The sequence below is a fragment of the Dermochelys coriacea genome, chromosome 7, assembly GCF_009764565.3.
Source record: "Dermochelys coriacea isolate rDerCor1 chromosome 7, rDerCor1.pri.v4, whole genome shotgun sequence".
Classification (NCBI taxonomy): domain Eukaryota; kingdom Metazoa; phylum Chordata; order Testudines; family Dermochelyidae; genus Dermochelys; species Dermochelys coriacea.
The window spans coordinates 41,260,365-42,413,797 of NC_050074.1; the positions used below are offsets into that span (position 1 = coordinate 41,260,365).

A 1,153,433-nucleotide genomic window follows, 5' to 3' on the forward strand; every position below is an offset into this window, starting at 1 on the left:
CAGACTTCTCTCAAAGTACGGGCCCTGGCAATTTGGCCATCCTGGTGGCAATGGGGTAGGCTCATACCATGGAATGCCTATTCTGGACCCAGGAAATAAGCACACACTGGTGGGACCGCATAGTGTTGTAGGTCTGGGATGATTCCCAATGGCTGTGAAACTTTCACATGTGTAAGGGCACTTTCATGGAACTTGTGACTCGCTTTCCTCTGCCCTGAAACGCCAGAACACCGAGATGAGAGGAGCCCTCACAGTTCACAAGCAAGTGGCGATAGCCCTCTGGAAGCTTGCAATGCCAGTCTGCTACCAGTCAGTCAGGAATCAATTTGGAGTGGGCAAATCTACTGTGGGGGCTGCTGTGATGCAAGTAGCCAACGCGATCACTCACCTGCTGCTATCAAGGGTAGTGACTCTGGGAAATGTGCAGGTCATAGTGGATGGCTTTGCTGCAATGGGATTCCTTAACTGTGGCGGGGCAATAGATGGAACGCATATCCCTATCTTGGGACCGGACCACCAAGGCAGCCAGTATATAAACCAAAAGGGGTAGTTTTCAATGGTGCTGCAAGCACTGGTGGATCACAAGGCACGTTTCACCAACATCAATGTGGGATGGCCGGAAAAGGTACATGACGCTCGCATCTTCAGGAACTCTGGTCTGTGGGAACGGCTGCAGCAAGGGACTTACTTTCCACACCAGAAAATAACTGTTTGGGATGTTGAAATCCCTATAGTTATCCTTGGGGACCCAGCCTATCCCTTAATGCCATGGCTTATGAAGCCATACACAGGCACCCTGGGCAGTCGTCAGGAGCTGTTCAACTACAGGCTGAGCAAGTGCAGAATGGTGGTAGAATGTGCATTTAAAAGCGCACTGGCGCAGTTCACTGACTCGATTAGACCTCAGCGAAACCAATATTCCCATCGTTATTACTGCTTGCTGTGTGCTCCACAATGTCTGTGAGAGTAAGGGGGAGACGTTTATGGCAGGGTGGGAGGTTAAGGCAAATCGCCTGGCCACTGATTAGGCGAAGCCAGACACCCGGGTGATTAGAAGAGCACAGCAGGGCACACAGCGCATCAGAGAAGCTTTGAAAATCAGTTTCATGACTGGCCAGGCTATGGTGTGAAAGTTCTGTTTGTTTCTCCTTGATGAAAACCCGCCCCCTTGATTCACTCTACTTCCTTGTAAGCCAACCACCCTCCCCTCCCCCCTTTTATCACCGTTTGCAGAGGCAATAAAGTCATTTTTGTTTCAAATTCAGGCATTCTTTATTAATTCGTCACACAAATGGGGGGATAACTGCCAAGGTAGCCCAGGAGGAGTGCGGGAAGAGGAAAGCACTGGGTGGGGTGGTGGGGGAGGGGAGGACAGAAGGACAAGGCCACACTGCACTTCAAAACTTATTGAATGCCAGCTTTCTGTTGCTTGGGCAGTCCTCTGGGGTGGCATGGCGTGGTTGGGTGCCTGGAGGCCCCCCCACCTCATTCTTGGGCATCTGCGTGAGGGGGCTATGGAACTTGGAGAGGAGGGCGGTTGGTTAGACAGGGGCTGCAGCAGCGGTCTGTGCTCCTGCTGCTTTTCCTGCACCTCAACCATACACCGGACCTTATCAGTTTGAGCTTCCAGTAGCCTCAGCACTACATCCTGCCTCCTCTCCTCTTGCTCGTCCCTCCTCTGCTCGCGTTCATTTTGTGCTTTCCTGGACTCTGACATTGTCTCCCTCCACGCATTGTGCTGGGCTCTTTCAGCGTGGGAGGACTGCATGAGTTCAGAGAACATTTCATCGCGAGTGCGTTTTTTTCGGCTTCTAATCTTTGACAGCCTCTGGGACGGAGATGATACATGGAGCGATGAAACATTTGCAGCTGCGGGAGGTAAAAAAGGGAGATTAGTCTTTAAAAAGAGACATTTTAGAGAACAATGGGTAGATTCACAGTGAACCAAGCTGTTAACATTACATAGCACGTGTGCTTTCTTTACAAGGTCACATTTTGCCTCTTATATCGAGGGCCTGCCAGTATGGTGTGAGAGATCACACATGCAGGGCTGGCATGCAACAGAATTCGGTTTGCAGGCAGCCGTGGTAAGCCACAGTCTTTTGGCTTCTTTAACCTTCCTAACATGTGGGAATGGTTTCAAACAGCAGCGCCTTCATTTTACATACCAAGCACCCGTTGGGTTGGCCCTTTAAAATGGGTTGGCCATTTAAAAGGAGGGGCTGCGGTTTTCGGGTTAACATGCAACACAAACCCAACTAACCACCCACAATTCTCTGGGATGATCACTTCACCCCTCCCCCCATTGCGTGGCTAACAGCTGTGGTGATTTCTGTTCAGCCACAGGCAAACAGCCTAGCAGGAATGGCCACCTCTGAATGTCCCCTTAATAAAATTCCCCTATTTCAACCAAGTGACCATGAATGATATCACTCTCCTGAGGATAACACAGAGAGATAAAGAACAGATGTTGCTTGAATGCCAGCAAACACCGGGACTATACGCTGTCATGCTTTGTTATGCAATGATTTCAGACTACGTGCTGCTGGCCTGCCTTGGTAAAGTGTCCTACCACGGAGGACAGAATAAGGCTGCCCTCCCCAGAAACCTTTTGCAAAGGCTTTGGGAGTACGTCCAGAAGAGCCTCATTGAGATGTCCCTGAAGGATTTCCACTCCATCCCCATACACATTAACAGACTTTTCCAGTAGCTGTACTGGCCGCGAATGAATCCCAAATCATCAGGGCAAATTAATCGTTAAACACACTTGCTTTTAAACCACGTATTATATTTACAAAGGTACACTCACCAGAGGTCCCTTCTCCGCCTTCTAGGTCCCGGAGCCTGCCTTCGGTGGGTTGGGAGGGTACTAGATCCAGGGTGAAAAACAGTTCCTGGCTGTTGGGAGAAAGAAAAGGAGTACTTGTGGCACCTTAGAGACTAACAAATTTATTAGAGCATAAGCTTTCGTGAGCTACAGCTCACTTCATCGGATGCTGTTGGGGAAAACGGTTTCCCCGCTTGCTTGCTGTGCTTCAACCTCCTCCTCATCGTCATTTCCTTGTCCCCAAATCCACATTCCTATTGCGTGAGAGTCCATTGACGGAGTCCACTCACAGGGTTGGAATAGTTGTGGGGGCACCCCCTAGAATGGCATGCAGCTCATCATAGAAGCGGCAGGTCTAGGGCTCTGACCTGGAGTGGCCATTTGCCTCTCTGGTTCTTTGCTAGGCTAGCCTTAAGTTTCACGCAGCACTGCTGTGGGTCCCTGTTATAGCCTCTGTCCTTCATGCCCGTGGAGATTTTTTCAAATATTTTGGCATTTTGTCTTTTCGAATGCAGTTCTGATAGTACAGATTCATCTCCCCATACAGCGATCAGATCCAGTACCTCCCATTCAGTCCATGTTGGAGCTCTTTTGCGATTCTGGGACTGCATTGTCACCTCTGCTGATGAGCTTGCCACGCTGCTCAAACAGGAAATTAAATTCAAAAGTTTGCGAGGCTTTTCCTGTCTACCTGGCCAGTGGATTTGAGTTGAGAGTGCTGTCCAGAGCAATCACAATGGAGCACTCTGGGATAGCTCCCGGAGACCAATACCATCGAATTGCGTCCAAATTGGACCAGGAAGGTTGATTTCAGCGCTAATCCACTCATCAGGGAGGAGTACAGAAACCGGTTTTAAGAGCCCCTAAAATTAAAAAAAATGGCTTTGTAGTGTGGATGGGTGCAGGGCTAAACCGATCTCACGCTGCTAAATCCGACCTAAACTCGTAGTGTAGACCAGGGCTCAGTCTTGTATAGTTTATTCTCCTCTTTCCCCTCACCACAGCTACAGTAAACATATATAAGCACCCCAATCTTGCTGTCCTTACTCATGCCCACACGGTAATGAAAATTATTTTGACGGAGTACATGGTAGTTATTTTTGTGGTAAATAATGTATCTTCAAGACTGGAGACAGTAGAGAAGTCACTGTCATGTGTAAGAAGACAAAGTTAAATACTAACTGTTTAAACAGCCCTTATGCCACACTCTGGTACTAAAGTTCAAAATGCTCCAACAATCACATGGTTGTTTGACAGTTTGTTTGAAGTTGTCTAAATAAAGGCAAAAATCTACTCATAAATACAAAGCCCAAGGCCTTCAAATTTATGTGCCTAAAATTAAACAGCTAAATGCATATTTAAGATCCTAAATTAAGTTACCTGATTTTCAAATGTTAAACATCTACTGTTCCTCCTGACGTAAATAGGTGCTCAGCACTCCCTAAAAATCAGACCAGTAATATCTAGGTGAAAAACCAATTAAAAAGGTGGCCAAAAGATGTAAACAAAGCTAATGGGAACATTTTGCTCACTCCAGCTATTGGCATATCCATCTGGCATAATCTGTAAGTATTTTAATTAATACACTAGGTTACTAAATTGCATTAAGGAACACGATGCAAATAGTTAACTATTTGAATATTCCAGCAGAGTTCTTGAGATAACAATTTGTTTGCACAGCCCTTAAATCCTCCTCCTCCTCCCTAACCCCCCACCCCCACCCCAAAAGCCGATGAGACGGGGGGAGGGTCAGGGTGTCTGTCTGTTGGCGGGGAGAGAAGGGGGCTGGCTAAACATGATGGCTGTAAACAAGGGCTGTAGAACAAATCCAGCACGTCCCTTGCGAACGGATCCTCCCCAGTCCTCCACTCCGCCCCCTTGTAGTCAAATAGAAATTGAATGTGTATGGACAGTGCTGCGCCAGGCCCCTGCAACTCCTCCCTTCACTCCCCCCATACTCCCCTTGCTACTGCTGTTTCGTGAACGAGATCAATCTTGTGTTAGTGTTCTTTTTTTTTTTACACTAGAATATGCAATTTTATTCCGGACCTTTCGAAATGAGGAAGGGTCTTCCTGATCATTTCTCTACAGCTATTAAGCCGAACTTCGGGCCGGGCCCGCTAAAGAGTGTTAGACAGACTTGCCCTCTGGATATTTTTAAAAATCCTTTGCTTTTTTCTGAGATGTAAAACGCACAGGATTTGTTACAATGGTTCTGGTGGGAAGAGGACGAAGAGCTTCAGTGAGCAATGTGTAGGGATCTCCCAGAGTCCAAACAGCTGATGTTGGGGGAGAGGCGAGCGTCTTGGACGCCCACCAATAAAACTAAACGAGAACCCACAGCTCAAATGCCCACGATCAATCACCCCACGCCTCTTTCCTCAACTTCCAGTGGCAGGATGGCCGCTTCCCCATCTCCAATTATTGCTGGTGTACCATCCAGACCGCACATGCAAGGAGTTACAAGGGGTGGGGAAAGCTGAAAAGCGTTCACACACACTGTCCCTCCAGCATATCAACCCTTTGCAAACACAGCTGCAGTGTGCAGCTAGACCCAGGGTTCCCCTGCTAGCTGTCTCTCCTGCCAGTTCGCAGCCATTCACTTGCCTAGGCACCACCCAGTCTTTTCCTCTGAGCAACACGTCACTCAAGCGCTTGTTTGTGCTTCCACCGGCCGTTAAGCACTTTACGTATCCGATGCAACCAAGGCAAGCTCGGGGTGGAGCTGCGCAAAAAAATCCGGGCGTAGGCGAGCGTTGTGCATGGAAATCACACAGAATAACTCGCCTGGAGTTGGACCAAACCAATATTGTGTAAATGCAAAAAATGTAGGGGGAGAAGCAGAAAACAGCACCGACACCGCATGCAGACGCATTCCTCCTTGCCTGGCATGCAGCATGTCGGTTTTGCATGTCGATGCAAGGGTTTGGAAGGAAAAATTATCCGCTGATGCACACACCCCCTCCACACTGGTTGCTTTTGGACTGCTCCATGTCCTGTACATAAGGGGGTGTGGACTGGAGAAGCACTAAAAAGGAGTCAGCAAGCAAAACCCGGAGGGTGGTGTGTGTTTGTTTTCTCGGGGCTGTGCAACTAGACAGGGAACGGCAAAGAGCGTCCGACGCGACCTCCCTGCTTCTCTCCCCTGCTCCTTTTGTCAAACACACCCCCAGTCCTAAGCAGTTGTTATTCTGTAGCGGTTTGCACCGGAGTAACCATCTGCTACAGAAGGAGGCGAGATAATCTCTTCTAGGCAGCAGCCTAAAACTGGTCAAACTGCCCCCCAGCCTGCAGCAGCTCAGCCAGGCTATGCACTGTCAAAGGGCTCTGGTCAAGAAAAAAACAGAGCGGATTGTGAAAAGGTAGAGGCAGCAGGAAAGCCCCTTTGGCTGGGGGGAAACCGCAGTGCTTCACAAACCAGCAACGAACAAGCCAACCCAGAAGGGGGGGGAAACGCTAAGAAGAAGACGACGACATTGAATTTGCTTCTTTGGGGGTGGTTGGCAGCTGTCCAGGGCTGCAAAGAGTATGTGAGAGGGTTACTATGTTGAGAAGAGAAGAGCTGATCACGTGTGGCACAGGAGCCAGGGGTGCCCTCTGGGAGCCTGCCAGGGCTGGGAAGGAGGAAGAGGTGCCGGAAGCCTACCAGCAGCAGCTGAAGGAGGGAGCGCCCCGGAGGGGCTGCAGCAGGGGTCGCTGGCACCACAGCTGGCGTGGAAGGACCCCCGCCTTCTCCAGGAGGCTTTTGGGCAGCAGGACGCACGCCCATTACCAGCAGCAGCAGCACTGCAGGGCCTCCCAGCGGTGCTATCGGCCCACCCGCCCCAGGGTGCTGCTCTCTCTGCGGCCCGTCAACATGATGGGCAAGCGAGCCCCGGGCATGCGGGCCCCCCGTAACACCAACCAGTTCCTGATGCGGGAGAAGTACCAGCTCATGCACCTGCGGTCGGACTCGGTGGGCACCGAGAGCGGCGGGTCGGACAGTGAGATGGACCCGCTGGACATGGACTCCTACCTGGGGGTGCTAGAGAACTCCCGGGGGGCGCTGATGGACTTTGCCGAGGATCCTCGCTCCTCCTCCTGGTCTCCGCCCGCTTCCTCGGCCGCCACTGACTGTGAGCCCTCGTCGCAGCAGCAGTTGCGGTTTTTCGGTGGCGGTTTGGCGGACGTGCACCAGGAGGAGAGCTTGCAGTACTTCCCTTCCGAGGACGATGTGATCGAGAGCGAGATATTCATGGAGAAGGACTTCCACGAGTTCTGTAGCAGAATTGCTTGAATTGGGGGGCACCTATTTATTTGCTACAATTACCCCCTTCCCACCACCCACCCCTTCCTTCCGTTGCCTTTTATACTTGGCTGGGTTATGCGGGCGATCCTATCTCCGGGTCACAGCTGGATCCGGTCGGGCTGGGTATGTGGATTCTCATGGGTAGAATGGTTTTCCAAACGTTAAGTTCATCTATTGGCATTTGAACCTCCCCGGGGACGGGGGGAGGAGGTGGCGGGGCATTTTGCCCCCCGAGGGGGGGAAGGGACATGGGATTACATACTAGGCCTTGTTTGCTGGAGCGCTTTATTTATTTACCGCCACCCTTTTGCATTGTTGTCAAGCGGAGCCAGGTCATTTTATATTTAAAAAAAAAACACACACGCTCTGGATCTTAAATAAAAGGAACTTTTGTAAATTAAAAGAAACCGCCTGTGTGTGCTGTCGCTGGGAAAATGTGTCCAGTACTAAGAGCGGCGTGGGGGGGGGTCTCCCGCGTAGGTGTGCGGAGAGTGCGCCTTGCGGAAGGAAGAACGGGGGGGGGGGAGGAGGAGCGCGCGGTTTGGCGCAAAGGACGAGAAGCCAGCGCCGCAGCGGTTTGCTTCTGCTCCTGTTGGCAGCAGGGGCACAAAACCCGCTCCTTGGCTTGCTTCAGCGAAGAGCTGGAGGTGGGACGGGACAGTAACGTAATCAGCTCCCCGCTCAGTGCAAGGGGGGGCCACAGCGAGGGGGGACCATGCCTGATAACCGCCAAGAGGGAGCCTATGGAGGTTGCAGAGTGCATGGGAAGATGAACACGGTTACAATAATCGCATTCCTCATACTTAAGGTTAAGATTTTGTCACAGTTATTTTCAGTAAAAGTCAGGGGCAGTACACAGGGGAAGCTCCCAGCCTGAGCCTTGCTGCTCAGAACGGACCGACAGCCTGAGCCCCTCTGCCTGCAGGGGGAAGCTGATCTGCAGAACCCAGCTGCCCAGGGCAGACTAGCAACCCCAGCCCCACCGCCCATAGCATTGCCAAAGGCGTCCTCCTGGGTTGGCCAGGAGTCTCCCAGGACTGGGCTCGATCTCTCTGAGGCTACTGAAGCTAATCCGGGAGATTTTAGGCTGCTAAAAGTCGAGCAGCGCAATGGGGCGAAGGCAGGCTCCCTCCTTGCCCTGGCTCCACACGGCCCCCAGAAGCAGCTGGCATGTCCCTGCGGCCCCTCAGCGGAGGCAGAGCCAGGGGGTCTCCGTGAGCTACCCCGGGCCCAAGCACCCACTCCGCAGCTCCCAGTGGCTGGGAACAGGGAACCATGGCCAATGGGAGCTGCGGGGGCAGTGCCTGTAGGCACTTGGCCGCCCCTGAGACTAGGAGCCGCTGTCAGACATGCCGTCGTTTCCAGGAGCCACCCAAGGTAAGCCCTACCTGGCTGGAGCTACACCCCAAACCCCCTCCTGCACCCCAACCCAGAGCCCCCTCCTGCACCAAAACTCCCTCCCGGAGCCTGCACCCCTCACACTCTTCCACACTAACTCCCTGTCCAAGGCTCAGCCTGGAGTCCCCTCCCAAGCCAAATTCCCTCCCAGAGCCCGCACCCCCCTTCTGCACTCTTATCCCAGGCTCAGCCTGGAGCTCCCTCCCACACTCCAAACCCCTCAGCCACACCCCCCAGCCCAGAGCCCCCACCCCCTCCCACACCTCAACCCCCTGCCCCAGCCCCAGCCCGGTTGGAGTGAGTGAGGGTGGGGGAGAGCGAGACGGAGGGATGGGGCCTCTGAGAAGGAGCAGGGCGCGGGCATGGCCTTGGAGAAGGGGTGGGGCAAGGCAAGAGTGTTTGGGTTTGTGCGATTAGACAGTTGGCAACCAGCCATTGAGGGCATACTGACAGCCAAAGCCCCACCACCCAGGGTGGATTGACAACCTGAGCCCCGCTACCCCGGGGAAGACTGACAGCCAGAGCCCCCCCCTTGCCGCCCAGGATGAACTGACAGACCAAGCCTTGCCACCTGAGTGGAGGGAGCTGACAGCCGGATCCCCACTGCTCAGGGCTCATCCTGCTGCCCAGGGGAGGGGCTGACAGCGAGAGCCCCACCGACCTAGGGTTATCACCTTTGAAATGGAAAAAAAAAGGCACGCACCCCCCTACACAAAGCAAGCCTGACGCAACCCCAACCACAAGCTTCAACAGCTACTCATAGTAAGTAGAGAAAGAACACAGAGATAAGACTGATAACATCATTTTCTTACTTAAACTGCAGAGGTGGGAACACTGCCCATCTTTAGCTGACACAGAAACCTTTAACATTAGATATCCCACTGTATTGTGATAATAATGCAAATCTTTAGAGCCACATAAAAAAACCCCAGCAGATTAAATTATTTTTCTAGCAACAGGCAAAACGATTAAAAAAAATGGCCAGGTCAGTCAAATACAGGCCAGGTGGTAATCCTTTGCCACCCAGGGCTCACCCTGCCACCTGCTGACAGCCCTAGTTCCATTGCCTAGGGCTGACCGCCAAAGCCCTGAAGTTGCGGAGGTCACAAAAAATCACAGAATCTGTGACCTCCATGACAGACTCATAGCCTTAATCATACTGAATGTGAAATGGTCAACAGGCATTTTGCTGTGAGAGTGAACCACAGAACCAGACCAGAAACATTATTGATCTTATTTATATCATGAGCCAGGGTGAGCAGGACTGATGGTAACATGGCAGTGGGGAAAATAAAGCAATAGATATCTTTGAATTCTCAAATTCCAGCCATGAATAGTAGGGAGGAATGAATGTCTACACATCCCCTTTTCCCCATTCTCACACATGGGATCAGATGTGAGACATATTTTAATATGACAGAGAAAAGACAAGCCCACATGTCAGAGGATCAGTCATACCCCAGTCCATTTGCAGCTATTAAAAATATAATAAGCACCAGAAGCAAACAGGGACTCTAAACAGAAATAGCACTGATTTTTATGATTAATAAATATTGCTTGTCTAGACCCTTTTTACATCTAAACACAAAAAGGAAAACTGTTACCCACACACCAGCCCTCATCTTGTTTTCTGGCTCCCTAAGGATAAAATGTTTAATTAACAGTGCAGTTGGAAGTTAAGAAAACAAGAAACCAAAACAAGAAGCAGAGCGGGCCTTCTACAAGAATAACATGGAAGACAGAGGCATCTACCAATTTTTGGTGGGGGGAGCGGAGAAAAATGAGATTAAACAATTCTACATGTTACTGGAGATCAAAACTCCATGAGATTTGAAAAGCTTTTCCTGAGTTCTTCCGTGGCATTGCACAGCTCAGTGCAAGGCTCAGTGCGCAGGCAAGAATGTTCAGTAGAAACACAGCAGCGAAGGTAAACAGTGTAGCCATTGATTCTGAAGCTTTTTATTATCCCCTTCGTTTTAAGGAGGGCAATCATAGCAAAGTGGCACATTGGGCATGAGCTACTGAATAACTTTAGCACCACAGTGTAATTTTTTGTATTCTGTATAATTAAAGCATTATCATGCCTGCCTTAAGTGCTTGATAGCAGGCTTTTACTCCTACTCTCCTAGAGATTACGGTGATAGAAATGCCTATAAAGATACTTTAAGGGTCTCTGCACACTTCAAAAATGTAGATACCTAACAAGTTGAGCAAAGTTATTTCAGTTTTCCAGGAATGGGTTTGTAGGGGGGTGTTGTGTATAGCCCTATCCTTAAAACCCACAAAAAATACACTCTTTTTTTTTTTTTTGCTTTGATCCTGTACTTCTAAACTTAGGGAAAACTCCCACTGAATACTGAATTATATGAAAAAAGCATTTGGAAAACTTAAAACAATATATATTGAAGACGACGTCTGCACCCTTTATGTTTGTTCCAGTATTGTGAATATAGTCGTTCAACACATTAGTACATACATACTAAATCTATCACTGTCTATATTTGTTCATAGATTCACTGGGACACATTTGAAGCTCAGGGTTTGTCTGTTTGTGAATGGCACCTTCCTGTCCTTGGAAAGAGGTTGGGGCTAATTTTTATCATCATATTTACCAGCTAAAATAAAACTAAGTAAATTCTTTCAGAATCTTAACACAACAGCTATAGCATTGTAAAGTATAATTTATGGCAATGGGATCTGTGTGTTTGTCTTTCCCCAAAGCAGAGCTATCTAATTTCAGGAGGGCCAAAATTACTTAATTTTTTCTTTAAATGAAGCATGGGCTGTTGCTGTAAGTTAAGGGCCATATACAGTCAACCTCTTGATCCAAGCACAGGTCTAACTGATAATGAGAGGTTTGCAATAAGACCTTGCCTACAGTGGACATTTGCCCCCTTCAAACATGAGTGGTCAGTCACTATTGTAGTTGCACCAATGCAAATCTCTAGTGTAGACAAATCAAGCTGAAATTTGCACTAAAAGAAATTAGTGGCATGAACAGATTTGATCTTCAGAAAGTTTACATTTTATTGGCTAATACAGAACTGCAGAAACATGTTTAAATGAATGTTTGATGTATGGTTTTTTCGACTTGACATTTAAATGGTATGATGAAAGTTCACTAATAATATTTACATGAAGGTTTGCTCTATTATTGTTTTATAGGGTGGCAAAACAATCAATATAAACTATATTTATGTTTCATATTGCAGTTTTTATCTATTGAAAACAAAGTCTAATTGGAATGCAAATTAGTAGAACAGTGTAAAGAAATAATTCCAGGCCACATATTGCCTGCCAGAATTACAGAGGTGGATTCACATTAATAAAAGAGGCTCTCTGTGTTCCCGTCACTAATCAATGGAATATGCCATGTAGGATCAATTCCAGTTCTAATATGAAATTTCAAATCTTAAGAGGGAGCTTGCTTTTCACCTTCTTACCTCTTTCACTATTCTTGTTATTTCTTAATCGCTGATTCCAAACATCAGGAGTAAAAATAAACAGCTAAATAACAAAACTAATAACAATGCTTTAAATAAGATATCATCTTTGCACATAGCCTTCTCAGTTTCTTACACAATCACCTCCATGCCTTCTTTCAGACAGCTCCCCATGCAAGATACATCCTCAGTGCCCTCCTTAGTATGGCCTCTCAACCTATTCACTTACACTGAATTGAGCTGATTTGTATATAAATTGCCTGCTTTCCTTTAAAACTCTTTTCTGGTCTGTCTTTAGCTGCTGAAAGCAGGGACCATACTTCTGGTGTATTTAGAAAGTTCCTACATAAGAAACATAAAAATGGCCATACTGGGTCACCCCAATATCCTACCCTGTCTTCCAACAGTGGCCAGTGCCAGGTGCTTCAGAGGGAATGAGCAGAACAGGTAATCATCTAGTGGTCCATCCTCTGTCACCCATTCCCAGCTTCTGGCAGTCCGAGGCCTAGGAACACCAGAGTATGGGGTTGCATTCCTGACCATTTTGGCTAATAGTAATTAATGGACCTATCCTTCATGAACTTAGCTAATTCTTTTTTGAATCCAGCTACAGTTTTGTTCTTCACAGCATTCTCTGGCAACAAGTTCTACAGGTTGACTGTGCTTTTTGTGAAGAAGTACTTTCTTATAGTTGTTTTAAACCTGCTGCCTCCAAATAATTCATTTAGCTTCTCCACAAAGGCCTTGTCTTCCTTGAGTGCTCCTTTGGAACCTCGATCGTCCAGTGGCCCAAATGATTGTTTGGCAGGCTTCTTGCTTCTGATGTACTTAAAAAAAAATTTCTGCTAGTTTGAGTCTTTTGCTAGTTGCTCTTCAAATTCTTCTTTTGGCCTGCCTAATTATACTTTTTATAATTGACTTGCCAAAGTTTATGCTCCTTTCTATTTTCCTCAATAGGATTTCATTTCCAATTTCTAAAGGATGCCTTTTTGTCTCTAACGGCTTCCTCTACTTTCTTGGTTAGCCATTGTGGCATTTTTTTGGTCCTCTTATTATTCTTTTAAATTTGGAGTATACATTTAATCTGAGCCTTTATTATGGTGTTTTTAAAAAGTTTCCATGCAGCTTGCAGGCATTTTACTCTTGTGACTGTTCCTTTTAAATTTTTGTTTAACTAGCTTCCTCATTTCTGGGTAGTTCCCCTTTCTGAAATTAAATTCTACTGTGGTGGGCTTCTTCGGTATTTCTCACGCACCCCTCACATCCCTAGACAAGTATGTTAAATTTAATCATATTATGGTAGCTATTAACAAGCGGTTCAGCTATAGTCACTTCTTGGACCAAATTCTGTGCTCCACTTAAGACTAAAACAAGAATTGTCTCTCTCCTTGTGGGTTCCAGGACTAGCTGCTCCAAGAAACAGTTAATTATGATGTCTAGAAACTTTATCTCTGCATCCCATTCTGAGGTGACATGTACCAGTCAATATGGGGATAGTTGTAATCCCCTTTAGTATCAAGTTTTCTATTTTTTTGCCCCTTTAATTCCCCAGAGCATTTCACAATCACCATCACCATCTTGGTAAGGTGGTCGGTAGTATATTCCTGTTACTGTATTCTTATTATTTAAGCATGGAATTTCTGTCCATAGAGATTCTGTGTTACTGTTAGATTCATTTACAATTTGTACTTTATTTGACTTTATGCTTTCTTTCATATAGAGTGCCACGCTCCCACCAGCACGATCTACTCTGTCATTCCTATATATTTGGTAGCCTGGTCTTACTGTGATTATAATTGTTCCACCAAGTTTCTGTCATGCCTATTATATCAATATCCTCATTTACAGGCACTCAGATTTACCCATCTTAGTATTTAGACTTCTAGCATTTGTATACAAGCACTTATAAAATTTGTCACTTTTTAGCTGTCTGCCTTCATGTGATATAATTGAATGGGAGTCTTTTTCATTTGGCTGTTACTCTTCAGTTCCTAAATGTACTTTATCAGCTTCTATCCTTTCCTCTTTACTAAGACAGATTTCAGAGTAGCAGCCGTGTTAGTCTGTATCCACAAAAAGAAAAGGAGGACTTGTGGCACCTTAGAAACTAACAAATTTATTTGAGCATAAGCTTTCGTGAGCTACAGCTCACTTCATCGGATGCATTCAGTGGAAAATACAGTGGGGAGATTTATATACACAGAGAACATGAAACAATGGGTGTTATCATACACACTGTAATGAGAGTAATCAGGTAAGGTGAGCTATTACCAGCAGGAGAGCGGGGGTAGGGGGAGGACTTTTTGTAGTGATAATCAAGGTGGGCCATTTCCAGCAGTTGACAAGAATGTCTGACATAGAGACTCCCCGTTAATAGATCCTCCTCTAAGGGTATGTCTATACTACCCGCTGGATCAACCAGCAGGGGTTGATTTATCGCTGGATCACGTCTAGTCTCGACGTGATAAATCGACTCCCGAGCACTCTCCCGTCAACTCAGGTACTCCACCAGGGCGAGAGGCACAGGTGGAGTTGACGGGAGTGTCAGCAGTCAACTCACCGCAGTGAAGACACCACAGTGAGTAGATCTGTGTACATCAACTTCAGATACGTTGTTCACGTAGCTGAAGTTGAGTAACTTAGATCGATTCCCCCCCACACCCTTAGTGTAGACCAGGCCTAAGGGATGTCTCTGTCCAAACCATGTGCTTCTGTTGGATTTCCCCCAGCATGTAGTGGCCGCTACCACAAATAACCTTTAATCTTAAGATTTGAAACTACTTTACAGGCTGAAATTTAGCAAGTCACACACTGAGTAACTGGCAAAACTGGGAATAGAAACCAGAAGTTCTTACCTCATAAATCCAGGTTTCAGAGTATCAGCCGTGCTGGTCTGTATCTGCTAAAAGAACAGGAGTACTTCGGATGCATAGAATGAAGTGGGCTGTAGCCCACAAAAGCTTATGCTTTAATAAATTTCTTAGTCTCTAAGGTGCCACAAGTCCTCCTGTTCTTTTTACCTCATAAAATCACTAATCTGACTACTAGCCAGCAATCCCACCCACATTCACAAACTTCTTGACCACATTATGCCCCTTCCCAATTTTTCCAGGAGTAAGGTTGCACATTATGCCCCTTCCCAATTTTCTTCCTCTCATACACAAATTTAGAGGCAAAATGTTGAGGTAAATCACAAAGTTTTATAAGCTGTAGCACGCATATGGGTACTTTTGAGTCTGAATAGACAAGTCTCAGCTTGTTTCAGTCTTTAATCACTGTACTACTAGGACGTACATTTTGCTCTGATATTCTTCCTCTTGATAACTGGTTTGATTATTTTAGTATTTTACCAAGTTTTCCATAAGATTAAAATGACATTTAGTCCTAACGTTATGAATGGGGGAGAATGGTACATATTATCTGTTGGGAAAGTGTTCCTCTTGTGACTCACAAAATGAGTGTTATACAAGCACAAGTACAAGTACCACTTAAACTAAATGAATACACGTTTTAACAGCTTTGGAAAATAATAGTTTGGCGGATTTTCTGTATGATCAGAAAATCAAATTTGTTAATTGGTGAGAAAGATATTAAAGATGGCAAGTTGTTTAAATATCCAGTCTCACTTCCCCATTCCTATTTTTCACTGCTGCTGCATTACTAATTTTTTTTAACTATTCAGGTTCCAAGCACACATGAGCTTTATCATAGAGCTCCTAAACATGATTTTGTTTTTGAACAGAAGACGTTATGGGCTTCACCATCTTGAATGCCAATTAAAAATATCACAAGAATGTGGAATTTTATAAAGACTATAATTGGGAGTTCATTGTAAAATATCTATATGCCTAATACAAAGCTTATGCACCCATTGTATTCAATGGCAAAATGGGAGCAAAGACTGAGCCCTACATCGACAATATTATGCTAAAACAACATTAAGGGCTCAATTGTGGCTTGCACACTTCACTCCCCTTGCTGGCCACTATACAGGGATGGTTGGAGACCTGCTCAGTCTAGGCAGGGAGAATGGACATGGTAATATCAAAAAGTGAGCAAGAGCTTCAACTTCCTTAAGCATTAATTCAAATTGCAAGAAGAAAAGGAGAGGGACAAAAGAATACATTACTACTACCACTGTATTCAATCTATTATAAATGCAGAAATAATATTATTTGTAATCACTCAAATCATCTCAGCAAAAAAGTTCAACACTTCCCACCCAAATTAAGGTAACAACATCAGCACAATCTCATATTGTGCAAGAAATGTAATAAATATTTAGCTCAAAGAAGTAACTTTAAAAATGCAAGTACCACAAAAATATATGAATTTCAGAATTTTCTGAACAAATCAATAGCCTAAAGAGTGATCCAAAAATAATTCAAATTTAAAATTTTATAGAAACACACAATATGTTATAATGTAGTTTATATTAAAAAGGACTTCCTTTATATCTACAGTACTATTAAAATTCAACCTTATGAAAAACCATATGATGCTGCCGCATTAATATCAACCAGACCCTGTTTTTAATTTATATGTACTTAGTTAAATTCCTTCTATTCCTCCTCCCAAAAAATTAAGGTGATATACACTTATAACATTTGTTAAAAATGCACTTAATTTGAACAGCACTATTATTCCAATGGGAAATGTTAGGACATCAATATCTCATTAGTTATTACTAGGGCTGTCAATTAATCGCAGTTAACTCATGCGATTAACTCAAAAAAATTAATCGTGATTAATCACACTTATAACAATAGAATACGAATTTAAATTTATTAAATATTTTGAATGTTTTTCTACATTTTCAATATTGATTTCAATTACAACACAGAACAAAGTGCACAGTGCTCACTTTATATTATTATTTTTTATTACAAATATATGCACTGTAAAAATTATAAACAAAAGAAATAGTATTTTTCAGTTCATCTCATACAAGTACTGAAGTACAATCTCTTTATCATGAAAGTGTAACTTACAAATGCAAATTTTTTTTTTGATTACATAACTGCACTCAAAAACAAAACAGTGAAAAAACTTTAGAGCCTACAAGTCCACTCAGTCCTACTTCTTATTGTGTCAATTGCCAAGGGTATGTTTACACTACGAAATTAGGTAGAATTTATAGAAGTCGGTTTTGTAGAAAGCGTTTTTATACAGTTGAGTGTGTGTGTCCCCACACAAATGCTCTAAGTGCATGTAGTCGGCGGACTGTGTCCACAGTACCGAGGCAACAGTCGACTTACAGAGCTTTGCACTGTGGGTAGCTATCCCACAGTTCCCACAGTCTCCACCGCCCATTTGAATTCTGGGTAGAAATCCCAGTGCCTGATGGGGCTAAAACATTGTCACGGTGGTTCTGGGTACATATCATCAGGCCCCCGTTCCCTCCCTCCCTCCCTCCCTCCGTAAAAGCAAGGGCAGACAATCGTTTTGCACCTTTTTTCTTGAGTTATCTGTGCAGAAGCCATACCACGGCAAGTATGGAGCCCACTCAGTTAACTGTCACTGTATGTCTCCTGGGTGCTGGCGGCATTGCTACGCAGCAGCAGTTTATTGCCTTTTGGCAGCAGACAGTGCGGTATGACTGGTAGCTGTCGTCGACGTAGTCCTGGGTGCTCTTTTAACCGGGTGCCTGGGCAAACATGGGAGTGACTCAGCCAGGTCATTTCCCTTCTTTCGTCTCATGGCAATTGAGTCCTACTGGCAGTGCACTGTCTTTTAATTTGCAGCCAGCAGAAGACAATGGCTAGCAGTCATACTGCACCATCTTCTGCCAAGCACCCAGGAGGTGGCGATGGCTAGCGGTCGTACTGCACAGTCTGCTGCCAGCATGTATTATGATTAACCTGGCTGCTGGTTACGCAAATCCAGACACCAGGGCGGTTAGAAGAGCACAGAAGGGTGCAGTGCACATCAGAGAAGCTTTGAAAACCAGTTTCATGACTGGCCAGGCTACGGTGTGAAAGTTCTGTTTGTTTCTCCTTGATGAAATCCCCCGCCCCTTGGTTCACTCTACTTCCCTGTAAGCTAACCACCCTCCCCACCTCCCTTCGATCACCGCTTGCAAAGGCAATAAAGTCATTGTTGCTTCACATTCATGCATTCTTTATTAATTTATCACACAAATAGGGGGATAATTACCAAGGTAGCCCAGGAGGAGTGGTGGAGGAGGGAAGGACAAGGCCACACAGCACTTTAAAAGTTTAAAACTTATTGAATGCCAGCCTTCTGTTACTTGGGCAATCCTCTGGTGTGGAGTGGCTGGGTGGCCGGAGGCCCCCCCACCACGTTCTTGGGCGTCTGGGTGAGGAGGCTATGGAACTTGGGGAGGAGGGCGATTGGTTACACAGGGGCTGTAGCGGCGGTCTGTGCTCCTGCTGCCTTTCCTGCAGCTCAACCATACGCTGGACTATATTAGTTTGATCCTCCAGCAGCCTCAGCATTGCATCCTGCCTCCTCTCATCATGCTGCTGCCACCTTTCAGCTTCAGCCCTCTCTTCAGCCCGCCACTTACTCTCTTCAACTCGCCACCTCTCCTCCTGGTCATTTTGTGCTTTCCTGCACTCTGACATTGTCGGCCTCCATGCATTCATCTGTGCTCTGTCAGTATGGGAGGAGAGCATGAGCTCAGAGAACATTTCATCGCGAGTGTATTTTTTTCACCTTCTCATCTTCGCTCGCCTCTGGGAAGAAGAAGATCCTGTGATCCTTGAAACACATGCAGCTGGTGGAGAAAAAAAAAGGGACAGTGGTATTTAAAAAGACACATTTTTATAGAACAATGGGTACACTCTCTTTCACAGTAAACCTTGCTGTTAACATTACATACATAGCATATGTGCTTTCGTTACAAGGTCACACTTTGCCTCCCCCCCCCCGCGTGGCTAACAGCGGGGAACATTTCTGTTCAGCCATAGGCAAACAGCCCAGCAGGAACGAGCACCTCTGAATGTCCCCTTAAGAAAAGCACCCCATTTCAACCTGGTGACCATGAATGATATCACTCTCCAGAGGATAACACAGAGAGATAAAGAACGGATGTTGTTTGAATGCCAGCAAACATACACTGCAATGCTTTATTCTACAATGATTCTTGAGTACGTGCTACTGGCCTGGAGTGGTAAAGTGTCCTAGCATGGTGGATGGAATAAGGCTGCCTTCCCCAGAAACCTTTTGCAAAGGCTTTGGGAGTGTATCCAGGAGAGTCACAAATGCCAGGGCAAATTAATCATTAAACATGCTGGCTTTTAAACCTTTTATAGTATTTTAAAAGGTACACTCACCAGAGGGCCCTTCTCCGCCTGGTGGGTCCAGGAGGCAGCCTTGGGTGGGTTCAGGGGATACTGGCTCCAGGTCCAGGGTGAGAAACAGTTCCTGGCTGTCGGGAAAACCGGTTTCTCCGTTTGTTTGCTGTGAACTATCTACAGCCTCCTCATCATCGTCTTCCTCGTCCCCAAAACCTGCTTCCGTGTTGCCTCCATCTCCATTGAAGGAGTCAAACAACACGGCTGGGGTAGTGGTGGCTGAACCCCCTAAAATGGCATGCAGTTCATCATAGAAGCGGCATGTTTGGGGCTCTGACCCGGAGCAGCTGTTCGCCTCTCTGGTTTTCTGGTAGGCTTGCCTCAGCTCCTTAAGTTTCACTGCTTTGGGACCCTGTTATGGCCTCTGTCCTTCATGCCCTGGGAGATTTTCACAAACGTTTTGGCATTTCGAAAACTGGAATGTAGTTCTGTTAGCACGGATTCCTCTCCCCATACAGCGATCAGATCCCATACCTCCCATTCGGTCCATGCTGGAGCTCTTTTGCAATTCTGGGACTCCATCATGGTCACCTCTGCTGATGAGCTCTGCATGGTCACCTGCAGCTTGCCACACAGGCCAAACAGGAAATTGAAATTCAAAAGTTCACAGGCCTTTTCCTGTCTACCTGGTCAGTGCATCTGAGTTGAGAGTGCTGTCCAGAGCGGTCTGGGATAGCTCCCGGAGGCCAATACCATCTAATTGTGTCCACAGTACCCCAAATTCGACCCAGCAAAACCGATTTCAGCGCTAATCCCCTTGTTGGAGGTGGAGTAAGGAAATCGATTTTAAGAGCCCTTTAAGTAAAAAAAAAAGGGCTTCGTCATGTGGATGGGTGCAGGATTATATCGATTTAACGCCTAGTGTAGACCAGGGCTAAGACAAACAAGTTTGTTTACATTGAGGGGAGATACTGCTGCCTGCTTCTTATTTACAATGTCACCTGAAAGTGAGAATAGGCATTCGCATGGCACTTTTGTAGCTGGCATTGCAAGATATTTACATGCCAGATGTGCTAAACATTCCTATGCCCCTTCATGCTTCGGCCACTATTCTAGAGGACATGCTTCCATCTGAAGAAGTCTTCAAAGAGCAACACTCCAATGTGGAAACGACAATACTCGCATCCCCCAAAAAGAAAATCAACCTTCTGCTCGTGGCATCTGACTCAGTTGATGAAAATGAACAAGCGTCAGTCCTCACTGCTTTGGATCATTATCAAGCAGAACCTATCATCAGCATGGAAGTATGTGCTCTGGAATGGTGGTTGAAGCATGAAGGGGACATATGAATCTTTATAACATCTGGCACGTTAGTATCTTGCAATACCAGCTACAACAGTGCCATGCGAATGCCAGTTCTCACTTTCAGGTGATATTGTAAACAAGAAGCAGGGAGCATCTCCTGCAAATTTCAGAGTAGCAGCCGTGTTAGTCTGTATTCGCAAAAAAGAAAAGGAGTACTAGTGGCACCTTACAGACTAACAAATTTATTTGAGCATAAGCTTTCGTGAACTACAGCTCACTTCATCGGATGCATTCAGTGGAAAATACAGTGGGGAGATGATTTATATACACAGAGAACATGAAACAATGGGTGTTATCATACACACTGTAAGAAGAGTGATCACTTAATATGAGCTATTACCAGCAGGAGGGGGGAGGGGAAGAAAACCTTTTGTAGTGATAATCAAGGTGGGCCATTTCCAGCAGTTGACAAGAACGTCCGAGGAACAGTGGGGGGTGGGGGAAAATAACATGGGGAAATAGTTTACTTTGTGTAATGACCCATCCACTCCCAGTCTCTATTCAAGCCTAAGTTAATTGTATCCAGTTTGCAAATTAATTCCAATTCAGCAGTTTCTTGTTGGAGTCTGTTTTTGAAATTTTTTTGTTGAAGAACAGCCACTCTTAGGTCTGTAATCGAGTGACCAGAGAGATTGAAGTGTTTTCCGACTGGTTTTTTTGAATGTTATAATTCTTGATGTCTGATTTGTGTCCGTTTATTCTTTTACGTAGAGACTGTCCAGTTTGACCAATGTACATGGCAGAGGGGCATTGCTGGCACATGATGGCATATATCACATTGGTAGATGCGCAGGTGAACGAGCCTCTGATAGTGTGGCTGATGTGATTAGGTCCTGTGATGGTGTTCCCTGAATAGATATGTGGACACAGTTGGCAACGGGCTTTGTTGCAAGGATAGGTTCCTGGGTTAGTGGTTCTGTTGTGTGGTTGCTGGTGAGTATTTGCTTCAGGTTGGGGGGCTATCTGTCCCCTCGGTCCCAGCCCAGAGCACCCTCCTACACCCCAAACTCCCCATCACCAGTTCCACCCCAGAGCCTGCACCCCCAGCCAGAGCCTTCACTACCACCACCCCGCACCCCACTCCCCTGCCCCATTCCGGAGCCCCCCTCCCACACCCTGAACTCCTCATTTCTGGCCCCACCCTGGAACCCGCACCCTCAACCAGAGCCCTCACCCCCTCCCACACCCTAACCCCAATTTTGTGAGGATTCATGGCCCACCATACAATTTATATTCCCAGATGTGACCCTCGGGCCAAAACGTTTGCCCACCCCTACTTTAAACACTGCATACATTTGGCAGAGCACGGGTATGAAAATCTCATCCACAGATATTCACAAAGATTTGCCAAACAGTGCAACGGCAGAGGTACTGTTTTTACAGCATACTAAGATGCCCTCATGTATCCTGATAGTTCATTTTTTCTGTACAGAGATCAGAAAGGATCCATATGTGCAACATCTTGGTGTATGCCTTTTAATATCAGGCATGTGCTGTATATTCCTGAATCACACAGACAGGGCAGAGTTTCAGCTGGCCCTTACACAGGCATGGAAGGAGCAATGAATGTTTTCTTATGTCTAGAGATTATTCCCTGCTAAGAACACGTTGGAGGCAAGGCACTCCCAAAGGGTCAGGGAGGAGGTGAGAACTACCCCATCTACTCCACCCCATCTTGCCAGTGGTCAGTGTAGCCAGGCAATGGTTTGCATGCCACTCTGCCAGGCAAGGGAGCACATGTTGCTTCTCCTTAGGGATGCATGCAGTATTGCCAGCTCTACGCATTCAAAAATCATGAGATTTTTCAAAAATAATAAATGTCTGGGTTTTCTTATTTACCATCAAGTTTTTGAAGCTTTAGGGGGAAAAACACCTGCCCTAAGTCCCACATTTGTAAGAGTATTTAGGTGTTGCTGCACTCAATGGTGCAACACCTGAGTAGAAGCATGAGTTTAATTTCCAAAAGTGATTTAGGCACTTAGGAGCCTAAAGCCCAGTGGCTGTCTGCATGAGCTTCTAAGGATCAAAATCCAGCCTCAAATACATATTCAAAATGGGTCCTTCCCAATGGTACTTGCAAGGGATTCCCCTTTCTCTCTACCATCTTCAGATTGGGGTCACTGCCATTCTGTCCCTCTTCATCTCCCACTCCATCATTATCCTTTGGACTTAGTTTCCTTCTGTGCCACTGCACTCTTCTTCCAGCTTCTCATGTTACTCCATTCTCTAGGGTTGTCAGATGTCTGGTTTTTGACCGGAACAGTTGGTCGAAAACGGACCCTGGCAGCTCTGGTCAGCACCACCAAGCAGGCCATTAAAAGTCTGGTCGGTGGTGCTGCAGGGCTAAGGCAGGCTAGTCCGTACCTGTCCTGGCACCGCGCTGCATCCCAGAAGTGGCCAACATGTCCAGCTCCTAGGCGCGGGGGCCACGGGGCTCTGTGCGCTGCCCCTGCCCCAAGCACTGGCTCCGTACACCCATTGGCTGGGAACTGCAGCCAGTGGGAGCTGGGGGGCAGTGCCTACAGATGAGAGCAGCGAATGGAGTCTCCTCGCCTCCCGCGCCTAGGAGCCGGACCTGCTGGTTGCTTCCAGGGCACAGCACAGAGCCAGGGCAGGCAGGGAGCCTGCCATAGCCCCGCTGCGCTGCTGACCGGGAGTGCCCGAGGCAAGTCCATGCTCCAATCCTGAGCCGCAACTCCCTGCCCCAAACCTGAGCCCTCCCAAACCCAGACCCCCCTCCTACACCCCAAACCCCTCATTCCCAGCCCAGAGCCATCACCCCCTCCTATACCCCATCCCCCTGCCTCAACCTGCAGCCCCCTCCCACATTCCAAATCCCTCGGCCCCACCCCACACCTGGAGCCCCCTCCTGCACCCCAAACCCCTCATCCCCAGCCCCACCCCAGAGTCCCCAACCCTTTCCCAGAGCCCAAACCCCATCCCACATCCCAATCCCCTGCTCCAGCCCAAAGCCCCTCCCCTCACGCTGAATCCCTCATTTCTGGCCCTACCCCGGAGCCCTCACCCCAGGTTAGAGCCCTTACCCAATCACCCGCTCCCACACCGAAACCCCCTGCCCCAGCCCAGTGAAAGTGAGTGAGGGTGGGGGAGAGTGAGCTACCAAGGGAGGGGGAATATAGTGAGTGGGGTCGAGGCCTCAGGGAAGGGGCGGGGCTAGGATGTTTGGTTTTGTGTGATTAGAAAGTTGGCAACCCTACCATTCTCCTTAGTCTCCTCCTGCCCTGCACGTCTCCCTACCCTCCCATTCCCCTGCAACCTTTATATCAACTTCCTGCTTCCCCTCTTAGACCATGTCTACACCAGCGAGCTTACAGTGACAGAACTGTATCGATGCAGCTGTGCCACTTTAAGATCACTCATGTAGCTGCTTTATGCCATAACTAACCCACCTCCAATGAGCGGCGGTAACTATGGATTTAGTGCTGTCCAAACTGGCACTTCTGTCAGTGTAACTTATGTCACTCAGAGGGATGTTTTTTTCTCACACTTGAGTGACATAAGTTATACAGACAAAAGTGATAGTGTAGACATAGCCTCAGTTTTCGCATCCACCTTCAGAGTCTCCACTGCTCCTCATAGTCTGTGTCCTAATAGTGTCTTGTCTAGCCCTGCAACCACACAGTGGCAGCCATCTGGCCTGCAGGCAAGGCTTTGTTCTCACTGAAAACAGCTGGAAATGGTAAGGCTCCTGTATTGAACATAGGGAAATAGCAGCCATCTTGCTGGCTTCAGCCCAATTGACAGTAAATAGACATGGTGGCCATTTTGAATAAAAGAAAATTAATAAGTTTGTAGCTTTTCATTGCATTTTCATGTGACAGGTAAAACACACCTCAAAATTACTAGCCTTGAAATAAAAATAACAAGAGTTGGCAACACTGTCACATTGAGAATTGTTACCAGTTCTCCCACAGCAGGTTTAGTCCATGCAAAAACTCAGATAGAAGCATTAATGTAAACCAAGAACGGGCTTAAACACTACTTCATAGTCTAACCCTGAACAAAGCAGGCCTGCACTAGTGCTTCCACCTCCATACACCAACACTTTGGACCAAATTCAGCCTTGACACAAAGGCAACTCCCACTGAAGTCAATAGGAGTTGTGTCTGCACATGTCAGGGCTGACTTTGTCCCTTTATGCCTGGAGCTTTCCTTCGTCTGTATTTCCCAAAAACCTGCACTGTTTTTTTGTTTTGTTTTTTGGCAGAGGGATGTTGGTGGAGGAGTATTTATTAAATAAACTATAAAATGCTTCTCTCTTAGAGGTTTGCACATCAGTTGTCTGTACCACTTCAATTATGGATTGGCCTTGCCATTCAGCTCTTTGCCACATGTCAGTGGAGTGAAAATAACTGAGAGTGTTAGGAAACTGATAGCTCCAGGTGGAGACTTAGAAACAGATCTGGGAAGGAAAATGTTTCCTTCTGAGAACAAAATGATGCTTACACTAATTATTTTTTCTTGATTTATTCTTCACAAAGTAAAATGATAACTACAGTAATCAGGAATTAATCACTAATCATTAATCATTCCATCCCACATACAACATTTCACAGCTGACTTGCTGCATTGTGTAAGGGTGGAGTGACAAAGGGAAAGGTGGATACAGTAACCGATACTGGCTATTTTTGGCATCATAATACCAGACTAGCTGAACCAATGATATGATCTGGTACAGCAAAATGCAATGTTCCTCTGACATATATTAATTTAAAAATGCTGCTCAAACCAGCTCATTTTTATTTATGATAAAAAGTTTCTTGTTAAATGAACTATTTTGTGTTAAATGTATATTGAATAGCACAATTAAATCTTTAATTGCTACTGGGACTACAGCATAAATATTTGTGTAATCAATTTTAGAGGTAAGGAAGGTTCAGCTTCAATAATTTTGATATTTCAATGATAGCTGTGCTTTGCTTTCAAATATTAAATGGGCAAAGATAAGCTAGGCCATGGCTTCATACGCCCAAATGTAACCTCTGCTGGGCATACTTTAAATGCATAACACAACACTTCCATCATCTGTAACAGAGAAAGATAGAGTCTGACACACAATTTGGCATGAACATTTATCTATTTTTAGGGCTGCACGACTGTGCAGGACCTACTGCATACGTGCACAGAGAACAGAACTTTGAACCAAACTGTTTTCTGATGTAGATGTTTACAATATACTGAGAGTCTGAAGCTACTTTGTCAAGGAAGTAGAGGGATAAATAGAAAAAGAAAAAATATCACCACTTATACACTTTTACTATTAGCAATATTTTGTCAATACCTGAGGCCAGAATTCTCCTCCAGCAGGAAACAAATAACTTCTACTGAATTCATTGGGAGTTACTTGTAGGCTGGGAGGCCGGGGATGGGGGTGGGAATAAGGCCCCTTAAAGTGCTGGCAAAGTGGACTAGCTATATGTGTTAAAGGTCTTTGCAAAGGTGGGCTAGCTACAGTGTTCATATCTCAATGCATATGGGACCACATCATCATTCTTGTTTATCTGATGAAAACCAGCTACTATACATTTGTGCACAATCACAGTAGGTAATGGGATATAATACACATCAATCTGATCTCGGAATTGATCTCTCCTTGTAAAGATGAAACTTTTAAAAATAGACTGACTTTGACCCAAGCCTCTTTGACGCGCTCTCGGCACGCCAAATTGTAAGCCAGTGTGTTACCCCTTTGTGTCAGCAAGAGAGAGCTTTGCTGGAGCTTAGACTGTATGTCAACTCCCTGCTACACTAGTCTGTTCAGCTCACCAGCAAACTCCTTGAGATTCTGCCAGGCTAAATCTTGCCTTGCAGATAATATTCAGTGAACCCCAGTTCCCAAGTTTCCGAGAGACACCTCTCTGTAGTGTCCTCTCCCTCTGACTTGACTGTCACAGAAATTAACTCCACTGTCCACAAAGATACAGCACACACAAACTAGCCTGTTAGCCCAGCCGAGGACACACTATTTACCTTAATACACATAAATGGTTTATAGTAAAACTAACCATAACTTTATTCATAAAGAGCATAAATTAAAGTGACAGTAAGAAGGAGAAAAAGAGAGAGGTATGGTTACAAAGCAAAACTAATGTGTTTTCTAGTGCATAACACTTAATTCTAGCAAGCTATTTCTTTGCCTAAAATAGTTTCTCCCTTACATCAAGCTATCAGCAACCCCAGCCCTTCAGGTAGGAGGATTCACCTTTCACATAATCAGTGTGTGCTGTTCACCTTGTCCCCTAAGGGATGCTCTTTCTTCCTTTTTACAATCCAGAAAACCTGTGAAATGTATTCTTTGAAAAATAAACCCAGGTAAAGTTCCTCTCCACTGCTAGCTCCCTAGTTCCCTGTTCCTCAAGAACCACTATCATCTCTTTTATATCAAGGGTGGAATTAATAAGCCATTCATGCCACAATGAGCCAGCAGAACTTCAGCTACCTCAGAAAGGGTTACATTTTTAAGTGATTACGTTTTCTATTAGTTATTTGGGATGTTTAAAAATACTGTTTTAAAAATGATAAACTTTACTTGTAGAAATCCTGACTTTGAAAACCACAATGAACAAACTCTGATTGCAACTATGGGCCCATATATGCTATAAAAGCTGAGCTGGGGGACCAAGTTACCACATGGTAAATCTCCTAACATGCCAAAAACATAGTTACCTTAGTTATCATATTCTTTAGTATTTAAAATTACTTTTTTGAACACACACAACCTTCAGCTAATGTCCTTGTGATGGGATTTGATTCACCACTGTGGCGCCTTCTGCTGGCTATCCTGGGGATTAGTTCTGTATGTCAATGCACTCTCTTCTGTCTTGCCACCATCACTTCTGCTCCAGGGACCCATGTCACTCTCAGAACCTCAGTGTCTTCTTCAATGACACAGCCCTCTGACTGTGCCGAACTCTGCGCTCCCCGCTTCCGGGGGAATGTTGCAGTCCCTTAGTCCAGCCACTTCCTCAGTGGCGAATGGGGGCAGACGGCAGGGGAGCCTGGGCTTGCCCACTACTCCAGGTCCAGATGGCAGCTGCCTGAGGCACCCCCTCTGACTCTTCAGTAGATTTTCCTGGACCACTTCCCTATGGCCCCAGCACCCTCTTTGCCCTTGCCTCAGGGCCTCAGCCTGCAGGTCCCTGCAGCCCACCAGGAGCTGCTTTTAGTTCCCCGGGTCTCTACCTGCAGCACTGCTCTGTCCAGGGTGCTTGTTGCCTTCAGCCTGCAAGGCAGCCCTTCCACCTCCCTCCTCAAGCTCCAGGGAATGACTGAAGCTGCTCCGTATGGCATCAGTTCTTATATGGGCCTGCCTGACCCTGGCTGCTTCTATAAGCCCTTCTGTGATTGGTTGCCTCTGCACAGCCTCCCTAGGGCTCTATTAACCCCTGGGAGATCCCAGTGTGGAGCAGGCACCCCATCACAGTCCTGGATTTAAAAGTCATGTTATGCATGTGGAACAGTGCACTATTAAATCCAGAGCCTTATGGCTCAAGAAGATCCATATAGTTAAGGAACAGGACAGGGAGTCAGGAGATGTGAATTGTATTCCTGGTTTCTCCATGTATGTGATCTTGGTCAAAACCAATTAACCTCCATACTCCACTTACAGGACTTCAGATGGTGAGGAAGATTTTTTTCATAAGATATTTTGAAGTAGCATCTTCTCTTGGTGATGACTAATACAGTTCTTCAGAACCTCCTACATCATGTTACTTTGGTTCACAAACACTGGTCTACACTATAAGTTAGGTAGTAAGCTGTCTTTTGTCAATCTAGCTGTGGAAGTGTCTTCACTTAAATTTGGCTCCCATTGTCGTAAATGCCTCTCTATGCTGATTTAGTAACACTACATCCCCTAGCGGTGCAGAGTCACAGTTGATATAAATTAGACTGATGCAGTGTCAGTGGCTTTCAGGAGCCATCCCACAATGCTCCACAAAACAATTGGTACAAGCACTCCTGGTGAGGATGAGCATCGCCAAGCATGCACACACACAAGCGATTTTGTAACTGCAGTTGCTGTATGCTGACGTAAGTTAGGTCAACACCATTTTGTAGTGTAGACCTGGCCTCATTAGCTTCCCACTAATGTCACCATGGATAACTTTTAATTCCAAAATATCTGAGCTTTGCTTCCATCCCCCTCCTGATCTTTTTGGCCATTAAAAAAAATCACTGTATAACTTATATTAAAATAAATATCCCTGAAACCAAGAAATCAAGCTGTAACATCACATTAGCAGGCGAAAATATCAAGAAAATAGCACAGTTCGTCTACCTGGCCAGTACTACATTGACAAACAGAGACCTCAAGAAGGAAGTTAGGATAGGATAGGCATCCACAGCATTTATTTAACATAATAATTTATGGAAATCAAAGAAAAATAGCATCAGAAAAAAAGCTGAGAATTTTCTATGCAAACATAACCTCACTGCTAGTATACAGCTGTGAGAGCTGGAGATCTACCAAAACAGTGTTAAGAAAAATTAGATGCCCTTGAAAATAAGTGCTGTTGTAATAATTGGGCCTACAAGTATACCTGAATTGTAAGCTTAACTGTAAGAAAGTTTATAAAGTGTCACAATAAACTATACCAGTAAGCGTTAATGAGAAAAGGTGCAAAAGGAAAACAAAAAGACTAGATTAGTTTAAACAAAAAAGCCCACTGATATATCTTAAGAACTGTGTAAAACTCATGCGTGGTAAACCATACAAGTGTGGAACCAGTAATTAATTAACCCAAACTGGTGTGCTGGAAATTAACCCTAAATGATGGACAAAATAAAAAGAGGATGGGCTATTATGCCCATCACTTCTTTTTGGGGTACTTAAAAAGGACTTTTGGGGGAAAAGTTGGCTACCGGAACCCTAGCTGGCGGCGTGAGCTTCACCATCATGGCTGTCACCCCACCATTTCTGGGGACCCCATGATCCAGTGTGATACTATTGTGCCGTCTTTGTCCTGGATCCTGGGAGATGTCCTGACCAGACTGGAGCAGAGAGAGAGCGAAAGAGACCCAGAAACACCACCTCTTCCCCTGGCTTCAGCTAAATCCTGAACATCAGCTGGGTTGTGAGATAGGGTTGCCATGGCTCTCCCACTTTTTGAAAGTGGACTTACCTGTTTTCACTGTGGGCAATGGGCTCCTCCACCCCTGTCCCTTCTCTTCCCCGCGAGTCCCCAGCCCCAGCCCCACCCCTGCAGCCAGGCTGGCAGCTGGAGCCCAGGCAATGCGGGGGTACCACACTGTGGATCCTCCACCTGCCTGGGGTGAGAGGGCCGAGAGCAGCCCCTGGCTCGTGTCCCCACCCAGGGCAGGTGGAAGGTCTGCAGCTCTTACCATGGCCGGGCTGCGGCTCTGAGGCCCCGTCCCCTGGTTGGAGCCATGTTGGGGTAAGAGCCACTTAGGCAGCTGTGAGGAGCTGCAAACCTTCCACCTGCCCTGGGCAGGGGGCCCACAGGGCAGGGACACGGGCCAAGGGCTGCTCTCGCTCCCACCCCAGGCAGGTGGAGGGTCCGCGGCTTCTGACCTGCTCCAGCTTCCGGCCCTGGCCCCTGCACTTTTGGGAAGGCTCCACCAGAGCTTCCTGGCAATGTGTCTTTTTCCTTCCCTACCTTATTTCTTCTTGTTCCTATTCCTCTCTTTCTTTCTTTTGTCTAATAAGAGCCTGGCTTAGCCTGCGAAGACTGTATATTTTACTTAATTGCTGTAAGCTGGTTGCTATAAAGACAGCTAAATTCAATGCCCTAAGCAGCCTGATACTGGTTACAAGTTTGCCAGGTCTCAGAGTGGCTGATAGGACCATGTGCTGTGCTGTGTATTTCCAGCAGTGAGGTTACAAGTGAGTCAAAACTAGAGACAGAAGCTTCATTTTTTATTGTTTGCCTTCCCCTTTTGTGCCTTGTTTGTCTTGTTTTTTCTTCTAGGAAACAGGAAGAAACTTTTACAGCGGCAGCAGTGACAGCTCCAGCCTATCTCAACTAACTACTTTTCTTTTCCCCAAAAGGACAATTATTGCCATCTAAAAGACCATCAAACAAGGGGAACTTTCCTTCTACAGACTCTCTCTGACTAAAGGGAAAGGGAACAAGAAATGTTATTAAAATGAAATCCTTACTTTATATTTTACATTTCAAATGCTTTAACTGTTTTCCTTTTATTCCTCTTTCTTTTGTTAAAGGTTAAAAGGATTTTTAACAATGTGTTTGCCATAGTATTAAGCACAGTACTAATGATGATCAGTGACAGGGTCATGTTAACACCTTTATTCCATCTAAATTAACACAACAGTGTCTATTAAAGATTCCGGGCATTGGTTGGAAAAACTCTCATTACCAACAAATAGATCTGAGAAATCACCAACCAACAGCTTGTTTCCACCCGAATCAGAAAGAAGCACTAAACGTATTTGGGACATGTTTTCCGAATGCCAACACACAGACTCCTACATGGAAATCAACTGGTGTGAGGAAACAAGGGCACCCAAGAGAAAACTCACAAAGGACTCTTAGCAGGGAGGGCAGAAGAGTCATTCTCACCATCAAAGCGCAGATGGAAGCAGCAGCAAAAGACAGAGAGGAATGGAAGAGACTAGTTTCCACCCTGATCACCAACATTGTCATAGGAAGAATGCATTAAAAAAAAGTTAATGTATTTCTTGAGAGCATGGTATCCTCCATCTCACTCAAATTCCCATTACCCAAAAGTGGACAGCTCTTGAAACCAAGCCCCCCTTTTGGCTGTTATCTGATCAGGACAGGAAGCAGCATTGTAAGCTTCTAAAGCATTGCCTTGCCAATGTGCCTTCAGGCTGGACTGAAAGGTTTGTATCTCTAGGGGTGAGAGGGTAATTCTACCTCTATGCCTAGTTAGTCTATGCTCTCTCTGCTGACACTGCCAATTGTAATGGTGTTTTGGGATGTAAGCATCTGTCTACAAGGAGCTGGTCTAAGACCAATCAATTCAATTCACTATATGCTGCTGAAGAACTTGACCTACACTTAAAACTCAAGGTAAAAGGCTCAATATATCCCACTTGAACCATCCAGTCTCCTGACTGTTTCTACTACTGACCAATAGAATGTGACCAAATGCCAAAAATAAGATGATGAGAAAAAAAGGAGGATTTTACACAACTGTATCACATTGTTAAGGAGGAAAAGGTTTCAGCTTTACATTGGAATAATCCATATCCTCTAAAGGCAGATTGTGCCTTTTTCCATGGAAAGGCAGAGGTATCCATGTAACACTTTCACATCTCTATTTGCCATAAGGGGTACTTTCCGCTTATGTACCATTTTACCCCATTAGCAATAGCTGCTGAAGTTTTAAATTAATTTACTATTATAATAGCAACTGTGAGTAAGTGGCAATTAAGCAGGCATGAAAAACTTTAAAATCAGGTCTTATACTTACAGTTCTTACTCTACCACATAATGTTCACTCACTGCTAGATTCTTTGAGTATGAGTAAAAAGAAAAGGAGTACTTGTGGCAACTTAGAGACTAATAAATTTATCTGAGCATAAGCTTTCATCAGCTACAGCTCACTTCATCGGATGCATTCAGATGAAGTGAGCTGTAGCTCACGAAAGCTTATGCTCAAATAAATTTGTTAGTCTCTAAGGTGCCACAAGTACTCCTTTTCTTTTTGTGAATACAGACTAACACAGCTGCTACTCTGAAACCTGAGTATGAGTATTTTCACATTGATGTGACTCCACTGTCTTCAGTGGAATTCCTCCTGATTTACATCACCGTATGAGAGAGAAGAATCAGGTCTATATTGTACTGCTATCCCTAGTGTAAAACTACTACATACTGGTTGCCATTCCATTACAAACTCAGAGTCAGAAACACCCCATGGAAATACTACAGGAAGGCTAATGTTATGGAAAAGATCCAAGCTCCCAAGGTATCATATAGTCATGATGGCTTGAGTTTGCCTCCATGGAGAGCAGGGACCAGCCCCTCCAAACATGAATATGCCTACGTGCAACAGTATCTTCAGGCCCTCCCATCCCATCTCTCCTCTGGGGTTTGAATCACAGAGCAGGAACCAACAGGAATCACTACTAACGGGCCACTGTAGGTTTGCCAAGTGATGATGCCGCAGAGACAAACTCTTTTACGGTACTATCCCTACCCACTCACACATCCCATAGCCAGAGAACCTCAACCATCAGGAAAATGGGTTTTGAAGAGGTAGGAGAAAAAGGGACTAATGCCATTTAGGCTCAGCTCTAGTTCCTGTAAAATAGAATTGTTCAGACAATATGAAAAATCAAAACTGAGCACTTTCTTAGGGATCTACATTTATACCTCTCTATGGTATAGTCTGAAAAATATGGTGTTTCTACTCATTTTAGGTTTAATCTGAAAGCAGGTTTATAGCATATTAAGCATTTTTAAAAACTGATAAGAGATATCTCTGGGTGGGTTTTCCTCTGTGCCATCATATTATAAACATTAACTTGGAAAGTATGGATAATGCAGTCTATAAAACTTGTATTATTATTTGAACCAATGAACCGTTGAAGTCAACTGAGAGCTTTTAAAAACAGCTTAGCTTCTGTAACACTTAGTATTTGGTTATCGGTTTGGCATAATAGATTATTGTAAATTGTTCCACACAAACATCGCAGTGCCTCTATAATTAGCTCTGAACTGAATTTGTCTGCCTCTTCTACCTATTTCAATGTGAATGGCTCATCTGATCAAGGAAGGCTTTTAAGCTGATACTCAGTTTGCTGCCATGACTCAATGATAAAGAGGCTGGACAATTTAAAACCTTTCTATTGTCTCTGCTTCAGGCCCAAGTTGGCACCCCACTGAGATCCTTCCTCATTTGCCTAGCCTTTATGGTAATGTAACAGGCATGGCTCATAACAAACAATGCCACATTTTTCTGCTGGGACCATTTGGACACTACTATTTGCCAAATTATTCTTCTATTAATTAATTCTATTGGCAGCCATGGATCCTTTGGTGACATAGACATTTTCCTGTGTTTGGTCAGCTAAGGGGGAGGATTCGTGAAACCTAATATGTTAACAATGAGTTAAAACAGCAGCATAACCACCAGGGCCAGCTCTAGGTTTTTTGCTGCCCCAAGCAAAAAATTTGCCACCCCAAGTTCAGGTGGGACGGGGGCTCGCAGGCAGCGCTGCAAGTGCAGGGAGTGATGTCACCTTCTCCCAGCACCTGCAGGGGCTTTACTCCCCCACCCGGCCCGGCCGCGCAGAGAAGCCCCAATACAAGGGGTGGCGCAAGGCAGCGCAGCAGCTAGTGTGCAGATGAGGCGGCGCAGCCCTGGCTCCCGACAGGACTCGCCCTCTCCTCCCCAGGTAGTGGCTGGGCCCTGGCAGCTCAGCATCCTGGGGATGGGGCTTCCCCTTCCTGCTGTGTCAGGGGCGCAGCACCCTCACCCCCTCTAAGTGGCGCAGCTCCAAAAGCGCAACTGCCACGGAAAAAAAGGATGACCGGAATGCCGCCCCTGGAAATGTGGTGCCCCAAGCACATGCTTGTTTTGCTGGTGCCTAGAGCCGGTCCTGATAACCACCATCTGAAACGGAAAAGTTTATTCGAGCTTTCTGGTCAGCACAAGACTTAGAGCTAGGCTACACTAGTGCTGTAAGTCAATCCAAGTTACGCTAGTACAGTTACGTACTGTCAAGGTTCCTTCCCCACTCTGAACTCTAGGGTACAGATGTGGGGACCTGCATGAAAACCTCCTAAGCTTACTTTTACCAGCTTAGGTTAAAACTTCCCCAAGGTACAAACTATTTTACCCTTGGACTTTCACTGCCGCCACCAAACGTCCGGGTTCATTTTTTGAGAAAGAGTTGTTTCCCTCCAAAATCCTCACGAAAACCTTGCACCCCCCATCTGGGGAAGGCTTGATAAAAATCCTCACCAATTTGCATAGGTGACCACAGACCCAAACCCTTGGATCTTAAGAACAATGAAAAAAGCATTCAGTTTCTTACAAGAAGAATTTTAATATAAGAAAAGGTAAAAAGAATCACCTCTGTAAAATCAGGATGGTAAATACCTTACAGGGTAATTAGATTCAAAATATAGAGAATCCCTCTAGGCAAAACCTTAAGTTACAAGAAAGACACAAAGACAAGAATATTCATTCTATTCAGCACAGTCTAATTTCTCAGCCATTTAAAGAAATCATAATCTAACGCACATCTAGCTAGATTACTTACTAAGTTCTAAGACTCCATTCCTGATCTGTCCCCGGCAAAAGCATCACACAGACAGACACAGACCCTTTGTTTTTCCCTCCCTCCAGCTTTGAAAGTATCTTGTCTCCTCTTTGGTCATTGTGGTCAGGTGCCAGCGAGGTTATCCTAGCTTCTTAACCCTTTACAGGTGCAAGGGTTTTTCCTCTGGCCAGGAGGGATTTTAAAGGTGTTTACCCTTCCCTTTATATTTATGACATTCTCCCATTGACATAGTTTCCGTCTCTTGGGAAGGTGAAGTACAGACATCCACGGGAGAGCACTCTCCCATCGACTTAGTATGTCTTCACCAGACCCGCTAAATCAACATCGCTGCATCGATCACAGCAGTGCCAATTTACCTGGTAGTGTAGACATGGCCTTAAAAAGAAAAAGTAACAGCTCAGCAAAGGCATTTTTTTTTTTTTTGCTATTACAACATTTGATAATAACAAAGAAAATATTAAATCAAATAACTTTTTCCCTTTTTCTTTCAGAGCTGATAAAAGATACCAGACTGACAGCAACTAAGGAGTAAAAGCCCTTAGTTATCCCCATCACAGGTAGCGGTAGTATAAGCTTCGCCACAGTGTCCCAGCACATGTATCAACTATGAATGAAAGGGATTACCTGTACGGGGTTAGCAGGGCAATGACCCTTTTTATTTTCTAAGACAAATGAGTACTTGGCTTCTGTTGAGACTGCTAAAAAGGGTGCCAAATGCGACAATGTGTTTGTGTTGTGGACACTGCTCCAATAGAAACTAGACTGAGACAACCATCTTATTTACCTAGGTCAAAAAGCCTACAACTTTCAGTCATTACCAACCGGGTCTCAATTATAGGAACACCTCCATATCCCATTACTAATGTTGTAGATGTGTAGTAGAGAAGTAATGGAGTCTACAATTTCCATATTTAAAAAATCCATTACTTTAGACAATGCGGGACTTTTTCATGAAGTGGGTGGATGTGACAGTAACAATGAACTCTTTAGGCTGCTGCATATGCCACCATTATTTAAAATATGTAACAGGAAAGCTCTGGGAAGATTCCATCCATGTTTCTAATCAAGACATAACCCAAGAAGAAGCCCTTCCTAAACTGCCGATCTCAAGTTGTATATTGGGCCCACTGCATGCTGGGACAGGACTTTAGAAATTAACTTGTGTGAATATAAACAAGTTAAAGAAAGCAGATTAATACAGTAAGTATCCTTGGATACCTTGCTGACCCACCATTTAGAATTCCTACCCTTTCCAAAGTTTGTCATACTACCCTGTTTTGCCTGGTCCAGCCTACAGGTTGCAAGGCCAGTTTTCAGGATGTTTAAAAATACATGATAACAAGTCCTAATGTTACTTTTTGCTCCACAGGACAACAAACCAATCATGGAAACTTTGCCTATGGGATGGGAGCAGGGGTTAGCCAGAATGGTATGCTACCAAGCCACTAGTTCTATGAACTACAGAAAGGACCCAATCCTGGTCTTAATTGGTGACATTTGGAATTTGGCCATAGAATTTTCTAGGACCCTTAAAATTCTAAATACGTCTCGACAGTCAGCTAGAAGGCATTTGAATAACTAGCTATGGTCATTATCTATGGAGTTAGTGTGTACTGGATCACAGATTTGCAGTCAAAAATATTCAGTAGACTGATGAAAATGGGTTAAATGAGTTATTACTGACTATGCAATGTTGTTGTAGCCCTGTTGGTCCCAGGATATTAGAGAGACAAGGTAGGTGAGGTCATATATTTTTTATTGGACCAATTCCTGTTGTATTTTGTCTTTGTACTTTTGTCTTTAAAGAACAACATCTGGCTTGGCAGAGTATAATAATTCATAATGTTTTGATGGGTGAAGCCTTGATGATGGGGAAAGTGAAGGGAAAAACAAAGTAGAATTAATGTTTGAGGAACCAAGAGAGTGGCTTATCAGATCCTTACCCTCTTTGGGAATTTAGGAAAATACAGTATGGGGACTTTTTTGTATGCAGAGTTACTATCACACGGCTACTGAAGAGGAAGTATTTATACTGTACACAGTAGCTTGGTATTTTACAAAGAGTCCCTCTCAAATAGGTAATAAGAGAACCTCCCCCCCCCACAGTTATTAATAAAGTAAAACAACCGAAGGAATGTGCTGCAGCAGCACAGGGAGACAGAACCCTCAGCTGCCATACATTGGATCCAGCGGTTGGGAGTCCACACTCTGTCTCAAAAAAACTCCACCTGCTGCTATGGAAATGTGGGCCAGGGACCTTTGCATTGTTTAATTTAATTTTTCTGTCCCCTCTTGTCCCCATCCTTTGGCTTTTTTCGGTGGGGCAGTGAAGGAAGGAGATCTGTACCTGGATTGTTTTTCATTCATTTTAACAAAGCAAGGAACTTTATCAGCCTGCTATTAATAATCATAGTCACAGCATGATATTGCTAGACTGCACTGGAAGTCAGTGCTAAATAGAAAATATTGTTACTGTTTGTACCCAGTAATAAGTGCAGCATCACTACATCAAAGAATCTGTTTATATCCAATTAAGCCCTTTGGCCAAAATATTGTAAATTTTCATTAGAATATACACATTTAAACGAAGGACTTTTCTAATCCATGGCATGCCAAGATTCCAGCTGTGAATCTGTCAGCAATCACCCAGCAGTAATATCAAATTTAATAAGGACATTCAGTTCAACCTGTTTTTCTTGGCACATATCTGTAGATGGAGAAAATCTAGCTAAGCAATTGTCCCCATTATTGGAACCCAATAAGAAATAAAACATGATCACTTGTTATTTATATTAAGGCTTTGTTTATACTAAAATATCTGTATTAACTGAAGCTGAGAGAGGCTAGCATCTCCTGTTTGCCATTTATGAAAGAGAAGCAACATTTGAACAGTACCTTGTTGACAAGTTTAAGCAAGCAGTTACAATTCTGCAATTGCTTACAAAACAAGTCTGTGACCTTGCTTTGTTTCTAATCCAATATACTGTAGCTATATGATGCATCAATGGCTCAGCATCATCATGTCTTTAGTGCTGAGGGCATATGTTTGGGTATCACTGAGATAGAATGAGGCCATTCATTTCTTCTGTCCCCCTCCAGCTCCTAAGTAGACTCTCTGAAATCATCACAACAGATTGGGGAGGCAGGTGCCCCACGCTCTTCAACTTTACCCAGACTGAGTCAAGTTGATCAGATAGGTAGATGTATCAGCAGGGAAGCCAAATATTAGTAAACTTAAATTAGCAGTACATTATGGATGCACAGCATTGCAGATGTGCTAGCTAAGAGGGTAATTAGGAAAAAACCCATTCCAATTAACCAAATAACCTTACATGATAGCAGTATTTAAACCCATTCTCCAGCACACATCCCAAGTAACCAAGTGTCCTGTTTAAGTGACTGACAATTAAGTTGATTATGTTATATATTTATACGAGCTTTCCTTTCTGTCTGTTTCTGGAATTATAAAGTGCTCTTGTGAGTATTGTCCAAAAGTGAACACCTGTCAACAGTAGGCTAAATGGTGTATTTTATATATTAGCTAATGCATTTTAACTAGCATGTTTTAAAACCCTACTGTAGACAGAGCAAATTGTACATTAACACACTTTATCAAAAAAAGTCTTCCATTTTCATCTGAATACACAGGATTCAGAAGCAAAATGCTGACAGTATAACCTTCATTATGGTTAAGTAATCTCTCCCCTCCACACACACTATATAACCTGCAGTTTCAATGAGAATAATTCAGATTCTCCTTGTTCTGTCTTCATGGCAAAGACCTACCGTTAGTCCTTAAGACAAGGTGCAGACTTGTATCTTGCACTTCTCACTTCTTCCCTTTGAGTCTGAATCTAATATAAATCTTGGTTCTCAAGCAGGGACAGATAACATATCCTCCCCAGTGCCATTTCTATTTCTTCTGACAATTTCCTTTTTTTGAGCTCCTAATGCATTAGTGAAGAAGCGCACAATAGTGCAAATACATTATTCTAAAAGATTTTTTTAAACAAATGCTACAGAATTTCAAGCATGCTGCATTGAACAGATCCATTCCTCTGAGCTATTTACATCTGGGTGCCCATCTCCTCCTCATCCCTGGTGTATGCCTAAAACTTGTCTCCTTCAGTCAATGTCCAGTTCCTCAGGGAAATGCAAGTGTAACTAACAAAAACTAAACACAATCATCAACAACTTCTTAAATACAAGGACAAAATTTGCCCAAATCTTGGCTTTGGAGATGCATTCTTCCTGCTAATATTATCTTATTAATAATATGTTTTTATTCATCCATTTATTTTTATATGCAAGAAGATTCTTATCCCAGAATCTAGGCACCCTGACAAAATATTAAATATACAAGTCATGACATAGAAATAACCATTAAAGAAACTCTAGAAAAACACCAGATCCCACAAAACAGAGCCCATCTGAAGAAAGCATATCTGAAACCCCTGAAGTCCCCACAACTTTCTTCACAACCCATATGCTTCTGTTCTTTCCACATGTCTGTCCAAAAAGACAGGCTTTGCAGCATGCCCTCTAGCTCACCATATAACCTTCCTGTTTTACAGCCATACAAACTTCCTGGACTCATCATAAACGTCTACTTATTATTTTGTAAATTTGATGCTGGTCTAAGATTAACAGTTTTAGATATTGAAGTTCTGATTCTGATGGACTAGATACAGTATAGGCAATGGTAGTGAATGTTTATTCAGTACTTCCCTCTCGATCTTGACTGTTGGGTTGAGAGGGAAGCTCAGTCTCCAGACCACTCTGTCTTCTGCTGCAGCTAGATAGGTAGTTAGCCATTATGGGGATGACTTTTGGGATGTGGACCCCTATCTATCTAAATAGGTCTATGGCCCTCATCATCCGCACATCTCACAACTGTTAATGTTTATGCTCAGAACACCTTGGTAATGAAGATAAGTATTCTAATTTTAAGAGATGGAGAACTGAGCAACTGGGTATTTTAAATGACTTGTCCAAAGGAATACAGGAAGCATATGGCTGAGCCAGGATTTGAACTCTGATCTGAGTACCAGTCTACTGTTCTATCCACTATTATTTGTTTGAATTATGTAGAAGCCCCAACCACAGACCCCATTTGCTAGGTGCTGTACAAATTCAGAACAAAAAGATGGTCCTTCCTGCTCCAAAGAGTTTATAATCTAAGAATAAGACAGCAGATCACAGGTGGACCAAGAAAAAGGCAGAGAAGTTCAGCACAAGCACCAATGAGACAATATTAGTCAGCACTAGAACATCCTTCTTCCCCTATCTACTAGGATATTAACTGAAACCACGAAGGCCATGTATAGGCTACAAACTTTGGTCAACACAAGTTATGTCCAGTGGTGAGCTGGACCCGGTTCACACCGGTTCGCTAGAACTGGTTGTTAAATTTAAAAACCCTTTTAGAATCGATTGTTCCGCGAGGGACAACCAGTTCTAAAAGGGCTTCTAAATTTAACCGGCCAAAAGTGGCACCTTAAGCACTGACTCCATGGGTGCAGAGCACCCACCAGCAGCTCCCCGCCCCACCCCCGAACTCAGCTCACCTCCGCTCCGCCTCCTCCCCTGAAGGCGCTGCCCCGCTCTGCTTCTCCGACCCCCCGGCTTCCCGCAAATCAGCTGTTCGCGCGGGAAGCTGGGGCAGGCTGAGAAGCAGGCTGTGGCTTCCCACTCAGGCCCAGGGACGCGGAGGTGAGCCGGGGCATGAGGAGGGCCCCCACGCTGCAGCAGGTAACCCGGGGAAGGGGGGTGCAGGGGAAACGCTCCCCACCCCAGCTCACCTCCGCCACCCTTGGCCTGAGCGGGAAGCTGCAGCCTGCTTCTCAGCCCTCTCCGGATTCCCGCCAAACAGCTGATTCATGGGAAGCCGGGCTAGGGGGGGTGGGGTGGGCGGAGAAGCAGAGCAGGGCAGCACCTTCAGTGGAGGAGGCGGAGTGGAGGTGATGTGATCTGGGGCCAGGTGCGGGGATGGGAGCTGCCAGCTCTGCACCCACCAAATTTTCCCCTTGGGTGCTCCAGGCCCGGAGCACCCAGGGAGTCGGCACCTAAGGTGCCACTTTTGATGTGATCAGTGGGGGGAGTGGCTGCTCTCCCCCAACTACGCTCCACCACCCCTAGGAGCCAGAGGGACCTGCTGGATGCTTCCTGGGAGCTGCCCCAGGTAAGCACCTCCGGGACTCCCCACCTCACCCCCCGGCAGGTGCCTCTGGCTCTTAGGAGCAGGGCAGGGTGGGCACCCACTACGGTGGCCCACGAGACCCTCCTGCCCGGTTCTGGCAGTCGGGGATGGGGGGGTAGATGGGGCAGAAGTCCAGGGGGGGCATCAAGGAATGCGGGGCGTTGGATGGGGCAGGAGTCTCAGGGAGCAGGGGTGGGCAACGACTCCCTCGTGGGGTGAGGAGGGAACCCGTTGTTAAGATTTCGGCAGCTCATCACTGGTTACGTCGGCATAAAGCTGCCACAGCTAGTCTATCACTTGTGCGCATGCACACTTGGCATCTTGCATCAGTGCTGCCTGTACTCAGCAGTAGTGCTTATGTTCATGCACAGTGTAGTGCACCATGGGTAGGTATCTCCATGTGCAACCTACCACCACTTAGTGCACTGTCTTTGGAATGGTTTCAGAGTAGCAGCCGTGTTAGTCTGTATTCGCAAAAAGAAAAGGAGTACCCGTGGCACCTTAGAGACTAACAAATTTATTTGAGCATAAGCTTTCGTGAGCTACAGCTCACTTCATCGGATGCATTTGGTGGAAAAAGCAGAGGAGAGATTTATATACACACACACACAGAGAACATGAAACAATGGGTTTATCATACACACTGTAAGGAGAGTGATCACTTAAGATAAGCCATCACCAGCAGCAGGGGGGGGGGGAAGGAGGAAAACCTTTCATGGTGACAAGCAAGGTAGGCTAATTCCAGCAGTTAACAAGAATATCAGAGGAACAGTGGGGGGGGTGGGGGTGGGAGGGAGAAATACCATGGGGAAATAGTTTTACTTTGTGTAATGACTCATCCATTCCCAGTCTCTATTCAAGCCTAAGTTAATTGTATCCAGTTTGCAAATTAATTCCAATTCAGCAGTCTCTTGTTGGAATCTGTTTTTGAAGCTTTTTTGTTGAAGTATAGCCACTCTTAGGTCTGTGATCGAGTGACCAGAGAGATTGAAGTGTTCTCCAACTGGTTTTTGAATGTTATAATTCTTGACGTCTGATTTGTGTCCATTCATTCTTTTACGTAGAGACTGTCCAGTTTGGCCAATGTACATGGCAGAGGGGCATTGCTGGCACATGATGGCATATATCACATTGGTAGATGCGCAGGTGAACGAGCCTCTGATAGTGTGGCTGATGTGATTAGGCCCTATGATGGTATCCCCTGAATAGATATGTGGACAGAGTTGGCAACGGGCTTTGTTGCAAGGATAGGTTCCTGGGTTAGTGGTTCTGTTGTATGGTGTGTGGTTGCTGGTGAGTATTTGCTTCAGATTGGGGGGCTGTCTGTAAGCAAGGACTGGTCTGTCTCCCAAGATCTGTGAGAGTGATGGGTCGTCCTTCAGGATAGGTTGATGATGCGTTGGAGAGGTTTTAGTTGGGGGCTGAAGGTGATGGCTAGTGGCGTTCTGTTGTTTTCTTTGTTGGGCCTGTCCTGTAGTAGGTGACTTCTAGGTATTCTTCTGGCTCTGTCAATCTGTTTCTTCACTTCAGCAGGTGGGTATTGTAGTTGTAGGGATGCATGATAGAGATCTTGTAGGTGTTTGTCTCTGTCTGAGGGGTTGGAGCAAATGCGGTTATATCGTAGCGCTTGGCTGTAGACAATGGATCGAGTGGTATGATCTGGATGAAAGCTAGAGGCATGTAGGTAGGAATAGCGGTCAGTAGGTTTCCGATATAGGGTGGTGTTTATGTGACCATCGCTTATTAGCACCGTAGTGTCCAGGAAGTGGATCTCTTGTGTGGACTGGTCCAGGCTGAGGTTGATGGTGGGATGGAAATTGTTGAAATCATGGTGGAATTCCTCAAGAGCTTCTTTTCCATGGGTCCAGATGATGAAGATGTCATCAATGTAGCGCAAATAGAGTAGGGGCATTAGGGGACGAGAGCTGAGGAAGCGTTGTTCTAAGTCAGCCATAAAAATGTTGGCATACTGTGGGGCCATGCGGGTACCCATCACAGTGCCACTGATTTGAAGGTATACATTGTCACCAAATGTGAAATAGTTATGTATCAGGACAAAGTCACAAAGTTCAGCCACCAGGTTAGCCGTGACAGTATCGAGGATACTGTTCCTGACGGCTTGTAGTCCATCTTTGTGTGGAATGTTGGTGTAGAGGGCTTCTACATCCATAGTGGCTAGGATGGTGTTTTTAGGAAGATCACCAATGGACTGTAGTTTCCTCAGGAAGTCAGTGGTGTCTCGAAGATAGCTGGGAGTGCTGGTAACGAAGGGCCTGAGGAGGGAGTCTACATAGCCAGACAATCCTGCTGTCAGGGTGCCAATGCCTGAGATGATGGGGCGTCCAGGATTTCCAGGTTTATGGATCTTGGGTAGCAGATAGAATACCCCAGGTCGGGGCTCCAGGGGTGTGTCTCTGCGGATTTGTTCTTGTGCTTTTTCAGGGAGTTTCTTGAGCAAATGCTGTAGTTTCTTTTGGTAACTCTCAGTGGGATCAGAGGGTAATGGCTTGTAGAAAGTGGTGTTGGAGAGCTGCCTAGTAGCCTCTTGTTCATACTCCGACCTATTCATGATGACGACAGCACCTCCTTTGTCAGCCTTTTTGATTATGATGTCAGAGTTGTTTCTGAGGCTGTGGATGGCACTGTGTTCTGCATGGCTGAGGTTATGGGGTAAGCGATGCTGCTTTTCCACAATTTCAGCTCGTGCACGTCGGCGGAAGCAGTCTATGTAGAAATCCAGGCTGCTGTTTCGACCTTCAGGAGGAGTCCACCCAGAATCCTTCTTTTTGTAGTGTTGGCAGGAAGTTCTCTAAGGTGCCACAGGTACTCCTTTTCTTTTTGTCTTTGGAATGTTTTGGCAATGCATGGTGAGACAGAAATGAGTCATGCAGGGGGGACTGGGAGCAAGTGGTCAACTTTCCAGCCTGAAACTATCTCCATCCCATAATGTCATCTCTATCCCATAATTTTTGCGCTTTTTTTTAGAAATCCCATGAACCCATGTAACCCTCATCATTGCCATCTCTGACAGAAGCATGGACCTGCACAGCTCTGCACTATTGTCATAAGCACTGCAAGCAGAGGATGCATGATCCTCCATTAGTTGCAGAGTCATAAGAAGAACCAGATCAGTGGGGAACATGACAATTTCTTGAAGGGCTGTGGAACATAGCGAGAACCAATTCAAGGATGTTGGTGGCATTCATGGAGCTGCTGCAGATGGCGGAATGCTGCTTCTGAGCCTGAGATACGAGCACTGACTGGTGGGATTGCCTCGTAATGCAGACTTGGGATGATAAGCCGTGGCTGCAGAACTTTTGGATGTGCAAGGTCACATGTCTGAATCTGTGCGCTCAGCTTGCCCCAGTCCTCCAACGCAGAGACATCAAAATGAGAAATACACTGACAATGAAGAAGCAAGTGGCAATCGCACTGTGGAAACTTGCAATGCCAGATTGCCACTGGTCAGTGGGAAATCATTTTGGAGTTGGAAAATCCATTGTGGGGACCACTATCATGCAAGTGTGCAGCGACATTAATCGTCTCCTGCTACCCAGGACTGCGTCTCTCAGCAATGGGCAGGGCATAGTGGATGGATTTGCAGCATAATGGTTCGGATTTGCAGCCAAACTGCAGTGGAGCAATAGATGGCATACATATCCCTATTTTGGCACCAGACCACCCTGCCACAGAGTACATCAACAGAAAGGGCTACTTTTCTATGGTTATGCAAGTAGTGGTGGATCACCAGGGATGCTTCACCAACATCAGTATTGTCTGGTCAAGGAAGGTGCATGATGCTCACCACTTTAGGAACACAGGATTGTTCAGAAAGCTACAAGCAGGGACTTTCTTTCCCAATCAGCAGACTTCCACTGGAATGTTGAAATGTCAGTAGAGCTCCTGAGGGACTCAGCCTGTCCCTTGCACCCCTGGCTCATGAAGCCATACACTGGCCAGCTTGACAGCATCAAGAAAAGATTCAACTACTGGCTCAGCAGGTGCAGAATGACAGCAGAAAACACTTTTGTTAGTCTGAGGAGATGCTGATGTTATTTACTCACAAAATTGGATCTCAGTGAAAAAATCCCATTGACTGTAGCTGTCTGCTGTGTCCCGAATAATATCCGAAGCAAATGGGGAAAAGCTGCTGCCAGGATGGAGGGCAGAAGTGGAGACTGACTCTAGCTTGACCCTTGGTGTGGCTTTGACTTTTGGTGCGACTTCTGACTGTGACCCAGGCTCTGACCACTAAATCAGACTGCCTTGTTATGATCCAGGACATAGTGGGTGTAGTAAAACAAACAGACATACTAGTGTGTGTGATGGTAAGGTGTAGGTGCTAGTGAGACCAATAACATGAGTGTACATCAGCCTCTGAGTTTTAATATTCATACTTCCAAAGGCTTATAAGCCGACTATAAACAAAAATCAGCAAACTGCCTTACTCAACTTTATAGCTGATTTTGATGTTATCTCCCAACCCAGAAGTAAGGATTTTAAATGTTTCCTTGGCTTTCTGGAAACTTGGCATTATGCTTCAATCAGGCTGTTTGTTGTGAAGGGTTTTAAAAAAAAATTCTAAATAGGAGACACACAAATATTCTTGATCCATTTCTATCAAAAAGTTGGATAATTTTGTTTATGGTTGATCACTGTGGTGGCTTTCTGTGTCTTAGAGGTGCATGCTCACTAAAGAGAAAGGTACAAGGAAAGTTGTACACCTTATAGGTCCTCAGGCAATGAAGTCTACCCTACAGTTCCCCAAAAGCACAAGCCTTCTCCTTTCTATCTTACTGTCAACTGCTACCAAGGGATATGGCAAAGAACTGTCTTTTACATAATCTCCTTACATCCTGATGCCCTCTCTGAGAATTAAATGAAAGTTGAAATGCTGAACCGCCTTAAGTAATGGAAAAGTTGTATAGAACTGAGAGAATTTTTTATTCATTTCTACGGGCAGTTTGAAAAAATGTCAATCACTGTTACAGAATTCTATAGGATGGTTTTGAAAAACTACATAAAGTTATTTTCTATTAAACTCTGTTGGTAAAGTAATCTCTATGCAATTTTAATTTTCAGAGCCTTACTGGTTTAATTCCTATCAAATTCCATTGGAATTTCAAAAAACTGTAGAAAGGATTCAGAGTAGCAGCCGTGTTAGTCTGTATTTGCAAAAAGAAAAGGATACTTGTGGCACCTTAGAGACTAACAAATTTATTAGAGCATAAGCTTTCGTGAGCTACAGCTCACTTGCATCCGATAAAGTGAGCTGTAGTAATGCATCCGATGAAGTGAGCTGTAGCTCACGAAAGCTTATGCTCTAATAAATTTGTTAGTCTCTAAGGTGCCACAAGTACTCCTTTTCTTTTTGTAGAAAGGATATGACTGTCAATTCAGTAGGTTCAGTAATCTCTATTCAATCTTATTACATTTCTACAGAGTTCTGTTTAATCTATTTCCCAAAAGGGTGTGGCCCACAGATTTCTCTCTCTAGAGCTTCAGACCAGCCCTGACAGGTATTAAATGTTTACATTTTGAATGTGGTTGTTTGTTTTCCCTGACTTGACATGGCTTTTTTAAAATGCACTGCTACACTTTTGAGGCACCTGTTTCAAAATGCTGCATACCCTGAAATTTATACAAATATATCCCCACATGTATTTCTCTATCCAGCTTTGTTCTGTCTTGTTTTTGCACAGTGCGTTTGTATTGCTGAAATATGAGGAAGTAAAATAAGACTAAACTGTCCTAATTGCTTTGGGCGTCATTTCTGTTGCAGAGCTCCCTCCACGCTCCAAACTCTAACACAGGTAATCACTTAAGGCCTAACTATCACTATCTTACCCAATACATTCATGTACTGTACATGCAGCCAGTACACAGAATAAGAGCCTGTTTTTGCTTCCATTAACTTCAGTGAGAGCAGGATTAAGCCCTAAATCTTCCCTTGTGTTATAAAATTACCAATAGTGCAGCTCAATGGTTGTCTCACTCGATCCTCCAACTCTTTGGAAGAGAAGGAAAAGCAGATTCCTCTCACAGCGATTGGGAAGGATAAGCTAAAGATTTGTGATGAGTTAGAGTCAGCATTTTAAACATGTTGAACATATGTATTTTAAGTTTCTAAATAAGGGGTTGCATACTTTAGTTAAAAATTTAAAAAACCTGAACATATCTGTAAGAATGTAGCTAGAGTAAAACAGGATTGTAACCAGTACAAAATATACCTCAGCTGAACATAAGATACTGGTAACCCCAGACTCATGTCTAATAAATTTATTGTAATATAAGAAATCAGTATGGCCCCTATTCTGCAAACACACACCTAACTAACCTTATGCCTTTGAGTAGTCCCATTGTACTCAAGCATTACCATTTTTCAGAGTTAAACTTAAATTTAAATTAAATTAAAAGGGGTTTCATACCAAACGAGAAGTTTTTGCTATGTATTATGGACAAGACCCTTCCCAAGAGCTAGGTTTGCACAATGGGTGCCATGTATATGTTATATGGAATAAATAAACAGGTTACATCAATTAGTATATTTTATTTTGCTTCCTCTCCCCTCCTTTTTCCCCAGAGTGTCTCCTACTGAGAACAAAAGTCAGTAACACTAGAGAGAGAGAGTCAAATTTCCAACCACACTATTCCAGTAGGTTTGGAATTACACAAATCAAGTTTGTCCACGCATAACTGGAGTAAGAACATAGGCTTAGGACATGAGATACATTCTTACATTTTTGTGGTTTGCATAAGCTCTTTCCATATTCTCTCTTTAATTAATCTCATGTGACTGGCTTTTCACTTTCTCCCACTAGATACCTAATAATTCTATTTTCCATTGTGAGCTTAAAACATGAAACAAAGCAGAGTTTTAGAATATGGCTCAACAGTAACCACCATCTACAGTAGGGGTTCTCAACCTTTTTCTTTCTGAACAAGAGGTACACCACAAAGGAGACAGGACAGAGTAAGTAACATTTTAGGAACGGCAAGCAAGGTTGCAATTAGTCATCAAGTTAGGCTGTCTGCACCCTAGCCTACTTTCTAAAAAAATTGCCTCCCACCTTGGCTAACATTAGGGCAGCTACCATATGTTGCTTCTGAGATAGTGCTAGCGTTTGCACAGCCCCTGGTGTTTTGGCCATGTGGTCTAACACTACTCAAAGCCACCCTATACAACACTGTGGAGAAAATAAAATGCTAGTGGCTCCTGCTGATACCACTGGTGGAAAGCTTTTCAGAAAAATATCTTGTGTAGACAGAGTTTAATAAGGGTAAGGAACATTGCGTATCCCTAAACATAACAGCCAAAACAAAATGGGTCTCACACACACACATACCTGAAACTGCTTCCTGAGAGACACCTTGTATACACTGGTATCAGAACCATATTAGCTACTACTGTTTAAAGCTGTTTGATGCCATCAGGATTCAAGAATACCAGAATGGAAGAGATTTATTTTTGTCATACGACTATACTTTAAAACAGTGGTATACACTACCAAGAGATTTCAGCAATCTCTAAAATACAGCTACCTGTGCAACAGGAAACATTGAAACTGTTCAACATTACGCAGCAACACTACATAAAAAATGCAGGACAGAAAGTGAAGAGGAAAATCATAGCCAATTCAAAATGCAAAGGAAAATTAGGTCAGAAGAAGTGGCTAACAATTTGTCCTGTACACTAGTGTAACATCCCTTTAAGTCCTACAAAAAGTGCCATGGGATCTTTAATGACCACATATGGACAGGTGTTTGATTTTCTCTCTTATCCAAAAGATGAAGCTCTCAACAGCACAGAAGACATTTTGACAAATGGTATACATTGGTATATGAGGCGTGGTTTTCAGCAAGTTTGCAGAAGACTGAAGGAATTTATTTTGCCCAGAGAGACTTATCTAGAGCTAAACAGAGTAGTTATTTTGCAAAATCCTTAGAAGAGCCTTAGGTGAATTCTTGGTGCATGTTTCAGCTGATGACACAGTAGAGTGAAAGCTTTCAGATTTCATATTCTTCACTGGAGAATTCAGACTCAACTGCAGTACACAGGTATCTGCATGTTTAAATTACTGTCTTTGGAGGGCATAACCCCCTCTAAATACTTCCATAGCCCTGCAAGAAATCATTAGTCTCAGCTGATCAGAAACTTTTTTTCTCATAGATGATAGAGCTTAAAGAGAATTAGGACAGTTCTTATTCTACCTCAAAAAGAGGAAATTGGCCTTTAAAATAAAGTTAAAACAAAGCATCAGTCTAAAATGAGAGGTTTTTAAAGTATATTTTCTAATATAGCTTCCCAGATAAGATCATAACCACGTACAGATGTTTGTTGATCTGTGCGAGCTAACAGGTTTTAATTTTTTACATTTTTATAACCAAGACTTATAGAGCAATGTCTGTTAGTATACATGAACATGTCCTCTGACTCTTGTACCCTCTCTCTCCTAGTTATTGGTCATTGCCTAGACAACAATGTAACCTTCTTTCAGAAATGGCACACTTTCAAAGATAAACTTGATGATCACAATTTTTTTTTACTATATCCAACAGTTTTAATCTGATAACACAACAAGTGCTGGTATTTGGTGTTAATCACATCAGTGTCAAATCCAAGTAATAGAATTATTTCCTAACAATTATCCCCTCACAATTAAAAAAAAAAAAACGACTAGAATACAGGTTTCCCTTTCTTATGTTTTGTTACCACAGCATGTTTCAAAAAGTGCTTTCTTTTGGCTTGATACTACGTATGTGATGTATAACAAACACACACAGTATGGACTTGGATATTTCGTACATCCCCAGTGGAATGGCAGAATATGATGGAATGCTCGATCCACAGTTATGGTCTGGATCAAAGGAGTAGAAAAGAACATCTTTGGGAATTAGTTTGCCTATTTCTGACAGACCTTACAAACCACATACACACACGGAGAGGACATGCGACAGCATGATTTATGCTTATTGTGGCTAAGAAATAATGTAAAGTGAATCTAAAATAAACTGGTGGGGTTTAAATGAAAAAAAAAAAGAAAATGAAGAGTTGCTTTCAGTTAGAGAAAGTGGGTCAAATTATGCCTCATTTATACCTTTTAAGACCTTTCCTAAATAAGGGCTGCAGGATCAGGGCTTTAATTTATTGTTCAATTCAAAGTTCAGCTGAAGGCTAGAGTTGGAGAGCATTAAGATATTTGCTCTTTCAGACTGCACCTGCAAAGTTCTCTGATAAAATTAAATGTCACACATAAAATAGCCCTGTTGAGGTATTCCCTGAACAGAGACACTCTGCTCAATAGCTGCTCTGTCTTTCACGCTCTCCTCCCTTGCAATTACTGCAATTTGCTACTTGTCTGTATTCATAGTCCATCTGCAAGCCAGTTAAGGCAGGGCATTTTTAAGACACATAATATGTTATGTCCTGTTACTTCTGGAGTCATAAACAAATCAACACGAATATAAATACCCCAGTATGAAATACAGGGTAAATGAACCCACTGAATAAGCTCTTACATACTGGATATCTGTTATGGGATCAGATTTGTGTGGTAAAAAAGATGCTGCATCACCAGTGGTAAAATCCTTTAAAGGCAGAATCGAGGGGAAAGCTTTGTATTGTATGCCCAGGCACTGTGCAGCAGTGGACAGGTAAGCCCAAGGGACTAAACCCAGCAAGTAAGCAAGTGTAGGTGGCCACCCTATATAAACACACAAGAGTACATGTGAAAGACACAAGGATAGGGTGACCATATTTCCCTATGCCGAATACAGGACAACTCGTAAAATTACTTGTATTCAAGCAAGTTCAACGGCAAACAATCATACAAAAGTTCAAATTAACATCAAGTTGACTGAGCCCATGAAAAAAGAAATAAATACTGTGTAGTTGGATTCTTTTTATTTACCTTATCTTTAAGGCGTTAGGGTTCACACAGGGAGGGGTAACACACACAACCCTACCCCCTCAGATGGGGAGGGGTGACACACACACACTCCTGTTCACCTGTCTCACATAGCGGGGGTGACCGACCGACCTTCCCTGCCTGCACTCTCTGCCCTCCATGCCTGGCTGGGCCCCCAGGACAGACCTGCCTTTCCTGTTATCTGGTACCATGTCTTCCTGAGGCGGCATGCAGGGTCACATGCCCCCAATCCCCAGATTTCTGCCAGGGTTCACCCCAGAATGTGGCCAGCAGCAGCCTTTTTGCACTGTGTGGGAGGGAAGGGACGGGAACTGCTTCCAGCTGCAGGGGAGGAGGAGTGGGGGGAAGGGATCACCTGGCCTGTGTCTTTTCAGAATTCATCTTTCTATCACCTCCCGCCCTCACTGTTCCTGAGTGACTGGAAGCAGCTTGTCCCTTCCTGCCCACACAATGTCAAAAGGCACCTAACACCTTCAGGCTGCTGCTGGCCAACGACATAACCCAGACACCTCCTGTCTCCTGGCTACAGCACAGACAGGAAGGGGTGAAGCCCTAAGGATGGATTGTGCACCAGGACCTGGGGAACCTGAGTGCAGGGGCTTCAGCGAACCTGGCCAGAGAGGAGGCTCAGCAGAGGAGGGTGACTAGGGATGGAGCAGTCCTATGCTCCCTGGGGGTAGGACCCAGGGCAGGCAGAGGGTGGGGGGAGGGGTAAGAGGGTGCAAAACCCCTGCCAAGGGGCCTGCTGTGAAGCATGTAGGTTTGGGATGTGAACAGGCTGGAAATCACTTTCCACCACCACCAACACTCCAGAGCTTAGTTGAGGGACGGAGAGGCTTCTTCCCTATGCCAGCACTGTGCAGGGCTCCAGGAGATGGTATGATGGGATAACGTGATTTTGGTAATTAATTGACCTTTAAATATTCATGGTAAATAAGCCCAATGGCCTGTGATGGGATGTTAGATGGGGTGGGATCTGAGTTACTACAGAAAATTCTTTCCTGGACGTCTGGCTGGTGAGTCTTGCCCACATGCTTAGGGTTCAGCTGATCGCCATATTTGGGGTCAGGAAGGAATTTTCCTCCAGGGCAGATTGGAAGAGGCCCTGGAGGTTTTTCTCCTTCCTCTGTAGCATAGGGCATGGGTCACTTGCTGGATGATTCTCTGCTCCTTGAAGTATTTAAACCACAATTTGAGGACTTCAATAGCTCAGACATAGGTGAGAAGTTTTTCGCAGGAGTGGGTGGGTGAATGAGATTCTGGGGCCTGTGTTGTGCAGGAGGTCGGACTAGATGATCATAATGGTCCCTTCTGACCTCAGTATCTATGAATCTATTAATCTACATGCAGGGCTTGGCTTCTCCTGGCCAGTGCCCCAGGCCAGGGGGTCTTGGACTTTCCCAGGGCACCGGCCCAGCTAGAGGTACTGGGGAAGGAAGGAGACTGCCAGCCAGGCTGTTGTTGAGCTCAGCGCTCCGACCAGGGGCTGGTTCTCCGCACAGCGCTGGGAGCGGGACGCGTCCCAGTGGTGGGGATATGGAGGAACAGCGGGGCTGGGGGGTGGAGGCGAAGGAGCAAAGTAGGGAAAGGACAATGAGAGGGGAAGCACATAAAGGCCAATGGGTGGGCAGCAGAGGTGACATGTAACCAGCTGCCGACTGGCGCCTGCCCACACTTACCAACCACTGCAGCTCGCAGCTAGTGCCAGCCGAAAATGGGACAAGGGGTGGGGCCCTGCTGGTCAAGAGCCAGCAAGCAGCGGGGGCTGTGCTGACAGATCATCCTACTCCCGTTGTTGGCCACTGGATCCCCCACACTGACCACTGGTGGGCAGGCGGCTGGTGAGTAGGGATCCGGCCAGCAGCAGGACCTGACAGTACTGATGGGGGAAGACAGTAAATATGGGACAATTTGCCTGTTTTTAAGAAGGTTGGGACATCTGCAGGAGGGCTTAAATACGGGACTGTCCCTTTAAAAACAGGACATCTGGTCACCCTACAGAAAGACAAAGGCCATGTCCCTTCAGTCACCTAACACATTGGGTATATAATCCAGGTAATTGCATTTCTTTAAGTGTCACGCTGATTTTATAAAATGTTTGTAACTGATGGATAATATCCTGATCTGTGTGGCTGCTTATCCCTGTTATCTGCACTTCTGGAACTTTAGAAAACTAATTTTAACAATATTTCTTTAACTAAAAAGTTAGCCACCTAAATTATCTGTGGCTGTTTTTAGATAAGATAGTTCAGTGCTCCCCATAACTGTACCTTGACATCTTTTCAGAGGCTGTGACAGTTGTGGATGTAAAAGAGGGCTCAGTTGTATGCAGAAGCTAACTCTCAGCTTGTCTTTCTGCAGCTGTCTCTCCACTGCACTGTCAGGAAAAGGCAAAACGCAGCGACACCAGACACCAGAATAACCACCACTGAGTAATCTCCATAAACTGTGAAACAGGAAATCACAAACATATATGCATAGGAGTAGTCTCCAAGAAAGGGAAAGGAAGGCTTCCCCAAGGACATATTTAGTCACCTGAATAAGTGGTCCAATTTTCCAAAGTGCTGAGCACCCAGCGCAGCGTTGCCAACTCTAGATGTAGTGGTTTCTTTAAAGTCCCAACTCTGAGAATCATGTGACTACATGAGAATCTCAGCTTTCCATTAAAACATTCAAAAGTCTAACCCTCCTAGTTTCAGAGAAAAGCTTGAATTCCAGAAGGAAAAATCTATTAATCTAATCTATTAATCTAAGGACCCCAAATTTTAAAATCAATTTAATTATTTATTATGGCCTGGTAATGATTTCTGGCTGCTTGGGTTTGACAATATTGGGCAGGGAGGAAGTATTTAAAAAAAACTTTAATAAGCAATATGCTAGGTGAGTGGCAGAAACCACCGATGCGGTTGACTTAATGTGCTCTCTCTAAACACACACATATGAAAGCTGTTTCTTTCTACTTTAAGATGAGGTATGATATGGAGCTGTTAAGTGGTGCCATTACCATAGAGATGGGGATAAATAACCACACCATGAACACATTAAAATGATCACTTGAAATATTTACATTTGTTTCTGTTAGTTTAATGACTCTATGTATTATTTTAAGACATAAAATTTGGTTTCTTTGTGACCTCAAAGCATCACAATAATCTAAAGTGTATAACAAAATCTAATAATACATTTGTACAGGTATCACTGAAATGTAATAAGGTTGGTGACATTTCTAGTCAACATCACTATCATCATCTTGTTCATCACCATGATCTCTATCAAGAGTGCATGGGTTGCCACAGTGCATGTGCACAATTCTGCACAGGGAAGTTTGTTCTGACTGCAGACAGTTGATTGTGCTGTGACCCCCTATTGGTACATGAACATTTATGGTTTTGTAAAAGCTGAGATGCCATTAGGGCCTTGAACAATACAGGAAGTAGTTCAGCATCCACATTTTTGCATCCATGTCGCAATGGGGATCCAATGGTTTACAAAGACAATATGCAAAGACATCCAAATCTTTGTTTGCCAGGATGCTCTTTTCACATGCTCTTCAAAACTATCCTCACATGGTGGGAGTTTGGCCAGTGACTTGTCATTTTGGTGGCTAGATTGAGGCACAAGGAATTCAAGTCTCTGTGGGTCTCCTTTTCTTTCTTGCTCTGGTCATACAATACAGCTCCCAACTTTCTTGCTGCAGAAATGGCAGCTTGTCTGTCACTCTCTCCCAATTTGGCAAAATCTCTGAAGCAGTAAACTGTCTTTGTTTTGACAACATTAAAAGCATATTTTTTTTCTCTAATACCAAATAGGGATGAGACAGAGTCACATCTTGTTAATACATGTACAGCAGGAAGTATATTGCAGAGGTGAGGAGTAAGTGCATCACAAATTGTGCACACAGGTATCAAGCGACCCTTTTCAGCTGGGCTGGTAATGGTGCCTGTTTCAATCCACATTATCTATGCATTCCATTTTTAGAAAGTAGTGAACAGCAAGGACCAAAACATCTGTAGCAGGTGACCTAATTACTATGGTTCCTTTGACACCAACAGACCCAAAAATCGTATTTGCACATAGAGCATGCAGAAATTTCTTTGTACCCACTTTCTCTTGAGTACTGTACAAGCCTTGGTCTTCTTCAACACCTTTACTGGTGATCGACTTTACTACTTCACCACTGGAAAAATCTCCAGCAAGGAGAAGTGTTTGTATTTGGTGTGCACTTACATATTGAGGTGCATTTTGAACCATACATTCACAGAGAAATTTTATAAGTGACTGCTTGCTGGATGCCATTTTTAGAAACATTTTCCATGGAGGCACAGGGCATACACTAATCATCTTGTACTTCTTGCATCCAACCTTAGATCCTCTCTGGCTCTGTTTTTCTGCAGTTTTCACAGAGTTACTGTTATCATATCTGTCAAAGACTTTGATTACAGAATTAGCTTTGTCAAATCCTTTTTGGACCTCCCTCAAGTGCTCAGCAGCCAATTCATGGAATGTATCGAATTTGTCTCCAGCCATCATTTGTATGACTGTGTAAAGGAATGGTGCCTGTCTTATAGCACCCTCTTCTGGTTGGACCCAGACTTACTCTTGCTGAGCCAGCACCCTCCCTGGGAGAATTCTGCCTGGAACCTTCTCACAGTGTCCAGGAAAGGTAGTTCCAGCAGGGTTAGTTGTTGTTTCTTTTTCTTTTATTTCAAGTTTCCTCATCAAAATAAGATTAAAAACTTCCACAAGTCTGAACCTGACACCGATAAGTTCTTCAACCCACAAGTTCCTGGTTCTTACCTCAGAACTTTTGTGATAACAGGGCTTCTCACAGTCTCTCTTCTATCCATTTGTTTCTTGGAGCAATTCCTCCAAGCAGTTGCTCCAGCTTCTGGTAGGTAATGCAGCCCCCCACCCCCTCCATTTCTTGCTCCTCCTTTTATGAGGATCAGCCAGTTTAACTATAGGTATTTTCCCAGGTGCAGGGCTAATCAGCCAGCCAAGTAGCTGCCAGTCTCTGACTTCAATGGAATGGTATCCTTATATCTTCACAGACAGCCATGGCATCTTTGATGTATACTGTGCTTTCTTTGTTGTGTGCTCTTAGCTCATGGATTTTTTTCATCTTGAGCTTTCAGCTAATGCCCTAATTCAGCTTTGTCTGTTCTTCCCATTGTTCCATCAGCAGGGAAGAGGGACATAGTTACAGGTTCTAACTTGGTAAATAAGAACAGTTGCCACTAAAACATCACCTCTGAATCTTGCTAAGGACAGGGGTCTGCAGAAAACAATTTCTGGACTGATAGTTGCTGAGATTGTCCCTGCCTTGCCACATTTAAATTTTGCTTTCTTGGCCACGTCCACAAATAAAGCGCCCTTCTCACAAACCTCTCCATTTGTTCATCACCATCATCTGCTGTTTTCAGCAGAGACTCTTGTATGTCTGATGCTACATGCAGTGCAGCAGAAATGTTCATAAGCACCCCTGGATGTGACTCATGGTCAAATGCATTTGTCATCCTGTTGATGACATGGTTGGAAAGAGCTGTAATATGCTCTTCATCCCTCTTCAGTGCAGAAGCAATGACTTGTTTGTATACTTTGTCTTCACTATTTCTTGTTAGGCCACTTCTTTTCGTCATAGCTTTTGCCTATTCATAATATGAAGCTGTGTACTGTCATCTCTAACACTCATGTTAACCTGTGTGTAAGTATCACTGAATTAAACTACTTTCTAGAATATTTTAAAGGCTAGTACTGCATGCATAGGCAATTACAAATTAAAACCTTCTACCAGGCAGATTAGATGGTACATTGTATGTACAAAAACTTACAAATGGAGAAGCATTACATTTCACATACATTTACATCAATCCACTATGCAGTATATGCTGTGGGTACACACTCTACTGCTACTCGTGCAATATGAGACTGATCTGGTCAGCAAATTTAAATTGAAAATAGAGAAAACTATTATAATCACATGCAAGATACTTTGACAATAAGAATATGCAATTTGAAAACATTTCATATTCGTATATTGCAAAATGTTGATATTTGCCATTTTTGCCTCACACTAAACAACTTCACAATTTCTGGGGGGAAAAACTTGCCCATTCAAAACTAATAAAAATCTTTTAATTCATTGTTGTTTGGTAGCTTTGACTAGTAAACACCACATTAAGGTGTTGAAATTAACAATATAAACTGTAGTCATAGTCATGTTGCAGACATTTTCTTCTTTGGGGTACCATTATTTCAGGCTTATGTCACCACTTGATAGCTCCATATCATTCTAGATCGCAGGCCCTGATTCTCATGGGAGACTTCAATCACCTTGATATCTGCTAGGAGAGCAATACAGTGGTGCACAGACAATCCAGGAAGTTTTTGGAAAGTGTAGGGGACAATTTCCTGGTGCAAGTGCTGGATGAACCAACTAGGGCCAGAGCTCTTCTTGACCTGCTGCTCACAAACCGGGAAGAATTAGTAGGGGAAGCAAAAGTGGATGGAAACCTGGGAGGCAGTGACCATGAGATGGTCGAGTTCAGGATCCTGACACAGGGAAGAAAGGAGAGCAGCAGAATACGGACCCTGGACTTCAGAAAAGCAGACTTTGACTCCCTTGGGGAACTAATGGGCAGGATCCCCTGGGAGAATAACATGAGGGGGAAAGGAATCCAGGAGCGTTGGCTGTATTTTAAAGAATCCTTATTGAGGTTACAGGGACAAACCATCCCGATGTGTAGAAAGAATAGCAAATATTGCAGGCGACCAGCATGGCTTAACCGTGAAATCCTTGCTGATCTTAAACACAAAAAAGCTTACAAGAAGTGGAAGATTGGACAAATGACCAGGGAAGAGAATAAAAATATTGCTCGGGCATGCAGGAGTGAAATCAGGAAGGCCAAATCACACCTGGAGCTGCAGCTAGCAAGAGATGTTAAGAGTAACAAGAAGGGTTTCTTCAGGTATGTTAGCAACAAGAAGAAAGTCAAGGAAAGTGTGGGCCCCTTACTGAATGAGGGAGGCAACATAGTGACAGAGTATGTGGAAAAAGTTAATGTACTCAGTGCTTTTTTTGCCTCTGTCTTCACGAACAAGGTCAGCTCCCAGACTACTGCACTGGGCAGCACAGCATGGGGAGGAGGTGACTAGCCCTCTGAGAAAGAAGTGGTTCGGGACTATTTAGAAAAGCTGGACGAGCACAAGTCCATGGGGCCGGATGCGCTGCATCCAAGAGTGCTAAAGGAGTTGGCAGATGTGATTGCAGAGCCACTGGCCATTATCTTCGAAAACTCATGGCGATCGGGGGAAAGTCCTGGACGACTGGAAAAAGGCTAATGTAGTGCCCATCTTTAAAAAAGGGAAGGAGAAGGATCCTGGGAACTACAGACCAGTCAGCCTCACCTCAGACCCTGGAAAAATCATGGAGCAGGTCCTCAAGGAATCAATTCTGAAGCACTTAGAGGAGAGGAAAGTGATCAGGAACAGTCAGCATGGATTCACCAAGGGCAAGTCATGCCTGACTAATCTAATTGCCTTCTATGACGACATAACTGGCTCTGTGGATGAGGGGAAAGAAGTTGACGTGTTGTTCCTTGACTTTAGCAAAGCTTTTGACACGATCACCCACAAGTTCAAGTAGTATGGGCTGGATGAATGGACGATAAGGTGGATAGAAAGTTGGCTAGATTCTCGGGCTCAATGGGTAGTGATCAATGGCTCCATGTCTAGTTGGCAGCTGGTATCAAGTGGAATGCCCCAAGGTCGGTCCTCGGGCCTGTTTTGTTCAATATCTTCATAAATGATCTGGAGGATGGTGTGGATTGTACCCTCAGCAAGTTTGCAGATGACAGTAAACTGGGAGAAGAGGTAGATACACAGGAGGCTAGGGATAGGATACAGAGGGCCCTAGACAAATTAGAGGATTGGGCCAAAAGAAATATGATGAGGTTCAACAAGGAGAAGTGAGGAGTCCTGCACTTAGGACGGAAGAATCCCATGCACCGCTACAGACTAGGGACCGAATGGCTCGGCAGCAGTTCTGCAGAAAAGAACCTAGGGGTTACAGTGGACGAGAAGCTGGATATGAGTCAACAGTGTGCCATTGTTGCTAAGAAGGCCAATGGCATTTTGGGATGTATAAGTAGGGGCACTGCCAGCAAATCGAGGGACGTGATCGTTCCCCTCTATTTGACATTGGTGAGGCCTCATCTGGAGTACTGTGTCCAGTTTTGGGCCCCACACTACAAGAAGGATGTGGAAAAATTGGAAAGAGTCCAGCGGAGGGCAACAAAAATGATTAGGGGACTGGAACACATGACTTATGAGGAGAGGCTGAGGGAACTGGGATTGTTTAGTCTGCAGAAGAGAAGAATGAGGGGGGATTTGATAGCTGCTTTCAACTACCTGAAAGGGGGTTCCGAAGAGGATGGATCTAGACTGTTCTCAGTGGTAGCAGATGACAGAACAAGGAGTAATGGTCTCAAGTGGCAGTGGAGGAGGTTTAGGTTGGATATTAGGAAAAACTTTTTCACTAGGAGGGTGGTGAAACCCTGGAATGCGTTACCTAGGGAGGTGGGGGAATCTGCTTCCTTAGAATTTAAGGTCAGGCTTGACAAAGCTCTTACTGGGATGATTTAGTTGGGGATTGGTCCTGCTTTGAGCAGGGGTTTGGACTAGATGATCTCCTGAGGTCCCTTCCAACCCTGATACTCTATGATTCTATGATATGATTCCTCATCCATAGCTTTCAAACTATATATGATGTGGGTGTGTGTATGGTGGATACATTAAACTCCAAAAATATGGCCCTTTTTGCATAATTGCCATGCACCTACTCTACTATAGTTAAATGGAAGTCCAAATTATCGTTAATCAAGATTATTAGAATGAGGTTGAATGAAACTGGGTGCATGACACACTCAAATTTGGTATGTTAGAGCAGAAAGCCTCGTCTCAGAGTGGGTAGTGAGATAACAGCTTCTTATGGATTCTCCTATTTTCCTCTAAACCAATGGTATGGAGCAGCATTATGTATTACCACCTGAGGCTGACATTAACAAACACAATGAAAAGATTTCCATTGGGTTGACTTGAAACCACCGCCTTCTTTCTGCAGCTGATCCAAGCACCGCTGTTCTGTCAATGAAACAATGGAGGGGATATCTGTAGTGCCAGTTCAGGGCAGTGCTTAGCACAAAGACAAGAGGCAGGAAAGCTAAAAACTGAAAGTGGGAAAGTGAAAGGGAGGTTTTTAAAAAGATCTCTCTGAAATATAAAGCCGGGAAGGGGAATTAAGAGCAACGACAAATGGGTTAAAAAATTAATCTACCAAAGAATATATATGAGAACCAATGTATAAAGCTTCAATTTACCAGCCTCCACTCTCTCTTACTGTTTATTTAGTTGATGTAGAGATTACTAATTTATATCCTCATGATGAGGTTCCAGCTGCTCCAGTCATACCATCAAAATATATAATTACTTTTAAAGCTCCAACTTCACTGCTGCTTGCTCCAGTTTTAGGTCAAGATGGTAGTCCCTACAAGCACCCAAGAGTTCTCTTTGATGCTCCCTACTCTGAGATCTCTCCTAAACACCCTCTGTTGCTACTGGCATTTCTGTTCCTATTGCTCATATCCAGTTGGTTAAATGTTGGCAATTGGCCCTCGGACAAATAAGAAGGCCATTATTGTTGCCAATCCGTGTGTGGCTCCTCCTGCTGCTGTTCTTCCTTTCTTCTGTCACTGCTCTCCAGGACAGGGAGGGTCACAGAATTATGTTGGAGAACTGGCCCGTGTCACGACTGTGACTGGTCCCTTTCTGTTTTCCAAACTTGGTCTACTAGCACTGTGATGTTGCACTCCATATGTTTTATGAAAATATGTTTTTAAGTGTGAGTATAACGTAACTGGAATATGCTTTATGCAAAAGGTCTCTTGTAAGGTATCATTACAAAGCTTATGATCTACTGTGCTAGAAATATGAAAGTATTACTCTGAAGTCCTATTGTAATTATGCAAAGTGTGGGCCATTAATGGTGGCTTAGAATCTTGATGGCTTCCATTGACTAGGATAATTGGTTATGAATGGCTCTGTTTAATTGCAAATCTTCCGGGTAGGGCCAGCCCTGGAAGAATGAAGGCTGGGGTCTCACAGGACATATGACCATGTCTCATGATAATCCATCTTAAATCTAAGTGCATTTCCATTTAGAAGGAGGGGTGGGGACCCAGAGAGAGACAAAAGATTCCCACCTTGTGCCAAACCTATAAAAGAGGATGGAACAGAACAAAGGGGGTCCAAGTCATGAGAAAGCCCCTGCTTTTCACCTAAGATGCCTGCTGGAACTAACAAGGAATGTACCAGAGGAAAGGAGTCTAGTCTGTGAAAGAAGCTTATTGGAACATCTCTGAGGGTGAGATTTACCTGTATTCAGTTTCTTAATGTATTAGGCTTAGACTTGCGTGTTTTGATTTATTTTGCTTGTTAACGTACTTTGTTCTATCTGTTATTACTTGAAACCACTTAAATCCTACTTTTTATACTTAATAAAATCACTTTTGTTTATTAATTAACCCAGAGTAAGTGATTGATACCTGGGGGAGCAAACAGCTGTGCATCTCCCTCTATTAGTGTCATAGAGGGCTGACAATTTCTGAGTTTACCCTGTATAAGCTTTATACAGAGTAAAATGGATTTGGGGTTTGGATCCCATTGAGAGCTGGGTGTCTGGATGCTGGATATAGGAAACCTGCTGAGCAGTTTTTGGTTAAAGTCTGCAGCTTTGGGAGCATGGATCAGACTTGGGTCTGTGTTGCAGCACGCTAGTGTGTCTGACTCAACAAGGCAGGGTTCTGGAGTCCGAAGCTGGCAGGGAAAACGGGCTCAGAGGTAATTCTCGCACGTCAGGTGACATTCCCAAGGGGGGTCTCTGTGACCGAACCCGTCTCAAACATTTCGCTTTAGGGTGCTTCTGTGTGGCTGACATGGTTGCCTAGGGAGGAACCTAATGGAGTCTGGAGATCAGATACAACAGTATATCTTCTAGCCAGTTAAAATGCAACGGCAACAGTTTTGTTGGCTGACCATCAGTGAGACACAAGGTGTCTGATTGTCTGATTTTTTATAAAGGAATTGGGGAGGGGAGTGGCCCCTTTTTGGCTGGAAATGTCAATTCTTTTTGCAGAAGTAAGATGCCCATCAGCAGGGGACAAGGATTTTTGGAACAGCAGTGTGGCTAACATGCATATTGGGGATAGAGGTGGTGGGGAGACCCCTGAGGCCCCCTCAAAAAGATAGGGCTTCCTGGAGAATCAGGAACTAGAGCCCCCAAGAGACGAGAAGAGAGGCTTATGTCTGGAGGCACAAAAATTTCCCCCTTCAAAGAATGGTTCTAGGTTTCTAATGGAGAAAGGTAAATGGGTGAATGGGAACCCAAGCATAGAGAAGTGGGAGACACTTGCCCAGAGGGTATGTGAGAGCAGGCAGATATTCCAGATCCCCAGGGTCTCATGGATATTAGACTCTGATCTGTTTTCAAGATGAATTTCTAGATCTCTGTACCCACACGTTTCTCTCGCAGCAACGACTGTTTCTGTCTGACCACCATAATACTACAATTTTCTACAGAGGAAGCTGATTATGATCATCCAGAAGGGTTAACTCTAGTGCAGCAAAAGCTTTACACATCCTAGGACTGTGTATGTTTTCACCAAAGTGTTGTTGGCGCAGGGAGGAGGAGACTGGTCCCTATACAAGAGAATAAATGTTATTGCTGGATCATCTAGACAATTCAGGTAGGGTTTTAGTGCTAGTTATCAAAATCTAACATCAGTTACCTACAATAATCAAAACAATAAAATGCTAAAAACAATCTTCCTTTAACAGGTTTCAGAGTAGCAGCCGTGTTAGTCTGTATTCGCAAAAAGAAAAGGAGTACTTGTGGCACCTTAGAGACTAACAAATTTATTAGAGCATAAGCTTTCGTGAGCTACAGCTCACTTCATCGGATGCATTTGGTGGAAAAAACAGAGGAGAGATTTATATACACACACACAGAGAACATGAAACAATGGGTTTATCATACACACTGTAAGGAGAGTGATCACTTAAGATAAGCCATCACCCACAGCAGGGGGGGGAAGGAGGAAAACCTTCCATGGTGACAAGCAGGTAGGCTAATTCCAGCAGGCATTGGCACCCTGACAGCAGGATTGTCTGGCTATGTAGACTCCCTCCTCAGGCCCTTCGTTACCAGCACTCCCAGCTATCTTCGAGACACCACCGATTTCCTGAGGAAACTACAGTCCATTGGTGATCTTCCTAAAAACACCATCCTAGCCACTATGGATGTAGAAGCCCTCTACACCAACATTCCACACAAAGATGGACTACAAGCCGTCAGGAACAGTATCCCCGATACTGTCACGGCTAACCTGGTGGCAGAACTTTGTGACTTTGTCCTGACCCATAACTATTTCACATTTGGTGACAATGTATACCTTCAAATCAGCGGCACTGCCATGGGTACCCGCATGGCCCCACAGTATGCCAACATTTTTATGGCTGACTTAGAACAACGCTTCCTCAGCTCTCGTCCCCTAATGCCCCTACTCTACTTGCGCTACATTGATGACATCTTCATCATCTGGACCCATGGAAAAGAAGCTCTTGAGGAATTCCACCATGATTTCAACAATTTCCATCCCACCATCAACCTCAGCCTGGACCAGTCCACACAAGAGATCCACTTCCTGGACACTACGGTGCTAATAAGCGATGGTCACATAAACACCACCCTATATCGGAAACCTACTGACCGCTATTCCTACCTACATGCCTCTAGCTTTCATCCAGATCATACCACTCGATCCATTGTCTACAGCCAAGCGCTACGATATAACCGCATTTGCTCCAACCCCTCAGACAGAGACAAACACCTACAAGATCTCTATCATGCATTCCTACAACTACAATACCCACCTGCTGAAGTGACGAAACAAATTGACAGAGCCAGAAGAGTACCCAGAAGTCACCTACTACAGGACAGGCCCAACAAAGAAAACAACAGAACGCCACTAGCCATCACCTTCAGCCCCCAACTAAAACCTCTCCAACGCATCATCAAAGGATCTACAACCTATCCTGAAGGACGAGCCATCGCTCTCTCAGATCTTGGGAGATAGACCAGTCCTTGCTTACAGACAGCCCCCCAATCTGAAGCAAATACTCACCAGCAACCACACACCACACAACAGAACCACTAACCCAGGAACCTATCCTTGCAACAAAGCCCGTTGCCAACTCTGTCCACATATCTATTCAGGGGATACCATCATAGGGCCTAATCACATCAGCCACACTATCAGAGGCTCGTTCACCTGCGCATCTACCAATGTGATATATGCCATCATGTGCCAGCAATGCCCCTCTGCCATGTACATTGGCCAAACTGGACAGTCTCTACGTAAAAGAATGAATGGACACAAATCAGACGTCAAGAATTATAACATTCAAAAACCAGTTGGAGAACACTTCAATCTCTCTGGTCACTCGATCACAGACCTAAGAGTGGCTATACTTCAACAAAAAAGCTTCAAAAACAGACTCCAACGAGAGACTGTTGAATTGGAATTAATTTGCAAACTGGATACAATTAACTTAGGCTTGAATAGAGACTGGAAATGGATGAGTCATTACACAAAGTAAAACTATTTCCCCATGGTATTTCTCCCCCCACCCCACCCCCCACTGTTCCTCTGATATTCTTGTTAACTGCTGGAATTAGCCTACCTGCTTGTCACCATGGAAGGTTTTCCTCCTTTCCCCCCCCTGCTGTGGGTGATGGCTTATCTTAAGTGATCACTCTCCTTACAGTGTGTATGATAAACCCATTGTTTCATGTTCTCTGTGTGTGTGTATATAAATCTCTCCTCTGTTTTTTCCACCAAATGCATCCGATGAAGTGAGCTGTAGCTCACGAAAGCTTATGCTCTAATAAATTTGTTAGTCTCTAAGGTGCCACAAGTACTCCTTTTCTTTTTGCGAATCTTTCTTTAAGAGTCACTTGGCAGAACTGGCTTTCCTTTGGAAAAAAACAGACACACTTCAGGCAGGGCAGGAGATATGATGATTCAGTAGACAGTGATCTTTTCTTCATTGTGCAGTTAGCTACTGCAGTTTGTAAACACTGAAAGATCTAATCTTCAGTCACTGATGAGCTCATCAGTCAAATGCCAGCAAAATATTACAGACCCCATGATGTAAAGTCTGGATGCTAGATTAATAATTGCTTTTAGAGAATGCGCCTTGTTTAGTAACAGTAAAACCTGGCATATTATGTTGCAGCCTCTGATACTCTGATCACATTATTGTTCATTTGGACTAATAGCATTTTGTCTGGTTTATACCATCTGTGGATGTAATGTTCATCGTGGATATAAAATGGCTGTTTTCCTTTTTCATTAGTACTGTGTGGCTTCACACATGTCAGTAACATCACATGTGGTTATATCGGTTCATCTTCACCTAGCACCCTTGCTGATTATTGAGAACGATATAGCATGAAGGAAATGCAAGTTGGTATTCTCAACAAAACTCATGCTGAATTACAGGTCACTAATGCAAGGCAGCCTATTTCCTTGCTTGAAATAATGTGTCTATAAATGCAGCCTTGCAAAAATGTCACATGCCAGCCCAGGTAAAAAATTCTACTTGTCCGTCCTTTACCACAATGATAGAAACGAAAGATTAATTTCATTTGCTCATTTAAAAAAAAAAGTCTACTCATTCTATTGAAATTTTGAAAGAGTGATACAACATCCCATATTACTGAGTGAAATTAACACAAGGACTCACTACAGCATATTTGAATAGAAAATTAAGGAAAACTGAACACCAGAAACTTTGCTCATAACCTTCAGTTAACATGCTCTTTAGAGAAGGGGAATGTTCACTTGTCACAAACAAGATAGTCTCACCCACTTTGAAGCTGGGCTGGCTGAGCAGCAGGCTGCCATTTTAATCTCTGGGACAAATCACTTTTTTAAAACAAAAGCAAAGGGGTACGTGGGGCAAGAGATCTCAAACTTGAACTGAAACCCTTGCCAAAAACAGCAGGTCATGTTACACGGCAGCACATGGGGGGGTGTCTGTTTAATAACCTGTCTGTTTCAAGAGATAACATGGAGATCTTCTCTGAAAAGTCAATTGCTATTACTCAAAGCTGGACTTTGTTATTGAAGCAAAGAATCAACAGAGTTGCTACCTGCTGCTTAGCTCCCCCTGCTCTGTCAACTGATTCTGACAGTTGGGGTGGACGGATGTATGTGGTTAATTTTTGAGAGCAACTGAAAACATCAGTTTTTTAGAAGCTAAGGGTCACTTTATCTCTGTCCGAGAAATAATGTGGTTGGGTGAAAGACTCAAGGCTCCCCTAGTCGCCATTCTCGAGCACATATGACTGTCTGTGATCCCTGAGTACAAGGCAGGTGATACTAAGAACAGGCAACTTTCCTAATACAAACATTTATAATTTGCATTACTCACTTCCTAGGTTGCCTCACTTCCTTCCAATGCAAGGATAATTGTGAGGGCCAATTGCACTAACCCTCTGGACTCAGGGGCCCCAGTGGTTGGGGCACCCCACTAAAGCTAGTGTTATGTTCACTGCTCATGCTCCACTTATGTGATATGGTGTGAGGCACGAGTTTGTTTTTGCGGCACATAAATGCCCACGTTCCCGATTCAATAGGGTTGCAATAGAGGAGTCTGGCTGTCTCTCCCCTAACCGTAACCTTGTTAAATCAGGAAAAGTGGGAAGCTGCAATGGGGGCCAGCAAAACCTTTGTCCACTACCTCCTCTGACAAACATGCATGCATGAAAATTCTAGAAACATTACTTTGCTGACCTCTGCAGCTTGCAGGGCATAGGAATTTAGGGCAGGAGGGATAAGTCACACAGTCTTACACCTTGCAGACATCATGGGTCACAATTGAAAGACTAAACAAATTTGGCTTGAATTGTTGACTGAGCTTTCTATATGGTGCTTAAATTCTATCGCATAAAACACACTCTAACCATAATGAATTTCTTTGAGGTTGAAATGGAGGAGGGGACAAAAATAGGCAGATTATAAGGGAAAAGGAAGCAAGACAAACGCTTCCAACTTTAACTTGTCTATGCTGATTGGTTGAAAAAGCTGTTGCTACACAAACAAACTCAGTCTCCATGCCGTACCTAATAATCACACACATTCTAGCTGACTAATATGCATATTTCCTTTCTGTTATACAAAGCAGCAGTGTGGCAAACTCTAGTTGATTTGAACTACACAATGAGTAATTTCCTTCCTTGATTTTTAAAAATGTTTTTATCTAACAGATTTGCCTGAAAACACATTAATATATTAATTCAAGCTCTATCTATGTATAAGCAAAACCCTTGAAGTATGGACCTTTTATGTCAAACCATTCAAAGTTATCTTGCTTTAGTTCTTGTTTCCAAAGCAACAGAAGAATACATTTCAAATACCTGCTGATATATTATCAGATAAAATTCTTTTGAAGCTGCTTGATCACTGGAAGAGGGAAGGAAAGAAGACAGGGCCAAGAAAAGACTATTTTAAAGCATTCTGAATTGAAATTAGCAAGCAGACAAAACACAAGCAAGTAGCTTAGCAAATGCACTTCAACAACTCTTTTACAAAATCAACTCTCCCTATTCCATATGACACACACATAGTAAAACTGGCACTGGTACAATTGTTACCTGAGTGCCTGATATTGCTGCTGCTTCCCCTATTCTGTGTTAGTCTATTTGCTGAAAGTCAAGGATATGCCTTGGCTGGGGATGGGAGGGGACACATTGCCTGTTGGTTCAGCTATGAAATGGAAAACCTAGCACACTTCCTCTTCTGCTCCTAATCAGGTAAGACTCAGATTGTCTGAATGTTGGACAAACAACAGAGAGATCCAGTAAGAGGCCTAAATGCATATCAAGAGAAATACAGATGTCTGAGGCTGTTGTTTCTATGAACCTTCAGAAGGGTCATAAGAGTCACTGGTCTATTTTGGTCTGACATGAGGAAAACGTTCATGTGACTAAACCTGTGCAATGTGACACAAACTACATGGAAACCAGGGAATAAATGAATAAGGATGTATGGATAAATATGATCAATCACCACACTTCAAACATAATAGCATTAGGGAGTCAATTTTCAAAGGTGGGAACATAATGTACATATTACAAATTGCATGTGTACATGTATCAGTGTATGACTGCATATTTACAGATATCACTCATGAGTGGGGATTGAACCAAGATCTCCAGCACTGAGGGCCCAATCCAGTTGCAGTCAAAGGAAAGACTCTCTACACAGCCCTTAATCTAAAAAGAGTAGTAACCTGCCTGCCAGTAAATAGCTTAGTCACTAGGGCCCACGACACAAAGCAAGCATATGAAAGATGCACCCAGTATGCATGTACTGCACCTGGGGAAAAAAAACAAACAAACATATATAGAACAAAATAAGAAACTGCATGTGCAAACAAAGCACTTAAACTCTCCATTCAATAATGTTACACCTAGTACAAATTCTGCAGTCCTTACTTAGGCAAAATTCCTCACGGAGTTTACTCTACTTGGGAATTATAATTGGATAAGGACTGCCAAACTGAATCTTCAATAACCCCATTTTAAGCTACAATGTCAGAGGCCATTATTGTACAATACTATAGTGTTTTAGACGGGCCAAATTCTGCCCTTGCATGTACATAAGACTCCCTTTGAAACCAATGGAATCTATGTGGTTCTGTGGGCAGAATAAAGCTATAACTGTGGAACTAGATGGTCAGTTCTCCCTGATGCGTCATTGCACAGAAGGAAGCAATTTTCCCACAAACCTCATGGTGTCTGCACTGTTGTTGACACTTTCAAGTTAGTTCAGACCCATCATAAGTTTCTTCAAATTATATTTGTTTTGTATCTGAGTTTTATGTAAATGCCTGCAAGCTTTCGGATGTGCTGGTGGAGGTATGAGTAAGTAATTTTTTCTAGTGATATGAACAAATGTAAAGTGTTATTTTCTTATCAAATAACTTTCAACTCCCTCCAGTGTACACTGAAATCTATCACACCAGGGCCTTCCTATGGAAAGAACACCATGAATGGAGCTGAAATTTTTTCATGTGAATACCAGCCCCTAATTACATTGCTTGTGAAAGATGCCAGAGAGCTGTCATGCCCCAATATTTAGGTCATTGGTAAAGGCATTGTATGACCATGGTTTTTTGCTAGAGAGTAATGTGGAAGTTACAGGGTCAGTTAAAGGGTCAAACTGTGAACCAGATGAAATAGGTGGCAAAACCCAATTGATTTAATAGGGTCACACTAGCTCTCAAAGAATTTTGTACCTGTTAATGTTATAAAAAACATGAAAAGGAGTACTTATGGCACCTTAGAGACTAACAAATTTATTGGAGCATAAGCTTTTGTGAGCTACAGCTCATGAAAGCTTATGCTCAAATAAATTGGTTAGTCTCTAAGGTGCCACAAGTACTCCTTTTCTTTCTGTGAATACAGACTAACACGGCTGCTACTCTGAAACCTGTCATAAAAACATGTTGTCTTTCACATCTTGGAAAAGGCTGAGTTCATTGTTACCAAAGCAATAATACGGAAATGCCAATGAAAAGGCCATCATAAAAACCAATGGTAAAGCAAATTGGCTGGATTTCCCCCCTCCAAAGTTCACTAAAATCAGACTACTGGGCACAGTTCCTGGGGTCTACTCTTAAAAGCTTTTGTAAATATTTTCTCTATATAACTGACTTTATGGAAAACCATAGTTCTGACTCTCCTCTTAAATTCCTGTAAATCAGGTATAAGTGAAGAAATAATCTGGCCCAGAGTTGTTCACTTGTCCTTTTTACAGTCAAGTTCGAATGCTAAGACATTAATTGTGTCTGTAACAAAGATTAAAGATGGAGGAGAAAAGCCTATAGCGTTACCTTGTTTATCCAGAGGGACCTGTGTAGGTTAGTCCCTGAAAAAATATATGTATGTATTTTTAGAGCTTTCTCCATTTGCAAGTATTGTGATCAAGTGCAAGCATAAATCCTTAATGGAAAAATATAATCTGAACCATACAAAAACCTAGCTATAGCCAGTTTTCAGGGTAGATGAGCTGAAAAATCACCCAGAGACCTGTGCTAGGAAGGAAATTTTGCAGAAATAAAAGTTTAAGTTAATGTTGGAGCAGGAAAGGACTCGGAATGCCTAAGCGGAGTAGATATAAGATATAAATAAAAATATCTTTCCTTTGTAAGGGCCAAATCCAAATAAAGTGAAGCTTCCCTCTGCAAAGGTACAAGACATGGCTTGCTGTATCCAATTCGAAGAGCGTAAGTTCAAACAATGGCCTATTTCAGCCAAATTCTGAACCACGACCTTGGCATACTGTTAGAGGATACTGTGTTACTGAAGATGATATTCTAACAATGAGTTGTAAAATGGAGGTCCTGACAGGATCTCATAGCACCTTCTACAGGAGTACATATCCTGGCCAAATTCCTATTGATTAAATTCTGCCTACATGGAAAAAAAATAAAACAAACAAAACCAAGGGTTCAGAGTAGTAACTAAATCATAGAGCTTCAGCTAGAAAAAAAACTTCTACTTCCTGGCTAAAGCGATACATATGCGTTAAAATCTTTCCCTTTTACCCCCAAAGATGGCATTTGTAATGAGGTGTGAAGTCATCCCTGTATATATTGTTGAATCAATAGGTCAAATGTTTGGGTAATAGGAACCATATAAAGATCAGCTGTTTAAATACATTTCTTGAAGGACTTTGAAACTTATTTTTGCCTTTAAAATTGTTTTTGTAAATGATCTTCATTCAGCTGCTTGCAGTCTTTAAGGGCCTTATGCCTACTGATATAGCCTTGAATATGATAAAATAATATCATATTCCTACAACAAATGGTAAAGCTACCTGTTCCTAGCCTGTAGGTCCTTGACTGTGAGAGGGTTTATATATTCTGGTACAACTTGCAAGTAAAATAAATAGGTTACGGCAATTAAACATTAACCTTAGGATTGATATGCTCACAATGCACTACAGCATGTTCAGTACTGGCAGAACCAGCTATCATTCAGTCTGCTAAATGCCTTATCCTAATATTTCCCTACCCCTTCAACCTGCATTAACAACTGCATTGAAAACATGTCTCTGTACATTTTCTCTACTTCCTTCTTTGTTACTTTGATCTGATAAAAAAAGTTTAAGAGGTACCATCTGTGTGAAAGAAGGGGGAAAAGCTACAGTTTACAATTCACGTTAACATAAAATATATGGGAGACTAAGACTTTACACTAGGTTCTTCTCAGTAACATGGCACAAATGCTAGTGCTGTGCACACTACAGAACATTCAGATAATCCTCCTCAAACTATGGAATCTTATTCAAATCTCTGGTTTCCTTTCTACCTTCCCTACAACCAACTTCTTCACTCTTTCTCAGCATCTTGCTCAGGGTCCAACTGACTGCCATATTTGGGGTCAGGAAGGAATTTCCCCTCAGGTCAGATTGGCAGAGATACTAGGTTTTTTTCGCCTTTCTCTACAGTTTACAATTCACGTTAACATAAAATATCATATGGGAGACTAAGACTTTACACTAGGTTCTTCTCAGTAACATGGCACAAAAGTGGTGAGGTTCTGTGGCCTGCAATGTGCAGGAAGTCAAACTAGATGATCACAATAGTCCCTTCTGGACTTAAGGTCTATGAGTCTATCTTAGTCCCTCTTCTAGAACCTTAACAGGCCCTCAGTGGTATGAAAGGATTTTCTTTACTACTAAAAACAAAAACAACAACAAAAATCCTCTCTCCATAGTCTTGTTCCAGCCCCTCTGACAATACATATTTCTTCCTAAGCTATCTGTCTAGGAGTGGCTTCATCTTGCTTCTTTCATAGTATACTTGTCACTGTGATGGTACTTTACAGATACTGGACCAGATGAGGAGAGAAACATCTGTGGAAGATGCATCATAGAGAGGCTATAATGGTGGAAAGCAGCTTCAATATTCCCAGGCTATGGGGTGGAGCTGAGGGGTTCTGAGTATGGGAGGGGGTATGGGCTCTGGGGGTGCAGGCTCCAGGGTGGGGTCAGAAATGAGGGATTTCAGGGTACGGGAGGGGGCTGAATCTTTTCATGCTAGTGCCTCCGTATTTCCAGTCTGAATGGAGGTTGGCATGCGGTGGATGAAGGCTCTGGCTGGAGTTGCAGAGAGGGCCGGCTCTCGGTTTTTTGCTGTCCCAAGCAAAAAATTTGCTGCCCCAAACTCCGAGAGCAGAAATGCCCAAGCAAAAAAAAAAAAAAAAGATGGCCGGAATGCTGCCCCTGGAATTGTGCCCCAAGCACATCTTGCTTTGCTGGTGCCTAGAGCTGGTCCTGGTTGCAGACTCTAGGGTGGTTGGGGATGCGGGGTTTGAGATGTAGGAGGGTGCTCCGGGCTGGGACCAAGGGTGGGAGGGAGAGAGATCAGGGCTTGGGCAGGGGATTGGGGCATGGGAGGGCATCAGGGGTGCAGACAGCACTTACCTCAGGCAGCTCCCTGAAGCAGCGGCATGTCCCCCCTCCGGCTCCTACGTGGAGTTATGGCCAGGTGGCTCTGCGCGCTGCCCCAGCTGCAGGCACAGCCCCCGCAACTCTCACTGGCCACAGTTCTTGGCCAATGGGAGTTGCAGAGCCAGTGCTTGGGGGTGGGTGGGGGGCGACACACAGCATGTAGAGGCCCCTGGCTGCCGGAACGGGGACATGCTGCTGCTTCCGAGAGCCATGAAGAGCCAGAGCAGGCAGGGAGCCTGCCTTAGCCCCACTGTGCTGCTGACTGGTGCCGTGCGTGTCCCTTTTCGACCTTGTGTTCCGGTCAAAAACTGTACACCTGGCAACCCTATTAGGGTTCAGCAGATCAGAAGAGTCTACAGCTGCACTGTTACCGTCCTAACCACTAGGAAGGCCTGCTAATTGCAAGATAGAAAGATAGTCAGACCTGTTGATGTCCACAGATAAAATCCTGCAGAAGCGGGAAGCCTTTTGAGACCAGAGGGAAGATTATTTATCCAAACCTTAAAACGTTTTGCTAAAGAATATCACTCCAGCAAAAATAAAAAGATGTAAAAAAATGTATGCAATTGAACAGGGCACTTTAAAAATCATGCAGCATTAATGGAAATAATAATGATAAAATGCAACCAATCCTCTGCTAAACTACAGCATGTGAGGTAGATACTGATTTGTTATCTCAGTACTCACAACCATTATAAATAGTCTGACTGTGGCCATGGGGGAAATGAATTTCTATAGAACAGAGATATTCCAAAACTTGTCAAAGTGGTGATTGACTAGAGGAATTTTGGGGGGCACGGGCTAGAAGGAAGCTGCACACAAAAGGTTTAGCAGCTACAGCCTCAGCTATACTGGGTCATAAAATAACTAGTAACAGACAATGCAAACCACAAATATATATATAGAGGAGGAGAAGACACATGTCATGGCTGGAAGGTACTAAACATTCCATGCCAGGAAACAGAAATAATTGAAGTAATTGCTGGTAGGAGTGGAAATCACTTGGCTCCTGTCCTTACAAATAAATTATTTGGTATAACCTATCCACTAGCATATTGTGCTCAAAAACTTGCCAACCCTATTAATTTTCAAGCCATTCTGCATTCACTCTAGCAGCATTATTTAAGCTGATTTAACACTGAGATTTAACACTATTGGCTTCCTTCACTGAACTATGGTGCAAGCATGAGCAGTTGCTTAAATACAACGTCCTGAAGATAAACAGGGGCACTGCATGTGTAAAACTGGATTCTAAGGCAGCTGACAAATGCTAGTTCTGTACGTCTGATTGGGTGATCACGGGGTGTGGGGAAGAAGAAGTGCTTGAATTGTCACAAAGCCAGGCCATGAGCTGCAAATGCAGAACCCAGTGGAAAAAGGAGGGGAGTTAGTGACACACCAGCCACCAGTGAGAAGGGAAGAAAGTTCAGAAAACAAATACAAGCCCCTTAAGCAGCCTCACTTCTAGCCAAACTTTTTTTCTGGCAGTGGGAAGCAACGAATCAATTCTGTTTTGCTCCAAAGTGCAGTTTGTGTTTAATTAGTTGGTATTGTTACAAATGAGGTAGGAAAATCTGGGAGCTGGAGTTTTGTCTCTGTGCCAGCGTTTTGGTTGGCAAGCAAATTTTAAAACTTGTGTGAAAATAACATGAAACATAGCTGCCCTTGTGTGACTGCAGCCTTTGAACAGAAATTGGCCTCTTCCTAACTCATTCCACATCCTTACAGAATTTCTCAAGGGGCTGAACTTAGGTAACAGATTTTGGGTAATTCTACAAATGCATTTTTTTCTCTTCTCGTCTCTTTTCCCCGAGACTTCCCCTGTTCTCTCCTTTACATTGCCGTTCTCCCAGTATTTCTACTGCGCATAAAGACCATTTCTATACTAGAAAAAGAGGCTAGCTCATGTGTTAAAATTCTAGTGTAGATGGGGCAGTTGTAGTTCTAACATACGAACTGTTTGAGGTAAAATCCAAGGATGAGCAAAGGGTTTAAATCGACCAGCTAACACATTAAAACGTCAACTGCCTTGGTCTATATTAAGATTTTAACATGGTAGCTAACCTATTAAAAAACATCTTTTTTCGCAGAAAGGACAAAGCTGAAGTCTCCTGGTGGAACTTATCAGTAAATTGCATCACACTGGATGTGTTGGAGTGTGAAGATACCCAATTTCATAGTGAATGGCTATGGACCCCAATGACAATTTATGAGAAAATTTACAATGACTAATGGCACTTTTCTCTCTTCCAGAAGGCTCTCTAAGTACAGAGCAAAACAACAGCCTCTCTAGGATGACAAAACTACAGCTGTCATCTTCCTTTTTAATACAATGCACTGTCCCACACTGAGGATTTTTGCTGAGGATAATTTATTTACTAGTGTCAGAGTTATAAAATTCTTTATAATTTGCTAGTTATTTAAACTGCATGTTGATAAATTTGCAGTACTGAAATACCAAGTTTTTTTTTTTTTTTAAATCTTTCTTTCCAAAGGAGAACATTATTGGCAGCTTCTGTAGATAGATAATGTGGCAGTTCCTAAGACGGGCTGCTCTTCAACTTATTTTACAATGACACTTCATTTATAAATAGTTTAGAATGTGTGCGAGGGACCGGGAGTGGTGGGAATATGGGAGGTGGGGGATTCAGATTATTATTATATAAAACACAGAGCTAGAAACTATGTCCAAGCAAGAATTGGACACCCTCCCTCTTCAGTTGTCATGTTACCTCCTACCCTGTTTTGTTTTCTCCTTTCCCCATCTTCCACTACAGCAATTAAAAATCTAGGGACTGTACAACAAATCACATGGACTGAACTAATAATGGGAGGATTTTAATTTAATGTTTTGGTAGTTTTATCATCAATAACTGCCTGACAGTCACTAGACTCAGGTTTAGGGAATAATATAGATATCTTGTAAATTTAGCCTATTGCATATTCGTCTTTGTGCACAGAGCTCAGATGCAATAAACCGAATTTAAAAGTGAAAATCACACAGGCGGCTTGAAAACACGTTAAATCCTTAAGATGGTGTTAGATAGCTCCAGGCACAGAGATGCTTATGCACAGCAGCTCTGAAACACTCATAGATGAATCTTTTCATGCTAGTGGCTCCATATTTCCAGTCTGATCCCTGCAGGGACTGGCAAAATTTGAGAAATCAATAAAAACAATTGGCTTTAGGAGCTGGAATTTATGGCTTTGGAAATGCTGATGGCATACTGCATCACACTAGGCTCACTATTTCTAGTAGTTTGGTGGCCACCTCCCACCTGCTTTTCCAGTCTGGTTGCTGCTTTCTTGACATGGTTTTCCTTCTGCATCACAGTTCCTATGGTGAAAACTGCTCAATGGTGCCATCATGAGTGAGACATTGGTACATCACCCCACCAACTCCTTCCCACCAAGTAAAATACTTCCAGCTTTGCAGGAGGAGAAAGACAAAAGACTGATATCTTAATACTGACAAAGAAGAGGTGTTTCTAATGAAACATCTGAAGTTCCCATATCAGACGTGATGCACACATGTAATATAGTATACATTTGACTTAAAAAATAATGCAAAAGGAATTACATGATCAAAAGAAAAGAGGAGGGGGAGAAGTACTATAAAAAAAAGGGAGAAAGTGTCCAAATAAAGCCTCTGAACATCTGTGGGCCATGGCTGTAATGCTCAAGTATGACAAACTATCATGTGAAAAATACAAGATGTGGTTTAAAGATGGTGGATTTTGCCCTTTTCTTCATTTTAAAATAAACCAAATCCTACATCCAATGTGTCATTAACACTTGCTAGGTCAGGCTTTTTTCCTGTTACCAGATTTTAATAGTATGTGGTTCTGTACAGCACACTTCACTCCTGAAGTATCTCAAACACCTAAACAACTTAATGAGTTGGATGTTAGATTCAGGTAGTGCAGTGTTAGTAGAGAAAAAGAAAAGGAGTACTTGTGGCACCTTAGAGACTAACAAATTTATTTGAGCATAAGCTTTCGTGAGCTACAGCTCACTTCATCAGATGCATTTGGTGGAAAATACAGAGGGGAGATTGATATTGGTGTATATCAATGACAATTCGGCACCTGAAGCGGGGAGCTCAAATGATGCCCCTATGCCCCCTCACTTGGGCCAAAACTTTGAAAGGTCTCAATTCTGTCTTCTTCCTGTTCTACTCCTCTCATGGTACTTCTCTGCTGCCTACCCCAATAAAGGAGAACTAACAACTTAAAATGCCTTGTTCAAAAATTTTTAAGTAACACTTAACTTTCAAACGCCTGAACAGCAAATGTAACTTTTCTTGTCTGCATAGTAAACACTGGCATTTTTATCTGTCTGAATTTTTATCTGTCTGAATAATCAAAGTGGTGCTTTCTGTGCCTTCTTGGTTGCAAAGATTTGAAATGCTTCCTGAAGGTCCACAGTCTGGGCCAGTCATGCTCTATTGAGATGGTTGCAAGGCCGACCAGCCTCTCCTGTGTCATTGTGGAGCGTAGATGTGTTTTTATTAACTTCAGCTTGCAGAAGCTGTGTTCTCCAATGGCAACTGTTACAAGAAGTGTTAGAAGTATGAACAGAGCAACAAAAGCATTTGGAAAGAGGGTGGTCATCTTATTTGTGCACATATATTCCAGAACAGCCTTTGGAGTTGATCCTGCTGAAATGTATCTTGAAAGTGCTTTCAGTTAATCACCTAAATCACTCGCATCAATATCGCGCATGTCATCACGTGTCAACACTGTCTCTAGTGCCCTGCATTGCTGGTGTAGGTCTTCTTCAGGTATAGTGAGGAGTTTTGGAATATCATACAAACATCCCAAATATATGCTGTGTTCCTTGAGCTGCATGAAACCTTCAGCTGACTGTATTGCACAATCTAGCACATGGTTAAAGAGTTCAACTTTGAATTGTTGTTTGGGGTCTCTTATGGGATTATCCCGTGCCTCGTAATCAAAATGTCATCTTCTTTTTCGGTGACTCTTGTATTCTTGAATGGGTGGGAAAATAGCTTCAGTGTCAAGTTCCTCTGCCAACTTCTGTGCACACTTCAGAACGTTTTGAAATCCCTCATCTGATTGGTAAGACTGTAGGTACGACTTTGCTTTGTCCAGTTGTTCCATTGCTCCAGATATATCAAGGTCAACAGCTTGGAGTTTTTTGCTTACAACATTTATTTCAAACAGTATGTCATGCCATAGCACTAAGCCACACAGAAATTTGAAGTTATGTATGCCTCTGGCATTATACTAGTCAGGGATGGTCTAGGCAAGCTTGGTCTACTGCAGTGAGATGGACTAGGTAACTTCATGAGGTCCCTTCCAGTCATACATGTCTATTATTTTAATAGACTTAATCTATTATCCTAATACGTTTGCTTGAAAACAAAGTACTGAGCATTCTCTCTCTCTCTCACACACACACACACACACACACACACACACACACACACACAGACTCAGGGCTAAAAAATGGTTATGTGGTTGAAAAGGAATTTTCCCCAGGTCAGATTGGCAGTGACGTTGAGGACTTTTCACCTTTCTTTTTAGAGTTTGAGTATGGGTTACTTGCCAGGTTTATCCGGGTATATCATTTCCCTGCCATTGCAGAGATCTCAGGCATTGATGCACCTCGGTCCCTCCTATTCTCAGTTTATAGCATATAACTGTTTAGTCTCCTGTAGGTTGTAATACTTTGGCCTCATCTCAGTTGTTGGGTTTAATGTGAAGGTGCTGGATGACGCGGAGAGCCTGTGCTATACAGGAGGTCAGAGTAGATGATTGGGTGGTGCCTTCTGGCCTTAAACTCTATGACTAAGGCCTGACCTAATTTCCTAGTGTAGACCAGTATAATAATGGCACTCAGGGGTGTGAAAAATTCACACCCCATAGCAACACAGTTAAACCAAGCTAGCCCCTTGTGTAGACAGCACTAGGTTGATAGAATTCTCCCATCAATCTAGCTACCGTCTCTCGCAAAGGTGGAGTACCAATGCCGATGGGGGAACCCCTCCGATCAGCATAGGTACAATCTTCACTTGAGTTCTACACTGGCACCGCTGCAGAGTTTTAAGTGTAGACAAGTCCTCACTAGCAAATAGTGATTCTGATAAAGGAAAACAAATTTCCACAATCCCATTGCTACTGAATATAATTATACTTAACAGAATAAATTTAACATAGCCCTTTTCTAGGATTACATTTTTTGTCCTTTTTTTTTTTTTTTAAAAATAAAGCAAGGTAGTTATCTAAAGCATCAAAGGAACTGACCAACATGCTGAAGTTAAAGATATCTTCCTATATATAAAGCTGAATTAAATAAGTGGAGCAGAATTACAGCAGGTAAAACAGACAAATACTTAATATTTTTCATAAAAACTTCAACAAGGGAGCTCTCAATAATGCTTCCCCATCATGACCAACCCCAAACAGACACATTGACGTATGCTGTAAAGTCTATATACTTTTCCCATTCCCTTTAAAACTTAGATGCTCTTAAAGTTTTGCTTTGCCCTTTTTTCAGTCACAGCTTTCTAATCCAATTGAAGCTATTTCATCTCCTTCTCATATAGCTTTGTAATTTAATGCCAAACTTGTAATACTCTAATAAGCCTTAATTTTCAAAGAATAGGTGCTCACTACTTAGACAATTACCTTTCTTTCAGGTGTCATGTTTGCCTCAATTTCTGGATGCCCATCACAATCACTACATGCTTCTGAAAATTTGGGCCCTAGGTTCTCATCCCGATTCTATCACTGACTTGTGCACTCTCTCTCTGTGCTTCTGTCTAAGCCTTGTAGCAAACATAGTCCTGTTTCCTCTGTGAGCAGGGTCATACTTCAATTAAGATTGCTGGAGATAACTGATGAGAACACCATTACTCCTTACAAGCCATTTGAAGAATAAGAAACAGCCATAATTCAAGATCAACAAGTGAGAGGATATAAAAGTTGGAAACACCAGAGATCAAAGTACAAGATGAAAAAAAATGGCTTCCCAAAACCAAAAATGTCCATATTCCACTTTTTGTCTTTCCAGCTTGCCATCTTGTTCAGATTCTACCTTTTGCAAATAAAACCATTTACAAGTTAAACAGATGTAACAACCACCTCTCTGTAATGGGATGCAAGGAGGATGGAGAAAAGTCGAAGTAGTATATCCTCTCAAAACAAAACAGCTCCCTGCCCTCTGCCCAAACTAACCAAACAACAAAAAACCAAATCAAAACAAAAAACTCCCAAAACAAACCCAAGTAAGGCCTAAACTGTATCCATGTCCACTAAGTACTAGTAATATTGTTAGATGGGAACCACCTTTCAGAGTCATCATTGTAATTGCTCTGACCAACATTCTGCCTATTGCCTGAAGGGCAGCATCTGTGTTTGGGTCCTAACGGAGAAGTAACATGCCTGCTCAGTGGCTTTCTGACTCTGTGGTAATCAGGGAAGCTCTCCACAGCTCATTGTAAAAGAAGCTGCACACCTTCTTAACAGTTCTCTTGATAGCCAACTCCAGCTGTGGACTCTGAAACTGCTGATGTGGCACGTGTGTAGACTACTCCCATGCAGCAACCATAACATGCCTAACTTGTTCATTATTGATGCTAGTTATTCAGGAACTTACACACTCCCATCTCCAGGCATTGCAGTATCAAACTGCCTTCCAGGTACTGTGTATCATATAGTTAAAACCAACCAACCAACCAATCTTTCTTTCTAGCTGTAGGAGAAATAGCTTGCTTACTTCCTAGAGTTTTATTAATTTGTTTATACAACTGGGTGTGTTGTGTTTGAAGAAACTAAGGGGAAGCCAAATCAGAAGAACATTTTGCTTTTATTTCTGAAAGCAGCCATGGAACCTATTCACATACCTTAATCTCATGTAACTATGTGCCATGATTCAGTCCTCAGAGCAGCTCATTTTGCACCACTCTGGAAATATATCCCAAGATGGTTTACCCTACCTGCCAACTTTATACGTAATTTGTACTTTGGAAAAAAGTGTCCATATTGCTACCTTTCTAGAATGCAAAACAATGCAAGATAGAAGAAATCAGAAAGAGATTTATATGTCAGGTGATTTAAATCTAGCAATGGGATATATCCATTCCCTTAGTGGAAAAACCACTAACAAACTCTTCCTTCTACAACAATCTCACACAGAGTAGGAGATTACTTAATTCAGACTTTGAGAAGAGAAATATTGTTGTATCTTTGCCTCGGCTTGGTTCTTTGGCACACCTGACAACGCTTCTGATTTTTACTGCTTTAACTCATCCAGTACCAGATTGTTTCTTGGCCTCTAACATGCCAGCCAGAATGAGCTGGCTTGGCTCTCCCTTTAGTTATCACTTGCATGGTTTAATAGGCCGCAGACCTTCAACTGTCCCTTATCTTCTGTCAGTCCAGGAAGAGGCTAGGAATTGACACCAAAGTATTTGTCTCTAGTAGAGCACAAGGATGCTCTATGTCTCAATTTTCACTATATTAAATGAGTTAGATTCCTGATAGTAGTTTGAAATTCCTGAAAAGCAGCCACTACTCTTAAAAGCCTATGTTCTACATAATTGTATGAATATAAATTTGTATGTGATGCATCATCACTCAAGAGCAAAGACAACCCCACCAAAAGTTGTCTTAAAGGTTTATTCATCTGTAAAACTTATTTAAAAAAATGGAAAGGTAGGTTTTGTGCAAAGGATTAGAAGTCTGTACATATTTTATAAACCTTTCCAGTTAATTAAACACTTTCATGAACTTCCTGTATAATTTTTTACTTTGGTAATTACAGTAAATATTTTGAATGTTAGGTAAACAAATCTTAAAGTCTCTGTATCTTGCTAAACACAGAACGCCAATCCCACAAGTTACTGAGAACCTCTGTTAGGAGCTGAATGCTTTCAACTCCCATCCATTTCCGTCATAGCTGTAGATTCTCAGCCCCTTGCAGGACTGGACCCAGAAAACTTAAAAAAAAAAAAAAAATAGCCAAATACAAACTACATTGCATTGAACACTAAGAGTATCCTATAAAGCAGCAACATTACACTCAAAGCAATTTTCTCCAAAGTAAAAAAAAAAAAAAAAAAGTGTATATATACACAAACATGCACACACCCCCCTTCCACCCCCCATTCCATCTGTTTAAATTAACAGATATCCCTACATAACAATAGAAGTGCAACTGTACAGATAAAAATGACCATATTTACAGACCTGTTATCCCGACAGCTGTTCAAAATGTGAAAAGTTTCTAGCAGTTTATTTTCAGTACAACTGCAATATGTTTCCTGTTAAACCTTTGCAAGACCACAAGTCTGAAGCCAGACATTTTCATTTTGTTGTAATACAATACACATTTATCAAGAAACATTGCTGGCTAGCACTGTCAAACTTATTGTTTTGCTTTAACTTTTCTTCTTGCATCTTTATGTTTCTTCCGGCATTCCTGGAAATATTAAAATGTTAAATGGCATTACATTAAGTTTATAAACTCACAAATTGCTCTTTTAAACCTGCTTTGCTTTTATATTTAACAGAAATTAGCCAGCTCTGGCAGTTATAACAAATCAACAGTTTAAGTGGACATAATACACAAATTATACATATTATACAGACAGTTAATTTTTATTTTACAAAATTCCCTGATCTTAGTATGATATTAGGCCATTCTGAAAATCGAAATAATTCATTTTTATTAAAATGAACAAAATAAGCCACTTCTTTTCACAAGCAACCCCTCCCCTCCCATCATAAATGAACTCTCTCAGTTGTTCCTGAATTATAGCTTTAATCACTCACCTCAAGTAACAATCTACGTCGGTTTTCCCAATGATCTTTTTCTTCATTGAGGTTTGATGATCTGCAGAACAGCTTAGGACCATCTACACAAGAGATGCATCAGAACAACTTTGAGCCAGGTTAAAACACAACTTAACCATTTTCTTTCTTATAAGCTTTTGTTTGAAAAAATTGTAGTAACATTATAAATTAATTTGAATTTGTGTATGGAAAGTTATCAGGATAAGCTATTTTGAATGTATAAAGAGACACATTGTTTTAGCTTAAATTTTAACAACAAACCACTGGTGAAAATATAGACTTGTGTCTGCTTTTTTAGACTGATTCACCTTAAACCTGCTATTAGCAGTCTATTTATAATGCACCTATCAAACCATGTGGGTGCATTAACCATACATTTTTAAAAAATCCAAACATATCCCAAGACAATTGAAACTCCGCATTAAGCAATCCTTCCAAAAAAGCAAATAAGTCACTTTCTCCAACAAGTCTTGGGTAAGTAGGAGAGCCTGGCAACTGATCCTCAAGGAGATGGCTGGTTTTACAGTCCAAAGTGCCTCAACAATTTTCAAAATGTAGCTTTTAACATAGGACTTTACATTTTCAAATACAGAATAATTCTAATTAATTCCTATGTCACCCCATGTGAATTAAATATTATACTAATATAATTTGTTACAATGTCTCTTTGTTAAATTCCATCATCCTGTAGGAAAAATTTGGATAAGTTCAGTTGTACCTCTTAATCTTTCATCATCTTTGGAAAAGAAGAAAAATCTACTCGTCTTCATCTGTGGTAAAGATTGAGACCTGGAAAGATAAAGAAATTTTAGTCTCAGACAGAAGAGCCAACAGTACTATCCCATTCCAAGTGCCAAAAATCATTCTCCATGAAAGGCAAATTATTTTCTAAACACTTAAGCATTTTAAAGAGAAGAGGCAATTATTGATTTAGTCCTAAGTGGAGCACCTGGTCCAAGAGGTGAATATAGCTGGACTGCTTGGTAATAGTGACAATAATATAATTAAATATAAAATCCCTGTGGTGGGGAAACCACCACAACAGCCCAATACAGTAGCATTTACTTTTAGGAAGGGGAAGTACACAAAAACGAGAAAGTTAGTTAAACAGAAATTAAAAAGTACATTGCCAAAAGTGAATTCCCTGCAAGCTGCATGGCAACTTTTTTAAAAGATACCATAATAGAGGCTCAACTGAAATGTATACCCTAAATTAAAAAAACATACTAAAAGAACCAAAAAAGTGCAACCGTGGCTAACCAACAAAGTAATAGAAACAGTGAGAGGCAAAAAGTCATCCTTTAAAAAGTGAAGTTAAATCCTAGTGAGGAAAATAGAAAGTAGCATAAATTCTGGCAAGTGAAGTGTAAAAATATAATTAGTAAGGCCAAAAAAGAATTTCAAAAACAGCTAGCCAAAGACTCAAAAAGTAATAGCAAAAGAATTTTTAAGTACATCAGAAGCAGGAAGCTTGCTAAACAACCAGTGGGGCTACTGGAAGTTCAAGATGCTAAAGGAGCACTCAAGGATGATAAAGCCATTGCAAAGAAACTAAATTAATCCTTTGCATCGGTCTTCACATCTGAGGATGTGAGGGAGATTCCCAAATCTGAGCCATTCTTTTTAGGTGATAAATGTGATGAACTGTTCCAGGTTGAGGTGTCAGAGGTTTTTCAACAAATTGATACATTAAACAGTAATAAGTCACCAGGACCAGATGGTATTCACCCAAGAGTTCTGAAGGAACTCAAATGTGAAATTGCAGAACTACTAACTGTTTGTAACCTATCATTTAAACCATCTTGTCTACCAAATGACTCGAGGATAGCTAATGTGACACCAATTTCTAAAAAGGTCTCCAGAGGCGATCCTGGCAATTACGGACCGGTAAGCCCGACTTCATTACCAGGCAAACTGGTTGAAACTATAATAAAGAACAATATTGTCAAACATATAGATGAACATAATTGTTGAGGAAGAGTCAACATGGTTTTAGTAACAGGAAATCATGCCTCACCAATTTACTAGAATTCTTTGAGGGGGTCAACAAGCATGTGGACCAAGGTGATCCAGTGGCTATAGTGTACGTAGATTTTCAGAAAGCCTTTGATAAAGTCCCTCACCAAAGGCTCTTCAGAGTAAGCTGTTATAGGATCAGAGGGAAGGTTCTCTCAGGGATTGGTTTTCAAAATGGAGATAGGTAAATAGTGGCATCTCCCAGGGGTCTGTACTGGGACCAACACTATTCAACATACTCATAAATGATCTGGAAAAAGGGGTAAACAGAGAGGTGGCAACATTTGCAGATGATACAAAACTACTCAAGATAGTTAAGTCCCAAGCAGCCTGCAAAGAGCTACAAAGGGATCTCACAAAACTGGGTAACTGGGCAACAGCATGGCAGAGTAAATTCAATGTTGATAAATGTAAAGTAATGCGCTTTGGAAAACATAATCCCAATTATGCATATAAAATGATGGGGTCTAAATTAGCTCTTACCACTCAAGAAAGATCTTGGAGTCATAGTGGATAGTTCTCTGAAAACATCCACTCAATGTGCAGTGGTGGTCAAAAAAACTAACAGGATGTTGGGAATCATTAAGGAATAGATAATAAGACAGAAAATATCACGTCACCTCTATATAAATCGATGGTATGCCTACATCTTGAACACCACGGGCAGATGTGGTCGTCCCATCTCAAAAAAGATGCATTGGAATTGGAAAAGGTTCAGAAAAAGGCAACAAAAATGATTAGAGGTATGGAACAGCTTCCATATTAGGAGAGATTAATAAGACTGGGACTTTTCAGCTTGAAAAAGAGATTACTAAGGGGGAATATGATAGAGGTCTATAAAATCATGTGGAGAAAGTAAATAAAGAAGTGTTATTTACTCCTCATAACACAAGAACTAGAGGTCACCACATTAAATTAATAGGCAGCAGGTTTAAAACAAACAAAAGAAAGTATTTCTTCACAGGTTTCAGAGTAGCAGCCGTGTTAGTCTGTATTCGCAAAAAGAAAAGGAGTACTTGTGGCACCTTAAAGTGAGCTGTAGCTCACGAAAGCTTATGCTCTAATAAATTTGTTAGTCTCTAAGGTGCCACAAGTACTCCTTTTCTTTTTGCGAATACAGACTAACACGGCTGCTACTCTGAAACCTGTGATTATGCAAGGCACTGAATTTAGCCGTATAGAGTGGAAATGCATCCGATGAAGTGAGCTGTAGCTCACGAAAGCTTATGCTCTAATAAATTTGTTAGTCTCTAAGGTGCCACAAGTACTCCTTTTCTTTTTATTTCTTCACACAACACGCAGTCAACCTGTGGATCTCTTTGCCAGAGGATGTTGTGAAGACCAACTGTTACGAAGTCCAAAAAAAAACTAGATACATTCATGGAGGATAGGTCCATCAATAGCTATTAGCCAAGATGGGTAGGAATGGTATTCCTAGCCTCTGTTTGTCAGAAGATAGGAATGGGTGACAGGGGATTGGATCACTTGATGATTACCTGTTCTGTTCATTCCCTCTGGGGCACCTGGCATTGGCTACTGTGGGAAGACAGGATACTGAGCTAGACAGACTTTTATTCTGACCCAGTATGGCCGTTCTTATGTAAAGCTGCATTGCTTTATATCAGAAATGCTACACATTGAAAGATTTAAACAGTTTAATTTGTAATAGTAATACTAAAGCTATGGGATGTTTGTTTGTAACAAGGATATTTGCTCACCAACAACTTAAATGTAAATCTAATTACTGGATAAGGAAGTACTTTCCAAAATATTTGCATGTAGCCAAAATAAGTTGTTTTTTTATTTTTAATGTTAAGTTGCAACGCATGTGAGGTACTGAGCAACATTTACATGGCAGGGAAGCCAGTTTTCACTTTCAGCCCCTGTCAAATGCACTGGTCAATCAGTGCACCAGGGAATTTTAAATGTATATCAGCAACTTGTCTGGTGGGCAGTAAGGAATTCAGTTTTCCAGAATGAGGCTTTTGATGCTGGGGTGGAGGTGGTGGGTGCTAAATAAAAGGATTTTTTCCCAGCTGCCACATAAATCCTGATAATCAGTAAGTACTTAATAGCCACAAAATATAAAACCAGATTTACATTTCTTTGCAGTTTTCACTTTCAGAGTCTTCTGGCTCATCATCTTCCTCTGAGCTGCTGTCCTGGAAACGAGGATCCTCTTGCCATGCTACTCTTGAAGGTCTTATTGTTTCAATTTTGTAGGGCTCTGCAATAGTACCACCAAAAAGTCTGATCATTCCCCTGACTACAAAGTGAAACTTCTGTTTAGATAAGTGTGAAATATCTGATTTGGAAATGACACTTTTTGTGCTTTCAGAAGGATATGCAGATATTCCCTATCTTTCTATGTTTTACATTTCCACGTCCAAAATCTACAGTCAGTATCATTTTGGCATAAGTAGAGAATAGCAGATCTCCTTTGAAGCCAGTCAATGTTACTCCTTATTGGCCAGGGAGAGTGCTGTTAAATATCCTGAGGAGAAGCATAGTGCCTAGGTAGCATTCTTAGCCTTTGCTGATCTGTCAAAGAAGAGAAAAGGACAAGAATACAACTGTTTTCCCTGTGCAGTACAACACACCACCCAAAACCAACAGTACAAAATCCAAGTAGAAAGCAATTCTTTACATGCAGACTGTGACGCTGGTAGACCAGCTCACTTGTATGTTAATACTGTTCAAGATAGATGTTAGATTTGTAAGAATATGTTTAGATTCTACACAATTCTTGTAAGTTGCTCCATGCACTAAACTTACTTGTCATGTCTGTATACTATGCCATAAGGAAATATTCAAGTTATTCTTAATTGTAAAAGTTTGCTTTAAATTTTGCTCAGATATGTCAATGAGTTTTGTTTAATCTGTTTGACAGAAGGATGATTTCATACAACCTGGTGTGTCATCTTATTAAATATAATCTTCAGTGATTCAAATGTTAAAACAAATAAATGCCAGTAAAAGCAAACCATTAAAAAAGTATCAGAATCTGCAATGTTACCTTCTTTCACAGCAGACTGGCTCATATCATCACCAAAAAAGGAAAACGTGAAGCCACTAGATTTTTCTTTTACATTGCCCCCAACATTAAGTCTTAATATATGCCGGTCAGCCAGAGTTGATTCTTCCATATCATCATGTTTGTCCCAGGGTATTATTTCACTTTTTTCAGCTGCACATTTTGTTGATCCAAATACCTCTTTTAAATCCACCGCAACATCATAGTATATTTCTTTAGACACTTCAGGCAATTTCTCTGCCTCCTCCCTTTTCTTCTTTCTTTTAGCTTTACTGGAATTATATTTATTTTAAAAAACAATTATGCACTGGACAAACATTTGAAAGATATGGGGTTTTCTTTTGACTGATCTTTGTATTACTTAGAGGAGACTTCCTATCCAGGGAAATATTCAAATCCACTAGCAAGTACTTTGCTTTTCTGCATTCCTGTTTTCTCAGTAATTTCAGTTTCTGGTCATAGGATGCCCTAAGAGTTCAACGATTACATTCCTGTCTCATCAATTTGAGCAAATTTTTCATTTTTCAACTATTTCCTCTCTCCAGATCATACAGATAAGTACAACCTACAGAAGGGAAAAATTCATGTTTGACCTTAAGAAACTGGTGACAATTCTGATCTATTGCTAGCATCATCACTGCTGTACTAAAAGGAATCTTTATAGAGAGTCTACATTTTACTAGGGGTGGGGAGACTTGCAAAGGGGACAGCAGAGTAAGCAAGGAGAGTGATAGGCTTGTGGCCTCCAAATACTTTTGAAAATCAGCCCTCAAGGGGAAGAAAGTTTATCTTACAACCATAAGGAGGAGATAAGATATTACCTCTCTTTTTCTGTAGTATCTGTTTTCCTTTCAAAAACTTCATGGTCCTGCCTTGTGGGATCATAGCGTAAGGTATTAATATCTCTGTATGAATAAGAGGAATAATAAAGAGATACTGTAACTAAACGTCTACAATAAAATACAACCTGACAAGTGCAATGACATTTTCAGCTCATCTTATTTGTGTTCACAAGCAGATTGAAATTCACTTTTGTTTTTATACTGTACAAAAATTATTAGCATTATGAGAGCAGATCAGTGTGTGTTACAGTCTACTGTGAAGAAAAAAGATTCCACGCAGCATTCTTCACATCAAATTATTAAAATCTTCAGCATTAAACACCTGCCAGTTGTTCTTTAGGAAACAACGTTAATACATAGATATGTTTTATCATTTGGAGATTAACTGAGTTTATGATTATTATACCCAGAGATTCTGATTTCTCCTTAATTTCCAAATATACCAAAAATGGAGATTGTTTTCCCCTTTCAAAACTGAAAATGTTATTGAAATTAGTTAATGAAGTCTAAACTTTAGAGCAGAGGAAAATAGCCTGATTGCATTATTCCATCTAGCTTAAAGACAATATAAAAATATTCAACCAAATATTCTGTTCCCCACACAGGCCTCTCTTGTCCTGTGAAATTAAAAGTTGTTAATTTATGCTATCACGGAAGTTAACCCCTCAAAAATAGGTGATTTGACTTCTGTCAAGCAAAAATACCAGGAAAGGAGGCCATTGAATCTGTTGAGAAAATCTTTAGGAGATCTTATAAAAATTTTTATAAGATTCATACAATTGTAAAATGAGCATTGTGACACAGCTGCCTACCAAACAAGGCTATACACCAATAATGGAAGTTGGAACTGAAAATATACTATTTGCAAAAAACCTCAACACACCGCCATTAAAAATAATCATTCTTGTATTAATTCAGCCCACAGATGGATTGCTCCTCCAAACATATGGATTAAAGATACAGATAAGAGTTCAGTTTTTGAAATGTATTATTAAATGCATTGTATCTAGTAATTGTGGCTTCCTCAGACAATGAATGTTAGGACATGTGAGATAAAGGTAAAGAATCCACGCCTAACACACTGAAGAAACATCCCAACAGTAGTAAGGACAGACTATAAATGAGAATGTATATTTTTACAAAACACTTCTGTCTAGGAATAAATTTGATGTTGATGAAGAGCAGAAATGGCAATTGCGTGCTGCCAACAACATCCATCGCAGTCTCCAGAAATCAAAGTCTAGTCTATTAACCCACTATTCAACTTACTTTCAGTATAATTAGCCATTTTGAGTTTGTCTTTTTTTGGAAGGGAAAAGAAAATAAGAAAGCATACAACTTTGGTAGATTTTAAGCTCTTTGGGGGCAAGGAGATCATTTTATTAACCCATAAATTCTCACGCACAATGGCACTATATAAATAATGATTATCGCCAATAATATAATCTATTGTCATACTGGGATGGGAAGCCTGATTCAAAGGTGACCTTCCACGCATGTGATAAGGCGGGGAGGAGAAAGTTGTTTTCACTTAACTAATAAAACAGAGAGGAAATTATGTCATGTAACAGAAAATTATAGTCTTCCTAAGGTTCAGGTTTTTTCTGCTAAAGCAGGATCCATACCTGAATTTTTTGGTATTTGTTGCCAGTTTGCTTGATTTAGGATATTCTAGGCTGATCTGCAAGAGACTTCCCAATATCTCCAGGTTTTTCTTTTTCTCAGCAGCAAGTTCTCCTTCCTCATCTGTCTTCACTTTCTTTGCCTCTTCTAGGAAAAAATATATAAAAACCTCTATGAAATGACTCCTTGAAGCGTTCTTCCAATATTTTACACCACTACTAAGTTAGTTAAGCAGCTCACAGAGTTTTAGGTTAAAAAGGATGGGCTATGTTCTCTATTCCTCCTTATTTTAAAACTTTTTAAACGATGCATTTTGTTTTCCCCTCAAGTTCTGGTCAAGCTTTGCTTATGAGGTGGTATGGGCATCAATTTAACATGGAAGATAGAGATTTAATCATTTTCTGTCCCATGATTTTCTTCTATTTTATAATAATTACCTGACATTGTCATTTAAGGCTGTTAAGGGACATTTCTTGCGGTTATAGATAAAAATATCCAAGGGAGAAGTAGGACTGGCTGAAAATTTGGGTTTTTTAAATAGGGTTGGTTTGTTTGAAATTTGTTTGTTTCGGGTTGATGGGGGGGTGGAAGGTTTTTTTTTTGTTTTTTTTTTTTGCCAAAAAAATTTCTTTTCAGGAAAACATTTTTGCTGTTTTCAACCAGCTCAATTGACAACACTCCCTCTTGTGGTTATTGCATAGCATGGTACTGCAAGATGCATAAAATCCAAGTATACCCAAGGAATAGAAAAGCAAGCAAAAAGCAAGGTTATTCTGGTTAACGGTATCCCCTTATCTTGTGAAAGGTGCAGATACATTTATTTTGATATCATCCTATAACAAAGAAATGTTTTAAAATGTTGACCTTCTAACAAGGAAATACACCCCGACATACAACCCAAAGTAGAGTTTACAGTAGCTAAATGGGCATTTTATAAATGTGTTCTCTAAATTACGATGCCAATACTACTTACTTTTACACTACTTTACCATGAAGCTAAATCCAGAGAAAAGAAACATGTAATAAGTAATTCTAAATGTTCAAAAACTTAGACCCATCATGCCTCTCTAATTAGTTGTGACTACAAATTGCTGTGGAAGAGCAAGACTTGGAAAATAAGAGAAAATATTTACCTTCCTCTTCACTGCCACTTTCAAGGAACCGAGCATCCATACGAAATCTTTCATCTGTGCCAAAGCGTGATTGTAAATGCATGAGCTACATTGATAACAAAACAAAAAATTTAAGATTAAATGTATGCAGTCCAGCAGCTTTATAACAATCCGACAAACAGTAACAGTTTTAACTGGAATCATGGCCATGAATTAACATAAGCTTTCACCGTAGAGGTTCTCAGGAGAAATTTTTTAGTGGCCTCAGAGTGCGACCACCAACTCTTGCTTGTGACCGCTCTCACACTTTTTCCTAAAATACTTAATTAGCTTTAGGAAAAGCAAATAAATATGCACATATACACATCCAAATCATTGTAATTTATTTATTGCTAGCTAGTAAGTCTGTTGTGCAAAGTGATAGTAACAAACATACAAGTATCGCTTTGCACAACAGACTTAGCCCTGGCAAGCGTGGGGACAAATTAAGCCTTGGATGGGGACCAGGAAAGGCAGTGAAGGGGTAAAGCCTGAAGCTCTGCTGCCAGAGCATGGGGCCTGCTGCCATGCAGCTGGAGCCCGGAACTGGAGCCTGAAGCCCCATGGCCAGAGCCTGCCCCCCCCGACCCCAGGGCTGAACCCCAAAGCCTGAGCCCAACTGCCCCTGGGAATGTGGGGAAACTCACTGGGTGCTTCCTTCCCCAGTGTTGTGCCCCCAACCTCTGCTGGTGGCCCCAGTAACCAACATCAAGGCGGGGCATCCAGGAGCAACAGGGAGGGGAAGGGGCCACTACTTGGCCCCTGTCCTCCGAGCCCAGGAGGCTGTGGCCACAAGGAAAGTGCCTGGTGTCTGCATGTGGCCACATTTGAGAAACGCTAATAAATTACTTTTGAAAATACCATTTGACTTCAGCTTCAGAGGTGTGGGAAAGAGCAGTTACATCACTGAGAAAACGTTATTTCCTCTACATCTAAATGGACTTTTCCAACGCAGGTATTACCATAACTTTGCCAACACCATCCTCTTCAAGTAACTGTAGATATTATTAAATAGGTTCACTAACCTTCTCACCAGCTTTGCCTTCAAACTGGGGTTTGATTTGGAATCGGTCATCTTCACCTGCAGCATCTTGCTCATCATCACTGCTCTCAAATAACTTCCCAGAAATTTTACTAGTAAATTCCTTAATTGTTTAATAACAAAAAAGCAAAACACACAGAGGAAACAGTTATAATAAGTAGTTCTAAGAACACTACCCACTTGTTTTGTATTACTTTCCCAACACAGCTGGAAGCCAACACTCTTTCAGGATACAGCATTTACTTCTCTTAATTATTGATGTCCATGAATCCTTGTAAAAAGATGTTACAGTTGCTTTACATGTTCTGAGACAATTCTTTGGTAATTTTATTTTACAGTTGTGATCATCCAAGTGTGGCAGGAGCACATTTCTGTATACAGTAACCGCACTTTTCCATATGATTTTATTTTATAAATTACTGTGATGCTGAGCCAGTGAGAGTTAAGCAACCAGCAGCTGGGTAACCTGAAAGCAACTCTTAAGGACATATTAGAAGAGTACTGAAATGGTAAATAGGGCCATTCCTTGCAGATAGTTATCAAAGCCATGTCAAGTTGACTAACAATAGAGGCCTCCATATCAAGGATCTAGAGAATCAAGAATAAATTCTAATCATATTTGCCTGTTTACCTATATCTTGTTGGAAGTTTAACAATGTGATCTAATTAGCTATGTTTCATTACTGAATTCTATTGATTCAGAGATCAAAAGGGGAAATTATAATTTAGATAGGACTTGTATAATAATGTTATTATTTCTCTTTGAAATTTGTAGTAAACTACCTGTGAACTGTTTGATGGTTAATTGCCTTATGCTAATTAATACAACTAGTTACCGGTGTATCCCTAGGGAAACAGATTAGCTTCAAAGCAACAATGTACATTACCTGTTTTTCATTCAAGGAAGGCCAGATGTGATCATTTGCTGTCAAGAGGCTTATCCACTTAACTTCAGCTATAAAGAAAGCGTTGAGCCTGATCCTATTTTATCGCAGATCTGTTAAAATTTTGACAGGGAAAATCTATGCCCACAAGACTGAGGTCTCCAGGTCTACTTTCAATTAACCCTGCCATTCTCATGGAAGAATTTGAAGAAATTCTGCACATGGACTATTTGACTATAGGCTTTTATATTGATTATAGAAGGATTTTTACAAATCAGCAGCCTCACCCATCTCTGCTATGAAACTGACCTGAGAACTTTGTTCATATCTGTATGTATATTGCTCTGTTAACTACAGCAACTCTTTCTTTTTATTAATAAATCCTCATTATATTAGACTTGGCTGTCTGGGTGTGAACCAAAGGGGACTGTATTTTGGCTTCTTGGTAACGAGTACGGAAGCTGTTTGGTTACTGGCTTGGTGAAATCTCATTATAAAATAAACCACCAATTCTGGGGATCATCTGCCCTATTATTTGCAGTTTGCCCTGAATAAACATTCTCAGTGTAGCCCCTCCAGGCACCATGGTCACAGTTACACATTTCACATTCTTGCAACTGCATATCTGCTTAGTATTTGTGAAATGCCTTTAATGTAGATGATTCACTGGTGATGCAGATGACACTTTACCCTCTCAAATCCATATATTCAATAAAAACAGTTTGATAGTTATTTTGAAGCAGTATTTCAGTTAAACATGCTTTTCTCTAGGTTTCACAGTGGTCATTAGGCTTTCATAAAAAAGTTAATTTGGATTTTGAAAACCGTTATTCTAGGAAAGAGTTTTAGAACAAGTTTTTAAGTAACAGCCTCACAGACTGCATTTTGCTTTATGAAATCACAATACAGGGAAAGTTGCTTGACAAATATAATTGAAATGATAAAAGTCAAGAGAAATGTAATGCAGTTGTAAGTGACACTCTCATCAGCAGCAGCCAAGAATGTCACAGCCAAGTCTTCCAGAATAATTATGGCTTCCCACCAGTGTTTTGGCCACTGTACAACAACAACTCACAATGTAGTAAACTAACCTCTAAATATAAGTCAGGAAAACAAAGGGATGGGAGGGAGAAAGGGTGTTTTACGTTCAATGTTGACAGTGGCCCTAATTTTAAATCTTTTAAAATTTTCATCTTTGAAAAAGAAAGCAGTTTTCAGTTCAGGCTTTAAAAGGGGAGAGAATGAAATATGTCAAGGGAGAGGAATTCCCTCCCATCAAACGCATCATCACCTGCTGACCTACTGCATGATGGTGGAACCCCTGAAGAGAGGTGGTGTTACAAAAGGTCTTGGTTAAGTAAAGTTTCAGGAGAAAGTCTCAAAATTTACTCAAACTCTACACCATCAGTCATTTTAAAACCCTAGAGGGCCAATTTAAAATTTATCCTCCGCTTTATAGATAGTAAATGAAAAGGATCCATGGCAGATGTAATTTTACCACAGTTGCTCAATTAATAAGCAAAAATCCCTCTGCATTTTGCACAGTTTGTAGCATATAAAAGAATATACCTAATTGTTAATACAGTGAAAGCCCATTTTCGTTTAGCATACAGTCAAAATCTTACACTACAGTTAAAAACAATAAAATACAATACATTTCTTCTCAGTTACCAAAACCAATACCAAATTAAAACAAGGCTCAGTAAACTGGAATTCATGACAGGCTTGACATTCTGACTTATTTTAAGAAGCATAACCTCGCTTGTGTATTTCAGTGTCATTATTTGTTGGTTTTTGAGTTACATTATTTGGGATGGAGTGAGGGCTAGTGGTTAGATGATAGAATCTTGAACCCCAGATTTCCAGTCCTTTTCCCGCCACTTACTCTCTGCACAACACTGGGCAATTCAAATCTTTTCCTTTTATTTAACTGACAACAGTGGGGAGTGGAGTTTTGGCATTACCACATGTAAGCCTCTCCATGTGACCATTGCTCTTATGGTTCACACGAACACTGCACTGCAATCAATTTATACAAGTTATTTTATGCAGTAGAGTGCCTGATTTTTTCAGTTTCCAAAAAAGATACTCCAAAATTTGCATTGTCCTTAATTTATAAATTAATGTTTTAACTCTATGAATATGCATCACCTATTTTGTGTTTTATATGCATTAGTACAAAGGACAACTTTCAAGATTTGATCTCAAACTCTGAATAAGAGTAGGTGTTGCTCTTCAGTACAATACATACTAGCAAATTGGGTAGGTGAATGCCCTCTCAGAAATTAGGCTGGATTTGTTCTAAGCCACTTACTTTTCCAGGCAGATTTCCTATAGTCACTTCTTCCTTAGACTTCTCTTCTACTTCAGCTTCACTTCCTCCATCTGAATCAAATACAATGTGCTTATGTTTGCTTGCTGACTGGCTTTCCTGGAAAAGGAGAGACCCTGTTAAGTTTAACATGTCAAATATTGGTTATATACTGTGGGAACTACTGCTGGGCACATTTACAACAGTAGAGAATGAAATTAAAACACCTATTGTGTTTTCTGGAAAAAATCCTATGACACCTTTTTGGACATATCCTAAAAAATCAATTTGGCAAAGAAGATAGGCGCTGCTCTCAAACACGATTCAAACCACAGCAACATCTTAGAGAACACATACTGGAGATACTTATTAAACCAGTATTCTTTCAGTACTGTTTTACTATTCAGAGACAAGTTGAAAGCACACTTACCAGGTTCAGAAGAGCCCCCCGAATAAGTTTCTTCTGTAATGCTCTCTCTTTCTGTCTCTCTTGTAGAGCTGCCAGTCTCTTCTGATTATCCTGCAGTTGTTTCTCCTTTTCATCTGAAGCAATTGAGACAGCAATAGGAATGCAAAGCTCTTCTTTACTTTTGTGAAGACTTTTCTTATTGTTCTCACTTTTCTGAAATTTAGAGGCTGAACCTTTACTGCTTGCATCCTTCTTTGGTTTTCCAGGAAGAGATTCTGTGCTTTCCAATTCACATTTAATGTGTTTCTGTGTGACAGATAAAACACTGTCTGCGTCAGTGCTTTCCTCCTCGCTTCCACTGATACTAGCTGTGGTGCAGTCCTCACCGTCTCCTCTGTTTGCTGTTTGATCTTCTGCATGAGAATTCAAGTAGTTATTCTCTCGTAATAAAGGTGGTTTCCAAACAGGCTTTTCACTTCTACCTTCTGAGTATTGGGAATTTGACACCTTCTTGAGCTGGTTGCTGAAAGTATTTTGCTTCTTTTTCACACTTCTGTCTTCAAGTGAACATAATATGGAACTCCTAGACTGTCTGGGAACTGCGTGTTTCCCATAACAAGAACAGTTTGGTTTTGAAACCTCTTCTAAAGATTTCTTTTTCAAATCAACAAGGCTTGAGGAATTTTGGCTACATTTTCTTTTACAGCTGCAAGAACCTTCCTTGCTCATCTCCTCAAAATTCTCACTTTCACATAATGACCCTATTCCTCTGAAAGGTTGAAATTTCAAACTGGAAGTATTTTCCTTTGGCTTCTCATCATCAGCACTCTCCTCTCCCTCTAAAATGGCAGCAACTATATCTTGAGGATTAATAGAAGTTTTAGTTGTAGAGGCAATTTCATAAGGCTTTGTACTGTACTTGGTGATACTAATATTACCTTCAGTTTTGCACTGACTATCCCTCTGTTTACCTGTTATATCTCCTTCTGAAGATTCAATACTTGCAGTGGCTAATGCTTCTAACTCATGTAACGTAAGATGTAGGCAGTAACAGTTTTGCATCATGTCTTCATAATTTGAATCAGCTTCAGATTCACTTGCTTCCAGCTCTGAATCAAAACCGGTAGACCCAGACTTGCTGTCAACTCTGTCGTCCTGCAGTTCAGAAGTCAGGACTTTTGCTGTTTTGTTATGCATTGCTTTTTTGTTATTTTTTTCTCTTAAGTTATCTGTTGACAATACAAAGGAATCATTTGCAGAATCAAAGCTTTTGTTGTTTTTGAAAGTTTCATTCCTAACATTATCCTTCCTTTGCATTTTCACCAGCTCAGAATCTCTTAGAATTTTAGTCTTCACACTGTTTTTATCTGGAGTTTTAGTCACAGCAATAATTTCATCTGTATCTGCTGAATCATAGTCAGTGTCATTTTCAATAGTCTTTCCTTGTCTGTTACATCCCTTACTCACTTTCTTCATATTTGGATTGGTTAAAGACCAGTGAGTGTTGTATTTTAGCTCAAAATTATCTCCCACAACTTCCAAGTGATCACTTTCAGACGCAACATTTGTTTTAGCTTTCTGTATTTCCTTTTCTTTCTCTATCATTGCCCTGATTTCTTCTTCTGAATCAATATCACTGTCTGAAATGCTGTTTGTATTCCTGTTAGGCTTAGCACCAGCTGCCAGGTTCTTATCCAGAAATAATTCTTTGCCTTTCATGACAATTCTATTAAGACTAGGTGTCTGAAGTAATTTAGACAGACCAGTTGATTTGGAGTTTGACATTTGGACTAATTTTGTTTGTGTTAAGTTTGCTTTTTTCAAGTGGCAACCTGGTGTTTTACTTAAATCTTCACTACTCTGTATCCTCATTTTTTTAGGTGTTTTTTTAATTTCAGGGAACTCTCCTCGTCGTTTCTTGCTTATGCTGTCATCTCCGCCTTCCAACTGCCAAGTGAGCTCGGATATGGGAACTGTGTCAGTCAAGTCTTGCTCCAGCATTCTAAGGTTGTGGCAATATTTTGATGGGTCATATTTCATTATGTTATAGTCAGAGTTAAGGTATAAAAATAAAACCAAGGAGGCTTCCACTTTTCAACAAGTAACAACTTAAGTTATAGGGACAAGGACAATAGATGATGTCACAGGCCACGTCTACACTACCCACCGGATCGGCGGGCAGTGATTGATTTATCTGGGATCGATTTATCTTGTCTAGTGTAGACATAATAAATCGATCCCCGATCGCTCTGCTGTTGACTCCGGAACTCCACCAGAGTGAGAGGCAGAAGCGGAGTTGATGGGGGAGCGGCGGCCGTAGATTCTGTGCCGCAAGGATGTGAAGTAAGTGATTCTAAGTCGATCTAAGATACGTCGACTTCAGCTACGCTATTCTCGTAGCTGAAGATGCGTATCTTAGATCAATCCCCCCCACAGTGTAGAGCAGGCCACAGTTACTGGACTAATTGCACCTCGGAACCCTCCTTGTTCCTTTGAGTGCACCCCCCTTAGGTCTGAAGCTTTACCCATCACCCCCCTACAGGGCAGGAATCACAGAATTCTCCCACTCTCAGACCAGGCTTTGTGATCAGCTGTGACTACCTGAACAGACCTTATGTTCACCATCTTGTAGTTTTCTTCCATTTGGGAGCAATGATAGTGGTGTCCATTAACCAAAAGCCCTCTTAAAGCAAATAATATTTTATAACAAAAGCATTAAAAAAAAAATCTTAGAACAATAAAGCTGTGTATACACATGCCTGCCTCTCCCTAAGGCTTACTATTCCCTGACACTGGGAAAGGCCCAACTCGTTCAGAGAGCCTCTCTGGGTCTCAACCTGTCTTTCGACCACTGACTATTGACCCCACCCTTTCTCTCCTGAGAATTTTTACTATTTATGTCCTTTTGATCTCCAGGCTCCCAGCCAAGCAAAACAAGGCTTGTATCTTCATTGGAGACAAGATATAGGATCCTCTAAGCTCATAACTCCCCCCCCCAGCCCCCACATTGGGTAATTGTCCTCCAGTGTTTGCTAGGAGGTTATCTATAACTGTTGTGTAGCTTTCCTGCTTGCTTCCCCCCCAACCTGCCCCACGCCAGAACCCCCTCTTAAGCTAGATCAATACATTGCTGCAGAAGAGTCTTATAACCCAGGATACAGTAACTTCACCTTACTGACCAGGTCACATACAATGTTCATAAAATTATTACATCCGAGTATTTTTAGGGTATTATATAGCAGCTCCACATCCATCACAGATTGTTATTTTTAAAGCTATGTTTTCTGAACTTTAAGTAGTTACATGAAGCATGTACAACTATCCATCAAACTGATGCAAGTTTGTTGCAAGATTTAGGATGAAGCCACCAAGTAATCAAGCACTGGAAGAACATTTTTCTGTTTTTTTTTTTTTAGCAAAAGCATATTTAAAGTGAGTCCATTTGTTTTTTGCACTCTGATCCTTTCCATAATGGCGAGCGAGAGATTTGGAATTCTAATCATCAGCCAATATATACCCATTCTTTGCCAAACATAACATTTTAATTACCTCCACATAAGAAAGAGACAGTAACTGCACTGTGTTTTGTATCAACAATATAAAGACTTATGCAAATATCTCCTTCCCCCAGTAAAGATGATAAACAAATGAAGAGAATAATGGAACTGTTTCTATGATCATTCAGTATTTACTCAAGCAGTAGGAAAGGATATTTTTCTTTTGTGTTGACTCTTAAGGTGAAGGATGGGTAAAACTCTGCCAAATTTACTAACGACCCAATCCTGTAAGAAAGAAAAATATACAATTATATCAGAATGAAAAAAATAATAGGGATTAAATGTCAGGTTTCAGAGTAGCAGCCGTGTTAGTCTGTATTCGCAAAAAGAAAAGGAATACTTGTGGCACCTTAGAGACTAACAAATTTATATGAGCATAAGCTTTCATGAGCTACAGCTCACTTCATCGGAGGGATTAAATGCATCACAGTAAATAAAAATAAGATAGTCCTAAAACAAAATGAATTCTGAATGACAGGAATACTAATAAAAGGAATCTGCCCATAGCTAGCCTTTTTGTTCTATTATATGTCACATTTCTGTACTAAGCCACTATGCTAATTTCTTTCTGGAAAGGAGGGAACATCTCAAATATTACATTCTCATAGTCTGTCTGTAACCTGACAATAATAGAGAGACCAAAAAAAAAAAAAATCTGATTTAACTGAAGAGACACCAACCATTAACTGACTCTGCTTTCACAGCAGCTAAACAGAAAACCTCAAGATCAAGCTGAACACTAAAAAGGGAATTTTGAAACATCTAGTTAAATGAATACTTGTTTTACTTGCGTAAATCTTGATGTAGTCTCACTTAAACTTATCCTCTCTCTACAATATGAGCTATAATCCTTCAACAATTTATACACGTACTCAACGCTGAGCACTGTGAATAGTCCTACTGATCACAGGACCCAAAATGACTGTGTTGTATAAGGCAGCTGATACACAAGATGAGCACATTTTATAAAAGTTCATTCTAGACATTGCTATGAACTTTAAATGACAATACACACATGCAAAGATAGCCAGATCTATCCCCTCCTAAAAAACAAACTGATGTCTATGCTCATATTTTATAAGGATTATAAAATTAAGGATTATTTTGTACGAGTCATAGCTATTCTGTCACTCTGTATGTATTGTCTCCTATAATCAAATATACAAATCTGAAGTAAACTTAATGTGAAGACAGCTTATTAGAAAGCTAAATAAAACGGTGCCTGATGCAGTTCTCTTAACTCAACAGAATGGATACCCCACAACACCTTATGATCTGGTACTTCTGTTCCTGGCACTGCTTTCATATGAAAATTCACAACTCCAGCTTTATTCAGTGATTCCAACAGATTTCCTTTGCCATCCGTATGTGGTTTTTCCTTCTTCAATCTTGCTTCTTGTCTCTCCTGTGCCAATCTGTATCAGGAGGTGCATGGTTTAAGCTTGCCACGACATAAAAGCAAAAATAAAAAAGTATCTGTGTGTAAAGCCATCATCAGCGATGGATCTCTCACACTTCTGGACAACCATTCACTCTGAGCCAATGTGAAACATATCAAAGATACGTTTTGCCAATTACCATTAAAACCAGGAACATGGCCTCCACCCAGCTAACTTTTTTATGATGATGAATATAGCAGGTATGATAAGCATGCTGCAAATGTACCAGCATGCTATCAGTTTCAATGAAAAATAAACATTTAAAGCAGCTAATGGAGAACATATAGGAAAAGGGTAAGGGAAAACTGCCAAGTGGGCAAAATAACAAGTATAAAAAATACAAAACACTGTAGTACGCAAGCTATCTTCTTAGAAGTTATTTCTTTATTATTAAGTCTGTTAAAATCCCATTTACTTGGATTTGAAGTGAAAGCAATATCCAGTGGCTTTTGCAGATTCATTATAGGAGAGCATTCTTTAATTAGAGCCCTCTTACTCACAAGCTGTCAAAAAGTTTACTCAATGTAGTATTTGACAAATATAAAGGGAAAAGACTCAGGACATGCACATTTAAAGTTGGTAGGATGAATTATTCAGACACTGGTTCATTTGTATTTTGCACAATTCTAGCAAAATTATATATTATATATATATAGGGCCCTACCAATTTCACGGCCATGAAAAAGCATCACGGACCTTGAAATAATTCTTTCCCCATGAAATCCGATGTACCCTTGTTCCTAGGAGAGCCCCAGCAAAGGAGTTTTCTAGCTCTTGCTGGGCAGGGGAGGGACAGGACTTATCCATATCCTGCACAGTTGCTCAGGGAGGGGTATGACACGTTATTGACATGAACTGTGACCGTATAGATCATTGTTGCAACCAATGTCCTATAGTTGCACCAAAACTTGTTCAAAGGAGGTCAAGTAAGGCATCTATAGAAAGGTTGTAATTTGCTGGTTATGATTATGCTGTCTGTATTTGTGTATCATTTTTGTATTTGAAGTTATGAATATTGGCTATGTACTTGTATCTCAATGAGTTTGATTCTAGGTAGCCTCAGTGAAGCAATTGGTCAGCTTCTTGAGAAAGGACTATTCTCAGTAAGTGCCCATTCAAGAAACACTTAAATGACAATGGACTTTGGGAGTCCAGCTCTGAAGGCAGCACAGAAGTGAGGGTGGCAATTCCATGACGCCGTCAAACAGGTTTGCGACACTCACCCACCTTCCATTTTGGGTTGGGACCCCCACAGTTACATCACTGTCAAATTTAAGATTTAAATATCTGAAAATGTGAAATTTACCAATTTTCAAATCTTATGGCTATGAAATTGACCATAATGGACTGTGAATTTGGTAGGGCCTTATATATATATTTTGACAATATGTGGCAAAGTAGTTCAACAAGCAACAATATACATTTGTATATTAACATTACCTGTGCAAAAAGCTTTCTTTGGCCAATTCGATTTGCAGCGTTCCACCTTTCCACTTTGTTTTATTTAAAATGGACATACCTAGGAAACAAGCATTAGACAGAAAGTGCTTATTACCCATGTATATAATATTTAAGTAAGGTTTTAATCATGCTTTTTGCTATATTTTATATTTTGAAGCATTATGAGACTGATCCTGCACCCAATTAGACTACTCTGTTGATTACGGGTAGCAAGTTTAGGGCCTAATATGGAAAACAAAAGACAAGATATTGTCAACATCCAAACTCTATTTTGACTAACAGTAAATTAGCCAGTGATAAATAAACATTGAAACGTTAGCAAAAACAACGAAGAGTCCTTGAGGCACCTTAGAGACTAACACATTTATTTGGACATAAGCTTCGTGGGCTAAAACCCACTTCATCAGATGCATGGAGTGAAAAAAAACACGGCTACCACTCTGAAATTAAAAGATTAAATAGCTCATTCCAAATAAGGATTCAAAAATTCAGATATATCTACATTCTTAGGTTCCCTCCACCACTCTATCCAGTCCATTCACACTATCTTCAAATAGAATTTACTTTTCTTCCCCCTCCTTCCCAACAGATCCTACAAGCAGTGGCAGACACATTGGCAATACTGGGAGATGGAGATTGGGAGGGAAGCCCTTATTCCATGTAAATAGATTAAAGGAAGCACAAAGTTTTAAGCTGATTCTTAATTAGGTTTAAACCAGATGGCCTATCCCTTAAAAGAAGATTTCCCTTGTCCTTTTTCAAAGGTACGTTATCAACCCTAGCCTTCGGGTGCAGATGACTGTGCTGAAATAATCTCATCTGGTTTACTGCAGATTACACAGGAGTTGCAGTTTTGTAATGTTCATCTGACTACCAGAAAAGATTGGGAATCTGTATTTCCATTCTAAGAGGGTTAAAACTGACCTCCTTAAGGAAAATAAACTTTGCTTAACCCAACATTCTTTATTCCCTTTAGTCTCAGTCAATTCTAACATCATATACAAGTATCAATGTATCAAAGAGAACAAAATATGTTTAAGCTCATTTTCTAAACCTTCTCACTAAGGGGCTAACATATACACTCCACCCCCAACCCACTAGGCTATTCTGATAGACCACTGCCTGCACCCCGTAACATAAAAACACAGATACTTCAATAAAATACATTATTTGGAAGAGCATCTTCCATAAACACTGATTCCTAAACTAACTGAGCTAAATAGAATTGAAGAATGAAATAGCAAATGAGAGGGGGAAATTAAGAGGTATAGATGAAGACAAAAAACCTATCTCCTTTACTTCAATGGGGGTTTGAGTAGGTTCAGGTAATTTGTTACATCCTTAGTTTACAGGGATTAAAATAAACTGCAACAAATATCATTTGTGTACTTACATCTTTTAAGATCTGCTTCAGAAATACTGATGTTTATATAAGCAAAAGTTTTCATAGGGTTCCCTGGTCAATAATTAGAAACATTTGGTTACTTTTGTATATAAAATTGTAATTTTTTGTTTTTAAAATTGAAGCATGTGTTCTCTACAGAAAAAGTAGTAGTTTTGAAATTGAAGTTATTTTCCATTACTAGTTGAAGTAAAGAACAGTTACACTTCTAAAGAGCAAAATGAAAATATTACCCTGTTCATCTTTCCTGATAACAATTTCCGCATCTGTAACATTTCCAAACTTGTTGAATCTTTCCTGCAGTTCAGTCTCAGAAACTGTATGGCCAAGTCCTCCAACATATAAACGTTTTAAAACTTGTTTTTTCTCCATATTAAAAAGTCAGACTGTCTCATTTAGGATGTATGTTTTATCTTTCTGTAAAAAGGCAACAAAAAAATCAGTATAAATGGTTTTTGTGGTTATGGGGTGAACTGCATCTGTGATCTCTTTCTCAGTCACTTGGTGGGCACTTCCAAGTGATGGACCTAAACCTGCACTTCTCAACCATATTAACTCAACAGGTCCAACAGGACTTGGTCCCTACTATGAAATCTTCTCTGGGAACTGTGACCCAGCTTATTCAGAACAGAATATGATTTATTTAACAATCGGAATATATCAAGTAGAGAAAAGGAGGTTAAAATAACAAGAGTTATTGGACAAGAGTCCAGTACAAGGGCTTCTGATCATCCCGATGGTAAATTGATCTAGGAGCATTTGATGGATCATAAGGTTTAACACTAGGAACTCAGTATAAGCCCTGGTCTACACTACGGGGTTAGGTCAAATTTAGCCGCATTAGGACGATTTAAAAATGACTGCGTCCACACAACTAACCCCATTCCGTCGACCTAAAGGGCTCTTAAAATCGACTTCTGTACTCCCCAATGAGGAAAATAGCACTAAAATCGACCTTGCTGGGTCAAATTTGGGGTAGTGTGGATGCAAATTGATGGTACTAGCCTCTGGAAGCTATCCCAGAGTGCTCCATTCTGACCGCTCTGGACAGCACTTTGAACTCCGATGCACTAGCCAGGTACACAGGAAAACCCCTGGGAACTTTTGAATTTCATTTCCTGTTTGGTCACCGTGGTGAACTCAGCAGCACAGGTGACCATGCAGTCCCCCCAGAATCGTAGAGTGTAGAATGTTTCTACGCTCCCCCATCATCTCCAACCCTGAGGTTGTTCCAGATTAGAAGGTGAAAAAAACCACACTCGCGATGACATGTTTTCTGAGCTCATGCAGTCCTCCTGCACTGATAGGGCACAGCTGAATGCACAAAGAGCGGAGGCAGGATGCGATGTTGAGGTTAATGGTGGAGCAAACGGACATGATGAAGCGTCTGTTGGAGCGGCAGGAAAGCCAACAAGAGCAGAGACCCCCGCTGCATCCACTGTATAACCACCTACCCTTCTCCCCATGTTCCATAGCCTCCTCACCCAGACGCCCAAGAATGCGAGGTGAGGGAAGGCTCCGGGCACCCAGCCACTCCATTTCAGAGGATGGCCCAAGCAACAGAAGGCTGTCATTCAAACAGTTTTGATTTGTAGTGTGGCTACAATAAGCAATGTGCCCTTGTCCTTCCCTCCTCCCCCACCCAGGCTACCTTGTCTGTTATCTCATTTTTTTTTAAATTAATAAAGAAAGAATGCATGGTTTCAAAACAATAGTTACTTTATTTCAAAGAGTGGAGGATGGTTGGCTTACAGGGCATTAAAATCAACAAAGGGGGCGGATTTGCATCAAGGAGAAACACACACAACTGTCACGGTGAAGCCTGGCCAGTCATAAAACTGGTTTTCAAAGCCTCTCTGATGCGCAGTGCACCTTGCTGTGCTCTTCTAATCACCCTGGTGTCGGGCTGCTCAAAATTGGACACCAGGCAATTTGTCTCAACCTCCCACCCCACCATAAACGTCTTCCCCTTACTCTCACAGATATTATGGAGCGCACAGCAAGCAGCAATAACAATGGGAATGTTGGTTGCGCTGAGGTCTGACCTAGTCAGCAAACAGTGCCAACGAGTTTTTAAATGTCCAAAGGCACATTCTACCATCATTCTGCACTTGCTCAGACTATAGCTGAACTGCTCCTTACTACTGTCCAGGCTTCATGAGCCCTGGGAGCAAGGGGTAGGCTGGGGTAGGTGTGACTGCGTGGTGCTGCCAGCTGGGAGAGCAGCTGGAGTCAGAAGCCTCCAGCTCGTATGATATTCCAGGCAGGACTGAATCTCCAAGAGGGCCCCATCCTTGCTGTGGTATGGCGTCTGCACGGGTAACCCAGGAAAAAAGGCGCGAAACGATTGTCTGCGGTTGCTTTCATGGAGGGAGGGGCGACTGACAATATGTACCCAAAACCACCCGCGACAATGTTTTTGCCCCATCAGGCATTGGGAGCTTAATCCAGAATTCCATTGGGCAGCGGAGACTGCGAGAACTGTGGGATAGCTACCCACAGTGCACTGCGCCGTAAGTCGATGCTAGCCACGGTAGTGAGGACACACTCCAGTGACTTAATGCACTTAGTGGGGACACACATAATCGACTGTATAAAATCAACTTTTATAAAATTGACCTAATTTCATAGTGTAGACATACCTTAAGTGACCAAGAAAACCTACAATGATAGTATTGATAATACTATACATTCTTCTGACATATCAGTCCTAAGCAGACTGTATTTGTAAGAGTTGTTTTGACAAACATACCATAATTAATCAGGTGCTCAATCTGCCCCACCTGTTCGTTTTAAACATTTTATAGAACATTTAATAAGTTTAAAGACATAGTATCAGAAAGCACTCCTCTTTGTTCCTTTTGTGGGAAAAAGCCCAAATATTTTTATAACACAAAGGAAAATAGCTTAAGTATCTTACATTATTGTTCTAATTAACAGCTAAAATTACCATAACTGAAAAACATGAGAAGAATAGTATTTTTCCAGTTTGTTTAAATTGTACATTTGACAGCACTCTGTATGATAAACCAGTCAATTCCATCATTCGTGTCTGGGTCTTTCGCAGAATAGTGGAGAGAAAAACATGTGAAAGAATAGTAAAATGTAACTGGAAAACAAAACAAACAAAACTTACCATCAGGAGCCTCAGGGCAGAAGCACTACCTGAATTACTTTTAATTCTCTTGAAAAAGGCTAGATATCAGATTAATATAGCAAACCAATTACCTGATTATTATATTAGATGACTTTGCTATGAATTTATTAGTGCTAGAATAACTAAAATGAGCCTTTAAGTCCATATTTAGGCACCTAAATGAAAGTAAGCTGATTTTCACATATGCTGGGCACTTATGGATAACCCCATGTTAGTTACAACAGTATTTGTGGGTACTCAACACCTCTGAAAATAAAGCCACCTGTATTTAAGTGCCTAAATATAAGCATATTGGATCAGATAATGGTCCATCTAGACCAGACTCCTCTCATAGTGGCCAGCACCAGATGCTTCAAAGAAGGTGCAAGAAACCCTGGCAAGAGTAATTATTTATTATTGAATAACCTGCCCATTGAAGAAGTTTCTTTCTACAACCCTTGGTTAGAGAACCGTGCTCTTAACAGTTAATGTTCCTGCCAAACACTACACTTAAAAAACTCCACACTCGTATAGGGGAGGATTGTCTCATTGTCACTAGAAATATCCTATTACTTTTTTTCAACACCCTAGAGAAACGTCCAGCCCTGCAACTTATTTCTAAGAGTCTGCTAGGCTAATAATGCACCAAATAAAAAACTTTTCCTTTTATCAGTTTTTAGATTTGCTGCCATTCAATGTAATGGAATGTCCATTATATTCAGACCGCTCAGGGTTGACACATCTAGCCAGAAAAAAACAGGTATGTGTGTGCGTGTGAGAGAAAACTACACATCTATCCAAACATCAGAGGTAACAAAACCCTCAGTTGTACGAGTTTTGCCGCACTACCTTCGCTACATTGTGCCAACTTTGAACTGGAAAAAAAAATCAGTCGGGGAATGTGGAGGGCGGGGAGAGGAGGGGGGAGGACAGCGGCTCGGGCCCCCACAGCCCAGGAATGAGGAGGGTGGGGAGCGCTGGGGCGAAAATCAGAGACAGGGGACACCCACAGCCCCGGGACGGAACAAGGCCCCCAGACCCCTTTCAGTCTCGGTGGCTTCTCTACCGGGACTTCTCTCTAAAGAGCCTCTCGACGCGGGCCCCAGACTCCTGACCAGGTCACCGCAGCAGCCGTGACCTCCGAGCTAGAAATTCAGCCACCCGCCGAGGAGATTTCCCGGAGTACACTGATCGTGGACGGGCACACAACGGGTTCACATACCGCACGTGTCCAGCCAAGAAACACAGCGACTCCTTCCTCTCACACACACACACACTTTTTCTGGGTGCGCCTCTGTTCACCTCCCCCCCCCCCGCCGCCGCCGCTTCCGGGACACACTGGAAAACAGGGTTCCTAGTGTCTATAGCCCCCACCACTTCCGTTAAAACCCTATTCGCATACGACAGCCGCCAGCGGCTCACTGTTCCTAACCGGCCGGGTATAGTTGGGACACATCTCTGGCTCGCGCAAGTCGGGCTTGGGCTCAGCCACAGGGACCAGAACGCGGGGGTATCACTCGGGGCAGCGCCCGGAAAACCAACCAACCAACCAACCAACCAACCAACGAAGGCCGGGGCTCGTTGCCCGGAGGCTCGGCGTTAGAGTGGGGCGTGTGATTGGCGCCCTGGCCGGCTGTGTGCGTGTGGCCTGGGAAAGATGACCTGGGCTGCTCCGGCGGCCCGGTGGTATCGCCCGCAGAGCAGCCGGCGTTCGTTTGGGCGGGCGGTTTGAAGCGCCGGCGCCAGAGCGCGCGTTCCACGCCTTACCGCGGCCTGAAGGCACAGGGCAGCAGGTGAGGCTCGACCCCCTGTGGTATTGTCATCGCGCTCCCTGCCGTTGGGAGTCAAGTTTTCCCCTCTGTCCTCTCACGGGAGGCTGGGATGGGGGGAAGGTTTGTTGAACTGGGGCTGCAGCGGTGAATTTATCGTGAAAGAGGCGCTAGGGCTGCAGCAATTAGGTGTCTGGCGCTCAAGCAATTTTTTTTTTTATATTCATAACTGATCCGCAAGCCCAGAGGTGCTGGGGCTATGAATTGCCAAGCCCAGAAGTCCTGGGGGCTCTGCCCAGGCAAGTCCTGACAAAAATTAACCACTGGATAGCAGGGTACTTAATAGACGGTTTCTCCATCACTCAGTGAGGAATCTTATAGTTCGTGGAGGGCTCTGCCTCCTCCCTTCTGGTCATATTGGGTTCCTGGTGCCTGAGTGGGAAGCCAAGTCTGATCAGCAAGAGACAGACCTGAACCTTTCTCTGGCCTACTATCAGGAGGCAAGCGCAGTGGTCGGGAGAAGGGTCTGCTGCCAGAGGGAGCTGACCCCGTTTCTTCTCTTTGGAGCCCGGTCTGTCTGCCTGAAAACAAGCAACCAATGCAAAATGTCTGTGAGATTTACCTGAGACTCGGGCCTGCATCCTCCACATCCCTAGCCATTTGTGGTTTTGGCTCCCAGGGCTGGGAGCTTGGCACTTGTATATTTTCTTTTGGGTTTATAAGTTAAGAGACTCCTATCTTTAATTATCTGTATCTGATAGTTATTTGACTATACAATAGATTAACATCAAAAAGGAAAATGACCTGTCTGGGTGCTGTGTATTCTAGGAGCAATATTTTTAGAATTCAACATTACAAATCATTTAGAGTAAAACACCTGAAAATCAATTATCCTATTTCCTACAAAATTTTGAGTGGTAGGCTAATCTGTGATCCGACCTCTTGAAATTGTTCAGGGAGGACAGTGTAGGTGTTGGAGAGCAAACATTTAACTTCAGGAATTTGTATCAGATGGTATATGAAAGACACACATTTAAACTTCATGAACATACATGCTGCTAATGATTTGGAAACTTAAGCATTTAAAAAATGTACATTGTGTTTTATTCTCATTTTGAGTCTTTTGTTTTGAAGAGATGTGCTCGCATAGTTCAGTCTCCAAAGTGCATACTTATATCTGAAATACATTGTGTGCTGTACACTGATAAAGAAAATCTTTCTATTTAAACATAAGCAGAGAACATACTCATCTGTTTCTGAAAAATGTAAACATTAAACTGTTTTGTTGTATTCTCAAACATGATGTGCCCAGTTTATTTCTGGTGTGCAACTACATTAACATCAGAATTAATTCACCCAGTGTGTGTGTTACCTCTGCTGACCTTGCAGCCCATATGAGAAACAAACAGAGAAGCAGCCATGTTAGTCGGTATTCACAAAAAAGAAAAGGAGTACTTGTGGTAGAGACTAACAAATTTATTGGAGCATAAGCTTTTGTGAGCTACAGCTCACTTCATCATGAAGCTCACAAAAGCTTATGCTCCAATAAATTTTGTTAGCCTCTAAGGTGCCATGCGTACTCCTTTTCTTTTTGGAAACACAGGTTGGCAGGCAACAGAAATGTTTTGGTTTAGAGAGTGTTGAGCTGTGTTTAGGAAACAAACTGCTGGTAAACAGCGCTATTAATATAGATTCAGTACAAACAGAAACATATGTAGACAACAAAGGACTAGGTTTGAAAGAACACAATTGAGATAAAACCATTAAAGATTCAATAAAAATAAAATTCACCATTTTTATCCATAGAATTATCCATATTGAGTTTTGTGATAACTACAACTATCTTTCAAATTTATAAATCCTGAATTTGGTGCGTAAGAAGCTGGCGAAATTTTTAGTTTTTCCAGAAATTAAACTGCTTTTGTATGTGGACACTTTTATTGTATCTTTGTTGCCTGCTGCTGATTTGATGGACAAGCTATTGTAAGAGTCAAATACTGAAGTAGTTTCTTTGGTTCAGAGAGCACTTAGAGCTGTGAACTGTTCAAATCTCAACATGGTTGCCATATTTGATGTAGGTCTTCTATCAGTTGTTACTGCTGATTTAAATATTTTGCCACAGTATAACAACTTAATGTGCTTAACCACCCACTCCCTTCCCTACCGTTGGGGTGAAATCTTGGATCTGTTGAAGTCAATCACAAAACTTCAGTTGACTTCAGTAGACCCAGGATTACGCCCCAACGGTAGGGAAGGGAGTGGGTGGTTAAGCACATTAAGTTGTTGTTAAGTTAGATTTGGAACCTACCATGAAATCTGTGTATTTAAATGAGACCAGTATTAAATTTGGTGGAAATTAAAAGGGTCATAGGGAATTGCCAATTATTTCCTACAGGGTTGTGTATTGGTTGCATTAGGTTTTATTATTCCCTTTCACGAAAAATCCTGAATGAGGAAAGAACACACAAAGTTAGACCCCTCATCAGGTTGTTGTCTCCTCCACTCCCTTCTTGCTCTGTGTTAGCCCAACTCATAGGGTGGCATAAGAGTTGGAAGCTGTTGTATGGGAATTTAGTATGCTTTCAACAGGATTAACTACAATCCTGTTTTTTGGTTTTTTTTTTTTTTTTTGGTTTTTTTTTTTTGCTTATAAAACAAACACCTAATGACAGCATGCAGCCTAGAAGGAGCAGACATTATGCTTTGATGTGTCCCTAATTGCAGAATGTTCCAATCCCCAGTCTTAAAGTGAGTCCAAGAGGGGTTTCTGTGGAGTCTTAGGGTAATTAGTTTGTTCCCATTTCTGATAGCACCATAGATTTTTCCACTTCAGTATGGGCCTGATCCTGTGCCTGTTGAAGTCAATGGCAAAACTCCAACTGATTTCAGTTATACAAAACTCAACTCATTTGCTTTCCTCTAAACCTCATAGTAGAGGGGAATGTATGGCTCAGTATCTACAATTCCTTTGATTTTAATATTATTCTGTAGCTAGTTTACCATTAAAGTTTGTCAAATAGGTATTTGTTAGTCAACAACACTCGTATCTAAAATATTTAGTTTTCAGAATTGTTAAGCTGTGTGAGCTGAATCATGTAATTTTTAAAAAGGGGAGAGAAACTTGTATTGCTATATATTTTCATAGTTTTTGAATCACTAAATAGGATCAAACATTAATAGTGTTAAAATGAATATACTTATTTACAACCTTTTGTATCATTTTAGTAACATTGAATCTGAGAAATGGAGAGTGACATTTATCAAGTTTATGAAGATGAAATTCATTCTTTGGAAGAAGAAATTGAAATGTTAACTCAGAAGTTTGAAAACAAACAAGAATCTACATTTTATTCTGATGAAGAGATACAAATATCAATGTATGTATTTTATATGTTCAGATTGATTTTGGTTTTTGAATATATGTTCAGCACTGTTCTTTAGGTTTAAATGTCCACCCCCATTCGTGTTGTTTTATAAAGTAAACATTTTAGCAATAAAAGAAGCAGAAGTATTGAGAAATGCACTTGGTAGTTTAGTGGTGGCTGAAGTGTAGCCTTCAGAAGTTTACAGTGTGACCTGTGGCTGCCCTTTTTAATATGGAAGTACAACTTGTGGAGTTCACAGATTCTATCATGCACTGCTCTGTTGCCTACTCTCTGTTGCATGCTGCACCTCCGTATTAAAAATGAGGATAGCAGTGATTTGCTATATTAAATTTTATGTTGGGATCCTGACAAGTTGCTAATTTTTTGACTCATATTTTACTTTGTAATTATACATTTAAATCAATCTTCTTGAAGCAAATGGTTTTTTTTTTTGATTATCATAACTGGAAAGATGCAGATAAGCTGCCAAAACTTGTTTTACTGAATGCTCCTGTGTCAATGTGAGAGGTTTCCGTAACCACTAGCCTGTTGGTACATGGCAGGGAAGATAAAGTATTTACATGGAATAGAACTTACATGAGAAGTGCCGCTGAATTCAAAGTATAACTGAAATCATAATACATTTCTGAACCACCTTCACACATCAACATGTTAGAGCAGCTCTTTTTAAAAGGTTTCTCTGTGCCCTGGTGATTGCTAATGGATCTTTTCAATTCTAGAAAATCACTCCAAGGAGAATCTGAACGACATGAATCTCCACCAGATCTGAAAGCTGAACTAGATTGGTTAGAATCTGACCTCTCTTTTTTAATGAAATTTACTGGCATTTGGTTCACAAATTACTCCAAGGAAACAGTGGAAAAAAGTAAGCATTTGGTTGCCTATTAGTAACATTGCAAGCATTTTGTCACAGTTTGTTTGCAGTTGCAGATTGTAATTCAGCATTCAACATTTGCAGAAAAACTTGTGCTCTGAAATGATAAAACACTAGCACAGTAATTGATGGTAAATGGAATTCTGTGATGTTTATACATACTGCCAAATGATTCTTGGTTTTACAGTCAATGGTATTACAAGGTTATAACAGAAGACCGAGTGTTGCCACTATATATATATGGCTGGAGATACACTGAAGATGTAATTTGACTTTCTAATCAGTTTGGTAGGAAAGTTTTTCACTTACATGGTTAATTGCATGATTTATATTGTGTACAACATACATTGCCCACTCTTCAAGTTTATAGCTTAATATTGTTTTTGCTAATGGGGAGACAGAATAATTATTGAATGTGATCAGAAATCTAAAATATTTACACCTACTTTATAGCTGGAAACAAAACTATACAGAAGCACAGATTATCAGGAAATTGCTATTCACTGCCTTTTCAGATGGAATTTCAACTTCTAGAAATACAGGTAATGAAAAGATATTTCTATTGAGGGGTGGGGGGGAAATCCAAATGGTTATGGATGTGTATTTGTCATAATAGAAGAAAAGCTGAAATTTTGGAATAGGTACTGTCACAATCCTGGCTGAGTCCCCCTGGTGGACAGTCCACTGATCTGTTATAATTGGGTCCGCCTTTGAATCCTACATGCATCAAATCCAGCTGCATTTGCAGAGTCTAGTCACTGCTTCCATTTGAGGGTCTCCTGGTTAGGCCTCTTGTCTGGCACCGTTACTGGGATGAGGGTCTCTGCAGTCCAACTGCGATAGGACCCAAAATTAATGTTGAGACCTTCCTAACTTCTCCAGCCACTTTGCACATTCTTCCAGACTTCCACCTAGCTGTGGTTGCTCTGGTTTACAGTTCCTTTGTCAGGGACCACATGGTTGTTCAAGCAAGGAAAACAGGTTCTCCAAAGAAACTACTTAAAATACACATTTTACTATGAGTGCTTTGCTTGCCCAGGGACTTTCCGATTTAAACTGGATTAAGTTACAGCAAATTAATTCCACTTTACTCCTGAATGAAAGCATCTACAGGGGTGTGTGTGCGTGGGTGATGGTGGTGGAAACATTTATTTTATGCACATTGATTTCATGCCTTTTGGCTGATTCACCTTAACTTACCTGAGTGTCCCCTATGTGGACATGCCCTTAGCATAAAAGAGTTACAGATCTGTGCAAAACAATAGATGCCTGAAGCAATCCTGCCCTTAGAGTCCTTACTATTACTGAGAGTTCTTGGGATTGATCAGTGTTGTTGGAGGTAGACAAAGCCTGTCCTGCCTCCACTCCTCCAGCTGTGATGTCTGTTTGTATTGATGGGATGGTCTGCTTGCTTGGAGAACATGTCCATTTTAAAAGCAGTCTCTGACACCTTTTCTGTTTCTGTCTTCCTGCTGGGAATATTCCTTGCTCCAACCTTCCTGTTGGTTGCTGTGCAGAGGCTTGTTAAAAGTTAACGATTCTACTGAAAGCAACCCAATTGCTCTACCAGAGTGGAACTATTTAATGTTGATAATCCTTTGATGGCCCTATGTCAGCTTCCCAGACTTAATCCGTTCCTGCTACGAAATGGAAGTTGTAATGAACACCAAAGGTGACAATAATAAATGTTGTTAATGAAAAATTAACTTGACAGACTTATTATCAGACTGTCATAGATCGATATTACATATACTGATTGCTATATGTGGGGTCAGGAAGGAATTTTCCTCCAGGTCAAATTGGCAGTGATCTTGTGATTTTTTTTTTTTATTTTTTTTTTTTTAAACGTCTCCCTCTGCAGCCTGGAGTGCAAGTTGATTGCCAGGATTATCTGAGTATATCTCACTTTGCTGCCACTGCAGGGGCCATGGGCATTGATACACCTTCTCTTCTCTATCTGTGGCATGTAATAGTTTGTCTCCTGTGGGCTGTAATAATGGGGTCTAATTTTGGTTGTTGGGTTTAATAGGCAAGTGCTGGGTGGTGGTATGGCTTGTGATAAATAGGAGGTCAACTAGATCTAGTGGTTCTTTCTGACTCTACATTTATTTTCCAAACTTTGGCATATTATATCTTTAAGTCTGCTACCATCTTAAACAGGGCATATAAGTGCCATTAACGTTAATCAGAAATAAGCACGTGCATCAAGAAAAAAAACTATATTGTCCTCTTTAAGGAGTTACACTGTTTTAATACATTTGTTTTTATTACATAAAACTTAGCGTTTTAATTTCTGTAAGCATCAGTTATTAGACAAGGGGTAATTGTTTTCAAGTTTTTTTCCTGTTGTACTTTAGCTGATGCTCTAGTGTCTTCATTTTTTGCTGAGGATATAGTTACACTGAGATATTGTTTCTCAATAAAGATACCTATGAACGTGTAAAAGAAAAATGTTTAAGTCTATTTGAAGAGAGAGACAAATTAGTTTTGAAAGATTCGGTCAAAAATAACTACAAGGAATTAAGTATTGACAACTTCGAATAAAAAATGTAAGTTTATTAAGTAGAACAGAGAAAGCTAGCCACTCGGATGTATCTGTGAGGTGAAGAGTGATTAATATGCCAGAATGAGGTTGGGAGGAAATGGTTTCTTACAAAGTCCTTCAGATGTATACTTATATGAAGTAGTATCATAAATTCAGTCTATTTGATGCACCTTTGAAACCAGCATGGTATATTCAGATTCTTCAGAACCAAAGCTTTCATTTAAAAAAAAGTAAGTGAGGGTTAGCTTTCATAGTAACTGATACATAGTGGTGGTGTCCTCAGTTTGCAGACAGTGTGAAGCTATGATGCTGGGAGTCGAGATCTTCTTTGCTCCCATTAATTTAATTAGAATATTACTTCTGACACTTAGTAATTGTTTACATGTCATCATTAACTATTTAACTGCTGGTCATTCTATCGGCTGTGATGGTGAAATGATGGGTGAAAATGAAGCACACACAGAGGAATTTAGAGTTGTTGCCTGAAAAGAAAGCGTGAAAAAAGAGTTGATAGAGATAAATAGGGAAAGGAGGATAGGAAAAGGAAAGATATACAAGAAAGAAATAGCTGTTGTCCTGGCCTGAAAATATTTTCCCACTGAACAATGGTGAACGCAGTTTAACAAAGAATAATATCTGAAAGTTGAATTGCCCTATAAAGGCCGTATTCTACTTTTAATCTTTGATCAATCATTCCATTGATATCAGTGGATTGTGGATTTAGGGTAGAGTATAATCCTAAATTTATGAAGCAGCATATGGACTGTAGTAGTGCCAACCCCAAGAGTTCATAAATGAGTCAGGATCTCCAGAATCATGAGATGTATATTTTAATTTGGGTTCTTTTTGTTGTTTTAATCTTTAGAGTTATGTTTTTAAGCTTTTCCCCTCAGCTATGAAGCTTGTAAGCTTAACTTTATTTAAAACAAAGGGGAGATTTTCATTTACCCCCAGAGTCCAAGAGTTGGACTACTAAGAAAAAAAGGAAATATCATGACTCATGACAAAATCACGAAAGTTGGCAACACTGGTTTAACTACATATGGAATTTGGCTCCTTCCAAAAATGGGTATAAATTGTTGCCTTAATGGGTAGAAAAGTCTCATAATATAAATCTTAAGATAAATGTAAGAAAAACGTGAACATGTTTAGTAACACAACAACCCTACATATTAATGAGAGACGTTACTAATCAGCTTCCATTATAAAGCCTTGTATTAACCTCCTAAAGCTATGGCTTGGTCTGAGCGTTGCCTTGTTTACCCTAAAACAAAGGAGAATGTTTCTGCAGAATTTAAGAAAGTGAATCTAATTGTTCTTGAGCTACAGATAATTAAAATATTCTGATTAGAATTTTTTTTACTTTGTCTAACATTTTCTTCTTAGTTCAAAAACAGCTTGGATCTCCCCCTTCAGACTTCTGATATAAGCAAATCTTGGGCCATAATGGTGACCCTAAGTCTGCAAGCACCAAAGCACATGTTTATCTTGACTCACAGTTGTAGACCCATTGACTTAAATTTAGGACTGAATCCTGCAAAACTGTACTCAGCTGAGCAGTCATCACTTGTGCAAAAAGATTTACTGAAGTCAAATGGACTACTCACCTTAGTTTGTTTTTTACAGAATCATGACCTCATTTAATGCATTGTGAAGTTAACATGTTGAAGTGAAGATGCAGAATTTCATGCTGATATTCTAATAAACAAACATCCATGTTGACTGTGCACTATATTATTTAAATCTATGCCGTTAGATGGCAGTATTGCACTATTTACTGGCTGATTATTGAATTTAAATTACATTTTTTATCAGAGAAATTGTGATTTTTTTTATGTGAAACTGTTTTGTTAATGGGTCACTTTCTGGAAAAAAACAAACTAATAACCTGTGTCAAAATTATAATTTAAAATGCTAGTAGAGAGAGATTAATTTTCTGGTTTTGTTTTCCCTTCCCTTTTGTATTATATACTTTAAGTTTCTGATATTTCATGCCTTTAAAAATATGGAGCTATATAAGCATCCTCTAGCATAGAGGGAATTACACATACAGACTCTAATGTGTATAGCACATATCTACTTGTTCAGTCATTAAATACAACAAAAATATATGGTCTTGTAATATGATAGAGATTTTACATATACAAGTCAGAAAATTTAAAGCTGTGGTTTCCATAGCAATTCTAATTCAGCTTCCTTGTATGCGCTGTATTACTATGTATGGTGTTCAATTTGAAGATTTTATTTATAATGTGACTGGATTACATACATTGTGAGAACATCTATGAATTATTTAGCTACAGTAGTAAAATGTCAACACAACATTTCATGAACACAGCAAATGGATACATTTTTTCTTTTAATTTTTATTTTTTAAAGAAACGGACAATGCAGCATGCTTACTATGACATTCAGATTTTTGTAGGTGACTAATGTGTGCACTAACTTTTTTCCGGAAGTATAGTTCAGAATTTTGTATGTAACGGAATCGAAAAACATCTTTTTTTCTTTAACAACAGAAGAAAATATCCTGTTGTGTATTTGGTATGTTGGAGGGTCTATGAAAATATTTCATAGACTGCTATTTGGCTACTTCAGCAGCATGAAAGAGAGGCTGTCTGAATTTTTTTGTGCATAACATTTGTTTAAACAAGGAATTGTTTGGGTAATGGCAGTCTTGCGATTAAGGCACAAGATTGGACATTATGAGATGGGGATAATCCTGGTTTTGCCACAGACTTCCTGTGTGATGTTATCCAAGACACTTAGGTCTCCAGCGTGCAATAAAAACACTGAAGTCAATGGGGGTCTGCATGGATTCGGGGGTCTGTCCATATTTCTCAGTGCGGGATTGGGTCCTTAATCCACAATTTTAAAACTTGGAAATTGTATCATAACTTCTGTTCCTCACACTCCACACGTGTAAAATTAGGATAATAAATGTTTTACTTCATAGGAGATTCTTGTTGGGGCACAGAATTACTAATATGTGTAAAGTATTCTGAGACTGTTTAGAATAAAAATATAGCTTTAATCCTCCTGCTAGTATTCCCCCAAACCCCTTTTCGAGGAATGTCCAATTGGTAAACACATCTTCTTCCACCCAGTTTGGGTCTAAGTAAGGATTATTTTTCTTCCCCCTGTTTTGGGGCTATATAAAATGGCCACAGCATAGATTTCATCTGATTCCTTTGATCTTCCAATTTAATGAGTTAAATTCTTTTGTTTCCCCAGGTTCTTGACTGAAATCTAAGTTTTACCACAGCAAAGGGTTTTTACTTCTGTCTCTAGATTTAAAAAAAAAAAAAAGCCTGTACTGGTGCTAAAAGTCATTAACAATGAAAGATGGAGTCCCAAGTGCTAAAGCAGAGATCCTTTACAGAAAGATGAAGTTTGACTTAAAAATATCATGAGATTCTGCCATATTGTACTTAAACTCTCCAAGTACATACACAATTTTAGCTTTATACAAACTTTAAACTCTATCACATCAAATCTCAAGAACATTGAGGGAGTGGTCAATTTAATTAAAAATTGCCATTTTCCAGAGGTTTTTTTTTTCCCTTGTAAACATTTTCAGTGGACCATAAGATGGCGTCTGGGCATAAAATGGTAGTGTCAGTTTCCTGGGATGCCAGTTTTCTATAAAGATACAATTGCTTACATCCAGTAACTGTGCTAGCAACTTGTCTGCTGCTCTGTGCCCAGATCTGAGCCTTCTGCTATATGTTTTAATTGATTTTCTTTCCTTATGGTGCTTATTCAACCTCCCAAATTTTATAAAGTATCTTGGCTAGCCTTCTCCAACTCTAGTCATGGCAACATTGACAATGTCCCTGTCCAAACAGTGCTACAGAATGTCATGTCATGTTTTCATTTGACTCCAGCATTCCCATTAAATTTGTTTCCTCTACCTTACCTTCCCATGAGTTCATACTAGCTGGAATAGGAAAAACGGTATTGTATGCCCCACTGCAGTGAGAAGTATTAATGCTGCCTGTTTCATGATGTCTTTCCAAGTGATGTGTTCTAACTTCTAATCTTTCCACTGTCCTTTCCCAAGCTAACTGCTCTGGCATATTTTAAAACATAATACAAAGAATTATATTTTTTCTATTTGAACCTACTTTCTCACTCTCATTGTGAAAGTTAAAATTGCATACATTGTTTGAGATTTTAATTTGGTATACATGTTAATCACACTTATTTCTGCAGATATATTTATGTATGCGTATTCTTATGAAGTAAAATGAAAGTAAGGCAAAATGGATGTCATAAAATACAAAACAAGTTCAAGAAATAAAACGCAAGGAGAACTGTAGAGCAAACAAATGATTTTCTTATTCCTCTCTTTAGATCACATTACATTTATTATATTTGAGTGGTTGGATGACAAAGTTTTGTTTGTTACAACGCGGGTTCTCAACCTTTTTCTTTCTGAGCCCCGCCCCCATAGCATGCTATAAAAACTCCATGGCCTATTTGTGCTACAGTAACAGGTTTTCTGCATATAAAAGCCAGGGCCAGCGTTCGGGGTAGCAAGCAAGGGGATTGCCTGGGGCCCCATACCACAGGGACACCTGCAAAGCTACATTGCTCAGGCTTCAGCTTCAGCCCTAGGTGGCTGAGCTCAGAGCTCCAGGTGGCAGGGCTTTGGGTTTCTGCCACGGACCCCAACAAATCTAAAGCTGTCCCTGCTTGGGGGACCCCTGAAATCTCACGCACCCCTAAGGGTCCATAGACCTGTGGTTGAAAACCACTGTTACACAAATAGTTTATTAATATTACTTGTTGAAGTCATGCTGGGGGATGAAGAGAATGGGACAATAATAGATTAAACAGAAAGCAATGCCATGTTACGAAGCATACAAGCACCATCATCTTGTACTTTTTAAAAACTACCATTTCTCTTCAAGGGAGCATAGGCATTATTCCAATAGGTTGTTACTTTTGTACTATTTATGCGTATGATCAAAGATTTTTCATGCAAGTAGACCTCACTTTAAAATCTGTAAAAAGAAAAGGAGTACTTGTGGCACCTTAGAGACTAACAAATTTATTAGAGCATAAGCTTTCGTGAGCTACAGCTCACTTCATCGGATGCATTTGGTGGAAAAAACAGAGGAGAGATTTATATACACACACACACAGAGAACATGAAACAATGGGTTTATCATACACACTGTAAGGAGAGTGATCACTTAAGATAAGCCATCACCAACAGCGGGGGGGGAAGGAGGAAAACCTTTCATGGTGACAAGCAGGTAGGCTAATTCCAGCAGTTAACAAGAATATCAGAGGAACAGTGGGGGGTGGGGTGGGAGGGAGAAATACCATGGGGAAATAGTTTTACTTTGTGTAATGACTCATCCATTCCCAGTCTCTATTCAAGCCTAAGTTAATTGTATCCAGTTTGCAAATTAATTCCAATTCAGCAGTCTCTCATTGGAGTCTGTTTTTGAAGCTTTTTTGTTGAAGTATAGCCACTCTTAGGTCTGTGATCGAGTGACCAGAGAGATTGAAGTGTTCTCCAACTGGTTTTTGAATGTTATAATTCTTGACGTCTGATTTGTGTCCATTCATTCTTTTACGTAGAGACTGTCCAGTTTGGCCAATGTACATGGCAGAGGGGCATTGCTGGCACATGATGGCATATATCACATTGGTAGATGCGCAGGTGAACGAGCCTCTGATAGTGTGGCTGATGTGATTAGGCCCTATGATGGTATCCCCTGAATAGATATGTGGACAGAGTTGGCAACGGGCTTTGTTGCAAGGATAGGTTCCTGGGTTAGTGGTTCTGTTGTGTGGTGTGTGGTTGCTGGTGAGTATTTGCTTCAGATTGGGGGGCTGTCTGTAAGCAAGGACTGGTCTGTCTCCCAAGATCTGAGAGAGCGATGGCTCGTCCTTCAGGATAGGTTGTAGATCCTTGATGATGCGTTGGAGGGGTTTTAGTTGGGGGCTGAAGGTGATGGCTAGTGGCGTTCTGTTGTTTTCTTTGTTGGGCCTGTCCTGTAGTAGGTGACTTCTGGGTACTCTTCTGGCTCTGTCAATCTGTTTCTTCACTTCAGCAGGTGGGTACTGTAGTTGTAGGAATGCATGATAGAGATCTTGTAGGTGTTTGTCTCTGTCTGAGGGGTTGGAGCAAATGCGGTTATATCGTAGCGCTTGGCTGTAGACAATGGATCGAGTGGTATGATCTGGATGAAAGCTAGAGGCATGTAGGTAGGAATAGCGGTCAGTAGGTTTCCGATATAGGGTGGTGTTTATGTGACCATCGCTTATTAGCACCGTAGTGTCCAGGAAGTGGATCTCTTGTGTGGACTGGTCCAGGCTGAGGTTGATGGTGGGATGGAAATTGTTGAAATCATGGTGGAATTCCTCAAGAGCTTCTTTTCCATGGGTCCAGATGATGAAGATGTCATCAATGTAGCGCAAGTAGAGTAGGGGCATTAGGGAACGAGAGCTGAGGAAGCGTTGTTTACTGTCACGGCTAACCTGGTGGCAGAACTTTGTGACTTTGTCCTGACCCATAACTATTTCACATTTGGTGACAATGTATACCTTCAAATCAGCGGCACTGCGATGGGTACCCGCATGGCCCCACAGTATGCCAACATTTTTATGGCTGACTTAGAACAACGCTTCCTCAGCTCTCGTTCCCTAATGCCCCTACTCTACTTGCGCTACATTGATGACATCTTCATCATCTGGACCCATGGAAAAGAAGCTCTTGAGGAATTCCACCATGATTTCAACAATTTCCATCCCACCATCAACCTCAGCCTGGACCAGTCCACACAAGAGATCCACTTCCTGGACACTACGGTGCTAATAAGCGATGGTCACATAAACACCACCCTATATCGGAAACCTACTGACCGCTATTCCTACCTACATGCCTCTAGCTTTCATCCAGATCATACCACTCGATCCATTGTCTACAGCCAAGCGCTACGATATAACCGCATTTGCTCCAACCCCTCAGACAGAGACAAACACCTACAAGATCTCTATCATGCATTCCTACAACTACAGTACCCACCTGCTGAAGTGAAGAAACAGATTGACAGAGCCAGAAGAGTACCCAGAAGTCACCTACTACAGGACAGGCCCAACAAAGAAAACAACAGAACGCCACTAGCCATCACCTTCAGCCCCCAACTAAAACCCCTCCAACGCATCATCAAGGATCTACAACCTATCCTGAAGGACGAGCCATCGCTCTCTCAGATCTTGGGAGACAGACCAGTCCTTGCTTACAGACAGCCCCCCAATCTGAAGCAAATACTCACCAGCAACCACACACCACACAACAGAACCACTAACCCAGGAACCTATCCTTGCAACAAAGCCCGTTGCCAACTCTGTCCACATATCTATTCAGGGGACACCATCATAGGGCCTAATCACATCAGCCACACTATCAGAGGCTCGTTCACCTGCGCATCTACCAATGTGATATATGCCATCATGTGCCAGCAATGCCCCTCTGCCATGTACATTGGCCAAACTGGACAGTCTCTACGTAAAAGAATGAATGGACACAAATCAGACGTCAAGAATTATAACATTCAAAAACCAGTTGGAGAACACTTCAATCTCTCTGGTCACTCGATCACAGACCTAAGAGTGGCTATCCTTCAACAAAAAAGCTTCAAAAACAGACTCCAACGAGAGACTGCTGAATTGGAATTAATTTGCAAACTGGATACAATTAACTTAGGCTTGAATAGAGACTGGGAATGGATGAGTCATTACACAAAGTAAAACTATTTCCCCATGGTATTTCTCCCCCCCACCCCACCCCCCACTGTTCCTCTGATATTCTTGTTAACTGCTGGAATTAGCCTACCTGCTTGTCACCATGAAAGGTTTTCCTCCTTCCCCCCCCTGCTGTTGGTGATGGCTTATCTTAAGTGATCACTCTCCTTACAGTGTGTATGATAAACCCATTGTTTCATGTTCTCTGTGTGTGTGTGTATATAAATCTCTCCTCTGTTTTTTCCACCAAATGCATCCGATGAAGTGAGCTGTAGCTCACGAAAGCTTATGCTCTAATAAATTTGTTAGTCTCTAAGGTGCCACAAGTACTCCTTTTCTTTTTGCGAATACAGACTAACACGGCTGCTACTCTGAAACCTTTAAAATCTGTGTTTAAGATCTCCTGTAACTAGCAAGTTTATATATAATTATAAATTAATCTGCATTTTTTTCTTCATTTCTCCAATCTAGAGTAATGACAGCATATCTGCTGTTGTTACTGACCTCAGCATTATAATGGAATGTGGTGAATATTCGGATTTAAGCAAGTTTGTGTCCAGGTAAGGTTTTTGTTTATGTTAAATGAATTATTTTTGTATGGTTGATATGGTTCATTGTACTAGAGAAAGTATTGAGTTGGTTGATTCTCTGGATTTGTTGAAAAAGCTGTCATTTTCTTCGCTTGGTAACATGTTGTTATAATCAGTGGCTCTTAAATACCTTCAGATTACTGGGTTTGATATAGGAATTAATAGAGGTAATTCTATGGTTTGTGTCATGGCAGAAGGGCAGATTAGATTATCATAGTTTTTTTTTTAAGGCTGGAAAAGGACCATTTATGAATTATGAAGCCATATTAAAAACAGGAATACATTTTTATGTGTTTTAGAACCTTTGTATTGCTTAGTCCAGAGATAATTTAACTAATTTCAATTAATGTGCAATAAACTCTTTCTTGGTCTGCTTTTCTGTTCCAACATTGTTAAACGTGGGCAAAATGTGTGTCATCGCATGTCGCTCTAGTGAATGACCCTCATAAAGGATAGGAGTCTGTTTCCTAGCTAGTTAAGGGACAACTGGTCAATCAGTCTTATATAAAGGGATGTGTCGTTATCTCAATTTGCATATAAGATGTAAACCATGTCCTCAGCAAGAAAGAAAAGAAAGAAGACAAAGAAAAGCTGCATCTCAGCACACAGGTGACAGAGAACAGCATGTAGCATCTTTCCTCACTAGACTGTTTCCTTCCGCTCAGCTGGATAGACTGGATAAACTTTGAGGGGGTTAAACTACAAAAGTGAGGGGCAAACACCCCAAGGTGTATCTCTCTCTGTCCATCTCCTCCTTCGTACCTGAGAAGACAAAAAAAACAGCCATTGGATTGTGGGAGGTCCAGACCTGTAAAGTTTGGTCAGTAATTCTGTTAGGATATAGTAAGAACTTCACTTTGAATCAAGGATAGTTTAAGTTAGGCCCTAGGAAGTGTTTAACTTTATTTTTCTTGTAACCATTTTTAACTTTTATGCCTCATTGCTTGTAGTCATTTTAAAATCTCGTAGTTAAATAAATGTTTTATTCTTTAATTGAAACTAATCCAGTGTGTTTAACTTAAATTGGGTAACGCCATTAAGTTGGCAAGTTGTTGTGTATTTTTCCCTTAAAGGGACAACAGATTTAATATATTTGGACTGTCTAAGAGAGGGCTGGTCAGTACAAAACATATTTTTGGGAAAATCTAGGACTGGTAGTGTGTTGGGGTCACTCTGCAGAAAGAACCCAGGCTGGTAAAAGCTAGAGTGTGACCCAAGTGTGGCTGGCAGGCTGCAATTGCATACAGACATTCAGGGTGGTGTTTGCATGCTGGCAGGCTGCTTGTGAGTGGGCCAGGTGGTAGCTACTGCAGTAAGGCATTTTATGGCACCCAAGGTGCAGAGCAGCCCCTCACTTGGCTGGATTGCACCCCAGTATGTCAGTCATGCTACCATGCCTACAATGGTCTTGTTGGAAAAAAAGTTTAATATTTTTGTTGAAGTGATTTATTTATCATTCTTAGCAGAGAGGTGAGAAGTAAGTAGAGGCACCACTGGCATTTGAACCCACAATCTCCTGTTTACTAGACAGTTATTTAACCAGCTAAGCCATGGCATCTAGTGCTATCATCCTCATAGGTCAGGAATGTGAGGCTTACTACTGGTATCACGTAACCTGCCATGAATCAGTTGCTTGGTGACTAAACCGGGAACCCCACCACTCACCAATTCATACTGGTGGGTATGCCAGATACCCACTGGAATGAAAAATAATATCCACAAAGGAGTAATTCTGTCGGGTGCTGATACCTTGCAGATGGTTCTTGGTTGAACAGAAGCTAGGGGAGAAAACTTTGAACTGAATTTACTGGGGAGAAAGCGTCAGGTGGTTGGCATTGCAACTCAGTTCTGCTCTCTGGCATCTCCTGCATTGGTGCTGGCTTCCAAATATCTTTGGTCTTTCATGTCTTTTTGATCCAGTCAGTGGGACCAAATACCCCCCTCCTAGTAATAATGCAAGCCTCCTCATTTTTCTGCCTAGGTGTATGTGCCAAAGGTTCAGGTATGATGGTTGCCCTATTCATTGCTTGCCAGAATGTGAGGAAAACTTGCACTGTGAGGATGACCTCAGTGAGGTCAATGACCCTGGAAAGGTTGCCATCATTGACAGAGAACTGGAGAAGCTTGATATAGACATAGCCTCTGTCTCTGACATCAGACTAGTTGACGCAGGCTCTCTATGCGAGGTGCATTATGCCTTCTTTTAGCAAGGAAAAAGCAAACTACCATCACAAACATGGGATGGTTGGTTTTGCAGTCAACTCCTTAGCACCCAGGATCAAATGTCCCATTGCAATATGAAGATGTATTCTATCTCTAAGAATATCTTCCATGTTTGCCAACATCATTGTTACCTTTGCACCAGCACTTTATTCCACCTTTCAAGAGAGGGACTTGTTCTATTAGTAGGTAGACAGTGTCACCAGCAAACTACCACTGGGTGAGTGACTCTATCTATTGGGATAGTTCAATGTTAATGTCGCCTCTCATCACGAGATGTGGTTGCTATGCACTGGCCACCATGGAGGAGGAAAAATGAATAACAGTGGGCAAACACTACAAGAGTACTGTGCATTGCTTATAACTACTTCCAGAGGTAGTTATGGCCAGAAGGTCTCCTGGAGATAGCCCACATCTAGCCACTGGCACCAACTGGATTTAATTGTCACCCAGAGAAAACACCTACAGGATATTCTCCATACTTAGTTTTTACAGTTCAGACTGTGACACAGACCATGCTGCAAAATAAGGAAATGCCATTATATCAGACAAAGGTGTTTGCCCACACATTAACATCAATAACAAAAAAGACCAAGGAGGATGTCTTCAACTCACTAAAAATCTCCAGGAAGCTGTGTCCTGTGTTCCACCTCCCCTGATTGCTGATGCAGCGTATAACACACTTAGACTGAGTATCCATATAGCTATAGTCTTCACTTTTGGTAAAAAGAATATACAAGATAAAGATTGGTTTGCAGCATATGCTGAAAAAATGTTTCCAGTTATTGAAGGAAAATGCACGGCCTATCTCCACCACATAACAACCACTGTCCTGGACATGTTCTAACCTCAGAGTGGCCAAGAGCTCATTGCAGTGAAGAGAAAGACAATGAGCTCAATCACTGTCTGTCTGTATGAAAAGATAACGATGAGTCCGGTGGCACCTGAAAGACTAACAGATTTGGGCATAAGCTTTCGTGGATAAAAAACCCACTTCTTCAGATCCATGGAGTGAAAATTACAGATGCAGGCATTATTATACTGACACATGAAGAGAAGGGAGTTACCTTACAAGTGGAGAATCAGTATTGACAGGGCCAATTCAATCAGGGTGGATGTAGTCCACTCTCAATAATTGAGGAGGAGGTGTCAATGCTAGGAGAGGGGAAGTTGCTTTTGTAGTGAGCCAGCCACTCCCAGTCCCTATACAAACCCAAATTAATGGTGTGAAATTTGCAAATGAGTTTTAGTTCTGCAGTTTCTCCACCAGGAGGAGGAGTCAGGAGGCAGGGATTAATTAGATGAGGCTCAGCTGGATGGGAAAAGAAGGGGCTTGTAGAAAGCCCAGGAATTGAGAGCAGCTAGGGGCTCCAGGGAAGTAGTCTAGAGTCACTCCCTGGGTGAAGAGAGGTATGTTTGGAACTATAGAGGGTAGTCTACAGTTACTCCCTGGGAGGAGAGAGAGCCAGAAAGGTAGGCAAGGGTCAAGGGAAAAGCAACAAGGAGTTGGATAGGGCAGACCTTAGCTGTTGAAGTGCGGACCCCTGAGATGGAATCTGAAGTAGAGGGTGGACCTGGGTTTCCTTACCAGCCACTGGGGAAGTGGTACAGTCCACATAGTGGAAAGTGGACTGCCTGGGGCAGTTCGCCTTCGAAGACTTTGAGGACGTAAGGGGAGGACTTTTGAGACCTGGCCAAAGGGCCCAGTCATGAAGAGGAAGCTGCAGCTCCTGGAGCTAAAGGGGCGGGAGAGAGAGGACCTTGGGTGGAGAGACTGCTAGAGGAGGGCCCAGCAACTGGACGGAGCTAACCCCCAGAGTGTCCAGGAGGAGGTGACTCTAGCAGTGAGTGGGCCACATGACAGGGGAATGGCTTCAACTTTGTTTGTGTTTCCTAACTAGTTAAACTTTGACTCTGTCAGTAGAATGCAGCATTTTGTGCTGTATCTGCAACACATCTGTATTATATTAAACTTTGCATGGGCTTAGTTGTGGGGGTGGGTATGTTGTGTGCTGGTGGTGGTCTGCTGTAGTTTTGTGTGTGTGTGTGTGTGTGTGTGTGAGAGAGAGAGAGAGAGAGAGAGAGAGAGAGAGAGAGAGAGAGAGAGAGAGAAGGGGAACCCCATGAGACGATCATTATTACCACAGCTGTAAGAGTCATTTCTTGTTTTTATATCTGGTGCAAAAAGTCATGAGTACTGCGCTGAGTTAATTTTTTTTTCTTTGGCGGTAGTTAAGGGATCCTGTTTCTTTTATAATGGATTTTGTTTCTTACATACTTTTTGTTTTTACTGATACACTTTTGTAAAAGTGGTACAGAAATTGAATAGGGACTATTTTATTGTGGCCTGATAGGGAGTTACTGTGTTCCTAATTTTGTCTTCTGTTTCTTGGATAATTTCTCTGTCACATGCACAATAGCTTTTGAGACCAGTTCTTTCTGTAGTTAATGGAATATTTTTTTTATCCGCTCTGGTTCTCTACTGCTAAATTCTTTCCAAAACAGTCTTAAATTTATGAGTTCTCTCACAGATCTACCTATTTCTTTGAAAATTGTTCTTAATACTTAAGTGAGCTGTAGCTCACGAAAGCTTATGCTCAAATAAATTTGCTAGTCTCTAAGGTGCCACAAGTACTCCTTTTCTTTTTGCGAATACAGACTAACACGGCTGCTACTCTGACACAGGTTACCATTACAAAAAACACAACAGTGTAGTGCTAATACTTCACATCATTATTAAGCTAACCAATAAATTGTTGTTTGTTGTTGGTCTGTCAGAACTCCAAGTAATTTGAAGGAGTCTCCTACAATGTTAGGAACACTTTGAGAATCATTTCCAAACTGGCAAAAGTGAGTGATTGTAATGTGGCATTTCACTCTCTTAAATGAGTGAATGAGAACAGCAATAACTGTGGGAATGGAGGGTCGGGGGAGACCTAGTTAACTCCAGTGCTGTGAATTATTTCTTGTGAAAATAATTGAGTTTCCATTGTGTTTCAGATTTCTGAAAACCTTCTTGACAGCTGAATGAGTCTGAGAGTAGAAATATTTTTCTTCAGGCTTTCCTGCTTATCCAGTGGTTCTCAAACTTTTGTACTGGTGACCTTTTCATATAGCAAAGTGTGTGCCCCCCCCTTATAAATTAAAAACACTTTTTTATATATTTAATACGATTATAAATGCTGGATGCAAAGCTGGGTTTAGGGTGGGGGCTGACAGCTCGCGACCCCACATCTAATAACCTCGCAACCCCCTGAGGGGTCCTAACCCCCAGTTTGAGAACTCCTGTGCTTATCCTTCAAAAACTTAGGTTTTGTGTACTCATTTTCTTCACTCTCTCTGACACTGCAGAAAATCACTTATATTATATGTGTACCGTCAAACCAATACTCATTTTGTATTTGATACAGTAATGTGGTTCACTGTCTCATATGTAGCAAACATTGTCTGTACATATGTGTGTGTACTTCAGGCATGTCTACACTTGAAACTGAATGTTTTGTCCATACATGTTAAGTGACCCTTAATAAGTATTGCGTGAGCAATGCATATGCACCACAGTTACTCCTTGACTAAGGTAAATTTGCCTTACATCATTGCTGCCCCACAGCACGGTGATGATTGAAACCAAGTGATCAGTATTCAGGTCTTGCATCCCATGGTGGATTGCTCTGCAACTGTACTTTATGCATTCTGGGATTTTTCGCACATCTGAGGTGGGATACCTACTAGAAGGCAGTGGAATTTTGGGATTTGGGGTCAAATTAAGTAATTCCCAAGATTGCTCTTCTTTCATCCCATCATCCATCTATATTTTGTGAGCCAGTACCATTTTCAAACTGCTGACTGGAAGCATGGAGGAAGCATTGGCAAGCACTGTTATCCTCATGGTGGTGAATATGAATAGGTTGTTGCATGAACACCTGAATTTGATCAGTTACTTAAGGAACAGTGCCTGTTAGGAGGAGGCTGAAACTGAGCGACATGTCTCCTTGATGTTTTCCTGGAATGACTTCACTTGGTGACGTGCTGCTTTTTGTGCTCTAGCAATGACGGGTGGGACAGGATAGTGCTATAGACCTGGGATGATCAGCAGTGGTGGCAGAACTTTAGAATGTCCTAAAACACTTTCCTGGAAATCTGTGCAGAGTTTGCCCCAGAGCCTCAGCAGCAGAACACCTAGATGAGAGCTGCCCTTACCCTAGGCATCATCATTTGGAAGCTCCCTACTCCCAATTGCTACCGGTCAGTAGCTAGCCAGTTTGATGTTAGTAGATCAGCCATCTCATGGACTCATAGACTTAGACTCATAGCACTTCACCCACTCATTCCTATAATAGGCCCATAACCTCTGGCTGAATTTCTGAAGTCCTCAAATCTTGATTTAAAGACTTGAAGTTACAGAGACTCCAGCATTTACTCTAGTTCAAACCAGCAAGTGACCCATGCTGAAGAAGGGAAGATGAAAAACCTCCATGGTCTCTGCCAATCTGACCTGGGGAAAATTTCCTTCCCAATCTCAAATGGGGCAATCTGTTAGAGCCTCAACACATGGGTGAGACTTATCAGCCAGACACCTGGGAAGGAATTCTCTGTAGTAACTCAGAGTCCTCCCTGTCTAATGTCCTATCCCAAGCCTTTGGAGATATTTGCTAATAGCAGATGCAGATGGGCCATGTAACATTGTAGGCAACCTCATCATACCCCTCCATAAACTTACCAAACTCAGTCTTGGAACAAATTAGATTTTCTTGCCCCCTCTGCTCCCTTTGGAAGGCTATTTGAGAACTTCACCCCTCTTGTTTAGAAACCTTAATCTAAATTTCAAGTTTGGTAAATAACAAAACCAAAAGAATGGCACCATAGCTAAATAGGAGAAAAGGACATCGTTTAAAAATTGGAAGTTAAACCCTACTGAGGAAACTCAAAATGAGCATAAATTCTGGCAAGTCAAGTGTAAAAATATAATTAGGTTGGCCAAAAAAAGAATTTGAAGAGGAAGTTAGGAAAAGACATACACTAACATCAGTTTTTTACAAGTACATCAGAAGCAGGAAGCCTGCCAAACAGTCAGTGGGGTGAATGGATGATTAAGGTGCTAAGTGAGCATTCAAGAAAGACAAAGCCATTGCAGAGAAGCTAAATGAGTTGTTTGCATTGGTCTTCACTGCAGCGGATGTGAGGAAGATTGCCATTGCTGAGCCACTCTTTTTAGGTGACAGATCTGGGGTCATTGCTGTGTTGGATTTACAATCAGAATTAAAACTGGAGAAGGCCAACCCAAAGAGGAAATGCTTTACTTCTTTATCCAATGAAGATTCAGCCATGCCTCTAATCCAGTGGTCACCAACCGGTTGAGGTCAATTGTGGAGACTCTCCCAATTGATCTCTATTTCCAGTGGTGCAGCCAGGGGTGGTGAGTTATATATACTTGTGGTGCTCGGGCTTCAGCAATATTCAGGGCCCGAGGGCCCAGCTCCACCAATGTTTGGGGCTGGGTCTCTCCCCCTACTTTCTGCCCCCGCTCACCTCCCCCAGCCCCGGAGCCTGCAGCTCAACTGTGCTTGGCTGGCTCCCTGAATCAACTGCTGCAGCAGGGTCCTAGTGCCCCCCATTCACTAATGGCAGGACAGGCTTACCCTGCCCTTCCTCCCTAGCCCTGAGCCTCTCCAACGCCCCAAACCCCTGAATCCCAGCCCCAGACAGAGCCCTCATCTCCCCGCACCCTAATCCTCTCTCCCAGCCCTGAGTCCCTCCCGCACCCCAAACTTTTCATCCTCAGCCCCACAGTCCTCACCCCTGCATCCCCTCACCCTTCCCACACACTCCCTCTTGCCCCAAACTCCCTCCCAGAGCCTGCACCCTGCCTGCACGCCCACCCTGTGCCCCAGCCCGGAGCCTGCACCCAGCACCCAAACTCCATCCCAAAGCCTGCATCCCAGACCCCCCCACACCCAAACTCCCTCACAGAGTCTGCACCCCTCACCCCCTCCTGCACCCCTACCCCTTTCCCCAGTTCAGAGCCTACACCCAGCACCCAAACTTGATCCCAGAGCCTGCACCCTCCACCCCTCCTGGATCCTAATCCCCAGCTCAAGGCCTTCACCCCAGACCGCCTCCCCCCACCAAAACTCCCTCCCTGAGCCTTAGGCAGGTGGGGGGGCAGAGTTTGGGGGGGCAGGTTCTGGGCACCACCAAAATTTCTACAAACCTGCCACCCCTGGGTGCAGCGGGGCTGCTGCTAAGGCAGGCTCTCTGCCTGCCCTAGCCCCACTCCCGTGGCCATGGGGGGAGTAGAGGGGGAAAGGGTCTCTGCGAGCTGCTTATGCCTCCAAGCACTGCCCCTGCAGCTCCCATTGGCTGGGAACAGGGAACTGTGGCCAATGGGAGTTGCAGGGGCAGCCTGCAGAGAGCGGTAGCATGTGGCGCCGCGTTGGTCCCTTCTGTGAGTGGCGTGGGGCCGGGGCTCCCTGATGTAAGTGCCTCCCCCTTCAATGGACAGGTTCTGAATGGCTCTGCAGCATTAAGACCTGGAGTAGCATGAGTACAGCTGGACGAGCATTTCTCTTCCACCACCCAACCTGCAGTGTCCCGGAGCCAGCCCCCCATACCCCATCCTGCACCCCAAGCACCTTCCCCACCCCTGAGCTCCCTCCCAGAGCCAGCACCCCATACCCCCTCTTGCATCCCATACCACTCCCTCCTGGAGTCAGCCACCCCTGCCCACTTCTGCACTCCTGCCCCAGCCCTGAGCCCCCTCCCAGAGCCAGCACCCCATAACCCCTCATGCACCCCAATACTTTGCCCCACACCTGAGCCAGCACCCTGTACCTCCTCCCACACCCCATACTCCCTGTCAAGGCTGATTCCCAACTTTGGCACTTTGAATGCAGAAGGTGGGGGTCCACAAGGACTCTAAAAATAATACTTGCCACTCCAGGCATGTATTAAACTCCCAAGGCTTCTCTCTGACCTTGGATTGGTAGATGCTGCCACCAACCAAGTGCAAAACCCTTTTAAGAGACCAAGAAGGCTCACTTCGGAAATCCTTCCTGTGGGGTACTCTCAAGCCCTTTCACCATCCCCTCCAGGGAAGAGCTGAGAAAGAAATGGGGGAAAAAAGAAAAGAAATCAGCTGTTGCCACCAGCTAATTAAACAATGTGCACAAACCTCTTAAAATACAAAAATCCAATTCTGTTCTTAAAAAAGGTAAATTTTATTTTTTAAAAAAGGAAAGAAAATATATCTGGAAACTCAGCTATTGCTAGATTTTTAAAAGAGCAATTACAAGGATTAAGTACCAAGAATAGTTTTCTTGAGGTACAGCTTAACAAAAGCACCAGGGTTAGCACAGAGGAATCCACAAGCCATAAAGAAATAAGAGATAAACCTAATCGCATCTTCCTAGACATTTCCTAATCTACCTAAATATCTGGGGTTTTAAATGAGTAGTTTCTAGGTATGATCTGATGATTTTTTTTTTTCATACCTGGCCCCAGCTTTTTACCATCGCTGCTCTGACTCCCTCTTCCTGGGAGAACAACCACAGACAGACAGAGGGGAAGTTCTTTCTCAATTTTTAAAAATTCTAGCCTTCCCATTGGGTCTTTTGTCAGATGCCCAGTCACTTCCTTTTACCTATGCACAGCAGTGAGATTTTTAACCCTTTACAGGTAAAGCATGTAGAGAACAGCTATTAAGAGGGATTTTATAGATAGCTGGCTGGGTGTCTAGAAAAGGCAGCTATCCCCCTTCATTTATCATACCCCCTCTTGGAGCCAGAACCCTATACCTCAAGACCCTGCCCCAGCCCTGAGCCCCCTCCAGCACCCTTGCCCCAGGCTCAGCCCAGGGCCCCCTCCCACACTGCAACCCCCTCGGCCCCAGCCCAGAGCCTGTACCCGCTCCCGAACCCCAACCCCTTGCAACAGCCCAGTGAAAGTGAGTGAGAGAGGGGGAGAGTGAGCGATGGACAGAGGGGGGATGGAGTGAGCAAGATGGGGCCTCGGGGAAGGAGCAGAGTAGATCCTGGGTTGCCGTTAAATTAAAAAAGTGATCTTGGGCATAAAAAGGTTGGAGACCACTGCTCTAATCAGGATAGTGGAGGACATCATCACTGGAGAATGATAGCACCCCAGCAAAGGTCATTGCTTCAACTAGATATCTTCTTCTGTCCATCCTGTTTTTAACACAATCATGCCCCACAGTGAAAGGTAGACTATTCTGTTTGGGTGAAGAGACCAGACATGCTCTCACCCCAGTGGGTTATCATTGCTTGACCTGTGTCACTAGCCAGAGCCAGTTCCCTGCAGTTTGAGGTATTTTTAGTTAAACTGCTACCAGCTCCTCAATTCTGTGAAGATATATGGCCTGGATTGATCTCCACCCCAGGAATTCTGATCTCTTCTTTTACCTGTCTTGCTCTGATCATACTGCTTTTATTTTTTTTAATATGTCACTGCTTCCAAGTATCTTGGCTTTATTCCTTTCCCTGTTGTTCTCCTGAATGACCTGTTACAGAGGGCCCTCCATATACGTCAGGGCTGTGTTCCTGAAAAGGGCAACAGGTACTGAAACGGCGGATACCAGGGAATTGTTCCACATAAGAAATAATGGCCTGCCTCCAACGCCCCCCCCCCCCCGCCTCTTCCTGCTCAGTTCTGCCCCCTTCTCTGGGTGTGCCCCATCCCTCCTCACCCTCCCTCCCAGGGCCTCCTGAACACTGGGGGAAGCACCCAAAGAAAAGTCATGCAAAAGGTGAAGGGATGGATATGCGGATTGGGACTACGTGAATTGGAGCACATTCCCCTATTGATGAGCGATGGATACACGAAATGACTAATAAGAAGGAGATAAATACCGGGGACCCCCTGTATGAACAAACTTAATGCTCTATTTTAAACAAAATGTATTGCTTTGATTACAATTGGTTGATGACAATACTAACAGTCTGTGGTCTAAACTGTGAATAACATGAGTGTATTTAGCTCTTGGTGCTGATTGTTTCAATAGAAAAGCAAGTTCATTTTTCTTACCTGTATTGTAATTGGCCCTATCTGTACATATTCCTGTTCAGTCCTTCTAAGACAAACCTTCTGATATCTTGAAGTTGTTAATTAGTTGGAAGCACTCCTCACAGTGATGCAGTTCATTGCAGCAAAATTTTTCTTTTGCACACAAATAATTTGAACACAGTTAGTTCTGTAAGTTTGTGAACTTGGATTGTGAAATCAGTGCTATTTTGCATCATAAAAAGTAATTCGGTTTTTAGCTTCAACCATATTTCCAATATGACATTGCACTGTGTGATTCAATAGGGGGATCATCTGTATGTTTTTGGCAGCTGCTTTGCTGTTGACAATTTTGCACACCTTACCACAGCAGCAGGAAAGACTGTTCTCAGTTGTGGCTTTCTTTCTCCTGAGCTGTTGCTCACGAAAGCTTATGCTCAAATGAATTTGTTAGTCTCTAAGGTGCCACAAGTACTCCTTTCTTTTTTGCGGATACAGACTAACACAGCTGCTACTCTGACACCTGTCTTAATGCTGCTGTAATTAAGTTTTAAGCACTTTTTGGGAAGTGGTTTAAGTTCTTGCAATCGTCTTTGGAAAAACTGCTTGTGGCTTTTCCAGATACTCTGTATAATTCATCTTAAATGTTGTTGAAGTTTAAATGGCATCATGTTTTCTTTTGATAATATATAAATGTACTGAGGGCAAGAACCATCACTATATTCTGATTCTAAAACTATATTTTGTATTGCCGTGGATCTGTTTCCTTTGTACATTGCTTTTGTTTTTAACTTGTCTTGAATACTAACATCCTGAAGTAGAAAGCTCTTCTGATTTAGCTGGTATGAGCAAAACTTGTTGGTTGTGTCCTCTTCCACTTGTATTGTGCATATTTGCGGACATACTTTCCGAATCACAAACTTGTCCATGTTAAAATTTTGGGTGTGTAAATGCTATTTAGCATGATCAAGTTTACTTGCTGCTACTTATCTAATGCCAACCTGACAAAGCCAAAATTTCGAGAAATGTATTTCTTCCTCTCGCACTCTTAATCCCTGACACTGATACTTTCAAAAGTGCCAGAAAGCGAGATTACCAAAGCTTCCCTTTCTGTATTACTAGATGGTGAGAGATTTTCATTATTATTTTCCAACAAGATGTTGGAGTGAACTCCTTTCCAAAACATTGGTGACATGCCAGCTTATAAGAGACAAGGTGGGTGAGGTAATATCTTTTATTGGGAAAACTTCTGTTGGTGAGAGAGAAGCTTTCGTACCTCTTCAGAAGAGGAATAGGTATGTACCACATATGTTGACTTTGATTTAAATCAAATGGACTCGAATACTCAATTTAATCATGGATTTCTACATAAAAGTGCATTCTTGTTGGTTGTTATAACCTTAACACATATTCTTCACAACTCAGAGATAGATGTAAGTTTCATTTTTAGAAGGTACACACTATGCATTTTTAAAAGGATTTATTTTGAAAACTTTTCAGATTAGTTTTACAGCTGTATCAGAAAATGAATGATTGTTTGGTTATGTCATTTACCAAAGGTAATTGAAGCAGATAGTTCAGCTCCCAATGACTTCATAAATTTCTCCAATTAAACAGGTTAATCATTAATATTTGGAGGATTTTCTTGCCATGATGTATTAGGAGGAGAACATCACCAGACAGACATTTAAATTATTTTAGTTAACTAAAACAAAAATGTTACATGTTCTGGATTTTTCTTCAACAGCCAACATAAAATATTTTAACAAAACAAGCGTATGAATTTTTGAATGTAGTTAAACATTCAAGTTTTTTAAAATCAGGTTTCTTTTTGTTGAAATTGTTTAATTAAAATGGTTAAATGAATTAAAAAAAAAAAAACAAACCAAAAATTAAATAATCTATGTCAGGCAGATCAACATGAGAAACTTAAAATATTGGCCTCTGCAGCTAACTCAGTCGTCTTCACTATTTGTTCATCATCTGGAAAAGAAAAACAAGCTTTCTTGCTTTTTCAAGTCCCAAAGATTTCTCAATTTTGAATGAATTAGTTCAAAGGAAGAAAATCTCAGTTCTTCCAAATTTCAACAGCATCAGCAATAAAACAGCTATTTCTCTGCATTTTGTTTAAGGCTATAGAAATAGGCTTCAGGGTACTCAGCATGTGTTCAACATTTCTCTTAAGCCCAATGTTGAGAACTTTGGCTGTGACGGTAGTATCTATTTTTTCACTATCTTGTTCACAAACTGTCATCAGATTAGGCCAGTTCTTGATCTAGTGCTCAAAACAGTCCACTCCTGAGTTCCATTGTACGACTTTTGGGAGAGTTAGCTTGGTTCCTCCTACTTTTTTCAGAGCAGCTGCTGCAAAGTGGTTGTTATGGAAGTATTTTTCAATTTCAACATCATTAGCCTTTATTTCTGGAACACTGAAGTCTTTGGCTAGGAGGTGCATCAAATGAGCACTGCAACTGTATGTTGTTAACTTGGGACTCTCTTGACTCTCTCTTCTAAATTTCTTCTCATCTTGGATACGTTTGCAGCATTGTCTGTGACCAAGCTGCGTATGAGACATTTAAATTTTTTTTCAGAGTGTGTTATAGCTTTTGCTGCTGCTTCTTGTAAGTATTCTGTTGTGTGTCTACATTTCCTGATGTGTCAATTGTTTCTGTAAGGAAGACATTCCCTTCTTCTGTTGTCACACGAGCACATACAACAGGATCATTGTGGACGTTGCTCCACCCATCAAGATTCCAGTTAACAATTTTACCCTCTAGACCTTTTGCACACTGCTCAATTTCTCTTTTTCATACACCTTGATTGAGCAATTTGCCTGCGACATCTGCTCTCTTTGGTGGACTTACTCTGGTCTTAATGACTGAACCACGTTAATGAAGTGTGGGTTCTGAATCATACGGAAAGGAGAGTTTGTTGCATAAAAAAACTGGGCAACGTTTTCATCAGTTACCTCTTTTTGTAATCTGTTGGTTCTTATCACAAACTTATCTATGGTTGTTTCTGGATGATGGAGGTTTTTTTTTTTCTTTTTGCTACAGGTGATGTAACAGACTTTTTAGATAAAGGAAACACAGTGGATCTAATTTACCTAGATTTCAGTAAGGCATTTGATACCATGCCACATGGGGAATTATTAGTTAAATTGGAGAAGATGGGGATCAATATGAACATCAAAAGGTGGATAAGGAATTGGTTAAAGGGGAGTCTGCAACGGGTCCTACTGAAAGGCGAACTGTCAGATTGGAGGGAGGTTACCAGTGGAGTTCCTCAGGGATCAGTTTTGGGACCAATCTTATTTAATCTTTTTATTACTGACCTTGGCACAAAAAGTGGGAGTGTGCTAATAAAGTTTGCAGATGATACAAAGCTGGAAGGTATTGTCAATTCGGAGAAGGATCGGGATATTTATACAGGAAGATCTGGATGCCCTTGTAAACTGGAGTAATAGAAATAGGATGAAATTTAATAGTAAGAAGTGTAAGGTTATGCATTTAGGGATTAATAACAAGAATTTTAGTTATAAGTTGGGGACACATCAATTAGAAGTAACGGAAGAGGAGAAGGACCTTGGAGTATTGGTTGATCATAGGATGACTATGAGCTGCCAATGTGATATGGCTGTGAAAAAAGCTAATGCGGTTTTGGGATGCGTCAGGAGAGGCATTTCCAGTAGGGATAAGGAGGTTTTAGTACCATTATACAAGGCACTGGTGAGACCTCACCTAGAATAATACTGTGTGCAGTTCTGGTCTCCCATGTTTAAAAAGGATGAATTCAAACTGGAGCAGGTACAGAGAAGGGCTACTAGGATGATCTGAGGAATGGAAAACTTGTCTTATGAAAGGAGACTTAAGGAGCTTGGCTTGTTTAGCCTAACTAAAAGAAGGTTGAGGGGAGATAAGATTGCTCTCTATAAATATATCAGAGGGATAAATACAGGAGAGGGAGAGGAATTATTTCAGCTCAGCACCAATGTGGACACAAGAACAAATGGGTATAAACTGGCCACCAGGAAGTTTAGACTTGAAATTAGACGAAGGTTTCTAACCATCAGAGGAGTGAAGTTTTGGAATAGCCTTCCAAGGGAAGCAGTGGGGGCAAAAGATCTATCTGGCTTTAAGATTCTACTCGATAAGTTTATGGAGGAGATGGTATGATGGGATAATGGGATTTTGGTAATTAATTGATCTTTAATATTCAGGGTAAATAGGCCTAATCCCCTGAGATGGGATATTAGATGGATGGGATCTGAGTTACCCAGGAAAGAATTTTCTGTAGTATCTGGCTGGTGAATCTTGCCCATATGCTCAGGGTTTAGCTGATTGCCATATTTGGGGTCGGGAAGGAATTTTCCTCCAGGGCAGATTGGAGAGGCCCTGGAGGTTTTTCGCCTTCCACTGTAGCATGGGGCATGGTTGACTTGAGGGAGGCTTCTCTGCTCCTTGAAGTCTTTAAACCACGATTTGAGGACTTCAATAGCTCAGACATGGGTGAGGTTTTTCGTAGGAGAGGGTGGGTGAGATTCTGTGGCCTGCGATGTGCAGGAGGTCGGACTAGATGATCAGAATGGTCCCTTCTGACCTTAGTATCTATGAATCTATGTACTGTGGCTATGTGATATACATGATGTGACTGAAACACCATCTTGGGCAGATAACTTTGAAACTATAGAAAATGATGGTGACCTTGAAGGTGGTGTGACAGGATTGGGCCAGATTGCTACAGGAGAGTGATAGAAGGCAGATATATTAGCCCCAGGTTAAGTAGGTCCCTTTTCCCTGGGTAAGGTAACATGGAATGTTCCAGAACAATCAGGAACCTTCTGGAGACAATTAAGACAGACAGGCTGATTAGAACACTTGTAGCCAATCAAGAAGCTGCTAGAATCAATTAAGGCAGGCTAATCAGGGCACCTGGGTTTAATAAGGAGCTCAGTTCAGTTTGTGGTGCACGTGTGAGCAGCTGGGAGCAAGAGGCACGAGGAGCTGAGAGTGAGAATGTGGATTGGAGGACTGAGGAGTACAAGCATTATCAGACACCAGGAGGAAAGTCCTACTGTGAGAGGAGGAAAAAAAAAAAAAAGGTATTGGGAGGAGGCCATGGGGAAGTAGTCCAGGGAGTTGTAGCTGTCACACAGCTGTTCCAGGAGGCACTCTAAACAGCTGCATTCCACAGGGCCCTGGGCTGGAACCCGGAGTGGAGGGCAGGCCCGGGTTCCCTCCAAACCTCCTAACTCGTGGTCAGACACAGGAGGAGTCCACCTGGACTGTGGGTTCAGAAAAATGGCCAAGCTGAGGGCTGCTGTGAAGCTCCAAGGCGAGCAAATCCGCCAATAAGCGCAAGACCTACCAAGGTAGAGGAGGAACTTTGTCACAGTGGATAGTCTTCAGAATCTTGTATATTGAGGATGGATTCTCCTAAACAAAATAAGTCAATGCAGTTATTTAATTACCATACTGCTCATTGAGTATTGGTCATTGCATTCACCGACACTTAGTACTACTTTAAAGGTGATATTGTAAAAGGAAGATCTGCTTATTTTAGCTATTTATTTTTTTATCAGAACTGCATCTAAAATGATAGTACCATAGAATAACAAATATATTTTTTTTGCTCAAACATGAGAATTCAAGAATAGTGCAGAAGGAAGACGGGCAGTCCTTAAGAAAGACATATGGAATAAAAAAATTTACCAACCTGAAGATCCTGCATGTACAGACATGTTCCTTTCATCATCTTCAATGCAACTTCCTCCTGAGAAAGAACACTTTTTTCTCAAGATGTTTCATTTGGACGATCAGGCCTTGCATTTCTTTGTTGCACTATTTGCATTTTGCACGCATGCCTGTCTTACTCGCAGGTAGAGGAACTTCATTAAAATATTTCCAAACTGGGTCTTTTACGGCCTGCTGCCATGAAAGGTTTTCCCTTCTAGTGAGAGAATGGTATGGTAGATCTCAAATTTAATGAAGGCTACACTCAGAAAGACCTCAAGACTTCTGGAATATGCTGCTCCAATGGTTTCACTTTTGTTTCTACTACCTGTCCCTTCTTTCTCACATTTATCTCCAGACTTCTTCTCCTTGTCCAGATCTATTGCTCCCCCAACAATCTTCTATTCATTTAACTTTTTGAAACTTTGCACTTTTAGAGAGAGGTAAGTGATTGACTCTGTGTACACAAATTTGCAGAGGGAGAATAGGGTTGAGGTCTGTTATTTCTCACATCTATTTATTTTAAAATAATTTTTTGCTGTTAACAAGCATGTTATCTGTGGAGACACAAATCCACAGTGTGAGAACTGCAAAACTAAGCATCTCTGATATTTCTGGACTGAGCACTGAGTACCATTGGGGAAAATAGAGATTAATCTAAATAATCTATACAGAAGCCCCTGGAACCCCATAAAATTGGTTCCCTAATCCCTGAACTATTGGAATTCATTTACAAAACTTTTTTCTTAAACATTACATGAATAACATTGTTTCATAGTATAGAATTAATAATTCCTATTCCATGATGAGATATCTTTGAGCTATAATATATCTTTATCTTTAGATAGGTTTTTTCCTCAAAAGGCATTTTATAAAAAAAAATCTGAATTAAATAAAAAAAATTTTGATTTTAAAAATTGATTTTAATCCACCCTGGTACCACATATATATTAACTACATTTGCTAAACAATCCATTCCACCTTATATTTAATTGTGATGCTGAGAATGTTTTCCAGACCTGAAGAAGAGCTCTGTGAAGCTCAAAAGCTTGTCTCTCTCACCAACAGAAGTTGGTTCAATACAAGATATTGCCTCTCCCACTCTGTTTCTTCAATATCGTGGGACTGACAAGACAAATAACTCTGCATACAGTTTATAATGTAGGTGGGCTTGGCAGCATTAGCTTTTGTAAAAATAATTTCAATAGATATTATCAATGTTTATTTTTAAGGATTTTTTTCTAGATTTTTATCAATTTATACGTTTGCTGTTGTGCATATTTACAAAGGGCAGACAGTAGATGGTCATTATCCAGTAGATAATGTGATTCAAAAAGTTACATCACATGCCAAAATGTACAAAATATAAGTATCCTTAAACTTTAAGTTCTCGAGCAGCGTTTTTCATACTTTGCCGATTTTATATGGCTAGAAAGTAAGGTGGTATTTTCTAAAAGTGTTGGAAAATACTGATGCCGAAAATAAATTGTTGCTTTGATATTGCCATAACTAATGTCATGGTGTTGAAAATGAGCTAATGATCCCTTGATTATTGTTCAGATGTACTATGAGCATGAAGACTATAGTCTGGTGGTCCAAGAAAGATAGAAGAGTCTCTGTTGTTACAGAGATGTGTGTGAGAGTACAGGAGGAGAGAGACCTTACTTGAATCATTAAAGCCCCTAACACTGGGTGCAGGAGTCAGGGTTCAGAAATATGAAAACCAATATATATTAAAATAAAAAATGACCATACCTAAAATATATGTTGTAATGCTAAAACTATATACATTTCTTTTTTATTTGTTTTTATATCTTTCATTTTGATAGTATGTTCCTTGAGTCCCATATTTTCTGTTTACATCTTACTAGCAGTAGTACTATAGACATTTTAAAAACTAACATCTCGATCCTCCAATGCACATATACCCATTGCCTTAAATCAGCTTGTATATGGAGGGTTCTTCCATTATGCAATTTGTTGCAAGTCTTGGGCTTAAGAAACAAATGTAATGAGTTTAGCTATGAATTATTTAGCAGAAAAAACCCATGTTATATATACTCATCATAGATGCTTTTTACCAGAACTGCCTGAAGGCACTACATAGATTGGGGTTTTTTTGTTTTGTTTTTCCCCTACAGTGTCGAAGAACAAGGAAACCTTTTGCTATTTTTCAGAAGCCTTTCGTCCTTTGCTGAGTGGTGTGAACATCGCAAATGTGCCTTCAAACATTTCAAGGTAATGTATGACAAGACATTCTATATATTCATCCCTTATCATTCCTAAGTGTTGATATTAATAAGAGTTTTATGATGAAAGGGCAAATTGAACATAAGTATTACTCTGCATAGCACTTTTCTGAATAATAGAACAATCTTAATTTTGAGCAGAACTCACTTTTTAATTAAACTACTATTGAACTTGCAGTTGGAGGAGAGAGAACATTATCCAAAGGTTTATAAACTTACTGGCTATTTTGTGTCTCATATGTACAAAAGACAAATTCTTTATTAATGTGTCATTTAAGTTGATTTTGTCATAGCATTTTTCATATTCGTTTTCAGACAAATTGCAGTGTGATTAAATCAAGTGTAAAAGCATCAGTGAAATTTAAAATACTGTTTCGACTGCACCTTCATGTGAATGGGTCTTTCTTTGGCTAGCTGGAAGAAAAGGGGTGTTGCCCTTTTGCAGCAGGTGGGGAGAAGGGGGAAAGTTTATTAGGAGGGACAAGAAGGTCAGGAAGCAGTTGAGGGTCAGGTCAGAAGGTCACTGAATTGCCTTTCCTGCTGACTGGAAGGGGAGGGGGTGGTATTTATACTCTGTATAAATGGTAGACCCTCTTTATCAGGATCAGGATGGCAGCATGACTGTAAAAACATCAATGAGATGGGAAATACTATATATCTCTGCAGTGTTTTTAAAAATATAGGGCATCTGATATTTTCAAGGGGTGACAATAAGCCAATTTTTAGTAGATAGTGCAACTGAGATTTCTTTTCAGAATAACTAATGCAAAATAATATGGCAAAATAAAGCAACCTTTTTAGGCTATGTCACATCTAAACACTGCTTCTTGACTGTGATGAGCAATAACTTGGTTTTGAGCCTCTCAATCTTTTCATATCTCTGGAAGGCAACATTCCCATTCAGAGCTGTTTTATCTAGGCAGGGGAGCAATTGTCCCTTAATTTTAACTGGAGAATACAATTAACTTTAAACTACAGTGTTCTTCAGTTAGTTTACTTCTTGGTATTGTTTTGTATAATTTTTCATGTAAATAATTGTTCCTTAGTGGTGTTTCATTCATTCTGCTGTAGTTTTACTGGGAAGAACAGTGATTTAATTTTTAAAAACAAATAAATTGACAAAATATGTATTCAGCATACAATCTCCAAGCAATAAAATTTATTTACTTATTCCCTGGAATTTTTATAAAAAACATTAATTTCAAATGTTACCTCTTGTAGCCAGAAATAAAAATAAAAATAAAGCCTTATACAAGATGTGACTGGGCGATAGTGGACCTCATATTAAAAATGTCATGAGATTTATCCATTCAAATCCATTACAACTGTAATGGCATAAGATGTCATGCTACAGTTTTTTGGAGGTGATGGTTGTTGGCTTTTTTTTTTTTTTTTTTTAACTAAAATGCATAATTTTTTTTAAAAAATAAAATGCATTATTAGGGATAAAGGTTTGACCAACCAACCATAAAATAAAGAAATATACAAGGAAAAAAATTGAGTAACCTCTTCATTCCAGACATGAATCTTTCACTGTAGTCCAGGAAAGGAGAAGATTCCAAAGAAATAGCTACACAACTTGAGAACAGATGCAGGGACTTCCTCTTTTTTGGCAGGGTATTCTAGATGCTTACAAATTGAAATGGTCATTTATACACAATCTAACCCTGAAGCTTATATTCAAGTGATGATCTATCTTCGTTTTGTCGTTGCTCAAGAAAACTCCCATTGGTCCTTGGTAAAGCTGGAGGATTTCAGCCCATGTGTAGTCTATTGAAAAAAACATAATAAGAGCCAATGGAAAATTTAAGAAAAAATGGAATATTTGAGTCAAATTTTCCCCATTTTTATGGATGTTTTACAATTTATTTTATATAGCTGTATTGGGATGACATGACTGTTGATATATGCATGATTACTAGCCTGGGGGGTGATGTTAAAATGTGTCTTGAAAGTGGAATAAGCATATATACTGAGGCAAAAATCAGTTCAGGAAAGCAGAGGAAAGATTGCAGATTCTGACAGAATGATTACAGATTTTGTCAATCCCACTTTTATCTGTTAATGTGAGATAAATTATGTTGTAGTCATGTTCACAGCTGAGAATTTAAGGTTTCAAAAACATGGGTAGTTCTGTACCAAAATATAAACCAATTTGTTTCCATAATCTTTTTTATTTGTCAGAGGTCTTAAACAATAAAAATATAGTATAAGTAATAGTAAAAACCAAAAAGTCACAACAGTAATTTCAAGGTCTGAATGCTGTTAAGTACTGTATTTGAAGGTACATATTGTTGTTTATTAACATAATTATAGCATAGTTTGATAACTATTCAAATAGCTGTCTGTAATGCTGTGAAAAAGCAAACAGAAAAGAACTTATCTAAACAAAAACCAACATATTCATTAAATGAGGAGATAGCAAATTAAGATTTATTAATGGAGAATGTACCTGAGGAGGGATTATGTATGGTAAGGTTAACGCTAGTTTGATATTACGTGGTTCAAGAGAGAGTAGGGGCTTAAATTCATTAAAAGATCCAAGAATCACTCTGACTTTTCTGAAAGAGGTGCCATTGAACAGAATTGTGAAAGTGAACTGTGATCCTGTACAGTTTTCTTACAAGCCATGGAACTTTCATGATAAAACAATTTTACTTTATTTTTTTATCTGTAAGGTTTTAGATGAAGTTTCCAACTGTTTAAAGCTTGTTCTGCCATTGAATAAAGTTGTGTGATGGCATTTAGGCCATGAGAATATTTTTTCTTGACTTAGAAAATAGCCTGAACCCTCTTAGAGGCATTTCTAATTAATTTTTCTTATTTTTTATTAGTGTCCATAAGTGTGCTAGGCATTTGAATGAACACACAGTGCTTTTCCCTTGTTTTTTTTATTTCAACATGCACAACTACAGTAGGCATATGCCAAGCTCGTTTAACGTATCAACATTTTTTCTTAGCCCCAAGATGACAAATGATATCATGGTAAAATTTTTAAACTATAAAAATAATTATACATAAAGTACATTACTCACCTTCTTAAATACTTCCCTAAATCAATTTTACCACCTCTTTTTTTATGACTTCCTTTCCTGAACAGTAATTTTCTCTGAAGTAACTTCAGTTCATCCAATACCTAAAATCTGCTCTGCACTATTACTTTTTTCCTACACTTAGCATAATTTTTACTCCTTTAATATCTTCTTTTATGATTACAACTTATTATGCTTGCTTTAAGAAACGCACTCTTTCACATCACTGTTCTGTATTGTTCCTTCAGTACATTCATAGAGGTTTTTGCTCATGTGATGCTCAACTCCTTTGTTTTTGTTGCTCTTTCTAACTCCTGTTAACAGGATTGTGTAGAAAGCTTTCAATCATTGACTTTCCTCCAAATGTCAACCTGACCTCCAAATTCTATCATTCAATCTCTTAGTAATAGAATTAACTGACTACACATGGCTAAAATATGATCTAGCCTCCCTAATTAAACATTTTATATATAGTAAAGGCTGTTGATATTATCATGGAAGTTCCTTGCTAGTATTCTTCCAGCTAGTGCAGAACCCTTCCTAGGTATGCTCAGAGGTACAGTGCAAGAGTGACACTGGACATACTAGCATGGTGGGCCATTTGCTCTTGGTGATGTTGTGGTAATTTTATCCTGCTCAGATATCTACTGCCCACCATGAAATACTGTACCCTTTTCTGTTTTCAGCTGTAATATAACAATGGAGACTATCTGTAACCCAATTATTTTCTGATGTGTAGGGAGATTTCCTAACTGTGTCCTGGAGCAAGAATGTGGTGGGTAAAGAGTAATATAATGTTTTATGATACGAAAAATAAATCTTTGCCATCACTAGCTGATCTAGCAACTGAGTGATCCTGCAGCTCTGAAGTGCTCTGAACATTAGTATCACTGTACACACCGTTATTCCTGTTCCTCAATGGGGTCTTGTATGAAGAAGCAGAAAGAAGGAGGTAGGGGAAGACATGAGGGCATATGGATCACTGATGCTAGGAGCTGCAATGATGCTTTATTGGTCTTTAGTTCATGTGAGTAAATTCCATGATAGCAGCCATTAAGTATGTAAACTCCACAAATATAGTAACTTTCTACAGTAAACTTTGTGTAATGTAAAAAGTAAAACTATTTCCCCATGTCATTTCTCCCCCCCACCCCACCCCCCACTGTTCCTCAGATATTCTTGTTAACTGCTAGAAACAGCCTACCTTGCTTGTCATCATGAAAGGTTTTCCTCCTCTCCTTCCCCCCCCACCTCCCCCCCCCACTGCTGGTGATGGCTTATCTTAAGTGATCACTCTCCTTACAGTGTGTATGATAAACCCATTGTTTCATGTTCTCTGTGTGTGTATATCAATCTCCCCTCTGATCCCCAAATGCATCCGATGAAGTGAGCTGTAGCTCACGAAAGTTTATGCTCTAATAAATTTGTTAGTCTCTAAGGTGCCACAAGTATTCCTTTTCTTTTTACAATTGTTTTTGTGTGTGTTTGTTTTTGTTTTTTGTTAATTTTGCAATTTTTTAATGTTAAGCGTTACGACATAAGTTGATTGTGGCCCTTTACCCAAAAAGATTTTTGGGCTATTGAACATATTGTCATCTGAAAGTAAAATTTTTTTTCCATTATGCCTAGAAAAAAAGTATGCCTCTTGTATGAAAAATCCAAAATTCATATAGAAATGTTGGTCCTACAATTCCTTTTGGAGCTAGCTTTCAAAATAATTAATTTCCTTGTGAATTAACCCTTATATTTTTCCAAAACACACAATTCTGCTTGAAAGAATATTTTCATTAAAGATTAGTTTTAAAATGGATAATTAAGAGAATTATTAGGTAAGATATTATCTGGTAAGATAGACCTATTAAGCCAATTTCATCTCTGGTATAAGTCATTGACTTCAGTGGAGTTGCATCTCAGATTAATTTGACCCATTTTGTTCAAATGAATTAGCAGAATATGAAGGAATACTTTTTTTTTTTAACTAAAAGTATATTCATTAAAAAGTTTTTGTAGTTTTCATATTTAGGCATATGGTTCAGTTAGAAGTCTGGTAAATATACATATTAAAACCCTGACATCTCACTAAGGTACTACGTCAGATCTTAATCCTTTTGAAAGCCATTTTCACTTCTCTTAGTCCCTGACTATGACATGCAAAAGACTTTCTTAATGAACATCTTGGAAAATAAAGAACAGAAAATATTTTCTTGCTTCAGTTCTTGGAAGTAGTAAACAAATGGAACACTCTTTATCCATCAGTATGACAAATATAATGATTCTAAAGTTACTTTCCTTTCTATGAAAAAAATTATTAGAAGAGGATTAAGAAAAACAAACATACTTTTTGGGGATGCTTTTAACTTTACCAAGCGTAATTAATGAGTATAGACCAGTTAAGAGACTTAGAGGACCACTTGTTCTTGACAACATTGTGATAATTTTACCAGACGTATAAGGGATGTTTTCTGATATAGGAGAGACAGCAAGAAGTTCAAAGGTATCACAAACAATCAGCAGAAAAAATGATAACTTGCCTGGTAAAGTATATTTTTTTTGCTTTATTATTAATGCACATAGGGGTGGACAAACAGTAGTTAAAATAGTACTGTTAGTACTGAAAATAAAAAAGAATACACCTACACTAAAAATAAAGATGGATATTCAGTTTATAGTAGATAGCTTAATCTATGGGCCTGGATAGAGCATCACCATTTTGTCTGTTGTATTAGATTTTGTACGCATGTAATGACCAAATGACTTTGCACAGTATCACACTGAAGCCTTTTGTTACTGGTTCACATTTGGAAATAATGTTAGTGTTGCTTATGGTGTGTTTTATTGTAGTTTGAGGGACCACTCTGAAGATGAGATTTTTGTTTTGATGATTTGCTGGAGGGCAATAAAATATTAGTAATTGGGAGACATTAAAACAATGGTTTGGAGGGAAGTTTTTTATTTGTTTCAAATGCCTGATAAGGAATTTGGACAGTCAGCTGGTTAGGTTGCCACAAGTAACCAGTTTGTTTTTAGTAAATGCCGCAAATATGTGACAGTCTCCATACAAATATTTCCTTGGGGGTTTGAAGCAGTCACAGGTGGTTTTTGTTAGTTGCTCATTTATAGAACTTTCTGTTTAAGAGCCATAATAATTTCATATTATTAGACTGGAAGATCAAGCTTGTTTGAATTTTGTACACATAAAATGTATACTATACATGGATGTTATGTAGTTGATAGGACTGTATTTAAAACTAAGTGATATAAGAACTGATGATTGCAGTAAAATATTAAACTGACAATCAATGATAGTTATTTAGTCAGTGTCTGATTTTAAAGCAAACAATCAGTAATTATCAATTGGTTGGCTTCCCAGTGAGTTTATAGCATATGAATAAATGAATAACATAAATAGGCAGATGCAGTTGTTTTAAAGTGACACTGTCAAACATTAGAGTTCCAAAATTTAATTTAACATAAGAATGTTGCAATCTCAGAGAGATTGTTCTCCAGATTTTCTAATATGTATAAAAACCTATTTTCTCATAGGAAAGCAATCCTAAACCAACTTTAATCATTGTTATTTGGTCCTATTTATGTATGGAAAGCGCTTTCTCTACTAATCAAAGTTTGAAATGAGAGCAAGATATAGTGGGCCTGCTACATATACAATATTATTACTCTTATACTGGCTATTGTTATACATTGGCCACTACTAGGACAAAGAGAATTTTTTTTTTTTCCTTTTGGCATCAGCTTGGCTTGGACTTTGAATATAATCGTGGCTGCTGTGGGTTGGCTGTTTTTCTTTTATGTTATATTAAAATCTGTAAAGCATATGAATTTCATGACTTGGAGTAATTTTTTTTAAATGGAAAATTAAAATCAAGTGTTCTAGCTGCTAGTTAATTCACCAACCGCAACAAAAGTGATGGATTTAGTTTTCAAAATGTCAGGGGATTTAAAAGAAATAAAAATGAAACAATACTGGTGAAAGTGTGATTGTGATTTTTCTTAATTATGGATTCAAGATTAAAAACATCTTCTGGCTTATTTTTATTTTTTAAACAATTATAATAAAATAATCACTTTCTTCTCCAAGAAAATTAAAACCAGCCAAACAATTTTTGCTTTTGATGCTACTAAAAAGCCTATTAGATTTCAATTTTCATAGGTGCATAGCAACAGTACCTCAGGCTTTTAATGAGCACATAACCATATTCAATTCAACTATATTCGTTGCTCAGGTTATAATAGCCCATAATGCAAGTAAGGTCATATTATTGTTTACTTAGGTTAGAGATTAAAAAAAAAAGTTGTTACTGTAAACTGGCTTAATATTACTAAGGAAAAAGTGTTTCCAAAGTTGAAATACCATTATGTATTTGAAATTTAAATAGCTACTTGTTTATTATTTGTATAGTTATGAAGTTGAGAACTTTTCATACTTCAGCAAGCTCCTTTTATATACCACTTGTCCAGGAAAAATAAGTCTAGTATTAGTGATTAGGTTTTTTTTGTACGTTTGTATTTATGAAGCTGCTAGGCCAAATGAGGACTGTACAAATTCCTATTGAAACAAACAAACAAAAACAGAAAAAGAAAAGAAATCTGAAATTGTGTATTTGTGTTAAGTCAGAATCAATATCTTTAGGGTGTAGTTATCTTTATTTTAATCTGAACTGTCAGTCAAAAGCCCCCAGCATTAATATGAGACTGTCCCTTTGTATTGCTTGTATCTGAAAAAAGCTAAAAGGGTAAAACTATGTTGGTAATATAACTGTATTAGCTTTTTGTACTGTTTTACAGTTTAAGATAGAACCAACTTTGCATTTTATTCCTAAGCATTTAAAAAGTTTTCTGTGTCTCTTTTTACATTTTTCCAGTAATTGAACTATGGCTTTTATTCTAAAAAGTGACATTGTACAAGTCCATCTTTATTTTTTCTTAGTGAGTTCCAGTTGAAACTTTCTTGGTTTACCAAAAGGAAAAACAAAGTTCACCTGCTCGAAGCCTGATCTAAACTCAGTGGTTTTTCTGATCAAGACAAAGAATTAGAGTGAATCTGTGCTTTTTACAGGTCATGGATTTTAATCAGTAATTAAAATGCTTTGAGCCAGATTTTGGTTGTAGTCACACCAGTGCAACCCCATTGCCTCCGACGTGCAATTGAAGTGCCGTGGGTGGCTGTCTCTTGGAACTTAATTAACAATACTGCTGATGTGCAAGCCAGAATAACATTCTCACAGCTGTGTTTGCTTTGCAGTGTTAGTATGAATGTAGTAGTTCAAACTTAAAGCCTGATCCTGCAATCCTGATTCATATGAGTATTGCAATTAAACCATTGAAGTTAAAGGAATGATATCTACGAGTAAAGGATACTTGCAGAAGTAAGTGTTGCAGGTTTAAGCCCATACTTTTTACACTGTCATAAACCTACGTGAATCTGAAAGTATAAGTGGTATTGTGTCTGCCAAGTGAGCAGATGCCGTTTTTACACGGTGACTTTTCAGACTAGAATCACATTTTTAACGTGATTAAAAGTTCATTAGGTATATAGAAAAACATAATTAGCAAGGGAAAAGATATGTTCATTTAAAAAAGGAACAGGAATGATCATATGTTACCATATTTAAGTTTTTAGCATGTATAATTAATAGGTAGTGGTTGTTAATATGCTCCGATAGGCAGTGTTTTCAAGCAAGAAAAAGCATTAGGATGCTTTGCCAAGATGATTGGGTTGCCTTCCATTCTTATCTCATCCATACGCGAACGGATATAACGTGTGTTGTTGGATTTGCAGAATGTGTCATCTGTGACTGAGGTTATGTTGTTAAACTGCAAAACAAAACAAGGATAGTTTGAAAATGTTTCAGCATCAAAACCCAGATGAAAGTATCTGAATCTTACCAATAATTAATTGTCTCTCCTTTTCTTGGTTTTTTATTATATTGTTTTTGAGTTTGAATCTTAAGTTTGTTTGTTTTTAAGTCTTCTGAAGAGTTTATTCTATGGGTGCAGTTATTAAGGAGTAATTTTACTTTGGTACTGAAATCCAGTACATTTTGTTGACAAAGGGTTATTCTATTGCTCATTGTGGCCGGTGACTGCCCTTGAAATAAAGAAATCAACAGTGTTTATAGACAAAGTAGTGACAAATTCCAATGTTGCGGTTACAATCGGCCACCAAAAAGCTTTTGTGGCTAGGAGACCTTCTATTTTACTTTATTCTGAAGAATTATTTGAAGTCTCAACTACTTTATTGCTTTTTAATGTTTGAGATACAATGAGCACATGTGATATGGTGCTAAGTATAGTTAGGTGCATGTCTGTACTAATGTTTAGTTTTCAGTGGAATATTTTTGGATAATGGTAACACAACAGTGTGAACCAAACTGAAAACAAATAATGAAAGAAAGCAAGAGTGGTCTTATTTTAGCTAAATCATTATCTGTGCCCTACAAATGAAAAAAATACTTTTGAGACCTGAAGGTGCAGAACACGCAGACTCTCTGGTAAGTTAAGAGGTACAGATTCCAGTGTATTATGTGCGAGATAGAGATATGACAAATTGGTCTGCTTCTGTAGAAAAGAGGAGAAAAAAAAAATTAGTGTTGATTTTCCTTGATTACACTGTCAGTAGTTCAGTACCTCCTGTGCCTGTCTACGTGGGCAGCAGGTATAAAAGGCCAGGAGAGACTCAGCCTCCCCTGGTGCTGCTGCTGGACACCCAGTTGTGGGGTTTGGCAGGAGAAGCTTTTGCTATATTATACCCCGTGCAGGTTCCGGAGTGGCTGAGGAGGTAGTATGTGGTATTCAGCTTTCTGGGTTCATCGGTAATCTCTCCCGACTCCAGAGAGAACCCAGGAAGCTGAGTAGCACATACTGCCCTGGAACCTGCATGGGGCATATCAAAAGATTCTTCTGGATGAGATGCTTTTCCCTGGGGCAATTTGGGGTATGGGGAGGGAAGGCATAGTGGGCAGGGTAGGGGAAGATCAGGACTTCGGCTGGCCTTGGGCTCCTCTGACCAGGGGGTTGTGCGGGGTTCTGGGTGCGGGGGAAGCGGGGGCGGGGGGCAGAAGGAGCAGAGCCAGGGACTCCACCCACTTCACATGCCTGTCTAACAATAGGTGTCAGCATTTTTCTTCTGAATACATACCTTGGCTAATATATGTCCATAAAGACATCCCGTATGAATGTTCTTTTGTTGGAAGTACTGTATGTAATATGCTAACACAGTGGCTCTCAACTTTCCAGACCCCTGTACCCCTTTCAGGAGTCTGATTTGTCTTTTGTACCCAAGGTACACCATGCTACCAAAACTACTTGCTTACAAATCAGACATAAAAATAAAGTGTCACAGCAAACTATTACTGAAAAATTGATTACTTTCTCAATTGTACCATATAATTATAAAATAAATCAATATGAATATAAATATTGTACTTAAATTTCAGTATGTAGAGCAGTATAAACAAGTCATTGTCCGTATGACATTTTAGTTTGTACTTGCTTAACTAGTGTTTTTTATGTAGCCTGTTGTAAAACTAGGCAAATATCTACACGAGTTGATGTACGCCCGGAAGACCTCTGTGTACCCCCGGGGTACGTATACCTGTGGTTGAGAACCACTGCCGTAACATACTAAGAAATTGCTTGAGCAGGATTTGTTACATTTTTGAGAGATTGAAAAGTTTAATAAAACAAGTTCTATTAAACTTCAGACTTTAATGCCATAGCTTTATTTAAGAGTTTTTGAATATGGCTGTGACTAAAATATCCTCTAGTATTAACCTTTCTTGGGAATTAAACCAATTAATATTGCATCACGTTGTGATTGCAATGATTTATTATTATTGTTGGTTGTTGCTCTGTTAATGTTTTCCCTCACTTTTCAGAACCATACTTGTAGCTGAATACCAAAGTGGGCTATGTCCTTCTTGCGGTGAAGAATTTTGGATCGTTACTGGTGTGAGCCGGTGTCATGGTGCTTTCACTGACTTCTATTTTGAGTAATCTCTTTTTGCCATATATCAACATGTTTTTCTGGGTTGCTGTGCCAACAACCTGACATACAAATTCACAATTAGAACCAAATCAAGCCCTGTTGATTTTAGTTACGTAATCACAGCTTATTATGTAACAATGTAATAGTTCTCCATAGCTACAGAACTATTTCCATACAAAAACTTTAAGGTGAAGTTAAGGCTACAAGTATTGTTCACTAAAAGCCTTATTGGATTGTTAGTAAACCTAAGGATGCTTAGCTCCATGTTCTCACTTCTCACTCCTGCATTTCGCAGACTCTTAGGATACTCCTCAGATCCGCAGAATTCCCAGCATTAGTAGTTTTCTTAGTTCCAGACAAACCAAAATAAGCTATTTAGGCCTGGGGTGAACCAATGGAAGCTCATTTAAGATTAACAGGCCTCCTGAGTCATGTGGGTAGGGGAAAATTGTCCTCTCTTGCCGATAATCAGATTTTCTTCCAAAGCCCTCTTCTTACAGAACTCACATCTATAATGCTGGAGGAGGGGGGTACTGAATAAGAACACAGGTAGCTGTGAGTAGCAGCTGTGTTAGTCTGTATTCGCAAAAAGAAAAGAAGTAGTTGTGGCACCTTGGAGACCAAGGTGTCATTTTCCTCCTCCATAGAGGAGGTCTTCAGGAAGGACATTTCCGCAGGAAGTATCACGAGGCTTGGAGAGGTTGTTGGTCATCCTCAAATCTTTTAGTATAAAAACTCTTAAGAGTGTCTTATTTCAGGAGCTCCTGTCCAATTCACTTCCTAGTGTGTTTTTAAAAAAAAAAAAAAAAAATTGAAATTCTGCCTTGGCCCCTGATCTGACCTACCAATATGGAGGCCAAATGTAGTTTTTTTTATGTTGATTTTAGAAGTGAGAAGGGGCAAAATTGGATTTAAAATTAAACTAATGTTTGCGTAATTAACAGAGCATTGCTGTTGTTCCATATACCTTAAATAAAAAGCATACTGTTTTAAAAATCTGAAAAAACTCCTATACCTATGCTCAGTCTTACAGTAAAGTTTACAAATATTTAACAAACACTACATCTATGATAATGGTTATTTATCTAAGTTTATGTAAATTACTCCAATTTTTATAACCTCTGTTACTTACCTTGAAAGCATTTGCTCTGATACCTCTACTCTTAATTCTGTTGTAGTTTGCATTAAACGTAATTAGTTTGGGGGGCAGAACTGGAAGTCTTATCAGTTTATTTTCAGCAAGTGAAAGTTCTTCTAATAACAGAAGCTTTGAAAAGGCACCATCTTCAATTTCTTCTATCATATTTCCAGTTAAATCAATTCTTCTTAACGTAGCTTTATATAAAGGAAACAAATTTTTTTTATTTTTCATGGTATGTAAAATGCAGTAAAGCATAATATACTCCTATTATAAGTGGCTCTGGTAGAAATGCTTGTAAATATGATTGCCTAACCCTTTGCATCATAAGACCATCTTTTCAGTTTCTTATAACTTTCTCAAAATTCAATTGTTTGAGCTAAAATTCTTCACAAATGCCTTAGGCTGAAAAACACAAAACAAAACAAACAGTTCAGCCACTGCCAAGAGCCAGGCTATGGAAAAATAAGTAGTTTTGTCCAGTTAAAATTATGTACATCTAACCATTTCATTGAGAAGCTCTAGTGCCGTAGTTCTCAAACTTTTGTACTGGTGACCCTGTTCACATAGGAATCCTATGAGTGTGACTCCCCCTTATAAATTAAAAACACTTTTTTTTTTATATATTTAACACCATTATAAATGCTGGATGCAAAATGGGGTTTGGGTTGGAGGCTGACAGCTTGTGACCCCCCTCCCCCCTGTAATAACCTTGCAACCCCCTGAGGGGTCCTGACCCCTAGTTTGAGAACCCCTGCTCTAGTGCCTCCATCCTTTAGAGGGGAACTTGAAATTTGCCACAGAAGTTGCCCGGGTTTTAGGGATGTGCCTCTTGTCCCATGGAAATCCACCCAAATGTGGTCAAGATATGAGCATCTGAAAAACTCTCAGTTCACACTCATTCACTCAAGGTTTGTAAAGAGGCTAACAATTAGTGGCTGATCCACACAGAGAATAAAAGCCTACTACTGTTACTGGTTACTTGTTATCTCAAGTGATAGAGGTCTGTGCTGTGGATCTAAGGGTCCTGTTCCAGATGACCACCTATGTGGGGGGTCAGGAGGGTGCCTCTTGATGTAGTTTCTGTTTTTTCTGTTTGTTGTTTTAAAAAATAAGGAAATGACATTGAAGAAAACTGTTAAAAGAATAGTAAGGTTGCCAAGTTAAACATTCAAAATTTGGAAATGCCATAATAGTAGCTGCCTGTGTAACATTAATTCATTCCCCTTGATGTGTATGTTCACTTTAATTGAACACATAGATTCCAAGAGGTTTATTCTATCCCCCGATAGGGTGAATATAAGTAAAAAGGCATGTGAATTTTCAACAGATGTCCTTCCAAATGTTAATTAGTCATGGAAGTTAAATAAGTAAGTAGAAACAAAAGCAGATTTTAAAGTCTGACAAAATCCCCTCTTTTCTCTCTACATTGTTGGCCTTAGTACTGTCACCTAAGTTATGTCATCATTATGTCTTTCAGCCAAGAACATACTTGAATTTCTACGGTAAAAGATAAGCATAAAAAAATTAAATAAAATAAACTTTCCAGGCCTTCTTCATATTTCCAAAAGAATGACAAAAAGGAGCAAGCAATGCTTTTAAAGTCACTTTCAACAAAGGGGAGAATAGATAATATTGCATATGAACAAAGAGATCGACTTGACAATGTAAGAGAAATCTTAACTTGTAGAATTTCTTTACTTTTGAGAGCTTGGTATTTAATTTAAACACTTAGCATTGCATTAACGGTGATATGCTTAACTTTAGTTAAGACCAGGTTTCTCTGCTGTATGTCCCTACTAATTAGTTAGGGAGAGCGGGGCAATCAGCACAGGAAAAAGGCTTAAACTAATAAAAGTATATATTTTCTTTGCCTCTGTGATTCCTCTTGATACTTTATGGTTCCTTTAAGACAACCCAGATTGAGACACAATATTACTTATGTGGTTCATGGTATTTATGAATTAGGGTAACCAGACATCCTGAAATTATCAGGACTGGGAGCTTTTTCTTATACATACACCTATGTTCCCCTTGCTCCCCTGCCAGCCATAGGTTAGGCTTAGCTAGGTTTTCAGGTTTGCTTTTACAATTCCTTTCTAATAGTAGTGTGTTATATATAATACATATTAATGCAAAGATGGAGTTCAACAATGAATATGAAATGTATCTTGTTTTGGTATTTACACCCTCCCCCCCATTCCATATGCAAGGAAGAATTTAACTTTAAACTATAAGCACATATCACCTAATCAAAAAGATTGAAGTCTAAATATACTTACGAATATCAACAAAATCTGAGACTGCCACTCTCTTTATTTTGTTGAATCGTGCATAAAGGTAGGCTGTTTCCTTTGGCAGAGGGGGAATAGCAACAATATCAATTTCTTCACAGTATACTGATCCACTTAAACACACACACAGCAGACAAGTGGGTAAATCTGCAAACAAAGAATTTGATTTTCTTGTATCAGTAGAAAGCTAAAAGATTGAGAATCTTTAATAGAAAAAATAGAATTTCACTGAGTTAAGGTTTGTTTTCTTTCAGGATTTTATATATTTTGTTCTCAAGGTAGTATGGTCAAAAAAGATGTCATGGTCATCAAATCCTTTCTCTTAGAAAAAACATTCCTTGTATTGAGAATTGCACGTTTCTACTTACGCATTCTAGCTTCCTTTTTCTAACTGTTCCTGAAGCACCGTTTATCAGAGTTACTTAGCTATGTTATTGAATTGGTTTGCAATGATTACAAGCTGTATAAGCATTCAGTATAACTGATTGTGATGTCACTTGCCTTCCTTAAAAATGATTGCTTTCAAAGTTGAACTTACGTTAGAAAAAAAAAATCTTAGAAAAGCAAAAGCTTCCATGTGAACCAGTCAAAGAGTGAGACCATAAATTGTCCTACATCTTATGATCATGGCCTATGTGCTCTCTGCAAGCTGTACATAAATACTTCAAGAGTCTTGGATCCTGTGGAAGATTAGAAATTGCTGACCAGTTTGATTTACATTGAAAAATATAGGCAATGAATTAATTTATTAAATGAAAAAAGTGAATTTAATATCCCAATACTTTATTAATTGTATTTACATTGTCACTGCTGTTTTAATTTTCATTGTGCCAGAGATATTTTTATATTAACATAACTGCATTTTAGAAGTTTGTATAGGTAAAGTTGAAGATTTTGTTAGTTGAATAGGGAAATACTTGGCGCTTTTGGCTCATTGGGAGGCATTTTGGGCAATGAGGGAAATGTCCATTTACTGGTTGTGTCTGCTAAAATAATTAGCAGTGAAATACATAATGTTGATGTTTACTTTATCTTTAGGCTTCAGAAAACTCATTTGATATAATGGGCAGTTTGTGCCCTTGACCTTTCGTTTCAGATATTCTGCAGGTTCAGGATGAAAACTATCAATTTCTAGTTGTTTCATGTTTTCAAGGCTGGAAAGAGACATGTATAAGAATAGGAGAATATTTGGATTCTGGAGTACAATTCTGCAGCAAAGGATGCTAAGGCAAATTGCACATTTATGAAATCATGGAATATTCAGGCCTTGCCTCAAAGTTAATGTTGCAGTTTTGAATTCAATTGTGCTACAGCTTTTGTTTGTTCTAATCTCTAACTCTTTGTGGTATTGAAACTTTTAGTCATCTTGTACATATATCTGGATCTGGTGCATAGGTGGTACTTGTCTTTTTGCTATCCACCTAACAAAGAAATTCCTTCTAGATCAATTGGCAGTTTTTGATGCCCATAACTAATGAAGTCCTGATGAAATGGCTGATAGGTATGGGCAAGCTGAGAATTGGTAAGTCTTCAGTTATTTCTTTCCATTGAGAGACCCCATTCATTAATTCTGGACCCATTCATTAGCCTTGCATTCAGTCTTTTGCCTGTGATTTCAGATCTCTACCCTTAGACTCCTTTTGCTCATTTTGTATGTGACTACATGAAATAGTGAAGTGGTTGGAAAAGCAGTGCATGACTCTCTCATTAGAGTTGGAGAGTGCACTCCTAGTTTTGCTCACTGTTGGATGAGAACTAATTGGCAGATGATTCATTTCAGAGAATGTTGGTTGGCTTGGGAAATATCTATGGATGGTGGAGGCTATAATTGTTCCTTGATTAAAAGATTTTTATAGATTTGCAACTTGAGGGTCTTGTTAAATCATTGTTTGATCCTGGATTTCTAGATAGAAGTCGTACCAAAGATGGTTCATTTAATTTAATTTATTTTTGGCAAGGAGATGGGAGCAGGGTTTTTGTGGTTTTTGGGAGGTGGGGGTTTTATTATTTTTTATTTTATTTATTTTTTCCTTTCACATGTGGACCACACCATGGTTAATTGCAGAAAAGCTATTTGTGGGGATACTTGAAAACTCCTGGGAAACTTGAGCTAGTGGAGAATGTACCTGTGGAAACCTTAACCGTGATCCTTTTGTGGAGTGTATTGTGCCCAATTAATTTGGATTCTACTTAATTTCTGGATGCATTTCAAGGTATTGATTGTAACATATAAACTCTGTTAAATTAAACTCTGTCTAGCTACAGTACAGACATAATCTGCTCCTCTCTGAAGTTGAAGTGCTGAGAGCAGATAGCTCTCTATAGAAGTCTCTCTACTTTTTCACTACACCCATTGTCTAGCTATGCCATAAAAAAGACAGCAGGAAATGGATGTGGTGTAATTAGACTGCAATTTTATTCACTGAAGAAAACTGAAAGAACCGTGTAATAAATTGTATAATTCAGGTCATGATTATTTCCTTAATCACTTCCACATAATCCACAATTTGGTCCCAATCATCCTGTTGTGGGGCTAGAAAAGGAGAGGGATTGGCTACCTGCTGTTCAAGATGTAGGAGTCCCAACACTCCCTCTTACACAGGTCCTTAAGGGATCCTTTCTTTCAAATCATTTGCCAGTCCGTTTTATCTGATAACTGTATCTGTTCCATAACAGTTACCTATGCTGGATATCTGGCACAATTATTACTTATGAAGTTGTGACATTATAACCTAATCCCTACCCCCAAACTCAAATGCACACACCCTACTGGGTCCTAGACCTACTGTGAGGAAGGCAAAAAAAAATCACCCCACCCTGTCTTGGCCAATCTGGTGGTGAGGGAAAAATACTTTTCCAGCTCACCAAGAAAAAGGGTGACTACAGTAATGCCTACAGCCAGCCATATAGAAATCCAATTATTTTGCAAATGTTATGGGTGGGTGATTGGGAGTTGCCAGCCTGATCCAGGTTAAAGACAGCTTCTCTGTGGGTGTGTGGGTTCTAGACACCCTCCTTACATTCCAGTCTGCAGAAAGGGCAGTGACCCCTTCACTGACCTATCCCTGTTCGCCTCACCTATTGTTGAGAGAGAGAGAGCCCTTAAAGGGTAATATCTCTCTTTACATCTGGCCAGCCAGCAAAAGACTCACCTCATACAGACTGCGGTGAGCACATTTCACTTCAGCATGAATTAGTTACCTTATTTTTGCCTGATTGTCTAGTTCATATTGTTAGCTTTATTATGCTTTCATTTGACCATTCAATACGTGTGTTTGCCTAGAGGATGTGATAGGAGCATCAGATAAACTGGGCTGCATGTATTCAGAATGTATCTGGAGCTTCTTTAAAATTTCCACACTGGAGTTAGCAGAAATCCCACTGAGCTCATGAAAACCTTCTTTATAAATGAAAAGATGAGTGCTATATGTAGTTTTCCTTCACTAAACTTATTTTTTTAATGTGAAATATTTTCTTTTAGAAAGCTTAATATTGTAACATTTCTATAACTTACTCGTATCTTTGGTTGGTGGTACTTTAGGTACACTCTCATCTCTCTGCAGTTCCAGCTGTATGTTAGAGTCGGGAGAAACAATCATGTCATCTTTTCCCTGTAAGAACAAAGGTAATAAAAATGAAGTGTTCATTAAAGCCAAACTTTAATATTGTACTACTGTTTAAAATGTGCTGCTTGCTATTCTTATAATGAATACTTCTAACTGAAAGGAATTAGAGAAAAACATTGTTTATTTGCATTTGGACAGCATTTGATATATACCCAGTTTCCCCTTTCGTTTGTGGGTTTCGCACACAGAGAGGAGAAAGAGAAGTATTTCTTAAATAATAGGAAAACATTCTAAAACAACAAATGAGGAGGAGGAGGAAGAGGAGAATATGAAACAGGAGTATACCTGAAACTGCTCTTAACTTAATCTTAGAAATTGACTAGATTTCAAATTGGCCTTAAACATCAGCATTCAAAAGACTGTTTGCAAATAGATAACAATCCTAATACACTGAGGCCGTCTATATATAGTACATAAATAGTCTTAGTAAAATAAAATACACTTCTGAATAAAAAGTCAGTGAGAATTTTTCTCCCGAAACATTAAACGTGCTAACATCTTTTTATCAAGTGTATGTAAACTTCACTTTCCAAACCGATCCCCTTACAGATATTTGCCCCAGTTCAGCAAGGTACTTGGTGACTAAGTGTGTGTCATTCCCACAGTAAGGACTAGTTGACATAGAGGAAGATAACATATTATTGCTATTAGTTACTCCATTAGCTTAGGTGGTAGAGGTCTCTGTATTGTATGTAATGGTTCTAACTCTGCTGATGACCAAAGTTGGGCCAGTGTGGTTAGCCATTCTTAATTTTTTTTTCCCTTTGCTTTTTAAAAAATATAGGAAATTAAACCACAAAATACAATATTGAAGGAACATTAAGGTTGCAAAATGAAGCATCAAAAAGTTAGGAAATGCTAAAATTAAGGTTGCCTGCGAAACATCAGTTGTGTCCCGTTATGTGTATGCATTAAGATATGGTCTTTAATTATATGATCACATATTAGTTTTTCTACCAGACTCCTGCCTTATTCAGTTCACAGGATGGTTCTTCGCTGCATTGAATCAGTTTGTGCAGAGAAAGGAGACTTGGCTGCTTCAATTGTTGCAGAAGTTGGAAGGTGTGTACCTATTCTAGGTACTTGGGATGGTCAGGCCCATCACTTTAACTGAGGCGGAGGACCCACAAAACCTAGTCAGCAAATTATTACAGGGAACAAAAAGTGAGAAAACAGGTTGGAAGGTGTATAGTGATTGACACAGGAGACGGCAGGAAAAGAAAGGACAGTCTCATGTTTAAGGCAGTTGAATGCAACCTTGGGGAAATGGATTCTATCCCTGCTTCTACCAAAGAGTTCCTAAGTGATAGTAGGCAAGCCACTTAAATCCAGCTTTTCACAGGTGGCTACTAATTGTGTGTTTCTCATTTTCTGGGGCCTAAGTTGAGATCTTGCTATGATTTGCAGAAGTGCTGAGCACTCTCACCTGCAACCGAAGTCAATAAGAGCTGTGCTTCAAGCATACAGAGTTCTATATAATACAAAGTACTCAGAAAAAATGAGATCCTAGGCTCTCAAATTGGCCACCTAAAATTTGCTGAGATTTGCTGGCATAGCTATGTTGGCTAGCGGGTGTGATTTTGATTTACATCGCTATGCTGGCAAAACTCTGTAGCATAGACTAAGCCTCTGTCTTGAAGTATTACATTGGGTACAAAATTAACTTTAGTGAGTTCCATAAAAAGAGAGGAAGTTTGGTTAGCACCTAAGTTCCAAACTAGTTATATAGAAACTAGTATATAGAAATCTTTTGTATATTACCACTGTTTTCCATATTTCCTTATTCCACTGTTTTTATTTCTTTGTCTAACTGTTGTAACGTGAGTTTTCTGATCTCTGTTTGAAGTCAGAAAAATATAAACAGTGAAAATATATTTTGTTAATTCAAATTACTGTTAGGTGGAATATAATGTAACTATGAAACAATGCTTAGGAAGAAAGAATGGTTGTGTGCTTTTGTTTTTTTTGGGTTTGTATGTTTTGTTTTGTTTTGGTTAGAAAGAAACAGCATGTTTCCTGTATTAATCTATAGACTTTTTTAAAAAAAAAAAGGTTTTGGCTTTTCTGTAAAAGCCTGGTGACATTTGTCTGAAACATCATATCTGTTAGGTGTTAATTCTGCTGGAAAAGGGTTAAATGTGTTCTATTGGCTGAGACCGATGACTCATTACTCCAGATGGTTATAAAGGATGTGGGGAATGGGTCTCTTTGTGGAGTGAGCTACAGGATTTGGAGTGTGACCTGAGCAGTCATGAGGAAGGGAACCATACAAGCAGCCAAGTCTCAGAGACTGTTTTAGCAGGCCTTTTGTTATTTTATTGTCTTTTTAATAATAAAACCAAACCTCAGAAATTGTTGGCATTTGGTTTTTTTGTTAGAGCAATTATTTTTAAAATTTATTTTACTTAGTTATAAGATACCAATAAATTATTGTTCTATAATACTGACATTTTTTAATAGACATTGGCCTGCACCACAACCATAGATGCATGTTTCAGATCTGGATACAGTTTGGAATCATAATTTTATTGCGCAGTGTAGGGACAGGATTTTATAATTGTACTGTAAAAATTGATGTAAACTTTGAATTAATTCTGCCAGCCACCCTTTTTGAATAACTGAAAGGAATGACTGTCTGAGACTGGGATCTTGTTTCCTATATATGCATTATAAACTTCCATCTAGTCATTTCTTTGGTTTAAGGTTTAGTGAGTAAAAGACAGAATCCTGTATTGTGTCTATGTTAATTAGATTAAAGGAATGTTAAAGGCCTGAGCCACAATGTAAACTGTTTTGACCACAAGTGACATTTAATTTACAATGTATTCTGCTGAATATAAGATACTGCTGTCTTCTCTGTGAGAGATTGTTTGTGTGAATGAGGAATGCATGCATCAGGAACAGATAAGGTGTGAAAACCATCACACTTTTTCTTGACCATCTGAACATTTGAGAGACTTGGAAACACCAGGAGACAATCAGAAAACATCCATTGTATCTGATGCTAAACATGTTAGCAGCATTGACGGCCTCAGAGGTGAGGCAACCACCCCCAAAGGCAAGACAACAAATAAGAGATAACGATGGGAAGTCCAACAATAACCATCAAATGATAACAGCGGATGACTTTGCAAAATGCATGGACTCAAATGGGAATTTACAAGTATAAATCTGGGGTGTTTTGCCATGAAACTCTGGGTTCAGTTCTGCAAAGCCTCAGAGCATTGGATCGCGACCGACAGAGCCCAGCTCCTTACTCATGCTCAATCTAACTGGCCGTTAGATTGACTTGAGCTTCAACAGACTCGTAACTATAAAGACCATCTGAAGGTCTTGTGTGTGCATTATGTGTATGTGACTGAAAAGCATATGCTAATTGTTGTATTCTCAATAAATATGTCTTATTTGCCTTCTCTCTTATAAAAGATCCCGTGTGCTTTGTATAGCATAACAGCAGGCCATATTTAATTTTCAGTCTTTCAGGCAAAGAATTGATATTTCATCGACCTGATATTTATGTAGAAAACACAAGATCTACTTTTTATTGTTCTGTTGATTGTATAGATAGCTAACAAAGTAATGTTGAGAAGTATATTCAAATACTGAATGTACACTTGCAGTATTTTGAGATATATATATAAAGCACAACTTATTTTTTTTCTGATAAAACACGAAAAAGAGTTTCTTTATTTTCTTTAACAAAATGTATAATTGCTTTGCTGCTCCACTGCTAATTTTTAGAAGCTTCTTGTGAGTAGGAGAGAGAGGGTGGGACTTGAGGAAATAACAGAACCAAACATAATTGGGAGTATCCATCTTTTTCTTGTCTACACATGCACCAATCTGCTGGCATTTAAGTTTCAGATCAACAACCTTATGTACATTAGGAGGGATTTTTGCCAGTATAGTTATACCAGTATAGCTATACTAGCAAAACCCTTTAGTGTGGATGCAATTATATTAGTATAAAAGTGCTCATATTGGTAAAAACTATGCTGGTTCCCTGGTCACATAACTTATACTGCTATAATCACTTTTATGTGGGGCTGTCAAGCGATTAAAAAAATTAATCGTGATTAATCCCTCTGTTAAATAATAGAATACCATTTATTTAAATATTTTTGGATGTTTTCTACATTTTCAAATATATTTATCAGTTACAACTCAGAATACAAATTGTACAGTGCTCACTTTATATTTTTATTACAAATATTTGCACCGTAAAAAAGAAACAAAAGAAATAGTATTTTTCAGTTCACCTAAAAGAAGAACTGTAGTGCAATCTCTATCATGAAAGTTGAACTTACAAATGTAGAATTATGTACAAAAAAATAACTGCACTCAAAAATAAAACAATGTAAAACTTTAGAGTCTACCAAGTCCACTCAGTCCTACTTCTTGTTCAGCCAATTGCTCAAACAAGTTTGTTTACATTTGCAGGAGATAATGCTGCCCGCTTCTTGTTTACAATGTCACCTGAAAGTGAAAACAGGCGTTCGCATGGTGCTGTTGTAGCCAGTGTCGCAAGATATTTACTTGCCACATGCAGTAAAGGTTCATAAATTCCTTAATGCTTCACCCACCATTGCAGAAGACATGCTTCCATGCTGATGACAGGTTCTGCTTGAATCCAGAGCAGTGCGTACTGTCACACGTTTATTTTCATCATCTGAGTCAGATGCCATCAACAAAAGGTTGATTTTCTTTTTTGGTGGTTCGGGTTCTGTGGTTTCCGCATCGGAGTGTTTCTCTTTTAAGACTTCTGAAAGCATGTTCCATACCTCATCCCTCTCAGATTTTGGAAGATACTTCAGATTCTTAAATCTTGTGTTGAGTTTTGTAGCTATCTTTAGAAATCTCACATTGGTACCTTCTTTGCGTTTTGTCAAATCTGCAGTGAAAGTGTTCTTAAAATAAACAGTGTGCTAAATCATCATCAGAGACTGCTGTAACATGATATATATGGCAGAATGTAGGTAAAACAGAGCATGAGACATACAGTTCTTCCCCAGGAGTTCAGTCACAAATGTAATTAATGCATTTTTTTTTTTAACGAGCATCACCAGCATGGAAGCATGTCTGTGACTGAAGCATGAAGAGGCATACGAACGTTTAGCATATCTGGCACGTAAATACCTAGCAATGCCGGCTTCAGTGGTGCCACATGAACAGCTGTTCTCATTTTCAGGTGACCTTGTAAATATGAAGCAGGTGGCATTATCTTCTGTAAATGTAAACAAACTTGTTTGTCTGAGTGATTGGCTGAACAAGAAGTAGGACTGAGTGGACTCGTAGGCTCTAAAGTTTTATACTGGCTTTTTGAGTGCAGTTATGTAATAAAAAAAATCTACATTTGTAAGTTGCACTTTCTTGATAAAGAGATTGCGCGACAGTACTTGTATGAGGAATTGAAAAATGCTCTTTCTGTTTATCATTTTTTCAGTGCAAATATATGTAATATAAAGCGAACACTGTGCACTTCGTATTGTGTTGTAAATTGAAATAAAATATTTAAAATATAGAAAAACATCCAAAATATTTAATAAATTTCAATTGGTATTCTGTTGTTTAACAGTGTGACTTAAACTGTGATTGATCATAATTAATTTTTTAATCATGATTAATTTTTTTGAGTTAATCGCGTGAGTTAACTGCAATTAATCGACAGCCCTACTTTTACACTGATAAAACTGCATCCAAAGTAGACAGTTTTGCTGGTTTAATTATAGCACCAAAACCCATCTAGTGTTTTGCTGGCATATTTATGTTGATTGACGGGGGAGGAGGGGGGAACCATACTGCTGGCTGACAAAGCTATGCTGGCAAATACCATAGTATAAATGCATTTACATTAACAAAAAACCTCCGTTTGTTGGTATAAACACTATCTCCACTAGCCAATGTAGCTGTATCAGCAAACCCTTTCTAGTGTAGACAAGGCCTCAGTTTCCATCTTGCTGCTGCTGTTTTCTGGTAAGTAACCTCTTGCAGAGCCTAAGACTATGTCTACACTACCGCGGTAAGTCGACCTATGCTATGCAACTGTGAACATAGCTGGAGTTGACGTACCTTAGGTCGATTTACCGTGGGGTCTACACCACGGGGGGTCGACAGGAGAAACTCTCCTGTCAACTTACCAATTGGAGAGCGATCTGCTTTTGATTTGGCGGGTCTTCAGGAGACCTGCTAAATTGACCACCAGTGAATCGATCTCAGAGCGTCAATCCCAGCTGTAGTGTGCATGTAAGTTCCCTTCAGAGCAGAGCACATTAGTGGTTTCCACAAGAGACAGGAAGTGTATCAGCAAAACAGTGAAACTGATTATATACAAAATACTGTCAAATACACAAAATTAAGCAAAGTGGAAGAGAGGCTTTATCTTTAATCTTTCAGTTTTATTTTACTTAAGTGAAAATTGTAGCAACCGTACATACAATATGTTCAGATGGAAATTGAATTTAGAAATATAACATAACAAACATATAAATTTAAAATTGATGCTGTTTTGACACTATGCCCAGAGTTATTAGGTGTGAAGTCCATGATCTCTGTTGTACCTGAACTAAGGGTTTTTTGGAATGTTGCCTTCATAGTAATAAGAAAAGGAGTACTTGTGGCACCTTAGAGACTAACAAATTTTAACATTTGGAGAGGAAGATGTCTGTCTGTATCTGTACGAGTTTTTTTATGAAGTTGACAGATTTCCACTCTATACGGCTAAATTCAGTGGCTTGCATAATGACAGGTTTCAGAGTAGCAGCTGTGTTAGTCTGTATTAGCAAAAAGAAAAGGAGTACTTGTGGCACCTTAGAGACTAACAAATTTCATAGTAATGTAAATGTAGTGATAGATCTTGATCTAAGAGATCTGGGTGTTCTTGTTTGAACAGTTGTTGCTGCATAAGCTAGTTAATTTGCAACCACATAAGAATGTAGAATTGCTCCAGAGATTTTGAGATAAATCAATTCTGAATTACATGTACTTAAAAAATCTTTATGGGGCAAATGTTTTGCTTAGCAACTGGCACAAGTAGTTAGAGTGCTGAAATGATGTGGGACAAGCAATTACTGCCCAACTAGGTCAGAGTAACTGTGGAACAGCAATGCAACAATGCAGGTTTATTGTAATGGCTGCAGTAGGCTCCATGGCCTCTTATACTGGGGAAAGTTACAAAAAGTTCAATTTGTGAATACCTGGGGGATGAAGTGTAATTACTAGCAGCCAGCATAGATTTACTAAGACCAAATCATGCCAAACCAGCTTGATTTCCTTCTTTGACAGGGTTATTGGTTTGGTGGATGGGGGAATGTGGTGGACGTAATATACCTGTATTTCAGCAAGGCTTTTGACACAGTCCCACTTGACATTTTGATAAGTAATCTGGAGAAATGTGGGCTCAGTGGGACTACCATTAAATGAATACAGAACTGGTTAAAACTGCAAACAAAAAGTAATGATTAATGGAATGATGTCAGGTTGGAGGGAGGTCTCAAGTGGAGTTCCATAGGGATCTTTTCTTGGTCCGGTGTTGTTTAACAGCTTTATTAACGAACTGAATGTAGGAATAGAAAGCATACTGATCAAATTCCCGGATGAGACAAGCCTAGGGGGAATTGCCAACATTTTGGAAGATAGAGAGAAAACCCAAAGGGATCTTGATAACTTGGAGAAATGGGCTATAGGCAACAAAATAAAATTTAACAAAGACAAAGGTGCTACTCTTAAGGAAGAAAAATCAAATGCACGGATACAGAATGGCAGATAACTAGCTTGGCTGCAGCACTGCTGAGAAGGATCTGAGAGTTGTGGTGGATCACAACCTCAACCTGAGTCAACAATGCAATGCTGTTGCCAAAAAAAAAAAAAGCAAATGCAATTTTGGGTTGCACTAACAGAGGCATAGCATGCAAATCACCATGGGAGGTGATAGTACCTGTCTACTTGTCTCTGGTTAGGCCTCAATAGGAATATTGTGTCCATTTTTGGTCACCCATGTATAGAAAGGATGTAGAGAGCAGGAAAGGATCCAGAGGCAAGCGACCAAGATGATCAAAGGGATGGAACGCAAGCCAAATGAGCAAAGGTTAAAGGAACTGGTCCATGTTTAGTTTGGAAAAAGGAGATTAAGAGGGGAGATTATAGCAGTCTTCAAATGCTGGAGGGCTGCCATAAAAAAGATGGAGAAAAGTTATTCTCTCTCACCAGAGAGGGCAGGGCAAGAGGCAATCGGTTTAAACAACAGCATAGCAGTTTTAGATTAAATCTCAGGAAAGACTTCCTAACTGTAAGAACAGTAGGACAATGGAACAGATTACCTAGGAAGATTGTGGAAGCTCTTTCACTGGAGGTTTTCCAAAGAGGATTGATAGCAATCTGTCTTGGATGGTTTAGACACAACAAATCCTTCATCTTGGCAGAGGGTTAGACTAGATGACCCTTGCGGTCACTTTTAACCCTATGGTTCTGTGATTCTAAGAACGATCCTTGACTCTACTCCTATATTTTGTCTTCCCTCCCTTTTGCACATTAGTCCAGCTGCCAAAGGACTGAAGCTATGGAGGCATAGGCAAGATTTGCACATAAGTATTTAAAAAAGAAATTGTCTTTTTACCTATAAAATCTGGTGCCATCTGACAACTTTCTCCTCCCTCTGTAAAGTCACTAACTCAACACTCTGAAGCATGCTAAGGGTCACTCCATATAGCTGAAGGTTTATTTTAAACACAAGGAAGTAGTGTTTGTATCCTGGTTGTCATTTGTTAATTGCAGTAAGTTAATAGGCTTCATCATAGTTATTCCCTTCAGAGAATTTTTATAATCAGTCCAAGACTTAATGAATTAAAACTGCTGATATGAATAACAATAACAGTGAATCACAACTTGCAATGTGAATGAAATATTGATATCTTTACACACATCTTAAAAAAAACTAATCTTCAAAACTTTGTTATGAACTGAAATTATATTTTAATAGAAAAAATTCATGGTGCTACACAGATATAATGTAGACATCTTAAACTGTTGCTTTAAACTGTTGCATTCTTCTTTTTTCATTACTTGGTATCATTCTCTGTCCTGGAGTTTACGTGAACCAGTTTGCTGCCCCTATTCCTCCCATTTTTAAGTCATTCTTTGAGACTTTTGGATGTCTTTCCTCTTCCTTAAGTAACTTAATTGGCCCCATCCACCCAATAAGCAAATTTATATTGGGCCCCATCTCCTTTGTTGCTGTCCCTGATGCACAGAAGGCTCCCCAACTATACCTTATCTCCCCACTCCTCCTAAAAGAGCTCTGGCTCTGTGCTTTGCTCCTCTTCCCGCTCCCAACCTATGAAAATAGTAGTGGCCCAGTCTCTGCCCTGCCCTTTGCCTCCATTTTTCCTTCTTTGAAAAATGTTGTGTCTCAATTACTCGATTCCTCCTCTCCTTCCTCTTAAAAATCAACTGGTAGCATCTAGGCTACTCTGGTTTAGTCCATCCTGCTAAAGAAGCACCATAGTGGGGCTAGAGTTCTCTTTGATCCTCTTTTCAGACTTGACTGTTCCAAAAAAACAAACAGAAACCTGGAAACATACCCACTGACAAAGCTGAACTCCACACTGAACTGTTTCATTTTGTTGGCTGATAAGCCCTGCCCCCTTTGTTCTGAGTGTTTTGCTTTTAATTTTTAAGTAATAATAATAATCTTCTATTGTAGAACAAAGAAATAATTCTTTCTTTTGTAAAACATAAAGCTTAGTTGACTCTCTAGGTAAAACCGTACATATGTACATGCAGGTTTATGGAGATAAGAGTTAATTGTGAAAATAAAATTAAAATGTCAATCCTTTTTTCTTTTTCTTTTTTCTAATTTAGTATGTGTATTGACAGAGTGGAGTTGAGCATCCAAAGAGAAAGCTAATAACATACAGTATGTTATAGTTTCAAATAATAAATGTTATAATCATTTTCATCTCAATGCTCATCTGAAGAATATACTATATTCACTTTAAAGAGACTTTACAGTGGTGATCACTTACAGCGCTTTAGTAAGGGTCTTTTAGCATTTCTGTTAAAAATCACTATTCTCAGTGTTTATAACTGAGTTTAAATACATTGCTACAGATTTGAAATTGGCCATATGAAACCAGATTTTCAGTTGGGCATGTACAAAAGTGTTAGGCCAGAAAAAAATGTGGTTGCATGTTTTGATTAGGTTCAGTGGTAGAAATAGTCAGGAAGCAAATAGTCACAAATGATTGGGTCTTTTAAATTATTGATCTGTTTACTTCTTGGGTTTTTTTATTTGGAATTTTGGAACATATTTAGACATAATTGTAGCATATAAGGAACTATTTTATTTTTTTCTTGCAAGGAAAAATTTGTCTCTGGAAAACTGATTTGATGGAAATAATGACTAGCTGCATTCCTAAAACTTTACTATGCAGAGTGGCGTATAGACTTTTTGTTTAATTGTATGCCCTGTTTATATGGAATTTGATTTGGGCATTTGAATCAGTCAAATACATATCTGCTGACAATTCCCGCATTTACATATATGCCTTCTCATTTTGCTCTTTTGTCATGAAGTAGTCTGCCTCTTATCAAAATAATTTAAAAAGTGCATATCATTTGATGCTTTGCCTGCTTATATTAAGCTTTAGTCTTTTCAGTAATTTTGTAAAGGCTGTTGACTTCTTAGGTAGCTATCAGTTGGTCATACATCTAGTTTAAGTGGTCTTCAGTCCTTTTTGTTTGTGTAAATCAGTGTTTTAATTGCAAAAAGACAACTATTCTTTCATTACTATGGTAACCAAATAAACCCATGATATAGAAATGATTCACACAAATTTAGAATAAAGCAAAGCACTACTGTATGAGTTAAGTTAACAGCTGAACTATTGGAAGAAAGATGAAGTGAGAGGAATTAATGTAAAAACAAGTAAGATAAGACTTGATTGTATAATTGCTGCAATCCATAACCTATACTGATTGAGTAGAGGTGGTAGATGAGTCATTTCTAGCACAAATAGCAGAAATATCCAAAACGCAAGATCTGGTAATAATGGGGGACTTGATTATTGAGACATCTGTTGGAAAAGTAGTACAGCAAAACACAAAATTTCCAATAAGTTTTTGGAATGTATTGTTTTAGAAAGCAGACAAAATAACCAGGGGAACAGCCATTTTAGACTGGATTCTGACCAACATGGAAGAATCAGTTGCACATCTGAAGGCAGAAGGCAATTTGAGTGAAAGTGGTTGTGAAATAATGGATTTCTAAGGAAAGGAAGAGGTGAAAGTGGCACAATAAAGACAATGGACTTCAAAAAAAGCAGACCTAATGAACTTAGAGAACTGGCAGGTAAGATCCATGGGAAGAAAATCTAAGGGATAAAGGAGTACAGGAGATCTGGCAGTTTCTCAAAAAGGCAATATTAAAGGCATAACTGCAAACCAAAATATGGAAAGAACAGGTTAAAGAATATTTAGATAAGTTAGATATATTCAAGTTGGGCAGGACAGATGAAATTCATCTGAGGGTATTTAAGGAACTAACTGAAGTAATCTCAGAAACATTAGCAATTATCTTTGAGAACTTATGGAGGATAAATGAGGTCCTAGAGGACTAGAGAAGGGCAAACATAGTACCTATCTTTAAAAAGAAAAACAAAGAGGACAAGCAGCTTGGACACTTGGAAATAAATATACTGGAACAAATTATTAAACAATCAGTTTGTAAGCACCTAGAGAATAATAGGGTTATAAGGAATAGCTACCAGGGATTTGTCACAAACAAATCATGCCAAACTAACCTAATTGTCGTCTTTGACAGGGTTACTGGCCCAGTGAGCGGGGGAGGGAGGCAGGGGGGGGGAAGCAGTAGATGTTGTATATCTTGAATTTAGTTAGGCTTTTGACACAATTCCACATGACATTTTCATAAGTAATCTAGGGAAATGTGGTCTAGATAAAATTAATTTAAGGTGGGTGCACAAGTGGTTGAAAGACCATCCTCAAAGAGTAGTTATCAATGGTTTGCTGTCAAACTGGGAGGTTGTATCTGGTAGGATCCCACAGGGGTGAGTGCTGGGTATAATACTATGAAATATTTTCTTTAGTGATTTGGATAATGGAGAGAAAAATATGCTTATAACCCCAAGCTCAGAGGGGTTGCAAGCACTTCAGAGGAAAGGATTCAAAATAATCTTGACTAATTGGAGAATTGGTCTGTAATCAACAAGATAAAATTCAGTAAAGACAAGTGCAAAGTACATCACGAAAGAAGGAAAAATCAAATGGGGAATCACTATCTAGGTAGTAGTACTGTAGAAAAAGATCTGGGAGTTATAGTGGATCACAAATTGCACGAGTCAACGGTGTGATGCAGTTGTGAAAAAGGCTGATATTCTGTGGTGCATTAACAGGAGTGTTGTATGTAAGACATGAGCGGTAATTCTCGTTCTCCTCAACGCTGGGGGGGCTTCAGCTGGAGTACTGTGTTCAGTTCTTGGCACCACACTTTAGGAAAGATGTGGATAAATTGGATAGTCTCCAGATAAGAGCAACAAATAATAAAAGGTTTAGAAAATCGGACCAATGGAAAAAAAAAAAACCCTTGAGAAAAGAAGACTGAAGGGGGGGACCTAGTAACAGTCTTCAAATATATTAAGGCTATTATACAGGATGGTGATCAATTGTTGTCCATGTCCCATGAAGGTAGGGCAAGCAGGAATGGGCTTAATCTGCAGCAAGGGAGATTTAGGCTAACTATTATGAAAAACTTTGTAACTATAAAGGTAGTTAAGTTCGGAACTAGGTTTCCAAGAGAGGTTGTGGAATCCCCATCATTGGAAGTTTTTAAGACCAGGTTGGACAAACCAGGGATGGTTTACATGGTTTTGGTCCTGCCTCAGTGCAGGGGGCTGGATTTGATGCCTGTCAAGGTGCCTTCTAGCCCTGCGTTTCTATGATTCTGTGATCTCTACTGCATTCTCTGAGCTGATATAGCTGACTCACCCTCTTTTACTGTTTAGAAAATGTTAGAAAATAAGTTTCATCTTCATAGCAATCAGGCTTGCCTTAAGTAAAAAATAACTTAAAAGCCTCTTAATATTTGGAAATTGCCACTGCAAATGTGTATACGTACCATGGATGTTTTCCTCTGGCAGTTAGCATTAAGCGTTAATTAAACAAATTAGCTTTCCTTCAGCCCATCTGATCCCAGCTGTACATAAGAATGGCTATACTGGGTCAGACCAATGGTCCGTCTAGTCCAATACCATGTCTTCCTACGGTGGCCGGTGCCAGATGCCTCAGAGGGAATGAACAGAACAGGGCAGTTCATCAAGTGATTCATGTCTGTCGTCCAGACCTAGCTTCTGGCAGTCAGAGGTTTGGAGACATCCAGAGCATGGGATTGCATCCCTGACCACCTTAGCTAATAGCCATTGATTGACCTATGCTCCATAAACTTCTTTAATTTTTTTTCAAACCTAGTTATGCATAGTGCATATCAAAAGAACTCTCACCTCTTAGCTCCATTCATGAGTAGTCTGAACAGAGCTATGAGATTTGTATTTTAGGTTGGCACTTTGTACTAAATCTTCCTTCCTTTTCTTGAGTACATCTCTTGTTGAGTACCTGACTTCCTGGGCATCAAGATTGACAGCAGCATCACTCACAATTCGTCATTAGGGGGTGCTGAGGAGTGTTGTAGTGCCCGCTTTCTTCTCTATCCCCCTCAGCCCACACAAACAGAGTATTAATATTGCAATGGACTCCCTAGTGTTGCTTGGTAGGATACAGTCGCTCAGAGCAACTATCAGTTAAAAAACAAAAGCTGCATTATATTACAATTGATTGTGTTCCAGCTCGAAAGAACTGCTATGGTTTATGATGACATATTACATGTACGGTACATACTTTAATGAAAGTGTTTTAAATACTACTATAACATCAAAACAAACAAACAAAATTCCTGAATTAAGACTAACTACATCCTGATTTTCAATCTTTGGCTCACCTTGTTGTCTGTTGGATATGACATGTCCTTTTGAGACCTCTTAAATACCTGGGCACATCAAGATAAGGGGTCTAAGAATGGTGTGTCAGCCATCAATTTTGTGATTGCCTATATTCTCTGGGTTTCTCAGACCCTTAATGAAAACCATAGTTAAGAATGCTTTTGTGATTTTATTTTTGCTTTGCTTCAATTTTTAAGTGATCCACCTTTTCCCTACTATTTCAAGAGTTTTCTGTAAAATGTGTATACATGCATCTGATAACTAATTCATTCATAATGCTTGTCAGATTTTTAAAAGATTATATAGCTAATTTATAATATAAATGAAATACCTTTTTCTTTATTGCATCCTTGGATTTGTCTTCATAATCTTGTTTAAACAGTTCTTCAAAAATGTCTGTATCATACTCATAAAGATTGAGTGACTCTTGTTGAATTGGAGGTACTAACTTCACCAAAGGCACAAAGAAAAATAAAAAAAACATAGTCTGGAAAGTCGTCATTTTAGCAGAGAAAATGTGTCTGGCTTTTTCTGAGCTGGAGAAGAAATGGTAGTGTTGACTATCGAGAACACTTTCTTTGAGACTGGAAATAAAAATGCAATCTGTCAAAACAATATTTAAAGCCTAGAGGACTTGTTGGCAGGGATTTCTAACGCATAAGAAACAGGGATCAACTTTTAACTCTTGGTATTCTTTAATTAAATGTTAGCCCTATAAAAATCTGCACTTAACAGCAAAAGATGTATTAAAAAGTAATAAATAAAAGCTTACTAGTTTCCAAATAATGAAGGCAATGCTAACCTCATTGCCGTCACTTACATTTAGCAAGAGATCATATTTCTTTCATTTTTGTTTGATAGCCAGAAAATTTTGTTAAACAGTATTTGAAATACTTGGCAAGCATGTGGTTGAATTCTTAAAAATAAAAAGATTAAATCTTATTTTGAAGTTCAAAATAATGATTTTCGAAGCTAACTTAAAATAAGAAATTTGTCTATAAATTTTTGTTTATGGAAACTTTGGATATGAAAATGAACAAAAGAAATGCGTATAATTTTTTTTAAATTGAGAGGACTTAATTGTACTCTGAACTGAAAAAAGCAAGAAGTAAGTTTCTAAGTAAACTTGAAAGGTTTCTACTGTACTTTCCCAATGAAATTGATACAGTAGTTAGTTTAATTAAAATGTTTTAGATGAGCTGTGGATTAAGATGTTTTCTTACAAAAAAACACCTACCGTTGTAGCAGAGTTTGAGTTTTCCTGTGATTTTCTTCAGTATAGAATTCTTATCTATGCATTAATCCCATGTGGCTGAATAAGAGAATAAAGCTGTGGTTTATTTCCAAGATGCTGAAATGAATAGTACTTCAGAGATTGTCAGCTTTAAACACTTCCCATGAGGTAAAGAAGGCTGTGCTAGCATTCTTTTCCCTGGGTGAGAGGTAATATTCTGCAGCAGGGGGCTGTACTCAGAATAATTTTAATAAGTGGTAAATCAATCTAGTTCATCTATCTTGGAATATTATCTACTAAAACTGGTCATATTCAATGTGTATTGCTTTATCCTGTCTAATCATTTCATCTCTTTTTAGTAAATAAAATATTAATTTTTGAAATGAAGACCTATGTATCAAGTCATATGTTTTTCATTTTGTCTAATAGTTTAGCTAAGAGACAAAGCAGCTGCTTTCTAACTGAGACAAAGATAGAACACATATGTTTGGGCCTATCAGAGGGTTAGCCATGTTAGTCTGGATCTGTAAAAGCGGCAAAGAGTTCTGTGGCACCTTATAGACTAACAGATGTATTGGAGCATAAACTTTTGTGGGTGAATACTCATTTCTTCAGATGCATGTAGTGGAGCCACAGAACTCTTTGCTGCTTTTATATGTATTCTATATTAGTCACATTTATGAACAGTAAAATGTTGCATTATGACTTTGTATTTAGAGAAGGTTAAAGTTTTAAACATGAAATGCAAGTTTGTTAGCATTAGCAAATTCAGACTTTTTCTGTACTATCCGTTTTGATACTTTCTCCTAGTGATATTAGGATTAACACAAAAATATACAATTTATATGTTTTTAGGAGGCTATATTTTATAATTTACAGTCTGGTAATTCATTAAAGTATGTATTTTCAGTGACTTCTTAGACAACTTGTTGGAAAGATGTTTTTACAATGAATGTTTCTTTTGGGGAAATTCTATATTAGTAATTAAGGAATTTTTAGTAATTTGCATCAAGGCTTATGATTTAGATATGAAGGAGGAGCACCAGTTTTCTAAATGTCTGTTGCATACCTTTTTTTGTCCTTTAAATTGTTATATATTTTTGGCAGTCAAGATAAATGGGAACCAGATGACTGACTTTAAAGCTTGCAAAGTTGCTTTTTTGAGTCTTGAAAAACATACAGCAAAAACAACACCACCACATTTTTGGCAAAATACAAAGTTATATTTCCCTTTTCATTTAGCCTACCAGTTTTCTTGGAAGCTCTATCAGTTGAGAATATATTAACGCTGGGCGTAAAGGGTGAACCTATTGGGGATGGAGGTGACATATTTTTGTAATTAGTTTATTGTTAAGAAACCAGATGTTTGTCCTGAAGCTCTCAGTGGGGAAATGAATACTTTTATATGCAACATCTGCTGCTTTTAAATTTCTGCAGTTTATAGCCATTCACCACTCAGAAATGTGATTTGTTTTTTAAAAAAGTCTGTTGACTTCTTTCTATATGCAAATGAGGCAAAATGTCCTAGATATGATCTCAGTTGTCATACCATAATCACATTCCTAGTATGTTATGAAACATGGGCTGGAGTCGGAGCATCTTGAATCAGAATTGCTATTATAACACAAAATTGAAATAACTTTCAGGCTGAAGTCAGGGATCACCTTTAATCCCTTTGTGGCAGGTGGACTCTGTTGTAATGTCTTGACCTCGGAAATTCTAAGATAGACTGCTGCTAGTGGACCACTCCATTGATTGTCCTGTAGGAGATAAATGTTGGGTCTTCAGTAATCAATATTGTGACTCTTAAAGGCCCTCTCCCTTTACTTCTCCTTCACAATTCACTTTGTATACAGATGATCAGCAACCGAAAAAGTATGATGAACGGAAGCTTAACACAGTGCCTGTGGAAACTGGGCTCTGAATTGGAACAACTGCAAGTAAAACAGGTTTATTCCACTGTAGATTTATGTGCTCCCAGTGCAATTGAGTCAGAAACTTTTGCTAGCAATACCATTGGGGTGGTGCATGTGCCCTATACATCTTCATGCTTGCAACTGAGGGATTAAGGGGCAGGACCGCCTTGACTCCTCATTTTCATCTCATCAGCTGTGCTAAAGGTTGGAGCTTCCTGTTCTTCTTCAAGCAATAGTCCCTATATGTATTCCACACATGCGTAAGCATGCGCACAATGCGCCCGAGTCCAGAAATGTCTTCAAAGTAGTGTCCAGTGACCACATATGCACAGCAGCTCTCCTCATGCGCCCAATTTAGGGTATAAGGCAGTTTAGGTGACATGTCTCCTGTTCCTCCTTCGCACTGTATGGCCTGAGTTGGAATTGTGTCCTCCTTTGCTGTTGCAGAACTTGTAAAAATTTAATTGGAAATAGTTTATATCTTAAGAATTTTAGTTAGTATAAAGTTTAGTACTGAATAGCATACCTCCCCAGCTGGGGGGGGGGGGGAAATCCTCCTGGTACTGGGACTATGCCAGGGTCCTGGTATTCAAAACTGCGTCTCCTGCTCTCGCTCCTTGTCCTTCAGCGATGAGCATCACCAATGTCTGTTCTGTCTTGGGGAGGCACATACCTCTGCTAAGTGCAGTATCTGCAAATCCTTCCTGCCCAGAACTAGAGAGGCCCAGGAGCTCTGACTGAAAAAGTTGCTAATGGAAGAGGCTATGATGCCCCACTTGGACCCAGGCCCAGGAGACACCCCCCCCCCCCCATACATTGGCCTGAGCTGACCAGCAGGGCCCCTCCAAGCATGAGCCTCAGAGCAGAGCCCTTACCATCGAATCCCAAGGACTCATCACACAAGTCTTCCCATGAGAGCAAGGGTACTTGCATGGGCATAAGGACAGAGCCCCACAGTGGACGGTCCAAATCTCCAAGCCAGTCCAGATCAGGTAAGATGTCACATATGGAACTCACAGAACTGGCTCTGCCAAAGAACTCCAGGCTGGAGGGTAAGGCATGGAAGAAGAGGGATGTGCTGGTTCTGATAGTGACTGCAGTACCAGGGCGCAAAGACAGACACTTGCTAGTCCTATCCACGAGTGCAGGTCTGGACTCATTGTTGTACTGGCTTGTTTATCCATAGACCGTCTGGCTAGCTGAATTGGGCCTGTCAGGTCTCTCTATTGGAACTCCTCAGACTTTGGGCTGTGCAGAGACCTTTGTAATGCCAGGGGATATGTTCTTCCTCTATCCGCAGTCTCCACTCCTTTCAGACCCTGCCCTCCTGAGAGATGTCCTTAACCCAGAGGAGGGATCAGCACTGTTGTCTCAGGAGAGACCCCATCTCCATCTTCTGGGCTGGAGCGCCTTGGTACCAATGGTTCTGCCATTACCAGTGAAACTGTCGAAGGAGTCAGAGGAGGTAGCTGTACCAGTATCTCCCCGAAGCCAGAGAAGTCCTGGCAGAGAGCCAAGACATTACTATCCCTCTGGCTACGACCCTTAGTATAGACACCTCATATTGATTCCCATAGGGGCTACCACAACTGGTGCATCCTTCCTTCGTGCCTTTTTGGGGCCCTTGGTACCCCTATGGCAAGTGCCTGGATCCCTCTCAGGAGTTGTACCACTCCTCCCCTTCTTCTTAGCCAGTTCTGCTGGTTCCAGTGAGAGCCTTCTAATCATCCCTGGATGACGCGGTCACTTCTTTGTTGCTGTCTCCATTGGATGACCACTGTCAATATCAGTTGTTGCAGAGGGTCACTGAATCCCTCTAGAGGAGGACCAGGACCTTCCGCATAGACTCCTGGACATTTTTACAACCACAGGGACTGACCAGGGTGGCCTTCCCAATCAGTGAGGTCATATTAGAACCAACCAGAACTGTTTGGCACACACTAGCATCTTGTGCCCCTACACAAAAAAGAGCAGAAAGACGCTTCTAATCCTGCTTCTAATTCTTTGGTGATACAAGTGGCTACAGAGGGAGCTCAGCCACGCTACCAAAAATCTCCTCCAACATATAAGGGGTCAAGGAGACTGGACCTCTTAGGCAGGAAGGTTTTCTCTTCTGTGGGCCTCCAATTTTGTATTGCTAATTACCGAGCCTTATTAGCAAAATATGATTTTAACACACTACTAGTCTTGTCTAATTTAAAGACAAGCTACCCATGGAAGACTGAGCCCAATTCCAGTCCTCTCCGGATAACGGGAAGTTGGTACAAAGGTGGTTCCACAGGCTGTGGTTTAGGCCACTGATACAGCATCCAGATCTCTGTCCACAGGACTGGTCATGCAAAGTGCCTTGAGACTTCAGTCTTGGGCTTCCCTGGAGAGATCCAAAATATTATCAAAGACCTCTACTTCGACTACTCCAACCTTTTTAATGAAAAGACAGATGAATCTCTACATTCTCTAAAAGACTCAGGATCCACGCTGCAAACTCTGGGGATTTAAACTCCAGCCCCCTGGAAGAAATACCGGAAACAGCCCTTTCAACCACAACTACCCCCTTTGCATATCCCAAACTCCCAGTATCCACCTGAACCTCTTCATAAGTGATAGTGGATTCAGAGGTCCTGTTTCTCGGCTCACTCCACCACTCCAGTCTTTCCCAACCACAGGCCAGAGGATATTTTTGACATACACATCAAGATCCATGTACCACCACTGCCAACTACTTCTCCTCCTGTCATCTTTGGAGGCTATCTTATCCTGGATCTTTGGCAGCTCAACATCTTTATCCAAAAGTTTAAATTAAGGATAACACTGGCACCTTTAATCCCCTCCCTTCAGGAGGGAGTGTGGTTTGCAGCTCTCAACATGAAGGATGAATATTTTCATGTGGACATTCACCCATCACAGAGGAAGGTCCTACGTTTCATGGTTGTCCAACAGCATTACCAGTTCCACATCCTTCACTTTGGACTCTTGACAGCATATTGGGCATTCCTGAAAGTTTTGCTGTGGTAGAGTCCCAGATTAGATGTCAGGGATATACAGAATTTCCATACCTTGGATAACTGTCTCCTTGTAGGCCAATCTCGCCAAGAGTTTATATCAGTAACAATTTCTTCAGCAACTCCTTGCCACCTTAAGTGTTTGCATAAATGAAGACAAATCTGTTTTGTCACCTACAAAGACAATAACTTTTTAGGCACACTGCTAGGCTCAATGTCTGTGAGAGCATTCCTCCCCAAAGACAGATTTTATGCGATGACCCACATGATCTCTCTCATCACCTGCGAACCTCAAACCATGGGACATCGGTGCCTCTCCCTGTTAGGCTTGTACCTATGTGACATCTTTCCTGCAACTCCACCTGTGGTGCCTACAAACTTAGTTCCACTTGAACTACTGACCTGAGCAGGGATCATAGATTCCCAGGTCACCATTCCCTCCAGAGTTCTCACTTGGTGATCCAACCCAAACAAAGCCTCCCATGCTGGGGGCAACCATCTTGATGGATGCCTCCCTTACAAGGTGGGGCGCTCACTTGGACTGCTACACTGCTCTGGTACATGGAGCCCCCGAGAGGTCAGGCTACATGTAAACTTACTGGAGCTAAGAAGAATCTGCCTGGCGTATGAGGCCTTTCTTCCCTCATATGCTCACTTCACATACAGATAATGTCAGACAATATCACCATAGTGATATAAACAAACAGGGAGGGGTGAGGTCTTGTCCCCTCTGCCTGGAAGCAATCAGACTTTGGAACTGGTGTATCAGAAATTATATCATCAGGTCGCATACCTCTCAAATGTTAAGAATTTCCTGGCGAACCTACTAAGCAGAAGCTTTTCTGCAGACTATGAATGGGCAATCGATGACAGTGTCTTAACCACCATAGTTGCACAATGGGGAACTCGACTGAGACCTTTTGCGTCCCAGGCAAACAGAAGCTTCCCATGTTGTGGTCCAGGGGAGCCACAGACCAAGACTCTGAGAGAGGTGCTCTCCTAGGCAGATGCGCCTTTACTCCCATCCCTCTACTACCACAAGTTACATGAAAGATCTGAAAGAGAAAGCTACCATCACCCAACTGATCCAGACAGTTAGAACATAAGAACAGGCATACTGGGTCAGACTAAAGGACCATCTAGCCCAGTATCCTGTCTTCTGACAGTGGCCAATGCCAGGTGCCCCAGAGGGAATAAACAGAACAGGTAATCATCAAGTGATCCTTCCCTTCGTCCATTCCCAGCTTCTGGCAAACAGAGGCTAGAGACACCATCCCTGCCTATGCTGGCTAATAGCCATTGATGGACATATCCTCCATGAATGTATCTAGTTCTTTTTTGAACCCTGTTATAGTCTTGGCCTTCATAATATCCTCTGGCAAAGAGTTCCACAGGTTGACTGTGTGTTGTGTGAAGAAATACTTCCTTTTGTCTGTTTTAAACCTGCTGCCTGTTAATTTCATTTGGTGACCCCTACTTCTTGTGTTTATGAGAAGGAGTAAATAACACTTCCTTATTTACTTTCTCCAAACCAATCATGATTTTATAGACTTCCATCATATCCCCCCCTTAGTCGTCTCTTTTCCTAGCTGAGAAGTCCCACTTTTATTAATTTCTCCTCGTAGGGAAGCCGTTCCATACCCCTGATAATTTTTGTTGCCCTTTTCTGAACCTTTTCCAATTCCAATATATCTTTTCTGAGATGGGACGACCACATCTGCACGCTGTATTCCAGATGTAGGCATACCATGGATTTATATGGAGGCAATATATTTTCTGTCTTATTATCTATCCATTGATGATTCACAACATTCTGTTCGCTTTTTGGGCCGCCACTACACATTGAGTGGATGTTTTCAGAGAACTATCCACAATGACTCCAAGCTCTCTTTCTTGAAGGATAACAGCTAATTTAGACCCCATCTTTTTATATGTATAGTTGGTATTATGTTTTCCAGTGTGCATTACTTTGCAATTATCAACATTGAATCTCATCTGCCATTTTGTTGCCCAGTCACTGAGTTTTGAGAGATCCTTTTGGAGCTCTTGGCAATCTGCTTGGGTCTTAACTATCTTGAGTAGTTTTGTATCATCTGCAAGTTTTGCCACCTCACTGTTTGCCCCTTTCTCCAGATCATTTATGAATATGTTGATTAGGACTGGTCCCAGTACAGATACCACTCTTTACCTCTCTCCATTCTGAAAACTGACCATTTATTCCTACCCTTTTTTTCCTATCTTTTAACCAGTTACCAGTCTATGAGAGGACCTTCCCTCTTATCCCATGACTGCTTACTTTGCTTAAGAACCTTTGGTGAGGGACCTTGTCAAGGCTTTCTGAAAATCTAAGTATGCTGTATCCACTGGATCCCCCTTGTCCACGTACTTGTTGACCCCCCTCAAAGTATACTAGTAGATTGGTGAGGCATGATTTCCCTTTACAAATTCCATGTTGACTCTCTTCCTCAACAAATTATGTTCATCTATGTGTCTGACAATATTGTTCTTGACTATAGTTTCAACCAGTTTGCCCGGTACTGAAGTCTGACTTACTGGCCTGTATTTGCCGGGATCACCTCTGGAAGCCCTTTTTAAAAATTAGCTATCCTCCAGTTATTTGGTAGACAAGCTGATTTAAATGATACATTCCAGACTACGGTTAGTATTTCTGCAATTTCACATTTGAGTTCCTTCAGAACTCTTGGGTGAATACCATCTGGTGTTTTCCTTACGTTTTGTTTTTCACTTCCTCCCCTATATTTTCTTTTCCCAGTCTGTTCTTTGCTGAGAAAGGGATAATTTGCCTCACACATCCTCAACCCTGACATGTGAGATGCTACAGTATTTCCATATACTGACAATAAAAATGAAGTTGGAATAATGTCACTAGTCCTGGTAACTATAGCACAGGAACATAGGATATGCTTTACTCATCTATTTAGCCTGACTTCCTGGGTTACTAGAGTTCTAAAAATTTGGTAAAATAACTTTTAAGAGAATGATAAATGCACATTTTATCATATATTTCCAGAGTTCATCACACAGCTGTCAGAAGCTCATATGCAATTGGATTTGTGTGTATGTGTATTATAGTAGATATGTAAAATCTCCACAAGTGGCAAAGTTAACTTTCTCACATTAGTAATGTGAAGAAGTTGTTAGCTGTTTAGAAGCAGCTTTGGGATGCAATCTGGTACAAACTCACTACAGCTTCCTTTCATGTTCTTTGCGTCGGAAATTCCATTATTTATTTGCTTGCAGAGTACAATTTTAAAAACAAATATAAAAAGGAAACAGATTCAAGTTATTACATATTTCAGTGGAATGTGAATATATTAAAAGCAATCAGAAAAGTTGAAATAAAAAAATCTGTTGGATGTGAAGCAAATACTTTCTTATGTGACTTTTTTTAATATATCAAGATATTGAAGTAAATGTCACAAAAATGCTTAATCGTTTTAGAAGGACTTAAAAAGGATCTGAATGCTTTTAGGACTAAAGGAAAGAATGGAGACTAAAAATAAGTTAGCATTTTTTTTTACTGCAACAGTGTTCACGAACAATTGTAATGTAAATGAGGCAAAATTTCTATATTTGTCATTTTTGCTTCTAGTTTTAAGAACTTTGTTCTGGTAAAAATATTGTTTTAAAATTTCATGTTTTTGATTTAATTGGTTCAATACATTTAACTATGACTACAGGTTATCAACATTTCTAAAAATACGCCATAATAAAGTCAAACTGGCTGTACTGTTGAGTAATAATGAAAAATAACTATCCTAGCCATTATAAATCTTAAAGTATTTTACAAAGCTGGTAAAGTATCATAATCCCCCTTTATGTGATTGAAACGAATAAACCATAAATCTGCAAAATGACTTGCCCAAGGCTAGAAGCAGAGCCCAGATCTCTTGGTTGCTAGTCATATGCAACTTCCACATCATGCAACCACTTCCTTCAGTTATTAGAGTGAAACCTGTTGAAGCAGCCCTGTGATGGCTTTTATTATTTGTTGACTGTTGGAACAGGAAGCATTGTAATGCAGATTTCATTTTACACTTTCATTTTAGCTGTGTTTTTCTTTTGAAAATAAACTCTCATAACCATCTGAACAAACTAAAATACTAAAGGCAAATGTATCAGAAGCAGAAGTCAGCTGTTTGAATACTACTTTTAGACATTTCTTTTGCAGTCATTTGTGAGTAAACAAAAGCTTTTCTTTCCTGGCCATCTTTTTTGGTTGTTAACTATACATGTCATGTTTCTGGATATGTCACTGGGTTACTACAAAATCTAGTGTAATATAAAGTGGAAAAAAAGAAGAATGCTTGAAGGGACTTCAAATTTAATAGTTGTGAAGACAGAAATAAAATTAGCAGGTGGTCATAGGAACATATTTAAGTGTATATATTCTTGAGAGAAGAAGTATGTGCTAATACTGAGAAGCCATGTCAACATGTTATTACTATAAAGTTAATAATCAATCTCTTGAATTTGTAGTATCCAGGTATGCACACTTTTTAATATCCAAATTTCAGTTTTTATTTGTTGGATTTACTGTAGGTATAAAACACAAAATTGAAACTAAATTTTATGTTAGTCTTAAAGTGTCAGCAGTTTAAGGAAGCATGTACAATGTTTCTAACTATGCTATATTTAAGTGGTCTTAATGTTAGATTTAAAAAAATGGCTGCCTAAATTGACTCTCATGTTTTAAAAATAGTAGTCTAAAATTATAATGCATACAGAAAAAGAGAAAAGTCATGATACATAGTGTTTTCCAGAAGTTAGTAAGCTATATGTTAATATGCAATATAATATATATAATATAATATAATATATATTATAATATATAATATAATATTTAATAAAATATGTAATTTTAAAATAATTCAAAAGTATGTAAAGTTGGCAAATTTTTAATCCTAGATTTAAAGAATTTATTGTATGTACAGATTTTTTTTCTATATGGCTTCAAAAGAGCTTTTTAGGTTGACAAATATATTAAGAAAGGCCATAACAAAGGAAGACAATTGTTATGCTATTAATCTGTGCGGTTACCATGAAGATGAAAGGGGCAATTATCAGGTGTAAATTTTTAACAGTGAGAGAAATTAAACATTGGAACAGTTTGCAAAGGTTGTGGTGGATTGTCCATCACTGACAATTTTTAAACAAGATTGGATTTTTTTTCTAAAATATGTGCCCTAGGAATTATTTTTGGGAAGTTCTATGGGTTTGTTTTATAGGAGGTCAGATTTGGTTATTGCAATAGTCCTTTCTGGCCTTGGACTCTGTGGATCTTTTACTGTGAAGTCTGTGTTTCATTGAGTGGTTCTGATTGATTTTCAAGATCTTTTCATCTTATGAATGAAGAGAATAGAGGGGTGAAAAATTGATATTTTGCTTTAAAACGCCTAAAAATTAGTCTTAAATGTAGATTTTAATAAATTTTGTTTGTCTTTGTAAACAATAAAAATTGTTGTTTAATAAACATGACATCCCAGAATATACACAGTTTTATTTGGATTTTTTGTAAAGTAATGCTGTCCTGCATCATTAATGTAGTATTTCTGTTGTCTTAATTCAGAAGATCTTACGGAATTGGATGCTGCTTTGTAAAGTTTTCAGTTCTGCATTCATGTCTTTCTTGTGCAGATGGCAAGTTATCCATAACAGAACAAAGGGTTTCTCAGGAAATTAGGGATAGATTTAGCAAAGTAGAAGATGTGAATGAATGAAGATGAAAAAGCATCTCATAATATTCTACCTTACATAATCACAATTCATCAGTTTCATCAGAGGTAATGTACAAAACTCCCCATGGCAAAAGCATGTATATTGAATATTTGTAAGATGGATGTCTGAAAGTAGCTCAACGTCTAGGTCAGTATGGGAATAAAGTAACACTGATATACCAGAGTCCAACACACAAATTTCATCACCTTTTTAGAGGGAGACCCTACATTAATATTCAAAGTGCTTAAAATACAACAAAAAGCATGAAATGATTAATTTTATTAAAATAATTTGAAATAATGGAGAGGTAGAACATAAATATTTTTTCCTGTATTGAGTTTTCTTAAATAACAAGCAAAAACATATCTCAAAGACCTGGACACTGAATCACTGGATGCTCACAAAAACTGATCAACTAAAACCTGTTTTTATAAAGGAGATGCACTGGTAGATTTACAAGCAGAAGATATTTGGTATCTTTATACAATTCATAGGGAACTGTTTAAAAAAAAAAGATTTAAATTTTCTAAAGTATTAGAACAAATATGCGTATTGTGCATCCAGTTGAAAATGAAACTACAGACACAGAAAGCACAGAGGTGTCTGAAAAATTAAAAAGGCATAAAAACCCTCAGCTGTATGGTTTAAACAGGGTTGAAAGTAAACGTCTTTTTTTTTGTCCAATGTGCATAGCATTATTCTTATTTAGTTAGTTTTTTTGGTGTATATTTTAACCACCAGTGCTGCTTTTCTAAAGGATGATTTGTAATACTTTCCTGTGTCACCCAGGATACGTTCTCTTATGAAACAAAAGCCAGTTTTCTGCAAGTACTGTTTAAAAGAACAAAATATGTAGTATGTGCTTTTGAATGTATAATGGCACAGAAAGTAAAGTAATATAACTTGTTCATGTATGAAAAAAAGGAATAAGGAATAAAACCTATATCTAGTTATTGTGCAAGTTAGATCAGAAAGTATTTATTTTTACGTCTGTTTAATGTTGCTATGTTTTATATAACAACGGCTAATTCTCTCTAATTCTAATGTTGCAATACTGCATTAAATTCAAACTTTATTAAAAAAAAGAAAAGGAGTACTTGTGGCACCTTAGAGACTAACAAATTTATTAGAGCATAAGCTTTCGTGAGCTACAGCTCACTTCATCGGATGCATTTGGTGGAAAAAACAGAGGAGAGATTTATACACACACACACACACACACACACACACACACAGAGAACATGAAACAATGGGTTTATCATACACACTGTAAGGAGAGTGATCACTTAAGATAAGCCATCACCAGCAGCAGGGGGGGGAAGGAGGAAAATCTTTCATGGTGACAAGCAGGTAGGCTAATTCCAGCAGTTAACAAGAATATCAGAGGAACAGTGGGGGGTGGGGTGGGAGGGAGAAATACCATGGGGAAATAGTTTTACTTTGTGTAATGACTCATCCATTCCCAGTCTCTATTCAAGCCTAAATTAATTGTATCCAGTTTGCAAATTAATTCCAATTCAGCAGTCACTCGTTGGAGTCTGTTTTTGAAGCTTTTTTGTTGAAGGATAGCCGCTCTTAGGTCTGTGATCGAGTGACCAGAGAGATTGAAGTGTTCTCCAACTGGTTTTTGAATGTTATAATTCTTGACGTCTGATTTGTGTCCATTCATTCTTTTACGTAGAGACTGTCCAGTTTGGCCAATGTACATGGCAGAGGGGCATTGCTGGCACATGATGGCATATATCACATTGGTAGATGCGCAGGTGAACGAGCCTCTGATAGTGTGGCTGATGTGATTAGGCCCTATGATGGTATCCCCTGAATAGATATGTGGACAGAGTTGGCAACGGGCTTTGTTGCAAGGATAGGTTCCTAGGTTAGTGGTTCTGTTGTGTGGTGTGTGGTTGCTGGTGAGTATTTGCTTCAGATTTGGGGGCTGTCTGTAAGCAAGGACTGGTCTGTCTCCCAAGATCTGTGAGAGCGATGGGTCGTCCTTCAGGATAGGTTGTAGATCCTTGATGATGCGTTGGAGAGGTTTTAGTTGGGGGCTGAAGGTGATGGCTAGTGGCGTTCTGTTGTTTTCTTTGTTGGGCCTGTCCTGTAGTAGGTGACTTCTGGGTACTCTTCTGGCTCTGTCAATCTGTTTCTTCACTTCAGCAGGTGGGTATTGTAGTTGTAGGAATGCACGATAGAGATCTTGTAGGTGTTTGTCTCTGTCTGAGGGGTTGGAGCAAATGCGGTTATATCGTAGCGCTTGGCTGTAGACAATGGATCGAGTGGTATGATCTGGATGAAAGCTAGAGGCATGTAGGTACGAATAGCGGTCAGTAGGTTTCCGATATAGGGTGGTGTTTATGTGACCATCGCTTATTAGCACCGTAGTGTCCAGGAAGTGGATCTCTTGTGTGGACTGGTCCAGGCTGAGGTTGATGGTGGGATGGAAATTGTTGAAATCATGGTGGAATTCCTCAAGAGCTTCTTTTCCATGGGTCCAGATGATGATGTCATCAATGTAGCGCAAGTAGAGTAGGGGTATTAGGGGACGAGAGCTGAGGAAGCGTTGTTCTAAGTCAGCCATAAAAATGTTGGCATACTGTGGGGCCATGCGGGTACCCATCGCAGTGCCGCTGATTTGAAGATATACATTGTCACCAAATGTGAAATAGTTATGGGTCAGGACAAAGTTGTCTGGCTATGTAGACTCCCTCCTCAGGCCCTTCGTTACCAGCACTCCCAGCTATCTTCGAGACACCACTGACTTCCTGAGGAAACTACAGTCCATTGGTGATCTTCCTAAAAACACCATCCTAGCCACTATGGATGTAGAAGCCCTCTACACCAACATTCCACACAAAGATGGACTACAAGCCGTCAGGAACAGTATCCCCGATACTGTCACGGCTAACCTGGTGGCTGAACTTTGTGACTTTGTCCTGACCCATAACTATTTCACATTTGGTGACAATGTATACCTTCAAATCAGCGGCACTGCGATGGGTACCCGCATGGCCCCACAGTATGCCAACATTTTTATTGCTGACTTAGAACAGCATTTTTTCTCAGATTAAGAGCATTTATATTCTTTCAGTTATGTTAAACCAAAACCACTCAGTATAAATTTAAAATTAAAATCAACACAAATATATGCAAAAGGTTTAGCCCAAATTGCAAAATTAGCATAACCAAGTTCTCTTCCGAGTTGGAATGTGAGTGAGAGGGAAAGGGTAATGATTGGTACAGTCAAGGATTAGTTGACTCAACTAATAATTAGTTGCCATGAAAAGGTTAGAAAGCATTGTTGGATATACTAGGAATCTGATCTAACCACTATTGAGCTGATACAGAAAAATTGTTTACATAGTTCATATTGCTCATAACTCCCTTTTAGTGCCCCAAATTATTCACCTCTTTTATATATACTTTCCTTGTACTTTATAATTACTTCATTAAAAGTAAGGATGAAAATAGTCATCTTCTCTTCCTCCTTCTTCATGACCATCTTCTGTTTCATGACCATCTTCTGCTTCATCATATTCTTCTGGTGTTAAAAATCTGCGGACAACTGGAGTTCTCAGTTGTGTTGATTGCCTGGCACTACCTCTTTGTTCACCATAATAAATAATGCGTATGTGGGGAAAGCAGAAGAATGCATATGTGCTTATTGGAGCTGTAAGCTTATTTTGGTCCATCCGAATATAGGTTAAATGATTGATATTCCTTGGATCAATAGAAGGACACATCAAAGTAATATTTACAACTGTAAAAGAGTGAAAAATATTAGTTCAAACATTGAAAATATTAAGAGAACTCAAATTTCTTTAAAATCCACTTTTTTTCATAGCTAGAAACAGGAATAATATCCACCCATGTAACTGATGAAAAATATTGCTATCATCCCGCCTCTTGACTTAAGTTAGAGTTTCAGATATGGAAAAACCAATAACAGAAATAGCTTTTGATCAAGTAGAAGTGGGAAGGTTTGTGGTGTTAAAATGGCCTAAAGTAGATTATTTTAATGTAAGGGAAATGTACTAATAGTGGCCTCTTTCTTTATAAATGTTTATCAGATACCTTTACTACAAACAAGTTTTAAACAATAAGCTAGACTTGTTAGTTGATTTTTATTAGAGGAAGCTGGAGCAGAGTCTGACAGAGAACCTGCTTGGAGGTGATAGGAAGATAGCAGAAGTACAAATCTTCTGCAATGTTTCTTTCATTGAGTGTCCAAGATAATTAACAATTCAGAGCATTCCTTGGGCAAGCTGCAGAACTAGGACTACTATTGAGCCCTATGCCCCAACTGATGGGACCCTCGAAGGGCAGGATGAGGTAACCTGCATCATAGCAAAGCAGAAACCTCCTTGTGTCAGCAAGACTGAATATAGCCCAGTAGTGTTGGTGTTGTGTTTAGGTTAAAAGTCAGTAAGTTTTTGAGTAATAAGCAGAAAAATTATGCAAAAGTAATACAAAAGAAAAAATGTTACAGATATAGAAATACTTCTCTCATTTGTATAAAGGACTAATAATAATCAACGTACATTCAATGTCATTGTCTTCAATATACAAATGCTGAAGACTTCTTGGAATATAGAATGCTTGCTTCAGCTTGTTGTGTCCAAGATTGAGTTCTATAAGGTTGGAAAGGTTAAAAACATTATATGGGACTTCCTGCAGGTTGTTGTGTGACATTCTTAGAGCGGTTATTTTTGGAAGTCTATTGAAATAGTTTTCTGGAATGTAAGAAATGGAGTTATTTTCGAGGGAGAGATATATAAGTGAAAATGGGAGATCAGGAGGCATAGTCTGTAACCTGTTGTTGCATAGGTTGATCTGCAATAGATTTTTCATATTTGAAAAGTATTTTCCTTTGAGTAGGGAGTCATCAAGATAGTTATTGCAGAGATCGAGTATGGTCACATTTACTAATCCTTGCAGGGCATTTCCAGGCAATCTGGAAATCTCATTGAAACTGAGAAAGAGTTGTTCTAGAGAGCTGGGAAGAGGAAATGGAAATTCGTCCAATTTATTGTGTTCTAAGTGAAGTTGCACAAGATTTGAAAGTTTGGCAAAAACACCATGATCAATCATATGAGATTTAATTTTGTTATGGCTTAGGTTAATTTCTCTCAAAGCAGTGGCATTAACAAAAGATTCTGCAGTTACAGCTTTAATGTCATTATGCTGAAGATAGAGTTGTTGGATGTGGGAAGGAATATGTGGTATCATCTTAAGTTTTCGATGGTCACAGTACATTGATAATGGAAAAGTTGGTGGGCAAAAGCATTCTTGAGCACACTTGGCTGGAGTAGGAAAATGAGGAACTACATATTCTACACTGGGATTAAAATGAAAAATAGGTGGGTATTCATCGTCTGGCTCTTGGTCATATTCATCCTCAAAATCATAACCTTCCTGCTGACAAAAGACCATAGCTCCAAATAGAAGAGGGATAATTGATAGTTGACATAGAATCCCCATTTTTTTTGTTTTCCGGTAGTACCCTGTTGAAAAGAAGAAACAAAATTCATAAGTAGATGAAACCATATTTAAATTCCAATATAAGAAAAAAACTATTTTTTAAATGAGGAGAAAATAATTATTGCAGGAAACATAATAATTTAGTTTATAATTACCACCAAAAATTATTATTCTTTCAATTCTGTATTTTCTAAGGCACCTATTAACGTGGACTTCAAACAAGTGAATTACAATCTTTCCATATTTTTTTTCCCTCTCTGGGGCCCAAATCCTAAAGCCCAGGTCAAGCATGGTGCAAGAGGGTTGTATACCAATTGGAGGAGGGAAAAAGGGAATTTTCATCCTCCTCTTTTTCACTCTACAGATTGCACAGACATAGTGTGCGGGAGAGGAGCTTTATGCCCACTATTGCAGCCTGAGGCTATGTCTACATTACTGCTGGATTGATGCTCCGGAGATCAATGCACTGGGGGGTCAATTTAGCGGGTCTAGTGAAGAGCCACTCAATCGACAGCAGAGCACTCCACACGTTACTCACATAGCTGGAGTTGCGTAACTTCGGTCAACTTACTGCAGTAGTGGCGACGTAGCCTGAGAATTGCACTGGGTGCTGCATTCCTTTCAAGGTGAACAGGGGCATTTGCTAATGGAGGCACAGGCCACAGCCCTAAAATTCCACTTCAGAGTGATGTGGGTAGAGTTTCTATGGAGTACAGTAAACATCCTGATGATCTAACTAGTTCCACAGACTGCTGGGTTTCCTATGCTTGTTGGAGTCTGTGGGCAGTTTTTACTCCACAATCTGAATGAGGGAATGGGCATGCAATATAAATAATTAAGAAAATACAATTATGTCTAATACCATCTTGGTAGTTTTTAGCTAACTGCTAACTTTTAAAAAGGAAAACCTAACTTTTCATAGGCTGAGGAATGCTCAAAGATGGTGAAGATAGTAAATTTAAAACAAACATTTCTTTATGGAATAAGCAGTCAATCTGTAAAAAGATCAGGAGTACTTGTGGCACCTTAGAGACTAACAAATTTATTAGAGTATAAGCTTTTGTGTGCAATTCATTGTGAGAGTTTTGAGACAAATATTGGCTATATTTTAAGACTATATATCTTAATTGCTATGAAAAATATGTACAGCTATATTAGAAGAATACTGCTTCAGGTTGTCAACTAACCACCTGTCAAGAAGGAATTTTCCCCCTCACATGTAGCACAGCGTAAATTAATTCTAATAATAATACCAAGCTCTGAAATAGCACTTTTCAACCATAGATTTCAAAGTGGTTACAGAGGAGGTCAATATCATTATCCCCATTTTACAGATAGGGAAACAGAGGAACAAAGAGAAGTGACTTGTCCAAAGTCACCTAGTAGATCAGTGCTAGAGCCAGGAAAAGAACCCGGATCTCCTGAGTCCCAGTCCAGTGCTCTATCCACTACACCACACTGCCTCTAATTAGCGATGGTTAAAATTTTCAAACTTATCTGATTCCATATGTACATATTTAAATAAGTAGCCTGATTCTAGAGGTGCTGAGCAGTCACACCTTCAATTGGGAAATTAGGATACTGGGTACGTGTCAAGACTGGACTTTAAACAGTTTTCTGGTGACCGCACTGCACTATAACTCAAGGTCTTCAGCTGCATGGATGAGATACAAAACCTTTTCATATAATTACATGCAGCAAAAGTTCCATAGCATCATTTCCAGGTAACTTGGAATTCTGTATAATGCTGAATGCATCCTGACCCCAGTTGGAGGCTAATGTTGGATGCTACCAGGCATTGTGGTAGCAGGCATTTCTTTTTCTTTCAGTTGACTCAAACAAATCATGCAAGTTAGAGATGAAAATACTATTAAATCATCCAGTCCATTTCTATACAAATTCAGAATGGTTTCCTATGGCACAGTTCCTGCTGTGCTCTCCAATCTAGTTGTAAAAGTCCTGAGTTAAGGATTTTTCACCACTTGGAAAAACTATCACTGAGCCTTATCTGTGAAGATCTCAGGAAGATTTTGATCACATAAACAAAGGCTGCGCACAAGGGAGGCAATTGCATGTGTGGCCTTATTTCTCGCATCTCCTAACTTTTAAGTGATTGATTTTGCAACATTAATGTTATAATGTACTATAATTTGTAATTTCATAATTTTTGGAGGAAACTTAAAAACTGAAAAAACAAAAATTTCATCATATTGACCTTCAACTTGGGTCCTCTGGAGGGTTGGCGTCTTCAAATTTAACAGTGGAGCTGTGTACCACTTGAGTAAATTGTAGCAGTAGAAGGTCATTACCATCTGTTTGGGTCTGCCACTAGTGTGGGATGGAGACATTTTGCCCACAGCAGATGAATGTTGACAACTCAAGAATAATGGATTAAATTCTGAGTTTTTGAGGTATCTGAGCTCTAGTGGTCACAGACATTCTTGCCCCTGACTCCTTCTGCTCTGATCTTCCTACCAGTTCTTGTCGCTTCCACACCCCATCCTCAACTGTCCCCCGATGCCTCTGGTTCATTCCTGTCCCATCTTCCCAGGCTCCTACCTCTATCTGGTCTCCATCCTGCTCCTGTCCTTGTCCTCATCTCCTGCCCATGGTTCCCCATCTCTTTGCTGTTCTTCCACTTTCTTGTTCCTATCCACTTGCCCAATCTTCTGCTCCATTCTGATTCTAGCTCCCACCCTGCTCTCTGCATTTCTTCCGCTCCATCCCCTGTTCCTCACCTCTCTGTGTTCAAATCATGCAGCTTCTTGTTTCCCTATGCTGCTTGGGTTCCAACAGAGATAAGAATGAGAGTAGAGTTCTCATTCCTGTGCCCAGCACCACAGTGGCCCCGGCGGCTAGGAGGAGCAATTAAAGGGAAAATCCTGCTCTGCCTCCAGCAGCGCCGGGGGTCTGCTCAGGCCATTGGCCATTTATTCCTCCTGAAGAAGATGTGAGAGGATGACTAATGCTCCTGTAATCTTTAGAAAACGTAGCTGCCAAAGTTTTTACTGCACATGTGTGAGCTGAGATATTTTAGAGGTTCATAAATTGTCCAGATTTGGACAGATTTTCACAAGAATGGCAAAAGGCACTCCCTAGCACCAGGGCAATCCTTTTCCAAATTTCAAGTCTCTGCCACAAAGCATGGAGCTGCTAGAGCCTCTCAGTGAAATGGTTGTAAGAAATTTAACCTGGGAAAAAATAACATATTTTCCCTAACCTCATTCTCAGAAACAGCTGAACCTTAGGATCCGAGAACAAAAGAAAACAAAAAGACATCCAAGATGGAAAACTTGGAACATTTTATAAGCAACTGAAAACAGCGTCTTAAAATGGAACGTGTCAAGCAACCTTAACTATTGCAATCTACCCATAATAAACTAAAAACTTGGAATGGTCCAGTACATTTGCACATTTGGTACCCACCTTCATTGACTGTTAAATAGGTAAAAACCAGAATTGGCAGTTTCCCAGGAAAAACTAATTTAAGACAGGGCACTGATAAATTGGGTTTAAACTGTGAAACTGGGGAAAATAAAATTATTTGAAAATACTAATGAAAACTGAAATATATTTAGCCATTTGATAATAGCTTTGCAGTATATGTAATATTTATATAATACTGAAAACTGAAATGAGTCATGACATGTATAATTTTCTTGTGAAAATACCAAACCAAAATGTAAACAGACTAGGCTGTCAAGCAATTAAAAAAATTAATTGCCATTTAAAAAAAAAAGCATGATTATTCATGCTGATAAACAATAATAGAATGCCATTTATTTAAATATTTTTGGTTGTTTTCTACATTTTCAAATGTATTGATTTCAATTACAACACAGAATACAAAGTGTACAGTGCTCACTTTATTTTTTATTACAAATATTTGCACTGTAAAAACAAAAGAAATAGTATTTTTCAATTCATTTAATAGAAGTACTGTAGTGCAGTCTCCTTATCATGAAAGTTGAACTTACAAATGTAGAATTATGTACAAAAAATAACTGCATTCAAAAATAAAACAATGTAAATCTGTAGAGCCTACAAGTCCACTCAGTCCTACTTCTTGTTTAGCCAATCCCACAGACAAACCAGTTTGTTCATATTTCCAGGAGATAATGCTGCCCATTTATTGTTTACAGTGTCACCTGAAAGTGAGAACATGCATTCACATGGCACTGTTGTCGCTGGCGTCACAAGATATTTACGTGCCAGATGCTCTAAAGATTCATACGTCCCTTCATGCTTCAACCGCCATTCCAGAGGATATATGTTCATGCTGATGACAACTATCTACAACTATCCAAAGCAATGAAGACCAATGCATGTTCATTTTAATCATTTGAGTCAGATACTACAAGCAGAAAGTTAATTTTCTTTTTTGGTGGTTCAGATTCTGTAGTTTCCTCATTGGAGCGTTGCTCTTTTAAGACTCCTGGAAGCATGCTCCACACCTCATCCCTCTCAGATTTTGGAAGGTATTCAGATTCTTAAATCTTGGGTCAAGTGCCATAGCTATCTTTAGCAATCTCACATTATTACCTTCTTTGCATTTTATCAGATCTGCAGTGAAAGTGTTCTTAAAACAAACAACTAATGCTGGGTCATCATCCGAGACAGCTATAACATGAAATATATGGCAGAATGAAGGTAAAACAGAGCAGGAGACATACAATTCTCTCCCAAAGAGTTCAGTCACAAATTTAACTAAAGAATTATTTTTTGAACGAGCATCATCAGCACAGAAGCATATCCTCTGGTATGATCGCTGAAGCATGAAGGGGCATACGAATGTTTAGCATATCTGGCATGTAAATATCTTGCCATGCCAGCTATAAAAGTGCCATGTGAATGTCTGTTCTCACTTTCAGAAGACATTGTAAATAAGAGGTGGGCAGTATTATCTCCCATAAATGTAAACAAACTTTGTCTTAATGATTGGCTGAATAAGAGGTAGAACTGAATGCATTTGTAGGCTCTGACATTATACATTGTTTTGTTTTTGTGTGCAGCTATAACCCCAAACAATCTACATATGTAAGTTGCACTTTCACGATAAAGAGATTGCACTAAGTACTTGTATGAAGTGAATTGAAAAATATTATTTCTTTTGCTTATCATTTTTACAGTGCAAATATTTGTAATAAAAATATGAAGTGAGCACTGTACACTGTATTCCGTGTTGTGATTTAAATCTATATATTTGAAAATGTAGAAAAATGTCCAAAATATTTAATAAATTTCAATTGGCAATCTATTGTTTAACAGTACGATTAAAACTGCGATTAATTTTTTTTGAGTTAATTGCATGAGTTAACTGCGATTAATCAACAGCCCTAATACAGACATTCCAATGTTCATTATTATGTTACATATATTAGCATGACACTTACAGCAGTTTTACTTTTTATTTGTACAAACCTAAATTAATCTCTAAATCTATTGCCTTATGTGACCACAATTGGAATATGTAACTAAAAAAGTATAATATGGAGTGCGTTAGTGAAACAGTTTTTAAAATAGAAAATGTCTTTAACTGGGACTAACTAGTTTTTCCACGGGCAATAGAAACCATGATTTTGCCCTGGTAAAAACCACCTCTAGTAAATTGCATGCCATCCTTGGTTAAAACTGAAAATACCACAATCTGTATGCACCAAACCAATTTAATTGCTCAAAACATTATAATTAAACATATTTTCAATCAAGTTTACCAGGAGATTTGACTTTTTTGAGGTATAGTCACCAGTAAAGTTTAAAGTTTTTTTTTCTGTCCTTCCCTACCCGCCTGTTGATGAATTTAAATTTTTATTGTGATAAATTATTGTCCTGTTGAAATCATCTGAGCAATAATGTAACACAAATAATGACAGGAATAAAAGATCTGTCTAGGGCATATTTTATGTATAGGAAGGAAGGAAGGCAAAGCAGAGAAAAAATGAATAAATTTGGCAGTAAAGAGGCTTTGAGCCATGTAAGCAGCTACAAAAACTGTTGATGTCACAAGTCACTATGGGGATTTCCCAGACATAGTTAAGTAATAATTATAATTACCTCAATAATAATTTCAGGGTTTGTTCAGTTAGAGTCTAAAAAAGAATGAAGAACTGATACTTCTAAAAGTTGCAGAAGGCATTAGTTGTATCTTCAACAGTGAAGTCAGCCAAAGTTCTTGTTGCTCTTTATATTCCTGAGAGGTTGAAGTTGTGGAGTCCAGAAAAAATTTTCACCTTACCAAAATTGAGAAAATGTGCTACTATCCAATTCAAGTCACATTCTTGCAGATTAAAAGATTTCAATCTGTGCTCCAGTAGTTGAAAATTCTAAGCATCCAAAGAATTACTTTAAAATCTATTATTTTGAGATCCCCATACACTCATGAACATTTGTGCTTGCTTGAACTATAATATTGCAGATATATAGATGAATCAATTGTTGAATAAATTACAAAATTTGAGAAACTTCATAGTTGAAGGGGTATTGAATGGATGATGCTTGAAAGAGAATTGCCAATCCATTCTAAATATACCTGATGTGTGGTGGTGTTAAAAGCTAACAGATTTGGTTAGTAGTCTGGTTAGTAGTTAGATATGTGACCAACTGAAAATACCTGAAGCTCTTGTCTTTCTGCTTCTCTTTGATAGCCGTGATGGGGATAACCAGATTTTTTCAAAGTGAGATTGTCCTGGAGACATGGAAAGAATGATGGTTTAATTAGGCCACAACTTTATTACTTAACTCATCTGAGAACTACCCAGCAATAATTAGTACACTGCAGGTTATGCTTCCCTAATCATTTTGATCCAGGGAAAGGCTGCTCTTCCATCACTGGGACCCCATTGCCCTTCTCTTGTAAGGGGCTGTGGAAATGGGGTTGTCTCCTTGCTATAACAGACATTAGGAACCTCAACTCCATTTCCCAGCTTCTTTAGGGGATGCCTTCCCTGAAGTCCACTTCTAATTCTGGTTTATCAGGGAACCAGACCATGTACAGAATGAGTACTTGCATTGGACACCTGACTCTTGCTGTATTGTGACAAATTGAACCTTTCCTCCTGACCTACCTCACTGGGTGCCTAGGCTGCTATGGGGAAGGCAAAAAACCCCACCCCATCCTAACACATGCAATGGTTAGGGAACATTTCCTTCCCAGTACCAAAAAAGGCAACTACACCAGTGCCCACTGCAGAGCAAAAAAATTTGGTCCTTCTCTGATCCCTGGATGGGATCATTGGTGTGAAAGAGGTCTCAGGTCTCTGGAGATATATGATTCATATACCCTCTCCCAGATAAACAGGTTTCAGTGGTTTACCTGAATCCTGCCAGCTTGCCCACCATTTCAGGTGATATCTTTCTCCCCTCTCAGCCTCTCCTTTTGGAGTTGGGAGAGGGGACCCTTAAAGGCCCACTACTCTCTTCCCACCAGGCCAGACAAAGTCCCCCAGTCATGAGGTGATGGGTTTCATGAGACCTTACCAACAGTGTAGTAGTGCATGCAGTCTTCGCTTCCTTCTCCATCCCACTTACTAATGGATTTCCAATACAATATTTGATTACATTCAGCCTTTTTTCTTTAGTGCTCCTCTCACCCAAAACAGTTGCTAGCAGTGTTTTTGCCTTTTTCCTTTTCTGCCAGGTTTTCAGGAAGAGGGAAGTCTAGTCCATTCTCTCTACTCTCACTATAGCTGCTAGATGGAAGAAAGTTAACTCCACATTTCTTTCGCTGTCTTTGCCCAGCTTTTCTCCTGTTATGAGGAGGGCCTCTCACATATCTTCGCTCTAGAATTTAAGTGATTTCTCTGCATGACTCGTATGTTTTCATCACACAGAAAACATCCTTTTATAAAGTGCTTTCGGTGTTCAGCTGATATTTTACCAGCTTTACAATGTGCCTTTAAGGCTGCAAACAATTTTAAAAAACAAAATGTTTCAAAAACACTTTTATAAATTGTGTGAAAATAGCTAAAATATTTGTATGAAATAGATAAAAGCTGAGAAATAAACACTTGCTATTAAATAACTGAAGGTATTGTTTATGGAAAATGGTTGCGTATTGGTACAACATGTGTTAGATGATCTTCTTTTGCTGCTAGTTGATGATTATTTGATTTCTACTTTCATCTATACAAAGCAGATAATTATAACTGTGATATGAAACAAAAGTGCACCTTAAGAAAGGGACACAGTTATTTTATTTTTTGTTTTTTTAGGGTGAATGAGAAAAGTCATTCTGGATAAATCACCACGATTGTTTTATTGCATGAGATCCTAAGCAGTCAAAAAATGAGTCTAGCCCCCAAATTATGAGACTGACTTGAAAATAATGAGATTTTTTAAAAAAAAATTCTTTTTACTTGCCTTCTAGCTTTTGAGCCTTTAGAGTTCACTTGTTTCATGTTTTCAAGCTTTTCTTTGCAACCAGGAGGGGTAGACGTAAAAAAATTAAGATGAGGCTTTCATGCAATATCATGATTCCAGTATTGAGGACTTAAAAAAAAAATTATATATCATGATAAAATCATGAAAGTTGTCAACACTGGAAATAGCATAAAGAAGCTATATATGTTAGAAAAACTGAACTGGAAAAGGAAGTTTGCAAGAAGAAAATTGTAACTCTTATGTACTTTATTATTAGATATACTATAACTATTTGAAGCACAGTCACTGTACCACACTAATTGCCTAAGATTATGGTAAACTGCATGGGTATTTGAAATCTTATTTAAAAAAAATCCTGAGAGGTTGATTTTGTGATTAATAAAAAATAATTCAATTTAAAACTTACTTATTGATCCAGTTTGTAAATTGTTTTTGTTGTTTAAAAGTTTTTGATGCAAGTCTATGAATATGATGGATTGATGGAGTAGCTGCACTTTATCACCAAAGCTAAATAAAGCACATACACACACTTGAAACATGCTCCACGTAAAGATGTATTCAAATTACTTTGAAAGCATGCAATTTAAATTATAACTCCATACCTGATTAAATTTTTCTCTAGTTCTTAGACAATGGTCGTGTTGCAAATCCTCTAGAGATAACAAAATACTCAAGATCTGATATGATGCTCTTAAAATCTACAATGGAAAAGGACTCTGTCGTTTTGAGTTGTAGTGAAGCACTGGACTTGAAGTGTAATTTGCTATAGAAGATTGCAGGGTAGATTAAAATTATGTGTTCCTTTTTGTTGCACAAACTATCTTGGATACAAATAAGGCTATATTTTGTGACCCTGGTCAAGTTTATGGGGTTTGATCTCGTTCTCTCTTTACTTTTGGTTTGAGGTGTGGTAGGAATTTCCTTAACATGAAGGGTGAATAGGGGACTAAATTTAACATCATGTACTGAAAGCTTTTTCAGTGATCATGCCAAACACTTTTTCCCCTTTTTTTCTGTTTGTTTACTGTTTGGAAAATCCAATAAAATTAGGCTGGAATCTAGTGTTTCCTACCCAAATTTGCTAATTTTATTACAATTAAGGTTCCATGAACATTTTTATTACCAGTTTATTTTACAGTCAGATTGCAATGCAATAGAAAAAGATGTACTTCAAGCTGAAACTTAGTGTTGGCTAGAAGGTGACTTATTTTCTTAAATCACCAGTGGTTTGAGTTTAAGTCACAATCATTGTAATACATGAAATGTAGGGTTACTGACTATCTCTATTCAAATCCTGAGAGTTGGTTAGATTTTCAGTCTGTATTCTGATGTGAATTCTCAAACACAAATAAATTGTTTTTTAGTATTACATAATGTATTGGGGGTTATTTACTGTTTATTTTTTTGTGAACTCAGAAACTGCTGATTTGAAACAGCAGAGGTCTGTACTCTGCAAGACACTCACATATAACCACCCTGAGAAACTTCAAGATGCAGAGAAACAAGTTATTCTATGGATATGATAACTACCTAAAGAAGTAGGGTAGATCACCATGGGTGAGTTCTGAACTGGCAATCAGGAATGGGAGGGGCCCTGATTTTAATGTAAGCCCGAAAAGAAAGGAATGTCTTTGATACTACTTGTACATTTAGGCTCCATTTATACCCATTTTCCTCTTCTAGCCCATATTTTGAGCGTAAAAGCTCAAAGGGGCTAAAGGAGTTCCCTTTCTCTACAGAGTATACATGGCTCATTTGAAGAGGCAATGGGTTTATGTGTAGAGATGGGAATGAATATTCTGAGAGTGGGTAGGCAGCTCATGATCCCAGAAAGGGGCAAAATAAAACCACTGCCAGGGGTAATACTATGGGGAACTCTCTTGGAGGGATCAACACACTTGAACTGAAAGGCTCTCCCTCTACAAATTTGGCATTGGAATCTGTGTATGGGAGAGACTGAAGAATTATTTCAAGCCACAGAGTTCTGAAACCTTCAGCCTACATCTTAAAGGGGTCCTGCTTATACTGTTACGAATTATACCTGATAGGTCACGCACAAGAACTGCTATGAATTATACCTGATAGGTCAAGTCTAGGCTGAGGCACACAAACAAAGTCCACAACTTCAGAGTTCCCAAAGATACTAAGTTTATTACGCTCGAGCATGGTGCATCGAACTAGTCAGAGGGGGAGCCCGAATGCAGGTTATACAAAGATTATATACCTTTTAGCAAAGCATGTGCCCTCGTGCATCGGAAACCTTAGCCAATAGACAAACCCCTTTCTTATATTTCACCTATCCCTGCTAGGTACATTCCCCGTGCTAAACTATTACTTTAACTACACACCATGGCCCTGAAGCAATGCACCAGTAACTTTTCTTATCAGGATGGGAGGCCCACATCAAAAGGCCAGGAGTTAGAAACAGACAAAAAACAGACAAGGGGGAGAGTCTTCACAGGAATGCAGTATCTAAGGAACACTCTTCCTGGTGCATGATGTGCTTGCTTTTAGACAATGGTGGGCCCAAACCAAAATGGAGTCACATATGCTAACTTTTCCTTAACAATACTTATGAGAAAATAATACCATTCCCTGCAATGCCAACTCTCTGCCTCTAATTTGTTGCCCAATAGAAATTGTTGTCTTTGATCCAGAGTAGTGAAAATATTTTTTTTTTCTAATTCTGGCTCACATAAAGGATATGTTGCCTTGAAGAAAGTCATACTCTCAGAGTTGTACCTCCTGCAGACTGGCTGCAGTTGCTAGTTAAGCTGTAGATCCTGGGCAGAAAAAAAGTAATCACCCTAAGTGTTTTCTAGAGGCTTCTAGCTGATGTTGCCTATGGGTCTGAAAAGTGTCAAGGAAGTAGTTTTGCCAGATAAGAGCTACAAGGAAGAACATGAGCAGGCAGGGGTAGTTCTGCTGGCTTTTCAAAAGTAGGGTACATGTTCAAAAACATTTTTTCATGCTCATTGTACTTCAGATTGTGGGAACATTTTGCATAAATTGATCAGATGGTGATTTTGAGTAAAACTTTCCTTGATTGATATATTAACCAAGTACAGATTGTGAATGGACACTGACTTAACTAGGCTTTCATAACTTGGAGGAGAAATTTAAAAAATGTTTGTTTTGGGATAGATTTTGTCTGTTTTTCAGATAGTAATCCATATAACGATGATAGGATCAATAACGAAAAGAAAAGTAAATATATTTTTTTGTAAAAAGTCTAATACAGTGTGGCCCCTAATTCCCAGTTGGGGGGTCTTTGAGTACTAATGCAACTGAAATAATATAAACGTCTTTAAATGGCCTTGCATAATCCCACTCATAGGATGCATTGCATGGGTGTAGTTTAGTGTGGAACTTGAACTAGCAGTGATTGTTCATGTGCTCCTCCGATCTGCCCCCTCAGGGTTCATGGTCTTTCTCAGGGTTAGGCTATGACAATGTGTGTGGCCTCAGCTCCTTCCTACCCCATCCAGCTGATGGATTCAGGAACAGCTCTGTGTTTCAGTTGGATTCTTTTCTCCAGTGCCGTTCACATAGCTTTAGATACTTTTAAAAAATATTTTAATCTCTAGAGTAAATAGTTTATATGAGGTTTTGAGACAGGATAAAATAATCTTTTTCAGTTCTTGGATACTGTATCCAGATATCAAGAAGTTGGGATTTAACTGCTTTGCCTCCTGCCCTTCAGTCTTCCCAACATCCGACACCCACACAAGATATATGGAATGTTTTGGAGAAGGACGTTTTCTCATGATGCTCCATTTGTGCAACATTGATGCAAGTGCTCATAAGGACAGACAAAACAGACTGAAGATATAGTTCTGCAAGAAGCATTGGCACTGAGGCCACCTGGATCTGATCATCTGAAAGGATTCAAGGGGTCACATAGATCCTCCTTTGCCCCGAATATATCCAGGAGGCTACAAAAGTTTCTTCAAGCCCTGTTGGCAGTTGATCTGGGCTCCAAGAAGGTGCCAGATCTGAGGAAAGATATGAAATCTGTTGATCCCAAGACCAAGAGCAGAGATTACGTGATATTGTCAGCCTCTGTATCCAAAGCTAATCCATGGGGCAGATGTTCCTCAATGTCATGTCCTCCGGAACAAGTTTAAGGAACTGACTATGGGGAAAGACTTTCTAGAAGAGCCAGAAAGCATTTCTTAGTTACATCAGAACCTACTGCTTTGGATCCGAGCCCACTGGATCTGAAGATTAGAGAGAAGACCAGTTCACATCATAAAAAGAAACTGTCCATCTTCCATCTTGCCAACAGATTGCATGGGTGGTTATATCAGATTACGTCAGATCCGTCCTTCCCAGAGCTCAGTTCCATCTTTTGTGCAGGAATACCATTTTAAAAATTGAATAAGTTCCAGTCCCATGAAAGGACGGCAACTTGGACTTTCGTTGTCACCTTAGCTTTCCAGATTGGAGCTGAGATCAGATCGGAAATACAATTCAGATCAGGAACGACACCATAAGGGAAAACCTTTGATAAGGAGACAGTATGAGGAGGATCCTTATCAACAAAAATTTTATCACCAGGCTCTGAATATGGCATTCTGACCAAAATGGCAGATTACACTGTGGATAAAATGGCCTTATGTAGGGCACTCCTGTAAAGTACAAGCCTATCCAAGAAAACCATCTCCAACACCATGAGAGAGGTGTTTCAGCCTCAAGATCCAAAGATGTTGTATCGAATGACAGGATGTAAGACAAAGATAGATCTCCTGATATTCCAGGTACATTGTCAGAAGAGGAGAAACCAATGTTGATAGAACATACATAAGAAACATATCTGGAGTTTGAGGGTTTGACCTCCCAGATGACAATGTGAGGTTCTCAATGTTTCTGTCCCCTTCAGAGAATGTAGTTCTTTTTCATCAACTGACAAAACAGATTGTAGCCAGGCCATCAATAGCTGTGGAGGAGACTTTACAATCAGTTTTGAACCTCTTGGGTTCATACTCCACAAGCATCATTATTTTGCCTTTATTGGATGTATTTTTGTAAGCTGCCAAATGCATTTGGTCCTCTCCTTTGTCAGCTCACCCAATATTGAGTAAAGCTGATAAACTTTTTATTAAGTACCCTGAGAAGGATTTTCTATGTTCCATACACACACAGCTCTAAATTTTATTGTGGAGGAAACCACAAATCAACATTCAAAATGGGGCATATTGCATTTTACTCCCTCTGGCAAGGAGGGTAAGAAGATGGATGTGCTGGGAAGAAAAACATTTTCCTCTGCCATCTTGAGAATGAGAATTGTGACCTATCAGGCTTTTACAGCCTGATAATCATATCACCTCTGGTATAAATAATCTCAGTTTATTAATGGTTTTCTGGGTGACCAGAGGAGACTGGTTACTGCCATTGTTGTTGGGCAGAATATGGTGAAATATGAACTGAGAGCCGCTTTTGACACGTTTGACACTGCTTCAGCAATTTCTCTTAGGAGATGTGCTTGGCTAAAAGCCTCAAGACTTCCTTCAGACACCAGAGCAAAATTTGGAGGACCTCCCATTTGAGGTAGAAGGCCTGTTCTATTGGCATACTGATAAGAATGAAAAATGCCAGAACTGCTATGTCTTGAGGAATTTTCCAGTTACTTAGAAAAATTGGGGTATCAGATCTGAAGAAGTGTGCGGTTTTTTTTGTTTTGTTTTGTTTTTTTAACCTACGAAAGCTTATGCCCAAATAAATCTGTTAGTCTTTAAGAAGCCCCGGTCTCCTTGTTGATCTTGTAGGTATCAAAGACAAAAACCTATCTCACCTTGTCAATATGCTTTTCACAAAGGCTTATTTACTAGAAGTATCAAAATCCATAAAAATATCAGTAGAAAACAAGTCATATAAAGCCCATTTTAAGGGGAAGCAAACCCCAGTCTCGTAGTCTTCTGGGTCACAAATGCGCACACAAATTTGATGTTTCAGAGTAGCAGCCGTGTTAGTCTGTATTCGCAAAAAGAAAAGGAGTACTTGTGGCACCTTAGAGACTAACAAATTTATTAGAGCATAAGCTTTCGTGAGCTACAGCTCACTTCCGATGAAGTGAGCTGTAGCTCACGAAAGCTTATGCTCTAATAAATTTGTTAGTCTCTAAGGTGCCACAAGTACACAAATTTGATGTGAGGCTCAAAAGTTGCAATCCATTACCTTCAGTTCCTTTCCTTATCCTATTTGGATAAGGTAATTTTATGACCCCATCTGAAATTTTTAGCTAAAGTAGTTATGGGTTTCATATTAGTCTACTGACTGACCCATATTTTTTCTGAAATCATGTGGTCAACCAGGTGAGTGCTGATTGCATATGCTAGATGCAGACAGAATGTTAGTTTATTATTTGGGTAGGGCGAAAGAAGGCATGTTTTGCTTACTGAGATATGCAGGGTAGTGACGGGTTTATTCATGTTATTTCTAGACAATACTCTTGAGACTTGGGGCACCCAGGTCACATGCTAGATTTGGCAGGCAGTTCTTAAATCCTTATTTGATTAGGATTCCAGGTCCTTTGATCCTTATGGGATTACTGCTTGCTAACCTATCCCATGAGTGGGAACATGTGGAGGTGAGTTGAAGAAAAAATGAAGGTTATTCACTTGTAACAGGAGATCTTCAAGATGGATTATGCATTCCCCACCCATTTTCCCCTCTGCCCTGGAATTCTAGTAGCTGATAGGATTTGGGGATGGGAGGAACTGAGGTGGCTGGAGTGTCACACCTCCTTTCATAATCTTGTTAGCAAATGCTGAAGGAAGAGGTAGGAGGGGTGCATGAGCATTCCAACTGGCATGTCTAATTATTATTCCACCGAGTAAGCTTCACCTTGTTGGTGCATCTCATGAGTATGAATATGCAAAGTCCATCTCGAAGAACTCCAATTACGAGTGGATAATCTTCATGCTACCCTAAAATTAAAGAATTAATTTGTTTGTTTTTTCTCAATTTATTCTCCATATTCTTGGATTTTGTAGGCCCCTGACCTCTTCTTTTCCCCCACCTTATGTGTTTTTGCCTCTCTTGATTTGACCCATACTCGCTTTATTTTCTTTTTTCTTGCAATAGCAGCACTGAGAGAACAAAGGTGATCTGTATTTACACTGCATCTGCTGCTTAGCTGAAGAATTGAGCGGGGTTGGAGCGGACTTCCATGTTCAGTGAGTTATCTCCTTCGACTGCAGGCTGACTGGGGGAAAGAAGTGGGGTCTGGAGCTCCTCTCACTGTCTCAGACCTGCGGGGAGGGCTAAATGGTGCCCCAGATCTGCAGGGAGGGCTAAGTAGATGTGGCCCCTGATCAGCACATTCATCTTCTTCCATTAGCCACTTTGAATAGCATTTGTAGCAACATTAAAGGAAATGCTCCCATATCTGTGACCTATAATAGACCACCAATTGGCTGGAGAAGTGATTAGCACAGAGCTGAGACTCCCAGTCAGTCCCCGCTCTGGCCCACTCTTTCTAAAGTTGATGTTTTAAAGAAGCTGTGAAGTCCAGCTTTATCGACATATAAAATGTAAGGTGGGATCTCTGTTACTATCGTTTTCATAGATTCTGTGTTTTTGTTTTTTCCAGATATGTTTTTAAACTATAACTTTTAACATGTAGGGATTTTGTAAATTATCAAGTGTGTGTGCTGATAGCAAGCCTAACTGCACTGAGATTTGAAAGCTAGAAAGTTAATCCCAGAATGGATGAAAGCTCATGAAGAGTAGAAGCTCAATAATACCATTGATACAAAGAACTACATGCAGAGAATTCTCTGTGAGAGCTTTGGTTCCCCAACGGGTCATGCAATACCACATCCTTCCTAATGAACGACGTTTCCTTAAATTTTGAGAACAGAGTGCAATTTAGAAAGATACATATATGTCTAGAATTAATAACTTTAGGAAACAGTTAATGTATATTATGTACATTGTTTCACTGTTCAACATTTGTTTTTGTTCTCTTAATTTACAAGTCATTTTGTTTCACAAGCAAAGATTACATTTCAAATTTGCAGACATGTTAAAATATGCAAGATTGAAGCTGTTTGAATGAAAGGCTGGGGCTGATTTAACGTTTTTGGCAATGACTGTGCCAATTTGCAGTAATGAATGTCTGGTTTTGAAAAAGCAATCTTACAGCAGATGTTTTTGTTTTAGTTTTCTACGGACTTATTTCTATGTTAGGAGCTTTAAAAGAGAGCACAGTCGTGAAAATATTTTAGTTAGTTTTCTTGGGCATAAAGATTTTTTGTTAAAGCACAGTTGTTGACGCTTGACTAGTCTTCATATGCACAGGATGTTTAAGCTTGAAACACTGTTATTTAAAAAGTCTCATATACTTTAATATGTCCATGGATGTTTCAGATGTGTTGTTATTGAATTGGAAGTGTATGATGTATTTTTGTTGAGCTCATCAGCTCCCTGGTGTCATGATGTGTATAGAAATGTCTCAGATGAAATATAAATTATTATTATTTTTAATTTCAAATGATAAAAATTGAATTGTTAGCCAAACCAAAGTGCCCGAAAACAAATAGCTGCAGATAAATAGAGTCAGAGGCAATTCAGAATCTACTGTTGTGCTTCTGAACTGTAGGTTGTACAAAAGACAATAAAAGGGCTAGTGAGGTTTTGGAAAAATTTAGTTTAATTCTTAGATAAATAAAATTTCTAGAATAACTTTGGGGTAACCATAACCTTCAAAGTTTTTTAGTTCAAATGTATTAGTTGTAGAAATAGTAGTTGCATTATTTAAACTTATCAGAGATACATATTTTATTCTTATAGATTCATAGATACTAAGGTCAGAAGGGACCATTCTGATCATCTAGTCTGACCTCCTGCACAGTGCAGGCCACAGAATCTCACCCACCCACTCCGATGAAAAACCTCACCCATGTCTGAGCTATTGAAGTCCTTAAATCATGGTTTAAAGACTTCAAGGAACAGAGAAGCCTCCCTCAAGTCAACCATGCCCCATGCTACAGAGGAAGGCGAAAAACCTCCAGGGCCTCTCCAATCTGCCCTGGAGGAAAATTCCTTCCCGACCCCAAATATGGCGATCAGCTAAACCCTGAGCATATGGGCAAGATTCACCAGCCAGATACTACAGAAAATTCTTTCCTGGGTAACTCAGATCCCATCCATCTAATATCCCATCTCAGGGGATTAGGCCTATTTACCCTGAATATTTAAAGATCAATTGCTTACCAAAATCCCATTATCCCATCATACCATCTCCTCCATAAACTTATCGAGTAGAATCTTAAAGTCACATAGATCTTTTGCCCCCACTGCTTCCCTTGGAAGGCTATTCCAAAACTTCACTCATCTGATGGTTAGAAACCTTCGTCTGATTTCAAGTCTAAACTTCCTGGTGGCCAGTTTATACCCATTTGTTCTTGTGTCCACATTGGTGCTGAGCTGAAATAATTCCTCTCCCTCTCCTGTATTTATCCCTCTGATATATTTATAGAGAGCAATCTTATCTCCCCTCAACCTTCTTTTAGTTAGGCTAAACAAGCCAAGCTCCTTAAGTCTCCTTTCATAAGACAAGTTTTCCATTCCTCGGATCATCCTAGTAGCCCTTCTCTGTACCTGCTCCAGCTTGAATTCATCCTTTTTAAACATGGGAGACCAGAACTGCACACAGTATTCTAGGTGAGGTCTCACCAGTGCCTTGTATAACGGTACTAAAATCTCCTTATCCCTACTGGAAATGCCTCTCCTGATGCATCCCAAAACCGCATTAGCTTTTTTCACAGCCATATCACATTGGCAGCTCATAGTCATCCTATGATCAACCAATACTTCAAGGTCCTTCTCCTCTTCCGTTACTTCTAATTGATGCGTCCCCAACTTGTAACTAAAATCCTTGTTATTAATCCCTAAATGCATAACCTTACACTTCTCACTATTAAATTTCATCCTATTACTATTACTCCAGTTTACAAGGTCATCCAGATCCTCCTGTATAATATCCCGCTCCTTCTCTGAATTGGCAATACCTCCCAGCTTTGTATCGTCTGCAAACTTTATTAGCACACTCCCACTTTTTGTGCCAAGGTCAGTAATAAAAAGATTAAATAAGATTGGTCCCAAAACCGATCCCTGAGGAACTCCACTGGTAACCTCCCTCCAACCTGACAGTTCACCTTTCAGTAGGACCCGTTGCAGTCTCCCTTTTAACCAATTCCTTATCCATCTTTTGATGTTCATATTGATCCCCATCTTCTCCAATTTAACTAATAATTCCCCCTGTGGCACGGTATCAAATGCCTTACTGAAATCTAGGTAAATTAGATCCACTGCGTTTCCTTTATCTAAAAAATCTGTTACCTTTTCGAAAAAGGAGATTAGGTTGGTTTGGCACAATCTACCTTTTGTAAAACCATGTTGTATTTTGTCCCATTTACCATTGACTTCAATGTCCTTAACTAATTTCTCCTTCAAAATTTTTTCCAGGACCTTGCCTACTACAGATGTCAAACTAACTGGCCTGTAGTTACCCGGATCACTTTTTTTTCCTTTCTCAAAAATAGGAACTATATTAGCAATTCTCCAATCATTCGGTACTACTCCTGAGTTTACAGATTCATTAAAAATTCTTGCTAATGGGCTTGCAATTTCAGGTGCCAATTCCTTTAATATTCTTGGATGAAGATTATCTGGGCCCCCCGATTTAGTCCCATTAAGCTGTTTGAGTTTCGCTTCTACCTCAGATATGGTAATATCTACCTCCATATCCTCATTCCCATTTGTCATGCTACCATTATCCCTAAGATCCTCTTTAGCCTTATTAAAGACTGAGGCAAAGTATTTGTTTAGATATTGGGCCATGCCTAGATTATCTTTAACCTCCACTCCATCCTCAGTGTTAAGCGGCCCCACTTCTTCTTTCTTAGTTTTCTTCTTATTTATATGGCTATAGAACCTTTTACTATTGGTTTTAATTCCCTTTGCAAGGTCCAACTCTACTCTTATTTTTATAGTGAATGTAAGAAGGTCATGAACATTTTTGACTTTGAATAAGGGGTCACCAACCTGAAAAGGTGAAGAAACCCTGGTGTAGTGCATTAAAAATAGGACTTGATATCATGAGTTGTTCGTAAATCAATAGGCCAATGACAAAACATTATCCTGCATGAAATTAAATACTGAGTGGTGATTTGAGTGCTTTGCCCAGTATCAACCAAAGTTCTTACCATTCCCAACTGGAAATGGACATTCCTTAGTCAAGCATGCCCATCTTCCTAATTAGCCATTTAACAAATCAAATGTGCATACTAGTGAAACTGCACAGTTTACAAACAGCCTCCCATATCTCCCAAGATATAGTAATCTTTCCAAGAGAGGGTGGCAGAAAGAAATAGCCAAATGGATTGCACCTAAGGGAGCTGTCTGTGTAAAGGCCTAAAAGCCAGTCCATTCAAATACAATGTCATGGCGTAGGAGAGGTTCACAACTTCCAAATATTGATTATGGTTATCTGGCCTTTAAAACAATACACATCTAAGCTTTGATGGAAATAAATTCCCTATTCAGAAAGCTGCATGTGAAACTTTACCTTGCTAAGGGCCTGTTCCAGCTCACTTTAACATCAATGGCAAAAGCTCTTTCCCAAAATGGTTTCTGGGAAAAGAAACAAAAAAGACCAGTCCCCTAATTTGTTCACTATGACTTTCCTTGATGGTCCTTTCATCCAAGGAGATGTCAAAGCATTATTTTTCCATCTTAACTGCTATTTAATTGGAGAAAAGATAACATGGGGTCCTACTGCATTGTAGGAAAGAGAGGACATTAATTTGACCAAGTCATTGAGAAGAAATTCAGGATTTCTGAAGCATGTGGTGGTTACTCCAAAATCTTGTTTGCTAACTCATTATTTAGGACTGACAATCTCAGAGCTTGTTTGCAGCTATGTTGTACCTGGGAGAGAGAGAATTTTTTATTACACTAACTTCTGTTGGTGAAAGAGACAAGCTTTTGAGCTCATACAGAGCTCTTCTTCAGGTCTGTTTATGCTCGAAAGCTTCTTTCTTTCACCATCAGAAGTTGATATAATAAAAGATATTACTTCACCCATCTTATCTCTAATTGCAGAGTTTGAACTACAGGCCTATGCTTTCCTTTTGTTGAATAATTTAGTTCTTCTTCGAGTACTTACTTATGTCGATTCCATTCTAGATGTGTGCACGCCTAGTGCATAGTTGTCGGAGACTTTTGCCTTAGTGGTATCCATAGGGCCAGCTGTGGTGCCCCCTTGAGTTCCGCACTCATGCGTTGGTGTATCAGGTGCTGCCTGCCGTACGACCTCTCAGTTCCTTCTTACCTCCCATGGTGGTTGGTTGGAGCACCTCTTTCCCTTGCTTTGCAAGTGATTAGCATTTTTTCTCCTTCTCCTGAACCTTGTGTTCTAGCTGTATTTAGTTTGTTTGTAGTAGATTAGTTAGTAAGTAGCTGTTAGGTACTGTAGTTAGCGTATGTCTACACTACAAAATTAGGTCGAATTTATAGAAGTTGATTTTTTAGAAATCGTTTTCATATAGTCGATTGTGTGTGTCCCCACACAAAATGCTCTAAGCGCATTAAGTGCATTAACTCGGCGGAGTGCTTCCGCAGTACCGAGGTTAGTGTTGACTTCCGGAGCGTTGCACTGTGGGTAGCTATCCCACAGTTCCCGCACTCTCCGCCGCCGATTGGAATTCTGGGTTGAGATTCCAGTGCTTAATGAGGTAAAAACATTGTCGCAGGTGGTTCTGGATACATGTTGTCAGGCCCTCCCTCCCTCCGTGAAACAATGGCAGACAATGGTTTCGTGCCTTTTTCCTGGGTTACCTGTGCAGATACCATACCACGGCAAGCATGGAGCCCGCTCAGCTCACTGTCACCATATGTCTCCTGGGTGCTGGCAGACACGGTACTGCATTGCTACACAGCAGCAGCTCATTGCCTTGTGGCAGTAGACTGTGCAATAGGCCTGATAACTATTGTCATCATGTCGTAGGTGCTCTTAGCTGCGTCGGTGAGGTCGGTCAGGAGTGCCTGAACAGACATGGGCGCAGGGACATAAATAGGAGTGACTCAACCAGGTCATTCTCTTTAGTCCTGCAGCCAGTTGTATTGCACCATCTTCTGCCGAGCAGCCAGGAGATGAGGATGGCTAGCATTCCACTGCACCGTCTGCTGCCAGCCAAAGATGTAAAAGATAGATGGAGTGGATCAAAACAAGAAATAGACCAGATTTGTTTTGTATTCATTTGCTCCAGCCTCCCTCCTTTCCTCCCTCCGTGAAATCAACGGCCGACAATCGTTTCAGTGAGGTCTGTCAGGGGCACCTTGAAAAGTTTAATGGAGATTCAGTCCTGCGTGGAATACCGGGGGGGGAGGGATAGCTCAGTGGGTTGAGCATTGGCTTGCTAAACCCAGGGTTTTGAGTTCAATTTTTGAGGGGGCTATTCTGTGCGACAGTTGTTTTTGTTTTTCCTTGATTTAAATCCACCTCCTTCGTTGATTTTAATTCCCTGTAAGCCATGTCATCAGTCGCCCCTCCCTCAGTCAGAGCAACGGCAGATAATCGTTCCGCACCTTTTTTCCATATAGCCTCCATATCATGGCAACCATGGAGCCCGCTCAGATCACTTTGGCAATTATGACCACGTTAAACACTACGTGCATTATCCAGCAGTATATGCAGCACCAGAACCTGGCAAAGCTAAACCGGGTGAGTAGGCAATGTCAGTGCGGTGATGAGAGTGATCAGGACATGGGCACCGACTTCTCTTAAAGCACGGTCCCTGGCAATGGGGACATCATGGTGCTAATGGCGCAGGTTCATGCCATGGAATGCCGATTCTGGGCCCCAGGAAACAAGCACATACTGGTGGGACTGCATAGTGTTGCAGGTATGGGACGATTCTTTTGCATGCGTAAGGGAACTTTCATGGAACTTTGTGACTTGCTTTCGCCTGCCCTGAAGCACTAGAATATCAAGCAGCCCTCACAGTTGAGAAGCGAGTGGCAATAGCCCTGTGGAAGCTTGCAACGCCAGACAGCTACCGGTCAGTCAGGAATCAATTTGGAGTGGGCAAATCTACTGTGGGGGCTGCGGCGATGCAAGTAGCCAACACAATCAAAGATCTGCTGATATCAAAGGTAGTGACCCTGGGAAATGTGCAGGTCACAGTGGATGGCTTTGCTGCAATGGGATTCCCTAACTGTGGTAGGGCGATAGACAGAACCCATATCCCTATCTCGGTACTGAAGCACCAAGCCAGCGAGTACATAAACTGCAAGTGGTACTTTTCAATGGTGCTGCAAGCACTGGTGGATCACAAGGGACATTTCACCAACATCAACGTGGGATGGCTGGGACAGGTACATGACACTCCCATCTTCAGGAACTCTGGTCTGTTTCAAAAGCTGCAGGAAGGGACTTGCTTCCCAGAACAGAAAATAACAGGGGCTGTAGTGGCGGCCTCTGCTCCAGCTGCCTTTTGTGCAGCTCAACCATATGCTGGAGCATATTAGTTTGATCCTCCTTTAGCCTCAGCATTGAATCCTGCCTCCTCTCATCACACTGCTGCCACCTATCATCTTCAGCCCTCTCTTCAGCCCACCACTTATTCTCTTCAGTCTGCCAACTCTCCTTGCATTCATGTTGTGCTTTGCTGAACTCTGACATTGTCTGCCTCCACACATTCGTCTGTGCTTTGTCAGTGTGGGAGGACAGCATGAGGTCAGAGAACATTTCATCGTGACTGTGGTTTTTTTTGCCTTCTAATCTTCGCTAGCCTCTGGGAAGGAGAAGATAATGTGATCCTTGAAACACATGCAGCTGGTGGAGGAAAGAAAAAGGGACAGTGGTGTTTAAAAAGACACATTTTATAGAACAATGGATACACTCTATCATGGTAAACCTTGCTGTTAACATTACATACGTAGCACATGTGCTTTTGTTACACGGTTGCATTTTGCATCCCCCCACAGCATGGCTAGCCCCTCCCTCCTTTGTTCCTCAATGATTCCTGACTGTGTGCTACTGGCCTGGAGTGGTAAAGTGTCCTAGCATGGTGGACGGAATAAGGCTGCCCTGCCCAGAAACCTTTTGCAAAGGCTTTGGGAGTACATCCAGGAGAGCTCTATGGTGATGTCCCTGGAAGATTTCCGCTCCCTCCTGAGACACATTAACAGACTTTTCCAGTAGCTGTACTGGCTGCGAATGCCAGGGCAAATTAATCATTAAACATGCTTGCTTTTAAACCATTTATACTATTTAAAAAGGTACACTCACCAGAGGGCCCTTCTCCACCTTGCGGGTCCAGGAGGCAGCCTTGGGTGGGTTTGGGGGTACTGGCTCCAGGTCCAGGGTGAGAAACAGTTTCTGGCTGTCGGAAAAACCGGTTTCTCCACTTGCTTGCTGTGAGCTATCTTCAACCTCCTCCTCATCATTTCCTCATCCCCAAAACCTGCTTCTGTGTTGCCTCCCACTCCATTGATGGAGTCAAAGCACAGGGTTGGGGTAGTGGTGGCTGAACCCCCTAAAATGGCATGAAGCTCATCATAGAAGCGGCATGTTTGGGGCTCTGACCTGGAGCGGCCATTTGCCTTTCTGGTTTTCTGGTAGGCTTGCCTCAGCTCCTTAAGTTTCACGCGGCACTGCTTCGGGTCCCTTTTATGGCCTCTGTCCTTCATGCCCTAGGAGATTTTGACAAATGTTTTGGCATTTTGAAAACTGGAATAGAGTTCTGATAGCACAGATTCCTCTCCCCATACAGCGATCAGATCCTGTACCTCCTGTTCGGTTCATGCGGAAGCTCTTTTGCGATTCTGGGACTGCATGGTCACCTCTGCTGATGAGTTCTGCACTCACCTGCAGCTTGCCATGATGGCCAAACAGGAAATGAGATTCAAAAGTTTGTGGGCCTTTTCCTATCTACCTGTCCAGGGCATCTGATTTGAGAGTGCTGTCCAGAGCGGTCACAATGGAGCACTCTGGGATAGCTCCCAATACCGTCAAATTGCGTCCATGCTATGCCAAATTCAACCCAGCAAGGCCAATTTCAGCGGTAATCCCCTTGTCGGGGGTGGAGTAAAGAAATCAATTAAGTGCCCTGTAAGTCGAAAAAAAGGGGTTCGTCGTGTGGACGGGTGCAGGGTTAAATTGACTTAATGCTGTGAAATTCGACCTCAACTCTTAATGTAGACCAGGCCAGATAGGGTCCTGGCGAGGACTTTGCCCCAGGTGGAGCATGCCTGGATCTCCTGGTTTTAAGCCCTACTCTGACTGCAACAGTCCTATGCCTATTTGAGACCCCCATGGTAGCTGTTTGAAGTGCCTGAGGGAATCCCACGTTAAAGAGAAGTGTCGTATATGTAAGAACTTTCGTCTCAGGACACAGAAAGGACGCAACATTCACTTGAGGGCCCTCCTTCTGGAGGCTGCTTTTCGCCCAGCCTCAGAGCCGGCCCAGCCGGACACAATGCCTAGCATTTCAGCCTTGGTGTGTAGTGCACCCCTTGCACCGGGCTCTTCACGGCACCAATCCCCTTCGCTGGTACCCAAGAAGAAGGCTAAGAGAGACCCAGTATCGAGCAAGCCAGATCAAGGGGCATTGGGCAAAGGACCCTGTTCAGGCCATCTGCCCAAGCCGGAGTCGCAAGGGGGCATGCCCTGAGGGACCTCCTACCCCCCTAAGGGATCCACCACCGACTCCAGGGATCCACGTTGATGGTGCAGTCAATGCTCTCTCAGCTCCCAGCCCAGAGACCAATAGACTCTTCCGCTGCAGTCAGCACCACGGGTGGCGATGGACCTGGTGAAGGCTCCCTATGAGGGCAAGCCAGCCATGAGGCCTCACAGAAGGCAAGTGAGTACCGCTGGTCTCCGGAGCCAAGGCAGAGCCCTTTGTCTCCATGTCCTTGGTTTCCGCATCAGCCCAGGTCACCGGTTCACCACTACAGGTCGCCGGCACTGCGCTCCCTGTCTCCACCCTTGTGCCAGGCCTCACCTAGAGGGAGGTGCCGGTCGTCTTCGTGTCGATGGTCACTGTCACTGAGACCTTGGGGACGCTCCCGAACTTGAAGCTGCTGCTCCTACTCCCGGCACCCGTCAGACCATTCCAGGCACTGGTCATCTATGGTAACAGTTAGCCACCAGACCTAGGTGTGAATGGCCCTGCCCTGGTCACCGGAATAGGAGGACTTCTGCAGCATGGAGAAGGGAGTTCAGCCCCTCGCTGAGACAGCACCATTGCGACTTGACTCCAGAGGGTGCATCCGCTGCAGCAATGCCGACATGGCAGCAGGGCAAGTGTCCAGGACAATGGCCTTACTGGAACACCTGTGGTGTACTGGTTATGCCGATGCCCCCATCTCACTAGTCTTTGGTCGCGGCATCGGACGAACCCCAGTCAGCATTGGCCTTGATGCAGGATGTGCCAGCGGGCGCTGTGGTGGAGGAACAGGTGCCCATCCTGATATCCCCTTCCCCTGTGGGGGAAGATGCCCTGGGTCGTCCCCCGGTGGTGCAGTCGTTGTCCTCCTCTCCAAATGAGGTGTGGCGGGGTCCTTCTGGGGTAGCCCACCAGACGACTTTAGGGAGTACTAAGCACTGTTCCCTTGGATGGCCACCAACTAGGACCTTGAGGCAGAGGAAATGGTGGAGCAATCGGACACGTTCAGTGTACTCTCCGTGTCCTCCTCCACATGTGTCACACTCCCGGTGCACGAAGGTGTTCTGAACGTTGCCAAAGACATCTGGCAAACCTCGTCCTCCATCCCACCCACTTCTAAGGACATATTCTTGCCAGTCTTCTGCTCAAAGCTTCAGAAGTCTGAGGAGGAACGTAGGTTGCACTCTCTGGATGTCAGGAGAGCGCTAGCTGTCTGCATTGAGAGGACCAAGCCATTTTGCAAGTCAACACAGTTCGTCATGGTGGAATATAGGGATGAAAGGTCATCCAGTGTCCAACCAGAGAATTTCTTCTTGGATCACAGCCTGCGTCCAGTTCTGCCATGATCAGGCAAAGGTGTCGCCACCAGCGGTCATAACAGCCCATTCAACTAGAGCACAGGCATCGGCGGCGGCCTTCCTTGCCCATGTGCCAATTTCTGATATCTTGAGGGCCGCCACCTGGTGCATACATTCACTTTTCACTTTGCGCTTACCCAGCAAGCCTGAGACGATGCAGGCTTTGGTAGAACAGTGCTATAATTCGCATGTCTATGAACTCTGAACCCATCACCAGGGATTCTGCTTGTGAGTCACCTAAAATGGAATCAACATGAGCAAGCACTCGAAGAAGAAAAATGGTTACCTACCTTTCGTAACTGTTCTTCGAGATGTGTTGCTCATGTCCATTCCATTACTTACCCTCCTGCCCCTCTATTGGAGTTGCTGGCAAGAAGAAACTGAGAGGGCATAGGATCGGCGGTGCCTGAGATATCACCGCATGAGTCTGGCACTCTAGGGACAACACAGCTGGCCCTTTGGATACCGCTAAGGCAAAAGTCTCTGACAACTGTGCACGTGGGCATTCACACACCAAGAATGGAATGGACATGAGCAACACATCTCAAAGAACAACAGTTGCGAAAAGTAGGTAACGGTTTTTTTGATAGCTTCAATATGTTTTTCAATGTGGTAAAAAATTGTATAGGAACTTATTTAAAAATATCTGGAACTTGTTCATTCTTGTCACATTAAAAACCAGAGATGGCTAAGTGTTTTTTTGTTTACTTTTTATATTTATGTTCATTATTTATATTGTGCTGAACTGCTTGTAATTACTTGCATGAAACATAAACAGGATTTGTAGAGAAAATATACATGGATTTGAGGAAATGGACAAGCAGCAGGTTTGAATGAATGAGTTCTCCCTCCCTCCCACCCATTTTAGAATTACTAAAGTTTTGTAATTTGTAACTCGGAGGCTATAGAAAACATTGTATGTATATTTAAAATCTGTGGACCAAATCCTGCCTTCTGCTGTATAAACTGCATTAGGGAAGATGGTATCAGAAACCTTTTTATCATGCAAGCAGCAGAGTAGGTTCTGCCCTACTGCTTCAACCATTAGAAGGTATAACCAGCTAGCACATAGACTTTTGTTGTACTTCCCATGCCTGTCTGACTTGCTGTTTGGCTGATGTTAAACTGTTTGCTGTGTGTAACCACTGCTCAGACAAGTGGTGGGCAACATCTTGTGGTGCCCTTTCCTAAATCGTCATGCACTGCAGGCATAGTATGTGTTCTGGAAATGCACACATTATAACATTGAAAAACCAGTCGGAGAACCCTTCAGTCTCTTTGGTCACTCGATTACAGACCTAAAAGTTGCAATTCTTCAACAAAAAACTTCAAAAACAGACTCCAACAAGAGACTGCTGAATTGGAATTAATTTGCAAACTGGATATAATTAACTTAGGCTTGAATAAAGACTGGGAGTGGATGGGTCATTACACAAAGTAAAAGTAGTTCCCCATGTTTATTTCCCCCCCCCCCAGACATTCCTGTCAACTGCTGAAAATGTCCCACCTTGATTATCACTACAAAAGATTCCCCCGCTTCCCCCCCCCCCCCCCGTTCTCCTGCTGGTAGCCCACCTTACCTGATCACTCTTGTTACAGTGTGTATGGTAACATCCATTGTTTCATGTTCTCTATGTACGTAAATATCCCCACTGTATTTTCCACTGAATGCATCTGATGAAGTGAGCTGTAGCTCATGAAAGCTTATGCTCAAATAAATTTGTTAGTCTCTAAGGTGCCACAAGTATTCCTTTTCTTTTTGCGGATACAGACTAACACGGCCGCTACTCTGAAACACATGACACTGTTATGCCCCAGTGTCCTGTCTGGCTCTCCCAGATAAGGGTAGAATTTTGCCAAGTGCTTAGGTTTGCATCAGATGTTTCTGGTGTTGTTGTATGCTCTGATACAGCTTGGGGTTGTACCTACTGGCTGTACCAAAAATGTTGTTAAAGGTATCTATTACATAAGCTTACTACTTCTTTCTTTCTCTCTTTCTCTCGTTCTCTCTTTCTCTCTTTCTTTCTTTAGATTTTAGATACTAAAGGTTTAGCATCAGCATGATTTTTGGGTAAGCTCTAAGTTGTATGGGTGTGTGGCTGGTTCTTTGGGATCAGAAGAACCTATTATTTGAGGAGACTGGTTGTAAAGAACCACTCATCTCTACACCCAATGTTTTGGTGGTAATACAAGAGCTGGAATGCCTGAGGAAACTGCCTTTATGTTTTCTTGTTAGCCAGTGTGGTAAAACAGGAGTTTACTTTTGTGACTGGTTTGGTATATCGTATAAAAGAATAACTACCAGTTTTGGGTTGTGTTTGCCCTATTTCTCAGCAGTTCGTCCTGAATTTGGCATCCTCAGTTGCGACCCACCAAGGCACGGTTACACTTCCTACCTATGTCATCAGGTCCCTGACTTGCTGTGGAGAAGGTGAAAAAATCTACCCTGCCTTGACCAATTTGCCAGTGAGGGGAAAATTTGTTCTCAGCCCCAAAAGAAAAGAGGCGACTTGGGAACTGCCCACTCCAGATCATAAAAAAAGTAGTCTTCCTTTGATACATGGGTGTTAGAGGTTGCTGCTGACTTATGGAAGAGTTCCTTCCAGAATGCACAATGTATAAATACCTCCATCTCCCCCACCTTGTCTGGCCACTTTCTGTTCCCCCTTGGCTGGGTTAGTTCTAGGCTGGTTAGTTGGCTGTTTCTATTTATGCATGCATGCATGCTTGGCTGCTTAAATGTTTTTCACCTTGGGCAGCAAAACACTTTGGGCCATTCCTGCCCCTTGGCTTGGCTCTGCTTATGTATGTCCTTCCTCTTGTCCCAATCCCCTTTTTCCTGCCTCCTTGTCAAAGATCTACCGCCTTCAATAGCAGTGAGCATATTACATGCTTTTGTTGGTCATTGGGATAGGAAAAAGTTATACCATTAATAAATGTGGGAAATAAAGCTTTATGTTTCTGTTAGCTTAGTCATTAGTGTAATTAATTAATTTTATAGTTGTTTAAAATTTACTTTCTTCCCTTTCCTATTTTGTCGGAATAATTTTATAGATTCAGTATCTCCTTTATGCTACAAAAAACTTTGTGGTGCTAAAGATAATAGGAGGAAGAACAATAGGGGTAAAAATATGAGTAATCAGAGGAAAAATATGGAAAAATGTACTCTTAATTGTGTGTAGTAGCTGAGGATGTAAATATTTAAAAACATGAGTATTCAAAATAGCAAACTACATTATAGTGAAATTGCAAAGTTCTGTCTGATAAATGCTATTAGATCAACAACTTAAAAGCTACATGGCATATTGTTGTTTTAAATTGTTCACAGATTGGCAGGATTTATAATTTGAAATTATTCCATAGTCCTTCTGAGGTTTACATTCCATGTGGAAATCTCTTAATTTTGCTGTGAAAAACTTATTCTTCAGCAAACAATATTTACCCTACAAGGAAACATCACGGTGAGGGAAGTATGAAAGCATGGCTTTGATCAATTAGGCCTAAAACACTTTATGCATCTTTCTTGCATTTTATCAGATTAATAGCACCTTTGAGAGTAACTGCGGATCAGATTAATCAATAAATGGTTTGGCCCCAGCAGTTTTCTCTTTTTTTAAAACTAAAAAGTTGAATTAGTAATATTGCTGACTCTCAAAAAGGGAGTGTTACTGTAGCAATGTCTGTCCCAGGATATTAGAGAGCCAAGGTGGGTGAGGTAATATCTTTTATTGGACCAACTTCTATTGGTGAGAGAGACAAGCTTTGGAGTTGCACCAAGCTCTTCCTCAGGTCTGGGAAGGTCCCAAAACTCTTCCCCTTGTGCCCCCATGTCACCGCCAACCCACTTTCCCCAACGTCTGGGTTCTTATCACCACTGGCTGTCTCCAACGTCTGTAGTTTCACCACCCAGCCCTGCAAACTACGACCCTTACCCACTAAGCCCCATCACCATGTATTTTAGCCAACCTGAAGTGTAGCACTCATTGCATGGCACTCCAGACAGGAAGGTTGAGTATGATAACAGGACATACGCAAATCTGTGATTGTCCCGTTCCCCACCCCCTTCCCTCTTCCTAAGCAGCACAGGTGTGTCATACCCTTTGTTTCCCAAGCAGTTGTGTTTCTTTTCAGTAAATTAATTTTCTTTTCAATAAATGAATTTTTTGGCTTTTAAAACATACTTTATTATTGCATTAAGTAAAAGATACTGTAGCCCAGGAAAGCAACAGGCACTGCAAGTCAGTGCATCATACTTAGCAAACATAGATTCCTACTAACATTGGAACCACTGCACTTCCCTCCAGTGCAGGGCACCAAACATTAGTGGTGGCTTTCAGCCTCAGATTGCTCCCTCAAGGCATCCCTAATCTTTGCAGCCCCACGCTGGGCCCCTCTAATAGCCCTGCTCTCCGGCTGTTCAGAGAGCAACAACAAATTCAGCCTCCAGGTGTTGAACCTCTGAGGTCCATGCCTGAGTGAATCTTTCACCCTTCCCTTCACAAATGTTATGGAGGATACAGCACACGATATAACGGTGCGGATGTTGTCATCGGCCAGGTCCAGCTTCCCATACAGACAATGCCAGCAGCCCTTCAAACGGCCAAAAGCACACTCCACAGTCATTCTGCACTGACTCAGCCTGTTGTTGAACTGCTCCTTGTTGCTGTCAAGGCTCCCTATGTAGGGTTTCATGAGTCACGGCATTAAAGGGTAGGCGGGGTCTCCAAGGATCACAATGGGCATTTCGACTTCCCCTATGGTGATCTTCTGGTTTGGGAAGAAAGTCCTGGCTTGCAGCTTCCTGAACAGGCCTGTGTTCCAAAAGATGCGTGCATCATGCACCTTTCCGGACCAGCCTGCGTTAATGTCCATGAAACGCTCTTGGTGATCCACAAGCGCCTGGAGAACCATAGAGAAATACCTCTTCCGATTTATGTACTCCGAGGCTAGGTGGGCTGGTGCCAGATTTGGAATATGTGTCCCATCTATCGCCCTTCCTCAGTTAGGGAAACCCATTTGTGCAAAGCCAGCCACAATGTCATGCACGTTACCCAGAATCAGAGTTCTTCTGAGCAGGATGCGATTAATGGCCCTGCGAACTTGCATCAACACGATTCCAGTTGTCGACTTTCCCATTCCAAACTGGTTAGTGACCAATCGGTAGCTGTCTGGAGTTGCCAGCTTCCAGATGGCAATATCCACCTTTTTCTTCACAGGTGTGGCAGCTCTCAATCTCTTGTCCATGTGCCGTAAGGTGGGGACGAGCTCAGTACACATTCCCATGAAAGTGGCTTTTCTCATCCAAAAGTTCTGCAGCCACTGCTCATCATCCAAGGCTTGCATGACGATGTGATTTCACCACTCAGTGCTTGTTTCCCAAGCCAAAAAGCAGCGTTCCACTGTGGTGAGCATGTCTGTGAATGCCACAAGCAATCTCATGTTGTACGTGTTATGCAAGTTGACATCATCGTGGGACTCCTCACTGTCAATTTGTAGCTTAAGGAGTAACTTGACTGCAATTCGTGACGTGCAGGCGAGAGGCATCAGCATATTCCTCAGCAGTTTGGGATCCATTCCCACAGACCGAAAGGGAAGACAGAGCGTGCAATACAAAAAATGTTGAAAGATGGCGCCAAATGTGGATGGAAGCACAGGGATTGCTGGGATGCAAAGCGATGCATCACAGGGTATTCGGTCAGGACCCAGAATGCCCCCCCTCCCCGTGCCCCTTTCCCACAAGCCACAACGCCAGAATGGGAAGAGGTGCTCTGTGTGATAGCTGCCCATAATGCACCGCTCCCAATGCTGCTGCAAGTGTTGCAAATGTGGCCACGCCAGTGCGCTTGCAACTGACAGTGTGAACATACTGCAGCGCTTTCCCTGCTGTAGTCTCCAAGGGCTGGTTTAACTCACAGTGCTCTACATCTGCAAGTGTAGCATGCCCTTAATGAAAAGGAGTACTTGTGGCACCTTAGAGACTAACAAATTTATTTGAGCATAAGCTTTCGTGAGCTACCGCTCACTTCATCGGATGAATTCAGTGGAAAATACAGTGAGGAGATTTATATACACACACACAGAGAACATGAAACAATGGGTTTTATCATACACACTGTAAGGAGAGTGATCACTTAAGATGAGCTATTACCAGCAGGAATGGGGGGGGGGGGGAAGAAAACCTTTTGTGGTGATAATCAAGGTGGGCCATTTTCAGCAGTTAACAAGAATGTATGAGGAACAGTGGGGGGTGGGGTGGAGGGAGAAATAACATGGGGAAATAGTTTTACTTTATGTAATGACCCATCCACTCCCAGTCTCTATTCAAGCCTAAGTTAATTGTATCCAGTTTGCAAAATAATTCCAATTCAGCAGTCTCTCCTTGGAGTCTGTTTTGAAGTTTTTTTGTTGAAGGGTAGCCACTCTCAGGTCTGTAATCGAGTGACCAGAGAGACTGAAGTGTTCTCCGACTGGTTTTTGAATGTTATAATTCTTGACATCTGATTTGTGTCCATTTATTCTTTTATATAGAGACTGTCCAGTTTGACCACTATACATGGCAGAGGGGCATTGGTGGCACATGATGGCATATATCACATTGGTAGATGCGCAGGTGAACGAGCCTCTGATAGTGTGGCTGATGTGATTAGGTCCTATGATGGTGTCCCCTGAATAGATATGTGGACAGAGCTGGCAACGAGCTTTATTGCAAGGATAGGTTCCTGGGTTAGTGGTTCTGTTGTGTGGTGTGTGGTTGCTGGTGAGTATTTGCTTCAGGTTGGGAGGCTGTCTGTAAGCAAGACATTTTATTAGATGTCTGGGAATACCGGGTAGACAAACTGTACAGTGCAAATATCTCCATGATTATTTCACTATTTACCGGGGGGCTTCTGTCAGCAGCCCACCTTTTCCATTCTTGTCCCCAGCCAACCTACTGCTGTGACTTTACCATCCCCATCCTCCCTTGAATGAGGGTTTAGGTGGGTTATAAGAGAGTGATGAGTAGGCTCCTTGCTGTACTAGCCATAGGCGCCCCCAACACCCCCTGTTCCACTCCTTTAATAAACACCTCCTTTAAATTCTTCACGAAACCATGACAGGTTTCAGAGTAGCAGCCGTGTTAGTCTGTATTCGCAAAAAGAAAAGGAGTACTTGTGGCACCTTAGAGACTAACAAATTTATTAGAGCATAAGCTTTCGTGAGCTACAGCTCACTTCATCGGATGCATTCACCAAACCATGTATCTGATCACTGTATCCCCTCCCTATGGAGTACCTGCACTGGACATCCACCACAAAGAGGCTCCAGCAATTAGTTTAGCTGCTTCTTCCCGCCCTGCCCCTATATACCCAACTGGGTTCTCAGACATCTCCTAATGCTCCCTTTAATATCAGCCAAAAACGTGTCTGTGTCCAAGTCTGACAGGTGAACCCCATTCTCCCTGAATACTAATGATGCCCCACATGCTGTATCAGGATGTGAAGTTACCCGACTCCCCTGTGACCTCTATGAATTTGATCACCTCCCTGCTCATGTACGTCCTAGCCTTGTTAACCTGGGGGCAGGCGGTGCTTCATTGCTCCCTGCCACACCCTGCATTGCAGCGTGTCCAATCATAACATTTTTACTCCTGGAAAAAATTCCAGGATCTCCCTCAAGTCTTTCTTAGCAATAAGCACTGAGGCTACCCCTTTTCACGTTTCCAAATAATTTCCCCCAAAGTGCACCTGGTGCCCACTGTCAGGCCCCCAGAGTGTACACAAGTGGCATCAGCTGATCCCATATCATGCCCCTCCTTCTGTGCCAGCTCAGGATTGCTTCATCACTAAGCCTCAGCTGTGAACCCTCAGACAACCTGGATGCCGCCTATGTGACCAGTAAACAATGCTGTGCCCACATATCCATACCACTGTCTGTGGCCCATCTTCCCACATCTGCAATGAAAATATATGTAAAATTAGCAATGACTCCTTGTCTGGGGTCTCGCATACATTCTGTATGCTTCCAAATGCCAATGCCCAATTGCCTAAAGAGTCCTAGCCCCCATACCCAGCTAGGCTGCTGCAGTTGCCGCCCGGTCTGAGGGGGAAAAGGGCAAGACCAGTGGGAGAAACCCCCTTATCCAATCCTTTCTCCTCTGGACCCTGGGGGATGAGTCAGTGTCAGCGTCAGCACACTAATCTGCTCTGCTTCTGCAGAAGAGTCTTTGTCTCCAGCTCCCTTTAAAGCGGTTTACCCCTTCCCTCAGGAAGCCAGACAATGACACCCCTGCCTCCCAACTTAAGGTGTGTTGCCATCATAACCCTGGACCACTTGTTTTCCAGTTTAGGACAACAGGACTGATGATGAACTATAAAACTTAATTAAATTAGGCCCCAATTCAACAAAGCAAATAAGCACATGCTCAAGTCCAACCCTGTTCAGCAGAGCATATAAGCACATACTTAACTCTAAGCATGTGTTTAAATCTCATTGATTTAAAAGTTTTGCTGAACTGGGGTGTTACAGCTGTAAGGTTATTACTTCCTTGGATTTTTATAATGGTAGGTGAACATACTGTAAATAATATCCTATCAAAAGGAGAGTGAGAAGAGTAGTAGCTTTAGTTAGTCTGGTGAATATTTCTTTTCTACAGGATAAAAGCATTACATCTTCCCGTCTCTCTCCCAGCAGCATAATAGTTAATAATTTTAATATTACTTTTTGCACAGAACTGTTCATATTTTATAAACAAACTACAACAAGTCCGTCTGTTGGCAGCATATGTTGTTGAGCTAATCTTTTATGGGATGTTTTTCAAGGCTTATGTTAGCCAACTTGTTAAAGAGAGTTGAAGCACTGGATAATATTTCTTTTTCAAAATGTTTGCTACTTTGGGAATTTTTTGTAAAGAATTTATCAACTTTTCTGCTTGTTTTTATACTTAAATTTCACATGCTATAATTAGTCAAGTGATTCATTGAGCATGTAAGGTGAATGTTGTTAACTTTTTACCAGATTATTTGAGACACTGGGATGTAATACGTGGCACATGGAGTTCAAGCCAACTTTTCATTTACTGCAGAGCTTTTCCATATGTTTCCTGTTAGCAGTTTCATTCTCAAACCTCAAGTCTCCCTAGCAAGGAAAAAAACCAAGAAGTTTTTAAGCCTTTCCGAACAAAACAAATGTCGAAAAATGGTGTGTGCTGATTATGCTTTCATTCATTTCAAGTAATCATTACTTTTATTGTCATACGTTTTTTAAAGTTATAACAAGGGAAGCACTACATAACTGTATGTAAAAATTGTCACACACCTATGTCTGTTTTCTTTTCCCAGTTGTGATGTGCTTTTTATTTGTACCTCTCTCTAAATGCTACATTGTATTTTAATTTAAAATAAAATGTCATTCTTCAGTCTGTAGAACAGTGAGCAAGGCTGAAAAAATCTAAAATAAAGACACTGTAACTATTTCAATGTGAAATTCCTACAACTCTTCAGTTAAAACTTTTGATCAGAATTCATGCTTCTGTTACAAAAGGGGGGCTTCTTCCTAATTATTTTTGAAAGGGCAAACTAAGGATAACATTTATGTAAATCATGGACAAATTCAAAAATGTTCAGAAACTTTGGAAAGGAAGAAAGAAGATTAGGAAAAATAAGGACAAATGGTCATGGCTCAAAACTTGTAAGTGAATACAGGATGTCGAGATGCTCACTGTTCAGTTTTAGTTTTATGGCCCATCTTCCCTTAGACATTTAAAATAGCTTTTACTGATGCCAATCAGCCAATAGTCCCCTTAGCTTCTGTTGAGAAAATTAAGTAAGCTACTTGGATATTGCCTCCAGTCAGGTGAAATGTAGAAGGGAGGGAGTCCAGCTCTCTTGCATACCTTAGAGACTAACAAATTTATTTGAGCATAAGCTTTCGTGAGCTACAGCTCACTTCATCGGATGCATTCGGTGTAAAATACAGAGGGAAGATTTATATACACACACAGAGAACATGAAACAATGGGTTTTATCATACACACTGTAAGGAGATGTTTCAGAGTAGCAGCCGTGTTAGTCTGTATTCGCAAAAAGAAAAGGAGTACTTGTGGCACCTTAGAGACACAAATTTATTAGAGCATAAGCTTTCGTGAGCTACAGCTCACTTCATCGGATGAAGTGAGCTGTAGCTCACGAAAGCTTATGCTCTAATAAATTTGTTAGTCTCTAAGGTGCCACAAGTACTCCTTTTCTTTTTACTGTAAGGAGAGTGATCACTTAAGATGAGCCATCACCAGCAGCGGGGGTGGGGGCGGGAAGGAGGAAAACCTTTCATGGTGACAAGCAAGGTCAGCTATTTCCAGCAGTTAACAAGAACAAGAACATCTGAGGAACAGTGGGGGGTGGGGTGGGTTGGGGGGGGAGAAATAACATGGGGAAATAGTTTTACTTTGTGTAATGACTCATCCATTCCCAGTCTCTATTCAAGCCTAAGTTAATTGTATCCAGTTTGCAAATTGATTCCAATTCAGCAGTCTCTCCTTGGAGTCTGTTTTTGAAGTTTTTTTTGTTGAAGGATAGCCACCCTCAGGTCTGCGAATACAGACTAACACGGCTGCTACTCTGAAACCTCTCTTGCATAGTGTTTTTAGTTTAAATTTAGAACAGTTGCAAAATTATTTAGTACAATATTAGGTATTCCTTTTAAGACTGAAGTGGAACATCTATTTAATAATTTAGTAGACCAGAAGACATCACTGTTACCTCAGATTTTAATTAAATATGAAATATTCACAGACTCCTAGATTGTAGTAGGGTCAAAAAATCCACTCGAATCATCAAATCTGACCTAGGTCAGACTAAATGCAAGACTATTGCTAAATAATTGCTGGTATTGTTCACACTGAATAACATTTGTGAGTAGTATTTAACTACTGAATATCAAATGAAGCTGGTTTGTTTAATTCAATGGCACATAACTGAAAAGTAATTTATCACTGTATGTGTGGATGGGAGAAGTTTCTTCTTAGGAGCTATGTGGCAGATCTGAACTTTTTTTTTAACCAAACATGTTTGTGGAAAATGCTTTTTAACTGATTAGTTTAAGGGAGAATGAATATAGACAAAACAGTAGTAGTTTACAGCAGTGTTTTCCAAACATCCAAAAGCTGAACAACCTTTATGAAACCAATCTCACCCATCTTTAGGAACTGTTAGAAGTCTGAACATCTTAATTATAGGTCTTCCAGTCCCCTGGGTAGTCCTTGGTGTCTGCCACGCTTTGGGAAATGTCGGTGTATATCTTCCTCCACTTTCTGAGGCAATGTCTATACTTATGGTTGCATGTAGAGTACATATACTATCTACTGCATGCCTCTCTAGCATGGGTATAAATAGGAATGTAGACAATGAGGCACTGTGTAGGCAAGTAAAGACGCACTGAAATCTTAGGGTGTGTATGCTACATGGCTCTTGACACTCGCAAACCGTGCCTCCCATGTTTATGCTGCTATTTGTAGTAGTATAGTGTCCTGCTGCTGGAGCCTTTCTCTGCTGCAGGGAAAGGCTCTACCAAGGGGGAGACTGGGGGAAAAAGCTCTGGCAGCTCTCCATTGCTGTAGTCTTTCTCCTCCATAGGGAGCTGCGAGAGCCTTTTCCCGCTTCAGGGAAAGTGTCTGGTGTGGGGAGCATAGGGGAAATGTTCCAGCTACCGCAATGTGGACACAGCCTGCTTTTCACTGCAGCATGTAGCTACACATACTCTACACACCACTGCCAGTGTAGTCAAGTCCTTACATGTTTTGATTAGCAGTTAAATAGTTCTGTTGATATCTAAAGTATCATCTTTGGCACATGAGTTAGCTCCCATTTAAATAAATCAATGCTGTTGTTTCAGGCTCTCTGTAAACTCAGGAAGACATCTCTGTGTTGGTTACACTTCATACTTTGAAGGTTTTCTGCACAACTAGAATAACTAGACAGTTTTTTTAAACTTAAAGCTGAGACTGAAGAACAAATGAGAGAGTTGTCCATGCCCCACTTCCCCCCAGCTAGTTTTCATACCCTTTCTCTCATGCTTTAGGAGGCAGTGGCTTACAAAGTGCAAAAGTATTTTCAAATTATCAACAAAACCATCTCTGATGAATAGGGCTCTGCCATATAAATTTGTGAATACTTTAAGTTGGTATGACAATTGGGATGATGATTACTGAGTGAATATATTGGTTAACCTCAATAGGAGTCTGTCTGAAATATAGGCAGGAAGGAGAAGAATGGCCCCAGATAACCACCTATCAGGAAACACTTAAGAGTGGTTAAGGGAGAATGCCAAAACAGATAAGAAAAGGAGTACTTGTGGCACCTTAGAGACTAACAAATTTATTAGAGCATAAGCTTTCGTGAGCTACAGCTCACTGCTCACGAAAGCTTATGCTCTAATAAATTTGTTAGTCTCTAAGGTGCCACAAGTACTCCTTTTCTTTTTGCGAATACAGACTAACACGGCTGCTACTCTAAAACAGATAAGCTTTGATTATTCTATTTCTGATCTCCAGCCAGCCTACAGAACTAGTTTGACCAGGAATGGCTTGGACCCTAATACAGAAGGTCAAAAGATCTCTGGCAAGATAAAAAGGGACCCTCTCAAAGAGGGGTGACAAATGTTTGGGGGGACCAGACCTCTCTGGAGGTCTGTGAAGAAGTTAAGCTTACCCAGTTTACCATCAGGAGATGGTAAATCTTTAGTTAAGATGGACATGTTTTGTCATATAGGCAGTTATTTTAAAATCCATTTTTTTCTAAGACCTCTGTTCTTATTACAAAATAACAATGCTTTTATTTGAAGATGGATGTTTTGTCACTATATACCACTGGTCACAGAGTCCCAGAAGGAAGAAACCAGGTGTTCAAATCAGTTGAACCTGCAAAGTTGTTAATGATGGATACACCACAGGTTGCTCTAGCCCATCTCCTTTTCTAAGAGTGGGAGAACTGTGAAATTCTGCCCAAGGATAGGTAAAAGGCATGAGACTTAACACCTGAGAAAGTGTGCTGTCCTCACAAAAAGAAAAGGAGAACTTGTGGCACCTTAGAGACTAACAAATTTATTTGAGCATAAGCTTTCGTGAGCTACAGTGAGCTCACTGTAGCTCACGAAAGCTTATGCTCAAATAAATTTGTTAGTCTCTAAGGTGCCACAAGTTCTCCTTTTCTTTTTGCGAATACAGACTAACACGGCTGCTATTCTGAAACCTGTCCTCACAAAGGGGACAGAATTGCAGCTTTTCCTGTACAAACCCATCTGTGAGATAACATGTAGAACCAAGAATATTACTTTTACTTTTGTTGTAATCAGTGGCTAATTGGCTTCATTATCCTTATGTGGCATAGAGCATTGTGTTTCAAAAATCATGTAGTATTCAGCTAAATCGTGCTATTTTAACTTAATTCTTTAGATATAGAGCACCTGTTGCCAAAACAAGTGCTCAGGCACTGTATGTAAAATAATATAATTTAAAAACCTGTTGTTTTTCCATAATGGACTGTTCCTTTAATACTGAAGTCAGGTACTTCTGAGGAATAGAGGGAGTGGTATGGCTGAAGTTGGTCTTAATTTTGAAATGTCTTGATTTTATTTTTTTAATCATAAATTAGTTTGTCATAGGAGTTTGGGTTTTAAAATATGTAGATTCACTTTGTGTTTTCCCTGTCTTTCAAGATAGATTTGAAATAAATCCTTGTCACTGTATTTAACGCATGTGATTTATACAAATTGAGTGTACAGTCCTTCTCTGGTTGTGTAGGTTATAATCAAGACTTTACAGTATTTTGAAATAGCTTTTTAAAAATGTGTATTGTTCTATTAAAAATGTGTAGTTACTTGATTAATAATAATAATAATAATAATAATAATACCTAGCTCTTCTATAGCATTTTACATCAATAAAACACAAAGCTCTTTACAGAGGAGGCTGATCAGTATCTGTATCCCCATTTTACTGATCGGGAAACTGAGACACAGAGGCCAAATGACTTCTCAAGGTCACCCAGCAGGCTAATGGTAGAACTGGGAATAGAATCTAGGTCTCCTAAATCCTGGTCCAGTACTCTAATGATTAGGCTAAACTGTCAAATGAACTTAAAGCCTTTAAGTGATGTATACTGTTTTGACTGCTACAGTACAGTTGATTATGGTTTTGTTTTGTTTTTTACTGCATTAACTTATTTTTCTTACTCTCTACAGAAATGCTGCTTTGCTTGATATACTGGGATTAGGCTGCCATCCTCTGGTGGAATTTTGATAACTGTTGTGCTGTTAGGAATTGTTAAATTCAAAGAAAAAGAGCAAAGAAAAAGATCTATAGTCATTTTATAGGGCTGTTTTAGGAACACAGTTGTTTGTAGAAAATGTGTGGTACAAGGTAAATTTTATGGAGTTTGGTGAATATGGGACTAAGGAGAACTGATTGTCAGAAATATATTTAAATAAAAGTGTGGGTGAGGGAGAGATTCCTGTGTTTAAACCGATGTCCAGCTGGCAGGGTACAACAGAAGAGCATCAATAAAGATAAGAAGGATTTGCATCAGGCATGCTTTGGCTTTTTCACATGTGCTTACACCTGTGAACCAAACAAAGGCTGGGAGTGCAGTTTCCTCCCCAGTTTTCTGTATCTTTCTGTTTTGCTTTAGATGGGACTAGTCAGGAATTTTAGTTTCAAACATTGCTAGTTTTGAGTAGTTCATGGGCTGCTAGAGTACAGTAAGCTGCTAATTAGAAGTGTGATACATAAAGGCAATTTATCTCCTTGGCCCTCCAGGAATTAATACTGGAGTTTTGCAGGTGTTTGGCACTGCTGAGTTTTGGGTTTGAGATTCTTCTTATATGTGCAGAGATAAACAGATATCATATGTAGGTTTGTAACAGAGTGGGATAAGTCTGGGTGTAATTGTGAACTCCTTTTTTTTTTATTGTAACCTTCATGGTGTATTGTGACTGCCATTTGGTATCATGTGCTGAACATGCACTTAAACTTATCCAAGGTTATTACAGTGTATTTCAATCACCTACCATGCCCAGGAAAGGGGTTTGACGTCTCATTGAAGTAGGACTGGGCATTTGACCTGTCCAAAAATAATTGATCAATTGACTGGTCACATATCAGTCAAATATTTTAAAATGTCAAAATGGTTGAATATTTTATAGCAGTAATTTATTAGAAGAGTAACAGCAATAACAACAAAGAGTAAGACTTCATGGTCTTCAATAGGCTTTGCTTTATAGAGACTTGTGCCTAATTACAAAAAACAGGTTACTTAACTGAGTTATGTTAACTCAGAAATACATGAAACTTTCTACTAACAATAGGAAACAGAAATTCTGATACTAGTTCATTCTGACCTGTGTTCCATCTAGTCAAGGTACTTAAGAAAAAGTTGCAGACAAACTTGCATAAAACAGATGTGGGATAATCTGCCCTCTACATTATGTCTCCTCCTAATTCCAATAATTACTTTAGTGTAAAATAGAAGATTGGTTTACTTCCTGAAGTTTGAGGTTTAATATTGCTTCCACAATTTTTTAACAAAAAGAAAAGGTGTACTTGTGGCACTTTAGAGACTAACAAATTTATTTGAGCATAAGCTTTCGTGAGCTACAGCTCACTTCATTGGATATTCCTGTAATCCATGTAAATGTCAATTTTCTAATTAAACTTCCTTGATAAACTTTGGGCTTCCCAGCATCTTCTAGTAATGAGTTCCACATATTAATTATGCCTTATGAGAAAAAAGTATTTCCTTTTATGGGTTTTGAATTTGCCACCTTTTATTTCTTTAAATGTCCCCTTGTTCTTGTGTCATGAAACAGGGAGAAAAGAAGTCACTTCAATGTACCGTTCATTATTACATGTGGGGCTGGTACCACCACCTATTATTAAGGCTGCCTAACACATCTCATTATAGGACCCTGGTTTCAGTTGCTTCTAACATGGCAAAATTTTAACCGCTTGGGCTGAAATATCCCATGCTGGGTGTCTGCCTCAAGCTGACTTATTCATTCATTCATTTATTTTCAGCTAAAACATTCCGCTGTTTCAGAGAATGACAATAGGGGACAAAATCATTGTTTTGCCTGTGTTAGAGTGACTTTTATTTCAAAAGCTATATTACTCCCATATTTTGAGCAGGGACTTGAAATTTGATGGGTGGGCACCCTTTTAGTCAGGGATGTGCTCTCTGCCATCCCCATACTCTGATTTTCCCAAGTTGTGACCTTTTGAAAAATCAGAGTTAGCGCATGCTCAGCAAAGATTTCGTAGAGTTTAATAACTAAAATCTCTGAAGATTCTGTCTTCACTGGACACGCTCTAGCCCAGGGCTGAGCAGGGCTTGCCCTGTATTTGCAGCTCTGGATTGCTGTGGGACGTTCAAGGGCTGGGTCTGGGAACTGGAACTGAAAACAGGAAAACACTCTCTTCTGTGATATAAATACCTCTTCTGCTGGGCCCAGGCAGCATGGAGGAGGTAGCTGCCTGATTCATATCCAGAGGGGACAGGGGAAGTAGATTGGAACAAATAGCCTGGGACTGGAAGCTGGTGTGGGGGATGGAAAATGGGAGCTGGCTTGTGGGTTGTGATCTGAGGAGGATAATGAGGTCCTATGAACTGGGGGCACAGGGAGACTGAGATTTGATGAGGAGTTAGGGGTTGGAAACGGGGGCTGCCTCGTCAAAGTGACAGGAACTCGGAACCAGTGGAGCAAGGGGGAATGGAGTTGGGAAGGAGCAGAGTGAAGAAAAAGAAGAAAAACCAGTGGAGGTGACAACTGAGATTTTCTGGGCAAGGAGACTGGGATGAGGATCCGGGGTAAGGAAGAGAGAGAACTCTGACAGAGGCAAGTTGGAGGGGATTGGTCAGAAGAGGTCAAGCTTGGGGGGAGCAGGGAATTAGGCAGAAAAGTCTGTGCCTACTAACCACACCCTCCCTCCTAAAATGGAACCCAAGATTCCTGAATTTCACACTTCCTCTGCTGAGAGATATTATATGTGTAACCCACGCAAAAAGTGTCTCATTGCACTTCAGTGCTGATCCACATAGAAGATGGCAACATAGTACTATCAGTTACTTTGGGAGTTCAAGTGGCAGCAGTCCACGAGGATGAACCATGTGGGTGTCAATATGATGCCACATGATGGAATTTGGTTTTTTTAAGTTTGCTTTTTTAACAACCTAGGAAATTGCACACAAAAGCTATGTTAAAAGAACATTTTTAAAGTTGCAAAGTCAAATTTTCAACGTTAGGAAATGCTAGTTTTAAAGTTGTCTGTGCAATCTTAATACAGTCCCTTTATGTGTATGCATTATGATACAATGTTTAATTACCTATTCACCTGCTATTTTTTAAATTTAAGTCTTTTGTTATGTGCCTGATGCATTTGGTGAAATTCTGCTGCCTGGGTTTTGCAGGTCAGACTAAATTGATCATAATGGTCCTGTCTGGCTTTAAAATCTATTAATTTAACTCACCTATGTTTCTGTATGTGTTTGATTCTATTTTGAACAGTATTCTAATAAGCAGCTATTTAAATGGGTTTGTATCTACTTTAATCAGTTTTAGTATTTTTATAACCTGTAGTGGTATTTAAGTGCTTTAAATGATGCCACATTTAATGACAGCAGCAAATGTCTTTGTCAGGGTTCCCTCCCCACTCTGAACTCTAGGGTACAGATGTGGGGACCCGCATGAAAGACCCCCCCAAGCTTATTTCTACCAGCTTAGGTTAAAACTTCCCCAAGGCACAAATCCTTCCTTGTCCTTGGATGGGTACTGCTGCCACCACCAAGTGAGTTAGTCAAAGATTCAGGAAAAGGACCACTTTGAGTTCCTGTTTCTCTAAAATATCCCCCCAAGCCCCTTCACTCCCTTTCCTGGGGAGGCTTGAAAATAATCTACCAACCAAATAGGTTAATCAGATTCTTAAAAAACAGAACTTTATTATAAAGAAAAAAAAGTAAAAGAAGCACCTCTGTAAAATCAGGATAGAAGGTAACTTTACAGGGTAATCAGATTCAAAACCTAAAGGATTCCCCTCTAGGCAAAACTTTAAAGTTATAAAAAAAAAACAGCGATAAACCTCCCTCTTAGCACAGGGACAATTCACAAGCTAAAAACAAATGATAATCTAATGTGCCTTGCCTTATTTACTTACTCTTTTTGCAATATTGAGACTCATTTTAGGATGATTTTATGAGGAGTTTTCTGATGCTTCTCTGCTTCCCCAGAGAACACACAAAAACAAAGAGCACAAAACAAAGTCATTCCCCCCCACCCCCCCACCCCCCCCCGATTTGAAAGTATCTTCTTTCCCCATTGGGCCTTTTGGTCAGGTGCCAGCCAGGTTATTTGAGCTTCTTAACCCCTTACAGGTAAAGAGGAATTCTAGGCTACTCTTAGCTGTATGGTGATGACAGTCTTAAGCACCATCACCTTGTGGTAGTTGGAAAGAGAATAATATACATAAGAGATCAGTCCCCCCTAAACTCTTACCTACTTGTTATCTTTCACACTTATATCTTAGTCATCATTCCTACAAGTCCTTTATATGAGTAGCCTTAGTTGTGTTCATGTAGGAAGGGTTGATGAAATCACTAAAACTCTGGTGGCCCCTAATAGGAGAGAGCTAAGGTAAGGGAAGGAGAAGGCCTGATTTCTCCTCCTGCTTCTGCCACTCTGCCCCCCCGCACCAGTTCCTTATTCCTGCCCTTATCCCTACCAACGCTGGCTCCTTCAAAGCATCTCTTAAAAGCGATCAGTTGGCTATTCCCCTACTCCTCATAGCACTTGACTGGTTTGTCACTCATGGAAAACAGCATTTTTACTTGGAGCAGTGTGCACAACAGCTGGTAGTGGTGTGGAAAGGCTAAGTGCTGAAACAGCACCTACAAATCCTTTGTCAACACTACACCTAACAGCACCCACCAATTTCACCACTCTTAACAGCAGCTGCCACTTCTACTATCCCAAGCCCAACAGGACCTACTGCCAGAAATTCCTACCCATTACTCCTTGCTGAAAACTAGCCAGAGTTTCTTGTTTTGACTCGTATTCCACAAACTTTTCTGATCACAAAAATTGTGCAGTACAATCAGAAAAGACTCTTTTGAAGTCAAAATAAGAAATTGTGCTGAGTGGAGAATGTTTAGAAGATTTTATCTAAAGACTTTTAGAGAACAAAGTGAATAATCTTTTAGAATACAATCTCAGAGAAAAAAGTAAGAGGAAGAGGGCGGTTGAATTTCCTTGCACTATTGCTTGCATACAGTACCTCTCCATCACTTTCCAGTAGAACTTCAAATAAGGAAAACACATAACTTGGTGATTTAGTAAAAGAAAATGGAGTATTAAATTATCTTTAGTATGTGCAGAACAGAAACAGACTAATAAAAGGAAAGCCTAAAAAGTACTACAAGAGTTTACTTTGAGATACCTTCAGAAATTATACCTATCAATGTTTATAATTGTGTAATGGGAGTATGTTGCAAAAATAGTACTTAAAAAAAATAATAAACTGAGTGGTAAGTGATGTTGTATATGTTAGCAATATTCCACTAAGACAGGATAGTCCAAAGCATGATAAAATAACTTGATTTCAATCCAACATTTTTATTAAAAGACTTGCATTTCAGGGTAATCTTTAAGTTCATTTAATTTAAGATGAATATGAGTAACAAATATACACTAAATAGATATATAAAATATCCATTTTATACAGTACTGTTGGTATTGCATATTTTGCATGTTATCCAACATAAGCAGTTATATCAATTACATTTACATTATATACTGCGTATATTCAGCAATGTTGGAGTACTTTTAGATCATTAATTTCTATTAATGTCAAAAATGTAAAAGAATCATATTTAAAATAAAGAACATGATTACAGTTTATATATATATATATATATATATATAAAAAAAATGTTACTACTTTTGTGCTTCCCTACAGAGATTTTAATAACAGCTCCTAATAAGCTTGAAGCATATGGTAAATTTTGAATGCTGTCTTTTAGTATTCATAGAGCATACAATTTTGTTGGTAGCAAAACACTGATAGACATTTTATGGTTAAGAGTTGCAAGAATAAATACTAAAAAGTTCGGAGTTTTTAAGGTCTTAAGTCTCAGGTATCAAACCCAATTTGATTTCACTAAAAAGACTAAATATAATCTGGTTTAGTGACATTAGAAGAACTAGACCAAGATCAAATTTGAAATACCATACCTTTTTAATTCCTCTTAGCCAATTTATTTTACCAGTAAAAAATCTGACACACTGTATCTGATATATTTTGTTTGCAATTTTTTATGCATTCTATATACACCTTTTAAAATAAAATATTTTCAGTACTGAAAAAAGTCATTATAGAAATTTTTTTTTTTTTTACTTAATGCTTTTCATTGCTTCTGTATTGGGGAAAAAACAAACTAATTAGATTTAAGTAAACAGTTTAAAATCTGTAATAGGAAACATCAAAGTACAGTTTCCAGTTCCGTTTCCAAGAGTCCTCCTTTCCTTGAAAATCAAGGTTATTGCATAATTTCCTCAAAAACGTAAGTTTAACATTATAAAATAAAACAAAGGACTGCTATGGTATATTGTGTTTCTAATTTACAATCTCTAAATTAGTGTAGATATTTTGTAAACTGGTTAAAGGGTGTAAAATTGCCCCTTTACAGCAGGTTTCCAGTATTGTAAAACCAGCAACATAACATGTCTATTTAAAGACAGTTTTGTAATGTGCAAACTTCTGTATCACTTTCAGTAATTCCCTAGCTGCACGCTATTTCTGCCTAAAATACAACGGAACGTTGCAGGTTGAACTTCCCAGTATTTCACAGGGTTGTTGAATAAGCTAATGCCACTGTATAATGTCTTCTTCGTGTTTCCTCCTGTTGGACAAAAATCATTTACTCCCACTTTTGCAATATTATTAGAGTGAAGGAAGACAACCTGTAGGAATAAGAAAAAGAAAAATATGTGATAACATCTAGTAGGTAAAGTGGGGGAAAAACATGCTGATGCAGTCACTGACAAAAAAAAAATTATGATTTGGATTGTCTGTAGAGCAGTTGGATGTACACCCCTTTAACAGGGATGGCCAACCTGAGTCTGACAAGGAGCCAGAATTTACCATTGTACATTGCCAAAGAGCCACACTAATAGGTCATCAGCCCCCCATCAGCACCTCCTGCTCCCTCCCCGCACCTCCCAATCAGCTGTTTCATGGCTTGCAGGAGACTCTGTGGGGGAGGGAGTGGGAGGATTGAGGACATGGCAGGCTCAAGGGAGGGCACAGGAAGAGATGGCGTGGGAGCAGGGCCTGTGGCAGAGCCAGGGGTTGAGCAGCGAGCACCCCCCAACACATTGGAAAGTTGGCACCTTTAGCTCCAGCCCCGGAGTCTGTGTCTATACAAGGAGCCGCATATTAACTTCTAAAGAGCTCCATGTGGCTCTGGAGCCACAGGTTGGCCACCCCTGCCCTATAATATCAAGAGTTGAAAGTCCAGTGGTAATAGGTCACTAGAAAGGGGATTTTTCCATCGTTTTGCAAAATTGTCAGATTTAATTTATTATCCTTTTATCACAATGCTTTGACTATATGCGTAACATACCAATATACCCTTTCCTTTAACATGTGCATTCACTACTATGTGTATTGTATTAACTGTAAACAGTGTAGAGACTTAAGCCAGGTCTACACTAGCAAAAGTATAGCTATATCAGCAAACCCTCTTAATATAAACACAGCTTATACTGGCAAATAAGTGTTTTTGATGGAATAGCTTATGCCAGCTCAGCAAAAGAAATAAGTAATTCCAGTAAAACCACTTCTATGCTGGTATAACTGGATCTACAATCGGGCTTTTGCCAGTTTAGTAATGTCACAAAAAACACCATCCCTCCCATAGTTTCTAATGTAGACCTGGCCTTAGGCCTAATTCTGTTTCTCACAATACTAGCTTGAGTAGTTAGCCTGGTCCTGAAGAATTTCACAGGAGTAAGTTGAAGATAGCCTTATCCCCGCAGGACTGAAGTTATTTAAAACACACTACTTGAACTGAAAGGCCTTAAGGGAACTCTGTAGTACTAGCATGCCCTAAACACATCTCCCCAAGCTCTGCGGTCTGTGCCAAGGTGTACATCAGCTGAATAGTTTACCCACATGTACCTCTCCATCTAAACCTCCTAGGCAGTGGAAGTACTTTGGAAATTGTACTTGTATTGGGAAACTCCATATTCATGGAGATGAGAGCATTTGTTTTGACCATTTCTGAAACAAAAAGTTTTTTTTTTTCAGTTTGAAACATTTCTGTTTCAAATTCCGTTTGTTTTTTAATAAAAACATAAAAATGTTCAAAATGAAAATATTTCATTTTGAAATGTCAGTATAAAAGTTTTGTTTGACCCAAAATTATTTTTTTGACTTTTCAATTCACCAAAAATTATAAAAAGTTTTGGTTTTCGTTCAACTTGAAATTATTTTTTTCTTGGCTTTTCAGGATTGCCAGCAAACCAAAAAAATTATTTGCAGAGATCTGTATGGGCTTGTCTACGTGGTGAGTTATTCTGGAATAAGAAAAGGAGGACTTGTGACACCTTAAAGACTAACAAATGTATTTGAGCATAAGCTTTCGTGAGCTACAGCTCACTTCATTGGATCCTTTTCTTTTTGTGGATACAGACTAACACGACTGCTACTGTGTATTTTGGAATAGTTATTCCTGATTAACTATTTTCTATTAATTGCCCATGTGGATACTCTTGTTCCAGAATAAAAGTGGCTTATTTCAAATTAGCATAAAAGAGGGCTAAGTTAATTCAAAATACGGAACTCTTATTTCAGGATACGAATATCCACACAGGGAGTTAATCAGGAATAGCTATTCCACTTTAAATTCACACCCTACCTTAATCTAAATGAACTTCTCATTTTAATACCATGAAAGCTCAGACATTTCAGATAGTCTTCATTACTTGAGCAACATATAGTGCATGAGTGAGGTTCATGAAATTTTCTACAGTGCTTTGCTGCATTAAGGAACAACAAATCCAACTCAGCAATATAACTATAGTGCCACTTAGATACCAGCATTTATAGGATGGCAAAATGGTTAATATAGAGTGAAGATGTGCAGCTTCTCTTAATGTAACATATTTGGGCATATGCAAGTGTTACATTTTCCTTAAAAAGTAAGCTTTTATTCACAGTAGATAAAAATAAATTTATCTTACTAGAGCTAATATTGTATTAATTTCAGCAACATCTGCCCTTTTATTAACTAACATTTAAAAATGCATAGTTTGTATATACATTAGAGAGCATAATCTTAAGCAACATGTTTTAAAATGGTATTCATAATTGTATTATAACCATGATTTAATAAAACAGGAAATATATGTCAATATTCATGGACAAAAAAATCAGGGTAGGTAAAAATTGATTTAATTTAAAGAACAGATTTTTTATTTGAATTTAAATGAATTTTTCTTTAAAAACTCTTTACAATTAAATTTTATTTTATGATAGCCTATATACATGCTTGCTACCAAAGTTTTACAGAAAGTCAAATGAATGGATTGGGGAAAGTCACTGACTAAGCAGCTGGAACCAGAGTTTAAGTGTCTAACTAGAGTTTGAGTTCAGTCAGCTTTTGAATGCTGTTTAGCCTCTTTTGCATACGGAAAGAGAATATTTTCTTCATTCCAGTTTATTCAACTAGTTCATTTCAGCAATTAGTTCATTCAAAGTTAAGAAACCGATTCAGAACTGAAAATGCAGGTTAGCTTATTTTCGTCTTCCAATCTAAGAATAAAAACTAGATGTGAGTGGATGAGATCTATTGGTTGCAAATCAACATGTTTTAATTGTTGTCAATCAATTAGGTTAAACCTTTCCTCAGAAAAAGAAAAAATGATTAAAATTGGTGATTTAAGTTCCTTTGATTTAAATCGGTCTGCCCTTTTAACTCTTCATTTCCTGGTTTTCAAAATTTTAAGTGTCCCTGTACTAAATGTTCTGGAAAGGAACAAGGTTAACTGTGTGTTAATCTGGCTAACTGATAGGTCTCAAAAAATGTATTTGTAAACCGGGAATCATCATGAATGGATGTGTTTTCTAGCTGGGTCCCAAGGGGATTGGTTCTTGGCCTTACTCTATTTAACATTTTAATTAATGACCTGGAAGAAAACAAAATCATCAGTGATATAGTTGGCAAATTACACAATAACTGGGAGAGTGGTAAATAATGAAGAGGACAAGTGAAGATACAGAATAATCTGGATACAAAGTGTACAGTGCTCACTTCGTATTTATTTTTGATTACAAGTATTTGCAATGTAAAAAAACAAAATAAATAGTATTTTTCAATTCACCAAATACAAGTACTGTAAGACAATCTCTTTATCATGAAAGTTGAACTTACAAAGGTAGAATTATGTACAAAAAAAACTGCAATCCTTAATAGAACAATATAACATTTTAGAGCCTGCAAGTCCACTCAATCCTACTTATTGTTCAGCCCATCGCTCAGACAAACAAGGTTGGTTACATTTGCAGGAGATAATGCTGTCTGCTTCTTGTTTACAATGTCACCTTAAAATGAGAACAGATGTTCTCATGGCACTGTTGTAGCCAGTGTCTCAAGATATTTACATGCCAAATGCACTAAAAATTCATATGTACCTTCATGCTTCAACCACCATTCCGGGGGACATGCATCCATGCTGATGATGGGTTCTGCCTGATAACAATCCAAAGCAGAGTAGAACAACACATATTCATTTTCATCATCATGAGTCAGATGCCACCAGCAGACAGTTGATTTTCTTTTCTGGTGGTTCAGGTTCTGTAGTTTCTGCAATGGAGTGTTGCTCTTTTAAGACTTCTGAAAGCATGCTCCACACCTCGCCCCTCTCAGATTTTAGAAGGCACTTCAGATTCTTAAAACTTGGGTCAAGTGCTGTAGCTATTTTTAGAAATCTCACATTGATAACTTCTTTGCGTTTTGTGAAATTTGTAGTGAAAGTGTTCTTAAAATGAACAATGTGCTGGGTCATTATCGGAGATTGCTATAACATGACATATATGGTAGAGCAGGGGACATACAATTCTCCCCCAAGGACTTCAGTCACAATTTAATTAATAGTTTTTTTTAACGAGCTTCATCAGCATGGAAGCATGTCCTCTGGAATGGTGGCCAAAGCATGAAGAAGCATACAAATGTTTAGCCTATCTGGCAAGTAAATACCTTGCAATGCCAGCTACAAAAGTGCCATGCAAATGTCTGTTCTCACTTTCTGGTGACGTAAATAAGAAGAAGGCAGCATTATCCCCTTTAAATGTAAACAAACTTGTTTGTCTTAGCAATTGGCTGAAAAAGAACTGAGGACTGAGTGGAATTGTAGGCTCTAAAGTTTTATATTTTGTTTTGAGTAAAGTTACATAAAAAAAAATCTACATTTGTAAATTGTACTTTCACAACAAAGAGATTGCACTACAGTTCTTGTATGAGGTGAATTGAAAAATACTATTTCTTTTATCATTTTTACAGTGCAAATATTTGTAATAAAAATAATATACACTTTGATTTCAATTACAACACAGACTACAATATTTATGAAAATATAGAAAAACATCCAAAATATTTAATAAGTTTCAAGTGGTATTCTATTGTTTAACAGTGTGATTAAAACTGATTAATCGTGATAAATTTTTTTGATTTAATCGCATGAGTTAACTGCGATTAATCAACAGTCCTAATAATTAGCTTAACAAAAAGAAGAGAAGGTGTAAATGGTGTCTACAAACCCCATCCTGAGCATAGTCAGGGGTGGGAGGGAGCAGTAAAGTCTCTCCTGTTTACAAGCAAGCAGCTTGATCACAACTCCACACAGCTGCCAGGGTGGCATATCATGGAGGCAGGCACTGACAGCTGCAACCAATGGAGGAAACAAGGCCTGCTATAAATGGGAGAGTACAGGGAAGGAAAAGGAGACAGAAAGGCCTGGATAGCAAAGTAGCAACAGCCCTGCGCCAGACTTTCTTCCAAGAAATCTGCCAGGAGACTGAAAAGCCAAAAAGTGAAGGACTTGCAGGCTTTATGGGAGGTGAGGGTCCAGGAACTGACTTGACTGAGAGCAAACTAAGGAGGGTCAGTCAGGAGAAGCTGACACCCCTCGAGAGATCACCCCAAGAAGTGATGACAGAAGGTTAAGGGGTAACTTGATTACAATCTATATGAACCTACATGGGGAACAGAAATTTAATAATGGGATTGTCAATCTAGCTGAGAAAAGTGTAACATGATTCAATGGCTGGAAGCCGAAGCTAAACAAATTAAGACTGGAAATAAGGTGTAAATTTTTAAAAATGAGACTAATTAACAATTTGAACAACTTACCAAGGGTCGTAGTGGATGACTGACAATTTTAAAATCAAAGTTGGCTATTATTCTAAAAGATACACTCTAGGACTTATATTGGGGAAGTTCAATGGCTTGTGTTATACAGGAGATCAGACTAGATGATCACAGTAGTCCTTTCTGACCCTGGAATCTAAGAGTCTATGGAAAGGTATTTCAACCTTAAATTTCTTACAACCAGGAAATACAGAGTTGAGATGCACAGAAACAAAACCTTAACTCTGCCCCATAGGACTGGCAATAGCCATTAGAAATTATCTGCATGCAATCCAGCTGTTAGGTGTAGCTGTTTGAATAGTGGAGGATTTAGTTGGAGCAACTTGGTTGAGCTGCCATTATGGTGTATGAGGAGATCTGAGAGGGCCATGGTTCTGAGCACCCCTCCAATTGTGAAATGAAAGAAAAGAGTTGGATATATATCTTGAGGGATCCGGTATTCCTTCTTCCAAAATAGAGTTTATATAGGTTGTGTTAATAGTGGTACACAGGAGTCTTTATGCGCTGGGGGTTGTCAGCAGTGATGTATGATATGAGAGTGGTCTCTGGGGTTAATGATGGGTAAGTGAAAGTATAGGGTTAGATGGAATCCTGTGGATGAGAGCAAAAGGACTGTACAGAGTTCAGGGGGTTTCAGAATGTATCATGCATGGGTATTTTTCTGGGGAGTAGGTTTAGCAAGTGTGTGAGAAACAAATGTAGGTAGCCTTTAAGTACAACTCACTTAAATACAAGTTTTGCCTTAGTAAAGAGAAGGCATTAATCTCTGTGCTACCTTTGTCATGTGCTCTACTCTCTGAATGATGTACAGTATCTGCAAAGGCAGAATGTGATTACATGTGTTATGGGCATATTGGATCATTGCTCAAAGAGTGCAGGGTTAAAGTTGTGTTGGCATGTACTTGACTTCTTTTTTTCCTGGTTTTCAGAAGTTTAAGTCTGAAATACTTAACTCTTCATTTCCTGGTTTTCAGAAGGTTGGGTGTCAATAAACTCAACTTTCTGGAAGGGCATGAGATATCACAAGGGAATCTTAACTGAGCATTAAGTTTCTTGTCAGTGAATTGCCTAGTTTTTTCAACAGAAAGAGAAATGTTTATTTTAGTAGTTAGTGGTCATTTAGGTAGTTGTAGCATCATATACATTTGCAGCTGATGTTGAATTGTGGCTAGGAAATAATAATAATATTAATATCACCTAACTTTTAAATAACACACTATACATAATTGTCCTCATTTTACAGATGGGAAAATGGAGACACAGAGAGGATATTGACTTGCCCAGATCACCTAACAGGCCTGTGGCAGACCCAGGAATAATCTTAATCAAGTGGTCTCACCACTAGGCAGCATGGTTGCTATGTGATTCCTAAGTATTCCTCCTCCCTTCTGTATACTTGGTAATAACAGAATGGGGATATGGGTCATGCTTTGAAAGATTTGGAGTGTGTAGTTGCTGAGATGGTCTGTGAGAAAAATCACAGCCAAAACCTTGATATTTTTTATTACATGGTAGTTATTGTAACTTTAAGCATGTGACTGGTGTTTTTCTTTCTCCACTCCACTCCATTACCATTCCCTGCAACATAGCCCTTCCACCCAACTTACCCAGATCACCCTCCCCTTCCCATCCTAATAAGTCACGGGCGCTTTAGAAGACATGAACACATAAAAAGTTGCTCTGCTGCTGCATATGTTGCATTCACAAACCAAGGATGATTTTAAAACTGAGGTTTGTTAAAGTCACTATCCTAAAAAACAGACAAACTCAGCTTTCACAAGTCCCACAGTAGCTCAGTCTCACCAGAGCACTCCAACAACCTTCCTGCAATCAATTTCTGCTCCCACTTTGTTCCTTTTTTTCTTTACAGCAGAACTCCAAATCTTTAAAGGGTCAGGGCACAACCTTAAAGGTATAGCGGGCCAATAATTATAACTCTCACAGTAAATATAATACTGACATTCTCTTATGAGTTCTGCATGTACACATATCACAGGCAGCAGCTTACTGGAGGGTTGCGTGCTAACTTGGTTATATAGCCTGAGCTGTACACCTTGCCAGGCCCTAAACCTCCCACTACAAGGTCCTCAGCCAGACTCCCTGTCCCTGCTTTGGCCAGGATTATCCAGCCATGCCTATGGTCCACCCAGTTTGGCCCCACCTTCAAGCTAGGGCACCCAGATTCCAGCTCTGTGGGGGATAAGAAGAGGGGATCATATACCCCCTGAGGGGTAGCTCCCCCCCAATCCTAGTACATGCACAGAATAGAAGGAAGGAGATTCAGATCTGCCCCAGAAGGGCATGCGTGGGTATAGCTCAGGTACAATGGCCACAACATGTTCTCGTGAGCCACCATACTCCTGTGAAAAGTGGCTGGCCAGAAATTTTCTTACATATCCTGTCTGCACATGCACAGTATAATCAGTCTGAGTTAGGCTCATGAATCACGAGAGTTAGGCTTGAGCCTATCAATAGTTTAGCTCTTTGTTGAATAATGTTTTTAATACTGCTTCCCCAGAGGATTAGTGGGAGCCACTTGCTGGGGTAAATATTCAGTGATTGAGACACTTTGGAAAATGATCAGACCCATGGTTTGACCACCAGTGTGCTCAAAAAAGTTGATGAAATTTGCCAGGCTTAAGAAATCTGGGGGTTTTTTTGTGGGGGAGGGCTTTATCTCATGACCCCCTTGGTCAAGTGGCCCCAAATGTCAAGTGATCCAATAAGAATGCCACTCTTAGAGCACTTAGAAGAGTCACCCTTTATACTGAACAGGTTTATCCACCCTAATTAGACGGGATGTGGCACCCCCCTGTACTGTGTATATCTGGGTTCTCTGCTAACAGCAGTACATTTACACCATGTGAGATATTGCTCTAACAACTCTGCCTGATGAGCAGATTTGGCTCATTCCTGATTTTATTTTTGTTCAAGTTTCTGGTAAACATGGCCTAAGTTTAACACACAGCCTTAACAAGGGAAATAAAAAAATCAGCAGTCTGAGGTATCTGACTTAATATACTTTTCTTTTTTTAAAGTAATGCTAGTGATAATTTTTAAGCCTTAATACGTCATGCTAGCTATTGGGGCTACAAACAAATACTCTATACTGTTGGTAAACTTAGATTACTGGCTTTGCAGTAGAATAAAGTCATAGACATGGCAGATTGTGAAATATTAGACCTTAAAGTTATATTATTCTGATTACCATGTTGCTTTCCTCTTCCAATTTATGCAATATTGTCTTGCATATGAAAGCATTTTGGATTCTGATTACTGTTCTAACCTTGGTGTGTTCCTAAATACCAAACCTTAAACCTGCATCATTCATTTCACCTTGATTTCTCCCGCTACACTTCAGTTTCAACTTGATTTTAATAGGTAATCTCATAAATTTGTAAGTTTGGAGATCAATGTTTTTCAATATGGGAATGAAAATATTTCAGTCCCAGCCTGTGTCTGCGTACAAGCCTCTGTTACAAATTGACTTATTACCTATTTGCCCTGTTTTGGTGGGCCAGTGGTCAATTGGCTTCCTAGATATTACTTTACCACACAAAATACCTTTCGGCTGTTTTTTCTTTGCAGAGAATTGCTTGTATTGAGTGATTCTGTTATTTGTACTTTATTTCCCATTTTTCTGTTTACTCATGGAAGAATTCTGGGCCAAAAAATATTGGCACAAAAAAAATTCTGGAAAATTCTGCATATTTTATTTGTCAAAATAACACAATATAATCATGCCAGTTACAATTATTTTGGTAACTTATTTCAAAATATCTATCAGCAAGTATGTCTGTAAAAATACAGACCAAAAGGAAAAAAAAGAAAGATTTTTTTTTTTGTTTTGACAAATAGATTCCTTACGAGGCATATCAATACAGAACTTTGTGTAATTCATTTAAATTACAATACAGAGCTGTATTTCCTGCACCTGTCAGAAGCAGTGCAAAGGCTTGGGGCAGTCAGGAGTAGTGGAAGAGCTGAGTGTGAGAGAAGGAGCTTAGGACTGAACCTGGAGGGTGTTAGATGTGGATGGGAGGTTTGTCTTTGGATGTGGGGGTGGGATTGTTAGGGTGTTGAGAAGCCTACCCAATACAGAGCCTGGCTGACCCCAAGCCTCTCCCATTCAGTCGGGTACATCTGCCCCTGTCCCCTTACCCCTCATTTCCATGAGTCTCTGCAGCCCCCATCCCCAGGCTCAACACTGTCACCCTATTAGCTCCTGAGCCTATGCTCCAGTCTGTCCCCCCACTAGCCATTCTGAGTCAGTGTGTGACTCCCCAGCAGCCCTGTGTGCCCCACTCTGTCCTAACCTGGCTCCACAGGCAGAGTGCTGGGGGAATTCTGCAACATTGGGCATAGAATTTTGTATTTTCCCACATAAAAAACATTTTGCCTAAGAAATGCTGCAGTTCTGCCTTTTTCCCCCCAGAGGCCACTGAGGCGCCAGAACAGTCAGCTGTGTTCATGCTGGCTGTTCTAGCTCCACAGCGGCCTCTGGTGGGCAAAAGGCGGAACTGCAGCATTTACTCGGCAAAATGTTTTTTATGCGGAAAAATACAAAATTATGCCGGATAAATGAATTTTGCATGTCGGCAGATGCGCAGAATTTCCCCAGGAGTATCTGTTGTAAGAACAGTATCCAAGATACATAATTGTTAAAGTAATTATGTTCCCTAAGCAGCATAACAAAATAAAAATAAAACCATCTGTAGTAGTATATTACCTGCAGATATTTCAGATCAGGTAGTCCAGAGGGAACCTTTTTCAGTTTGTTGTTTTCTAGATGTATTTCTCTTACGTTTGGTATACTGGAAAAACTTCCATTTTCCACATCTTTGATTTTATTGTTTCCCAGTCCCAGCCTAGAAATAAAACAAGAAAACTTAACTGCTGATGCATGGTGATTTATAGGAGCATTGCTGAGCATCCTTTTCAATCAAGTTTTGCACACAGGAGTATACAGGAGAAAACTAAAAATCAGAAAAGAAAAAAATGTTAATTTTGATATAAAATAAACTAATCTGGAACGGAACATTTGCCTAATTTAGCTTCACTTAAAGGGCTATTGTACATTAGTTATTTGGTCAATTGTACATTGTACATTGTCATTCAGTTGGTATGCAATAGTTATTCTATCAGGAGCAAACATTAAAACAAAACAAAAATCAGCAGTATTTGTATAAATAAATCATACTCTTTAAACAGATAGTATACCCAATCAATACATTTATGCACAATAAAATAATATTTTTATATTGTTATAATATAGACACAGTAGCAGGAAAAATTAACATTTTTATAGAACTAAATTTAATCATTTTCAACTTAGTGTAACTCTTCATATACCTCACTTTTATTTTCTACTTTCAGACTTCCCCTTCACATAAATTGTCACTCACACTTTAACTTAGTCTAAGATAGTGACTAGCTGCAGGGCTAAAAATATTATTTCAAAATGTTAACAGGCCAAAATTGAGGAAGGGAAGGATGATGTAAAGCTCTCTTCACTCCTCTCTATTCTAGTTGCTTTCACTGAATTGGAAGCCTTGCAACCAGCTCCCAGTTTAGGTTTCTAAGAGCAAATTCTAGATTCAAAGTTACTCAGCCACTTTTTCAGAGTACCAGCTGGGCCTTGGAGAGGGATTTTCCTACTTATACTCTCCTGCCCTTTTCCCATGAACTCTCTGCTGGGTGCCCTAGTTCCTCTTGCACTAGATACTGCTTTTTCCCCTTTCCCCTTGTGAAGAACTGCATGACTCCAGCCAGCTCTCCACTTTCTCAGTACCTTTCTCCCCACCTCTTAAAGAAGCAGAAGCTCAGAGGCTGCTTTATTCTTCACTACCCCTCCCCTTTCTGAGTGGGGAAAAGAGTACCAGGAAACGTATTATGATGAATCTGCTGAGCAGAAATGTGCCAGTAAAAAGGAACATGATGAGTCTGCTGCTGCTTTTCCCCCACACTGCTCAGGGGGGCAATAGGTCTCCAACAGAGGAGGATAATTGTGTCAGTTAGGAGACGGTTGGGAAAAGTGATCATGGAGGCAGAGTATGTGCAGATCTGGGAGGAGGTGGTGTGAAGTTAGTTGGTGCAGTAGATTGGACCAGCCAGGTATTTAGAGCCTCTAGAGCCTGAAAACCTGAAGCACTTAGAGTACTTGCCTGAACCTCCTATCTCTTGGCATGCTCCTAGGCACTCTGTCAAGACAAAGACTGGTGTACCATACAGCACTCCAAAACCAAATTTCAAATTTTCTTCTATCGTGTTTTCCCTCAACGGTCACATTAAAGAGCCCTTAGGGCCGCAAGTTGGACATCATTGTTCTAGTGTAATTACAAAATTAATATTGTAAGCTATTACACCATACACTACCCTATCCCAAAAATGGTTGCCTAAAGTGATGGAGAAAATCCTGGAAACTTTGACGTTCCACCAAGTAGTGCTTCTTGGTGGAATCACTCTATATATTGCGTTTTACCTTTGAAGATCTTTGTACCGAATAAAATCCTCAAGTTCAACTGCAGTAATTTTGTTGTCATCTAGATGAAGTTCTAGTAAAGAGGATGGTAGCCCTAAAGGGAAGAAAAATCAATTTAATTTAATTGGTTAAAATATTTATATTTATTAAATTCTCAACTACTTCCTCCCTTTTATTTTGGGGAGGGTTGGAAAGGTGCTGGATAGGACTGGTTTGCTGCCTGGATCAAAAAATATCCAGCAGATATAAATGTACGTTATGTTTTTGATTTTTCTAGATTTCTTCATTTGTAGTTTAAATCAATAGGGTTTGTTTTTCAAAAGAATTGTCAACCTGAATATTTTTGCTTTTTCTCCTCGAAATGTTATAATGAAATCAACAATAAATGGACATTGACTAATTATTCATTCTCTGTTTTTAAAATAAATTAATGTAATAATCTTACCCTAGATTAGTTAAATATTCTGGTAAATTGATTAGATATTTTTAGAAGTATTTTAACTATAGTGACCAATATCTTTAGATTTCTGGTTTCAGAGTAGCAGCCGTGTTAGTCTGTATTCGCAAAAAGAAAAGGAGTACTGGTGGCACCTTAGAGACTAACAAATTTATTAGAGCATAAGCTTTCGTGAGCTACAGCTCACTTCATCGGATGCATTTAGATTTCTGCTGTCTTTTCTTTTTAATTATTGTTGGATTTTTGTTTATATGGTCAAACTCTTCCACCTTCACTGATGTTGATTTATACTTTATTTACTCCATGAATAATCTCACTGAAATCCATGTATCTACTTAAATAAGGGTGAAAGAATCAGGCCTATAGATGGTACTGGATTGTGCTGCTGTTTAGGTTTGGGAATAACCTACAGATTCCCAGACCAGTGGAGAATAATGCCTAGCATGGATTAAATGTTTTATTAGGCACAATGGTGCAAGATCACATTTCACTCATAATCATAAGCCTAGGCGTAACTCAATATAGCAAGGACAAGAACGGTGGTTTTGGAGGAGTTTGTGTTTTGCCCATCTGAAAAGTTAAGTGCTCACAAAGAGGCATGATCAAGGAGGAATCATATCCAGTAATTGTCCTCTATGTGGAATCAAAAGCTTGGGTTCTTAATGCTTCAACTTCTTGAGAAGCATCTCTGTTAACAAAAAAAAAAAGATTAAAATTTGAATGGAAAGGAAGTATTACTTGGAAAGTTGATCATTATGTAGGTTACTTGGAAGAGGAATAAAAAAGAAAATAACTGTTATTTCAGATTGACTGACTAAGGATCTGTGGCAATTTTCAGTTACGACACTGGCTAATTCTCAGGTATTCTTAGACCTGCATGGTTCTTAAGCATTTGGGAGAAGCTGCCAGAAGAAAGTTAAAGGAGGGAGTTGCAATTTGTTGGGAGGCCTGGCCCAGTTCGTTCTCTGGGCTAGGCTGAATTGCCCCTCCTTGCTGTTGGTTGGTTTGTTACTGTTTCTGCTGCTTCTTGACCTTAATGAAGGTGGCATGCACCATCTGAACAGAGTGGGACAGTGGGAGAAGTGAATCTCCTCAACCACTAAGAACAAGAGAGTGTGTCTACCAGTGCTTAATAACAGCATTCCAAGGATGAAAAAGGCAGAAGGGAAGGATGGGCAGCTGCTTGTGATGTAGTGGAGAGAGAGGAACAAATTTAGAACCCATTGAATGGAAATAATTATTTTCAATATTGTAATGTTATACTACAGAAATTCAAAGAAAAATAATAGATATAAAATCAGGTTATTCAGGAGAACGTTGGTGTAAAGGGAAGATTCTTATTGTACATAGCACACATCTGAAAGATTTATAGATTATTTGGGCATATCCTTACTAGAAAAAAGAACCCATACCTTTGGGAACTGAGGTCAGTTTAGCTTCTGCAATTCTAATGTGATAGACTGTCACTCCTTCAAAAGAACCTGGTTCTATTCCATCATTGTCCAAAGGATTTGCGCTCATTTCTGCCAAAGCAAGTATTTTATAATTAAACTAATACACATTGCACATTAATTCTAGTATGTCTATTTATATAGGATTTACTAAAAGCAACTCTGCTTTCACCTCACTTGTAATCATTATGACTGTTTTGGTAATATGATTTGAAAAAAAACCTATGGTTTACATGACTGAGTTTTAAAATTTCTGTGCTATAATTCAGAGGAGATTGTCCTGGGATTATGCAGTTTGTGCATACTTCTTTTTATGAAATCAAATCAACCCTGCCCTCCCCCTCCCACTGAATTCTACATTGCAAAACAGTCTGGAGCTCCATCAACCTCACTATGACCATGGATTATAATTGGAATTTTGAAGTGGCTACTGTTGGCTATGCAGGAGCAGCTGGGTGCTACCCGTTGGCCTCTTTGGAGAGGTACATGTCTCTAACAGTTTTGCCTGAGTAAGGATTGCATGTTTTGACCTGCAGAGTTACCAAAACCTGACCCACTTGCAGCTACAGTTAGGTAGATTTGAATTTCAGTTATGTAAAGCATATAAAAGATGCTTTAATTGACGATGGTGTGTCAAATTTTCCCGAATATAGATAGCTTGCTTTAAAGAGGAACTTCTATATAAGGAACATTTGAACAGAAACTACATATAGGAAACTAAGTTTGCCAGTAAATGTATATTCTTTGCTGCTACTGCAGATTTTGCATTTTTGAATTTGAGCTTTTTTTTCCCCCTGTCCTGAGTTAGCTTTTGTTTTTTCTCCTGTGGTGAAATCCATGGCATCATAATCAGTTGTCCATGAAATGTGACATCTCAAATTCAGTGATCAATCTTCACAGAAAGAATAAGTAAAGAAGCTGAGCTGTGAGGGAGCCAACTCATTTGAGGTTGTAGCTGAACCCAAGGTTTTGTCCAGCTTCCTCACAAGATCGTTAATATTTGGATGTTGATGAATTTCATTCTGAATTTAGCGGTTTTTCAGGAACGTGTAGCAGTTTAGCATTTTCACCAACTTGTGTTAGTAAAATTGGCAAAATAACATTTTATTAATAAAGCTAATAAAACTTCTATAATATTTCCATAGTGATTTAGGACCCGATTATGCAGTCACTCTGTATAGAATTTTCATGCTCTTGGAGTTGTGTGTGTAGATTAGCTATGATGTCTGTACTGTATTTTTTAGCACATTTGCCATATTGCTTAATGCAATCCTGAAATATTCTTGTCAACTGGTGACATGCAGTCATTTTAATCCTGTTCCAGTAAGATGGACTTACCCAAAACATGTAAAGCCTTCATTCCTTGAAATGCTTCCTTTTGTACTTTCTTAACCTTATTATCATGAATTCGTAGCTCTGCTAAAGATTTTGGCAGGTTTGCTGGGATCTCAGTTAGCTGATTATGGGACAAGTACAGCCGTCGCAACTTCTTTGTTGATTGAAAGGCTTTTGGGTGGATCTTAAATATTTTGTTGTTGTTCAAAGCCAGTGCCTAAGAAATATGTGAAAAGTAAGAAAACAGTATCTATATTTGATTTTTATGATCATGCATTTGTGAGGACATTGGTAAATATTTTTAGTAATTACATATGCATTATTTTATGGAGTAGTAGAAATGTAGGGCTGGAAGGTATCTTGGTCTAGGTATACTTGGTCCTGCATCAGTGCAGGAGGCATCTAGCCTCCTGCACTGATGCAGGACCAAGTATACCTAGACCATCACTGTCAGGTGTTTGTCCAACCTGTTCTTAAAAACCTCCAGTGACTGGGATTCCACAACCTCTCTTGAAAGCCTATCCCAAAGCATATCTACCCTTGCCATTAGAAAGTTTTTTCTCATATCTAACATAAACCTCCCTTGCTGAAGATTAACCTAGATTTCAGTAAGGCATTTGATACTGTGCCACATGGGGAATTATTAGTTAAATTGGAGAAGATGGGGATCAATATGAACATCAAAAGGTGGATAAGGAATTCGTTAAAGGGGAGTCTGCAACGGGTCCTACTGAAAGGCGAACTGTCAGGTTGGAGGGAGGTTACCAGTGGAGTTCCTCAGGGATCAGTTTTAGGACCAATCTTATTTAATCTTTTTATTACTGATCTTGGCACAAAAAGTGGGAGTGTGCTAATAAAGTTTGCAGATGATACAAAGCTGGAAGGTATTGTCAATTCGGAGAAGGATCGGGATATTATACAGGAAGATCTGGATGACCTTGTAAACTGGAGTAATAGAAATAGGATGAAATTTAATAGTGAGAAGTGTAAGGTTATGCATTTAGGGATTAATAACAAGGATTTTAGTTACAAGTTGGGGACGCATCAATTAGAAGTAACGGAAGAGAAGAAGGACCTTGAAGTATTGGTTGATCATAGGATGACTATGAGCTGCCAATGTGATATGGCTGTGAAAAAAGCTAATGCGGTTTTGGGATGCATCAGGAGAGGCATTTCCAGTAGGGATAAGGAGGTTTTAGTACCATTATACAAGGCACTGGTGAGACCTCACCTAGAATATTGTGTGCAGTTCTGGTCTCCCATGTTTAAAAAGGATGAATTCAGACTGGAGCAGGTACAGAGAAGGGCTACTAGGATGATCCGAGGAATGGAAAACTTGTCTTATGAAAGGAGACTTAAGGAGCTTGGCTTGTTTAGCCTAACTAAAAGAAGGTTGAGGGGAGATATGATTGCTCTCTATAAATATATCAGAGGGATAAATACAGGAGAGGGAAAGGAATTATTTCAGCTCAGCACCAATGTGGACAGAAGAACAAATGGGTATAAACTGGCCACCAGGAAGTTTAGACTTGAAATCAGACGAAGGTTTCTAACCATCAGATGAGTGAAGTTTTGGAATAGCCTTCCAAGGGAAGCAGTGGGGGCAAAAGATCTATGTGACTTTAAGATTCTAATCGATAAGTTTATGGAGGAGATGGTATGATGGCATAATGGGATTTGGTAATTAATTGATCTTTAATATTCAGGGTAAATAGGCCTAATCCCCTGAGATGGGATATTAGATGGATGGGATCTGAGTTACCCAGGAAAGAATTTTCTGTAGTATCTGCCTGGTGAATCTTGCCCATATGCTCAGGGTTTAGCTGATCGCCATATTTGGGGTCGGGAAGGAATTTTCCTCCAGGGCAGATTGGAGAGGCCCTGGAGGTTTTTCGCCTTCCACTGTAGCATGGGGCATGGTTGACTTGAGGGAGGCTTCTCTGCTTGAAGTCTTTAAACCACGATTTGAGGACTTCAATAGCTCAGAGGTTTTTCGTAGGAGAGGGTGGGTGAGATTCTGTGGCCTGCGCTGTGCAGGAGGTCGGACGAGATGATCGGAATGGTCCCTTATGACCTTAGTATCTATGAATCTAAGCCCATTATTTCTTGTCCTACCTTTGGGTTAACAAGGAGACCAATTGATCATCATCCTCTTACCATTCTTTTTATAGCAGACCTTAACATATTTAAAGTTTATCAGCCCCTGCCCCTAGACTTCTTTTCCCAAGGCTAAACATGTCTAGTTTTTTTAACCTTTCCTCATAGTCAAGTTTTCTAAACCTTTTATCATTTTTTGTTGCTCTCCTCTGGACTCTCTCCAGTTTGTCCACTTCTTTCTGAAAGTGTGGGTGTCCAGAACTGGACACAGTACTCCAGCTGAGGCCTCACCAGTGCTGAGTAGAGTGGGACAATTAACTCCCATGATTTAGATGCCACCTCTTATTGGTACAACCTAGAATATTAGCCTTTTTTGCAGCTGCATCATGCAGTTGACTCACAATTAATTTGTGATTCTACTATAACCTCCCACCCGATCCTTTCCTCGCCAGTTATTCCCCATTTTGTAGTTGTGCATTTGATTTTTCCTTCCTATGTGTAATACTTTGCACTTGTCTTTATTGAATTTCATTTTGTTGTTTTCAGACCATCATCTAATTTGTCAAGGTTGTTTTGGATTCTAATCCTATCTTCCAAAGTGCTTGCAACCCCTTTCAGCTTGATGCCATCCACAGATTTTTATGGCATACTCTCCAGCCCATTATCCAAGTCATTAGTGAAAATATTGAATAGAACAAGACACAGGACAGACCCTAGGTGGACTAGATGCATCCACCTAGTTTGACAATGAACCAATGAGAAATAATCTTTGAATATGGTCTTTCAACCAGTTGTGTACCCCTTTATAGTAATTATAGACCACATTTCCCTAGCTTGTTTATGAGAATGTCACGCGTGTCCAAAACCTTACTAAAATCAAAATATATCACAGCTACAGCTTTCCCCATCTACTAGGCCAGTAACCCTGTCAAAAAAGTAAACTATGTTGGTTTGGTATAATTTGTTCTTGACAGATCCACACTGGCTATTCCTTATAACCCTATTATCTACTATGTGCTTACAAATTGGTTGTTTAATGATTTGTTCCAATATCCTTCCAGCTATCGAAATTTGGTTGAGTGGTCTATAATTCCACGGGTCCTCTTTGTTTCCCTTTTTAAAGACAGGTACTATGTTTGCCCTTCTCCAGTCCTTTCAGACCTCACTTGTCTCCATGTGTTCTTGAAGATAATTACTAACTGTTCCAAAGTTGCTTCAGCTAGTTTCTTAAGTATCCTAGGTTGAATTTTATCAAGCCCTGATGTCTCAAATACATTTAACTTATCTAAATATTCTTTAACTTCCTTATTTTGGCTTGTGTTCCTTTCCCCTGGTGTTCTGGGCCACAGTGCTCGAAGCACCACAGGTCCGGCAGGAGTACTCTGAGAAAAATGAGGCTTACACACAGCTATGAGTTATTGGCTTTACTGAAGTTTAGTGACCCACCCGCAACGGGGACTCCAAGCATTGCAGTAACAAAGGCGGGGAACCCAGCACACCAGAGCTCTGCCTGGGATGGAGTCCAATGGAGGGGCAGACAATCAATATTAATAAGCACTATACAAAAACAGCTCATGAATATAGAATTAGGTACTTCCCAAAGAGGAGAGCTTTCCGCTACCTGGCGAAGAGCCATGCAAAGCAGCCATGTCCTTCAATAACTATCTATATCCCACAATAACAAAGCAGCTGTGTCCTTTGGCTCAAGAAAGCAGAAATTCCCTACCTAGGCCATAACAAAGTCTTCCATGGTCCTTTACCTGGATATTAATATTAACTATGTTAATTATCTGGTCATTATTAACCTTTTTAGTGAAGACTGAAGCAAAGTAGCTATTAAACACCTCAGTCTTTTTGATGTCATCTGTTATTAGCTCTCCTTCCCTGCTGAGGCAGAGGATGACCTACATTTTCCTTGCTCCTCATGTATTTAAATAATGTCATCTTATTGCTTTTTATGTCCCTTGCTTGATGTAATTCATTTTGTGCCTTAGTCTTTCTGATTTTGTCCCTACATGAAAAGGAGTACTTGTGGCACCTTAGAAACTAACAAATTTATTAGAGCATAAGCTTTCGTGAGCTACAGCAAGTGAGCTGTAGCTCACGAAAGCTTATGCTCAAATAAATTTGTTAGTCTCTAAGGTGCCACAAGTACTCCTTTTCTTTTTGCGAATACAGACTAACACGGCTGCTACTCTGAAACCTGTACCTACATGGTTGCACTATTCTTTTGTACTCATCCTTAGCAATTTGTCCGTGCTTCCACATTGTATAGGATTTCTTTTTGATTTTCAGGTTATTAAAGAGTTCCTGATTTCTAATTTAACATGCATACTGTGACTTGGAAATGAGAATTTATTTACTAATAATTGAATGCATAAATGCATATTTCCAATAGCTTTTTCAACATCTTGCATGTTGTATGTTTTACTTAATAATAAAATCCATAAAAATTGAATTACTCAAAAAATGTACCGAGAACTTAAAGCTTCCACAAGAAGTAAGAGAAAAGTGCTGTTGGGACGCACCAAAGGTGAGTGATTGTGAGAGGGAAGCTAATCGCATATTCTCATGATTGTTAAAGCAAGCTGTGCAACAACTATTTTGCTCCTTTTCCTGACTGTTTACTGTTCAGTGTAGTAAGCAAAATAACATGTCTACTGATGGGGATAAATCGTATGATTTCTGCTTTTTTATATATTCATTTTTTCAGACATAACATACCCATGATGCTGTAGTCACATTTTTGAAGACCATGAGCCGGTACAGCCAAATACAGTTGGGAAATCCAAATAATGAGGAAAGAGTTAATTTATTTTCCAATTGGTATCAAAAAGTGCTGCACTCCCATTTTGGACTGGCAGACTGTCTCCATCTAGATTTGTTTTGTTGTTTTATGTTGATTTTTTGTTTTTTTTTATAAAAGAAATATCCCAACTGAAATTGCTATCTTTCAACACCAGCTTTCAATTCCCCATCATTATTGTGAGACAAAAAGTGCCTTTGGTGGATGTGGGGAAAGGAGGGTGGGCATATTGTGAAAAGTCAAACAAAGAGGGAAACGGGCAGTATGTTACAGAGATTTGAAGGTTAAATCGTGTGATGTACTGACAGTCCTCTACTCATGTTTTAGTCAAAGGATGTTGAATGTGCTCAGCACCTTGCAAGAACTGAAAAAAGAGCAAGTAAATAAATTGTATGAGGTATAATATGGGAAAATTAGGAATTATGATAAAGGAGAGGAATAAAATATTTTCTCCCCATTGTCATGATCTCAGTCCTTTTCAAGACTTCTGTCTCTGTCTCAGTTGATGTTTTCAAAATGGTTTATTAATGAAAATCTGCCCAGCCAGAATTAAAAGGAATGAGTAAATTGTATATAACAACAAAAACATTTCATTTGTCTTACTTTCCATTTTCTTTGACCTCTGATGTACTTTAAATTATTTTCTGTTCATTTAAACAAAATATCCCTCCTTTGGACAAGTCTCTTAATTTTGCTTTCTCTGTGCTCTTCTAGATATCATTGCCTCACTAGTTGAGGGCCTGCCATGTGACAGAGTATGATCGATAAATTGTGTTACTTGAGATTATTTTGCACATCAGATTATACTTTTATATTTCAATGTCATGACTGTTCATGTTTCTACTTTCCACTGCTTCAGAGAGTACTGTCAAAATGTTGTTACTGTCTGTGATGGGATCCCCAGGGTGTAGCCTAGGACTGTGGGACCACTGTGCCCCCTTAACTCTCTCCAGCCTGGGCTGTCTCTCACAATGCCGTGTTAGTGACCAGTATTAAACCCCTCCAGGTGCTGTTATCACTCAGCACAACCACATGCAGAGACCCACACCCAGCTAGATTGCATGAATGCTCCCAGAGCCACTCATGAATCACACAGAGAAAGGCACCAGAGCCAAATACCCCAGCTCCCAGCACTGTACCTCAGGAATATACCATCTTGCACTGCTCAATATGAGAAGTGCACATTTATTAATTGGTTCAGCACTTCATTAATGGAAAGTGGATATACACTAGCCTTTGCAAACTTGAGCAGATTACCAAACACTTCAGGCAAACTCCCTGATAAAGACAAACAGTTAAACAAATTTATTGACTACAAAACATAGATTTTAAGTGATAAGTGACAGGTAAAAAGTCAGAGTTAGTTACCAAAATAAAATATAAGCACACAGTCTAAACTCTCAACCCTATTAGACTGGGAAACATCTAGATGAAGCAGTTTTTCTCACCCCACTGGATAATTGCCGTCCTTAATATACAGGTTTGTCCCTTAAACCTGGGCCAGCCTCCTCTATTGGAGTCTTCAGTCTTCTTCTGAGTGTCTTGGTTGCTTGCAGCATAGGTGGGGGCAGGAGAAAGGCCAAGCATGGGGCCCCTGTTTACACCCTCAGTCCCACATGCTTGGGGAACACAAGTCCAGGCATGTCTGATGAGCAATGTTTAGTCTTCAGGCAAGGTTGAGCAATTCCCCTTGTGTGGCCTCATGCAGGTGAATCATTGCATTGTAGCTCCCTTACTGGACAATGGTTATTGATGGGTTGTTTGACATCCCCCCTGGGCCTTGGTTACTTTCCTTGCTGCCTTCTCTGGGGAGCTAATATCTGGCTGATTCCTCAACTTACAGCATGTTTTAGTGATAACCATAAAACATAATTCTTATAATTTCATAGGTATTGATGATACACACATATGGATAGAAAAATGACTTTCAACAGATCATAACCTTTCCCCTGATACCTCACACAGCCTACTTTATATGCAAGATCACAATTATATATAAATGAGGGATATGGGGATTAGAGGGCACTCCCCCAAGGTACTGAATGTCACATTGTCGCTTTATAGTAATCATGAGAAAATCAGACTTGATCTTTTTCACACCAAAATAAGGAAATATATTGAAGGATTTGGTAGGAAATTCTGCTTTTTAAGTATCATTTGCTGCCATCTGTGGCCTTTGCTAAGGAAACTAGTGCTCTGACAAGTGGCATGAAGAAACCAAACTTTGTTCTCAGTGAGAATTCTGTAGGTTTTGCTAAATGTCTCAAGTGAACTGCTCTGAAAAACCAAATCTTCTTTATTATCAAGAGATTATGAGCTTTCAATTAGTGCACAACTAGAGGTGATTAGTAAGGCTAAGATTTAGTCATGGGGATTTTTAGTAAAAGTCATGGGCGGGTCACGAGCAATAAACAAATATTCACAGCCCTTGACCTGTCCATGACTTTACTATAAATATCCCTGACTAAAACTTAGCAGTTCCTGCCACCTGCTTCTCCGAGGCCCCCAAGGACGCTGTTCTGATGGCCCCTAGTGTGAACCCTGAAACCCTTGCCTCTCCGGGATCGCTGCTGCTCCAGCGACCCCCCCCCCCCCCGGGCCAGTGGCACTGGCCACTGTTCAGGCAGCCCCGGGGCTGCCCCAGCTGCTCGGGCGGCCCTGGGGTCAGCTACACCGGCAGTTGCAAAGGTCCTGGAAAGTCATGGAATCCATGACTTCTGTGACAGACTTGCAGCCTTAGTAATTAGAAATGGCTCCTGATTAATCTGTGTTCTTACACTGGAGATTCGTATCCGTTAGTGGGCTACAGCTCACTTCATCGGATGCATTACGAAAGCTTATGCTCTAATAAATTTGTTAGTCTCTAAGGTGCCACAAGTACTCCTTTTCTTTTTGCGAATACAGACTAACACGGCTGCTACTCTGAAACCTGTATCCGTTAGTGTTCACTTAAATAAAAAATAAAGTTTTTCGTTAACTTCCTGTAAAGTTCATATTGATTACATTTTTGTGTCTGGATGCAATGCATTTCACAAGTAGATACTAGGTGTGGCAACTACTAAGGTTGTATAATACCTATTTTCTCTACTACCAATGAATCCACAATAAGTAAAAGCTCTATTGATAGACTGTGGAGTAAATTAGATTTGCTAAACTTTCATTTGTTGTTGAGAAACCAAGTGCTGTTGGAAAGGATTTTTTCCATCAGTCAAACCTATCTATCCTGTATTTATTACCATGAAATTGGGAGTCCCTTTTTAAGGTACTCTGTTGGTCAGTTGACCTTGACTCTATTTTTCTTTTACTTTGACTTGAGGTGTGGATTTGTTGTTTTCTTTTCTTTTTGTGTATGGTGGCTGTCTGTTATGTCTAAAAACTGAATTAAGTGGCTATTAAACCAAGATATGCTCCATGATCTGTGAGGCGATAGAAGATATGGGGAAAAAATCTCAAATATTTGTGAGATATGAGGGATTTTGCAAAAAGCATGTGATTTTTATTTTTGTTTACCATAATTGTTTATACAGATTTTCCTGATCTAGATCTCCCAGTCACCCTAGCCCATCCTATTTTCCTTGCACTGCTGGAAGGGAGTATCGGGTACAATCCTGTCTCACTGATATAATCTAGTTTTAAAGTGTCATTTTTTTATCATAATTTTTAATCATTTTTGTATTATTTTAATTTAGTATGCTTACCTATATCTTAAAGAATTAATAAGGCAGACAGGATTTTCAAAGGAGCTCAGTGTTGGCCTTACATTATTTCATTTGAAGTTAAGAAGAGTTTTACCATTCACTTCAATGGAGGCAGAGTTAGGTGCTTTTGAAAATTCCTCCCTGACATCTGCTTCACATGTGGGATTAAGTTTATGGCTGTTGGTTACAGTTCTTAGATGGGGAGAGTGGGAATTTGTATTATAATCAGTTAAAGCGGAGAGAAATTTTTCTCTGGGTATTTAAAAGCTTGAATGTATTCTCCCTGCCCATATGGCATGTGTCTGGATGTTGTGAGCTCCATGTAAACTGACAAGATTGCAGTATGTAATGTGTATGCACCCAGAGTTGAAGATATCAAAATATTTTATTTTAATTCATCTAAATTATTGTAGAAGGAAGGATATAATTTAAATAAATAAATAAATAAATGAATAAAAATCTGAGTTGCCTAAATAAAATTGAATCAGAAAATAACAAACTTACATAAAGTGATGCGAGTCCTTTGAGATCATTTTCCTTGACCTCTTTAATTTTGTTGTTTTGGAGGTCTATCATGCGAGTATCAGGTGGAATATTGCTTGGTATTGAAGTCAAACCTATTTAGTGTTAATGATAAACAAAAATATATATAAATACCTACTATGTTGATATACAGAAAACCATTAACTGCTAAGCAGGATAACACAATGAGAATGTAAATGTGTGGTTTTTAGCTCTGCATTGAATACATAGGTTGTTAGGTAAGTTTAGCTTATAATTTTAGCTTTCAAAAAAAGTTTCATATGTATACAAAGCTCAACATCAGCCCACAATTCCCATGAATTGTTTTCATTATTCCATTGAAACAGTTTCTTTTTAAAAGAATAAAATTCATCTCTCGTTTTCCCAAAAGATTGGATCTTCCTCTTAAAGTGTAGGCACCAGAAAGTGAAACTGAGTAGGAATTGACTGTATAAAATAAAAAGTTAAACTGTCTAGTCTACTTTTTGTACTTTAAGAAGCTCGAATATTGAAAATAAATAATAATACTTAAACACATTTCTAATTCATAGATGTCAAAGTGTTTTAGAAAAACAGATAAGCATTTTTTCTCCATTTCACAGATGGGTAAACTGTGACACAGAGAGGTCACACTGAGTTAGAATAGAGCTCAGCTCTCTTGACTCCCATGATGGTACTCTTCCATACAGGACATTTTAAAATAACGAGATTTATCTTCACTTGCACTTTCAGTAAAAAATAGTTCATTAGGATTACTCAAAATAAAATGTACACATCCTCTTTGCTTGTTAAACTAAATGGTTATGATTAGAAAAGTTACAATAAAGTGGCTTCATGGGATTCAATAATTCAGTGGATTCATATTATGTATGATCAGTTTACAAGTCAAAATATGATTTTTAAAAAACTATTAGTAATGTAACCTCTACCTTTGATCTGAAATTCAAATGTGGTCCTTATTTCTCTTTGCTAACTATTGATTTATAAGGCAGAATTGAATCTGGTGTGTTCTCCCAGAATACTTTGTGTTCTTCAGAATTAAGAGGAGTAAAAACTACTATTTTTCAGTAAAGTAAGTAGATATGACTTTAAATACAGAGTGGAAGTTATGTTGAGGAGAAGTAAAGTGGGGTGTGGAGGGATTTTTCATTGGCCTTCTGCATTGCAATGAATTTCACCTTGGATGTTTAGATTTATAATTTAAAAAAATAACAACACATTTTAAAATCAGATCAGTCCCACTTTTTGTATTTGGCAACCTGAGTTCAGAGTTTAGTTTTGTTTTTTGCTGCTCCAGTTAATGATCTTATTGTCTTCAGCTTTGGTTGCTGGCTGTCATGAATAGACAAGTTCTGAGGATTTCTAACTGTGCCTTTTTAAATTTGAGTTTGAATCGCCAAAATAATGTAAATTAACTTGAGCAATATACACTTCTTTATTAAACGTAAAATGTAAATTTAGAACAGCATGCAATAGGAAATATAATCTTATCCTCTGTAAAAGGCTCACTGTCAGACCTGGTTTGGCCTCCATCCCATTGCACATATATCTGAGACAGAGACTGCTGCCTGCAGCTGTGGACCCTCTGTTCCTCTCTCCCCACTTCCTCCTGTCCAGGAACTGGAGAAAGGCATATCAGGGAAGGATGGGAAACTAAGCAGGAACTGGCAGGAGATTCCAGATAGGAGAGAATTCAGACCATGGCCTCAGGAAGGCAGTGGGGAAGAAGAGAGTACAGCACTCCTAAGGTAGAGTCCAGCAGTACTTGTTCTGGGGAGGAAGGTGTACTTAATATGGAAAGGGCTGAAATAAAGGTGGTGGTATCCAACAAGAACTCTCCCTACTACCTGGGTTCGAAATGGCCTGTGTTTAATGGCATGTGCCATAATTGACAAATGTATAATTATTTTAAATATAAAATCTGTTTTATGGATTCTTTTCTAAATGTTTGAATTTAATAAAACAGTTTTGCAACCTGTAACAGGGCACCCAATTACAATTACCCTGTTACAGATTGCAAAAGTTGTTTATTTTATTCAGATAATGAGGAAAACATCCATAAAAACAGGTTTTACCCTTTTTTAAAAAAATCTTCCAATAATGAGTTGACATGAACTAAAGCATAGGTGTCACACATTGTAAGGGCTTGTGTTGCAAATGAGCAGGTTTGAAGGTTAAGAGCTTTGCTCATTGGTAGAAAATACGCTGATACATGGCTACAGTACAAAAGGAAGTATTTCTTCACACAACGCACAGTCAACCTGTGGAACTCTTTGCCAGAGGATGTTGTGAAGGCCAAGACTATAACAGGGATCAAAAAAGAACTAGATAAGGTCATGGAGGATAGCTCCACCTATGGCTATTAGCCAGGATGGACAGGGATGCAAAGCCATACTTTGAGTGTCCCTAGCCTCTGTTTGCCAGAAGCTGGGAATGAACGACAGGGAATGGCTCACTCTATGATTGCCTGTTCTGTTCATTCCCTCTGAAACACCTGGCATTGGCCACTGTCACAAGACAGGATCCTGGGCTAGATGGACCACTGGTCTGACCCAGTATGGCCATTCTTACATTCTTATGTACTGGAATATAGCTCTTAGATCTACCAATACTGTTCTTTATGGTTGTTGAACATTTAATTTAGTTTATTCTTTATTTTTGTAGTTAAGAGTGGTAGATTCTATTTGTTATTTAAGTGGCATGTTCTGCTCCATATCCTGTATAGAAGTCCTATGGTTTTGATAACTTACGAAGAAATTGCTGTGCTGTTTTTATTTTGAGCATAAGGATCTTTATTAGTTATATGGTATTTTGTTTTTTTGTATTACTCTTTGGTCACTAAATATATTAATAGTGGGTTGATTAGAAAATCAGTATGGTGTTAGTCTTATTTTACTATAAATTTTTAGAGTGTTTCCTGTTAAATGAACTCTTCAGTTAAATAAAATATAAACTTAAAGAGAAATGACAAGCACATTTATGATTGTTAAGCATGGTTATATTTCTTAGAAGAATAGACCTATTGGCATCCTTGAATTATATAAAGCCTAACAAAGACTTACACAGATAGAGACTATAGTCATTAATTTTAGAGATTGTGATCCTTATGTACTATATTATATATCTATGAATCTTATGTTATTAACATATTTTGGTCAAAATGTCATCATTATGGTTATGCTATCCTTTTCTGAACCTTTTCCAATTCCAATATATCTTTTCTGAGATGGGGAGACCACATCTGCACGCAGTATTCAAGGTGCGGGTGTATCATGGATTTATATAGAGGCAATATGATATTTTTCTGTACTATCATCTATTCCTTTCTTGATGATTCCCAACATTCTGTTTGCTTTTTTGACTGCTGCTGCACATTGAGTGGATGATTTCAGAGAACTATCCACGATGACACCGAGATCTCTTCTTGAGTGGTAACAGCTAATTTAGACCCCATAATTGTATATGTCTAGTTAGGATTATGTTTTCCAATGTGCATTACTTTGCATTTATCAACATTAAATTTCATCTGCCATTTTGTTGCCCAGTCCCTCAGTTTTATGAGATCCTTTTGTAACTCTTCACAGTCTGCCTGGGACTTAACTATCTTGAGTAGTTTTGTATCATCTGCAAATTTTGTTACGTCACTGTTTACCCCTTTTTCAGATCATTTATAAATATGTTAAATAGGACTGGGCCCAATACACATCCCTGGGGGACACCGCTATTTATCTCTCTCCATTCTGAAAACTGACCGTTTATTCCTACCCTTTATTTATCTATTAACCAGTTACCAATCCATGAGAGAACCTTCCCTCTTATCCCATGACTGCTTATTTTGCTTAAGAGTCTTTGGTGAGGGACCTTTCTGAAAATCTAAATACACTATATCCACTGGATCTCCTTTGTCCACATGCTTGTTGACCCCCTCAAAGAATTCTAGTAGGCATGTTTTTAGATATAAACTTTTATGGGAGAGGGGAGTAGGGACTTTTCTAATACAAATACAAGACATTGCACATTTGATACGGGTCATTTCCGTCCTCATATACTTTGGTATAATTTCCATTGAAATAAAGGGAATATGTGAAGACAAAATGTCTCTCTGAAAATTTTAGTTCTTATGTTTTGTGGGCAGTATTCTCTCATCGTTGGATCGAAATAATCTTGTTTACAGATGGGAAAGGAAATATTTGTCTAAATAAAATAGCATTTTACTATTAAGTAAATGAGTTTTATGTAGTCTAAATTGCTTACCAACTTCAACTACATTGATACACGTCAACCCTCAGACAAGAAGGTTGCACTGATTTTAATTACATCAGTTTCTAAACTGGTGTTGAACAAATCGGTATAAGTTGTGTGTGTGTGTGTGTGTGTGTGTGTGTGTGTGTGGACAAGGCCTCAGAGAGAGAACTTCATAGATGATATCCTTTGGAAATCTGACTGAACCAATCTAGTAGTAAAAAAATTAGTCTCCTTGAAAACTAATATTACTTTGTCCCTCAAAACACGATTTGTTTCATAAGTTCATAATTCATGAAAATGCAGAATTCACCTCTTTAAAAAATTTCCCAAGAATAATTCCCATGATAAACAGACATGCAGATTTATTCTTACCAAGGTCAGAGCAGTGGACAACTCTCATATAACACTGACATCCAAAGGGACATACTGGAAATATATCAAAAGGAACTTGTGGCAGAATTGGTCTTCTAGTTGGAAATAGAGAGTTATCATCATCATTTTCATCTTCCATATCTTGCAGCATCATATGCTTTAATGTAAAGTGTGAAGGGCCAATGAAATGTTTAGCAGAGCACAAACCCAAGAAGAAAAGCAATACATATTCTTTCATGTCTTCTCACGGAGAATAACTAATCTGGGGGGAAAAGAACAAAATATAGCCAAAGTTAGAAAATGTAGAACTACAAATAACTTCTTCATACTTTTAATTTAATTCATCTATTGTAACACTCTTTGGCCAGAGCCAAAAATGATTCTTACAAAGAATAAGAATGAAGTTGCTGAATAGTTGATGCTGATGCAACGGTTAAGGAGTTTATTGAGGTCAATTAAAAGGTCTCTTGATAATGCACTGAAATAGGTTCTGAGTATAATACAATGAGCTCTAGACTTATGAGACATGTTGTATGTGAGTTTTGTAGCAAAACTTGTTACAAGTTTTTAGGCTATGATCCCAGTTTATTAATCCTCTGATGGCTGTTAGCATTAAATTGCAGTATGTTTTAAACAGACTTATTGTTCCTATTGCATCTAGGGGGATGGGAAATAGTTATATGAAGTATAAAATGCATCCATCAGAACATTCTCTGATCATGTGCTCAAATTTGAGGAGGAAAAAAATCTGCAGTTGTAAGTTCTCAAACCCAGGATCAACTTGCCTCTTGTCTTAGGTATTCAGATCTAAAGATTCCTGGTAAAAGCCCTGCACTTATTACTATTGTTGCAATGGCATATAGGGAAAGAGTTGATCTTTTATGTGACAAAGATCCAAATGGTATAGGTCTGTATTGTTTAAAATCAGAAACTGAAATTGTACCTGTAAATTAACTAAAAGAAAAGGAGTACTTGTGGCACCTTAGAGACTAACAAATTTATTAGAGCATAAGCTTTCGTGAGCTACAGCTCACTTCATCGGATGTATGCTGTAGCTCACGAAAGCTTATGCTCTAATAAATTTGTTAGTCTCTAAGGTGCCACAAGTACTCCTTTTCTTTTTGCGAATACAGACTAACACGGCTGCTACTCTGCAACCTGTAAATTAACTGTAAGCCAATGCCCATCCCTAGGAACAGAAGTAATATTTTTATTTGTGTTACAGGAGCACCTATAGGCACAAACCCCAAGATTAGGGCCCGATTGTTCTTGGAGTACTACATGGACAGAGTCATAGACAGTCTGCCCTGAAAAGCTTACAATAGATAGATAAGACTTATGGTTGTAATTTATGGCTGATCCCAGTACAGTCCCATGTAGTAATCCAGTGCAGAGGTCCCAAAGATGTTAATCAGTTGAGCTATATCTACATCAGAGGAATGGTCAGGCATATGCAGATTTAAAGGTATTTTTTACATTACTAGTGCTATTTAGGAATCCAGAAACACTCCCACATTTCAGACCATCTCCACAAAATACATATATCTTACTGCAAAAGCAGGGACAGATGTTAGTTCATGATGCCTGTTAATAATATCTCATAAATAATTTCTGGATTTACCTTGTGCCAGATTGATTTCATCCACTCCCCTTGATTAATCCTTGGGAAAGCAGGGAGCTTTCATTCAGGCCTGAGCCTTGAATCTTCTGTGAATTAATGCCGAGGCAATTCACATCTCTTGACAGTTCCCCCAGTGCATTGCACACCATATAAATTGAACACATGGGGAGATCAAATAGAACCCTGTGAAATTGCCACTAAGGCTGATGAGCAATTGCTCAGCAATATCTTTTCATAATTCAATTTACGGTAACATTGCAGCTACTGAATTATTCCAGTTAGAATCTGTAACCAAGTGAACAAAACATTGTGGCCAATAGTATCAGGCTGAAGACTGCTCTAAAAGAGTTTGCCTGGACACCTCTCCGAGACTGGAAGAAAGTAATCAACCATTGAAGCAAGTGCAGTCTCAGTTCCATGCCCAGTGGAAAATCATATTGACATGGGTCAGAGAAATTGGAGGGTTTCAGATTGTTTCTCTACAGCCTTCTTAATAACCTGCCTATAAACAATAATTGTCAAGGTTGTCACTGTCTACATGAGTTCCTGAGCTTGGCTAAACTGCTTGCCTAAGGAGAGCTAATACCTTTTCCCAAAGAAAACATTAATAAACAGTCAAAGTAGGTCCAAAACCCCTTATCAGAGTTAATTAATAACATGGGAAATGGTTCCATCTGCTAGATATGTGGCTGAAACTCCTCCAGCACATTAGAAATCTTGCAAGCAAAATTGGCAAAAATTAGACACTATGTTAGGAATATAGAAATTGCTTCTCATAGTAGACATTACCAGGTGCTTCATATTAGACAATTATGGAATATGGGATAAATTTGATTTGTCCCCTCCTAACATGGATCAGCTATCATGGATGTAGCCAGTGTTGTTAGAATCCAATCGGTTATGTTCGTATAGTCACAGTGAATAAGAAGCAAAAGTTCTTTGCAAATAGAAGCTGTCTGGTTTCATCAGTCACCGAGAATTTTTTTGAAATTCAAGACTTTCTAGATGCTACAGTGGAGATGAAGAAAGTGCTTTTCTCTTGTACCTTAGCCATGGTGTTGGATTTCAAAAACTCTCTCTGCTGTAATCAGTCAGACTCAGAGTATAATATTCACCACTGGCTCCCTGACTTCATCCTTATATGCTTGCTCTCTCTTTCTCTAAACCCCTCACCACCACCATCACCCCGGGTGATCTGTGAAGACAGTATACATAAATAGGGGAATTCAGGGGACAAAAGACCATCATATTTAGTCACTAGACTGTTAATAGAGTGGTCCTCAGCTAAGTGATAAGTCTTCCATAGAAAATTCAAACCTAACTGGGTCCACAAATCTGATTAGGTGGATCTATGAAAAAGGTACTCCAGTCCAGGAGCAAAGATAGCTTTGACTTAAAACTGAAGAAGGCAGCATGGTCTAGTTGTTTCGAACACAGAACTGAGATTCAGGAGGCCTGATTTTTGCTCTAATTGTCCACTTACTAGGATATTTAGACTTAATTTGAGGAGCTGGGTGCATCCTACAGTATTCTATGTAGAATCCAAGAGGCACTGCTGTAAACTTTGTAATTCATATCCTGTTTATAATATAATCTCTTTTTGGGATGTAATAGAATTATTTTGGGAAATGTTGGATGGATGTAGATCCTTGTTTGATGGCTAAATTAAATGTTTAATTGTCTGTTTATGGCTAAAGATTCTCTTGATACAGCACTTTGACACTGTTACTTCTGTCATTTTCTAGTTCTAGCTTTGGGAAAGTGAGTGCACTCACTTAGAGGTGTATTGCTTTGGCTATGTTAAATTCCAGTTTTGTGTTTTTGTTGTTTTACATTGTTGCTTTTAATTTACTTATATGAGACCAAAGCTTTGTGTGTCAGGATCATTGTTCTTAATACTATTGAAACTGTGTGTAAGTATTACATTAATTATACTGGAAGTAACTTCAGAAATCTCAGGGAATATAAAAATTATTATGCTATAATGTAGTGGGGGTATCAGGAGTGTACCCATTCTTATTCTCCCTCTGAAATGGATGTGTAAGTGACAGAAATGTCAGTGGGATGTAGCACGTGTGTAGCAATTGGCAAATATAATCCATTTGAAATTTCAAATGTTTTTGTGGCTGTGAAACACAGTGAAGAGGTATTGAACATTTTCTGCAAAAACACTGTGATTCTTTAGCTCAGTTCTAACTTCTTCACTAATTTTTGTGTCTGCTTAAACCCCAGTAGATTAATATAAATGCTCCAAATGTTTTAATTCAGCTATTTTATGAAATATTTAAATAGGTAACTATGTAATAAAGTATTTGAAATGGGTTACTGTTGTCAAAATAATGTATACCCTCAGCAGCTCTCACACTTACTAATTGACCAGAACACTGAGGGGGAGATTGTGCCCAGATACAGCAGGAGTGGGAAAGGGCACAAGAAGCGTTTCTTCTACTTGCATCACCTGCATTGAGTCCCTATGCTTCCCTGACTTCAGAGAGTCTCCTTCACAGCACCTGCAGGAGGACAAGCCACCCCAAATTTATGGGTGGTGAAGTAGAGGGGGCTGTGTGCTCCAGCATCAGGCAGGAAGCTGGTGGGGTGCAGAAAGCATGCCCAGCACTTACACACTCCAATGTTAGTGTTTTCCTTGCACATCCTGAAGCTCTAGAACAGTAGTCCCCAACGCAGTGCCGGTTGCTATTCCCACAGAAAGGTTGGGGACCACTGCTCTAGAAGATATTGTGCCTCTACAAACTCCCCTTAGGACACAGTTGAGCCTCTGTGATTTGGAATTCTAAAGGCTGTCTGTTTTATCCCAAACCTCAGATTGCCAGATAACATACAGAAAAAATTAACTTTTTTTTTTATGCATTTGTTAGTGTGGTACAGTACTTGATATTTCTAGAATATTACATAAAGTTTATGATAAACTCTTAATGTTATTTTAATGTGACTAACACCATTCAGATATAATAAAACTTGGACTAGAAATTCATGTGTAACAGTACAGTAACTTCATAATATTAAAATAGTAAATGTGCATTACAAGAGAAAATACAATAAATCAGTTTGTGGACAAAAAGATTTTTGAAGGCCCTGGTAAGTATGCATATGTTCAAAAAAAATATTGAAATTACTCTATGGCTAGATTCCAGCAGCAGAAAACTGTAACATGTGATCATTGCTTCCTTAAGGCATGACACTGAAGGAGTTAACAGTAGAGTAATCAAGACTTAGTCCTTTTTAGAGCCATGTTTAGAAAGAGCTGCTGTTAAGGTAGTTTGATGAAGGGAGGCAAATTTCCTAGAGCATTGTTTCTGAAAAGGAAATGTTTAAATGAGCCAGGAATAAAACATTGGTTTTGCTTGAAGACAGGCGGGGAAAATCCTTGCGTTCATTAGTATCACAAATCATTGCTCTGTGCAGAGCTTTTGTCCAAAGAAAGGCAAGATAATAGCTCTTTTGACCACTATATTTAAAAATAGTTTGGCTTCTGTTAGTCATTGTTCCTTCCCAAAAATAAATGGTTTTATATTTTAACTCTTTGAAAAATAAAATTAAACAACTTTCTGAATAAGAACATCTAAGAAACTAAGATATAGTCTTGAAAATACAGCATTATGTTAAAGATACACAGTGCAACTATGAGAAATTCAGCCTTAAATAAAATAGCTGAGATACTGGTTTTTATTTTATTGACTTTGAATAGGGTCTACTTTACTTATACCTTGAAAATTAGATGAACATTAATCTACGAGCACTTATGCTATTTTCACTTATTTAAACATCTATCCTGTTCACTATTTTATTTTTGCTTTTAAATCTTTTTTCTATTATACTGGATAAAATAAATTTTTCATTAAAATGACTTTTAGTAGTATATTAATTATAAATAATGATTATAGAACAGGACTGTGCATAGATTAAAATAACAAGGAAAGATTTATCATATATTGCTTTAGATGTTTACATGACAATATAAATCACTTCTTTTCTTTTTATAAGGTTGATTACTGTTTGCTAATCCAGCTAGAGCACTATTGCTTTTACTCTATTTGATTCTAAAATTTCAGTAAACTTGAAAATATTTGAACTACAAAGTATATTATGAAAAATATTTTTACTTTATAAATCATTTAGTATTACAAAGCACTTATTTACCTAACAGTGTTATCTTCATATAAATATGTTGCTTAATTCTGTACTGCTGTTTAAATGTGAATAGATGCAAAAATGTAACATACCTGGCAAATGTGGCAGTCCTTCCAAAAGCAGTGATAATCCACCAAAGAGGTTTATTTCAATTTTTTAAATTGTAAGTATTAACAAACTTGTTTTGAGTGCTGTGAAATTGAGAGTGGGCATTCCAAGTTAAAATTCAACTTGAAAAGTTCCTGATCTGCCTGGCACCCTGGATGATACTTGAGTAAACTGCTTCTACAGATTAGCCCATCTTAGTACTGAAGAAAGACATTAAGAAGACTTGTTACTACTCATGTGGTTTTCATCACTGCTTGTATTACAGCCAAAACTTCTAGCTTAACTCTAGACGTCTTGTAGAAGACTTGGTAAAACCTGAAGTATAATAATGGATGGCACCTGGCCATTGGAAGTACAGTGAATTCCATTCAAATCCATTCCTGATATGAGAACAAACTTTTTAAAAATAATTTTTCAGTGCATCATTCCTTATAAAGTGTGGCATTTGCCAAAATGTGAACACACATCCATTCAAAGAATAAATAGTGATGATGATCAGCAAGTTATCAAACCTATTCAAAGACTAAAGCTGTAAAATTAATACACTGCTTGTCCTTTTATGTAGTTGTATATAGATAAGACATCTTACTTACAGTAAATATCAAGCAACATACCAAGTGTACACCAGACTTTCTGATTTAAAAGCCTACTTTATATTATTAAATACAAGGAACGAAGTGTATGCTTTGTTTAAAACAGTAATTTTTTTTAGCAAGTTTCAAGGGATAGTCATTAATGAGAACATTGGAATAAATACCTATTGCGGGAACTTGCTTATGTTAACATAACTCCAGTCTGTAGTTGCAATATGTTATAATCATGATTGGAGCTATAAGTTTAAGCTAGGTCTGTGGAAAAATAGAAATGATTTACATTATTCATATTACAGTATCCATACCTATATAGTTAGAAGCAGGGTTATATGCTGCTTACCTTTAACAGATTGTCTATTTAAAGTGATATGGCACTAACATGAGTTGCCTATACTGCCGTTTGCATCGTCAACGTAATTAATGGCGTATGTCCCTATATTTAGGACATATTCAGGATTTTCATTTATCCAGTTTTATAAGTATGTTACTTTGTCATTACTAATGTAAATAGCTCTTTTTATGTTACAATTCTGATAATCTTGCAGGAAGGGGAAAAAAAGATTAAATATTCTAGTTCCTTTCCATCCTGATAAAATGTTTGGATGGCAAGGAATTATAAGTTCATGTTGATGACATGTCGATAAGGTTACAGATTTGTTTCAGTAGCACTAGTTATTTTGTCTTCTGTATTTTTAAGGGGAAAAAGAAGCAGAGATGCTACACTAACATTTTCAATCTGAAGTTACTATACTAAAGAAAATAAGGCTCGTGTTGCTCACTGCATTGTTCTTTTTTGTATGTTCCAGGTTGACTAGAGTAGATGAGTAATACGCCCTTTATGGATCAGTGTTTCCCAAATAGTGAAATTACCTTTCAGTAGCAATCAAATTTCCACACCAAAAGTTCAATGATACTGCTTTTAATATTTCAGATGTGTAGTTCTAGATCTCAAAATCCTATCAGCATTAGAACAAACTTCCTAAGAAAATATGTTGCCTGTATATTGAATGAGTTTCTGTGCATCCATTTACTTGAACAAATTTGGATAAAATTGCTGTAATGAAGTCTGTCTTGGCCCTTTAATAGTAAAAGGGAACATTGCTGAGGTAGTAGTTTGGATGGGAGGAATATAATTGCATCTTTTTTTTTCCTTTAATAGTGGAGGGTTGGATAGGGTGATTCTAGTTGAAATAGTTTCAAAATTATGAAGAGACTTAAATTCTAAAATAAAATATTTTATAATCACCTTTGCAGTCAGCTGATTGCCAAATTCTGAACCTCAGATTATCTATTTTTTTATGCAATAGTTGATGACATCACAAAAAAAGTAGTTCAGGGAATCCTAATATGGCAAACTAGGCTTTGGGAACTTAATCATGTTCTTTCAAAAATTCACAAAATCTTTTACAATTTACCATAAAACTAACTAATATTGCAGAATTCTACAGCATGGTCACTGTCTCTACTTTACTTCGTGATTTGTTTTACAAGACATGTAATAAGCCAGCACAGTAGGACAGCATAAATGTTTCGAAAATGCAAGTTTGAATAGCCAAATTTATGGGTTGATATTAGGAACTTATTTTCTTGATAATGTTCAATGTACCTCTTAATTTTTAAGTTACAGCTGCAGTTCACGTCAACAGATCTCTTAGCAACCTGCCTAAGAATATCACTTATAGGTACTGAGAGCAGAATCACTCACTTCTTCGCAATGAAGAGTAAAAGCAGTTGACTGTAATGGTTCAGTGGTTCAAAAGGACTTTGTAGATATATCTTATTGATGCTGTTTACCTTGCACAGTAAATTTTCTTGGCTCTTCATGAGAAACTAGTCTCCCTACTATGTACAAGTTTCAGTTTTTCTGGCTAAACAAAATTACAGTAAAATGCCAGTTTTCTACTAGCTTGTTAACATCTGAATTCAATTACCTTCTCTTTCCTTAATATTTACTTATATATATATATAGAAGGAAGCAGCTTCACTTCCAATGGGCATTTTTCCATTAGCTTACCCCTCTCATTTAGTACTACAATGTCAAAACGTTGACTCAGCTGTTTTATATTCTGCCTGACAACTCAGACGCTCTAAATAATGTTTATTGTAGAAAATAAATGTTGATTTCCTGAACCATAGTTATCATTTAACAACTTAAGAGAAAATGTTACCTACCTTTTTAACTGCAAGATTTGAACTCTTCACTTTGAAGTGAAAAGTGATCTTGTTGCACTTTGCTAATATAATAGTTAAAGTAAATTGTTTCCCGGCATCAAATTTCATTACATTGCTGAATATCTATTTTATGAACAAGGATTTTTTTTTTAATATCCTGGTGTAAAACTAGAGATTATGAAAAAAAATATTACCTCTTATAGAGTCGTCATGACTCTGACATTGTTACATGGAAGAGACTGTTAGTGTAGAGGAACTGGCTCCTAGAAGTTTCCTAATCAAGGATGATTTTTTTTAATACTGCATCAAAATATAGTCCATATTTTTAATTATAAGTGAGATTGTCAGACAGTCAGACTGTTGCTTGGCTTGTTCTTAAGCAATTAACTTAATTTCAGTTAATGACATAGCTGGCTATTCATATAAAATTGGTATATTCTTTAAAACAAATGCTACTTTTATGAACAGACGAACTTCTGATAGGATGAAGCACAAATCAAGACCAGTATATAATGCAATCAGTAGACAGCTTTCTAGTGTTGAGAAATTACATAACTGTGACTATGGCATAGAAACTTCATTGGACACATTTATTGTTGTATAATAAAATCAGCGCTGTAGAATGTGGCCATGATGAATATTTTTTCCTTTGAGAGTGACTATATTTGGTTACTGGATATGTATCATTAGGCATATGTTGTCATGTGTCCTTAAAACCTTCCAGTATGTTTGAATTATGTCTTTTTTCCAAAACTTGTATGCAAGTCTTAGTGAAAGGCAAAATAAGTTTTCATTAATGTCCACTGTTTTTAAAAGTGGTTTACATGAAAATGATTAATGTAACTCTGACTGTACATATTTTCTCTTGGAGACTAACCATAACATTTTAATAACATGACATATTCCTTTTTTACTGAGAAGCCAGTACATTTGAATGCAGTCATATGTTTTGGTTTTAGTTAAGTTCTGGGCTTTCTCAAGTTCGACTATGCTATTTGCACTACTTGAATATGGAAAGTTTATTCTTCCACTTCTGTGTTCATCTTGATTCTTCACTCTCTCTGTGTAGATGTAGTAATTATGCTTGTTTAATTTTATGTACACAACAAACATAAATTTATTGCATCAACACTTTATGTATGTGTTAATGCACTCAAACTTTTTTCTGAAAAGTTGTTTTAGCATTTGACTTGTAAACTAAAATATTTGAAACCAAAAATAAATGTGTTCTCACTTTACAGCCTGAAGCCTTTCATCTCTACCTTTAATTATCAACATGTTGAAACCAAGTAGGGTATGACTAGTATCTTAAAATATGTCTGTATATTGTGTTAGAGCATGTACATAAGAGCTGTAAACGCAAGTGTACAGTAACATGTGCCCACATGATTTTCAGACATACTGTTAACAACCAGAACAAATAAGTTTTCTTCTTTAATTTTTAAGTGTTAATGAAAAGGGATAGTATTGCAGAGTGTGGTCCACTGGTTAGAGATGGACATAGGAGTCCAGAGGCCTAGGTTCTGTTTTTTCTGTTGACATCCTTTCTGGGTTTAGGCAATCTACCTTAGATTCCCCAACTATAAAATGTGGCTATTGGTCTTTTAAAAGTGCTTTGACAACCTGTAGTGAAAGGCACTATGTAAATGTATTTTTGTATTACTTCTACAGAAGGTGCAGGATGAGCAGTGGCAGTGCAAATTGTCAACATTCCCCATCTGTAACTTGGAGAGACCATCCGATGAATCCGATGAAGTGAGCTGTAGCTCACGAAAGCTTATGCTCAAATAAATTTGTTAGTCTCTAAGGTGCCACAAGTACTCCTTTTCTGTTTTGCGAATACAGACTAACACGGCTACTACTCTGAAACTTGGAGAGACCAGATACCGAGGTCTGTAAGTAGTTCAGTCTCCATGCCTACTCAGTTGCTGGCCTGTCTGCTGATACTGCTTACAAACTTTCTCATTATGAGAATGTTTTTTGTAATATGGATACCTGTCCACTATAAATGGACTGAGAACCTAATCATGCTCATATAGATAATCTAACAGTTATAAAGATCATATCTACATGGGACAGCAATGCACACTAAAAGAGTATGATTTCTAAAATGCACTAACATGTTGTGCACTAATTTGTCTGTGTAGACCCTGCTGGTGCACACTAATAATTCCCTCATGCACTATTTGAAACAGTACTACATTAAAGTACCAAGCAGTGCACCTTACAAATCACATTCCATTAGTGTGCATTGCTGCACCTTGTCAACAAGCCCTGAGTAACTACATCTTGACCTGAAGTCAAATCACTGACTTAATGCTGAAAAGCTCCACAACCTGTGTCAAGCTACTGAGTCTTCCAGTTACTAGATTCTAGGAAAAGTTTTCTGTTTTGCAACACAAAATCAAGCTAATGCTGTACTTCCTTGTTAACAAAATAAAATAATTAAAGAAGTAAAACTCGTACTTCCTAAATATATGTAGGTTGTTCTTGCCATATCTTTTTTGGGGTCAATGATATGACAGGGTGGTTGACAATGGATCTGTGGTTTGTGCTACAAAGTTATCTTGCTTTCAGCTCTAAGGGCAATATTTAAAGCTATTTTTATTTGCATTGGCTTGGAAGTTTTAAGAAAAACACATCTGTCCAAACCCGTAGATACTTCAATGATTCATTGTACAACAGCAGTAAAATAGATCAAAGCCTTTGCTTTGAGTAATGTTAAAAACACTTGTTCATCAAGCTACAAGAGATGCTTAAATTCACTGTTTGACATCAACCAGTTTTTCATTCTGGAGTGTGTGAGGGTGACACTTGGGGTTGTACTATACGTTCTCTTAATGAGTGTTGCATTGTTTTCCTCTTTTAAAAATAAATTAGTATGTTAAAAGCTGGCATCTCTAAACTTAAGTTATAGTTTCCAGTCGATTTGTGTGAAATGTCATTAAAATTACTTTAAGAAACAGCAAAATGTCAGACTTATAACTTGGCATTGTTGTAAACATCATTTATTGCAACTTGCGTTTTTGTCTCCAGGTTAATGAATTTTGTCAAACCTGTTATGTGTTTTTGAAGAAGCTGTGTTTTTACATTTTTTTTTCAGAAGCTGAGCATGTAACATTTAGTAGGTTGACTTGTCGGATCTTTTCTAAACCAAATTTGTTGAAAGATGCATGTTCTCATTATGGAAAAGTTTACATATAACTTCAGGAAATATTAATAATACACAGGAAGGAATTACCTCACTAAATACATTCTTTGAACTCTGTTTTATAAAGCTTATGAATGTTCTCACTTCGGCATGTATTCTCAGATATGATAAAATGCTTGGTCATGGAGAACCCATGAAGAAGAGAGTTTGGGTAGTACACTACCAGCCTAAGTGACAGAGTTCCATAAGATTAGTGCTTCTGGTTTGACATCTGCTAGATGAATAAAAGAGCAATTCAAAACTTAACAAGTTCCTGAAAGACATAAAAGGTATTCCTAATATAAGGTATTTTATAATCTTTTATTGGCATACATACAGACAAATTGGAGGATTGGGCCAAAAGAAATCTGGTGAGATTCAACAAGGACAAGTGCAGAGTCCTGCAGTTAAGATGGAAGAATCCCATGCACTGCTACAGGCTGGGGACCAACTGGCTAAACAGCAGTTCTTCAGAAAAGGACCTTGGGATTACAGTGGCCGAGAAGCTGGATATGTGTCAGCAGTGTGCCCTCGTTGCCAAGAAGCCTAGCGGCATATAGGCCTGCATTAGTAGGCACATTGCCAGCAAATCGAGGGAAGTGATTATTCCCCTCTATTTGGCACTGGTGAGGCCACATCTGGAGTATTGCGTCCAGTTTTGGGCCTCCCACTACAGAAAGGATGTGGACAAATTGGAGAGAATCCAGCACATGACCTATGAGGAGAGGATGAGGGAACTGGGCTTATTTAGTATGCAAAAAAAGAGTGGGGGGATTTGATAGCAGTCTTCAACTACCTATAGTGGGGTTCCAAAGAGGATTGAGTTAGGCTATTCCCAATGGTGGCAGATGACAGAACAAGGAGTGATGGTCTCAAGTTGCAGTGGGGGAGGTCTAGATTGGATATTAGGAAAAGCTATTTTACAAGGGGGTGGGGAAGCACTGGAATGGGTGGTGGAATCTCCCTCCTTAGAGGTTTTTAAGGCCTGGCTTGACTAAAAGTCCTGGCTGGGATGATTTAGTTGGGGTTGGTCCTGCTTTGATTAGGGTATTGGACTAGATGACCTCCTGAGGTCTCTTCCAACCCTAATCTATGATTTTATGCAGGGAGGAGATGTGATCATTTGCTTAAGTGCTTTGCTGAATTAGGACCTTAGTATTCATAGACAAGTTCATTCCATCATAGTCTTAGCCTAATATTGTATGTTTCTAAAAACAGTAGTCTATAGTCAATCATTCAAATTTCCAAATTAATACTACTTTTGTCGCATACATACCACACAAGGTCTTTTGATGATCTTCAGCACACATACTCTTCTACCACAGTCCTAAGGGAAAACTACAAATCAGTGCAAGAAGAAAGGATCAAATCTAGAAATTTAATTCAGATAGCTCTAACTTGCAGAATCAATTATACGGTAGCACATATAATACTATAAGGTGTTTGATTGAAACTATGGCTTTCCATACATGAGACTGGTAGATCTGTAAAATATGTTCACTTTCTCCATCCGTTCCCAATACATTTTTCTTCAGCTTAAAAAATAATGGTTGAGCCCACTATAGCCTTAACAGATATGAATCATTTAGTTCTGGTAATAGAGACTCGTGTATTTAGATTCAGAGGATTCCAGGTTTGATCCCTTACAACCAGTGACCCACCATGGGGTGTTGCATTATAGCTGTATTCCAGCATGTTTATAAGCTTGAGAAATGTCACAAGAGAATATAGAAAAACTTCTAGCTTTAACGGACTATATAAAAGCTATAACACACAATGCCAAATTAGATTGTTCGAAATCTTTGTATATTTTTATAGACTTTTTAATATAATTATTTTAAGTTTTTGGTTTCCCTATTTTGGTCACTAGAAATGTTTGCTAGAGCAATTTTGAATGGATTTTCATACTTATAAAAATGCACAAAATAATGTGTTACTTTCACCACTCAATTGGCATCATTCATGTAACCTGAAAGAAACATAAATTCAGAATTACATATTAAGTGAGCTGTAGCTCACGAAAGCTTATGCTCTAATAAATTTGTTAGTCTCTAAGGTGCCACAAGTACTCCTTTTCTTTATATTAAATGCATGTGTGGTCTGGAAAATAAAATTCCCTGTTGCTTTATGTAAACTATTTGGAAGCTGATGGCACATATTACTGAACGGATAATTTCCATTTGGGTTGCTAGTAGTGAATTTAAACAGTTTTGGTGTTGGTCAGCAGGTATATGTACATTGAGTAACCTCTGAAGAGGTGAGCGAATTATACCACTTTTATAGTATGTGAACAAATTATTCTTGTTGCAGTAAGACTGTTTCATGGTTTTCAGGATAATGAATGTAAAATGCATTATAAATACTCTGAGTAATAAACAGTCTCTTCATCTCATATAAAATAAAAACATAACATATCCTTTGCTCAGAAAGTGAGAGAGCAGTGGATTAAACAGACGATTTTCTGGGACTGTAAATGTTCCCCTAATGGATAATATTTGCTAACACAGTAAATTTGATAGACGCACTTTTTAAGCTATTGAGTAATAATGCAACTCAGGTACTCAAAGTAAATGCCTGCTAAATGATGTAACAACATAATGCTTAGTTCTATGAAGAAGAAAATATCTGGGGTCATTTTTAGCCTTGTTGTCTTTGGCAGCATTGATGTGAAATTCTTTTTATTGATTAGGGCACTTACAAAGAGAATCGTGTTGTGGTGCTCAAAGCTTATTTGGGTAATACAGTGTTTTGTGATTGCCAAGAGATAACAAGTGATGTGTCCCTAAATATACTGTGTATTAAACCATTTTTATAAGATGGAAACTAACTTATGATTTTGGACAATTGGGTTCAATATTACTGATATAAATTATATTTTATTAAGATGGTGGTGTCTGACAAGAGATGCTGAAAATGCTTTAGATTTGGGTTTTTTGGATTTTATTTTCCTAATATGCCTCAGGGAGTTAAGCATCCAAGTAACTTTCAGTGGGTGGTCAGTACCAAGCTGTTTTAGATGCATTTGAATATCCCATCTTTATTTTATTATAGTGTTAGATCTACCCCAGAGTTTACTGACGACAAAAGGAACAAGCAAGTGTGGAGGTTTTGTTTACTTTTTTTTTTAATCTGAAAATATGTTAAAATGTAGCAATGACCACAAGTCAAGTTATGATTGTAGACTGAAGTCTACTTTCCTCTCCATGTATGAGACATTATTACTAATTATGACTTCAACATATAAGCTAAAAGGGCTAGTTTACACACAGTTTTTGTACTACTTAAACGGTACTGATTTGAAACCTTTATAGCTAAAGTGCAACCCCCTAGTGTAGACATAGTTATATCAGTATAAAGGTTTTTTTATTCTACCAGTGTAAGTGTACTTGCTGGGTATAAACACAGTAGGGGTTGTACAAATTTAGCTATTTTCATTAGGAGTGTGGGATTTTTTCTTTTTTACTAAAATATTTAAAATAGTACAAAAACTTTGTGCAGACCAGGCCTAAACATCTGTCTTTAGGTGGATTAAGTTGCCCATTTCTCAAGCTTATAAATTTTCCAGTCTACACCCTGCTGATCATAGTACTATATATTCTGTCAGGTTTATGGTGATTTCACTGGCTGAGACACATAGAACCTCTACAAGATTTCCCCAGTAACTACCTGTTTGTTGGCATGTAATTTTTTTGTGCACTACAGAATTGCTTTCTTTTTGCAGTAATGCCTACCAAAACAGTGGATTTCCTGAAAGAGAATTCCCTCCCTATCCTGGTTCACTGAGAGACGTATTTGATCAGATCAGCCTGGGGTAGATGACGCATGGGGTCCTCAGAAGAGAGGGACAGGCTCAGCTGCTCCAGAGCCGCCTTCTCTCACCTGTCCCTCAAATCACACATGGAGATCCCATCTGACCGTAAAGGTGGAGCAGGGGAGGAAATTTCTCCACCTCTCTGTCACCTATTAACTAGGCTATGGCAGGGAAGGGAGAGTTGATTGTCTTGTGCAGTCCTCCTTCACTATGTATGAAATCATCAGTGGTAGGCATGCAGCAGTCTTTCTGTGGTATTTGCTTCCCGGAAATCTAATGGAGCTTTAGTTTCATACACTATCTTTTCCAAGAGGCCATGGGTCTGATTGATAACAGTTGATAACCAAAGAGGAATTTTTCTCTTGGGGCAAGATTGCAAGGTGTATGGTGGATTTTTTTCACCTTCATTGTAGCATTCTGGAGGCCCGGTTTTAGTTTTAATGAGGAGTAAGGACAAGAATGTAAAAGCTGTACATTTATAAGTGGTAATTTTCTTGCAGCTGGTGTCCAGTGTGCACGTGAGGCTCAGAGGGATCAATTCCCAGAGGTAAACGTGAGACATGGGAGATAACTAGTGGACTCTATTAGTCTGAAGGAAGAAGGGTAGCCCTTAAGTCATCACGGACTGAGACACCCTTTGTGTATCTTTATTCCCCTTCATGCGCAGAGGGTGAAAGGATTCTGGGGAAGGCTGAATTCTAGGGGTTAGACTAAAGGAAGCCATACTTCAAAATTGGTTGGCATAATGCTGGTTAATGTCACATTGGAACCAAGTAAAGGCCTGGTATTTGCTTCTGTTAAGGTAATGAAGTTCTGAACTTCTGCTTTAAAATCCATCATTGTATCTGTTTGATTCCTTGTCAATGGTAAAATTATTTGATTTACGTGTTGTTTTCTCTGTATCTGCTGATATATCAGGAACACAAATATTATCTGTACTTTAAAAATGTGGAGAGAGTAACTAATGAAGAGGTTTACTCACTTACCTACAGCAATATAATTAGTTAGTGACAGGTCTGATATTAGAATTTGAGTTCTTGGTTCCCTTAGTCTATGTTCAGATCACACTGCCTCTTTGTAAAAAGTAAGATTGATTGAAGTTGTTTCATGGATTTATGAATCTTTATGTAAATGAAAGTACCAGCTGTTGCACTTTATTAAAGTGCTTATGTTAAAAGAGGAGTTCTCATGTGTTCAACATTTTCTTGTTTAATTGTCTATTAAGTACATAGTTTCTCCCAGCTGCCAGGTAGATTGTTACTGCAGTCTTGGTGGAGTTTTTATTTGTTTAATTCTTTGTACAATGCAAAAATCTCTACAAATCTATCAAGTATTGGTTATTCACAGTGGTCAGTGACCATCCCACTCATGATCGAGTCTTTTATTTCTGCCAAACCACTGTTTGATATTCTCATTTGCACTATAAAACCAGCCAGCTTACAGGCTGGTTCAAGACTCGTGAATGGTATTTTTGTCCTCTGTTTTTCTTCAAAGAAGGTGTTTCTTTGGTTTTGTGTATCTGTGTAAAGAAGCACAGTGAAAAAGTAATGAACTGGGTTTCGGAAGGCTAGGTTTGAAAAGTTGGAAAGGTGTATCACACAATAAATGTTAATTGCTAAAGTACAGCTCTAGGTACACAGATATACAAGCTACAGGTGTCTACCGCATAAGCAGATGGAAATTGTCATAACTGTGAGGAGGTGTGATAACTATTATATATCCATGATGCGTTTAGCCTAAGCTGCACTATGTACAATATTGGTTGTATATTTAGGAATGATTATAATAGTTTGGAAATAATGTTAAAAGTGAGTTCCCATATTCAAAAGAGCATAAAAATGGATGATTATATGGGTCTGTGAAATAGTGTTCTGGGGGGAAAAAGGGGTTAGGATTGTAAATGGGCTTATGAACATATTAATGGGTTAGAATGTCTATACCTATAAATAGTAACCTTGATGGTAGTTGTGCATATCTACACACAAGATTTCATAATTGAGGATTTAATATGTGAGGGTTTGGAAAACTGACCCAAAAGGTGTAAATATTGGTATTGCAGTACCCATCCACCTTTTTTTTTTTTTTAAAGATTAGCTACTGGAGTCCTCCTCTTTCCACTTCATTTACCCAGAAGGAAAGTTGTTAGCCACAGTTTAAACAGTCTTCTAGTTAAATTACAGAACTGGAGTGAAAGTCAAGCCCCACTGAAGTCTATGGCAAAACTCTCATTGACTTCATTGGGGCTAGGGTTTTACCCTGGAAGCCTGGACCCCAAGATAGATATTTTCAGATATTTGTCACTTACAATAACCTTAGACAAGGGATTCTTTACTACTGTCCTCTGGATTTAGGATCTAATAACACTGTATTGTTAATACATTAAATCTGTATTTTACTCATTTATTTATCATATTAATGTATAGGCATTTCTATGGTGCTCAACACTGTAGTGTCTAAACACCTATTTTAATTTATATTAATTTCTATCCTCAAATGCCTATTCTCAACTACATTTTGTGTAATACTGCTTTTTTAGAATATGGACTATTTTGAAGAGAACATTTCTATATTTCTTAAAATTATAAAATCTTAAAAATTGCTTAGATATATTTAATGTTAATCTACAAAGTAGTATTAATCGGCAAGTGTTTTCATTCCAATAGCATAATGAGTACACATACCAAAAATTGTAGGCTTTATATGTAACAACACTAGAATAAATCTATACTTCACTGTGGGAACTTTTTTTCACACACATTGAAGAACCTGAAAGCAATTCATAGAGAAAATATGTAAAATAAATAAATAAATTGATTTGTGTTTTCCACAGGACAGACAAGTCTTCTCAGGGAACTAATATCTGACCACAATTGTAGAAATATTGGCTGTTCAGCTGCACTGTGGAATAAAACAAAAACATGATTGTTAAAATAGAAAAAGGAGAAATAATACATTAGTTCAAGAAAAATCTTTTCTATATTTATTTCTTTTAAAACAGGTTCCTCAAGACCTCAGGGTTGTCAGTCCTATCAACTTTCACTTTCTAGCTTCACATGTTCCCTTTTGTTAAAAACTTTCACTGCATTTAAAGGGACACTCTCAATTTGATTTTTATTTTTACATTGACAATATAATAAAAAGATTGTGAAAGTGCATCTTTAAATTAGTCTTTCATTTATCTGCTTCCTTTTTTAAAGAAACTTGACAGAGGTTTACTTTTAACTGCTCCCGTGATGGTGTTTTTGATGGTGTTTTGCACCTATCCAAGAGCAAACATAGGCCAAAAGCACTAATAACAGACATGCTTAGTGTGACAGGGCCTCTACTCACTGTAGGTATGGCATCTCATTCTGACAGTTCTGGGGAATAGCTCACCGGGTTGACGACTTTTCCTGCAGTTGCATGCCATTCCTCCACCTCTGTCTGCTGCCCTTCTCTTGCTCCAGAAGCTGCTGCAATCTCTTCATGACTTAGCCCTCCAGCTAGGACACCATTGTGGTTTCCCATTCTGGTGGAAGTGAAAAGTCTCGTCTCACAAATAGGTTCAGGCAGTCTTCCTACTCACTGCCTTGCCGGTGCCAGTTTCCCAGTGGCTGGTTGGGGAAATGGGCCCACCCTTTACTCCAGGTTCAGGCTCAGGGACCCTCTAGTCAGTAGTCAAAGTCTGTTATACCCTGTACCTTGCTGCATTTTTCTGAGCCCTTTCCTAACCTCCTGGCTCTTCCCTCCTTCTCTGGGTCTACCAGCTTCACCACTCCCTCCTCCCAGACAGTAACTGCCGGCTATGTGCTTCTGCAGCATCAAACACTCCTCCTCCTTCCCGGGAGTGTCTGCTCCCTGGCTTTATGGAAGTCCCATCTGTTTTTGTACAGGTGAGCTCCTAATTAGGGCTTTTCTCTCAGCCTTAATTCCCTCCAGTTTGCTGCCTATTTGGCCCCTCTAGCCTGTCTTAACCCATTCAGGGCAAGAGTGGGGAGGATGCCCCATCACGTGTGGGAGCAGAACATCCAACCCTTACCCTCACCAGCCAGTGTACTTTTTCATCCCTAGATCTCATACAGAGAAGAATTCTCCCTCACCGATTCCTGGTTACCTGGGTCTCATGTAGGAGATCCTGGGGAGCGAAGACTTTTTTCCTTAGCGTCTGCTGCGGATTCCTGTGCCTAAGAGAGGGATCTTGAAAAGTGAAGAACACATTTCTCTGTGTCATCAGTCTCCTTAGCCCTTGTGGAGCAATTCTGTAAAAATCACTTCCCCTTTCTGTCTCCTGTTGGATTACAGTGTCTCTCATGGCGCGTCCCATTAGAGAAGAAAGAGAGTAGGAGTACTTGTGGCACCTTAGAGACTAACAAATTTATTAGAGCATAAGCTTTCGTGAGCTACAGCTCACTTCATCGGATGAGCTGTAACTCACGAAAGCTTATGCTCTAATAAATTTGTTAGTCTCTAAGGTGCCACAAGTACTCCTTTTCTTTTTGCAAATACAGACTAACACGGCTGCTACTCTGAAAAGAGAGTAGGGACATCCTCCCAATTTCTTTTCTCTCTGGCTCTCTGTTGTTGAGGGAGATAATCTACACTTAGCTCTTTCGTTCACCTCTCAAGTGTCTGCAGGACCTAGGCATTTCTCACAATTGTTAAAAAGCTTTTAAATTTAGAAATTAATTTTAAAGAATTTTCTGTTTCATCACTTCCAAATTAACTCTGAAATATAATCAGTTTCACTGCTAAATGCATTTTCAGAATGACTGGGAAAGAGCATGCACATGGTCCCCAGAAAAGTGCATGAGAATACCTTGGCAATTTTTTGTGCATGTTTTTCGGCACTGAAGACGCTCCAGCTGTTGTAGACCACAGCATTTTTTCATTGACCAACAAAGGCTAGCAAGAGTAAATCACTGTAGTGCTTCCTTTTTATTACCGCCTACCTACTGAACATAAGAGTAAGTCCAAGATCCTGGTATAGATATTCAAAAATGGACTACACCTGGACTATCTTAAAGACAGATTTCCTTTCTAGCCATGACCACATCAGAAAGCTGTGATCCTCAGCCAAGATGGAGCGCTCAAAGCCAGGGTTGAAAATAGTGAAAACTGGAGACAGACAGCCTCTCAATGACTGATCCATTGCTGTGAGATTCCCTTCCACAAAATGATCACAACTCTTATCCACATCAGGACAAATAGCAGTAAACCTTTCCTTGGCCACATTTTTCCTGTGAATCAGATCTAAATGGTCTACATTCTACAAATAATAAAGTTAAATCCTGATCCTGGAAAAGGGAGAGAGGAGACAGTTCAGATTTACCACAGATCTTTATTATTAATATTAATAGGGCTAAGGAGTCCTAGACATGGACCAGGAGTCCATTGTATTAGGAGCTTACAAACACAGAACAAAAAGATGGTTCCTGCCCCCAAGGAGCTTACAATCTAAGTATAAGACAAGAAGCTAAAGACACACACACACACACACACACACATACACACACACACACACTGTGCAAGGAAACAATGAGACGCTGTTGGTCAACACAATATACAATAGTCTCAGCACGCCAGCAGCCAAATCATTGTCAATTTTTTGTAAGCGTCGTGGCAAAGGAGAGTTTTGAGAAGAGATTTGAAGGTGGATAATGAGATAACTGCAGATGTTTATGGGGCACGCCTCACCAGCGTGGGGGGTAGCATGGGAGAAAGTACAAAGGTAGTTTGTTGGAAAATTTAAGAGAGGGCAGTTGAGGCTGGCATCATGGGCTGATTGGAGACAAAGTCGACATGTCAATAGTGAACAGGAGATGATAGGCAGGGTGGTGATCAGCAGTGAAGGGCCTTGACCGTGAATAAAAACAGCTTATGATTAATGAGCTAGATAAAGGGGAGCCAGTAGAGGGATGCAAAGAGAGGGATGATGTGGTCAAAGTGATGAGCTAAAAAAATTATCTTTGCTGTAGCATTCTGAATGGGTGTGAGAGGGGCAAGATTGCATTTGTCAAGCCAAAAAGAAGGATGTTGCAGTAATTGAGGCATGAAATGATAGCCTGGATGAGAATTTTAGCTGTGTGGATGGATAAGAAAGGCTATATCTTAGAGATGCTATGCAGAGAGAATAGGTAAGATTTAGACATTGCCTAGATGTGAGGACTTACAGAAAAGTCCAAATTGAACATGATGCCCAGGTTACAGAGTAAAAAGAAAAGGAGTACTTGTGGCACCTTAGAGACTAACAAATTTATTAGAGCATAAGCTTTCGTGAGCTACAGCTCACTTCATCGGATGCATTTTCTTTCTTTTTGCGAATACAGACTAACACGGCTGCTACTCTGAAACAGGTTACAGTGTGACAGACAGGATGGTGGTCTTGTCAACAGTGATCAAGAAAGGAGGTAGCGAAGAGGGCCTTCAGCTTGGATTTGTATAAAATTACTCTGTGTTTGAATATAAAATGTAGGGAGAATATTGTCATTGAATTTTACCTTTGGTAATTGTAGAAGACATCCTAACATAGGTTCTTAAAACCAAACAAGGTTTGTAGCTATACTTGCTATTTTAAATTTGCAAGCTGTTTGGCGCTTAGAATGAAGTAATAAAGCTTCATTTAGTGTGTGTAAAACATATTAAAAGTTTAATATACCTAAATACATTTTTGATCTAACATACCATGTCCTGTTGCTTAGACGGAAAAGGAGATCTGTTGAATACATTTTTGAGAATTCTGTGATTGACGTCCTCACTATTTCTAGACAGAAATTTTGATCCAGTATATTTTATAATAGTTTGAGCCTTGCAGAAGTTGTTGACCTCATTGAACGAGAGATCTTATTTCAAACATCCTCTGGTTTTTTTCCCATTCAAAATGTTTTGATGGTGCCAAAGGAAACAAAATCAAAACTTTTACTCTTGGGATAGTGAGCACTGGATTTAATGTTAGCTAGCTGCAATAGAAGGATAATGTTTCTTAATAAGAAATGGTCACAAGAATGTGTAACACACATCAAAAGGAAATGGGAATGTACATGTTTGGGAAAGAGTCTGACAGGTAAGTATGTTATCAGTGTTTGGTTTTGTTTGATTTTCAAACAGATATTTCATATTTTGCCTAGGGCTGTCAATTAATTGCCGTTAACTCACGTGATTAACTCAAAAAAAGAATCACGATTTAAAAAAAAAATAATAGAATACCAATTGAAATTTATTAAATATTTTTGGATGTTTTTCTACATTTTCAATATTGATTTCAATTACAACACAGAATACAAAGTGCACAGTGCTCACTTTATATTATTATTTTTATTACAAATATATGTACTGTAAAAATGATAAAAGAAAGAGCATTTTTCAATTCACCTAATACAAGTACTGTAGTGCAATCACTTCATTGTGAAAGTGTAACTTACAAATGCAGATTTTTTTTTAGTTACATAACTGCACTCAAAAACAAAACATGAGATTGAGTCTAGGTAAGTCTTCATATACAGTATTCTGTAAGAACAAGATTACCTTTCTGTCCCATCCCAAGTTCTGACCTAAGGTAGTAACTGATTTTCACTTGATCCATTTACCAGTTTTCTTCCTGAAACCACATTCAACTAGGGAGAGGCCAGACTACACACTCTCGATCTCCTTAAGGCATTATCATTCTATCTACGTAGAACCAAGTCACGCTGAGACTGTTTGCTGCATATGCAGATAGACTGAAGGGCCAGAGACTTTCTAAATGGTTACAAGCTAGCCATTTTAGATTTCCCCAGTGCTGATTAGAATTCACTCCACTAGGGGTCAGACAGCTTCTGTGGCTTCCTTGAGAGGCATACCTGTGTCAGGGTACATCTACACAGAAGTTAGGAGACGAGTCCCAGCTCAGGTAGACATACACATGTTAGCTTTGCTCAAGCTAGCACACAGTATGGCTGTGGCACCATGGGCAGCAGCTCAGGCTAGCCACCCAAGTACAATCCTGTTCAACCCCTTTTGAGTACATACTTAGGTGGCTAGCCTAAGCCACTACCTGTGCTGCCCTGGCCACAGTGTTATTTTTAGTGAACTAGCTTGAGCAGAGCTAGCACATATACATTTACCCGAGCTAGGAATATCACGTTCCGGCTGCTGGTAGACATACTTTCAGAAACATGGAGAGCAACTACATCAGGTTTTGTCCATGCTTTTACGAGACACTTCTTTGGTAGAAAGAAAAGGAGTACTTGTGGCACCTTAGAGACTAACAAATTTATTTGAGCATAAGCTTTCGTGAGCTACAGCTCACTTCATCGGATGCATTCAGTGGAAAATACAGTGGGGAGATTTATATACACAGAGAACATGAAACAATGGGTGTTACCCATCTTTTTGCGGATACAGACAAACACGGCTGCTACTCTGAAACCTGTCCTTTGGTAGAGGAGCCCAAGTCTGGTGCTTCTTTTGACAGAGCTGCATTGCAATCTTTATTTAAATTTTCTCTGAGCACGCACTTTCTTATATCAGATCACTATTTGTTTCACCAAGAGTGGAATATATAGACAAATACTTGAAGCAGAAGAAATGTTTACTTACCTTACAACAAATGTGGTTCTTTTAGATGTGTTGTCCATATATAGAGCATAATCCACCCTCCCTCCCTGCTGCAATGGAGTCCTATAACATTGATTTTAGCAATTTGGTCTGCTCTGCCCTTTATGCCCCTCAGAAAGGAATCTCAGTGGCAACAGACACTGGTGGCCAAAAGATCCTGATCTCAAGCACAGTGGGGTGCCAAGAGTGAAATATATACTCACCAGCAACCACACACCACACAACAGAACCACTAACCCAGGAACCTATCCTTGCAACAAAGCCCGTTGCCAACTCTGTTCACATATCTATTCAGGGGATACCATCATAGGGCCTAATCACATCAGCCACACTATCAGAGGCTCGTTCACCTGCACATCTCCAATGTGATATATGCCATCATGTGCCAGCAATGCCCCTCTGCCATGTACATTGGCCAAACTGGACAGTCTCTACGTAAAAGAATGAATGGACACAAATCAGACGTCAAGAATTATAACATTCAAAAACCAGTTGGAGAACACTTCAATCTCTCTGGTCACTCGATCACAGACCTAAGAGTGGCTATCCTTCAACAAAAAAAGCTTCAAAAACAGACTCCAACGAGAGACTGCTGAATTGGAATTAATTTGCAAACTGGATACAATTAACTTAGGCTTGAATAGAGACTGGGAATGGATGAGTCATTACACAAAGTAAAACTATTTCCCCATGTTATTTCTCCCCCCCACCCCACCCCCCACTGTTCCTCAGATATTCTTGTTAACTGCTGGAATTAGCCTACCTTGCTTGTCACCATGAAAGGTTTTCCTCCCTTCCCGCCCCCCCCCCCCGCTGCTGGTGATGGCTTATCTTAAGTGATCACTCTCCTTACAGTGTGTATGATAAACCCATTGTTTCATGTTTTCTGTGTGTGAATATAAATCTCCCCTCTGTTTTTTCCACCAGATGCATCCGATGAAGTGAGCTGTAGCTCACGAAAGCTTATGCTCTAATAAATTTGTTAGTCTCTAAGGTGCCACAAGTACTCCTTTTCTTTTTGCGATATACAGACAGCGTATCTCAAAGAATCACTAACTGTAACTGTTCCATATCAAGTGCTAAAAAGATTACCCAGGCTTTATGCTGGTGAAGTGAATTTCATTCTAAAAGAGCAAACATGCAGTTTAGTAGTAGTTGTGCTGCATGACATTATTTTAATTATTTAATTTTACCTATGATAGTGCCTCATTGTATGCTAGTAAATTGTATGTAATCTGTTTTATACAAATAATCTTAATATAGGACTTAATTACACATTGGTGAAATATTTGTTGAAAAATAGGAAAAGACAGTTTGAGTAATTTTAAATACAATTCAATATAAGTTAAATTATAAGGTTTATAGGTAAACAGGATATTCTATTTGGTCTCATCTGTTTTTCCATGAAGTTTATAACTGTGATGTTTTTAGTATGTCATGGCAAGATTATAGCTGCTTAAAGGTATATTGTGAAATGACAGTAAAGTCCACTCAGTAAATGATTCTGTTTACAGGTAAATTTTCTATTAAATGATTTAAAATATGTTGCATATGGATACAACTTGTCATGGTTACTACTTTAGCTACACTACTGTCCCTTCTTCGGGTCTCTCCACCATAGGTGTCAAACCTCAAGTCTTTTTCACTCCTGGGGAATTCTGCATTCTGCCCACTCTTGGACCAGGACCTGTGTTGCAGCCCTTTGGGTATTAACCACGACTACTTCTGCAGGCCCAGCAGTACTGGGCACTAGCAACCCCTTTTTCTCTGCATTCCTGTGACAGCATACATTTGCAATGATATAGAAACAGCTTCTTCAAAACAAAGCATCATTTTTTCATTACTTAAAAGATAGAAAACATTTAAAGCAAAGTGTAACAACAGTGAAAGGCTTATACACTTGTATTACTTACACCTTTGCAAGTTGGCCTCATCCCAGCTAACTCTAGCCCATCCTGCTCATGGCGTATGTGTTGCCTTGTCTGTCTCTCTCTCTCCGTCTTCTCAACCTGTCAGCTTCTCCTAGCTCACACAAAAACCTATCCCTTTTCTAGAGTCTGAGTTCTTTGGATCACCTTTGATCGATACTCTCACCAGCCAGGTAGTTTCTTCCCATTGAAGAGAGATCTCTTCAAGGAGACTTCTCTTTGCTACTGTTTTGTTTTTCTGTTGGTTTCTCCTCTTAACAACGTTTTTCAACTCCAGGGAGTCAGGCAGGTTCATATTAATGACATAACCTGAGGGTATATGATGATAATTTAAAAAAAAAACCCACAAATTTCCCAGTTCATCATACAGCTAAACCTTTATTTTCAATTAATTAAATTTATAGAAATATCTCTGTCATGTCAGGAGAGACTTTCCAGGCCTTTTCTTTGATCTGTGACAAGTTGCCCCACTCTGCTTTTGGTCAGTGTTTATTGCCTACTAGCGCTCCTTTTTCTGCTGAACTTGTGGTAATTTCCAGTGACAGTTGTTAGTGGAAATTGTGTTTTAATATTTTGCATTGTACGTTTGATTCACTGAACACAATAAAAAAGTCAGTTTACCAGTAACAGTGGAATTTAAAACTGTACAACATTAGAAGGCTCAATTGAATGGTTCCTCTTCCAAGATTCCTGTACAGTTTACAACTGGGGAATATACAATGAGATGTTTGAAGAATGGTAATGAAAAGCTGTTAGTTAGCAATCGAGTTTGAGATACTGCTGTTTTAGAAGTTATCTGAAGAATAATAAAAGGCTTGAAATTAGAAACTTGACAATAACATTTATTTCTGGGTCACAAAGGTTTTATAGACGATTGCACGTGCTTTGAATGCTACATAAGAAAGCAATACAAAAAAGGCAACTCTGGGATGGTTCTCATAGTTTTATCATCACCATGATATGTGATAGTTGCTGTTCTAGCTACAGAAAGTTAAATATAATCAACATTTGTCACAAATACGTTGTGAGATTGGGGGTTTGTCTATCCCAACATTTAATTCTCAGCAAACCATGAATGTACTCAGTCTGCAGCAGCTAGAGCAAACTGTCCATGTGCATCCTGCTGGCATACATTAACAGTTCATTTATGAGCTTTGTTTAGTTCTATTTCAACGAGGACTACATTAAAGCTCAAAGGCAAGCACTCAATTTTTGAATGGCAATTTTAGATTCTTGACTGAAAAACATTGCTTAAAATGCAAAATGTTTTTACTATCTGAAAATTCAACTGCCTTTTGTTGAATTGAATAAGGAATTACACAATATGATGCAATGGGAAAATACTCTGAGATTGTCCTTAAGAGCACATAAGTCTTATTCATGCTTTTAAAGAAAAGGAGTACTTGTGGCACCTTAGAGACTAACAAATTTATTAGAGCATAAGCTTTCGTGAGCTACAGCTCACTTCATGCTGTAGCTCACGAAACCTTATGCTCTAATAAATTTGTTAGTCTCTAAGGTGCCACAAGTACTCCTTTTCTTTTTGCGAATACAGACTAACACGGCTGCTGCTCTGAAACCTGTGATCATGCTTTTAAGTAATAGCTAATTTAACAATTGCTTTTACTGTATCTTTAACCTGAGTAAGCATAAATACAAAGACAAATTTTGTATTTCTTAGTACCTGAGGAAGTATGCCAGAGTGTTAGTAACCTAAAGCTGACTCATCAATCTGTACACTTAGGAAGGGTCCCCACATAAGGTAAACTAATTGCTGGGTGACTGAAGTTAACCGTTAAAAGAGAGGCTGGAAGAGACATGATGGAAAGGAGAAGACTAGAAGGAAGGGCGAGAGAAGCCTAAGGTCTCAGAGAGATGAGATCTCTTCCCCCACTCCTGCCCTATGCCTTGGTAAAGACTTGGGGAAAAGACTTATGCTCTGGGGAACAAAGCTGTGTAAAGCCCGTTGTAAATAAAGCACTTGGTGCTGAACTTCTCACTGGTGTGCATGAAGACTGTTTTCAGTAAGAATCCAGGGAGCCCAGCCCTGTGACAGGAACATGCCTGCTTCAAACAAGGATGATTGGATTTTTCCCAATTCTGTGCCATTCTTCTTCCCTTCCCACTTGCAGTTGCAAGCTCTGTGATATAGCATTAGGATATTACACTAGCACTTTTGTCGGTAAAACTTATGTCCTTCGGGGTGCTCTGAGGCCTTGTCTACACTACGAAATTAGGTCGACTTTATAGAAGTTGGTTTAGTAGAAAGCGTTTTTATACAGTCAATTGTGTGTGTCCCCACACAAATGCTCTAAGTGCATGTAGTCGGCGGAGTGTGTCCACAATACTGAGGCAACCGTCGACTTCCGGAACGTTGCACTTGGGTAGCTATCCCACAGTTCCTGCAATCTCCACCTCCCATTTGAATTCTGGGTAGAAATCCCAGTGCCTGATGGGGCTAAAACATTGTCGCGGTTGATTTTGGGTACATAGAATCATAGAATCATAGAATATCAGGGTTGGAAGGGACCCCAGAAGGTCATCTAGTCCAACCCCCTGCTCAAAGCAGGACCAAGTCCCAGTTAAATCATCCCAGCCAGGGCTTTGTCAAGCCTGACCTTAAAAACCTCTAAGGAAGGAGATTCTACCACCTCCCTAGGTAACGCATTCCAGTGTTTCACCACCCTCTTAGTGAAAAAGTTTTTCCTAATATCCAATCTAAACCTCCCCCATTGCAACTTGAGACCATTACTCCTCGTTCTGTCATCTGCTACCATTGAGAACAGTCTAGAGCCATCCTCTTTGAAACCCCCTTTCAGGTAGTTGAAAGCAGCTATCAAATCCCCCCTCATTCTTCTCTTCTGCAGACTAAACAATCCCAGCTCCCTCAGCCTCTCCTCGTAAGTCATGTGCTCTAGACCCCTAATCATTTTTGTTGCCCTTCGCTGTACTCTTTCCAATTTATCCACATCCTTCTTGTAGTGTGGGGCCCAAAACTGGACACAGTACTCCAGATGAGGCCTCACCAGTGTCGAATAGAGGGGAACGATCACGTCCCTCGATCTGCTCGCTATGCCCCTACTTATACATCCCAAAATGCCATTGGCCTTCTTGGCAACAAGGGCACACTGCTGACTCATATCCAGCTTCTCGTCCACTGTCACCCCTAGGTCCTTTTCCGCAGAACTGCTGCCGAGCCATTCGGTCCCTAGTCTGTAGCGGTGCATTGGATTCTTCCATCCTAAGTGCAGGACCCTGCACTTATCCTTATTGAACCTCATTAGATTTCTTTTGGCCCAATCTTCCAATTTGTCTAGGTCCTTCTGTATCCTATCCCTCCCCTCCAGCGTATCTACCACTCCTCCCAGTTTAGTATCATCCGCAAATTTGCTGAGAGTGCAATCCACACCATCCTCCAGATCATTTATGAAGATATTGAACAAAACGGGCCCCAGGACCGACCCCTGGGGCACTCCACTTGACACCGGCCGCCAACTAGACATGGAGCCATTGATCACTACCCGTTGAGCCCGACAATCTAGCCAGCTTTCTACCCACCTTATAGTGCATTCATCCAGCCCATACTTCCTTAACTTGCTGACAAGAATGCTGTGGGAGACCGTGTCAAAAGCTTTGCTAAAGTCAAGAAACAATACATCCACTGCTTTCCCTTCATCCACAGAACCAGTAATCTCATCATAAAAGGCGATTAGATTAGTCAGGCATGACCTTCCCTTGGTGAATCCATGCTGACTGTTCCTGATCACTTTCCTCTCCTCTAAGTGCTTCAGGATTGATTCTTTGAGGACCTGCTCCATGATTTTTCCAGGGACTGAGGTGAGGCTGACCGGCCTGTAGTTCCCAGGATCATCCTTCTTCCCTTTTTTAAACTTATCGTCAGGCCCGCCTTCCCTCCCTCCCTCCATGAAAGCAAGGGAAGACAATTGTTTTGCACCTCTTTTCTTGAACTACCTGTACAGACGCCATACCATGGCAAGCATGGAGCCTGCTCCGCTCACTGTCAGGATACGATTCCTGGGTGCTGGCAGACGCGATACTGCGTTGCTACACAGCAACAGTTTATTGCCTTTTGGCAGCAGACAGTGCAGTATGACTGGTAGCCGTCGTCGACATAGTCCAGGGTGCTCTTTTAACTGACCTCAATGAGGTCAGGGATGCCTGGGCAAACATGGGAGTGACTCAGCCAGGTTATTTCCCTTTTAAGTTTCATCTCATGGCGATTCAGTCCTACCGGCAGTGCACTGTATTTTAGTCTGCACTGTCTTCTGCCGAGCACCCAGGTGATGATGATGGCTAGCGGTTGTACTGCACAGTCTGCTGCCAGCAAGATGTATAAAGATAGATGAAGTGGATCAAAACAAGAAATAGACCAGATTTGTTTTGTATTCATTTTCTCCTCCCTCCCTCCCTGAAATCAACGGCCTGCTAAACCCAGTTTTGAGTTCTATCCTTGAGGGGATATTCTGTTTCTCGCAAAGCCACCCCCTTTGCTGATTTTAATTCTCTGTAAGCCATGTTGTCAGTCACCCCTCCCTCTGCCAGAGCAATGGCAAACAATCGTTTTGCGCCCTTTTCCCTGGATTGCCCAAGCAGGAGCAGACGCCATATTACAGCAAGCATGGAGCCCGTTCAGCTCACCACAGCAGTTATGACCATTGTAAACACCTCGCATATTATCATGCAGTGTATGCAGAACCAGCACCTGAAAAACCAGGCTGGGAGGCGACGGCAGCGCGGTGACGAGGACACGAACAAACTTTTCTCTAAAACCATGTTCCCCCGCAATTTGGAGATCATGGTGTTAATGGGGCAGGCTCATGCCGTGGAATGCCGATTCTGGGCCCAGGAAACAAGCACAGAGTGGTGGGACTGCATAGTGTTGCAGGTCCGGGATGATTCCCAGTGGCTCCGAAACTTTTGCATGTGTAAGGGCACTTTCATGGAACTTTGTGACTTGCTTTTCCCTTCCCTGAAGCGCAAGAATACCAAGATGAGAGCAGCCCTCAAAGTTCACAAGCGAGTAGCCATAGCCCTGTGGAAGCTTGCAACGCCAGACAGTTACCGGTCAGTCGGGTATCAATTTGGAGTGGGCAAATCTACTGTGGGGGTTGCTGTGATGCAAGTAGTCAATGCAATCACTGAGCTGCTGCTATCAAAGGTAGTGACTCTGGGAAATGTGCAGGTCATAGTGGATGGCTTTGCTGCAATGGGATTCCCTAACTGTGGTGGGGCTATAGACGGAACGCATATCCCTATCTTGGGACCGGACCACCAGGACAGCCTGTACATAAACCGCAAGAGGTACTTTTCAATGGTGCTGCAAGCACTGGTGGATCACAAGGGACGTTTCACCAACATCAACGTGGGATGGCCGGGAAAGGTTCATGACGCTCGCGTCTTCAGGAACTCTGGTCTGTTTAAACGGCTGCAGGAGGGGATTTACTTTCCAGACCAGAAAATAACTGTTGGGGATGTTGAAATGCCTATAGTTATCCTTGGGGACTCGGCCTACCCCTTAATGCCCTGGTTCATGAAGCTGTACACAGGCACCCTGGACAGTAGTCAGGAGCTGTTCAACTATAGGCTGAGCAAGTGCAGAATAGTGATAGACTGTGCATTTGGACATTTAAAGGGTCGCTGGTGCAGTTTACTGACTCGCTCAGACCTCAGTGAAACCAATATTCCTATTGTTATTGCTGCTTGTTGTGTGCTCTGTGAGAGTAAGGGGGAGACGTTTATGGTGGGGTGGGAAGTTGATGCAAATCGCCTGGCCGAATACGCGCAGCCAGACACCAGGGCAGTTAGAAGAGCACAGCAGGAAGCAGTGCACATCAGAGAGGCTTTGAAACCAGTTTCATGACTGGCCAGGGTACTGTGTGACACTTCGGTTTGTTTCTCCTTGATGAAAACCCACCCCCTTGGTTGACTCTAATTTCCTGTAAGCCACCCGCCCTCCCGCCTTCGATCACAGCTTGCTTGCAAAAGAAATAGTCACTATCATTTTAAAAACATGTATTCTTTCTTAATTGATTATAAAAATAGTGAGATAACTCACAAGGTAGCCCGAGTGAGGTGTGGGAGGAGGGTAGGAGGGAAGAAAAAGGCCACTTTAAAACTTGTTGAATGCCAGCCTTCTGTTGCTTGGGCTGTCCACTGGGGTGGAGTGGTTGGGTGCCTGGAGCCTCCCACCCCACGTTCTTGGGCGTCTGGGTGAGGAGGCTATGGAACTTGGGGAGGAGGGAGGTCGGTTAAGCAGGGGCCACAGTGGCAGTCTGTGATCCTGCTGCCATTCATGTCAGTGCCAGACGACTGCATGAGCTCAGAGAACATGTCATCGCGCGTGCATTTTTTTCGCCGCCTTATCTGAGATAGCCTCTGGGATGAAGGAGGGAGGCTTGAAACATTTGCAGATGCTGGAGGAAAAAAAGGGAGTGAAGTATTTAAAAAGATACATTTTACAGAACAATGGCTATACTCTTTCACGGTGAACAACGCTATTCACATGACATAGCACATGAGATTTTTGGTATAAGGTCGCATTTTGCATCTTAAAATATTGAGTGCCTGCGGCTTTGGTGTTAGAGATCACACATGCAAGGGCCGGGCAACAGAATTCGGCTTGCAGGTGGCCATGGTAAGCCATAGTCTTTTGGCTTCTGCAACCTTCATAACAGCAGCTCCCTCCTTTCCCATACCAAGCAAAGCCCATTGAGTTGGCCATTTACTACTGCAATTTTCCTGTTAACATGCAGCAGCAGAAACCAAACTAACCCCCTCCCCCCCATCCAATTCTCTGGGATGATTGCTTTTTCCCTACCCCCACCGCCTGCCTGGTATCAGGGAAGATCCCTGCTAGCCAAAAGCAAACAGCTCAGCACCAATGGCCCCCCTCCTACTACGTGGCTAACTGCGGGGAGGATTTCTTTTCAGCCACAGGCAAACAGCCCTGTGGGAACGGGCACCTCTGAATGTCCCCTTAATCAAATTCCCCTATTTCATTCAGGTTACCATGAACCATATCACTCTCCTGAGGATAACACAGAGAGAGAAAGAATGGATGTTGCTTGAATGCCAGCAAACACTGGGACCATACGCTGCCAGGCTTTGTCATGCAATGATACTAGATTACTTGATACTAGCGTGGCGTGGTGAAGTGTCCTACCATGGAGGATGGAATAAGGCTGCTCTCCCCAGAAACCTTCTGCAAAGGCTTTTAGAGTACCTCCAGGAGAGCTTCATGGAGATGTCCTTGGAAGATTTCCGCTCCATCCCAAGACACGTTAACAGACTTTTCCAGTAGCAGTACCGGCCACGAATGCATCCCAAGTCCTCAGGGCTACTTAATCATTAAAAAAACGTTTGCTTTTATAACATGTATTATATTTAAAAAGGTACACTCACCAGAGGTTCCTTCTTTGGCTTTGTTGGGTTGTGAGGGTATTTCAGTCAGGGTGATAAAAAGATCCTGGCTGTCAGGGAAAACAGTGTGCTGTGTGCTCTCCCCAAACTCGTCCTCCTCCTCATCTTCCCCATCTGCAAAATCCTCAGCCATGACGAAGAGTATCCCATCCTCGGAGTCCACGGACAGGGGTGGGGAAGTGGTGGCATCTCCCCCACCTCCCGCAGAATTGTATGCAGCTCAGCGTAGAAGCGGCATGTCTGGGGTTCTGTCCCAGAGCATCCATTTGCTTCTTTGGATTTCTGGTATGCTTGTCTGAGCTCCTTAAGTTTATGTGGCACTGTGTTGTCTCCCTGATATAGCCTCTGTCCCTCATGGCCTCTGTGATTTTTTGAAATGTTTTGGCATTTTGTCTTTTGGAACCTAGTTCTGATAGCACCGTTTCCTCTCCCCATTCAGCGATCAGATCCCGTACCTCCCGTTCAGTCCATGCTGGAGCTCTTTTTTGATTCTGGGACTGCACGATGAGCTCTGCATCGTCACCTGTGCTGATGAGCTCGCCTGGCCAAACAGGAAATGAGATTCAAAAGTTCCTGGGGCTTTTCCTGTACACCTGGCTAGTGCATCCAAGTTCAGAGAGCTGTCCAGAGCGGTCACAATGGTGTACTGTGGGATAGCTCCCGGAGGCCAATACCTTTTGAATTGCATCCACACTAACCCTAATTCAAAATGGCGATGTCGATTTCAGCGCTAATCCCCTTGTTGGGGAGGAGTACAGAAATCGGTTTTAAGAGCCCTTTATGTCGAAAGAATGTCTTCGTTGTGTGGATGGGTGCAGGGTTAATTCGGATTTAATGCTGCTAAATGCAACATAAACTTGTAGTGTAGACAAGGCCTTTCAGACGTAAGTTACAGTGACAGAGCTTCTCCTGCCAACATAGCTACTGCTGCTCGTTAGAGGTGGTTTAATAAGTGGACAGGAGAGCTCCTCCTGTCAGCATAGAGGAGCTGCACGAGCTATCTTACAGCGGTTCAGCTGTGCTGCTGTAAGCTCGCTAGTGTAGATATGGCCTTAGTCATATGCAGGGACAAGGTATAAACACAATCCTTAGCTTTCAAGCATGAGGGATGAAATCTACGCCCCAATAAAGTCAGTGGGGGTTTTGCTACATGTCCCCATGTATTTAAGTACATTTGTACATTATATTTACATATATAAGTATTTTGAGGTGCCGTACGTACTTGTGCGCAGTCACTTTAAACATTTTGTACTTGTATTTAAGCACATTTTAAAAAAGTTACTTATGCTTTAAATACCTTGATCTGCAAGTATTTTTTCAAAATAGTTTTTGAAACAATCACATCCCTCTCAACTGTTGGCCCCAGAAATTACAGTCCCAGGTTGGGAGCTGCAGCCTGAGTTCTGGCTTTCTTGGCTTTTTTCTGTTGGCCCTGCTGTTACACCAGCCAGGGAGAATGGTGGTCCCACCCCTTCACTTCTGATAGATCACTGCAACTGACAATGGGGAGACTCGCAGCCCAGGCCCCGCCCAGCAGCAGTGAGAAGACACATTGCCCAGACCCAGCCCAGCAGCAGCAGAGAGACATTGCCTGGTTCAGCCCTGCCACAGACTTCAGAAGGGCCAGGATTTTACCTGAGGCCTCCATGACTCAATGCCCTACTGTTAATAACACTGGCTAGCACACTGACCGCATAACCTAAATGATATGCTGCACCCTGTAAAGTGGCTGATTCCCCCTGTTGTCCAAGAGACATTGTTTCCCAAGCAGGGACAACAAGCCAGATTTTCAAAGGTTTTTAGATATCGAAAAAGACAGATAGGCATCTAGTGGGATTTTGCAAAGCATCTAAGCAAGTTAGGTACCTGACTCCCATTGAAACCAATGGGAAGTAGGTGCTTCACCTGCTTAGGCACTTTTGAAAATCACAGTAGGTACCTGTCTGCATCTTTGGTTACTTAAATATTTTTGAAAATTTGATCCAGTGTCCCTAGGAGCTTCCTTTGGGGTGGTGGTACTCTGTGCCATCCTCTGCTACAGGCCTTTCAGGCACAGTTTTGCCTAGCTTGGATGAAAAGTGAAACCATTCAATAGCATTCATTATCAATGTCCTATAACTGGCACAGGGACACAAATAATATTAATTAAAATTTAGAGAATTCGAAGAATGATTCAAATGAATTTAAGTTTCTTGTATGTTTTGGCCATTGAAAATAGGACAGCAAAGTGTGTACATGATTATTTGAGATGCAGAACTGTAATTTTGGCCATTCTCCTGAATGGCAATGGCATTTTGAAGATATTGGTATTGGGTAATTGTGATAAAGTTTTTAAAAGTAATCCCTGTGTGCAATAACCTCCATGACATGATGCTGACAATGTGTGTTATTCTTTGAATACCTGGATACAAGTAAGCTGACAATGTGTGGTGCTCCTTGAATACCTGGATACAAGTAAGCTATTTCAGACATGTTCTTGTGATGTCTGCATGGCCTCGCTACTTCTAAAAGATTGGAAACATTTGTGCCACTATCTATGACTTCTGACAGCTTCTACAAAATCATACAAAGAACTCCTGAGGATCTGAGAGAACTCTCACTGTACTAGCTAGAGTGGAGCTTTGGGCAGTCTGGGAGAAATAATTTTTTCCCTTGGGGTCAAGTAGGAAGAGCTCTCAACCAGGAGCAGCTGAAGCAGTGTTCACATACCCCCGCTCCATCTCCCTTGTCTCATACATGAGAAGTTTTTTCCCTTCTGCACAATATATGTATAGTTCTTCTCTTGTTTTATTGTTATGATGTTGTTCAGACATATTCCACAGTTAGATGTTAGAACTAAGAATACTCTTGTTGTTTAATTTCCCTAACAACATAGCTGGTTGGGTAATATAGAGAGCAAAACTTGCCCATGTTCAATATACACTGAAGTATTTAGAGGCATCAGAGAGGCAGTCCTAAGTCATTAATACTTCAGAGTCCAATTCTGTTCCTCTTTAAGTCAATGGAATTTTTGCCATTTATGACAGTCCTTTGTGAAAATGTTGTTTAAAAAAAATTATCCTCTATATTTCTAGTGGTATCCACCAATTCCCTTTCTACAGTTGGTCTCTGTATTAGAAGGAGTTGCCCTTTTTGAACATGTTTCCTAAAAGGCTTAATTAGAATAGGAAAAATAGCCAGTTATGAAAATGTAATATATAAAATACTCCTCCCTTTCTCTCCTATCACAGTATGTAAGAAAATGCATGAATTTACGTAAGGGACTTTTTACCATCTAAAATGATCAAATATTTCAAAAACCTTTTCTTATATATAGTAATTCACACCTTTAAAATTCCTGTTTCTGGCTCCAATCTATTAAATGAGATTTTCCATGCACTCTTTTGCTTACAGTTATTTTAATAATACACAAAGCTCTGTGATAAAAAGGCTTGTGTTTCTGGAACTTCTCCTGTGGGTAGATTTGTATGCTGAATATGTTTTTTACGGCCGCATTTTTAGCGAGAACTTCTCAACAGTGCTGAAAAACAACTTTGGTGGTGTTTTCCTTTTAAAACTTGAATAGCAGTGTTTTGGTTTTTAATTTTTTGAATATACTTTCCTCTTAAGTCTAGATCTTTTTAACGGTATGATATAGTCATCCTCTCCAAAAAAATTTAAATTGAAAAAAAAACCTCTGAAAATGTAGTTTGAGTCATTTACACGATGTTCTGTGGACAAGAAGTATTAGATACTACTGAGAAACTTAAAGGTTTCAATGCGTAGAAATGCAAAAATATATTAATTATTAAATAAAGCTGTGAAAACTAGAACATTGTATCAAAAAAGTTAATCTATATGTCATACCTGTATGACCATACTTAACCAAGCAAAATAACCAAAGCAGTTGTTTTTACAAAAAGACCACATTGCCAGTTTTTACAAGCAATGCATTATACGTAATTTGGTTTGCTTTCAGGCAGAATATAATTGTGTCTCATGTATAGTCATCTAATCTTATAAGAGAAAAATTAAAAGTAAATTAACAGTATTCTATCCTCTATATAGAGTCTATACATTAGTGGTTGTTTCATTTTAGAGAAAACGGAGTAATCTGTCTTGTATATGTGCACTCTATATTCTGTATATAATAGCGATTAATATTAAGTTTAAAAACAAAAAACTTTTGGTCCTTGACTATCTGTTTATGTATGAATCCTATATTTGTGTACATTAATTTACGTAGTGAATTTATATAGTAAAAGTGGGAAATAATATCCATATGTTCATCTGCATCACCAGACCCGACTGCAGAATAATTTCAACTCCAGAGGAAGGGGTAAAAATCTGGATGTACATGTATGACTTCAGACTCTTGTGTGCTGCCTACTACAACACAGAGGCCTTTTTTAAAGGGCAACCCTTGATTTAACCTGTTCCATCTTCTTTCATCCATTCAGAAAAAGAAAAGATCATTAAGGATCAGCAGTGTGTCTGGTAAAACAGAGTGGCAGTTTCTTAAAGTATCCCTCAGAGGAGCAGGCCAATAGATTACTGAAAATAATTATCTGAAAAATAAAAGGTGTCAGTCTTTTATAATCATTCCCTACTGCCATCATAAAAATGGCCATACTGGGTCAGACCAAATGTCCATTTAGCCCAGTATCCTATCTTCCAACAATTGCCAAAGCCAGGTGCTTCAGAGGCAATGAACAGAACAGGTAATCATCAAGTGATCCATACACTATCGCCCATTCCTAGCTTCTGGCTATCAGAGGCTAGGAACACCATCCCTGCTCATCCTGGCTAATAGCAAGTGATGGACCTATCCTTCATGAATTTATCTAGTTCTTTTTTGAACCCTGTTAATGTCTTGGCCTTCTCAACATGCACTAGGAAGGAGTTCCACAGGTTGACTGTGCATTGTGTGAAGAAATACTTCCTTTTGTTGGTTTTAAACCTGCTGCCTGTTAATTTCATTTGGTGACCTCTAGTTCTTGTGTTCAAAAGGAGTAAACGATACTTCCTTATGTACTTTCTCCACACCAATCATGATTTTATAGACCTCTATGATATCTCCACTTAGTCTCTTTTTCAAGTTGACATGCTGTTAATAGAACTTGAAAAAGTCCCTTATTAAATTGCATATTTTTGCGTGCATATGTGTGTATGTATATTTAACAGTATAAACTAAACAAATCAAGCAGTCTTTAGGTGACATATCAACTGACACCGGTAGGAAAATAATAGAGTATGAATAGTGCTGAGACATCTTTTAACTAGGAGATCAGCTGATCTGTGTATCAGATGGAAAATAAATAATGTCTTTTCGGGTAAGAAAATGGGTTTTGCAATTAAAATATATGGTATTAGTTATTTGATCTTCTGTGGTTTCAGAACTACACTGGAGTACGATCTTATGCATGAAAATGCATATGGTGATAGCTCTCTTGTATTGATAAAATTGTTTTCAAGATGAAGATGTTCCAAACGTGAATCTTCAACCTCCTCCTCATCATCATCATTACTGTCGGCATCAACATTGTCATCATTGACAACAGATTTACAGATGCGTTCTGGAGGGACTGTCCTATGAAATCATAAGATAAATTTTGGCTTAATTACTAAAGTGTACTAGTAAGCGCATTCCATACAAGTTGTTCATTTTAGAGATACTGACTAAGGAGGTTTTTTTAAAAAATGTTTGGACTTGATCAGCAATGAAAAATAGTTATAAATTACACCCAAACGTAGTTATTTTTATTTTTAGTTCTGTACTGTACTTACTGTCCATATTAATAGATATATGATAATTGAAGGTTCAAGTAGACATAATTGATATATTTAAAAAATGAGTTTGTCACAAATGATACTTTGTAACACAGTGTGAATGTTTCTTTTTGCATTGTTACTACTTAATATAATTACTTATCTTTTATTAAGAAATTCTTGGAATACATTAGTTATTAGAGGTTTCAGAGTAGCAGCCGTGTTAGTCTGCATTCTCAAAAAGAAAAGGAGTATTTGTGGCACCTTAGAGACTAACAAATTTATTTGAGCATAAGCTTTCATGAGCTACAGCTCACTTCATCGGATGCATTGGATGTAGCTCACGAAAGCTTATGCTCAGATAAATTTGTTAGTCTCTTAGGTGCCACAAGTACTCCTTTTCTTTTTTAGTTATTAGATAAATTCTTGTCTTGACAACATGGACAAGACTCTTGGCCCATGAAGCTGCTTGTGCTGTTCAGGCAATGCAAACCAGCTGAAAAAGTGCCCTAAAGGAGCACTTGGGGATTCCCCAGGCAAAGGTGACAGAAAGTTGGTGTAGTTTGAGATCACCTGCTTCCCTGCTGCATAGGGAGTGTAACAAGGCTGGAGGAGATGTTTCTGGAAAGTGCTGCACTCTGGTAATCCTTGGTTGCATGAGCAGGAGTCTGCTCCAAACAGCATAAATTAGACCAGCCCTTAGACTGCTACAAGTTATGTCAGCAGCTAGTTTGGGCCTCCGGTCAGCCTTAATATCAGAAAAGCAGAAAGGTGACTTAAAGCCACCTTTTCCCCCACTTTCCTCTGCTGTGGCAAGCAGAGCACAGCTGTAGCTGGAGATTTGACCCCAAATTTTTAACAAGTTGAGTACTTGGGGAATACTGACTGATACCTCAGAGTTGTACACTTTCTAAAAACAGTATTGAGAGATTTAAACCACACTTCTTTTTTGTATATGGTTTTGGAAAATATTGCAATAGGGAATTCAGGATTCAGTCCCTTCTAACAATATTTAAAATGTATGGTTTATGCAAAATGTAGAGTAGGAAGTTAATATATTTTAAAATCCCTTTTTATATTCTCAGTTAACACAGCAGAATTAGTAAATACCGTATTTTGTTGTTGTTCAGCCTCAGAAAGCTTAATGCCTTCATTTCTGTGATTCCAAATGGTATAAACTTTAATTCATTGTGATCCAAAAACAACTCTCTCAAAGACCGATAAGCTCCATAGAATGACACTGGATCTATTCCATCATTGTTAAGTTTGTTAAAAGAAAGGTAGAGATATTCCAGCCCTGGCTTCATGTGACCAAACACATATCCTGGTATTCTCTCAATCTGGTTTCCTATAAGTACGAGATGCAGTAAAGATTTTGGCAGATAGGAGGGAACGTGATATAACTTATTGTAAGAAAGATCAATAGATTCCAAATTCCTGCATTAAAGGAAACAAAAAGGGACATGTAAATGATACAATGTACTATATAGTTTACATTGGACTCCATACAAAATAACATTCAGTTGCTGGTAAGAAGTCCAGAGGCTAAAGTATGGGAAAATATTTTTTCTGTGAGAGAGGTTTCTGTTAATGGAAAGAAATTTGTTTTATGGTGTGTGGGCAGAGACATAATTATTTCTGGAAAAAAGATCAGAGTAGCAAAAATGTAAGTCACAACTTCTCATTCAGGAGCTATTCTTACGCTTTTGTTGTGAGGGGGAAAAATCTAGTAATATGAGTACAGAGATAGGAAACCCCAGGGATTAATTTGTGCTTGATAAGCATCTCAGATAGACTAGTATGCTATATTAGAAAACACCATTTTTTCTTTACTATTAACAGCTCTTTTCCCATAGCTCTTATCCAGATGGTTTGCATTTTTTATGACTAATACTCATTGGCCAAGGCGGCACTAAAATGGGCCTGATCCAACAACCCTTACACACGTGAGTAGTCCCATTTGCTTCACTTAATGTGTGTCCCATTGACACTGACATAAAGTTTGATTTTAAATTTGTCTTCAGTGGGACTGCTTATATGAATAAGTGCTGCAGGATCAGACCTAGATACCTAAAGATAAGCATCTTTTCTTCAAAAAGTAATATCACCCAGTTACTGTATATCTTCCATGTATTGTCATGACCCTGTCTGTTAACTCTTAGTTCTTCTTGTGATTTCTGTTTCTTTTTAAAGGTAAGGTAGGGATGCAGGTGAACAGAAAATAGCAACCCATCTTCAATTTTATTATCAGGGATGAGGAGAGGAAAAGTTCTATTTTAATCACCATTTTTAATGTGGATTGACTGATGTGATCAACACCTGTGATTATTTAGCTAATAAGGAATTTGACTAGGAAGATATGAGATGTACAGTATTTCTTTGTAATACAGTTTCTTTTTTATTATTGGTATTAATTTTGACTCTGAACAAAACATAATATTTAGCCTTGAGATCAGGGTAGATAAAAAAATGATACTGGATTATTTTATTCACATTGAGTATAGGTTTATTTTTTAAAAATAAATCTATTGAAAATTAAATTTGAAATTGACAATCTATGTTAATGCCAGGGCTGTCAAGCGATTTAAAAAAATTAATCTTAAAAAAAGTAATCGCGATTAATCACACTGGTAAACAATAATAGAATACCAGCATGGAAGTATGTCCTCTTGAATGGTGGCCGAAGAATGAAGGGGCATCTGAATGTTTAGCATATCTGACACGTAAATACCTTGCAATGCCAGCTACAAAAGTGCCATGTGAACGCCTGTTCTCACTTTCAGGTGACATTGTAAACAAGAAGGGGCAGCATTATCGCCTGCAAATTTTAACCAAACTTGTTTGTCTGAGAGATTGGCTGAAGTAGGATTGAGTGGACTTTTAGGCTCTACATTTTACATTGTTTGGGTTTTTTTGAATGGAGGGGTTTTTTTTTACATAATTCTACATTTGCAAGTTCAACTTTCATGATAAAGAGAGTGCACTACAGTACTTGTATTAGGTGAATTGAAAAATACTATTTCTTTTGTTTTTTTACAGTGCAAATATTTGTAATCAAAAATAAATATAAAGTGAGCACTGTACACTTTGTATTCTGTGTTGTAATTGAAATCAATATATTTGAAAATGTAGAACACATCCAAAAATATTTAATAAATTTCAATTGGTATTCTATTAACAGCTTCTGACAGCAGTAGCCTCTTCTGCAGGTGGAGAGAGAATATTTTCTTCATTTCAGTTTCTTCAACTAATTCAGTTCAATGACTAATTCATTCGAAGTTAAGAAGTCAATTGGCAGTTAAAAAAAGCAGGAAAGATTGTTTTCTCTTCCAATCTATGAATAAAAACTAGATGTGAGAGGATGACATCTATTAGTTCTAAAATCTTGAAGGACATGGTGACCAGAAATAATCAGTTCACTTAATTATCTACACATAACATTTGCTTTGTTTAATAAATCAGTTAGTTTTAAATGCTATAAAAAAGTTTTGGTAAATGTTTTTGTCTTATGTATTCTTCACTTTTAAGATAGTTTTATTTAATTAAGGATAGTAAAATGCTATTTTTGCATTTTAATTGAATTTTAACTTCTATCCAAACAGAAATTGACACACATTACAATTTAAAAAATTAATCAGTCTATTAAATAAGAAATGCATTATTTGCCATTATCTAGTATAATGACAAATATTAAAATTAAGAATCTGATTAAATATAAGGTAATCTATATAAAAGTGTGTAGATATTGTGTATCCTCCTGGTGAGCCCCTAAAAGCACTTAATTTAGTGTAAAGTGTATATTTAGTTGCAAATCAACATATGTTAATGGTTACCAATCAATGAGAATCCATCTTTCTTTAAAAAAAAAAAACCCTAAAAAGTACAAATGCAAAACATGATTCAAATAAGATTAGTAAAAACCAAAGTGTCCAGAGTGCTGCAGATTGCTGATTTTCATCATGATTAAAATTGGTGATTTAAATAGCTTTGATTTAAATCAATCCATGCTACTTGAGTTTTAATTAAATGTTAATTTGGTTTGTGAGTGGAACTGATCCATGATATCACAATGTTATTTTAAAAGTTATATTATATATTACTTAGATTACTTAAATAATAATGTGGATGGAAAGGTAATTGAATTTGTTAATGTAAGGATGATGATATCATGGTATCCATGGATTTTTAAAACAGAGCTTATATATATATATATATATTTTTTTTTTGTGGGGATAAGAGGAGCCTCGTTACATGGTACAAATATTACTTTTACACTAGGGTTTTCTATTAGTACTGGATAATAAAACAATTACATCTTAAATTAGTACTTACTCTTGATTAATCCAAGCCAAAGGTGCTATCCTGTTTTCTTCTAATTTGTTGTGTTTCAGCACAATTATGTTAATATTGCTGGTATGGTTAAAGCAAATTTCTGAAATTTCTTCTATTTGGTTATTTTCCAGATATAGTTCCTACAAGTACATTTGAAAAAGAAAATTTGAAAAACAATATTTACATTTTTTCCTGATGTGATTTAAAAAGTTAATTTTAAGCATCATTGGCCTCTCATGCTAAAACTACTGTTTTCCAGATATCAAAATAATTACCTGAACACATCTGCATAATAAACTCAGTAGTAGTAATTGCATGACTTGATTTTGGAAAAAACATATTTCAAAATTTAATTTACTTTTCATTTGTGGAAACATAAATTACTTTGAAAGACAGATTAATAAAATCATTATTTTAAAAACATATTTGCATCTTGCTTGCAGTTGCATAATGAGTGTGTGGGTGTATTGAATGCTAAGACTGTTGTAACATAATTCATATTTTCTGGATTTGCCAAGAGAAATTTGCCAAGAGAAAATAAAAATATGTATTTAGTATAGGAAAGGCATGACAAACTTGTAATAAGAATGAGGTACTAGTTGAGGTATGTGAACAGAGTTGGCCAAAACACAGGATTTCCAGTGTCCAGAGATTTATATGGATGCTATTTGTGCTGGAGTTTGTGTAATATAAGTAAATAAGTAACTTTCTGGCAATAGTGACTTTGCAACCAATGACAATATGTCTTGAAACAAATTATTAAGATATAACAATATTATCTGTGCTTTACAGTGGTAGTGGAGTATATTCAAAAGAAGAAAAGGAACACATCTGGAAAAAAGATTTTTGGGTTTTTACCTCAATAGATGTGGGAAGACCTTGTGGGACAGTTCTAAATTTATTTCTTCCAAGGCGCAAATACGACAGGCTTTTCAAAGGACGGAAAGCTAAAGGACTGACATTTGCTTCACTAAGTTTATTGCTTTCTAATTCTAGGGTCACCAAGTTCTTTAATTCTGTAGAAAATAAAATAATTGGTGATAAATTTCAATAAAGTAATATAGAATCTTGTAACTTATTAAAACATGAGATGAGTTGTAACAATTTTTAACATTACTAAAATCCATTCAAAAGAATGGGAAAATATAACATTTGCCTGAATGGATCTTAGCACAGAAAACAATTTTATACTCCCATTTATAGGTTGTAAAATTATTTTTATTTTCAATCATTTGAAAAAATTTCAGCCAATTACTGTACCATGTTCAAAAACTATACTGTAAATAGAGTTAAATTATGAAAAATGCAACTGAAATGTATTGAGAATACAAAGTTTGTTTACAGCACATTATATAACATTTTTATTATCCTCCAGGAGAGCCATGCAATTTCCATCATAAGAATTATTGTTATTTTAATATTGTATTTTCAGAATGGGAAAATAAGCAGGTGCAGGGAGCTAATAGCAGTAAGGTCCTTAGTAATTCAAGACCTCAGGAGGGTGCATGGAGCAATATATTGGTGCTGACCTTCTGCACAGATGCCCTAAGATCTGTAGGATTCTCCCACAACACTCCAGTCATTCATTTGTTTAGTGGTCATGTTACTTGCATCCTTTGTAGGTTCACAGGTCCTTCCCCCACCTCAGTGTATAACTATGTGTTGAGAACTCTGCATGGAGTATCCTGTATCTCCCTTCCTAGGGAGTGGATATCATAGACCTTGATCTTCCAGATATATTCCAGAAGAACTAAATTTTGGCAACTATATGTAAACAAAAATGATCATTTCATGACAAAAAGTTCTTCGTTCTCTATTGCAAAATATTGAAGTTCATAAACAAAAATGTTGACTAATTTCATCTAAGCTTTCTTCTGCTTTCTTGATGCACAGAGGTCAAAACCTGTTCCCTATCCCATGAGAATAAATATATCTGTACTGGTTCCGCTGTACATAATGCAGTAACATTGGGATATAGGGTACATACTCCCTGTGCAGTGCACAGTCTGGTTTCCCTAGGGCACTTGAGCATTAGCACAGACTTTGCTGGGAAAAACACTGACATTCCTCAGAATTACAAGAGAATTCATATTTTAAAATCTCAAGTTTCATGCAGGTAGTCTTTGTTGCCGTACAGACATCTGGAAAAACACATCTATTTATCAATCTAATGATTACGTTTCTGTTGTTTAACATGTCTCTGCCTCCTCTAGAAACAGAAGATCTTAGAATCTTGCAGTAGTATGCTGCCTTGCTTGGCAATGACCAACAAAAATACATTTAGATTCTGACAGGCAAAGATGTGTGCATATGCTTAAATTTACTCATGAATGTAAAGTTTAACATACGTAAAAGTCTTTGCAGGATCAGTCTGTTACTCACATCTAACTTTAATTTTTTCCATCTACAATGGCAGATGAAAATTGGTCTCAAATTCTCCAGATTTTGCTTCATGTGCAAGATCTCAAAATTCTGTTCTGCATTTTGAGTTTCAAATCTAATTTCATTGAGTCAATATTCATTTCTTAAATACCTTGTAAACTGTCTTCATCAATAGCATGGAGATGGTTTTCATTTATTTTAAGTTCTTCTAAAGCTGACGGTAATTCAGGAGGAATATGTTCTAGTGCGTTTTCATCCATATACAAACGTTTTAACTTTTTCAGAATCTTAATTGGGGGAGGGAAATCAGAATTCAGTTAATAAAATGTAAAATTATATTGTCAAATAACCTAAAATTGTAATTGCCATTTTATTAACCATGTTAATTTTGTTGCTGATGCTGGTAAGTTTAGGACTCATAAAAAACAGCAGGTTGATAAACTGGAGACCTGGGTCTCATATACATAGAACAGGTAAAGATTGGGAAGCAGTAGTGTCTCAACACTGTTTTGGAATATCCAGTGTTTTGGTAAGAAAGGAGTTCTTTCTCTAAGTACTTGAACCATTGGCCTTTCAATATAAACTACCAACAAGGGTGTCAGTTGTGAGGGTATATTTTGTATATGAACTTCTGTCGCCCAAGAATTGGACTTAGTTCATCAACCTCTTTCACATGGGCCAGCCAGCCACCATCCCAGCCATACTGGATCCCAGTCCTGTTATTAATCCGTAGTAAATCGCCTCTAGGGCTACTGGTCCACTACAGGTCAGTAGACTTTTTGGCTTAGGAGTAGAGGCACGTGGCCTTTTCACAGGTTGAGAGTTAAAATGATATATAAGTTGTAAAGCTGCAGTGTTTTCTTCATATGAAGAAGAGCTGGTGTGTAAGCTCGAAAGCTTCTCTTTCAACAACAGGTTTCAGAGTAGCAGCTGTGTTAGTCTGTATTCGCAAAAAGAAAAGGAGTACTTGTGGCTTAGAGACTAACAAATTTATTTGAGCATAAGCTTTTGTGGCATCCAATGAAGTGAGCTGTAGCTCATGAAAGCTTATGCTCAAATAAATTTGTTAGTCTCTAAGGTGCCACAAGTACTCCTTTTCTTTCAACAACAGAAGTTGATTCAATACAAGATATTACCTCATCCACATTGTCTTTCATATTGTGTGTGTCAATCAGATAAACTATATGGACATCCAAGGATTACATAAGCATGATTGGAAAGTCCTTGATGCCATTATATATGGTAGTGCTTACCCTTGCTGACATTAAACATAGTCTCATCACTTATCCTGTGGAGCTAAGGGGCAAAAGTCTCCTGCAGGCAAAAGAGTAAATATGGCAGTAAACCTTTCAATAGCTGGGGGAAATTTTCCACTGACAGGACATTGAAGGGGGTACAGTTTTAAATGAGCCTTTTTTGGCTATGACTCACGTTCCTTTTATTCTTTAGTGTGTTTTTTAGATTTTTTTGTATGTTTTATAAAATACAAGTACAAATAAAATATTTTATAATAAAATGTCATCTTTTAAAAAAAATCTCATATAATAAAAAGGGGGGAAATGTAACTCTGGCCTATTTTATTTCACCTAACAGTTGAAATTCTACAACAGAGCCATAAGTGCAATTGTGAGAGGTGTAAGGCCCTGTTCAGTAGGGCATTTAAACCACTGGGACTATATATGTACTTAAGTGCTTTGCTGGATCAAGGCCAAAATCAGGGTCCAGCACTTTTTGTGACTACAGCTTACTATCAGAAGATTTTTATTATGGACAATCAATGAAGTATTAATAAATAATTCTGATATCTGTATATTGCTAATTAAATAAGTAACATAGATATTCAATCTTTTGCAAAGTTAGTCTTGGAAGACTTCAAAGGCCTATTCTCCATGTAAATGATAAAGAAAATTCCACTTAGTGGCAGTTCTGCTTGTGTGTCATATGTTCTGTATTTATCTTCCCTGATATTTTGTTATCTAGATCGTTTGTATGAAAACAGGATCTTGTTTTTAATAGTTTGTATATTCCTCATAGTTTATTTCCCAACTTATTCAGAGTATTAATGTTTTTGCAAACAAAAATTTAGGTTTATGCTTTGGTTTTTATTCAATTAAACTAAACAAAATCATGTTCTCAAATTCATTTGTATTAAGGGGACAATGGCACTAATGTCTTTTGTTAGATTACCATAGATGTACAATTACTATCATTATGAAACCATCTTTAGGAGAATAAAAGCATTAGTGTTGGAGAGCTAATGTAATAAGAGAAATCATAAATTAATGTATAGTAGATGGGCCTGAACTTCTGAGGGCATTGATAGTGAAATATAAAGCCTTTCATCTCTAGGTTATTGGCTAGAAATCCAGCTCAGATTGGTATTTAGCATTTATTGGCTGTTAGATGGCCTGTGTGAAATGAGCTAATGGTCACCATCCAGATCCTAACTCAGGTGTCCTTGTAGAGCTTGATCCTGCAACATGCTGAGTATTCTGGCCCTGATCTAGCAAAACACTTAAGTATGTGCCTTAATTAAGCATGTAGGTAGTCCCATTGTCGGCAATGGCATTGATCATGTGCTTAAAGGTAAACACGTACTTAAATACTTTGCTAGATTGGAAATAGAATGCTCAGCGCCTTTCAAGATAAATTTCAGAGTAGCAGCCGTGTTAGTCTGTATTCGCAAAAAGAAAAGGAGTACTTGTGACACCTTAGAGACTAACAAATTTATTTGAGCATAAGCTTTCGTGAGCTACAGCTCACTTCATCGGATGCATTTGGTGGAAAATACAATGGTGAGATTTATATACACACACAGAGAACATGAAACAATGGGTTTTATCATACACACTGTAAGGAGAGTGATCACTTAAGATGAGCCATCACCAGCAGCGTGGGGGGAAAGGAGGAAAACCTTTCATGGTGACAAGCAAGGTAGGCTATTTCTAGCAGTTAACAAGAACATCTGAGGAACGGGGGTGGGGGGGAGAAATAACATGGGGAAATTCGTTTTACTTTGTGTAATGACTCATCCATTCCCAGTCTCTATTCAAGCCTAAGTTAATTGAATCCAGTTTGCAAATTAATTCCAATTCAGCAGTCTCTCGTTGGAGTCTGTTTTTGAAGCTTTTTTGTTGAAGGATAGCCACCCTCAGGTCTGTAATTGAGTGACTGGAGAGATTGAAGAGATTGGTGGAAGCACATCTGGTGATGGCTCATCTTAAGTGATCACTCTCCTTACAGTGTGTATGATAAAACCCATTGTTTCATGTTCTCTGTGTGTGTATATAAATCTCACCACTGTATTTTCCACCAAATGCATCCGATGAAGTGAGCTGTAGCTCACGAAAGCTTATGCTCAAATAAATTTGTTAGTCTCTAAGGTGCCACAAGTACTCCTTTTCTTTTCAAGATAAAGGCCATAAAGAAAAACACTGCATTATCTGATGCCAGTTCAGGCACCCTTGTTAGCAGGTTAATGACTGATCAAGTTCTAAAGATAGAACATTAGAGGTGGTCATTCCAAGTTAGACAATGAGGTACACTGGTGGGGCAACTTCTGTGTTTTTAGGCATATAAAGAACTTCACTGTGCTGTCAAGCCAGTGCCTTTCAAAACCTTCCCTTTCTATACTGCTTTTCTTTGCATCCGATGAAGTGAGCTGTAGCTCACAAAAGCTTATGCTCAAATAAATTTGTTAGTCTCTAAGGTGCCACAAGTACTCCTTTTCTTTAAAAGAGAGTCCAAGTACTATGAGGTTTCTAAAAAGATATAAGAAGCACTTCATGATGATGGAAAAACTATTTTTAAAAATCTCAGTACTGAAGCTGGTGAATTATGTGAATAGTATTTCAGTGAATAGTATTCAACCGACTATATAACTGGCTGAAAACTGCAAAAATGATTTATTGAAAATGGCAAAATTTGGTTAATCATATATTCATTACATAGGGGTAGATCCCTAGCTAGTGCAAATTGTCATAGCTCCATTGACTCCAGCAGAGCTACAACCATTTACATCAGCTGATGATTTGCCCTATAGTATTCAGCCATATCTACTTCAAGCACAAATCAGTCACAGAGATGTTAGAAAGAGTATGCATGCTTACTTTGAACGCTTGTGAACCTATGCCTGGAGAAGTTATATTATTTTTACTTAGATCAAGCCTTTCCAAATTAGGGATCCCATTGAACGCTTCATCTGGAATGGAAGTAATGGTATTCCCTAGGACAGAAAGTTAAAAAAATATATATCTTAGTGATGTGTTGCAGTTTATATGGTCTGAGTCAGGTAACTAGGTAATGTACAAGTAAAAATGTATTTATGGAAATAAAGTCAACTGTATGTCTCTTTGTATCTCAACACTAGTAGCATCTAAATTTTGAAAAGCAAGTTAGATTGTAGCAACATGGCACTAACGTCTTTTATTAGATTATCATAGATCTAAAATTACTATAATTACGAAACCATCTTTAGGAGCACAAAAGAATTAGTGTTGGAGAGCTAATGTAATAAGAGAAATCCTAAATTAATGTACAGTAGATGGGCCTGAACTTCTGAGGGCATTGATAGTGAAATATAAAACTTTTAATCTCTAGGTTGTTGCTTGTTTCTCAGGCTTAGTTTGTTGCCTCATTTCTCAGACTTAGTTATAAAATGCCTTTAAATCTCTTTCTGAAACTAGTATAAACTAGTATATACTATAAGAAACTAGTAGTATAAAGCATTTTACATTATAATTTGCTATCATTAAAATTGTGGGTTTTGGAGAGGGATAAATTTTAATTGGTGAAGAAAATAATATAAAGCAAACTTTTTTTCTTACCTTCAAGCTCTAAGCTTGTTAGGTCTGGATCAGTAATTGGTGGTATTTGTGTAAGTCTGGCATTAACACAGCTTACTGTGGTGTCAGAAATTGAACATCCAGTTGGCAAAGGAGGAATTTCTGCCGGAGGAACAGGAATTGGGAATCGAGGGGGCATTCTGAAAACATCACCTCGTAAAATATGTTCATCCTCTTCCTCTTCTTCCTCTTCGCTTTTTTGTTGTTTTCTTTCTTGCTCTGGAAGTTCATTTTCCTTTCTTTTTTCTTCTTCCTTTTCAATTTGTAGCTCTTCCTCTTCATATACTCTTCTTTTTTCTTCCTCTCTCCTGCTTATTTCCTCCTCTGCTTTCTGATGGGCTTCATAGTCATGTATTTTTTTCTCCTCCTGACTTTTCTTTTCTTTTCTCTTCCTTTTCTCTTCATCCTTTTTGTGAATTTCCTTTTCTCTCCCTTCAAGTTCTTCCTTCTCTCGTCTGAGTAACTCGTCCATTTCAGCCTGGGTATGCAGTGGTTGCAACAGCATTGGGTCACTAGGGTCATTGGGCTCCGGAGAAGCACCAGAAATTTCAGGTGTGTCATCCAGTGAAATATTTAGTACTTAAAATGAGAGTGACCAGGGTAATGAAAGTGAGGAAAAAAAGAAAATGGTAGTATAAGAGGAAATGAGAATGAAATTAGTGTTAGTAACCATTAAGCCCCCCCCAAACATTATAAATGTTCTAATTATAGAAGAAATAAATTCACATTGAGAATATGATTTTAAAGAATGAAAAATGTATTTCTTATTTATAATCTTAATTATAATATATTATAAATTTGTTACACTAAAATGTTAAATGTTTGTTTTGTGGTTCTTGATGAATCTTTACTGTAAAAATGATTCAAATGTCAGTGTATAATACCTTTGAGGCAATAATAATATTACAATCATTATGCAAATCCAGCATCTGATGAATTTTACTGAACACAGGTGGTTAGTGGAGAATCCAGAGTATGAGGATCAATAGTTAAGCCTTTACAGCAGCTACAACGTAGAATAGTTATCTGTATTCTTTTATGTAAAGGTGTTAATATGATAAATAATAATGCATCAAAGAGGTTCCAAAAGAATTTGAATATAGGCTTGATTTGGTAGTACAATTTTGAACTATTGCATTTGTTAATGTTATGTGCCTGGCACAAGGTCCCAAATAGAAAAAAGTTTGCCTGGAGATGGGAGGAGGGTTTACAGTAGCACTAGGTTCTCAGAACCCTTTCCCCCAGTGGGGGGAGCAGAAGCTAGCTGGTACAGCTCTAGTTAAAGCTATCTGGAGAGGGGAGGTTGGCTGGAGATATATGTTGGTTCAGCTGTTCTCCCAGGTCCCTGTGAAGTTCAGAGCCATAGTGGAAAGATTGCACTGCAATTTGTGCATGTACATATGCATGTGCACATGCAAACCATGCCAATTTGAATAAATCTAGTATAATTGTTGCTCTTTACATCAATCTTGATACTAGCTTTACAATCAACTTTCTACCCATTCTCAACCCAGCAGAGATACAGAAAGAAAAAATATCACTACTACTGTCACCGTAAGTACAAAAGTTAAATAGTGTGCATTCTTGTGGGATAAATAATATTTTTATGTATGCAAATGTCACCAATCCATTTTCTCTCCTTTCTTTTCATCACCTGAAATGACAGAGTTGGAGGCTGTTCTTGCTGCATGTTAACTGCTTCCTCTCACTTGGTCAGCATGAACCAGTATACGTTTTTATATGCTTACCGCCCATTGTATTTGTTTATGACCTCCATCGGCTAAAAGGAGGGTGAACTCAACTATATTCATAACTTTTTTTGATTCTTTATTTTAAAATAGAAATTCTAGTGATGATTTGAAATTAGTGTTACTCAAAAACAATAGTTTTTAAAATTTTATACCCTATTTAAGAGAAAATATTTACTGAACCTTGGAAACTTGTTTTACTAAAACATTAACTGGTATTTAGAACATCTTTATCACTTTGTTACTTTAAAGTCTGATAAGAAATGTACTTGGTACTTGTTTGCTGAATGCACAACTAGACTTTCCACCATCAAGTTTAAGTGCAAAAGAGATACAAGGGTCTGATCCTGCTAGGTGGGGACCTTCAGTTGTCATTGGCTTCACTGGAAACAATGCAGCATTCTTGCAATAGAAAAGAAGCTTTTCTATAGTGAAAAGTTTTGTGGGGGTTTTTCAGTGTGAGGTGATGGATAACTTGAACATTTGGTCACACTATTAGGGTTAATTTTATAGGTAGTATATCCAGGGTTAATAAATGGTTGATCAGTTGTCATAGATGTTAGTGTCCAACAGGTTAATAGATTGCTTGTAACTACCACTTTTTATTGCTTTCTTCTGGTATGTTTATAATGATTTATAACGGTACTACTCGTGTGTCTAATGTGCTTTTATATCATGTAGAAATCATTTATTAACACTTTATAAATGGAACCTTATTTCTTTTTGGTATGTACTGTAAAGGAGTAAAGTTTATGCTTTTATTTCATTAGCTGAAAAAACATAGGGATGATAGTGAGGGGAGGAGAAAACAAAAAAGGGGAAAAAATTAATAGAAAATATGGGACCCTGATCCTTTTCCCATTGCAGGCATAGCGTATTTCCATTTGGGAGCAACAAAGAGTTTTACATACCTTTTGGATTTTATTATGGAACAATTTTTGTTGATTCTGTAAAGAAAAATTGAGCTATACAGCTGCTGTTATTACATAATTTTGAACTTTTCTACTTTCTGTATTTTAAAAAATTGTTTCAAGAATTCCAAGGCCAGAAGGGACCATTTTGCTCATCTATTTTGACTTCCTGTTACTACAGGCCATAGAATTTCCCCAAAATAATTTCTATAGTATATATTTTAGAAAAAGTTAAATATGCATAATAAAATTGCATAAATCATTACTTGTTTTTTATAGGTTATATCACTTATTCTTTGCCTTTATTTAATGTTTTATTTGCGGTAGTTTTAAAATAGTAAAAATAACAAATAGAAAATTAAATGATTGATAAGAAGATAGCATAGTGTACTGTACCAATATCAGAGCAAACTGGGCAGCACTCTCCTTCAGGTATCTCAGTTTTGTGACATGTCAGAGAAAAGCACGTAGTTTCATCACAAATCACTTTTCCTTTTGAACAAAGACAAGTAATGCAAGGTTTGGGGGACCACACAGCTTTATCATACATAATCATCCCGTTAGCTGTACAATGCCCTTTCTTTCCTAATAAAAGAAAAAGAATTAGGTCAAAAGCAAGAGGTGAATTAAATAATACTTTGATAACTTAAACTGAAATTAACATTATACAGTTTCATTGTTTAGATCTTGGATATACTTGATATTAACAATAAATTGGTTGGGGAAGCCAGAGAATATGGCTAATGCTAAAGGCAAATATTTCATTTTACTGAATCTTCAGTAGATGCTTTTTAGCTAATTAATGTTTCAGGTGTAAAATGCTTTTTATTGCTCTTAACCTGAAAGTGAATCAATGATTTCTCTGCAGAATGTATTTATGTAGGAGAGCCTTAGTTTTGTGCTTGAGTACAGTATGAAGAAATAATTCTTAAATGTGTGTATTATTCTTTTCTGTAAAAATTACATCAGACATTTTTGATATAATGGGGATATTTCCAATATGTAGATAAAATACTTTAGCTTACAATTTCACTCTGGATATCTGAGTCCTCAATAGTTGATAAGGAACTGAAGAGAACATAAAACATTTCTTTTTAGAATTTATTTCTAAAGCACCCATCACCATATTCTCTAGGAAGCAAGGGCATCACAATGACTGTCACAAACCTCATCACCTTCCACTCTGAGTGCAAAAAGCATTTCTTTGACCTTGCCTTCTGTAACGTAAACACATAGTAACAGGTATATTTCTATTAAAAAAACAAAAAAAGACCCACACACTTCCAAACCATGAGACTCCACTGCACATGCATCTCCCTGTGGGGAAAGGATGAGAGAACAAACAACATGTAAAAGATGTGTAGTCATGTTGCTTAATGCATGACTGGAAAGCGTACGGATTCTAAGGTGATGAGCACAGTATAAGAACCTGAACAGAACAGGGCCAAATCCTTGCTCATTGAAGTGAAAAGAAGAATGCCCATTGACCACAGCAGAATCAGGATTTAGCCTTAAGTGAGTTTAGTGTTTATTAAAACATGCCAGATTGACAGTTGTAAATAAAAATTCTCTTTCTAAAAAATGATTTAAACATGGGCAGAATCTTTGTCAGCTGCTCTCACATTGCCTTGCCACTGTGCTTCAATCCTGACCGGTAGGGTCATTAAGGTGGGAGATGGGATGGTATAGTTAGTTATGCATGTCCTGTTCAATCTTTGGCCTCCCTGCTTTGCCTACAGAGGGGACAATTAGCATCAATTCTGATGGTAGCTTTTATGATGTGGACATCTGATGGGAACTGGTTATAGTTTCTATACTTAATCCCTTCCATGTCTGAGTGTCTTTATGGAGAGATGTTCCCTGTCTGTGGCAACAGAAAGCTGATCAGAACTTTGCTCTGACCCAGAGCTTCAGATCACCCCTCAGGAAGAATTTTTGCGAATTCTCTGCCTCCAGTAGATAGCTGACTCATCAGGTTTTAAACCAGACAATGATTTTTTTTCTATGGTTTTGTACTGAGACAGAACCGGCTATGGTTTTATCTGGTATCACAGATGGGAAACACCATTTTCAAGAGCCTGCTGCTCCAGACCTGCTGGTGTGACCTCACATGCACCAGCTGAGGTCATGCCAGTGGGTGTGGAGTGACAGGCTCTTCAAAATGGTGTCGTCAATGCAATGTGCCTCATGCATTGTGCATTTTGCAAGGTCATATTGGTCAGGGTGGGCCCACGCTGTTTCCAGAAATACCAGAAGGTCCGGTATTCTAGGGACATGGCGGTGGCCACCCTAGCCTCCAAGCAGCACATGTAGCACGCTGAAGGCCTTCCTTTGCAGCAGAATTTTCACAAGATTTTTAAGATTTTTAACTAAATGTATCTGTTTCTTCAGTGGCTTTGAGGTTTTTCTCCTCAAAACAGTTAAAATGAAAAAATATTTTGGGTTTCTGAGGGTTTGAAAGACACTACTCTCCTTCTCAGAAATGTCAGTCAAAGACAGCAGGCCAAAGTGAAACCCAGCTCTTAACTAGAGTGTGGGCAAGATCCACCCCAAGATAGTTGAGCAGGCCGCATGAAAGCTCCTTTTGTTGAGAACAGGCCAGAATCATTGTCATGGAACTGGGGGTAGGTTTTTTTCAAACCAAACATTGGACAGTGTTCTTCTACCGGTTTTTGAATGTTATGATTCCTGATGTCAGGAACTGGTAGGAGAACATTTCAGCCTCTCTGGCCACTTAGTAAAAGATTTAAGGGTGTCTAAATGGGCCATCTTGATTATCATTACAAAAGTTTTTTTCTCCTGCTGATAATAGCTCATCTTAATTAATTAGCCTCTTACAGTTTGTATGGCAACTTCCACCTTCTCTGTATGTGTATATTTATATATCTTCTTACTATATGTTCCATTCTATGCATCCGATGAAGTGGGCTGTAGCCCATGAAAGCTTATGCTCTAATAAATGTGTTAGTCTCTAAGGTGCCACAAGTACTCCTGTTGTTTTTGCGGATACAGACTAACACAGCTGCTACTCTAAACCTACTTATTTTCTGTGGTCAGTCCCCACACAGTCCAGACCAAGCAGTGGAGTAGTATAGGTTGAAGTGATTCACATTCTCCTCCCTGAGAGATGGATGTATTTCCACTTCCCATCCAGCCTCCCTTGTCCCACAGGAGTCATAAAGTGGCTACCCTTTTCCTTATGGAGGCATGCAGGAGTCATGCCTACAGACTCCTTCCTTCCTTTCAGTCTCCCTGGTAATGTAGTTTCCCCCTCACAGAGCCCTTCCTGCCTTTCTCTCAGGAGTTTGGCCCGGGGACTGGTGAAGGATATTGTTCACAATCAGCAATAAAAGAGAGAGTAAAAACTCTTAAAACCTTTTATAAGAGGTTTTAAGATCCTCTAAACAGAAAGAGAAATCTTTAAAGCTGAGATTTTGAGATACCTCAGACAGTTCACCAGACTTTGAAGAATTACATATAAATGGGGATTTAATTTCATAGGTGCTTATACTTTTAGAAAATACAACAGTAAAAACACACAAACTCAAAGACCGTAACCTTGAAAAATTGTGTGACTGCTGTGTAATTCTTCCTCATTTGGTTTATAAGTATGTGAAGGTGGAGTAGGAATTCCCTTAAAGTCCTATCTTGTATCTAAGGACGATAAGGTCTTCATTTTTCTGGCTAAAGTTATGCCTTCTGTGGCCTCCTTGTTAAAGAGCATAGTAATACCAGTTGAGGTAGTATTTCTGCCAAACCCCTTAGCAGGGGAATAAGATAATCACTCAGACTGAACTTCGATACAGCAGCCTCAACCCTCAGAGCATTGGCTGCAGTCTCTTATTGTGGAAATCTATGCTCAACTGTGAGAAAGTGCCCAAAAACAGCCCTCCCTCCCCCGCGCACACACACTAAAATTCTTCATCCCGCCCAAAGCTGTTCTTGTTTTTTGGGTTTCCAAAGTCTGGACAAATTACCCCTCCTATGAGGGCTTGCTTCAGGATAGGCCTTTATCTAGGAGTGAAGCACATCAGAAAATGGGTGCTTCAGATAATCAGGGAAGGATATTCAGTGAAACTCATTGTCCCAGTGACAAGTTTGTTATCCCAAATTAAAATAAACCAACACTATCAACAAGACTCTTCATAACATCAGAAGATGAAGACTGCAGTAGTCTATCTCCTACATATTTGAACTACAGAACCAGTTCCATGGAGAGACTGATATTCTGGAAAGGGTACAGTATTGTTTGTGGTAAAGAAGAAACAATCGCATGCAGCCCATTCTAGATTTCAGGTCTCTCAACAAGTCCAGAAGGCGATCAGTATTCCAGACGGAAACACTGAAATTTACCATTACCTTATTATCTTCCCAAAACTTCAGAATATGAAAATAAACCTTCTGGAGATATGATCAGGGAGACTCACCCAAAGGCACTAGAGTTTTTTCTGCGACAAGAAGCATTTTCTATACAGAGTACTCCTTTTTTGACTCATAACTTCTACGTGGATATTCACAAATGCCTTACCACTTGTATCCACCAATGTCTGTATCCACCAAGGTGAATATATGTCACCAATGTCTGATAACTTTTCATCATGTTAGACAGGGCCCAGCAGCCATTGCGAAAACCTTGAGAAATATGGCTTTGAACAAACAAGTGGAAGCACCCATTAGGATTCACAGAGAAATCTACCATTTAAGTTCTATCCAAAGCCATCTTTATTTCAGAAGTGACGCAGAAGAAGATAGGGGGTGATTCGCCAAATATTTATCCTAAAATCAACTCTCTGAACTAGTTTTTCTCCTGTGTGGCTACCTGGCACAATTCTTGATTCACTTCCTGTCAGCAATTGGTTTATTCATTCTTAATGTTACATAACAATTGTCTAAGAATGGGTCCAGAGAAACTGATGATCAGTATAGATGCCAGACCCCAGATAGTAGAAATATAATTGGACTCCTGCAAGGATCGTCTTTTTGTCCTGTGTTTATACAGCACCTAGCACAATGGTCCATGTCAATCCTAGGCACTTCCATAATACAAATAAAAAATATGACTGGAGGCAGATATAGCCCAGAGAGGCATATAACCTGTCCCCTACTTTGGACTATCAGCCTTCATCACTACTTAGAAAATTAGCCTTGATCTACTCCTTGGAACCCTACATCAAGTAGGAAAATCAAGATTGACTAGCTCAACAAGACATGCTTAGAACCCAAGGAATACAGTCTATATCATCTAATCTTCGGTGCACCACAGGCCAGGTTGGAAGCCTGTTGATTAATGTGTTTGCATGTAAGTCCAGATGGAAAGCCAAAAGAAGAGGAAGAGACATTCAAAATTCAGGCTGTTGTCCCCTTATTTCAGAAGTGGGCTAAAAATCCTTCTTTATGCTATTTCCCTCTCAACCACTTGAGAGTAAAGATGGTAAAGAAGATTGTGAAACAGGCCATAATTATTACAATGACCTTCACATTAATCCTCAGAATTTGGTTCTCAGATCTGATTTAGAGGAAAGTGGAACTTGCTCTCAAAGTCCACACACACGCACACAGCATGTACAAGAGAGATCTATCCTGAGCCAATATCTAGTGTTACCTAGCCCATCTTCTGGGAAGCTGAGAGAAAGAAGCGACAGTCATTTATTCTAAGAAGGGTGATAAACACCCTCTTGGAATCTGAGGAAATTCACAAATGATCACTTGTGGTGTAAGTGTTGGCATTACAAGGGACGTGCATCAGGGCAAAGTCAGTTGAAGCAAAGGACATTCTGATGTTTTTTCAATATGCCCTGATCAGTTAGATCAAGATCAATACTTTTGCAAAGAGCACTCAGTGATTGCAGGCATGCTGCACCATAAGAAACCCATGAGAATCTCTCATCATCATCATCATATAAGATTCCTGAGGATCACCACTCTTATCAGTCCTCTGACAATATGCAGGTTCTTGTCATGAGCTTGATTTGTGGGCTAATAAAGCCATCTTTCAGCTTCACAGTTGGTAGGTCTCTTCCTCTTCTCACTGAAAGTATCTTGTCTATTCACCACCCTTCTTGTCTAAGGGAGTTTCAGAGCATGATATTCTCTAAATGAAACTTTGGTTACACATTCTATCAAATGTGGTAGTTCTAACTCTACATGTGTTAGAACTAACCCTAAATGTGGTAGAACTAACCAGGCCTCCATCCCCAAATCCACGATCTTCTTATATTAGGAAGTGGTATTGTTGTTGTTCTGGTTGAATGCAGATATCCTAAATAGAAATGCATGTGTTAGATCTGAACAGACGCTACAGAGGAATAAGGTGCATTTAACACATACATTCAAAGCCTCAGGTACAACTCCTCTCTTTACTTTACACTGTAAAGAGAACAGTGTTTTTGTGAGTGGAGAGATCACACATATCTTATGAGAAGGACTGTAAGGCTACTCCAGAGAACTCCATCCACATTTTCTCAAAGGCTGTAGAGTCTTGCTGATGAACTGTTTGTTAAAGCAACAGGGTACTCCTGAAACCCTTAAAATTCCTATTCAGTTCTTCAGGGGTAAATTGAATCCTCCTCCCTTCCTAGGGATGACTTATTGCTTCCTAATTCCCACTGTGAAGACTGTCTGATATAGAGGGAAGGAGAAAGAGAAAATTCTGTCATAGTGTGAATTTTCATTCTAGGACCCTCCATGGAGCTGAGGTACTCAGGGGAAAAAAAATAGTAAGTTCTTGAAACAATTACATCTAATTTCTTTTCTGTTATTTTCTGAAAAGGCCTACACAGTCCATAGATTTATATCAATATTTTCATTAGCATAAGCCTTTATTCACTTGCACTCTGAGCAGCTCAAACTATGCTAGCAGGAGAGGAAATTATCTGGGTTCAAATGGTATTTGATGCCCTTCCTCATTTCACCCAGGTATCCATAATACAGCTGTTAGGGAGATACTCACTGTTAAGATCCTGACTGCAGCTTTCTGTGTGCTCTGTAATGGGTCATTATATTTTTTTTCATATACTCTCCTCTCATGGCTGATTCCCCACTCCAGCACTTCAAGTGCAGAAGCAAAGCCCGCAAGGATTCTAAAAGTTAATACTGGCCACGCCAGGCTTGCATTAAACTCCCAAGGTTACATCTTTTTCTGACCTTGGATGGGTAGATGCTGCCACCACTCAAGTGCAAGAACCCAGGAAGGCACACTTGGGAATTCCTTCCTGTGGGGTACCATCAAGCCCTTTCACACCCCCTTCAGAGAATAGCTGAGAAGGCAACAGCTGATTTCCTTTGTTTTCTAACAGCTAATTAAACAACATATTCACAAACCTCTTAGGATACAAAAATCCAATCCTGTTCTTAAAAAAAGGTAAATTTTATTAAAAACAAAAAGAAAGGAAATACATTTGGAACTTAGGCTTTTTGCTAGATTTAAAAAAAAATTACAAGGATTAAGTAACAAGATAGCTCTCTTGAGGTCTAGCTTAAAGGTTACAAGCTAAACAAAAGCACCCGGGGTTAGCATAGAAGAGTCCACAAGCCATAAAGAAATAAAAGAGATGAACCCAATCATGTCTTCCAAGACATTTCCTGATCTACTTACATATATGGGGTTTCAAATGAGTAGTTTCTAGATATGATCTGGTGATCTGTCATACCTGGGCCAAAGCTTTTTACAGCATAGTTCCAGCCCTGTCTCTGCTCTCTGGGAGAACAATACAGACAGACAAAGGGGAAGTTCTTTTCCCAATTTTAAAAAGTTCTAGCCTTCCCATTGGCCCTTTGGTCAGGTGCCCCTCTTTTCCTTTTATCTATGCAGGGTGACTTTTTAACCCTTTACAGCGGGGGTGGGCAAACTTTTTGGCCTGAGGACCACATCGGGGTTCCGAAACTATATGGAGGGCCGGGTAGGGAAGGCTGTGCCACCCCAAACAGCCTGGCCCCTGCCCCCTATCCGCCCTTTCCCACTCCTTGTCCCCTGACCGCCCCCTCCCGGGACCAGCCCCCTGGGACCCTACCCCCTATCCAACGCCCCCTGCTCCCTGTCCCCTGATTGCCCCAATTCCTATCCTCACCCCCGCCCCGACAGGCCCCGCAGGACTTCCATGCCATCCAACCCCCCCATTCCCCATCCCCTGACTGGTCCCCCCCGAACCTCTGCCCCATCCAACCATCCCCTTCTCCCTGTCCTGGGACTCCCTGCCCCAAATCCAACCCCCCGGCTCCCTGCTCCCTTACCATGCCACTCAGAGCACCAGGACTGGCAGCCATGTTGCCCGGCCAGAGCCAACCATGCTGCCACACTGCCCAGCAGGAGCTCGAAGCCCCACCGCTCAGAGCACTGGTGGCACAGCAAGCTAAGGTTGCGGGGAAGGGGAGACAGCAGGGGCAGGGCCAGGGGCTAGCCTCCCCGGCCAGGAGCTCAAGGGCTGGGCAGGGTATGGCCCGCGGGCCATAGTTTGCCCACCTCTGCTTTAGGTAAAGCAAGTACAGAACTACTACCAAGAAGGATTTATAGCTAACTGGCTGGCTGGGTGCCCATAAAAGGGAGCTACCCCCCACCTTTCATTTATCACATCTTCAAAGGAAACTCAAAGAACAGTACACTTGCCCCTAAAAAAAAATAAAAACCCAGCAGCTGCAAAGTAGCATATATCCTATCTGAGCTGGAAATACCTCTGCTTTTCTTCAAAATTTTTCTTTTGTTTTTGTTATTTGACAATATCTGAGGTCAAGGAAAGTTTTGTCTGAATGAAGACTGAGTTAGGATTTGGCTTCTTTCTGCAGATGTATATATTCAATTATTAATATTGCTTTCTGTTTAAATTCAAATCTCTTAAAGGGCGGTGTTATACACATAGGGACAAAATCCGCCTAGCCATTTTGCATGTGCTCAATGATAACTCGGGAGCAAGTAACTTGCTTGACATGTATAAGGACCAGGTAGAATTGCAGTCCCTGTACCTCATCCTTAGTTCCTCAGGGATTCATGATATCCCATAAGGGGCAGAGAGGAGGTTGAACTATGGCCCTCTCTGCCCCTCTTATCCACACACCATACAGGACCATCAATGCAAGGAGTAGGAAAGACTGCACCCCCTGAAGTAGTGCAACACTGTACCTCCCATTACACTGATCTACATTACAGGCAGGACTTAGCCCATAAACAAGAAACGAGACTGGAAAGTTGCCTTACTGGTAACGAAACATTTTACTTACTTATTTCATCTCTGTGTACATGATCTTACACACAAAGGAATGCAGATAGCTGATTACTATTATTGATATTCTATTTGTGTCCATTCCTTTTCATGCATGTGCTTAATAGAAATGGTCTTTAATTGGCCTTATGCAAGAGTGAGGAGAGGAGAGTAATCATTTAGGAGAGTAAGATCTGGGGGTGCTTTGGAGCAACAGAAATGTAAGATTTTTTTCTATTGCTGAAGCAGAATTGATAGCAGGTCTACTATTTAATAGACACTTCTAAATCTGATCTTAACTAAAATTTTGAACTTTATAAAATAGACTGAATAATACCTTGTGGTTGAAATCTTTGGCAGCTAAGCACAGGACTTTCAATCTTTGGAAATATGGTGCAACTCCAGTATTGCATTACAACTAAAATAAGACCAGTGGCTTTACCTCAACTTTTGGGTAAAAGTCTAGATAAACAGAAATGGACAGAACTGGGGGTGAAGGAAACCATGCATTATTTCAGCATGACTGATGGTTTCTGACAGAAAGATGAGAATTGCTTAAATAGAGTAGATGCTATTTATGTGGTTTTTCTTCTATTTAATTTAAAGAATGTTTTCAAATGAAAGGTTTCATGTAAGTAGTATCTATTATGAATGCATTATATTAGCACCCACTGAAATTATTACAGTCAGACTTTTGTCAGCCTTTCCATTAAAACCTCCTATTTTCAAGCTTGTTTTGAGATGGTTCGTTTAGTCTGAAAGAAGGTCCAAACCAAAAGTGAATTGTTCTAGAAAATGTGAATAAATTTTTTTTCTGCCATTTAAGTCACAAGGTCTCAAAAGTTCTCTGGGTATGCAACACATCCTGTAAGACATAGAAAATTTTCATAACGTGAACTAGTGCTTTTGGATATGCAAACTGTGATAGTGATTTTTGTGATGGTTTTTCTAGGACCAGGATAGAGACCACTAAACAAGCATCAAATTATTATGATTTGGGTCTGATTTTAATAAACATAGGTGAAATACTCCATTATTAGTTCCCTAAGGCAGCAAGTCCCTCCGCTCCATATTACAAAATGATTTTTAGTATGGAGAATTTCTAGACAGGCATGATGCTCTAGATTAAAGAATCAGTAAGTAGACCCTGAAATAACATGCACTATTTTTATACAGTACCAAGATTTTGTCTCTTCCTGTGTCATTATATTCAACTTCTTTTAAATATCACCAGATTATAAATATGGATTGAGATTGGTGATCTTGTCTCATAAGAATGTGTCTTGTATGCTTGTGAGGCTCAGTCTTTCCACTGATAGCATATCTGACATGGAATATCATTTCTAATAATCTTTTGAGATTTAGAGCCATTATGTCAGAGCTATTAATTTATTTTATTAAGAAAACAATCACAGTATACCCAAAACACTTAGTTCAAGGAATATTTTAAGTATTAAGTTTTTTAACATTTGGGAAAATATCTGAAGTGGTCTTGAGTATCACTAATACTATTGCCATTAGGGCACCAGTGAGCAGCCATTAATTGACTTACCAGATATATTAAGAAAGGAGCTATGAACATTATTACATGACCTTAAAAGCTACTGGATATTTTGAGGTTATGAAAACATTAGTCAGGCTAAGGAAAAAAATGTATTACGTAAAGTGCAGTCAGTGTGTGGAAAATTACAGAAAATATTACTCTTATGTGGTTAAAAAAAAAAACCTCTCTGAGACTTATAGACATGCAGAAATGATTGTCATTAACAAGTTTCATGAACTAAACACAGTAAATTATAAAAAAAAGTACTGCAGTAATTAGGATTATAAAACTTTTATTTTTTTATTTAAGTAGGTGTGTCTGTTAGAGGCGGTGTTGGTAGTATTGCCTAATATTAAGGTTTATATGCATATGTATAAATGCCACTATAGTTAAGGTTGGCTGATGACATCTATTTAAAGATCAAGCTTTCTAAGTCCTCAAAAATTGTCATGCTTTAGTTGGATTTCTTTGAAACTGGTGTGCCTCAGGAGGGTGTCATTTGAGCCAGGGTTCCAAAGATGTAGGCTCAGAAAAAAAAAAAAGTTTTTTAAAAAAATTTCTAGGTGGGTTTTTTTTTCCCCCAGAGTTAGAGATAAAACTATTAGTACGATACAGGTCAAAATGGTCTCAGTCTGTCAAGTTTTATGCAAGGTAGTGCATGGCAGCCACTAAATCTTTGAGGGACCCAAATTGAGAATGGTATTACAAAATGTACGTTTTTGATGTGCCGGTACCGAAAAATGTCTAGAAGGTTTCCTTTCCTGCTATTTTGTATGCTTTAAAGCTTAAATCTTGTAAGTGCTCTAAAATCTGAACTGTTAATTGGCTTGCTTTGAAATTCGATGTGCCTCATGAGAGCATTATATGGTGTTAGTGATCCAAATTTGGGATTATTTAACCAATGGGTTCCTGAGTTACAGGATCCCCCCCAAAAAGTTTCCTTTTGGTGTTTTGTACCGTTAAACTGAGAAGTACTAATGATTGGATGAGTAACAGACCTCTTGAAGACTCTGAACTCAACATTCCATTAACATATCTAAGGATGGGTTAATGACAAATCTCCTTCTAAGACAAAAGTTTTGGACTGAATCACTGGATGTTCCTACAATTTGAGAGTCCACATGTGGCAATTTTATTTTGGGGGGAATGTAATCAAAGTATTTCAAGGTAGAAAATAGATATGTGAATTCTTCCTGGGAGGAGAGGTGTGTTAGGGGAGCAGGTGATTCGAGGAATAGGAAAGAGGGGTTTGGGGCTGTTGCAAGCGGAGGGAGTTTTTTGGGTGGGGGGATAAATGGAGATGGATGGTAGGGGAAGCGAGATAGATTGGGGGTTCAGGTGTGGGGGAGGCATGATACCCCTCAGCTCTGCCAGTGCACTCCAACCCCACTGCACCCTCAGCTCTGTCGATGTACCTCAACCTTCCTGCATGGCAACAATCCAGCTCTTGCAGTGCATCCCAACCTGTCTGACCCCCACAGCTCTGCCAGTGCACTCCAAACCGCTGCACCTCAGCTCTGCCAGTGCATTCCAACCTCTCTGCACCCCACAGCTCTTCCGGTGCAACCCAACCACCCTGCATCACGTGTGCCAGTGCACACCAACTACCCTGCACACCACAGCTCTGCCAGTGCACACCAAACTGGCTTCCCCATCCCCCTGCACTTCCCAGCTGTCCTGCAATGAACCCCAATCACCCTGAACCTCAACCTTCTTACACCCCCAGTGCTGCCAGTGCACCCCAACAGGTGCAGAAAAGAGTTACCGGGATCATCAGAGGAGTGGAGAACCTGCCTTGTGAGAGAAGACTTAAGGAGCTGGGCTTGGTTAGCCTAACAAAACAAAGGCTGAGGGGTGATATGATTGTTCTCTATAAATTCATCAGAGGGATAAACACCAGGGAGGGAGAGGAAGTGTTATTTAAGTTAAGAGCCAGTGTTGTCACAAGAACAAATAGATATAAACTGGCCATCAACAAGTTCAGACTTCAAATTAGATGAAGGTTTCTAACCTTCAGATGGGTGAAATTCTGGAACAGCCTTCCAAGGGGAGGGAGTAGTGGGGGCAAAAAATCTAACTTGTTTTAAGTCTGAGCTTCATACATTTATGAAGGGGATGATCAGGTTGCCTACACTGGCATATGGCCTCTTTCTGTCTATTAGCAAATGTCTCCATTGGCCAGAAGTGGGATGGGAAAGGCTCCGAGTTACTACAGAGAATTCTTTCCCTGGGCTCTGGCTGGTGGGTCTTGCCCATTTGCTCAGGATCTAACTGCCATATTTAAGGTTGGAAAGGAATTTTTCCCCAGGTCAGCATGACAGAGACCCTGGGTTTTTTTCACTTTCCTCTGCAGTGAGGAGTATGAGTCACTTGCTGGTGTGAATGAGAATAAATGGTAGATTCGCTGAAGACTTCAGTAACTCAGCCAAAGGTTATGGACCAGTTGCCAGAGTGGGTGGGGAGATTCTGCAGCCTGCAATGAGCAAAAGGTCAGACTAGATGATCATGATGGTCCCTTCTGGCCTTAAAGTGTATGAGTCTAAAACCCCCTATATCCCACAGTGCTGCCAGTGCACTCCAATTCTCCTGCACCCTAACTCCCCAGCTCTACCAGTGCACCCCAACCCCTCTGAACAACCAGTTCTTCCAATGAACCCTAACCGTCCTTTACCCTGCAGATCTGCCAGTGTACCATTGAACCCCATCTTCCCTCTGTTCCCCTGGAGCGGGCTAATAACCATTGGAAATTATTTGGATACACTCCAGGTGCGGTCAGTGTATTAGGTGTACCTACATTAAATGTTTGAGGCAGTTGGGTCTTTTTGGTAGAAGCATGTTTGTGAGGTGAGGACGTCTGTGGATTACTTTGTGGTGTGTGACAGCAATGATTATGATTATAGGTCTATTTTTTGCACCCTCTGATGTGTGTTGGAAAAGGGAAGAGCTGCATGTATATCTTCAGGATATATCATTTCAGTGCAGAATTGTGTGCATTCTATAATTAGCAGGGCACAGAGGTTTTATTAAGAAGGGTATTAACAGTAGCAAGCTAGAATATGAGAGCAGTCTAAGCTTTTATTGTCTTCATGTACTCCAGATAAAGTGAGTGTGGTTAACGTCAGGTTTAACTGTACTATATGGTGGATGCTGTAGTTAGCTGTGCTTGGTAGAGGTGTGTTTGCAACATCTATGGATTACTTTGAGGTGTGTGACAGAGGTGTGACTGTGATATGAGGAGATCTGTTTCCTACCCTCTTGTGTGTGAGAAAAGGGAAGAAGTGCATGTGTACCTTCAGGACGCAACATGCATAATTTCTATGCAGAATTGTGTAGGTTATGTCAATCGAAGGGTAAATAGTGCTTTTATTATAAAGGATATTTTCAGAAGTGAGGTGGAATATGAAAAGATTCTGATGCTTTAGTGATGGTTAAGTGAAAGTGAGAGGGTGTCCTGTGAGTAAGTGTAAGGTTGTTGTAAAAGGCTGTGAAATGGTTTTTAAATTGTATACATGTGGTATTCTTTCTGGGGAGTGGCTAATTGTGTGGGTGTATACTAGGATCTGGAACCTCCTGAATCTAGTAGTGCCGAGAGCTAGTATGTGCATATTAAGATATTGCTTAAAGAAGGTAGAGGGAAGATGGTGTGGGCAACCTTTTTGTCCTTTAATAGTGTGAGATAGTATCCTGTGGGTGAATGTGAATGGGTTGTAAAAGGAAGTAAAGCACTTGTACATTTCAGCAGCTATGGGGTTGGCAGAGTAAAGAGGTGTGTGTGTTAATGGAGCATATTGGGGCATTGCTGAGAGAGAGCAGAGTTAAGTTTGCATAGGCAACTTTAACTGTGAATTTTCTGGTTTGCCGACATTTGAGTTTTGCTCAACTCTACATACCATCTTAACTCTTCATTCACATCATTTTTTACCAGTGAGTGAGTGTGTGTGTGTGAGAGAGTGATTTAAAGTTATAGTTGCATTAATTTCTTTTAAAGCAAAGGAAAAGTGTGGCCTACAGTGAGGAGGGTTTCTAAGTATGGAGGTAAAATGCAAAACATCGTTGTTCTCTTCTTACCTGGTAAGACACTGTAACTGGATTCATGTCCACCCAAACCTATAAGAGAGTCAAATACTTCTGTAATGCCATCATCAATATTAATAAGGGAAACGCTTGGTACTGCAGTAACAGTAGTTGAAGTCTTAATCTGTGGTTGTCTGTTTGGTCTGTGGTTTGCTGAGGAACCCTTTCTTGATCCTCTATAGCGCATTCTCCTTCTTTGCCGCCTAGGAATTTCATTTGTTTGATTTTCAACAAAATCAATACACCAAAAGAGAAGCAGGAAATAATAAAGTAAAGATGCAGTCTGCATTTTTTCCCTTCACAAGCAGTGCCCTAAAAAAGAAAAAGTGATATATATATATATATATATACAGCTTTTTATAGTATATGTCATGTAATGCAAGTTTAAAACACAGTTTTCAGAAAATGCTTAGACTGCTCCAGGGTGGATTTGATTTAAATCATGATTTAAATCATTGGTCAGGAAGACTCGACTTAATCATAGATTTCTACATAAAAGTGAATTCTTGTTGGTTGTTATAACCTTAATACATATTCTTCAAAACTTAGAGATAGATGTAGGTTTCATTTTTAGAAGGTACACACTATGCATTTTAAGTGATTTATTTTAAAAACTTTTCAGACTAGTTTTACAGCTATATCAGAAAACGAATGATTGTTTGGTGATTTCATTTACCAAAGGTAATTGAAGCAGATATTTATGAAGTCATTGGGAGGTGAACTATCTCCAATTTAACAGGTTAATCATTAATATTTGGAGGATTTTCTTGCCATGATGTATTAGGAGGAGAACATCACCAGACAGACATTTAAACTGTTTTATTTAACTAAAACAACAAAGTTATGTATTCTGGATTTTTTTCTTCAACAGCAAACGTATAATATTTTAGCAAAACAAGCATATGAATTTTTGAATGTAGTTAAACATTCAAGTTTTTTAAAATCAGGTTTGTTTTTGATAAAATAAAATAGTTAAATGAAAATAGTGAAATGAAATATTTAAAAAAAATTAAATTGACTATGTCAGCCAGATCAACATAAGAAATTTAAAATATTGTCTTCTGCTGCTAACTCAGTTGTTTTCACCTTCATTTTCCTGTTTGTTCATAATCTGGAAAAGAAAAACCAGCTTTCCTGCTTTTTCAGGTCCAAAACGATTTCTCAATTTGGAATGAATTAGTCCAAAGGAAGAAAATATTCTTTCTACACCATCAGAAGAAGCTACTGCTGTTAAAAGTGAGATTATCACTTCAACAGTTTCTGAATCCAAGTGCTTAAGTGACCTCCACCAGTTGACTGGTGTGACTTTCTTTAAAACATCATCAGCAAACATATATTTCTTGAATGGTTCTTATTCCCAAACTGGTTCTCTTTTATGGCCTGCTGCCATTGTAGGTTTTCTCTTCTAGTGAGAGAATGGTATGGTAGATCTCAAATCAATGAAGGCTACACTCAGTTAATTGTATTATCAGTGAGAATTGTTAGTTTTCTGTTGGATACAAATCGTGCCTCCAGCCCAGGCAGGAGACAAGAGTTCATTGATGGCTGTAATTAAAGGAATACTTTTTCCAACCCTTGACCACCACTGTTGCTTATGGCTGCCTGACCTCTGCAACTCAGGAATGAGAGGTTCTTCACACATTGGCAAATCCACTTCTTTCTGTTGTGTCCCAAATCATCTTTAGTGAAGAACACAAGGACTATAATCCAAAAGGATTGTTCCATATTGAGTTGTCCCCTACACTATTAAAAACACATCTCAAAATAGCTAAAGATCATGGAGTTACTGAAGAAGTGGTTTTTTACCCACGAAAGCTTATGCCCAAATAAATCTGTTAGTCTTTAAGGTGCCACCAGACTCCTTGTTGTATTTTTGGAGTTAGTACTCTGAAACAGTCATCAAATTATGTTTACTGTCACCAACAAGCAGGGTTAAAAAAAACCCCACTAGACATGATTCCAGCATTTTCTGGAATACAGCAAGCATGTCACACAGCTGTTTTTCAAGTGTGGAATGCATTCCAAAAAGAGGTACTTATGACAAGTATTTCACCAGCTTTTGTCCTCTGACTTGTTGTGACAATCTTGTAGATGCTAACATTCTTATCCTACAAAGATGAGAAAATGAGGCCTTCTCTGATGAGGACTTGTGATTTGGAATACACCTTGCCATCTTTAAAAAAAAACAAAAAAAAACAAAAAAAAAAAACAACAACAACAAAACAATGGGGAGTCCTTGTGGCACCTTACAGACTAACAAATTTATTTGGGCATAAGTTTTCGTGGGCTAGAACCCGCCATCTTTATAGACTAGACTAAATCTGTGGCATCCTTCCAAGAGAGGCTTAAAGCAAATACTTTCCTTTTTTTTCTAAGTTCTTCAAGCACGGTTTGTATTTATCTTTGTGCTTTGTAAAGCACTGAGCTCATTAGAGCTTGGCAAATAATAGATTATGATAGTGCGGTAGGGCTTTATTTGTGTTTTGGGGAGATGATGTTAGAGATTTTGTTCTGGCACTAGCTTTCCTTGGCCATACTGACCTTTTTTTCTTGTAAATGAAATTTTTAGTTAAATTCTGTTAAGTGTCCAGAATCTTTTGAATATTAGTCATGGCCTTAAAAGAAAGTGTTGTATTACCCTAGGACAGTGGTCCCCAAACTTTTCAAGGCCATGCCCCTCCTTACTCTGGTCTGCACACACCCCCCAACTGGAAGACAGGACCAGGAGTGGGGCCACTGCTTGGGGAGGCAGGTGTGGACAGGCGCAAGGGGGCTGAGGCTGGGAATGCAGCTGGGGCTGGGAACAGAGCCATGGCCAGGGGCCGAGGCAGGAATTAGGTCTGGGATCAGAGCTGGGAGTGGAAACCATGGCCAGGCCATGGTCGGGGGCCAAGGCTGGGGGTAGGTCTGGGGCCAGGAGCCAGGGCCAGAGTGGGGCTGGGTGGCACTCCCTCCCTTGACCCTGTGGGGACTGGCCTGGGCCCCACCATGCCCCCCCCAATGTTCCTCTGTGCTCTCCCTAGTGGGGTTACGCCCCATAGTTTGGGGACCTCTGCCCTAGGAGCTAGAATAATTTTTTCACCTGAACTAGACTTCATTTAAAACAGGATTCAAAATGGCAATATTTTGGGATCCCAACAACTGTGGCAAAAATGAAGTTCCTTTTAATATTTGCAGTTTCACAAATTACAGTAGCAGCATCCATTTAAAATGCTGAAATAGAAGACATCTAGTACATTTAATATTAGGAAAGGTAAAGTTAAGTAGTTGATGTCTTTTTAGGTATCCATTTAATCAAAAAATATTTCTAGGAAATTGCTGTGATTTTTTTGTGTTTGGACAGTATTAGTGATGAGATTGCTTGCATGACATCTTGGGTTAATGTCAGAGCATGAGAAATTTAGATCTTTTCTCTGGTACAAAAACTGGAAGCCATAATCCCATATTTACAGTACAAATGCACGGGCATTAAGTTTTCATACTCTAGTTCTTATAACATGAAGCACCCACAAAAACCTATATTTTCTGTGATTTTAATAGTCCTTTGTCTTAAACTAGATTTTGGTTTGTGATGTTGACTGTATACATAATGTGTGTAATTGTAAATAATACTGAGTTAGAGGATGTCACTAAGTCTGATTGACCATCCTTGACAGATGAATAACAAGTTAGCAGTTGCTGTAATTTAGTAAAATGAAGTCAGCACATCCCCTTTCAAATAATGCCTTTATATTGGTGCATAGATAGTTGTAAGATGTTGCCTCAGTCTCTTGATCTTTAAACAGTTTTTTAATCACCATGATTTTTTTTCTGCTAATGTGTCAGGTCATTTTCATACTGCAGGTTTGCCACGTTTTCCTTTTCTTGATACAAAGCATAGAGTGATGTCATAAATATAAAGGGAAGGGTAACCACCTTTCCGTATACAGTGCTATAAAATCCCTCCTGCCCAGAGGCAAAATCTTCTCACCTGTAAAGGGTTAAGAGGCTAAGGTAACCTCGCTGGCACCTGACCTAAAATGACCAATGTGAGGACAAGATACTTCCAAATCTGGAGGGCGGGGGTGGGAGAGTCTTTTCTCTGTTTGTGTAATACCTTTGCCAGGAACAGATCAAGGATGCAAGCCCTTCAACTCCTGTAAAGTTAGTAAGTAATCTAGCTAAAAAATGTGTTAGGTTTTTTTTTGTTTTGGCTTGTAAATTCGCTGTGCTGAAGGAAATGTGTATTCCTGTTTTTGTGTCTTTTTGTAACTTAAGGTTTTGCCTAGAGGGATTCTCTGTTTGAATTTGACTGCCTGTAAGATTATCTTCCATTCTAATCTTACAGAGTTGTTCTCTTATTTTTTTTTGTTCTTCTAATAAAGCTCTGATTTTTAAGAATCTGATTGGATTTTTGGGGTGTTAAAAATCCAAGGGGTTTGTGCTCATCTTGTTTATCCTCAAGCCTCTCCAGGAAAGGGGGAGTAAGGGCTTGGGGGAATATTTTGGGGAAATAGGGATTCCAAATGGTCCTTTCCCTGTTGTTTGTCTAAATCACTTGGTGGTGGCAGCATACTGTTCAAAAACAATGCAAAGTTTGTGCCTTTGAAAAGTTTTTAACCTAAGCTAGTAAAAATAAGCTTAGCGGGTCTTTCATGCAGGTCCCCACATCTGTACTCTAGAGTTCAGAGTGGGGAGGGAACCTTGACGGGTGGCTTCCATGTTTTTCATGCTACTCATAGCAGAATTTTCATATTTTGGTTTTTTACAGGAAGTTAGTAGTAAATAAGTTTTAGAACAGTAAATTTGTACTTACCTCTTTATAATAATAACCTTTAATTAACTACTTTTATCTGAGGCTGTATGAGTACTTTAACAAACATTAATTAAGTAGGTATGCATTATTCCTGTTTTACAGATGGGTAAACTGAGGTACAGTGAGGTTACATATTTCACCCAAGCTCATATACAGAACTAGTGGCAGAGTTGTGAACAGAATCCAGGATCTATTATACCCAAGTGCCTTTTTTGATTACTAGATTTACACCCTTCATTATGCTGTATGTGCTGTCACACTCAATGTTAGTCCCTTTTTCTTATGAGAAACAAATGTTAATGAACACGCCAACACACAGAAACTCATGAAATATCCTAATTGGTGCCTTTTTCAAAGCTTGCTTATTTCCTGATACCTAACATTGCAGATGTGACCAAGGGCAAGCGGCCTAATCATCTTTGTGATTTGTAATTGACTTGCATTCTTTTGACTGTCCATAAATCTGCTCAGTAGATTACAAAACTATAGATGGCCAACCCTCAAAAGGGTTGAATGAAAGAACTGATTGTAAGGAGAAGTCTTGAGCATGTTTTTTTATGACATCAAGCACTCAGTGACATCTTTACAGTTAAAGAACTATGTGCAGTTCTGGTCTCCCATGTTTAAAAAGGATGAATTCAAACTGGAGCAGGTACAGAGAAGGGCTACTAGGATGATCCGAGGAATGGAAAACTTGTCTTATGAAAGGAGACTTAAGGAGCTTGGCTTGTTTAGCCTAACTAAAAGAAGGTTGAGGGGAGATATGATTGCTCTCTATAAATATATCAGAGGGATAAATACAGGAGAGGGAAAGGAATTATTTCAGCTCGGCACCAATGTGGACACAAGAACAAATGGGTATAAACTGGCCACCAGGAAGTTTAGACTTGAAATCAGACGAAGGTTTCTAACCATCAGAGGAGTGAAGTTTTGGAATAGCCTTCCAAGGGAAGCAGTGGGGGCAAAAGATCTATCTGGCTTTAAGATTCTACCTGATAAGTTTATGGAGGAGATGGTATGATGGGATAATGGGATTTTGGTAATTAATTGATCTTTAATATTCAGGGTAAATAGGCCTAATCCCCTGAGATGGGATATTAGATGGATGGGATCTGATTGATGGATGGGAAAGAATTTTGGTGAATCTTGCCCATATGCTCAGGGTTTAGCTGATCGCCATATTTGGGATCGGGAAGGAATTTTCCTCCAGGGCAGATTGGAGAGGCCCTGGAGGTTTTTCGCCTTCCTCTGTAGCATGGGGCACAGGTCACTTGATGGAGGATTCTCTGCTCCTTGAAGTCTTTAAACCACAATTTGAGGACTTCAATAGCTCAGACATAGGTGAGGTTTTTTGTAGGAGTGGGTGGGTGAGATTCTGTGGCCTGCGTTGTGCAGGAGGTCGGACTAGATGATCAGAATGGTCCCTTCTGACCTTAGTATCTATGAATCTATAAATCTTTAGGTTATATTTAATAATATTGTGACTGTAATTACATTGTAGTTACAAAAAGAAAAGGAGTACTTGTGGCACCTTAGAGACTAACAAATTTATTAGAGCATAAGCTTTCGTGAGCTACAGCTCACTTCATCGGATGCATCGGAAATGCATCCGATGAAGTGAGCTGTAGCTCACGAAAGCTTATGCTCTAATAAATTTGTTAGTCTCTAAGGTGACACAAGTACTCCTTTTCTTTTTGCGAATACAGACTAACACGGCTGCTACTCTGAAATTGTAGTTACACAAGAATTGCATTGCAAATAAACAGTGATTGTTCTGATAGCTAATTACCACTCATTCATTTTATCAGAGGTTTACCTAAATTACAGAAATACTTATTATACATTTCCCATACTTCATGCATGTATTTTTACAATTCAGCTCTATCAGCTGCATTATATTATCTTTGGAATTATCCTTCCAGTTGTGTGAATGTAGTAGTAGTTACAGGTATCAAAGAGTAAAACTGCACTGTAACTACAGTTTCTGTAAGGTAAAGTGAAACTAGTTTATATAATCAGTTTCTACTGATACATGTGAACTCAAGTGCTATATTTTAGCATCAAGGACATTAATTTCTCAGTGCTGACTAAAAATTTAATGCTACAGTTTTTTTCCAACTAGTGTCCTTGACCTGTAAGATAAGAAAAGGCCATAGAATCAACAGGTACTACCCTTTGAGCCCACTATTGATACTCTTAAATTATCAAACATAAAATAATATTTAACATAGTGTAGTCAAATTTTAATAAAATGAAAATTGAAACAAAATTAGATTTGAACAATTAAAATAACTAAATCATTGCATATCACCAACACTGTGACTTGGGCATCTAGTATTTATTTGTGTTGAAATTAATATATTCTTGTAATTGTTGCTTAATACACTAAACAACAGTTTTCCCTGATAAGTGATAAAATATACACTATGAGTTAATAGGACATATTTTCTACAGAAATGTTTGTCATGCTTGTATAAGTTTCTTCATCCTCTCTACTGTTCATCTACAATGTGTAATTAATTTGTTTGTCACTTATTTTGTTTTTCTTTCTTACTGTGTTCAGTCTTTCTGTTGTTTTGCTTTGTGATAGGAAATAGTTAATTTCTAAACACATGATCCTTTATAAACGTTCCCCAGAGAGTATTATATACTTTCTTTATCTGACTCTATTCAGAGTAAGTTCAGAAATCTCTTTGAGTTAATCGCTTTCTCTCACAATGCAGGAGGATTAAAATTATTTCTGAACATTAATATACTGTTAGTGAAATTAATTTGCATAGAAATTAATTATGATTAGCTATCCCAAGCATTCGTATGGAACAAAGAAGCCCAGCTCAACCAATACTGCATACTTTCTTAATTTAGAAAAGCTTTTATACATAGTATTTGCTATAAAGAACTAATCTTGTTAACTTTTAAACATATTTGCAAAGTATTAAACATCACATTATTAACATGTAGTTTAAGCCATTCCACACCATGCTATAAGCAATAATTGAAAATGGAAAATGTATTTTACCTGGTAATCTAACCTAACAGTAGATTCTGCTTGGTGTCATTTAGTCTCCGGTTGCAAATGAAACAAAATCAGACTGATATCTTTAAAACAAAGAGAGCAACAGTAGGGATTGTTGAAACATGTTAGATGACTCCTTAGTGAAGTCTGAAATAGCTTCTTTCCCTGGGGACAAGCGCTGCTCTCTTCTGTGTGCAGAGAATTATCTAATAAGTTATTCAGAAAACTAAAAACCTCACTTTGGGAAAATGAAAAGCAGCAGAATGCATTTGGTCCTTAGGCTGACAAGGCACAGCTGGAAGCTCTCTGAAAATTTGCTTATGTAAGTAACAAGAAAGTGCATTATTTTCAAGGGAACTGGAAAACATTTGCAGTTTATTTAGTTCTTATTCTACTATAAATGTTTTGAAATCATTTTCCAGGTGACATGATTTTACTGTAGATTTATTATGCTTAGATAGACTGTATACCTATCTAAGCATAACCTTTCTTTCTGAACATAGATCTAGTTTTTCCAGAATTCACATTATTATTCCCATTTCTCTGGGTAGACTACTAAAAATCTATGTGAAAGAAGCTTTTTCATTCAAGATTTAGCATAAAACTTGCCATGTTTTTTTTCTTTTGTCCTTTTACAGCAACTGATTTCACTATAACTGCAACATGCACATGGAAAATAAACAACTGAAGTATTTTCCTTTTCTTTATTATTGTAAGGGTAATTACATCCTGAAACATGACACTGAAGCACAGCTACCCAGAAGCTGTATTGATGTTAATAATCCAAACATGAAAGGGATGGGGGGAACATGGTACATTACCACATGTTCTTTGTGTGCCAGAGAGGCTAATTCCTTCTCACTCAGCTTGAGTTTTTGTAGAGTGTCACAGCTTGGTGAGACTTTGGGCATGCTTAGTTTCAGAAATGGCAAATGTATCTACCAGATGGAATTTACTGAAAGACTTCCCAGGCCTTTTAATCTTTTGAACATTTTTTGTTTGTTTGAAGTCACACTATAAGAAATTTCTAAGAAGACAGTTACGGAATGTATAACAATTTAGTTTGCCATAATTGCTAGTCAGCATGTGTGTAATGAATAGATACTAAGAAAACATATTGCCTCTCCATACAGTTATTTAGGTTATATTGTGCTTTACTTTACAATTGTGGAGGGAAAACAATGATTAAACTCTATCAGTGTGTTTGGAGTTGTTCAAAAGGTACAGGAAGAAATTATCCTTGTCCAAAGAATCTTGCATATTATATAAGACAGAACAGTTCAGCACATAATGCACCAGAAAAAGGTCCAAAACCAAATTCAAAACTCGGGTTTTTTAATTCATTTGTCTCCATGGTGAAAGGCATCAAAGCAGAAATATGTTTTTCACAAGAGATCTGAATGAAGAGGGGTAGGGCGTGTAGAGAAGAGGTACAAGTGAGAGTAGGAGGATACAATGGGGCAGATAGATTAGATAGAAATATATGAAAGAACATAATTGTGCATAGCCTTGAAGTCAAGGATGAGAGGTTTGAATTTAATGCAGAAAGAGAAAGCTGTTGAAACAATAGTAAGATAGCAGTGGCAGAGTCCAAGTGACAGATAATTTGTCAGTAGCTGGAGATGTGGAGATAAGTGAGATGTGGGCAGTGCAGAGAGGAAGGAGCTGCAATAGTCAAGACAGGAGAGATCAGCAAAAGTGGACAGAGACTTATGCAGTACACATGGAGGAGAGAGAATGAATTTTAGAGATGATGTGAAGGTGGAGGTAATAGGGTATTGTGAGAGCTTAGATACTGGAAGAAAAGGAGAGAATGGACAAAAATAGGATAGCAAGATTTCAAGCCAGGTTATTCAAAAGAACAGTGGAGTTTGGTCACAGCTCATTTATTTTTCTGATCATACATGATTAGCTGAACCCTACTTCTGTACTGTATTTGTGTTGTATCATTTACACAGAATGACTGCACCACAACTAAAGGTGGGGCAGAATTTGTCTGGGCTTACCCAAAAAAGGGCAGCTCTGCTTTGTGGTTGGGTGGTGGGCGGGGGTGGGGGAGAGAAAGAAGGTCAGAAACTCAGTGAGTTCACCTAAGGGGAACAGGAGTCAGCCTATGGGGTATTATGCTAGTCGCCCCTTTTAAAGGGGGGCTGGGAAGGAATTTTTCCATCACCACCAGAATTGGCTTCGGTGGAGTGTGTTTTTTTTTGCCTTCCTCACAGCAGGTGTGAGGATGGACCTTTTCTGGTGAATAGAAAAGGTGGTAGGTCATATGTCGCAACTTATTTTGTAATATTGGGCGGATGTTCACTGCAGGTACTCCATAGGGAGGGCAGCCAGTGATCAGATACATGGCCTGGTAAAGGACTTAAAAGGAGGTACTGGATAAAGGAACAGAACGGAGGAGGGGGTTCGGGGACTCCTATGATTGGTATGGCAGGGAGCCTAACAGTCCTCCCTCCTCCCCCCAATTCTCATAGCCCTCCTTAACCCTCTTACGAGGCTGGTGGATGGTAAGGTCCAAACTATAGGTTGGCTGGGGTACCTGGATGGAAACAAAGGGGGGCTGGTGAAAGCCCCGGAAAACTGATTTGAATAATCATGGATTAAACAGAGGGGGGGCTGGTGTAAGTCGCGGAGAACTGATTTGAATAAGCATGGATTTGCCTGCACTGTACACTTTATCTGCCTGGTAGTCCCAGACATCTATATAATAAAGTTGTGGCCTGATTAAGACCCATAACAAGTCTCCTGTCCTCTTTGTGGTATACCCAGACAATAACACACAGGCATCCTACTTCTTTAATCAATGGTTTATTTTTTTCCTTTTTTTGTAATCAGTGAGCAGACTAAGTAGCACCAACATCCTCTACAGCTGCTTTTGTTTTTTCTAAATGTATCTTATTGTTACAGTTTGATACTAATATATGTTTGAAAAGTGTCATTTGAGTTTTACTCCCATTCCATGGCTTACTTCATGCTATCAGTTTTGTGTTTTCTTTACTCATTGACTCTTCACAAGGGTTTTTGGCATACAATAGTGATCTCACCCCCTGCTTTTCAAGTTGTCCAAATAAAAAGTAAGTCCAAAGTCCCTTCCTGATTGATCAGTGTGTAAAGAGTGAACTGGACAGTATGACTTCACACCATTTGTCAGGCGGCATCTGTTCTTGACTCCATTTAACACTTTTAGCACTCCAGCCTAACAGGCTGCAACTAGTGTGAGCACAATAGCTGATATTCTGGCTAGTATTCAGAGGATAAATCCAATTTTGGCTCACTTCCCCAGACTGGATACGAGTAAACTTTATCTTTAGATTTAGGTTTACATACTGACTTTTAAAGCGGAACAAAATTAGACACCAGTTCTTCTGGTAAAGGTAGAGGAGGCCTGGGATTACTTTAAATCAAAGCTGCAGAAGCTATCGGAAGCCTGTATCCCAAGAAAGGGGAAAAAATTCATAGGAAGGAGTTGTAGACCAAGCTGGATGAGCAAGCATCTTAGAGAGGTGATTAAGAAGAAGCAGAAAGCATACAGGGAGTGGAAGATGGGAGGGATCAGCAAGGAAAGCTACCTAATTGAGGTCAGAACATGTAGGGATAAAGTGAGACAGGCTAAAAGTTGAGTAGAGTTGGACCTTGCAAAGGGAATTAAAACCAATAGTAAAAGGTTCTATAGCCATATAAATAAGAAAACTAAGAAAGAAGAAGTGGGGCCGCTAAACACTGAGGATGGAGTGGAGGTTAAAGATAATCTAGGCATGGCCCAATATCTAAACAAATACTTTGCCTCAGTCTTTAATAAGGCTAAAGAGGATCTTGGGGATAATGGTAGCATGACAAATGAGAATGAGGATATGGAGGTAGATATTACCATATCTGAGGTAGAAGCGAAACTCAAACATCTTAATGGGACTAAATTGGGGGCCCCAGATAATCTTCATCCAAGAATATTAAAGGAATTGGCACCTGAAATTGCAAGCCCATTAGCAAGAATTTTTAATGAATCTGTAAACTCAGGAGTAGTACCGAATGATTGGAGAATTGCTAATATAGTTCCTATTTTTAAGAAAGGAAAAAAAAAGTGATCCGGGTAACTACAGGCCAGTTAGTTTGACATCTGTAGTATGCAAGGTCCTGGAAAAAATTTTGAAGGAGAAATTAGTTAAGGATATTGAAGTCAATTGTAAATGGGACAAAATACAACATGGTTTTACAAAAGGTAGATGGTGCCAAACCAACCTAATCTCCTTTTTTGAAAAAGTAACAGATTTTTTAGATAAAGGAAATGCAGTGGATCTAATTTACCTAGATTTCAATAAGGCATTTGATACCGTGCCACATGGGGAATTATTAGTTAAATTGGAGAAGATGGGGATCAATATGAACATCAAAAGGTGGATAAGGAATTGGTTAAAGGAGAGACTGCAACGGGTCCTACTGAAAGGCGAACTGTCAGGTTGGAGGGAGGTTACCAGTGGAGTTCCTCAGGGATCGGTTTTGGGACCATTCTTATTTAATCTTTTTATTACTGACCTTGGCACAAAAAGTGGGAGTGTGCTAATAAAGTTTGCAGATGATACAAAGCTGGGATGTATTACCAATTCGGAGAAGGATCAGGATATTATACAGGAGGATCTGGATGACCTTGTAAACTGGAGTAATAGTAATAGGATGAAATTTAATAGTGAGAAGTGTAAGGAGTAAGTGTATGCATTTAGGGATTAATAAAAAGAATTTTAGTTCTAAGTTGGGGACGCATCAATTAGAAGTAATGGAAGAGGAGAAGGACCTTGGAGTATTGGTTAATCATAGGATGACTATGAGCTGCCAATGTGATATGGCTGTGAAAAAAGCTAATGTGGTTTTGGGATGCATCAGGAGAGGCATTTCCATAGGGATAAGGTTTTAGTACCATTATACCAGGTGAGACCTCACCTAGAATACTGTGTGCAGTTCTGGTCTCCCATGTTTTAAAAAGGATGAATTCAAACTGGAGCAGGTACAGAGAAGGGCTACTAGGATGATCTGAGGAATGGAAAACTTGTCTTATGAAAGGAGACTTAAGGAGCTTGGCTTGTTTAGCCTAACTAAAAGAAGGTTGAGGGGAGATATGATTGCTCTCTATAAATATATCAGAGGGATAAATACAGGAGAGGAGAGGAATTATTTCAGCTCAGCACCAATGTGGACACAAGAACAAATGGGTATAAACTGGCCACCAGGAAGTTTAGACTTGAAATTAGACGAAGGTTTCTAACGATCAGAGAAGTGAAGTTTTGGAATAGCCTTCCAAGGAAAGCAGTGGGAGCAAAAGATCTATCTGGTTTTAAGATTCTACTCGATAAATTTATGGAGGAGATGGTATGATGGGATAATGGGATTTTGGTAAGTAATTGATCTTTAAATATTCAGGGTAAATAAGACTAATCCCCTGAGATGGGATATTAGATGGATGGGATCTGAGTTACTATAGAAAATTCTTTCCTAGGTATCTGGCTGGTGAATCTTGCCCATATGCTCAGGGTTTAGCTGATCGCCATATTTGGGGTCGGGAAGGAATTTTCCTCCAGGGCAGATCGGAGAGGCCCTGGAGGTTTTTTGCCTTCCTCTGTAGCATGGGGCATGGTTGACTTGAGGGAGGCTTCTCTGCTCCTTGAAGTCTTTAAACCATGATTTAAGGACTTCAATAGCTCAGACATAGGTGAGGTTTTTTGTAGGAGTGGGTGGGTGAGATTCTGTGGCCTGCGCTGTGCAGGAGGTCGGACTAGATGATCAGAATGGTCCCTTCTGACCTTAGTGTCTATCTATGAATCTTCAAGTGTCCTCTGCATATTCCCTCTTCTGGTATGTGCCTACCAGTCCTGCTTAGATGATGGAACCTTCTGATAGCTGTTCCTGTTAGAATGCTCAACGAACCAACCCAACGCCTCAGTGCTCAAAGGTGTGGCTGTAGAAGGGAGCGTAGCACCCATAACTGCCTTAGTTGCTTCCAACCAGAGCAGTGAAAGAACATGAACCTCTTTGATCTGTAGCTAGAAAAGACCCTTTTTACCTTTTAGTGTAGTTATTGTTAAGATGTTTTATAGTTAGATTTTAGGATAGTTTTTAGATTAGGATTTTAGATTTAAGTAGGAATGCTTACCAATACCAACGTGGTAGATCTCAGTTCAAAGAAGCATGGCTTTAAGAGGTGTCTGATGTTCCCAGATGACCTCCCAGCATCCAATGCACATGTTTGGTGCCTGAAATTCCTAGGTGAGAATCACTTCCTGGTGATGTGCCTACCTGTAGCTTATTTACTTCTCGAGCTTTGGCCTCAGCACCAAGCTCCAATTCCAAGTTGACTGAGCTTCTCATAGTGAAGTCATCTGATTCTGTCTTAAAAATTTTTACTGTCTCCATTGGAACCAGTACCATAGAGACCCTAAGAATCCAGACAGCTTACAGGAACTAACTACATCCGTTCCATAGAAAAGAAAGGCTAAATTAAAACATATCTCGGGTAATTTTTCAGACCATTCACAGCATGCAGTTCCAAGACCTAAGGACTTAAGTCCTCTTTTTTTTTTCCAAGGGTATGGACCTCAAAAAGAGACCTTTGCAACCAAATGTGTCAGCTCAACCCCTTACTATCATGGTTACAGTGCATGTTCATCCAACCTGCATGACATACCAGATCCAGTTACATCACATTGTTCTGATAAGAGACCAAGACATGAGTGGGAGAGATCTCCAAAGTCCATATTTCCACTTCCTAGACTCCAACTGGCTTGCCGAGAAAGACCTTATCACCAGTCTCCATGTTTCTGTTCCATACCTCAGTTATCTTCCCTATTATTTCAGTATCTGATCTAGGGCTGGATCCAACACTGACACCTAAGATTCAACCATTTCCTCCAAAAAAGCGTCTCCCTCCTCAAATGAACACTCCTTGAATCCTATACATCAAGTGATATGATGCCAGTTTGGGGTAAATGGCAAGATTAATTTAAGGACTTAAATCCTTAGGTGCCACCATGAATGCCCTGCCCATATTGGCCATCTCCTACTTAACCACTAGCACTTGAAAAAACCTCATTCTCTGGTTCTGGAACAACTTCCATCTGAACCTATGGATATGAGGCATTCAGATCTGAGATGCCCAGACCTGACATCCAGGGAATATTCCACTGCCTTAGTGCAAGACATGCTCTGATAACAAGGAACCAGCTCCTCTGAATGATTTCCAGCAAATCATGGAACTAGAAAGTGGTTCATTTCTAGATGACAGCGTGGGTGTAGCTGCAGCCTTGAGAATGCGATTCAATTTCACGAGCTAGCGGATGTCTCTGATCACCTTAAGTTCTGTGCCATCCACAGTAGCTCTCCATAGGCATGTCTGGCTATGATCATCCTGTCTATCTATGGAAACCAAATCTAAAATAGAGGATCTACCCTCTGAAGAGAATGGACTATTTAGTTAAAAAAAAAAAAACTGATGGAGACACACTCCACTGCAAGATCTCTGGGGTTATTTCCTCCTTATGGAAGGAAAGCACTTACATATATATTCAGGTATCAGAGTCAGTACATTCCCCCTTGTTCCTCTTTGACAGCCATTCCTCCATGCAAATCCCCTTCACTCCCTTTTCAGGGACCCTTCCCACAAGAAGGTACTGAGGACAGAAATACAAACTCTATTGCAAGCAGGAGCTAGAGAAGAACAAAGAGTTCTTTCCCTGATACTTTCTAATCAGCACCTCCACCTCACCCCCCACCCCATCCCAATCAAATTCTCAGACCAATTCTAGATCTCAGAGCTTTAAACAGATGCATCAGGAAGTTTCATTTCAGAATGCTAACTCTGGCTCTGATTGGCTCTAGTCCTGTCTACTCTGGATTGGTTCACTGCTCTCTATCTCAAAGATGTGTACTTCAGTATTTCTATAAAGACCCTCTTATTGTAAATATCTGTTTTACCCTTGCTCTAGACCATTTCAATATACGAGTTTTACCTTTTGCCCTCTCCACTGTGTCCAGAGTTTTTACCACGTCTGGCTTGGTAGCAGCATATTTGGGGAGGCGAGGGATTTTAATTTTCACTTACTTAGACAATTGGCTCCTAAGGGCTCCGTTAGAAGAAGAATTAGAAAAAGACATTCAGATCATTTGTTCTCTGTTTGGAACGCTGGGTCTTTTCATGAACAAAAGAAAGTCCCTTCTGTCTCCATCCCAAAGGATTTCTTTCTTTGGGGCAATCCTCAACTCCAGAAAGGAGAGAGGGCTTTTCTTCTGGAAAAGACGTTTTGAAACTAAGCACCATACAAAAATCCTCAATAGTCCTCTCAGAAGGTAATATATTTTTTGATATTTGTAGTCCTTCTGGTATATGACTCCATGTGCCAAGCTCAGAATGAGGCCAGTTCAACGTTGTCTATTAAAGTGCTTCATACCTAGCATGGATAATATGCTAAAAATTCATCTGCCTCTAATGTAGTGGCTGAAACCACACAAAGTCCACAAAGGAGTTTTGTTCAACCCAGTTCCCCCTACATTAATAGTTACCATAGATGAGCATTAATAGTTACCAAGATAAGAGTAGGGGAGCACATCTCTACAATCTTTTCAGTCAATGTCTTTGAAGCTGCAGAGAACATCTGCTGCACATAAACATGTTAAAACTTAGGGCTTGTCTGTCTGGCTCTCAAAGTGTTCTTCCACAAGTGCAGAATGCAGTAACTTATGTGGCCATAGACAATACATACATAATATTTGCACAAACAGAGAGGAGCTCGTTAGTCTCAATCATGCAATGAGTTCACACTTTGGGACCGTTATATCCTATACAACATTTATCCAATTGCCTTGTGTGTAGAGGAGAACACAATAAGATAGCAGATCAACTGAGCAGGGATTCCTCACAGATGTATGAGTGGTCTCTAAAGGAATCGGTGATTCAAAATATTTTCAACCATCTATTCACCACCCGATCCAATATGAGATGCCCCTGCTTTTGCTCAAGAGTAGATTCAGAAAGTCAATAATTGATACACGTCTTTTTCCTTGATAAAGAAATGGGTCTGATGCATGCATTTCCCCCCACCCTAAAAAGTCCTAAAGAAAATAAGACCGCATTTAGCCAGGGTGATTCTAATTGTTCCAGCCTGGGTGAGGCAACAGGGGACACTGAGTTATTCCTTTTATCCAACAGCAAATACAAGATGCTTCCAATAACAATGGTCTCATTGTCCCAGCAAGAAGGGAAGGTCTTCCACACAGATTCCCAGTCATTACACCTGACAACTTGGACAATAGGCCACTGACAGATTTAGAAAAACTGTGCTCTATTGAAGTGCAGCAAATGCTAATGAACGCTAGAAACTATCTACTAGAAAAAGTTACAATCTTAAGTGGAAAAGATTTGTGTTATGGGTGTGTGATAAAAATGTTGACACAGTTTCAGCTCCTATGTAACTTATTTTAGAATATTTGTTACATTTAAAACCAATGAATTGTCTCTCTCTTCCTTAAAGTTCCATTTAGCAGCCATAGCAGCATTCCATACTCACATTAATGGAAAATTAATTGGTTTTTTTTGCATATGTTGGTGAAAAACTTTTAAACAGCTTATTAAATCTGTACCTATCAGTATAAGACCCTTTAAATGTAGTTTGAGCACAGCTTATGTCTCCCCCATTTGAATCTCTAGTGAGCTGGTCTTTGTTTCATCTTTATTGAAGATAGCTTTAATAATAACAAGCCCTTTGACTAGAAGGGTTAGTGAGCTAGATGCCTTGATGGTGGATTCCCTTATACTACTTTATGAGGACAAAGTGGTTCTTAATCAGTACCCTAAACTCCTTCCTGAAATTATTTCAAAGTTTCATGTAGATCAAAGTATTAATTTATCAATATGCTTTCCAAAACCTGGTACAAATAAAGGGGAAATCTAGGTTACATTCCTTAGATACAAAGAGAGCACTCTGATGTTATCTGAATTTAAAACTTCATATCCTTGCCTAAGTTATTTATTTTGTATGTGGCAAACTCTAAAGGTCTGACCCTTCCAGCACAGTCCCTGTCTAGATGGGTTAAACAATGTATTGAAGAGTGTTACAGAGGAGCTTAACTATCTTCTTCTGTTCATCTTAGAGCCCTAGAACAGTGATTGCATTTGTACTAAACATATTCTTACTGAAATATGCAAAGTGGCTATGTGGCATTTGTGTCACACTTTTATGTTACTTTATGCTTTGGATCTGGCAGATGGGTTTGATGCAAAGTTTGGCAGAGTGGTGCTTTAATCATTGTTTAATGAGGACCCTTCCTCCCTATCTCTCTATACTGCTTGCTAAATTATCCCAAGAATGGGAATATTTAGATGATGCTTGAAGAAGAAATTAAGGTTACCTACTTGTAACCAGAATTCTTCAAGATGGACTCAGCATTTTCTTAAACCCTGCCTGCCTACCTTGCTCCTGTGTAGTCCTAATTTCAGTATTACTTAGTATTCCCGCTTTAGTGGTATAAGAAACTGAGGTGGCAGTGGGCACCATGCCCGCTTCTATAGCCACTTGAACACAGAACACACTTGCATGTTGATAGTGGGGCAGTGCGAAGGGTGCATGAGCATTCTAACAGGCATGGCTATAAGAGAGTTCTATTGTCTCAGCTACACCAGTTGGCGCATCCCAAAAGTATAAATATGCAGAGTCCATCTCGAAGAACTCCAGTTACAAGTAACAAACCTTCATTTATCTTCTTCCATTGTTAATTGCACTCTGTTTTCTTGGTTGCTGGCTTAATTCAACTTATTCATGTTTCCTAGCATTTTATGTGAATTGTTGTTCTTTTAGCTGTTCATCTCATTTGTGGAACCCAATATCTGTTCATAGTGCCCTCTTCTTGAGACCAGGATGGCTCAGGGGAATAGGATACAGAGATGTTCACTTTTAGGTCACCAGCTCAGATCCATCCAACATTGGTAATAACCCCAAAATTGCTCTTTTCTAATCTCTACTGAATAGCCTTCTATAAAAAATAAACTGAAGAATTTAGTTTAGTTCCCAGTGGGTAGTTATCCATATCACAAGTGGTACTAATTAGAGAGTCAAGGTGGGTGAGGTAATATCTTTTATTGAACCAACTTCTTTTGGTGAAACAGACAAGTTTTCTAGCTTACACAGAGCTCTTCTTCAGGTCCTAGAAAGGTACTCAATTAGTGACACTGACAGTTTCAGTAGAGAGCCATAGATTGAATGAGCATGCAGTTAGAATTATTCTCTTAACCCTGTGAAGTAGTTCCTTCGGGAGTTTAGGTATGCTGGGCCTGCATAGAAGGAAGCTTGCACTACAAAACTGTACCTATTTACTGGATAAACAAAGGATTTCAGTCACCATGTTTAATAGTCGAAAACACCTTTCATGAGTATTCTTTTTACTGTAAATTTTTTAAAAAAGATAATTTTCTTGTTTAAGGTTAAAGTCAAAACATCCTTATTTTCTCTAATTTATTAAAATTATTACCTCTGCATGATGTATTAAGCCATTGTTTTAATATTTTTGAAGCCATGTTGGAGTGGCTTTCTATGACAAGATGCTACAGGAACTTGTTGCTGCTGTTACTGTATTTGGGTATGAACTTAATGCACCGTATCTGCTATACAGTTCACTGTAACTACTAACAAAAATAAGTCATTGTGATTTACATAACGTTTCTCAACTGTTCTTGCTGTCCTAGATCTGAGAACTTTTATAGGGTAGTGGTTTTTCCTTCACAAATTCTTTGACTACTTAAATTGTGTGTTGTGAAAACTTTTCAGTGGTTAAACAAAGTTTTTTTATTTTTCCTATATTTTTAACTGCCAAAACTAAAGGCCCTCTTTAGTTATAATTTTCTCATTCTGCTCCTATATTTATGGAATGTGCTGAATATGTAGCTTAAACTTCAAGTCTTTCCACTTCTGGAAGACATCAAATGTTTATACTCTAATTTCAGGGCAGACTGTCTATCCTGTTCTTCCTAATATGTGATCCTTCTGCTGTACAACTCCATGTCCTAAGTCTAGTCAGCTTGCTTCATTTCTTTTATTCTATTATTAATAGAATTCAGTTGCCAGGACTAGGAATGCCACACTGATGTAGCAAATCTTCTATCTTAAGACATTCTAGGACTTATTCTTTTCCCTTTTTACACTATTTTGTTTCATTTGTTTTTATAATAAATGAAAAAAAATCAGTATCAATGTAAATGCCTCCCAGCAGAGTATTAGCATGATACTTCCAGCACACATTTTAAAACAGAATTTAGTAATCTATTGGGTGTTTGTACACTACACACAATTATATGTGTAATAGATTTCTTTTTACTCTAAATTCTGCTTTTTTGCCTGATGTGTTGGTGAAAATGCTCTTTTGATTCCTTACCAATTTGGTAAGGATAGTATTATGTACACATTTCTGTTACTTGTGATGATGATTTATTATGTATTGAGTTTAATATATTGCCATTTTCAAAGGGACTTTACAGACTACAAACTAGGGGTTCAGTCCTCCAATACCCTACTAAAGCAAGTAATTCTTTACTTTACCCATGAGCAATCAATCTTATGGAGTCTGGTGGCATCATTCAATATCATCTTTAAATGCATATATCTAATACGACTTTTTAGCAGCATATTGAATGAAGCAAGGTTCCTTCAATGCAATATTTTTATGTATACACAAATCTTCTTTCACTCTAATATAGGCTCTCAGGGCCACATGCTATGCTGCACAAAATTCATGACTGGTATAGCTGGGAGTGAAGAAGTGGCTCTAAGTCACCTTTCTGCTTCTCCATATCCTGTAGCTGTTGGGGTCTGAAATGGGTCCTGGCATAACTTGGAGCAGCCTGCAATACTGCTCCACCAACTAAGTATCAGATGAAGTGCAGTGCTCTCCAACCCACTATTGACAACTATCCATTTGTGGGTTTCAGGAATAGTCAGCATAAAGTGAGCTATGCTTAAGGAATCCTTACCACAGCCTTAAAGACTGGTGAAATACTTTGCCTCATTTACAGCGCACCATCCACCCTCCACACTAAACAAGTAGGGATCCTATGGAAACAATATGTGATTCTGTAACTAAAGACTGTAATAATGCATGAGCTCCAAGGGCAGAGTTAAAGCTATCATGTTCAATCTTAACTTGGGTATTTTCCTTGGGATGCTTCACTTCGCAATATTAATGTTCTTTAGGCATCATTTAACTCTGTTTAATAACCTACCATACCATGGCATAGTCATGAAAATTTTACTAACTTCATACGTATAGTGGAGGTTGAAGCATAATCTGGATACATTTCCTCATGAAAAGTAACATAGTATTTTACTAGCCCAAAATGCTAAACAATCACAAGATTGAAATAAATAATTTGGGGAATTTTTTTATTGCCTCTGGTTGCAGAGCTCCTTTTTATTTCTTTATTTAATTTATTTAATGAAAGCTGAAATTTTCACCTAATTACCTGATTCCAGGAGCCAGGGCTTTAAGAAAAATACCAAATACCATGAGACTCATCAAATAATGAGTTGGAAACTCTGCTAACAAATAATCAAATCCTTTTTCTTTGTAAATAACTATGAAAAGATAATTTTGTATACAGAGAAATGACTAATTCTCTGTACATTTTGCTGTAAATGTATTTTAGGATTGTAATATATTTGATTCTGCTTTTGTAAACATAATCCTTAAAGATAAAAAAGCTATTCCACATTTGTTTCAGAATACACAGTTTGGTTTTTGTATACACTGATGTATACAAAATTATTGACTAATTCTGAATGTCAAATGCTCTTGCTCCTTTAGAAGAAAATATTTAGTCTGTATTTTTTCCATTTTCTTCTCCTTCAATTGTTGAACCACAGCATCTGAGTCTTTACTGACTATTTAGTAAGTTTCCATGGATAAGGGCTTTTGTTGTCATCAGATACCAAAACTCATATGTTGATCTGGACCCATTAGAATAGCTTTCTTGCTTTTGCTTTTTGTGTAAAATAAATAACTATTGGTTCATTTTTGCAGTTAGGAACAGTCCATAGTAAGGGATATTGTGAAACCAGACCACCCATATGGAGCACTGAGACACATTCTGCCTCTGTAAGGCAATATGCCTTCCAGAATTCCCACCATCTGCTCCTAGGAGGGGAGTAAAAACAGCGGTCGCTGTGCTTTCTAGAATGCAAGTCTACCTAGCTTTCCTGTAGACTTCATGATGGGTGGGAGAGGCTGCTTCTCTTGTTTCCCTCTGCCCCACCCCACCACACACTTGCATGAGAAACAGGAACACTGCTTCTATGTTAACATTTTTTAATTAAAAGTGATACTGCCACATTTGACAAACTCAAATCCTGCTAAATCTTAGATTTTTATAATATGGCTTCCACGATAGGGAGGAAGAGAATTTACTACCCCTTTAAAATGATTCATGCAGTTGTAATAAAATTCCAGCTCATCAGCTGGAGACCCCACTCATAATAAACATCTGAAGAAATGAAACTTTTTTTCCCTATAACAAGTACAGCATCAGCATTTTAAAGGGTTTTGGTACCATTCTGTGGAATCAGCTAATATATAATATATGGCTAAAGTATGAAATTTCAGTTGAGTGTATGCATAACCAGTGGCTGCCACAACCATACACTTGTTATGCGCAGTGTGCATGATTGGCAGCAGGGCCACTTGGGAGGTGGCGGGGAGAGGGGCGGGACAATGCCTGAGCCCAGTCACAACACCTGGAGTGGAGAGCTGGGTTCAGCTCTGCAGGACATAAACTCATGGGTGGGTGAGTGCGGAGTTGTCTTGCTCTCCAACCCAGTGGCAGCTGAGTGAGTGTGGACTCCATGGATGGGGTGTTGTGGCTACAGTTGGGATGGCTTCATGGGGACTGCTAATGATGCCTGGGGTCTTCCCATCTCATGTGGTACATATGTATACATGTTAAAAATTCTGGGGGAGGAGGAGATATGTGCGTAACACATGCTAGCCTTTGAAATCTTGATTACAATATTATCAGGTTTTAATCCTCTGTGGAATAAAGCACTCAATTTTAGAAGTTAAGAAGCTATTTTAATTGACCAGTAATTTAGCATGTGGATATGTGTTTTGGGAGGATTTTTAGTCTATAAAACATGTACCCATTCAGAAACTTTTGTGCACATTTATTTATTTAGACAGGGCTTATTGCCATAGCAAGTTTTCTACGGGCATTGAGTATATTTTAAAAATAAAATATTTTAAAATACACCGAAAAATTACAGTTTAATAATTTAAAAAACCCTAACAAATACTACATGCTGACTGTAATGGCCGGCAGTTAAATCTCTTGCCTAATACTCATCAGTACTGAATAGTATGCAGAAATCAGATTCCATTCTAATCCGACTGCAAACAAAAGTCTGGAATTTTACTGCTTTTTACCTTGTTTAATACCAGAACAGTTGAAATCAGCTGAGGTGCCAGAGTTAACAAACTTCTGAGTTCATCATAAAAGAATTGAAGGAAGGGCATTTTCTGTGAGCATATTCAGCAATCAGTTTACCATACCTTGAATTTGTTGACTTTCAAGCCTGTCCTTGGCTTTTGCTGCACGTAGAGATGAATAGAGAGGTGGTGGGGATGGAGAAGTCATAGGTGCTTTTGGGATTGGGTCTTTTTTTTTTGTGACCTTTAATTTGTAGTAATATTATTCGTGTGCCCAGTGTCTTCTCTGCACACATTTAGAAACTGAAAGAAATAGATGCAACCCTGCATTTGCCCTGAAGTTCAGCAGACTTGGGCATTGACTACTGTGACAGCTTGGATCACAGAAACCCCTTTGGGACTGCCACCTGATGTTCTTTGACGACCTCTGAGTCTGTTTTTCCTGTCTTGTCTGAGACAAACATGCTAGCCTGCTACAAACCCAGACCCAGGTCTGAACTATGTCCCCTAAAAGCTGAGGGCTTAACTGAAAACAGCTTAAGAAGTGTTCCTGTCTCCAGCACTCAGATGCCCAGCTCCCAATGGGGTCCAAACCCCAAATAAATCCTTTTTACTCTGTATTAAGCTTATACAGGGTAAACTCATAGAGTTATCTCACTGATAGAGAGATAGGCATAGTTGTTTGCCCCCCCCGGGGGATTAATACAGATTTTGGGTTAATTAATAAGTAAAAAGTGATTTTATTAGATACAAAAAGTAGAATTTAAGCGGTTCCAAGTAATAGCAGAGAGAACAAAGTGAATTACCAAGCAAAATAAAACAAAACACGCAAATCTAAATCTAATACAGTAAGAAAGTGATTACAGATGAAATCTCACCCTCAGAGATGTTCCAGTAAGCTTCTTTTACAGACTAGGCTCCTTCTAGTCTGGGTCCAGCAATCACTTGCACCGCTGTGGTTACTGTCCTTCATTCCAGTTTCTTTCAGGTATCCTTTGGGGGTGGAGAGGCTATCACTTGAGCCAGCTGAAGACAAAATGGAGGGGCCTCCCAGGGGTTTAAATGGACTCTCTCTTGTGGATGGAGACCCCCTCCTATGCAAAATCCAGCTCCAAGATGGAGTTTTGGAGTCACATGGGCAAGTCACACATCCATGCATGACTCAGTTTTTACAGGCAGGAGCCATTGCCCACATGCTATCTTGAATGTCTCCAGAAAGACGACTTATGTGGATTGGAGTCTTCCAAGAGCCATTGTCAGTTAAGTGCTTCTTGATTGGGCACTTAATTTGCACATTCCTGTCTCAAGAAGCTGACCAAATGCTTTACTAAGGCTACTTTCAAACAAATACACAGCCAATATTCATAACTTCAAATACAAAAATGACACATGCATACAAATAGGATGAGTATATTCAGTAGATCATAACCTTTACAGAGATATTTTACATGGCATATGTAGCATACAACATATTCCAGTTATGTCATATATGCATTCATAAGCATATTTCCATAAAGAATTATGGAGTGCAACGTCACAACTACATAGTGCATTAGTTTGCACCAGAGGGATGTAAATTTTAGTTTGCACTAGCATGTTATGCGCTAACTGGCCTGTATGGACTCTGCTGGCACACACTGAAAGTTTCCTGGTGGATATTGTTGTCGTCCTGCTTCAAACAATACCAAGATAATGCACACTAGAGAATTTTTGGTGTGCTCCAGAAGGGTCCACATGGGACAGTAAGTGTTCAACACACTAGTGTGCACTAGAATTCACTCTATTTTGGTGCAGACACATGGACCATTTTCATAGATTCATAGATACTAAGGTCAGAAGAGATCATTCAGATCGTCTAGTCCGACCTCCTGCACAACGCAGGCCACAGAATCTCACCCACCCACTCCTACGAAAAACCTCACCTATGTCTGAGCTATTGAAGTCCTCAAATCGTGGTTTAAAGACTTCAAGGAGCAGAGAAGCCTCCCTCAAGTGACCCGTGCCCCATGCTACAGAGGAAGGCGAAAAACCTCCAGGGCCTCTTCCAATCTGCCCTGGAGGAAAATTCCTTCCTGACCCCAAATATGGTGATCAGCTAAACCCTGAGCATATGGGCAAGATTCACCAGCCAGATACTACAGAAAATTCTTTCCTGGGTAACTCAGATCCCATCCATCTAATATCCCATCTCAGGGGATTAGGCCTATTTACCCTGAATATTTAAAGATCAACTAATTACCAAAATCCCATTATCCCATCATACCATCTCCTCCATAAACTTATCGAGTAGAATCTTAAAGCCAGATAGATCTTTTGCTCCCACTGCTTCCCTTGGAAGGCTATTCCAAAACTTCACTCCTCTGATGGTTAGACAAGCCTTTGGGCTCTGCCAGAGCAGCAGAGGGAGTGAATACCATGGTTGAGTGCATTCTGCTAATACACAGCATCTCTGCATGTACATCTAAAGATTTTTAGAAAATGCACTTGCAAATTTCCATCACTGCACGGACATTGTCCAGGATTTTTTTGTTAACATTTCCCACTGTTGTTACCACCAGCAGCAGTGTTAATATAGACAGCACTGGCATTCTAAGCTCTAATTGAAGTGTAGCTTGTATGTTACTTGACTTCATATTTAACTAATGTTTAAGGTTGTAATAATTGGTCATGTTTAGTCTAGACAAGAGAAGGCTGAGGGGAGATACAAGTCTTCAAATATGTAAAAGGTAATTATAAAGAGGATGGTTGTGAGTTGTTCTCCATGTCCACTGAGGATAGAAAAAGAAGTAATTCACTTAGTTTTCAGCAAAGGAGATTTAGGTGAGATGTTGGGGAATCTAACTATTAAGCAATGGAAGAGCTTACATAGAAAGGTAGTGGAATTCTTGTCACTGGAGGTTTTTAAGAACGAATTAGACAAACATCTGTCATAGATGGTCTAGCTATATTTAATCCTGCCTCAGCTCAAGGGACTGGATTTGATGACCTCTTGAAGTCCCTTCCAACCCTATGACAAAAGTGAAGTTAAGTAAGGGGTTGTAGGACTTGGTGAGAGTAAGGGAAGATGTTGGCTTGGGAGAGGGTATTGCCTGTAGAAGTGAATTTCCCAATTGACTTCATTTTCTTCCTTCATAATCGCAGAATATAGTCAACCTCAAACCTAGGCTCAGTTTTAGATCATGCAGGGTTTGCTCTTTTATCAGCTTGGTCTTTTCCTATTATAAAATCTTGTGTTTAAGAGTAAAAAAAAATACAGCTAAATATAATAAATTGGTCAAAGTAATGCCTGATATAAATCTGTTTAAAGTATTGGAATTACAGCAGGAGTAAGTTTCTTCTGGTGAGTTTATGCAACTAAGGTGTACTGTAAACTAGTAGTCAAGGGTCATGGTCAGGATTCCATGCTTACCCACTAATTACAGACTAGTGTACATGTAGGTGAAAATGTTCTACATTTTCCTTATATAAATACAGTAAGCTTATTATGTTTCTACAGCCAGGAAAATATATTCCTTGTCCAAACCCATCTGTTTTTGCACTCATAATCTTACAGGCTATGAGTTTAGATAGCATTGGGAAAAAAGGATTTTGGTATGTTACTTGCTGTTTCACTTACATTTTAAAAAGAATTGTATCAAATGAACTACATCATGTATGCTTTTTCCAGTGCCCTTTTCTTATTCTTTGTTAATATCAGCAAAGGTGTTTAACATTTTATGACACTGAATGGTTTGCTGCATTGCTTTGAAGATAATATGATTGCTACAGAATTATTTTTACTGATCTAATTTTTTTAATTGATTAGAGAGCCTCTGAAATGTGCTTTCATTTTTATTTTCAGCTAAGCATCTGTTAGCTCTTTAAGAAAGGATGTTAGGCTCTGATCTTTAATGAAACTCTTATCAAAGAAATACAACGATCTGGTGATGTAATCTTTTTAGTGTTTAACTTAAGTGTAAGTTTCTAAGTCAAATATTTTATGAATGATTTTATGAGTCCAAAATGTTATAAAAAATCTAAAAGACTATTTCTCCCCAGCCTTCGAAAAATACTTTTTCTGAAGAATCTGACACCTCTCCATGTTTGATCTTGTTTTTGATTTCTTTCTCTCATTTTTTTTTAATATGAAATCAATTCGGCTAACTTTGAAACTCCCAGTAGAGCAACTCTTTTGCATAGGGGTCCTGGTCAGTAACATGTAACAAAATGCTTCATTTATCACCAACTGATGAGTAAGAATATCAGCTGCATAATTTTTGACCCAAAAAATCAGACTGATAACCTGTTCTTTTACTGATGAGAAACATAAAGAAATACTCAGATATATTTCCCTCAGTCACGTAACACAGCTTTTTCAGCTCAGTGATAAATAAACAAACAGTTTGAGATCAGGGTTGCTTTTATAGCACTTACAATAAATAGGGCCTTGATGTTGGTTGGAACCTGTGGGTGCTACTATATTACAATTAATATATAATATCCATTTTAGATGTAATTTTTGTTATGTATTTGCTGTGTTGGTGAATTAATGATTTGTTTCAGAAAGCCTCATTGTCATAAAAATAAAGCAAAGGGTAACCACCTTTCTGTATACAGTGATATAAAATCCCTCCTGACCAGAGGCAAAACCCTTTCACCTGTAAAGGGTTAAGAAGCTAAGATAATCTTGCTGGCACCTGACCAAAATGACCAATGAGGAGACAAGATACTTTCAAAACTGGAGGAGGGGAAATAAAGCGTCTGTCTGTTTGTGTGATGCTTTTGCCGGGAACAGATCAGGAATGCAGTCTGAGAACTTTTGTTAGTTAGTAAGTAATCTAGCTAGACATGCATTAGATTTCCTTTTGTTTAGTGACTGGTAAAGTAAGTTGTGCTGAATGGAATGTATATTCCTGGTTTTGTGTCTTTTTGTAACTTAAAGTTTTGCCTAGAGGGATTCTCTATGTTTTGAATCTGATTACCCTGTAAGGTATTTACCATCCTGATTTTACAGAGGTGATTCTTTTACCTTTTCTTTAATTAAAATTCTTCTTTTAAGAACCTGATTGCTTTTTCATTGTTCTTAAGCGCCCAGGGTTTGGGTCTGTGTTCACCTTTACAAATTGGTGAGGATTTTTATCAAGCCTTCTCCAGGAAAGGGGGTGTAGGGTTTGGGGGGATATTTTGGGGGAAGACGTCTCCAAGTGGGTTCTTTCCCCGTTCTTTGTTTAACACGCTTGGTGGTGGGAGCATACGGTTCAAGGACAAGGCAAAGTGTGTACCTTGGGGAAGTTTTTAATCTAAGTTGGTCAGAATAAGCTTAGGGGGTCTTTCATGCAGGTCCCCACATCTGTACCCTAGAGTTCAGAGTGGGGAAGAAACCTTGACACTCATATACATCAAAAGACTGCAGTTAGGTAATACTGAGATTTTGCTTGATCTCTATTTAGGGTTGCCAGGTATCCAGTTTTTAACCAGAACGCCAGGTAAAAAAGGGACCCTGGCAGCTCTGGTCAGCACTGCTGACCGGGCCGTTAAAAGTCCTGTTGGCTGGCTGGCAGGCTACCTACCCGGCTCCATGCAGCTCCTCAGAAGCAACGACATGTCCCTCCGCTCCTAGGCGGAAGGATGGCCAGGGAGCTCTGTGCACCGCCCCACCGCTGGCTCTGCAGCTCCCATTGGTTGGGAACTACAGACAATGGAAGCTGCGGGGGCTACGCCTGCGGGCAAAGGCAGTGAGCGCACACTGTGCAGAGCTGCCTGGCCATGCCTCCACCTAGGAGCCAGGAGGACATGTTGCTGCTTCCAAGGAGTCCCCTGAGGTAAGCGCTGCCCAGAGCCCACACCCCACATACCTTCCTGCATCCCAACGCCCTTCCCCAGTCCCACTCCAGAGCCTGCACTCCCAGTCGGAGCCCACACCCCCTCCCAGTCCCCTGCCCCAGCCCTGCACTCCCTCCCATACCCAGAGACCATCCCAGAGCCTGCACCTCCCCTGCTTCCCAATCCCCTGACTCAACCCGGAGCCCCCACACACACCCTGAACCCCTTGGCTTCACCTCCAGCCTGGAGCCCCCTCCAATACCCCAAACCCCTCCTTCCCTGCCCCAGACCCAAGCCCCCTCCTGCACCCTGAACCCCTCCTTTCTTGCCCCACCTTGGAGCCTATATCCCCAGCCATAGCTCTCACCGCCTCCCGCACCCCAAGCTCGTGTCCTAGCCTGGTGAAAATAAACGGGTGAGTGATGGTTGGGGAGAGCCAGCAACAGAGGGAGGGGGGATGGACTGAGTGGCAGTGGGGCCTTGGGTAAGGGGCCAGGCAGCAGGCAGGGCAAGGGTGTTCGGTTTTGTGCTATTAGAAAGTTGGCAACCCTACTTCTATTTGTCATTTGAAGCTCTGCTTCAAACTGCTTGTCAGTTACCATTAATCACAAGTATCATTTCTGGTTTCCTCATACCAATTGTTTAAATGTGACAGGCAAAAGGCAGAAGAGACTGGAACCAACAGTAGGTTGGCATATTAGCTTCCAAGTGTCCTCGGCTTTGACATCTCTAAATAAATTTTGTAGCCAAGGCTATCTGCAGGGTCAACTCCACTCTAGTGAAGCCAAGATATGATGTTCTAAATAGTGTGTGTATAAAACAAATGGATTATGCCTTATACAATCATCTGACATTTTTAATTTGTGTCTGTGACCTTGGGGTAAGATTGAGAAACCTATTGATTTACTGGATAGAAAGGATATTAAACTGAAAGGAACTGCACTGAATTGTATTTTGCTTGTGGAGCCAATTGTGAGCATACAGTTTAAACAAAATAGGGATTCCAAGAGCCAAAGCCTTTAAGTTTTATAGACTCATGTTAGTATGGGGTAAACCCATAAACTTTCTTGGTGTGTATCCATAGGGAGTACATTTATAGAATTTATTTTGCCGTCAACTCCTGTCTGTCTATCTTTGTAGGGTATATGGTACAGACGCTCCCCGACTTACACAAGTTTGCATTTACAGAAAAAGTCCCATAAGCCAGAAATAGGATTTTCAAGTTGCGGAAATTTTTGCATCATGTACAGGTATATGTTTCCAACCTATGCAAAATTCAAGTTACGCAAGGCTTTCTGGAACGGAACAATTCCGTAAGTCAGGGGGCGTCTGTATTTGAAAATTCCTCTGGATCAGCATAAAAACTACTAACATTTATTACATCATAGACTCCATTTACTGTTGATTGTAAAATGGTCCCTCAGAGTTAGTTGTCAGTGATGTCATACCCATGTCTTTAATTATATGTGCACCATTCTGAGAACATTTTGTGGCAGGCACGTTGCACAGTGATCCTTTGAGAAGGCATTATATTGCTTGCACAACATGCAACCGTGAAGTGTCCTGCTTTGATTATAAATTGTTCCTGTGAAAATATGATCCAAAAATTTTGAGTTTGTATATGACCTAAATGGAAGATAATTTCCATTCTTAATCCACTACTTCAGTTTCCCTTCTTCAAGGCCCCCAAATCCCTGTGATATTTGTTGGAGCTTGATGTCTTTTGTGACATCATGGGGTGCTAGTTTACAGGGCTTACAAATCAATCCATCATTTTTTTGTTTTTCAAGTCATGTATCTTTTTGCAAAGGAAGTCCCTTCATTCTCTTTAAAACCACTTCCCTCCCCTGCCTTACATACACATACTGCATGCCTCTATGCTTATTCATGTGGAGCAGTGCTGAGATGTGTTTCCACCTCCCAAATGGTTCTGAAAGGGAAAAGAGGCATTTCTTCTTTAACTTATGGTCACTATGTGTTCCACATGTGGGTAGACATACCCGTCATACTCCTGAGTCCAGAAGTTCTTCAGGGTAGTGTTTGTTGGCCCACATATGTCAAGTAGCTCTCCTCGTGCTCCCAACCAACAGTATAAGAGCAATGCTGGTCAACATCTCCACAGTTCCTTCTTACCACCTCATGGCCTGAGTCCAAATCATGTCCTCCTTCACTTCGTTGCATAACATATATAGAAAACATATGTAAATGGTAATAGTCTTAGATTAGTAGTGAATATTAAAAAGTTCATAGTATAGTGTAGAATATTTTTTCTTCCCATTTGGGGAACCTCTCCCCCGCTCTGGGACTATGCCCAGAGTCCTGGCATTTAAGAATCACCTCTCCTGCTCTTGATCCGTGTCTCTCAGTGATGAACATCAACACTGCCTGTACTATCTGGGTGAAGTGCATGTTTCTGCAAAGTGCAGTATCTGTTGCTCCTTCCCACCCAAAACTCAAAAGGCCCAGAAGCTTTGCCTGTGGAAGTACCTGGTGGAGAAGGCTATGAGGCCCATCTCCCACCTTGGCCAGGGAGAGCCCGCGTACATCAACCTCAACTGCCTAGCAGTGCCCCTCCAAGAGTCTGCCTTGGAGCATAGCTGTCAACATCTAAATCTAAGGACTCTTCTTCCAGGGTTCCCAATGAGAGTAGAGGGCACTCTCATGGGCATAAGGACAGATCCCCATTGAGGATTGTTCTTAAGGAACATGCTTCCTCACTGAGCAAGTCCAGGTTAGGTGAGACATCACAAGCGGAACCTAAGGATGATTCTGATGAAGACTCCCAGATCCGAGGGCAAGATACATAAAAAGAAAGAGCTGCCAGTTCTGTCGGTCCACCTTGGTACAAGTGTTAGGATAGTTACTTTCCAGTTCTGTTTATGAGTGCTAATCTGGACCTATCATTGATCCATCTAAAGACTGTCCAGTCGCTGTAGCCTCACCAGATGCGTCAGACTTAACTGCAGGAACTCTTTGGACACCAGGAGATACTGAGACTTGTATAACATTGGAAGATATATTCCTCCTTTATCCACAGTCTCCTCTTCTTTCCAGCCCAGCCCTCCTGAGGAATGTCCTTATTCCAGAGGAGGAGCCTACAATAACTGTACCAGGAGCCTTCAAACCTCCAAACATCCAGCAGGAGTGCCCCAGTACTGACGGCACTGCCACTAGCAATGGATTTCCAGACTTGGATGAATCAGAGGAGTTGGCTGCACTGGTATCTTCATAAAGGCAACTGAGCCCCCATAGACTATTGAGAGGTTATGTTTGCCCTTTCACGGGTATGACTCAACAACATGGGACTGTGGGTACCTATTCCCTTGGGATTCCCTGTAACATATAGATCCCTCTTTCTGGCTTTATTGGGGTCTGTGGGATCCTTATGGCAGGCATCTGGACCGTTCTCAGGAGTTGTACTGCTCCTCTCCCTCTCACCAGCCGGTTCCATCGGTGTACAAGAAGGAGGAGTTGGAACTGGATCTGCAGGTATCAGCAGTTCCAAAGGTAGCTTTTCATCATCCTCAGACGAAGCAGTCACTCCTTCTTTGACTGATGACCCTTGCCAGTACCAGGAGCTGTTACAAAGATTAGCCAGTGACCTTCAGATTCCATTACAGGAGGTCTAGGATCTCAACACCGGCTCTTGGACATCTTGTAGCAGCTGGGACTGAGTAAGGTGGCTCTGCTCAGCAATGAGGTGAGACTAGAACCAACTCCAGCTTCCTGTCCCCCTATCCCGAAAAGGGCAGAGACAGAGTATTTTGTTCCTGCAAAAGGGACTGAATTCTTATTCTTCCATCCTGCTCCCAACTCACTGGTGGTACAGACATCTGCTGAAAGGGCTAGGTCTCACTGTCAAAAGCCCATCCTGGTAGATAAAAGCTCTGAGTCTGGACCTCCTGGGGAGGAAGGTCTCCTCCTCCACAGGCCTGCAATTTTGTGTTGCTAACTACCAAGTGTTGCTAGCAAAATATGATTTTAATACATATTACAGGCTCGCAGACTTCACAGACAAGCTTCCCAAAGAGGACAGGACCCTATGTCAGTCTCTTTTAGATGAGGGGAAGCTAGTGGCAAAGATAGGGGTGAGACCAAGCAACCCAATCCAGGCTCACTCCATCTCATGGCCTGGTTTTTGGATGGCGTCAGAAATAGAATGCTCAGGTTCGGTCCTCATTTAGGTGATCCTTAACCAGAGTAGAAAAGAGTCTACTAGAACCTGCTGTTGAACCATAAGGAGATGCTTTTCAGCCTGGGCACCAACATACTGAAGATACTGTAAGTATACCAGTTCTAGACTATCTCCTATCCCTAAAGACTTCAGGTTTCTCTATTAGTTCCCTACAAGTATGCCTAGCGGTGATTAGTGCCTTCCTCTTTCTGGTGGAAGGACAGTCCATCTTTATTCACCCAGCTACAGTACAATTAATGAAAGACCTTATCAGGACATTTCCACCAGTGCTTAAACCTACCCCGCAATGGGGCTTTTTCCATGTCCTGTGCAAGCTCACTAGTCCATCTTTCGAAACCATGATGACTTCTATCATGGCACACCAGTCCATGAAGGTGACGTTCTTAGTAGCTATCACCTCAGCTACGAGGGTCAGCAAGCTCAGAGCCATTATGGCAGACCCTCCTTATACAGTGTTTCACAAGAAAGGGTTTCTCTTCAACTTACACCACAAATTTCTTGCTAAAATTGTTTCTGAGATCCACTCCAATCAAATGATACTGTTACCTGTATTTTTTCTGAAACCCTACATGTCTTCTGAAGACAAGAAACTTCACTGTCTCAGCATCCAGAGTGACTTATCATTCTACTGCAGATGGACATTCTGCCATGTCTGCCATTATCTACCCATTGGTCTGGCTAGAGCACGTTAGTCTGGCTAGACCACAAGGCTGGCTCTGCAATAAGAGAATAGTATGTTTGAATGCTTTGAGAGACAGATCTGAAAGAAAAACTGGGTGAAAGTAAGATTATGAGTGCCTGTTATGTTTGTAGGCCATGGATTTTTCTAAAGCCCATTGAAGGTCATTTATTCATGAAACAAATACTTTTTTTTTTCTTGAACATTATCTGTTTAAAATATCCTTTTGACCCTTTGAGGATGAAAGTCAGTAGTTTAGACAGTTTGTCATAGTGTCAGTAACATGTCTTCCAAGGACAATTTTACTATTTTGAAACCATTCCTACCTTCATACAGTCACTATGTATAGGGTAGGGGTGGGATTTTCAAAAGCATTGGGCACTGGCCTACAATGAGCATTTCTGAAAAATTTCACCCTCCGTGTGTTGGGTCAAGTTCTGCCTAGTTCCTGAAAATAGATAGAATGTACTCCACTTCTACCACTATAATCAAGTTATGTAGGTGGTGAATCCAAGTTAACTGCTGCTTTTATCCCAGGCTAACTGGTATGGTTGGGGGTTTGGGTTAGAGCCCAGGTTCCACTTTCACTTGCGTTGGAAGCTCACCTACTTTACAGTGATGATGCAGGTTAAATCACTCAATTGTTGACCATCTTGTCATGCTTTTACCTGTGTGTCCAAAAGGACAGACAAGTTCTCCTACAATCCACTGGGAAAGAATCATAGAGCAGCTCATTTTATTTCAACACAGAAGGAATATGCCCCCAGAAGTCCTAGTGACATAGGACTAGTCTACACTCCTGCGCTACATCAGTACAGTTGCACTGATACAGCTGCGCCACTCTAGCGCCCTTGGTGAAGACACACTATGCTAACGGGAGAGTGCTCTCCCGTCAGCATAATTACTCCACATCAAGAAGAGACAGCAGCTATGTCAGTGGGAGAGCATCTTTTGCCAACATAGTGCAGTGTGGACATTGCTTTAAGTTGATGTAACTTAACGTTGCTTAGGGGGGTAGCTTTTTCACATTCCTGAGCAACGTAACTTACTTCGACTTAAGCAGTAGTGTAGACAAGTCCATACATAGGGGACCATAGCACCAGTGAAGACACAGTATCTCTGGTAGAGTTTTGCAGTGTGGCTGCTGTTCACACCTGCGCTAGGCTAACGTTGATGCTCACCAGTCATCTGGACTAACTCTTCAGTGAGACATGCCTATTAAGAGCAAGACTAGTATGCTGAGGGGGCTGTATGATGTTTGTTTAGAAACTGGAGTGCACACACACACAAACATATAATGCCCTTCTGTGGCTGAAAGTGATGTGTTTTTCTATGACACTGAGGAAAGGCCAGCCGGGCAGGTGCAGCCATCTATTTCCTGATCGCCTATCCAATTGCTGGCTATGCATTTTATGGCGTGCATCTACATGTAACACCAGCCATAATGCACTCCTGAGATTGAAATATTTCATAATCATTCTTAGTTTTACACTTTTGTTATGTTATCATAGTGTTTTTCATTCTCTTATGCCTCCTGTTTAGTGTAAGATCTTAAGTGGATGGGGGAGATTTTATCTGAACCCATTATTTATCTATTTCTGAAATGCGGACATGTTCTGATTTTGCTTTTACATACCCTGGTTTTTTTCTTTGTCTGTCATTGAACGTTATATTTTGCTAGCTTACATGAAAAAAATGTCCTCAATCACAGGGGTTTGTATTATTGTTGGATCAGCCATTTGTTTCTGGATGATTCTCTCCTCAAATTGCTGCTCCAGGATAGAAAGCCATGAAATTACTATAGCTACAGGCAAATAACCCATAATACATGCAGAAGAGGATATTCTTTTTTATGCAGATGATGTACAGTATCACATTTGATGTGTAGGTAGATATGTAATATTGTTATTCCCTGCCCACTTCTATTCACAGTCTCTGTAAACCACAAAGCTTCATTATACTTCCACTTAGATGTACAGTTATTCACAGAACAACACAGATAAATGCATTCCAAATACAGGCAGCAATCTGTGTTCAAAAAATAGCCAAGGGCGCAGTCCTGCAACCCTTACTCATATGAGTACTTTTATTGAAGTCATTTGAAGACCAGAACAATTGAGCATTGAATGTCTATCCAGATATTAGCAAAACAAAAAAGATTTTAAAAGGAGGGTGGGGGAAACTTTCAAAAGTGCATGCATTTCCCTGGCAGAACTTGTTCTTCCTTTTGTTTCCTCCAAAGAGCACTGCACATTTTGCAAAGTTAGAATGCAAAGGTTTTTTTCAATGCGTAAGAGATATTTTCTGAAAATGAATTCGGTGTACTCCATTCACAATTACAATGACACCACAATGATTTCAATATTTGAAGAAATTAAATTGTTATGCCAGTTTTTGGCTGGAACTTGTTTTTCTTTGTTCCTTCTACAGATTTGCCAAGAAAGGCAGTATTGAAAATCTACTTTAAATATAATGTTTTTCTCCTATAAAATAAGTGAATCTAATGAATTTTTTAAATTGCTCTTCACTTAGTTGGCATGATTAATCATTACAGTTGGGAGCTATATGGACCACAGGTGAAGTTGGAATCCTGAACTGTTGTAAATCCTGGAAAATTACTGGATTTTAATATAACACACAAGGAAGTTCCTTGTTGGAGAAAGTGCCTATAGGGAGAACAAATCCATAACAATCCAGCACAAAATGTGAGACAGAGAGTTGTGATTGGCAGTATACTTCATGTATGAAACCTATAGCAGTTACTGCATTCCTTTTTGTAATCAGTGGTCACTAATATCCTTAAAGAGCTAAAATATAGGGAGGAGAACAGAGGAAAAAGCCGACTCTGCAGAGAGACATAAAGAGAAATTAAAAACAGATTTCTGTTGTTTTGTAATTGTTCAAGTTACATTAGAGAGGAGTGCAGAGCCCTCTGCAGTTAAGGATAAAACTAACTTTGCATTATGTCAATTGTGTGTACAGATAATGTTAATTGCATATCAAAACTATTAAAAGACGTTATGCTTGCAAAAACGCATTCAGAAATTAGGGTATGTCAGAATTAAGGTTGCTTATATAACCTTAAGTGGGTTCTTTTGGGCATATAGTATACATTATAATAGTGTCTTCAATTACCTGATCATAAACTATTTTTTCCATGAGACCCCCATCTTCGTTAGTGCACAGGATGAACAGTGCTCTATGATTGATGCAATTGTTCCATTTTTTTAATCTTCCTCATTCAATGTGTGGTCCTATATCTTCATTATCGCACACCATTCAAAACATGCACTGAATAAGTTACTATTTATTTCCTCGTGATGTTCATTACTACAGTATCTTAGCACCTCTCAAATATCATAGAATTTATCTTCACAACACCGCTGTGAGATAGCAAAGTAGTATTATCTAGTAGTATTACCCCTATTTTACAGATGAGGTACCAAGTCACATAGAAATGAAGGCCATAATTTGCAAAAGTGTCCTTTGGCTATCTCCATTCCCTAAGTCCACTTTCTGCTACGTATGCAGTTCAGATTCCATCATACCTGTGCTGATTTTGGTCACAATTTTCCTAGCAGGAGCAAAATGAGATTGACCAATTTCATGGTTAACCAAAAGGTGGTTCTTCAAGGAATGTCCCTGTGGGTGCTCCAATTTAGGTGTCTTGGTGCCATGCGCTTCTAGGTGGAGACTTGTGGTAGCAGTGCCCTGGTTGGCTGCATATGTGTAGCAGCCAGCTTGCGCCACTCCGAGTGACTATCCCATGAGCGCAGCTAACTGTCACCCAGTTCTCCATTACTCTCGGTTTCGCTTGGAACAACATCAACGCCCTTATCTACTTTCATATTCCTTTGATCTTTGCCCTTTTCTCAGTAAATTTTCCTCATTGTTTATCTCTCCGTTAATTTTTCTTTCATTTTCACGTTTAAAAAAAAAACTTTCCTGTTTTTCTCCTGCCTCAGGTGGACAGCTGCTGAAGACTGGGACCATTCCCATTCTTCATTCAGGTAGTCTCTCAGACATGCCTGGCTCTCAGGGTTTCAAATGCTGTCTGACCTGCAAACGCTAAATACCAGTGATAGACGGCCACTCGCAGTGTGTCCGTTGTTTGGGGGAGACACACGTTACCCAAAAGTGTCCCCACTGCAAGAAACTCACAGCGTGAACAAGAAAGGCAAGGGACCTCCAATAAAACTTTTAATGAAGGAGAGATCCCTCCATCCCACCTCTGACCCCTAGTCCAAGACATCTCCTTGCAAGTCCTCACCTTCAGCTGCCTCTGATATGGAGTCCTCTGCAAAAATGGCTGCTAAGGACCTTGGATCCTAACAAAGCCACAAACATATGGTCTCACTCCTAACCACACCGGGATTTGCCTCCAAAAATGTGGTCCCCGAACACAAAAACCACCCCGGTACTGACAGCCCCCAGAGCACCAGACCACAAGGCACTGGGACCTTCCAGTACTGAGACATCCCGAGGAGCAAAAGACCCTGTGCGGTCTAGCTCTCATAGCAGCAAAACTAAACCTCATAGCTCGGCATTGAGGAAACAGAAACCTCAGGCACAGAGCAGCGCTATGATGCCACCTGCTGCACCAATAAAATATGACACATCTGCGGCAGCGACAGCACTCCCTCTGGTTCCCACACTGAGCTTGCCTGCACTGCCGGCACCAAGTCTTCTGGTACCGCAACAGTTTGTCACCCATGCAGACCTACTCATTGCTTCTACACTGGGAACTCCGCTCTTTGGCACCCTGGCCAGGTCAGGGCCAAGCTTTATCACTACACCCGCTGGCTTGACACCTCCTCTCTCCAGTGATGAAGAAGAGGAAGTGGAGACAAGAGTAGGCACACCTCACCACTTCTCTCCTAAACCTGGACCTGCTCGGCCACAGGGTTAAACCCCTGGCAACACCCAAAATTGGTGCCCCATCCCATGGCCTTCCCACCACAGTGCATACTGGGACCCCTGGGCATTGTACAGAGCCCAAAACATCCAGCCAGGCAATCCACCTGGGTCCAGGACACAGTGATCGCCTCCGCCATCTGCTCCAGCTTCTCCAGTACTGCTGGAGGAGGTAGCTGAAGAATCTGCGGACAGGCTGAAGAGTGACACCCTCCCATCTACCCACATCCCAACTTCGTCTCCGGATGAAACAATAATGCCACCCCCCCCACACATCAGGAGATGACTTCAAATCCTTTCAGGATTTGTTGATAAGAATAGCTGATTCATTAGACATCTCACTGGCTGAGTTACCAGAGACTCAACATAAGCTGACAGATATATTGCAAGCCCTACCCATTAATGCTGCCATCATGGACGCAGCAAAAACCATATGGCAGACTCCAGCTTTGGCCCCACCTTCTTGTAAGCGATCTGAAAAGAAGTACTACGTACCAGCTAAAGGAGCTGAGTTTTTGTTTACCCACGCTACTCCAAACTCATGTGTGATAGAGGCAGTTAATCAAAGGGGGAAGCAACATCCAACCAAAACCACCCCTGATGATAAAGATTGGAAACTCCTAGACCTCTTCGGCAGGAAAGCCTATTCATTGGCAACCCTCCAGTTCACATAGCAAACTATTCTGCGTTACTGGCCAAGTACACGCACATTTTTTCTCAGATGTCATCTTTTACATCGCCAGAACTGCCCTGCAGGCTTCTCTGGATTCTGCTGAAACGGTGGCCCGCTCCATTGCCACATCCATTGTCATGTGGAAGGCTTCATGGCTGCATCTCTCTGGCTTCCCCAGGGAAATTCAGGTGACAGTAGAGGACTTACCTTTTGAGGGGCAAAAATTGTTTGCAGAGAACACAGACATCTCCTTACACACCTTGAAGGACTCCCGTGCGACACTAAAGACACATGGAATCTATATCCCAGCAAACAAAAGAAATGGCAGATTCTGCAACCAAGTATTCCATCCTGCCCCATACACTCAGGCTCAACGACATTATGATCAGCACTGCAAGCAGCACCAGACAAGACGCCGTCAGACACAGGAGTGGTCATCTATGACTCAGCCATGCACTTCTGGGGAAATGTTTTGAAGTGTTGGTTGAGGACACGAAGGCCCACATTCTCCAATTCCAGAGTCACCTTTAATTTCTAGCCCATTTGGGGACCACTTTACATCCTTTTACCCAGTCTGGAGAACCATCACCACAGACAAGTGGGTTCTGGAAATTATACAGAAAGGCTATTCCATCCTCTTTCTTTCCATTCCACCTCCCAGCCCCCTTCCACATCCCTCTTCAGGGACCCATCTCACAAGTACCTGTTACAGCAGGAAATACATCATGTCCTGCAATTAGGTGCGGTGGAACCAGTACCGATTCAGCACAGGGGTCGGGGGTTCTGATCGCATTACTTTCTCACTCCGAAGAAAACAGGTGGATAGAAGCCATTCTGGACTTACGCAAACTGAACAAATTCATGAGAACACAGCACTTCAAGATGGTAACCCCAGAAACCATTATTCTGGCATTCGAGAAAGGAGATTGGCTCTCTGCCCTCGCCGTACAGGACTCTTACTTTCACATCACTATCTGCCCGGCACACAGGAGATTCCTACGATTCACTCTGGGCAATCTACAGTACCATGGAGGAACTTCCCTTTGGCCTCTCTACGGCTCCAAGGGTTGTTTCCAAAGTACTGGCTGTTTCAGCAGCATATCTATGCAAGCAGGGTGTGACCATATTACCCTATCTAGACAACTGCTTGCTAAAAGCACCGACATAAGGCGAGGCAATTCACGCTACTCACGCCATTCTAAGACTATTTATCAACCTAGGGTTACAAACTAACCTACAGAAACCCACCCTGACCCCAACCCAACAACTGGACTTTTCAGAGCACACCTCAACTGCATCACAGCATCAACATGGCTACCCCAACAACAGTTTTTTGCCTTAACAAATCTAATCACAACAGTAAGACACAGCCCACAAACATCTGCCAGAACTTGCCTACAACTTCTCGGACACATGTTGGCTACCACGTTTCTCGTGAAACATGCCAGGCTATATATGAGATGTCTACAAACCTGGCTATGCACTGTATTCATTCCTCACAGACACGAGATCAACAGATGGCTTACAATGCCCAGCAGAGTGAAAGACTCATTCACATGGTGGACAAAACAAACAAATGTCTGCTTAGGTGTTCCCTTCCAAAGGGAAACCCCATCAATCACTATCACCACAGTCGCCTCTATGGCAGAATGGGGGGCATACTTGGTTGACAACACCATCCAGGGCCAATGGTCCCTAGAGGAGTCAAATCTCCACATAAATCTATTGGAGCTCCAAGCAGTCCAAAATGCCTGCCATCACTTTCTCTCCCTGATCGCAGAAAAACTGTCCAGATTGTCACAGACAATTTGGCAAGTATGTTTTATATAAATCACCAAGGAAGGGCCCGATCTTACCTGCTCTGGACAGAAGCAGTCTGCCTCTGGCAATTGTGCATCTCCAACAACAAACACATCACGGCATCCTACCTACCTGGAAACCAGAATGCTATAGCAGATGACCTCAGCAAAAACTTTTCACGGACTCGTGAGTGGGAACTAGACCCACAAATTCTGCAAACTATATTCCACCAATGGGGATTTCCCTCAATAGACATTTTCACCATGACCCACAATGCCAAATGCACACAATACTGCTCCTGAGCAGGACTGGGATACAACTCTCTCGGAGATGCCTTCTTCATCAAATGGGAGGCCCTGCTCCTGTATGCCTTCCCCCCACCCTGTTGAGTCATGCCCTACACAAGATCAGACAAGACAAATCCAGAGTTATCTTGATTGCACCAACATGGCCCAGACAAACATGGTTCCTATACCTGATCCAGATGGCTGTCAGATTACAAACTCTTCCCTCCTGCCTCACTGTAAGGGACTGCGGAAGACTTTGTTACGGCCTAGCCAGGGAACTTCCGCTTTCTCAAGCCGAGAGGTTACTGTGGGACATAGATAGCTGCTTCATTATTGTGGGATAGAGAGAGTTTTTGAAGGACATAGCTGCTTTGCGTGGCCCTTTGCCAGGTAGTAGAAAGCCCCCCTTTAAGAAGCACCTAATTTTATATTCATGAGCTGTTTTTGTGTAATGCTTATTAATGCTGACTGTCTGCCCTTCCATTGGACTCCGTCCCAGGCAAAGCTCCGGTGTGCTGGGTTCACCGCCTCCATGAGTGCAACGCTTGGAGTCCCCGTTGCGGGTGGGTCACTAACCTTCAATAAAGCCAATAACTCACAGCTGAGTATAAGCCTCAGTTTTCTCAGAGTACTCCTGCCAGGCCTGTGGTGCTTCAAGCAACTTGGCCCAGAACACTCACCTACTAATAGGATGCCTCCGTCACCCCAGCATTCCAACACTTCGCCTCAAGGCATGGCTAATCCAGGGATGACAGAACTCGAAACATGCTACTTAACAGCTGACGTCTCTCCACACGAAAAACATATGCACACAGATGGAAAAGATTCTCCATCTGGTGCCAAGACAAGCAAATCATTCCACAATTGGCCCCGTTACCCATCTTGATTACCTTGATTACATATTGACGCTCAAAAAATCTGGCCTCTAGACTAGCTCACTCAGAGTGCACTTATCAGCCATCACCACCTTTCATGATAAGGTTGATGGATTCACTATCTTCACCCATCCACTGACTAAGCACTTTCTCGAGAATACAGAGAACACTTACCCCATATTAAGGGACACGACCCTATGTGGGACCTCAACCTCGTTCTCCGTGCCCTCATGGGCAAACCCTTTAACCGCTAACGACCTGCTCATTTGTACACTTATCCATGAAGGTCGCCTTTTTAGTAGCTATCACATCAGCACAAAGGGTGGGAGAGTTGGGTGCCCTAATGGCTCACCCACCTTATCCCACATTCTTCAAGGACAAACTAATCCTACACCCATACTCTAAATACATACGCAAGGTCGCCTCCCCCTTCCCACTACCCAGCCTCCTCTCCTCTCTGCTTCGGAGTTTTGGCTCGATCCTCTAGGGTAGAGAAGGAACTGGGTGGTGGTTGGCTGCGCTCGTGGGCTAGCTTCTCAGAATGGCGTAAGACGATTGCCCACATGCCACACATGCAAAGCCAACTGGGGCACTGCGCACATGCACAGACAAGTCTCTGACAAGAAGAGCAAGGTGCCAAGACACCTAAAGTGGAGCACCCACAGGGACAATCATCTCAAAGAACCTCAGTTACTGCACAAGGTGAGTAACCTCATTCTGGACACAGCACTGAAACTGACCAGATTTCAAGCATTTCTTAGGGTTGCTAACCTTCCCACATTGGCCAGCACTCTTCTGGAATCGGCCTCAATCTCCCGGTTGCGATTAGACAGTTGACAACACTAATTTCCATCTGCTGGTCCTCCATAATGGGATTTTAGTCTGATTTCAATCACGGGTCTCCTGCTGAACATTTCAAGCAGTGATTGAAGATTGAGTCTGTGTCTTACAGGTGCTGAGTGAAATTTAGGATTTTTCACCGCTCAGTGAAACTCAACAGAATTATGTGAACTTTACACTCACTCTGCTGCAGCCAGTTCTCTATAGTGATAAAGAAAATAGTCCACTTGCCCCTACTGAGTACATTTTTAAAGCCATGATTATTATAACTAAAGATATTTTAAAAAAATAATTCTATTAAGCTCCCCCGTCTCCCCTTTCAAACAGTATCAGATTCTTTTCAGGTTCACCAGTTGACTAATCCCAGAATACTCTTCAGCTATATTCAAACTTTTGCTGTTTTGAATTTTTTTCAAAATATTCAATTTAGCAACTAATATAGATCTGTGTGTGTGTGTGTGTGTGTGTGCGCACTCATATATATATATATATATATATATTATAAACAAAATCACTTTTTTTTGCAACTTGCTTAAAACACTTGAAACACTTGAAGTGTGCATATGAAAGATTTCATTTTGCTTGGGATAGTGCTGTGCTGCATTATAATTACAGGCAGTCCTCGACTTTACGACATTTGACTTACAATGAACGGCACTTACGACGTTTCTGAATTGACATCCTGATAATCAACTTACAACCATAAGTTTCAACTTTACGACGCTCAGTCCCACAATGGAACGTATTGCGGTTCCAAGTTATGACGTTTCGACTTACGACACAATTTTCAAGAACCAATTGTGTCATAAGTCTGAGGACTGTCTGTATGTGGTTCTTAACTTCTTTCCAAGATAATTGTACTGTTGAGCATAACCACCAAAAAAAGCAGATCTCCTTTCCATAGTTCCAGCAATTGACATTATCTCTCTTTCTTGTTTCACAGAAACTTTTTGTAGTATAAACTGGAGATCAGTTCTATGAATATTTTTATATTCCTGTAAATCCTTCCCAGTCAGCATATATGATTTATTTGTTGGCCTGTATCCTTTACCCAAGCCACTTTTATCCCTTTCAAACATTTGACAGAGTTTATCATTAAATGTATATATTGGAGGTGGGTCCTTAAATTGCAATAGCATATGTAGGGAAACCTGAAGTACGGTTCATATTTAATTCCCTGAGTATAGATCTTAATCACAGGAATTGCCACTGATAGCACTTTCTCAGCTTTTAAGCATTTCTATTCTGCAATAAATAAATAAAAATCAAGATGTACAGCTCACAGACCTCACCCCCAACCCCGAAGTTTACAGTTCTTTTGTCAGTCCATTTTGTCCATACACCCTATTTTGAGACCCAGATTTTTCATGAAATTGGGAAGATTAATTCCTGAAATAAAACATGAATACAAAGTGCCACATTGGAATGTGTGTGGCCCTTAGCAAATGAAACAGTGCTATATTTCCTCAGATATTCAAGTCACTAGAGCTTACAAAGCAATATAATTTTACTTGGTTCATATCCTGCCATTGGTTCGTGTATAAAATTCCATTTACTTTCCATCTAGATTAATGGCAAGATACGGCTCTTAGTCTGCAGGAAAATTATTTGAATGTAAATGCAATACCACAGAAAAGGCGCAAGTTGTTTATTTTTTTAATGATAGAAATCGGTATTTCTAGTTTTGTGTTTAGATATTTGGGGGGGTGCGTTAGATAAAAATATGAAAATATAATAGTTATTCAAATGGGCCTCTCATATTCATGTACACTAATAGTAATAAGTTATACTGGTAGTGCAGTCAATTTATAGGTAAACATATCAACTACTATGTGCTCAACAATTGTTCATGTACAGTCTTGAACATGAGAACTTGTTTCATTGAGGAAAAGGGTATTTTGGCCAAGGATACTTTTTCTGAGAAATACATATTTTTGTTTTCTTTTATGTACTTTGTTACGGTCTTAAATCATATCAAATAAAACCTAAATGAGAAAAATACCATGGGAGCTTAACTTCTACCCGTTACAGGCAGAAAAGACCTCAATTTGACATCTCATCTGGAGGACAGTGTGTTGTTCATATGAGCTGCTTCTTATGTCACTTGCTGTCTATTATGTTGTCTGAGAAGTCTGCACATTAGTTGGCTTTAACATTAGCTAGGAAATAATCAGTAATGAGATGCTTTTCCACTAAGAGACTGTCTGCAGAAGGAGTTGTAAACTGATGGCATAAATATTATGATTTTTTTAAGTTAAAAGGAACGGTTCGTTGGCTGCACGTTCAACCAGCTACTTAGGGAAAATGAAAAAGTCAGCTTGTGGTTTACTTTTAAAGCTAAAACATAGTTCTTTCCCCCCATTGCTTCATTTTTTCCCCATTACAGATAATGGCCTCTCCTCCTGCTGATCTGTTTGGGTGGGTTGCAAGAGAATGGCAAAAATGACTTTTATAGCCATCTTGTAGTGGTGTGACATGGCAATTTGCGGTTTAAAAAAATTTAAAAGATTATCTCTGCATCTTAATGTATTCATCTCACATATTGTACTTGAAATTTTAATAACACTTTCTGTTAGTGTTTTTTTCACAACTACCCAATGACAGAAGTTTATAATTCTATACTGTACAAAACTCAAAATAGACTGAAAATGGAAAGGAACCTAGAGACAGTTTTTAAAGTTTTGGTTCTTTTACACAACTAGGATAAAATGTATTTGGTATTTGGAGCCAAATCTGACTTTCATGGAAGTCACTAGGGATCCTGCCAGCAACTTCAATGGGAATAGATTTAGGTTCTTAAATTGGGTAAGAGATTTCAAATAGTTCCTAAAATTCCAAAACAGTTTTCCCCATTTTAATGTTAAAAATGGGGCTCTCTATAACACCTCTCAGCAATTATGAAAGGTGAAAAAAACTAAAGTATTTAGTTGCTTTTTCCCACAGAAATGCTAAGTTAGTGTGCATGTGTAGCAGATATATTAAGAATGACTTGCAAAGGTGAAAAATGGCTTTGTGGGTTTTTTTTTTATTCCTTTGTGCTATATCTTCACTCTACAGCAGCCCACAAACAACTGCAAAGACTGGCTTCAACTCGAGGGCCATTTGTTGGCCTCCATATTCATTAGGCCACATGCAACACTGCATCTCAGTATCTTTAGGCATGGCTAATGACTACATACACCCCAAACAGACACAGTCTCTCTAAATGAATCACTGTGCCTCCAATGAAGTGAGCGGTAGCTCATGAAAGCTTATGCTCAAATAAATTTGTTAGTCTCTAAGGTGCCACAAGTACTCCTTTTCTTTTTGTGCCTCCACAGACTTTAACAGGTGGTGGAAAGATCCTTCAAAGGTCTGTGGAGGAATCCCATTCTCACATCTGTCACTTTCAAAAATCCTCATAATGCACCTCTCTCTTGGGCTGGGAGGTGCATCTTATAGGATTCCATGGCACAGGCAAATGGTCCTCACAAAAGATATCACTCCACATCAATATCCTGGAACTAAAGGCAGTCCATTATGCATGTCAGGGTAATGTTGGACAACAGGGCAGATATTTACTACATAAACCAACAATGGGGAAAGGATCCCAATCCTTATGTGAAGAATCGCTAATGCTGTAGAACTGATGTACCTCCCATCACATAGAATTCTCTGTGATTTATCTGCCAGACCTTCAGAGTGCAATTCCAGACTCCCTGAGCAGGAACTTCCATCAGGAACATGAGTGGGAGCTCAGTGACTCTATTTGTTTCACGGCATCTTCCAGATCAGGGACCTGCCAAAAGTAGACCTTCGATCAGTGCAACTTCGACCAATTAAAAATGTTACCTATTCTGCTCCAGAGGAGGATATGGCCAAATTCCTTGGGCGATGTCTTACTAATACCTTTACCCCTCTGTCCTAATGTATGCTTACCAATCTATACCTCTAATCCTCAGGACCTTGCTCAAACTGAGACAAGAAGGGGTAAGGGCTTTACTGATAGCACCCTTGAGACCGAGACAAGTGTGGTTCTACTTCATCTTTCTGTGGCAATCCCTCTTTGCCTTCCCCTGATGGAGGATCTCTCGTCACAGAGCTCAAACGCCCTGATCCATCCCAGCCTTTCGTCTCTGAACCTGAAGGCTTGGTTCCTAGACGGTTCTCGGACACAGAGTTGAAACTGCTCAGGCAATGTTCAGTCAATCCTTTTGTCTAACAGAAAACCTATTACTTGTGAGAATTACCTGCAAAAGTGGAAACACTTTCTGGTGTTCTCACCACTCTTTTCAAGCCTCAGAAGCTCCCCTCTCAATGATCCTAGATTACCTATTGGATTTATACACACAAAGTCTGTCAATGAGTTCAATTAGAATATACCTGACTACCATTATGGCCTTCCGCTCCCATAGAGAAGGAGTTTCAGCCTTTGCTCGGCCAACCATGACCAATTTCCTTAAGGGTTTATACAGTTTATTTCCACTCTGTCCAGAAACCCGCCTTTCCATGGGACATTAATCTGGTTCTCAGTGCCTTGAGGAACCCCCCATTTGAGCCAATGACTACCTGTTATCTCTTGCACTTCTCCCTCATCACCTTGCCAAAAGAATGGAAGAACTTGGGGCACTCATCATACCCTATCTTCTACCATGACAGGGTCACACTGTGCCCCCATCCTAGATCCCTCCCTAAACTCTCGTTGGAATTTATATCAACCAAGAGAGTTGTTTACTGGTATTTTATCCAAAGCCTTATACCTCGAGAGAGGAAGCTAGTTTCCACGCACTGGATGTCTAGAGCCCTCGCCTTCTACTTCAACAGGACTAAGACATTTAGGGCCTTCCCAAGACTTAATATCCTTTATTGAAAGGATGAAGGTACTGCCAGGGCCGGCTCTAGGCACCAGCAAAAGAAGCAGGTGCTTGGGGCGGCACATTTCTAGGGCAGCATTTCGGTGCCGGCCATGCTGCCCCAAGAAATGTGCCCCAGCTCATTGTCACTCCGCTTCTCCCCGCACGCTCCCAGGCTTTCCATACGCGAAACAGCTGTTTCACGTGGCAAGCCAAGGAGGGAGGGAGAAGCCGAGTGGTGGCATGTTCAGGGGAGGTGGCGGTGGTGGAGCGGAAGTGAGCTGGGGCAGGGAGCAGTTCCTCTACCCCCCTGTTATGTCCTGCGCTCCCCCCCACCCTCGCTCACCTCCGCTCCACCTGCTCCCCTGAACATGCTGCCTTTCCCCACCTGAGAGGGAGGGGGGAGAAGCGGAGTGGTAGTGTGTTCAGGGGAGCAGGCGGAGCGGAGGTGAGCTAGGGCAGAAGCTTGCGGGGGGAGCCGCAGGAAGCAATGGGGGGGGGAATGCAGCACGTTCTGGGGAGGAGATGGGGCCAGGGATTTGGGGATGGGGTTGGGAAGGGGAGAAGTGGGGGCGGGGGGGCACGAAATAAAAGCTGGGGCAGCCAAAAATTTTTTTGCTTGGGGTGCCAAAAATCCTAGATCAGGCCCTGGGTACTGCCAATTTCCACTCAGACTATCCAAGTGAGTTATGAGTTGTATCCTGACCTACTATGAAGCTGATGGATACATCCTCCTCATAAGCCCACTACACTAGGGCTCAGTCCACTTCAATAGCCCTCCTGAAGTATGTTCCCTTCGTGGAAATCTGCAGGGCTGCAACCTAGTTCTTAGTTCACACATTTGCAAATGTAATGGCATCACATTTGCATCCAGACTGACACTGCCTTTGGTGATGCAGTCCTCCAAACTGTCTTGGATTTGCCACCTCAGCACCTGCCTCCACACTGAGAAATTGCTTCAGAGTCTCCTATGATGGAGCACACATCAGGATAGACACTCAAAGAAGATGAAGAGGTTCCTTACCTGTGCAGTAACTTGAGTTCTTAAGAGAAGTTTTGTCCCTGTGGGTGCTCCACATCTGGCCTGCCTTCCTTCTTGGCTACGGAATCTTCCAGGAACTGGAAAGGCAGCAGGTTCCTGCCTCCTTATATGCACTTGCCTGAGATTATGAAGCACTACTCTGCGCAGGTGCGGACCGTGGACACTGCTATTTACAATCTCCAGTCACAAATGTCAGGAATCAGAGCCTGCAGCAAAGCCAGTCTCCGGGAATATGAGCACAGCTGGCTTGTAGTAGCTTGCCTGATTGGTTACACCACCCGCTCAGTGGGAAGAATCAACAGAACAGCTCTTCAGCCCAGCAGCAGCTTGATGGCTGCTCAAAGCATTTGCCAATGGCTATGATAGCTTCTGTGCCTAATTGTTCCTAGCCTTTGCTCCCATTTTGTTCCAGTCCTGCTCCTGCCTTTTTTCAGCCTTTCCAGCCCTGCTTCTTCCTTGGACCCAGCGTTCCTCCTGCCTTGGATCCCACCTTGCCTCATTCCAGGTAACCGGGATCAGATTCTTGGCTTCAATTTCTGACTTCTGACTCCAGTTCTGACCCTTGGCTCTGGCATCTGGCCTCTTGACTGTGGCTCAATCCTGGGCTCCTATTCCTGGCTACCAACTCCTGTTCTAATCATTAGTCTTGACTCCTGCTCTAACCATAGCATTGTTTGTTGTTATTTTTATTATAAGTATTAAAGAATATTTGTCCAAATGGCAAAATTAGATCTGTCTCTAGTAGGCATTACTTTTGTGATGGATTTTAATATTCATTATTTATCTATTGGAAACTCACACAAAAGTAAATCAAAATGAGACATTTCTTATTTCTCTTGAAATTAATAATTAGTTGATATCTGTTAGACTCTTTCAGAAAATAGCACAAATTCATGTGAAATAGTATAGAAGAAATGAGTGGGAACGTTATGAAGCAAAAGAAATTAGTTGAACTTGACAGTATACCACAAATAACGTACCCAATTTAGGAACAGTTGAATTCTGCAAAGAATAATTGAAAACACATGCAGTGTATTAGAAATGCAGTGGAAGGAGGAAACTACCTTCTGGTAGCTTAATGAAAACACCTAAAACTGCAAGAATGTTAAAAACTAGTACAATAAAAACATGTTAAAAAGGAAGGATAAAAATAACTTTCCAATATTTTGAATGTTCCTACCAGAAAGGAGGAGCAAATAACTAAATCCAAAGTTGCTCTCTGGGAATATAAGAACTGAGTACACAGAGTATCAGGGAGATGCTGTGTTTGTATTAGCTTAATTTTTAGCCTCACCTTGTATATTTTAACAGTTAAATTTGTATGTATTGTGACAGGGTCAGGCCAGATGGCTACAGGAGAGTGATAGAAGGCAGATATATTAACCCCAGATTAAGCAGGTCCCTTTTCCCTGAGTAAGATAACAGGCTGTTCCAGAACAATCAGGAAGTTGCTGGAGCCAATTAAGGCAGGCAGGCTAATTAGGACACCTGGAGCCAATTAAGAAGCTACTAGAATCAGTTAAGACAGGCAGGCTAATCAGGGCACCTGGTTTAAAAAGGACCTCAAATCAATTAGTGAAGAGCATGCGAGGAGCTGAGAGCAAGAGACGCACAAGGAGCTGAGAGTGGGAAGGCATACTGCTGGAGGTCTGAGGAGTTCAAGCGTTATTAGGAAGAAGGTCCTGCAGTGAGGATAAAAAAGGTGTTGGGAGGAGGCCATGGGGAAGTAGCCTGGGGAGTTGTAGCTGTCACGCAGCTGTTACAGGAGACACTGTAGACAGCTGCAATCCATAGGGCCCTGGGCTGGAACCTGGAGTAGAGGCCGGGCCCGGGTTCCCCCATCCCCCCAACTCCCTATTTGATACAAGAGGAGTTGAACTGGGCTGTGGGTCCCACCAGAGGGGAAGGTCTCTGGCCTGTCCCCCGACCCCACTAGGTGGGTCAGCAGAGACTGCGGGGATTATTCTCCTCCCTTTCTTCATGCTGGCCAGTGATGAGGTTAGCTGAGTGAACAGCAGGTTTGGGCCACTAGCAAAAGTGACCAAACTGTGGGCTGCCGTAAATCTCTGAGGCGAGCAAATCCGCCAATAAGTGCAGGACCAACCAAGGCAGAGGAGGAACTTTGTCACAGTATATCTTTATAATGGGTACATCATTGTATAGCCTTGACACCACATGTGCTATACTTTGGAGGCACTTGAGTAGTAGTAATATATTGTTTTCCATGCAGTGTTAAGAATAATAACTCGGATATCTAAAGTCACTCCCTCTATAAGAATGTCTTCCCCTTGTGATGACTGTGTATTTATGGCATCTTACATGGGTTTTCTGTATGAAGCACCAAAAAAATAAAAAAAATAAAATTAAGGGTGCTCTTGGAAAATCAGAAGTGAATACATTGTGCTTCATTATGTCTGCCTTCCATGGAGAATCAGTTGTATATGAGTTGTATATTCTGTCTCATGCCATGCTGATCTGGAGGCTATCACAAAGAGATGCATTTAAACTGAAATAAATATATTTAGTACCGTGCCAAGCCCTCACATCTTTGGATAAAGGAGTGTTGGCCACTTTCCTGTATTTGCTGGTTTTCCTGGCTGCTTACTGGAGTCATGATGTATCCGTAATCTAAACATTGAGAAATGTGTTTATATATTCTTTATTTGTATTCTTCTTGATTTAGTTACTACACTTTTCAGTTTTGCATCACTATTAAATTTGCTGAGGAAAAAATATTTAGAAAAGAGTTATCATTTGCTCTTTCTGATGCTGGCCACCTCACATTTAAGCAGATGTAAAATTTGTTACAGCTGAGATCAGAAAAGGTCCTTAACTTGTCATCATTAGTTATGTCTATACTGTATAGTATCTGACCTCTCTGTGGAGAAGACCGAAGCTTGTGCATCTCATTCTCTTAGCTAAATATCACAATAGACTTTGCTTCTTCTCATGGCAGAAATATAAAGACTACAGTACCTCCCCATCCACTTTTTACCCAATGTTCCATCTGCTTTGGCACCAGCAACCTTTCTGCTGAAATAAGCTAATCAGTGTTTGCTACCTCCAACTATAACTAGGAGTCTCCCAGTACTACTACATAAAATCATGTTTCAGAGGTGTCATGTTTGCATTTAAAGGTACTTGAGGTTTTTCCACTAGTTTCATATACATTTTTTTTCTGGCATATGATGTACTTTTTTTCAGAAGGGTGCAATCAATTTAAATCCCTTAAAGGCCCTAAGAGGAAGGAGGACTTATTACTAATAATTTGTATTGCAGTAACACCTGTACATCCTACCTGATATTGGGACCCCATGTATTACATGCTGTACAAACACATTGAGACATTCCATGCCTCAAAAAGCTTACAGGGATAGATTTTCATAATTATTTTCTGATATACATTTAATCAATTACTCAAACCTTTCTAATCTGTTTATAATTTCAGTCTATAGTGTAGTTATGTACTGAATATTATATGGCATTTCAAAGGCTATCTGATCTTATAAAAAAATTAGTTACCTCACTAACGATTTTTTTATTTTAATTGATGTAATCAGTTTTTCTTAGGGATTTATTTAATTAATATTTTCACTGGTTTCTGAAGACCAACAGTCTGCTGAAAACCATGGAAACTGGCCCCACACACAACTGACTAATTCAACATGAACTTCGCAGACCCATTAAAAAAGAAGTGTGTGTATGCGTGTGTATTTAAACATAGCACAGTCACAGTGCATTATAGAGCAAAGAGGGAAGTGAAGAGTTCATGCAAATTGTGTCTCAAATAATGCTTATTAGATTAGAATGTTTTATTTCCCATGTGGGGCTACACAACTGATTATTCAACCAAGTGAGTTAATCCAAATTAAGCCTGAAATATCATTCCTGTATAAAGGGGAACATGCTTTTTCAGTGCTGGCATAAAGTCACATACTCTACATGGGCTGCTATTTTGAGAGAATGGGGATGAGGAGGAGACGTGGGGCTGGATTCAGTTACTCTAAATATAAAATTGCTGTGAGTGAAGGCAAATCCAGCCATTGGTTTTTTTAATTGCACACAGCCCTTCCCTATGGGTAGTGGCGTGAAGTAGAGAAGTATGTAAAATATTCTTGTTGTTTTCATCTAGTTTAGGTTATTGTGACTGCTATAAAATAGCAAATAATTTTTCCAACAAAACTAGTGACTTATCTGGCATGCTTTCTTAAACATGCGCCTTAACCTTGCAACTCATCTTTAACTTGTGATCAGTTTTTAGCAGTTTTGGTGGTTGTAGCAATCTGTATAGGGTGTGGTTTACCTATCATCACCCACTGATGTCAGGCTCCTGGAATACCTGGATAAAAGAAACAAATGAAACATCACTTTACAGTTTCATATTAGAATTTCCTTCACTCTGCATAGTGCTACACTAGTATATAAATATTAAAATGTCCCATCCATAGAGAATTTTCAGCGGAAGGTGTGCATAGGTATATTGCAATCAGCACACCAAGTAGATAGTGATATTGATCTAGGATGGTAACATACTGTTTGTGGTCCTTGTACAGTAGATGGGGAGGTGGGAGATTAGGAAAGAATTGAAGTAGGAAAATGAGGACTCTTGACAAATAAGGGAAGACCAGAAACGAATTTCCAATAACCAAGGTGGGAAATTATTAGAGCACCGAACAAAGTTTTAGTAGTGGGGGATAAAGGAAATGACAGATTTGGGAAATGTACAGAACAGTTGGGTCTGGCCAACATTTATTCATAATGCAAATGAGATTACTTGAGTATATGGTAATATGTATATTATGGGTTGGAAATTTTCTTTTTAAAAAGGTTTTGCTATCTTTTTAATGCTGTAACCATTCTTAATATTGCAAGCCCTGTATGATTTTTAGTCCAGGAATTTACATACATTTCAGGTAACTAGGGTTGTTTTTAATTACTAAAATGCTTTAGAATTGTCCCCTTGGGTGTGTGAATTTCAGAGTACTTTTTTTTTTATTTAATCAACGGTAACTCAAGGCCACAAAATAAAACAAGCCAGTGTTTATAGTGCAGCTCTCAGCAGAGTCAGAGCTATTGTTTTTTCTAAGTAATGAATACCAAAAAAGGACTAGACTGAAGAAAACAATACTTTAACTCTGAAATCATCAGCATAGCAGCTGCCTAAACGATGCCACAATCCATAACTGATTATATGTTTGTTCATTTTTTTAATGTTAATAAAACTCTTGTGCCTGAACGTGCTGTGAACCATGTCTTCAGTCGTTTTTACCATTATATTATTTGTGAAGGCTACTTCAAACACTTGAGTGCTGTATTGGACAAGTTGCTGAATTTAGATGCTGCACAGAACCTCTGGTGGTGGTCCTTACTGAGGATTAAAACACATTTATGCCTGCTTAACTTCTGTTTTAATATTTGTGTGAAAGTACTACCATGGGACAAAATATTCAAACCACTTGAATTGTGCAACTATTTCAAGTATAGTTGGTAAATTTGTATGCATTTGTCCTCTTTAATTATACTAAGACAGGTTAACTGTCTTGTGTATTAGTATTGCTCACCAAATTTATTTTGGTGAGAAAATGAATTTGGCCACTAAGATTAGTACTGAATATTTTAGAATATAATTATAAAAAAACTGCCTATAATCCTGAAGGGTTTCTGTATTGTAGTATTCATAGGGGGGGGGGAAATCTGGGAGGAGGAGATAGCTTTGTGTAAAAGGAGCAGTCTGGGGGATCAAGAGACCTGATTAAATTCTAGATTTTTCCACATTATATAATTGGGCAAGTTAGCTAGTTTCTATGCCATTCAGTTTTCAAATCTGTAAACTGAGGATATTACTACTTACTTTTGCACTTTGAGATCACTGAATGAAAAGCCTTTAATAAGTGGAAAGCATGATCATCTGTATTACAAAACTAGTGCTTTTTTTACATTAATATAATACATAGGTCTACCATATTTATTAATTACTCCTAATCTATTTTATAAAAAAATACACAAGGTTAGCTTTGTTAGCAATATTTTATACAATATCAATTTTTGTGGTTTTTTTTCCATAAGCAACTGACTACCCCGTGATATATGGATCTGTTTGCATCTCAGACAGAATGCCTTTGGCAGGGCAAGAAATTTCTCAAATCGCAAAATATTAAATAATACTTGGGGATTAAATTACCAAAAAAAGAAAAGCATCAGTTATTCATTTTGCAGTATTTTTGTCAGTCACACCACATAGTTGTGTGTATAGAAAAGTTATAACAAGAAAACTTATATCTTGTTTGCCCAAGAAGTGTCTAAGATCTATATTCCAGTTGGCAAGTGTTATTACTTATTACTGTATTTTAAGTATCAGAAGCAACTAGGTCATGTCCCCATTGTGCTAGGTGCTGTACAGATGCATAGTAATAGACTGAAGTTCTTACAGTCCAAATAAATAAAACAGGTAAATTGTGTGAGAAAGGCACTGTTACTGCCATTTAATATCATGAGGCATAGAAAAATTTAGTCACTTGAACATCAGGAACTAAATCCAGACCTCCTGAGTGCCAGTTTAACTACAAGACCATCTTTCCTTTCTGAAAACTATTAGGTAAACAGTAAGCAATAAATATTTTTCATTAGAAATCTTACCAAGCAACAGATATATATAGTAAAACCAATGGTTATATTATGTATTTCAGACTTTCTTTATTTTATTAAATGCTGTACCTTGAAATCAGTCGGGGTATCAGCTAGCCAGCAAGCCTATTTATATCTTTAGTTTTGTCAATGGAGATCAATTGTTCATTTAATATAGTCACTGGACTGGTTATAAAATGGAACAGAAAGTTGTTTTTATTAAAAGATATATATTATTATAACTGTGATCTATTAGAAGAGTAATGTATTCATGATTTTACATAAATATTATAGCAACTCTTCCGCTTTGCTTTTATATTTTTGTTAAACGTATAAGGCACTGAATATTTTCAGTTTGTTAGTATAAAATCTTTGGTTCCAGTTACATTTGTAAATTCTTTATAGCCTCTCCAAATATTACCCATACTTCGTTGTAAAAGACAAATTAAATTGACTATGCCAGCATAGCCTGAGAAAGGGAACAGCTGTGCTATTTTTCTTCCTAAGAGTTGATGTATTTTAAAATCACCTTGTTTATGAAAAGTTCTTGTTGATAATTGCAGAAGGTGAAATTCTGGTCCAGTTTAAGTCAGTGACATTGATTCTAATGAGGCCCCAATCATTGCAGATAACTCTGCATTTTGGATAATTTCCTAAGACAATAGAGTACGTTTTAAAATGAGCAAGGATCTGTTGAAATATTCTTTTAAGAGAAGGGTAGGTGTGTGTGTGTATTGGTATGTAAGTTCCTTTGCCTGGTCAGGAAGAGTCGTAAGAAAATGCTGACACTACAATTGTTTCCAAGAAGGAGAGAAAAGAGAAATAGAAGATGCCAACTAGGTTCTGAATTGTAGTTCTCAGTGTGTTGTAGAAGGGAGTTGTCCATAAAATGTGTTTAAGAGCAAAGCAATTTGGGACTAGTTTAATTTAAAAAAGAGATGACACCTTTTATACTCTTTGCCCTTTTACTTTTTCTGCCATTTTTTGTACCCTAGGGCCCTGTGATTCATCAGTTATTGCTCCTGTACTTTCCCATGTTTGAATCAGATTGTCTTACGGCAACAAGAAAAGGAGTACTTGTGGCACCTTAGAGACTAACAAATTTATTTGAGCATAAGCTTTCGTGAGCTACAGCTCACTTCAATCAGATGAAGTGAGCTGTAGCTCACGAAAGCTTATGCTCAAATAAATTTGTTAGTCTCTAAGGTGCCACAAGAACTCCTTTTCTTTTTGCGAATACAGACTAACACGGCTGCTACTCTGAAACCTGTCTTGTGGCAACGTATCCTCATTGTGACTGACGTGCTGACTTGTACATACCCCAATGGTATGCACACATTTCGAAGTTTCTTTGTTTGTCGCTTATTTTTTTAACTTTGTCTTCTTCCCTATGCTGTTTATATTATTATATCTTCTACTTCCAGACCCTTTGATCTTCTCTTCTCACCCATTTCTAATTCTCTCTCTCTGTCCTCTTCCCTTATTTTTCTCATTTTGACTTCTTTCTGCTTGGGTAGGAGTACAGTGACAAACTTCATCCTCCCTCTCACTATTTCTCTTACTCTCTGCTCTTCTATTCCCTTTTCCTTCAACTCATCATGTTTTGTACAGTAATAACATGTAATAAATTTTTAGTGTCCGTCTTGTGACTTTCATTGGATTTGTCAGTTTTGTTACTTTATATTTTGTAAGGATATTCTAGAATACAAGCAATAATCTGTTTTTTAAAATATTTTTAAAACTGTTTATTAATTTTTTTTATGTGGAATCCTTGTGGGTTTAGATACTGTAATCACTTCAGTACCAAATTAGTCTGTTGTGTTTTTTCAGTGGAATTAATAACTGACAAGCTTGTTATTTTGAAGTGTTTAACATAATTAGTAAATTCATTCTTACTAGGTACAACGAAGCTAAAATATGAAGGGCCTCAAAGAGCATACATCCACTCCACTGCTAATGTCACACCATTATAGTAAATAATTAATTGAACAAAACAGTTCTACCCTCCCTTTGGCTGTATACTACCTTTATTATTGGCCAGTTTGTTATTCCATTCATTTGTCACTTCAACATCTGTGCCATGCATGCAGGCTTGAACTGCTCTTTTTTCAATTCATGTTCAGTTCCAGCTGGCATGAAATAATTCTCTAAATGGGAGCAAATCAACTCAGAACAATATTCAAGATTATTCTAACTAAATTTCTCAGTAGAGCAGGGCACAAATGTAGCATTTTGCTACTGTACTATGTTGTAAATTTGTGTAGCTGAAGGAGAGTTTGAGGAGAAATTGTGACTGCACTTTACAAAGAGAAAGAAAGGTGTGTTGGCTTCTTGCATTCCTTCTTCCCCTCATGTATGTGCTCAAGGTCACAGTCTGGTCTACACAGTCTGGCACTCAGATACCATGGTGACATGTGTGGTATAGAAACATGACTAGAATAGAAAGGGATTGTTCTTGAATTTTAGTTTGTAGTGATCATGAGTCATGATAAATCATTCCATCAGTCATCACTGAGATTGAATGAATTTCAGAAAAAGAAAGCTTTAAATATGAATTGGACTTGTACACATTAATGTTTCCAAGGAATTTTATATCTTCAAATCAGTCAGCATTTTGACTTAACCCTTTTTTATTTTTTCCTAGGCAAAAGAAGCAAATTAACTTTTTACTATTATTAAATAGGTAAGGAGATAAATATTTTTTCAGTTTAATTGGAACTGGATTTTTCCAGCAACTTGATTCAGTTTAACCTGTAATCTGTATTAGTTTAGATTGGGGTGGGCAAACTTTGGCCTAAAGGCCACATTGGCGATTAGAAATTGTTTGGCAGGCCATGAATGTCCCTTCTACAGCTCCTACACGTGGTGTGGCCCCTGACCCAGCGCCCTGGCTGGAGTGCTGGAGTGGGGCCAAGCCACATGGTGTGGCCCCGACCGGCGCCCAGGCTGAAGCGCCGGAGTGGGACAAGCCTGAGACCACGCTCCCCAGTGGAAGCTCATGGGCTGGCTTAAAACAGCTCACAGGTCATAACCTGCCTGCGGGCCAAAGTTTGCCCACCCCTGGTTTCAATGAAATATGTGAGCCAAAGGTGTTAACGTAACCCAGTCACAATCCAACATTTAAACAGTTTTAAACAAGATTCCGGGTTAGGTATACAGAGACCTCAGCCTGATTAATACTTTGGCATACACATCATTAAAATCCATTTAAAATTCTATTAAAGATACAAAAAAGGAGGAAAAACAGAGCATACAAAATGTAAAGTATTAAATAAGGCTTTTTTTTAACTGTCAACTTCATGAAAATTAAAATTTGTTAGTCTCTAAGGTGCCACAAGTACTCCTTTTCTTTTTGCGAATACAGACTAACACGGCTGCTACTCTGAAACCTTTTTTTAAACAGCATCTCTTGTTCCCTTTGCCTTTATCTGGAGAGAGTTTTTAGAAGTTTTTGACAGACTTAGGTTATGTCTACACTTAAAATGCTACAGCTGTAGCATAGACACTCACTGCAGTGGCAGGAAAGGTTCTCTCATCGCTGTAGTTAATCAACCTCCCCAAAGGTAGTAGCCAGGTTGATGGAAGAATTCTTCCATCGAATTAGCTCTGTCTAAATGGGGGGTTAGGTCAGCGTAACTACTTCAATCAGCGTTGTGGATTTTTCATACCCCTGAGTGACATAACTAGATCAACCTAACTTTTCAATACAGACCAGCCCTTAGAAGGTATTAAAGATGGTAATAACTGCCCTTTTGGGGAAAAGAGAAGAAGTAAGTAGAAATGGGCTGCAGCTGTCCCTGCTGCTGCTGTTGAAGTCTGACCACATTTCCTGTGAGACAAGACAAACGCACACAAAAGGGAAGAGAAAAGACTAGCAAAGATAGAAAATATAACTTCTGTCTCTGGTTTTGACTTTCACTTGCAACCTCACTGCTGGAAAAACACAAGTCCAGCATATGATCCTATCAGCCATTCTGAGACTTGGCAAACTTTTACCAGCATTGGGCCATTTAGGGCATTGATTTTAGTTGCCTTTCTGGTCACAGGCTTACAGAAGTATTGCGAAATATGCAGTCTTGGCTGGCTAAGCCAAACTCTTATTAGACAAAAGAAAAAAAAAAGAGAAGAAAAAAGGTGGGAAAGAGAAAGGAAACATGGAGGGGAAAACAAAGTCTCATGCCAGATGGTGTTTGGGATTTAGCCAGCGGCAATGTCATTTGGATCCTTCTGTCTGGCTCAGTCTATTCAGGACATCTCTCAGGAGTAGGATGAAGAAGATTGGGGGGCCCAGGATGTGGTAGGGGTGTGCCACCATAATGGTAAAGCTCACTACAATAGCCAATTTTTCCTCCCCAAAGTTTCTCTCCTTAAGACCTCAAAAGGGAATGATGGGTGGTATAGCCATCATTATGTTGTCCGCCTACTTTCTGACATATCAATATTGGTTAATTAATTTCTGGGTCCACACTTTTCATGTTTATCTTAACACAGTCTTTGAGTTATATCAGGAGGTCTTTTTGTTTGGACTGATTCAGTCTTTCTGTCTCGCTTTTGTACCTTTTCCCACCAGCAATTGTTATAGCTTATTGTGACATCTGATGAATTTACATTCTTTTTTACAATTAAACTCACAATTAGGGTAAATATGTAGGCCCAATTATCACAAGTCTTCAGAGATTTTTCTGTGTTGCCAACCAAATGCAGGGAGAGAATGCCTAGAGGCAATAGTGGTAGTTAGTTAATAACGCTTCTATCAAGTATTATTATTACTGCTACATTTCAGAGTAGCAGCTGCTACATAACTGTATTGCAGCAGAAGCTAGATGCCCAAGCCTCATTGTTTAAAAAGAGAGTTTCCAATCTAAATAGACAAGACAGTGAACGAGTAGGGGAAAGATATCACATAAAGCAAAGGTTTCAGAATAGCAGCCGTGTTAGTCTGTATTCGCAAAAAGAAAAGGAGTACTTGTGGCACCTTAGAGACTAAGAAATTTATTTGAGCATAAGCTTTCGTGAGCTACAGTTCACTTCATCGGATGCATTTACGATGAAGTGAGCTGTAGCTCACAAAAGCTTATGCTCAAATAAATTTCTTAGTCTCTAAGGTGCCACATAAAGCAAAGTGAATAAAGTGATGGTTTCCCAGAATTCCTCGAATTTTGTTTTTGTTCTTTTGGTTTGTGGATTTAGTTTTTTTCGGAGTCTTTCTTTGTTTTCAAATATTTAGTAATCTATTATTTCATGACTAACACTTAAATTTTACTGAACTAATGTTCATTACTTTGTTGACCAATTTCAGTTCTGAGATATAGGCCTGATCATTAGAAGTGCAAAGCACCTGCAGGTCCTGTTGACCTCCTGTTGCAACTCTCAGTGCGTCTTATCAGTGTTGCCTGTGCGACTCTTGCTCATGTTAAGGAGAAGATTTTACCAAGTTAAAACTTTATATGTTTGACAACTGTGTTTGAATGGAATATAGTCATGTACAGTATCGAATAAATGCAGATCACTTAAAGCTTTCCAGTTTTCAGTAGGACCTACTCTTGCTCCCATTGAAGTCAATGAGGAGTTTTGGCATTTCATATCAGATCCTTATTTTCAAGGGGTAATGATATTTGAGGCTTGTGGCTATCATTCATAACCAAAGTAAGTGGAAGATAGTCTGGGGAATATTATTGAGGTAGTCTTAAATATTGTATTGTATAGAACTATTAAATAGTTATATAGTACTATTGTTAAAGTATTGACACAGTGCAGATTTCTACAAAGAACTGTCTTGTCCACCTAATGAAGATGAAAGCCTTTTTCTGGTGTGCAGGATTAGCAATAGCTCCAGCACTGATGTTTGTGAAGATAGACAATGTCCTCTAGTCATTTGAACATGCGACTGATAATCAGGAAGTCATGAATGGCAGTCATCTGGATCTGATATGACTTGATTAGTTTCTTAAAGCCAAATAATTCCAGAAGTTTTTTGTTTTCAATTGGCATGGATTGCAAATTTTTCATTATGAAAATTCTGTGAAGGAAAGTTCTCAAAACTTTGGAAACTTAGGCAATTATCAAATGAAGTGCAACATATAATTTTTTTATTTTTTTTTTTGCTTTCATCCAGACATCGCTTCTATAACAAAAACCCTTGTGCCCGTATATATAAAAATATGTGTTTTATGTTCAAATTCCTGGGCACTGACTATCTTACTGGCTTTTGTCGTTAGTAAATATTGTCCCCATTTTTATAGATAGGGTAGCCAAGAGATATTAGTGAAGTGAATGGCCTAAGGCCTGAGAGGGAGTTAATGTCAGCAGTCAATGGAGTTATACTGATTTACACCAGTTAAGGATCAGGCCCTTGTCTGAATTTTATATTTTTATCGATACCTGGATTTCACTGTCTGAGCATGTAAATAGGCAAGCTGAAGTATGTGCATGGTAACAAATAACCACGAGAGTTCTTGGGGGCCAGGAAGGGGAGGATTTTTCCATGAACATAAATAAATGGCTCTTAGTGGAAACCATTTTTCTCTGTCAGATTTTTTTCAAAACTTTGCTAAGCTAACTAGAATATAGTATGCATCATATTATACTATTCTGCACAGAAATGGAGTGGATATGTTCTAAGTTGTATCTTTTAAAGTTGAACTGGTATATTTTAAAAAAACAAAAACTGCTTCAGACCACAACTTTAACAGAATACTGATATATTTATATTGATTTGTTTAAAATGTGGCCATCTGGACAAACTTTTCAATACAAATTATAGAATACCAAATTTGTATCATATTCTAAAATTAATCCTCTCCTCATGTCTCCTCATAATTAAAAGTTTCTTCCACCACCATTATTCTTTCCCCATGCTATCAGAAAAAGTCAAGGATGGTCTTGCAACGTTATCTGTAGGTGAACAAATTTATCTTTCTGCATCTGAGGTCAACTGGAGCTGTGCTCTGAATATATATATAAAGTCCTTTAAAGTGCTAAGTACTCTGAAAAATCAGACCCTATGAGTCTCACATTGGGGACTCAAAATGAGTTGATGCTTTTGACAATTTTGGTCTTAACCTCTATGCTCCATGCTTAAAATAGGGTAATAATACCACCTGAGAGAGATGTTGTGAAGATAAATTAATTAATATTTGTAAAACACTAAGATACTATCATGAGACCACCATAGAAAAGCCAGTGAGGAAATTAATAATTCTGTATTCAGTGCAGAGTTTCGATGCCATGCAATATGTACATTGTTTCATATTTGGTGGGTCTGTCCCCAAATCCAACTCTTTTGTATCCGTTTCCTCTTAGAATACTTCTCAGTGGTAACTACAGTAACTTTGTAAAAAGAACGAGGAGTCCTTGTGGCACCTTAGAGACTAACAAATTTATTTGGGCATAAGCTTTCATGGGCTAAAACACACTTCATCAAATGCATGGAGTGAAAAATACAGTAAGCAGAATATATATTCTAGCACATGAAAAGATGGGAGTTGCCTTACCAAGTGGGGGGTCAGTGATAACGAGCCAATTCAATTAAGGTGGAAGTGGCCTATTCTGAATAGTTGACAAGAAGGAGTGAATACCAAGGGAGGAGAAATTACTTTTGTAATGCTAACAAGGCCAATGCAGTCAAGGTGGTCCATTTCCAAAGTTGAAAAGAAGTTGTGAGTATCAGCAGAGGGAAAATTACTTTTTGTAGTTACCCATCCATTCCCACTCTTTATTCAGGCCTAATTTGATGGTGTCCACTTTGCAAATTAATTCCAGTTCTGCAGTTTCTTGTTGGAGTCTGTTTTTGAAGTTTTTTTTGTTGAAGAATTGCCACTTTTAAGTCTGTTATTGAGTGTTCAGGGAGGTTGAAGTGTTCTCCTACTAGTTTTTGAATGTTACAATTCTTGATATCTGATTTGTGTCCATTTATTCTTTTGCATAGAGACTGTCCAGTTTGGCCAATGTACATGTCAGAGGGGCATTGCTGGCAAGTGATGGCATATGATGGCATTGGTAGATGTGCAGGTGAACAAGCCCTTGATGGTGTGGCTGATTTGGTTAGGTGTTATGATGGTGTCCCTTGAATAGAGATGCGGATAGAGTTGGCAATGGGGTTTGTTGCAGGGATTGGTTCCTGGATTAGTGTTTTTGTTGTGTGATGTGTAGTTGCTGGTGAGTATTTACTTCAGTTTGGGGGGCTGTTGGTAAGCGAGGACTGGCCTGTCTCTCAACAACTGTGAGAGTGAGGGATCATCCTTCAGGATAGGTTGTAGATCCTTGATAATGCGCTGGAGAGGTTTTAGTTGGGGGCTGTAGGTGACGGCTAGTGGCATTCTTCAACCTATCCTGGAGGACAATGCATCCATGCATCTGATGAAGTGGGTTTTAGCCCACGAAAGCTTATGCCCAAATAAATTTGTTCATCTGTAAGGTGCCGCAAGGATGACTCATTGTTTTGGCTGATAGAGACTAACACAGCTACCGCTCGGAAACCAGTAATTTTTTAGTGTGTCTTCTAGGATTACATGTGGAAGGGGTAAACAAAGTCAAAGTATGAAACTGATTTATCGTCTCCTGGTGGTTACACTATACATAGGCAATAGGAACCCCCTGGAAAAAGTCAGAATTAATATGATGTTAAAGCTTGGATGATCTGCGTAACTGATCATCACAGCAGTGGAAAAACAGATATACTTAAAATTGGTTATTTTAAGTAAACTGAAAGATTGTGATGTTTTTGTATTAACAATACTGCCTGCATTGCCCACTGAGATTGCTTACTGACTATTGAATATTATTAGAACTTTTAACATGTGCCAAAAACTTATTTTTAGTCAATAAATGTATTGAATGTTTTTTAAGTCATTTTTTACTAAGTTTTCTGAATTACTGTGGTGTTTTTTATATAATAGGAAATAACTTCGGTATCTCCAATGCTATAGTGTTGTAACACACTTTTTGAATGACCATCACAGAACATGTTCATGAGTCAGAGTATTATTTTTCATAAATTACTGGAAATCTCCAACACCTTAATCAGTGTGTCAAAGTGTTGGAGAGACGAATATTATTATCTCTCACACCCCACAAGGAAAAACAAAGCGAAAAAGAAAACTTAAACCTAGCCTATGACTTGGAAGTTGTGCATTCAGTAGACATGTATTATGGCTCTCCTTTACTCCTGTCTTTTAGGACCTCTTTTTTTGTTAATTCTGTTTCTCCTCAGATTTTGAAAGTGAAACTTCAATATGTATTTAATTTATTTCCAGTATGCTATAATTAAGTGACACATATACAGATGGTTACCATGTGATGAAGTGATATTTAAAGGAGATGCTTTTGTAAACACATAATGCTGTGGGGGGAGGAATAGCTCAGTGGTTTGAGCATTGGCCTCCTAAACCCAGGGTTGTGAGTTCAATCCTAGAGGGGCCATTTAGGGATCTGGGGCAAAAATTGGGGCTTGGTCCTGCTTTGAGCAGGGGGTTGGACTAGATGACCTCCTGAGGTCCCTTCCAACCCTAATATTCTATGACTCTATTACAGCTTTACTGTAGATATACAATTTAGATCAAATTATGAAAATATAAATATTAAATTTAAAATTCATAGTTACTTTTAAAGAAATAAGGAATGTACATATGGCAAATGTGGTGACACATATTTTACCAGGACAGGAATTGTCCCTTGGCTGTATTTTGTCTATAAGCCAGAATAAGAACTCAATCATGCTTCTACTGAAGTCAATGGCAAAGCTCACATTAATTTTTGGAGAAGGAACTGGTTATATTTGTTAGCAAGCACTCTTTCTTTTAAAGTTTGTAGAACAATCCTCTTTGTGCAAATGAGAACACCAAGGACAGTTGGACTTGGAATAGGAATGAGCAGTAAAACTAGAGAGGATGTTTTCTCTCTGCACAGATGAATCAGCTGTCTGGAGTAAAATATATGATGAGAATGTAACACCTCAACTCATACTAAGCTGGCTAGTTCTACAAGAAAATATTGCATTGCTTAATCTCACACTGGGATGCACATGAAAACTGTGCAAGACAATCTAATAATAAAATCCATGTGCAACTCTCCTCTTATTTATTCATTTGTATATTGGAAACAAACATATAGTGAGGTTATTGTGACAAATCTTGCACTCCTTATTGAAGCAAACCAGAACTGGAATCAATTGACTTGAAGTTGATGAGAGTTTTGGTTGAGGAAGAACTGCAGAATTTGACCCTGTCATAAATATAAAGGGAAGGGTAAACACTTTTTAAATCCCTCCTGGCCTCCTGGAAGGGGGGGGGGGCGGGGAACAAAGGGTTCTCTCTGTCTTTTTATTTGCCGGGACCAGAGCAGGAATGCAGGTCAGAACTCCTATAAAGAGTTAATAAGCAATCTAGTTAGATATGCGTTAGATTCTGTTTTGTTTAAATGGCTGATAAAATAAGTTGTGCTGAATGGAATGTATATTCCTGTTTTTGTGTCTTTTTGTAACTAAAGGTTTTGCCTAGAGAGATTCTCTGTGTTTTGAATCTGATTACCCTGTAAGGTATTTACCATCCTGATTTTACAGAGGTGATTCTTTTACTTTTTCTTTAATTAAAATTCTTCTTTTAAAAACCTGATTGCTTTTTCATTTTTCTTAAGATCCAAGGGTTTGGGTCTGTGTTCACCTATGCAAATTGGTGAGGATTTTTATCAAGCCTTCCCCAGGAAAGGGGGTGTAGGGCTTGGGGGGATTTTGGGGGGAAAGACATTTCCAAGTGGGCTCTTTCCCTGTTATATTTGTTAGATGCTTGGTGGTGGCAGCAATAAGGTCCAGGAACAAAAGGTAAAATAGTTTGTACCTTGGGGAAGTTTTAGCCTAAGCTGGTAAAAATAAGCTTAGAGGGTTTTTCATGCAGGTCCCCACATCTGTTCCCTAGAGTTCAGAGTGGGGAAGGAACCTTGACAGATCCATTTTGGAGACCACCCACATACACTCTGGGGAAACTGAGACCCAGGTGATACTTCTTCCCCTTCCCCACCTTACCCCTAATGCCTACCATGTGGCCTTGAGGAAAAACTACAGAGAGGAACCAGACGGACACTCCAGGTGATGGAACATGTATGAGTTTGTTTTTATTTCTCAGTCCTTCCTATAAGCAAGAGATTGTGATCCCACAGCCACAGTATGATGACTTCACATCAGATAGACAAACTAACTTGTACTGGAAAACAGTTCTTACTCAAACCCAGCTATTGTCTAAATAATTAAATAAACGGGCAAAATAAACTGCTTTTGTTGTAAACTCTTTTCCATGGTTACCATAGGATCATAATCTGTCTTCAGATAGAAGGTACAATATTCTCTTTTTTTAAGGGAAACATGAATAGAGTAAAGATCTGAAAATTCACAATTGTCAAATTTATAATAAGTTATTTGATTAACTTCTCTCCATTCCCCTGAACCCTCAGGGGCTTTGTAACTTGAGTGAAGTTTATTGTAAGATATTCTTTGAATCTGTTTAGACATGGATTCAAAATCTTTATTATGTAATGTACATAATACAATTCAGCAGCAGAACTTCTTTGCTTAGGCAAAGTATTTTTATGTAAACTATGTTTATTTTAAGATGTAATTGAGTGGTAAAGTTTCATAAATCCATATTATTTTGCAGTATTTTTGCACTCTGTAATTTAGTTGAATGCATTGGCTTGTATCCTGACTTTCAATTCCTCTTTCATTCTACAAAATTAGAAAGTTTATGATTGTTTACAATCTCATTTGGTCCTCAAACTTTTAATAATATATTTTTTTAAATAATTTTAATATGTTTGGATTTAACTTGAGCCATCACATAAAACATTTTAGTCACATTTTAGTTTTGTTAATGGGTAAATATGAAACGTATGTATTTTATAGCATGTGAACATACAGTTTGTAAGATAAGTCTGTCTGCTGACTGCTGTCCTGTCTCTGGGTCTATCTAAGTATACCCCCCAAAGACGACAAGCCCCAAGCTTTCACTGCTCTGCAAGTGGAATTGCATGATTCTCCCACTCCTTGACTGGGCCCTGAATTACTCCTTGACTAGGCCCTTTGTGTATCAACTGTGATTATCTCAGCAGGCCTGACTGAGATTCAGTATCTGAAGCTCTACCCTCTGGGAGCTGTGACCAGTGGTATATACAGAGGCCATACAGCCTTTTCAAAACACAATATTATTTATTCCTAACAGTAGGAACATTGCATAGTTTAAGAGAACAAGGATTTTAAAACAATAGAATGATTGACATGCAGGCCTATCTACCTATAGCTTACTCAATGTTAGCCCAGCTTCTTCTGACTCCCTCTACAGACTTTCTATGTATATCGGCCTGTTTCCCGCAACAGACCCTTGACAACTGACACCCCTCTCCCCAACTTTATCCCCTGAGAGGAACTTTTTAAATGTCCTTTTGTTCTTAGGCCCCCAGCCCAGGAAAAATAAGCCTTTTAACTTTGCTGGAACCAGGCAGGTAGACACTTCCCCGTTCCCTTAAGAGCCCTTGCGGTGTTTTCCCCAGGGGTATTTGGTCTCTTGTCAATGTTTCATTTTCTGCTTGTTTTTCCTAATGAATGATGGAAACTTCTGTTACAGCAATTGGACATCATATAGCATACATAATATTCACAAATTAATATAGAGATGGCTCACAACCATAGGCTGTGGACCGTAATGCTAGTTAATTAAGTGATGATAACATCATTGCTCCAGGTTATGAGGCAGTAATCCATCCTTGAGTAATCTGACAAGGGAGAAGTAAAATAATACAAAGGTCCTATAATGCTATAATTGTTTGTGCAAAGAATGATCATTGTGTAAATAGAGCAGGTTTCCATGAGGACAATGAGTACTCAGGTAGGGAGCAGTTGACTGCAACATCTCTAATACCTGTATGTGATTTCTTCCTAAGTGCACTTTTCTTGCTATACAGCTAAGGCCTGGTCTACACTATGAGTTTGTCGGATTTAGCAGCGTTAAATCCGAATTAACCCTGCACCCGTCCACACAACGAAGCCATTTTTTCGACATAAAGGGCTCTTAAAACCGATTTCTGTACTCCTCCCCAACAAGGGGATTAGTGCTAAAATCGACATCGCCATTTTGAATTAGGGTTAGTGTGGATGCAATTCAAAGGTATTGGCCTCCGGGATTTATTCCACAGTGCACCATTGTGACCGCTCTGGACAGCACTCTGAACTCGGATGCACTGGCCAGGTGTACAGGAAAAGCCCAGGAAACTTTTGAATCTCATTTCCTGTTTGGCCAGGCGAGCTCATCAGCACAGGTGACCATGCAGTCCCAGAATCGAAAAACAGCTCCAGAATGAACCGAATGGGAGGTACTGGATCTGATCGCTGTATGGGGAGAGGAATCCGTGCTATCAGAACTATGTTCCAAAAGACAAAATGCCAAAACATTTCAAAAAATCTCAGAGGCCATGAGGGATAGAGGCTGCATGAGGGACACAACACAGTGCCACATGAAATTTAAGGAGCTCAGACAAGCGTACCAGAAAACCAAAGAATCAAATGGACGCTCCAGGACAGAGCCCCAGTCATGTCACTTCTATGCTGAGCTCCATGCAATTCTGGCGGGGGGGGGCGCCACCACTACCCCACCCCTGTCCGTAGACTCCGAGGATGGGATACTCTCCGTCATGGCTGATGATTTTGCAGATGGGGAAGATGAGGAGGACGACGAGCTTGGGGAGAGCACACAGCACACTGTTTTCCCCGACAGCCAGGATCTTTTTATCATCCTGACTGAAATACCCTCACAACCCAACTAAGCCGGAGAAGGGACCTCTGGTGAGTGTACATTTTAAAATATAATACACATTATAAAAGCAAGTGTTTTTAAATGCTTAAGTAGCCCTGAGGACTTGGGATGCATTCGTGGCCAGTACTGCTACTGGAAAAGTCTGTTAACGTGTCTTGGGATGGAGCAGAAATCCTCCAGGAACATCTCCATGAAGCTCTCCTGGAGGTACTCTAAAAGCCTTTGCAGAAGGTTTCTGGGGAGAGCAGCCTTATTCCATCCTCCATGGTAGCACACATCACCACGCCATGCTAATAGCAAGTAATCTGGTATCATTGCATGACAAAGCCTGGCAACGTATGGTCCCGGTGTTTGCTGGCATTCAAGCAACATCTGTTTTTATCTCTCTGTGTTATCCTCAGGAGAGTGATATGGTTCATGGTAACCTGGTTGAAATAGGGGAATTTGATTAAGGGGACATTCAGAGGTGTCCATTCCTACTGGGCTGTTTGCCTGTGGCTGAAAAGAAATCCTCCCCGCAGTTAGCCACACGGTGGTAGGGGGGCCATTGGCACTGAGCTGTTCGCATTTGGCTAGCAGGGATCTTCCCTGATACCAGGCAGGCGGTGGGGGGAGGGGAAAAGCGATCATCCCAGAGAATTGGACGGGGAGAGGGGGTTAGTTTGGTTTCTGCTGCTGCACATTAACAGAAAAACTGCAGCAGTAAATGCCAACTCAGCGGGCTTTGCTTGGTATGGGAAAGTATGGGGCTGCTGTTCAGAAGCCGAAAGACTATGGCTTACCATGGCACTGACAGAGCTGTGTGGAGGGACACAATAGCAGAGTACAGGACGGTGGCCGATGAACGTGAGGAAAGGTGGTGGCAGGAAGATCAGAGGAGGCATGAGGAAACGCTGGGGATACTGCGGGATCAAACGGACATGCTCCGGCGTCTGATGGAGCTTCATGAACGGCAGCAGGATCACAGACTGCCACTGCAGCCCCTGCTTAACCACCCTCCCTCCGCCCCAAGTTCCATAGCCTCCTCACCCAGATGCCCAAGAACACGGGGTGGGAGGCTCCGGGCACCCAACCACTCCACCCCAGTGGACAGCCCAAGCAACAGAAGGCTGGCATTCAACAAGTTTAAAAGTGGTCTTTTCCTACCCTCCTCCTGCACCCCACCCAGGCTACCTTGTGAGTTATCTCCCTATTTTTATAATCAATAAAGAATATATGTTTTTTTAAACAATAGTGGCTTTATTTCTTTTGCAAGCAAGCTGTGATCGAAGGCAGGAGGGCGGGTGGCTTACAGGGAATTAGAGTCAACCAAGGGGGCAGGTTTTCATCAAGGAGAAACAAACAGAAGTGTCACACAGTACTCTGGCCAGTCATGAAACTGGTTTTCAAAGCTTCTCTGATGTGCACTGCTTCCTGCTGTGCTCTTCTAACTGCCCTGGTGTCTGGCTGCGCGTATTCAGCAGCCAGGCGATTTGCATCAACCTCCCACCCTGCCATAAAGGTCTCCCCCTTACTCTCACAGAGATTGTGGAGCACACAACAAGCAGCAATAACAATGGGAATATTGGTTTCGCTGAGGTCTGAGCGAGTCAGAAAACTGCGCCAGTGATGCTTTAAACATTCAAATGCACATTCTACCACCATTCTGCACTTGCTTAGCCTATAGTTGAACAGCTCCTGACTACTGTCCAGGGTGCCTGTGTACAGCTTCATGAGCCAGGCCATTAAGGGGTAGGCTGGGTCCCCAAGGATAACTATAGGCATTTCAACATTCCTAACTGTTGTTTTCTGGTCTGGGAAGTAAATCTCTTCCTGCAGCCGTTTAAACAGACCAGAGTTTCTTGAAGACGCAAGCGTCATGAACCTTTCCCAGCCATCCCACGTTGATGTTGGTGAAATGTCCCTTGTGATCCGCCAGTGCTTGCAGCACCATTGAAAAGTACCCCTTGTGGTTTATGTACTGGCTGCCCTGGTGGTCTGGTCCCAAGATAGGGATATGATTTCCGTCTATAGCTCTACCCATTAGGGAATCCCATTGCAGCAAAGCCATCTAGTATGACCTGCACATTTCCCAGAGTCACTACCTTTGACAGCAGCAGCTCAGTGATTGCATTGGCTACTTGCATCACAGCAACCCCCACATAGATTTGCCCACTCCAAATTGATTCCCGATTGACCGGTAGCTGTCTGGCGTTGCAAGCTTCCACAGAGCTACTCGCTTGTGAACTGTGAGGGCTGCTCTCATCTTGGTATTCTTGTGCTTCAAGGCAAGGGAAAGCAAGTCACAAAGTTCCATGAAAATGCCCTTATGCATGCGAAAGTTTCGGAGCCAGACCTGCACCATTCTATGCTTGTTTCCCAGGCCCAGAATCGGCGTTCCACGGCATAAGCCTGCCCCATTAACACCATGATCTCCAAATTGCGAGGGAACACGGTTTTAGAGAAAAGTGTGTTTATGTCCTCATCACCGTGCTGCCGTCGCTTCCTCACCTGGTTTTTCAGGTGCTGGTTCTGCATACAGTGCACGATAATGCACAAGGTGTTTAGAATGGTCATAACTGCTGTGGTGAGCTGAACAGGCTCAATGCTTGCTGTGCTATGGCGTCTGTTCCCGCTTGGGCAATCCAGGGAAAAGGGCGCGAATGTTCATGTTTGCCATTGCTCTGGCAGATGGAGGGGCGATTGACAACATGGCTTACAGGGAATTAAAATCAGCAAAGGGAGTGGCTTTGTGAGAAACAGAATGGCCCCCTCAAGGATAGAACTCCAAACCTCAGGGATAAAACTGGGTTTAGCAGGCCATTGATTTCACGGAGGGAGGGAGGAAAAAATGAATACAAAACAAATCTGGTCTATTTCCTGTTTTGATCCACTTCATCTATCTTTATACATCTTGCTGGCAGCAGACTGTGCAGTACGACCTCTAGCTATCGTCATCACCTGGGTGCTCGGCAGAAGATGGTGCAGATTAAAATACAGTGCACTGCCAATAGGACTGAATTGCCATGAGACGAAACTTAAAAGGGAAATGACCTGGCTGAGTCACTCCCAGGTTTGCCCAGGCGCCTCTGACCTCATCGACGTCGGTTAAAAGAGCACCCTGGACTACGTCGATGACGGCTACCAGTCATACTGCACTGTCTGCTGCCAAAAGGCAATAAACTGTTGCTGTGCAGTAATGCAGTACCGCGTCTGCCAGCACCCAGGAGACATATGGTGAGGGTTAGCTGAGCGGGCTCCATGCTTGCCAGGGTATGACGTCTGCACAGGTAACTCAGGAAAAAAGGCGCAAAACGATTGTCTGCCCTTGCTTTCACGGAAGGAGGGAGGGAAGAGGGGGCCGGCGATATGTACCCAGAACCACCCGCGACAATGTTTTAGCCCCATCAGGCACTGGGATTTCTACCCACAATTCAAATGAGTGGCGGAGACTGCAGGATATCTACCCACAGTGCAACGCTCTAGAAGTCGACGGTTGCCTCTGTACTGTGGACACACTTCGCTGACTACATGCACTTAGAGCATTTGTGTGGGGACACACACAATCGACTGTATAAAAACGCTTTCTACAAAACCGACTTCTATAAATTTGACCTCATTTCGTATTGTAGACAAGGCCTAAGTCAGGTAACAAGTGATGGACTTGTATATTATCTTCTGGACACTCAGCAATATATTGATGATTTTTTTCTTCTTTCCAGAGTAGCAAACAGATAGGAGTGTGTATTTCTATGGCTGGTTAAAGTTTGTTATTCTCGAAAGTGGCTTTTGCATGTTCCCAACTGTGCAATTGAGCTCCAGGAACCTCCTGAAAAAGTATGCCCATTCAGACCACATGAGTTCCCTCTCACAGAAAATTAGAAATCTAGATTCTTAGGGTCTGAGCCTGTTCCAATCTATCCAGTACCCTTTTTTTTTTTTTTTAAATACAGTGAGATTCAGGCTTAGGGACCTTTGCTTCACGCCTAGAGAGCTTTCTGTGTTAGTTTATATTATAGTTTCAATAATTTATGTAATTTTAGAATGTTTAGATGCCACTGTGCTCTTTAAATTCCTGGATGGACTACAGCTTCAGTCCTGAGACGTTATCTCCAATAAAGATCCACAAACAAAGATTTGGTAGAGGTGATGTCCTTTGTGCCCATCTTCATTCATAGATTATGAGGCCAGAAGGGATCATTAGATCATCTAGCCTGACCTCATGTATAGAAGAGGCTATAGAAGTACACCTACTTACTCCTGTTTTTAGCCCAATGACTAAAGCATATCTTCCAGAAAGGCTTTCAGTCTTGGTGTGAAGACATCAAGAGATGGAGAATCCACCACTTCCCTCAATAGTTTGTCCTAGTACTTAATCACACTCTCTGCTAAAAATGTGTGCCTTATTTCTAATCCTTCTAAGATTTGAATGCACCTATCTATATCAACATGCGCCTCAAGGAACTCCATTCCCTAAATTGTTCTATCTGCAGGGCTTTTACACCTTATGCCCAAAAAGAACAGGCACATTGTTCTATATGACAGAGGCCCATATGAGCTGAACCCTCAGATCTAACCTTGGGGTTAAGAGCGCCATGCTCTTCAAGAAGTGAAGAAGCTGAAGCCTGCAGTGCTAGGCTGGCACCTTCATTTAGTTTCATGTCAGTGGAACATTCTGTTTTTGATTCTGAGGCTGCTTCTGCATCTGAGTCTGTGCTGAGTCTCTGACAATCCCTGTTTCCCAGGAGAAACAAGCTGGTTTGGTTGTATTGTTGCTGGGGGCACGTCTAGATATAGTATTCTAGATATAGTAGTTTAATTATGACATATCTTAATTATTTTGTATTAAATATGTAATGTTCTGTGTGTTTTTAATTTACATAGAAGTTAGGATGGAAAGAGATTATAGTTATTTATAGAGCAGGCTCTTTCATAAATGATATAGACTTCTACCAACCATTTTGGTTTCTTGAATGTCTGCCACTTGTATTGAAATATGAACATACAGCAAAACCCCATTTGATTAGAATTTTCTCATCCTTGAGAGCAGGACCGACTCCAGGAACCAGCGAACCAAGCAATTTGGTGGCCGCACCATCACTCCACCTCCGTGTTCAGCAGCAAGGTTTTTTGTTTTGTTTTGGTTTTTTTGCCACTTGGGGCGGCAAAAATACTGGAGCAAGCCCTGCTTGAGAGGAAAGAGGTGTTGTGTTGTGTTGGCCAGTGATGGCCTCTTAAGACAATTAAGCAGAGGCACGGCTAGGTTTCCAGTCTCCCTTAGTCAGAAGAATGGTGGCTATTATCTTTGATGTGAACAGCAAGAATCACCAGGATTTAGTTGATGCTGTGTCAGACATGCAGAAAGGGATATGGAAATTACAGCAAAACCCTTTGGGAGGAGAGATTGTACTTCATTTTCATTTTATTATAAATCTGTCTACCTATAATGTCAGCAAATAATTACTGAATTTTAAATATCTTAAACTACTAATCTGTTTAGGATTTAAACCCTGAGTGGTGAAAGTTTTAATTAGTCTAAACACTGGAAAATAAAAAAGCAATGCAAGTTTTAAGGAGAATGCTCTGCTTTTAATCAGTTACTTTACTTGGTATTGATGAGATAGTTCTCCTGATGCAATTACAAGCTATAATCCATAGGAAAAGCCATGTGAACATATGCTGTTTAAGTAAAATTGCTCTTGCAATGTATTTTATGATCAGACTAGCCTTGGAGCCTCAAAAGTCTCAAGGAAGCTTATTTTGTTTACATATTGTAAATGTGTGGGAGAATTCTGTACAATATACATATTAGCAATAGGAGGTTGAGGATGCTAGTCCTCACAAGAACCAAACATTAAGTTCTGAGGCCTGGGCAACACCTAAAATTTGGGTTGACCTAGGTATATCGCTCAGGGCTGTGAAAAATTTCATGCCCTACGTGACAGTTAGGTCAATCTAACCCCCATTGTAGACCCAGCTAGGTAGACAGAAAAATTCTGCTACAACCTCTTGTGATGGTGAATTTACAAGAGCGATGAAAAAACCCTTTCTGTCTCTGTGGTGTCAACATGGCAGCGTTATAGAGGTGTAGCTGCAGCTGTGCCATTGTAGCAAGCACTTGTAATGTAGCCATATCATGAGTGTCAACATTAGTTCTGAATTTATTGTGAAACTGGCTGATAAGGATGCAAGGAGAGAAGTGGGAGAAATCTCCCAGTATAATCAATTAGCTTTAGGATCTAGCCCCCATCCCCTAATTTAAGACCCCTTTGTGCCTGTCAGCATTCTAAATGGGGCTCTGTTTCTGTTATACAAGTATGCGGGATCTTTATTTTCTGTCAACTTCTGTCAACCTAACCGTGTCTATACCTGGGCTTAGGTACAGACACCCTTGAACAACGTGGCTAGGTCAACCTGAGTTTTAGCGTGTACCTTCTTTGTAACAACACCATTAGTTAAGGAACAGTGTATCAGTCATAGAATCATAGAATCATAGAATATCAGGGTTGGAAGGGACCCCAGAAGGTCATCTAGTCCAACCCCCTGCTCAAAGCAGGACCAAGTCCCAGTTAAATCATCCCAGCCAGGGCTTTGTCAAGCCTGACCTTAAAAACCTCTAAGGAAGGAGATTCTACCACCTCCCTAGGTAACGCATTCCAGTGTTTCACCACCCTCTTAGTGAAAAAGTTTTTCCTAATATCCAATCTAAACCTCCCCCATTGCAACTTGAGACCATTACTCCTCGTTCTGCTTTCAGAGTAAGACCTCAATGTTGTTTAAATGTTCCCTGTTTGTGTTTAACGTTTTCCATGTGTCTTATACTAAACAAATCCCTAAATCGACTGTATATAAAGTTGCTGACTATGTTAATTATATTTAAACTATAACATTCATGCTTCATTTTTTATATTCTTGTTTCAGATTATTTTAATTTAAAAGGCCTTGAGGTTTAAATCTAATCCAATACTTTCCAGTGTAAAAAAAAATCGCAGTCTGTATAAATTTTCTTATATATTCCTTTGTTTTGCTGATTCAGTAGTTCCATTAATCTGGAAACCTTAAACTGAATGTTGTGGTACAGAGCTTGTCTAGTCAAATTTCAAATTTTGGTGCTTTGATTCTAATCTTTAATGACAACAGCAGCATTCATACCACTCAGGTTAATTGTGCGCCAGGATTTCCATTATAAAACACAAAACTGTATATAAAGGGGCAACACTACATGTGTGACAGAGCTGTAACTCCTGCAGAGTTTTGTATGGCAAAAAAAAGAAATTGAAGTCTACCTGGCAGTTTGCATCCTCTGTTTAACGGTCACTTCTCAAGCTTGTTTGATGGAGTGAAAACATAGCTTCCCGAGGAACCACAGAGAATTACTCATCAGGTTAGGGATTTCAAAATGTTCTTGGCCTGGTATGATGATGTCAGCAGCGGCAACAATGGAATCTGGTCCCAACACCAATCACTCATGACAACACGGTAGTCAGGCCTACCTGACTGAGTTGTGTTGTGGCCTTTGTGTCACCCAGTCTGAGCAAGTACCCCTCTTCCCTTTGCATCTTAAAACTGTTTCTCTGGCTGATTTCTATTAGAACCTTGAAACAAACTGAACATGAATTTTTCTCAGCATTAAATTGAGAAAAATAGAGGTAGGAGGTCACATAGGCATGCTGAGAAGTACTGATCCTCCCTTGTTCCTTGTTGAATGTCAGTCATTACTCATTCCTTGGGTTGCTCTGCATAAAAGGAGTGACTTGTCTCCTCTTCTGAAGCCATAAACAGAAGGTGCATTCTGTTGATACAGGCAAATTTACTTTTGCTAGTGGCATTTTTAGCTAATCCCTGGCTTGTGTTTGGTGGCTTGGAAACACATAAGGTGATAAACCTTTGTTCTTGATTACAGCTGTCTTTAAAGGGTAAAAGATGTGTTATAGAGTAATAAATGTCTTCCGTGATATGTCAGAACAACCCTGATCACGGCAACACAATTTTATGCTTCTAGGAAGAGAATTGATTTAAAATTGTGCAATGCCCTCTGTGTATCAGACAGCTTAAATAATGTAACTTGTGACAGTTTAGAATAGAAAAAATATTTTCACAGAGTAGGATGATGCCAAATGTTTTAAAACCGTTGTTTTCAACCTCTGGTCTGTTGACCCCTATGATCAAATAAGGGGATGATGAAAGAAGTATCCAAAACTGTTCTCGCCCACAAAATCTGTGTTTGGTTCCAAAATTAAATTTACTTGCATTTTACATAAACATATACTTTTTCAAATATATAGCACTTTTCTTCAAAGATCTTAAAACACTTTATAACCATTAAATATCACACCACAGATTGATACACTGAGGCAGAGAAATTATTTGTAAAAGGGGAGTCAGTGGCTCAAGGATAGAATCCCAGGTCCTTGGTCTCACCAATAGACAGCTATAGCTCATTTTAACATTTTTGAAGGCAACATCAACTTAAAATTTTAAAAACTGCTGTTATTTTTAGTAACACCAAAGATACTATTTTACTGAAAGATTGGAGAAATATTTCTATTTTCAGTTTGTTTACTTTTTGCCTTTGCATATATTTGTTTTGCCCAGTTGTTTATGTGAGAGAAAAAATTAAAAATATTATTAAAAATAATAAAATGTGATTGTAGTGCACTAAAATAGACAGGAAGTCCAAAAGACAGGTATACTACCTGCAGCCTACGTTCCCTCTAAGGTACGTACCAGCGCAGCCGTGCAGGAGGCCACCAAAGGGCACGCACTTAGTTAGCAGAGCCGTGCAAGAGTGCACACTCCACTTGGATGTGGCCACAAGTGAGCCTGGAAGATGACAGTGGGGTGAGGTGGGGAATAGGAGATGATTCTCCTGCCCAGCTCTGGGGCTGCGGTAGGGGAGAGAGGCGCCTCTCCCCGGGCCCCAGCCCCAGGACTGTTGCTGCGGGGAGAGATGTTCTCCCCCGGTCCAAGTGCAGCTATGGGGAGAGAGGGCTGGGTGAAGTCCTCTCTCTCTACCACAGCCCTGGGGCAGCCTGCACTCCAAATCTTTCATCCCCAGCCCCATCCCAGAGCCCGCACCCCTAGCAGGAGCCTTCACCTCCCACACACTTGAACTCGCTGCTCCAGCCCTGAGCTCCCTCCTGCACCCTGAATCCCTGATCCCACCCCAGAGCCCTCAACCCAACAACTCAGCCTTGAGCCCCCTCTCACACGCCGAACCCCTTGGCCCGCCACACATCAGCTCCATATGGTGCACATAGCAGAACTGATTCTGCACATGGATGGGAGAAAGTAGAGGGAATGTTGAACAGCTGTTGTTTTTCTTTAAAAAAAACAAACAAAAAGTCAATAAAAAACAAAAATGTAGATTTCAAGTTGATTTTGTCCTTTCAAATGTGCAGTGAAACAAGAAACTGTGCATACTGTCATGCATCCTAGCCCTATGTGCTTTGTCTTGTCTAATAGACTTGTTGTGCTTTCAGCATCCCAGAAGTAGTAGTTTAGCATTTTATTGTGTCCTAAATGCTAGAAAAAATATTGCTTCAATATTTAGTATTTGTGACTGATTACTTATTGGAAATATTTTCCATTTCTTCACTTTTGTGCTCATTCCCATATCCGAGAAAATAAGCAATTTGTTCTTATTTAAGATCTTTTTGTTTTCAAGCTAATTTTTGACTTATTCTTTCAAATTTAAATCCAAAATTCTAAGAACCCCTCTCTATTACCAAAGGTAGTTCAAATATTTTTTCCTGTGTATGCAGTCTGTTTAATAGTTACATAAAAGATCTTTAGCTGGATTCAACTCTAACATTTGAGACAGAGATTTTTATAGAGAAATGGCGGGGATGGGCATCCCTTCTTAGTCCCCCATACTTAAATTTACTGTTACACCTTTTATGTCCACTGAATGCATCCGATGAAGTGAGCTGTAGTTCACGAAAGCTTATGCTCAAATAAATTTGTTAGTCTCTAAGGTGCCACAAGTATTCCTTACCTTTTATGTAGTTGTTTTAATTTGTCCACCAAATTTTCTACTTTTTAATCTCCTTGGTTAGGTAATCACATTTTATATCCATAATTGCTATGGCGGCTTATGTGTTAGCAGATTTCCTGTTTATTCTTTCCTAAATTGCTATCATTTGACATTGTTTGGTTGATTATGGATGTGGTAGGATTTTCACTTCCAGCTTCCTTCTCATTGTCACTCCAGGAAGTCATCCAGTGGGGATGAAATAAATCATGATTTGAGTCTTTGGGCCAGGTTCTACTTTCACTTATAACCGGACAAACCTTTATGATCTCAGTTGGGTTACATGGATATAACTGAAGTGAGAAATAGGCCCTTTTCCTTTAGATTTTGGCATTTGTGGGGTGAGATGGGGAATAGGAGACAACTCTCCCGCCCCAACCCTGCGGCAGCGGTGGGGAGAGATGTCTCTTCCCCTTCTCCGCCCCCCCCCCCCGCCCCAAGTCCCCAGGGCTGTGGTGGCGGGGAGAGATGCTATTGAGGGGTTATTGAGATATTAATGCTTAATGAAATATTAATGCTTTCTATTCTGTTTTTAATCCAAACCACCTGAACTTCTCACAAGATCAGAGGATCACACTGTGACGTTTCCGTATGTCCATAATTTACTAAAGAAGCCTCTCCAACACTTGAGAAAAATTATTTGGCAACATAAAATTATACCCTTTGTTACTTCCAAACAAGATGCCAATAAGAGGCCTCAGCTGGAGTACTGTGTACAGTTCTGGGCTCCACATTTTAGGAGAGAGGTGGGCAAATTGGAGAGAGAGTCCAGAGGAGAGCACCAAAAATGGTAAAAGGTTTAGAAAACCTGAACAATGAGGAAAGGTTAAAAAACTGGGCATGTTTAATCACAGGAAAAGAAGACAGAGTGGAGCTGATAAGTCTTCAAATATGTTTAAGACTCAAATATGTTTGAGAGCTGTGATCAATTTTACTCTGTGTCCACTGGAGGTAGGACAAAGAGTAATGGGCTTAATCTGTAGTGAGAGAGATATTTAGGTAAGACGTTAGGAAAAACATTCTAACTATAAAGGTTGTTAAGCTCTGGAATTGCTGTAGGTTTTTAAGAACAGGTTAGACAAACACTGATCAGGTATGGTCTAGGTTTAACGCTAACCTCCCTGTTTTGTTCTATGATTACAGGGGTGTTAACAGGCCACTTCGCCTGGAACAGTCCCCTAGAATATTTGTGATGTACCAAGGCACAGTCCAGATCTGCAACCTTGAGTGCCTTACAATGCCTTGTAGCTCGCACGTAGGCCACTCACAAACAGCCTTCCAGCAAGCAAGCCACATCCTGAGTGTGTGTGTGTGTGTGTGTGAGTAACTGCAGCATACCAGACACACTTGGGTTACACCTGGCTCTGACCAGCCTTGTTCATACTGCAGAGTGACCCCAACACTGCCCCCAGTCCCGGATTTTTCCCAAGAAATGTATGTCTTGTACTGCCCAACCCTCTTGTAGACAGTAAAAATACTTTAAATGTGTTAGACCTTGAAGGGAATAATATGCCAGTTTATTATCTCAAATAGTTATTCAGACACTTCAATTTAAACACACTGGATTAGATAAAGCAGTAAAATAATTTTATTAACTACAAAGAGATTTTAAGTGAGTACAACTAATGAGGCATAAAAGTCAGATATGGTCATAAGATATTTACTAATGCCTAACTTAAACTCTATTACATACAAGCAAAGTTTTTTACCACATGCTCCAGCAGATTATTGGCCAAACACTGGTCAGGAACCATCTCCCAGAGTCCAAATTCCTTTGTCTCTTCATGCAAAGTGAATGCAATGGGCAGGGAAGGGAGGGGTGCCTTGCGATGTTTTCCCTCCTTTTTATAGTTTTTGTCCCCCTCTTGAAAAATATTTCCAGCTGAGAACCCCAGGATCCAAAGTGTCTGTGGCAGATATTCCCTACTGGTGTTTTCAGCGGTTTGAATTCCCTTTGTCTTCCCTTCCTGCTTAATTACTTTGTTTACTGCTTTAATGGAAATTAAGCAGAGTACACATTCCTTTGTTTAGAACAGAATTGTTTGCCAATTTTTGTTTGGGCAGGGCTGTGGGGTTTAGAACATGTATTAATGTTATAACTTCACATACAATGTTGCCACACATATGGTATCAGGACAATATTGACCAGTAAATTGTAAGTTTTCAAATGATACCTTACAAGGCATACTTTGTATAAAGATTATTACAAGAGTGTGTAAGATGTGAATATAGGGGTGTAGACTGTCACAATATGTTAACTACTTATACTAAACAGTCTCTCCCACTTTGTATTTAGCTGTGACACTCTGAGTACCTTTCCCAGACTTGAAGAAGAGCAGTGTAGATCAAAAGCTGGTCTCTTATTGGACCAGCTTCTGTTGGTGAAAAAGAGAGTACCTCTCCCATCTTGTTTCTGTAATATCCTGGGACCAATATGGCCACAACAACATTGCTAACAACTCTTTCTGTGGCCAGTAAAAGAGCTGCATAGCTTTGTCCCATCCACTTATCAGTTTGTTACATCCTTTTTCCTTTGTCACATCCTACTGTCTTCTCTCTCTTTGCTCCTCCCATGGTAGTATCCTTCCCCTGCTTGAGATGCTGCACCTTTTCCCACATTAGCCTTACTTTTACATCTTTTCATGCACCTTCCTCTTTCTCTTCACATGGTATACTGCCACAACTGAGAGTAGTCGAGGTGCTCAAGCTGTTGCACCCTCAATATAAACTAGAGGGAACTGGACAAGATTTAGTACTCACTCCTCACTTTGGTCCACCAGGTCCCAGATTTTTTAATCCTCTAAACATGCTGGAAAACCTGTCTTTTTTTCTCTCTAAAGGTTGTTGAGGATAGCATGAGTGAGGTGGATATATTTATGGGCAGTTCTTCACATCTGTTGTGGTTTTAATTTACAAGATAGGCACCCAGACCACAATGATGGATGCCCATTATTATGTTTAGAAATATGAAGAAATAAATACTTGACGAAAAGCATGCTTTTATTTTTCTTTGATCCCTATTGTATTCCACTGAGGATTTAAACATGCACACTGTGCGTCCGGAGCCAGAGAATTTGAAAGTAGTGTCAGTTGGTCAGCGCATGCACCATGCTCGCCTCATGGTTTCATCTGAGGTGATAAAGGATGGGGCAGACTGAAATGTCTCCAGTTCCTTCTCACCACTGCATGGGCCAGGTCGGAACTATTACTGTCCTCTTGCGTGTGATGCACCTTGAAAAGTTATATATAGTTAGTTTTATAGTATTTTTGTTGTTTTTACTGCTTTTCATAGTTTTTAGGAGTAGAATTGGGACTTTGGGGGGTTGTTTTCTCATAAACACCATCTCCTTTCTACCTCCGTACCACATGTGGGTACTAAACTATGCCAAAGACCGCAGACTTTAAAATCTGTGCCTCCTACCCGCTTCCTTCATGGTCAGCGACGAACATCAACGCTGTCTCTACTCCTTGGGAGAAGCCAACATTACACCCAGATGCAGTATCTGCCAGTCCGTCGCCAGTCCTTCCCCAGCTATATGTGAGAAGGTCGGGCTCTCTCCTCTGGAAGCATCTGATGGAAGTTGCCATGTGACATTTGGACCCACATCAGGGAAACTCACCTGCATATTAGCCTCAGACAACCAGAAGTGTACCTCTGCCTACCATTTTCTAGTCTGGCACCAGCAGTACCACCACTATGGAGCCCATGTTGATGGGTAAGGAAGCATACACATAAGAATAGCCGTAAGACTTCTTCCAAACCTCAGAAAGGGGATGCTCCTTCCATAAGTTCCAGTCATGGGGAGGGAGTGCACTCTATAAAGTGCACAAACACAAGAAGAGGCCGCACAAGCCGCTGGATCTGCTGGTACCAGGTACCAAACCGCATACACCATCAACATTGGCACCCCATAAAGTACAAGATTTGTGCACTCTGGGGAAGACCACCAATCTGATACTGGTTCCAGGTACAGAGAGAGTACTCTTAACACCAGGGAGCTAGGGAAAAGTGCCAGATCCCCAGGAAGTGTTTGCCCTGGGAGAGCTGAGATCTCCACAATTTCAGGGACCTTCCACTTCTTGGGAGATATCATCTCCCACTCAGGACATGCCACAGATGAGGCACCCCTCACCCCCTGCTCCAACAGTCTACACACTTCCACCAGCTCCGATGGTACCCCAATGGAACCGGTGTCCAAGTTTTCATCTTTTCAGGAGTCGGATGAGGGGCAGGGACTGCCCATCCCCTACTGCCACTACGAGTACCCAAAGAGGCCAGCTACATCATGGCAATATCCTCCAGTCCTGCAGCCATGGAGACACTGGTCCCCCCTGCTGTGCAGCCTACTACAGCACACTCAAGATCCATCATACTGGCCCTATTGGGGAGCCAGGCCCTTCAGAATACACCGGTTCCATGAGGGAAACTTCTCCTGCCTCCCCATCTCAAGCACGTTCAAGTAGATGCCCAGAGCCGATGATGGAAGAAGAGCTGCTCAGTCGAGTTCTGATGGTACCACTGGAGCAGATTCCCATCATCCTCACCAGATGCGACAGTGACTTTAGCGTCCTCCTCTTCCCCAAATGACTTCCACCAGTTCCAGGAGATATAGAGTGACAAGAGAGCTTCCCTTGGAGGAGATCCAGGGCACTCAGCATAAGCTCCTGGACAGCCTTCACTCATGAACGCCAGGTAGAGATGCTCTGTCAATCAACGATGCTATCCTCGAGCCAGCTAGAATAGTTTGGCAATGGCATACAGCAGTCATATGTACGCCTATCCCCAAGAGGTCAGAAAAATGCTACCACATACTAGCTAAGGGGTCGGAGTTTCTTTTCTCACATGACCTCCCTCCCCCAATGCACTTGTGGTCTGGGGGCAATGGAACAGTCCAGACAACACCCACACTCCACTCCACTCCATCTGATAAGGAGGGCAAGCAGTTGGATTTTGGGGGTCACAAGGTCTTCTCCTCAGCCAGCCTTCGATTCAGGATTTCAAATGATTGGGCATTAGTTGCCAAATATGATTTCCTGAATTACAGCAAACTGGAGGAATTTGTTGAAAAACTACTACAGCAAGACCAGGCCCGCTTCCAGGCAATCTTAGAGGAAGGGAAACTGGTGTCAAGGACATTGCTTCAATCAGCTGTCAATGTGACAGATATTTCATCTTGTTCTATGGCTATGAGCAAAGTTCTGCCATGGGAATTGTGGCTCCATGCCCCTGGTTTCCCCAGGGAAGAACAAAATACCATTGAAGACCTCCCTTTTGATGAATCAGAGCTTTTAAACCAGAAAACAGGTGATTTCCTCCATACCCTCAAGGATGCAAGAGCTACACCTCGTTCCTTGGATATTTACACACCTGTGCCAAAGTGTAAATTCTACCACTTGCCATCCATACATTACAGAACATCCCAGTTTTTCCATCAGATGCCTTACAAACCACTATGGAAGTGACAAAAGATTCAAAGATCTCACCTTCTGGGTCCACCTTCACAGCCTTCCTCCTCCCACATGCAGCTCCCGCAGAAAAGATATTTCTTAGAAACTTTAGAGAACTGTCAACCACCTTGCCTACTGCCATACAACCATCCCACTCCCTTTGGGAATCATCTAGCACTCTTTTTTCCAGCTTGGAGTTGCAATAACAAACAAATGGGTGCTAAATGTCATCCACCATGTCTATATGGTTGAGTTCAGCATGCTACCTCATCCATAGCCCCACCCCCCATGTCTCCTCCGGGATCACTCTCATGCCAGCATTCTCACTCAAGAGGTGAACTCCTTACTACAAAGAGGAGTGATAGAGCAGGTTCCTCCAGAATATCAAGGGACAGGGTTCTATTCAACTTATTTCCTGATACCCAAAAAGAAAGGCGGGTGGAGGCCAATTCTGGACCTCCACCTTCTCAATCACTTCACCTGCAAGCCCAAGTTTTGTATGGTCACACTAGCAGTGATCATCCCATCATTGCAAGAAGGCAAGTGGTTTACAGCTCTTGATATGCAAGATGGCTGCTTTCACATGGACATTCATTTGGCCCACACATGGTTCCTGAGGTTCACAATCAGATCACACAATTTTCAGTACAGGGTTCTTCCATTTGGACTCAATGCTGCTCCCCAAGTCTTCACCAGGGTTTTCTCTGTCGTGGCAGCTTACCTCAGGCATTATGGGGGCCTCATATTCCCATATCTTGATGACTGGCTCCAGGTGGCACAATCCAGATGCAAAGTCCAAGCTCCAACTTCCATGTTACCTTCCTTCCCTTGGAATCAGCATCAACATCAAAAAATCAACCTTGGAACTGACACAATCCCTAGACTTCATAGGGGCCTCCATCCACTCAGTCATAGCATGAGCCTACCTACTGCGAGACAGGTTCCAGGCTCTGCAAGAACTCATAAACCACATAATCAGCAATCCATCTGTCCCAGCCAGGACTTGACTATCCCTCCTTAGCCACATGGCCCCATGCACATAAGTCACCATCTTCGCTTGGCTCCATCTTCACTGCGTCCGGATGTGGCTCCAGATGGTTTACTCACGCAAACCTCATGCTGACAGCCCCTCCCCTCGGGTACTCTTTCACCTCCACTGGTGGACAGACCCATGCCAGGTCTGCATAGGGGTTCCCATTCTCCCCTACTCTCTGGACAAGACGATCATCACCAATGTGTTCCTTGTAGGCTGGGGAGAGCACAGAGGCAATCACATGATGCAGGGAACATGGACTCCTGAGGAATCCAGGATGCACATCATCATTCTGGAACTTCAGGCTGTAAGGAAGGCAAGCCAAGCATTTCTCCCATTCACCCGTTCCCATCATGTTCTTATTATGTTGGACAACGTCGCCACCACTGTTTGCTACATCAACAAATAAGGGGTCACAAACTCGACCATTCTATATTTAGAAGCAATCAATCTCTGGAATTGGTGCATTGCCCATTATGTCCTCTTATCTGCAGCATATCTCCTGGGGATTCAGAATGTGATTGCAGACTTGCTGAGCAGACAGTTTGTGATCGACCACAAGTGGGAACTCCACGATTCCACGGTGCATGACATCTTTGACCAGTGGGGACTCTGACCAGAGACCTCTTCACCTCCCCATCAACTGCAAATGCAGCACATGCTGCTCCAGTGGGTGGTCTTCGTCTCCACTCTCAGGGCGATGCTCTCAAACTCCCCTTGTCAGACTAGATCAGACTATGCCTTCCTTCCTCTCCCACTCCTACCATGAGTACTCCACAAGATCAGATGAGACAGAGCAAGTCTCATCCTGATCACCTCCGACTGGCCCAGACAGTTCTGACTTCCCAATCTCCTTTGTATGTCCGCCCATTCCCATCTTTCCCAATCTACTGACACAGCATGATGTCAAGATCGGACATCCCAATCCACCAGCGCTTAACCTCAAAGCGTGGTATTTGGATGGACATCTTCTTTAGAATGGACGTGTAAGAAGAAAACAAATAAAGAAGTGGGACCACTAAACACTGAAGATGGAGTGGAGGTTAAGGATAATCTAGGCATGGCCCAATATCTAAACAAATACTTTGCCTCAGTCTTTAATGAGGAGCTCAGGGGTTATGGTAGGATGACAAATGGGAATGAGGATATGAAGGTAGATATTACCACATCCGAGGTAGAAGCTAAATTTGAACAGCTTAATGGGACTAAATCAAGGGGCCCAGATAATCTTCATCCAAGAATATTAAAGGAATTGGCACATGAAATTGCAAGCCCATTAGCAAAAAACATTAATGAATCTGTAAATTCAGGGGTTGTACCGTATGACTGGAAAATTGCTAACATAGTTCCTATTTTTAAGAAAGGGAAAAAAGGTGATCCGGGTAACTACAGGCCTGTTAGTTTGACATCTGTAGTATGCGAGGTCTTGGAAAAAATTTTGAAGGAGAAAGTAGTTAAGAACATTGAGGTCAATGGTAATTGGGACAAAATACAACACGGTTTTACAAAAAGTAGATCATGTCAAATCAACCTGATCTTCTTTGAGAAGGTAACAGATTTTTTTAGACAAAGGAAACAGTGGATCTAATTTACCTTGATTTCAGTAAGGCATTTGATACGGTTCTACATGGAGAATTATTAGCTAAACTGAAAGGATCGGGATCAATATGAAAATTGAAAGGTGGATAAGGAACTGGTTAAAGGGGAGACTACAATGGGTCACATTGAAAGGTGAACTGTCAGGCTGGAAGGAGGTTACTAGTGGCGTTCCCCAGGGATCGGTTTGGGGACCAATCTTATTATTACTGACCTTAGCACAAAAAGTGGGAATGTGCTAATAAATTTTGCGGATGACACAAAGCTGGGAGGTATTGCCAATACAGAGAAGGACCAAGATATCATACAAGAAGATCTGGATGACCTTGTAAACTGGAGTAATAGTAATAGGATGAAATTTAATAGTGAAAAGTGCAAGGTCATGCATTTAGGGATTAATAAAAGAATATATGTTATAAACTGGGAACTCATCACTTGGAAGTAACAGAGGAGAAGAAGGACCTCAGAGTATTGGTTGATCACAGGATAACTATAAGCTGCCAATGTGATATGACTGTGAAAAAAGCTAATGCAGTCTTGGAATGCATCAGGTGAGGTATTTCCAGTAACGATAAGGTGTTAGTACCGTTATGCAAGGCACTGGTGAGACCTCATCTGGAATATTGTGTGCAGTTCTGGTCTCCCATGTTTAAGAAGGATGAATTCAAACTTGAACAGGTACAGAGAAGGGCTACTAGGATGATCTGAGGAATGATCAGTATAAAGAGCTTGGCTTGTTTAGCCTAACCAAAAGAAGGCTGAGGGGAGATACGATTGCTATCTATAAATATATCAGAGGGATAAATACCACAGAGGGAGAAGAATTATTTAAGCTCAGTACCAATGTGGACACAAGAACAAATGGATATAAACGGACTATCAGGAAGTTTAGACTTGAAATTAGATGAAGGTTTCTAACCATCAAAGGAGTGAAGTTCTGGAACGGCCTTCCAAGGGAAGCAGTGGGGGCAAAAGACATATCTGGCTTCAAGATTAAGCTTGATAAATTTATGGAGGGGATGATATAGGATAGCCTAATTTTGGCAATTAATTGCTCTACAACTATTAGCGGTAGATATGTCCAATGGCCTGTGATGGGATGTTAGATGGGGTGGGATCTGAGTTACTACATAGAATTATTTCCTGGGTGTCTGGCTAGTGAGTCTTGCCCACATGCTCAAGGTTTAGCTGATCACCATATTTAGGGTCAGGAAGGAATTTTTGCCTTCCTCTGCAACATGGGGTACGGGTCACTTGCTGGAGGATTCTCTGCACGTTGAAGTCTTTAAACCACGATTTGAGGACTTCAATAGATCAGACATAGGTTAGGGGTTTGTTACAGGAGTGGGTGGGTGAGATTCTCTGGCCTGCATTATGCAGGAGATCAGACTAGACGATCATAATGGTCCCTTCTGACCTTAAAGTCTATGATTCCATGATTCTTCAGAAATGCAAAACATCCTCTCCAGCAGCAGGGAAGAATCCACTAGGTGTTGTTACTGGGCCAAGTGGAAATGCTTCACATCCTGAGTCCAACAAAAGGGACTTTCCCCAAAAGCAGTGCAGATTCCCCTCCTCCTGGGCCTACCTCCTGTCATTGAAGACATCAGGTCTCTCCCTCAACTCTCTCAAGATCCACCTAGTGGCAATTAGTGCCTTTCACACACACCCCACCCACCCGTGGAAGGACATTCCATCTTTACACACCTGTTGACTGCTAGATTTTGGAAAGGCCTCATCAGAACCTTCCCACCCATACAACCCATCACTCCCCAGTAGGACCTCAACCTAGTTCTAGCCATACTAATGAAACGGCCCTTCGACCCACTGGCATCATGCCCTATATCCCTCCTTTCCACAAAGGCCACCTTCCTTATTGCTGTCACTTTGGTGAGACGGGTCAGTGAACTTGGGGCCATGATGGGTTTCTTTTTTCATGACTTTCCATACAGATAGTCTCCTCATGCCCGCATCCCAAATTTTTTCCAAAGGTCATCTCCCATTTTCATGTTAATCAATCCATTCACTTTGTTTTCTTCCCAAAGCTGCACAGCTCTGAAGAAGGACGACAACTCCACTCCCTCGATGGGACAAGACCAATCAGGAAATCCCCCAGACTGTTTGTTAGAATAGCTGAAAGAATTAAATGTCAGGCACACTGTACACACACACTCTCCAAGTGGATTTTGGGGTGCATTACACTACCTCAATGATCTAGTCTGCCTCCGCACTCTGGGGTATAGGCCCATTTTAAGAGCGCTCAGGCTTTGAATATGTCTCCTTCCATGATGTACCCCTCTAGGACAGGTAGAGCAGCCACAAAGAGATCAGTATGCACCATTGCTACACATTATGCCTTGGTGTAGGACTCAGCAGCAGCTGCCTTCTTCAGTGCTGTCCTTTGCTCAACCCATCCATCTTCATCCCTGCATTCTCCTCTGACTTAGGTACTGCTTGTTAATCACCTTCAGTAGAATACAATAGGGACCATCCTTGAAGAAGAGGATGTTACTAACCTATAACAGGAGGTTCTTAAAGATACGTAGTCCCTATCTATATTCTACTTCCTGCCCTCCTTCCCCTCTGCTGCAAATCTGTTGGATTTGCAGTTGAAAAGGAACTGGAGATGCCCTTTTTCACCTTGGATGAAACCTGAAGTGAGCCAGGGCGCATGCGCAGACTAATGGACACTACTTTCAAATTCTCTGGCTCCAGACGCATGGTGCGAGGGTGTAAATCCTCAATGGAATACAGATCGGGACCACACATCATGAAGAACCTCCAGTTATAGGTTCTCTTTTAAGTATAACCTCCTCTTTTAATGCAAATTTTGTCTGACTCTGGAATGTTACCGTTCACAATTTAAGATGTTTTAGGAAAGAGAGCACTTCCAGTTTTGGCCAGTCATTCTAGAAGAGAAATTCTGTTTGTTTACATTTTATTGTGTTGATGCTCACATTTAAAAGTTAAGTATTAAGAAAAGATGAAACATTAAAACATGTTTAATCAACAAATGATCTGAGTAACCAATGAGGAAATTAACCCATTTTGTTGTTTTCTCATTCTTTTGGAGAATCACTGCTGGGGAAAAAAAAAAAGGAGCTGTGATGGACTTGCCACAATGCTGTCTAACAAACTGAGTATATTAATGAAGGTTTTGTTTTGTACATTTAATAAACATTTTGCTCTTACATACATCTGATTTTGTCTAAACATTGTTAGAGCTTTGCAATTCACTTCAGTATAAATTTAGAACTTTTTAGTCTTTGTCTTTAATAGTTCTTAAGATCAATCGTAACTGGAAAAGAAGTTTATTCTGAAGCCAGTTTGTGTAGTTACCACCTTTACTGCTTGGTTATATTATTATTTCCCTTTTTATTAACAGGTCAAATATCCTGATATTGTAAGACTTCCTGAAGGACCGTCTGGAGATTACCTGGTTATAAGGAGCCCTGAACTTTCTGGGTAAGACATTTCAAGATGCTTATTAATGTCTGTATTTAAGAAGAATTGAACAAAACCTGAAATTTGAGTTAATGGTCTCTAGGGCTGGAAATAAATCCACCAATAACTGTTTTTCAGTTTCACCTTTATACACTGAAAGATAGTTTAATTTCAGAATTACATTATTGTTTATTTTTTAAAGAAAAGTCACCTATCGCTCTAATGTATACCATGGGGTTGTGTGATGCTTTTCATAGATGCAACACATACAAAAACCTTGGGAGACAAGAAGCAAATAGCATGTGGTGCAAGCTATTTCACTGTGGCCTTTCTGGGCCACAACTATATGTTGCTACTTTATAGAGCCCTTTAGAAAAATGTACAACATAAAAGAGAGACAGTAGGAGGCTCCAGTAGAATTTCTGATTTTGAATTACATTTTAAATAAATTATATTAATATTAGACTTCATCCTAATCAGCTATAGTTGAAAACATCTCTGTTGCAATATATGCCATTACAAATACTGTTTGTGAACCAGGGGCTGAATCTTGCTCATCTCATTAATGACAGTAATTCAATCAATGGAGCCATGTCAGTAAGGTGAGCAGAATTTGGCCCCAAATCTGTACATTTAAGAGCTCTAAGAGTCAAGATGGGCCAAGGAAGCAGTTCCAAATCTCTTTGTAGCCCAAGTTCAAAGTTGGATTCGGTGCTGGGTAAAATCGAAGGTGTTCTCCTAAGATCTTAGCTCAAGACACTGGAAATCTCATAAAATACCTGCTCTTGTAACATTTCTAATGATCTGGTCCAAAATTCCTGCAAGGCTGATTACATCAATCTAGAACCAGGAAGTAGGTACCTTCCACTATGGGTCTGACCCACAAACCAACCCAAAATGAAAGGTTTGAGACCCTAGGATTGAAATCAAAAACATGTCCCTGCCACACACTATACCTTAACTTGGAAGCCTCTCAAATTAGAGGTTGCAGTTTTGTTCCATCTTCGTTCTCTCCTGTGATACCCTGCCACAGCTGTGATCACGAGAGATCCTGATCCCTATTGATATAACAGACGGGGGCAGTTGGCAGTAATTCTCTACACGAGCCTGGGATTCAGCAATGTCTTCCTGCCCCTGGTCTGAGTGGTCCAGATTTGCCAGTTTTCAATGTCATGCTGCAGGGCCTATTTGTTTCACCTCATGCACAAAGAGTTAGAAGGGTCTGAGGTACAGGGTGATGTGTGGGGGAAGATAGTATTTCATTATGTACTATTGCTCGGTACAAGGGGTAAGCTGCTTGAATTACATTTTGCTTTTGTAATAGTGAATAATTGATAGGGTCTAGAGTGTATTACTTCTAATGCAAAATAAATAAATAATTGTTACTAAGATTATTTGAAATAAAGGGTCTCCGTTACATAGTTTTTCCCTCAGTTTATGAAAGTGATAGGGCATTAATTTGCTAACTTTCTTATACAGGGAAACCAGAACTACACAAAGTTGGAGGTGATCATTTCCCCTGTCCTCCAATCTTATTACATTTAGATTTACCAATCGTCTTTATTAGTTAGTCCTGGGGGAATTCAGAGACAAAAAATTAAATTCTGTGCATATTGTAAAATTCTGCATATTTTATTTGTCAAAATAACACACTACAACCACACCAGTTTCAATTATTTTGGTAATTTATTTCAAAATCTGTCAGCAACTATGCCTGTTACAATACAGACAATGAAAAATGATCATTGTCAAATAGATTCCTTCCTAGACATATAAATACAGAACTTTAAGTAATGCATTTAAAGTACAATACATAACCGTATTTCCCACCCCCCTCAGAAGCAGTGCAAAGATTTGAGGGAGTCACAATGGAGGAGCTGAGGGAGGAAGCATGAAAGTGAACCTGGAGGGTTGGAAGAAACAGGGAACAGGGTGGTTTGTTTGATTTTTTGGAGGATGGAAGGGATTGTTAGGGAGCTTTACCCATGCACACCCTGGCTGATCCCTAGCCTTTCCCACTCAGTCAGGCACATCTGCCTGTCCCCATGTATCCCTACACCCACTCAGCCACCCTCCTATGTGTCACTATACCCCCTGAACCCTGTCCCCATGTGTGTCTGTGCTCCCACTCAGCCACCCCCATGTGGCCCAGCACCCACTCCCATTCAGCCCCTGCCCTAGTCTGTCCCCCTATATCCCGACCTGACCCTACTGCTTTCAGGAAGGCAGCCTCTTCTCTTCCCTATCACAGCTAGGGATGGCCCCAAAGCAGCTGCTCTGGTCTAGTGCCACAGTGGCCCCTGGTGGGCAAAAGACATAACTGCAGCAACTTTCTGATAAGTTTTTTTCTGCAGGAAAAAAACTATGCATTGAAGAAAACTTTGGCATAGAAAAATACAAGCTACTTTTGTGCATTAAAGTGCTTCCCTATATGTATGATACAGGTTTGAGTTAATGATTGTTTGGAAAATATATGTGGATGAAGAAGGGAGAGTTGTACCTGTCCTGGATCTTCTGCCTAGAATACCAGCGCAAGGTAATGTGCTTGTTGTATATTTTAAAGGTGTTTTCCCTATTTCTGACTTTAAATAGTTTGTGTCCTGGTATTTATGGACTCTGGGTCCACAATACAGAGCATGTTACACACAGTATGTCATACTTTGCTCTGACTTGTGATGTGTGGCAGATCTAGCAGAACCTATTTTGACTAGTATTTTGTAGGAAAGGCTGCAGAAATGAAAGCTGGCATTTTATTTAGGAATGTTTTTGAAACTGACACACTGGTCTATCATCCCAATAGGCATAAACCTATGTCTACTAAGTGTTCCCTGTTTAAAAAAAAAAAAAAAAAAAAAAAAAAAGTGCTTGGTATGTAATGGTAATGCTTTTTGAAAGTCATGACCGCTCAGGCCAAGAACAACTTTTGTTAGAGTCTGAACATTTCACAGCCTGACCCCTTCAAAAAAAATTTTTGTCAAAGCGCATTGAAACAACATTGTTGGTTTTTTGAGGGGGAAGGGTTCATCTAGCTTGCTGTGCTGCTTTAACTTCCCCAACAAATAACTGAAACTTAGAGCAAAACTAATTAAAAAGCCCACTCTCATCCCAAATTTCAGTTTAGTGGCATTCTGGTGTGTTGCATGGGCATGGTGGAAGTGTCAGTCAAACAAGCACCCTGTTATCTATTTTATATGCCACTGGAGTCTGTCTCATTGAAGACACATTCCAAAAACATTTGATGGATCTACTTTGTATAAATACCTAACAGTCAAAGGCAGTTAGATTTATAAAAACAGTGACTCTAATATGTTATAGTACATGCTTCCAAATTGACTGATCTTAAACAGGTCCCCTCTTCTAAAGCAGTAGAAGATACCTGAAATCTGTTTGTGATGGCAGCACCTTTGGTAGAGGAAAGAGTTGTCCAGAAACCATAATACTATTATTTCAGGCTCTGGAGGGGTCTCTAGGAAGCTTGAGGTGATGCTGAAGCTTCCACAGGCAATGTTTATTCTGTTAATTTTCATGTTTCATTAATACATACAGATGTAGCCCCTTACTGCAAAGCAAGAAGTTCAGAATCCCTTGATTTTATCCTTTTTCTTGTAAGGGTATTAACCAACTGATTTTTAGTTTACATTCCACTGCTGTTCTAAAGCTTGAGAATTACCAGTCTGTTTTTCTAAAGACAGAGGCAAACACCTGGAGACGTAATTATTCCAAGCTTAATCTTGTTGATTGAATTATTTCTCTGTTAGACTAATTTACACATTTGAATAAGGGGTTTGAAGCCTTTGCTTTAAGTGGCAAAGTGTGCAACTTACTCTTTTTCCTAACTCAAGCTGCTTAGCCAAGGTGTTAAATGTTTATGGACTGCTCTAAGTCTAGTCACATGAGCCCAATACTGTCGTCTTAACTAGGTTTCATGCTTTGTATATTTGCTGTAGTTAGGACTTAATTGTATTTAATCTTTTCTTGCAGCCATGCAGGATAAGAAAGCAGCTGTGAAAAACGGACCCCAGTGCTTCAGAAACATGCTCCTTTTGCTGGGGATTGAGGCCTCCATTGAAAGTCTGATCAAATCAGTTGGCATAGAGAAATGAATACTACTTACAAAACTTATAACTGGTAGAAATTTGGAAATTCTTTTAATTATGATATTGAGTTATGCAGTCTATAATTTTATTGAATATAAACATTAAGTTATTTGCCATTTAAAAACCATACCCATAAACATGCTATCTGTACAATTATGGCACGTTATATATAAATTGTCATGACATGAAAAATAAATACAGCAATTTAAATACAAAAATGCCAAATAAAATTATTAGAGTGAATTTCATTATAAATTTAACTTTCTGAATTAATGTACCAGAGTGGTTCTTCTGTCCTTAACATTTTCTAGACCAGGTTACAGGAACATATGCTGTGAAATTCAAGTCAATAAAGTGGAAGTTTCATTTCACAGCTCTATACAAAAAGTACAGTGATTTTAAAATAGAGAGAACAGTGACACTGAAAGAATAAAGTTGTATTTAAATATTCCTGCTACTCAATTAAGATAGAATTACAGAAATAAATGACCAATACAGCCAAATTTAAGTTTGTGAAGAATAGTCAGGTGGTTAGAAATCAATTTTGTGAATGCTAGTGAAACAATACAGCTGCTGCTTCTTGTATAATGTGGATGTAGAATAGACACTACTACTTTCACCAAGTGTTGCACATTACTGTTTAACATGGTTTGGTTTCAAAGCACTGAAAGCTTGCATCATCCTTGAAATAGGTTACTGCTGGCAGACAATAGTTGAGGAATATTGTCAACTTTACACAATGCATTCCATGAACAAATATGAAGCAGTTTCAAGACATTTCTTGCAACCTCAGTATTAGCTCACTTGTAAATGTCTAGCATTTTTCAAAGGGGGAAAACATAATACATTTTTAGGGGAAGGAAAACTGTCAATTTTGCACTGGCTTTTAAAAGTTTTCCATATACTTAAGTGACCACCTCATTTTACTTTTGGAGGCCTTTAAACATTGGGAAAGTGATGGCAGGCAAGCTCAAAATTAATCACTAATACTTTAAAAATGGTGTATTTTTCTGGATTCAGGGGGCCAAAAAGGCTATAATTTATGTAAATGTAGAACTCTGGGTAAGTAGTTTCAATGAAGAGTTCTTTTGCAAACTCAAGTGCATGATTCTGCAAGTATTCATACACAACTATGAGCTGGTGTACATTTTGATGGAGCAAGCAGTGTACACACATTTACATTCACACATGGGTAAGGCTGGTAGATCTTGGATTAGACATGCCTGGTTTAAAACAGTAAGCTTGTCAGTCATTACCAGAAAATATCAATCATTATTTTGTCACTCACAGTATCCCCTTCTGTTCTGGCAAGGAATAACTGAACCGAAGCATCAATGTGGGTGGCTTGATTCAGTCTTCCTACCCCCACAGAACAAGCATGCAGTTGAGCAACAGTAGGAGCTGTAGCTGACAGACTACAATTTATTTCAAATTTCTTCTTTTTCAGACATAGAAAAGGTTGTTTTGGGGTTCTGCTGCTGAGCAGGTAGAACTAACTAATACCACTATATCCATTTCACTATTTTAGTGCAATCTTGATTCTTTATGCCAGCAAGATTCCTCTTTAAAATACATATGGCAGCAAACTACAGTTAGATGCTTCCTGCATGTAAATGGAAACTGAACTATGGTGCACATACACCAAGAGTAGAAAATTACAGTATAAACCTGACCACAGTATGTTTTTTTTCCTGTAGATAACTTCATCATTTTGACTAAAAATGACCAGCCCCTTTGTGACTTTTCTTTTAATCCCCTCCTCAGAGAGTGGTATTATTACAACAATGCAGCTAGCCCCACAGCAGACTGCAATAAATCAACAACTAGGTCAGACTGCTGTGGATATAACAAATCTAATCTAAAGAGCAAACAACTGCACCCTAGAAAGGCACATTGCTAACTGGTGGTAGGTTTAGCAGATCAAGGTAACATGGTTCACTTCTAAGTGTTAAGCAATACTGCTGTATAAATAAGTTTTCATTAGGAATATCACCACTCTGGGCCCAACTGTTAAACGGTCCATGGTTTCACAGAATTGTACATTGGGTCCTGCCAATGAACATGGTGCCATTTTTTATGAAAGACAATACTCTGAAGAAGTTCAAATAAAATACAATGAAACAAGGGTATTAGATTCAAGCTCCCAATATTAATCTACTATACTACTTAATAAGGAGAGGCAAGTCCTTGTTAAGACAACCTCCATATTTTGAAACTTATTACCAGTATATACCTACTGTATACAGATAGCAGCATTTCAAGATGGGCTTGAATAACATCTCCTTGTACATTTTTAGGGTATGAGAACCCCAAAAAAATGTAAAGAAAGCTTTTCGACAGTTGACCTAGTTGAAGCAGTTTCACTTTTAAACTTCACAAGAATCAGAGAATAGCACCTCATCTCCAGCTTGGCAGAATGTGTTAACTTGTTACCACACAAACTAAAGCCACTGCTAAAAGTTGGTACAAAGTTAACCGACACCCACCATCATGGAAAAGTCACAACCTACAGTCACAAACTTCACAAGATAAAGCAGATACCATACGTCAACCCTTTCCTCAAGAAAAATGTCATTGCAGTCACAGCCTGATTCAAGAGCAGCCTTTGCTAGCTGCTATTTAATGCACAAAAAATTTGAGAAGCATGTGATTTCAGTCCAAAATCATATGGACAAAAATTAAGTATACAATTCCTAAAGCTCAATTTGATTAGGAAAGAGCTAGTTCCTGATTCACTAATTTAGCAGGACTAGATCTGTGTGGACCATAGGATCAAAGCCTGATACGTTCAACCAGCAAATAATTAAAAATCAAGGCTGCTTACCTAGTAAAATTCCTAACCATTACCCCTCATTTTGTGAATTTCTACTTACATTTATAAAATTGTTACAGAAAGCTTTTTCAGACTGATCGTAACACTTCTGGAAACAAGTCTGGAGTTCTCAATTTCACTCTCTGCTTAAAATAGATTTGCATTAACATGCAAGCTCTACCTAGCCAGCACCAAAGAGCAATTATACAATACAGTAGTGTGTTTTGTTTTTTAACATTAAATTACATGGGCAGCAATTTATTTTGAATTAAGTTTAGTGCATTTTTAATGTGCTCAGTGCGGCTTAATTTTAAATTTGGTTTTAAATCAATGCAGCAGGTGCAGGGGTTGGTTTGCTTTTATTTTAAAATATTGAGTGTTAAAATGCACAAGGTACAAGGCCATTCTGTAATTCTCATGTTAATGATCAGGCTTTCTGCATTAGTGCAATGAATCTGAAAATTCATTATTCTTAAGAATAAATGAGAATTAATCGAGAACGTTTCATTCGGTGCTTCACATAGTAGTCATTCAATTTTAAGAACATGGACTTGATCTGTCATGTCATTGCAGGGCATGGCACACATCTGTTCTGTAATATTGAATACATTCCTTCAGATTAAATTTATATATTGGAAGGTGGGTTTTTTTAGTACTATGCCATGTCTTTGAAAGGCATACCCATTAAAATATATTTCTTAAAGCAAAAACATTCACAGCTGAAAAATGCACTGAACATAATAGAAAATCAATGTAACTACATTTCATTAACCCTTCACTTTCAACCATAACCTTAAGGAAACAGTTACACTTTATGGAGAACTAATGTGCAGTCTTCATTCTCGTTGAACAGATTTGACATCATTGGATCATCTTTGGCCTGTACATTCTTCAAATAATAGTTTACTATCTTGCCATCAAGTTTGTACTGATGTGGAATGCTTTCATATGGCTTAAGATCTAGGTCCAGGACAGAAACGGAAAAGGTGAAACTGGATTTGGATGCCAGAACCACAGGCCTTTGAGCAGAGCTGAAAAAGAAGACCAATGGAATCTTGCAAGACAATTTGTTTAAAGCAAACAGACACCTTATACCCTTAGTGGAAATTCAAAGCCCAGTGCCTATCTAAGGCTCTATCACAAATAACTCTGTTTTACATGTAAAGATCCCATGCAGTACATTGCCAGCGTCTCCATATTTATTAGGCATTGTAAACCAGAAAAATGGGACTTCAAATGATGTAGCTTTTAAAAGCAGCCATGGTTCATTCTTAACTCAGGTATAGTTTTTCCAGTCCAAAATTATGTGGGAACAGGAATGAATAAGCCATTTCTTTACACATGCCAATCCTTTTCCTGGTAGTTTCCATACCAATCGAAACCAAACCTCCCTAAATTGCTCTACCACTAGCACTGCTAAATGAATTAATCTCAACTGGCGGTTTTGGCAGTAAGAGCTGCTTGTATAAATGAAAAGTATGTCAGAAGTACTGCACAGAGCTTCTACGGCTAGAAACATCCATCACCTGCACAGACATAACAGTAGGTAGGTAGTGTTAATGCCACTTCACAAATGTCCTTTTTATATACTAAACTGAAGTAATAGCCTTTTCTTCCTCTGTATGAAACTTGCTTTGTTCAACTTATTGTCCTGGCCTGAATTAATAAAATTGCCTTCTGCCTATCAGAACTAGCATTCAAGTGTTATGAACTCATCTTAAAACAATGATATTAGAAAATAACTCCCTGAAGTGACCTACAAAATCTAAGTAAAAGGTTTGGATGGGAGAATTTTCTATCTTATTTTCTCAACAATTAAACAAGTATTATAGGTTAAAGAAAAGAGATTACCTTCTTCAGAGCTGATCCTCCAACAGCACAAATCCACATGGAAAATTAGTTTCTGACTTCACTGAGGAGATGACTAGGGTTGTGTTGACAAAAAAGTCAACATGGATATTAAGTTACTAAAGCTGTGTAGTTGCAACAAAAGTTGCACCTCTTGATGAATGACCAGTTTTGACAGAATGAGAGCAAGATACTTAACTCTTCAGGTCAGTCACTTAAAAGGGTTAAGTTGGCTCTATCTATTTTCAAAAGCAGCTTTCCTGTATACTTCAAATCAGAGGACAAACCCAACCACTACCAAGTATGTCTTCCATCCAATAGTCTATTACTCTAATGATAAGACATTGAATAAATCCTAATATCCAGAAAGGAATCAAAAGATATGCAATAATAAAGAATGAGAACATAACTCTTTTCCATGGTGACTGAGATAATTCATTTTTGTTTATCCTTAAAGGCACATCATCAACATTAGGACTTTGAAACAGATTTCAGCCTCCAAATTAAGAGTGCATCATAGCACAGTTAGCTCAAATTATAACTTGAGAGTTGCCCACATTAAAATCTCTAGCTAGAGTTAGGTAGCCTGTCAGAGAAGATAGGTTGAAGCGGATATTTGAGCTAGTAATGCAGTGGGAATGCAACAGTTCAAGTTACAACAAACTCATCAGCAGTTAATCTAATCACTGTCCAGCTCCAGTATTGTTTTGCTGTGTAGTTGCTCTCACTTGACTGCTAGAGTGCAGTAACTCAAGCTAACTGTTGCAGTGAATACAAGCCCTAAGTAGTTTCAGTGTTTAAAAAAAAGTTGAGCCTCCTATTTTAAATATTTTAATCAGAACTTCATGATTAGTACTCCCACTGTCAACATGGGCAACCCAACAGTGAAACACCCTAAAGATTATTGGACTCAAATCAACTATAGAAAGTTTTTTTCTTGGCTGTCTGAATGAACTGTCTTTCAGAATCCCTTACCATTCATCCTGTAGATAAGGTGAAAGGGAAATCATGATGGAGCAGTCCTTAGCTGTCATTGCTACTCTGTACTGCTGAACCTACACATAAGTAAAAAACAGGATAGGTTATCTCCATAATAAGAGCACTTGTACAAGTATTTCTGAACTCAGTCACAGATGCAAAGCCAAAGTACATTATCTAAGCATGCACAATGAAAATGTAAAGTAATAATCACTTCAGGTGTTGAGGAGATTATATTGATGCCATCACAGACTTTATGTATTCACTAACATTTTTTCTGTGTCATGTTACAAATGGTTAACTCTTCACACAGACTGCTTTGCATGAGTACATATTTATTCTATATACTAGGTCAACTAATATGAAATAGCTATTCATTTAAATGTACCATGTGATTTAGAAAGGAGTAAGAATGTTTGAATAGTTAGCACCTTTGTTTAGTTAAAAAGTGGTAGTAAGCTGATTTTCAAAGGGGATGAACACTTCAGTGGGAATTTTAACTGTTCAGCATCTGCCTGGATTTTCTCTCTCATTGATTGTTACAGTATACATAAACTTGGAAGGATTAGATTATCAGTAGTCATTTTCACTGTAAACACATACCGATGAAAAATATTTTCATTGACAATAACTGAAATTTACAGACAAGTAAAGGAAGAAAAATGCTGCTTGAATTAAGGTTATTTATTTACTTGCTGTTGACAAGTTGTTTTAATGGTTATAAATCTAACTTTTTGAAGGGCCTTTTCTGTCATTAAGCATCTAGCCTCCCCAAAATTTTCCACAACTGTGAAAGTTTAAATAGTTAAAAATGCTTTAAAAAAATCAATTATACATCAAAATTATAAAAAATAGAAATCAAATTCTGCCAAGCTTAATGATATATGGCATACTTTATGGAAGCTGACAGAATAAAGTCAGCTTTAGCACGAACACTGAAGCAAGGTACCTTTGTAAATGCAAATGCTTCTGTTCCATCATCTTCAGTTGAAAGATCTAGAAGTTTCTCATAAAATGCTTCATTGTAAGGTCCATCTATCTGTGATGTACTTCTAATAAGTACAAAAAATAGGAAGAAGTTAAACTGATCCAGTTCCAATCTTTTCTGACCCAAACCTTTCAAAAAGGTGTTTTCATCAGGTGAGGGTAAACCTTTAGTAAACGTACAACAGTTTTATGATGGGGAAGAATTGCAATGTAGTAAACATGGAGAAACAGCAGATCTTCCCACACACTTTGCAGGGGCTCCGAGCAATGGCATTTTTACTAGAAGACGACTTGTTGCATCAAATACTTCAATTCCTAATGACAGGTTTCAGAGTAGCAGCCATGTTAGTCTGTATTCGCAAAAAGAAAAGGAGTACTTGTGGCACCTTAGAAACTAACAAATTTATTAGAGCATAAACTTTCTTGAGCTACAGCTCACTTCATCGGATGCATTTGGTGGAAAAAACAGAGGGGAGATTTATATACACACACAGAGAACATGAAACAATGGGTTTATCACACACACTGTAAGGAGAGTGATCACTTAAGATAAGCCATCACCAGCAGCAGGGGGGGGGAAAGGAGGAAAACCTTTCATGGTGACAAGCAAGGTAGGCTATTTCCAGCAGTTAACAAGAATATCTGAGGAACAGTGGGGGGTGGGGTGGGGTGGGGGGGAGGATTCTGGGTGGACTCCTCCTTAAGGTCGAAACAGCAGCCTGGATTTCTACATAGAGTGCTTCCGCCGACGTGCACGAGCTGAAATTGTGCAAAAGCAGCATCGCTTACCCCATAACCTCAGCCATGCAGAACACAGTGCCATCCACAGCCTCAGAAACAACTCTGACATCATAATCAAAAAGGCTGACAAAGGAGGTGCTGTCGTCATCATGAATAGGTCGGAGTATGAACAAGAGGCTACTAGGCAGCTCTCCAACACCACTTTCTACAAGCCATTACCCTCTGATCCCACTGAGAGTTACCAAAAGAAACTACAGCATTTGCTCAAGAAACTCCCTGAAAAAGCACAAGAACAAATCCGCACAGACACACCCCTAGAACCCCGACCTGGGGTATTCTATCTGCTACCCAAGATCCATAAACCTGGAAATCCTGGACGCACCATCATCTCAGGCATTGGCAACCTGACAGCAGGATTGTCTGGCTATGTAGACTCCCTCCTCAGGCCCTTCGTTACCAGCACTCCCAGCTATCTTCGAGACACCACTGACTTCCTGAGGAAACTAGTGTCCATTGGTGATCTTCCTAAAAACACCATCCTAGCCACTATGGATGTAGAAGCCCTCTACACCAACATTCCACACAAAGATGGGCTACAAGCCATCAGGAACAGTATCCCCGATACTGTCACGGCTAACCTGGTGGCTGAACTTTGTGACCTTGTCCTCACCCATAACTATTTCACATTTGGTGACAATGTATACCTTCAAATCAGCGGCACTGCGATGGGTACCCGCATGGCCCCACAGTATGCCAACATTTTTATGGCTGACTTAGAACAACGCTTCATCAGCTCTCGTCCCCTAATGCCCCTACTCTACTTGCGCTACATTGATGACATCATCATCTGGACCCATGGAAAAGAAGCCCTTGAGGAATTCCACCATGATTTCAACAATTTCCATCCCACCATCAACCTCAGCCTGGACCAGTCCACACAAGAGATCCACTTCCTGGACACTGCGGTGCTAATAAGCAATGGTCACATAAACACCACCCTATATCGGAAACCTACTGACCGCTATTCCTACCTACATGCCTCTAACTTTCATCCAGATCATACCACTCGATCCATTGTCTACAGCCAAGCTCTACGATATAACCGCATTTGCTCCAACCCCTCAGACAGGGACAAACACCTACAAGATCTCTATCATGCATTCCTACAACTACTATACCCACCTGCTGAAGTGAAGAAACAGATTGACAGAGCTAGAAGAGTACCCAGAAGTCACCTACTACAGGACAGGGCCAACAAAGAAAATAACAAAACGCCACTAGCCATCACCTTCAGCCCCCAACTAAAACCTCTCCAACGCATCATCAAGGATCTACAACCTATCCTGAAGGACGACCCATCACTCTCACAGATCTTGGGAGACAGGCCAGTCCTTGCTTACAGACAGCCCCCCAATCTGAAGCAAATACTCACCAGCAACCACACACCACACAACAGAACCACTAACCCAGGAACCTATCCTTGCAACAAAGCCCGTTGCCAACTCTGTCCACATATCTATTCAGGGGATACCATCATAGGGCCTAATCACATCAGCCACACTATCAGAGGCTCGTTCACCTGCGCATCTACCAATGTGATATATGCCATCATGTGCCAGCAATGCCCCTCTGCCATGTACATTGGCCAAACTGGACAGTCTCTACGTAAAAGAATGAATGGACACAAATCAGACGTCAAGAATTATAACATTCAAAAACCAGTTGGAGAACACTTCAATCTCTCTGGTCACTCGATTACAGACCTGACGGTGGCTATCCTTCAACAAAAAAGCTTCAAAAACAGACTCCAACGAGAGACTGCTGAATTGGAATTAATTTGCAAACTGGATACAATTAACTTAGGCTTGAATAGAGACTGGGAATGGATGAGTCATTACACAAAGTAAAACTATTTCCCCATGGTATTTCTCCCCCCCCCGTCCACCCCCCACTGTTCCTCTGATATTCTTGTTAACTGCTGGAATTAGCCTACCTTGCTTGTCACCATGCAAGGTTTTCCTCCCCCCCCCCCCCCGCCCCCGCTGCTGGTGATGGCTTATCTTAAGTGATCACTCTCCTTACAGTGTGTGAGATAAACCCATTGTTTCATGTTCTCTGTGTGTGTATACAAATCTCTCCTCTGTTTTTTCCACCAAATGCATCCGATGAAGTGAGCTGTAGCTTACGAAAGCTTATGCTCTAATACATTTGTTAGTATCTAAGGTGCCACAAGTACTCCTTTTCTTTTTTCAATTCCTAAGAAACTGAGGCCACAAGCGTATGAGCTGGCTAATATGTAGTAACAAGCTGGGAACAAGTTTTTCGTTTAGTGCTAATGCACAGCAGATAGAAAGGATATATATATATATATATACACACACAGGTAAAGACGACAAATGTAACGCTTAATCTACGTGCACAGCAGAAAAATATGCAAAATTGAATTTGTGTTGCCTGACTTTTTAAGAAAGCCAAAGTATAGTGTTATATTGCCAACTATTTATTAGCAGGACTCAATATTACAGTTGCTCACCGTACATGTAATATTTCAGTTATAAATCAAAATGTTGATTTCCACCTATCAGAAGCTGCTCAGAGAGTAAACAGTACCTTTTGCAAATGAAACTCTATTACCCTCTTGGGGTTAGTGTCTAAATTACACAAGGAAGTTACATTTTAAGGAATACAAAGGACAATACAAAATGAAAGAAGGCCTCACCTTAGAGTGATCTTTTACTACAAAAACAAACTGGACTTGGTTTTCCATCTGAAGTTAGTCCAGTTTAACTCTCAGTGCTTAGTATTTCCCCAACAACATATACCAGAAGACATTTATTGCAGTTGTTAATACAAGCTGCTATATAGGTCACAATTTTATGATGGCAATCTAGTAAACTCACAGAACTACTGATCTTGGATTTCTACAGCCTAAACTAACATATTTCAGAGGAGCAGCTGTGTTAGTCTGTATTCGCAAAAAAGAAAAGGAGTACTTGTGGCACCTTAGAGACTAACAAATTTATTTGAGCATAAGCTTTCATGAGCTACAGCTCACTTCATCGGAAACACAGTATTTCATCACTCTCTGTGTTTCAGAGGGTCTTACTAGAATAATTTCACATCAGAGCTATACTCCATAAACTTCCTCATCTATTTTACTGCAAGTAGCAGTGATGCAAACACATAAGATTCTTACTTATAAAAGCACTACACTGAGCAACTGAATAGTTAGTTACATATTAGAAAAAAGAAAAGGAGGACTTGTGGCACCTTAGAGACTAACAAATTTATTTGAGCGTAAGCTTTCGTGAGCTACAGCTCACTTCATCAGATGCATCCGATGAAGTGAGCTGTAGCTCACGAAAGCTTATGCTCAAATAAATTTGTTAGTCTCTAAGATGCCACAAGTACTCCTTTTCTTTTTGCGGATACAGACTAACACAGCTGCTACTCTGAAACCTGTCATTATATATTAGAATTTCACACTGTTATGAGCACATCTTTATGTACCTCCTGCAAACTGGATGGGAACAGGGAAATTAAGAATTTACTTGGTTATTTTATTTCTTCATTGGTTACCAACATGTAATGGACCATTGCTCTTCTACTAGACTGATGGGCAGCAGAACCTATCACTACCTATAGGGACTTTTATATGTTCTGTCTGGGTCCTTGTTTTCTTCTCTTTCCACTAATTGATCACTTCTATGGCTAAGCTGTGTAAACATGATATATTCTGGTCTTCTAGTACATTAACCATATTGATAGGAAAACATAAAACTCAGCCTGAAATTAACAGAAGTAATTAATTTGTCTATAATATCTATCCTCTTGGACAGTTGCTATTACTACTTGAGTACAGAAACGGATAAGTCATACATTACTAGTTATTTCTATTCCATCAGAAATCAATTTGTAACCAACATATCAATTTCTCACTCCCACAAGACTAAACACTGAGAAACTGCCCATCAAGTAAGGGAGAGAACAGATAACAGGGGATCCACAACCTTAAAATAAGCGTTGGCACTTTCAAAAAAGAGGAGGAGTGATACTTGTTTCATTAAGGTCTAGGCAGAATTTGAGGAAATATTTTTCTATAACAGATTATAAACTGGGGACAAGTTTCAATAGTGACATAATAAGTGTGTTAGACATGAGATATGAAATATTAGACATTCATGTCAACTATTGGCTGAACAATACCAAGGGACTCATTACTGCAAGGCTGCAAACTTGCTCACCTTGACAACCACTAGAAAGAATTTAACATAGGAATTGCCACACTGCATCAGAGTCCATCCTGTATCTGACAGTGGCCAGCACCAGACGCATCAGAGGAAGTGTTAAGAAAACCAACAGCATGCAGATGTGGGATAAACTAACTCCCATACACACATCCTAGCGGTCTCATCTTACATACTAATAGTTAGAATTTGGCTTAAAATCTTAACGCGCTATGTTTCAAATCCCTGCCAAAACTTTAAAATAACTACTTTGGATACTCCTACTCATTCATCAAATTCCACTTTGACATGCACTAAATTCTTGGTGCTAAGGTCATCCTGTGATGAATTCCACAACATAATTTCAAATCCTGTGAAAGAATAATTCCTTTTATTACATGATTTACTGCCAAAAAGAGAGCTCAGATAAACAAAGGGGAAGTGGGAGAGGTAATCAATTTTAATCATGTTTTGCATTTGTATTTTTTAGTTCCTTTGCTAAGGGGGCGGGGGGAGAAGGTGATTCTCATTGGTTGGTAAGCATTAAAACATGTTGATTTCCAACTAAATATAGCCTTTACATTAAACATGCATTTCTTATTTACTACTCGTGATTTTGTATCAATCAATTAAATTAAAAATGAACAAAAGCATTTTAAATTTTTGTATTAAATACCTTAAAGTGCTAGAGACAAAAAAAAAATCAAAATATATTTTGCATTTAAAACTAGCCGATTTTTTAAACAAAAAGTAGCAGCATCTGTAGTTAGTGAACTGAACTGTTTCCGGTCACGATGTCCTTCAAGGTTTTAGAACTAGTACATCTCATCTGTTCACAGCTACTTTTTATTCATAGTTGGAAGAGAGAAAACAAGTTTTCCTGCTTTTTCAATTTCCAATTTAGTAACTTTGAATGAACTAGTCACTAAACTGAACAAGTTGAAGAAACTGAAAAAGAAAATATTCTCTCTCCACCTGTAGAAGAGGCTACTGCGGTCAAACCTCATTTAGCACTTCAACTAACCCTCGCTCCAGTTGCTTAGCCAGTGACTTCCAGCAGTTCACTGGTTTGACTTCTTTAAAACTTGGCAGCCAACATGTATTGCTCAATATTTTTTGTATTGAATTTAAAATTATTTGAATAGATTACAACAATCTTAGACCTTAATATAGGTTCTTGATTTCAAATTTAATTTAATAGTTTTTAAGAAATATGTATTTAATTTAAAAATTGATTTAAATAAAAAAACTAATTTGTTTTTAAATCAAAAAACAATATCCACCTTGCCTTCATCTCCAGGGTTTCCCAAAACAAGTGGCCTTTAGGATTCCACTAGTAAGCAGCAGGAGCCAACTACCTTTCTGTGAACTTTCCCTCAAAATGGTCTCTTAGGAATTGTATCCTTATAGCTCTGAATTGGGCTTTGGTTATCTTTCCTAGAAGAAATCTAGATGGAAATATAGTCACATCAACCAGAAAATTGCCCCCAAATTAGATTGTGCAGAAGTTTATCTGCTGTGTTACATGAAAGGTTAAATTAGAAGTTCCATATCTAGACACTAAAATGAAAAAGCATGAAGTTCAAGGAAACATAATGGGTCTCTACCAAAGATGATTCAGGAACAGCAGGATTTGAAACAGATTTTATACAGTGCTGTATTGTGTCTACACACCAGGCCAGCCTGTAAAAATTAGGCTGTATCTTTTTGTATCAACAGCAGAGTGAGGCACAACAAAGTAATCTGTCCCATGGTATCAAGGAATCCACAAATCTGAAGGATGGCCATGTGGTTAGAACAAAGGTGAGCAAAACTATGGCCTGCGGGACCGTCCTGCCTGGCCCGAGCTCCCAGCCGGAGAGTCTAGCCCCTGGCCCCTCCCACTCCCCCGCAATCATGCCATCATGTGGGCAGCGCAGCTTGTGCCCGCCCACCTCCTAGGCTTTCCAATAAGCCTGTCCTGCCACTCTGAGTGGCATGGTAAGGGGGTGGGGGTTAGATAAAGGGCAGGAGGTCCTGGGGAGCAGTCAGGGGACAGGGGGTGGATGGATAGTGTGGCGGTTCGGGGAGGGGGTCGTTGGATAGGGGGTGAGGTCCTGGGGGGCAGTTAGGGATGGGGGTCTCGGTAGGGGGCAGTCAGGGGACAAGGAATGGAGGGCGGTAGATGGGTCGGGGGTCCTGGGGGGGGTTTATCAGGGGTGTGGATAGGGGTTGGGGCAGTCAGGGGACAGGGAGCAGTGGGGGTTGGATAAGGGTTGGGGTCCCAGGGGAGTGGTTGGGGCAGGGGTCCCAGGAGGAGGGGGGTCAGGGACAAGAAGCAGGGGGGTTGGATGGGTCGGGAGTTCTGAGGGGGGCAGTCAGGTGGCAGGAAGTGGAAGGGGTAGGGGGCAGGGGGCCAGGCTGTTTGGGAGACACAGACTTCCCTACCCAGCCATCCATACCGTTTCACACCCCCGATGTGGTCCTTGGGCCAAAAAATTTGCCCACCCCTGGGTTAGAACAACAGACAAGGAATCAGGAGAGCTGGGTTCTATTTGAGCACGTTACTTTAACTCTGCCTTCAGTTTCACCTTCTGGGGATACTACCTCTGTACCTCCATTTGAGAAGCTAAATACATTAAGGTTTGAAACACTTCAGATATTACTTTGTTACAGCCATGGTATAGTGAAAGATTATGAAAAACTTCAACCTCCTCACCCCTATTAAGATGAAATCCATCTACATTGGTAAATCTGCATTGTGACTTTGGAGTTACTTGAGAGAGAAGCAAAGGAGCAATTTTGCTTCAATCCCAAGCCAAGCAGATTTGATTTCCAGCTTTTGAGGCAACAAAGCAAGTTTAATAGGCCCCCAAACAAGCTGCCCTTGGGAAGGTTCCTCTTCAGAGCTATAAAGAAAAGGAGTACTTGTGGCACCTTAGAGACTAACAAATATATTTGAGCGTAAGCTTTCGTGAGCTACAGCTCACTTCATCGGATGCATTGGGTGCATCCGGTGAAGTGAGCTGTAGCTCACGAAAGCTTACGCTCAAATATATTTGTTAGTCTCTAAGGTGCCACAAGTACTCCTTTTCTTTTTTGTGAATACAGACTAACACGGCTGCTACTCTGAAATCATCTTTAGAGCTATGTAACCAGTAGTACTGCACTACTCAGGAAGCAGAAGTTACAAGCATAGACCAGTGGAAAGACACCAAGACTTCCATATGCAAGGAACTGCTGAGCCTACACTCTACACAGGAAAAAAAATGGTACAAGAAGGCAGAATGCAGACTAGAGACCCAAGCTCCTAAATATTGAGACAGTGGCTAATTATCCCATCACCATCTGAAGTGCTGTGTCCAGTTTTTTTGCCTCTCTTAGAAAGACAGCTGAGACCGAAAAGGTCCATTAAAATGGTATGGTGGGGCTTGCATAGAGGTGCATAAAGATCAAAATGTAAACTTTCAGCACCACCTTAATTCCCAGTCTCATATCAGAATAAGGGGATGACTGGTGAAATTAAAGGGCAGTATGATTAGAAAAAAACGAAGTGCTGTTATGTCAGATGTAAATACTAAGGCTGATGCTTTTTAAAAATAGAACTGAACATTTTAATGGTCATTAACATTCACAACTTTACAAGGCCAGATATAAAGCTAATACATTTCACTGTTATTCATCAGCTTTCCCCTGTGTATGGGTCACCTCCAGAGGCATAATGCTATACTGTGAACCAATGGTCTCATCCATTCCGCCAAGTTTTATGATACCCTGAATTTGTATCGAAACCAGAAGACAAATCTCTACAGATAGAAACTTTCCAGAGTCTGCAGTGCAAATCATCATATTACACCTTCCTGAGCACATTACAGAAGACAGCCTGGAAGTCTTACCTCTCCTCAGGAAACTCCTCTAAGTACTGTTCAACTCTATTGTACAAAGGATAAAGTCCCTCAATATCCAGCATGTCCAGCATCTGAGCCTGAAGGGTTTTATAAAGTAGACAGCCCCTTGGTAAGCCAGAGCTCTCCATTTTATTTTTACCTAGAAGAAAAATTATTTTCAAATTACGCAGGTTGAAAAACGAACAACTATTTTTACATAATAGACCCAACTATTCCCCAGCTTGATCAGCTGAAGGAAAAGCTACAGGCGATTCTCAGGTTTAAAATAGTAAAATCTTAAGAGATAGGCATTCAACATTTCACATTTTGAACTACTATATTATACATAACACTAGAGTTTGACTGTGCAGTGATTATTATGGGATGGAATCAGATTCTCTCTCTTTCATGACAAAACACTCAAAGGGAAAAAAAGGACAAAACAGAAAAAAATCTCCCTCACACATTTCCATGCTCGGTCTTACATTACTGGAAATATTCAAACCCACAAGGGGCAGTTCAGCCCCATCTTTCCTTTGTGCTTTTGAAAATATCCCCCAGATGAGTCAGACTGATTTACAAGGTAATCTATATCACATCAAGTCATGTAGCATTTCAGTAGCTATTGTACATTGAGTAGCTATTATACATTGTAGAAAACTGTACTCTGATTTAAAAAAAAACAACCAACCTGTTTTTTCAAAGAAAATCAACTCAAGAGATCAATTTAAAGAAAAATCTCAGTCAAAACAGTAATATGCGTATGTAATGCAGCATCTGAAATGTTAGGATCAAGCACACCCACTAAATACCAATTACTGCTTAGAAATGGTTCCATGATCACATAGTGCTACAGTATAGGAGCTGTGCCCCAACCAGCAGCAATGTTTTGAAGACCAATTGCATTTTTTCAAGACTAGAGTAGTGAGGATGTAATATGCTCTGCCCCACCCCCCAACTCCCAATCCTCATTTCCATTTCCCACACATACATACCCTTTTTCCTTTTAAATACCTACCTCATGTGGAAAAAAACAAAAATTAATCCAAACTAAATTAAGTTAAAATAGCAGCTAGCCTGCACTTCAAACTAAGGCAAGAAACTCTACAGTGTTTTTAAGACCCAATACAGTAATCAGCTGGAGTACATATTTTTTATTTCATTTTTCTCCATTACAGCTTTTACATGCTTGCACTGATGAGTGGAGTTTCATCATCAGTAGATGCAATACTAAAAAGTATTAATTCAAATTTAAATTCAGTCAAAATCAATTGTCTAGGGTGAATGTAAACGAATTTTAGAGCAGTGGCTTTTCAGCCCATTAACTTTCTTGCGTTTAAACAGGTAACAATGCTCCCACTCTTGTTGCTTCAACTCTCATCCTAAATAGCAAACAGTAAATAAAATGCAGTGATCTGAATCAGTGTATTATGTACCCTGGATTGTATTACAATATATTTAATTACTGTGAAATAATTCTTACCATTTCTTACCAGCTCCTTACTGAAAGCACTTGCTTCACAGTAGCTCCTTCCTAGTGAAATGGGAACTGTCTTCATGTTACCTGCCCTGCAGGCATCAGTACTACTAAGTAGAGTCATTGTTATTACATGGATTAATTCTTTAATAATCGTTCTTGTACAATGCGGTCCACTGACCATCCCATTTGCAGGAAAGAAGAATGGTTTTAAGTGACGAGCAAGTTCATTCCAGTCAGAGAGAGAGTCCTGATCATCCTTACAGCCATAAATTAGTTCACCATTCTGTAATTGAGCAAAGAAATACGCATTTTGGAAAGTCCAAATATGAATATTTAATGATAAAGAACAGAAAAACTCATTAAGTTTAAGATTTAACAGTTGAAGAGGCATGTTTCAGGGGATGAAAGCAGAGTCTGATCATGTAACAAAGATGGTTACAATGTATGTTTCTCAGAAGAAATAATTAAAATTATTGAACAACTGCATCAGTGAGACACTTGTTTATCAGTCACAAATGCAATACTGCATGCTGGGGTAAGTTGCCTAGTAGGTTCTTAGCTGCTAGCCAAGGCACAGGTGCTGAACAGACTCCAGAAGGAAAAGTGACTTGGTGCACAAAGTTTAAGAGTAGGAAAGTTTAAAATTGTTCAAAATCGAAATAAAATTGGTTTATAAGTTGCACAGAACACTCCTCCCACCACCCTAAGTTTCACCGTAAGCCACAAGACATTTTTCGTAGATGCTGACAAAAAACAACACTATATTGACTTCAATAAACTTTGGATCAGGCCCAGAACAATTTAGGCAGAGTGGCACTGAAGGGTTTGTTTCCCCCCATTACCACCACTTTTAAAAAATCAAAATACCAATACTTCAACACAGCTGAAATAATTCAGTTGGAGTTATCTCTTATATTGGAGGGCTAATTTGTTTTATGTTGGAAATAGCTGAGACAGGGAGAGATCTTGTTTCCTAGAATTAACACACATGCATGTGATATCTCCATAATCTACAGAGTAGTGTTCATGTTACTGCTATATGTTTTTGCTCATCAGTTGTGGGCAGTGAAGTAACATTTTACTTCCTCTAAGGAGGAGAAATGTCCCTATGCTCTTAAGTAAACGATGTACAACGTATTCCACACAAGTTATGAAACTGTGCAAAAATATACCCTTCAAGGAGCACTCAAAATTGCAACATTTTGAAAAACCCCTTATATTAAAAGAAAAACCCAATAATTTATGCAGCAGTTATGGTATTACTTGTGGATGCTGTAATACAGTCCCATCAGCCTCATTATGTCTTAAAGACTTTTCCAACAAAAATTAAGTGGGGTATTGATTTACTTTCCATAACTTCAAATCTACATACATCTTTCCATATTGCAATTAGAAAGTTGGAATAGGGAAAATCCTCAACTAGATATCTAGTGAGGTTTTGAATATTCAGACGTTAAGTTAAATGGACCCAATAATTTACAAGACGATATAAAAAACGTACGAGCAATTTCAGTCAATCTTACCTTAAATATTTTTAAATTGTTCTGTGCCTCCTGTAATAAGCTTGTCAAGGCAAAGTGCATTCTCTGTTTATTTCTAGAGAAAAATACATATGTAATATTTTAACAAACACACAGTTATCATTATATTACTTTTACATTACAAAAGGAGACCCATATACATTCATCACCCACATTGAATATATTCCCTAAGCATATCATTACTCAAGATGAAGACAGGGCAAAGAAAGAGATACTATATAAGAGTAAACAAATCTGAGTAGTATCCAAGTTCTTTCAAGATCTCATGTTTTACCATCTGGACCACATGCAATAATTAACAGCTACTGAGTTAAATTCTAGAGGTTTAAAAACAAAGATGCAGGAAAAGCACAAATACTGTTGCTATAAATCACATAACATTTGTCAGCGCTTGCTCTCCTTAATATTAGACAAAATTCAGCCTAATTTAAGACAACTAGCTATACAGACACACAAAGTCAGCAAGTCACTGGAATTAAAGTAAATATTTTCTTACCCTGAGAAAAGATCTAGGGGACAGTATTTGCTCAGTCGCTTCCATTTTCCATTTGCTACCTGTTGAAAACACATATCACTATGAATATTCACGTGTGAATGCTCTCAGTTAATACGATAGCAGGTTTCTGAAACACCCATTAGTTTTGTTTTAAGGAATCTCAGAATATTTAAACCCTTTGGACATACTATTTCTGGTCAGTAGAGGGCTACCTTCTCTTAATATTTAAACTCCACTGCAATTCAGTTAAATTCCATAACAGCATTAAAAGGGGGAAATCTCACATATTAGGAGTAAGGCCCATTCTAGGCATAAACTCTAATATTTAAATAAGGTATTAGTACATGATGTACATATTAATGGCCAAGTGAATGATTTCAGAGTTTGCTGTTACACAATGTGGCTGAGGTAATATCTTTTATTGGAACATCTTCAGTTGGTCAGAGAGAGAAGCTTTCAAGTTAACAGAGAGCTCTTCGGACACCTACGGATATTACATGACTTCCTGGACCATGTTTAATAAGAAGTACTTGAAACTTAATTTGACATGTCAGTTTACCAGACTGACAACTAAAACTGTGAAAGCTGAGCAAAGATTACTATTACCCTTGTTTGTTTCCAAATTCCCACAAATTTCTACATCTCCAGCTTTATCAGATGTGGGCAAACTACAGCCCGCATTATCATCCTGCTCGGTCCTTGAGCTCCCGGCCGGGGAAGCTAGCCCCCGGCCCCTCCCCTGCAGCCTCAGCTTGCCGTGCTGCCAGCACTCTGGGCAGTGAGGCTGAAAGCTCCTGCCTGGCAGCGCAGCGGCATGGCGGGCTCCAGCCGGGCAGCACAGCTGCCAGATTATATGCATGGTAAGGGGGTGGGGAGCAGGGGGTCCAGGGCAGTTGTCAGGGGATAGGGAGCGGTTGGATGGGGCGGAGGTTGGGGGGGGGAGGGAGGAAGTGGTCGGATAGCATGGGAGTCCCGGGGGGCCTGTCAGGGGGCAAGGGTGTGGATAGGGGTCAGGGCAATCAGGGGACAGGGAGCAGGAGGGGTGGATGGGGGTGGGGCAGGGGGGGGTTGGATGGATGGGGAGTTCTAAGAGGGGAGGTCAGGGGGCAGGAAGTGGGAGGGGGCAGATAGCGGGTGGGGCCAGGCTATTTGGGGAGGCACAGCCTTCCCTACCCAGGCCTCCATACAGTTTTGGAACCCTGATGTGGCCCTCAGGCCAAAAAGTTTGTCCATATTCCCTCTCATGCTTACATCCAGCAACTCAGTGACACGTAAATACCTACCTCTTTAAACATCGCAAGGAAATAAGCAACACATGTATATGTTTCAACAGGAAAGCAGGATTTTAGTAGCATGTTCATAATAAAAGTAAGCGTACTGCCAGTAAGAGGAAAAGCAGGCTATTTAAAGATTTACCTTTAGGTGCTGATGCATGCAATAACGACACACCTTGTGCTTTATCTCCTGTGATACATGACTAGAGAAAGGAATGAACCCACATTTCGGCTGCAACAAACAAACATCTATTAAAATGTACTTTTTTTTTTATAATAAATATTCCTTTCCTACTATTTATCTATATCATATATCTAATCAAAGGACTTGATCATATACATCATATATCTAATCAAAGGACTTTAAAGAGATAGAGAGCAGGCAATATCTATTAACAAGGTTAATAGGTCATGCTCATTTTTCTTTCCCTATTAACTGAAAGTCCTTATTTTAAGAACACACAACAAAACCACTTATTTATGATCTTGCAATAAGCCTGGAAGAGTTTTGTTGCATTCATACCTTAAAAAGGTCAGTAATATCGTATCCCGTCTTCCAATTTTTGCTGGAGGACTGAAGTCAAGTGAACCTCTCATCATTCTACTGAAGAGGGTTATTTGAATCTTGAGCAAAGATTTCCCCCCCATCCCAATGTTTGTATGCATGAGCTCACAGTCTTTTAAAAACAACACTTATATAACTCAAATTCATGACTTGGGGTAGGTTTATACAGTGATTAAAAGTCTTCCCCTCTCAACTGCTCAGGTTTCAGTGTGTTGTCAGGTTATAACTAGTTATCCAGTCTTTCAGCAAAGGTATTAAAGCAAAATTTACCATGCAAAAGCAAGCAGGGGAAAGATTCATTCGAGCCTTTTTTCAAGCATACTGAAAAAGATAAACATTTTCTTCCTTTGCAAGTTACTTAACAGTATTTCATAAGGAAGCCAGGGTTTCTTGCCTCTTTTTGAGGTGCAAAGTGCTGCACTGAACAATTACAAACTTTTATGCTACAAAGAAAATACAGGTTTCGGAGTAGCAGCCATGTTAGTCTGTATTCGCAAAAAGAAAAGGAGTACTTGTGGCACCTTAGAGACTAACAAATTTATTTGAGCATAAGCTTTCATGATCTACAGCTCACTTCGTTGGATGCATTCAGTGGAAAATACAGTGGGGAGATGTAAAGCTTATGCTCAAATAAATCTGTTAGTCTCCAAGGTGCCACAAGTACTCCTTTTCTTTTTAAAGAAAATACAGTTACATGCACCTTTTATGAGGGAAAACATCATCATGCTTAAGAACAGAAGAACATAAAAGAGTGGCCATACTGGATCAGACCAAAGGGCCATCTAGCCCAGTATCCTGTTTCCTGACAGTGGCCAATGCCAGGTTCCCCAAGGAAATAAACAGATCAGGTAATCATCAAGTGATCCATCCCCTGAAAAGCACTAAATACCAAAACTATAGCTTCTACTAATTTTTTAAAGACAAATGTGTCTCAAAAATGAGGCCCTGTACTTTTGTAAGAACTACTTTCACATTTGTTTAAATACTTTACACTTGTGAAGCTAGCATTTTCAAAAGGCAAAGATTATTGCTCTATCTACTACCTGCACAATTTTTCAAACTAAATATATAGTTACCATATACTTTTATTTTTAAAAGAATGCAGGAGCAATTATTTTTTTCCCCATATTTAACAAATTCACCTTGATCTCCACACAAAGGATTGGCCAATGTTCCACAAAATGATAGGTCTGCAGCCTGGTGAGGTTAGGAAGGCACATAGCATAGCCACTAAGAGTGTCCAAGTCTTTATCACAGCGAGACTCTGGATAAAGAAAAATAGGGAAAAGTAACAGTTTGTGTACATGTTGTTTATTTTACACTGCAGAAAAGGGGGATCATCAAGAAAGGTAAATGTAGGACACAACCATTGTTTACCACTGATTTTAAAGAAAAGACAAAGACACTGCACTAGCTGTCTTCCCAGTCTAACTCAAGGCATCATGGTATAAATCACCTTGAATAAAGCCTCAGTTGCAAGTGGGTTAGGAAGAGACAGGGACTATTTTCTTAGGAGAGCATATAAGCAGCTAGGCCTTATTTCAGTGTGGGATGGTAACTCAGATGCAATCCTACTCTTGCTCCTAGCATATGACCAAGTGAACATATCACCAGCTTCAGTGCACAGTCCCTTAGCGTTTGTATATACAAAAAAAGATGCACCAGTTTAACTGAATTTTTAGTTAAACTGGCGAAAAATGCTCATGTAGATGCACTTAAACTGGTTTAACTCTTGTTTAAATCACTTGAGCTTGCATTGAATTAAACTAAATCAACAGAAGCGAGGATTATACCAGTTTAAGTAAGTCTACATAGCAGGTTTGCACCAATTTATCTAGTATGATTTCAAATCAATTTAGTTAAAGTGGGCAACTTTTCTAACGTAGTCCAGGCCTCATGCTGGTAGAGCTCAGAAGTAGAGTGATGGGGGAAGAAAGGAAGAGGAGATGGACAACTGGGAGGAAGAAATACAGAAGAAAAAGAAAACTTATCCTCTCCCAGAATCACATCCGTCATTGACAAGTAGTACTAGATCCAGAAAACCCAGCTTGGGCATTAGAAATGGCAGTAGTGATAATGTAAGGCAAAATGAAATGACCAAAAATAAGAAAGAAACGGAGCACACCCCTTATTTGTAAAAGATGTTCTCTCCTACTCACATCTGTCATTTCACTTGCCCCCCCCCACCTTTTTTTTTTTTTAATCAGTGGTGGAAGAGGGTTGGTCCCATTTTGATACAGTCAACACTTCAACAGACACTGTCTCAGAAAGAACATCCCTCTCCAGAAGGACACAGATTTTTTTTTTCTTTCCAGATGTCAACAGCTTAGTGCAAAGGTTCTCAAACTGGAGGACGGACCCCCCCTGGGTGGGCAAGGAACGTATTCTGGGAGGGCAAGACAAGCTTTAGGATTACCAAAAATAAATAAATAAAAAGGAAACCACATTTTACAGAGCACATTTTACCAAGAGCAATGAATAATTGGCAAAGCCAATTCCTCCAGACATATATCAGATCCTCAGATGGCACTGTACATTTGACTCATTAATCCATTTGCTACGGCACAGTGTGCACATTTCATTGCAAGTATGGACCACAATCACAGTTTTGGTTTTGCTCTGATTTCAATGGTTCATCAGCTCATTAATGCAACGGAAAAAAACCTCAAAGTTACAACAAAGAAGCTGAAATGGATTCAGGTGAAGCACCGCTACTGCATATAGAACCATAGGACTGGAAGGGACCTGGAGAGGTCATCTAGTCCAGTCCCCTGCACTCATGGTAGAACTAAGTACAATCTAGGTCCCTGATAGATGTTTGTCTAATCTGCTCTTAGAAATCTCCAATGATGAAGATTCAACAACCTCCCTAGGCAATTTATTCCAGTGCTTAGCCACCCTGACAGTTAGGAAGTTTTTCCTAATGTCCAACCAAAACCTCCCTTGCTGCAATTTAAACCCATTGCATCTTGAACTATCCTCAGAGGTGAAGAACAACAATTCTTCTCCCTCCTCCTTGTCACAACCTTTTATGTACTTGAAAACTGTTATGTCCCCTCTCAATCTTCTCTTTTCCAGACTAAACAAACCCAATTTTTAAAATCTTCCCTCATAGGTCACGTTTTCTAGACCTTTAATCATTTTTGTGCTCTTCTCTGTACTATAATTCCCTGGTTGTCCTTATTTCCCTTTTTATAGATGGGCATTATATTTGTCATTTTCCAGTCTTCTGGAATTTCTCACATCTTCCATGACTTTTCAAAGATAATCACTAATGGCTCAGATATCTCCTCAGTAAGCTTCTTGAGTATTCTAGGATGCATTTCATCAGGCCCTGGTGACCTGAAGACATCTAACTTATTTAAGTAATGTTTAGCTTGTTCTTTTCCTATTTTAGCCTCTGATCCTACTTCATTTTCACAGACATTCACTGTGTTAGACAGCCAATCACCACCAACCTTCTTGGTGAAAACCGAAACAAAGAAACACAGGGTTGTGAGTTCAATCCTTGAGGGTGCCATTTAGGGATCCAGGGCAAAAACTGGGGATTGGTCCTGCTTTGAGCAGGAGGTTGGACTAGATGACCTCCTGAGGTCCCTTCCAACCCTGATATTCTATGAATATCTATGAAAGTCATTAAGCACCTCTGCCATTTCCATATTTTCTGTTATTATTTTTCCCCCCTCGTTGAGTAACGGGTCTACCCTGTCCTTGGTCTTCCTCTTGCCTCTAATATATCTGTAAAATGTTTTCTTGTTACCCTTTATGTCTCTAGCTAGTTTGATCTTGTTTTGTGCGTTGGCCTTTCTAATTTTGTCCCCACATACTTGTGTTATTTGCTTATATTCATCCTTTGTAATTTAAGCCAGTTTCCACTTTTTGTAGGACTCTTTCATTTTTAGATCATTGAAGATCTCCTGGTTAAGCTAGGATGGTCTCTTGCCATACTTCCTATCTTTCCTACACAGTGTTTATTAATTATCTCTCTGGTGCTCACCAAATGCAGCATCCCTCCTAGTATATAGTGATTAACAGAAATACAGGGCTTGAACAGCTGAATTTTCTTGAGCACTCGGCATCATTTCTAAATTTTCTCAATAGAAGGATATTCTCCCAAACTTCTCTTAATTACTGAAGAATCTAACATCATGACATATTGTAACAGAACAGTTACAGAAGTTAACAAGAAAGGACACTTTCGGAGGGAGCACTACTGAAGAAAGAGGGGACTAGACACTGATCCCAACATTCATAATAGAATACAACTGCACTCGTGGGAGCATCCAGCTTATTCAGTTTTATTTCTAAGTCATCACAGATTATATGGAAACAAAAACCTAATCCTTCATAAATTGCCTAATATTATTATTTCCATGTAATCAGTATATTCATTCCTATCACCAGCCTTTTCAAACACGGACAGTGCTTCTAAAGTGAAGCCACGCACAATTGTTTTCCAAAATAAGAATGGTCACATCTTAACAAACCACCACATAGTTCATGCTTCAGAAACCGTCTCCAATTCCTGTTTGAAGGCTGTTCTGGGAGTCATGACACCAGGCCCAGAGCATAGCTTACTTACATAAAGTGTAATGGAATTTTAACTAATTATCTCTTCCTATCCCACCCCAGACACACACTCGTTAGTCCCTAGGACTCTGGCCCATTACGTCTCTCAGAGATGGATTCTTAGTGGAGAAGGAAAAACACTGCAGTTATGGGACAATTATTTAACTCTCGGACCTGCCTTTATACTGACAGCAGGAGTTCCGGAAAAAGAAAAATGGAGAAAGAGGGAAATGACAGAATTTTACCACACCAGAAGAGCTTCCTAAATTCAGAAAGTGAGGTTCAGTGTATAAGCAGTAGCTAGTAGAAATGATGATTTCTTTGTTACATGTTTACATGAAATCCAATTTCTTTCTCATATAGATAAGAAAATTGCTTTAGAGGGCTGATCAATAAATACTCATCAAGTCATGAGTACCAAAAAAAAAAAAAAACAAAAAAAACAAAACAAAAACAAAACAAAAAAAAAAACCAGGGCTGTTCCAAAGCCACTAAAATTATTACACGGCCTGATGAAATGCTGATTCTTCCACCAAACCTAACTCCATGTTGAGTACTAAGTACACAATTGCCATGTAGTTCCTCAGGCTTTTTTATACTGGAAGGATAAATCAAAACTGGTCAGCTCAAAATTAAGTCACTATCAATGGGATATCCCCCATCATTGTACTGCCAATGTTTTGCAGTTTCACAGGATGTAGACCTAGTGGCAGCACTCAGACAGATCAAAGGTATTTTACCCCTTATCTACTGAATTTTACTCCTGAGGGAATTCTGCACCACTGCACACGCGCAGAATTTATGTCCTCTGCAGATTTCTTTGGTTCCCCACAGAAAAATGACTTTCTGACAGGAAAGGAAAGGGAAGCCACAAGAGCAGTCATGCAACACTCCCCGGCAGTATGTTTCGGATGTCCAGGGCAGCCAGCAGAAAGTTTAACCACTATGGGGCATGGGGCGAGGTTGGAGAAGACCCAGTCCCAACCCTGTGCCAGGCTCAGCTGCTAGCCTGGCTGAGCTGGGGAGGACAGAACTTCCTCTTCCCCTGCACGGCAGCAGGGCTGGTTCAGACCCATCCCCAGATTTCTCCAGAGCTGCAAACTCCCTCACACCCGACCCATCACTCCTCAGCTGCAGGGGGAGGGATCCCTGTACAGAAAGCTGCTCCCCCATCCACCCAACCCCGTGTATCCAGACCTCTTCATACCCAGACCCACCTGCTGATCCTCACCCCCCCACACACTCAGAACCCCCGATGAGCCCCACTCCCCCTGCATCTGGACCACCTCAACAAGATACTCGCACCCAGATCCCACAGAGGGCCGGCTCCAGGCACCAGCTTTCCAAGCAGGTGCTTGGGGCACCATGTAGAATAGGGTGGAAGTCCGTGTCTCACGGCGGCAATTTGGTGGCAGCCGTTGTGGCAGCAGCAATTCCACTGCGACTGCTTGGGGCGGCAAAATTGGTAGAGCTGCTCCTGTCCCCACCCCACCAAGCCCCAATCAGACGCATCTAATCGCAGACTAATCCCAGAACACAGTCCCCCAGCATCTGGACCCCCCCCGAACCTTCCACTCCCAGACCCCCCCACCAAGCTCTATTCCCCTCACTCAGACCCCGCCCCCCGCTGCACCCCAACCACTTTCACCTGGACCACCCTGTAGAGTCCCACTATCACTGCACCCAGAAACCCCAACAAGCCCTTGTGCATCCAGATGCCCCCCACACCTGGATCTCCCACTGACCAACCCGCACCTAGACTGCGCACACAGAACCCTCTCAACCCACACCTGGATCCCTCCACACTTGGATCCTGCCTTGCTGAGTCTGCCTGTCCATACCTGATGCACCAGGCATGGAGGGGGTGTTTCTGAGGCAGGCACAGTCCTTGCACTGTGTCATGGTTGTGTGCAGCATCACCACTTAGTCCATGTCCAGGGTGGGGGGAACTGCACAGTGATTTCCCACCTCTGTGCAGCCAGTGGCCTGTGCTCCCCAAAGGCATGCTGGAGCCTCCACATTTATTTGCGCAGAATTTTAAATTTTTTGGCACAGAATTTTTAATTTTTTGGTGCAGAACGCCCTCAGGAGTAACTGATTAGATGTTATAGTAGTTAAAACTAGGGCTGTCAAGCGATTAATAAAATTGTGATTAACTGCACTGTTAAACAATAATAAAGTACAATTTAAATATTTTAGAATGTTTTGTACAATTGCAAATATTGATTTCAATTACAACACAGAACACAAAGTGTACACTGCTCACTTTATTTATTACAAATACTTGCACCAGAGTGGATAAAAATCAATTTTTTAAATTTTTTTTTTTAAAAATCAGTTTTTATTTAAAGAAGATTTTTTTTTATAAAATGCTTTTTCAGGAAAAAAACCTATCTAAAGATAGTTTTAATTAAGATACATTATAGCTTAAAGAGATCTCATCATGGAATAGGGATTATAAATTCTATAGTATGAAACAATATATTCATGTAATGTTTAAGAAAAGTTTTGTAAATGAGTTCCAGTAGTTCATGGATTAGGGACCCAATCTGATGGGGTTTCAGGGGCTTCTGTATAGATTATTTAGGTTAATCTTTCTATCTACCCAATGGGACTCAGTGCTCAGTCTAGAAGATATCAGAGATACTTAGTTTTGCAGTTTTCTCGAACTGTGGATTTGTGTCTCCAGAGATAACATGCTTGTTAACAGCAAAAATGTTTTTAAATAAACAGATAGATAGATAGAGGTGAGAAACAACAGACCTCAACTCTATTGTCCCTCTGCAAATTTCTGTACACACAATCAGTCCCTTACCTCTCTCTAAAAGTGCAAAGTTTCAAAAAGTTCAATGAATAGAAGATGGCTGGGGGCGGAATAGATCTGGACAAGGAGAAGTCTGGAGATAAATGTGAGAATGGAGGGACAGGCAGTAGAAACAAAAGTGAAACTGTTTGAGCAGCATATTCCAGAAGTCTTTGAGATCTTTCTGAGTATAGCCTTCATTGATAACAGACCTAAAAGTGGCAATTCTTCAACAAAAAAAACTTCAAAAACAGACTCCAACGTGAAGCTGCAGAACTGGAATTAATTTGCAAACTGGACACCATCAGATTAGTCCTGAAAAGAGACTGGGAGTGATTGGGTCATTACAAAACCTAAACTTAATTTCCCCAATACTAATTTCTCCCTATTGTTACTCACACCTTCTTGTGAACTGTCTGTAATATGCCACTCTCTTACCACTTCAAAAAAGTTATTTTTCCCCTACTTGGTATCCTGCTGTTAATTGATTTATCTCATTAGACTGACCTCATACTTGGTAAAGCAACCCCCATCCTTTCATGTATTTGTACCTGCTCCTGTATTTTCACTCCATGCATCTGATAAAGTGGGTTCTAACCCATGAAAGCTTATGCCCAAATAAATATGTTAGTCTTTAAGGTGCCACAAGGACTCCTCGTTATTTTTGCTGATACTAACACAGCTACCACTCTGAAACCTTTACTGATTTGAGATCTACCATACCATTCTCTCACTAGAAGGGAAAACCTATAATAGCAGCACGCCGTAAAAGAGACCCAGTTTGGGTTTCATCTATCTCTGAGTTGTGAAGAATATGTATTAAGGTTATAACAACCAACAAGAATGCACTTTTATGTAGAAATCCATTATTAAATCGAGTCTTCCTGACTAGTGATTTAAATCAAATTCACCCTGATTTGCACTGTAAAAAAAACAAAAGAAATAGTATATTTCAATTCACCTAATACAAGTACTGTAGTGCAATCTCTTTATAATGCAAGTTAAACTTACAAATGTAGAATGATGTACAAAAAATAACTGCATTCAAAAACAAAACAATGTAAAACTTTAGAACCTACAAGTCCACTCTCCCATTTCAGCCAGTTGCTCAGACAAACAATATCGGTTACAATTTGCAGGATATAATGCTGCCCACGTCTTGTTTAAAATGTCACCTGAAAGTGAGAACAGGCATTCACATGGTACTGTTGTAGCCAGCATTGCAAGATATGTACATTCCAGATGCGCTAAAGATTCATATGTCCCTTCATGCTTCAACCACCATTCCAGAAGACATGCGTCCATGCTGATGACGGGCTCTGCTCGATAATCCAAAACAGAGTAGAAAGACGCATGTTCATTTTCATCATCATGAGTCAGTTGCCACCAGCAGAATATTGATTTTTGTTTTTTGGTGGTTCGGGTTCTGTAGTTTCCACATGAGAGCATTGCTCTTTTAAGACATTTGAAAGCATGCTCCACACCTCGTCCCTCTCAGATTGTGGAAGGCACGTCAGATTCTTAAATCTTGGGTTGAGTACTGTAAATATCCTTAGAAATCTCACATTAGTACCTTCTTTGCATTTTGTCAAATCTGCTGTGAAAGTGTTCTTACAACGAACATGTGCTGGGTCATCACCCGAGACTGCTATAACATGAAATATATGGTAGAATGTGGGTAAAACAGAGCAGGAGACATACAATTCTCTCCGAGGAGTTCAATCACAAATTTAATTAGCACATTTTTTTTTTTTTAACAAGCATCATCAGCATGGAAGCATGTCGTCTGGAACGGTGGCCAAAACATGAAGGGGAATGTTTCGCTTATCTGGCACGTAAATACCTTGCAAAGCCAGCTACAAAATTGCCATGTGAATGCTTGTTTTCACTTTCAGGTAACATTGTAAAGAAGCAGCAGTCAGTAGTATCTCCCATAAATATAAACAAACTTGTTTGTCTTTGCAATTGGCAGAACAAGAAGTAGGACTGAGTGGACCTGTAAGCACTGAAGTTTTACATTGTTTTGTTTTTGAGTGGTGTTGCCTAAAATTTTTTAAAAATCTACATTTGTAAGTTACACTTTCACAATAAAGAGATTGCACTACAGTACTTGTGTGAAGTGAATTGAAAAATACTATTTCTTTTGTTTATCATTTTTACAGTGTAAATAGTTGTAATAAAAATAATAATATAAAGGGAGCACTGTACACTTTGCATTCTCTGTTGTAATAGAAATCAATATACTTGAAAATGGAGAAAAACATCCAAAAATATTTAATAAATTTCTATTGGTATTCTCTTGTTTAACAGTGCGATTAATCGCAATATGTTTTTAATTGCAGTTAATTTTTTTGAGTTAATCGTGTGAGTTAACTGTGATTAATCAACAGTCATAGTTAAAACATCTCTTCGCAATTGCTGCCAGATTAGTGGAGATGGATTTGTAGTAAATTTGGAAAGAAAACAGAGATTTAGTGCTTGGAATTTAACATTCCGGCCAGTAGATTAATACCACTACTAACAAATTTCATACTACTCAGAGATTATGCAGATGTCCGTTTCAGAAGTACTGTCTTCATACCCCAGTCAAGTACATATTGTTTGCCCAGGAATAATATAATAGAATCATAGGACTGGAAGGGACCTTAAGAGGTCATCTAGTCCATTCCCCTGAACTCATGGCAGGACTAAATATTATCTAGATCAGAGGTGGGCAAACTTTCTGGTCCGAGGGCCAGATCTGAGTGGGGAAATTGTATGCAGGGCCATGAATGTAGGGCTGGGTCAGGGGGATGGAGTGCAGAAGCGAGTGCAGGGTGTGGGAGGCAGGGCGGTGTGCAGGAAGGGGCTCAGGGCAAGGGGTTGGGGTGCAGGCTCTGGCCCAGCGCTGCTTACCTCAAGCAGCTCCAGAGTGGCAGCGGTGTGCAGCAGGGTTAAGGCAGGGTCTCCGCCTGCCGTGGCCCCAATCCCAGAAGTGGCCAGCATGTCTGGCAGTGGCTCCTGTGGGCAGGGGAGGCAGGCAGCTTTATCATGTGCTGCCCTCGCCTGTGGATACCATTCCCGAAGCTCCCATTGGCCACAATTCCCCATTCCTGGCCAATGAGAGCTGGGGGGAGGGGGGTGGTGCCTGCAGGCGAGGCCAGCGCACGGAACCCTCTGCCCTCCCTCTCCTCCTCCCGCAGGGCGCTGTGCCGTCTGCTTCTGAGAGCGGCAAAGAGCTAGGGCAGGCAGGAAGCCTGCCTTAGCTCCGCTGCGCCATGGGGCTGGCAATCCCGTGGGCTATACTGAAAGCCCTGATGGGCTGAATCCAGTCCACAGGCTATAGTTTGCCCTCCCCTGATCTAGACCATCCCTGACAGGTGTTTGTCTAACCTGCTCTTCAAAATCTCTTAAGATAGAGATTCCACAGCCTCCCTAAACAATTTATTCCAGTGCTTACTCACCCTGACAGTTAGGAAGCTTTTCCTAATGCCCAACCATGCTAATGTCTTATCCGTGCAAAAGACTGAACTATTACTTACTCTGCAGAGTAAATGTGATGGAGATGTTGTAGACAGCATGGATCCCACTGTGTATGCAACAGTCTCCTGTGTGCAAGATCTAAATCTTTTCAGTAGTCACATCCATTGGGGAAAAAAAGACTCCTTGTGCTCCTATGTGAGGGCACAAAGAGTGCAGCCACTGACCCCCCCTGTCATTCCCTTGCAATTGCAACTGTGAGGACTCAGAAAAACAGGGAGAGGGGGAAAGTTGTGGAATCCACACTAACTACAGTCAAAGCAGCACAATTCTTGTAGGGATGGATCCCACTGCAGGTGACGGGAAAGCAGTCTTTTCACTGGATGGTGGGAATGAGGAGTTTCAGCTTCATTAGTCAAATAATGAACGAAGCACTGATCTCCCAAATGTGGCATCTGATCTAGTTGCTAAGTCTAGAGCATGATATTCGATTACGGTCATTGGGTGGCTCCACTTTGCTGCCTTGTGGATCTCAGGTACTTTACACTCCTGAAGCAGGCTGAAGATGCTGTCTGTGCTCTGGAGGAGATAGTCACAACATTCAGAAAGAGATATTCCCCAGCTAACAGATAAAATAGAAATACAGGTGATCCATTTAGGCAATCTGTGACTAGATGGCCTGGCTTTTTGAAGGGTCAGATTATGGCTACAAAGAGGTGAGGAGACTAACTAAAAAGCTTGATCTTGTCAATGTAATAGAGTAAGGCTCTGGAAACATGCAGTGTATGTCATTTCTTTTCCCTCCTGTGGAGTTTTGGGAAGAAGACAGAGGGAGATTGACTGGGTCAGGTGGAATTCTGCAACCACTATTTATGGTGGAACTTGAAATGTTATCGCAGCATAACTGTCTCTCTCTGAAAGAATTTATAGGGAGGTCCAACCATGAGAGCTTGGAGTTCACTGATCCACCTTGCCAAGGTGACAGTAACCAGAAAGAACATTGCACAGGTACGATAGATACTGTCAAGTAAGAGAACTGAGAAAAATGAGCACAACCCGCCAATATTGCTGTGAGGTGGACCTTGGAAGCTGGCCACTAGATCAGCATGCTTCAAGGATCCTCAGTATCAGGGCCTCTTCTGGACACATTGTGTTGCACAGTCTATATGAAGAACCTTTTCTATTTTAAGGAACACATCTTTCTTATGGATGGCTTTCTGCTCTGGGAAACTGCTCCTAACAGATTCATTAAATTCTTAAAAAGAGGAGTACTTGTGGCACCTTAGAGACTAACAAATTTATTTGAGCATAAGCTTTCGTGAGCTACAGCTCACTTCATCGGATGCATTTGGTACATTTTTCCACCAAATGCATCCGATGAAGTGAGCTGTAGCTCACGAAAGCTTATACTCAAATAAATTTGTTAGTCTCTAAGGTGCCACAAGTACTCCTTTTCTTTTTGCGAATACAGACTAACACGGCTGCTACTCTGAAACCTGTCATTAAATTCTTAGCAGTAGTGCTCAACCAACCACCATCCAATCTTTCAGGTGCAATGACTGCAGGTCTAGGTGCAGTATTTGATCACAATTCTGAAATATTGTGTTCAGACAGGCTGGGAAATGGTTGGGAGGCCAAATCTGCAATAGGTCTGACAGACGTAACTATCCTCAACCAGTAAAAAGGATTACTGTGGCCTAGGATGTCACCCTCGGGTCCAGGAGGAGGGGGGAGGAAACTGTGGAATGACACATAAAAGAAGTCTGAGTGCACTGTAGCAGGAATGCCTTTGGCAACAAACCCAGGCTCATGCCTTCTCTGAAGCAAATCCTGGGCATTTGGTGGCGAAAAGGTCTATTGTGGGAATCCCCCATTGACAGAATATTGGCCCTATGATGCAGTTTTGGAGTGACCACTAGTGGTTGGTTACTAAATGCCTGCTGAAGAAGTATGCCAGGCTGTTGCTGACTCCCAGAAGGCGCAGAGCCTATAGGTTTATTCTATGTTGATGACACCACATCAATAGCTGGATTGCTTCCTGGCAGAGGGGTGATGAACCAATTCTTCCCTACTTGTCTATGTAGCTCATTGCAGATGTATTGTCTGTCAATATCTCCACCATGGAGTTCCATAGGATGGATAGGAGTGCCACATAAGCCAGTATCACGGGCCTGAGTTCCAGGATGTTTATGTGGAGATTCAAGATGTCCTGGGATAAGGCGCCTTGCATCTGCATGTGGTTCAGATGGCAGCCCCACCCAGTTCCTAGTACGTCCATGAAGAATGTCATTGTCAGAGAGAGTACAGAGAATCAAATTTCCTTTCAGGCATTCTTGAAGTATAACCACCAACTAGATTCCTGTTTGAGCTGGGACTGTGACCCTCTTGTTCATGTGGTGTCAGGACCTCAGCTGAAGTTACAGGAGCCACAGGTGAAGCTGGACAAACAGCATCACATATATACACACCAACATGTAGCCTAGTAGTCCTGGGATAAGTACCACCTTAACTAGACTTGAGTTTGGGTAATTTATTATCAACTGGACTGGAACACGTCCTCTGGGAGACGGACTTGCCAGCTGAGAGCTGATCGTAGCCCCTGTGAATTCTATCATCTGTAATGGATTGAGATATTTTCTCTTAGTTCACAAGGAAGCTTAAGTGGGTGAACAATGAGAGCACATACTCAAGAGCTGTTGTGGTCTCCTTCTGGGACTTCCTCTGATCAGCCAATCATCTAAGCATGGACAGACATGGATACCCTATCTCTGAATGTGCTGCTACCACTGTTAGACATTTCATGAAGACTCTTGGTGCTGTAAGGAGTCTGAATGGCAGTAATGTGTACTGGTCATGGTTAGACCCCATGTGAATCTGCAGTACTTGCTGAGATCAGGAAGCATGGCCACATGGAAGCATGGATCTGCAAGTTGAGAACCATGAACCAGTCTTTAGCCTGAAAAGATGGAAAGATTGAGGCCAACATTACCATCCACAACCTGAGATGGCATATATACTTGTTGAGTTCCCTCAGCTCTAGGAGAGGATGAAGCTCCCTCGACTCCCTTTCTTTTGGGGATAAAGAATGGGGAATAGAGGTAGGTATGTCCTGGTGATGATGAGAAGAAATAGATTTCCTGTGAGGGCAGCACTGAGATTATGGCACTCTCAGTATCAGGGTTTGAAGCTCAAATACTCAGTCTTCCAGGGGCATCTGACCATCAGAAATCAATCCAGATGGTTGAGGTTTTTTTGTGGAAGTTTCGTACAGCTAGTAGAGAATTCTGAATAATTTAGCTGTAACTAAAGAATAGCACGTTAGACACTTACTAGGTTCTGTCTTGCTGCCATAGGCAGTAGGAGTGATCAAATGGAGGGCCAAGGGAGAATGTCTTTGTATGGGCGAATGAGGAGGCAGAAGGGACATGCACTGTCCTGGTGGATATAACCATCCAAAATACTACGATCTCACATGCATGTTGCACATGTGCACCTACAGGGGATTCACGCTGACATCATGTTTCCTAACCAAGCCGTAAATTCCGAAAGAAGCCCTCTCCAAAGCAGTAGAAACTCCCTGAAGTCCAGGCTGACAGGCCACACAACACAGCAGCAGCAAAAAGGTGGCCTTCTTAACCTCTGAGGATAGGACAAGAAGCAACGGGCTTAAATTGCAGCAAGGGAAGTTTAGGCTGGACATTAGGAAAAACTTCCTGTCAGGGTGGTTAAGCACTGGAATAAATTGCTTAGGGAGGTTGTTGAATCTCCACCATTGGAGATTTTGAAGAGCAGTTTAGATAAATACCTGTCAGGGATAGTCTAGATCAATGGTCACCAACTGGTCAATCACGATCGACTAGTCAATCCCAAAGGATCTCCCAGTCAATTGCGATTTCCGGTGGTGCAGTGTGGCTGCCGCTAAGGCAGACTCCCTGCCTACCCCAGCCCTACGCCATTCCCGGAAGTAGCTAGCATAGATCTGCGGCCCTGGGGGCAGGGATTTCCCTCTGCATGCTGCTCCTGCCTACAAGCATCGCCCCCATAGCATTGGCCTGAAAAGCTGTGGGGGTGGTGCTTGTAGAGAGGGGCAGCGCATGAAGCCCGGGGCCCTCCACCGCTCCCCCAGGGGCCGCAAGGGCACATTGGATCCTTCCAGGAGCAGTGTGGGGCCAGGGTAGGCAAGGAGCCTTAGCCTCGCTGCGCCCACTGCCAACCAGGAGCTGCTGGTGGTAAGTGCTGCCCAGTGGAAGGCCACACCGCAACCCTTATCCCTGAGCCTCCTCCCGGAGCCAGCACTCTATACCCCCTCCTGCACCCCAGCCCAGAGCCAGCAACCCATACCCCCTCCTGCACTCCAACACACTACCCCAGCCTGAAGCCCCCTCCCAGAGCCTGCACCCTGCACTCCCTCCTGCACCCCACCCCCTGCCCCAGGCTCAGCCCAGGGCCCTCTCCCACACTACAAACCCCTTGGCCCCAGCGCAGAACCCACACTCCCTCACGAACCCCAACCCCCTGCCTCAGCCCAGTGAAAATTAGTGAGGGTGGGGGAGAGTGAGCGACGGAGAGATGGAGGGATGGAGTGAGCGGGGCAGGGCTTTGGGGAAGGAGTGGCGTAGATCCTGGGTTGCCCTTAGATTCAAAAAGTGATCTTGAGCGTAAAAAGGTTGGAGACCACTGGTCTACAGTAGATAATACTTAGTCCTGCCATGAGTGAAGGGGACTGGACTAGATGACCTCTTGAGGTCCCTTCCAGTCCTATGATTCTTCCAACTGAAAGCACAGCCACTGAAATACAGCTTTCAACAAAAACACTACAAAAAGGGGAAAGATGACAAAAGAGTAAATTCTACACACATTAGCTTAATTATTTTAATCTACTGAACAAACTCTAAATTGTTTGAAGGTTTGTTACAAGCAGAAAAAAAAAGAAAATACTGGTGGAACAACATGCGCAGGCTACATTTGAAGGAAAAATACACAATCAGAAGAAAACTGAAGTAGACTTGAGTATATTAAAATACATTAGAACACAGAAAAAAAGTCAGCAATGGAAATATTGCTAGCTTCAAGTCAACTAGATGTTGCATACTCAGCTGGGATGGGCGAGAGTCAAAAGCAAGCCTTGTACGTCCTAGATAACATATTGTCTTTCTACCTGGCTTTAATATGAAGGACATGTGAGTAGAAATCTCATGCCAGATGACACTGACCCATAAATCTCAAGTATCAGTAATTCCCACCTAAAATTAGGTGGTCTTTTTAGAAAGGTATACTGTATGAAAAACCTATAAAGCCATTGAGGTTTGACTGGAAATATTTCCCTGTTAAAAACAAAACTGCTGTCCCAACTTGAACGTGACCTCATCAAGCTGTCATACAACCATAGCATGTGACAGTGTCTTATAACTAAGAATCAGGGCTTGTCTTCACTACCAGGGAGCTCGACGCTGCTGCAATCGATGCAGATGGTGTCAATTTAGTGGGTCTAGTGAAAACCCACTAAATCAACGGCAGAGTGCTCTCCGGTCAACTCTGGTACTCCAGCTCCCCAAGAAGAGTAAGGTAAGTCAACCGGAGAGCATCAATAAAGACACTGGGATAAGTCAACCTAAGCTACGACGACTCCAGCTATGTTATTCATGTAGCTGGAGTAGCGTAACTTAGATCAACCTACCCCAGTAGTGAAGACAAGCCCTCAGTGTCAGTCAGTACAAGAATAGAAACTCTTAAGAAAATTCTGAAAGCTCCGAGTGTGAGGCGCCCCTTAGAAATGAGAGGATTAGGTCCCATCATCCTGGCTAAATTCCAATTCTGGTAACTAATGCAGCCTACCATCATTTCTTCTGTAACTTCAGTTAAATTATTTATTTCCCAGGCTAGTTAATGCTACTGTGTAGTATTACTGGCACTGTTAAACTGTGCTCAATATTCCACTCCAGTGGTGGATCTATTTCAGCAACATAGAACAGAGAGTCCTGTACTTAATCTGTAGAGCAATTCCAGTTCTTCTGGATTGAAGGCACCATAAAGTATAATATCTTATCTTACATAGACATTAGTACCAGATCATTCCCCAGGGGATTGCACTGGTCAAAACCCATGAATTTGTTCAACTAACCACCCAAGAGCCAAAGAGTAATCAGTGAGAAGAGAGATATCTTTTGAATTTTCCCCTGTACGGATTAGAATATGACATATGATGAGTTTTCTAGGAAAATCTACTTCACAAGTGTCATACTATTTCATTGCGGAAACAAGGAAGCTGAACAACACTTATGATTCCGTTTTCATGCAGATTACAGGCAAAGGGTTCAAAACCCAAGCTTCTTAGTAAAGGAATGCCAAGTTATGGGTGACAATGGATACAAGTCAACTTCCACATTCTGGTTTATTTTACATAAAATACTTTTTCACTAGTAAAGCAAAAACATAAATACGTAAGATATTATCAATGTCTAGCCTCAAATGAAAGTATTGAAAACAAACATTTACTTGCAATTTTTGAAACTGACCAATTCCAATGAACAGTTACCTTTAAACGTCCAAGTTTTATTTCCATTACAAAAATGGAAAACAGGTTTTCTGTTCCCGTTACTATTTGTAAAGGTCTTTTTAGCAAAGAAAAAAACCTGACTACACAAAGTGCTTACAAATGTACAACAATTTCTTTCTCCTGTTTCTTTCATGTATAGTAATTTAGTTGCAATAGATACAACATTTTGACACAGTCTGATTTTCAAGTGGACTGTGTCCCTTTAAGGACTAGGCAACAGCAATGATTAAATGATACTGTAACTTATCAAAAACCTTTTATTTATCAAATTTTAGAAATAAAGTATTTTCTTGTGCAATTTAACTGAACATTTTATAGTTGAATGCAACAATCTTAATTATAGCAATGGGATCCTTACCTGGCCTCTCAGACTGGATCTTTAAACAAAGTTGTTTTACAAAGTCCAAAGGTAGCTGAACAACTTCCTAAAATACAAATATTTAATATTTTAACAGACAGATTCTTTTAAAAGGAAATATCTTAAAATAAAATGTTACCTGGTAATGCACAAAAATACATAAAATTTTGGAAGGTGTCAACAAAGTGGGCCAAAAAGTTCCATAAGATCAACTGAACTGCAGTGAAAACAAGCCATTTATTTGGTTGAGAGTTTTATTTGTTAGTCGACCCTATAAGACAGTACAAGTTTCATCTTACTCTGCGTGTCTGAGGAGACCAGATAAGCAATACCATATCCTGGCATGAGACACAGAAAAAGCCCTTTGCCAGTTTGTCAGTTTCGTGCAACTACAGGAACATTATGCATTTTCTGAACATAACAAATCAGTTTGTCTTTGTACTTCTAAACTTATATTTATAAACTGTTAAAGTCCTAGTATTTAAGGATTTAACACAGAAACCAAATAGAGCCCAGGAACTTCTAGACTGAAGCGTAAGTAGATCTGATCTCCTCACTCATGGAAGCAACTCATTTATCAAAGAATTGAAATAAGGAGGTAACAGATTACAAGTCTAAAAATATTAGGCTCTCCCAGGATAAGTTCATCAGCCAGAAAAAGCGTAAAAAGAAGCCAGACATTTTGAAAGTTAACCATCCTTCCCTAGAAAGAGAGGGCAGGGCTGGGTGAAGAAGAGACCCCTTCTCCTCCAACATGCCACACTGCAGTGACATGGGAAACAGGCTGGGCAGCCCATGCTTACAAAACAATTTTGAAGTCAAAGACGATAGGTTAAGTAATGATGTATCACTGGGGCGGGAAGGGTTTCATTTATAATTGCATTATCTCAATTATAATAAAAAAAGAGGAGGTTACTCACCCTGTGCAGTAACTGACGTTCTTTGAGATGAGTGTCCCTGTGGGTGGCTCCACTTCAGGTCAAGGTGCATCCCAGTGCCTTTGATCGGAGATTCCACAGCAGTACCCCTACGGGCTGTGCACGCACTGTGCCTGCCTCTTGAGCTGTCAGTGTTCTAATAGTGCGTGCACAGCCCGGGCTCCTCAGTTCCTTCTCTACAACTGAGTGTGTTACAAATTCCAAAGTAGAGGGGAGGAGGGCGGGTAGTGGAGCACCCACAGGGACACTCATCTCGAAGAACATCAGTTACTGCACAGCTTGAGTAAGCTCCTCTTCTTCTTCGAAAGATGTTCCTGTGGGTGCTCCACTTCAGGTGACTGAAAAGCAGTATCCCTTAGAATGGTTGGGACTTCGGATGAGGCAAGAAGGCTGTTGACAAGACAGCTCTACCCAATCTGGTGTCAGATGCTGCAGTGTGGATGAGAGTGTAGTGATTAGCTAAGATAAGGTTTGATGCCCAGTTAGCTGCCCTACATAAGTCAGACAGTAGGAAATTACGGAGAAAGGCTGTGGACGTGGAAACAACCTTGGCAGAGTGTGTTCTAATTGACGTAGGAGGTTATATCTGCCTGAGTTGGTAACAAAGGCGTATGCAGTCAGCAATCCATTTGGAAAGTCTCTATGTAGCGACAGCATTTCCTTGTGAGCGCTGAGTAGAAGAGACAAAAAGTCTGGGGGTTTTCCTAAATGGTTTTGTCCTATCGAGGTAAAAGGATAATGCTCTGAACATCAAGAGCGTGCACTGTCATTTCAAAGGCATTAGCATGAGGTATTGGGAAAAAATGTTGGAAGGGGTATAGTTCATTGAGGTGAAAGGAACAGTATCTTTGGTAAGAACCTTGGATACGTGCGGAGTGTGACCTTAACGCAGAAGAACATGGTATACGGAGGGTCCGTCATAAGCGACTCGCCTGGTAGATGTGATTGCTATGAAAAAGGCGGTCTTCATGGATATGTGGAGAAGGGAGCAGGTAGCCATCGGTTCAAATGGTGTTGCCATCAGGGCTTTGAGGACTAGGTGTAAATCCCAAGGTGCAGCAGGTGGTTTCACATCCGGGTATAACAGCTGGATGCCCTTCAGGAACTTTTTGTTGATTGGATGGACAAAGACAGACAATTACGTTGTCAACCTTATGGCAGAAGATAGTGATTGCCGCAAGATGACTCTGAGTGAACTCGTAGAGAGGCCAGATGTTTTAAGATATAACAGGTAATCCGGTATCAGTGAGAGTGAAGCAGAAAACTGGAGAGGTCTGTTTACCAGTGCACCAAGATGTGAACTGTTTCCATTTATGCAGTGTGACAAAGCTCTGTCCTTGCCTCCGTGGGTCCCGCGTTTCCTGGCGGGATTTTGCTAGCCTCAGAGGCTCACTGTGACCCTCCACATAACCCTTCTTTCTCTACAGACAAGGGTCACAGTCCACTGAGCCATTTTCATCACAAGCCAGCGAGGGAGGTGGGGAGAAGTTATCCTTCCTTGCACAGTCTCTGTTGTCTCCCGAGTCAGTGATTAATCAGGGGGCAAAGGTGGGGGGGAGCCCGGGACCACCCTCTACTACGGGCTCCAGCCCAGGGACCCTAATAGTATCAGCTACGGTAGCTGACTTTTTAGAAACACGACATGTACAATTCCCTGGGCTACTTCCCCCACAGCAGCCCTCACTTCCTCAAGCTCCACTTCACCCTTACCTCAGGGCCTCCTTCCTTGTGCCTGATATGGTGTGTACTACTCAGCCTCTCCAGCAGTGCAACTTCCTCCCACAGCTCCTGACATGCACACCCACCTGACTGACTGGGAGGCTTTTAACTAGTTTCAGCCAGCTCCTGATTGGCTTCAGGTGTCCCAATCAACCTAGCATTCTCCCTGCCTTCTGAAAAGTTCTTAATTGGCCCCAGGTGTCTTAATTGACCTGGAGCAGCTTCCATTTCACTTATCCTGGTATCAGGGATTTGTTTAGCCTGGAGCTAATATATCTATCTCCCACTACTTTTCTATAGACATTTGGCCTTGCCCCGTCACAGCAAGTAGGTAGTGTTGCGTGTTCTGCTGTGTAGCAAGACAGTGCATACTTGGTCTGAACATGTTAACTCCACATTAGAGAACCATTGATTAGTCAGGCCCCCAGGTGGAGACGTTGTACGTCGGGGTGAAATAGTTGTCCCCTGCATTGTGATGGGAGGTTGCTGAGTGGCGGAAGAGGAATGCGTGGCTTGACTGACATGCGCAGGAGAAAGGGGTACCACAGTTGTCTAGGCCACACTGGGGCTATGAGAATGATGTTGGCGCTGTCTGTTCGTATCTTCTGAATTACTCTGGGCAATAGAAGCATTGGTGGGAACGCATATATGAGAGTCTCGGTCCAAGGGAGCATAAAGGCGTTTCCCCAGGCCTGCTCTGGAGCAGAATGTTGGGCACTTTTTGTTTGTTGCTGTGGTGAACAGATCCAGTTGGGGATAACCTCAAGTCTGGAAAATGTTGGAAAGAATGGTGCAGTTGAGTTCCCACTCGTGCTGTAAGGGGAACAATCAGCTGAGCTCATTTGCAGTGGTATTCTGAGAACCTGGCAGGTATGAGGCGGAGAGATGGATGTTGTGTTGAAGGCACCAGTTCCAAAGTTTTACCACCTCTGTGCAAAAGGGAGTGTGATAAGGCTCCCCCCCGTCTGACATAAAACATTTCCAGGACCCATCTGTCCATAGTGATGGTTTGCCAGTTGGCCATGAATGGACGCAAACGGTGTCCAAAACAATGGTTGGTTGGAGTTGGCGCTGGAGAGGGTATGAGGTTTTCTATACCCTCAACCAAGACCTCAGATTTATTTATTTGGGTTAGGAAGGTGGGTCGCTGTTGTTTGTAGAGGGCAACGTCGTTGGTTCCTGAGCCTACGTCTTTGTTGTTGTTGCGTATCATATTGTCCGAAAGGTGGATGTTGCACAAAGGTATGATAACGCCGTCGTTGGTATGGCTGATATCTATATTGCCTCTTTGAGCAGGTGTTTGGATGCCTAAGGATTAAAAGAGTGGCACGGGAATCCTTCATGGAGTGAAGGACCCCATTGGTTGTAGCGGCGAAGAGCTTGTCTCCATTGAAAAGGAAATCTTCGACCATATTCTGTATCTCCTTCGGAAAGGAGGAAGAAACAAGCCATGAGGACTGCCGCATGACGATGGCCGTGGCTGTGGATCTGACCGCTGCGTCCGCAGCATCGAGGGTGGCTTGATTAGCTGTGTGGGAGATCAATTGGCTCTCAGACACCTCTGCTTTAAATTGTTGTTTATCCCCCGACATCATCAATAACTTGCATTAACTTAGCATCATTTTTGTGGTCATATTTTGCTAAGAGCACCGCATAGTTCACTACTCTAAATTGCAAAGTGGAAGAAGAACACACTCTGCGGCCGAAGGAGTCCAGTCACTTGTTACCTTTGTCTGATGGAGTGTAGCGGAAGTGTTGGTATTTGTACGTTGACCACTAGGGAATTAGGTGAGAGGTGTGTAAATGGAAACTCAGAACCCTTACATGGAACAAAATATTTTCAGTCCAAACTCTTGCTAATGGGTGTTATTTTAGCTGGGGTCTGCCAAATAGTTTTAGCAGGTTCCATAATAGCCCCATTAATTGGTAGGGCTATTTTGGAGGAAGTCGTAGCTTGCAGGATGTCGGTACGCTCATGGTGTGTTTCAGGTACCTCCTCCAGGGTAATCTTGAGCTCTTCTGCTACTCTGTGAAACAACTCTTAAAAGTGAGCAAGTTCATCAGTAGCGGGAGGTGGTGGGGGTACCATGGCGTCTTGTGGTGTTATCGCTATAGAAGTGGTGTGTGGGGCAGTGTTCTCTGTAGGGGTGGCGGCCACTTCAGGTCTTATCTGGATTTCAGTGCAAGCAGGCTGTGGGGAGGGTCTCACAGCTTTCCTCCGGCCACCCCGCAGAAGACCCGAGTATGGTGCGGTGTAGGTCCATGGACCCCAGGGTGGCCATTGCCCTGGGTGGGGCATAGGTGGTCCCATCCAGGGATTGCCATACCATTGTGGATAGCGTTGAGGATATGGAGATTGTGCTGTAATGTGTCTCCCAGTTGTAGATAACTGATTCTGGGGAGAGTATTGAGAGGAAAACATCTGGTCATCGTATTCCTCTTCCTCCTCCTCTTACTCCTACACTTCACTAGAGGGGCTTGAAGTGGTAGGAGAGTACTGAAGGTAGGGTGCTAAAGGTCTCAGTGACAGGCTGGTGCTGAGAAAAGGAGAGTCAGGAGCATGGGACACCCTTAAATCCTCTGGCTGTAAAAGCTGCTGTGGAACTGAGTGACCAGGAGTTAGTGCTAGTGTAGCTGGTGAAGGCAGAGTCTGCTGATGCACTGAAGGTTGTCCCGGGGGCGTAAGCTGGCTCACTGAAGTAGGAGCCCCTGGGGTAGGCACTGCAAGGGAGGCAGAAGACCTCAAGAGGCTCGGTGTTGAGAGCAGCGGCTGTAAAAGCAGTGCCGCAAGATCAAAGGACGGTGCCGCACCCGCCGCTTGTGCTGTCGGCACCATACTAGCAAAGGTGGCCATAAGAGAGCTGAAAGAGGCAGGCAACTGGAAGCACTGAGCCTCAGCACCATGTAGTGGGGCAGCCGACTCATGGTCGGTGCCCGAGGTGCTTGCCACGTGAAAGGTGCTGAGCCGCAGAGCTGGAGTCAGCGGAGACCAGAGAGCTGGTTTTAACTTCTTCCCCAAGGAACGACTCCTGAAGGGAGAGGAAGCTGGCCATTTTTTGGCTTTTCCTTTGCCTCTGGAGGGTGTCACAGAGGTTTGCTGGCCAGGGTCAGAGGTAGGTCTGAGGGAGTTTTCCAGGAGCAGCATTTTAAGCCTGAGCTCCCTGTCCTTGCGGATCCACACTTTCAATTTGTTACAGTGGACGCATTTTTGGAGTACTTGAGACTCCCCCAAACAGGGTACACACTGTGAATGGCCGTCCAAGATGGGGATGGCATCCTTACAGGAGGTGCATCTCTTGAAGCCTTGGGAGCCAGGCATATCGGAAACTGCGGAGGGTTGTTTTTTTTTTTTTTTTTAAGAAATACAAGTAACAGCTAATGTAACTTATCCAAGTAGTAATTCTAATGACTGAAACTAACTAAACTGAGAAACAAACTAACCAGCTAATCTCAAAGGGCACTGCTGAACTCCATCTCTAGCCAGGGACAGTAGAGAAGAAACTGAGGAGTCCGTGCTGTACACACGCTATTAGAACGCTAACAGCTCAAGAGGCAGGCACAGCGAGTGCATAGCCCGTAGGGATGCTATTGTAGAAATCTCCGATCAAAGGTGCTGGGATGCACTTTGACCTGAAATGGAGCACCAACAGGACACCTCTCGAAGAAGAATAATTGCATCTCTCACTTTGTGCTACTAAATATCAGAGGGGTAGCCGTGTTACCCTGCACCCACAAAAACAATGAGGAGTCTGCTGGTACCTTAAAAACTAAATAAACCTGTTACTCTTTAAGGTGCCACCAGACTCCTTGTTCTTGTGCTACTCTAATTCTCTTCTATGAGAGAATATAATTTCTCATAGAAATAATGAGGCTATAATTTCGAGGTTGTGCATTATCTCAATGTAATAATATTCTTTTATTTTACTGAAATGGTTGAGTTAAAACCATTTGCAAAGTCCACTTGAATTGTAATTCCACATAAAGTTTCAAATAGAACATTTTCCCTAATTTGGCAGTTTAGATTTACGGTTTACTACATTTGTGTCTCCTCTTCCATACCAAAAAAGACTGCACTATATTAAAGGTAGACTTGAGGAGTGGGCGGAGTTTAATACTGTATTTTGGCTTTTATTTATCATGTTACCAGTATTCAGAAGCCAGCCCCCATTGTGGAGTTGATTTAGCTATATGTGGTATGAGAGAAGCCAACAGCTTTTAGTCCCTGTTGTGTCCTTGCTGTGTTAAATGTTTTAGAGCTTTTTGTTTTGTTGTTCAATAGATATATTCCAAATCTGCCTTTAATTAAACCCAAGATTTTACTGCAGAATAAAAAGTAAATCTAGTGCCCTATTTATACTGCAAGCTCCACTGAGTTTTTATTTTACAAAAATGAGCAGCTTACTCAAGACAGAGCCAAAAAACCAGGTAGGTTTCAGAGTAGCAGCCGTGTTAGTCTGTATTCGCAAAAAGAAAAGGAGTACTTGTGGCAGCTTAGAGACTAACAAATTTATTAGAGCATAAGCTTTCGTGAGCTACAGCTCACTTCATCGGATGCTCTAGTTCCTCCTAAATTTATCTAAAGCATAAAGTTGCCAATGGAACAATAATGATGTTTAAAGCCAATTTTTTCTAAATTTATATCCATATAAACATAGATAAAGTTGACAATGCCATTCTCTCCCCCCAACCCCTCCTCACAAAGAAATGATACCCAGGAGACTTAGCTGAAGAATCAGGTCTTAAGTCATTTTATCATATTCTTTATCTTGGTATTTTTATGGTCCCAGTCACTGTAGTATCTAAGCACTTTGCAAAAGGTAATAAATTTATCCTCATTATAGCCTAATAAGATAGGAGGTATCATCCACATTTTAAAGATGGTGAACTGAGGTGCAGCAAGATTAGGTGAATTGCTCAAGGACACTAAGTTCATCTATAGCCAACTGATGAATTATCCCATATCTCCTGAATCTCAGTCAAGTATCTTAATCACGACACTATCCTACCTCGCTTAAACTTTCCCCCCTACCACTAATACTCTTACCCTGAAACTTATTCTGAGCAATTTCAGATTTTTTAAATCAACTTACCAGAAAATGTTTTTACCTTCCCCTTCCCTCAAATATAGAATTTCCTGACAACAAAAGTTGTGTCAAGGTCCAGAAAGGATATTTACCTATGTACCAACAAGAGAACTCATAACCCTAGCAGGATAGAAATGGGAGCTCTCCCTTCAGAATGGGACATACAGCATCCACTTCTAGCTCCAAAAGGTCATGAGAGACATTAAAATTGTGTCACTTTGTGTCTAGAAAGGCTATTTAATATTTTTAGATATTTTAAATTGGTCCTTCTAAGCTTTGCATTTTCAGGCTCATGGTAACTAAGACTTTATATGCAGAACAAAAAAAAAAGTGGTCCCAATAAAGTAGTTAAGATGCAACTATTAAAATGTTTGTGAAATAGTTTCCCTGTAATCTGTATGACATTAAATACAACAAAGCTACATTAAAATAATGTTATTTAGGTTGCAACGTCAAACACTCCAAAGTTAGGAAATGCCAGAATTAATGTTGCCTTAATTTGTCTCCTTTTTAATATATGTAGATTCATAGATACTAAGGTCAGAAGGGACCATTCTGATCATCTAGTCCGACCTCCTGCACAGCGCAGGCCACAGAATGTCACCCACCTACTCCTATGAAAAACCACACCCATGTCTGAGCTATTGAAGTCCTTAAATCATGGTTCAAAACTTCAAGGAGCAGAGAAGCCTCCCTCCAGTCAACCATGCCCCATGCTACAGAGGAAGGCAAAAAAAAAAAAAAAAAAAAAAAAAAAACAAACCTCCAGGGCCTCTCCAATCTGCCCTGGAGGAAAATTCCTTCCCAACCCCAAATATGGCAATCAGCTAAACCCTGAGCACATGGGCAAGATTCACCAGCCAGATACCCAGGAAAGAATTTTCTATAGTAAATCAGATCCCATCCATCTAATATCCCATCTCAGGGGATTTGGCCTATTTACCCTGAATATTTAAAGATCAATTACTTACCAAAATCCCATTATCCCATCATACCATCTCCTCCATAAACTTATCGAGTAGAATCTTAAAACCAGATAGATCTTTTGCCCCCACTGCTTCCCTTGGAAGGTTATTCCAAAACTTCACTCCTCTGATGGTTAAAAACCTTCATCTGATTTCAAGTCTAAACTTCCTGGTGGCCAGTTTATACCCATTTGTTCTTGTGTCCACATTGGTGCTGAGCTTAAATAATTCCTCTCCCTCTCCTATATTTATCCCTCTGATATATTTATAGAGAGCAATCATATCTCCCCTCAACCTTCTTTTAGTTAGGCTAAACAAGCCAAGCTCCTTGGCTTGTACTATGATAGTCTTTAATTACATGATGTTATAGTTCAGGGCAAACTGTGCCTTTGACCCTATGACATTCTGGGATGCGATCCCGACTAGTGAGGGGTTGTGTCACCACCTGCCCTGCAATCCTGGGTGCTTCACAATGCTTTGCTGCTGTAGCTCCCACCTGTGCCACTCTCAAACAGTATTCCAGCCTGCAGGTAACACCCTGAGTGTCTGTGTATAGCTGCCACCTGCCAGCCATACTCCAGTCACATTAGCTTCCACCAACCTTGGTTACTACTTTCAGGGTGACCCCAACATGCTGCCAGTCCAGGATTTTCCCCAAAAACGTGTGTTCTGCACTGTTCAGCCCTCTCCGGGGCAGTTCAGTTATTAGAGGTCCGTAGCCCCTGTAAGGGGTCAATGTACAACAGTTTGTACTTCAACTAAAACAGTTCAGTTTAAACACAATACTGAATTAGTTTTGATTAAAGAATAAAACAAGTTTATTTAACTACAAAGATAGATTTTAAGTAAGTACAAGTATAAATCATTGAAGTCAGAAATGGTTACTAGAGAAAGAAAGATAAAACTAGTAACTAAACAAACTAGACTACTTGGTTCAAGGTAAAATTCTTACACAGGTTCCCAGCAACACTGCTGACCAAATTTTTTAAGTCATGATCACCCCCAAAGGACTATTTCCTTTGTCTTCTCAAGTGAAAAAGTGAAAGTTAAAGAGAACATACCTAGGATGTTTTTACCCCTCTTGTTTATAGTCCAGTTACACTCTGAAATGCATTTTCCTGAGAGTTACCCCTAGATATAGTTCCTTCCAGCAGTCAGGATGGAGACGTGGGCTCTTGAGGTTCCATGCTGCTGTTTGTTAAAATGCAAAGCCATCTGTTCCTGCCCTCCTTTGCTGCCAAAGAATGGCAGTTTGAAAGTGATTGCTAATCAACTTTCATGACACATGGCTAGAGGCGTTGCCTTGTCCTTTGTCTTCGAGAAACTGGTTTGCCTCCTCCCCAGACTCGTCTGATAAACACATTTCAGTCATAACTTCATCTTATGTTCATAACTTTACATGTAATGTTGCTACATGAATTTCACCATGATATTATTGACCAGTGAGTTACTAGTTTTCAAATGATACATCACATGGCATATTTTATACAAGATTATTACAATAGCGTTTTGGGTGTGAACACAGGGGTGCATTGTCACCAATCCCTCACTCAGTCACCCTATGGGCAACCTTTCCAAGGAACGGTCCTGTACTTCTCTTACAGTGCAATCCCTCTAATTCACCCCACTTTTAGACTAAGTTGCAAGCTCACAGCACCCCTCCTCACCAGCCATGTCTTCAGCGGGCCCACTTGGGTCCTGGCCACTGTGGTAGACTTCCCTCCAGCATTTGTGATCAATATGAAAATGCAGTAACCAGTTTGCTCAAAACAAACTATCATTTATTTAACCATAGAAACAAAGAGGGAAACGATTAAATCAAAATGTCTATACATGTTACCTTACCAAAACCTACATCTTTCCTTGCAAGTTTAGGTCGGCCCCTCATGCCTCAGGAATTTGGACTGCCAGTGAGGCAGACTGCACCCCTGCCTCTCAGTTTGACCCAAAGGCAGTGCCCCCCACTTCACAAACAACCATTTTATGAGCACCAACAACTGAATTCAAGTCACAGTTTGGTTTCCTAGTAATGCGTAAAACCTCCCAGGACTGAGTTAACTCTTTGCCCCTGGTCTAGCAGAGAGCATGATAGTAATCATATAGAAAAAGATACACACACTATTCGTTCAAGATACAGCTGTCTCCCACATTTTTCACATATTTTTTCCACAGGATCTGTCTCATTTCAGTAAGCTGGATGTGCCACAGTCCTAGTAATTCATGACACAGTATCCAAAAAAAAAACAAAAAAAAAAACAACATTTCAGCATGAGAGGTTTGATTTTCTTCACAAATTTCTTCTGTGTGTCTTACTCATGTCTGAGGTCTTAAGAAGCCCCCTCATTGCCCTGTAATCCAGGACAATGGCTATAAACCAGATCTCTTCTCTCCCCCCCGCCCCATCAAATCTGTGGCAAAACAGTACACAGCTACCACAGATGGCCGAGTCTTCCAAATATGAACCAATTTAGAGGCATGAAAGCTTTCACTTCCACCCCCACCAACCACTTCCTCCAACACTTCCAAACTGATCATCTTCAATGGCTCAGTCCATTGGGCAAAATCTAATGATCTGATCACAATGAAGAATATGGAGACAGTGCAGAGCACGAGCTCTGGTCAATGCTGTGCACCTTATATGGACAACATGCACAAAAAGGTCTGCATACCTTGCATCAAGCAAAATCACTTTACCTGTAGAATGTTTCTAATGGATAAGCACTTAAACTATGTAAGTGAAAGGATAAAATGATTACCCCATAATGAACATATTTCTCCCCAAAAAACTGTTTCATGACGTGTTTTCCGAAGTCTACTATGTTTTGCAGGTGGCGTAAGGTTTCCTCTGGTGCCTGAAAAAGAAAGAATAGTACATGGCCATAAGTGAATGCATGCAGTAATAATAATAATATACAGCACTTGAAATATCCACTTGTCTTAGAAAATTTCCAAATAATTGGGGCAAGTGCCATCAACTTCTGGAGATCCTAAAACTGTCACTGAAATTAAAGTAAGTTTCTAGCCCTTACAGTTGCAAATATAATTTTCCGAACATGAAGCAAGTGTAAATTCACACAGCAATGCCTTGTTAAGTCTGCAGACAAACTGCACAAGTGCCTGTGCCACTGCTCACAGCCTTGGTAAAAACTGCATATTGACATAAATAGTACTACGATCCATTTCACTGCTACTATCTGAAATCTTATGGGTAGCAGTAAAACTTTCAAGAATCAGATCAGTTTCCCTCTATTTATGTTCGGGAAATTTCTGAGCAAAAGCAGTAAAGGCAGATAATGAAAGGATTGAAAAAAGAAGGAGACAGGGAAACAGTGGATTAGCCAAGACCCATCTCTACTGTCACTGCCACCCTTGCAGTAGCCAGGAGGATCTATGGTGGTTAAACAGGGAGATTATATTCCTTCCTACCCGCAGACAGAGGAGTTGAGAGTGAGAGCAGCCTTTAATTTTACCTGACTTTTACCTAGTTGTTGCCCCTAGACAATGTGTCCCCTTATTGTAGTTTAGTCTTCTGTGAGTTTTAAACCCTATGTATAAGAGGGTAGGCGTAAATTGATGAGGAAGTATCTGAGTGGTTGTGAGTTAGGACGGGGGAGAAAGGGGGATTTTTACACTGATGTGGAAGAGAGAAGAGTGAAAAATCTGAGGGACAACAGCAAATAGAAGGTAGAGAACACATAGTAAGGAAAGTAAGAGAAAAGGATAAAAGGGACTATACCATCAGAGAGAAGAAAACTGATACAGAAATGTATTAAATCTGAAGCAGACTAAAAACATGTTACATAAACAGATTTATTACATAAACAGTGCACAGCTGTTTGTTTATTTTTTTAACTGAAGGGTGCATGACTGTTAGGGTTGGAGTGGTAAAGGTATTTTTCAATTAAGTCTGGTAAACTTAGTTCTCAGGCCAATAAGTGGGATAAATTATTCAACTGATCAATCAGATACTGTAGCTGGTGCATTTCTTTATGCAATGTGAAGTGTGAATTAACATTTCATCTATGTTTAATTTTATATCTCAAAATTGTCTGAGGATCCTAACTTTGGGAGAGCTTTCAACACTTCTGAAGCAAAAACTAAAAGGCTTTTACCTATGTACAGTTCTACAGATGACACAAACTTTACGATATAATGCTGTTTACCTAGTCAATTAGTTTTTCCACAATGAAACTTCTTAACCAATAACCAACTTATATGGACTACACAAATACGAGGCCTCATCTACACTACGCATTGCCAACAAAAACAGTTGGGGTGTATACACTACAAAGCTGCTTTTGGTGGCAAAATAAAACTACCTCAACAAGCGGCATAGAGTTTTTCACATCGAAGTTAAAGCATCAGTGTAGACACTGCCGTTTGTTATGTTGCCATTACTGACCTCCCCCAGTGTCCCACAATCCCCACTATGACCACTCTGCTCACTGTTTTGAACCTGGCTGCCCTGCAGGCATGCACCTTCCCCTTTCAAAACTCCAGAAAGCCATGACATTCTTCAGCATGGAGAGCTCACAGAGCTGCTGAGGATGCTGCTCCCGGTATCTGAGGAGGCTGTGGGAGAACTCTAAGGGAATCACAGAACCATTAATGTGGAATCCTGCTCTCCCAGGCACTAGGAACACAGTGGCAGGCAGAGTGGGCTGCAGATGCGGGGAGCTGAGAGGGAATGCTGTGCTGTAACAGAGTTGGGGGCTGATGTGGAGAGGGGGAGTACAGTGTTACCTCTAATTTTTCCCATGCACGTGTGGAATGAATTGTTACGTGCACCAATATGAAGGCGATGTGTGACAAAATTCATGTGGTTGGGGTAGGGCTGAGGGGTATGGAGTGCAGGAGGGAGCTCAGGGCTAAGGGTGTGGGCTCTGGGGTGGGGCCACAGATGAGGGCTCAGGGCTGGGGCAGAGGGTTGGGGTGCAGGGGTGTGAAGGCTCTGGATGTGGGCTCTAGGGTGGGGCTGGGCATGAGGGACTCAGGGCTGAGGCAGAGGAGTAGGTGCCGGGGGGTGAGTCCTCCGGCTGGGGGTGCGGGCTCTGGGGATGAGGGATTTGGGATGCAGGGTGCTCTGGGGCTACAGCGGGGAGAGAGGACTCCCCCCAGCACTCTCTCCCAGCAGCAGCACCTGGGCTGGCAGGGAAAGGTGCCTCTCCCTGCTGCGGGAGCTCTGGGGCTGCAGGATAGGCACCCCTCCTCCAGCCCCAGTAGGATAGGTGTCCCTCTGGATCCAGGCCTGATCTGGCTGAAGCAGGTATGGGCCACAGGCTGAGTTGGGGGCAGGGGCACCCCTCCCCCGGCTGCGGCTGGTCCCCACCCTTGTGAGTTTCCTGTGTGCCTCTGCAGGGCTAAATAGGCTGCTGCACAGCTTACAGGGAATTGGGGGGGGGGGTAAACCTCTTCCCCTGCCTTGGGATTGGTTGTTCAGGCTGCTGTCTGAACTTAGAGAGACAGCATGCCGATATACTCTCAGACAACACACACTGTTTGTCTCCCGCCCCCCCCCCCACTGCCCATCACACACACTCCCACGCACCTCCCCAAACACTTCCATTGAAAAGCAGCTGGCGATCTAGTTGGATGCCCATGGAACAACAGGATTGAGAAACCTGCATTGTGTGACACAGTACCTGCCCCATGAGGCATTGCAAACCCTTCCCAAAACACTTTGTGGCCAGTTGCACAATGGGGTAGCTACCCACAGTGCACTTCTCTGTGTCAATTCTAGAGCTGCTAGTGTGGATGTGCTCTGCCGACCCAAGGAGCATAGTGTGGACATGCAACAGAGATTTAATTAAAGTACTTTAATTAAAGCGGCATAACTTTTGTTGACAAAGCTCTGTAGTGTAGACATAGCCTGAGCTTACTTATCTGTATTAGCACAGTATGATTTCCATTAACCAATAGGGATTACCAATATGAAAAAAAGATTATATAATAAACTATTATATAACCAGTAGGAAGAGAAAGTAGTAAGTGTTTAGATGGTATTTTTGTCATTCTAGAAAAATTAAAATTTGTCTTATTTAATTAACTCAAGTAGCATTACCTCTAGCATTTTGTTTTTTCCAACTGTGAGGCTGGCTCTCCTTTAGGATCTTTTGTGGAGGCTTAAGAGAGCCTGGGGAAAGTTAGAGAATATTCCTTTCCTTTAGTTTTGCTTGAAAATGTACTTAAACCAGAAGCCAATATTGAATATTCAGTACTAAACAATGACCTCTCAATAGATAATAATTGATTTCTTGTTTCTTGACTCATGAACCGCTTCCTCCTCCCCCCCCCCAAAAAAAAAAAAAAAGGTTGGTCAGCAGGCAACAAATCTCAGCAGGATACCATGCTGGCAGGACTGAAAACAGGCTGCCTAAAGGCAGCCATATTCCTCCCCACCTGTGTAAGACCCTTTTTAAATTATTTTGCATTAGGTGAGGCCACATTTCTGTGCTTAGAGGTTTATGACAGATTATACCTACAAAGCAATCCTCCATTGCAGACAAATGAACTAGAAGGCCTTTTCTGTCTCTCAACTTCCATGGCTGTCAAATTACTGGGCTTCTAAAGTCATGGTTTCTCAGCTGGGTACACAGCTTTGGTCTTCAAGTTGATAAACAACTCCTCCAGGGTCAAACATTAAGTCTTCAGTTCTGTTCCAAGAAAAACTAGTCATTTCTAAATATGAATAGGATGTCATAACATTAAAATTATATAATATCCTATTTAAAATACAAAAAGGATTTTCAAACCACAGTCTGACAATCACAATGCCTGCCAGCCAAAATATGGAACGCTGAAACCAGCACAAATCAGCTCCACTTCAGAACTCAATTCCATAACATGCTAAAGCAGTGTTTGCTCAGATGATGCACACTATCACTCCTGTAGCACCTTAAAGACTAACAGATTTATTTGGGCAAAAGCGTATGCCCAAATAAATCTGTTAGTCCTTAAGGTGCCACTGGACTCCTTGTTGTTTTTCTGGATACAGACTAACACAGCTACCCCCTGATACTTGACTATCACTCCTGTTGCCATATTATTCACTGAAATGCCAAAACACATTTCAGATACCTGGTAAATACTCTGTTCATCAGTATGCAACTTACTATTAACAATTATGAAAACGAGGGGAAGAGAACAAACTGATGGAACAACTCTGAATTGAAGTTTTCCATATGCCCTTGTTACATATCAGCTTTGTGTATCCAGCGTGTCTGACTTACAAAAGATTCCCCCGCGCCTCTGCTTGAACCAAAACCGATCAGAAGAAAGACTTACAAAAAGCAATGAAAAGGCAGTGGGAGACGCATGTAAACCCCTCTGGACAAGGGTGACAGGATTGAGGCAACTCCCCTTGCCTCATCTGCATCAAAGATGGGACAGGGAGGTATCTCCTTTCGCACACAGACTAGAAAACAGATTCCAAGGCAAGAACTGTGCTGAATTCTGGGACCAGAAAAGCAGGGAAGCACTGCAGGATGGGGGATCTCTGCTCCAGATGTTCTCACCTGCACACACCAGGCTCAATAATTATCAGACCAATTCTAGTAATAAATCCTCTATTAGTGTCCAAAATACCGAAGCTGCCTAACTGCACTGTGAGCTCCCTGGAAAGAGCATAGCCCATAGCCAGGAATGACCAGTTCCTATTGTCTAGCCTGAACAAAACAACTTTGGTATACTTCCCTGAACCATCAGTTTACCCATAAACAAATCTAGTGTTGTACCTTGAACCATTGTTGTTTCCTTACAAAAACCCCTGCCCAAAGGCAAGTAACAGTTCTGATGCCTGGATCCAAAATCTGCAACAGTTCTATTAGGACTTTATCTTCTCCTGACTGATCATGCTGGGGGCTCTGCCCGTCTCCAGCACTCCAGACCTTAAGCTACCACCACCACCACCTGGGAACCCAAACCGGTTCAAGCTTCATGGAGTAGTGGGAAACCAACTCTCTCTATTTTTTTTTCTACTCTAGGTATAGCTTTCTAACCCTGACTTACGTGATCAGGTAGTTTTCCACACCTGACTTCTGTAATCAAATATAAGCTAGATTTAATACTGTGACTGTTTTGTTTGGCTCTCCTTGTATGGTTATTACCAGGCAATAAATAACTTCTATGGTTAAGCTGATTGCTTCCTTCCCTCTCTCTCTCTGTTGTGTTTTTGGCTTCCCCGTTTGCTCTGCAGCAACGCTCCTCTTATCTAAGCTAAAAATCCCTGTAGCACCCAAAAATCCTGTGGGGTTTGTTCATCAAGTGGGTTATTACCAGTACAATTGTAACATGAAAGTGAGGTTTGACCCAGCCTGCTGAGTCCAGGGGTATAGGAGAGGGGCAGCATGAAAGTGCGGGAGTGCTGAGCCCAGGGACATATAAGGAGCCAGCCTAGGAGTGCTGATTGACCCGGTTCGCTCAGATGCACGCGTGTGTGTGAGAGTGAGTTAGTTTCTGGGGCTGGAGGAACCCAGCCACGGGGAACTTAGGTCCTGCAGGATAGCTCCATTGGGAGAGAACCTGCAGAAGGGAGAGTAGAGATCCATATGAAAACACAAGTGACACAAGCAGTACATTGACAGAATTACAGAACCCTATGGGGTTTGCTCATCAAGTGTACAATACAATACAGTTGTACAATACAACTGTAACATTAAAGTGTGGCTCGGCCCAGCCTGCTGAGTCCGGGGCATAGGAAGGTGGCAGCGTGAAAGTGCGGCTTGAAGAATAACCCTAGTAAACGAGAGTACCCCGAAGTAATGGGCAAAACTGGCAACACCCTCCAAAAAACTGAAGCCTATGATGATTACTCACACTGGGCCCTCAGAGTAACTGCTACAATAGAATGATATCCATGTCATGATTATGAACTGGGACATTAAAACCTGACAATATACATGGATATTACTGTGATGGAAGCTATACAAGAGCCTAGATAATAAAGATAAAATATAGAACTCCACCCCCTTTACTTTGGCTACATAGAAAAACCGTATCTGTAGAAGTGTTATCCACTGTATGAAATGTAAATATATACATCTAGGAAGAAAGGATGTAGGCCATATTTAGAGGATGAAGTACTCTATCCTGGAAAACAGTGACTGAAAAAACTCAGGGGTCTTGGTGGATAATCAGCTAAACATGGGTTCCCAGTGTGATGTGACCAAAAGGACTAATCACTATGTGATCCTTGGATGTTGTGGAATATGTTAAGTAATGTGTTCAGATAGTATTATTTTATGTACAGGGATTTGTAGGGGAAGTAAAATCTGTGGGTGGACATGAAAATAATGTAACATCTGAAGACTCTGTTAAAGGCCTTTTGGCTGGTAAGAACGACCGAAGAACAGTCATCCAAATTCCAGTAGTTGGGGGAGGACCACTGGAAGGCAGAGCTGAGACTTACTGGCTAGTGGTGGGCTATGCTGGGACCTGGCTGCAGTGCCCAGGAATGGACTGTCAAGGCACCAGATATTAATTCACTGGGGACTATAAATGCCACCTTCCCAGGGCCTAGACTATAGATGAACAGTAACTTAGTTAATTTGTGGGTTTACTTGTAATTAATGGAATTTGCTAATCAAGTCTGGAGTGAAGCTTTGATGACTGGTTATTCCTGCAGTGGCCTTAGAAGAGCACCTACCATCGTTTTAGTGAGCGCTCTGCTCCTGAGGGCAGGGAATAAAGAGCAGCGAGGGATGACACACAGGCAAAATTTCCAAGTGCAAACCATGGTGATGTCAACAGTTACTAAGCCTGGAGAGTATAAGAAGCCAAAGTTATAACAGATGAATACAGAGGGGAATCTTGAGTGGGGAGGTTATATTACCTCTGGATTTGGCACTAGTGTGATCAGAACTGGACACAGTATTCCAGTAGTGATGTCCAAAATACAAGAGGAATGTTGATAAATTGAGGAGGGTTTAGATAAGAACCACAAGAATGACCGATGAACTGGAAAACATGGCTTATAGCGATGGAGCTCCTTGAGTCTGTTTAGTTTAACGAAGAGAAAGTTAAGGAGCGACTTGATCACAGTCCGCAAGTACCTACATTGGAATCCAACCTTTGATAGAAGGCTCTTCAACTTACCAGAGTTAGAACAAGACCCAGTGCTGGGAAGACAAACTCAGATGACAAAGCACAAATTTTCAACAGTGAGAGTAATCAATCACTGAAACAAATTGCCAAGAATTATGGTGGATTCTCCATTACTGACCATTTTTAAAATTAAGATTTGGATTTTTTTTTCCTGAAAGATATTCTCTAGTTCATCTACAACTATTGGATTGAAGCAGGAATTAATTCAGAGAAGTCCTATGGTCTGTGTTATACAAGAAATCAGATTATATGAACACAATTGTTCCCGCCCCTACTCACAGACCTTGTAATCTATGAATCGATGAACTTGTAGGGTAGTTTAAAAGTAATGGTAACCAAGTTGTTTCCTAGTCTTTTGTGATTTTCCACACCATGTCACCTTGGCTCAGATTAACACCACCCCCTTAGTATTCTATTTCAAAAAACTCCCAGCTAATATGCAAATTTTTCAACAAGGGGCAGTGGAATAAATTTTACTTTTAACTGATGGTTGTTAGGATTGCTGAACTGGACATCATAGAACTGGAAATTGAAGTTACAAACACACCAAACTATAAACAACTCTGACAGATTCTATGCGAGGGGTTTACTATCTCAAACTACAGAGAGTAGGTTTCAACTTACATTTTAATAAACTTGACAAAAATCTCACATTCAGATGCCTGAAGAATTTTTGCAATGGGTTTGAGTCAATGAACTACCCATGACTAAGTTATTTCCAATGTCCACTTGTTTCAGAATTAATCATTCTACTAACTTTATTGAAAAAACCTTCCCTTACAAAAACAGATATGGAGAAGGATATAGTGTAATTTGTTTAGTATAGGCAGTAGTCTTAAACAAGAGTGGGATGTGTTAAGAAGTAGGACTGTTTGGGGTGTGCAGAGGAGAAGGGGTGAGGTAAAAGCAGTGTATGGTCTCCATGTGAATTTTAAAGCAGCAATAAAAACTTTCTGCCAACACTGCAGGTTTGACTATAAAAGGACCAATGAAAGAAAGCTGCTGACAAGAGTATTGTCTGACTAACCAAAAACAAAATGGAAAAAGGGTAGAAAATGAAAGACAAAGTTAGTTTTCCATACAAGTAATTATTAGGACATCAGCAGAAATTTTAAGAGGAGACCTTCTATTTTTTTCTTTAAGTATAATATTTATAAGGTTGAGTGCTGAATGCTTCCAACAGGAGGATCACTCAATATAAAAATTAAAAACATGAGCTGCTTCTTGGCTATTTGGCCGTCTGCACATAATCCAATAAGGGTTTTTTGTTGGCTTGTTTTAATATCTGCATATTACAGTCAGCTGCAGGACTATTTGTATTATGCAAATTACCCCCTTATGGCTTAGAAACAAAGCAGCATACTGAGTATTGTGTGACTAATTGGGACAACGTTCTTTTTCTTCTTCTACGCTTAGCCAAACAGTCGGCTGTAGCAATAATTCGCCATTTGGTCCATTCCTGTTCAACCGCAAAAGCTTGATAGCCTGAAAGTCCAACATTGGAACAGACTTAATGAACCCATGTAATAGGGGGGTCTGCCTCTGGGCCACCTCCACCCCTAGGTTGGTGGAATTTTATCCCGAATGTTAGAAGCCACCTGTAGAATGGTGTTCGCTGGAACGTCTTATGGCATCCTTGCGACATGTCCAAAAAACATAAAGGTGCCGCCTGCAGACAATGGCCCCAGTAGTCAATCTGAATGACCATAAACATCTGCATTACAGATGAAGTCATTCCACGTTATGCCCAATATAGAACGTTGACATTTTGTGTGGAAAGCCTTCAGCTTTGTCCAGTATGCGTGGTGGTGTCGTGTCCATGTTTTGCACCGTACAACATTATGGGAAGGGTACAGCTCGAATAAATCCTGAACTCAGCTGTCATATTAAGACGATTTTGATTCCATATCCATCGTAAACAGTCGATGGCAGATGCTCCAATGCCAGTTCGATGGAGAACCTCCATGTGAGAATTAGAGAAGCTGGTAAGTATAGAGCCCTGATAGCAAAAGCTGGAAACTGATTGGATGGTTTCGTTGTTCAAAGTGACTGGAGTCACAGGCGGACCTGGTCTTAGATTTTGCAGTTTTGTCTTTGACCCTGAAACATGGAGACCATTCTTAGCTGACTCCCCCTCCATATGCTCGAGTGCCTCATGAAACCTGTCAGGGCTCTGTACTAAAAGAATGTCATCAGCATAGTCAAGGTCTGTGAGTGGGAGATCACCAATCTCAAGGCCTATGGAACTGACAGAATGCTGCATTATGAAATCCACTGCCTGACAAAAAAGAGTGCAGGGGCCAAAACGCAACCCTGCCTAACACCAGATACTGATTTAAAAGGTGCTGACATCCGGTTCCCCCAACGAACATGGGCAGTGGTTCCATTATGCAGCTCTCTAAGTCCAGCAGAGTGGTAGGGACACCTATGTCCTTTAAGACCTTCCATAACACAACATGGTCTACTGAATCAAATGCAGCCTTAAGGTCAACATACGCTACATGCAGGGGTTTCCTGAACTCACGATGCATCTCCCGACAGCAAGCGAAGGGCCAAAATGGCGTCTAATGTGGATCTGTTCCTCATAGAGCCTACTGTTGGGGATGACAATTCCGATGTAGTGAAGGCTCCAGGCATGCCAGCAAAACATGTGCAAACACCTTCCCTGAAACAGAAAGCAAGGTGATCGGCCTGTAGCTCTTACATTCACTGCACAGTCCCTTGCCCTTATAGAATGATGACAATGCTGTCCTTCCAGGTGGTAGGCAGGGATCCAGTTCTCCACACCAGACGAAAGATGGCCAGAAGTGATTCTGCTACTGGATCAATAGCACATTTTAGCAGCCCTGAGGGGATGCCATCAGTAATGGCTGTGCGTCCGTTTTTCGGTTTAGAGATGGCACACTTCACTTCATTCAATGTTTGTGCACCAGTACAAATGTCTGGATCTCGCACAGTCTCATCCCCCATCCCCAATCCCAAGAGACTGAGATGCCATTCTAGAAGTACTTGTCTTAAACACCATGGTAAACCAAAAAAGAGGACTGTCACTAGGTAGCTCCGTTGAGACTGCAAGACCTGATGTTTTTCTCTGTATAATGTAGACAGCATATTACCACAACATAATGGCTGAAAAGTATATCAAGGTCACCTAAACTATCCAATTATACTTCTCCAAGGAGTGGGGAAGGAACAAACTAGCCACTTTGAATCAGGGAAGTGAAAAATTTTACCTTTTAAAATATTCTGTATCTAAAATCAGATGAAAACTGCAAACATATTGATAACCAAGTGGAATTTAGTGAAGGGTATTTGTATGAAAAACAGAGCAGGAAAATCAGTTTAACTTTTGATGGCTTAGATACGAGACAGTAATGTACAAAATTGATCCCACAACAAAAGATGTTGACTCCTTTATAAGATCCATGGAGACAAAGACTTAGCTCTGTCCAGTAATTAGAAACAAAACATTTATTCACCGGGGCCACAAGTAAACATGATGCACAGCTTCATGCTCACTTCAGTCATTAGCAAAAAGAAAAGGAGTACTTGTGGCACCTTAGAGACTAACAAATTTATTAGAGCATAAGCTTTCGTGAGCTACAGCTCACTTATGCTCTAATAAATTTGTTAGTGTCTAAGGTGCCACAAGTACTCCTTTTCTTTTTGCGAATACAGACTAACACGGCTGCTACTCTGAAACCTGTCTTCAGTCATTAGAAAATTCTGAAAGTCAAAATTTTGCACAACTTTTCACTACATTCTATAGAAAAAAAAAATAGCTTTTGGAGTTTCCAGTACTAAGCAGGCCAGGTCCCAATCACTGTAGCAGATAATTTTGCTCCATTGCTTTTAAATTACAAGTATATTGTTTTCAGAGCTAGCCAAAATATCAGAGGTTATGGAGCTATTAAACACACATAATAGTGACCTATATCAGTGTCAGTTGTTGCCTACTATATTATATCATTAACATGGCGCATCTTAAGTAGGGCCTCTGATACTTAGGAAGCAATCTAGTTAAGAATGTGGAAAACTGGTAAACTTCTGATGTATTTTTATGAAAGAATATGCATGACTCAGTTTCCACTCTCACCCTTGTATTGTTACTTGTCAAGGATTCATGGGGTTGACTTCTTTATCTTCCAGCAGGGGAATGACAGATGAGAGACCTCAGAAGCATGGAAACTTTCAAGACTATTATATTGAGATGTGCCCGTCGCTATGGGTACATAAGATAATCAGATTTTTGTATCAAGGCATGTTTTTGTTCCTGGCTTGCTAGGTGTTTCCCCTGTGGAATCTGGAATAACTTGGAGGTAACTAACGCAAATCCCTAGACAGCTGAACAATTCTGTAGACATACTACCCGCTTGAGGAAACTGCATATACTGTTTTTAACTGGGTTCAGCAGGACCAGTAAACAAATAAGTAGGAAATGTATAAAGGGTCAGCCTGAGCTGACTCAGGGTGATTAACTCTGGAACAAGGAACCGAGACCTACCAGTATCCCATTCAGATGATGGGTAATACCTGGTATGTTTAGCATGCATGTCACAGTTCAGGGCAACTATACATGTATACCCACTCTACAGTCCACCAAAGGCACCCACTTTAGGTTCCTCAGGCCTCGCCTCTCTTAGGCGGAGATCTGCATCTGTCCCCCTCCTGACAAGGGATTTTCCCAGGATGCACAGTTCCCTGCCTGCATTGTTATATTCTCCTCAAGCCACACTGCCTAAACAGGCCAAGCAGCTGTGCTTTGTTTTCTCTCCAAAAGCCATGAACAGCTGTAACTGCCAACAAGTTACAAGTTAGCACACAGCGCTTTATAAGCGAGGACATTTATTCTTAAGCCAGTACTGAGAAAACATTAAAAACAATAAAGAACCTACACACATACTAATAAGCTTCCTGGAGATCTCTCCCCAACTCCAACAAGGGCTTGGTAGGCATCAATCCTACAAATCCCCAAAAGGGGTTTTTCTGTGGTTACAAGTTCATAACACTCCAAACAATGGGTTAGTCTTTCCATTATACAGCTTGGGTCTTTGATCTTGAGATCCTAAGACCAAGTAACCACCAGACAATGGTTCTCTCCTCAGGGCATTGCTTCAAAAAGGCTGGGTTTTTGCATAACCAGGAGGTGGGCAATTTGCCCCTAGAGATTCCCAGAGCAAACCACTTGACACTGTCTCAAAAGTCCATTCTTGTCTGGTACATTGTTCAACAGTCCTCTGAAGTTCATAACACTTCCCAGGATTCACATCCCATCTCCCCCGTAGAGAGATTACATATAATCCCATCCCACAATAATGCACAACTTTTACATTTAATACAATGGACTTTGAAAATACTTAAACTTAATTCAATAAGCTTTCCCCCTCCCCCCCAAGGATATTGCAGGAAACTGCCACGTGTCACAGCATGTGTACACCATTTATTATTTTATGTTTTCTCTATAATGCTTTTGTACTAAATAAATATATTTTGTTTTGTGAAGGCTGACTGACTACAGGTAGACACAGCCATAGCCCCTAAGAGCGTGCAGAACTGCAGGCACTAGTCTAAGTCACCCCTGCTGTGATAAGCACAATGAATTGCAAGGAAATTGCAGTCTAAATCCTCAGTCTGGAGGGAGAGGGACATGAGTTCCTGCCTTGAAGAGGTGAGAGCTAGAAGCCAGAGACCTGAATAAGTGTGCCCTGAAGGAGGCCAAGAAGGGGTCAGAGGTCCAGTTATCCCAGAATTGTGACTAAGAGACTGATTGTCTGCAGTACACAAAGTGTACATTTAGGATCTGGTTTGTTTTTTAAAATCAATTCATTTTAAAAAAGTTTTGTTGCTTACATGTTTATCTATTCCTAAAGCTTATTCTTTAGCTCAACTCATTTGTTGCTGTGTAGACAGAGCTCAACTGCATTTGCTGGAACGAGGCCAGATGAATAACAAAATTATTGTACTTGTAATGCAAGTAGGGCTTAGTATGATGTACAAAACTCAAGGTAGTTATGATTTCAAGTGAGGAGTGAACAGGAAGAATGGCTGATTTAAATAAAGATTCTGATTTTATGCATTAGAAGGAAGGTGAAGAAAACAGACATATGAACAGCACTGTCTACAAAGGAAGTTTTTTGACAATTTTTTCATAAGATGTCAGCGGATCTTTAGTGATGATAGGGAAAAAAAACCCAAGGCCTAACACAATATCTAGTGTAATACTTCTGACCTTGAGAACAAAGTATCTGAGACATTTTGAGCAATAGCCTCCAATGACTCTCCAAGACGCATTAATATGAGAAGAATTCTGAAGTAAGGAATAGGATCAGAACTGCTGGTCAAAAAAGGCAATTACAATTATTTTATGTGGTGGTAGCATCCAGGGGCCCTCGTCATGTTTGGTACCCCAATGTGAAAGAGCTGTATATAAAAAACACATAAAAGGACTCAGTCCTTGCCTTGAAAATCTTATAATCCATCTTCTCATTAGTTTCCTTAAATCAGAACAGACTTAGTTCTTGTTTACAAGAACTCTTAGTTCATGACTACCCAGGAAGTAAATGTACCCCACACTAGCCCATTGCACAGTATCTGTGTGGACCTTGCAGCCACGCTAAAAATCCCATACTGAGCAGTTTCAAAGCATGGTAGATCAAAGCCCACTAAAAAGTATTAGTGTGCACATCTATACAGTACATGGCAGGATAGTGCCAGATAACTAAGTGTTCCTGTAGACAAGCCCTAAAAGAACAAGCTCTTGCAGATACTGTAAGGCATGTCAGATTAATATTTTGTTTTATAGCTGATGGAGTGGGTTACCACTAAATTGTTCAACTCTAGGCCAGGGTAGAAGCTATTTATAATTGACTGACAGCGCCACCCCACTTCCTTAGGGCTTTTTAAAGTATCTTATACTGAAAAAACCCTTAACTGTTTCCTGTCAGAGCGTCTACTACTGAATCTGTACTGCCAAGAGCAGCATCAGATTAACAAATCAGCAAAAGGATTTTCCCAGTGGGCTCCAAAACTTTATTGCATAGGCCCTAGAACAGACTCCATTATAAAAGTGGGCATTAATATGGGATAGAAGTGGAGTTTCTTAACACAATGGGTGAACAGTATCAAGTCAGAAGAATGTGTTGTGTCTTACCTTATTGCGGTTCGGGGAAAACTTCAGAAAACGCAGCACCACACAACGCTAAAGAAGGGAGAGAGTGGGGTGGGGGGAAATTGTTACATTAGTACTAAAAACAGTATGCTCGTTTACACGTTTAATTTCTAAAAACAAAATTATTAAACAATTCATTTAAACATGAAAGAAAGAAAGGCAAGGTAGGAGATCTCGTGGTTAAAGCACTGAATCGAGATTCAGGCTGGGTACTACTCCCAGCTTTGACAGATTTCCTCTGTGTTCTTGGACACGGCACTCACTCTGCTTCCACTCACCATCTGTAAATTAAGGATAAATTAATCCTTTTTTAATTCCACACTTCACAGGACTGTTCTGATGATAAACTGCTCAGATATTATGGCATTGACCACCACAGAAAAAAAAACAAAACGAAACCAAGTATTTTCTCCATAAATTTTGGCTCCACGTGACATAGTTCTGCTAGAGACCTAGTTGCCTGAAAAATCAGTACATGATTTCAAGATATTCAGAAGATGTCCATTTACAACACTCAAATAGCTGCAACGTTGAAATTCCACCTGGTAATGACACTGAGTTTATGAAAGTGAGCAGGTATAAAGAAAAAAAGTGCCACAGCTTTACAACTAAAAAGTCACATGTGACATATTGGGCAAAATACCGTAGATTTCCAATATGATCCCTCCCTCCAAAACCACAAGTCAAGATTTTTAAGACATGAAGTGAAGTTACTTCAGCATAATATTAATTTTTTTCAATTCTATACAGGAAACCAACACTCACATTCACAAGTTAATCACAGGCAAACTGTATGAAAGTAATAATACACTTGTCCTGGATGAATACTCTCATTTTTAAGAGTTCAAGATGAAAAACAACCGCTAGCCTAATTTAGATTTAGTAAGAAACTGAATTGTAAATAGCTGATTAAAGGTTTAATAAAACACCACTTTCCTTGGAGTTGGGAATTCACCTGAGGAATGCTTGCACTCTCAAAAGTCAGTCCTGCCCCCAAAGAGCTTACAGTCTAAGTAGCCAATCTGCAACACTTACTTTTAGCTGCATTTACTTTTCTTATGTGTTAAGTCCAAAAATGGCAGACTTTGAGGGGAACTAGGGCATCCTAGGAGACAGCCTTTATTACACAAAACTCTGGGGGCCACAGTAGGGGAAAAAATGAATCATTTGTTTTCTGTGGTAAACACTTAGCCACCTAACTTTTAGAAAAGTTCCAACCATATTATATGAGACAAAAAAGGAACTACAAGTGTCATTTGCTCCTATTGATTAAAGTGTGTTGAAAGCAGAAAAGATACCCTGAATGCAAACTGGGGAAGACACTGTTGATTTTGCATCTTTCTGTTATGTTAACTGTAAGTATGTGAAGAAAGTCTCTGGCTATGTTGCAAATAATTTTGTTAATTGTACTTGTATGTGTCCAATTCAAAAGGTGACACCATGGCAAGACAGAACCAAATCTGAGCATTGAAAGCTTTAACTGCATATTGCTGAGTGGGAAAGAGCAATAATTATTTTTAATAAGTAGTGTGAAAAGGAAGAGCACCATGAGGAAGGCAAGATAGATGGGGATGGCAACGCCAAAACACTAAACAACTGAGGTCTGGGTACCAACATTATAGTTAAACCAAAAACAGCCCTTCTGAATTCCAATTTAACTGATCCTAAAAGGGTTCTGATGCTTTGGATTGAAAATTACACTCTTGAAAAAAAAATGTTGTAGATAAATCTAGTATTAAAACAAAATTAACTTGCCTTTGACTACTGTACAGACAAAAATTGCTGTATGGCATTTGTTCATTTCTATAGGTCTGTTAATTTTCTTGATAATGTAAATGTTGGGTTGGAACTTGCATACTGCTTATTTTAAAGTATTACAAGAGTGCTTTCCATGTACAGTTGTCAACTGAAATAAGTCTTTTCCTCCATGTTTTTAAACATTTAGATAAGTGACATGCTGACCATTTCTCCTCAGCAACTTTAATTCAAATCTTACTACTTCTAAGGCATTCATCTCAGATAAGCAGATAGGATAAAAAGAGTTGAACACTAAACAACAGATTTGGAAAGATATCCTGATTTAAAAAAAAAAATTCCTCTTAGCAAATTTGAAGAAAGACAGTGCAACATCCCTTTATGTAACTGAGCTTTGAGAGATGACAATCTGAGGTCACTGTACTTACATTGCAACATCTACTCAACCGTTTAAAACCCAGGTTTTGCAACTTCCATTCTTACAAACAACAGAAATGCAGTTCTGGTAAAGTGGCACACTTTAAAACAAGTAACCCCTTAAAACTGATTTCCAATTTAGTTTCAATAAATCATCATGATAAATAGCTACAAGTTTTCTTACATTCCTTCTATGCAGTCTCAGCAACAAGACAGATTACCAAAAAGGGAAGGTTTAGACTTTGGTAAGTATCCATTAACTCACATGAATTCCCATCTACTATGAAGTTACTTTCATCCTAATGCCCATCCTAATATGGCACTGATATTCTAATTATTTGATCAAATTTGTTCCCTCCTGTTACTTACTTAATATATTTCATTAAAGAAGGCAACTTCCAAGAGGTAGTAGTACACAGATGAAAAAATGTTATAGCAAAGGAAAAATGTGCTGGTTTTCGAAGGATTAGAGCACAAAGGAAAACTTTGATAAGGTGTACGAACAATGTCACCTATTGAATGAAATCTCTTATGTGGCACCCATTCTTGTAACTGATTTGAATGTTCAACCAGGAGGATATTGAAAATGAAATATCTCAGACAATGTACTTACCTGGATACAACAGAACTAGACTTAAACTAAGTGGGAAGTGATTATTATTCAGGATTTCAAGCACAAAGCCAACAAGACTAATCTTTTCTAAAACCTCTTCTCTGCATTCATCTTACACAGGAAATGGTACTTAAAAGGTAACACCCTTCCATGCATGCACATAAGAGAAAGTGACTTTTCATGAAAGGACCACGGACTCAGTTTACTAAAATGTCCAGGCCAGACACACAGAAAAATGTGGGCCATGAAATAAAGTGGACCAGAATAAAATAAATGCAATGAGAAAGGTAAATACAGTGTGCTATATATTAAAAAGTCTCAGGTCTCCCCTTCAAGCAGTAGGAGGTAGCAAAATAATTTTGGGCTTCTCCACACAGAGAAGTTGTACCACATTAATTATAACTACATAGGAACACTTAATGTGACACAACTTCACCAGTGTGGATGCAATAGTGATATAAAAGGTGGTTTATATCACCATAGCTATTCCCATATGGAAATGGAAATAAGCTACGCAGGTCAAAGGCAATATATATATATATATATATATATAAAGGCAATATATATATATGGTGTGTGTCTGTAATAGGTGCTATGTTGGTATAACTTTCAGTTTTGGGTGTTAAGGTCAGGGATATTAGGGGAGATAAGTGATAACTGGACCGTGGGCAGGATGATAGCCAGGAATAACAAGTAACTAGGTAAATAAACAATACTCTGTTGTCTTCTCATTTAAAAAAAAAAAAAAAAAAAGAGAGACATAGGAAGGATAAATGTAGGTAAGGAGTCCCATTCATGTCTGGAATAGCCAGTGAGGTGAGAAAGTGTGTGCGCTCAATTTTGCCTTATGTGTATGTGCAGTATGTAGCACAATAGGGCCTCAAACCTAATTAGGCCTTCTGTGCTGTAATATAATAGAAATAAAAAATACCTGCTCTTTCAGCCAGTCTGAAATTATGTGTGTCTGCATACTGGGTGCTCTTACATTAAAAGATTACTCACCTAATGAGGGTGAAGTAGGTGGACTGAAGAATAGCTTTGCCTTTCGCTTGCACTATCCAGAGAGAATGTTGAAAGGAAAGACTTCTCAGGAAAAACTAACAGTGTACCAAGTAAGATGTTACAAAAGAATCTATGCAGTGAAAGTGAGTTATGGACTGACACAGAGGAGAAACAAGACAAGACAGATTAAAGTGGTTTTAAAGGGTTGTTTTGTTTGTTTAGGCCAGGTCTACACTACAGAATTAGATTGATATAAGGCAGCTTACATTGACCTAATTTTAGTGTCTACACTACAGGGTTGCTCTCACCGACGTAAGTCCCCCACTATACCGACCTAATAACTCCACCTCCATGAGAGGCACAGCGCTTAGGTAGATGTGGTTAGGGCGAGACAGCGTCTGCACAGACACTGCGTTACTTACATCACCTGTCAGAGGGGCTCCACATGGAGCCCACAGCCTGGGCAGAAATGCTCATAGCTATGAGCTCCACGCAGCAATGACAGCTCAAGCTGTCAGCCCCTACACTGCCCCACTTAAGTTGGTGCAAGCACTCCTGGTGAGGATGCACGCCACCAGCAGCAGGAGGGTACTGCGTACATGAAAAAACGCAGTAATTACTGCAGTGGCTGTACATCGACTTAACATAGGTCGACTTAATTGTCGACTGTAGGGGACAAGGCTTTACTCTCTGATGTGCAGAGAGATAGCACTGGCAGAGAACACCATATAACAAACAATCCCATAATAAAATTAGCCCTCTTATTAAAGATAAAAACCCCAACTATCCTGGTATTTCTACACAAATGCACACCCCGCCAAACTAAGTAAGCAGATGCCAACCCTCCCTATGTTGGAGCTGACAAGTTTTAAGAGAGATTCTGTACAGCTAGACTAAAGTAATCAACAAGAGCAGAAACAAGTGATCCCTGCTGATCTCTACACAATGCTTACATAGTTCTGATAAAACATCCAATCATTTTAATGGAAAGGTTTCCAACTGCAAAACATTCTAGACTCTGAATACTTTGGCAGCATACAAGAAGCTTGATCAAATATAAGAGTTTGACATTGAATACATAGGCCTGGTCTGCACTTCAAGGTTAGGTCAAATTTAACCGTGTTAAGTCGATTTTAAAATGAAGCGTCTACACAACTGACCTAAAGGGCTCTTAAAATCGACTGCTATACTCCTCCCTGACAAGTGGAGTAGTGCTAAAATTGACCTTCCTGGATCAAATTTGGGGTAGTGTAGATGCAGCGCTGTGCAATTCGATGGTATCAGCCTCCAGGAGCTATCCCAGAGTGTTCCAATGTGACCGCTCTGGACAGCACTTTCAACTCCAATGCACTAGCCAGATACACATGAAAAGCACCGGGAACTTTTGAATTTCATTTCCTGTTTGGTCAGCGTGGCGAGCTCAGCAGAACAGGTGACCATGCAGTCCCAGAATCACAAACGAGCTCCAGCATGGAGCAAACGAGAGACACTTGATCTGACTGCTGCATGGGGAGAAGAATCTGTTAGGCAGAACTCTGATCCAGCAGAAAAAAATGCCGATATATATGCCAAAATCGCAAACAGTATGGTGGACATAGGCTATACCAGGGACAAACAGCAGTGCCACATGAAAATTATGGAGATCAGGCAAGCCTACCAAAAGACAAAGGAGGCAAATGGTCGCTCCCCCCCAGACATGCTGCTTCTATGATCAGCTGAATGGCATTCTAGGGGGGGGACCCTACTAGTACCCCACCACTCTCTGTGGACACCTGCAAGGTGGCAGCCTCATGCAACACGGAGGAGGAGAATGCGCAGCAGGCAACTGGAGAATCTCTTCTCCCAAGCAGTCAGGACCTTTTGCTCACCCTGGAGCCAATACCCTCCCAGGGCATATTGTTCATGGACCCTGAAGGTAGAGAAGGCACCTCTGGTGAATGCACATTTGTAACACTACAGGGGTTAAAAAGTTGTTTTTAATGTTTGACTTGCCCTGAACAATTGGGAGGCATTTGAAGCCAGTACAGCTACTGGAAAAGTCTGTTAGCTTGTCTGGGGATGGAGAAGGAATCCTCCAAGGACATCTCCATGAAGCTCTCCTGGAGGTACTCTGAAAACCTTTGCAGAAGGTTTCTGAGGAGGGCTGCCTCATTTTGTCCTCCACTGTAGAACACTTTACTAAGCCAGTAGCAAGTGGTCTGGAATCACTGCAGCACAAAGCATGGCAGCAAATGATCCTGGTGTTCCGGTCACATTCATGCAACATTCGATCTTTATCTTTCTGTGTCAGTGTCAGGACAGGGATATCATTCATGGTCACCTGGTTGAAAAAGGGGAATTTCTGTAAGGGACCAATAATCCCATCTGTTTGGTGATCCCCAACACATTGGACCCTGGTCATGCTGGGCTGTTTGCGCTTGGCTAAAAGAGATCATCCCGGAGAATAGCCACACCGGGGGGGGGGGGGGGAGAGGGTGCTGCTACACATCCACCCCAAAACCACAGCCCCTCCTTTTAAATGGCAAACCCATCTGGCATTGGTTGCTATGGGAAAGAAGGGCGTTGCTGTTTGAAACCATTCCCCCATGTTATGAACGCAGAAGAAGCCAACCCCACATACCCTTTGGCTTACCATGGCTGCCTGGAAACTGAATTCTGTTGCCCAGCAGCATGTGATGTGTCACCACACCAGCAAGCGCGCAATATAAAAAAAGGCAAAAAGCGACCTTGTACCTGAAACATGCACTGTCTGCTGTGAATTGCTTGATTCACTGTGAAAGTCTCCCTTTTATTCTCAGACATGTATATTCTTAAAAATCTACTCTCCTTTCCCCCCCACCCCGCAAGCTGCAAATGTTTCTATGCTCCCCACTCCGTCCCTGAGGTATCACAGATTAGAAGGCGGAAAAAAACGCACTCGAGATGACATGTTTTCAGAGCTCATGCAATCCTCCCGAACTGAGAGGGCACAGCTGAATGCATGGAAGCATTTGGTGGCAGAGGCCAGAAAAGCATACAGTGAACATGATCGGAACACCCAGGAGGAGATGCTGAAGCTAACAGGGGAGCAAACGGACACGATGAGGCATCTGGTAGAGCTGCAGGAAAGGCAACTAGAGTACAGACCCCGGATGCATCCATTGTGTAACCGCCTACCCTCCTCGCCAAGTTCCATATCCTCCTCACCCAGACGCCTAAGAATGCAAGGGGAGGGGGAGGCTCCAGGCACCCTGCCACTCAACTCCAGGGGATGGCCCAAGCAACAGAAAGCTGTCATTCAAACAGCTTTGATTTGTAGCGTGGCTACAATAAGCAACGTGGCCTTGTCCTTCCTTCCTCTCCCAGCCCACCCCCTTTACATACCCAGGCTAACTTTTACTAGCCAGCATTGTCAGAGATCACAAGTTTTTTTTTTTAATAAATAAAGAATGAATGGATTCAGAATAGGGACTTTCTTTCCTGTGACAGCTGTGGTCGAAAGCGGGGAGGGGGATTGGATTACAGGGAAGGACATTCACCAAAGGGGATGGGTTTGCATCAAGGAGAAACACACACAACTGTCACACCGTAGCCTGGTCAGTCATGAAACTTTTTCAAAGCCTCTCCGATATGCAGCGCACTTCGGTGTGCTCTTATAATTGCCTTGGTATCTGGCTGTTCAAAATAGGCCGCCAGGCGACTTGCCTCAACCTCCCATCCCACCATAATTGTCTCCCCCTTACTCTCACAGACACTATGGAGCACACAGCAATAACAATGGGAATATTGCTTTCATTGAGGTCAAACCTACTCAGCAAACTGCACCAGCGCCCCTTTAAATGTCCAAAGGAACATTCTACCACCATTCTGCACTTGCTCAGCCTATAGTTGAACTGCTCCTTACTGCTGCCAGGCTGCCTGTGTACAGCTTCATGAGCCATGGGAGCAAGGGGTAGGATGGGTCCCCAAGGATAACCATTAGCATTTCAACATCCCCAACAGTAATTTTCTGGTCTGGGAAGAAAGTCCTTCTTGTAGCTTTCTGGACAGTCCGGAGCTCCGAAAGATGCAAGCGTCATGCACCTTTCCCCAACCATCCCACGCTGATGTCGGTGAAACGGCCCTTGTGATCCACCAGTGCTCGCAAAACCATCGAGAAGTATCCCTTGCGTTTTACGTACTGTTTGGCAAGGTGGTCCGGTGCCAAGATAAGGATATGCGTTCCATCTATTGCCCCACCACAATTAAGGAACCCCACTGCAGCAAAGCCATCCACTATGACCTGCACATTTCCCAGAGTCATTACCCTTCTTAGCAGAAGGGTATTGATTGCCCTGGTTATTTGGATCACAGCAGCCCCTACGGTAGATTTGCCCACTCCGAGTTGATTCCTGACTGACCATTAGCAGTCAGGCGTTGCAAGCTTTCACAGGGCTACCCCCACTTGCTTCTCAACTGTCAGGGCAGGTCTCATCTTGGTATTCCTGCGCTTCAGGGCAGGAGAAAGCAATTCACAAAGTTCCATGAAAGTGGCCTTATGCATCTGAAAGTTTTGCAGCCACTGGGAATCATCCATAGAATATCAGGGTTGGAAGGGACCTCAGGAGGTCATCTAGTCCAACCCCCTGCTCAAAGCAGGGCCAATCCCCAACTAAATCATCCCAGCTACGGCTTTGTCAAGCCTGACCTTAAAAACTTCTAAGGAAGGAGCTCCACCAGCTCCCTAGATAACGCAATACTATGCAGTCCCACCAGTCTGTGCTTGTTTGCTGGGCCCAGAATTGGTGTTCCACTGTATCAACATGCCCCAATGCCGCCATGATGTCCCAATTGCCACATCCCGTGCTTTCAAGAACGTCTGCGTCCATGTCCTCCTCACAATCTTACTCATGCTGGCGGCTCCTAGCCAGGCTCTGCATATACTGCACGATAACGCGCAAGGTATTTAAAACGCTCACAAAAGCAGTGCGCAGCTGAGCATGCTCCATGCTTGCCACGCTACGGCGTCTGCATGGATAACCCAAGAAAAAAGGCGCGAAATGATTGTTTGCCGTTGCTTTCAAGGGGGGAGGGAGGGGAGACTGACGACATGTACCCAAAACCACCCGGGATAATGCTTTTGCCCCATCAGACATTGGGAGTTTAACCCAGAATTCCAATGGGCAGCAGGGACTGCGAGTTGCTACCCACAGTCCACCACTCCTTGAGTCGATGTTAGCCACAGTTTTGAGGACATACTCCACCAACCTAATGCGCTTAGGGGGACATGCACAATCGACTGCATAAGATCGCTTACTAAAGATCGACTTCTATAAAATCGACCTAATTTCGTAGTATAGACATGCCCATATACTTGTATGCAAGGGATGTAGAAATAATTTATTCTGTTTATTCTAAGTATGGCAGAATAAAACTTGTTTATTCAGGATATCAAATGTGGTTGTTTCTATTCTAGGACTTGTGAATGTAAATATCACATTTGTATGAATAAATACGAAATGGAACCCACATCTGTGACATCAACTTTCTTTTAAAATGAAGGGTTTATGCTAATAATTGTTACTGCAAAACTCAAAAGCAAAGGTGCCAACCAGAATTCAGAAATTGTGAATTTCTTGCTTTTCACATTATCATAATGTTAAAGGACTGAAGCAACTGACCTATTTTCCTAATATTAAGGGAAAAGCACTGAATTTGTTTCTGCAACAAGAGAACTGGAAATAATGCAGAACTCCGAAGTTCTTCTTCCTAGCTGCACTGTGAAATTGAAATAGGAGCCACATTTTGAATAAAATACGAGTTACTAGCATAGTCTTAAGTGTTATAGTGTTATTGCATGATTTAAAACAAAATATAGTAGCAAAGCATTCAATAAAATTTGAGTACTTGGGTACTGTAGTATAAACTTAAAATAAAAAGTTGCTAGAGTTTCTTTTCTGCTTACTTACCTTTGAGATACCATTAATGTTAAATCTGGTCTCACCTATTCCTGCTGGAGGACCTGTTGGGATTCTCAAAGGATGTACACTGTTCAGGGTGAATAAAAATCAATGATTTAAAAAAAAAAATTTTTTGATAAAATGCTTTTTGAGAAAAAAAATCTGTCTAAAGATAGATATACATTATAGCTCAAAGATATCTTGTCAGAATAGGGATTATAAAATTTTAATTCTATAGTACTAGGCAATATATTCATGTAATTAATGTTTAAGAAAAGTTTTGTAAAGGAGTTCCAATAGTTCATGGATTAGGGACCCAACCTTATGGGGGGGGGGGAATCCAGGGGCTTCTGTATAGATTAATCTTTCTCTTTACTCAATGGGACTCAATGCTTAGTCTAGAAGATACCATCAGAGATGCCTAGTTTTGCAGTTCTCAAACTGTGGATGTGTCTCTCCAGAGGTAACACTCTTGCTAACAGCAAAAAAGTGTTTTAAAAAAAAACCAAACAAAAACACAAATAATATACAGAGGTGAGAAATAACAGACCTCAACCCAATTGTCCCTCTGCAAGTTTCTGTACACAGAGTCAATCCCTTACCTCTCTCTAAAAGTGCAAAGTTTCAAAAAGTTCAATGAAAAGAAGGTTGTTGGGGACAGAATAAATCTGGACAAGGAAAAGAAGTCTGGAGATAAAAGTGAGAAGGGAGGGACAGGCAGCAGAAACAAAAGTGAAACTGTTTGAGCAGCACATTCCAGAAGTCTTGAGGTCTTTCTGAGTGTATCCTTCATTGATTTGAGATCTACCGTACCATTTTCTCACTAGAAAGGAAAACCTAAAATGGCAGCAGACCATAAGAGAGACCCAGTGTGGATCTCATCCATCTCTTGAGTTGTGAAGAATATGTATTAAGGTTATAACAACCAACAAGAATGCACTTTTATATAGAAATCCATGATTAAATCAAGTCTTCCTGACTAGTGATTTAAATCAAATCCACCCTGATACTGTTAACTCTTAAAACTTAATTGACAGGGCTAAGTTGTTAAATCTTTAACAAAGTCTTTTCACAAAAGTGTTAATAATTTTGTTTTCCTTAGCTATTTAACTGCCAATAAAAACTGAAGTTTAAGCACTCTTAACCATAATTTCCTTCTCCCAGTGATCAGTCTCTTCTGATGTCATTCATCTAGTTCACCAGTCACAGCATCTTCAAGACTTGATAGACCAGCCATAAAGTGGAGATTTTCATAGGCACAAATGGGAGTTGGGCACCTTAAGGGCTTGTCTTGGACTTAACTCATGTGGTATGAAAACTCTTTGTAAAAAAAAAAAAAAAAAAAAAAAGCGCGCCCCAGTAGTCATTTACACCTTTGAAAATTACCTCTTAAATTTATTACGTATTATTCTATTAGAAAAAAAATCTCAGATTCCTAAAGATGTTTTTTAGCACTTTTTTTACACATCAAAAAGCAACAAAAATGTGTATGGATGATGCCATTTTTCTTTAAGGTTACTGTTAATACGAGATAAATATATGAGGATTGCACCATACAACGCAAGTACATAAAAACAGCCATACTGGGTCAGACCAAAGGCCCACCTAGCCCAGTATCCTGTCTTCTGACAGTGGCCAATGCCAGGTGCCCCAGAGGGAATGAACAGAACAGGTAATCAAGTGATCCATCCAGTCACCCATTCCCAGCTTCTGGCAAACAGAGGCTAGGGACACCATCACTGCTAATAGCCATTGATGGACCTATGCTTCATGAATATATCTTGTTCTCTTTTGAACCCTGTTATAGTCTTGGCCTTTACAGCATCTTCTGGCAAGGCGTTCCACAGGTTGACTGTGTGTTGTGTGAAAAAATACTTACTTTTTTTGTTCGTTTTAAACCTGCTGTCTATTAATTTCATTTGGTGGCTCCTAGTTCTTGTGTTATTAGAAGGAGTAAATAATACTTTACTTTCTCCACACCAGTCATGATTATATAGACGTCAATCCTATCTCCCCTTAGTCGTCTCTTTACCAAGCTGAAAAGTCCCAGTCTTATTAATCTCTCCTCATATGGAAGCCATTCCATACTCCTAATCATTTTTGTTGCCTTTTTCTGAACCTTTTCCAATTCCAGTATATCTTTTTTGAGATGGGGTGACCACACCTGCACACAGTATTCAAGATGTGGGCGTACCATAGATTTACATAAAGGCAGTATGATATTTTCTGTCTTGTTATCTATCCCTTTCTTAATAAGAAAAGGAGTACTTGTGGCACCTTAGAGACTAACAAATTTATTAGAGCATAAGCTTTCGTGAGCTACAGCTCACTTCATCGGATGCATTTGGTGGAAAAAACAGAGGAGAGATTTATACACACACACACAGAGAACATGAAACAATGGGTTTATCATACACACTGTAAGGAGAGTGATCACTTAAGATAAGCCATCACCAACAGCGGGGGGGGAAGGAGGAAAACCTTTCATGGTGACAAGCAGGTAGGCTAATTCCAGCAGTTAACAAGAATATCAGAGGAACAGTGGGGGGTGGGGTGGGGGGGAGAAATACCATGGGGAAATAGTTTTTACTTTGTGTAATGACTCATCCATTCCCAGTCTCTATTCAAGCCTAAATTAATTGTATCCAGTTTGCAAATTAATTCCAATTCAGCAGTCTCTCGTTGGAGTCTGTTTTTGAAGCTTTTTTGTTGAAGGATAGCCACTCTTAGGTCTGTGATCGAGTGACCAGAGAGATTGAAGTGTTCTCCAACTGGTTTTTGAATGTTATAATTCTTGACGTCTGATTTGTGTCCATTCATTCTTTTACGTAGAGACTGTCCAGTTTGGCCAATGTACATGGCAGAGGGGCATTGCTGGCACATGATGGCATATATCACATTGGTAGATGCGCAGGTGAACGAGCCTCTGATAGTGTGGCTGATGTGGATTGTCTGGCTATGTAGACTCCCTCCTCAGGCCCTTCGTTACCAGCACTCCCAGCTATCTTCGAGACACCACCGATTTCCTGAGGAAACTACAGTCCATTGGTGATCTTCCTAAAAACACCATCCTAGCCACTATGGATGTAGAAGCCCTCTACACCAACATTCCACACAAAGATGGACTACAAGCCGTCAGGAACAGTATCCCCGATACTGTCACGGCTAACCTGGTGGCTGAACTTTGTGACTTTGTCCTGACCCATAACTATTTCACATTTGGTGACAATGTATACCTTCAAATCAGCGGCACTGCGATGGGTACCCGCATGGCCCCACAGTATGCCAACATTTTTATGGCTGACTTAGAACAACGCTTCCTCAGCTCTTGTCCCCTAATGCCCCTACTCTACTTGCGCTACATTGATGACATCATCATCATCTGGACCCATGGAAAAGAAGCTCTTGAGGAATTCCACCATGATTTCAACAATTTCCATCCCACCATCAACCTCAGCCTAGACCAGTCCACACAAGAGATCCACTTCCTGGACACTACAGTGCTAATAAGCGATCGTCACATAAACACCACCCTATATAGGAAACCTACTGACCGCTATTCCTACCTACATGCCTCTAGCTTTCATCCAGATCATACCACTCGATCCATTGTCTACAGCCAAGCGCTACGATATAACCGCATTTGCTCCAACCCCTCAGACAGAGACAAACACCTACAAGATCTCTATCATGTATTCCTACAACTACAATACCCACCTGCTGAAGTGAAGAAACAGACTGACAGAGCCAGGAGAGTACCCAGAAGTCACCTACTACAGGACAGGCCCAACAAAGAAAACAACAGAACGCCACTAGCCATCACCTTCAGCCCCCAACTAAAACCTCTCCAACGCATCATCAAGGATCTACAACCTATCCTGAAGGACGAGCCATCACTCTCTCAGATCTTGGGAGACAGACCAGTCCTTGCTTACAGACAGCCCCCCAATCTGAAGCAAATACTCACCAGCAACCACACACCACACAACAGAACCACTAACCCAGGAACCTATCCTTGCAACAAAGCCCGTTGCCAACTCTGTCCACATATCTATTCAGGGGATACAATCATAGGGCCTAATCACATCAGCCACACTATCAGAGGCTCGTTCACCTGCGCATCTACCAATGTGATATATGCCATCATGTGCCAGCAATGCCCCTCTGCCATGTACATTGGCCAAACTGGACAGTCTCTACGTAAAAGAATGAATGGACACAAATCAGACGTCAAGAATTATAACATTCAAAAACCAGTTGGAGAACACTTCAATCTCTCTGGTCACTCGATCACAGACCTAAGAGTGGCTATACTTCAACAAAAAAGCTTCAAAAACAGACTCCAACGAGAGACTGCTGAATTGGAATTAATTTGCAAACTGGATACAATTAATTTAGGCTTGAATAGAGACTGGGAATGGATGAGTCATTACACAAAGTAAAACTATTTCCCCATGGTATTTCTCCCTCCCACCCCACCCCCCACTGTTCCTCTGATATTCTTGTTAACTGCTGGAATTAGCCTACCTGCTTGTCACCATGAAAGGTTTTCCTCCTTTCCCCCCCCTGCTGTTGGTGATGGCTTATCTTAAGTGATCACTCTCCTTACAGTGTGTATGATAAACCCATTGTTTCATGTTCTCTGTGTGTGTGTGTGTATATATAAATCTCTCCTCTTTTTTTTCCACCAAATGCATCCGATGAAGTGAGCTGTAGCTCACGAAAGCTTATGCTCTAATAAATTTGTTAGTCTCTAAGGTGCCACAAGTACTCCTTTTCTTTTTGCGAATACAGACTAACACGGCTGCTACTCTGAACCCTTTCTTAATGATTCCCAACATGCTGTTTGCTTTTTTAAACTGCCGCTGCACATTGAGTGGATGTTTTCAGAGAACTATCCACAATGACTCCAAGATCTCTTTCTTGAGTGGTAACAGCTAATTTAGACCCCATCATTTTATATGTATAATTGGGATTATGTTTTCCAATGTGCATTACTTTGCATTTATCAATGTTGAACTTCATCTGCCTCTTTGTTGCCCAGTCACCCAGTTTTGAGAGATCCTTTTGTACCTCTCTCAGTCTGCCTGGGACTTAACTATCTTGAGTAGGTTTGTGTCATTTGCAAATTTTGCCATCTGTTTACCCCTTTTCCAGATAATTTATGAATATGTTAAATAGGACTGGGTCCAGTACAGACCCCATGGGACAACACTATTTACCTCTCTCCATTCTGAAAACTAACCATTTATTCCTACCCTTTGTTTCCTATATTTTATCCAGTTACCAATCCATGAGTATAACTGTAGCACATTTTTAATAAAACCAATATTCATATCTTTGGAGTATGAAGAGAGTTTCAGAGGTCAGAAACTTGTAATGTGTGTCACAAGAGACAGACATTCTTACACAGAAGGCGTACTAAGCAGTAGGGAGCAGAAAACTGTTATACTGAGGACCTGTCTACACAAAGAACTTACCCTAGGATAAGGTAGGGCGTGAATTTAATGCGTAATAATTATCCCAGAATAATTCCCTTTAAGACTGCCTGTTTCTGGTTTAGTTTAATCCACTTCCACAGTGTCCCCTGAAGAACTATTGTGGTCAATTTCCCCATGGTAGACAAGACTTCAGACTCTAATTTTATACTCTGCATTTCCAAACTTTCCAGGAATTTTTCTTTTGCTTTAAATTGTCTGTCAATTTAGAACTTCCTGAATCATCAGTATTTCCTTTTAACACCGTATTTTTAAAGCCCCCTACTAATTACTGTTATGACTAATAAAAAGCATTCATGCAGTGCTTTACAAATTCATAACACTGTGCGGATATTTATCCTACTATCTCAATTACTATTTAATGAAGTTTTTGATCTAGAAATATACAACTGTGCAAGTGTTAGATTCACAGGACAACTCCAGAAGACATCCCAGTAGTATTGCATTACCTGGAAATATGTGTAATTTGAAAAAGGAAAGCCAGTATTAATCCGAAGGGGATCTTGAGACAGTACAGGAAGAGAACTGTATGAAAAAGACCAGACTCCTGAGATTGCCTGTATAATTTTCAGTTGTGGGTAACAGTGAAATGCTTTCAATTACTCATTTCTCTTGCTTTCGATTAGTTATTTTATCTAATTTAGCTGACTCCTTGGATTGTATGCAAAAGTACTTCAATTTCAAATGTGTGTTAAACTAGAGGCAAACAAACACCACAATAGGCTAAATTAAAAGCTCTGTACATGATCATATACTCACAAAAGAATTTTTTCTTATTTAGAACTTGAAATGTTGCATTGTCACTGCCCTACGTATTTAATATACTTGCTAAGAAATAACAATTTCTTTAGTTACATGCTCCGAGACCATTAATACGTCTCCTATTTGGTGCTACCAAAATGAAGTTTTCTTGGATACAAGATCACTTGGAACAATTATCTGTAGAAAAGATAAATTTTAAGTAAAGGAGTCTACAGTAAAAATTCTGATCCTATTGCCACTACCAACCTGTAACCATTCTATAAATCTTCTACAGGACAAAAGTGCCAAGAAAACTTTGAGCTCCCCTTATCTCCCTTCTGCCCCTCCCCCCCAACCAATATGGTTCTAACACTGAACTTGAGTTGTAACCAGTTAATATTTATATTCCTCTAATACCTAGACAGATCAATGAAGTTGCTGGGAATATTTCTCTTTCAGACACTCTCCCTCTACTATTTTAGGTTTCAGGCCAATACCTGCAAAACTCAAGTAATAATATTACACTCCTCCAGACAACTGCTTTGTTAGGCTACGTCTACCCTACAGATCTTACAGCAGCACAGCTGTACGGGCGGCAACTGCACAGCTGTAAGGTCTCCATATAGCGGCTCTATGCTGTCGGGAGCTCTCCCACGGACATAATTAAACCACCCTCAATAAGCAATTGCTACATCAGCGGAAGAGCATCTCTCGCCAACACAGAATTGTCCATACTGGTGCTTTTATCAGTGAAAATTATGTCGATCAGGGGGTTGTTTTTTCCCCCCCACACCCTGACCAACAAAAGTTTTATCAACAGAAGTGCTAGTTTAGACTTAGCCTTAATACTATCTACTGCAGCATGAAGTTCTGTAATCCGAAAACTAACCTGACGTTAAAATCTACAACAGTTACTTTAAATCACTAATATTACTACTTACTTTTATTGCTTAAATTACATTCCTAATCAGTGCATTTTTGTTAGTTTGTTCAAGAGCCACACCACATCATCAGGTTGATAAAGCTCCATCAAGCAGAAGCTACTGCTTCTGTACAATGCTCTGCAGGCCTGAAAACACTAAACAGATTTTTCTGTTTAACAACTTTCAACAGCACCTCATCTCTTAATCTGAGCACCTACTAGTGTTTTACTTGCAACCAAAGGCTCTGTTGGGTGAGGCATTATTTGTATTGAGGTATGATGCAAAGCCACACAAAGTGTCATGTACCTTTTAAAGCTCTAAAGGGGGAGGCTGAGGCCATGTTTGTTTACAAGACTCAGGTTCATATGAAAACAACAAGATTTACGATGCACCAATTTACCTTTTTTCCACTGACAACAATATTTTCAGTTCACAAAAATAGAGTGAATGCGAACTATAAGAATTTTACTTTTCTAAACAAATGAAATGGTTACAGCTAGGATTTCAATTTGTAGAATTTTTTTAAAAAGTACATTAAATAATCTATAGAGTTAGCACCTAACATAGCAACATCTACCTCACTGGTACTTTGGCATCCACCTGGTATTTTGGGTTGAGAATGTAATTATGAAAATAAGATAAAGCAAGTGTTTGGGCCATTTCTTTCTTTGTTACTTGCCATTTAATCTTGTCCTTAAATATTTTTTAAAGTTCAATGACATGAATAAAAAAACAACTTGAATCTTATTTACACTGATGGTGAAGAGGTAGAGGCAGGAGAGAGATGTGCACCAGTGTAACTGCAACAGTGCAAACCTGTAACATACATGTGCCATACCATTGTGGCTCATCCTGGCACGGAACTGGGGTAAAACTCACTAATCCAAGTCACTATTTTCTCTAGTGTGATGTGGCTATACTATGAATTTGTGTCAGTTCAAGAGAAAGTTGACACCTGTGTTTAAAAAACAGTGTGGATAAGCTTTGCTTTTTGGCAAAGTTGTCCAAGGCTATGGAGAACGGTCTTCATTAAGTACACCTTCTCGTTTATTTTTGCTTTTAGCCCTTTGTCATTTATGGTTACAAAATAAGTTTCTTCATTGAACTACAAAAAAACTGGCCTGTCCAAACGACAAAATCTAAAAAAACCACCAAGTAAACTCCATTTTGCACTAGAACAAGTTGAGGCTCTAGCTTTCAATTTAAGGTAATGCAAAGTATAGTTACGCATTTACTTTACCAGTATTATAATTAGCTCAATTTATATTAGAGACTAATGCAAGGTTGAGCTTTTAGATCTATAATCTTAAATCATTAAATGAAATTGCATTAAGTTTCTCCTAGTAACTCAGCCACGTTATGCAACCCATGTATTTTACAGTTTACATTTAATTAACTACTACTAGAATAATATACACGTTTCAAAGTAACACAGGATTAACAAGATACAATTTGCATGCTTTGTGAAAAAAAAAAAAAAGCTTGTAAAAAGGAGTTATAATGAAAGTCTCAACCTACTTCCAAGCATAACAAGATAGAAGTTACTGCAAAAGCTATACGTATTTGTGGTTTATTAAATACTGGACTTATTCACCTTGCTGTTGAGGCTAGTTCCACCCAACTACAAGGCTGGGTAACAAACTGCTTCTCCACAGGAGCACTATAACATTTTACAACTGACAGTTGCAAAATAAGATAGGCATGATCTGGAGGGAAAGATTCATACCAAGTAGATTATCAATTTGTACACACCTGTGCATGCTGTAATGGCGGAAGACCTGTGTTATCTTCACTCAGCAACAAGATAAAACTGCTTACCCAAATGCTAGCCTTCCACAAATATCACAGGTTCAGTTATTTATTAATTAAAAATAAACAATCATGTTTTCAAACAAAACATGTTACATTATATATTAAAGTTCTACCTGCCTTTGTCTACTGTTTTAGATTCCCAACACACAATTATGATAAACCAAAAGCTACTTAATTCAAGAGCAACAAAACAAAGCCCAGCTGGGCTAGACAAGCTTTAATTTGTCAGATTTGTCAAATTTATTTGAGCATAAGCTTTCGTGAGCTACAGCTCACTTCATCACGAAAGCTTATGCTCAAATAAATTTGTTAGTCTCTAAGGTGCCACAAGTACTCCTTTTCTTTTTGCGAATACAGACTAACACGGCTGCTACTCTGACACCTTCATGGTTATGCAACATAGAATTTTTTTTTTCAAATATAAATAGAATCTTTGGTACAAACCAGTAACATGCAGAATTTCCATCTATTCTGAGCTGTTGATTAATGGTTTTATTTAAAGAGTTAAGCAAATTTGCTATTCAAGTCAAATCTCAGAAATGAAGCCATGGTTGTGCAAATACTGATGAATGACAATTTCTGAATGCCCATTACGCATTTATTAGTTATCTATTTTGCTGAGATCAAACTATCTCACAACTGTACACATACTAAAATCGCATACCCTAAGCTGTTAACTGCTATAGAGTTGAATGTTGTGTGCAGCACTTACAGACTAAAGTTATATCTCGACTTTTTTTTTTTTTTTTTTTTTTGGTAAATCACACTTTTTCTTTTCATCTTTAGGCATGGCATAGGAGGACTGAACAGCTACAAATGATTATGTTTTTAAATTAAAACTTTATACTCATTTCACAGAATGAGCCAGCAAGAAAAGGAGACTATATAAAGATAATATTTTTTCTGTCTCAAAAATATCCAATCTGAAATACACCAGAAATTTTCCAGTTGTTTCATTATAAAGAAAAAAGTGTCTGGATCCTTTATCCTGGAAACATTCATTAAACACATGTCCTTAATTTTACACAAACAGGTATTTCCATGGAGTTCCCTAACAAACATGTTTTCAGGAGGAAGTTGTCTACAGTGCAACTTGGAATTTTAACTCTCATCTTGGGTAGATTTACACACACTAGCTCTGAAGAGTTAGCACTCTAAAAATAGAGTGGCCACAGCTGCCTGGGTTAGCTACCTGAGCAACTACCTAGGATATTGGATGGGACTGTACTCAGGTAGCTAGCCTGAGCCATATCCATGCCACCATGGCCCCACTGCTATATTTAGTGCACTAGCTCAACCAAAGCTAGTTCAAGTTTGTCTACCTGAGCAGGGAACTACATCTCCAAGCTGCATATCTTAAGTGGTTAAACACTGCAAGGTCAAAGCTAACCTGTCAGGTATGATCTACAGATCTAAACATGCTTCTACAGTTCTCTTCATCCACAATCACATCAACTGAACAAGAAGGAAAAAAGTCAGACTTCTTAAATTAGTGGAACTAAAAGCACTGACAATCTTGTACTTCATCTAGAAACTACAGATAGCATTATTGTTAAAAGAAAAGGAGTACCCGTGGCACCTTAGAGACTAACAAATTTATTAGAGCATAAGCTTTCGTGAGCTACAGCTCACTTCATCGGATGCATTTGGTGGAAAAAGCAGAGGAGAGATTTATATACACACACACAGAGAACATGAAACAATGGGTTTATCATACACGCTGTAAGGATTGTGATCACTTAAGATAAGCCATCACCAGCAGCAGGGGGGGGAAAAGGAGGAAAACCTTTCATGGTGACAAGCAGGTAGGCTAATTCCAGCAGTTAACAAGAATATCAGAGGAACAGTGGGGGGTGGGGGGTGGGAGGGAGAAATACCATGGGGAAATAGTTTTACTTTGTGTAATGACTCATCCATTCCCAGTCTCTATTCAAGCCTAAGTTAATTGTATCCAGTTTGCAAATTAATTCCAATTCAGCAGTCTCTCGTTGGAGTCTGTTTTTGAAGCTTTTTTGTTGAAGTATAGCCACTCTTAGGTCTGTGATCGAGTGACCAGAGAGATTGAAGTGTTCTCCAACTGGTTTTTGAATGTTATAATTCTTGACGTCTGATTTGTGTCCATTCATTCTTTTACGTAGAGACTGTCCAGTTTGGCCAATGTACATGGCAGAGGGGCATTGCTGGCACATGATGGCATATATCACATTGGTAGATGTGCAGGTGAACGAGCCTCTGATAGTGTGGCTGATGTGATTAGGCCCTATGATGGTATCCCCTGAATAGATATGTGGACAGAGTTGGCAACGGGCTTTGTTGCAAGGATAGGTTCCTGGGTTAGTGGTTCTGCTGTGTGGTGTGTGGTTGCTGATGAGTATTTGCTTCAGATTGGGGGGCTGTCTGTAAGCAAGGACTGGTCTGTTAATCTATCCAACTATACTCTTAGCCCAGCAGAAGAATCTGTCCTATCTCGGGGCCTCTCCTTTTGCCCCTCCACCCACACGAACATGATACAGTTCTGTGGTGACCTAGAATCCTATTTTCGACGTCTCAGACTCAAGGAATATTTCCAACACACCTCTGACCAACATATTAACCCACAGAGACCTTCCTGCCAACACTACAAAAAGAAGGATTCTGGGTGGACTCCTCCTGAAGGTCGAAACAGCAGCCTGGATTTCTACATAGACTGCTTCCGCCGACGTGCACGAGCTGAAATTGTGGAAAAGCAGCATCGCTTACCCCATAACCTCAGCCATGCAGAACACAGTGCCATCCACAGCCTCAGAAACAACTCTGACATCATAATCAAAAAGGCTGACAAAGGAGGTGCTGTCGTCATCATGAATAGGTCAGAGTATGAACAAGAGGCTACTAGGCAGCTCTCCAACACCACTTTCTACAAGCCATTACCCTCTGATCCCACTGAGAGTTACCAAAAGAAACTACAGCATTTGCTCAAGAAACTCCCTGAAAAAGCACAAGAACAAATCCGCACAGACACACCCCTGGAGCCCCGACCTGGGGTATTCTATCTGCTACCCAAGATCCATAAACCTGGAAATCCTGGACACCCCATCATCTCAGGCATTGGCACCCTGACAGCAGGATTGTCTGGCTATGTAGACTCCCTCCTCAGGCCCTTCGTTACCAGCACTCCCAGCTATCTTCGAGACACCACTGACTTCCTGAGGAAACTACAGTCCATTGGTGATCTTCCTAAAAACACCATCCTAGCCACTATGGATGTAGAAGCCCTCTACACCAACATTCCACACAAAGATGGACTACAAGCCGTCAGGAACAGTATCCCCGATACTGTCACGGCAAACCTGGTGGCTGAACTTTGTGACTTTGTCCTCACCCATAACTATTTCACATTTGGTGACAATGTATACCTTCAAATCAGCGGCACTGCGATGGGTACCCGCATGGCCCCACAGTATGCCAACATTTTTATGGCTGACTTAGAACAACGCTTCCTCAGCTCTCGTCCCCTAATGCCCCTACTCTATTTGCGCTACATTGATGACATCTTCATCATCTGGACCCATGAAAAAGAAGCTCTTGAGGAATTCCACCATGATTTCAACAATTTGCATCCCACCATCAACCTCAGCCTGGACCAGTCCACACAAGAGATCCACTTCCTGGACACTATGGTGCTAATAGGCGATGGTCACATAAACACCACCCTATATAGGAAACCTACTGACCGCTATTCCTACCTACATGCCTCTAGCTTTCATCCAGATCATATCACTCGATCCATTGTCTACAGCCAAGCTCTACGATATAACCGCATTTGCTCCAACCCCTCAGACAGAGACAAACACCTACAAGATCTCTATCATGCATTCCTACAACTACAATACCCACCTGCTGAAGTGAAGAAACAGATTGACAGAGCCAGAAGAGTACCCAGAAGTCACCTACTACAGGACAGGCCCAACAAAGAAAACAACAGAACGCCACTAGCCATCACCTTCAGCCCCCAACTAAAACCTCTCCAACGCATCATCAAGGATCTACAACCTATCCTGAAGGACGAGCCATCACTCTCACAGATCTTGGGAGACAGACCAGTCCTTGCCTACAGACAGCCCCCAAATCTGAAGCAAATACTCACCAGGAACCACACACCACACAACAGAACCACTAACCTAGGAACCTATCCTTGCAACAAAGCCCGTTGCCAACTCTGTCCACTTATCTATTCAGGGGACACCATCATAGGGCCTAATCACATCAGCCACACTATCAGAGGCTCGTTCACCTGCGCATCTACCAATGTGATATATGCCATCATGTGCCAGCAATGCCCCTCTGCCATGTACATTGGCCAAACTGGACAGTCTCTACGTAAAAGAATGAATGGACACAAATCAGACGTCAAGAATTATAACATTCAAAAACCAGTTGGAGAACACTTCAATCTCTCTGGTCACTCGATCACAGACCTAAGAGTGGCTATACTTCAACAAAAAAGCTTCAAAAACAGACTCCAACGAGAGACTGCTGAATTGGAATTAATTTGCAAACTGGATACAATTAATTTAGGCTTGAATAGAGACTGGGAATGGATGAGTCATTACACAAAGTAAAACTATTTCCCCATGGTATTTCTCCCTCCCACCCCACCCCACCCCACCGTTCCTCTGATATTCTTGTTAACTGCTGGAATTAGCCTACCTTGCTTGCCACCATGAAAGGTTTTCCTCCTTTCCTCCCCCTGCTGCTGGTGATGGCTTATCTTAAGTGATCACTCTCCTTACAGCGTGTATGATAAACCCATTGTTTCATGTTGTGTGTGTGTGTGTGTGTGTGTGTGTGTGTGTGTGTGTGTGTGTGTGTGTGTGTGTGTGTGTGTGTGTGTGTGTGTAAATCTCTCCTCTGCTTTTTCCACCAAATGCATTCGATGAAGTGAGCTGTAGCTCACGAAAGCTTATGCTCTAATAAATTTGTTAGTCTCTAAGGTGCCACGGGTACTCCTTTTCTTTTTGCGAATACAGACTAACATGGCTGCTACTCTGAAACCTGTCATTATTGTTAAGTATCCAAATGTTTTCCATCCTGGTTAATTCTGTACCACGTGAAGTGAGTAAGACTGTACATCAAACAAAGTGAGGAAAGCTATGTTATCTTGACAACGTCAAGGAAGTTTGACATTTGCACAAGCAGAAAGCATGAACTACTCCAGTTTGCCAGGATCCACTCGACATCTGGCACTGAAACCCTGCAGGAAATGGCTAACTGCTAGATCTAAGAAACCTCGTGTCAATGGAGAAAAAAAATCATCAAATGTCCATTTCAAATGGTGTACAACAGCGATCAGTGCTAGTCCTGACACTATTCAATATTTTTAAACCAAGATCTAGAGAGTGCACACACTGTGGGTTACTCAGGCCAAGTTCAGTGCGCATACCAGAGGCTCCTTGTATCCCTCCATCTCCCCCGAAAAATCCCTGTGTGCCACCCTCCAATCCCCCTTGATTTCAGGGAATCCCTGTAACCCCACATAATCCCTTCCTCATGTAAGAGCTCCTGTGTCCCTGCCCTGTTCCTCCTTCCCATCATGGCAGGGGTTCGGTCTTCCTTGTTCTCCTGCCCCATATCCTTGTCCCCAATTCTCCCGCATCTCAAGGCCACCATATAACCCCTGCTCACTTCTGCCCTCCACCATTCCCACATCTCCCTCCCTCCAGACCACTGACACCCATTCTCTCCCCCATTAGAATGGGGCTGTACTGGGTAAAAAATCAGCCTGGTTTAGATGGAAAGTGAAGGTAACTATTAAAAAAAAATGGAAGAAAGGGAAATGTGATAGTAATGAATATAAATTAGAAGATAAGAATTGTAGAACATTGATAAAGAAAGGAAAGGGACACAAGTAGAAATCTCCAGCCAGCAGAGTTTAACCAAAAAACCACACACCTCTTTCTTCTCCTTAATACAAGAGGACCAAAAAGAAGTCACTATTGGACTATTGTAAAATGGAAATGGTAGTATTATCAATAATAATGCAGAAAAGGCAAAATTGTTAAATATTTCTATTCTGTTTTTGAGAAAAGCCAGATGATGTAGTCATATTGTATGATAATACTCTGTCCATTCCACTAGTATCTAAAGAGGATGTTAAACAGCAGCTACTAATTTTAAAATCAGCAGATCTGGATACCTTGCAGTCAAGAATTTTAAAAGAGCTGGCTGAACTGTCCACTGGACCGCTAACCTTGGTTTTCAGTAAGTCTCAGAACACCAAGGAAGTTCGACAACATGGAAAAAAGCTAATGTGCCAATATTTGAAAAAAGATAAATGGGATGATCTGGGTAACTAATCAATGTCAGTCTGACATTGATTCTGGGCAAGATACTGGAGTGGCTGATTCAGGACTCAAGTATTAAAGAAGGGTAATGTAACTAATCCCAATCAACATGGGTTTATGGAAAATAGTTCCTGTCAAACTAACTTTCCTTTTTTTTTTTTATAAATTTGTTTGATAAAAGTAACAGTGTTGATGTTAATCAATAGTGTGGATGAGACAATGGTGTAGGGAGGAGGGGTTTAGATTTATCAGGAACTGGGGAAACTTTTGGGAAAGGGGGAGCCTATACAGAAAGGATAGGCTCCACCTAAACGAAAATGGAACCCAATTGCTGGCATTTAAAACTAAAACAGATATAGAGCAGTTTTTAAATTAACGGCTGGGGGAAAGCCAACAGGTGCGGAGGAGCACATGTTCGGACAGAGACAGTCCTTAGGGGAGAACCTACTAGTGGAGATTCTCTGTCCTAGTAAGTAGGCGAGTATGGAAGATGATAAAAATACAGGTAGGATATGATGAGAAAGTCAAATGAAAAAAGTCTCATTCAATTACATCATGTAATGGGAGACAGCTAAAAAGTGACAAGTTTTTAAAGTGCTTATATACCAATGCTAGAAGTCTAAATACTAGGATGGGTGAACTAGAGTGCCTCATATTAAATGAGGATATTGAAATAATAGGCATCACAGAAACTTGGTGGAATGAGGATAATCAATGGGACACAGTAATACCAGGATACAAAATATATCGGAAGGACAGAACAGGTCATGCTAATGGGGGAGTGGCATTATACGTAAAAGAAAGCGTAGAGTCAAATGAAGTAAAAATCGTAAATGAACCAAACTGTACCATAGAAGCTCTATGGATAGTAATTCCATGCTTGAATAATAAGAATATAGCAGTAGGGATATATTACCGAACACCTGACCAAGACAGTGATAGTGACTATGAAATGCTCAGGGAGGTTAGAGAGGCTATTAAAATAAAAAAAACTCAGCACTAATGGGGGGATTTCAACAATCCCCATATTGACTGGGTACAGATCACCTCAAGATGGGATGCAGAGATAAAGTTTGACACCTTAAATGACTGCTTCTTGAAGCAGCTAGTCCTTGAACCAACAAGAGGAGACGCAATTCTTGATTTAGTCTTAAGTGGAGCACAGGATCAGATCCAAGAGGTGAATATAGCTGGACTGCTTGGTAATAGAGACCACAATATAATTAAATTTAACATTCCCATGGTGGGGAAAACACCGCAGTGACCAACACTGTAGCATTTAATTTCAGAAAGGGGAACACCACAAAAATGAGATGGTTAGTTAAACAAAAATTAAAAGGTAGAGCACCAGAAGTAAAATCCCTGCAAGCTGCATGGAAGCTTTTTAAAGACACCATAATAGAGACTCAACTTAAATGTATACCCCAAATTAAAAAACATAGTAAGAGAACCAAAAAGAGCCACCCTGGCTTAACAACAAAGTAAAAGAAGCAGTCAGAGGCAAAACGGCATCCTTTAAAAAGTAGAATGTAAATCCAAGTGAGGAAAATAGAAAGGAGCATAAACTCTGGCAAATTAATTGAAAAAAATATAATTTGGAAGGCCAAGAAAGAATTTGAAGAACAGCTAGCCAAAGACTCAAAAAGTAATAGCAAAAAATGTAAAGTACATGAGAATCAGGAAGCGTGCTTAACAACTAGTGGGAGCCACTGGTCGATCGAGATGCTAAAGGAGCACTCAAGGACTGTAAGGCCATTGCAGAGAAACTAAATGAATTCTTTGCATTGGTCTTCACGGTTGAAGATGTGAGGGAGATTCCCAAATCCGAGCCATTCTTTTTAGGGAACAAATCCGAGGAACTGTCCCACATTGAGGTGTCATTAGAAGAGGTTTTGGAACAAACTGATAAACTGAACAGTAATAAGTCACCAGGATCAGATGGTATTCACCCAAGAGTTCTGAAGGAACAAAAATGTGAAATTGCAGGACTATTAACTGTAGTTTGTAACCTATCATTTAAATCAGCTTCTGTACAAAATGACTGAAAGATAGCTAATGTGACGCTAATTTTTAAAAAAGGCTCCAGAGATGACCCCAGCAATTACAGGACAGTACACCTGACTTCAGTACAGGGCTAACTGGTTGAAACTATAATAAAAAAAGAAAACTGTCAGACATAGATGAACATAATTTGTTGGGGAAGTCAACATGACTTTTGTAAAAGGAAATCATGAGACAATTCTATACTACAATTCTTTGAGGGGGTCAACAAGCGTGTGGACAAGGGGGATCCAGTGGATATAGTGTATTTAGATTTTCAGAAAGCCTTTGACAAGGTCCCTCACCAAAGGCTCTTAAGCAAAGTAACAAGTCATGGGATAAGAGGGAAAGTTCTCTCATGGATTGATAACTGGTTAAAAGATAGCAAACAAAGGGTAGGAATAAATGGTCAGTTTTCAGAATGGAGAGAGGTAAAGAGTGGTGTCCCCCAGGAGTCTGTTCTTGGCCCAGTCCTATTTAACATATTCATAAATTATCTGGAAAACAGTGAGGTGATAAAATTTGCAGATGATACAAAACTACTCAAGATAGTTCAGTCTCAGGCAGACTGCAAAGAGCTACAAAAGGATCTCACAAAACTGGGTGACTGGGCAACAAAATGGTAGATGAAATTCAGTGTTGGTAAATGTAAAGTAATGCACATTGGAAAACAATCCTAAAATGATGGGATCTAAGTTAGCTATTACCACTCAAAAGGAGATATTGGAGTCATTGTGAATAGTTTTCTGAAAACGTCCACTCAATGTGCAGCAGGGGTCAAAAAAGTAAACAGAATGTTAGTAATCATTAAGAAAGGAATAGATAAGACGACAGAAAATATCATATTACCTGTATATAAATCCATGGTACGCCCATATCATGAATACTGTGTGCAGATGTGGTCACCCCATCTCAAAAGAGATATACTGGAATTGGAAAAGGTTCAGAAAAAGGCAACAAAAATTATTAGGGGTATGGAACGGTTTCCGTATGAGGAGAGAGTAATAAGACTGGGACTTTTCAACTTGGTAAAGAGACGACTAAGGGGAGAGAGGATTGAGGTCTATATAATCATGACTGGTGTGGAGAAAGTAAAGTATTATTTACTCCTTCTTATAACACAAGAACTAGAGGTCACCAAATGAAGTTAATAGACAGCGGGTTTAAAACGAACAAAAAGTAAGTATTTTTTCACACAACGCACAGTCAACCCGTGGAACGTCTTACCAGAAGATGCTGTAAAGGCCAAGACTATAACAGGATTCAAAAGAGAACAAGATAAATTCATGAAGCATAGGTCCATCAATGGCTATTAGCAGTGATGGTGTCCCTAGCTTCTGTTTGCCAGAAGCCGAGAATGAGCAATAGGGGATGGATCACTTGATTATCTGTTCTGTTCTGTTCATTCCCCCGGGGCACCTGTCTTTGGCCAGTGTTGGAAGACAGGATGCTAGACTAGATGGACCTTTGGTCTGACCCAATATGGCTGATCTTATGTTCTTAAAATATTCAGACTTCCATAAAGCATTTGATATGGTACCACACATTTTAATTTAATAAAAATTAGAAAAAAAGATCTAAAGTTAACATGGCACACATTAAAAGGATTAAAAGCTCACTAATATATCTCAATGCAATTGTAATCGGGAACTCATCATTGAGAGGGTGTGTTTCTAGTGGGGTCATGCAGGGATTGGTTCTTGGTCTTACGCTATTTGACATTTTTATTAATGACCTAGAAGAATACAATCTCACTGGTAAAGTTTCCAGAAGACAGACAAAAAAATTGAGGGACTGGTAAATAATAAGGCAGACAGGTCACTGATTCAGAGCAACCTAGATCTCTTGTAAGGTTGGCTCAAACAAACATTTTAATATGACTGAATGTAAATGTACACATCTAGGAACAGGAATGTGGGCCATACTAACAGAATGGGGAACTCTATCCTATAAAGCAGTCACATTGAAAGAAAAAAAAAAAAAAGATTTGAGGGTCATGGTGGATAATTAGCTGAAGATGAGCTCTCAGCATGATGCTGCAGGCAAAAGAGCTAATACAATCCTTGGATGCACAAACAAGGGAATCTCAAGCAACAGTAGAGAAGTTATTTTACTTCTGTATGTGGCATCAGCGTGATTGCTGCTGGAATACTGTGTCCAGTTTTGTTGTCCACAACTCAAGAAGAATGTGATAAACTGGAGAGGACTCAGAAGAGGCATGAGAATGATTAAAAGATTAGATAAATATGCCTTACAGTGATGACTCAAGGGGCTCAGTTTAGCTTATCAAAAAGGACGTTATAGCAGGGGTCGGCAACCGGCAGCACGCAAGCCGATTTTTACTGACACGCTGCTGCCAGCCGGGGTCCTGGCCGCTGGCCCCACTCAGCCTGCTGCCTGCCTGGGTGAACGGAAACCCAGGCCAGCAGCAGGCTGAGCGGGGCTGGCGGTTGGGACCCCGGCTGGCAGGAGCCGGCAGACGGAACCCCAGACCAGCAGCGGGCTGAGCCGCCCACTGCCGATCTAGGGTTCCAGACGCCGGACCCTTGCCAGCCAGGGTCCCAGCCCGCCGCCGGCCTGGGTGAACGGAACCAGTGGGAAGAGCAGTACCGGCGGCTGGGACTCCGGCTGGCAGGAGCCAGAACCCCAAACCAGCAGAAGGTGAGCCACTGCCCGTCTGGGGTTCTGTCCGCCACCTCACTCAGCCCGCTGGTGGTCTGGGGTTCTGGCTGCCAGCCCCTTGCCAGCCGGGGTCCCAGCCATCAGCCCCATGCAGCCTGCTGACAGCCTGGGATACCAGCTGCCGGCCCCGCTCACCTCGCTGCTGCCAGCAGGGGTCCAGCTGCCGGCCTTGCTCAGCCCACTGCCAGTCTGGGGTTCTGTCGGGGACCCCGTAAATGTAAACTGTTACTGGCACGCAAAACCTTAAATTAATGAAGACCTGGCATGCCACTTCTCAAAGGTTGCCGACCCCTGGGATTTAGAGTGACTTGATTAATCTACAAGTACCTACATGGGGAGCAGATATTCAATATTGGGCTCTTCATCTAGCAGAGAAAGAGCTAACACGATCCAATGGCTCAAAGTTGAAGATATTCAATCTCAATTGGTCTATAAAGGATACCTTTTTAACTAGAGTAATTAACCAAAAAACAGTTTATCAAGAGTTGTAGTGGATTCTCCATCACTGACAATTTTCAGACCATGAATGAATGTTTTTCTAAACGAATGCTGTAGGAATTATCTGGGGGAAGTTCTATGATCTGTGTTCTACAGTACTAGATCACAATGGTCCCTTCTGGCCTTGGAACCTAAAAACCTATGAACAAAATGCTTTATAATACAGCAAAGTGCAAGGTCCTACATCTAGGAACAAAGAACACAGGCAAGAGCTATAGAACAAGGGACTGTATCCTGGAAAGTAGCGACTCTGAAAAGGATTTAAGGGTCATAGTGGACAAGCAACTCAACGTGATCTCGCAGTGTGATGCCATGAAAAAAAGAGCTAATGTGATCCTTGGAGATATAAATAGCAGTGAAGCGAGAAGAAGTAGGGGGGTGATTTTACCTCTGTATACAGTACTGTCAAGACTGATACTAGAATACTGCATAGTTCTTATGCCCACATTTATGAAAAAAAATTCAAAAGTTGGAGAAGGAGCAGAAAACATCAGAAAAAATTGAGAACTGCCTTATAGTGAGAGAATTACAGAGCTCAATCTGTTTAGCTCATCAAAAAAGACGACACAGGTGACAAGCATGGTGTCTAAATAACTTCATGGGGAGAAAATACTTGATAGAGGACTCTTTATTCTAGTGGGAAAAGGCATAATGAGAACCAATGGCAGGAAGATAAAGCCAGACAAATTCAACTTAGAAATAAGGCACAATTTCCTGGGCCAACAGGGAAGTAGTATATAATCCATCACTTTTAGGTCCTGAAATCAAGACTGGATGCCTTTATGGATTATACTGTTGCCCCTGTTAGCCTAGGATTTTAAACAATATTTGGAACCTTCTTGGGTTGTTTCTATTCAGAGGAGAAAAATAATACGAGTCAAGTATTTCTGTGGTGCAAATCGCACAATCCTTTTTATTTACAAAAATGTATGTGAAGTCCTGTTTCCCTGAACACAGTAGAAACAAAAACAGGCAGTTCTTGTTCAGAAACCCACATCTGCTATTCCGAGTACTGAGCCCAGAAGCAGCCCTGTCTCTTGACATCCTCCCAGGGTGACACATCTGTTTCTCTCACTTTCTGCTGACTCTCTCACACACACAGCCTCTACAAATCAATCTCTAGTCCCTTCAGCCCACGTGCTCTTAGCTCCACCATGTGGCCCACTGCCTTTGGTGGTAGCCTCCTATTGTTTCAGTATCACTACATAAAGGGGCATTTAAATGCTCCTTCTATTTGGTCAAAAAGAAGAATGCTTGGCACATCCATCAGCTTTTACAAGGTCAGTACTTGTCTACCGATCAAAGACTCGCTTGTTGACAGTCATTAACACTTTCAAGAACAACAGGTTTTCATCTGACAAATTATTGGGCTCAGCACAAGAGTAGATGAAATACTGGATGAAAAACTGGATGAAATTTCATGATATGATATACAGATAATCACACTAATGGTGTGTCTACACTGCAATTAAGCACCCCATTGGGCCCATGTCACCTGACTCAGGCTGCAGGGCTGAAAAATGCAATACAGACCTTTGGGCTCAGGCTGGAACCCATGCTCTGGGACTTGTGAGTCGGGAGGGTCTCAGAGCCCAGGCTCCAGACCCTCAGCTCCCATTGGCTGTGAATGGCAAACCGCTGGGAATGGCAAACTGCAGCCACTGGGAGCTGAGGGGCTCTGTGCCTACAGACGCTCCAAGTAAACAAAACATCCCAACCTGCCAGCAGCTTACCCTGACGGGCCGGGAGCCAAAGTTTTCCAACCCCTGCTATATTTTTAAAAGCTGGCGTCACAAGAAACACTCACTTCCTGCAGCTCCCATTGGCTGGGAATGGCAAACTGTGGCCACAGGGAGCTGAGGAGCTCCATGCCTGCTGACACTCCAGGTAACAAAACGACAATGTATTAGACATTCAATTCAGTTATTCCATAGAGTTTTAAATCATCAAATTTTGATGTAGACCTGTTTATAAGCAGACCCCCACTCTTTGATGAGTCACTTTTTTGCCAAAAATATTTGGCTTATGAACAAGTATAGATGGTAATTTTCTTTATTAAAAAGAATATTTTAAGATACCATTGTATTAAGGTAAAATCATGTGGAATTTTAATCAGCACTACAGTGTAGAAATATGGTGCATACTCTTATGTCCAAAAGCCACATGTTCATACAAACAATTACTATGTACAGAAAAACATAATTCAGGCAGTGGAATGAAGAGGAAAACAGAATTGGATTTTATCCTATACATTTCAAACTTCATCAGCGCACACCCAAGAGTGTTCTAAAGATTTGACTTTAACACTACCCTCCATTGTATCAATTTTCACTATAGCTTTGGAATCCTGTATTTTAGCTACATAGGCCACCCAAATCTTTGGCTTGAGGATTACCATATAACATCTTATGGATATTGCAAAATGCTACATTGAGAACAGTAATTTTTACCCATTCTAAAAAGGTATTCAACATCATTTGAAATAAATGAGTACTGAATAGCGTTAGAAGTCTGTATTTATGCTTTTGTCCCCGAGACCCCTAAAACAGAGGTAAATTATTTTGAAAAAAAGTTACATTCTGCACTGGAAAATTAACTGGATTCTTTAAAAGCATAAACTGTCAGGCAGAAAAATATACACAACAGCAGTTCAGTTCTAAAGAGTTGTGTTTCATCCTCAATGGGAATCGGTACTATTCTAAACAGTTTTTCAGAGAACACCTAAGGAGGGGCTTAAATTATATTCAGACCTTTTTACAATGCTACTCCAATAGACTGAAGGCAGGCAAGTGTGGAGAGAAGGAAGGCAGAGTTTAAGTTTATGAATTACTCCCTCATGGCAGTTATCACATTATGCAGAAAAAAAGAGAGAAAAAGGAATACTTCAGAGCAGAGAGATGATTCCATCTGTTACAGAAAGTGATACATTCTTTCATAAGTTCAAAGTAGGAATGAAAAGGAACAAGACAGTGTCGAGAGGTGTTTACACACTTCTGAAGTTTGATAGCCTCTGTTTTGCACACTCATGTTGCCATTTCCTTGAATCCCTGGGGTTCTCAATAGGACCCTTCCACCCACGCACAAAAAAAATCTAGCCCTTTTTAAAAATTGGCGTCACATTAGTTATCTTCCAGTCATTTTGTACAGAAGCTGATTTAAATGATAGGTTACAAACTACAGTTAATAGTCCTGCAATTTCACATTTTTGTTCCTTCAGAACTCTTGGGTGAATACCATCTGATCCTGGTGACTTATTACTGTTTAATTTATCAATTTGTTCCAAAACCTCCTATAATGATACCTTAATCTGGGACATTTTCTCAGATCTGTCACCTAAAAAGAATGGCTCAGGTTTGGGAAGCTCCCTCACATCCTCAGCTGTGAAGACCAATGTAAAGAATCCATTTAGTTTCTCTGCAATGGCCTTATCGTCCTTGAGTGCTCCTTTAGCACCTCAATTGTCCAATGGCCCCACTGGTTGTTTAGCATACTTCCTGCTTCTCATGTACTTAAAAAGAAAATTGCTATTACTTTTTGAGTCTTTGGCTAACTGTTCCTCAAATTCTTTTTTGGCCTTCCTACTTGTATTTTTACACTTCATTTGCCAGTGTTTATGCTCCTTTCTATTTTCTTCACTAAGATTTAACTTCTACTTTTTAAAGGATGCCCGTTTTCCTCTCTCTGCTTCTTTTGCTTTCTTGTTTAGTTACGGTGGCTCTTTTTTGGTTCTTTTACTATGTTTTTTTATTTGAGGTATAAATTTAAGTTGAGCCTCTATTATAGTATCTTTAAAAAATTTCCCTGCAGCTTGCAGAGATTTCACTTTGGGCTCCGTATCTTTTAATTTCTGTTTAACTAACATCCTCATTTTGTATAGTTCCCCTTTCTGAAATTAAACGCTACAATGTTGAGCCTCTGTGGTGTTTTTCCTGCCATTAGGATATTAAATTTAAATATATTATGGTGACTATTACCAAGCAGTCCATCTATATTCACTTCTTGGATCTGATCCTGTGATCCACTTAGGACTAGATCAAGGATCGCCTCCCCTCTGGTGGGTTCAAAGACTAGCTGCTCTAAGAAGCAATCATTTAAGGTGTCAAGAAACTTTATCTGTGCATCCCATCCTGAGGTGACATGTAACCAGTCAATATAGGGATAACTGAAATCCCCCATTATTATTATTATTATTATTATTATTGAGTTTTTTTATTTTAATAGCCTCTCTAATCTCCCTGTGCATTTCACAGTCTCTATCAACCCCGTCAGGTGGTCGGTAATATATCCCTACTGCTATATTCTTCTTATTAGAGCACAGAATTTTTATCCCTGGGGATTCTATGATACAGTTTGATTCATTTACGATTTTTACTTCATTTAATTCTATGCTTTCTTTCACATATGCCACTCCCCGACCAGCACAACCTGTTCTGACCTTCCGATATATTTTATATCCTGGTATTACTGTGTCCCATTGATTATCCTCATTCCACCAAGTTTCTGTGATGCCTATTATATCAATATCCTCATTTAATACGAGGTACTGTAGTTCACCCATTTTATTATTTAGACTTCTAGCATTGGCATATAAGCACTTTAAAAAACTTGCCTCCTTTTAGCTGTCTGCCATTACACGATTAACTGAATGGGACTATTTTATTTGACTGTTTCTGATCAGACCCTGCCTGTATTTTATCCATCCTCTCATCCTCACTAGGACATAGAGATTCTCTATTAACAGATCCTCTCCGCTAAGGGAAGTCCGAGCCATGTGCTCCTCTGCACCTGTTGTCTTTCCCCCAGCCCTTAGTTTAAAAACTCCACCAACTATGGCATGCAGTTCCTTGTAGAAGTGGCAGTCTGCAGCTTAGCTCCAGATCTACTGTTGCACTCCCTGGCCTTGTGGTATCCCAGGTGAAGTTCCCTCGCTTTCACACGCCACTGTTGCTAATCCCTGTCATATCCCTTTAGCTGCATCCCGCATCCAATCGCCTCATAAAAGTCCACATTTCTACAGCTGATTTGTGACTGTGCTCTCATAGGCTCTTCTCCGCACAGGCCCAGGAGATCCAATACTTCCTAGGCAACTGTCCAAATGACCAGGCAGGAGCGTGTCTACTTCAGGAGTCAGCAACTTGCAGCTCCGGAGTCACATGTGGCAATTTGGCTGCCTCTTTGCAGGCAGCCGTTTTTTGAGGGGGTGTGTCAAGGTTCCTTCCCCACTCTGAACTCTAGGGTACAGCTGTGGGGACCTGCATGAAAGACCCCCTAAGCTTATTTTTACCAGCTTAGATTAAAACTTCCCCAAGGTACACACTTTGGCTTGTCCTTGAACCGTATGCTGCCACCAGCAAGTGTGTTAAACAAAGAACAGGGAAAGAGTCCACTTGGAGACGTCTTCCCCCCAAATATCCCCCCAAGCCCTACACCCCCTTTCCTGGGGAAGGCTTGATAAAAATCCTCACCAATTTGTACAGGTGAACACAGACCCAAACCCTTGGATCATAAGAACAATGAAAAATCAATCAGGTTCTTATAAGAAGCATTTTAATTAAAGAAAAGGTAAGAGAATCACCTCTGTAAATGAGAATGGTAAATACCTTACAGGGTAATCAGATTCAAAACACAGAGAATCCCTCTAGGCAAAACCTTAAGTTACAAAAAGACACAAAAAGACACAGGAATATACATTCCATTCAGCACAGCATATTTTTCTAGCCATTAAACAAAAGGAAATCTAATGCATTTCTAGCTAGATTACTTACCAACTTTACAGAAGTTCTGAGTCTGCAAAAGCATCACACAGACAAACCCTTTGTCCCTCCCCTCTCCCCCCCAGATTTTAAAGAATCTTGTGTCCTCATTGGTCATTTTGGTCAGGTGCCAGCAAGGTTATCTTAGCTTCTTAACCCTTTACAGATGAAAGGGTTTTGCCTCTGGCCAGGAGAGATTTTATAGCACTGTATATAGAAAGGTGGTTACCCTTCCCTTTATTTTTATGACAGGGTACAAGGTGCAGACTCTGGCCAGGAGGTGCTTACCCAGGCGCAGCAGGGCTCTGGCCCCACACGGCTCCCAGAAGCGGCTGGCTGCTGGCACATCTCTGTGCACCCCTTGGGGATGGGGGGCAGCGGGTCTCTGTGCTGCCAGCGCCCACAAGTACAGCCCCAGCAACTCCCATTGGTAAGCACCTCCTGGCCAGAGCTTGCACCTTACACCCCCTTCCCAGGTTAGAACCCACTCCTGCACCCAAACTCCCTCCCAAATCTCAATCCCCTGCACCAGCCCCGGAGCCCCCTCCAGTTCATATTCAAATTCAAATGGAAGAAGACACATTAAAAGTATTGGTGAGCAGTAATAACTTTAATATATTCAATTATTATTAGTTGATAAATTCTAATTCTACAAGTAGTTTTGTGTGTGATGAGGCTCTTGAAATATTTTGATCAAAGACAAAACCAAAAAAATGGCCCTTCTTTGAAAGATTGCCAACCCCTAATCTAGTGCATAGAGCCTGCCTGGTCAGTTGCACACAGCAAGTGTGAGCTGCTAGGTGTGCTTGCTAACATGAGCAATCAGGAAAAAAAGCACTTCAAAAACACACAGAAGGTTCGGAGGTAGCAGCTTCTGGTATCTGTGACCCCTGATCAATGCAGTTTAAAATTGTGACCAGAGTGGTCATTGTGGGACAACTGCTGGAAGACTGTTAGGGTCAGCATATGCCATATAGTATCTACACTCACACTGTGAGCCTCAGTAGGTTGACCATGACTTTATGCTATTCAGCAAGGGTAGTTTTACTGCATCACTGTAACAGGGCACTTACATCACAGTGAAATTTTGAGTGTAGACACATGCACACACAGCTGAAGCAAGGTTAACTCACATCAGCCTAACTATGTAGTACAAACTAGGCCTCAGTACACATGTAGTCACAGGAGCCTGAGATTACTTCACACAGCTCCTTTGGCAAGGGGAAAAAAAATGCTCAACTTGCAGTCTGACATAATTATCCTATCTGTGCATTTTTGGTACTATTTCTTTGAAGTATTGATACTAAAGTAATATTCACAAGATTTGGAAGTCATTTCACTTATGAAATGAGCTTATACATTTTCAAAGATTTGGAGTTCACTTTGTTTTTCCTTTCATAAGAAATCTCAGTCTTTCACTCATCTTTGAAAACTCCAAACTGCCATGAAGCAAGAGCTTTATAGATTTTTGAAAGAATAACCAAATAAAAGCAGCTAAACTGCCTCTCCCCGAAAAAGAAAAAGAAAAGAAAAGGACAGCATTCACTGCACATTTGATTACATAGCCAACTGGCAAAGCAAAAACAATAGTCTTGTAGCACGGCATCCCTAAGATCTAGTTCCTTTCTCAAATATACTCAATGCAAAGGGCTGTAATGCACTGAAAAACAAAACAGCAACCCAAAGAAATATGAGACCATAAGCCGATAAGGAGACAAAAGGTTTTCAAAATTCAAGATATTAATAAATAGAACACCTCTGCACAAGTGCACAGAGATGAACAGGATAGGGTTGGAAAATCTTCCTGGGTTATGTCTTATAAAATGGTAAATTAAAGATCTTAAAAGGCACACAGAGGAAACAAATCTATTCTTCTGAATGCAGAATCTACATCACACTCCATTCAAAAGAATAAACATAGCTGTAATTGACAAGTCAGTTATTTCATAGTAGTCTCTCAAAAAAGAGACGTTAATATGTATTTAGTTATTGAATCTGCTGTTAACCTGCAGGCAACAATACTATACATTTATAACTTCACCGTAACTGTTTAGCAAACAAGTTTCAGCAACCTACAAAGCACACCAACTTCATATTGTTTCATTATTAACACATCTGATAAATCTTAAGTGCCCTGGTACCATTACCTGTTGAAATGCTAAGTCTATAAATGTTTTTAACAGTTTACAAAGGAAGACTTCTGGTTTGAAATCATGGCAGCTACTTCAATGAGTATCAGAGTAATCAGTCATTTAGACTTTAGTCATAATGTTACTAGTTTTTGCGCAAGTCTTATAACAAACTAACAAGTTCAGAACAGAAGTCTTTAAGAAATGGTTATCATACCCACCGGTGGTATTTTCTCCTCTAAAGCAGTGGTTCTCAGGGATACACGTACTCTGGGAGTACGCGAAGGTCTTCCAGGAGGTAGGTACATCAACTCATCTAGATATTTGCCTAGTTTCACAACAGGCTACATAAAAAGCACTAGTGAAGTCAGTGCAAACTAAAACGCCATACAGACAATGACTTGTTTATACTGTTCTATAAACTATACACTGAAATGTAAGGACAATATTTATATTCCAATCAATTTATTTTATAATTCTATGGTAAAATGAGAAAGCAAGCAATTTTTCCAGTAATAGTGTGCTGTGACCTGCCTGTATTTTTATGTCTGATTTTGAAAGTAAGTAGTTTTTAAATTAGGTGAAGCTTGGGGTACACAAGACAAAGACCCCTGAAAGGGATACAATAGTCTGGAAAGATTGAGAGCCACTGCTCTAAAGCGCTTCTGGAATAGCCCCTATGCAACCCGAGTTAATTCTCCCATTCTTCCCTTACTGCTAGGAACAAATGTTAACATACAAACTTTTTCAAACAATTAGTACTAATGATACTGTATTACAACCCCCACCAAACACACAAAACCCTGTAACTTCAACTAACAGCATCACCATGAACGTTAATATTAGTAAAGCATCAATACTGGCTGAAGGCAAAACTAACAAAAGCACCAAACTGCCATAGGCATCGCATTACATTTATTACCATTTCTCTTAAATCTCAGAATTCTACCTCTACTGACATTACATTCAAAGAAAGGCCCCTGGATTTTCAAGCTAACAGAAAAATGCCTAATAGCATCTGCTATTTTATTATTTTGTAAGCCTTTGCATTTGTGACAAGTGTTCTAACTCAGACATAAACAGACTTTGTCCATCTGAGGGCTTCATTAATGACTTGACATGAACCAGAGGGCTGCTCCAAATTCTCATGAAAACAGAATCACAGATGCCACATAAAAGATAAGTTCCAGCATACAATGCTCCACGTTGTAAATTTGCTCTGAACATGGAGTATTGTATGCCAAGACCTGAAGTCTTAAACGCATTAAATCCCATTGTTAAATTCTGTGGGTAATGTTTTACGCACACTTTTAGAATGGCCAGCTCCACATTATACAGTGAAACAATGGTGTTGGCATAGAGAGTCAGAACATTTAGGTTCTTCCTAGCCATACACAATTTAACATCCCAAATGCCACAAAAATCTGCAAAATTAAGTTTCTCAGTGAGTCGGCAATTAATAAAATAGTATTATTCCCTGTGCTCCAAAAATGGGAAACAGAACTGCAAAGGCTGTATCTAATTCATAAATCACACTAAGCTGTCTAGCTAACTTAGGGCTTGTCTACACTGGCAATTTACAGCACTGCAACTTTCTGGCTTAGGGGTGTGAAAAAACACCCCCGAGCTCAGGAAGTTTTAGCGCTGTAAAGCACCAGTGTAGATAGTGCACCAGCGCAGGGAGCTACGCCCCTCGTGGAGGTGGGGTTTTTTTGTTGGGGGTTTTTTTTTTGTTTTTTGTTTTTTTTTAAGAGCACCGCGACCACACAAGGCACTTTAAAGCACTGCCACGGCAGCACTTTATCATTGCCAGTGTAGACTAGCCCAAAGATACAGCACAAAGCCCACTCTACTCTAAATATATGATCCTGAGGGTAGCACAACCTCCAGTAGCAACAAGGACAGTCCCAGTGAGTATACATTTATTATGAAAGTGACAAAAAGTCCAGTTCACTCAGCAAAGACATTTAACTCCTAAATTAATAAAAGATTTTGATGACAGTATTATATATTTCGCATAGAAAAACTAGTCACATGGCAATATTTACATGTAGCTGAACACAAGCCCTCAGAGAGCATAAGCATATTTTCTTCTGAAAGGAAAGAGATTTCAAGATAAGCATAGAACAAAAAAAACAAAGACTTCCTCACACTGAAGGCAAAAGTATTTTTTCTGCATACTATACATCTATCATTGTGGTATCAAAGACACACTGATCAAAGCATGTCAGGACTTAAAAATCCTTTTTCTCCCAGATTTCCAAAATAATTACTCCTTTGGTCTATTAAGCCCCACAAAAGCATGCTAATAAGAGAAATCCCTCTCTTTCTGGACCACTCCAAATCATCATGTGCCTTGAAACACAAACCAATTGTTTACGATTATATTTTAATAAAACATTAGGTTACCAGAGTATACCTATACACTTTTTTTTTTTTTTTGAACAGAAGTCATCAGTTCCAATAACCCAAAGGAAAAGCATACATACTAGATTATATACTGAGGGAAAGAAAGGGAATTCATTAGCTCTCTCTTTACAGCAGAAATATAAAAACACTCTATTTCAAGCCCTGTTTGAAATACAGAATACCTAAAGAAGATTCCTACATTAAAATTGAGAGAGCAATTTTCTAAATTAGGCAATCGCTGCTGGTAAACACTGGTTAAAAATGTAAATCTATACAAAAGATGTGCAGCTCCCTTCTGACAAGTGAGACACCACCCCCACTTGATAGAAGTCCATGGCTCACAAAAAGGAGATCTTTCTCCTATGTAGAAAACTTTTATTACAGCAATTGCTTGCAAATCTCATTCTCCTGGCTTAACTGGGGGAGTGAGGAAGAAAAACAGGTTTGTTAAGGCCCTGTTTACTCTAAAGCTCCAAACCACAGGACAAGTGAACTAATGGGTCTAAATTAATAAAAGATTTTGAGTCTGAAATGCTGCTAAAAAGTCCTTGTCTCTTAAACTTTTGAAACATGAATGTAGCACAGGAGACATCTGGCTTGGAATCATTGTTTGGTTGCCCTAGAACAGGGGTGGCCAACCTGTGGCTCCGGAGCCAAATGTGGCTCTTCAGAAGTTAATATGTGGCTCCTTGTATAGTCACCAACTCAGGGGCTGGAGCTGCAGGCACCAACTTTTCAATGTGCCAGTGTGGATATATCAATGGGGCAAGGTACCACACTAACCCGGCTCTTTCTGATGAAATGTTTCTTGACATCCACATTTGTGTTGCACCATGCAGTTGCAGTTGCATTGCCTTCTAGGTACGTATTCCACAGTTCACAGCACTGTGCTCTGAACCAGTGGCTTATGGGAAATTTCAAAGGACCACCAGGAAAGATACTAGATGAACTACCTAAAGAGTGACTGGTGAAATGTGAGACAGTAATAAAACGACTATTCACACTGAAGGGCCTTCTATACCTTCAATTCTTACCTGCACTGGCACTGCACAGGAGAGGACCATAGTGTGATTAGGCTTGCCTTAAGAAAGTCTAATCCAAACAGTGCAAGTGTGCACACACCAGTAGAAGCAATCTTGCTTATGAACGAGTGATGTGTCACAAGTATTCTAGGGCAGGGGTGGCCAACCTGAGCCTGAAAAGAAGCCAGAATTTTCCAATGTACATTGCCAAAGAGCCACAGTAATATATCAGCAGCCTCCCATCAGCTCCTCTCCTCCCCCCCCACTGGCAGCCCCACAGATCAGCACTTCCCCACACCTCCCAATCAGCTGTTTCATGGCGTGCAGGAAGCTCTGGGGAAAGAAGGGAGAGCACTGCAGGCTCAAGGGAGGTGGGTGGAATGGAGGCAGGGCCCGTGGCAGAACCAGGGGTTGAACAATGAGCACCCCCCGGCACATTGGAAAGTTGGTGCCTGCAGCTCCAGCCCCTGAGTTGGTGACTATACAAGGAGCCGCATATTAACTTCTGAAGAGCCGCATGTGGCTCCGGAGCCACAGGTTGGCCACCCCTGTTCTAGGGCAACCAAACAATGATTCCAAGCCAGATGTCGTCTGTGCTACATTCATGTTTCAAAAGTTTAAGAGACAAGGACTTTTTAGCAGCATTTCAGACTCAATTTAGGTTAATTCACATATCACCCACCGTAAAGCAAGAACTGCATTTATGAATAGATACAAGAAAGTGCGACATGCTTGGGCTGAACAAAACTTTAGTCACTACTTTGCGTATGCAACTGTTCCATTAGCACACACCTAGGCTGACTGACAACAGACCATTAGAATGACAACAGCACATATGATTAGTGATATCAACAACAAAACTAAGCTAGGTTTCAGAGTAGCAGCCGTGTTAGTCTGTATTCGCAAAAAGAAAAGGAGTACTTGTGGCACCTTAGAGACTAACAAATTTATTAGAGCATAAGCTTTCGTGAGCTACTAAGCTTAAAAACTAAGCTAGTATTTAAACAGTATTTTATATGTTCTAACTTTTTTAATTAAAATAGTTCATAAGTGACCCACAAACCTAGAAGTATTAAGAAGCAAGATTCATTGGCTTGATGCTGTTTGTACCAGAGCAACAACATGCATCCTCCCATTTGCACTGCGAACATCGCAAACATTTTTTGTGGTGTTGAAAAGAGATTTGACAGTTATATGGAATTTAAGGCAGGATTCTACACTTTCTACGTGTTTAAAATGCATCATGTCCCTGGAATAAGTAATCCCTTAAATACAATGGAGAACTGCTTCTGAGATTCCCACCATCCAACTACTGAATGCTGGGCTTGGTATTTTTTAAAATTGCACCATGAAGAAATGCACACAAAAAACCCCATAACATTGTCAGTAAGGAGCAAAACTATATTCAACTCTCACAGTAACTTATGAAAATTTTCAACGCAAGGGGCAGAAGAAAGTAGAAAACTCTCCAAGCTAAAATAAAAATAGGTGCCATAATAGCCTTAGCACATTTTTACATATGGTTCTGAATTCTCATTAGCTAAGTTGATTAATACATTACAAGGGAAAAAGCAATTGCACCGGTCTGAAGTTTAGAACCTGATATATTCAGTCCTGGACCAGTAAAAATATGGATGGAGCAAGTTTTAAGGACTATCAACTCAAACCATAAATGCTTACACAAATGCCTCCTGTCTTTGGTCAACTCTGCCTTACCAATAGTAAAAAAGGTTGTTTTAAATCTATGAACAGTATCAGAAGACAAGAGATCTTGGAAAATAACAGTCACTTATATCCATGCTGGAATTAGCATACAAGGCTACAAATGAAATAGCATACAAGGCTACAGAAGCCTTGCCAGAACCATGTATATACTTGTCTTAAAAGCATGTATAAAGTTGTGATGCCTAATAATTGTAATAAATGAAAATGCAAAGCAAAAGAGAAGTGAAGAAGATTAATAATATCCTGGCAGCAATAAAATGACTGCATACCTTTTTAATCCCGTACAGAATACACATAGATATTTATAAGATTTTCTAGTACATTCATCGCCAGCATCTGAGCATATAAAGTTAATGAATTTAGTCTCAAAATTCCCCAATGAGGTATGGATTTATTCCCTATTTACAGATGGAAAACGGAGGCACAGAGATTAAATGACATGCCTATATTCACAGAGGAAGTCTATGACAGAGTCAAAAGCAGAACCCAAATCTCCTTAATCCCAGTTCATTGCCTTAGCCACAAATTCAATCTCTCTCTAGTGCGGTGGGGGGGAGGGGGAGGATAGGGGAAGATATTACTAGTGTTCCTCCGTCATCCCTTAAAATGTTTTTCCACATCTTTATTCCTTCTCCTCCCTCCCTCACCCACAGCGTAAGGTAACAGATTTTCCCTGGTGCTTTTCCCACATCTCCCCTCAAAAATATAGTAAATGACTACTCATCAGGTCCTTTTCCCCTTAAAAGGGGGTGCAGACTTTAAGGAAGGCTGCGGGTTTAAATGACAGGTAAACAATCTGTGCTAGCCCCTTCCACAGTTGTGGCAGTTTCACTCCATACCACACCCCACCCGGGGGGAGAAAACCAGGAAATGGAATCCTAGATACATTATTAGAATGGAAAACTACCTGTATAGGAAATGAGAAAAAGCACCAGGCAAGGTCTCCTTCCCTTCCAGCTGGGGAGGGGAGATGTGTGTGGAAAAACTGGAAATATTTTAAAGTCATAAATGAGAACAAAGGAATAAACCACTTTTCAAAAGTAATCCTAGTTCTCCACATCTGTAGGAGAAAGAGAGGCAGCAGGGGAGATTTGTCCTAGGACTTCATCCCACAGCTCCCCTTCCCAGATAAGTGTATTGGGAAGGGATGCAATTTCCCTATAGTCACCCCTTCCACACAAACCTCCGCCTCCCACTACAGAAAGGGGTAAAATTCCCTGAAGCCCCCAACTCTTGCTGCCCCTCTCCAGGTGAAGGTGCAGAGAGTAGTTTCCCTAGGACTCTACTCCCCCCGCCATCCTGCATCTCTCTCAATGGGGGACATTACCCCCCACAAACACCCTCATAAGCGCCACTGCTCCGCTCCACACGGGGCGACAAGTCGTGGGACTTCCCTGGAGCCCACCCCCGGCTCCCCCGCCCTCTGAGCAGGAATCCCTTTAAACAGTGGGGGCCATGGCCTCTGACCTGGCGTGTCGGAGGGGCTCGGAGCAGCTCCTGCGCAACAGCGACAGCGAAGCGGCCCAAGCCGCCACCCCCGACGGCCGTTACCAGCCCCGCGCGGCACGCGAGCCGGGACCAGGCCCCCCGGGTGGGGGAGGGGTTCCAGCTCCCCGTACCTGGCTGTGGGAGACGACGAGGCTCTTATTCCCTTCCCCGTGGTATTTCCATTCATTCTCATCCATCTTCTCTGCGTCCATCCCCCGCCCGGGCTCCCCCCCCCCCACTCGGTCTCCGTCCCCCTCCCGCCGGCCCCGTGGGTCTTCTGCGCGAACGCTCACGAATGAGCCATCTGGTGTTCACGTTCTCCCACACCCCCTGCAGGCAGCCCGGTTCCCGCAGGAAGTCCCGCCCTTCGCCGACGAGGTTACGGGGTGGCTGGAGCTCACGCAACCCTAGTCTGAGCCGGCAGCCCAGAGGCTCGTGATTGGCGGGCAGCCATCTTGGGTTGGTCAGCCCCGCCAGCCGCCATCTTTGATTGGGGCAGGGGCTGGGCTTGCGGGCCGAAGTCGTTCCGCCTTCACAGGGGGCGGGGAGGGGATTCGAGCAGATAGGGCTGGTCTGTTTTGTCTGCCATCTTTAGTGGGGGCAGAAGCGGGCTCCTATTTGTCATCCCTCGCGAGTCTGGGGATGCGGTTCAGAACACGAGCCTGGGCAAGCGAGCGGGCAGGCAGGCGGGCAGGGGGGGTCTACAATGAAATGGGGGCGTTGGGCTCGGGGGAACACCTTAACACAGCCACCCCCCCCAGCTCGGACTATCCGAGCAGAATGGGCACTTCCTGGGTGACGTGGGGAGGAGGGGGTCAGTCCATGGGAGCCCCCATTCTCAAGGGTATGGAGCTCCCAACAGGTCTAGGAGGGACACATTGTCCGGGCTACCCCACACCCCCAGGGTGACCTCCTCTGGATCACAGTGTCAAGGGCTGGACACATTTTGCAAGGTGCTCCATAAGCTTCGAAGTGGGCTCCTCTGCACTTCTGTTGTGCAAAAAGTGACAAAGAACATTGACAGGTTGACTGTTCTTAATTGGAGCAAGGACGACGGCTGTGTAATATTAAATGCACAACCCTGAAGCGCAGTGTGGGAAAGGCTACTCCTAACGTGTGAGCTGTGGTGAAACACAGTTCTGTCAGGGTAAAGCTTTCTAGTGTTATCACTCACAAATCTTTAAAAAAAAAAAAAATCTCAAAAAACTATGATTGGTTTTAAAAACGTATTTTAAAAAATAACGTTGGGGTTCTTTTTATTTGCCTTCTGCTTTTTGAACTTTCAGCATGCACGGTAGCCATATTTTCAAGTTTTTCTCCACATAAGGGCCAAAAAATGTGTTTTTTGAAAAAGAAAGCTGATTTTCTCACAAATCAGTTTTCAAGAGGAACTGAATATCCTCTATAAGAAGCTCACGTTATTACTGGTCCAGAAGATTTCTTGCCGATATTGTTTGCGTTTGACGAGTCTGTCCACATCCATGTTTTCTCCCCTGGAAAGCCAGCCAGGGGACCCATCTTACATACAACACTATGAGAAATCAAATATCTTAGGAGTAGCATGGTATCTCTTTGTGTTTGATTTTTTTTTCCATATATAGAGAGAGTTATAACCACAAGATCAAAAAAGAACAAAGCTGCTCTTTTAATGGTAGTTGCACCCTCCACAAACAAACAGTGAGTGAGTAGTGCAAATTTGCTGTTGCTGCTGGGAATACAAATACTACAAGCCATACACCCTTGTACTGCTGAGACAAGGAGTACAGATAAATTCCCAGTATCTGAATTTTAATTTATACAAAATTTGTTTATATCCTCTGAATACAATATTTTTACAGAGGTCAAACTATATGTATCACATACTCTGAAGAAAGAAAAGGAGTACTTGTGGCACCTTAGAGACTAACAAATTTATTAGAGCATAAGCTTTCATGAGCTACAGCTCACTTCATCAAAGCTTATGCTCTAATAAATATGTTAGTCTCTAAGGTGCCACAAGTACTCCTTTTCTTTTTGCGAATACAGACTAACACGGCTGCTACTCTGATACTCTGAAGATAATTGGAGTTGTTCTTTGCATAAATTGTTTCTTCATGGTTACAGGAGATGTCAGGGAGCCACAACCCCTTGTTTGCCCTTCTTCACTGTGTGAAAGACATGTAACCTCTATGCTTCAGGATACTCATCTTTAAATGAGTAATCACCTACCTTACAGAGGTATTGAGAAGCTTTTGAAGTTCTTTACAGTACAATCACCTTAAAATACATTTTTCTTGTCTTCCCTTTGGTTTAATACAATTTCTCAAAGGACAAATTATCTAATAAATCCTGATGTCTGATATTATGCCAACACATTTAATGTATATACTGTATACTCAAATATATACTATGCCGGGCTGGCCAAAACTTACTGACTTTTGAAGCTGCATGCAATAATCTTCAGAAATTCAAGAGCCAGGCGTGCCTGCCAGGTCTCAGGGCTTCAGCCCCACTCCTGCTGAAATCCCAAGCCCTGGCAAGCACGCCCTGCAGGGCTGGATCCGTAAGAGACCCTTCCCCGCAACGCAGAAGCACCTAGTCCCACCAGTCTGCCTCAGGACAGAAGTCCCGAGCTCCCCTCATCCCAGTCTGGTAGGTGGAGAACAGAGTGGGGGTATAGTGGGCTCCATGAGCCACACTTTAACTGTAAAAGAGATGCAGTTTGGCCACCCCTCTAATATGCAGTAAAGTCTAAACAAATTACTGTTCTTTCCAAACACAGGGTAAAATCCTGAACTCCTTACTCAATCAAAACTTTCACTGTAGTCAACAAAAAAACAATAGCAGTTTTGACCCTTTGAATTTGGCCCTTTAAAGAATCCAGTACTTTTCTTTATGCTTTTTTAATTCTCATTAAGTAGTTATGAAGTTTTCCCTTTCTGATATCAAAAATTCTTCCCTCTACTCAAGGTATTAAGGCAGTCAAGATGACACATATAAGCAGACATAAGCCTACAAATTCTTGTATGATTTGTATAGTTCCCAAATCTGGCTTTTAAACAGTCTTATAAAAAAAGCAAAACTTTCTATATGAATGAAAGGAGAAGTTGCACCTGGAAGACTGAAAATAAAACATGTATAATTCTGCCACAAGAGACATTGATCCCTTGTTATACATCTTGGGTTAGATAAGTATGTGTGAATGGTTAATTTTTTTAGAACACCATTTTACTTTAACTGTGCAAATGAATTGTGGTTAAAATGGCTTATGCTTCTCTCCTTATTTAGTCAAAATATATGCACTAATAGATTTTTCTTATTAAGCAAAACCACATATGCTGAAACATTGAAAAGAAGAAGTGGTTTTTATTTTATGAAACAATAATATTGTGCTATATCTTTCTTATGAATAGGAAGTTTAAATTATATTTCTGCCTCATTTATGCTTTCCTTTTATCCAGATTTTCTTTATTTTTTTAATATATTAGTTAATTGTCTATGAATATGTAAAATTATAAACAGTGGTATCTGGCACTACCATAATTTTATCAGGAAAACTTTGTATACAGACATTTCATTTTCAGTACAAAATCGTATTAACTGTAATGCTTCATTTATTAAATAAACTAAACTTGGGGAAATTATACATGTCCATTGATTACATTTTCATGAAAAAAAAGTACAGAACCAAATAGTATTCCTAATATACTATTTGTAGAGACTGTTCTTGTGCAAACTAATAGCTCCCCATTACTTTTACACACCATAATTTTCTTTACAAATTTTCACCATGAAAACTTTTAGTTTTGTACACTTTTAAGCTTACACTGAATTCACATGGAGAGATATAAGGGCTGGTTTACACTAGAAAGTTAGGTCAACCCCAATGGTCACTCAGAGGTGTGAAAAATTCACACCCTGAGAGACATAGTTAAACTGACCTACCCCCCAGTGTAGACAGTGCTAAGTCAGTGGTCGAATTCTTCCATCGATCAACCTAGCTACCAACTTTGGTTCCCAGCTAAAACATTGGGTACCCTTGCAGAGCTGACAGTGTGTCCCAGCCATGCTAAAGAAGTCTGAGTCACACATTTCCAGGAGGTGCCACCACAGGTTTCATTTTGATATGGTATGAAGGATTTTCTTTTTGCGAATACAGACTACAGGCTGCTACTCTGAAACCTGTCATAAACATAAGGTGAATCTCCTCCTCCTCGAGTCCTGTGACTGCCGTAGGTGGCTATCCAGCTTTGTGCCATTTTCTGCTTCTTACTGACTCAATACTACATTCCACCCTCCTGAAAAAGTGGGTCAAAGATCCCATTGATCCTGTCTTAATCCTTGCCTGGAGCCTAATCTAAAACCCACTGAAATCCATGGGAGTTTCTCCACTGACTTCAATGGGCTTTGAATCAGACTCTTGGTCACAATTTTCCTATTCATGCCCTAGCAGTGTCAGAACTAGATGGTATGATGTACAATGAGCTACACAACTAATCTCTAAAAAAAGAAAAGGAGTACTTGTGGCACCTTAGAGACTAACAAATTTATGCATCCGATGAAGTGAGCTATAGCTCACAAAAGCTTATGCTCAAATAAATTTGTTAGTCTCTAAGGTGCCACAAGTACTCCTTTTCTTTTTGTGAATACAGACTAACACGGCTGCTACTCTGAAACAACTAACTGCTTTATCATCAGGAACCTTGCTGAACTGTAAATACATTTTCATGAAGTGAGTTCAAAAGTATTTTATTTACTGAGGTAAAATTTCAGCCACATACCTCTTGCTAAACTCACATATCCATATTGGGGTGTGAATCATTTCCTGGAGTGAGAAATAAGTCAGTATTCTAACAGCTGAAAACCAATATCATGACATCATGCTCTGAGAGCGACAAAAGACATTTCTGTTTTGTACTGTATCTACAAATATTGCATGTGTTTGTGAGCAGGGCAAGGGGATGTAAGCATATCTTAACATCTCCACACTCTCTAAAGATAAAAAGGATGATGTAAAATAGAGACTAATATTTAATTTATTAAAACTAGTAAATATTTCTCAATAGATCTTTTTCCATCAACTAGAAAATTTTGTTCTATAAACATTGATTTCTTTAAAAAGCTCAGGGTGAAAAATTTGTGATTAAAATCAATGGGTCTTAGAATGTATAGCGAATACTAAATTGAAAACAATTATTATTCTGTTAATTATTTTTAATCCATTGCATTGTGTTTCCAAATTTTGAAAGATGGAATTATCATATTTATTGAAAATCATCTGGTAGTTTTATCATTTATTTTATGGCACAAAACAATAAATTATCCTTTTGTAACCCGCACATCACCAAAAACTTAAAAGCCCCGACTTCCTCATCCCTATGGAGATGGCACCACTGCCTCACTTATTTACTTCTATTGATTCAACAATTTTTGTTTGTTTGTTTGTTTTTTACAACTTTATATACTTGATTAAAGTCTAAACAACTTAACCACCTCAAATTGTGATTTTGTCAGATCATACAAAATAAGCAGTATTGGGCCCAGTTAATACTTGAATTGAAACCTTAAAGAAAAACCAACATGTGGGGGAAAATGGTTACTAATCTTTCTGTAACTGTTGTTCTTCAGCATGTGATGTACTGCAATGTAGGTGTGTGCACATGCCAAACACAGTTGCTGGAATTTTTTGCCATAGTGGTATCCAGCGGGTCAGCTCCAGCACCCTCTGGTGCCATGAGCTCATAGCACTGGTATAAAGGATTCCGACGACCCCGCACACCTTCAGTTTCTTCTTACCCACAGGTGTCAGCTGCCTGGGTGTTCTGGGGCGGCCCCCCCAATCAGCTCCTGCCCACCCACTCTCCCTGGCACCACCCGCCTGCCGGCGGCCCCACGAATCAGTGCTTCCCCCCTCCCTTCCCGCACCTCCCACCCGCCGCAAATAGCTGTTTTGCCGCATTCAGGGAGGCTGGGGTGGAGGGGGAGGAGCCAAGACACAGCATGCTCGGGAGAGTGGGCGGGAAGGGGCGGGGTGGGCTGGGGCCTTGGGAGAAAGGGTGGGGTGGGGGTGAGGTCTGTGGCAGAGCCAGGGGTCGAGGACCCGCTGGCAGTTTGAAAAGTCAGCGCCTGTGTTCTTACCAACAACTGACTGATAAGAGGCAACAGAGACGGAGGGTGGGTCTTGGAATGGACATGTGCAACTCATCTCAAAGAACAACAGTTACAGAAATGTTAGTAGCTATTGGGTTTTTCTTCGAGTGCTTGCCCATGTCCATTTCAATGTAGGTGACTCACAAGCAGGTTGCACAGGAGGTGTGCTCGGAGTTCAAGTAAAATCTGACTGCAAGACTGCATGGCCGAAGTTGGCATCACCTCTGTCCTGTTGGGTAATGGCATAGTGGACCAAGAATGTGTGCACTGAGGACCAGACTGCTGCCCTGCAGATGTCTTGAATAGGAACTTGTGCTAGAAAGAGGCCTGAGATCTTGTGGAATGATCAGTCAGGTTAGCCGGAGGAGGGATTCCAGCGAGTTTGTATCATGCCCAGGTACATGAGATAATCCAAGACTAAATCATCTGGGCGGAGATGGGGAATCCCTTCATTCTCTCTGCTGCTGCTATGAACAGATGAGTTGGCCTGTGGAACGGTTTGGTCCTTTGAATATAAAATGCCAGGGCCCATCTAACTTCCAAAGAGTGTAGGCACTGTTCCTCCTTATTTGCATGCAGCTTAGGATAGAATACTGGTAGAAAAATTGCTTGCTTGCAGTGGAATTTTGAGACCACTTTTGGAAGGAACTTTGGATGTGGGCACAGCTGTACTTTATCTTTGAAGAAGATTGTATATGGGTGTTCTGATGTGAGGTCTCAGATCTCCGAAACCCTCCTGGCCAAAGTGATGGCCATTAAGAAGGCCACTTTCCAGGAGAGGTGCAACAAGAGCACATTGCTAGCAGTTCAAAGGGCGGGTCTGCTTTAACAGGATGAGGTTCAGGTCCCAAGGATGGATAGGCTTCTTTAGCTGAGGGTATACCCTCTCCAGGCCTTTGAGAAAGCGGATTACCATTTTTTCCAAAAAGACCAACCTTCTTATTGACCTTAGGATGTAAGGCTGAAATGGCTGCCAGGTGGACCTTGATTGAAGAAAAGATGGTTCTGACCCTCTCAGTGCCAGCAAACAGCGTTGCGGAGAAGTCTGAGCCGAGGCTACCATAGGGGGTTTTCCCCAGAAGGTGGCCATGGTGCTGTGTGAAAGCACGGGGATGGCTCTCTGCCCTCATCAATACCGGTGGTGCCAAGTTCTGAATCTCCCGGGACCCTGGGAGAGTGAGCAGGTCTCCAGCAGCCGCAAATGCCTCTGGGGTACCGCAAACACACTGGTACGCTATCTGCTGCAAGATGGCACTTCCTGTGCCGGAGTTAGTGGAGCTTGTGGGGATACCAAAGCTAGTGGAGGTGGCTCCCGCAGCACCAAAGAGGGAGAGTGACCCAACATGGGTCTCACTCTATTCAGATCTCCTTGCCTGCTTCCTTTCGGCACCAGGGAAAATACGGTTACTCACCTTCTCGTAACTGTTGTTCTTTGAGATGTGTTGCTCATATCCGTTCCAATTAGGTGTATGCGTGTGCATGCACAGTTCATTGGAAGATTTTTCCTCTAGCAGCACCCATTGGGTCAGCTTTGGAGCCCCCTGGAGTCATGTCTTCATGGCGCCGCATATAGGACCCTGCCGATCCACCACCTCTCCAGTTCCTTCTTGCCGGATACTCTGATAAAGGGGAAGGCAGGTGAGTTTGGAATGGATGAGCAACACATCTCGAAGAACAACAGTTATGAGAAGGTGAGTAACCATTTTTCTTCGAGTGCTTGCTCAAATTGATTCCAATTAGGTGACTCCAAAGCCTTACCTAGGAGGTGGGGTTGGAGTTTATGGAATCGCTGATTGAAGCACAGCCTTGCCGAACACATCCATAGTGTGCTGGGTGATGGCATAACGTGAAGTGAAGGTGTGGACCGAAGTCCACATAGCTGTTCTGCATATCTCCTAGATTGGTACCTGGGCTGGGAAGGCCACCAATCTGTTAGGCCTCAGCTCTGGTGGAATGAGCAGTCAGAGCAGCGGCAAGGACCGTAGCGAGGTTGTAATAAATCCAGATACAGGATGTGATCCATGATGATATTTTTTGCATGGACACTGGGAGGCCTTTCATCCTGCCTGCCACAGCAACAAACAGCTGGTTCGACTTACGGCATGGCTTAGTTCATTCAATATAAAAGGCCAATGCACGCCACACATCCAGGGAATGGAGCCTCTGCTAACAGCTATTGGCATGGGTTTTTGGGAAAAATACCAGAAGGAATATGTCTTGATTAGCATGAAAACTTGAGACCACCTTTGGGAGAAATGCTGGGTGGGATCACAATTGCACCTTGTCTTTGTAGGAAATGGTATTCAGAGGGTCGGATGCAAGAGCCTTGAGCTGGGACATCCTTCTGACTAATGTTATTGCAACCAAAGAGGCCACCTTGTAGGAAAGGTAGAGGAGTGAGCACATAGCTAAGGGCTCGAAGGCCCCCCCCCATTAGCCTCGAGAGTACCAAGTTAAGGTCCCAAGCGGGAGTGGGCCGGATACTCGGATAGAGGGGAAGGCAGGTGAGTTTGGAATGGATGAGCAACACATCTCGAAGAACAACAGTTATGAGAAGGTGAGTAACCATTTTTTCTTCTTTGAGTGCTTACTCAGATTGATTCCAATTAGGTGACTCCAAAGCCTTACCTAGGAGGTGGGTTTGGAGTTTATGGAATCATTGATTGAAGCACAGCCTTGCCGAAAAGACCAGAAGGAATATGTCTTGATTGGCATGGAAACTTTAGACCACCTTCAGGAGAAATGCTGGGTGGGATCACAGTTGCACCTTGTCTTTGTAGAAAATGGTATACATAGGATCAGATGTGAGAGCCTTGAGCTGGGACACCCTTCTGGCTGATGTTATTGCAACCAAAAAGGCCACCTTGTAGGAAAGGTAGAGGAGTGAGCACATAGCTAAGGGCTCGAACGGGCCCCCCCGCCCCATCAGCCTCGAGAGTACCAAGTTAAGGTTCCAAGCAGGAGTGGGCCAGCGAATATGAGGATATAATCTGTCTAATCCCTTGAGGAACTGCCACACCATTTTGTTAATGAACATGGAGCATCCATGCTCTCATGGGTGAAAAGCTGAGATGGCAGCCAGGTGAACCTTTATCAAGGAGAGAGACATGTCCTGCTGTTTCAACTTTAGGAGGTAGTCCAAGATAAAGGGGACCAACAATTGAGTTGGAGGAATATGACTCTGCAAGCATCAAATTGTGAATCTCTTCCACTTGGCTAGGTAAGTTGCTCTAGTTGAAGGCTTTCTGCTACCCAGAAGAACCTCCCTAACTGGATCTGAGCATGTAAGCTCTAGCGGGTTCAACCAGGCAGCTTCCAAGCCGTGAGGTGGAGAGACTCAAGATTGGGGTGTCGAAGACTTCCGTGATGTTGAGTGATGAGGTCCAGAACTAGCGGTAGAGTGACTGGAGTGTCCACTGATAGCTCCAGTAGTGTGGTGTACCAATGCTGATGTGGCCAGGCTGGTGCCACCATGATCACCAAGGTTCCATCGCTCTGGATCTTGAGAAGGACCTTGTGAACCAAAGGTATAGGAGGGAATGTGTAAAAGAGATAGTCCTTCCATGGGAGAAGAAATACTTCTGCCAACAAACCTGGGCTGGTGTAGGCACTTCCTGTTGCCCCCTATGGCAAACAGATTGATCTGAGGAACTCCCCACTGTGGAAGATATTGTTTATCACATCCAGGAAGATAGACCACTCATGGTTTTAGAAAGACTTGCTGAGGTGGTCTGCAAGTTCGTTCTGTGACCCTGGAAGATAGGAAACTTCCAAAAATATGAAGTGTGCTATCCAGAACCCCCAGAGCTTGAGAGCTTCCTGACACAGGGGAGAGGAGTGTGCTCCCCGCTGTGTGTTGATACAAAACATTGCTGTTGTATTGTCTGTCAGGATCAATATGCACTTGCCCTCCAGGAGAGGCCGAAAGGCCTGACATGCCAGCCGGACTGTCCTGAGCTCCCTTACATTGATGTCAAGCATCAGTTCCTCCTGAGACCAGAGGCTCTGAGTTCTGTGCTACCCAAGGTGTGCCCCCCACCCCATGGCCAAGGCGTCAGTGGTCAGATATAGGGATGGACGGGGTTTGGAAAACACAACCCCTGCGCACACCAAGTGCGGGTTGAGCCACCAGTGAAGAGACTTGAGAACCTCCAGTGGAAGGGTAACCACCATGTCTAGACTGTGCCTGCTTGGTCGATACACCAATGCCAGCCAAGCCTGGAGAGGTCTGAGTCTGAGCCTCGCATGTTGCACTACATACATGCAAGATGCCATGTGACTCATGTCTGGGTTCTTCTTTCAGGCCCTGATTGTTGCCCACATTCTCTACCAGTTGTGGCAGGCCTGGCACCTTACCGTCCCTTTGGGGTGGGTGGGGGATGGCCACTCCCAAGTTTGCATGCTCACCTCTCTGTGGGCTGCCTGATGAGGCCTGATGGCCTCCCTCCATGCAATCACCCCTTAGGGTAGTGAGCCCTAGAAGCCAGAGTCCATATAACTCACTCCCAGCGTCATAGTGGTGCATCTCAGTGGCTAGAGTCCATATAACCAACCCCCCCACTCCCGCAGGTGGGGTAGTGCGGCCTAGCACTACCATGTAACTCGCCCCAAACGTCAGGGCAGTGTGGCCCATTGGCCAGGGTCCATATAAATCACTCCCAGCATTGAAGCAGCGTGGCCCAATGGTCAGAGTCTATATAATTCCTCTTGCAAGCAGGGTAGTGCAGCCTAGTGGCCTGAATTCATATAATCACCCTCACTGGCAGGGTAGTGCATCCTAGTGGCTGGAGTCTGTATGATTCCCATGCTGAGCCATCTCCCGACCCAGGTGGCAGGGGAGGGAGTGGTAGGAGGACCCAGGCCTGTCCTCTCCACCAGGTCCCAAACTCTGGGCCGTGGTAGTGGCAAGTTCCCCTTGCCACTGGCTTAGCAGGGATCCACCCCAAACATGCCAAGCCCCTGCATGACTCTAACACCATTTTCCTCTACAGTTCCCCTGGGTCACTACCTATCAGAACCTCCAGGCCCTCCATGTCAAGGGGTCCTCTGGTCTGTTCCACTGTGGCAACATGCTCCATCTGGGTGTTGGGGCATGTCCCAGCTTTGCTGTCTTCCAGATCCTGGAGTTCAGCCCCAACTGAGCAGCTCCACAGGCTTTTATACCTGTTCTCCAGTTGGAGCATGTTCAGCAGAGCCTCAGAGGCGGGGCTTCCTCTGTTAGGAAGGAAGGTTAACCCCTGCGAAACCAGTGCGGGGCCACTCCACCCCATCACGGTGTCTTTCACGTCGAGGGTGGCATACCAATCTCCTGGATCCAGGGATGGGATGATAGTGGCCAAAGAGACCATTTGAAACTTTAGTTTCTTCATGAATCTGTTGAGAGATTCGCACAGGTCCAAGATGGGTCTGAGGCATCCTTTTACTTTCGGTATTGGGAAATACTGGGAGTAAAACCCCTTTCCTCTGAGCTCCAGCGGAACCTCCTCCACAGCCCCTGCCAATAGGAGGGTTCGTACTGTCTGGACGAGAAGTTGCTCTTAAGAGGGGTCCCTGAGGAGGGACAGGGAAAAGGGGAAGTGGGGGGGGGGGTGAGGAAAATTGGAGAGAATATCCCATCTCTACCATGCAGAGGACCCAATGGTCTGAGGTGATTTGGGACCACATTCGGTAAAAATGGGATAGATGTTCTGAAAACGGGAAAGAAGGATCCAGTTGAGAGGTTGGTATAACGCCCTCGGGCGCATCCTCAAAATGTCTGCCTAGGGCCTGGTGGCTGCCTGGACAACCCAGACCCCCTGTTATTTGGGGGTTGGGGTTGGTGACGGCGGTTCTGAGATGACTACGGTTCTGGTCCTGACTAAACTGTCCCTGGTATTGTTGTGTTATGGGATGAGGCCTGTAGCAGGATGGACATCCGCTTGGGCCCAGAAGGGTTTAAGATAGCCCTGGAAGAATGGGGCAGGGGAAGAGCTGGGCTGATTGGCAGAGCAGCCGCAGCTGGGGGCCACACCCCAAACAGACCCAGTGGACCTTATAAAAGCCAGGGAAGCCAGAAGCAGAAGAGGTATTCTCTCTCTAGCTTTGAGAGGGAGGGACTTGACTATAGGGAGCTAAGCAGAGTATCTAGATTGGAGCAGGGCTGGGGAAGGGCCTGGGGAGTGCCAGCCAGGAAAGCCCCAAGCTGTGGCCTAGCATTAGGCCCAACAGCTACTGGGATTGCAGAGAACAGCCCAAGGTTAGACAGAGGCAGCAGGTCCAAACCCAATCTTGCCTGTGATGAGTGACTCATACTGCAGTCTGCCCCAGGGTGCGGGGGCTAGCTGGTGACTGGCAGGAGCCTATGCCTGAGGCAAGGTGGGGATAATGGGTGGGGGGTTCCAGTGGGAGGAGGAAACCCAGGACTGTGGGGTACTGCCAGGGGGCAGCACCCATTGAAAGAGGCACCAGGATCCTGAGAGAGACACGGGAACCAGCAGCAAGGCGAGACACCGGCCTGAAGAGGGTGCTCTGGAGGCTGGAACTTTAATTCCCTGAGACAACTAGCAGGAGGTGTCGCTGGTGAGTCTGCACCCATGACAAGGCCTAAATTGTCTACTCTGGGTGGCAGGGGTGTGCAGACCCAGGGATCTTAGAGTGGCTTAGGAGTTTTTCAGAATGTGGAGTCTCAAGTCTGTTTTCTCTGAAAATAATGTGGCCCCCTTTAATGTAGGTTCTGAATTTTCTGTTGGACCACCCCAGGGAGGCCTGAGGCCTGCAGCCATGAGCAACGGTGCATTGCAATGTCCAAAGACATCGTCCGCATTGCAGAATCCGCTGAGTCTAATGCTGCTTGCAGCAACGTCCTGGGGAACGCCTTGCCCTCATCCACAAGAGCCAAGAATTCCGGCTTAGAATCTGTTGGGACAAGGGCCAAGAATTTGGACGTTGTGTCCCAAGACTTGAAGTTATATCGCCTAAGGATCACCTGCTGGTTTACAATCCAAAGCTGGAGCCCTTCGGTGGAGTATCTTCCTCCCAAAGAGGTCCAGCTTCTTTGAGTCCTTACCTCAAAGGGTATGTCCTTGTTGCCCTTGCCTTTCCCTCACGTTAACAGCCGCTACTACCAATGAGTCCGGTGGGGGGTGGGTACACAAGATTCATAGCCCTTGGAGGGCACAAAGTTCTTTCTTTCAACTCCCTTAGCTGTAGGAGCCTGAGAGGATGGTGTTTGCCAGAGGGTTTTTGTATTCTCCTGAATGGCCTTTATGAGGGGAAGGACCACACAGGTGGGTCCTGCTGAGGATAAAATGTCTACCATTAGCCTGACACCTCAGTGACCTTCTCCATCTGTACCCCAAGGTTCTGAGTGACCCGCCTCAGAAGCTCAAGGTGAGCTCTGCTGTCGGGAGAGGGCGGGGGGGAGGGGCCTTGAGGATGTTCCTGCCACTGCCTCATCTGGAGACGATGAGGAGGAGCCCAGAATATGGGAGGGGCCCTCCTGCCCATCCGGCTCTGTACCCAAGTCAGAGTCCGCTTCGGATTCGGCCCTGACACCGGTTGTGATGGTGGCCGCGTTACTGTCCGTGGTTCTAAGTGTAGCCATGGTGCCAGCTACGATGCTGGGTATGGTGCCGGGTCTGTTGTCGGTGCCGGGCATGGTACCAATCCTGGCGCTGGTGGTGGTAGTGGTGGCTGATGCCCAGGAGAAATCCCTGACTCTAGCTGCAGTCCTTCTCTTGGACATGATGGAGAAGGAGTGTACCAAGGTGGACCCCTGCAACTGGTGGTAAGCCCATGGGGTCCAGAAGGGCCACTGGGTTGGCATCTGAGCTGTACCGTCCATGGCTATAGTACCGGGGGAAAGGCTTTTTTTTTTATTTTGCCTCTGTATTTACAAACAAGGTCAGCTCCCAGACTACTGCACTGGGCAGCACAACATGGGGAGGAGGTTACCAGCCTTTTGTGGAGAAAGAAGTGGTTTGGGACTATTTAGAAAAGCTGGATGAACACAACACCATAGGGCCAGATGTGCTCCATCTGAGAGTGGTAAAGGAGTTGGCGGATGTGATTGCAGAGCCATTGGCCATTATCTTTGAAAATTCATGGTGATCGGGGGAGGTCCCAGATGACTGGAAAAAGGCTAATGTAGTGCCAATCTTTAAAAAAGGGAAGAAGGAGGATCTGGGGAACTACAGGCCAGTCAGCCTCACCTCAGTCCCTGGAAAAATCATGGAGCAGGTCCTCAAGTAATCAATTCTGAAGCATTCAGAGGAGAAGAAAGTGATCAGGAACAGTCAGCATAGATTCACCAAGGGTAAGTCATGCCTGACTAACCTAATTGCCTTCTATGACAAGATAACTGGCTCTGTGGATGAGGGGAAAGCAGTGGACATGTTGTTCCTTGACTTTAACAAAGCTTTTGATACGGTCTCCCACAGTATTCTTGCCAGCAAATTAAAGAAGTATGGGCTGCATGAATGGACTATAAGGTGGATAGAAAGCTGGCTAGATCATCAGGCACAATGGGTAGTGATCAATGGCTCCATGTCTAGTTGGCAGCCGGTATCAAGCGGAGTGCCCCAAGGATCGGTCCTGGGGCTGGTTTTGTTCAATATCTTAATTAACGAGCTGGAGAATGGCATGGATTGAACTCTGAGCAATTTTGCAGATGACACTAAACTGGGAGGAGTGGTAGATACACTGGAAGGTAGGGATAGTATACAGAGGGATCTAGACAAATTAGAGGATTGGGCCAAAAGAAATCGGATGAGGTTCAACAAGGACAAGTGCAGAGTCCTGCACTTGGGACAGAAGAATCCCATGCACCGCTACAGACTAGGGACCGAATGGCTAGGCAGCAGTTCTGCAGAAAAGGATCGAGGGATTACAGTGGACAAGAAGCTGGATATGAGTCAACAGTGTGCCCTTGTTGCCAAGAAGGCTAATGGCATTTTGGGTTATATAAGTAGAGGCATTGCCAGCAGATCGAGGGACGTGATCATTCCCCTCTATTCAGCATTGGTTGGGCCTCATCTGGAGTACTGTGTCCAGTTTTGGGCCCCACACTACAAGAAGGATGTGGAAAAATTGGGAAGAGTCCAGTGGAGGATAACAAAAATGATTAGGGGACTGGAACACATGACTTATGAGGAGAGGCTGAGGGAACTGGGATTGTTTAGTCTGCGGAAGAGAAGAATGAGGGGGGATTTGATAGCTGCTTTCAACTACCTGAAAGGGGGTTCCAAAGAGGATGGATCTAGACTGTTCTCAGTGGTAGCAGATGACAGAACAAGGAGTAATGGTCTCAAGTTGCAGTGAGGGAGGTTTAGGTTGGATATTAGGAAAAACTTTCTCACTAGGAGGGTGGTGAAGCACTGGAATGGGTTACCTAAGGAGGTGGTGGAATCTCCTTCCTTGGAGGTTTTTTAAGGTCAGGCTTGACAAAGCCCTGGCTGGGATGATTTAGTTGGGGATTGGTCCTGCTTTGAGCAGGGGGTTGGACTAGATGACCTCCTGAGGTCCCTTCCAACCTGATATCTATGATTCTATCCCTGCTGATTGGGAGTGCTGGCAGATATGATGTTGGCTTCTCCAGGACACATATGAGTCAGTGTCCGATGCTGACTCCAATGAGTCTGCGCACAGGGACCATGGTGGCACTGTGCCTGTCGATGCTGGGGATCAGTGCCGGGGCAATGTAGATCATTGCCAAGTGATAGCCAGCTTGCCCCTGGACTTCACCAGTGGCTTCTGAGTCATTTGGGGGCTCGGGACTGGAGTCATGACACCGTGGTCAGGGGAGTGCGGGCCTGTCAATGTTATCAGGTCCCGCGCCGCCTCATAAGTTTTGGGTGTGCACAGGAGGTCCAAATCCTCCACCCAAGTCTCCTCCGATGGCACCGGACTCAATGGTCCCTCCAGTGGGCCCAGAGTTGAAGGTGCTAGCTGTTGAGCTGGAGGGGAGGTACGCTCTTGCCCTGCTCTCCCTCCCCTGGGTTCACCTTCACGTGCATGGGAAGGGGAGCGTCCTCTGTCAATCTTCCTGTGCTGCTGCTTCGGAACAGGAGACTGTGAACAGTGCTGAGATTGATCCTGCGCCATGCTTGGTGCCAGGGAATGCTGGTGCCGCAGGTCTCTGAACCCAGAGTCCTTCCTCAGCACCTCCTGGACCGAAGCTGGCGTGCTGCGCACTGACACTGAGGAGCCTGGTGCCGCATCCATGGGGCTCAACTCAGACTGAGGGCAGAGAGCTGCTTCCATTAGCAGCAACTTCTCCTCCTTCGTGTGGGCGCAAAAGCTCCTATAGATCTTGCACCTGTCTCTTAAAGGGACTCCCTGAAGCACTTTAGACAAGCCGAGTGCAGGTCACCCTTTGGCATAGGCTTCTGGCAAACCCCTCATAGCTTAAATCCCTGTGTCCGAGGCATGCCCTGGGCCTAGGAGAGGGACGTGGAAGCGGGGCAGGGAAATACCCCCCCCCCAGTACTCCAAGTTCAGATGTCTAACTACAACAATTTTTAAACTCTCTTTAACTATTTACAGAAAATACGTGAGAGGATTGCTCGTTGAAGATGAGAGACAAAATGTTTTGACGCCTATCACTGACGGTAAGAAGGAACTCGAGAGGCGGTGGGTTGGCAGAGCCTTATATGCGGCGCCGTGAAGGCGTGATTCCAGGGGGCTCCAGAACTGACCTGATGGGTGCTGCTAGGGGAAAAACCTTCTGGCGAACTGTGCACGCAGCATGCATGCACTTAACTGGAATCGATATGAGCAAGCACTCAAAGAAGAACAACTCTTCTGCTTCTTACGGTACTTCTTCTTAGGCACTGGGGAGGAGGATCGGTGCCAGGACTCTTGCCTGGCGGGAGGAGCATTCCACACCGAAGTTGAAGTGCTTGGTGCTGAGTCTGAGCATGGCTCTGATGCTGGTCTTAGGGCTGCCTCAATGAGGAGGACCTTCAACCTCGCCTCCTGTTTTTTCTTGGTGTGGGGTCTCAAGTCCCTGCAGATCTGGCAATTGTCTTTCCAATGAGTTTCCTCTAAGCACTTGAGACACCTCGAGTGTGGGTTGCTCCTGGGCATCGCCTTGCTGCAGGAAGTGCAGGGCTTGAAGCCTGGTGACCAAGGCATACCTCAACACAAGGAGCAGAGAAGCCTCTCCAATTAAGTGTGGAGGTGTCCAAAACTTACTAACTAACTAAGTAAACTACAATAACTATATACACAAGAAAGAGAAGAAAAAACATTGGGAGAAATTGCCTGAGCAACGAGGGAAGTTCTAGCAACTGTCTGGGTGGTAAGAAGGAGTGTGTGGCATCAGAAGGCATTGGAGCCAATCCAATAGATAACACTAAGGAAAAATATTCCACCACCTACACTGGAATGGATATATGCAAGCACTTGAAGTGGCGTTAGTGACACTTTTCTCTAAATCATTACTAAATCAATGCTATAGCATGCAACATTTCAGATTATCAACTCTGCCCTTCAAAGTACTGAGCATTCTGGCCCAATGCAACAAAGGACTTAAATGTGTGTTCAATTTGAAGGCTATTAGTAATTCCACTTAAGCAATTGGCTAATTCACATGCTTAAAATTAAGCACAGGCTAGAGTGGATTGCTGGATTGAGCCAGAATATTCAGAACCTTGCAAGATTGATCCATAGATGTAAAACAGATGTCCTGTTTGCCGTGATGATTAAAAGAGCCCCTAACACTAGAATACCCAACCTGGGGTATTCTATCTGCTACCCAAGATCCATAAACCTGGAAATCCTGGACACCCCATCATCTCAGGCATTGGCACCCTGACAGCAGGATTGTCTGGCTAGGTAGACTCCCTCCTCAGGCCCTACGTTACCAGCTCTCTCAGCTATCTTCGAGACACCACTGACTTCCTGAGGAAACTACAATCCATTGGTGATCTTCCTAAAAACGCCATCCTAGCCACTATGGATGTAGAAGCCCTCTACACCAACATTCCACACAAAGATGGACTACAAGCCGTCAGGAACAGTATCCCCGATACTGTCACGGCTAACCTGGTGGCTGAACTTTTTGTGACTTTGTCCTCACCCATAACTATTTCACATTTGGGGACAATGTATACCTTCAAATCAGCAGCACTGCGATGGGTACCCGCATGGCCCCACAGTATGCCAACATTTTTATGGCTGACTTAGAACAACGCTTCCTCAGCTCTCATCCCCTAATGCCCCTACTCTACTTGTGCTACATTGATGACATCTTCATCATCTGGACCCATGGAAAAGAAGCCCTTGAGGAATTCCACCTTAATTTCAACAATTTCCATCCCACCATCAACCTCAGCCTGGACCAGTCCACACAAGAGATCCACTTCCTGGACACTATGGTGCTAATACGCGATGGTCACATAAACACCACCCTATATCGGAAACCTACTGACTGCTATTCCTACCTACATGCCTCTAGCTTTCATCCAGATCATACCACACGATCCATTGTCTACAGCCAAGCTCTACGATATAACCGCATTTGCTCCAACCCCTCAGACAGAGACAAACACCTACAAGATCTCTATCGTGCATTCTTACAACTACAATACCCACCTGCTGAAGTGAAGAAACAGATTGACAGAGCCAGAAGAGTACCCAGAAGTCACCTACTACAGCACAGGCCCAAAAAAGAAAATACCAGAACGCCACTAGCCATCACCTTCAGCCCCCATCTAAAACCTCTCCAATGCATCATCAAGGATCTACAACCTATCCTGAAGGACGACCCATCACTCTCACAGATCCTGGGAGACAGGCCAGTCCTTGCTTACAGACAGCCCCCAACCTAAAGCAAATATTCACCAGCAACCACACAACAGAACCACTAACCCAGGAACCTATCCTTGCAACAAAGCCCGTTGCCAACTCTGCCCGCATATCTATTCAGGGGATACCATCATAGGGCCTAATCACATCAGCCACACTATCAGAGGCTCGTTCACCTGCGCATCTACCCATGTGATATATGCCATCATGTGCCAGCAATGCCCCTCTGCCATGTACATTGGTCAAACTGGACAGTCTCTACGTAAAAGAATAAATGGACACAAATCAGACGTCAAGAATTATAACATTCAAAAACTAGTTGGAGAACACTTCAATCTCTCCGGTCACTCGATTTACAGACCTGAGGGTGGCTATCCTTCAACAAAAAAACTTCAAAACCAGACTCCAACAAGAGACTGCTGAATTGGAATTAATTTGCAAACTGGATACAATTAACTTAGGCTTGAATAGAGACTGGGAATGGATGAGTCATTACACAAAGTAAAACTATTTCCTCATGTTGTTTCTCCCCCCCCCACCCCACACTGTTCCTCAGATGTTCTTGTTAACTGCTGGAAATAGCCTACCTTGCTTGTCACCATGAAAGGTTTTCCTCCCCCCCGCCCACCCCCCGCTGCTGGTGATGGCTCATCTTAGGTGATCACTCTCCTTACAGTGTGTATGATAAAACCCATTGTTTCATGTTCTGTGTGTGTGTGTGTGTGTGTGTGTGTGTGTGTGTGTGTGTGTGTGTGTGTATATAAATCTCCCTACTGTATTTTCCACCAAATCCAATGAAGTGAGCTGTAGCTCACGAAAGCTTATGTTCAAATAAATTTGTTAGGCTCTAAGGTGCCACAAGTACTCCTTTTTCTTTTTGCGAATACAGACTAACAGGGCTGCTACTCTGAAACATATTAACTCTTGTATCCTGGCCAAATTCCAACTTGGGTAATAACATTCTAAGCAGTCTCTTTCTAGTTGCAAATGGATCCAGTATTATTCACTGTTCTAAAATATTGCACATTGTTGCTATGCTTCACTCCAGATGTAGATGACTTTAATAGACTTTAAATGGTGGCTGAATAGACACAGATATGTACTATTTTACAGCACTCCATCCTTCGGGTGGATGTGATTATTAGTGCTTGCTGCTCCAGTGTTCATCTGAGGCCTTATCTATAATCCACTAAATCCATGGAAAGAATCTTATGGACGTCAATGGAATTTGGATGAGGTTTCAGAACCGATGTCTAATAAAGCTCAAGTTTTTGAACATTGTAACATTATTTAGCTGTATCATTTTAATCCAAAAGAGTGACCCGTGATCATTAAATGGAGGTTTTATCTTAATCATTGGACTACTTATTCATAACTGTGCAGGTTTTCAGTCACGTAGTAATCTTGCTTATGATTTTCCAGTTTAAGATAGAACTTGCAGACAGGTTACTATAACATCACAATACGGTATTACTCATGCCTGTTTAGAAGTTATTAAAATGCTTTTCTGGCTGCCTGTGGGATAAGAGAATTTTTCTTATGTAGATGTTTTGCCCTGAACATTGTACTATTAGCTCATAATCAAACACCCTCTTGCAACATACATTCGCCTTACTTTATTGTCTCTAACACAGACACAATCTAGTATTTGTTCCCTTGACTTGTTAAAGCTTAAAGCAAAGAGAAGGGTAAGATAAAATGGTCTTTTCAGTAAAAGCCCTGTGTGACCATCCTGAAGTTAAGGGGAAAAAAATTTGCATCAATTAATTTCTTTTATTCTTAACTATCATGATTTGTCAATGTACTTCTGTAAGGAACCTTAAAACCTAGTTAGCAAAAGCCTTTGATCCATCCACTAATTTGTCTCCAACAGACAAAGTACAAATTAAAATGCAAAATTAAGGGAACCAGCAGCCCTTGTCAATGGGTGTAGCCTGCAACTATGTGGCCTAAAATCTTCTAGCAGCAAAAGGGAGAGTCACAAAGACCGCACTTATAGTTACTAGCAGCATGACTGATAACTCCATATCTGAAGCAATTTATCTGTACCTGAAGATAACATGGAAGATCAAAACCAGAGGGCTACACTGTTGGATCACAAGATAGCCATTGATTATGTCTGAAGCTTTTTCTTGCCACCTGGAGGTGACATTGAAGTTCCTAAGAGGAATTGTCCAAACTTGAGCTGAGATGGTGGTTCGGTGGAGTAAACACATCTTTAAACAGGAATAGATATGGCATGTCTTGCACCCTAAGGAGCAGATTCTGCAAGGCAACTTGTCACTTGATATTAGGAGGAGCAGTGTTGGAAAGCATCAGCTCATGGTACCTGTTATATATGCATGGATTCATTCAATTGAGTATCTGCTGTGTAATATGACCTGTTGTAAACTGATGCAGTGAGCCACACTGCTGCACTTACCTGAAGAGTGGTGCTCAGAAAGGTTAACAAAACTCACAAGGCCAGAATTCAATCTGATTTTTTGTTGGAGGAATGCACAGTCTCAACAGCTACACTGTCTTATCTGCTAGGGAGGGAAGACATAGGTCAGTATAGCCCCAAAAATGGCTATTGAGAGGATCTGGCCAGGAAAATGCACTGATTCAGCACATCTCTTCAACAGCCTTTGCTAGTGAGATTCCTATGGAGTCTCTAGCAGAAATTATAGCTTCCCAAGGGAAGTCAGGCAGCAGTTCCACACTCTATTCTCCTTCAGGGGAATACTCCCTGGGTCGCAGGAGCCAGGAAGGCAGACAGAGGTGTACTTTTTACTTCCCTGAATCAATTTGAGCAAATTCACCCCATGGCCCTTAGCAGAAGAGCCACTACAGAGCTCAAGACTTTACTAAGATTAGGGTGGCTAAAGGAAGTTTCTGTGATGCAAATCTAATGCTGAACAACTGGAAAGCAATATGATATCTTTGAGGCTCTAGTCTATAAGTTTATCTGAGATGGTAATTAGAGGCAGTGACAAACTGAAAGAATGGGCATGGTGGATCCAGTGACACATTATGATGGAAGAGCCCTAAAGAGGAAGCCCACCCACCAGATAGGTGATGCTTGCTTGTCACTGAAACTGCTAAACACTCTAGTTGAAACAGAATAAAGGTTAACAAATTTATTAGAGCATAAGCTGTAGCTCACGAAAGCTTATGCTCTAATAAATTTGTTAGTCTCTAAGGTGCCACAAGTACTCCTTTTCTTTTTGCGAATACAGACTAACACGGCTGCTACTCTGAAACCAGAATAAAGGTTGAATTTCCTAATAAAATTTAATATTGCAATATGCATTTTGCCTTTGTGATAAGAGTGACTAAGGGATGGATCAGCAATCCTGCAGCCAGCAGCAGGAACATGAAGTAGAAGCTTACTTGATCTGGCCTTTTGACACATTACAGAGGAATCACTCTGCATGCCCTCTGTGCCAATGCACCAAGGAAAGACATTTTGATGATGTGTTGCCTAGAGGCAAAGGGGCATGCTCCACATGTTTATGCTCATGTGCCCTGTGATTTAGCAATATCCAGTATGAACAGCCCTCCATGCAAATCCCTCTTACTCTTTATTTGGATTGCAGCAGCGAGGGGGACGTGTGGGGCTGTTCACCATCAGGATATAGGTGAACATTATCACTGTCTGTGCAGTGTATAGTAAATGTACACCTCTTTGCGGGTAGGGTAAGCCACTTTCTCTGCATGGCCCATTAGAGATTCCATAGATTTTCCAAATTGTTTTTGATATAATCCCATGATATATGTATTAATTTAAAATGTGAAAAGAGATACCAACCTCAAGTCTTTCTTTTAGTTAAATGGGAAAATGGTATTTTCTGATTCTGACACACAATTATCTTATAAAGGGATCATTATTAATTTGTATTTTCTTAATCCTAAGAGTCCTCGTCATAGACAAGGATCCTATTTATAATTTTTTTCTGGGGGAACAAAAGCATCAAGAAATTTTTTTTTCACTACAGAATAAATATTTTTACAGCGCTGTTTCACTCAAATATTTCAATCAAATATTCCAACCATTGTTTTATCTCAAAGTATAAAAATAAAAACATTTGTTATTGATAAAGTACCTCCTACTACATGTGCTCAGACTACCATATACTGTAGTACCAAGGGAATATTTCAAGCAGCTGATTATACATATATGTTTAGAAAGAAGTTGTCAGGATACAAGATACAAAACATACATTTTTTTAAAAAATGTCCATACCTCTGGCCAAATCTTCAGAGATACTGAGCACCAAGCACTGCAGTCCAAAAACTGAAATCAGTGGGAGATGCAGGTTTTCAGCAACTCTCAGGATTTGGCTTTATGTTATTAACATGTTTTATTATTACAAGTGAAAAAAAATTTTAATCAGATTTATTTTTCGCTGTTTATACTGTTCATTTTTTTTCATTTAACTCCACTTGGACAGTGAAACAGAATGGTCAATTTCACATTCTGGTTCTCGGGCCCCAGCACAAAGCTGCTGTGCTTACATTTCCAGTTTTGGGTTTCATAACATATGCAAGGCATGCAATTAGATTACAGTAATATCTGGCCTCTAGTGTGCCTTGCTGCTTAGAACTGGTTATTTCAAAGTTAACCATCTACAGTTCTATAGACTCAGAAGTATTCCAGTGGATGTTTCCACTAGTAGGATTATAACAAACAATTAAGAGATTTTTGCTGCATGGAATGTTTGGTACAGCCAAACCTGAAAAACAGCTTTTGAATGCTTTTGTATGTTTTCAGAAATTACATGATAGGCAACAAAAGAAGATGCACATGACTTCAACTTAGTACATACTTACAACTTCTTTTCTGACAGATTTCCAGGGTAAATAATTAGTTGTTTCATCACCGAAAAGGTGCAACTGCTACTGACAGTAGAAGGAAAACTAATGCACTAAAAATCAATAGAATTTTTTTAAGTCAAATTCAAATTGAGGCCTCTGTTGCCTAAGCCCAGGCCTCCATACGAACTACAGGGAAATGAAGATATCAGGCATTAGCTGTCGTCAAATTCTATCGTCCTTAATCTAGCAACACGCCCATCAACAGAAATGGGAATTTTGCTCAATTAAGGACTTGGCCCTTTGAAAGCAGCGAAATGACAGAAATGTTCACTCTAGTAAATCATCCCAAAATGCTCTCCTTTGCTGAATAACTTTTTTTGAAGGACCCATGGTAATTATGAATAACAAATTTGATACTTTTCAAAAAGCAAGGCAGAGAGCCATGTGAATAATGTTTACAGATTCATGGCTGGCTTTGTTGTAATTACAGTAACAAAATCAATGTCTAAAAAATATAAATCTAATAACCAGAAAAAAAGTTGTAAAATCACCTAGAGTCAGACTGCTGTCTGGCATAAAACAAAACCATCAGAACAAAATCATTGTTTGATTTGATAACATTTGTCATCTGGCCAGAAAAGGTGTCTGCTGAGTAAAATAGCCCAACAATAACAAGAAAAGTAGTGATTTGGTTCATGAGGCAGCAGGAACAGTATGTTTTATAATAAAAGTACTTCAGTACCAAAGTATAAATTGGGAAAACTGGGAGTTACTGTTATGAGCTGAACTTGTATTTGATACACAATATAAGCTTCTGTATTTCTATTTTCCATCTCTGCACTCTATTGAAATAGAAGGAAGTGAAATATCATTCATGACACACATTGCCTCAGGATGTGTGTTAGAATGAGAACATCACTGGTAACAAAAACAAAAAGTTGAATTATTCCTCTATTGGGCCTATATTACAGCCAATTTGATCAATTAAATATTTTGTGAATCCTGTACATATAGAGTAATATCTAGTTTTCAGATTGTTACAATACAAATGCAGTGAAAAACAGCATCATCTAGTGGCTGTAGCAGATATAGCATAGTGTTTATTTTATTGTTCATCGCTTGCTTTCGTGAGCTACAGCTCACTTCATCAGATGCATTCAGTGGAAAATACAGAGGGGAGATTTATATACATAGAGAACATGAAACAATGGGTGTTACCATACACACTGTAATAAGAGAGTGATCACTTAAGGTGAGCTATTACCAGCAGGAGAGCAGGGGAAAAAATCTTTTGTAGTGATAATCAAGGTGGGCCATTTCCAGCAGTTGACAAGAATGTCTGAGGAACAGTGGGTGCTGGTAATAGCTTAAGTGATCACTCTCTTGTTACAGTGTGTATGGTAACCCCCATTGTTTCATGTTCTCTATGTATATAAATCTCCCCACTGTATTTTCCACTGAATGCAGCCGATGAAGTGAGCTATAGCTAACAAAAGCTTATTCTCAAATAAATTTCTTAGTCTCTAAGGTGCCACAAGTACTCCTTTTCTTTTTACGAATACAGACTAACATGGCTGCTACTCTGAAACCTGCTATTTTAAAGTTTTTTGATCTCATTAACTCACAATCCATATACAGGAGTAAATAAACTGCATTCATTCCCCCAAACATTGGGAAAGCGCACCTTCATATTCCTGGCCCATGCTGGACTAATGCGTGAGGTCAGGACAGTCAGATCAGGCACAATCTGTGCTAAAATGAACTGATTACATCCTCTGAACCTGCTGTGTGCCCTGGAACCCTCTTCACAGTTTTGACCCTAGAAGTGCAGAGTTGAGATTGAGGACTTTGGGATTTTGGAGTGAAGTAGAATAATTATGTCTAATTTAGATGTCTATCTGACAGTGGCCACACCAGAGGCTTCAGAAGAAGGTATAAGAATCCTGTGCTAGGTAAATGTGGAATAATCTGTCCCCCACATTAATTCTCATCCTGGTCTTTAATAGTTAGAGACTGATTTGTGAAATGTCAGGGTTCCAAAATGTGTGTTATAATCAGGGCTTTGGAGCGGAGCCCGGAGCTGGAGCCCAGAGCAGCTCTGGAGCAGTGGAGCTGCAGGTTTTTGCCTGGAGCTGGAGTGGAGCCAGAGCACAGCTCCAAAGCCCTGGTTATAATTAATTATGAAAACTTTGAATATTTTTGTGATCCGTATAAATGTCTATTCCCTTTCTTAATCTTGTTAAATTATTGGCCTCACAGACATCCTGGTGCAATCAGTTCCACACTATAATTACATACCATATGAAAATGTATTTCCTTTTACCAGTTTTTAATTTGTCAATTTTTAATTTAATGTCCCATTGTTTCGGGCTTATGAGGCATGGAGAACAGATGTTCCCAATCCACCTTCTGTCTATCATTCATCATTAATATAGACAGTGCAGGTAGTGATATCTCTAATTATAAAGTTGCCCAGGCACTTCCCCTTGTAAGACCCTGTTTTCAATTGCTTATAACTGTTAAGCTTAAACCGTTTGGGATGAAATTTTGCATGTTGAGTGTTTGTTTTTTTTAATTCTTGTAGTTGAATTGCTTGTTTGTTTGTATTGTGTTTTGCTTTAATGTTTCAGCTAAAGTTGTTCAGACATTTTCAAAAATGAGGTTAGGGAAAAATACATTGTTTTTTCAATGTTAAAAAGTGTTTTACAGCCATTTCATTGAGAAGCTCAAATGCATCCAGGCTTTGGCTTTAAAATTTGGTAGTCACCCTGGAGTCAGGAATATGTCTTTTGCTATCCCCATGAAAATGTGCTCAAACTTGCACAGTCTATACACTTCCACAAAAGTGCACATGCCACCATAATTTGGGCATTTCCTAACTTTTCAGTGCTTGACTTTGTAACCTTAATGTCCTTTTAACATTGTTTTTTCAAATGTAATTTCATATGCTATTATCACATCTCTTATTATTAATCTTCTTTCTAATGTAAACAATTCCAGTCTTTTCAATCTCTCTCCATATAAGTTTTTCCAAGTCTTTAATGGTTCTCATCACCTTTCTCTGAACCCCCTTATGCACATGCATCTCAGCCTCATGCACATCTAAGCAGATGTGCAATGCAGGTGAAATTGTTATGTTAATACTCAATGGCATCACCAAGTTAATCTCTAGCACCCTCATAAATTTCTGCTAAAAAAATCACGAACACCTGTGTAATTCTGTTACTATTATCATATAGCCATTTATTTGATGTTTTTGCTTCCTTTCACTGCAGATATATGAAACCTCATACATTTTAAATTTAATATAGAAATCCCAGTGCACCCATAATTACAGTCTATATAAGTAGGTGTGACATATCTGTTTTTTTTATCCGGAATTTATTTGCCTTCACACTATGAAAGGCTTGAATTGTCCCAAACTGCACATTTAATTTTAACAAAAGAAAGTGATATAAATAAAAAGGAATACCTTATGCAGAAATTAGAATTCATTGAAGCTCCTTCTTGCCAGATTCCTAAATTACAAGGCCTTTAAGCAATCTGAAGACGTACAAAGAACTATATTAAAAAAAACATGTAAAGATGAAATATAAAGACTATGATGATGGCTTTAAACAAGAACTGTTTCTAATCAAGTTTCATTGATATGGACAGTACAAAGGAATGTAACTAAAATAATGAGATGAAATTAAGAAAGGAAAAATTTAAGATGACTATCAGACAATATTTCCAAACAGTGACATCCTCTTGAACAGTGAAATAATCTCCCAAAAAAAATAGTGGAAACCTCATTACTTGGGATCTTTAAGGATTTGACAAAACATTAGTTAATGTAAAAGAGGGAACAATCCTACACTGTCAAGGAGATGGACTATGAGCTGGAAGGCCTTTTTAATTTCTAACTTCCATCATTTGCTGATATTTAAGGACCCAATCTGCAAGGTGCCAACTGCCAAGGTGCTTCAATAGGAGACATGAACACTCAGCTCCTTGCAGAATTGAGTCACAAGAAAGTGAGGTGGGAAGAAAACAGTTTCTCCTATTTTGTATTTAGTCGCATATATCTCAGTTCAAAATAATATGCATTTTCTAATATTGACTTTATGATCCTTTTATGAAAATGCAAGCTCTTTGGTGCTTTGCAGTATGTGTTAGACATTCATTTTCTTCTTCATGTTTTGTTCTATTACCAGTTTCTGCTTTCATGAAGAGTTCAGCCGGTAAGAGAAAGACAATATATAAAAGTCTCTTGTCTGACACTGAAACATGTCTGCTACAGACCACCAAACCAGGAAGAGGTGGATGAGGCTTTTTTAAAAAAACTAACAAAAATCATCAAAAGCACAGGACTTGGTGGTGATGGGGTACTTCAACTATCCAGGCATCTGTTGGGAAAACACAGCAGGGCACAGATTATCCAACAAGTTCTTGGAATGTATTGGAGAAAAAAAATTTATTTCAGAAGGTAGAGAAAGCTACTAGAGGGGAGGCTGTGTAGCACGGTCTCAGTTGATCTGCCAAGCTGCTGGGGGCGGCGGGGAGCTATTGCCTCGCCAAAAGGCCCTGGTCACACCTCTCTCTCGACAGGGAATTAGCGGAAGGAGGTGTGCCGTCGCAGTTGGCGCAACATGGGAGTACTGGCAAGCATCTGTGGGTGTCCCTCAGGCAGGAGAGTGCCGGCAAGAGTCCGTGACGCGCCCCTCAGGCAGGGGAGCACCGGCAAGAGTCCGTGACGCGCCCCTCAAGCAGGGGAGCGCCAGCAAGACTCCGTGGTGCACCACTCAAGCAGGGGAGTGCTGGCAAGACTCCATGGTGCACCACTCAAGCAGGGGAGTGCTGGCAAGAGTCCTTAGCACTTTATTGGGGTTCTGCCACCCCAAGGAAGGGTGGCAGGGGTAGGGGAATGCAGGCCCATCCAGCCCAGGGCCCTGACAGTGGAGTGGGTGGGGTGTCCCACCACTGGGACAGTGGGGATCCCTTTGGTTCCTCCAATTCATCAGGGTATTCAGCCGCTAGTAGCCCCAATAGCTCCAGCTCGCCCTCAGCATCAGGCTCACTCAGGCTTAGGTCGCTGCCCAGCTCCTCCAGTTCCTCAGGGTACTCTGCAGCCAGGAGTCCTGGTAGCCTGAGTCCTTCCTCTGGGTCAGGTTTCCCCTGGTCCAGGGCATCCCCTGGTTTGGCAGCAGCGTCCACAGGGAGCAGCCATCAGCCTGTGTCTGTCTCCCTTCTGGTGCTGCCACCACTGGGCTAAGGGCCACCCCTTTTGTACTTCCTGTTCCACCCCTTCCTTTCCGGGGGGTGGAGTAAGCTTGGCCTGGCTCCGCTCATTCAAGCTGAGGGAGTGGCTCCTCACCCTCTGGTTTGGAGGGAGACCACACCGGCTCCCTACAGGCTGTTCTAGATTTGATTTTGACAAACAGGGAGGAACTGGTTGAGAATTTGAAAGTGGAAGGCAACTTGGGTGAAAGTGATCACAAAATGGTAGAGTTCATGATTCTAGGAAATGGTAGGAGGGAGAACAGCACAATAAAAACAATGGATTTGAAGAAGGAAGGCTGGAGCAAATTCAGGGAGTTGGTAGGTAAGATCCCATAGGACACAAGTCTAAGGGAAAAACAACTGAAGACAGTTGGCAGTTTTTCAAAGAGACATTATTAAGGGCACAAGAGCAAACTATCCCACTGCGTAAGAAAGATAGGAAGTATGGCAAGAGACCACCCTGGCTTACCCAGGAGATCTTCAATGATCTAAGACTCAAAAAAGAGTCCTACAAAAAGTGGAAACTCAGTCAAATTACAAAGGATGAGTATAAACAAATAACACAAGTATGTAGGGACAAAATTAGAAAACCAAGGCACAAAATGAGATCAAACTAGCTAGGGACATAAAAGGAAACAAGAAAACACTCTACAAATACATTAGAAGCAAGAGGAAGATCAAGGACAGAGTAGGCCCGTTACTCAATGTGGGGGGAAAGACAATAACAGAAAATGTGGAAATGGCAAAGGTGCTTAATGACTTCTTTGTTTCGTTTTTCACCAAGAAGGTTGGTGGCGATTGGACGTCTAACATAGTGAATGCCAGTGAAAATGAGGTAGGATCAGAGTCTAAAATAGGGAAAGAACAAGTCAAAAATTACTTAGATAAGTTAGATGTCTTCAAATCACCAGGGCCTGATGAAATGCATCCTAGAATACTCAGGAGCTGACTGAGGAGATATCTGAGCCATTAGTAATTATCTTTGAAAAGTCATGGAGGACGGTAGACATTTCAGAAGACTGGAAAATGGCAAATATAGTACTCATCTATAAAAAGAGAAATAAGGACAACCTGGGGAATTACAGACCAGTCAGCTTAACTACCCAGAAAGATAATGGAGCAAATAATTGAGCAGTCAATTTGCAAAACACCTAGAAGATAATAAGGTGATAAGTAACAGTCACCATGGATGTGTCAAGAACAAATCATGTCAAACCAACCTGATAGCTTTCTTTGATAGGGTAAAACAAGCCTTGTGGATGGGGGAAAGTGGTAAATGTGATATATCTTGACTTTAGTAAGGCTTTTGATACTGTCTCGCATGACCTCATAAACAAACTAGGGAAATACAACCTAGATGAAGCTACTATAAGGTGGGTGCATAACTGGTTGGAAAATTGTTCCCAGGGAGTAGTTATCCGTGGTTCACAGTCATGCTGGAAGGGCATAATGAGTGGGGTCCTGCAGGGATCGGTTCTGGGTCTGATTCTGTTCAATATCTTCACCAATGATTTAGATAATGGCATAGAGAGAACACTTATAAAATTTGTGGATGATACCAAACTGAGAGGGGTTGCAAGTGCTTTGGAGAATAAGATTAAAATTCAAAATGATCGGACAAACTGGAGAAATGTTCTGAAATAAATAGGATAAAATTCAATAAGGACAAATGCAAAGTACTCCACTTAGGAAGGAACAATCAGATGCACACATACAAAATGGGAAATGACTGCCTAGGAAGGAGTACTGCGGAAAGGGATCTGGGGGTCATAGTGGATCACAAGCTAAATATGAGTCAACAGTGTAATGCTGTTGCAAAAAAAGCAAACATAATTCTGGGATGTATTAGCAGGAATATTGAAAGCAAGACACGAGAGTTAATTCTTCTGCTCAACTCCGCGCTGATTAGGCCTCAGCTGGAGCATTGTGTCCAGTTCTGGGTGCCATATTTCAGGAAAGATGTGGGCAAATTGGAGAAAGTCCAGAGGAGATCAACAAAAATTATTAAAGGTCTAGAAAACATGACCGATGAGGGAAGATTGAAAAAATTGGGTTTGTTTAGTCTGGAGAGAGAAGACTGAGAGGGGACATAATAAGAGTTTTCAAGTACATATGTAAGCAGAGTCTGGATGAGCTCTCCTGTGACATCTAGTGGTGAGCTGTGGAAAAAGACTTCAGAAGCTGATCTCATTTGCATGGACACACCCACCCTGCCTACGTGCTCAGCATGATGGGACTGCTTGCCCAAATTATCCCTTGTGGCTGGTGTTGGATCCCCAGTCTCCTTGTTGTTGGGGCAGGGGTAATAAAGGGTTGTTATCCTTGTTGTGTGAACCGAGGTCAGCAGAACTGTACCTGGAATACTCCAATGGAGGGACTCACCCTCAACTGAAGAGTACTTGATAGGCAGGGGACATGGGTTCCAACGCCCAATGAATTGAGAGAGGGTGAAGATAGGAATTTGTACCTTCTGTTTAAGGGTCCTAGACACCCTTTCTCTCTCTATAGTATAATAAAAGAGCTAATTTAGACTTACTTGAGAGTCTTGTTACATGCTGTAGAGCTGAAATCAATTAGCCTATTTTGGGACAGTGTCTTTATTGCAAGAGACTGCCTAGGGTACACCAGCAGTGAGGCTCCTCCACTAACAGTTAAAATCACTGAGAACTGAAATCTCAGGCGGGGGGCCTGAAGACATCTTGGCAAGCGGCTGGTGGAGAGGTGTGACCAGCAGGGCGGTGATGGAGAGGCGTTGCAAGCGACCAGCAGGGTGGCTGGTGGAGAGTTGTGATCAGCAAAGTGGTTGGTGGAGAGGTGTTACAAGCAGCTAGCAGGGTGGCTGGTGGAGAGGCGTGGCAAGTGGCTAGCAGGACGGCTGGTGGAGAAGGCCGGAGCAGAGCCCCACAGAGGCGTGGCAATTGGCCATAGGGGTGACGAGCCAGTGCCTGAGCCGTGCAGTGGGTAAGGTGCCTCCTTACCCCCACCTGCTACCTTCCACACAGGGTGGGAAGTGAACTCTGCAGCTGAACCTCTGAACTCTGGGGCTGCATTGGCCAAGGACAGCAACTGTAAGTGGGGTACAGAGAAGGGATGGGCATGTTAAAGGGACTTTTGGGTTGCTGGACTTAAGACTCTGAGGGGAAAAGGACACTGCCCAACTTATTTGGGGGTGGGTCTTTTGCTCATGGTTTATGTTTATGAGCCCTAATTGCGGTGTTTTCCCAAATTAATGCTGAGTTAATTTCTTCCTTTTATTACAAATTTTTGCTACACTCAGACTCTGTGCTTGCGAGAGGGGAAGTATTGCCTCTTAGAGGTGCCCAGGGTTGGTGTTCAATTGTCCCAGGTCACTGGATGGGGGCTCGAGCCCATTTTGTGTTGTATTGTTGAAAAGGAACCCCTAGATACTGAACCCAGCCCTTGTTGCTGCTGGCTTCACCTGGCAGAAGGGTTACACATAAAAGGTTGTTACAAGGAGGGAGAAAAAATTTTCTTCTTAACCTCTGAGGGTAGAACAAGAAGCAATGGGCCTAAATTGCTGCAAGGGCGGTTTAGGTTGGACATTAGGAAAAACTTCCTAACTGTCAGAGTGGTTAAGCACTGGAATAAATTGACTAGGGAGGTTGTGGAATCTCTATCTTTAGGGATTTTTAAGAGGAGGTCGTACAAACATCTGTCAGGGATGGTCTAGATAATACTTAGTCCTGCCTTGAGTACAGGGGACTGGACTAGATGACCTCTCGAGGTCTCTTCCAGTTCTACGATTCTATGTCTTTCAGGTTTAGGGTCCTGTGAGCCCAGCTCAAATGAGCAAGCCATACTCACATTTATAATCTTACTGAAGTCAGGATAATAAAGTTTATTCACATTAGTAAGGTTCATAAGATTTGGCTCTTAATTTATAAATATGTTTTTGGATAATTTTGGAAGGATTCAAGTGTTTTTTACATTAAAAAATTTAAAAAAACATTTTTCTCAGTAAAAGAATGTGTTTCCAAAGATTCATAACATTCTTTCCCCATAAAAAGTTAACATATTTTGCCTATATACATGCCTCGGATAGATGTGTAATTCCTAAGCACATTAAACAAGTGGGGTTGTCAGAAAGAGACATTCCTAAAATTAATGGTAAAACAAGTGTTACAAATTAGAATGAATGTCACAAAATGCAGAAGTTAATGCTGCCCTTTCAAATAACCAACCTTGCCAGGAATTGTTATAAACAACTTTTGTTGCTGGCTGTAGCTTGATTTGCTTCACTGGCTTTATTCTGTTTTTCACATGAGCACTCCCAAAGTGCATCATGACACATTGAGAGTCAAAAGAATTTAGCTATATTTTAGTGAAAACTGAACAAATATAAAAATTGGAGCTCAAACAGGAAAAGAGTAGCAAGTTTAAGACAGTGGGACACATTCTGCACTCAGTTATATTGGTGTAAATAGAGTTACTCTGTGTTTACATCGAGATAACTAACAGCAGGATTTAGTTCAAGACCTAGATACCCACACATCCACCTACTACAGTAGAACTTCCACCACTTACATATAATTTCTGCATTCAGCCCACTGTGTGTGCAGTTCATAATGTGGTCCCCATGTTCCTCTCTGTGGATGTCATTTGTGTGTAGAAGTGGAAACTCTAAACTCATGAAGATTCCTCCTCGTTCTTCAACCAGAGGGAAGGGTTTGCTGATGGAAGTGCCCAAGAAATCAGACTCACTAAAACAACAGGTCACAAAGGAGCCACCAGAAGCAAGGCTGATTTCATACAGCAGTGGTTTTCAACCTTTTTTCATTTGCAGACTAAAAAATTTCAAATGGAGGTACAGATGCCTTTGGAAATCATAGACATTGTCTGTCGACCCCTGTTGAAAACCACTGTTCTGTGGTAACAACAACCTTTTACAGATCCCGTAGACATAGTCGGGACTCCCAGGGATCCTCGGACCACAGGTTGAAAACCACCAATCTGCTCCACTTTTTTGGAACCCTATGGGGGTCTCTGGGCAGACACTTCATGGCTGGGGATCTGTTAGTACAGAGCAGGATGGAGCTGCCCTACAGGAGAGCCAGAGAATTTCCAAGCATTTTTAACTTCCCTCCTGGGCTTCTCATCCCCCTCAAAAGGGGGTAAATGTGCACCTGCCAAAAATGGAGCCATCAGCAGCATCCATTCTGCCAGGGAAGGGGCAGGTTCTCCTTGCAGACATCCCAGAATATGCACAGTTATTCCCTTGAGTTTGCCATGGAATATGAGTATCTATTACATTTCAAGGCTATTCTTCTTGTCCCCCTCTGTGAGGCTTTAAATTCTTTCCTGTGAGCAGGGATAGGAACAGGTTTCACAGTTCCTAATGGGATTTTTGATTACACAGGAACTAAAGATGCAGGCCCCATATATATGCCCTTAAATGATGCAGGTAGTTATTCTTTTCTTAGTATAAGATGCAACCTGACTAGTCTGAAGATTGTATTTGTTTTTGATTCTTTATACCAGAAGAATCTTCCCAAAGTTTACAGCTTGTGTTAATTACAATGCATAAATGAACTGGATCATGAGAAGATTATACTGTTAAGCTTAAAAGTGAGAGTTCTCACACTTGAGCTGTGTCAGAGAGAACAAACCGTTTACTCATTTCTGTCCAATGTCAGGTCTCAATTGTACTACAGCTGTCAGTGACTGGAATGTGGACAATCCGTCCCTAGTGCTTAGAGCAGGCATCGGTAGCTAGGAATTGGAGCCTAGGAGCTAGGAATTGGAGCTGGAGTCTGAGGCCAGGTGCCAGAGCTAAGGATCACAGCTCAAGTCAGAAGTCAGGAATTGGAGCTGAGGGTCAGAACCAGGTTACCTGGAATGAGGCAAGGCTGAGTCCAACATAGGAGCAGGACTGGAACAAGGCAGCACAGGAGCTATCTCAGCCATGGGCAAATGCTTTGAGGCAGCCACTGAACTGCTGCTGCTGGTCTTAAGAGCCAGTCTGCTGACTCTGTCAACCAGTCCAGTGGAGTAGCCAACTAGGCAGCCAACAAGCTGTGCTTGTTAGGTTGCCTGGAGACTGGATCTGCTGTAAGCTCTGATTCCTGACAACAGTTCCCTAGATACATCTTTGATAATTTCATAGGCGCTATCTCTGTGGCTGCTCCAGAGCTGGAGCACCCACGGGGAAAAAATGGTGGGTGCTCACCACCCACTGGCAGCCCCCGCGATCAGCGCCTCCGCCCCCCGCCCACTGCAGATCAGCTGTTCCATGGTGTGCAGGAGTCACTGGGGGGAGGGGGAGGAGTGAGGGCAGGGTGCACTCGGGGGTGGGTGGGAAAGGGACAGAATGATGCAGGAACAGGCAGGGCAGGGGTGGAGTGGGGGAAAAGCAGGGGTGGGAAGAGATGGGGCAGAGGTGGGGCCTTGGGGAAGGGGTGGAGTGGAGGCAGGCCTGGGGCAGAACAGAGTTCGAGCATCCCCGGGCACAGTAGAAAGTCAGCATCTCTGGATAATTCTCCCACCCCACCCCATCAAACTGAAATTAGATCTCCCTGTTTTCCCTAAAAGATCATTTGGATGGAAATTCCCTAATTTTAGTGAGTACATGAGATGAACAAAAATTCCTGGAGATCCATGACCTCGCCGATTGTTTCTAAACAGCAGAATTAGGACCCATACATAGTTCACCATAATTGCAGCTTCACCAGAGACAGCAATAGTGGAGGCTGTTATGTAGTACCAGTGTGTTCTTATATTGTGGTATGTAACTACTCCCTGAGGATTACATGACTCTGTGGTAAAATGTGCCTGAGTCCTGTCTACACCACAGTTACTACTATTGCTACCCCCAATGGAGATACAGAAGTGGTCAATTATGGGTCCTAGTTTTTGTAGAGTAGGCAAAGCTGTTGGATCATCTATGGCAATCTTATGATATATTTAGAGAGGATATTTCATGAGCATTATCTTGTTAACTGCTTTAAAGCAAAGTATAAATTTTGCTAACTTTAGAGGAGACAAACTATTTCAGCATTTCCAATTTTTCCCCCCAACCAGTCTGAACCTTCACTTTGCAATGCATAAATGATTCACATGGAAAGTTTTCCCCAACTCTAAGTATAACTACTTAATAAATTCAGTAATAACATACAGATATATAAAAGCATTTTACAAAGGAAGATAAGTATAATTAACTGCAATTTACAGATGAAGCAAATGAAGCTGAGAGAGAGGAAAAAACTTGTTTGAGGCCTGTGTAAAGATGGGCATGAGCTAATTATCCTGACTTTTGAAGGATCTGGAATGCAAAATCAGTTCCAATTTCAGTGGTTATTTCAGAACAAATCCTACAAATAATAGTTGGGGGTACTGCTACTGGGGTTTTAAGATAAGATTAAAGATGAGATAGGACACATTTTACTGTTTTTGGAAGTGACTCCTGTGCATATAAAAGTCTGTAAAGTGATATATTTTGGGATGAAAAGCACACTATAAATGTAATTTAAAACACACTTAGCACTGTTGCTCTCACCTGCCCAACAACAATCAATATAATAAGGAATAGCACAAATGATCTTTTGTTTGTAAGAAATATACATAAGAAATAACTATTAAAATGTCTGCAAGAGATTTCAGCAGGCAGCCATGAACTGAGCTGAAGGAACTGAACTTCTGTTATCCAAGGATGCCTGAAACTAGATAAGACAGAGGGAGGGGGAAAAAGGGGAAGGAACTGAAAAATGTTCAAGCTGGTGTGTCTGTAAATTTCCACCACTGAGCTGTGATTTTCAGGGGATTTGTGGCTCAAAAGCTTGTCTCTCTCTCACCAATATCAATAAAAGATATTACCACCCACCTTGTCTTTCAGGAACTCACTAATCTCTCCTAAAGATGTTTGAAAGATTGCTGAAGAAACTGATTAATTCAACGGTAACACAAAGTATTCACCATGAAGCACCTAACACATTGCAAGAAAGAAAGAAAGAAAGAAAGACCTTCCCAGTCAAACTCCTGAACAGAGGATCCCAAGAAGCACCCTCAAATTTGGAGCTATTCATTCCCACAATTAACAATCATTGGTGAAAGCCAGAAAGAAATTAGAAATAAAGAAGACAACAACTGATGGATTTTCATATTTTTGGTTATCACATAGTGGAATTATCCATTCCTCACAGACTCTGACAACCACACATCAAATGGAAGATATGAAATGACAGACAGACTTTATTAGTTCTTTTGCAAGAGATAGAACTCTAATCAGATGCAAACATTCTTATACAGGTGGGCTAAGATATCACTTCAGAGGACTTGTAAGTTTTATAAAACAGCATGACTGATGGTAGCCACTTTTACTTCCGCAAACTTTAAAGTGTGATTCAATTCTGAACAGAGGCTCTGTAAAAATAGAAATCTATGCTTACTGTGTCTTGGTGATTTGCATGTCAAATGTTCTCAGGTTACAAGGAAAAATATTTTTTCTATCTGCTAGTTCTACAGCCTCTTTTTCTTGTGCATCAGCCTCAGTGACACAGATCTTGCAGCATAGATTAGGATCTCGCTGGGTTTGCGCCTTTAATGGTTTTCAACTGTGCCCTCAATGAGTCAGCACAAGTAACTTAGTAAATTATCCTGATGATGATGCCCAAGAAGGTATAGTATCTAGCTCAGTTTCTTAGACTATGTTGGCTTTGCATGGCTAACAGCAGTAAAAAGCTGTAAAAACTTATTTTGGTCATGAAAGTAAGCAGATAAGCTACTGAACTAGGTTTTCTACAGGAATGACCAGTTGAAAAGGGACCCTGTCGGCTCCAGTTAGCACCACTGAGTGAGCCATTAAAAGTCCAGTCAGCGGCACAGTGGGGCTAAGGAAGGCACCCTGCCTGCCATGGCTCTGAGTGGATCCCAGAAGCAGTGGGATGTCCTCCATCCAGCTCCAATCACGGAGGGGCAGTCGGGGGCTTGGCATGCTGCCCCTGCCTCAAGTGCTGTCCCCGCAGCTCCCATTGGCTGGGAACTGTGGACAATGGGAGCTGCGGGGGAAGCACCTGCAGATGGGGCAGCGGGCAGAATCGCCTGGCTGCGCCTCCACATAGGAGCTGGAGGAGGGACATGCCGCTGCTTCTGGGAGATGCTTGAGGTAAGTGCCATCCGGATCCTGCACCCCAGACCCCCTTCCATGCCCCAACCTCCTGCCCCAGCCCTGATCCCCCTCCCACCCTCCGAACCCCTCGATCCCAGAGCACCCTCTTGCAGTCCAAACCCCTCATCCCCAGCCCCAGCCCAGAGTCTGCACCCCCCACCAGAGCTCTCCCTCCCCCACAACCCAACCCCTTGCCCCAGCCCAGAGCCCCCCCCACTCCAAACCCATTAGCCCCAGCCCGCAGCCCCCTCCTGAACCCCAAATCTCCCAGCCCCCACCAGAGTCTGCATCCCCAGCCAGAGCCCTTACCCCACCGCACCCCAATCCTCTGTCCCAGCCCAGTGAAAATGAGTGAGTGAGGAGGGGGATAGTGAGTGATTGAGGGAGAGGGTATTGAGTGAGTAGGGGTGGGGCCTCAGAGAAGGGGTGGGGCAGGGCCTCAGAGGAGAGGAGGGGCGGGGCAGGGCAGGGCAGGGCAGGGCAAGGGTGTTCAGTTTTGTGTGAGTACAAAGTTGGCAACCCTACACTGAACACACATAAGCTGATCGAATGAAGAAGAAAGTAAGTATCACGTGACTGGTAATAATATAAAAGGACTCCTTGCTGGTAAAACTAAACCAGCTCTTTATCTAGAGAGCTATTTACAGAGATGCTGCAGATTGAATTAGCATTCTAGCCATGTGCATCCAGATTGAGTTTCTAGTGCCTCCTCCAAACTCTTTCCTCCAGCAACTAGAGTTCTTCCTTCCAAGTTCCACACAAAATCTAACATGATGATGACATTGTTTAAAACATGGGACTGCCAGCTCAAGCACTTCAGTTGATCCCAACTGCTGTGGTATAACAGACCAACAGGAAGTCTAGGTATTATGCTGGAAACTAACATACTAGCTTACACAAATTTTTCCTTTGGAAGTCTGCCTGGTGGTGGCAAGGGATAGCCCTGGGAGGAATTCCTGGGTGTTAAGGAGAACACAGGAAATTACAACACATGTAGGGTTGTCAACTTTACATTTTTTCAAAACCGAACACTACAGGCCCACCTGTCACTTACTCCCACACCCCGGAACTCACCTGTCGCCTGCAGAACTGGGATGGGAGGAACTGATGCAGAGCTTGCCTGCTCAGTTGGGGTGTAGTGGGGTGGGGGTATGTCTGTCCCTGGAGCAAGGGGACAGAGAGAGCTGGGGCCTCAGGTGGCCAAGAAGATGTGATGGGCCATCCTAGGTGGGAAGCCCAGCTGCCAGCCCCACTCTTCAAGTGTCATGCTCTGTCAGGAACCCTCCTCCTCCAGCAGCAGCTGCTCTTCCCACCCTGATGGTGGCAGAGGCCAATCACAGTTACTGCAGTAACCGGATTTTTGGTATCCAGTCCAAGGTTGCCAACTTTCTAACCACAGAAAACCAGACACCCTTGCCCTGCCCCCTGCCCTGAGGCCTTGCCCCCATTCACTCTATCCCCCATCTTTCCGTCACTCACTCTCCCCAGCCCCATTCACTTTCACCGGTCTGGGGCAGGTGGTTGGGGTGCGGAAGGGGGTGAGGGCTCCAGCTGGGGGTGCCAGAGATGAGGGATCTGGAGTGCAGGAGTAGGCTCTGGGCTGGGGCCAAGGGGTTTGGAGTGCAGGAGGGGGTGCAGGGCTGGGACAGGGGGTTGGGGTGCAGGAGGGGATATGGGCTTGCTAGGGGTGTGGGCTCTATAGTGGGGCCTGGGATGAGGAGTTAGAGATGAAAGAGAGGATTCTGGGCTGGGGTCAAGGGGTATGGAGTGCAGGTGGGGGCTGAAGCCTGGAGCAGGGGGTTGGGGTGTGGGAGGGAATATGGGCTCTGGGTGGGGGTGTGGGCTCTGGTGTGGGGCCAGGGATGAGGAGTTTGGGGTGCAGGATAGGGATCATGGCTGGGGCTCGGGGTTGGAGTGCAGGATGGGGTGTGGGCTCCCCTGCCCCTAGAAGCTGGACATGCCAGCCGCTTCTGGGAGCTGTGTGGAGCCAGGGCAGTCAGGGAGCGTGCCTTGGCCCTGCTGCGTCACCGACTGGACTTTTAGCGGCCCAGTCATCAGTGCAGACTGGAGCTGCCTGGGTCCCTTTCAACTGGACTTTCCAGTCAAAAACCGGACACCTGGCAACCCTAAACACATGCCGCATGGCAGAAACATGCCCTTACATTTAGGGTACCAAGCCATAGCCTCCCCTTAGCATAAGTCTTGTCTTAATGAGATCTTCACAGTGCTCCAGATACCCAGTCATCTAACTACACCACTAGACTAGACAACACTCTCTCAAAGCTATGAAAAGAATCCAACAGTCTTGATTCCCAGTCCCCTGCTCTAATAATTAGAAAACAGTGACTGACAGTATCAAAAAGCTAAGGCAATTCCCAAACAAAAAAACTTGATTTAACTGGAGTTAAGGCAGTAAAGGGGGAATTACTTAAGGGTGAAAAAATACTTTGAAGAACACTGATCTCTGAAGGTTGCTTGAAGTACCTTTGCTTCATGTTTCCATAATTTCCAGTAGTTGTTTTTAAATGTTTTACCTTAACTTTCAATTTTCAGGCTTTCACATGTCTGGGGTTCTTTTTACAAATTCACTGTCTCTCAGGGCTTTCGGTTTTGCATCTTTTTAATACCTACATAGGTGTATTACGATATGTAATGATCAAAACTGTAAATTAAGGCTGAAATTTTCAAACTTGGGTGCCTAAAGTTATCCTCCTAAATCCATATTAGGCACATAAATACAACTGGCTTGATTTTCAAAGTACAGAGAAAACAGTACTGAAATCAGTGGAAACTGCACACGCCTTTGAAAAACAAGTCAGTCGTATTTAGGTGCCTGTATACAGATGTACAAGCCTCGCTCTAGACAAGAAAGCTTGCAAGTTCCAGCCTAATTCAACACATCAATGAATATAAATTACGAATATGTACACTTATTACAAAAGGAAACACTTTTTAATATACCCCCAAAAACATGAAAAATAATTGATTATAAAAATCCGTATTCAGTTTTAATAGACTTGTATTTTAATTCCCCCTGAAATCTAAGTTTCTATACACATGATCTGGTCACCTCAGAAATCAATCTTTTGTCCAGCTGAGCCAAACTTTGGGAATAAGTGATTCAAAGGGAGATACCTGCAACACTTCAAAGGTAGCAGTGCTGGAATCAAAACAATAGTTTACAGGGTGTTGCTGGCATGTGGGGGGAACAGTTTGAATAAGTCTGTTTCAGTGCAAGACCAGATACAACAAGTAATACAACCAAGACTGGTTTCAGAGTAGCAGCCGTGTTAGTCTGTATTCGCAAAAAGAAAAGGAGTACTTGTGGCACCTTAGAGACTAACAAATTTATTAGAGCATAAGCTTTCGTGAGTTACAGCTCACTGCATCCGATGAAGTGAGCTGTAGCTCACGAAAGCTTATGCTCTAATAAATTTGTTAGTCGCTAAGGTGCCTCAAGTACTCCTTTTCTTTTTACAATCAAGACTGTAGCTGCTGCTGCCGCCGCCAACTCCTCCTCCCTCCATGGGGATTGTGTCCTGGAACTGCTGTCTAATTGTAAGAAAGGAAAAATATTCACCGGCCAACAGGGACAAATAGGAGAAGAAGGGAAAGTTACAGAAACAAGACTGTACACTCCTGGTTTCATGTTTATTAAAACTCAAAACACAGACAGTCTTCATCACAAACTCTGCTGAATTGCACAATGTGACTTCTAAGGAAGTTGCATACATACAACTGATGCGATAATATGGCCTCACTAATCTAACTACCAAAGAGCCCTCTAGTGCTTCAGATACTGATATATCAAGAATATGAGTATTGTGGAAAACGTTTGGTGAGGATTTTTCTTGCAAGATCATGGTGAATTCAAGAAGAAAATAGGGCCAGAGGGTAGCAACTGGGGAGGCAGAAGCTCAAGAAAATAAACAGTTAGAAGAGAGAGAGAAAGTGGGTCAGATGTGAAAAGATTAGCATGAATGGTGGGAGAAGGCACAGGAGAGAAGGAAAACTTCTAGACCCAGGAAAAGGTGAAAGTAGATGGGGACAGAACAGGTAGGCACAGGAGCAGAGGAAATGTAATAAAATAAAAAGGAGTGAGCAAACAATTAGGAAAGAGAAAGAATTGAGTTAAATGTAGTGGAAGAAAGGAGAAGACAGAATGGCATATCAGAAAAGAAAACACTGACACACAATATCAAAATTAGTGAATCTTAATGGATACTTTATTTATGCTAATTCTAGACTTCTTCCATGTGTCCAAGGTTTAATTATTTCATTATGGTGTGAAGATGTTGTGGGTGCCTAATAGTTCTTCATCAAGGGAATCATTCAACTAACTCCAACCTTGTAAAGAAATCACCTCCACCTGGTAGGGCAATGGTTAAGTAATGACTCAAAGAGAAGAGTTCCACCTCAGGAATCAACACTATAGGCCAAATTCTGGCTCATATGTGCAAATGGCCATCAAAGGGGTGCACTTACACACTGCAAAAGCAGTATTATCCATATTCTGGTTGGTGACAGAAATCACTCATACTTACCCCATGTTAGGAGCATAAATAATCCACAAGGGGAATCTGTGTATAAGGACTGTCGTCTGATTAGGCAGTATAAATGTACAAACGTAGATCATAGCCCTTAATCACTGAGTCCTCCTCCAAAAAATATACTCTTCTGCAGCTCTTTTTGCACATCCTCCGGAGCAACCTTGCTGTGTGTTTTGAGGGGAGCCGGAATTTTAGCAGTCAGCTCCTACATGGCAATCCCCCACACTGAGAGCATTTTGTGTTTGTATATAGTGCTCTGCCAGACCTTGGCTCTTTGTCCAGAGGATGTCTAACTAAACTGGTACTAAGAAATAAAAGCCATAGCCAAAGTAACTTTGATCTTGTATTGTATGATTTCTCCAGAAAAGAGAGATCATTGAATCCAGTGACAATGAAAAAGGTTAGCTGAAAAATCTGAAGACAATCCAGAAGAAATATTCTTATCATGGTTTGTCAAGGTTTGTATTTTACTAAAAAGAAAAGGAGTACTTGTGGCACCTTAGAGACTAACACATTTATAAACCTGTATTTTACTAGAGTTCGATTTAAAAATTGATGTCTTTTTTCAGACCACTGAGGTACAATTACTTTCCTTTCTGTCTGGGTACACCATCTGGAGCATTGTACTTGAGAAGAATAGTGCAGTGTGTGATTTTTTTGCCACAGATGTTTGAATTTACATTGTTCCTGTTCTACTATAATTTACTAATTCATATTTTACATTCACCTTTTATAAAATGACATTTTGTTTAGAGAATAAACAATAACAGAAATTCAATTCTGTGATTATTTACACCCTATGTGAATGCCATGGTATCTTGTTTTACAAGGAAATACTTTACAGTTTCCTGTATAATTCAGGATTAAATAATTTCAGAAAATATTGGTGTATTTTCATTCACTTTGCACCCCATCCTTTGGAATCTCAACCACAGAACAGAAAACTGTAGTAGGTCTGATTCCAGAATCATTATTTTAATGATGTACAGTGTTAAGTCAATAGCAATAAAGCTGGTATTTCTCAGCAGATGGCTCTTTTAAGAAAATATCTTAATAAACATGCCACAAGAGACCACAGAAAGAGAATATATGTCCTCCCAATTTTAAGTGACTTTTCTTTCAGTAAAACAGGTTTAATGGCAGAATGAGGTCATTCAATTTATTCCAGTGTCACACCACAGATGAACCAGAGAATCACACTTAATGAAGAGAAATTTAAATAGCAATTACTGCCAGCTTCCAAGAAATCAGAGCTTTGTCTCCTTCTTTTGTTAAACTCAGACTATGGGGACAGGGACCTGCCTCCCACACAGCAGACTGAGAGTTGGTAATTTTATTACTCTTTGATTTACCAATTTTTGTCAAATTGCTGTTGACAGAAATGATAGTTTCTACTGCAAGGCAGCAATTAAAGTTAATGTGCAATACCGGCCAGTTAATTGCAAAAAGCTAAGACCCCTTGTTGAGATATAATTCTCATCTGCTTTTTATTGGCATCCTTCCTTTCTCTACTGATTAAAAAAATTAACTTTAATTTCTGTTTGCTGTGTACATGGCATCTATTTTGTACCTCAGTGAGGTATTGTTCTCTGCATTACAAGTGCAGTCATTTAATGAGTTGCTCTTCTACAAAGAAATATATAGACAACACAAAACAATTTACTTCAAATGGAAGTCAATTTCTTTAAAGAGCTGCAGACTTGCATATACTAGGACTTGGTATCTGCAACGTTCCCCTGGTGTTATCTGGACCGGTGATCTGCTAGGTCACTCCAATCCTCGACTCTGGGACCAAGCCTTACCCTGCTCCGCTGTGAAAACCCCCACTCCCAGGCTGTTCACGCACAGCCTCTAGCACGTAAGCTGCTCCCAGCTCTGTGAGTGAGCACTTTTGGCCAGTCGCTGCTTGGATTGTACAACCGAATGACACTAGCCAATATCTCTGGCCCCAGACACAACCCTAGGAACCTCCATCTTGCAGTGTCCAGTTATGCCTGCTGGACGCTGCAAGCTTATATGAGTTTGCCAATTTAACAAAGAAATTGATATGTACCAGGCTTGTTACCCCAAGGGGAGTCTCTGACACTCTTCAAACCAAATGCACTGCTTCCGGTAGAATAAACAAACAAATTTATTAACTATGAAAGATATATTGTAAGTGATTATAAGTCAAACCACAAGAAGTCAGATTTGGTCAAATGAAATAAAAGCAAAACACATTCTAAGCTGATCTTAGCACTTTCCGTGCCCTTACAAACTGAGATGCTTCTCACACAGGCTGGCTGGTTGCCCTTCAGCTGGGTTCTCCCCTTTGATCAGCACTTCAGTAGCTTGGTGGTGGTGTCTGTAGATGGAGGTGGAAGAGAGAGAGCATGGCAAGCGTCTCTCCCTTTTATAATGTTCTTTTCTCCCTCTTGGCTTTGCCCCCCACTTCAGAGTCAGGTGAGCATTACCTCATTGCATTCCCAAACTGACCAAGGGAAGGGGGGTGATTCACTCGAGAGTCCAACAGATCCTTTGTTGCTGCCTAGGCCAATGTCCTTTGTCCACTCCATGCATCTGATGAAGTGGGTTTTAGCCCATGAAAGCTTATGCCCAAATAAATTTGTTAGTCTCTAAGGTGCCACAAAGACTCCTCATTGTTTTTGCTAATACAGACTAACATGGCTACCACTCTGAAACCTTTGTTCCTGTGAGGCTGGTCTGGGTTTGACCCATACATGCCCTGATGAGGTGTGAATTGCCCGTCTGCTCCTGGAGAGTTTTGCCTGGGCTTGTTTTAAGCCATGAGGGCATATTTTCAGCCTCATAACTATATACATGAAATTACAACCTATAACATTACTATAACAACAATGCTCAGTGCATCATGAGCCTTCCGAAGACACCCAACATGACAAACTTTGCATTGGATACCACACAATGATATTATAAGGATGAACATGGGGGTGCAGGTGTTCCTACGAGGTACAGAGCATCACAGTATCCATGCATGTAAACATCAAATTAAAAAAAGGAGGGCTCAGTCCTCTGTTCCTTGCACATTCGAGCTCCCCCCCAGAGGTGCTGGAACTAGGGGTAATGGTGGTTCTGCTGCACCCCCTGACTTGAAGTGGATTCATTATATATAGGGTTTACAGTTTGGTTCAATTTCTTTCAGGACCCCCACTACAAAAATTGCTCCAGCACACCTGCTCCCACCAAGTCAAAGGTCAGGCCTCTGAACAGAAGATTTGCCATACCAGATCAGATATAGTCCAGTGTCCTGCTCCTGACAGGTCAATATCTGATATGTCCGTAGAAGGCAAAACTGCCCATAATATCCAACTGTGCAGTGGAATACATATGTGGGTGTGTATCTAAGGTGGGGAGGAGAATCACCAACTTTCTTGCCTATCAGAAAATCTGTTTATGCCCTGAAGCATGACATACTTTTAATTATTTTTGTTAGTTAATTATCAAGTTTAGAGCCAATATTTCAGTCACTCCACACTCAAACCAATCCTTTTGATTTCACTGGGAGTGTCTCACTTTCAGGGTAACTACACCTGTATCCTCCCCCTCTATGGTCCACTTCAGTCAGGTCTCAGGTCTCTAGCCATTACCTGTTTCTGGGTAGAGATCCACCCTTGTCCCACTCCCTTCTGACCAGGGTTTTAAGGCTGCACAGCCCCATAGCATACACTGTGATGAGATTCCCAGCAAGGTAGGCTGCCTAAAGGGCAGTACCTATGCATTGCCTTCTCTCTGACAGCTATGAACCAAATGTATTGCCAGCAGTTACAACTTACCATACAGCTCTTTCTCAGTAAAATACATTTATTTTTAGGACAAAAGCATCACAGATAGAACATATAAAAACAATAAAAGTTCCCGTCGCACATCTTCCTTATGGGGCCTTAGTACGCCAATATCCCTTCCAACCCTTCTTCAAGAGTTGGGGTTTTGCTTGGACAAAAGGTCCTGTCCATTTGCTGAATCAAAAACAAGACTCTGTCTCAGTTCAAGCTCATCCGCTTACACCAAAAGCCCTTTCTTTTATTCCTTTTCTATGGAAAACCCAGCTTGAACTAGTATATGAAAGCCATCCCAAGGGTTTGTACCTCCCTGGAATTATTTACAGTCTGGTCTACACTATGACTTTAGGTCAGATTTAGCAGCGTTAGGTCGGTTTAGCCCTGCACCTGTCCACACTATGAAGCCATTTTTTCCAGACTTTAAGGGCTCTTAAAACCGGTTTCTGTACTCCTCCCCGACGAGTGGATTAGCGCTGAAATGGACCTTGCTGGGTCCAATTTGGGGTAGTGTGGACTCAATTCGACGGTATTGGCCTCTGGGAGCTATCCCAGAGTGCTCCATTCTGACCGCTCTGGACAGAACTCTCAACTCGGATGCACTGGCCAGGTAGACAGGAAAAGCCCCGCAAACTTTTGGAGTTCATTTCCTGTTTGGCCAGCGTGGCGAGCTGATCAGCACAGGTGACCAAGCAGAGCTCATCAGCACAAGTGACCATGCAATCCCAGAATCGCAAAAGAGCTCCAGCATGGACCGAACAGGAGGTACTGGATCTGATCGCTGTATGGGGAGATGAATCCGTGCTATCAGAACTCCGTTCCAATAGACAAAATGCCAAAATATCTGAAAAAATCTCCAAGGGCATGAAGGACAGAGGCTATAACAGGGACCAACAGCAATGCCACGTGAAACTTAAGGAGCTCAGGCAAGGACCAGAGAAGCAAATGGCCACTCCGGGTCAGAGCCCCAGACATGCCACTTCTATGATGAGCTGCATGCCATTCTAGGGGGTGCCCTTACAACTACCCCAGCCCTGTGCATGGACTCTGTCAATGGACTCTCAAGCAACATGGATGCGGGTTTTGGGGACGAGGAAGATGATGATGAGGAGGAGGTTGAAGCACAGCAAGCAAGCGGGGAAACCGTTTTCCCCAACAGCCAGGAACTGTTTTTCACCCTGGATCTAGTACCCTCCCAACCCACAGAAGGCGGGCTCCCGGACCTAGAAGGTGGAGAAGGGACCTCTGGTGAGTGTACCTTTGTAAACGTAATATACGGTTTAAAAGCAAGCGTGTTTAATGATTAATTTGCCCTGAAGGCTTGGGGTGCATTCACGCCAGTACAACTACTGGAAAAGTCTGTTAATGTGTATGGGGATGGAGTGGAAATCCTTCAGGGACATCTCAATGAGGATCTTCTGGACGTACTCCCAAAGCCTTTGCAAAAGGTTTCTGGGGAGGACAGCCTTATTGCGTCCTCCATGGTAGGACACTTTACATGGCAGGCCAGCAGCATGTAGTCTGGGATCAATGCATAACAAAGCACGGCAGCATATGGTCCTGGTGTTTGCTGTCATTCAATCAACATCCATTCTTTATCTCTCTGTGTTATCCTCAGGAGAGTTATATCATACATGGCCACCTGGTTGAAATAGGGGAATTTTATTAAGGGGACATTCAGAGGTGGCCGTTCCTGCTGGGCTGTTTGCCTGTGGCTGAACAGAAATCATCCCTGCTGTTAGCCACGTGGTGGGGGGAGGGGTGAAGTGATCATCCCAGAGAATTGGGGGGGGGGGTGAGGGGCTGGAGTGGTTAGTTGGGTTTGTGCTGCACGTTAACCCGAAAACTGCAGCCCCTCCTTTTAAATGGCCAACCCATTTTAAAGGGCCAACCCAATGGGTGCTTGGTATGTGAAATGAGGGCGCTGCTGTTTGAAACCATTCCCACATGTTAGGAAGGTTAAAGAAGCCAACAGACTGTGGCTTACCATGGCTGCCTGCAAGCCGAATTCTGTTGCCCGCCGTCCCTTCGTGTGCGATCTCTCACATGATACTGGCAGGCCCTCGATATAAGAGGCAAAACGTGACCTTGTAAAGAAAGCACACATGCTCTGTAATGTTAACAGCTTGATTCACCGTGAAAGAACCATTGTTCTCTAAAATGTCTTTTTTTAAAGACTAATCTCCCTTTTTTCCCTCCCACAGCTGCAAATGTTTCATCACTGCACATATCATCTCCGTCCCAGAGGCTATTAAGGAAGGGGAAGGGATAGCTCAGTGGTTTGAGCATTGGCCTGCTAAGCCCAAGGTTGTGAGTTCAATCCTTGAGGGGGCCATTTAGGGATCTGGGGCAAAAATTGGGAATTGGTCCTGCTTTGAGCAGGGGGTTGGATTAGATGACCTCCTGAGGTCCCTTCCAACCCTGATATTCTACAATTCCTTGTTAGAAGCCGAAAAAAATGAACTTGTGACGAAATGTTCTCTGAACTCATGCAGTCCTCCCACACTGAAAGAGCCCAGCACAATGCGTGGAGGGAGACAATGTCAGAGTCCAGGAAAGCACAAAATAAATGCGAGGACAGGCGGGATGAGCGAGAAGAGAGGTGGCATCAGCGTGATGAGAGGAGGCAGGATGCAATGCTGAGGCTAAAGGAGGATCAAACTGATATGCTGCAGCCGTATGGTTGAGGTGCAGGAAAGGCGGCAGGAGCACAGACTGCCGCTGCAGCCCCTGTGTAACCAACCGCCCTCCTCCCCAAGTTCCATAGCCTCCTCACCCAGATGCCCAAGAATGCGGTGGGGGCCTCTGGGCACCCAGCCACTCCACCCAGAGGACTGCCCAAACAACAGAAAGCTGGCATTCAACAAGTCTTGAAGTGCAGTGTGGCCTTGTCCTTCCATCCTCCCCTCCTCCACCACGCCACCAGGTGCTTCCCTCCTCCTGGGCTACCTTGGCAGTTATCCCCCCATTTGTGTGACAAATCAATAAAGAATGCATGAATTTGAAACAACAATGACTTTATTGCCTCTGCAAGTGGTGATCGAAGGGGGGAGGGTTTACAGGGAAGTAGAGTGAACCAAGGGGGTGGGTTTTCATCAAGGAGAAACAAACAGAACTGTCACACCGTAGCCTGCTCAGCTATGAAACTGGTTTTCAAAGTTTCTCTGATGCGCAGCGTGCCCTGCTGTGCTCTTCTAACCGCCCTGGTGTCTGGCTGTGTGTAATCAGCAGCCAGGCGATTTGCCTCAACTTCCCACCCTGCCATAAAGGTCTCCCCCTTACTCTCACAGATATTGTGGAGTGCACAGCAAGCAGTAATAACAATGGGAATATTGGTTTCACTGAGGTCTAACGGAGTCAGTAAACTGCGCCAGTGCTACTACTACTGTCCAGGGTGCCTGTGTACAGCTTCATGAGCCATGGCATTAAGGGGTAATGCTGGGTCCCCAAGGATAACTATAGGCATTTCAACATCCCCAATGGTTATTTTCTGGTCTGGAAAGTAAGTCCCTTGCTGCAGCTGTTCATACAGACCAGAATTCCTGAAGATGCGAGCGTCATGTACCTTTCCTGGCCATCCCATGTAGATGTTAGTTAAATGACCCTTGTGATCCACCAGTGCTTGCAGCACCATTGAAAAGTACCTCTTTCGGTTTCTGTACTGGCTGCCTTGGTGGTCCGGTTTCAAGATAGGGATATGGGTTCCGTCTATCGCCCCACCACAGTTAGGGAATCCCATTGCAGCAAAGCCATCCACTATGACCTGCACATTTCCCAGAGTCACTGCCTTTGATAGTAGCAGCTCAGTGATTGTGTTGTCTACTTGGATCACAGCAGCTCCCACAGTAGATTTGCCCACTCCAAATTGATTCCCGACTGACCGGTAGCTGTCTGGCATTGCAAGCTTCCAGAGGGCTATCGCCACTCGCTTGTAAACCGTGAGGGCTGCTCTCATCTTGGTATTCTTGTGCTTCAGAGCAGGGGAAAACAAGTCACAAAGTTCCATGAAAGTGCCCTTAAGCATGCGAAAGTTTCGCAGCCACTGGGAATCATCCCAGACCTGCAACACTATGCGGTCCCACCAGTCTGTGCTTGTTTCATGGGCCCAGGATTGGCGTTCCATAGCATAAGCCTGCCCCACCAGGATGGCAAAATTGCCAGGGCCTGTGCTTTGAGAGAAGTCTGTGTCCATGTCCTCATCACTCTCATCACCGTGCTGGCATCACCTCTTCACCTGCTTTTGCAGGTTCTGGTTCTGCATATACTGCATGATAATGCGCGAGGTGTTTACAATGCTCATAACTGCCGCAGTAATCTGAGCAGGCTCCATGTTTGCCGTGGTATGGTGTCTGCAAGAGAGCAAAGTGGCAGCGGAAGCAGTCATTCACAGCTGAGCGGGCTGCATGCTTGCCGTGTTATGGTGAGACAAGAGCAGCCGAGCAGAGTTGCAGTGGAAGTGGCCCTACAAGATCACAAGGAGAGCAGGAGAGCAGAGTGGCAGTGGAAGCGGTGGCTGATGACCTGCAAGGTGGATTCATGAGAGCAGGAGAGCAAAGTTACAGCGGAAGCGGGAGCCCGTAACAGACAACATAGAGAAATTCGCTATCGAGACAAGAGCAGGAGAGCAGAGTGGCAGCGGAAGCGGTGGTTCGATGCCGACTGTTAGCAGTCCTACTGCACTGTCTGTTGAAAGCAGTATGGCGCCCACACGGAAAAAAGGCGCGAAACGATTGTCTGCCATTGCTTTCACAGAGGGAGGGGCAACTGACGACATGTACCCAAAACCACCCACAACAATGTTTTTGCCTCATCAGGCATTGGGAGCTTAATCCAGAATTCCAATGAGCTGCGGAGACTGCGGGAACTGTGTGATAGCTACCCACAGTGCAACGCTCCGAAAGTCGATGCTAGCCTCGGTACTGTGGACGCACTCCACCAACTTAATGCGTTTAGTGGAACACATACACAATCGACTGTATAAAATTGTTTTCTAAAAATTGACTTCTATAAATTCGACCTAGTTTTGTAGTGTAGACATACCCTAAAAGAGACGAACAAAAAATCTTCTTTGGTGGAGTTTAGCTTTTCAAGACTTTGATTTTGAAATACCACACATTTCAGGAGCCTCTAACAAAATGGCTGATGCACTCTCCTAGGAAGATTTCCCAGAATCAGCTGGGTGAAAATGTCCCTGTAGTCTAAGTCATTGTAGTCCTTGAAATGTAAAAAATACAGTATAGTTCTTCATGTAATTATTAGTAAAATTAGAGGTGCATGTATCTTATTAAATTTGTTTCCTAAACCTCCAGAAAGAAAGTCCAGCCGGTGTGGACCAGACCTGAACCAGGCTGGCCAGCATCATCTGTGATTTTGGGGGGATGTGATAAATGAAGGGGGGTAGCTCTCTTTTATGGACACCCAGACAGCCAGTTAGCTATAAACTCCCTGTTAGTAGCTGCTCTCTACTTGTTTACCTGTAAAGGGTTAAAAGTCCATAGGTAAAAGGAAGGGAGTGGGTACCTGACCAAAAGAGCCAATGGGAAGGCTAGAACTCTTTAAAATTGGGAAAAACTTCCCCTTTGTCTGTCTGTGGTGTTCTCCCGGAGAGCAGAGACCAGGCTGGAACTATGCTGTAAAAAGCTTTGGGCCAGGTATGAAAATCATCAGCTCATACCCAGAAACTACTCATTTGAAACCCCAGATATGTAAGTAGATCAGGAAATGTCTAGGAAGACGTGATTAGGTTTATCTCTTTTATTTCTTTATGGCTTGTGGACTCTTCTATGCTAACCCCGGGTGCTTTTGTTTAGCTTGTAACCTTTAAACTGGACCTCAAGAGAGCTACCTTGATGCTTAATCCTTGTAATTGTTTTTTTAAAATCTAGCAAAAATCCTAAATTCCAAATGTATTTTCTTTCTTTTTGTTTTTTATAAAAGTTACCTTTTTTTAAGAACAGGATTGAATTTTGTGTCCTTAGAGGTTTGTGCATATGTTGTTTAATTAGCTGGTGGCAACAGCTGATTTCCTTTGTTTTCTTTCTCAGCTCTTCCCCGGAGGGGGCGTGAAAGGGCTTGAGGGTATCCCACAGGAAGGAATTCCCAAGTGAACCTTCCTGAGTTCTCAAAGGGGTTTTTGCACTTAGGTGGTGGTAGCATCTACCCATCCAAGGTCAGAGAAAAGCTGTAACCTTGGGAGTTTAATACAAGCGTGGAATGGCCAGTATTAATTTTTAGAATCCTTGCGTGCCCCCACCTTCTGCACTTGAAATGTCAGAATGGGGAATCAGCCTTGACAAGATCACATGACATACCACTTGATCTTTCAAGGCCCAGACTTCTCCTCTCACCACTGGGGCCTCTTATGGTTTCAGTGTCCTGTACTTCTGCCAATGAAATTTCCTAAACTTCTACTTGTACGTCAGTGGGAAAGGAAGAAAGATTATTCTTGTTGGTTTTACTCTTGGAGATAGTCAAATACTATAATGACAGGTGCCAATGTAAGAATCTAGCATTCCTTGCTAATGTATATCCATGCTTACTTATAGAGAGCATCATTGGTTGGTGCAGGAATAATTGGTCCTGAGCCTCTGTGGGCTCTCTTTTCCATCCCATCACAGCTCTTTGTTTTCATACCCATCCTCACTATGAAACACTTTCTCAATCTGCTTTATAAATCCCTTTCCTTATAACAAAAATTTATCTTAGATTACCTCAATGAGAATAACACCAACTCCTTTAACCCTTCCTCATAATTGAGATTCCTGAGACCTGGTATAATCTTTGTTGCGCTCTCCCAGGCAAACATAAGGCCTTTGCTGAAGTAAAGTGCCCAAAACATTACATATTATTCCAGATGGGCCCCTAAAAAATGCATTATACAGTAACACACAGTCTTTTATGTATTCTGTCCTGCTAGTATACCCTAGACCAGGAGTGGGCAAACTTTTTGGCCTGAGAGCTGCATCGGGTTTCTGAAATTGTATGGAGGGCCGGTTAGGAGAGGCTGTGCCTCCCCAAACAGCCAGGCCTGGCCCAGCCCCTGCCCCCTATCTGACCGCCCCCTGCTTCTCACCCCAATGGCCCCCCAGCAACCCCTACCTCATCCACACGCACCCCCAGCTCTCTGTCCCTGACCGCCCCCGGAGCTCCTGCCCCATCCAACTTCCCCTCTCCTTCCTGACTACCCCCTGGAATTCCTGCCCCATCCAATCACCCTTTCTCCCTGACCGCTCCTGGACCCACCGCCCCAACTGCCCCTGCCGCCCCATCCAACCCCCCACCCCTTCCTGACTGCCCCCGTGGGACCCCTGCCCCATCCACCCCGCCCTGCTCCCTGTCCCCTGACCGCCCCCGGACCCACCCCACCTAACTGCTCCCCGACGCCCCATCCAACCCCACTCTCTGTCCTGACTGCCCCCCCCCAGGACTCCTGCCCCATACAACCACCCCTTCTCCCTGACTGTCCCCGGACACCCAGCTCTTAACTTCTCCCCGCCACCCCATCGAACCCCCCTCTCCTTCCTGACTGCCCCCTCGGGACTCCTGCCCCATTCCCCCACCCCGCTCCCTGTCCCCTGACCGCCCACGGAACCCATGCCACTGTTTCCTGTAAGCTGTGCGCGTGTGTGCGCGCACACAGATCCTAAACCTCGCACACATGGCAAAATACCACGCACACAAAAATTTGCACAGAAGCACAAAAATTTGCACAGAAGACATTTTTTGCACACATGGCCTGTCAAAAATTAGAGGAAACATTGACCCCGCCCCGATTGACCCCCGCCGCCCCATCCAACCCCTCCTCTCCTTCCTGACTGCCCCCCTGGGAAGCCCCTACTCTCATTTAACCCCCCTGTTCCCCGCCCTCTGACCGCCCCGACCTCTATCCACACTCCCGCCCCTGACCACCCCCCGAATTCCCCTGCCCTCTATCCAACCACTGGCCGCCCCACTCCCTGCCCCCTTACCATGCTGCCTGGAGCACTGTTGGCTGGTGGCGCAGCTGCACCAGGACAGGCAGCCCCACTGCACAGCACAGAGCACTGGGTCGGGCCCCAGGACCTCACAGCCCCGCCATGCAGAGCATTGTGCCGGTGGCACAGTGAGCTGAGGCTGTGGGGGTAGGAGAATAGCAGGAGAGGGGCCAGGGGCGAGCCTCCCAGGCCAGGAGCTCAGGGGCCAGGCAGGTCGGTCCTGCATGCCAGATGTGGCCCGTGGGCCGTAGTTTGCCCACTTCTGCACTGGATAGTTTTCTGGGCAAGTTACAGCATTTAGGCTTACAGTAGTCCACGCAAAAGCAGATTTCCCCATCGGGTTTGGGAACCAGAACCACTGGAGAGGTCCATGCACTCTCCAAGGGGTGAATTACACCCATCTGTAACATGTCCTTGATCTCCCTTTCTATTGCGGTTTTGGCTTGCGGAGCCATCCGGTAGGGTTGGGCTCTCATTGGGAGAGCATCACCTGTGTCAATGGCATGGTACACCCGTTCTGTCCATCCTGGGGTGGCTGAAAACACTGGCGCGAAGCTGGTGCACAGTTCCTGGATTTGCTGTCACTGCTGATGCCCAAGGGTTATAGAAAAGCTCACCTCTTCTACGCCACTGTTACTTTTTCCTTCATGGTAGATTCTTTCAGGCCACTTAGCGTCATCTTTCTCCTGGGCTGTAAACTGGGGAACCTTGATTTCTTGGGAATAAAAGGGGTTTAGAGAATTATCATGGTATACTTTAGGTTTTAGGGTAGGGTCTGGGAACGCTATGAGGTAATTAACAGCTCCCAGGTGCTCAGACCATAAATGGCCCCTCCCACGACGCTTCCATCTTATTGGCCTGGAGCGCTTTTAGAACCATGACTAGGTCACCGACTCTGAAGGAAAGCTCTCTGGCATGTTTATCATACCAGGCCTTTTGCTCTTGTTGAGCATCCTGTAGGTTTTCTCGATCAAGAGTCTTTGAGGGTGTTTTGCAGGTTGGTTACAAGTCCAAAATGTTAGTTCCTGGAAAAAAGGTAATCCCCCACAATTGCTGCTTCACTGACTATAATGGCCCCTTAACTTCATGGCCATAAATGAGTTCAAAGGGTGAAAATCCCAAACTGGGATGTGGTACAGCCCTATAGGCAAAGAGCAACTGCTGCAACACTGGGTCCAAATCACTGAAGTGCTTATTCACGAATTTATGTATCATGGCCCCCAAAGTCCCATTAAACTTTTCCACTAGGCCATTCATTTGATGGTAGTAAGGGATGGCAACTCAGTGGTTCACTCCATGAGCTTCCGAAAGACATTTCATGGTCCCTGCCAGGAAGTTAGTTTCCGAATCCATAAGGGTGTCGGAGGGCCAACCTACCCTGGCAAAAATGTCTGCCAATGCCTGGCTCACGCTTTTAGCCCTGGTGTTGCTTAGAGCTACTGTTTCCGCCCATCGGGTGGCAAAATCCATGAAGGTCAGTATGTACAGTTTTCCTCTGGGTGTCTTTTTAGGGAAAGGACCCAGAATATCCACAGCTACATGCTGAAATGCAACCTCAATTATGGGGGAGTGGCTGGAGAGGGGCCTTGACCTGGTCTTGGGCTTTCCCACACTCTGGCACACCTCACATACGTAGAAACGTCCTTGCCCATTCCCTCCCAGTGGAATGACTTCCCCAAACGGTTCTTGGCCCTGTTTATCCCATTATGGCCACTAGGGTGATCATGGGCTAAGCTCAAGAGCTTTTCCTTATACTTAGTTGGAACTACCAACTGTCTCTGAAGATGCCAGTCCTCCTTGTGCCCACCAGAAAGAGTTTCATTGTATAAGAGTCCTCCTTTTACAACAAACCTGGACCTATTGGAAGAACTGAGAGGCAGTGGATCGCTCCGTGCTGCTGTCCAAGATCCCTTGAAGCTTTCATCTGCTTCCTGCTCTGCCTGGAACTGCTCCCTTGATGCTGGAGACATTAGTTCCTCGCTGGGTTGTGGACTTGGGCTTGGTCCCACTGGAAGTGATGCAAGTGATGGGGTTGTGTCCGTCGATTGCGGACCGCTCTCTGCTGGTGCACTAGGTTATATTTCAGGCTCAGGTTGAGCTTCTTGCACCGGTTTAGCTGGTGCTGCAGATGCAGGGCTTGTGGCACCCTTTGGTGCTGGCTTCCCTGACTCTGGTGGGGTTGCAAACATGGGCTCTGGTGCTGACTGTTGACTTTGATTCTTGGGCTGGTTCTGGTTGGGTCCCAGGAACTGGATCTACAACTGCTGCCATAGGCTTTGGTCTGGGGTCTGGTTCCTCTACCTCAGGCTGGGTTCCCGGGCCTGTGGTATCAGAGGATACAGACTGAGCCTTTGTAGGGGGCTCAGGAATGGAGTTAGGTGTAGAGAGCTGCTTAGCCTAGCTGCGGGTGACCATCCCCACCCGTTTTGTTAGCCTCATATGGTTGGCTACATCTTCTCCCAGCAGCATGGGAATGGGAAAATTGTCATAGACTGCAAAAGTTCATATTCCTGACCAGCCCTTGTACTGGACAGGTAACTTGGCTGTAGGGAAGTTAAAAGAGTTGGTCTTAAAGGGTTGCACTGTTACTTGGGCCTCTGGATTGATGAATTTGGGGTCCACCAGGGAATGGTGGATAGCTGACACCTGTGTTCCAGTGTCTCTCCACACTGTAATCTTTCTTCCACTCACACTCACAGTTTCCCTTCGCTCTGAGGGTATTTGCGAGACATCTGGGCCTGAAGGCTCTCCGTGGGACCTCGGGGTGATGAGTTGCAGTCAGTCGGTGCTCTTGGGTCAGTTGGCCTTTAAATGCCCCAGCTCATTACATTTGAGGCATCGCCAGCTGACTGTGGGATGGGGCAAGGTGGGTAGTTGGAGAGTAGGGTGGTGAGACAAGAAGGCATCTGCAGTCTCCCTGGCTGTGTGGAGGGCTTCTTCTTCGGAGGTGGGGCCTTGGGCTGACTCTGATGGTGGGGTGTCATCTCGGGTTGCCGTTTCTGGTATCCGTACCAACTGCTACTAACTTTCTTCTTCTCCGCCATTTTCATCCATTTGGCTCCGATCTCCCCACCTCAATTACAGTTTTGGGCTTCCCATCTAGGATGTACCTTTCTATTTCCTCAGGAACACCCTCTAAGAACTGCCCCATTTGCATGAGGAGACACAGATCTTCCAGAGATTTAACACTTGCTCCTGATATTCAGGCATCCCAATTTTTTACAATGTGATAGGCGTGTCGGGTAAATGCCATGTCTGGGTTTCACCTTAGAACTCTGAACCGCCAACGGGCAAGCTTGGCTGTTAGCCCCATTCTAATTCTGGCCTTTTGTTTAAAAAGTTAGTTCTCATTCATGTGTTCTTTAGGCATTTCAGCTGCTACCTCTGCCAAGGGTCCACAGAGTTGTAGCCTCAGCTCCGCCATATACTGGTCTGGAGGGATGCTGTACCCTTTCAAAATTTTCTGAGAAGGCCTCTGTATCATCACCTACCTTGTATGTGGGAAATTTCTTGGAATGGGGAGTGGTACCTGGAGAAGGACTGTTAGGGCTATCTGGTTGACCCAGCTTAGCCTTTTCCAGCTCTAAGCACATCAGCTCCATTTCTAAGTGCTTTGCCTCTGCTTCCGCCTCCAAGCATTTCGCCTTCAAGTGCTTTGCCTCTTTTCTCTCCTCTGCTTCTGCCTCTAAGTGCTTCATCTTTAGGAAGAAATTCCTTTCTTCTGCAGTTAGAACTTGGCCTGGGTTAAGGACATCCCTTCATCCTGACACTGGGATTTTGAGTGTGGGAGGGCTGACCCTTCCCTTCTGGGAAGTCTCCGGTCCCCCATCCCCTCCTTGCATTTCTGTCATGGAGCTGGATGTTTGGGCTTGATCTGGGTCTGTCTTCTCTGTGCTGTACTGCTTTGGGAAGACTGGTTGCTCTAGGCTTTCGGTGCACAACCACAACCTCATAAACAGGGCTGCCCTACTCTAGCTAGCTATTTCGTTGCCACAAAGCTAGAAAAAAAAACTGTTCGTTGGACTCCCTAGCTTGGCAGGCTGAACCCTTTGTGTGCCTGTTTTCCCTCAGGCAGCAAAGAAAAAGGAGAAAGAAAGGAAAAAAACCTCCCCGGCTTTGCAGGCTGCCAAAAGGAAAAATGTCTCCTTTAAAAATCCTGAGGTCTCTGCTTATGGTTCAAAATGATCCCACCACTCTGCCACCATGTCAAGGCTGATTCCCCACACTGGCACTTCGAGTGCAGAAGGTGGGGGCTCGCAAGGATTCTAAAAATTAATACTGGCCATTCCACGCTTGTATTAAACTCCCAAGGTTACAGCTTTTCTCTGACCTTGGATGGGTAGATGCTACCACCACCCAAGTGCAAAAACCCCTTTGTGATAACCCAGGAAGGTGCACTTGGGAATTCCTTCCTGTGGGATACCCTTAAGCCCTTTCACGCCCCCTCCGGGGAAGAGCTGAGAAAGAAAACAAAGGAAATCAGCTGTTGCCACCAGCTAATTAAACAACATATGCACAAACCTCTAAGGACACAAAATTCAATCCTGTTCTTAAAAAAAGGTAACTTTTATAAAAAACAAAAAGAAAGAAAATACATTTGGAATTTAGGATTTTTGCTAGATTTTAAAAAAACAATTACAAGGATTAAGCATCAAGGTAGCTCTCTTGAGGTCCAGTTTAAAGGTTACGAGCAAAACAAAAGCACCTGGGGTTAGTACAGAGGAGTCCACAAGCCATAAAGAAATAAAAGAGATAAACCTAATCACGTCTTCCTAGACACTTCCTGATCTACTTACATATCTGGGGTTTCAAATGAGTAGTTTCTAGGTATAATCTGATGCATAGGCGCCAACTTCGTGGGTGCTCCAAGGCACTCACAGGGAAAAATTGGTGGGTACTCTGCACGCCCCGTCAGCTCCCCTCCCCGCCCCTCTGCCCCAGCTCACCTCCATCTCCAGTCTGCCTCCTCCCCTGTGCGCACCACGTGCTTGTTTTTTCCCCTAGCTCCCAGTGCTTGGTGCCGCAAAACACCTGTTTTGCATGGCAAGCGCTGGGAGTGTGTGGGGAGGAGGGGGAATGCTGCGCGCTTGGGGAAGAGGTGGGGCCAGGGCAGGGATTTGGGGAAGGGGTCCAATAGGGGCAGGGAGGAGGCAGAGTTGGGGTGAGGACTTTGGGGAAGGGGTGGGGCCAGGGCCGGGGGGGGCCCGAGCACCCACCGGCGCTGGGGAAACTTGGTGCCTATGGTCTGATGATTTTCATATCCGACCCAAAGCTTTTTACAGCATAGTTCCAGCCCTGTCTCTGCTGTCTGGGAGAACACCACAGACAGACAAAGGGGAAGTTTTTCCCCAATTTTAAAAAGTTCTAACCTTCCCATTGGCTCTTTTGGTCAGATGCCCACTTCCCTCCTTTTATCTATGGACTTTTAACCCTTTACAGGTAAAGCAAGTAGAGAACAGCTACTTTTCCTCCTTTCCTCCCCTGCTGCTGGTGATGGCTCATCTTAAGTGATCACTCTCCTTACAGTGTGTATGGTAAAACCCATTGTTTCATGTTCTCTGTGTGTATATATAAATCTCCCCACTGTATTTTCCACCAAATGCATCCGATGAAGTGAGCTGTAGCTCAAGAAAGCTTATGCTCAAATAAATCTGTTAGTTTCTAAGGTGCCACAAGTACTCCTTTTCTTTTTGCAAATACAGACTAACACGGCTGCTACTCTGAAACCAGCTACTAACAGGTATTTTATAGCTAACTGGCTGGCTGGGTGTCCATAAAAGGGAGCTACCCCTCCCCCCCATCATTTATCACAGATCTATTTAAAGATTTCAAGTTAAACTTTATTTATATACATCTACTTTGAAATACAGCTGAAGGAAGCCCTTTAGCTGGAGCCAAATTCAGATTTAGACATTCTCCTGATTCCCAAATAACAATGAAAATTAAACAATTCCCTGCATATTTATCTGACGGTGTGAATTTGTATGTTGCAGCATAAAAGGGAATACCATATTTACTGCTCAATTTTAAAAAAAATTAAACTGCACAGCACTAACCCAAGCATGCAGAATCCATCACTTACATAACTACCACTTCTGCTTAACTTTTACAGGCACCTAATTTAAACATTAGCATCCCAGTAGATAAAGGGGCATACTAATGGTGAGCATATCTGGCACATAAATATCTTGCAATGCCACCTACAAAAGTGCCATGCGCACTCCAGTTCTCATTTTCTGGTGACATTGTAAATAAAAGAGGGCAACATTACCTCCTGTAAATGTAAACAAACTTGTCTTAGCAATTGGCTGAACAAGAAGTAGGACTAAGTGGACGTGAAGGCTCTAAAGTTTTACAATTGTTTTGTTTTTGAGTGCAGTTATGTAACAAAAAAAAATCTACATTTGAAAATTGCACTTTCATGGCAAAGAGCTTGCACTACAGTACTTGTATGAGGTGAATTGAAAAAAAACTATTTCTTTTGTTTATCATTTTACAGTGCAAATATTTGTAATAAAAAATAATATACATTGATTTCAATTACAACACAATACAATATATATGAAAATGAAGAAAAATATGCAAAATATATTTAAATTGGTATTCTATTGGTTAGAAGTGAGATTAAAAATGTGATGAATCACAATTACTTTTTTAATTGTGATTAATTTTTTTAGTTAATTGCGTGAATTAACTGCGATTAATCGACAGCCCTATTTGTAATACTTAATCATGTAGGTCGCTCACACTGAAGACAATGGGGTTACTTGTGTGAGTAAAGAGTTCTCATTTAATAAGGATTTTCAGGATCAGGTTCTAAATTTAAACACCCCAAAATAATTTTGCTCATCTGCATTATATAAACTAAAAACTGTTTCTAAGACTGCTTTTAATTGTTAATAATGAAATACATACACCTAAGAAATGTTAGGTTGTGTGTTCTAGCAAGCTTGCTCCTAAAGCTGTAATTTTACATCTGCGAAGCCTATAGCAGTTTTCAGACCTGCATTTATATTTTGGTGAAGTTTGTTTTGCTTCCACTGACAGGGAAAAATGTTTGCTTGTCTTCTCAAATCTTTGCTCTATCTCCTGCATTACAGTTTTATTTCTTTATCTCACATACCTTTTAGCATGGGAGATTTGTCTGTTAAAATAAATTTTAAAAAATACATTTTCTGATATAGTTTTCTTTCCTCAAATCAAAAGCTGATTAATTTTCTTATAGTTTACTCTGAGGCACTGCTTGGTATCTAATTTAGTGAAATAGTTGTTTTTTCCTTTCTTCTTCCTTTATAATACTGTTTTAATAAGGGCTATTTGCAGAACAATTGATATCATATAGCTTCTTCTTTTAATGAGATTGTAAAACAATAAATGTAAATAATCAAGAGGCCAATTATTTAATCTAATCACAAAACTAAATTAATCACTAACTGCAGTTTAATTTCCAGCTCATTGCTTCTGACTGTTTTTCACTGTGACCTATTTAGTAATATTGATGCATTACCAGAAGGGGCAGCTGAACCTCATAGTAACTCATGAGTTACCCCGACCAAAAAAAAGATCCTTTCATGAGGTTCTATACAATTTTAATGCAACTACATCAGCTCCTCCCCCAAGATTACCTAAATCATAAGCTAAAAACGGCCGTTCCCTTAAGGTATAATTTACAGAGTGTTATAATGAAGAACAATATATTCACATAATATTGTAGAAGAAAATTCAGTAGGAGAAAATTCAGTCCCCTGCAATATCGTGCAAGCAGTCAGGACTATCGCTCGTCTGTCCCAAACAAGTCTGCACTGATTCTTATGCAATAGTACAAATAATAATTAAAATATTAAAGTGAATGTAGTTCCAGTGAAAGGTATCAAGCTACTAGTCTTAGAAACCTTTTTTCTCTGTTCATCCCCAGATTGGCAGCAGTGCAAGCTTCCCCTTCTCCAGCATGTCAGCATGAACCAATCTTCGCCTGGAGGAACTGCTTTTGGGAGTGTAGGGACGGTTCACTCACATTCAAACTTTGACTGTTCTGCTTAAACAGCTAACAAAAGTGCCAATGCCAATTATGATGTTTTTGTAATACAAGCACTTGTCCCATAAGAAATTAAGACCACTACCTCATTTTACAGAACTCACTGAACAGCCTTTAGATAGCTCCAGTTTTCAGTCACTGCCAACAACGACAGGATGCAAACCCATATTCTAGAGAAGAAAGAATTTTAATTCTATTGACTCCCCCCCAAAATTCCCATCCCTTAATAACCATATTTTTAGCTTTTTTGAGAGAGAGTGAGCAAGTCTCAGCACAATCACTCATACTGCTACTTATGGTAGATATTAAAATTAGTACTCTTTTTTATTAAAATTAGCAAGTACTCCTTTTTATTAAAATTAGTGTAGACCTCTCCACAACAGCATCACTATCATCAAGATAGAACCCAGACAGATTTGTAATACATAACAAGGACAAGGTTATTTTAACTTTATCTCAAAGCAATATCTTGGAGAAACAAATCAATGCTTACTCTGAAACTATACTTTTTCCTTCTCCCAGAGTTTTTCCCTCCAGCTCTGTTTCTCCTGTAATCAGTTTTTCCACAGAGATACTCAAAATGGCATACACACACATTGAGAGCTCCTCGTATAATATAATCATCGATACTGTGGAACACTGACTACCCTTTCCTAAACATCCACTCTGGGCCAAAAGTGCACAACTATCCTTGAAAAGTCATCAGTTATACCACCTCATGTTCTATGCAAGATTAGACAAAATACTGCCACAGGGTGGATTTGATTAAATCATTATTTAAATCACTAGTCAGAAAGACTCGATTTAATCATGGATTTCTACATAAAAGTGCATTCTTGTTGGTTGTTATAACCTTAATACATATTCTTTACAACTCAGAGATAGATGTAGGTTTCATTTTTAGAAGGTACACATTACACATTTTTAAAGTGATTTATTTTGAAAACTTTTCAGATTAGTTTTACAGCTATATCAGAAAACGAATGATTGTTTGGTTATTTCATTTACCAAAGGTAATTGAAGCAGATATGTATGAAGTCATTGGGATGTGAACTATCTCCAATTCAACAGGTTAATCATTAATATTTGGAGGATTTTCTTGCCATGCTGTATTAGGAGGAGAACATCACCAGACATTGAAATTGTTTTATTTAACTAAAACAACAACGTTATGTATTCTGGATTTTTTTCTTCAACAGCAAACATATAATATTTTAACGAAACAAGCATATGAATTTTTGAATGTAGTTAAACATTCAAGTTTTTTAAAATCAGGTTTGTTTTTATTAAAATTGTCTTTAACTAAAATACTTCAATGAAATATTAAAATCAAAACAAAACCCAAAAATTAAATCGACTATGTCAGCTAGGTCAACATGAGAAACTTAAAATATTAGCTTGTGCAGCTAACTCAGTCATCTTCACCTTCATTTTCCTGTTTGTTCATCATCTGGAAAAGAAAAACAAGCTTTCCTGATTTTTCAGGTCCCAAATGATTTCCCAATTTCGAATGAATTAGTTTAAAGGAAGACAATATTCTTTCTACACTGGCAGAAGAAGCTACTGCTGTTAAAAGTGAGATTATCACTTCAACAGTCTCTGAATCTGAGTCTCTGTGACTTTCTTTAAAACATCATCAGCAAACATATATTTCTTGAATGGTTCACCCTGAGCTCTGAAGTTTATTATAGTTGGCATTATGGAGGAATGATTACTGGATGTCTATGTCATAGCCAACTCCTCTTCTTCAGCAGTTAAGGTTTGACCCTGGTACCGAGTATTGAGAATATTTGCAAGAAAATGAGCTGGTGATAGTGCTTGTCCCATTCTTTTTTTTTTAATGCTTGTAATTTAACTCTGTCATTGCATATTTCTCTTTTAAGATCTCACTCAGTTCCTTCCAAATTTCAACAGCGTCAGCAATAAAACAGCTATTTCCCTGCATTTTGTTCAAGGCTACAGAAATAGGCTTCAGAGTACTCCGCATATGTTCAACATTTCTCTTAAGCCCAATGTTGAGAACTTTGGCTGTGACAGTGCCACCTATTTTGTCACAATTTTGTTCACAAACTGTCATCAGATTAGGCCAGTTCTTGATATAGTGCTCAAAACAGTCCACTACTAAGTTTCATCGCACGTCTTGTTCTCTTGTTCCGAGAGTTCACTTGGTTCCTCCCACTTTTTTCACAGCAGCTGCTGCAAAGTGGTTGTTATGGAAGTATTGTGCAATTTCAACAACATTAGCCTTTATTTCTGGACACTGAAGTCTTTGGCTAGGAGGTGCATCAATTGAGCACTGCAACCGTATGTTATTAGCTTGGGACTATCTTCAGTCTCTTCTAAATAATTTCTTCTAATCTTGGATACATTTGCAGTATTGTCTCTGACCAAGCTGCATACTAGACATTTTAATTTTTTTTCACAGTTTGTAATAGCTTTTACGGTTACTTCTTGTAAATATTCTGCTGTGTGTGCATTTCCTGATGTATCAAATTGTTTCTGTAAAGAAGACATTCCCTTCTTCTGTTGTCACACAAGCACATATAACAGGATCATTGTGGACATTGCTCCACCCATCAAGACTCAGGTTAACAATTTTACCCTCTAGACCTTTTGCACATTGCTCAATTTCTCTTTCATACACTTTATCCAGCAATTTGCCTGCGACATCTGGTCTGGGTGGACTGTATCCTGGTCTTAATGACTGAACCATGTTAATGAAATGTGGGTTCTCAATCATACGGAAATGAGAGTTTGTTGTATAAATAAACCGAGCAATTTTTTCATCAATTACCTCTTTTTGTAATCTGCTGGTTCTTACCACAAACTTATCTATGGTTATTTCTGGAGGATGGAGATTTTTTTTTCTTTTTGCTACAGGTGATATATTGTGGCTATATGACATACATTATGTGACTGAAACACTATCATTGGCAGATAACTCTGGAACTTTAGAAAATGATGGTGATCTTGAAGGCGGATAGTCTTCAGAATCCTGTATGTTGAGGATGGATTCTCCTAAACAGAATAAGTCAATGCAGTTATTTAATTATTACCACCATACTGCTCATTTAGTATTACTCATTGCATTCACTGACACTCAGCACTACTTTAAAGGTGAAATTGTAAAAGGAAGATCTGCCTATTTCAGCTATTTATTTTTTATCAGAACTACATCTAAAATGATAGTACCATAGAGTAACAACTATATTTTTTGCTCAAACATGAGAATTCAAGAATAGTCCAGAAGGAAGACAGGCAGTCCTTAAGAATGAAGTATGAAATAAAAGTTTACCAACCTGAAGATCCTGCATGTTCAGACATGTTCCTTTCATCATCTTCAATGCAGCTTCCTCCTGAGAAGGAACATTTCTCATGATGTTGTTTCATTTGGATGACCAGGATTTCTGTTGTTGTTTGCATTTTACACACATGCCTGTCTTACCCACATGTAGAGGAACTTCATTAAATTAGGTCTCTTTTACGGCCTGCTGCCATTATAGGTTTTCCCTTCTAGTGAGACAATAGTATGGTAGATCTCAAATCAATGAAGGCTACACTCAGAAAGACCTCAAAACTTCTGGAATATGCTGCTCAAACAGTTTCACTTTTGTTTCTACTGCCTGTTCCTCCCTTCTCACATTTATCTCCAGACTTCTTTTCCTTGTCCAGATCTATTCCGCCCTCAACAATCTTCTTTTCATTGAACTTTTTGAAACTTTGCACTTTTAGAGAGAGGTAAGGGATTGACTCTGTGTACAGAAATTTGCAGAGGGACAATTGGGTTGAGGTCTGTTATTTCTCACCTTTATATATTATTTATTTATTTAAAACATTTTTACTGTTAATAAGCATGTTATCTCTGGAGACACAAATCCACAGTTTGAGAACTGCAAAACTAAGCATCTCTGATGGTATCTTCTAGACTGAGCACTGAGTCCCATTGGGTAAATAGAAAGATTAACCTAAATAATCTATACAGAAGCCCTTGGAACCTGATAAAATTGGGTTCCTAATCCATGAACTATTGGAACTCATTTCCAAAACTTTTCTTAAACATTACATGAATATATTGTCTCATGCTATAGAATTAGAATTTATAATCCCTATTCTATGATGAGATATCTTTGAGCTATAATGTCTCTATCTTTAGATAAAATGCTTTTTGAGGAAAACACCTATCCAAAAAGCCAATTTAAATAAAAAAAAAAACAGATTTTCTAAAAAAAAAAAAAAAAATCATTTATTTTTATCCACCCTGTACTGCCATTGCCCTGACTACCCTAGGGACTCCCACCTGCAGTTAATTTTAGAGGGTGGGGGAAAGTCTAGCATACATACTTCCTGTGAATGAGTAATGATCGAATGCCCCAATATAGCGATGAGAGCATTATGCTATGAGAAGTGCCATCAACTGGCATTGAAAAAAAATGCTGCGGCTCTTCAAAGGAGATGAGGCTTAAACCTAAATATCTTAGCCAAAGTCCATCCTGGCTCCCTAACTTCACCTTCCAGTCAGCAGAATAAGATGAAGTCTTACAATGTGTAGCATAGATATATGAAATGGAACAACCGTCATTGCAGTCAAGAATGATGGCATTTCAGCAGTTGATTAAGTATCAGTCTCATATTTGTAAAGGGTGTTGTGATTCTTGATGCAAGATATATCTTTATGAAAATGTATGCAGTACTAACTTTGTTTTTCCTATTACTATATGAACATATCAGTTACTATTTAAAAAGTATAAAATACCTTTTTCATGTTACACCAGCCACGTGAACATATTCCACTTAGAACTCAAATGGCAAAGCATGCTCCTTAAGAAAATTAAAATAGCCTGGTACCAAAGCAGATTTTTTCCATAAGGACTTGCTAAGATGGTTTGTTTCATCAAGCAAACAAAACATATAATGACTAGATTCATTCAGGTATATCTCCACCCTTCCACTTTAGAATTTCATAGAAGGCAACATGCAAGAAAAACATTTTTATGAAGCCTGCCATTTCCATCTTTTTAATACTCTGTCTACATGTCAAACCACAGCCAGGGAACTGTCTCTGCAGTTTTCATAGCACCCAATATCCTAAAAAGCTAATGTACCTGCTGCTCTCTAGCTAGCACCCAAAGAAGTGTTCTTCCAAAAGCAGCACAAACCAGTAACTTCATAGCTTGAAATAATAATTTTCTAGCTTCTGCAAGACTGCCCTGAAAGAACCCAGAGGTTAGTGAAACTGTTTCTTTTATTTCCCCTGCCCCTGATTCTGTTTCTTTGGAATTCTTTGCTATGCAGTTCCATGCAAAAGACAGTGCTACCATACAAGACAATCATACTACAGTCCTTAGCATTATTAGACCATTCCTAATAGATAATGTACTATATGTGTAATATTACATCATCTTAGGCTGAAACAGTTCACTATGCAGTGTCTCACCCTATATAGACATACATTTATTTCAACTATATAAACATTACAAGGTCAGTTTTGGTCTAACACAACTTTCACTCACCCACCCAGACAGAGAGAGAGAGTATTCTACAATTCCATTCAATGAAAACTAGGCATGACTAGTTAAGAATTTAAACCATGGAACAATATTTTGTAGTTTTAAATCAGGAAACAAAAATACAGCATCTGTACCATCTTTCAGAAAATATTCTTCTTCTAGAAACTTTAGTCTACTTTCTCTTTTTCAGTTATTCTTTCTACTAAGCATCTGTTTAGAACTGATTGTTACATTTGTGTGTGGTAGGAGTGACATATTAGAAGCATAGCAGTTATTTTACTGTATGTTAACTTTTAAGGTTTTTTTTTTTTAAAGAATGTAACAATTATACATTCAGTTTAGATTAATTACATAAAATTAATTATAAAAGGAGTACTTGTGGCACCTTAGAGACTAACAAATTTATTAGAGCATAAGCTTTCGTGAGCTACAGCTCACTTCATCGGATGCATTAAATGCATCCGATTAAATGAGCTGTAGCTCACGAAAGCTTATGCTCAGATAAATTTGTTAGTCTCTAAGGTGCCACAAGTACTCCTTTTCTTTTTGCGAATACAGACTAACATGGCTGCTACTCTGAAACTTAAAATTAATTATGTTACATAAAACCATTGTCACCTAGTTAATTAGGATGTAACCAGCAGTTACAAAGCTCACCAGCTTTTCCAAAACAAAAATGGATTATTTTCAGATGAGTTACAAAGACTATTTCTAACTTGCCTGGACTTGTCCATCAACTGCATGTTTTGCCATGTTAATGAGACATTTTGCAAGGCTTATTGCTGACATGCTGACAACAGACAAAGCTCTCTTTCATTAACCAGGTAACTATGATCTAGTACAGGGTTACTGAAAACATGAACACTGGCTGTATGCAGTCCTCAAAGGTTCTATTAAAATGTATAGCTTATGACTACTAAAAAACAAACAACTCACAATGTCAAACAATTTCACTCTATCTTTTGGTGAAGCATTAATACCAAAATTTCCCATGTAGCAGACTATTATCCTACTTTTTATTAAAACCATTGCTTCCATCAAACTCTGTAATTGATAAAGTACTGTAGATCATATTTAATATGATTTTACCAAATTAAACTTAAAAAAAAACTAAAATAGCATAAAATGTAAAGTTTTAAAATTTATTAGTACTGTAATTTTTTAATTTCTTGTAAAATAGGATATAGATGAGACATTACTACATTCAACTGTAATATTTCCATCTGGTTTAAGATGAATATACTATCTTACTCTGTACTAAAGATGTTTATGACTAACTGAAAACTCACTTTTCCAATTTAACAGCCAAACACCCAGAAGCATAAATAAGCCCTTTACTAAGTCAGATGTATTCTACCTTCCTAATTGCTCAAAATTTGTTACGAGCAGTTCTGGAGGGGAAAAAAGGCTATAGAGCAAAACAAGTCAAGGTGAACTGACATAATGAAAGAACCTTACATTTTTCTGAAAAATATCTTATGTTCATTAAAAGTTTTTATGTATTGTACTGAAAGTTGGATGAACAGATTTGTCTGAGCATGTCTCTACCGTCCTGGTTTGCTCCAAGATATTCTTTAAGTTTATAGGGAAGCAACTCCTTCTTTGAAAGCTGCTTGGGCATGATATATTTCATGGTGAAGAAATCCTGTTAGTAGAAAAGCTATATTTGTCATTTGTGCCTTCCAGCTGTATTTTTATGACCCTGAGAAAAGTTTGTACAGGCAAGTCACTGGAGAGATTTTTAATTACAGTTGGTTAGAGCTGTGTTTTTATCCTAGAAGTTACTCAATAAGTAAAGGAATCTTGTAAAAAGTTATAAACTAAAACCCATTGTAAAGAGAGAATTAAGTTATTTTTCTTTTTATTACAAACAGCCAAGGATTCTGTCAAAATATATATCTGTAGAACAATCAGCTGACTGTACATTTCATTTACAGTATACAATCCAGAAAATTGCATGCAGTTTAAAGAACTGCTTATACATTAGCCCTTGGCCACAACAAAGAACTTGGCAGTACTACTACAACTTTAATGGCTATGGGGTGAAAATCAACATCTCAATTACATCATCTAACTTCATTATGAAACTGGGATACATACATACATAATTGTACAAGGAATGTTAATTTTTAACTAGAAACTGTCATCATGTTGTAATTCTTGGAAGGGCTTGATCTGCCAATTCTCCATTCCTTTTTACAGCGGTTTCTACTCTCCAGAGCTTTGGCAGTCTTCAGACCCGGTGGGGGGCTTTCATAAAGGACACAGATAGACCCATCTTCTCCTATTCTATAGGACACCTCAAAGGGGTCAACCCAAAGAGTCAATTCACTGGGTAAGAGCTGGAAGAGTCTCTGATGGCTCAGTCCGATCATGCCGGCTGCCTTCCCTATCAAGGGGTCCATCTTGTGGTTGATCCTAATGCATCGGTACCCTGAGCCCTTGGAGGGCATCAGGGGAAACCAGTGGTGTTTATAATGGTCTGTGCGATGGAACAAAGAGAAAGACAGAAACGTTACTGCTTGCACAAGGGTCCAGGCAACTCCAACACAATCACCTTCCCTCAATCCCTTCATGAAGGGCCCCCCAGCTGCACAGGGATTCACAGCACTAACCCTGGGAAGGGGGGATACTAATCAATGGAGGGTGATTTAGCCACAGACGGGGGAGGGGGTGGGGGGTGTCCCAAGCGCCAACCACCCGTCGGCCCGAACAAGGGAAGAGAGAACCGTCGTGGGGAAGGGACAAGGGAGCAGAGGGCGAAGGCTCCACTGTGCGGGGTGCTGGGCTGCCCGCCTGGGGCATCGCCGACACCTGCGGGCAGGGCCAGTTCAAGGGGCCTGAACCTTCCTGCCCCCGACAGAAGGGCTCAAGCCGACCCCGGCACCCGGGGCTGCCCCCGCCCGACCGCCCACACCTCGCAGCGCCTCCTGCAGTGACTCGCTGAAGCAGCGCAGCTGCTCGTCGCCGATGCCGCCGGGGGTGCGTAGCAGGCGGGTGATGAAGCCCGCGGCAGTGGAGATCTCCGTCTTCATGGCCGCCGGCCCCGCTGTCCGCTTCCTCAGCGCCCCACACCAGTGGTCCGCGCCTGCCCGCGCACGATCCGCGCCTGGCCCCCTACAGGCGCCGGGCTCAGCCGCTAGGTGGTGCGGGACGCGCGGCCGGCCCCGCCACCCCCTCGACGCTGCTACCGCGACCACTGGGGCAGGAGCTCGAGTAAACAGTGAGGTAGCCTCGCCCCGTGGGGCGGAGCCCACCAGGACCAATGGCACCGCCCCGCACCCACTGCGTCACAGAGAGCGGCCTCCAAGCCTCAAGACACACCAACGGCCTCTGTACCCCGATTGGCTGGCAGGCGGGGAGGGGGAGAACCCGCGAGCACCCGCCCGTCCTGATTTGCCGTGGACAGACGGACACAGAAGCGCCGTTTGTGTTTGTCTGTGGGAGGAGGAGCTGGAGCCCCAGCAAAGGGCTGTTTGAAGGGGGCGGGGACAACCTGAACTCCGGCAATGGGATTGGCTAGGAGGTAAACCCCACGAGCGGGAATGGCACCTGCGGTGCCAACCCCCAAGGCACTGGCTGGGGCAAGGGGAGCCGTGCCAGTAGACTGGCTGAGCGGGGCACTGTTGTGGCGGGCGTATGGGGCGGGAGAAACACACTGCCTGTAACGGGGTAACTGGAGGGAGAGGTTCCTCCTCTGCCCCGACCGGCGGGCTGATGTGAAAACATGCAGCTCTGCTGCAGGCCGCAGAGAGGGGGAGAGGCAGTGTGCCCAGCTGCCGGCGCAGCGCCTGGGGGGGGAAAGGAGAGTGGGGTTGTCCTCCCCGCCCCCGCCACACACACCGTACCGTGCTGGGCTGTTGCTTTGTGTTTTAGCAGCGGGGAGATTTCAGAGTCCTTGGGAATGTTAATTTTAGAAGCCTGCTTTAATATACACCCCCAATGACCAAACATGGATTTTCGAGATTAAGGGGGATGGGGGCCGACTGTTTTTCCCCTTCTCCACATTTGTCATTCTTTTCAGCCTCCGACAAACGACAGTTTGAGAGAGCCTGAGGGAGTCATCGAGCAGGTTAATGATCAGAGTGCGTCAAATTTACGATCATTCTTGAGTTTCCTCACTGCAAACACCGAAATCAGTATTACTGGGATTGATGTGATGTTTATCTAGGGGTTGGGAAATAGTGTTCTCAACTTAATAGGGAAACATCTTCCATCAAAGTATTAATCACACCCTAGAGGCAGTTTTGGGGTTAGCTGGAGATGAATCCACAGCAAAGAGTGTTTAAGACTTATTTTCCTCGAAAGGTATCTGTTATTTGGTGTACAGGTTAAAAATAAGTCCCTGCAATTTGGATTCAAATGCCACTTAAGAGGCTTGCCCAAGTAGTAAAAGGTCAGAAGCATGAGCAATAATGTTAAAAAAAAAAATAGAAATCCTCACAACATTTGGACAGTCAAGCTTTCTTTAGTGTGATATAAACAGAAGTAAATTAAGAACACCAAAGGTCCATCTAGCCCAGAATCCTGTCTTCCAACAAGAAAAGGAGGACTTGTGGCACCTTAGAGACTAACCAATTTATTTGAGCATAAGCTTTTGTGAGCTACAGCTCACTTCATCAGATGCATTCAATGGAAAATACAGTGGGGAGATTTTATAGACACCGAGAACATGAAACAATGGGTGTTACCATACACACTGTAACAAGAGAGATCAGGTAAGGTGAGCTATTACCAGCAGGAGAGCGGGGGGAACCTTTTGTAGTGATAATCAAGGTGGACCATTTCCAGCAGTTGATAAGAACGTCTGAGAAACAGCGTGCGGGGGGGGGGGGGGGGGAATAAACATGGGGAAATAGAAAATGAGTACTTGTGGCACCTTAAAGACTAACAAATTTATTTGAGCATAAGCTTTCGTGAGCTACGGCTCACTTCATCGGATAAATAAATAAATAAATTTGTTAGTCTCCAAGGTGCCACAAGTACTCATTTTCTTTTTGCGAATACAGACTAATACGGCCGCTACTCTGAAACATGGGGAAATAGTTTTACTTTGTGTAATAACCCATCCACTCCCAGTCTTTATTCAAGCCTAAATTAATTGTATCCAGTTTGCAAATTAATTCCAATGCAGCAGTCTCTCGGAGTCTGTTTTTGAAGTTTTTTTGTTGAAGAATTGCCACTTTTAGATCTGTAAATTGAGCGACCAAAGAGACTGAAGTGTTCTCCAACTGGTTTTTCAATGTTATAATTCTTGACGTCTGATTTGTGTCCATTTATTCTTTTATGTAGAAACTGTCCAGTTTGACTCATGTACATGGCAGAGGGGCATTGCTGGCACATCTCACATTGGTAAATGTGCAAGTGAATGAGCCTCTGATCGCGTGGCTGATGTGATTAGGCCCTATGATGGTATCCCCTGAATAGATATGTGGACAGAGTTGGCAACGGGCTTTGTTGCAAGGATAGGTTCCTGGGTTAGTGGTTCTGTTGTGTGGTTGCTGGTGAGTATTTGCTTCAGGTTGGGGGCCTGTCTGTAAGCAAAGACTGGCCTGTCCCCCAAGATCTGTGAGAGTGATGGGTCGTCCTTCAGGATAGGTTGTAGATCCTTGACGATGCATTGGAGAGGTTTTAGTTGGGGTCGAAGGTGATGGCTCGTGGCGTTCTGGTATTTTCTTTGTTGGGCCTGTCCTGTAGTAGGGGACTTCTGGGTACTCTTCTGGCTCTGTCAATCTGTTTCTTCACTTCAGCAGGTGGGTACTGTAGTTGTAAGAATGCTTGAGAGAGATCTTGAAGGTGTTTGTCTCTGTCTGAGGGGTTGGAGCAAATGCGGTTATATCATAGAGCTTGGCTATAGACAATGGATCGTGTGGTGTGGTCTGGATAAAAGCTGGAGTCATGTAGATGGGCATAGCGGTCAGTAGGTTTCCGGTATAAGGTGGTGTTTATGCGACCATCGCTTATTAGCACCGTAGTGTCCAGGAAGTGGATCTCTTGTGTGGACTGGTCCAGGCTGAGATTGATGGTGAGATGGAAATTGTTGAAATCATGGTGGAATTCCTCAAGGGCTTCTTTTCCATGGGTCCAGATGATGAAGATGACATCAGTGTAGCCCAAGTAGAGTAGGGGCATTAGAGGACGAGAACTGAGGAAGCGTTGTTCTAAGTCGGTCATAAAAATGTTGGCATACTGTGGGGCCATGTGGGTACCCATAGCAGATGTGAAATAGTTATGGGTGAGGACAAAGTCACAAAGTTCGGCCACCAGGTTTGCCATGACATTATGGGGGATACTGTTCCTGATGGCTTGTAGTCCATCTTTGTTTGGAATGTTGGTGTAGAGGGCTTCTACATCCATAGTGGCTAGGATGGTGTTTTCAGGAAGGTCACCGATGGATTGTAGATTCCTCAGGAAGTCAGTGGTGTCTTGAAGATAGCTGGGAGTGCCAGTAGCGTAGGGCCCGAGGAGGTAGTCTACAGAGCCAGACAATCCTGCTGTCAGGGTGCCAACGCCTGAGATGAGGGGGCGTCCAGAATTTCCAGGGTTTATGGATCTTGGGTAGCAAATAGAATACCCCTGGTCAGGGTTCCAGGGGTGTGTCTGTGCAGATTTGTTCTTGTGCTTTTTCAGGGAGTTTCTTGAGCAAATGGTGTAGTTTCTTTTGGTAACTCTCAGTGGGATCAGAGGGTAATGGCTTGTAGAAAGTGGTGTTGGAGAGCTGCCTAGCAGCCTCTTGTTCATATTCCGACCTATTCATAATGACGACAGCACCTCCTTTGTCAGCCTTTTTGATTATGATGTCAGAGTTGTTTCTGAGGCTGTGGATGGCATTGTATTCTGCATGGCTGAGGTTATGGGGCAAGTGATGCTGCTTTTCCACAATTTCAGCTCGTGCACGTTGGCTGAAGCACTCTATGTAGAAATCCAGGCTGTTGTTTTGACCTTCAGGAGTCCACCCAGAATCCTTCTTTTTGTAGTCTTGGTAGGAAGGTCTCTGTGGGTTAGTATGTTATTCAGAGGTGTGTTGGAAATATTCCTTGAGTCGGAGACGTCGAAAATAGGATTCTAGGTCACCACAGAACTGTATCATGTTCGTGGGAGTGGAGGGAGAGGCCCTGAGATAGCCCAGTAGAAGAATCTGTCCTAAGAGTATAGTTAGATAGATTAACAATATTGCTGGGTGGGTGAAGGGAACTGTTGTTGTGGCCCCTTGTGGAATATAGTAGTTGAGCTAGTTTAGTGTCCTTTTTTTATTTACTTTCTCCACACCAGTCATGATTTTATAGACCTCTATCATATCCCCACTTATTCATCTCTTTTCCAAGCTGAAAAGTCCCAGTCTTATGAATCAATCCTCATATGGCAGTTGTTCCATACCCCTAATCATTTTTGTTGCCCTTTTCTGAACCTTTCCCAATTCCAATACATCTTTTTTGAGATGGAGCGACCACATCCACACGCAGCATTCAAGATATGGGCATATCATGGATTTATATAGAAACAATACACTGTCTTATTATCTCTCTTTCTTAGTGATTCCCAACATTGTTTGCTTTTTTGACTGCCGCGGCACAATGAGTGGATGTTTTCAAAAACTATCCCCAATGACTCCAAGATCTCTTTTTGAGAGGCAACAGCTAATTTAGACCCTATCTTTTTATAGGTATAGTTGGGATTATGTTTTCCAGTGTGTGTTACTTTGTATTTATCAAAATTGAATTTCATCATCCGTTTTGTTGCCCAGTCACCCAGTTTTGTGAGATCCTTTTCTAGCTCTTTGCAGTCTGCCTGGGACTTAACTATCTTGAGTAGCTTTGGATCATCTGCAAATTTTGCCACCTCACTGTTTACCCCTTTTGCAAGGTAGTTTATGAATATGTTAAATAGGACTGGGCCCAGTACAGACTCCTGGGGGACACCACTATTTACCTCTCCCCATTCTGAAAACTGACTATTCCTAGCCTTTGTTTCCTATCTTTTAACCAGTTATTCATCCATCAGAGGACCTTCCCCCTTATCCCAGGACAGCTTACTTTGCTTAAGAGCTTTGGTGAGGGACCTTGTCAAAGGCTTTCTGAAAATCTAAGTACACTATACTCACTGGATCCCCCTTGTCTACATGCTTGTTGACCCCCTCAGAGAACTGCAGTAGATTGGGGAGGCATGATTTCCCTTTAAAAAAAAAACCACATTGACTCTTCCCCAACAAATTATGTTCACCTATGTGTCTGATAATTTTGTTCTTGACTATAGTTTCAACCAGTTTGCCGATACTGAAGTCAGGCTTACCGGCCTGTAATTGCCAGCATCACCTCAAGAGCCCTTTTTAAAAATTGGCCTGACATTAGCTATCCTCCAGTCATTTGGTACAGAAGTGGATTTAAATGAGAGGTTACAGACTACAGTTAGTAGTTCTGCAGTTTTGGTTTAGGTGGAGCCCATCCTTCCTTTCCCCAAAAGTTTCCCCATTTCCTAATAAATCAGAACCCCTCCTCCCTGCACCATTGTCTCATCTACAAGGGTTCTGTCCGTCTAACTGGCCCTGTGCCAAAGCATTTCAGTGAATGCTACCACGGAGATCCTGGACTTCATCCTCTTACCTAGCAGCATAACTTTGGCCTCCAAGACCTCTCCTATCCTTCCTTATGTCATTGGTACCTATATGTACCATGACCACCAGCTCCTCCCCAGCATTTCACATAAGTTTATCTAGATGTCTCGAGAGAGCTGCAACCTTCGCACCAGGCAGGCAAGTCACCATGTGGTTCTCCAGGTCATCGCAAACCCAGCTATCTATGTTTCTAATGATCGAATCGCCGTCTCTTCCTAATAACTGGAGTTCCCTCCCCCAGAGAAGTATCCTTGATGCGAGAGGATACCACATCATCATCTGGAAGGAGAGTCCCAATTATGGGATCATTTCCCTCTGCTCCAGTTGGATGTTATCCTTCCCTGAGACTTTCATCCTCCTGAACAGCACAAAGTTTGTCAGACCGGGGATGGGACCGTTCTACTGTGTCCCAGAAAGTCTCATCTATGTACCTCTCTGTTTCCCTTAGTTCCTCCAGTTCAGCCACTCAAAGCCTATACACAGTCTCTGAGGGCCAGGAGCAACTTGCACAAATGCACACCATAGGGCAGGTAATCATACATGTTGCACTGGGTGCAATAAACTGGATAGCCCCACTCTGTTGCTGGGCTTTTGCCTTCATTTTCTTTTTTCTCCTGCAGCTTGTTCCTTTATTGATGTTTTGTTTTTAATCAGGGGGTGTTTTTGGCTGTAAATTTAAAGAATGTTAAGTGTATCTAGTCCCTCCCCCCACACTCCTCCTCTAAATTCCCTCGCAAAACTCCCCAGTTAGCTGCTCCTGTTGGCTAACAGAGGGCTTCTTCAAAGGCTCATAATTAAAGTTCTTTGTATGTGGAAATAATCCACCCAGTCACTTATTTCAAGGAAGTTAGGACCTTATTACTGGGATTACTAGAGTTCCTTGTTCCCATGGAAGTGGAAACTAAACAGGTCCTCTAAACCTTGTCCTTGGGGAAATGCAGTAGTTCTAGAAACAGTCTGTCTTTTTCCTAAATTCAGACAGCTACTGGCCTTTTTGTTCCCAGGGCCCAGCAAAAGCTGCTGCTTCTAGACCATCTCTTCTTTCACAGGCTTCAGCCCTTAACAGAGCCTCATTTGGAGAGATTGTGTTTCTCCTCACAGACTTTGTACGGCCTTATGTTTCATGAGCTTCCTACCTTAAGTTCTCTCCTAGAGAGAATGGAAAGAGGGTATTATTTTTCCTCTCTGGAAGAAAGACAGCCTTTCTTTTATCATGCTGCCCAATGAGACCCAGCTGGAGGGCCCTACCATAATACTGAAAGTGGTAGCAATTTCTTCAGAGTACAGGAGGTTTTATTTCCTTTTCTAATCTCTTCAGCTCTTCTTTGCCTGTCCTAGTGGTGTATAGATCTTGCACATCACGTCTAGTTATGCATGTCATGGTACTTAAATCTTGCAAGATTTGCATCTGTGGATTTTATAGAAGATTAGCTGTACCTCTAGGCTTTTATGATTTGTAGCAATAAACATGGACATAAAATTGCAAAACAGAAGTTATAGTATTCATTGGAAATAGTGACTCCAACAAAATTTCAGCCAAGCCGCTACATTAATTTACTGGTTATCAATATGTAATAAGTTTATAATCTTTACAGCAAGCAAACTTTGGGAATAAATGTTAGATTAATTTTTCAAGAAGAGAAAAGCTGCTGATTTTCCCACATTCCTTCACTCCAGAACGTGTTGCTCAATTAACTTAAAAGTTTTGGGGAAAAAACTCTTCAGACCTAAGATTGATGTGAAATTTCAGGCCCAAATAGATTATTTCATCAAGCGTGTAAGGTACGGGGAATCAAATTGAAAGTCTTCTAACATTAAGACACAACCACAATTCCACTTTGTACTGGAAGAGAGCAGGTCTCTTTTTGGAGTCCTTTATAGCATAAATCAAATATTTCCTCACTAAACTGTAACTGAATTCTGGCCTAATCTCAGTTTATTTTTGCTAGCTTCTGCCACTTTGCCTTCTGAGATATTGAAATTATTACATCCGTGTTGCACTAAGTTTGCAGTTAAAAATCTCTTCATCCTGGTTCTGTATGTACAGACAGCATGCTTCCTTTTAATGGGACAAATTCCTATTTGCTTTGAAACTGAACAAAATGAATATTTGTAACCACGTGGTACAACTAATAACATAGGAATGCAATGTTCTCCTCCACTTTGTCTTGCTCAATTATAAAAAGTCAATACTGCCCAACCCATCCACAGTGACTAATACTGTATACAAGCAACAGGACTAAAAACGGGTGACCAAAAAACTGGAATGATTGTACTACAGTCATTTAAGCCTTTTTTGTTTTGAAAATGATCTCAGTGACAGTGACCACTTCCTGTCCTAATGGAATTGCAAGACTCATGAATGAGAAATGTTATACTTGATTAAAATAGTGCACAAAATCTATTCTAGAGTCAAACTTAGGTTTCAGCAATTCAAAATCATTGTTCAAGTGTTGACATCAAATTAAAGTCTGGTAGATTTACTTCTTAGGCCTTGTCTACACTAAAAGCACTGTAGTAGTGTAGGAATCTCACTATGATTATATTATTCCAGGAAAGTGCTCTTAGCGTGGGTGCAGCTATACCAACAAAGCTGTACTTTTTATTGATACAGTAAAACCGTCCTCCACCCACACATGAGCAAAAGAAGCTATACTGGGAAAAGCTCAGTTTTGCAAGTTTAACTGCACATTCACTAGAGGCTTCTGGCGGCACAGCTACGTTGTCAGAGATCACACTTCATCATATCCTCAACAGTGCTATGCCAGCATAAATCCGTAGTGTAGACTTGGCTTTACCCTGGCAATGCCCATGGATTTAGGCCTGATTTACACTTCAGTTTTGCCAGCATAGGTATGTTGGTTGGTTAGGGGTGTGATTTCCCCTCCCCACTCCTAACCAACATAGCTATGCTGGCAAAAGATCTAGTGTAGATGCAGTTCCACTAGCAAATATATCCTTTTACTGGTATAGCTTATTTACTGGTAATTTTTTGCTTATATAAGCTGTGTTTCCACGAGCTACACTAGCAAACCTTTTCTAGTGTAGGCAAAACTTCAGTTACTGAGGTAACAAGTTAAATCCAAAACTTAACAGCCAGATAGGTTACAGAAATGCAGTATTGGAGCAGAGTCAATCTGCTTCCTCTGAAATCAAAGCGTGAAAAAAAAATCCCAGAGCAATAAAATCAAGACTAAAGAGACTCATTCATTTGTTTTCCTGCCTATATAGCCACTAAGGTGTTACTTTGAGAATTCAGGCCCCCCTGTGTCCATCCCAATAAGGTCTATGGCCCAAAATATAGAAAGGTTTGATGACTCTTGAAAGCTGTCTCTGCCGTTTAAGAAGAAAACTTGTCTACATTATATCCCTTCCTAGCCACCCTCAGAGGAGATAAAATTATGCTTCTGACTACAGAAATTCAAAGGCCACTCCAAAAACGAATATACTCAAACTCCAATTCTGATGTACATTAAAGATTAACTAAAAGAGCTTTTATATTGTCAGAAACTGAACCGTTGGCAGCACCAGTTGATGACTATTAACTAGAGGGTCATACGCTTCATTGTTCTGTAGGCCGAGCTCATTACACCATATGTGAAATGGGGATAATACTTGCGGATATTGGTGACGGTCAGATAAGACTAATTACTTAGTATGTATTTCTGTAAAAAAAAAAAAAAATTCTCAGAAGATTACAGTACTCTGTCGGAACAACACTGATTTAAGAAGTCTCACTTAGCTGTAATCTAACATAGAACCAGGAATGAACTTCCAGGACAGAAGTTGTTCAGTAGCAACTATTTATAAGTCAGTTATTTAATTAGATGCAAATGTAATATAGCATCTGCTTATAAACTCAAGTTCCAGGACACTAATGTGTTCTAAGTTACTGAAACACTACTACACATCTTCTGCAATTAATAAGGAATATCTCAAAGAGGGGTGAAAATAATCTGCCTGTCATCTTTTCTTCTCCTTGGCATGGGCTGGAGAGCAGTACACAGAGAAGATTCTGACAGAAATTAAGTTAATCAGCTCCCCCACCTGCCCAATACAATACTAACAAATTGAGGTTCCTTTTAAAACAAGACAAAAACACTCTTGGAAATCAAGAAGAGTTATTGTTACATGCATGCAATCTAGATGTAAAGATCAGAAAGAATTTATTATTGCAAGGGACCTCATCTTCCTAAAGAAAAGTAATCAAGTCAGAAATAATTTGGGGACTAAACAAAGAGCTGCAGGGAAGTAAAGTCGATCCATAAGAGGGAAGATGGAAGGGAGGAAAGGGCAAGATTAGTAGGGCTTCCCAGTTAAAATGGCTAGATATGTGCACAACTTTATGGTGCTGTGTGTTTTCTTTTTGCCATTGTGCTGTACCATTAAAAGCAAACGGACTTTACCAAATGAGATCTGAACCTTCCCCTAACCATTCCCTTTAATAAGGGAAAAACTGCCACTAAGGCATGAATTCTTAGATCCATATTAACACAGTTCAAAGTGCAGGCAGTTTCTTTCAAGGCTGTATCACTCCACAACCAAGCACTGGAAAGCATGGAGAGAGCAATGCTGTGCTCTTACCCTGGGGATTGAGAACAACACTTCATCTCTGATGATTCCTAAAGTTCATCTTCATTTCATGTTATCCACTCATCTGTGGAGTGTACTTTGGGTATACTAAATATCAGACTTTTCAGCACCCTTGTGAGTATGAGTAGGAATAAAACTTCTGACTGAGGCACTGAGATAAAGTAATAGTAAGATCCTTATACTCAAAGGAATAACGAAAAAAAACCCCAATATTCACTATTAAGCTTGTTATGCTAGATCCATCACCAGTTGATAATATAGGCTACTGTTGAAGCCTAAATATAAAATAAATATAAAAGTTTTAAAGTAAAATTCTGTGCATTTCATAAAACATTGAAAAGGAAAATATAGCAATTTCCTTCAAGCTGCTATTTGAATTAAATAAAGTTGATTTCTCTTACCTTTGTTTTTCACTATAATTCTAGTCCTGCAAACTTTTAATGCTTAATATTAAATACAAAAGTAGTTCCATTGCCTGCACAGCTTGTGTACTTAAAATTAGGCACATGATTAAATATTTGAAGGACTTTGCTTCTTTAATATTTTCACATCTATAGAACCTGCTATCCAAGGCTATCAGACTCCTTTACAATGAACTCAGCCTAATAGCTCCCTATGAGATAGGCCTTCCACTTCTAACCGATTATGTATCCTAGGATCTAGGGTATAAGCTTTGCCATTGAGTACTTAGTTTGTACAAGGCCTTTTTCTCTAGTCATACTGTAAGGTCCGAGGCCTTTGTCTGAAGCAATATTAGACAAGCAGCAGCTATAAGCCAAGAAGCAGAACATCACATCCTCACATTCCATCTAAATTATATTAAAACAATGTAATATTGGGCTGTTAAGAAGATGATTCTGCCCTAATAGTACCCACCATCACCAGATGAAGAAACAGATCTTAAGATTGTTCAAGAAAACTTTGTTTGCTAGCATTCTGTCTGGCAAGAAATCACTTATCAATAGTTTGTGGTTGTGAAATCCCTATTTCTTTATTTTTTTTTGTCTTTATGGTCCCCACTTCTCTATTGTTGATCTCTATGGTCTCTGTCCGTTACATAATTAATTTTGCTAGGTGTAAATTAATTAAGTGGTGGGGTATGATTGGTTAAATAAATTGTTTTATAATATGTTAGGATTGGTTAGAGAATTGTTTAGTAATATTTTAGTAAAATGATTGGTTAAGGTATAGCTAAGCAGGACTCAAGTTTTACTACATAAACTGGGCTCAAGAAGGAGACCAGCAAAAGAAAAAGAAGAACTCACCTCTAAGACCCAGCCTAAAATCAGAGCTGCTAAGAATCCTCTGCACAACCGTAATGTGCAGCAACCAGAACCCAGACGAGACAGACCATGCAGGCAGATTTTCCCTGTTGGTCAGGCAAGATCAGGATTGGTGAACATAACATTGTATGCTTAGCATATATATTCCGTTTGGTAATTGTTAATAAATAGAGAATAAGGATATTACTGTGTAAGGCTCTTTCAGGTAAAAAGTCCTGCAAATCCGCAGAAGATTACACCGTAAACTCTAGGAATTGAGTAAGAGAGGTTTGCCCAGAGCCCAAGGAACTGGGAAAGAGTGGGGGTGCCTAAATTAACAGGGTTATGCCTTGAGCCCACAGAAGGGTAAAGATGGGTGCTTTATAGTGTGTGTAACAGAGAATTGGGTACTTAAATTAACCAGATTACACCCTAAACCCTAGGAACTGGGCAAAGGTTGGTGCCTTTTGTCCAGAGCCCAAGGAACTGGGCCAGTCAGCCTCACCTCAGTCCCTGGAAAAGTCATGGAGCAGGTCCTCAAGTAATCAGTTCTGAAGCACTCAGAGGAAAGTGATCAGGAACAATCAGCATGGATTCACAAAGGGCAAGTCATGCCTGACTAACCTAATTGCCTTCTATGACGAGATAACTGGCTCTGTGGATGAAGGGAAGGCAGTGGATGTGTTATTTCTTGACTTTAGCAAAGCTTTTGATACTGTCTCCCACAGTATTCTTGCCAGTAAGTTAAAGAAGTATGGGCTGGATGAATGGACTATAAGGTGGATAGAAAGGTGGCTAGATCAGGTTCAATAGGTGATCAATGGCTCCATGTCTAATTGGCAGCCGGTATCAAGTGGAGTGCCCCAAGGGTCGGTCCTGGGGCTGGTTTTGTTCAATATCTTAATTAACAAGCTGGAGGATGGCATGGATTGCCTCCTCAGCAAGTTTGCAGATGACACTAAACTGGGAGGAGTGGTAGATACACTGGAATGTAGGGATAGTATACAGAGGTACCTAGACAAATTAGAGGATTGGGCCAAAAGATATCGGATGAGGCTCAACATGGACAAGTGCAGAGTCCTGCACTTAGGACAGAAGAATCCCATACACCGCTACAGACTAAGGACCGAATGTCTAGGCACCAGTTCTGCAGAAGAGGACCTAGGGGTTACAGCGGACAAGAAGCTGGATCTGAGTCAACAGTGTGCCTTTGTTGCCAAGAAGGCTAACGGCATTTTGGACTATATAAGTAGAGGCATTGCCAGCAGATCGAGGGACGTGATCATTCCCCTCTATTCAGCATTGGTTAGGCCTCATCTGGAGTACTGTGTCCAGTTTTGGGTCCCACACTACAAGAAGGATGTGGAAAAATTGGAAAGAGTCCAGCGGAGGGCAACAAAAATGATTAGGGGGCTGGAGCACATGATTTTTGAGGAGAGGCTGAGGGAACTGGGATTGTTTAGTCTGCAGAAGAGAAGAATGAGGGGGGATTTGATAGCTGCTTTCAACTACCTGAAAGGGGGTTCCGAAGAGGATGGATCTAGACTGTTCTCAGTAGTAGCAGATGACAGAACAAGGAGTAATGGTCTCAAGCTGCAGTGAGGGAGGTTTAGGTTGGATATTAGGAAAAAACTTTTTCACTAGGAGGGTGATGAAGCACTGTAATGGGTTACCTAGGGAGGTGGTGGAACCTCCTTCCTTAGAGGTTTTTAATGTCAGGCTTAATAAAGCCCTGGCTGGGATGATTTAGTTGGGGATTGGTCCTACTTTGAGCAGGGGGTTGGACTAGATGACCTCCTGAGGTCCCTTCCAACTCTGATATTCAAGTTTCTATCAACTGGGAAAGGATGGGGGTGCCTAAATTAGCAGGGTTACGCCTTGAGTCCAGAAAAGGGTAAAGGTAGGTGACGTAGGGTGTGTGCAACAGAGAATTGTGTGCGGGTAACAAGCCCTCTGAAACAGGATCTCTCTGTTATCAACCCTCATCCCCCATTTGTAATACATTTATTTTATTAAAATAAAGAGAAAAGGGAGTACTTGTGGCACCTTAGAGACTAACAAATTTATTTGAGCATAAGCTTTCATGAGCTACAGCTCACTTCAAACAACGGGTGTTATCATACGCACTGTAACAACAGTATGGTATGGTAACACCCACTGTTTCATGTTCTCTGTGTATATAAAATCTTCCCACTGTATTTTCCACTGCATGCATCCGCTGAAGTGAGCTGTAGCTCACGAAAGCTTATGCTCAAATAAATTTGTTAGTTTCTAAGGTGCCGCAAGTACTCCTTTTCTTTTTGCCGATACAGACTAACATGGCTGCTACTCTGAAACCAGGTATTAAAATATTTACCCATCTCCAAGGGAGAGTGGTTGTGAGTCTTAAATATATCCATATTTGTAGAGTGCTTTGAGAGGTTTTCGTGACAGGTATTTTTGTTATTACATTTGCTTTTAGTCTACAACCTTTTAATATCAACATAAAGTATGTAAAGTTTGTAAATTATGTATCACTGCCATAATTTCCTGCCAATACATTTTATTCTTTTGACAGTTGTTTTTATAAATCAAAATATTTTTTTTTAAATTCTCTATCTTTCAATCCCTGGCTTGTCAGAGGATGGGAATGTTTCAGAGACGACATACTCAGCCACTCAGGATATGGCTACACTGCAGCTGAAAGTGAGCCTTCCAGCCTGGACAGACAAGACAGACTTGTGATAGCAGGACTCCTGCTAGCATGCTAAAAATAGCTGTGTTGACATTGCAGTCTAAACTTGGATGGCTTGAAAGCTTGTCTCTTAACAACAAAAGTTGGTCCAATAAAAATTATTAACTCACTCATCTTGTGTCTAATATTTTGGCACCAACATGGCTACAACAACACTACCAACAAAGTTATTGGGGGATTTTCCTCAAGCTATTTATTTTAAGTTTCCCTTTCTCTTGCATTTCAGTTTCCTTGCACGGCTGCTACTCTGAAACTTGCAAATAAGTTGCCAGATCTATCTTTGTGTGACACCCTGCAAACTCCATACTAACATGTCACATCCACTACAGAGTGAACAAAGTTTTTAGGGTCAAGTGGAGGCTTTTTTTTTTTTTCCTTTAAAGCATACTGTGTATATTTATACATTTTTTTGTGTCTCTTTTATGCATAGTAGGATATAAAGTAAGCACATTTAAACTACAAAGTTAAGAGAGCAAAAACTTAATTCCCTTAGTGCTAGTGCCTTGACATATTCCTCTGAATGTTAAAATCTGAGTACCCAAGTCAGCTAAAGCAATTCAAACTCCTCACACCTGATTATGTGTAGGTGAGCTAGACAAATTGCACAGTGTAAATATGAACATAATGAAATAACAGGACTTGCAAAATAGGTTTGACTGAAAGATACCACACTTCTCAGATGAGCTTTGTAAAAATTAGTCTTCTGTGTAAGTGTGTATAAGAGAGAACAAACGTGCTTAAGAGAAAACAGGTCTCCTACCTTAGGTCGAAAGAAGTACATTTCTCTATTATTTGGACTACATGGCCAAGACCTAGTCCAGTATACTTCCTACAGGCAATAAGAGATTTTTGGATCAGAAAAGAAAACCTCTTTTTAGAAGAGAGATCTAACTATCCATTTTTGGAGAGTCAACACAAAAATAATAACTCTCCTCAGTTGTTTTTTATTTTGACTACCTAATCAAATACAATTCATAACACAAAGTAAACTAACATAAAAAAGTTGCTTATCCTACTCCCTCAGAATTCTTTTTAAATTTTTCTCAGTAACACCTACTTTCCTATGAGACTGTCCTCTTTATATGAGCCTTCTGAAAATTAAGGGCAGCTGTCCTGTTTCTTCTTTAATTTCCAGGGCCCACTTCTGGGTCCTCTCTCCATCATGAGGACACTGTGTTGCTTCATTAAAGAAATTGGAATTTTGGGGAGGGGGTGTCACAAGGGCTTTAAGGCCCCCCTTTTGGATCCTATAAGGTGTATACCACCAAAACAGATTATAAGCAAAATTAGGCAGTAAGCAAGTGAAAAGAAATGATGATTTGTTATCGAAGCCATTTTAAGAATGGATCAATTTAGTTGCATGGAGGCTAGAGTTAAAAAGTCATTGACTAAATTAACAGAGTTGAAATGATACTGAGAATGATACAGCGATGATACAGAAAATGCAACTTTACACTTTTCACCCAGAGATCTCCAAGTGTTTTACAAAGATTGGTAAGTGTTATTATCCACGTTTTACAGAAGGGAAACTGAGATACACACAGAACGAAGCCTAGTTCTCACTAGAAAAAACATTTGCTGATATAGCTGTGGCAATATAGCCATACCAGTCAACTCTCCTACGGTAGATGCAGCTTCTATCAGCAAAAAAGTGCTTTTGCCAATCTAGTATATACTGGTACCCCAAGCAAAATAATCTATACCAGTAAATACATTTTTATGCCAGTATAAATGCATCTACACAAGGATTTTTGCAGGTATAGAAATGTAGCAAAAAAATAAAAATAAAAATCATCACACCCCTACCCAACATCACCATATTGATAAAAGTTTATAGTGTAGATATGGCCTGAATGTCTTGCCCAGGAGCACCCGGGAAATCACTGGAAGAACTCTGAAAAGAACCCAGTTCTGATTCCTAGTCCCCTGCTTTAAACATTAGACCAGCCTGTTTATCTTGAACCACTTGCAGTCATGTCTCTCTTGCGTATGCTTTCAATTGTTAATCTTACATTCTCCTTTCAGGAAAGAAAAGAAAAAAAGAGAGGGAACTGAAAAAAAATTAAGACAGCATGATTAACACCCTTCATATGATGCTGCTGATGCAATAACAATACCAAGAGCTAGTATCAAAATGTTATTCTGTGCTGCATCATGTTCACGTATTTTTTCTGCAGTTTATTCTAACCAAAAAAACCCAACCAATCAAAGAGCTTACACCCTCAGTTTTGAAGTCATACAAATGACAATTGCTCTGCTAGGATCAGCATAAGACCCAATATTTTGCAATCATCTAGATAGTTTCAAGGTGATCCTCCACAATGAACAAGCTAGGTAACCATCACAAAGAGGGTAACCATCTATGTTTAATGGAAATAACGAACAATGAAAAACTATATGAAAAATACAGGATAACAATTTTAAGGAGCAATGTGCCATTTGTGGGACACAAATCATGTTTTCTGCAAAAATCTTAAATTCATAACAAGTATAGTTCTTTGCACAATTAGTGCTGAAATACAGTATAAATAAAGTGAACACTCCCATACATTACTGGATTGGTTGAGGGCATTAGCCACCATAGCAAGGACATATAATGAAATAAGGGTGGAATGTGTCCACAAAACACCAAGACATCAAAATACAGACACGTAACACTATGATGTATCGTGGCACTGTGATGTTGCCACAGTGTCATGGCACCACAACATTGGCAAACAATGCCAGAACCCACTACGTTGCTTCTACTTTACCAAACGATGTCATAATGCCATGATACTGTCAGACTAGGCCCTGGTGTGTCATGACACCATAATGCTGCCAGATCAGGTCAAGCTATGTCATTGTACCAAGAAATCAAGCTAGGACATGCCATGCTGCACCATGGTGCTTCAAGTCAGAGCACCCTGATGCTACTCAGGAAGATCCTGTCACGTGCTGTGGTGTCACCAAGCAAGGTACTGTGAGGTGCCAGGATATCACCAGGCCAGCGCATGTCATGTGCCAGGCTGTAACGTCAGAAGGCCAGGCCAGGCCATGTGCTGTGATGTCACCTGGTAAGGCTGTGAGGTCAACAGGCCACGCTCCGTCAGGGGCCACACCGTTCCGGAGGTGGGTGGCTTTGTTCTTTATCCCCACATTTTATGCAGGTCATTCTCCCATGAAGCAGGCTCCAGACGCCGCAGCTGGTCCCGGGTCGTTTCAGGGGTCTGGGCTAGGGCCCGGAAACAACGGGGCGGTGAGGCACGAAACGGGGCCTGCTGTTCAAAGCCTTATCCCTCCAGCGAGTGCGTGACCAACCACGGACAAATTTACAGAGCTGGCCAATCGCTGAGGCTCTTACATCCGGCAGCTCCACGCCCCTCTCTCTCTGATCCTCCGAGGCTACCGGAGCGAGTGATGCTGGCCGGCGGTGCTCTGATTGGGTAGTGGGAATAGCTGCTCGCCGCCGATTGGCTGCGCTGACTGGCGGGGCTAGAGAGCGTGGGAAGGCAGGTGGTGGGGGAGCGCACCCGATTGGGAAGGCCGCGATGCCGGGACCGCGGCGGTGAGGCGGAGCCTCGTTCCTGGCCCCTGCGTGAGCGGCGATCGAGCGGAAGCCAGCGCGGTAACGGACCCGCCTGTCGCCCCGCGGGGCAGCCTTGAGGAGACAGTGCGGGCAGCTGGGATCGGACAGCGCTACCCCCCCCCCCCGCTGCGGGGGGAGTGTGCTCGGAGCTCTTGCTCCCGGGACTGGCCGGGGGTGGGAGCCATAAACCGCCTGGCCCGGGGGTGCGAGGGGCGGGGCTGTGCGCGCAGGTACAGCGGGACACCGTGCAAGCTACGGTCAGCTCTGCTCGCTGTTCATGAGGGTCCCCGTCCCGCCAGCGTGTCCAAGGAAGACCTGTAGGACAAGAGCCCGGAGTGGTGGTCATAGAGGATCTGATCCTTAAATGTGGAAAGACGGACTCCAGGGCCCAGCCTGGCTTTTGCTTCCCCAGTTGGCTTGTTTTGGTATCCGTCAGACCTACAGGAGTGTTTCTGTTTGGCTTGTCTCATATGGCATCAGAGCGAACTCCGGCTGGAGATAATGCATCAACCGGAGTTCGTTCAAAACCTGTGATTGTGGTTAGAAATATATTGTTTATGGCGACAGATGTCGTCTTAATTTTTTCCTGAATTACTTTTATCTGCCCAGTTAACTTTTCTGTGTAATATAACTGAATTGAGAGATGCACCTTCATTGCCCTGCATTAGAGAATTTTAACATAATCTTGATATGATCTGATTTGTGTTAATGTAAAAGCAATCCAGAAAATATCAAAGCGAAACTGATGTCTTTCTTATATGAGTAGTACTTTATTTTCAAATAGTAGAAATCAGAGATTTAAAGACCTTTTAGGTTATCTATTTAAAAATAGTCCTGTCTATAGTGGTGGGGTTGTGGTTTTTGCGGGGAGGAGTGGTACTTTTGAATGTCCCAAACAGAATGAGGTTTCTAACATTTCCTTTGGGAGAACCAATTTCATAGTTTTTTAGAAATATTTTTTGATACTCAGACTAATTTTGTACTACTTTATTTAATGAGACACTGGAGAATGACTTAGGCCCCTAGCTTTTACAAACCTTTTAAAGAACATCTGATGATTATGGCTTGTCAATGGTTAAAATGCTGCACCGCTGTAGTGTTTCAGTGAAGACACTATTTGCATCAACTGGAGGGCTTTTCCTGTTGACGTACGTACTCGGCCTCCTTGAGAGGTAGTAACAAGGTTGACAGGGAACTTAATCCCTTGACCTAGTGCTGTCTACACCATGGGTTAGGTTGGTTTAACCACGTCACTCAGGTTTGTGGATTTTTCACACCTCTGTGCGACGTAGTTATACTGACCTAATTTCCTACTGTAGATCAGGCCTTAGAGTTAACTTTTGCTTTCTAAAACAGATTGTGGCAGGTCTGGCAGAAGTCTGTACCACTTGATGTATGTCATATATGGATACTTTGATGCCAAGGGGATAATTATCAAGAAACTAAATATCTTTACTCTGATTTTAAAGTTTAGAACACACTAATCTCCAGATAGTATTTTACTATGCATATGTCAGAAAGCTGCTTTTCTAATTGGGGGAATTAAAATAAAACTGTAATGGCGTTATCAGGCATTCTTTTGTTCACAATGTTAGCTGATCCTATGTATCAGCTAGTTTTGACACAAGATTGCTCAAGAATCTAATGCCACTTCAAAAAATATGTTGCTGTTTTTAAGCTTACTGTGACAGTTTTATGTTCTTGTTTAGCTTATACAGAGACTCTAAAAATAAGACCATGTTGTGTCTTGCTCTTGGAAAATATGAAGTGCAGAATTTCAAGGGCATGCAGCCTTCTGTAGGGATGGAAAGAACAGGGGCATGTCTCCTCCTTTTTCTGGCCTCCTCCAGAGCTGTTTTTGAAAGGGTGTTTGGCCCTTTCGATTCACGGATAGGCTCCTCTTGATTAAATTTCCATGGTGTTAAGTAATATTCTGTAGAATATTATTTTTATGGATGTAAACAAAACTACAGTTGTTTCATTTGTTCATTTCTGATGACATGAAAAACATATGTTTCTATGTTGCTCTACATTAAATGATCCAAAATCGCTTTCTAAATGTATGGGAAGTTCTGGAGTTTGCAACATCGCTTCATCTTTTCCAGTCAGTTAGTGAGGGGCTGTGCTGGAGACTCTTGAACCCAGATCACTGTGTGGTAGCACACTTGTTTCTTCAGATGTTCAGTTGTTTGTATTTTGTGGAATAAATTTAATTTGGAAAAAGGTCCTTTGAGCATTAAAATGTAATATTTTGTTTTGTTTCATAGGATAAATATTTATACAGAATGTCCGTGAACTCATTATTTGGGAATAAGAAGAGAAATAGCTCCATATTATATGGTGTGGATCAGGCACAGATTATGGCTTCGTCTTCTGTTTATCGAGAATCCACTAGTCGAGGATGTATCGGGAACCACGGAGATGGCTTTCCCCCAAACAAGCGTTACAAAAGCTTTGAGTCCAAATCCAAACAAACAGAAGATCCTTTTGGAGACAATGATGACTTCACAGCTGATGACTTGGAAGAAATAGATATAATTGCCTCACAGGCTTTATCACAAGTTCTAGACTCAAATACTCATTCTAGAACAACACACATCCAGAAACCTGAGCAGAATGCTAGACCATCCTTAACCCCAAACAACACCAATCAAAAGTCTTTGAATATTGAACAATGGAGTGTTGCCTCTAGTGCAGAAAAAAATATGAAAGACCAGTTCGGTATGTATAGTCTTGGAATATGGGAGTATAATTGGGGATGTGAATGTCTTGATGTCTCCTTATTTTCCAGATCTGGGGATTGACATGCTGAACTTGTTCTTCCTAGAAAAATATCTAAAGTAATTATCTTTTGAGTAGATGCTTTAATCTCAGCCCTAAAGTAAATTTCACTGTTGCTGAAATGTTCACTTATGTTCTTGAAGCTATCTTGAGTTACCAGAATTAGTGGGGGAAAATGTTGTAATCATCAGGGGAATCTTAATTTCTGGGTAACTGAACTGTCAAGAGTTGGTATGTACATCTAATGATACGCCTTAAAGAACTAGTTATAGAGCTTGGCAAATAGTATGACTACATGTCATAAAATAGCATTAAGTAAGAAGTACTCAGAAGCTGTGCTCCAAATATTTGTAGGTGTAATCATTTGGAAAGATCACACTTTGATATGATAGCACTGTTTTTTGTGTGTGTGCAATGCCTTATTCTAAGGAAAGTAAGCCAATTTAGCAAGCTTTAACTCAGTGTCACAAGGTGCTACTGAACCAGGTGCTACTGTAAGGGGAAGTAGCTTGCTGACGGACAAGCAGCAAATGTGAGGCAGAAATGGAATTAGAATACCTGGCTTCTCAGACTTCAGTTCTAACCACTAGGCTACACACGTGATTGTGTAATATCTGTCATACTCACAAGTGATTTTTAAATTCCCTTTTGGGAGAGAAGGGAAGGTGACCTGTTCATAAATATCGTGCAACAAATTTAAATCCTCTGAATGGGTGGGATCTTCTACTCATTGTAAATGTTGATCAATAACTTTTTCTGGCCAAAACAAACCTCAGTTGTGGTTTGCACTACTGTTTATAACATTTGGAATATTAATGAGAATCTACTAGTGGTCTAAGCCCTGGTTATGAAATACCTCACTTCCCTGGAACATCACTTTTAAATCCTAGTAGGGTTTAAATCAGATCTATACCTTTCAGAGTACGTAAATTGAATTTTGTGTGACTTGATTGAATATGGAGTCTTTCAGATAAGACAGGAATATCCATGTTCCTGACTCTTTGGCCAGTATGTGGAAGGTCCTGGAGCATTTGTGAGAGTAGAAGTTTACCCGTGTACTGGCCAAAATGCTCCCTCTCTTCCCATTTTCCGCCTCCAGAAAGCTGTACAGCATGCTGAATGTGGCTGTGTTTCATCGGTGCTATATGCATAGTTTACAATAGTACCTTACAAACAAAAGAAAAATGTCAAATATGAGTGCCTGCCAGTTGACTCCTAGTAAGCTATAATGAAAAAGAAAAAAATTTAATTGTTAGGAATTTAGTCTTAACTGGTCAGTGTCTGAATTTATAAAAGCTGAATAGATCCTTAACCCTGAAGCTTCTGTTTTGTAGGCAAAACTCTGGGCTGGTGCGTGGAGGTAGCCATAAATTCAGAGCCCGGGTTTATGCCAGTTAAATATTTGATGGGTGGGCACTGGACAATACCTGGTGTTCTGAGCTCATTGCTTATCTGTGATAACAATGTGTACGCTTAAAGGACACTTTCTGTTAAATTTGGCTTAAAATCTAAGTGGTGTATGTGAGAATGGAGTAGAAGAAAAGAATCTTCTACAAACTTAAGTCCAATAGAAGTGATTGCATATGTTAGAAATTCAGTAGTGTTTATAATCCAAACAAATCAAAGTGGATAGGAACCTAAAAGAAAAATAGAATCCAGGGGTTTTTTTGTTGATTTTTTAAAGTCAACTTTTATTGAGGAAGAATTCAAAAAGTAAACAATCAAGATAAATATCAAAAAGTAAACTAGATGTTTAAATTCTTCTAATTTCATAGTTCCCAAGGCCAGAAGTGACCATTGTGATCATCTAGTCCAGGGGTGGGCAAACTTTTTGACCCAAGGGTCACATCTGAGTATAGAAATAGTATGGCGGGTCATGAATGTTCATGAAATGGGGGTTGGAGTGTGGGAGGGGGTGAGGGCCAAAAATTAGGAGGTCAGAGTGCAGGAAGGGGCTCCAGGCTGGGGCGGGGGTGGGGTGCAGGGAGGGTGAGGGCTCCAGCTGGTGGTGCAGGCTCCGGGGTGGGGCTGAGGATGAGGGGTAGGAGGGTGCTCTGGGCTGGGAATAAGGAGTTCAGAGGGCGGGAGGGGGATCTGGTCTGGAACAGAGGAACGGGGGGGTGAGGTCTCTGGCTAGGGGTGCAGGCTCTGGGGTGGGGCTGTGGATGAGGGCTTTAGGGTTCTGGAGGGTGCTTTGAGCTGGGACCAAGGGGTTTGGAGGGTGGGAGGTGGATCAAGACTGGGGCAGGGGTCTGGGCGGGGGCGCTCAGGGATGCAGGCTTCGGGTGGTGCTTACCTCAAGTGGCTCCCGGAAGCAGCAACATAGCCCCTCTCTGGCTCATATGCAGAGGCATGGGCAGGTGGCTCTGCTGCATGCTGCTCTGTTTGCTGGCACTGCCCTGCAGCTCCCATTGGCCACAGTTCCTGGCCAATGAGCTGTGGGGGCAGTGCTTGGGGCGGGGGCAATGTGCGGAGCGGAACCCCCTGGCTGCCCCTATGTGTAGGAGCCGAAGTGGAGCCATGCCACTGCTTTCTGGAGCTGCATGGAGTGGTCCCCGACCCTGCTCCCTGGTTTGAGCACCAGAGGGGGTGCAAGCCCCAGACCCCGCTCCCCAGTGGGAACTTGAGGGCCGGATTAAAATGGCTGGTTGGCTGGATCCGGCCTGCGGGCCATAGTTTGTCCACCCCGATCTAGTCTGACCTCCTGTATAAAACAAACTGTAGAACTTCCCCAAAATAATTTCTGCAGCATATCTTTTAGAAAAATATGCAATTTTAATTTAAAAGTTCTTGGTGGTGGAGAATCAACCTGTGGCCAATTATTTCAGTAGTCTAAGGTACTGCAAATAGGGTGGATTGATTTAAATCTCCAAGTGGAAAACCTCAATTTAAATAATTGATTTTAATCAACTTTTCCATTTGTACGTTAGTTATTTTCTAAAGAAAGGTGCATTCTTATTGGTTTATAACCATTCAAACATGTTGATTTACAACTAAGTAGAGCCTTTTTCCCCTAGATTTGATACATCTTTTTGCTACCTAGGAGAGTACCTTATAATATACGTTATTTTAAGCAGTGATATACCTTTATATTTTCAGATTCTTCTTTATTAATTGTACATTTTAGTATGGTAGAAAATGAACAATACATTGCTTATTTAGTAGATAATTAACTTTTTGCTCATGATTTGTCAAGCTGAATGAGGATGGTAAATGGAATTTAATTAAACACACAAAACATATACATTTAATTCTTACTAAACCAAACGAGTCCTTAATACAGTACATAACCGGTTGTGCCATATTTATAAAGCTTGACCTTGAAAACTTGATGGTTTTTCCCCTAATTTTTTCTTTATGTAGGAAAAAGCACACTTCAACTTAAATTTTTGATAGAGGTTTCTGGATTTTACGTTTTTATTTAAATGTTTTGAGATTATAAGAAATTTAGGCCTTAACATATTTTGCATTAAATTCAGATTTCATTTTAAACAGGCTTATTTTTTAAAAGAAACACTTATTATAATTTAAATGATAAAATAAAAATCTTAAATTTTTAAAAAGTTGATTTTATTCACCCTCGTTACAAGTTGTTTGCTTTGTTAGGTTTTTTTTGTTTGTTTTTTGAGTAAAGAAATCCTAATGGATGGTTTATAGTAAAGTTATTGTGGAAATAGAAGTATCAATTTCCTTACTTGGTGCCAAAATACTCTGTGTGTGTGTGTGTGTGTGTGTGTGTGTGTATATAGATAGATAGATAGGCTTGGCAGAATTCTTTTTTTATTTGTTTTATAATTTTCAGTGGATGACATTGATTATTTTAAAGCATTTTTTTTTCAATTTTTATCAATTTAAATTTTCACAGTTCTGGGAAACTATGGGGGTGAGGTCAGACAATTATTTAATGACAGTAGATGTTGACATTCAAAAAGTTAAAGCTTTATAACTATAAAAACACAAATTGTCAACATCACGTTTCAAACTATACAAAGTAAATATGCTTAAATCAAACTGAGTTCCCAAATAACATTTTTCACACTTTCCTGGTCTGTAAATTTTGATTGACAGAAATATTTTTTCATTAGTTTGCCTGTGTATGGTGAAATTGACATTTACTGACGTTTACCAATAAAAATATAATCCTTACAAGCTAGAAAATATGTGATGAGTAATAATAAAAAAGTGAGATGTTGCAACGTTATCAATAATAGCTTGTTATATGCTTCAAAGTGGAATTGGTATCAGAATTCCCTCTTTTCACCAGGAAATGGCACTGAAGACATTCGAATTAAAGACACATTTGGATTTGAAGTACTGCAAACACAACATGAAGAAGTTAAGCAAAAGGTTAATTGCCTCTTTTTTTTTCTTAATCGGCTGGTATACCAGTTATTATAGCAATTTTTGGTGGTAGTTTAATTTGTGACCTTTGGATTAAGTCCTGTTTAAGGTTTCTTTAATTACCTTGTTTAGGATACCTGGATCTGCAGAAGGCCAGTCTGCTTAAAAAACAAATCAGGTTACTCTTCAGGAGAACAACTCTAGGCCAAATTGTGATTTCTGTTGTTTTTGGCTGGATTGAATCCATAATATCAGTGGTGTAAATACACACTTATTAAAGGTATGCTCTGCTTGCAGCTGAAAGAAATACAGGATGAAATCCTTATTAAAAATGGAGAAATTAAAATTTTGCGGGACTCAATGCTGCAGATGGAATGCACTTTGGAGGAACAGAGAAAATCATACATGCTACTGGAAAAGGAAAAAGATCAGACACTAAGTGAAAAAGAAAAGGAGTTCTCTAAAAAGGTAGCGTGTGTGGGTTTTTTTGTTTTGTTTTATTTTCCCCCTGTGATAGCTGTCTAACTTCTTATGTGGAAAAGCTCAATTGTTTGTTTGATTCTATTTTGCTTAAGTCACAGTCATTACCTAATCAAGAGAAAGGCACTTAAAGCAAACTTTCCTCTAATTTTTTTTATCCAGGAAAGTTACATATAGGAAAAAATAGGCAACCAAATTATGGGATAACTTCCTGATAGGGGACAACGGTGATGTTCTCCTAACAAATTATAGGAGTGTTGCACAAGTGGCTTTTGGAATGACCTGGAACGTTCAAACTAGAATTACAGCCCCATAACTGAAAACTTAAAAAGCATTGTATCTCTGTTTCTACAGCCGAACTCCAACTTTCTGTATCTTCAGTTTTCCCCCAAAGCACTGTGAAAGGTTGCTGCTGCGGCTGCTGCTGTTGCTGACCCCACTACTCGGGTCCTCTAGTGCAGTTCTCCCTTGAGTAGCAACTAACTACAGTAACCATCGTGATGAGTTTGCCTTATTGTACCAATGTTTGGTTGTGTTATATTGTATCTGAGTCTCGGCTGGGATAGCGTACAAGTGAACTGAGTGTTTTGAGGTTGCATTTGAGTTAATAACTGTAGTTTTGGTGTAGTAGTATGGTAATCTATGTAAGCGTGGGAAGGTTGGTGGTAGCTGAGCAAAAGGTGAATTATTAGCATAAACAAGTATCTCCTCAGCGAAGCCCTTTTCTTTTGATGCTGACTTGAAAGGGAAGGTTATCTTAAAGCTTCTCAATAGCAGTTGAAATTTTATGCATTTGTCATTAATAGGTTTGCTCCTCGGTGACTACTTAGAGATTAAGGGTAGGTCTACACTACCTGCCGGATAGCGATCGATTCCCAAATGCTCTCCCGTTGACTCCGGAACTCCAGCGCTGCGAGAGGCGCAAGCGGAGTCAATGGGGGAGCGGCGGCAGTCGACTCACTGGCATAAAGACGCTGCGGTAAGTCAATCTAGGTACGTCGACTTCAGCTACACTATTTTCATAGCTGAAGTTGTGTACCTTACATCGACTCCCCGCTCCGGTGTAGACCAGGGCTAAGAAGATGATTGGTGAGATGCGCACACACAGAGACTTTAGTTTTATTAAGAGCATGATCAAGATAAGCAAAATCACAGAACTAGAAAAACAAGAGTGACAGCAGAATCTACATCATGTATACTCATGAATCTGCAGATCTGTGGGTTCCCCTTAAGATGAGATTTAGCATTAAGATAGTCACCAACCTGGTATCCCAAGATCCTGCTGACGGCTGGGTATGGCTCCCTTTTTAGCCACCTATTCCTTACATCCACCTATTTCCAAGACCATATTTGATTAAGTCTTGTCTTTTTGTTTGTTTTCCATTCCTGCTATTCATTTTTGGGACAACTGTTGTAAGCATTTGCACCGATAGATTGTTCTATATGCAGTCCCGTTAAGGAAGCCTGGCTAAATAAAATCTTTGCTGTCTAGACAATTTAACCACAAAATATATATATTGGTAACTCTTCTGACCAAGGTTACTTACTAATGATAACTTGTATTAGGCCTAATGTGGCCTTATGCTAATTATTACTACCATTAGGCCACAGGCTAAATACTAGGAGTCAGACTCACTGCAAAGTCTACTTTAAAATGTTTGTTTGTTTTCTTATTCCTGTGTGAATTATAGCATTAGTTTCATTTGCACTAATTTAGCAAACATCTTAAATCTTTCTAAGATAGAAATGATTATTCCTGATCTGAGCTCAAGTCATGCGTCGAAGGTCAACAAACTTATGCTGTAACATCCCACTCATTGAAGGTTTTAAAGAATACATTAGTCAAACGCTGTCAGGATGGTTTAAGTATACTTAATTCTGCCACACCACCAGGGGGAGGGAAGCAGGGGATGGAATGGACTAGATGACCTATTGTGGTTCCTTCCAGCCCTCCATTTCTATGATTCTGTGTTTGTTACTCTTCCAGTTTATATAGTGTTTAATGCAAAATTACTCACTTATATTCCTTTTTCAGTTACAGTCATTGCAGTCAGAGTTGCAGTTTAAAGATGCTGAAATGAATGAATTGAGAGCAAAACTTCAGAGCTGTGAAAGAACTAAGCCTGTTACTCCATCAGTTACAAATGCCAGGTACCAAATAGTTTTGAAAGACAGAAAATTCATATGTGAATTATTTCACGTATGGAGTTTCATTAAACATTGCAGACCAACTTCTCAGCACAAATATCACATGAACAAATAAAGTGTATGAAAATTAGTTTCCCAGGGTATAAAATAACAAAGCTAAAGTCTGAAATATAAAGCTCTGATTTAGTCTCTTTTCATTGTAAATTTGCTTCTAGCTAAAATGTGTCCTTTACTGTGGATTTTAAAATGTTAGGTTTATTGACATTTGTGTTTCAGGTTTATTCAAAGCATAGGTTTGATACAGCTCTAATAATATTTATTACTCGGATTAAAAACTCTTCAGTTTTCCAGGGCCTTTTGTAAGGCCAAAGAGAACTCTTTCACTTAATGCAGGGAAAATTTCTTAAATATGAAATGTTTTGGGTTCAAACTCTTACCATAGTGCATGCACTGTTGTCTGTAATCATTTAAAGGTCTAGAAAACATGACCTATGAGGAAAGATTGAAAAAATTGGGTTTGTTTAGTCTGGAAAAGAGAAGACTGATAAGGGACATAACAGTTTTCAAGTACATAAAAGGTTGTTACAAGGAGGAGGGAGAAAAAATTTTCTTCTTAACCTCTGAGGATAGGACAAGAAGCAATGGGCTTAAATTGCAGCAAGGGAGGTTTAGGTTGGACATTAGGAAAAATTTCATAACTGTCAGGGTGGTTAAGCACTGGAATAAATTGCCTAGGGAGGTTGTGGAATTTCCACCACTGGAGATTTTTAAGAGCAGGTTAGACAAAGATCTGTCAGGGATAGTCTAGATAATACTTTGTCCTGCTATGAGTTCAGGAGACTAGACTAGATGACCTCTTGAGGTCCCTTCCAATCCTATGATTCTATGTTGCTGAAGTTCACCTAACATGGTACCTTTGTCTTCCATTAGCCATGGAGGATGTCTCTCTTTTTTGCTCTGGCCCCCACCATTCCCAGACACTTGTACGATGGGATTTTAAAGTTCCCTGTGCCTTGTTTGTTTTTAAATTGAGAGCTGGACCAGGACCCCCATGTTTTACCACTTGGAGCTGCTTGATGGGGGGGTTACTGTAACTTTAATCTTGTAATATACTACATGCCTGTACAGCCATAATCGCTGAGACAGTGGATTCATAATAGGAAGTTGTAGAGGACAGAAGATGAGATGCTTTCCTGTGAACTCTTCCACTCTGCCTGTCTTAACAGATTTTTTTTTTCTGATGACCTGCAGTAAGCTGACCTCTTCCCCAACAAAATAAATTTGACTTTTTCAGCCTGAATCCACATCTTGCATTGCCCGAAAAGCTATATGTATTTTGAGCTGGATCATGCTCTAGCTAGTTTTAAGTAATTCAAGTGTAAATAACATACACTAACAATACTGTAAATACAGATGGAAACGTAGTATGCTCATGTATTTTGTGAAATAACTTGTTTTATGATTTCACAGACTGTTAGCAAACACTTCAAAATGTGCAATTTTGTCTTTGAATAAATTAGTACATAATGCAATACCTATGACGCATCAGAATTCATGGAAACTGATGTGTATTTAAAAAAAAAGTGTGATACTTCTTATTAGTAACATTCAGAAATTAGCACAAGTAGTCCTTTATCCAAGCATTTGATTTAATCTTTTAGCCCTAAGAAGAGTCCCTCCAGAACTGTAAAATTGGAAGGATGTTCTCTTCAGACTGGAAAAAGATCTTTTCCTACAAAAGAGACTTTCAGCGCTGACATGTGCCTTAAAGTATCCTGTTCTACAGCAAATTTGCCTGCTGAGACTTCTTTGAACAAGGAGGGTAAGGCACTGTTTTTATAGCATCCAAAAAGTAGCAAGATGTAAAGCTTTGGGTTTCACTGTTGCTTGTATTTGTCTTGTATTGTATGTCTGAACAGTTTGTAGGGCCTTCCTTCACTTACCACAGTAAAATACTCTGGCTTTCCACTCAAAAATTCTCTTCTCCTTTGCAGCTAGTTGTATTAACTCCCTCAGGTTGAAATTTGCTCTAGCCCTCATGTACAGTCTCAGGACCATGTATATTGCTCTCAGGCATGGTCTACACTGGGAGGGGGGATAGATCTAAGTTAAGCAACTTCAGCAATGTCAGTAACGTAGCTGAAGTCAATGTACTTAGATCCACTTACCGCAGCGTCTTCACTGTGATAAGTCAACTGCTGTCGCTCTCCCGTCGACTCTGCCAGCACCTCTCGCCCTGGTGGAGTACCGGAGTCGACAGGAGAGTGCTTGGTGGTCGATTTATCACGTCTAGAATAGACGTGATAAATTGACCCCCGCTGGATCAATCGCTGCCAGATGATCTGGCGGGTAGTATGGACATACCCTCAGTCAACTATGAAACTTCTGTTATCACTAGTGAGAGTTTTATATTGAAAGGCATGGATTTAAATGTGCACGTTGCATAAAAGTGATGATGCTTTCTGCGCTGTCTTAGTTTTTTAGAGAAGACTAGGGTTCTTCATGCACAGGCCTAGTATCCATGCTCTATTAGTGCTGTTCCCTATGACCAAAAAACTGGGGAAAATCCATGTTCTCATATCTCAGATACTTAGTTCTTTCCTCTTGAATAATTACCTTATTTAACATCTCTTTCTGGATTTTTGTATTAGTACCTCTTGTTGTTTAATAGCCTAATCTTTCTTTCCCTTCAAAAAGGAAAGGATGAATGTATTCTATGTGTTTACTCTTAAAGAAGGTTTTGGAAGACTGTTTGTTTACACAATTATTACTTTTGCATAGATTTGGGGATTAAATACTATTAATAAAATTGTTTCAGTTGCTGGACACTGGAAGAGTACATGACTACTGGAGAACCCTGCTTTGAGAAATCTGACTCTGCATGTTTCTCTCAATGAAGTAAATGGAATTACTCATTAGATTCTTTGTGAGAGTAAGGGGTGCAGGGTCAGGTCCATACAGCCAAACAGTGATTAAAATTTCATGTCTTCTAGAAGGTTGGTAATAAGGTAAAAGTCTGCCAAAAGGATGCAATAGTTCATCTATCTCTTAAAAATAAATATTTAAAAAATGATGTAGATAAGTAAAGGATACTTTAAAAGACAGTCTGATGCTGGGAAAACAAAGAACTAAATACAGTGGTGTAAAGTGAAGTAATGCACACATGGCAGAGTCGCAGACTAATGCTAGGAAATGATAAAGCTAAGACAGCTGCTCAGATCTGCAAATGGCCAAACGATCAACTAACCTTTATAGGAACAACTATGCTGAATCAGAGCAGTTGTCCATCTAGTCCGGTATCCTGTCACAAACAATGGGCAATACCAGCTGCTTTAGAAGAAAAGTGCAAGAAACCTCGCAATAGCTGTGAAGTATAAATACTTACACATCCATTTCAAAACACTGGATTTTTAGCAATTACTGTTACAACACTCAATATTCTTGTTATCCATATAAATGGCTAATATCTTTTTTTGAATTTGTCTCAGGTTTTGGTCTTAATTGTAACTTTGGGCAAGGAGTTCCAGGGATATCTCTGATTACATAGTAAAGCACTTTGACAAGCGGAAAGAACTATAAAAGTGTTGTAGAGGACTGCATGGTCACTCTGAAAATCTAAGTTCACTTATATCCTCACTCCTTGACAACTAATGTTGACTGTCTACTAACTAATTTATTTTTCTTCAAAAAATCACTGTGGAATGGTAATGTTGAACTAGCCTATGACTAAACTGTAGAGCAAAGGCACACTTTTTCTGTTGACTTTCTTACTGTCTAATGCAGAGGGATGAATTATGGTTGCCACATCAGGATTAACTTTTGAGACTTTGTTTGAAATAACTGAGTTAAGGCAAAGTAATGTAATTCATAATTACACTTTTTTTCTCCAGGTACTTACTAGCTATATCACAACTGTTATCTGATTGAATATGCATGTTGATTAAATACAGTTACAAATGTATAAGGAGTTGGTTTTACTACTTGCATGACTGTACTTTTTTGTTTCAGACAGTAAGACCCCCTGTCCTGAAACTGAACTTGTGAAGCAAGAAGTGATGGAGAGAAATGTGTCTTATAGTTTTGTTCAAAGACAAAACACCCAAGGTAACTCCATCTTCTTAATTCAGAAATTAGGTGGCACCAGAGCCAGAAGCTGTCTAAGGAACACTGGGTATGCTTCTATTAAACAATGTTATCATGTAGTATACAAAGTACAGTATTATTGTTCAGGAAGGTGGTGATGGAATAATGCTTTCATTGTTGGGACTGGGATCGTAATCTAGAACTTGTAGGAAGATATTATTATCCTATATTGATATAACCTCCCTCAAAAAAATATTCACTTTGGCATCGGTGGAAAGATATGGGTTGAAGAATTTCTGTGGTGTAATTATTTGGCCACCTCTTTCTTTCTTTGACTCCAAATCAATAGATGTAATGATTGCTTTTCACAGTTAGTAGATGTAGAAGAGTGGAAAGAATAGGTGTTGTTTTTTTTAATATAAGTACATACAGCAGCACACTAGGAAGCTACCAGTACACTATTTTATTCTGAGGTCAGGGTGGCATTATATCTGTTAACACCTAGTTTGGCTCTTGGATACTGTCCTGGGGGCCAAATAAGTAACTAGATAGAGTAGGTGTGTTACAAGGCCTTTGGCTAAGGCATTTTACTAAATTGAAATGTGATAGGGAATCTGTGGATATGTTTCTGTGGTGATGACTATTGAGATAAAAATGTAATTCATGTTTGGAGATCTGTTTCCATAATTAAGATGAAAAAAGTATTCCAGATAAATCTTAAATTCACATTTTTGTTAAGTGTACCAGAAATACTGTGTAGTCTGTTGGAGTTTAGATTCCTTGTTTCAGTGAGTCTTTTAGTCGCACATTTCAATGAGCAGAAAAGAACATCCTAAGGCATTTATATATCTTTGTAGGTTCTGTGTTACTAAATGCACTGATGAAACAGCCTATTGCCCCTGGGTCATTACTAGGACTCTGTCATCTTCTTAGCAGCAACTCTGAAGTGCTACCTGGGTCTGTCTTGCAGCCTAACGTTTTCAACACGTAAGTTTTTAACTGTTAAAGGCTGGTAATGGTAATAATTTATCTCTTTACAGGGAGTACATTTACAGTACATTTGAAGTTTATTTAAATATGAATGTGGGACAGAAACCTAAGTGCATAGGCCTCTCAGCATGGTTTATGAGATTGTTTTGCGCATTTCTGTTTGCCTAACTGCTTTTTATAGATCAGTCTCTTTTCACTTGATGTATCAAAATTATTTATTCTATGCTTAATTATTCTGGTAAACAATCCTGTGTGTTACTCTTAACAGTGTCTTGCCAAACTTGTTTGCTCACAATCTCTCCATCTTGCTGTGTGATATTTGGGGTTTTTTTTAACCTTACAAATGTTTTCTTCGATGTAATTATTCAGAGGTCTCTTAGTACATATAAAATTGAGTGACCATAAAAGTCTTGTCAAATTATGCTTCTAATCAATATTGCTTGTAATGGAGGAAATTTATCTAAGAGTCTTCTTTGCACTGCAACTGTCAAAGCAATTATATAAGTTCTAAAATGTTAATACTAAAACTAGATGCCATATAAGTACTTAATGACATATACATTTTCAACTTTAAAGGATCTACAGTAATTCTTTGATTATGTGTATTGTATCTCTGGATATGAAAGCACTGATAATTTTAGATCCAGTTGTATTTTGGGGGCATATATTGAATATTTTTTTTTTTTACACCTTTTTTGGTTTTTCATCACTCTGACTTCTAATTGTATAGACATCAATTTCTTCTGTACTGAGATTAGCTTCTAAAGTATCTTCATCTTAGATATCTTGCTCTATAAGTACGACTGCTTTGTCTCTTTCCAAATATAGTGTTCCAAGCCACGTTGTCTTCAATACCATAGCCCTAACTATTTACATAAGTAAAGGCTGTGCAACTGATTTCTGTGAGCCGCCATTGTTGTTGCTTCCCCTCAGCCTCTTCATTGTTCGTTCTTACCTACTATGTTTCCTGTGACCAGTTTTCTCTCCATTGCATCAGATTTCCTGCAATAACATAATTCTTCTCTTAGATTGTTTGGAAAATATGTATTGTTTGTGTTCGTTTAGCCCTTCACTTATGGCTTCTACATATTACAAGACCTTCCTTTGCAGAAATTTTGCTATAAATCAATTTGGGCTTTGATTCTTCTGAAACCCTTTGATCACTTGGTGACTTTCCCTATAACTAAAGCTAACGTAGTCTCGTCAGTAAATGTCTCATTTTGTTCCGGGCAGTGAGAGCCTCTTAAACAATTGCATTGTGATACTTATCTTCAGTTATTCACTCAACTCTCCTGTAGTATATGAGCTGTTGCTTCTCTCATTTATTTACTTCTATTGAAATGGTAACTGGTGGTGGTTTGTGTGTGAATGCATGTACGTAAAATTAGATAAGGGCATTAAGCATGTATAGCTCATAAAAGGTTGCTAAGGATTATAGCTCGGATGGATGAAAACCACATGACTCCAATCATATTAATGCTATGATGTGTACCTGGAGGGAAGACTAGAGTTCTTCATAAACAAGCCTAGAATCCATGCTCTATTTGTGCTATTGCCTATGACCAAAAAACTCGGGGAAAATCCATGTTATCTCATATCCCAGATACTTTTTCTGACTGGTCACCACAGCCACAATAAATAAGACTTTTCCAGGAGTGCTTTCTTACTCCTTATATAATGGTCCAAACTTCTTCTTCTTTTTAAGAAATTGTTTCCATGTTACATTCGTTTATTGCAGAGCTTTTTTAAAGGTTCTTCAGGTTTTTGTATAATTGAAGTATTCTAGCAGCTGAAACCATATAAATGCTTGTATGGAATTTTAGGTTTCATAGTATGTTAGCATCCATTCCTTTGTCCACCACCTGATCATTCTGAAGAGAGGGATTGACAGTATCATAGTACTTGTATGCATCATTATCTGGTCAGGACAAACTTGGCACAGGAAGTACTGTAGATTTAAAAGTACAAAAATGATACTCTAAGGTGTATTTTACACTTTTTAGCAAAACTGTGTGTGTGCAATAATGAAAATGACTAATTGATTGATTGCATATGTTGCCATATCTCCTGAAACCAGGAGACACCTCCATAGAGTTTAAATGTAAATTGTTCCTCTGCCAAAGACAATGGAAATAAATGATCAATGCAGCAATTTAATTTTAATGAGCTTCATTGGCAATCCTGCTAAATAGTTTATCCAACGAACATTTACCATACTTTTAAAAAAATGTACAATAGAGAGAGAATTTTATATATAAAATTAAAAATGTACACGCTAATTCCCCACGTAATCAGTGGGGGGAAATGTCTCAAAGTCCCATTGTCAGTGTCAACAGATTAAGGATGCAAATGATAAAACAGTAATAATAGATTTTTTTTTTAAATGTACGCCTAAAGTAGTGTAGGAGTAAGGGGTCTTTCAGAATATATTTTATTTTCTATTTTGCAATTTAAATAAAACAGACTTGCATTTATTCATCGTGTAGCTGACTGAGAATGAAAAATTGGCCTTCCAGCAGCAACTCTACTGGGAGGACTAAAGGTAAGGTCAACTGTCAAGTTATGCTGCTTGCATGGTAGGGAAGGATGCTCTAGTAGAGCATTCTTTCTCCCACATATGCATAAAACAGTGATTTAACAGTTTTTTTTATTTTGAAATTGGACATCTTAATACAATTCATTTTTCATATTACATACAGAACATGAATAGCCAGAGGTTCAAAGGATATGCATGGTCATTTTGCTGCCTTTGGTACATTGCATGTTTTGAACTATTTCATTTTGTTTTTTTTACTAGAGGATCTACAGGAATATCCAGCATCAGGACAACTTATTCTCAGGATGGAACTCCTCCTTCTCTTGCTGCTTTAAGAGAAGCTCAAAAACTTGCAATAACGGGATTGAACTTGATTGCTATGGATGAAGGGTCATCCAAGGGAGACCTGGCAGAAAGTGAGAGAGGACTGTTCCTTCTTAAACGCTTTAAGATCCCAGGTGCAGTGCATCTTCTACCTCTAGTGGAATACCATATCAGTGCATACTGTCAAGCTCTGCAGTTATCTGCAAAGTCAAGAAACAGTCCTGAAAATCAATCAGTTAGTTCTTCTAGAACCAACTCAAGTATAATATCAAATACCGAGGATTTTAGATCTACTCTGCAAGAGAATACAGTTGCATCTCTAAGTGTTCTTTATTACTTGGTATATTACAGCTGGGATGTTGTTTATATATTACTATCTTCTGAAGTGAAAAGAGTGTCTGAGATGGAGAAGAACATGGTGTGCAATAATCAATCTGATGATAAAAAAGAAAATTCCAGACCACAAGGCCGAACTGTAGAACTACAAGATGCTGCTAATAATGACCAATCCCAACATTCTTTGTTCAAAAAACTGCTTCAGCTGTTAGCTTTGTCTTCTACAGCAACAGGTTCCCAGACAGACAGTATCATGAATCAAAGTTTAAAGGTTTTGGTGAAACTAGCTGAGAATTCAACAGTTGAGTTACTAATAAGGTAAAAGACAGCATGAGAATGTTTTAGAAAATTATTCCATGCGTTTTGTTTTACATTCCCGAACAGTTCCTATTTTCCTCCGCAAAACTGTTTCACACAGATTTCAGCAAAATGTGTTATGTACATGAGAGGATCACAGATTCCTCTCTGCTGCTGCCTCTAATAGCAACTGAGGATATACTAGTGCCTCTGTTACTCATGAACATGATAGATTCCCACAAGCAGTAAAACTGAACTGAGTCTGCTAAGCTTACACTTCACAGCTGCTGTTGCCCCAGTGGGAAATTATCCCATCTGTCACTGGCAAGTGAGAATTTTTCAAGCCTTTGTCATAGTCATAATGCCCCTAAACGTGTTCCGTTATAGGATCAGAGTCACTGGTAAGTATGTACAGAACGCAGACGTCTTGCTATGTAGTTTGTGAACAAAATCTCACTTAATAAATGTAGTAAACCTCTAAAAGAGATTTGGACCTGCAAGTGATTGTATGGATAACTGCAGGTTCAGTTTTAGAGGGTGCAGTAGAGGCCCCTTTGAAAATGTACCTCAGTGGGTGTATTTACTTCGAGTGTTTTTCTTTCTTCTGACAAATAGCTTTTCTCCCAAATTTGAGGAATAGCTGCATAGCAGACCTGTGTTTTCTCTGGTTAGCGCAGTGGTGGGCAAGCCTGCGGACTGCAGGTTGCCCACCACTGGGGCTACAGTCTCATGTCCACATTAGCGTTTAAAATCCTGAGTAAAATGATTTGCTTACTAAAGTCGTCGTGTTTCCAATTCCTAACTCTGATTTCCTTTTAAAAGTTTTTGGCACTTGCTAACTAGCCAGATGCTGCTTCGCTGTGTGTGTCCTGAGACCCCTTTGTCTGCTGTCCATCTGACTGTGCGCTTGATGGCCATGCTTATTCATCACAAGAAGCTAGCTACTCAACTTTGTTGTCATTCAGGTAGGAGAGAAATTACTTATCATCTTCATCATCATTCTTAAACATCCTATTTATGAAGCTTAGTTGAAAATGTTAGTATTTTTATAGGTGTGAATTATTGGTGTTTACATAAATCTTACGCCAGTTCTTAACTCATAAAAGCAAACTATGCAGTAATACCTGAGAACTGGCCAGCTGGTGCTAGTTTTCAACAATCTGAAATTTTAATAACCATATGGATTTCTCTTGGCTATTTTCCAGATGTTAAAAATTTAATATGGAAAAGTACTACCGAGAAGTAAAAATCAATTCCCCTCTAATTGGTACCTGACCTTAAATGACACTGTTGGTCTCTGGGGCTTTGGGACTCTAGACACATCACAAATGTCAAGTAGAAGGTCTTTTTCTAAGAGTCTACCTTATGGTGGGATTCTGAATAGCAGTTCCCCAAAGCCACGTAAATTAACTATTGAAAACTACAACAGACATACATGGTCTAGTGTAGAATGTACTGAAGTAGTATTTCTTATGTAATGCTTAGAAAAGGTAACTGCACCAGAGTGGATTGATTTAAATGACTGGTTTTAATCATGATTAAAACCAAGCAGGAAACCTTGGTTTAAATCTATTTTTAATTGTGTTTTGCATTGATATATTTATTTTTTTCAAAGAAAAATTTATTTTCATTGATTGGTAACCATTAAAACAAACTGATTTGCAACTAAATGTAGCCTTTATGGTAAATTAGGTGCTTTTTTCCTAGCTAGGAGGTTGCACTATACCTATACACATTTATTTAAGCAATTGTGTAGCTTAACTTAAATCTACTCAGATTCTTAATTTTTCCATCTTTTATTATGTCAGAAAATTGATGAATGATATATTTCTTATTTACAAGATGGCTACTTCTTTACTTCCAATTTTGATCAAGCTCTGGAAGTTCAAATTCCATTCAAAAGGCACAAACAACATTTTAATTGTTTTTATTAAAGTGATCTTTAATGTGCTGGATACATAAGAAAAATGTTTATCAAAGCATGTTTTTCATTTAAAACTAACTAATTTATTAAACAAAGGAATTATTGTCTGTAGTTAGTGAATTGAACTGATTTGTTTCTTGTCTCCATGTCCTTCAAGATATTAGAATTAGTAGATCTCACACACCTAGTTTGTATTCATGGATTGGAAGAGGGAAAACAAGCTTTCTTGTCTTTTAACTCCTAGTTGATTTCTTAGCTTTGAATTAACTAGTCATTGCACTGAACTAGTTTAATAAACTAAAATGAAGAAAATATTCTGCACCTGCAGAAGAAGCTACTTCTGTCAAAAGCTGATTTAGCACTTCAACAAACTCTGATTCCAGGTGCTTAGCCAGTAACTTTCACCAGTTTAGTGGCTTGACTTTTTTTTAAAATTCGGCAGCAAACATGTACTGCTTAACATTATATTTATATTTCATTTAAGCTATTGTAATAGAATTATAGTAAGCTTAAGTGTTAGCAGATTGTCAATTTTCCATTTTTTTTTAATTGTAGATTTTTATCCCCCCTTAAGTCTAGCTTTAGACTTGGTGAGCAATTTGTAATGGACTAGCTAAAAAGGCAAAAGATAAATAATGAACATCCTTGGTTTGACTCAAAATGAAGCTGGCTCTTAAAAACCCACATCTTAGAAAAGGGAGATTGACCAACAGCCAATTTATTGGTAATGATATCTTCCTCCCTTTTATTATAATAAAAGAAAGATTTCAATCTAGAAACGAAGTGACAGTATATCCAGATTAAACATGCCATCTCCCTTCAGGTTGACCCCAACGCATGCACTGCCCAAGGCCCACCCAAACTGCTTTCATTTCTTCAAATATTACCCAGAAAAATTAAACACAATTCCCTTTTAAAAATTAAATAAATAAATAAATAAAAAGGTGTCGTGGGGGAGAGTGGAACTAGACCAGTTATTCTCTGCTAACCAAAGGAAGCAGGTTTAACCAATGCTCTGAACTGCTACTTAGACCTCCAGTTAAGATTAATCTATCAGAAAATCATGAAGGATGCATTGGATCCCTGTTGGATTGTTCAAAATGGGTGATAATAAGTTAGACAATTGTTGATACTGTGATTCATCAGGTGTTAAATTAACTCATATGCTCTGGCAATGTTCCTATACTTCTATGTTTTGGGCAGAATTTAATTAGAGATAAGATTTTCCTGTCAAAATTGTTACAAGCAAAACATGTAATTTTAAACCTAATGGGTATTAATTGGAAGCTGAATAAATATGAAAAACTTGATTCAGCAGAGCATTAATAATTCTTAAGACTAGTGCCGCAAAAATGAAAATCCAAAAAGCAACCAACAGTTGAGGATTGGCACAAAGACATCATAAGCTTGACTATGATGGAAATACCACAACAAAAATACCCCCGCCTCCCCAAAATTCTCAGATATAGGATGCTTTTCTGGAATTATCTGAATGATCCTATTAAATGTGTGCCCCCCTCTTGTCTCCACCTCTTTTCTGCCTACTTCCTTTCCTTGTCTTCTCTTCCCCCTCCTCTGAAGTTTTTCTGTTCTTTCTTCTAATATTTTTTTTTCAATTTCTCTGTACATTAAAAAGAATACGGTGGAATACGATTTTAAAACAAATGTGATTTTTATAAAGAAATTTTGTTTTGTAAACTGTGTAATACAAATAATTGATTTATATTTTAACTGTTCCTATTCTATATAAACAAATGTTTCAAGTATAGGTTAAGGTAAGATAGCAAATGGTTAACACATCATGAGAAGTTTATATTATGGGGGGGTGGGATTGTGTGTGTGTTCTAAAAAAAAACCTGTCAAATACTTATCCCAGTCACTAGACCCTCCTTTATCTGTCCTGATAGATAAATGCCTATGTAACTCATCCTCAGCAAACTATGAAGAAGTCCTGAAGAACGTACTTATCTTTACAGTAACTGTGATTCTTAGAGATTTTCTATCCTATATGAATTCCACTCTTGATGTACATGTACCAGAGATGGGAATCTTTTGGCCCATGCCTGCGCCTTAATTTTCTTTGCCCTATGCTTGGGTATAAAAGGATGGAGAGAGGCCAACTCATTGCCTTCCATAATGAAGAATGAACTGCTAGCAGTGTCTTTTGCATAGCTCCAAGTTCCAGGACCTATTACAACATTTTAATTTATCTAGGTATTTATGGTCCCTTCACCATAGTGTCAGAGTGCCTCACAATCTTTATGCTTACAGCACCCACATGAGTTAGGGAAGTATTATCCCCAACCCATTTTACAGATGATGATCAGAGGCACAGAGAGAGTAAGTGATTTGTCCTGGGTTGCACCCAGGAATTGAACCCAAGTCTCATGAATCCCAGCCCACAAGTCCCCATGAGCATCCAAACCACTGGGCTATCCTCCCTCACCAGGAGAAAAGAGATTTGTATCAACAAACAAACTACTTAATAGAAGAATTAATGAAATTTGTTTAAATATAATTTCAGAAACCTGTCTTCTTCTTGCACTGTACATGTATATTACTTCAAGACCAGACAAATCTGCATCTGAAATGCTTTGGCTTCAGCTGGAACAAGAGGTAAACAAAGACTTTCTTTTCACGCGTGCTTGCTTGTTGTTTCCTGATAATGGAGAAAGTGTCTAGTACTGCCCAAGAGTCAGCCTTGTAGCTGATTTGGTTGTGACATTGAAATTATCTGCTCTGGTATTAAGAAACAAAACTTTTGTTTTCAGGAAGAGCTATTTGAAATTTTTAATTAAGCTGTACCTAATTTTTACAGCTGTACTCAGTCATGTTCTTGTGGACTATTAGTGTGAGTAGGAAAGTTTTATTATGCGCTTATATATAATAGAATCAGTCTGTGCCAGACAAACAGTTCTCCATACAGAAAAGTGAAAAACAAACTTGCTCATAATAATACAAATACTAATATGGAAAAGCTGGCCTCCGATTTGGTGCTGTAGCACTTGCTGTACTGACGTACGCTAATGGCTTGTTATGTAGGCTACTGTCTTTTGTTCCTTTAGCATTGTAAATTCTTGGCATTTATTTGAGCTAAAACAGTCAACTTTGAGTCCTGTTCTTAAACTTCAGCATGACCTTACTTATTTTTTGATTGTGCTGCTGTCAATATAACTTTAACATTAATTTTCAAGGAAGCTGGGGTTCGGGTTTTGTGCACTGTGAAGATTGAATATATTTTGTTTTACCACTACCTACAAACATTGGCACCCTTTATCTCCAGTGTTGGAGAGGTTTTGCTTGCTAGTCAGAAGGAGGATCAAAATGTAAAGTAGCATTGGAAAACTGTTATGTTAGATTTGTATAAAAAATCTACACAATGTTAGTTATAAAAAACTCAGGAATCCTTGAAACTAGTACTGAAATGCCATTTCCACTTTATTTGCAGCATAATCATGTTTGCTTAATCTCCAGAATCCTAGTTCTCAGTGTAATGCAATCTGCATGTTTTTATATTAGACTGTTAGATTCCTGACTAAGTGTGTGCGCTGCTCCAGTCCATCAATTTTACTACTTGGTACAGATTGCCAGTGCAGCCTTGAGGTATGTAATTAGAGCTGTTTGTTTAAACATACTAAAGAAGACGACAAATTCCACTTAACATTGTTATAGTAACAACATACATTATGATTTAGGATCATTTAAAAGATGCCTTCTAATATGAAGCTTGAATTTCTCGGCTAGACTGTGCCCTGAAACTTGGACACTTGCTATGACTGACTCCAGTAAAAGTCATAACAAAATAATAGAAAAACAATCTCCTATATGACTCTTTCTTCTGCAGGTAGTCAAGGCGCTTATTATAATGTTGCATAGACAATGGGTGAAGGTTAGAAGATCTGAGAGCAACTTGAGTGCGTATAGAGAACGAATTGTTCAGTTTTTACGGGACACTGTTTTGCTCTTACATAGTCTATCTCAAAAAGATAAACTGTTTCATGAACATTGCCTGGAAGTTCTCCATCAATACGATGAAGCCATGCCTGGTGTCAGAGCCATCCTCAAAAAAACTCCAAATTTGAAGGCCTCTGAAGGTAAGGTCCTGGCTGAAACTAAAGGTGGTTGGTTTTTTTTTTTTTGTTTTTTTGTTTTTAAATCAAATGCGCAAAACCCCTTCTTACTATCTTACCATTCTCAAGAGCAACTTTTCATGGTTTTTATTGCTGCTTGAATTTGGGGTAGGGTTTAGTAAGAAGATCCAATTATTTGTCTTCCTGTAGAATGCTGCCTATGACTCCAGCATGTTTTACTGGCCTTACATAAACCTGTGTGTTCAAAGATAGATGTAGTTCTTAATGAATCTGTCCCTCAGCAGACACCAAATAATGAATTCTACTTAAATTTTGAATGTACATCTTGTAACTGATGCTGACATCAGTTGCCTCCCATGTTAGGATCTAGAAATCCACTGAGCTAGTAAAAAGAAAAGGAGTACTTTTGGCACCTTAGAGACTAACAAATTTATTAGAGCATAAGCTTTCGTGAGCTACAGCTCACTTCATCGGATGCCTACGAAGTAGCACACAAAAGCTTATGCTCAAATAAATTTTAGTCTCTAAGGTGCCACAAGTACTCCTTTTCTTTTTGCGAATACAGACTAACACGGCTGCTACTCTGAAAACTGAGCTAGTAGTTATGCCACAATATTGAAATTATCTGCTGCTGGATCTCAGTGCCTGCTTCATCAATTTCACACTCTTCTCTTCAGGATTGCTTTCTTGCACTTAGGAGCGCAGAGCATGCAGGCTTTCCTGAAGCCAATATCGTCTCCTCTGCCATTGCTGAACAGTTGTCTCCATATTCCTGCTCCTTAATATCCATTCTTACCACATGAGAAGTGCTCATTTTCACGATCTTACATAGTGGAAATGCTGAAGTTCTTTCTACATTTCCATGTAACACAGTATGTTGTTTCTCTGCTGCCAGGGTAGTGGCTTTTTAAGGTGTAACTGTGTGTTTTGTTTTGTAAACTATGAAAATTAACCCTAAAATACTGTACATACTATAAATAGGTAGTATTTTCAACAGGTAGCTAACATTTGGAAACACTCAGCTAAATTTAAGGGGCTCTTTGAAGCGGTTCTTGCCTCAGGTTGGGTTTCAAAATATTTTTGTGAAGTGAAAGTTCATAGAACACAAACACACACACGTTAAGAGAATACTTCACTGGATCAATCATTCTGAACTCTTGTCAGGATAGCAGTCTTTTAAAAGGTGTTCTTGGTGAGGGGCTGGAGTGGGAGGAGGGGACTTCTGGAGCGGAGTATTATTGTTTCCTTGAATACATAATGCTCATTTGTGTTCTTAACCAAAATTAATATGGTTATGTTTAAATGCATTAACTGAGGAATCTGATGTTTAAAATTAAGTTCTGACATTCATTTGTAAAATAATATTCTGTTTCAGAGCTGGCTTTGGATGAGTTGTATCCTCCTGAGCCAGAAGTAGATGATCAAGAAATGGACTGCAGCTAGTAATTCCGCAATAATTCGCCCCCATCTGAATTCTTGTTACTTAGCTTTGTTGCCAATATACATGTGTGAAATATAACCTGTGTGTGGTAAACTTTTAAATTAATGGTGTGCTAAAGATTAATTACTGTCACTTAAGTGTAGCATGACTCAAATATAAAAGTTTGAAATTTTTTTGGCTATTTTACTTAATTGCCAGCTAAATTTAGCATAATGTATTTTGATATCAAAAAACTTTGATACTAAGAAGAGAATTAAACTTAAATCTTGTTTTATTGGGTATTTTTGCAGTGTGAAAATAACTTAAGTGACATGGAACTAAACTTGGCACAAACATGCTGTGAATGAAGTGAAAACTTCAAACTGTAACAACGCTTTCCAATTAACTGTAATTAAGTCTTTTTGATGTTGAATGTACTGAGTTCCAAGATTATTGTAACTTTAACACACACAACTTTTTTAAAAGTGTGGGTTTTTTTCATATGCTATTTTTATTCGGTGTTTTGTCTAAATGACTGCATTTTGTGTTTGACAGACTTCAAGAATTTGCTCATTCTGATAGTGGTAGATGACTTTAGTACTCTGATTTTAAAATATATGTATTGCATTTACATAGTTGACAACTTTTGCCTTGAAAAAAAGGTATTAAAACCTACTGTGCCCCTGCAACTATGACTAATAGTCATCAATGTTTCTGAATTTCATAATGGGCAAAATCTACGAACACAGACATCAAAGTGAAACCAGTGAATCTCAAATGTTTTTTTTTAAAAAAAAAAAAAAAAGGCAGCAGTATGTCATCTTGTGAGGGTGCAAAGATGAGGCATAGATTTGGGAAAGATCCTACTTTCTCCAATGGATTCATCATGTGTGTGCATTGCTTCTTTTACAACATTTGATACTATCTGCAGCAGTAAGTGTGTGTTAGGTCTTCATCCTATGATATAGCAACACTTAGTGGGGCACTGGAACTTTGTTTAACATTTTGTATGAGCTGAAGCCATTCAATGCTTATAATCAGTACAAATCCACTGCATCTTTACTGAGAGGGGGAAAAGGTTTATACTGTTGTGGTAGCATCACCTGTGCCATACATGCTTTAAAGATGAGATTTCTGATATGGCTTATATTCTGTTTTATCTTCCTAGAGCTAGAATACATTTAAACTATGGAATAAAGTGGTTTTACAAATAGTTACAAATGTTTTTCAGAAGTTTAAATAAGAGATTCTACAGGCCTGGAGCTTAGAAAATGAAATAAATGCATCTCTTCCCCCTGAAGAATTACAGTTAAATTACCAGTCCTTTTAAAATGCACAGAATTGAAAAGGTATTCAAGGCTAAATCAGTGGAGGTGTGTATCTAACAAAGTAAGATCAAACACAACTCTATGGCATGTCTCTGTTTGTAATGTGATAAGTTGGTAATGCTGCATCTTCTCAATTCCAAAAATTCAGGGAATATTCTAGGTAGCAACAGATATAACGCTGTTGATTTTTGTGCAGATTAAAATGGGAAAGGCCTGCTCTATGTGGAAAACTAGGTCCTTTTACCTGCCTGGGGAAAGTGCTAAAAGTAGAGGAATATCTTTGCTTCCTATGTACATTTACAGGCAGCCATTTAACTTAGTGGAGATGGGGGTAGGGAGTGTGTTTCTAACCTGGTCTCTAACAGACAGAAGGTGGCCTTTTATATCGTGGCTGTGGGAAAGCACTGTGAGGGGAAATAGATACCCAGAAGGAGTGGAAAGAAGAGTGGAAGTGGAGGAAGGAACCAGGGTGCAGAGTAAAGAACTGAGGAAACGGTGCTGGGGGAGCTAGGCTTATGGTTAGAATGAAGTTTAACTTAGCAATGGCAGTTGCAGACCCCTGAAGTAAGGAGGGAATCAGGGGCCTAGGGGTGGCTGTGGGTGGAGGTAAGGATGGGGGGGAGGTGGGCAAGTTCACAGCCCTCTCTCATGGTAGAAAGGAGGGGCAGTGTGTGTGTGTGGTGGGGCAAGGGGGAAGAGGGAAGTAATGGAGGAAGGCAAGAAACACCTGCTGAGTGCAATGCACTTGCCCTGCTGAAACTTGTCAGCTGTAAGACTCCTTTAGTAGTATTTCTGTTGTCATGCTTATGCCCTGTCATTCAAAAACAGGCAGTGAAAGCAGTGGTAGAGTCAGGGGGGCATGGTCTAATTCTAGCACTAATGTGCTGGGTGGGCTCAGAGTAAGGGCAGAACTTCCATTTTAAATAAAGGCCTTCATCATTGCCCTCTTTTTGTGGGGGTAATGGTTTAAAAAGCTAGTATTTACATTAGTGCTAGTGGTTGGATACTAGTACTCCCTTGTACAGTGGAGGTGGTTACTGCCTTGCAGTTGCCCCTTTCTCTTAATTGTTCCTGTTACCCATAGCAGCTTCTCTTCTCCGTGGCAGGGCATGGGCTGGAGCTGGCAAGTGTGCCAAAGGGCTCTAGCGCTTTCGATTTCAGCAGGGAAGTAAAATGGATTCCAGTCCCCCACAGACAGATTTGAAACATGTCCTGGAGGGAAGCACTTGCTGGATTGGCCCCCTTTCAGCTCCTCCACTCACTGAGCCACTTGTGAGTACTGCCAAGCTTCTCAGTGTGCCATGCTCTGCAAAGCAGCCTGCCTGAGCCCTAGCAGTGCGGTGGAGAGAGGAGTTTTGTGCCTTACACCAAAGTTAACTATTTAGTTCCTGAAATTTATTTTACACCCACCTGGTAACCTTTGGCCAAACATACAGGTACTAAAACTAAGATATTGGAGGGCATCCTTGAGGGGATCTTACACCAACTGAGCAGGCTCCTGTCTAGTAGATTGTTGGGAGCGAGGCAGAGGACCCCATTCTACGTTTTGCAGGCTCTTGCCCTCCTACAGGGGTATGAGGGGTTGTCACCTCCTCCTCCCCCGGGTGCAGTCAGGGAGCCCTAGGAACTGTTGCGTCCCTCTAACCACTCTGTTCACACTGCTTTGCTGGAGATAAGATGGCCTGGTGAGGCTGGTAGTTGGCACCACACACCCAACTGAGTTACCCGAGTGCTTTACTCTAAGCCCCTCAAAGACAGCCAGCCAATTTCCTAGCTCCCCAAACTTGTACCCCTGCTAGAGTATAAACCCAGAATTATATAATCTTATGCTGCACAGGGATCTGTACAATGCATCATAATCATCATATAATATAGGGTGCAGTGTCACAAACCTTTACTTCTGTTATCTGTACTAGCTGGTTTCCAGTGTGCTTAATTTTGGTGTCTTTTTCCAAGGAACTCAAACTATTTAAAACAGTGAGACTTTGTGAGGTAGGGTGTATCCCTACTGAACAGACATGATTTGAGAAGAACAGACTCTCGCTCACAGCTTAATTTAAACTGACAAGTTAGTATCAAAACTCAGTACGTAAAATAAGTTTCCACATTGGGGAAAATAGGAGAGAATTGCTTGTTTGGCATAACTTTGATTCTTCACCTCAGTGTCCCATTCTCCCCATCCATGGATTATGAGATTTGTGCCAACTTTTCATGGGAAAATTAATGCAGAGGGTAACATAAGGAACAGTTGCTTAAAATTATGAGAGCCTCACCTTTCTCTTTCAACATGGTGAAAGGTGCAACATGCCTCACCTTTTTCTTTCAGTATTTGAGGCTAACTAATTGTATTTGGAAGCAAGGTGTTCCTCCTTTATACAATATCCTGCTTATCCATTTTAGAAGGTCAAGATTCTTTGAAACAATAAACTGCTGCCAGGGAAGACTGTGAGGATTTATAAGCCAACGGCCAGGTCCTCCTTCCTAGTTCCATGCCTGGAGACCATCTGAGCAGCTCCTGTTCCTTTCAAATTTTGGTCATGTGGCAAAAGAAAAACTACTGTAAAATTATGGAAAAAAATAGATGAAGGAAAGAAGTTAAAAGCATCAGATATGACTTAGTAGGTAAGTGGCTGACAGAAAATTGGTTCCATTTATTGATTTATTACAATCTCAGTATACCCAGATACAGTTTCCAACCTAAACTTTAGTTTACAAAACAAGAATCACACTAGCTACCTGCAGTCTGATTAATTTTGGGATTGGACTGTATGTATCTGCTGACTGTCTAATACATCAAGAGCAATTTAGTTGAGAGGACAGTGTGAAATAAAGTTTCTACACTTCACCTGTACACTAATCATCAAATTATATATGAAACATTGCTACATTCCAGGTGGAATGAGATCAGTGTAATACTCTTGATTATTCCAAGGTAAATAAATGCCTACCTAAAAGCAATTTTTTTAAAATTAGAGATTATAGGGAGCTTGATAGTTCAATACTCTAATAATGGGACACAGAACACTTCAATTGTTATTAACTCAAGACTTCTCAGTGACCTATATGAAATGAGTGGGAAGTCTAAATTCAATTTCTAGTACACAGTATCCATATTACAAAATCACCACCTCATTTGGACAGATATGCTCTTCTAGGCAGAATCAGAAAAGCTTACTCATAGGCCTTGCTTACACTAGAGTAAAAGGTGTGTTAGAATGTGTTAGCTCAAATGTTTTAACATGGAAGAGGTAGCACACCGCTCTTAACACATGCTATATTGGTCAAGTTGAAGCACGGGGGTGCATCAGCTTTAATCAATCAGTTTAATGTGTGTTTAAATCTGTACTCCATTGTCTACACTAGACTTTCCCAAAGTGTTGGAATGTGTTGGCTAATGCATTCTAATATCACACATTTAATCCTAATCCAGATAATGCTTTACAAATGATCCTTTTAGATTAGGTTAGAACAATATTGTCAAGGTAACAGAAGTTTGTCCTGCCCCTACCATGCCCATTTTTGTTGAAAAGACTTAAGTCTGAAGTGGCAGCAACCATAAGCAATATATTCACCAAACAGGATGATTAGAAATACAAATGTTAGAACTGTCAAACACACTGGAGTAACATGTAGCTAAACAGGCATACTTCTAAATGTGACAACTTTCAAGTAATATGTAAACAAAATGGACACTATATACTTCAGACATTTGCATTTATTATAAATAGATGTACAGACCTTATGCCAGTTCTGCTGAATACTTCTCACGTGTAGCTACAAACTACTTACAAAGCAAGGTTATAATTGAGAAAAAACCCTAAGAACTATATGGTATATTAGTATAACAGAATATTCTACTGTATTTAATTCACTACTTTTTGAAATAAAGGCACTTACAGAGTTTATAAAAACAAACACTTAACTTTTGAAACATGTAAAGTTTGAATTCCATTCTCCCTCTCCCTTAACACTATCCATTTTACATTTGCAATATATAAGCTACTTTTGACCAACGTGTTATCAATGCATAAAATAAGACTTTTTGCTCTTAATTACACCCACCATTAACATAACTACATGAGTTAAATAGAAACAGAATTCACTGGGTTACATGGAAACAGATTTTGGTCCAATGTCAATCTTTTAGCTACGATTAATATTCACTATATACTAAGAGTGAGAAATTGAGTTAAGTACTTCCACTATGAAACAGGAAAATGTACAAATCTGCACCCATTTCCTCCTCCTTCACCCTGTCCAGCTCCAAGAGTAATTAATTCATTAAGCAATTCTTCATTACTAACACACAGCTCCCATTAACATACACAGTGAGGAAAGGATACCACACATGGCAGTTCTTATCCTATCCCAATCACATGATCTCCTCCTCTCCTAGGATAGCATGTCTCTGACCATCCTGAAATTATCCTGACTGTCCATTGTATAGTATCTGGTTTACAATATCTCTACTATGGATTCTCTGTATATGGACTATTTCCTCAGGGCTAGGGGATTGTAAGTCACATAGGCAGGGTATATGCCTACACACAAAGTTCACCTTGTGCCATGCTCTTTCCTTAAAAATGGGAAAACCCAAGAGGAATAGTTATGTCCAAAATTGTACCACACTGTGGTACCACAACTCACTGGAGTTACCACTTTAAGCAGAAGAAAGGACAAAAAATGCAGAGGCCCCTGCTTTGTAATTACACAAAACCAAACAACTATGGAAAATCCCAGCCCCACCTCTGAGAGCCTCAGGTCATCGGTGCCGAATAGCTGCCCCTTTCTGTTCAGCCTCTACCCTGGCAGCTGTCTAATCTGGTTTCTGTGATGATCTTGGTCCCCTCTACTGCACCTCTGCACTCATAATTGTCCAGCCACTCACACTGGTAGAAGCTACAGAAAAGGAATTATTTTCTGAAGTGTTTTCTGGCACAAGACATACAGGATTTCTAGGGGAACATACCACAGCAGAAACTTCTCACCTTGTCTCCCTACTCCTCTCCAGCTGTTCCCACACAGCTCCAAAATTGCAGTATTTACAGTGATGTGCTACCCCTCTTCTGGTTGCGAAGCAGGGAAGAAAACGCACCATGCACTGTATAACTCAACTCCCTCTTTGTGCCTGTTTCATAGCCTCATTTAATGTTATTAGCACAAGTGCTCCCCTTGGTGCTATGTAACAAGGCAGACACGGGGTCTCCTATCAGAATGCTGGACACTTGCTGAAAGTTTGTGAAATTACCTGGAGACCATCGCAAACGAAGGTTGAAAGATCCAGGCATAGACTGCCTTTTAATTTCTATTCCTACTGTCTGATACTAAGTTGAAGTACAGACAAAGCTGTTTTTGAAAGTTAGTTTCAGTCACAGCCATTCTGCAGCTAGAGGCAAGATAAACACTATCAGTGACAAGATCATGTCTGTATAAACAAACTTGATATATTTATATTTAGCCTATCACAAGTACAGGACCCCAAAACAAGCAGCTTGTAAACATCTCTAAACAAATGAAACCAGAATGAGAGTTATGTCATAATATTCCTTCAGTTAAGCTCCACTGAAGTAACAGTTAATTGATTAGCTTCATCACTGGACAATAAAAGCCTATTTCAATTTTAGAGAAGAGTTGTTGAGAGTTTTTAAAAAAAAAATCAGATTGTGCAGCGTGTCTAAAATTGACTGGTTTGGTAAATACAAACTCTAAAATTGCAAGTGTTGTAACTGGTCACAATTACAATGGGTTATAAAAGTCAACATTTTAACAAGAAACTTTTATGATAGACAATTTTTCTCCATGTACATGTGCAATTTTCCCTGAAGTAAGCTCCTTTGTAGCTCTAGGGCCAAATCCTGCCATCTTTACTTAGTCCAAACTCCCATTACACTATGTGGAAATTGGGAGGATAGCAGGATTTGGTCTTTGCTGTACAGCATGTTGAGATTTTTTTTTCCAGTATTTTTTAAGTCAATATTTAATTTTATTGGAAGAGGCGTCTTCCTTATAAAGTTCCTATCTTAGTGTAAAAAACCACACTCAGGATGTCCAGGGCTTAATCTTGCTGGCAGGCACATGAGGTACATCTCCCTTTCTCTTAAGTGAGCAGGATTTAGCACTGGGTCAGACTGTTCTTCTGCAAGTTTGAGAAGCAGCGTTTTCATCACAGGGACAATGCATGGTTCTGTCAAGGTGAAATTTTTTTTCCCCCATCATCAAAACGTAGTCAAAATTTGAAATAATGAAGCAAAAATTATCATGCAGCATTCTTAGGTTTTCAGCTTTTTGACGTATTTATTTAATTGAACAATGGAGAGTTGGTTTGTTTGTTTTTTGCCAGGTATAACAGAGAATTAAACAAAGGAAGTGAAAAGACATCTGATGACTTGACATGTTTTGAGTTTTAAAATTGGAAAGGAATAGATCAAGCACATGCCTTATGGGCACAAAATAAATGCAACCAGTGTGGAAAAAAAGCTATAAGAACATGTTCCACTATCCCTTTCTGAAGACAATTATATTCCAGCAAAGGAAACTTCCCTTTTAAAAATCACTAAGTTAAGTGTAGCTTAATTCATCATGTTCACTTGAAAACAGGAAGATCAAATTTTACTAAAGTTTTCTGACAGTTAGTTTCTTATATTTTAATAATATGCAGATGAATGCTACAGCTTTGGGTGCTTACGACTTTTAACTTATTTCTGATCATTCTTTTTGAACCCAACCTTCAAATTATTGCACAATACACATTACCATGCTTCTTATATCTTGAACTATTCCCTTTTCACCCTTTTGTCACTGGAATTTGAACAAGTTTCTCCTGTTGTATTTGCTTGAGGTACGGAGTGAACAAGTGATAATTCTTTTTCTTGCTGAGCTCAGTGTATTTTAAAAAAGCTACTGATTTAGATTTCTCTCTTTACAGAGAGAGACGAGGGACTGCTGCATTTTACGAAAATGTGCTACAGTTTGTATGGTTTAAACAGCACACATTATACTTTACAAAAAAGTTATGCACAGAGGCATAATAGAAAATCCATTCAATAGGTGGGCTTCTGAGGGTCCATGTAAGCAGGATTGTATGGGGGTTGATTGACTGGGTAGGGCGCTCCAGCACCAACTGCAAAAAAACAAAATACAACACAGGTATCTCATATTAATGTTCTCATTCTATACTTATTTTTCAATGATAGCTCTAATTCAAGAGTAAGCAAACTTTTTGGGCCGAGGGTCACATCTGGGTGGGGATATTGTATGCAGGGCCGGGGCAAGGGGTTGGAGTACAGGAGGGGGTAGGGTGTGCAGGAATGGGCTCAGGGCAAGGGATTGGGGCAGAGGAGGGGTGAAGACTGCAGGAGGGAGCTCAGGGCAGGGGGTTGGGGTGAGGGTGCGGCAGGGGGCTCAGGGCAGGGACTTGAGGGGCGGGGTGCAGGAGGGGTTTGGGCTTCGTCCCTGCACTGCTTACCTAAAGCATCTCTAGGGTGGCAGTGGTGTGCACTGGGGCCAGGGCAGGCTCCCTGCATGCCTGCTCTGGTCCCACGCCATGCCGCTCCAGGAAGCGGCCAGAACCACGTCCCTGCCCAGCCCCTGGGGGGAGAGGGGACACAGGGCTCCAGAACACTGCCCTTGCCACGCCCCCAGGTACCTCCCCCGAAGCTCCCATTGGCTGCGGTTCCCTGTTCCCAGCCAATGGGAGCTGCAGGGAACGGTGCCTGGAGGCAAGGGCAACGCATGGAGCCTTCTGCCCACCCTTGGGGCCCCAGGGACATGGTGCTGGCCACTTCTGAGAGTGGCGCGGGGCCTGCAGCACCAACGGGGGCAATCCTGTGGGCCAGATCCAAAGCCCTGAGGGACCGGATCCGGCCCATAGTTTGCCTACCCCTGCTCTAGTTCCTATTGCGTAAGTCAAAGATTCAGCTTAGGGTGCATTTTAATTGTGTTAGAGAATAATTTAATAGCAATAACTTGAGAAATATTCACACTTAGAGAACTGAGCCTGGACGCTCTTTGCAGCAGACTATGTGCATTTCCCGTTGTAGCATTGAGCACATTTTTGGGACTTAAATAATAAATCCTCCTCCGCTGTAGGCTGCAGCTCATTAGGGAATAGCATGTCAAATACCAGTAAGCAGGTCCAACACTCCATTGGTTAGAGGGCAGCAGTGCACATACTGAGACAGGCAAGAGTTAATGTCATATAGGTAAAGTGAAAGTAAGCCACTGGATGAGAAGATAAAGGACTGAAAGATATTCCTCAGATGGTGGAGAAACAGAATATCCTCCTGGGGAGATGCTCTCGTAGTTGATGCTATTAACAATGTGTTACTTAAAATTCTTTCAACTTTCTACCCAAGACAAAAATATCAGCATTTTATGTTATTTATTCCCCCCCCCCATATTGATTTTTCTCATTGCGTAACTTCCTTCAACAAGACATCTCAAAAACCAGTGCTTTTCTTGGACAAAGACAAAAAAAATGAGCATCAAATCAGACCTTTCGTTTGCCTCTATAGTTAATCCAATCTCCTTTGAGTTTATGACTGTTTTAGTGGAGCACTTTTCAAATTAATTTAGGCTCACATGTTTTTCCCCTCCTACATCCCCCAGTCAGCAGGAACTTTTTTGGCTGGTGTTATATAAAGTTATGTCAATGTGGACATTCTGTTTTATCTGAAGGTGCTGAGGTTCATGGCAATTCTGATGTCTTCCAGGAACAGCTTCCACAGTAATGGGGTAGTTGCTGAGTAAGCTGTCTCCAACACTCAGACTCATCCTTGATATAAACAATTTAATTGTTCCAGGGAAACACAGCTGTTGTGAGATATGATGATCACAGAGCATGACATGATCTTTCAGGTAATCTCCCCTTGCTATGATTATCATAATTCCTTTGTTACAGCTTCCTCAAGTCCCCCCCACTTGAGCTCAGTGTTGCTGCCTATTTCCTCTTATGTACAAAGCAGCACAACCATAGCATCTCAGTCTTTCATCTCCACTGGAAGGACTTGTATTTTACAATCCAGTTCAAGGCTGTCTTCCTTGTTTTCAAGACCCTCTCTGGATTCTACTTCTAGTTCCCAAACCTTCTCTTCTCCTCCTTGCTCCCTCTGCTTAAGCACTGGCCTCCTCTCTCGATTTCATCGTGAATGGTACAGAGGAATCCGCTTTTTGCCGATTCTCTCGTCTGAAACATCTTTTCTGTAGAGCTCTGCCCAATCAATTCTAAGTTCCAGCACAAGTTCTTTTCCTTTGTCTACACTGCCTGATGTTTTTGTTTCTGCTGTTTTTAAATTATTTTATTTACTGAGCATCCTAAATTAAAAATATTGTACTTTGAAAGAGCTACGAAGTGGGCTTGTTTTCCATGCTACTCAGGATAGGAAGATATATCCACACTTACATAAAGTGTCTTTTCATCTTGTTGGAAGGTCCACAGATATTTTATAGTGAATTTTCAGTCTAATTGCACTTTGAAAGATGAGCATCTGTCCTCTAAACTACAAGTAAGCTGAAGCTGCCTTTGTAAGCTATTTGTGAACCTTCTTCCATATAAAAATTGTAATTTTCTATTTATAAGTGATCTTAACAGTGATGACTGGCAAGAGACGCATATAGTACATGGAGCTATAGCCCTGGTCTACACTACAGAGTTAGGTTGACACAAGGCAGCTTATATTAACCTATATAAGTGTCTACACTAAAATTTTGCTCCCACTACATAATTTGCCCACTACACAGACTTAACTCCACCTCCATGAGAGACGCAGAGTCAATGTCGATGTAGTTAGGTCGATGCAGTGTAGACACAGCGTTGCTTATGTCGACTGTTGCTGGCTTTCAGAAGCCATCCCTCAATGCCCCACACTGACAGGTCAGTCTGTGCAAGCGCTCCTGGTGAGGAAGTGCACTGCCGACACAAGGAGCAAAGTATAGACACACAGAAGCCATATATTTACTGCAGCGGATATATGCGGCCGCAAATTAGGTGGACTTAATTTTGTTGTGTAGACATGCCCTTAGAATGGAATCAAATGGTACATTTTTAATCTATTTTACTTAAAAATCCAATTTTGGATAAATATAAAGAACAGATCACCTTTGTGAAGTGAAGTATTAGTGTTAGTCTATGAAAGCCAAGCCTGTTAATTAAGAAAGGGTGCCCCAGCAAACAGACTGGTGGTGCTCATGTGTATAATTAACACAGATTTGTTACAAATGCATTTGTCTTCCTAGTGAGCTTAGTGTAAGAAAGAAGAAACATGCAGTTTCTCTTCTTCAATTGTGTTTTGCTCTTCTTGCTACGGCCTTACCTGCCACTGTCTCATGGTAGGCTGGTGGTCCTGAAGGTTGCGTTGGATAAGGTGGAGGATACTGTGTTGGGTAGGGTGCTGCTGGCATTCCATGTTGTGGCTGGACTGGTACAGGATGATATCCTTGATAGGGTGCCACTGGGTAACCAGATGGTATCCCGGGCTGCTGGGGATATGGTGCATGGACCACTGTGGTGGAAGTTGTGGTGGTCACTACAGCTATAAACATATAAAAGTAAGATGCATTTACTACTGATGCATCAAGCAGACATCCAGAAGAAGTAATGAAGATATGGAATATTTTGAACATTCATTCCTATTCCCAAAAGGGAAATCACTGTTTGATTTGTCTTTGTAAACACCAGGGAGAAACTCCAGTTCAGAGTTCTCCAGCATATTCAGAGACTAGTACCTCCGGCCCTCACATTTAAGTCCATGGCTAAACTTCCATCGACTTCCATGGGAGTTGGACCATCATGTGCCAGGACAATGGTTAATTTACCTCCTCCTTTTACTCCACAAAGGAGCCTGAAAAAAATATTCTTTGACTCTTCAGAAACTGAGATCTCATCTGAGAAGTTAAGTTACTCACAATCCTATGTAAAACAGATCATCATGATTTTAAGGCAGAGAAGGTAAAGAAATTAACTAGATTATCTTTAGGCAGATCGTTTTTAATTCCGTGTGTGAGCATTGTTTTCCACTGGTTCTTATTGTACTTCATCAGACTTTTTTTTAAATCTGTTTCTTCAGTGCATGCTGGCACATATTCCTCTAACTGAGATTTAGCAAAGATCATGTTTGTTACTAACTTACTGGCATAGGTTAACACTAACAACATTTGATCTTTGTTAGACAGTTCTGTTACTCAGCATATTGGCTGAATAGCTACTTATTTTCACAGCCTGCGTTACGTGATATGCCAAATTACTCCATTAATTAATTGTCTCCCAATTTATCTTAAAGAAGGGTACTTGACTTAATTCCCTACTGTGCCACTTACCACCACTTTATATTGGCATTGTGACTTTACCATGTACTTCATAAACCCTGTGTGATGGTGTTTACAGGCCACATACTAAAACATAGCAAGGTATGGGGCAGTACTGGGCCAGAGACTGCCTGGATAGTCCATGGGCAACAGGGAAGGAGTTACAGGCTGTACCTGGAGTGGTGGGAAGCATCACCACAGTATTGGTAAGGACACTGTGGAAACAGTGATCCATAAACTCTACCCCCCTTTTTCCTGACTTGGGAAACCAAGAGAGGACCTGAAGGAGGGGGATGTTGTCCCCGCAGCAGAATTATGCCGATACTGCGAAGACTGTGACCATGCTCTGAACAGAGGAGCCACAGTCTGGTAGGGAGTGACTCAGGGGGACTGTAACTTAGGATGGCATAAAGAATGGTCCAGAACACTGTAACAGCCCTTTATAGCCCTGGATCAGAACCCAGTGGAATGAGGGGGCCTGGGTCCCCCCTCTTCCAAATCCTCTTCCTTCTGTCATGACAGAATCCTAAGGCGGATAAGAAAGGATGCATAGGAGGGAGATGCCTGCCATATACAATCCCAACAGAGCTCCCTCTGCTCATTCTAGATGGAAGAGAACTATGGAGGCACCACCTGACCACTAAGCCAGCTTGCTATGAGACTGACCTGCTAACACACACAGTAAAACACATTCCTCTCTATAGTCAACAGTTAAGTGGTGTATTTTTTTAAACTGAGCAACTACAAACATTTTATCGGATGCATATGAGCTGTAGCTCACGAAAGCTTATGCTCTAATAAATTTGTTAGTCTCTAAGTTGCCACAAGTACTCCTTTTCTTTTTGCGAATACAGACTAACACGGCTGCTACTCTGAAACCTACAAACATTTCGTTTCCCGTTTTACCTCCCTCCCCACTCCAGAACCATGGATACCGCTCAAGACCTCTTTAAACATAGGATTTGGTCCACCATACCTATTTTTAGTCCACTTTATCCTCATTCCCTGCAAACATTCAAGTTTTTGAGAAGCAGCTGGGCTGGAATCAGGTAACAAAGATTTTAAAGTGATCTTGTTAATGTAGTCAAAACTAAATATAAAATAAATTTCTAATTAAAATGTTCCCTTGGCTAGTTGGTCAACAATACTAGTAGTTTGACATATGTTGGTCCAAGTGTGGATTTTTTCTTTTAATATACAAAAAATAGCTGCATTTAAAATAGCACAGATTTTCAATATAAATACAGACATTCCAAACATCCTTTTGACTTCATGTCATCCTAGTTTTTAAAAGTTTAGGTTCTGGAAAATTATTAAAATAATTCCCATTTCAAACTGGATTCTAGTGGGATGTCTAGAGTAGAAAATTAGGAGTTAAGACTTACAAAGTGGTACAATATGCTTTGAGTCATAGTCAACACAGTTTGTCCATTAACAAAAATTTCCTCTTTTAATTGACATAATATGGTTAGCTCAGGAAATGATTTAGATAATCTGTTCCTCAGTGATAATCCAAAAGACATATCAAGATTCCTTGTTTTAATGTAGCACGAGATGGAGGGGAAGAAGTTCTCATTCTCAGAAGATTTGTTTAATCTCCTGGCACTAATGACCTTTCAGTAATTGCAACCACAGTTACTGTTGCACTGTTTGGACCTTGATATATTTCCCATGGCCCCTCTCTTGCAAAGACTGCCATAGGGAGGAATTTTTAAAGGAATCAATTATTCCAACATTTGCTCACTAAAGAAAAAACATTTGAAAACAGGGAAACACAATTATGTCCAAAAATATTCAGCGATTCCTATAACTACATCAGAGTTTGAAGTGTCTCAAAATGCTTACTTTTGGTATTCTGTGTGATGGTGTGTGGAAGGGGTGGGGAGAGGAGGAGTGCTAGTTTGACAATGATGCTATTTACTAAAAACAAAACTTCACTGAAGAGAGATAAAAGTTAACAAAAATATAAACAAATACTCACGCTGTTGCCTCCGACACATTTTATACAAGCAGCAACATGAACAGGTGAAGCACAGAATGACAGTGACTACGAACACCACGAAGATGGTGACCCCTATAGCCACAAAGGTCCCAAAACTGAAAAAGAAGAGGCACTTGAAAGTCACACTCGTTTTTATAAAAAGAACAGAACAGAACAGTAGTACTTGTGGCACCTTAGAGAGACTAATGAAGACCTACAGTAACATTCTTCAGCTATGCAAAAACACTTAGGAGTCTGTGTGCCATTCCAGCTCTATTTTTGTTAACATTTATTGTTCACTATCACATATTTGAACAGTAAAATAGCTGTTTAAGGATCCAATCCTGAGTGAACTCAAATCTACTGAAAGACAATGCAATCAGGAAGCTGCTCAGCACCTCCTAGGGAGCATTAAATGTTTTGCATGATTGAACCCTAACATGGATAGTTTAATCTTTTCTATTGTGATGTGGTTGTGTGTGTATTTTTATTTTCAAAACCAGAGATATAAAGCTTCAAAACTCATTTTAGTCACATTTTGGATTTTTGGACAGTGGTTCTCAAACTTTCAGAAGACCAAGACAACTTTTTTCCATTAATAAAATTGTGGATCGCCCATTAAACATAGAATGCTTGAATTAGTGAGAATGCAGGTGTTCCGTTTGTTTTTTTCAAGCCGTCTCCCACTCCAAAGTCTTCACAGACCTCTTGGTCTTAGACCCTGTGTTTTGCAGGTCTTGTCAGATCTGGATCTTGTGCAGTTTGGATGCAACCAGAAGTGATTACGCTATCCAATGACTATCTAGTAGTTTGCATTAGAGACAGGAATACTCATCACAGATAGCACCCTTGTTGGCAGTCTCAACATAGGCAAGCCAAGGATTGCTTTGGCATTTTTTTTTTCTCCTCTCTTTTTTTTCCCCCCAGTAGTACCAAACCAAGGAGACAGTACAGGGTGTTAGGGTCTCAGAACTTTTTTTTTTTTTTTAAATTATTACCCCTGATTATTTACCTTTTCAGTCTAGAGAGTTAGATACTCAGTGGAAGTCTCCCATTTTCTGCAGACCTTTTTACTGCTGTGCCTGGCCCTCAAGCTTTTCTGAAAGATCATTGTTTAGAAGCCCAACTTGTAGCTGACTTCCTATGTCGTCTTCTTTACTGATACATAAATCACAATGCCTGGGTTGTTCAAGGAAAGGCCTTTTATGCTTTAATTATAAAGTAGCTCAAATGTATGCATTTAGCCGATCTGCTATTGTTTTCTGTGATTTGAAATCTAATGAAGCGCTTCATCCAGTCAGGCTATTTTGTGTGGAATTAGATTGAAAATCTTGTGGACAGTTAAATTTGGCATTTATATTTCTTCTTTATGCGAGTTCAAAATGAATTAAGTTCTGGCACATCATCATCCAACAATGGTAAAAAACAAACAATCAATCACAGGAAATCACTTTTTAACAATGAACTTTAATAAGAAACACAAGATTATGTTTAGAATTATCCTGCTCTGCTTCATTGCTGAGCTTCTGCCTAAAGTATTTCCCAGCCTTCTTCCTGTCTTGTTTCCTATCACAGTTTTAAATAAAACATATGTATGCCTACAACCATTTTCACATTGGCAACTGAATAGCTATCAGATGGTGATTAGTTTTCACTACTGACAACCCAGGCAAACTGAATAACTGACCTGAATTTGAGAAGCTGTGTGCTCCTATTACCAATTCCTGAGGCCTCATGTCTCAGTTTTCCAGTAGCCTAATAGGCTGGCAGCCAATAAACACTAGTGAAATTAGAAGTAAAGGCTCTGTACTCTTATTTATTAAGTGAATGGCTAGTGCAAATTAAGACTGGCCACAAAGACCCATTACAAGATACTTTAAACACATACTCAAAAGGAACAAGAGGAAAAGGAGTCAAGTGCACAAAGATTCATACATGAGAATAATTTTGTTTGTAAACATACAGAAATAGTCACACAAATCCCAGCACAAGACGATTTAAGTACTTCACATATGGTCTTGCTACATGTTTTATGTGTTTTTAAGAAACTAACTTATTTTAAAATAAAGACATCTCTGGCTTTTATTTTACAGATTGACTTCACCGACGAAATTATGCCCTGCTGTCTAGTTGTCCTCTTTGCTTATATGACTTACAATGGCCTCTCTTACCAGCAATGTGATATGGATACAACTCACAGTTCAGCTGCATTGCCCACCAAACCCTCATATTATAGTACTTAAACTAAGGCCTTGTCTTCACTGCTAAAAAAGGTATGTGTTTTTTACCTCAGGGTAACTAACATGAATGAGCTATCCAGAGGTAAAAAACACAGTAAAGACCAGACACTTCAGTTTTACCATGAGGTAAATTTGATGAGATCAACCTATGGAGGAAATATGGAGCTGTTCACTTTACGATAAAACTGAAGTGGCCAGGTCTTCGCAGTGTTTTATCTCAGGACAGCTCATCTGTGTTGGTTACCATTAAGTTTAAAAAAAAAAAAAAAAAAAAACAAACACACACATGAAAACACACACCTTTTTAGTGGTGAAGACAAGGCCTAAGTTGCAGCCTGCCTGTGATTGCCCCCGACAGCTTGATTCCTTTTTATATGCCTATTCTTGTACTGAACTTAACATTGTAGTATCTCAGACCAATCCAAGGAGGGGAAAAAAAAAAAAAAAAAGTGACAAACTCATGTATGGTCGCTTCTCTTAACTGTAAATTACATTTGTTTTTATAAAACGCTGGTTTGCTATGTGCTACTGTTTGTGGAGACTAAGTTGAAGTTAGTTTCCTTACTTGATCAACTAGCTAGTTCACAACATTCTATTGCCAAATTACTAGGTAATAAACATTTTGTCCAATTTTTTGACAGAGTGCTAGCTGTAGCATCCTGGATGTGCTAATAATAATCATCAACAACAAACAACACAGGACTTAAGCTATTTCTGTCAAAAGTGTTTTGTTGGGAGCAACTCTTTCCCATTAAGTAGAATCACTTTTCTCTATGTTACCAAGCCTTTGGTAGACATTCCAGACAGAAGTCATGCATACAAAATACACAGTTATGTATTCAAACATTTTGGGACTCCTAGAAACCATCTTCAAACCATTATCCACACAAAGGAACAGTTTCCTCCAAAACACAACTAACTTCTTCCAGACATTCTGCAACATCAACAACCTCCCTCGGAATAACAGCCTTGCCACCGTGGCTGTCACCTCCCTATATACCAACATCCTTCACAATGACAGCATCACTGCCAGCCTTAAATATCAACAAGACAATGGACAACACTCAGATATCCACCCGAAATACATTGCCAAACTCATCCAATTCATCCTCACCCATAATTTTACATTCAACAAGCACACACTTTGTCCAAACCCTGTGAAAAGCCACCAGCACTAGAATGGCTCCCCAATATGCCAGCCTCTTCATAGATCCCTAGGAATAAACTATTGGACAAAAATGCACCACAAAACCAGTGTCACACCTGAGATATGTTGATGATATTTTCCATCCTCTGGACAGACAACCTAAACTCCTTAACAGTTTTCCACTACAACTTCAACAACCACCACTCATCTATTAAATTGTCTCTAGAACACTGCTACACTAGCATCAACTTCCTGGACACCACAGTCAGCTTCAATAATGGAACCCTATAGACAACTATATACAAGAAACACTCGGATCACCACATATACCTTCACAAATCCAGCAACAACCTTAGACACACACACAAAAAAAAAAATCTTATCTATAGTCAGGCACTCAGGTACCACAGGATATGCTAGAAAAGCAACTCCAGGATATACACCTTAACACACTTAAAACTGCCTTCACCAAAAGGAGGACACTCCACCAGAGTAGAGATTGCATCCTGGAATAGAACATCCAAATACACTGAGAGAACATGCTTCAATACAGAAAAAAAAAAAAAAAAAAAACCTATGACCACACATCCCTAGTTGTCACCTACCACCCCACTTTGCAGCCCATATGGGGTATCATTAAACAATTACGACCCATACTTAATGGGGACCACACCCTGAAAGAAATCTTTCCCGTACTCCCTCCACTGGCTTTTGAACAACCCCCCAGTCTTGCCATGCTCATCATCAGAAGCAAGCTCCCCATAATTCAGGGCCCATCAAATCAAAGTGGCACCAGACCCTGCCAAAACATCAGATGCAAAACCTGCAGACATCTCTCCACTGCTATGATAATCAATACATCTCACAAGATCCATTGGTGCTATATATGCCTATCACAACATGTGGTATATCTCATCAGTGCACTAAATGCCTCAGTAACAACTATGTGGAGGCATACAATACACCCATTACACTCTCAAATGAGCTCTTACAGAAAAAGATGAAAGACACCACCACCATATCACCTGCAGGCAAACACTTTTCACAAAGTGATCATTCTTTCTGACCTCTCAGTCCTCATCCTCAATGGAAACATGCACAATGCCTTCAAAAGTTGAGCCTGGAAGCTTAAATTCATAACTTTACTAGACACTACAAATCATGGACACAAAGACAATGGATTTATGATTCATTACAACAATCTATAACCCACTAACCCTCCTTGGTCCTATAACTGCAGAGGTGTTAACTGCCTTCGTCCCCTTAAAACGTCTCTTGCAATATGCGTTACCTCCTTAAGCTAAACAATCTGTTCTACCTTGTATTTAGCTGTGACACTGAATAGCTTTCCCAGACCTGAAGAGTTCTGCGCAAGCTAGAAAGCTTGTCTTTTTCACGAACAGAAGTTGCCTCACCCATCTTGTCTCCCTAAGTTCCCAAAAAAGTAGTTACAAAGATATTAGCAAACATGTTCTAATCTCACAATATAAACATGTCCTTACAAATATTCTCTTGTGGCGCTCATGCATTCAATCTTTTCCAAAATTGCAAAGTATTATATTTTTCTAATATCTTTCAACCAACAATGCAGAGATACCAGCCTGAATGTTAGTGCCTGAGTGTTAGTGCTGTTCTATGGTGCTTCAGATAGAGACTTTTGAAAAAAAAAACCAAAAAACCAAAAAAAAAAAAAAGACACCACACCTGATGCACTCTGATGAAGAATGATGTGGATGTTTTTCCTCTGCATATAAGATTGCTCCGATATGCCCTACACTGCAAAAATCTTTGGACAGATGGCATATAAAAGTTACATGTGAAGTTTGTTTAAGGGGTACATGTAGAATTTATGCCAACTTTCTCATACAGTTTAATGCTCGAGTGTGACTTATCTGCCAGTCAAGCATTTTTGTTATTTCAAATCACAAAAGCAATTAATTTACTCACATTAGAGATTCTAAATTCATTGTGGGAATCCTGTGTTTCTCACCCACTCCCATCTCTATTCTTTGTGTGCACCACATACTCTCTCCAACAGGTAAGACACTGTAATGGGAGTTAGGGGAGACCCAAGGCTCTGCCACCAACCTGATACATGACACAGGCAGAGAGATTAAGTTACTTGCCAGTTTCCTTAAGTATCAACCCAGCTCTGTGCATAAATTCCCATTATAAAGCACTTTGTTATCTATTTGGACGGCAAGTAGTAACTATTTTTACTATTCTGGAATTCCTGCACTGTCACGAACAGCAACAGAGTGGAAATGACTGATGTTCCTGATGAATCCTCCCTCCAGAGAGGGTTCTCAGTAAAGAAGCAGAAGCACAAACAAAATAATTTACTGACGCTGGAAGAGGTTTACCATGTGGCAAACGAAGAGAAGAGACTCAGAGGGGAAGATAGCATTTTTTACAGATCTATTGCCCACCAAATTGTGTGAACTTCAACAATGGTACATTGCAAAGGAAACCATGTTCTGCAGGAGAAGCAGTGAAGACCTCTGTGATGGATTTGGTCACAGAGACCCCCTTGGGACTGTCACCTGATGTGCTGAAACCATCTGAGCCCATTTTTCCTGATGGCTTGGGACTCCAGAGCCCTGCTTTGTTGAGCCAGACAATGCTAGCCTGTTGCAATAGAAACTCAGGTCTGAACCGTGCCCCCAAAGCTTGCCCCCAAAGTTGCAGGCTTTAACCGAAAACCACTCAGCAGGTATTTCTGTCTCCAGCACCCAGCTCCCAGTGGGATCCAAACCCTGAATAAATGTGTTATAGAGGGCCTACAATCTGAGTTTACCCTGTATAAGCTTTAAACCGAGTAAAACAGAGAGAGAGAGAGAGAGAGAGAGAGATCTGCACAGTTGTTTGCTCCCCCAGGTATTAGTCACTTACTCCGGGTTAATTAATAAACAAAAGTGATTAAGTATAAAAAGTAGGATATAAGTGGTTTCAAGTAATAGCAGACAGAACAAAGTAAGTTACCAAGCAAAATAAAACAAAAACATGCAAGTCTAAGCCTAATACATTAAGAAACTGAATACAGGTAAATCTCACCCTCAGAGATGTTCCAATAAGCTTCTTTCACAGACTAGACTCCTTCTCAGTCTGGGCCCAATTCTTTCCCCGGTATAGTTCTTGTCAGTTCCAGCTCAGGTGGTAACTAGGGGATTTCTCATGATTGTTCTGTTCTACCCCCTTTTATAGCTTTGGCACAAGGCGGGAATCCTTTGTCTCTCTCTGGGTTCCCACTCCTCCTTCTAAATGGAAATGCACCAGATTTAAGATGGATTCCAGTATCACGTGATACTTCATTACCCACTGGCTGGCACCCACAAAGGCTTACAAGTAAACAGAGCCATTTACCACCAATTGTCCTAGTTAATGGGAGCCATCAAGATTTCAAGCCACCATTAATGGCCTACACTTTGCATAGTTACTACAGGACTTCAGAGTAATACTTCATATTTCTAGCTTCAGATACAAGAATGATGCATTCATACAAATAGAATGAACACACACAGTAGATCATAAGCTTTGTAATGATACCATACAAGAGACCTTTTCATAAAGCATATTCCAGTTACATTATATTTACTGGTTTCAGAGGAGCAGCCGTGTTAGTCTATATTCGCAAAAAGAAAAAAAGGAGTACTTGTGGCACCTTAGAGACTAACAAATTTATTTGAGCACAAGCTTTCGTGAGCTACAGCTCACTTCATCGGATGCATTTGGTGGAAAATACAGAGGGGAGATTGATATACACACATAGAGAACATGAAACAATGGGTATTATCATACACACTGTAAGGAGAGTGATCACTTAAGATAAGCCATCACCAGCAGCGGGGGGGGGGGAGGGGGCAGGGGAGAGAAAGGAGGAAAACCTTTCATGGTGACAAGCAAGGTAGGCTATTTCCAGCAGTTAACAAGAATATCTGAAGAACAGTGGGGGGTGGGGTGGGGGGGGGGGAGAAATACCATGGGGAAATAGTTTTACTTTGTGTAATGACTCATCCATTCCCAGTCTCTATTCAAGCCTAAGTTAATTGTATCCAGTTTGCAAATTAATTCCAATTCAGCAGTCTCTCGTTGGAGTCTGTTTTTGAAGCTTTTTTGTTGAAGGATAGCCACCGTCAGGTCTGTAATCGAGTGACCAGAGAGATTGAAATGTTCTCCAACTGATTTTTGAATGTTATAATTCTTGATGTCTGATTTGTGTCCATTCATTCTTTTACGTAGAGACTGGACAGTTTGGCCAATGTACATGGCAGAGGGGCATTGCTGGCACATGATGGCATATATCACATTGGTAGATGCGCAGGTGAACGAGCCTCTGATAGTGTGGCTGATGTGATTAGGCCCTATGATGGTGTCCCCTGAATAGATATGTGGACAGAGTTGGCAACGGGCTTTGTTGCAAGGATAGGTTCCTGGGTTAGTGGTTCTGTTGTGTGGTGTGTGGGTGCTGGTGAGTATTTGCTTCAGATTGGGGGGGCTGTCTGTAAGCAAGGACTGGCCTGTCTCCCAAGATCTGTGAGAGTGATGGGTCGTCCTTCAGGATAGGTTGTAGATCCTTGATGATGCGTTGGAGAGGTTTTAGTTGGGGGCTGAAGGTGATGGCTAGTGGGGTTCTGTTGTTTTCTTTGTTGGGCCTGTCCTGTAGTAGGTGACTTCTGGGTACTCTTCTGGCTCTGTCAATCTGTTTCTTCACTTCAGCAGGTGGGTACTGTAGTTATAGGAATGCACAATAGAGATCTTGTAGGTGTTTGTGTCTGTCTGAGGGGTTGGAGCAAATGCGGTTATATCGTAGAGCTTGGCTGTAGACAATGGATCGTGTGGTATGATCTGGATGAAAGCTAGAGGCATGTAGGTAGGAATAGCGGTCAGTAGGTTTCCGATTATATATATATATATATATATATATATATAGGGTGGCGTTTATGGTGCTAATGAGCGATGGTCACATAGTGTCCAGGAAGTGGATCTCTTGTGTGGACTGGTCCAGGCTGAGGTTGATGGTGGGATGGAAATTGTTGAAATCATGGTGGAATTCCTCAAGGGCTTCTTTTCCATGGGTCCAGATGACGAAGATGTCATCAATGTAGCACAAGTAGAGTAGGGGCATTAGGAGACGAGAGCTGAGGAAGCGTTGTTCTAAGTCAACCATAAAAATGTTGGCATACTGTGGGGCCATGCGGGTACACATTGCAGTGCCGCTGATTTGAAGGTATACATTGTCCCCCAATGTGAAATAGTTATGGGTGAGGACAAAGTCACAAAGTTCAGCCACCAGGTTAGCCGTGACATTATCAGGGATACTGTTCCTGATGGCTTGTAGCCCATCTTTGTGTGGAATGTTGGTGTAGAGGGCTTCTACATCCATAGTGGCTAGGATGGTGTTTTTAGGAAGATCACCAATGGACTGTAGTTTCCTCAGGAAGTCAGTGGTGTCTCGAAGATAGCTGGGAGTGCTGGTAACGAAGGGCCTGAGGAGGGAGTCTACATAGCCAGACAATCCTGCTGTCAGGGTGCCAATGCCTGAGATGATGGGGCGTCCAGGATTTCCAGGTTTATGGATCTTGGGTAGCAGACAGAATACCCCAGGTCGGGGTTCTAGGGTGTGTCTGTGTGGATTTGTTCTTGTGCTTTTTCAGGGAGTTTCTTGAGCAAATGGTGTAGTTTCTTTTGGTGACTACCAGTGGGATCAGAGGGTAATGGCTTGTAGAAAGTGGTGTTGGAGAGCTGCCTAGTAGCCTCTTGTTCATACTCCGACCTATTCATGATGACGACAGCACCTCCTTTGTCAGCGTTTTTGATTATGATGTCAGAGTTGTTTCTGAGGCTGTGGATGGCATTGTGTTCTGCATGGCTGAGGTTATGGGGCAAGCGATGCTGCTTTTCCATAATTTCAGCTCATGCACGTCAGCAGAAGCACTCTATGTAGAAGTCCAGGCTGCTGTTTCGACCTTCAGGAGGAGTCCACCCAGAATCCTTCTTTTTGTAGTGTTGGTAGGAAGGTCTCTGTGGGTTAATATGTTGGTCAGAGGTGTGTTGGAAATATTCCTTGAGTCGGAGACGTCGAAAATAGGATTCTAGGTCACCACAGAACAGTATCATATTTACACTCAAGCATATTTCCATAAACATATGGAGTGCAACGTCACAAGCTCAACCTAGGGAATGGAAGGAAGTCAGAGGAACTGGGAAGATAGAGAGACAGAAGTGGGTAGCACTGTCCCAGTGGCAGTATTCTGGAGTTCAGGAACAAATTTGGTTCCTCACTATGCCATGATATGAGAAGACAGTTATAGCAACAACTAGGGCCATTGCAATAGGGACTGCAGCCCAGGGCTCAGGCAGGCTGCCTGCATGCTGTGGCCCCATGCTGCTCCGGGAAGCAGCCGGTTGCTGGCACATCTCTGCAGCCCCTGGTGGGGGAGGGAAGAAGGGAGAGGAGGCTCTGTGTGCTGCCCCTGCTCCCAGCACTGTCCCTGAAGCTCCCATTGGTTGGGAACCAGCCAAAAGGAGCTGCAGGGGCGGCGCTTGAGGGTGTGGGCTATGCACAGAGATATACTGTCCCCCTCCCCCCAGGGGCACACAGAGACATGCCAGCTGCTTCCGGGAGCAGTGTGGGGCCATGGCATGAAGGCAGGCAGCCTGCCTGAGTCTTGCTGTGCCTCCCAGCTGGAACCTGCACCTTACACCCCCTCCTGCACCCCAACCCCCTGCCCCAGGTCAGAATCCCCTCCTGCACCAAATTCCCTCCCAGAGACCTCACCCTCTCCTGTACCCCCAACACTCTGCCCTGCCTGGAACACCCTCTTGTATTCATCCTCTGGCTGTTATCAGTGACTTGCATAACTCTGAACATCTCTCATTTTCTTTTTCAAATAACTCATGCACCACTTTTTGCTAAGCTTTCAGAGTAATTATTCGAATCCCTTGAGTTCTGGTTGCCTTCCTTTACTATTTTTGTACTGGTTTAGTACAAAGAATTGCAGCACAGCCTGGCCTTCTTAATCCAGATCCAGAATTATTTTTCTGTTACTTGTGTTCAGTCCCTTATGAATCCCAAATTCACATTGGCACTCTCAGTGCATTCACCTTTAACCTCAAATGGCTGTTAAATATTTGGCATAAACCTAGTCTGTCAATACTAAAAGTAATTTATGATAAACCTCATACTGTTTTGATAGTATGTATGTGGCATAACTGCAGAAGCTGATTTTTTAAATCCATCCTTGCAATCACCTAAGGTAAAGTTGGTTTTTTTTGTTTGGTGTTTTTTTTTGTTTTTTGGTTTTTTTTTTAAACTACCAAAATGTATGGCCTGTCCGGACCCCTGGCATGACAGTTGTCAAGAATAGCTTTTAAGAATGGTTTTCCACACGTCATAAAAGAGATATCGATTGGGGTCAGAAACACTTAGCTGGATTTACCATTCCCCAAAATCTTTATAGTTAATTAATTAAATGTATTGTTGTGTCCAATTAACAGTAAAAAAAAAAGCCACTTCCTTAGCTCAATAGGCTAACAGTTTTAGAAAGTTAAGTACTTAATTTCAGAAGTTACTACTTGTAATGGCCAACTATTCCCAATGTTATCAGAACGGGTGTCCTGAGCTAAAATATTTCAGAGATGCTTTATCTGAGTATCTATTTGCTTTGTCAGAAGAGTTTTTAATACATCTTAACTTAAAAAAGTCTCAAACTGTAGAGGCCTAAATGCACTTTTAAAAATATATATTATATATATATAGCTGCTTCCATTTGGAGGATCTCAAATCGCTTTTTAAATATTCAAGAATTAAATTTACAACCCTCCTGTGAGATGGGGAAATCAAAGAAGTCATGTAACTTGTGGTAAGTCACCCAGAAAGCATGATCAGAGCAAGATCAAAACAGCTCTTGCATTTCCTAGTCAAATGTCTTAAAAGACCATCTTTCTTCCCCCCCACATTCATAAATCATGCAACTTGTTAGCAAATTGGCCAGTTTCAGCTTAAACGTTGAAAGTGGAAATTGTAGTTTAAAACAATTTTCCAAAACACACTATTTTTTTTCTTTAGGGAACAGGAATTTTTACCATTATGGTGAGCAACTTACTTGATTAACCTGAAACATGGGACATTTCAAACTGTTTGCCAAAATCTGCAAATCTCTGAGTGGATCTAGATCAATTTAGGGTTTAGGGTTAGAGCAAAAACCATGAGACAGCTGGTGGCTTCACAATGTTTCTACCTAAAGCCAAAAAATGCCAAGTTTGGTTGAGTTTTCACTCAAATTTCCGAGTTTGTTTAAAACCTGAAATGCTAATGATTATAATTCGTATGACCAAAAAAAAAATACAGAAGTCTTCAAGCCTCTGAAAACTGAAGTCACTGTTTTACTCAGGTCCAGTTTCCACCTCTTGAATTATGATAAATGGGGGGAGAGAGAGGGGGAAAATCAAATGGAGAGATCTCCATTAAATAGAATTTCCATCCAGAGTTCCTTTAAACTGCTTTATGGATAGGAGTAAAGCCAAATATCAATGTTTTTATCTTAACTAAGATTATTTCCATGGCAAGGTTAGCCAAGCAAAAACTTTGTTTGGAGAACTCACAGAACTAAGACTTCTGACTCAGAAATCCAGGGTGGCCAGTACTTATGACCAGAGTAAGTTAAACCATCTTTCAGTTAAAACACTAACGTATGGTCTTTTGCAACACATGCTCAAGGGTAAAAATTGTTATGAACAGCTTGAGCTCATTCATTGCCATTTCCTGTTTCTTTCCCTTCAGACAAGAAACAAGTACTCAGTTTGCCAGTGAGGAAAATTAAAACCAGAACACAAACCAATAGTCACTTTTACTGAGGCAATTGGAGAATCTGATCAATAGCACCAAGCAAGGAAAAAATAAATATGAAATACTGGTGTTCCCTGTGGGTCTCTCCAGGCTAACATTATACATATGGCAAGCTTAAAATATATAGTTGTAGTTTAAATTTAATATCAAGGTAAACAGATTTTTTTATTTCAAATGTGTTTAGAAATTTATTTAAAGGACAAATTAGGAATTAGAGCCTGTTACACCAGTCTCAATACTGAGGATAAGAAAACGGGCATGTTAAAAAAAAAAAAAAAAAAAAAAAAAAAAAAAGAGTCAAAACTGTTAGGCATTTTAAAATTTGATAGAAGAAAAGAAAGGACCTGTGGAATTATAGTCGAGTCATCCTAACTTCAATACCCTGGGAAAATACTGGAACAAAGTTATTAAACAATCAGTTTGTAATCACTTACAGCAGTCTTTCAGAGTAGCAGCCGTGTTAGTCTGTATTCGCAAAAAGAAAAGGAGTACTTGTGGCACCTTAGAGACTAACAAATTAGAGCATAAGCTTTCGTGAGCTACAGCTCACTTCATCGGATGCATTTGGTGGAAAAAACAGAGGGGAGATTTATATACACACACACAGAGAACATGAAACAATGGGTTTATCACACACACTGTAAGGAGAGTGATCACTTAAGAGCTGGAATTAGCCTACCTTGCTTGTCACCATGAAAGGTTGTCCTCCTTTCTCCCCCCTGCGGCTGGTGATGGCTTATCTTAAGTGATCACTCTCCTTACAGTGTGTATGATAAACCCACTGTTTCATGTTCTCTGTGTGTGTATATATCAATCTCTCCTCTGCTTTTTCCACCAAATGCATCCGATGAAGTGAGCTGTAGCTCACGAAAGCTTATGCTCTAATAAATTTGTTAGTCTCTAAGGTGCCACAAGTACTCCTTTTCTTTTTGCGAATACAGACTAACACGGCTGCTACTCTGAAACCTTACAAGATAATAGGGCTATAAGGACTAGCTTGCATATATTTGTCAAGAACAAATCATACCAAACCAACCTAATTTCCTTCTTTGATGAGTTATAGGCCTAGTGGATAAGGGGAAGCAGTAGACATGATATAGCTTGATTTTAATAAGGCTTTTGACAGTTTCACATGTCATTCTCAAAAGCAAACTAGAGAAATATGGTCTAGATGAAACTACAATAAGGTGGATGTACAAGTGGTTGAAAGGCTGTACTCAAGGGAGTAATTATCAATGGTTCACTGTCAAACTTGGAGGGCATATTTAGGGGGCCACAGGGGTCAATCCTGGGTTCAGTACTATTCAGTATTTTCATTAAATGACTTGGAAAACGGAACAAAGAGTATGCTTATAAAATTTGCGGAGGACACCAAGCTGGGAGGGGTTGCAAGCACTTTGGAGGACAGGATTAGAATTCAAAACAGCCTTGACAAATTGAAGAACTGGTCTTAAATCAACATGAAATTCAATAAAAACAAGTGCAAAGTACTACCCTTAGGAAGGAAATAAATCAAATGCATGACTGCTGAAAAGGATCTAGAGGTTATAGTGGATCACAAATTGAATACGAGTCAACAATGTTATGTACTTGTGGAAAATGTCAATATAATTCTGAGATGTCTTCTTTAAGACATGAGAGGTAACTGTCCTGCTCCACTCGGCACTAGTGAGGCCTCAGCTGTAGTAGTGTGTCAAATATGTAAAGGGCTGTTATAAAGAGGGGTGTGATCAATTGTTCTCCATGTTCACTGAAGGTAGGACAAGAACGAAGGACAATCTGCAGCAAGGAAGATTTAAGCTAGATATTAGCAAAAATTTCTAACTATAAAGGAGAGAGTTAAGCTCTGGAATAGGCTTCCAAGGGAGGCTGTGGAATCCCCATCCTGGGATTGTTTAAGAACAGGTTGGACGAACTCCTGACAGGAATGGTTTAAATTTACTTGATTCTGCCTCAGCACAGAGGGCTGGACTTGATGACTTCTCAAGGTCCGTTTCAGCCCTACATATCTATTATTCTATAAAAATGCAAGGCAGTTTACAAGTTTTCCGTATGGCAGATTCTTATCTTTAAGGATTCCATCAATGGACTTTTCCACCTTTTTTACTGGCTTATTATAGCCCATTCTATAAAAGCTAACTGTGTATACTGGTTTTCTCCATCATGCACATGGGAAGTTTATTTGCAATAGTGTGCACTGCAAGTTGGCCCTTAAAAAGAAAAAAAAAAAAAAACCACAACACACACAAAAAACCAAATAGTTCTTCAGCAAAAATCAGTTTAACAAGACTACTAATTTCTAAAAGTTGTTTTGAACTATTCTGGGATCTGTTCTATTTTGTAAGGAATGCGTGGACAATGTCCCTTACCAAGGTGCTTCATGAATATTCACACTTAATAGCATGAAGAGAATGATCCAGCAGTGTTTGGAGGTCCCCTCCCTCATCAATAAGTCAGTAAAACAAATACAAGAACAGTATAGTAATGATCCACTCAGCTTTCTCAGTAGTAGGGAGCGTCTGAGTAACATTATTTTGCTGTTATCAATTTTAGTGTTTTATGCTGCAGCCCAGCATCATAGGCTGATCACCTGCCTCGTAAAAAACAACAGAGTCCCAAATGGAATTCATGGAGTCTCTGGCTCTCTCCCCCCTTTACAGGAACAGAATTCTGGGGTAAGGAGGAAGAGGGGGAGACAGTACAGACTTGGATTTGTGAAGGTCATTTATGGTGGAAAGACTATCTCAAAGAGGAAGGTTTTGCAATACGTCCTAAACATGGTCACACTCTAGATTTGCCTCTTCTCCTCTGGAAGATTGTCCATAACTAGATCCCCTTGACAGAGAATGCTTTATCCCAGTTTTCACATGCTTCTTTCTGGTGTCGCAGGGCAGTTGCCCCACTCCTATGAAAGGCTAGGCTGATTGGGGAAGCAGCCACAGCTGGGGCCATGCCCCAAATCAGGCCACAGCTGGCCCTATAAAAGGGCTGTGAGTCAGTCTCTCTAGCCCTGGAGAGAGAAGGACCTGGCTGCCTGGGAGAGAACAATGCTGGGGAAAGGCAAGAGGAGTTGGGAAGCTCCAGCGTGGCAAATCCCCAGGCTGTGGGCCTTGCTAAAGGCCAAAGAAGGTACTGGGGCTGCAGAGGTACAGTCCTGGGTTAAGTAGAGGCAGCTGCTCCAAACCCCCTTGCCAGTGATGAGTGGTTTATAAACTGCAGTCTGCCCCAGTGAGCGGAGGCTAGAGGCGACTGGCAGTAGCCACTGAAGCAAGGTGGGGATAAATGTTTGGGGGTTGCCCTGGGAAGGGAGACCCAGACTGTGGGTTACTGCTGGGGGCAGAACCCTGAGGAAAAGGGGTACCGAAGTCTGGAAGGGACATGAGAGCCAGTGGCAGGCAAGACACTGACCAGGAGGAGGTGCTCCATATGCTGGAGAGCTAATTCTCAAGATTACCAGCAGGAGGTGCCGCACCAGTGAGTCATTGCTTCGCTACAATGTGGTGGAGAATGCAGGCATAGGTGGTCTGCCCCCGATACAAGGGGCTGGACAAAGGGGTCAATGGATCCTGGCTACACTGGCGGAGACCTCAGTGGTTGGGGATCTGGGAGACCCCAGAGGGACTGTGGGAGGTGCAGTTGGCCCTCCACAAACAGTTGGAGCAGCTGGTGGAGGAGCAGCAGGCCCTGGCAAAGCTCCTCCAGAAGGAGTTTGAGGAGCTGCCGAGAGTATGATGGAAAGCCGAGTGCCAAGGCCAGGACACCTGGGGCTGAATGCTGGACTAGTTACACCTGTGGGTGGCAGGGACACTTGAGATGGGACTGTCCCTACTGGGTTGTGGGGAAAAGGAACTTCACCCCGCTACACCAGGTTTTGTGAATTGCATGGTCCCAGAGGAGTGCAGCGGTCACAAAGATACATAAATCAAAATACTGTCTATGGAGGTAGCTGGGGCTTGATAAATCAGTGGCTTTGAACATTAGGGACAAGGCCTTAAGCTGATGTCAGAAGCTGACTGGGAACCAGTGGAGGAACTTTAATGCAGGCTTTCTGCACTCACAACAGCATGAAACATGGAGAAGCTTTGCAACAGTACTCTGAACCAGCTGGTGCCTCTGCAACATCTTCATATTCACCTTCAGATACCATGGATTACAGTAATCCATCCTGGAGGTGGCAAATGCATTGATGTGGCATGTTTGTCCTCTAGGATGAAGGCACAAAGTTTCTGAGCAAGCTGGAGGTGAAAAAGCTTGTTTGAAATAGACGCTACCTCATTATCCAAGCGAGGCGAGGAGTCACAGGACCCCAAGGCTTTGCACCACTTTGACAAGAAGGGGCTGTCAACACTTTCACTGGGCATACAAAATCTTGGCCAACACTTCAAAGCATTTCTATTTTCTGACCAATATCACTTTGGTCTTGGCTGGGTTCAGTTTGAGTCAACTGCTCTTCATCCAAGTTGTTATGGGCATTCTGACATTTTAGTGGTGGTGGTTGCATCAGGTGAGTGTCAAAGCCCATGAAGTCTCTCACTCTCTCCCAGTAGTTTCATGGAGACATTGAAAAGAGGGGATAGTCTGGATCTCTGTGCAGGTTAGGCCCTTTAGAGTGGAAGAACAGTTATCACCTCTGAGTTCTGCTGGAGGGGAATGACTGAAGCCACAGCAGAAGTCAGCACTGCAATGTCATGTAGGTGTGTTAGTAGTATCTTGTGGTCACACTGTACCAAAAGCTCAAGTGATCTTGTAATATGAGCATGGAGATCTTACCCTTGTCTATGGCAATGAAGATGCAGTCTTAGTGCTAGTAGAACAGTCTCTGCTGTGCCCTGGTCTGAAGCCTCATTGTGAGGCATCCAGGATATTGGCTGATGTGACATGTTTGGAGCCTGGTGGCTACTAAAATTTTGCCCAGAAGAGGGTATGGTTGCTAAAAACCAAGAGCAAAATGAAATATTTGGATATAATTTGTCCAGTTTCTCAAGATTATACCTAGAGAATAGTGTACAAATGGACTTGCAGGATTCAGATAAATGAACATTGTCTCAATACCCACTGGGAAACTGAACTGGAGCAATTTAGACTAGTTTTTGGATAAATTAGATTTTTGGACTGCTTGCAAGCCAGTCTTTCAGATGGAGCACTGGATTTTGCAGTTTGAGTAATGTGCTTCCCAGTAGTTAAATACTATTTTGGGGTAGGGGAATTCAAAATTGAATGGAGTCACATTTCCAGGAACCACATACAAGTTTTACTCTTGTATAAATACCAAAACTACTATCAATCTTAATTCATCTGATGTAAATTTCAAGGTTCCCAATTTTTCACTGCAATTTAGAAAAGTATCTCAAGATTCATCACTGCAGCAGCAGGAAACAATTGGCAAAACAAGTGGTAGATTTGACACTCAGTCCTTAAATTCTAAGTAATCTGATCAGTGTTCTTGGAAATTGCTCTAAAGAATCATTACTGGAAGAAAATTAGGGTGTGTTTGAGTAATTTTTAAATCATGCTACAACATGCAATACAGTAGAACGTATTTTACTGGATTTGCCCATCTCTGGGCTTGTCTTTACTGCAAAGCTAACTCAGGTAGAGTAGAACCCTTAATTTTGAGTCTAGTCCCTAAACACAAGACTCACAAGTATAATGGTGTTTTTAACTCAAGTTGGCTGGTCCATCAGTGGCACTGGCTAAAGTTCAAGTTAACACAAATTACTCTGACCGACTGCACCTCTATTCACACACTACCAGAATAATCTTTCACAAAATATGCTTTGTGAAGTATCATTTGAAAACTAATAACTCATTGGTCAATAATGTAATGTGTAGCAACACTTGTAAAATTATTAGCATAAGATGAAACCACCAAACAAGTCTGGGGAAAGGGTAAACAAGGAAAGGACTGACATCCTGGCACCCCAATATTCACCACTGTCATGTAATTAGGATGCATTTTGTACAAAGTTTGCCTTGTGAGGTATCATTCTAAAAGTCTTTATCAGCTAGACATTAATATCTCATTGGATTGTAAGTGCTATTGTCGTATGTGAAGTTATGAAGTTTGGCTATGTATGTTACTGAAATATGTTGCAAGGCTGAAAAACACGTACAAGCAGCCTTTCAGGTACACAGTAAAAAGGCCAAACAATGTTAATGGCTCATTGAGGAAATGCACATAAGCACAAGGACTACCCCAGGAACTGTGTACTACAGAAGCTTTGAGATAGCTCAACACAATGGGAACTGTTTGCACCAGGTCAAAGCAAAAGAGCTTTCCAGCAAGTGGGAAGAAGATACAAAAGGGTGTCAAGGTTCCTTCCCCACCCTGAACTCTAGGGTACAGATTGGGGACCTGCTGAAAACCTCCAAGCTTACTTTTACCAGCTTTGGTTAAAACTTCCAAGGTACTATTTTACCTTTTGCCCTTGGACTTTTGCTGCCACCAAACGTCTAACTGGGTTTATTATTGGGAAAGTCATTTGGAAACATCTTTCCCCCCCAAAATCCTCACCAAAACCTTGTGCACCCCCCATTCCTGGGGAAGGCTTGATAAAAATCTTCACCAATTTGTATAGGTGACCACAGACCCAAACCCTTGGATCTTAAGAACAATGAAAAAAATTCAGTTTCTTACAAGAATTTTAATAGAAGAAAAAGTAAGAATCACCTCTGTAAAATCAGGATGGTAAATAGCTTACAGGGTAATTTATTTTCAAAACAGAGAATCCCTCTAGGCAAAACCTTAAGTTTCACAAAGACAGGAATATCCTTTCCATTCAGCACAGCTTATTTTCTCAGCCATTTAAAGAAATCATAATGTAATGCATATCTAGCTAGATTACTAAGTTCTAAGACTATTCCTGTTCTGTCCCTGGCAAAAGCATCCCACAGACAGACCCAGACCCTTAGTTTCTCCCCACCCCCCAGCTTTGAAAGTATGTCTCCTCATTGGTCATTTTGGTCAGGTGCCAGCAAGGTTATCCTAGCTTCTTAACCCTTTACAGGTGAAAGGGTTTTTTCCTCTGGCCAGGAGGGATTTTAAAAAGGTGTTTAACCCTTCCCTTTATATTTATGACAGGGGGAAAAACAACATGGTGGTACCTCACTCCCCCTACAACACCACACCTGGAAACAACCAAGGAACAAAGACTGAACTGTGGGAAGGGATGGTCCCAGGCTAGAAGAATTTTTAGCCTGTATATGAAAACCTGGGAAAGCCAAGGCAACTCGTGCCTTAAGAATCTGCCAGCCTGTTTATCACTCAGGGTGAGAACTTGCTAATTCATATCCCACCTATTTAGTGTGTTAAACAAAACCACAAATTGAGCTTTTTACTCAGGTAATCTACTTGGATCTGTTTACTATCACTTAAAAAAAAAATCTATCCTTTCTAGTTAATAAACTTTTGTTTTGTCTAAAACCAGTGTGGGGGGGAAATCATAACTTGGGGCAGAAAACTGTGTATATTCCCCTCCACACTGATAGAGGGGGGTGAATTTCCTGAGCTTACACTGTACAGTTCTCTGTACAGCACAAGATGGTATAATTTTGGGTTTACACTCCAGAAGGGGTGTGCACTTTAACTGGGTAGTTCCTTAGCTGAGCCTTCCCATGCACAGCTGATCTCAGCATCTGTGTATAGCTGCAGGTGGGTGTGTCCCTACCTGTGTACCGGTAAAGTGCAGTCTCAAGCCTGGGGGAAGCCTTGCCTGGCTTGCCTTGCCTCAGCAAAACAGTGTAAAGGGAGCCCAGGCTGGTGAGTTATGTTTTAGTTACTAAACATTTTATTTCTCTTGTAACGATTTCTGACTTCAATACCTTATAGTTGTACTCAATCTTTGTAGTTAAATAAACTTGATTTTTTTAAAAAATCAAACTAAACTGTTTAAACTGAACAGTTGGGTAACTCCAGGTAAAGTGGCAAACTGGTGCATATTGACGTCTTACAGGGCAATGGACCTTTAATATCTGAACTGCCTAGGAGAAGGGTGCTCAATGCAGAACATGGGTTTTTTTTGGGGGGGGGGGGAGGGAATTGGGACTGTGTTGGTGTCACCCTGCTGGTAGTAACCCAGGCTGCTGGAAGCCAGACTATGGCTTGTGTTGCTGAGAGGCTGCTGGGGTCAGAGCTGCTGGACCCACGCTGTAGCTATACACACTCAATGTGTGACCTGCATACTGTTAAGTTGTTTGAGTGGCACAGGTGGGAGCCACAACAGCAGAGCAGTGTGAGGCACTCAAGGTTGCAGGGCAGGTAGTGACAACCCCTCATTGGTCTGAATACAACATTCTGGGATGGAATGAACAATGGCCTTCTCTGTCTGTTGGAATTGTCATTGGCTGGTAGACTCAAATCTGCACCTGATCTGTAGTTTGATTACAGAGTTTGTAGCAGCAACAAATTTAAACAAGGCAGTGAACTAATTGATATACAGGGAGAATGATGTAAAAAATTTTTATATATTTTAATAGTCAAAAGTAATGGCTCCAAACTTGCTACGGAGGCTGCTCACAGTTAAGCAGCAGCAGGCTGTTGTCTATGTGGATTCAGAAGAATCTCATACTATCCAGATTTGCTATTTCAGAAACATACACATTGGACTTGACACACACATACCTCCAATATACAGCTCACCCTCACAAGCTGCAATTGCAAAGGAGCCTGCCTCTCTCTCTCTCTCACACAAAACCCCAAACTGGTTGTGCAAAATGAGCACTATGACATAATGTACTAATGTGTCCTATTTGAACAAATACAGGAGAAATATGGGTAACTTTATCCACATTTAACCTCCAAGATGATAGACTTCACTTTTATATACCCAAAGAAAAGCTCAATTCATAACACACTTAACTATGAAGTGAGAGAGACACTTTAAAATGTTTAACACTACATAAAACGTTTAGCATGTGCAGCACAATAATTTCACATCAAAGGCAATTAAATTGGTAGGAAGGGGAATTTCTTGAATTTTGTGGTTTTACTCAATCAGGAAGTTGAGCAGCAAGAGGCAGCAGGTTTAGTACAGAACCTCAGCAAGTACACATTCTGTGGCAGACATTTTCTTTTGTCTATAAAGGGAAAGCTGAAACTAAATACATCTGTTTATATGAACTCCTTTGTGGATGTAATAGATTTATTGTTCTCAGGACAGCATCCAGGAATACTCCCAATATACATGCTAGTGGATCAGATAGTTAATATAGTACTTCTAAGCTATGGAAAAAAACATACACAAAGGGGGAAATATTAGCAGCTGTACTTGACATAGCACTTTATACTACACCCATTCTGGCAAGGATTCATTGCAGTAAGAAGAGTGGGTTTGAGCCCACAGGAGTAGATAGACATTAACTTAAATTTAAAAATGAGAATAACTTCAGACTTCCAGATGCTGGCAACTGTTCCACCACTTCCTAATGGTGAGGTGGAATTAAGGTGCAAATACAGTACTGTGTTAAACTACAAAAAAAAAAGCAAAACAAGCTTTTCTTCTATATGTTTCAAAGCTGAATTAAGTCAATGTTCAGTTGTAAACTTTTGAAAGAACCACCATAATGTTTTGTTCATAGTTACTAATGTTTCAGTTATGAACAGACTCCATTCCTGAGGTGATTGCAACTCTGAAGTTCTACTGTATTTTTTTCAATCCACAGAACCATTTACTAATAAAGTCCTGTCTTCTAGCAATTGTCACTACAGTGCTTTAAAACTCAATTTTAATGGTAAATATGTCAAAAGCATAATTGAGACAAGGCAGGATTAATAAGGCAGTTAATGGACTGCAGAACCATAATGTTTATCTGAAGCAATTAAACATGACTTTTCATGTGTAGTGCATCTTAACTGATGCATGCTTTTCACATTGATAATGAATGTTACGCACAGATATCTGGTACATTTCTAACTTGCAGACTCTATCCTTGATATTCATAAAGCAACATCAAGTCTGCCTTAGATGGACATTAACAGGTGCAGCTTAGACAATGCAGAGTTGATAGACATATCTGTTTCCACACTTTAATAGAATGATAGAGATTACACAAAAAAATGGATTAAAATGGCAATAAGTATGGGCCTGTAGAAAGGCAGAAAGCAATTCAAAGGAAAATGCACAGAGAAACTAAGACTGACCTGCATAAGTGGGTAGGTATTTAAAAAAAAAAGCCACACATCTAAATAGAGTCACTCATGTATGTGTTGGAAAAGTCAGCATCTTCAAGTGTTAATGTGAAAAGGTGGTTTCCTCACTATGGGTGCTCCATAGTTCACACACATAGGACAGAAAAAAGTATACCTTTTGGGATTTTGTTTTTCCAAAAAACTCAAAATGGAATGAAATCCAGACTAAACCTCCTCCCCAAAGTGTGTCTTTGTAGCATTCCTTTCTGAAGCCTGCTCAATCAATGCCTTAAGTCCCTTCTCTAGGGAGGCACTCCCACTTCCCTTATTTCAAGGTGGGGCAATAAACCACCTGCCAAAAATGAGTGAATAACCATATAGTTTTCAGCAACATAGTCATCTGTTCACAGGGGGAGTGTTCCAGGCAAGCAGTGAGAGTCTGTTACACCTAATCATCCAAAATGCTCTGACATCCAATGTAAAAGAAGAAACACCAACACCACAACCATTTGTATGGACAACTAAGTTCTGGAGAGCACATTCCAGCTACGTTTAAGGTACCTAAAAAGATCTAACAAGCTTCTGCACTGGCACAAAGTAGTTTCTCTGAACTCCAGATGAAAAAACAAGTTATTTCTGGTGTACCTCAAAGGATTCAAAATACAAAAATAAAAACAAAGCAGAAAAGTTGTTCTTCCTTTCACAACTCAACATTCAAAGAAATTAGACTTTACCTGAGATGAACCTGTCACAACCTGACCCAGACCCACCTCTTTGGATGGACAACAGTTTGTTGTGATTGGCTCTAATTGCTGAATCCCATATACTTAAGCTCCCTGGGTCTGAGTAGCAACTGATCACTGTTTCTAATTCTGGGTCTCTCAGGCACACTCCCAGATGCAGACCCAGTGCCCGACACCCTTTTTGGGAAGTGGGACGCCATAGACAACATGGCAATAAAGCGAAGTACACAGGATTAGCAAAATAATTTCTCATCCACAAACACTTCACTCTTAAATAGACATGAATTACAGATCTATGGAAAACAACTGAATGCAATCCCCTCATCTGACCTCCTGAGTTTGGCCCCAATCTTTAGGCCAGGCAGCTGTTCTGGCCTGGTAGTCTTGCTTCTGGCAATGGAATGGCCTCCATTGCTGAGAAAAGCACCCCCTTTAAGGCCAACTCAGTCACCTTTCCCCAGTGTTGTAAGCTGCAGAGAGATCTAAGCACCAGCTTCTGCACAGAGAGACATTTAAATTCAGTGACCCTGCTGAGAGAGAACCCATTTCCCAGTAGGGAAGAGCAATTCAGTGTTGGTGGCCTTTGATTTCTGTGTCAGCTTCTCAGACACAGCCTGTTTAATAGGTGTCAAGCCTCTGCTACACAATGGATGCCCTAATCCACAATGAAAAGTAGTGAAAACAAAAAATGGTTCACAATTTGACAGGCATATCCCCAGATTGCCCTGATTTGCTGGATAGCTTGTCAAATATAAAGGGAAGGATAACAACCTTTTTGCATGCAATAAAATAAAATCCCTCTTGGCCAGAGGTACAGAATCCCCTTACCTGTAAGGGGTTAATTAGTTTAATTAGCCTAGTTGACACCTGACCAGAAGGACCAATGGGGAAAGATGATACTTTCAAATGGAGGCAGGGGGAGGGAGGGAAGGAAGGTTGTGTCTTGTGCTCTGTGTGTTTTGTCTCTGGAGACAAAGAAAGAGAGAGACCAAGCAAGTAATCTAGCTCCTATCCTTGCAACAAAGCCTGTTGCCAACTCTGTCCACTTATCTATTCAGGGGATACCATCATAGGGGCTAATCACATCAGCCACACTATCAGAGGCTCGTTCACCTGCGCATCTACCAATGTGATATATGCCATCATGTGCCAGCAATGCCCATCTGCCATGTACATTGGCCAAACTGGACAGTCTCTACGTAAAAGAATGAATGGACACAAATCAGACGTCAAGAATTATAACATTCAAAAACCAGTTGGAGAACACTTCAATCTCTCTGGTCACTCGATCACAGACCTAAGAGTGGCTATCCTTCAACAAAAAAGCTTCAAAAACAGACTCCAACGAGAGACTGCTGAATTGGAATTAATTTGCAAACTGGATACAATTAACTTAGGCTTGAATAGAGACTGGGAATGGATGAGTCATTACACAAAGTAAAACTATTTCCCCATGGTATTTCTCCCTCCCACCCCACCCCCCACTGTTCCTCTGATATTCTTGTTAACTGCTGGAATTAGCCTACCTGCTTGTCACCATGAAAGGTTTTCCTCCTTCCCCCCCCCTGCTGTTGGTGATGGCTTATCTTAAAGTGATCACTCTCCTTACAGTGTGTATGATAAACCCATTGTTTCATGTTCTCTCTCTCTGTGTGTGTGTGTGTGTGTGTGTATAAATCTCTCCTCTGTTTTTTCCACCAAATGCATCCGATGAAGTGAGCTGTAGCTCACGAAAGCTTATGCTCCTAATAAATTTGTTAGTCTCTAAGGTGCCACAAGTACTCCTTTTCTTTTTGCGAATACAGACTAACACGGCTGCTACTCTGAAACCTAGCTCCTACTGAATGATCCATCTAAATTTACAGAAACAGTAAGTAATAGCAAGGAAATGCATCAGAGTATCTTTTGTTTTAGCACAGGGGAAAATTCACAAGCTAAGAGGGAGATTTATCCCTGGTTTTTGTAACTGAAGTTTTGCCTAGAAGGGAATCCTCTGTTTTAAATCTTATTACCTGTAAAATTACCTTCCATCCTGATTTTACAGAGGTGCTTCTTTACTTTTTTTCCCTCCTTTATTATGAAGTTCTGTTTTTTAAGAATCTGATGGGTTTTTAGTGGCCTAAAAACCCAAGGGCCTGGTCTGGACTCACCTTGTTTACCTATCTGGTTGGCAGATTATTCTCAAGCCTGCCCAGGAAAGGGGGTGAAGGGACTTGGAGGGATATTTTGGGGAAACAGGAATTCCAAGTGGTCCTTTTCCTGAATCTTTGTCTAACTCAACTGGTGGTGGGAGCAGTACTATCCAAGGACAGGGAAGGATTTGTGCCTTGGGGAAGTTTTTAACCTAAGCTAGTAGAAATAAGCTTAGGGGGGGTCTTTCATGCAGGCCCCCACATCTGTACCTCAGAGTTCAGAATGCGGAGGGAACCCTGACAGCTCTAATGCAGACTAGTTTGAAATAAAGCAGTTTTTTCCAAGTGAAATTCAGATGTGAATTGTTCCTAGACATCAACTTTCTGTTGGTCCATAAAAGAAAGTTCAAGTAGCTTCAGAAACTAAGCCCACCTTAAAAAAAAAACAAAAACAAACAAACAAAAAAAAAAAAACCACACACACACCACTGGCAAGGAAACTAAAAATTAAGGTACTGCAACCACACTGATTTAAAAAAAGTATTTATCTCCCAGCTATGGCTATATGATCAACCCAGAAGGAAGGGTAACGGTGTTGTCAGTTTCATCATAAGATTTTTAGATACAGGCTGTCAAAAGCACAAAGTATATCAAATTAAAAAAAAATCCGTAGTAATCATACTTCTACTTTTCAGAGTAGCAGCCGTGTTAGTCTGTATTTGCAAAAAGAAAAGGAGTACTTGTGGCACCTTAGAGACTAACAAATTTATTAGAGCATAAGCTTTCGTGAGCTACAGCTCACTTCATCGGATGCATACTTCTACTTGTAACAGTAAGTAAAAGACTGATCTCAGGTGTTTTTGGAGCATTGATAGTACCTGAAAATTAAGTAGTTACATAGTAAGTTGTCAAACGTATTACAACCTACTTTTAAACACTCCTCTGAAACCTGTTTTTACTTGCTATGTTTACATTGTAGCTTCACTTTTAATAATGAGATCTGGATTGTTTAAAGTCTTTGTTGCTTCCTAACTTACGAAATACACCCACCATTAATACAGGCCTCAGAATTCAACTCTGTTTTGCTGTTGATTCTTGATCCTTGGAATTTTCCCCCTAAATTATACTACAACTTTTAAAAAGTTAACCATTTATACAGCAAGGAAAAGTTAAATCAATATCAAGCAAGTTGTACCAAATGTAGCATAATCTAATATAGTTGTATTAAGAGTCTACTTAAGAACAGTCCTGCATCTTAAATCATCAATAAATAGTTCAACCCAATGTGCAAGCTGAAATCCCTTACTGAGATTAGAGAGTTCATGACTGAATGCAAACAAGTACAGAGCTAGAATTAAGATGTTTGTAGTGTGGTTTAACTCATAATTATAGATTATGTAAAAAATATTTACAAGCAGCGTTTTAAAAGCATACCTCAGTCTTATGAACAGAGAAGTTTTCCAATACCTATAAAAAGGTGTCATTTGTAAGTGATCAATTATGGGCACATAGCCTGTCACTGAAGCAAATTACTATGATGGTTACAATTTTGACTCAAGTAGTCTTTTTGACTTCCATCACCTGAGGCATTGTGGATAAGTGGAAGTCAACTGGTTCACTAAGTAATGTGAAGTGAGGAAGAAAGGAAAGTAAATTGACCAACAGACCTATAGTTCACCCTCAAAAAGAATAATATACTAAAGGAGTGTCCCAAAATAAGTCGGTCATAATAACCAGATCTTCAGGTAAGAAGCCACCCTTTCTATGTTTAGATCCACAGCTTGAGCTGCTAAAGTTCTGTACAGCAATATTACATCCCAAGAACGAATGGTGGAAGCAGCAACACATTCATCTATATCAAAGCAACACCCCGGGGACTAAAATTTTTCTGAAAATCCAAAATGATCTTTGAGTCACAGGAACAAGCAGCAAGGGAGAAAACCTTCACTTTGAGGAAGAAAAAAAGATGAATACCTATACACACTTCAACCTTCCACATCCTGGGAAGTGCAAGCCTTTCCAAAACCTGCAACTACATCACTAAGATAATGCATTCCCAAGGAAGAGTCCCCAAAAATGCACCCTTCCCAAACCCTTATAGAGAGTAAGTGGAAGCACTCAAAAAAGGGATATTAAAACTACGTCCTGAGCAACACTGCTAACTTCAATGGGATTTCTGTAAACGAGTAACTCCGAAAGCCTCTTCCTCCTCAACCCAATGTTTAAAATTTACATTTTGCAACGACAATAAATCAGATCCTTTCCTAGCCTGCCTTTTGATCACCTTAAAACAGGGGTGGGCAAACTTTTTGGTCTAAGGGCCACATCTAGGTGGGAAAATTGCTTGCAGGGCCGGGGCAGGGGTAGAGGAGAGATGCTGGATGTATGAGGGGGCTCAGGTCAAGGGGTTAGGATGTGGGAGGGGTGCAAGGTGCAGGCAGGGGGCTTAGGGCTGGGAGTTGTGGGGTGGGCTGCAGGAGGGGTTCAGGCTCTGGCCCAGAGCTGCTTACCTAGAGCAGCTCCGGGGTGGCAGCGGTGCACACTGGGGCCAGGACAGGCTCCCTGCCTGCCTGCCCAGGCCCTGGCCCCGTGCCACTCTGGGAAGCTGCCGGCACCACGTCCCTACGGCCCCTGAGGGTGGGGAGGGGCGCAGAGGGCTCTGCGTGCTTCCCTCGTCTGTGGGTCCCTCCCCCGAAGCCGCAGTACCCCGTTCCTGGCCAATGGGAGCTTTGGGGGATGTACCCACAGGCAAGAGCAGTGTGTGGAGCTCTGTCCCCCCACCCCCACGGGCTGTGGTGTGGCCACTTCCCGGAGCAGCATGGAACCTGCAGCGGTGGCAATCCCCTAGGGCCAGATCCAGTCCGTGGGCCATAGTTTGCCCACCCCTGCCTTAGAATATCAAATATGGTAAGGAGTGTGAACATCATAACTGCAAAAATAGAAAACCTCCAGTTGGTACAAGACTTGCTTAAAATATAGGGACTAAGATTGTCAGATGGAACCCTTCCTCCCCAGACACATCCAAAAATAAGAGGACTAAATACAGCAGTGGCAGTGCTTCAGATTTGTGTACTTTTTCCTCTTTACTGTTGTTGAGGCTACTGGAATGGAGTTGCTGCTACAAGAATGAGGTGGAATCTGTCTGAAGATGGTCTTTATAGGACCCTCCTTTTGTTTTGGTTCCCTGGACCACTTTGCTCTTCTAAAGTACTAAAAAGAGTGGCTGATTTAGTTCTCTTCATGGGCCAGGCCAGCCTGTTGCAATTAGTGACAATCCCCAATGTGAAAGTAACCTTATCACAAGAATGAACTGTGGAAGCAGCAACACATTCAACTATACCACAAGGGTGGCATTTTGACCAATATTGAACAATTTGCCAGACTGGGCAAAATTGGGTGAGAGATTGAGTCCCATAAAGGGGTGAGGAACAAGGCATTCACTTTGTCTCAAATGTTTGTATTGTGATACGGCATGGCCAGAGGGCAGCAGGAGGGTGATAGAGGGGAGATATGCAAGCCCCAGAATGATGAGAGCCTTATTCCCTGTAGAGGGAAGAGAGGTTGCTATAGATTAATTAGAGCATCTGAAGCCAGTCACCTGATTAAAAACCCCCTGCTTCAATCAGACAGTTGGAGGAGTTGAAGCAGAGAGCAGTTTGAAGGAGAGTTTGGAGAAGTGCTTGTGGCAGGCCAGAAGACCAAGACCCTGACCCTAGGTAAAGGGAAACCTGCCTTGTGCAGAGCAGAGGGACTTCAGACACATGGGGTTGGGAGAAACCTGGCCCAAGCAGAGAGAGGGCAGGAAGCCCAACAAGCTGAAGGGCCGGAGAGGGAAGCAGCCCAGGGGAAGGAATCGCTAGTTAAAGTGGTTTGCCGCTATCCCTAGGGCCCCTGGGCTGGAGCCCAGAGTAGAGGGCAGGCCTGGGTCCCTCCCTCTCCAATCTCCTTCTCTGGGATACTAGTGGGACAGTTAATACCCCAGATCAGGGGCAAGAAATGGTGCCCTGAGCTCTCCCGCCCCCAAAGAAAAGAAAGCGCGGGAGCCATCATAGTAGTGCCGGCAATTTACCACACGTGGTGTCGGGTGGGATCGCCACGCTGTGGACTTAAACCAGGGTTAGCCAAAGCCATCCCATCCCTAAGATGGGCAATGTGGTCAAGGCCCTAATACAAGCTACCGCAGCCCAGCAGGAGGCTACCTCGGATACAGCAGGAGACTAACAGTCTGCTGATTAGTCAGGCTGCCCAGGACTGAGCCCTGCTGCAGGAGCTGGTGAACCAAATGAAGGCCCTTATGGACCTGAACCACAACTGCGACAGGACCTGGACCATACTGGCCAGCCACTGCCTACAGAAAGTGACATGGGAGGGTGATGTGGAGGCATATCTCCTGGCTTTTAAGAGAGGGGCCCTGTGGGAGGCCTGGCCCCTAAGATCAGTGTTCTGGTATCCTTGCCCTGTTCCTGTGTGGGGAGGCCCAGAAGGTCTACTACGATATGGCCACCGAGACCGTGGCAGATTACCCCCAGCTGAAGGCAGAGATCCTGGCCAGATCTGGAGTAACAACAGTGCTGTAAGCCATGAGTGGCCATATATGGAGGACAAGGCACCCAGATAGCAATTGTTTGACCTGATCCACCTGACCCAGAAATGGCTGCGCCCTGAGGCCCTCAGCTCTGAGAAAGTGATGGAGCTCCTGGTACTGGACACTGCAGTATATGAGGGGGCTACCACCAGGCCTCTGGGCTTGGGTTGGCCAGAATGACCCCTCCACCTATGATGTTAGTCTCCCTTGAAGAAAGATAGCTGGCAGCCCGTGAACTGTTCCAGACCCCAGGGGGTAAGACACAGCAAACCAGGAAGCCAGTCCCAAACCCAGGGCCCCAGACTGTTGAGAAGTCCAGGAGAACCATAACTGGGAGGAAAGACACTGAGGAATGGCCCGAGGCCAAGAAGGGACCTGGGAGTTTGGGGAAGAGAGGGCTGGGCGGGGGGGGGCGGCCAAATAGCCCCAGGCAGAGGGCGTCAACTGGGGTAAGGGATGGGTGTTAAGAGTGTGGGGAATTGGGGCCTATAGCAGCCCAATGCCTCAACAAGGAAGAGCCTTTGCAGTGCAAGCTGGGGGATCACGGGGAGCAATGTGGCCTAATCGGCCTGGCAGGGGTCACAATGACCCCGCATGGGTATACAAGGTCAGTAAAAATGAATTGTATTGAGACCTTAGCATAAGTGGATTCCGGGAGTGCTGGCACGCTGGTCTCAGGGAAGTTGGTGGGGGGCAAGACCAACTAACCTGGGCCAAAAACACAGGGGTAACGCACGTTCATGTCACTGTAAATTTCTACCCCACAATCCCAGTATGGATTGGGATCCAGGGGAACACTACCTGGGTAACTGCAGGGGTGGTCCCCAGGCTCCCCTACCTGGTCTTAATTGGTAGGGACTTCCCTGGGTTTGAGAGCTTACTCTCTCCCTCCACCCCCCCCCCCCCCCGGTAGAGCCAGGGGCAGGTAGCAACCCCTGGGCTGAGACTGAGGCACCTAGAGATAGCCTCGCCCTAACTTTTGCCAGATTTGCCCCAGAGTTATTTTCATCCCCTGGGAAACCCTGAAGGTCTAGGTGGGAAAGGAGGGCAGATAAAAAGATTAGGGACCAGGACTCTAGCAGAGAACCACAAAGCCTCCCTTGTCGAACCCGTTCAAGAGGCCAGGAGACAATTGAGGCCAGTGAGGACTTGGCAGGTGTTTCCTAGCCCAAGCAGGGGCAACCCAGGGGGCAGAGTTGAAATAGGTCCCCTGGAATTAAATCAGATCGGTACCACATGTGAGAATTTCAGGCAGGACCAAGCCAATGACCTGCTATATGTGAATGTAAGGAGGAGGAAGTGGAAGTAAATGGAGTACCCATAGAGGGAAAGACCAAACGGCCCAAGGCCATATTACATATTCAAACGTGATGTTGTACCGGATAGCGCAAATATGAGGGGAAGAAGTAGAGCAGCTCTTAGTCCCACGGAAACACACAAGGGCAGTACTAGAGTTAGCTCACAGTCATTTATTTGGGGAACATCTAGGAATAGACAAGATACTGGACAGAGTCCTAAGAAGGTTTTACTGGCCAGGAATACGTGTGGAGGTCCAATGCTATTGTGCCTCCTGCCCAGAACGGCAGTTGCATAGCCCCCAACCTCACTTGCAGGCCCCATTGGTTCCTTTACCTATTATTGAAGTCCCTTTTGAGAGGATAGCCGTGGACCTAGTGGGCCCTCTAGAAAGATTGGCACGGGGCCACCGAAATGTACTAGTCATCCTTGACTATGCCACACAGTATCCAGAAGCCATTTAAGAAACCCCACTTCCAAGGCAATAGCAAAAGAACTACTCCAGATTTTTGCCAGAGTGGGCATCCTTAAGGAGATCCTGACTGACCAAGGAACCCCCTTCATGTCAAAATTAATGAAGGACTTACGTACCTTGCTCCGCATCCAGGCTCTATGGACCTCAGTCTACCATCCACAAACAGATGGCCTGGTCGAGCGATTTAACCATACCCTTAGAAGTATGATCCAGAAGGTAGCAGCACAGGACAGAAGATACCCTTCTACCATACCTGATGTTTGCAATATCAGAAGTCCCCCAGGCATCCACTAGTTTCTCTCCCTTTGAACTACTATACGGACACCACCCACGTGGAATATTACATATCACCAAGGAAGATTGGGAAGAACAACCCAGTACAGGAAAGAATGAGAGCGAATAGCTTGAGTAACCCCTATTGGTATGAGAACATTTGGAAAAAGCACAAGAAGCCCAGTGGACATATAACAACCACCAGGCGAAAGCATGGAGATTTCAGCCAGGAGAATGGGTGATGGTGCAAGTGCTGATAGCAGAAAGCAAACTCCTGGCCAGCTGCCATGGGCCGTATGAGATAGTGGAAGCCACTGGGGAGGTGGACTATAAAGTCAGACAACCAGACCGCCAAAGGCCAGAACAGATCTACCACGTCAACTTACTGAAGCCCTGGTGTGACCGAGAGACGTGACTGGTCATTCAGGGAGCTCCACTCCAGACAGACGACCCACAGGGGCAGGTGAGGATATCCCCTGAATTAACCCCAGAACAACGAATAGAGGTCATTGATATGATCCAACGGAACCAAGACGTGTTCTGTACACAGCCGGGCCGTACAACGCTGGTCCAACATCATTTCATCACCAGTCCTGGAGTACGGGTGACGATAAGACCATACCAAATACCAGAAGCTAAAAGGGAAGAAATTAGGACAGAAGTGAAGATGTTGCTGGAACTCTGGGTTATTGAAGAATCCTCCAGTGGTCCAGCCCTATCGTCCTAGTCCCCAAGCCTGATGGCACCCTGAGGTTTTGCAACGACTTCCGGAAGTTGAAGTATCCCAAACCATGCATCGACGAGCTAGTTGATCAGTTAGGCAAGGACCTGACTAAAGGATATTGGCAAATTCTCCTGGCCAAGAATGCCAAGGAGAAGTCTGCCTTCTCTACACCTGACGGCCTGTTCCAATACACTGTCCTCCCTTTTTGACTCCATGGGGCCCCTACAACATTCCAACGACTTATGGACAAACTGCTGCGACCCCATGCCAAGTATGCCGCTGCCTATTTAGGCAACAGTCATCCATAGCCCTGACTGGGAAATGCACCTAGGAAAAGTAGAAGTGGTTCCAGATGCCCTTGCGAGGGTTGGCAGTGAGGCTGGCCTTCCAAAGTGCATGAGAGGGCTAGCATGACATCCATGGGATTGGGCAGGGGGAAAAGGAACAGGGAGAGGCTCTTTTCTAGTCTGAGTTTTGTAAAAGGGGCTAGTTTAAGCTGTGTGAAAGTTGGCTTTTGACACATCTTCCCCCAATGCTAAACTACTGAAATTAAGATCAGCACATATACTCAGGCAGAAACCTGTTCAGTACAAAAAAGGAAGTTCCAACCTGAATGCCTAAACTAATGTCAAACCTCCCTCTCCTTGAACAAAATGCCTTTTTTATATATAAACTATCAGAGCACACTGCAAAGACTACCTTTCACACACATCTGTGTTAGGCTAAAGGGGTGCAGTGTGTAATACACTTTGTTTTCCTGACTGGTGATTTTATGCAGGTACATTTTGCGGCTTTTTTGAAAATCTTGATTCAATTTAGTTTTGTTATGACTTGTGCTTTTGGGTGCCCAACTTTACACTTTAAAAGGGCTTAAGTTCTGGGCACCCTATGATGTTGGCAGACCACGTGCCAGCTCATACGAAGCCCAGGGCCTCACTGAACACCGACAAATGCATAGTTGGAAACCAGTCTGACTCACCTGTGTGTTAGTATAGTTAAAATAGATATTAGCATTGTAAGAATGTTTAGACTTTATGGATGCTTGTATGATGCTGCATGTATTAATCCTACTTATAATATCTGTATAGTTCTATTGAGTGTTTACATTGTAGGCTTCACAACTCAAACAGGAAAAGCAGCATTCATTAAAGTAAAATACTCACAACTGCACACAAGATGGCCCAATGAAGGCAAATGAAGCATTGTATAGCATCAAAGGACAGAGACCTTGTTGATTGCATTCCTTACTCCCTCCAGGAAGGGAAGACCTATGCATGCATTTATCCCATCAGCTTGGATCCTGGAGGGAGCGGGGGATAAAAATCCCTGACAAGGAGAAACTGGGTTCTTTATGCTGTCTGGACTCTGAGGGACAAAGATTCCAAAACATAAGCAACTGATACCCAGATTGCTTGGCATGGGTCGGCTCTAATGGATATATACATCTGCCTATTATAAAAGCTTATTACCTTTTCAAATCTAAGACCAACTTATTTGGGTGTATGTATGTTTGTAAATAAACTTCTTTTTCCTAGTTAATACACTTATAGTTAGTTTATTACAGGATTGGCGACAAATGTTGTTTGGTTTGAGATCGGAGTCCAGCTGACCTGCAGTAAATGATTGATCCTTTGGGACTGAGAACCCGATTATGATGATTTTGGGTGTAAGGGATCATTATTAAGTCCAACTTTCCAGGGTGGCAAGACAGACTGAATGCCCTAGGGGACTGTCTTGTAACTGCATGGCAAGGCTGTTATAGGGCTTTGGGAGTTCACACTTGAAGTGTTGGTGAAATCTAATTATAGAACATACGATCAGTTTGGGATTTCTGCCCTGCCTTTTGATAGGCTGCCATGAGTTTGGCACTCACCATTGTGAGCCACTCCAGACAGCGTGATACACCCATCCTCTGATAGTCAGGTCCTTTAAGAAGTCTCAAATCAGGCACCCAAAATTCACTAGTAATTTCTGAAAATCTTGGTATATAGTTTTAATTGATGGCAGAGAACCCAGAGCCTAATTTAGGCTTCTGTAATGTTTATTAAATGAAAAATAATTTCTGGGAATTGTGATGGCATCAGCACCATTAAAGACACTCAATAGGACAAAAGCTTGATACAAATACTAAATCATTTGGACACAAGTCAAGTTTTAAAAAAAATTATGACACAGGAAAAGAGTGGGAGAGTCACTAGTAATCCATTTTCCTAATGGAGAGGAGGAAAAAAAACAACCTTTGAGTGAAAACAAAAAACAAACAAAAGAAAACCACAAAATAACTGAGAAAAGTGAGTTCAGATCAGTTAAGCTACTCTTTTTTCTCTAATTTACTTAGTCACTGATAATTCTACCTCAATACTGTGAAAGGGGTTCTGAATTTCATAGGATGGGCCATATTTTCAATACAGAGGTGGTCTTGGACACAGTCCGTCTCCCACCCCCTAGCTTCCCTCTCGCAACTACAGCCACTTGCTTCCTTGCAGAGGTGCTATTAAGCAAGTTTATTTTTGTGCGTCTTACTCCAACTTAGCAGCTGAAAAGAGCATCGGTATTTTGTAACCAGACAGTTCTTTTACAACTGCCAGCAAGAGTAAGGGCATTGCAGACAAACACTAGTCCACAGATCAGTTTGTCAACTCTGAGCCAAGAGTATCCATCAAGTAACAACTCTGACTGCAAGACAAATGCCCCATAGCAATAGTGCTCATGGCATCCTGATTTATCAGGACCATGGATGCATTAGCCATAACTGCAGAATGGGGCACAGGAAGACCTACTTCAAGTTACCTGTTGCATATCCCATACTATTTTTTTTTTTTTAAATCTCATGACAGGCAGATAGGATTCCTGGGTCCATGGAAGTAAGGGACTCAAGGCAGTTATCACCTGACTCCGATATGTGTTGTATTTACATTATCCCTGAGCGTCTTTAGTGGACTTTCCCCCCAAAAAGCTCCTTTTTGTTAATTTATACTAATAGGTGTGGCCCTACATCGGTTTGCAAAGTCAGACTCAAAGCAATGAAACAGAAGAGCCAATAGCAACATTTAACAAAACATTTACTTTTTTCCAAAGGTTATGATTATCTGCTGTATGGTATGTCATACCGTAAAATTGTTAGATGATATTTCTGTCTGTTGTATATGAGAAATAAAAACAGGACCAAAAAAAAACAAAAACAAAAAACAAAAAAACACCCCACACACCACTCTGACATACAAGATCTGCCATCTGAAAATAATTTGGGGCAATTTTTTTTGGCAACAAATTCAGATTATGGACCAATCCTGAAAATATTTACTGTGGGTTGTAACACTTAATGCCAGTCCCATTGACTTCAACCTTTGAACATTTCTTATTTCAATGGGACTACTCAAACATTATATCCCACAGTAAATGTAATTATTGGCAAGAATAGGTAATTTGAATCTCCAAATTCAGAACAGTTTATGCCTGACACACATACACCTTCGCTAATGAGACAACACAAACTTCATTTCTATGAGCTCAATACTTGTATTATCATAGCTGTTGTACATACAGATTAGAATTTTATACTCGGTATTTTTCAAATTAAGCTATTTAGAGATTCCAAATATATAGAGATAGTACAGGAAAATAAATCCCCCATGTGTGTCTTATTGGTGAGCACTTATGCTATTTACTCTAGACAGGAAACAAGTTACTGTTTAAGAAATCCTATCTACATTAAACCTAAACATTATACAAGGGTTAAGGATTCTCGAACAATGACATGGAGATTTTAAGTAAACCACTTCAAAAATATTTCCATTTTAAAAGTTAAGAAATAAGTTAAGTTTGTTTATACATGGACCTTACTTTGTTTTTGTTGAATCAATTGCAGCTGGAAATTTTGAAATAATGGGTTAGCTACTATAACTCTACTCTGTACGTTTGAGAGTAGCAGCCGTGTTAGTCTGTATTCGCAAAAAGAAAAGGAGTACTTGTGGCACCTTAGAGACTAACAAATTTATTAGAGCATAAGCTTTCTGTACGTTTGCTTTCTCAGTTGTTATACAGCAAATCCACAGGGCTCATATCATGTCTGCATACAGGAAGAGTCAAGCTTACCCCATTTTAATTTAAATTAAGAGCTTCTGATCCGAAGTCTTCCCCTGAAATTCTTCCTTTGCAGTCTTCAGGCTCTCTCCCATCTCACTGAGAAATGAAACTGAACTGCATTTCTTGAAATGCTTCCGGCTCTGAAGGCCAGATTTTGTTCAGTGACATCAGCAGAAAGACACACCTCACTCAATGCTTAGAAAAGCCTTCTTAAAGGCATAGTGCCTCAGTTCAGGGGTAACTGTTTATGCACACACATCGAAGACAACATGACCCTTCCAATTTGTCTACTGTTTTCCAATAATTACATCTCAGTCTGTAAATCCATGTAGTATGGATGATATTAAAACAATTGCAAATTCACATTTAACCTGCTAACCTACATATTAAAAAGCACCTGATGTCAAAAGAGCAAAAGATTTAAAGCATACCAAAAGTGTAAAAGTAATTCATATTAAAAAATTAAGTACTCTGCATGCAACTCACCATGAAAAGGGCTTGAGAAAGGTACTTACTGCTCAATTAGCACCATCAAGGCTGATCACTGTAACCATACCTGGACAGGGCTTAATAGTACTGTGGGGGTTAGGCACACTCTTGTCCGTATGGAGTCTCAGAGAGGAGCTGGCTTCTGTGGATATGAGCTCTGTCCACAAAGGCCATCAAAAAGTATCAGAAATACATGCAGCTGAACCTGGTCTAACTGAAAGCATAAGAACGACCCTACTGGGTTAGACCAAAGGTCCATCTAGCCCAGTATCCTGTCTTCCAACAGTGGCCAATGCCAGATGCCCCAGAGGGAATTAATAGAACAGGTAATCATCAAATGATCCATCCCCCGTCGCTCATTCCCAGCTTCTGGCAAACAGAGGCTACGGACATCATTCCTGCCCATCCTGGCTAAAAGCCATTGATGGACTGATCCTCCATGAATTTAACTAGTTCTTTTTTTGAACCCTGTTATGGTCTTGGCCTTCACAACATCCTCTGGCAAGGAGTTCCACAAGTTGACGGTGCATTGTGTGGAAAAAAAAAAAAAAACAACACACAACTTTGTTTTAAACCTGCTGCCTATTAATTTCATTTGGTGACCCCTAGTTCTTGTGTTATAGGAAGTGTTGTTTACTACTTCTCAATTTACTTTCTCTACACCAGTCATGATTTTATAGATCTCAAACACATCTCCGCTTAGCCATCTCTTTTCCAAGCTGAAAAGTCTCAGTCTTATTAATCGCACCTCATACAGAAGCCATTCCATACCCCTAATCATTTTTGTAGCCCTTTTCTGAGCCTTTTCCAATTCCAATACATCTTTTTTGAGATGGGGCGACCACATCTGCACACAGTGTTCAAGATGTAGGCATGCCATGGATTTATATAGAGGCAACATGATATCTTCTGTCCTATTATCTATCAGTTTCTTAATTATTCCCAGCATTCTGTTTGCTTTTTTCACTGCCACTGCACATTGTGGATAGTTCTCGGAAAATATCCACTCAATGACTCCAAGATCTTTTTCTTGAGTGGTAACAGCTAATTTAGACCCCATCATTTTATATGTATAGTTGGGATTCTGCTTTCCAATGTGCATTACTTGGCATTTATCAACATTAAATTTCATCTGCCATTTTGTTGCCCAATCACCCAGTTTTGAGAGATCCTTTTGTAGCTCTTCGCAGTCTGCCTGGGTCTTAACTATCTTTAATAGTTTTGTATCATCTGCAAATTTTGCCACCTCATAGTTTACCCCTTTTTCCAAATCATTTATGAATTTATTGAATAGGACTGGTCCCAGAACAGACCCCTGGGGGACACCACTATTTACCTCTCTCCATTCCCAAAAAACTGACCATTTATACCTACCCTTTGTTTCCTATCTTTAAGCTAGTTAAAAATCCATGAGAAGACCTTCCCTCTTATCCCATGGCAGCTTACTTTGTGTAAGAGCCTTTGGTGAGGGACCTGTCAAAGGCTTTCTGAAAATCTAAGTATGCTATATCCACTGGATCCCCTTGGTCCACATGCTTGTTGATCTCCTCAAAGAATTCTAATAGATTGGTGAGGCATGATTTCCCTTTACTAAAGCTAACAAATTATGTTCTTCTTTATTATGCTTTCAACCAGTTTGCCCAGTACTGAAGTCTGGTATACAAGCGGATTTAAATGATACGTTACAGACTACAGTTAGTACTCCTGCAATTTCACATCAGAGTTCCTTCAGAACTCTGGAATGAATACCATCTGGTCCTGGTGACTTACTGCTGTTTATCAATTTGTTCCAAAACCTCCTCCAATGATACCTCTATCTGGGACAGTTCCTCAGATCTGCCACCTAAAAAGAATGGCTCAGGTTTGGGAATCTCCCCCACATCCTCAGCCACGAAGACCAATGCAAAGAATTCATTTAGTTTCTCTGCAATGGCCTTATTGTCCTCGAGTGCTCCTTTAGCACCTTATCATCCAGTGGCCCCACTGGTTGTTTAGCAGGCTTCCTACTTCTGATGTACTCAACATTTTTTTTTTGCTATTACTTTGAGTCTTTGGCTAACTGTTTCTCAAATTCTTTTTTGGCCTTCCTGATTGTATTTTACAATCTTGCCAGTGTTTATGCTCCTTTCTATTTTCCTCATTAGGATTTAGCTTCCACGTTTTAAAGGATGCCTTTTTGCCTCACTGCTTCTTTTATCTTGTTGTTTAGCCCTGGTGGCTCTTTTTTGGTTTTCTTACTATGTTTTTAATTTGGGGGTATACATAGTCAGAAACACTGTGTGCACCACCATTTCTGTGACTGTGGAACCGACAAGTAAGGGCACTGTTGGGATACACCTTTCACACAGCAAGATCAGAGAGTTCCACCTAGTTATCTATGGGTGTGAAAGATGTCATCTTCCAAAACTCTTCAGCTTTGGGAGTTTTTGCCAATTTTATACTGGAGGCTTGAGACCCAAGAATGACAGTCAGGGAGATGTTATCCTTTAAGAATTGAAGTTGTAACGGAAAACACATCACTGGCAAATTTATAACGAAGTAGAATAATAATTGTGAATAGAGAGATTACTGGTACAGGCATTTAGATTTGGTATTTGGGGTAATGGATTCAGGAATCCCAAAAGTTTAAGATTCTATTCTTCAGAAGAAACTGGAACTCTTCAGAAAACATGTTTCTTTCCTCAAAATTCTACTAGGTAAATTCTAAAAATTGAGAGGAGATGATTGCACAAAATGGGGAACTGGAGTAACCTGTGTGATAGCACTAGAACATGAATAATTTTTTTCCTTATGCCATTACAGTAGTAGGAGGGGTTGGGGTCATGAGGGGGGCAGTTAGGGACGGGGGTGCCAGGAGGGGGCAGTCAGGGGACAAGGGGGGGGTGCATGGGTCAAGGGTCCCAGGGGCCTGTCAGGGGGTGGGGATAGGCATCGGGGTACTCAGGGAATGGGGGGGTGGGAAGATGGGTCAGAGATTTTAAGGTGGATAGTCAGGGGGTGGGAACTGGGAGGGGGCGGATAGGGGGCAGGCTGTTTGTGGAGGCACAGCCTTCCACTACCCAGCCCTCCATACCATTTCGCAACCCCGAAGTGGCCCTTGGACCAAAAGTTTGCCCACCCCTGTGATAGCCATATGTGGCTGTTAGCAATGGTCAAAAGTTGCATCCAAAATGAATAGTTCAGATCTCTCCTAATTTATAGAGGAATCATGTAAATTAAATCCACAGAAAATTTTATTAGGCAAAAAAAGTTGCCTCTTTCAATTTTCAAACTCTGGAATCCATTCCAATACCTTAAACCTTTTCCAGGTCAGTGAGAGTTGATTAAACTTGTAATGGACTTCCTAGTCTACAAGCCAGCCACAAATCAAGCTCACAGAAGCCCAGATGGAATAGCAAACAACCAGGGTTCATCCCTTCACCTATCATCTTGGAGTAATTGACGTGAGGAAAGGCAAAATGCTGAACTTTGAGCCAGTGGGGGTGTTGCCATTTATTTTAAATAGGAGAGAGCCTACCCTTAAAGCTTCCATGGGAGAGAAAACAAACGTGCAAAGTCCCTGACCTTCCTCTCCCCACTTAACTTTACAGTATTTCTGGTGAAATTTTTGTTGTTCCTTTAAACACAGATTGAGCAGTATGAATGCTGTTATACACTGCACACTTCCTCCTGCTTTAAGGATCTTCTGAAACAGTTGCTAGCTGTGCTAGACAGTGGAGTCTAGACGTTGGAGTATGGCATTTGTCATTTTCATTCCCATCACCATCACCCCAACAGACCCACCTTGTGCAAGTACTGCTCAGAGTTAAGTATACAAAATGTTATCAGCCCTAGCTAATTTCTTCATTTCAGTTAGCTCATGGGTCAAACTTTTGAGAAAAAAAAAAAAAAAAAAAAACCTGTAAAGCTGAACTGTGAATATAAGAACACAAAGTCAAACAGAACAGAAGTCTATATAGCACACCTGCTCGTTAGATACAGCTCACTCAAAGCCACAGGATGAGTATCACCCAATTTTAACCGCAACACAAGTCACAAAACAAAGAAAAAAAAAATAACCTTTGAATATCCTGTTTACATCTTCCATTTTATCTTATGAAGCAAAAGCTCTATTCACTCCTTAGATGCAAGAAATATAGAAAGTGCTTCCCTGAAATTATGGATATGCCATCTCATTTGGTCATTAATCTTACTGTTCAGTTTACTGTTGCTTTTTCGATACAGCAGCTGCTCAGAACAAACCCACTTAGCTTCTGCTTTGTGCACACTTCCTCCAAGTTTACTTTCTTTTGCTGAAAATAGGAGGCTTGCACAGAGTAACTAACACTAGCTTCACGAATTTTAGCATATAGTGACAGAAAAAAAAATTTATATATACACATATACATATATATACACACACACACACACACACACACACACACACACACACACACACACACACACAGAGTAGAGCTGGAACCTTTAAAAAGATAAGTTTTCAAACATCCAATAAAACAAAGCATCATTATGGAGATGCAATAGCCTCTCTGTAGGTAAGATGGCACCTAACTTCCATCAAAGCCATATTTTAAAAATCAGTGTTATATATTTTTTTCCTAATAATGTTCAGGTAGGAAGTTGTTCTGAAGGCATTAGAATTATAAATACTTCACTAATATTTTGTAAAGTTAATATATTAACTTTATTCCCCACTAAACAGTATCCTTTAAGAAAATATTGATAGCAAAATCAAGGCAATAACATATATGAACAAAACATGGCCCTCTTTCTCCATCTCCACTCCCTTTCCAAAAAGCCCATGGTTCAGAATTTAAGAAACCCCATGGGATGAATTAAGCATTTATTTGTACCATGAAAACATAAATGTTTATATTAATAACATGGGTAATGGAAGATTTAGTGCTCCAAGTTTAATTTTGGGGGGCTTTTAACAGGGAGCTTAAGTTCTATAAACATGAGGGGTAAAATTAATTGCCGCTTAGCAACCATGACTTTAAAAAAAAAAAAAAAATAAAAACCACTAAAGTTCTTTTTCCAATATTAATAGAGCCAAGTATCAATTTGTGTATACTTATTCTATCACTCAAAATATACTCCAACTCTATAGCAGTCTTATAGTCACATACGTGGGTTTTTAAGGAGCCCTTGAATACTTGGTGCAATAGAGAAAAACCTAGTACAATAGGGCAGCAGAGCTAAACAGGACCCCCACTGCTACAAAAGCATGCCCCCCCTCCCCGCTCTACGAGTTTGTAAATTCTACTGCCAATACCTAGTTACTTTGTCCTGTGGCTGGGGATTTTCCACTCTCCAAACCCTAGTCTGAACTGAGAAGCTGGAGACAACTGGTTTCCCCCTAGAATTCAGCTATCCCATTGCTCTGTCTGGGCCAAGGTTGACCCTTTCAAAGGCAGACTTGTAGGCTGCCCTTCCTTGTGTCACCACCTCTGGGACTTGCAAACCAACACAGAGCTAAAAAGACAGGGACCACAACTAGCCCCACATTCAGAATGGAATTTCCAGCCCGAGACTGACAAACTGAGTCCCCAATATCAAACAGAATTTGTAAGTTAAATACAGACAGACTCTCTAAACCAACACACCATCACCTTTTTAGCTTGCCTTTCACTACCACATCAAATGTAATCTTCATCCTCATCTTCAAGACCTTTAACTCCACCTCTGCCTACATATCCAGCTGTTTCTTATTACGGTTGTCCCCTCCCACCACCTATGTCAGCTTTCTTGTACATTTGCCTACTCTTCCCAGAATCATTTCTATGCCATTTTTCACACTTCCATATACATGGAATGCCCTCCCAATTCTGGTCTTTCTAGTTTCTTGCTGGCCTCATCGCTGACCCTAACTCATACAAATCCCTTCTTTCATGATGCTCATGAGCAGAGAGTCAATTTTAAGTAATATTAGATAAACTTAGTGGAGCCATGAAGGTGTGTGCATACTTAAACTAGAAAGCCACATAATATAGTTGTATAAGACAGACATCACAGTCCTCATCACTAAATTAGCGTAGCCCTTGTTCTTCCTCTATCTCCTTTAGTCATCACATCCAAAATTAAGTTTTAATTGCTTCAGTGCAAGAAGCTAATCTTTTATTTGTACCATTCAATACCCAATACTCTTATGGGCACTGTAATAAATAAACTTAAAGCAAACACCCCCCCAAAAAACCCATTACTAGTAGTAAGGCAGGCATACTTCAAGTTTTTACCAGTTTGAGAAGTATTACCAGTTTTATCAGTGTTCTCTATTCTATATAGAGAGAACGTCAGAAATATTTAGACTCTTAAAATGAAAGCGTTTTAAGTTTAGCCACCATATGCTAAAGTAGTCTGCCAATGTTTAAATACAGTAAAAGAACAACAATGGTTTAGAAAAACTCCCATTCACTAAACAAGATGGAATATTACATACTATTGAGATTATGGCCTAAACTAACATTATGCAATGTTGATCTCCAAACTAAAATATACAGTAACCTTGAGAACCTTGTGGCGTGACTTGTCAGTATTTTCATTTTGCATATGTTGTATACACCACATTAATAAAGTATCTTTGATAAAAACCATGTGTAAGCCTTAAGTTATTTACCTGGGTCCAGTTCCCCAGTCATCATCGAAGTGTGACTGCAACTTTAACGTTTCTTCCTTGATGGGTTGATATGTCCTGTAATAAGACAAATTCCACTTTTGAGATGTGTATTTAAGTTCTTTTTACCAAGTACTCCATGCCTTCTCAATGACATTTTGTGCACAGGAGAAAAGTTCAGTTTTGGTTGGATTGGCCTGTTTCCACTCTTCAGAAGTCAGTGTATTATCTTTGGGATTCCTAGTGCACATGAGAAACCATATGCCTACTTCCACGAGTGCTATAGCTCAAGAGAATATCTTGAGCTCACAAATAGGAGAAATTTTTTTAACACACACACACCCCCCCCCACACACACACACACACACACCCACACACACCAGATGAAATCTAGTTAATTTAATTTTCATTTTCAAGATCAGTTTGATCTGGCTTGGTTAACAGAAATAGAGGTTACTTTAAAGTAATGCCAGACGGATACAAAGTATTACATTCTTGTTCTCAAAAGGATCATCCTTTTGATGGTGAAAAGCCACAGTGATGTGTATATTAATCGGGATAGTCCCAAGCAGTTGTTCCCCAAACTTTTGAAAACTGAGTAAAGGAAATGAAACCAATAGCACCATCTTCATTCTTGCCACATCATTTAAAGTCTACTTATTTTAATTCTTAATCTTTTGCAGTCCCCCACATGCAGTAAACACTGGCACGGAGTATCAAAATGATTAGGGCGGTCGATTAATCGCAGTTAACTCACGCGATTAACTCAAATTAATTGAGATCAATTCAAACTGTGATTAAACTGTTAAACATAGAATACCAATTGAAATCTATTACATATTTTGGATGTTCTTCTACATTTTCAAATGTATTGATTTCAGTTACAACATGGAATAGAAAGTGTACAGTGCTCACTTTACATTATTTATAAAAAATATTTGCACTATAAAAACGACAGTATTTTTCAATTCGCTTCATACAAGTACCGTAGTGCAATCTCTTAATCGTGAAAGCACAAGTAGATTTTTTTGTTCCATAACTGCACTCAAAAACAGAACGTAAAACTTTAGCGCCTACAGGTCCACTCAGTCCTACTTCTTGTTTAGCCACCCGCTGAGACAAACAAGTTTGTTTGCATTTATGCTAGATAATGCTGCCCACTTTTTATTTACATCACCTGAAAGTGAGAACAAACATTCACATGGTACTTTCGTAGCCAGTACCGCAAGGTATTTACATGCTAGATATGTAAAACATTCATATGCCCCTTCATGCTTTGGCCACAATTCCAGAGGACATGCTTCCATGCTGATGTCGGTCATTAAAAAAAAATGCGTTAATTAAATTTGTGACTGAACTCCTTGTGGGGAGAAGTGCATGCCTCCTGCTCTGTTTTACCCACATTCTGCCATATATTTCATGTTATGGCAGTCTCGGATGATGACCCAGCACATGTTCGTTTTAAGATCACTTTCACAGCAGATTTGACAAAACACAAAGGTACCAATGTGAGATTTCTAAAGATAGCTACAGCACTCGACCCAAGATTTAAGAATCTAAAGTGTGTGGCACATGCTTTCAGAAGTCTTAAAAGAACAAAATTCCAATGTGGAAATTAAAGAAACTGAATCACCAAAAAATAAAAGCAGCCTTCTACTGGTGACATCTGACTCAGATGATAAAAATAAATATGTCTTTATCTGCACTGTTTGGATAGTTATGGAACAGAACCCATCATCAACATGAATGCATGTCCTCTGGAATGGTGGTTGAAGCATGAAAAAGACATATGAATATTTAGCATATCTGGCATGTAAATATCTTGCAATACCAGCTACAACAGGGGCATGAGAATGCTTGTTCTCACTTTCAGGTGACACTGTAAACAAGAAGCATTATCTCCAGCAAATGTAAACAAACTTGTTTGTCTGAGTGACTGGCTGAACAAGAAGTAGGACTGAGTGGACTTGTAGGTTCTAAAGTTTTACATTGTTTTGTTTTTGAGTGTAGTTCTTTTTTGTACATAATTCTACATTTGTAATTTCAACTTTCATGATAAAGAGATTGCACTACAGTACTTGTATTACGTGAATTGAAAAATACTTTTATAATGCAACTGTTTATAATAAAAATATAAAGAGCTCTGTACACTGTATTCTGAGTTGTAATTGAAATCAATATTTGAAAATGTGGCAAACATCCAAAAATATTTACATAAATGGTATTATATTATTGTTTAACAGCGCAATTAATGGCATGATTTTTAACTGTGCAATTAATTGGGATTAACTTTATTGCTGAAAAGCCCTAAAAATGATCTTTGCAAAGTGATGACTTATTTCTCTTTTTTTGTTTTATGCTATCATTACAAGAATTATACACTAGGTCACAATTTAAATTTAAGCATCCCGTTTCTCCATGTTTGAGAAGTATTATGCAACTGCTTTATACTGCAAAAAGACTAATTCTCCACTGCTTCCATCTGAGGATCCCAATAAGTGTTGCAAACAAACATTCAACAAATTCTACAATCCTGTCAGGTAGGGAAGAGTTTATGCGTCAGTTTACCCATCTATCAAATGCTGTTAAGGAAATAAGGCTTACTGAAGTCCATGATTCAGTGACCTGGTGTAACCGGGTGCAGACTCACCTGGCGGCACCTCCTGCTGGTCATCCTTGGGAATTAACTCACCAGCCTCCAGAGCGCCCTCTGCCATCTGGTGATCTGCCTGTCACTAGCCCCCATGTCCCTCCCGGACCCGGAGCCCTTTTGTCTGGGGTGCTGCCCCTCTAGCAGTAACCACTCAGGCTCAGGGTCCCTCCACCCAGGGAAACCCCCTATCCCCACTTCACCTCAGTCTTGGCTACGGCCAGTCCTCACTTAGCCCCGCTCCCTGGGCAGACTACAGCGTATCAGCCACTCATCACAGGCGAAGGGGTTTGGACCTGCTGCCTCTGCCTACCTGTGGGCTGCCCCCTGCAATCCCAGTACCTATTTGGCTCTACCTTACTCTAGGCCTGAAGCTTTGGGGGTTTCCAGGCCAGAGCTCCCCAGCACCTTTGGCCTTCCCCTAGCCTTGCTCTACCTCAGGTACTCTCTCAAGCTCTCCAACAGCCAGGCCCTTCTCCCTCTAAAGGCAGAGGGAGAGCGTGACTACTCCTGGCTGCCCTGGCCTTCTTATACAGGCCAGCTGCGGCCTGTTTGGGGTGTGGCCCAGCTGCAGCTACTTCCCCAATCAGCCCAGCTTCTAGCCCACAGCCCCAGCCCTCTCCAAGGGCTGGCTTCTCAGCCCTTCAGGGCAGGAGTGGGTGTCTACCCCGCTACACATGGCTAGGAAAAAACCTGAAGGACCTACCATGGCCGTAACCAGTACTGGGCGAGTGGGGCAACTGGCCAGGGCGCAAAGCCACAACAGTGGAAAAATGGGGTAGAAAAACAGTAGGGGGGGCGCTAAAATGCTTAGTTACGGCTCTGGGACCTAGTTTAAATTCTTTGTTCTAACCACAAAATCATATACCCTTATCTATCATCTTTTGGTATGCTGAAAAAAAATGTTGTACTAGCTCACACGCTTGAATTTGTCACATACCTGTCATCTAGCACATTACACATAAATTGTTCATCTTCTCCAAATTTATATGACCTATCCAAGCAGCAATATCGACTGATGCAGTTTCCACAGCAGAACTGTGGGCAGGATTTTTCAGAATACGTGCGTCCATCAGAATCTGTGTATGCCCTACAATATTCACCCAAAGCTGAAAATAAGGAAATAACCAACAGTCAGACATTTAAAAATCAAACACGTTTAGATGTATCTATATTAGCTGTCAGCTCGTCTAGTATCATATCATAGAATCACAGAAAATTAGGGTTGGAATAAACCTCAGGAGATCATCTAGTCCAATCCCACGCTCAAAACAGGACCAACCCCAACTAAATCATCCCAGCCAGGGCTTTGTCAAGCCAGGCCTTAACAACCTTTAAGGATGGAGATTCCACCACCTCCCTAGGTAACTCATTCCAGTGCTTCACCACCCTCCTAGTGAAATAGTGTTTCCTAATATCCAACCTAGACCTCCCGCACTGCAATTTGAGACTGTTGCTCCTTGTTCTGTCATCTGCCACCACTGAGAACAGCCGAGCTCCATCCTCTTTGGAACCCCCCTTCAGATAGTTGAAAGCTGCTGTCAAATCCCCCCTCACTCTTCTCTTCCATAGACTAAACAAGCCCAGTTCCCTCAGCCTCTCCTCATAAGTCATGTGCCCCAGCCCCCTGATCATATTTGTTGCCCTCCGCTGGACTCCCTCCAATTTGTCCACAACCTTTCTATGGTGGGGGGGTCCAAAACTGGATGCAATACTCCAGATGTGGCCTCATCAGTGCTGAATAGAGGGAAATAATAACTTCCCTCAATCTGCTAGCAATGCTCCCTACTAATGCAGCCCAATATGCCCTTAGTCTTCTTGGCAACAAGGGCATACTGCTGACTCGTATCCAGTTTCTCATCCACTATAATCCCCAGGTCCTTTTCTGCAGAACTGCTGCTTGGATAGTCGGTCCCCAGCCTGTAGCAGTGCATGGGATTCTTCCTTCTTAAGTGCAGGATTCTGCACTTGTCCTTGTTGAACCTCATCAGATTTCTCTTGAATCAGGGATAGCTCGGTGGTTTGAGCATTGGCCTGCTAAACCCAGGGTTGTGAGTTCAATCCTTGAGGGGGCCATTTAGAGATCTGGGACAAAAAAATTGGGGATTGTGCCTGCTTTGAGCAGGAGGTTGGACTAGATGATCTCCTAAGGTCCCTTCCAACTCTGATATTCTATGATTTCTCTTGGCCCAGGCCTCCCATTTGTCTAGGTCACTCTGGACTCCATCCCTACCCAGTGTATCTACCTCCCCCCCCGCCAGCTTAGTGTTATCCGCAACATCATATCAGAAAATAATAAATACTACTTCAGTTGTATCTTCTAAATTAATGATTTCCATGAGAGCTAAGGTGAGTTCTTAGCCTTCAGTCTTTCCATTTATAATACGCTCTCGCCAATCAAGATTGGTTAGCTCTCTCCAAGTGTTCTCCCAGGCACATAAAGGAGAAAACTGCTTGAAAATAAAGTTATAGACACTCCTGGTAGTGTTATTTTCATCATAATGGCTGCTAGCAAATACAGCAATGACTTTCAAGGATCATGGTACCAAATTTATCAGCCAATCAGGGCTCTTCTAAAAATGCTGTATGAGTACCCAAATCAGTGTTAAAAGAAAAACTTAATAAAATCTTTCCAGGTATTTGATTTGATGCACAAGATGCATCAGAGTAACATGTACTATAGATTCAGATGCCCACATGGATCTGTATCTTTTAAAAAACTGTGGGGGCAAATCCCAATCCTACAGAATTCAATGACAAAAATCTTTCATTGACTGGTCCCGCCAATTTTCAAGGTGATCTGCAAGAATTTTATGTTATGTTTTGTTTGATGTTGTTCCTTTTTCTACCTATCATGTATAAAGAATGAAAGGTTTATTTTATGGTTTTTCCTGCACGTTAACTTTAGAAATATAATAAAGACATCATCTGGTCTCTCCTTTGGCTAGGGGGTTTCAGAGGTGTTCTCTGAGCTTTCACAGCTTAACTCAGGGGTAGCCAACCTAAGCCTGAGAAGCAGCCAGAATTTACCAATGTGCATTGCCAAAGAGCCACAGTAATACGTTAGCAGCACCCCCATCAGCTTCTCCCCCCCCCCCTTGGCTCCCAGTGCCTCCTGCCCACCAGCAACCCCGCCGATCAGCACCTCCCCATCAGCTGTTTTGTGGCCTTCAGGAGGCTCGGGCGGGGGGGGGAAGGGGAAGGAGCAAGGGTACTGCAGACTCAGAGGAGGGCACGAAAGGGGTGGCATGGGGCAGGCAGAGCCAAGGGTTGAGCAGTGAGCACCCCCTGGCACATTAGCAAGTTGGTGCCTGTAGCTTCAACCCCTGAGTCAGTGCCTATACAAGGAGCCGCATATTAACTTCTGAAGAGCCACAAGTGCCTCTGGAGCCACAGGTTAGCCACCCCTGGCTTAACTGAAGGTATGGGGTGATTTAACCAAGCCATCACTTCTCTCCAAATTTTATTAGGCATTAGTGCTAAGTAGACAATTTATATGATGCAACTTAAAGTCAAAGTAGTTGAGAAGGCAAGGGATTTTAAGTTTGGTCTCTTGTGAATCAATTTCCCAGTTAGAGTACAGAGTCTCAGGCGATAGAAAAGACCTGCATACCTACTCTTAAAAAACAACAACAACAAGGTTGCATACAGTTTACATATTTTTATACATAAAAGACAGTTCAGTCCATCCTTCCCATTTTAAGGTCATCTTTAATATTTTGGCAGCTCACATTCTGTAGGCTGATAACACTTCACTCCTTCAATATGAGGATTTCAAGAAGCTTTACAATTTATCAGGTTCCACAACATACTTTAGAGTTAAGTATTAGTGTGAAGACCAGGGATGCACATTTTTGGGCAGAGGAGAGAACTCCTTGATACTGAACTATTTTTGTTGTTTCAAGATATATTTCTGTTAATAGTATATATGGTTTTGACACTTTCTTTAGCCATATTTTAAAGCATCCAGTATAACCACATGTCAGGACCTGTTATTTAAAATAAATTTAGTTAAAAACAAAAAACCTATGAGAACAGTATCACTGAAAGATTGAAACTGTGGTGATCCCATTTCACCCAACTTAATATGGTAATAAATGAGATGGTAGGGACTATCCCGTTATTGGACTTCTATGGTTTTAGGTTTGTCTCCTTTCGATTGTATCCAGGACTAAGAGATTACCTTACTTATGAGAAGAGAGTAACCAGAGTCATTGTTGCAACATGGAACTGAGAACAATATTTCCTGGTTTCTATTCCCTGCTTGACACTTGTGTTGACTCACTGTTTAACCATATGCACATTACAAATCATGTGCCTCAATTTACCATCTGCAAACCAAGGGTAATATCATATAGTGAATTAACAAATGATGGTAGAAAAATTTGCCCTTAAAGCACCTTTTTATCTGAGGATCTCAAATTATTTCAGGTGTTATTGTTCCTCTGACAGTCTGTATTTTCTGAATAAGGATGTTGAGTTATTGTATACTAAAATATTAAATTAACATATTTTATTAAGAGATTAAGAAGTTATTACTGTTGTATTTTAAACTGATTCTGCTGTAGTTTAAATAATCTCTCCTCTCTCTGTTTCCCTCATTACATGGTTCTCCAACACTAATCTTCATCTGAATATTTTATCCTTCTCTAATTCTGAGAAATAACTATGTTCACTGTACCAACACAAAAAACAAAAACCACCACCCAGATATGAAGACTCAGATATATTCAAAAGGTAACAGGAAATTCTGGTTTATATATAATGCCTTCTAAAGACTTCTGCAAATTGTGCCCATATGATTTCACTTCTGGTATAATGGTTTTCTTATGGAATGAAGAAATATGTTTGTGTAGGAAGCAAAATCACAAACTGTTCTCCTTTCTCTGTCTAAAATAAGGAATTGCAAAGCAATTAAGATGCTTCCACATATATTACTTCTGTGCTGCATAAAGACAAAAACAAAAGGGTTTATCCAGGTTTACTACAGGCCTGAGCACAGAGGCAAACAAATTGTAGGGTATTAAAATAAAGTCAGAAGAGGCACGTTCTAATCTATACTAAATTAAAATAGACAAGAAACACATTTGCAGGAAGGACTACTATAACAATGTAAATTTATTGTTTAATTTGACTGCAAGGTATAATAAACTACATATGATCCTCAGTTATTTTCAACTCCCTGTTATCCCCAAGGCCCTATTAATTTAATTGACAAATGAGTTTAAATAAGCTGTCAATGATGATAAGGTCCTCAACTTCATTAATAATTATTTAGACCACATTAATGCCCACAGTGTAGATTGTGCTAGGTGTTCTTTAAAATATAAGACAGTTCCTGCTCTGAAGAGCTTAAAATCAGGTGGGGGTGGGAGGGAAGAGAAGGGATGTAATAGAGTGGTCAACATAACAGCTAGGAAGCACAGTTGCCAACTTTCACATGGTAAATAAACAACCTGACTTTCACAATAAAGCCAAAAATCAAGCTAATCCCATTTCAAAACAAGGCCAAAACAAGCCAATCCCTAAGAACCCCATCCCCCCAGTATACAATCTGGGACTGTGGAGGGTCCGCTGTGTGACCCTGACTCTTTCCCCCTCTTACCCCTGCTTGCCGGAGCCGATAAAAAAAAAAAAAAAAAAGAAGAAGAAGAAGCAATAAGCTACAAGCCAAAAACTAGCCAACACGCAACTCACAAGCCAATTAAGCTTAAAACAAGCCCAATTTCTGGGTTTTTTTTCACGAGTTTGGCAGTCTGCTAAGAAGCCTATTGGTAGTTCTCCTTTTTTGAATTGCATCAACTATCCCCAGATGTTCTTACCTAACAATCATCTAATTTAGCTGAGTTATTTGATTGTATAAACTCCCTATCAGGGAATTGTCCCGTCAACAAATACTACTGTTCAAGAACAGATTCATGTCAGTATAGTATTCATAGTTGTTATCATAACTCCTTCAGGACCACTCCTAACAGATGTTTTTTATAATACTGACAGTAAGTCAATTTGGACACAATTCACAGCTAACTTGACTAATAAACTTAAAAACATATCTGTGAATATTCCTCTCTCTCCTTCCCCCCCAAATGAATTGAGCTAACTTGCACTGAGAGTGATGACCTTGATGTAAAGGAAAAGCTAAGGCTCCTTTAGCTTTGACTTTTTCCTGAGCTTCAAGCCAGCTAGTCTTCCTAATTAAGCTCCTTTCCTGTAGATATTTTCCATTTATGCCTGATCAAAAGCTTTCTTTACATGAAATACGTTATTAGAGCTGTATGAAAAATTTAAAACCAATTTTGTAAACCTTGACATTTATGTGTTGACTTTTTTGGATGCCCAATCTTAGTTACCTTGAAAATGCTCAATTTCTGTAAGTGCTAAGCACCTCCTTCTTTAAAGAAAACAGATCCCTTTAAAGATTTCTAGTACTAACAAAAAATAAATAAAAATGAGGCCCCATAAATCACTAGTCATGTTTGAAAATCTTAACTAGAGTAGCATTAGTCACCAGTGTTATTTGTGACTGTAGTTCTTCCAAATTAATATCATGGTATGACATTAACAGTCTTGTGACTTTTTAGCTCAGCAGTTTACTCAGAACGTGCCACCATTGTAAAAAAATAAAAATAAATCCCAAATCAAAAAACACTGTAACAAGGTAGCACAAGGTAAAGTGCATCTTAGTTTTCACGTTAAACCATTACTCCCCAAGATCAATGATGTTACTAAAACATTCTCTTGGGGAACCATAGCCTTCTACCGGACAGTTTCTTTTTCGTTTTGAAAAAGAGAGTTGTTTGATGTTCTGAACATTTGTGTTTTTCTAATTCTTGTGGTAAAAGGGCCTTAAGGCATCTTGAGCAGGTACCCCTGCTCAACAGCAGCCAGTATATTTTCTGAAGAGCCCAAGGGCCACTTGCAAATATGCTTCTGGTCTACTTGAGCTTCCTATGTATTAGGGCAGACAGGAAACTGGACTGGATGCACAGGAGAGGGTTTTTACATTAGCAGCTGTTTGTGGGGAGGGGTGGAATCCTATCTAATGTTAATACCTAAATGTTTGGGACCAAACATGCCACAACATGAATATTCAGAATGAAAAGATGTAATATTCAATATTGTTAAGAAATCGATCAGGAACGAATATGTTCATAACAATTCCTGAGAAGTCATCTAGTCACCCCTTCTCAGACTCTAGGCCAAGGCAAGATTGTTTCCTATGATACTCTCCAAAGCTTCATCTAGTTTTAAATGACTCGGCTATTACGGTGTTCTTTGATCTCCTATGGAGTCTATTCCATGATCTAATGGATCTCATTGTCCAGAAAGTGTTTCCAAGTATGTAGACAAAGGGTATTCAGTCCTTCCTGCTGAGTAAATACTGAGTATTTACTATTCTCCCGCCTTGCCTCCCGCAATTCCCCATTACAGCGGTACCAGTAGCTGGGGCGGCGAGCCTTGCCTTCACTGCCCCTCCTGTATTTATGGGAGGCTGAAGAATGAGTTTCAGAGTAGCAGCCGTGTTAGTCTGTATCCGCAAAAAGAAAAGGAGGACTTGTGGCACCTTAGAGACTAACAAATTTATTAGAGCATAAGCTTTCGTGAGCTACAGCTCACTTCAAAATGCATCCGATGAAGTGAGCTGTAGCTCACGAAAGCGTATGCTCTAATAAATTTGTTAGTCTCTAAGGTGCCACAAGTCCTCCTTTTCTTTTTGAAGAATGAGTGTATCCCTGACGGGGACGTTTGAAGACAACGAGACCAAGCCCCCCACAGCACTGAAGTTAGCTCCCCCCACCCCAGCCAGGCGCGAAGGGGGGCTCCCTAGCTGGGATGACGGAGTTTGAAAGGAGGATTCCCGACAAGGTGCCCCTGCCAAGCGCCTCGGGGAGCAGCACCTCCGCGCCCCGCACTCCGGTTCACCCGGAGCAGCCCTCCCGGGGCCACCCCAAGCTCCGGCGAGCGGGCTCTGCCCAGCCCGGGCGACCCCCGCTCGGCACTCACCGCCGGCCTGCAGGAGCAGGACGCTGAGGGCCAGGAGGCTGCAAGCGGCGGCGGGAACCATGGATCCTGCCTCCGGGGGACAGTCGGCAGCCGCTGCTCGGTGGTGGGTCGGTGCGGGATTGTTTTTCAAGCGAGGCGGGGGGAGCGCCCCAGAGCCCCGGCCTCCGTTCGCCAGAGATTCCCCTTGGCCGGCTGAGGGGAGGAGTAAGGAGCGCCTGCCTGCCGGCCTCCCCGCTCGGCGCCCCCGTCTCCTTCCCTTGTGGCGGCGGCCCATGCACCTCCCGCCTGTAGCCTGAGGCGCCGCGGGCGGTACCAGAAGCCCTGCCCCGACCCACTTGACGTGAGCAGGACATGGCGGGGGGGAGTGAACTGGGCACCGGGATGCCTGGGTTCACTCCCCCCCCGCCACAGATCCCTCCGTGCCTTGGGACCTTCGCCACGGCGATCCTTCCTCTCGAGGAAGCTGGGAGACCTAGGCTGCGGATTGAGGCAAATTATAGAACTGCTCCCTTTGGTCATGTGCCTTTTTGAGCTGGAGGGTGCACACTGGCCGTGTTTAAAACATGAGGAGAGCGGGATCGTAACACTCCCCTCCGTCAAATTCCCATAATCGGATGCGAAGGGACCTCAGAGAGAGCTGGCTCTTCCCGAATCCCAGCCCCAGAATTCAAAGGGCTTTAGAGGCAGGGTTCCAGCGTGGGCACTTTTCTTTTTAGTTTCCCCTGGTGCCGGAATAAGGATCAGTCCTAGGGTGGTTTTATTGTTTATCATGTAGTTTAGTATAGGAATCAAGTAAACATAGGTCAATCCTTCCAATAATAAATATTTGCAGTTGCAGACTAAATTCACACGGGTGCTGCTAGATTGGATACGGGTGAAGCAAAGCTTTGCCAAAAATGGATTTAGCCTTGGAAAACAAAGACTTTGCCTCTTTGTGGAAATAAGCAGGTAGTATTTAGTAGCAAGTTTATGTATAACGGGACTAGTTTGGGGTTGAAAATCACCCTTAGACTTCTGGCATGATTGATTATGTGACAATTTAATAGCTTTGGCCGAGCTCACCCTCTACACAATGAGGAGTACTTTACTACCTCGGAAGCTCTTGCTAATAACGAATTAAGGCTTGTGAGAGTCTCACACATTGTATGGAAGGCTATTTAAGAATTTAGATAATTCAGAACACAATTTGACCCAATATCTCAATGGAAGTCTTGTGTGTTTTGTTTTCAAGGGGATTTTTAAGTTTAATTTTCTCCTGCAGTGTGTAAACCATTAATGGGAGTTGTGCAACTTGTACATGAGACACCCCGATGAAAATGACTAGACGCAGACAAGAAACAATAAAACTTCCTTGTCTACTGAAAGAAATGCAGAAAAAGCTAACCAACATGAACCCACTAAACATGAGCTAATCCTCACAGCTGCTGCATTACCTAGATAATTATTTTGATGGGGAAATTGAGGCAGAAAACTTAAGGGAGTGGGTCAGGACCGTAGGTGGAGTCTTGGTCAGAACTAGTGTTTCAGTGAAGCAGTTCTGGGCTTGCCGCCTGTGCTGAAAAAGAGACAGAGAAAGCACACCCTCTCCCTCCTCACCCTCCCCCCTGCCATCTTTGTTTGCAGCAAAGAAGTTTCATTTTGAAAAGTAATATTTCATCTAAACTGTTATTTTAAAGGTAAATGTATTAACTGGAGTTACTCACTCCTTCAGCTTGACCAAACAAGATTAGTTAACTGTTACCCACCCCTGCAAGCTTCTGGGTTGTGAAGAAAGTTACTGTTCACAAGAAAGCAATGGAGGGAGAACATATCTATCCCGGACTCCAGACACTGTATAAAAATGGTCAGGTTTACATTTATATGTAAATTAGTGACTTAAGAACATAAGAATGGCCATTCTGGGTCAGACCAATAGTCCATCCAGCCCAGTATCCTGTCTACCAACAGTGGCCAATGCCAGGTGCCCCAGAGGGAGTGAACCTAACAGGTAATGATCAAATGATCTCTCTCCTGCCATTCATCTCCACCCTCTGACAACAGAGGCTAGGGACACCATTCCTTACCCATCCTGGCTAATAGTCATTAATGGATTTAACCTCCATGAATTTATCCAGTTCTCTTTTAAACCCTGTTATAGTCCTAGCCTTCACAACCTCCTCAGGCAAGGAGTTTCACAGGTTGACTGTGCGCTGTGTGAAGAAGAACTTCCTTTTATTTGTTTTAAACCTGCTGTTTTAAACTTACAGAAGCTCTACATTTAGTGATTACCATGGTAAGACAAGGTTTCAAGTTAGGGCAAATATTCATATAAACCTGATAAACTCATTTATTAGCAAGTAACACTGTATGAAGAGACTTACATAGCTGTGTAAATGCTCACCCCTAAGTTGTGGTTTGGAAAATATTTAGCTTGAATATATCTGTGATAAATAGAATAACACATTTCCAATATTGCCAGTCCTCAGCATCCAAAGATCAGCAGGGCCTCAGTACATAAACAAACAAACCAACCAACCACCACAAAACAGATTTAAAATAAGATGAAAAATGCATGTAAGGTTTTTATTAGGGCTGTCAATTAATGACAGGTAAATCATGCAATTAACTAAAAAATATTAATGACGATTAATCAGTTTTAATCACACTGTCAAACAACTGAAATTTATTATCTTTTGGATGTTTTTCTGCATTTTCAAATATATTGATTTCAATTACAACACTGAATACAATGTGTACAGTGCTCACTTTATTATTTTTATTACAAATATTTGCATGGTAAATAAAATAAATAGTATTTTTCAATTCACCTCATATAGTTACTGTAGTGCAATCTCTTTCATGGAAGTGCAACTTCTACTCTGTTTTTTCCACCAAATGCATCCGATGAAGTGAGCTGTAGCTCACGAAAGCTTATGCTCTAATAAATTTGTTAGTCTCTAAGGTGCCACAAGTACTCCTTTTCTTTTTGAGAATACAGACTAACACGGCTGCTACTCTGAAACTTACAAATGTAGATTTTTTTGGTTATATAACTGCACACAAAAACAAAACAATGTAAAACTTCAGAGCCCACATGTCCACTCATCCCTACTTCTTGTTTAGCCAATCGCTAAGACAAACAAGTTTGTTTACATGTGCAGGAGATAATGCTGCCTGCTTCTTATTTATGCCCCTTCATGCTTTGGTCACTATTCTGGAGGACGTGCTTCCATGCTGATGATGCTTGTTAAAACAAAAAATTTGTTAATTAAATGTGATTGAACTCCTTGGGGAAGAATTGTACGTCTCCTGCTCTGTTTTACCCACATTCTGCCATATGTTTCATGTTATAGCAGTCTCGGATGATGACCCAGCATGTTGTTTGTTTTAAGAACACTTTCACTGTATGTAGATTTGACAAAACGCAAAGAAAGTACGAATGTGAGATTTCTAAAGATAGTTACAGCACTCGACCCAAGGTTTAAGAATCTGAAGTGCCTTCCTCTGAGAGAAACGAGGGGTGGCACATGCTTTCAGAAGTCTTAAAAGAGCAACACTCTGATGTAGAAACTACAGAATCCAAACCACCCAAAAAGAAAATCAACCTTCTGCTGGAGGCATCTGACTCAGATGATGAAAATGAACGTCTGTCGGTCCACACTGCTTTGGATTGTTATTGAGCAGAACCCATCATCAGCATGGACATATGTCCTGTGGATAGATGGTTGAAGCATGAAAAGACATATGAATCTTTAGCGCATCTGGCATGTAAATATCTTGCAATGCCAGCTACAACAGTGCCATGCGAACGCTTCAGGTGACACTATAAACAAGAAGTGGGCAGCATTATCTCCTACACACGTATACAAACTTGTTTGAGCAATTGGTTGAACAAAAAGTAGGACTGAGTGGGCTTGCAGACTCTAAAGTTTTACATTGTTTTGTTTTTGAATGCAGTTATTTTTTGTGCATAATTCTACATTTGTAAGTTCAACTTTCATGATAAAGAGAGCATTGTACACTTTGTATTCTGTGTTGTAATTGAACTCAGTATATTTGAAAATGTGGAAAACATCTGAAAATATTTTAAATAAGTGGTATTCTATTATTTTTTAATTGCCCGCTTAATTTTTTTAATTGCGTGACAGCCCTAGTTTTTATTTACCTTTATTTTGAGCTTTTAGTGTTTGCATTTTCAAGCATCTCTACAATCACAAGGACTATAAACTTACTTCATTCTAAATGCAAGCTTAGAATCACATTTAGTGACACAGCCTTCTAGGAACTGGACTGTTGGGAAAAATACCAAGTACTGCAAGACTTGCAGTAAAAATGCATGAGTTGCCAAACCCTTGTTTGCACATACACGAAAGCTTGATTATTCTATGCAATGCGACAATGTTGGTAGCAAAGGCTAATTTAAGATTTTGAAGGCCACCTGTGACAAGCGAGTGTGATGGCTTAGTCCTTCACACAGCATTGTGCACTCCAGAACCACCACAATGAAGTTCTTGTGCAGGCACAGCTGTGCTGCAACTATAGATTTGTAAAATGGTTGGATAGGCCCCTGCTGCTAGGTGTACTTTTAACAATGTTGTTAATGCCAATTTATTTTCTTTTAGAGCTCTGCTTTCATAACTCTTTCTGTGGAGCACCAAAGCAGCCTTTGGCGAATTCACTTTGCCCCATTTCTAATTCACTTTGCTATGGGTAGCTTCACTGCCTGCTTCTATAAGGCAGGTGGTTCCAACAGTTCTACTGGTGTTCTTTACAGCTGCAAAGATTTTCATGCAATGATTTGCTTATTTTAGTATTTTGCAAATGTATATTGATTTTATCAAATGAATGCCTTTTTTGTAGATTCATTTCAGTAAGTCGTTTCCATCATACCGAATGGACATTAATTGCTTTACTTGTGGCACCTTAGAGACTAACAAATTTATTAGAGCATAAGCTTTCGTGAGCTACAGCTCACTTCATCGGATCCTCACGAAAGCTTATGCTCTAATAAATTTGTTAGTCTCTAAGGTGCCACAAGTACTCCTTTTCTTTTTGCGAATACAGACTAACACGGCTGCTACTCTGAAACCTGTGATTAATTGCTTTGTTTCTACAAAGATACGTGTATACCATTTACCAGGTTGCAGTGACTTTGGTGTAGGGCATTGTGGTTTCAAGACAAATTTTTGAAGAGCTAGAGTCGTTGCAAACCTTGTAAATGAAGTGGGCAGAGAAGGCTCTTCCCTCTCCCAACCAGCCTGTTTCACTTCCTTTTTTTACCCTGTCTCTAGGAGAGAAGTATGGCAGCAGCTTTAAATGCTCTTTCCTTTTTGTAGTTGTATTTCTAAAAAGAAAGATCTGTATTCCATATCTGAACCTTACTGTAGTTTTGTGGTTTGGAAGGTTTCAATTCCGGCTGCCCTTTTCCTGAACTCTCAGGTCCCTAGCCATCTGTGCAGAAGGCAACAATGATGTAATGTCAGCTATTGCTCTATTTATACCCTGCCCTATTGGAGCAGGGAAGATAACTGAGTTACTTAAAATACAGACTTCCTTTACCCAGGATATTGTAGTTTACATTGCTACATAAAAATAGGGAAAGAAACCCTCAGATTTACAAGTGGGCTTTAAAATGGGGATTTTTGGATGCTGTACCCACAAAGCAGTGATGTTTTGGATGTCAAACCATAATAATAATCTCAAACTACAACAAAGTAGAATATCCTGATTAATTTGAAGGTTAGAAAGGACAATACCAATGTCGTGTCATTAAGTGAAGTGATAACAGGCCCCTTTCCTCTCAGTGTATTTTTAAAACACATTATTACCATGATTAGCTGAATCAAAACAACAGCATTTACATAACCACACTGATGACACAGGTGCCTAACTCAAAGAAAATTAGATATAACTTTAACAATAATGAGTTAAAGTCTACTGAAATAAAATAAGCAGAGAATGAGTCCGTGTAAACTAGATTCCAAACCAATTTCCAAGCTCATAAATGAAAAGTTGATGTGGAGTGGAATCCAGTCCCCCCACCCAACCGCCCACACACATTTGAGCCTGCGGTTGAATTCCTAGGCCATCCCAAAGGTGAGGAACACCAACTGTGGAAGCAGTGATTTGGTTGGCATAGCACTTAAGAAGTTTCATGTTTCCAGTAGATCCTGGATAGACAAAGGGAAGGGAATAGAAGAGGAAGCAAAAAGTAAAGTTATTCTTTATCTTGCATGCATTGCAGTATTGCACTTACATTTTCTAACAGTTTTCCTTTAAAAGGTGCTAAAATAATGGTGCCTATACACAAAAAGCATGTCTACAGGATTTTGGAACTGGGGCAAAAGTACAAGGGCCAAAATTTCACATAATGGGCTAGATTCAGCTTTAGTTTTCACCAGTTTCTGCCAACATAATCCAGGGCCTTTTGTGGTAGAATGTCCTCCTTTGGAAGGGGGGTTGTAATGACAATGCATGGCACCTGCAACCCACCCATCCAACAGTGGGCTTTTAACAATCTTGGCTTGGGTAATGGCCTAGGCAGCCTCCACCTGCAATGTTCCAACCACACTTCAGGACTGTTCGCCATAGCACTATCCCTAAGGGGTGTGATGGCAAAAATACCTGATCTTCCTTTAGGAGCACATCCCCACTGGGTCAGGAAGTGGAATTTACACTTGCCAACAGTATTTGGGATAACAAGCTCATTTATTACAAGTCAGCATGATTATTTTTTCCTCCACCCCCCCTTCCCAGGTAGTATGTAAAAGGTATTTGTATCTCAGTACAAGTGCACCTCCCATGCATAAAATTGTGTTATAGGAAGTATTCTAATTAAAATAATGCATTGCATCAAGATAACGGTGTGCAAATTACTACAACCCAGCCACTAAGCCAAGGATAAAACACATTTTGTTGAGATAAAAGCATAATACTGTTCAAGGAAGCCAGGAGTCTGAGTAATAACATCTAGGATCCAGCTGCTCTAGCCCTCCAGGAGTTTTTCATAAAGTGAGACTAAGGGGAAAGTTACACAAGTCAAGGGAAAAAAAAGAGCACAAAATCTAAACTACCACAACATGAGCAAACTCTTTACCACCACCATTATGCATGTGAATCAGAAAGGTAACACTAGAGTGTGTCTGGGACAGGCAGCTACACTAACTGAACCACTGCAAACAGCAGTTATGTAGAGCATCCACATAGCCATTTTGTTTCAGATGCACAGTGCACCACATCCACATATGGAAGCACAGTTGGGTATATAGGTTGTTGTGTCTTAGCCTAGCACAGCTCCTTTCAACAAGTACATTATATCCACTGGTTTCAGAATAGTAGCAAGTACATTATATCCACTGTCTATTTAGACTTCTTGACATTGTTTGTTACACTGAATGTGTCAGTTCTTTCCTGAAAAAAAACAACAACAGTACATGTGTGTCACCAGGATCAGCGACTATGCAAGCACAAGCATGCAGCAGAGTAGATGCCATGGAAAAGACTCATCAGCTCCCTCTGGACCACTTGCTAGATTGCCTGTGGGCCATGAAGTCCAGTTTTCAGAGTAGCAGCCGTGTTAGTCTGTATTCGCAAAAAGAAAAGGAGTACTTGTGGCACCTTAGACACTAACAAATTTATTTGAGCATAAGCTTTCGTGAGCTACAGTTCACTTCATCGGATGCATTTGGTGGAAAATACAGTGGGGAGATTTATATACACACACAGAGAACATGAAACAATGGGTTTTATCATACACACTGTAAGGAGAAAAGAAAAGGAGTACTTGTGGCACCTTAGAGACTAACAAATTTATTAGAGCATAAGCTTTCGTGAGCTACAGCTCACTTCATCGGATGCATTGAATACAGACTAACACGGCTGCTACTCTGAAAACTGTAAGGAGAGTGATCACTTAAGATGAGCCATCACCAGCAGCAAGGGGGGGAAAGGAGGAAAACCTTTCATGGTGACAAGCAAGGTAGGCTATTTCCAGCAGTTAACAAGAACATCTGAGGAACAGTGGAGGGGTGTGGGGGGTGGGCGGGAGAAATAACATGGGGAAATAGTTTTACTTTGTGTAATGACTCACCCATTCCCAGTCTCTATTCAAGCCTAAGTTAATTGTATCCAGTTTGCAAATTAATTCCAATTCAGCAGTCTCTCGTTGGAGTCTGTTTTTGAACTTTTTTTGTTGAAGGATAGCCACCCTCAGGTCTGTAATCGAGTGACCGGAGAGATTGAAGTGTTCTCCGACTGGTTTTTGAATGTTATAATTCTTGACGTCTGATTTGTGTCCATTCATTCTTTTACGTAGAGACTGTCCAGTTTGACCAATGTACATGGCAGAGGGGCATTGCTGGCACATGATGGCATATATCACATTGGTAGATGTGCAGGTGAACGAGCCTCTGATAGTGTGGCTGATGTGATTAGGCCCTATGATGGTGTCCCCTGAATAGATATGTGGACAGAGTTGGCAACAGGCTTTGTTGCAAGGATAGGTTCCTGGGTTACTGTATTTTCCACCAAATGCATCCTATGAAGTCCAGTATATATCATTGTAAGCACTGACAACTTTTGGTCTTGGTTTTTGAAGTGTAGTGCTTGATTTAATTCATTTCTTCCCACCAAAATAATTGAGTTTTATTTTATCTGTGGAGAAGATTGTGTTTTATTTTGTTGCTATACTAGTGGTTTCTTTCTCCGGTGTTTCTCTTTAGGAAAAAGACTGGAATGGTCTGATTCCAGGTGATATTGCTCCATCAACTAGTGGAATGTCGCTGTCTCCTTCACCACATAATGCAATAGAGCAGCAGGGGACGTACCGCTTCTCGGGAGGCAGGGTAAATTTAAGTTACTTTATGCCAGGTTTGATGACAATGCTGTTGTGTTCTCTTTCAGATTTCAGAAATGAGACACTGCTGGGGCAGTGGGCCTAGACAGCTACAGCAATCCCCAGTGAAGTGAGTGTCTTGTTTACTTATCAGCCATTGATTTGTGTCCTGGCTTTTTCTGTTACACTCTCAAAGAAGAAGAGATTTTTAATGTTTTTTAAAAGGTAGATGTCCAAGCTGTGTTTTATTTATGCTTATTTGTTTTATTGATTTTTGGGTTGAGGTGTCACGGAAGGATGAGACAGCAGCCCAGGGCAGCTGACTTCAGCCTGATACTTGAGCAGCACTCAGATTAGATTCATCATGAACAGTGTTAGGAGGAGGCAGAGCTGAGCAGCCACAGCTGTCTCAGGCCTGTATGCAGCCAGCTTGACAGGTAGCCAAGCATTTTTAAGTTATAAAGTACTGCCCCGAAGGGTGGCTAAGAGTTTTGTGGGATTCCACTAGTTGAACCAACATAGCTGCTATACTAGTTCTTCCTATCAACACTGTTAGTCCACTGGAACATACTGATGTAGTGATGGACAAATATGGTTAGTCTCAGAGCATGTGCCATCAGAGTGGTGGCCAAAGCACCATTGAGGACGGCATTACAGGCACGGTAGAGGATTAATAAAAAATGATTTAGGCTTTGTCTATGCCAAAAGTCTGGTGTACTAGAGAACATTGAATTTCATTGGCCACCCTTGTTACCATATGTAGCCCAGTGGGCCAGCTTACCTGTATTAATATTAATTGTTTTGTTATTCTGCTTTATTATATTTAGTAGTAATGCAAGGAACCTACAGGCTTTTGTCCTGTAAGATTTGGCTTTAGTAGATAGCATGAGGCTTGAGGCCTATAACCTTTGGTATAGATAAATTTAAGTAACTCATAAGTTATAGGAAACTGAAAGTAGCATGCAAGAGGGGGAATTTTGTCCAGAATACCGACATCAGCCATCCACACCAGCATCCAGAAAGTTCCGGACAGAATATCTCTCTGAAAAGGTGCCATGACAACAAATTGACGTGTATGCTAATATGGTAACATCATACATATACTAACCTATAGAAAACGGACACCTTAGGGGGTGGAAATACAAATAAGGACCTCTATTGAATATGCATTGGACAAGGCAGCATCAGTGTAACCTACTATAAAAGTAACGTCCCAGGGATAGCAGAAGGGTGGAGAGACGTAGATCTTGGTGGGGCCCAGAATGATGGCCACCGGGGAAGATGAGGACGAGGACGGTGAAGAGAAAGATAATGGTTAAGTATGTAAGATAATGGTTAAGTAGGTTAAGAAAGATAAGGATGTAAGTATGGATGTCCAAATGTACTTTCTGTATTATCTCTATCTGCCTTGTTGAGTTTGTGTGTATATAACTTTGCTAAATTATTAAGAAATCATATTTGTATCTATCTATATATCTATCGAGAGAGAGTTCCTATGGTGTGAGTGTTGCCACTGTTCACATCGGGGTTCCCAAATTATATGATGATTTTGCAATAATCTTACTGGGCCTGATCTTGGGACAAGAACCTGTTAATCCTCAAGTTTACAATTATATATACCCAATTTTGGGTCAGGCTACACATATAGCATTGCTAAATACAGTTGGGAGCAAGAGGGAACCATACAAAAATCAGTACAGACACTTATGGCATTCATGAAACCCAGCAGATCTCAAAGTAATTATCATTCTTGGGTTTCAGATTCAATATCCACTCCACTACTACCCTCAGGGAGTGGATTATGGGCCTGATTTGGGCCTTAATATCCAACTCCCACAGATGCCAGCGGGGCTGAGAGTACTCAGTTCTTTGCAAGATTAGGCACTAGGGGCCCTTATTTTCCATTCAGTATTTCTGCATAATTTCCCGGATATCACTGGGAGCTCTACTCAGAGACAGGGATAGAGTATGTGCCAGCCTTCAGACAAGCTACCCTCTGAACTTAACAGTGAAACAGGAGCTGTGCCACTTGTCTCATAAGGAGTGCAACTGAATAATTAAAACCTGTCTCTGCAGTGGTGGAGGATTCTAGCAAGTGTAATTGATTTTAAAATGAATGTACAGAAAAAAAAAAGTAGCTGAAGAAAGATAAGGCCAGTTCAGGCCTTTTTCTCAAACTGTCCTGAGAACATCCTTCTATTGTGAAGCTTTTCAAAGATGTTCAACCAACGTAAGTATTTTAATCTCATGCACTATTAAAATTCTAATATTTAACAAAAAAAATCAAAAATATGCATGAACTGTCCTCTCTACCCCAGAAAATTACACTCCCAGAGTATAATTATCCCTACCACTGATATACTCCAAACCCTATGGAATATTTTTGTAGTCTTCTTGATTATAAGCCCCTCAGGTTAGTGACAGTATCTTACGATCTGTAAGCTTTCATCCACACCAGAGCAGTAGATTATGCTGCTAGAAGGCCACTGTCCTGGCTGGTTGTGCTGCTTCCGAGGGGACAGAGGGATCTCTGACTGGACCCAGTAGTGCTGCAGGCTCAGCCCATGAATGGACATAGTCACTTCCAGCAGGCCAGTGAGTGTGGCTGGGGGGCAGGAAGGGCATGGGAGAGTGGGTCTCTGGAGGGTCTGTGTGGGGTATTCCTGGGGGAATGAAAACAGATCCCCTGCAGATTTTTTTGCTTTCCTTGCAAAAGTGACCGAAAAGCAAAGGGAGGGGGGTGGCAGCTGAGCATACCCATGGGTTTAGTTGGGGGGCAGTGCCCGCAAACAGAGGTGAGGCATGGGGGCACACAGAGTCACATGCCACTGCCTCCCCCGCTTTCTGCAAGCGCAGAGCTGCCCAACTGAAAAAAAGAGGGTGCTGCTCAGAAGATGCCACTTTCTGGGTCCTAGTGCTGGTTGAGCTCCCCTTCTGTGTGCTGGGAGCCATCTTGTTTTCTGTATAACAGTGAGTGCCTACGGTGGGAAAGGGCAGGGGCAGGCTGGGGCTAAGGGGAAAGAGGCAGCGGGGACAAAGGGGGTGGGATAGGGAGGAGATGGGGCAGTGGGGAAGGGGCCTGGGATGGGGGAGAGAAGGGGATGAGGGAAGCAGGGGTAGGAGGGAAGCTGGAGCCCAGCATGCGGCATCCCCTTGGCAGAAGCTGGGGTCCGCTGTTAAGCAGGCCCATCGAACCCTTACCCTGACAAGCCCCACCTCCCCTGCATCTGTACCACCCCGATGAGCCTCCCCACTGAGCCCCAACCACCTGGACCCCCACCAAATGAACCCCACCTCCGCTGCACTTAGACTCACTCCCCCCCCTCCCGCTGAGCCCGTTAACCTGGATCCCCTGCAGAGCTCCTGCACCTGAAACTCCCGAATGAGCTTCTGTGTATCCAGATCTCCCACTGAGCCACCCGCACCCAGATTGCCCCACAGAGAACTCTTTTACGCCCACCTGGATCCCCCCACACTAAGTCCTCTGCACTTGGATCCTGCTGCTGGGCTGAGCCTGTACACCTGGTACAGGTGGGCAGGGTCTCAGGGTGTTTCTGGGGCAGGCCTGCCCTTGCACTGTGTCAGGGTTGGGTGCAGCCTCACTGCTGAGTCCCTGCCCAGGGGTGGGGTCAGGGGAGGCTGCAGGGTAATCTCCCATCTCTATGCAACCAGTGGCCTGTGCTCGCCACTGCCATGTTGGAGCCTCCACATTTATTTATTGACAAATAAAATGTGCAGAATTGTAAAATATTATGTGCAGAATTTTTAAATTTTTTGTTTAGAATCCCCTCAGGAATATGGGGTGCTGTGCAGCTGTGATGGTGGGACTGTGAGGAAGGTGGTGGGCAGTGTAGAGGTCTATGGGCGGGGGGTGCTGGCGAGCAGCGTGGTGTGCAGGGTGCTATGCAGTTGTGGTGGGAGGTCAGCGGGGGAGCTCTCGGGGAGGAGTGAGGGCTGGGCATAGAGATCTGTGGTGGAGGTTTCTAGGAGAGGGGGCGCTGGGCATAAGGGTGGGGCACTGGGCAGGGGGTCGGTGTTGTGCGGACCCGCCCTCAAGGGGAAGGGGTATGCTGACAGCTCAGGCTGGGCAGGCCACTGTGTGTCTGGAAGCTACAGGTTTGTAAACAGTACCCTTCTGCAGGGCTGCACGGAGCGGGGCTGCTCCCGCTGCGCTGTGCCTCATTACCCCCAGCCTTGACTATGGAGACTGACCATCCCACCTCCCTGCACCTTGCCCCATGGGGGCCCACAAATATGTTTGGCACCGGGCCCAGGAAAAGTTAATCTGGCCCTGACAGTAATACAGCATTTCTACAAGTGCTCTGCACAGGTATAGCATCTGTCAGCTGGGGATATAAAATATCTAATCCTCAGCACCCTCAGGAAGAATGTTACTCCACTTTATAGAAGGGGAAAGTGAGGCACAGTTAAGCAATTTGCTCTAGTCACAGCAATTTGTTGGTAGAATGGAGAGCGTTTAACTCAATTTGTGATTCCCAGTCCTTTCTTCTAACCATTTAGATGTTTTTGCACTGTATAGCCTGCAATGAATAGAAAGTAAGCAGGTTCATTTACTAGTTTCATCAGGGTTAGCTGCTCTTCTGCCTAGAGTAATGGCTTCAATAAAGCTACTTAAGCTTTGGTTGTTACTATCTGTATTATCCCTCACTGCTACTTCTGATTAGCCTTTTAAGGGCATCTTCCCTGTTGAGCTCATCTGTGCAGCTCCACTGGTGGGAGAGCTGGCATGGACAGGGCATTGACATTTTTATCAAAATGCCCTCTAGACCTGAGTGGCATAAGGGACTAAGGTCATTAGAATTTTGGAGGACTCCTGGAGCCTCATCTGCACTAGTGCTCCAATCATTGCTACCTCTAGTGGAGCTGAACCAGTGCTAATCAGTGGGAATTTCAGAGGAAAAGCATACAAGCGTATGCCCACACCCTGAATACTATGTGCAGTTCAGGTTGCTTAATCTCAAAAAAGATATTAGAATTGGAAAAGTTACCAAGAAGGGCAACAAAAATGATTAAGATATGGAATATCTTTCATTTGATAAGAGATTAAAAAGACTGGGACTGTTCATTTTAGAAAAGAGATTAACAAGGGTGGGGGGGGGAATAAAATAGAAGTCTGCAAAATGATGAATGGGGTAGAAAAAGTGAATAAGGAAGTGTTATATCCCTTCACATAACAAGAACCAGGGCTCACCCAATGAAATTAATAGGCAGCAGGTTCAAAATAAATCAAAAGAAGTACTTCTTCACACAATGCACCATCAGACTGTGTAACTTGTTGCCAGGGGGTGTTGTGAAGGCCAAAAGTATAAATGGGTTAAAAAAAAAAATTAAATAAACGCATAGAGACCATTAGCCAAGATGGTCCACGATGCAACCCTGTGCTTTGGGTGTCCTTATACTTCTGACTGGCAGATTCTGGATAGGACGACGGGACGGATCACACGATGGTTGCCCTGTTCTCTTCATTCCCTCTGAAGGCTCTGCACTGGCCCCTGTTCGAAGGCAGGATACTGAGCTAGGTGGACCATTGGTCTTATCCAATATGGCCATTCTTATGTACTTAGAAAGCCACCATCTCATTCTGGCCAAGTCATTCTCCGCATGTGCTGAGTGAAGGTATGTCACAGGAGAGTCAAAATGCATGGGTTGATGTTTGCAGATGTAAAGCATTATACAGATTTTACTAATGGGGGGTGAAAATCCACTCTAGTAAGTTATGGTAAAATACAAGGAATAGAGTAGCCAGATAAACAATAATTAATCTTCCAGGAGTTGGTATACTTTCTAGCCCTCAAGAACTTCAGTGGTTTAGTTTTAAAATATATAGCCAAAGACAACCGTAATTTAGCCTATGGGAACTCCATTAATTTAATTAGGCCTGTGCAGGGTGTAAATCAGGGTGGAGTTTGGTCCTGGAGGACCTTATTCTCCACTGCCTTGTGCCTTATGAATTCATTTACACCTGAGCAGAGTGAATCTGAGGCTATGTCTACACTACAAAGTTAGGTCAAATTTATAAAAGTCTATTTTTTAGAAATTGATTTTATACAATCGATTGTGTGTGTCCCCACTTAAGACCATTAAGTCGGCAGAGTGCGTCCACAGTACCAAGGCTAGCATCAACTTCCGGAGCGTTGCACTGTGGGTAACTATCCCACAGTTCCCGCAGTCTCCACCGCCAATTGGAATTCTGGGTTGAGATCCCAATGCCTGATGGGGCAAAAAACATTGTCGCGGGGGGTTCTGGGTACATGTCTTCAGGCCCCCCCCCTCCATGAAAGCAATGGCAGACAATCGTTTCATGCCTTTTTTCCTGGGTTACCCATGCAGACGCCATACCACAGCAAGCATGGAGCCCGCTCAGCTCACCGTCACTGTATGTCTCCTGGGTGCTGGCAGATGCGGGACTGCATTGCTACACAGCAGCAAGTCATTGCCTTGTAGCAGCAGATGGTGCATTATGACTGGTAGTCGTCCTCGTCATCTCCTGGGCTCTTGACTGGCCTCTGTGAGATCGGTTGGGGCTCCTGGGCAGACTTGGGTGATCCTAGTAGATCTCGGTGAGGTCTGTTGGGGCACCTGGACATAAATAGAGTGACTCAGGTCATTCTCTTCTTTAAGTTTTGTCTAATGGAGATTCAGTCCTGCCTGGAATATTGGCAGAGGGATTGCTCAGGGGTTTGAGCATTAGCCTGCTAAACCCAGGGTTGTGAGTTCAGTCCTTGAGAGGGCCATTCTGCCTCAGGCTGCTCTCCCAGCCAGCAGCACCACGAGCACCAAGAAAACAATGACAGCTAGCAGTTGTATTGTACTGTCTGCTGCCAGCTTCCCCCTTGCTTCCCCCCTCCCTCCATGAAAGCAGCAGCCAACAATCGTTTTGTGTCTTTTTCCATGCAGGCGCCATATTGCTCTCAGCATTGTCATCCACCCGCCGCTTCCGCTACCACACTGCTTTCCTGCAGACGCCATACCATGGCAAGCATGGAGTCCGCTCAGATCACCGTGGCAGTTATGACCATTCTAAACACCACACGCATTATCCAGCAGTATATGCAGAACCAGAACCTGCAAAAGCAGGCAAGTAGGCGATGGCAGCACGGTGAGGAGAGTGATGAGGAGATGGACACAGACTTCTCTCAAAGTACAGGCCCCGGCAGTGTGGATATCATGGTGGTAAAGGGGCAGGTTCATGCCATGGAATGCCAACTCTGGGCCTGGGAAACAAGCACAGACTGGTGGGACCGTATAGTGTGTGGATCTGGGATGATTCCCAATGGCTGAGAAACTTTTGCATGCGTAAGGGCACTTTCATGGAACTTTGTGACTTGCTTTCCCCTGCCCTGAAGCACCAGAATACCAAGATGAGAGCAACCCTCACAGTTCACAAGCGAGTGGCGATAGCCCTGTGGAAGCTTGCAACGCCAGACAGCTACTGGTCAGTCAGGAATCAATTTGGAGTGGGCAAATCTTCTGTGGGGGCTGCTGTGATCCAAGTAGGCAATGCAATCACTGAGATGCTACATTGCTCCTGATCAGTCGGGAATCAATTTGGAGTTGGGAAATCCACCGTGGGGGTTGTTGTTATGCAAGCGGTAGCTCAGTGGTTTGAGCATTGGCCTGCTAAACCCAGGGTTGTGAGTTCAATTCTTGAGGGAGCCATTTAGGGTTCTGGGGCAAAAATTGGGGATTGACCCTGCTTTGAGCAGGGGGTTGGACTAGATGACCTCCTGAGGTCCCTTCCAATTCTGATATTCTATGCTGCTATCGAGGGTCGTGAGTCTGGGAAATGTGCAGGTCATAGTGGATGACTTTGCTGCAATGGGATTCCCTAACTGTGGTGGGGCGATAGACGGAACCCATATCCCTATCTTGGCACTGGAGCACCGAGTACATAAACTGAAAGGGGTACTTTTCAATGGTGCTGCAAGCATTGGTGGATCACAAGGGACGTTTCACCAACATCAATGGGGGATGGCCGGGAAAGGTACACGATGCTCGCATCTTCAGGAACTCTGGTCTGTTTCAACAGCTGCAGCAAGAGACTTTCTTCCCAGACCAGTAAATAAACATTTGGGATGTTGAAATGCCTATAGTTATCCTTGGGGACCCAGCCTACCCCTTAATGCCATGGCTCATGAAGCCATACACAGGCAGCCTGGACAGTTGTCAAGAGCTGTTCACTACAGGCTGAGAAGTGCAGAATGTGCATTTGGATGTTTAAAAGCGTGCTGGCACAGTTTACAGACTCGATTAGACCTCAGCGAAACCAATATTCCCATTGTTATTACTGCTTGCTGTGTGCTCCACAATATCTGAGTGAGTAAGGGGGAAGACGTTTATGGTGGGGTGGAAGGTTGAGGCAAATCACCTGGCCACTGATTATGCACAGCCAGACACCAGGGTGGTTAGAAAAGTACAGGAGGGCACGGTGCGCATCAGAGAAGCTTTGAAAACCAGTTTTATAACTTTCACACAGCAGTCTGGCCAGTGATGTTTGTTTCTTCTTGATGAAAACCCCCACCCGTTGGTTCACTCTACTTCCCTGTAAGCTAACCACCCTCCCCTCCCCCCTTTGATCACCGCTTGCAGAGGCAATAAAGTCATTGTTGTTTCAAATTCATGCATTCTTTATTAATTCAATCACACAAATGGGGAGATAACTGCCAAAGTAGCCCAGGAGGAGTGGAGGAGGAGGGAAGGACAAGGCTTATTGAATGCCAGCTTTCTATGGCTTGGGCAGTCCTCTGGGGTGGAGTGCTTGAGTGCCCTTCGGTCCCTCCGCCACTGCATTCGTGGGCATCTGGGCGAGGAGACTATGGAACTTGGGGAGGAGAGTGGTTGGTTACACAGGGGCTGTAGCGATGGTCTGTGCTCCTGCTGCCTTTCCTGCACCTCAACCATTCGCCGGAGCATATCAGTTTGATTCTCCAGTAGCCTCAGCATTGACTCCTGCCTTCTGTCAGCAAGCTGACACCACCTATCATCTTCAACACGCCACCTGTCCTCGCGTTCATATTGTGCTTTCCTGGACTCTAACATTGTCTGCCTCCATGCATTCTGCTGGGCTTTCAGTGTGGGAGGATTGCATGAGCTCAGAGAGCATTTCATCTCGAGTGCGTTCCCCCCCCCCCCGTCTTCTAATCTTCACTAGCCTCTGGTAAGGAGAGGATAGTGTGAGCGTTGAAACATTTGCAGCTGTGGGAGGGAAAAAAAAAAAAGGGAGAGTAGTAGTTAAAGACATTTTAGAGAACAATAGGTAGACTTTCAGATGAACCTTGCTGTTAACATTACATAGCACATGTGCATTCAGTACAAGGTCGCATTTTGCCTCTTATATTGAGGGTCTGCTGGTTTGGTGAGAGATCACACATGCAGGGCCGGCATCCAACAGAATTTGACTTGCAGGCAGCCATGGTAAGCCACAGTCTTTTGGCTTCTTTAACCTTCATAACATGTGGGAATGGTTTCAAAACAGCAGCACCCTCATTTCCCATACCAAACAGCCATTGGCTTGGCCCTTTAAAATGGATTGGCAATTTAAAAGGAGGGGCTGTGGTTTTCGGGTTAACATGCAGCACAAACCCAACTAAACACCCCCCCCCCCTCGACACACACACACTTCTCTGGGATGATCACTTCACCCCTCCCCCCACCATGTGGCTAACAGCGGGGAATATTTCTGTTCAGCCACAGGCAAACAGCCCAGCAGGAACGGTCACCTCTGAATGTCCCCTTAATAAAATTCCCCTATTTCAACCAGGTGGCCATAAATGATATCACTTTCCTGAGGATAACAGAGATAAAGAATGGATGTTGCTTGAATGCCATCAAACACCGGGACCATATGCTGCCATGCTTTGTTATGCAATGATTCCAGACTATATGCTACTGGCCTGGCATGGTAAAGTGTCCTACCATGGAGGATGGAATAAGGCTGCCCTCCCCAGAAACCTTTTGCAAAGGCTTTGGGAATACCTCCAGGAGAGCTTCATTGAGAGGTCCCTGGAGGATTTCCACTCCATCCCCAGATGCGTTAACACACTTTTCCAGTAGCTGTACTGGCCGCGAATGCATCCCAAGTCTTCAGGGCAAATTAATCATTAAACATGCTTGCTTTTAAACCGTGTATTATATTTACAAAGGTACACTCATCAGAAATGCCTTCTCTGGCTTCTTGGTCCGGGAGCCTGCCTTGAGAGAGTATTGGCTCCAGGGTGATAAACAGTTCCTGGCTGTTGGGGAGAAGAGTTTCTCTGCTTGCCTGTTGTGCGCTATCCTCCTTCTCCTCCTCCTCATTCCCAAAATCCTCATCACTGTTGCGTGAGTCTTCCCCCTTGCAGGTGTCCACAGACAGGGTGGGGTAGTGGTAGAGGCACCCCCTAGAATTGTATGCAGCTCATCATAGAAGCGGCATGTCTGGGGCTCTGACCCAGAGTGGCCGTTTGCCTCTTCGGTTTTTTGTAGGCTTACTTGAGCTCCTTAATCTTCATGCGGCACTGCTGCGGGTCCCTTTTATAGCCTCTGTCCATCATGCCCTTGGAGATTTTTTCAAATATTTTGGCATTTCGTCTATTGGAACGGAGTTCTGATAGCACGGATTCATCTCCCCATACAACGATCCGATCCAGTGTCTCCCATTCGGTCCATGCTGGAGCTCTTTTGCTATTCTGGGACTTCATGGTCACCTCTGCTGATGAGCTCGCCATGCAGGCCAAACAGGAAATGAAATTCAAAAGTTCCCAGTGCTTTTCTAGTGTACCTGGCTAGTGCATCTGAGTTGAAAGTGCTGTCCAGAGCGGTCCTAATGGAGCAGTCTGGGATAGCTCCCGGAGGCCAATACCATTGAATTGCATCCACTGTACCCCAAATTCCACCCAGCGAGGTCAATTTTCATGCTACTCCCCTCGCTGGGGAAGAGTACAGAAATCGATTTTAAGAGCCCTTTAAGTCGACAAAAATGGCTTTGTCGTGTGGATGGGTGCAGGGTTAAATCGATCTAACGCTGCTAAATTCGACCTAAACTTGTAGTGTAGACCAGGGCTATGTTTCACTTCACTGTTGATAATTGTTTAGTGCTCACTGATGCGCAGCAGTGAGTAAGGCCAGAGGTAAGGTTAAAAGTTTAACAGGTCACAAGGAGAAGTTTATATGCCTAGATTTTTGAAATCACAAAAGATTTGGGGACAGTGTGTATTATTCATTGAACTTGACAACTGATAGCCATTTCCATAAGTTCCCTTCCCCTTTGTTGGGTATTTATTTATTATTCCCCTTTGTTTGAGCTATTCATGACCCTGAGCTTGTTCGGAAAATGTCTGCATATACTGGCTGCATTGCACGTTTTCCCCACATGAGGCCACCACTTTCCTCAAAGTCAAGAAATCATGTGGCCCAGATATTATATCAAACAAAATGCTGAAACAGCAATGACTGCTTTTAGGAAGGCCTATTTTAAAATAAAACTCAGACACTTTGTGAGGTAATCACACTGAAAAACGGATGCCCTCAACCCACACTAATAGACATCTATGTTAACTACAGTAACTGCAAATTCTTTTGTAATATTTATTAAAATACATGGCTTGATCAACAATGTTGTCCCTTAAAGTGAGGCTGGACTCCTCTTAAAGATATAAACCACATCTTTATCCGACAGATACTCAGAGAAGAAACTGAACAAGGTAGCATTTGCCTGCTTTGTAGTCCCGTCCCCCCCACCCCGGCACCCACCCATACCCCAAAGAATCATTTAACTCAGTCTGGTACCTAGTATTAAGTCTTACAATAATTAGAAAATAGTATTGATGGAAAAACAGGACATGAAATCTATATACTAATCTATCAAATGTAGGATAGAAATAAATATGCAAATAGAGGGGAAAGAAAGGAAGGGCAGCTAACTTTTTTCAACACAATCAATAGTGGTTAACCTGCCGTATTGGAACCAGCCCCAAACCTGGGATTTTCACTAGACAATTAAATACTCATTGATTTTTTTCCCCTCCAGCAAACAAAAGTCTCAATATTTGAAAGAAAAGGCAAAACTCACCAGACTAAATGAATGCCTGAGACATGGAAATCAAATACATTCTAGGTTATACATACCTGGGCCTCATAAGAGATATAGGGTTGTTCAGAATTAGAAAAGCACTCCAAGCTTGTGGGCCTCTATACCATGAAGAAACCACTCAACACTCCAGTAAACCCTTTTACAGTAAAAAGAAAAGGAGTACTTGTGGCACCTTAGAGACTAACAAATTTATTAGAGCATAAGCTTTCGTGAGCTACAGCTCACTTCATCGGATGCATTTCTTTTTGCGAATACAGACTAACACGGCTGCTACTCTGAAACCCTTTTACAGTGTAATCCTATTCATTTTACTGTTACACCTGGTAGGACAAAACCTTCACAGAAACCCTGTGTCAGTTATCAGGCTAATTGCACTTCTGATCCCTCTCAGTAAGAGTATGGGTCATTACACATATTGAATCTATTTCCCCATGTTAAGTAACCTCACACCTTCTTGTCAGTTGTCTAAATGGGCCATCTTGATTATCACTACAAAAGTTTTCTTCTCCTACTGATAATAGCTCAGCTTAATTAATCTCTTACAGTTGGTATAGCTACTTCCACTTTTCATGTTCTCTGTATGCATATCTATCTATCTTCTTACTATATGTTCCATTCCATGCATCTGATGAAGTGGTCTGTAACCCATGAAAGCTTATGCTCAAATAAATTTGTTAGTTTCTAAGGTGCCACAAGTACTCCTGTTCTTTTTGCAGATACAGACTAACATGGCTGCTACTCTGAAACCTCTTAGTATCAGCACACTCTTTCTAGGTCTCAGACCTCTAGCCATCATCTCTCATGGGGCCCTGGGTCACAATATGCTATGTATCAACTGTGATTTACCTCAGCAGGTCTCACTTCCGTTCCCTATGAGGCAATGACAGTGATAATCAGTTACTAAACAGCCTCATGAAAGCAAATATTTATTTACTGCAAAAGCATTTTCAGAGAAGCCATATTTAAAACAAACTATATGCATGTCTAGCTTACCAAGTATGTAACTATCTGCTACTTGGGAACTCTGGTACGTCTGTTCTGCAGAGCTATGTCAGCTTGTCTCCCTATCAGCTCTTGGCAACTCAACCCCCTTTGCTATAATCAAACCACTTTTTAAACGGTTTGCAGACTTTTGATGTACTAATTCTTACCTTTAGCAGAACAAGGTTTGTCACAGGTTGGAGGCAGGAGCCTTGAAGGCAACAGCCTGCCTCATTGTCTTCCAAGTGTGTTTGAGTGTTCTTATTTGGCAAGGTTTCAGAGTAGCAGCCGTGTTAGTGTTAGTCTGTATTCGCAAAAAGAAAAGGAGTACTTGTGGCACCTTGGAGACTAGCAAATTTATTTGAGCATAAGCTTTCATGAGCTACAGCTCACTTTGAAGTGAACTGTAGCTCACAAAAGCTTAGAGACTAACAAATTTATTTGAGCCTAAGGTGCCACAAGTACTCCTTTTCGTTTTGCTTATTTGGGAAGTCACTCAGTAACATTTATGCACAGACCTCATTGAAATCAAGCATTATAGACAGGTAGTAAACATTCCACTACTCCCAATGTAAATATCAAGACAGTCACTTGGGAAATTTTATATGCAGTATACAGTAATTTACTCTGACCCAGTCACCTTCAGAGTTCATAAAATTGCTCTCAATATTCATATTATTTATAAGCTTTATCTATGTCACTCCCTTTATTTACAGCTCTGCTAACAGATGTGCACATGAAGTCCTGCAATAGGGTATGCAGAGCAGAAATGGGTCCGTTCCCCTTATAAATCAATGTAGAAGTGAACACTGGACTTCTGGTGACATCACAACCAAATTTTCTCTGTACTGCAACACACTGGAGACTAAAAAAGAAACAAACAAAACCAAAAAAAAATCCACACAGTGGGTTATGTTTTCATTTAATGTCATTCCTGGGACTCAACATTAGACTTCCGTTCAGTGAAAGAAACAACCCCACCCAGATAGAAAAATAGTAAAAAATGGGAGATCAACAACAAAAACATTAAATAACTGGAAAAAACAAACTCAACTGCTATATATCCCTGCTCCAAACGACCAGAATAGACTCCTTCACTACAGTGAAGTATTCAGGCAGATAAATGCAGAATTGAGGTGGACTGTGTGAGAAAACGAAACTCAGAACAGCTATGTAAGAGTGTGACAAGCACTTACCACTTCACTTTCCAAAATACACAATCACAACATCTGTTTAGATGATCAGAAACCACTTAAGACTATCAAGGAAAAATACCAAACATTGTCAAACATCTTTCTGGGCATATAATTGATATATGCTGTCCAAAATAAGGGCCTGACACTGTGAGGTGCCTAGACCCCTAAACTTCCATGATTTCAACATTATAGTTAGGATTCCTTGGCATTTCACAAAGGGCATTCAGAATTTTGCAGGCTTGGGCTAAATAGATGATGTAAATTGTACTTTACTGCACCGGGGCAAAGCATATTACTAGGGGTTTGATCTTACGGCCATTAAGGTCATTAAGAGCATTGACAGGTTTCAGAGTAGCAGCCGTGTTAGTCTGTATTCGCAAAAAGAAAAGGAGTACTTGTGGCACCTTAGAGACTAACAAATTTATTTGAGCATAAGCTTTCGTGAGCTTTTCGTGGAAAATCCACCAAATGCATCCGATGAAGTGAGCTGTAGCTCACGAAAGCTTATGCTCAAATAAATTCGTTAGTCTCTAAGGTGCCACAAGTACTCCTTTTCTTATTAAGAGCATTGTCATTTACTACATTTGGAGCAGGACAGGGCTCTTCATTTTTCACACATCCCAGGAGGACTTTTCATAACTAAAGATTTTGCTAATTGCCAGACTTGTGAGCTAAGTAAATTTAACGTGGATTCTGGTGAATAAAAAACACCAAAATGGCCTTTAATATCTTTACAAAGTTATCAGCTTTGGATGTGTAAACACATTAATGAAACTTTCTTTACCTGAAGAAGCAGAGTTTGACATTTCTCCTCCTAGATACCAGAAATTTCTCAATCAAGATGATGGAATTCTATCCTCATAAAAAAGTAGTTTCTCTAACCTTTATTTTAGATTTAACTCTCCATCTGTGCAGCAAAGACTTTCACTGATTCAAACTGCCATTTTTTGTGCAAAATGGTGTGATGTACTCCATATGCTTTATGAAATATGCTTTGAATGTGAATATAATGTAACTGGAATATGCTTTATTCAAAAGGTTTCTTGTAAGGTATCATTACAAAGCTTATAAGTGACTGAGTGTGTTCATCCTATTTGTATGCATGTATCATTCTTGTATCTGAAGCTAGAAGTATGAAGTATAACTCTGAGGTCCTATTGTAACTATGCAAAGTGTGGGCCATTAATGGTGGTTTAGAATCTTGATGGCTCCTATTGACTAGGACAATTGGTTGTAAATGGTTTATTTGCCTGCAAGCCTTTCTATGTATGTGTGAGCCAGCCCAAGAAGAATGGAGGCTGGGGTCTCACACGACATGTGACCATGTCACATGATACTGGAATCCATCTTAAATCTGGTACTTTTCCATTTAGAAGGCAGGGTGGGGACCCAGAGAAACAAAAGATTCCCACCTTGGGCCAAATCTATAAAAGGGGGTGGAACAGAACAAAGTGGTCTGCCACTCATGGGCTGCCAGTCATGAGAAAAACCCATCTCAGATATCTGCTAACAAGGACTGAACTATGGGAAAGGACTGGGCCCAGACTAAGAAGGAGTTTAGTCTGTGAAAGAAGCTTATTGGAACATCTCTGAGGGAGAGATGTTACCTGTAATCAGTTTCTTAACGTATTAGGCTTAGACTTAAGTGTTCTTGCTTTATTTTGCTTAGTGATTTACTTTGTTTGTTTGTTATTACTTGAAACCACTTAAATCTTACTTTTTATTCTTAATAAAATCACTTTTATTTATTAATGAATCCAGAGTGAGTGATTAATACTTGGGGGAGTAAACAGCTGTGCACCTCTCTTTCTATCAGTGATAGAGCTCGAACAATTTATGAGTTTCTCCTGTATAAGCTTTATGCAGGGTAAAATGGACTTATTTGGGAGTTGGATCCCAGTGGGAGCTGGGTGTCTGGGTGCTGGAGACAGGTGGCCCGTTGAGCAGTTTTTGGTTAAAGTCTTCAGTTTTGGGGGCGTGGACCTGACCTGGGTCTGTGTTGCACCAGGCTAGCGGGTCTGGCTCAACCAGGCAGGGTTCTGGAGTCCCAAGCTGCAAAGGGAAGATGGTTATTCCAGCATGTCAGGTGACAGTCCCAAGGAGGTCTCTGTGACTGAACCTGTCACAAATGGATTTCCAGTCACAACAGTTAGAAATGGGATTACCATGGCCAGTTTTCCCATATTCATGGTGGTTTTGTACTGCTGTATTTTAGGTCAGTTTAAAAAAAAAAGACAAACATGCATTTCAAGTAGTGAAGTGTAGCCACACACCAGTATTTGCTAATACTCCCAGGTGAATGCTAGCTTTAAGATGTACTCTTAACTGACTGTTAGAATAAGAAATTCAGACAAATTCTAATACCATAGATTAAATAAAGATAGTGTCAGTCATTCATGCAGTAGTCTCACTTTGACTCCTTCAAGATTACTTTAAGCACCACATCATTATACCAATACAGATTTAAGATTATGCGCCACTCCAGAAAAACTTCTCGGGTTAACATAAAAAGAAAAATTCACATTAAATCAATCTAGAATCCCATTTATCGTAACCCTTTTTGATAGTATATCTTCAGCCCACAATGGGGTCAATGGGATTGCATAGGCTAATGAGCAGAATGTGACCCTTACAGTAGCTAAAAGCTATACTTGACATACAATCACATGTGGGATGGGCTCATGTGTATCTATCAGCACTGGGACGTGCAGACCTTAATACAATCCAAATGAGGGCTATAAGTTTTTATCAACTGTGGAGAAGCAGGATTTCCATGCAGACTCGGTCAAGGATGGTAGGCCCAAGAATTGACCTTCCTTGACAGTAATCCCATATGGATGTACAGATTCATGTATTATTTTTTGGGGAGGGGAGGGGGACAGAACAAAAACCAGATGTTGCTGCTCAGAAAAACAAAATTAAACCCCAAACCCCAGAGATTTTGACTTACTGTAAGATGTAATAAAAAAACTAGGGCCTATGCATTGTCTGACAGTCATATGTTTCTCAAATTTTTATTTATTTATTTTTTTTGAGTGAACAACATTTCCTCCTCTTATGAGCTACTAAATGAAGAACTTTTCAAGGTAAAGCTTTGATAGAATCTATGTCATACTAAGACAATTTAGGCATGCTGACCAGACAGTATCTATTTATGACTCAAAATTATTTATTTCTCCATTATCAGGAGATTGATAAGATATACTTCTGACAGAGAAATTGTTGAGATAACTGTATGTAAAACACTGAAACAAGGCTAGTGTTTTGTGATCAGCTTATCTAAATAATTTTCATTCATTTTTGTACTGTCTGATCTCAAAACAAGCTAGCGTGGTGTTGACATTTTCAAACTTACTTAATACAGGATTTTTCATATCCCAAGTCAGCGTGATGAACTATTTTAAATTAGTCACAAACATTGCTGAGGCTAAGAAAAATCACGAACAAAGAATTAAATCTTGTAATAGTAATCTAGGTGTGAAGCAATTGTCTGTCCACTAGAATTAGTCCAGAAATCCTGCATTTTCATCTTGGTTTAGATAACGAGTCTCTTTGGCCATGGATAAACCACTCACTTCTCTGTCTCAGTTTCCCTATCTGGAAGATTAGTCTATATGTATTTATTTCACAGCAATTTTCGTTACACCTTGAAGACAAAACATTCCAAGAATAAACTTTAAGCTTTTTTCATATACATGTATCACTACACAGTTTACATAATTAATAGAATTAAGGAATTATACATGATAAACAGAATATAGACATGGGATAATATGTTACCTGTTAAGTGTAGTACATTGGAATATAAAGATACATTAATTTTTGCTCTCTCCAATATACATCACATGAGATGATTTTGAAAAAAAAAAAACTTTCAGTATTAATCTGCATATTAATAGGTTGGCTTAATAGAATCTCATTCTTTTACTGACAGTCCAGGAGACTGATAGAAGCCTCTGTCCTAAGAGAAACCACAACATCTCTGCTAAAGATGATCAGCTGTAGCATAAATCTTAGAACTGGGAAAATGTAGTACAACATATAAGCCAAAAGAAAAGGAGTACTTGGGGCACCTTAGAGACTAACAAATTTATTAGAGCATAAGATTTCGTGAGAAAGCTTATGCTCTAATAAATTTGTTAGTCTCTAAGGTGCCACAAGTACTCCTTTTCTTTTGGCAAATACAGACTAACACGGCTGCTACTCTGAAACATACAAGCAATTACACAAGACTTCCATAAATGGTTTCATAATTTTCAACAGCAAGCATCAAGGAAACAGAGTGAGAACTTACCACTAAAGAAAACAGTTAAAGCATGAAAATAAAGAATGTAGTCTTTGGAAGCAATACTTCATACATTTAGTTACATTACAACTAGATCCTTGATAGATTAGTGCATTAAAATACCTTAGTCTAAATCAGGGGTGGGAAACTACGGCCAGTGGGCCAGATACGGCCACTTGGGGCTTTGGATTCGGCCCATGGGATTGCCACCGCCGTGGGCTCTGCGCAGCAGCCACACCACGTTCCTGTAGCTCCTGGAAGTGGGGGGCAGAGAACACCACACGCTTCTCTTGCTTGTGGGTAGCTCCCCCAAAGCTCCCATTGGCCAGGAACTGGGTACTGTGGCCAATGGGAGTTTTGGGAGGTACCCACAGGCGAGGGAAACACATGGAGCCCTCTGCACCCCCCACCCCCAGGGACATGGTGCCCGTCGCTTTCCAGCTCGGCACGGGGCTAGGGTTGGGGCTGGCAGGGAGACTCCCCTGGCCCCAGTGCATGCCGCTGCCACCCTGGAGCCGCTGTAGGTAAGCGGCACAGGCCAGAGCATGAACCCCTCCTGCACCCCACCCCACCCCTCCCCGCCCTAAGCTCCCTGCCTGCACCTCGCACCCCTCCTGCACCCAACCCCTGCCCTAAGCCCACTGCTGCACCCCATGCACCCCAACCCCTTGAGCTCCCTGCCCCACACTGCACCCCAACTCCCCATCCTGAGCCCCCTGCTGCATCCCACACCCCTTCTGCACCTCAACCCCCTGCCCTAAGCCCCCTGCTGTATCCCACACACCTCCTGCACTGTAACCCCCTTCCCTGAGCCCCCTCATATACCCCACATCCCTCCTCTGCCCCAACCCCTTGCCCTGAGCCCCTTTCTGCACACTGCACCCCCTCCTACACCCTGCACTCTGCCCCCACACCCCAACCCTACAAGCAATTTCACCACCCAGATGTGGCCCTCGGGCCAAAAAGTTTGCCCACACCTGGTCTAAATTATGTACAGCATACATTTTAAGTACTTTTAAAAGATATAGCACTTCATAAATTATACATAACCAACAGCAATGAAACAGAATCATTTATAGGGTGGAGTTTGCAACATACCCTTTGGATTCTCAGACATAACATACAATGCTGTTATTTCATAATGAGCTAAAATGCTGTTTGAAGACCTACCTTTCTGTACACTGTTAGAAACAAGTCCCTCTGATCTTCTATACACACCTAGACAGCCATGACATACTGAGGCTCATAAAAATCTTGGCCGGGATTGGGGGTGGGAGAGGGGCAATTTCAAGGTTCTCTCAAAACAGAAAAGGAGGACTTGTGGCACCTTAGAGACTAACAAATTTATTCAATAAAGTGAGCTATAGCTCACGAAAACTTATGCTCAAATAAATTTGTTAGTCTCTGAGGTGCCACAAGTCCTCCTTTTCTTTTTGCGGATACAGACTAACACAGCTGCTACTCTGAAACCTCTCAAAACAGAGAAATTTAAAATAGAAATTTACACTAGATTATATAGAAAAATTAATACAAAGCAAACAAACTAAGTTATTAATGTAGAGCAAATTCAGAGTTTCTTACCTGTTACAAAAATCAGTTATAAGTTCTCTAAATAAAAATACTTTTAGCAAATAGAACTTAAGACCTTGTTGAAGCCAAATGATTCAAAGGACTTAAACACTTCCTTTTATAAGGCTTTATTTCCTAATGAGGCTTAGCTGTGAGCCTCTCATTCTATGCCTGACAGTTCCCACACTCCCTTTACAGTTTTAAAGGTTTCTCCAGAAAAGCACTGTAACTTTTTCTTCCCCTTGTTAGGTACAGAGTATATACACTCTGCTACAGGGTCATCACAAAAGGTTAAAACAAAAAGAACCATGTTATCCATCATACTCAAAGGCTTTTTGTATGAGAAGTTGTAAATAAAGATACTGGATTTTTTGTAATTTATTTGCATAAAGAACTTGGTCTCATGCTTAAAGTTAATCCTGTGTTTGTGTTTAAGTGTTTGTAGAATCAGGAGCTTACTTGTTTTATATTCCTCCTATACAAATAAAGAGACCTTTTCCTCTCCATTATTTTAATTATTTACTAAACTACTTATTTGAGTACTTTCACAGTTTAGATCTTGTCTTTACTTTCATCTCTGAACTGTTATAAATGCTTCCTGCGGGCCATTCAGCCATATACAAATGTATATGTGATTAGACATTTATATATTGAAGTCAAAGGAAGCTACAGGTTCTCAGTACTTCTGATAATCAGGCACAAGCTGTCTCATGTTGGGCACCCATAAACTGAGGATCACAAAATCAGTGTCCTTTTTTGACCATTTGGGCCCTGATCTTCCAAACATTTATGCATGTATGTGTCCTTCCATTGACTTAATTGGGATTACTCTTGGAAGAGTTTTCAGGACTGGGTCTTAGTTTGGGTTGTTCAGGATGGTTTTTGAATGTTATTGTTCTATTGTGCCATGGTACATGGAAATGACCCTCTGTAAAATAAATAATAACAATAATTACTAAGAAGTCAAACAAGTGATCCATATGTAACTGATATGAAGCTTCAGACACTACTTGCAAACTGAACCAGTCCATATATCATCTGGTGAGCCCTGGCATACCCACCATACCTGCCACTAGTTGACATCTACATACTTAGAGATATGTGTGATATCCAGCACATCTCTATAATATTTATAATGCATGTCAATAGGCCTATTTATATGAGTAAAGTTAAGCATAGAGCCTTACAGTAGAATACTATAGTACTTTTAGCTTAGGTTCTGAAAGTGTGATTGAGTATACTGGTTATTATGTCGTAAATCCCAGAGAACAAATATTTTGTCCGTGCACCTAATACTTTATGGCACACTAATTTACTGATTCTCTAAATGGAAACCACTTGTGCATACGTAGTTTGCACCAATTGTGCATATTAGTTAACCTCATTTCAAAGGTGTTTTTTTATTCTTCACTCCAGTATGGGATACATTACAGCTTCAGTCCTGCAAACACTTATGCAGATGCTCAACTTTAAGCATGTGAGTAATCCCTTTGACTTCTGTGAACTCTTCACATGCTTAAAGTTAAGTACATGTGTAAGTGATTGCAAAATTACTTAACAATGGCCAGAGATTGGTTATTACAGGAAATTGACAGATTATCTTGTTTAGATTTTTCTATATAATGAAAATTGGATAATAAAGTGTGTTAGTAATATAGAATAGTAATAATAAGGAAAATAAGGGTTTTAGAGACTGTAAGTGTGGATTTGATTTTATGAACATGGCATTTTTAAGAACTGTTGCTTTTTTGGGTAATTAAAAAATATAATTGCTCATTCTGTGTTCTTAACTATCATAATTGATAATAAGGAGAACATATATTTTGAAACTAGCATTCATTAGTGAGTCTACAGTCAATACTTTACTCTGTGCTGTGGGGAGAAACATATGGTTAAGAACTACCAGCAATCTTTTCTTGTTGAGTAGTTAGTTGCTGTCTCTAACAAGCATGTTGTATTTAAACTGAGTTTATGTTAAGAAAAGAGAGGTGCTCTTTGTCCTCTTCTAAAAACAAAACCTTTAGCAGGGAGGGGAACAGTACTAGACTTCTAGTTTCTTGTATGTGTGAATTCCCTTCTATTATTAGATGTATAGTAAACTAGTATAAATCAAAAATATAGTTGGTATTATTATTAGTAACTGGTTAATCTTGAGGTTTTTTTTATACTTTTCAAATATTGAAAATTGTGTAATCCTGTTGAAAGCAGACCTTTGCTACCATCAAGATGTGGGTAGTGTCCCTGCCTTGAACTGGGCAACTTACAATTAATTATATTAATGATTATACTTAAACTTATACCTAAAGGAGTATGTAGAAGGGAAGAGTTGAAAATTCAACACAGATAATCCTGTTATTTCAAACTTGGAGGTAGTCTTTAACCTGTTAACCAATATTAGTAAACCTACACTGGGTAATATGCTCACAATGTGTCACAGATATAATCGTTCCTTAAACAGATTTAGCAGGGATTGTTAAAATTAATAAAAAGTCCCCTTGAAATTACAAGAGGCAAATACTTATTCTATACAAACACATCCACTAACTTTTCTTCCATTGTTTCAGTGCCTGTGTTCGAGATGCCTTCACCATTACCTGTGCCTCAGACAAGTTTAACTTCTCCTGAGCCTGGAATATCACCACCTCCATCTTATGTTTCTCAAACAACAAAAGAGAGGATTAAATGGAAAGGAAAACCCAAAAGAAACAAAATAAATAAAGATGACATTAGTTATCCAAGCAACTTCAAGTAAGTGAGGAAAGATCTCTTGTATGTAGATGAAATACTAAGTTTGCTTATGTTGGTCAGTGTAGTATCCAGTATGACAAAAATATGTATCTAGCTTGCAAATTGTTTGGGCATCAAAAAGCTATTTAACAAATCTAGCAGTTGTTTTGCAACATTTTCTGTACTGTTAATTAATATCCAAAATTGCTTTTTCCTATTCAGTACTGGCCTTATTGTATCCTAGGGAAGGCCTAGGAACTTGACTTCCAAATTTTCAGGTACTTTAAGCTGGCTGCCAATATATAAATGGGCATTGTACTTACTAGCACCCAATGTCTACTCCAACTGAAACACAAGCAATCTCTGCATAACAGTGAATGCCAGCTTTTCAGGTAAAATACTTAGAGTGCCTCAGACTGTTCTTATGGATGTTTATGAAAGCTCTGTTAAGTAAATAATGTACACATTGTACAGATGGCAAACTGCTGCATGGAGTCATGATGTAAAGACACACAATGAGTGTGGCAGAGGTGGGAATAGAATTTAGGACTCCTGGGTCACAATTTACCAAGAGGTGGACCATCTGAGAATTGGGCCCCTTCATGGCTTATCAGGTTGGGCATCCAAAATCTATAGTTGCTCTTGAAAATTTTCGCTCTGAATTAGTTCTGATCGGACTTGAAGTAATATCATTTTCTCAATAGAAGGCAAAGTGGGGTAGTTAACTGGAAGATCAAATGTAGCCTATAATACAAAGCTCTTACTTTTAGGGAATATGCTTAAACCCTTGTTGACCTTTTCTTCTTGTACATGTCTGAAGCTACAGATGTATTAGGTAGGGGAGAAGCTGAAGTTACAGGGAGATATGAATTTGGTAACCTTGTCTTGCCACCTGTAGAAAATAAATTACCATAATTTTAAGAGCAAAAAATCAGTCTCTTTCTTCCTCAAACTTTTGTTGGTTTTACTTCAAATGGTGGATAGCAAATAACATGTCCGTTTCTGTATACTTTGGATTTGTCAGATGATTCCCTAAATACCAGTTAAGAAGTGATACGGTTGTGTTACTGCAGAGTTCTTGAGCCCTTTAAGTCCTTCCCTGGCTCACTAAAGAGAACCCCTATAGGACCAGTACTGACTTGGGAGATACTGAGCATCTGTTTCCTCTAAAGGAGAATTACTTACTTGAGCTAGACTTCATAGGTCCTAGATAACTGCTGTTAAACCCCACCTTGGTCTGAGAGGGAGAACAGGGCTGAAGTTACTGTGGCTGTTTTGAATCATTATTTGAGGTATATGTGCTGTCTTTAAAGTTGCAACATTTTGCAAGTAGTGGCTTTGCATAGTATTGAATACCAGAATGAGCAAATACCATGGTACATGAAGGACTAGGCTGTTTGTCCAAGGATTTTGGATGAATCATGTTGTAGAAGGCTTCTACAATGGAAAACATGAGGAAAGAGAACAAAAAGTGGGTAGTGTCAGTTTTCTCTTGGCCAGATGATTAAAGAGGACATGTCTTAGTTACAGCTAGTCAAATAAAGGGACGCAACTAAAGAGACCCAAAAGCTTCTAACACTTCTGAATTGTTCTTTGTTGCCTGACACTATGTTTAGAGACTTGAGAGAGTGGGGGGGAGGGGGAGGAAGAGACTAGAAATCTGCCACTTTCATAGATTAGTCATCTTTGTCTTGATTTCTTTTGTAAAGATGGAAGGAGTTTAATAAAGAGACAGTTAGCTGTGGCAGCTTCTATAATTAGCACAGAAGGACTTAATATTTTGTGGCTCTTTCTAGGACAATTGTAATGTATCATCGCTTGTGAATGTTACTCTGCAAGTCCCTCCATAATGTTAAAACGAATCCCATTAATTTAAAAAAAAAATGGACTTGCTAGACTCTGAAACAAATGTTGCTACTAAAAGTATAGTAGATAGAATGGGGATATATGCACACACAATCTAAACTTCTGCTTCAGTTATTCCTGAGACAGCATATGTGTATCGTATGATAAGGCCTCTTATTTTCTATGCATGGGCCATGTTGTGGAGTTTCTATGATCACTTCAAATACAACTGTTACCCTTGACATTCTAGAATTTGAGTGAAACTGACTTCTAGTATATTTTCAATATGTCTCAAATAAGGTATAAAGTGGTGACTTGATTGATTTTACTTTCAACTGTTACTAATCCTGAATCCTATGTCTGCAGTGTGTGGTGCTCAAATGAACAAATATTTTCTTCCTAGGCACTTGGGCCATGTGGGATGGAATTCACTAACTGGATTTACTGTATGTATTTACCAATACAACTATCAAACTAAACTGATAATGCTTCTGCTTGTGTGGAACAATTTTAGAATCTCGAATTAACTTCTGTTAACTCTTAATAGTTCAATATTGTGATCATGAGCTAAAAATTGCACTGGATTGCAACTTGGCATTCCTTGAGTTTAAAACTTGTATGACACTTTTCTTCAAGGAAAAGTGTGGGGGCAAACGAAAAGGAAAGGCCTCTTCTGTCTTGCTGAAGAGTGGCCAAAATGGAATAATGAGGGTATATTGTTAAAGAAAGCCAATCCACTTAAAATTGGGTAGATAAGATCTTAAGACTCTTCTTAGCAACATATTCTAAGAGTAGAGGAAACAGTAGATCTAATAAATCACACTTCATAAAGTTTTTCTCATGGTTTTTATTTAAGGTCTCTGCAAGACTGAATAGTCACTTGAACTTTTTATAGAATAAAATAGTTGAACTCCCTCCAAGGAGCTAACAAGAAATATGAACTCACTTCAGCATAGAGCTACACTTATTAATCATCTTAAAGTAAGATAGTGCAATGTAAACTGATTTCATTTAGTGAAGGCTTTCACAAACTTGTATTGCATTCAGTGTAATCTGGAGACTAATGGGAATACTCTGTTTGAAAAGCTAGGTTTTTTACCGGTTAGTTCCCCAACTTTTTTTGTTAACTGGCTTAAATTTTAAGAAATGTTCTGGAATCTAAAGAAACTGATAGCTTGTCTCCAATAGACAGTGGGGGCAAAAGATCTATCTGGTTTTAAGATTCTACTCGATAAGTTTATGGAGGAGATGGTATGATGGGATAATGTGATTTTGGTAAGTAATTGATCTTTAAATATTCAGGGTAAATAGGACTAATCCCCTGAGATGGGATATTAGATGGATGGGATCTGAGTTATCCAGGAAAGAATTTTCTGTAGTATCTGTCTGGTGAATCTTGCCCATATGCTCAGGGTTTAGCTGATCGCCATATTTGAGGTCGGGAAGGAATTTTCCTCCAGGGCAGATTGGAGAGGCCCTGGAGGTTTTTCGCCTTCCTCTGTAGCATGGGGCATGGGTGACTTGAGGGAAGCTTCTCTGCTCCTTGAAGTCTTTAAACCACGATTTAAGGACTTCAATAGCTCAGACATAGGTGAGGTTTTTTATAGGAGTGGGTGGGTGAAATTCTGTGGCCTGCGCTGTGCAGGAGGTCGGACTAGATGATCAGAATGGTCCCTTCTGACCTTAGTATCTGTGAATCTATCTATGAATAGTGTTGCTGAAATCTTCTCCTCATTCTCCTCCTTCCCATGCAACTTAAGGAAAGAAAACACAAATACATTAGTATTGCACTGTTTAAGGTCAATGGGTGGGAAAAGATCTGAGATAAGCTAGTCATGTGACAGCAGAGAACTAAACTTCACTCTTACTGATCATCTTGTAGACTATCTTGGATTCAGATCTGAAGAAGCTAGCTATTCAGGTTGGTGTAACAGAGGATCATCTAAACAAAAGAACCTCTGAAAAGATCTTTAAAACAATTGAGAGGAAAGGAGGAATAGAAGCTGTACGGAAAGAGGTCCAGATGAGAGGTACTAATTCATTAGTACAAATTAAGTAAGATACCACTTTGCCAGTATTCTAGCATTCACTTCATTACAGTAATACACTGGATTGAAGTAGACTCTACAAGCTTGCCTTTTTACAAAAGCAAGTAAAACATGACTTTATAGATAAGGCTGATGTAACTGAAGGTTCCTTCCATATTTAATAGAGAATCTGTTTAGAGGCATATTGATAGTGTGCAGGGGGTAAGGGCAATGCAAGCCTCAAAGATTGGATTTGAGCTTTCCTAAAATACAGGGGTGTCCACATCTTGAGGTTTTGCTCTGGGCACACTTAGTAGGATAGCTATATTAAGACTATTAATAGCTAGATATCTGACCCTTTCTCTAGGGCTGTATACTGCCTCATCCCTACCCCCCTGCATCACACAACATAATATGGAATAAGTGCCTCGGAATTCTGCTTTTTTAAGATTTCTGATAAGCAAAAACCTGTGCCTAACAAAGGGTTAGGAAATCAATCTGAGACAGATATGCTCTTGGGTTTAATGTATAACTTCATTTTTCTACAGCCACATCTTCACGATCCAGTTCTCCTCTTCTGCTTCATTCTACATCATCTTCAGAGCAAAGTTCAACTATCAGTCCTAGTATTGAACTAAACTCCCCAGTTCTGAGAGCAGATGATGGACTCAAAGCAATTCTACTAGCCCCTCCCTCTACATCAAAAGCGCTGTTACCTCCATGGAATGTCCCTTCAGTTGTCATTGCACCAGCACCTCCAATGCCGTCTCCTTCTAAAAGGGCATCACCAATGGGTCTATGTAAACAGACTCTCAGTCTGAGAGGACCACAGCTGCATAAAATAAAGACTGAAAAGACCCCAACTACTTTGCATCAAAATGATTTAATGGGTCAGATCAGAAAGGGAATCCAGCTGAAATCGGCAAGTATTTTTTTAACCACTATTAATTGATACTAGTGAGCATATAAGAAAAGCTAAGTATAACTAATACCAATACATCACAACTGGAGCAAAGGAGAGTGTGGAATCTAAGGGTGCAATTTAACACTTGGTGTAGGCCTGTATTCCTATTGCACTGTTGTAGTCGGCTTCCTAGCTGCAACACAGTACAATGTAAATGTAACTCTAGAAACTTTTTTAAAAAAGTCATCTTATTGTCAAGATATAGACAACAAGAATGTGAAAACTGAGAATAAACAAGTTCTTCAGAGTAAAATGTCACCCTAAGCTTGGATGGGTCACTTCCCCAATCTTTGCATCTAAGTGGAACTTGTATGGAAAGTGCTGTAACTTACCTTAGAGTAAGGAAAGCAGTGACTCTCCAAAACATGAGTTAATGCAATGGCAAATAAACAATAAATGTATCTTAGAAATATAAAGTTAGACAACTAATATGTTTTGTTTCTTTCAAATAACTCCATTTTCACTTTTATAAATTAATCAATGTAGTATCAAAGAACTGCTTGATGCTCAGTGGGACACAGTCTCTTATTAGAGAACAGTCAGGGTAGTTAAGTAGTGAACTGTCACTTCACCTGTAGAGTTCTGTTACTTAAAGTAACACACAAATTGACCAAAAAGATCAAACAAGGTTCATACTAGCCAGTCTGGATGAGCACATTAAACCTCCTCTTGTAAAATAGCCTAGAAAGGAATCTTTCCCAAATATGGCTTAAAACGAATAGCAAGACTTGAGACTTGTCTTTTCTCTGCTAAATGCATAGATTAGTAGTATATGGACTTATGTACCATCAGTCAATGGGAGAATCCCAAAGCACTTAAATCAGGGATCTCAAACTCAAATCAGCACGAGGGCCACATGAGGACAAGTACATTGGCCCAAGGGCCACACCACTGAAACCTTTTCATACTACTATACAAAAGTATAGTCAAAAATGGAAAAAAGTGAAAAGTAATATAGTATGCTATTAAAAGTCAATGTATTAACTTTTTTAAAACAAAAAGAACAACTATAATGTGAAGAGGGGTTTTAATGAAATGTATACACTCAGTAATGCACTTCTATCAAATGACAAAACATGCATTTACTTATAGAATTACTTTGGTTAAGCCCTTCCATGAGGCCTCACCTCTTCTCTGCCTCTTCCCCTGAGCACACCACATCCCCGCTCTCTCCTGGAAAGTCCTAAGTGCCACCAAACAGCTGTTTGGCAGCGGGAAGCACTGGGAGGTAGATGGAGGAGCAGGGATGCAGCGCACTTGGGGGGGCAGGGGGAGTGGGAGGAGGGGAGCTTGGCTACCAGTGGAGTTGGCGCCTATGGCGGGCTGCAGGAAATAACTCCAGAGGCCGGCCATGTGTTTGAGACCCCTGACTTAAATGTTAGGTAGGTAGGCTGACTTGTAAAGGTACATGGTGAGGCAGAACTAAGTAGAATAAAGGAGTCCAAATTCCTATTCTGCTTTGATCTAAAGTTGAGATGCATTTCCAAAGCTGTTGGAGTGGAAATCTTGAAAAACTAGGCTTTCTGCTGGTGCTTCTGGTGGAGTTTTATTCCGTACTCATGACCTGTACCCCAAACTGCCAAAAAAAAAAATGGAAGTCTGAGGCTCTGGCTATACTAGAGCTTACAGCAGTGCTGCTGCTGTAAGCTCTCTAGTGTAGCCACTCAAAGCCAATCGTAGTGAGCTCTTCCCATCAACTTGATTGATCACACCCCCCCACCAGTGAGTGGCAGTAGCTATGTCAGTAGGAAAAGCTCTCCAGCATTTAGGTTGGTGTCATTTATATCACTTGGGGGTGGCATAGTCATTCTCCTGAGCGACAAAACTTATACTGACATAAGTGGTAGTGTAGACATAGCCTGAGTTCTTAGATCCTGTGAAATCACATGAATGGTTGTTGTAAACCGCAAAATACAACCCTCTTTGGGGAAATTCTAGGCATCCTGATGTCTGGATAAAAAGACCAACTGGAGCGCTGCGTTTAGAAAACATATACATACAGTACAGTGAACAACAGAATTTTATTTGGAACTGCTAATGTGGTTAAACTTGAAAAATAACTTGAGAAATCAAGAGGTTGAGTTTTGGAACAGCTGGTTCCAACAGGCAAACTTGTCTGCACCATCTATAGCAGGGGTGGGCAAGCTTTTTGGCCCAAGAGCCACATCTGGGTGGGGAAATTGCTTACAGAGCAGGGGGGTGGGGTGTGGGAAGGGGTGCAGAGTGCAGGAAGGGGCTCAGGGCAAGGGGTTGGGGCAGAGGAGGGATGTGAGGTGTATGAGGGGGCTCAGGGAAGGGGGTTAGAATGTAGGAGGGGTGTGGGGTGCAGCAGGGGGCTCAGGATGGGGAGTTGAGGTGGAGGAGGGGTGCAGCAGGGGGCTTAGAGCAGGGAGTTGTGGGGTGGGGTTCAGGAGAGGTTCAGGCTCCGGCCTGGCACCACTTACCAAAGCTCTGGGGTGGCAGCGGTGCGCACCGGGGCCAGAGCAGGCTGCCTGCCTGCCCCGGCCCCAGCCCCGCACCTCTCTGGGAAGCGGCCTGCACCATGCCCCTGGGGGTGGGGGGGGGGGGGCGCAGAGAGCTCCACATGTTTCCTTCGCCTGTGGGTACCTCCTCTCCCAAAGCTCCCATTGGCCAGGAATGGGGTACTGCAGCCAATGGGAGCTTCGGGGGAGGTACCCACAGGCAAGAGCAGTCTCTGCCTCCCCCCACACCCCCAGGAGCTGCAGGGACGTGGTGTGGGCGCTTCCCAGAGTGGCGTAGAGCCCGCGGCAGTGGCAGTCCCGGGGGACAGATCCAGCCCGCAGGCCATAGTTTGCCCACCCCTGATCTATAGGTACTGTAATCAGTCAGCCCAGCTGAACTAAGAATAATATTTAGTATAATGTGCTCAAAGTATGCTATTTATCAACCTCTTTCCTGAAACTTTCTGTGCTAGAAGCTATCAGATGGGTCGCAAAAACATTCTCATTTGCTTCATATCTGTTTCAAGAGTCTCTGGGGGGAGGTTAAGGAACATAGCTGCATTTTCTCAGCAGCATGGGTTCTCCAGATGCTGATCATTATTGTAGCATATCCCTCATCAACCTACAGTAGCTGAGCATTGCCTCGTGCAGTTCTTTATCCTATCACAAATAAACATGAATATGTTCTATCTTAACAATCTAACTGGATCTGGTTAATTGCAGACGGAATAACTTGAAGGTTGGACTTCAGTTGTAAATCTAATGCAGACACTAGCGCTGGCAATGTGAAATAGACCCAACAAGTGTCTGTAGTACCTGCTCCATATGTTTGTATTTGCTTATGAAGCTCTTGATATATGGGAAACTGAGTTTATCCCACAGCCATGTGTCATATAATGGCCTAGATCTACTTATTTTGATGCTGTACTCCCTCAGAAGGAACCCATTTTATTTTGAGCATAGGTTTCAATGACAAAATAATGCGGTTACTCTCTAGGATGGGCTTAGGAAGCTATTTATAACAGCTTTCCTTTACAGCTGTCATGGAAGAAGACACTTTGGGTGCAATTAAAATGTTATCAGAAGTCTTTTTTTAATTGGGGTAGTTAACCACAGAGAAGAGTGACTTTCACAAACAAAAATCTGAGAGCCTATGAAATCTGATAGCAGAGAAAGCACTCACAGTGCTGGATGATTATAAAAGAAATACTCTCTAACAGGGAGGCATGAAAAAACTTTCCAAACAATTAAGTAGCTTGAGTGTAACTCTAACCTGAAGGGGACCCTGAGTCTCACAAGGGGTATGTGTTGCTGGCTCCTGCAATGGGAGAAGGCAAAAAGGAAAAGACAAATTGGGTCCTGTGAGATTTTCAGTCTTCACAGGACATTTGGGGTAGGCTTGAGGTCTTGTAGGATTTGACACATGATTTGGAGCCATAACAGCCATATGGTTACAGTTACTTCCTGGTTTCCAGTAGTTAACTCAATCTCACTCCTTTGCCCACGTGGATAGGGCCAGAGCAGGGCAGCTTCCCTGGGCTTTGCCTCATGCTGCTGCTGCTGCTGCAGGTGGGCCAGCAGCTGTGCAAGGTAGTGAGACCATGCCCAGATGGCTTTACTTCAGAGCGATTCACTTTCATGGTGCCCCATGTGGAGCTGCTCATGGGCCAGGTGCTGAGCCAACATAAGGGCTGCCTCACCTCCCCTGTGGGCCCTGCAGGGCTCAAGGTGGTAGGGCAGTGGGAGTTAAGAATTCATAGGGAGGAAAGGGGCCAGGGCTGAGCCCCATAGCTTGGGCAGAACTCTAGTGAGGAATTCTGGCTGTGGGACATGCCTATGAAGAGCTGCTTGCTGCCTCTTGTCACTTGAATGAGGCTCCTCTGCCCCCCACCCACACATGAGGTGGAGTTTAGCTGGTGACTGTGCCTTGCTTTGCTAGTCTAGTTGGTTCTTACATGGGGCCCATCTGCTTCAGATGGGTAGTGTGGTGGCTGGGTTGATGGCTCTGATCTGGGACTAGGTCTGATGCTTCCTGGCTTGGTTCTCGTTCCTGGTGCAGAGATCCATTCTATTTGAGTATTCCTTTATGCTTGTCTCTTCCCTAATCTCCTGTGGACAAGTCATGCTTGCAGCCTAAAGCTATGCACAACATAGAAACTGGCATTTTTGGAAGCGAAAAGGGAAACTCAGTCACTAGCAATAGACTGTGTATATCTGGTGTTGCTACTGGTGACTTTGTCCCTGTGAGATGTGGTCAGCAAGACTGATCTAATCAGACACCTATTGAGGAGTGTCCTTTTCCAGACTCTGTCTTTTTCTACAGCAGTTTAATGGGTTAAAGTATTTCAGTTAGGGGTTTGCACGCTTAAGACAGACTTCCTTAATGTAGATTGCAGAGACTGTATCATCTGTCCTACCCCAAACATGAGAAATTTCCACTTCTAAACATACTGTTAGAATTTTCCACTGAGTTCTGGTGAACTTCACTGTTGGTGCCCATAAACCCCACTGTCCCTACAACATTTACAGAATATAAGTTATAAAAGGTGCCTCACCCCCACTCCATCCTGGGCTCTGGAAACTTTGTCCATGAGAATGCAGTCTTTTAAAAATTCTGATATAAAATAGAAGCCAAGGGAGGACAAGCCTCTGCAGTTGGAAGGCAAATGACTACTCCCACACCTTCCTGAGCCCCACCTTTCTCAAGGGAAGCCAAGACAATGGGGGGTATGAACAGGTCATCTAATGAAAGGTGCTTGAAAAGCCTTGTGTTAACCATACATTGAGCAGACTCCAGATATGGACTAAGGGAAGGCACTTGTATGAGAGGCAATAGAGAACTGATATGATTGTTAGCTTATTTTGGCTGGTGTAATGTTTCAGCAGTGATATTCCTCTCCAATGAACCCTTGTTTATAAAACTAAAGTGACTCTTCTTCTTGAGTCAGAAGCCACCTCTACGCTAGAATCTCTGCCATATTGGAGATGTGGATAAACATGGTAGCCCCTGATGTACCTCTGTCTCTCAGGGCTCATGAGACTGAACCAGGTCCCCAAAGGATGGTGCAGCCTTCAGCTTTGCAGGGCTGCAGTCTGGGCTGTTAAATAGGAGAATCTGAATGCAGCTCCTGTGAGCCCATGTTCTAACTGGAATCAGAAGACCAGGTGTTAGTGTAGGTGGGATCTTAACCCCCATTCCCAGCCAATGTCTGGATTATTAGACTATGGCTTGAATGGTTTTGAGTGTTTGTCTCTGTCCTTGCATAGCAGTCCTGCTCAAGCATGTCAGTTAGTGACAGAATTCTTCTAGTCAGCGGGGTGTTTCATGAACCCACAAACTGGCTACAGTGTGGGTACACCAGTCACTTGCTGGATGAACTGAACACACTCTACTGGTTTCCTGAAACTTGGGGGGGAAATGGTTCAGCTTTGGGATTTCGTCTATATCTCTCCTTGTGTGCTCTCAGGTGGCAAGGGGAGTACAGATCAAGTTCTGAGATGAGCAGAATCACCTTTGGGATGGAGTCCTACTTGCCCCAAATGGTCCATGTTTTTGAAATGTGTGCATTGTGCTCTGAACAGAGGCTTGTCTGTCTCCTCTGTCTTGCCTGACAGGAACAAGAATGCACTTAACTCCACTCTTGCTGGAATGATTTAAGGGCAGGACATATTTTGTTGTCTCACCCACAGACCTATGGAAAAGACCATTTCCCTTCTCTTGGGGCACAGTAGCCCTTCATAGGGAGGGGAAGGAGTGACTCAGTCTGCATGGAATCCTTTGTGACTAAGGCTCTCAAAACACTTTTTTTTTTTTCGGTCTAGAGATGTTTAACAATTAATACTACCAAACAGAAATCTGTAGGCAATATTCATTTCACTGCCAAGCATGTGCCTGCACTTAACAGCAGTATAGCTGATGCTCTCTCAGTTGCAGGCAGCAGATTCAGAGCACTAGCACTGGAAGCCAAGTAAGTGCCAGAACAGAGGTGGGCAGCGCTATGGAATCTTGGTTGCTAGAAACCGTAACCACAGCCAAGGGAGCATGTGTACCATGCACTTTTTAAGCTTACAAAATGGCATTTGATACATGTGGATTACATTATTTTTTTGGGGGGGAGGTGGGGGCTGAATGTCTACTAGGGACTTGCCTATACCAGCAATCCCCAAATTGGGTCGTTCATGGTCTTGCTTTAGGTAACTGGTTATCTGTGGTGGTCTCACCGCAGGTCATCCAGACCCCCATCTAGGGATTCATAAGTCACAGGATGTAGGAGAGTTGAACCCAGGCTGCAGGGACGCACAGCAATGTCAGGAAGCCAGTGACCTTGCAGATCTGTAGGCAATTAATTCAGTTTCTTCCTTGGGTTTGCCATTTAGGGGGGTAAGGGTGTATTGTTTAAAGCAACCCTTCCCTTGGCTTTCTTCAGGGCCTTCTGGGTCAGTAAGTTATTTCTCTTGTGCCAAAAAAGACTCTCTGGGGCAGGCTCTCAAACTACAGGACATGCAGTGGAGAGGTAACTCTGTACAGCTCAAGGTGCACAGATCACAAATTGATCAAATTGGGGTTGATGAGGGTGACCTGTGGCCTATATGGGCATTGAAGGCATATGTGGCTCAGTGACCATCTGGTGAGGGTCCCCTTCTCAAATTCCAGTTTGTGGGAGTGTGTAGCAAGGTGCTGTCATTCTTAAGCTTGCCACTGGGAGATTATGGCTACCACTTCTTCCATACAGGGGCATCAACAGCAGCTACCCAGTTGGACCTGGGTGCATCAGAGGTCCAGGCTATAGGGCACAGATTTAGGCTCTAAGTTCTTTGTGTGGTTGCCTAAGGGGATGCTGATGCAGTTGATGAGCCATAATTACCACAGGCTTTCAGTGTCTGCTTCCTTCCCCATGTCTATCATACAGAATGTATCCAGGGATGTCTACAGCTGGGGATATGGATTTGGGGGCACAGCACTGTGCACTGGGTTTACAAGAAAGCATGTAATTCAGCAAGGGGCTTGCAGCTGGGTCTTGTGCTGAATGGAGTTGTGTTTTGGCACAGCAGATGGGCATGCAGTGGGACCAGCCCATAGCTCTCTTGAATAGCCTGGTGCTCCATCAGGACATACCAGACATCCTTGTTATCCACCTAGGATGACTTGGGAATGTGCCATGGGCTCCAACTGATCTGGGAGGCTAAGTGTGTTATTGGACTACTGGTTGACTTGTTTTTTGGTGTGAGGATAGTATGGTTGGACATTCTAGCCCACAGGGTTTGGTGGACTGCTGTTCACCCACAAAAAAGGTGGATAGGGCCCAGAGGAAAGCCAGTTTGAAAGAATCAACATGGCTGGAATCCCAAGGTAGCTGAGGTATCAGATTAGAGTGCAGCTGAGATTTATCAAAGGGATTGAATGCACCTCTGATATAGGTGCTGATTTGTTCCTCAATGATCTCTGTATGGGGTTGGCCAAACTTCTAGGTAGCCTGTGCAAAGTGGGGTGGTGCCTCCTTGTGACAGGTGCCCAAGGCAGGAACTCACTGATTTAGGCTCCAGATACAAAAAGGTAGCATAGTGAACATTGTGAGGGCAATCTCTATATGAGAGGGGTATTGTCTAACCCCCAGGGGCAAATGTGAACCAGGGGCTGGGGTTGTACCCTTGGGGGACCATCCCGTTAATGCACTTGAATGTGGTGTTGGCTTGGGGATCAAGGTCCTCTTTTGCCACCTCCCCAGAAATGGGGAGGGATGCTAGTGGGCAAGTGTGTGTTCCTAGAGACCATCCCAGTGTAGTGACTACCTCCTGCTGTGGTGGGAGCCCCCAAGAATTGCCAAGGGTCAATGGAGTGTTAGTGACTGTGCTGGACTGTCCCCCAGTGGGAACCTTGAATGCAATTTGATGAATAAAGTTGCAGCCTGCTTAAAAGCCATATCACATGTCCTTGCCTCCTCCTCTATGGTGAACATACTATTGTCCATTACTGTGGGTAATAGAAAAATACAGCATTAGCAATGGAATACTCCATTAAAAGTGGCTAACGCTTGTCTGGCTGTGGTCCAAGCTTTAGTTCCTTTTCTTTTGAGTAATGCTTTGAACCACAGCTTGCTACCTGTTTTGGAATGTAGGTGTGGAGTCATACAACTTCTGGATTGACCTTGCAAAAACTCTGAATATGGAGGTGGAGTCCTTTGGGGCTCTTTAAATTCTACAATAATTCTATTCATCCTTAAGTGTTACTCTACACCTTTCCAGTCTCCATCTAAGATGGTACTTTCTTATAGATCTTGCTTTTTGGATGGGGTTTGCATTTAAAAATCATGCTATTGTGATCTGTTATGTTCTTGTATTGCTATTTTTAGGGGGGGAGGAAGTTAACTGGCCCATAGATTATAGCTTTGTTTTGACTTTGACAGAAATAACTAATCCCGCAGTTGCAAAGAATTGATGAAACAAGTACTGTACAAATTCCTGCATGTCAAGACTGAAAATCTCAGTGTTGCAAAATTTGCATTAACAAAATATACATTTAGTGACATTACCCTTTTTTACTTTACTGCTGATGCTTGCTGAGAAATGCCTAAGCAAATTGCAAGTAGTGAGCTCTGATCCTTAAGCTGTAGAAGTTACATGAGCAAAAATGCCTTGGCATCTGGAAGCTTGTTTTAATTCTTTTGTGATTTTTAAAAAAATAAATAAAAATAAAAAATTAATCCAACTAAAGCCTAATGGCTGGGCAACTATCACAGCTGCTTCCTTGAAGCCAGGGAAAAGCTGTCTAATGCTCTTTAGAGTGCCTGGAGCAAAGCTCTTTCAGAGATAAAAGGTGGCCTCTGATGCTCCAAGCCTCATCTTCACTAGTTTTGAACATTAAAAGTCTACAAAATTAGGTGGTTTCTCCTAAACATCTTTCCTCCTGGGAGGAGGAGTTCCTTCCCTACAAAAGGCTTTGTAATACAGGGAGGGTTGATAACTTCACTATAAATGGAAGTACACCAAGCCTATCTGCAAGCAGAAGTGTCAATCTTATTACCTCTATATGTGCAGTATTTCCTTGTATTTAGGAAATATTTGAATCTCTATTTGAGGCAATTCACAAATTCTTAAAGGCAAAGTATGAGTCAACTGCTCAAATCTGGGAAAAGTGTGTGTACTAGCTATTTTCCATCCTGAGGTTAAAATTGGACAAATGTGGTCTTATCCTAATAACTGAGTGGAAGTTTCATCCCTAATTTGCAAAGGTCAGGATTGGATCTTGTGAAATGACTGAAGCTTTACTTAAAGCATCTCTTCCAAATTAATTCATTTCTCATGAGTTGTTTAGTCTAAAACTAAACAAACAGTGATTTCAAATGCTCATACATGCATCTTTATTGATTTTTGGTCATGTTTTTCATTCTGGTAATATTTGAAAGTAAACATTGGATAGCATAATCATACTTTCTAAAAATAACTTTTAATAGTAATATGCCACCTCACATCTGGAGTGGACTTTCTAATGTTGAAGCAAAACTCTTCCCTGAAGAAAACTTAATTTAACAGATTGTTAATCATAATTCCTAGTTAAGTAACAGAGTCTAATAGCCATAATCCTCAGCGCTAGTTTATTGATCTAATCCTGAGAGGTATTTTTGGCAGAATATGCTAATCTAATTTGGAAACTCTTACAAATAATTGTTCCAACACCTTAAAAGCCCTTAGTATAAAGCATTTGTTCATGTCTATGTAGTCACTGCCTAGTAAAATGAACATCATTCGTGATCCCTGTTAGTAGCACGTATTATAATAGGTCAGAAAGGACAACAAAAAGCTAGGAGTTGCAGTGGCTTCTGTTTCATAGTTTCATTTGTCTTGTTCAGTGACAGTATCAAGGGCTGTCTGTAAAATGGAAACTGGTATGTGAACACCACATGGTACTGTGGATGGAAAGGGCAGCCTTGCCAGGTCCTAATCTGGAATACTGTATCTCGTCAGTGTCCAGATTCTTCATCCAATGTCCATGATATGACATGATTTCAGGTCTTTATGGTGGATGGCTGATTTGCAAATCTCCTGAACTGTGTAGCTCTGAGTTAAGTCTCTGCTCCATGTAAGGTGTCAGACTTAAGTCCTCTTACCACAGCACCTGCACTGGGAGGGCAGATAGGCTTGGTGTATTTGCATTTTTAGTGAAGTTATCACTCCTCTGTGTATTACAAAGCCTTTTGTAGGGAAGGAATAACTCCTCCCAGGAGGTAAGGCCTTTATGGGGAATTACCTAGTCTTGTAGACTGTTCATGTTCAAAACCAGTGAAGATGAGGCTTGGAGCATTCGAGACAACCTTTTATCTCTGAAAGAGCTGCAGTTGCTCCAGGCACTCTCCAGCTAAGCTTGGTTTGTTTTCTCCTGTCCCAGAGTAGCTATTCAGGATATATTCAATCCTAGGCTCCCATCTAAGGATGCATACATCTGAAGCTGTACTGGAATCTGGGTACAGATCAGCTATATTGGATAAGAACTAGTTCTGCCTGGCTGCTGACCTGGAACAAAGTCAAAGTAAGGAATAACTAATTCTATGTCCCCTGTCAATGCAAGAAAACAAACATCTTGCTTTCACTTCCAGTATCCAATCAAAGACAAGTAGCTTCATGGTGCAGCTATCAGACTGGCTTGAAATAGGATATGTGATTTCTAGCTGTAACTCTCCCAAATGTATAAACTGACCCAAAGTTAAGGCAGAGTTATTGAATTAAAACAGATTTTATTTCTTATTTTGGCCAACCAATTAATCATTGTATAGTACACTTAAAGAACGTGTTGAATCTTTACTAAATGCATTCTTGCCGAACTTCATAAATAGTAACTTAAACCTAATTCCATATTTCTGGTCTTAATAGTTCCATCACTACAATTAATAGCATTATACAAGTCTAAATGATCACACCTATTAATCTGTTTAAACAGGTGACTCTAACTCCAACATCACCACAATCCCCCAACGATGGAGGACTAGTAGCTGCTCTTAAGGATGTTATTCAGAAGAGATACAAGGCCCTTGACTCTTCAGGTAGGCTTATAAAATCTTCTTTGCTTAGAGAACTTTAGTATTGTGCTTTTCTGTTAAATTAGGAAATTTTACCAGTGTCTATTGGTGTAGTAGTTGGAGAAACGCTACTGCGTTCAGTCTAACTTGTTTTAGAACCCTTTCAGCTTGATTCTAAAAGGTTCACTGTCTCCATTTATTCTGGATTTCTGACATGGGTGGAAATTACCCATAGACAAGAGTTAATACAAAACTTAAAATAGTAGTCCAGTATCTATTACAGAAGTTACTTCATGGACTGGAGTACTAAGTACCTGCAAAAAATACATTTGGTTTTGTTCTGATCTACTTGTTGCTGAAATGGCATTCTTGAGGTATGATAGCTTACATCAGGGGTTCTTCAAACTTCATTGCACCTTGACCCCCTTATGATAACAAAAATTGCTACATGACCCCAGGAGAGTGGAGCAAAACCTGAGCCCACCCGAGCCCTGCTGCCCCAGGTGGGGGGCCAAAGCCCCACTGTCCCAGGGGGGAGAGCAAGCCGAAGCCCAAGGACTTCAGCCCCAGACATGGGGCCTGTAACCTGAGCCCCACCTCCAAGTGCTGACACCCTTGGTCTTCAGCCCCGGGCAACGGGGCTCAGGCTTTGGCTTTGGCCCAGGCCCCACCAAGTCTAAGCCAGTCTGAAGACCCCATTAAAACAGGGTTGTGACCCACTTTGGGGTCCTGACTCAGTTTGAGAACTGCTGGCTTACATGTTTATAAGGAAAATGATCAAAACAAAGTACATCAACCAAGTATAGGCAAAGGAGAAGGAAGGGATGCAACACTAAAACAAGTAATTAGTTGTACCAAATTTAATGTCTTTTGTTTCAAGTCTATTTAGGTAGCTTTCTAAACAATAGCTGAGCAGAGATGAGTAAATTCTAAAGAGTCTAATGAAAACTCCTGATTGACCTAGTCAGGCTAAGAATATAGCACTAGTAGTAGCAGGATAGGAGAACTTGCCCAAACTAGTATATCTTCCACCCCAGCTCCTGTTCTTTTTGTAGTCTGGATCATCTAGTCACTTAGCACCTGCAATCACCCTTGCATACAGGTTTAATTGTTCCACTTACTGATACCCAAAAGTTAGAGATGGTTATGTATTGTTATGTCCCCCAGGCTGTTGTGATCACTGCATAGGAGATGTACAACTTTATCATACAGAGAAGCTTTAGAAATGTTTTCAAATCTCTCATACTGACTATTCTTTTCCCCCTGTATCTGTCTCTCATATAATGACAAGGGTGCTGGAACAATTTGTATAATGGGATTGCTGACAGCCATTGAACCAAACTGCAAACTCTGTATATAATGGAATCCACTTCAAGCCGGGGGGTGCTGCAGCTCCCCTGCACCCCTAGTTCCAATACCTATGTATAATGGGGTTACTCAGATTGATGGTCTCTCCTCCTCCACCTAGGTCCATTATAGTGTCAGTAGTGGGTTGTTGTGTGTGTTGTGACCTCTGCATTCTCAAATTAAAAAAAAAAAACACAAGTATTCTGACCTATAGAGCAGGGGTAGCCAACCTGAGCCTGAGAAGGAGCCAGAATTTACCAATGTGCTTTGCCGAAGAACCACAGTAATGCATCAGTAGCCTGCCCACCAGCAGCCCCACCAATCAGCACCTCTCCCCCTCTCCCCACACCTCCCAATCAGCTGTTTTGTGGCATGCAGGAGGGTCGGGGGGGGGCGAGGGGGAGGAGCGAGGGCACTGCAGACTCAGGGGAGGGTGCAGGAAGGGGTTGAGTGGGGGCAGGGCCAAGAATTGAGCAGTGCGCACCCCCTGGCACGTTGGAAAGTTGGCACCTGTAGCTCGCGCCCCCACCACAGTCTGTGCCTATACAAGGAGCTGCATATTAACTTCTGAAGAGCTGCATGTGGCTCTGGAGCCACAGGTTGGCCACCCCTGCTATAGAGGGAAACATGCATTTTGAATCCAAAAAGGCTGGTGCAAGTAATTGAGAACTACTGCCTCTGACCTAAAAATAGACTACTTGTAGAAAGGCCTCTATAAGTTAGTATCCCAATTCATGCTTTCTTACCATCCTCCCTCCCTCCCTGACTCTTTTGGATTGGTAATTTTGATACTGAGTTATCTTGTAAAATTACTCATGTATTACATTTAATTCCATGAACTACCACTGTGCTCTGTGATCTGACTTGGTAACTTTTAGGCTGACTGATTTACAGGAAGAATCCTCTGGAGATAAACTTGAATCCCTCGTAGTCCTGAAGGCCCTACATCAGACATCAATAATTTGTATATGCAATTACTAGATGAGGATAACATTTATTGTAATTTAAGTTTTAGGAAACAGCAATAATGAAACATGCCTGTCTAGCTTAGTTACAATACAAATCAGCTAACTCTTCTAGTGAATCTATGATAGGGAAGTTGTTAATCTTTTGCCTAGTATGGAAGACTAATATATTCTAAATCTCATTTTGCAGGTGAGGAGACTAGATCAGAGAACGAAGAAGAATGGAAAGACTAAAAGGTTCTTTATGCTTGAGGTATAAGAAAAATTGTAAGCAAACTTGGGTACTCCCCCTTTTTTCCCCATCCCTGCCCCCGTAGGAAAAAGTTGAACTCTCCAGTTGCTTTTGTGTAAATACTACCTACTAAAATATCAAAATGTAGATGGATTTTAAATCACCAACTTTTAAATGTGTGATTATGGGGTGTATAAAATAAACTTTTTTTTTTTAAAAAAGTTAGCACTTATTAGGAATCACTACTTCATTACATTTTTGACCACTTGCAAATGAAGACCTGCTTTTTACTACATGATTAAAGTACAGTATAGAAAACTCCTGGAAAACTAACCCTTAAATTATTTACTTCAAAATACCTACCTTAGGTAGTCCATAAAATTAGACACGATGAACATCCAGGCAATGGTTCTGTAAAAAAGGAGGGGGGGAACAAGCAAACTCTTCACTTAAACTTGTAAGGGCTATTTTCTGCTTCCATTGAAGTAAGTGGATGCATTCTACTGTCTTCAATGAGTGTAGAATTTAGCCCTAAATAAGAGCCAAGTATTCAGCAAGTTGTTGATGAACACTAAACTTAAAATACCTGGGATCTTGAAGAATACTAAAGACCATCCTCTAGTTAACACATTGCCCAAAACTGAAAATGCAGCTCAACAGTTGAGCAGGAAGGGGGAAAAAATACTATATAAACTAATCACTGGAGGCTTTATAGTTGACAAAATTTAGCTGTGGAAAGTGCTATGGGGGCTAGTGACAAAAAGCAGTGAAATAGTTAGGTTTCTATGTCCCCTACAAACAGATTCTCCCAATGTACCTTAGGGCATTGGTCATGGACAACTTAATGGTTTATACTGCCTCACGCAGCAAAAACTAAGTTTTTTAGTAATGAGCAGTACAACAGGTCACTTAAAAATGCTTAATTTTACTTTGAAAGTTGCTGTGGTAAATTGCAGCAGAGAACGTCAGCAAAATGGGTAACTTTTAATTTAAAGGGTTGTTGAAAACCTGGTCCAATAGTATTGTGTAATTACTATTGAACAGGATTATCACTTTATTAGCTGCATGTGAATATGCAATAACAAATTCAGTACTTACCACAAGAAGAATCTATCAGTAGGCCTCTTTCCTCAGGCAGTTCCCAATCTTTTAGGTCACAGTAGCCCTTAGTGATCTTACTAAAACTTTTATGCCTTAATTTTTCCCCATATGTTATGGGGGGCTAATGTTGAGCACTTCAACACTGCCCTTTCACCTGGGGAAACTTAAGTACTTTACAAAGGTGAATCAGCATTAGCCAGATTCATACGGGTTTCCAAAAAAAAAACTGAAGTACCCTGCAAAAAGGCTGTGTGGACTATTGGCTAAGATATGGCTCTGTTGCCTTGAAGCTCAGGATTTTGCTTGTGGTACCACAAGCTATGCCCTGATTTGGCAAACGCTTGCCAGCATGAGTTAGGCCCATTTACTGGAGTTTAGAAAAGGAGGAGAAAGAAAGGGTGGGAAAAGATTAGGAAACAATGCCCCAGGATCCAATAAGCGATAAAAGAAGCTGAGTACAATTTTTTTAATTTTAACATTAAAATACAGACTGTTCTTTAAAATTCAGGAGATGGGCTTTAGTATGGTAGAATAACACAGATGAACACTTTTCCAAGTTCTTCTTATATGCACTCCATCTGTAGAAGTGATAGCAACATGAAACTGCAGAGCTGGTGATCAATTTCATTAACCAGTGTCTACTTTAGCTGCTTTATGCTCACTTATCTATGGCCCTGGGATTTATTCTACTGTTCTTAAACTCTGAATAACTTCAAACAACTACCACTCTTAAAAACAAAACAAACTCCCTATATTGCCACCTCCTTAAATGGAGAATTTCTCCCAAGCCATACCTGATAAAGAGCCAAGAAAGGCAAGATACATTTAAGGGCAAAATGACAGCAATTCTATCAACGAGTGTCATTGCTTCCGTCTTGTGTAGTGTTTTTGCAGAGCTAGAAATGGGAGGGGAGATTACCACTCTGATAGCTGGCTACGTTACACTTCGTTCTCTGGAAGGTGTGCAGATGATGTACTTCAGGCATGACTGCATAAGTATAGAGTGGCTTCCTGAAGCTACTTTCAGACATTGTCTCTTCTGACCTTGGTGCACATGGACTCTGTGGTAGGTATCTTGTATGGCATATTGAGGAATAGCTAAATTAAACCTTAAATCATTTGTAAAATTCTTTATTGAACGTTAGTTCAGGGTGGCCTAGTATTCCGAAATGTTAAATGACAGTTTTAGGAAGACTTGTATTTCTTGAGGCTTTGCCAGCTGGGTTTTATAATATATCCCAGTATCAAGCTGGCAAGACTTGTATCACATCACACTTCCTCTTTGGTGTGTATCTCACACAATGTGTCTCTTCCCTTTAGGTCTATTAGAACCTTGTGATGGCTCCTTGTTTAACTCCACAGAAGAACACTTTGCTTAGCCTACCTTCTGTTGACATAGATGCTTATCTAGATACTTCTAACATGCCTGTCACCATACTATCTCCTAATTTAGTAGATGCTGCCTGAGATGCTCTTAACCAAGCATGCCTTCCTATTGGTATCTTTTGGTACAACTGGGGCTTCAGACTAAAGTGCATGTATTTTAAGTAAGAGATATGATTAGTACACTTTTTTAGGAGATGCATTTACAAAATACTCCTTTCATATCCTGTGTTGCCTTTATGGCTGTTGGCAGTTGATTCTCAATCATCTTTTAGGTGGGATCTTGCTATTCTGGAATGAATTGCTTTGGTGAAGTTAATGTACATAGCGTGCTTTCTCCATAATGAGAGAATCAGCTTGATCTCTTCCTTCTCTCGCACCACCAACAAAAGAAGCTGATTGCTCTTAGTAACTCAATGTACAGCTGTTTGGACCTGGACTGCTTCCTGAGGCAAGGCAGGGTCATGAGGTACTTTTGCTACCAGTGCCCTTACTGTGTGGAAACTTTGACCATGCCTGGCAGTGGTCTGCTCTCTGACTCTTTTCTCAGGCCTTGTCTACGCTGGCAAGTTTCTGTGCAGTAAAGCAGCTTTCTGCATTGTAACTCCTAAGGTGTACACACTGCCAAGCCACTTAGTGTGCAGAAACTGCACAGTTGTAACACTTTTTTTAAAAAAACAAAAAAAACCCAAACCAAACAAAACACCCTGAGAGGAGTATAGCTTTCTGCGCTGGGGCTACAGCATTGTAAGGCCGGTGTAGACATCCTGGTCGATTACAGTGCTGTGATTTGGCCTCCGGGAGGTGTCCCACAATGCCTGTCCTTGCCTCTCTGGTCATTGGTATAAACTCTACTGCCTTGCCCTCAGGTAACCAACCGTCATCCCTACCCCATAAATTCCTTTTGAATTCTGAAAGTCACCTTCCTGTTTGCTTGGTGACGCGTGCAGTGGTCTCAGGGCATCTTTCCAGATGGCCACACCTGCTCCACGCATCAGGCGATTCCCCTGTTTGGAGCAATGCTGAGCTGCTTGACCTCCTGAGCATTTGGGGAGAGGAGGCTGTCCAGGCCCACCTGTGCTCCAGCAGTAGGAATTATACCACCTATGGACAGATGTCATGATGCATGACAGAAAGAGGCCATGACAAGGACACACTGCAGTGCAGTGTCAGAATGAAGGAGCTGCGGAACTCCTTCCACAAGGCACAGGAGGCAAACCACCACTCTGGTGCTGTGCCTATGCGCTACCGGTTCTACAAAGAGCTGGATGCAACACTCGGGGTGACCCAACCTCCACTGCAAAGGCTACTGTGAATACTTTGGGGGGCTTGTGTGCCAGTCGGGAGTGGACTGAGCCAGAAGGAAGAAATCTTGGATGGGGAGGGGGACTCAGAGGCAGAGGATGACTCTGAGGTCAGAGATGCATGCAGTCAGGAACTCTTTTCTACCCTGGAGGAGGCTAGCTAGTCACAGATGTTTGCACTTTGCTAAGATCCAACAGGAGAGGAGGCCCTGGTAAACTGATTTGCTTTTGGGAATCGTTGAAGTCAGTTCTTGGGGGCAGGAGGGTTGCTGATAGCAGGCTTGTGTCTGCATGATGTGCATGCCACCACATACCTAGTCTGAGCAGCAGAAAAGGGTGTTGTTTGACTTCCCTCACTTCACAGGAATCTGCCTAGTATCTCCAGTATCTCAGAGGCAATCTGCTGCTGCTGGGTCTTTGGCAGAGCTGTTTTGTTACTTGCCCCATTAATGGTAACTTTCCCATGCCACTGTGCCGTCACGGGACAGGACAGGGGACCATTGCTGCACACAGTGGAAACCGCAATCTTAGAGAAGACCCTCCCTTGATTTCTATGCTCACCCTCAGCAGCGAGTTACCTTCCATAATGAACACAGGCTGTGGAAAATGTGGGGACAGGAATGATTATCAGGCAAAGCATCTGACACTTATCTTAAACCCTAAACAAAATGTGTACCTCATATTTAAAAAAAAAAAAAAACAAAAATCCAAAAACAAGCCATATTGACAACGCCAGTGGGCCTTTAAATGGCCAAAAGCACACTCAAGCAGTCATTCTGCACTTGCTCAGCCTGTTGTTGAACCACTCCTTGCTGCTGACAAGGTGACCTGTGCATGGCTTCATAAGCCACGGCATTAAGCAGTAGGCGGGAGCTCTCAGGATCACAATGGGCATTTTGACTTCCCCTACTGTGATCTTCTGGTCTGGGAAGAAAGTACCTGCTTGCAGCTTTCTGAACAGGCCAGTGTTCTGAAAGATGTATGTGTCATGCACCTTTCTAGACCAGCCTGCGCTAATATCCATGAAATGCCCATGTTGATCCACAAGCGCCTGGAGAACCATAGAGAAATACCCCTTCTGATTAATGTACTCGGTGGGAAGGTGGTCTGGTGCCAGAATTGGAATGTGTGCGCCATCTATCGCCCCTCTGCAATTAGGGAAGCCCATTTGTGCAAAGCCATCCACAATGTCATGCACATTGCCCAGAGTCCTGATCTTTTGGAGCAGGATGCTATTAATAGCCCTGCACGCTTCCATCAACACAAGTCCAATGGTTGATGTTCTCACTCCAAACTGGCTAGTGACCTATTGGTAGCAGTCTGGAGTAGCCAGTTTCCATAGTGCAATGGCCATGCACTTCTCCAACTGCAGGGCAGCTCTCATTCTTGTGTTCTTATGCCATAGAGCTGGGGCGAACTCATCACACAGTCCCATGAATGTGGCTTTCCTCATCTGAAAGTTCTGCAGCCACTACTAGTCATCCCAGATGTGCATGACAATGTGATCCTACAACTCAGTGCTTGTTTCCCGAGCCCAAAAGCGGTGTTCCACTGTGGTCAGCACTTCCATGAATGCCATAAGCAATCTTGTATTGTAGCTACTACATGTGTTGTGATCAGTGTTGCACTCTTCTTGCCTTTGTAGTTTAAGGAATACTTCACTGCCACTCATGACTTGTTAGTTAGAGCGAGCAGAATACCAGTCAATAGTTTGGGATCCATTCCTGCAGACCAAAGAGGCAGAGCGTGCAGTACACAAATGGTTGAAAGATGGCACCAAAGGCGGTCGGAAGCACAGGCATTTCTGGGATGTGAAGCAATGCATCACAGGTCATTGGAACAGGACCCAGGATGCCTTGTGACCTTCTCCTGCCTTTCCATAACTCTTAACGGCAGAAAAGGAAGAGATGCTCTGTGGGATAGCTACCCAGAGTGCACCTCTCCAAATACCACCACAAGTGTGAACATGCTATTGCGCAGGCAACTGACTGTGTGAACACACAACAGTTGTTTCCCTTCTGCGCTTTGAGTAGTGCTGTAACTCTGCCAGTGTAGACATACCCTCAGTCAATGGAATCTCTGCTCCCCTTATACAGGTTAGCGATAGGCACAGTTCAACCCCTGAGTACTCCTAGTGTGAACCTGCAGTGGCCAGCCTCTGAACCACTAGACACTCACAGAATTTCCAGATCCTCTGTCCCAGAAGGAACAGTTGACCACCCCTGCATCTTGTCCACTACTGTATGGGATGCTGCTTTGTTTAACCCAGAGCATTTGAATATGTTTACAGAGAAAACAATAAAATGGGAGATTTCAACTATTCCCATTTTGATGCCACTGCCATCTCAGGAGCAGATGTCGCCTCGGGAGCAGATGCAGAAGGAAAAGTTCTAGATACTGTTAATGACTGCTTCTTGTCCTGGAAACCACAGGGGTGAGGCAATTCTTAATTTAGCCCTACATACAGCACAGGCTCTGGTCAAAGAGGCAAATATAGCTGAACATCTTGGTAATGGTCATAATCTAATAAATTTAAACATCTTTATGGGGGGGGGGAATACAAAAGAAACCCATCCCCCTAGCATTGCACTTCAAAAGGGGAACTACACAAAAATGAGCAAACTAGTCACATGGAAATTAAAAAGAATAGTCACAAGGGTGCAGTGCCTGCAAGCTGTATGGAAACTATTTAAAAAACCATAATAGAGGCTCAAACTAAGTGTATACCACAAATAAAATTAATACAAAAAAAAAACCAATAAGAGAACCAAAAAAGGCACCATACCTAAACAACAGAATAAAAGAGGGGGTTAGAGCAAAAAGACATCCTTTAAATATTGGAAGTCAAATCCTATTGAAGAAAATAGAAAGTCTGGCAAATCAAATGTAAAAGTATAAGTGGGCATGTTCCAAAAGAACTTGAAGAGCAACTAGCAAAAAACACAAAACCTAACAGCAAAAAAAATTAAGTACATCAGAAGCAAGATGTCTGCCAAAAAATCAGTAGGGCTACTGGACGCTTGAGGTGCTGAAGGAGTACTCAAGGAACACAAGGCCATTGCAGAGAAGCTAAATGAATTCTTTGCATCAGCCTTCAATGCAGGTGAAGTGAGAGAGATTATCCAAGCCATTCTTTTTAGGTGACAAATCTGAGGAACTGTTGGCAGTAGAGGAGGTTTTGGAACAAACTGATAAAACTAACAGTAATAAGTCACCAGGACTAGATGGTATTTACTCATGAGTTCAGAAGGAACTCAAATATGAAATTGCAGAACTACTAACCTACTGCTTAAATCTGCTTCTGTACCAAGTGACTGGAAAAGAACTAATGTGCTGCCAATTTTCAAAAAAGTTTAGAGATGGGATCCTGGCAATCATAAACAAGTAATCCTAATTTCAGTGCCAGGCAAATTTGTTGTAACTATAGTAAAGAACCCAACAATTAGACACTAGCTGAACACAATATGTTGGGGAAGAGTCAACGCAGCTTTTGTAAAGGGCATGGGCAGCGGGTATCATAGGCTGTGCCTCCCCAAACAGCCAAGTGTGGCCCTGCTCACGCTCCATCCCCAGTCCCCCTCCTGCTTCACGCCTGCAAGTCAGCTCTTCCCATGGGCCGTGTCCGGGGCTGGGGCTGGGGCTGTGCCATCCATGTTCCCGGCACTCTGGAGCTGTGCTGCCGGACTCCCAGCGCTCCAGGAGTATGGGGGTGGGCTGCGCTGCCTGCTTTCCCAGTGCTTCCAGGCTGTGGGTGCCTGGGTGTGTGGAAGGGGCAGGGTTGGGGGCTAGTGTCCCCAAGCCAGTGTTTCACATGCCTCCCATGGTAAAGGGAAATCAAGCCTCAACCATTTATTAGAATTCTTTGAAGGGATCAACAAATGTGGAAAAGGGTGATCCAGTGGGTATAATATACTTGAACTTTCAGAAAGCCTTGGAGAACATCCCACACCAAAGGCTCTTATGCAAAATAAGCAGTCCTGGGATAAGAGGGGAGATTCTCCCATGGATCAGCAATTGTTAAAAGACAGGAAACAAAGGGTAGAAATAAATCAGTTTTCCGAACGGAGAGAGGAAAATAGCGGTGTGTGCCCCCAAGGGCTGTGGGGGGGGGGGAAGATACCAGCGAAAGGAGGACACTCAGGCCTAAGAATAGTAAACTATGCTTTATTGAAGGAAGAAAGAACTTGCGCTCCAATCTGTGCGGGGAGCCCCTAGGACACGTGGAAGGGCTGCAGGGGACTCTGGCCATTCGGGACTGCTGACCAGGCAGGACTCCACCGGGGGGAGTCCTTTGCGGCGCTATATTCTCTGTGTTTATCTCGGGGTTACATGGGGTCAACAGCTGGTTACATTCTTATATATATATAATTTATGCTTATTACATAAACTGGTTTATAGGCAAAAATATGCTAAGCTATGCTACAATATCTTTTGGCAGGGTCTGTCAGACAAAGTTCATTGAAACTGCCTGCATCCTTCGCTTTCATCCAGTCACGTACTCAGTCCACCACTTAGCTCCTCGCCAGTCTTCCGCAACCTTGCCCTTATATGGTGTCTCCTAAGGAGCTGTACTGGAACCAGTACTGTTCAACATATTCATAAATGAACAGTGAGATGGTAAAATTTGCAGACAACACAGAATCACTCAGGATAATCCAAATCTGACTGTAAAGAGTTAGGAAGGGAGGTCACAAAACTAGGTGACTGGGCAACAAAATGGGAGATGAAATTCAATGCTGATAAATACAAAGTAATACACCTTGGAAAATATAATCCCAATACTACAAACAAAATGAGCTGTTACTGCCCAAGAAAGAGATCTTGGAGTCACTGTGGATCATTCTCTGAAAACATCCGCTCAATGTGCAGCAGCAGTCCAAAAAGCTAACACAATGTTAGGCACCATTAGGAAAGGGATAGGTAATACAGAAAATATAATGCCACTATATGAATCCAAACCTTGAATACTGTGTTCAGTTCTTGGTTATCCCATCTCAAAAAAAGATATAATTGGAAAAGGTACTGTGACAAAGTTCCTCCTCTACCTTGATGGGTCCCGCGCTTATTGACAGATTTTGCTTGCCTCAGAGATTCACAGTAGCCCTCAGTTTGGCCACTTTCGTGACTCAAATCTGCTGTTCACTCAGATAACCTCATCACTGGCCAGCATGGGGAAAAGGAAGGAGAACAATCCCCACAGTCTCTGCTGGTCCACCTAGTGGGTCGAGGGATAGGCCAGGGTCCTTCCCCTCTGGTAGGACCTACAGTCCAAGTCAACTCCTCCTGTACCAGTAAGGAGTTGGGGGGATGGGGAGAACCCGGGCCTGCCCTCTACTCCAGGTTCCAGCCCAGGCCCCTATGGATCACAGCTGTCTATAGTGTTTTGTGTAACACCTGTGTGACAGGTGCAACTCCCTGGGCTACTTCCCCATGGCCTCCTCCCAACACCTTCTATATCCTCATCACAGGACCTTCCTCCTGATGCCAGATAGCGTTTGTATTCCTTAGTCCTCCAGCAGCACCCCCTCTCACTCTCAGTGCATGCCCCTCACTAACTGGAGTGAGTGCCTTTTTAAACCATGTGTCCTGATTAGCCTTAATTAATTCTAGCAGCTTCCCAATTGGCTACAGGTGTCCTAATTAGCCTGCCTGCCTTAATTAGCTCTAGAAAGTTCCTGAGTGTTCTGGAATAGTCCGTTATTTTATCCAGGGAAAAGGGACCTGCTTAACCTGGAACTAATGTATCTACCTTCGACCACTCTTTTGTAGCCATATGGCCTGAGCCTGTCAGTACATAGAAGGGCAACAAAAGTGATTAAGGGTATGAAACAGCTTCCATAATGGGAGAGATTAAAAAGACTGGGACTTTTCATCTTGGAAAAGAGATAACTAAAGTGGGATATGATAGACGTCTGTAAAATCATGCATGGTGTGGAGAAAGTGAATAACAAAGTGTTATTTACTCCTTCACTTTACATAAGAACCAGAGGTTGTCCAATGAAATTAATAGGCAGCAGGTTTAAAAAATAAAATGGAAATTCTACATCATACAATGCCCAGTCAACCTGTGGAAATCATTGCTAAGGGATATTATGAAGGCCAAAACTACAGCAGGGTTAAAAAAAGAATTAGATAAATTAATGGAGAATAAGTCCATCAATGGCTATTAACCAAGGTGGTCAGGGATGTAGCCCCATGTCCTGGGTGTCCCTAAACTTCCAACTGCCAGAAGCTGGTAGTGGACTACAGAGGATAGATCATTCAAAATTGCCCTGTTCTGTTCATTCCTTCCAAAGCATCTGGCGTACGCCACTGTCAGAAGATGAGATGCTGGCCTACATGGACCATTGGTGTGATGTAGTATGGCCATTTTTGTGTTCAATGTGGGACATTTCCTCAGATTTGTCACTGAAAAAGAATGGCTCAGGTGTGGGAATCTCCCTCACATCCTCTGCATGGAAGATTGATGCAAATAATTCATTAAGCTTCTCTTCAATAACATTACCTTCCTTGAGTGCTCCTTTAGCACCTTGATCATCCAGTCACCCCATTAATTGTTTGGCAGGCTTCCTGCTTCTGATATACTTAAAAAAAAGTTCACTCTTTTGCTAGTTGCTCTTCAAATTCTTTTTTGGCCTGCCTAATTATACTTTTACACCTGATTTGCCAGAGATTATCCTCCTTTCTATTTTCCTCAGTAGGATTTAACTTCCAATTTTTAAAGGATGCCTTTTTGCCTCTAATTGCTTCTTTTGACTTTGTTGCTTAGCTGTAGTGGCTATTTTTGGTCCATTTTCTATGTTTTTTTTAAATATGGGGTATACATTTAATTTGAGCCTCTGTTATGGTGTTTTTTAAAAGTTTCCATGAAGTTTGTAGGCATTTCCCTTTTGTCATTGTACCTTTTAATTTCCATTTAAGTAGCTTCTTCATTTTTGTGTACTTCCTCTTTCTGAAATTAATTACTACTGTGGTGGGCTTCTTTGGTATTTCTCCCTGCCCCCAAGGATGTTATATTTAATTATATTATGATTTTAAGATTTTAACTATATTTGACTCTATTCTTTCTTTCATATATAGTGCCACTCTCCCACCACCATGACCTACTCTGTCATTCCTGTATATTTTGTACCTTGTATTATGTGTCCCATTGACTATCATTCCACCAAGTTTGTGTGATGACTATTATAGCAATAGCCACATTTAATACCAGGAACTCAAGTTTACCCATCTTAGTATTTAGACTTTTAGCCTTTGAACACAAACACTTATAAAAATTGTCACTTTTTAAATGTCTGCCATTATATGATGTAATTGAATGGGAGTCTTCAGTTGACTTTTTCTCTTCAGTTCTTACCTTTACTTTATCAGCTTCTGTCCTCTCCTCTTTACTTGGCCCTGGTCTATGCTACAAACTTATGACAGTATATCTACAGTCTTCAGGCGTATGGAAAATCAACTTCTCCCATCAACATAGCTACTGTGTCTCAAGGCTGCAAGCTCTTGGCATCAAGAGGTCCTTGTGTCACAAAACCATACTTGAAACAGGTAAGGGAGATTTAAACATTCTGTTACCTTCAGTTTGGGTCAGTAGGTTGTTAGTGATGGAGAGTGTGTATTCACAGTACAAGTAGCTCAAGTTATAACAAGTGCTATTTCTAACCTGATTCCATTTACACAAATTTGTAGATTGAGTTAAGCAATGCTTTAAACTCCAAATAGCTGGAGGTGGGGGTGGGTCAGGTTGAAGCATGAGTGATGCTAATGTTCCAGCCAGTAATGCAGTGGGGATGGAACAGAGACAGGTACAACAACTCTTCAGCAGCTAATCGAGTCACTGTGCTGCTCATCAAATCGCTGCATAACTTTAGTGTTGTGTTGAAGTATGGCCACTCAAGCATACTAACTCGAGCTATTGCTTGTAGTGAAGACAAAGCCTTTGTTGCAGCTGATTAGCTAGAGAGGGCCTGAAGTGGTTTTCCGCAGAGTGCTTTCCCCTTTCATGAAATAAGCGTCCAGATAATATTTCAGAGCGTTGGACGGAGAGTAAATTCTGCATTCTCCTCAGAATTGTGGCAGTAATTTTCTATATGACCAGATCCAAATTTCACTGTGCTTTGTTTTCCTCCTCTGTAAAACTGGGATAATGATATGTTCGTATGTGAAGGAATGTGAAAAAGTTAAATGGTCTACTCCTGCTCCCATTTAAAGATGGCTTTATTTTACTCCTTTTTCAGTGTGCCAGTGACATCCATCGGAGGGAGATCAGGCTCAGTGTTTGCCAAATGGTCAGTAACTACCTTTTTTAATTTGTGTGAAAGATGCAATAAGTGTGAACTAACATCTCTCTTTCCAGGCAGTCTCACTTTACACACTAGTGCCAAAGTAAACGTGTGTAGTCTATTTATGAACCACTGTGAATGTAACCAAACATCTGTAATAATTTATTTCAAGTAAGCTCTCCCGTGAAATATCCTTCTTCCAATGTGATTTATTAAAGTCATAGCACATGACAGACACAGTGATATTATCACTGTGGTTGGAGATGAGTTAACTGAAGCACAAGAAACTTAAATAGATGCTGTTTTTTGTGGTGATTTTTCTAGTTGGGTTCTTGTAGTGCTTTCATCAGCATGGTATCTGAGCACCTCCCAGTAGTGCATTAAATGAAGTGACTAATATTTATCACTCTGGTTTGTTCAAATTGGTGAGGCACAGTAGAACTACTGCTTGGAATATTTCCCAACACCCAGATATCAGAATTCCTCCTCCAGCTTTAGAGAAATAGTGGACATATCTTTACACTAGTCTTCTCTACACTAGTACTTTTCAGAAAGTCTTCTTTGAACTACTGCTGGGCTACTAGCAGAGGGAACATGTGCATAGGTAGGGCCTATGTGCTTTTATCAGTGGTGTATGGAGTGCAGCTGACAGGGTAACATAAAGCCTGAATCCAACTTGTGCCTCATGTTCCCTCTCCTGCAGCAACTGGGGAAGATTGCCTGAGAGCTACTAGTACACAGCGTGCCCCTTTTTCTAGTGGGCCTTGAGCCGTCATTGCAAATCAGCATTAATGTAGTCCTGCAGAATCAGCTTGGATGGGTCCTTAGCTGGGCAGACTGTTTATTAATAAACTTGTCCCCATGCCTTGCATGCTTGTGCCTAAGAATAGGCAGGATGAGATGTTTCAGGAAGGGGGTGGGGTTGACCATTGCTTAAAAAAGAGGCAGTAGTGTGTCTGGGCAGGAGAGAAAACTCAGTCCCTCCTGACTACCGCTTGTTGGGGATGCTCACTTTAGAAATGAAAAAGTGGGAGATATCCTCGTGGGTGATACTGTCCTTCTATGGTTCCTTCTCTGGCCTTCATATATGTTTCAGAGTAGCAGCCCTGTTAGTCTGTATTCGCAAAAAGAAAAGGAGTACTTGTGGCACCTTAGAGACTAACAAATTTATTAGAGCATAAGCTTTCGTGAAGTGAGCTGTAGCTCACGAAAGCTTATGCTCTAATAAATTTGTTAGTCTCTAAGGTGCCACAAGTACTCCTTTTCTTCATATATGTGTATGTCTCTGGCTGTAGGAAAACAAAATATCCCCTAGTTGCGGTGATGAGCCTGGAGACAAGTTCTCACCCATATAAGAACTGTCCCTTTCTGCGCTACCTAGAGATGATGCAGACTCCCTCTGCTCAATATCAAGTTCAGAGGTACTGTGCCCCAGGTAACAATGATCTTTGGGATATTTTGGGGGTAGTCCTAGGAGCTGAGGTTGGGTAGTTTGGGCGTGACGGTAAGAGAATGATACCTGCCTCCAGTTGGTATATTTTGATTCACACTTATTTGAGGGTCTCCAGTTGATCCAGTGTGTAAAACATTAAGGCTCCCCAAACACCTCTGCCCTAGATAAGTATACTGTACTATATTTAAGAGCTGGGGATGGAATCTGGCCGTCCTGGCGCCTAGTCCCCTACTGGCGGTCCTTTCTTGCTCCTGCCTATGAAGCGCTTTGGGATCCCTCGGAAGGAAGGGGCGCTGCGCTTGTTATTATTATATCATCCCTCCGCCTCCTTCCCCACCCCTCCTGCCCAGCCTCTCCAATCACCGTGCCGGCGTTGCGGGAGCGGCCGGTGCCCTGTGCAGCGGGAGCGCACGCCCGCTTCCAGCGCTGCGGGGGACCCTCTCCAGGGCTCTGCGCCCTCAGCGGGATGCCGCCGCGCCCGGCTGCGTTACCGACCCGTCTCCTTCGCCTCGGCCCGGCGCAGTGAGCGGGATTGGGCGCCCCCGGACCCTGCTCCTGCCAGCCAGCCAGCGCGGTGGGTCTGGGCGCCCCTCGGACGCTGCCCAGCCCGGTGAGCGGCTCTGGGCGCCCCCTTGCCCGGCGCAGCTTGCAGAAGGCGACGCGGCTGCCTCCCCGCCCGGGCGCAGATGTCGGTCTTCAGGTGCAGCAGCGGCGGCTGTCAGGGGCGGCCGCAGAGGCGGGATCGGAAAGGTGAGGGCGGCGGCAGCGGCGTCCCCAGGGAAGGGGCCCGGCCGCGCTCACGTACACACACTGCCGGAGGGCAGGACCCGCGGCACCCCGCCCCCGCGGGCGGCTGTGGAGGCGTTTCTCCTCCCCCGGCCCGGCTGCTCGCTTCCTGCCTGGGCGCCCCTGACTCGCCCTCGCCTCGCCCGGTCCCCCGCTCATGCATCAGGGCCCGGCGGCTCCGGAGCCGGAATGGGGCTGGCGCTTGCCCTGGGTCCTGCTGGCGTGAGGAGCTTCCCCCTTTCTCTCCTGCCTGCGCTGTCGCGCTCCCCCTGCGTCCTTGGAGTGGGGAACCGCTTCCCTCCCTCGCCCCTTGCGTGGGGGGAGCCACCTCCTTCCCAGCTGGGAGAGCTCCCCCCTGGCGCTGTGGGGCGGGGGGCTGCTCTCTTCCCTGCGGCGCTTAGGGCTCCTGCAGTTGCCAGAGCTCGCGGGACGCTCCCCTGCCCCTCTCTGGCTCCTTTCACTCGCGGTGCCTTGGCTTGAGCCGCTTCTCCCCGCCGCTGGGGCTGCCGTTTGTTTACCAGGCACCTCGCTGGGGGGAGGGGCAAGTCCGGAGCTGCTGCTTTGGTTCCCGTCCGCCGTGTGCTGCTGTCACGGAGGCTTGGCTGAGATGGGTCAGCGGCTCGTAAAGCCAGGCCCTTTCCAGCCCCGAGCCCCAGGTGCTATAGGAGGAAGTGGTGCTAGTGATTCAGTAGGGAGCCTTCTTCCTGAGGCAGGGCTGAGCTAGTTCCTGGGTCAGCTTGGGGTTCTGGGAGGACATAGGTCAGTGCCTCTGGGGTTACCAGCTGGCAATCTGCCTTTGCCCTTTGACTCAAGCTTTGGTTCCTTTCCCCTGTGATCCCTTGGAGGAGTGGCGCTCAAGCTTTTTTTTACTGGTGACCCCTTTCACATAGCAAGCCTCTGAGTGCAAACCTCCTCATACGTTAAAAACGCTTTTTATATGTTTAACACCATTATAAATGCTGGAGGCAAAGTGGGGTTTGGGGCGGAGGTTGACAGCTTGTGACCCCCCCCCCCCCATGTAATAACCTCACAACCCCCTGAGGAGTCCCGACCCCCAGTTTGAGACCCCCTGCCTTGGAGGGAGAGGGAGGGTTGCCTCATTGCTAGCATCCCTTGGGAAGGTCCAGCAATTGAATTTACCCATGAAGTGAAGTCCACTCCTCAATGCATAGCACCTAGAGATCACAGGATACGAATGAGGTGGCATCGCGGTGCAGAGTAGCACCTGAAATGCTACTGGAGATGACCCAGACCCATTTCCGTTCCCCTGCCCGTCCCTGTTTTTTGCGGGCTGGGAGAACTCCTTGATAAAAAGGGGGGAAAGAAATGCACAGACTCTCTTGGAATATGCGCAAGCTACACAGCCAAACTACGGAATGTCAAACTTATAGTCATTGGTATCTTTTTAAAATCAGCAATTAATTCTCCAATATGTGGTGTTTCTGTTGTAATGCCTAAGGAACCTTTCAAGATGGGAGTATTGTTGAGCTTGGTACTGTACAAACATGTAAATAGGCTATCAATTTCTAAAGTATTTTCAGGTTCTTCCCTCCATGCAGTCATCCAAGGGCTGGTGTTAGGCTTGATGTTTGAAGGGAAATTATGACCCAGATACCACAGTAGGTAGTCAGATGGGAGGTGGAAACTGTGGCTTACACTGGAGAACTGGAGCAAGTCAGGGTGCCAGCAGCTTGAGGAGAGATTGTGAAGTGGGGAAAAAAGCATGATGTACATAAATGTATTAGAATACTAGAGTCTGTGACTTGTTCCAAACTAGTTCTTAATATTGTTTCCCTACTGGAGCATTTTGCTGCTGGAGGTGAGATCTTTGGAATGAAATGTTTACTTGTGGTCACTATAAACATTTTGCCAAGGGCAGGTTGTTAACTGCAGTGTTCTGGTAAACTCTTAGGAAGGCAACTGTTATCTTTTGTATTTTTCTACTCTTGCAAAAAGAAGCTGTTCTTAATTTTCTGTCTTAAACAGTTATGTAGTGCTACTAGGTAGTGGTCTTCCCCAGAAAGGGCTGACTTTCACTAATGCATGAAGTGCTCAGTGTATTGATAAAGTATCATGAGTAACAATTCAGAATGAAAGGTGCCCCAGAAATGTAATGTTTCTAAAAGATACTGAACCTTTTGAATGCTGGTTCAGTGAATCAGCCCAACTGATTAAGCCTTTTTAAGGAAAAGTTTGTCATAGATATCCCAAAAAATCATCTCTTACTTTGATGGAAGGGTGAGAATAGATTTGAATAGTATAGACGGTCCACCTGTATCATTCTTAACCTGTTAGGCCTAACTGAACATCAACCCCAAAAGAGGGACCCAAGGATATAATTATCCTAATGATAAAGGTGGTATAAAGATCTAGGTAGATATTATAACAGTGCAGGAAACTTAGTCATGAGAGACTCATGCTTTTTTAATATAAACATTTTCTGTGACGCTTGTTTTTAGCTCTTTGCATGTGTATTGCATGTGAACAATTTGCATTAAATACTAGATAACAGCAAGTTAGTGTGGGACAAAACTGGGGTAATTTGAGAGGTATACCATGGTATGGTCACTTGTTTTTACAGTGTTATGCTTATGTAAAATTAAATTTAATAATAATGATAATCAGGCTTCAAACCACACTTCAATATTACTATTGAGAAGTTCCAATTTTTTTCCAGTAAATATTTGCAAATGTGTTCTTACTCAGTTGTTAGATGCTACCTTGATTATAGCTGCAATTAAAATGAGTGATTTAATGTACATGAAAAATAATAACTTTGTTCAAGCTTTTATTACTGCATTTATTTATTCACACAATTTGGATAAGGCCTCAATCCTGTAAAGAGGCATATGCTCAAATAGGACTAATCATGGAGTGATAGTTAGTCATGTGTGTAACTGTTTGAAGACTCAGGACCTATATTTATTTATAATAAATCTAAGACCACTTCAGAATTAATATCTTGAAGTAATTCAGTCATTGTTGGCAAAGCAATAGAAGTGTATTTCTAACCACTTACTAATATTTCAATGAAGGCTTGCTTTTGACATTTACTGTTTGTTTGGGATTTAAATTTTCCATATGAAATAGAGTGTGTGTGTGTGTGTGTGTGTGTGTGTGTGTTTTTTCCTCTTCTGTGGTCAGGATGAACATAAAACATTTTGTCTGCTGAGTCTGTTCCCCTTTTTAGAAATCAAGAGGTTGTTTGTTTTGAGTATTTCAATTTTCTTCTATGGGAGGGTCCTCATTTTGACACTTGTGGGGGGGAAAAAGAGAGATTTCAGTTGAGGAATCTAATGTGAGCCTGTGCTTTCAGACCAGGAGTAGGGCAATATGAGTGTGATTCTATAATGGGGTTGCTTGTGATGGTAGGGAGCAGCGCTCAGCAGCTCTGGAGCTCGCTTCTGGTTTGTCGTGTGTTCCTAGAAGCTCATAGTTTAGGGTTTCCACTGACCATCTGCTGGGATCAGGAAGGACTCAATCATTTCCCTGCTATTATGGGAGCCACACATACTGGTGCACTCTGGTCATTAATGTTTTCTGCCTGTGGTGCACAATAGTTTAGTCTCCTGTGCACTGTAATACTTTGGCCTAATTTCAGTTGTTGGATTTAATGTGTGAGTGCTAGGTGATGGTGGTGTCTGATGTTCTGGAGGTCAGACTAGATGATCTGGTGGTCCCTTCTGGCCTTAAACTCTATGACTTGGTGCTTCTTAGGAGAATTCACAGGCTGCTTGTGAAAAGATCAAATTATGAAAAGAAAATATGATTAAAGAAATAAAAGGGGAAAATCTCACATTCATTTTTTCTTTTGTTTTTATCACAAGATTTTTCCCATTTCAGATAAATTATTGTAACAAACACTTATAATAGTGAACAAACGTAATAGTTGTCTCACTATCTCTGGGGGAATTAAAACTCTGAGAGTCTGCTGGTTGGGCTTGTTGTGTAACAGGACCCTTCATCAATTTGGCCACTGAAAATAGACTAGCCATTTTCACCTTTTGTTTTTAGCCCATTCCTGTGAAGTGCTGGGATTACTGTGATGAGCACCATATAATAGCCTATAACATAAGGAAATCATAATGTTATTCTTGAAGATTGTGAACTTCTTAAAGTAGGAGTAGACTGGGCACGGGCCTAGTTGCAGATAGTCTTTGGTAACATTTTGCCTGGTTGATGTGCTATTGTTGTTTCTGGGCACCTACAAGAACCTGGGCCTAAATGTCCCCATCGCGTACTAATGTGGATGCAGGTCTTAAAATTTGGTTTAATACATATTCAGATGAATATTAATCACTTTTTTTGTAATTGAATATCAGTATGTACCTAAACTGATGTATGTGGCTGTTTTGTAAAGTGAAGTAACTTACAAAATTTAACATGGTTTGCTTGTAAATGTGTATCATACTAAAATAAGAAATTAATTTCATTTTTTTTGTGGAAAATGTATTGCAAATTCTATAGTTACAAATTACACATGTCATGGAACACCAATATTGACAGCCTTTATGAGTTTTAATTTCAGCTAAGTCCATTAGCCCTGTCTGAGTTAAGAAGTTTCAAAATAACTCCTGATAATATCTTCAATAATTCAAAGGACCAAGCATCTGAATCAACAAGCTGAAATTAATATCAAAACCTTTACAAACTTAGCAGGCCTTTTGCATGCTAAACACAAATGGTAACTGTTTTAGAGAACACTTTTTAACATGGTTTCAATTTCATAACTGTACTAAGCTGTTCTAACACGGCTGCTAGAACCTCCATAGTACTCTTCCAGGAACCCGTTCAGATGTGTTCTGGAGCACATAGGATTGTGTGTCGGTTAAAGTGGTTTTTCTCATGTTGTTAGTTTCTGTTTACAGTGTAGGAAGAATGCCACATGGCTTCCCCCATGGAATATATTGTATTTTTGTTAGCAGCTTTTAATTTTATGTTATATGCACAGCTGTATTCAGTTTTTGGTGCTACAGGTGAATCATACAGTTGAGATGGCAACACAGCGTCCTGACTCTTCTAGAGACCAATGCTAAGTCCTAGTGTGGTGATCAGGCATTTCATACATAACTATGCATAATGACAGGTTTCAGAGTAGCAGCCGTGTTAGTCTGTATTCGCAAAAAGAAAATGAGTACTTGTGGCACCTTAGAGACTAACAAATTTATTTGAGCATAAGCTTTCGTGAGCTACAGCTTCATCGGATGCATTCAGTGGAAAATACAGTAGGGAGATTTATATACACAGAGAACATGAAACAATGGGTGTTATCATACACACTGTAAGGAGAAGGATCACTTAAGATGAGCTTTTACCAGCGGGGGTGGGGGGAGGAAGAAAACCTTTTGTAGTGATAATCAAGGTGGGCCATTTGTAGCAGTTGACAAGAATGTCTGAGGAACTGTGGGGGGGGAGGGAATAACATGGGGAAATGGTTTTACTTTGTGTAATGACCCATCCACTCCCAGTCTCTATTTAAGCCTAAGTTAATTGTATCCAGTTTGCAAATTAATTCCAATTCAGCAGTCTCTTGTTGGAGTCTGTTTTTGAATGAAGAATAGCCACTCTTATGTCTGTAATCGAGTGACCAAAGAGATTGAAGTGTTCTCCGACTGGTTTTTGAATGTTATAATTCTTGACGTCTGATTTGTGTCCATTTATTTTTGCGTAGAGACTGTTCAGTTTGACCAATGTACATGGCAGAGGGGCATTGCTGGCACATGATGGCATATATCACATTGGAGATGCGCAGGTGAACGAGCCTCTGATAGTGTGGCTGATGTGATTAGGCCCTATGATGGTGTCCCCTGAATAGATATGTGGACAGAGTTGGCAACGGGCTTTGTTGCAAGGATAGGTTCCTGGGATAGGTTCTGTTGTGTGGTGTGTGATTACTGGTGAGTATTTGCTTCAGGTTGGGGGGCTGTCTGTAAGCAAGGACTGGCCTGTGTCCCAAGATCTGTGAGAGTGATGGGTCGTCCTTCAGGATAGGTTGTAGATCCCTGATGATGCGTTGGAGAGGTTTTAGTTGGGGGCTGAAGGTGATGGCTAGTAGCGTTCTGTTATTTTCTTTGTTGGGCCTATCCTGTAGTAGGTGACTTCTGTGTACTCTTCTGGCTCTGTCAATCTGTTTCTTCACTTCAGCAGGTGGGTATTGTAAGAATGCTTGATAGAGATCTTGTAGGTGTTTGTCTCTGTCTGAGGGTTTGGAGCAAATGCGGTTGTATCGTAGAGCTTGGCTGTAGATAATGGATCGTGTGGTGTGATCTGGGTGAAAGCTGGAGGCATGTAGGTAAGAATAGTGGTCAGTAGGTTTCCGATGCAGGGTGGTGTTTATGTGACCATCACTTATTAGCACTGTAGTGTCCAGGAAGTGGATCTCTTGTGTGGACTGGTCCAGGCTGAGGTTGATGGTGAGATGGAAATGGTTGAAATCATGGTGGAATTCCTCAAGGGCTTCTTTTCCATGGGTCCAGATGATGAAGATATCATCTATGTAGCGCAAGTAGAGAGTAGGGGCATTGGGGGACGAGATTATCACTACAAAAGATTTCCCCCCCCCCTCCCCGCTGGTAATAGCTCATCTTAAGTGATCACTCTCCTTACAGTGTGTATGTTAACACCCATTGTTTCATGTTCTCTGTGTATATAAATCTCCCCACTGTATTTTCCACTGAATGCATCCGATGAAGTGAGCTGTAGCTCACGAAAGCTTATGCTCAAATAAATTTGTTAGTCTCTAAGGTGCCATAAGTACTCCTTTTCTTTTTGCATATGTAACTATAGTACATAAAAGAGGTGTTTTTAGACTGGTTTCTCAGGTTCCCATTTCCTGGTCTCATTAGATAGCTGACTGTTTAGCTATCTGACCCATTTCTAAAAAACTGTTTTCAAGATAATTTTTTTTCCATACTCACTATATATCATACATTTCATTTAATTTCCTACTCTGGAAAGTAACTGTTCTTTACTTACATAGTTGGCATAATAAATTGTCAGATTACATGGGAAACCCAACAATTGAGTATGCATAACTCTTCTTGTAACTAAAATAGTTACAGCAGATGCTAGCTACTAATTTCTTGCAGTGTTTGTACATAGTTCTGTAATGTCATTGAAAAGCAATTTAGAGATGCATACTGTGGACACAGCCGTATTAGTTATTTTAAAAGTGTATTACTTTCCTTGGAAATGGGTTAAAATATGTAGTGGGATCGGGCCTTCAGTTTCGCTGGAGCCAGTGCCTGCTTGCAGATGATCACAAACTTTGTGTTTAGGTTAATCTCTGACGTAACTCCATTGATTTCATTTGAGTTGCATCAGGAATGATTTGGTCTGGGATGTAGTTTAGATAGTTAGTTACTTTTCAGGATAACTTCCATTAGGTAATGAGAGAATTCCTGCCCTCCTGTGGATTACATACAGTCTATGAATGTGTAGCTCAAATCAGGTGTAAGACACAAGGCATGGAATATTTGTGGTGATGTATTTTTAGTTGCTAAAGCCAAGCTTCCATATGGTACATGAACTCTTCTTACATACTAATTCTCTATTGAGCTCAAATGACTGGAGGATTTTAATAGGCTTGAAATATACTTCCATCAATTATCATTGCCCAACATGATATTTGGATTTAGGACTGTCTCGCTCTTCCTCTTAAATTCTCTCATGCTCAGATTTCCCTGAAGACTTGCTTAGTGTAAAACATGTTAAGTTTGTAGTTCATGGGAATCCTGATGTTTGTCCTTTCCATTCCTTGAAGTCAGAGAATTTCATGGCATTTTTCTTCTGTGTTGTTTGAAAACAAAAAAAGTAGAAGAGCGTTTGCAGTTTTTCCATCATTAGTGTGAAACAAATCTTCCCAAGACAATGGGGAGTTTTACAGGGGTTCATGACCTTTCTCAATTAAAAAGTTCCAAGTGGGCCTGTAAGAGCAGTCCCGTGAGAACCAGGCTGGTGAAAAATACAGCAACGCATCTCTGTCTGAGTGAAATAGTCCCGTTTGCACTTGCAGTTACCCTGACCCACATCTGTCCCCATTTTTCATTGTAGAGCAGTGTGGCTGTTCATACAGCTGAGAAATACTTCCTCTCTTGTATTGGAGAAGGAAAATTTAAATAACATCCCAATAAACTCATGTTTCATTGAAAGGGGCCAGCTATTTGAAAAGCACATAGTTGACATCAACACTGTGAACCTGGTGTGTGTGTAATGTGCGTATATATAAACAAACTAGGGCAGATCTTAAGGTTGTGTGAATTGTCATAGGCCCATTAATTTGAAGTCAATGAGCCTATGACAATTTACACATGGTGCAAATGCTCATCTATTGTATGTGTGTGTATATTGTACATAAGCATCATTCTTGGGTAGTCAGAATCCCTGTGGCTGAGATTGGATAATGGACACTTAACCCTCTTAGGCTGGGGTTTTCAAAGGAGCCTATGTAGAGTTACTGCAGTCTTTTGTACTGTGTGTGTGTGTGTGTGTGCGCGTGTGTGTGCGCGAGCGAGCGAGCTACCATTTCCATTCTACTTGAATAACGTACCATCAAAAATAACCTGTTCTAATTATAGCATTAAATAATGGTTCGTCTACTGTTTCCAGAATACCATCTTCCTCATTTCTTTGTCACCTGAGCCATATAGGTCTGCTATTCTATCTTGCCTTGTGTTTGTTTATTATAACTTGTGATATTGCAGTCCGTTCCATAGAGGCATGCAAGGTTATGACCTCTGTAACAGGAGAAGCAAAATGAAAATGTGGTTCCTAGGACTAAATCTTCTATTCAAACAAAAATGTCTTTTAGTAATAATAGTGAGAAAAATGCAGGGATATTACTACTAGTAAAATCCTTTGTCTAAATTTTTTTGGTTTTAGGTTTATTTTTTAATGCAAGTATCTCATTGGGTAAATGTTTGCATTTATCACTGCTCTCTTTGCTCATGTTGTTGCTCCTGGTTAGTTTATCTGTGTTTGATATTTTAGATTATTTTGGATGTTGTAATTTTATTATCTGTCCTCATTAAACTTATTCACCACCTATATTTTGTTCTTGAAGATTCTCAGAAAGCCCACAAACTATCTAGTCATGCTTGCCAAATGCAGGAAGATGAAAATCTACCCTAAAGGCCATGGGAACAAGATTCCATATCGGATCATGGCATATCAACAGCTGTCTGTCCAGTCATACTTGTTCCTTGTGAACTAGGTGTTAACATAATATACATGTTAGCATTACGCTTCTCTAAATTCAGATTAGTTTAACTTCTCTTCTGAAATTACTGATTTTAGACAGGGGTTCTGTAGAAATGGTTTTCTGACTGCTGTGTTTTTAATATAAGGGTTTTTAAAATTATTATTCCTGTGTGAATAGATTGCTTATTTTTTCCAAAATATGTCCACAGAAGCCCACTCATGTTACTTTCCCTGTGACTTTTTTCTTTCATGGCTTACCTATTATTAAAATTACTAAGAAACAGACTACAAAACATCAGCCTTGAAAACAGAAGCTTCTTTCTGTCTGAGCTTCTTGGGGGCACACATGATATTTGCTCTACAACAAGAATAGTCTACAGGTATGAACCTAAGATCTTAGAACTGATCATCACCTATCCCAGTGATTGGATCCTTTCACACTTCTGTACTTCCATTGTCACAGGCTCACTGCTTTCCTCAACTTCTTACGGTCCTCTGGCTCCTTCCCGTACAATACCAATATGTCATGGTGTTCTCTACCCTCTAACACCCTTCTTTTGACATCACCTGCCTCTCCATCTCCCTCCTCTTCTTTATTGAATATAGTGTGTACCTCAGTTTCTCCTCCTCCAAGTCTATCTTGGATCCCTTCCGATTTGGTTTCCATTATCTCCAAGGAAGCCTGCTTTTGCTGAAACTGCTCTCACAAAAACCTATGCTCCATTGTTATCCTTGACTTCTCTGTACTGCATTTTGCACTGTCAGTCATCCTCTCCTCCTTGATAGTCTGCCATTGGGCTTTCATGATACAATCCTCTCTTTCTTACTCTACTGTCTCATTGTTTGACTTTGTCCCTCTTCTATTCTCTTTACATCTTATCTCCTGGCTCTCAAAACCATTCACATGGCTTCTCCTTTCATTCTATGCTAATGACTCCCAGATTTACACTCCACCCTGGTCTGTCTCCTTCCATCCAGTCCTGCATCTTGCTCTGTCTCTTCAGCATCTTTTCTTGCATGTCCCATCATCAGATTTAACTTGAGGAGTTTGGTTTCAGACATATTATCTTCCTTCCTAAATCCACCCTACTCTGCTTCCTTCTCTTTGGCATTCGGTCCACCCATCTGGTGGTTATTCTTCCCTCTAGCTTGCTCCACACACCCAGGCCATGTCAGAGTCCTGCATCTTCTTCCTCCTCCTCATGTTCTTTTTCCTGCACCCATGAGCATATTCTCTCTCGTAGGCCCATGTTCTAGTCTTTCTAGCATCCTTAAAGCCCACATTATCATTTTCAGTCCATGCAAAAGTCCTCCTCCTTGCTTCTGTTTTGGTCATGTCTCTCCCCTTCTAAATCCCTCCACTTGCACCTCATCAACTATTGCATCCTGTTTCAGCTTCTTGTCACCCATAAAGCTTTATATAATTCTGTCTTTCTCCTTATATGAGCTTGTCCTGTTGTGCATCATACTCTGCTCTTTCAGTATGTCCATCCTTGACTGAATCAATCATTTCTATAGTTTTTTCAGTGCTGCCCCCTTTGTATGGTATGGTATCCCAAGGCTCTACTCTCTACATATTAAACATCGTCCTTGAAGATCCATGCCATGCCATGCTGACTACATTAAATCTTGACATACATATTAAGTAAAAAGAAGCAGTATACTTTTCTTCCAGTTTCCCCTCAGCTCAGTTTACTTACCTGCATGTTCCTAGATTGTCCTCTCCTTGGGGAGCTTGTTGGTCTAGAAAATATCAAATACACAGCACACCACCACCATAAATAATTAGAATTCTAACTTGGGAAGCAATGCAAAATTCTTCATTTTCAAATTGGGTTTAATAGCAATTGTAAAATGGATATGCTTTATCAAGTTTCAGAGTAGCAGCCGTGTTAGTCTGTATTCGCAAAAAGAAAAGGAGTACTTGTGGCACCTTAGAGGTGCCACAAGTACTCCTTTTCTTTATGCTTTATCAACTTTGTTTCATTCGGAAAAGACCTACAGATGGAATGTTACTATGAAAGGAGGAATATATATGCCGCCTTCTTGACATGCATGCAGTATGTATTCTTGGTTTAGATGTGTTCACTCTTAAATTAGTTTTTTTTGGTGAACCATAATGCCACTTAGGCTATGTTTCCTTCCTCCTGAAGCTTTTTCCCTCCCTAATTAGTCACAATTCATTTTAATAAAAGAGCACATCTTTTACTGTAAAAACAAATGAACAAAAAAAAATGACCCTTTGTGAATTGGTTGACTAGAATTGGAGTGTATATTATGGTATTAGGACTTCAGGTATCTGTTGCATGACCCCAGAGCTAGGATTCGACTTTGGTCTTTGGTAATCCATACCTAGTAGATTTACTAGGTGAGCTAAAATCACATGTTTGGGAGGTATGTTGAGTGTGTTGTTTGACATAAATCATAACTCCAAGAAGCACATGCTGAAATGTTTTATATTTTCTGCACAAACAGCTTTTCTGGTTTGAAGGAATCTTACTGAAGCCTGGTGCAGGTCTTAGACTGTTACAGAGATGTTTATTTGTGATGTCACAGAAGACGTATAATTGAACAGAGATTAAAGAAAATGATTTCTAGAAATCCTGTCCCTTGACTTGGTACTGTATGACACTTTGATTAAGAAACCAGAATGATATAAAATCAACATATTAAATGGATTGAAAAACTGGCTGTTAGGCCTCAAAATATAATTGTAAATGGGGAATCATCAAGGGTGTGAGGTTTTTAGTGGGGTCTTGCAAGGATCAGTTGTTGGCCTAATGCTGTTTAGCATTTTTAATAATGACGTGGAAGAAAACATAAAATCATCACCAATAAAGTTTGTCAATGACATAAAAATTGGGGAACTGAAAAACAATGAAGAGGACAAATCACTGATGGAGAGCGATCTGGATCACATGGTAAGCTGGGCACAAGCAAACAATAAGCATTATAATATGGCCAAATGGAAAGTCATACATCTAGAAACAAAGGATGTTGGCCATACTTGCAGGATGGGGGACTATCCTGGAAAGCAATGACTCTGAAAAAGATTTGGGGGTTGTAGTGGTCAGTCAGCTGAACAGGAGCTCCCAGTGCAATGCTGTGGCTGAAAGGGCTAATGCAATCCTTGCATGTATAAATGGGAATCTCACGTAGGAGTAAGGGTTATTTTACCTCTGTATTTGGCACTGCTGTGACTTGTGCTGGAATTCTGTGTCCAGTTCTGGTGTGCACAATCTAAAGATGTTGTTAAATTGGAGAGGGTTCAGAGAAGAACCACAACAATGATTAAAGGATTAGAAAACATGCCTTATACTGATTGAGCTCTTTGAGTCTATCTGTTTATCTTAACAAAGAGAAATCTTCAGGAGTGACTCGATTACAGTCCTTAAATGTCTGCATGGGGAACAAAAATTTGATGATAAAGGACCTTTACGGGTGTGTCTGCACGGCAAAGAAAAACCCTTTGCAGGCCGGTACCAGCCAACTTGAGACTTGGGCTGCAGGGCTGTTTCATGGCTGTATAGACTTCTGGGTTAGAGCTGGAGTCTGAGCTCTAGGACCCTGTGGGGTGGGAGGGTCCTAGAGCTTGGGTTCAAGCCCAAGCATAGAAGTCTACATATCCGTAAAACTTGCCCTGAAACCCAAGCCCTGTGAGCCTGAGTTGACTGGCAAGGGATAGGTTTTTCTTTGCTGTGTAAACATACCTTTAGTCAAGCAGAGAAAGGTATAACACTATTCAAAGTCTGGAAGTTGAAGCTAGACGAATTCAGACAAGAAATTATGCATACCTTTATTATGTTGAGCGTAATTAACCATTGGAACAATTTGCCAAGAGTCGCGGTGGATTTGCCATTACTAGTAATTTTTAAATCAAGATTGGATATTTTTCTAATTATGGGGAAGTTCTATGGGCTGTGTTATACAGGGAGTCAGATTAAATGATAACAATGGTCCCTTCTGGCCTTGCAGTCTATGAATTTATGAATCTTGTGGCTTGCCAGCCCTAAAACTTTCATTGCTGGTAAAGCCAGTGGAGCTGAGCAGGTTGAGTAGTAGGAAGTTAGAAAAATATTTAAAAAAAAATGTGTAGAAGAACCTACTGTGTATTCAGAATGTAGAGTGCAGATTTCAATAACTATCCTAATTTCCCCATTCTAGCTGAAGTGAAAAAAGTATTTAAATTTTGGCTGATGTGTGATTTTTAAGCGCAGTTTCCATTTAGGATGGATTTTTCGCATCACAACTTTTCAACCGTAATGTCCAGAAATAGAAGATTTAGGTACAGGGATAATATTTGACCTGATGGTTAATGATGGTTTCCTGATCAGTCTGTATACGTGTATCCTCTAAGGCATGTATAGACAATCCTAATCAGTAATTGACTCAGTGCTTCTTCCTCAGTAAGGAGGGACAGAAATCCAAAGAATAGGCTGTAGAATGAAGTGCTGCCAGCCTACAATATCTCAGTGAGTGATGTTTGCCAAGACGCAAATGGAGAAAAAATAGGATATAAAAAACACTCTGATTCTTGCTGTGTCAGAACTTTGAAGGAGTGATTTTTTTAACTTGTGTTTTCACAGATTTTGCTCACCAAAGAAGTTACTAACAGAAATTATAGATATGTACAAATGATTTACATTAAGTAGTTATAAATATAGGTCCCATCTTGCAAATACTATCCAGACTATATAGTGGCTAGCATTTGCAGGATGGGACCCAATATGATTGAAAACTGTGCAACTGAACAGCAGCAGCAGTAAAACTGATCTGCCTTCTTCTCTGCTCACCTTAGAGGTGTGAACCTGATATAATTGGACGTTGATTCTTTTTCTGTAAAAGCAGTTGATGTTCAGAAAACTAGAGTACTCTGTTGGCCTTATATGCCAGGTGTAAATATTTATGTTGAATTTGTTTTTCAAACTGACAGTTTCACATTCCTTTTTACAACCTATATTGTAAAATCCTAAGTGTATTTGGAAAAAAAAAAGACTAATCAAAATAAAAAACTGTGAGTGTAATAGAAAATATAATTCTCTTGTTTTTGCAATGGTACAAAATATACAAAGTGTTTACGAGTACAGCTTGTCATAAGATGTCATGACCTCCTCTGACAACACATGTGGAGTGCTGGAAACAACAGACACGTCAATCAAGTTTCCATATAGAAAGTACTATGAAGTCTGACTCTAGGATTTTTCACGTATATGGATAAAATCTTTTTGAATGCCATTTCTTATGGATGCTGACGTTTATCCCTTGTTCATACTAATCTGTGGTACATTCAGCATTGGATTTTCCAAGGAGCCTAAGGGAGTTACATACCCAGTCCCATTCAGTTTAAATAGGAGTTAGGCACCCAGTTCTCTTTGGCTAATTTGAAAATCCCAGCTTCAGTTGTTAGGAACAGATTGTCAACAAAAATCTAAGCAATTACTTCCAAATATAATAAGAAATAATTTCACAACTTCTGGGTTTGCAGGTGAAGTATGTTAGGTTGTGGAAAAATTGATTAGGGCTACAAATTGCCTACCATGATGCTAATATGGCTAGTAGACCTTATTTTGTATCTTTGAAAGAATTAGTCTCCCATTTGCATTTGCCTGGTTTGGGAACTCACTAGTCTATGGATCTGGATGGTAATGCTCTGTCAGTGAGAATTATCAAAGGGGGCTGGAGAGGAGTCTTGCTTGTATCCAGTTGTTGTTTTTACAGTAGAGTTCTGTTCTGTTAAATCCAAGGACAGAACTTAAATTTTAAATTACAGAGTTCAGTCCACTTACAATGGAAATAATTAGAGGGGACACCTGGACCAGAATCTGATCAATAAAACGTTGAATTATGCTGTGGAGGAGGGTAGGGGGAAAGGGAAAAAGTTATTTGCTCAATATTAATAGTAGGAATTGAAGATTTCCTCAACTGAGATTCCTTATCACATTTTTGGTATTACTTCCAGATACCTTGTTCACAAATGAGAACTCTGTGACTAGATATTTGTCAATGACATGTATTAAACTGCGAGAAGTTGGGATAGTAACCAGTACAATAATCTAATAGTTGCTGCCACTCTTAATTTGTAGCGGACGAACTGTGAGCTAGTTCTACCGTTTCTTTTTCTTTGTATATCTTGTTGCTTCTCGACAAACTAGGAGAAACCCTCTTGTCAAACAGGCTGGGAGTGTAGGCAAGTGAACTGCAGTTATTTCACTGCCCTCCACAAAAGCTGCTGATCTTAGCTTATAAATGCTGACTGTCCTCTGTTACTGAAAGAAGGTTGGGTGAAAATAGCCTCCCACCTTCACTTCCTTGTAAATGCCAATGAAATGCAGAAGAAATAGATGATCCACCCACCCTGTTCTTTTATATTAAGCAACTGGACAGAGATCCAGATGTTTTTTTTTTTGTTGGGGCAAGAGGGTGGAAAAATTAAGCCCCATAAAAATACCTCTTTCAAGACAAAGCAAAAATCTTAGCCCTGCAGCAGATATTAGTGTGAAAAATCAAAATGCTGCTCATGCTAGATCTTTCTACCAGTGAGTCAGATGCAAAGTTAAAATAAATTTTCTATATAAACAAAGGAAAGTTCCTCAGCTAAATTAAGACCCACGTTTTTGTTTTGTTTCAGAAAAATAAATGAATTTTCTTCTTCCTGGTCAGCAGGAAATCCAGCCAGATGGAGTCTGAGAATTCTGATTTGATTTTTCTACAAGTTCCATATGCCTTTCCACCTTTTGAAGTGTTTTATTTTTAGAAGTAATAACCGCTGTGTTTGGGGTGTGTATAGGGACCTTGTCTTCATATCAGTCTGTAAAGCACCTAGATATAAAATCTGGGGCCTTGCCACAAAAAATACATTTTACTTCCATTCTAGTGCTGACCTTCTACTTTACAAGTTGGTAATGTAGACTGCCATGTCTTTGATATTATCCTGCAGGTAAGGGCTGCTTGTTATTTAATTATATCTTCACATATATCCTGAATAGGTTGGGGTCGGTCTTTTTCTCTCTCTGCCCCCCATGCTGTCAGCTGGGCTTAACTCTGGACTGGTCTGTGCACCACTAGCAGCATACATGTTTTGCCCTATGATCTGTGGGACTAAAAAGTGTGGTGTAGCTAAAGCTAATTTCTCGCCTTTGTCTTGTTGCTGAGTGTCAAGGTTCCTTCCCCACTCTGAACTCTAGGGTACAGATGTGGGGACCTGCATGAAAACCCCCCTAAGCTTATTTTTACCAGCTTAAGTTAAAACTTCCCCAAGGTACAAACTATTTTACCTTTTTTCCTTGGACTTTATTGCTGCCACCACCAAGCGTCTAACAAAAATATAACAGGGAAAGAGCCCGCTTGGAAACGTCTTTCCCCTCAAAATCCTCCCAAGCCCTACACCCCCTTTCCTGGGGAAGGCTTGATAAAAATCCTCACCAATTTGCATAGGTGAACACAGACCCAAACCCTTGGATCTTAAGAATAATGAAAAAGCAATCAGGTTCTTAAAAGACGAATTTTAATTGAAGAAAAAGTAAAAGAATCACCTCTGTAAAATCAGGATGGTAAATACCTTACAGGGTAATCACATTCAAAACATAGAGAATCCCTCTAGGCAAAACCTTAAAACCTTAAGTTACAAAAAGACACAAAAACAGGAATATACATTCCATTCAGCAAAACTTATTTTATCAGCCATTTAAACAAAACAGAATCTAACATATATCTAACTAGATTACTTACTAAGTTCTAAGACTCCATTCCTTTTCTGTTCCTGGCAAAAAACAACACACCGACAGAGAGAACCTTTGTTTTTCCCCCGCTCCAGCTTTGAAAGTCTCATGTCTCCTCATTGGTCATTTTGGTCAGGTGCCAGCAAGGTTATCCTAGCTTCTTAACCCTTTACAGGTGAAAGGGTTTTTCCTCTGGCCAGGAGGGATTTTAAAGGTGTTTACCCTTCCCTTTATATTTATGACACTGAGGTACCATATTATTTCCTTTTCCTGGTCCAAATACATGTAATAAATCCTAATTGTCACTCAAATTACTGGTCACAGCTTGTTTTCTTTACGAAGGGTTGTTTGGGAAGACCATGTGAATAGAATTCCAAAACCACATAACAATAATTTACCCCTACTTAATAGACAAATTTTCAATTTTACTTGAAAAATTGCTAGTTTGACAAAAAATAAATTTGGCCATGTTTGTACTTGCATTAAACTACATCCATGCCACTGAATAATGTAATAAATAAGACTGGGGATGAATGTCTTACTGTTCCATCTATAAGATAGCTATCTACTGTTTTTTCTTCAAACTATCATTTTTGTGACCAAGAGATGAATTTTGCCTCTTGTATTAAGCAATAATCTTTCCATATTTTTTTGGCTTTATTCATGTGTGAGTTTTCCATGTTGGAGATGGAAAAAGTTGTAGTGCTACAAAATCTGAAATCTGGGCCCCGTAATACAAGCTGCTGTGTGGTTTCAAATCCCATGGAAGTCAGTGACGGATGAAAGCATTCAGCAACTCTTAATTTCTCCCTAAATTAAGTGTATTCATTATTTTGCTGATCTTGAACTGAATTATCAACTTACATTAAATTCCTTAATGTATTAATTTTAGCAGCTCTAGTTCTAGAATCTGTTATAACTTTAGGTTTCAAAGATATTTGTTTTTAATCATTTTTTAAATTTATTTGATGTCAATAATTTTTGTGAAATTTTCTTTTATTTATAATAGAGCAGTGCTTAGGGGCCAACTGAGAATGTGGTGTTATTTTATGTGAGGCACTTCACAAACAGAGAATAAGAGATGGTCTCTCCCCTGAAGAAGTAACAGTCTAAATGGAAAAAAATCAAAGGGAAAAGGGAAAAGGATACAGCACAGAGTGGTTTGCAAATATTATCTTCATTCAGTTTTGGAGGGAGGAGTTAATTCTTTAGGTAGGGTTTAGTTAGGAGAGGATTAGCTATATTTTCTGACTCCCTTATGATAATACTCTGCTCTGCTGTAGTTCCTTCCACAAGGATCTCAAATCATTTTGTCAACAACTAAGCCTTCTTTGAGTGATGGTCCCTATGTGTATTCTACAAGTGGGTATGCACTCACACTGTGCGCATGAATCTGGAATTTTTTTTACAAGCAGCGAGCATTGGCTTGGACATGATCCCTAGCTCTCCTCGTGCTCCGAACTAAGGGCATAAAGGGTGGTGTGACTGACACCTCTCCAGTACCTTCTTATTGCTGAACAGTCTGAGTTGGAATCTTTAGTGTCCTCAGCTCCTTCTATTGGATCATTTTTGGAAAGATATTGTATATAATTTTTTTTAGTAGTTTTTGTAGTAAGTGTTTTTAAGGGCTGGCCTTACCATGAGGCAAACTGAGGGGGCCGCCTCAGGTGCCAGACTGTGTGTGTGTGGGGGGGGCACCCCTAGGACCCAGAGTGTAGAAAATTGTGTCTGCTGCTGGTGCATATGTATTCTCTCTTCTCTAGATGCACAGATGGTGGAATGCTGTGCTGGAGGAAAGAGGGCACAAGAGACATAACAGGCAGGCAGGAGAAAAGGTGAGAGGGAAAAACAGAAAGCAGCAGGAGCTGCAGGGAGGAGCCTCTTATGTACCTCTCTAGCACCCCCAGGATCCTGGACTGATTAACACCAGCTTCTCAGGGAGCTTCCTGTTTCCTGCTGCTTCCTTGAACCCATTTGAGGGGAACAGGCGGTCAACTGAAGTAGTAGGAGCCAATTAGGCCCTTAAGATGCTGATATCTTCCCTCACTCAGGCCCTGCTACCAGCCTGCTTATTTGTCCCCTTCAATTGAGGGTTGCGAGCCACTATAGTTGGCACAGTACAGCAGTCATGAGTGAAAGAAGAAAACACCCCTCTGGGGCAGCATTCAGAGAAAAAAAAAAAAAAGCAAATGAAGCTTTTCTATGTAACAGGAAGGAGCTCTCCTGAGATACATTAGACACAAATGTTCATGGTGAGCTTTCTGGCCCCAGTGAGGATGTGAGTGGTGAGGAGATACTGATCTTCCAGTTAGTCAGAGTGCAGGTGAGCTGGCAGCTACTGCAGCATCCATATCTCCATCTCAAATGGATGTAACCATGCACATTCCTGAAGAAAAGTATAGATCAGAGAAGAGTGTGGTGGAGGCTCAAGAAACAGCTGCTTCTGAGTTTAGTTCCTTAAGTCTAGATGATCCAGGACCGAGGACCCACTTGAGCAGTAGCCTGAGGGACTTCCTTGTATTGCATGGGCCACAGCAAGTGTAAAACTTCATGTTCCCCAAAGACAATGAAAATAGACGTTTCCATCCAACACATTACTGGTCTGAAATCCCCAATGGTGACAAAGTGGAGAGGCCATGGCTTATGTACTCAAAAACCCAGAATGCTGCATACTGTTTTTGTTGCAAACTCTTCCAGTCTAATGTTCCAGCCACATTGGGTTCTACAGGAACAAAGGACTGGAAAAATCTGGCTACAAATCTGGCATGCCATGAGAAGGCAGCAAATCACCAGAGAGCATTCCATAGGTGGAAAGAGCTTGAGATGAGACTAAGGTTAAAGGCCACCATAGATGATCAGCATCAAGAGAAGATTGCATCAGAGTCTCTTTACTGGCAAAATGTTCTGAAAAGTCTCATTGCCATTGTGAGAATGCTTGCTACCCAAAACCTAGCAATGCGTGGCACTCAGATCAGCTGTATGTGCCAAACAATGGAAACTTCCTTAAAATTGTGGAGCTGATGGCCGAGTTTGATGCTGTACTCCAGAAGCATCTAAGAAGAGTCACCACCCAAGAAATGTACACACACCACTACCTTGGAAAAACAATTCAAAATGAGATCATACAGTTACTGGCAACAAAAGTCAAACAGAAGATTGTGGCAGATCTGAAGTCAGTAAGATATTACTCTGTTGTTCTGGACTGCATACCTGACAGCCATATGGAACAAATTACTTTAATGGTATGTTTTGTAATAACAGAACCTATTGAAAATGTCCCTGCAATGGTGACTGTCAGAGAGCATTTTCTAGAATTTATTGACATTGATGATACTACAGGAACTGGTATGACAAATGTGCTTCTTAAAAAGCTGGAAAATATGGGAATTGCGATAGCTGACATGAGAGGTCAGGGCTACATTAATGGTGCCGACATGAGAGGAGAGAACAGAGGAGTGCAGACACAGATCTGAGAGTTAAACCTTCAAGCTTTTTTTGTCCCAGGCAGTTCATTCATTGAACTTGGTGATCAGTGATGTAGCATCAGCTTCTAGTGAGGCTGCTGAATTTTTTAATATAATTCAAAACATCTATGTATTTTTCTCTGCATGAACTCATCGATGACAAATTTTGAAGCAACATCTGGGAACATCCTCTCTGACACTGAAAGCTTTGAGTGCCACACGCTAGGAAAGTTGAGTGGAGGCGATAAAGCCTGACTACACCAAATTGGGAAGTTAGATGATGCAATAGTTGCCATTATGGAGGAAAATACTATGACAGGAACTGTTCGTGGGAGAACAGTGGCAGAGGGAAATGGAATCACCAGAAACATACATAACTTCAAATTTCTGTGGGGCTTAGTGTTGTGGCATGACATACTGTTTGAAATAAATCTTGTAAGCAAGAGACTCCAAGGTGTTGACCTTGATATATCTGGAGGAATGGAACAACTGGACAAAGCAAAGTCATACCTACAGTCTTACCGGTCAGATGCGAGATTTCAAAATGTTCTGAAGAGTGCACGGAAGTTGGCAAAGGAACTTGACACTAAAGCTATTTTCCCACCCATTCAAGAATACAAGAGTCACCAAAGAAGACATTTTGATTACGAGGCACGAGATAATCCCATAAGAGACTCCAAACAAGAATTCAAAGTTGAATTCTTTAACCAGGTGCTAGATTGTGCAATACAGTCAGTTTCATGCAGCTCAAGGAACCCAGCAGTATATTTGGGATGTTGTATGATATTCCAAAACTCCTCACTCTACCTGAAGAAGACCTACACCAGCAATGCAGGGCACTAGAGATAGTGTTGACACATGATGACATGCGCGATATTGATGCGAGTGATTTTAGGTAATGAACTGAACGCCCTTTCAAGATACATTTCAGCAGGATCAACTCTAAAGGCTGTTCTGGAATATATGTGCACAAATTAGATGACCACTCTTTTTCCAAATGCTTTTGTTGCTCTATGCATACTTCTAACACTTCCTGTAACAGTTGCCAGTGGAGAACGCAGCTTCTCCAAGCTGAACTTAATAAAAACACATCTACGCTCCACAATGACACAGGAGAGGCTAGTCAATAGAGCATGAGCTGGCCCAGACTGTGGACCTTCATGAAGTAGTTCAAATCTTTGCAACCAAGAAGGCACGGAAAGCACCACTTTGATTATTCAAACAGATAAAAATGCCAGTGTTTACTATGCAGACAAGAAAAGTTACATTTGCTGTTCAGGCGTTTGAAAGTTAAGTGTTACCTAAAATTTTTGAACAAGGCATTTTAAGTTGTTTGTTCTCCTTTATTGGGGTAGGTAGCTGAGCAGTACCATGAAAAGAGCAGACCAGGAAGAAAGCAGAATTGAGACTTTTCAAAGTTTTGGCCCAAGCGAGGGGACATGGGGGCATCATTTAAGCTCCCCAGCTCAGGTGCCAAAATGTTGTGGGCCAGCCCTGGTGTTTCTCTCCCCACCCCTTTTCTTCCATACCTGGTGACTTTTTTCCTCTGCTGAGAAGTCTAGCATTATGCCCTTGCTCCTTTTCTGTCAGCCGTGAACATCAACATTGCCTCTGCGGCCTGGCTGAAGCTCGCATCTCTGCCAAGTGCAGCATTTTGCTCTCTTCCCCCCAAGAACTTGTGAGGGTTGGGAACTGAGACTTAGAAGATATCTGATGGAGAAGGCAATCAGACCCCAATCATATCTGGGTTGGGGACCCCCCCCCCATACATCAGTTTCAGCAAGCAAGCAGTCCTTTTCCGAGTATTAGTTTGGGAATGGAGTCTAAGACTGGTAAGCCTAAGGAAAAGGCTTTACAGAAGAGTAGGGGCACTCTCATAGGCATATGGACAAATCATCTTTGTCTACAACTTCCCCGAAAAGAGAGGATTCCTCACCAACCACGTCAAAGTTGGGAGAGCCTGCGCACATGGGCACTAGGGACTTACATTTGAGTAAATCTTCTTGGCAGGAGGAGGCAGCATATGGATCTGATGGTTCTGATGTCAGCTTTGATGGTGAAGTCTCAGGATAAACAGCTCCTGGTGTGCCCATCCACTTCTAGAGCTGATGCAGTACTGATATCAATAGGGTCCCAGAAGGTGCTAACTTTTATGGTGGCCAAGGAAGATCCATTTCTGACAGCACCGTCAATGGACGTGTACCATACAGCGGTCTAAAACCAATGTCTCCCTGAAGGACATCTTTGCCTTTCCCTATTTGCATTCATCCCTCCTATGGGGATCATCTCTGTTCCATTGTTACATTGAAGAAGAGACTCTTCCAAAGGTGCAGCGTTGTTCTCCTGTCTCACCTGCCAACCTCGATGTGTAGCCATCAGCACTGTCTGTTCTGATGGTAGTATAGGATCTAACTTTCTTTTTGGATGAGGCAGAGGCCCCACAGAAGTCTTTGCAGTTTCCAGGTGGAAGTGACATGGGACAAGCCCTAGAAGATCAGGCTTTTGGCCTCCAACCAGACATGACTGGCCAAGAAACAGATGGTACCCCAGGCCACGTAGTCCTCCTCTGCCAGTTGATCCATCTTACTGCCTATATTGGGTGTGGGGGGAGTCCAACCCTAGACACCTAGGATCAGTGCATGAGCCATATTTGCCATTGCCTGGCCATCCACAACTGGCCCTGTTGGAGTATTTGGAGGCGGGTGAGCCCATCTGAAAGTTGTGACAGTCTCAGGAGAAATTTCTTTGTCATCACCAGATGAAGCAGTTACTACTTCGTCTCCGGCTCTGCTAGATGATTTAAAACAATATGAAGAACTCGTGCGCAGGGTGGTGACAGAGCTACAGATTCATCTTGAGGAAGACCAGGAGCCTAAGCACAGATTACTGGACATTCTGCAGCTTTCTGATCCTAGTTAAGTAGTCATCCCCATCAAGGCCATCTGGACTCAACAAAGACAGTTTTGCACACTTCTGCTTCTTGTGTTCACAGCTCTAAGAGAGCTGGGAAGTGTTACTTTGTTCCATCCAAAGGAGGTGAGTGTTTGTTCTATTACCCACCACCTCACTTCTTGGTGGTGCAGCTGGCTGCAGAGCAATCTAAGCGACAACACCCAAAGTCTGCTCCCTTTGAAAAGGTACTCAAGTGGTTTGACCTCCTGTGGAGAAAGGTCTTCTCTTCCACCTCACCTCCAGTTCAGGATTTTTAACTATCGGGCCTTTTTTGGCCAAATTTGATTTGGCCAATTATACTAAATTTATGGATTTTAAGGACATTTTCCCTGAGGAGGCTAGAACCTGCACTAAGGTGGATGAGGGCAGATTGGTGACCAAAACTTCATCCAGGCTGTGGTGGATGCAGCAGATACTGCATTTAGTGGGATGCAACAACTATTTTTATGAGGAAAGACTCATGGCTGCAACTCTCAGGTTTCCCTAGAGAGGTGTAGACTACCATCCAAGATCTGTCCTTTGATCCAGTCAAGCTATTCCACAAGAAGACAGATGAGTGTCCCCAACCCCTTGAGGACTTGGACAATGCTTTGCTCACTGGGCAACTATACCCCTGTCCTGAAGAAAAAACACCATAGACAAGGGTGTAGGACAAGACTGCCTCCTCAGCCTTTATATCACCAGGACCCACCATGTAAGAGAGAGAGGGTTTATAAATCCAGGAACCCAGCCTCTGCAACATCCACCACCAAATCATACTCTGAACCTCCAGACAGAGTTTCTTTGGATGGGACTTTTGAGACATGCATCCCTTTTATTGAAGCTTCTTCATTTCCCTCCTCAGATATTTGAAGGACGCCTTGCCCAATTTGCCAAAAACTGGAGGGCCCTAACTCAAGACAAATGGTACAAGGTGTCTGGACCCTGTGGGAGTCCAGAATACACATGTTTACTAGTGGTCTGTTGTGCCTGCAGTGCCTTCCTCCCACTCGTCCAATCCAGACATGTCCAAATAATGTTGGACAACATGACAAAAAGTAGAATATATAATTAAGCTGGGGACAACAAGATCTCTCCCTCTATGCATAGAGGAAGTCACTCTCTGGACTTACAGTTATGTGGTGGCTGATACACCATCAGCAGCATAGATACCAGGGGTGCAAAACTCCCTAGCGGACAACCTGAATAAACTTTTTCCCACAAATCACAAGTGGAGGATTCACAATTTGGTTCTTGACAATATCTTTGCCTAGTGGGGAATGCCAAGCTGGAACATTTTCATCTTGTGGGTGAACAGGAAATTTCCTTTGTACTGTAAGGCTCAATGGTAGATGCCCTCCTGATGTCATGGAAGGATCACCTGGCATATGCCTTCCCTCCCAATCTATTGATACCACAAGTTCTATGGAAGATCCACAAAGACTGAGCTCGGGTCATCCTGATTGTGTTCAGCTGGCCCTAATACTTCTGGTTCTGCAGATCTACTTAAGCTCTTGCTTTGACCACCCATGAACATCACCCCATTTCTGGTCTTTCTAACACAGCACAGGGGCAGATTCAGGCACCCCGTCCAGGACTGCTGCAACTCAGAGCCTGTTGTTTGGGTAGGCATTGGAAATGGAGCACTCATGTTCCAGAAGTATGCATTCCAAACCAAAGCAGAAAGAATTCTATGAAGAGCTGTTACTCAGCAAAATGGAAAAATTTCTCCCCTTGGGCTCATCATTGCCACTTGTCTCCAGAATCTGCTAGGATCCCTGCTATTTTAGAGTATGTACTTAATCTGAAGTCTTCGGGTCTCATGCTCAGTTCTCTGCGAGTGCATTTAGCAACAATCGGTGCTTTCCATCCTCTGATGGATCACTGTATGTTCTTCGCTCACCTGTTGCAACTAGATTTCTGAAGGTGCTTCTCAAATTGTTTCCTCCATTGGTGAAGTTTGCATGTCAGTGGGACCTCAGTTTTGTTTGGTCGTCTCTCTCTAAATTTCTCTTTGAGCCTCTAACCACATGTTCCATGGTCCATCTGTCTGTGCTGGTGGCCTTTCTAACAGAAGAGTCAGTGAGCTGGGGGTGCTCATGGTTTACCTGCTATATATTACCTTCTATAAGAAAAGGTCTCATTATGCTCCCACCCCAGATTAATCCCTAAAATAGTTTTGAGATTCATATGAGTCAGGTAATTTTTTTTTCTTACCAGTATTTTTTTTTCTCTAAACTGCATGCCTTGGAGGTAGAGAGAAGGATGCATTCTCTGGATATCCAAAGGTCTTTGGCATTTTATCTACAAAGGACATTAGAAAGATACCTAAACTTGTTGTTTCCATAGCAAAGCGATTAAGGAGTCAAGCTGTATTGGTGCAGAGACTTCCTAAATGGATCTCAATTGTATTACCCTTTACCAACTAGCTTGCATCTCCCCTCCCCCTCCCCCCCGGAAGAGGTGAGGGCTCATTTCCACAAGAGGGCAAGCTGCTTCATCTTCATCTCTGAGAGACATACCTCTATTAGAGATAAGTCGTGCAGCTGCTTAAAGTTCTTTGCATATCTTCATGAGACATTGCACTCTGGTCCAGTCATCCACCATGGCTATAGCTGTGGAGATAGCAGTACTACAGTTAGCTATCACTTCAATATCCTCACACCCAACTCCTGTTTGCAGAGATGACCTGTGCTTGCCGACTTTGGTGGGGGAGGTCGGCTTGAGCAGTGTTACTGAGCATGCTCAGTCCATGTAAGCCGAGTAGCAAATTGTGGGGAGGGGACGTGTGACCCTGCATGGCCCCCCACGTCGGCTCTGCCTGTTTGACTACTGCTTGTTAATCTCTCATGTGGGAAATGCACATAGGGACCATGACTGGAAAAAGAAGAAATGGAGGTTACTTGCCTGGAGGTTCTTCGAGATGTGTGGTCCTATCTGTATTCCTCTACCCGCCCTTCATCCCTTCTGCTGCAGATTGTTTGGGCTGCGGTAATAATGGTAAATTGTAGAGGTGTTGACATGCACCACCCTTTATGCCCTCGGTTTGGAGTACAAGGAGAGCTACAGTGCATGTGTGGGCCAATGGATACTGCTTGTAAAAATCAAAAAGAAAAACAAACATACCACTCCACTCAGGACTCAGGCATGTGGTGCACATACATACCCACAGGTGGAAAACAGATAGGGACTACACATCTTGAAGACCCTCCAGTTACAGGTAAGTGACCTCCATTACTACTACTATTTTGTGATGGCATCTTACTTTTCATTCAGCCAAGATGCTGTAAATGTAAGGAGTAAACAGAGCATATGCTGAAAATATTAAATAATTTTTAAATTGAAAAAATGTCAAGTGGTATTAACACAAATTAGGATTTGTTTAAAATGCTGTACATTTTTTTTCTTCAGTGTTTAACTGTATCTTGGTTTCCACACAAGCAAAACCAAACTGTGAATTGTGCAGAGCTTTGTATCAAACTTGCCTTAACAGAATGGAATATTAATAAGAATATTTTTCAGGTCATGGGAGTCAACGCTGTTGTCATTTTAATCTGCCCAGAAAAGATTATGGAAACATCACAGTGACTGGGAGATTCCTCTTTTCCCCCTGTCTCTTCCTTCTCAAATATTCTGAATGCTTTTAAGCATCAGGCCTTCTGACTTGCATCACAATTTCCAAACAGCTGAATCCACTTGCAAGTGAAACTGACAGTGCTGTATCATAATCCCAGGAAGGACAAAGACTGTTTTAAATGTTTCACAACACACCCACAGACAGCCCAGAGATTGCGTAATTTAGTACGTGCTGTTGCTGTAGTAACTTCGTTGGTTGCTACCAGAACAAGGCATAGGCATGACCGTCCTCAATAGATTTACCATGTTGGAAATGGAGGGTGTTTTTAAAGAAATTGGGTAACTTCTGTAGATGCTGTGTCATTTCTCTTTACAGTATGTTGGTACTTCTCTGTATGCATATCCCCAGAGACAGACAGGCGCACACAGCTCCCACACCCCCATATTTAGTTTGAACTCTCAAGTCTGTACAAACTTAGTTACAGGATTTAAACACTTATGTTTTCAGAAATGTACACAATGAAATTCTTTTAATCAGCATGTGCATTGGTCTATCCTTACCCTGTAATTTACCCTTACACCTTACCTTATAATTGGCAGGTTTAAAACAGAAATTGTTAAAGATATTGTGCCAGATGCTCATCTGGAGAAAATGGAAATCAGTTGAGGATCTGGACCATTGTTTCCTCATTGTGTATGAAGATATTATAATGTTGTACAGGTTTTTTGGAGGGGTGGTATTGCCTGACTAGTTTGCAAAATAGCTGCTGTTCTCACAATATTTCAACTTTAAAGAAAGAGGAGGTGAGCTAAAGTGGACCAGCATTGGTCTGTATACTATCTTAGGCCACTGTAAACATTAAAACTAGGGTATTTTTACATGAGTGCATCAGCAGCTAATTGGTGTACTTCCCCATCCCCCCACCGCCCAATATTTTTTTGTTCTGTTTCTGTATAAGTGGTATTTCATACAACTCTCTGAACCTGGTTAATCATAGTGCTGATTAACTGACTTCATATATTAAAAAGTGGGGCGAGTAAAGCTTCACTTAAGATCAAGCATCTGAGAATAGGTTTGGGTTTACATAAGGGTAACAAAGGAGGAAATGACTGTGATAGTACAGCAATGAGTGACTGTTCATCTCTTTAGCAAATGAAAATATTCTTTTCTGTGTTGTGCTTCAACCATTTGGCTGTGCTTGGGATTCTCATATTATTGGGTCCTACCAAATTCACTGTCCATTTTGGTCAATTTCGTGGTCGTAGGATTTTGAAAATAGTATATTTCATTATTTCAGATATTTAAATCTGAAATTTCACAATGTTGTAGCTGTAGGGGTTCAGATACAAAAGGTGGCTGTGGGGGACAGTGCAAAGTTATTGTAGGGGGGGTGATTGTGGTATTGCCATCCTTACTTCTGCGCTGCCTTCAGAGCTGGGTACCTGGAGAGTAGCAGTGCAGGCCAGGCATCCAGCTCTGAAGGCAGCACCCTGCCAGCAGCAGTGCAGAAGTAAGGATGGCATGGTATCGTATTTTCACCAATACTTCTGTGCTGCTGCTGGCAGGATGCTGCCTTCAGAGCTGGATGCCTGGCCTGCACTGCTACTCTCCAGGTACCCAGCTCTGAAGGCAGCGCAGAAGTAAGGATGGCAATACCACAACCCCCCTACAATATCCTGGCAATCCCCTGTTTGAGAAATGCTGGTCTCCTCCGTGAAATCTGGACTTTTGTGACTTTTACCCTACACTATACAGATTTCACGGAGGAGACCAGATTTCATGGTCTGTGACGTGTTTTTCACAGCCGTGAATTTGGTAGGGCCCTACTCATATAGTATCTAGGCTGTTGTGATATTACTCTTCTCTGTTAAGATGTACCCCAATCATATTAATTAATTTATAATGCAACCTTATAGATCCTGTGTGCTCCTAAGAGATGCATGTGCTCCAAATGTGTATTAGCATAATTTTCTTCTGTAATAACACTAAGCAAATCTTCAAAACTGTAGACGCAGTGAATATTCCAATATCTGGTTACCATTAGCTCAGATCATTACTATGTAATTTATTATTCTGCACCTAACTGTGAGAATCTACCCAGACATTCACAAATGCTCCTCTAAGGGCTACATATCAATGGCTTGTAACTCGTTGTCTGGGCAAGATGTGTTGGGACGTTTCAGTGAATGATTCTGGGAAACAACATAAATGCAAATTCATTGGTCATTTACTTTCTCTCCTACAAAAGAGGTGTTGGGATGAGGTAACTGGATGACTAAACCCTATCAATTCTTTTACTTCATCAGATGTGTTGAGATGAGTTTTATTAATACGGATGTGAATTAGTTTCTCACTTGATGTACTTACTAACAGTGTTCTACTCCTCAGTCTGCACTATCTTGCCTTCAAATTGTCTGAAAACTGAAGGGTTTCAGAGTAGCAGCCGTGTTAGTCTGTGTTCACAAAAAGAAAAGGAGTACTTGTGGCACCTTAGAGACTAACAAATTTATTAGAGCATAAGCTTTCGTGAGCTACAGCTCACTTCATCATGCATCCGATGAAGTGAGCTGTAGCTCATGAAAGCTTATGCTCTAATAAATTTGTTAGTCTCTAAGGTGCCACAAGTACTCCTTTTCTTTTTGTGAAAACTGAAGGGATTTAGTGAAGCAGTACTATTATAACACAGCTTGGGAAATCTCTCCTTACATTATGCATTTGCACAGCTTTGTTTAAGTTTAGGGTCTAAGCTGCTAGTTTATTTCTGATTTGTTTAGCACTGAACAGAATTCTTTTTCTAATGGTTGCTCATTCCCAGATAATTTGTCTTGTTGATTCACCTCTGCAATAGTCTGGCCTACAGCTAGGAAACCTACCCATAATGTGTACATTTTTAAAATGAAACCGTTTTTAAAAAAAGTATGAACTACAAAATTTTTTTTTTTTCATACACTGACTCATGTATGGCTTTTGATGTTCATGTGTTAACATGAACCAATCTTTGAAATAAAAATAATTGTGCTGCCAACACATGGAGGTTTCTCTCTCTGGATAATCATAAAATACATAATAAAGAACTAATGGTAGCAATATTGCACTCGTTTAAAACAGACTATTATATTAAGGGTCTGATTGTTAAAGGTGCTCAGGATTCTAAGTTCCACGGCCTTCAATGTAAATAAGGACCTGATGCATGACTCCCATTAACTTCAGTTGGCTTTGAAACAAGGCCCCAAGTCTGAAGGAACTACCAGGGGAAAGGTCATAAGGTGACCTGGCTGAATTCCCCTATATTTTGCTATGTTGGTAGTTCAGGATGCTTAAAGTATTGGAGTACTTTGTTTTGCTGTATTCTCAATTCCGGTGGAGACACTATTGGGTAGGGATTGGGCTAAATAAGTGGAGGAACAAAGGAAGGCATTTCAAATAGTGGGATGCAGATTAGGGCAGCAGAATGTTTGGGAAGAAAAGAAATAGTTATATAATCAAAACGATTGCAGAAATGGAACAAAGACGACACGGACTGAATTTAAACTGTGTCACTTTGCTGGTTGTTGCATCTATTTCTCTCATTCCTCATTCTTTTCTTTTGAAGCTCTTGAGGGCACGGAACCATCTCATTCTCTGTGTGAATCTCTTTAATATGGTAATGAATGAATGGATCTTTGTTTTTTATATCATCTGAAAGATATTTCCTTAAGTACAGTGTGCTTTGTCATTGTGCAGGTGTGTTGGTTCAATGCTAATCCACAGGGAAGAGAGCCACCTGTTGAATCACCAATATCATTTCCTTCTTTCAGTTCCTGGGATTTACTTGGACTTTCCCTCCAAACCCTAATCTGGCTTCTTACTTTATAAAATATGGCAACGTAGCAAGGTTTAGTGTAGCTGCATGTTTATTACTACAGACATTTCCTGTTGGATTCTCTCTTTTGTGTTCAGTCTTTTCAGCATCAGCACTTTTCTCTGTGGTTGTCTCCTTTGTTATCTTGGTTAGCGTTCTCCTGCCTTGATGGAATGTTGTTATTCAGTTCACAGGTCTTGATCTGCAGCTGCTTCTACATCTGTGTTTGTGAGGTGCATTTGTGGTGATGCATCAACCACATGCATCTCTTAAACACGAGAGAGAGAGAGGAACATAATCTGTGCTCCCCATTTCCCACAAACATGAGCAAGAATGTTTCTTCCATGACCAAACCTCATGTGAAGATGCTGGTATGGGGAGCATGTCTTTCCTCTGCCCCTGCTGACCTAGGTGGGACCTGGCAGATGGATATCTAGAGATTGTGTTTTAAAGTTAAACATGGAGGGGTGGGTAACCTGCTTTGTTATGTTTGTTTTGTGTGTAGTGGTTTTTGCACATTGTCATTCTATTCCTAAATCCAAATCTTGAAATGTAGAGAGTGCAGTTTTCTCCATGCAAACTTAAAAAAAAAATCTTTGCCACCTTATCAATCACAATCTTCCTTTTGTCTATTGAGAATGTTGTAGCATTGGCCAGTCAGAAGGCTAGTGACTTAAATTTTCATGCTGAGTGTTGGCCAGTTAGCACACACAAGACAGTCAGCTGGCCATCTAAGGATCTGCCACAGCTTTGAGGAGCTGGTTGAGCTTTGTTTTACTAGTGAGGAACCATCAGAGATTTCCTTTGCTCCCTTGGCATTATATGCAAATAATGTGGCTTAAAGGTAGGGAAGATCATCAGCTAAGTAGTATGTTAGAGCATGCATTGAAGAACATACTTATATTTGTAAATTTCTTTGAATACAAACATATTATCTCTAATGCAATGTATGAATGATGTATTTTTATTTAATACCTCTCACATCCTTTAAAAAAACACCTTGCATTATTTTACCTGTTTGAAGAGGCTCTTTTGGCATTTGGTTTCATATAATTTTTTAATATAAAATATTCTCCTGATGTATAGTGTACTCATTTTAAAGGTTCTGAAACTTGGACTCTTTTTCAGTTGAAATCTATGGAAATAAGTGCATTTTAGGAAAGGATTATTTAAACTAACTGGTGATACCCTGGTTTGAAAGTGAAAAATAAATCTGTCTTTAGTTACTTTGGAAAATGAGATTTGAGTCTGTATTTTCACTAGATGTACACACACTTTATCTCGTGTGTGTGTGTGTGTGTGTGTGTGTGTGTGTGTGTGTGTGTGTGTGAGGACTGCAAGATTTAAAGACATCAGCTATTCTGACCTCCTTTTCAAATTAGGTAGGGTATGGTTGATACTGCAGGGATTCATTTTTTATTTCATCTTGTGACAGAGAAGAAAATGAATTGCTTCAGAGAAACAGATTTGCTCAAGCTAAATGTAATGAATAAACCTGATAAATTAGTATTTGACATTTTGAGAGACTGGCATACTCAGCCCCTCTCAGGATGTATGTGTATAACAGTGATCATCTACTTTTGGTCAGTAAAGTGAACAGAATGGTAACATTTTTTTATTACATGAGTTTACTACTGCAATGGAATGGTTTAGCAAATTGAATGGGATTAATAGATTGTCTATGGGACTTAGTTGGGTAAAGTCCAGAGGAATTGATTTGTCTTGTTTTCCAGGAAACGAGACTTGTAAATCTCATGTCTATTGTACTTGAAACTGGGTGTATTAAATACACAATGCTGTATGAACTAGGCAGTCATGGGAGACTTGAAATAAGTTCCAGTATCTGTGGCTGCTCCATTTTAATGCTAACATTTTGTGAAGGTTTAAAACAGCTGAACTTGGCATCTTGTTGGCTCCAATGCTGTAAACAGCTACACACAAGTAACCTCTAAAGTTACTCACATGCAAATATCTGCAGCGTTGGGATTTAAGTAAATAAAATACGCTCTCTCTCTCTCTCCAGGTTGCCCCAGGTTTGATTTGTGTCCAGTTTTCTGTGAAACTAATTGTAAGTGACTTGTGAAGTGAAAACATGAAAGGAAGTAAAGATACCAACCAGTAGGAATTACATAGTTAAAATATTTCTTTAGAAAGCTAATCAGGTCAATTAGAAATCTGCTCATGAGACTGTCTTTTGTAGAGCATTAACGTGTTTATTAATGTGGTGATGTTTTTATATAATGGTGAATTGTGTGTCTCTGATTCTGAATCTCGCTGTGTTCATGCAGCATCCACATGATACTGGTCTGTATGCTTAGGAACTACTTTTCTTAAAACTTTGTAACAGTTGTGCATAGAACATCAGAATATATGTTAATCTAATATAATTACACTGTTCAGGCTTCAGAGTGGTAGCCGTGTTAGTCTGTATCAGCAGAAAGAATGAGGACTATTTGTGGCACCTTAGAGACTAACAAAATTATTTGAGCATAAGCTTTCGTTGGCTAAAGCCCACGTCATCAGATGCATGCAGTGAAAGCTTATGCTCAAATAAATTTGTTAGTCTCTAAGGTGTCACAAGTACTCCTTGTTCTTTCTACAGTTCAGGTTTGTGTTCTGATCCTCAGTTGGCAACATATTTAACAACCTTCAAAAGGCTTCTTTAAATAAAGCCTTTGGTCTGGAACTGTTATTAAAGTGTGTGTATTATACAGCTATATTTTATATTTAAAGAAATAGTCCAGCCTTCAATGTAAAGCACTGAAAGACTGAAATATTCTGCAGGATAGTGGGGGTTTATTAAATAAAGTATAGAGTGCTAATGTAACATAGTTTGGTTTGTCAGGTTCTGCTCCTTACGCCCTCTTGCAAAATGAAAAAGTAGCAGTAGTGCCATCTGCTGGGCAGTATTCTTCCCAAAACATTTTTTTATAATCTAATTTTTCCCATTTTCAGAACTCAAGTAATTGTTCACACTGCAATGCAAGCTGATCAGTAAAAAAATCATTTTTATATCTTTATCTATCTATCTTATATCTCCGGATATCTTAATACTTCCCTTACACGAATAAAAGTTAATAATGTTTGGTGTGGGGGGAGGGGAGGGGAGTATAGATGTAATCTACTTAGCAATGTGTCACCCTCACATATAGGTTGTATCTTGGCTTTTATTCTCCTTGCTCTTCTTAAGACATTTGCTTACCGCACACACACTGTGTGTGTGTGTGTATGTGTGTACGCGCATGCGCGGTAAGGGAAAATAGTTTACTTTATGTAATGACCCATCCACTCCCAGTCTCTATTCAAGCCTAAGTTAATTGTATCCAGTTTGCAAATTAATTCCAATTCAGCAGTCTCTCGTTGGAGTTCTTTTTGTTGAAGGATAGCCACTCTCAGGTCTGTAATCGTGTGACCAGAGAGATTGAAGTGTTCTCCAACTGTTTTTTGAATGTTATAATTCTTGACGTCTGATTTGTGTCCATTTATTCTTTTACGTAGAGACTGTCCAGTTTTACCAATGTACATGGCAGAGGGGTATTGCTGGCACATGATGGCATATATCACATTGGTAGATGCACAGGTGAACGAGCCTCTGATAGTGTGGCTGATGTGATTAGGCCCTATGATGGTGTCCCCTGAATAGATATGTGGACAGAGTTGGCAACGGACTTTGTTGCAAGGATAGGTTCCTGGGTTAGTGGTTCTGTTGTGTGGTGTGTGGTTGCTGGTGAGTATTTGCTTCAGGTTGGGGGGCTGTCTGTAAGCAAAGACTGGCCTGTGTCCCAAGATCTGTGAGAGTTATGGGTCGTCCTTCAGGATAGGTTGTAGATCCTTGATGATGTGTTGGAGAGGTTTTAGTTGGGGGCTGAAGGTGATGGCTAGTGGCGTTCTGTTATTTTCTTTGTTGGGCCTGTCCTGTAGCAGGTGACTTCTGGGTACTCTTCTGGCTCTGTCAATCTATTTCTTCACTTCAGCAGGTGGGTATTGTAGTTGTAAGAATGCATGATAGAGATCTTGCAGGTGTTTGTCTCTGTCTGAGGGGTTGGAGCAAATGCGGTTATACATTGAGCTTGGCTGTAGACAATGGATCGTGTGGTGTGATCTGGATGAAAGCTAGAGGCATGTAGGTAGGAATAGCGGTCAGTAGGTTTCCGATATAGGGTGGTGTTTATGTGACCATCGCTTATTAGCACCGTAGTGTCCAGGAAGTGGATCTCTTGTGTGGACTGGTCCAGGCTGAGGTTGATGGTGGGATGGAAATTGTTGAAATTAAGGTGGAATTCCTCAAGGGCTTCTTTTCCATGGGTCCAGATGATGAAAATGTCGTCAATGTAGCCTAAGTAGATTAGGGGCATTAGGGGACGAGAGCTGAGGAAGCGTTGTTTTAAGTCAGCCATGAAAATGTTGGCATGCTGTGGGGCCATGCGGGTACCCATCGCAGTGCTGCTGATTTGAAGGTATACATTGTCCCCAAATGTGAAATAGTTATGGGTGAGGACAAAGTCACAAAGTTCAGCCACCAGGTTAGCTGTGACATTATCGGGGATACTGTTCCTGATGGCTTGTAGTCCATCTTTGTGTGGAATGTTGGTGTAGAGGGCTTCTACATCTGCGGGGGGACATAAATTCTGTGCATGTGTGGCGGCGCAGAATTCCCCCAGGAGTAACTAAAGGATCTTATAATGAACATCCGGTGTGTCTCTCTGGGAAGGAAGCCAGTCTTTGTAGCCAGTCATATCTGGTAGAGAAGACTAACCTACTCATAGTCGCCCTGCAGCCTAGGTGTACACAACAAAAACAAACTCTTTCCCCCTATTCATTTCCTTCTTCTCCGAATAATGTATCTAATGAGTGCATTGTTACAAGTAATACCTTCTTGATACCCAGAGGTAATAAGTTTACATCATGGAATTTGATTTTCTTTGTTTTGATTTATACAGGCACACGTCACTGATGGTCATAAAATTAAGTTAATAGATTTGTCTTCCTAGCTTCAGTGAATTCCATTCACTACTGAAAAGTAGTCAGCTCTCAGGAGAAACGGAGAATAATGAACTGCACACAGCAATACTAACCTGCCATGTAGGACAGGAGGTGGAGATTACCTGTTCCAAGCAAAAGCACAGGGGAAATATAAGTTGTTTTAATGTCTTGTCTCGTTCTGAATTTGGCTGCAATTCTGGGGCTAATACTATTACTCTTTGGGGTAACGGGATCTTCAGAGATCACGTGCTTCTGGATATCTAGACTTAATTCAAAAAGAGTGCTCCTTCAGAAACACAGTGCTCCTGAACATCCTGCTGAACTTTTAATGATCTCTTGGAATGTTTTCCCTGTGAAGCATTAGATTCTTTACTATGTATGTTTTGGGTTGAGGCCTCTGTTTCCTTTTCTGTCATGTTTCTATATTTTTACAGCTTCACAAAAAACTTTTTTCCTCAGTAAGTTGTCGGAATCTTTTCTGCTCTAGTTTCCGCATAGCGTCTGAGGTATTTTTTGTGGCGGATGGACTATTTAATGCTCGTAGTGTGTTTGGATGTATATTGATGCATTTACTCTGCCACAGTAAAACAGAGCTTTTGTTATGCATTGTCATGTAGCAGAACCATTTGTTTATCACAGGACTGCTGCTTATGTGATGTAGTTGTTTTTTTTTGTTTAACTTTATGCTTTTTAAAAAAAGTAATGGTATTCCTAACATGATTCAGCCCTTAATTGTTGCTACAAAAGCTGGAAGTAAGAGATCTTCTCCAAGGCCAGTACTGCTGTTCTTGTTCCTTGCAACTCAGAAAGGTAAGGGCAGGATTTTCCTTCTGTGCACTTGCTTGCAGTCTGGCAGAAACACTAAGGTGTACTGGGGTCACATGATTGATAAACTGTATTTTCAAAAGGATCCTAAGTACTAGTCTACTGGCTGTGAAGAAATGGGAAGATGTATATTTAGGGTGACCATATTTCCCAAAGTGATGGCCCAAGCTGCTTGCCTTAGCCCTGCCTGCCCCCATGCAAGGCTGGGGTTGTCGCTCGCCCGACCTGTCCCCTGCACAAGGCTATTGCTGCTCGCCTGAGCCCTGCCTGCCCGCCCCTCTGCGTGGGGCTGGCATTGCTGCTTGCCCATCCTCATGTTCCTCTGCAATACACCTCACTTTTTTTTTTTTTTTTTTAAACAAAAGTGGACATTTGTCCCATTGGCAAGACCAAACTGATCAAGTCGGCAAGAGCAAACGGGGAAAAATGCCCACTTTTGCCAAAAAGATCAGGACAGCCGGGACAGGGCTTAAAAATGAGACTGTCCTGGCCAAAACGGGATGTATGGTCACCCTATGTATCTTTCATATTTTTCTAATCTTTATTTGTTCTGCAAACTATAAAAATATCAAGTGACACTATCTGAGAATAGATAGATGCTCTCACTGAGAAGGGAATGTAAAGAGGGGCTCTGATCTGTTAACTTTTGTCACATACTTTACTGTGAGGTGTATAGCAGATAAAAACCTTGCATCACTGAAGCTTCAGATTGACTTGTTCTTACTCTTCTTAATAAAGGGAAGAAAAATCATAAGGGCATCTTTACACAAGCACTTACTGTGCTTGAAGCTGCGGTGTACATCTACAGCGCTATAGCCTCCTGCACACTAACTGGCCATGTGGACCCTGCTGCTGTGCACTAAAAGTTCCCTAGTGCTCACATTGATGTACTGTGGCATAGCTCAAATTTAATTGTTAATCGTTGATGTGGCTGAAATCAGAAATCTGAGTCTAAAGGGAGCTTCTGCTATGACATGATTTAAAAAAAAATCTTCTTAACTAGCTTAGAAAAACAAAACAAAGCCAAGTTTAAAAACAACTAGAACATTTTAAAAAATAATTTCACAAGCACTTTAAAAATCCAATTTTCAGTGTTAGTCTTAACTTTGAATTATTTCACTACTCTCTTTGTGTCACAGTTTAGTGGAGTTTTTTTAAATATGTTATGAAGAAAGATTCTGGCTAATTTGTCACAATGGTAATAAGGACTCCTGAGAATGTGGAAACAATGTTCAACACTTAAACCTATTGCATAACATTAATGCTGGCTGGCCTATAGTGAGAATGAGTGGTTCAGCTTGTGTACTATACTTGCCTCCCAAAGGTATTGTAGTGATAGATTAGTATGAGTTTGTACCTTGCTTTGAGAATTTATAGTTCTATGCGTGTTGCATATTTATAATACACCACTTCTTGGAATGTTTACCATCTTGAAAGCATGACTAACTTAATAAACCATGTTCTTTAAAATTTAGGAGACAATTGCAGTTTCAGACAAATCTTGATCTTCAAAAATGAAGCAAAAAGAAAAACAAGTTTTGTGTTGGTATTTCTTTCTTTCCACTTTTCCTCTCCCCAACTTCTAGGTTGTAAAGAAAGTTTTTTTTTTCTGCTCTATTGCGGGGGGGGGGGGAAGGTAGGTCTTCTCAGAATAGGATTGGTCACTGTAAGGTTATAGCAGCATCAGAATGGAACGCTTCAGTTGCTATGATCTTTAGAACCTGGAGCAGGGGATGCTTTCATCACCGATGCATGTGAATTTGGGGTGCTGAGTAGCTTGAACCCTTTCTTTATAAGACATTTAGGAGGAGAACTAATCAATCCTTGTCAGACATCGACTAAGAAAGATGCCCCATAAAAAGGGTTGGACATGCTACATCTTATCGTCATTTTTTTTCCGAAATGGCAGAAAACAGTTGGAGCCCCCTACACTTTATAAATCTATCTAGATATCCAAGATGCATCTTTTACTGTGATTTTTTTTTTAAAGTTCTAGATTACCCACTACAGCCTGTCCTAGGCCTTAACTGCAAAAATCAGAGGCACTGAAATATTCTAGCATAGTGCTGCAGTAACTCCACTGCCTTTTTTTCCAGTGATTACTATCCTGTGATCAACAGAGCAGAACAAATAGTATGTCACATGAATGTGGAGCACTTGAAAATAAAATCTGCCTTCTAATTTTTTCTTAAAAAAACAAGATTACCCTTTATTTTATAGGGCTGTCCTAAATTTTAAGGGTAGGGTTTTGGGTTTAAAAACCATTTGAGTGGTAGCAAGCATGCCTTCTAAATGCTGGGCAGGGTAAATAAGAAAACTAATTAGAAAAGTAACTCAAGGAGTATTCTTAAACTGAAGAAGAGAATACAGTTATCTTTTGATGTTTTGAATGCATAAGCCCACTACCTTACAGAACAGTTTGTTCATGAGGGAGGAGGGAAGAAGAGGTACTGAAATAACTTGAGATCTACTGGTGAAAAGCATTATATAAGAGCGAGGTATTATTGTAACTCTTTATTTTAAAGTAAATTGATACAGATTTTTGTTGCCCTTTAGACTATTGATTATGGTGTCTCATCCCTTTCCCTCGGCTGTCATCCTCTTTCCCGGCTTCTTGACTCTTTCTAGCTTAGATTCTCCATGAAATAGGCTGAGCTAAAAACAGGGTGTGCTGGTTATTTAAAATAATTGTGCCTTTTCAGTGCACCCAACTTGAGCCATGTTCTTGCAGCTGGCACCAATAGGGAGGCCCCTGAGCCTGAACCAGAGACTCATTGACTTCAGTAGGGTTCCACCCAGGCCCCACAGGATTAGGAGTGTGTAGTCATCTTTCCTATGCTGTTGGAGAAAGGTGTTCCATCTTCAGTTTTTTGAGGTGTGTTTAATCATTTGTTGTATGCTGCTGGAAGGCTTGAATTTATGTGCCTCAAGGAAATATTAATCTATCACTTCCAGTTGTTTCAAAGCCTTTATTTTAAAATCCTATTTAGATGTGAAGAAGTGAGATGGTCACTCGATTACAGATCTAAAAGTCGCAATTCTTCAACAAAAAACCTTCAAAACCAGACTCCAACAAGAGACTGCTGAATTGGAATAAATTTGCAAACTGGACACCATTAAATTAGGCTTGAATAAAGACTGGGAGTGGATGTGTCATTACACTAAGTAAAACTATTTCCCCATGTTTATTTCCTTTCCCTACTGTTCCTCACACGTTCTTGTCAACTGCTGGAAATGGCCCACCTTGATTATCACTACAAAAGGTCCCCCCTCTCCATCTGCCGCTGGTAATAGCTCACCTTACCTCATCACTCTTGTTACAGTGTGTATGGTAACACCCATTGTTTCATGTTCTCGGTGTACTCTGAAATCTGTGTATATAAAATCTGCCCACTGTATTTTCCACTGCATGCATCCGATGAAGTGAGCTGTGGCTCACGAAAGCTTATACTCAAATAAATTTGTTAGTCTCTAATGTGCCACAAGTACTCCTTTTCTCTTTACATTTTGTTGGTTATCAACAGTAATCAAGGTTCTGCAGACCAAATTAGGTCCCCAGTGACATCTTATTGTCTTCTAATTATGACCTTGATAAACCTGTGCAAACCTGTTACCTTCATTAGGTTCATATAACGTATATCTACACTGCAATAAGACATCTGCGGTTGGCCAATGCTGGCTGTGGGGCTGTTTAATTGCTGTGTAGATGTTCGGGCTGTGACTCTCCTGCTTCACAGAATCCTAGAGTCTGGGCTCCAACCCGAGCCCGAATGTCTACACCACCGTTAAACAGTCCCTTAGCCTGAGCATCCCCTCCATCCCATACATACTCATAGGCATAACTGCACGGATTTAATCAATGAACCTGCTAATGTGCAAAAAAAATATATTCTAGCTCACTTTCTTAGCAGTATTGGCTCAGCATAACAAGTAAAAAACGTGAAATGTAGCTTTTGGGCCACATTTACAAAGGTAGGAGATTAAAGATTCTGATAGATGCCTGCTGGGGTTTTCAAAAGTGCACTCACCTACATGCATCTTTAGTCACCTAAATATACCTTTGTAAATCTGGCCCTTTGTCACTAAAACAAGCTGTGTCTCTGGATGCATGCATGGAGCAAATCTGCTGAGGGGAAGGTGTTACTTTTCCATAGTCAGTTTTCAGAGATGAATTGCAAAGGACTGGGGAGAAATTGACTTTTTGCTATTTCATACTTTTTAGAATCAAGAAGGCCTGAAAAGTGGGTGTGGTTTTTATTTGTAAGTAAAAATATTATTTCTGCTTATTTTGGTCTTGGAGATATCAGGAATGTCAAATCTGGACATGCTTGGCTTTACTGGAGGGCTATTTGTCAGTTTTGGAGGATGTGTATTGTGAGATTTTGCACCTCAGTTGAAGGGGTGAGGTGCTGAATCTTTCACAAAGATGTATATTTTTTCCAAAATGTTGATTACTCACTGGAATTAAATGGATATTAACAAATAAATTAAGAGCTGAGCAGTCTAAAAATTCCTTTCTCTCTCACTTGCTCAGCTTTAAGTTTCTTGACTCTCGCGACATATTTTAATTCAGTCTCCCATTGCTATCAAATCTCCTGGATAGACAAGACCAAGGACAAGTATTAAAGAAAATTGCAGGGAGGGAATGATACTGAATGCGATGGACCTGAAGTGAAACACTGAACACTAAAGGAGAGGAGGGGGAAATGAGATGAAAGGGGAGAGCGAAACCAAGCAAATGGAAGTGCTAAGGAGAGAGAAAAGAAATACGCAGCGTTGCCAACTCTTGTAGTTGTATCATGGGTCTTGTGATATACAGTGTTTTTCGTACAGCCCCAGTTTTGTGGTTGTGTGAATCTCAGCTTTCATTTACAAAAGTAAGTTTCCAGGACTTGTGGTTATGAAAAAAAGCTTGAAAACACAACCCCTAATGGCTCAAAACCCATAAGGCAAATAAAAAGGGCTCACCATTTATTTTTATTTTTAAATCTCATAGTTTTTAAGTCAGTCTCATAACATTTGAACACTTAATGGAAATTGAAAAGGTTAAAATGATTAACGAATACTTAATGCATTTTATTGAATGTAGATTATTATAAGTGAAAGAATTTTGAATGTGTCCTATTTTCTTTGTAGAATTTTTCTCAGTTTGGACAATGGAATTAGCTTAACTTTTGTTTATATTCAGATTCACTGTCAGGTCCTAAACTGTTTGTTTGTTTGAAATATTTAAGTTTCAAATCCTGAAGATGCTTGGGCACTAGGGTGATTAGCACCAGAATAAGAACCTTGATAAATGTTTGTTTGAACACAACTGTATTCACTTGATTTTGTGCTCAATTGTGTGACCTTAAATTTTACCCAAAATGTAACGTTTTATGAAAACAAGGTGTAATAAAACTTAACTGTGTAATGTCCTGTTTAAAGACTAACTTCTTGACATGGTTTTAGCCTTTAGTGCAGAAGATGACATTCACATATTTGAAGAAATATGGATAAGAAATAACTTCATTACTGTTTTAGTATTTATACTGCAGATGTGCATTATTTTTAATATGGTTTTAAAGAATATTCTGAGGTACAGAGCTTCATATACAGTTTAAAAGAGTTTGATTGCACCTACTTACAAGTCCATTTGCAGAAAATGAGAACACCTCCCTGTGTTTGTGTATAACATTTTGTGGCTGCAATACAATGCAATCTTATTTTTTAATTGAGTACAGACTGCCAAATGTAACTACAAATTACCATATTATTATTTAGGGTACAGAAAGTAATTTTGTGTTCATATCTTTATCCCTTTAGTGCAAGGGTGCTGGAACAATTTGTACAGTGGGGGTGCTGAGAGCCAATGAACCAAACTGTAAATGCTGTGTATATAATGGAAACCACTTCAAGCCGGGGTTTAGATTCATAGATACTAAGGTCAGAAGGGACCATTCTGATCATCTAGTCCGACATCCTGCACAGCGCAGGCCACAGAATCTCACACACCCACTCCTACGAAAAACCTCACCTATGTCTGAGCTATTGAAGGTCTCAAATCGTGGTTTAAAGACTTCAAGGAGCAGAGAAGCCTCCCTCAAAGTGACCCGTGCCCCATGTTACAGAGGAAGGCGAAAAACCTCCAGGGCCTCTCCAATCTGCCCTGGAGGAAAATTCCTTCCCGACCCCAAATATGGCGATCAGCTAAACCCTGAGCATATGGGCAAGATTCACCAGCCAGATACTACAGAAAATTCTTTCCTGGGTAACTCAGATCCCATCCATCTAATATCCCATCTCAGGGGATTAGTTCTATTTACCCTGAATATTTAAAGATCAATTGCTTACCAAAATCACATTATCCCATCATACCATCTCCTCCATAAATTTATCGAGTAGAATCTTAAAACCAGACAGATCTTTTGCCCCCACTGCTTCCCTTGGAAGGCTATTCCAAAACTTCACTCCTCTGATGGTTAGAAACCTTCATCTAATTTCAAGTCTAAACTTCCTGGTGGCCAGTTTATACCCATTTGTTCTTGTGTCCACATTGGTGCTGAGCTGAAATAATTCCTCTCCCTCTCCTGTATTTATCCCTCTGATATATTTATAGAGAGCAATCATATCTCCCCTCAACCTTCTTTTAGTTAGGCTAAACAAGCCCAGCTCCTTAAGTCTCCTTTCATAAGACAAGTTTTCCATTCCTCGGATCATCCTAGTAGCCCTTCTCTGTACCTGCTCCAGTTTGAATTCATCCTTTTTAAACATGGGAGACCAGAACTGCACACAGTATTCTAGGTGAGGTCTCACCAGTGCCTTGTATAATGGTACTAAAACCTCCTTATCCCTACTGGAAATGCCTCTCCTGATGCATCCCAAAACCGCATTAGCTTTTTTCACAGCCATATCACATTGGCAGCTCATAGTCATCCTATGATCAACCAATACTCCAAGGTCCTTCTCCTCTTCCATTACTTCTAACTGATGCGTCCCCAACTTATAACTAAAATTCTTGTTATTAATCTCTAAATGCATAACCTTACACTTCTCACTATTAAATTTCATCCTATTACTATTACTCCAGTTTGCAAGGTCATCCAGATCCTCCTGTATAATATCCCGCTCCTTCTCTGAATTGGCAATACCTCCCAGCTTTGTATCATCTGCAAACTTTTATTAGCACACTCCCACTTTTTGTGCCAAGGTCAGTAATAAAAAGATTAAATAAGATTGGTCCCAAAACCGATCCCTGAGGAACTCCACTGGTAACCTCCCTCCAGCCTGACAGTTCGCCTGTCAGTAGGATCCGTTGCAGTCTCCCCTTTAACCAATTCCTTATCCATCTTTTGATGTTCATATTGATCCCCATCTTCTCCAATTTAACTAATAATTCCCCCTGTGGCACGGTATCAAATGCCTTACTGAAATCTAGGTAAATTAGATCCACTGCATTTCCTTTATCTAAAAAATCTGTTACCTTTTCGAAAAAGGAGATTAGGTTGGTTTGGCACAATCTACCTTTTGTAAAACCATGTTGTATTTTGTCCCATTTACCATTGACTTCAATGTCCTTAACTAATTTCTCCTTCAAAATTTTTTCCAGGACCTTGCATACTACAGATGTCAAACTAACTGGCCTGTAGTTACCCGGATCACTTTTTTTTTCCTTTCTTAAAAATAAGAACTATATTAGCAATTCTCCAATCATTCGGTACTACTCCTGAGTTTACAGATTCATTAAAAATTCTTGCTAATGGGCTTGCAATTTCAGGTGCCAATTCCTTTAATATTCTTGGATGAAGATTATCTGGGCCCCCCGATTTAGTCCCATTAAGCTGTTTCAGTTTCGCTTCTACCTCAGATATGGTAATATCTACCTCCATATCCTCATTCCCATTTGTCATGCTACCATTATCCCTAAGATCCTCTTTAGCCTTATTAAAGACTGAGGCAAAGTATTTGTTTAGATATTGGGCCATGCCTAGATTATCCTTAATCCATCCTCAGTGTTTAGCGGCCCCACTTCTTCTTTCTTAGTTTTCTTCTTATGTATATGGCTATAGAACCTTTTACTATTGGTTTTAATTCCCTTTGCAAGGTCCAACTCTACTCGACTTTTAGCCCATCTCACTTTATCCCTACATGTTCTGACCTCAATTAGGTAGCTTTCCTTGCTGATCCCTCCCATCTTCCACTCCCTGTATGCTTTCTGCTGCTTCTTAATCGCGTCTCTAAGACGCTTGCTCATCCAGCTTGGTCTACAACTCCTTCCTATGAATTTTTTCCCCTTTCTTGGGATACAGGCTTCCGATAGCTTCTGCAGCTTTGATTTAAAGTAATCCCAGGCCTCCTCTACCTTTAGATCCATAAGTTCTTCAGTCCAATCCACTTCCCTAACTAATTTCCTTAATTTTTGAAAGTCAGCCCTTTTGAAATCAAAAACTCTAGTTGCAGATTTATTTTTGTTAATCCATCCGTTCAGTTTGAACTGAATTAGCTCATGATCACTTGAGCCAAGATTATCCCCTACAACCATTTCTTCTATGAGGTCCTCGCTACTCACCAAAATTAAATCTAAAATGGCATCCTCTCTAGTCGGTTCAGCAACTACTTGATGAAGGAATCCATCAGCTATCGCATCTAGGAAAATCTGAGCCCTATTATTATTACTAGCACTGGTCCTCCAGTCTATATCTGGGAAGTTAAAGTCTCCCATGATCACGCAGTTTCCATTAGTATTTACTTTATTAAAAACCTTAAAAATGGCTCTCTCCATATCCAAATTAGATCCCGAAGGTCTATAGCACACCCCAAGCACTATCGTAGGAGAGGCTTTACTAGTTATCTTCCCCGATGTAATTTTTGCCCAGACAGACTCTGTCTTATCCATTGCATCACTTCTTATTTCTTTACATTCTACCTCATCATTGATATACAATGCTACTCCACCACCTTTACCTTTATTTCTGTCTTTCCTAAACAGCACATACCCTTCAATACCTGTAGTCCAGTCATGACTACTATTCCACCATGTTTCTGTTATCCCTATAATATCTGGTTTCACTTCCTGCACCAGTAGCTCTAGTTCCTCCATTTTGTTACCTAGGCTCCTCGCATTGGTATACAAACACCTTAATTTTTGCTGTTTGGCCTCGCTCACATTTCGTACCCTATTAGGCACAGTCATTCTACAGCCAGTATAACCTATTAGACTAGTATCCACACTGCCCTCGCTCCTTATACACATTCTCCTACCCACGGCTGTATCCTTTCTTACTTTGTCTTCTTCCCTCTCAATGCTAAAATCTGGCGTGGAGATTACCTGGACATCTCCCAACCATCTCCCCCAAATTCCTAGTTTAAAGCTCTCTTTAACAGTTGTGCCAGCCTTGATCCTAGAAGTCTATTTCCTTCCCTATTCAGATGAAGTCCATCCTGAGAGAACTGTTCTCTGTCCATGAATGCCTCCCAGTGGCCATACATCCCAAAGCCCTCCTTATAGCACCACTGCCTAAGCCATCTGTTGACAGTCATAATCTTGTTCCTTTGCTAGGAACAGGCAGGATCCCACTAAAGATCACCTGAGCCTCAATTTCCTTAAGCTTCTTCCCCAGCCTAGCATAGTCTCCCTTAATACTTTCCAGCGAGAATCTAGCCGTATCATTTGTTCCCACATGAAGGATAATTAGGGGATTCTTTCCCGCTCCCTTTAGGATCCTTTTCAACTTCAGGTCTACATCCCGTATCTTAGCACCGGAAAACAGCACACCCTTCTATTCTCTGGATCAGCTCTAGTTACAGGCCTGTCTATTCTTCTCAATAAAGAGTCCCCTATCACATAGACCTGCCTTTTCCTGGTGACAGTGCTATTCTCCAGTCTCTCCCCTGTTCCTTCTGGCTGCAAGTTCTTTCCATTCCTTTTTTCCCTTATAATCCTCTTCAACCCATCCTGTATCCTCCGGGGGCTCGTATTTGGTGTAGTCTCCCTTGACTCTTCCCCTTTTCCTATAGGATTAGCCTCTCTTCTCTTCTTCCTTACCCTTCCACCTTCAGCAACTACCTGCTGAGCCCCTTCTTCATTTTCCAACTCTGCAAACCTGTTCCTAAGCTCTCTTTCTCCTTCACTAGCCTGTCTTTTCCTCTGCCTGGTTCTTTTAGTCACATGCTTCCACTGACCACTTTCCTCGCCCAGTCTCCCCTCAAAATTCCCCAGCCCTGCTTCCATCTGTAAGTTTGAGCTTTTCCCTTAAGACACCTCATATCTTTGCTCCATCATCTGCTCAAACCCCTTCCTAAACTCAACCAGACTTTCCACCTGCATCTCCAAACCTCGGATCTTTTCCTCCATCAGCTCTATCAGACAGCATTTCATGCAGAAAAACTCTTACCAGGTCCCCCCCTCCAGGATCATGTACATACCACAGCTTCCACATCCAGTCATCCTCATTGTCTTCCACTACAGGAGTCAATCCCACAGCTGCCTCCGTATCTGTCATCGCAACAGCACTCATAGTTCCAGCACCTATGCTTTAGCGTTCAAGCCTTCTTTTCCTTTGGGTGGTTTGTTCGAGGGAGAGGGAGGTTTTGATGAAAGATGCTACATAAAAATGTATTATATTTATTGCCTCTTCAGCCCAGGTCAGCCTCAGGGCAGCATGAGGCTGTGATAATGGAGTAATAATGAGTATTAAACTGTAACAAAAGCCTCCTGCCTAGAATCAAATTTTATATGTAGTATAATTGAAATCTATTACCCCCTCAGAAGCAAACGGAAATGTGTATGCAAATATTTTTTTTAAATTAGCCATTTTATCTTAGAATAAATCCCAGTTGCTAAAGGGGTCATGTTGAATCCTTTTTTGCGAGGTTTGAAAAGAAGCTGTGGAGATCCTCGAAAATAAGCGTTTTTGACTCTTTTTAAGGGGGAGCCATATCTGATATAACTATGGCCAAACAATGTTTGGCAGTTGATATAGACAGGCCAAACTGTGCTCAAGAACTGAGCCGAGTGTGGTTGGCATCTCCCTGTGCATCAGGAATCAAATAAGACTTGTCCCTCTTTATGCCATCAGTAAAGGTCATTTACAGTGCAGGGGCAGCTCATTGCAGAGAAGGCATGTTTGGAATAGAGGTTCAAACCTGGCTCCTTTTCCAGAATAGGTGCAAGCACGAAAGGCTAACAGACTTGTATCCTCACCAGAGTAATCTATGTAAAAAAGTGTGGTGGAGAATTAGCTCTTGACTAGCCCTGGAATAAGTGCTTGCTCCTCCCTTACCCAAGGTAAAAAGACCAGATGTATTTTTTTAAAATGTTGACTAATTTTTTAACAAGGACTAGAGGTTTGCAGTGCCTCCGTTTTTGGATGTCCAGTTTGGGACAAGTTTAAGAAGCGTGATTATTCAGAAAGCGTAGAGTACCTGCTTTGGAAAACTTTGCAGAGAGTTTCCCCTGCAAACTGCAGAAATGTATATAGCAATATATAGATACTCTCTGGTCAAATTTATATAGCAAAATAGGGGATCCTGTCTGGTCAAATTCAGCCAACAGTTTAGGTGGTGTACAATTAAGCTCCAACAATTTCTCAAAGCTTCCTTATATTATGGAAAACTGCAGTGAGTTGAGTACATGGATGTAGTGTAGACACTGTCGGCCTGTAGACCTGAAGTAAAATTAGAGATCCCTGAACAGTCTCTGTTGTTGTTTTTTTAAAAATATTTAGTTATTTGCGTGGGTCAACTAAGATAAGTGATTTTTAGCACACCCCTAGGAAGTAGTAAGCAGCAAAAGGATTGCAAAAGATACTGACGTTTCTGTAGATTAATGCATCATTGGATCAAATAAACAAACCAACCCTGTTGCTCAAAGATCGTTTTTGAGAGGGTTTGAATTTTGGCCTCAAAATATTCGCTGCTCACTTGGAACCATTGTAAGTGCCGCAACAAAGAACTCCAGTTCCTCTCGGCCTCCCCTCTCTCCCCGACACATGCGAACTGAAGGGCAGTAGGGTGCTTCTAGCCCCCCTCCGCCTCGTGTGTGTTGGTGGGTAGCCCTGGCTTGTGGGGGGTTTCGGAGCTAGCCGCCCCTCCCTCGTGCAAGGCTCCGGGGCGGCGTCTGGCGGTTCGGTGCCCCCTCGCCTCCCCTGCACTGTTCGAGTCCAGCGCTGGGGGCGCGTCTGCTCAGTCCCTACCCGGCTCCTTGTTCTGGGCCTCGGTGGGCCGAGGAGGCGGAGCTGCAGCTATACCCCGCCCGCTGCCGCTGCAGAGCGCCCGGCTTTTCCCCAGAAACCGCCGATCGGGGCCCCCTGCGAGGATGGCGGCGTCGCCGGCTCGGGAGCTCACGCAGAACCCGCTGCAGAAGATCTGGGAGCCCTACAACAACGGGCTTCCGGCCAAGCACAGCGCCCAGCGCGGGGGTGAGCACGCGGGGGCGGCAGGATCCGCAAAGGGAAGTGGGCGAGCTGCGTTATAACTAGGAACAGGAGAAACAAAGGGGTTGGGGAAGCTGAGCAGGAGACACAAAGGGGTTTCAGGGTTAGCAGATGCATAGGTGATTGGGCGAGCAGGATAGAGTCTGGGGGAGATAGTGCAGGTTGTATGCAGCAGAAAGGCAGGAAAAGGAACCACTTACCTAAGGGGGGGTGTGAGTGTGTAAAATATAATATGTAGCAGTGCAGGATTTAGGGTAACGGACTGAGAGACCTTGCGGGGAGAAAATAGAGGGAGACTGTGCAAGATGTGACTTAAGACATAGGAGACAGTGGAGGAGGTCATGTTTAGGGGACAAAGCGGGGGGAAGGGACAACAGTATCTTGAGCAAATCTGGAGTAGGGGCAGTGCAGGTGAGGTGGTAATAAATGGAGATGGGATTGGTGGGCCATGGGAGATGCAAAGGACTTGGTGAAGAAATTGGATGGGCAAGATGCATAGAAGAGGTGAGGTGGTGGAATTGGGTGGCAGAACAAGACCTGCCCTGAAGATGAGATTGGGGGAGGAGTGCATGAATTGTTGTGGTGAATATTTGGGGCACAGGGCTAGTGTGGGTTAGGTGCTTGGGGAAGGGGGACAACACAGGAGTTGTGTTGGGCAAGGGATTTGGCAGAGGAGGCAGAGCAGGAGTTAAGATGTATGGATTGAGAGATGTTGCAAGAGCTGTGGGGGAGGTGTATAATTTTAATGGTGAGGGGCAGAGTGGCATGGTCAAGTTTCTTATTGTAACCTACACTTGGCACATTGAGAAATGGAGAAAAATCTGATTCCTGTAATTTTTCTTCTTTTAGGAAGCATAAGGTGATTCATCTGGAAGTTCTCTCTGTTTTGTGGTATGGATATTTCCTTGAGGTGAAGTTGTGGCTTGAGGTAGAAATCTGGAGTCTGAAGGGAAATACAACTTGCCCTTTGAGTAAAGCCCTCTCTGAGTTGCTTAGAGCCTCTTATACTTTGCACTTTTTGCTATGCTAGTGCTTATAGAATCAGTAATTAAATCTGAATGACAGAGGTGTCTTGCACCTTTTACATTTTAAGAACATTTGGTTGACTTTGGAATTCTCCAGCTTGCATTAAGGTCCCATCTATACTAGAAAAACTAATGTGTTTTGGGACTTGGTTACAACATGATAGTCCTTGTCAACTGTTCGCAAAAAAGAAAAGGAGTACTTGTGGCACCTTAGAGACTAACAAATTTATCTGAGCATAAGCTTTCGTGAGCTACAGCTCACTTCATCGGATGCATTCGGTGGAAATTTTCCACCGAATGCATCCGATGAAGTGAGCTGTAGCTCACGAAAGCTTATGCTCAGATAAATTTGTTAGTCTCTAAGGTGCCACAAGTACTCCTTTTCTTTTTTGTGAATACAGACTAACATGGCTGCAACTCTGAAACTTGTCAACTGTTGATGTTGTGTAGATGTGACCAAACTGCATTCCAGAACCTTGCTGTAAATTTGAACTTCACATATCTTCTGTAGCATGACTTGGTAACTCAATTAAAATTTGGTTTCGTTCCATCTACGCTTGCAAGACTGAACCATAAACGGTACTACCTTGTTACAATGTGCTAGAGTTAATAATATAGGCCAGATCTAAATAGTTTGTATTTAAAACATACAAAAAACCTTCTGAAGTGTCTCTCCCTAAAATACTGTAAATGAATGCTGGCTGGAAAGGCACTTTAGTGGTGTTAGTCTCTTTTACTTAATATTAACCAAGTAAAGTTAAGGTGTTAACAAAATTAATTTTCTTATAGTGACTAGTGGATCTCAATAACCCTGAGACAGGAACATAAATGGTAAAAGGACCTTGCCCTCATGTGAAACTTTCCCCTTTCTGCTGGACTGCAGTAAATCTTTTTGGTTTCCCTTCTAGTTCCTTTCTGTTTAACTTACTCTTTGTATTGCCATATCATAAATCATTTCTAGCTCAGCACAGGATTCATCTCTTTTTACAAAGCTGTAGTTAAGGCTGCGTGGGGTATTTGTCTGCATCAAAAACAGATCTGTTAAATAAAAAATGTATACATTTTCACCTGATAGGGTTTTGTTCATTTGTTTGTTTTAACTGCAAGATGTCTTAAAACAGTGGGCTGAACTCGGACCTGGTATAAGCAGATCTGATTCTATGAAGTTAATGGAGTTGAACTTCATTGGGCCAAAGCTAAATTTGGCCTAAGGAGTTTAACTACATGTTTCAGGTGCTTTTAGATGATTCTAAATTAGTTCATTTTTTAAAATGAAATGTTTAACTAGGCCATCTGTTATATCACTTAATAGATTTTTTTGAGGTCTAGCCAACCGAGTTGTTGGGCATTAGGACTTATGGTTTCAGGTTTTGTAACGTTGTAGTCAATTTTGTAAGCAGTTTCATCACAGAAACTTTTATCTCAGTTTAATTAAAACCCTACCAAGCTTAAGTCATGACAACCTTATTGGGCCAAGTGGTTTCAATAGTACTGAATTCAGTTGTGGATGGACTACAGTTATTGTGGACTTGTAAGGCAAATATCCATGATCATGTTTACATGATCTAAAGTATCACTTTGATCCATCCATTAAAAAATGCTCCTAAAGACTGATTTATCAGATAGACTATGAAACTAATCTTTGAGTATGGAATAAATCACTCAAAAAAATTGTGTAAGAGCAATAGAATATGGAAAAAATGCAAAAGTACTTAAATATCAATTGCTACTGCAAAAAACACTGTGGAAGACTTTACATAGTTTAGCCAAATTTGTATCTGTTTTCAACAAATGATAATTTATTAGAGTGGCAGCTTTTAGATAGTTAAAGTGCTTCTTAAAAAGAAGGCCCGAAGAAACTAAAATTTCATGTACGCAATGGAAATGTGTATTAGAAATCTGTGAACTGATGATCTGCATGAATCTTCTCAAACAAAAATAAGTGGCTTCTGATGGTTATAAATAACAAGTAACGAGCTTAGACTTTTAACTGTTTTTATTAGACTGTCCTGTTTCTTGGTAAAGTTCTGTAACTCTTCCACAGGCAATACCTATGTAAATGGAGAAGCGTTTTCAACAGAGCATTAAATAATGTAGAAATAAATTTGAATTCTTAAAATATTTTCTTCTGCTCATGCACATCTTTCCAGATTGGCCTACTTTTTTTTCACCTTTGATATGTATGTTTACGGTATTCTTTTTTTAACTGATGTAAGTTAAGGTTTTATTTTTAAAAATAAGTATTTATAAATCCTAATTATGCATATAAGTGTTTACATTAATTTAAAAAAATGTATGTTTGCAATGAAAACTTTCACTCCTTTAATTGTTGTAACCTCCAAGCTAATGCTGTGCTTGGGCACAGAACCAGAAAATGAAACTAACTAGTTTATTTTAACCCTGGTCTACCTTACAGTTTTTTAACTGAGTCTGAAACTAGTAAGTGATTTAGCTGAGTCTAAATGTAATCTATGTCTCTATGCAACATTGTTGATACTCTGTTAGGAACCATAATGCTGAGTGTTACACGTGTCCCACCATCTTTGACAGAAACAGGGTTTGTTTTCCTAGAAACAGGCTGTAAATCAGGTGTTTTACTGTGTAGGCAGGACACTATATATCTGTGCAACTGCCCCGTCCTCCTTCCTCCCAACTTTTTGTGCTCACCCAGTGTATGTATTGCTGTGCGTGTGGATGGGATCCCTCCCCAGATTTTTATAGAATACACTCATTATGCATAGGGGGTAAATAGTGAGGCTGTTGTGGGTACACCAGCATGGTTGGCACATGGCTTTGTTCGTAAATGATTAAGAGAATGGGTGTCAAAACCTGGTGATTTAACATCAAGGTTACAAACAGTGTGGTGATATTGGCTAAGCTATTTAGAATGCAAAAAGAGAAAGCAAGATAAATGGTGAAAGGAAACTTTTTTTTAAAAGTGTGTTCAATTTAATTAATCTAAAATGGCAGTTAAGAGGTAAGGATTTAGTTCTTTTGTCTTGATAATGTCCCTTTAAATTACTTTTATTATTTTCTGTTTATCTTTTCCTTGTCTTTCTGTTTCTTTCCTGATACATTTCTAAAATAGCTTGTCTCTTCCAATGGCATACCTGTGGTTAATTGGACTTTCTTTAACATTGATCCTGGATAATAGGTAGTGGATCCCATGGATGCAGTTACCTTTTAGTCATCTTATCTGGGTTGGAAGAAACCATATTCGGTATCTCAGTAGAGAATTAGAAATTAGAACACATGAAACACTAATCTTTTTAGATTCTGCCTTGAGCATAATAATCCAACAGGAATAAAAATCTGTATAATTTTGGACTAGTAAAAAGCACAACAAAGTACCAACTGAGACAGCTTAGTGTGAAAATATAGGGCTTTTTAAAAGTGTATTGACTTCACTAAGGTAAAGTGAAAATAAATTGTTCAAAATGACACTAGCTGAAGTAAGGGAAAAAGTCACTAAAAGTCAACTAAGTGTCAATTTTATTTACATCCCCACTTAACTTTTACAGTAGTCTGTCTTGAAAGCATTCTGTAATTGGTTATTTGGGTGCAACTGGGTATGTCTATAATTGGTCTAGATCAAAGCTACTTTCAGGTTCAGCTGTCAGGTTGCTTTAAGTTCTGTGCATCTAGGAATCAAATCCAAGCCTGAGATTTAATTGAGAACAGTAAAATATACTAAAGCTAAATACTTTTTTGTGGGGATAGGGAATGTTATAGAACAAAGTTGAAAAATAAAGGCCACATTTCCTGCAATTAAAAATTAGATTTTCCTGGAGCTGTTTTTCCTGGAACTGTATACATCAGTTATTCTTAAAGACAGAATTTGACAAGTTGAGTAACTTTTTTTTATTTGCAAAAAGAAAAGGAGTACTTGTGGCACCTTCCACCAAATGCATCCGATGAAGTGAGCTGTAGCTCACGAAAGCTTATGCTCTAATAAATTTGTTAGTCTCTAAGGTGCCACAAGTACTCCTTTTCTTTTTGCGAATACAGACTAACACGGCTGCTACTCTGAAACCTTTTTTTTATTTGAGATTCATATAGCACTGTAAAAGTAGGTCACTTTCAAAAACTTAAAGACAGACATGATCACTGCCCTGGAGAGCTTATTTTAAGAGCTTGTAGGGCCTTTATATACAGTTATCTGTATAATACCATAAAGGGACTTAAATGGGGAGGAAGGGACGCTGATGGGCAGAGCAGCTGTAGAAGAAGATGACTACAACATTATTTTGGATAGGTTAGAGGAGGGAAAGAAAGTAGTGAAAGGCAGATAGCTCAGAGAAAGGAAGGTTACAGTAATACAAAGAAAAGGAGTACTTGTGGCACCTTAGAGACTAACAAATTTATTAGAGCATAAGCTTTCGTGAGCTACAGCTCACTTCATTGGATGCATTTGGTGGAGAATCTCTCCTCTGTTTTTTCCACCAAATGCATCCGATGAAGTGAGCTGTAGCTCACGAAAGCTTATGCTCTAATAAATTTGTTAGTCTCTAAGGTGCCACAAGTACTCCTTTTCTTTTTGCGAATACAGACTAACACGGCTGCTACTCTGAAACCAGTAATAAAATGTTAGATGACCAAGCTATAGATGAGGCAAGGTAGGTGAGGTAATCTCCTTTATTGGACCAACTTCTGCTGGTGAGAGAGACAAGCTTTAGAAAAGGAGTACTTGTGGCACCTTAGAGACTAACAAATTTATTTGAGCATAAGCTTTCATGAGCTACAGCTCACTTCATCGGATGCATTTATTTACATCCGATACATCCGATGAAGTGAGCTGTAGCTCACGAAAGCTTATGCTCACATAAATTTGTTAGTCTCTAAGGTGTCACAGGTACTCCTTTTCTTTTTGCGAATACAGACTAACAGGGCTGCTACTCTGAAACAAGCTTTAGAGTTACACAGAGCTCTTTTTCAGGTCTGGAAAAGGTACTGAGAGTGTCACAGCTAAATACAAGATTGGACAGATAGTTTAGCATAAGTAGTTAGCACATACTCTAAGGGACAATTCAAGGTGAAGTGGCCCATTAACTCCTGTAGTCATAAGACAAAAAGGGATGGTTAGTGAGTTACAGATTGTTGTAATAAACTGTAAATCTAGTGACTTTAGATGAGCTGTTTAGCATTGCGGATAGGGAAGATGAGATGGACCCTGATGTCTTACAGGGAAAAGCAACAGGATTTGAGAAGAATAGGAATATGAATGGGTGCGTTGAAAATCATACCAAGATTACAAGGCTGTTTCCTGGAGGGTACTGGATTAGTCAATGCTGGCAGAAAAAAGATGCTGTGGAGAGGAATTGTGAGCAAGGATGCTCCATATTGCATATAGTGCGTTTGGGATGTCCAGGAGATAGATATCTGTCAAAGAGTTGGAAATGTAAGACCAGGTGGAGAGCAGAAGTAAATTAGGAATCACCCACGTGGAGGTGGTAATTGAACTTGATGTGAAAGGGAGAGAACACACAATTGAACCCCGAGAGGCTTCCACAGATAAGGAGCGTAAAGCAAGTAGATCAGTAAAGCAAGTGGAGAACCAGAGGCATAAAGGAGGATGACCACAATCATCTGTGTAAAGACTGCATATGGATCTAGAACAAGGGCAGAGCAGTGCTCCATCCCCTCACTAGTTTGTTAGTCTCCTTGGTCAAGATACTTTTGTTGGAATGAAAAGGGCAGAAGCTAGATAGAAGGAGAAATCCGCCTTGGCAGCAGTAGTAGACAGTACATACACGAATTTTGGAGACAAACAGGAAGGGAAAGGTGGGAGGAGAGAAGGTGACAATCGGAGAGACAGATGGAGCTGAGTGAAGTTGTCAGGCTATGCATCATAGGTGTAAAAAAGAAAAGGAGTACTTGTGGCACCTTAGAGACTAACAAATTTATTTGAGCATAAGCTTTCGTGAGCTACAGCTCACTACATCGGATCAAGGTCCGATGAAGTGAGCTGTAGCTCACGAAAGCTTATGCTCAAATAAATTTGTTAGTCTCTAAGGTGCCACAAGTACTCCTTTTCTTTTTTGCGAATACAGACTAACACGGCTGCTACTCTGAAACCCATCATAGGTGTGTATCTGTGATGACTGGAAAGAATTGGGGGTGGGGAAGCTGCTAAATATAAGGGAAAGGGAACAAAGTAGGAGAAGGAGCAGCATAGTTTGCTCTAACGATAACTCTATTGTTCAAACTGGATGGCTTCAAAGACAAAGTATTCATTAGAAATGCATGGCAGAATTAACATAAATGGATGCTTCTTCAACTTGTGTATGTACAGTTTTATAAAATTTGGTGCATCATCGGCTCATCTTCCAACATGTAGGGCACTCCTAGTTTTGAATTGCTTTTCTAAGCACTTTCTAAGAGATGTTTCAGAGTAGCAGGCGTGTTAGTCTGTATTCGCAAAAAGAAAAGGAGTACTTGTGGCACCTTAGAGACTAACAAATTTATTTGAGCATAAGCTTTCATGATCTACAGCTCACTTCATTGGATGCATTCAGTGGAAAATACAGTGGGGAGATTTACACACACACACACACACACACACACAGAGAGAGAGAACATGAAACAATGGGTTTTATCATACACACTAAAAAAGAAAAGGAGTACTTGTGACACCTTAGAGACTAACAAATTTATTTGAGCATAAGCTTTCGTGAGCTACAGTAATGCATCCGATGAAGTGAGCTGTAGCTCACGAAAGCTTATGCTCAAATAAATTTGTTAGTCTCTAAGGTGCCACAAGTACTGCTTTTCTTTTTGCGAATACAGACTAACACGGCTGCTACTCTGAAAACTGTAAGGAGAGTGATCACTTAAGATGAGCTATTACCAGCAGGAAGGCGGGGGGGGGGGGGAGAAGGAAAACCTTTTATGGTGATAATCAAGGTGAGCCATTTCCAGCAGTTAACAAGAACCTCTGAGGAACAGTGGGGGGTGGGGTGGGGAGGAGAAATAGTTTTACTTTGTGTAATGACCCATCCACTCCCAGTCTCTATTCAAGCCTAAGTTAATTGTATCTATTTTGCAAATTAATTCCAATTCAGCAGTCTCGTTGGAGTCTGTTTTTGAAGTTTTTTTTGTTGAAGGATAGCCACTTTCATGTCTGTAATCGAGTGACTGGAGAGATTTTCTCCAGAATTAATTTGCAAACTGGATACAATTAACTTAGGCTTGAATAGAGACTGGGAGTGGATGGGTCATTACACAAAGTAAAACTATTTCCCCATGTTATTTCTCCCCACCCCACCCCCTACTGTTTCTCAGACATTCTTGTTAACTGCTGGAAATGGCCCACCTTTATTATCAACATAAAAGGTTTTCCTCCTCTTCCCCCCCCTCCCCCCCACACCTTCCTGCTGGTAATAGCTCATCTTAAGTGATCACTCTCCTTACAGTGTGTATGATAAAACCCATTGTTTTATGTTCTCTGTGTGTGTATATAAATCTCCCCACTGTATTTTCCACCAAATGCATCCGATGAAGTGAGCTGTAGCTCACGAAAGCTTATGCTCAAATAAATTTGTTAGTCTCTAAGGTGCCACAAGTACTCCTTTTCTTTTTCTAAGAGATGTAGCTGCTATCTGTTGTTGGAGGAGAATCAGGCCAGGTTCCTGCTGCGCTCTTCTTTGTCTTCAAGATCAACATGCAAAACGCTGAAACAAAAATAATTAAATTTGACAGGACATAGGATGGGACACAATATATAGAACCATCTTACCCCCCTCCCAAATGTTTTCAACCCTCTGTGTATTCTAGTCAGAGAGGATGGTGTGGGCCTATCTAAGACCTAAATACTGCTTTAATTTCAGAGACAAAGGAGGGCTTGATACAAAGCCCGTTGAAGTTAATGGAAAGGTTCTTGTTCTTTTCAGTGTGCTTTGGGTGATACCCTAATACTTCTGCTGACCATAAAAGTTGATTTAAGTACCAAATAGAAATGAGAATTTATTCATCAGTTTTAAGTATGTGGAATGGGAGAGACATTTTCACTCACATAAGTGAAACGTAATTTTTAGGCAGTATGTAAACTTAAAAATAAGGTAAGACATAAGTTTCACAAGATCACTTGTTAAATATTCCGGTCTGATTTCAAAACATTGACACAGCATGTGCACATCTATTGTGAAATAATGCAAGTAGGAGGAAATAAAAACATCACTTGGTTTTCCTCAGTCTTCAGAAGTGAATAATTTTAACTCCTTTGTGCTCACTGTTGCTTTTAAAAGGCTACTAGATAATCCTAACTTTACTTTACTATGGGAAACCTATTTCTTTTCCTTTTCCAAAATTCGTATGGAATCTGAAACCAAATACTTGCTATGGAGTGCTAGGTTGGTACAAACAATGCTTTTTCACATTCACATTTTCATTAGGATAACAAACTATATTTATGTTTTTCCCAATTGTGTTATAACTTGTGGCCATATGACAATTTCTGCCTGTTGCTTGGTAATCGGAAAATGATTTGATAGGAAGAATACACAATAATTTTCTTGGGTGTGGTTACTTTTATAAGCTTGTGACTATTTATTTGGTTAAAAAAATCTTATTTGCTTGCATGCATTACATATATTTCTAAAACAAGACTGAGTAAAGTATGCAATACAGTCATCAAGAACTGGATTGTTGCAGTCCGGATTCCTTTTTCATTCTGCATGGTAGTGAATATAATAAGGTATTATAGTGTTCTTGAAATGTCAGTTTCTATTAAGAATACTCTTTTTGTTTTTTTTTTTTTTTTTTTTTTTTTTTGGCCTTTGGGAAACAAGAATTATTGTAGAATTACTGTATATCCTGAATGCATTGGTGGCATTTCTGTTAATCACTGCCATAGTAATAAGGTAATGCTTTATGTATTTAAACATGTGCTTTAAAGTCATGCACTATGTTTTAGTGGTAGTATTACAGTTTCCTCTTTAAACATTTTGTATTGTAAACTTAATTTTATAGTTTGAGGTTTTACAACAGTGTTATCCTTTTCCTATTCCTCTTTCCTCCCTCCTTTTCATTGGGTGCACTAATAATTAAAGAGCACAGGCCATCTAGACTAATTAGATCAAATTTTTATTTCTTATCTCTTAATTAAATTGAAAGACATTAAAGCCCAAGGGGGAAGATCTCATCTAGTTGTCAGGAAACAGAGAAGGGAACAAAGCTCAGCTTCCAGTACTAAATGGCATTGTTCATCGGGGATGTGAAAACAGGGAAGTTTCAGGTTTTTTTTTAAAAAGGGTTTACATTTTTCAGCAGTTTACATTGGCATGGTGCAATTTCTTAGGTTGCGTCACCTTAGCCCTTGGTACACTGACACTTTCCATGCTATTAACTAAATGAACACATACAGGAATGTTTCTGTACATGTGTTGTTCTTTGTCAGGAGAGAAAGCTATAGTTAAGATTATGTGAAAACTTCTGTTATCTCCTTTTTCTATATATTTGAAACTTCCCAAAAAGTTCTCCCATTTTTTCTGACATTTAATACTTGGTCTCAGCCAAACGTGACATTTTCCCCCCCGGAAACTAATGAGAAAAATCAGTGTACCCGTTTTTTTGGTTAGGCGATTGTTGCAGGGAGAAAAAGTAAAAATCTTTATTTGTTCCTGCTAAACTCAAATGTCTGAACTTCGTAAGTTTAAACTTTCCAGGTGACTAGTCCTTGCTCAGGGCACATCTGTCTTCAAGCTACCTTACTACTGAAATATTTCAAGCGTAATATAGTATTTCCTCTAAGGTTAGTTACAGTATTAGTTGCAGGACTGTCAAGTTACGTAAATACATAGTACTGGAGACTGTAGTGCCTTAAAGGCTAAGGCTGAATTTAGCTTTGTTCCTCTTCACCTGCATATGTAGTAGCTGTTACTTATTGGTAATAATCTCTTTGTAGATGGAAGGCATCCCCCTAACCAACTTGGCATTTATAACTGAAGTATTTAGTGAGAGTGGGAATCAGGGCTGCTGTTGTAATTGGGATCAGCAAATTATTTCCTTGGCTTTCTGATAGTAGGGTGGCATATCCAAAGAATTGTGCCCATAGTGATTAGAGCATCAGATTTGGTGAATATGTTAAACAGTAGAAACATAGGTTCCTAATAAAGGGAGCTCATGAAATTATACTTGTGGGAATTATTCTCAATCTTAAGCACAGCTTCTTCTACAGCATCCATCACTAGTCTGTGATGGGACACTGAGTTATGTGGGCCATTGGTCTAATCAGAATGGCAATTCATATGTTTGTCAATTAATTACATTATCTTAAAAGACGTAATAGTGGTACACGGTTCTGAACAGTCCATAGGTCTGCAACATGAAGATGAGGGGCATGTTTACATGAGCACTTGCTGTGTGGCAAGCTGGCATATAAGTGTACAACGATCCAGCATGCTGTGCACTAACTGCCCTTGGGTACATCTAGTGATGTGCACTAGACATTCCCAAGTGTGCTTCAGCAGGGTTCCCATGGAGAGTGCACAGTATGCTGGAGCACTGTTGATTTACACCCTAGCTTGGCATGCGTGTGCTTGTGTAGATGTGCCATAGGAATCTGTGCTAGTTCAGCAATATGGAAAGTGGTGTCCATCATAACTTGCAATATGGCATTGTTCCGTGAGATGACTGCTGTGAGAAGAAGGTTGAATTTGGATTGCTCGCCCTAGGCAAATATCAGAATTTATTGTAAGAATAATTATGAAGTCATATATGTTAGCCATACATGACATGTTAAAGTCTGGAAATTCTGTTCAGAAAGTAAAAAATCTTTTTGGTTTACACAGGCCCCATATAGAGTATTCTGAGCAAAGCAGCACTTTGAGCTTTCTCAGCACATCAGTTGCATACAAATCAATTGCTTATTGTCAGTTTCTACACCTTGTATTCCAGTGCTTTCTCTGGATGACTGTTCAAAATTCAAGTTGGATATTTCAAAGGAAATATGCAAGATGTAAATAGTGATACATCTCTTGGACATTCTTGGGTCACTTAGATTTTTCCTGGCAATGATATCTCATATCTGGGATTTTTCAGGGAGCTTGTGAGAAAAGTTGACGAGAATAAATACTTGTACTTTTTTCCATTTCACAAACTTCCTGTATCCCCCCTCCTTGCTATTTGGAATTACAGTTTGCGGAATTGAGAGACAGGAAAAATGTATCAGAAGACATTATGGTCCTGGCTTGACAAGAACTTCAAAGCCTTTACACAGAGTACTGCTTTGTTTGGTAGCTGCACAAGTTTTTACCAGTGTCTTTCTGGACTCTTAGAATTACATAGAAATTTAAACTCCTTTGTAGATTGTATTCCGATTCATCCATTTTCCTGGAAAAATAGTTTGCTTTGCTTGATACAGTATTATAATGACAAATCTACACAGTTAAGGTTTGTGCGTGGCATTTACCTTTGGCATTTCAGGAAAAAATGGAGAATTTTGCCATTTTTAAAATATTTTACTAATATGCTAATCTGTTTTTACATGTTAAGATAATTGAAAGAAAGGGTGAAAGAAAGAGGAATTATAAAAGCCTGTTCTTGGAGAAAAGAAAACAGCTTCTTTTAGCTGAAGCTTAGAGACACATTAAGACAGTGCTGCAGAAGGGACTGTCCTGGCTTTTGCCTTTCATTGCAATGCTGTGATTTACTCTCTGAATAAATGTATTTGTTTCCATCTGGGTGCTAATGAATATATATATTTTTAAGTAAATTGTTTTTTTCTATAGAGAGAGGAAATTAATGTCTGATGGGTTACCATATACCTGTGAATTAAGTTGGAAAAAAATACTATCTATTTTTTTAGCCTGTTTGTTTTTTATTGTTAAAAAGGCTCTGGACTGTTTACATATGTTCTTTCTTTTTAGGCAGCCTTGTACTATAAAGTTTCATTTGTAGCCATGATGGATTCAAGGAAGCTAGTTGAATCCATACTGTTTTACCACTGAAAGTATTTGAAACACTTGCCCTTTGAAAGGAATACTACCAAGGTTTTCAAACCCCGAAGTTAACTTGTTTTAAAGTATTATTTCATTAAATTGTCTAATTTTAAGCATATATTTTGAGAATTATAGTGGTGATTTATTATCTTACCGTCTGCTGGCTGGACAACAGTAGTTAACACAAGCACTGTTTCTATAGCGGTTGTGACATCAATAGCGTTTGGAAAGAACAAGAGAGTGCTGTTTTGGTATGATAGGGAACTCCACGATGTATTAAACAGCAGCAGTCATGTTTGTTTCATCTCCACTTGAAAAACAGAAAAGGGGATGATTAATAGGGCTGAAATCTTTCATTTTAAGAAGACAGTACAAATTCGAAAGTTTTAAAAATGAGAAAAACATCTTTGTCCTTTCAGTGTAAGTGCAGAACTGAACTAGAAGGCATCATAACATTTTATATATATATAATTTATGCCTGTTTTTTAATATGAATGCAGATGTATAAGTTTATTGTTCGTTATCCACATAGCACTGATAAATGTCCAGAGACGCACTGCTTCCACTGAATCACTCTGCTAAAGCTGTGCACAAATTAGAACACAGTCCAGTTGTGTTGCATTGCACTTGCTAGAGAAAACTTGGAATGTGGAATGCTGTAATGGAATAACCACTGAGTGCAGACCTGTCTGACCAGCCACTTCCTTAGGGGCTTATGCTCCGTAATTGCCTGCTGTTGCTAGAGCCTTTGCTTGGCATCATGTTAATTGTAAACATTTCTTTTTCTTTCTTTCTTTCAGTCTGTATGACTAATTGTCCTACACTGATTGTCATGGTGGGCCTCCCAGCCAGAGGGAAAACATACATCTCCAAGAAACTGACACGCTACTTAAACTGGATTGGAGTGCCTACAAAAGGTTCTGTTCTGCTTTCGTTTACATCACAAGGTTTCTTTTGGGACTGTTAGCTTTTTTAATATATTTCCCTGTTGTTTCTTCTTAAACTCTTGTCAATGTCCATCAGTCAGTGTATACTTACTTTCTTTATTCCATTTAAATTTCATTCTGTATATCAGCTGTCTTGTCTGATCAGTTTTTACCTTTTTCTAGACTGATTCCTGAATGAACACTCTGCATTTATCTTCCATGTATTCACTCTTACAGTTGACTGACTTGTTTTGGTATCTGAGAAGAGATCTTGTTTATTGGAGGTGTGGGGTCTGAGTTAGCACTCCTGGAATCAGTTTCTAACTTCACCATTGCCTTCCTATGTGACCTTTTGAGCAAATCTCTGAACTTCTCTATGCTACTCTTTTATCTTTATTACATAAAATGGATGTAATAGTATCTATCTCATTGTTGCTCACTGTGTAATGTTGGTAAAGCACTTAGAGAGCCCCGATTAAAGGCACTAAGTGTAAAAAAAAAAAAAAAAAAAAAAAAAAAAAAAAACCCCAAAAAAAAAGTAGGCAGGAACTCTGAATCTTTAGAGATGACTAAACATCTAAAGTTTGGAAGACTTAACCAACCCATTACTAAGTGTGAAGACTCAGTACATTACTACAGTAATGGGGGCGATATGAATACTGTAGATATCTACCTGTAACGCAGTTAAACAACATAGTCAATGTGAAAGGTTAAACTTCTGACTGCGTATTTGAGATCAGACACTCATTTCTTAACTGTTTTTGAAGGGAAAAAAATGAAATATGAAAATGTGTTCTAGGATGTATTTAGACTGCCATTTGACTTTATCAAAACCTTGCTATTAAGTTTAGGATTGGGCTTTTAAAATAATTATTTGCATTGGGTAGATGATTATGGAGATGCATGTAGCTTATTGGTAGTTGCTCAGTGTTCTTGTGGAACAATTGGGTGTATATATAATATTTCCAAAATATTGTTGTCAGTTCTAACACCAGTGAAAATCCAGGGCCTTGCAGTTTGGTTTCTAGTGAAGGAGAAATCACTTATTCAGATTCAGGATACCTTTTAAAGTGTAACCTGCTTTTTTTATACACCTGCTTCAGTCATGAAATGAGACAGTCATGCAGGCCATTGCCTTCCTACAGGAAACTCAGGCCATCACTGCTGTCTAGCTCTCAGGGAGGAGATCTATGTCAAGCAATGTTGCTAATCAGAGCCCAAGGCAGAGAGAGAATTCTCCTGCTGCTCACGCAGTTTTCCCCACCCGCTCCCCTGGAAGCTGCTTCTAACCAAAATTAACATCCCCACACAGTCAAGCTTGACTTCCAAGAGCCAAAACTTGCTTGCACGTTAAGAAAAATAACTTAGAAGGCTGTGTAACAGTGCCACCTGATGACATCTCCTATTCAAATGATGGGGCAAATTTAACCATTAAAGTGACTTTTTAAAACAGATCCTTATTTTAAAAAAAAGTTTGAAGTGTAATATGCTTTTAAATTCAGCAAGCTTTTATAGTAGCCAGGATTCCTCTGCTGCCTTGTCGTGCATATCGGGGATGGTTATTGAGCTCAAAGAGGTAAATACTACATGCTCAACTTTGAGAAGCAAAAATTCTATGTTGGACAATACATAAGACACTGTCCATGTCCAAGACTGGGGGAGTAGATTGTGGGTCTCGTCCACAGGCGCTGGCTTCCAGTTGTCCCAGGAGGTGTTCAACCCTAGCTCCGCCCCAGGCTCTGCCCCCATTCCACCCCTTCTGCAAGTCCCTGCCCCATTCCCGCCCCTGCTCCACCTCTTCCCCCAATGGCACACCCCGCTCCGCCTCTTCCCAACCTGCCGCTTCCTGTCCCAATCCCCTCTCCTTCTTCTCCAGCGCCTCCTGCATGCCATGGATGTTCTGTAGTGTGCAGGAGGCCCTGGGAGGGAGGGGGAGGAGTTGATTGGCAGGGCCACTGGTGGGCAGGAGGCACTGGGGGGGAAAAGAGGGAGGTTGGTTTATCAGTTGCAGTAGGCAGGGATGATTGGCTTGAACTGTGATAAAAGTTCCACAGACTATCTTAAGTAACAGGTCTGTAACTTTAAATGTTTGTGTTTTAAAAATTAAAATTTTAAAATGAACTGGATATTCAGGAAGGAAATCCCTCTGTATCATCTCCATTACAAACCTTGCACCTTGTATGGTTCAGTTGCTATTTCTAATTCCTGCCTAGACCGTCAGTGAGGGTTGTCCTGATAATGGCTGCTGGGAATTTACAGTCATATGACCTGTAGTCTAGTCCTCCTTGCTGCTGTTGGAAAATATATCTTGCATTTAATCTTTAGCTTCAGAGTGAACAATTTGTTGTTTTGTCATCACGAATGCAATTTCTTCAGAACTGAATCAGTTTAAAATATCTTTCCTCTGATCGAGTAGATAGCTCATGCATTGTCTATCACTCTGTTGTCTAGGCTAACTTGATGGATGGATGATCTTTGTGTAATAAATGTCTGGTCTTGTACTCTCCTTCACTCTGAGGTTTCTTAATGTCATTTAAAAATAACAGAATGTACTCAGTATAGTAAAAATTTATAGCCTTTAATGTGGGTATTAAAATTATTAGATTATCAAAAATCCAGAGGTCAGATAAGTGGCATCGTCTCATGTAGCTCATGTTGAATGAAATAAAGGGTCTAAGAACATTGAGTCAATTAGCCTGAGGTTCCCACAATGAGAATTATTTAAAAAATAATTAGACGCTTGCTTTTATCCTTTCTGACCAAATCAAATCCAAGTAGCCTAAGGGAGCTAAGTGCTCAAATTCAATTGAATTTCAGTGAGATTTGGGTATTCTGCTTCCTTAGACTCGTTTGGATAATCACAAACTATGTACCACGTTTGGACCACAAGGTGCTAAATTAAATTGGGTTTCTTCAGTGAGATTTCTGTATTGAATAGATACTAATAAGGAAAATGGTGCCCTAGGGAGAAGCAATACAATCTTTTTTTTTTCTTTTGGAAAGAATTTCATGTATGGATAATTTTGCAAACTGTACTTTTCAATACTTAATTTTAAAGGGCTTTGACACGAAGAAAAGGCCTGTTTCTTAAAAAATAATCATTCTCAAAGTTCCTTTCCCTCTTCTGCGTATTCTTCTCTTGGGTTCTTAAACCATGACTTGTTTGTGTGGAAATTGTCCTGATGCCACTCAGGACATATTTCAGAGTAGCAGCTGTGTTAGTCTGTATTTGCAAAAAAGAAAAGGAGTACTTGTGGCACCTTAGAGACTAACAAATTTATTTGAGCATAAGCTTTCGTGAGCTACATGGTTTAAGAACCCAAGAGAAGAATATGCAGAAGAGGGAAAGGAACCTCACTCAGGACATAGATGCCATTCAGTTGGTTACTAAAGTTTTCATCGGCTGTACTAACTAATTTACTGTGATGACTGTTAATGTTCAGCGGTATGTTTTGTCCAGGATTAAACAACTATTAATTTCCTAGTCTGCGACCCTTTTCAGTGCAGTTGTCAGGAGAGTCTGAACAAGGAGAGCTCAGTAGTTAATTTCCCCTATTTCTTTACCTCCTTCTGGAAATGAAGACTGGCAAGTAACAATAGTTCCTCAAACAGAATGTTCAATCGAGATTAGTTTAAACAAATGCTCAAGGTACAGCAAAGAAAACCCATAAACACAAAAGAAGTTAAACATGAGTTGCTATACCCAGAGCCCTGTTTTATAAACTTAATTATGGTACAATTCCATTTGCCTTGTTTGCTAAGTTACTGCTGCCTTGCTTTGATGACCTGTGCTGTGACACTCCTGCTGGCAAAGACCTTTGTCCAGACACAAGACAATTGTCATTTGATCGGTGATGGCATGTTTTATTCAGTATATGTGCAATAATGCACTGCACTTTGTGCCCCTCTAGACATTTTGAACCTATAGGAGGTTTTTCAGGATGGTATATTCACTTGTTACTTCTTATAGAATATAAATAAATAGGCTGTGTTCATATAATACAGTGCGAAGAAAAAATAATGGTGTATTTAGCCAAAAACTAGGCTAACTAATACCACATATAACTCTTTTTTCTCTTTATGTAATAGTTAGTCTTTGGATATTAGGTGCTATGGAAATTTGTGGAAGCAAAAAAGTTTATTGAAGCACTTTACAGAAATGAATTAGATTAACTCACAACATTTCTGTGAGGAAGGAAGTAACTTAACCTATTTTGCAGGTGGGAAAACTGAGGCACAAAAAGGTGAAGTGATTTGTCCAAAGGTGCACAGAAGAGTGTTGAATAGAACCCACATTTTCTCACACTTGGTCCTGTTCTGGTAACCACAAGGCTTTTCTTTACTGAAAGGAGAAGTATAATTAGTTTTGTTGTCCAGGTACAGACTAGACTGATCTATTCCTGGAGGTGAATTTGTTTCGGAACTGTCATTAAATTTGATTTTTTTTAATGCTAATTACTAGCAGGATTATCAGTCCCAACTAATAGTGACTCTTCTCCACAGAATTTAATGTTGGTCAGTACCGTCGAGATTTGGTAAAAACATACAAATCCTTTGAGTTCTTCTTGCCAGACAATGAAGAGGGCTTGAAAATCAGAAAGTAAGTTGGAATATTTTTGGCTTTACACAATGCCAGTTTAATTCTAATGATATGTTATAATTTACTATTGGGAACTGCTGAAAATTCTGATTTTGTATGCCCTGGAAATCTCTGTAGAACTATGATATCAGATACCAAAGAAATGAAACCTTAGAGAAGCAGGAGCAGTGTCTTTTGTTTGGACTGTTTAAAATTTTGGTTAACCTTTAAGTCAAACACCTAAAACAGTTGGATTTATTTAAGATTCGTCACCTCTGGCCCTTCAACAAGCTGTGAATGCCGCCATTCCATTTCACAGGGGACAAAGGGAGTCTACTTATTTATCGCCTTAGAAATACTAGGAATGTCAAGTCTCATCTACTCTGTTTTTATAGATCGTCAATAAAAGCAGAGTAGATGAGACTTGACGTTCCTAGTATTTCTAAGGCGATAAATAAATAGATTCCCTTTGTCCCCTTTTTCCCACTGCCAAAAAGGGTGCATACCTATCTTTTTCCCTTTTACTGGTCATATTAAATTAGAATAGAAATTCTAAAGTGTATTTGAATATATTCCAATCAGTGCTTCAGGGAAGCTGGAACTGACAGTCTTCATCTGACAGCGGGAGAACTGCTTCATACTCTGTATGCAGTCAAGTCTGCTGGTGAATTGCGCTGATTAGCTCTCAGTTTGCTATGCCTGGGAATTAGGCAGAGGCTGGAGGGAGTGGAGCACCAGTGGTAAATACTGTGGGCAAAGAAAGCAAATGGAACTCCTCCAAACGGTGAGGAGGGAAGTCTGTTGGTCATGGTGAGAGAATCACTGGTATGGAGTGGGGAGAGAGTTTCTCTATCACAGAAGCAGAGATAAGGGAGGCAGATGGGCAGCAGGACAAAAGGGAGCCAAATCCTCTCTGAATTGTGATGCAAAACCAAATATTTGAAATTTGTGTTTTTTTTCCCCCATAACTGAGTCCTTCTGTTCAGTATTTTGTATTTCCCTTGCAACAAGCAATATCACTAATACCAGGAACAGGGCAATTTGCAGAAGAACCTGCTGTGTGGTTGTGACACGAGATAGATGATATGTTTCATTGGCCTCCTAAGTCTACCTTTTACTTATAGCTAAAATTCAGCTTAATGTGCCTCCATGACGCTTATTAGACTAAATGGCTGGAATTACAATAATTGATAAGCCAGGTGATCAAATCACACCCGTTTGCTGTGAAGGGAAAGGGAGGTGTATTTATTTATCGAAGGCTTGATTGATGTGTCTTAACTTCAAAACTCTAACAAGTAGCTGTTGGTATAGAAATATTTGCAATGTAAAAGTTGTTGGAATTAAAAAGCATTCATTTTTTCTTTTATGACAAAATTTTTATCAAGAGCACAGAATGTCAGTTACACTTGGAAAACAAGACATTTCACTCCAGAACCTAAAATAGAATAGCAATGCCAGTAAAACCCATTGTAGGATATTGAGCCAAATCTAGCCTGTTTGGCAGCTACCATATGTCATTTAGTTGGTTGTTAGCAAAAATTGTTGATATCTGATGGTTCATGTTAAATACCGTTTCCTGGTAGATAAATTGTCCATTTCACAAAGAGTAAACAGACATTATCCATAGTATTATTTAGGTATTGAAAATCTTATTTCACTTGGAGATTATTATTAGATCTAGTCAAATAATTGAGTGGAAGGAAATTGATCTGAATGTTAGCCATTTTAAATCAAAATTGCAGGGTTTTCTATGTTCTTCCAGCCAGCTCTAAATATTGTATTGTCTCATTTGTGATTCAGTTTCAGACTAGTGGCTGTGGTTGTGTTAATTTACATTATAACACTAAATTTAAGACAAAATGAGTTGAGCACGCTTAAAAACAAGAGAAAAAACATAAGAAACTCAGCATAGATGTCCAAAGCAAGTAGACTACTGAGAAATACCTTGAGACAAAATAGCTGCAACAATTATTCATTTTAACCTAAGAAAATGAGACCACAACTCACCGAGCGACCATATCTACTAGAAAACCATATTAATAGTCAACTGCCCATGGATAAGTGTTCGTGGGTGGCGGGGCGGGGAATATTTCAGCTTAAGTGGTGGTATAGTAGTATTATTTTATGAAGCTGTGAACATTCATTCAGGGTTGTAGACTGGGCAGTAGAAAATTCTGTATGTTATGTGCTGATCTGTGCAACATGTTAGATTGTTAGAGGAGGTCTGCTTTCATTTTTGTCCAAAGTTGCGTGCCTGTGATCTATGGCCTTGGGCGAGTCAGCTCACCTCTCTGCCCATTTCCCCACCTGTAATGTGGAGATAGTACATATCAAATATGTTGATGACTGACTAATGTTTCTTCAGCACTTTGAAAGCAAAGAGTTGTGTAGTGCTAAGCATAATTATGGATAATTATTAAACTAGCATGTATCTTTTTTTCCTTTAAGACAGTGTGCCTTAGCAGCACTGAATGATGTCCAGCAGTACCTCAGTGAAGAAAACGGGCATGTGGCTGTAAGTTTTCTGTCTTTTTTTGAAGGCAAATTCTTGGAGTGTGGTCTCTTCAAAAATCACCAACCTGTACTGGATTATACATAATCTGATTCAGTCCAGAATCATTTCATTATGTGTCTTAAGTTTTCTTTGTAAATGGAAACTGGATTTATGTTGCTGCTACATTGGTCGTTTTGTGAAAGGAAAACATGATATTTTCATAATTAAACCCTGAAACAGCCTCCCTTAGAAATGTGTGGGTGATGTCTAATGCCACCAAGCTGAGCTAGTGCAGAGGAAAGTGCCTATGCTTTTATATGGCAAGATATCCTGTTTAATCATCATATAGATGCATCCAGAACCATTTGATATCCTATTCCAATGTTTAAATTAAAGGTAAAAAAGTTTTAAATTTTTTCCTTTAAAAAGTGCCTTAATACTAATGTTATTGACACACTGAAAATGCCTCTGAGAAGAAGTAGGACAAAATTACATTTAACCTGCTGAACATTTTCTTTCCTTGTGAAAATAAAACCTAGTGGGCCACATTCAGTGAGTTGTCAATTAAAGGTAATGCCACCAATGTTGTACATCAATGTTTTTAATTTTGCTGGCAGTTTTGGTCAGTGATGGCACAAACTCCTGTTGGAACATAATTAATATAACTGTTAATGGAAAGCTACTTTGAAATGCACATGCACACACACTTTTACTTTTTACTAAATTATAATTTACTGGCTTTGTTTTTGAGATTTAAATCTTCAGTGTAAAAATTGTCTGTTAGAATCTCTGCTAATCTAATGCCAGTGATATACAAAGGATTCAAAACATTGGCTGTTCATTGAAATGACATTTTAATTCTGTTTCCTCTGGGGCGTTAAATTTTCTGCATAATTTGAACTCTGGTTTTGAGACTGTTGACATGTGGAGCTGTCACTCAGTGTTCAGTGAGTTAGTCAAACTAGCATTTTTTTGTAAGTTTAAGACATGATTTGGAGTGTTGAAAAGTAAGGACATGCTATTAAAAGGACCTTTTTTACTTTTTATGCTTAATTATAAAAATCAAAATTAAATTGTAAAATGCAACCCATTTCATAAGTCTCCACAAACATGAAAGTTTGCATAATAGAATTTATGTGGCTGAAGATATTTTGCATTTAGTCACCTGTTTTGCGATATACCCTGTGTGCAGTTTTCTCAATAATGTTCACCTTGTACATTCTGCTTACGAATAGGAAAATTATGAATATGATTTCTAAAGTCAGAAATGGACTATAATTCTTGCCATTTATTATAGTCAGAACCTCTCTTTACATCAGACTTGCTTTTCAGTTTTTATATGGATAATCACATTCTATTATGGAGGTTTTCCCATCTTATCTAGTTTCTGAAAGCTTTTGACAGCTGGAAAACTTCTACAGGGAAATCCAATAAGTTTACCTCTTTTATACTGTTCAAACAAGAGTAGGAATATATGCAGCTATTAAAATGTATGGGAGGTACATGACATAAGTACAGGAGAGAAGAACCGGATCCCATGAGATCATGCTCATCATGTTTGTTATTGAAGTAAATAATATTGTGAGGCTTTTTATTTTTTAATGGCGTGGTGTGTTAAATTAGGCACCTTTGAAAAATTCCAGCTTTAATCATCACCAGTATTGAACTAGATTGTGTCTCTCTCTATGGCATTTACTTTTTGAAAGTGGAGACCACTTCAGAAATGTAACTTGATATTTTCACTACTAGGACAGGTAGAGGTGCTTCAGAAAAGTGGGTTCTCAACCCAGGTGCTATCTTATTTGTTCAGAATTCTTATGACCATAATCTAGTGCCAGCAAAGTTTTTGACATTGGTCCTGGGAGTGATTTATTCCTGTTTATGGGGTTTTGTTTGTTTGTTTTTTTAAGTTGAAGGACTTGGAAACTTTTATTGATCATTTAGTGCTGTTGTCAAGATGTGGCAATATTTTGACTCTACTATGATTGTGTTTTCTCTGACATTTGTCTTAGGTTTTTGATGCTACAAACACAACACGAGAACGCAGAGAAACCATCTTCAGATTTGGTGAGGAGAATGGCTATAAGGTGAGTCAATAGCTAAAATGCTTGGGATATGAATCTGACTAATGTGGATGCATGGTTTTGTATTATGCTCTAGCGACATTCTGATCAGAATTGTACTAACATCAGCTAAGTTTTTAAATGGTGTTAGCCAGTAGAAATCTAGCACATTTTTTCTGACAAGTTTAGAAAGGTGACCCCCCACCCCCGAGAATTTTGTTTGCATCCTGGTGAAATTAATCAGTAGCCCTGTTTTATGTTATGGCTCCCTATAACAGATAAATGTTATTCAGATAAATGTTAGCAATAACTGTTTCAAACATGGTTGTCATTAGCCCAGTTCTGATTATGTTCTGAACAAGGTCCTATCACTGCCTTACTTTAGTAACTTTGATAAATGGAGAGGTTTCAGAGTAGCAGCTGTTAGTCTGTAATTGCAAAAAGAAAAGGATTACTTGTGGCACCTTAGAGACTAACAAATTTATTTGAGTATAAGCTTTCGTGAGCTACAGCTACAGCTCACAAAAGCTTATGCTCAAATAAATTTGTTAGTCTCTAAGGTGCCACAAGTAATCCTTGATAAATGGAGAGAGGTTTTCTTTTTTGTTTACAGTTTTATACAGATAAGTTTCTATTTAGCAGACTGTGTTATTTGGGCATAGGATTTTTTGGCTTTCAGCATTTTCCTAGTAGTCTCTTTTGTTTTGTTTTTCCTGATCTAGCTTCTTCGTAGATCTTTGGGAAAGCATGTCACGTACATCTCATATGTAAGAGCTGCTCTATTAATTAGAGAGCCTTTTAACACCAAAATGCTTTTGTTTCAAAGGTATCAATTACCTTTAGGAATGCTGAATTCACTTCCTTCCATCCTCCATTTCTGCTTCTTTGCCAATCTGAATTTTCTTGCCACGGAAGCTCTCTGTTACTGAAAGGTGCTTGGGAAAAATAGAGAACCTAATGCCACAAAGTGGAGAGCACCCTCAGCTTTTAATGGGGCATTGAGTATCCTGTATGACCAATCCTAAATCGACATAGGAATGTTTGAAGCATGGCATAATTAGCAAGACTTGATAGATAAACTGGTGGAAACTGTGTGTTTGTGTTGTCAAATTACTGGAGCAATTCTAATGTCTCGCCTTTCTTTCCTCCTTCCTTATATGTGATTTCCTGTTTGGATTAAAGACCTTCTTCGTTGAATCAGTATGCGTAGATCCAGAAGTCATTGCTGCAAACATTGTGGTGAGTTATAGAAAGGTTTTCTTAAATTGCTTTAAGTGGGAGACATTGTAGCTCGTCTAAAATCAGCCATATGATGATCACTTCTTTTAATGTTACTTTTCATTTAGTCTCATTTTCCCTCTCCTTTCACATCGGTCTTGCTGAAGTACAGAACAAGAATGTCCTTTCATGGCAGTAATATAAAACTGTGCCCTTTCATTTTATTTTAAGAGGGAAAATGATTTGGCAGTTGGGTCATCCTTCACATGGGTTGTTTTTTCTTTAATCTACCTTTAAACAGGCTGTGCTTTGAGTGGCTTATTTTAGCAGGACTCCTAAAAGAAAAGAAACATCAGCTCCTTTTCCTTTTGATCTGTTTTCCTACCCATTTATATAGTTGGTACCGAATTTAGTTTTGATTTAAAACAGCCATCCATTGCTGCACACATTTTTAATTTCCAGAAATTTAAATTTGGTTAAAATTTCTTTAAACTTTTCTGAAAATGGGAAAGAAAATGCATGTGCTCTTTTATCTTTAAATAGCAAGTGAAACTTGGCAGTCCTGATTATGTTGATTGTAGTAATGATGAAGCTACAGAAGACTTCATGAAAAGAATAGAGTGCTACAAGAACACATATGAGATGCTAGATGAAACTCTGGACAAGTAAGTGGCGGAATAATACTGTGGTCACAGCCACTTTATTTCATGACATTACATTAGAGAATGTGTACTTAATCTCATTGTCATGGAAATATGTCGCCATTTTTTTTTACTATCTCAATCTGTTGGCAATTTAGAGAGAGATTTTCAAAGGCTCTAACAGCTTGCCTACATGGGGAAATTGACTGGCATAACTATTCCACCATAGCCGTCCCTGTGCTTTATTCCAGAATTACTCCACTCACAATTTACTATAATCAGAATAAAGTCACTTTTATTTCAGAATATTGTTCATGTGGGGGAATCATTCCTGAATGGCTCTATTATTCCAGGATAGCTATAGTGGAATTGTTATTCTGGAATATCTTTGCTGGTCCGTTTCCTCTAGGTAGACAAGGCCTAAGTGAGTCACATTGACTCTTAAATCCCTGTGGCTTTGAATGCCTCAGCCTTAGTAAATTTGACCTCCAGAATCATTTGGTCAATGTTTTAAATGATGTGCGATTGCCATTCACATTTAACACACTTTGAGATTAAGGTAGAGGCTGGAAACTGTGGGAATGACTCTTCCTTTGTCATGATACATCCCAGCACCAGCGCTCAGTCTGTCTTCCTAGGGTTTTATGCTGTACTCATCCTCTGGGTAAATTTCTCAGTTTGTTTTGAGGCTGTTGCCATGCTGAAAAATCATTTTAGTGTAATTGACCATGAGCAGTGACAAGCTGCTTCTGTCAGATCTATCTGTGCACATCATGTCTTTAAGAGCCATGATATTTGTGCCTGCGCAGATCAGTAATGATTAACATCAGTGAATGCTTTCAGAGATGAAGTGATGATGGTTGTCCCTTACTGCATTTAATAATAGGTCATCTTTTTTTTTTTTTTTTTTTTTTTTAATCATATGGTTTCTCAACTGAATGTGCAAAACACAACAAGCCTAATTTTAGGTTCACCAATCTTGACATACTTTTTCGCTAAGTGGAATGTTGCTCAAAATTGTTAGCTCAGCTATATAAGTTGGTGGAAATGGGGGTGGAGAGGAAAACAAATAGACAATATTAGCCAAATTGCACCTTACCCAATGTGAGTGGGTAGAGCTTGGGTGGGAGTGGGGTTGGCCAAGGAGACATCCACAGGGTGGCTGGGATTACTATCTCTTCTGGTGACCTTAGCCTTTTTAGAAGGGGTCAGTGAGGCATGTGGATGTGACCATGGCTCCAATCCCTTTCTGTACCACCAGACATCTATTAGCTGTGGGGAGCGACAGCTGCAATTTACAGAGTGGTGTCAGGCTTACGTGGGCAAGTCAGAATTTCTCCTCAGACTGCTCCTGAATCTTCCTTTCAGTGAAGGGCTGTGCCTTTGAGGGTGGGGGGAGTGCACAAGTGAAGTGGTAAAGAATGGAGTGACATGAGAGTGAGAAGAGCTTTCCGTGTGAGAGTAAAATTAATTGTTTGCATGAGTTCATTGCATCTCTGTTTACAATACTTTGCTGCCATGCCTCAAGGCTAAGGATTTATAATGAAGATTAGCCCTTATGAACTGATATTATATATTTTCATATATCTGAACATTTATTCAATTTGTGGTCTCTTTGGTAGTTGCCTTTTTGTTTTTGAGTGGTGATGTTTGTTGGTGGGCCTTGGTATAAGTTAGAGGAGAAAAGAAACCAAATGATGATTTATGACTCATTTGTTTACCATGAAAGGGATCTTTCCTATATTAAAATCATGGATGTTGGAAGGAGTTACCTTGTGAATAGAGTAATGGACCATATTCAAAGCCGGATAGTCTACTACCTCATGAATATCCATGTAACTCCTCGCTCGATCTACCTCTGTCGACATGGAGAAAGTGAGCTGAATCTGAAAGGGAGGATAGGAGGAGACACTGGACTGTCCTTTAGGGGGAAAGAGGTAAGATCATTTTTATTAAGTGACTTCAAACAAATGGTTGCCTTGCGTGGGTGGTGTTGACATTATTGTTCATGGAGGATTGGTCCATCAATGGCTGTTGTCACCCCATGCTCCAGATGTCCCTAAACCTCCAAATTCCAGAAGCTAGGACTGGATGACAGGATGGATTACTTGAAATTGCCCTGTTCTATTCATTCCCTCTAAATGCATCTGACACTGTCCACTGTCAAAGACAGGATACTGGGTTAGATGGACAATTAGTCTGACCCAATATCGGTGTTCTTATGTTGTTGACCATCTGTCAGGGTTCCCTCTCCACCCCGAATTCTGGGATACAGATGTGGGGACCCGCATGAAAGACCCCCTAAGCTTATTTCTGCCAGCTTATGTTAAAAACTTCCCCAAGGCACATATCCTTCCTTGTCCTTGGATGGGTACTGCTGCCACCACCAAGTGAGTTAGACAAAGATTCAGGAAAAGGACCACTTGGAGTTCCTATTTCCCCAAAATATCCCCCCAAACCCCTTCACCCCTTTCCTGGGGAGGCTTGAGAATAATCTACCAACCAAATAGGTAAACTAGGTGAGCACAGACCAGATCCTTGGATTTTTAGGACACTAAAAACCAATCAGATTCTTAAAAAACAGAACTTATTATAAAGAAAAAAAGTATAGAAGCACCTCTGTAAAATCAGGATGGAAGGTAATTTTACAGGGTAATAAGATTTAAAACACAGAGGATTCCCCTCTAGGCAAAATTTCAATGTTAAAAAAACCAAGGATAAACCTCCCTCTTAGTATAGGGAAAATTCACAAGCTAAAACAAAAGATAAACTAACGCATTTCCTTGCTATTACTTACTATTTCTGTAAGTTTATATGTATTATTCAGTAGGAGCTGGATTACTTGCTTGGTCTCTCTCTTTGTCTCTGGAGAGAACACAAAAGCCCAAAACAAAAACCTTCCCCCACAGGTTTGAAAGTATCTTCTCCCCTTATTGGTCCTTTTGGTCAGGTGCCAACCAGATTATCTGAGTTTCCTAACCCTTTACAGGTAAAGGAGGGATTTTATGATACCCTTAGCTGTATGTTTATGACACCATCTCGTACAGCTTCCTTTCTTCCTCTGTTCTTTCCTTATAACAAACATAAATATTTCTTTTACCTTGACTCTAATGTCATGCAAGTGGGTAAGAGGTTTGAGTGGGCAAATTGCGTTGTAGTTTGCTGTTAGATCTTTATATATGGCTTCTCTTTTCATTCTTCTCTGATACACTTGTGTTTAACCTTGAGCTCAAAGCTCTTTTCAAGGAGTCCTTATTTTAAGTTGGGTTTTGATTTTTAAACTTGTGGCGCTCCTTAGTTGGTGGGCACCTGTGAATCTTTGTAAGGTGAGGATGGAAGAGGAAGTTGTTTTGGGGCTGGAGTGGATTACCAGAGAGTATTGTCATCTTTGTATTATCTTTTTGTTGCTGAACAGGAACTGTCATATTCTTAGGAAAAGTCTAAAGAGCCTTTTTAAAGGAATATAATGAACTTGCAGTGAGGGACAAGAACCGATTGGGTTCCAACTCGAGCACAGTATATTGGCACTGATCCCTCATCCAATCTCTAATGTCTTTTTCAGTTTGCCAAGAGCTTGGCACAGTTCATTAATGAGCAAAACATCAAGGATCTGAAAGTTTGGACCAGTCAGATGAAAAGGACAATTCAGACTGCAGAGGCTTTGGGAGTGCCTTATGAACAGTGGAAGGTTTTGAATGAAATAGATGCAGTAAGTTCTCCTGGGTTCCATTTTTTGTAACTATTCAAGAAAGTGGTTCTGTTTCGGATGGGGGATGGTGAACATTTTATTGTGCAGTAATACGGTTTGTGTGGATTAGAAGGTGATTAGTATTATGGTTCTGGAGATCAGAAGGTTTATGGCCTTTCCTTATTAACAGTGTTACATGTTTTAGTAAAAGGTGTCCTAATGAATTTAGACTTGGTCTTGGTTAAATGATATGCAGCTTAAAGTGTCACTATGGCAGGGCACTGCATGGGAAGCCCTAATCAGCTCCTGCCTCTCCAGCCCCAATCAGGGGAAATGGGTTGAGGCTGGGCCCAGGGTGGATAAAAATCAATGATTTAAAAATAAATAAATAAATAAAAAATCGGATTTTTTAAATTTAAATTGCATTTTTTTTAAATTGTATTTTTTTGATAAAATGCTTTTTGAGGAAAAAACCTATCTAAAGAGTTTTAATTAAGACATATTATAGCTCAAAGATATCTTATCATGGAATAGGGATTATAAATTCTCATTCTATAGTATGAGACAATATATTCATGTAATGTTAAGAAAAGCTTTGTAAATGAGTTTCAATAGTTCATGGATTAGGAACCCAATTTTATGAGGTTCCAGGGGCTTCAGTGTAGATTATTTAGTTTAATCTTTCTGCCTACCCAATGGGACTCAGTGCTCAGTCTAGAAGATACCATCAGAGATGCTTAGTTTTGCAGTTCTCAAACTTTGGATTTGTGTCTCCAGAGATAACAAGCTTGTTAATAGCAAAAATGTGTTTAAATAAATAATAAATAATATATAGAGGTGAGAAGTAACAGACCTCAATCCTATTGTCCCTCTGCAAATTTGTGTACATAGAGTCAGTCCCTTACCTCTCTCTAAAAGTGCAGAGTTTCAAAAGGTTCAGTGAATAAGAAGATGGTTGGGAGCGGAATAGAGAAGACGTCTGGAGATAAATGTGAGAAGAGAGGGACAGGCAGTAGAAACAAAAGTGAAACTGTTTGAGCAGCATATTCCAGAAATTTTGAGGTCTTTCTGAGTGTAGCCTTCATTGATTTGAGATCTACCATACCATTCTCTCACTAGAAGGGAAAACCTAGAATGGCAGCAGGCCGTAAAAGAAACCCAGTTTGGGTCTCATCTATCTCTGAGTTGTGAAGAATATGTCTTAAGGTTATAACAACCAACAAGAATGCACTTTTATGTAGAAATCCATGATAAAATCAAGTCTTCCTGACTAGTGATTTAAACATGATTTAATCAATTTGATTTAAATCAAATCCACCCTTGCTGGGCCACTAGCTAGGATTGGCCAGTAAACTGGCTACACCTGCCAGCCTCATTAGCAGGGGCTAAAAGCTAGGGAGAAAGTGAATTGGAGGGGAGGGGGCAGAGAGCAGAAGGGGAGAGTAGGCTCAGAAGGAGCCAAGAGCCTGCTACTCTGTTGCCACTAACCTGTGATAGGCCAAACCTGTAAATAATCTGTAAATAGTTGGAGTTTGGTGGTGGTGACACAGGATTACAGAGCATGGCTGTTGCACCAGCTTGAAGTGGTCCTGACTCATTGGGGAGCGGGGCTAGGGGGCTGAACCCAGCGGGGCTTTGTGAGCACCCCGTAACAGTCACACATTTCATTTCTTCTGTAGGCTGAGCATGTGCACCTTCGTCACAAGCTCCCTCTTTGTTGCTAGGGACTCTGTGGTGTTCTTTCCTCTCTTCCACCCCACTCAAATCCCTTTTTCCTCCCTCCCCATTCTTAAGTCTTCCTCCCCTTCCCCTTTCTGGAAGATAAGTCATTTAGACTAAGTGTCTGCATTTAAAATTGCATTGGGGCCATGATCAGAGCTGCGATGGGGGAGGGAAAGTATTGTTAAAGGTGTTAATGGCTGCTATCAACCAGTTCTTTGATATGTAGACAATTGCAGACTTGGTTGAAGCTAGTAGCTCTGAATGTTCCCTCATTTCACCCATCTGGTTTTCTGGCTTTTCACAAAATCAGTTGCATTCTGCCCATTGATATCTAGAATGTTCCCTGAAATTTTGCAGTGGATCATATGCAACATTCAAAGGTTATCACATTATAGGCAAGCAGAGAAATGCCATCAAGTTGTGTGTTGGATCTAGCTGATGAAAAGGACACTCAGTATAATTCTAGGTCCAAAACTTCAGGCGTGTTCTTAGGAGAGAGAAAAATGTGTTAATATTTGGCACTTGTCACTTGTTTACAGTTATAAGGCACTTATACTTACAAGTTTTGAAGCTTCTTTGGAGACCCCATGTAGGATCTTTGAAACTAGTAGCTTTCCCTGTTGTCTGTCAAGTGTGTGCTGGGATGTTCTTATCTGGGAGTTACTGTCATCATTCTGAGGACATCCTGCATTGCATAAAAACAATATATGTGGATAATAAATGTTGTTCTACCTCAGTATGACTGTGAAATTGACACAGTCTATGTCAATGACTAGGTCACCTACAGGATTAATAAATTATTACATAGAAGCTCCAAGTCTGCCACTGTGGGTATGGGAGATAAAGATCTACTGTTGTGCCCATGGGCCTGATGATTCTCATGCATATTGTGTGCCTTTTGTTTTTGTTACTCTTAGGGAGTCTGTGAAGAAATGACATATGAAGAAATTCAGGAAAACTATCCTCTTGAATTTGCCTTGAGAGACCAAGACAAATACAGATACAGATACCCTAAGGGGGAGGTATGCTGCTGGCTTTTTTCTTTTTTCTTTTCTTTTTTTTTTTTTTTAAGTTAAGAGAGCATCATGTTTTCTTAAGATGCTAGGTATCTTGAAGAAAATTGAGTAATACGTTGTTTTCCTTGCCAGTGGAAGGACTATAGGAACTTGTAGATCTTATTTAGCCAGAACCTTTTAGTTGAATACACCCTTTGTGAAGGTTTATGGTTTTTTTTGGTTTTAAAATAAATACCATATTTGGAAGTATGCCTGGAAGGATTTTTGTATGTTACCATTATTTATATATTGATAGTCTGGTTGTTTCACAAGGTGACTGAGCAAGTTTTATTATTATTATTATTATTAGAGATGCAGGTATATGCTGTCAAGACTGCTATTCATGGTTGTCATCTTTGTGTGTGGTAAATGTCACATAAAACATGCATTTTTGGTTCTATATTGTGTAAATCTGTAGACACATTGGCTTCCCTTGTAATCTAGCAAAAGTCTTGCACTTCAGAAACAAAAATGAACCTGCTAGCAGGTTTACAAGGAGACTAATATAATTAAATTGATGTAATTAATGGATAGTCATGTGGTCTGTCTTTGTATGGTAAAGATTAGGATTCATGGCAGCAATTAGAACACCTGTTCTGACATTTGTGAAGAGTGCAGTGGACTTCATTGGTACATAAATGAAGCTTTGATGCTCTATTCCATCAATAATCTGAGTGATCATCATGCCCAGAATAGGTTTGTGATAAAGTGTTTTCTTCTAGATGTGAGTAATCCATTTAGTAATGACACAGTAATGACAAGGAGCTGAAAAGTTTTTAATCTACTCAGACAAGGACTGTTGGTTTTTTACATCAGTGCTTTCACTGAAAGATTAACAAACATTTCAAACTGTCTCATTGCTCTTAGTGATTAATCTATTTTGTTAATTTCTCAAAATAAATGTATTTGTTGGTGATAACAGCAAAGTTGAATCATTCAATATTACCGGGTTGGAATATATTCAGTATTACTGTTTCCAAAATCAAAATAAATAAAGTGGTAGACAGTTCATGCCATTTATATTTTAGCTTTATCATACACACAAGAATTATTAAAGGTATTTATATGTGTGAATTCATTGCTTGAGAAAGCAGCATTTTCTATAGTGTTCAAATCAACAAACACAATCAGGGCTGTCATTCTCTGTGAAATTGGAGGTTTTTAAGAAATTAATCTAAAATCCTATTCTTTGAGAGTTGTCTCCCTTGCCTTACAGTATCCAGGCTCTTCGATTGTCTTAGTACAGTGGGAGTTATTTTAATAGTAAATTTACTATTTTTAATTGTTTTTATTATTATTTATTTTTGTGTGTGATATGAGTAGAAGATCAAGAAATGGACATCAGATGAAAACAAGTTTTAGTCATTACTCACTGGTAACTTACAGCTTAAAAGGTATATGTTTGTTTTTGTTTAAATAGTCATCTAGGCCTGGGGCACTTTTGTATCTAGGTCAGACTCTTAACTTTTTAATTATTTATGTAAAGGCCAATATAATGCAGCTACCTAAATGTTATCACCCTCATGATCTCCTTGTGGAAGTTAAATAATTGTGGATAAGATGACCCAAACAGGAAAGGTGTTAACTGACTATGCTCTGTCTACACTAGAGACCTTAACAGCAGCACAGCTATACCGTTGCAACTGCGTCACTGTAAGGTCTCCCGTGTAGCTGCTCTGTACTGACGATAATTAAACCACCGAAAACAAGCAGCAGTAGCTATGTCTGCACTTCTGTCAGTGAAACTTATGTTGGTCAGGGCCTGGGGGTCGGTGGGTGGGTGAGTGGGTGTGTGTTTTCACACCCCGACCAACGAAAGTTTTCCCGACAAAAGTGCTAGTGTAGAGATTGCCTAAGATGAGGCAAAGCTTAGGGTTTTTTAATTTTTAGTTTTATTGAGTTGGCGTAATCCAGAAACTTGGAAAATAACAAAGAAACGAAAACACCTTTGGCTTTTGTTCATCTTCCTTAGTGTGTGCTTAAGTTAATCTCTGTTCAATACAGCATTTAACCACTTTGAACACATGCTAAAGTTGCATTGACTTCAAGTTGGCATGCTTAAATGCTTTCCTGAAGAAAGATGCTTTTCTAAATTGGAGTAAAAAAAATTCAAGATGGAAGAGAACTTGGGAACCAAATTAATAATGAAAGGTTTGGTATTTTCCCATTGGAAGGATCAGGCCATTAATTACCAGCACAGGATAGCCCATGAATGGGAACTGAATTTAAAAAACAAACTAACCAAAAAAAGTATGAGTAAGAGTACATCAAAGTATAGAAGTTCATGCAAATTGAGGAAATGTTAAGATAAATGGTAAAATTCTATATTTGAGAGGGTTGAGGGATAATTTGGCTCCAGAGATAATGGCTAATGAGTAAACCGCTTCCTCTACAGAGTAAAAAAAAAAATTGTAAACTTTTTAATTTTTCTTTCGCAGAGTGCACTTTATAGATGTAGACCTCCTTTCTGGTCAATATTCTGTCTTAATAAAATATTTATAAGACAATTAGCATTATTTGTTTCTTCTGACTGTGCAGTAATTCCTGCCTAAGTGAGCCTCTGACTGCTCAATATGCTTTTGTTTTCCAGTCATATGAAGATCTCGTTCAGAGACTGGAGCCAGTAATTATGGAGTTGGAAAGGCAGGAAAATGTGCTTGTTATATGTCACCAAGCAGTTATGCGCTGTCTGCTTGCTTACTTTCTGGACAAGACTGCAGGTATATGCCCTTAATCAATATTGATGTTTTAATACAATGGGTCCACCTTAGCTTTGCAAATGGTCTTGGCAACTTATGCAGCCCAGGCACTGAGAAGCTCACCCTTCTCTTGATGCCATGTTAATGTCATGGCAAATTCTAACATGATAATTCACTTGCACATCAAAGGTTAGTTCCCCGGGTGAATGGGCAAGTGGAATTTATTTTCATGGATGACCTACCTATATTTCTGCATGCCTGGTGTGTGATTTATATTTAACAATTCCTGTCTTTAAGTACACAAATGTTTTTCTGCCCCACCAAAAAACAGGTCTCAGTGTCACTTAGGAAGAAAAGCTTTTTAAATAGTTTTAAAATAATAAACACTACAGCTCAGTGAATTTTCTTGTTCCCAGTGTTTCATATGTATTTTTGTTTTTCAATTTCTCAGAACAACTGCCTTATCTCAAGTGCCCACTCCATAGTGTCTTAAAGCTAACTCCAGTGGCTTATGGTAAGTTAAAACATTTTTTTTTTTTTGTAAATATGCTATTATCAAATTCCACCCTTGATTTTATTAAAGTAAAGATACATAAAGTGAAGTCCTTTCCAGTATAAGTTTAGGGAGAAGTCCTTATTTAATTTTCTTTCCCAATATCAATAAAATTATTTAGTCAAAACACTTTTTCATGAAACATCTTTACACATTTCCTTTACTGGAAAAATAAATAGTTAAATGTATAAATGCTGAAGGCCAAATTCTTCCCTTATATATGCATATATAACTTCCTTCCAAATTAATGAGAGTGTGCATATATGTATTTGTGGGTTTTGATTACACCAAAAAAGTGTATAATAACGGAGATATGAAAATACCAATTAGTGTGTGTAGGTGGACACTTTCTTGTGTATTCATTAATTTAGTCCAAGATGATATTTCACCAACTTCACCAGCAAGCACACCTTGACTCTGTTTGTACTGTGCCAGCTGTTATACCAATACAATAAAAACCAGCAGGATCTTACTAGAGGGGATAAGACAAAATGTCACATTTATTGTGAATACAAAAAGAATCGTAGTAGGCAATCAGTTATAGTGATAACATTTCAATCAAATTTGCATTCATTCACACATTCGTTCACATACACACACACACATTCTGCAGCTGCTGTATAGTTACCAGTCCTGAATGTAGCTTGAGTTCGTGGCTTGGGTTCGTAGCTTGTGGTCGCTAACTGGCCAGGAAAGCCGGGCACAAGGAAGAGCTGGGTCTCTGTTGGGCAAGCACCGATGCCCTTCCATGTTGGCAGCAGAATGTTACCCTTCAAAGTCTTCCATCTCCCCCATCCTTTTTGTAGGCTTTAGTTTGAATCCAGAGTCTATAGGTCTTGCTGTGTCATGCTGCCTCTGGGTTCGGTGCCTTGCATAATGACAGGTTTCAGAGTAGCAGCCGTGTTAGTCTGTATTCGCAAAAAGAAAAGGAGTACTTGTGGCACCTTAGAGACTAACAAATTTATTAGAGCATCTGAAGGTAAAAAAAAAATGCTCTAATTTGTTAGTCTCTAAGGTGCCACAAGTACTCCTTTTCTTTCTGGGTTCGGTGTGATTGATCACCCGTCAATTGCAGACATGATTTTCAGCCTAGGACCTGGCTTTGATGTTTCTGCAGTTGTACTTTGGTTCTTTTCTTTTGAGGGTGGACTCCTCTTACTTTGTCAGGGCTGTTGTCTGCATCTTCAGCTGTTGGGTGTTTACACTTCATTTCATCAGGACAGGCTGGGGCTGGAGGTTGATTCCATCATCCATACATACCTCATTTACACATCCAAATTAAACTAATAAGATTACAGCAGGGTTTTGCAAAAATGAAGGTTGCAGCAAGCTTTTACAAAATGAAGTGAGCATTTTAAAATGGAGTTTGGGACAAGTTAAAATGGAGTTTGAGTTACAGTATGGACAAGTGTAAGGAATGGCAAACAGTGAACAGAAGTTAAAATGTTGAAACTATGTAAGTTTCAGCGATTTAAGCAGCAATTGGATTGAAAGTGAAACTCAGTTAGGCAGTTATTGAGGTAACCGGTTTTATGAATGAATGTTGTTTCATTCATAAAACTTTGCTTATGAAGTTATATTAATAAAGTGAACAACTAAAAACAATTTCATTGATCAGTTCTACATAGCTCTAGGGGATCCCAATGCTGATTGGGTCCTCTGGGCAATGATTTAATATCACTGCTAATTACAAATAAGCAAGTGAAATTCTGAAGGTTGCTTATAAAATGGGAGTTTGGTAATTGTCAAACTTTTACCCCCAAAGAGTCTGCTGGTTGTTTGTTTTTTTTTCTGAGATATTTATTTGTGGTCCCTCCTTTTAAAGAAAAATATTTTTTTCTTTTTTCCTGGCTGTGTCCCCACTTTGTGTAAAACTCTTCATTAACAATTATTACTGTTAGATTGTATTTCAGCAAATCTAAACTCTTAGATTTACCAGAAGTCTGCAGAATACAAGAAATAAAATATAATAAATTTTAATTAGAGTGACTTTTCAGACACAGTTCAGAAACTCATCACTACTTAGATTCTGAAGTGCATCTCAACCCTAATTCAGCACCTCTTATTTTAATGTGCTTCATTACATTGTCTTTAGAGTAATTGTTTAATTGTACACTGTGATGGCTAATCACTGTTCAGAAGGTTAATTGTAGATGGAGAGAAATTTCTCATGATTTATCTGTGAACGAGTTACCAAAAAATCATTTGCAAATTTAGCTACACAATGGAATTCAAATGGCAAAGGCTAAAGAATTTATATATATATAACACTATATATATATATATATATATATATATATATAATATAGTGTTTATATCAATTTAAACACAAACAAATCCAAATTAGCTTCTGTTCAGGTCTAAGTAAGATTAAGGAAATAGCTGTTTAAAAACTAGGGGAATTTATATCTGGAAAAAAAAAGGAGATTTTTTGTAGACTTCATAACAATGATCTAAAATATTCTTGCTTTTTCAACAAGCTAAGAGAACTCTTCACTTTAGTGACACCTGGTGTACAAAATCATTTCTAACAAGTTGCAAGGCACATGTGCTGGGAGTTCTGGTATTTAAAAATATCTTAACGGAGAAGGAAGGCATCTTGTACAAATTACCAGTCCCAAATTATTCTAGTGTTTCATACAGAAATTGTACTGAACTGTTAAGTGATTTTGGGTACTTTGTAGTCCGTATTTGGAGATTGGACCTGAATGTTATTAACAGTATTTTAAGATACTAGATATGAAAACAGAATTAACAGTGAGACCCCACTTCAGCTCCTATTGACTAAAATAGGAGGAAGGCTGTGCTTATGAAGAGGAATTTTTGTATTTGTGAGATTAATAGGTGCAGCATAACCTATTTTTTAGTATTTTCACCAACTGAAACCATGAAATTTGGCAAAGTTGTAATTGTCCTCAAGAAATTTGTCTTCAGAAGTTAAAGTTATATAAATATTTTCATTCGCTAATATTTCTGGGAATCTAATATTGATATGTCACTTGAATTCCATGAGACAAGATATGAAAAAGCATGAGATATGTAATACCCATGTATGTTTCACGTGTTTGGGAAATCTTTGTCCCCTAGTAAGTTGACATTACCTAGTGCTTTGAACTTACTGTCTTAGTCCCTTTCTTACAAGTGTAGTTGTACTATGTTATTTCCCATAATTACTTGCTATGTGTCAGATCATTCCCCAAGAATCCTACTTGGCAGTGTGTTCATCCCTAGTGACTGGTGGGGATGGACAGATGGGCTATGCTTATTATCTTAACACTCCCCTACCACCCACTCTGAGCCATCTGCTTAAAAGTTAACCATCTGATGCTGTATACAAAACTCTGTGCTTTTGGAACCCCCTTAAGGAGACAAGGCAGGGGGTCTGGGGCCCTGAGGGCCTCTCTGTTAATGGCAAGGGGACAGAAGGCTCAGAAATCTCTGTGGAAATAGTTTTAGAATCAAACAGTTCCCCAGCAGCTGCACATATTACTCCTGAGGGGACTTTGTGCCAAACAATTACAAATTCTGTGCACAATATTTTAAAATTCTGCATTTTTTTTATTTGTCAACAGAGCACAATATAATCTCACCAGTTTCAATTATTTTGGTAATTTATTTAAAAATACTTGTCGACAAGTATGTCTGTAACAATACAGACAACAAAATTTCAGAAAATGTTTTTTGACAAATAGATTCCTTACTAGTTATATTAATACAGAACTTTAAATAATAATTCATTTAAACTACCACACAGAAATGTATTTCCTGCACCCCTCAGAAGCAATGCAAAGGCTTGGGGAAGTCAGGAGTAATGGAGGAGCTAAGGGAGAGGGAAGTAATTGCTGGAAAGAGGCCTGAGAGTGAATCTGGAGGGCTGTTGGGTGTGGGTGGGAGAAGTATGGAACAGTTTGTTTTTTGGGGGGAGGGATTGTTGGGGAGCCTCACCTATGCAGACCCTGGCTGACTCCTAGCCTCTCCCATTCAGTCAGGCACATCTGCCCCATCCGCATGTGTCCCTGCACCCCCTGTCTCCATATGGCCCTACACCCTCACTCACCCACCCCTCCTCCCCCTGTCCCCATGTGGCCCTGCACCCCTACTCAGCCACCATCTTCCCCCATCTCCATGTATCCTTGCACCCTCACTCAGCCACCACTCCTCTCCCATCCCCATGTACCCCTGCATCCTCACTCCCATTCAGCACCTGCCTCAGTCTGTCCCCCCACTAGCCCTTCTGAACCTCAGTCTGTCAGCAGCCCCATGTGCCCTGCTCTGTCCATCCACCTCCATGTTCTGTGCCTCCTCACCTGGCCCCAGGGGTAGGGCGCTGTGTGGAACACAGCCTCTTCTCCTCCCTATTGGCAGAGGGCTGCTCCCGCCCAGAAGCAGTTGCCCTCTGTTCAGGTGTCAGAGCAGCCCTTGGTGGGAAAAATGTGTAACTGCAGCACCTCTCCAGCAGAATGTATTTTCTGCAGGGAACATGTATTCAGCATGTGCACAGTGGTGCAGAATTCCCACAGGAGTAAATATCAGGGTTTGAACCCTTTGTTGCTTGTGTGTGGGGACGAGCCTGCCAGTGGAAAAACTAATAAGGTTCTCCCTTGAGGAACAGAGTTTCACTGCAGCCCCTTTTAATGGGCTTTTCTGCAGGATATGGCCATCTGGCCCAGTTTTTTCTCTCATTGCTAGTTGTAAATGGGTTTCTCAATATTAGTAAAAAAAAAAAAAAAGATCCTTCTCTAAGGAATGGTACAAATTTGTACCATCCTGAATGTGAATGTAGCTTTAATTTTTGGAAGTAGAGTGGATTTCTGCTTGACTTGCATTTGGGGAAAGAATGCATTATAACTTATCTGATTCACTGTAATTAGTAAGTGAACACTAATTAGAAACATATAATAATGCATCACAGATGGTACTTTGCTTTAATGTTGTGTGAGGTTTCAGAGCATATTCTAATAGATATTTTGTAGTGTATTTCATAAAAATAGTGATGTCTTAGTAATATGAGACCTGAACTATAGCCCTTGGTTAAACATTGCTGCGGAGTGAGACAGACCACCAAATTATGAGAGTGCAGATTAGTGGCAAGTGATTTAGTGAGTTTCTTCTGTGTCTTCGACATAAGGACAGGTGGGTAAATTGACTCCATTCTAGGCCGTATCAGCTTTGCTGTCTGCAAACAATCATTTTATTTTTAATGCACTGAATAGTCACTAGTCTGTAAATGGATCAGTTTTTGCTGGAGGCATCTGTTTAAAACCAACCCAGCATGAGAGGAAAAATATGGCTTTCCTACTCTCTCTGAGCTTGCTGGCTCATTCAATGGAAAAAAAAAATTGGCTTCTCCCCAGAGGTTAGCTTTAGATTTCCATTTATATACATGTTAAAATGTTAAGTAAATTTAATAATAATTTAATAGCCTTGCCTGTGCCAGCCTTAGTAATGTGGGCTTTTAAATAACTGTAATATACATGCATTCGGTCACATTCACCGTTATTAAAAGTTTGAGGTCAGTATTTATCTTCTGCATTACAATGTGATGCTAAGGCTAAAAATATCCCAGAAAACAGAAGTGCATGTGAAATTTTATGATTGTGTGTATGCCTAGCATCATTTTTGAGAGTTTTTGAACAAAGTGAATTACTTAGTTTCCCTGTCTTTTTAAAAGTAATAAGAAGAATGTGAGGTTGAAGAGAGTGTGAACTGGATTAATCACCAAACTGGGATAAATACTAAATCCGCTGGGGTTGGTTCATTGTGAGGCCAAGGACAATCAGAACTTAGCCAAGGAATTCCAAGTGAAAGCCAAGAGTTGGAGGGAAGGACAGGGAATAATCTTTTATAGTTGGATCACATATTTACTGTAACTTTTTTTTAAAAAGCAACACAGTTTTAGAAATATTGAGTGCTTATCGGGTTAATTTTTGTCAACAGGTTGTAAAGTGGAATCTATATTCCTGAACATTGAAGCTGTAAACACACACAGAGATAAACCAGAGGTAGGACAAGTGTTCAATACAAATACCTTAATTTGCATTTTCTGAGATGATTATCATAAAAAAAAAGTCTCTTACCCACATTTAGAATTAATTTGCTACAGTTGCTGAGCATATTTAACTTTACACACCAATTTTGTGTAACCAGTACGTTACTCATCTGTGTATTGTTTGCTAGATAAGTTTGTGAAAAGAAATCTTACATTTCAGACATAAAGGTAAACTCTGGCTCTTGCATTCAGAAATATCAACTGTGTGTACATAGTTCTTCTAAGTCAATGCCTTTTATATTTTTATGTTAGAAAAGACAAATGCCAAAGACTTAGTAATGATCAAAGTAATGAATAAGCTATTCAGTCTGTTTATGAACTAGCTTATCATGTATATATTTCACTTTACAAGTGCATGATAATGTATTTTAAACATTAGAGGAAAATTTTGATTGAGCTCTTTTTCCATTTTGGAATTGGCATAGTCCCCCATGAATTTCTAAAATGTGCAAGAGCTGTTGGTAGTAGGGATTAATGAAGCCTGTCTTGCTTTAGGCTGACTGCAATTACAGGGTTTTGTCTATACTGAGAATTTTTAGCAATGCTAGCCAGCGGTGGGAACACTAGCACAGAGAAGGAATGGGTGTTTTTATATCTATCATCTTGACCACCTCAAAGCAAGCCCAGCCAACTCAGACTTCATTTTTTCACTGCAGAAGATAGGGGTGTTTTTTCATGGAGATACCTAACTTGAAATATCTCAGTGTAAAATTCTTAGTTTGGATGTAGCTAGTCAAGATCAACCCGTATACCCCCCCCAGTGGCTTGTATGTGTGTAATGTGTAAGCAGAATTAGGAAGTCAGGTTTGTGGTAACTTATTGTATTCTTGCTGTATCAGAGTATGAGATGCTGTGTGGTGCTATAGCATTCTGTAGTGACATGAGTTTGGGTTGACCATATTACTCCCAAAAGGCTCTGCCATTGATGGATTATAAAAGTTTACCCAAACTTGATAAGCATGGTGCTTATGCTACTAGCTTTTGTGTCTACTCCTTAAGTCTCCCTTGAAGTAAATTGGCTACCATTGCAAGGAATGATATGGGCAGAGTTGAGGCGAATCCATTAGTGCAGTATAGTCAATTTATATTATAGTGAGAAGTTGAGATTTATGGTGGTGATCAGGGCCTTGTGTGTGTGAAGATATGAGTTTTTGTATGTAAGAAGTTTTATGGTATTAGTTACACTAAGGTGACAAAACATCGGCTTTAGTAGCGATTCTAGTCAAGTGCTTTCATTATGTATGTTTTTTACCATGTTTATGCTTCACCGCTTTCATTTCTTCTTTCCCTTCATGTGTTACATTTTGCCAGATTTTAATCTATTCCTCTTGGTGCAGCTTGCATATTATGCTGAAAGCCACTTAATAGGAACAGTGTAAATGGTGGGATGCTTTCTGGCAAACACTTCACCTCACCCATCAGATGGAATATTAAACAATTCTGATGAATTGAACATGTTGTTTACCACCAAAATGACATCCCTATGAGCGTCTTTGTGAATATCCTTATTTTCAAGCCATGACTTTTTTTCAGTGATGCTGCAAATGACTGTCTCCTGCAGTTCAGATGAAGAGCTGCTGACTAACCTCAGTTTGCCACAGTGTCTTACAGCTTGCAACGTATTTCCAGGAAATTGCTATTGGGAATATTCATAATGTTAGCTTTTTAAAAATGTTTATTTGGGAAGAGAACCTGTTGAGTCACTGCATTAGTTCTGAATGTTATAAATATGTGTACCTGAGCACCAAATGCTGTTACTTAGCACCCTTCGACCTGAAATGCTTCACAAACTACACATCTGGTACTGCTGAAATGTAATCATGTTTGGGGAGAAGGGCAGAAGTCAGGCAACAACTGTACAGTTATGAAACTAGTGGAAAAGTTTGGCAAAGGATAGCAGGGTAAACCTGAGGTTTTTTTCAGGGAAGACCCATAGGGATTTTATTAACCATAGAGAGTTGCATGTGGGACCTGTACTTGAGATGTCTTCTGAAAGACCCACACTGAGTAAACTTCATAATATACAGTTAAACTAACTAGGAAGGATGAAAGGCTAAATTGATTAGGTCAGGATTAGAGTGTGGTATTAGAGAATACAATATTTCCTTTATGCTGTCTGTGTAAATGGTAACTGCTACGTAAAATCTAATTTTAAAATACTCTTTATTAAAGCTGAACAGCTACAGTATTTAATTTTAAAAAATTACCATTACATGTAATAAAATATAAAACAAACTGCTTTCCTAATAATTGTACTGTGTGCGCCTCTTAGATATAAATTCCATATCAATACATAAGGCATGCTACAGTGCATAGAAGATGTTGAAAAAACTTTTAAAATACTTTATGTGCTCTAAGAAAAATTCAAGACTGTCATTTTTACATTGCAAAAATTGGTATAAAGAAGTAGGATAACTGACTTTCCTATGTTTTCTATAATAAAGATAATCTATCTGAATCTGGACTGCAGATCTGACTGTTCACGTACAGTAGCATCAGATTTGTACTGACTTCAGTCTCTATCTGTGTAGGATGAAGGAGGAGTGATCTTTGTTTTTTCCCATAATAAATCTTATGGAACTACTTCAACAATCATTTGAGTTCTCTCTGATGTTTTGGATTTTATTTCAGAAAGCAAGTTTAATGCCTTTTGTCTGGCAGTAAAATCTGTTTCCTTTGCTACATCTTAGTCCGTAAATTAGAGAGAGGATGGTGATTCATTGGAAAAACTCATTTTAGGCGGAGTTAATTCATTTTTTATCGTAAAAAGAAAAGAGAAATTTGCTCCACCTAACACAGAATCAGGGAGGTGAACAAAGAGACAAACATGTAACTCAACTGCCCAAAGGCTTTTTTTTTTTTAATGGAAAATATATTTTTGGAATTGAATTTTCTTTGGTTTGAAGAATCAATTGCTCTTTCAAACTGAACCTGAATGCACATCATTTGGTTTTTATTTAAAGCAGTAGGTTAGCAGGTACTTTATGTTTGAATTTGGTGATACTGTTGTAGGCCCCCAACTTGAGCTGCATGGGTGCAGCCAACATCAAGCTTATCTGCTAAATTGTCTACCCTTTGAACACGTGCTGCATTGAACATGGGCAATACTGTGTAACTTCTGCAAAATAATCAGATGTCTACCCATAGGTTGCAAACTTACCGTTTTAGTCTTGGAGGGATTTTGTCATAACTCACCGCATCAGGTGTAGTTTTTTATATTCTAAACTAGCTATATTACAAGTAAAGTGAAGATCATGCTATGGAAATGCAGTGTATGGCTCCAGTTCAGGAAAGTATTGCTATTCAGGGAAAGCAGATCACACATTCAACTCCCATTGAAATCAAGTATGTGCTCAGTGGTTTTCCTGGGTAGGAATAGATTTAAGCACATGCTTAAGAGTTTTCCTGATTGGGGACTATAATAGGAAAGTCTAATAAGTATAATAGGAAATAGGAAACATCCTCTACATGTGAATAACTGAAGTGTTAGCAATAAGATTTATGTAGGATTGATAGTTATTTTATATAAGTTGTGCTGCCTTATGTACTAATGCATTAAAAAGCTGTTACTTCGCTGAATTTTCTGAGTGAAAAATCTTTTGTTGAAGTGCAGCTGTGTACTTGTGAAGGAAGCTGATTGATATTTTACTGCTGCTTATTGCTGCATGATAAATATTCTCCTCTGTATTTTTATTATTATACAGAATGTAGACATTTCCAGACCTCCTGAGGAAGCCCTTGTAACAGTCCCTGCTCACCAGTGAACCCGTGTCCAGATCAGCTATCAAACGTGTGGTGCTGTTTTCATCGTATTACTTTAAAATACATCTTAAAAAAAAAAATCATTCCAATCACTTTGAAATCAATTACAAAAATAATATTTAAATCATTGTACAGCACATAACGTCTAAAATTGTCCAGGCATAGTGAAACTGTATTATTCTAATTCACTGTAGATAAATTGTTGAATCTTAATTGGCTGCTGTTTGCTGTGTGTGTGTGGTTTGTTTTTTTTTTTAAAGATTTCTATAATCCTGTGATCTTGCAGCTTTAATTTTTAAATTGATTTTTTTTAGGTCCAGTAACTGTTGGACTTTAGATAAAGTATGAAAGCTATGATGCATAACGTACTGTTTGTGATAAGCACAAGCTGGGCACAAGTAGTACTTGTTTCCCTGACCTTGGGAGTGATTGGACTGTTAAATGTAGCAGAAAATAACATTTCCATAGTTAGCAAAAAATTTAGTTCTACTGATCCATAGTACTAGTGTGGTAGATCTGCTAGATTACCAAACTCTTTAATGATATATATTTGGAGAGGAGGCTAGCAAGTTGAAGCTTATTTTATTCCAGACTTCAAACATAATGAGGAGAAGTATATGAGTAGTTTCATGTGTGTGGTTTTTCTTAAAATATATTTCTGCATTGGGTGGATGGCAGAGTTCTCTGTGTACATTGTAACAATTTTCATTTGGTTTCTTTCGTTTAGGAATTAACACAGAATCTTAAAGCTCCCTATTCATGGTCTGGCAAGCAGCAGCCACACTTAATTCCTAGTAATATGCTGCTCCTAACACATATGTGGGTGACCTTTGAGTCTTCATGGCAATAGTGCATATATCTTATCAGAATTTACATTGGGTATATTACAATACAAAGGGCAATGGCCATTTCAGATTAGTCTGTACCTAGATTTTAATTTATACTTAAAGAAAAAAAGGTTGGCTGGAGGTTGTCCTGGTCAAAATGGGTGCACACACCTCCCGAAGCATTAATAGAACGTTTGTGCAAAAGATGGCATGTTTACTATGGATTGTCAAGCAGTCATTTACCAAGAGAGTGCAACATGCCAGAGTCTAAAATCCTTTACACACTGTACAAAAAGAGACTGTAGCTCATTTGAAAGATGAGTAGCAGCGTGACCTTGCTGTTTTTTGGTGATAGAGACCAAATTAACATAAATTAGAAGTGTCTGAGTAACAGGGGCCGCTTTGTTTTCATAACATCGAAACTTGGAAAATAGACTTTTCTAAGCAATTGCTTTTCATCTAAAAGAATATCACAAATCCCTTGTTGAGTAAATTGTTTGTTCAGTTAATAAGTCTATTTCTCCAGCTTGTACATTTTTTACAAAAATTTTGCATTTTGGTGAAATTAACTATTTGCTTTTTTTGATGATTACTGTTGAGGTCATGTACCCCATTATGAACTCCTCAATATGATAGTGATAGGGATTAAGTGATAGCTAGCTGGCTCCTGCAAATAACCTATTGTACAGATAAAATCCTCGTATAGAATTTGAAATTTCAGGTGATAGCATGTATCACTGGATAGGACATTAGACTGGGAGTCAAGTGACCTGGGTTCTGTTTCGGTCGCTGCCATGGGTATCCTTGAGAGGTTTGCAGGGAAGTTAGATATGTAAACCAGAGATGTGGAAAAGTAACAAGATAGTGAGTAAATGAGAGAGATGATTTAGTTGGGGATTGGTCCTGCTTTTGAGCAGGGGTTGGACTAGATGACCTCCTGAGGTTCCTTCTAACCCTGATATTTTTATGATTCTATGAGAGAGAGTACGGTCCATTACTAAGGAGAATCCCATGCAATTGTAAATATATATTCAAAGTTAACTTAAAGCTGCTTCTGCTGTCTAATGCCTGTAATACTTCTATCCTGCAGGTGTAGGTATGAGTCAGTAAGTAGTTCTAACTTTTTCAGTTTGTATAACTGCCTGGATGTGGCAATAGAGTAAGTGGTTCAATAACAGATTACAGTTATTGTAGCATTAGAGAAAGTCCTAGTAGAGGATAGAATGGATTTTTAACCCAGGGCTGATTGTACAGAGCTCCACGGGAAATCAGCTAGTTATAGTGCCTAAGCTGCTGCAGTACACTGATTTAAAAGAACTCTTCATTTATTTTTATGTATTATTTTACCTTTTGGGTTTTGGATGTGAATGCTTTTAACAAATTTAGTCTGGGTTTTTTTTTTGTGTGTGTGGTAAACTGGCCATGTCTGCATTCAGCGTATGTAACAACTCCTTGTCTGCCTTATTTCTGAAAAATACTGTCCTCCCTACTTCATTCCTTCCAGTCTTGTTTTTCTTGCAAACCAAGTATATACTGGAGACAGGCATAAGCCCATCTTGGCAGTCTCAATAGTTGCACAATTCCTGCCAGTAAAAAGACACTATTAAGCTCTCTCCAATCCTGGTTCCATCTACTCTCACAGATACAGTTGCCATAGATAGCCGAGATGAATCCCTAGAAGATTTAGGACTATGGCCAGAACTTCTCATTACCAGACAGTGTAACTACGCCATCCTTCTTCTCCCTGCCCAAATCCTTTCTCCCTCATTGCACTCTTTCTGATAGAGATGTCTTCCTCTTTTTTCTCCTAGACCTCCATCTATTACAGCATATAGTCTACTCCCACAACTTCTTGACCTCCTCTTATTTTCCCTGGGATTTCCTGGAATTTGGCTTCTTGCCTTCCATCTCTTTGAATCAATAGCAAATGCCCAGCCATCAAAATATTGCAGCCAATACTGGGGGGCTCTCAGGCAACCCACACAGACAACCCTTCAGTAACTTAGTCCCAAGAGCCTGGTGGATGTGTCATTTTGATCCAAGTGTTGCCCAAGTTATTCTGAAAAATATGGACAGATTGAACAAATACAATCATCATTGCTCCTTTGTGGCCATTCAAAGATTGGCTTGTTAAAGGCCAAATATCCATAGACAGGCGTTGACTCCAAATCCCTTGTAGTCTCTCAAAAACAGGACAGTCACTCTTCTCTCCAGAATTTAGCCTCTGCTGGCTTGTTGCACAAGAGATTATTGCCTCAATAAAAAGGAGTCTCTGAAAAGATAATAATGCTCACTTCAACTCCTGGAACCCCCTGATCCCATTAATCATTCAGCTTTCAGTGTCTTCGGAATGACCTATTGAATTTCCTCTGGAGGGATTCCATATGGGCTTAGTTGGTTTTCAAGGTTTGGTTTCAGGCTTGCCAGTAACTTAACTTTCACAGAGTGATGTTTCCATAATTCTCTCACAAGACTCAAATCTCCTGTAAGATACGTTGCCCTAGTCTCGAGTCTTAACCAAGTTTTAATAACATTATTGGAACCAGTCCCTTGAGCCTACTGACACATCTCTGATTAGACTGTAAACTCTTCAGGTTCTGCTTGCTTACTGTTTCAGCAAGGAGAATCAGTGAGCTAACAGGCCTCACTTACCACTCTCTCACACATTGTCTTCCTCAGTTTTAAGATGGTATTCCTTACTGAAACATCTTCCAGGAACAGGACTGTTACCCAATTTTATGGAAATGAAAGGTGGTCTTGTTCTTGATCCTCTGCTGGGCAGAGGAACAGATTCACTGCCTGGAGGTCAAAAAGCCTGCAACAAGTCATCAGGGCTCCGGCACTAGTCTTTTCAGAAACCGTAGCTACTTCAGAGTGTGAGAGAATATAATCTCCATGTCTATCCAATGCTGATTTGAAATAAAGGGAAAGAATTAAAATAGAGGTTTTAAAAAAGAAAAAGTGAAAAATCAACTTAAGAATAAAAGCTTTTTTCTACATACCATTTTCACAAGTAAGAGCTAGGTTTCTGTTGCTGAAATAGAGTAGAGGAAAAAACATATATTCTGTTTTTCAATTACTTTTCTGCGTATGCTTTTGACCGCACTCTGTGTAGTCAGTTTAGCTGTTTCCTCTGTGTATAAGTCACTGTATATCTTCTTATTAATGTAGGTTTCTACAGACCAACAAGAATATTTTTTAAAGGCAAATATGAGTTTAAAACCACAAAAATTGACTAGCAGTTGTGGTTGTTGGGCATATTGGCAGGTGTAGAACCCTGAAACACAATTAAACTTATTTTTGAAAATGAATTGTTTTCCAGTAACTTGATAGTATCCCATTAAGTATAATAAAGCCCTGAGTTGCTTGCAGCTAATTATCCCAAAATTAATTTTCAACTCTTTTTTAATTTTTTTATTAAATCAAGTCATTGACTGGGTGTGTGCTGTAGAAGAGGAGCTTAATAAACCTACTAAAAGTGCCAGCTCTTATTATTTAATAGTTGTACTGCAATAGCTTTGCCCCCTCATTGCCCTTTAGACCAAAACAAAATCAGAAAAGTTCAAATATCTTTTTAGACTACATAGAAAGATGGGTTTTTTCCCTGGTGAAATTTGTGCAATTCATGAAAAACTGAGGTGCAGTAATAAAAGCAAATTCAGATAGAATGTGCAGTAAAGGTAGTTTATAATGTTTATAGTAGGAGAGTGGCTTTGTGGTTAAAACGCAGAACTGGGAGATGGTCTGTGGCAAAGTCAACAATAGCTGCTATGTTTCCCATCCATTGATAATAGGCCTGATGGAAAGTCAGCGGGAGTCTCTTTCCTGTGGCATCACTGGTCTTTACAGCTGGGGTTTCCTCTTGCTTTTAAACAGGACGAGTTCTTGAAAGAAAGGGCTCTGATTAGAGAACCCTAAGCATGCAAAACTTTTCTGCAACCATCTTCTTCCCCAAGTTCTGTAGACTTGTTACTTCTCAGTTAAAATTTATATGGTGTCAGAGTGAAACTAGAGTGGTATAGAAACTTTATATGCTATCCAAACAGCTCTGGTGACAGTATTGGAGTCAGATGGTAGAAAAAGTGGTTTTAAAATCGCATCTAAATGCCACCCAGTGGCACATATCCCCATAATATGAATGATAGTATCTAATGCCCTAACAGTAATTTGTATGCTTGTGGGGAGGGGAGAATAGACCCTTCAGTTTTATTTACATTTTGCTTATCCAGCAAATAACCTTGAATGTAAGTCTCTTGCCCTGTGTGCTTGGTTTTGTGAGACCAGAGAAGATAGTTAATTAAAAAACACTTTCTCTAAGACTGCAGAAACCAACAAAAATGAATTCACTTCATTTCAGTTAATATAAAATCCGCTACTAGCTAATAAAACTTGAAATAAGAACAGTTACTATTTTGGGGATAAGTGAATAACTTGGGAACCTGACCCATTTTCCTCATCTTAGTCAAGCAGGACCTAATCCCAGAGGTGTGTGACAGTTATCGCTAAATGCATAGTGCTACCTCATTTTCCTTGGGAGTCTTTGCAAGATTGTATCTGAGGTTATGCTCGTACAAGGAGTGCAGTTCCAGGTAAACTTACATAGTGCACAGTGTGGACAAGGAACCACAGCTTTAAAGATAAACTTAATAAGACACATGCTCAGTGGACAGTATGAGAGTGTTTTAACAGCTGCTGTAATGGTGTTTTAACAGATGTCCTAACTGATGCTTTTTTATTGGCAGCAAAGAAGGTCTGTGATCTGGTATTAGAGAGTTGGCTTTATAGAGAACTTAATAGCTGGCATGAAGTTTTAATCATGGTTTTTAACTCTATATATACTGGCTGGTTTAGGCTGGGCCTTATGTCTCATTTTATTAAGTCTTCTGAGAAAATGTGTCCAAGGTACTGTGTAAAAAAAGCAAATTCTGTCTGTCTTTTGCCCTTTGTGATGTGCCATAGACTGAGTAAAAACCTACTGCAAAGCAGGGAGAAACTTTGCTTAAATCTTCTTTCTGTCTTTGGCTTGCAGAATGTAGGTGTGGATCGCTCAAGAGAGGAAGCCTTGAGGACAGTACCTAATCATCTGTAACTGCCGTGGACCATGACAACATCCCCTGCCTGCTACAGAAGCACTAAGGAAATAGCTCAGGTACATGAGATTGGAGAAGACATCCAAGGAGGTCAAACAATGTCACATGCACGCACTCCCTCTGACTGTAAGGCTTTTAGAATGTGATTCAATGACTTGTGGAAAAACCCACGTTTCTGGAGGACTCTTAATACTGAAAGTTGAAATGTGCAAGACTGGAAATATTTATGGGAAACCCAGTGAAGTTGCTATTAATTTTTCTTCTGTGAATATGCAGTTTTTCAACTGTTTTTATTCTTCACCTGTGGATCATGCAAGATTGTTAATTGCTCTTCTCAGCTTACTGTCAAGTTTTAACTGAACTTTTACTTTTTTTTCAATAATGGCTTTTCTAAGAGTACCTCTTATTTTTACTGTGAATGACTGCCTAGAGTTACATGACGTGTGTGTGTGTGTGTATATATATATATATAATTTTTTTTAATGTGAAATTCTGCATTTAATGCATTGGAGGCTCCATTTGATACAAAACCACTTCATATTGGAGGCTTGCTCTGAAAAAGTTTCTCAAGTATTCTTTTTTTCGTCCCCATCGATGTTTGAGCATAGTTCAAGTGTTGCAAAGCACCGTGTTTGTATGTCTTTTGAAATGGAGATGCTTTCCCCTTTGCCAAGAAGAATATTTGATTATATATATTAAATTATATTGACAGCGAGAGAGGCTTTGCTATCACAGTAAGTTCCTTTATCTTCTCCTTGCAAAATGGCATTTTGTACCATGGTGAGGGTACACTATTATACATTGATCATTATGGAAGGATGGTTTTAAGTACAGATAGCTGGCTTGTTAATAGTCTGATTACCCTAGAAAGAGATTATAAAGGGTAAGATGACAGATATCTTTCAGAATATCTATACTATCCAGGTTAAGCAGCCTTTCCAGGAGAGGACACATCTTCCACGTTCAGGGTGAAATATACTCCCATTCAGCGGGCCCTCAAAAGACCCAATGCATCACTTTAATGCAGTAAAACTTCAATGTAAACCCTAAATGGGCTCTAATAGAGTGATTTTCACCCTAAAAGTCTAAGGTTTTCTCTGTGGGAGCATTAAGTAAATAGAGGAGGAGAATGTTAAAATAGGATTTTAGCCTCCGGAGAATTGTATGAGTACAAAAACCCTTGAGTGAATTTGGAAATTGATTTTTTTTTTTAAATGTCATCTCTGTATTTTGTTTTTAAAATCTTTAACTTTCTGTGAAATTGCAAGTGCATTTACGTCCAATGCTAAAAAGTGGTAGAATTTTCTATGCATGTCAAGGCCACTCACTACCTTCATTGTTCCAAGCCAATATATATATATATATAGTATACATGTGTTGCTGGATGATAGGATTTAGTTAGCAATACCTAATTGTTAATAAAATGAAGAAATCTGCCCGTTAGTTACTGGAGTATTTTTTTGATGTCTGTATTATTTGGTGGTTAATTCAACTCTTGCATTTATCCGTTAATATGTTTAGTTGAATTTCAGTGTAGAGAATTGGGTTCTGTCAAAGTAGCTTGCAGGCAGGGGCTAAATTGTTTTTTGTTTTATGCAGGGAGGGGACTCTAATATGTGCTGCTGTTGTGATTTGTTTTATTAAGCTAGTCTTAGCAATACAGTCAATGTACTGGAAGTAAGCCATATAGCTAGATTTCATTTCGGAAAACAAATGCATAGGATATCAAAAACACTTGCTTGGAACCTTACTATCAAAAGCTTTTTGTCTGTAATCCATGCAACCAGTAATATGCATTTAAAAGTAAATAATATATTTATTTAGATACATTAATTGTTATTGTCTAAGGTTAGAGCACAAAGCGCTGCTAAGACATTTATTGATGCACAGCAAAACAAACCTTAAAGATGCTTATATTGGAGAGGGAAGAGATGCTATATAGTGGGTTCCCTTCTGATAACTTATTTGTTCATAGTTCAGAAGAACAGCCGTATCCTCTAATGTGCCGTTTCCTTTGGATCTGGGACACACGATCTACAGTAGGGATTATTTATGTTTAATGATAGTAAATTGAGGAAGCCTAGCTTTTATCCATAGTTACCCAAGGCAAATTCCCAAATATTATTTTCTTCATGTGCTTTGAAAAGCAAAGGTTTACCAAGACCGAGTTTGGACTACTGTAGTTTTGAGCTTGGTTCTAGCAAAGGAAGCATGGTTATAAAAGGGAAATGTTTCCCTATATGAGTTTTTAATCTCAGAATTTTCAAAGGTGCTGTAAAATTCTATATGGCTAAATGTTTTATGTATAGTAGATATTTTTATAGACTGCTTTTAAATATACTGTGATCAGAGTGGTTGCTCATTTGCAGGATGGATGTACTGTATAGTAAAAAAATCATTGTACACAAGTGTGAATAAATTGTATGTCAGTACTTGAAAATAAAAAGGAGAATCTGAAGCTATCAATTCTATTTTAATTTACAAATAATGTCACTAACTGCATCTTGGTTAGTAAAAGACAAAAATAATAGAATGTAAAAAATAAGTAAATGATCACCCCTATCTCTCCTGTAAAAATTGAGAGTTCTGGAAATATGTTGCAAGAATTACTCCTTACCATCAAAAAGCAATATACATATTCTCATCTGGTTTGGAAAAGTGAGTCATCATCCAGAGGGGTTAATTTCTAAGCATGGCCTAGTATGTTTGTTTTATGTTGCAGTGATTGGATGGAATTAAACTAACCCTTCTGATATGACTGGCCTTCAACTTAATCTTCTAGGCAAAATGAATCTCATGTGATCTTTGAGCCAAATAATAAAGATCAAACATTAAAACTCAAGATATTTGTGTTTCTTTCCTTGTCCCCTTAAACCAGCTATGCTACAGTAACATTTAGAGTTGGGTAAATATCTCCTCAGGACAAAACAGTTTATCAATTTATCCACTGTGGAAGACTGTGAAATACATTTTTGTGAAAAGTATCTCAGGTGGAGAGAGGTGTGAGAGTAAAGGTTAAATTCATTTCATTATCATCTGCTGCAAAAAGAGGTGAGAGGTACTGATTGTACTACCTACAATATGTGAGACAAGCTGAGAACTGCTCAGATTGGCAAAAATCTTCTGCAATAGCAATAGTTCAGATTTAAAATTGAAGAGCAAGTCAAAATTAATGTGAAATTATGATTGTAAATTGAGGCTTTGTGAATTTCAATGAAAATTAACTGTTACGTTTTGTCATTCTAAATGTTTAGGATTTGTGACATTCTAAAACAGGACAACTTTGGTTTCTTTTTAAAAAAGATTAATTCCAATCTACCTGATAGTCTTCAGTACCCGTAGCTGCAAATTAATCTGCTGTAGCATTTGGATTTAAATAGTCCATTATGCATGTATTGAGATGCAATAGTATCGGTAATGCTTTTTCTATTTCTGTTGCAGTATATGAGAAGGCAGAACTTAACAGTAGTCATTTGTCTAAACTAGGGGTTCTCAAACTTGTTCATATCGAGAAGCACAGATTACTGTGTTGTGACCACCTCGCTCATTCACACCTCCTCTTTGGAAAGTACTGATCGCTATTAGCTTTAGTCCCTCTTGGTGGTGTATTATCTACCACAGCTATTGCTATACCCTTCTCCTCAAATGCAGTAGCATTCTTTATTAGAGGGAACTCAGTTCCAGGTGCCTTTTTTAAAAAGGCCTTGAGACTCCTCTTTGCAGTGAATTGTATTGACCCTTTTAGCAGCAGCTGGAACTAAGAACACCAGCCCTTGTGCCCAGTCATCTCTCCAGACCAGTTTGGGAATCAGATAATAGATTGCAATTATTTTCTATCTTCCACAAGGTGGCCCTCATGCACAGTGATTACAGGTTACTTTAGTCATTTCCAGTGGAGAATAAGACTGTCACTTAATACATCAGATATCTATAATGACTTAAATCTGAAATATTTATTGTGCTGATGCAGATAAAGATTGCAATGAGTGTCTGGTTACTTGTTGGAGGGTATGTTAGCTCCCCTTGCATGAACTGGTCCGTTAAGCCTCCTGATACATTGATGTGCATGTGTGGACACCAACTGGCTGAGGCAGGCACTCCCAGCAACTCCTACCAACTAGAGTGATGTGCAAGAAGAGAGCTTTGTAGAGCAGGGTCATTTTGAAAGAGGAGCATGGGTAAATCTAACCAGTTAGAATTCTATTTTCTTTTGACAAATTTTAAAATTACTTCTTTCCTTGGTTAAAGCAGATATACATTTTCCCTTCTTGAAGGCCTAGCCCCAAAGGATGTCGCATTGTGTTGAGAGCCTGATTTGAAACTGTATTTGTTAGCGTGCATCTCTACCATTCTGAAGCATCCATAGGCACACCAATCTCAAATATAAAGAACAAGAGTGTAGCCAGGTAAAACATACCTAAGCCTTCTCTGTTCTGGTGATTTATCCCCTTTTCAACCATCGGTTGGCAGCCATGGTTCTGTCACCTCTGCTTGAAACCCCAAATTGCACTTTACATTTATTTTTGTTCTTCCTACACTGAGGGTTTGCACTTACACAGCTGATATTAGTGCAAATCCCCAGTGTGTAGGCAAACCCTTCTATATGAAATAAAAGGCCAATCTGGGTCTGCCTATATTAACCTGAATTTATTATGAGAACACTGAAGCTCCAGCTACAGGTCCCAGCTTTATAAAGTAGCACTGCTTTTATAAAAACAAAACCAAGAATGTATTACATGATTGAGTCCACAGTGGAGCCTCATTTAGAAGGCCCAAGCAGTCTTCCTGTTTCAGTAGTACAGTGTTACGGAGGTTTAATCTGCCTGAGACTTAAGGGATGTTTGCACTTTGAGCTGGAGCTGTAAATTCCAGCTTCAGGAAACATACCTGAGTTAGGGCTCAAAAATAGCATAGTAGTGGCAAGAGGGTTTAGCAGCACCAAGTACATATGTGTTTGAGCTGCTAGCCCCTCCTGCTGCTGTGGCTACACTTTTTAAATTTTTTTTTTTAAGCATGCTTCCTTGATCAGCACTAGTTCAGGTATGTCACCTTGAGCTGGAATTTACACTTCCAGCTCCAAGTGTAGATGTACTCCAGGTTTTGCTATTCTTTCACTATATGTTCCGTACAATACTGTAGCATACTGTGAAGTATTATAATTAACAAAACTATATTTTGTGATTGTCTGCTTACTCACTGATTTGCAAAATAAAATCTTGCTATCTCTGGCAAATCCAGTGCAGAAAGGTTTTATTGTAGTTAAATGAACCATACTCACCTTCTGCTAAATGTTCCATGTTTAAGCACTGCACTCACTAGAAAGTTCTTCTGAAATTAACAGGACTTTTCTTAGCATAGTTCTGTAGCTTATCACTGTACCTCAGGAAAGTTTTCAATAAGATATTCTCATGTTCAATAACAATAGTTCTAAATTCTTAGAGGACCCCCCTCAATTTTTTGGTGCATCTTGGATAAAGAAATCCAAAGGAGTTCCTTTTGATCTCAACATAGGGGCTTGTAGCCATTTATGTACACTGAGGTACATTTGATTGTTGAATTAATGAGCAGTTTTGATTATGAAATTAACATTTATTTTGCTTCTGTGCAGAAGAGGATTTTCTAAACTTAATGGACATTAGGCTAATAAATATGCTGAAGTACCTACACTTAATGGTTGTGTCTCACACATACGCATATGGTGTCTTCTGTGACAATCTGGTAGCTAACTGTTTTTATTCTTTCTGGGTAGTGCTAATTGCGATTAGCAAATCAGGGCCCTCTTTTATGCAATACACTTAGACAGCAGCACTTCAGTATTTGATCTATCCACTAGTTTAAGGTCCATAAAATAACTGGGCCTGTAGCATGCTATGTAGTAGAGCAAGTGGTGTATATCTTGCTCTAAAGTTAATGTTGGTTATGATTCAACTTTCTGTTTACTTGGAAGTAGACTTGTGTGAACTAGTTTTGTAGTAATGTAAGTGGTTTAACCCAGGTGAATACTCTTCCCCCCCCCCCCCCCCCCATCATGTACCGACGTTGTTGAACTGTGGAAAGCTCACATGTGGTTATAACCTACTAAATGGAAGCATGGCTTTGCTTTAACATCAGTTGTACTGAAACACATGGAGCCACAGATGTTCTGTTTGAAGGATATAGTGCTATTCCATATAAATCACCAGCTGGCAGTTCAGTGGAAATGTTCCATCTCTGAAAGGCCAGGTAAGTGGACCCAATATTCCATATAATAGCTGAACCAGGGCTTTTTTGTAAAAGGCAGTGATCTTAAAGTGCATTTATTAATAGACATGAGCAATAATACGTTATACTTGTACAAGTTTCCATTGTTATTTCAGTCTCTAAAAATTTACTTCTAGGAAGTGGGTTGTTGCCAGATACTTGGGCCAGAACATCTGATGCACATGTTTGCCAAGGATAAATATTTAGAGTAATCAATGAAGCCTAGCACATGGAAAAAAGATGTCACATAATGAATGCGAACTAATTTCCTAATGTAACCCATCCTTTTGAGTTACACTGCAGGTGGAAGGTTGTAGCAGTTAATTTTGTAACTATTGTAATGATGCAGGATAGAAAGGAGATAAATTAGTTATATTCAACAGTATTTAATCATTCTTGTGTTTTCAAAAACTAGACACACACTGAGGCTAAACTTAGAGAATAGCCACAGACGAACACTCTGGAGGTCCCACAGTTACATGAGTTCTTAAAATATTGGCTGGTGTCTTACAATAGTTTGAGTATTAGTTCGTAATGAGCCAACACCTGACACTAAGAGAAACTAGTGTTGGATAGAGTATCCTTAAAAAAAATCTTTGCTTTTTAAATCAGGAATGTTTCTATAATCTCAGTTTACCTTTTACAATAGATAGAGTAAATTAGTGCCATTTTGGAAAAAAAAAGTGTAATTGCTAAAATCAAAGTTTAATATAACTTCAAATTTTACTGAAGATGAATAAAAAGGCCTCAGCCATATTTAAAAAAGACAATCTTTTCTAATGTCTTGTTTCTAGAGCAAAATATACAGCATATATATACACATATACACATTTAAGTAACCAAAACACAATTTACATTTTGCCAATTAATGCACACGATTCTTCATTTCTTAACCCTGATGACCATGCAAAAAATCACTGCCAGTTAATCAGCAGTAAGGCATTTTTCATGCCACCGTATATTATTTTCAAGGAAAGGTATAGACACAACATGTCACTTAGCGTTTGGAAGCCTCTGTTTACAGTGTTTAACCCCAAATGTTCAGAGACTATGTAGCCAGGATCTGTTCAAATTTAGGGTTAATAAAAGAGAATCCAGCAAATGCAGACTGATCCATAGATTCGATCAAGTTTTTGTCACTGTAAGATAACCGTGCCTTCTCACTCAGAAACTCTCGGTCAAAGTTGTTGTAGTCACTTGCTGATTTCTGTGTTAAAGAGGGTGGAAATAGTTAGTGGCTTCTTTAGCGAAGCTGTGCAGAAACACAGAGAAAAAGTTTTAGAACTTGTAACTGGGAGCGCAACATTACAATTCTTCATTTACTATATGTAAGATCTTGAATCCCCCCAGAACATATTTTCAGAGTTATCACCCCAGTAGTTCTAATCATTGGAAGAGTATTAAAATCACACTCCTTTACTGATGAAAACTCAAGCCAAACTAGTGAGAAGGATGTTAACTTTTTCAAGCTTCTGCAAAGCATTACTTAAGTCTGTAGATGTTCCTGAAAGCTCGAAGTGTCAATCTTTCTACATTTACTTTATGGGAAGTTCACTTTGAGGTAGATGAACACATCCAGCATTTCAAAAGGAAAAGGCAGTTCATTTTAGTCATACTTGTTGGCCTATCAGTTACCGTTTTAACTAACGATCTTACCACTGTGCTAGCAGATGATGGAGATATTACTAACATGATACCAGTGAAGAAAACCAGAACACTCATCTGTTGAGTTGTTCATTCTCCATCAAGCAAAAGATTCCATGATTATCACTAAGAGGTTTAGACATGTTCTGAGATGCGCTTTTTTAAAAGTGGTATTGCCAGAACTCCATCATGGCTTAGAGGCTCTCTATAGGGGAGATTCAAGGCAAATAATTAGGCTTAGATAGCTCCTTCTGGTGTGTACATAGAGGGAAAGAGCCATGTAAATACCAAACAAAGAAAAAGCTACAGCTGAGAATGAGCACTAGCCAACCTAATATGGGCTCCAACACACTTGTGTGTAGATAGCTTAGGTATTACCACTGGAACAATCAATACAATTGACACCAAAGAACTTAACAGTGCCTATGATGGAGAATAGAAATCCTTTCTTCCCCCTACATATTAAAAGAAAACTGATTTGAGCTGGTGTGGAACACTTGCATTTCCTAGACTGCTATTAGATAGGCTATTGCCTCATGTTTTGGTTATTGTTCCACATGGTGCTAAATGAAGTGCTTTACATATGCCTATGGAAGATTCCTAATCCATGTATAAATGTAAGGTATATCAGGAAAGATTATAGTGAAAGTTATCTTTAAACATATATTGAGAAATGCAATCAATGTTCAGATTTTTTGATCTGAGTGGCAGTGGTAATTATTTATATAAAATTTATACTTATTTTAAAGTGTCATCTCAAATGGTAGTATGAGATTATTAATAAATAATCTATTATGTGAGCAATCCCACACTATGCTTGATAACACGTAAGTACAGGATGTTCTGCAATGGAAAAATCTATAGCTGGTCCAACTATTTATTTCACTGAAAAATCCTTATATCCACCTGTAGTTCATTTCCCCCATTCAGCTTTAACTAATGGACTGTTCATATTCCTTTCCACCTGTTATGACTAAAAAAAAAAAAAGCTTGAAGGTTTCCTGTTTCTTCAACAAGCATCTTTCCTAGTGGCATCCTCATAACCATACTACTGAATCGTTTTTGTTTAAGTCATTCCTGAAATTAGAGACAGGTGGTGAGAATTGGGAAACTCAGAATGACAGCAGCAGCTCTGGCTCTTAGTCAATATGAATCATCTGGGTAACCAGCTCTGTGACAACAGTGCAAAACCACCACGTAGAGTACAGCAAGTGTTGGAACGATACATACCACTTTTGGTTTAAAAGGAGGCTCTATCTCCCTCTTCTCTAGTGCCATCCAGTTGATTGTTTTGAAGAAAGAATGCTCCTTGATGTTCCCAGTAATTCCTAGCCTCTTTGTTGGATCCCTTTCAAAGAGCTTTGAAATAAAATGTGTGTAAGATTGAATTTTGTATCCATACACCACCTCAGTGGGAAAGGGAACACAGGGCTTTAGCTGGTACTGAGGGTATATGGGCACTAACAAAGACAGTGGAATTGAATTGTATGTACTGTTGAAGGGAACAGGTAGTCCACTGACAGTGAAAACAAGGTATTCAGAGTGATTGCAGTTCACGTAAACATACCTTAGCTAACTTGAATCAAGCTAGCTCTGGTACTCAAGCAATGAAGCTGTGGCAGCATGGGCTTCAACATAGGCAGTATAAGCCCATCCAAGTCCCTGTTTAACTATTCATGGGATAGCCTGGGTTGAAGTGCATGCCCCCTCAGGTTCACTGTTCCAGTACCTGAGCATGCACTGTAACTGCAGATCAGACATACCTTAAGGGTTTCCCTGTCTCCTCTAACATAGTATAGACATAGGCTTAGACTAGCCTTAGTCCTAAATCTGCTTTGGTTTCAGTTTAATAAAAATATTTCACTGCTTGCCTAATTGCACTTCTGTGAAAGGTTTAAAATTATGAGGAGATATTTTACTGAAAGTGCAATTTGGTGGAGTTAGTGTCAGCTTTCCTTCCCTTAATACAAAAGTAACAGTAGGCTCTACCGACTGTGTCACAGCCAACACCGACCTTCTCTAGTAGGCTCTTTGATTCCTTGGTAATCCACCGTGGGTAGTGAGGTGTGTCCACTCGGATTGACTCGAATAACTCATCCTCATCATCTCCATGGAAAGGAGATTGTCCAATAAGCATCTCATACAGCAAGACTCCAAATGACCACCAATCCACAGAAAATGTGTACTTCAAGCCCTGAAGAATCTGTTGCCATGACAAGACATGTGCAGGGGAGAGAAACACAAATTTTAATAAGGAAATGCTACCTCCAGAGGCTCACTTAACTAGGCCCGCAAAGACTTAAAATTTTTTTGGTCATCTCCAAAATCCGAGTCTGCATCTTAAAAGGTTAAATCAGCTTGGATACTAAGTCATAAGTACTTAATTTTCTACTAGTAATCCATTTATCTGATTAGAGATTTATAGCTTCTTTTCATACACAATGTAGACCTGCATGTCAACTACAGCAAAAAGAATGAGAGGCATTTTCAAACAGAAAAATCTTCATAGAAGCCAGAAAAGAAAAAATTAATTAAGCTTTTGACATGGATTATGACCTCCGAAAAAGGAGCTTTATGTCCTACTTAAGTGGCTACAATTTAGATTGTAGCTAGTTGGATATGGAAAATGTGTAGCTAAACTTTTGTCCAGTTTTGTAAATGTATTGGTTGTTCACTTGTAACATGGACTTCCTAGGCAGAAATATTGTTGAGCACCTGACAACTTGGTTTTTCAACCGTTAGAAGAGAGTGGACTTAATTCTCTTCCCACTTGAACTAGTGTAAGTCACTGCCACTCCTGTGCAAGATGAGGAACTATATGACTGGAGGAAACAAGACCGATTGTGATAAAAGAAAATAATTTACTAACAAATGGACGTTTGCTGTGATGAAGCTCTCATAGCTGTAACTAGGATTTCAATTATCTCATTCTGGACTATAGTACAGGTGAGATTTTAAGAGCATAAGTCCCACTGAATTTCAAAACCCTCCCCACCCCCTGCCAAAAAAAAAAAAAATCAAATTTTTTTTTTAAACCTACGAGTTGGTTTGATTTTAAATTTCATGATGTGGGAGAAGGAGCCAGCAAAGACCAGCTCTGAATTTTGACCAAGTTAACATTTTAGATGAAGGGCATCATTGTGTGTGCAACACAAGAACTTCTGGATTCCAACTGGCAGGGATCACAAGAAGAATGTGATGGACTCAAAGAGCTCAGTCACACACACACTGAAAATTATGTTCTTAAGGTCTGTGACTAGCAACTGGTCACAGGTAAAAAGCAGGTTTTCTTTCAGGCACAAAATGTCTGCTTACACTGTAAATTAAGTATCATATGGATCATAATTGTGAAATCTTCAGAGAGGAAATATACAGGAAGACATGAACTAGCACTTTATAAAAAGGACAATGAACTTTTGGTGGTATAACTATGGGACACAGGTACATCCTCATTCTTTCCATCCGTGTGGCCAAGCTGCTAGCAAGCTTGTCCTTATGAGACAGGATCTTAGCCACTCTGCTTGAAAATGCTGGAGAAAAGATTTGACGTAAACGATCTTATAGAAAATAGAAGAATGCCTTGTAATTAAGTTTGTCTCTCGAAAGTGCATTGATTTTGTTTTATATGTAACCATTTTTCTAGTATTCTCATTTCTATCATGTGAACCTCCTTTGTTTGATAGTAAAACTATGGTTGTTTGCTTCACCCACAGCCCTCATGAAAAGTGTTGATTGTGAGTTGAATCTTACAACTTGGTGTGTACTATTCCTTTGGGAACAGCAGATTTAAGTTCTGTGAGTGTTCAGAGAAACAGAGGCTGAGCATTCCTGAGGAACACTTTGACAGCCCAGTAGATGGCATGGGCCTATCACAACATGTACAGAGAGTGGGAGGCCTAGAAGGCAATGCTTGTGTTGCCAGAGAGTAATGATTTTCGGGAGCTGATCCACAGCAGACAGAGACAAAACTTCCTCACACTAAGGGCAGGTAAGTGGCAAAGTGCCTCACAATCATGGAGAAGAACTACAGTATTCATGGTGGAATTATACCAGTCTTCACTGGGCAATAAGGCAGAATGGATAATGGCTGCTTAAAACTTCACTAGCTGGATAGATTTAATATAAAAAATGAATTGATATTTCAAAAACCCAGTGTATGCTTGAGTTCTGCAGTATTTTTAGGACAGCATCTAGATTAATCTCTTTCTAATTGGATTACTAGCAGTTAGGAATAAATATTTTTAAAATAAAATATTCCCATTATTCTGTGAAAGGAAATGTAATTACATGTTGGTGAGTGCCAAAGGAGGCTTTCTAAACAAATTCTGCATTACCATTGTCAATATCAGAACTTTGCTCTTCTAAGCACTTGACTGGTTCTGTGCTTACCTCAGGTGCTATGTAGTCTGGGGTACCACAGAAAGTACTTGCTCTGTTCTCTCCAACCATGTTCTCTTTGCACATCCCAAAGTCAGCTATTTTGATGTGGCCTTCTTTATCAAGCATCACATTGTCCAGTTTGAGGTCTCTAGAGGAAAAGTTTAAAAAAAAAAAAACCCAAAAATTTCAGTATGCTGCTTTGTTGAAAACAAGTGACACACATTACTGCCAGGAAAGGTTAAATTGCCTCTCACCGAGTGAAAGTAGTAATTTTGAAAGCAAGTTTTCCCCATATTTCTCAGTGCAAGTTATTTATTTGTTAGTAGATCTGGGCAAACAACAGGTTATTTTTATTTGGATGGAACCAAAAATTTATTTCAAAAACTTTCAGCAAATCAGAAAAAAGTTTTCATTTATATTTTAGGAAACTTAAACAAATGTCTTGTAATAATTCACCAAGATCTATGCAAATCTCTGAAATATTTCAGTGTTGCTGTATCTGCAGTCTTTGCAGAAAAAATTTCACCCTGCTGTAAATGTGAATCCAAAAGCCAATTTTGTTGTGTCCTCTCACTTCCCCCTCCATGTTTTAACTATTTCCACATTAAGACATAACCACAGCAGCCACGGCTAGGTGCAGCACACCTACCATTACTTGCATCTGTTATAACTATGAGTTCTCCCCTTTCCCTGTAAACACATGGTAAATTACTATAATCTATTTTTCTATCCTTACCAAGTTTGCCTTTTGCCAAAATCCATTGTGATATTACCTAGAAGGAAATAGACTTATGTTCAGGACAGGCTCTCCTGGTCCCTGTTTGCATTGGTGGTTGAAGGGAAGAAGTTAAATGTTTGGTACAGAATTACTTACTAATTCCAGAGACTAACAAATTTATTTGAGCATAAGCTTTCATGATGCATCCGATGAAGTGAGCTGTAGCTCACGAAAGCTTATGCTCAAATAAATTTGTTAGTCTCTAAGGTGCCACAAGTACTTCTTTTCTTTTTGCGAATACAGACTAACACGGCTGCTACTCTGAAACTTATTAATTCCAGATACTTACTAACCCACAATTTGCAAGAACTAAAAGACCTGAGAACAGCTACCTTTTACAAATGGCTCACAAATATTTTGTAAGGGTCCCTGCCATAGCATGAAGGGAAAAAATCATAAGCAAAGTGTCTGAGGATTTTGGAACAGCAATGTGAACCTTTCAACAACTGACCTGAAGCTACTGCACATGAGAACTATTGCCATCGATGCCTGCACAATGATTAACAAACATCCCAGCTCTTCCCTACCCATGTTGCAAAGATGGCATTTGTCCAGATCTTAGTGATTAGCCTTGTTCAGTTTTTCAGACTTCATGTATTAGTATCCTCTGTGGAAATCCTTGGGACGTTAATGAACCACAGAACAGACTTGTATTCTGCTTTACATCTCTGTTTTGTAGAAAATGCATGGATTCTTATTTGTGGCTGGGATTTTTCAAAAGTGGTTAGGTGAGTTGGGAACACAGCTCCCTGTGAAAGTTGAATTCTTGCCTTCAGTTATTTCCTCCAGGGTTAAAAAATAGTTCTAACTACCCTGTCACCACTTGTATGCTGCCAGTAGAAATAGCAATAGCCCTGACATATCCTCAAATATCTGAACACTTCATGATTTATGTCAGCCTAGTTTTGTTTAGTTGTGAAGATTATAGACCACAGCATTATTGCTAATTCTGTTCTAGAATTCTAGATACTTGCTTTGAAGTCTCTTAGGGCAATAATCTGTGCGCCCAGAAACTCACTCAGATTCATTTATACTAAATTTTGTTTTTGGAAGTTTGGATGAAATCTCATTCTGGTCATGCCAAAGTCCAACCAGCTTATACTTGGTATCTAGTCATAGATGACTGTACAGCAGCAGGGGGTTGCACTACACTTCACTGTGACCACTATAAATTAATGTTAAACACTGTGTTCATGCCGTTTTTCTGAAGTCTTGTTAAATCATTTAACTCTTAATAGTGTGAACATTATTGATGCAGGTCTTCAGGAAAAGCATTTACATTCTCTTCATAACATGAAGTGTTATGCATTTTTTTGTGCAGCTGGATGCAGCAACACATACCAAGGAAGGCAGACTGAACAGCTGCCAACAACCCTGCTACTGACCTATATGGACATGATTAGAGCAGATGTTTCACAAGATGACTGGAAATTCTTTTTCTCCCTTGGTGAGTTCCCCAAAGCAGTTGCTAAGATTGTCAAGAGAGGGTGATCTACTGCTCAAGATCATGAAACAAACAACAGAACTGTCCCTGACAACTCCAGAAGCACATGGTGTGACAGGCTGCACCATTAATCCTCTCCAAGATTGGACACGACTCCCTACCTGTCCCATTGGATTATGGCTGTTGATACATAGACAGAAACATCATTCTCATTTAAATGATTGTTAGGTTACTCCATTAAAATCAAATAACCTTTGAAAATTCACCTGGAATGTGTTCATTCCAGCATCATAAATATTTTAAGTTTGTATTCATTTTTAGGGCTTGTCTACAGGGGAAAATTTACCAACAGAACTTCGTTTTGGGTGGGGGCACCTCTTCTAGAATAAGAGTGTGTTTCTACCGTTTGTTTTGCTGGTAGATTTCCTCATATAGATAAATCCTTAGGCAGTTAAACAAGGGTTTTTCATTTGATTGTCAAGACTTGGTCTCCTTCCATTGCCTTTTCCCATGCCACCTGCACATTACAGCCCTTCTGTGAAGATGCACTGTTGTAGGCTGCCTTATCCACCACCCACTTTCAGAAATTTGCTAGTAGTTGATGGATGTATACAGGAGATGCATCCCAAATATCCACAGGAAACATGCAGTGGAACGTTTTCTCCACTCTGCCTCTTTAAAAAGAGGGGGCCCATCCTCACCCTGTAAGTTGAGCACATAAAGGCTAATGTTATCAGAACGAGCACCAGCACCACAGCCTACAGCTAGTTTTTTTTTTCTCCTAGGTACACGACTAAATATAGGCTAGTGTCCATATACGCTGAACCAGGGTATTACATAGTAACGTAAGTCCTAACCTTTGCTGCCTCTTACTTTTATGTTTCAATAGGGGAAAGAGGTGACAGTTTGATCTCAACAGTACCAGGCAATGAAGTTACACCATAGGTACCCAACTGCACTTGAGATCAGAATGTAGCCCACAAGGTCTAAACACAGTGTGAAGAATTTGGACATCTGCAAGCTCATTTCTGACTTGAAGTTCCAGCCCAGGAAGCAGTGTCTCTCCTTATTTCCTAGAGACAGCAGCAGCAGAGAGCTTTAGCTGCAGTGCTTTTCACAAAGAAGTCAATAGAAATAAACACAGCCTCAAGGAACCACTAAATCTCCATTACCACCAACATAAAGTCAAACTGTCTCAGTCTGAATACGGTGCTTGGCAATAACTAATGTGAAACAAAGACTTCTGTGTAATGTAAATAATTATTTCATTATTCTTGTTGCCAAGGAGAAAACACAAGGAAACAATTATAGCTTCATCTCAAGTACTTGCTGAATTCCATCTTAAACATTTGATTTTATTCCAAGGGTATTAATAAAGAACTGTTCCTTGTATATGTCCTGGTTGTAGCTTAATCACAGAATCCACTAATACATCACAAGAAATATACCAAGTGTCAAGGGCCCCATATCAGAGGGATCACTACTCACCTATAAATAATGCCTTTGCTGTGAAGAAATTGTAAACCGCATACTATTTCAGCTCCATAAAACCTGAAATAGAGCAACACCACTTCAAACTGGCTTGCTTAGTTAAATAAGACATTTACTACATTGTGAATGCAACTAAGAAAAACAGTTTTTTTATGAAAGATGAATAGTACTGTAAGTTTACATAACCATTATGGGGATGAGGGGGAAAATGTATTTAGTTTTTGCATCATTACCCTCTATAGCTTGCAATATGGATGTAATGCAGTATTGAATACTGTTAATTGTGAATTACTGTATGTAATAAAACTGCAGTTAAAATTACTCTCTCATATCTGCCATATCTTTCCAAGGAATGAGGCCTGACAGTTTACAATATCACTTGGGTGTCTCTCCTGAAAGCTACAAGGTTTTTCTTCTGTTCAGTTCTATACACGCAACTCCAAACATTATGGAAGATAGCAACTTCCTTTTCTTGATGCTTTGCTTCCACCATGGAACATTGTCCCTGATCTAACCTTTAATCTTCCTTTACACACTTGGACAGGTGCATAGCTAAGCTTCAAGAGGCAACAGTAAAGAATAAAAAGTCAGAGTACCAGGAATCTCATGGGATCACCTTAAAATGGATGGGGTTCTTAATGCGAGAGAACATTACACCCCATCCTTCAATAATTAACCTGACTATAAAAAGTCAGTGAAATAAAGTTAGAGCTGAACAAAGTTAAAGACCTTCCTTCAGCATTCACCAGAATATCTGTGCATGGGATTTTTGTTGAATTTTACTTAGATTTTGAATGGAAAGACCATGTCTGATGAACTTGAGTTTAAACTGCAGAGAAAACCAGCCTTAAGATGTTACACAAGAGTCTGTGGTTTAACAGAGGTTGGTCTTGTAAGACAGACGAAACAGAACTGTAGACAATTTGGGGATACCGTAGGGTGTTCTCTTAATGAAAGTGCCCTCCTGGTAAAGTTTGTTGAGAGGGCTCACTGCTGTTTGGGGAAACTGGAGTCGGATCAAGCTCTGATCCTAGCAGTACACAGAGAATCTGGACAGGAGAGAGCTCTGTCTCTGTTGTCTATGTGGCCCCCGCTGGCAGTCCTAAAAGTAGGATGTGCCAGTTTAACAGAGTTTTTGAAGGGGGGGAGGAAGAGAATAAAAGGATCCCTTCAAGCTTCCCATGCCCCCTCCCTTTTGTGAAGAACTATACTGAATTATTTTAAAACCCAGCTGCCAACTTGTTTTCATTCCTGAAACAAGATGCATCTGGCAACCAACCCAGAGCTTCTGAAAAACTCTTTCCACAGTGTGATACTCTCCATATCCTGCACACTAACCTACTGTTCAAGTAAAAGTAATTTGAGAAGCTCTCTTATTGAAAGCAATACAAGTAACATGACTGGATAGCTAGGAATGAGAGTGAATGCTTCAAGGTGGGGTCCCTCTATTGTAAATCCATCTTGGACTTTGCCCACAGCCTTTTATGCCAAAACTCTGTGATGAAATGAAACTTGATATTTGTTAATACAGCACATAATAATTGACATGTAATCCCAAACTGCATATAATCAAGTCCATCACTAGGCTTTTTTTAATTTTTACAGTGTCACACATAGATTAAACCTTTACCCAGTGCCCTTCCCTGTTAATTTTTGCACACCCTAAATTTAATGAAGACAATAAAAGGACAAGTGCCTTTTTTAAACCTGTTTTGCAGAAGGCGTCTAATATCTACCAACACTGCTGCCTGAAGTTTCATATGATTAGTTGCTCAATGTGCCCACAAATGATCCATAATCATTACTACTAAAATATGAATGAGTTCATTTTGTGATTTTTTTTGCATTGCTAGTCTCAGCTAAGAGAACAGGAAGCATTTGCATCTGATCAATCTCCTTTTGCTAAACACTCAGAAGAGAAATTGCATTTTTTTGAAGTTTAAACAAAGAATAAGTGGATACCATACTCTGATGCACCAGCCAGTTAGCTTGGTGTTTTTATTCTGCTAATTTTTGGACCTTAGGAAAATAAATGAAGTTTGCACTTTAAATTTGGCTTGGAGTATGAGGTAGAGCTGTGGAAAATTCTGACATCTCTTTTCACTCCAAATCAGGACAAGAAGTTGAAATTTTTTAAAAAAATTATTTCAGAACAGAAATTTCAGAATTTTTTTTATTGAACTGAATCTAAAAATGAACCATTACAGATCAGTTTAATAAAACAGAACGAAAGAGTTCTGAAAGATTTCATTTTGATTTTCCCAATGGAAATGCTTGAAGGGAAGGCAGAAAATGTTTGGATTCTCATCTGCCAAATAAGAAGAGAGTCTCCATGTACCATATCAAGTTTGCAAACAAGGCACGCTAATTCATTAATGGTTACTTGTTTTTTCTATGCCAAACAAATAGAAAATTGAAGGGGGTGTGGGAACACACATTTTTCTCACATGCAGGAGTTCAAAATATAAGGATGTAGGCCCAGAGTCTTGCACAAGACACTGTCCTAATAGGAAAATTGCATCTGAAGCACTGCTAAGAAACAATTCACTTTCTGCAGCTTCTTTCTGGTCTAGATATGGCTTATTAAGTTCCTTTGGCTATTTAACATAATCAAATCCAACTCTACAAAGGAAATTAAAAGAAGGATAAGAGAACATTTTCCTGTGCCACCACGCACCACCAGTCCATTATTACAGAAGGTCATTCAGTGTATGGAACAAACTCTTCCAAATATGTCTTGACTATTCACCCAATTAAATAGATTGGCTGAAATCACTAGGTCCTTTAGAACTATAAGCAGTAAAAAAACCCCAAAACACAAAAACAAAAACAAAAAAACCCCTATGAACTGTTCTCTCAGCACAGCTTGTCCAAGATGCATTTTTTTGTTTAAATCTTATTTTAAAAACTCCAAGAAAAGCAAGTATCAAAGTAGCTCACTTATTTGGGACTTACATTGCTCTGAAGAGATCAAAGCGCCCCTTGTCCTGTATGTGGAACATCAGGTCCCCTCCGTTCAAGAACTCCATAACAAAAAACAGATGATCCTATTTACAAAGCAGGAGAGAACACAAAATTAACTTGCTTATGCAATTGTGACCCAGCATGGAGTTGCTGCTTCCCTTTGACCAAGAAAAGGACTAAGAAGTGGTGAGGAAGAGAGGAAGTTGGCAAATGGCTTTTATGGAATGGTCTTTGACTTCCCCAGCATGCTCAAGCTTTTCCCTCCTGCTCACACCCCCACAAAAATCAAGAGTCCCATTGCTACAGATTTCATTAGCTCAATGACATCCTATGCATCTTATTTTCAGAGTTCATGTGCTTACAGGTCAGATATGAATGTATATTTTAATGAATCTTCCATTTGTGCTTCCCTTAACTTATGTGAGTCATCATCTTAGATCATGTCATCCAGGATGAAACCAGTAATTGAAGTGTTTAAATTAAAACTCCTCTCTCTGGCTGTAGACTTTGTAAATGTTGTTCTGTGCCAGTCTGACTTAAATGTTATTTTATACCCACTTTGCACAAACTACTACCCAAAGTGGAAGGCAGGGAAGAATCAGAGCCAATACCTCCAGTCAATTAAAACATATTTCACTCATGCAGAGAAACAGATTGTATCTGGTCACTAATCCATTTTGCTTTGTTACTGATACCAGTAATACCATAAAGGCAAAAGTTAAATCTGTACTATACCTTAGTCTGAAATGTGCAGTAGAGGTGAGTAAGAAATGGGTTTTCCCATGCAAGTGCTAGGACCCGCTTTTCCACCATGGTACATTCCACATCATCATCGATTAGCACCACATCCTTTTTCAGAGCTTTAATAGCAAAGAATTCATTCTTCCCTTTCAATTCAGCAAGCAGAACCTGCAAACACAGGAAGATTTCAGGGCATATGTAAGAAAAGTTGATTTAGCTAATGCTGCTAATCAGCAGAGGAGAATTTTAGCACAAGCATTTAAAGCACTACAAAACAGTCATTAAAAAATAGGGAGATTCATACCACCCCTCTATAGCCCCTCAGCCCAAAGGCAAAGCTAATGGATTTTATGATAGGGTGCATCACAGAAATTGTGGTGTACCAGCCCAAACAGGTGGCAAAACGTAGGACATCTGTGCAGCTCCTCTATTGCAATCACTTGAGCTCATGGACTAGAAGAAAGGACATGAACCCTGTTCATCCCTTTGAGATTTTTCTTTGCTGCATCTGTGAAATAACCCAACTAACGGCCATGTCCAAAATCCCCCTCCTTGTGGGCCTATTTGTAAGGCTAGCATAGAACTCAGCTCCACCATAGTCAGAGGACATGGAGTCACTCCTGCTCTGCAGCAACCCTGCTTCGGTCCAACTCAACCATGGTGGTTCCACTGCACTGGGGTGCTCTGTAGCCACAGCTGTGTTGTGCATATGAAAGCATGGCATTATTTCATACTGTAGAGCATAAAGGCTTATGCATCTTTTTGGGTATTAAAGGAAGAAATCAAGAAACAAAGGGATTGGGGGGGTAGTGCATCGTAGATCCTTTTTTAAGTTCCAACACTGCTCTTGGTTGGTTGCAATTTTACAGGGTTGGGACTTTTTGAGGCTCAGATGATCACAATCCATTCCATTAGCAGTAACAGTTTCACAACAAAGGGTTAATAAAATTCTCTCCCCACAAAATGAAGATTGTTTGCTTAAGTGAAATTATCCCATAACATTTCAGAATAAAAAGGCAAATCAGCTTAAGCACTTCCCACTTGTTACGCACCTTTCCAAAGCTTCCTTTCCCTAGTACTTTGTGAAAGATAAAGCTGTCTATGGTGAATTTTCTCCTGGTTCGTGAAGCTGGTCTTGGTGTACTTCCCTCCCAGAGCTTATCATACTCGCTGTTATCTGCTAATGCAAACCATGATTTTTAAATTCAGCATAGGCAATTTTCATGACAGAGATTCCTATAGTTTCTGACTTTTGAGTGCTAAAATGCCAATAGTTCATCAAATCTGCTGCTGACACTGGTGACCATAAACATGAGGACCTTACAAAGAAGCTAAATCATTCAAATGGAGTTAAAATTTTTGGTCTAAGTCTGGATTTTTCTAAAAACCTGACATTTTACTAAATCCATATTATGCTCAAAGGCCCTGAGCATCCACTCTGCCCAAAGAATGCAAGGCATTCTTGTTTAGGGGGAGTGTATTTGTTAACAGCCGCTTTAAACCATCTTCTCTGATCCTGGGTCCGTTGTATACCAGATTACAGCACTGGGGGACTAAACTTCTCTAATTTATGTAGGGTGGCAATGGCCCATTGTAACAGTTACGAACTGCCGCGAGGCAGGGAAACCTTAGCTACGCCCCTTTTTACCAGCCATGTACTCAAACATGGTTGCAGAGGGATATAAGCACAGGAGGAGTTATGCCATCAGAGGATCCTCATATGGTGAGTTGATTCTCCCACTGAGGGCTATGCCAGTTTAAAGCTGCTTTGTACTGGCAGCATGTCAAAGTCGGGGTACTGCAGGAAAGAATTTGGTCCAATATGCCTATACTATACTTTCTTCAGGCCTTTCTTGCCAGAAATTAGTGTGGCAAATTGGAAAGATGCATTAAGAGGGATCATTTACTGAGCAAATCAATGAAATCAGCTCAATACACAAGGAATAGAGAACAGAAGAAAAAAATACCACCTCCAAACCTTCAGTTACCATCTCTTACCTGATCCTAGTAGTTCTATCAGACTTCATGGGCCCATCCAAATTGGTATTAAGTCATTTTGAATTTTAACTCCAATATTCTGATCTGTGTTACTGAAGATTTCCTCCCCTGATTACCCTATCTGCTCTCACTCTCTAAAAATATTTTAATCATCACATTAGTAGAATAATAATTACATTGAGAAGAATGATACAACTCCGACAACAAGATTATATTAAACGTGTTACAAAAATTACATCCAATTCTCTTTAGTTTTCAACAGAACTGTAACATGGAATTAGTGTTTGTGGGTTTTTTTTTTTTTTTTTTTAAAAGTACTTCCATTTAGTCCCAACTAATACATTTTAGTTGACTCCAGTTTTTCAGATCAACAGCATGCTTCTCATTTCACAAAGATTTCTACATGCTGTGAGTCAGTCAAGATCTTAAGAATATGTACTATATATATTTCAATTACAATATGCTGAATATTTATATGTGCACCTCTCCAATTAATGTTCCTTTCCCAAATTCTGTCAGAGAAATTATGCTAGAATGAGAATATAGCAAAATCTCCAGGAATTTGAGCCTGCTCTCATTTATTTCAGTACATCTCTGGTTATTCTTGGGCAAAGCAATCCACAGATCTTTATAAATGCTCATACTGTTTCACAATGTTCTCTGTGTTTTTGAAGAAAAAAGTATCAGAGGAATAAAATCTTAGTAATATTTTCAGTGTTCTGGGGGAGTTTGTCAGCAACCTTTTAAGTATAAATTAATTACTTATTTTTAATAATTTAAATTAAATTTATGTATTCAATTAATTGCAAGACTAAATTATTAAAACAGCATTGATGTGTTATTGATATTTCATGTTCAAGCTGATACTTGCAAAGTTCTAAATATTACTTTTCTAAACATAAATTACTCACAAGAGTTGTGCAGAGACTGTAAATATCTTTGTATATTAAAACTGCCTTTTTGTTAGAAAAATAATAAAACATTGTTTTTAGTGTATGGTAATAGCAAACAACAGCTATTAACATTTCAATATATGTGCCAGTCTGGTAATTACCCATATATAATTAAGAGAAAATTCAGTAAATTTCATTTCTTACCTGTTGTATCTCCACCCAAAGCTTTAGATTTCTTATCAAAATCCTGGTAAATACCAACATTTTCTAGTGACCCAGAATCAGATTTTCTGGTCGATTTCTGTACAGGAACAGAAGGCATTTGAGGTTATTCTTGCACTGTAATTAGTATACACTAATTAGTAATGGTAAGTAATGTAAGTAAGTGGTATGTAATGGCAAGTAATGGTAACAGACAGTTTTCTTTGTTGCTTTGCCTTTATTATAAGCAAATCTCACTCACGCAAAATGTGTATTTACTACTTTGTCTAGAAGCCTTTGGTAATGGAAAGCTGAAGAATTATAATACACACACTTCATTTACTATAATCCCTTTTATAGCATCCTCACTATCCACTGTCATATGTTGTAAGAAAATAAAAAATGGTGTTAAAAATGTTTGAGCACTCTATTCTACAACCTCTGCCAGTGCTATCCATTGAGAATTCTGGGCTCAAAATATCATAACTTTAATGATAGGGAAGGAGCGACAAACAAAAACCAGGGCAGGAATAGTAGTGGGGGAACAGTCTTCACAAGTATGTATTACTTTAAAGTTTAAACAATATACAGGAGGAGTTATGTCCTAGACACAGAAAAGGATGACAAGGTTATTGGTGCTGAGCACATGCAAGCAACTTTTCCGCATTGCTATTCTTTACGTAACAGAACTGTTTAATTTTACTTTAGTAGTTAACCTCTTTAGATTTTCATGTAGTGAAAATATTGTTCTATCAGCCCTAAGGGTTTTTAAAAAGTAAATATCACACAAAGGCTTAAGAAAGGTAGCTTGAGATATACTTCACTTCATTAAGCATGTGGCTCCACGTTTTTCAGTTATGCTGTTATTTCACAGCCAGTATACAGTTTTCTGCTTGTAAATTAAAGACAGTGCTACTCAGCTGTAAAAGAAGCAACCACCAGGCTCAGGAGATCAAGAAGTTAATAGTGGGGATGTGTTAGTTCCAGCACACACAACCTCTCATAAGCTAAAATCATGGAGTATAACATTTGCGTTTTCAACATGTGAAAAAAATAGAGATATTACTAAAAACAAAATTTTGAAAAATCTGATTTTTCACCATTTATACCAAACACTGCAAAAGAATGTTTAAGACAACAAAAAAGAAAAACAAAAACCTTGTTCTTGTTGGGATTAAAAAAAACCATTCCAGTAGAAAGTTTCCAATTATCTGAGGGGTGGTTTTTTGTTTTGTTTTGAAACCTGCAGTTTCCCTTTAAAGCCTGGAAAGCCTTTGTCACTTACACTGAGGCCCCCCAACAGCATATGTCACTTAATGACCAAAATGGTAAGGGAAAGAAAAACCTCCCTCCCGGGCTTGTAATACAACTAGTTGCATGACAAACAACAATGCAACATACCTGGCTAACTTGATTTAAAGCTTCTGCTAATAGTTTCTGGTTGATTCCACATAGATTTGCCACTTTCTTTTGACATTTGTGGTGCACATTCATCCCACAGTCTAAAAGAAAGGAAAGGACAGTAATGTGAACTTCATGCAAAATACTGTTAAACAGTAAATCCATCAGAAAGATTTTTTTTTATTCAATATTTCTGTTCAGAAACGTTTTCATAGCTCGGATTTGGGATATGAACAACTTGCTCTTTTAATTGATTAAGCCTTTAATAAAATGGCAATTCAAATTTTACCTTTCTCCCTCCCAGTCCCAAACTCATTTAAAATGGAAGTTGCCAAAATCACCACAGGAATAGAGAGGTAAAGCTGTGCTGATTTGGAGTTATACCTGTTTAATTAGCTGCAATTTTGGCCCATTATCTTACAAACTAGAAATCATACTTTTGATTAATTAAATTTTGTCTTTCTTGTTGGAGAATTATGACGAGAGGCATTTATAGTTAACAGTCAGAAAATGCATCTTCAGTTTGGGAGCATGTACTCAGATACTATATGACAAATATACTCAACTGCATTGCATCTGGGGGCTGCTTGTCCCTAATGGTACCAAAGAGACAATTTTTCTTGCTCTTGTCTCCTCTGTAACACTGCAATAATCAAAATGCTCTTTAATTGACAGAGCCAAGTGTTGTTTTTAAGAGAGCTTTTTGTGAAACACAAGATGTCATACAAACTCAAGAACATCCACAAACAAGAGACTTGGATACACTTCACCAAAAATTAGTTTTTCCCATGGAAAATGCTATGGCAATGCTCTTTTCCCCATCCTCCATAAAAGCTGAGACTCAAATAGCACAGAAGCCCCTAGAGTACCTTCACACTTTAATCCTTGTTTAACTAATCCCCAGAGAAGACTGCCGCAATGATCGCAAAAGGTGGGACTCATGTAGTTGTAAACTTTAAAGCGATGAGGCATATCAATGTTGAAGCGCTCCTTCTGAAACTGAAGGCATATTTACACAAATAAATCACTTTTTCAGACATGACGGGGTTGATCTCTCTCTCTCTCTCTCTCACACACACACACGCACTATGTTTATAATTTAAAAACCACATTTAAAAAGCATTCACAAATGATCCAACACTAAGTACTTTAAGTGTACAATCTCTTAACATGAAACTTAACATGTTGAGTTTGGGTGAAATGTGTGTCTATCAAGGGGAAACCAGATGCCTACTGGCAAATTAAAATGGTTTCAGTCAAAAGTTGACTCATTGCAATGCACTAGTCTATATCCCAGCAAAAGTATCTCGTGTGTCACATATTTAAATTTTATTATGGATGCAAAGCCACTGTTATAGATGTACGTATTTATTTTGTTTTCAAAATGCCTGCATGTGGAGGCCTTCGTGCCCCGACAACAGTGAAAAACTTACAGTCACTAAGAATTCGGGGGGAGGGATAGTTCAGTGGTTTGAGCAGTGGCCTGCTAAACCCAGGGTTGTGAGTTCAATCCTTGAGGGGGCCATTTAGGGATCTAGGGCAAAAATTGAGGATGGGTCCTGCTTTGAGCAAGGATTCGACTCGATGACCTCCTGAGGTCCCTTCCAACCCTGATATTTTATGAATATTGCCCAGCAGCATAATACAAACAGGAACACTTCACACAGCATGAACTGCAGGGAAATATACCCCCCTTTTTTGCTTGTCCTGAATCGCTGACCCTCAAAATTCCTGAAGAGATAAGCCATGCTGCAAAAATTTTAAGATCAACAAATTTGAGCTGTTTTGTATTTTAAACCTCCCCAAACCCATATCTGTTACTGCATAATTTATTCAACTCTTAAAGAATTAAATCTTTACTTAGAGAAAAAAAAAGTTTCTTGTCAAGGGATTGTAACTACTCTGCCTTCTCCAGAGTTTCACCCATGCTCCATATCCATAAAATGTCTAGTATCTAAAGGAGGCAGTAAACAGCCATTGTTATGCAGCAAAGTACTTTCCAAGTGGATCTTGCTGTTCCCATCAAAGTCTTGCCACATTTACAATCATACATTCGTAAAGAAATTTTTTCATCTCTTACCACTGTGTCTCTGCTGTTGGCTGCAGTACCAGTACACCTCCCAATGATTTTATCAATACATTTCTTATGAATAGCAGCATTGCATTCTTCAAGAGAGAAATGAAAAAGAAAATAACCCATCAGTTAACTGATACAGATGATTAGGTGTTCCTCTTCGGAAAAGTCTAATACGAAATATGCCTTCCCTAAAATCTACAAGTGTTAATCCGTATTTCTCAAGTGAAAGTGCCCCTCTCTATAAGCAAGAGAGGTATCTTAAAGAGATTATTGTCTCTAGTTTGGGATTATATACATCTTTACTTTGAACCACCAGTCTCTCCTGTAGGTGATGCCACCAGCATTTGAGGTGTGTGGGGGAGAAAACATTACTACATTTGCAAATTTTAGAAACAAAAGTACTTTAGCATCAGCTGATGCTACCATATAGGACACATCAAGATCTACTTTGACTGAAAGATACTGCTATCACTAACTACATAAGAAATGAATCAAGGGTTTCTTCTGGTTGGAAAAATTTCAATTCTTAAACTCTATTTAGAAGATTTCCCATATATTCCAATATTTACTGAACACCAAAATGGAATTACTGGGACCAATTTTTTGATGTTGTAAGTGGGCACAGCTGTTCTTTTCAATGACATTTCACCCATTTACACAAGCAGATAATTTGGCCCATTAACCTTATTACTCAAGGCTCAATGGAAGGGTCAATCATTTGACATTGAAATACAGAGCCCTACGTTAGCACCTAACACTTTATAATTCACATCCGTATCATTAAGAAAGAGATTATGCACTTTGTATGATAAATGTTTACACCCTATATTATAAATGCTACATATACCTATCTATAGAGCAATATTAAAAAGTTTGTCATAGTTACAAAACGCATATAGTCAACTCACGTCGACATTTGTATCCTTGCTTGTTAAGTCCCCTAAAAAACAAACAATACAAAAAGAAAGTCACAAGGGCAGAAAGTGTAGCTCTAGATCTTTGTCTTGTTCAAAACAGATTTTTTTTTAGTTGCTTTCGCATGCCAGAGATTCAAGGTTTAAGTCACAATATTTATGCTGATTCTATCAGTCTAGGTCCTGCTATTATAAATGTTTCTCAATGAAGCATGTCAAAAGATTCTTGCTTCCTGCTCTCTAAGGAAACATTTTTATCATTCCACCAACCCTTCCATAAAAGGTTTGAACATCACTGCCTTATACCCAAGGCAATCATCAGACTTATTCCTTTGAGAAGATTTTGCCAGTTAAGGGCTAGATTTTGCTCCCACTGAAGTTGATGGAAGTTTTGCCAATTACTTCAGTGGGCTCAGGATCCATACTTAAATTATTACCATGGCATAATGTGGGAAAAATGTACGAGTTGGGCTTCTAAGTGCTACAGTACTACAAAACATAATATATTGTTCCCATCCAATGTGATGCGTGACGTGTAACATCAAGGGCTACAGAGTGATTCACAACATTTTCCATCATTTCTCAGTACATCTGAAGTTAGTTGTTTTTTAATCATTTCACTCCGAAGAATAAACCTGAGCTTACATATATTGTTTCCTTCTTACCAGACAAAGTCTTTACAGACAGAGCAAAATGTGGGCTGTCCAAAGAAGGTGGCAATAAACTCATGATTTTTGATATAGTGGATTTTAGCTTGCTTGATAGCTCCTCTCCTATTGATAGTCACAATCCCCTCATCTTCCCTCATTGACTGCTTGCAATCTGGGGAGAAAAATAAAAGAAGAAACTGTTTTAAAATTATACCAAGTTGTAACGAAAATGAATCAATACCACCTTCCCAAAAGTTATAATTTAGATATATATTTTTAATTCTCTCTCTCTCTCACACACACACACACACACACACACACACACACACACACACACACACACACAATGAAACAACAAAATTACCTTATCAGGTTTTAGACCCAGACACATTATAAAAATTATGTGTAAAAGAAGGTCTATGTTCAATACTCTTTCCTTGTCAACGTCAAGCTGTATTTATTTATTTAGGCAGTAACCTTAAACACTTTTTCCTACTACTGAATGCATTCAGTGGCATTTTCTTGCTGCACAATTTAAATGAAATGAAAGTGAAATGATGTAAGACAAGCTGAACCAAGAACAGGCTATGCGGATGTTTCAAGTTAACAGAGGAGTGGGCTGGGGGCCAGGAAATCAGAGCCCTTGCAGCTTCAGAAACACAAAAGAGGAAGTAACCTCCTCAGATGCTCCCAATATTCCCTCTTCTAATACACAAGATATTTTTCAATACTTCTGCAGTTGCCAAAGAGGAGACAACCCTATGGTGCAGCTTTGAGACAAGGATCCTATACTACCATGGTGAGGAGTATCACACAAAATCCCCAGTTGCTAAAAATAAGTGGATCATACAGGTCTTGGAGCGACCTTATTACTAATCTTTCATTTTCATTAAAGAGAACAGAATTCCAAGTAAAGTAATTCTCTTATTAATCCCTTAAGTGACACTTGTTCACATTCAACTAACTTTTTTTTTTCAAAATGTAAAGGCAAGAAAAGATATTGGAATGGAATGGTCCTAACTGAGACATTTTAAACTGGTTAAGAGAAAGTGAAAAAAAAGACTGGAATCACTGGTATAGCAGTGCACTCTGCCCCAAAAAAGAAGATGTATTTTTTTCAGAGTAGGAGATAAGGAAAAGCTGCTCAAGAATGACCCCATCTAGCCAGTTAAGGAAAAGCACAAGTCAACTATGGAGACCTGACCAGTTATTCAATGCATTCAGAAATGCTCATCCACTGCTCTTTGTCTGGGGTGGCTGAAAAATTTATAGTAGTGAGAGGTTGTAGAGAATTCCATGGTGATGGAGGGAGGAGAAAGGCAGGTAGGAACAGACAAGGGTAGGAACAGACAAGCACCGTATCCCTTGTAAGAATAATTCTTGTTTAATACACCTAAGACTACGTCTACACTGTGAGCTAGGTGTCTGATTCCCTAGTTAAGTAGACACACTTGAGACAGCGGTCATCTGAGCTAGCATGCTAAAAATAGTAGTGTTGTCACAGTAGCACGGGCAGTGGTGCACAGGCTAGCTGCCTGAACTGCACGGGTACATGCTCAGTATGCTTAGCCCATGCCATTGCTGCTCCTGCCCATGCTACCACATCTATGCTTCTGTTTTTAGTGCACTAGCTCTCATGAGAGCTAGCATGAGTATGAGCACCCCTTGCTTGCAGTACAGATGTAGTCAAGTCGATTTCAGCTCTGTGATAATACAGCACTGCAGTTAGCAGCCTGCCTTGAAGCATGTTCTCCTGGAATCAAAGGGTGTTTTGCCGAAGTCTTCAGTTGGAGCCAAGTTGGCCCCTCTATCAACAAATACTCAGATATTCTATTTATTAGAACAATACTACAATATTCAAACTTACTGCATCCAACAACCTTCACATTCTCCTACTTTCCCATGGATTTCTGTTTCAGACATGCCCACTGATCTGAGTGATAGTTTTATTTTCCATTCTGAAGTATTGTTTGAACACACACTATATGCAGCCTCTTAGTGGAGGTGATCCTAAATTTACCTTCAGCTCCATTAATGAAACTGAATTGTGGAGTAAACAGAGCTATTGCAAAATAAAATTTTACAGCCAGCATGGACAAAACAACAAATCGAAAAATACTCCAAACTATAACAACATTTCTCAAACACTGGTGAAGTATGTATTCACCTCTAGCATGATGTTACTTTTGCCATTAGATCAGATGGCTGTCTCCATCACACTTAAAAAGGAAACAACAAATGAGAGAACTTGGGAGAGTCGCTGTCCTGAGTCCTGGTGCTGCATCCCTGCCTAATAACTGCATTCACATCTACAACCAAGCTTGGTGTGCAATCGATCGTACGTCAGGATTTAAGAGCATCCTCAACTGGTTTTCTGGTTTCACTGGAATGGGAAGAAAGAACCCGTGATCCATGAAATCTTAGAATAAAGGATAGACCCAGTTTTAGGAGGCCAGGCGAGGACGAGACAATTAACTGTGAGAAGAGGTCAATGGCTGGTGCTGCTAAAGGCAAGTAGAATTTCCTGACAAATTTTGAAGCCATTGGCTTAAAACTATTGATGTTTGATCTTAACCCACAGGAGAACTTACTCCAGAACTCATACTCTAATATTAATTAATTTTGATGATGATAATGATACATGTAGTAAATCACATTTCTGCTTCAGGAACAAGATTAAAAATAGTTCAGTTTTGCTGTTTCAAACTTATCTTATTGAGATAGCCAACCAAAGATTAACCCCAACAGCAATATTTCACTTGCAAGCCATATTACCCCACTTCTTAATTCTGTTGAGCAAGCAGTATTTTGATATATTCAGACACCAAATCTTTGAATGCTTCAGAAAAGTCACACACTGAAAAATGTGTGCAAGTGTATAGGCTGAAGAAAGGAACATAATAGTAATTCTGCCAAATGTTAGTAATATTTTGGATTATCAGACGCATAAAACAGATGTGTTTGGGAGGGTGATTTAACCAGCATTATAGCCAAAGGAGGGGAAAAGCTGTTTTTTGCATAATTGTGCCCCAACAGTCTTTTCAGGCCTACATTTTTATAATTTAGCCCAATGCAGATGGAAAACATTTAATAAATTAAAGCTTCTCAGGTGGGGAGTCAAATGAAAATATAGCTTCAGGAAAACCTGCAAGCTGTGAACCTAACTGAAGAGTTCACCATGAAAATGGGAAATAATTCTCTTCATGCTGAAGTTACTATAGCAATCTAATACTGTTGCCCACAATTCCTAGCCAGCTGCTGATTAGTACATGGGACAAAATCGCAATATGTTTCCCTGCACTTGAGGTAAAACGGACGATGAACTCCAAAGAAAAGCATTAGGCTGGCCTCTAAGCTCAGAAGTCGATGCATACAGTGTAGTGGGATGCATAATTTAAAGCTAGTAAAACAGTAACTGTCCTTGACCATCACATCCCAATTTTATCTTAAGAATCTTTGCACACGGTATCAAAATCTGTATTCCAAAACAACCTGCTTCTACAACTGACTGCCTTATTAAATTACATATCTGCACTGCTTTGGCCGAAACCAATATATCAAACTATTATCGAAAAGAACATTTTCACCTCTGCTCCAGAGTAAATGGGGATGTTTGGACAGCAGCTGTTGCTAGACTGCATCTGAAAAGCTAAGATGGCTTTAAAGTGATATCTAAAGTGAATTACAGTAAGATTACAGTACAGTCCCTATCAATTCTTTATACAAATGCCTCATAGTACTTATTGCCAGAAACCACTTCAAAAAGTGGAGCTATCGTAAGGTCAAATGGGAAGAAAAAAAATGTATTTGTGGGCTGAGATTCAGATAGCAATAGTGGCTGGGAGGAGCAGGCTGAGGAAATGAGTCAGAATTCCACATAGCTGGGGGCAACACATAAGAATGGGGAACTCTGTCCTTCCCCAAAAGCATGAAGTTATGGGAAGTGCAACAGAGATTGGCAGGATTTTCACAGACTAGATCCTTATGCTATGCATGCTCAACACACTCAGAAATGGTGACATACCAACTGCATAATCAACAATTATGCTGCTGATTGGTGTCAGAAAATCCCCCACAACAATTGTAGTTACTATCTAGATTTGTAATGAATCATTTTAGCCCCAGAACACACCATTACATTTAGCTTTTCTAAATGTTTCCTGCCTAGTAAATAATGAGAAAATATGAAAAATATTTAACAATCATTTATTATTCAAATATCTCTTTTTCTCTTCTTTAAATTCAGATCCTTTTCTCAAACCAGCTCTTTCAATACATCTTAAACCTCCTCCCAGCATTTATACATTAGCTAGGGGATAAAATCAGCCCCTAATCATGACACTGCAATCACGCCAGAAGCAATGTATCTATGTGAGCACACAGTTTTTATTTAAATTCTTCAGTGCCTATTCCTGCTTCTAGGTAAATCACAGTAACTGAAACAAGTAGTATTTCATACTTTTAACAATCTAGAATATATTTTATTGAGCTATCCAAACAATATTACTAGAATTAACCTAACCACAATGACAATAACCCCCATACCAAGAGCACTATCTTAGCCCAATCAGCCCATTCATTTCCAAATGCCCAAGGAAAAAATCTTTGCCAGAAGCTAACAAACCAATATTCACAGAGAGAGAGAGAGAGAGACAGACAGACAGACAGCTGAGCTCTCAAGATATTAATTTATTCAGTATACAATATGGGTTTGGGTTTTTTTTGAAAGCTTAGCAATGGGAAAGCAAATGCTGGGATTTGAAAAAAACAGAGAGCTTGCCATGAATGTTTCATAGTGGTGGATTTGTATGGATAGGTGAAATCCAGTTTTGTGCTAAATGGCTGACCAGTTAAAGGAGCACTGCCGATGTAAAAAGAACATATCGCAAACACATTTTCCCCATGTTAATAATACCACCTTCAATTTAAAACTTACTAAAGCTGAAGTTCACAGTGTCCCTTTAACTATTCTGTTGCATTGCCATTGGTTTGTCTGAATGTTAAAGCCCTCCAGGCCAAATTCAATAAAAACATCTATCTAGAACCTTTGCACAGCAATACTCATTTCCCCCAAACTAGATTTCTTGCCTTGCCTTGCCTTCTTTCAGCTCAGAGAAAGCAGTTCTTCAACCTGGCCCTACAGTCTGCATGCATGCTACAGGCGCACATGCTATCACACATGAATGAATTACCTGTACAAAAACTACTTTAAAAGGGAAAACTTTCCCGAACTGCACATTTTAATAAAATAATAAATCTAAATATACATCTGCTACTCTTGATTATTTTTAATTGTTTTTTGTTTACTATGTTTGTTCCTAAAACAGTATATTTAGTTCATATTTATTTTTTCACCATCATGTATATTCTCGTTCTATGTATTTTAATGTTTATTTTATCTGTATCGACTTCTTTGTTCTGAGAGTACTTGTGGATTTGGCTTTGATGACATATTTTAGGTTTCAATACCAATACAATTATGCATTTGTTTGCTGACATGAGCAGTACCCACTCTATAGTGATCTGGCATATAATAATCAATCTAAATGTACACCAGCCCTAGGCAGTTATGTTAAAACCTTTTATATAGATTCATAGATACTAAGGTCAGAAGGGACCACTCTGATCATCTAGTCCAACCTCCTGCACAGCGCAGGCCACAGAATGTCACCCACCCACTCCTATGAAAAACCTCACCCGTGTCTGAGCTATTGAAGTCCTCAAATCATGGTTCAAAACTTCGAGGGAGCAGAGAAGCCTCCCTCCAGTCAACCATGCCCCATGCTACAAAGGAAGGCAAAAAAACCTCCAGGGCCTCTCCAATCTGCCCTGGAGGAAAACTCCCTCCCGACCCCAAACATGGCAATCAGCCAAACCCTGAGCACATGGGCAAGATTCACCAGCCAGATACCCAGGAAAGAATTTTCTATAGTAAATCAGATCCCATCCATCTAATATCCCATCTCAGGGGATTTGGCCTATTTACCCTGAATATTTAAAGATCAATTACTACCAAAATCCCATTATCCCATCATACCATCTCCTCCATAAACTTATCGAGTAGAATCTTAAAACCAGATAGATCTTTTGCCCCCACTGCTTCCCTTGGAAGGTTATTCCAAAACTTCACTCCTCTGATGGTTAAAAACCTTCGTCTGATTTCAAGTCTAAACTTCCTGGTGGCCAGTTTATACCCATTTGTTCTTGTGTCCACATTGGTGCTGAGCTTAAATAATTCCTCTCCCTCTCCTATATTTATCCCTCTGATATATTTATAGAGAGCAATCATATCTCCCCTCAACCTTCTTTTAGTTAGGCTAAACAAGCCCAGCTCCTTAAGTCTCCTTTCATAAGACAAGTTTTCCATTCCTCGGATCATCCTAGTAGCCCTTCTCGGTACCTGCTCCAGTTTGAATTCATCCTTTTTAAACTTGGGAGACCAGAACTGCACACAGTATTCTAGGTGAGGTCTCACCAGTGCCTTGTATAACGGTACTAAAACCTCCTTATCCCTACTGGAAATGCCTCTCCTGATGCAACTATATGAGTAACTAATCAAATACTCTTTTTTCCACAGAACCTTTTAACATGACTGATATATTTAGAAGTTTCTGCACTTCCATTGCAAGGGTAACTGAAGGAGTTAGTTGTAATAGCTGTTTTCTTAGACTGCCAGGGCACCTTGCCTTCTAGATAACACATTCTTCGTGTGTGTGTGTGTGTGTGTGTGTGTGTGTGTGTGTGTGAGTTGTAAGTAAATAAATAAAATAAACTCCATACCAAGAATTGAGCTGACATCCCATTGCTTCGACTCAGATAATGCAGCATAGTATCACAGGAATACTGCACTTATATCTACCTTTGAGTGTGATCTAAAGGTCTTGGACTTTGGTGAAAGTTAAGGATGCTGAAGCACTCTTAGAAAAAAGACAAAGTAAGGACACCAGTATTTTAGCAAACTGCCATTTAAACAAGGGGTGGGAGGGGACAGATTAAAATGGACAAATCTGCAGCCCATGTATTGAACACCACAGCCAGCACAAGTTTTTAACACCCAAATGGTACGGGATCACACTGAGTTAAGGAGTAAATAGACAAGTTACTTCTCATTTAAAAAATTACAGCTAATGGTCATTCTTCAGAGGTGCTACTGGTCCTTTTCTCATCATGATATGTCTTCCCCACCAGCTTAGTAGTTTAGTGCTTGATCCTCACCATTAGAATTAACAGAACTTTTTCCATGGACTTGAAAGGGAGCAGGATGAAATTCCTAAATCCCACTGTCACCAACCTGCTATTCTCCTCTGCCTGACATACCACCTACATCAGATTCAAGGCGAGGGAGGAACTCAAGATTTCCAGCTATGGTGGTTTGCGTGTGAATAATGGTTGAATGGCAAGAGACAACACTGTTGCAATATTAAAGTTTTCACCTTTCCACTCCACCCACCTACTGCCACAGCAAGGTGCTACAGGGTAGGAAGTGAGGAGAATTCTAAGGGTGAAATCCTGATCCCATTGATCTCAAAGGGAATTTTGCCACTGACTTCAATGGAGCCAAGATTTCACCCTAAATGTTTTCATAGAGTTAACGTGTCCGCACAGAAATGCCTGATAGTTCTTGCTGTCTGTAAACACAGGAACCCTATTTTAAAGCACAAGGAGAACCAGTCCATCCTAACATCTGAAAATACATTATCTACCTCCTGTGCATTGGGAAAACTAAGTTCAGTTCCCTCTGCCTTGTGGTTTATTGTACTTGGCTGATAATGTACATTGCTGGCTTATTGTCTACAGTGTAATATGTGGCTATGACAGAATAAAATAAATTTAATATTTTATTTTTTAAAAAATCTCACCTTTAAGAGGTTTGATTTTCATGAAGTGCATTTATATTCACGTATCTAAACCATCAATTTACTTAAGGGAGAGAACTGAAGATTCTGTTTAGTACTAGACAAATTACAATATGCTGAATATGGCATCTCTTCGGGATATTATTCTCCCCCCTAGTTCACAGATACATTTGCTCTCCCTCTCATCTTACAAATTATAGGGCCATCTTCTGACTTTTAATTTATCATCATTATGGTTTATTATTATTTTTAAAAGGAGACAAGAATGCCAAACATGCTTTGCGCACCAGAGATTGTACTGTATTGTAATTTAACCCTACCCAGCATGTAGATGGTGTTAGCAGAACACCTGTAAATCTGTTTCTTAGCATGAAAAATAATGAGCTAAATTATATCTCCCTCTCTTAAAATCTCATGTTCAGTTACTCAACACTCTCCACACAACATGCAAAGAGGACACATTACATTTAAAGCAGCATACACACATCTTTGAGCAATTCATATTCCCTCCTCCCAACAGGACCAGCTAATGTCCTGGAAGTAACTTGTGAAGCATATGCTTTCTGATATAACTGATAACACTGAAAAGAAAGATAATTCACTAACCCCTTCTCCTTGAAGCTGAAGCGAGCAGCATGGCAATTTAAAGTCCAGAAACAAACAAAAACAAAAAAATATATTCCAACTGCTTCCAAGCTGCTCTCACACAGAGCGAGAGGCTCAGTCTTAAACCATGCACTGTGATGCTGGGTTTTCCTACTGGATAAGGTCATTAACTACATTTGAATAAACAAGGTCAAGCAAGGCATAAAATGTATTGCATCTGCACACTATTAAGCTGCAGCTGCTTTTCAGGAGCAACACTTTATTTCCAATCACACAATATGAGGGTGGGGGAGGAAAGTACATAACATTATACATTGTGAGGGGTCACATGCCTTACTCCCCATTCCCATTTTCTGTTGCATGAAAAAAAATCACCCGAGTCCCATCTGCAACATTCTCTCTTTAAAGGAAAGGTAATATGGAAGGCAAGAAAAAATTCTCAGGACGGGACAATTGGGGGGCCTTGGGTTCTGGTACCTGAAAGTCAGGGCTCTGTAGCCACTGTTTTAAAGAGTCCTTGAGAAAGGAACTTCAAGGACTGGGAAGGAGACCTCCTTCTGTCACCAAATTGTCTAGCAGCCTCCCTGTCAGACCCTAATCTGCAACAAAGGAACATGAGTTAAGTGCTATTGCAATATCTCAAGGCAGCCTTCTTTGTTTACCATTTTAACAGCAATTTATTCCAAAGAAACTATTTTTTAATAATATATTTGATGGTTCAATATTAAACACTGTGATGTTACACCCCATATTCTTTATGGAAATATGCTTATGTTATGAATATGGCATAACTGACGTATGTTATGCAAGACGGGTCTTGTAAGGTATCATCGGAAAGGTTATAATTTACTGACTGTGATTATTCAATTTGTATGCATTTATCATTTCTGTATCTAAAGTTAGGAATACGGACTATGTAATAATTACAACTGTGTGTGTATTTGGGAGACACCCTCCAGATAATAGGTCATCAGCCTTGATGGGCCATTAGGAAGAAACAATAAGTTTTTGAAGATACTAATCTCTCTCCTTCCTGAGAAGGATCCTAGCTGTGACACTACTAGGACAAGTGGTCCTGTCACCTGGTACTAAACACCATCTTGGACTTTTAGTGGAAAATTACTAGATGGAGGGAGGTCAAGACTGGGAAACAAAAGATTCCCACACCTTATGTAAATCTTATTTAAGGCTGGGGAATAAGGCAAACAGGAATCTTCTCCATTGCCTTCCTGCCCAAGAAAAAAAGACTGCTGAAAGTACTTGAAGAGACAAAGGAACTAAGCTGAAGAAAGAGCAAGGACTGAGTTCAGACTAAGACAGAAGTCTAGTCTGTAAAGAGAAATAACTGGATCTCTAAGCTACAGAAACTCTGAAACTTGCCTAAAACAATATTTAGGGTGAGAAATTACTTCTGGAAACCAGTCTCTGTAAGGTCTTAAGCTTAGTATGCGTGTTTTGTTTTATTTGCTTGGTAATATGCTTTGTTCTGTTTGTTATCCCTTATAATCACTTAAAATCTGCCTTTTTAGTTAATAAAACTGTTTTGTTTATTATTACACCAGTTTGTGCAATTTCTAACTGAGGGGAGCAGCAAGAAATTGTGCATATCTTCCTCCACATTGAGGGAGGGGGCGAATTTATGAGCTTATGTTGTATAGATTTCTCTACAGCACAAAACAATATTATTTTGGATGTATTTTCCAGAGAGGAGTTGCACTTGAGTGCTGGGTGATTTTCTAGCTGAGAGTCTTCTCATAGACAGCTGTTTGCAGACTCTATGTGATTCTACAGCTGGTGCATCCCAACCTGTGTGTGTGTGTGCTGCCAGAGGCCAGAGAGCGTAATTCAGCAAAACGGAGAGGGAGCCCAGGTTAGTGGAGCATGCAGGCTCAGTGAAATCCAAGTATATCAGGTGGCATCCCAGAAGGGGGGTTAAACATGACACACCATATAAACAAACATTTCGGACAGAAGTAAGGAAAGGTAGTATTGTCAAGGAGACAATAGTGTGTGTCTAATAATTAAAACAAGAAACTGGGAATCAGGTAGACTGGTTTGATGCATTTCCTTGGGCAAGTCATGGTCTCATTTTCCTCATCTTGAAAATGGGGATAATTACACACATTTGCAAAGTGTTTTGAAAACCTCAAAAGCAAGGTAACATGTTAAGGTAAAATGTCATTAATAATATCAGCAATATCCTAAAATAAATAGTCAGAAACCTGAAATACTAGCTCTAAAATAATTTTGTTTTATAATATTTTAGAAAAATCAGCAAATAAATTTAGGAGATTTTTCATGGAAATATATAAGCCTGCGAGATAAAAACAAAACCTTGTCTGCACAGAATGTAATCTCAGGTTTCAGAGTAGCAGCCATGTTAGTCTGTATTCGCAAAAAGAAAAGGAGTACTTGTGGCACCTTAGAGACTAACTAATTTATTAGAGCATAAGCTTTCGTGAGCTACAGCTCACTTCATCAGATGCATTTGGTGGAAAAAACAGAGGGGAGATTGATATACACACACAGAGAACATGAAACAATGGGTTTATCATTTTTTAGGCTTTTATTGTTAGGCAATGGTTGCAGTGCCAATATGAAAAGTAAAGATCAGCATTTAGCCATAGTTCTTATTGTGCAAAGCCATCTGCTCTCAGATTTCAAATATTTAAATGTTAGTCTTTCTGAAATTATGGTTCTGCAATTTTCATTCTAATTTTGGCCTTTTTGGCAGGGTGCATATTCTTGGTCAACACCCTCAAAAGTACCTGAAGAAGCAATCCTGAAAAAGTATTGAACAACTCTCATGCACTGCACCAAGGTAACTTCAGAGCACAGCAACCTTCTGCTTTACTGACAGTAAATCGTATCCTTTTTTAGGGTTTGCCTACACATTACAGTTTATACAGAATACAGAAGGGTGTGAACTGAAAGTGGATTAACTATTCCTGATTAACTTCATATGTGGAATAAGGTAATTTGGAGTAAAACATTCTTATTCAAGACTAAGAGCATCCACACATGAAGTTAATCAGGAATAGCTATTCTGGAATAATTTTCCATGTTGACAAGTCATCAGTATTATTCCATTTACATGAGTGAGAAACATTTAAAAGAAACTTCTGCAGTTGTTCAAATTAAGCACTATAAACTGATGATACTATTAAGATACATTCCTGTCTCACTAGAGGTTTTAGGGATTTATTGTTGTTTTGTTGTTGTTTTGATATGTGGGGGCACAAGGGATAGTTGGCATTTGCACCTATATTTTACGGTTAGCGATAGGAGACCATAGGACTGAATAATTCAGGAGGCCAATTACCACAGCTCAGGGCCTTCTGGTCTACATCTAAAATGGTCAATAATTATTAATTTCACATGATTTTTCTTATCTTTATAAAAGCTGTTCCCATTCTGGGCATATACTTATAGCCAGGGAAGCATCCAAAATAAGATGCTGTTTTGCCAGCACTCTCAAACTGGTCAAACAGCCTAGTGCATGCGCAACATGACAGGCAATGATTGTATTAGTTTGTCCTAGATTTAAACATTTCAACTTTCCGTGATATATAGATCATGGGTGCCTAACTTTCCACTCTACTCCCTACAGTTTTCTTACCTGACTCTAAAAACCTCCCCGAAAGGTACTGAGCTGTCAGCTTTTCTTCCTTTGCCAGTTCTCTCATGAGCTCCAGCCTTCTATCTTCTCCCTCCGAACAGCTTCCGCATTTTCCTTCTTAGCCCTGGTCTACACTGGCGGGGTGGGGTGGGGGAGGATATCGATCTAAGTTTTAGATTGATTTACCATGGTGTTTTCACCGCGGTAAGTCGACTGCTGCCGCTCCCCCGTCGACTCCGCCTGCGCCTCTCGCGGCAGTGGAGTACATGAGTGGACGGGAGAGCACTCAGGGGTCGATTTATCGTGTCTAGACTAGATGTGATAAATTGATCGCTGCCCGCTGATGCGGCAGGTAGTGTAGAGATACCCTTAGATACTGAAGAGGTCTAATACATAGCAGTGTCTGCCCTGTAGAGTGTTAATTGGTCTCAACTTCTAAGTGTATTTCTAACTGTCATTAAGCAAACACCTAATATGTTATGTTAGTGGAATAATATTTATTTTATTAAAACAAAGCCCTATACAGTATAAGAAACAAGGTGAAATTTTTGGAGACACTTAAGTGACTTAGGAGCACAAGTCTTGCAAGGGGACTTGTACAGCTAAGTACTTTTACAAATCTTACCCTTAGTTTTCTGGTGTAAACTGAAAAAATAGAAAGCCTCAGGGAAAATCAGTTTCCCCCTACAAGCCTTTCCCCTATAGTATAAGAATATTAGCACTCTGCTCTCCCTAGTTTTCTAATGTTCCTTTTTAATTTCTCAGTTAGAAGTCATGTCAGCAATAATAAAGGCAAGATTAATGCTGAAAAATATGTAACACTCCCTAGATACAACACACAAAATGGCCATTCCTAATATCTTTTTTTGTTTTACTGTAACTGCCAAACTTGCCTGATTACAAAACGAAGGACAAAAAGAGAAAGAAAGCTTTAGAATTTAGATTTAGATTGATGAGATTGAAGAGCAAACTGTCTTGGGTACTGACTTTATCCAAAGGTTTAACAACGCTATAGATTAACACTCTCTCAGTGTTAATTATAGGATGATTTCATGAATTCACAACAACTGAGAGACTTATGATTTAACAAAGAAGTAGGCGAAAAAGCACAAGGATATTACATCACATTACATTTAGTGTTAATTATTTATAATAATTCTCATAGCATGCTAGCATGCTGTGTAGTATATTAGAATTTTCATAACAGCGCCTCGCTACTACAGTACATCTTTGAGAAAAGACTATAGGCTTGTGTGTGATAATTTGCAAAATTTATGGTATTTACAGTGCAAACTATGACTATATTTCCTACTCCTTAGTGAGACAAAGACAGGCCTCAGTCTTGTTAAATGAACCATCAAAACATATTTAGAAAAGTTCACTTTGCTCACTCTCAGCCCAGAACTTTGCAAGCTTTTGACAATCAGATTTCTATGCATTATCCCTGTGTTTGTCAATACATATGCGGTCATAGTACTAATCTCTAATCTGCAGCAATCTTGTATGTGAACCAGCGGTACGTGGGGACCAAGATAAATGTTTCCTAACTCACTTCCCTGATGCCAGTTTGAACCCAGACTGGAATAGTGCTGACCACTATATTTAACACATTCAGATTTTAAAGAGAGATTTCTGTTAATAAGTCTTCAGATTCACACAAATTTTGTTGCTTTACAAAGTTTGTTACTTAAGAGAACAATCATTAATGGTATGTCCAAATGAGAACTCTGATTACACATATCACACCACATTTTATCTTTAGTAATCATACGGTAGGTTTCACACAGATGGTATATGTAGTGCAATAGGACTTCATGTTGAAGAGTTTCATTACAACAGAATCATTTTTAGCTTGATGTTTTTAACTCCCATTTCCTTCACATTCTTTTTAAATATCCTTTATGTATAACTAGAATATAAAAGGATTACCTGCAGCAGATTCTTTTCCACTAAAAATACTTTTTTTCTTTATTTTTTTTTTTCTGTGCAAATGTAGTGCTTGTCAAAGGTGTCAGCCTATTTGAATCTTGGGTAAGTAGGTGGAGCCCACCAAAGAACAAAAGTCCTATCCCTCAAGTAAGGGTGGGGCTACACAGCCCAGGAATTAACTAAGTATGGGGGACAAAGAATGAAAAAAACAGAGATAAGGGTGCAGGTATGGTGTCGAAACAAAGGATTCAGAGATGGAGAACTCTAGACAATCCCCATTTATATGAATGGTCCAAGAAGTCAGTGAATGCTGCCTGGAAGAACTCTGGCTGAATGAATGCATTGTTGAGAGACCAGAAAAAGATCCAACACTTGTAGAGATACCACCCACCCTCCAGTTCAGATTCCTCTTCCAGTTCCAGGAGGAAGTTGATAAAGAGATATTTGGATTTTATGGGGCCACAGGCAGGGAGCGCATAGCATCACAAGTGCAGGGAGAACTGTCAGATGGGGAGCCCTGGAGAAAGAAGCTTGCATGTCTTATCCATAGAATAGTTACACCACATGTAACAAGAGTACAATCTTCCTGCCCCATCATTCCCCCATGAATGTATTTCAACCCAGTCTTTATAGTCCATTTAGTTCTTTGTTCCTCTGTTGGAAATGCCAACAAGCATTACTGCTAACTAGGGGACTGATTTTTTAAATGTCAACACTTGTCTAATAGCAACAGATCTGGGCTGAGTCCATCAGCTCAGTTTGTATAGGTTAAACAAACAGGAGGTGACAAAGCATTTCCAAACTAGACTGGATATGAACTGATGATCTGGAGGTAAAAGGGTCCTAAATAGTGTTGTGCAAATATTTTGAAATGAAATTCAAACTATATTAAACTCTTCTAGTCTTAAGTGTGTGGATAGAAATGAAACAAGCAGAGTTTCATTCCAACCATGACATGAATCTTTTTGCCATCTCCGAATAGGCACAATTATTTTGGAGACAGAGTGGGTCATAGTGCTATGGCTTCTAATTTACTGGATACACAGTATAAAACCATAGAAGACAGAGACAGACGAGAGCTGTCACTGGTAGGTAATTCAGCTCATCTCTGATAGTGCAGGACTGTTCCCTAAGTATACTTAAAAGCCCACTGTTCAGTCTTAGTTTAAAACTCAGATGGGGTTTCTACCATTTCTTCTAGGAAGTTATTCTACAGCCTGTCAAGACATTTTCCCCATTATTTAGCTTAAATGTCCCCTTTCTTAATTGTATCCCATGACTCCTAGTTTTCCTCCATACAATATATACAAAATTTACAGCATTTAAAATAAAATGGTGCAGCACTGACTTTATTCAGATGCTGACACACATTCAATTATTTCATTCAGTCATACGGTTTTTAGCTTCAGTGGTTAGGACACTAGACTGGGACTTGGAAGATGAGTGTTCAATTTCTTGTTCCACCACAAACTTCCTGTGTGACTGTGGACAAGTCACTTAACCTCTCTGTACTTCAACTCCCCGACTATAAAATGGAGAGAATAGCACTTCCTTACCTCACAGGGGTGTTGTCAGCCAAGATACATTAAAGATTGTGAGGTGCTTAAATGCTACAGCAGTGGAGGCTATATAAGTATCTGAGATAGATACATTAGATATGCACCCAAGACTGGTCTTGCATAAAGTGATGGAATTACAAAGGCATAACTTCATACATTAGATATTACAGAGTACAATTTTTATGGAAGAATGCACTTTCCATAATGTAATTTCATTTGTAGAAAACAATATAAGAAAAATGTTACAAATGTTGGTACTTGACAAAAATAAAAAGTTTACTTTACCTGCATCTTCTAGAAGATATTGCACAGCCATCAATACCTTCCCTTGAGGTTGTAAGTCAAGCTGTGAGAGGAAAGATACTAACAGTGAATTATTGGGTTGATAAGATAATTGCAGTAATTTAGTTTAATTGATATTTCTCAATAGAATTAGAAAGTGTCATTTAAATAAAATTACAGGATAATGTCTTTGGAAACAGGGATATTTCTTCATACCTCTTGTATTTCATTGCAGTGACAATGCCAACTTTATTTCTTTTTATCTCTTCTTGCCTCTTTCATTGCTTTGATGTACCAGTGTCAGCCAGACCATGCAATATGGTCAAAGTGTTGTTAAATTTTTTTATTTTGTTTCTGCTGTAATCAAGACAACTCACTGAGTGGTTACTTTTTTATTTTCTTAATTTTGATTTACACTGATCTTCCTGCTGACATAGGCCACCAATATGATAAACAGCAGAGGAGTTAGGGTCAACTCCTGGCGCAATGCGACAAACTTCAGAGACTTGTTTTTCCAAAACATGTTCAGATCACTCTTAAGTCATCTATACAGAGCATGCACCATAGTTATTAAACCTAAGGCTGGTGTGAGCATTCTTCTGGGTCAATAAAAGCCCATCCTGTTGGTACTCTAACTGCTTTTCTATCCCTTGCTGAATTACAAAGATGGTACCTCGTTCTTTCCTAAAGCTGAACTTTTTTTGTTCAATGAGGGGTTCCATCATTCTCCTATCCCTCGCGTCCAGGATACCTTCCAGTATCTTCATCCCATGCAACAACAGCTTTATACGTCAACAGTTTCTATGTTAATGGATGCTTCCCTTCTTATGTATTAGGACCAGCATAGCCTGGCACCTGTCTTCAGGAATTCTCTTGTCTTGCCATATGATTTTAGCCACTCTGTTCATCCATTTTATCTCTATCTTGCCCAAGACTTTCATCAAGCTCACCATCACTTCATCAGGTCCCACTATTTTACCACTCTTCATTTCCTGGATTGCATTTCTGACTTTCTCCTCTGTTATATCAGGGCCAGGCACCACATAAGGATCACTAGGGAGCTGGATGGTAGAAGGAAATGTAGTGGGAGAACAGAGTTTTTCATCCCTAGGTCATTGGTTGAAGTCAGACAATGGTTGTTAATGACCAAAAGTCATTACCATGTGATGAATGTTTGGTGGTCTATGTAAAGTTAGTGGTGGACAAGGATTCACACGGAACTCCTATTAGTTAGCAGTCTCTGCAGGCAGACCTAAGACAGATCTGTGGAGACTGAACTACCTTCTCGTCCCTAGATATGGTCCCTTCAGGTCAGGATTGAAGCAACAACATGGAGGAAGCTTGCACAGCGGCTGCCTGCACTGTACCTGTTGCATGGTAATAGAGGACTTCAGTCTACAATGCTGTCTATAAAGCACCATTCACCTGCGCTCAAATTCACCCTTTTTTTTTTTAATTTTTAACTTCCAAAAAACAAAACATGCATGTCTGAAGAACTGCAGGGAACCCAAGGTCACTGTGCAAAGTTTGAAAATGTTACATTGGAATACAAAGGGTGAACAAATCCTTTAATATTGTATCCCAGCAATACATGTAAATGAAATTAAAATTAAGCATGTTTTAATAAAATTGTCCTCTAAAACCTGTTTGGCCCATTATCTTCTATACCTCTAAGTTTAAAGTGCATACTGCTACCATATTGGGTGTGTAGCACTGTGCATCTTGCATCAACGGATTGACATGCCATCTTGGACTCACATTCTAGATACTCTCTCTCTCTCTCTCTCTCTCCCCTCACCCCATTTCCCATGTTATTATTTATTACTACTTATAGTATGGTAATGTCCAAAATCCACAACCAATATCAGGGCCTGAACAGTGCTCGGTACAGTGCAAACACACACGAAGACATGGTCAGGAATGTCATTTTCCTTTTCATTGCTCTTCAGTGGCCTCTACTGTTTTTCTGGATGGTCAGTCTGGGTTGGGGGAATAACCTAATGGTTAAGGCTCTCCCTCTCTCCTTCAGCAAGGTGAGGAGAGGCCGCTGAGTGCAGCAGCATCCATTTTCAGAACATTAGTGGAGCAATATAATCAAGCTTCATCTGGTGGTGAAATATCCTGTGTTGCACCATTTAGATTTTGCTGTGCCTGTATTATTGGGTGCAGTTAAAATACTTGTTGCCACACTGACTGGAATCTGCTGAGAGCCAAATCCTGCTCTGTCCTACAGAAACATACTTGTAAAAGCTGCAAAAAGCCTTCCTGTACCCAACAGATACACGTAACAACCCTCTGGGCCTATATAAATAGCGTTCAGAAAGGGCTAAGAGGGGCCCATGAAGCCACCACACCTGCTTCCCAAAGGGGGAATGGTTTGTTGCTTATGGATGTAAGCAGACCACCTTCCCAACCCTCTGCCTTTAAGCGCATATACTGCAGTGTGTTGCACAAACTAAGAAATGATGCACATCACTCACTCCTCTTCAGAGCAGCAACAAGAACACACCACACTATTGTTCTCCACCAACTGTCCTGAGCCATCCTGCCATGCACTGGCAGGAGGGCTCTGGAACTCACAGCGCAAGATGGCACTTGTTTGTCGTCGTCCCCCAAAAGACACCCAGTGGTACGCTCACTCCTTGAGTTTTTGAGTTCTGGGAAAACCTAGCTGCTTTGATGCAAGCTTTAAACATCAGAACAACATGTTGTGAAAGGCAGAGACCTGCCACATGGATACCACACTCTACCCCCACATTATCAATCTATCAAGACTACCCTGAACTGGAACTGAACTATCCATATTCTCCAAGGAACTGAACTTCTTCTGAACTGATACCATACTAACATGTGGAGAACTAGAGACATTCCTCTGCCGGCTCTGCCTCAAGGAGTTCTTTCAGAACAAAGACAACACCCCTCAACAACTACCACATCTCCAGAGACAGTCAAAAAAAAAAAAAAAATAATCTGACTGGACCCTCCCACAGCGGATGAAAGCACAGACTGAATCATTACATTGACTGCTTCAGGAACAAAAAAAATAGACTGAAATCCTCAACAGAACATCACATTCATCACCATCTCTCCACCACTCAAAGAACAGCTATACCATCCCTGAAATTCAACCAGCAGATAGTGATCTAATCAGCACACAAATTGGGCACCATTGTAGTCCTTAATCAGATGGCTATGCCAATGAGGCCAACAGACACTCTGACCCCACCTTCTGTAAAGAACTCAAAGACCACCCCACACCACAATTTACACAGGAATTTAAAGACACCATCAAATCTTTCTCCAAACATCTCTCAGAAAAACTACCATCTCATCCCCCATGATCCACCTAAGGAACGTTCTACTTGCGGTCCCAAGAAACACAAACAAGGGAAACCAGGCAGACCTATATCTCGCAATGACGCTCTTACTGAAGGAATATCAGGATACACAAAACCATCCTCAAACCACTCACCACACAAAAGGCCAGCTTCCTCCAAGACACTATCAACTTCCTCCAGAAACTCCATCAACCTCCCACAGAACACCATCCTTGCCACCATAGATGTCATCTCCCTATACACCAGTATCGCTCACCATGCCAGTATCACTGCCTGCCTTAAATACTTAAAAGATAATGTACAATGCTCAGAAATCCACACTCAACCAACAATCACCAAACTCATCCATTTCATCCTTTACATTTAACAACAGTTTGTCCAAACCACGGGAACAGCCATGGGTATTAGGATGGCTCCCCAATCTGTGAACCTCTTCAACGGCCATCTCAAGGAAGAATTTCTGGAAAAACACACCACAAAAACAAAGATATGCCTGAGATACATTAATGATTTCTTCATCCTCTGGACAGAGGGCCTAAACTCCCTCATGAAGTTGTGATGGAAATCTAACAACCACCACGCGTCCATCAAACTCGCTCTAGAACACTCCCACACTAGTATTGACATCCTGGACACCAACATCAGTTCAAAAATGGAACCCTATAATTGACTATATACAAGAAACTCATGGATCACCACACTTTCCTCCACAGATCCAGTAACCACCCCAGATGCACCAAGAAAATAGTTATCTACAGCCAGGCACTCAGATACTGCAGAATTTGCTCCAAAGAGGAAGTCTGGGATACACTAAATGCACTTAAAACTGCCTTCACTGAACACTAAAACTGCCTTCACTTCTCTCCAGAGAAGTAGATCACATCATGGAACAGACCATCCAAATGCCCTGAGAGAACCTGCTTCAATAAATACAAAAACTCATTGACTGCAAACCCCTATTTGTCACCTACCATCTCACACTAGAATTCATATGGGGTAACATCAAACAAATTACAACCCATACCTGATGGGGACCATATCCCACTCCCCGCACTTCTGGACTTCAAACAACCTCACCAAGGTCATCATTACAAGAAAGCTCCCCGCAGATCAGGACACACTAACTAAAAGTGGCATGAGAGCCTGCCAGAGCAGCAGATACAAAACCTGTAGACATCTCTCCACTGCTATGATGATCAATATATGCCAAAGCACATCTTTCAAGATCAATGGACCCCACACATACCTATTGCAACCTGTGGTGTACCTCATCCAGTGCATCAAAGGCCCCCATAACAACTAGGTGGATGAAACCGGACAATCACTATGCTCTTGAATAAACTCACACAGAGAAACGATAAAAGACAAAAACAATATCATCCATGGACAAACACTTTTCACAATGCAACATACTGACCTCTCAGACCTTTTCCTCAAACGAAACCTGTGTAATACCTTCAAAAGACAAGCATTGGAACTTAAATTCATAACTCTGCTAGACACTTAAAAACCACAGACTTAAAGACACTGGCTTATGATTATGGCTCTCTACCACAATTTGTAACACACTCTACTGCCTGTTAACCCTTAATTGCCCACTTCATTTTAAGTGGACTCTTACAGCAAGTGTGCACCCCTTATTAACTATCTGTCCCACTTTGTAATTAGCTTAGACAAACTGGTTACCTTCCTCAGACCTGAAGGAGAGGTGTGTGAAGCATAAAAGCTTGTCCCTTCCACCACCAAAAATTGGGCCAATAAAAGTTTACCTCACATATCTTATCTCTCACAGGCAGAGAGAGACAGGTTCCTGTTTTATCAGACACAGCAGCCTTCTGGTAGAGCTCTCTGAGGTCCACTTCTACCCGTACATGCATATTGGGTGAGACTATATATATCTATACTTTCTTACTGGGTACGATCATAATTGGGTGCCCCCAACCATATAAATGGAGAGTTCCCATCCAAATTATGGCAAGCATAAGCATTTCCCTCTGCTTATAGACTCTGCATTATTAAGCATATATTTCTGAACAGCTGATTTAATATGTGGAGACCCTCTGATGTTTTAAACAAGGATTATGCCACTGCTGTTCATAATGAGAACAAGCTCTTCAAAATACCAAAAAATTCTGTTGGATGCCACTCACTCATCTTGACCTTGAGAGATAGATGCATAAACTCTGTATTATGGGACTAGGGTCTGGTCTACCTCAGTGAATGAGGAAAAAGGAAAAATCACAAATGCATTAAAAATATTTCCTTGTTCACTTCAAATGTATGAAGCTATGAAAATGTAGAAGGGGAAACAGTTTTGTAATATGACATAGTTGGGATTTTACTTAATGAAATTCTGATCTGAACTTCACCAGAGTTTTGGATGTTCAGATCCAGGGTTCTGATCCCATTTCTATAGAAAACATAATTTTGAATGTTTCCATCTTTTTGTCACTTGAGGTTTTCAGCATCTACCCAGAATCATTTCCAAAATGATTAACTCAGACTCAGAACTGTGCTTAGGAAATTTGTTAAATGTCATGAAGCAACTTCAAAAGTTTTGATGAATTTTATATTGTCTAACTTGAAGCCATTTTAAACACAAGGTTCCCCTACTTTGTTATTTTTCTATGCTTGAGTTAAGGTTTTATGGGAGAACTCATTTAGTAAAATAATATATATGGAGACCACAGGACTACTGAGAAAACATTCAACCTTTTGAGATGAACAAGACCCTCATCCCGCAAGACACAGCTGCTCTTCACTCAAGGGTAAGATCAGACAGTGAATCCAAAGAGTTTTTAAACATTTAATTTATTTATTTATTTAATTTTATTTAATTAATTTATTTAACAAGTTTACAAATCATTTGCCATGTAAATAGCAGAGACAAAATGATAATCACTGCAAAAGTGAGCTTTTGTTTAGAAACAAGGCATTCAAAATTGCATTTGTAAACAGAACTCTTCACATATGTCACAGGACATGAGGGCAATAAAGGATGATAGAATTGCAGGGGGTCAGGAAGGAAGGAAACAACTTGTTCCAGCACAAGTAGAAATTATTTTTGAAAAGCAAAATACAAAATTAAAGAGACTTAGAATTAGCTTCACTTTTTATCATATACAGGTTAATTGTGATAATCCAACTCTATTAACATATATGCTGATCACACTCAGTCTGTGGTACTTTTTAAGATAAATTCTGAGTGTGATATGGGTCATTATTTTCAGACACTGAAGCCTAGGATTTTACTATCAACTTCACGGACACTGATATTCCATTATTTACATCATTAGCAATTCTAAAATAACTGTCTTACTTAGACTGCCATGCATGTCAAAAGGGAGCAAACACTCATATTTTAAAAGTGAAATGGCATGTCTGTTCAGCTTGAGTGAAATCAAACAAGACAAAAAACATAAATGAGTGATTTTGAATGGATTCATCTTCACACTTACCCAGAACTCTGCTTTGCCGTTGCCCTTCTTGCATCTCTCTGCCAAGACTGATACCCCTACGGTCACCTCAGACAGTGGGTCTTCTGCTGCCTTCATGAGAACAATTTGAATGACACGCCCTTCATAGATGTGGGCATCAAAGGAAGATTTCCATTCTGGGTACATGGTGGGTTTCCTCTGAACCAAAGTTTTCCCCCTCTCTGAAAATGGCACAGAAAGTGGGGTAAGTGGTAAGTGATGGCTCTACATAGGACAATATCTGATTTGACTTTAAATGAAAAAACAACAACAACATTGAGATGACCCCCACTATGAAATCATAAGTAGGAGAGAACCTCAGAAAGCATGAGGTTGTGGTTGCCACCCAGGTAAGCACCAAAATATTCCAACACTGGTAAACTCTCTGATCCTTAAGAATTATGTTTATCCACATATCAGTTATAGCACAGGCACCAGCAGTGAAAGTGCTAACGTGCATCAACTTGGATCTAGAGGGACGAGCTATATCAGACAGTAGTTCAGTGTCCATGGACATTCAGTTCAGTCTTTAGACTGTTTGCTGAAAATGCCCAGAAGGCATTAATATATTGTGTGATGGGGATTAGATCACCAGCTTCTCATATCAGGCATCTACCACTAGATGACAAATTAAGAGATGTTTAATGCTGGCCTAGTTTGAATTCCAACTGGTGGCCTGAAGCTGAAAAAATCTCATTAACTAGTTTCCTAACCTATTCTGACATTCTTCTCACAGTTCTGTTCAGAAGCAGCATAGGGAAAAGTCACCCTTAACAGTACTGTGGTCTGATCCAGTCATGATTTCTAGCTTTCAGAGTCTTGCAAGTCCTCCCTCCTGCTGTACAGCATGCATGGACTTCAATTATTATTATTTGTATTATCATGGTGCAGAGAAGCCTTAGTCACCGACTGGGATTCTCCTGTGCTAATGTGTACAAACCAGAACAAGAGCACAGCCCCTACCCAAAGAAGTTAGGCCATGATCTTCCTCCCATCAAAGTAATTGGTAGAAATCCTGTTTAATCCGAGGGAAGGATTGGGCCCTTATTATCTAAACATCTTTCTGAAGCATGAATTCCAAGTTAAGTTTATATTAATTCAATAACAGTCAGTTTGATGCACTCTGCTCATTGTGATGAGCTGTCCAAACAGCAGTAAAGAATAACACCTTAGTATTTCTTTATTAGGGAATGCCTGCCAAGAACAGCATTACAAATTACAGCTTTGACAAGTAAGCTTAAGTCTGCTTGCCAAAAGGCATTCTCAAAATGTTCACAAACAGCCACCTGAATATCTCCTGCATTTTATTATGACCTTCTGTTTTTTCTCCCTTTACTTGTATTCAAAAGCTTTTACCTGGAATTCAAAGAGTCTTGTAGACAGCTAATCATAGCAAAGGTTTCAATTAATCAAAAGTTCCTTCCAGAACTCTGCACTCTCTATAGCTACTATGAAGGTTTTTAGATAAACAGATGGCGAGAGTAACTATAGAAAGCCCTAAGTTAGACAGAACTTTTATTATAATCCTAAAGGATCTTCTCATACCCATGTTTTTCTTCTCCAACATCACTATCATCTTTCAAACAAAAGATAGGAATGACTAACAGGCGATATACATGGTTGTACGAGTTTCTGTTGAATCATAAGACACTCTCCAAAGTCTATGGGATAAGCATGCTATCATCATTGCTTGAAGTTTCTGCTGCACTGGGCAATAAGAAACTGGCCATCAAGACCAGGTCTTCTACAAGGAACATCCAGTAGACCGGCCTAGTCATCTGATTGTTAAAAACTGAATGCGGTCATCAGAAAGCACAGTACTACAGAATGTTGCCCCTGGAACATCAGAAAAAGTACATTAATGGAGAGACCCTTCAACCCCCTAGGGGTTACAGTGGACAAGAAGCTGGATATGAGTCAAAAGCGTGCCCTTGTTGCCAAGGCGGCCAATGGAATTTTGGGCTGTGCAAGTAGGGACATTTCCAGCAGATCGAGAGATGTGATTGTTCCCCTCTATTCAACATTGTTGAGGCCTCATCTGGAGTACTGTGTCCAGTTTTGGGCCCCACAATACAAAAAGGATGTGAAAAAATTGGAAAGCATTCAGTGGAGAGCAAGAAAAATGATTAGGGGACTGGAACACATGATTTATGAGGAGAGGCTGAGGAAACTGGGATTCTTTAATCTGCGGAAGAGAAGAATAAGGGGGGGATTTGATAGCTGCTTTCAACTACCTGAAAGGGGGTTCTGAAGAGGATAGATCTAGACTGTTCTCAGTGGTAGCAGATGACAGAACAAGGAGTAATGATCTTAAGTCGCAGTGGGGGAGGTTTAGGTTGGATATTAGGAAAACCTTTTTCATTAGCCAGGTGGTGAAGCACTGGAACGCATTACCTAGGGAGGTGGTAGAATCTCCTTCCTTTGAAGTTTTTAAGGTCAGGCTTGACAAAGTCCTGCCTGGGATGATTTAGTTGGGGACTAGTCCTGCTTTGAGCAGGGGTTGGACTAGATGACCTCCTGAGGTCCCTTCCAACCCTGATATTCTATGATTCAATATAAAGAGAAATATATGCACCTGTCATAAATATAAAGAGAAGGGTAACTACCTTTCTGTATACAGAACTATACAATCCCTCCTGGCCAGAGGCAAAACCCTTTCACCTGTAAAGGGGTAAGAAGCTAGGATAACCTCGCTGGCACCTGACCAAAACGACCAATAAGGAGACAAGTTACTTTCAAAACTGGAGGTAGGGGGAAAACAAAGGATCTGTCTGTCTGTGTGATGATTTTGCAGGGACCAGGTCAGGAATGCTCTTCAGAACTTCTGTTCAGTTAGTAAGTAATCTAGCTAGAAATGCGTTAGATTTCCTTTTGTTTAAATGGCTGGTAAATAAGCTGTGCTGAATGGAATGTAAATTCCTGTTTCTGTGTCTTTTTGTAACTTAAGGTTTTGCCTAGAGGGATTCTCTATGTTTTGAATCTGATTACCCTGTAAGATATTTACCATCCTGATTTTACAGAGGTGATTCTTTTACTTTTTCTTTAATTAAAATTCTTCTTCTAAGATCCTGATTGTTTTTTCATTGTTCTTAAGATCCAAGGGTTTGGGTCTGTGTTCTCCTATGCAAATTGGTGAGGATTTTTATCAAGCCTTCCCCAGGAAAGGGGGTGTAGGGCTTGAGGGAATATTTAGGGGGGGGGGGGGAAGACATCTCCAAGTGGGCTCTTTCCCTGTTCTTTGTTTAACATGCTTAGTGGTGGCAGCATAGGATTCAAGGACAAGGCAAAGTTTGTACCTTGAGGAAGTTTTTAACCTAAGCTGGTAAGAATAAGCTTAGGGGGTCTTTCATACAGGTCCCCACATCTGTACTGTAGAGTTCAGAGTGCGGAAGGAACCTTGACAGCACCCATCCCTGTTTTTTCAGGTCTGTTATATGGATCTTATAAGTCCTATTAAAAAGTGCTCTATTACTGCAGAGTTACAGAAGTTACAGCATTGCTCATGGGGAAAGCATTCCTCAGAACAAAAAAGGTTCCCAGGCTTCTAGAAACCTTTTAACTAAACAGAAATCTATTAAACACTAGCAGAGATCCATTTCCTGTGGAAATCAGCATGTAAACTTTAAACAAGTTTCCACTTAGAAATACGTATTTTACACATGTACCTATTCTTCAAAAATGTTCAAGGCTGAAGGAACAGCCAGAGTTGCTGGAAAACATTCCATCAAGCCATGCTGCTTCTTATTTATTTATTTAAAATAAATCATACTAGTCAGGACTTCTCATTGATCAAGTTACCTGCTTACAAATTAATATATCAATATCTCTGAAGAACAGCAGTAGAGAAGAATGTTGAAAGGTTTTGTCACTACGCTTTCAGTCCTTTCCTATTTTGTCTATTTACAAGGATCTCTTTAAAATAATTTTTTAATGTTTGATAATCTTAATCCCAAACCCCATGCAAATTTACTTTTCCTAGTGTTTCTACATTTGTCCCAGGGGATGATCTTTTCCCTACTAAGGACACAGTAACGTTAAGTCCAAACAGAATTATTCATGACACTCTCAAGGTCCACAGGACAAACCCAGGAAAACTGAAAAGGAGGGCTACGTCAGGGCAGCTTCTTTCTCCCACTGCAAAGGCCCCATCCACCACCACTCCAAAAGGAGAAAGAGGCTGGGAGGGGAAAGGAAAGCTAAGACTGCACTTGCTTTCTCTCCCTTTCCTCAGTAGTCCTTTTGGACTGTTGGACCTTTTATCCCAGAAGGTGTTTTTGCGTTCATGCATATTGACTCTGTGTGACTTGGCTGGAGGGCTGAGCCACTGAAGACCCACCTGACAAGGGCTACAGGTGACGTGGGGTGGGGGGGGTACACCATGAAGAGAGGGTGTGCAGGTTTGCACCCACCTGACAGGAGGCTCTCAACCCCCACTTCAAGCCTCTTTTTTCAACCCCATTAAAACAGGATTTTCAAAGGGAGGTTCCTGTATCTTGTTTGAGTCACCTTACTGTCTGCGACCCTGAGAACCGCTCAATGCCAACTGACAAAAGGGTTCATTGTTCTGTAACAGTAACTTCTGATTGGCTTGACAAACCCACCACACCCATCACATTGCACAAATACTATGAAAGCAAAGACCATCAAATGAGGTCTCTACTAAAAGCTTATGTCATACTGATCCTCATAAACATTGAGAGATGTATTTAGGGTTGATATTTACAGAGCTGTGTATATTTGTACACACAGACACACACAAATATGTTTTAAAGACTGAACCAATACAGGCTTAACAAGCAGGTTTTGACCAAACAAAGGATGTGTACGTCTGCCTTGTAAGCTAACACAATAGAAACCTGTTTGCATATGACATGGAGTGGATGGGAACAGCAACATGAGGATGTGAAGGCAACATGGAGTCAGCACACATGGGAATAAACCACAATTGTCATTCTGACTCTGGGGACAAAACAATGAACTTTGGGGATACAAGGGGAAGGCAAAAAGGACACACTTTTGTCCTTCACTGAGCAAGCAAAAAGGTCAGTGCTTTTTCAATTCATGAGAGAGGGATCCCAGCCATGTTGGCTGGAGATATTGAGAGATTACTTTAGCTGATAAACTACTTTAGACAAAGGTTTTAGCCTGATGAAGTTAAGTTGGGACTCTATGAAGTGCGTTTGTTTCCATCTTTATCCTTACTCACTAAATGTTAGTCTTTTGATAATAAACTTATGATTGTTTTCACTATAAGTACCTCTCTATGGTGTAATATTATAGTTGAACCAAAGAAGCTCATGTGTGCACTGTTTCCTCGGAGGACAGCTTACCTGGGAATTTCTGAGTGTGTCCAGTAGCTAAGTGCTGGCCATACAGGGGAATGCTTCAAGAGGGTTTGGGGACTGGCATGCATCTAGGCCCTGGTTCTCATGGGAGACTTCAATCACCCTGATATCTGCTGAGAGAGCAATACAGCGGTGCACAGACAATCCAGGAAGTTTTTGGAAAGTGTAGGGGACAATATCCTGGTGCAAGTGCTGGAGGAATCAACTGGGGGAGAGCTCTTCTTGACCTGCTGCTCACAAACCGGGAAGAATTAGTAGGGGAAGCAAAAGTGGATGGGAACTTGGGAAGCAGTGACCATGAGATGGTCGAGTTCAGGATCCTGACACAAGGAAGAAAGGAGAGCAGCAGCATACGGACCCTGGACTTCAGAAAAGCAGACTTTGACTCCCTCAGGGAACTGATGGGCAGAATCCCCTGGGAGAACAACATGAGGGGGAAAGGAGTCCAGGAGAGCTGGCTGTATTTTAAAGAATCCTTATTGAGGTTGCAGGAACATACCATCCCGATGTGTAGAAAGAATAGTAAATATGGCAGGCGACCAGCTTGGCTTAACCGTGAAATCCTTGCTGATCTTAAACACAAAAAAGAAGCTTACAAGAAGTGGAAGGTTGGACAAATGATCAGGGAGGAGTATAAAAATATTGCTCCCGCATGCAGGAGTGAAATCAGGAAGGCCAAATCACACTTGGAGTTGCAGATAGCAAGGGATGTTAAGAGTTATAAGAAGGGTTTCTTCAGGTATGTTGGCAACAAGTAGTCTGTCAAGGAAAGTGTGGGCCCCTTACTGAATGAGGGAGGCAACCTAGTGACAGGGGATGTGGAAAAAGCTAATGTACTCAATGCTTTTTTTGCCCGTCTTCACAAACAAGATCAGCTCCCAGATTGCTGCACTGGGCAGCATGGCATGGGGAAGAGGTGACCAGCCCTCTGTGGAGAAAGACTATTTAGAAAAGCTGGACGAGCACAAGTCCATGGGGCTGGATGCGCTGCATCCAAGGGTGCTAAAGGAGTTGGTGGATGTGATTCCAAAGCCATTATCTTTGAAAACTCATGGCAATCGGGAGAGGTCCCAGATGACTGGAAAAAGGCTAATATAGTGCCCATCTTTAAAAAAGGGAAGGAGGATGATCCAGGGAACTACAGGCCAGTCAACCTCATCTCAGTCCCTGGAAAAATCATGGAGCAGGTCCTCAAGGAATCAATTCTGAAGCACTTAGAGGAGAGGAAAGGGATCAGGAACAGTCAGCATGGATTCACCAAGGGCAAATCATGCCTGACTAACCTAACTGCCTTCTATGACGAGATAACTGGCTCTATGAATGAGGGGAAAGCAGTGGATGTGTTGTTCCTTGACGTTAACAAAGCTTTTGATATGGTCTCCCAAGTATTCTTGCCAGCAAGTTAAAAGTAGTATAGGCTGGATGAATGGACTATAAAGTGGATAGAAAACTGGCTAGATCGTCTGGCTCAATGGGTAGTGATTAATGGTTCCATGTCTAGTTAGCAGCCGCTATGCTAAGCAGAGTGCCCCAAGAGTCGGTCCTGAGGCCGATTTTGTTCAATATCTTCATTAATGATCTGGAGGATGGTGTGGATTGCACCCTCAGCAATTTTGCAGATGACACTAAACTGGGAGGAGTGGTACATACACCTGAGGGTAGGGTAAGGATACAGAGGGACTTAGACAAATTAGAGGATTGGGCCAAAAGAAATCTGATGAGGTTCAACAAGGACAAGTGCAGAGTCCTGAACTTAGGAAGGAAGAATCCCATGCACTGCTACAGACTAGGGACCAAATGGCTAGGCAGCAGTTCTGCAGAAAAGGACCTATGGGTTACAGTGGATGAGAAGCTGAATATGAGTCAACAGTGTGCCCTTGTTGCCAAGAAGGTGAACGATATTTTGGGCTGTATAAGTAGGGGCATTGCCAGCAGATCGAGGGATGTGATTGTTCCCCTTTATTCAACATTGTTGAGGCCTCATCTGGACTATTGTGTCCAGTTTTGGGCCCCACACTACAAGAAGAATGTGGAAAAATTGGAAAATGTCCAGCGGAAGGCAACAAAAATGATTAGGGGGCTGGAGCACATGACTTATGAGGAGAGGCTGAGGGATCAGGGATTGTTTAGTCTGCGGAAGAGAAGAATGAGGGGGGATTTGATAGCTGCTTTCAACTACCTGAAGGGGGGTTCCAAAGAGGGTGGATCTAGACTGTTCTCAGTGGTAGCAGATGACAGAACAAAGAGTAATGGTCTCAAGTTGCAGTGGGGGAGGTTAAGGTTGGTTGTTAGGAACAAATTTTCACTAGGAGTGTGGTGAAGCACTGGAATGGGTTACCTAGGGAGGTGATGGAATCTCTTTCCTTAGAGGTTTTTAAGGTCAGGCTTGACAAAACCCTGGCTGGGATGATTTAGTTGGGGATTGGTCCTGCTTTGAGCAGAACTTGGACTAGATGACCTCCTGAGGTCCCTTCCAACCCTGATATTCTATGATTCTAGGCACAGCAAGGGCTGGCAGAGCCCTGAGGAGATTGTTTGGGTAGCTAACACCCAGTTAAAAAGAAGTCTCTCTCTCCTACTGAGGCAGGAAGGTAACAAGGTGACTCACAATTCTGGGTACCCCAAGAAAGCACCATACTGCCCCACCCTAGTGTGTTATTTGACCCTACAGCAGAGTAGCTTTGTAGGACCACACACTGTGCAGAACCAGTCACTGCATCTCCAAAACAAAACAAAACAAAACAAAAAAAAACAGCAAGGTTCGAGAGGCTTCAGGGAAGAGCCATGAGACTGATTAAAGGCCTGGAAAAAAACCTCTCATGAAGAGAGATTGAAAAAATTGGGATTGTTTATTTTAGAAAGGAGACAAGTAAGAGACATGGTTAAAGTATATAAAATCTGGAGTGCCTGTTCTTCCTGTCACAGAACAGGAACAAGGGGACGTGCAAGGAACTGGAATGGTTAATACATTCAAAACTGAGAGAAGGAAACACTTTCACACAGCACATGGAATTTACTGCGACAGGAAATCTCTGAGGCCAAGGATTTAGCAAGATTCAAAAAAGGCTTGGATATTTATGCAGGTAACAAGAATATTCAGTTATAGTTCATTCTAACAATTTTTTGGGAGAGATGTAAAACCTCATATGTCAGGTTTTAAGACAATCTCTATTGATTATAGATTGGGGAGAAGATTATCCCACATCTGCCTACTGTGGTGTTTCTTGTATTTCTCTGAGGCATCTAGTGCTGGCAACTGTCAGATAGAATAATGGCCCTTGGGTCTGATATGGCATAGCAATTCCTATGATTTTACTGCCCACTCAATGCAGCTATTATGAGCAACCACTAGATAAATATCATAGGAAGAAATGGGCCTAAATTCTTGTGAGAGGAAGATAGTTTCTACAGGCCTCTAAATCCTTCAAAAATGTTAACTTTTTTGTTTAGTACAGCCATACTGTACTAATTTAATTCTGAAATGAAGGTCAAAGAACTTGCCTCCTCCCACCCCATAGGTAATTATTATTGTTTGTGTTGCATTAACATGTCATAGGGATATGTTCACATGGAGTATAATTGGCTCCAAACAAATTAATTCATATCAAGAACGCTTGGTAATGATAATAAACAAAATTTCCCACTAACATATATTTCATTTAACACACTGCAGCCATTTACTGTCCTGCATTTGAGAAAAAGGGCTCTCATCCCAATGCAATTTAGAGTGCTCTTCCAGGACACCACAGTTCTCCCCAAACTTTCAGGTAAGCAATTTTTACCAATTAGCATGCAGATAGCGGATTTGCAAACGTTAGCTCATTAGCTAGTCACTACAACACCCTATGCAAATAGGACAACTAGAAAGTTTTGCCACATACATTTCTTTTTTTGTCGAGAAACAGGAAATTAACAAGGAAGGATTTGATCCTGCAAAGCGCTGAACAATCTGGGCCACATCCAGCAAAAGCATGGACTCCAGGGAAGTCAATGGAACTTCTCACTTTTTTTTTTTTTTTTTTTTTTTTAAGTGAAGCCAACGCTCCTACGTGCTTTGCAGGATCAGGACAAGAGTGCTCAGCACCTTGCAGGACTGAGTCTTGAGTCCTGCAGCCCTGCCACAGCACATGTGTAGAGTATGTAATTTCTAATAAGCATATTCAAGTCTAGAAATGTGTCAGTCATTACTGTACCTGTTGTCAAGGCTTCTTTCATCTTTATAGCGCAGAAGGGTTGCAGCTGCTCCCCTTCATTCTGCACAGGTCCCAGCTCAAATGAGTTGAAAGATATCCGTAAGAAGGGAGCCATTGTTCACAACAGTGGCACAAACCTAGGTGAACAAAAGAAAATATAAATCCTAAAATAAAAAACTGAGTTGAAGCAGATAAGAAAATCAAAATCTAATATGAGGTGCCTCAATCAAAGTGACCCCAAATCCAGTCTCCAAATTTGCCCTTACAACTTTTGCTAATGCATCTATTTGAATGTGCAAAACTTGCATGATAAAAATTTAAGGGCACTTTTTGAGAGCACGAACCTAAAACTAAAGTAGAGTATAATAAAGCCATATTATTACATGTTGCTAAGAGGATATTTTAACCAGATGCAAGTTTGAAGAGATCTCCTTCCCAATATGTCCAATTCACAGTCACAACCTCCTCAGCCCCTTTGAATACATAAGGCTGTGCAGCATATTGTTAATAGATTAACTTTGATAAGCTCCATACCAATAGAAGCATTAGTTAATGGATTAATTTAATTCTGCTAACTAAGCGCTTCTATTGGTATGGAGTTTAACATCAAAGCTACAGAAACACTCAACACTCAACCTCTATGAGCTACAAAACTGAACTTGCATAATCACAGGTTTCAGAGTAGCAGCCGTGTTAGTCTGTATTCGCAAAAAGAAAAGGAGTACTTGTGGCACCTTAGAGACTAACAAATTTATTAGAGCATAAGCTTTCGTGAGCTACAGCTCATCCGATGAAGTGAGCTGTAGCTCACGAAAGCTTATGCTCTAATAAATTTGTTAGTCTCTAAGGTGCCACAAGTACTCCTTTTCTTTTTGCGAAAACTGAACTGTAACCCTAATATATTGACCTTACATGTGCATTAAACTTGTTGAGCTTCCACTGCCTTGAATGAATTTATCTGTTAAGACTAACAAAGTTATGATTTTTTGTGGAAGCACTTATGTGATTTGACAAAGTGGATGTGACCAACTATCATGTGGCATGCTGGCTCACTTGGCATAATCAGAGATGTTAATTTTTTAAAAAAGTGCTTTCTTCCAGTTGGAAGTTTCTCTTAGAAGTTTGCCTGCTCTACTCCTGGGGGAATTCTGTGCATGCACAGAATTTACGTCCTCTGCAGCTTTCTTTACCTCCCCACAGAAAAATGTTTTTCTGATAGGGAAGCAAAGGGAAGCCACAAGAGCAGACATGTGACCCTCCCCAGCAGCATGTTTCGAGTGCCCAGGGCAGCCGGCAGAGATGTAAAATCACTGTGGGGCAGAGGGTGGGACTGGGGAAGACCCGGCTGGTGGCTCCTACCCAGCGCCAGGCTCAGCTGCTAGTCCTGGCTTGACAGGACAGAACTTTCTCTTCCCCTGCACAGCATCCGGAGCCGGGTCAGACTCACCCCCAGATTTCTCTACCAGATGCAGGAAGCTCTACAAACTCACTCCCCTCACACCCGCTTCCTGCACCCATCACTCCTCAGCTGCAGGGGGAGGAATTCCTGTGCAGGTAGCTGCTCCCCCATCCGCCCAACCCCCATGCATCCCAACATCCTCATACTTAGACCCTCCTGCTGAGCCTCACCCCATCTGCACTCAGAACCCCCACGATGAACTCCACTCCCTCTGCACCTGGATCCCCACCCCACTGAGCCCCACTTCCCCAGCATCTGGACCCTCCACTGAGCCCTCCACACCCACACTCCCCCCACCGAGCTCTATCCCTCCCACACCCAGCTTCATCCTGCTGAGCACCAACCACCTTCACCTGGATCCCCCTGCAAAGTCCCCTTACCGTTGCATTCATAACCCCCGCCCCCAAACAAACCTCTGTGCATTCAGATCCCCCCAGCACCCGGATCCCCCACTGAGATGCCCACATCCAGATTGCCCCACACAGAACTCTATCAACCCACACCTGGATCCCCCCCGCACTGATGCATCCGATGAAGTGAGCTGTAGCTCACGAAAGCTTATGCTCAAATAAATTTGTTAGTCTCTAAGGTGCCACAAAAGCACTCCTTTTCTTTTTGCGAATACAGACTAACACGGCTGCTACTCTGAAAAGAGGTAGATAGATAGTCAGTGCATAAAGGGACATAACTTCTGTCATTTAATACATTGCCTCCATTTGCAGAAGCACCTGATGAACTGCTGAATCTACAGTAAGATTTTCTACTTTGTTTTGGAAAGATCTGTCTTGACTAGTCAGGATAATTCCTCCTGCCAAACAGTGTTAAATAATCACTGAATACAGGTGCCTTTTCAACATTAAAAACATGCTGCTTGAATAAGTGGCCCATACATCACTAGTCCATGTTTACTTTCGCACTTTGCTACATGCTTAGTACAGAAATATTTCCTTCACACTCTTGCTTTCATCTTTTCCAGTAACACTGATTCATTCATTATTACTCCAAGACTTTTTGCCTATTCAGTTATCACTATGGCAGCTTTGCATAAGATACCTTTAAATATAGACTTCAGACTATATATAAATTTCTATCATTTTCTTTGGTTTTAAGTTAGTTCTGAGGAGTTTAGAACATTACAACTTCAGTAGAGGTCTAGCCATTAACTCAAGCTCAACATGACTAAAACAGGGGTTTTAATCTATCTCCTCTCTTGATCACTGTGGACACCATCGCAATTTACCTGTCACTCAGGCCCATAGTTTGGGTATCATCTTGACTTGGACCTCTCTCTCTCTCTAGGCCTTCACATACAGGCTATTTCTAAATCTTGCTGTTTATTTTCTTCATAACATCTCTATATTACAGTATTTCCTATCCATCTAAGTCAGCTAAAACTCTCATCCTCAGTCTCTTATTTATCTACCCTGACCCAGCTCCCATTGGCTGGGTCAGGGTAGGGGAGGAACTAGCACAAGCATGACTCGTGAGCACTCAGCAGGCGGCTGTTGAGGGGTCATGTAGCGCGCGCACACGCGCACCTCTCCTGCTGCTGCCCAGCCCTCTTCTCCTCCGCTCCTTGTGTGGCTGGGCTCAAGCTGCAGCATGTGCCCCGTGATGTACCGCTTTCTGTCCGTTACCCCATCGCCGGCACCCAGGAGTTCAAGGTATGTGTATCCCAGTCTCCGAGTGCTGGGAATGGGCTGCATTCCCATCCCCCTCTCACTGCATCCCTCCCCGTCCCATCCTGTCCTGTTGCCCACGTCTACCCATCCCAGCCCTGTACTCCTTACAACGCTCTCCCACCCATCCTCCCACAGCCACCACCCCATGTCCCTCATCTCCCAAAGCCCTGCACCCCATTTATCTCCATACACTGCTGCACTTCCATTACATTGTCCTATACACCCCTGTGCCCTCCACATCCTCATGCACCTGTAGCCTTCTGCCTCCCCCTACATCCCCATCCACCCCACATATCCCCCACACCCATTCCTCTCTCCTTCACTGCCCCCTCTCACTTCCACCCTGCTCTCATCCTTCGCCTCTTTCCCTCCCCATCCTCTCTCCTCCATCCCACCCTACCCTACCCCACCCCATCTTTTCTCCTCCAGTCCACCCTCCTCCCTTCCCACCTGGGTGATTTAGGCAGCCCCTGGAAAAGCATATGAAAAAGTGTCTCTGTGTAGGCTAGTGTGTGCATGCATGCATTGTATGTGTGTAAGAGACGGTGTGTCTAAACTCTAAAAGAAATGTATTATTTCTTAAAAAATGAATGTTGTTGATTAGTATTTGCAGAAGAGCCAATGTATCATACATTTCTCCCCACCTTTGTCTAGCTACATTATAAACTCTTTGTTGCAGACTCTTTTTATGTGTATGTCAGCATTTACCACCCTGGAGCCCTGATCTTAGTTGGGGTCTCTAGGCACTAAACAACAATTGTAATATTAAATAATGCGTTAGTGCATGCTAGATGTGCACACATGAATACACATGTGTATCTGCATGTAGGTGTGGGAGTCAGTTTCTACAGACTTATTTATATAGGTATCTGGATAGGTGTGTATTTCTGTGGTTGTGCTCTATGGATTTGTATTTGGGCTTCAGGAGTGGGCCTTTAATGGACCCATTGCAGCTATGATAATGTGTGGTCCTAATTCCACACATAAAATTACAATAACTTTAGTGAACAAAAAACATGGAGCTGGTTATAAAAAATTGGAAGGGGGAGGGAAAGAATTATGAAAACCCTTCATTTTTTAAAAAAGTACCCTTTTTGACTATTTTCCTGCCAGCTCCAGTGTCCTGGAACAAATAAAACCTGAACTTAGCATAATACATCTGTCAAAACAGTAAATATGCCTGTTTGGGCCTTGCAGTGAAAATGAGCATGAGAGAGAGGGTGGGGGAGAGCAAGTGACAGAGAGAGGGGGGATGGAGTGAGGGAGGGGTGGGGCCTCAGGGAAGGGGTAGGGCAAGGGTGTTGGGTTTTCTGGGATTAGAAAGTTGGGAACCCTAATAAACAGGAGTATATTGTATTCTAAAATGTAATCACTTAGGGTATTAATAATGTTTCTCCAAACAATTCCTAGATTTATGGTTCTGTTAGTTGATAATGGAGCAGTTAATATTGCCCATTAAAGTATTATTTTACCAGAAAATACTGCAACTTCCGTATTATGAAATCTTGATCGCTATTCTAATCAGGGGGTCTGCAGGATACTTCTCTGAATTATGACAGTGTTTCAGTTAAGTTAAATTTGTAACCAAATAAACTCCACGCACTGATCATTTCCACCATGGAATGATATCCTGATTATACAAAAGCTATCTTTCACAATTAATGCAATCCCTCCAATTTTGCAAACTATCCTGTTTAAGTAGGACCCAAGAATCCTTTATCTCATTGAGCCTACAGCCGAACACCTTTCCAAAATGAAAATTTTGCTGATGCATTTGAGAAGCCAAATGTTACATCTCTCTTGGTTTTGGTCTGAAACTCTGGATTTAGCATAAAGGCGATTATATTTTTTATTTCTAACAGGAAGCCTACGCTTATTAATTAGCCTAATTCAACTGAAAACTTGTGTGTCTGTACCTTATTTGACATTTACTGTGAAATATAATAGTCCAAAAAGTACAAAATGGTCAATAAATGTATGCTCTTTCCTTCACTAGGTCAAAAAAGATCCATCACATCTTCTGAATCACAATTTGCACAAGCAAAATGTTTACTCTTGTAATGATAGGCTGGCAAGGTAACACTGAAGACTAGAGATTTCAGTAGAGGGGGGGAATCTCATTTTTAAAATATTTTGTCTGGGAAACGAAGTTAAAGAGTTGAAAAAAGTATTGCTAATATGAGAGAAAGTATGTTTACTTATGTTTTTACATTACATAATTAGAGATTTAAGTCAAGGGCTATGAAACTGGGAAAGTCTAAACCCAGGGGCAAGTGCATTAAGACTCCAAGGGCCTTCGTTCTGATGAGGCAAGCCATCAATCTGATATTTCACTGCTTTCTCTCAACTTTTAAAAAGCTCTTTAGCTCATTTTGCAGCAGATTTCAATTCAAAATTCTCAGTAATAAGAGCTATGAAATTGGATCCAATGTCCATACCAAGTGTAGTACTACATCAGTTACAGTTTTGTTAGGCATCAAATTACTTAATAGTAGAATTAAGCAGCTATTTGGTAGCAAAAGACAGCAGCTGCCATTAGCAACGGAAACTGGGAAGTAATGAAGAGAAGAATAAGAAGGATAAGGGCTTTGATACAGGAAGGAGAAGCACTCATATAAATAGTGGGAGGAGGTAAAAAAGATGGAACAGGAATTAAAAATGGGGTCAACCTGGCTTTACACTAAGTGGTTTTAAAAAAGCCTGCTTATACAACAATCAACAGGTCTGTGTTCCAATGATCAATATAGCAAGTTAATGAAGGTGCACTGAAAATCTGACACTGCAATTGCCAGGGTAGCATCATGGTATTAACCCATATGAACCCATGACTTCCTAATGACATTTTATAACCAAATTCAATGTTTACAAGCTTCTTGGCTATATAATGAACAGCAACATTCCCTTTTTATTATTTTAATATCAGTATTTTGATACTTAGGCAATAGCCGTCCAACCAGCAAACACACCTTTAACAACATGTAGTGACTCTTCATTAATTTTCTTAGTTCACTGTAGGATGCTGTACTTTTCCTAGATCAACTGTTTTTGCCAGCAGGTAGCACAGGTTTGGCCTGGACTTTAGACCAACTTTTTGGATAATTTACTAGATCTTTCTTTGCCCTTCCCCACCCTTCCAGCTAGCTGTCCTCTCTCTACCAGCAGAACATAGTTATGCTGTTCTTTCTGGGAGAAGAGTGTGAAGAACTATTCAAAATCCTTCACTAAGCCAAGACAATTTGACCCATTACTCAGTTTCTTTAAAGCACCCCTTGTCCATCCCAAAATGCTCCACATCACATGACTAGCATTCTTCTATGATTAGGATCTCTTCAAAGCTTATCAGTATAATTTTCCAAATTGCTCAGAACCATCACTACTGAACGGCAACAAGCATTTCTTCCCAACCTCATGGGGTTCAGCATACTGTCATTTAGACCAGTGGGTTTCAAACTAGGGCTGTCGCTTGTTCAGGGAAAGCCCCGGTGCGCCGGGCCGGTTTCTTTACCTGCTGCATCTGCAGGTTCGGCCAATCGCAGCTCCCACTGGCCGCAGTTTGCCGCTTCAGGCCAACGGGGGCTGCGGGAAGCAGCGCGGGCTGAGGGATGTGCTGGCCGCCCTTCCTGCAGCAACCCATTGGCCTGGAGCGGCGAACCGCAGCCAGTGGGAGCCTCAATTGGCCAAACCTGCGGATGTGGCAGGTAAACAAACCGGCCTGGTCTGCCAGGGGCTTTCCCTGAACAAGCAGTAGCCTTAGTTTGAGAACCACTCATTTAGACAAAGGATTGTGAACTCTGAGAAAGTCAGTGCATTGCAAGGGATATATTTGTTGATACTCTTTTTTGTGTGCCATACAACTACTATAAATTGAAACCTTCCTACAAAAATTGTAACAGGAATATTTTACAAATCCCTAAAATAAAATATTCTATGTTAATTTTGATCAATGACCTGTTCCCCTCCACAACAAAAAAAAGCTGAAAAGCTGTGTTTTATTCAGCTTTGCAATTACCTGGCAACACTATTTATCCCATTGGACAACTGTAAAGCACCACTATAATGCAAGTTTCCACAGTACGTCATCCAGGCACTAAGAAGACAACTCTGCCACACTCAAGCTGATGCAGGTGGAGCTCCATTTGTTAGGATTAGAGATTCAGATGACCTCCTCAAGAAAGGAAAACAGCTTTAGTAAAAGTAACAAATCCCAGCTATACCTCACACCATCCGCTGATAAATTCAATGTAAATATAATGCTAATCAAAATCTCTAATGAGGAATATGTTCTAACTGCTAGATTAGGAATTGGTACCTTAAATGACTATGCAAATCGTCTGCCAACACAAGACTACAGATAGTGAGTAACATGCAGTATGCATGGGGGCCAGATGCTGTAGACTTTCACCTCTGGAGAAAGAGATTCAAGTCCTGATTAGGTCATAGGTGAAAATGAGTTGAATGGTTTAGATCCCAGTCACTCTTGGAAAGTTAATCAGATCATTAAGTCCCCACATAATTCAGCACAGCTGGAAAATCACTATTCAAATAAACCCAGGACTGGGACTTGCAAGGAGCCGAGATTGAGATGCATTGGCAAGGCTGGATGAAAGTTTACACTGTGCTTGTTCATGTTGTGTCTGGTTCAAGCCAGTGTTAGTCCCTAAAATGAACATAAGCCCCATCGCATGAACTTCTAGAGCATTAAATTCATAAGTACAATGTAAATATACTGAAGAAGTATGTGTTTTCTAAAGTGAACCAGTGATCTTTCCCCTTCCTGATAGCCAGATGCAAAACTGACCTTTCAAGCCCCAGATTCAGTTGTCTCCTGAAAAGATGTTTTCTCTCCCTCCCCCATGACAGTCAGCTTCACTGTGAACTCAAACACTTATGTGCAATCAGCTTGCCAAAACACAAAAACATACACGAGGACAGCAAGATCCACCGCACTCTGATTGTGCTGGTATGAGCTAAGTCAGTTCAAGACTGCTGACAAAACAGAGGCTATTGTTTCTCTTTTATTACCAATAAAAATGAATTACTCTGGGAAGTAACTTTGTTCTCGCAACCAAAAGCAACTCTGTTTTCTTTACACACACAGGCTGCATCTTCAGTGCCAAAAAGGGTGTGTGTTTACTGCCAGGTAACTAATATGTATAAGCTATCTTGCTGTGAAATCCAAGTGCACGCAAGGGTCTGTAGTTTTTACCCACAATGTAGGTAGTCAAGGACAACACTATTCTCTCCACCCCCCCATCTGCAGCTGACCTCACCTAACTACATCATGGTAAAAGCTACAGAGACTTGTCTCCATTAGGATTTTACAGTGAGATAACTAATGTGCATTAACTACCTTGCTGTAAAAATAGCCACAGAGACTCATTCTAAATCAACAGAAATTTCTCAAAATCCCTGCAGAATACCCAATCATCTGAAGTTCAGTCACATTCAAAAAACAAAACAAAACCCAACATATGCACATCGAGTCAATAAATACAGTTCTTGCCCAGTGTTCTCTGTGAACTAAGATCCTCCCCATCCCCCCCGCAACTTCCCACTGGAAGAATCATGAGCATCTGAATGCTGATTCAAGCTTTTAATTACAGCATTGGACAAGACGTCGAAAGATACTGCAAAAAGTCTACTTATGAAATAAGAAAGGGGAATTCACATTCAAACTCATGAGAAATTTATTGCTGCAATGAAGTATGACAGCCAAATGGCTTTCCCTTAAGCCCTTGACTTAGCCTTTGGAGATGTGAGCTTTTAAGGAGACCAATGGAAGTTGCAAGTTCTATATCTCAAATAGTTAAAAGCTCAATGTCTCTCTTATCTGAAATAAAAAAAGAGGGGAAAAAATCTTTCATAACATTACTCTAGAGAAAAATTGCACAGAAACTGCCATGCTGCATCAGACTACAGAGCCATTCTCAGACAGTGGCCAGTACCACATTTCACTGCAAAAGGAGTGCCACTAGCAACAACTTATGTGCTCTGTGGTAAGCTAGAGAAAAATTCTCCAGCAAAAGTCTACCGATTCTGCAGTGCTCTGGCAGACATTCTGAAAATTCTCCAGCAGCTTCAGGTTAGTTTTAGAAGTTGGCAGGGTAGATTTGATTTAAATTAAATGGATTTAAATCACTAGTCAGGAAGACTCTATTTCATGGATTTCTACATAAAAGTGAATTCTTGTTTGTTGTTATAACCTTAATACATATTCTTCACAATGCAGAGATAGATAAGACCCAAACTGGGTCTCTTTTACGGCCTGCTGCCATAATAAGTTTTCCCTTCTAGTGAGAGAATGGTCTGGTAGATCTCAAATCAATGAAGGCTACTCAGAAAGACCTCAAGACTTCTGGAATATGCTGCTCAAACAGTTTCACTTTTGTTTCTACTGCCTGTCCCTCCCTTCTCACATTTATCTCGACTTCTTTTCCTTGTCCAAATCTATTCCGCCCCCAACCAACTTCTATTCACTGAACTTTTTGAAATTTTGAACTTTTAGAGAGAAGTAAGGAACTGTCTCTGTGTACACAAGTTTGCAGAGGGACAATCGGGTTGCGGTCTGTTATTTCTTATCTCTCTCTATTATTTATTTAAAACATTTTTTGCTGTTAACAAGCATGTTATCTCTGGAGACACAAATCCACAGTTTGAGAACTGCAAAACTAAGCAATTCTGATGGTATCATCTAGATTTAGCACTGAGTCCCACTGTGTAGACAGAAAGAATAACCTAAATAATCTATACAGAAGCCCCTGGAAACTCATAAAATTGGGTCCCTAATCCATGAACTACTGGAACTCATTTACAAAATTTTTCTTAAACGTTACATTAATATATTGTTTCATACTATAGAATAAATTTTTTAATCCCTATTCCATGATGAGATACCTTCGAGCTATAATGTATCTTAATTAAAACTATCTTTAGATAAAATGCTTTTTGAGGAAAAAACTTAATCAAAAAAATCCAATTTAAAATTTTAAAAAATCTGATTTTTTTAAAAAATCATTGATTTTTATCCACCCTGGAAATTGGAAGTTTTTACTGAATTAAATTGGAAAACAAATCAATCCATATAATCACCTTTGAATTATTAAACTTAAGGAGGGATCACACAATTTGTCCAACATTTGCTCACTAGTGAGGGCTGTTTGTGTTTGTTTGAAAATCCTCATAGGTACGGTCTCAAACATTCCAAGCCATAAGATATTGCCAGGTTCCCCATTACAAAGTTTGGCTAGATCAGAAGTCTCTTCACGAACAGGAGCTGGTGGTGTGAAAGACAAGGGGTTAATGTTGTATCTTCTCCCATTCTCCAAAGTCTTTAACTGATAACTGGAGCTAGTAAACAGCAGCACTCAAGTCAGCACTACAGACTTGTTAAAGCTCCATTGTTACTGTGTAGGTAATTCCTTCTTGTAATAAAACAGCAAAAGTAGTCCACCTTTATAGAGGTCCAAAAACAAAGAGACAGTTGCATCTCCTCTGCATCAAAGTAACACCAACACTTTGAGTTACACCGTCCCAGAAGAAACAATGACAACTCTACAACAGGCCAGAAACCCAGAGCCATGGGGGCTAGAAAAACAATGAGTCCAAGTAGTGGGCACAGTGTTCAGTCACTGACATAGACACAATGTTTAATAAAAGTTTCTGCTGGTTCATGTTTCCGATTTCTTAGCATCCCACAGAGAGGCAACCAAGTTTCTGCATTTTGCAACATGGACGTAGAGCTGCACATATTAAAAGAGTCACAATCTTTTCCCTGCTGTCTGGCAGGAATGCTTGAAGCTGCATACAAAAACTGTTTTCTTCCAACAGCAAAGAATATCCATGGGTGTTTGCTGATGCTGTGCTTGCAAGGCAACCAAAGGCCAAATAGCACAACCCCTTTGGCACTTAGCTGTTTTATTATTGCTTTGTTTCCCCACTGTATGTAAAATATCTGAAAGCCATAAGGCAATAACCATCTAGCAACATTTTTAAGCCACTAACAAGATTAATGATAATTAAAATAAGACAATTGCTTTAATTTAAAATGTCCCTCTTCACAAGATTGGCTTTTTAAAATCCTTCTGGGGATAGGTTCAGAGAGCAGTCTGAACCACCATCCCACCCCACCTGCCCCAGAAGTGAACTGGATCTTTTGCATGCTTGGACAAGGGCATCCCTTCCTCCCAAAATACTTCTTTTCTCTAAAACGCATCAGTCACCATAGTAGGTAAGCATCTTCCAGCAGCATATTAAACAATGTTTTTGTTCTCTCATCCTCTCCCCAGTGGAGGGTTTTGTTTTGGAATTTTTTTTTTAATAGTAACAAATTACACACACTTAATTATAAGTTTGTTGGAGAAGGCAAGGTCAAAATATGCACCGCGCACTTGCGGTGGAAGATGGTGAGGTTTGTAATGGTCATTAGTTCCTGGGGGAGTTCTTTCCAAAGTAGTAGGCCAGCTCTGAGAAAGCGGTCTCCTGCACAAAGGAGCTTTACTCTAAGTGCAAAGCTGTCAACCACAGTCTTCATCCCAGAGCATTAGGCTACCTTTTAGATACCCTGGGACAGGGTCATCGAGTGCATTGAAGGTAAGGACCAAGACCTGGAACCTGATTTGATATTCTGTGAGAAGCCAGTGTATGGAGCAGAGGACAGATCTGATGTGCTCACGGTAGCCAATGTTGGCAAGATGACGCATTCTGTAACAGTTGGAGTTTTCTAGGTGCTGAAGGCTTCATTCCCAGATATATTATAGTCCAGCCGAGAGGTGAGGAAGGCTTGAGTAAATGTGGCCACAACATCATAGCCAAGATGGGACAGTGTCTCCTAACCAACCCGGATGGTAGAAAATGTTACTTGTGGATGTTGTAATGCGAGATCGGAGCATCAGTGAGGAATCTAGGAGCACTCTTATTGAGTCATTTGACCAATGAAGAGCGCATACCTTCAACCAAAAAGAAACTACACTGTGCCTGAAAACTCTACAAAATGCCCAAAAGCATAACCTCTGCTTTACTGTGATTTAGCTTCAACCAGCTCTTCCCATCCATGAGCTGATCTTGTCCAAGCTCTGGGCCATCTTCGTGGTCCTAGGATGGCTGTATGTGGTGAAAGACAGGTAGTAGGTAAACTTTCAATAAGTGCCATGATGTTTCTCTTCTCCACAGCCTCAGTGTGCATCACGGAGACCTGGCTGAGTAATACCACAAGCCCTGTGCTAGCCCACCTCATCTCCCCTATGGTATACCATAGATCTAGATTCCAACAAATTCTAAAACCCATTAAAGGGCAACAGCACCCCTCCCACAAGACAAGAAGTCAAGGCCATGTTAAATCATTAGCATTATACACGAGCCTCAACCACTGATAAGTTGACCCCCAAATGGCATCTTCCTTCCCGCTGCCCACCCAGATCTTCCTGGTTTTCTGACACTCCATCCTGGATGAAGAGAGAGGGCAGAAACAAGTGCCAATGATGGAAAACAAAGGCTGATTTCGACAGGATGAAACAAATTCCCCAAAGCCTGTACTGAGGCTGTATTACAGGTCCCTCCAAAAAGTCTGCTAAATTCCACCCCCAGGGAGCAATCCTGAAATTCCTGTACAACCTGCATTGGAGCTCAGCACCAAAACACTGAAGAATTATCTTCACTGCAAGCAGCTTCTTCCTGCAAGCAGCTCCTCCTGCACCTGCCAGTCAACAGCCCACCTGCATTCCCAGAGTTCAGTACATTCACTCATCAAGAAGTTCTATAGGGTATCCAGGAGTCGTGACCCAGGACTTATGAATCTGACCCAGGCCCTTCCTGGCTTGTTAAAGAGAATCATGAACAACTATTGCCAGCCCTGACCAAAACAGCCAATGCCTCATTCAGAGAAGGAATTCTTCATGCATTCCTACAACTACAATACCCACCTGCTGAAGTGAAGAAACAGATTGACAGAGCCAGAAGAGTACCCAGAAGTCCCCTACTACAGGACAGGCCCAACAAAGAAAACAACAGAACGCCACTAGCCATCACTTTCAGCCCACAACTAAAACCTCTCAAACGCATCAAGGATCTACAACCTATCCTGAAGGACGACCCATCACTCTCACAGATCCTGGGAGACAGACCAGTCCTTGCTTACAGACAGCCCCCCAGTCTGAAGCAAATACTCACCAGCAACCACACACCACACAACAGAACCACTAACCCAGGAACCTATCCTTGCAACAAAGCCCGTTGCCAACTCTGTCCACATATCTATTCAGGAAACACAATCACAGGGCCTAATCACATCAGCCACACTATCAGAGGTTCGTTCACCTGCGCATCTACCAATGTGATATATGCCATCACGTGCCAGCAATGCCCCTCTGCCATGTACATTGGTCAAACTGGACAGTCTCTACGTAAAAGAATAAATGGACACAAATCAGACGTCAAGAATTATAAGATTCAAAAACCAGTCGGAGAACACTTCAATCTCTCCGGTCATTCGATCACAGACCTAAGAGTGGCTATCCTTCAACAAAAAAACTTCAAAAACAGACTCCAACGAGAGACTGCTGAATTGGAAATTTATTTGCAAACTGGATACAGTTAACTTAGGCTTGAATAGAGACTGGGAATGGATGAGTCATTACACAAAGTAAAACTTTCCCCATGTTATTTCTCCCCCCTACCCCACCCCCACTGTTCCTCAATTGTTCTTGTTAACTGCTGAAAATAGCCTATCTTGCTTGTCACCATGAAAGGTTTTCCTCCTTCCCCCTCTCCCCCCGCTGCTGGTGATGGCTCATCTTAAGTGATCACTAGTCTCTAAGGTGCCACAAGTACTCCTTTTCTTTCTCCTTACAGTGTGTATGATAAAATCCATCGTTTCATGTTCTCTCTCTCTCTCTCTCTCTCTCTCTCTCTCTGTGTGTGTGTGTGTGTGTGTGTGTGTGTGTGTGTGTGTGTGTATATAAAAATCTCCCCTCTGTATTTTCCACCAAATGCATGCGATGAAGTGAGGTGTAGCTCACGGAAGCTTATGCTCAAATAAATTTGTTAGTCTCTAAGGTGCCACAAGTACTCCTTTTCTTTTTGCGAATACAGACCAACACGGCTGCTACTCTGAAAGCTGTCCTTATATACAGACATTTATTTTACTCGTTACAGTTCTCTCTGCCCTTCTCCATTTTTCAACTTATTTTTTTAAGCTTGTTTTTCCCAGCCAGACTCAGGAATACTGTACTTCATTGCGTCAGTCAGCTTTTCCATCAGAGCCTCTGACTTTTATGGGTTTATTACTCAGAAGAAAAAAATTCACTCTAGGCTAAAAGAAAGAGAATTTGTCACTGCAAGTGTAAAAAAAAATTTACAGTTTGACTCATGTGATTTAAAGAAACTACAGTTAAAGTTAACAGAAATTCAGCAGACTTAGACTTTACTTCTTTCGTCTCCTACAATCTGTTTTTCAGAGGTATTGAAAATCTATAGCTTCCTCCTACATCAATGGGAATTATTGTAGGTGCGCAACATAGCTTGGAACCAGCCCATAAACTTTACCTTAGCTGTGTAGAATAAAAAAAGCCAGAAAGACTGTTTATGTGTACTACTAATAATGAATAGATCCTATTAATATTAAAATCCCTAAGTAGTTGAGTTAGTGGTACATACAGAGTAACTACCTGTGTACAGCTTTTAGTACATACAGAAATTTCACATGTGCTTTTGTTTTTATATCCCTATATTCACTGCATGCAACATAATGGCTCCAAGAGATCAGCTACAACATCTGTTTGCCTGACAAAACAGATTTATTTTATTATGTTAATTACGGAGCAGGATTTTTATAAGATCTGGAATCATCTGTTGTACAGTATAAAATACTTCTTGTAATACCCTAACAGATTAAAATGTTTTCTTTCTTCCTCCCATTCCCTAAAAAGATTTTATATCCTCCCAATCCCAGGATCATTACTCGACATCCTCAAAAGTTGCATTGAAGCCACTGCCTGGGACTCCATTGGAAGCCTGACAGTGCTGCTCCTTAATCAGCTGAAGAACTCACAGTTTACCCTGGGATTTTCAAAGGGATATAAGGATTTTCAATGAGAATTTGACTCCTAATTCCCTGAAGCCCCCTTTGGAAATTCCAGCCGAATGATTTGAAAGCAGTTCCTTCACAGTCCTGCCAAACAGGAGAGCCACAGACTGACCCAAGACAATATCAGTCTCCTGCACAGCAATGCAGATCAATATAGATTAACACAGGTAAAAACTGGTTTCAGAGTGGTAGCCATGTTAGTCTCTATCAGCAAAAAGAACATAAGGTGCCACAAGGACTCCTTGTTCTTTTTACAGGTAAAAACAGACACTTGAGTTATTGTACCATGGTGACATTATAGAAGATAAACTTTTGTTTAAAATTTGTTTCACTAGGTCATTTTTCTAGAGTGAATTGCTACCATAATTTCCACAGAGATACCAAAACATCCTCCACTTGAAAGGTGCTAAATGAATCTCTGGAGACCAGAGCCCTTTGTTTATCCAGGGGCAGCTACACCAGGGGTGGCAGAACAGAGGTGGAGAGGGGGTTAGGGCTAGTGCCCCCACAATGGAAATATTGGGGGGGATGGATCTATGTTTCTGGCCCCCATCCCCGATGTTTTCCACCCCCATAATGCCTCATGGAGATGAGAGCAGGAACTGGAGGAGGGGCTGAAGTGGCCGCCAATGTATGAGATCCGGCCAGCCATCTGGGAGCAGGTAGGACTTCCTGGTCCAGTTTTCCAGTCACTGAGAGTTCTGGCAGAGATGCATGACCCAGGAAAGGGGAAGGAACATGTGCACCAGTCACCAGGGTGGGGCAGGGTCAGGACAGGACACCAGCACCTGGGCATAGGTAGAGGGGCATCCCATAGGGAGCTATAGGACTGCCAATAAGGATTATAGTTGTGTCATTTGTGGGAGTGCTTTACTGATATGGAAACATGCCCTCTAGAAACTGGAGTGAAACTATCCACTCTTTTCACTCAGACCACCAAACTGTCATGAGATGAAAACTTCTGGTCATTGCCAAACTGGGCTGCATTTCAACTGGCAACAGAGAAATAAAAAACTCCATACCCCATTTCTAGCCCCCCAATCAGAGGATCAATGCTTCCAAATAGACCTACTCCTTGTCGTTTTGAAGTCAATAGTAAAACTCCCATTGACTTTAATGGGACATGGATCTGATCCAATGACAAATTCAGGGTGAAGGAAGGTAATTTTCTCTTCTGATTCTGCCTTATGCTATCTCGTCAATTAGAAGTCAGCATCTTGCATGCGTTTTTCAATGAAAACAGAATATCACAATGAATTAAAGTCCATATTAATGCCCATGACATGAGATTTTCCAGGATATAATATTTACAGGTGAGTCTCACATATACTTGAATTATCTGAACACACAATGTTTACTTTGGACTTGATCCTACTGGCTCACAGGAATTCTGGCTACAATGTTTAAATAAAAGTTTACATGGAGTAGCTATTATAAAGAACAAAGAAGAAGCTTTTCAGAATTGAAGATACAAAAATAAGAGCTGTTAAATACTCATGCAAACCCACTGTGTCCTTGAGCAGATATTTTTATTATAGAAATAATATTTTAGAAATTGACAAGCTGAAACAACCACCACTGCATGAAAACAAATATATAGCAAGAGACGGTCCTTGCTCCTAAGATATTCTTGCCATACTATTTCCAGTCTGACCAGAAGCATTGGAAATGCCCCCAGATTGCCATGTCTATTTTGAAGATACAAGACATTGTAAGAACCATCCAAAATGATGGCTGCCTCTTCAAATCATTCATTTCCCCCCACTGTTATTGTGAAATGCCTCACAAATGCTGAGTGTCAAAAGCCCTTGTCAAAACACACACACAAAATCACCGCAAGCAATAAATCTTCCAGGTTGTTTTTTAAATATTAAGTCAAATTTGAATGATCATCTGATGACATGTGATTAGTCTAATAATCACATTTAGCTATTCTTAAATTGTCTGAATGCAAGCGGGTGGCAAATAAGGCATATATGGATTTTAGTTCTGAAAGTACCGAACTTTTGAGCGAGTGTAACAACTGAATCTCTGAGTAGGTTTGGTATGTAAGAGATATTATAGGCATAAGGCAGAAAAGTACCTTGTAAATTTAATGACTGTACTTCAGGAAGGTGTAAATGAAAATTTAATTTGCCAACAAAGTTATTTTTCTCAATTGCTTTGCCACAGTTGAACACAAGAGTTCTTCAATAAGGTATTTGTTTTGTTCCGAGGAAAAAGGAGTTTTCCACATTTTTGGGCCTTGTGCAGTCTCTTTTTTGTTTTGAAAGCACAAGACTAACTGGTAGATAGAAACAATTCAGAACTATTGCCATTTTCCTCCTCTGTTACTAAAACCATGTTTAAAGCAGACATAGAATGAAATTCTGCTTAATAACTTCAAGCAAAATTCCAGATATTAAAAAAAATAAAAAAAATAAAAAAGCTACCTGCAGTTGACCGAGTTCGCTCATTATTTTATTGGAGATAGCTGAAGTCAATCTCACTTGAGTAAAAACAGCAACATGGAAAGATTAAAATGTCTAATTTGAGAGGATCTAAATGTAACACTGTTTTTTAACAATTCAGAGCAGGATTTATTTTTAAGTGAATTAAGATTTGACCCCCAAATGACCTGAAAAAAATTTCCCAAATGATATATTTAAAGTATTTTCTACATTTTACAAATTTTTTAATGCCCTGCAGTTTCAAGTATGATTTACTCAACCCCATGGCCACAAATGGGACAGGTATCAATAAGTGTAGCCATCAGCTAAAAACAACAATTTAGGATATGGATCTGTGCTCAACATCAGAATGGTCATAGTTGGGTTGCCACCTATCCCAACTCTGAGGTTCATTCCTGTGTGATAGAACCCATCCCTAGCCTGCCTCCACCGCACCAGCACCTCCTGGCAGGATTCAGCTCTCTGCAGTTCAGTTTCTGAAACAGCGTTCCCATTGTAAGAAACACATACCTCACAGATCCATAAGTCAGATAGGAAAAGAAAAACAAAAACAGAAGAACAAAAGAACACCCAGGCATTTAACCTGGCACAAAAGGTAGCAGCAGAAACATTTTGTTTCTTTGATTTTATAATGTGGCCATTTTACTTTGTAACAATTTAAGAATAAGGGGAGAAGGAAGAGAAGATCATCTGGGGATTTCAATGCTCCTACCATTCCAATCTCAGTGCTGGGACTAAAAAACATGACTTCTCTTTTTAAAGAAAAAGAAGGAAATTCTTCTGGCTGTTATGTACATGAGCATTCTTTGGTCATCTCTCTCTCAAAAAAAAAAGGTTCAAACCAATGAGATGCTGAAGTATAGAAACAGCTTTTCCATTACAAAATTGTGAATTAAAAATGCATACCCACCAAAAATACAAAAAACGATTGTCAGCTGTAAAGGATTACAAGAACTCTGAAGAGTACGATTTCTGTTTATTTAAACATTAAGTGTGAGGCAGAAAAGCACAGTGTGTTCGAACAAAGGAAGGGTGGAAAGCGAGCATATGCATAGGACTCCTGCCTTCTACAGCAAAACAATTATATTCTTCACATCCAGCTCTGGCCATCAGGAAGATAATTAATAGAGTTGCCAACCTAAGATCTATATAATTATAGATTTGGGAGCAGTATTCAGATCCTTTCCACTCTTTTTCAGGACAGAACTCAGTGATATCTGCAATTCAATGTCCCCTATAAATGAGGCATATAACCCTTTTCCCAAGGTGGTCATGAAAATACTTTTCTTTGTAAACAAGCATGTATTCCACCAGTTATGAGCTGTACCAGCCTCCAGTTGTTTTGGTGCCTGGATTAATTAAAAGTAAAGATACTGTAGGGAGCTGATTCCTTTAAACTCATCCTCGTAATTCAGTTATTTAAAACATCGGAGTAAACACAAATAAGTAGGTCAACTGTACATTCCTCTGTTCTGCTCCTCATTGTAATAAACGAGGCAACAAGAAACAGCTCATTTACTTCCTTTGAGTAATCCTTACAAGCTTCTATCACTATTTGTCCCTTGCTGTCTGTGCACTTTCATCAGCCTCTGTATATCGCTAGGCACAGGGCAGAATGCCCCTCATACACTCACAATGTTTCTCAGCACCCTATAGTTCTAGGGTTTGAGAATGCAGCAAGATGAATTTGCTCTATTTTTAAGTAGATTAAAATAATATTTAACAACCTTTACCATTAAAAAGACAATTAAAAGCCAAAGAACTAAGGAGGGAACAGTCAGACGAAAAAAGGAGCTCCTGGGCTCTTCATGAATCAAAGGCTGAATCTATCAGAGTTTTTGATACAGGTATATTTAGGAAAGTCTATCCCACCCCTTGAACTCCACCCTCACTCAATATTTTAGGTTGAATATCTGGATATTCAGGATCCAGTACACAATTCCAGATTTTTATTTTAATCGGTTTTCATTGGAACATATTTCTCAGGGGATTGATTAAACCTTCAGTTCCCCACAAAAAATGTAAGTCTATAATATGGACATGTTGACACCAGACTTGCACAAACACAACCTGAGAGCATTTCAGTGTAAATATTTAAAATCAGACATTGATCTCCGTCTCTTTCTTTGGAGAACTGCTGATCTTTAGTATTTTGTTGAGGAGAAAAAAACAACACATTTAGGGTGACCAGATAGAAAACGTGAAAACTTGGGATTGCAGTTGGGCCGTCTGTAAAAGAAAAAGCCCCAAATATCGGGACCGTCCCTATAACATTGGGACATCTGGTCAACCTAAACACATTTTCCCTTAAAACTGTAGCACTTGCACACCACAGAGCTTAGGTGCAAATTGTTTTAATAGTGAATGCAAATGGAAACAGCTTTCATTTCAGTTTTAGCTGGCTAGTGTCACACATCGCTATGAAGGAATTAAAAAAAACGGAAAAAGAGCAAACTTGCATCAAATCAACAAGAGCTAAAAAACATAACAGATGCCTTCTAAAATGCTGGAATTAGAAAGCAGTTTTGCAATGTACTTTCCAAAACATCTGGAGACTATCCAGCCAAAGTGACTCTTTTTGGGTATGTCTACACGGGGTTAAGAGAGGTGCGGTATGGCAGTGGCTGGCACTCCGCCTTGCAGGGTCCCAGAGCTTGAACTCCTGCCCAAGACCAGGACTCAACACTGTATCCATATACTTATGGCAGGATACAATAAACAAAGGGAAAAAAATAATGCCTCAGATAGCCAAAGACTTGGCTGAAAAAAATAAGCCTGAAACATGCCCTGAATATTAACAAATTAAAATTTGATGGATTGAGCTAATCCCAGAGTCTGGGACTCCATCAAGAATGTCTGAAGTCCCCAGGCTTCTGGAAATCAGGAATACAGCATGACCTTTTCCAGCAGGCATATCACCACAGTACCCCTTGCAAGAGGAAAACTATAGAATAGGTATATGTGCATAACACACAGGAACAAACACACACAATCAGTTATAGAAACATATAGGAAAAAATAAAGCGTATACATAAGAATTCCACTTAAAAGCCTTGCCAATCACGATTTGTTCTGTTGCTCTACTTGTTCATCTTTGTACTGAATATAATTTGTCTGAAAAAGAAGGCATAGATTGCAGTATCCACATAAAATGGATTGTTAGAGAGGGAATAAGAGTAAAATAACCAATTTGCCCAAGTACTTGCACATTACCTAGAAGTAACTAAACTAGCATTCACAAAAACAACAAGGAGCCTGGTGGCACCTTAAAAACTAAAAGATTTATTTGAGCATAAGCTTTCATGGGTAAAAATCCCACTTCTTCAGGTGCATGGAGTGAAAATTACAGAGGCATACATAAATATATTGACACATGAAGAGAAGGGAGTCACCCCACAAGTGGAGAACAAGTGTTGACAGGGCCAATTCGATCAGGGTGGATGTAGTCCACTCCCAACAATAAATGAGGAGGTGTTAATTCCAGGAGAGGCAAAGCTACTTCTGTAATGAGCCAGCCACTTCCAGTCCCTATTCAAGCCCAAATTAAATGGTGTTACATTTGCAAATGACTTTAATTCTGCTGTTTCTCTTTGAAGTCTGTAAACTAGTATTACTTCACTACAATTCAGCATTACTGCCACCATGCCCACAAAAGCAGTACAGCATTGAACGGTTTAACTACAAATCAACTTTCCTTGCTCAATATTTCCTTTAGTTTGATCTGCCATAAAATGTTAACCACCAGCCCTTTGATAAATTGACTGAAAATCTGGCTAGTTTCACTACAGCTTTTTTAAAGTACTTCTGTTTCCTTTGCTACAGTGTCATGATCCACAGCAATTTGTTTTATATTCACTTATGTATCTCGTCCTGGCCTTCAGCCATATCATCATAAACTGTGATTTTATTGGATTTTAAGGCAAGAAGGATCAGGCACAGTTAGTACTGGCATAAGAGAGACTTTACAGGAAAACGTAGAAGCTGTAAGCAACAGTGCTGGCAAATCAATAGATGGCACCCTTCCCTCTGAATCAGTATTTGAACCCCAGCGGGTGCAAATGAGCACTGTAGTGCTACTGCTGCTGTTCCTGTGATTTTTCTTGCAAATCAGTAAGAATAAGGTGCTTGGCTCCTGTGTCCCAGGCAAATTCTGGCTCAAATAATCCTTTCAAAACTTCCCCATACTTTCAATTGAGCGAAGAATTCATTTATTTTTTTTCTTGCCCTGCAGTGTTGTGTTGCACTGCACTATTAAACAAGTGCATTGCTTCAGCCCAGAAGGCAGCTGCATTTTGTGTTATATTATACACAGTTCTCTCTAGCTATTAATTTCTCCTTTTCCAGTATTCTGACATATTCTGTATAATCTCTTTCATACAAACTAATATGTGTAACATACAGTACATAGTGTTAAAATGCTAAAAAATCTGTAATTAGTTTGATTAATGTTAGCCAAGTGCTTTTTAGACAAATGATACAGTATGGAAGCATTTTATACTATCTTTTAATGGAAGGTACTATATAAAAACATCTCAGTTATATCACTTTTCCTCATACATCTACCAGAAACCAATATTCCATCTCTGAAAGCATAAATTTTACATTATAAGAACTGTACTAACCCACTCCATATAGATACCAAAAAGTCCTACTCACTATAGCAACTGGGGAATTGAAATGAGGTGTTTGTGCTGCAATATGGTTAAATGTTGAAGAAGCTTGTTGCGATGGTGTGAAATAATGATTATATGTGAAGCCAGCTGTAACACGATGGGTACCATAAAAGATTTAAACAGGTCAACAGCAGCTCCTTGTTCTATACTTCCCAAGTTTCAAACCCACAACCTTTTAATTTAGTTCTCACATGTGAATTTAATAGATTCATAGATACTAAGGTCAGAAGGGACCATGCTGATCATCTAGTCTGACCTCCTGCACAACGCAGGCCACAGAATCTCACCCACCCACTTCTGCGAAAAACATGCTCATGTCCATTCCAAACACCCATGTTGAGTATGTACAGATGCACCAAAATGACTCTGAGAAAAGCAGTGTTATTGCATGGACCCTCTTAGCTGATGTAAGGGCAAGTGATGCTACCAATCACTTCCTGAAAGCAGTACTTGTAACTTTTACCTCAGGAAAAGACTGCAGGAAGATCCATACATGAATCACTGGATGCAGTATTTGCCAATGCAATGGTTTAGTGGGTCTTTGCAGTAATACTGCATTTGACAAACTTTTTTGGTGCATTCACATACAACACTTCTTCAAGCCACTGTTTAATCAGTGCATTTTGGGATTCCTTCATTCTTCTAGTTATTACCACTTTTCCTCCTCCTTTTCTACTTCTCTGTCTCTCCTCAGCTTTCATGCTTTTGGACCCTGGCATAGGGAAGTTTCACAAGTTTTCTGGTGTGGCTGAGAAAGGGAGGAAGAAACAGCTTATGGGTTAAACAAAAACAAACAAACTGCCCCTAAGCAGGTTTCACGTGCAAATCCACTACCATTCAACAGTCCTAATATGCAATACTGCTAATAAGCACTGGTCTCCCTTGAATAGACAGCATGGTGCAAGCACGGTATGGTCTGGTATGCCATACCAGTAAGGTATTTATAGTCAGTACAGCGTGAAAAGACATAGGAGGAGCCTGCCTCCAGCCCCACCCCAGCCTTTCCATGCAGCTGCATCTCCTGAGTCTTCCTGCCTAGGGTCTGTACAGCAGCCCTGCCGGAGGACAGGATTTGGGCGGGGGGCTTAGGGGCGGAGCTGGGGGCGGTACAGCCGCAGTGCTGAAGGAGCTGTCGGCATGGGGCTGCCTGCTGGCCCCACATTCTGCTCCTTTCCCCGCCCCAATTACTGAGAGCCCTGATCACTGGGGAACTGCAGCAGTGAAAGGACCAGAAAGTGGGGTGACGGGCGGCCGCACGCCGGCAGCTCATCCAGCACGGTTGTACCACCCCCTGCCCAAGCCCCAGCCCTTCCAGGCAGCTGCATCCCCTGAGTCCTCTTGACTGGAGTCTGTACAGCAGAAGTCTCCGGCATAGCGGGAGGAGGACAGAGCCCCTCCTCCCCAGTTAATGTGGGATGGATGTGGATCATTGGGAGAGGATGGGGAGAGTGCGGGACCCTGGGCTGGGGCAGGGAGGAGTCACATGGCAGGAGATCATGTGGGAAAGTCACATGCCGCCTCTTTGTGTCCCTCCCATGCGAGCAGCGTACCAGCAAGAAATGAATTCTACTTGCACAACTGGTGGACAGTTTTCTGCCACAAGGTACTAAGCTAAAGAGCAGTCCAGATCCCCCATTCTCTCTGATTTAAACACAAGAAGAATTTTTTTAAGCTGAACATTTTCATGATTGTGGTTCTTGTTGCTTAACTTGCACTATTTTATATTTAGCATCATACAATTCCCTCTCCCTACTTCCCTTCCCCACATTCAGGCTGTCATCAGCACCTGTTAGTTCTTGCTTTACAACTCCTAAGTAATGTTTTGCATAGATTTTAAGGCCAGAAAGTACAGTTATAACATCTAGTCTGGATGGGATCTGATTTACTATAGAAAACTCTTTCCTGGGTATCTGGCTGGTGAATCTTGCCCATGTGCTCAGGGTTTGGCTGATTGCCATGTTTGGGGTCGGGAGGGAGTTTTCCTCCAGGGCAGATTGGAGAGGCCCTGGAGATTTTTTTGCCTTCCTCTGTAGCATGGGGCATGGTTGACTGGAGGGAGGCTTCTCTGCTCCTTGAAGTTTTGAACCATGATTTGAGGACTTCAATAGCTCAGACATGGGTGAGGTTTTTCATAGGAGTGGGTGGATGACATTCTGTGGCCTGCGCTGTGCAGGAGGTCGGACTAGATGATCAGAGTGGTCCCTTCTGACCTTAGTATCTATGAATCTAGTCTGTGATATATCAGAGGTCAGACTGTAGAATTTCACCCACTTACTCCTGTATTCAGCTCACTAACTTGAGTTTGACTGAACATATCTTCCAGAAAGGCATCCATCAGTCTTTATTCGAAGACTTGAAGGGACAAAGAATCTGTCACTCCCCTCTGTAGTTTGTTCCAATGGTTAATCACCCTTACTGGTAAAAATTTGCATCTTATTTCTCATTTGAAATTTTTAATTTCCAGTCATTAGTCCTTGTTATTCCCTTCCCTGCTAAATTAAAGAGCCTGGTGAACCTATTTATAATGTCATCATTAAGTCACCTCTTGGTCTTTTTTGATAAAGAGCTCAATATCTTTAGTTTAAGTCTCACTCAAGGCACTTTCTCCAGCCCTTTGGTCCCTCACTTCTCACATCACTCCTCTTCAATCCATCAAAAATGTTGCTATTCCTTCTCTTGACTTTGATCTTGTTCACCCTACTCTAATCCTTTTACATCAAGAATAAACTTCTCCTCCTGATCTTTAAAGTGCAATTCTATTCTTAAAAGGGTTTTTATAACAGTGAATTTCCCTGTTGATTCTCTCTCAGTGACTCCAGATCAAGTGTATCAACTTTTCAAATAAAGATGATTTTTAAAATAAAAAATTGCCAGATCTGTATGACTTTGAATATGCACAATGAGCAGAGCTAAAAGGTACCATTTTTACAAAGTAACTTTTCAGAATAGAAGTGTATTTTAAGGCTCTTCTCAACTCTCCACCCAACTGTCTCCAATTACTACTGCAATTCCCAAAACTGTTCCTTTTTTATCTTCCTCCTTCTTGCCTTGACAATTCACTCCATGCTGTGCTTTATGGGTGACGCTCCCTTCCTCTCCGGGCAAGCTAAGCAACTTTTTCAAATCCCTCCTTCCTCCATGCAGCCAACTATATGGTGTCCCCTCACATTGCAATGAATCCATTTCCAGTCCACCCAGTGCTTTGTATATTTGAATTGCCTCGTTTTTTATACTGTAAGCTCCATGGGGCAAGGACCATGTCTTTCTTTTTGTTTCATACATCATCACCTCTCAAATTAGATCTTTGTATGTTGCTCAGATAGCTCTCAGTCTGCCCATGTAAAACCATACCATCACCACAGCATTTAATATCCATTTGATCCAGGAAGCTTGAACAGGGCTTCCCTATAGTTCACAGTGATCCCCCAGGGCAGGCTATGGTCCCTGCCATGTGGTGTTGGCTCTCATCCATGTCTCCAGCTGCTTGATTGCACTACTCCCCTGTCAGCACATAAATACTACCCTAATATTCTTTTCCCATGTAAGCAATTACTGTAATAGCCACAGAGATGTTATGTAATCAGGAACTAGAGGCAGTTCACATGATCAAAATTTGGTGGGGAAGTGTCCAAGAGAGACACTCTATTAAGTTGTGGTCTATACTATGAAAAAGTTTTGGAATCCCTTCTTTAATTGCACAATAAGGAAATAACTTTTTTCCACTGAAAACTAACTCTGTAGGAATGGTCTGTATTTTGTACTGTTGCATTTAATTCTTTCATCAAATTCTACTACACAACGTTAGTTATGGCGGGTTTTAAAACTTAAAATCTAAATATTTATTCTGGGCTGCAACTAGACTATGCTGAAGCAATTTACTTGCTTGCGCTATTTTTACTTAGTTCCCTAAAAAGTGGGGCTGTAATTGGAAATGTGACTTCGTAAATGTGACATCATAATGGATTTCCATAATCCAGGTGCCCAAAAGAAACAGTAATTTTCTTATTGGCCACCCTGGAAACAAACTGAACTCTTTTTTTAAAAAAAATAGCAGCTGGGGTCTTCACTTCTTACACAAAACACCAAGAGCGAAAAAAGAGAGAGTCTCAGAACTCAAAATTTAGCTTATAGTACAACAAAGAATCCACATCACCTTCTTACATTGCAATTGCTCTGTGGGGCTAACAGAAGAAAAAGGCAACAACAGAAATACCGAGACTCTTATAGGTGTCAGAAAAATAAGTAGATATGACTGATATGCACAAGCAGCTGATATGCTGAATAAGAATAGCCATTTTCACAAGTATTTGACCACACCAAGATTTTTTGTTCTCCAGGGAATCAAGTTCCTTTCCATTTTAAGCACGTCATGACAAAATATTTGCATAAAAATATATTTGCAACATGGTCTTCACTACTGAAAACATACAGAAATGTAGAACACCTTCCTGAACAAAGTGGGGGGGGGGGAGAAGAAATGAACTTCTGTATTTAGGCTATGCAAAGGACACAGGAAGGGACCTTTCGACAACTACTTGTAGGAATACTGTACGTCTGAAAAGTCCTTGCTATGATAAAAATCAGAAGGTGGAGATAAATGGGACGTACTATGTTACCACTCAAGTTTAAAAATAAATGTACAGAGTTAAATAAAAATATTACTTCACATCTGAGTGCTTTTCATCCCAAAGCACTGCAAGTTCCCCACCCACACCTCTCCACACAAAATGCAAACGCATGAAATTACGTATTCATACAATATCACTGAAACCCAGGAGTGGCAACTGACAGCACATGCTCCGTAGTACTAGCAAAAGGGAATTTTTTTTTTTTAAATACACACAGTGCCCCCGAGCAAAACCCTATTCTTGAATTATAGATATTAAGGCCAGAAGGGATCATTATGATTATGTAGTCTGTCCTCCCTGCATAATGCAGGGCACAGAATTTTACCAACAGATTCCTGTATCAGACGCATGATTTCTGGTTGACCTGGAGAATATCTTTTAGAAAGACATGCTATCTTGGTTTAAAGTCTTCAAATGGCATAGAATCCATCATATCTCTAGGTAAATTGTTCCAATGGTTAATTACCTTCACTATTAAAATGTTCCCCCTTATTTCTAGTCTGAATTTGTCTAGCTTCAGCTTCCAGTCATTGGACCTTGTTATGCTTTTTTCTACTAGATTAAGGAGCCCTCTGCTATTGGATATGTTCTCCCCATGTGAGTACTTTTAGATTGTGATTAAATCAAGTCAGAAAGTGCTATCTCTCATGCTGTATCTACATGTCTGGCACAAGGATTACGATTTATAATGGATTAGAAGAACTTCCTGTTTAGGAGGTATTCTCTCAGTTTGCAAGTTTCATAGAAACAAATGTGATCTGCTATATGCCGCTGGGTTTTTTTGGAGCAATTTATCAGTTGCAGCAAGATGAAAGCTTGTACTGATTCTGCTGGTATTTATAAAGGACATATACATTTAGAGATTAAAAAAGGTTTTCCCAGCAATATCTGAAAACATATGCACAGTCAGACAGATTCTTCTCCACAGTTCCTGTCACTGGAAGATGTCTTGAATCTTTCCACGACAGCATTTTACATTTTTTAAAATGGAAAGACAAGTCAGGTGTTTGATAAGCAGAAAAGGGAGGACAAGGAGATAAGTTATCTGACACGTGCAAATTGGAATCAGTTGATAACTATTTTTTTAAACTGGCTCAAAGCACATTCTCCAAGGCCTCACATTAATTCATTACACTGACCATAGTCACAGTACTATGTATTAGCACAATGGCTTTCTGCAAAATGCTTTACAGATATTAACTAACGAAGCTCACTATAAAGTACATAAGTATTACTCAGACCCAGGGCCAGTTTAGGGTCAGATGACCCAGGTGACTACCTGGGGTGCCAGACTTTGGGGGGGTCCCAGGCTCAGGGGGCTGCTTTTGTTGTTAGTGACAAAAAGGAAAATAGAATGTTTGAAGTAAAATATTTCAGGTATTCCATATGTGGATTCATTTTTCACTAACCTCCTAGAATATTATATCAACTTAAGTGAAATGGATTTTTTTATTTACTTATATATGGCATGAATAAATACAGATTTACAGATCCTAGCATGCAACTGACTATCTTGTATAACAGGGATAAATCAGGCATGCAAATCGTGCATCAAAGTCAGGAAATGGGCTACAAATGCAATAAAAAATGAGATATTTAGAAATTTAACAAATGGGGGTGGGGAGGGAGGAGAACATGGAAGATGCTTCTTGCCTAGGGCGCCCTTTAGTCTAGGGCTGGCCCTGATTATACCCACACAAATTGGTACACTAAGGCTACAAGAGATTAAGACTCTGGGTTACTCAAGGCCTTCCTGAAATTTACTCTGCTGCTACCCGCCGTGGAATTGAACTAGCAGGAATGATGGGCAGTGTTCCATCTAATTTTTCCCACCTATGTGCGGAATAAATTTTGTTATGTGCACCAATATGGAGGTGATGTGCGACATAATATTCATATGGTGGGGCTGAGGGGTTTGGCATGCGGGAGGAGCGGGGAGGGGTGTGGTCTTTGGGGCAAGACCGGGGATGAGGGGCTCAGGGCTGGGGCAGAGGGTTAGGGTGGAGGGGGTGAGGGCTCCAGCTGAGGGTGCAGGCTGCCCAGGAACTACAGTGAGGAGAGAGGACCCCACCCCAGCACCTGGGCTGGGGTGGGGTGGGGGCAGGAGTGCTTCACACCCAGCCACGGAAAGTCCAGGGCAGGTACGGGTTGGGGCTGGGGGAGGGGCGCCTCACCCCCAGCAAGTCCGGGGCAGATCCATGCTGGGACAGGCGGGGAGGGGCACCTTTCTGCATCATGGCAGGTCCGTGTTGGGGGAGAGGCATCTCTCCTCACCACAGTCCCCAATGATGCCTAGTGTAGAACATGTCCCAAGAATGACCTTTCTTCTAAATTAGCAGTGGAGCTGACAGGCTCTAGAGTCCTCCTTTTGATACACATGATCCAGAGTGGAACCTTAAGCAAGAGTTAAATATTGCTGGAGTATTAAAAGACCAATTGAAAATAATGAAGCAGTCAAAAGCAGGACAGGATGGGTTCCACAATTACAATTTATATACCCCACAGCCATGTTGAAAGCTTATCAAGGAACAGCACATAATGCATTGGATTGTGATTGCTTGTGGGAGACTAACTGGTATTTTTAGTTTTGTTTTTCATTTCAGTTAATTATTATTACTACCACCACCACCTATTGGTTGAAACAAAATAAACTCTCTGCATGCTATGCAACTCAAGCATCAATTACTGTGTTCTCCAGATGGAACTCTCTGTTATCTCATGTCAAGTACATTAGATTTAAAAAAAAAAAAAAAAAAAAAAAAAGTCCACTCGAAGTATACTAACATTAGAAGAGATGACCGTTGGGTAGCAGGTTCTCATCCTTTTTTCATAGCTAGCTGGTACGAGAATTATGATTTACAGTGGAGAAGGAGGAACTTCATGTTAAATGACTAGTTTCTTGCTTGAAAGTTTCATAGCCGCAATGCAGAAGATCATGTTTTAAAACAGGTATCTTTAACTTTTTTTCAAGTCTCTATAGCCTTCATGAACAGATGTTACATAGCTGAGTTACAAAATAAAAAGACAAACAACTCCAAGATAAATGGGTTGTTGTATAGAGTCCGCTCAGTGGGTTACTGGTCTATGATTAGGGCCCCGAAGCATTGCAGTAATGCCAATCATCAACAACAAATCCACTCCTTTTTCTGTGTGTAAGGATAGACTTATGATTAAGGCATGTGGTAAGAGTCAGCGGACCTGGGTTCAGTGCCCAGATCTGTGACTGATTTGAGGTCTAAACTTGGTGTCTCAGTTTCCCCACCTGTGAAATGGCAACAACACTCATCTACCTTAAAGAGAAGTTACAAGAATTAACTGATGCAAGACTGCAAAGCATCAAGAGAAGATGCTATCAACGCATTATAAACCCTGCTGTTGACAAGCTCTTGACATTTTATTTCATATTCTTTTTGATTATTTCATCAAATCTATTACTAGTCAATTAAAAGACTGAACATTGCGCTTTTTAAAGGAGAGCTTAGCTCATTTTAGCATTCATTAAAAAACTCTCCTCAAAAAGGATTTCCCTTAATCTTTTTTAAAACCCTGGATCATCGAACCCATCATTCAAGACCCTCAGAACCACACCCTCCTTAGATGCACCAGCAGAACCCTTCATAGTGCTTCTCAGAGCCTTTTAGGAGGAGGCACAGCTGGAATCAATACAAGCATTTAGTAATTATGGGAGGAACCAATATGCAAGCAACTGAACGACTCTGTTTTGGCAGATCGGAGACATGGAAAGGGATGGGATTCCCCTCGCACACTACTTTCTCCTCTCCCTGGAAACTCGTGACTTCCTTGGTCACTCATAATCCACAGACTGAGACCCATATCTGAAAGTGCTGATCAGGTTAGTTTATTATTCTGAAGATTATTTTTAACAGCAGCTAGAATTTCTACATCAAACCTTTCAACTATAACATTTAATATGCAGGTTTCAGAGTAGCAGCCGTGTTAGTCTGTATTCGCAAAAAGAAAAGGAGTACTTGTGGCACCTTAGAGACTAACAAATTTATTAGAGCATAAGCTTTCGTGAGCTACAGCTCACTTCATCGGTAATGCATCCGATGAAGTGAGCTGTAGCTCACGAAAGCTTATGCTCTAATAAATTTGTTAGTCTCTAAGGTGCCACAAGTACTCCTTTTCTTTTTATTTAATATGCAAGAATCTTCTCCAGCTTAAACTTGATTTAACAAATATTTAGGGACATTGTTCCTTTCAAGGGCTAGTGGCCAAGTGGCTCTGAACAACCCTTAAATTGATTATGTGACTATGGCCCAGGTCTCCCAGACAAATAGATTTCAGGCTACTTAGAACGCTATAGGTCAAACCAACACCATAGTCACCACTCTGAAACCCCACTGCAAGCCAATGTAATGATTTATGAGTAATGAGTAATGATTTACTCCAATAAACAAGTGAGCTGCTGCATTCTGCCTCATATTCAATTTTCTAATAGGTTTAAAGTATACCCCAAAATAGAGCACACTTTAGTAATGCAGTCTAGAAATGCAGCGGTTCCATTGTTTTCGTATTGGGGAGACCAGGAAAACAGATTGCATGCTTGAGAGTGATTGCGAGGAGCTGGATGTGTGCTTTGTGGGCAGTTGTATATTGGAACTGAAAGGGATTTTGCTGTGTAGCAGAAGAGTTTGAACTTGCACACATCATGTTTCAGTGAGAAGGTATGCAAGCTCAGATTGGCCTGGATGTAAAGGGCTTGTCTACGCTTATCGGGGGATCGACGTACAGCGATAGATGCATCAGCAGTCGATTTAGCGGGTCTAGTGAAGACCTGCTAAATTGACTGCAGATCACTATCCCGTCAACTCCTGTACTCCACGTTAACAAGAAACACAAGGGCAGTCAATGGGTGAGCATCTTGCATTGACGTAGTGTGGACCCCACGGTAAGTAGATCTAAGTTTGTCAACTTCAGCTATGTTATTCATGTAGCTGAAGTTCTGTAACTTAGATCCATCTCCCCCTGTAGTGTAGACAAGGCCTTGTTGCCTTAATTGGTGATTTCCTTGACTTTTAGTGATTGCGCTGATAAGTAATACAGTTAAGGTCAATCAAGTGTAAGTTTGTTGTATAAACTCCTACACAAAAAAACTATCACAGTATATAGTTCACCCAGACCACAAAAATAGCTAAACCTGCTGAATGATGCAGGCTGGATGGAACAGGGAGGTAGAAATAGAAGGATTAAAAGTACTTGTAAGATATTTAAAACAGACTCCTCTAGATTTACCAGCCAACATAAGCAACCTTATAAAAATTGTATTTAATTCACTCTATTTTCCTAAAAACCTGACTGAATGTTATGACAGGAGTGATACCTCCTGACTGGATGACTAGCAGAACTTATCTCAAAGGCAAATTCTACACAGAGAGACTGCAAGATAGGAGAACAACGAGAAAGCATTTTTATCCAATAAAGGAGGAGAATTATTTCCAACACAAGAACACAAACACCTTTCTCTGGCACATTATCAATCTTTTTCTCCTTCTCTCTGCAAAAACCTTTGTTAATGAAGAAATAAAGGTGGAAAAAAGTAAGTAAGAGTCAGGAAATGCACAAGTTAATGTCCTCTATTCTTACCCTGATACAAGTGTGCAGCATCACTAAGAGTCACAAGCACTTGTAAAGGGGAAAAATAATGCAATAGTGTCCTTTAAGATTTTAGTGTCCATAAGATGAGAATAATTCTTTTTGACTACGATATGAATGACAAATTCTCCTTTTCAACATTTAAAAATAATAAAGGCAGGAATAACTGTTATATTAGTGACAGAAATTGTATTGCCTATTAAACCCGGGCAAAATTTTTCAGACTGCAGTTATCTAGAAGAAAGGCAGGGGAGGGGAGGGAAGGGAAGGTAGAGAGGGACTCTAAAAATCATGACTTTTGTAGCTTTCTTTTTTTATTTCTAAGTAAACGACTAAACAATTTAAGTTAAATCTGTCCTCTACCAGCATCCAGGATTCAGAGTAGCAGCCGTGTTAGACTGTATTCGCAAAAAGAAAAGGAGTACTTGTGGCACCTTAGAGACTAACAAATTTGAGCATAAGCGTAGCTCACGAAAGCTTATGCTCAAATAAATTTGTTAGTCTCTAAGGTGCCACAAGTACTCCTTTTCTTTTTACCAGCATCCAGAAACTGCCAGTGCCTTTTCTAGGGGATGATCAGGATTGTGTCAACTGGACAAGTATCAACAGCTCTCATTTTGCAAATAAATGTAGGTTATAAACCTCTTGTAATTTTGAGGTCTACTGCAGATGCAACAATGATAGCATCCCAGTTCCCAATTCTAACAAACTAACATTTCTGGATTCTAAGGAAGAACAGCACTGCACTGCCCTTTCAGAAGTTTTCCAGTGGCTACTACCACAGAGCAACACACATTTTTTTTTAAATCCTGCTGTCATCACACCTCTATTATTTCATAAGAACGGCCATACTGGGTCAGACCAATGGTCCATCTAGCCCAGTATCCTGTCTTCTGATGGTGGCCAATACCAGGTGCTTCAGAGAGAATGAAAAGAACAGGCAATCATCGAGTGATCCATCCCGTCATCCACTCCTAGTTTCTGGCAATCAGAGGTTAGGGACACCCAGATCAAGGGGTTGGATCCCTGACTATCTTGGCTAAGAGCCATTGATGGACCTATGCTCCATGAACTTATCTAAATCTTTTTTTAAACCCTGTTTTAGTTTTGGTCTTCACAACATTCCCTGGCAATGAGGTCCATATGTTGCCTGTGCATTGTGTGAAGAAGTACTTCCTTTTGTTTTAAGCCTGATGCCTATTAATTTCATTGGGTGACCCCTGGTTCTTCTGTTATGTGAAGGAATAAATAATGCTTTCTTAGTCACTTTCTTCAGACCATTCATGATTTTATAGACCTGGATCATATCTTCCCCCACCCCCAGTCATCTCTTTTCCAATCTGAAAAGTCCCAGTCTTTTTAATCTCTCCACCTATGAAAGCTGTTCCATACCCTTCCATACTTTTGTTGCCCTTCTCTGTACCTTTTCCAATTCTAATATCTCTTTTTTGAGATGGAATGACCAAAACTGTACACAGTATTCAAGATGTGGGAGTACTATGGATCTACATAGTGTCATGATATTGTTTTGTCTAATGATCTATCCCTTTCCCAACAGTTCCTAACATTCTGTTAAGCTTTTTGGACTGCACGTTGAGCAAATTTTTCAAACAACTATCCACAATGATTCCAAGACCTTTTTCTTGAGTGGTAGCAGCTAATTTTGATCATATCATTTTATATGTATTGTTGGGATGTCTTCCAGTGTGCATTACTTTGCATTTATCAACATTGAATTTCATCCACCATTTTGTTGCCCAGTTTTGTGAGACCTCTTTGTAACTCTTTGCAGTCAGCTTTGGACTTAACTATCTTGAGTAATTCTTTATTGTCTGCAAATTTTGCCATCTCACTGTTCATCCCTTTTTCCAGATCATTTATGAATATGTTGAACAGCACTGGCCCCAGTACAGCTCCCTTGGGGACACCACTATTTACCTCTCTCCATTCTGAGAGCTGATAACGTATTCCTACCCTTTGTTTCCTGTCTTTTAATCAGTTACCAATCCATGAGAGGACCTTCCCTCTTATACCATGACTGTTTACTTTGCTTAAAAACTTTGGTGAGAGACTTTGTAAAAGGCTTTCTGAAAGTCCAGGTACACCATGACCACTGGATCACCCTTGTGCTCGTTTGTTGACCCCTTCAAAGAATTCTAATAGATTTGTTGGGAAAGCATGCCTCACCAAAGCCACGTTGACTCTTCCCCAAGAAATTATGTTCATCTGTGTGTCTGATAATTCTGTTCTTTACTATAGTTTCAAACAATTTGCCTGGTACTAACATTAGGCCTGTCATTGCCAGCATGGCCTCTGGTGCCTTTTTTTTAAAAATTGGCCTCATATTAGCTACCCGTCAGTCATCTCATACAGAAGCTGATTTAAGTGCTAGGTTAAATACAGCAATTAGTAGTTCTGCAATTTCATATTTGAGTTCCTTCAGACTCATCTGAATACCATCTGGTCCTAGTGACTTACTTACTATTTAATTAATCAATTTGTTCTAAAACCTCCTCAACCCTCTCATTCTGGGACAGTTTCTGAGATTTGTCACCTAAAAAGAATGGCTCAGGTGTGAAAATCTCCCTCACATCCTCTGTAGCGAAGACAATGCGAAGAATTCAATTAGCTTCTCTGTAATTTCCTTGAGTGCTACTTTAGCACCCCAGTCATCCAGTGGTTCCATTGATTGTTTGGCAGGCTTCTTGCTTCTGATGTACTTAAATATTTTGCTGTTAGTTTTCTAATCTTTTACAAGTTGCTATTCAAATTCTTTTTTGACTTGCCTAATTATACTTTTACACTTGATTTGCCAGAGTTTATGCTCCTTTATATTTTCATCAATAGAATTTTTTGGTCCTTTTACAATGTTTTTTTTAATTTGGGGTATAACATTTAATTTGAGCCTCTATTATGGGTGTTTTTTAAAAAAAAAAATCCATGCAGCCTGCAGGCATTTCACTTTTCTGACTGTACCTTTTAATTTCCATTTAATTTCCTCATTTCTGTGTAGTTCTTCTTTCTGAAGTTAAATGCTACTGTGGTGGGCATCTTTGTTATTCCCCTCCCCCCAGAAGCATTTAAATTTAATTATATTATGGTCACTGAGCGATTCAGCTATATTCACCTCTTGGACCAGATCCTGTGATCCACTTAAGACTAAATCAAGAATTGCCTCTCCCCTTGTGAGTTCCAGGACTAGCTGCACCAAGCAGCAGTTATTTATGGCGTCTAGAAACTTTGTCTGCATCCCATCCTGAGGTGACATGTACCCAGTCAATATGGGGATATTTGAAATACCTATTAGTACTGAGTTTTCTATTTTTATAGCCTCACTAATCTCCAGGAGAATTTCACAATCACCATCACCATCCTGGTCAAGTGGTCGGTAGCGTATTCCTACTGCTATATTCTTATTATTCAAGCATGGAATTTCTATCCATATAAATTCTATGGTACAGTTAGATTCATTTAAGATTTTTACTATATTTGACTCTATGCTTTCTTTCAGATAGTACCACTCCCCCACCAGCACAACGTACTCTGTCATTCCTATTTTTTTGTACCCTGGTATTACAATGCCTCACTGATCATCATCATTCCACCAAGTTTCTGCAATGCTTATTGTATCAATATGCTCATTTAATTCCAGACACTCAAGTTCACCCACCTTAGTATTTAGACTTCTAGCATAATAATAAAATTTGTCACTTTTTTCAGGTCTACTATTATGTGATATAATTGAATGGGACTCTTTTTTCATTTGACTGTTTCTCTTTCGTTCTTACCAGTACTTCATCAACTTCTATCCTCTCCTCGTTAGGATATAGAGAATCCATGATAACAGATCCTCCCCTAAGGAATGTCTCTGTCCCAGCAGTGTGCTCCTCCATACCTGCTGGCTTTCCCCCATCCCTTAGCTGAAAAACTCCTCTTTTTAATTTTACATGCTAGAAATCTGGTTCTCTTTTGGTTTAGGTGGAGCCCATCCTTTCTATATAGGCTCCTCCTTTTTCAAAAAGTTCCCCAGTTACTAATAAATCTAAACCCCTCCTCCTACACCATTGTTTCATCCACACATTGAGACCCTGCAGTTCTGTCTAACTGGCAGCATTTCAAAAAATGTTACCATGGCAGTCCTGAATTTCAATCTCTTAGCTAGCAGCCTAAATTTGGCCTCCAGGATTTCTTGCCTACTTTTCCCTATGTAACTGGTACCTACAGGTACCATGATCCTTGGCTCCTCCCCACAAAAGTCTATGTAGCTATCTTGAGAGATCTGCAAACTTCACACCCTGCAGGCAATTCACCATGCATTTCTCCCAGTCATCACAAACCCAGCTATCTATATTCCTAATGATCGAGTCCCACATTACTATTACCTGTCTCTGCCTAATAACAGGATTCGCTCCCTTGGAGAGGTATTCTGAGTGCAAGAGGATATCATGACATTTCTCTGCTTGTATGAGCAAATGAACTTCTGCAAGTCTTTCAAAGATCAAGATTGTTACTCAAACTAATTATCAGAACACATAGAAGCCGGAAATGCAATACAAAAATTTTATGCGGAATGAAGAAAAATAAGGCCACAAGTAGGCTGACATCAGGGCTTGAAAAACATTTACCTGACATCTACTAGTCTGAGCACTAATCCCCCTATATAGGGTGAAAAAAAATAACTATGGCACAGAACTTCAACAGCCAGGGACTCCACAATGTAAAGGAATTAAGTTGTGTGCTGTTTGTTGTGTAAGGTAGTTAAATCTAAGCAAATCTCAGTTTTACTTTCTTTTCAACACTGGGGAGAGGTGCTGTGATTCCTACCAGGATGCAGTCTCTTGACCACTTTTCACGATAAACCCAAACATTAGATAAACGTGAAGCCCCCTTCCACATATCCAAATCCTGGTGGCTGCTGAAACAAAAATGTATTATCTTTGCTTCCCCCACCTAACTCAAGTTTCCTGCCCAATGCATTTGGCTAGTGTGAGCTGCCTACTTGTATCTAGCTGTGGCACACTGAGTTCTTTTCTCTAACCTGAAAGAGCACTCTGTGTAAGCTCCAAAGCTCGTCTCTTTCACCAACAGAAGTTGGCCCTCACTTACCTTGTCTATTTTGTTCTACTCCTCCCAGCTTACGTTTGAGTTCTCCTCAGCAAGTAGCTTTAACACCTGCCTCTGTTGCTTTTCAGAGCTTTCTTAAGTAGCGTAGCACCAAATTGAGCCAATTCTTTCACTGCTGCCAACAAAGTTTTAAAAAGAAAAGACTTGGCAAGACTAGCTTTCACTCTGCTGTAGCTTTGGAATGTTGTAAGTAGCAACAAAGGCCCTGGAACCGTCCATCTGCAGACATCACTGCATCAGTTTACATTTAGTTCATGTTGGAAACATTTTCTTTCCAACCGTAAAGACTAGATGCTTAGATGCTACACAAGATTATGGCACTGCCCTGGGAAAATTTTCCATTCCCCACAGGCAGGTGAGTGAGTAAATTTTTTCCAAGCCATAGGTGACAATTTCTCATAATGCAGTGCCTACATCACTGGACATGGTACAATTTATTTATGGCAATTTAATTCTTAAAAAGATAAAATCAGGCTAGAAAACTCCCAGTGCTTTCTGGGTTGTGCTGACTGCCTCACAGACAGAAGTACTGTGATTCTAGTTACTTTTATCAGCCAGAGGGTGAAGTGAAAGTTTTTTGGGGGTTGAGCAGGGCAAGAGGTCAGTACCTGCTTTTCCAGTTGCTAAGCTGCTGTCCTCTCAGAAATTCTCTGCTTAAAGACATTCTGCAATTTGCTGCTCGAAACTGATGCCTGCCATTACTTTTATTTCTTCCACATTATAGTTAGGGCTTTTTGTTGTGAACAGACCAGCGAACCAGACAGGTTATTCCTTGATTGCCCATCATGGGAATTTGTACACTTTGTCCTGAAGCAGCTGGTACTGGTCACCATTTGAGACAGGATACCTAAGCAATGGACCGTTTGTCTATTCTAGTATGGCAGTTCCTTTTTTTGCCAGGGAAATGAAGTTGGGTGCATTGAGAGAGAATGTCAAGTTTACCTTTTGGAGTCAATCCACACTTTGGTGAAATCTACCCAAGCATATTTCTTCAATATTATCTATATACAAGTATTTCACTGTGGCACCAAATATGCACTATACAGTCGTACATCATTAACACATTATCTGAATGTGTATGCAATTAATTTATATTATACCCAAGCAATCAGAGTACATGCATGTTTGAGGCTGCTTCTCTCCTCTTATTTTCTAAAGACATATTTTCTGAATCACAGGGTATATAGTTAACACACATTTTTAAAATGTGCTTAATGATCTTCTCTACAGATTTAGATAATAAAAATAATTACTAATCTTATAAACTGCACAAGAAATTATAATCTCTTTCTTACTCAACTGACTCATTAGAACTAGCAGCTGCCCCAGTTGCCCACATATTATAGGTAGGGTATCACATTTCCTGTTCCAAGAACAGTTTTCACTTATTTATAACTTGGTCAAACTTCAACCATTTGAGCCAAAATTTTACTTATCAGGTGTTGCCTCAAGCTGCATTTGTGTGTGGAAAATCTCAGTTCAAAACCATTTTTGAGAATGAGGCTAGGTAAAAATTACAGTTTGCCCCCAAGAAGAAATGCTGGTGACCTTTTCTCTGAACAGCTCTAGCACCTCTATTCTTTGGAACAGGGACTTGAAATTTGGCAGAGGTATGGACTGTGTGTCAGAGATATGCCCTTTGCTCTCCCCATGACAGTCTGTCCAAATCTGCCCAAGTTATAGGCTTTTGAAGAAAAAACAATCACAGTTTGCACAAGCTCAGTAGAGACCGATTTTAGCAGCTAAAATTGAGCACCCCAAATTAATGGAAATTTTGCTTCAAATTCCCTGTGACTCAGTTCTCCATCTATAGAATAGGAATATGCCCTCACATCACCACACAGGTTTGTTGGGAATATTAATGTTTATGAAGCACTTTTCTAATATTCTAGAAAAGTTCATGAAGAAATTAATAATTCTTTGTTCAGAGCCAAGTTTGAACAGTTTGCAGTAAACAAGAATTGGAGCCACATGCTAAACAATGAGGATAAAAAACAAAATATGCAGTAGCTGCTCATGCAGCGAGTACATTCTGTCCTTTGCACTAAATAAGGCAGGGGTCCTATGGAAAAAAATTGTAAGGCGATAATGGAATTAAAAACTGCATCATAATGCATACTCACAAGAGAGCTAACTTAACGTTGCACAAGCAACCTTAACTCTGGTATTCATAACTTTTGAGTGCTTGATTCTGCAAGCCTAACAGTGTGTGAGAGAGATAAATTACTTCAATGGAGATAACACTAGGGATGAATTTAGCCCTCTTGGTCCTCCTTGCATTTTGTAGAAATGGCCCATGATTATATAGCCTATATTGCAATTTATTCTTTTCCTCCATGGTCAGACACAATAATAAGCAATTATCGTACCTTTTACATGGCGGTTTGAATGCCTGCCACTTGGTACAGCTGCAGTTATAAGTGAGATGGTTCACATGACAGGACTTTTCACCTACTATGCCTTTAGCTCCTTGAAGTCGCGAACAGGTAGCACTATGTTAGCTTTCAGCATCTAGCTATATTTACTTAGGATGTAGAGCATGTCCATAGTACCACAAAAGCATCTTTGACTTTCCCTTGAAGTCTACAGATACCATGTGAAAAATATGTCTGAACCTTTCTCACCAGGTTTGCATTTTGTCAGGAAGTATCGCACAACAACCCACCCCTTCAAAACAATTATCTGTTTCTGTTGCAGCCTGACTACAGAAAAATATCAGGATATGCAGTTCAATCATCAAGGGATACAATTCAGCCTTTACAGGCCCAAATCTGACATGTCCTTTTAAAGTTTACGTTTAAGTATCTTTTTCTCCATCCAGTTTTTTTTTAAAGTTATAATCCCTGCAATGTTAAAATCACAGCTTCTTAGCTGCAACACAACAAATTCCCAGTATTGGGTGCAGCACATGCCTCTCTGCATACACTACAACTGGCAGGTGAGTAAAACTGATCAGAATCTCACTTAGTGAGCCCTGTACTGGTGTCAGCTTGAAACCCTTTCTTAGTTTTCCTGATAAACTAGGTGTAACAAACAACAGGGAGAGAGAAGTTTTCTGCATCATAAACAGGGAATGCAAGTAGTCAAGCTGAAATGCATATTCCTCATTCTCTTGCGCATTCACATTGAAGGTCAAGAACAACTTGATTTGAATTAGTACATACGGTTCATAACAAAGATAATGAGAGAGTTCCAAATGGAATGATTAAAACTTTCCCAGAATATTACAACAGTTATCTACTTGCAACTGGCGCAACATCACTGTAATGAGCTAGAACATGAAAAATAGCATAATTTGTTCTGAGAGAATGATGATTTTGTGTATTCTAAGGGAGACTGTACAATTCTTTCAAGTCCCTTTCCTTGACAGACAGACAGTTAAGCTAAGTGTTACCTACAATATACCCAACTGAAATTGTTCAGAAATTTCAAAAACAAGTTTAAAAAGTGCAAAAACATGAATATTGCAATAACTTGGGCAATATTGCAATATTACATCCTCAGGAATTCTTACCCACACCGAAAAGGAGCCACCTCTGAGGTGGAACGCAGGAACAGATAATCAAATGCTGTTTTAGGACAGGAAATTAAGACTATACTGTCAACTATTGGGGGTCTTTAGGGAGGCAGAACAACATATAATTAGAATGTGATCAGGACACTGTGGCTATAACCCTTAGGCCAGAGCTATCAAATATTCTTTCTTTCTGTTTTATGTATTTATGTTACATGCAGGACATACGATTGGACTGAATGAGATTTCATTTTACATTTTTTTTTTTGAAGTGCCTTTCTAGCCCTCATGGTTGCAAAGAAAACCTTCCGAGCGGACAGTGATGTCTGAGTCTGCAGGCAATAACTCAGAGGTGTGAAATCCCTTACCCCATTAATTTCATTGGACTGTCAGCTCTAAAACCCAGGGATGTTGCTTCAGTGTCAACATTAGCTATTTCATTGCTGATCATTTAGCAGATGAATTGGGGAATCAAATAAGAGTAAAGCTCATAGGGAGGAGGGAATTTGGAGCTTCTATAGGAAAGGAAAAGCAGGAGACAGAACAGAGGAGAGGCAAACACGGAAGGAGGAAAAAAAAGAAAGGAGGATGGGGGAAGGAAGAGAAATAAAGGAGAGAAATAGTAGTGGTGTTAAGGGGAGTTGGCACCTTAGAGACTAACAAATTTATTAGAGCATAAGCTTTCGTGAGCTACAGCTCACTTCATCGGATGCAAGTGAGCTGTAGCTCACGAAAGCTTATGCTCTAATAAATTTGTTAGTCTCTAAGGTGCCACAAGTACTCCTTTTCTTTTTTAAATTTGTAAAAACAGTTCAGATTTTTGTTGGTAAAGTGTTCTTGGTCCAATTAATTGAAAAGTTGTTGACACCTCTTCTGTTAGTCACTGGAGCCACTGATACTTAAATCTGTGGTTCCCTTTTTGAGAAAAAAAATGTATTCAGAATGCCCTTCAGGCACTAGGTGATAGAAGACTTAAGTTTATGACCAGGTTGCACAGTAGAACCTCAGAGTTACAAACACCAGAGTTAGGAACTGACCAGTCAGCCATACACCTCATTTGGAACCGAATGTATGCAATCAGGCAGCAGCAGAGACAAAGACAAAAAAAGAAGTGAAAAAACAGTACAGTACTGTGTTAAATGTAAACTACTAAAAAAATAAAGGGAAAGCAGAATTTTATTCTGCATAGTAAGTTTCAAAGCTGTATGTCATCAATGTTCAGCTGTAAAGTTTTGAAAGAACCACCATAACATTTTGTTCAAAGTTACGAAAATTTCAGAGTTACGAACAACCTCCATTCCCAAGGTGTTCGTAATTCTGAGGTTCTACTGTAATAAAAATCAAACCATTGATGGCATTAGGAGTGAGAAAAAGATATTAGATCTCTTTTGCAAATGTCAGAAGCAAGTTTCATTTTCACTACACTGTAACCCAGACAGCTTTTTGCAAGATTTAAGTCACTCTCTCTCCTGAAAACGTTCAGGCCACAAGAAGTTTAACTGTGCCTCTTCCACAGGCAGGGAAAACACCACAAAAAAACCAGGACTTAGAACGTACAGTGAAGTTGCAGCCATAACACTGGCTCTGTAATCTCTCTCAGAACCATTAACTTATTACTGCTTGTGCAGTATTTCAGTCAGGGTGAAAGAGAGATAAGCAGGAACATGTTAAAGGTCCAAATTTACCAGCTGAATAAAATCTAATCTGTTACATTTTTTATGACTGGGCTCTGTTCTAGCTCAGAATTTTATTACATCAAGCAAATCCAGTCTAGCCAACTTCCCCTTAACAGGAAAACCCTAGCTCTGTGTATCAACTGCAGAAAGAGCCACAGAACACAACAAAGACCCTTTCATACAGAGGAAAATTTAGCTATAAGGACAAAACAGATTCTGTAAAAGAACCACTACTTACATACCCTAATATATTTTAAAGGGTGAGATTGTACAGGAATGCATTGCAGTCCTGTATTTTTCCTCCACAAATCTGGCACTGATAAAATATCAGTTTTGTAATGTATTTTCCTAAACAATTTAAGTGATGACAAGTTTAATTCATTACACTAAAAACTATACATACTTGTAGAATGGGTTTAATAAGTTATGATATTGTTCCCTAGAATTTTATGCTGAGTATCCACATCTTCGTTGACTTCACTTCAAGAAAGTCAGAAAAGGAAACATTCACACTTTAATTAGTGTTAGATCATTGTGTATCTCAAGCGATGCTAACAGTAATTAGTTTTATTGAACACACAGTAATTGGGAATGTGCAATTAATACAAGAAATGGGTGACAAAAATGTAAAGACCATATTTTTTTAAAGTGAAATTATCCAGTTCAATGCACAGTACATGTTGCTGTCTTAAGCACAACAAACGTAAGTGAATTAGACATTACAGATTTTTGGAAAGTTTGGGCTGAAAAACTGCAAAGGACTTTTGGATGGTATACAAAAGATTCTTTAAACATAAAGAGGAAAAAAATAGGTAGCTTTGGTGTTATGAGGGATGCCTTATCACACTATAGATGAGTTTCTTTGAAGATTATAAACCTACCAGTGATTTTTCTTGTGAGTATCACTGATAATTTCTGCACTGGTTATGTATTGATGTTAAGGAATTACACTGAATTCAAGAAGTGAGCTGTAGCTCACGAAAGCTTATGCTCAAATAAATTTGTTAGTCTCTACGGTGCCACAAGTACTCCTTTTCTTTTTGCGGATACAGACTAACACGGCTGCTACTCTGAAACTGAATTGAAGGTAACCTGTCCCCTGAAGTCAAGATGCAGAAAGTAGAAAGGTTCACAATCAGCAGTTCAGATATAACAGGAACGTCAGCTTCAGAAGTGGATCACCAAGATGATTGATTTGGTGCATTTTATATAAACTTCTGCAAACAATTCTTAGAACAGCTTTCTGCTAGCATTTCCTTTAACAAACGGGGGGTTTTAATAAAGCAGAACACACAATGGAAAAGAATATGCTGGACAAAGAGGGAAGTAAAATACATGAACAATGTGCATCTGGATCATATACAGTTTGAACACTTATCAACCTTCTGGGAAAAGGTCAAAATGAATAAAATCCAGGAAAGCTTCTTAAAGCAGCTATTGACTAGTTGCTTCTTGTATCTTGTGCAGGGCACAGAAAGTAATGCCAAACAACTCTGGGAAAGATTATTTTATTCAGCAGAAAAAACAGTTTAGAATGCCTTGATTTAAAGATTAAATACAACTCTTTCCATGAGAAGTCATTTAGAGGCAAAAGGGCTGATCTAAAAAACTTTGGAGCTAGTTCAGGCATAAGAACACAAGGTTTAGAAAACAAAGATGGAGTGCAGTAAACAGTAGGAGAATTAGAGCAGGGTTTAAACAATTAATTTCCTAAAATCATAAATTTAAGACTCAGCTTCTCACCAATTTATGTTGTTAATCATGTGGAAAATAGAAATAGCAGAACTATACAAGCAATTACACCTGTAGGTTTACATTTCTTTCTTAAATTAAGACATACTCAGAATTGTGCTTTCCTCCTCTCTGAGGCTTTTTGTACACAAGGATTTTCAGACCCATAACTCCAAACAGGTGCCGTTCCACTGACGGAAGACACTGCAGTGTAGGAAAAACTCAGGTGTATTTAGCACCAAGTTGCCATGGAGTCTAGCTCTGCTTTAAGCATGGTGATGAAAATACAAGCCCGGCCTATACTAGTTTCCACTACAGTGCTGCCATGGTATGCACCTATTGGGAATTACATGCCTGAAAAGTTTTAGTGAAATACAGCCTTCTGGCTTGTCTAAGCACAGATTTACACCAGTTTACCTTAAGCTTTGATTTCAAAACTATTTAGTTAAACCCTTGCAAAAGGCTATGTGGACACACTTATTTGGTTTGAACCAGGTTCATTTCAGTTTAGAGTGTCAGTTAGGAACAGTTTTAGGCTAAACCAAAATGCTAAACCAAACTCAAATCTAAATAAGATTGAGCCTACACACAGGTTTGAACTGGTTGAACTAAACTGGAGCAGATGTATGTGTAGACAAGGCCTCGGTGTAAACACAGTTTTAGGACCCTGTTCCTCACTTCACTGGGGGTTACAGGAGCCCAACAGGATTAGGCTCTGGTTTAGGGCCACACTCCTTACTGTGGCAAAAGTCCTTGATTTCAAATGGAAGTTTTTCCTAGGATGGCGTGCACATCGGGCCATTCCAGATTGAAGAAGCCGCAGCAGCAAAACCAAGGACCAAATCCTGCTTGCCTTGCTTATGTGAACAGCCTAACCATTGAAGTCAACAGGACTACTTGTCTTGGAAAGGCAAGCAGAACTTAGTCCCTGAGGTGTAAAAACTTCTAGCACTGGGTGTTAACATCAGAGGTTAGCTGTGACCACTGAAATGCTGGTACTATTAACAAACTACAATATTTGATTAAGCAACATGTCCATCTACAGTAGTAGAAAACAAAATTAAACATTATTAAACTCTGGTTTTGCTAAGAGCTATTAAAGGACTGTTCAGCCCAGATTGAATCATTTGGGTTACACCATTATCTGCCTCCATCCAGAGAGGCTGGACTAACCAGGCATTAGAACACATTTGGGCAAAAACAAATTTGGTTGCATTTGCAGCATAAATAGGGTCTAAAGCCTAACTGAAGGACAGAGGTAACTGGTTTCGGTTGTGCTTTGAAGTTAGACAACAGTACTTAAGACACCAATGCCTTGTCTACACTAGCTCTCCTACCTCATTAAAGGATTAGTGGATTTGAACTGGTGGTAGCAAAAATGTGAAACTTAAGGAAAAAAAAGTCTCTGACTCCTCCTTATATCCCATGACATCTATCCCCATTGCTACTCGATGCATCTTGCTGGTCTGCAATGTCCCACTATGCAACATGATGTCACGGCTACTGAGTCAGCCTCTTCTGCTGGACTCTGAACATTTGCGCAGCAAGAACATGCAACCAAAACATCTAAAAATTTTAAAACAAAGTTTATATTCTTGGCTATACAGCAACATCTGTGGAAAGCCTGTAAACATAGATTGCCAGCATTCTGCTCAATACAGTCAATTCAATGTCCAATTTTACAATTACAGTACAGATAATGTTAGATGCATTTTGAAACCACCACATATTATTCTGTCAAATTCAATCAGCACCTAGATTCTAGGGCCTACATAAAAGGAATAAAAGCGGCAAACACTCCTGTCCTAACAAACTCCTCATTAAGAAAAGAAATAACTTGCCCACAAGAGTTATTAGTTTCTAAAATGAACAAATTTTCATCTAAGGCAAATTTAAAGAACATTCTCTGTTTCCTGGAATGATATACATTACAAGAAGTTTGTAATGAAGAAGAATGGGTGAGGCTGTGGGGAAGTGTGACTATTATACATGTAGTATAAAGAACACTGTTCTTTGGTCTGCATACTGGATTTCTAACTACTGTGACAGGGTTGGGCCAGATTGCTACAGGAGAGTGATCCTAATGGGATCCGGGAAGTGGGCAGGCTTCGCTAAAGGATCCCCCCCAGCTACAGGAGAGTGATAGAAGGCGGATATATTAGCCCCAGGTTAAGTAGGTCCTTTTCCCTGGATAAGGTAGCAGGGAAGGTTCCAGAACAATCAGGAACTTTCTGGAAACAATTAAGGCAGACAGACTGATTAGAACATCTGCAGCCAATCAAGAAGCTGCTAGAATCAATTAAGGCAGGCTAATCAGGGCATCTGGGTTTAAAAAGGAGCTCACTTCAGTTTGTGGTGTGCATGCGAGGAGCTGGGAGCAAGAGGCTCAAGAAGCTGAGAGTGAGAAGGCGTACTGCTGGAAGACTGAGAAGTACAAGCATTATCAGACATCAGGAGGAAGGTCCTGTAGTGAGAATAAAGAAGGTGTTGGGAGGAGGCTATGGGAAAGTAGCCCAGGGAGTTGTAGCTGTCACACAGGTGTTACAGCAGCCACTGTAGACAGCTGCAATCCACAGGGCCCTGGGCTGGAACCCAGAGTAGAGGGCAGGCCAGGGTTCCCCCCATCCTTCCATCCCCCCAGCTCCCTACTTGGTACCGGAGGAGTTGGGCTGGACTGTGGATTCCACCAGAAGGAAAGGTCTCTGGCCTGTTCCCCGATCCACTAGGTGGATCAGCAGAGACTGTGGGGATTGTTGTTCTTCTTTTCCCCATGCTGGCCAGTGATGAGGCTAACTGAGTGAAAGGCAGGTTTGAGCCATGAAAGTGGCCAAACTGAGGGCTGCCGTGAATCTCTGAAGCGAGAAAATCTGCGAATAAGTGCAGGACCCACCAAGTCAGAGGAGGAACTTTGTCACACTACACAGTTCATATTGCACATAAATTGCATCTCTGTAAATGTGTGACATAGGTTTTCACTGGAGACCTTAAATGACTCGGATTCCAAGGCCAGAAGGGACCACTGCGATCATCTAGTCAGCCCTTTGTATAGCACAGGCCATAGAACTTCCCCAAAATAATTCCTTGAACAGATCTTGTCTACCAGTTCACGTGCATACATAAAGAGAAACTATACTGCAAGTATAAAACAAGTTGAAAAAAAAAACGGTTTTAAAAAAACACTTTAAGGATCCTCTTTATGCACCATAAAGCAGCAAAAAGGAAAAAAAGGTACTAGAGCATAATCTGTTTTGCCTTTAAATGTCATCTTTAAATTACAACCTTGCATGTCTGCAGAATTGTTTACCTTGTGTTCATTTCATTAGAAGCCTTGATACAGTACTGTATTTCAGACAAATTAGTCAGGCAGCAATATCTCTTAATGCTGAATTGTCATTTTTAAGACAGTAACACCCAGAGGCCCAACTCAGATGATGATGATCAGTTTACTGTAGGCTAAAGATAGTTCCCACCCTGAAGAGTTTACAATCTAGGCAAACAATACCGTCAAAGGATAGGAGAAAAGGACGACAATTATTTCACACAAGGAGGAACTGAAGCATAGAGAAATTGACTTTCCCAAGATCACACAGCAATTCAGTGGTGAAGCTGGGAATAGTAACAACATCTCCTGACTCCCTGCCCAGTACCCTATTCATGATATCACTCTGTCTCTCATTATATCCCTTTTTTTTTCCCTGGATCCTACTTCAGTTTGTTTTCTCTTCCATTGCTGACATGGTATTTATAGCATTAGAGCCAGTCAACATATTTTTATACTTGCTCATCCAAGTATAGGGGTATTTAATAGCATGCATCATTTTGAGTTTTGTAAAGTCTTCTCTTTGACACAAACTAAACAGGCAAAGTGGTATTTAATGTTTAAGAAATGTCAAGAGTGTTCTTGTAGTTATAACATTTTCTGCACAAAAACAAAGTGATTTTCAGATTGTCTCTGACAAAACTGAATGGATGGTGCATCGTGATTTTTAGCTAAAATTCTAATGTTTACATTTCTGCCATGAAACTAACCAATCTTATCAATGAGTAAAAATTGCAAATTCTACAGAGGAGCGAACTATGTCCCATGCTACTCCTTTACGATTTTCTTATTTATTCAAAGTGGCCAAAAGGAGAAGGGACAGATTTTTCCTGGATACTCCTGCAGTTACACTCTGATCAGTTTACAAGAGACTTATGTCAATTTTGCTTAATTCAGTATCAATAATTGTGGCAAATCAGTTTATAAGTGTGTGAACTGAAATATCCACATAAGGCGTTCCTCTGATTTCACTAAATCAACATAAAGCTGATTTGTATCTAAGCCAATGGGACTTGTGTCAGCAGACAGGGGCCTTATCAAAAATAGCTGGACCAATTTAAATAAGGGTGAAACTTAAGTGTATTTATGCTAGAGGCTTCCACCAGCTTACCTAGATCAATTTTTAAATTGCCTTAGTTACACAAATGCAGTTTTTTAAATATAGATAAGGTCTGAGTGAGAAAAAGAACTAGGCATATCCAGAAATTAGCTATAACAAGATATGGTCACAAGATGGAACTCTAGTTATAAAATAGAACTCTAGTTTTGTAAAATGTATTCACAAAAATAGACAGGCTCCCTCCGTGTGTCTTAAAGGTTAAATATTCATCCAACATCTCCATCAGAATGGAATACTGCAAAGACTTCTCTATACACTTGAGCCGTTTTAAGAGTTAACCAGAAATATAAGCAATGACCTAGCCTGCAGTTCTGATCTACTAGCAGCAAATTGTGTACGCTGAAAACACATTTAAATTTGGAAGGTGCTCGCAAAAGCATCTCTCTCTGTTCCTGGTTCAAGTAACTCAATCCATGCTCCCTGATCGCTACCACTACACCCACATTCATTTACAGTTTCAGGATCAATACAAAATACTTCACACAGCTCTGAGTTTTTGCATAATAGATGCCTATCACAATACGTAGTGTACCTCATCCAGTGCACTAAATGTCCCAATAACAACTAGGTACGTTCTCAAATGAACTCGCACAGAAAACTGATAAAGAGAAAAACACCACATCTCCCATTGGTGAACACTTTACACAATGCAATCACTCCACATCTGACCTCTCAGTCCTTGTCCTCAAAGGAAACCTGCACACCACCTTCAAAAGATGAGCCTGGAAGCTTAAATTCATAATGAAAAATCATGGACTTGATAAAGACACTGGATTTATGGCTTTTTACAATAATCCCCATTAACCACTCTTTTTTTGTCCTATGACTGCAGAGGGGTTAACTGGCCACTTCACCTTGAATGGGGTCTCTTACAATATGAGACACACAAGGTGGATAAGGTAATATCTTTTATTGTATCAACCTCTGTTGGTGAAAGAAACAAGCTTTCAAGCTTACACAGAGTCTTCTTCAGGTCATAATCTTACAATACATGTTAACTATTTCTGCTAAACAATCTGTTCCACATTGTATTTAGCTGTGACATTCTGAACACCTTTCTCAGATCTGAAGAAGGATCCTAGGTAAGCTTGAAAGCTTTTGTTTCTTACCAACAGAAGTTGGTCCAATAAATGATACTACCTCACCCACCTTGTCTTTCTAATATCCTGGGACCAACACAATTACAACATTGAGTAACAATATCCTTCTTAAAAGGCTTCAGCACTAGTGACTGCCATATCTGAAAATCCATCCAGGATCCCTGGTCAAACAATAAAGTCCACCTACTTATAGACATAAATTTTCTCAAACACGAGTGCCACTCAGGTGACGAAGGCAATCTGATATAGCATGTAACCTGATCTAGCACGTTAGTAACTCCATAGCACCTATGTGAAAAAAAAAATGCAACCTGTTAAGCCAGTACTGCTGCAGCCTGTTATAGTGTCAGCAGCTTTTGAAATGAGAAAAACCGTATAATAAGATTTGCAACATATTTTTATTCTAGCTGGGAGTTAAGTGAATAATGGATGAGCAACACAATGCACTTCCAAAATCCAATTACATGCCTGATGAGCTTAATACACAACTGCAAACAGTTACCATCTGTTGACTAACTAAGGATTTGGGACTAGCTCTTACTCTTATTGGAGTTAGTGAAATTTTTATCACTAACTTTAATAAAATAAGATCAGGCCCACAGTTGCTAATAAATAAGAGAATAAAGAAAGAGACAATGAGACACAAAACACCACAAGAAAGCATGGGGGAAAGCTTCTAAATTATAACAGTTTTCATCTACAGGAAGTCCACACTATCTCTGTCCTTCCCCAGCTAGGACACAAGTCTTAACATAATGAGGTACAACAGCCATAAAATATTAAATCTGTGGAAACAAATATTTCATAATGTCTTCTCTTTTTTAAAGAAATGCTTCTCTCAAGCAAAGCTACATTTGATTATCTTTACCCACTGGAAAAGAAAAGTAGATAGATCCAACCTACAATACTCAACATAGGTCAGAAGATCAGTCCAGCAGACATATTTCATTAAACCTCTGGGATTGCCTTTGGAGACTGTTAAGGACATCAGGGGCCATTTCCTGAAGAAAAATAGTTTATACATTAATGCGAAATAGAGGATAGAATTTACAAAGAAGCAGTGCTTGACTTCCCCCCAACCCCCATCCCAGTGTGCTCTCTTTCAGCTCTTCCCCAGAACCTTATAATAAAAACCAGAGTTCCCAGATACTTCGTGAAACCACCAGAAAGCATGAGAGTATAACATTGGTATGCTGCATCCCAGATAAACCTGGATCAGCAATTATAGGCAGCATCATATGGCTTGAAAACTTGGGTCTTCTGTGGTTTTTCAGGATAATTACGATTTCCCATATTCTGCACTAGGTTGCTCCCTCTATATCCCAGGCTCCTCATTAGCTTGCTCCCCCATTTCTGTTCTCTCCTCTAGCTCAGCATCCCATTATATGGGAGCTCCTGTAAGGTGGGTGCATAAATGGCTGAAAAACTGTTCCCAGAGAGTAATCATCAGTGGTTCGCAGTCAAGCTGGAAGGGCATATCAAGTGGGGTCCCCACAGGAATCAGTTTGGGTCCAGTTCTGTTCAATATCTCCATCAATGATTTAGATAATGGCATAGAGAAAGGATTGGCAATCTTTGGCAAGTGAACCATCTGGGTAAGCCCCTAGTGAGAGATAGTTTGTTTACCTGCAGCGTCTGCAGGTTCAAGCGATCGCAGCTCCCACTGGCCACAGTTCACCATACCAGGCCAATGGGGGTTGCAGGAAGGGCAGCCAGAACATCCTTCAGCCCAAGCCACTTCCCGCAGCCCCCTTTGGCCTGGAACAGCGAACTGCGGCCAGTGGAAGCCACGATTGGCCGAACCTGCGGATGCTGCAGGTAAATAAACTGTCCCAGCCCGCCAGGGGCTGTCGATCCCTGGCATAGAGAGCACACTTATAAAGTCTGCGGATGATACCAAGCTGGGAGGAGTTGCAAGCGCGTTGGAGGATAGGATTAAAATTCAAAATAATCTGGACAAACTGGTGAAATGGTCTGAAGTAAACAGGATGAAATTCAATAAGGACAAATGCAAAGTACTCCACTTAGGCAGGAACAATCAGTTGCACACGTACAAAATGGGAAATGACTGGCTAGGAAGGAGTACTACAGAAAGGGATCTGGAAGTCATAATGGATCACAAGCTAAATCCGAGTCAACAGTGTAACACTGTTGCAAAAAAGGCAAACATCATTCTGGGATGAATTAGCAGGCGTGTTGTAAGCAAGATACGAGAAGTAATTCTTCCGCTCTACTTCGCACTGATTAGGTCTCAACTGGAGCATTGTATCCAGTTCTGGGAGACATATTTCAGAAAAGATGTAGACAAATTGGAGAAAAGCAACAAAAATTATCAAAGGTCTAGAAAACATGACCTATGAGACAAGATTGAAAAAACTGGGTTTGTCTAGTCTGGAAAAAGACAAGAATGAGACGGGACAGGATAACAGTTTTCAAGCACTAAAAAGTTGTTACAAAGCGGAGAGAGAAAAGTTGTTCTCCTTAACCTCTGAGGATACGACAAGCAGCAATGGGCTTAAACAAGGGAAGTTTAAGTTGGACATTAGGAAAATCTTCCTAACTGTCAGGTGGTTAAGCACTGGAATAAATTGCCTAAGGAGGTTGTGGAATCCCCATCATTGGAAATTTTTAAGAGCAGGTTAGACCAACGCCTGTCTGGGATGCTCATAATACTCAGTCCGGCCATGAGTGCAGGGGACTGGACTAGATGACCTCCAGTCCTATGATCCTATAATCCCTCATGACCCCAGCTTCCCCAATTATGACACCACCCACTGTTTCAGCCTCCACATTCCTGCTTTTCCTCATTCACAAGTCCCCATTCCCTTCAATGCATGCTGCCCCATCCCCCAGTTCTCCTAGGCTCTCTCCAGGAACAAAAATTTGACTCTCCCATTTCCCAGAGCACAAGCAGCATTCCTGTTCATTGTAGCTTGAGACCCTGTATACGTGACTGCTAGCTCCCCACAACGAGAGGAGTTAAGTCCACTCTGTGCATTCTGCTCCTCGCCAGAGGGAGAAAAGGAGGGGAGCTGAGATCAGAATGAACCAAAGTTTCCCCTTTTCTTTTCAGTGTAATGCAAGAGAGGCAGAGCCATGGGCTGGCCTAACAACAGCCAGTGGCCATGTTCACAAGCCTCCATGATGCAATGAGTTCAGTCTCTGGTGTACAAGCAAGTTGTGGTACAATGGCTCTGCTGGTAAGACCACTGTTGGGATGGTTGGCAGCTGACCATTTGGGACCCAGAGGACTACTGATTTGGAAACCAGAGAAGTCTGGAAATAATCATTTAAAAGTATCATACAAAGCAAACAGCAGAGCCTGGAGTCATTTTTTTTCTAGCCAAGAACCTTCACTTGAGGTAAAATGAAACTATGCCCTCACTTGCCAGATATTCTCTTTGAAAAACCAACTTTTGTTACAATGAGATTCATTCCTGATTAAATGAATGAGTGAAATGCGGGTTCATAAACACCTTCCAATTTCAAGAGATCCCTAAAGCGCTTACACAAAGAACTAAGTTCAACCTACTGCAGGCAAAGGGAGTAGTCCTCATGAACTAAGTTAACAGTCTGGTTCAACTAGAGGTGGAGGGGTAGGGCACAAGCAGACTGCAGATTCCAGTTTTAACATTTATTCTATAGAAACGAGTCTGTTGTTGGTATTTTGTTTTTTTTTTTTTTTTTTTAAAAAAAAGACAATTCCAGGCCAAATCTCCAAGCCCCCAGGAAGTCAACAGGAATGCCCTACAAACACTTTGGCCCAAACCATCACCTCCTTCAGAAAAGCCTGTAGAAGGAATCTCTAGAAGAAGGAAGTTTCTACAAGGATCCCTCTAAAAGCTCCTCTTCTACTATTCCAATCGGCTGGAAGTGCAGGGGAAGCCTCCCTGCCCACTGTGGAATAAACTACAGACTCTGCCTTAACCCAGCAAGCTCCCAGGGATCAGCAGCAGGCCCCATTTCTTCACAGTGGCTCTGACCTCCAGTAGCCCCCAGTTCCATAGCAGAGCTTCTCCATTGGAGCTGCATCATCAGCGAGTCTTTATGGCCGGGGTGGTCTCCCTGGGCAGGGATATCTCAGGATGAGATAAGATTCAGGCTGTATTTTTTTTTTCTGCTGAACTTCTGCAAGGTCAGAGGGGGCATGATAAGAGTTTTGCAGCCTTGCCTATTAGCCCCTCATTCTCCACCCCTTCCCCCTGCGCTGGGTTTGTAGAAATGGTGAGATGAAGTCCCCCTTTCTGTTGTGGTATGACTGGGAGTGGGGAGATCCCAGCACTGAGGCTACTTCCCCCCTCTGATTCATATACAACTGGGGCCATCAGCTGACTTCCAAGTTTGGATCAGTTCTTAGTTTATCAAAATGAATTCAACTGTGCTCTTATGTACCTGAGCCACAAAATCCACAGGTGAACCAGGATAAACTTACTGAATTGAAGTAACAAGAGTCAGCTTCAGACAGCTGCTAAGGAACACAAGATCTCCTGATGAGATCTTATCCTAGGCCACGCCTACTCTACCTGCCGGATCGGCAGGTAGCGATCGATCTATTGGGGGATTAATTTATCGCATCTAGCGTAGATGCGATAAATCGATCCCCTATCGCTCTGCTGTCAACTCCGGAACTCCACCAGGGTGAGAGGTGGAAGCGGAGTTGACGGGGGAGCAGCGGCCGTCGATCCCACGCCACGAGGACAGGAAGTAAGTGATTCTAAGTCGATCTAAGATACATCGACTTCAGCTACGCTATTCTCGTAGCTGAAGTTGCATATCTTAGCTCGATTCCCCCTCAACCCTCCCTCCCCCCACAGTGTAAACCAGGCTTTAGTATGAATTTTTTTAATTCACTGAAAAGCCACTGACCTTAGCCAACAGATGCATAAGAGCACAGTGAAACTTTTATGGAGCCTCTGGAAATTCTGCATTAACAGAGCTCTAATGCATCAGCAAACTGAATGATAAAGAATTAAGTCACTCAATGATCACACCTAAAATCTAGAGCAGTGACTCAGGCTCGCAAGTCCCAAGTGGTGCTTTAATGTTTCTCCTGCAGCTCTTTGCAGCACTTGATATTAAAACACTGATTTAATTATTAGCCAATCTAAATTTTAACCAATTAGGAAGCTTTTACTAGGTTATTAACCAATTGTAATTGATAAAATAATTGGTCAGTCATTTTACTGTGAGAATATTGTGTATATACATTTCCTCTGTCATACTGTTTAAATATGAGTATATAGTACTACAGTAAATGAAAATTAATTCACACTACTGTGGCTCTTTTGGGCAATGCTGATCCATAATGCTGAACACTGAGGTCTCAGTATCATTGAACTAGAGAGTTTGAGAAATGTGGTATTTTTGAAGCAAAGATCTCCAGGTACTTTTGAAGAGTCTTCTGTCAATACTAAAAGCATCTTTAGTCAAATCAACTCCTACTCCATCACATGCACACATACTTGTATGACTGTATGGGGTTTTAAATCTTATTGTAGGAATCACATCATGAATCTATAAAGGAAGCAAAGTTTGCTGTCAAAAGCATGAGATCTTATCAAGAGGAAAACACCCACCCACCCTGAAATAAATACATCATCTGTGTTCTTTTCTTATATGTATTTAAGTGATTCAGAAACTGCTAAAAAATAAGCAATAAATCTTACCTAGACAAAAGATTTTCCATTAAAATATTATTGCCACATATCAGCATTTACACAAGTGTAATCCAAGTAACACTAAAAAAAAATTAGATACAAAACACTCCCTTCTTTAGTTACTTAGCTGAGCCAACCAAATGCAAAGTCACCAAGGGGCATTATAAAAGCTAGCATTTTATCATGAGATTCTCACAATTAAAAAAGCTAGTTCATTTTAACATAAAAATCTTTCAGAGTAATTGAATGATGCTCATTCAGCTCCATCACGGACTTTCTTCTGACAACAGCAAATGAAAGGCAAGGGGTGAATCTTGCTACCTGTATTTCATTAAGATGGTACTATGGAAGGATTTGACCTTGAGTTTCTCAATTGTTATTAATTTCTCATGCAGCAAGTTTTCTTTAAATGAAAAATCCAAATGCCTCATCCTGCTTCCCACCCAGCCCGAAGCAATTCCCAAACAGAAGTTTTTGGCAAATATGCACACTGTCTGGTAAGTTAGTTTTAAAAAACCTCACCAAATGGCTCTGTTAGCAATAGATTAACTAAGATGCATTGAAGTGGGAGTTTTGAACGAATCAGAGGCTTGCAGGTTCTAGTCCATAATATTTGACTAAGAGCCAGATTTTTAAAGGTATTTAGGCACCTACTGGGATTTTTAGAAGCATTTAGGTGCCCAAGTCCCATTGGTTTCAGTGGGAGTTAGATGCCTTTGAAAATCCCATTAGGCGCCCAGCTGCTTCTTTAGACACCTAAATACATTTAAATATCTGGCCACAAGTTTCCAGAAATGTATTTCAATCAGCAGGCAAACAAAATGACACATCTGATATCACAACGAACAATACTTCCTCCTCTCTATAGCTCTGCCCATATTACATGCTGACACAAAATAAACCTGGTGCATTGACATATACGAGCTGCCACAGGCATGATGGCGACCAAACTCAGTGATTACAGGGTTCAGGTTTAGCAAGTTTCTTAGTCAGGCAAAAAAAAATTGGTGGTGAAGATAAACTCCACTTCCTCAAGAAACTATGGACTATAAAGTAATAAGAGGTGCAAAAATCAACATTCACAAACATTGCTTTTAACAGCTTTGCAATACAAAGGTACTCAGGAAAAATGAGGTTCTAAATAGCTTATTACATTACTTGACCTTTATCTTAAGGGGCCTAAGAGTAAGTTTCACCTTTTCCCTATCTGTCATCTCATGAAACCAACACATAATAAAAAACTAGGTTAAGCCAGCGCAGGACCAGATTTTCATCCCCCAACATGTATAACTTTTTATGGTGTGGGGGGGGAGGGGGGCATCTATTGTTCTTGCTGGGCATGTTTCATAGAATCACAGAATTGGAAAAGACCTTGAGGTCAAGATATACAAGTGTTTATGGTCACACAGCCAGTGTTAGAACCAGGCCCGTGATCTCCAAATCACCTCTGCAAACCAAGGAAGGAGAATACTTCCTATGACAAAAAAAAAAAAAAAAAAAAAAAAAAGTGGCCTGTGCATAAACAAGCATTGGTCTAGGATTGCGGAGGCTCACAGGAACTACCACCACACGAATAAAAATAATACTGTCAAGGAAGTGTGAAAACACATTATTGGATGACATACCACCTAAGCAAACAACCAGTCATACTTTGCCCATGACTGTAATACTACCCAAATTATCTCTTGCTCTCCTCAGTAATTTGCCTGTCTGCCCTGTTCTTGTAAGCAGGTAACATATTGGAATCCACAAGAATCCTTTTCTGAGCCAAATTTTTGTAAGTTTTGATTCTCTGCCCGCTCAGAAAAACAGGTGACAAGCACCCCCCAACCACACACACACACACTCCAAAACATGTTGAACATGTATAATTTAAGGCCTAGCAACTTAATGGTTTTACCTGGAAAGGGACACACTCAAAGGTGCATTTACTCATGCTGCAGTTTTATGAAATTATCTCTGACAGCCACAGAGAAACACACTGAACAGTTTATTAAGCAGTTATCACTATATGAATATCAATTGAATGTGCTTGAGAAAACACCCTTAAATAAACTTTTCAACACTCAGTACTGCACACAATGGCAAACTAACTGCATGTTAACTAGACTCATGGGAACTGAAATACCTAAAATTATTTTCTATTTATGTAGATTTGTTCTGAAATTCTGTTTATAGAAACTGGATTTACTTTATAATGTCAGATATCAATCACATGAAAATGATTTTAGTGTGTGATCATGTGCAGCAGCCATATTGATACAACATCATCACTTCCAAGATGAATGCGTTTTTGCATCAAAATGTGTTTAAATATTTATGCTGGGATTTTTAAACAAGTTAAATACCCAACTCCCATTGAGTCTCAATCTTGACAGCTTCAGCCTTAAGCATTAAGTGAAAATAAACTATGCATTTATTTGAAAGGCTTAACAAACCCGTAATCAGAAATACACACACATACTCTCCAGCCCTTCAAATCACTCAGCATCAACACTGCAACAATTTGTAAAGGCCCTCTATTTCTCAGATGGATCAAGGATGTTCCCAAGTTTCCTGAACTTTTAACCCCTCCCATCACCCCAAAGGACTTGCATCCCATCATCATGGTCCTGCTGACAAAGGAGGAATGGATGGCTCTCTTTTGAGGTTGCCAGTGGAGTGGCATGGGGCATTCTCTCCAGTAAACTGAGTGCCAAGCTACTGCTTTGCTCCTTGTTTCCATCAACACAGTTACTGAAAGATACTGGGCTGGGATACAGCAATGCATATTCTATAGCTTTTTATTAATTTTGTGCAGTTGCCTCCCCTTTAATTGAAAAAAACATTTATAAAATACTAATATTACAGTCTGGCACCTCATCTTATGCCTTTGGATTTTCCCCTTCTCCTCCCCCCTCCTACTAGCTAGAACAGCATCAATTCTAACTGAATTTTTGTCAATTGAAAAAAAAAAAAAGATAATAAGTGAGAGCAAGTTTGACAGGTCCAAAATCTAATTCAGTCTAGTGAAAAAATAAATCTTCTTGCCTCTGACAGGTGGAAGCTTTTCCTGGCAAGTGGGCTTCAATACCTCTATTACTGCATAAACTAACACATATTTTAAAAAATTAAATGGCCTGAGAGCACCCACAGTTCCCATTACACAGGTGATCAGTACCTATGGGGGAAAAAAAAATAAGTCAGACTATCACTCTCTAGTTCTTATGGCAGCTAAGATAACCTTCTACACTGGACACAATGTAAACTAATGTAGTGTTTTCTTTCCGAGTTTGCAAAAAGAGAGCTCTTGTGCCTGTCTCTATTGCTCATAGCTTTGCCAAATACAACCGATTCAAATGGCATGATTCTTGATATTTTCCACTGCTGTCCAGGGGGTTCTGAATAGCAACAGTGAAAATGACCAGCGTATGTTAATTTTATCCTTCTGCAAGACTCAGGTTCCTTTCTCTGCTGGCATTCTCTTGCACAGCATGAAACTATCAGGAACCAACTCAGGCACTGAGGCTATCCAGGGAGAGGAGGACTCAAAAGAAGCTGTCAAGGGGTACAGTAGTGGAGCTCCATAAATAGTTACAAGGCTGAAAAGAAGAGCATTAATATTTATTAGGCACCTACTAGCCAGAAGCCACATATGCAAGATGGAGGCCAGAGTAAAGTCAAGAAGAACATTCTGGTAGGAATCCCAACACTCTTCTCAGCAGCCAAGGATAGTGGGGGAGTTGGGTTTCTAATAACAAGTGGGTTACTCTGGAATTTCACTGGTGGCTCCCTCCTTTTCTATCTGCCTTTGGCTAGTGTCTGATGTTTCAAGCCCTGGTCTACTCACCGTGTGTGTGTGTGTGTGAGATCTTTCTGATCTTGGTGGTGAAGAAGGAAGAGTTTTTTTATCTCTTCCTCAAAGCTGAGGTCTAAGATCTGAACTCCAACTCATTAGAGAGCTGAGATCTGGAACATGCAAGTCTCTTGCCTACTCCCAAAAATTAAGTAGACAAGCAAAGCAGAGGGACAGCATGATATGCATGTCCTTGAACCAGAAATGAGAATGGCAGGTCTAATTTTAGGCCTAGGGCCAATTTAGAGAGAGGCTTTAATACAAAAACGTTATTCTTAATAATGATATATACTTAATATATTATTTTGATAAGTAAATACATATGTTTTTGTTTAAGTATCCTTCCAAAATTTGCAAGCTAGCAAAAGTAAATATGTTTAAGCAGAGCCTCCTTCCTCTTCACTGTGCTGTAAGGTCAGAAATCGAAATGTATTATATCTCAGTATTTCAGGCTCACCAGACCAATGTCACAGTGACAGAATTATAATTGCACAGTGTGTTCAAGCACAAGGAAAAGGCAGGCTGTAAGTTATTAAAAACAAACAAACAAACACCAAATATATTCACAAATAATTATGGCATAGGCAAGATACCAGACAAAGTAAATTGCTTCCTAAATTTAAGTGATCTCTTTTTATCAGATTTGTTTCAGCATAGGAATCACTGTTTTAAACAAGATGGTGTCTTCTTGGCTCACTTACTGGGGAGACAGAACTCAGACTACTTTCTATGAATTCTACTTCACATCAGACAAACAGTGACTCTATGCTGCATTTAACAACTTATATTGGCCTTACATCAACAGAGCTTTGTAATAGATGACAATTGCCTACGCTCTCATATTGAGCCATTCATTGCCACTGAGCAGCAGTAATAACTTGATGAATAAGTTTGAATTCCTAGAATTAGATTGCTAAAGTACTGGTAGTTTTTAACTCCGTTTCATTTATCATTACACAAAACCATTTAATTTGTGCTTAATGGAATAATATTTCTCATGTAGTAGAAATTTTGGTTTAAAAATATAATTCCAAAATGTACAGTTTTTGCCCTCTCTGTCTCTCAGCCCCTTTAGAAATAACAATATTTTAAATTTTATGAAGAGGTAATGCTTAATTAAGGGCCATTATAAGAAGGTTTTATGAAGAAGACAGTCAAAGAACCTTAAGTCAAGAAGCCTATTATAAAAAGAATAAGATAAAGGGTATATGCATGGGAATGCATTTGTGGAACCTAGTGATTGTATTTTAACATACGACTTGAGGTAGGAAGTAGAAGCTGAAAAAGAAGATAATGTTCTGAAGCTCTGTGTTGCAATCTGCAGTGTTTAACTCTTTCCCCAAAGTTTGCAGACTTTCCACTGTGGTTTTGGGTAACTGATAATCCATCAGTCAGAATATTAGATATTAGCTCATACATTTTTGTAACAGACGTTTTCAGGAACTGCTCTAAACAGGAAATGCTCAACATTTTTTTAAATTACTGAAGTAGCTGTTGAGCAGTTAAGGAACATTTCAGGAAAACTACAGTGTTGCTGCTTCAGCTTGACAAACTGCAGTCACCTCAAAGCTCAACGGCATTGCTTTCTCTGGTTGTTTCTTTGGTGCTGAGCACGGTATGCCTTACTTGCCAGAGCATTTAACAGTAGCTAGCGTACCAAGTGAAAAAAGCACTCTGGGGATGCCTCCACTGCAACTGGAGGTGTGGTTGCATCGTGGCTAGGCATACCTATGATAGCTTGAATTTAGCTAGTTCACTAAAATGGCAGTGAAGATGCAGCAGCACAGACTTCAGTGCAGGCTCACAACCAGATACGCATCTATGGGGAATGGGCTGACTTGGAAAGCCCATGTTGAAGTCCACGTCTGCACTGCTATCTTAGTGGGCTAGCTCGACTAAAGCAAGCATGGGTATGCCTACACAAACTGCAAATCACACCTCTGATTGCAGTGTAGACAGGGATCTCAAACTCAAATTACCAGGAGGGCCGCATGAAGACTAATATGTTGGCCCGAGGGCTGCATCACTGACACTGTCCCCCGCCCGCTGCCCTTGCCCTGCCCCCAATCCACCCCTTCCATGAGGCCCCACCCCTGCCCTGCCTCTTCCCACCCCTATTCCAACCCCTTCCCCAAAGTCCCCACACCAACTCTGCCCCCTCCCTGCCCCTAATCCAACCCCTTCCCCAAATCACCGCCCCTGTCCCGCCTCTTCTCCACCTCCTCCTCCGAGCCCTTGGCTCCCCGCTCCGCTCCTCTCCCCTCCCCTCCCCTCCCTCCTGGAAACTGCTAAGTGTCACCAAACAGCTGTTTGGCAGTGGGAAGTGCCTGGAGGTGGTAGAGGAGTGGGGACGAGGCGCGCTGGGGGACAGGCGGCAGGGGAGAGGAGATTGGTGGCTGCAGGAAATAGCTCCACGGGCCACATACTGCCCGAGTGTTTGAGACCCTTGGTGTAGACATACCCTAAACATGTGCATGAGGCCAAGAAATTACCAACATTCAAAAGAAATTGGACATTTATAAGGATAACAAGAATATCCAGAGTTATAGAAGTTAATGTGAACAACATTTTGTTAGAGACTTTAAACCTAATGTTTCAGATTAAACCAAATTAACTATTTGAGATTAACAGAGTGAGACAATGTGGGAGGTAGATGATCTCCGATTTGTCTTCAGTGGGGTTCTTACAACTTCCCCTGGTATTGCCCACTGTCAACTCAGAGGATATTGGACAAGATGGACTTTTGGGCAAGGAAGTTCCTATGTGCAAACTAATATTACCTCCTCTGTGCTACCTAGGTATTTTAGACGAGAGATAGCACAATATCCAACTACCACCTGTAAATTAAGACTTCAGATATGAACATAAAATACTATATTTCAATAATGTTAATGGTCAAACTCCAATATAGTATTCTCATTGGAGAATTCTGAAGTTTCCTTTATGAACTTATACATGTAATAGGGGGTATGTGTATGCATATATTGTATGCATACAAAAAGGGGAGACCAGAAAGGTTAATGCCTTAAATTTTACTCTGTTTTCCAACTGCTTTCAAAAGCTTCATATTTGATCACATAGTGAGGGATTTTATAGCTTGATGTGCTGAGCATTTATACTAATGGTTCAAATGTGCTGCATATCCAATAGCAATCCTTGAGAAACAAATACATGTGTCTAGGCTAAAAAGACTAATATTACCATACTTAGGATCTATATTAAGTGCAAATGTGACAGATACCATCTTGGCTGACATGAGAGGATTTGAACCCAGGACCTCAAAAACTAACAGCATGAGTCTGAGTGAAAGAGACAAGGCTTGGTAACTGGACACTGTAATAACTCACATTCTCCATGGATCAGCTCAGGGGGGCCTGTAAAATAAACAAATGCATGCACGTGTGCATACACGCACACACACAGTGTAGGGTTGCCAACCCTTCAGGATTGTCCCGAAGCCTCCAGGAATTAAAGATTATGTCATGTGATGAAACCTCCAGGAATATGGCCAACCAAAATTGGCAACTCTAAATTATACAAGCTCCAGATATTTGAACAGGGATTGAAGACATAAGAATTCCATTATCTTGTCATACAGTTACAATTTGCTTAACTCACAGAAAACTCAACTTTGCTCCCATTTGTTTTTGGTGTGTATATATATATTTTTAGAGTCTGTTCTGCTGATATGCTGTTTCATCTCCCAAATCAACAGAAGCTAAGGTGGTTTTATAATCAAACGTATAGCTGATATATGATGGATAAATAAATTACTTCATTCTGTAACATTCCTTGAGTTGTATGGGCTAAATTATGACTCCTCCCTGAACACAAAGTTTCCCTGCCCAGGTTAGCTGTGCTTCCGGGAGCTAATGATCACTATTATCACAATAAAACCAGAAGACATGCTAAGGAAGAATATAAGCATCCTTACTTCCTAGCCCCTCACTTCTGTAGCAAGAGCATCACTGAAAATGCCTAACTATATTACTGCCATCCTTTGTTGCAAGGACCATTTGATTAGAATCAATTATCATGTTGGCTATATTTCAACAACAATCATTTTAAAAATTTCAATGTATTCTTGCCAGTTCCTATCCTCTCAAGAAGATAGGAAACACAAATCAGCTATGAAGACTTTTTATCTGCTTTCTAAATGTACTAAATTCAGGGTTTGTTACTCAAGTCCATTATCATGTATATTAACTGGCATCAGCTTCTATAGTCAATATCTTAGCTTAGAGTTAGCCAGAGTCCCCTGTTTCAATATGTTTACTGACCTAACTCGTAAATATTAAGTAAGCGATTTAACAAAAATCACTTGCTGATTTACAAACCACCACTGACCAACTCTGACGCAGACAAAGTTTAGCATGTAACAAAGTAAGGTATTTGCAGCAAGACCCTGGGAAGGTAAAGGACTAAGTGAGCTGTAGCTCACGAAAGCTTATGCTCAAATAAATTTGTTAGTCTCTAAGGTGCCACAAGTACTCCTTTTCTTTTTGCGAATACAGACTAACACGGCTACTACTCTGAAAGTAAATAGTGTAACTCTTACGAGCAAGTTTACCCAGAAGGAAAACAGGATCCGAGGTCAGCAAACGAAACTGTCAAGAAGACGGAGCGAGCCCACAGAAGGTCTTACAGGTATCGCTTATGCTCCCCGATTTCTGTGCATTCACCACAGACTCATTACACAAAATATGGAAAAAAGAAAAGGAGTACTTGTGGCACCTTAGAGACTAACAAATTTATTAGAGCATAAGCTTTCGTGAGCTACAGCTCACTTCGCTCACGAAAGCTTATGCTCTAATAAATTTGTTAGTCTCTAAGGTGCCACAAGTCCTCCTTTTCTTTTTGCGAATACAGACTAACACCGCTGCTACTCTGAAACAAAATATGGAGGCTCACAGAGCCAGGAAGCCATGGAGGAGTTATCTCCTCGGCAAATGATGTCAGAGGCAACCTTTGCTTACAGCTGTGCGATCTCTGCGGAGCAGCCCCGACCGTCTCTCGCGGCGCCAGCAGATCAAGGCTCCCTCACTGACTTACACTTACACGAGTGTCCCCGTCCCGAGCCCAAAGGCAGCTACCTCCGCCACCCTGCCGGTGCTGAGACGGGAACCTGAGCCCCCGGGGGCAGCTAAAGGGAGAGCCCCGGGCTGCAGCAGACCGAGCGCTGCCCCCGCCCTCCCGGAGATGCTCACCCCCCGAGCGGGGGCGGGGGCGGGGGCCCCCCCGGACAGCACCCGCAACCAAGGAGCCTCCTGCAGAGGGAGGGGTGGGAGAGGCAGCGCCTGTGCCGCTTCCTCATTCACCCGGCGCCGGGCGGGGCAGGAACTGCCGTGCGAAGCGGGGAACTCCCCGAGCCGGGGCCCCGGCGGCAGGTACCCGGGCGGCGCCCCCCGCGCGGACCCCAGACACTCACCGCCTCCCGGGGAGCTGAGCACAGCGGGGCCGGCGTCCCGGCCAGACGGCGCAGAGCTGCGGCAGCCCCCAGTCCGAGAGCTAGCGAGTGCCCAGCCCAGCCCAGCCCGGCCGGCCCGGCCCGCCCCCTCGGCGCTCCGCCCGGCCCGGCCCGGCCCGCCCCCTCGGCGCTCCGCCCCCCGGGCCACGGCTCCCTCCCTCCGCCCCGGCCCGCTCACCTGCCCTGCCGGCTCCGCCCCGCCATAGGGCGCGAGCGTGGGCTCCTGCTGCACCATTTCCCGCCCAGCCAGGTGCGGGAAACCCAGCCCCAGAGCCCGTGCTCCGGCGGCGGAGCCACCCTCCTGCTCCTCTCGGTCCTTCACCTCTCTTGTTTTCTCCTCTTCTCGCTTTCCTTCCCTTGCTCTCCTCCCGTCTTTTCCTTTCTGCCTTCCCTCTCTCTTACTCTCCTCCCGTCCTTTCCCCGTCTCATTCTCCTTCCCTCTCTTTTCGTCTCTCACTCACCTTTCCCCCTCTCTTCTACTCTCCTCTCCCTCCCCTTTCGCTCTCACTTATGTTGCCTTCCCCCTCTTTTTCTCCGATTGAAGTGAGCTGTAGCTCACGAAAGCTCATGCTCAAATACATTTGTTAGTCTCTAAGGTGCCACAAGTCCTGCTTTTCTTTTTGCGAATACAGACTAACACGGCTGCTACTCTGAAACCTCTTTTTCTCTTCTCCCTTCCCCTTCATCTTTGAGTTCTTCTGAGACCAGCAAGGAGCTCTCCCTAAGTTCAGCTCTAGGTCAGCATTAAAGGCAAAGGTTCCAGCATGGGACCAAGCTCACCAAACTCATTCAATCTTAAACTCCAATTAGGGTAGTTGCAGCAGCCCTTCTTCTTTGGGAGATGCTTGCCCTTTAGGGAAGTCAGCTTACTCTATCTGAACGAGTTTTTTTTAATGTTCACTCTAGCTATTTAGTAATCCTGGCTCTCTTACGGGGTTTGGCAGAAAGGCCACAGCCACAGTGATTTTCTTGATGTGGCACTTGTCCACCAGAAAGTGGACAGAAGACACCAAATCAATTGAGGTGGCTTATGATTTTCAGCCATTGGTGATGGGCATTTGAATTCCATCTGTGTAAAAGTTTTGCTGGGCTAATGTTTGGCATTTGTGCCTAATCCTTTGGGAAAGATTGTCTTAAGTTTTCAAACAGTGGGGTTTTTTTAAAGGTGAAAAATAGATTTTTTGAGGGCTTTTAAAATGTGAGTTGTATTGTTAAAGGATGGCAAAAATTCAGTAAACCCCAATCCTGTAAACACTTTCCACGTGTTTCACTTTACACATGGGAGCTGGGGATTAGCTATTGGGACTACTCATGTACATGATGTTAAGCATGTGTATCAAATGTTTGCGGGATCAGGGAATTACATTAATTTAGGGCAGGAGCTGTGTCTTCCTGCATGTTTATATAGTGCCCTCATTGGGAGGCCTGACCTTGATTGATGCCTCTGAGTGGAGCTCCCCAATTTCCCTCTTCCTGCATGTTTCTATAGTGCCCTTATTGGAAGGCCTGATCTTGATTGATGCCTCTGAGTGGAGTTCCCCAATTTCCCTCCCCTTGTCTATTTTTAAAATATAGGCTATGAGGATGGTAAATCCATCAATCTAGAGTTTGTCTTCCTTTATTGAAAAGCAGCATTTCCAGTTATAAAATTAGACCTTTATTTATAATTATAAAAAGGACCATTAAACATATAAGTACCAGAACCATTAATAACAGATAAATAAAACACACATTTATTCTTGGTATGGAAAAGAGAAACTTTCCTAACAAGCTCTTTAGCACTTAGCTGCTTTTTCATTAGTAAAGTGGACTTCCTTGTCAGATCTTCACCTAAATGAGTTTATCTTTTTCCAGTTAAACTTCACTGAATTCAATAGTAGTAAACCCAATGTATTTTCACCTCTCTAGGGCTGTACAGGAGCTATGGGACATACATATCTTTAATTTTCTTTATTTACAGCTCTCTTTGGGCTAAGTTCTGGGAACTGAGGGTGATCAAAACCATGCAGATTAGGTTCTGTCCAAGCAGAAAGTCAAACCCAGTGTACACTGGCTCCAGTCAACCTCCTCCTGAATTTCTGATATTTTATCCCAGTCACCCATCCACCTTCCCAATCTATAGCTACCAAAAGTACATAGGGTACAACTTGAGACTTTCTAAAATGTCTCAAGGTCTCTGAATCTACTGCAGAGACCACCTGTATTATAATTCCACTTTGAAATGAACAGCTTGATCAAAAATAAATCTCAATTTACAGTTTAAAAGAAAAAATATGAAAGATTACCTGAGCCCTAGGGGAGATGTAATATAGGTACAGCTATGCTCAGAACAAAAGGAATGAAAAAAACCCTTTTTGATCATAAATGAAATCTACTTAAACTGCACATATCTTCATACAATTACATGTTCTTATATCTTGTGGTGAGATTTTAAAGTATAATCAAAGATTTTGTGTATGATACAGGAACTTCACATTTAGGAACTTCACCTATGTGACCACAAACCATAATTTTTAATTCTATTTTAAAATCTATTATGTCTCACTGTAACCTCAATAAAAAGTAACTTGTAGTGCTCACTGCTATCACATAGAATTCCAAAGCAATTTATAAGATGGAACTTTCTATATGGTAGCAATTTATGGATATACTTTTCTGTAAAACAACTAAAACTAAAACTACAAGGATTAAATGAAAGGTTAAAGTGAAAACAAATTCATGAGCCATGATTCAAATCTGTCCAAATGATAGTTTCCTGATTTCAGTACTTCCAATGAGTGTCATCAAAATGGGTAGCATTTTATAATGGGTGTCAGATCATTTCTTATTAATTTGGTATTTAAAGCAATATAAAATGCACAGGGAGAATCCATTTTATTTTATGGTTGCACTATATAGTTGCACTTGATTGCTAGCTCTGTTAGGTATCCATTACTTTAAAATAAACCTTTCTAAAACAATTAGCTTCTTAATCTTTGGACTATAAGATTTTCACAAGGCTTATAAAAATTTAGAATAGAGATTTTCAAGTCCTTATGAATATAAATCCTGAAGACTTTACTCAGTCAGAGCTCTCTAAAGTCAATGGGGAGTATGCCTACATTAGGACTGAGTAAGAATTTAAGATTTGGCTCATGGAGAGTACAATGTAGAATCTTTCCTACTTAATAAAGCAAATTCTTGGCCTTAGCAAGTTGAGGTTCCTTCCAATCCAATCAACAATGATTCTAAAACTCTAGTTTTGTTTTATTATGTTTTCAGTTGCCTTTTCCTAGTGACTTTGGTTTGTTTTTCTAGATTCACCTTAAAATTAAACAATGGATTTTGATGATTACATTCTTACATTTATTATTATATATTGTTTGTATTACTATAGCACATAGGAGCCCTATTCATGGATCAGGACTCCATTTTACTAGGTGCTGTACAAACACAGAATAAAAATATGGTCCCTACTCCATGGAGCTTACAATCTTTAGTATAAGAGAAGAGATAACAGATGGATACAGGCAAACATATGGAGGACTACAAGGAAACAATGAGACAGTATTGGTCAGCATGATAGGCAGTGGTCTCAGTATACCAACAACCTAACTGTTGTCAAGTTGTTGTTTTTTTGTAGGCATCATAACAAAGGACAGTCTATGGATTTGAAGGTGTAAATGAGGTTGCTTTGTGGATGTTTACATGGAGCACATCCCAAGCATGTAGGGCAGCAAGCATAAAAGTGCTTGTTTGAAAATTAACAAGCAGGCAATAGATGCTGCCAATCATGGGCCAACTGAAGGTTGTTGTTGACAGTTTGATAGTTGAGTGACTGATGAGAGTGTGGGGATTGACTGTGAAGGTCTTGAAAGTGAAGACAAACAGCTTATTTTTGATGTGATGGAGGAGGAGGAGTCAGTGGAGGGGTTCAAAGAGTGGGGTGACATGGTCAAAGTGACTGAGTAGGAAAGTCATCTTTGCAACAGCATTCGGAATGGATGTGAGTAGGGCAAGACTGCACTTGCCAAAGCCAGCAAGAAGGATTTTGAAGTAATTGAGATGCAAGTTGATAAGAGTGTGGATGAGAGTTTTAGCTGGATGGATGGATAGGAAATGCTATATCTTAGAGATGTTAGGAAGAAAGAACCAGCAAGATTTAGACATAGCCTGGATGTGAGGACGTAGAGAGAGGAGTGAGTGAAAGAGTATGCCCAGGTTACGGGGCTGAGTGACAGGCAGTATGGTGATGTTGTCTACAGTGACTGAGAAAGGAGGTAACAGGGAGAGCTTGGAGGACTATTCAAAACTATTATTTCAGCCCTGTTGCTCTTGGGCTGATGGCTATGTGTCTGCAAGGTGATACAGAGAGACTTTACTTTGGACAGGAGATAGGTCTGGAGAAGAGGTAGACCTATGAGTCAACACAGCATAGAGATAGTTGTTGAATTTGTGGTTATGAATGAGATTACCCACAAGTAAAGTATAGATGGAGATGGAAAGGGGACCAAGAACAGGGTCCTGTGGAACTCCCACCAAAAATTGAAGGGCAAAGGAGGACAATCCTCCAAAGTACATGCTGTAGGAGTGATTAAAGAGATAGGAGAACCAGGAGAGGACAGAGTGATAGTGTCTCATCTGGGTAGATTCCAAAGCAACTTAGAAAGCATTACTAACATTTTTATAAAAAGAAAAGGAGTACTTGTGACACTTTAGAGACTAACAAATTTATTTGAGCATAAGCTTTCGTGAGCTACGCTTTTGCTCAAATAAATTTGTTAGTCTCTAATGTGCCACAAGTACTCCTTTTCTTTTTGCGAATACAGTCTAACATGGCTGCTACTCTGAAACCTAACATATTTATGTTTGTACAGTCACTTTGCTGACCACAAATGGTCATTCAACAGTAGTGTGAAAACCACCAATTGTTGAACAGCATACAGCACTCCACTACAGCTTTCAGGTCAGCAGCCAAGTATGCTGTATGTATCAGAGAGGTAAAATGTAATCATACAAGCTGGAATTTGGTCAAGACACTGGGGCTAATAGTTCTAATACTCTTGTGAAGTACCAGGGGATTTTTTTTAAACACCTTAAGTGGTGACAATTGTGGTTTTACATTGCATCTGTCAGACTGCACTGTAGGTAGCACAATGCCACCCCCCCCCCATACCATGCTGAAGTATTGATTTAATACTGAAAGTACTTGGGTTTTCTTTAGAGATCTCACATCCCAAACACTCACCTTGCCTGAGGCTGCTTAGCGTGTGAAATCTGACTGGGTCACGGTAGAAGGTGGTATGGCTACAAGCCATTTTACAAGTAGATGGAAAGAAATGTGAAATAAAATTTTCTACAGTGAAGTGACAGCAAAAGATTTACAACTGAGAATGAGAATAAAAATGAGCTTCCTGAACACACCAAACCACTATCAATACCCAGCACTTTTCCAAGGTTGTGTGATTAACTCCTGTGAGTTGGACTAATGCTATATTTTTTTCATGGGGCCAAAAGGACTCCAAATTAAGGAAAGGTGTTTTACTGATGCACACATGATTATGTAGGGACAAGCATCAATTCACAACAGAGAAATAAACATTGCAGTTGCAGTTGTACTTTTATTCACTGAGCCCCATGATGCAGCTGGAGGGTGAGCTTCTGTTGATCTCTGTTTCCCAAGTCTAAGCAACAAATGCCTAGTCTCACTTCCCCTTTGCTCACAGAGGCAGGGGAAGGGAGTGACAGAGGGAGTAGCCTACTACAATCTTGTCTAAAAATGATGGGGATTTCCATTAATGAGAACAGCAAAAGTAGGGAGGCTGAATACTTCCTGAACTAATCTCTGTTGTTTTCTATCCTCTCTATTTATTTCTGAAGTATTTAGAAAATTGATTATAGTTTTAACTAACTGGCTTTAGAATGTTGGAGTCTTCTCCAGGAACCTTCACCTACTGCACACAAACTTTTCCTTCAGTTTCTCATACCTGTTTGTGGGTTAGCACAGAGAGTTAGATACGTAATGGGCAGGATTCATCCCTTTAATAAAGTCTGCCTGCCACATCCATTTGAGAGATTGAGTGAAGCTGAATTCTGCTTTAGGGGATCCTTCCACAACAATATGAAATTTTTAAAAAATATGTTAATTTTGATATTGACTTGTGAAGTTGACAGGTTTCAGAGTAGCAGCCGTGTTAGTCTGTATTCGCAAAAAGAAAAGAAGTACTTGTGGCACCTTAGAGACTAACAAATTTATTAGAGCATAAGCTTTCGTGAGCTACAGCTCACTTCATCGTTTTTCTTTGTATTAGTCAGCATGTCTTTGATCATGATCTGTACTTGAATCAGTTGTTTCTACCTTTTTAGGCCTTGCTTCTGCAATGTGTAGACTGCTGTGCCTGCACAGATGGCTACTGATCTCAGCAGAGATCTCCACAGGTAGAGGCATTCCCTTCATGTGCTACATGTTGTAGGATCAGAGACATAAACTTCATGTTTTAGCATATGTTTGCATCAGATTTTTCAATTGCACAGAGTTCAGTAGATACTAGGAATTAAAAAACAAAAACAAAACACCATGGCTTTAATTTTCCTTGACTGTTGAGGTATATAGGTCAAGAGTTAAGAGATTCTCAGTTTCAGATTCAAGCATATAAATTCCTCCATATTTTGTATAAGCAATTTTTTTATTTTAAAAATGTATGTTTCTAGTCCTCAGAATTGTGAGGGAGAAAAAAGCTTGAAAATATGACCCACATGGATCCTAAAGGCTCAAAATCCAGGATGACAATAAAAAGAACCTAAAATGTTGGGTTGTTTAAAAGCTCATTATTTTGTTAGGTTCTCATGAGTGCTGTATTTTGGGGCTGGCAATACTGCTACCTGTGTTTAATCCATGTTCATTAAAAAGAGTTTTTAAAGCTTAACCCCCCTTCCCCCGACTTCCTGGTAAGATTAAAACTCCACAGTGCACATACCCTTCTACTAGGACTCACTCTGCCTGCTGTCAAATTGTTAGTGTCTGTGTTGACCAACATTGCTGTGACACTTCCCCTTATTACAACGCTAGTTTGCAAAGAGAGTATGAAGTGGTGAAGGTTATAGCACAACAAGGAAGGGTGTGTGTTGGTGCAGTTCTGCAATTGATCACAGTCCTATTCCTAGCTGATTTTACATTACTATGACTGCTGCAGGAGGAGCTATGGTGTGCAGGAATGTAGCAATCTTCTTTTGCTTTGTTTGTCTTGCAGTAATTCTCTTTGATCTTAATTCTTCTAAAAGGAGCTGAAAATTGAATTCCTATTTATCTACAGAACAAGGACAGCATATACAGTGGCAGTTCACACTTCTGGATATGAAACAGAAGTGTGCCCCTGTCCTAGCTAGAGGTAAGGACTGATTCTCTACTTGTCATTGCTGCTGAGACTATCAGAACTAATTATGGTAGTGTTGATGGTTATGATTTAGATGCATATTCACTGGGAACTTGACTGAGACCACCAAAGAACTTAATAAAGGCCACAAAACAACTTTCTGCTTATTATTCACCTGAGATGCATGATAGGCGCTATTGCCCATACTAGTCACCTGAGCCATTCAATTCCCATTTGCCATGTATACCTTTTATTTACTGGCTAAGTATGATCTGCCACACATCAAGGATGCCTGCTGCTGATCGATGGTGTCTGATTAAATAATAAGGCTGTTCAAATAGTGTGAGGAAAAAAACCCCAACATACCAAACCTATCTAATTCACAAGTTATTTTCATGGATAAGAGTTGTATTCAGTTCACTGTGATTCATGATACCATAGCTGTTGTTCATTAATATTCAGACTACTATTAGGTGTTCATGTTTGAGCAATCTCTTAATTTTAGCACAAATTATGTAGCTGAATATCCATCTTAGAAGGGCATTAGTCATTATTTAGTTTTTCTCCCATTTAAAATGTTTTAGCCATTCACTCAGAATGTGGAAACAATATAAGGGACCAATCACACACCCCAGTTTGAATAAGGGATTGTTTAAGTTAACAGTTCACAGCTGTGTAACCTTAACAAATAGTTCTGGCCCTCTGTAATGCCCAGCTCGCCTTATGCATCACATGCTTCCCACTAAAAGAAAAGGAGTACTTGTGACACCTTAGAGACTAACAAATTTATTAGAGCATAAGCTTGCATCCGATGAAGTGAGCTGTAGCTCACGAAAGCTTATGCTCTAATAAATTTGTTAGTCTCTAAGGTGTCACAAGTACTCCTTTTCTTTTTGCGAATACAGACTAACACGGCTGCTACTCTGAAACCTATGCTTCCCACTGAAATTTCTTTCCTAAGCACCACTTCTATGTCCTGTTTGTTTGCTAGCTACAACTTTGGGCTCTAGGCTTGACTTAAAAGGCTTCTGGGATTAGATGCAACTGAATCTTTTTCATATCATATTTGAGATTAATAATATTGTTCTTATGTTGTCTGTGCTGTCTCATTCAGCCCATTCCCCAGACAGGAACACAGTGGTAGTCTAGCCACTTAGTACATACTTATTAGTTTATGACAGCGGTAGGCTGAGTCATGAAAAGTTTATTAGGGTTTTTTTTTCCCCAACTGGCAGTAAATTTACTGGTATTAAAAGCTTAGTATCAGTAAAACAAGGTAACACATGCAAAGTACACTTCGATCAGCCTATTAGTCAGCAAGAAGACTAGCTTTGAAACTCCATTCTTTGTAAGTTTGCACAGTAAGAAGGGTGGGGCAGAAAGCTCAAACAGCCTGCAGTGGTCATGTTTGAGTTTGCTGAACTGAACCCGGCAAGTTCAGCTTAGCAGATGGACTTATGCCTTCAAAAAGTCTGGAGCCATGACACAAATATTATATCATGCTACACTAAGGCAAAGAGGGTAAACTGCTTCTCTTCCCCAAAGATCACTCTGATCAGGGATCTGAGCAGTGGAGAAGAGATAGTAGTTCAGGGCTGAGATCTCTAAACTTTGTCATGAAAAGTAGAAGCTTGAACTTGCATTGCCTTTGCTTTCCCAGTGCTACTTGTAATTAGGTGAAGCACAGGATTTGGACCAGCCTTTAAAACACATTATAATAACTAAGATAGCTAACAGTGAGAAAATTCAGACTAGCTTTGAGAAAGTAGATAAAAGGAAGAAACTCTCTTTTTAAAGACTCAGTTATGGATAGGGATAAAAGGAGGTTAATCGCAGAACTAAGGAGATCTGCTCACCTCAAAGCAGAGCTACTTTGCCCACTTGCAGATGGATCACTGTAAATACTGTCTATAATGCTCCTAACAGCAGAACATATTTAAAGATGGTGTTTCTTATTCCTACTTTATAAATGAGGGTCCTATGGTGTTGGCCACCCTCTACGGCCACCATCCCCAAAACTAACTAATTTTTCATGTAACATACATCTATGCACAAAAGGGTGTAACTTCACTGTTTTGAGCATGGCATATATTTCTCCACGTCATGGGATTGGGACATTACAGGGTCAAACCCTGAATCGTGGATCACCTGTTATAAACACTTTTTGAAAGTTCAACTCCATTAAACAGAATACATATACTTTAGGTAGTGTTAAGTCTTTTGCTTCAAGACTTTGAAATACAGAAGACAATTGCCTTTGTGCATTATTGAACATTGCATTTAATGCTTACAACAAAACTGGGCTTTTAAAATCTGACTTAGAAGAAAAGTGTTTCCCCCCCCAATAGGTAGGGGCATCACAGACCACCACTCATTACTTTTTCATATGCATAAGTACCAGTCTTCAGTTTCACCATTCAGCTTTGAACATTCCCATGATAGAAACTTGCCCGGGCACTGTTGGTATAGACAGAGAATGGAAGAACTGATCAGATTACCAAATATTAGCTAAGGTATTGCTCTTTTCACCCAGCCACACAGCAAACAATGTATTCCTACAGACAAAATACTTGAGCTTATATTTTAATGCTCCACCTCAAACGTGTTTTAAAAAACCAGAACAGAATTTTAAGATGGTGCAGTTTTCTGCGTTTCTGACTTCTTCCTTCTTGCTCTTTAAATTACTAGCAATTTTGACTTATGAGTTCAAATATAAAGCAATGCAAAAGATGTATCTGAAGTCACTGAGTCTAGTTCTCCAGTGGCTGGCACCTTGTGTAGTCATTTATACCCATCTAACGCGGTTATAAAAATCAGTATCATTGTTTGGGTAGCATTTTGCACAGGTGTGCAGAAGGACCAAGGCAAAAGAAGCAAGACCTCTGCTTGGTTACGCATGTGCAACTCCCTTTGAATGCACTGGGACTTGAGCATATGTATCTTGCAGGTAGAGTTTATTGCCCTGGTATCATGATAACTGGTGGCTATAGAAAACAATGTGTTCCCAACCTATAGATTTATGACCACAGCACTGCTGGAAAGATGGAAGTAGCCAATTTTAGAGAATAGGAGTGACTCAAGATGTTGGGAAATGGGAAAGGAGCAATGGTTTTTATTGTACTGGAAATGAGAAAGTCATTCTTGCTCTAAGGAGGTATAACTCCTATTCCAGCTAAGGCAGGTGGGGGGAAGAGTGGCAGTTCAGAGCAAGACTTCTTTTTCTTCCAAACTTCTAACTACTGCAAAAGCAGCTGGATAGGAGTTGCAGTCACAGCCTGTTCACATTTATTTCCCCACAAAAAGAATTTTATTTTTCCTTCTCATTATTAGCTGTAGATTTTTTTGAAACAATTCTTAAAAAAAAGAATCCTGTAGGACCGTGTTGACTGTTACCTTCCTGTGACCACATTCTGTGCTTACAGATAGAGCAAACAGATCAATATACAAAGGAAGCACTAAATATTATCAATTGACTGGAAGTATGATATAAACCAAGTACAATTAGTGATGGTTCTGCACCAAAATTCTGTGTCCATCCTCTTCTCCATTTTGAGGAAATCCAGCACAAAATCCAAACTGCACTGGTTTAGTCAATGTGCAACTGAAACAAGTGACTGAGCAGATGAAAGTTAACATGTATTGCTTTAGTGACTCCTTTTAAAAGTTGCCCATAGTCGCTATGTACACTGCATGTTTTTCATATCTACTTTTTGATTGTAGATTAGGATCACTGTAAAACATTTTTTCTTTTTGTGGTGCCTGATTATAGTCAAGGAGATGTACTAAGACACCACCCAAAGGTAGTTATGGTGAGATTTCCAGCCCAATTTGGCATTGCTGACTGAACATCTGATAAACAGCATTTTGGAGCACTTATCTGAAATTGACTTGCTCTCAAAGCTTTTGCATTTGGTCTTTTATTAAGAAAAAAGATACAGCCTCAGTGTAGGCAAAAGGAAACTGAAAAAAAAAATGTGTGCAGAGTTGTCACACTTGATTTCTTCTGGTAAATGCTTGATTAGATCACTCACAAAGAGATTGCACCTCATTTAGTCCATTATACAGCATGCATTTGAAACAAGACAGTAAACATTTTGTAGAGTAGGAATATGTAGTTGACTGTGTGTGTCCCCACACAAAATGCTCTAAGTGCATTAAGTGCATTAATTCGGCAGAGTGCTTCCACAGTACCGAGGCTAGCATTGACTTCTGGAGTGTTGCACTGTGGGTAGCTATCCCACAGTTCCCACACTCTCCACTGCCCATTGGAATTCTGGGTTGAGATCCCAATGCCTGATGGGGCAAAAAACATTGTCGCAGGTGGTTCTGGGTCTCCCTCCCTTCCTCCATCTATGAAAGCAACAGCAGACAATCGTTTTGCGCCTTTTTTCCTGTGTTACCTGTGCAGATGCCATACCATGGCAAGCATGGAGCCCGCTCAGCTCACTGTCACCGTACATCTCCTGGGTGCTGGCAGACGTGGTACTGCATTGCTACACAGCAGCAGCAACCCATTGCCTTGTGGCAGCAGACAGTGCAATAGGCCTGATAACCATCGTCATCATGTTCGAGGTGCTCCTGGCCACCTCGGGAAGGTCGGTCAGGAGCGCCTGGACAGACATGGGTGCAGGGACTAAATTAGGAGTGACTCGACCAGGTCATTCTCTTTAGTCCTGCCAGCAGTCCTATTGTACCATCTTCTGCCGGGCAGGCAGGAGATGAGGTTGGCTAGCAGTCCTACTGCACCATCTGCTGCCAGCCAAAGATGTAAAAGATAGATGGAGTGGATCAAAACAAGAAATACACTAGATTTGTTTTGTATTCATTTGCTCCCCCCTCCCTCCCTCCCTGAAATCAATGGCCAACAATCGTTTCAGTGAGGTCTGTCAGGGGCACCTTGAAAAGTTTAATGGAGATTCAGTCCTGCCTGAAATGCCAGGGAGAGGGATAACTCAGTGAGTTGAGCATTGGGTTGAGAGTTGGCCTGCTAAACCCGGGGTTTTGAGTTCAATCCTTGAGGGGGCCATTCTGTGTGACAGTTGTTTTTGTTTCTCCTTGATGTAAAGCCACCCCCTTTGTTAATTCCCTGTAAGCCAACCCTGTAAGCCATGTTGTCAGTCGCCCCTCCCTCCACCAGAGCAATGGCAGACAATTGTTCTGCGCTTTTTTTCTGTGCAGACGCCATACCACGGCAAGCATGGAGCCCTCTCAGATCACTTTGGCTATTAGGAGCACATTAAACACCACATGCATTATCCAGCAGTATATGCAGCACCAGAACCTGGCAGAGCAAAACCGGGTGAGTAGGCGACATCAGCGGGGTGACGAGAGTGATGAGGACATGGACATAGACTTCTCTCGAAACATTGGCCCTGGCAATGTGGGCATCATGGTGCTAATGGGGCAGGTTCATGTGGTGGAACGCAGATTCTGGGCCCGAGAAACAAGCACAGACTGGTGGGACTGCATAGTGTTGCAGGTCTGGGACGATTCCCAGTGGCTGCAAAACTTTTGCATGCGTAAGGGCACTTTCATGGAACTTTGTGACTTGCTTTCCCCTGCCCTGAGGTGCAAGAATACCAAGATGAGAGCAGCCCTCACAGTTGAGAAGCGAGTGGCAATAGCCCTGGGGAAGCTTGCAACGCCAGACAGCTACCGGTCAGTCAGGAATCAATTTGAAGTGGGCAAATCGACTTTGGGGGCTGCTGTGATGCAAGTAGCCAATGCAATCAAAGATCTGCTGATATCCAGGATAGTGACCCTGGGAAATGTGCAGGTCCTAGTGGATGGCTTTGCTGCAATGGGATTCCCTAACTGTGGTGGAACCATAGACGGAACCCATATCCCTATCTTGGCACTGGAGCACCAAGCCAGCGAGTACATAAATGGCAAGGTGTACTTTTCAATAGTGCTGCAAGCACTGGTGGATCACAAGGGACGTTTCACCAACATCAACATGGGATGGCCAGGAAAGGTACATGACGCTCACATCTTCAGGAACTTTGGTCTGTTTCAAAAGCTGCAGGAAGGGACTTTCTTCCCAGACCAGAAAATAACCATTGGGGATGTTGAAATGCCTATAGTTATCCTTGGGGACCCAGCCTACCCCTTAATGCCATGGCTCATGAAGCCATACACAGGCAGCCTGGACAGTACGCAGGAGCTGTTCAGCTACAGGCTGAGCGAGTGCAGAATGGTGGTAGAATGTGCATTTGGACATTTAAAAGCGCACTGGCATAGTTTACTGACTCGGTTAGACCTCAGTGAAACCAATATTCCCACTGTTATTACTGCTTGCTGTGCACTCCACAATATCTGTGAGAGTAAGGGGGAGATGTTTATGGCGGGGTGAGGTTGAGGCAAATCGCCTGGCTGCTGGTTACGCATAGCCAGACACCAGAGCGGTTAGAAGAGCACAGGAGGGTGCGCTGCGCATCAGAGAAGCTTTGAAAACCAGTTTCATGACTGGCCACGTTCTGTTTGTTTCTCCTTGATGAACCCCCCCTCTCTTGGTTCATTCTACTTCCCTGTAAGCTAACCGCCCTTCTCTCCTCCCTTCAATCACCGCTTGCAGAGGCAATAAAGTCATTGTTGCTTCACATTCATGCATTCTTTATTAATTCATCACACAAATAGGGGGATAACTGCCAAGGTAGCCCGGGAGGGTGGTGGAGGAGGAGGGAAGGTCAAGGCCACACAGCACTTTAAAAGTTTAAAACTTATTGAATGCCAGCCTTCTGTTGCTTGGGCAATCCTCTGGGGTAGAGTGGCTGGGTGGCCGGAGGCCCCCCACTGCGTTCTTGGGCGTCTGGGTGATGAAGCTATGGAACTTGGGGAGGAGGGCAGTTGGTTACACATGGGCTGTAGCAGCAGTCTGTGGTCCTGCTGCCTTTCCTGCAGCTCAGCCATACGCTGGAGCATACTAGTTTTATCCTCCAGCAGCCTCAGCATTGAATCCTGCCTCCTCTCATCATGCTGCCACCACCTTTCTCTTCAGCCCTCTCTTCAGCCCGCCACTTACTCTTTCAACCCGCCACCTCTCCTCCCGGTCATTTGGTGCTTTCCTGCACTCTGACATTGTCTGCCTCCACGCATTCGTCTGTGCTCTGTCAGTGTGGGAGGACAGCATGAGCTCAGAGAACATTTCATTGCAAGTGTGGTTTTTTTGCCTTCTAATCTTCACTAGCCTCTGGGAAGGAGAAGATCCTGTGATCCTTGAAACACATGCAGCTGGTGGAGAAAAAAAAAAGGGACAGTGATATTTAAAAAGACACATTTTACAGAATAATGGGTACACTCTTTCACGGTAAACCTTGCTGTTAACATTACATACATAGCACATGTGCTTTTGTTCCAAGATCGCATTTTGCCTCCCCCCACCACGTGGCTAGCCCCTCCTACCTCCCCGTGGCTAACAGCGGGGAACATTTCTGTTCAGCCACAGGCAAATAGCCCAGCAGGAACAGCCACCTCTCAATGTCCCCTAAAGAAAAGCACCCTATTTCAACCAGGTGACCATGAATGATATCACTCTCCTGAGAATAACACAGAAAGATAAAGAATGGATGTTGTTTGAACGCCAGCAAACATACACTGCAATGCTTTGTTCTACAGTGATTCCCGAGTATGTGCTACTGGCCTGGAGTGGTAAAGTGTCCTACCATGGTGGCCGGAATAAGGCTGCCCTGCCCAGAAACCTTTTGCAAAGGCTTTGGGAGTACATCCAGGAAAGCTGCGAATGCCAGGGCAAATTAATCATTAAACATGCTTTTAAACCATGTATAATATTTTAAAAGGTTTACTCACCAGAGGTCCCTTCTTAGCCTGGCGGGTCTGGGAGGAAGCTTTGGGTGGGTTCGGGGAGTACCAGCTCCAGGTCCAGGGTGAGAAATAGTTCCTGGCTGTCGGGAAAACCAGTTTCTCCACTTGCTTGCTGTGAGCTCATCATCATCTTCCTCGTCCGCAAAACCTGCTTCTGTGTTGCCTCCATCTCCATTGAAGGAGTCAAACAACATGGTTGGGGTAGTGGTGGCTGAACCCCCTAAAATGGCATGCAGCTCATCATAGAAGTGGCATGTTTGGGGCTCTGACCCGGAGCTGCCGTTTGCCTCTCTGGTTTTCTGGTAGGCTTGCCTCAGCTCCTTAAATTTCACGTGGCACTGTTTCAGGTCCCCATTATGGCCTCTGTCCTTTATGCCCTGGGAGATTTTGACAAATGTTTTGGCATTTGAAAAACTGGAACGGAGTTCTGATAGCACAGATTCCTCTCCCCATACAGCGATCAGATCCCATACCTCCCGTTCAGTCCATGCTGGAGCTCTTTTGTGATTCTGGGACTCCATCATGGTCACCTCTGCTGATGAGCTCTGCACTCACCTGCGGCTTGCCATGCTGGCCAAACAGGACATGAAATTCAAAAGTTCGCGGGCCTTTTCCTGTCTACCTGGCCAGTGCATCTGAGTTGAGAGTGTTGTCCAGAGCGGTCACAATAGAGCACTCTGGGATAACTCCCGGAGGCCAATACTGTCTAATTGCGTCCACACTACCTCAATTTCGACCAGGCAAGGCCGATTTCAGTGCTAATCCCCCTGTCGGGGTGGGGGGAGTAAGGAAATCGATTTTAAGAGCCCTTTAAGTTGAAACAAAGGGCTTCATCATGTGGACGGGTGCAGGGTTAAATTGATTTAACACTGCTAAATTTGACCTCAACTCCTAGTGTAGACCAGTGCTAAGGGTCTTTATGGTAACAATGAGGGAAGCTATTAATCAGGAAATGCCCACCTGCCTGGCTCCAACCAGACCAGCAGGTTGATTTTTCCGAGGTCTGAGCCTAGGACCTAAGGGACACCAAATCATTAATGACCCCAGCCTAGAGGTTGAATGTCTGACACAGGCATTAAAAGAATGCTCCAGGGGCTGTCTCTCCCAGGCCGGGAGCAGAGGGTCTAGACTCAGTGGAATTTACCTAAAATTGATATTTTTCCCTTGCAAGTTTTGGGTAAGACCCAGGCAGAGGCCTTTTGTTGCTTTATCCCTTTGCTCTGTGTGCTATGTACTGTGATGCAGCATGGCTAGAGGGTAGCAGGAGAGTGTTAGAAGGGAGCTTCATTCCCTGTAGAGGGAAGAAAGTTTGCTATAAATTAATTAAAGCACCTGAAGCCAGTCACATGATAAAACCCCCCTGCTTCAATCAGACAAGAGGAGGAGTTGAAGCAGAGTGGATTGGTGTTGGAGTAGAGAGCAGTTTGGAGGGAAGCAGAGGAGAGTTTGTAGAAGTGCTGCAGTGGGCTAAGAAGACCAAGACCCTAGGTAAAGGGACACCTGGTTTGTGCAGAGAGAGGGCAGAAAGCCCCACAAGCTGAAGGGCAGGAGAGGGAAGTAGCCCAGGGGAAGGAACCGCTAGTTCTAGTGGTTTACTACTATCTCTAGGGCCCCTGGGCTGGGACCCAGAGTAGAGGGCGGGCCCGGGTCCCGCCCTCTCCACTCCCTTCCTCTAGGACATACAGTTAATATCCCAGTTCAGGGGCAAGAAACGGTGCCCTGAACCCCCACCCAAGAAAAGAAAGCATGAGACCCATCATAGTAGTGCCAGCAATTTGCCACAGTACCTTTGGGTGAATTAAAAGATAATGCTGTAATTTGAAGAAGCTGAGTCATTTTAATCAGCTGTTGAGTACAAGCTCCTGGAGGAAGAGGAATTATAGGTATCAAACAGTTTGGCCAGTTTGTGTAATCATGGTTGGCAAACAGCCAAGAGACCAAGTCTAAGCATGGTAGGACTGCCTGGCTCTACTCGGAGAGGGGTGAAAGTACCAGAGCCTATCACCAGAGATGTGCCCTTGACAGGGACTAAAAAGCTCACTAAGTGTGACACGCTGACTCATCCAAGCCAGGAAAGTGCCATATTTTTTCTCCACTGAATTCATGTCACATAAAACACTTACACTAAGGGGAAACCTCTCCCCTCTGCACTATAACCAATCCAACTGAGTTAGTACTGGGAAGTCCTACAGGATTTTGAAGACAATGACCATCTTTTCAGCCAGCTGTATAGCCACTACTGTTTTAAGGCTGCAATGGTGTTCAATCCAAAGAGCCCCAAACAGCAAATGGAGAGAACCAAAAGCCTGTATTTCTTAGAAGGGAACAGCTACTGTATCTTGAACTATGCAAGAGTGAAATTAAAGTTAGTTATTTGATCTTATGCATATTTGGTATCAGTGCATCTACTTTAATGACTCAGAAATAGCTATGAAGTTCCAGTCTACTGGGCAGGCTAAACAGAACTGAGGGTCCAGTTCTGTAAACACAAAGAGCTTGTCTGCACATAGTTTAAAGGTGTAAACTAGTTTAAAGGTGTAAATTTAAACCCCTGTAATTAAACAGGTGGAAATCTCTGGTGTGGACACTTTTTTATAACAGTTTAAACCTGGTTTATGCTGGTTTAAGCAAACACTTTTAGATTATAGGGGAAAGCCAAACTGATGTGTCTATTCATTAAGCTATACTGTTCTAATTAAGTCTGTTTGAAATCACACCTTTAATTTCAACTGGCGCAACTTCTATTTAGAGCTTGCCCTAGGATCCAGTCTAGAAAAATACTTAAGGATGTACTTAACTCTAAGCTTGCACTTAGTATCATTTATTTCAAGGGGAATAATTGCTTGCATGAAGCTAAGCATATGTTTAAGTTGCTTTGCTGGGTCTGGGCTTTTGTGTCAATCAAAGGGCTCACTGCTCTGAACAGTCCTATTGACTCCAATAGGACTACTCAGCAGTAATTCTCATGCTTGGCTGTCAGTGTTTGTAGGACCAAGCAGTCCCTATACATCCAAGAATCTAGTCAGTAATGTAATTAAGTGGACTGGAGGGGATTTTAAAATGCTTTCAGCCCTTCGCTTTCAGATACTGTGACATTTGGGGGTGGGAAACCTGTTGCCAACACTATAGATTATTGTTTATTTTCCAGACAGTTCTGTTGGAAGCAGAAAACGTAGATGCATTGTATCTCATGAGCAATAATTTACTCCCTGAGCTCACCATTCCATTACTGAATGTGTTAATGGGGCAGTCTGTGGAGGCTGAGGACTTATTTAATAGATGCATGATATTACAATGCATAAGATAAGAATAACATTACAGCAGAATTCAGAGTAGCAGCCATGTTAGTCTGTATTCGCAAAAAGAAAAGGAGTACTTGTGGCACCTTAGAGACTAACAAATTTATTTGAGCATAAGCTTTCGTGAGTTACAGCTCACTTCATCGGATGCATTTGGTGGAAAATACAGAGGGGAGATTTATATACACACACAGAGAACATGAAACAATGGGTAAACTTCACAGCTGAGGCTGATCCATTTTTGACCTATCTACTCAGTCATGAGACATTTCCTCATGGCTTCAGTCTTCTCAATAATTTGTCCTTTATCTTTCCTTTTGTTGCATCTCTTCCCTTACAATTCCCTGTACCTCCCCCCTCTCCTCCACACTCTTATCCCACTTCTCCATCCTTGTTCTCCCTTTTAACTCTGTTCCCTCTTCCTCCTCTCCACTCTGTATTACTATATATGCAATAAGTGGCTCATTTCAGTCCAGTTTCTAGTGGACAAGTAGCCATATCACACAACCACTCCCACTAGTGGCCCTAGCAGGCATTCATATCAGCAGTCTGAACGAATCATAGAATATCAGGGTTGGAAGGGGCCTCAGGAGGTCATCTAATCCAACCCCTGCTCAAAGCAGGACCAATCCCCAACTAAATCATCCCAGCCAGGGCTTTGTCAAGCCTGACCTTAAAAACTTCTAAGGAAGGAGATTCCACCACCTCCCTAGGTAACGCCTTCCAATGTTTCACCACCCTCCTAGTGAAAAAGTTTTTCCTAATATCCAACCTAAAACTCCCCCACTGCAACTTGAGACCATTACTCCTTGTTCTGTCATCTGCTACCACTAAAAACAGTCTAGATCCACCCTCTTTGGAACCCCCCTTCAGGTAGTTGAAAGCAGCTATCAAATCCCCCCTCCCTTTTCCCTTCCGCAGACTAAACAATCCCAGTTCCCTCAGCCTCTCCTCATAAGTCATGTGTTCCAGTCCCCTAATCATTTTTGTTGCCCTCCGCTGGACGTTTTTCAATTTTTTCACAACCTTCTTGTAGTGTGGGGCCCAAAACTGGACACAGTACTCCAGATGAGGCCTAACCAATGTCGAATAGAGGGGAACAATCACGTCCCTCGATCTGCTGGCAATGCCCCTACTTATACATCCCAAAATGCCATTGGCCTTCTTGGCAACAAGGGCACACTGTTGACTCATATCCAGCTTCTCGTCCACTGCAACCCGTAGGTCCTTTTCTGCAGAACTGCTGCCTAGCCATTCGGTCCCTAGTCTGTAACGGTGCATGAGATTCTTCCGTCCTAAGTGCAGGACTCTGCACTTGTCCTTGTTGAACCTCATCAGATTTCTTTTGGCCCAATCCTCTAATTTGTCTAAGTCCCTCTGTATCCTATCCCTACCCTCCAGAGTATCTACCTCTCCTCCCAGTTTAGTGTCATTTGCAAACTTGCTGAGGGTGCAATCCACACCATCCTCCAGATCATTAATGAAGATATTGAACAAAACCGGCCCCAGGACCGACCCTTGGGGCACTGCACTTAATACCGGTTGCCAACTAGACATGGAGCCATTGATCACTACCCGTTGAGCCCGACAATCTAGCCAGCTTTCTATCCACCTTATCGTCCATTCGTCCAGCCCATACTTCTTTAACTTACTGGCAAGAATACTGTGGGAGACAGTGTCAAAAGCTTTGCTAAAGTCAAGAACAACACGTCCACTGCTTTCCTCTCATCCACAGAGCCAGTTATCTCATCACAGAAGGTAATTAGATTAGTCAGGCATGACTCGCCCTTGGTGAATCCATGCTAACTGTTCCTGATACCTTTCCTCTCCTCTAAGTGCTTCAGAATTGATTCCTTGAGGACCTGCTCCATGATTTTTCCAGGGACTGAGGTGAGTCTGACTGGCCTGTAGTTCCCAGGATCCTCTTTCTTCCCTTTTTTAAAGATGGGCACTACATTAGTCTTTTTCCGGTCGTCCGGGACCTCCCCCGGTTGCCAGGAGTTTTCAAAGATAATGGCCAATGGCTCTGCAATCACATCCACCAACTCCTTTAACACTCTCGGATGCAGCGCATCTGGCCCCATGGACTTGTGCTTGTCCAGCTTTTCTAAATAGTCCCAAACCACTTCTTTCTTCACAGAGGGCTGGTCACCTCCTCGCCATGCTGTTCTGCCCAGTGCAGCAGTCTGGGAGCTGACCTTGTTCGTGAAGACAGAGGCAAAAAAGCATTGAGTACATTAGCTTTTTCCACATCCTCTGTCACTAGGTTGCCTCGCTCATTCAGGAGAGGCCAAAGGCCTGTTCTCTTATCTCTAGAGATGGTCACTCCGGTCAGGGTTAACACATTAGCAGGATGGTGCAGGGGAAGCTTGCACTGCTACTTCGTAAAGGGTACTTACTCAGTGGGAAGGAGACTTATTTATTCCTCATAGAAGATGTCATGAAAAGAAAGTCTACCAAAGAAAAAACCTAGTTTAACATGGTAATATGGATAATATGTAAGCTACAGATAAACAGACAAAGCCTGTTTTTTCAACATACATGCCCAAGATGGGAGGACTAAATTATTCTGCTCTTCCATAGTAGATAGTAGAGATCTTTAGCTAGGTTTGGATTAATTAGAGTTTAATCCATAAATAAGGTGTCATTGATTTCTGCTTCCATTCAATAAAAGCTAACATGAAAATCAATTGTGAATCTTCGAGACATTCGAAGGGGGAAAATAGGTTTTGTTGCAGAGTAATATTGTTTGAGAGCAATTATATCATTTGTGCAAGTGGCTCTAGCAAAGAATGTTTTTCCCGATACTTAAATTAAGATTTTTTTGATTAAATATTGTGTTTAGTCTTAATTTTAATTTAGACAGCCAAGAAATTTTATACAAATATTACTGGCAAAAATATCCTAATAAAAATAAAAACCATGTAGAAACAGTATTAAGTCATAAAAAGAACAATTTCTTTTAAATGCTTATGGAATGGTATAAAATTTGGGTTTTCTGAATGGTACAGAATTTGGGTTTTCTATCTTGAAATGCTTTATTAAGTATTAGTCAAATAGTGACAGTGCAGCAAGAGTATATGCACTATAGAAACTCAATGTATGCCACGTGTGGTATCAACTGATGATAAATTATAATGGAATTCCTCAGCAAGTATCTATTCCACCACATGAATGAAAAATAATTCAAAAGGATTCCCAGCATTGCAGCAAATATCAAAAGTAGTAAGAACAATCTGCAATATATTTTAAAGTATTACTTGTTAAATATATACCTAAACCACCATCTCTAAATAGTCCTTTGTGGTTTTATTAAGCATTATGGTTTGATGCACCAGTTGTTGAGTAGCTAGCCATTTAAAAAGCTTTAATTACCCTGAGTATCTAGTCTAGAATTATTTCAGTTAGAGTATGTGGTCTGTGTACAAGGGAAAAACATTTAATATCTACATATGCTTCATGATATAATGAATCACATTAATTGCGTATGATCAATGTATACCATGTAGTACCTTTTGCATGGTAAATGACAAGATTAAATATTTTGGAAAAAAAAAAAAAGAGTAAAATCAGGAAGAATATGGTGCTTCTTGAATGTTAGGAGACTAAGCCACCCAATAAAATGAAGGGGAAAAAAAAGACTTTCTGCTTTGACAAAGGAGAATATATTGGTGACTATGCCACAATAAGTTTATCATAAAGCAAAAACAGTAATCAAAAACTTAAAAGGGAATGGGGATCCCACGCATATGGAACTTTTCAGTTTCCATAAAATAGCTTGGGAATGCGAAAGGATCAAAATAGACCCGGAGGTCAGATTGGTTTTGGTGAAGGGATGTGCAGAGGGTCAACTTGTTACAATATGTAATGTCTCATTTTTAACTAATATTTTTGGAATGATTTCACCAGTCCAGAATTCACAGATAATAGGAACAGGTGACTGTTGTTTTGACCTGATGTGGGATTAACCAATGATTAGACAGCCTCAGGGCAGCCTGGCAAGTGGCCCTCTCACCTGTTTTCCTTTTAAGTCTAAACTAACTGCATTCAAGTTTACTCTCTAGTCCATAACCTTTGTTTATTTACCCAACTTTGTTCTCACCATGAGCTCTCTCTTGAGCTCTGTGTCAGTCTTCCTCAGTCCCTCTGCCAGGACCAACACCCCAGCCCTTCCTTCTGGGGTGCAACACCACTCTTCCTGCCCCCCCCAGTAGAAACTCCCACACAGCCTCTTTGCTAGGAGCATTCTTGCCAGGGACACATCCCTCACTCCCTCTGGCCCTCTCATAGTTCCTCAGAGTCCAGCTCTCCAGCAAGGAGATATCAGAAGGTAAGCCCCTCCATAGCTCAACCTTCCTTCAGCCTTCTATGGCCCTTGGTTCCTACTCTACAATTTAGTCACTAGACATCACCTGCTGCTGCCTTCAGCTATGCTGTCTAGCTTGGGACCCCAGCTAGCAAACTGCTCTTGCTACTTTCCTGCCTTTAGCCCTCTCCCAGAAGCCACATTCTCTCTCTCTCTCTCTCTCTCTCTCTCTAGTAGCTCCTATCTTCTGCTTTGCCTAACAGAACCAGTCTGCTCAGACTCTCTGGCTTGCCATTTCACCAGGCCTCTTATAGCCCCCATATGCTCCCCTGCCTCTTTATTGGCCCAAGTGGGAGTATCTGGATTGGAACAGGAGTGCTGAGTGCTCATTTGGTGGGTTAGCTGCTGTGTTACATAGCCCTATAACACAAGAAGAAATAAGGACAATCCCATTGCTAAAAATCAGGGAAAAGTCCTGGATCAGATGGCTACAGCTCTGAATTCTATAAAATGTTTAAAACACACTTCTCAGCAATGGAGTGCTTACCAAATACCTTATATCAAGCAGATATAATTTTGATACCTAAACCAGCAGTTCTCAAATTGTGGGTTGGGACCCCAAAGTGGGTTGTGATCACTTTTTAATGGGGTCGCCAGGGCTGGTGTTAGACTTGCTGGCGCCCAGGGCCAAAGCCCCAGCTCTGCTGTCCATGGCCAAAGCTGAAGCCTGAGGGCTTCAGCTCTGGATAATGGGGCTCAGGTTACAGGCCCCCTGCATGGGGCTGAAGCCCTTTGGCTTTGACATTGCCCACTCCCTGCCCAGGGTGGCAGGGCTCAGGTTTTAGCTCCCTCCCCTGCTAGGGCACCAGGGCTCAGACTTTGGTCCCCCATACTGAGGCCATGTGGTGATTTTTGTTGTCAGAAGGGGGTCATGCTGCAGTGAAGTTTGAGAACCCCTGACCTAAACTAAATATGGACTTATCCATTCCAGTGTCTTATAGGCCCATCTCATTAATAAATATAGATGAGAAGATTTTAACTAAAATACTAGTATCCAAATTAGAGACAGTAATGCCTAAATTAGTGTCCCAGAGCCAATCTGGCTTTATAAAAGGAAGAAGCTCCTTAACATACAAACAAAATCCCCTATATTTGGTACAGAGTTCCAAGAGTGCTAGTAAAGAGGCCTGCATTCTAACTGTGGATGCAAAAAGGGCTTTTGACACTATAGAATGACCATTTTTTTCCACAGAATTTTTGAGAAATATGGTTTTGAGGAACACTTTCAGAAGTAGATTAAAATAATCTACAAAGGTCCTGTGTAATGTATTTGTGGATATGTCACATTATACAGAGGAACAAGACCAGGGTGTTCCTTATTACCCCTATAACAGGATTTGATTTTTGAATTATTAGCACAAAAGTTCAGGAATACTAAAGACGTTCAGGGAATAAATGTTGGGAATAAAAAACAAAGTTTCATTTTAAATAAAAACATATTCAAAATTGCATATGGTCAAATCAAAACAGAACATCCAATTGAGATCGGAGACATGGTGCTACCAGACTTCAGGAGACTTATAAAATAATTCACTGGACTCAAATCCCAAAACTCCAACATCCATGAAATATCACCTGCTACTAGGCTTGTCATCAGTCCCATATTATAAGGATGCCCCTTATTTAAATAGAACATTTCCTGTCCCATAATAATTTAGTTTGGGACACCCTTTATTCTGAATTTCAACAGCAGGGGCCAATATTCATGGGTGCATCTTTCCACTCCCCTCCTGACCCTGGCCCTTCTGTGTTGCACAGGGAAAGGAGACAGAGCTGTGCTCAAGGGCTAGAGTCGGGACTCGGGAGGGGAGTAGAAAGATGCACCCGTGAGTACTGGCCCCCTACTGACTCCAGCCCTAAGTACATCCCTGTCTGCTTTACACAGGCTCTGTCTAGCAGGGCAAGTGGATGGGGCTGCGAGCTCTGGAGTTGCACTGAAGGGCCAGGGTCAGGAAAGGGTTCTGTCTGGCAGGGGGTCAGTACTCCTGGGGTGTAGGCTCCCCACTTTCAGAGTCTCTGCCAATGACCCCAGGAGACTGCATAACGCTGCAGCAGGCAAAGACCTCAAATGCAGCCTCTGACCTGGCTCCTGATGCCTGGGCAGAACCTGAACAAGAGTTTCAGAGTCTGCTGGCCCAGCACCTGAGTTCTCTACAGCATCCAGAGCTGGAGAGAGAGAAACCCTTTGAAGCATGGGGGTGAGGGGAAAGGGACTTGACCAGAAGTTCAAGTCATGATTGGAAACATCTGAGGTCTGTCCTGTATTTTTTAAAAAGACAATGTTGTCAACATTAACTGCTATTTAAAAGGGTACTTACTAACTGGGCATACGTGAAGCACCTGATCAAACAAAAAGAGCAGCTCAAGCTAATATCAAAAATAAAAAATAGGGCTTTCAAATCCAGTCTGAAAAAGAAAGTTTTTAGATTTTGGAGCAAATGTCACTATGATAAGGGGAAAATTCTTTAGGGATGGAAAAACCTAAACACAAACAGATGTAGCTGATATAATAAATAATGAATGTGCAATATGAGTTTATAGAGATTGCTTAATTTATTAAAAATACTTTTAATGAAGACAGTAATGAATGAAACTCTCTATTAGAAAATTTTACACATGGACTTGAAGCTTCAGCAACCAAAATTATGTCCAGAGTATATAATCTCAGGATTGTTTTTAAAATCCAAATTGCATAAACTATTAATTTATGGAGTGCAGAATGTAAATATGAAGTAACAGCAAAATAATGGAATGAGAGAATGCAGAGACAAATATTGTATCTAATACTAACCAAATAGTGCAAGTTCACTGCTATTTAGTTTACAGAAAGTATGTGTCACTATTTCTATGGAATAAAATACATAATGTTGCCCAAGATACCGGTGTGAAATGCAACACAGCCAGGCCATGTTTCATGTACATGATATGTGACTGCTGGATGGTAACAATTTTTTTGGAAAACCTTCCTGAAAGAAATAAAAAAAATAAAATAAAAATAGAGCTAGAAGGGGACAAGGACTGAAAGAGATGTATATTGGGAGTTGGCCAGTTAAAAAAAAAAGATTCAATCCAAGAATAAGAAAGCTGCTCATATTCTTGTTCTTTACAGAAAATGAAAGGAATCTTTCCTTTCCTTCTTTCTACTTTCCTATAAATATATTGTGACAAAGTTCTTCCTCTGCCTTGGTGGGTCCTGCACTTTTTGGCAGATTTGCTTGCCTCAGAGTTCATGGCAGCTCTCAGTTTGGCCGCTTCTGCTAGAGGTTCAAACCTGCCGTTCACTCAGCTAACCTCTTCACTGGCCAGCATGGGGGAAATGGAGAACAATCCCCACAGTTTGTGTCCCACCTAGTGGGTCGGGGACTGACCAGATTCCTTTCTAAATTAGGCCTTCCATTTTGGCATTTCTCACAGGCCAGGTCAACTCCTCATGTGTCAGACCAGGCAGGATGGGAAGGGAATCCAGGCCCACCCTCTACACCGGGTTCCAGCCCAGGGCCCTGTGGATAGCAGCTGTCTACAATGTCCCCTGTATCAGCTGCGTGACAGCTACAACTCCCTGGGCTACTTCCCCATGGTCTCCTCCCAACACCTCAACACAGGATCTTCCTCCTGAAGCCTGATCATGCTTGTACTCCTCAATCCTCCAGCAGCACATCTTCTCGCTCCTTGTGTGCGCACGTGCACCCCCCCACTAACTGATGGGAGGTCCTTTTTAAACCAGGTGTCCTGATTAGCCTGCCTTTCATAATTGAGTCTAGTAAGTTCTTAATTGGCTCCATGTGTCTTAATTAGTTTGCCTGTCTTAATTGGTTCTATCAGGTTCCTGATTGCTCTAGGGCAGCCCCTGCTCCAGTCACTCAGGAAACAGAAAACTATTCATCCAGTGGCCAGTATATTTGCCTTCGATCAGACTCCTGTACCTGTCCCTGTCCCTGTTGTTCATCAGTTGTCCCCCGTAATTATTTGGCTTTCCAGGTCCTGTGGACCCCCCTCTTAGGCTGGGGGGGATCCTTTAGCAGTGGACGGGCTTCGCCCACCCACTTTCTGGATCCCAATATGAACAGACTCCTGTACCCCACTGGTCTGGGTCTGTCACAATATATATAAGCTTAACAATATATATACACTCACCCATACCCACATACCATGTTAAGGCTGTGCTTAAATAATTTTTTGGGGAAAAGAAAAGAAAATGTTAATGATAGAACAATATATGGTCAATATGCAATATCTTGCTTAATATTGTTAATTCTGTATTATGATATGTACCTATACATGTCAATACAATGTAATTTTAATGTCTTATTGTAAAAGACACCAAATATTGAATAATAAAATCTCCCCCCATATAGCCAGAGAGGGATTGAAAGAGACACACGCACACACACACATATTCAGAGTGAAAAATTTCAAAGCCACCTAACAGATTTGGATACTTACTCTCCATTCGTTTTAAAATTGAAGTTAGGGTGAGATTTTCAAAGTTGCCTAATGATTTTGGATGTCTATTTGGCCATCAGTGCATGAACACAATTCCCATTATTAATGGGAATTATACAAAGAAATTAAATTAGAATTTTACTCTCTAGTGTCAATTGTTTTCTGTATGACATCTGCTTTACAGAAATTGGGTACATATTTTACAGCATGGTTACTGGATACAATATAACACATTTATCCAGCATGGATACTGGATACAATATAACTCATAATGAGCACATAAAGTTGTAACATTTTAGTGCTTGATATAACTAATAATAAATACATCTAAAATGTTGTAGTGCCTGAGCCTGCAAGTTGTTAAATTCTCTCAACTTCCATTGACTTGAGGGCTAAAGGCACTTAGCACTCCAGTATGTGGATATAGTTTTGGATAACACTATTTTATTGGCTGGTTGAAAGCATTTCATTACCTAACACAAGTTATTAGCAGTAGCTTATTTATTTTTAAGCACATGACATGACAATTTATTAGCAGTAGCTTATTTATTTCAGCAGGACATGTGTGAGTGTCAAAAAGAATGAGGCTGCAAATATCCCCACAAATATCCATTAAAACATTTACATTTTGGTGAATGTACAAATGCAATTAACTGCAGTAGGTTGGAAGGAAAATCAGTTTGCCTACTTGTTCATTCCTAAGCAATAACTAAATTGAAAACAAAAACCTTTATAAACAAGAGTTGACAGAATATGACCAGACATAATTCAAACTATTGTGGAAAACAAGAAAGCCAATGATCTGAATTAAGGGAAGAGAGACAGCTTTAAATTCCTGCTTTTCTTTTTGGTAACCTTAACACTGTTGTTTTAAACCAGAGACTTCTCTTTTTAAAGGAGTTTCAAGGAATTGCACAAAATGTGAACCTGCTCCATAAATCCATATTTAGCACCATGTCAGTCTACAGCCTGGATAGTTCAGTACCGCAAAAGAGCTTGTTTTCCATGTTTTTTCCTTGGCAAAATAAAAGCTTTAATTATGTATGTTAGAAGGTGAATGGAATATTGAAAACAATTAAAATAGTCTGATTGACTGTTGTACAGGGAAACAACTCTCTTTTACAGATCAATTGAAACTTTTCCACCCATTAAAAATATTGATTACTTGAATTTAATCATTTTCATTTTATAACAGCAATAACAATCTCTTTATGGCATGTACATCCTGAGGATTTATGCCCACTAGGAGTTATGGTGCTTGGCAAAGCCTTAGCTCATCAGCTCCAGTCATTTGTTGCCAGGAAATGCCCTGTGTTTGTCTTTACTGCTTAAGTATAACAAGTTGTGAAAATGTTTCCCTGCAAATGTTAATTACTCAGACATTTTTTAAAAACTTTTTTTTTTTTAAAAAAAAGGGCAACTGACTTTATAATTCCATGACAGGGATTGGGAATAAAAAATTTTAGAACTCAAATTGTTTGATCAAGGTGGAAAAAAGTCATTCCAATGTGATTTTGGTTTTTGCCCTTTTAACTTAAAAAAACATCGTTTTAAAAACCTGTAAAAAAGGAGTTGAGCTACAGGCCTGAACCCAAGTTTCAGAGCAGAGTATGCTTCTGCAGCACACTTATATAAAGCCAGAATATTGAAATTTATAATAGATGTTTTATGACAAACCTAAGAGTGGTCAAATTAGCATGATGATGATGTCGTGCTGCTGTAAGGAGAGAACCCCGTATCCCAGTTGGGTAGGATGCTGAGAACATTCCAATCAATGGGCACTGAGGGCCATGCTGCACCACTGCACTGCAGTTTCCCAGATTCACTTTGAATGTGGCTGCTGAATTTACCTTTTTTCTTAACTGGGGTTACTTTTGAATGGTCATTGATGACCGGGAACTATCTGCCTATATACAAGTAATTTTAAAGTATGTATTGTTGTCCCAACTTAAAGCTTGATCCTGCAAGTTTCTGAACATACTGACTCTGATTCAGCAAAGCACTTAGGCATTGCCCCCACCCAGAATTTCAAAGCTACTTCACATTGAGCCTAAATTTGTTTTGCCATGTGGCTGTAGTTAACATTTGTAGTTAGGCAAAATAAGACAGTGATGCATATAATGAGTGCTCATGTTTCAGGCATAAGCTGATGCCCTGCAGAGTCAGAAAGGAATTCCTTCTTCTACCTTCTGCACTATATCAAGGGCTAAGTGGAACATGAGGATGGCTTCACCTTTCTCTGAAGCATTAGATATTGACCACTGCCAGAAGCAGCATGGGTGGTCCAGTTTGGTACTTTGACTGTTGAGGTTTCCCAAATGCACCTTTGGCCTTGTCTACATTGGGTTTTTTTGCACAACTGAACTGGTGCAAACCCCTAGTTTAGACATGCTACACTGGTGTGAAAAATGACTTGCGCTACCACGCTTTCTCTGGTTTACTCTTTATGGTTAGCTCTGACAATACGCTAATACATCCATGCTAAGGGCAAAATCCTGTTCAGCTTTGTTGGAAAATTTGCAGACACACACACTAACCCAATGCTTTTTCTCCAGTGCAGACTAAGCTAATGTATCCAGGTTTGTATGTTACCAATAGAACTAAGTTATTCTGACCCAGGGGTCAGAGACGTTTAATAGGCTGAGCTCACTAGTATCACTATGAAAAGTCTAATAATGAGATTAACTAAGGAAGGAGATCAATTAAGATTTGTGGGTCAGTCTCCTTATTCTTCCATGTCATGGTCTATACTGACTTTTAGGTAGTGCAAAACAGAACTAGGGGAAGACATATACATTTATTTGCCAACAAGGATTAGTTCAGCCTTCGATCCAGATTTTCTTTAATACTGACGATGTAGCAGAAATTGGTTGCTCCTTCTGTTACAGATGGCTTGGGGATGGGTAACTATAGGTGCCTCTTCCAATTTTTATGAGCACAGTGTATTCTGATGGACAGAGCACAGAACGGAAAGTTGGAAGAGTTGCTTTATGTGACTGGGAATTCATGTCACCTCAGTGTGCCTCACTGTAAAATGGGAATAATAAAAGTTATCCCTCTTTGTAATAAGAAAAGGAGTACTTGTGGCACATTAGAGACTAACAACTTTATTAGAGCATAAGCTTTCGTGAGCTACAGCTCACTTCATTGGATGCATTTGGTGGGAAAAAAAAACTTTTTTTTTTCCACCAAATGCATCCGATGAAGTGAGCTGTAGCTCACGAAAGCTTATGCTCTAATAAAGTTGTTAGTCTCTAAGGTGCCACAAGTACTCCTTTTCTTTTTGCAAATACAGACTAACACGGCTGCTACTCTGAAACCTCTTTGTAATGTGTATTAAGGTCTCTCGATGGAAAAACTCTAGTCAAGGTAATGGACTAAGTTCAGCAGCTCAATAAGTGAACATAACACTGATGACAGAGGAGCCAAGCCCACATCTGCAATATCTGAATTTGACCCACCATTATTGATTTTGATCTAGTGCTGTTCTGAAGAGCTCACTCTACAGAGCAGGAGGGACACATTTGCCCCATCTACTTACACTTGAAATGGTTGCCTGGTAAAGGAACCCTTTGACTTTGCCTATATGATGAAATAATTTGGCATTTTCAGATTAGCTCTATCTGTTTATCTATTTTTAAGGCATTGCAATCTGTTTTAGGTAGTGAAGCATATTACATGTAGACTAAAGTGATACAGGTGTTGTACACTCTGCACTCTCTCTAGCTGGCTGCATACAAATGTCCTTGATTTTCATTTGTTCCCATTATATGATCTGTTGTCATTCATAACTGTAGTAATTTAAAACTCTGCTTTCAACTGCTGACTTTCCAAAACAAATTATAATAAAATACAGTCAGTTTCAGGTGGGGTCCTGGAATGACAGGTTTTCCAGGTTTTAAGCCTGAAAGCTGCAAGATACAGGACAAGGTTTGAAAAGCACACCTTCAGGAATAGATTTTAGTATTATATTAGTATACTAACAAGCTGCAGACAACAATGCAAAGTACTCAGATGAAACACATGATAAGGCGCTTGATCAGTTTTACCTTTCAGTGTCTTTGTTACCCAGGACAACATATTGTAAAGAATAGTTCAGGGTGGAGAACATTGAGCTGTATCAGTTCTCATAGCTCTTTTGAAAACTTCATTTCAAAGAGTCTGGATTCAGTGAACAAGGGCAGAGCAATTGCCTAAACTATTGTTTTGATAACCAGACCTGAGCTACACTTATGTTCAAGGAACCTGAAGCAAATTAATTCATCTAAACTGAGGCCAATGAACACAAGGGAACATGCACTCTGTGCCTGGTGAAGCTTTTGTCTCTAAAACCAGCTTTTATACAGAAACATAGTCATCATCCAAGTGGTTTTCTTCAAATTTTTTTAATCCAATATCCTTTCATACATTGGATACCTAGTATTCACCCACAGATCCTTATACTGTCCCTTTTTTTAAACTGTAACTTCAGGCTACTGCACTTGAGATTTTTGGTGGTTATGGTTGTTTACTTTCTTGTAAAGAGGACCAATATCAAAAATTACTCACTCTATAAGAGCACACTTTTGCAAGATAGAGGAAGGAGAGGTGTGTGAACAGACCCAAATATCATGTCATACATCTATCCACAGGAAAATCTGAAGCAAGTAAAATGGAAATAGACTACAAAATCTGGTCACTTCTCTCATTCAGGGTCTGATCCTGAGTGTTATTATTTCCTGTTGTTCTCATACCACTGGGTCCTAAACTGGTAAAGGCACTTTATACATTGTTCACAGCTCCCTAGAAAGATTTTCTTGAAAAATAAAGATGACCTCCCCCTAGGAAAACAGCTGTTAGTCTTTATGTCCCAAGAAATGACTCAAACACATGGTTCTGTTTTCATCCCTTCAAGGGAAACAGTGTTGGCTGTAGAGGTTGCATATAAGACTGCAGGAAAATGCTTCCTAGTTTGTCTTTGGGAACAACTATTTGCAGCAATATAATAGAAGGAACTGCACTTAAGCCCCTTATCAGGGTAATTATACACTTTGTAGTCCTATTGAAGAGGACTCACATGCTTGCAGTTAAGCATGTGATTAAAACCTTGCTGAATCCCAACCTTAAATCTCTTAAATGTGTGAACCTTCTACCACAATGAAAGAGTTCTGCCTCTTCTCCTTGATGTTTCCCCTTTCTAGGTTTTCTTGTTCCAGCCTTTTGGCAGGGCTTTTCTACACACTGAGAATTTTTGTTACAGTTTTGGCAGAGATGTGGACCAACAAAGGTTGCCAGTTTCCATGTGAAACTTGCTTTTTAAATTTGATTCTTTCTGTGGCTGTGTGATTTTTACTATTGAAATGGGTTATTTTGAGGTGATAGGGGAAGATATATTTTTTCTTAGTGAGCTATAGTTAGTTTCTTTCTATGATGGGTAGGAAAAAAGAAAACAGGGAGTTTGCTATTTGTCCTGCATACAGATAAGAACTAGCTTACATAGCCTCATGTTCCATTCTTTCTCTGACCTACTAGTGATTGGTAGTTGTTGCATAAGATGCTTTCCTGAATCGGTTATTGAAAACTAAAATCCCCATAAGTTGGGAGCATAGTGAATGTTTAACAACAAGTGCTACTGTTCCCCTCAATCCTATTATCTTTTTTGTAAAGTACACTCAGTTTTCCAAAGTGCTCATTGGGTCTTCCATGTACATCCTTTATTTTTTTTTAAAATATATTTATATTCTGTATGCTTTATTGTAACACAGAAAAAAAGCGGTGAATCTGGGGGGGGGAGAGAAAGTAAAACAGGTTTGTTTGGAATGTTACATTCAAGCCTAGTACATAGGGTTGCCAACCTTCCTGGTTTTGCCGGGAGACTCCCAGAATAGGGCTCTATCTCCCGGAAGCTACCGAAGCCAATCTGGGAGATTTTTAACCTCTAAAAGTCTGGTAGCACAGTGGGGCTAAGGCAGGTTCCCTGACTGCCCTAGCCTTGTGCTGGTCCCTGGGGGAATAGTTGGTGCCTGGGGGGGGGGAACCCAGGCTACTGTTTCTTTAAGGGGCTAGGTCCTGGTACCTTGCAGTGTAGGTGGAGCAATTCTCCTTTCTGTCCCAGCCAACTGGGAGGAGCCCTGAGAAGAAGGGCAGCATATATGCTACCTTCTCCCTTATAACAGAGAAGATAGCAGCAGGGGAGAAGAACTGCTATCCTTGCTCAGTTCAATGAGGAAAAGTAGTGAGTTACAAAGGATGCTAACTGGGAAGGAAGCTAGTTTAGGATTGTAAGGAGCCTGCATTAGCCAAGCCCTAAGAAAGAGGATGGTGGGACTCCAGGAGGGGAAGCCTGAGTGAATCATTGCAGCCTCCATGAAGGGCTGGGGGACTCCTGAATAAAAGAGAAGGAGCAGGCCTGAGGGTTAAAAGACTGTGTTTTGGAAAACATCTAATATCACAAAACCCCACAAACAGAGACTCTTGTTCCAAAAATTGTGGTCTGAGAGTAAGTCATTGTAAGGAACTAAAAGACAACTTGGAGCACAGTGCCTTCAAGGCTATCTCAGGCCATGAGGAAGTGTTCAGGGATGGTACTGGTCCACAGGGTTGCTTTTTATTTGACTGCTGGTTTCTGAGCTTTTTAGGGTGTACTTAAATCAAGTTTTCCCATACAGCCATGAGGCCAAGAATTTTTTTTTTAAATAGAAAGTGACATTGTCATGTAATCACATGAATCTTGGAGGTGGGGCTTAAAAAAATCTAAGAAATATCAATTTTGTTATAAGAGCCACAAGAGTTGGCAACATTCATAAGAGCATTTGTGTTCTTTAATGGTGACTTGCTAAGGATTTTTTTTAAAAGAATGGAGCTTGTGTCCTTTTCTGCTTCTTGATGTTGGATAGATGGCTTAAATATTTTTCTGTAGTTTTTTTTTCCCCTTGGTAGTACCAACAACATAAACTCTGGCCTTCCTGGAGAATGAACTGAATGTTCTAGAAAATGCCGATAGTTATTTCTCATACTTTAATTGATAGAGTTGGGTATAGAACTTTCTACAAAGACATCCTTTCTCCAGTGTGTTCACTAAACAAAGCTGACCAGGTATTTTTTTGAAGTATTTAAAATAGTGACTAAAAATCTCTTCCATTCACAGTTACTCAGCTTTCAATCAATTATTTTGTGAAGAACTAGTTACCACAGAGTTTTCCAGTAGAATTTGTTTGTGAAGTGACCAACAATTTAAACAAACAAACAAACCTTTCATTCCTGTTTTATACTCCTGCAGAAGTAAGGGTCGGCACAAGTGCAATATTTTGCAATGGTTTGAGGGTTTGGTGACTTTTTTTTTTTAATTCTGTGAGGAATTTAAAAAACAGGAGACTTAAATTGAATGAAACAAATTCAGGAGCATAGTAGATAACTCGGGCAAAATTGAGTTTATTCTACTGCTACTAAACCTTTATGGCAGTTATAGAGTCTAGTGAAGTTTTAGGTACTCATTTCCCATCAGATTGAATTGGAATTGTGAGGCTACAACCCTGTATAATGACTAGAAAATAACTTGTGTGGGTTACTGGGGTCTGAGTTTACTGAATTAAAGAGGAGGAGATGTAGGGCCTGATTTTACTTCAGTGAAGTCAATGGCAAAACTCCTTTCCTTTGATTTCAGCAGTGCAGGCTAACATCCTTAAAAAAAGTAAGAAGGTGGGATCAGGATAGATTTACAAAGGGCAAGAATGTTGAGCCAAGTGGATGACCTAATGGGTGAAGTTTGGTGAATGTCACTAGAGTTTAGCACTGGTTACAGGCAGCCTAGTCTGTAACAGATATTTCTATGAGAATGAAGACAAAGGTGGACCCTCTGCCTACAACAAAATCAGATAAATGCAGTATGACTATGGCACTCTGAGTAAAATCCCAGGGCCTTTTAAAAGTAAGAGGTAAAAGTCAACACCAAATCCCACTGCAGGTAGTTACATACAGTACTGCTTTCCTAAATTCCTTCCCTTGCGGCTTCACTGCGTGTTATTGTTCAAGTCTCCAATTTCAACAGTTGTACAACATTGCTGTGGGCTGTGTAGCAGATAGGTCACTTCAACTACCAGTGAAATGTAGCTCTCTGTATATTTTATTCATCATCAATTTCAGACCCTCTAGGATGAAAGGTGGTAATATTACTACTACTATGTTTAAGCAAAGCTTCTCTGTAGCCTCTGATGTAAAACTAGTGTAGAGGGACTTTAATGCGTCAGAATCTGAACAAAGAACCAACTTTGACAGCTTGAAGTAGTTGCCCCTGCACAGTATATGCTTTTCATACATTTTCATAAGTATTGGGCAAAGAATCCCCGCCATATTTACCCATAAAATGTACCCAACTTTATTATTACTTACAGATTGAACTGTATTGCAAAAAGGTAGATGTGACAATGCATTACTGCATATTTCAGTAGCTGAAAGATGGGGTTAGAGTGTGTGATGTTGACCTAGCAGCATACATTTCCCATAGAATTATATTAAATTTGTTACATAAATAGAGATTTCATTAAGTTTTTATGAATTGAGTTAACCAGCAAAGGAAATTACTGGAAATATTCCAAGTTAATGCAAATGAGGACATTCCCAGTCTGAGGTGATGTATACCAATTATACATTTTCTTCTTTGACTTCCTTGTTTGTCTAGCAATGACTCAGCATGCAAGATTTTGCCAGCTCAGCCTGAACTCCCTGTTTTCTTGTTTTTCTTGTCACCTTGCATAACTTGAAATGTCCTTGATTTTTCTGTATGTGTAATGTTACTGAAGGGGGTTATTCAGTAGTAGGTTTCTGTGTTGTTCAGCATAATGTGAGCAATATATATATAGATAAACATTTCATAAGCATTAAGCCTCAACACACGAGAGACTACTCTGAAAAGTAAACTGAGCATAAAAGTTAGCAGGGGAATCTTCAGTAGGTCTCATTTTGGGTGCTCCTCTTGATTGCTTCCTGGAGACCTTAATGGAAACGAGAAGAGATCATGCATCATGAGCAGCTGGCATTCTCCCAGCACAATCTTCCCTGAATTTACCTGGGGCAACTGCTCAGTTAGGAAACACCCAAGAAACAAGGCACAGCCTAACATCTATAGCATCTGGGGAGAAGTTGCAGGCACAGCCCATAGTAGCCTTTGTGGAGGCCTTATGGTAGCTGCTAGACTTGTACCTGCAGCACTCTCCTTCCCTTGGTCCCACATGTCTGCATCCACTCATGTTGTGTGGAATAACATAGCTATGGGTGCTGATGATATGTCCTCAGTCCAACCCAATGTTGCAGCAGCCTACAGCATCTCTGCTACACAAACCTCTTACATTTCCCCCCCCCAAAGGCTGAACCCCTTAATACTAACTCCCACTGAAACCTCATCACTAGTCTTGGTGATGCAAGATGCAGCATTTTCAGGTGCCACCAGCCCACTCTACAATGCCTGGTAATGAATGCCAACTTTTAATATTGCTCCAAAGTCATTACCCAAAGAGTTTAAGAGCAAATAGAAAAGCCCTCAAACAGTAGCCTCAATTGGCACTTTATCATTGGACCCTTTTCCTTTGGTCTCGTTGTTGTCAAATGCCCCTCACTAACTGCATTGATTAAAAAAGTACATTTTACCCGATAACCATGTTTATTCTGTCTTCTAAACATATTTCCCTTCTAGTTTAAGAGTCAAGTTGGTGGCATACAGCCTGTCTCTCAGTGGAGTGAGAGGCTGCTCTCTGGGATTATGGATATCAGTCTGCTTGCTCTATTTAGGGGCACAGGGCTGCAGGAGACCCAATGAGATGATGCTGCCAAAGCACCTTTGCTCATGCCCCTGAGGGTCTTATCTAAGTTCCAAGCACCTCAAGCTGCCTTTGTGTTGTTTTGAAAATGCTGTGTGAAGACTTGCATCCCTCAGAACACTTGCTGCCTTGTAGTGCATAGTTTCCGGTGTGCTTCTTGGATATCTTCAGCTAACCCAAATCCCAGCTTTGAAAATACCCATGCTGCTGAAGTTATGCCCCAGCTGGACACCTTGTTATTTGAAGTGACTTACTCTTAGTCAAACCGTGACTCAGAGGTGAACCTGAAAGAGAACCTTAGGATCCCAACTCCCAGGCTGTAACAGCCGGACTGCAGAAGCTAGACTCTTCTCATACGAACCGGCCTAAGTCTAATATAATTAATGGAGTCAACTGTGTTGTTCTGGATTTATACAAGTGGAAGAGAATAGTTTTGCTCCATTTCCAGTCAGTTTATCTCTAGACTGATCCATGGGGACTCTATATATTTTTGATATAACAGAGATAAGGGTAAAACAAGACAGAATGCTCTCAGATACAGGAAAATCCCTTCTCTCCCTTTGGAGAGAGAATCTTTTCCAGTAATCAACAATTCAGCCTAGGATTTATCTGCAACTATCAATAATACCTACTATCAGCTGGGTATTCAAGCTTGTCAAGGACTCCTTCATCGCATATTTCGCTGACACTAACTCATCAATCTGTATGCCCTTGATTAAGGATGGCCGGGAACTGAAGAGAAACACCATTACCTGGAAAAATGTTTTTCTAATATCTTAATTTATTTTGCTTAGTGAGATAGTTTTTCTCTTTCTACACCATACACAATGGACTCTGGTTCCTTCCTGATGTGTACTCTGGTAACTGCACCCTTCTGCAGCACAGAAGAAGCTTTCATGCCACTGGTCTTCTGGAGCTGTGTCAAGCAAACCACATGTAGTTTGTAATTTGAATGCTAAAAGTGAGATTTGCGCAAGTGTTTGAAAACTGGAGCCAGGAACGAGAGGAGCAGTGTCAAGGGTAAAATTGGCCACCACCAGAATCTGACTTCTTTATTTTAGAAGATTTGGGGCTTTTCTACAAAGTATGAGTTTGATGAAAGCTGTCTTTTGTGTTTTATTAGAAATTGGAGACAATTCATAATAGGAAAATTTACCATTTACTCTACTGCACATACGATTATTTGAGAATGTCAAGAACCAAAATGTTTTGCTTTCTCATAAGCCTGGTATCAAAAATATGTTTACTCAGCTGTCACTGTGTGCCCCTTAAACTAGTCTCTTTTGTGGTCTGTAGGCATTTCCCGTCTGTCTGTCTGACCACAGCCCTGGAAGGGACGCACCTTGTGTCCTTCGGATAGAATGCTAGGCTCCAGAAAATCTCCATTTGGAGAAAATGGTTTCTCTCTGGGAGAGTCTATATAAAATTCCCAAACCATCATTTAAGACTCAAGCAGTTGAATTAACAATAGAGGGAAAATAGGATGAAAACAAAATAAATACTTTGCAAAGTTCATCTAGTCAGGTGAATACTAACAAGGAATACAGAACTAGATTGACCTCTGGCCTGATCCAGTATGGCAATTCCTAAACAATTTCCAGTTCTCCATTGCATTTTCCTTATTCTATCCTGAGGTTCTCTCAGTCTGTCAGAGACTCATCACACTGGTTCTAGGCCCCCTGTATAGCTGCACTGAATCAAACTTCTAGATGCTTTTTAGAGCCTGCTTGTCTGCTCCACCAGATCTTCCTGTAATGGTGGATACCCACAACTGAATGCTTAGACCTTGCCCCTGAGTAGAAATCACCCCTTTCCTTATCTGCACTAGAAGTTTGATCCAGTGCAGCTATACAGTTTGTTGCCCCTGATGGCTGAAGTCAGAGCTGATTAGGGTGAGCAGATGTTCCACTTTTATAGGGTCAGTCCCGATTTTTGGGTCTTTTTCTTATATAGGCTCCTATTACCCCCCACCTCCTGTCCTAATTTTTCACACTTGCTGTCTGGTCACTCTGGAGCTGATCACTCGAACAGACAAGGCCTTGCTCCCCACTCAGACTCTTTCTTCCTGTCCCCTTCACACTTCAGGTGTCTTGTCAGAGAGAAAGGCCTTTTAGGATGCTATTTAGGCTCTTTGTAGTGTTTTACAGTTACGTCTTACCTTATTAATGTAAGAGAGGTTAAATATATAACCCTCATCTTGGATGTTTTCCTAAAGATTTTTTTAACATTAAATGATGAAAATAATGCCTATGAGAATAATTCAGAGACTGTTGAGATGCTTGCATTTGTAAAGCAACCCTTACTTAAAATACATAATTCAGTATTCCACAGTACTGGTCCAAAACACTTCAGCTGTGAGTAGGAGAATTTTTACCATTTCTTTGGTACTTTCTATTATGTACAAAAGCAACTTATTTCAGTCAATTCCTGCTGCAGTGGGCACCCTTCCCACTATCTCTCCTAATTTTTAAAGCTCTCTGTGCCTTACATCCATTTCTCCTTATTACTAAATCACTGAGAGTATGTCTTTCCCACAGTGTAAGCCTAGAGTTTGAACTCAGACTCAAGCCTAACCCCCTTGAGAAGGTTGACACCACAACAAATTGGCAGCTAAACCTGGGAGCCTGGGACATCTGAACTGTGAAGTTTTACAACACAAACTGAGGCCAGTGCATCATGTTCCTCATTAGCTGTGAAGGAGAGGGGCATTTAGCACAGAATTAACTTAAAAATGACTTCCCCTGCTTAAATTCTTCTGGCCCTTTCCACTTAGCCAAAGACATGCCAGCTTACATCATTCTGTGTTTTATCTGAATGTCTCAGAAGATGCATTCTAAGATATTACTGAAGCCCCAGAGTAATGCATTATGGGATATCAAGAAACTAGGAAGTATTAGGTGAATTTCACAAGAAATTAGAGTTAAAACTTAGTTTTGATAAAATTTCCCATATGGCCTCATTAGTGAATCATTCAGCCTAAAGTCTGGGATTAATTGTTTTATTTTTCTAGTTCTCCTTTTTCAAGTGTGTAATTCACTGCCACTTGCCAGAAAAATAAAGCTGCACCTTAATTACCCACGTGCCATATTTCAGGGAGACTGCTGGACTTTTGTTTTTCATGGAAACCCATATATGGCCATTTTCTGTTTACGCAGAGAGGATATGACTGATCAACTGAAACACTGCCACGTCGGAGGACCTGAATTTATGTAATTCTGCTGCTGTAACCTCTGCATTATAGAATGCAAAAATGAAACTGACCTGCCACTGCCTTCCTTACAAGAGAGTTTTATGTGGAAAAACTGTGTCATTGAGGGGCTGGGAAAACAGTTTGGTAATCTCAAAAGTCAAGGGTTATATACGTTAATCATGTAGGTTTCAGAGTAGCAGCCATGTTAGTCTGTATTCGCAAAAAGAAAAGGAGTACTTGTGGCACCTTAGAGACTAACAAATTTATTAGAGCATAAGCTTTCGTGAGAGCTCACGAAAGCTTATGCTCTAATAAATTTGTTAGTCTCTAAGGTGCCACAAGTACTCCTTTTCTTTTTATTAATCATGTAGTAATTTGCTATGATCAAGGTAGCTTGCAAGGGAGATAGTCACTTATCAGCTTATTGCTGAGAAAATAATAACTGGGAAAACTGAGCCAATAAAGTTTCTCTGACAACAGGAGTAGTACTTATTACCTCATTCAGTAAATCTGGTTTCAGTGTGCTTAACCAAGTCCTATTTTTAGCCATTGGGGTGGGGCTACAGTCACATACTGATGACTAAAACTTATAGTGTGTTTTGTGGCGCTATAAATACAGTATGCACTATTTCAGTAGCAGTACCTGTCCAATGAATTTGAGAGAGAGAGAGAGAGAAAGAAAGAAAGAAAAAGGCTGCCAGTAAGAGTAGTGCTTCAGTTAGGTACCTGTGAAAGAACTTTCTAACTTGCTTGGATGCTTTGTGAAGTACATTACTGGACTGTATTTAATTACAGTGTGCTCTCTCAAAAGCAGCCAAGGTTATTTTAATTTTTAAATTGTTACTTCTAAGGCAAATGTTAGCCAGTAAGAGTTTCTAAAGAACTTCATTGGAGCCTGGAGCCAGAGGGTTTATAACCAGTCTTGCTTCAAATGTAGCAGCCCTGCAACTAAAAATGTTCTTCATACTGTACTATATTTGCATGGTCTGTATTACCTTTTTAACAGCTATAAATATCAGTTACTTTTCCCATGCTTGCAGCATGCAGAATTTGAGAAGGAGAGAGAGGGAAACTGAGTTTCTTGAGGTGCCAGAGGAGTCTCTTAACAGATCTGAAAATGCTGAACAAATGTTACATATTGGAATAAATTTGCTTAACTCCAGGTGTAGGGATAGCCTTCTACATGGCTATTGTGGTTAATTTGCCCACCAGTCCTTTTATGTTTAATTATTTTATTTAATTGGAATAGCTGTAAGGAAAAGAAGTTAAGGTGCAATAGTGTCTCGCTTGCTTGCTTGAGCTTTGATTTACCATTTCAGCTCAAGGGGCAAAACACTTCAGTGAAAGGAATGCATCCTCATGCTCTATTACTTGAACTCTCCTTTTCAGTGGCTTCCCTACCAGCACCTTCCAAGTTCATTGCCTGCTATTCTGAGACACTTCTTTCTGGATATAATTAGACTTCATCTCCACCATTATGGTCCAATTTTTTGTAAAATTAGATTCATTATGGAAGGGTGGTGTGTGCTTTGTATCCTACTCTGAAACATCCAGTGGGGCTCCAGGTTTATGAAGTTAGCAGCAGAGCACATTCAGTAGTGCCAGATAGAGCTGGGAGAATAACGCTAACAGTTAGTGTTCATGAATATTAATTTGAATTTTTAAATAAATTTGCCTTGCCTATGCACACTTTCTAGTTTGTTTCTAATTTCCAGAAACAGTTGAGCTTGACTGACTGGCAAAATATTAGTGAGAGGTGAATTTCAGAGTCCTAGGTACAATTAAGAAAAGGAGTACTTGTGGCACCTTAGAGACTAATAAATTTATTTGAGCATAAGCTTTCGTGAACTACAGCTCACTTCATCGGATGCATTTTTTTTTCATGAAGTTGATAGATTTCCACTCCATACGGCTAAATTCAGTGCATAATAACAGGTTTCAGATTAGCAGCCGTGTTAGTCTGTATCCGCAAAAAAGAACAGGAGGACTTGTGGCACCTTAGAGACTAACCAATTTATTTGAGCATAAGCTTTCGTGAGCTACAGCTCACTTCATGGATTTTATACACCTCTATCATATCCTCCCTTAGTCATCTCTTTTCCAAGCTGAGCAGTCACCGTCTTTTAAATCTCTCCTCATATGGAAGCTGTTCCTTACCAATAATCATTTCTGCTGCCCTTCTCTGTACATTTTCAAATTCTAATTTTTTTTTAAGATGGGGCAACAAGAACTGTATGCAGTATTCAGGGTGCGGGTGTACCATGCATTTACATAGCGATATTATGATAGTTACTGTCTTATTATCACAAACAGTTAGTTTGATTTGGTACCAGGAATCCACTGATGGGTGCAGGCCCGCCAACGGGGTCTGGGCTGGGGGTCAAAGGAGGCAATTGCCCAGGGGCATGGGCAATTTAAGAGGGCCCGAGGGCCCCCGGCCCCCTAGAGGGGAAGGGGCATGCTGGTAGCACAGGGTTGGGCGGGCCAGTGTGTGTCTGCCGGCTGCTGGTTTGTAAACAGAGCCTATGCACTGGGCACAGTTGGGCTTCCCTCTCCATACCTTACCCCATTGCCCCAGTTGGCCCCTCACTCCGGGTACTGACCTCCACACACCAGGCTCCATTGCCCCCGGGGGGGCCCACTAATATGTTTGGCACTGGGCCCACAAAAGGTTAATCCAGCCCTGGCTCCTAGGTGCACGTGTGGAGGTACCGGAGGCAGCAAAGGCAGCTGGGCTGGCACATCCCTTTGACCCATTGACTGTTCTGCCTTGGGGCCTGGATTTGCTGTCCACAGGCCTGGATGGGTGGTGGTGTGATAACTAGACTTACAGATTTATCCTTTTTGTGAGCTCAACTGTAAAAAGTGAGTGTGCGTTCTTAATAAGATAGCATGGTGACCTATTACAACAAATGTTGATGAGAAAAGGTGCAAAAAGAGAGAGAGACTGAATTAGTCCGAACAAAAAAAGACTGATATAATTTTATATCAGCAGGGTTTAACTCAAAGACTGTGTTAAGATCATGCTTGGTAAACAAGAAAAGTGTAGAACCAGAAATCAGTGAATCAAAATAGGTTTGTTGGAAATTAGGCCTAATCAGTGGACAAAATAAATGAGTGGGTGGGCTACTCCACTTGTCACTCCCTTTTTGGGTCCTTAAAGAGATTTTTGGGGAGAAAAACTGGCTACTGGAGCAAGCTTCACCATCATGGCTGCCATCCCCACCGCCACCTGGGGACCCCAGATCTTCTTCATCCTAATCCTGAGAGATGTACTGACAAGATTGGACGAGAGAGAGAGGGAGCCAGATGACATTGCCACCTCCACTGGCTAAATCCCAAACACTACCTGGTATGTGAGATTTTGTCTCTCTCCCCTCCTCCACCCTCCAATGCATCCTTTTCCTTTCCCACCGTATTTCTTCTGTTTCCCATCTCTCTCCTTTTTCCTTCTGTCTAACAAGATTCTGGCTTATCTGGCCAAGACTGCATATTTTGAAACTCTGCCCGTAACCAGAGAGACAGCTAAAAGTAGTGCCCTAAACAGGCCAATGTTGGTACAGGTTTGCCCGGTCTCATTGATAAGATCCCTTGCTGTATCTGTGTTTTCCCAGCAGGGAGGTTTCAAGTGAGAGCCAACACGAGAGACAGGCTGCATTTTCTATCTTCTTCACTATTCTTTTCTCTGCCCTTTTGTGTGTGTGTGTGTGTGTGTGTGTGTGTGTGTGTGTATTCTCTTTTGTCTTCTAGGAAACTGGATCAGACTTTAACAACAACAGCTGCAGCCCGTTTTAACTAACTTCTTCTCTTTTCCTCAAAAAGACAGTTCTCATCTTTGATACCATCTAAGAGACTGTCAAACAAGTGATTTTTTTTCCTTCTAAAACCTCTTCAGCAAAAGAGAAAAGGAACAAGAAATGTTGTTGAAATGGAATTCTTACTTAATACTTTACGTTTCAAATGCTTTGACTGTTTTTCTTTCTTTTCCTGTGTCTTTTAATGAAACCATTAAAAATCCTTTTAACCTAAGTTGGCCATGGCACTAAACCGGCTGCGATGCCTGTATAGCAAATCCTGACCCTTGTTTAACCCTGTTTAATGTTAGACACTTTTAGGATCATGTTAACTGCTTTGATGCTTTCAGACATGTCAAGTCTCACTCATTAGCACACTATCTCACTCTCGCACACATTCCTAAACTTATCTCATTCATTGTGACTAAATATATAAAGATTAAAAATACTTTTACTCAGGAGCTGAAAGAGACAACAATGCACTCAGGGCCTCAGGCATAGGGATTGAAGCTTGGAAAGCTACCTTCCAAGCTTGTGTACTGTGGTAACCATAGAGACTACAAGCCCATGCCAGGAGAGAGGACTTTACATAGGGTTTTTGTGTGTGTGTGTGTGAATACTTGGTCAAAAAAAATGACAGGTTTCAGAGCAGCAGCCATGTTAGTCTGTATCCGCAAAAAGAAAAGGAGGACTTGTGGCACTTTAGAGACTAACAAATTTATTTGAGCATAAACTTTCGAGAGCTACATTGGATGCATGCAGTTGTCCAAAAAACAACCAGAACTTAATCAAAAGTTTGCAGGCTGAAAAATACAGTTCAAAATTTAAACCACACTGGACAAATCCATGACCTTTCATTGTCCTGGTATCAGGCAAGACTTCTTTTTTTAAATGGGGTCTTCTCAAGTTCTGTCCGTGGTTGCCAGGCTTGTCTTAGTTTTATTCCCACTCAAATGCAGGAGAAGAGAGAGCGTTTGGTCTTGTTCGAAAGAATAAGACACCATTCAGACCAAACCTTGGACTAGATAGGACACAGTCATCTATTATCCAAGTGAAGCTGGCCAATTCTGAGCCATGTTACACATTTGAGCCACCAAAAGAAGTTATAAAAACAGCAAAGGGAGCCTCATGGCAATATAACAAAGTACATGAATAAAATGTGAAACCAAATTAGATATTAAAAGAAATGTGGAATCTGAATCCTTTATCTATGGTTTGTTAGCTTCAAATTAATTAAATTCAATGTAGTTACTTTATTTTTATATTAATTTAATGTATTGTTTGGTTGCATTTTATTTTAATTATTTAATAACTTATTTTGCATTTATTTTGGAATCTGATTATTTTAGTTTGCTGTACATGTAAAATTAGCATTAATATACAAACCAAATATTTGTACTGTGAAGTGTTTTTTTCAAGTGGATGATCACTCGGACAAGGTAATAAGCAAAATAAACATGTATTGATAAAAGTTTTCTTTTGTGTTGGGTTTATATAAAAACAGTTCATTGTTGAATATTTCTCTTGTTCTGTCCACTAACAGTATGTCTAAACCAGGGGTTATTAACTCTGGTCCACCGAGATCTCCAACCACCCAGATTTTTGTTCCAAACAGCAAATAATTGATTTTATTAAAATCCACTGGTTTGCACTGTATATAGAATTCTCACGTGCCCTAGACCTCAGTATGAATTAGGACATTTAAGTGTTTCATATGCATTATTAAGCAGTGTACATTTTAAAACAAACTATTAAGTGCTAGGTGGATTAAAAACCTGGACTATTGGTCTCCAAGAACCAAAGATGAGAGTCCCTGTCTTAAGCAAGGACCTAACATGCCACTTGGGAAGTATCACTCTTTGCTTGAATCTCACTCTTTGGGTCTGTAAATCTCACTCTTAAGGACAATCAGCCCTTGGTATCTCTGTGCTTTGCACCCCTATATTCCATCTAAATTAATACAACATGGTTAAAGCAAGCTGCTGGAGCTGAGGGCTGCCTGAAAGGAAAGGGACCGAATGCTGAGCCCAGTGGAGCTGAAGATTCTTTTGGTTTGTGTTTATGTTGGACTTAGACTTTGTTTCCATGGAAGAGGCTGAATTCTCTGACTGGGCTAGAGGGCTTTGCCACCCCCTTAACTGGAGTGTGCTGATGTCTGTTGAGGAAACTGAGGCAAAGCTGTTGTAGTGCTCTGCTATGCCACAAAGAGGTGTGCAGGGATGGCACCTCTGGAACAAGGAGTATGAAGAGGTTGGTGAAATTGCTCCTTAGAGAAAAAAGGTTCACCCCTCGAAAATATTATTTGTTTGTTTCTAAGATACAATTTTCCATTCTCTATTTGAGTTCCTTACTGATTGCACGTGCTCTGTTTTTATGAGTGCCTATAAGAGCTTCCACAGTTTCTGCAGGCCTCTGTACCCTTTGGTAAAGACATGATGGTTTGTGGCCTAAGAGTTTTGTGACAATGTTAAAGAATCATAGAATGAGTCACTTTCTTCTGTCACTGAATAAAGAACTGTATTAGAGAAAGGAAGAAGGTATATCCCTAAAACGGTCTCCATCTGCATCATTGCAGAACTTTCCTTTCTTTCCCTCAATAGTCTGAGCTTTGATACTCAACCCACTCTCTGAAAGCTCTCTAGTCCACATTGCTCTATGAACAGCATGTTCCCAATTTCAGGTTTAAAAAAAAAAGTGACAATTTAAACTGGTACCTGCTCTAAGTCTATTCCCTTCTTCAGCTTTCTAACACTTTGGGGCAAAGGGAAATATAGCCTACCCCTCTCAGGTGGGGTGACCAGATAGCAAGGGTGAAAAATTGGGAAAGGGATTGGGGGGTAATAGGCACTTATATAAAACAAAGCCCCAAATATTGGGACTGTTGCTATAAAATCGGGACATCTAGTCACCCTACTCTCAGGGCCTTGACAAAATACATACTGGGGAAAAGACTTTTAACCCAGCACTGACCTGTTCTTCCTTATACCTTTCCCCCAGTGATAACTGTTCTGTCACACAGTACAATAGCTTGTTGTGGATACAGGATTAAAAGCTGGCTCGTTCCTGTGCAGGAGACAAGGGGAAGAGAGGGGGACAAGATGTATTCATCTAGCCGTATACTTATGAGTGGGGTATAGGTGTGGTCCCTGTGCTCTCCTGTATTCAAGGACTGCTCTTTGCTATCACCTTCCCCTATACACTATGGAGGCAAAACATCCTCCCACACCTCTGCATGTGCCAGCAGAACTAAGCAGATGCATAGGGTAAAGCACGTAGTCCCCCAGTGAAAGGGTGTAGGCAGCATGAATGCTCCCTGTGTGCAGAGGGAGCTTTGGGAAGGATTGAGCACAATCTCTCCTCAAGGCAGTTCTGAGTAGTGCAGTTCTGACCAGGCCCCAAATGCAGCTAGTGCCTACTGGGAACAATCTAACCCATAATAATTAGGAGGTGGGGAGGGAGTCTGCTGCTGGGTTTGTTAGATTCTTTAACGGCCACCATTGACAAGTGTACAAACAATAGACCCCATTTGCTATTATGGCAGCTTTGTCTACACTAGGAATTTTAGGCAATGGATACACCAGGCAATGGATTTCAGCAATGTAGGCAGCTGAATTGATGCTAGAAATTAACTGGAAGAGAGAGACTGCTTCTGAGCTTACTCTTGTTGTGGCCTCGTCTGTCTTTGAGATTAAGCAAGGGCCTTTTTTCTGCCCTTTTATGTGGTGATGGGAAACCACTGGGGGGGAGGGTAAGAGGATGGGAGGGAGGGGCTCTTGTTCTTCTGACCCACCATCCCCCAAAGGCCAGACGGGGAGTGTCTTCTCTAGGGATTTTCTCCTGTTTCTTGAAGCAAAGAGAAACACCCGTAAGACACTGGCGATTCTCTCTGCCCCAAAAGCCATCAAGGCAGCAGTTCTGCAGAAAAGGACCGAGGGTTTACAGTGGATGAGAAGCTGGATATGAGTCAACAGTGTGCCGTTGTTGCCAAGAAGGCTAACAGCATTTTGGGCTGTATAAGTAGGGGCATTGCCAGCAGATCGAGGGATGTGATTGTTCCCCTCTATTCGACATTGGTGAGGCCTCATCTGGAGTACTGTGTCCAGTTTTGGGCCCCACACTACAAGAAGGGTGTGGAAAAATTGGAAAGAGTCCAGCGGAGGGCAACAAAAATGATTAGGGGGCTGGAGCACATGACTTATGAGGAGAGGCTGAGGGAACTGGGATTGTTTAGCCTGCAGAAGAGAAGAATGAGGGGGGATTTGATAGCTGCTTTCAACTACCTGAAGGGGGGTTCCAAAGAGGATGGATCTAGACTGGTCTCAGTGGTACCAGATGACAGAACATGGAGTAATGGTCTCAAGTTGCAGTGGTGGAGGTTTAGGTTGGATGTTAGGAAAAACTTTTTCCCTAGGAGTGTGGTGAAGCACTGGAATGGGTTACCTAGGGAGGTGGTGGAATCTCCTTCCTTCGAAGTTTTTAATGTCAGGCTCGACAAAGCCCTGGCTGGGATGATCTAGTAGGGGATTGGTACTACTTTGAGCAGGGGGTTGGACTAGATGACCTCCTGAGGTCCCTTCCAACCCTGATATTCTATGATTCTAAGGAAGAGGAGGCACTGAGGTTGCTGCTCAGCGCTTGTACTCTGCCTGTGTGAGTGTCAGCTGAGTGCTTGCTGGGGATTCTCCTTTGCACTGCATGAGGGAGACCATTGCAGAGAGGGAGGCAGAGCCCTGTGGTCAAGATAATTGGGCCACAAAGCTACTCGGACTTGCCATCTTGATTAGATAGAGAGATGACTTGATGAAGCCAGGAAGAAAAAGGAGAGCTCCTGTACTGTGTTTTTTCATAGACAGACTCTTATTTGTTCTCTCAGGCTTGTGCAGATAACATCCAGAATTTAGGGAGGGAACTGCCCAAAATAGAACCATGGGAGCAATACTTCCAACACGAAATCATCTGCACCCAAACATGGTTTTGAGTACCTTATCTGTGCCTTTATCAGACTTCTGAAGTGTGAATTAGAAAGACTTGTGTTTGTTTCTAGTCACTATGTTGTGTAGGGTGCTTTTCTACTGTGTTGTATTACAAGGGATGATAGCAATTGCAAGACAGGAGAATCGCTGGAAGTCTAATGCTGGTTTAAATACAACCGTGTGACCTGCTGGGTTTGACTAGGATTCAGCCATTATTCTTTGAGGAATGTGAATTACAGCATATTCAAAGTACTGAGAGCCAAGGGACTGCTGGGAACTGCACTCTGGCAAATACAGCTGCAAAAACATGAAGCTATGTCTCCCTGAAGATTCAGAGGAAAAATTTACATTTCCTCTCAAAGCAAAGCTTATGATTTGCAAATTGAAAAAAACATTCAAGAGAGCACCTACCCTTCCCAAGAATACTTTTCAGAGGGACACATTTGTGGCAGCCTATGAATTATGCAATGTTAACCGTATTTTAAAAAAAACAACAACACATTTATTCTCTTTATTTTCTACTTGGAGCCCGTTAAGCCAGGATGGTTGGATTTTTGTCTCTTGTGATCCACAGCAGCTACATGAAACAAAAATGATTATTCTAGAAATTAGAACTCTTGCTACTCTCCTACACTGTACAGGAAAGACCTCCCTTCTTGAATGCCTTAGAGTCTCTGCAGCTGTCTGTCTCAGCCCCTGTGCAGCTTCAAAATTCCAAGTTCTCTGAATAAAGGAACTGCTTTAATGGGACAGCTAGTTGATGTGGTGCACAAGAGACTCAAGTGCATTCTATGCTACAGTATCTATACACAGTGCTTTTATTTTCTTTATAGCACTTAGTGCCTATGAATCTCAGATTTCAGATATCTTGAGTCTGTCATGTTTTACTATTACCAGCTTTTCCTTACTTCCTGTGCCACCTTGAGCAAGTCACCTAGGCCAAAACTTTCTAAAGCAGCCACTGGTTTCAGGTCCCCAACTATGTACTCCATGGGTCTGTAGCTGGAATTATTGGTCCTCTGCTTCTGAAAAGAAATCCAGCATAAGGTGCGTCAGATTGGGCAATCAAAAGTAGAAGCACTGAACATCAGAGTTTGCTTTTGAATATTTTGACTTTAATCCTTGCTCCTTAGTTCCCCATCCGTAAAATAAGGATAATAATTTCTAACCCAATAGGAGCATTTGAGGTCAGATAATAGAAGACTGACATGCTCTGCTTCTATGGTGATGACCTCAATAGAGAAGTCCATAAATAAAATAAAATTGCATACAGACTAGTTCCTCACTCCAACACTCGGAGTAGCTGGGCTTGAAAAATACAGCGTCGACAATTGTTCCTCCCCCCGGCTACTGTTCCAGCTACAAGAAAAGGAGTACTTGTGGCACCTTAGAGACTAAGAAATTTATTAGAGCATAAGCTTTCATGAGCTACAGCTCACTTCATCAGATGCATTTGGTGGAAAAAACAGAGGGGAGATTTATATACACACACAGAGAACATGAAACAATGGGTTTATCATACACATGTAAGGATAGTGATCACTTAAGATAAGCCATCACCAGCAGCGGGGGGGGGGGGTGGGGAAAGGAGGAAAACCTTTCATGGTGACAAGCAAGGTAGGCTATTTCCAGCTGTTAACAAGAATATCTGAGGAACAGTGGGGGGTGGGGTGGGGTGGAGGGGAGAAATAACATGGGGAAATAGTTTTACTTTGTGTAATGACTCATTCATTCCCAGTCTCTATTCAAGCCTAAATTAATTGTATCCAGTTTGCAAATTAATTCCAATTCAGCAGTCTCTCATTGGAGTCTGTTTTTGAAGCTTTTTTGTTGAAGGATAGCCACTCTTAGGTCTGTAATCGAGTGACCAGAGAGATTGAAGTGTTCTCCGACTGGTTTTTGAATGTTATAATTCTTGACATCTGATTTGTGTCCATTCATTCTTTTACGTAGAGACTGTCCAGTTTGATCAATGTACATGGCAGAGGGGCATTGGTGGCACATGATGGCATATATCACATTGGCAGATGCGCAGGTGAACGAGCCTCTGATAGTGTGGCTGATGTGATTAGGCCTTATGATGGTGTCCCCTGAATAGATATGTGGACAGAGTTGGCAACGGGCTTTGTTGCAAGGATAGGTTCCTGGGTTGGTGGTTCTGTTGTGTGATGTGTGGTTGCTGGTGAGTATTTGCTTCAGATTGGGGGGCTGTCTGTAAGCAAGGACTGGTCTGTCTCCCAAGATCTGTGAGAGTGATGGGTTGTCCTTCAGGATAGGTTGTAGATCCTTGATGATGCGTTGGAGAGGTTTTAGTTGGGGGCTGAAGGTGATGGCTAGTGGCGTTCTGTTATTTTCTTTGTTGGGCCTGTCCTGTAGTAGGTGACATCATATCGAAAGGACTGAAGGTAAAAAATCCATTACAATCTACATACCACACAGACTATGCTGACAGCTTGTGCCACACACTCTCAAAGAAACTGCAGAATCACTGATCAACATCCTCTACAGCAAACAGGGAAAGATTAAGAATGAGCTCTCAAAACTGGATACTCTCATAAAGAACCAACCTTCCACACAAACTTCCTCGTGGCTGGACTTTACAAAAACTAGACAAGCCATTTACAACACACACTTTGCTTCTCTACAAAAGAAAAAGGACACTAAGCTATCTAAAGTACTACATGCCACAAGGGGCCACAACAGTGGTTCCCGTAACCCACCCAGCAATATTGTTAATCTATCCAACTATATTCTTAGCCCAGCAGAAGAATCTGTCCTATCTCGGGGCCTCTCCTTTTGCTCCTCCACCCCCACGAACATGATACAGTTCTGTGGTGACCTAGAATCCTATTTTCAACGTCTCAGACTCAAGGAATATTTCCAACACACCTCTGACCAACATATTAACCCACAGAGACCTTCCTACCAACACTACAAAAAGAAGGATTCTGGGTGGACTCCTCCTGAAGGTCGAAATAGCAGCCTGGACTTCTACATAGAGTGCTTCTGCTGACGTGCACGAGCTGAAATTGTGGAAAAGCAGCATCGCTTGCCCCATAACCTCAGCCATGCAGAACACAATGCCATCCACAGCCTCAGAAACAACTCTGACATCGTAATCAAAAAGGTTGACAAAGGAGGTGCTGTCGTCATTATGAATAGGTCAGAGTATGAACAAGAGGCTACTAGGCAGCTCTCCAACACCACTTTCTACAAGCCAGTACCCTCTGATCCCATTGAGAGTTACCAAAAGAAACTACAGCATTTGCTCAAGAAACTCCCTGAAAAAGCAGAAGAACAAATCCGCACAGACACACCCCTAAAACCCCGACCTGGGGTATTCTATCTGCTACCCAAGATCCATAAACCTGGAAATCCTGGATGCCCCATCATCTCAGGCATTGGCACCCTGACAGCAGGATTGTCTGGCTATGTAGACTCCCTCCTCAGGCCCTATGTTACCACCACTCCCAGCTATCTTTGAGACATCACTGACTTCCTGAGGAAACTACAGTCCATTGGTGATCTTCCTAAAAACACCATCCTAGCCACTATGGATGTAGAAGCCCTCTACACCAACATTCCACACAAAGATGGGCTACAAGCCATCAGGAACAGTATCCCTGATAATGTCACGGCTAACCTGGTGGCTGAACTTTGTGACTTTGTCCTCACCCATAACTATTTCACATTGGGGGACAATGTATACCTTCAAGTCAGCGGCACTGCGATGGGTACCCGCATGGCCCCACAGTATGCCAACATTTTTATGGCTGACTTAGAACAACACTTCCTCAGCTCTCGTCTCCTAATGCCCCTACTCTACTTGTGCTACATTGATGACATCTTCATCATCTGGACCCATGGAAAAGAAGCCCTTGAGGAATTCCACCATGATTTCAACAATTTCCATCCCACCATCAACCTCAGCCTGGACCAGTCCACACAAGAGATCCACTTCCTGGACACTAGGGTGCTAATAAGCGATGGTCACATAAACACCACCCTATATCGGAAACCTACTGACCGCTATTCCTACCTACATGCCTCTAGCTTTCACCCAGATCATACCACACGATCCATTGTCTACAGCCAAGCTCTACGATATAACTGCATTTGCTCCAACCCCTCAGACAGAGACAAACACCTACAAGATCTCTATCGTGCATTCCTACAACTACAATACCCACCTGCTGAAGTGAAGAAACAGATTGACAGAGCCAGAAGAGTACCCAGAAGTCACCTACTACAGGACAGGCCCAACAAAGAAAATAACAGAACGCCACTAGCCATCACCTTCAGCCCCCAACTAAAACCTCTCCAACGCATCATCAAGGATCTACAACCTATCCTGAAGGATGACCCATCACTCTCACAGGTCTTGGGAGACAGACCAGTCCTTGCTTACAGACAGCCCCCCAATCTGAAGCAAATACTCACCAGCAACCACACATCACACAACAGAACCACCAACCCAGGAACCTATCCTTGCAACAAAGCCCGTTGCCAACTCTGTCCACATATCTATTCAGGGGACACCATCATAGGGCCTAATCACATCAGCCACACTATCAGAGGCTCGTTCACCTGCGCATCTACCAATGTGATATATGCCATCATGTGCCACCAATGCCCCTCTGCCATGTATATTGGTCAGACTAGACAGTCTCTACGTAAAAGAATGAATGGACACAAATCAGATGTCAAGAATTATAACATTCAAAAATCAGTTGGAGAACACTTCAATCTCTCTGGTCACTCGATTACAGACCTAAGAGTGGCTATCCTTCAACAAAAAAGCTTCAAAAACAGACTCCAACGAGAGACTGCTGAATTGGAATTAATTTGCAAACTGGATACAATTAACTTAGGCTTGAATAGAGACTGGGAATGGATGAGTCATTACACAAAGTAAAACTATTTCCCCATGTTATTTCTCCCCTCCACCCCACCCCCCACTGTTGCTCAGATATTCTTGTTAACTGCTGGAAATAGCCTACCTTGCTTGTCACCATGAAAGGTTTTCCTCCTTTTCCCCCCTGCTGCTGGTGATGGCTTATCTTAAGTGATCACTCTCCTTACAGTGTGTATGATAAACCCATTGTTTCATGTTCTCTGTGTGTGTATATCAATCTCCCCTCTGTTTTTTCCAGCAAATGCATCCGATGAAGTGAGCTGTAGCTCACGAAAGCTTATGCTCTAATAAATTTGTTAGTCTCTAAGGTGCCACAAGTACTCCTTTTCTTTTTGTGAATACAGACTAACACGGCTGCTATTCTGTTCCAGCTACAGTAGCCTTTGCATCTGTCATTTCCCCTACTCTCCATGGGAAGTGGAGAAGCTGTAAAACCCAAGGCTAATTTAGGGCTGGTCTACACTAATGCTGTAAATATCAGGGGGTAGCTATGTTAGTCTGTATCCACAAAACCAACAAGAAGTCTGGTGGCACCTTAAAGACTAACAGATTTATTTGAGCATAAGCTTTCGTGGATAAAAATCTTACTTCTTCAGATGCATGGAGTGAAAGTTACAGATGCAGACATAAATATACTGACACATGAAGAGAAGGGACTTACCTCACAAGTGGAGAACCAGTGCTGACAGGGCCAATTCGATCAGGGTGGATGTATCCCACTCCCAACAATAGATGAGGAGGTGTCAGTTCCAGGAGAGGCAAAGCTGCTTCTGTAATGAGCCAGCCACTCCCAGTCCCTATTCAAGCCCAAATTAATGGTGTTAAATTTGCAAATGAATTTTAGTTCTGCTGTAAGTCGATCTAAGTTGTGCTATTTCAGTTACATAAATTACGTAACTGAAGTTGATGTAACTTACGTTGACATATAGACACTCTCCCGTCGACATAGCTTCTGCCTCTCGGGGAGGTAGAGTACAGACGTTGATGGGAGAGCACTCTGCCATTGACTTAGCATGTCTTCACCAGATCCACTAAATTGACACTACTGCATCAAACGCAGCGGTGACGATTTAGCCTGTAGTGTAGACATGGCCTTAGTTAGCTACAGCTCCAACAGTCATTTCCTTCTGAGGAGCACTGTGATTCGAAACCACCCATGCAGATGGGTTTCAGATGCACACCCCTCAAATCCTACACCACCCCATTACAAGGTGCTGCTTCCTTTGTACGAGAGCCAAGCACACTCACTGAGATTTGACACCTACCTGCAAAAATATTTCAATGTCTGACAGATTTAATCAAGTGCCTTAAGCCCTCCTGCCCATTAACTTGGACCCTGAATCTTTTCTACCAGGAAACCTGTGTTTTCTTGACTTCACATTTAATGAAAACAATTTTCAGTCAGTTCCATCTATAACTGCCATCCACAGAGGAAAAAAAATCCATTCCTAGAGGAGGAAAGAAAATTGAAAACACAAGCATACTCTTACATTATATAGTGCTTTGAAGTAAAATGCCAGTGACCCAACCACACTCAAATATCATTAGCTGGAACAGCAGACTAAAAGCAAAATAAAAGGAAGTACATTGAATATTACCCCTCAGACCACAGAATTATAGAAACGGTTGGGTTGGGGTTTTTAAAGGTAGGGATTAAGGAATTATTTTATGGCATTGGGATTTTTCCCTAATATCAATGTCCCCACCAGGGGATGGTTTCTCTATGATTAACAGTGAACCTATTTTTAAAAAAATATTAACAGATCCATTCTTTTATAATTTTCTGCTTCAGTTTGCTTTTTAATGGGGTTAGATTGCAAAATGTCTCAATTGTAGGTATTGATATACTGAAATGGTGTTGTCTTTTGCGAGTTGTATTTAATCAAGTGATCTAAATGTATTGTCTCTAAACAGTTGGCTGAATTTTGATATACCTGTCAAAACTTCCCAGACTTTTATTGGGGTTAAATTTTATATTATCTACGATGGGCTTTAGTTTATTTAGAAAGCTAAATTCCATACCCATCACTTCTATCCCAAGTTTCTACTGTTGCCTTCATAAACAGGTGGCTATATATTGATTTTGGCTTATAGGATTTCTTAAACCAGGGGATCGTATGGAGTTTGATTGTACAAACAGTGAGCTTGTTCAGTCTGTACCCAGTGCTTATTAGGGTTGATGTTATCCAGTACATTAGATTTCTGATCTGACTAGCTTGATAATAGTGCTTAGTGTTTTGTGAAGCCAATCCTCCCTTTTGCCATGGCCTTTGTAAAGTAGATTGCTAAACCCTGAATATCTTATTTTCCCAAATGAATATGTTTATCATGGATTTCCATTGATCTAAGAGACATCCTGGGACTAAAACTGGGAGTGTTTGGAAAAGGAAGTTAATTCCAAGTAACAGGTTTCAGAGTAGCAGCCGTGTTAGTCTGTATTCGCAAAAAAGAAAAGGAGTACTTGTGGCACCTTAGAGACTAACAAATTTATTTGAGCATAAGCTTTTGTGAGCTACAGCTCACTTCATCGGATGCATGCAGTTTCTAACAGCATCCGATGAAGTGAGCTGTAGCTCACGAAAGCTTATGCTCAAATAGATTTGTTCGTCTCTAAGGTGCCACAAGTACTCCTTTTTTGCGAATTCCAAGTAAGAAATTCATTTTAATTGTCACAATTGTGCCTAACAATTTTTTGAATCTGTTTCAAGTTTTTACCAATTTTCAGGATCTGTTTCAAGTTTCTTAATCAGAGGTGTATAAATAATGCTATACATGTCTTATATCTTTTACAAGTGTGCATTACCAGGTATCTCACTGAAGTAGTTACCCATTTGTGTTTGTATTTATCTTTTATATCTTTCTGTAGATCAGAGTCCACACCCACATGCAAGCATTCTGACTTGTCACAGTTTATTTTAAATAAACTGATTTCTGGAATTCTTTTCTGGTTTTATAGAAGTGTGATATCTTCTCAGTTTCTAACAGCAAGCCAAACTGGTGCATGATGTGACCAAGAGATTCAGCCTTGCAAGCTGCATGCTGACATTTCTGAATTAAGCAAAGATATAGAGATTAGAATCATATCAACTTTCCTATGTATCCTATAGGATATTGAAAAAGAATCCTCTTTCCTTTGGATAATGACACCTCTAAACATCAGACAAATAATGTTTATTAATTAGAGATATTAATTCTCTGCCTGATTTTCTATCTATCTACTGCTTCTGTCCAAATCTTGGGTCTAGAACACAATTATAATTGATTGATTTATTATTGGAGGCAATCTCCTTCTCTAAAGTCTTCTAATATTTAGACAATTTTCTGAAAAGAGGCATTTGACCTTGATTAGGGGAATATACACTATCTAATGTGAACAATCAATAACCAATTGTACCTTTAACTAATACACATCTAACTTCATGATCTATATATTTATCCTTTAATTGGAAAGGTATGTATAATGATTACTACTCCTCTTTTATGTGATGTTCCTGGAGAAACGTAAGAAGCGTGGAACCAGTTATCATTGATGTATTTATTATGTTTTTCCTTAAGCTGTATATATTGCAGAAAGCATTTATCTGGAGCCTCGGCTTTGATAGCTTGAAAAGCATTTTTTCTTGTCAAACTACTGTTAAGATGATAGGTAGTTATGGTATAGATATAGAATTTAATTGTATTGGCCATATTAAGAGATATAAATTGTTACCTGGTACATAAGATTGTATAAAGAAAAAGGAAAGCCAAATATCATCTAAGGCCCTAATTCTAATTAGTTTTTTTTACCTCTGATTTTGTAGAATAGTATTTTTTTGTTGAAAAGCGTACTTGTATTGTTGGTAGGTCTTCCCACTCACTTAAAGCAAAATTATTATTCAGCATGAAATATCAATTTTAATTCTTCAATCTACATATCTGTTCGGACCTAAAGATTTTGTTGATTACCCTGGTGTATTCATTTAAATGGAATAAGTGGGCCAAAGGTGTTAACATAAGCCTGTCGCTATCTGACGTTAAACAGGGTTAAACAAGGTCTTGTGTACAGATACCTGAGCCTGCTTAATACCATGACAAACATACCATTAAAAATCTTTTTAACCTTTTATTAAAGATACATAGAAGAAGGAAAAACAGTGAAAGCATTTGAAATGGAGAGTATTAAATAAGGCTTTCATTTTAACAACATTTTTTGTTCCCTTTCCCTTTAGCTGGAGAGAATTTTAGAAGGAAGTAACCCCTTATTTGACAGTCTAAAGGTGGTCATAACTGTTCTTTTGGGTAAAAGAGAGAAATTTACTTCTGGGAGAATTCTGCACCAAAAAATTAAATTCTGCACACAATATTTTAAAATTCTGCATATTTTATTTGTCAAAATAATACAATGTAAGCATGTTGGTTTCATTTATTTAGGTAACTTATTTAAACTACAATGCAATGGATGGAGAATGGGAGTGAAGAGCATTGGAGGAAATCTCCAAACACCCTTGCCTAATAGTAATGTAGCTAGATTTGACCCTTTATTTCGAGTTACTAGTCAACAAATATATGCAGCCATATGCTCAGTGTTACATCCTAGGCAACTGACAAGCAAGTGAGGGCTTGGGAATTGAAGTCACAATGTATGTGGTTACTGACCATCTCCAGAAAGGTCAGTAGCAAACAGTTTGTGGAGCACATTTTGATAGGAAACTTTTTCAGTCCAAAAGTTTAGACCAGTTCTAAACACTAAAGCACCATAAGCTTTTATAAGGCCATATTGTCCTTTACTCCACTCTGGCAATATAAAGGAGCCTTAAAATGTTTACACCTGTTTTATACTCCTGGAGGAATTCACAAAGACAATGGGAACAATTCACAAAGCAGGCAGGCTGCTACATTCTGCTCTGCCTGAGGCGACACAGCCTGCCTCATGCCTACCTCCTCAGACACACCCTGAAGCTCTTCCTTTCCATGCTAAGTGTGCCGCAATAGCAACCAAGAGGGACAGAGTGTCTCTCTCTCTCTCTCTCTCTCTCTCTCACACACACACAACTGCCCAGTCCCCTCTCCACGATTTACGTCTCTACCAGCTGCTCTGAGTGCCCGAACTGACCTGCCTATGCTGCCGGGAATTGACCCGTGACCGCTCTTGCGGCTTCCCTTTGCTTCCCCATCAGAAGTCATTTTTCTGCAGGGAAACAAAGAAATATGCGGGGGGATATGAAATCTGTGCAAGCGCAGTGACACAAAATTCCTGCAGGAGTAGAAATTAGTTGGTATGAGCTGGAGCTGTTATTGCTTCTTTTAAAGTGTGATTCTGTTTCATCTCAGGTGGTGTTTGGGATTCAGCTGGTGGTGATGTCATCTGGATCCCTCTCTTTAGGCCAAGATGGATTAAGACCAAGAAGAGTGAGGATCCCAGGAGATGGTGGGGAAGATGATGGAGAAGCTTGCTCCAGTAGCTTCCCTCTGTTCTTTTCCTCCCAGTGTCTAGGAGGGAAAACATCTAGGGGTATATAACACTTCCCTACTCTCTTTCTCTGCACCATTCATGACTTTATAGACCTCTATCATATCCTGCCTTAGTCATCTCTTTTCTAAGATGAACTGTCTCAGCCTTTTTAATGTCTCCTCATATGAAGTTGTTCTATATTCCTAGTATCAGAGGGGTAGCCGTGTTAGTCTGGATCTGTAAAAGCGGCAAAGAGGACTCTGCCTCTATGTTCCTAATCACTTTTGTTGCCCTTCTCTGTACCTTTTTCAATCCTAATATATCTTTTTTGAGATGGGAACTCACACAATATTAAAGGTGTGGGCATACCATGGATTTATACAGTAGCATTATGATATTTTGTTTTATTATCTATCCCTTCCCTAATGGTTCCTAACATTGTTAGCTTTTTTGATTATGGCTGGTGCCCATTGAGCAGATGTTTTCAGAGAACTCTTCACAAGGACTACAAGATCTCTTTCTTGACTGGTAACAGCTAATTTAGACCCCATCATTTTGTATGTACCGGTGGGATATTTTCCAATGTGCATTACTTCACAGTTATCAACATTGAATTTCATCTGCTATTTTCTTGCCCATTCACTCAGTTTAGTGAAGAGTTACAAAGGGATCTCACAGTCAGCTTTGTACTTAACCATTTTGAGTAATTGTGTATCATCTACAAACTTTCCCACCTCATTGTTTACCATCTTTTCCAGATCATTTATTAAACTGTTGAACAGAGTCTGTATCTTATCTTAAAGCTTCTGGGACTTCAGCTAGCTCCTTTTTTGCACAAAATAGTAAAATCTCTTGGTTTATTGGCATCTAAGGATGGGGCCGAGCATACCAGGCTCTGTAAGCTCTGTCTATCTCAATCTCCCTGTTATTTCCTGGGTCTAAGAACTTCCTTTAGGAATTGCTGCATCTCCTTTCTCCTCTCCTTCAACGAGACCAATCCTTAGGTCATTTCTCCTCTTACAGTTCTCCATGTCTTCCACTTTCTCTGCCCAGTCTTTCTTTTCTAGAATCTAAATTCTTATCTGCAGCACAGCCTCTGCTTCCACTTTCTCCACCTTGCTGTTTTCCAACCCAGTCACTTTCACCCCCAGTTCATGAAGACCAGCCTTAATTTCATCTAATTTGGCATCTAGAATGGATTTTTTTGGGATCTAAGCTTGTAAATTAGCTCCCCAAAATCTTCTGTAGGAAGAGGGATCCCTTTCTCCTGCTCCCTTCGTCCCATGAGGGGCCTGGGCCCAGCAGCTGCTATCTTGGATTTTTTCAGCTCTGCCTGCTCTTGCTGCCTTCCGAGTTTCTCTTCTGGAAATAATTTTTCAGAATTATCACTTTATATGGCATACCCACCAAAGGAGTAGGAGAGTCCCTTGGGAAGTCACATTGGGGCAGTAACAAGTCATGTCTGCAGATTCTGCCAGCTTCAACACAGAACTAAAGGCTAAAGCAGCAATTCAGCTCTGGTAACGTCTCTTCCCCCCCTAGTATGCATGGTGCTCATGCCCTCCATTGGCCAGAATCAGGACTGAGGTCCACAGATTGAAAACTCTCTACTAATCAATAGGCTGCATCAGTACAGCATTTTTTCATATGTAGGAAGAACATTTCACAATACTTGCTGTTTCACCACCCACTGTATATCTTGTAGCGTATAGCTGTTTAAGATGCAACAACTTTCAAAGAAGGAACACTAAGACAGTGGAGAGAGTGAAGCCTTTTTTTTTAAAGAAAAAAAGGGGGGGGCAAAATGTAGACTTCAAACATGATTATTCAGCAGATTGGCTGAAGAACTAATCTTGATCAGCTATATAGCATTAGCCCTGCAGCCATATCCTAGACAAACCCTTCCCATCCCCAACACTATTCATAGAATATCAGGGTTGGAAGGGACCTCAGGAGGTCATCTAGTCCAACCCCCTGCTCAAAGCAGGGCCAATCCCCAAATTTTTGTCCCAGATCCCTAAATGGCCCCCTCAAGGATTGAACTCACAATCCTGGGTTTAGCAGGCTAATGCTCAAACCACTGAGCTATCCCTATTGTTGCATTCAGTTTGGTTGACCAAGATATGCTAGCTAGCATATATATCATACTAATACTATGTAGTATCTGCAGCATAAATGCATACTAATATATAAAGCACAAATACTATAACAATTATATAGCCTAAATTGGCCTCTACCTTTACTATAATCCTGTTCACTTATGGCAAGTATGCCATAACACCTTGCATCAGCTGAAGTAAGCTTTGTCTTAAGTAGAATGGAAAGTGTTCAGTATCAGGACAGAGGAGTATTTTACTACAGCAACAGGTAGGGAGTTATTCTCGCAGGCCTGTACTGGAATGTCTCAAAGAAAGAGGATAAGACATATGATTGTTCTACCCTACTACAAACCTGTGAGGTGCTTTCATGCCCTTTTGTATCTGGAATGCATGTGTTCAGAACAAAGATAAGAGGAATAACATGGTACCAGGAAAACAAAGAAGAAAACTGATTGCTTAAATCTAGTTTTGGATAATGTGTACACAGTATCTTTTACTTGTAAACAGGTAGGGTATAAAAAGGCTTGAGCAGTATATCTGTGGGAGCATAGCTGTGTAAGGTGCATGGAACAATGCTGCATGAGAGCTGCTGCTGCATGCTTGCTGCTTCCCAGAGACTGATATTGTATTGAACCTTTTCCCTGCACTACATTATTATTGGCTTATAGCAATAAACTTTACTGATATTGGTTATTTGGTCTCTTGAATATATGTCATAATGAACTAAAGCATGGTCAAGCAACTGGCTATACCATTTATCAACACTTTGCTATTCGAGTGCTTGTTTTAGTCCACACGTTTAAGGAAGTAGGGTTCTGCTGGTTGTGACAAGACCCATTGTTAATCATGCAGAAGATACAAGCCACAGTTTGGGGGTGTCAGGAGTATCAGGGCTCACTGCATCAACTAAAAATTAACAGAATTCCTACTGTTCCTTTTCTGTGGCACACTTAAACTTTCATTGGAATTGCCTGTAGCTTTATTATTATTTTTACACTATTCTGAAATGTTTATTTCAAATGAGCATAGTCTCTAATCCCACCCACCACACAGGATGAGATGTTGTCAATATAAACTACATGCAGCTGCTTTTGTGGCACTGAAATTACCTCCACCCACAGGCAGATTTATATTTGCTTCACAATGTTGGCATCCAGCTCTGATAAAAACAGAGCTATCATAGCAGCAGTTCTCAGTGTATGACCCCCAATGGGGATGCCAGCCATTCTCTAGGGAAGCTGCCTAGGGAGATTGTCTGCTTTTGTTCCTGGTGTCTGATCTGGAACTAATGTTGATTTCTCAGCCGCTTGCAGCTGGGATGTTTCCTTTGAAGAACTGAACTTTTCTTTGACATACCATGAGGACTAGCACAATGGATTCTGGGCAGCATTTGTGGAGGACCTGTTGCAAGGAACTGATTAAGGGGTCATGGGAGAAAAAAAAAAAAGCCTGACTTCTAAATTTTTCAAGTATTGTACAAACTTTAATTTTCCTGTAATGCAGTAAGTTTGGTCATACACATTAATGGAATACTAGAGAGCATGCATCTCAGCTTTTGAGTTTAGTGGAAGTTGAATACCTTTGCAAAGTAGATCAGATGCTTATATTAAAGAAAAAAGGGATACTTGTTATACAATTAGAGAACAGCAACCACCCACAAAGCCTTAACCATACATCTGTTTCCTGAGATAAATTGCTGAAAAGATTTACATTATTGGCTCTTTTATACACCTACTAGATGAGATTAAAAGGATACTTTGACAGTGTGAAAGCGTTTAGCTTTTTTTTAACTTTTAAAACATGGGGTAGTGGCTCTATATTGGTTTTCAGATGCTCTCATGCTGCTGTGCTGCACGTATCCCCTCTACATAAGGCAGCATGATCATACTAGTGTGGGGAATGCTATACCACATCTGACATTTGGTTCATAGAATCTGGTACCTTGTTTTAAATAGTAGTCAGTACCAGATACTTCAAGAAAGCTTCACGGACAATTACAGAATACCCTATCCATAGGGGAAGTGTATTCATAATATCAGGCAGATAGTAGTTGCAGTTTTGCCAACCCACAATGGTTTTTAAAATTTATTTATCTGATGGTTTGTGAGTTTTAGGATGCACTTGAGGTCATGTTTTCAAACTTTTTTCTGAAAGCGTGAGGGCTAGAAACTTATTATAATGAAAGCTGAGAGTGGGATGTATTCACATGACTCGAGCAACTGGGCCTTTAAGAAAAGCACCAATCACCAAAAGACTCTCCATAAAACTGCAAGATTTGGCAACACTTTGGATGCCTCTGAACTGCTGGCAGCTGTTGCCCAATATACCAGGCATGTCACTGGAAAAGCTGATATGTTACACTAGAACATCAGTGCTGAGAAAACTGCCTAAGGGTGCAGCGATACCAAAACTCTAATAGAACTCCTTAACAAAAAAAAGAATTCATATTACTAGCTTCATATGGGTTATTACTGCCACTGGGCTCCAATACCTGTGCAAACAAGCTGATACAAAGAGATAATAAAAATTAGGCATTATTGCAGCGGAGTAGTGTTGGGATAGGGGGGAAAGGAAAAGATATTGCATTATAGAGTCACTTTGTCCTGGTTAGTTCAGGTACAACTTATTACTGCCTCAGAGACTAAGAGTGCAGCTGGCAAGGGGCAGGGATGGACTGGAGCCTATATGAGCTTTGGTACAGCAGGTTTCAGAGTAGCAGCTGTGTTAGTCTGTATCCACAAAAAGAAAAGGAGGACTTGTGGCACCTTAGAGCCTAACAACTTTATTTGAGCATAAGATTTCGTGAGCTAGAAGTGAACTGTAGCTCACGAAAGCTTATGATCAAATAAATTTGTTAGTCTCTAAGGTGCCACAAGAACTCCTTTTCTTTTTGGTTTCAGAGTAGCAGCCGTGTTAGTCTGTATTCGCAAAAAGAAAAGGAGTACTTGTGGCACCTTAGAGACTAACGAATTTATTAGAGCATAAGCTTTCGTGAGCAGCTCACTTCATCGGATGCATTTGCTGGAAAAAACAGAGGGGAGATTTATATACACACACAGAGAACATGAAACAATGGGTTTATCATACACACTGTAAGGAGAGTGATCACTTAAGATAAGCCATCACCAGCAGCAGGGGGGGGAAGGAGGAAAACCTTTCATGGTGACAAGCAAGGTAGGCTAATTCCAGCAGTTAACAAGAATATCAGAGGAACAGTGGGGGGTTGTCTGGGGGGGGGGAGAAATACCATGGGGAAATAGTTTTACTTTGTGTAATGACTCATCCATTCCCAGTCTCTATTCAAGCCTAAGTTAATTGTATCCAGTTTGCAAATTAATTCCAATTCAGCAGTCTCTCGTTGGAGTCTGTTTTTGAAGCTTTTTTGTTGAAGTATAGCCACTCTTAGGTCTGTAATCGCGTGACCAGAGAGATTGAAGTGTTCTCCAACTGGTTTTTGAATGTTATAATTCTTGACGTCTGATTTGTGTCCATTCATTCTTTTACGTAGAGACTGTCTAGTCTGACCAATGTACATGGCAGAGGGGCATTGGTGGCACATGATGGCATATATCACATTGGTAGATGCGCAGGTGAACGAGCCTCTGATAGTGTGGCTGATGTGATTAGGCCCTATGATGGTGTCCCCTGAATAGATATGTGGACAGAGTTGGCAACGGGCTTTGTTGCAAGGATAGGTTCCTGGGTTGGTGGTTCTGTTGTGTGGTGTGTGGTTGCTGGTGAGTATTTGCTTCAGATTGGGGGGCTGTCTGTAAGCAAGGACTGGTCTGTCTCCCAAGATCTGTGAGAGTGATGGGTCATCCTTCAGGATAGGTTGTAGATCCTTGATGATGCGTTGGAGAGGTTTTAGTTGGGTGCTGAAGGTGATGGCTACTGGCGTTCTGTTATTTTCTTTGTTGGGCCTGTCCTGTAGTAGGTGACTTCTGGGTACTCTTCTGGCTCTGTCAATCTGTTTCTTCACTTCAGCAGGTGGGTATTGTAGTTGTAGGAATGCATGATAGAGATCTTGTAGGTGTTTGTCTCTGTCTGAGGGGTTGGAGCAAATGCGGTTATATCGTAGAGCTTGGCTGTAGACAATGGATCGAGTGGTATGATCTGGATGAAAGCTAGAGGCATGTAGGTAGGAATAGCGGTCAGTAGGTTTCCGATATAGGGTGGTGTTTATGTGACCATCGCTTATTAGCACCGTAGTGTCCAGGAAGTGGATCTCTTGGGTGGACTGGTCCAGGCTGAGGTTGATGGTGGGATGGAAATTGTTGAAATCATGGTGGAATTCCTCAAGAGCTTCTTTTCCATGGGTCCAGATGATGAAGATGTCATCAAGTGGCTATCCTTCATCAAAAAAGCTTCAAAAACAGACTCCAACGAGAGACTGCTGAATTGGAATTAATTTGCAAACTGGATACAATTAATTTAGGCTTGAATAGAGACTGGGAATGGATGAGTCATTACACAAAGTAAAACTATTTCCCCATGGTATTTCTCCCCCCACCCCACCGTTCCTCTGATATTCTTGTTAACTGCTGGAATTAGCCTACCTTGCTTGTCACCATGAAAGGTTTTCCTTCTTTCCCCCCCTGCTGCTGGTGATGGCTTATCTTAAGTGATCACTCTCCTTACAGTGTGTGTGATAAACCCATTGTTTCATGTTCTCTGTGTGTGTATATAAATCTCTCCTCTGTTTTTTCCACCAAATGCATCCGATGAAGTGAGCTGTAGCTCACGAAAGCTTATGCTCTAATAACTTTGTTAGTCTCTAAGGTGCCACAAGTACTCCTTTTCTTTTTGGTAGAGCAGTTGCTGCTAACGCTAATCTATATGAGGAGAGTTACTTTCGCGTTACACTTTTGCCTTTATTAGCACATTGTCTTTTAGTATTATTTTCTGCATAAATGAAAATTGGTTTCCTGTCTCCTACTGAAGATAGGAAGACAAGACCCTTTATTCTTTCACATCCCCACAGCAAGGTAAGGGATTGGAGTGATTTAGAGTGTGCGGAAACTGGCCAAGCATAGAAGAATCCCTACCCCCCTCAAACTGATGGAAAGGATGCTCAAGAATTTTGAGTCTTGACAATTGGGAGTTTTTTTTGACTGGGTTTGCTTGTGGCCCTCCTGCCACTCTCCCGACACACGGCTCAAGGTTCTAAGGCAATGGAATCTTATTCTACATTTGATAAGTAAAAAGAAAGGTGGACAAGAGGTGATAAAGCAATCAAGATAAATTAGTATAATGTCTATTTCTAGGACCAGAAACTTAAATGGCAGATGATAGTTCATGTGTTTTTACAAAAGAGGTGCAAATAATGCCTAAATGAAAAGGCAGCCAAGGAGAATGTATATCACAAGGCATATGCCTATTGTCTCCCTGATCATTTTGTTGGTATAGTGTATCCCGGAGACCACATCTTCCTTGAACAGCACCTACCACAATGGGGGCCTAATTCTGATTAGCATCTTTGGGCATTAGTGCCTTCTGAATAATGGATATTAAGTATTTAATATGCCAAAGACAACTCAACTGTCCTTCAGATGTGTACCTTGCTTAACAAATTTTGTGAAAGGGATCTGGGATAAAAAAAAGTCAAAGTAAACTCCATTGTCCAATAAATGATTTTATGTTTGTGTCTGATGTTTTACCCCTACACAAGGGCCTCTGTTAATTGTAAACCTCCTGCACTCCATTAGGAAGAGCCTCCCTGTCCCCCTCCCCAAGTCACTGCTATAATATTATAGTGTAACAATGGTGCTTCTAGAAGGTCACAAACATTGCTTTGTGAACTCTTGAAAGGCAAACCCAGGTGAGAAAAATTTGGTGAGGTATTGTGCGTAGAGGAAGCTATCCCTAGTAGGCTTGTCACACAGAGCAAATACTTTCAGAATGGTTTAAATTAAGGATAGATAAAACCTAGAAACTAACAAAAGTAAAGTCTCCCTGAGAAAGCATAGCTCCTACCTCTCTGTCCCTGCTGAGGGCAGGCCTCATGAAACTTCAAGTTTCAATACCTCAAAATTCCTATGTTATATACAAAGGGACACAACAATTTCCTTGAAGACTAGAGACTGCAGGATGTGGGGACTGTACAAACTTTAAAATTGAACATCTAATTAAATTCTAGCCTTGAAACTATAAATACAGAGCTGAGTACCTATTATACTGTTCCTTGAAGTTGAAGTTTCAAGATGGGCACCAACACATCAGATGTGATCCTCCCTCAACTTCAGGCAAGTTCACATTTGAATGCAACTCTTGGTCCTTTAGCTAGGACTGAAGCCCACCTCTAGTTAAGATAGTGTTTTTACTGAAGGAAAAAAAAAAAGTCATTTTCAGAACTTGAGTTTTGTCTGGTCCTGGCCTCTTCTAATCTACCACTCTACCCTGTATATGTAGAGTTTACATAGGCAGCCACAAGGAAACCAACACTTGCTGATGCTGCCAATCTAAGTTAACACCTAGGTTTGCAATACATCTGAATCTGTCAAGAGACTCATCTGATACTCTCCACATCTGTGGACTGAAAATCATGGTGAAGGAGCATATAGTTCAATTCTAGTACCATTAATATAGTATACTTACAGTAAGACTGTTACATAAAAGCTTTTTTGCAGGGTTTTTTTTTAAACTATATGTACCTATTTATACCTCTTGGCCATGCAGTCAAAATTATTTTTGTCACAATTTAAACACCCTCCCCCAACAATTCTGCTTTCCTAATTATTTTCAATGTTATAACTGCCCTGCTTTCTTTTAGAAATGTTATCTTTTCCTTGTAAAAACTACATAGCTAGTACACAATTTTGATTTGTTTAAGAAAGTCAGAAAACAGAGGAAAAACAAAATAAAAGTAAACTTGATGAGCCAAATGTAGCTCTGGTGTAGCTCCATCGAATCCAGTTAAGTTGGTCTATTTAGTCCATGATTCAGTTTGACCCTCATGTGTATAGTATGTGTTTATTTAACCATAAATTATATACATTTATGGTAATAGCCAAAAGCATCTTCAATCTAACTTTCTAAATCTAAACAGATACAATACAGTTACAAAGAAGAAGAAAGGTACAAGAGGAGATAAGCAGGCTAATCAACAGAAATACATTAATTCCTGGTATGAGACAGAAATGGCCCCCCGATACATTCAAATTGCTCTTCATCATCTTATTTCTATCACTCTCTTGAAAGAAGAGTCATCCATTGGTGAGGAGAAAAGGATTTTAGTTACATTTCAAATCAAAATAATTTTTTGCTAGCAATCATGCTAACATTCATTGAGGCTAACCATTCCTTAGGACACCTCCCAAACCTCAGATTTAAACCTGTCTCATACCAAACTATGCTTGCATAGCATATTACATGACTGAATATGGACAATGCACCTTAATATAGATTTCATGAATATTTAAAATCATATGGTTTGGGGGTGACCCTAGTGCAGAGGTGAGTAAATAGGCAGCATGCTGGCAGATCCACAGGAGCAGAGTTGGAAATACAACCCTCTCTCTCCCTTGAACTCTGAGGTTAATGTTTGCACCAGCTCCATTTTAGTACCATACATGAAACACCTTAGCATAGTGCCATGACACCCCTCCTACAAATACTTGCATTGCCGCTACCACAAATTACAGGGTCCCAACTGACCAAGATGGGCAGGGCTTGGTTTCTTGGTCCTTTTTATGGCATTGCAAATAGCTATGCTGTTATCCTGGAGTAACAGTGCGACAATACAAATTACAGACTAACTCTGTATCAGTGTCTTGATCCAGGGCCTTGCTGTTTATTATAGCCTTACAATTTTAATCATGTGACAAAAGGCAGCTGGATATTCAGGGAATGTTCAAGTGTCAAATAAGATACCTCATGCTTAGATAGGGCTTTTCTTCCTAAAATATTCTATGAAACTGACAAACTATACATAGACTACACATCACTGCAACCACCCATGAAACAACTCACTAGAGAGTAACTTGGCAACATAGCAGTGCTATAACAGTTCAGGCAGGGCGTGAAGTCCCCTATGAAACTGAAACTGCAGGGTGAATATAGGGAGATGGAACATAAGGATCAGAGCTGGAGTTTGGGCAGGACACAAGAACACCCTACTCTTGCAAAGAATGCCACAGGACCTTTAGGCTGAATCTACACTGGCTGATCCAGAGAAAGGATAGGAATAACTTCAGTCTTGATAGAATCCCCATGTGCACTGAACGTCATCAATAGTGATTCTTTGCCTCTGCAATGCTCCATGGGGGGAGCATTACTATAGATGTGCAAGTCTGGGTAGCCCTCAGACCTACCCTAGCCAGAGGGCACACTAGTCCCCAGAAGGCCCTAAATAAAGGGGTTGCAAGCCACCTCCCCTTAGTTCACCCCAGTGTCTGGGAAAGGATTAATCTGGACCAGAGAATGAGATGGAATTTAAGGTCCATTTGTTACCAATTAATCCTTGATCTCTGGCCAGTTGGATTATACAGTGCAATTGCCATTGCCAATGTAAATTGTGATTTGAGTAACACTGTAAAAATGGTTCTTACTCTTAGCAATTGTCATAGAACAGTAATATTTATGTGTTGTGTCTCCCTAAGTGACCCTGTCAATCTCCTGACTAAAAATATTAAATCCCCCTGCTAAAAAATCTGGTTGTCTTCTCTCAGTTCCTGCCTTACCATGGTATTGACAGGTACTGCGTCCAAATATTGCTCTGCTGCACTTCAGTTTTTTCTTGGCGGGGCAAGAAAGCAGGTCCCACAGAAGTAATTTTATGTAGCAGCAAACCAGGTGTTCTTGCTTGATGATAGTAGTCATGATCCTAGGGTGACCATTCTTCCTGTATGGAAATAAGGGGCAATGCTTTATTTTAAGGGATCTTTTAGGGAAACAGTTTTCCTAAACATATCATGTATTTTTCTCTCCAGTATACATTTCTACTGCCCTCAAGTATACAAAGCAATTACCATAAGCTTCAATTTGATGTTTAAAATGGTATTTAGGAGTTTTAATACAACTCAAAATAAAGAGACAGGTGGTCATCCTAAGGGACAAATCAATGAAATAAGAGATGGTTCCTTAAAATAAAGCCTGGGTGTTTACCCTACCTGATCCTTCTTGGTACTAGTGGACTTTATGACAGTAAAGACTAGCAGGGAATCGAAGCCAAAAGCTTTGTAACCTTTGTTGCCCTACAACTAGTTTAAGTAGGAGAAGATGGGATTTTCTTCTTCTGACACCAGAGTTAAACACAGAGGGGCCGATTTTCCTCTTACACCAGTGAATATATGAGACATAAATCCATTAAAGTCAGTATAGCAACACAATAATTTAACACTACTGTAAATAAGAAGGATCCAACGCAAAGATACGTGGCTACCAATAAAACAAACAAGAATTATTAATGTTTTGAAGCCTGGAACTTGACCACTACCACCCTATTGTTACATTAGAGGCAAAGTGAGTCAGATTACAACAAAAAATTTGAATCCAATATACTCCTTCCTTTGGGTCTCCCCCGCACAAGCGTTTCCGGTTTTAGATTGCAAGCTTGTTAGAGCAGGGACTATTTTTATGACTTTTACAACTCAGAGCACATTGTCAGTGCTTTAATACATGAACTCTAATAGTGGAGAATAGTTATTTTCAGTGATAGTAACCAAGATGGGGATTTCTTACAATTATAATCTCTAATCCAGGCATTTCTGGATTGTTAGATGATGAATTCCTACAGGTGATGCACCTGAAAGAACTTTTTAATAGTTTACCCTGAGGTGTAGTTCTACTCTGAAAGTTCACATTGTAAACAAAATAGCACCTTTCTAAAACAGTGCAGCTAATCTCCTAGATCTATTTTACATTAAACAACAGTGATTACTGCTGTTAGCCTTTGTGGCAGAGCTCTGACCTTGTCTCTGTGGGTCCTGCACTTCCAGACAGTTTATGCTAGCTTCAGAGGCTTACTGCAACCCTCCACATAGCCCTTCTCTTTCTAAGGCCAGTCTCCTGAGCCCTTTTCATCATAAGCCAGCAATGGCAGTTGGTGAGAGAATTCCCAGTCTCTGTTGCTCCTATAGCCATCATGCCAGAACAGTTTAGCCTTCTGTCCTGACAGAGGCCTGTTTCCCCTTCCAGGAGGTGTTTCTGTAGCAGTGGGTTGGGGGGGAACCTGGGCCCACCCCCTACTCCAGGTTCTGGCCCAGGGAACCTAATGGTAGCAGCTGTTAGCAGCCAACCTTTCACTGCCAGAGTTGCTACATTTCCCTGGGTCATTTCCCCACAGCTCTCCTGTTTCTTGCTTCTTCACCCTTAACAATAACTTGAGGGTGTCTTCATAAACTAGCCCTTCAGCTGTACTTCCTCTCCTCTGGCTCCCCTCTGCTAGGCTGGAGTGAGCCCTTTTATATTATCAGAGGGGCCTTAATTAGAGTCAGGTAGTCACATTAGCTTAATGGCCTCACCTGACTCTTTGCAGGTTAATTGGAGTCAGTCAGGGAAGAGAAAACTGTTAATCCAGTGGCCAATATATCCGCCTTCTGCTACTCTGCTGTATCCAGCTGGCCTGGGTCTATCACATCTTGTAGAACCAGCATGGCTATGGAAGAGAGTCTATTCTGGTTTGTGCAACAAATCATTGTAAATGCAGAGTTCAGTGATTTTAATTTACACCAGTGAAACTCCACTGAAGCCTCAAAAGCTTCAGCGTGTAAGTGATGGGAGAACCTGGGCACCCTTACTAGTGAAGAATCTATAAGCCAACTTTGGAAGAGATTCCAGCTGAACTTTCCAGACTGAGTTTGCAAGACTGACAGATAGAGAAGTCATTTTTTGTTATCAGCAAACTTGACTAGGAAATCAGTATGAAAATACATACTGAGCTTCGCAAAGCCTTTTTGCGGAGTCATTTTCATATGGACTTTCTTCTGGTTTTGTTTAGTTTCATACTATGTATAGAACATCATGGACTTGATCAGCACTGGATATGTGTAACAGAATTTGGTCCAGGTAAGACTGAGGTATGGAAGCCTTATAATTTCAACTTTTTGTTCCATGAAGTACCAATTCAGACATAAAACCTTGTGCAGCACAGCTCAAAGAAGGAGCTGGCATCAGCTGATAGTTATGGTTTGGAGCTGAGAGCTACTAACCCAGCTGCCTTTATTCAAAGGTATCATCTAAGAATTAGATGAAAGTAGAAGGAGAACCAGAGAGGAATGGATTCAAACATTAAAAATCCCTAGCAATGAATATTTTATAGAACCATAGGTGTACTTAGTTTTTCCACATAACATTAACTACTAATAGATAGTAATGACTTTCCTTAGCTAAAAATGTATTAAAATAAGTCTTAGCTTTTAAACTTATGTATACTATTCTGTTCCCCCACAATAGTTGTCTGGGTCATTGTGTTTCCTAAGGCCACATTCTTATACTCCACTTCATCTCTTCAGACAGCACTCAATGGCATCAAGACTTCCATCTGATGCCTGAAACAGTATTCAGCTCTAACACTGCTGATAGGTTGCTTTTTGCCTTGCTGTCTGCTTATGATTAAGCCAGTCTACTTTTCTCTCATTTCATCTTCTGTTTCTCTTTTCCAAATCCTCCCTCTTAGCAATCTTATTTTCAGTGATGCATTTTATCAGGCTATTGAAGACCATTTTTAATTTAAATTCAAAAACTCAAGAGAATTTCAGCTCCCCCATAAGAGTTTAAGAATTAGTGATGAGCAAACCTCAGTAGGTTTGTTGGTTCTGTTAAACATCCAATGTTCAGATGTTTATTCAGACATCTTTGGAGGAACAAAAAGGAACAAAAAAAATATCAAGCTTACTTTCAAATTTACAAAAAACAAAGCTAGATTTGGTTCAGTTTGAGATGAAGGGTAAATTTTAAAGGTAATTTTTTATCTTATTTAATTATCCTTAATAAAGACACTGATGTCCCTGAAGCAAATCCCCAGATCCAAAATATTGTGTTTGAAACTGCAAGCGGCCCTTGCTGTGTCTTTATAAGGCACTAAAACAAAGACTTCAAAAACTTTAGCATTCCTCAAAACCTTATTTTGGACCTGAAACTTGGTTTGACTCCATTACGAATTCTCAAACTTTCACTGCTATGGTGGAAGCATCCCAAATGGTGAAACTTAAACATATTCACTGAGAAAACTTGTAACCGTAACCAATATATGTATTGCACCACTATGGTTTCAAAAAAACAAATATTATATAGAAATGTGGCTGATCAGAGTTAGAATTGAGAGATCAATGACTACAGTTTTAATAGAACTGAAATTCTGATGAAGTGGGCCAAATGAGATGAAATGCAACACCACTGGTAACTTGCATATGCATGTACTTATCTAACTCAGCCTCAAGTGCCTGAGCTCTGCTGTATTCTTATCTCTTGTCACCCTCTTCATTCTTACACAAGACTTTGGCTTTTATGGCCAGAAATGCTGTTAATCCATTCTAGCTATGCTTCATTAAAGATAAACTCCAACACATTAACAAGAATTCCACATTTATCACAGGAATGGTCTATTTTAGCTCGTAAGTGAGTTATTTCCCAGGACACTCATCTTGTCCATCTCTGAAGCACAGGCTTTACTTACTGTTTCTGAGCTCAGATATTGACTTTCTTGGAAATGTTAGTAGAGCTATAACAACTCTGGTTTCAACTGCAAACAACTTATCTGTTCATTGTAATTCAATTTGTAGCCTGACTTTCCCAAAAATGAAGAGATTGCACTAACATCTGCTTTGTTTTGAGTTGGGTCACCCTGATCTGGCTCATAAGGGGCAGGTTCACTCCCCTTTTGTGTGTGCCTAGTTTGGGATCACTGTAGTCCAAAGCCTCTTGGATGTTAAGAATTATTTCAGGACTTTCCTACACAGATTAATTTTTATAATTGCTATTTGTGAATGTTTGCAACAAAAGGTTGGATTTCAAAATACATGGCAAAGGGCCAGGTCAGTATGTAGGAGGGAGCCTTTCAAAGCAGACCCACAAAATGCTGGTGATTCCTTATATGGCATAAGCCCTGAATCCATATTGAACCAATGCCCCAGCTTTGTGTTAGAGACACAGATGTTGAAGGTGCTGTATTTCAGAATGAACAAAATCAAGGTTCTGACCACTTATAGTCATCATGGATCCATGGTACTTTCCACAAGAGGACATGTGTTAAACCAAGATTTTGACCAAGTTTTAACTGCTATCATTACTTTCTGCCAAGTTTAAATTCAGTTGGTGACAGCATTCTTTTCTGGACATAAATTGTTTAACAGCACAGCAAGATTAAACAGCTGCTCTATGTCAACACAGATGACCCTACCAATGAGTCTGAAACCATGGGATGAATCCTGTGAGCTAGGAGAACTTGTATAGCATATTTAGGTGGAGAGAATCTACAAGGCTTCTCTAGCACTAAAGCTTCTTTGGGCTTGTCTCTAGGTTCTACAAGCTTGCTACAAGGAGAGCAAGAGATATGACATGTTACAGTTCTTAATAAAGATACCATTCTTTTATTAAAATGATAAGCGACAAATAATGAAGTTGCCCTTTCCTTGCCAGTATCATGCTCTCAGTTTAACAGGAGGTTTCTTTCTGAATTTATGCTGATGTCCATTGTGAGCACCAGAGCCCCATTATTGCTGGAAATGCTAGAGCTTTTGAGACAGGCTAGCATGCCTCAAGTGCTCCTTCATTGTAAAGGGATAGGGTCATTAATAAGTAAAGCACGCATCACAGACCATAAATTATTTATTAGCTCCATTCCATTTCCTTTGTTGACAGCATGATCTTGGACAGTTCTGTTCAATATCTTCATCAATTATTTTGATAATGTCAGAGTACACTTATAAAGTTTGCAGACAACACCATGCTGGGAGGGGTTGTGAGTGCTTTGGAGGATAGGATTAAAATTCAAAATGATCTGGAGAAATGGTTTGAAGTAAATAGGATGAAATTCAATGAGGACAAATCCAAAATACTCCACTTTGGAACAATCAGTTGCACACATACAAAATGGGAAATGACTACCTAGGAAGAAGTACTGCGGAAAGGGATCTGGGGGTCATAGTGGATCACAAGCCAAATATGAGTCAGTGTGACACTGTTGCAAAAAAGTGAACATGATTCTGGGATGTATTAGCAGGAGTGTTGTAAGCAAGACATGAAGTAATTCTTCTGCTCTAATCTGAGTTGATTAGTCCCCGTTGGAAAATTGTGTCCAGTTCTGAGTGTCACATTTCAGGAAAGGTGTGGACAAACTGGAGAAAGTCCAGAGAAGAGCAACAAAAATGACTAAAGGTCTAGAAAATATGACCTATGAGGCAAGATTGGAAAAAAAAATTGGGTTTGTTTAGTCTGGAGAAGAGAAGACTGAGAGGGGACATGGTAACAGTTTAAGTACATAAAAGGTTATTACGAGGAGGAAGAAAAAAATTGTTCTCCTTAACTTTTGAGGATAGGACAAGAAGCAATGGGCTTAAATTACAGCAAGGGAGACTTAGGTTGGACATTAGGAAAAACTTCCTAACTGTCAGGGTGAGTAAGCACTGGAATAAATTGCCTAGGGAGGTTGTGGAATCACATTATGGGAGATTTTTAATATTAGACAAACATAGGGTTGCCAGGCCCCTGATTTTGGACCAGAACATCTGATCGAAAAGGGACCCTGGCGGTTCCGGTCAACACTGCCAACCGGGCTGTTAAAAGTCCGGTTGGCAGCGCAGCATGGGCCTGGGACTAAGACAGACTCCCTGCCTGACCTAGCTCTGCGCAGCTCCCAGAAGCAGCCGCCAGGTCCCTCATATTTGACTGTGCCCTCCTAAAGGGTAGAAATAGAATTGCCCTTGAGAAACAGATACTTCAAAGATTGCCTAGCACACTTCTGTCTTTGTTAGCAGGAAGCAGGCATTCAAATAGTTTCATCTTGAATAGTATATCACACACCTGGGGAAAGAACTCTTTCCTGCATGAAATACTTTCAGATTTCATCAGATCTCTTCTCTCCTTCTACTCACATTTTCCAGCCAACTTTAAGCTGTGCTTAGATTTGTTAGAAGAATTACTCCATGAATCTGGCGATGCTTTTGAGACATGTACAGTTAGGCCAATACACTTGCACATATCCTGTATGAACTGTGAATTAAAAACAAAAAAAAAACCCACAACAACTTTTCTTTGGACACTTTGCAAGGTCGATAAAGCATAAATAAAACTATTTTTGTGAAAGGACTCTTTCCTTTTCAGTTCCCCAGCATCATATTTTGTCATGGTCAACATGGTATTCTTCAGATTGGTCTTCTAATTGCTGTGGGTTCCACACAATGGCAAGAATTAGAGGATTCTAGTATTATGTCTCCTGTTGTCAGCATCTTCCAAGTCACTTACTTCCTTGTACTGCAACAACAAGTGTTACAACTCACAGAATTTTTTCAAATTTACCATTTTTTGCAGTGATAAAAATTGTTCGTGATGGGGGCTTTTGACTAAAAACTTTATGTTCACAAGTTCTCAGACCAGAGAGTGTGGGACAGGTTTTAATACAATTCAAAGCAAACCAGATGTTGTAATTTTCCTAGAAGTAAGCACAGTGACTCAGAAAGATTAAAATCTTTACAAAACTAACATTCTAATATAATGTAGACTTCAGATAAAATGACAATGAGTGTTAAGGTAAAACACGGTCTTGGGTAATAACTGCAGTAACTCGAATAGAAAAATGAATATTCACTATCTGAAGGAAACCAACATGACTATGCAAGTTTACATGGATTAGGGTTTTTTTTATAAACAGTACATCACAACTGTCCTCAGTTTAACTCGCCAATGATCTTACAACTGCCTGGGCAACTGGATAATATAAGACTGGTATGTTCAGTCTGCCAGTGGAATGTATCCAAATCAGAATTGCACAAACAGTTTCTCATTATTTCAGAGTTTTCTTGCTCTCATTTATACCACACCATGATCTAAAAAGGTTAGAACTTGTTCAACATCAAAGTTACTCCAACACATAATAGACAAAAATTAATGCTTGTGTCAAGTTCTCCCCGATATGGAATGTAGTACAGTATAAAGTTTTTGAGCAGTAAGTAAGCACTCTTTACAATTCTTCTATTGGGTAGTGAAACATCCCTATTTGAACATGGGATAACTGAGGCAATGAAAGGTTCTGTGATTTGTACAATGTCACGCAGGAAATATGTTAGAGCTAGGAACAGAATCCTAGATAACTGACTCCTTTGCCTCAGTCTAACTTATTTTGTAAGATTTGACTCCATAAAGCTATGTGAAACTCTCAACGAGATATTAAAAGCTATTGTTTGTCACCTTCACAGAAAAAGTTTGCCTTAATTCTTAACTGAATATTACTTCATTCAATTTTTCTCTTCAGGGTTGGGATGCAGGGAAAGGAACTTGTCTGGCTCGCCCCCCCGGCTGTTTGTTATAGTAGGTCACAAACCTAACAGTCACTAGTTTGCTGATTCTAGATGCCTTCTTGAGGCAAGGCTAGGGAAAATAACACTTCCACTGGTGAAGCAAATCACAATCACAAACTAAGTCTGAATTTTGTTAACCATACATTTTGACCCACATTTATACTCTCTGCTGTTTATACACAAGACCCATAACTACAAAGTCATTAAAACCAACTCTTCTCAAAATAAATCTTTCCCCTCCCCTCAAATTTAAAGTTTGCTATCTGGAATTGAAATACTTACAAGACAGACTGCAGTATCAAGGTGAGCACAAGATTATCTGTAGTAAGAGCAGCTACAGCCTATAAACACAATAAAATAATATGTTTTTAATTTGGGGGGGTGGGAGGGGGTACATTTTTGGACCATGTCTCTGGAGCCTAAAGGAAGAGCCCTAGGTTCCCACCCACACTCACCATTTAGCATAACACTTTTCGACTTTCTCCTTGTAATATTAGAAGAGCAGCAGCATTTCCTTAATATGGGGGCTGAGGAAGATCACACAGCAGCATTCCACAGCACCAGTGCAAGATGAGGTGACAGGCAAGCCTTGGAAGATTTTTAAGCTGTACATATTGCATCAAGAATTTGGTTATTCCTGAGCAGGGTACCCAAGTCAGGGAAGTTAGGATGAGAGAGGCTGTAAGAAGTCTTCATGCATTTCTGTGAAGCAGGGTCTAGGAAGAATCCTTAGTCCTCGCACTCCCAGTGGACAAGGTACAGGATAGAGTCTAATGTTGCAGGCTTCATTACAGCACAAATTTAAGAGTTTAATACATTGTCTATGCAAACCTAAAATCCATCCTTGGAAGTTGATTGGGAAGGGGAGACAGAGATGAGGCTTGCCCCGGGGAGGTGGATTTCTTACTCCAGCCCACATCTAGTTTCTTCCTGCATCAGTTAGCTCAAAGAATCAAAGGAGCAGCTAGCAGCTGCCTGTACTATTTCTTTTTGTGTATTTACCAATAGAGTACATGGCACTGGATGAATCTGTAAAAGGGCCTAATCCTGCTCCCACTGACATGAGCATATGAACTCCCAGTTAATTCAATAGGAGCAGGTTCTAGCCCAAGGTCCTTGCTCTGAATAACTTAGTCTTTGGGCACTAAAATGCTCCCATTTATGACACGATGTTTTGCCCTTGATTTCAACACCAGCAGATCTGGGCACCAACTCAAATAAAGACAAAATATGGGAATTATTAAAGTCAGACATGTAGTGATATCACCAGTGGAGAAAAATAAATAGGAAGACATCATATAAAATGTTTTGTAGGAAGCATGCAATATTTACAGCATAGACATTTTTTTAAACTATTCCACAGTATACCTGACATTTTATAGCACTCCAAGAGTGATAAAGAAAGGAATTAATTTATTCCTAACTATGGATGGTCAAAGAGTATTCCCTGTACTCTTCCAATTAAAAAACAGAGGGTCCATTACTGCTCTGGTGGAGACTGGTAACTGCTGTGACTCTAACATGGAGGACAAACAGGGAATTATAAAACAGTATGAAAATGTAATACACTATCAACTACACTGAGCTATGGAATTAGTTTATGCAGGTCAGGTACAACCTTATTCTGGTGGTTAGCATGTGACCTGGGAATCGGAAGTGAGGAAGGAATCTAAGATTTCCTCCCACTGGCTCACTACAAATTGAGCAAGTTCTGAAACCATTCTGTGCCTCTCTTTCTTCCATCAGTAAAACAGGGATAATCCTTAAGGATACAGAAGTGAAGGAAGAGGAGTATTTGTATAGTATGAAGATGGTGATTCCCTTCATGTAGGAGGGGCCTTACTTTGTTCATAAAAATATTCTATCTAGTCAGTGAAGCTGTTGCTTATTCATATTGATCCTATTTATGTTTTATGACTGTCATATACATATTTGGCTGGAACTCTGTATGATTCTGGAAGTCCCTTTCTACTTAAGCTATGTCTACATTTAAAATGCAACAGTACACAGCTGCAGTGCTTCAGTGTAGACACTTACTACAGAATGCTATACATAATCCACCTCCCTGAGAGGTGGTAGATGGAAGAATTCTTCCATCGGCCTAATGTCATCTACACTGGGGGTTAGCTTGGCTTAATACATTTCTCAAGGATTTGGATTTTTCACCTCCCTGAGAGACGTAGCTATGCTGATGTAACTACTCAGCATAGACCAGGCCATGGTGTAAATCTTTATGGCACTGGCAGCTTCCAAACTGCCAACAAAATTAATGCTTGGGATTAACATGGTCTGCTGTCTGATGAGAGTTGAGGGTTAATCCAACCAATTCCTTTCCCCATTCACAAAGTAAGTGGTGCCACTTTAACTATTCTGGTATTCCATTTTTGGAAGTGAGTAAATTATACCCGTATAAGACACCTTTTAATACTGGTATAACTGTGTTCATTCTAGGATTTATCTCAATATAGCAACATCAGTAAAACACACATATCTAACTGACAGTTATGTCAGTAAAACTTTCTGGAGTAAGACCCACCCTAAGAGGTTTAAATTACCACCTAACACCAGAGAAGACAAATGTAAAAGAAGGACACCACTGCCTGCTTTTAATCAGATATTTGCAGACAAAAGGTGGGTAAGGTCTTTATTGAAGAAAGCTGTCTTATTTGCTAAGCTGTGATTTTTTTTAACTAATTTTAGAAATCATGTAGGCTCTGAATTGCCACAGTCAAAGTATTAACTCAGTCTTCCAACTGCAAGAGCATACATGGAGGCAGCAGCTTATTGTGGGGACCTGAAGTATATGGCGTTCACTGGAGACAGGAGCTTGTATTCCAGGCACACCTACTATTCCTTTTGAAGCTAATGTAAGTTTTGAGTATACTAGGAATACAGGAATGAGCCCCATTGCATCTTCTTTGTTTTATTTACTGCTGAAAGAGGTTAAACAAGTTTAAAGGCCTCCATTCATGATCCATAATTCTATGCAAATAAATAAAATATCACTGAAATGTTTTACGAAATTGATGAACTATGAACCAGAAATATACTTGATTAGTGGCACAGACAATAAGGGCGTGCATGCTCAAGTATAGACACACCCAACATAATGCTACAAAATGCAACAGTCACAAAATGTACAAGGCTATTAGTAGATAGATCTCACTTAAGAAAAAAATATCAAGGCGCAATAGTCAAAATAAGAAAGTACTAATAAAAGTTAGAAAAAGTGTACTGTCAGATTTAGAAAAATAACTTCTAGGATGGTGAGCTCATTCCTTGATGCCCTGTTGAACAGTATTCCATCTGAGAGCCTAGACGACTGGCAACCAGTCAAGTATTCATTCCCTTTCAGTAGTTCTAACATGCTTTTCCAGGAAAGAACAATTTTTCACTTTCAGCATACGCAATTGTCTTGGTATAAGTGACCGTTTTGTGAACATTTCAAAGATGAAAAATTTTATACTGTGAAAAGCCAAGAATGAAACTATTTTCACAAAAGCTTTTTTGCACATATCTAGTTCTGAGTCCATCTGTATGACATATGCAACTTGCTATCAATTGCTGCATCACTGATTAAGATAATGGGGTAACTCCAGGAGCCAAACTCAATGTGTGAAATTGAACACATTTGGCCCTATATGTAAAATTCAGTTCAGTCCCAGTTCTGTCACACTAGGCTAAAATATTAGAAACACCCAGGGTGCATTGGCTCATATTTCCTAAGCTTACTGGACCATGTTGTAAGAGAAGGATAGGTCAAGGCAGTGGCCTTTGAAATGAGGGAACTAATTATATTAATGTCACCATTACCTTAGTGTAGTCAGCAATACTTTTTGTAAGCATTGTGAACTACTAAAGTTTAATATATCATTGTGTAGATTTAATATACAACTATGCAGGGACCACAAAGTAAGGCATTCCTGGCTGCTAGGAGCAGTAGGTGTGCCTCAATATTTGCAATGCTTGCACTGATGTCCCCTTGAGTTAGCAAAATGGCAACATTAAATTCCAGTGACTTGATCTGTGTAGTTATAGGGATGCCATGAATGTGTCATTTACTTTTTGGAAAACAGGTGCCTTAATTCATTTGGCATCTAGATGGTAGTGATAGGTAGAGCACAGATACATATGGTAGGTAGGTGGTGTTTTATAAGTTAGGCATTTTACACAAAGTTACATGGATACAGTCAATCTGCTACATACTGTCAGTAAGCTAGGGAGGCTGCAGTAGAATGATTGCGTCTATGAGGGAGATTTTGATCCTGAGTGACAGTTTCTGTTACTTAAGATGGATCATTCAGGTTGCCTGATGGAGAATGCATTTGATTAGCTATATTTTGCATATCACATGGCCTCTAGACACTATGGGCCCGATTCCTGGTCATAAATGAGTAACCCCACTGATGTCCATACTAGCAGTGTAAAGCATTGTTGTTGCTTTCTCACATCCTGGATAAATGTTAACTTAAGGACATCACCACATCTTACCCTTTTGGAACACTAGTAGCAACACCAGGCTGATATCCATTTGCTGCAGAAATTAATTGACCAATGGTTACAATCCAGCTGCTGAAGGTTCAAGACAGGCCTCTTGTGGCCAAAGATTAATAAGCAAGCTTCCCACAACAAACATTCAAAGACAAGAAAGGCTGTCTACAGCTAGAGCATATCAGTGCTCTCTTGTGCCAGGGAGAATCTGCTCATTTTTCAACTTCACTTGTAGAACTCCCAGGTCCATCAGACCTTTTACCACCATGTAATTCTGAGCAGGTTTAGTTAACAAAGTTCTTTATACACAAGTGTCCACCTGCAGCCCTGTCTACATTAGTGCTTCCACCAGTTGGGTGGGGAAACAGCCACGTTTCAAAATGATTTAACTACATGGCTCATTTTCTAGCATGACAGGGACACCTAGTCTTCATTAGTTTTTTAAAAGTTGCTTCAACACTTTTACTTCGTCCTCACAAAGCATGTCTAATCCTTGTTTGTTAAACGAATATTTCCTTAGAGCTGGACCATCTCATCCGATGGTTACATCCAGCAATTTAGGGCTGAAAAATCTGATGTCCCCATCATAGACATCTCACAGATCTCCTGAGATCCACAGGGGACTAAGGCCATCCCTGAAGAAGTTATGTGCCTCTGCATCAGCTCTGGTCTCCGTGGCCCCCAGCTGCTCCTGTCTCCTTACAGGGAGAGATTCACTACAGAGGGCACTCTGGAAAAGTTCCTCTTTTCTTTGAAAAACTCTGATGGGTTGTCTTTTCCCCTTTGACAGACCCCTGGACCAGTGGAGAGGCCTCCACAGAGTTCAGGGGAAGGCAGAAAGACTCCCCCACCCCCGCTTATTTGCAGAAAGGACTTTCTGCACAAATTGGGGGTATGAGGTTCTCTGTTGTGGGAGATTGGGCGTCATATGCTCATGTTCTCAAAGCTCAGTAACTCTTGGATTTTTAGTGCCTTCTAACAAACCTGGTTCTCATGGTTCATAAGCAAGAAATCTGCAGTAAACCACTTGCTGAACAGCTGGGAAGGACCTCCCATTTTCAAAAAATGAAAAAAACCTTTGAACCTCACGAAGGATTAGAAATTTAGTGCAGACCTCCTGGTTCCTTTAGTGAAAGTACACATTTGGACATCATTTGCTTTGCTTTTGTGCAATTACAGTTGTTATTGCAAAGTATTATTTATGCTAGAATCAGGGAACACAGACAAGTCTTGTGTGTTCTTAGCCTATATTTTCATTTGAAAAACAGGCACAATTTGTTTAACAGAACAAGAAGATTAATTCACTAAATATATTGCACACTGATAACCCTCAGGCTGTATCATCATCATCAGGACAGCAAAAAAGAATGCAAAATCCCCATTTGGGTGACGGGAGCACTCAGTCATAGTTGCTTCACTATGACCTTTGAGATTCCTTCAGCTAAATTGAAAATAAAAGTTCTTTTTGTTAGGATTCCCTCATTGTTAGAAAGGGCCTTCTGATGTGTTATTTATTATTCTGGGGGCGGGGGGGGGGGAAACTTGCAGTAAGTAAATGCTCCCTTAGAAAGTTATAAGCTCTAGCTCTCTTCTGCAACAGCATTTTGGTCTTAGCTGACAACAGATTGAGTGAACTTGAGGGGTTGGAGGATTTCAATTCTGTGTTTCTGAGGCTGCTTACTTATAAGATTCAGATTCGTCTAGAATCTCAGTACATTTGTCTCCACTTTAGACAAATGGAGAGCCTTTTCTCCATAGTTTATTGAGCAGAGCTCTGTTAAGATAAAAGGACATGGAATGCATCTGAAAGGGCTGCCAATATCAGCCTGCTTTTTCTGCAGATGCTGCAATCATTTATATCTGTCTTTCAGAAAGGCAGTCTTGTTTTCCTTTCCGACCTACTGACTTCAGTGCTTTTTTCTAACCTTTCGTAGATAGGTCAGATTTGCTCATCTGCCAAAGCCTATCATTAAATTCATTTCCCCTAAAAATAAATTGCTTATCTCCTGAACAGTAAGTAGAATCTTGTGCTGCTTCCGTTTCCACTAGTGCTTTCTTTGATCATCATGACTGCTGTGTCAGATTCCATTCACACATTGCTTTGTTCATCAAGGAGTATGTGCCAGCCTAGTATGCCCAGCGTAATGTTAACATTTTATTAAAATGTAGAAATATTTATCCCTGCAGAGAAAACTATTCAGGAAAGACAAATGATTTTGTTTTCCCTTTTAACATAGCCATTTGATTCAACATGCTGTGCCAGTACTTCTCTCAAGTAGCACTGTATTTCACATTTGCTTTTGCAGTCTAGGTTAGGAAAACCACATGCGCTATGCACAACATCAGATGTTAGAAAAATCCAGCTTCTACCACCTAGAATTAGGAAGACTTTATAGTATTAGGCTGATCAGGTGCACCAGATAATTAAAACTAGTATGAGTTATGCCACCTGACAATTTTAATAATGCTTTTTATGCCAGTAAAAACAAACACAACCAACTAACCTTAGAGGACTCAGGGTTTGACAATGGAACATGCAGTCTGAATTTGTCCCTGGTAAGTTTGTCATTACCCTCTGAGCTAGTCATCTCAGACTAGTTTCTACAGGACAGTCCCTGCATTATAAATTTGGCATCCTGGATGCCAGCTAGACCAAGTGTAAAAGTCTTTGGGCTTCAAACCTAGACCCATGGATTCCCAGGCAGCCCACCCAGAAATACTGGAAGTGAGGGGTTAGCAGCACCCTGACCCCTCTCAGAGGCACTGCCCATAAAGACCCTGACTGGAGACAATAACCAGCCCCGCCAGTGGGGCAGACCCTACTTTTTAAGCCAAAAGAAACATGAAGTTGCCTGAGTAAGAGAGAGACAACGTGACTAGCTTCTGTACCAGAACTGACTCTTATTTGATCCCTCATTCCTGATTCTGGCTCTGGCTCCTGGCTTGGACCCTGGTTCTGACCACTAGGCCTGATGATCATGTCAGACCACCCATATCCCAGTCCTCACACCAAGTATTGAATGAACATGAAAAATGCATTACTCTTGCCTTTAGAAGTTGTCCTTTTAAGTTAAAGTTGAAGCACCTTCTTAGCATGAGCAGAGAGTGTGGCCCAAGAACCTCTGCGGAGACGAGACGCATGCAAACATGCTGCCCATAGTCTGCTGCAGGCGTCACCCAAGGCAGCTCCCATTGGCTGGGAGAGAGGGACAGAGTTGCCATCACTAGTCGCCAGGTAGAATCAGCCATGGAGGTAGCATCACTTTTCCCACAATGAATATAAACAAGTCAAAATACCGAACACAAATATCTGATGCCCACCTTGCTGCAATCCTGAAGGTTTCAACTGCTCAGTCACTGAGGCCAAACATGAACAAACTGACAGAACTAAAGCATTGCAAGGGGTCTGGCAAACACTAAAAAACTCTGGCAGGCTGTGCCCACAAGGGTAGGGAAGGGTGGGGGGAAAGATACCAGTGAAAGGAGGACACTCAGGCCTAAGAATAGTAAACTATGCTTTATTGAAGGAAGGAAGAACGAACTTGCGCTCCAAACTTATAGATTCATAGATACTAAGGTCAGAAGGGACCACTCTGATCATCTAGTCCAACCTCCTGCACAGCGCAGGCCACAGAATGTCACCCACCACTCCTATGAAAAACCTCACCCATGTCTGAGCTATTGAAGTCCTCAAATCATGGTTCAAAACTTCAAGGAGGCGTGGGGAGCCCCTAGGATGCACGAAGGAGCTGCCCGGGACTCTGGCTGTTCAGATCAGCTGACCAGGCAGGACTCCGCCAGGGGCGGAGTCCCCTGTGTCGCTATATTCTCTGTGCTTATCTCAGGGTTACATGGGGTCAACAGCTGGTTCCATTCTTATATGTATGATTTATGATTACATAAACTAACTTGTTTACAGGCAAAAATATGCTGAGCTATGCTACAATATCTTTCAGCAGGGTCTGTCGGACAAAGTTAATTGAAACGGCCTGCGTCCTCCGCTTTCATCCAGTCATGTATTCAGTCCACCACTTAGCTCCTTGCCAATCTTCTGCAACCTTGCCCCTACACAGGTGAAGAATTGTATGAAGTTGTAGGACAGTTTTATTATTTCTAAGAAATTTGAAATAAAAAAAACCGTGACATTATTGGCCCACTGGGAGGATTTGAGAACTGGCACTGGCCCTAATGTAAATTGAGTTTGAGATCCCTGATCTACAGGATGGCTGGTATAGTCAATTTGATCAATTTAGCCACATGTTTATAATGCACAAGTTGTATCAGCATATGAAGTAGGCAGACCCCATTAAATTCCATTGGGATATACTTTTATTTTTTGTTCTGCTTCCCTCCCTCTTTTCTCCCTCTGTGTGTCTACACATAGCACTTCTTAGATGGATATAAAAGGAATGCAGTTGCAAAGAGATGATTCATACATCTGTCACTAAATGTATTGAGGTCCATAGTCATTCAGAAGTCTGCTGGAAGGGAATTCCCCTGCTAGGTCCAGCCACTGAACTCTCACTTCAGTGAGTCCTGATGCTCCAAGTGCCTTTGTTCCCGATGACTACAGCTAGTGTACAGGTCACTGTCCCACAGAGAAGTTGTCCCTGAGACAGCCAGGTCCCAGACCATAGAGGGCTTTGACAAAGAGGATCACAATCTTAGACCAGAAGCCAGTGGAATGTTTGTAACATCCATTTTTATCAGCTTGTGTTGCTGGGTCACCATGTGTTAGTGATCTAAAAACTTCTTGAAGGCATTCACCCACATCCCCAGAGAGTGCACTGCAATAACTGACCCTGCAGATTAGCAGAGTCTGAACCATCATGGCTAGTTGGTCATTCAACAAGAAAGTGCAAAGCTTCCCAGTCAGCTAAAGCTGCAAAAAAGCATTTTTGATTACTGTCACCATTTGGGATTTAGGGACAGGTAAGGTTGGAGAAGGACCCTTAAAGAGGATCCCTTAAAGACCCACATTAAGAACAGCAGAAACCAATACCATCCGTTGAAAGTTTAATGATTTTGGCCAATTTTTCAAAATATTTTTCTCTTCCCACTAGACTCATCTATCTTTCCAAGGCTCATGGCTTAGTGTAAATTCCCATCAGTTTAACTATATTATACCCATTCTGCCACATTGAACAATTCTTCTCATCCCCTTCAAATACAAATCCTATCAGATATGTGCTCAGATATTTCTAGTCCTGATGAGCTTCTGTGCAAAATACACAAATATCTTTTGCTTGAGTTACTCATTAACCTTGAAATATGCATCATTATTGGGCTAGTCAAAAAAAATTGGGTGATGTTTCTCTTATCAGTGCATATACAGAAACAAAGTAATTTAGGATCTTTTTCTTTAAATTCAAAAATGTGCCTATCTATGAAAACCAGAGTTGCTTTCCATCTGAGGTAAAAAGGAGGCTGCTGTGGAGCTTTTGTCAGGGCCTGAAAAATGGTAGCATTCAGAAAATGTTAGTTTATTAATGCAAATAAAGTTTGTAGTGAGCCGAGGCAAAAGAATCAATCAATTCTGTGTAGTTTGCACTAGTTGAGCAAAATCCATTCTGCTTTACTGAACAGTTTATCAAGACAGACACCTGGCTTCTTTCTCCTTAGATGCTTGATGAAAAACCTCCATTATTCTTACAAAAGCATGCTTGGTTAGTTCACTGTATGGCTATTTCTTTGCACCACATTCATAGGCTCTTGTTAACAATTTAATCAATATTTCCACTTTAAATGCACTATGTCACCTCCAGTTAAACAGCTGTAATATCACATGCTTCTGATCACTGTGGCCAACACTCAGGGAAGCTGAACCTGCCAAAAAGAAAGCCAACAGTTATATTGTTTGTTCATGAGGAACTAGTAGGAGACCACCCAAATCATGGTCTCCATGGTCTCCATGGTCTTACCAGTTCCCAGTCTGATTCAGATTTCAACTAGTGACCTAGTGCCTTTCATCTGTAACATATATTTGTGAAACCATCCAATCTACATTACTATCAAAGTGAATGTATAAAATTTCCCCTAATCACTCCTATATCAGTCATCTGAATAATGACAACTCATATATTGCATAAATTAGCACAGAGTGCTTTTTACTAAGCTCTGAGTCAGCAACACCCCATCCCAAAACAACTCGTGACCTCAAGAAGAAACTGGAAGTCACAGACATTGGCTTAATTAAATCCAAATCATACTGCATTTCTGGATCTCTTCTGTGCTGCAGTTAGATTCTTCTGGTAGCATTGTTTATTATCAGTGCTACAGTCTTTAAGTAGCAGTAATATAAGTTAATAGTATCTCTTCTGTTTCCCCCCCCCAGGAATATACACTCCTTATTTTACAAGCCTCATTCTTTGGCCATTTCACCCCCTGGTTTCAGTACCTTGACAATTGTTTCAGTGGAGTAATCCAGGATGAACGTGGTCTTTGTTTAACCATGTCAAGGCTGATTCCCCACTCTGGCACTTTGAGTGCAGAAGATGGGGGCCCGCAAGGATTCTAAAAATTAATACTGGCCACTCCAGACTTGTATTAACTCCCAAGGTTACAGCTTTTCTCTGACCTTGGATGGGTAGATGCTGCCACCACCCAAATGCAAAAAGATCCCCCCCATTTGAGAACCCAGAAAGGCACACTTGGGAATTCCTTCCTGTGGGTACCCTCAAGCCCTTTCACCTACCTCTGAGGAAGAGCTGAGAAAGAAAACAAAGGAAATTAGTGGTTGCCCCAAGCTAATTTAAACAATATATGCACAAACCTCTTGGGACATCAAAAATCCAATCCTGTTTTTAATAAAATTTACCTTTTTTAAGAACAAAAAAAGAATACACATCTGGAATTTAGGCTTTTGCTAGATTTAAAAAACCCATTTACAAAAATTAAACATCAAGAGTAACCTTCTTGAAGTCCATCTTAAAGGTTACAAGCAAAACAAAAAAAGCATTTGGGGTTAGCACAGGAGTCCACAAGTCAATAAGAAATAACGCGAAATAAATCTAATCGCATCTTTCTAAACATTCCTGATCTACTTACATATCTGGATTGTTAAATAAGTAGTTCTAGATGTGATCTGATGATTTTCATATCTGGCCTTCAGCTTCTCACAGCATAACTGCTCCCTGTTCCCTTCTTTCCTGGAGAATGACAACAGAACAGACAAAGGGAAGTCCCCCCCTCCCCCAATTTTAAAAGTTCTAGTTTTCTCATTGGCTCTTTTTGTCAGGTGCCTACTCCTTTCCTTTTACCTGTGGATTTTTTAACCCTTTGCAGGTAAAACAAGTAGAGAACAGCTACTAAGAGGAATTTTATAGCTAACTGGCTGGGGGTCCATAAAAGGGAGCTACCCCCCTTCATGTATCACAAAACATTAGGAGTAAATTTACTACCAGAAACTGACTTATCACAGAGTAATCAAATGGTGTTGGAGCTTGCCTCTATGTCAGCCTTCTTTCACTAAGCAGCATAAACATGTCCTGTTTTATTTATCACTCCCGTGCCACCTACATTTTAAAAAATACTTTATTACACACATTGCACAGGCTATTCCTCTCAGAGGGAAAAAAAATCAAATCAATTTCACAAGTTTTGGGAAACAGTGTCTTAGGTTTGTTTCTAAAATTAATTTGAATTACAGATAATGTACTATCTTCTTTCCTAATTTTCCAATAGCATCAAAAAAAGACACAAAGTTTATTTGGTATATTTACTTTATAAAACTCTGGACCGTTTATTGCTCATGGCTCTAATCCTCCAGAATTTAAGGAATATTTTAATATTCTGCTGGATGTTAGTTGGCAAGATCACGGTTTCCTTTTCTGTTGAGTGGTAACATTTGCTTCCTCTCTGCCCCCCACAGTCCTCTGGCATCTCAATAGCTCTTCCCTGTTTTTTTTTTTTTTTTTAAATTACTTATCAGGTTGATATTCTCTTAATGTGATCAGACATATGCCATCCAGACCTCCCAATGTATTTTCAAACTTTTCCCAGTGTCTCTATATCTGGATTTTATCAATAGCTATTTTTACAAGGTCTTCATTACCTCCCAATTCTCCCTCTTTCTTTTTATTAAGAAATAATGAAGTGACATTCCCACCTCAATTTAGTTATTCTTCATTCCCCTCACCATTATTAGAGCTACTTTCTTGTTCTAGTAGTAATTTCCATTTGATATTCATTTTAAACTCCATCTTATTCCTTTCAACTCTTCAGCACTAACTCACTACACATGTTTATTGCCATCAACTGTCTGAAAACTTTTATTTCTCTCCCCCCTTTCCAATTTAATTGCACGGTGTTATTTACTCTCAGATTGTTTTGTGGTTCTTCATGGAGCCTTATTAACTAACCGCTTCATATTTTTTTCTCTCTCCCTTTTTTTCCTCCTTTGGAGGAAATAATCTCATGTTTCAGTTATCACCATTCTACATCTTATTTTTCCACACAAATAGATTTTAATAATTCCTCCTATAGTACCCTACCCACTAAGTTTCTTACTGACAAACATTTCCTTCATATCTAACACTCTTGTACTATTCATCTTTACATTGATTTAAGCTAGTTCATGAACATTGGTCCTGATTTCCCTATTACTCAGTTATTATTTATACTATGGTAGTACGCAGTGATTTTAATCAAGACAATTTTTGTCAAAGAAGCTACTGAAATAGAATCAGCCCAGAAGGTTTAAAGTGTGTAATTTCATGTACAAAAGAGTGCATGCAGAATTAAGAGCAGTGTATAGTTTTTTGATAATTTCACATAGATTAAAAATTGGCTGGCCACCATTATTTTTGTGACTTGGGTTCTAGCCATGGCTGTGCTTCCAACCTGCTCCATGACATTAGTAAATTGTTTCATTTTCCTCATTGATAAAATGCGGACAATTTTCATCTTTCTTTATGAACTCTTTGAGATCTACAGCTGAAAGGCACTCTAAGTGTTTTGGTTAGGCATGAATATGAACGTATTTAATAAAACTGAAGAGGACTGTTCAATGCTTGCCTCATGGCCACTAGTCAGCTTGCTCTCAGTCTTGTTTTTCCTGACTTCCCCTCCTTGACAAAGGCAGAATATATATTTCAGTTGTGTATATTAAATAGATCCACAAGTCAACAAAAAAAAGATGTGGCATCTTCAATCATCTAACAAGAGGCAGAAGTGGTCATACTCCTAGGAGGCAAATGCATCTTAATCACAGCCCATGTAATAAGGTCAACCTGACAAGCAGACTGCTGTGTGACTGAGGGAATTCCCCTCTCTATATTTCAACTGGTCTTTCATTACAGTTGAATGATGCTAAGCAGTGGAGACGAGATCTATGCCCTGGTCTACACTAGGGGGGTGGGAAATCTAAGTTATGCAATTTCAGCTACGTGAATAACGTAGCTGAAGTTGACGTACTTAGATCAACTTACCGTGGTGTTTCCACTGTGGTGAGTTGACTGCTGCTGCTCCTCCGTCGACTCCGCCTGCACCTCTCATGGCGCTGGAGTACAGGAGTTGATGGGAGAGCACTTGGGGATCGATTTTATCGCATCTAGACTAGATGCGAGAAATCAATCCCAGCTGGATCAATCGCTGTCTGCCAATCCAGCGGCTAGTGTAGACAAAGACATGCAAGAAAATCTATGGGTGAGAAAATTTTAGACTGATTGATCCTAACACTTTGCACACTGCAGTTCTAGATGTGTTATTACTAATGAGTGAATGTGGTAGTAAAGAAAGTACACTGACATTATCCCAATTACGCTTTATAAAATTTGTGTGAGGCAGTTACAAAGTAAATAGGGATACACGAGTGAAGAAAATACAGTAGTAGTTTTGAAAGCTAAAGTACACAACAAAATTTGGACACTCCACAAGTCAGCAGTGGATATTCCTCAGAAATTAATATAATTTGACAAGTTAATCAATGCCTCACTATAGTGACTGGCATTTAATTGTATTCATGTTTTACATCTTGTATTGATTTTTGCAGTCTTTTGCTCCAACTGTTAATTTACTGTCTGTGGACATTGGGAGGCTTTTGGTTGAAGAGGCTATTAATACAAACTTTTCTGTTTGTTCTGTGTCACCTACAGGTTGCTATATCTATACCCCTTCAATATAGGGTGTGAAACATTGTATGAGGCATATTGCCAAGCAGATCTCATGGGAAAGTACTATTGCTGTGACTGGGAAGGTATGTCTATTATTACAAAGTTGTTCTAAGTGCTTGACACTCTAGTTGCTAAATCAGTCTCAACAGCAAGAGCCACAGTTATTTTAATCCAGAAGACACCATTCAAAAACATAATCTGGAAGCAGTTTATAGGTGACACATTTAATTTTGAAAAATTAGGATAGAGATATGAAGAGTTCTTGGTGAAAGATTTAGCAAATGGGTAAAAGTACCTTATATTAGTGAACTAGGAATTAGTGAGATTGCAATCTGCATAATTCATAATTTGCCTATAGAATAGTGACCACCTCTTCCTATTTTTCAGTAAGGTTTTAAGAGCTGGATGCTCATTACTTTCACAAAACAAACTGCTGGTTATTTACTAGTGTTTTATGAAGTATAAGCATAGCTGTACTATTTTTGTCTCAGTATTTCACAATAGGTCTTTTAGTGACTATTAAAACTTTCTACTGTACTTTGCATTTATATAGCATTTTTCATCTTGTAATATCACATCCCTATGAGGTAAGGAATTATTTTACACATGATTGAAAATGAGGCATAGAGAAGTTAGATGAATTTCCCAAGATCAAAACTCACTGGCAGAGCTGAAAACAGAATATGGAAGTCCTAGCTCTCAGTCCCCTGTTTTAACCATTAGATCAAATTCCATTTTAAAACACTAATTTCTGCTTTGCAGACACAGAATACTAAAATAGCTGGAGAGCTGCAAGTCTAGAACCCAGTCAATTTGCACAGCTGCATTGAAAAAAAAAACAAAAAACAAAAAACTTGCTTTGCACTGCCCATTTGATGTTGGTGAGCACACTCCAAAAGAAATGGAGTTTCATGGACATACTCAGTTAAAAATTGTGAGGAATCCTTCTGACAGTGTCAAATCACTCAAAGTAAATAGAGGTTTAGGAGAGTGCTCTGGCATTATGCAAATGAAAAACTACAGTAGTTTCCAAAATATCTAAGGTTATGTTTTCACTAAAAAAAAAGATTGTTTTGTTTTTTTAATAGGAGAATAACTAACGTACATCAGCCATCGCCCTGCAAAATCCTAGTGGAGACAAGGCATTTGTAGATTTTACTGTGAGGTAGCTAGGGGTCAAGTCAACACTATATCTCCTGCCTGTAACTGATCTCACCTTGCAGTAAAAACTGCAGGTGCATAGTTTCCATCAGGATTTTACAGTAGGGCAGCTAATGCACTTTAGTTATTCCATGGTACAACAACAAAAAACCAACACCTTTGTTAGTGAAGTAAAAGCCTAAAAGAAAAGATTAAATTATGCAGCTATGCCAAGCGGTGCACAATTCTGCTTTACACCTCTAGTTCCTAAAAATCAATCAATTTGTGCATACTGCTTCCAAGAACATTGGATTAACAGCACAACCCAGCCTTTATCCATTCACAGGATAAAGTAATACACACTGAAGTGTTAGTATAGCCACTTAATTAGGCCATAGATTTAATAAAAAAAATGATAGTTATTGAATGGGGACAGTAGTTAGATTTCTGGTTTAGTGATGCTTAGTTTTAGTGTTCTTCTCCCAACCTTACACTGGTTCTGTTTCTATTTCTATGGAAGATTTCAGATCCTCCTTAGCTAGTATAGGGTGCAAGGAGCAAAAGCTAACTCTTTCCCTTCCCTCTCCCCCACGCTTTTTCCCCAATCATGAACTTTAAGAAAACCTACTGTGAAGTTGGAAAGAGAATGTCTTTGAGGGCAGGCATCTACACCCAGGTTCTGTAGTCTGTGTAAGCCTCCCGGGTTCGTAGGATCTTGTTTTGTTTTAGGCTGGTAGAGACTTGGTCCTACTGAACACTTACAGCTGTCTTATTTTTCATACTCATCACTCCATCAGCTTACAGATGCATTCAGAAAGTTTTTGAAACTGTTCCTGAATCACAGTGCTGTTCATCTATGCTGGCACATGGCACATGTTCATCATCTATCCAAGGGCTGACAGTGCCTCCTTCCCATAAATACTTTGTGGTTATGTCCAGTAATATGCTGACCTTCCTGCATCTCCCAGGATAACAGCGTTACTGTTAAAATGGTAAGGGTCTCTATGATGGGAAGAGCAACTTCACCCCTAAATAAATGTGAGCTAAGAATGCTCAGCATGTCATCAGATTGAGCCCTCAATCCAAAATTCTTTTGAATAGGGATGAAAGGTAATCCAGTGAAGAGGCCTCAGTGAAGAGGACAAATAGTGAGGGCCCTATTCTGCTTGCCTCAAAGTCAATGAGAGCCTTGACATGGACTTCACTGGAAGAAGGATCTGGCCCTTAGCTTTTAAGGCTGGAGGCAACAGATGTAGTGGAGGGACATGTATTACTTTGTTTAGTTGCACGCTGAAGTACATACAAGGGCTGTTGCCTTAAATATTGAAAGTGCATAATGTATTTGTAGTAATGTATATGTTAATCAAACATCTGTCTGAACACATATTTACTACACTATGTGCTCCAGCTTAAAAATTAATTCATACTTCTTGAAAACCATTTTTTGGTATCCAATTTTACCTATTTCAGAGTAGCAGCCGTGTTAGTCTTTAGTCGCAAAAAGAAAAGGAGTACTTGTGGCACCTTAGAAACTAACAAATTTATTTGAACATAAGCTTTCGTGAGCTACAGCTCACAGGGGAATGCATCCGATGAAGTGAGCTGTAGCTCACGAAAGCTTATGCTCAAATAAATTTGTTAGTCTAAGGTGCCACAAGTACTCCTTTTAATTTTACCTGTGAATGCCATCTCACACAGCAAGCATAGCACGTGGACCTTGAGACTGTTGAAGAGGTCAAGTAGTTTTAGTATCCACCTACTGAGTAGAAAGTGGAATTCCACAAACAGCTACGCAGTAAGTGGAGTCTTCAGTATATTTAGTCTCCATTTAGGATTAAAATGTAGATGCTTTTACCAGCAACAAGCTACATAATTTGCTAGCCTATGGACATATAGGTCACCATGCATTAGCCTCAGCTGTCAAAACTGATGTGACTCAAGACATGATAAACTTTACAGAGAGCCACGTAAGATTGCTTGTTACTTTTATGATGCAGTTTGCTTGGCCAGTCAACTCATTAAATGAGAGCTAAATGCTCTTTCCCCACAAAATACAAGCTAGAAAATAATAAATTCTCCCAGCCACTGCCCTGTAATTGATTTCCTCCAAACCCACCAAAGGGGTGCGATATGATCTAGTGGGGACAGCATGTAACTGAAGTCAGAAGATCTGGATTTCATTCCTGGCTCTACCACCAACTTTCTGAAGTTATTCTGGGCATACAACATAGGCCAGGTTTTCTAAAGAGTGCGGCTCCTATTCAGATACCAAATTAAGTTATCAGATTTTCAGAAAGAGCTCAGCATGCCAGCAGTTTGTAGCCAGATGAAGGTGGAAGCTTCCCTGTAGCTTTGCCTCTTATCAAATAAAGGCAGGATAGGTGTGATGGACACTATCTTAGCAGACAAACTGGGGAATGAGCTAGAGACATGCAAGCTAAAAGCATGAGCTGCTACATCTTGAGCTAAAACTCTGTAGGTGGGGGCTATACTAACTCATTCTCTGTGGACTGGCATGGTCGGGGCGGGTGGGGGGAAACTACACTTTTAACACACTCAGAAATGGGTAACACAGGCAGACACTTATTCCCAGGGAAGGCATAGCTGGACTTTTATTTTCATCTAAAAAAAGCTCTCATAAGAGGAGAGCTTAACTGCATTTGGTCTCTTCATTTCTTGTTTGCAGAGTTGTAGCCATGCTGGTCCCAGGATATTAGAGAGGTAAAGTGTGTGAAGTAATATCTTTTATTGAACCAGCTTCTGTTGCTAAAACAGACAAGCCTTCAAGCGATCTCAAAACTTGTTCCTTTCACCAAGAGAAGTTGGTCCAATAAAATAATATTACCTCACCTACCTTCTCTTTTTGGTCTCTTCAGACATACTTGGGGGACAATTTTTGACAATATCAGCAGCACAGCTGAAGACATTACTGCACCAGACCCTAGTCTACTTTTATGTTCAAATACACAGTCACTGCTTCTCTAGACAAGATATTATTTTTGTAATTTTTTGTAAGGCTAAGAAACCCCAAGACCAAGCTAAGCATAGATTCTGTAATTTAACAGAATCCTCTTCCACAGTTGCAGATGATAGAAGAATCCCTGAAGAGGGGGTCCATTGGTGCCTCCAACTCAATGTAAAAGTTAATCCTGACAAATGTCTCCTGGGAAACGTGGTGGTTCATGACAGAATTACAGACACTGGAGATGGAGCTGAATTTGCTAGTACTGTCATCCCATTGCCAACTTGAAATTGGACCTTTGTGCAATACAGTGATGCAGTCTGCTTGTGTGATTAGTTGTGAAATGGAAACCTCTGTCTGTCAAACATTAGTGCACACTGAAACTGTAATAAGCCATGGGTATCTGACTCAATGTCAGCAAGCCACTGATATCCCAATCAAGAGTAGAGAATAGGATGTTACATACTATGTGTATCAGAGATAGGTAGACATGTGAAAAAGCAGAGCACAGGAGTGCTGGTTGTATGCGAGAACTGCTGGATTTTCTACACTGCAGCTTGAAGATCTACTGAAAATGAAAGTACAGAAAAGCAGAAGGAGCAAGAGAGTGAAAAAGCATTTCCAGTGTAGTAACTCTTCTGTGTTACAATTCTTTGCCTTTCTACAGTCCTTCCATCCTAGGATCTCAAAGTGCTTTATAATCATTACTAAACCAAGTCTCAAAACTCTCCGGAAATGAGTATTAGCTGCATTTAACAGATGCATCAACTGGAAAAGCGTGCCTCCTCTGAAAGATTTTTGCATCAACTGTCCCACGAAGTAATAGCTGCCACTACAAACAGCAGTTCCTAGGATGTAAACCCAGTACACAGATAAATGACATAACTACATATGTAACCTTAAGATTGTTACATAATATTCTAGAGCTACTACTTCCAGAAGTGATGAAAATATCACATGGTGTAGCGACAGACTATATTACTTGTTATCAGATTTAAGTTATAGCTGGAGGTACCTCACTCTTTGCAGGCATGCATGAAATCTCATGATTGCAGCTGTAAGACGCATGGTAGAAAAGAGCTAAAGAATCATTGTGCGTGGGTTAAGAGTAACAATCTGAGTCAGTCAAGACAGCTGTCTTCTTTGAAATGAAACCATCCCTGGCTAGTTTCATGAACAGCCAACTAAAGATACCACTCAGGAAATCTCTCATGTTGATCTGGCACATTTAGATTTGTTCCCACTTATTTATCAAAAAATACATGGATAGGAGACCCATTAGCAATGATTCCCTCTGTCCAGATAAGAGGAATAGGACAATGGCAAAAAGGACTGTCTGGTGTAGGCAGTTCAGCAACAGTTTCAAATAGGCAGACCAGTAGATTGAATAGATGTTTTCTGCATGCTGGGATCACTCCTCCAGTATGTGAAGACCAGGTAAGAGACTCCCATTGGAGCTATTGGAAACTTTTAAACAGGACTGATTGACATAAAAAGGGGTTGTTACATTGCCTCTCATTATCAATTATGATGCTCAAGTGGCTGTTGGCTAATATTTGAGGAGTCCTTGTTACAATTGCCAAGCCTCAGTCTCCCCATCTCTACCTTTTTCCCCCCTCTCATGGTACACAGTCTCCTCAGGCCAGTTAAAGGCTTTACTTCATTTCACCCTCTAGCTACATCAAAAGTGTTCCCTTCTGGGGATAAATGAGAGTTCAAACCAGACTAAAAATCCAACACACACTCTTGAGCTGAGCCCTTTCACTTTGTGGCCAGTGAAAGAGTGGATTTCCTATGACCCTCCCAGGTCTTCTAGGACAAAGAGCAGCTGTACATACTACGTCACACCACTGCAAGCGTGCTAGGCCAGACAGTCCTTTTCCCAAATGCAAGCTTTTAATTCTCCTTGGCATCAGAGCTTAGATATAGTCCTTAGTTACCCGGCTTCTACTACAAACCTGTAGATTTCTAGCCTAGACACCACCCCATCCTAAAGGAATTTTTACCAGGCATTTTCTTAGGCCTCTTCCCTTTCAACCTCTTTCTTGAGAAAAGAAATAGCCACTGCTATTCTTCAGGTCTTCTTTCCAGGCTTCTTCCTTAGTTACTCTTGAGAGATTCCCAAGCATGTTCTGCTTCTGGTGATCTTACTGAAGGAGTCTTGTAACTCTGTCATCACTCAATCCATATGCAGTCAGTCACTTGACCCTGTGATCAGATTTTAGTAGGGCCCATGCTTCCTATTATGGGGGATGGCAGCACTTCTCTCTTTAAGGGTCAGCTTGCTCGGTTACAGTCATGTCATGGAGGGGATCTGACCATCTGTGATTAAAGATACCTTGCCACTTTTGCAAGATTAGGGAGTTAACCCTTGTGCTTATATGTATTTTAGTCTCAGTTCAACCAGCAATTTAATTTGAATAAATATTCTTCAATTCCTGTCCTAACCTGTAGGCAGTATTACTTGCACTGTGGAACAGCAGTGGTCCACACCAAGGCTGTCACTATTCATTGGAGGATGTCATAAGGCTGGCCCCAGTAGGCATCAGGCATCCAGCCCACCTGTGACAGGGTTAGTTAAGGAGAATGAGCCTACACATTAGGCCCGGGTGTATCTTACCTATGCAATTAACTATCCACTTTGGATCTGGGCTGGCTCTTTCTCCTTAACTAGCCCTGTCACAGGTGGGCTGGATGCCTGATGCCCTGCTGGGGCCAGCTCCTGTGACAGAGAACAAAATGATTTAAGACTCTACATAAAAAGAAAGGGTCTGGGATCCTTTGAGCTGAAAGAGTGGTTTATGAAAGACAGGACATAAAACTGATATACAAATCTAATCCAAAAATATTAGATATGGTAAAGGACTGGTGTTTTCTATTTGTCAGTTGCCGTCAATGTACTGTGTAGCGCTTACGAAGTTTTATAACTCCTATGAAAACATCCAGACTGAGAATACTATTTTAAAAAGTGACAGCTAGGACAAGATCAAGTCTGAACAGTGACGCGCAGTAAAGGAGGTGTTTCTGCACAAAAGGTTCTCACTCAGCAAAGCACTTGCATGTACTTTTAACTACAATGGTGTTGAGGTCCATGGGATTTAAGCAATTATTTCAAGTTAAGCATGTAATTAACAACATTGCTGAATAGGGATGGATTTAAGCATATGTTTAAGTGTTTTTCTGAATCAGAGGCAAAGCTCCTCTTTTCAGTCACTCATAACTTTGGAAAAATGTAGTCTTTTAGGTTGAATCACTCTTTGTTGCCAAATTTGACATAGTTTGACTTAGTTAGAGTTACAGCAACAACTCCCCACAAAACTGCTTTGTAATTCAGCAGAAGGTCAATGTTCTGTACAGTGCTGTGTCAGTCACTAAAAGTAGTGCTGTGTACTGCTTTCAATGCATTACTGTCAGAACCAATGTGCATACAATGCTTCAATTAAGAGCATATATCTCTGCAACTCAAGAGCAGTTTAAGAATATAAAGATTTATATGAAACTCCACTCCTGGAATATGTGAAATGTAGGTACAAATACTCCGAGTCTCTCATTGCAAGTCTTCATCCCCCTGTCCTAGTTACTAGGAGAACCCTGTAAAGTAGCTGAAGTAAACAATTATGTTAAGTTAGAGTCTTGGTTGCATAAAAGGGATTTTTCTTAAATTTATGCTGCAAGGATTTTTCAGTCTAAAGGCCTTTGTCATGAGAAATGCCTAAAGAAGATTTCCTGAAAGCCTTGTAGCTGAAATGTTCTTATGAACATTGGCTGGGATTTTCAAAGGAGCCTAATGGAGTTAGCATTCTAATTCAGTGAGCTATGAATGCTAATTGTGTGCCTAATTCCCTGAGGAACTTTTGAAAATCCCAGCTGTTCTTTTATATCATCATGCATATAAGCCAAAGGGATCTGATCACAGGACTGGCATGATCTCAGCTCTGATTGAATCCAAACACATTATGCATTTTTGAGACTATCACTCATTCTCTCTGTGCCTCAGTAGTTTTCCCATTCCCAAACAGGGATAATGCTAGTTACTTATCACATAGATTGTGGAGATTAGTGGATATTGGTACAATATTCTGAACACGGTAAGTGTCAAGAATGATTATAATCCTTCTGATAGAGTCACATTGGTTTAACAAATCAGGAAAGTTTGCATTTTAGTTTTGAAAAGGTATACATACATTTTCATTAGACACAAGCCTACAGCCTCAATCAAAGAAAGACATATAATGAAGTAGTGCTTTTTCAGGTGGGAATGGAGGCAATACACACTTTCTGCCACCCTCACTGCAAATGTTCAGAATAAAGACAGGATGACAATAATCAGTGTCATTTTATAATAAATCAAACTCTCAAGTTTTCTGATATTCATGGTAAGATGCTGTGGCACTTGCCATATGATGCTTATTGACTAAGAATCCTGTTCCTCCCACATGTTCACGCTCTCCTGTAGAAGGGCTGAAATGTTTTGCCACTCCACCTATTATTTTCTTATCTCAATCTCAAAGCTGACATTGTTATAACAAAGTAAATTTAGTGTTCATGAATTGGGCTAGAGAGACAGACTGAAATTCTCTAGTTATTAATACAATGGTACCAGTAATATATGGGCAATAACATGGGAAACTACCCCAAAATAGCATATGCCTAAAAGAAACTCTAGTGTTGAGAAAGTTTAGTTTCCAGGTCCACACAATCCTGGCCCTCTTTGCTTAGCAACAATTGCAGTGGATGGTTTTGTAATATGGATCTTTTCCTAGTGGATTTGAAATAATGACTGGAAAAGAAAAATCTGGCCCCATATCACTTTGTCAATCCCATCCTGGACCCCATATGATGTTTTCCAAGTATGGATGTGGAATCCACAGAATAACTTCCTAAGACAGAAACATTATGTTTAAAATGATAGTTACAAAAAGTCAAGACCTTCCTTCCTATGATTAGTTGTCCACATGTTCAGGAAATGTACTTCAGTTTTTCCTTCTGCAATATGAATGAAGTACTGTGGTGAGTTGTAAGGGGACTTGGCCGGGGCTTGTCCCTCTGCGGAGTGGTGGGGCACCACATTGCCTCGCTATACCCTATCTGCTGGGTTGGGGAATACCCAGTCTATGGCCCAGACCTTCAGGCAGGGCCCCGCAAGCAGTAGAATACAAGCCCAGGCCCTGGGTCAGGGCAGGGCAGCAAACAAACAGCCAGAAGCTCAGGCCCTCAGGCAGGGACTAAGCAAATAGTTCAATATAAGCCCAGGCCCTGGCTTTGAGCGACCAGGGAGAGGGGGATACTGCCACCCATGAGATGGGTGGCAGGGGGGACACAGGCCCTCCCACTCCACTGTGTCCCAGCCCAGGGCCATAGCAGCAGCAGAAGACCCGCTGCTGTGTCAGTGGGGATCTTGGCCGCAACACACTGACATTGGTTCTGGCAGTGTTGTAGTCAGACTAAGGTCAGCTGTCCCCAGGCTACTTCCAGACTCCCCCTTGTAGGGTACTTGGGTCAGGGTGGTGTCCTCAGAAGGTTCCAGCACCATGGGTTCCTCCAGGTAGCTGGCAATGGGTAGGCTTGGCAGCTCCTCCATGCACCAGTCAGCATTGGCCGGTTCAGCCAGTTCTCGGGTCAGTTGCAGATTGCCGGGGTCTCCCAAGCTGGAGTCAGGCCACAGGCATCTGGCCTCTCTGGCGGCAGCAGCCCAAGTGAGCTCTGGGGTTGGGCTTTTATACTTCCTGTTCTGCGCCTTGACCTCTGGGGAGCGGGCACAGGATCCATTGGCTCCATCCATTTTGGTGTCTGGGGAGTTTCTTCCCTCTGTGGGGTGGTGGGGCACCGCCTTGCTACACTAGTGCACATTTTTCTGTTTCACTCAGAGTGACTTTTAGAATTCATTTTATTTTTTGTTGGTTTAATATACCAGTCAGTATCTCCTTTAGTTCAATTTTTGAGCAAAAAAGCATAGACAAGGGTCATTGTCAGGCTACAACATCAATTTTATCTTTTCAAAAGAACAGCACAGAACAACACCTGCCACTTCAATAGCACTTTTTGTTGCTTAGTCTCATATCACTTTACAAAAAGAGCAAAGTTTTATTATCCCCATTTTACAAAGGAGGCAATTGAGGCACAGGGCAATTAAGTGATTTTAAGGTCTCACAGCAAATCAGTGGGACAGCTAGAAATACAATGCAGTTCTTTTGAGTCCTAATTCATTGCTCTACCTATGCTGCCTTTCACAAGGATGGGGATTTCAAGAAAGGTTAAATGGGAGCAGAATTGACACTAATTTTTAATTAATTTATTCTACAAGTTTCTGTGTGGGCTCACATACCCTTTGTCTTAGGTGAGAGTTTTTGATTAACTTGTTTTAAATGCAGGGTGGTAGTTAAGCTTGTAACAGTTTTCAATATGCAAAATTTGAGCTATATTGGTACATTTTGATTGTTCACAGGTCTGATGATATTCTCTCTTCCCCCATTAGATAAACACACTCTTACTATCTGGTTTGAAGTGTGATTATTTTCATTTACCGGTATCAGAGTATCCATGAGTATGCTCCAATAGTAGCTTAAAGGTTGCTTTTCCTGCAAATATTTCTGTCTGTTTACTAGTTGTTTATAAAACTAAAAACAGCACCAACAGTTGTTGCTGTGTCAGACTTATTTAACTTGTACTTGAGTTGAGTTATTTGGAAATTTTATTCTCTTCCACCTGATTATATGATAGAGCCCTGTAAATCATTCCAAGTTGCCAATGCATACAGTTACCTGAATTAATTTTTAACAGGATGTCTTAAGGTTGCTTGTCTTTAAGGATGTTTGTTCCTAGCATAGACATGAAAAAAATGACTGAATATAATGCTGGTTCAGAGAAGACACTATGAACAAATTTAGTGAAATGTAGTTTTGACCATCCATTAAGTATTTGTATTGTTTAAATAAGAAGCAGAACACAGTATATGCTTATTTGTTAATATATGCCTCGGACAAAATACTATTTTTTATCCACTTTCATATGGTAGTGTTTTCTATTATCAAGTTTATAATTACCGATTACATAACTGTTCGGTAGCAATTCTGCCCCTGTAGATTTCAAAGTTAGAGACCTGTAACTTCTCCAAACTGCTGTAATTCTTTTTGCAAATGGCAGTATATAGAATGTCAGTAGAACATTAAGAAAGCACACCATGTAAGTGTCACTTTAAAAGCAAATAACTTTATTCATAAGGAAAGGCAATTACACAAACCTGTAATTAGTAGTCACAATTGATGGCAGTCTTAAAAGAGCAGACAGTTTCTTTCTTGGAAGAAAAGAAAAGTAAGATGTAAAGAGTTTCAAGCTATTTTAAAATTGCCCACAGTAAGTCAGATTTAATAGCAGATTCCATCCTGATCATGTACTTCAAAAGAAAATCTTGTTTTCTCCTCCCTATCCCTATCTTTTCTTCCGATAACTAGACATAATACAGTCTCACAGAAGGTTATGTAACAAACAGTGCAGTAAAGCCACATGAAGAGCAACTCCATAGAGGCAGTGCCTCCTGCGAGGAGGCCATTAGTACATTATGGTAATTTATTCTCATTGTCTCACTTTAATGCCATACATGTCTGTATGCTGGTGAAAGCAGATTACTGTAGGCTAAATTATGTAAAAAGTATCACCGTCCTGTGGCCTGACCAAGAACTATCCAGAATCCCATGTATGAAGGCATAGACCTCTGCATTAAGATGATGCACTGAGGGGCAGAATTTGGAGTCTGGTCCAAACCTTTAGGGAACAAAAAGAGTGTTCTAGCTCTAGCCAATTTGGTTGTTTTGGATAATGGCTGGGACTCGGGAGAAAGTTCTTGTCTCTTCATAAATAATTTTGCCACCATCTCATAGCTAGCGTTGAAAAAAGAATATTGGGCACTAAATGAATAAACTATCTAGGCTATTGCCAGACTAGCAGTATCAAGATAAGGGTGACTTACTGGGTGAGAGGTACAACACATCCTTCTTAAGCCTCCTGTAAACATGCACAGTAATGAGGGCAAGTAACCAACAACCTTATGGATTAAAGCACACTGAGAAACCAAGAGTTGTCCTGGACTTCATGCTCTGGATTGCTCCCTAAGCTTCTTCCAGGATGAGGGGCAGACATGAGGAGCTTGAGGCCACTGCAATATCTGAGGGAGGGTGAGGCAATTAAAAATCTATGAAAGTCCTTGGTAGAGTGAGTGGTGTCAGTGGAATATGGTGGGTTAGAAGCAGAAGAAATGGGTATGAGCTAAATTGTGAGGTGTGATACTTCTCCTTTGGGTCCCTGCTGGCAAAGATTTGAAGAGCTAGTTTGCTGCAGCAGACAACAAGCAATCTGCCTGCTCTTATGTTAGGTTCCCAAAATGCCTGGAGCAAGCAGAAAGTTGTTATGAGCTTCTCTTCACATACAGCAGTACAGCAGCACAGCTGTCGGCATAATTAATCCACTTCCCCGAGAAGCAGTGGCTTTCTTGACAGGAGAAGCTCTGCCACAATTATATGCTGTCTACACGGGTGATTAGGTTGGAATACACACTACTGATCTACTCTTAGCATTTGGTCAAATCCTATTGTTTCAATTGTTCCAGATTCTCTTAGATGTGAATGACATTATTTTGTTGTGCAAGAACTTAAGTGACTTCCACAAGATGTCCTGGAAGGGGCTGTGGCTTCATTGGTCTCCAGGAAGAGACTAGGGCTTGTCTACACTGGCACTTTACAGCGCTGCAACTTTCTCACTCTGGGTATGAAAAAACACCCCCCCCCCCGAGCGCAGCAAGTTTCAGCGCTGTAAAGCGCCAGTGTAGACAAGCCCTTTGAGAGGTCCTGTTTTAGGTAGGAAGGAAGTGGAAAGTCTAGGCTTAGCAATGTACTGAAATATAAGCCTACAAGAACAGGTACATGATTAGATAGGATCAGAATGTTAGTTGATATCACAGCTGAGTATGAGTTTTGGGCTAGGAAAGAGAAGGAGTACACTCTCACAGTGGGGCTGAGGCGGAGAATGGTCTGAGTTTCTAGATTTCTAGCAATGCCATGCTGAAGAGAAGTGCTAATAGTGCATACATCACTGGGGGGCTTAGCAGCAGAATCAGTTAGGGCAGGCTGGCTAATCAGGGCACCTGAGTTTAAAAAAGACCTCACTTCAGTTTGTGGTGTGCATGTGAGGAGCTGGGAGCAAGAGGTGCTAGGAGTGAGAAGGAGTACTGCTGGAGGACAGAGGAGTACAAGCATGATCAGATACCAGGAGGAAGATCCTGTGGTGAGGATAAAGAAGGTGCTGGGAGGAGGCTATGGGGAAGTAGCCCCAGGAGTTGCAGCTGTTCCAGGAGCCTTTCCAGGAGCCATTCCAGACAGCTGCAGTCCACAGGGCCCTGGGCTGGAACCCAGAGGAAAGGGTGTGCCTGGGTTCCCCCCAAACCTCCCAACTCCTGGTCAGACACAGGAGGAGTTGACCTGGACTGTGGGTTCCACCAGAGGGGAAGGTCTCTGGGCTGTTCCCTGACCCACATGGTGGATCAGCAGAGACTGTGGGGATTGTTCTCCTTTCTTTTTCCCATGCTGGCCAGTGATGAGGTTAGCTGAATGACCGGCAGGCTTGAGCCACTAGCAAAAGTGGCCAAGCTGAGGGCTGCCGTGAATCTCTGAGGCAAGCAAATTCGCCAATAAGCGCAGGACCCATCAAGGCAGAGGAGGAACTTTGTCACACCACACAGACTTTTTCTTTGGTAAGGTCTCCCTCCTATAGTAAGACCACCTTAGTTATGATTTTTTCCATATTTGGTGCATCTTATTTTTCTACATGTTTAAGGAAAAGTTTAAATAGATTCTCTCACGCTAACCCATCTATATTCATCCCTTCTAGTCAGTTTGCTAAAAGTAGGCTGTGCTGAGATCATGCATGTATGTCAGCTCTCAGAAGTTTTGTGTACCTAGCACAGGTAGAATGGGCCATGATCCAAAAGGAATCCGAGAAAGGATACCTCTAGTGTCTGGTAGAGTTGACTACCTTGTTGTAGGGAGTCCCTCTAGTTCACTGGGCCATGAGGGAGTGCTGTCACCAGGGAATAGAAAAGGCAGTGGGAAGCCACAGCAGGGTCTCATCTAATACAATAGGGATATTCAATCACTAGGATGCAGTTATGTTTTCAAACAGCATAAGCTCCCAGATAGGAGGATATGGGAGTGTACAGAATGAAGACTTATTGGCAATGAGGTGCCAGTGTGGACCTAGGATTAGCTTGAGGGAGAGAAGAGGTCCCAAGAAAAGGGATAGAGCCCTTACTCCTATACAGGTACTGCAAAGCCACAAACCAATGTCTATTAATCTGAAGAGGGGCTGCTAGTGCTCAGCAATACAGGACAGCATTCAGCTACAATACAGCCAGTTCTCTGTCTACAGTAGGAAGCAGGAATGGCAAGGAGTGTAATAACACATCGATAAAAATCTGTTGCTACAAGAGAATTTTGCCCTGAAACTCTCTAACTTGCAGGAAGAGAAGGGGGAAGTGAAAAGTGGAACAGCCAGCCATTAGTATCGACTAAGCCAAATCCATCCCTGCTGTAATTCTCTAACCTTCAAGGGGCTTACCCCAGGGATAATATTGGCCCAATATACCTATTGCTCTGAATGGGATCTGTGTTAGTGAGGTAGACAAGGAAGGAGTGAACATTCTTGCTTTGTCAGTTATAGCTATACCCTTAGCATTTTGACACTGTGGTTCATTTGTAGTTTAATCATGTTTGGTTGCAGAAAGGGAAGTGTGTCTTTCTACTTGGTTGCTTTAACTGCCTTCATGTAGCACAAACTCTTTCAAGTGAGCGGGTAAAGCTGAAGAAAGGAAGTGTGTGTTTGAAAGGAGACATATAATAGCTTATTTTATGGGGAAGCAAGAGGGGGAACTTTACTTGAAGCCTTTAAGTAAATAAGGGACAGGCCTGGGGAAATCTCATAACAATGTTTATGTGAAAGAAGATCTCATGTTTGTCTTAAGACTTTCAGAAATGTGTTTCACATGAGCACTGCTCTCGTTTGTTGTTTTTGTTTTTCTACCAGCATTATGTAACTCTTTGTGATTCAGGCATATGGCATTACACTTGCCTTACCCCATACAATGCAGTGCTGTTCCCTTTGATCCCACAAGAGAAACAAGGTGGGACAGGTAGTCAGTATTTGGTAAGTGTCTTCCAAATAACACCTGAGCAGTACAGGAGTATTGGTAATACAACATGTGACAATGTCTGAAATATTAATACATTTGCATTGTACTAAGGAGGTGCAGTTTTTTGTAGGACATCTGTAATATTACTGCATGCTGTTAAATAGGCAACATGTCTCACTCTTTGAGTCTTCATTTCAGAAATGACAAAACTTGTCTACAGTTTGTATCATTTTAAATAGATTAAGTACTGTGAGATCTTCCTAGGTGAAAGGTGCTATTGCAATACAGCAGAACCTCCAAGGTTACTATGCACTATTGCATATTATACACCACTTTTCTGGTGTGGCTGTACAGTACAGCTGTCAATCATAGTCTGAAGTGAACACATTTTCAGTTTTCAGAGTAGCAGCCGTGTTAGTCTGTATTTGCAAAAAGAAAAGGAGTACTTGTGGCACCTTAGAGACTAACAAATTTATTAGAGCATAAGCTTTCGTGAGCTACAGCTCACTTCATCGGATGCATCCGATGAAGTGAGCTGTAGCTCACGAAAGCTTATGCTCTAATAAATTTGTTAGTCTCTAAGGTGCCACAAGTACTCCTTTTCTTTTCACATTTTCAGTGGAATTTTGGAAGCAAATGATGTCTGGAGGGGTTAATCAAGAAGCTCAGAGTTCTCTACAGCAAGATGGAACTCTGAGAGAGCTTCTATAAGCAAATGGAGGCTCCAGGAGGGCTGGGGCATTGGTTCTGGAGTCTAAGGGTGCCAGACCGTAGGTTCCCACTGCCCAAGAAAGGTGTCAGACACTGGGTCTGGACCTGGAAGTGTGCCTGAGAAGTGCAGAGTGAGGAAGAGGAGTGGACCAGTCAGTACCCAAACCCCGAGGGCTTAGAAGCACATGGGATCCAGCCATTGAGTCCACTAACAACAGACGTGTCCTATGAGAGAAGGAGACTGGGCCACACTGTAGCCTTATCCCAGTAGACAAGTCCCCAACATGAAGGGGGGAAAACCTCCTAGGACAGTGAAACTGGGTTTATGTCTGTATGCTTTCATGACGAGAACACATTTGTAACATCACAGGAGAGAAGTAACGAATAGATCAATTAAATGATTCTGTGATACAGGATGCTATTGGAGAGACTAAAATATGATTTAACTGGGCACGCTTGCCATAACAAAATGTTGATCCCAAGTAGTAATTTGAAAAACAAACTGGATAAAAAGAGGTCATGACACAGAAGGTATGAAGATAAATATGTTTCTGCAAAAATTTCCTGCTTGTCTCTTGGAATGATTTGGCCATCAGTTCATGAAGAAACAATGCTGCCCTCTATCAGTCTGCAACAGAATAGAGTGAAGGTAGGAGAATGATTTAAAAGTGCAATACTGACAAGCATTAAGAAATATCTTGAGTCTGACTAAAAATCAATATGTTAGAAAGAATTCATTGTAGATTTTTTTTTAATTCACCTTCTAGTTTGAGACTTTAGGATGCACTTAGTTCATGTTTTTGAATGTTTCTTCACAACCGTGAGGGCTAGCAACTCTTAGAATAAAAGCTGAAATTTTCACGATTACAGGAGTTGGGGATTTAAGGAAAACACCAAAAATGACAAGATTTGCAATAAAAAGTGGCAAGAGTTGGTCACACTAAGCATGATAAAGTATTTTTACAGTACTACTGTATTTGAGTAGTAGAAGGTTCTTTTTTTCTTAGTTAAGCACTGCTGACTATGAGATGCAACTGAGGAGGATAGTAAGCTTCTATAAAAGTTAACAGCATCTCTGAGAAGTAGATATTTTAATATGGGAAATGGACAACATGGTTAAGTACCTTGTCCAAGTAGCTGATTACAACTCAAGACATCCTGGCTCCAAACCTTTTGCTCGTTTCTCTAGACTACACAGCCCCCAAGGAATAAATGTTTTTACAGGTGCTCCCACTAGAACAGAGGTCTCCAAACTGTGGCACGTGCCCCCCTAAAGGGAAGCACGGAGGAACCTGTGCAGGGGCCTGGGCTAGCCTCCATGGGGGTAAGGCGGAAGTGCCATCCAGCCCCTCTCTGCCCCCACCTCTGCTTTGGTCCTGCCCGCAGCCACATCCCCATCTCCCTGTCCCCAGCCTCAGCATGGATCTGCTCCTGGCCTTGCCCCCAGCCTTAGCTGCTGGCCGCAGCTCCATTCTTGGCCCGGGGCTGAGGCTGCGAGCAGGGGCAGGTCTAGGAGCGGAGCCATGTTAGAGAGCTTATTCCTTCACTCTCCCACTTCCCTGGTCCTTCTCGCATGAACAGAGAGCAACACTGTCCGAAGGTGCAAACAATTCAATGTTTATTGAAGTGAACTTCCAGCAAGCTTAAATCCAAGTTCCTTCTTCCTTATTTTCAAATCCCAACTTACTTCCTGTTTGCCCCAATTTATATAATAATATTCTTAGCTATACCTTAACTAATCATTCTACTGAATTTTAACTAACCAATCCTAACATATTGTAACATAATTAGCTAACCAATTATATCCCACCACCTTAATTAGTTTACACCCAGCAAAATTAATTATACAGCAGACAGAAACAATCACAGAACCAGACACACCAGGCCAATAAACAATAGCAAAGTGGGAACTATAATGACAAAACAATACAGAAGTGAGGATTTCACAACTACATCTATAAAGACATTAGGGTTTCCCAGCTGTGTCTATTGATAAGTGAGTTCTTACCAGACAGAAAACTATCAACCTAAATTTCCTTTTACATCTTCTAGGCTCTTCCCTTTCTCTGGAGGTGATAGATCAGATCACCTTCCTAACAGCCCCATATTGACTAGTTTGGAATGTGAAGATGTGACTGTTCGCTTCCCAGCTTATGGCTGCCTCTGCTGCTTAGCCAAAGGCATTGGCCTAAGAACAGGGCCTCAGACTGTCACAGTGAGAGAAGGCCCTTACACAGATTCTTTCTTGTATACCTCTATTACTAGCTAAATGATAAACATACCTACATTCTTAGAGTATAGGCCTTTACAGACAGACCTGAATATCTATATCCTAACAAGCCACACCTGGCCACAGGCTCAGCTGCTGATCCTCTCAGCAGCCTGGCTGCAGCTCTCCTAAAAGCCTATGCCCCTCAGCCTTGGGCCCTGGCTGCGGCTCTGTCCTGGCCCCAGATCCACCCCCAGCTGCGGCCCCAACCTCAGCCCCCATACCTCTGTATGCGTTCCCTTCCCCGCCTCCCGCAGCTGCGGCCCTGTTCTCAGCTCCAAGATGGCACAGACAAGGGTAAGGGGGAACATGACTCTCAAAAGTTTGAGGACCACTGCACTAGAATGTAGACAGTACATTTGAGAAGTTGTTTTGTCCTTTGTTTTCAGCTGATGGGAAACTCTGCTGTGTGCAGCTAGCTACTTGTGCCTCTCTTCACGCTAGTAACTTTTCTAATAGGATTTTCTACACTGGGTGTGAAGTTTGCTCATGTTCCATGTAATGGTAATGTTGGCCTTTCCCAACTGTGAAAGTAATTTACATTTCTTACCGGTATGGTTGTATCACAAGCAACCCACCTCTCCTACGTACTTCATGGACACCTCCCTTAGCATGACTTAGATATAGAAATTAAAGCTATTACTACCAATACTGTCTCTAATAAAACTTTAATATTGGAATAAGCCTGAAAAGCAAAAACTCACTGTCACATTTCTCCCCTCACCTTTCCTCCTCCTTCTCTGGCCGGGCTGCAGAAGGCGGCTAGGCTCCACACTTCACCCCTGCCTTGCACTCGGCAGCAGCTGCTGCGGCTCCTCTCCAGCTTGTGGCAGGGAAGACAGGGACTGGCTGAGGGAGAAGCCTGCCCAGGGCGCCTGCATAACAGCTTAAACTCAGCTGCTCTCTTTGCGGTTCAACCCACAGGATTAGGGGCCATTTCTGGCATCCTTGTTTATTTCACAGTTGGTGTGACCAAGGGGCAGTTCTTTTCTGCCCTGGATGAGGGGACCAATAATAATAAACAAATACAATTAGAATCAGGGACCATTTCCAAGTTCAAATCTATTCCATTCCCTCCCCATCAGAGGATGGTTGTGATGCCCAGACTGCTTGCAGATCCTCCTTGAAATGTTACTTTAAAAAAAAAAAAAACCATGGAGAACGTGGTGGGAAGATGTATCATGATGATCGGGGCTTATTTTTGGCAAAGAAATTTTGCTAAAGCAACTAAAGTATCACAGGGAAAGCAAATAGCCTGATAGACAAAACCACAAGGAGATTGGTGGGGAAAACTGGATATTCAGGGAAATTATTGTGCCACCTTTGAAAGAAAATATATTTTCCACTCCACCCTATTTATATATTGATTTAAACACCTGAAATGTCCTAAGGATCTCAGATCTTTTTGTTTTGTTTCATTGTCCTGAGGAGTGCGGAGGCTGAAACTGACAATTTTCTCTAAGTACCTTGTACATTTCATGAAGGCTATTTTAGTTGTTCTTAATTCACTTCTCCTTCACCCTACTACTAGCCACCCATTGGTGTACTCCCTGCACTCTTTTATGTGCCTGGGAGGGAGATTAAACAATCCCTGAGATCTGTTAACTTGCTAGGAAATAGGGAGGGTCTAGGGCAGGTGGGGCACTGGCGGGCATGGCGCAGCACAGCTCCTTACTCCCTGCCCCTTGGCTGGTTGGCTGGCTGTGGTTTTTACCTTGGTTACTTACTCCTTGGCGGACCCAGCCCAGCACCAGGCGCAGTGGCATCTGCTAGCTCTCTGCAGGCAGCAGCCCACAAGGGCTGTTTGTTGGGTTCGCTGCTAGTTGGCGGCAGACTGCAGCTGCATTGTTTGTGACACATTCATATACATGCATACAGTATTACTGACATAACATTACTGTTGTCAAGGTTCCTTCCCCACTCTGAACTCTAGGGTACAGATGTGAGGACCTGGATGAAAACCTCCTAAGCTTACTTTTACCAGCCTAGGTTAAAACTTCCCCAAGGTACAAACAATTTTACCCTTTGCCCTTGGACTTCCACTGCCACCACCAAACGTTCGACTGGGTTTACTGGGAAAACGTTGTTTAGGAATGTCTTTCCCCCCAAAATCCTCACCAAAACCTTGCACCCCCCTGCCTGGGAAAGGCTTGATAAAAATCCTCACCAATTTGCATAGGTGACCACAGACCCAAACCCTTGAATCTTAAGAACAATGAAAAAAGCATTCAATTTCTTACAAGAAGAATTTTAATATAAGAAAAGGTAAAAAGAATCACCTCTGTAAAATCAGGATGGTAAATACCTTACAGGGTAATTAGATTCAAAACATAGAGAATCCCTCTAGGCAAAATCTTAAGTGACAAGAAAGACACAAAGACAAGGATATTCATTCTATTCAGTACAGTCTAATTTCTCAGCTATTTAAAAAAATAATCTAATGGATATCTAGCTAGATTACTTACTAAATTCTAAGACTCCATTCCTGTTCTCTCCCTGGCAAAAGCATCACACAGACAGACCCTTTGTTTCTCCCTCCCTCAAGCTTTGAAAGTATCTTGTCTCCTCATTGGTCATTGTGGTCATGTGCCAGCAAGGTTATCCTAGCTTCTTAACCCTTTACAGGTGAAAGGGTTTTTCCTCTGGCCTGGAGGGATTTTAAAGGTGTTTACCCTTCCCTTTATATTTATGACAACTGTCCTTGTGCAAGCAAGTGACCACCCATTCCAGGGGCCGGAGGCATTCTTCAGGTGTGCAGTCTGGGACTCTGGCATGGGGTGGGCACCAGAGCCCTTTTGAGGGTGGTGGTGGGGATGAGAGAGACCGTGTTCCCGTGGTTAACACCTCAGGAACTTCTGCAAGAGGCAAGGTCGGCTGGGCACTGCCATCACATCTGTGGGTACCCAGCTTTTGGGTTGCTGATTAATGGTGTCCCCAGGAAAACTTCAAGCCTCAGCAGCTGCTGCTCTGCCAGGCTGCAGGAGGGAGCCGTGCACAGGAGCTGCCCGGGAGGCAGGGGAGGAGACGGAGGTCCAGGAGGGCACGTGGCAGCAACACGTACAGTGATGGGGCGTGGCAGCTGGGGGCTGCAACTCCAAGGGGAACCATTACCTACAGCAAAGCCGCCCCAGCCCTCAGTTTAGTCCTGGTGCGTGGAAGGCACCAGCAGGGGCAAGAAAGGGGCATCCAATGGAGGGACTGGACAGAGCAAAGCATCCTTGTAGAAACTCCCACATTGGGCCATACAGCTGATCTTGATACTCTCTCTGTTGTCATGCCATGCCTTGAGATGAATGTGCTGCACGTCGGCCCTTTCCAAGCCACAATTTCACATATGGCATGGGATTCCACTGAGTATAACGAGGTCCCACACATGGAATGAATAGCAAGTCCACCACATGACCAGTGGTAAGTACGGTCCGTTTCATTGTAATGATGTTCATCACACTGAATTCCCTTTTGCAGTCAGCGTTGCTAGCAGCAAGGGTGTCCACTGCAAGGATGAGTTTAAGTTTTCCAGGAATATTTTTTTCCTTCAGAAGCCTTGAATTCCACAAATCCCAAGTGTGTTTCCTGTTTGGTTGATGCTCAGTTGATCAGCCAATGCTCTTACTTCCTTTTCTCCAAAGTGGGGATTCTTTGGATTCTCTTGCCATGTTTCAGGGTTCAAAACTGACAAATTGTTAATTAAGTTCTTATAATTGGAATTCCTTTCTTCGCGTGTGCTTTGATTGGCTTTTCTTGAGGCAGTTGTGAAAAGTTTTGTCTTCATGTTGTCAATGACTGCTTGAATGAATTGAGACGAGTTTATTCTGGTGCTTTCCAGCACCATTTAATTTGCTGGTTTTGAACATCATGGATTGCTCAGCCTGCTGAGGTTCTTCAGAGTGAACTCCTGGGTCAGTTTTTAGACTTTAGATTCTTTTGATGTATATTTTCATTAGGTTGTCTGCTTTTGGAATGGTCCTTCTGAGATGTTACAAGAAATGAGACAAGTTCTTCAGTTCTGTCACCACATCCAGCATTAAAGAAAGGTTTCTGATGAAATTTACAGAACACAACTTTGAGTGTAGTCCTTGAAATTTAATACGTTTGCTTCCGACTCTTGACCGGTCTTGTGAGGCTGCCTCAAAATGTTTTGCCAAAGCAGTGTATGTTTGCCACACTGCACTGACTGCTCTCCACATTGACACCACTCACCTTAAATAGAACACTGCTGATTTTTTGAAGTACAAAGTATAATATCTTGGCATGAGCACTCAGTTCACGAGAGTTTTTTTGGTGATTGATTGTGCAAGGAATATAATGCATCCAAAAAAGCCTTAAAGTCATTTGTACCTATAGTGACTTCTGAAGCTTCAACAGCAAATTCCTGTCTGTGGTTGAGACAATGCCATAATATCACATTAGCAAAGTCCATTTGTAGTAGTTTACCAACACCAGCTTTGACTCCTAACATCTCATTTGCACCCTCACTACAAAAGCTGATCAACACTTCCAATAATAGCTCTTTAGTGAACTCACAACGCAGTAAGCATTTTAAAATTTCCCCTTTACTGGCTGCTGCTGTTGAGCTTTGCAGCTCAATCAAGTCCAGGGGAAACATAAGTGGCCTCATAATTCCATCTTTACTGGCTTTCAAAAAAATGAGAGTCGAGTTTCCAGTGAGAGTAGTCGATTCATCGACAAGTACTATAATTTTTGACTTATTGTTGGTGATTTTGCTGACCATTCTTTTCATTTCAGTGGATATGATTGATTATATCTACACAAACTGTTCTACTAGGCAACAAACGTGCCATTTCAATTCCGTTGATTTTCCGTAGGTCAATGAGGCTCTCGTGGTCACTGAGTGGTCGATTTGTTTTGGCAAAGTAGTAGGTTGCTCAGAATACATGAGCAGTAGTTTCAAATGCTGCTTCTTCACTTTTAGCATTCAGATTAAGAATTTCTTTTTTAGCCATGGCTTGAATTTTTTCAGTCTCCATATGAAGCTGCAGATTTCTTACGTTCATTTATTTTTTTTGTGAAGGGAGGACAGCTCTGTCTCTTTATTCTCTCCATACGAGGATATTTCACAAGAGGCCCAGTTTGCAGAGATGTTAACCCCTCTTGCAGAGGCAGATTCAAATTGGAAACATTGTGACATACTTTGCACCCAAGTTTACCGCTTGAAGCAAAAAGCCAGTAGTTTTTCTTTTTGAACTCCTCAAATTGCATTTTTGATCACTCAGCAAGGTATGGTGGTGGAATATCAATTTTCTTACCTGGCAATTCAGCAGTTTCATTTGTCTCCTCTTTGTGGTGGCTGCTGCTCACCACATGACGAAGATGTAAAAGTGTCAGCATTTTTTCCCCTGTGGATGACTAGTTTCAGCTTCTTCATTTGTTGCTGTTCTTTTTGACTGACAATCCCCCATTTCCTCACTTTTATGTTTAAACATACCTGTTAGGGTCTGTTGAATATGTATCATCTTAAGCTGCATTTTCCCCCGCGACTTACTGTCCTACAGTTAATTGCGTGCCTGACAAGACTTGACCAATAAGAAGCAAGCCTGTGCGGTTACCATGTGGCAGTATAGCATTCAAAAGCTGACGTTTGGAACAACCACGTGAATGTCTTCCTGTAAAAACAAAATCTTTTTGTCTTGCTTGACAGATCTATATCTCTGATACACGTATGTTCTAAATGTGTATGTACAGTATGAATGGATCTCTCAAAGATATCTTTTCACTGTAGGACCAACAGCCCCCTGGGGCAGGACACCATTAAGCAGCACCCAGAAACCCAAAAGCTGGGCTGCAAGCTGGAGAGGAGCCACAGCCACTGCTGAATGTGAGGTGGGGGTGAAGCACGGAGCCTAGCCGCCTTCTGCAGCCTGGCCAGAGGCAGGGGGAGGAGAGAAACAAATGTGACAGTGAGTTTTCACTTTCCAGGCTTTTATTAGCTCTGAGTTTAAGCTATTATGCAGCCTAAAGAGGTGAAAGTAAGCCAGTACTGAATGCTTCAGCCACTTTCTTACCAGTATGCTGCTGTACTTTTTTCCCTGGTATGCCTTACCAGCCCATATCAGCTTACTTTCACCCCTGGCCTTTCCTGAGCAGAGATTAGACCAGAGGTGGGCAAACTACAGCCCTCAGGCCACATCTGGCCCATGGGACCATCCTGCCCAGGCCTTGAGCTCCAGGCCGGGGAGGCTAGCCCCCGGCCCCTCCCCCACTGTCCTCCCTCTCCCGCAGCCTCAGCTCGCCGTGCTGCCAGTGCTCTGGCCTGCTGCTTCTACCAGGCAGCACCATGGCATGGCTGGCTTCCGCCAGGCTGCGAGCTCCTGCTGCTCTGAGCAGCATGATAAGGGGACGAGGAGTGGAGGGTAGGGGGGTTGGATAAGGAGCAGGGAGTCCCAGGGGGTAGTCAGGGGACAGGGAGCAGGGGGAGGTTGGATAGGTGTGGGAGTCCTGGGGGGCCTGTCAGGGGGCAGGGGTGTGGATAGAGGTCAGGGGATAGGGGGGTTGGATATGGGGTGGAGTCCCAGGGGCCGGTTGGGGCAGGGGGTCCTGGAAGGGGGCAGTCAGGGGACAAGGAGCAGCGGGGGTTGGATGGGTCAGAGGTTCTGAGGGGGGCAGTCGGGGCGGGAAGTGGAGGGGTTGATAGGGGATGGATGCCAGGCTGTTTGAGGAGGCACAGCCTTCCCACCCGGCCCTCCATACAATTTTTCAACCCTAATGTGGCCCTTGGGCCACAAAGTTTGCCTACCCCTGGATTAGACAAACATAGGTTGTGACTGCTTTGGGAAACTGATTATTTGCTTGTGACTAGGGAATAAGGGGAATCCAAAAAGTCTAATTCACTTGTAGCCAGAACTGTCAAACAGATTAGATAAAAACAGAGGGTTCCAGCAGGGAAATGTTGATATTTTACTCAGTTAATTTGTCAGTTTGATAATTGCTTTCCACAAGGGGAGCTATCCCAATAGAGAATGAAAGTATAGTCATGTAAGTACTATGACGGGATACTTGACTTCTATTTCACTTTGTTTTGCAGGCAGGCACATACAATATTATATACCAGGAAAACATGAAAGCTGTTTTCTATGTAAAAGGTCATTGGTTTATAAAAAATATGATCATTCTATTTAAGTGAGTCCAGAGTTTCCAGACAAATGTTTTTTGTTGTTGTTGTTGTTTAAAAAAATACAGTCGCAAAAACATTTCTGATTGATCCACAGCAGATGTCCCTTATGGCTCTTAACTGTGAGTTGGACAGATTTTCAGCCACTTAAAGATGCATCTTGTTTATTATCTTAAGTGACTCAAAGGAAGAAGCAGAGGAGAAATTAGGATGAGCCCAAGATTTTACATTAAACCCATTTTCAGGGGGCCAAATTCCAATATGTAATCCAGAAGCACTCTTGATTAACCCTTTCATTGTTCATTTCCCACCATGTTTGGTGTGCTATTGATCATTAACATTCAATTGAAATTAATCGTACCTAACCCATATGGGTAACTATTTGCTCATGTCAAAAGTGTCTTTAAAAACCATTCTTGGTACAATTCAAACATAACAGGTGCATTCTGAACAATGTAAGTTATAAGGCCTCCGATTCTGTTTTTGTGATTATTACTGGAAATATCTTAACTGAAGGTATCTAACAAATACTAGTTTGGATTAAACATTTTCCAGCCCTTCTGTTTCTCCACATCTCTGTAGTATATTTCTCTCTATTGGAGAGATCTGAAACCCAGAAGCCCTGATATTCAGTATCGGAAAATACTGCGTTATGTTTTTGTAGTATAGAGATGCCAAACACACCTCAGACAGGCTACCAGAGTGTAAGTGCTCTTAACTTCAGAACCTACTTCTGTAGTTTTTCCTGCTGCTACTGTACCTCCTGGGTGTGGTGTTCTGTCCCCACTAGTAGGACTAAGACCACTTTGAGATTAATGAATCGGTGACAGCCTTAGCTAACAGCCATGTGACTTTTAGCTCATGTAGCAGAGGCTCATGCGTTTAGCTCCAGAGCCCCAGGTTTGATCCCACCCACCCATAACTGGGATCTGTTGATGTTACATATGTCCATCACTGGAATAGTAAGGAATACTAAAACCAGGACAGAACTTAAATTGTATCAAAGCACAGCAGAGAGTTAGGAGCAGTTTAAATAGTACATCCACGTCAGGAATGCCAACCTTCTGATTTCAGAAGACCAAACACTCTTACCCCTCCCCTTCTCCAAGGCCATGCCCCCACTCTCTCCAACCTCTCTCTCTCCTGTTGGTTGCTCTCCTCCACCCTCACTCATTTTCACAGGGCTGGGGAAAGGGGCTGGGGTGTGAGTGGGGGTGAGGGCTCTGGCTGGGGGTGCAGGTGCTGGGGTCTGAAATACACTAAGGGTCAAATCTTGCACACAGCATCTAGCCACAGTTGCTGGGTTGAGCTTCGGTCTGTTGTGGAAAAACATAATCCTCCATTCCTGCCAGGCTGCAGAGTGACTCCAGGACTACAGGCTGAAGTGGCCTGTACAAATACTCTGGATGGCCCCTATATTGAGGGCAATGAGACATATTTCTGCAGTGACAAACTAATTGCTCCTAACTCTTCCCTGGTCCATGGTCTGCCCACCTTACCTTCTGCAGCTGTTCAGTAGGACAAAGGCTTTGCTCTGTTTAGGGAATATACACAACCTTCCATCTGCAGTCTTCCCACCACTTACTCATGCAGTGGAACCAATATGAAGTTCTCCACAGCCATGGATAATGAGACTGGATTTCCCTCATGTGTATGATTTTTTAAAAAATACATATTCTAATGTAACCCAGACTACAAAGAATGTGTGTATTGCAAAGCTGGAGGCACATTCAGCTCCTGCAGGAAATCCATAATCTTGGGTTTATGGTCAATTCAGTTAATGTTGTGCTATCTCATATTTAATCTACTAGATTTAATAAAACTGTTTCAGCTCTAACCTCAGTTTCTTGAAGACCCCTCAAGTAAAGGAAAGATAATTTTCCATTTTCTTTATGCTTGAAGGCTTTTTTTGCTAATTGTGAAGCACAATATTAATTTGGGTTAATAAAATACTAAGGTTTCAGCTGGTATTGCTCATTAAACTAGCCCTGACTTAGATTCTGAGAAGAGACTTTTATATTAGACTAGATGAAAAATGTCAACTGTTCAGAAGTTGTCTCAATGCTGGTTTAATAGATTCCTATTTCCCAATTATTGCTATGTCATTATCATTAATTTGCAAATGCTTGCACCCTAGGAAATTAGCTGTAATATTTTAGTTGAAGCTGATTTCCCCTCTGAGGAAGTGATATGATTGAACAGACCTTTAACTGCACTTAGCACATTTTAAACTTTCTATAGTACTTTTCATGTGCTTTGTTATTTGAACCATTTAAACCCCAAATGCTCTTTTCCTTTAATAGTCTGAAACCAGAAATAGGTATAAAAGAAAAAAGCTTTAATAAATGAGTAATTCTGCTGGCAAGAGTTATAATAAATTGCATTTATAATGCCCCTTTCATCCTGAAATACTTCACTAACTGTAGCACTGAAATGCAGTCATCTCACAGCTTTTAAACTCCACAAAGCACTACACGGAAAGAGAAATTTTGGCTTAGGTCAATCCCCAGTTCTTACAAAAGCCCTTGGGAGCCACTGAGCAGAGAAGCTCTGTTTCAGCTCTAGTACAAATAAGTCAAACAGACCATGGACTGATGGTGCCTTTGAAGAACGCAAGAGTGGTCATACTGGGTCAGACCAAGGGTTCATCTCGCCTAGCATCCTGTTTTCCAACAGGGGCCAATGCCAGGTGCCCCAGAGGGAATGAACAGAACAGGTAATCATCAAATGATCCATTCCCGGTCATCCACTCCCAGCTTCTAGCAAACAGAGTCTAGGGACACCATCCCAGCCCATCCTGGCTAATAGCCATTGATGGACCTATCCTCCATGAATTTATCTAGTTATTTTTTGAACCCTGTTATAGTCTTATAGTATAACAAGGAGTTCCACAGGTTGACTATGCATTGTGTGAAAAAATACTTCCTTTTGTTTGTTTTAAACCTGCTACCTTGAATTTAATTTGGTGACCCCTAGCTCTTGTGTTATGAGAAAGAGTAAATAACACTTCCTAATTTACTTTCTCCACAACAGTCATGATTTTATAGACCTCTATCATATTCCCCCCCTTAGTCATCTCTTTTCCAAGCTGAAAAGTCCCAGTCTTATTAATTTCTCGTCATACGGAAGCTGGTCCAGACCCCTAATAACTTCTGTTGCCTGTTTTGAACTGTTCCCAAATCGAATAAATCTTTTTTGAGATGGGGTGACCACATCTGCATGTAGTATTCAAGATGTGGGCGCACCAAGGATTTATATAGAGGCAATATGAAATTTTCTGCCTCATTTTCTATTCCTTTCTTAATGGTTCCCAACTTTCTGTTAGCGTTTTTGTCTGCCGCTGCACATTGAGTGGATGTTTTCAGAGAACTATCCACAATGACTCCAAGATCTCTTTCTTGTATGGTATCCGCTCATTTAGACCCCATCATTTTATATGTTGTGACAAACCTCTGTCCTTGCCTCTGTGGGTCCCATGTTTCCTGGCAGATTTTGCAAGCCTCAAAGGCTCACTGTGACCCTCCACGTAACCCTTCTCTCTCTAGAGACAAGAGTCACAGTCTACTGAGCCATTTTCATCATAAGCCAGCAAGGGAGGTGAGGAGAAGTTATCCTTCCTTGCGCAGTCTCTGTTGTCTCCCAGTCTCAGTGATTAATCAGGGGGCAAAGGTGGGGGGGGGGAACCCTGGGCCCACCTTCTATTCCGGGCTCCAGCCCAGGGACCCAAATAGTATCAGCTATAGTAGCTGACCTTTTAGAAACATAACATGTACAATTCCCTGGGCTACTTCCCCCACAGCAGCCCTCACTTCCTCAAGCTCCATTTCACCCTTACCTCAGGGCCTCCTTCCTTGTGCCTGATATGGTGTGTACTACTCACTCTCTCCAACAGCACAACTTCCTCCCACAGCTCCTGACATGCACCCCCACCTGACTAACTGGGAGGCTTTTAACTAGTTTCAGCCAGCCCCTGATTGGCTTCAGGTGTCCCAATCAACCTAGCCTTCTCCCTGTCTTCTGGAAAGTGCTTAATTGGCCCCAGCTGTCTTAATTGACCTGGAGCAGCTGCCATTTCACTTATCTTGGTACCAGGGATTTGTGTAGCTGGAGCGAATCGCTCTCTCCCTCCCACTGCTCTCCCATAGCCTTCTAGCTTGGAGGGAGGTGGGAAGCTGCTACTCCTGCTGCTGCTAGGCCCTAAACTCTCCCTGCTGCTCCAGCTGCTCCCCTGGCTGGGCCAGACACTCCCCATTCTCTGTTACTTGGCTGCTGGACCCCCCACTCTTGGGTGCTGCTACTGCTGCAACTGCAGCCCTGGGGGGGGGCTGCTAGCCCACTCCCCAGAGAGGAGGAGTGGGGACCCCAGCCACTGCTGTTGTGGACACCACCACCAGCACTACCACCTGAGAGGGGTCCATTCTGCCTGCCTGGATGACCACCTGGAGTTCCTGGAGCTGCTGCTGCTGCAGAGGCCGCTGCCTGGAGCTGCTGAAGCCCGAGGAAGAGAAGAAGAGGATCATCTGCCAGTGGGGCAGCACCTAGAGACTTTGCAGACCACCGTGGAGGGGGCCCTAAGACTGAGTAATTTCCAAACTGTGCTCTTGTGGTGGGGGTTTTGACTGTGTATGTAGGGACACAGGAGGTGTGGCGTGGAGCTGCCCCCCGATCCATCTGTGTGTCCCCCCCAACTCCCACCGCTGCCCCCTCCACCACCCCCACTGGCTGTATACCATCTGCCTCAGCTCCTGCCTCTGGACTCAGCTGCTTGCTTGGCTTGCCATGCCCTATTTCCACCCTTTGGGCCAGAAGCAGCAGCCAGCTAAAAAAGACTTGTGCAAGTGCACATGGGCACATGTGCCCCCCCCGGACTGCCTAACCCCCAGCTTTGCCCTTTACTACCTGCCCCATTTGCCACTTGCTTTGCCTCCTCTTTTGCTCCAGCCCCCCTTACTAGCTTCAGTTTGTTTGCCTGCCCCGCCCATTTCCTTCTGCAGCCTTTGTTTGTTTGCACCGCCCCAGCCTCTGAAGCTAGCCCCTTGGTTTCCCTGTTCTACCCCCAGACCGCTTAGCCCCTCGCTCCGTGTGCCCATGCCCCCTCCCATGCGCTTGTGCAATTCCCCTTTTTAGTTGCAACCCTCTTCACTGCACCCTCAATGTTGTTGAATCCCCCCTCCCCCCCGTAGTGCACCAAGAGGAGCCGGAATTTCCACCTTGTGTCGGTGACTGACCCCTAACCCCTGATTGCCTCCCGTCCAGCCCACCCCTTTTGGCGCCCTCCTCCCCTGCCTGCAGCCTAGCGGGGAGGAGTGGTCGACCTGCTTCCCCTCTCCCCTCCTCCTTTTGGTGTCCCCCTTTCCTCCTTGCTCATGATGGCGGGGGATGAGACGGGTGAGACCTCTCCAGTAGCCCGAGCTCCCCCTCTCCCGCCTGCCCCTCTGTCACCCCCCCAAGCTTCTACCTCCGCTGCCAAACCATCTGCCATCGCCCCTGCTGGGGCACCAGCAGCGACGGGCACCGGGGTGACCTCCACTGCTGCCACGTCTCTCACCCCCTCAGATTTGGGGGGAGTCCCCCCAGCCGGCGTGAAGGGCCAGGGGAAGAAGAAGGGGAAGGGCCCCGCTAAAAAGACCAGGCCCTCCATGGAAGGGGCTGCCCCCAATGCCCCGGCCCCATCTCCAGCTGGGGCGCCCCTCCCCGCTGTTCCCTCCACCAGCTCTGCAGGTGTCCCTCCCCAGACCCCCAGAGCATACGCCCAGGTGGCGGCAGCCCCTTCACCTGCCGCTACGTCATTTCTCCAGCCCACCACCTCCGATACCATCTATAGCGGCCGGGGCCCCTTTCCCACCATGACCAGGAAGCACGGCGTCCGTTGCCTCCTGATGCCCGCCTCACCCCACATGGAGACCTATGTGCGGGCGTTGGCGAGGGTGGTGGGGCCCACGGCCATTGTGGCGGCCTCCAAAATGTATGGCAAGGTCGTCTTCTTCTTAGCATCGGAGGCTGCCGCCCAGGAGGCGGTGGAGAAGGGCCTGGCGGTGGGGGGCATGTTCGTCCCCTTAGAGCCGCTAGAGGACCTGGGCGTCCGCCTGGTCCTGACCTCCGTCCCTCCCTTTCTGCCCAATGCCGCACTGTTACCCGCCCTTTCTACCTTGGGAAAGCCCATCTCTGTCATCAGCCCTCTCCCGTTGGGCTGCAAAGACCCCGCCCTCCGTCACGTCCTCTCGTTCTGCCGGCAAGTGCAGCTTCAACTGCCGCCGGCGGCGCGCGACGGAGAGGCACTGGAGGGGTCCTTCCTAGTCCCCTACCAGGGGACCCATTACAGGGTGCATTAATCCACGGGGGAGGCCCGGTGCTACCTCTGCCGGGCGATGGGGCACGTCCGGAGGGACTGCCCCCTGGCCCGGGAAGGAGGGCCATCCAGGATCCCCGAGCCCCGGCAGGGCACCAGCCCCGTCATTGCCAACGCCCCTGGCTGCCCGGCGTCCGAAACCGCCCCTCTTCCTTCCCAGTCCACCATTGCTCCCGCTCGGGCCCAAGGGGCACCTCCCCCACTATGCCCAAAAGAGCGGGAGTACCCCGCCCCCGCTGTTTGCAATCTGGCGGGGCCTGTGGAGGAGGGTGCGGCAGGGACACCACCAAGCATGGGAGAGGGCCCGCCCCAAGGGGAATCTTCCCTCCCTTGTGCTGCCCCACTGTTACCCCCTCGAGTCCCTGAGCCATCGCCTCTGCCCCCTGAGACAACCCCTGCTAGCCAGCTCCCGGATGATGCCATGGAGGGCTGGGCCCTAGTCCAGGGGAAGCGGGGCAAGCGGAAGGCTCGAGCTCCGCTCCTCCCATGTGACGCGGAGGCCCCCCGGAAGACCAGAAAGGGGGGCACCGATGCCGAGCCTTCCCTTCTACCCACGGGTGTGTTCCATCCACCAGAGCCGGCTGGGGAAGACGTGGCAGCACTGGAAGGCGGCATCTCCCCTCCACGGGAGTCCCTCCCCTCCAAGACCCCCGAGGCACCATCTGAAACCCCAGTGTGCCCCGAAGTAACCGTCGCGTCAGGTGCCGGCGGGGAGAATCCCGGGGTAGCGGAAAACAATTTCCCCTCTATATATGAGGAGATCGAGGCCCTGGGTCTGACCCCGGTCACCCAAGCGGAGGACGATCCTATGCCAGCGGGCCTCGATCTGGGCGACTTCTTTCCGGCCCCCTTTTCCCCATACTCCCTCCCCGTAACCGTTGCTTCTGCTCCCACCTCCGAGGACCCCCTGGACTCCTCCATCAACCCGGCTGCAGAGGGCACCCCGCTGAGAGCCGCCGAGCCAGTTAAGGCGACGGCCAGTGCCACGCGGCTGGAACCTGAGCCACCAGGGGCATCCCTCGCTGGTGAGGAGCATTCGACCTCCTTTCCGGGAGAGGACCCTACAGAAGAAAGTACACCTCCTGATGCCGTGGCTGCCAAATCCACCAGAGAGCTTGCGCCCGGCATCGGTGAGAGCCCTCTCCCGACCCAGAATCTCACCTCTACCCCTGCCCCTGCCCTTCTCCCGCCCACCTCCCGAGATATTATTGCCACCCCTGGGACAGTCTCCTTCCCCTTTCCAACAGATGACTCCCAGGGAATGGCCTTTGTGTTTGCCCGTTCCGACCCACCAGGGGCTGCTATCCTCCCTCCGCGGCCCCCTATCGCCCCAGCATTTTGGCCAACCCATCAAGAGCCCCGTCGGGGGTCCGTACCCTGTCTGCCCATCTCGCTGGGCCAGGGGGCTGTACCAAGGGCCCCATCGGGGAGCAACCAGACCATAACCCCAGCCCCCCATGCGCTGCGAGAGGAGTTGCGGGAGTTCCTAGAAGACGTCCGTGGCTCCCGCAACAAAGTCCAGCTTGCCCTCCAGCGATGAGGGGACTTTAATCAAATCCTCCGGGCCGCAAGGGCCCTCATGGGGGAGGGGAAAAGGACCGGGAGACAGGGCGCCGCGGCCTACCAGCGGGTCCGCCACTTCCGTGACTCCTTACTCACCTACGGGGTGGGTCACGGACTGCTGCGCGGCCCGCCGGGAGCCACGAGCATCCCTGCCGGCGAGGATTCCCCCCAGCCCTCCTCATGGCACCCTTTACCATCGCAACATTGAACACCCGTGGCTGTAAGATGGGTCTCCGCAGGTCCCAGGTGCTCTCCTTCCTTCGAGAGGGGAGGTACTCTGTGGTTTTCCTGCAGGAGACCCATACGGATCCGACCGCCGAAGACAGCTGGCGGCTGGATTGGGGGGACAGGGTCTACTTTAGCCACCTCACAGTTCATACGGGTGGAGTGGCGACCCTGTTCTCCCCCGACCTACGGCCCGAGGTGCTGGGGGTCGCCGAGGCTGTGCTGGGTCGCCTGCTGCACCTCCGGGTCCGCATGGAGGGGCTCGTAGTCAACCTCGTCAACATCTATGCCCCAGCAGCGAGCCCGGAGTGGCTGCAATTCTATCAGCAGGCATCCGCCTTCCTCGGCACCTTGGATCCTCAGGAGTGCCTGGTCCTGGGAGGGGACTTTAACATCACCCTTGAGGAACGGGACCGCTCGGGGACCGAGCAGAGTCCGGCCGCCGTCGCCGTCCTCCAGGAGATAGTCGAACACCACTCCCTGGTGGACGTCTGGCACGACCACCACCCGGATGACACTTCCACGTTCACCTTTGTCCGGGTGGAGGCCCATCGGTTGCGCCACTCCCTGTTGGACTGCATTTATTTATCACGCTTTCATCTTTCACGAGCCCACTCCTCCAGCATCCGGCCGGCCCCATTTTCTGACCATCACATAGCCACCGTGACAGCCTCCCTCTGCGCGGAGAGGCCGGGGCCGGCCTATTGGCATTTTAACTTGCTGGAGGATTTAATTTAGCTTGCTGGAGGATGCGGGCTTCGTGGCGTCCTTCCGGGAGTTCTGGCTGGCCTGGCGAGGGCAGCGGCGTGCCTTTCCCTCGGCACGGCGGTGGTGGGACGTAGGGAAGGTGCGCGCCCGGCTCTTCTGCCGTGACTACACCCGGGGCACCAGCCGACGGAGGGATGCAGCGATAGAGCAGTTGGAACGGGAGGTCTTAGAGCTGGAGAGGCGTCTGGCCACCAGCCCCGAGGATCCACTCCTCTGCGGAGCGTGCCGGGAGAAACGGGAGGAGCTCCGGACCCTCGAGGATCATCGGGCCCGGGGTGCCTTTGTTCGATCCCGCATCCGTCTCCTTCGGGAGATGGATTGCGGCTCCCGCTTCTTCTACGCCCTGGAAAAAAAGAGGGGGGCTAAGAAACATATCATCTGCCTACTGGCAGAAGATGGCACCCCCCTCACGGATCCGGTGGAGATGTGCGAGAGGGCGAGAGCCTTCTACGCAAGCCTATTCTCCCCGGATCCGACCGATCCTTGCAGAGTGCTGTGGGAGGAGCTCCCGACGGTCAGCATGGGCGACCGAGACCGGCTAGAGCTGCCCCTCACTCTGGCCGAGTTCTCGGAAGCCCTCCGTCGCATGCCCACCAATAAATCTCCGGGCATGGACGGGCTGACCGTGGAGTTCTACCGCGTGTTCTGGGACATCCTGGGACCAGACCTAGTCACCGTCTGGGCCGAGTCTTTGCAGAGCGGGGTCCTCCCTCTTTCGTGCAGGCGAGCCGTGCTCGACTTATTGCCGAAGAAGGGGGACCTCCGCGATTTACGAAATTGGCGTCCCGTCTTGCTCCTCAGCAAGGACTACAAAATCGTGGCAAAAGCCATCTCCCTGACGCTAGGGTCCGTGCTGGCAGACGTGGTCCACCCAGACCAGACCTACACCGTCCCGGGCCGCAGCATCTTCCACAACCTATATCTGGTCCGGGACCTATTGGAACTTGGGTGTAGGGATGGTCTGTCGTTCGCACTCCTGTCCTTAGATCAGGAGACGGCGTTCGACAGGATGGATCACGGGTATCTCCTGAGCACTCTGCAGGCGTTTGGCTTCGGACCCAGGTTTGTGAACTTTCTCCGGGTGCTGTACGCTTCCGCAGAGTGTCTGGTAAGGCTCAACTGGACCCTGACCGAACCGGTCAGTTTCGGGCGAGGAGTACGGCAGGGGTGCCCCCTCTCAGGCCAGCTGTATGCTCTGGCGATCGAGCCCTTCCTCTGTCTCCTCCGAAGAAGGTTGACAGGGTTGGTGCTGAGGGAGCCGGAGCTGCGGCTGGTCCTGTCGGCGTACGCTGATGACGTGCTCCTCATGGTCCAGGACCCGGGCGACTTGGTGCGGGTGGAGGCTTGCCAGGCCATCTATTCAGCAGCCTCCTCTGCACGGGTCAACTGGGTCAAGAGCTTTGGCTTGGTGGTAGGGGACTGGCGGCAGGCGAGCTCCCTCCCACCCGCACTTCAGGCCATCCGGTGGAGCACGGGTCCGCTGCTCTATCTGGGCGTTTACCTTTCTGCCACGCATCCCTCTCCGCCGGAGAACTGGCAGAATTTAGAGGGCGGGGTGATAGAGCGGCTCCGGAAATGGACAGGACTACTGCGGTGCCTTTCCCTTCGAGGGAGAACGTTAGTGCTTAATCAACTAGTCCTATCCATGCTTTGGTACCGGCTCAACACCCTGGTCCCGGCCCCGGCTTTCCTGACCAACCTGCGGACATCGATTCTGGAGTTCTTTTGGTCAGGACTGCACTGGGTCCCTGCAGGGGTTCTCCATCTACCTGTGGAGGAGGGAGGGCAGGGCCTAAAATGTCTGCTTACTCAGGTCCATGTCTTCCGCCTCCAGACCCTGCAAAGGCTCCTTTATGGTGCAGGTAGTCCGGCGTGGAGCATACTGGCGCACGCCTTCCTGCGCCGCTTCCGAGGGCTCCGATACGACCGGCAGCTCCTTTATCTCCATCCGAGAGGTCTTCCGCGAGACCTCTCCGGGCTGCCGGTCTTCTACCAGGACCTCCTCCGGACATGGAAACTTTACAACGAGCAGGTCCGTCGTGGCCACCGAGGGGGCAGATCTCCTCATGGAGCCCCTGCTACACAACCCCCAGCTCCATTTGCAGGTGGCGGAGTCCCACTCGGTGCGCCAGAGTTTGGTCCTGGCAGAGGTCACAAGAGTCGGAGACCTCCTGGACTATGACCGGAGAGACTGGCTGGATCCCCTAACCTTCGCTCAGCGCATGGGGCTTTCCAGACCTTGTACTCCCCGACGCATACTTCAGGAGGTGAAGGCCGCTTTGCCGCCCGCTGCTCGGGTTTATCTCGACCGGGTCCTGCACGAGGGCACGCACTGCCCACCCACTACCCCAGGCCCGCCGGACCTTTTAATTGGAGCCCTGCCCCGTGGACCCAACCGATCCCTTCACCCCTTCACTAGAAGCCGGCTGCACGAGATGCAGCCGGTCTGCTTTCAAACCGCGCCAAGAAAAGATCTCTACGCGCTCGTGCTCCACACCCTTCACGCCCGCACCCTCGTGTCCCGCCCCGATACAAAATGGCGGGACCTCGTGCCACCTTTGGAGGGTGAAGAGCCCCGGTGGGCCAGCCTATATTATATCTTAGTCCCAAAGCCCGCGGGGGATGTCAGTTGGCGGCTCCTTCACGGAGCCGTGAGCACGGGCGTGTACTTGGCGCGGTTCACCACAATCCCAGACACCTGCCCCTTTTGCGGCGTGAGGGATACCCTGGCACATGTCTATCTGGAGTGTGCCAGGCTGCAGCCCCTATTCCGGCTCCTCACCAATATCTTATTACGTTTTTGGTTGCACTTCTCCCCTCACCTTCTCATTTATGCACTCCCTATCCGTGGCCCCACAAAGTCACGGGATCTCCTGGTCCACCTCCTCCTGGCCCTAGCTAAGATGGCCATCTACAAAACCAGAGTGAGGAGGTTGGCCGATGGAGTCTCCTGTGACTGTAGGGCCTATTTCCGATCCTCGGTCCATTCACGTATCCGGGCAGAGTTCCTCTGGGCAGCATCCTCTGACTCCCTTGACGCCTTTGAGGAACAGTGGGCGCTGTCCGGGGTTCTCTGCTCGGTGTCCCCGTCCGGTTCCCTTCTTTTGACCCTTTGACCGCACTCCTGTCCCTGTTATTTTATTAGTTGTCCCCCGGAATTTCTTGGTTATGTAGGTCCTGTGGATCCCCCTTTTAGGCTGGGGGGAATCCTTTAGCAGTGGACGGGCTTCGCCCGCCCACTTCCCGGATCCCAAGAAGACTGCTCTCCCATAGCTTTCTAGCTTGGAGGGAGGTGGGAAGCTGCTACTCCTGCTTCTAGGCCCTAAGCTCTCCCTGCTGCTCCAGCTGCTCCCCTGGCTGGGCCAGACACCCCCCGTTCTCTGCTACCTGGTTGCTGGACCCCCCACACTTGGGTGCTGCTACTGCTGCAACTGCAGCCCCGGGGGAGGGGGCTGCTAGTCCACTCCCCAGAGAGGAGGAGTGAGGGACCCGAGCCACTGCTGTTGTGGACACCACCACCACCACCACCTGAGAGGGGTCCATTCTGCCTGCCTGGACCACGACCTGGAGTTCCTGGAGCTGCTGCTGCTGCAGAGGCCGCTGCCTGGAGCTGCTGAAGCCCGAGGAGGAGAAGAAGAGGACCATCTGCCAGTGAGGGAGGACCTAGAGACTTTACAGACCACCATGGAGGGGGCCTAAGACTGAGTAATTTTCAAACTGTGCTCTTGTGGTGGGGTCTTGACTGTGTTTGTAGGGACACAGGGGGTGTGGCGTGAAACTGCCCCCCGATCCATCTGTGTGTCCCCCCCAACCCCCACCACTACTACCACCACCACTGCCCCCTCCACCACCCGCACTAGCTGTATACCATCTGCCTCAGCTCCTGCCTCTGGACTAAGCTGCTTGCTTGGCTTGCCATGCCCTATTTCCACCCTTTGGGCCAGAAACAGCAGCCAGCTAAAAAAGACTTGTGCAAGTGCATATGGGCACATGTGCCCCCCCCGGACTGCCTACCCCCCAGCTTTGCCCTTTACTACCTGCCCCATTTGCCACTTGCTTTGCCTCCTCTTTGCTCCAGCCCCCCTTACTAGCTTCAGTTTGTTTGCCTGCCCCGCCCATTTCCTTCTGCAGCCTTTGTTTGTTTGCCCCGCCCCAGCCTCTGAAGCTAGCCCCTTGGTTTCCCTGTTCTACCCCCAGACCGCTTAGCCCCTCGCTCCGTGTGCCCAGGCCCCCTCCCATGCGCTTGTGCAATTCCCCATTTTAGTTGCAACCCTCTTCACTGCACCCTCAATGTTGTTGAATCCCCCCCCCCCCCCGTAGTGCACCAAGAGGAGCCGGAATTTCCACCTTGTGTCGGTGACTGACCCCTAACCCCTGATTGCCTCCCGTCCAGCCCACCCCTTTTGGCGCCCTCCTCCCCTGCCTGCAGCCTAGCGGGGAGGAGTGGTCAACCTGCTTCCCCTCTCCCCTCCTCCTTTTGGTGTCCCCCTTTCCTCCTTGCTCATGATGGCGGGGGATGAGACGGGTGAGACCTCTCCAGTAGCCCGAGCTCCCCCTCTCCCGCCTGCCCCTCTGTCACCCCCCCAAGCTTCTACCTCCACTGCCAAACCATCTGCCATCGCCCCCGCTGGGGCACCAGCAGCGACGGGCACCGGGGTGACCTCCACTGCTGCCACGTCTATCACCCCCTCAGATTTGGGGGAGTCCCCCCAGCCGGCGGGAAGGGCCAGGGGAAGAAGGGGAAGGGCCCCGCTAAAAAGACCAGGCCCTCCATGGCAGGGGCTGCCCCCGATGCCCCGGCCCCATCTCCAGCTGGGGCGCCCCTCCCCGCGCTTCCCTCCACCTGCTCTGCAGGTGTCCCTCCCCCGGCCCCCAGAGCATACGCCCAGGTGGCGGCAGCCCCCGCGCCTGCCGTTACATCATTTCTCCAGGCCACCGCCTCCGATACCATCTATAGCGGCCGGGGCCCCTTTCCCACCATGACCAGGAAGCACGGCGTCCCTTGCCTCCTGGTGCCCGCCTCGCCCCACGTGGAGACCTATGTGCGGGCGTTGGCGAGGGTGGTGGGGCCCACGGCCATTGTGGCGGCCTCCAAAATGTATGGCAAGGTCGTCTTCTTCTAAGCATCGGAGGCCGCCACCCAGGAGGCGGTGGAGAAGAGCCTAGCGGTGGGGGGCATGTTCGTCCCCTTAGAGCCGCTAGAGGACCTGGGTGTCCGCCTGGTCCTGACCTCCGTCCCTCCCTTTCTCCCCAATGCCGCCCTGTTACCTGCCCTTTCTACCTTGGGAAAGCCCATCTCTGTCATCAGCCCTCTCCCGTTGGGCTGCAAAGACCCCGCCCTCCGTCTCGTCCTCTCGTTCCGCCGGCAAGTGCAGCTTCAACTGCCGCCGGCGGCGCGTGACGGAGAGGCGCTGGAGGGGTCCTTCCTAGTCCCCTACCAGGGGACCCATTACAGGGTGCATTATTCCACGGGGGAGGCCCGGTGCTACCTCTGCCGGGCGATGGGGCACGTCCGGAGGGACTGCCCCCTGGCCCGGGAAGGAGGGGAATCCAGGACCCCAGAGCCCCGGCAGGGCACCGGCCCCATCATCGCCGACGCCCCTGGCTGCCCAGCGCCTGAAACCGCCCCTTCTCCTTCCCAGTCCACCATTGCTCCCGCTCGGGCCCAAGGGGCACCTCCCCAACTATGCCCAGACGAGCGGGAGAACCCCGCCCCCACTGTTTGCAATCTGGCAGGGCCTGTGGAGGAGGGTGCGGCAGGGACACCGCTAAGCATGGGAGAGGGCCCGCCCCAAGGGGAATCTTCCCTCCCTTGTGCTGCCCCACCGTTACCCCCTCGAGTCCCTGAGCCATGGCCTCTGCCCCCTGACACAACCCCTGCTAGCCAGCCCCCGGATGATGCCATGGAGGGCTGGGCCCTAGTCCAGGGGAAGCGGGGCAAGCGGAAGGCTCGAGCTCCAGTCCTCCCATCTGATGCGGAGGCCCCCCGGAAGACCAGGAAGGGGGGCACCGATGCCGAGCCTTCCGCTCTACCCACGGGTGTGTTCCATCCACCAGAGCCGGCTGGGGAAGAGGTGGCAGCACTGGAAGGCAGTATCTCCCCTCCACGGGAGTCCCTCCCCTCCAAGACCCCCGAGGCACCATCTGAAACCCCAGTGTGCCCCGAAGTAACCGTCGCGTCAGGTGCCGGTGGGGAGAATCCCGGGGTAGCGGAAAACAATTTACCCTCTATATATGAGGAGATCGAGGCCCTGGGTCTGACCCCGGTCACCCAGCGGGAGGACGATCCTATGCCAGCGGGCCTCCATCTGGGCGACTTCACTCCAGCCCCCCTTTCCCCATGTTCCCTCCCCCTAACCATTGCTTCTGCTCCCACCTCCGAGGAGCCCCTGGACTCCTCCATCAACCCGGCTGCTTGATGAGGGCACCCCATTGAGAGCCGCCGAGCCAGTTGAGGGGACGGCCAGTGCCACGCGGCTGGAACCTGAGCCACCAGGGGCATCCCTCGCTGGTGAGGAGCATTCGACCTCCTTTCCGGGAGAGGACCCTACAGAAGAAAGTCCACCTCCTGATGCCGTGGCTGCCAAATCCACCAGAGAGCTTGCGCCCGGCATCAGTGACAGCCCTCTCCCAACCCAGACTGTCACCTCTACCCCGCCCCTGCCCTTATCCCGCCCACCTCCCGAGATATCATTGCCACCCCTGGGACTGTCTCCTTTCCCTTTCCAACAGATGACTCCCAGGAAGTGGCCTTTGTGTTTACCTGTCCCGACGCACCAGGGTCTGCTATCCTCCCTCCGCCGCCCCCTATCGCCCCAGCATTCAGGTCAACCCATCAAGAGACCCGTCGGGGGTCCGCACCCTGTCTGCCCATCTCGCTGGGCCAGGGGGCTGTACCAAGGGCCCCATCGGGGAGCAACCAGACCATAACCCCAGCTCTCCATACGCTGCAAGAGGAGTTGCGGGAGTTCCTAGAAGACGTCCGTGGCTCCCGCAACAAAGTCCAGCTTGCCCTCCAGCGATGGGGGGACTTTAATCAAATCCTCCGGGCCGCAAGGGCCCTCATGCGGGAGGAGAAAAGGACCAGGAGGCAGGGCGCCGCGGCCTACCAGCGGGTCCGCCACTTCCGTGACTCCTTACTCACCTACGGGGTGGGTCACGGACTGCTGCGTGGCCCGCCGGGAACCACGAGCATCCCTGTCAGCGAGGATCCCCCCCAGCCCTCCTCATGGCCCCCTTTACCATCGCAACATTGAACACCCGTGGCTGTAGGATGGGTCTCCGCAGGTCCCAGGTGCTCTCCTTTCTTCGAGAGGGGAGGTACTCTGTGGTTTTCCTGCCGGAGACCCACACGGATCCGACCGCCGAAGACAGCTGGCGGCTGGACTGGGGGGACAGGGTCTACTTTAGCCACCTCACAGTTCGTACGGCTGGAGTGGCAACCCTGTTCTCCACCGACCTACGGCCCGAGGTGCTGGGAGTCACCGAGGCTGTGCCTGGTCGCCTGCTGCACCTGCGGGTCTGCATGGAGGGGCTGGTAGTCAACCTCGTCAACATCTATGCCCCAGCAGTGAGCCCGGAGCGGCTGCAATTCTATCAGCAGGCTTCCGCCTTCCTCGGCACCTTGCATCCTCAGGAGTGCCTGGTCCTGGGAGAGGACTTTAACATCACCCTTGAGGAGCGGGACCGCTCGCGGACCGAGCAGACCGAAGACCGAGCCGTCTTCGCCGTCCTCCAGGAGATAGTCGAACACCACTCCCTGGTGGACGTCTGGCGCGACCACCACCCGGATGACACTTCCACGTTTACCTTTGTCCGGGTGGAGGCCCATCGGTCGCGCCACTCCCGGTTGGACCGCATTTATTTATCATGCTTTCATCTTTCATGAGCCCACTCCTCCAGCATCCAGCCGGCCCCATTTTCTGACCATCATATAGCCACCGTGACAGCCTCCCTCTGCGCGGAGAGGCCGGGGCCGGCCTATTGGCATTTTAACAACAGCTTGCTGGAGGATGCGGGCTTCGTGGCATCCTTCCGGGAGTTCTGGCTGGCCCTGCGAGGGCAGCGGCGTGCCTTTCCCTCGGCGCGACAGTGGTGGGACCTAGGGAAGGTGCGCGCCCGGCTCTTCTGCTGTGACTACACCCGGGGCGGCAGCCGACGGAAGGATGCGGCGATAGAGCGGTTGGAACGGGAGGTCTTAGAGCTGGAGAGGCGTCTGGCCGCCAGCCCTGAAGATCCACCCCTTTGCGGAGCGTGCCGGGAGAAGCGGGAGGAGCTCCGGACCCTCGAGGACCATCGGGCCCGGGGTGCCTTTGTTCGATCCCGCATCCTTCTCCTTCGGGAGATGGATCACGGCTCCCGCTTCTTCTACGCCCTGGCGAAAAAGGGGGGGCTAAAAAACATATCATCTGTCTACTGGCAGAAGATGGCACCCCCCTCACGGATCCGGTGGAGATGTGCGGGAGGGCGAGAGCCTTCTACGCAAGCCTTTTCTCCCCGGATCTGACCGATCCTAGCGCTTGCAGAGTGCTGTGGGAGGAGCTCCCGACGGTCAGCGCGGGCGACTGAGACCGCCTAGAGCTGCCTCTCACTATGGCCGAGTTCTCGGAAGCCCTCCGTCACATGCCAACCAATAAATCTCCGGGCATGGATGGGCTGACCGTGGAGTTCTACCGTGTGTTCTGGGACGTCCTGGGCCCAGACCTAGTCACTGTCTGGGCCGAGTCTTTGCAGAGCGGGGTCCTCCCTCTTTCGTGCAGGCGAGCCGTGCTGGCCTTATTGCCGAAGAAGGGGGACCTCCGCGATTTACGAAATTGGCGTCCCGTCTCGCTCCTCAGCACGGACTACAAAGTCGTGGCAAAAGCCATCTTGCTGCGGCTAGGGTCCGTGCTGGCGGACGTGGTCCACCCAGACCAGACCTACACCGTCCCGGGCCGCAGCATCTTCCACAACCTATATCTGGTCCGGGACCTATTGGAACTTGAATGTAGGGATGGTCTGTCATTCGCCCTCCTGTCCTTAGATCAGGAGAAGGCGTTCGACAGGGTGGACCACGGGTATCTCCTGAGCACGCTGCAGGCGTTTGGCTTCGGACCCAGGTTTGTGAATTTTCTCCGGGTGCTGTACGCTTCTGCAGTGTCTGGTCATGCTCAACTGGACCCTGACCGAACCGGTCAGCTTCGGGCGAGGAGTACGGCAGGGGTGCCCCCTCTGAGGCCAGCTGTACGCTCTGGCGATCGAGCCCTTCTTCTGTCTCCTCCGAAGGAGGTTGACAGGGTTGGTGCTGCGGGAGCCGGATCTGCGGCTGGTCCTGTCGGCGTATGCTGATGACGTGCTCCTCGTGGTTCAGGACCCGGGCGACTTGGCGTGGGTGGAAGCTTGCCAGGCGTCTATCTGGCAGCCTTCTCTGCACGGGTCAACTGGGTCAAGAGCTCTGACTTGGTGGTAGGGGACTGGCGGCAGGCGAGCTTCCTCCCACCCGCGCTTCAAGCCATCCGGTGGAGCACGGGTCCGCTGCTCTATCTGGGCGTTTACCTTTCTGCCACGCATCCCTCTCCGCCGGAGAACTGGCAGAATTTAGAGGGCGGGGTGATAGAGCGGCTCCGGAAATGGACAGGACTACTGCGGTGCCTTTCCCCTCGAGGGAGAGCGTTAGTGCTTAATCAACTAGTCCTGTCCATGCTTTGGTACCGGCTCAACACCCTGGTCCCGGCCCCGGCTTTCCTGACCAACCTGCGGACATCGATTCTGGAGTTCTTTTGGTCAGGACTGCACTGGGTCCCTGCAGGGGTTCTCCATCTACCTGTGGAGGAGGGAGGGCAGGGCCTAAAATGTCTGCTTACTCAGGTCCATGTCTTCCGCCTCCAGACCCTGCAAAGGCTCCTTTATGGTGCAGGTAGTCCGGCGTGGAGCATACTGGCGCACGCCTTCCTGCGCCGCTTCCGAGGGCTCCGATACGACCGGCAGCTCCTTTATCTCCATCCGAGAGGTCTTCCGTGAGACCTCTCCGGGCTGCCGGTCTTCTACCAGGACCTCCTCCGAACCTGGAAACTCTTTACAACGAGGAGGTCCGTGGCGGCCACCGAGGGGGCAGATCTCCTTGCGGAGCCCCTGCTACACAACCCCCAGCTCCGTGTGCAGGTGGCGGAGTCCCACTCGGTGCGCCAGAGGTTGGTCCTGGCAGAGGTCACAAGAGTCGGAGACCTCCTGGACTATGACCGGGGAGACTGGCTGGATCCCCTAACCTTCGGTCAGCGCATGGGGCTTTCCAGACCTTGTACTCCCCGACGCATACTTCAGGAGGTGAAGGCCGCTTTGCCGCCCGCTGCTCAGGTTTATCTCGACCAGGTCCTGCACGAGGGCACGCCCCGCCCACCCCGCTACCCCAGGCCCGCCGGACCTTTTAATTGGACCCCTGCCCCGTGGACCCAACCGACCCCTTCACCCCTTCACTAGAAGCCGGCTGCACGAGATGCAGCCGGTCTGCTTTCAAAGCGCGCCAAGAAAACATCTTTACATGCTCGTGCTCCACACCCTTCAAGCCCTCACCCTTGTGTCCCGTCCCGATACAAAATGGCGGGACCTCCTGCCACCTTTGGAGGGTGAGGAGCCCCGGTGGGCCAGCCTATATTCCACCTTAGTCCCAAGGCCCGCCGGGGATGGCAGTTGGCGGCTCCTTCACGGAGCCGTGAGCACGGGCGTGTACTTGGCGCGGTTCACCACAATCCCAGACACCTGCCCCTTTTGCGGCGTGAGGGATACCCTGGCGCATGTCTATCTGGAGTGTGCCAGGCTGCAGCCCCTATTCCGGCTCCTCACCAATATCTTATTACGTTTTTCGTTGCACTTCTCCCCTCACCTTCTCATTTATGCACTCCCTATCCGTGGCCCCACAAAGTCACGGGATCTCCTGGTCAACCTCCTCCTGGCCCTAGCTAAAATGGCCATCTACAAAACCAGAGTGAGAAGGTTGGCCGATGGAGTCTCCTGTGACTGTGGGGCCTATTTCCGATCCTCGGTCCGTTCACGTATCCGGGCAGAGTTCCTCTGGGCGGCGTCCTCTAACTCCCTTGATGCCTTTGAGGAGTGGTGGGTGCTGTCCGGGGTTCTCTGCTCGGCGTCCCCATCCGGTTCCCTTCATTTTATCCTTTCACCGCACTCCTGTCCCTGTTATTTCATTAGTTGTCCCCCGGAATTTTTTGGGTATCTAGGTCCTGTGGTCCCCGTTTTAGGGTGTGGGGGATCCTTTAGCAGTGGACGGGCTTCCCGGATCCCAATAAGACTACTTTTCTATAGCCATCTGGCCTTGCCCATCACAATGTACAGTTGGGATTATGTTTTCCAATGTGCATTACTTTGCATTTATCAACATTGAATCTCATCTGCCATTTTGTTGCCCAGTCACCCAGTTTTGAGAGATCCTTTTGTAACTCTTCATAGTTTGCCTGAGACTTAACTATACCCCACTCCCCACTGTTCCTCTGATATTCTTGTTAACTGCTGGAATTAGCCTACCTAGCTTGTCACCATGAAAGGTTTTCCTCCTTTCCCCCGCCTGCTGCTGGTGATGGCTTATCTTAAGTGATCACTCTCCTTACAGTGTGTATGATAAACCCATTGTTTCATGTTCTCTCTGTGTGTGTATATAAATCTCTCCTCTGTTTTTTCCACCAAATGCATCCGATGAAATGAGCTGTAGCTCACGAAAGCTTATGCTCTTATAAATTTGTTAGTCTCTAAGGTGCCACAAGTACTCCTTTTCTTTTTGCGAATACAGACTAACACGGCTGCTACTCTGAAACCTGTCATTATGCAAGGCACTGAATTTAGCCGTATAGAGTGGAAATCTGTCAACTTCATGAAAAAACTCGCACAGATACAGACAGACATAATCTTCCTCTCCAAATGCAAACAGATTGACATCATACCCAAAGGACTGAAGGTAAAAAGTCCATTACAATCTACATACCACACAGACTATGCTGACAGCTTGTGCCACACACTCTCAAAGAAACTGCGGAACCACCTGATCAACATGCTCTACAGCAAACAGGGAAAGATTAAGAATGAGCTCTCAAAACTGGATACTCTCATAAAGAACCAACCTTCCACACAAACTTCCTCGTGGCTGGACTTTACAAAAACTAGACAAGCCATTTACAAAACACACTTTGCTTCTCTACAAAAGAAAAAGGACACTAAGCTATCTAAACTACTATATGCCACAAGGGGCCAGAAGAATGGTTCCCGTAACCCACCCAGCAATATTGTTAATCTATCCAACTATACTCTTA

At 41.1% G+C, this 1,153,433-nt stretch overlaps 14 protein-coding genes and 7 long non-coding RNA genes across 69 annotated transcripts; 10 read left to right on the plus strand and 11 right to left on the minus strand.

Annotated features, from left to right (window-relative positions):
• Positions 1–1,252: 1,252 nt before the first annotated feature.
• Positions 1,253–7,539, minus strand: LOC119858955. Of its 3 annotated transcripts, XR_006282728.1 has the most exons (4): positions 4,360–7,539; positions 4,208–4,268; positions 2,810–2,898; positions 1,808–1,869 (listed from the first exon to the last, which is right to left on the minus strand). XR_006282728.1 is itself a non-coding variant. In XM_038410540.2 (3 exons), the coding sequence occupies exons 1-3, from the start codon at positions 7,061–7,063 to the stop codon at positions 1,262–1,264; spliced, it is 918 nt and encodes a 305-aa protein (XP_038266468.1). In that variant the 5' UTR covers positions 7,064–7,532; the 3' UTR covers positions 1,253–1,261. The 3 variants fall into 3 exon arrangements, 1 of the variants encoding a protein (XP_038266468.1); XM_038410540.2 differs by lacking the exon at positions 4,208–4,268 and having other exon boundaries at positions 1,253–1,869; positions 6,843–7,532; XR_005294067.2 differs by lacking the exons at positions 1,808–1,869; positions 2,810–2,898 and adding an exon at positions 3,643–3,690.
• Positions 7,540–7,650: 111 nt separating this feature from the next.
• On the plus strand, positions 7,651–93,204 carry LOC119858957. The gene is made up of 3 exons (XR_005294066.2): positions 7,651–8,492; positions 11,025–11,095; positions 93,042–93,204. It is a non-coding gene; the product is annotated as an uncharacterized LOC119858957 (long non-coding RNA).
• On the minus strand, positions 78,837–108,093 carry NOL8 (nucleolar protein 8). Of its 5 annotated transcripts, XM_038410536.2 has the most exons (17): positions 107,960–108,093; positions 103,835–104,018; positions 103,593–103,655; positions 102,179–102,257; positions 100,567–100,714; positions 99,456–99,524; positions 95,764–97,785; positions 95,337–95,453; positions 92,122–92,241; positions 91,079–91,163; positions 89,948–90,092; positions 88,302–88,385; positions 87,463–87,752; positions 86,547–86,673; positions 83,149–83,219; positions 82,410–82,492; positions 78,837–82,056 (listed from the first exon to the last, which is right to left on the minus strand). In XM_038410536.2, exons 2-17 carry the CDS (start codon positions 103,971–103,973, stop codon positions 82,003–82,005), a joined length of 3,696 nt encoding a protein of 1,231 aa, XP_038266464.1. In that variant the 5' UTR covers positions 103,974–104,018; positions 107,960–108,093; the 3' UTR covers positions 78,837–82,002. The 5 variants fall into 5 exon arrangements, with proteins under 5 accessions (XP_038266464.1, XP_043374771.1, XP_043374772.1 ...); XM_043518836.1 differs by lacking the exons at positions 102,179–102,257; positions 107,960–108,093 and having other exon boundaries at positions 103,835–103,909; XM_043518837.1 differs by lacking the exons at positions 103,593–103,655; positions 103,835–104,018; positions 107,960–108,093 and having other exon boundaries at positions 100,567–100,740; positions 102,179–102,231.
• Positions 108,094–108,114: 21 nt separating this feature from the next.
• On the plus strand, positions 108,115–435,762 carry LOC119859060 (centromere protein P). 2 transcript variants are annotated; one of them, XM_038410701.2, is made up of 10 exons: positions 108,141–108,530; positions 111,732–111,883; positions 112,612–112,757; positions 113,220–113,308; positions 123,547–123,635; positions 142,771–142,867; positions 241,294–241,350; positions 428,120–428,199; positions 430,623–430,714; positions 432,160–435,762. In XM_038410701.2, the coding sequence occupies exons 2-10, from the start codon at positions 111,750–111,752 to the stop codon at positions 432,279–432,281; spliced, it is 906 nt and encodes a 301-aa protein (XP_038266629.1). In that variant the 5' UTR covers positions 108,141–108,530; positions 111,732–111,749; the 3' UTR covers positions 432,282–435,762. The 2 variants fall into 2 exon arrangements, with proteins under 2 accessions (XP_038266630.1, XP_038266629.1); XM_038410702.2 differs by lacking the exon at positions 241,294–241,350 and having other exon boundaries at positions 108,115–108,530.
• Positions 149,987–176,432, minus strand: OGN (osteoglycin). 2 transcript variants are annotated; one of them, XM_038410705.2, is made up of 7 exons: positions 176,217–176,432; positions 175,311–175,563; positions 160,862–160,958; positions 157,336–157,494; positions 155,048–155,250; positions 152,391–152,486; positions 149,987–151,742 (listed from the first exon to the last, which is right to left on the minus strand). In XM_038410705.2, the coding sequence occupies exons 2-7, from the start codon at positions 175,479–175,481 to the stop codon at positions 151,575–151,577; spliced, it is 894 nt and encodes a 297-aa protein (XP_038266633.1). In that variant the 5' UTR covers positions 175,482–175,563; positions 176,217–176,432; the 3' UTR covers positions 149,987–151,574. The 2 variants fall into 2 exon arrangements, with proteins under 2 accessions (XP_038266633.1, XP_043374778.1); XM_043518843.1 differs by having other exon boundaries at positions 157,336–157,497; positions 160,865–160,958; positions 176,217–176,384.
• Positions 189,795–220,376, minus strand: OMD (osteomodulin). Of its 2 annotated transcripts, none has more exons than XM_038410698.2 (4): positions 220,348–220,376; positions 198,959–199,033; positions 191,409–192,371; positions 189,795–190,627 (listed from the first exon to the last, which is right to left on the minus strand). In XM_038410698.2, exons 3-4 carry the CDS (start codon positions 192,346–192,348, stop codon positions 190,317–190,319), a joined length of 1,251 nt encoding a protein of 416 aa, XP_038266626.1. In that variant the 5' UTR covers positions 192,349–192,371; positions 198,959–199,033; positions 220,348–220,376; the 3' UTR covers positions 189,795–190,316. The 2 variants fall into 2 exon arrangements, with proteins under 2 accessions (XP_038266626.1, XP_038266627.1); XM_038410699.2 differs by lacking the exon at positions 220,348–220,376 and adding an exon at positions 198,403–198,578 and having other exon boundaries at positions 198,959–199,001.
• Positions 239,217–269,087, minus strand: ASPN (asporin). The gene is made up of 7 exons (XM_038410700.2): positions 268,676–269,087; positions 264,041–264,153; positions 254,939–255,152; positions 253,562–253,672; positions 251,693–251,786; positions 249,941–250,079; positions 239,217–239,743 (listed from the first exon to the last, which is right to left on the minus strand). Exons 1-7 carry the CDS (start codon positions 268,911–268,913, stop codon positions 239,552–239,554), a joined length of 1,101 nt encoding a protein of 366 aa, XP_038266628.1. The 5' UTR covers positions 268,914–269,087; the 3' UTR covers positions 239,217–239,551.
• Positions 306,021–345,128, minus strand: ECM2 (extracellular matrix protein 2). 3 transcript variants are annotated; one of them, XM_038410689.2, is made up of 10 exons: positions 344,846–345,128; positions 337,026–337,343; positions 322,620–322,808; positions 319,547–320,143; positions 318,830–318,945; positions 314,872–315,007; positions 313,197–313,354; positions 312,339–312,478; positions 309,117–309,443; positions 306,021–307,827 (listed from the first exon to the last, which is right to left on the minus strand). In XM_038410689.2, exons 2-10 carry the CDS (start codon positions 337,318–337,320, stop codon positions 307,611–307,613), a joined length of 2,175 nt encoding a protein of 724 aa, XP_038266617.1. In that variant the 5' UTR covers positions 337,321–337,343; positions 344,846–345,128; the 3' UTR covers positions 306,021–307,610. The 3 variants fall into 3 exon arrangements, with proteins under 3 accessions (XP_038266617.1, XP_043374775.1, XP_043374776.1); XM_043518840.1 differs by having other exon boundaries at positions 319,547–320,092; positions 344,846–345,049; XM_043518841.1 differs by lacking the exon at positions 309,117–309,443 and having other exon boundaries at positions 344,846–345,048.
• On the minus strand, positions 433,967–542,049 carry IPPK (inositol-pentakisphosphate 2-kinase). 4 transcript variants are annotated; one of them, XM_038410693.2, is made up of 14 exons: positions 541,689–541,782; positions 496,792–496,839; positions 486,023–486,193; positions 482,297–482,392; positions 470,835–470,901; positions 454,232–454,353; positions 452,667–452,756; positions 451,251–451,309; positions 450,737–450,809; positions 449,217–449,496; positions 447,743–447,893; positions 438,863–438,965; positions 437,911–437,990; positions 433,967–436,118 (listed from the first exon to the last, which is right to left on the minus strand). In XM_038410693.2, the coding sequence occupies exons 3-14, from the start codon at positions 486,035–486,037 to the stop codon at positions 435,893–435,895; spliced, it is 1,362 nt and encodes a 453-aa protein (XP_038266621.1). In that variant the 5' UTR covers positions 486,038–486,193; positions 496,792–496,839; positions 541,689–541,782; the 3' UTR covers positions 433,967–435,892. The 4 variants fall into 4 exon arrangements, with proteins under 4 accessions (XP_038266621.1, XP_043374777.1, XP_038266618.1 ...); XM_043518842.1 differs by having other exon boundaries at positions 486,019–486,193; XM_038410690.2 differs by lacking the exon at positions 486,023–486,193 and having other exon boundaries at positions 541,689–542,049.
• Positions 437,454–437,733, plus strand: LOC122461039. Its single transcript, XR_006282729.1, has 2 exons — positions 437,454–437,587; positions 437,677–437,733. It is a non-coding gene; the product is annotated as an uncharacterized LOC122461039 (long non-coding RNA).
• Positions 542,050–611,355: 69,306 nt separating the features above from the next.
• LOC119858534 (protein BTG2-like) lies at positions 611,356–617,820 on the minus strand. Its single transcript, XM_038409361.2, has 3 exons — positions 617,801–617,820; positions 612,429–612,796; positions 611,356–611,993 (listed from the first exon to the last, which is right to left on the minus strand). The coding sequence occupies exons 1-3, from the start codon at positions 617,818–617,820 to the stop codon at positions 611,641–611,643; spliced, it is 741 nt and encodes a 246-aa protein (XP_038265289.2). The 3' UTR covers positions 611,356–611,640.
• Positions 617,821–630,193: 12,373 nt separating this feature from the next.
• Positions 630,194–656,719, plus strand: LOC119858532 (ATR interacting protein). Of its 13 annotated transcripts, none has more exons than XM_038409358.2 (14): positions 630,194–630,318; positions 632,547–633,000; positions 637,325–637,407; positions 637,699–637,869; positions 639,917–640,032; positions 641,691–641,851; positions 644,038–644,133; positions 644,970–645,099; positions 647,900–648,616; positions 649,418–649,560; positions 653,044–653,135; positions 654,039–654,122; positions 654,364–654,613; positions 655,986–656,719. In XM_038409358.2, exons 2-14 carry the CDS (start codon positions 632,565–632,567, stop codon positions 656,051–656,053), a joined length of 2,547 nt encoding a protein of 848 aa, XP_038265286.1. In that variant the 5' UTR covers positions 630,194–630,318; positions 632,547–632,564; the 3' UTR covers positions 656,054–656,719. The 13 variants fall into 13 exon arrangements, 12 of the variants coding, with proteins under 12 accessions (XP_038265286.1, XP_038265288.1, XP_043375722.1 ...); XM_038409360.2 differs by having other exon boundaries at positions 630,197–630,288; XM_043519784.1 differs by having other exon boundaries at positions 630,206–630,258.
• Positions 656,720–660,167: 3,448 nt separating this feature from the next.
• On the plus strand, positions 660,168–686,105 carry LOC122461189. Its single transcript, XR_006282982.1, has 3 exons — positions 660,168–660,179; positions 675,382–675,390; positions 685,917–686,105. It is a non-coding gene; the product is annotated as an uncharacterized LOC122461189 (long non-coding RNA).
• Positions 661,056–725,802, minus strand: SHISA5 (shisa family member 5). The gene is made up of 6 exons (XM_038410208.2): positions 725,072–725,802; positions 718,008–718,176; positions 714,421–714,495; positions 670,641–670,756; positions 667,669–667,887; positions 661,056–664,478 (listed from the first exon to the last, which is right to left on the minus strand). Exons 1-6 carry the CDS (start codon positions 725,343–725,345, stop codon positions 664,399–664,401), a joined length of 933 nt encoding a protein of 310 aa, XP_038266136.1. The 5' UTR covers positions 725,346–725,802; the 3' UTR covers positions 661,056–664,398.
• Positions 665,103–673,707, plus strand: LOC122461190. Its single transcript, XR_006282983.1, has 2 exons — positions 665,103–666,214; positions 672,734–673,707. It is a non-coding gene; the product is annotated as an uncharacterized LOC122461190 (long non-coding RNA).
• Positions 725,803–755,650: 29,848 nt separating the features above from the next.
• On the plus strand, positions 755,651–775,796 carry LOC119859125 (neural Wiskott-Aldrich syndrome protein-like). 5 transcript variants are annotated; one of them, XM_038410829.2, is made up of 7 exons: positions 755,651–755,757; positions 756,570–756,753; positions 758,981–759,023; positions 760,460–760,607; positions 761,153–761,526; positions 772,963–773,065; positions 775,544–775,796. In XM_038410829.2, the coding sequence occupies exons 1-7, from the start codon at positions 755,721–755,723 to the stop codon at positions 775,585–775,587; spliced, it is 933 nt and encodes a 310-aa protein (XP_038266757.1). In that variant the 5' UTR covers positions 755,651–755,720; the 3' UTR covers positions 775,588–775,796. The 5 variants fall into 5 exon arrangements, with proteins under 5 accessions (XP_038266757.1, XP_043375116.1, XP_038266759.1 ...); XM_043519181.1 differs by lacking the exon at positions 755,651–755,757 and adding an exon at positions 755,817–755,896; XM_038410831.2 differs by lacking the exon at positions 755,651–755,757 and adding an exon at positions 755,848–755,923.
• A 13,674-nt stretch (positions 775,797–789,470) lies between these two features.
• PFKFB4 (6-phosphofructo-2-kinase/fructose-2,6-biphosphatase 4) lies at positions 789,471–891,611 on the plus strand. 14 transcript variants are annotated; one of them, XM_043518019.1, is made up of 16 exons: positions 838,703–838,829; positions 839,694–839,703; positions 852,606–852,722; positions 857,235–857,331; positions 859,759–859,825; positions 861,817–861,891; positions 863,050–863,106; positions 863,629–863,750; positions 865,456–865,663; positions 867,289–867,435; positions 870,054–870,158; positions 872,782–872,911; positions 873,342–873,404; positions 879,381–879,445; positions 883,197–883,282; positions 889,111–891,611. In XM_043518019.1, the coding sequence occupies exons 3-15, from the start codon at positions 852,611–852,613 to the stop codon at positions 883,254–883,256; spliced, it is 1,308 nt and encodes a 435-aa protein (XP_043373954.1). In that variant the 5' UTR covers positions 838,703–838,829; positions 839,694–839,703; positions 852,606–852,610; the 3' UTR covers positions 883,257–883,282; positions 889,111–891,611. The 14 variants fall into 14 exon arrangements, 12 of the variants coding, with proteins under 12 accessions (XP_043373949.1, XP_043373950.1, XP_043373955.1 ...); XM_043518017.1 differs by having other exon boundaries at positions 838,704–838,829; positions 839,694–839,735; XM_043518015.1 differs by lacking the exons at positions 838,703–838,829; positions 839,694–839,703 and adding an exon at positions 789,482–789,858.
• On the minus strand, positions 796,669–815,641 carry LOC122460885. The gene is made up of 3 exons (XR_006282489.1): positions 815,423–815,641; positions 800,793–800,835; positions 796,669–798,629 (listed from the first exon to the last, which is right to left on the minus strand). It is a non-coding gene; the product is annotated as an uncharacterized LOC122460885 (long non-coding RNA).
• Positions 889,619–1,014,567, minus strand: PRKCD (protein kinase C delta). 6 transcript variants are annotated; one of them, XM_043518013.1, is made up of 19 exons: positions 1,013,830–1,013,979; positions 960,454–960,458; positions 949,191–949,327; positions 939,635–939,834; positions 932,842–932,902; positions 917,003–917,159; positions 916,332–916,363; positions 915,427–915,512; positions 914,216–914,345; positions 913,347–913,447; positions 911,949–912,045; positions 909,906–910,033; positions 908,848–909,021; positions 908,104–908,195; positions 905,146–905,208; positions 901,445–901,583; positions 899,070–899,258; positions 898,286–898,414; positions 889,619–896,618 (listed from the first exon to the last, which is right to left on the minus strand). In XM_043518013.1, the coding sequence occupies exons 3-19, from the start codon at positions 949,303–949,305 to the stop codon at positions 896,460–896,462; spliced, it is 2,052 nt and encodes a 683-aa protein (XP_043373948.1). In that variant the 5' UTR covers positions 949,306–949,327; positions 960,454–960,458; positions 1,013,830–1,013,979; the 3' UTR covers positions 889,619–896,459. The 6 variants fall into 6 exon arrangements, with proteins under 6 accessions (XP_043373948.1, XP_038266170.1, XP_038266166.1 ...); XM_038410242.2 differs by lacking the exons at positions 960,454–960,458; positions 1,013,830–1,013,979 and adding an exon at positions 1,014,499–1,014,567; XM_038410238.2 differs by lacking the exons at positions 960,454–960,458; positions 1,013,830–1,013,979 and adding an exon at positions 1,014,282–1,014,438.
• On the plus strand, positions 895,280–898,292 carry LOC122460883. The gene is made up of 3 exons (XR_006282487.1): positions 895,280–895,393; positions 895,928–895,932; positions 898,149–898,292. It is a non-coding gene; the product is annotated as an uncharacterized LOC122460883 (long non-coding RNA).
• Positions 1,014,487–1,021,789, plus strand: LOC122460884. The gene is made up of 3 exons (XR_006282488.1): positions 1,014,487–1,014,570; positions 1,020,666–1,020,737; positions 1,021,550–1,021,789. It is a non-coding gene; the product is annotated as an uncharacterized LOC122460884 (long non-coding RNA).
• The last annotated feature ends 131,644 nt before the right edge of the window (positions 1,021,790–1,153,433 follow it).

Bases quoted from the DNA above. Each gene is read 5' to 3' on its own strand.
- LOC119858955 (XM_038410540.2), bottom strand. From the start codon at position 7,063: ATGAATATCTCGCTCTCGATCACATCGTCCTCGGAAGGGAAGTACTGC. The intron at 2,899-6,842 runs GTAGGAGTCCAT...TTCTCCCAACAG, and splicing joins GAGTTCTCTAGCACCCCCAG to CCAGGAACTGTTTTTCACCC. The intron at 1,870-2,809 runs GTGAGTGTACCT...TACCTCCCGCAG, and splicing joins AGGCGGAGAAGGGACCTCTG to CTGCAAATGTTTCATCGCTC.
- NOL8 (XM_038410536.2), bottom strand. From the start codon at position 103,973: ATGGAGAAAAAACAAGTTTTAAAACGTTTATATGTTGGAGGACTTGGC. The intron at 92,242-95,336 runs GTAAGTGGCTTA...TAAACAATTAAG, and splicing joins TAGGAAATCTGCCTGGAAAA to GAATTTACTAGTAAAATTTC. The intron at 86,674-87,462 runs GTAACATTGCAG...GTACTATTGCAG, and splicing joins CCAGTCTGCTGTGAAAGAAG to AGCCCTACAAAATTGAAACA.
- LOC119859060 (XM_038410701.2), top strand. From the start codon at position 111,750: ATGGAGAGTGACATTTATCAAGTTTATGAAGATGAAATTCATTCTTTG. The intron at 123,636-142,770 runs GTAAGGTTTTTG...TTTCCCCTACAG, and splicing joins TTAAGCAAGTTTGTGTCCAG to TGTCGAAGAACAAGGAAACC. The intron at 428,200-430,622 runs GTAAGACATTTC...TGTATGATACAG, and splicing joins AGGAGCCCTGAACTTTCTGG to GTTTGAGTTAATGATTGTTT.
- OGN (XM_038410705.2), bottom strand. From the start codon at position 175,481: ATGACGACTTTCCAGACTATGTTTTTTTTATTTTTCTTTGTGCCTTTG. The intron at 157,495-160,861 runs GTAAGTTATAGA...CTTTGTTTGCAG, and splicing joins ACCACCAACCAAAGATACGA to ATTTACCCACTTGTCTGCTG. The intron at 152,487-155,047 runs GTAAGTAACAGA...TCTTTTCTACAG, and splicing joins TCAGAGCAAATGCTTTCAAG to AAGCAGACCAATTTGTCATA.
- OMD (XM_038410698.2), bottom strand. From the start codon at position 192,348: ATGGGGATTCTATGTCAACTATCAATTATCCCTCTTCTATTTGGAGCT. The intron at 190,628-191,408 runs GTACGTTGATTA...ACTCTTTTACAG, and splicing joins TGAAGACAATGACATTGAAT to TTGTAAATATTACTTTGATG.
- ASPN (XM_038410700.2), bottom strand. From the start codon at position 268,913: ATGAAAGAATATGTATTGCTTTTCTTCTTGGGTTTGTGCTCTGCTAAA. The intron at 251,787-253,561 runs GTATGGGTTCTT...TCTTCCCTTTAG, and splicing joins ACTGACCTCAGTTCCCAAAG to GGCTACCATCCTCTTTACTA. The intron at 250,080-251,692 runs GTAAAACGCAAT...TTTTATTTCTAG, and splicing joins CGGTACAAAGATCTTCAAAG to GCTGGGACTGGGAAACAATA.
- ECM2 (XM_038410689.2), bottom strand. From the start codon at position 337,320: ATGCAGACTGCATCTTTACTTTATTATTTCCTGCTTCTCTTTTGGTGT. The intron at 320,144-322,619 runs GTACAGTACACT...TCTCATTTTAAG, and splicing joins CCCAGTTTGCTCTGATATTG to TACTAAATATTTCACTGGAT. The intron at 307,828-309,116 runs GTATTTACTAAT...ATGATTTCATAG, and splicing joins CTGAACAACAACAAAATACG to GACAGTCCCTCCAGAACGCA.
- IPPK (XM_038410690.2), bottom strand. From the start codon at position 541,769: ATGGACGCAGAGAAGATGGATGAGAATGAATGGAAATACCACGGGGAA. The intron at 451,310-452,666 runs GTAAATCTTTAA...TGTTTTCAACAG, and splicing joins GCATGCATCAGCACCTAAAG to GTAGCAAATGGAAAATGGAA. The intron at 438,966-447,742 runs GTAAGACTTCCA...TGTACTTATTAG, and splicing joins GAGGAGTTTCCTGAGGAGAG to AAGTACATCACAGATAGATG.
- LOC119858534 (XM_038409361.2), bottom strand. From the start codon at position 617,820: ATGCTGGCAATTACAGGCCG. The intron at 612,797-617,800 runs GTAAGCCTGACT...TCTGTGACGCAG, and splicing joins ATGCTGGCAATTACAGGCCG to TGGGTGCGGGGCGGTGCCAT. The intron at 611,994-612,428 runs GTGTGGGCGGTC...TCCATCGCACAG, and splicing joins ACTGCAGGAGGCGCTGCGAG to ACCATTATAAACACCACTGG.
- LOC119858532 (XM_043519782.1), top strand. From the start codon at position 632,316: ATGATCCAAAATCGCTTTCTAAATGTATGGGAAGTTCTGGAGTTTGCA. The intron at 645,100-647,899 runs GTAAGTTTTTAA...TTTTTTTACTAG, and splicing joins CAGCCTAACGTTTTCAACAC to AGGATCTACAGGAATATCCA. The intron at 648,617-649,417 runs GTAAAAGACAGC...TCCTTTTAAAAG, and splicing joins ACAGTTGAGTTACTAATAAG to TTTTTGGCACTTGCTAACTA.
- SHISA5 (XM_038410208.2), bottom strand. From the start codon at position 725,345: ATGGGCCGCCGCCACAAGGGAAGGAGACGGGGGCGCCGAGCGGGGAGG. The intron at 667,888-670,640 runs GTGAGTATTTGT...ATATGTTTATAG, and splicing joins AATGTGTCGGAGGCAACAGC to CTGTAGTGACCACCACAACT. The intron at 664,479-667,668 runs GTAAGGCCGTAG...GTTTTTTTGCAG, and splicing joins CTACCATGAGACAGTGGCAG to TTGGTGCTGGAGCGCCCTAC.
- LOC119859125 (XM_038410828.2), top strand. From the start codon at position 755,977: ATGTTAAGAAAAGAGAGGTGCTCTTTGTCCTCTTCTAAAAACAAAACC. The intron at 756,065-756,569 runs GTATGTGTGAAT...CCATTGTTTCAG, and splicing joins TACTAGACTTCTAGTTTCTT to TGCCTGTGTTCGAGATGCCT. The intron at 773,066-775,543 runs GTAGGCTTATAA...CTCATTTTGCAG, and splicing joins CAAGGCCCTTGACTCTTCAG to GTGAGGAGACTAGATCAGAG.
- PFKFB4 (XM_038408605.2), top strand. From the start codon at position 838,727: ATGGCGGCGTCGCCGGCTCGGGAGCTCACGCAGAACCCGCTGCAGAAG. The intron at 865,664-867,288 runs GTAAGATCATTT...TGTCTTTTTCAG, and splicing joins TGTCCTTTAGGGGGAAAGAG to TTTGCCAAGAGCTTGGCACA. The intron at 879,446-889,110 runs GTAGGACAAGTG...TTTGGCTTGCAG, and splicing joins CACACAGAGATAAACCAGAG to AATGTAGGTGTGGATCGCTC.
- PRKCD (XM_038410242.2), bottom strand. From the start codon at position 949,305: ATGGCTCCCTTCTTACGGATATCTTTCAACTCATTTGAGCTGGGACCT. The intron at 914,346-915,426 runs GTAAGAGATGAA...ATATGCCTTCAG, and splicing joins CCAACAGCAGAGACACAGTG to TTTCAGAAGGAGCGCTTCAA. The intron at 912,046-913,346 runs GTATGTTGCATT...GTTCCTGTACAG, and splicing joins CTTTAAATCAAGTTAGCCAG to AAATCGACCAGAAAATCTGA.